The sequence below is a fragment of the Lutra lutra genome, chromosome 11 (genome assembly GCF_902655055.1).
Source record: "Lutra lutra chromosome 11, mLutLut1.2, whole genome shotgun sequence".
NCBI classification, from domain to species: Eukaryota; Metazoa; Chordata; class Mammalia; order Carnivora; family Mustelidae; genus Lutra; species Lutra lutra.
The window spans coordinates 69,739,263-70,819,201 of NC_062288.1; the positions used below are offsets into that span (position 1 = coordinate 69,739,263).

General features: G+C 37.6%; 2 protein-coding genes and 1 pseudogene across 4 annotated transcripts; 2 read left to right on the top strand and 1 right to left on the bottom strand.

Moving 5' to 3' along the window:
- Nucleotides 1-97,753: 97,753 nt before the first annotated feature.
- Nucleotides 97,754-973,921, bottom strand: IMMP2L (inner mitochondrial membrane peptidase subunit 2). 3 transcript variants are annotated; one of them, XM_047694954.1, is made up of 8 exons: nt 973,876-973,921; nt 973,273-973,345; nt 929,256-929,392; nt 902,726-902,829; nt 376,704-376,769; nt 305,784-305,886; nt 121,445-121,481; nt 97,754-98,367 (listed from the first exon to the last, which is right to left on the bottom strand). In XM_047694954.1, the coding sequence occupies exons 3-8, from the start codon at nt 929,388-929,390 to the stop codon at nt 98,240-98,242; spliced, it is 573 nt and encodes a 190-aa protein (XP_047550910.1). In that variant the 5' UTR covers nt 929,391-929,392; nt 973,273-973,345; nt 973,876-973,921; the 3' UTR covers nt 97,754-98,239. The 3 variants fall into 3 exon arrangements, with proteins under 3 accessions (XP_047550910.1, XP_047550909.1, XP_047550911.1); XM_047694953.1 differs by having other exon boundaries at nt 973,867-973,886; XM_047694955.1 differs by lacking the exon at nt 121,445-121,481 and having other exon boundaries at nt 973,867-973,885.
- LRRN3 (leucine rich repeat neuronal 3) lies at nt 525,179-562,253 on the top strand. The gene is made up of 2 exons (XM_047694952.1): nt 525,179-525,683; nt 559,239-562,253. Exon 2 carries the CDS (start codon nt 559,597-559,599, stop codon nt 561,721-561,723), a length of 2,127 nt encoding a protein of 708 aa, XP_047550908.1. The 5' UTR covers nt 525,179-525,683; nt 559,239-559,596; the 3' UTR covers nt 561,724-562,253.
- LOC125080834 (platelet-activating factor acetylhydrolase IB subunit alpha1-like) lies at nt 823,630-824,252 on the top strand (annotated as a pseudogene).
- Nucleotides 973,922-1,079,939: the final 106,018 nt, after the last annotated feature.

Sequence of the window (1,079,939 nt, forward strand, 5' to 3'; positions counted from 1 at the left end):
TTTGAATCTAGGTTCTTTGCTCCTGCCCATGTTTTCTTAACCACTGTGCCACATTCCTTCCTATCGTAGGCCAAATTTACTTGCATGTTCATAAAGCTTTCACTATAAATTCCTGTCATAGCCATAAATGCTTTCTTTTAATTTCAACTGTACACATTATTTACAACATTTCCAGTACTTGATCTTAGACTATCCTAGATAATTATTTAAGGTGTTTATTAAATGAATTTTTCCCCATAAGGTTATATCTTCTTTAGGCGCACTATATATTTTTTCACTGGCTTGATAATAAATACTCAGTAATACCTAGTGATTGAACAAACTAGGTCAGTTAATATAGATGCAATAATGTGATAAAATGTTAGAAGAAACATTTCATTCATCATTCTGAAACCATTTTTGCTAAATATTACTAAATTATGACCAAGGAAACTTTCACCATACCTATAGGATCACCCTTTAAAGTGTCAAGCTGACCAGAATACTGTAGAAATTCAGCTCTATTCTGCAGGCAGGACAAGTGAGTACATTCCTGAACAACAGTTCAGTAGTGAATAGGTCAGAGGGCTGTCAAATAAGACACTAAAGTGATGTGCTGAAAACAAGCCAGAAGCAATAGAAAAATCAATAAAGACATCTTAGAAATAGCTGGGGTTGACCAGACCTTCTGGGCAGGATGTGATCTAGTTTATCCAGAAACCAACCACTACTACAGAGACCAAATAGAAGAGACCTAAGTGGCATTAGGCTTCCTTTTTTGAGGCTTTGGGAGATATAACAAGATAAACACATATGTATAATTGACACTTCTGAGTGTGCTGGTAATCAGTGAGCCTGTAAGCTAATTCTGAGCCTCCTGGGGAGCATCCTTGGCATAGAACAAGAAGGCGTTAAATGTCTATTACAGCAGATACACCATTGTCTCGTGATTAAGAAGAGAAACTCTGAGCTGAGGCTGTCTGTCTGTCTCTCATAGATACAGAACTTGGACAAGCTATCCATCTCCTCTGTGCTTCAGTCCTTATTGCAAGTTATAGCACATAGTAAAAAGAAGTCCTATTGTATTAGCTATTTTAAATAAGGTGATAATATAAATGCTATTACATTTATTAGCACAGTGGTTGGCCAAAACAAATATGTGTTCAATAATGAAGATAATACAGTGATAGAGAAGGATGGATGTGGCAGATGTAGGCAGTTAGAAGGTATAAAACCACTCATTTATTCAATAAATGTTTATTGAGAATCTACTCTGCTGGGTGCTGGGTACAGACTCTAAACAAGATCAGTCTGAGCCCTACTTATTTCGAGCTTAACATCTAGTGAAGGAGATAGACCATAAACAAGTAAACATAGAACTATATAGTTCTCAATTATGAAAAAGTGTTATGAAGGAAAATTATGGGGCAGAGAGTGAGAAGAATGGAAAAGGAGTTATTCTGGTATTTTTAAAAGTAAACTGTAGTTGACACCCAATGTTAGTTTCAGGTAGGCAATGGTGATTCAACAAATCTATACATTATGCTACGCTCACTATAAGAAGAGCTACCCTCTGTCACCATACAACACTATTAATACCATTAACTCTATTCCCTATGCTTTATCTTTATCCCCGTGACTTATTCATCCCATAACTGGAAGACTGTATATCCCACTCTCCTTCACTCATTTTGCCCATTTCTACACCCTCTACTCCTCTGGCAACCTTACCTTGTTCTCTGTATTTATGGGTCTATAGCTTGTTTTTGTTCATTTGTTTGTTTGTTTTGTTCTTTAGATTCTGCATATAAGTGATACCATGGGATAGTTGTACTTCTCTGTCTGACTGACTTTGCATAATAACAAAGAAGACTCATTTTAAGTTGGATGGCAAGGACAACCTTGTTCAGGGCATAACATAAAAGCTGAAATTTTATAAAGACCAGGAGAATGCAATGACGACAACAGGTAGAATAGAAAAACCATCCAGGCAGAAGGAGTCCCATCACTTTAAGTCCAAAGGAAGGAAAAATCTTGATTTGATCTACCAGATGAAAGAAAGCTAAAATGATAAAGCAGAGATGGAGAAGGAAAGAATGACTCAGAGACAGGTTGGAGGTGGGAGAACATGTGTAAGTTGGTTCAGGGCTTCATAAGCTACAATGAGAAGCTTAGATTTAATTATAAGGGTGATAGGAGGTTACTGAAAGAATTCAATTTAGGTTGTCTGCTTTATGGTGTTGCTGGGGCAAGAATGGAAGAATGAAAACCAATGAGGAAGCCATCCTCATAGCCCAAGCCAGAGATGACATTGGATCCTGACTTAGGCATGGCTGAAAGCAGTGGGTAGAAAGACAGATAGAATTGAGATGTATTTTAAAGGAAGCATCTATGGGCACACGTGCAAAACCACATTTATTTTTTATATGGAAAAGGATATAGATTGGGGTGCCTGGATGGCTCAGTTAAGCCTCCAACTCAGCTTCAGCTCAGGTCATGATTTTGGGGTAGTGAGATCAAGCCTTGCGTAGTGCTCCGTGCCCAGCTCTTGAGTCTGCTTGAGATTCTCTTTTGCCCTCTCCCTCTGCCCCTACTAGCTCCCTCCACCCTCACATGCACATAAACTCTCTCTCCCTAAATTAAGAAAATCTTTTTTTAAAAAAAAGGATAAAGATTGATGATCCCAGTAAAATGTGTGTTACTTTTTAAATAGCATAATATGAAGATAGCTTTTAAGTAACTTTTGATCTGAGGCCCATTGTATTTAAAGGTCTTACCAGTTCTAAGATGTGCATTTAAAGAAAATTTCTCTGAAATCAGCAGTATTATATAATTGAAGACAGATTAAAAGTAACTCCATATCCATCATTTATTTAAACAGCATGAAAATTCTCAGGTTTTAAATTTGTAACATTTTGTCCATGTGTTACTGTAAAATTATCCAGTGAAAGTATCTTTCAAAGAAATCTTCAGGTTCATGATAAACAGGACCGTAAAGTCTGTGAAATGCAGAGTTTCTGACATCAAAGTGCACTATAGACAGGACACAACAAGAAATGTTGTATACCAAGTGTTCTTGCTATAAATTAATTCCCATAAGCTGAGATAGTAGGATAGGGCTGCCAAAGAAAATGTAGTGGAGCCCATAAACTCAAGGTTGTTATTTATTTCCTGTTAGAAAATTATTCAGCAAGGAGTGCATTTTTAAAGCATTTGTAGAAACTGGGCAGCCAAATCCCTTTGTGATGTTTTGAAATTTCACCCAAAGGTTTAAATATGTTCATAAAAATACCATAATTATTTTCTGACTACACCCTGATTTTTTTTAATTTTCATATTAATGTATTTTGTACTATGATAACATTGCCCATGCACTAGTTATGGGACAACTTACTAGTTTAGTTGATGTAAATCTTGTTCTTTGCTAGATCATCAGGTGGCATAGTCTTTCTAAGTTCATGTGAGGTTTTCTAGAACTGTGGACCAGGAGCTTCCATTCGTGAATCCTGCTAAGAACTGACTATCCTATGCCAGCAGAGCATTAGGTTGTCACTACAGCTGACAGATCCATCTGGCCGGTAGCCATGAGAGATAAAGAGCTCATTTTGAACAAATGGACCATGTGATCCAGGTGGCAATGAGCTGTAGTGGCAGTCCAGAGCCAGCTATACACATAGGCTGAATGAGCAGCTGTCTCTTTACTGGTATTCAAAATAACCTTAGAACCCACTCCCCAGGCTTGCCTTTCCAGCAGCTTCCTCACTTGATTCTACCATATTGGCTTACATGACAACATCACTAACTCCCTAGAGTGATATTACTGAAGGCTCTACTAAAATGAATGTTTCTTACAGAGAATTGTCTTTAGGTTTCTAGGCTATCCCTACAGAATACAACCAGCCCCACAGAAAACTGTTTCCAGCACCCTTGGGTTATCTGAAGCACTCTTCTGAATTCATCTAAAATGATTTGCTCTCTCCTCTGTATTTCTTTTTGAATCTCCTGATATCAATTTAGGTCTTCCTTCTAGATCTGGGATTTTCATAACAGCTATGAAGAAGACCTTAACACTTAAAAACAATTATAATGAGTTATTTTATCATATAATAAATACTTTGGCCATTGTCTGGCCTTGAAGGGATAAGATGGTATTCAAGTATAAGTTTGGTGAATGTGGTTGAGAAAGGAAAGTTGCTTAAAATTAGATGTTAGGGGGCTCAGAATCAGGGAATAAGTAAAGTAATGGATGATAATATTGGATCAGGACAGTTAGGAGTTAAACTATAGGCATAGAATGGTTGACGACAGGAAGGATTTAACTTAGGAAGTAGAGGAGCTATGTGAGTTAGTTTTACCTTTATCACAATTGAGCTAATCATTAAAGCTACAGGATTATTTACTAGAGTTCTGTAAGTAGTATATAAAATCAAAGAATGTTTGCCAGTGTATTCCAAAATGTCTTAATCAAAGCATTAATTCCATGAGAGGTTTTATGAAAATAGGGTTCCATGGGCTGAAAACTGAGAAATGCTGCATAGCCAATCTCCTCTTAAGAGACTGACTTCACAAATTAGATGATTGGATGCTTTGAGATGTCTAGATTAAAAAAAAAAAAAGATTGACTTGCTTAATCTCTATTTTTCCAAGTAAAAGATTAACTCTGAGGAACATAGCTTAATAAATTTTATACGATTTAAGGAAGGAAAAAATAGCCTTTATGAATACTCCAGTAACAAGCAAGAATGTAAATCTGGGCTTCCAAAATTTTGAGGTCTTAACTCTAACAAATCTATTCCATTTATTTATAGATTATATTATCATGTTCTGATATATTAAATACATTATAACATACATAAAATAGACATCCAGAAGTTGGGAAAAATTAAAACATTTAAAATACATATGTTTAATTTTTTAGCAGTTAACATTTTTCTCTTGCCATAGGATTTTAATTAATGATGCTTTTTAGTGAAGAATTTGATTATTTTTTTTTTTATTCTTGTAATTCTTGGTTTAAATCCTGGTTTAAAATTTGTGCTACAGTGAGTCAAAAGAGTGGTTCTAAGTTGATTTTATTTCCATATTTGTTTTAAATGACTGTTACATATAAAAAGGTTAACTCAGGGTGCCTGGGTGGCTCAGTCATTAAGTGTCTGCTTTCAGCTCAGGTCATGATCTCAGGGTCCTGGGATCTAGCCCCGCATAGGGCTCCCTGCTCAGCAAGAAGCCTGCTTCTCCCTCTCTCACTCCCCATGCTTGTGTTCCCTCTCTCTCTGTGTCTCTCTCTGTCAAATAAATAAATAAAATATTTTTTTTAAAAAGTTACTTCAAAGATAAATAAGAAACAAATGGAATATGGCATTGAATTCCATTAACTAATACCTGAAGGGATAATATACGTATATGGAACTCAGTACGTCATTAACAATGGTGGTCATGAATCCATATTTTAAGTAATCTTTCTGATTCTTGTCAGATCTGGTAATGCCCCCAAATCCTTTTTCTGTGGTGTTTGGAGATCCTATCTCAAGAATAGAAGTGTCTTTTTTTTTTTTTTAATGATCTTTTTAGCTTCAGAGGTAGAATTTAGTGATTCATCAGTTGCATATAACACCCAGTGCTCATTACGGCAAATGTCCCCTTTAATGCCCATCACTCGTTATCCCTTCCCCCCATTCCTCCCCTCCAGCAACCCTTTTTTCCCCCTAGAGTTCAGCATTTCTTATGGTTTGCCTCCCTCTTGATTATACATGGTTCCTTAGTGGGAACATTTTAAGGCTTCCCAGACATTTCAACAGGGTTAGTTTAGTTAGAAATACATAATATCTCTACTTAACCAGATGCAGTAAGTGTAAAACATCACAGTATGCTAAAAGCAAGTGAATGATTGAGGTCTCAGTTGTCAGTCTTCACCATCGCGTTTCCTTCAGGATACTCCAAATGCATAGATGACATGTGACTATATGACTATATGACATGAAAATTGATAAGGACCCAAGGCCCATATAATAATATTAATTAGTGGCAAAACATCATTCTTCTATTTTTATATTTAAACATATACACTCCAGTATTCTTCCACCTTTCAGTTGTCTTCCTTACCACCTGGGCTACATGCATCCCATTTTGGAGACCACTTGTCCATATTTCTAGGAATTTCAATTCTAATCTATGACAATTCTGTCATAGTTCTTCATAGTTCTCAGATGAGTGTTTTTGTTTTGTTTTGTTTTGTTTTAGCACCTGAGCAAATGAAGCCACAGATGAAATTTCTCTTAGCCACCAGGACTGCTTCAGGTGTGTTTTAAAATCCCTTAGACAACTAGTACTCCCAGTTCAACAGAGTTTAGCAGAAAAAGGTTTCTGGGAGAAGTAATTTGGACCTGGATGTACAACCAGACAAAATAACAAAAGTTTTTAGAAAGGAAAGGAAAGATATTCTAGCTCAGAAGAGGAGCTCTCAGAGCCATTTTCTTTTATATGACAATAACTTTATGGAAAATTATTGCATTAAGTATTTATGTGTGTATACACACATATAGAGTCCTTTACTACAGTGTGGCACATGTAAAACTTAGAAATTGTGGAATAGACTTGGCCACATTTCTAGTTTGATGATAGTTAACAATTCTAATGTTCAATCTAGCCACATTAAAATTTATAGTTCCTTTCATTGCTAGTCTTAGTCTTTTAAAAAACATTTCTGGAAACTTTTTTTTTAATTAACATATAATATATTATTTGTTTCAGGGGTACATGTCTTTAATTCATCAGTCTTACACAATTTACAGCTCTCACCATAGCATATACCCTCCCCAATGCCCATCACCCAGCCACCCCATCCCTCCCACCCCTCTCTACTCCAGCAACCCTCAGTTTGTTTCCTGAGATTAAGAGTCTCTTATGGTTTGTCTCCCTCTCTGGTTTCATCTTGTTTCATTTTGCTCTCCCTTCCCACATGATCCTCTGTCTTGTTTCCCAAATTCCTCGTATTAGTGAGATCATATGATAATTATCTTTCTCTGATTGACTTCTTTGCTTAGCTTATTTGTATCTTTGGCGTAAGAAACCCAGTTGTGCAATTGCTGGATAATAAGGTATCTCTATTTTCAAGATTTTGAGGAACCTCCATGCTGTTTTCCAGAGTGGCTGCACCAGCTTGCATTCTCAACAGTGTAGGAGGGTTCCCCTTTCTCCACATCCTCACCAACATCTGTCATTTCCTGACTGGTTAATTTTAGTCATTCTGACTGGTGTAAGGTGGTATCTCCTTGTGGCTTTGATTTGTATTTTCCTAACGGTGAGTGATGTGGAGCACTTTTTCATGTGTCTGTTGGCCATCTGGATGTCTTCTTTTCAGAAATGTCTGTTCATGTCTTCTGCCCATTTCTGGATTGGATTCTTTGTTCTTTGGGTGTTGAGTTTGATAAGTTCTTCATAGATTTTGGATACTAGTTCTTTATCTGGTATATCATTTGCAAATATCTTCTCCCATTCTGTCGGTTGTCTTTTGGTTTTGTTGACTGTTTCCTTTGCTGTGCAAAAGCTTTTTACCTTAACAAAGCCCCAATAGTTCATTTTTGCCCTTGCTTCCCTTGCATTTGGTGATGTTTCTAGGAAAAAGTTGCTGTCGCTGAAGTCGAAGAGGTTGCTGCCTGTATTCTCCTCAAGGATTTTGATGAATTCCTATCTCACATTCAGGTCTTTCGTCCATTTTGCATCTAATTTTGTGTGTGGTGTAAGAAAATGGTCCAGTTTCATTCTTCTGCATGTGGCTGTCCAATTTTCCCAACACCATTTGTTGAAGAGACCATCATTTTTCCATTGAACATTATTTCCTGTTTTGTCAAAGATTAGTTGACCTTAGAGTTGAGTGTCCATTTCTGGGCTCTCTATTCTGTTCCATTGATTTATGTATCTGTTTTTGTGCCAGTGCCTTATTGACTTGATGATGACAACTTTGTACTAGAGCTTGAAGTCTGGAATTGTGATGCCACCAACTTTGGCTTTCTTTTTCAACATTCTTCTGGCTATTCAGGATCTTTTCTGGTTCCATATAAATTTTAGGATTATTTGTTCCATTTCTTTGAAAAAAAATTGATGGTATTTTGATAAGGATTGCATTAAATGTGTACATTGCTTTAGGTAGCATAGACATTTTCACAATATTTTTTCTTCCAATCCATGAGCATAGAACATTTTTCCATTTCTTTGTGTCTTCCTCCGTTTCTTTCATGAGTACTTTATAGTTTTCTGAGTACAGGTTCTTTGCCTCTTTGGTTAGATTTATGCCTAGGTATCTTATGGTTTTGGGTGCAATTATAAATGGTCAACTCCTTTATTTCTCTTTCTTCTGTCTTGTTGTTGGTGTATAGAGATGCAACTGATTTCTGTGCATTGATTTTATATCCTGACACTTAATTGAATTCCTGTATGAGTTGTAGCAGTTTTGGAGTGGAGTCTTTTGGGTTTTCCGAATAAAGTCTCATATCATCTGCAAAGAGTGAGAGTTTGACTTCTTCTCTGCCTATTTGGATGCCTTTAATTTCTTTTTCTTTTTCTTTTTTTTCTTTCTTTTTTTTTTTTTTTTGTCTGATTGCTGAGGCTAGTACTTTTAGTACTATGTTGAGAAGCAGTGGTGATGGTGGACATCCCTGCCATGTTCCTGACCTTAGGGGAAAACTCGCAGTTTTTCCCCATTGAGGATGATATTTGCTGTGGGTTTTTCATAGATGGCTTTTATGGTATTGAGGTATGTACTCTCTATTCCTACACTGTGAAGAGTTTTGATCAAGAAAGGATGCTGTACTTTGTCAAATACTTTTTTGGCATCTATTGAGAGGATCATATGATTCTTGTTCTTTTATTAACGTATTGTATATAATTGATTGAGTTGTGAATTTGAACCAACCTTACAGCCCAGGAATAAATCCCAGTTGGTTGTGGTGAATAATCCTTTTAATGTACTGTTGGATGCTATTGGCTAGTAATTTGGTGAGAATTTTTGCATCCCTGTTCATCAGGGATATTGGTCTGTAATCCTCCTTTTGATGGGTCTTTGTCTGGTTTTGGAATCAAGGTAATGCTGGCTTCATAAAATGAGCTTGGAAGTTTTCCTTCCATTTCTATTTTTTTGGAACAGTTTCAGGAGAATAGGTATTAATTTTTCTTTAAATGTTTGGTAGAATTCCCTTGGGAAGCCGTCTGGCCCTGGGCTCTTGTTTGTTAGATTTTTGATGACTGCTTCAATCTCCTTTTTGGTTATGGGTCTGTTCAGGTTTTCTATTTCTTCCTGGTTCAGTTTTGGTAGCTTGTACATCTCTAGAAATATATCCATTTCTTCCAGATAGTCTGACTTGGTGGCATATAGTTACTCATAATATGTTTTTGTAATTGTTTGTATTTCTTTGGTGTTGGTTGTGATCTCTCCTCTTTCATTCATGATTTTATTAGTTTGGGTCCTTTCTCTTTTCTTTTTAATAAGTCTGGCTAGGAGTTTACCAATCTTCCTTTCAAAGAACTAGCTCTAGTTTCATTGTTCTGTTCTGCTGTTCTTTTGGTTTCTATTTCATTGATTTCTACTCTGATTTTTATTATTTCTCTCTCCTGCTGGGTTTAGACTTTCTTTGCTGTTCTTTCTCCAGCTCGTTTAGGTGTAGGGTTAGGTTGTTTACTTGAGACCTTTCTTGTTTCTTGAGAAAGGCTTTTGTTGCTATATGCTTTCCTCTCAGGACCATCTTTCCTCTATCCCAAAGATTTTGAACAGTTGTGTTTTCATTTTCATTTGTTTCCATGATTTTTTCAAAAATTCTTCTTTAATTTCCTGGTTGGCCCATTAATTCTTTAGTAGAATGCCGTTTAACCTCCATGTATTTGTGTTCTTTCCTACTATTCTCTTATGATTGAGTTCGAGTTTCAGAGCATTGTGGTCTGAAAATATGCAGGGAATGATCCCAATCTTTTGGTACCTATTGAGACCTGAATTGTGACCCAGGATGTGATCTATTCTGGAGAATGTGCACTAGAGAAGAATGTGTATTCTTTTGCTTTGGGATGGAATGTTCTGAATATATCTGTGATATCCATCTGGTCCAGTGTGTCATTTTTAAGGCTTTTATTTCCTTTTTGATGTTTTGTTCAGATGATCTGTCCATTTCAGTGAGGGGAGTATTAAAGTCCCCTACTATTATTTTATTATTGTGGATGTATTTCTTTGATTTTTTTATTAATTGGCTTATATAATTGACTGCTCCCATTTTAGGGGCATAGTTATTTAAAATTGTTAGATCTCATTGGATAGACCCTTTAATTATGATATAGTGTCCTTCCTCATCTCTTATTATAGTCTTTGGCTTAAAATCTAATTTGTCTGATATAAGGATTGCCACCCCAGAATGTCTAACAATGAGGCCCACATTTCCAGTGGAAAAAAGAACATTCCTTTGCATGATTAGGAGATTGGAAGAGAGAAGGGGCAGAAATGATGAATATACTGGATTAGGCAGATCAGGAATAGAAAGAAGGCTGTATGTGAAGGAGTCATACTCTACTCTGTCTCCTTGAGAACAATTTGGCTAAAATCTGTATTGCTCAGTAATTCTTTCAGTATAAATGGTTTTTTGTTTGTTTGTTTGTTGTTTTCCTGGAACGTTAAAAGCAATGCTAGGCTCTGGAATGAAATTTATAAGAAAGGAAAACAGAGATATTCAGGAAAAACTAACCTCTGATTTATATAGTATCTATATCTTAAGGTTGTCATGAGAATTCATCCAGATAGGGTAAGTGAAGTTACATAGTACAGTGCCAGACACGTGTGTCTGCAATGATTAGTGGCTTCTGTGCTTGCTACTTCATCACTTTGTACTGTGAGCAGATCAAAACACCTATGTATTGATAATTAAAAATTTTTTTCACAGATAGAGTGATGCAGAAGTGTTATTGATATATAATAATAATGAAATTGCAAGCAGAAATAATATATTTAGCAACGCATATATAAGTGAAAAGTGTAGTGGCCCTTTGAGACTGAAATAGAAAATTTATAGGATAGGAAGGTTTAATAAAGAAAGATCAGTCAATCCCCAAGAATATGTTGGAAGGGGGGAAAATCTCATTAACAATCAAGGAGGACATTGTGGATTGTCATTGAATAAAATCTTAATAATTTGCATCGTAATGTATAAAGTTGAGTTACTGGTTTCTAAGTTTTTCCTAGCTACTGAATGATTTACTATTTATCACATCAACACTTTCTAAAGAAAATTTCCCAATGATAAAATGTCACAGTTGGTTAAAAAAATGTCCCCATCTGGCATCATAGTTGGATCCCATTTTAGTGCCAAGCCATGGACATGATAAAGAAGAGATTGCTAAATTGCCTGAAAATGATAAAAACTGGTAGTTAAAGGGAATCGCCACCAGGAAGGAAAAATTTTAAAATGCTCATATAGTGCTGGTAGGAGTAAAATGTATTCAAGTGCTTTGGAAAAATTTCTTGGGAGCATCTGTTCAAATTAACTGTACATGGATCCTATGACCTAGCAATTCTGCTCTTAGTTTTATGCCTGACAGAAATGCGTACACATGCTCCAAGAGACAGATCTATGTAAGAATATTTTAACTTTATTAAGAAAAAAAAAACCTGGACACTAAATGTCTATTGACAGAATGGATAAGAAAATTGTAATATATTTATATAACAAGAATAGTATATTGTGATGAAAATATATGAACTATAGCTATGTGCAAGAATCTGAGTGATTTTTATAAGTGCAATATGGAGTTAAAAAATAGATACTGTAATTCCATTTGTATGAACTTCCAAAACCTCAAATGTAATCTATGGTTTGAAATCAGGATAGTTTTTGAGAGGAAGATGGGTATTATGTAGTAATTAGGAAAATATATTTGTGGTCTATGACCTAAGGTGGAGCATCTATGGGTAGACTTATCTTTTGACTCATTGAGCTATTTATTTATGATTTGTGTTCTTTTCTGTATGTGTACTATACTTCCATAAAAATGTTTTTGAAAGACAGAAGGGGAGAAAAATTTAACAAGTAGTAGTAATTATAGAAAATACTCATTTCAGACTCTGTGTTAGGCATTTTTCAAGTGCTTTAAATATTATAAAAGTACATAATATTTAATTGCCAGAAGAACCCACTAAAATAACCTCCATTTTAATTAACTCAATTTAATTTATTAATTTATTAATTAATAATTATAAATATGAATATCATTTATTTATTAATTATTACTTACTAATTAATTTAATTAAAATCACCTCCATTTTACAAAGTGGAGACCAAAGATGTAAAGAAATCTAGTATTTTCCCCCATATCTCACAGCTAATAAGGTAGAAGTGGAATTTAACCTGAGATGTTTGGCACTTAGGTCCATGTCTCTAACCCTACACTGGAAGGCCTCTAGTAGTTGCTAAGTACATACTATGACCCAGAAACTCTGCGAAGTATTTCCACATAGATCGCAGCTGCCTGGACACCAAGTATTTATATTGCTTTATATCTAGCAGAGTTACGTCTTATGTCAGGGTCAGGCTCTAAGTCAAAGCATAAGACAAATGTTGCATAGAATCGAAATTATTCTCAAAAATTACTTGGAAAGTGCCTGCATCAACTTTGGGTTAAGTCCAGCTCTGTCAGTTCTGTCTTCAGTGGGGACGGAGGACTGTTTCTTCAGTTGGGCATGAAAGTATTAGGCTTGTATTTAGGGTCTTTCTTATACAAGGAGTGGTTATTTCATGAAGAATTACATTTAAATCAGCAGGAAGAGATACCACACTATGAAAAGCATGTAAGTAGAGACATTAGCTGAAGGAACAAGGGATTTAGTCCTCTATCTTATGTTCAATAGGAGATATATGCGGAATCACTGACATGATTTACATTTTTATATCCTTCTCTTTTTTTTTTTCTCCTCTGAGGTCATGTGGATGAATTAGCATAACTTAAATGTGTGAGAGGCCCTTTCAGTGTTCCAAAAAGGAGACTTCTAACACATGGAACCCGGGCTTTCAAAACCATTGGGAGAACTCTGAGCAAAGATCAGGGAAGCCACTGCCAGAGGGTTAAGAAGTGGAGTGCCTCTGAAAGCTGCTGTGAATCTGAGGCATTGGGGGAGGTGGGGTGCATGGATGATCATCTTATTCACCTGATGTATCAAAGAGGGGGTGATTCTCAGGAGTCATTCTCCCTAAAAACAGCCACAGATTTCAGTCTTATTTGCCTCATTCTTATTGCCTGCTGTTTTGGGCTGAATTGTGTCCCTCCACCTCCCAGTTTATGTGCTCAAGTCCTGACTGGAATCTTGGAATGTGACTGTAATTCCCTTTTAAATTCCCTTTAAAAAGGGAATTAAGTTAAAATGGGGTCACCAAATGGGCTGTAATCCAATATGATTGGTGTCCTATAAGAAGACACTAAGACACCATGCGTTCACAGACATGCAACCATGTGAACGCATAGTGAGAAGACGGCCATTTATAAGTCAAAGACAGTGGCCTCAGAAGAAATGAAACCCGCTGACACCTTGAGCTCATCTTTTAGCCTCCTGAACTGAAATGAGGGAAAAAAACAAACCAAAACTGTTGTTTAAGCCACTCACTCTGCAGTATTTTGTGATAGCAGCCGGGCAGACTAGTGAGGCACCAAAGTGGGCAGTTCTGCAACTGCTGCTGGCAAACATTGGTTTCTCCTTTTCTTCTGCCTTCCGTAATAAGTGTCTCTCACTGGAATATTATTATCCAGAATTATATGGGGAAGAGGATTCTGAGCAAGGGGGTCCCAGGACCCGTGTTGCTGAGCTGATGTCCAAGAGTTCACTACAATCGTTCCCCTAAAAATCTAGACTTCTAGAATATCTAAAAGTTGAATGTCTAGTAATCTAAAAATCTAGAACTCTAGGCAAAATTTCTACATATCTGGATGTTTTCTTTCTTTTTCTAGAATAAAAATGTATACATACTAATACTGCTATTTCTGAAGGTAAAATGAAAACACTGGAGAAAAGAAAGGAGGGCATGTAGGAGTGGTTGTGATATGGACTGCAACCAGAAAGGAAGAGGCATTTTTAAAGACAACATTCACTAAAGGGTCTTAATGAAACTCTGGGGAGTAACGTACTAGCTGCAGTTTGATCAAGAATCATTTGGATAAAGTGCGTTCAACAATACAGTATAAACGGTCTTAAAAATAGAACAAACTATTTAGAAAAGACCATAAATTTGTATGTGTATGTTCATACACTATGTGCAGTTAGCTAAACTGTTAGTCGAAAGCAGATACATATGAGGTATGTGCACAGATCCCTGTAGTAGTGTTCTCCAGAGAAACAGAACCAACAGCATGTGTGTGCATATATAGTAAGAGATTTCTTATAAGGCATTGACTCACATGATTATGGACACTGGCAAGGTCAAGATCTGCAGGGACAGGCTGGAGACACAGGAGAGCCAGTGGTTCACATGAAGTGGAAAGGCAGTCTGCTGAAAAAAATCCTTGCTTGTGGAAACAGTCTTTTTGTTCTAATCAGTTCTTTAACTGATTGAATGAGGCCTGCTCACATTGTGAATGCAATCTGCTTCACTCAGACTTTACCAATTTAAATATTAATGTTCTCCAAAAACACCTTCCAAGCTGACCCTTAAATTTAACCATCACAACCTCCCACATGTAACTGCAAATAGTCTACTATACATTTGGGGCATTAATTTGTATTTTATACTCACAAAAGAACTGGTCTTTACTTGGACAGGTTTGACTAAAAGGATGTGATTGTCTTATCCCTAGTTTTTCCATCCTAGTTTTGCTTCACCTTTCTACATCTCTTGTGAACATTGACATCTCATGACTTTGTATGCTATAGTAGAGTAATTGCAAAGAATTTTCCAGGGTTTTGAGGTTGACACATTCTTTATAATCTTCATCAGCTATTTATTTTAAAATTTCTTGGCCAATCCCTTCTCCTATAATTATATCCCAGCCCTGACAGGCTAGAGAGTTAGGAAATGCTCGATCACTCTGTAAAAATGCCTCTTGCAGTTTTCTGTCATGGGGGCATGCCTTTACTCCTGCTTCTGTGTTGTGGTGATGAGAGGGATTAACTATTTTAGTCTGTCTTTCTTCTGGATGGATACAGAACAGCTTCCCTAAGATACTTTGTGACTATGCAGTCAGCCTCCTCTCTTTGTTTTTATACTCTCTAAGGTACCAGGGATTTTTCTGTAGTGTGGAGAACTCAATTGTGTTTCTAATAATGGCAGTCATGCCAACCTGAACTCATTTCTTTTATGGAGTTGATTTACTAGCTTAGCAAACGAGGGAAAGTATTACCGTGTTTATCATGATATCCTTGTGAACGAGAAGCAAAAATGAGAAATAAACATAAGCACAATTGCATTGATTGGAAAGCCATGATTAAAGATTATTAAGGAATTGATTTCATCCCAAAAGGGTTGTGTATGTATGGCTTGTTATGAATCTACTTTGTTTTCATTTTTGTGATTGTTCTGCCCATGAATGGAAGAAAGCTCTTTAGGTCTCGTGGGAGATACCACATATAAAATATGATAATTTAACCGTGTTGTGGGATACAATGATAAAGCCATGTGTATGTAGGGGTACTCTAGTAGCACTGTGGAAGATACCTTCTCCACATGGGCAGCAGTGGGTAGAGAGAAGTGAGGGGTAAGACTTACTGAAGTAGGCAAATCCCAGGTTGACTCAGTTTCTGGATTTCAGCAACTTCTTGTGTGTACTTGTAGTTAAGTACCTCTTTGGGGGACATTATAGGAAAGTATCCCTTATGTAAAACAGTCACAGCAAAAAAAAAAAAACCCAAAAGACCAAACAGCCTTGATTCCATCCTCCCCCCAAAATCTGGGCTGATATGAGCATGGAAATATTAGAATAAAGACAACAGTAATTGTCACTGGTAACTTCTGGGAACAAGACTGGAGGTAGGTTTGTACTTTCTAAATCATTAGCCTTTTTCTCTTCAGTAAGCATAGACTTCTATAACATAAAAAACTGATCCATTTCTCAATTTTAAAAAGAAGCAATCTATAATCACGTATTGGATTAAAGAGAGAGCTACTCCCCCCTCAATAAAAATGCCATAAGTTGGGGAGTCTGGGTGGCTCAGTGGGTTAAACCTCTGCCTTCGGCTTGGATCATGATCTCGGGGTCCTGGGATTGAGCCCCGCATCGGGATTTCTGCTCAGCGGGGAGCCTGCTCCCCGCCCCGCCCTGTCTGCCTCTCTGCCTACTTGTGCTCTCTCTCTGTCAAATAAATAATTTTTTTTAAATGCCATAAGTTGCTTGAGATCTCTTATTCATTTTTGTTTATACATCTCTATGGGAAAAATGAGGGTTTGCCAACAGATACATCTCATCAACTTATTCATGGACAGTTGGTCTGATTGTTCTAAATAATTTCAGAAACTAGTGAAATTTGTGGTCCTTTAAAACTACAGCACTAGCTGTGAAACTGCTGGTGACATCATTGAACCAAATGTTGTGTTTTTTAACTGACCCGATACAAACCCCTCTCTCTTCCTTTTCCAAGTCAGGGTGCTACTATGTGTCTTGAAAGCACACTTGATCAGCTTCGGAATTTGATTTGTTTCTTTATGCTACTAACACTAGCTTCACTGAAAACTATTATATAACAGAATGATGTAATGCAAAAAATGTGTCATTTTCTCTTTTTTTTTATTATGTTCAGTTAGCCAGCATATAGTAAGTACATCATTAGTTTTTGATGTAGTACTAGTTCAACAATTCATTAGTTGTATATAACACCCAGTGCTCATAACAATGCACGCCCTCTTTAATATACATCACTTGGTCACCCCATTACCCAAACCCCCATAACCCTCAGTTTCTTTCCCAGAGTCCAGAAATACTAAGGGGAGTTCTGTAAGCAGAGAGAAACCCCAGGAGTCACATAGACCAGAAGGAAACAGAAAACCTACAGAAACAGCAAGCTTACAGGCCAATACAATGGCACTAAATTCATATCTTTTGATAGTTACTGTCATTTTCAATAGTATTCTGTAATGTCTTGTTTACATTTCTCCTTCTCTTCAATAATACTGATCGGTTTTGCTTGTTGTCACTAGATTAATGCCAAGAATAAAAAAAGATTTGTCACACATATGGGTAATAATTGGTGACAATCAACATGCAATTGAATGTTTTGAGATCTAGAGATAGCAAGGTACTTCTAGGCACTATTATTGTTGACAGAACTTCTTTACTTGGCTTAAAAGCACAGGTACCAGCTCCTTCTCCTCCTCCCACCTCCCATTTCATTCCACACATCCAGAATCCACTCTTTACACATTTGTGGAAGTCAAAGCCTTTCCAAAGTCTTGGAAGTCTGATTCTCCAGAAAGTCTAGATAGGATTTCCTACCCCAAACTCATGTTAGTGTTATAATGAGTAATGAGATAATCTCTGTTAAATTTTTCAGAGAAAGGGGCACCTGGGTGGCTCAGTGGGTTAAAGCCTCTGCCTTCGACTCAGGTCATGATCCCGGGGTCCTGGGATCGAGCCCCACATTGGGCTCTCTGTTCGGCAGTGAGCCTGCTTCCTCCTCTCTCTCTGCCTGCCTCTCTGCCTACTTGTGATCTCTGTCTGTCAAATAAATAAATAAAATCTTTTTTTTTAAAGATTTTTATTTATTTGACAGACAGATCACAAGTAGGCAGAGAGGCAGGCAGAGAGAGAGAGGAGGAGGAGGCAGGCTCCCCACTGAGCAGAGAGCCCGACGTGAGGCTCGATCCCAGGACCCTGGGATCATGACCCGAGCCGAAGGCAGAGGCTTTAACCACTGAGCCACCCAGGCGCCCCATAAATAAATAAAATCTTTAAAAAAATTTTTTTCAGAGAAAAACCAGAAACCCTAAAGTATTGGTAGATATTAAGGGTGAAAGTCTTAAGTTTCCATCTGTGGCATGTTTAATAGGTTTCTTAAAAAATGGTATGTCCAAGTCCTAACCCTTAATACCTGTAAATATGACCTTACTTGGAAATAAGGCCTTTACACTAAGAACTGCAAAATGAAATCATCCTGGATTTGGAGCAGGCTTTAAACCTAGTGACTGATATCCTTTTAAGGAGTTAGGACACAGAAACACAGGAGAGAAGTTCATGCAAAGATGGAGGGTCATGCAGCCCCAAACCAAAAAACCATTCTAGACGCTAGAAGCTGAAAGAAGTAAGAAGACGTTACCCCTAGAGCATCTGATGGGATTGTGGCATTGTCAACACCCTGGTTTTCAAATTCTGGCCCCCAGAACTGTGAGAGATTCTGTTTATGTTGTTTTTAGCCACCAAATTTGTGGTAATTTGTTACAACAGCCCTGGAAAACTAATAGAGGTCTTCGTGCCAGGAAGTAAGGTGATGCTGTAATAAATAACTAAAAATGTAGAAGTTGATTTTGAATTGGGAAATGGGAGCAGTTGGAAGAAGTTTGATATGCATGATAGAGAAAGCCCAGATGGCACTGAAAAGATGGTTGGTAGAAACATGGCCTTAAAGGTGATTTTGGTGAGGGCTCAAAAGGGAGTGAAGAGTGCAGTAGAGAAATCTTCCATTGTTTTAAAAAATACATATATTGTCAGGGGCAGAATACTAACAGATATGAATGTTAAAGGTACTTCTGGTAATGTTTCAATGAATTGAGGAACACTTCATTGGAAACCGGACAAAAGGTGAGTCTTGTTATAGAGTGGCAGAGAACTTGGCTAAGTTGTATTCTGCTATGTGGAAAGCAGGACTCTAAGTGATGAATTTGAATATTCTCCTGAGGAGATTTCCAAGCAAATTGTTGAAGATGTGGCCTGATTTCTCCTTGCTATTTATAGTAAGACACAAGAGGAAAGAGAATTGAAGTAGTAACTGCTGAGCAAGAAGCAAGCAACCCTTGGTGATCTGGGAGGTTCTCAGTGTAGCCCGATCGCAAAGGCTGCTACAAATTATAAAATTGATTACGGAGAAAACATGTACTAGAGAAAAGGCCAGGGGTGTGGCTGGAAAACCTTCTTCTGAAGGGATGAAGTATGGGACACATAGGTCCAACTGGCCATTTTAGAAGACACCAGCAATAGATAGGGGGTTATCCGGAAAAGTTCTGTGGAGGACCCTCTTGTCTAACGTTGTGGATGCATGTGACAGACACTGTGGGCCTATAAGGTTTTTGAGAATGTTTCATCTCTAGAAACACAGCAAGGTTGAACTGAAGGGGAGAGACAGGGATATAGAGAATGCTATGTAAAGATGAAGGCAGAGACAGGGGTTAAACCTACCACAAGCTAAGGAACCCCGGGAGCCACCTGAAGCTAGAAGCAAGGGCAGACTCTCTCGTAGAGCCTCAGGGGGAAGGTAGCCCTGCTGACACCTTGATTTTAGTCTTCTGGCCTCGGGACCTGGGAGAAAATAAATTTATGTTGTTTTAGGCTACCTTTATGGTAATTTGTTATGGTATCTCTAGGAAACTAATACATCATCTCTTTCTTTATTTCTGGGTCTGCCAGTGCAAATAAAGGGACCTCTCTCACCTAAGCTCAGACTCTGAGTAGGTCAAATGCAGTCCCAGGTATACTGATTCTGGCCTTGGATATTCCAAGAGAATAAATCCCGCTCTTGTCTCCTGATAACTGTTTCTGTGAACAACCTGCAAAGCATTATACAGTGTAACAAAGCCTCATAGGCATCTAAATCTTATCATCTTGGCAATAATTAATTAAAAGTCATTTTAAGTGTTTTGAAAGACTTCTAAAAATTTACAGTCATGGGGGTCTAGGAGATGGGTGAAATATGAAAGGGATTAAGGAGGGCACTTGTCCTGATGAGCACTGGGTGATGAATGGAGTATTGAATCACTATATGGTACAGCTGAAACTAATAATACACTGTATATTAACTCACTGGAATTTAAATAAAGACTGAACTTTAAAACTGAAAAAAAATTACAGTCAGGATGATAAATAAAAGATCACAGGTTCTTGTACATACCCTATCCAACTCTAATTGTCAGACTTCTTGGCTGGTGACAGTGAAACAATAAATGGCTCCTTTGTTTCCAATTTCAAAACCTCTTAAACTTCAGTAGAGTAGGGACAAAAGTGCAGGACAAATTTTTTTAGAATATCTGAGAAGAGTAGTGAATCTTTGGAGTATATTGTATGGATGCTGTTAGATTTGGTCTCTTTTTAAAATAATGGAAACTCATGCATGAATAGTTATTCCTTTGGCTATTAGAGTGAGTGAATGGAAATAAAAATTAGTAATAATTTTTTAATAACTCATCTCCTGGTCCATCGTGTGTCTTAAGCACATAACAATAACAATTATAACAATATATAATTGATTATAACAAAAATAATGATTTACATTAATGTTCAACTTCACAATTTACAAAAGGTTCATTAATAAATTATGTATCTAGGTATATATAAAAATTGATTTTTACAAAAGCTCTTTGCACTCTGTAAAGGAAGTTATCTTCACAACTTACAAATAAGGAAGTTGAGACACAGGCTTTCTCAGTTCACAAAGTAAGTATCAGAACAATGACCGGAACTCAGGACTCCTGATTTCAGCCAGTGATCCTTTGACCATTGACTGTGTAAACATTAACCAAATTATATGAATCTAATCAAGTTGCAGATTTTATTACATTCCTATATTATGATTTGAAATTTTACGCATATGAAAAGCAATGTGCAAACCTCTTTGTTCAATGGTTTGCTTCTCTGAACACATGCTTTGATATTTTTTGGCTTGATAATGAAGGGAAGCAAAAGGTGGAGATGAGCTACATATCAATTTGTTTGTTTCATTGTGAAAAATGGCATGCTAATATTAATATCAGTAGTTTAAGGAGAAAATGCTCACATTGTGTTGGACATATTATGGTGCTTTTTTTTATGATAAAAGAAGATGGAATAGATTTTTTTAATATTATCTAGGACCTATGGGTAGAATTAGGTTGACCCAAAAGGGCAATTCATTATCACTAGAAGGCCAAAGAAACTTCTAGGAAATACTTTTAAAACATTTATATACTAAGTTCCTCTAAATCCTTAAGCAAGGAAAATGATTCATGATTCAATGCAATGAAAGACCAATGTGTTTTATCCTAGTAATTTGGCAGGTTTACAAAGGTAACCATTAAGGTATTTTTCCTTGAACAGAATGAATATGGACACATTTTGAGGGAACATTCAAAGACGTCCTTTAAAATTAATTATTCAGTTTTTTAAAAGAACCATTAAGGGACGAATGGTTTAGCTGAATTGATACCTGGGAAATAATCTCTCTCTAATAGAAATTTGCTTCAATACAGAATGCTTCCTAGAAAATTGCTAAAAATATAATAAATTAAGCATACCAGAGTTGTAACTATTTTCTCCTTGCTGCTGTTGATGATGGTACAATAGCATATTTTCAGAATAACAGTTATTCAGGATATTTGCAACATTGGTGAGTTGAAAATACTTGTCTTTGGGAAATTTATACTTATGAGCCTGAAGGAAGTGGTTAGTCATGCAGTGTGATATGTTTCTATATACATATGTAAATGCACGTAAAAACAAAATGAGAACCCCTACAGCATTTGAATGTTTAAATTAGAAATATAAACTTGAGAGTTAAGAAGTGCAAATGTTAATATTTTGTACCAACCTTGACATACATGGTGTTGCATAAGGAGCTTTTCTAAGATGACTATCATAAACATGGACACCTCAAGTGGGAGGTGGGAGCACATGCTGACGTTCTCAGAAGGTGCATAGTATGGACACTGTTGGGTCTGCAAGCTCAGGAGGTACTCTAGGAGAGACTGGGGATCTCAGGAAATGTAGAGTGATTGGCTCCCTTTTCCTGAATCCTAATGTGGGCTTTCCTTCCAGTCTATGATGAATAACTACTTCACATTTTCTCATTGAATTTATTTGCTCTGTAAAGTAAGTCAAAATTTGAATCTATTGGTTTGTCTGGTTAAGGCCTCGATAGTAAGAAAAAGAAACAGGCCATTTGGGTTCATGTTTTCTTTTTAAAAGACAGTATTTGGTCATCCAAACTGGTTTTATAGTCAATGCATGGTTTTACTTTGCAGATGGATTTGAAGTTCCCAAATCACAGATATTAGTAACCACTCCTTTATTGTGGTTCTCATCTGAATATGCCAATAGAAAAGATAAAAGTCTTGTTTAAATTCTCTAAGGAGAGGATGCCAAAAAAGATTTAGAAATTCCTATTTCTAACTTGTTTGCTTTCCCCACCACTAGCAACTGAGGCATGCAGCTGTGGTATCATTGACCTGCCACGGTTTATTTTTCTTACCTCTGACAACTACTAGTTCCCTAGTCTTTTAATCTTTTTGGAGAGACTAGAATCCTGCTTAGAGCCCATTCTCTTCTTTGTGTTTCTGCTTATAAATCCAAAAATTTCTCTCTGGGGCATAGCCTTCCCTTTTCCCTTTGTTCAAGTTTGATGAGCTCACTCTATACACATAACTCCTAGGGCAGCTTTGCACAGTGGCTGAGGGGGGAAATTGATGGAAATATGTACGATAGAAAAAAATAATAGCTGGAAGAAGATACTGGAGTGGCTGTCCTAGGTATTAAAGCTCTTGATGGGGAGGGAATACCAAAACGTAGTATTAAGTGGCCCATGAGCTCCTGAGAAGATTGACCCTCATTATGAGGGAGCTGGCAGGACACATTGAAAAGATCTTTGTGTGCTCCTGGTGTTCCTCTTAGATCTCAACTTGTGTTGATGCAACTGAAGAAATGACATGCTTAGCTATGGATACTCCTATCAAAATACTGTCCTCTCCACTCAATGCCAAAAGTACCATCACCCCCTAGGAAAGCACCAGTATCAACTCCATTGTGCCCTCTGTCTGAATTTCTTTAAATCACACAGGAGCCCAGGACCACAAGGATGCTCATTCTCAAAAAGCTTGGAATATTCTGTAATCAAGATTATCTTTCACCTTCCTCAACCCAAATCATTCCTCTTTACCCTCTGGAACACACTTCAGAAAAACCTCCCTTCACAGAATACTCTTCTCAGAGTATTCCCATCTTTAACTAAAATCTGACTTTCCCTTGAGGACACCTAAAAAGTCTTCTCAAGTAGCAGTGGCACCTTATACTACTGCGTCTGGACAGGATAATTGTCTTTCATGATTTTTGTTGCTATCAGACTTTTATTCCTTCTTCTCTTCTTCTTTAAAACCTCTGATTCCTTTTGAAGTTGATACCAGAAGATCACCCACTATCCCACCTTATTAAATAAAGTTTATCTAACCAACTTCCAGACTATTTTTCTTCATTTTTTGAAGATTTTATTATGCTATTCATTCCATCACTACTTCTGTCACAATTTTTTATTTTAATATTCATGCACACAATCCTGCTAATATCCTGACTTTTTAGATCCTTGTTCTCTTTTTTTGGCTAGAGTCTTATCCTCTGCATACTTTACCCATTCTCATGGGGTTATCCTAGACTTTGTTATTAGGTAATAGCTCTCCCTCCACAATTTCAATGTCAAACAGCCCTCTCTCATCCAGTCTTCAGATTTTTCTAACACATTCCTTCTATTTCTTTTTCCAAACAATTCATTGACCCATCTGAATTTTCAGTCCACTGGCCATACCACTTGTTCAATTCATACTTTTCTCATCTACCTCAAATTCTCATCTTCCTTCCTTTAAACTTAGATTCTATAGTTTATGCTTACCTCTAGCTTATGCCTTCATTTCCTTGGCCCTTTTCATTGCACCTTCTTATATGCTTGGAAAATCCAACTCTGGTCCTAACTCAGCTCTCAGTCTGCTCTGCATCTACACATGTCTGGAGAAAATGCCAGGACTCCCTGATCTTATCTCAAATAAGTGATCATTATCCACAAATCTGACCCTAGTTCTGTCCAACAACCCTATTGATTTTCTTTGTAAATTTTCTCTTACTCTGCTGGATAACTCTTTTAGACCTTCTTCGTCATTATCACCCATCCATCTCTGCCACCACCTCTCCCTAAGATAACAAACTTGCTTTCTATTTCACTGAAAACATAAAAACAATGAGAAGAGAACAGACACACACTGCCACAACAAAATCTATCCAACCACATGTTTAGTGACAGTGGAGGAACTCTCAGTGACCCTTATCTAAGGCTAGGTCTGTGAAAGAGGCACTAGGTTCTATGCTTTCAGCCCACCTTACGGCATGGCTCCTATAAGAGGTCATTCTCTCCTGCAGCACCCATTTTTCCTTCTTATCTTGATCATTCCCATCAGGTGATAAAGTGGCTGTAATATCATCTCAAAATAATCTAGCTTCTTTATTTCTCTCAACGTCCCCCCTTACCTAAGAGCTATCCTTGTCTCCTCCCTATACCTTTGCTACAACCAATTAGTTATGCCTCTTTCATCTGTTGTTTCCCACTGCCATTTAGCTCAGTCCCTTCCTGCCATCTCACTGAAATATTTGAATAGACTCTTATTACCTTTCCCTTCTTTGGTTCTCCAGCCCAAGCAAGAACATTGGGTTATATCAACACATGATAAATATATGTAGATTTCAAGAATTGAATCTCATAAGTTTTTTTTTTATGTTTAGTATCTGAAAGAACAATTTCTATTGCATTTTTCAAAAACTTTGTAAGGCTACTTCTTATTGAAAAAAATCAGGATGTCTTACTCTGGTAATGAAAATGCACAGTAACACTTTCTGATTTATAAATCTTGATGGCCTTGCTGAATTACTGACCATTTCCTCAATATGTACTGTGGACTTTTCCCATTCCCTTTCTGTATATCTATTGGAATTCTATCCATCCTTTTTCAAAAGAGAAAAATAATTATAAATAGCAATGTAATAAATACCCATCTTCTCCCCACTCAAAATGAAAAACATTTAATAATTTAGCATCTTTTTCTACAGACTTTTTTTTTTGTCAAAATAAATAAAATATCATTGTAAAGAGGGTGAAAGGGTCTTTAATCACCATCTCTAGTCTCATTTCTCATTCTTCCTTATTATCCCCTACTATAGGTCACACCATAATCTTTATTGACTTATATTCTCCCATCTAATCTTTTTTTTGATCTATAAAAGATATATGGTTGAACATAATAAAAAATCTTATCTAAAAATTATATATATAGTTGGATGCTTTCTCAATCTTCTCTTCTGTGGAGCAGAATCAAGGGGCAGGGAGTACTAAGGCATACTTCTGCATGAACTTGCTTGCCATATAGACATAGAATCCTACCCATCCTTTAAAGCCCACATCTAGTACTACCTCTCCATGATCCAGCTTGGTATGCAGAACTCCTGCAAAAATGTTTTTGGCAATCTTTTTTATGCCATGTACCATGAAAATGTGTGTGTGTGTGTGTGTGTGTGTGTGTGTGTGTGTGTGTGTAATTTAAATGTAAATGTTCTTCTTAAGACTGGCACTATATTTTGCCATTTTGACACTATTTTTAGGCATCTGCACCAGCATGTTGCCTAGCAGAATGCACACATATACACACAACCCCCTTTACATACACTCACATAGATGTATATATCTTTCTTTCTGTTCACTTATCCTATTCCAAATATATAAAAATAAAGGAATGAGCAATAGAATGGTTGACTAAGGAACAGGTAATGCTTCAAATTCAGTAGGTGCTCATTATCTAAGTGATGTGCTATACTGCTAATTCTTCATTCCTTTATTACACATAGCACTAGTAAAAAGTAATAAAGGGCTCTTAGCTACTTGAAGTGTTCCCATAACCTATAGGAGCATCATTTGTCTTGGTGGCAGCTAGGAAAGGAGCAAAGAACAATTTGTCTTTTTTTGACTCATATTTCCACTTAAATGTAGAGAGATAAAAAGCAAGAGACAGCTTGTACTAATTAGGAGGAGAAAATTTAAGAGAATATTGCTCTTGGCAGTGTTCAAAATACCAAGGTCAAACATGTACATTCTGTAACTCTTTGCTTCTCAACAGAATAGTGCATTGGGTGAGAGGATTTCATGGAGGAATCTTTTTGGATTCTAAAACTAGGGCCTAGCAACAGAGAGTCAAGAGGTTTCATGTCAATTTCTTAAATGGTCACTGGGAAACCATAAGATCCTGTTTATTCATTAAACATAGTTCTTAAGAACATTAATCTAAGCCAGAAAGATGAATACATCTGGGCCTACTGCTTCTTTGGGGTGCCATTACATTACTTAAAAATGTCTTAGACAAAGGTTCAAGGGCTCCTTCTCCTTCCACTCCCACCTTTTTATATATCTTATAATTTAACAATGTCATGGCTTTTTAACGGACTTATGGCTCATTTGTATGTGATAACCTGTTACCAATTATCTAGTTGCTTGCCTCCACAGAAAACCATACCTCCTAGAAAAAAATCAGTCTGTTCAGTGTGTTTTGGTCATTTATAGACGGATTAAGAAATAAAATAGGTGTTTGTAAAGACTCAACAATTCTTATTTTGTTAATCTGAAAACCCAGTTTTGCCCATAAAAGTGCTCATCAATGCTATTAATTTCTTAGGAAAGAATAAATAAGCCAGCTTTCTGAAGTGTTCTACAAGATCAGTAACACAATACTTCCAAAATTATCTTAACTAACTGAAACTAAATTGCACCTGTCAAAAATAAATAAATACATTTTGGAATGTGGTTACTATAATTTCTACTGTACACACTGATTAAATTTCTAATTTATACACTCTGATAGCCCATAATGGATCTCTTAGGGTCTCCCCTCTAATTGTCAAGTTTCCTATAGAGATCATTAAACCTTAAGCAGAATTAAACACAAGTTTTCTTTCCATTTTAAACTGTTAATAAAAAGTGTTAGTCCTCTTTGTTCAAAGGAGGCTTGAGTTCAATTCCCTTTCTTGTTTTTTCTATTCAGCGTTGTAAAATAATTGCCGTATGCTTAGGTGTGATTTTACCTCATCAGAACAAGTTCCTTTTATTATTAAAACCAGTAGGTAGGCATCTCAACAAAGGAAGCAGGCATATAATAACCCTCACAAAGAAGGAGAAATCCTGTAACAGGTACATGTTATGTTTCCTAAGAACTACATTTTATTCTACCAAGTGTAAGCTCTTTGGGGGTAGTAGCTCTTTCTAGCTTGTTCAAGACTGTATATCATTTGTCCATGCTCGATATAATAAATGCTCAGTAAACATCAAATAAGTGATGTTTCTGACCTTATTGTACTCACACTAAGTATCCAAATTCTAAAGCAAGTGTTGTAAATGTCTGGCCTTTAGTGGTTTATACAAATTAACTATGCCCTTATTATTTTGCACACTAACCTAGAGCATTGCCCTTAAACTTATACATGAAGCATGATTTAAAACTGTGTTTTAGGTTCTGTCATAACTATACCACCCAAGTCCCACATGTGAGAGATTGGATTTTTTATATAAACCAGGAATAAAAGAATACCCCTCTAGGTGAATGCCATTCCTTTCTCTTTCTTCAGTTAGAAAACTAAGGTAAATCTTATTTCACTGGGCTAACAAGAAAAAAGACATTAGCTCATAACAGAACTATTGCCTTTCTTCACCTCTATATTATACTTGGATTCTCCCATTTGAGATACCTTGGAATTTTCCCATTTTTAAGGGCTTTTTATTCAGGTCTTCAAATCTCAGTATCTGGTGTGTTGTCTAACAGACTGTCATTTGACTTTTCTTTAAGGAAGCAACTTTGGAGAACACCACAGACTCTAGCTTTTCATGCTATATTTAGAACATAATTTGCTGCACCTTCTTGGATCGATTTTGCCATCTCAGTTACTTTGTGAGAGATAATTGACATTCTTTGTGCTATGACAACTGTATGTGATGGATTAGTTCTAGTGGTTGACACTGGTTAGCTTTGTATCAGTCACAGAATTTCATGAGCAACCAGATTCAAATTCTATGCAAGACATAAGAGATTTCCAAGAATACAGCCATGCTGAACTTCAGTAAAAGAGCAAACACTTTCTTCTTTAAAGAAATCTTCAATTTTCCAAAGTCATGAAAAAGATGAAAACTCTGTAGACTATTAGTAAAACAGTAGCTACTGGTCAGCATATATTGTAATTGAGGATTTTCTGGGTATAACTATAGTTAAATACTATGATTCTTTTATTTTAAAGCACTAGAGCCTTAAAAATACTATAGTTAAAATCACTTTTTACAAATTAAGAGTAAAATTTAGCATGTGAAAAATTAGAAATCATTTCAAAATTATGAGGTAAGAAATACTTTATGGTTAGTTATCTCTAAGGAAGTACATGATGGGGATATATTCTGGAGGCAATTTCCACTTGTATTCCTGAAGATTAATGAAATATTGATAGAAGTAGTTATGTCTATTTAAACATTGAATGGCAGAAGGCATATCCATAAGAGTTAATATCTTTTGAGGGAACTTGAAAGTTCTATGAGTTGTATTTTCTTTTGTGATCATTAATCTAGTTGTTTACCTCCTCACATTTTATACTCCTAAAGATTATTTTGCTTTAATATTCCAAGTTTAGATATAAAGACCTAGTCTCTATAACCTTAGAAATAAATGTTACTCACTCTTTCACTTAAGTGGTCTCATATCTTACAGCTCCTCTACACTTATCTGATATTACTGTATTTAAACTTATATTGTTCTGACTGAGAAGTGACAGGACTGAGTAATAATAATCTGTATTTGGGGATAGGAGAAGAATGACTTGAATTTGAACTAATGCCAACACAAAGCCAAAATACCCAATTACTAAGTATACTTTATATCACCCCAAAGTATCTAAACAATATAGAGAATAATTTACTAATACATAGATTTATTATTTAAAATGGATCTGTGGAACTTAATTCATTGGTCAGATTCTTCCTGTGTCTGTGTCTATTTCTGTTTCACTTCACAGTTGACCAGATGACTCATATTTACAGACCTTCAGAACCATATCTCTCTACTCTCTTTCTGTAAAACTATTTACATTCAGACTTCATGGGTCTTGATTCCTGTGAGTGTATTTTTGGCTACCAACCATATTGTTCTTTACTGAATCTTGTCTGCCTAACTGAACCAAGTCACTTTAGATGTTCCTCACTTTCAAATGTTTTTTTAGAACACCTCTAACTTTTTACTCCTTTTTAAAATTAAACATCTTCCCTCCCTCTCCTCCTTCTGTCTCCTTCCTGTCTACCTCTTTCCCCTCCCAGCCTCCTCTTTGCTCCCTTCTTTCATTTGTTTTTATTCACTTAACCCATCCTATCAGAGGCTTTTTTGTGCCAAGATGTTTTCGTCAAAATTGAATTCTCACTTGTAACAGTATCAAAACTTATATACGTGGAGTACCTTTCCTGTGTTCCAGTAAATAGAGATAGTAACATAATTCACCCAAAATTACAGGGCCTGTAGTTTATCCCATGGTGGCTAAGTGATGCCAAACTCTGATAGAGCTCATTTGCTGAACATTCCTTCCTTGGGAAATGGTTGATTTGCTCAATTTTATAAAATGGTAGCTATGGTGAATTGTCCCATTCTCAAAGGTATGTCTATTTTACTCATCTCCTATTTTCATAAATAGAGGAGCTGTTGCTCTATTGCCTGTGAAAATATGGGTTTTATAAAAGTTATTTTCACAATAGATAGTAATTAGCCAGTGGAGACTTTGTAAAAGGATACACGCTTCTGGTATAACGTGAATACATTCTGGGCATCTAATATACAACATGGTGATTATAGTTAATAATACTGTATTGCACATCTAAATTTGCTAAGAGAGTGGACCTCAAGTGTTCTAACTACACACACAAAGGTAACTGTGAGGTAATGGATATGTTAGTTAGCCTGATTGCAGTCACCAGTCCCCCATATAGAGGTATAGCAAATTATTATGCTGTACAAGGTAAGTATATAAAATTTTTGTCAATTATAGCTTAATAAAGCTGAAAAAATTTACCAAACATTAAAGTAGTGGATATTATGGTTGTATATGTAGAAGTGTGCTCACGGGAGTTACTGGGTGAAAAATACTCTAGAATAGAGAAGGATAACTCTGAATTAAGTACCCATTGTTGAGGGTGAGTATTCTTTATTCAACAGTGAGAGCTGGAGAAAGCATCTGAGTAATATGGCCTGGGGCACCCAAAGAGAGAACAATATAAAGAGTATAGATAGCTGTACACACAGACATCATGTGCACACACCTTATACTCATGTACACACATACTGTGTGTCTATGTGTACATTAGGAAATCATAGAGGAAAAAGAGTGAGTTGTCAGTTGCTAAGGAAAATAGTTTCAGCTTCAGTCTGGACTAACCAGCCAGAATAGCCAGGTTTTCCTTAAGAATCAAAGATTTATACAATTATAATTAGCTCAGGTGAGTTACCTGTGGTCATTAGATGAGAATTTAGTTTTCTCTAAGTTGCTTTTCCCCAGATTCCTTACCGGGAAAACTAGGTAGACTATTATATCCCTAATACAAGCAGAATATGGGGTGAAATCATCATTTTACCCTATAAAGGAGGGAATTGAAACTTCAGGCCTCTTTACTCTATCTTGCCTACCCCAAGATACCTACCTGGAAAATAAATCAGATTTCTATATACTAAACACAAGCTGAATTTTCAGTGAAATCAGCAAATGCAAAGGAGAGGGGAAGTGGAAAATGGTCCCAGAGCCTCAGGGATGATGGTGCTTATATATATATTTCTTTAATTACTGGGATGATGATATGAAGAAAGCTCATCAAGAGCCATGGTGGGCCTAGAAAGAAGGCTTATGTTGACATGATTATAGATGTTCATTAGAGAAATACAATTGTCAGATAACATAAAAACATTTCTGCACTATTTTGCCAAAGAGTACTTAGATTTCCTGGATTTGTAAGAGTACTTAGATTTCCTCAGTTTCAATTTTGGACTCCCTTAAATTATTTCTTGATATAATTCAAGGTCAATTTACAGATAAAGAATAAAATTTTATGAGTTTATCCAATTTAAGATCCAGAATTTTTACTCCACTTTGGTATTTTTATTTGAGGACAGCTAGCTAAAGGACCAATTCTAAGCTGGCATGGGATGAGCAAAGTCTGATATTACTTCTTAATTAGGATTTTGAACTGCTACATTACTGTAAGTAAAAAGACCTTATTTATTTATGGGTTGTTTTTTTTTTAACACTTGCAAATCCTACTACTAGCAAGACTAGTCACATACCTGTTACTGCGGTTTAAATCCTAGAATAAATAGGGGAAAAAAAGACTTTTGGAAAATTTAAAAGGGCAGAAATACACACTCAATTCCAGAGAGGCTACATATATTAATATTTCCGGTCCTTTTTTAAATCTTCTATTCATTGTTGAAATAATGTATACTATTTTCATATGTAAAAATGAGGTTTGAAGAGATTATTTTGCTGGATGCTTCTTGTCTATTCAGTATTTATATTGGAGTTGGAACTTCTCAACCTAGCAATGCTGTCTGTCATAAGAAAACCCATGGTGACTTGATGATTTGTTACTATTCTTTCTGCTTTATGCAGACATCATTCTCTCAGACATCCATCATCACTCTAGTGTAAACAAGCATCCTCTAAAAGCTAAAACTCCAATGGTTTTATTTGATCATAAATCCCTCAGTAGCAACCTCACCTCGGTTGTAGAAGTTGACTCAGTCTGAAAGCCTATTTCTGCTCTTCAGCCCTTGTGACCTGCCCATGTTCTAAATGGAACATTCAATTACTATTACTCTTCCCGTTTTCTAACCTTTGCCCATTGTGAGCCCTTCAATATGAATAAAAACTTCATTGTTCCAAAGAGGAAATAATGAGTCCAAAATGTATCCATCAAGTACAATGTAGTTGCCTGGCCAGCTCTAGGCTTAGAAAAAGAAGAACTCCCTGCTGTGCCCTCCTGTCTGAAAAAAAAGAGTTCACTGACATCATTTAGTCTTTTCTCCATGGGAGCTTATTTCCTTTTTCTCCATCCATGGCATTTCTAAGATCTACATCCTCAGAAAAAGAAAGGGAGAGGAAAAAAAAGACAAGTGTGAAATGCAACTGTAAACTGCATCTTGAAATCTAGAGTAGCAACAGGATAATACTGCAGAGTCTCCATGGCCTCCTGTCAGGGTTTAGTTTCAAGGGATGACAATACATGCCCAAGACTTTTGCTGTAACCAGGAGGATCCTACCCATCAGTTTTCAGGCATCAAACTGCTGTTCTTCCTTTGATCTCAGTAATAGATGACTGGGAAGCACTAAGGTGGAGGCTGAACACTGTACATAGTTTGAAAATCTATGTAATCTTGAAGATTATGAGTGTTGGCCTGTATTGGGGAGCAGGAGGATATAGGCCACAATTAAGTGCTCTGATCAAAACAAGTAGGTATCATAATACCTTTTTCCAAATCTCATTCCTCTAGTATTATCCATCTTAGTGAATGGACACCCAATAGTAACCTGGAAACAGATTGTAACCTCCCTCTCTCATGTTCTCTCAATTCAAATTTCAGATCCTACAATAATGATGAACTCATCTATTCACTTTTCTCCATTCTCTAACTCGCCATCACCAAATCTTGCCTGGATCCTAAAACTGCCCTGAAAATGATCTTCCTAGCTTCAGTTTTTGTTCACTCTAATGTACAGTCCACACTGCAGACAAAATGATCTTTCTAAAAGGAAGACATCCTTATAGTACTCAGTAATATTATTATCCTCAAAAGCCCAGATTTCTTAACATTGGTTTGTAATACTGTGTGGTATCTATTTCCTACTAATATCCCCCTCTTTATCTCTCACCCTCTATCAGTATCAAACTAAATGCTCCCCAGGGTCTCCCACCTCTAATCCTACATTTTGCCCTGTGGTTTCTTTTTCCTTTAACATAATCTTGCCTCATTGGCTTTCTCCCACTTATCTTTTAGGTCTCAGACTGCCCTGGTCCTTGAACATGGTTAGGTTCCTCTAAGATTATCCCTTCAGTTCCTCTCCCATTCCCCTAATTTACATTGTTGTAATCACTGCATGTATACCTTCCCTGTTAGGAATGGAAGCTCCATGATGGCTATGAGGACAGGGAAGGAACCTCAACTTTTGTTTACTGTCATATGCCCATGACTCCATAATGTTTGTTGAATGAAAAGATGCATTAAATTTTCTATACCCTCTGAGATCCATCCTTCCTTCATTCCCCCTCTCCCTCTTTCCTCTCTCCTTTTCTCCCTTCCTTCCATGAGCATATAGGTATTATAAGCCTACAACATGTCAAGTACAGTCCTAGGTCTTGAGGATGCAGTGGTGACAATATGAAAAATAAAATCAACAGATTCATGGAGCTCATATTTCAGTGGAGAGACTAATAAACAAATGTATAACACAATGTCAGGTATTGATAAGTGGTACAAGGAAAATAAAACAGAGCAAGGCATAAAGAGTGTACTAGATTGAGGTGTGAGGAGGGTGGGTGATGGGAATAGGCTATTCTAGACCAAGGGTCAGAGCAGACTGTCTGAATAGATGTTAAAGAAAAATTGCTCTAGACAGAAGTAAACAGGCAAGAAAGATTGTATTCAGGACTACTGGAATGGGGTCGAGACTATTCTAATAGAAGAAAGAGACTGAGCTCAACTCTGCTCGAAACACTTGGGGGAGCTAGTGGAAAAGTACTAGAGGATGTTAGAGGTAGGTGGTCAAATGATTTGACCATCTATATTTGCTAATTTTCCCTTATGGAATTTAGGCTCCTATCCTCCCAGAGACTGGAAAGTAGTGATGCTCTCTTCCTTGATGATTACATGTCATAGGGATGGCTTTTTTTCTTGAGAAACACATCCCTGTGTAGCAAAACTGGCAAGACACTGGAAGATGATTTATGTCTCAAATTGAACAGAGAACATTTTTTTAAAGAAATTGCTCTAAGAAAAGGGAGGACAGGGACCTGAAGTCAGGAAGAAGCCAACCTAAAGAAGACCATTTGGTTAAAGGTGGCATTTGTGCAGAGACCTCAAAGAAGTGAGAAAGGGAGTCCTGAACAGATTTTGAGCATGAGCACTGTCAGCTGAGGCAAGAGCAAGTGCAAAGGCAGCCATGAAACCTGAAGCTTGAATTTGGAAAAGGTCATGGGGTTCTAATGGAGCAAGCAAAGAGGGAGACAGGCAGGAAGTGAGACTGGATAGCTGGGCCAAAGTCAGACCATGGAAGACTTCTAAAGGGAAAAGCTTGGAGTTTATTGTGAAACCCTGGGAAGCTACTGGAAGGTTTACATGAGAGTTTCATGATCTGTAAGGGGACCTCTCAGGCTTCTCTATAAGAAATGAGCTCAAAGGTTTGGGGGTAGAAGCACAAGGATCCTTAGGCAGCTGATAAAATAATTTGGTCATAAATCCTGGAAAGGGTGGTAATAGTGGAGGAAGGGAGGCTTGACATACATGAAGACGTGTATTTTTTGATGAAGAAACAAATAGGAGATAAAAGTAAAAGTAAAGGGAGGCTTGAATTTTTTTGTCCTTATTGATAAGGTGAATATTGGTACTACCATGAGATGGAGAAGATTTGAAGGTTTGTGTGGCATATAAGATAAAGAGCTCAGTGTGAGTAAGCTAAATTTGAGGAGCTAAGTAAGTACGTCACTTGGGCAGTTATGTATCTTACCCTGTATCTCAAGGGTGGTGGTAGAGATGGTTACTTGGGAGTCATTAGAGTATAACTAGTACTTAGATATAGGTCAGATTTCCTCCAGGGTATGAGATAAGAAGAAGCAGAGAACATTAATTTTTTAAATTTATCCCTAACTGACAAGGCTCTATTTTCTGACTCATCCTAATATTTAAAAAAAAAAAAAATCCATTTGGATTAATAGTTACTCACTTTTTCTTCCAGCAAGTCTTTCTTCTGATACATTCAGGGCTGAATTATAGAATAAGCAAATACTGTAAGTCTTCAGCAAAACAAATGTATTAGTCTTTTCAGGCTGTTAGAACAAAGTACCATAGATTGGGTGGCTTACAAACAATAGAAATTAAATCTCTCATTTCTGGAAGCTGGAAGCCTGAGATCAGAGTGCCAACATGGTCGCATTCTGGTGAGAGCCCTCTTTCCAGATGCAGACTGCCAGCTTCTCATTGGATCCTTACACGGTGGGGAGTGGAGAGAGGACACAAGCTCTCTTGTGACTCTTATGAGATCCCATTCATGAGTGTTTCTTAACTTCTACTAATAACCTCCTGAAGAACTCACTTCCTAATACCATCACACTAGGGGATAGGCTTTCAACAGAGAATTTTTGGGGAAAACAAACATTCAGTCGACAACAGCAAGGATGCTGAATATGTTTTAAAGAAGACATTTGGTATTTCGAGAATTTATATGAAATACAAGTAACTGGAGAAATTTCCAACCCTATTTTACAATTAGTATTTTTTTAGAATATGTGTAAACATGAGATAGAAGACACTATAATTTTTTCCCAATATCTCCAGCTGCTTGCTTGCTTGCTTTGGTTAGTTACCATACAATACATCATTAGTTTTTGATATAGTGTTACATGATTCATTGTTTGCATATAATACCCAGCACTCCATGCAATATGTTCCTTCCTTAATACCCATCACCAGGCTAATTCATCTCCCCCACCCCCCTCCTCTCTAAAACCCTCAGTTTGTTTCCTAGAGTCCATAGTCTCTCATGGTTCCTTCCCCGCTCTGACTCCCCCACACCCGCTTCATTTTTCTCTTCCTTCTCCTAATGTCCTCCATGCTATCCTTATGTTCCACAAATAAGTGAAACCATATGATAATTGACTTTCTCTGCTTGACTTATTTCACTCAGCATAATCTCCTCCAGTCCCATCCATGTTGATGCAAAAGCTGGGATTTCATCCTTTCTGTTGGCTGAGTAATATTCCATTGTATATATGCACCACATCTTCTTCATCCATTCTTCTGTTGAAGAGCATCTCAGGTCTTTCCACAGTTTGGCTATTGTGAGCATTACTGCTATGAACATTGGAGTGCATGTGGACCTTCTTTTCACTACATCTGTATCTTTGCGGTAAATACCCAGTAGTGCAATTTCTGGGTCATAGGTAGCTCTATTTTTAATTTTTTGAAGAACCTCCACACTGCTTTCCAAAGTGGTTGTACAAACCTGCATTCCCACTAACAGTGTAAGAGGGTTCCCTTTTCTCCACAACCTCTTCAACATTTGTTGTGTCTTGCCTTGTCAATTTTTGCCATTCTAACTGGTATAAGGTGGTATCTCACTGTGGTTTTTATTTGAATTTCCCTGATGGCTAATGATGATGAACATCGTTTCATCTGTCTGTTAGCCATTCGTATGTAGAAGACACTATAATTTTCAGTCTTAATAATGCCTGGGACTGACTCTGAACTTGGTACTAACCTCCCTAAGAAACAAATGTCAGCTCATCCTGTTCATTGTTTTTATTTGTGTTTTGTATTTTTTTAAGTTTTTATTTAAATTTCAGTCAACATACAATACAATATTAGCTTTAAGTATACAATATAATGAGTCAACACTTCCATACACCAGATGGTGCTCATCACAACTAGGGTCCTCCTTAATCCCCATCATCTATTTAACCCAATGCCCACCTACCTCCCCTGCAACCATCAATGTGTCCTCTGTATTTGAGGCATGTTTCTTGATTTGACTCACTCTCTCTCTTTGCTGATTTATTTTGTTTCTTAAATTCCACATTCGAGTGAAATCATATGAAGAATGATTTCTCTGACTTATTTCACTTAGCATAATATACTTTAGCTCCATCCCTGTTGTCACTAGTGACAAGATTTCATTCTTTTCGATGGCTGAGAAAAATTCCACTCTATGTGGGAACATATATGTGGTTTATACCATATACCTCATATATGTTCCATTGTAATATTCCATTGTATGTATGTATGTGTGTATATATGTGTGCATGCGTATATGTATGTGTGTATATGTATGCACATACATACATTCATATATATGTGTGTATGTAAACACACACACACACACATGCACACCAATTTCTTCTTTATCCATTCAGTAGTCAGTGGACACGAGCTGTTTCCATAATCTGGCTATTGTAGATAATACTGCTGTAAACATTGGGATGTGTGTATCACTTTGAATTGGGATTTTTGTATTCCTTGGGTAAATATGTAGTAGTGCAATTTCTGGGTCATAGGGTATTTCTACTTTTAACTTTTTGAGGAAACTCAATATTGTTTTTTTTTAAATGCATTTTTAAATTTCAGCATTAAATAAAGTAAACTTGACTATCCATAATGATGTTCTGCATTTAACTAGTGGAGATTTTACTTCTTTATTATCTTTAATCAGCAGTAGATGAAATTCAAGGGACTTTAAAAATCAGGTAAATACAGATGAGTTTCACAAAAGCAAAAGTTTCACCATGACTCTAATATTTTGTCCTCAGATATTTTATTTTTGTGGGTTTTTTTCCTACATAGTTATTGAGAAGATGTCAAATACAGGGTCAGACAGGGATATTGAGTGTCCACTACATGCTTGGCCTGGTTCTAAGTATTGGGGTTATAATAGCTGTTTATGAAATGGATAAAAATATTTGCTCTTAATGCAGCAAATATTCAATAAACTAAATGAACAAGTGAAAGTTGTATGCTAAATGGTAATGGATGCTACAGATAAACACGAAAGAGTGTTGAGGAACTAGGGAGGGCTGGGTTCTGGGTAGGTTTCGAATTGGAAGTAGAATGATCAGGGGTGGTCTCATGAAAATATTTGAGTAAAAGTGTGAAAGACATGAAGGAGCCAGTCATGTAGACATCTCTAAAAAAAACATTGCAGGTGGAGGGGATGGGGAAAGCAGAATGATGAGGCTGAAAATGTCTGCATGTTTGAGAAATGGCAGAATAGCCTGTCTGGAGCCAAGTAAAGGAGAATGAGAGCAGTAGGAAATGAGGCTGGAGAAATGGTGGGGACCAGATGATGAAATGCCTTTAAACCGTTGTGGTGATTTGGCACTAAATTGTTAGAAAACCACTAGAGGGGGGCGCCTGGGTGGCTCAGCGGGTTAAGCCACTGCCTTCAGCTCAGGTCATGATCTCACGGTCCTGGGATTGAGCCCCGCATCGGGCTCTCTGCTCAGAAGCCTGCTTCTTCCTCTCTCTGCCTGCCTCTCTGCCTACTTGTGATCTCTCTCTGTCAAATGAATAAATAAAATCTTAAAAAAAAAAGAAAAAAGAAAACCACTAGAGGTTTTAATCAGAGGAGTAACATAAGCTCACAATTTGAAAGGATCCCTTTGGTTGGCATGTAAAGAACAGATATCAGGAACAGGGACAAGAGGGAAAGCAAGGAGAACTCTAGAAGGTTATTGCAATAATACAGGTGAGCTAATGGTTGACAATAACAGTGCACCATAGGTGATACAATGGAGGTAGTGAGTCCTGATCAGAAGAATTTTGGAAGCACAGCTACTAGGACTTGCTGAAGCAATATACAAGGATTGTTAAGAGAAGGGAGTCAAGAACAATGTGAGGGGTTTGGGCCAATAAAATTGGAAGAAAGTTACTACCATTTACTGAGATAGTGAAGACTGTAAGAGAGACAGGTTTGAGGATGAAGATCAATAATTTGTTTTAGAACATTGTAAGTTTGGTGTGCCTATGAGAGGTACAGGTGGAGTTACCAAGAAGGCAGTGGGACTGGTGTTCAGGGTTGAGGTCTAGGGATTCATCTACTTCTCTCTGGTATTTAAATGCACGAGTGTAGGTAGACAATTAGTCTGTGTACTGAACCCAGGGGTGGTCCATTTGTGTTTGGAAATATGAAGAGGAACCAGCAATGCAGAGTGAAAGCAGTGATTATAAGGAAGAAATTCAGCAGAGTGGTGCTACAAAACTCAAGTGAAGCAAGCATTACAAGAAGTGATCAGCTGTGTTCAGTAAAGCTGACAGGCCTAATGAGATGAGGCCAGAGCATGAAGCATTGCATTTAGCAGCATGGAGGCCATTAGTGAATTTGAGCAACTTTAGAGGGATGGTGGGGCAGAGACCTCAGTTAAGAGAGAATCGGAGGAGTGGATGTTGGCATTAGTGAATCTAGGTAACTCCTTTAAGGAATTTTGTTACAAAGGTGAGAAAATGAAAGAGGTCTTTGACTGGAAAAACTGAAGTCCATGGGTTTTTTTATTTATTACTGTCTTTAGATGAGAAAAATGTATGTTAACGGCTAAAAGGAGAAAGAGGGATATATTGGTGTTGCAGGAGAGAGAGAGGAGAGAGAGGAATTGTTAGAGTCATGTACTTGAGTAGTGCAACAGGCGTGAGATTCAGTGCTCAAGTGGAAAAGATGCCCTGGGCTAAGACAGGAGACCAAAAGTCTCTCTCTCCTCTCTGCTCCTCTTTCTTCCTCTTCCCTTGTTTTTAGAATTAAGATATAAGAAGGAGGTGAACCCTACCAGGAGCTTAGCTTCTTCAGCACTAGAATGAGAGTAATGAACTTAGTATTTCAGGTCCCTAAAAGTATTAAAATCCTATCAATTTGTAATGTATTAATGATTTTAGCTCCTATGAACTATCTACTAATTCAGATATGACCATTCTTTTTATAAGTTTGACTCAGATATAAAATGCTTACCTCCACTTGCTTTTTATGTAGGGCATGTTATTTATTTTCAAAATGTTAAGGGTAAATACTTCTGATATTCCATCATAGTGTGGCTTACAAATGATTTTAAAAACATTTATTAAGGATAGCTTTGCATAGGATTCCAAACCTTTTTCTTATCAACCCATTAATTTTTCTAAATAAAATGAACTCTACAAAATGGTGATAACTACAAAACTGAACTATGCATAAAGAATAACTACACATAGAACTTTAAAAAAAAAAAAAAACCTCTTAGATGTTTTTATAACATTTTCTTTTTTAACTCCCCAGGAAAATGAAACTAATGTGCATAACACTGGAATCTAAGTTCCTTTGCAAATCAGAGTAACTGTATGAATTGTTCATTATATGCTAAAATCTAAAATAGATGAATTTTTATCACCCTTATCATCCTTTAACTGTTCTAAATGGTCCCTCTGGAGATCTGTCTTTCTCTCTCTTTCTCTCTTTCTCGCTCCTCCCACCCCCTCTCCTTCACCATTTTTTGGCCATAAAGAGCTGTGAATTCTATTGTCTCTTAAAAACAATTTCACTTCCTATCAATTTTCTTACCTGAAGACTTCCTTGATACTATAATCACTAGCAAAAACCTCAATCTCATATTTCATGTGTAACAGTTCAGCACTTTTTTTTTTTTTTTTTTAGTTTCTCAAACACAGTGTTTTAAACACTCCTGATGTATGTGTGACATTGATGGGTTCCCAGAAAAATGGCTGGACAATCAGCAAGTCTTTGACTCTGCTCAGTGCTCACAACACCCAATATGTCGAGGCTTATCGGCTCTTTCAAGCTAAAGATGGAAGAACTTCAGTCTATTTTTTGGCAACCCAGCATATAAATGTCAAATAAGTAGTGAGGTCATTCCCAGACTGGACTAGACATTGGGAATGGTTCTTAAAAATGTGTTCTGTAGCATTTAATTATGCCCCATGATCTTTCATCACAAACCAAATCAACATATACCAAACAAAAATTCTCAAAATTTTTGTTCAGCCCAACTGTCACTCTTTTTCCTCTTTAAAGCCAACCTCCCTCTCCACACAGTCTGCTGAAACTGTTTTCCTCACAGTTGATCTCTGAATTGCCAAATCCTAGGAGACTGCTTCTATCCTTATCTTTTTTTTAATTTATTTTTTAAATTTTATTTTAAGGAGGCCCCGCACCCAATGTGGGGCTTGAACTCATGACCTTGAGACTGAGTTGCATGCTCTACTGACTGAGCCAGCCAAGTACCCCTATCCTTTCCTTTTCTGTGACCTGGGCATTTAATTCTATTGGTCTAAACTCATTTAACCAAACTCTTCTTCCCTTTGATCTCATGACATTATGCTCTCTTTGTTTTATTCCTGTGTTTACTCCTTTATTTTTAGGGTCCTCTAATTCTGCCTTTACATAAATATTGATATTTAATTCTTCTTCCTGATTCAGAATTCTTCTTGACTTGTCAGAAGAGTGACTTTAGAAGTGCTAACCACAGGTCAAAGACATAAGAGCTAAAACTTTAATCAAATGGCATTTTAATATATTTAGAACTTTGGTTGTAATAGGACAAAAATGAAAATAATTGAGAAGAGAATAAAGCGATAAATAGATCAGAGGAAACTAAGCATGTGCTGTGGTCACAGTATGGGCTTATAGGCTAACATGGTGTGAAATTAATAAAATGCTTGACAGTCAGTAACGTGGAGTATTGAATCCCCATCCTCTTAAATTTTGTAATTCATGTATAAAAACTTAAATATTGGCAAAATTATGTCCTTGGTGAACTGAAATGATAAATGTCTCCCTAATTAGTAAGTCTTATTCAACTCTGCAAATATATAGAATTAAGAATAGGCATGTTTAAAAAGATTTTTAAAAAGATGTTTAAAAAGATTAAAAGCAGTATATGATGGCTTTTATGTTAAAAATCTGTAATATTTAGTATTTTATATTTCTTATACTATTTAATAAAAATTTGTCATATATGAGTTAATAGGCTGGCCTTCAAATTACTATTTAAAATGAGTAGGGGTGTTTGGGTTGCTCAGTCAATCATCTACCTTCAGCTCAGGTCATGATCTCAGAGCCCTGGGGTCTCAGAGCCCTGCACCAGGTTTCCTTGCTCATTGGGGAATCTGCTTCTCCCTCTCCCTTTGCTCCTACCCCCCCATGCTCTCTCCCTCTCCCTCTCTCTCAAATGAATGAGTAAAATCTTTAGAATAGATAAATAATTATTTTGGCTTTTGATTTTTAAGTTGAAATCCATGACAGAAATTGGGTTTGGGTCATTCACTGTTCATTCTGCATGAAAGCTAGAAAGCTGAAATCTTCCTTTCCCAGATTCCCTTGCAGTTATGGTTCTGAACACAAATGAGAGGCAATCTTGAATAAGACCTGGGTTCATAACTGAATAACCTGAGGTTGAGGAGGATCCACTGTGTGGGGAAAGACTGTAGCAGAAGCAGCATGGTTCTGGAGCCAATAGCCCTAACAATGGCTTCCTGATTGAGCAGATGACAGCTTCACTGTTTGGCATCTTCCTAATGGTGTGGCTTCCTTCTAGAGTCAACACAACACCTTCATGTTTCCACATCAACCATCTACAGAAGCAGGAACAGCAGCTTTCCAGCTTTCCATTTTTTCCCCCCACTTTCCGTGTCTTTAGCAAGCTGCCCTCCACATCTGAGAGGCCTTTCCTTTATCTGACTGAATCACATAAACTTGGCTTTCCAGACTCAGTGTATCAATTTATCATAGAAGGTTTTCCCAACATCCTCCATCCATACACCCCATTGTCCTAACTATGAGGTCACCTTCTCACGTGTTCTCTTTTATATCTTGTTTATTTGCAACTTCCTGAGTAGCACCTACCATTATACTCACCAGTTTATTTGTAGTTTCTAACCATATAGTAAAAGGCTTGTGAATAGAAAGTCTTTTTTTTTTTTTTTTTGCTTTTAACTATAAACCCTAGCCCCATGTATGATGGTTGACACATAGTAGGCATTCATTACGGGAATTAATGAAGTAATGAGTAAATAGACATCTGAGTGCCAGTGAAAGACTTCAAATGGCACTTTGGCCTTTCCATTAAAATAATTATTTCTAAACACATATGTGAAAATATTCCCCAAAGGAGAAGCCTAATCACTCTGTAATTCAAATGAAGTAGCAATCTAATCCACTCTTGTACGGAGCTTTCATGAATATCAGTTTCATGAAGCATCATTGAATTCCCTAATTCTTTCTTTCCTGAGAAGTGCCCATTAACTTAACTGAAAAAAAGGACTTGCTGTCAGCTCTGTTTTGGTGTGAGGCAAACATTTTACTACCAAAAATTTTAAGAGGACATAGTGAAACTAAAATAACAAGTCTGATTGGTTTCTTTAGTAGCTTTTCCCTCGTAATTGTCCCATCTTGTTTGTTCGGTTACTACCAAAGGAGAGACAGAATATGGACTCGGGTGGTGGGAAGAATTTTTTTTTACATGTTAGATTTACAATAGATTTACAATATAGGCATTTTAGAATTACAGTGCACTGATAGAAGAAATTTTCAATCACGGTTCTTTTACATATGACTTTGGCAATGGTTGTAGGTTTTTTTTATATCAACAGTATTGTAACAGGGAAGCATAACATTGTAGTACAGAGGAGAATTTGGTAGTTGTGTCTGCTGATGATAATACCTGGTAAATTAAGTATAACTATCTTTTAAAATCTGAATTAACTAAGAGTGTTTATGTCTTCCAAACATCAAGCTGCATAGGTAAAGATATCTGGTAACATTTTCTTTTTCTGATAAAGTAAGAAGAATTTTTTATGTGCTGAATTATAGATCATTAACAAAAGCATGAAATCATTGCTAGTATTATACTGCTATGCTATCTATATAGTAAGGATGAGGAAACTTTCTTTTTTTAAGTAAGCTCCACACACACTGAGCCTGGAGCCCAGTGCAGAGCTTGAACTCAGGACCGACCCTTCCTTCCTTCCCCTTCCTCCTTCCTTCCTTCCTTCCTTCTTTATTTACTTATTATGTTCAGTTAGCCAGCATATAGTACATATTAGTTTTTGATGCAGTGTTCAATGATTCATTAGTTTTTGATGTAGTGTTCAACGACTTATTAGTTGTGTATAACACTCAGTGCTCATCACAACACTTGCCTTCCTTAATACCCATCACCTGGTTAACCCATCCTCCTACCCCCCCTCCCTTCTGTAACCCTCCGTTTGTTTCCCAGAGTCCAGAGTCTCTCATGGTTCATCTCCCTGTCTGATTTCTTCCCACTCAGTTTCGATTAAAAGACTTTAAAAATTTCCTATGTTTGTCAGGTGGCTTTCACTGGATATATGTACTCCCTCAACAAAATATAAGAGCACAGCCTGTCATTCAGCATCCCTTACTTAGAGCTGCAAACCCTCCAGCAGTTCTCTCGTTCTGACCATTGCATGTTGTTTCTAACATTGCTCTGAGCACCATTCATTCACTCAGTAAAGATGGATTCTGTACTTAGCACTATTGCAGATACTAAGGAGCCAGTGGTAATAAAACCACGGACGTGGTGCTGGCATTGGCCTTGTTCATATTTATAGGTGGTGGCTAGAAAAGGGATATACAAGTAATGTTAAACAAAGAAAAGATAGTAATAAGTGCTGTGAGGGAAATTAACAGGAGACATGGCTCTTCATCAGCTCTCAGCTCACAGTGTCTTTGCACATTGTGGGGTGTCTCCAGACTGCTCCCCAATTTCCCCATGATGTTGACAGTGTCCCCTACACAGCTGTTAGTATGCTAAATAACCCTCATGCCAGGCTGGGCAGGCTTTTCTGGGAAGAGGAGCATCTGGCCCATCTTGTACCCGGCTTTCCAGGGCTTAATGGTCCTCCAGTTTTTCTCTCTTGCAGAACTTTACATTTATTACAGAATACTTAATACCCTAGTCAGGAGTATTTCCATTTGAATGACTTCAGTGGTCTGGGCTTTCCTGACAACACGTGTGAATGTTTGTTGAACTATTATGAGACAGAAAGAATCACTTGTGGTGGTGTCACTTGGGTAGAGAAAGTAGTTCTGCACCAAAACAGTGAATATGCCACTTATTTTATGTGGACAAAAATTAGGAATTAGGGAAATGATTTAGATTTGGGATAATTTGAAGAACATCGTTAGTAGCATTGTATGGCCATTTAGCTAGGACTCAGGCATGGCAGTGTTCTGGGTTTATCTCAGGAAAATGGGTTCAAGTCCCAGTGCTGCTAGTCACCATTTCCTGTATGACATTGTGCAAATTATGTTTCTGATACTTGGACTCACCCCTGATAAACCCGAGTAGAAATAACTGCTTTCTTTGTTTGATTTCCAGTAGATTAGGAGGTTTAAATGGGAGTGTGCCACAGAATTATATATTGCTATTGTTTTTCCCTAAGTTTAGAATTAAAAAAAGAGACTAAATAATATTATGAGAATAAAAAGAGAATAAAGTAATACTTATGAGGACCAGTTATATGCCAGTAGTTAGTCAATGTAGACAAAGTTGTCCTTAAGTTACATATGAGGAAACTAATAGAGGTAAGTAATTTACTCAAAGACATGTTGGTAATAGGTAGTACTGAAATGAGAAGTCATCTAATACAGTGTCCTGTTCTCTTTCTTAAGCAGAAACATTTACAATGTAACTTACATTTCATGTCCTTAGAAGATGAGAATTCAAATGTGGTATTTAAACTCCACATTTCAGAGTGGAGTCCTTCAGAATGGTTTGGTTCTTGTTCTTATCCACCAAAATGGGCCTATTTTCACCTGATTTACAGACTATCTCCTTTAAAAATCTAGAGTTCTTGGATTAACATGAATAAGTGAACGATGAATGAATGAATGCCCCTCATATAGGCTGTTGTAAATTGGCAAAACTACTTAAGAGCCAGCCAATGTTTTGTTCTCACAAGGAAGGTTGCATAGATTCCCATGATAATTTTCTAAAGCAATTGGAAAACATCCAAACAAAGGCTTAGGAATGTTGGTTGGTTTATTCAGTATTGTCTCCAAGGAAACTCTCTTTCTCTCTCTCTCTGTCTCTCTCTCTCTCTCTTTTTTTTTTTTCTGTAGCTTGAGAATTAGTGTGTAGGAGGGATGCTGTGGAAGGACCTGTTAAATTATGTTAAATATTCATTTGCTCATTTTAACATCTGGATAAAGACTTTTTTACACTTTGGAAGATGCACATCCAAAGGAAACTTTAATTGACTTGGTGAACTATCTTTCTCCCAAAAAAGAAGATAAATAAACTGGAACCATATATTTTCTCATATTGTAAAAACATAAAAATACCATAAAGGGAAATCAAAGTAGTAATGGGTTAGTAGAACTGCTGAGATAGTTGTAATATTTTTCAAACATTTTAGCATAGTAGTATTGATTTTCTCTACATATATATGCAGAAATATACAAGTGTTTACAATCCTGGTATAGTTTGTAATGAATTTTAAAGGTGTTACAAACAACAGCAGCAACCCATGAATGATTAGCATTTCAAATCCAATGTGGATAGAAGGTATGATGAAACAGCAAATTATACTTTTTAATAAGTACATTGTTCTACTGAAAGAGATTATTGTATTCACTGACAGCCAATTCTGTAGTGATGAATTATTGTTTAAAAGCCTTTCCTGATATTTTTGGAAGCAGTTAACAAATAACTGCTCAGCTAATTTTTATGTATGCATTTATTAATCTTTGCTTCAGTTAAATTTCATACCAGGTTAATGGATAGATGTTTTTGATAGTATATGTACCTTCCCTGCCTTCTCTTTCATTTAAATTTTCCAAAACAGAACAATTTTCCCAACCATGAAAATAGAGCATAATATGGAAAAATGACATGGTTGAGGGTATAATTTCGGGTTTTATACCTGTTGTCCCTTCTAACAAGAGGCACTAATCACCACCTAGAATTTCATTGTTACATTGTCTTCAAATAATGAAACACTTGTTACAGTCCCACAAATTGTGATTAACCTAAGGCCAAATTTCTATTTTATTTAGAACTTCTCTCTTTAGGTCTTTAAAAATAAAGGAAATTCTTCAATCCCTATACATTTTTGGACACCAAAGTAGATTAAACAGAAGGGAAAACTAGCTTGATTATTTTTAAATCAGAACAAATTAAACATTTACATGGCATTGAAGTTTTATGTTTTTAAAATTTTTTTCTCTTACTTTAGTTGTCCTAACCATCGCAGGGTTCTGGAGTAGATAACCAATGATCATTATGGTTTTCTGAATGATCAGTGCTTTTCGGAATAGTCATTAGATAAGCTGTTTCTTTCTACATAAAACATCCAATGACAAATAGGTGACTTCAGAGATGATCTCGTTATTGAAATTGAAGGTGCACAGAAAATATGCCCTCCAAACAAAATGGTCTCCTGCAAAGACCTGAAAGATGAATATTGGGTATTATATTTTTTGCTTTTGAGGGCTTTTTGGTCAGTAAGAAGCTCCAAATGAAGAGCAGATACCCAACTAGTGGTCTCAGGCTGTGTCCTTCTCAGAAACAGCAAGAGGAAAGAAGACCAGTAGAAAGGGAGGAGGGTTAGTTAGAAACTAAACTGATTTACCTTAAAATTTTGCCTCCAGTTGCACTGAAAATTCATGGCTGAATCATGTCATCTTCTCCTTCACATCAAGTTATTTAAACTTAATTTTTTGGAATATTTCTCTTGTAATGAATTTCTTTTTTTTAAAGATTTTATTTATTTTAGAGAGTGAACAAGAAAGAGAGGCTGAGTGAGGGGCGGGACAGAGGGAGAGGGAAAAGAAGACTCCCTGCTGAGCGGAGAGCCCAACGTGGGACTTGATCCCAGGACCCTGAGTTCATGGCCAGAACTGAAGGCAGACATTCAACTGACTGAGCCACCCGGGTGCCCCCTCTTGTAATGAATTTCTATTATTTGCCTTTGGGTGATTTCATCTTGAGCTAATAACAGGACAACAGTAATTATGCATTTTATAAGGGTTTTTGTTAAATCATGTAGTTTAAAACAATAATGACTAATGTAAGGCATGGCTACTTGGAAAAGTTTACAACTTTCTGTCCTCATTTATCTCACCAGTACCTTTATATTCATATATACTTAGAAATTTCCTCCACTTGCAGAGGGAGTCCATAGGAAAAGGACTATTCTGTAGGATTAGTAAATTAATTGTCTATTGAGGAATCAGAAAAAAATGAAAGGCAGAATCCTCTTTTATTTTCTCTTTTTTCTGTCCAATTTTCTCTTAATATTCTTTTGTCCATTTTATTCTTTAAGCTTCAGTAAATTATCATCCACCTAAAAAGGAATGAATAACTACAAAAAGAGTTTTGCTTACAAATAAATATAAAGTTCTTTATAATTATGCTTACCCTTGAAGATTCAGGTCTTGTATATGAAGATTATTTTTTCCTTGGTTTGCAAGGATTTCTTACTTTTGGTCCTACAAAAAGTGGATTGTTGTTCACCTGAAAATAGGTTGGACTAAAGTGTAAAATTATGTTCTGTGGTTGACTGAGCTTCTCTTTTTTCTAGGCTGTCCATTCAGGAGAGCTGCTTCCCTTTCTCCCCTATAAAACCTTTACTGAAATCCAGAACTGGCATGGAGATTGCATATTCCTTCTTTCAGTTCAGTCAAGCCTCTTACTTTTTGGAAGGCTGTATGAGGTGGTTCTATTTAAATAAGCTTTCACTGACAGAATTGTCCCTGAGGCCCACTGGTTAGCCTAGGTAGGCTACAGCTGGTCACTGTAGACAACAAAAACAGCAGTTCAGATAATGATTTTTTTTGAGGGATGGGGAGTCATCTGTTGATGGGCATCTGGGCTCTTTCCACAGTCTGGCTATTTTGAACATTGCTGCTAAAAAACATTAGGGAGCAGGTACCCCTTTGGATCACTACATTTTTATCTTTGGGATAAATACCTAGTAGTGCAATTGCTGGGTTATAGGGTAGTTCTATTTTTAATTTTTTTAGGAACCTCTGTACTATTTTTCAGAGTTGCTGTACCAGCTTGCATTCCTACCAGCTGGAGAGGAGGTGGGTAGGATGATGGGGTAACTGGGTGATGGGCATTAAGGAGGGCATATGATGTGATGAGCACTGGGTGTTATATGCAACTGATAAATTCCTGGCCTCTATATCTGAAACTAAGGATGTACTATATGTTGGCTAATTGAATTTAAATTTAAAAAAAAAGGATATGAGTGATTTTAAGCATTGGAGTAAGTTTGAAGGCTCTAAGGGAAGGAGACCAATCCATGGGTTATGTCCAGCACATTGAGTTATTCTTAAATTAGGAAATGTTTTTTCTTTATGATTAGATCATCTGTGTTGGCTAATTGGTACCCATCTAGTTAGGCCCCTGTCCTCCCATAGAAACTCGGGGATAGGGTAGCTATCTTCCTTAATTATATTTCAAAGAGTTAGCTGTCAGATCTTGGAGAAAGACATTCCTGGGTTATAAAACTAGCAAGAGGATTTTTAAATTATTTCTGTCTCAAAGGGGCAGAGAAAGTATGTACAAGTTTTCTAAAGCAAATGCTCTAAGAAAGGGATTGCCAGGGGCCTGATGTTAGAAAGAAGCTTGTTTAAAGTTTTATTAAGCTGATGGGGATGTTAAGGCTTTCTTGATCAATAATAAACATGATCCTGTTCATACTAAACCAGCCACAAAGTCTCCTTGAGTTTCAAGAATTTATATTATATTGGACTAATTTATATTATTTTGGACTAAGCTTGAACTGATGTGCATCTCTATAACTGATCTATAAAATATTTTAAATATATGAATAATTGAAGTTAAATGATTGAGAGCATTTTAAAATTTCTTGAAAAATGTTCTAAGGTACACTTAAAATTCTTAAATTGCACCCAATATTACATTGCCATTGGTTTAAAAATTGCAAATCTTTTCTGTCCATTAAAGCAAATCACTTAACACCTCTACCAGTCATTTTCACTAAATTAGTCAAAGAACTGATGAGTACTATATGTTGGCTAGCTGAATTTAAATTAAAAAAGAAAAAAACAAAACCTTAATAGTTATTTGAGTAATCACATAATCTCTGATTTTAGCTATTCACTAATTCCTCTAAATTAGAAATATGTTATGGGCTCCATTTGTGATCACAGTATACCTGTAATATAATATATGTATTATAATATACATGTACCTGTATATACCTGTAATATAATATATGTATATAGTTGAAACTTGAAATATTAAGTATTTATGATTTGATGGAGAGAATAAGTGAGCAGCTAGTCTATTAGAAAGTTTAAGTTTGTGGATAGAGGCCAGAATGGAGGGTTATTTTAATTATTGTTTTAATATTCTACTAGCTAATATGACATTGTTCCTGAATATTTAATGATAAATACTACTGGTCTCCTGCTGGGTTTGATGTTCCTTTGAGTGAAACGAAGATCTTAGCACATTTTAATTTGCTCTCACAGTCTTTTAGTCCTTGGAAAATGCTCCTAGTATGATACTCTGCCTAACATTCAATATGGTGGCATTTTGAGTACCTTGCCATAAAGAAAAGTGATTTGCACGTTTCATTTTATTACAGTGAAATTCGGGTCCCTATAGTTTTTTTTTTTTTTCCTAGTTTTTTTAACCATATTATTATCTGTGCTCTTAGGGTTACTTATATTTATTTTTTTTCCAATTCCTTTTTATTGTGCTAACATATACATAACATAAAATTTACCATCTTAGCCACTTTTTAGTGTACAGTTCATTGATATTAAATACATTAATAATGTTGTATTTCTGTAACCACCATCCGTCTTCTGACCCTCTTTCATCTTGTAAAACTGAAACTCTATAAATAGTAACTCCCCATTTCCCTTTCCTTCCAGTCCCTAGATACCACCACTCTGTTTTTGTCTGTATGATTTTGACCCTTCTTAAGTACCTCATATAAATGGAATACAGTATTTGTCTTTTGGTGACTGGCTTATTTCATTTAGCATATGATGTCTTCAAGTCTCACTTAAGTCTCATTCATGTTGTAGCTTATGTCAGAATTTCTTTTCTTCAAGTTGAATAATATTCCATTGTGTGTATATATACAAGTGTATACACATATACACACACACTGTATTTTACTTATCCATTCAATTCCAGAGGAATGCTTGGTTTGTTTGCACATTTTAGCTATTGTGAATAATGCTGCTATCAGCACCGGGTGTCCAAGGTCCATTATTTCTTTGAGATCCTGCTTTGAATTCTTTTATGCATATAATCAGAAGTGGAATTGATAGATCATAATGGCAATTCCAATTTTAATTTTTTGAGGAACAACCATGTTTATTCCTCCCACAGTGGCTGTATCATTTTATGTTCCCACCAACAATGCACAAGGGTTCTAAGTTTTCCACATTTTTGCCAACATTTGTTATTTTTGTTTTTTTTATAGTAGCTATCCTAATGAGTGTGGAATGGTATCTAATTGTAGTTTTGACCTTGCATTTCCCTAATGATAGTGATGTTGAGCATCTTTTCATGTGCTTATTGACCATTTGTATGGTCATTTGTATCCTCTTCAGAAAAGTGTCTATTGAAGTTCTTTGTTTATTTTTGAATTGTATTGTTTGTTTTTTGTTGTTGAGTTTTAAGAGTTCATATATATATATTCTGGATATTAATCTCTTACCATATATATAATTTGCAAATATTTTCCCCCATTCCAAGGGTTACTTTTTCACTCTGTTGAATAGTGTCTTTTGATGTACAAAATACTAAAATTATCATTAAGTCCAATTTATTTTTTTCTTTTGTAGACTATGCTTTTAGCATCCTATCCAATGGCCAATCCAATGTTGTGAAGATTGTGCCTTAGGTTTTTTTCTAAAAGTCTTATTATTTTAATTCTTGCATGTAAGTCTTTGACCCATTTTGACTTAATTTTTGTATACAGTGTTAGCTATATCCTTCATTCTTTTTCATGTGGATATCCACTTTTCCCACCACCCTTTATTGCAGAGCCTCTCCTTTCCCCATTGAATGGTCTTAGCTAGTTAAATGATAATGTATATGAGGGTTTATTTCTGGGCTTTCTATTTTATTCTATTGGTCTATCCATCTACTGTCTTTATACCAGTACCACACTGTTTTGATTACTGTAACTTTGTAGTAAGTTTTGAAATCAGCAAGTGTGAGTCCTCCATGTTTGTTCTTTTTCAAGACCGTTTTTGGTTATTTGGGTTCCCTTGAGATTACATATGAGTTTTAGAATGAGTTTTTATATTTCTTCCACAACATTCATTGGGATTTTGATAGAGATGGCATGGAACCTGTAGATCACTTTGGGTAGATTGACATCTTAACAATATTAAATCTTCCATGAGCATGGGATTTCTATTTATTTATATCTTCTTTAATTTCTTTTAGCAGTATCTTACAGTTTTCATTATGCAAGTCTTTCACCTCCTTGGTTACTTTATAAGTATTTTATTCTTTTTGATTCCACTGTAAATGGAATTGTTTCCTTAATTTCCTTTTCAGTTGTTCATTGTTAGTATATAGAAATGTAACTGGTTTTTGTGTGTTGTATTTGTCACCTGATACTTTGCTGAAATCATTGATTAGTTTTAACTTTTTTTGTGGAATCTTTAGATATTTCTATATTCATAATAGTATTACATGCAAACAGAGATAATTTTACGTCTTCCTTTCTGATGTGAACAGTTTTTATTTCTTTTTCTTGCCTCTGACTAAAACTTCGAGTACTTTGTTGAATGGAAATAGTGAAAGTGGGCATTCTTGCTTTGTTCCTGATCTTAGAGGAAAAATTTTGTTTTATGTCATTAAGTATGATGATCACTGAATATTTTTCATTCATGATCCTTATTATGTTCAGGTAGTTTTTACTCCTATTTTTTTTTCCTTTTTTACACAAAAGGATGTTAAATTCTGTCAGATTCTTTGTTGGCATCAATTTGAGATGATCATAAGGTTTATTTCCCCTTCATTCTGTTAATGTGGTATATTATATTGCTCAGTTTTTGTAAGTTAAATCATATTTGCATAACAGGTATAATAAGCCCCACTTGATCTTGACATAAAATCTTTTAATATGCTGCTGAATTCAATTTGCTAGTATTTTGTGGAGGATTTTGGTATCGATGTTTAAAAGGGATATTGGTTATAGTTTTCCTCTAGTGTTTTTGGTTTTGGTGTTAGGGTAATACTGGCCTCAAAGAATGAGATAGGAACTATTCCTTGCTCTTCAGCTTTTTGGAAAAGTTTGAGAAGTATTGGTGTTTAGTCTTCTTTAAATTTTTGGTAGAATTCACCAATGAAGCCATCAGGCCCAGAGCTTTTCCTTACTAGGAGATATATGATAACTTATTCAATCTCCTTACTAGTTACAGGTTTTGTATTTCTAGGAATTTGTCCATTTCTTCTTGATTATCCCATTCATTGACATAAAATTGTTTAAAGTATTGTCTTACAATATTTTTCATTTCATTTCTGTAAAATTGGTAGTAATGTCCTCACTTTAATTTGTGATTTTAGTAATTTGACTCTCATTTCTTTTTCAGTCTATCTAGCTAAAAGTCTGTGAAGTTTGTTCATTCAGATTCCTGTAGTTCTTATAAGCTATTTCCAGCTTGATCACATTCAAATTTTGAGTGCCTAATATATGCCAACCAATATCAAAACATGGGATTTTATTTGTAAAACTATGAAGACTGTCTGTATCACTTTGTTGTATCTTCTCAATGAACCAATGGGGAATAGTATTACTATTTCCATTATATGGATTAGAAAACTGAGATACAGAGAAGCTTGTCCAAGGTCACAAACTTGTAAGTAGCAAAACTACTATTTAAATCCAGTCAGTCTTCCTGCAGAATGACATACTTAACCACTATGTCAAACAAGTAAATATAAAAATAAATCAATAAATAATTATTCTGTTTTTTATTTTAGCCATTTTTAATTTTTTTTTTAATTTATTTGACAGACAGAGATCACAAGTAGGCAGAGAGACAGGCGGGGGGTGAAGGGCAGTCTCCCTGCTGAGCAGAGAGCCCGATGTGGGGCTTGATTCCAGGACCCTGGGATCATGACCTGAGCCAAAGGGCAGAGGCTTTAACCCACTGAGCCACCCAGGCACCCCAGATTTTAGCCATTTTTGATTTAGTCATTCTGACAGGTGTGAGGTGATATCTCATTGTGGTTTTTATTTGCATTTCCCTGATGATTAATGAGCATCTTTATGTTAAGCATCATTTCATGTGTCTTTTCATTATATGTATGTCTTTTTTGGAGAACTGTCTGCTCATGTTTACTGCCCATTTTTAAATTAGATTATTCTTTTTTTTTTGGTATTAAATTGTATAAGTTCTATACATATTTTGAATGTTAACCCTTTATATATATCATTTTCAAATATCTTCTTCCATTTGGTGGGTTGTCTTTTTGTTTTGTTAGTGGTTATCTTTGCTGTGCAGAGGCTTTTTATTTGGTATAGTCCCAATAGTTTATTTTTGCTTTTGATTCCCTTGCCTTAGGAGACATATCTAGAAAAATGCTTTTATAACTGATATCAAGGAGATTACTGCCTATGTTTTCTTCCAAGAATTTTATGGTTACAGGTCTCACATATAGGTCCTTAATCCATTTTGAGTTTATTTTTGCATATGGTGTAAGACAGTGGTCCAGTTTCATTCTTTTGTATGAAGCTGTCGAGATTTCCTAACACTGTTCTTTTCTCATTGCATATTCTCTTCTCCATTGTCATAGATCAATTGACCATATAATCCTGGATAGAATAGAAACAGAACAGAATAGAAAGCTATTGCATTGATATATGTATACATATTTGATGTATGATATTTTTTGTGTGTGCCACTACCACACTGTTTTGATTACTGCCATTTTATAGTATATCTTGAAACCTGGAATTGTGATACCTCCAGTTTTGTTGTTCTTTCTCAAGATTGCTCTGGTTATTTGGGATCTTTTGTAGTTCCATACAAATCAATATTTGGTAAATGCTACAAAAGGGAGAAAAAAGCTGGCATGTAAAAAGATACAAAGATGATTCTCTTTTAGAATGGGTGGTCAGACAAGGCCCCTCTGAGTGAGGATGTCACATTTTAGTTGAGTTTTAAGCTTGAATAAGATCCATCATTTAAAAGATTGAGATCCCAGTAATCTTTTATAGTAATTAATCAACCCAGTCATACCTCTCCAACCACCCATGTTTGTCCTTCTCTTTCCTGCTTTCATGACTTGTCCTGTGCCTTCCTACTCTTCCCTCTGTTGTCATCTTTTTCACTTAAGGATCATTTTTAGGGGAATGCCTGGATGGCTCAGTTGGTTAAGCAACTGCCTTCGGCTCAGGTCATGATCCCAGTGTCCTGGGATTGAGTCCCGCATCAGGCTCTTTGCTCAGCAGGGAGCCTGCTTCTTCCTCTGCCTGCCACTCTCACTGCTTGTACTTTCTCTCTCTATCTCTCTCACAAATAAATAAAACCTTTAAAAAATATTTTTTATGCTGACTATAAAATTTACCTTCTTATTGCTCCGAAATCTTATGACATATAATAATTCATGTGCAAGTTGCCTGATACACCCATGTCTTCTATTATTGGTAATATGTTTATATTCAATGAGCCATACAAACACTGGTCAGTTACATGGCTTCTCTGTTTACTCTGAGAGGTTCATTACCTTTGTAGGTCATGATGTATAATACCATATGAACGTTACCATGCTAGGTACAGGTGCTAAAACTAGGGCTGAACCTCTGAGCTGAGAGTGGTCAGTCTTGACTGTTGTATGACATGGCAACATGAGGAATCTTTCTCATCAGTCTCTCATTCAGTTCTAATTATTCACTGTTTGAACCAACCTGACTCTTCCTTTTGGGGAATTTAAGCTGAGAACATAGAAACAGAAGGCCATTAGTTTTTGTTTTGTTTGTTTTGCCTACAGACTTTAAGGAAAGGCAAAAAGAACCTTTCTGAAAACATTTCTGACTATCAGAGTAAAGAGACACAGTGTAGGAAAAAAACAGACCTGAGAGAGGAGAAAGAAGGCTTCCCATTTGATATCCCATCAGTTAGTAAAGTCTGTGATTTATACTAAGGAAAGAGCACTATGGGAAGAGTTAAGAACATTGAGGGAAGAGTCCTTGTGCTAAGAATCATCACATCAGTGCTAGGGACCTAAGAAAGGAGAACCTAAGGAAAGACAAATGTAGTCTCTTCTTAAATGTCAGTTGAGGACCTGAAGTTTTTGGAACTGGAGAATGGAAGGGAAAATACCTGCATGTTGTATAGATCATTGCTTTGAACAAAATCAAGATAAAATATCTGAGAAATTATATAAAAATTTTAATCTGGCTTACATACATGATAGTAAGTCTACTGAGATGAAAGAACTATAATCCACTAAGTTTAAGTACCCATCACCCAGCTAGACCAAGCTCTCTCCATCAGATTTTATGCCTCTCTAACTTAAATGGCTAGAGCAGTTTTATTCAAGCTTAAGTTCTATTTTTAAGCACTTTTTGGTCTCTCACAGTGACTGTATATGAGAGAGATCTGGGTTCTTGGAGTACAGTCCTCACAGAACTTGAATGGTGCTCTTTAAAAAATTCCACAAAAATTATTAAGAGAGCCATGAGAGGAGGTAATTTTTCTTTCACTGAGTATTTTCAAACAGAAGTTGTTGCTTAAAGGAATTCTAAAGAGGTTATTAATCAAACATTAGCCAGATGTTAGATTAATTGACCTCTTAGACTCTTTCTCGCCTTTGACTCCATTTCTTTGAAATAAGTAGCATTAAAACAGAAAAGGAGGCAAATTGTTTTACTCTCCATCCTATACTAAAACTCTAGGATATCAAAAATGAATAAAGAACCAGCTTTTTTCTGATACTTTATTTATAATGACTAGAGAAAATATAACTGCACATTTGGTTCAAATTTATTTCTGAAAATTAGTTAATTTTGCTCTTTTACAAAAATTTCTAGTTGATTCCATTAAATAAATAATTCAGAGGCTTAATGAAAAACATTGGTCTTTTGGAAGTCAAACATTACTTAAAGATCATTTGCTGAATTAAATGTGCTAAAAATTGAAAAAAATAAAATTTATAATTTATAAAGCTCATTTTTTGTATTTAATGTCTGAATTTAATGTTTTATAGGAATATTTGCATAGAATATTTACTTAAAGCATAACACCTATAATTAAGGTCTACTTTTAGAAAGCCTGTGAATCTACCTATCTGATCTCTTTCATCTCTTGGTATTCTTGTAAGTGAAAAAAAATCATTGGGAAAACTTAAAATATTCAAAATGCATATATACAGGAAGAATTAAGCTAAAAATTGTTGATGAAATTAAAAATACAAAGACTGACATCACATATTCAACTTCTGAGTAAAAATGACTAGTGCACTTAAGGGTAACCTTTAAAGATAGTTAATTTGTTGTTCGACGGGGTAAAGAAAGAGATTGATAGTGAAATTAGATATTCACCTTGGCCATTAAGGTATTAAAATCATGCATAACTATAATGCAGTGCTATTGAACATTCTATGTTCAATAATTCTATGGGTTAGGGTTAGATAATATATTGAACCCAGATTTTAGAGGTTGCTTTCTCTTATTCTCATTTCTTCTTAGTGTCACTCTCTCTCTTTTCTCTCATTATATTATATACATGCCTATAACACCTATAACACCGGAAACACACAGAGACAAAGCCACATATTTTGAGCACACACACACAGATGAAGAACACAAGTGTGTGTGTGTGTGTGTGTGTGTGTGTGTGTGTGTGTGTGAGAGAGAGAGAGAGAGAGAGAGAGAGTGTAAGAGAGAGATGGTTAGCTGTACGCTTTCTACACTCCCTCAATTTTGGCAGAAGAGGTTGAAGACTAGAAAATCTATGATAAATAGGAAGGAATGTATGTAAGGGGCATCAGGAGCCCAGGTAATAGAAATGCTAGGTTGCCTAGGGGTTGAATGCAAACTCACTCTCAAGGAGAAACTGTTGTCTGATGTGAAATAGACATGATATATGGAGGAGAAGCTGATTATTGAATTTGGGCTTCTGGCAGGTATATACACATCCTGTGTCCTGTCATGCCAGAACAGCTAAAATAATGTGTTATCCTCTTTAAGCAGAGTAACTAAGTTTACTTCCTTGAGGGAAAGCCTCCTGTTTACCCATAAGGATGCAAAATTATCCTACCAGCAATAAGTATTATAAATTTAATACATATCTATGGCAAACTCAAAATTAAGATAGAAATAACTTCATATAGGCTTATTTTAAAATACCTAGAATGACTACCAAAAGACCCAAATTGGTTTTCATTATTGTGGAACTGAATTTATTACAGGGATCAAATTTGTGAGGCAAGATAGCTGGAACAGCTTCCCACTGTCTTAGAGGGAGGAATAGAATTAGAAACAAAAGAGATTATGAAATTTGTCTACCTGGAAATCTTTTAGGAAGTTACATCCACTGCCAATCCCTTTAGGAGAGAAAGCTACCTGTAAGGCAGAGGGAGAGAAATACAAATTGGGGATTAATGTTTATCTTTATAAAGTACCTGGCCAGCAGGAATCACTTCCTTTCCGTTCCCTACCCCTAGCTTCACTGAGGTATGACTTAAACATTAAAATTAAAATTGTGTATTTAGGGCATACAAGGTGATGTTTTGATGTACGTATACATTGTGAAATAATAACCACAATCAAACTACTCAGCACATCTATAACCTAACATAGTTAACCATTTCCTCCCTTCCTTCCTTTTTTTCTCTTTTGGGGGTAAATACACTTAAGACCTACCTTTCAGCAAATTTCCAGGATACTGTACTGTGTTGTTAACTATCATCACATTGCTATCCATGATATCTCCAAAACAGTTTCCTCTTACATAACTGAAACTTTGTCGAAAGGCCAGAATGTCGAATGCCTAAAGGGAGTAAGATTTCAGGCTGCCTTTAATGAGATATAAGCTAACACAGTCTCACTTGCACAGTGTCCTTCAGTCCACATGGGCATTGGCATGAAGTAGTCTAGTTTGGGGGGATTAGATCAGAAAATGCATGTGAAGCTCTTAAGTAGAGTGAATGTCAGGCACATAGTTAATGCCTTAGTACATGTTTGCTGTGGACTGGGGGTGCCAGTGGTGATAAAGATAATGATGGTGGTGTCACACACGTAAGGGGAGTTTCTGCCAGCCACGGGCTAAGGGGCCAAAGAATTGCATCACTGACCTTTTGCCTGACCCAGGGTAGAATTCTCCTGTGGACCGAAACACTATATAACTTGGTATGGCCTAAATGATGATTGCTCACCTTTAGGGGAGTAACGTATTAGCGCATGCCCTGGAAGGGCAAAGTAAAATGTATTTAGGAGAACTAGGATGAGCTTTTCTGTTGGGTAATAATCCTCCTCCTTCTAAGTTGGCTGGCTTTCCTCATTTTAAGCATTATATGCCATTACCACATTTAATATCTCTCACTTTAGGATGGTCCTTTAAACACCTAATCAAATCCCCTTTTCTCACTTTTAAGTCACTTTCTTTGTTCTCTCTGAAGGATCCCCAAGAATTGCTGGACAACCTTCTTGATCAAATCGCCTTCCTGATACTTGCAGTCATTCATGAGGTGACCCCTTGACAACCTATTCAGGATAAATAACTTGTTTCCTTCTAATGTTTCTGTATAGATTTTATTTTATAAAAAAAAACTTTGATCAATTTTTGTGGGTCTTCCCTTGATCTCTAAATAGTTTTCTTAAAAATGGTCTTCCCATTGTAAGACACCTTTTATCTATAGCATCCAACACAATGCCATGCACATAGTGGATGCTCCATAAATAATAGTTGAAGGAAGGTAGGCAGAAAAGAATAAAGAAAGAAGGAAGAAAGGTGACAGCAGAGTGTAAGTATTTGCTTGTGTTGTGTAGTTTAGAGGATTTTGAGAGGGACCTCTTTTAAAATCCCCCTCTAAAATATCTGCAATTCCATCACTGAAATTTATTTCTGAATATTACTCATTTCTGTTTTCAAATACAGCTAGAATGAGTCCTTAACACCTTAGTGAGAATTAGTTCGTGGGGACACTTTGTTTTTCCTCTTCTAGAAAAGGCTATAAATAGTGTCAGCTATCTGTTCCTCTAACAATTACAATCTTGATGTCTATTATAAATATGGGAAAGAGGTCAACATAAAGGTGAAGTCACACTGAGTGATATGACTAATTCTAGGCAAAGAGAGCTGCTGTAGTAATAATTAGAAACTTCTGCAGGTAAAGAAAAATCCATTCACTTCAATGCTCCACAGATGAGAGTCCTTTTGGCTATATTTTAAGACAGTGGAAAATGAGCTCTTACACTTTAGGATGCATCTCCAGAAAGCTGAACCTTTACTTTACCCAGCTCTCCACTCCTGGCAGTTCATTCATCCTCCTGTGTACCATCCACAGTGTCTCTGCACCTGTAAGCCAGCATTCCTACTTCAGTGTTGTTTGTAAATTTTTCATGTCCTCAGAGCAGCCTCTCGTCATGCTGAGTGCCTGTGTAGCTGTCCAAGTTATCTCTGGAAGTACCCGTTACGGTTTGGGTTAGTGCCTCTGCTTACCAAATAGCCTAGAATGTGAGCAGTATTCCCAATTCTGTTTTTCCCCAACAACCCTGACCCTGTTACAGTTTTGAAAAATATGCATGTAGGGGAAATTTTAGAAATTTTTACATTCTACATTTAGAAATGTAGAAATTTTCTTAAACATCACCAAGGTGTTAGTTGGGGAGCCTGGGATGATGCTCTTTAGAGGACGGTACACACAAAGGAGGACTTCTCAAAATTGAAATGTGTTGAAATGAGCCCAGGATATCGTTATAATGCAGATTCTGATTCAGCAACTCTGGGTGGGATCCAAAATCTTGTCTTTCTAACAAGCTCCATGTGATGCTTGCTGCTGATCCAGGTTTGACACTTTAAGGAGCAAGAGCCTGGAGGACAGGTAATAATTTGAGAGGCATCATCTAGAGTGGGCCAGGATGGAACATGTTTTTAGGGGACTGTGATGTGTTTTCCTGACTCACAAACCAGGATCATTACTAAAAGCCTCCGTTAAAACTAAAAAAAAAAAAAAATTAGAAAAGAAGTTCAGCCAGTGTTCATGTTCCTTTTATTTTTCTCACACATGCACTTAGAAAGCCAGCATTATCAACTGGTTGTTAAAATATTAATACTCAGAAAGAGAATTGTTCTTTTATCTTGTGTTAGAAACAGCTTAAGTTATAACCTCCAAATGTCTCCTGGGCTAATGAAAGAGGCAGGGAAGATAACCAGGTCCAATCACTTTTATTGACTAAACAAAGTGAGTTCCCTGCCTTACTTTTGGTACTTGACATTTCACTTTTACTTGTCTGGTTTCACAATAACTGTGCTGTGCTTTCAATGATCTTGAGCACTTATGAAATGATGCCAAGATATATTATAAGTTTAGGTTAGCATTTTAAAACAAAATAGGGCCTATAGAAGCTTAAAAATAAATTCCTTCTGTGAACTACAAATTTTGAAGCCATTTAGCATATAGATAGATGTTGCATGGATATATATATGATTGCACCAAATGAGATCCACTCTCGATGACAGGCAAAGTAGTAATAATTTAAATAATTAATAATATTAATGATTAAATATAATTTTGAATATTAATAATTTAAAAATAGTTACTTGTATTGTTTTACATATTGTTTTACACATCTTCCCCAGCTCTCATGAAAACTATGAGATATTATTAGCCTCATTTCACAGAGAAAGGAACCAAGTTTTGGAGACGGGAATAACTCAATATCACAACTAGTGAGTGATGTGCCAACATTCAAATCTAGATTTGTTTGAGTCCAAAATCTATGATCTTAATCACTAAGCTCTCAATCCATTTGGAGCCACTAAAATTTAGGTGGAAATTATGTCTGATTTATATGCTATGACAAACAAAAAGAGCATGAAATTCTCTTTGGCACATGGCCCTTCCTCTCTGGCAGTTACCTAAAGTCGTTTTTGGAAGTACGTGATGTGTAAATTTCAAATAAATAAAATTTTAAAATGCCTTCTGCTCACCCCCAAAGACATCTTAAGTACATTCCTTTTTTTTTTTTTTTTTTTATTTTGGAGGAATGAGTGCCATTAGCCCACGACCCCCCTGCTCAAGGATCAATGTAGTATGTGTCCTTGAGGGTTTCTGTCCTGTGACTGTAGAAAAGGAGCTGAAGAAATAAGATGCCCAGGGTCTGAAATACCTGACAATATACAGTCTGTTCTACTACAGTCTATTTCTTTGAGTTGAACTGCCTCGTGTGCTATTGGTAAATTAGGTTAATGGTATGACTGTAATGTGGAGTTATGTTGGTTCACACACAATTATGCCCAGCCTGTTAGTGTTTTGAAGCAATCAGGGGTAAGCTTCTCAAAATTAAAAAGACCACCTTTGCAATATACGAATGCATTCATTTAGAAGAAGTATCTGTTTACTTGCTTCAAGAACTGTTAGGCTTTCCACAGTGTTCAACTGTCTGGGGAAGGGCATGTGAAGCAGATGTGCAGACATTTCACCCTTAATTAAAATAAAGTAGCAAAGGAGAATTCTGATTCTCTATCACAAGTGAATGCCTTCCAGAATCTGAATCTGGAGGCAGGAAGCATAGATAAAACATTGTAAAGGATTTTTTGGCAATGATGCTGGCAGAGATTTAATTTTACTAGGATCCTTTAAATTAGGATCGTTACTGTTTTTGTTAGAGCTCAAGTCACAAAGTTCTACTATATCCCCAGTTCTGTTTTTTCCATAGGTCCTGTTACTTTTAGTGCTCATTTTTTTTCAGAATATGAGATTGTTTGTGACAAGCCGGTATTATATGTAGCTAGGTTGAACACAACAATGAACAATTTCAGAAGTGCATCACTTTTCTTTCTTTTGAAAGTACCTGATGTTTGTTGTGTACATGACCTAAACCTGCTTTTCTATGCAGCAGTCAATGGCTTAACCATTTCCTTGGATATCTTGTGGGTGAAGTCTAGGAAAATAAACTGTGAAACATGACTTCATAATATGGGGCCTATTGAATTAATAGACGTCTAATTGTTCACAAAGAATGTTCCTGTTGCAATTACTTTTGATCTAAAATTAAAATATGTATATTTATATTGGATTACTCTAGAGGGCATTAATAAGACCAAATATATATATAATATATATACATATATATTATATATATATAAAATAAGAAGAACTATACACATAAGAAGGGATCTGCACAAGAAAAAAATTAAAAATTAGAATTGTCCATGAATGGATTGGCCAGTCTTGTAAGCCTGGTGAGTTCCTTGTCAATGGAAATGTTCTAATGAAGAATGGTTAAGTCTCAATCAGAAAGATTATAGCAGTGGCATCTACACTATGTAAGATGTTGGATGAGACAAACAACAAAAGTTGTTTTCTAAAATAGTAGTAGCTTTCATTTCTTGAATGTTAAACAGGTATCCAGGCCCTGCACTAAATTTTTATACTCACATTCTCTACAAGGAGTAGATATTATCGTCAGTACAGATGATAAAAAGGTTAACTAGCTAGCCCAGGGTGATAAGTATCAGAGCCAGGATTTGAATTAGTATCCGTAAGACTTGAACTATATTGTGGTGCTTACCAACTTAAAGAACATATGATTCTATGCCCTATGTAATTAAGATGACCCTGGAATGCTACATCTCTTCATAAGCAACCACTCCAGATTCTAACATGAGACATGAAGGTTCTATATTTGTTCATCTGTTATAGGAAATGTTTTTCTCACACGTAGTATGGTTGATAATTTATTTCAAAAGATGTGAAGGATAAGAAACAATGCCTGAACAAAGGAAATGAGAAAAACCAGGCAATGACTTTAAAATTCCTCATAGCACAGATGAGAATAAATATTGTGCTGAGTGAACGAATGAATTTAACATTTTGTGCTAGCCCTTTAAAAGTATCCTCAAATCATTCTTACGATTTCATATTCCAAAGTTGTACTGACCTAAAATTTTTGCTCAGACCTCCATTCCTTAGTATGTCATTATCTTGCCCTTTAGTTCAGTTTCTGACCAAGACAAAGATTACAAAGGCTCTTAGATTCCTACAGTCTCATATGCAATAACAGACCTTTCATTTTTAAACTCTGCTCTTGCTTGTGTGTTATTTAGTTTACCTGCTCATCTCTGGTACTGTGTTGTGACCAATGTGTGACACATAAGGGCTCTGCAAACCTCAGGGGAAAATACTGAGCCATAAGATCAGCTTTGAATAAAAATGATCATTGATGTTGAGTTTATTGCCTGAGGACTGTAATTGATTTTACTACAGTTTGTTCAAAGAATGTGAAGTGTATAAACGATCCAGGAACTTCTTGGGGTATGTAAATATTGTGTCACATATACATCAATTTTGATACTGAACATCAATATTTATGATGAAAAAGGAGCTAAGTAGAATTGGAATTTTTCCTAGAACATCTGAATCAAGCACACAGATTAATCAAATTTACTGCGTCATTTGGTAGGGAGCAGTTACATTACCTATTCATATTAACAAAAACGGAAAAGATAAATTTATAATTAATATGTAAAAATGAAGAGCCTTCACATTCAGGATTCTCAGAGTTTTTGCTCATAATCATTTACGAAATCAAGCTAGGATATTGTGTGGAGGTAGTGATGCTCGTCAAACAGCCCATGTGTTCTCCTGTGTTCTCCAGCCTTCTTGCAGTTAGATGAAGCCAAGTACATCTGATTCTAGTGAATGGATTTGAAAGGAAAGCAGTTTTGTCCCTTATGGGCTGAGGCAGTGAAATGCCCATATAAGGTTTTCCATTTCCCTTCCCCTGGTGTAGGGACCCAAGTACATCTTCTAGTCCCAGTCTTCTCAAACTTTAATATGCATATAGATCTTGTTAAAATGTAGATTCTGACTTGGGTCTGAGACTGCATTCCTAACAAAGCTCCTAATCACACCCGTGATGCCAGTCCACAAACCATGCTTTGAGCAGCCAGTTTCTAAATGAGACACCTTCAAGACAATAAAAACTTTCCCAGCCAAGTTCCCTGAATGACTGGGTGGAATAAAGCCTTATACTGAGCATATAGTGTGAGTGTGAAATAAATGTTGTATTGGGCAGATTTCTCTAGAAACAGACTTCATGAGTAATTTAGAAGCCAATTATAGATAAGTAAATGGAAATTAAATGACTCTAATTCATGGTTCATAAATTGCAACAAATGTACCACATTAATACAAGATGTTCATAATAGGGGATACTGTAGCACAGGGCAGGGTGAGGGGTATATGGGCAATCTACTTGCCTTGATTTTCCTATAAACATGAAACTGCTCTTTTAAAAAGTCTATTTTTAAAAGTTTAAACAAATTAAAAACACCTTTTCCAGCTTTTTGTCCACTCCAATGAATAAATGAATGGATAAATGTCATATGCTAATTTGATACTGGAAGTGAAGAAAAGGAGACAAATTATAATATTGTGGTTTTCTTAGTAAGGCAATACATTCAATTAAAAGAGTAAAATCTTTAAAAAGTAAAATTCAAATTTTGCTGTGTATGAGATTCATTGTATCTCTTAGTTCAATACCGACTTCATACATGGAATAAGAGGAGATTTGTACAACTGTCCTTTTATAAAGATAGCTTCCTTCAAAACATTATAAAAATTAAGCACAAATAAAAGATAAAATTGTAGTTGGAATTAAGGGGAGATTAATTTTTTTGTAAAAGAAGAAAATATGACTCTAGGAGCAATTTGGAAATACTTTCAGAATTCTAAAAACATATCTTAAAAGGTAAGAGCTTCGTATTTGCAGTAGCAGTAAAAATTCAGGGTATTATGAAATGTGAAATAACTTATTTTTAAAAATTATTATAGAAGTAACATAGAAGAAAGTTATAAAAATGTAGAAAAATATACATGATAAAGTAAATCTTCCTCTATATTTTCACCAGTTCCTGTACCCAATTTCAGTCCGATTTTGAATATTATATTTCTAACCCACTAAATAATATATCTGCATTGATTATCAAAATTAGGATGAGGAATTTATTACATTCACATTACCTCTCTTTCCCTACTTCTTCATTTTGTCATTTATATTATCACTATTTTATTCCTGATTGAATATCAGGAATTTTATATAGTTCATTCTGACCATGAGAGTTTAGGACTCATTAATATATGAACAGATAAGTTTGGATATATTACCTTTTTAAACTTTAATATGAATATAGACTATATGCCATCCACTTTATAGTCTAAACTTTGAAAATGTATCTTGGTTTCTCTATATGTATAATTAGGAGATTTGTGTCCTTCATATGTTTCAGCTCTCTTGTCTATCCTACACGTCATAATTTTCTTAGCCATGATAATAGTTTAACATGGTACAGATGCATGACATTACTAATCTAATTCTATAACTCTACCTAAATCTGTGATATAGCTAATTATAGTCTAGAACTTAATAAAGTTTTTAAGAAAATTAATGCTACATTTACTCTACATCATTATCCTTGTAAAATACATTAAATGTCAGCATGTTTTAAGTACCAAGGCGTAGGTATAGTAATTATCTCAACATAGGAATGTAAGAAAGCTGAGATTTAGAAACGTTGAGGAACCTCTGGTGTTATGTAGTTCTATAAATGGTGGAACAGGATAAGCATCAAAGTCTGTCTACCTCTGAACTGAATGCTCTTAGCTGCTCTACGCTCTTAACCCTTTACTTCAAGAACACACATTCTAATACTTTGGTTTGCTTCACTTCTCAACCAGTACCATTGGTAAAGTGTTCATAATCTCTGAATCTTCTTCCAGTTCTCAGTGTGTGGTTCTGATTCATTATTTACTGTGCTTAAGAGATAGTTACTGTTTGGTGACACCTGAGTGGCTCAGTCAGTTAAGCATCTGCCTTGGGCTCAGGTCATGATCTCAGGGTCCTGGGAAGAAAGCCCTGTATTGGGCTTGCTGCTCAGCGGGAAGCCTGTTTCTCCCTCTGCCTGCCACTTCCCCTACTTGTGCTCTTTCTCTCTCTCCCAGACAAACAAATAAAAAACAAACAAACAAATAAAATATCTTAAAAAGAAATAGTTATTGTTAAATACTATTGTAGACTAAGCTTGATGTCCCTTGAAAAACACATCACCACTGTAGGATTTCTTTTTCCTGATGAAACACACATAGTGTGTTATATTTATTGTACTAATATAGCTATAAAGTAATTTTTCTTATTTCTACTTAACTATCATTTATAAAATTATTATTTTCTCCCAAAACGAGGGTAGAGCAACAGAACATATGTTAAGCTCTATAAAAGGGACACATTAAATGCATGATCAAGTTTTGGACATACAGAATAGTAGAACTTTTTGATATTTTCCTATTTAAAAAAAATATTTCCCCTTGATACATTTTCTGTATCATTGAAACATCAATGTGTATTTCCTTTTCAAGATAAAAGGTTGAATGAAATGACAGTAGTTATATATGAAATAAAGTCCTGGCAATAGAAGATGGGGGCATGGCATTAGTAAATTGGGGACTTTGTCTGATTCCAATAAGACTGACAGCAAATAAAACCCCATCAAATTGTTTTTCACCTTGAAAATATATGTGGTTCTTCCTTTCTCTGGCTGACTTATTTTGCTTAGCATAATGCATTCTAGCTCTACCCACGTCATGATAACTGGCAAGATTTCATCCTTTTTGATGGCTAAGTAATATTCCATTTTATATAGAACACATCTGTATCTTTTCATTAATCACTGGGCATTTTGGCTCTTTCCATAGTTAGGCTATTGTTGATAATGCTGCTATAAACATTGGGGTGCACATGCCTCTTTGAGTCAGTATTTTTATATCCTTTTGGTAAATAGTAGTACAGTTGCTGGGTCATAGGGTAGTTCTATTTTTAACTTTTTGGGGAACCTCCATACTGTTTTCCAGAGTGGCTGTAATATTTCACTCATATGTGGAATTAAAGAAACAAAATAGATAAAGGGGAAGGGGGGAAATGAGAGGGAAGCAAAACATAAGAGACTCTTAGCTATAGAGGATAAACTAAGAGTTGATGGAAGTCAGTGGGTGGGGGATGGGCTAGATGGGTGATGTATATTAAGGAGAGCACTTGTGTTGAGCACTGGGTGTTGTATGTAGATGATTCTCTAAATTCTCTAAATTCTCTACCTGAAACCAATTTTACCACATATGTTAATTAACTAGAATTTAAATAAAAACTTGAAACAAATAGGGATAACTTGGTGGTTCAGTTGATTAAGCGTCTGCCTTCAGCTCACATCATGATCCCAGGGTCCTGGGATTGAGTTTCACTTCAGGCTCCTTGCTCAGTGGGGAGCCTGCTTCTCTCTCTGCCTGCTATTCCCTCTGCTTCTGCTCTCTCTCGGACAAATAAATAAATAAAATCTTTTAAAAGAAAAAAGAAAATTTGAAACAAATAATACATGTATTTATACATATATATAAATTAAGCTGTGTAAAAGGGACACATTAAATGAATGATCAAGTTTCTGACATATATGTGTGTGTGTGTGTGTGTGTGTGTGTGTATATATATATACACACACATATATATATATTTGGATGTGGATTTTGTGTTCTACTTAATAATATAGTTATGGTAGTTTTAACATAAATATATTGTAGTTTTAATATAAATATAATATAAATATACTTTTTAAATTACTTACCATCAGTCAAAACTGACACTCCAAAATTTCTCATCCCAGAACACTATAGGTGTGTTCCAGTTTGAGAAATAGAGAGCTAAGGTCAAGAAGAGTTATTTCACATACAGTTGATGTTTAATATCAGTTTGCTAATTAATTACTTTAAATAGTCCATTTAGGGGCGCCTGGGTGGCTCAGTGGGTTAAGCCGCTGCCTTCGGCTCAGGTCATGATCTCAGGGTCCTGGGATTGAGTCCCACATCGGGCTCTCTGCTCGGCAGGAGGCCTGCTTCCCTCTCTCTCTCTGCCTGCCTCTCCGTCTACTTGTGATCTCTCTCTGTCAAATAAATAAATAAAATCTTTAAAAAAAATAGTCCATTTATCTGCTCCCTTCTTAGGACTACATAGCCTGGCTTTCCTTTTCCTTTCACATTCCTCAGGGATTCTTTGGCAATAGGCTACTCTTTCTCCATGCATTACAGTTAGTTAGTGTTGCTTTTATAACTTAATTGCCTGCCATCCCACTTTCAAGGGTCTGTTTCCTTTACTGTATGAGAGGATGGGTAAGTTTTGGCCTATACCTGTTCCTTCTTTTGTCTCTGCTTTAGCTAAATTTTCTTTTCTTGTCCAGTTGCTATCGGTAACTCTTAGCTTCACAGTTGTTGCTAGTCAGTCCCTGGAACTCTAGGCTAGTCATCTGTCTTCCAGGAGCATCACGATGCTCTCTGTGAATGCTTTTTCCTTTATTGCAGTATCCCCACACTTCAGCTAACACAGAGGAATAGAGAGTTTAACAGAATATCATGATGAAGTAGAAATTCATGAAAGAGATTACAATGTTATCAAAAGAACACTCTTTAAACTGGAAACTAAATACAACTTTTCATCAAGTCCTAAGGGCATAAATGAAATCCACAAGGGGTTCCCTCATTGGAGCATTTGTGTTTCTCTCTGGTTCTACCTGGCTCTACCTACCTAGCTGTCTGTGCCAAAACAAGGAAAAAATTGTGGGAAGACTGGTGTATTTTACTTTCTTCCTCCCCCTCCAAATCTATTCTTTTGTCTGGCCTAATTGAAGACAGCTAGATTCTCATATTTACTTCAACTTTCAACCCATTGCAATATCATACAATTAAGTTAGCTCTGTACAACTCAGCTGTATACTCATGAGACAATAAGGAGAGAAAAAGACACAAAAAGATGGAAGACCATTCCATGCTCTTGGATCGGAAGAATAAACATTGTTAAAATGTCTATACTGCCTAAAGCAATCTATACTTTTAATGCCATTCCGATCAAAATTCCACTGGTATTCTTCAAAGAGCTAGAGCAAATAATCCAAAAATTTGTATGGAATGAGAAGAGACCCCAAATCGCTAAGGAAATGTTGAAAAACAAAAATAAAACTGGGGGCATCATGTTACCTGATTTCAAGCTTTACTACAAAGCTGTGATCACCAAGACAGCATGGTACTGGCATAAAAACAGACACATAGACCAGTGGAACAGAGTAGAGAGCCCAGATATGGACCCTCAACTCTATGGTCAGTTAATCTTCGACAAAACAGGAAAAAATATACAGTGGAAGAAAGACAGTCTCTTCAATAAATGGTGCTGGGAAAACTGGGCAGCTATATGTAAAAGAATGAAACTCGACCATTCTCTTACACCGTACACAAAGATAAACTCAAAATGGATAAAAGACCTCAATGTGAGACAGGAATCCATCAGAATCCTAGAGGGGAACATAGGCAGTAATCTCTTCGATATCAGCCACAGCAACTTCTTTCAAGATATGTCTCCAAAGGCAAAGGAAACAAAAGCGAAAATAAACTTTTGGGACTTCATCAAAATCAAAAGCTTCTGCACAGCAAAGGAAAACATTCAAGAAAACAAAGAGGCAACCCACGGAATGGGAGAAGATATTTGCAAATGACAGTATAGACAAAAGATTGATATCCAGGATCTATAAAGAACTCCTCAAATTCAACACACACAAAACAGATAATCATATCAAAAAATGGGCAGAAGATATGAACAGACACTTCTCCAATGAAGACATACAAATGGCTATCAGACACATGAAAAAATGTTCATCATCACTAGCCATCAGGGAGATTCAAATTAAAACCACATTGAGAGATCACCTTACACCAGTTAGAATGGCCAAAATTTGCAAGACAGGAAACAACATGTGTTGGAGGGGATGTGGAGAAAGGGGAACCCTCTTACACTGTTGGTGGGAATGCAAGTTGGTTCAGCCTCTTTGGAGAACAGTGTGGAGATTCCTCAAGAAATTAAAAATAGAACTTCCCTATGACCCTGCAATTGCACTACTGGGTATTTACCCCAAAGATACAGATGTAGTGAAAAGAAGGGCCATCTGTACCCCAATGTTTATAGCAGCAATGGCCACGGTCACCAAATTGTGGAAAGAACCAAGATGCCCTTCAACGGACGAATGGATAAGGAAGATGTGGTCCATATACACTATGGAGTATTATGCCTCCATCAGAAAGAATGAATACCCAACTTTTGTAGCAACATGGACGGGACTGGAAGAGATTATGCTGAGTGAAATAAGTCAAGCAGAGAGAGTCAATTATCATATGGTTTCACTTATTTGTGGAGCATAACAAATAGCATGGAGGACATGGGGAGTTAGGAGAAGGGAGTTGGGGGAAATTGGAAGGGGAGGTGAACAATGAGAGACTATGGACTCTGAAAAACAATCTGAAGGGTTTGAAGAGGTGGGGAGGTGGGAGGTTTGGGGAACCAGGTGGTAGGTATTAGAGAGGGCACGGATTGCATGGAGCACGGGTGTGGTACAAAAACAATGAATACTGTTATGCTGAAAATAAATTTTAAAAATGATTAAAAAAATTAAAAAAAAAGAAAATGTCAAATAATGTATTGCTATTATTATGGGAAAAGATTGGAACTTGGAGATCCATTAGGGTTCCCTTGATCACACATTGAGGACTGCTGATAGAAAGTATTTAAAGCTACTTGACATAGAGTGAGTCTAATTAAATTATTATTATTAACTTTATTTCTAAAGCTAATAGGAATATCTTAACTTAATATCAGTTCACATGTTCAGTACTTCTTGCCTGTATCAGTTTTCATATTTCCTTTACCTCCCTGGCTTCTCTGTTTTACCTTCTCTCTCTAGCTCTCTTTTTTTAATCAATATTTTCAAAATCACATATTTTCTTTTGAGCTATTCTTGTGTGGACTTTTATTTCCTTTGAACCCATAGCTGCTATTGACTTTGTAGGGGACCCTGGACTTTCTACTTCATTAGCCTTTCCAGCTACCCAGATAAACCTACCTTATACCTGGTCTTTCAGCTAGGGAAGGAAACCCTAACCATGAAGTTGGTCTGAACAGGCCACCAAAATGAAAGAACCAAGCACAGATTAGGAGCTATAGTGGACCCATATGGAGATGTCTATGAATGGGATCCATGCAAAGACAGGTACTTGGCCCAGGACTTATACATTGCCTCTGTGGCCTGATACAAAGGCTGAGATAAGACCAGGTGATCATGAAAGGGAGGAGGGGAATTACCAAAAAAGTAAGAAGAAATGGAAATGCCAAATATATGATGGGGTAGGAGGAAATAAATAACAAATAAAAATTATTTGTGACCTAGAATAAGGCAAAGATTTCTTAGACATAATACCAGATGCATGACCCATAAAATTTTAAAAAATGGATTAGACTTCATAAAAATTCAAACAACAAAGCACTATTGCTCTGCAAAAGATCCTGTTAAGAAGATGAAAAGGGAAAGAGCATATAAAGTTTTTCAGACACTAGAAAATATTTACAAATCACATATTAGGCAAATTGCTTGCATACATTATGTATAATGAGCCCTATAAACTGAATAGTAAGAAACCAAACAATCCAATTACAAAATGGACATAATTAAACAGACACTTTACCAAAGATGAAATATGGATGGCAAATAAGCACATGGAAAGATGTTTATCATTGCTTGCCTTTAGGGAAATGAAAATGAAAATCATTGTAAGTTATTATTCCACACCTATCAGAATGGCTAAAATAAAAGAATACTGATAGTAGCAAATGCTGGTAAAGATGCAGAAAAATTATCTTTCATACTTTGCTAATGTAAATGTAAACTACCACAGCTACTATGGAAAAGAGTTAAGGTAGTTTCTTAAAAAGTTAAACATATGGGGTGCCTGGGTGGCTCAGTGGGTTAAGCCTCTGCCTTCAGCTCGGGTCGTGATCCCAGGGTCCTGGGATTGAGCCCCGCATCGGGCTCTCTGCTCAGCAGGGAGCCTGCTTCCCCCACCTCTCTCTGCCTGCCTCTCTGCCTGCTTGTGATCTCTGTCAAGTAAATAAATAAAATCTTTAAAAAAAATTTAAAAAAAAAGTGTAACATATACCTACTGTATGACCTGGCATTTCCCTTCCATTCTCTTTCCCTCCCAACCTCTCTTTCTTCCTCTCCTCCTCTCTCTTCTCCCTTCCATTCTAATCAAGATTTATCCATTGGTTTTTGTTTTCTCTTAGGCAGATAATTTAAGTAACTGTAAAACATACCTATTTTATTTTTTATATATTTTCTTAAGATTTTATTTACTTATTTGAGATAGAGTGAGAGTGAGAAAGAGAGAGCACAAGCAGGGGGAGCAGCAGGCAGAGGGAGAAGCAGGCTCACCACTGAGCAGGGAGCCTGATGTGGGACTCCGAGTTCCAGAACTCCGAGATCATGACCCGGGCTGAAGGTAGACACTCAACCAACTGAGCCACCCAGGTAGGTGACCCTTATTTTAAATAGGCATCTATTCACCATGTATTTGCATAATGTTGGCTTCAAGTAACAGAATTATTTACACACATTAATATGGTCGAGAGGCCCCTAAGTGGCTCAGATGGTTAAGCAGTTAAGCATCTGCTTTTGGGTCAGGTCCTGACCTTAAGGTTCTGAGATCAAGCGGGGTGGGGGGGAGGGAGGGGTTGATGTCCTGGCTCCAAGGTTTCGGATCAGCAAAAATTCAATGACTTTAGCTCCATTTCTTTGTGGTCCTTTGGTTGTTCATTACCTGTTTCCCTGTGGCTTTACAACAATAAACCACAGCACTGAAAGGAAGGGAGAGAGAGAGTTGTTTAAATAAACTCTAACAACAGTGAGAAAATATTCCTTCTAGAAGAACCCAGGAAGTCTTTTCTTGGGTCTCAGTGTTTTGGAATGAGTCACATATCAATTTCTCAACCAATGCCTATGTAGAGGAAAATTCCAAGTCTGTGCATCCTTAAACCAAATACTTTAGCAAGGCCCATGAGATTATCCTGACTATCTTGGGTTAATCAGATCTTACCTCTGGAGGTGGGGGGTCAGCCCCCCAAGTTGCATATTACAAAGAGCACACAAACTTGAAATAGATGTACAGATGTAAATCATAATGTCAGCTGCACAATATGTAAATCTTTTCTTGTGCACATTTTTGGAGGAAGCAAAGCATTTTATACCAACAGTGTAAGCTGTATTTTAGAAGATGACAAAAATGCTTAAGCTTGTCCTGCAAGCTGATAAAACATTAGTTCTATTAAAGTACTGCATTTGCTTATATCAAGCCAAGAAACGTCACATTTGAGAACAAATGTGAAACATTCCCCTATTTGAGAATTCTGTAGTATCTATGCTATCCACCTAGGTAGCATTTAATGTTTTTGACAATTGAGATGTCATCTTTATGGTAATATATATAATTTTCTGCAGTGAGAGCAATATTCTGGCTGAGATACCCATCTAGAGTCATTATTGAATGATGAGAAAAAAAAGATTGCTTTGTAATAATAAAACTCATTGCCAATTCATTGGTTTCTCTTTTCCTCAAGTCATAATAAATGTGCTTAGAGGAGTTTACGCATGGGGCCAAATTTTGCCTAGATTTCTGTTCTGGCATAAAGTTTGACTAAAGGCTTTTTCTATTTCATTGACTAACCTTATTTAGTGACCCCAGCCTTCCTCACTTTGTGATTCAATGTCAAGGCATAGATTTCCCATTGGGTAAGATAACAAATCAAACAAAAGTAGACTTGAGACAGCAAGCTGGGTGAACAAGCCTGTCTTCTCTTGCAGTACCTTCCAGAAGATTAACTACCTGCCTTATCTTTTCAGTTTGTCTACTCTCCCCTGGATGTAGGCCAGTTTGAGTCCTTTAATATTCTCTTTGTCATGGTGCCTGGGAACTGGTGACAAAAGCCCAGCTCTCTAAAGATCCTTGCAGTAATTGTGCACACATACATGCACAGTAAATTTAGAGTAAGGCTTTCTATCAGAATACATTTAAAGCAGCAATCTTGGCAATCTTGGAGCTGCTCCAAGGGAATCATGGAAATGAAATGAGATCTTTCTCCTTGTGACTGTCAACATTTTCAGCATGGTCGCCCCACCTCCCTGTTACCATCTGTTTCTCACCTCATTTCCTGATTGTCTCATTTTCCACTCTGTCATTATTTCTTCCATCTCTCAAATATGAAAAAGGAAAGACCATAAATCTAAGTGAATAACATTATTTACAAATTTTGGTATTATCTTCCCTATTAGTGATTCCTTCTGTCAATATTTATTGAGCACTTCTATATGCAAGACTCTAGGAAGGTGTTTCGAAAGATCCAGAAATGAGACCAAAAAATTCAAAAAGCTTTACTAGAGAAGGCTTATTTCAGGCTTAGAAATAAATGCCATGTGAAAGGAGTAGATAAAGCACTATGGCCACTCAAAGGAGAGAGAGTGAACGTGTAAATGGGGAGGTAATGGTATCAAAATTGATCCTATGTGTTCTAGGGTCAGTGTGGGGAGACAGCCTCTTGCTCCAGATATTTTTTCCATCTACTTTTTGATGCTTAATGTCTGCTATGCCGTGCAATGATTCTCTTTAATTATAGGTTTGACCTTTACTGAACTACTCATTAATGCTTAATCATTTCTACCTCTGGGCAAACAATTGGGTATTATTTAAGCCCACCTGTTTTATTCCTTCTCTCTGGCTATCAGCGAATAGAGGAAGCCTTGAAACTGCACTACTGTATTGTCACCCTCTGCCTTAGGAATATCTTCATGGATACAGTGGAAGAGTGGCTTCTTCCTATATGCTCTCCATAGCATTCTACATGTTTCTCTATTATAGATTGTAGGGCATTTTACTATAATTACCTACTTCTACATGTATCTTCCTCACTAGATGGTGAGTCTTTAAAGACATGGAATGGGTCCTGAGCATGCCTCTTTTCTCAGCATTTTTACAGAGCCTGAAAAACAATAAGTACTCAGTAAATGTTAGCTAAATGAATTAATGAATGAATGAATGAATAAACAAGTTAATAAAGGAGCCTAATCTGCAGCCTATACGTACGTACTGGAATCCATGAGCTGGAACTTCGTGATACAGAGATAAAGTAAATAATGCTTTTGAACTGTTTCTTGCCAGCTCTCTGGCACCAGCAGGGTGGGGCTTTCCAGTGCTGTCACTTGGAGGGGAGCCTAAGGAAAAAAGGAGCATCATCGACCCATCTCCACAAAACTCCTTCCAGTTCGAGAGCACACACTGTTTTCATTTTCCTTGCAGAGTGTGCCGCCCACTCAACACTCCCCACTTATGTTAATTTATTGATTCTCCAGAACCTTTTTGTCCTGAGACTTGCCTACACATAAATTTATTATGACAGAATCTCAAACATGACAAAATAAAGAGAATATTACAGTGAATCTCCATAAACTTATCACCTTGATTTAATAATTAGCAAGATTTTCCAAAAAAAAAAAAAAATGGCACAAATGATTCTCTTTCTGAAGCCTCACACCCCAAAAGTAGGAAGGTGTAAGAGGGACTTCACATCATTCCAACTTTCCATTTAGCACAATTTCCTTGTGTTTTGGTGATACTTTCAGGCCCTTAATCTATTCAGAATTTTTTAAACTGGTATCTGGATACCTATAATTTGTATAGACTCACCTCAAATTCCTGAGATCCTCAGTCTAACTTAGAATGAAATAGGCTGAGAACCATTCGAAGGTTCTCGGCTTTCCCAAGGGCAGAAATGGTTCCTGAGCTCTAAAGTATTGGGAAAGCACATTGAGACTCTGAACTTTCAATGCCATAGATCAAATCAGGAGACATTTGTATAATCAGAATTTCAGTTTAAGACAAACTGGGGCGGAATTCCTAGCATTACCTTACAGGGTATGGATGTTTAGTTGTAGGACGTGACAGAGAACATCTCTTTATAAGATAGATCCAACATGTATTACCTAATAGTTACTGAAAGATCTCTTTAAAATAAACCAGTACCCTAAAGTAGCTTCACCCAAGGACAGCAGGGAAAAGGATCAGCTATGGCTGGAGTGTATCTACACTGTGTAGACAGCATATCAGTAGAAAGCATATCAGTTCTGCTCTGTAACTCTCTGGGCTTAGCATCTTATTTTTATCTCACCAATATGTTATAAAGCTAGGCTTCTGTTCTATTTATTATTCTAAATTCCAAATCAACCGCTTATTAGATGAAATAAAAGTACTAAAAGGATTTTAAAATAATGAAAGAATCTCTCTTGGAACTATAAAACACAGTAGGAGAGAGAAAGAAAAGATGGTAAATAGCATATATACTTATTTACCTAATGTGAGGATTCTATTTACAAGCAAGTAAAAAGGAAATAATGTCATACTTGGTATAGAATAGGAAACAGAAAAAAACAGCAATAGAAATACAATATGTTATATTTAATGCACTGAAACTTAATTATAATCAGGAATAAATGATTTTTAATCTTAATTTTAAAAGAATTATATGAACTGGAAGGTGAAATCCTTCTATCACATGCCATAAAAACTTAGTCCCCCGCAATTCTTAAAAAGGTGATCACCGATAAAAATTTGATCCATTTTCTTCCATACTCATTCTCTCGTCCTATGTGTGTGCACACACACACATACATGCATACACACAGGTTTTGATATGAAGTTTATATATATATTTTAGGGCACTCTGTTCAAGAAAAAGAGCACAAAATTATAGATACAAAATTAGGTACAGTGTTAAAAATATTTGGAGTTTGAGAACTTGAGAAAAGGAATTTGAGAAAAGGAAATATAGCAAATTTAAAAAATTTAAATCTAACAAATACCACAAAATTATAAGATCCAGGAAAAAATGCTTTCGTTAACTACCTGACATAATGTAGTTCTTACTCCTACATATTTTTGGGAAGATAAACAGTCAACTTTTATTGTGAAGTATAGTTGACATACAATGTTACATTAGTTTCTGGTGTAAAACATAGTGAATCAACAAGTCTCTATGTTATCCTGTGTTCACCACAAGTGTGCCTCCCATCTGTCACCATGCAATATTACAGTATCATTGACTATAGTCCATATGTTTTACCTTTCAACCCTGTGGCTTATTCATTCCATAACTGGAAGCATGTCTCTCCCACTCCCTTTCACTCATTTTCCCCATAACCCCTACCCCCATAGTTATATCCTCTTCACATTGTATTTCCTCTTGGTATGAATTATACTCTTCATATAAGCCTGATGTTATTTAGAAGGAATTTTTAAATTCAGTCAGAAAACTTCCTTCTTTTTTCCTCTGAGGTGTTGCTAGGTTCTACCCCAGGGTTTAGTTCAATGTCAGAAATAGAAACCCTTCCAAATGAGATAAAAGATGAAAGTAACTTGCTGCTTAAAAACACAAGGCAAGGGGCGCCTGGGTGGCTCAGCGGGTTAAAGCCTCTGCCTTCGGCTCAGGTCATGATCTCAGGGTCCTGGGATCGAGCCCCACATCGGGCTCTCTGCTCAGTAGGGAGCCTGCTTCCCTTCCTCTCTCTGCCTGCCTCTCTGCCTGCCTGTGATCTCTGTCTGTCAAATAAATAAATAAAATCTTTAAAAAAAAAAAACACACAAGGCAAGTTTGTCATTAAACCAAATTGGATTAGAAGACTACACCTTCTTTCCTCATTTTTTTTTGTCAGTATTGGGAGCGAAACTTGGGAAGCTACACAGAGAGAACAAAGGTTACTTGAAAGCCTCTCCTTTAGGGAAGGCTTGAAAGACAACTTTCTTGATATTTTTCTCTCCCCCTCCCCATATTTTGAGTTACTTTGGGCTCTGAACTGGAACCAAGGCCTAGGGATTCAATCGAGGCTATGATCATGTTTGTCAGAGGTCTGTCTTAAGTCACTCTCTGCAAAGAACTAGTGTGTGAATGTATTCGTCCATAGTATGGCTTTAAAAAATTTTCTCGTACATTAATTTAAGCCTATGCATTTGTTTTAATTCTGGTTTTGAACAAAATGCTTAATAAATTTCCTCCATACATTTTCTTTTAAATATTATAAAAAGAGTTACAAAAATTTTCCTTTAAGCACACTCTGGTTGCATTTATTAACTTTTATGTATACTGTTTTATTTCAATTATATTCTAAATTATATTTGTCTATTTCTTCACCTCTAAGTTTAAGGATTTTTTTTTCTTTTTTTTAAGGTTAGAGTTTTAGGTTCCCAATTTGCCCAATATATATGTGTGTGTGTAAGCATGCATCTATGTAATTCTGGTAATAGCAAGCTTTATTAAATTCCTATCAGAAAATGTGATTATCATAATTTCTGTTTGGGGAATTCGTCAGTGTTTTCTTTGTTACCTGTGGTGTGAGTAACTTTTAAAAATACTTCTTGGACATTTGAAAATAATATATTCTTCTCTGGTAGGGAGTTAGCATTTGGCCTACAAATTATATTTTTTAAAGAAAAAAGTAATATTTTTTTTCCTCTGTAGTCAGTATTCTACTTCTTGGCAAATAAAGATTCAGACTGTGAGATATGCATTAGGATGTGCCTTCTATTAAAATAAAACATCTGTGAACCATTTAATGTTTGGGGGTCCTGACTTGCACCTTATATAAAGACAAAGATCTTGGAGAATTCAGTGCTCAGTTAATGGAGTGACTGAGTTAGTGTACTCGCAATGCCCCCGCGTGCCTACAGAATTGGAAGGGCATGGAAAAGAGTGGAGAATCCTGCAAAAAATACTGTTTTGCTTTTCAGAAAGGTGTTAGATTCCAGAAGTGATTGGCCTCCCAAGGAAATGAGAGGATTTAGGCCAACAGTCTGCTCTCGAGGTATCTTTCGATGGAATTTTAACAGAGAATCTTAAAAAATTATTTTGTTAAAATTCTGCAGCAAGGAAGGAATTCAAACACGTTATCTATTGAAATTCTCTGCTGCAAGTATCTCAAGATTTTCACTATTAGGATGATATACATTTTTAGAAACTCCCCTTCTCTTCCCTATAATATCCTCACGTATTTTTTCTATCTCACAGCCACCTAAATGCCTTTTCTTTCTAGATTGCCAGGGCTTCTCTACTTGTATAATATCCCTCTTCCATGTTTTGACTACCAGCTTCTCATAAGACCCCCTGAAAAAAACTTGATTAAACAAAGCCACACCTGTAGATGTACTGCAGTAAGGGAGAATAGAGCTTTCCCAAAATTTTACTAGTGACATTTCAAAATGGGGAGGTTATGAGAGGATATTTACAAGGATTTGGGACCTGGGGTGTATCACTTTAAGATGGATCTGACAAGAAGGAGGAACTTCTTGGGACTAGACAAGGTGACATAATATGACATAATAGCGTTGGATTAGTGGAGAAAGCAAAGTGACAGTCTTGAATGAGCCTTGATGAGTAAGCTGTCTGGTCGGTTCACCATCTTAATTTCCAGAACAGTTACTGCAACTAGGTTAACATTTGCTCCATCTCAGTATTGTTTAAGCCAAGTTTGGAGAATTAGGCTGTTTTCAGTTCACACTGGTCAGTGTTTAAAATGCCTCTGCCAACTATTCTTTTCATAACCATCATTTCCCTTTTTTCCCTACCAACCTTGAACCTTCTTTCCCTACATACCTCACTCTCAAGATTGTTTCAATTCCTCTTTCTGTTGGCAACTATTTCTACCCTTTTCCCTCAGAAACACAAAAACGGTTCAGGACAGAAATGACTCTTATGACTGAAGGGACAATATCTCGTCTCAGAAAGGAAGACTTCTTAATAGTCCTACAAAATCTAAAAATCAATAACTTTTCCTCAGACATACTTGTTATTTTGTTAGTCTTTTCCCATCCTTTTCCCCCTCCTTCCCTGCTTCTACTTACTTACAAATTCTCTTCATGTGATTTCCACTGTATCCACTCCACCTGTACCAAACCACCCACAGAACAAATGAATGGAAACCAGGCAAGAGGGGAGAGTAAAACTAGATAGAAAATAGAGTCATGATTAGTAAGCTCTCCTGGAAGCTTTTTAAAAGAATATTTTGTTTTTGTTTTCGTGATGGATTCCCCTTTCCCAGTTTTCTATCCTGGTTTTTCTTGCAGATGATACATGAAAGTAATTAGGAAGACTTTCTTGTTATGGAAGGAAAAGAAAAAACAAAACATAAACTAGTCCCTGAAAAAGCAGCATAGAGACTGTACTGAAATAGATTACAGTATCATTGTCATGGTGTGGAGGGAGAGCCATAAAGCAGAAAGCTATTGCTTTATCCTTATTTCTTATATTCTCCTTCCCACTTCCATTTTTAAAATTTTGAGCTTTCAAACCTATACAAAAATTGAAAGAATGATGTGATGAGCACCTATATGCCCCTCCCTTCTATTCAACAATTTAAACAACTTTGTAGAATAACTAGCCATAACCCTAGTAGTATTTAGCCCTAACTACCTCCACATGTATTTCCTAAGAATAATCACATCTTCCTACAAAGCCACGATACACCTGTCACCATGGTCATTATGTTGATGGCTGGTGGGGGTTAGTATAGAATCAGGCTCATTTCTCTATTGCACATGTAAGATACCCTACTAGAAAAGGGGTTGGTTCTTTACATTTAATTAAAAATTATAATGGGAATTTCAAATTTCCTCACTCAAACAGTATTTTGGAATGATCTTGTCTCTGGAAATAAGGTTTGAGAATATTTTCCAGGTGATCTTAATACTCATAGCTAGTTTTGAAAATTGAAAAACTTTTTTTTTTTTACTGTCCGTTCTTTTTTTCCCCAGCTTTATTGAGGTATGATTGGCAAGTACAAATATATGTTTAAGGTGTATAGTGTGATGATTTGATATAATAGACATTGTAAAGTAATCACCACCATCAAGCTAAAGAGTTTCTGCCTAGCAGAGGAAAAAATCAACAAAATTAAAAGGCAGCCAGTGAAATGGAAGAAAATATTTGCAATGAATTATTTTTCTAGTTGTAATTCTCAGATGGCTCCAGGGTCATAGCCTCCTGAGCAGAAACCCTCCTCTCCCCCAGGCTCAGAGATCACTAATGGCATGACTCTACATGAAAAAAAAAAAAAAAAAAAGAGGTTGAAAGATCCCTAGAGGTTGCTAACAGTAAGAAGTTGACAAGATAAGAAGGGGCTTACTAAGGCTACTGGGTAGGCATTGTTAGTGAAGTATAGGGACACCAAGGAATACTTCCCAGGAGGCAAGTGAATAAAATATATAAGGGGAAGGAATGAAAAGTAGTATCAAAATGTTGAAAGGTCAAGGAAAATGAGAGCTGAGAATTGACTTTGGCATAGTGGAGTTTTCGGTGACCTTGACATGCAAGATTATAGTTGAGTGGTGGGAGTCAAAGCTGAAATGACTGGTTTCAAAGAAAAATAGTGGGGAAGAAACTAGAGACCAGGTGTATGAGCAACTCTTTTGAGATGTTTTACAAAGGGAGAAGAGACCTACAACAGTGACTAGACCACAAGGGGGCATGTGTCAAAAGAAAGAGCTGTTAGGTGGGAGAAACTGTAGCATATTTATATGCTGATGGGAATGATTAGGAGAAAAGGAAAATTGATGATATAGGGGAGAGAAGCCAGTTATTGGAGGAATTTCCTTGACTAAGTTAGAAGGCTTAGATCTAGTATATATTGGACATAAGATAATTCTTATATGTACACTTTTTTTTTTCAAGTAATTTGTACTGGAGTCTGGATGTATGTTCAAATTTATCTTCCCAGTCATGAATTTAATTTTCCAAAATGGAAAAGTACAGTCTAATTAGTTTATCCATAAGAACAGGAAGGAAGCAGAGTACATGGAATCTTCTTACTCCTTATATATTTTCATTAGATTGAAAGCAACGTTACTGGTTCAGGGTGAGCATTAGGAAAGGGTGTAAAATGTTTGTGAGAGAAGGTATGAACTCATCTCCTAAGAAGGTGAATTAGATGAACTGGGTAAATATAGTGGGAAAAGAATAGAGATATGCTGTGCTTTAGAGTCTGGACAGCATTTTTATCTATGACCTCTCTCCAGAAAGAGTAATGCTCTGGATAAAGAAGGCAGAAACTGCAGGAATATGAGAAAATTGGTGAGAAGAATTTTGTTTTTGCAGAAAGGAGGAGTGGGTGGATATGATCTGAGGGGAAAATGGGTATGCTTAGTACTTCCATTTTCTTCTGTGATCTTGGAGAATCATCAAGAATTCAGGATATAAGTTTTATGAGAAGAGTGAAGAGTGGAGCTAGAGACATGTGTTAGAGGATGTCAGAGTGGCCGTACTTATTTTTGGCCCTTGGTTGCTGTGTTTGGAGATGAATTCTCTGGTTAGATTCTTTGCATGTACTCCAGCTCTGTAATGGGTAAATCTGGAATCTTTGCATCTGGGGATTGGATCCTACCCTCTTAGGATCTTAATAGGATGAATAAAGACTTGCTAATCTTGTGATTAAATGTGCATAAAGCAATAATAAAATTGCTATTACTTCAACATAAATGTGAGGTCAAATTAATGTGGAAAACTAGTTAAATTCTCTGTGATCATGTAAACTATCCAACATAGACACTATTTCTCCCAAATCTGGTATATATTTTCCTCTGTGTTATTTGATACCCTTCGCATTTTGTCTGCCAAGTGAAAGTTCACATTCTATTATTTGTCCAATTGCGTGTATATCAAAATGGTTCAGAATGGTGTCTTGCATATTCAAAGATCAAAAATTGAGTAATGAGCTGATTTTCAGACTGAAAATGTATATACTGTTTGTTATCAAATTTGGCAAATAGAAACCTTAACCTCTTAAGGATGGACATGATAGTCTTGGCCCGAAGCAGAGTTGACCAAAAGACATTTCTTTTTTTTTTTTTTAAGATTTTATTTATTTATTTGACAGACAGAGATCACAAGTAGGCAGAGAGGCAGGCAGAGAGAGAGAGGAGGAAGCAGGCTCCCTGCTGAGCAGAGAGCCCGAAGCGGGGCTCGATCCCAGGACCCTGGGACCATGACCCGAGCCGAAGGCAGCGGCTTTAACCCACTGAGCCACCCAGGCGCCCCAAGACATTTCTTTTTAAAGCTACACTAAGAATTTTTTTTTTTTTTTTTTGGTACAGAAACCTCTGTTAGTTAACCTACATTAATTAGAGTGGACTTGCTTGTGCTAACAGATTTCACTATTTCAGCAATTTTACACAATAGAAGTTTATTTCTTGCTCACTCCCTGGTCCTGGGAGGAAGTTCAGGTTGGTTTTGTTCTATTTCAGATGATCATTCAGGGACCTATACATTTTTCCATACTGTATTTCTGTTGCCATTAGGGTCTTATAATCATGGTAGCCCACGGGAAGAAATGGGAAAAGGCTGGAGGAGATCACGAGAAGTTTTATGTCCCAGATACATTACAGTCACTTTTTAAAAAAAATTTTTAAATTGTTTTATTAACATATAATGTATTATCAGCCCCAGGGGTACAGGTCTGTGAATCACCAGGTTTACACACTTCACAGCCCTTACCATAGCACATACCCTCCCCAATATCCATAACTCCACCACTCTCTCCCTACCACCGTCCCCCCAGCAACAATCAGTTTGTTTTGTGAGCTTAAGAGTCTCTTATGGTTTATCTCCCTCCCAATCCCATCTTGTTTCATTTATTCTTTTTCTACCCCCCAAACCCCCCATGTTGCATCTCAACTTCCTCATATCAGGGAGATCATATGATAATTGTCTTTCTCTGATTGACTTATGTCGCTAAGCATAATGCCCTCTAGTTCCATCCACATCATCACAAATGGCTAGATTTCATTTCTTTTGATGGCTGCATAGTATTCTCTTGTATATATATACCACATCTTCTTTATCCATTTATCTGTTGATGGACATCTAGGTTCTTTCCATATTTGGCTATTGTAGACAGTGCTGCTATAAACATTCAGGTGCACATGCCCCTTCAGATTACTACATTTGTATCTTTAGGGTAAATACCCAGTAGTGCAATTGCTGGGTCATAGGTTACCTCTATTTTCAACTTTTTGAGGAGCCTCCATGCTATTTTGCAGAGTGGTTGTACCAGCTTGCATTCCCACAAACAGTGTAGGAAGGTTCCCCTTTCTCTGCATCCTCGCCAACATCTGTCGTTTCCAGACTTGTTAATTTTAGCCATTCTGACTGGTGTGAGGTGGTATCTCTTTGTGGTTTTGATTTGTATTTCCCTGATGCCAAGTGATGTGGAGCACTTTCACATGTGTCTGTTAGCTATCTGGGTGTCTTCTTTGCAGAAATGTCTGTTCATATCTTCTGCCCATTTCTTGATTGGATTATTTGTTCTTTGGGTGTTGAGTTTGCTAAGTTCTTTATAGATTTTGGATACTAGCCCTTTATCTGATATTTCGTTTGCAAATATCTTCTCCCAATCTGTAAGTTGTCTTTTGGTTTTGTTAACTGTTTCCTTTGCTGTGCAAAAGCTTTTGATCTCAATGAAGTCACAATAGTTCATTTTTGCCCTTGCTTCCCTTGCCTTTGGCAATGTTCCTAGGAAGACGTTGCTGTGGCTGAGGTCGAAGAGGTTGCTGCCTGTGTTCTCCTCAAGGATTTTGATGGATTCCTATCCTACATTGAGGGTCCTTCATCCATTTTTAGTCTATTTTCATGTGTGGTATAAGGAAATGGTCCAGTTTCATTTTTCTGCATGTGGCTGTCCAATTTTCCCAACACCATTTGTTGAAGAGAATTCTTTTTTCCATTGGACATTCTTTCCTGCTTTGTCGAAGATTAGTTGACCATAGAGTTGAGGGTCTATTTCTGGGCTCTCTATTTTTTTTTTTTTAAGATTTTATTTATTTATTTGACAGAGAGAGATCACAAGTAGATGGAGAGGCAGGCAGAGAGAGAGAGAGGGAAGCAGGCTCCCTGCCGAGCAGAGAGCCCGATGCGGGACTCGATCCCAGGACCCTGAGATCATGACCTGAGCCGAAGGCAGCGGCTTAACCCACTGAGCCACCCAGGCGCCCCTGGGCTCTCTATTTTGTTCCACTGATCTATGTGTCTGTTTTTGTGCCAGTACCATACTGTCTTGATGATGACAGTTTTGTAATAGAGCTTGAAGTCTAGAATTGTGATGCCACCAACTTTGGCTTTCTTTTTCAATATTCCTTTGGCTATTCAAGGTCTTTTCTGGCTCCATATAAATTTTAGGATTATTTGTTCCATTTCTTTGAAAAAAATGCATGGGATTTTGATAGGGATTGCATTAAACATGTAGATTGCTTTAGGTAGCATAGACATTTTCACAATAGTTGTTCTTCCAATCCATGTGCATGGAACATTTTTCCATTTCTTTGTGTCTTCCTCAATTACTTTCATGAGTACTTTATGGTTTTCTGAGCATAGATTCTTTGCCTCTTTGGTTAGGTTTATTCCTAGGTATCTTATGGTTTTGGGTGCAATTGTAAATTGGATAGACTCCTTAATTTCTCTTTCTTCTGTCTTGTTGGTGTAGAGAAATGCAACTGATTTCTGTGCATTGATTTTATATCCTGACACTTTACTGAATTCCTGTACAAGTTATGGCAGATTTGGAGTGGAGTCTTTTGGTTTTCCACATATAGTATCATATCATCTGCAAAGAGTGATAGTCCAACTTCTTCTTTGCTGATTTGGATGCCTTTCATTTCTTTTTGTTGTCTGATTGCTAAGGCTAGGACTTCTAGTACTATGTTGAATAGCAGTGGTGATAGTGGACTTCTCTGCCGTGTTCCTTACCTTCGTGGAAAAGCTCTCAGTTTTTCTCCACTGAGAATGATATTCACGGTGGTTTTTTCATTGATGGCTTTGATGATTTGAGGTATGTACCCTCAATCCCTACACTTTGAACAGTTTTGATCAGGAAAGGATGCTGTACTTTGTCAAATGCTTTTTCAGCATCTATTGAGAGTATCATATGGTTCTTGTTCTTTCTTTTTTTCTTTCTTTTTTTTTCGATTTTTATTTATTTATTTATTTGACAGAGAGAGAGAGAGAGATCACAAGTAGGCAGAGAGGCAGGCAGAGAGAGAGAAGGGAAGCAGGCTTCCCGCTGAGCAGAGAGCCCAATGCGGGGCTCGATCCCAGGATCCTGAGATCATGACCTGAGCCGAAGGCAGCAGCTTAACTCACTGAGCCTCTCAGGTGCCCCTGTTCTTTCTTTTATTAATGTATTGTATATAACTGATTGATTTGTGGATGTTGAACCAACCTTGCAGCCCTGGAATAAATCCCACTTGGTCATGGTGAATAATCCTTTTAATGTACTGTTGGATCCTATTGGATAGTATTTTGGTGAGAATTTTCACATCTGTGTTCATCAAGGATATCGGTGTGTAATTCTCTTTTTTGATGGGATCCTTGTCTGGTTTTGGGATCAAGGTGATGCTGGCCTCATAAAATGAGTTTGGAAGTTTTCCTTCCATTTCTATTTTTTGGAACAGTTTCAGGAGAAATGGAATTAATTCTTCTTTAAATGTTTGGTAGAATTCCCCTGGGAAGCCGTCTGGCCCTGGACTCTTTGTTGGGAGATTTTTGATGACTGTTTCAATCTCCTTACTGATTATGGGTCTGTTCAGGTTTTCTATTTCTTCCTGGTTCAGTTGTGGTAGTTTATATGTATCTAGGAATGCATCCATCTCTTCCAGATTGTCAAATTTGTTGGCATAGAGTTGCTCATAATATGTTCTTATATCTCTTTGCTGTTGGTTGTGATCTCTTCTTTTCATTCCTGATTTTATTTATTTGGGTCCTTTCTCTTTTCTTTTTGATAAGCCTGGCCAGGGGTTTATCAATCTTACTAATTCTTTCAAAGAACCAGCTCCTAGGGGCGCCTGGGTGGCTCAGTGGGTTAGGCCTCTGCCTTTGGCTCAGGTCATGATCTCAGGGTCCTGGGATCAAGCCCCTCATTGGGCTCTCTGCTCGGCAGGGAGCCTGCTTCACCCCCACTCTCTCTGCCTGCCTCTCTGCCTACGTGTGATCTCTGTCTGTCAAATAAACAAATAAAATCTTAAAAAAAAAAAAAACAGCTCCTAGTTTCATTGATTTGTTCTATTGTTGTTTTGGTTTCTATTTCATTGATTTCTGCTCTGATCTTTATTATTTCTCTTCTTCTTCTGGGTTTAGGCTTTCTTTTTTATTCTTTCTCCAGCTCCTTTAGGTGTAGGGTTAGGTTGTGTACTTGAGAACTTTCTTGTTTCTTGAGAAAGGCTTGTACCACTATATAGTTTCCTCTCAGGACTGTCTTTACTATGTCCCACAGATTTTGAACCATTGTGTTTTCATTAACATTTGTTTCCATGAATTTTTTCAATTCTTCTTTAATTTCCTGGTTGACCCATTCATTCTTTAGTAGGATGCTGTTTAGTCTCCATGTATTTGGGTTCTTTCAAAATTTCCTCTTGTGATGGAGTTCTAGCTTCAGAGAATTGTGGTCTGAAAATAGACAGGGAATGACCCCAATCTTTTCCTACCAGTTGAAACCTGCTTTATGACCCAGGATGTGATCTATTCTGGAGAATGTTCCATGTGCACTAGAGAAGAATGGGTATTCTGTTGCTTTGGGATGGAATGTTCTGAATAATCTGTGATGTCCATCTGGTCCAGTGTGTCATTTAAGGCCTTTATTTCCTTGTTGATCTTTTGCTTGGATGATCTGTCCATTTCAGTGAGGGGAGTGTTAAAGTCCCCTACTATTATTGTATTATTGTTGATGTTTTTCTTTGATTTTGTTATTAATTTGTTTATATGATTGGCTGCTCCCACATTAGGGGAATCGATATTTAAAATTGTTAGATCTTCTTGTTGGACAGACCTTTTGAGTATGATATAGTGTCCTTCCTCATCTCTAATTATAGTCTTCGGCTAAAAATCTAATTGATCTGATATAAGGATTGCCACCCACCTTTCTTTTGATGTCCATTAGCATGGTAAATTGTTTTCCACCCCCTCACTTTAAATATGGATGTGTCTTTGGGTCTAAAATGAGTTTCTTGTAGATAGCATATCGATGGGTTTTGTTTTTTTATCCATTCTGATACCCTGTGTCTTTTGATTGGGGCATTTAGCCCATTTACATTCAGGGTAACTACTGAGAGATATGAATTTAGTGCCATTGTATTGCCTCTAAGGTGACTATTACTGTAGATTGTCTCTGTTCCTTTCTCATCTACTACTTTTAGGCTCTCTCTTTGCTTAGAGGACCCCTTTCAATATTTCCTATAGAGCTGATTTGGTGTTTACAAATTCTTTTACTTTTTGTTTGTCTTGGAAGCTTTTATCTCTTCTTCTATTTTCAATGATAGCCTAGCTGGATATAGTATTCTTGGCTGCATGTTTTTCTCGTTTAGTGCTCTGAATATATCATGCCAGTTATTTCTGGCCTGCCAGGTCTCTATGGATAAGTCTGCTGCCAATCTAATATTTTTACCATTTTATGTTACAGACTTCTTGTCCCAGGCTGCTTTCAGGATTTTCTCTTTGTCGTTAAGTCTTGTAAATTTTACTATTAGATGACGGGGTGTGGACCTATTCTTATCGATTTTGAAGGGAGTTCTCTGTGCCTCCTGGATTTTGATGCTTGTTCCCTTTGCCATATTAGGGTAATTCTCTATAATAATTCTCTCCAATATACCTTCTGCTCCCCTCTCTCTTTCTTCTTCTTCTGGAATCCCAATTATTCTAATGTTGTTTTGTCTTATGGTATCATTTATCTCTCGAATTCTCCCCTCATGGCCCAGTATTTGTCTCTCTTTTGCTCAGCTTCTTTATTCTCTGTCATTTGGTCTTCTGTACCACTAATTCTCTCTTCTGCCTCATTTATCCTAGCAGTAAGAGCCTCCATTTTTTTATTGCACCTCATTAATAGCTTTTTTAAATTTCAACTGTGTTAGATTTTAGTTCTTTTATTTCTCCGGAAAGGGATTTTATTTCTCCAGATGGGGTTTCTCTGGTATCTTCCATGCCTTTTTTGAGCCCAGCTAGCACCTTGAGAATCATTGTTCTGAACTCTAGATCTGACATATTATAATGTCCGTATTGATTAGGTCCCTAGCCTTCAGTACTGTCTCTTGTTTTTTTTTGTTGTTGTTGTTTTTTGTTTTTTTTTGTGGTGATTTTTTCCACCTTGTCATTTTATCTGGGTGTTATGGCCATCGCCACTGTCTTGTGTGCCGCCAGCTTACAGTCACTTTTAATCATAACTGAGTTGGCAAGAATGCAGAAACATGGTCATAACCTAGAAAGCATAACTAAGTGATATTTAGGAAAAAGAGGAAGATGGTTTTGGTGAAGTGTTTGGTCTCTGCCATACCAAAGAAGGAGAGAGCGAGAGTGACTATGTGAACATAAGGACATTAGTGAGGATTTTTTTAATTTATTTTTTTATCAAAAACCATTTGTGGGGTGCCTGGATGGCTCTCTTTTTTCAGTGTCTGCCTTCAGCTCAGGATATGATCCCAGGGTCCTGAGATCAAGTGCCACATGGGGCTCCCAGCTCAGTGGGGAGTGTGCTTCTCCCTCTCCCACTGTTGCTCCCCCTGCTTGAACTCGATCTCTCAAATTAAAAAAAAAAATTCAAAAGCCAAAATGAGAGAGTTTCTCAAGAAATTTCTGACTTTTAAAATACACATTGTTTACAGAGGTTTATTCTTATGGCTTTAGGAAGGATAATGGGTAGTGTGGAAGGGTGGCTCTTGCTGGAAAATCTATAGTTTGGGTCACTTCTGCCTCTTGGTTTTAGTGGGAGAGGAGAGAGGATATCAAGGATATCAAGGAATGAAGACCCAAACTGCTGATACAGATATCTCCAAATGGCCTTTTTTTTTTTTTAAATTTGAGGTATAATTGACATATAATGATGTCTTAGTTCCAGATGGGCAACATAATTCAATATATACATTAGGAAATGGTCACTACAGTAAATCTAGTTAAAGTCCATTGCTACAAAATTAAAAAAAATTTTCTTGTGACAAGAACTTTTAAGATCTATTCTGTGAAACAACTTTCAAACATGCCATATAGTGTTACTAACTATAGTCACCATGCTATACATTATATCCCCATAATTTATTTTTTAACTGGAAATTTGTACTTTAGACGTCCTTTCACCCATTTTGCCCATCCCCATACTCTGCCAACCCATTAACCTTTTCTCTGTATCTGTGGGCTAATTTTGGTTTTGTTTTTAGATTGCACGTATAAGAGAGATACAGTATTTGTTGTTCTCTGACATATTTCACTTCGCATAATGCAGTCAAGGTCCATCCATGTGGTCAAAAACAGTGAGATTTCCTTCTTTTTATGGTTGAATAATATTCCATTGGTATATACAACATATTTTCTTTACCCATTCGTCTATCATGGACATTTAGGTTGTATCCATGTCTTGGCTACTGCAAACAATGCTTTAATGAACATGGGTGGGCTTACATCTTTTCAAAGTAATGCTTTCATTTTCCTCCAACAAATTCCCAGAAGTGGAGTTGCTAGATCATGTGGTAGTCCTATATTTAATTTTTGGAGGAACCTCATGCTGTTTTCCACAGTGGCTGCACCAGTTGACATTCCTACCATTAGTGCTTAGGATTTCTTTTCTCTACATCCCCATCAACACTTTTATTTCCTGTATTTTTGATCCTAGGCATCCTAATAGCTATGAAGTAACATCTTGTTGTGGTTTTGATTTGCATTTCCCTGATAATTAGTGATGTTGAGCATCTTTTCATGTGCGTTTGCCATCTCTATGTCTTCTTTAGAAAAATGTCTATTCAGATCCTCTGCCCATTTTTTAATTATTTTCAGGTTTTGCTTTGTTTTGCTGTTAAGGTATATAAATTCCTTATCTATTTTGGATATTAAATATATGTATATGGTTTTCAAATGTATGCTCTCATTCAACAGGTTGCCTTTTTACTTTGTTGATGGCTTTTTTCTTTGCTGTGGTCCCACTTGTTTATTTTTGCTTTTACTGCCTCATTTGGTGCCAGATTCAAAATATCATCACCAGTACTAGACATCAGGAGCTTATTGCCTATGTTTTCTTCTAGTTTAATAATTTTAAACCTTATGTTTAAGACTTTAACCTATTTTGAGTTAACTTTTGTGCATGGTATAAGATAGTGGTCCAGTTTACTTTTCTTGCATGTGACTATCCACTTTTCCCAACACCATTTCTTAAAGAGACTGGCCTTTCCTTGTTTTATATTCTTGGATCCTTTGTTATAAAGTAATTGACTATCTATGTGTATGTTTAGTTCTGGGCTCTCTGTTCCATTCCATTGATCTTTGTGTCTGTTTTTGTATCAATACTATAGTGGTTTGATTACTAAAGCTCTGTAGTATAGTTTGAATCAGGGAATGTGATACCCCCAGCTATGTTCTCCTTCCTAAAGATTGCTTTTGGCTGGGTGGGGGAAGCGGGTATTTTGTGGTTCCATACAAATTTTAGGATTATTGGTTCTATTTCTGTGAAGAGTACCATTGGAATTTTGACAGAAACTCTATTGAGTCTATAGATTATTTTGGGTAGCATGAACATTTTAAAAATATTAATACTTCCCATCTATGAGCATGGGGTATCTTTCCATTTATTTCTGTCTTCATTTTCTCTCATCAGTGTCTTATAGTTTTTAGTGTTTAGAGCTTTCATAATTTTGAGTAAATTTATTCCTAGATACTTTATCCTTTTTTGATATAACTGTAAATGGGATTAAACAAATTTATCTGATAGTTCATTATTAGTGTATAGAAACACAGTGAATTTCTGTATATTGATTTTTGTATCCTGCAACTTTACTGAACTTGTAGATTAATTCTAAAAGCTTTCTGGTGCAGTCCTTAGGACTTATTTATTTATTTATTATTTATATATATTTATTATATTTATAATAATATATTATATATATTATATTTATAATAATATATATTATTTATTATATATATACTATATATAATATATATATACTATATATAATAACAATATATAGGACTTATTTATTTATTATTTATTTATTTATATTTATAATAATATATTATATATTATATTTATAATATATATTATTTATTCTATATTTATTCTATATATATTTTATACATATATATACTCTATATAATAGCATATAATCTGTGAAGAGTGACAATTTCTTCCATTCTGATTTAGATGCCTTATATTTATTTTTCTTGACTAATTGCTCTGGCTAAAACTTCTAACACTATATTGAAAAACATGGAACAAGGATTGGCATCCTTGTCTTGTTCCTGATCTTAGATGAAAAGCTTTATCTTTTCACCAATGAGTATGATATTACCTGTGGGCTTCTCATATATGGCCTTTATTAGGCTGATACATATTTCCTTTATGCCCACTTTGTTGAGAGTTTTTATTATAAAAGGATATTGAATTTCATCCAGTATTTTTTCTGTATCTGTTGAAATGATCACATGATTTTAATTCTTCATTTCATTAATGTCATGTATTACATTGATTTGCACATGTTAAACCAGTTTTGCAATGCTGTGTGATCATGGTGTATGATACTTTTAATGTATTTTTGAATTCCTATGTATAGGAACACTGGCTTTCTCTTGATTTTCATATGCCTGAAATACATTTTTCCATCCCTTGACTTTGTGTGTGTCCCCTTAAATCTGAAGTGAATCTCTTCTTAGCGGCCTATAAATAGGGCTGAAAAAAAAAAAAAAGAAAAAGAAACTCCAGGGGTGCCTGGGTGGCATAGTCAGTAGAGCATTGGACTGTTGGTTTTGGCTCAGGTCATGATCTTAGGATCAAGAGATCCAGCCCCCCCTTGGCTCCATGCTCAGTGCAGAGTCTGTTAGGACTCTCTCTCCCCTTTTCTTTTGCCCTTTCCCCTGACACTTGCTCACTCTCTTTCTCTCTCTCAAATAAATATGTTTTTTAAAAAAATCTATTAAGCTACTCTGTCTTTTGTGGAGAATTTAATCCATTTACATTTAAAGTAATTACTGGTAGGCAAGTCCTTGATGACATTCTGTTTTCTGTATGTTTTATAATTCCTTTGTTCCTTTCTTCTCTTGTTCCCTTCCTTTGTGATTTTATGACCTTCTTTAGTGGTATGCTTTCTTTCCTTTCCCTTTATCTTTGGTATATGTACTATAGGTTTTGGCTTTGTGGTTACCATGAGGCTTATATATAACAACTTATATTTGTAATAGTCTATTTTAAGTTGATAATAACTTAAATGTAAACATATTCTAATGCCCTAGGTTTTACTTTTCCCTCCCTAGGTTTTATGGTTTTGATGTCATATTTTACATCACTTTACATTTTTATCTTTTGTATTCTTTAAATAATTAATAAAATAACTATAGCTATAATATTGTCTTTTAACCTACACATAGCTTTATAAGTGATTAATCTCTCATGTTTTCTAATATTATTCTGGATACACACACACACACATACACACACACACACATATTATCTCTTTGTTTAAGTAATCTCTACACTGAATGGGGGCTCAAAATCATGACTCCAAGATTAAGAGTTGCATACTCTTCCTACTGAGCCAGGCCACCACCCCTGAATTTTGCTGTATATTTACCTTTACCCATGGGATTTGTACTTTCACATTTTCCCATTACAAATGAGTAAACTTTTATTTCAGCTTGAAGGAGTCCCTTTAGAATTTCTTGTAAGTCTGGTTTAGTCGTGATGAACTCCTTTAGTTGTTGCTTGACTGTCAAACTCTCTCCCCTTCAATTCTGTATGATAACTTTGCCAGGTAGAGTATTCTTGATTGAAGGATTTTTCTTTCAACACTTTGCAGGGCAGAGGGAGGGAGATGATATATTCAAAGTTTCTGCTGAAAAATCTGATGGTCTTATGGAGTACCTTGTATGCAATAAGTTGCTTTTTCTTGCTGTCTGTAAGATGTTCTCCTCATCTTTGACATTTTAATTACACTGTGTCTTGGTGAGAGTCTCTTTGGAACGCCAAGGTTCCTGGATCCAGAATTCTGTTTCCTTCCACAGCTTAGGAAATTTTCAGGCATTAATTCTTCAAATAAGTTTTCTGCCCATCTCTCTCTTCTCCTTCTAGGACTCCTCTAACATGAATATTAGTCCACTGGATGTTGTCCCTTAAACTAGCTCTTTTTTTTTTTTCTTTGTTCTTTTTCCTCTTACTGGATGAGTTCCATGACCTTGGCTTTGATTTCTTTAATTCTTTCTGCTGCTTTACCTAGTCAGCTGTTGCATCTCTCTAGCTCTCTAGTTTATTTTTTAGGTTACTTATTGGATTCTTCAGCTCTGTGATTCTATGTGATACGTCATTTTATTTTCTTTTTATTGAATCTTCAGTTGTTCATGCATTCTCCTGAGTTCAGTGAGCATCTGTGTGACTGTTATTTTGAACTTTTAACAGGTAAATCATTTCTATTTTTGTCTTTAAGGACTTTTTATGAGGTTTTATTTTGTTTTGTTTTGTTTTGTTTTTTTTCCATTGGGCACACATTCCTATTTCTTCATATTCATGACTCTCTGTTGGTTTCTATGTATTAGCTGTCATCCCTCCCAGTCTTGAAGGAGTGACCTTGTTTAGGAGATGAACCTTACCATTCTATCCTTCTCTAGCTCTTGGTTGTCTCTCAAACCTTTGTGATTGTCCAAGCAAGCTACTTTATTTCTGGTGGTTCCCAGTATTTGAAGGTATGCCAAGACCTGTCATGGCTCCTGGGGTGGGGGTGAGGGATTCTTAGCACCTAGATTCAGGCTTTTTGGAAGACAAACCCTTAGGTAGCAGCAGCTTTTGAAGTATGCAAATGTGTACAGTTCTGTGGGACCACAAGTGTAGTCTTGCTGGCCACAACAGCTAGATAATGTAGACCTGTCCCCTAGGTGTCATTAAAAAAAAAAAAAAAAAAAAAGGAGCAGGAGACAAGTACAGAAATTCCTTTCTGGGAGGTGCTGGAAACCTGGAGTGAGGGAGAGTGCTAAGATGGTGTGCACTGACTTCATCCCTGGCATCCCTACATCTTTAGGCCCCTAGGTCTGTACCAGACCATATGTGTGCCCCTCAGGCCAAAGCTCCAGGACAAGCAAATAGGCCTCTTTACTAAAAGAAGGTGGTATGTTTCAGTCTGCTATCGGTGTTGTGTCCTGGGGCTGTAGCCAGATGAGAACTCTCTTTCAGACTGTTACTACAGCTAGTTGATCCAGAAGTGTCCTCTGGGCAGCAACCACAAAAATACAAAACAAAAAAAGCACCATACATGCATATAGGCTTCTGACTGGAAGATACTGGCAGAGTATTTGGAATGTGACAAAGAGTACAAAGATAATGCCTGTGCTCTTGAGGTCTCTGAAGAAGATTAGTCAGCCCTAAGATGTGTGTTTAATTTGAAGATAAGATCAACAGGACTTTTTCACAGAAAGACTGGGCTCCTTGGTCTGTTGACTCCTGCTGTGTCCTGGGGGTGACAGCTGGTGAAGAACTCTTTCTGCATTGGTTAATATTAGGTGACTGATGCTCTTATAAAAGTATAGACTGGATAACAGTGATTAAGTCTGCCTAGAGTTGCATTTTTTTTAAGATTTTTATTTATTTATTTGACAGACAGATCATAAGTAGGCAGAGAGGCAGGCAGAGAGAGAGAGGAGGAATCAGTCTTCCCACAGAGCAGAGAGCCCGATGCGGGGCTCGATCCCAGGACCCTGGGATCATGACCTGAGCTGAAGGCAGAGGCTTTAACGCACTGAGCCACCCAGGTGCCCCTAGAGTTGCATTTTTGAGGAGGTAACTTAGAAGCTGAGTTGTTCGACATCATCAAGTATTAACTCTGCTGGTGATGTGTTAGATGGATAGAGAATATGAAATCAAATAAAGAGCATTTATCTTCTCTCTGAAGATTTACAATTTGAATTAATAGGGATCATAGAGGTAGTGAGTGAGGCAGCAAGGATGATAACCAGTTTGCTGAACTGTTAAAATATCAAATTCCTCACCAGGTGGTAATAAATAGCAGCTATTCCCAGAACTGCTCTATTTGCTCTACCCTGCCTGTCCTCAGTATCCCCTCCACACCCCTCTTCTGTGGGCCCCAGAATTCCCTATTTTCTAGCAACTAAAGGGTCATTGCCCTTATGCACTCAATATTTTACACATAACCCCAGGGGATGCCCTTTGCCAAGAGACAAAAGTTCCAAGCCTTGAAATGGTAATGACTGTTTAGTAAATAGGAGTTAAAAGGCCAGAGCCTGAAATAGAAGTTGGGGAATAGAGAGAAATGGAATTGATAAGGGTCCAACAAAAGATTTTAAGCAGATCTCCTTTTAAAAACAATACTTTTGATTGTATATAAGTACTCACTGATATTTGTTGAATGTGCTACTATGGTGCTGAAGAATTGTTAGTAACAGCTGCTGTTAATAGGCATATGTTTTGTTTTTTTTTACCCTTACTCTTTGCGTTCCTGACCACTAAGGAAGCTTGCATCCACATTTGTAAGAATAAATATAGACTCCTATGAAGGAATTTACTAACTTACCTCTGCAGTTAGAGGATCTATGATGCCATTATCACCCCACTTTGCAATTGGTGATTTCAGTATTTACAGAGATAAACACTGAAAATCATTGGGAGGAAAAAAAGTTGGTCAAACAGGAATAACTTTTTTCATTTTACTTGGAACATTTTACCAAATAGTGACTAAATACTGATGAATAGGTTTATTCATGGATGTGAACAGGCAAGAGATCACTCAGAAGTTTTTATTTAAAAGGGCTAATAAGAAAGCTTTAATTGTATGGAAATATTGATAGAATTGGTTCTCCTTACTTTAATTCCTTGCTTCCAAAAAAAAAAAAAATTCCTCATTAAGGGAGGTACAGGTTAAATGATTAATACCCAAAACAGTACCTGAGCAAATCAGTTTTATTTTTACATCACAGTTTACTGTTCTTCTTAACCATCAGTCACTGCCTCATACATATTGTCAATTACAATATAATTTCCATCACTGTATGTTTCTTCATGTTCTAAAGAGTAAATGACATTACTGAATTACTTTCATCAAATATTAATTTTCATATTCTCTCAGCAGCAAGCACCAAAATTAAAACCCAACAATCGATAGACTAAGCACACATAACAAATTCCCTGTAAGACATGGGAATAAAGTTTTCCTATTCCCAAAGGTCTGTAATTTTTTGGCATTGAGCAATAGAGTATTACAATTAAACACAAAATCAGTTGCTATTTAATACTATGTAATATTTTAACACTTTTTCTTTAATAATGCAGATCATTTCATTTGAAACAAACTTTGCCATTCTGAAGGTTCCTCCTCTCCATCCCTTCTGTAATGGGTGGTTTTGGCCTGCCAATGCCAGCAGCTGAGGGAGTTTCATGCCATTATTCCTCTTCTCTCTGAACTAGCAAGCGCTCTGGAGGAAGAACAGATTCCAATTTCTGCCAGCGCTCTGGAGGCCACAGGATATGTGTAGCATGGGCATGTAGAAGTCCTAGGGAAACCTGAACCCATGGAGACACAAAGAAAGCAAGAAATTATTTTATCAGAATTACTGTCTCAAAGACAGAATTTGATCCAGGTCTGAAATTTGTTGGAAAGATAATGATTAAAAATAGTAAACATTTATATGGTACTTTTGTAGGTGATTTATGTACCTGAATGCCTTTAAATCCTCACAACCATTAGAGGTAGTTATTAGACCCATTTTGCATTTGAGAAAACTAATATTGGTTAAAGAACTTGCCAAAAGTTCTACAGCAACCAGTTAGTTGGTAGAGGCTGACTTCAGGGCTGAGCTGTCCAACCCCAGGGTCTGCAACCTTAACCCCCATCCTCAGTTTGCATACACCCAGGGAGCATAAATCTGGTTTGTATTCTCAGAATTTCCTATGGAGTTACCAGTATTTTAGGGGGACTTTCCTATGTGGATAAGTCAGAGACATGAAAAAAATATTTTTTATGAAAAGTATTGTCCCATCTACTGGCTGAGCAGCATGAGTTAGATTAAAGTGAGACTAAAGGCCTTCCTTGGAAACTACACGGAGCAACATGGAACTAGTGATCATAGAGGGAGGTGGAAACTAAGGGAAAGCCGGCATTGGAGGATAGGAATCAAGTATAAAGATGACAGATGGCAAAGAACCCCCATCAACAGATATGTGCCTGGTTAAAGAGGAGGTCACTAGAGGGAAGCACTGAAGGCTGAACCCTGAGAAGGAAGGAGCCCATAAGACCTAGTAGCGCTCCCTAGGGCCATCAGCTGCAGTGGGCAGAAGAATGCAGGCAAACCTGTTTAAAACGCAGATCCAGGAAGGCCCTATTCTCAGATCACACTGCAGTGAAGCAAGGTCTGGAAACCTGTGTCTTTTGTTGTTGATGCTATTGTTGTTACTATTGGGTAATATTTTAATAGTAGTTTAAAAACTTAAAGTACACTTAGCACACATCTATGTAGTGCTAGCTATAAACCCGATACTATGGGTCCACTTTTTATTTTCAAATGTTTTTCCAATCAATTGGAGCTCCATAGAGATTAACATATAAGACTGCTTTCATTGAAGTACTATTTACTAGCATATGCATTCGAGAAATCACATTGCATAGAGAGTCAAAGAACTGGATGACAGGTGAGGGATTCTAAAAACATAACTAGAAACAATTTTTTTTTTTTAAACAAACTTCATAACATCTTGGAACACAAATAAGCCCAATGGCTATCACGAAGCCCAGGAGCGTAATAAAGGAATATTATTTTGAAAATCAAACTAGTTACTTACATTTTGTCGCATTTGTTACTTTCTCCTTGTATGCCTGTCTGTATACATGTACTTTTTGTATTGAACCATTTGAAATTTGCTGATATTCTGAATTTACGCCTAATATTTCCATGTGTCTCCTCAGAACTCTTTCCTACATAAACACATTGCGAGTTCTTAACGATACAATATTAATGTATAGCCAATATTCAGAATTTTCCAATTGCCCCAATAATGTCTTTTATAGCTATTTTTTAATTTCTTAAGGATCAACAATTGCATCATAATTGTCATTGTTTTTGTTCAGGCCTGTTGCCTTGTAAGATGTCCTACATTTATAATTGCTTGATTTTTTCCCTCCTGAAAAGATTCAAGTTAAATGTTCTTGGCAAGGACACAATGTACTTGATAATGAATTCTTCCTATTCTGTCATGGCAGAAGGCACAAAGTATCTGTTTGTCCCATTCTTGGGATATGAAGTTTGATCACTTGATTAAGGTGATATTGACCAGATTTCTCCTCTGTAAACAAATTGTTCTCTTTTTATAATTAGTAACTCATCTGTGGGATGATATCTTGAAATATGTAACTGTCCTGTGTCAACATTTCATCTAGCCATTTTATTATTTCTCAAGGAAGCTAGTTTCTAAACCATCTGATGATTTTAACATCCATCGATGATCCTTCCTGAATTAGTTAGCACATTGATGATTACAACAGGAGTGTCCAAATTTATTTTTCCTTTTATATTTATTAGCCATCATTCTTCTCTAAATTGATTCCTCTTCCGACCCCAAATCCCTCTTTCAATCAATATCAAATACTTCTTCTTATGAATTCTTGGTTAACATTGGACAGGTCTCCATCAGTCCCCAAGCACTTCCTTACTTCTTGGTACCACTCCATGTTGCAGGCCTCCTTGTACTTTATACCTGTTCAGCCTGGAATCAGACATCTTATAAAGAAACCTTGGTTTTACACGGGAATACTGTTTAGAAACCAAAGCCTGCTACTATATGTACTCATTGCTCTAAAGGTGTCAGAGAAGAAAAATAAAATACCTAAAACCTCAAGGTTTTCCCTCACCTTCCCCCATTCCATATTTCTCTCTCCCTTCTTCTAAAGTCAGCTCTCTGGTTCCCAACCACAAATTTACAAAAAATCAAGGTTTCTTTGCAACTATTTTAATCCTTAAAATACATCTCATTTTTTAAGGGTTATATTTATTGGAATTTGTCCTTTTTGTCCTCCACAGCATAGCTGTATTAAGCACTGTTCGGTTTGTTTCCATTTGTATTCGATTTTAGTGTGGTTTTGCTATCCTTTTTGATTAAATGTTATTTTTGAATACATAAACATTTACATGGTTCAAAAGTTAAAAATTATTCTTAAAAGGTAAGGTAGGCAGAATGCCCCATCTAACACACACTCCAAACATGTCCATATCTTAATCTCTGGAAGGTATGAATATGCAGTGCTAAAGAGCAAAGAGCATTAAGGTTATAGATGGACTTAAGGTTGCTGATCAATCAGTTGATACCAAGATAATGAGACTATCCTGTAACATTCCATGAACCCAAATATAATCACAAGAATCCATAAATGTAGATGAGCTAGGCAGAAGGGGTAGAGCCAGACAGAGATGTTATAGGGCTGGATTTTGAAGATGGAGAAAAGGGCCATGAGCCAAGGAATGCAGGTGGCCTCTAGAAACTAGCAAGGAAAACAGATTATCCCCTAGAGCTTTCAGAAAAAATGCAGCCTTGCTGATATTTTGATTTTAGCCCAAAGAGATACATATTGGACTCATGACCTCCAGAACTGTAAAATAAAGGCTGTTTTAAGCCACTATATTTGTGGCAATCTACTGGGAAACTAATATAAGAAATACAAATTGCATTCCCAACCACTACCACACCTCTAAAAGATGAACTGTTTTCATTAGAATATTTTTCTTATTTCCCGTTTTTTTTTTCCCTCATACCAAACGTAGAATACTACATTCACTTTTGCACCTTGTTTTTATTCTCACCAGGATATCCTAAAAACCATTTCCTAACACTTCATTGAAAGGGAGCCTATGGTTTTTACAACCCCCTCCCCTTAGTGATTCTAATTAGCCTCATTGGGAATTCAGGATCTGAATTTGCCACTTAGCACCACACCCAGAAGAAGCAAGCTTAACCGACTTTAAAGAATCCTTTGAATATATTCTGGAACATGCTAAGTAACCATTTCAACCATGTTAACTGCCAGGAGCCTAGATCTAATGGTCTGTCATAGTGAACTTTTTATCTATTTTTGTTTTTGTTTGGGCTCAGTGGAACTATAGGACAGCTGGTCTCCATCCTCTCCACAATAACTCTTTTTAGATTTGATAGCTGCTACTTGCTTGTTCCTCAAGCCTTTATTTGCTGTTCCAACTTGTTTAACTTTTCTCATATGATTGATTTGCTAGGACTCCTGCCAATATATTTGCTTGCTTGCTTGGTGATTCAATTTTTTAAAAAAATCAACTTTCATTTTACTAAAGCCTAGGATTCTTTTATTCCAAACATTTATTAGGTATACAACGTGCTTCCTGAGTGGGGTGGGGGGGTGGTGGGGGGAGAACCTCACAGATGTAGAGTATTATTTTTTTAAAAGTATGGTATCGAGTGCAAAATTTAAGAATTTCTTTAAGAAAAACTAATAAACAGAGAGTGCCTATGTATTCTAGCAGTCTTGTCACAGATCCTTATTAGTATGTATACAGACATGCAAAGAATATAGTGAATACAGCACAGAAAATTCAGAAGTAAGAGAACTTAAAAACTAAAAGCTATACTTCAGCTATAGTTTTGGTTTCCACACATACTGTATTAAGCAGGGTCTTCCAGAGAAACAGAACCAGTAGGACATGTGTTTATACACAGAAACAAATTTATTTAAAGGATTTAGCTCATATAATTATGGAGGGCTTGGTGAGTTTAAAATCTATCTAATGGGGAAGGCCAGAAGACTCAGCAAAGAGTTGCAGTTTAATTTCAAAGGCAGTCTGCTGGCAAATCCTTTATTGCTTGTGGGAGGGCAGCCTTTTTTTCTATGCAGGCCTTCAACTGACTGGATGAAGTCCACCCACCTATTGGAGAACAAAATGCTTTACTCAAAGTCCTCTGATCTAAATGTAAATCTCAGCCCAAAATACCCTTAAAGTAACCTTCAAAGGGGTGGACCCCATAGCCCATCTAAATTGACACATAAAATTAACTATGACACCTGATAAATATAATCCTTCTCCTTACTCAGTGTCACACTCCATGCTTACTACACCTAGGGCAGTGTTCTGAGTGACTTAGGCATCCTGATGCATTTAATCCTCACAATAACTCTGTGATGCAGATTCTATTATGGTCTCCATGGTGGAGGAAACCTGGGCATAGAATAAGATTTTTTGAGTCAAGACTGAAGTGTATACCTTCTGCCCCTTGATCTTTATCAGGATCCATCATAATACTTATTTTCCAAATGAGACACTTTGACCATCAAAGATCAGGTCAGCTTAATCATATTGCTGTCCCACATACTTCCCTGAAACACCTAGATTAATCAGAAGGAAATTACTATTAGGACCTGCATTGTTTTCTGCATATGTTGAAGCCCTAACCCCCAGTACCTCAGAATAGGACTGTACTTGCAAATAGTTATCTCTTTAAAGGTTCTAAGTTAAAATGAGGCCAGTAGGGTGGCCCTAATCCAATCAGGCTGGAATTTTGTTAGAGGAGGATATTAAGACACATAAAGAAACAATAGGGGTAGGGTATGGACACAGCAAAACATTGGCCATTTGGTAAGCCAATGAGCGAAGCTTCAGAAGAAACAAAACTTGCTGACACTTGACCTTGGACTGCTAGTCTTCGGTACTGTGAGAAACTTTCTACTGCTCAAGCCATCAGTCTATGATATTTGGTTATGGCAGCCCTAGCAAACTAAGAGATGAAAAAAAGGAGAATACTGGGCTGGAAGCTAGTTCCCTAAGATGTGCCAATACTCATTCAAAATAGGGAGACAAAGAATCCAAACTATAAATCCTTAAACTTAGTGAGGAAGCATGTAAAAAGCCAAGATAGGCCAAAAGCTAAGCTTCTTGCACCAAACAGCCAAGGTGTGAATGAAAAAAAAAATTAAAAGAAATTTCAAAAACCTACAATGAACACACAAATGATACGAAAAGTGAAACAGCCTTACTGCTGATGTGGATAAAGTTCTAGTGGTCTGGATCCAAGCTCAAACCAGCCACAGCATACTGTTAAGCCAAAGCCAGACCAAGGCCTTCACTCCCTTCAGTTCTATGAAGGCAGAAAGGTGAGGAAGCTGCAGAAGAAAAGTTTGACTTAGCAGAGGCTGGTTCATGAGGTTTAAGGAAAGAAGCCATCTCCCTAAGGAAAAAAAACAAGGTAAAGCAACAAATTATCCAGAAAATGTATCTGAGATCATTAATGAAGGTAGCTACCCTAATGAACAGATTTTTCAGGTAGATGAAACAGTCTTCTATTGGAAGACTTTTTTATAGCTAGAGAGGAGAAGTCAGTGTCGGGCTTCAAGCTTTGAAAATGCTATCAAATACCACTACATACTATAGAGAAATTGTTCATGAAAATAAGAGTATACTGATGTGACAACCTTCACTGTTGTCTTAAGTAACTCCAACAGCCAATCCAAATCTTCAACAACCACCAGCCAGCCATCAACACTGAGGCAAGACCCTCGACCAACAAAAAAATATGACTTTTTGAAAGCTCAGGTTATGATTCATTAAAAAATATCTTCTAAAAAAGGCTGAAGTATGTACATTGCAATAATGTTGTATTTTAAAAACCAAACTTAATACAGTATAATGGAAACCTAACTTTTATATGCACTGAAAAGCCACAAAATTCATTTAACATGCTTTATTGTAATATTCACTTTATTGCAGCAATCTAGAACAGAACCATGGTATCTCTAAAGTATGACTAAAATTTTCTCAATAGGTTAGATTACCCTGACCAAACAATGTAGTATTTTACTGGGACTTGACACTTCCCTATGCTTTTTTGTGTCCCATATTTAACTGTGTCTCCTCTTCAAAGCACTCAACATTTTTAGGCATAAGGAATCCACCTTTATGGTAAATTTTAAAATACAACAGAATCATATTAAATCATTATAATCCCTTAGCAGATCATTGTATTTTTAATGTCTGCTGAATGAGAAAATACTTCTACATATATTAATGGGCCTCTTACAATAACTCTGTTGCCCACAGATTGGGAATCAATGATCTAGAATAGTCTATTTTGATTGTGTACTCTAATAGCAAAAATATTAGAGAACTGACTTCAATATTTAAGAATTTTATATATATATATTAGTTATATGACTAGTTATGTATATAAATGATAATATATAGTCATATATAGTCATATATTATCAGTTATATATTATAATTATATATAAAAACCATATGTTTATATACATAAAAACCAAATGTTAGTAAAGCTTAAACTCTTATTTATTCAGTTCAAGAGCTCTAATTTTTTGTTTTTGCATCTAGGGGATCATTATATACACTCTTTGCCTATTCCTGCTCCCCTCTGCTCTAGGAAACACCAAAATTACTAGCTGAAAATTGATCAGTGCTATTAGTCAACTAGTTTGTTTTATCAACACAATGCCAAGGAAGCACATGGACTAAATTTGCAGTGAATTGCTCGTTTTTGATTGAATTGGCTCCACTGAGAAGTTATGTTGGCATGTGGTAAACACAGCCTTCATGAGCACCGACTTTTCTTCAGGTGCCAGAGGCACAGGTGTGTGTTGCTATGGTTCTCACCACCCCCTATTCATAGGCCTATAGTTTATGGAGCACCCTCCCAGTTCTTGGCTTCAGAACACCTTCTCTTGAAGGAAGAGCTTGCAAAAATAAGAATAAGCAAAGCACAAGAGTCTAAAGGTAGGATAGAGGGAAAAACAAAAAACACAGGAAAGAAGGAAGAAGATGACTATAAATGGGAGCAAAGACTTTTAAAAAAAGATACTCAGAACTAGAGCCAGGGTCACAAGAGGATCAGGATGGGAAATGAGAAGAAGCACAAAAATTCCTTGGATTAAAATATTTTCCAAAAGAAAATACAAACAACGTTTTATATGCAGTATAAGCAAATAAAATCTGTCTGTAATGAATTTACTTAGCAGTGTAAGGAGAAAAATTTCCACATAAACAAGGCAGCAGTCAGATGATATTTATTCTATAATATTAAACTACCTACAATTACTTTTGAAAGTCAAATCAAACTGCAACAATATTAGAACTGGGATGAACACTGTTTAAAAAAAGGGCTGGTTTGCCAGAGCTTAAAGAGGTCAGTCAGCTTTCCACTCTGCCATCCAAAGCCCTTTTTACCCACATCTTTCCAAACTCACCTGCATTATATCTCAGTATGGAAGTTCTACTCTAAGGGCTTCTTCAAGGTATACCTAAGAGCTCACGCCTTGTTCACCTTCCTGCTTCTGATGACTGCTGTACTGTTTGTAATCCCCTTCCTCATACCCCTGGGATCCCCCCCCCCCCCGTAAAACCCACTTTAGTCCAGATTTTCCATAGAGTCCTTCCCAGCCACTGCAGTTCTCATCCATTTGTTCCTCTTTGCCCAAGGAACTGAGGCCTGGTGTTGGTCTACCCAGCATCAGGTACTTAAAAAGAAATGGGGAAAAAAAAAAAAAAGGACCAAGGTCCTCTGGTGAATATGGCAGAATAGAAGACCCTAAACTCCCCGCCTCCCACTGATGCAACTAGATAATTCCCACATCAGTGTAAATTACACAGGAAACAATCTGGAACTGGCAGAGTAGACTCTCCACAGCTAAATATAAAGAGGAGGCCACATCTAAGAGGATAGGAAGACCAGAGACATGATTGGGAGCTAAACAGACTTGCAGGGATTGTCCACTGGAGGGAGGCATTCTCCCTTGGGGAAAGGAAAGAAAGAGACTCTCCTAACAAGTACCCCAGGCATGGAGAACCCTCATGGGGAAGATGAATTCCTATAACATTAAACTTTGAAAATGAGAGGGGCCAAATTTCATGGGTTCTTAAAATAAGGGGGGCTGAACACCTAAAACTTTCCAAATCAGCAGGCTCTGCTCTGGGGGAACAAGAAAGGCTAGAGGAAACTGAGTCCATGCCTTTCAAGAGACAGCACAACAAAGAGCCTGCAGAGACACAGCATAGAAGCAGCAGTTTGAAAATGCCTCAGGTATAAAGCAGAGAGATTTGTTCAGTAATCTCACAGCATGTGCTGGAGGGGTAGAAATCCTTGGGAAATTTCTCAAAAAAGAAAAGTGCTGGCAGGAGCCATTTCCCTTCCCCATGTCCCAGCCTAGATACACAGGTATCTGTAGGAAATGGAGCCAACACTTGCCATCTAGTTTGCTAACAGTGTGCTCACAAACCTCCATCCTTGTGCTTCTGCCAATCCACTCCCTCCAACCCGGCCTGCCTCTGATTGGGGCAGCTGTAGATCCCCTCTTGCAGAACACAAACTGTGATAGAAGAGAACAGGAGAAGAAAGGAACAGAACAAGAGCAATAACCATAAAACAAGTAACAAAATGGCCATAAGTATATAACTATCAATAATTACTTTCAATGTACATGGACCAAACACTCCAATCAAAAGGCAGAGGATGATGGAATAGATTTTAAAAAGAAAAGCAAGATCCATCTATACCTTGCCTACCAGGAAACTCATTTCAGACCTGAAGACACCTGCAAATTCAAAATGAAGGGATGGAAAAGTATTTACCATGCAAATGGAAGTGAAAGAAAAGTGGAGTTGCAATATTTATATCACAAAATAGACTTTAAAACAAAGACTCTAAGAGACAAGGAAGAACACTATATAGTCATAAAGGGAGCAATTGATAAGAAGTTATAACAATTGTAAGTAAGTATGGCACCCAAATACATAAAGCAGCTAATAACTAACATAAAGCACCTAATCAATAGTAATACAATACTAGGGGACTTTAACACCCACTGACATCAAGAGACAGATCATCTAAACAGAAAACCTAGAAGGAAACAGTGGCTTTGAATAATATACTAGACCAGATGGATCTAGATGGATCTGACAGATATATTCAGAGCATTCCCATCCTGAAAGAGCAGAATACACATTCTTTTCTGGAAAATGTTCCCTGTGCACTTGAACAGATCACGTATTAGGCCACAAAACAAGTCTCAACAAGTTAAAAAAGAATGAAGTCCTATCATGCATCTTTTCTGACCACATGCTATGAAACTAGAGATCAAACACAAGAAAAACATGGAAAAAGCACAAATACATGCAGGTTAAATAACAGGCTACTCAACAATGAATGGGTCAACCAAGAAATCAAAGAGGAAATTAAAAAAAAAAATACATGGAGATAAGTGAAACTGAAAACACAGTAGACCAAGGTTTCGATTGCAGCAAAAGCTGTTCTCAGAGGAAAGTTGATACCAATATAGATCTGCCTACCTCAAGAATCAAGAAAAATCTCAAACAATCTAACCTTACACACAAAGGATCTGGAAAAAAAAAATAAAAACAACAAAACCCCAAACCCGCAGAAGTAAGGAAATACTAAAGATTAAGACAGATAAAACCAGGAGCTGGCTCTTTGAAAAGATCAATAAAATTGACAGACTTAACCCAGACTAATTAAAAGAAAAACAGAAAGGACTCAAACAAAATTACAAATGAAAGGGGAGAAATAATGATCGATACCATAGAAATACAAAAGATTATAAGAGATATTATGAAAAATTGTATGTCAGGGGCGCCTGGGTGGCTCAGGGGGTTAAGCCTCTGCCTTTGGCTCAGGTCATGATCTCAGGGTCCTGGGATCGAGCCCCACATCAGGCTGTCTGCACAGTGGGGAGCCTGCTTCCCCCTCTCTGCTTGCCTCTCTGCCCACTTGTGATCTCTCTCTCTGTGTCAAATAAATAAATAAAATCTTAAAAAAAATTATATACCAATAACTGGACAACCTAGAAGAAATGGGTATATTCCTAGAAACATAAACTCCAAAAACTGAAGGAGAAAGAAATAGAAAATTTGAAGAGACCAATAACCAGTAATAAAATTGAATCAGTAAACAAAAAATCTCCCAAGAAACAAAAGTCCAGAATCAGTTCACAAATGAATTCTAGCAACATTTAAAGAAGGGTCAATACCTATTCTTCTTAAAATATTCCAAATAATAGAAGAGAAGGAAAGCTTTCATATTCATTTTATGAGGCTAGCATTTTCCCTGATACCAAAACTAGATAAGGACACTACAAAAAAAGGACAAGAACTATAGACCACTCTCTCTGATGAATATAAATGCAAAAATCCTCAACAAAATATTCACAAACCAAATCCAACATACATTAAAAAAAAAAATCATTCACCATGAACGAGTGCAGTTTATTTCTGGGATACAAGGATGGTTCAGTATTTGCTAAATGAATCAATGTGATCACATCATGTCAACAAGAGAAATGATTAAAAACCATATGATCATTTCAATAGATGCAGAAAAAGCATCTGACAAAGTACAAGATTGATTCATGATTAAAGCTCTCAACAAAGTAGGTTTATGGGGAACATATGTCATTATAATAAAGGCCATATATGAAAAGCCCACAGTGAACATCATATTCAATGGTGAAACACTTAGAGCTTTTCTCCTAAGGTCAAGAATGAGACAAGGATGTCCACTCTCACCACTTTTATTCAACACAATACTGGCAAGTCCTAGCCACAAGAATCAGATAAGAAAAAGAAATTAAAAGCATCCAAATTAGCAAGAAGAAGTAAAACTTTTTTTTTCTTTTGCAGATGACATATATAGAGAAAACACAAAAGACTCCACCAAAAAACTACGAGAACTGATAAATGAATTCAGTAAAGTTGCAGGATACAAAAATGAATATACAGAAATCAGCTGTACTCCTATACACTAATAATTAAGCAGTAGAAAGAGAAATGAAAAAAAAAATCCCATTTACAATTGCACCAAAAACAATAAAATGCCTACAAATAAGCTTAATCAAAGAGGTCAAAGACCTGTGCTTTGTAAAGTATGAAACATTGATGGATTTACAGAATATTGTTAAAATGTCCACACTACCCAAAGCAATCTATAGATTTAATGCAGTCTCTATCAAAATACCAACAGCATTTTTCCAGAATCAGAACAAGCAATTCTAAAATTTGTAAGGAACCACAAAAGACCCTGAATAGAAAGAGAAATGCAAAACTGCAGGTATCACAATTCCAGATTTCAACATAAACTACAAAGCTCTAGTAATCAAAACACTATGGTATTGCCATAAAAGTAGACACAAAGATCAACAGAACAGAATAGAAAGCCCAGAAATAAACCCATGATTTATATGGTCAATTTAATCTTTGACAAGGAAGGCAAGAACATGCAATGGGAAGACAATCTCTCCAGCAAATTGTGTTGAGAAAAGTAGACAACTACATTTTGTTGTCTAGACTGAAATTGGACCCCTTTCTTACACCATATACAAAAACAGAATCAAAATGGATGAAAGACCTAAATGTGAGACCTGAGACCATAGAAATCCTAAAGTGAGAACAGGCCCTAATTTTTTTGACATTGGCTATAGCAACATTTTTCTTGATGTATCTCCTGAGGCAAGGGAAACAAAAGCAAAAATAAATGATTCGGACTACAGTAAAATTAAAAGCTTCTGCACAGCAAAGGAAACAATCATCAAAACTAAAAGGCAACCTACTGAATTGGAAGAAGATATTTGCAAATGACATATCCCACAAAGGGTCAGTATCCAAAATATATGAAGAGCTTATACAACTCAATACCCAAAAAACAAATAACCTAAGTTAAAAATGGGCAGCAGATATGGACATTTCCCCAAAGAACACATCCAGATAGCCAACAGACACATAAAAGGATGCTCATCATCACTTATCATGAGAGGAAGGCAAATCAAAGCCACAATGAGCTATCACCTCTTACCTGTCAAAATAGCTAAAATCAAGGAGATAAGAAACAACAGGTATTGGGGAGGATGTAAAGAAAAAAGAACTTGCATGCACTGTTGGTGGTAATGTAGATTGGTACAGCCATTGTGGAAATATGGAGGTACCTTAAAAAATTAAAAATAGAAATACCATATGATCCAAAAATTAATTTTCTGGGTATTTACCCAAAGAAAATGAAAACATTAGTTTGCAAAGATACATGTACCCCTATGTTTATTGCAACTTCACAATATCCTCTTTGTGTTTTTGATGCATAATTATTGTGCTTGATTATAGTAGTTTCCCCAGACTATGCTGGAGTGTTACATTATATATGATATAGACATTGTTTACAGACACTCTTGATAGACACTAATATCACCTTTCCAAAATCTAAGAAGTCTGAAGTCTGAAACACATTTGCCTTCCAAGGTTTGAGATAAAATATTATCTTTAAATATATGCAAAGGTGAATATTTATTAAAGAGGATAACTATAATCAGAGTTACGAATTTAGTCCTGGGCAGGATGGGCACTCTGCTAGAAGCTGGAAATATACACAATAAAGATGATCCCTGTTCTCCAGGATCTCATGATCTGGTGGGAAGGACAGATGTTTCAACAAACCACCAATGTACAACCTGACAAGCAGACATACAAAGGTTTGCTCAAGTACCTTGAGCAGAGACTGTGGCCAACCCTTAGGAAGGCTCCACTGAGTGGGTACATTTTGGTGGCTCTAAAGGATATTGAAGACTTCCCTCTCCTGAAGGCGGATTTTTCACTCATGACAATCTCTTGCCAGCCTTTTTATCTGTAACACTCTCCAAGTCTTGCTTGCCCTCCACTGAATTTCAAATTAAGACAATGTGATAGGTTTATACAACCCAATATTTTGCAATGAAAAAGTAAAGCCATATGCTTTACAAAAGACTCAAAATGAGATTCTCTCTTTTAAAGTCCTCATTCTAGCACAAGTGTTTCCTTCATTACCAACAATTTTAACTTTAATCATTTCAAAGCAATTTTCCTGTTCAAGACTTAGCTTCAATCAGAATGCATTTTCAGGTCACTTCATGGCCTCTTCATGATTCTCTCTAGATAACTACAGAATCATGCATAATCATTCTAGTTCCCCCAAGACACCTTCAATAAGTAGTTAGTTCAACATTTTATGCAAAAATAGATACAAAACAGGCCCCTAGGGGTATCTTCAGCTAATTTTCATGAATTAATTTCCCAGGATTAATTTTTATGCACCACTCTCTTCACCACATAATCAAACCACTGGAGTTGAAGTGTTCTAACTCCTTATTTTGCAGCTTGATTAAACAGGTCATGAAATACTTGTATATCATTTGGATAGTTAGCAACTCAGTATCCACAATAATCCATAGTAGTTGGATGACATTACTGATGTCTCATTGTTTACTTGTGTTCTCTCTAGTAGCTGATGTCCCACATCCTATTTTTACGTAAGAGATAAAACAGTTCATGTAAATACATGAAGGGAGAGGTGTGAAAGCCTTTGTTGTTGACACTGTTTTAAACCATATTTAGACCAAGTGGACAGGCACCTATAGGAATAGACTAGTTTGCCTCGATACGAGAATTCAGGACAACAAGGTAACTGATTTCCACTGCCAGTCCTGCTGCTATGGTGGCTGCAGCCACTCCTCTGCCATGGTGACTTCTGTTCACTGTGTGGTTGGCATCCACGTCTCCCCACTTCCCATCCTTTTTTATTCCTTCTTTCAAAAAGAATGTGAGGAGATTTACAAAATAAACAACCAGGAACAAAAGAAGGTAAATAAAAATGTTAACTACAAGGGTGAAGACAGTTGCTGTGCAGAGCCCCACACTTGGTTCTTAGCTATCCAAGGGCCAATGTGAAGAAAGAAACATGCTAACTTATACAGTTCTCACAGGACCAGATGCAAGTTGTCCTCTGATTCAGTTTCTGCAAGCTCTTTCTCATATTGGATCCCCGACAGCATACTCTAAGTATCATGATGGACTATGTCACTGCCATAGGTTCCCCCCAGAAAGTTACAGCAGAATTCACCTTGCAGGCAATTGGGTGAGTGTTGTTCTTCAAGAGACTAAGGCAATACAGTCTTGTATATAATCTAGGGATCTAACTTATTCCAGTGATAGGAATTTACTATATGGAAGCCTAGAGAGATAGCATACCCTTTAAATCATCTTTTCTAAATTTTATGCCCTCAACTGTGTTTTTCTTCCACAGGAGATCCTGTGGAAGGATTCTGGGCTCAGCCAGTTGGATGCCCACATATGGGACTCTGAACACGGAGGGAGCGATGCAGAGACTCGGAAACTATGAGAGTTACTGGCAGAGAGATGAATGGGAGGAAGTGTCCAGTGATACCAATTGCCAAACTCATCGCCCTGCTTCTGGGTGAACATAAGGGTACCTTATGTTGCTAACTGTCCAATTCCTCTGCCTGGTTTTAGTGGATTATTCAGTATCCTTCCAATAACACCTTTTCTGCTTAAACGAGTCAGGATGAAAAAAAGAAAATCAGAATGGCTTTGTATTTTTGTTGCAAGATAACTGATTGATATGCTACCATGAAAATACTAGTAAAAGAATGTTGACAAGGATATTTGGAATTAATTCTAAGTACTAATTCCAAAGGTGATGCAATCAAGGCCCGGAAATGTTGCCTACAGGTAGGGACCTACTTAGTTGAGGCTGGGATGCAAATCCTAGCCCTGGCTCCTAGCCCAAAGCCCTGTTCAACATACCTGTCAGTGAAATGAGGTGTAGAGCCCTGGAAATTGCAAAGGTTGGCAAGGGGCCCTGCATCAGTGCTTTCTAAACCTGCTTTTACCTCAGGGAAAAGCGAGGCCTTTCATTTTCTGCAGAAAAAACAAACATTGCACAGGAAGGTTTGTATACATCTGTACCACTCTGTTTGGGAACTGCTGTTGCTGTGTAGCAGCAGGGCATGTGACAAGCCACTGGGCTGTAAGGAACACTTGCTGGCAGGGACAAGAAAGCCGGTGCTGATGACAGCGATGGGGTTATGTCCATGTGCATAAAAGCACTTGGAAAATGAAGAAATGCGGAGACCCTAAAGTGCATTCCTTTTACTCAATGAGACAGCTATATAAAAGCCTACTATGTACCAAGTATAGGACATGGATTCTAAATCTACTGCGATGGAGGAGCCATGGGCTCTGGCCTTAAGGAGTTTAGAGGGGAGGACAGTTGTCACACACTTGATCCACGGGATGTGTTTGGCATTAAGTGGGGGTTGCAGAAAGGGAGTGTAATCTGGTAATACAGGCCAGTGAAGGATTAGGAAAGAGACAGGTTTTCAATTCTAACAGGGGTGCCACCTCTGACTACAATCTAAGGAAAGAAAAGGCAAGAGTAGAGGGAAAGAGAACAGTCAGGAGATTTTGGCTTAGAGTGCTGACAAGAGATATGATCATGTTCTGGGGAAGAAGAAGGAAAGGATGCTTTGAGAATGAAATCCAATTTCATAGCACAGTGTACACAACACTTCATAAATGTACTTTATTCCTTGGTACTCCTTAACATGTACCTGGATCACCCTTACATTTTTTTTGAACAGGTCTTGCTCTCTCACATCTTTGTACCTTTGCATATACTACTTTTTCTACCTTCTGAAAGACTTTCTTCTGCCCTTTACCTAGGTCACCTGCTTCTTCTTTCCAGATGTAGCTTACATACCACTTCCTCCTGGAGGTGGAAGGTTTCCACCTTCTCCTCCCAGTCTCAGCAACTGGTGCTTAGTTAATGACAACTAGTAATTATCATACTGTCCATGGATAGTCTATTTTATTATTTCTCTTACTAGGTGTGAGCTTCTTGAAGTGGACACTGTCTCACGTTCTAAAGCTATGGCATGAAAATACAAAGAAGCTAAAAAAATGTTGATCAAAGAAGTGAAATAGATACAATATGCATTTAGATTGGATACAATTTCACAACTGATTGGACATGGGGACTGAGAAAAGAAGGAATTACGGAGAAGACTGATTTCTCCCCTGTCTGGAAAGATGGTAATTACTTTAACAGCAGAGGGATCATGGCAGAAGGAGCAGATTAGGGAAACAATGAGTTCAGTTTTGTATTATTCAATCTGAGATTGCTATTGAATGTCACAGAATGTCACAGATCATTCTCTGCGAGTTCAGGCAACTTTGTGAAGTAGAACTTAGAGATCTAGGAATCATCTGGTGTATTCATGGGAATGAAAATGCTCTCCCAGAGAAGAATAAAGTAAGAGTGCTAAGGACAGACACCTAGGGGAACACAGCATTTCAAAGATAATGCTAGAAAGCTACCAGCTGTATGCAGGAATAAACTTCCTTAACAGTAACACATGCTCCCATAGACCAGAGCTCATGAGATTTCTGTGCAAGTAGAGTCATATTGCTCAGCTGTAAAAAGGTAAGCATTGACATTAGGCACAGCAGAACAGAGCAAAGACTAGGGGAGGAAATAGCTGCAGTTTTAAAGGTGATTTACAATTATTAGTTCTTCTTCCTGATCCTAGAGAACCTATAAAGACCCAGACAAAAACCTATTAAAATTTCTATATTCCAAATGCTATTTGCTTGATTAATTCTACAGCATGTCTCTTTTCTTTACATTTGTGTATCTATGCCTGGGGAAAGGTGATTACTTCAATAGTAGCCTAAGGAAAATACAACAGAAACAAGTTTATTTTTTTCCAGTATAGAGTTACGAATTAACTAGAGAGTATCCACTGCTATGGATATACATGACGATTCCACTAACTCAGACAATTGTTGACTCTAATTTGCAATTTTTTATAAGCAAACTTGTGTGATACATAGATTGATTTTGATAGTGCAATGGGCTGAGATTTACAATGAAAACTTCTGATGCTTTATAAATCATCCTGATGACGAAGGTTCCACAGATTTGGCACTCTTGTCTTCATGCATGCTATGTGACACCCTCCCACTGTTAGGAAGCTGTCATCAATCATTTCCTCTAAAAAACTGGAGAGGAATATGGTATGCACGAAGCACCACGAATAGACACTGCCCTGTCCTTGGATGAAGTCTCTTCATGAAAATCCCTGGCCATATTTAGCCCACTGGATTTAGTACTGACACATGAAACTACAGTTACAATTAACTTTCCTTTTCCTTTGCTTTTCTTTTCTCTGGTGGCTTTTCCGTGTCTTCTATAACTTGAAAAGACAATTGCTTCATTAAAGAAATGTTAACTCAATGGGATGGAGGGGATTAACCAATCCAAACTTATTCTTCAGTCAGAAAGTCAGAAGAGATCCTCTCTAATTATCAGAAATCCTGATAATTCAGCATCAGTAGCACACTGTCCCTGTTCCTGGGATACCATGATGTACATATGGTCCAAGGAAGAAGAGTGGGGAACCATTGATAAGCAGCATGTGGAGAGCATAAGCTTTGGGGTCAGAAAACCATCTAGGGATCCAGACTCGGAAAATTAATAGCTATTTCATTTTTGGTAAGTTAGTTGACTTCTCTCAGTCTTTACTCATTGTCAAAATGGGAGCAACAATATGAGCTCTGTGAGGTTGCCACAAGAATTAAAGGCTGTAAAGTTTGCATTGTTCTAGCACAGAGACCTGATACACACTAACTGCTCTGACAGCCCCATAATAAGTCAGGTACAGATGAAGCCTGAGGTGTAATACATTAATAACAAGAGATAAAAAGATGAGGTATTGAAATAGCTACAATATATACCATCCCATTGGTAACTGTTAATGGTATCCAATTAGTAGTTTTGCCTTTGAGAAAAATTCTATTCAGTTAACTTGTGATACTGGTTTATAACTATAAAAATGATTGCAAGAAATCTTGTCCCAATAAATTTACTGCTTAGGAACTCTGTCTCCAACAGCAATAAGGACATGGCTTGTTATGTTTTCATTTTTTGTTGTAGAGCTGAACTTGAAGGAGTTTTTCTATGTACTAAGATGAGCTCAATAAAAACGAAATCCTTTGGATTAAGGTAACATCCCTAAGAGACCTCTGCCTCTGGTAAAAAGGCATTTGCAGCAGTGAACAAAAAAAGAGAGAGAGAGAGAGAGGAGGACTCCATGTTGCTTTAAATTACCTATCTGACAGATCACAAAAAAATGGCTTTTAGGTAAATGACCAATATTTTCTTGATTTTTCTCCCAGCTCTACAATACCAGTTAAAAGGGCCACTGGATGGGACGCCTGGGTGGCTCAGTTGGTTAAGCAGCTGCCTTCGGCTCAGGTCATGATCCAGCGTCTGGGATCGAGTCCCACATCGGGCTCCTTGCTTGGTGGGGAGCCTGCTTCTCCCTCTGCCTCTGCCTGCCATTCTGTCCGCCTGTGCTCGCTCTCTCTCCCTCTCTCTCTGACAAATAAATAAAAAAAAAAAATCTTAAATAAAAAAAAAAAAGGGCCACTGGAAATAGGAATTTTCTTAGCAAAATAAATCATTATAAATGGTGCCAGTTCCTGACCACCGACTCATTCCTTAACCTTTGCTGGCATCTCTTTTCACTATTCAACAGAACTGTGTTTTTAAAGACCAACATTTCCAGGGAAATGTTTTCAGTCTCCACCTTCCTCTGAAGTATTCAACCTTGTGACCATCCCCAGCTAGAAAGTCACCCTAATGACTACCTTACTTCTCTTCTTAGTGCTCTGAACACACTGTAAAGTTCTGCACCCTCATTATCAGCCACCTGTTTCCTGAATGTAAGTATTTTCCTAGGTTATATTTTCTTTGTTTGTTTGTTTTTCCTCCTTTTATATGCTTTCCCTTGGTGAACTCATCCACTGCCATTTCTTTAAGTCCTACTCTGGCAAAAATCCCTCAAATCTCTATTTCCAGCTTTACCTTTCTCTCAACCTCCAGATCTGATTCTGGGTGTCCTCTTTATTACACAAACATGATGTACACAATACACCAGCTTTCAATTCTATCATTGATAGCTTTCAACTATCAAGTCTATCAAATGAGTATCTTACCCTAGCTTCTAGCTACCCAGCTTTAACCGTAACTTTAGATCCATAATTAGACTTCTGTCTTTGCTTTACCATCTTCTTATCAAATTAGTTAACAGATTCTTCCTTGTTTGAATTCCTCTGCTCCTTTCCACTCACACAGCCATCATTAAGGGACAGATTCAGATCTCCTCTTCCTCAGTCATCTTTATACCAAATTCCCAATTTCAACCTGTTTTGCTCCATCTGCTATATTCTCTGGTACCAGATTAATTTTCTAAAGCTTGGCTTCAATCAGGTCATTCTCATGATTAATACATTTCAATGGTTCCTCACTTCCTACTAACACAAAAGATGTGCAGCCTGGTATTCAAGAACTATCACAGTATATGGCCACTACTGATCTTTCGATTCTTTTTGCTCACAATTCCTTTACCTTGTACCCTATACAAGCTCCGTACAGGTTCTCCAGGTTGACTTGAATGTCCACCAGAGCGTGAGCACCACTGCTCTAAACTACAACCAAACTGAAATGGTCACAATTATTATTTGGCTACTCTCTTTATGCCTTTACTCCTGCTGTTCCTCTAAGTATCATCATCATCTCCACATCCTTATTGTACCCATCCCTTGACATCCAGTGACATTTTTCCATAAAGCCTTTATAAAAATGCCTCTCTTCCATTCCCAATTCTATGTTTCTATCATTACCTTATTTATAATTATATATTATGCCCCATGTCTTCTAGATTTCTATAAGATCCAATAAGGCAGAACTCATGTCTAATTTATCTTTTATTCTTTAAAGAACTCAACGTAACATCTTTTGATAGACTGTCAAATAGAATGTCAAAAATGACACTGTCTTAGACAAGACTAGGTTAGGAAGGAACTACCACATGTGCATGGCTGACAAAGGAATGTGTTATTAATTTTAGCATAAAATTTATTTCATAATATTTAAAATTTAGATGTGTTCATTAGTCATAGCAACTTATTTTTAAAAGCTAAATTTAAATTTTTACACTTTTTGATGAAATCGTCAATGCACGTATACATAAATAATTCTACTTATTTATGTAAACAACCAACTTGTGGAACTTTTAATTTTTCAAAGATGATGACAAAAAATACCTCCCAACTCAAAAACTCTTCTGCAGTGTGATCTTTCCACCCTACTTCCCCTTCAAGACGTGGAATTTATTTCTTCATCTGCTTGAATCTGGTTGGGGGTGGGTACCTGTGACTGCTTTGATCAATTCTGGGCATAGCACTTAACTGGCCTGGCAGCTTTTTCTTCTTGCCTCTTGGAAAATAGCTATCATGTCACAAGTGTAACTGAGATCACCACGCTGTGAGAAGCCCAAGCCACACTGAGACACTTGGATCGTGAAATGCCATATGGAGAGAGAAAAGTAAAGGCCAAAGAACACTGGGCACCAAACATCTCAGTGAAGAAACCATGTTGGAATTGGATCTTTCAGCTCTGGCTGCTCTACTTGCTACCACATTAGTCAGACAGAAACCATCCAGACGACTCCTTCCCAGTTTCCTAACACATACAATTGTGAACAAAATAAAATGGTTGTTTTAGATCACTACATTCTGGTGTACTGTGTTAAATAGCAATTTATGATAGAAACACTACTTATCATCACTTAGGGCATGTAGAGCTATGGTCATGCAGGAACAAAATGAAATGGTATGCTTACAAAAGAGAGTTAATTGTACAAAAAAATCACTATGTTTGCAATCTAATGATGCTGAATAAAGCCTAATACTGACCAATTTACTAATTTTCCTTTAGTTTTATCCTTAGCAAAAAAAAGCCATAGGAAAATATTAGAGATATTTTTCAAAGTCAAACCTCCATTACAGAAGTTACACTCAAGAGTAAATTACACAATAAGCTAAAGACCATCCAAGAAACATAGAATATGACTAAACAATACAGAAAGTTTGCAAATACTAAAATTCCATGTAGCCATTAAAAATGATGATATAGCTATAATGATAATAAAAATGTACACTATATATTAAATGCCAATTATAAAACTGGAAGAACATTACCATCTTATTTTGGGTTATTAAAGAAAAGATACTTAATGGTCCCCTCCCTTCCATCTCCATACACACACACACACACACACACACACACACACACACACACACTTACTTTTTTCTGCAGGAAAAAAAGTCCGAAAGGATGTACATCAATACGTCATTATCCTTAAGGGTGGCATTATAGGTCATTTCTATTTTCTTTTACTTTAAGGCAGCAGTTCGCAAAGTATGCACCCCCAGTGACAGAATCAGCATCACTTGGGAGCTCGTTAGACACACAAATTTACAGGTCCTGCCTTCTGCCTCCTGATCATAAACTCTAGGCGTAGGTTCAGCATTCAGTGCTTCCACACTGCTATCAGACAACTAGGATATAAGGTAAAGCTTGAGAACTAAAGCCTGGCTGTATTTTCTGATTTTTAAGTAAGTTAATATGTTTCTGGCATTGCCTAATTTTTAAAAAGTGAGTTTCCTGAACTTCCAATTAAGACAGAGTGAGAGGATCCGAGGCTCACCACATTCCACTGATACACCTATTTAACACCTACATCAGTGAAATAACCCAGAAAACAACCCAAAGATTGACAGAACAGACTTTCCAGCATGGAGCCTGCTTGAAATCTTCTCTCTCCCTCTGCCCTTTCACCCCTACTCTGGCTTTCATGCTTATTCTCTTAAAAAAAAAAAAAAAAACAGGAAGAAGAAGAAGAAGGAGGAGGAGGAGGAGGAGGAGGAGGAGGAGGAGAAGGAGAAAGAAGAAGGAGAAGAAGGAGAAGAAAGTCTGGGGTACACAGTAGGGAGATGTGTTTATTCATCTCAGAGCATTTGCTGGTGGTACAGGTATCTTGGGGAGACTTCTCTAAGAACAATGGTTGGTGGGCACCATTTCACTCTCCCACCCCAACTTAGATACACTATGACCTGCGGGAACCACTGCAGAATAATCTTTAGCTGGTGTGCTAACAGTGTGCCCTGCCCCTGTATTGTGCAGACCTTCCAATTCTCCCTGGGTGGGAGTCCATCCAAAGCAACACCACAAGCTTGGCAGTGTGTAAGCAGTCTGGACAGTGGTCAGCACTCCAAGGACTTCTGCTCCAGGGAAAGGGTACACATACCAGTTCAACTGCAGCATCAGCAGTGGATGGGGGGCAGGCATCTGGTCTGATTGCAGGCCCTACCCACCAACAAAAACTTCTAGGGAAGACCACATGCAGATCATTTTTACAGTTTGGAGCATTGCAACTCTGGCAAACTACTGCTCTGATTCAACTTAATATCAAGGCAACCCCAGACTGGCCCACTAACAACACAGAGACCAAACCCTGTCCACAAAAGGCAAAGAGAGCTATTGCAGATGACCGAACTGAAGGCAAATACAAATCAGCCACATTAGCAAGATGCACACTACATACACAGGAGACACCCCTGAAGAGTCAGGTTCTGGAGCACAGGGGACACTGCATGGCAGGGCACTACAGGACCTCTTCTTTATAACGCCATTACTTATAAGAGCAGGAGATGTAGCTGACTTTCCTAACACACAGAAACAGACACAAGGAGTTAAACAAAATGAGTAGACACAAGTATATGCCCCAAATGAAAGAAGAGGACAAAATTTCAGCATGAGAGCTAAACAAAATGCAGACAAACAATATGCCTCATGGATATTTTAAAGTAATGATCATAAAGATACTCACTGGACTTGAGAAAAGAGTGGAGCCTCTCAGGGAGACCCTTAATAAAGAGATAGAAAACAAAAGAGGAGTAAAGGATGGGCTCAAACTTAACCAACCACCAACACAATATGCACTATATGTGGAAGATGTTATATATAATACTTAACGGTAACCACAAATCAAAAACCAGTACTAAATATATATAAAAAAACAAGGAGAAAGGAATCCAAGTACATCACTAAAGAAAGTAAAAAAACCATGAAAGAGGGGCGCCTGGGTGGCTCAGCGGGTTAAAGCCTCTGCCTTCGGCTCGGGTCATGATCTCAGGGTCCTGGGATCGAGCCCCACATTGGGCTCTCTGCTCAGCAGGGAGCCTGCTTCCCTTCCTCTCTCTGCCTGCCTCTCTGCCTGCCTGTGATCTCTGTCTGTCAAATAAATAAATAAAATCTTTAAAAAAAAAAAAAACCATGAAAGAGAGCAAGAGAAGACAGGATCAGAGAAGAACTACAAAACAGCCACAAAACAAATAACAAAATGATGGTTAATACATACTTATCAATAATTATTTTGAATGTAAATAGACTAATGCTCCAATCAAAAGACACAAGATGATGGAATGGATAAAAAAAAAATAATACATGTATATGTGGTCTATAAGAAACTCATTTCAGACCTAAAGACACATGCAGACTGAAAGTGTGGGGATGGAGAAACATTTATCATGTAAATGGATGTGAAAAGAAAGCCATGATAGCAATACTCAATATTGTACAAAATAAGCTTTAGAGCAAAGACAGTAAGGAGAGAGAAAAAAGGACACTATATAATAATAAAGGGGAAAATTCTACAAGAAGATATAAGAATTATAAATATTCATCCGATGTAAGAGTACCTCTATGCATAAAATAGTTAATAACATACATAAAGGAACTGAAAGTAATAAAGTAAGTAAGGGACGTTAATACCCACTTACATGAATGGACAGAGCATACAAACAGAAAATCAGCAAGGAAACAATGACTTTGAATGACACACTGGACAAGAGGGACTTAACAGATAGATTGAGAAATATTCCAACCTGAAAGAGAACACACATTCTTTTCAAGTGCACATGGAACATCTCCAGAAGAGATCACATATTAGGCCACAAAACAAGTCTCAATAGATTCAGGAAGACGAAAGTCATGTCATGTATCTTTTCTGACCCCCAACGCTACGGAACTAGAAATAAACCACAAGAAAAAACCTGGAAAGAGCACAACGCATGCAGGTAAAATAAAGTACTACTAAACAATGAATAGGTCAACCAAGAAATCAAAGAAGAAATCAAAAACTACATGGAGGAAAAGGAAAATGAAACACAATGGTACAAAATCTCTGGGATGCAGGAAAAGAGGTTCTAAGAGGGAATTTTAGAGCAATATCGGCTTACTTCAGAAGCAGGAAAAATCTCACAACCTAACCTTACACTTAAAGGAGCTAGAAAAAGAACAAACAAAACCTCAAACCAACAGAAGGAAGGAAATAATAAAGATTAGCTTAGAAATAATTTATTTTTTAATTTTTTAATTTGTTTTTGAAGATTTTATTTATTTATTTGACAGAGAGATCACAAGTAGGCAGAGAGGCAGGGACGGGGGCGGTGGGGGGGATGCATGGGAAGCAGGCTCCCCACGGAGCAGAGAGCCTGATGCGGGGCTCGATCCCAGGACCCTGGGATCCTGACCTGAGCCAAAAGCAGACACTTAATGACTGAGCCATCCAGGCGCCCCAGAAATAAAAAAATAATAGAAATCAATGAAACCAGGAATCAGTTCTCTGTAAACATCAACAAAAATGAGAAACATTTAGCCAGACTCATTAAAAAGAAAGGGGGGGGGACTCAAAATCACAAATGAAAGAGGAGAAATAGCACCCAACACCACAGAAATATAAACAGTTTTAAGAGAATATTGTGAAAAATTATATGCCAACAAATTGGATAACCTAGAATAAAATGGATAAATTCCTAGAAACATATAACATCCCAAAACTGAAGTAGGAAGAAATAGAAAACTTGAACAGACCAATTACCAGTAGTAAAATTGAACCAGTAATCAAAAAACTCCAAACAAAACAAAGTCCAGAATCAGAGAGCTTCACAGGTGAATTCTAGCAAACATTTAAGGAAGAGTTAATATCTGTTCTTCTTAAAGTTTTCCAGAAATTAGAAGATGAAGGAAACCTTGTAGATTCCATTCTATGACGCCAGCATTAAACTGATACCAAAACCAGATAAAAACTCCACAAAAAAAGGGAACTACAGACCAGTTTCTCTGGTGAACAGAGATGCAAAAAACCTCAACAAAATACTGGAAAACTGAATCCAACTATACATTAAAAAAGTCATTCATCATGGTCAAGTGTGATTCATTCCTGGGATGCAAGGGCAGTTCAATATTCACAAATCAGGGTGATAGATCACATCAATAACAGAAAGGACAAGAATCATATGATCATTTCAACAGATGCAGAAAAAGCATTTGACAAAGTATACCATCCATTCATAATAAAAACCCTCAAGAAAGTAGGTCTAAATGGAACATACCTCAACATAATAAAGGTTATCTACGAAAAACCCACAGCTAATATCATCCTCAATGGGGAAAAACAGTTTTTCACCTAAAGTCAGGCACAAGAGGTCCACTCTCACCACTTTTATTCAACATAGTATAGAAAATCCTAGTCATAGTAGTGTAAGTCAGATGGAAAATAAATAAATGAGTAAATAAATAAAAGGCATCCAAACTGGTAAGGAAGAAATAAAAGTGTAACAATTTGCAGATATGATACTATATACAGAAAACTCTAAAAACTGCATTCAAAAACTATTAGAACTGATAAATGAATTCAGTAAAGTTGCAGAGTACAAAATTAATCTACAGAAATCTGTAGCACTTCTATACACTAATAATGAAGTAGCAGAAAGAGAAATTAAGAAAACAATCCCATTTACAACTGGACCAAAAAGAATAAAATACCTACAAATAACCAAAAGGCTAAAAGACCTGTACTTTGTAAACTATGAGACATTGGTGAAAGAAATTGAAGATCATACAAAAAAATGGAAAGACATGTCTATACTCATGGGAGAATATTGTTAAAATGTCTATACTACCAAAGCAGTCTACAGATTTAATGCAATTACTATCAAAATGCCAACAGCAGGGGCGCCTGGGTGGCTCAGTGGGTTAAGGCCTCTGCCTTCAGCTCAGGTAGTGGTCCCAGGGTCCTGGGATCCAGCCCCTCATCGGGCTCTCTGCTCAGCGGGGAGCCTGCTTCCCCCTCTCTCTCTACTTGCCTCCCTGCCTACTTGTGATCTCTCTGTCAAATAAATAAATAAAATCTTTTTAAAAAAATGCCAACAGCATTTTTCACAGAGCTAGAACAATCCTAAAATTTGTATGAAACCACAAAAGATCTTGAATAGCCAAAACAATCTTGGAAGAGAAAACCGAAACTGGAGGTATCACAATTCTGAATTTCAAGTTATATTACAAGGCTGTAGTAATTGAAACAGTACAGTACTGGCACAAAAACAGACACACAGATCAATGTAACAGAACAGGAAATCCAGAAATAAAGTCATGATTATATAGTCAATTAATCTGGTAAAGGAGACAAGAATATGCAGTGGAAAAAAGTCAGTCTTTTCAACAATGGTGTTAGGAAGAGGGAACAGCTATATGCCAAAGAATGAAACTGGACTACTTTGTCACACCATTCACAAAAATAAACTCAAAATGGATTAAGGACCTAACTATGAGACCCGAAACCATAAAAATCCTAGAAGAGAACACAGGAAGTAATTTCTCTGACATTGTCTATAACAACATCTTTCTAAGTGTATCTCCTAAGGCAAGGGAAAACAAAGCAAAATTAAACTATAGGAACTGCATCAAAATAAAAAGCTTCTGCACAGTGAAACAAACAATCAACAAAACTAAAAGAAAACCTACTGAATGGAAGAAGATATTTCCAAATGATATATGATAAATGGTTAGTATCTAAAATATATAAAGAATCTATACAACTCAATACCAAAACAATAGATAATCCAATTAAAAAATGGGCAGAAGACATATACAGACGTTTTTACAAAGAAGACCCATAAATGGCCAACAGACACATGAAGATGCTTAACATCAGAGAAACACAAATCAAAACCACAGTGAGGTATCACCTCATGCTTAGAATAGCTCAAATAAAAAACACAAGAAACAACAAGTACTGGCAAAGATGTAGAGGAAAAAGGAACCCTCGTGCACTGTTGGTGGGAATGCAAACTGGGGCAGCCACTGTGGAAAGCAGTATGGAGGTTCCTCAAAAAATTAAAAACAGAATTACCATATGATCCAGTAATTCCACAGAGTATTTACCCAAATGATACAAAGACACTCCTTTGAAAAGATATGTGCACCCCTATGTTTACTGCAGCATTATTTATAATACCCTAATTATGGAAGCAACCCATGGGTCCATCTAAAGATGAAAGGACAAAGAAGATGTGATAGATAGATAGATAGATAGATAGATAGATAATAGATAGATATAGCTCCAAAAAGTATTACTCAGCCATAAAAAGAATGGAATAGTGCTATTTGGAACAACATGGATGGATCTAAGGGGTATACTGTGCAGTGAGAGAAGTCAGTGAGAGAAAAACAAAAACCATATGATTTCATTCATATGTAGAATTTGGATGCAGGGCTCAATCCCAGGACCCCAAGATCATGACCTGAGCCAAAGGCAGACAACTGAACCACCCAGGCAACCCTGGAATTAGATTTTTTAAAGTGAATGTTTCCTTTAGAAAAAGTTTAAATAGCTATTTAAAACAAAATCAAAGTAAAAGAAGGTTAAGGTGGTATCACATGATTTTTTTCCCTTTCTTTTATTCTGTTATTCATACACTTTAGCCTTGTTATTTTGCAATCCTTCATCTCTCTACACTTAGTTCTCAGTTTACTGATTTTTTTGGGCTGGGGGGGAGGCTCTAATTCGCCTGTTTAACCTGTCCATTAAGTTTTAATTTCAAGCTGCTGTATTTTTTACTTCTTAAAGGTTTTGTTTTAAAACCTGTCTACTTTTTTTCATAATGGCCTCTTTTTCTTTGGGGCATATCCCTGTTTTTCATCTCTTTCATCATTGTAAGTACACATTATGTTAGTCTCTTTGAGATCATTCTTGTACTTTAAGGTTTTGTGTTTTGGTTTTTTGTATGCTAGTTGTCATGTTTGTTTTACCTGCTGAATGGCCCAACTTCATGGTGGATGTTTTCATCATGTAGTTTTTAATTTTTTATTCTGAGGTGATGTTTAGACTATAGACTAAGAGCTGAGGCTCTTTTTCTCATGGGAGTCCCTTTTTTTTATTACTGTTCAGTGCCCGAGGTCAACACAGCTGAGTTAGTTGCTGTTTCCTTCCACCCTGGATAAATTTCCTGGTTGGCCCTTCAATGAGGGGTGAGGCCTTTCAGGGCACAGGCCTTATTTGGAGTGTCACTAGTCCCTCAGTTCACACCATGCCACATCTCCCACCTTGTGACGTGAGGACCTGATCATCCTCCAGACTGTGACAGCTTCACATCTTGAGTTCACCCCTGCAGTTTTCATGTCTTCTCACATTTTTTTTCCCCCTTCAAGGTCAGAAATTATTAAGTGCTGGGCGCCTGGGTGGCTCAGTGGGTTGAGCCTCTGCCTTTGGCTCAGGTCATGATATTAGAGTCCTGGGATCGAGTCCTACATCGGGCTCTCTGCTCCACAGGGAGCCTGCTTCCTCCTCTCCCTCTCTCTGCCTCTCTGCCTACTTGTGATCTCTGTCAAATAAATAAATAAAATCTTTTAAAAAAATATTAAGTGCTTATGGTGGGGTTAAATTTCATATTAGTTCAATCCATCATATTGATGGAGCCTCCATGTTTTCTTTACTGTTGTTATATTGCTCTTGCAGTTATTTTTTTATTCAGTTATTAAAAATGGGCTCTGGGGCACCTGGGTGGCTCAGTGGGTTAAAGCCTCTGCCTTCGGCTCAGGTCATGATCCCAGGGTCCTTGGATCGAGCCCCGCATCGGGCTCTCTGCTCATCAGGGAGCCTGCTTCCCTTCCTCTCTCTGTGGCTGCCTCTCTGCCTACCTGTGATCTCTGTCTGTCAAATAAATAAATAAAATCTTTAAAAAAAAAATGGGCTCTGCTGAATATAGTTTCTCAGATTCACATCTGTGGATTGTTCATTAGAGCAGTTGCATTTGATTCTAGGAGCTGAAGTCTTATTAAAGCAGGGTCAAACCTTGTTGGTGATTTAAGATTTTATTTTATTTTATTTTTTGGTATAGAGTATTGCTAGGGGTTCAAATAGCTCTTTCTAGGAAGCATTATAACTCAGCAATTCGAACCAGTGTGAAAACTGCTAGAAGCAGAAAATTAAAATATCACTTATTCCTATGGATGGCAAGATAGTCTATTAGATATGTTAAATGCCACTTGTAATCACTTAATAATCTCTTTGTTAGTTGCTAGTAATATGATAATTTATTAATTTAGCAATATGGTACAGAGGAACTAGCACTGTTTAAGAAGTAGGACAGCATAGGCTTGAATACCAGATCTGCCTGTGATAAGCTGTGTGAACTTGTACAAAACTTAACCTGATATTAACAATACCTTATTTTAGAGTTATGATGATCAGAAGACAGACACTGCTTGATAACCATTAGTTATTTTTATTGATTTTGTTATTAAAACGGATTGGCTAAGAGCAGCATTTCCCAAAATGCAGTCCAAGACATAAGCATAGGAATCACCCAAGGTGCTTGTTTGAATCTTCATTTTATTTTTTTAAGATTTATTTCTTTATTTGAGAGAGAGAGCATACACAATCCGGGGGGTGGGGAGGGGTAGAGGGAGTAGGAGAGAGAAACTCAAGCAGACTCCACACTAAGCATGGAGCCTGATGGGGGCTTGATCTCACCACCCTGAGATCATGACCTGAGCCAAAACCAAGAGTTGGACGGTTAACTGCCTGTGCCATCCAGGCATTCTGAAGCTCCATTTTAAACAGTACCTACTGATGATACTTCATCACATTCAAGCCTGAGATTAACTGGTTAAGCACGTAAAAGTAACAGTTTTTATGAGAAAACATAGGAATAACATAAGACTACAAGTTCCATTTGTGACAAAGAAGAATGAAAACCAAAGATACCTTATATGTACTGAATTGTCTACTTCTCAAGAAGGGCAGGAGTTTTGTGGACTTTAATAATGAGTGATATCCCAGCTTTAAGAGAACACAGCAGAGGAAAATCACATCTACCCAACCACTCTAGTCTGAGACACCATCATGTTTTACCAGGACTATTGCATTAAGCCCCTAAGTGGTTTCAAATGTCACCTTCTTAGGAAAGTTTTCCATGGCCTTCATAGCATCCTCTGGTCTCTCGCTTGGTTTTCCTTACCCTGTGCTGCTTTTCTCCATTGCATGTATCAGAGATCATATGTATTCATATGTATATATTATGTAATAGATAATTATTAATTTTTCTGGGTCCAAATCCACTTACTACGCTGTAAAACTATGAAAACATGGACTCTGTAGAGCCTTGACAAATATTAACTGAATAAATAAATGAAAGGGCTTATGGAAGGCCTCTCTTCCACTTGAACTATTAGAAAAGATAGAGGATTCCAAAGAGAATACGAAAATAATCCAGAGAGGAAGATGCCCTACGGGTGTTGCACAAATCAAACCAGTTTGATGTGAGTTTGATGTGGAGAAGAATTTCCTAGCAAAGGGGAAAAAAATGAAAGAACTTCTGAGCCTCTGGAACTATTTAACAGGAATCAGTTTCTTATGACAGAAGGTTAACCCAGGGCTTCCAGAATAACAGCAGTAGCAGTGACAGAAGAAGAGCTAGAGAGACCCCAGCAAGTAGGAGGTCATGTGCTGGTGACGGATGCTTGTGGACCATTTTCTCTACCAGGTGCTAGGTTTCCTACCTGGGACAAGTATCCCCAATATAGGAGACTACAGATACCACAACTTCTGATGACTGGCCGTGGGAGAAAGACACATTTGTAAAAATATAAAACAATTTCCCTTGTGAAATAGACTTGTAAAACCCTGGAATACACAGGAGTAAGTTTTTTCCTTCCTTTTCTCTAAAGTACTTGCCTTTGAAAAAGGAAAGATCACATACAAATGAATGGCTAGCTAAAAAAGAGAAACAGACTAGAATTTGTTTTTCTGGATGATGACTAATTTTAGAATAATTGGATCCTGGCAGGGACAGAACACAATCTCAAGGAGACAAAGGAGGAAGTATTTGGCAGCCTTGTCCACTGGATGAAGATGTTGTAAACCCAGATAAAATCAGATACAAAAGAGAACAACAGATGTAATACAGAAAAAAAGAACTGCAGTGGAGGATAGAGTTTAGTAAGGCTCCAGGAAAATTAAGGGAAAGGGAAATTAAGTCTACTATTTAGATCCTTAACTGCCTGTGAATCAGAGCATACGTTCTGATACAGAAGGGTAAATGTGATCTCTTGGATATTATTAAGGCTTTGCAAGAAGGTTCTCAGGACTGAACACATACTGATTAAAACAGAGAGAATAAGTGTTTGGTGGTTCCTCAAAAAGTTAAACATAGAATTACCTTGTGACCCAGCAATTATACTCCCAGGTATGTATACTAAAGAATGGAAAATAGGTACGTATTCAAACAAATACTTATTCAGAAATATGCATTAGTAGCTCTATTCACAATAGCGTAAAGTGGAAACCACCCCAAATCCATCAGTAGATGAACCGATAACCAAAAGGTGATTTATACATATTATGAAATATTATTCAGCTATAAAAAGGAATCAAGTACTTATAAGTGAATATGGGTGAACCTCAAAAGAGAAACTCTTTTAAGTGAAAGAAGCCAGACACAAAAGGTCAAATATTGGGCGCCTGGGTGGCTCAGTGGGTTAAGCCGCTGCCTTCGGCTCAGGTCATGATCTCAGGGTCCTGGGATCGAGTCCCGCATCGGGCTCTCTGCTCGGCAGGGAGCCTGCTTCCTCCTCTCTCTCTGCCTGCCTCTCCGTCTACTTGTGATCTCTCTCTGTCAAATAAATAAATAAAATCTTAAAAAAAAAAAAGGTCAAATATTGTTTGGTTTCATTTATATGAAATATCCAGAATGGGTAATGCCATGGAGACAGAAAGCAGGTTAATCACTGTCAGGGGCTACAGAGAGAGGGAGAAACAGGGAATAAGTGCTTAATGGGTTTAGGGTTTCCTTTTGGGGTGATGAGAATGTTTTGGAACTAGATAGAGGTAATGGCTACACAGCATTATAAATGTACAAAATGTCACAAATTGTTCACTTTAAATAAAGTGATGTAAATGTCATCTCGATAAAATAAATACAGTCTGAAAGGTTGAAAAAATTCTTAAATTTTTTTATGGACAGGGAGGGAAAGGGCCAAGAGGGAACAGCAATACATGATAGAAAAAAGCAGTGTAAGTACTTCATGAGGCCAACGGTTACAGACAAGACACACTGAAGCGACAGAATTGTAAAAAGAAGACACAGACAGCCTAGTTAGACCATTAAGAATGATGCTTCCCAATCAAGGATGCAGAATCTAAGGAAAACATGAATGATGTCTAGCCCAGAGGACATATACTGTGCGTACAGCAAAGGTTCACTAAGGGAAGGTCACTGTCTTTGAAAGCTAACACTAATAGAGCTATGAATTTCAGAAGGTTGTGTGCCTTAGTAAGGTAAATATAGATGTCAGGATCATTTGGAGAAAGCAGAACTTGGTTTTCAAAATTGGGAACAGCAAAAACCATCAACATTTGCACTGTCCCTGGCTGAATGATCGGAGATGGGGGTGGGAGGGAAGAAGGGTAGAGGAGCACATGGAGACACAGAGACCCTATAAGCAATGAGATTGGCAAGGAAGGCTGTGTCCAGACTAGTGCCTGAGTGCCAAGCTGAACAGTCTGGATCTTATTCATTAGTTAATTAGTTAATTAGTTAACCCATGCAGATTGCTAAGCAGTGAATGACATAAGCTGTGCTTCGGGAAAATTAATCTGGCAGGCATGTACAGTGTTGATGAAAGGGTAAAAGACCAGTAAGAAGTTGACCATAATCATCATGTAAGAGAAATTACACATGCATTGAGATAATGACCATGGGTTGAAAGAAAAGGGACAGATAAAAACATGCATTAGAAAGGTGATTAGAAGTAGGGGACAAAGACTATACTCTAAGGATTTAATTTGGGGAGACGAGGAGGGTGACTGGGTCATTAGTTAAGAGGTAGTATCATAGGTAATTAGAAGGCAGATGTGGCACTGACATGAGTTCCATTTTATATGTTATTACATTTCAAATGCTGGAGGAACCATGCAAGGGAAGATGTCTAATAGATAGCAATAAAGCCTGAGGGAGATCAGAAAACCAGAAGGCATCCAAAAAGGTTTAAAGGTTGAAACTTGATTGAAGGTTTTTATGCAGATGGTCAGTGAGCTCTTGGGGAAATGAAATCAACCAGAAGCAAGTACAAGTTTGCTGCCAACTAGTTATGCCAAATCAACTTCAATTTCTTTGTGACAAGGTTTCTAGACTAAATCAGACTAGTGTTCTAGGCTACGTGTATCTTGATTTTAGCTAAATATTTCACAAGTATTTTGTGATTACAACCAAAATAGAAACCCATCGGGGCAAGAGCAGATAGGGATTGAATCAAAATTGGTTGCGTCATCATACTTGAAGTACACGGATTATGGCATCTGTACCAACATAACCACAAACACAGAAGAGCCTAAAAAAGTATTAACTTTATACGAAAATGGTATTACTCTAAAGAAATGGCCTATTTATCTCACTGGATACTTGGAACTAAACTCCAATAGAATTATCACAAAATATTTTGTTGGTTTAAAGTGCCATTTGATAGTTCGGAATTTTCACTAAAACTGACCACAGAGATAATTCTTATGAAATTCTTCAAAAGAGTAAGATAGAGTTCCTTGTGAATATTATTTGGAAGGAAACTGATTTTTTTTTTTTAAAGCATGCTGTTGTCCTTGTACAGTGTACACACAAAAGTTTTCTATTTAATAATTTTGGAGGCCAAAATGTTTTGCTGTTAAAATACCATGCCTAATTTACATGTCATTGTATGTTAATCTCTGTTAAAGTATTGTTATAAAAAATGCCTTTCAGGGGCACCTGGGTAGCTCTGTGGGTTAAAGCCTCTGCCTTCAGCTCGGGTCATGATCCTAGGGTCCTGGGATCGAGCCCCACATTGGGCTCTCTGCTCTACAGAGAGCCTGTTTCCTCCATTCTCTCTCTCCCTCTCTCTGCCCAGTTCTCTGCCTACTTGTGATCTCTGTCAAATAAATAAATAAAATCTTTAAAAAAGTGTCTTTCAATATTGTAAGTCATCAGCTATTTGCATTTGAAGAATTCATTGCTCAGAGTCCATGAGGAAGTGTTAGGACCTGGGAATTAAACACAAGGGAAGATGCACAGAAGTTCCTATCCAAACTCTCCATAGTCCAACATCACTGGCTCTATGTACTGGTAGGAAGAGCCAATATATAACTGCAAAACACAGTGAAAATAAGGTGTTAGGAAAGTACCTAACAAAGATGACATACTCCCTGCAAAGAGAAATCCATCATCTCTAACTGCCACCCAATAAAATAAATAGTTATCATTAGTCTTGAGATACTGTCTCCATATACAACAAAAGGCTAATATCATCTTTTTTAAAAAGATTTTATTTATTTATTTATTTATTTATTTATTTATTTGACAGTCATTTATTTATGCACAAGCAGGGGGAATGGAAGCAGAGGGAGAAGCTGGCTCCCCGCTATGCAAGGAGCACAATGTAGGACTCGATCCCAGGACCCTGGGATCATGACCTGAGCCAAAGGCAGATACTTAACCAACTGAGCCACCCAGGTGTCCCACTAATATTGTCTCTTATTAAAAACACAAAGTAGTTACCCTAAATATATAAATTGCACTATTTTATTTTAACTCAATCTTTAAAATATAGATATTTTAACTCAACCTTTAAAATATAGAATTGTGAAAGAATGGATGGATGGATGGACGGACAGACAGATCTACAGATGGATAATCCTTTCCCCAGTTTAGACACTACTACAAGATCATAGTTTGTAGTATGTAGGAGAGATTGCTACTTGCATAACCAACTTTTTTTTTATTACAATAATCCTGATTTTCCTCCTATGGCAACTAGTAAAGATGGAATTTCCAAGCCTCCCTTGTTACAAGGTTGGCCAGTGATATAAAAATAGAAGTTAATGGGTGGAACTTCCACAAAGGATCTTTAAGAGGGGACTAAGAGGATACTCTTTCCCCTACCTTCCACTGCCTTCTCCTTTCATCCTTTCTAGGATTCAGGAGTGATGGCTGGCATCAGAAACTTAGTAGCCAAAGAAATTGACATGGAAACTTCAGTTGCCTTTAAAAGTTGTGCTCTGAGGATGACAGGGCTGAAAGACAGGTGTTCTGGGTCTTTTTAGGAGTAGGAGAAAGCCAAATGGATGGTCTGTTATATAGAGTTAAATTTAACTACAAGTAAGGCAGTATCCAGTATTCAGTTCTCACCTTTCCACTACACACTTCTCATCTTAAGATGTCACCTAATTCAAAGTTATAATGTTTGCAATTCATTCAAAGGTTTTCACAAATATCACATGCCTGGATAGTCTATGGCCTTGTGTCCATCTGGACTACTTTGAGAATATTTTGAATTTCCACTTTTTAAGTAAATGTTAATGACATGGTAATTACTTTGATGAATTTCCAGTGAAGGGTGAGATGGTGTGACAGCTGTCAGCAAAGTGTCAAATAGACTGTGGCAGTGAAGGTGAGAGGATTTAAAAGCCCTTATTCGTGGCGGCCTTGATTTGGTCTGATACCAAACTGATAAAAATTGGTATCCACTGAAAAAATCATGTTTACCCATCCCCATAATCCTTCCATATCCTATTATTTTTCCTGGCCTCAGTTCCCCCAAGCTTCTTTCAACTGTTTTCAGAGATGACACCAGTTGTAGAAATGATTCTGCCTTAGACTTGTACCAGTCCCAACTGAGTTTTGAAGTACCTATCATTTCTAATAACCCATTTAGTGGGATCCAAACTATTAAGTCACATATTAAGACTTGGGCTTCTTACTCCTAGGAACATCACTGAGTTTACTCCATGTGGTAGGAGGAATTCTGAGATGACATCCATAATCTCCACTCACTGAGCAGCCTCCCTGCCCTTGAGTGCAGGAGGAACCTGTGACTTGTTTCTAATGTAGGCAATGTGGAAACAGTGATGGGATGTCACTTCTTTGATCACATTACACTATGTATATGAGACTCTGTCTTAGCATGCTGGATTGTGAGGAATTTTCCTGTTGGTCTCGACAGTAGCAAACAGCCTTACTAAAAACTGCCAACAGGGGTACCTGGGGGCTCAGTCAGTTAAGCATCTGCCTCTAGCTCAGCTCATTATCCCAGGGTCCTGGGATCAACTCCTGCATGGGGTTCCCTGCTTAGTGGACAGCCTCCTTCTTCCTCTGCCTGCTGTTCCCCATGCTTATGCTCTTTCTGTCAAATAAATGAAATCTTAAAAAAAAAATGCCAACAGAGAGGGCCACATATTAGGGAACTGAAAGTAATCTCTATGATCCAATTGGGGCAAACAGTTGATATCCAGTGAAAAGCCAAAGTCCTCAGTTTTACAGTAACAGAAAAATGAATTCTGCCAATAACCTGAAGGAGCTTGGAAATGGATTATTTCCCGGTCGAGCCTCCAGATAATACCACAGCCTAGAGAACATTTTGATTATTTGAGAGGTCTTGAACAGAGGATCCAACTAAGTCAATCATGATTCCTGACCCACAGAACTGTAAGACAATAAATAGGACTTGTTTCAAAATATAAGCTTGTGGCAATTTGTTATGCATCATAGAAAATGAATATACTCGCAAGCCTCTTGTGCCTCCAACTTGACCTGGACCAGGCACCCCAGGGTTGATTTTCTCAGTGCTCTCCTTATTGAAGCCCTTTGAACTGAAGAGCTCTAATCCACAGCACTGTAGCTTCAGCTTTGGTCACTTTTCTGAGAACCGCTCTTCTCTCCATTCCTACACAAACCCACACCCTCCCATATACTTGTCAACTTGTAGACTTGTTGGGCCTTGTAGATTCCACCTTACTTTGGTGAATCCCACATTTCTAAATATACAGGTCTTAACTACTGCAATTCTCATATCCCTCATGGAGATTGGCCAAAGATTGTCCAGTATTCAGACATTACTCATGAATGGGTCTCCTGGTCAATAACCACCTGTCAGCCTGGATTACTAGAAATATTTCCCCTAATCCTCCCATCTCCAATTCCTTGCATCACTACCACTTAGGTTATCGTTTCCCTTTTTGGAGACTCTCACTGTATATGTGTTTACTTTAACTCTAACTTGAGACTACAATATTTATTGGATACTAGACTTTCTTACTCCTTCTTTCTACATCTAAAAGAAAACAAAACAGAACTGTCAAGAACAACAACAACAAAGCAAAAGCAAAGGGCTACCCATTAATTCTTTTTTTTTAAGATTTTATTTATTTATTTGACAGAGATCACAAGTAGGCAGAGAGACAGGCAGAGAGAGAGGGGGAAGCAGGCTCCCACCTAGCAGAGAGCCTGATGTGGGGCTCGATCCCAGGACCCTGGGATCATGACCTGAAAGAAGGCAGAGGCCTTAACCCGCTGAGCCACCCAGGCACCCCATTAATTCTAAGAAGAAAGCAAATTCAGTATTAAATGTTTGTTAAGTACAGCCAGCCTATTAGTACTTCTATATACTGATACAGACATATAATTTAATTTTGTATATGTTCAATTTGGGGGCAATAGAAATGAATTGTAATGTCAAAGGAATATTTACAACATGTTTGCATCCATTTTATAGGCCTTAAAATAGTTTTTTAAAAAAGCAAATCTATTATTTTTACAAATCTAAATTGTTATGAAGTATTATAATTAACAAATCTGTTTTATGATGTGTGTTACACTTCTGATAAACTTGAGGCCATCTTGAGGCTATCTTGAACAGGAAAGAAATGATCATTCATTACCAAATTCATGTGAGAAAGTTATGTGCTTTAATCTATCATACTGTGGTTTTTATAAATTAATTGCAGCAAATACTGCTTATTTTCTGTAGTATATAATTTAGTATATAGTATTTACTGCCTTTAATAGATTATGGTCATTATCAATAAAAAAGCCACCAACTATTTACTGCTTACTAAAAGTAAGGCATTATTTAAAATGTTTTATGTACCTTATCTCATTAAGTCTGGGCAAAACATGATGTCAAAGGAGTGATTAATCCATTTCATAGATGAGAAATTAGGAGATTAAAGACACTAGATAAACTTCAAAAGATAACAAAAATGTAAATAAGGATTTAAGCCCAGGCTTTTCCAACATCTCCTATTGTGGTGTGCTGGTCTAATTCATTTCCTTTATCTGCCTGGTCAAATAAACTGTGTTGCTGTAAGGTTCCCAAGTTTTAAAGTTGCACTGAAATACAGCATGTATTATTAACTTAAAACAAAAACCTGCATTCTTTTCAGCTCACATCTTATTTGGATTTCATACACTAATAAGTGTATATGTGTGTATGTGTATTACACATTAACAGAAATTTGTGTTGCAGCAATTACTTATAAATAAAAAGTGCTAGATATATCATAGATAACCCTTTCAGGAAAACAGCCAATGCTAATCATAAATACAACCAGAGTGACTGGTATTTCACTGAGTCTGTGAATTAAATTATAGATAACTGACATCTTAACAATAGTGAGTTTCCAAGGACCTTGAATATTTTTCTATTTACTTAGGTCCTCTTTAATTTACTTCAGCAATGTTTTGTAGTTTCCAGAGAATAATTTTGTGCATATTTTAACAAGTTTATCCCTGAGTATTTCATGGTTTCGATGTTATTGTAAATAATATTTTAAAATTCTAAACTCCAGTTATTCATTCCCAGTGTACAGGCACAACTGATTTTTTTGAATACTGGCCTTATAATCTTCAACCTTATTAAACTTTCATATTAGTTCCAGTAGTGTTTTCATACATACCTTAATATTTTATGTACGTATAATCATGTTGTGGAGCACTGGGTGTTGTACATAAACAATGAATCTTGGAACACTGTATCAAAAACTAATGATGTATTTTATGGTGACTAACACAACACGATAAAAAAAAAACTTTTGCTTTTTTACTTATTAATCTGTATGCCTTTTATTTTTTTTCTCTTATAGTGTTATACTATCTAGGACCTCCAGCACAACACTGAAAAAGTGGTGAGATCAGTTATCCATGCTTTATTTCCTATCTCAATATGATGCTTTATAGTTATGATATTCTTTATGATTAAGGAAAGCATTGTGATTAACTGTGTAGTTACTGTAGTATTTCATAGGCAATGTTTCTCAGAATAATGAAGTTCCCTTATATTCCTAGTTTTCTCAGAATTTTTATTATGGATGTTCAATTTTGTCAAATGCTTTTTCTGCATCAATTTAGATAATTGGTTTTGCTCCTTCATTATGTTGTATGGTAATTTACATTGATTGACATTTGAAAGTTAACGCTGCATTTCTGAAATAGCCCCCACTTGGTTATGATATATTATTCTTTTAAAAATATACTGTTGGATTCAATCTGCTAATATTTTGGTAAGGATTTTGTTTGTAGGAATATTGGTCTGTAGATTTCTCTCCACTTAGGATCTTTGTCTAGGTTTGAAATCAATTAATTACTGCCTTCTCAAATGAGTTAGGAAGTATTTCTCCTCCTCTTCCTTTTTATATATGGTTATATTTAGAAATAAAATAAATGTCCAGAATTCAGTAGTTTTACCAGCATAATTTCTGCTTCACTTCCCCACACATCCATCCCCCAGAGATAATTCCTTTTACTTAGGTGTTTTAAAACCTCAGTGCGTAGCTCATTCCTATTTTAAAATAGATCAATATAAAATCAGCTGGCTTTGTAGAAATAATTTTGTATAAGTATGAACTATGAGAAGCAATGGGGTGCAAAGAAATTCAAAATATCGTCAAAATACTATGCTTAGAAAATAACTTTGATGTTTTCAAATAAGTCTTTGTGTGATGAAGAATACTGCTCATATAATGACTAGGTTTCAAAATAAAACATATAGTCAAAATCTTACAGAATTCTAATTAAATAGAAAAGGACAGTTTTCTAATCGTTCTTAAAGGGGCCTTTTTTTTTTTTTAAGATTTTAAGTGTCACCTCCTCAAATTCCTAATATTCTCAATTGGTTTTATAATTTCATAGGAAAAGAGTCAAAGTAACTGTATTTGTTAAATGTGTGTAGTGGGAAAATCACCAATTAAATGTGTTAATAATAACCTTTAGATGGCGGAATAAGAAAAACCAAGGCTAAGTTACTTTAGGTTGAGTAATTTCCCTTAGGAATATCACTCCTTTCTAACATTTCTAAGTTTCTCTTATAGTATTATCACACCTATTAAATAGTGCAACTTTTCAATACAATGTGAAACTATAAATTATTCTCAGAAATAAAATTCTCATCCTTTTTTTTTAAAGATTTTATTTATTTATTTGACAGAGAGAGATCACAAGCAGGCAGAGAGGCAGGCAGAGAGAGAGGAGGAAGCAGGCTCCCTGCTGAGCAGAGAGCCCGATGCGGGGCTCGATCCCAGGACCCAGAGATCACGACCTGAGCCGAATGCAGCGGCTTAACCCACTGAGCCACCCAGGCGCCCCTAAAATTCTCATCTTAATTGCTAAGAGACTTATCCTAACCATTTGTTACGTGGTGAATTCATCACCATGGAGAACTACTACTATGGCACTTCTCCCTCACACTGGCCCTACCAGAACTCAGGTGACAACACAGAACATTAGACCACACGGTAAGCTACTCATTAAGTGATTAACTTTGTCTGACCCAGTTTGTCAAGTTTTTGTGTTCCAAATGTCAATTTCTATTTACTTGATTTCTTTCCACTTGGTTTTGCTAGACTAAGAATAAATTGCTTTTTACAAGGAAAAGCAAAGGAAGTAAAACTATCAAGAAAAGTAAACTCAGAGGACTCTTGGGGAAAAAATTAAGTACTGGTGAGAATCATCTTTAAGTTAATTAACCAGCTTGGAAGGTAATTGAGATTCTTGCTTCATCCTCTTTGCCTAACACTGCCCCTCTGCGCTGCATTTTACACTTGGGTACTTACTACTGTTTACCCTGATTCCACAGCACATGCCAAAATCTAAGAAAACTTTCAGTAAAGCAATTGCTTAGACCAGATCCAATTTCTTCTACAAAAAAAAAAAAAAAAAAAACAAACAAAACCAAAACCCAACTTCCTTTATAATCTAGTGATAGAAAGTGAGTAGTTACTTTTATATATAATCAGTTCGTTATTACAATTTCCATCAGAAATAATAGAGAACTAAAAGGAGATCCAACTAGACACACTTTCTGCATCACGAGGGATTTAGTTATCAAGGAATTTATAGCTGCTGGCTAAAAAGACAGTTTAAAATGATCTCTTAATGTCTTTCATCCATGCTGATCCATTACCAAGATGATCAAAAGTTGGCTAAAAAAACCTCCAACATCTCATCAAATATATTATTTTCAACAGTTGATTGGCTTAGAGGAGACTGTTAAAGGATTTCTAGTAATGTTTCAGGTGATCAGAAAGAAAATATCTGATTATATCTCAGACTGGGGGAGAAAAGTACAATTTTAAACTTACTTCAGGGTACTTTTATTTTATTTTACTAAGAACACCATATCTACTTGCTGTGAACTGATTTATCCAAGTCCTAAAAGATATTCTCTAAGGTAATTAATATTGCCAACTTGATTAAAGGTTTACCAAATGTCAAAATAAATGCAGAGGGCTGAGGAGGGTAAAAGTACTTTGTTTCATAAGTTTTCAGTGTTATGCCAGTGTAGTCATTTAAAAAAAAAAAAATCCGGGGCACCTGGGTGGCTCAGTGGGTTAAGCCTCTGCCTTCGGCTCAGGTCATGATCTCAGGGGTCCTGGGATCGAGCCCCACATCGGGCTCTCTGCTCAGCATGGAGCCTGCTTCCCCCTCTCTCTCTTCCTACCTGTGATCTCTCTCTGTCAAATAAATTTAAAAAATAAAATAAAATAAAATAAAAAATAATTAAAAAAATAAAAAAAAATCCCAGTATTTCTGGTGTTAATATTATCAAAGAAAGGATGATCAATTCTGGTAAGAGAAAATGGCTGTTAGAAATGTCAAGGATAAAAGATTCATAATCTGCAGAATATCTTGGCTGATGAGCTATGATTGAAAATGAGAGGGAGTGAAGAGTCAAAGATCATTCCTGAAGTTCTAGTATATGATGGTGTGTTGCCAGTCATTGAAAATGGAAACTGGTAAGTAGTAAGTATTTAGAAGTATGGAATTAAAGTTCATGATAGATGTCTGGAATAAAAAAACATCCAAGAGTCATGAGAACATGGGAAACAGAAGTTGCTGAAGATTTGGGTGTATAAGGAGATGACCTCGAATGTATAAGAAGACAGAAGAGGGAATCCTAATGACCAACAGCATCTAAGAGTTTATTTGAAAGATGAGGAGGCATCTAAATAGACTAGAAAGACACAGTCTTAAAATGAACAATACGCAGGTAAGCTCTCAAAGGGCAGAAGTGATGCTATATTGCTTGTCATTTTATGTATTCAGGGCACCTATTATACTACCTGGAACACAACACATCAACATTTGTTAACTAAATAAACAACCAACCAAGAGAGTAGTGTCCTATCAAATTGAATGCACAGAGCGTATCAAGGAGGAAATAATTTACAGTAGGGACTACTGGATTTGGCAATCAGAAAGTCATTAAAAATCTTAGCAAGAATGACTTCTATGGAGGGGTGCATGGCTGGCTCAGTCAGTAGAGCATGTGACTCTTGATCTCAGGGTTGTGAGTTTGAACCCCATGTCACATGTACAGATTACTTCAAAACAAAATCCTAAAAAAACAACTTCTGCGGAGTTTTGGTGGTAAAAAAAAAAAAAAAAAAAAAAAGGAATGCACTGAGGGGCAAATGCATGATGAAGCCATGAAGATGTTGAAGACTGAGGTCTTTTTCAAAGAGAATGTCAGAGAAGAACAGGGATTATTAATAGATAAATCTAAGAAGGAAATATTATTGAGATATTTTTCATAAATTGGGAGAGATCTGAGCAGGTTTATGTGCTAGGGAAAAAGCCAAAAGGCAGAAGAAATTGAAAAGGCCAAAAAAAGGAGGGGGGGAGGGTAGAGATCGATAAAGAATGGTGCCTAGGACAAGGGAATGAGTTCTAGATCAGAGAAGGAGAAATCAGTCGAAGACCAGAGCAAAGTCCTCTCTATCTACAGAAGGAGTAAATGTAGGGAGTGAGCAGAAGAGTCAAGAATAACACTGAGGTTTCTGATATATGCTGGTGATCTGGACCTCTTACCTCTATGCCTACATAAATAGGTAAGAAGAGTGAATGCAGGCATGATCATTAGCATAGAAATAGGAAGTCTGAGGGCTTTTATGCTTTCAATTTCTCAGTGAAATAGCAGTGATTCCATCATTTTAGAAGGATTAGGGGTAAAGTAGGGATTGTGAAAAGAGTGGTGGATATTTGGGTTAAACTCTGGTACTAGATTAGGGAATTAAATAGGGATACATGGAAACAGCTGGCCATGTCCAAATGAAGAGGAGACGACAGATTTTGGTTAGTTGTACCAACTTTCCTCAGTGGTTTAATTTTCTATAGTGGCACTCAGCAGCCCTGATATGAGAACCAAAAAGTGGATGGCAGGCTTAATTCAAAGCTAGAAGTTGACAGAGAAGTAGGACAGAATGGGTAGGAACCAGGGAGGTGACATTGCTAAAACCGATGCACCTGGAAGTTAGACTATTTGGAAAGGGAGGAGAGTGGTAATATTTTAAGTTTACAAGAGAAGGGCCGCAGGGACTCAAGTGCTTCCAGAGTGTGAGGGGAGTAGAGGGAGTGAGAGAGTGTGGGAGCCTCAGAGCTACGAGATTTTGGTCCTGAATCCCTCCATCAGGCTGGGAGAGAAGGGGCCCAAAATACAAGGCAGATTTATCTGGGTATGCTTCCATACCTAAATGGAATTGTCCAGTGCAGACATTAGATCAGCTCAGATGTTTACATGAAAACGCCAGAGGCAGCAAGAACAAGAGGACAGGTGTAAGAACACTAAGACAGTCAGGGCACACATTAAAAATGTGGCATGCAGGAATAAAGAATGAGGCTGTCTGCAGCTCTCGATGACTGGATCAAGGGGTCACCTACTGTTTGATAAACATCCCAGACACACCTATTACCCATTCCAATCCATTCACTTCCTGTACACCAGAACACACTGATTTAGGAAAACTCTGCCTTAGGAAACACTGAAGGACAAAATTGAGAAAATCAAAAGACTAGTGACATAGGTCAGACAGTTAAGGATGAGAGGTCCAAAAACAAAGATATTAGGATCTGAACACAGGCAAACATTGGACTGGACATGGGGGAAAAGAGCAAGGACAGGAATGAAGAAATAGTCTACAACTCTTATGTGTCATCTGACATGGGCCTATGATCCACTGATGAGTCAACACAGAAGTTGGTGAACATGGAGGTGATATTTGGAGACCCCTAACTTCAGGAATGAGTATTTCAAGGCGATAAGCAGTAAGGCTTACTTCCACTAGTTTTAATTATTCATATAACAAAACCAAGTATTAGAGGAAATTTAATCAGGAAATTTAAAAACATAGGTAATTTAAAACTGTAGAGTTTTTAAACAATTCAGCATCAATAAAAAAAAAAACTGTAGAGTTTTTACGAATGAAGTAATAGTGCTCTGGGGGAAAGAAGCAATTCAACCCATCATTTACATACAAAAATTTACTTCTAAAAATATATTCTAATATTTTTCTGTTTGGCAACAGCACAAACTAACAGGAAATTCATTTAAGTCTGGGATGCTTGTAAGTATAGCCTTGCCTGTGTGTCAGTAGGATATGAAATGCTTTATTCTGCTTGAACATCTTGGAAGGAATGATCAAACAAACAGAATGTCATTTGCATATCAATGACCTCGTCTGTGATCTTCATAGAAAACAAACAGCTTTAAATGAGAAGAAGCTGTTAATTTGGCCATATTACAATAACAAGAGTTCATCACATGTTCTATCCTATAGTTCTGAATTATGACACTCTTTTATGTAGTTACACTGTAAATCACTATTTATGGCATTTCTGTACTTCTAGCCAAAATATCCAGTAAATCAAATTGGAGATGAAATATTTTTGGCTTAAACTGATTCAATATGTTCTCACTTCTGACAGCTGTAAAACTCAAGAGTTATTTTACATCTCAGTGTTTGAAGTCTAAAATCACAATTTGGATGACCAGATGCACTCCATCTAAAATCCTGGAAATCTCATGATGTCTGTCTGGGAAATTAGCTGAGAGGGACATGAGCAGGTCATTGTTATTGGATGAAATTCATAGGGGTATCATAGCAAGGGACCATTAATAAGAACTCAAAAGCAAGAGATTATAAACAATAAAATTTTGAGAGATACCCAATTGGAATTAAGATGTGCCTCTCAGCAGGATGGTGAAACACTCTATTTTATTCTAGCAAGTCAGCTAAGGGGGCACCTGGATGGCTCAGTCAGTTAAGTGCCTTTGGCTCAGGTCATGATCTTGGAGTCCTGGATGGAGCCCATATTGGGCCCCCTGCTCAGTGGGAAGTCTGCTTCTCCCCCTTGTTCTGCCCCCGCCCCCCCCGCTCATGTTCTCTCTTTCTTTCTCATAAATAAATAAAATCTTAAAAAAAAAAAGTCAGCTAAGGATAGAGTTAGAGCCCCAGTTGGGTCTGATAATTATTCTAACAAAACATTTATGTAGAAGGTAATCATTCTTCCTCAAGGCTGTTTTAACAGTAAAAGAAGTAAAAGAGGACTGGAGGGATGAGTTAAACCAAGAAAATGAACAATAATGGAACAGTTCACCACTATATGGGAATGTTGTCAGGAATCTTTGAGGTTTTCCAAGTAAAAATGGCTATGTCAGTGTTATTATTTTAAAATAATTTGGTAAAGCCCCAGAATTATTTATGCACATGTACTACAGCAACTGAAATTTTGAAACATAAGATGTAATGTGGTCTTTGCTCTATTAGTATTGGTTGAGATTATGATACTGGCTGCAACCACAGTGTGGAGCTGAGCCTGTGGCCCGTCTGTTCTTAGTGAACTGTCTTATATTCACTGGAATATTGACTCTTGGGTATGTAATATTTGTGCTGAATATTTCTGAAATCTTTTAAATGCACTTCACTTAGTGGCTATGACTAGTACTTTAAAACAGCAAAGAATATTTTTGGATTCTTGCCACTCGTTTTTCCAGAATAGTAGAATTCAAAAGTGACTTTTCATTCACAGATATGTTGGAACACAGACTTCTTTCCCTTTGTGATTGTGGACTGTTAGCAACTGTAGAACCAAGTGATGCTTTGGGAGGGTTTAGCCCTTCTTCTTTCTCTCAATGGCCCTTGGCCCCTAGGCACCATTAGGATTAATATGCAACATGTAGCATGAAAAAGTAGCATTTGTTATAACAGGTCAGATTCAGGAAGCATTCTCTTACTTCTCTTCCAGAGGAATCACCACCCTATGCCCATCCTATTTCTAGTGTCCTTACTGAGTGGCAGCACAATATATTGGTCAACCGCATGGGTTTGAGCATCAGACAGACTTGGACCCATACCAGAGATAAGCTGAAAGGAACAGACAGCATCCCTTTCTATGTGTTTGACCTTGGGAAACTTAACACCTCCCTTGGTCTCAGATTTTTTAGAGTGGTTATGCTGACTAAATGAAATTATGCATTGTGAAGTGCTTCAGTAGTATCTGGCAGATACGAAGTTAAGGCCAGCCATTTTAATATTATTGTTACTGGTAATATTACTGATTATGCAAATAGTTTATCCAATGAAAATATCCACAATAAAAACCGTAGAAGTAACAGGAAATAAAGAATACAAGGGATTTTGCTCACTAACAAGCAACACAAAGTACTCTACAGGTATTCTCTTCTATGACTTGAAGATTTCATTGTGAGGAATTATAGGACCAAATATATATATATATTTTAAAGATTTTATTTATTTATTTGACAGACAGAGATCGCAAGTAGGCAGAGAGGCAGGCAGAAAGAGAGGAGGAAGCAGGCTCCCATGTAGCAGAGAGCCCGATGTGGAGCTCGATCCCAGGACCCTGAGATCATGACCTGAGCCGAAGGCAGAGGCTTTAACCCACTGAGCCACCCAGGCGCCCCCCCCAATTTTATATTATTTTAAGGGAGAATAATTATCAGGAAATGAGGTTCTCATGATATTCAAAGGTCCTGGTTAAAAATGAGTTGTCAGGAATGCTTTCTGTAGAGCTCTGGATGATGGGAATGAAAATGACGGCCTCCCAATCTCCAGCCTGGAGGAGCCGAGAGCTCGGGGGCCCACTCCTCAGTGCACCCTCAGAGAAAAGGGTCAATCCCTCCCGTCTCCCTGGTTTCCAGCCACGGTCTGTGCTCACCCACCCTGTGACTGAGCATTTCTGTCTCTGATGCACAACCCCATTTGGAGTCTCCAAACTCAGCAGATTCCTGCCTCCAGAGGAGGAAGACATATCTTGAAAGAGGTTGCTGTGGCTGATATTGAAGAGGTTACTGCCTATATTCTCCTCTAGGATTCTGATGGATTCCTGTCTCACATTGAGGTCTTTTATACATTTTGAGTTTATCTTTGTGTACGGTATAAGAGAATGGTCGAGTTTTCATTCTTCTACATATAGCTGTCCAGTTTCCCAGCACCATTTATTGAAGAGGACTGTCTTTTTTTCCACTGTATATTTTTTCCTGTTTTGTCGAAGATTATTTGACCATAGAGTTGAGGGTCCATATCTGGGCTCTCTACTCTGTTCCTTCATCGAAATCAAAAGCTTCTGCACAGCAAAGGAACAGTCAACAAAACAAAGAGGCAACCCATGGAATGGGAGAAGATATTTGCAATGACAGTACAGACAAAAGGTTGATATCCAGGATCTATAAAGAACTCCTCAAACTCAACACACACAAAACAGACAATCATATAAAAAAATGGGCAGAAGATATGAACAAGACACTTCTCCAATGAAGACATACAAATGGTTATCAGACACATGAAAAAATGTTCATCATCACTAGCCATCAGGGAGATTCAAATTAAAACCACATTGAGATACCACCTTATACCACTTAGAATGGCCAAAATTAGCAAGACAGGAAACAACATATGTTGGAAGGGATGTGGAGAAAGGGGAACCCTCTTACATTGTTGGTGGGAATGCAAGTTGGTGCAGTCACTTTGGAGAACAGTGTGGAGATTCCTCAAGAAATTAAAAATAGAGCTTCCCTATGACCCTGCAATTGCACTACTGGGTATTTACCCCAAAGATACAGATGTAGTGAAAAGAAGGGCCATCTGTACCTCAATGTTTATAGCAGCAATGGCCACAGTCGCCAAACTGTGGAAAGAACCAAGATGTCCTTCAATGAACTAATGGATAAGGAAGATGTGGCCCATATACACTATGGAGTATTATGCCTCCATCAGAAAAGATGAATACCCAACTTTTGTAGCAACATGGATGGGACTGGAGGAGATTATGCTGAGTGAAATAAGTCAAGCAGAGAGAGTCAATTATCATATGGTTTCACTTATTTGTGGAGCATAACAAATAGCATGGAGGACAAGGGGAGTTAGAGAGGAGAAGGGAGTTGAGGGAAATTGGAAGGGAGATGAACATGAGAGACTATGGACTCTGAAAAACAATCTGAGGGTTTTGAAGGGGCGGGGGGTGGGAGGTTGGGGGAACCAGGTGGTGGGTATTGGAGAGGGCGTGGATAGCATGGAGCACTGGGTGTGGTGCAAAAATAATGAATACTGTTACGCTGAAAATAAATTAAAAAAAAAAAAAAAGTTAAACAAGAATTTTACCACACTCTGGCGCACATTAGTTTCAAGCTGTATTGCTTTAGGGCCCTCTAATGGACATTAACACAAAAGAAGGCACCAGGCCTTTTACTTTTTAGAACTTTGGCCATAGAAGACAGCAATACCTTTGTGTGTGGCACATGGTTGCTCTTTTCCTTAACCAGGTTATCTATGACAACTTGCTACAAAGTTTAAAGAAATATGTATGTACGGAGTTAAGTGTAGCGGTAGTGTATTGAAGCAGGTTTATGGAGTAAAGTATATCATGTTTTACTTCTTTTTTATATGACCAACTGCTAAAGTATGAGACAGAGGACAGGAGAGTAGGAAGAAAGGATGAGAACAAATAACTGATTCTAGGAACCAGCATGGATCAGGAGACTGGCGAGCAGCAGAATAGGATCTTGTGGCTCTGCCTTATGATCATCTTGGTGGCTCTTCAACTTTACATATTTAATTCTCAATTTTTTATTTTGTACTAGAATCATGTTAGTGAAGACCACCCTAACTTATTTAATAAATAAACTCTAAAATCTCAGTAGCCCAACAAAATAGAAGTTAGCTATTATATTCATGTTATGAGGGAAGTCTTGTGATCCTGGCATGTGTTGCTGATTTTTCTCCATGTTGAATTTGAGGAGTCAACTTTTTCTATCTCATGTTCTGCTATCATCTAAGGCAGGGGTTGGAAAATAATGTCCTGTGGACTTTCCACTTATTTTGTAAATAAAGTTTTATTAGAACATAAAAAAAAATGAGTTGTCATTTGTTATGGAATAAACTATGTTTCCTCAAAATTCCTATGTTGAAGTACTAACACTTGGCACCTCAGAATATGACTGTATTTGCATACAGGGGCTTTACAGAGGTGATTAACTTAAAATAAGGCTCTTAGGATGGGCCCCAACCCAACCTGACCAGTGTCCTTCTAAAAGAAGGACACTAGGACAGACAGACACCAGGGGTACACATGCACAGATGGACAAGCATGTGATGAAGCAGCAAGAGGGCAGCCATCAGCGAGCCAAGGAGACATGCTTCAGAGGAAACCAATCATGCCGGCACCTTTACTTATACTTCTAGCCTCCCGAAGCAGGAGAAAATAAATTTCTGTTTAAGGCACCTAGTCTGTGGTGTTGTGTTAAGGCAGGCCTAGCCAACATATATACCAACTATGAATGACCAACTAGTGAAAGAACAGAATATGACAAAAACAATACAAAAACATGTTGAATGTGATTTGATTATTTAGAGAATACTTCAGTGTTTTATATTGCCTCAGAGTTATCTATGTGACCATCAAGTTTCATTTTATTAGCAAAGAACTAGAGAATTCTGTATAACAATTTAATTCAACAAATATTGATTGAATTGTGACCACGTAGAAAAGACTTGTGCTCATTGGTGAAGATTGTATGTAGTAAGAGAAGATAAAGATAAGCAAGAAAGTATTTCAAATACCTTACAATACAAGGAGAGAGTTGTGGACAGCCATAAGATAAGAATGAATTAAAGTTTTATAATAAAGGTGAAAACCAAGGGATTTGAGAGCACAGCTATGTGAAGGATTGATTTTAACTGGGTACACTGATAAAGATTTAGTGAGAAAACACATTTGAGCAGGCACTTTCAAGATAAGTAAGATTTTAATAGGTGAGAAGCAGGAGAAAATTCCAGGATGAACATAAATACAAACACATTTTATAATATTTGGAAAAAAATTGGTAAGGGCAATATTCAAGTAAGGAGAATAGGGTTGGGCTGGAGCAGTGGAAGGTCTGAACGGTTTGGAAGTCTACAGCCATACCACCCTGAATGCATCCATTCTCATCTGAAGGGTTTTGAAGAGTGGAGTGGACTAATAACAAGTATTAATTACAACTACAGCAATAGGAGCAACATCAGGAATTATATCAGTAATAGTAGGATTTAAGTAGCTAATACTTATTTACTAACCATTATGTGCCGGGCCTCTAATAAGCACTTCATGTTCATGGTCTTATCTAATTCTCAAAAATAAGTCATTAAGATCTGTATCACCTGTTTTGAAAAATGAGAAACTAGGTGCAAGAAGGTTAGGAACTTGCCAGAAGTCATATAGGTAGTAAGTGTTAAAACCAGAATCCCAACAGATCTTGCTGACTTTAAAACCAATTTATTCAATTCACATGAATATTTTCTCTACAAGATGAAAACTAAGTGGGCGCCTAGGTGCCTCCATCAGTTAAACGTCTGACTCTTGATTTCAGCTCAGGTCATGATCTCAGGGTCATGAGATCCAGCCCCATGTCAGGCTCGGTGCTCAGCATAGAGTCTGCTTGAGATTGTCTCTTTCCCTCTCCCTTCCTCCCACCACCCTCATGCTCTATTTCTAAAATAAATAAATAAAATCTTTAAAAAAATGAAAACTAAGAAGTCATATAATCCATCCTCTACACATAGTTGGATCTATTTTTGTTTGTTTGGAAAATAGATGTCCTACTTCATGATCAACGTGAAAATCTAGTCAAACTTTTGTTTCTATGGAAAATGTTAAGAGTTTAAAAGGCAAACTTAAAACATTTATCATTCTTTCTGGCAGGAAATCAAGGCCTGTCTTCTAAGCCTTTCTGAGAATGACAAGAGAGGAGATCCTAATTCAGCCAACTTTTCCTATGAATTACCAACTAGGATGGTTTGAAGATAAATGCTAGGAATATAGGGTCGTGTTGCGAAGCAGAGGAATGTGTAAGAAAAGCAAGTTTCTGAAAACGAAAGTTCTTCATTCTTTACTATCATGCTTCTAAGGCCACAAAACTCTGGAGTTTCGTATAACTGGGATGGGAAAAAATGGTCTAGGGAGCAGGCAGCCATGACAAACTCATCAAAGCTCTCTCCAGCTCTGTGTCCTAATCAAGTCTTCCTTGTACCTAGGATATTGCATTGCATTTTCTAAAACAGATACACCAACTCTAAGTTAAAAAATGGTCTTTTGTCAATAAAAAAGATAATAAAATGGCCAATACACTATAGTCTGAAACCTTGGTCACTGGACCATAAATGGGAATGTCAAATGATATTAGAGTAAGGACCCTGATGTAATTCACCGATTGGGACATAAATTATGTATGTATGTAAACATTCTCCTCCAAGCAAAGATGATGGCTACACATCACTGTCACACCGGCTAATGGAATAAACTACCACCAGTCTGATACAAAGCCCTGACCTAAGCGTTTGTTCCTATAGTTACAATGCACCTGCCACAGGACAATCCTATTCAAATTTAAATCCATGTGGGTGTGAGTGTCTGGTTTTAAGTTTTTGAGATCAATATCATTTTCACTGACCAAAAGGAATAAAAGGTAACTGAAAGTGATTCATTCTTGAGTGTTATTTTTTTTTAATCCTATTAATGAATCTTTGCTGATTAACAACTGAAGCAGTTCTAAAAAGCCACTGATGGGGAAAGACACAGCGTATTTGTCTGGTGATGTGTTTTAATAAAATGTTTTTGTAAAAAAATTACAACTCCCACAGTATTGAGAGATACTTACTGGAACCTTTATTCTATAGCCTCTGGTTATGGTCATAAAGACAAATGAGTTAGAAAACAGAAGTAATTATAGAGATATCCTGTGTAACCTTCAGCTATGATCTCAAATATTCCCATCCGTAAGAACAGATATCTTGGATTAGTAACAAGGAATTTAAGAGAGAAACACTACTTAGAAAATATTTGGCAGACACATTTGCAAATGCTGAAAGGGGCTTATAAATAATTTATATGAATAATAATAGTTACTCAAGTATTTATGCTAAATTTTGAGATCTTACTTTGACTAAAATCTTTTCTAGTTATTTTCTATTCCTTACCTAATTCTTATCAACCAATCCTCAAAATATTGTAGAACACTCAGGATATTTAAAATGGAGTATAATGATATCAAAATATCATTTCATATTTTAATATGGATATAAGATATAAAATTTAATATTTTAGCATGGATAATATTGTCAGATCTATTAATAACTGTAAAATAGATTTCAAAAGATCACCATTTATTTGGTTTGAAATTTAGGGCTTGTGATTTGCCATAGGAAATAGAATTATGCTTCAGCAGAGTGAAGAACTCTTAGTGAGATCTTGCCCCATATCCAACTCTTAGCAACCTGAGCTTAGATGGGGAAAACACTAAGTGGTCAGAGTAAATGCTTTAACTTCCAAACCGGATCCCTTCAATGACATCTTTTGTAAAGTATCCCTATTGAGAACTGTCACTGTGCTTCACTGAGGAACAGTCTGGAACCAAAGTGTCTATTTGCTTTAGTGTAGGAAAGCAATAGTCGGATATACTGTTGAGAGTAACACTACAGGTTCCTGAGGAATGCTGGGTAGGTGGTTCTTCAAGGTTGCTAAGTATTAGGGAAAATGTCCTAGCCTCTTTCTGCATCAGAAAAGAGGTGTTTTAAAAATTAGATGCAGAGAAGAAGAAAAAAAAGGCATTCCAATCATCCTAATAGTTTTGTAAATATGTTTTCATAAATATGGTTCTTAGCCTTCAGAGCTTTTGTTTTGAAATAACTATCAAAATTCACAAGAATTAAATGAAGCTTCCTACCATCAAGAATCACCTGACCTCTCCTTTTCACTCAAGAAATCATTAACATTAAGGGCATCATAGACCTGTGAGTGGCTTATCAAGACTTGGCTGTGAGATGTTAAAACCTTCACGACCTTCACTAAAGTGAAAGCATTTCCAAGTACAATTCATTTAACTACACCATTATACTGCATGACAGGTCTGAGACTGAGGGAGTATGAGAATAGTAAAGCTCCAAGTCCCCTGGGGTAGACAGATAAAATGAGGCAGAACCTGTCTAAACAACACATTTGTTATAACTAGTTGTGGTGTTTTCAGTCTTTGCTCTGGAAGGTACACTGATTGTGCCAAAGCTCACCTTATCACTATCGCCACAAAAGCATTTCAGACACATATCAGACTTGTCCATCTCTATTAAACCAGAAAGAAATGACAATATGTATAAACTACTGAATCCAGATTCATTTTTCACTAATATGTAACTCAGTTATTAAAGAAATTCTTGTTCTAATATTTTGCTGTTCTATTTCTTTTAAGAAGTCAGTATTTTGTTAAATTTTGGCTTTTGCTACTTTAAGTGCAAAACAAAAATGTTTTCTTGATTCAGTATCAATTGCAAATGTGTGGCAGACTTTATTAATAATTATAAAATAGTTTTAATTTCCATGGTATTTGCCTTCTACACACTACTTTTTAAAAGAATATTCTTACTTTATAATATTCTTTAAATATCATAAATTGACTTAGATATTTAAGAGTTAGATTTAACCATTCAACAAAAATGAGAGGGGGAAGAAACTAATGTTCACTGACCATGGCTACTATATTTGAGCACTGTGCCCATCAAGAAATACCATGACCTTGAAACAATCACTGTCAAGTGGCAAAGGTAACAGGCTAACATTGACCTTGTTACCCTGTGACCAGGGTGGTAGTAAAGCGAAGAAATTGTTTTAAGGGGCGCCTGGGTGGCTCATTTGTTAAGCGTTGATCTTTGGCTCAGGTCATGATTCCAGGGTCCATTGGGCTCCCTGCGCAGTGGGGAGCCTGCTTCTCCCTCTCCTACTCCCCCTGCTTGTGTTCTCTCTCTCTCACTGTGTCTTTCTCTCAAATAAATATATAAAAGCTTAAAAAAAAAAAAAGAAAGAAAAGAAAGTGTTTTAAGACAACAGATTAAAGGCAAGCTTATTCTGACTGGGACAATCCGTGTAACTCCCAGTTCCAAAAGACTTCATAAAGAGGTGATATTAATCTGAACCTTAAGGGATAAATAGTAGTAATAATGATGACAATTACAAATCCTGCTGCTGCTCACATAGCGCTTGCTATATGGCATGCATTGTTCTAAGAGCCAAACATATGTTAATTCATTTAATTTTACCATAACTCTGCAAGCAAGTGCTATTATCCCCATTCTACACATGAGAAAACTGAGGTTTATAATGATTAAATGACTTGCCAAATGACACACAACTAAAAAAAGTGGTGGAGCTTAGATTTGATTGAGATGGTCCAGCCCTAGAGTCTACACACAATTATTTCGTCAAACTGTCCCCCATATGGAAATTCATGAAAGAGGAAGGTTAACAGGCCAACCCAAGCAGAGGGAATAATAACACAGCATGATGTTAGGAGATAAATGATTATGCCATTTTGATTCAGTGGGCTCCTTGAACATTTTTCTGAGTAGATATGTGAGATACACAGCACTCCTTTTTTCCTCCCACCATAGGTCTCCATTTCAGTTCTAATAGGAAAGATAAAAGGAGAAGAAAGTGATACAAAGCATGCAAAGCATGGAAATCCATTTTATCTGGAATTATTACATACATAGTAAAATATTAAAATGGAAGTCCTGGCTGAAGCACCAAGACAATAATTAACACATTCCAAAGGAGGTGTTGACCATATGCTGAATTTCCAAAGCAGGATTCTGAGTACCAGTTACACAATTCTTAAATGCCACATCTACACCAATGTTCTGAATTCAGAAATTAGGGAAAATAATTTATTTGGACTGATAAGCTGTGAATTAAAAATCTAAAGGATGGGAGATATTTTCTGGGGGAGAAAGACTTTAACAGGACCTTTTGGAGACTTTAATATGTGTTCCCTGCAAATTGATGGGCATGGGGACCAGTGTCTGATTTATCCATGAGAAACCTAAATGCCAAGTTATTGGTTAGTTCCATTTATGGTGGAACTAAGGGGAGATTTCTATATTGGGAATCACTTAATTCTTAGAATATATTGGAGTTCACAATATGTCTGTTTTCTGTGGATCAGATATGGGCATTTTGTAATACAGAATCAGAATGAGGTCACCTACAGTTATATCCAAAAAGACCACCTGGATAAGGTCAACAGATCTCAAAAACTAGAGACCATCTGTGTTATTAGCCAGAAAAGGGATGCTTTGCCCTATTAAAACAACTGCGGGGGTGTGCCTGGGTGATTCAGTTGGTTAAGCATTGAACTCCTGATTTTTGGCTCAGGTCCTCATCTGGGGGTTGTGAGATCAAGCCCTGTGTTGGGGTCCACACCGGGCACAGAGCCTGCTTGGGATTCTCTCTCTCCCTCTGCACCATGCCCCCCACCCCCATGCGCCACACACACACACACACACACACACACACACACACTGCTCACATGCACATGAGCTCTCTATCTTCAAAAACAAAACAAAACAAAACAAAAACACACAGAGGAGAGTCTACAAATAACCAATGAAAACATTTAAAATTTTATATAGTCGATCATGACAAAGAAGGCAAGAATATACAATGAGAAAAGACAGTCTCTTCAATAAGTGGTGCTTTGGAAATGGGACAGCTATATGCCAAAGAATGAAACTGGACCACTTTGTAACACCATACACAAAAATAAACTCAAGCTGGACTAAAGACCTAAATGTGAGACCTGAAACCATAAAAATCCTAGGAAAACAAAGGCAGTAATTTCTCTGGCATTGGTTGTAGCAATATTTGACTAGGTAAGTCTCTTAAGGCAAAGGAAAACAAAGCAAAAATAAACTATTGGAACTACATCAAAACAAAAAGTTTTTGCACAGGAAAGGAAACCATCAACAAAACAAAAAGACAACCTACTGAGTAGAAGAAGTTACTTGAAAATGACATATCCAATAAGGATAATATCCAAAATATAAAAAGAACTTATACATATACCTCAACACCAAAGAAAACCAAACAATATGATTTAAAAAGGGGTAGAGGAACTGAACAGACATTTTTCCAAAGATGGCCAATAGACACATGAAAAGGTGCTCAACACTAGTCATTGGGAAAATGCAAATCAAAACCACAATGAAAGATTACCTTATATCTGTCAGGATGGCTCACATCAAAAAGACAAGAAACAAGTGTTGGCAAAGATGTGGAGAAAAGGGAACCTTCAGGTACTGTTTGTGAGAATGTAAATTGGTATAGCCAGTATGGAAAAAACAAGAGAGGTTCTTCAAAATATTAAAAATAAAAATACCATATGATCCAGTAATTCCACTACTGGATATTTATGCAAAGAAAATGAAAACACTAACTTGAAAAGATACATATACCCCTATGTTTATAGCAATATTGTTTCCAATAGCCAAGATATGGAAGCGACCTAAATGTTCATAGATAGATGAATGTATAAGGAAATGTAGTATGTGCGTGTATCTACACACACACACACACACACACACACACACACACACAATGAACTATTAAGTAGACATAAAAAAGGATGCTATCATGCCATTTGTAATGACATGGGAGGATCTAGAGGTTACTACGCTAAGTGAAGTAAGTCAGGTTGAGGACAAATACCGTAGATCTCATTTATATTTGGAATAAAAAAAAAACCTAAACAAATAAACAAAAAGCAGAATCAGACCTATCAACACAGAGAAGTGATGTTTGCCAGGGGAGAGGGGGGTGGAAGGATGAGAAAAATAGGTGAAAGGGAGTGAGAAATACAATCTCCCAGTCATAAAATTAGTAAGTCAGGAGAATAACAGACACAGCATAAGAGATACAGTCAGTGTTGTTGTAATAGCATTGTATAGTGACAGATGGAAGCTACATTTGTGGTGAGCAGAGTATAATGTGTAAACATGTCAAATCACTATGTTGTACACCTGAAACCAATATAACATTGTGTGTCAACTATACTCAAAAATTATTTAAGATTTTATTTTATTTTATTTTTTATGTATTTGACAGAAAGAGACACAGACACAGAGAGAGTATAAGCAGGGCAGCTTCAGAGGGAGAGGGAGAAGCAGATTCCCCACTGAGCAGGGAGCCCAATGTGGGGCTCCGTCCCAGGACCCTGGGATCATGACCTGAGCCGAAGGCAGATACTTAACCAACTGAGCCACCCAGGAACCCCTCAAAAATTTTTTTAAAAAATCAACATATGTACCTACTTTGTTGCAGATAAATATGGTCAATGAAAAATTTTCAAGCATCAAAGTAAAAAAAAAGAAGAAGGCTAGAGCATCCCATATACTAGATCAATACTTTAGTATTTAAGGAAGAAAGTCCCTATCTCTTCCCACTCCCTTTCCATCCATTCAGACCCAGAGGAGTCAGAATCTGATGTTAGGAAACAGGATTGAGGAGCTGAAGGCCAGGCAGGGAAAGAGACAGGAGAGCAAATACCTTCTTCCCATGGGAGGCGTCCTGCCTCCAGGAGGCCTGAGCTCAGAGCACAAGGGGAGAGTTTTAAATAAAGTTTAGAATATTAAATTTCCCACAGCTTGAATATTCAAATTATTAAATTGAATCTGTATTTTTGCCCAATAAGCACTAGAGGACATACATTATCCAGAGAAGTCATGGAGCCTGCCTGAACTTACATTAAGGGGCGAGGAAAGAATTTCCTTCACAGAGTGGATTTAAAGGGATTTAAAGTAAACTTAATCTATAATTATATTCAGCAAGCTTCTTAGTCAACCTAACAGCTACATATATAACCATCTCTACACTGAGCATCTGCACATGTGTAATTCTGCCCACTTCTGTTCAAAGTGTAAAGGGCACCACACGGGGCTTCGGAGGCTGATCTCTGGAGCCAGTGAGCCTGAGAGAGCCTCAGCATCTTCACCTGTAAAACAGGAGTATTGACACTTCATGGAGTTGTTGGAAGGATTGAACGGGACAATAAGAGAGAGTTTTTTTTTGTTTTTTTAAGACTGTATTTATTTATTTGACAGAGAGAGATCACAAGTAGGCAGAGAGGCAGGCAGAGAGAGAGGAAGGGAAGCAGGCTCCCTGCTGAGCAGAAAGCCCGATGCGGGGCTCGATCCCAGAACCCTGAGATCACAACCTGAGGCGAAAGCAGAGGCTTAACCCACTGAGCCACCAAGGTGCCCGGAGAGAGCTTTTAATATACTGCTTCACCCACAGTAAACACTCTGTAAATAGTATTTGCCACACTAGTTGTTGCTATTATTAGTAGGGTTGAAAGGTTCTTTCTGATCCACCTTAATTACAAAGAACAACTACAGCGGGAAGCTCACCACTATTAGGCTTGATCTAATCACCTCACTACTATCAAATCAAAAGATCCTAATTCTGCCACCATAGCTCCTCCCATCCAATAGACAGTTGTAGTCCAGCCTCAAAAAAAAAACAAACAAAAACCAAAGCAAAAATAACAACTAATGTTTCCTGAAAACCTGCTATGGCCATGCATTGTCCTCTGAGCACAGTATCTCATTCATTCCTCACCACCCTCCAGGGAAGTGGTTTACTTGTTATCCCCACCTTATTGATGAGAAACGAGGACTTAGATTCAGGACTTTATCCAGGCTAACACAACTGGTATATGGTAGAACCAGGATAAACAGTTACTGTGGACATGTTGCCAACTAAAGATAATCACTATTAGTAAAAACTTGTTTCATCTTGGGATCAAGTATTCAATAGCCTAAATGTCAAAGGGATTTCACTAAAGATGATTAGTAACCCTAAAGCAATGCATTAGGAAGAAGCATTCCCTCTTACTCATGTTCTCTAAGTGTTTTTAGAATCTATTCAACATTGTATAGTTAAATCAAAGACTGCCTTTTAATTTTTAAGTTAAAGATTCTCATGTTGGAACACATATAAAACCCAATAAGAATTAAACATACTGCAACCGATGGGTTCACTATTTAATGGGTGTGATTAGAAAGAGGTAGGAATTTAAATGAACTTAAAGCACAACAGCCAATCAGGTGAAATCTTCTGGGCAGTCATGTTTTATCTCGTGTCTTCTTTGAACTCTTGGCCTCAGGTTCCTGATATCTAAAATGGTGATCCATTTAAAATTTAGATGATCCATCTAAATTCAAGGAAATTTTATATATATGCATGTAAAAACTACTTTTTTCCGTGGAAAACATTATAAAATGTTATCACTATGTTTATTATAAAAGACATTACAAATATGCAAATTATCATAAAAAATTTAAAGACCAATATTTAGCTGCCCAAATGCATATGTTGCTTGACACATGCAGGGTGCTCAAAAAATGTTAAATAAATGTCTATGCTCTGAGTTCCTTATTAATGGTAAATACACAAATGTGGCCATGAAAAGTGACATTAAAATAATACCTTCTAATAATTAGGTTAAGAATTCTTCACGTGTTCAAATTTTATGGTGGTTGTGTCATGACTATGAGATCAAGAAAACGTTTCTCCACTGACATCAGAATGAGATAGGTAAAAGAGCCACAAGTAATTATATATCATGTAGTCATCATTCTGTTTTTATTGAGCACCTGCTCTGTTCCAGGTACTGAATTAGGTGCTGAATAAAATGTGGCTTCTTTGAGGAGTTTTTACACTAGTTAGGGACACATAAAATTCACTAGCACTTGGGAAAGAGTTGGGGAGCTTCTAGGAATGGGAAAGTAGTAGAGACTGTGAGAACACACAAGACAGGCATTTTTCAGAAGAGTTCCCTGTACATAGTGATGTCAAAGCTGGAACTTAGGTAGGGGCTGTGCAGGGAATTGTACTAGGGGAACAGGTATGATGAGGACATTCAGAGGACTGGAGGGCATGAAGAACTCAGTGGCCCAGGGAGTATGGGTTAGTAAAGAGGATACTGAAGAGGCTACCTGAGATCATAAAAGCTCTTATGCACTAGGACTTCTCAGGAGAAATGTTAAGAGTAATAATACTACATAAAAATATTTCCTTGTGTTGCAAGCACATTCATTTCTCTCCCTCTATTATTAATAGCTAGTTGCTTTCTGAGAAGGTTCAAAATTTAATAAAAAAGAAAGAGTACAAAGATCTAAAACAAGCTACTCTGAATCCTTCTTAAATTAAGAATAAAGAGATCTTTGGCATGGCTCTCCCCGTGTCTGGCAGGGTGCCTTAGGAGGGCTTGGACAAGTGTACGGACTCACCTTCTCTGACCAAGAACGGACACAGAATGCAGGAAGGAGATTTGTCTTGGGTCTTATGCCCGTTTGTTTTCACAAGGGTTTTATCCTTTGTCCACGAACACCAGAAACTCATGGGAAAAGCAGTGTTTCCTAAGCTAAGTAACTCACTTTTAGAAACATGTCAACAGGTTCAGTTCGCTGATAGGTCGTGATTTCCTAAGGGCAGGACGAGGACCTAGATACTCCTTGCCTGCTAAATAACCCAGGCGTCTGGTCTCAGAGTTGCTAAATGCGAAGAATGAACACTCAAGTACAGGGGACTCCAAATTCGATGTCTTATCAGTTAAGACTGGATTTGGCTACAAGAAAGACGGGGCCCCCAAACAGTGGCTTAAACAAGATACGAGTTGTCGTTACACTGTTTAGTGCTAGCGTGACAGCTCCACACGGTTCTTAGCGCCTAGTCCACTTCTATCTCAACTATCATGGTAGCTGCTATTCCCCCAGATGACCTCAGAGTCCAAGCTAGCTGCTGAAGTGCCAGTCATCACATTAGGTTTAAGATGTAAGATGGAGAAAAAAGGTGAAGAATCTCACACTTTCCTCCTTTAAAATCATCCTCTGAGAAATGTACCTAGTTCTGCTTAAATTTTATTGACCACAATTTAGTCATGAGGCTCTGCCAAACTGCAAAGAGAGGCTAGGGAATGTAATTTTCAAGATAGGTGGCAAAGTGCACAGCTGAGAGAGAAAGTGTGGTTTTTTGAGGGAAGAAGGAAGAAAGTAAGACAGGATGGATAGTTTTGAAAGGTAATTCTCAATCTCTGCCAAAGTATACACTCACGAATGAAAAAAAAAATGAACTTACAACCACAACATATGTTGGTTTATTTATAAATTTTATACACATTCTATTATATACTATTTTATTAACTATTTTTATTAACATATAATGTATTATTATTACATACTATTTTATGGAAATTATAAGATATGGACAAAGAATTTAAAGAATAAAAAATATAAGTAACATTTTCAGTATTAATCTTTCAAACCTCAATAGACTGAAGATCTGCTTTGAAAAATCACTGCTCAAGGAGACAATTAGTAAAAACACTTAAGATGTTACTTCTATGGACCGGCAAGAAAACATTAAAAAAATCTACAGTCTATAAGAGCTATTCCCTAGTTTATTAAGGAAATAATCTATTTCCACTAGGCCTACCACTCGGACAGCTGGACCAATTCTGACTACCGGCAAGATTAGGAGCTTTAATAGCCTCAAGAATTATAACTTTAACATATACAGCAAATGTCAGTATTATAGAACAAAAATAAGAATCTTGGGAAAATGATCTGATATATGGTGATGTAAGTTTGTAAATAAAAGGTGCTCAGCACAGAATAATTTATAATGAAATATAATTAGAAACAGCTTATATATCCAAAAATAGGCAAAAATGGTGAAGTGAATCATGATATGGCCATACAATGAAACACTAAGTAACTACTAAGCATTGTATTTTCAAAGACTATTTTATGACATAAGAAAAATGCCCATGATATAATAGTAAGTGAGGAAAGCAATGTAAGAAATTAATCCATAAACACACCTCTTTCTTCCTCTTACCACACAGATTCCTAAAAAGATTACTTAGACGATGGCCTAAAATGAAACACAAATTATGGGGCGCCTGGGTGGCTCAGTGGGTTAAGCTGCTGCCTTCGGCTCAGGTCATGATCTCAGGGTCCTGGGATCGAGTCCCACATCAGGCTCTCTGCTCAGCAAGAACCCTGCTTCCCTCTCTCTCTCTCTCTGCCTGCCTCTCCGTCTACTTGTGATCTCTGTCAAATAAATAAATAAAATCTTTAAAAAAAAAATGAAACACAAATTTTTATGTGGCCTAGGGAGTTATATTAGTGATGATTTTTACTACTCTTTATAGTTTTCTGTAATTTCCAAATTTCCTAGCACAAATACATGCTACATTTATATAATCAGGAGTCAATGTTACTGAAATCAACCCTATTGAAAGTTATCTTGACAGGAAATACAAGTATGTAGATTCTTAAAATTAATAAATATTAAAACGAGCACTATAGGTTTATGTACAAGCAACAGAGAGACACACAGTCCTTGGATCTCAGAAAGGGAGTGTGAAGGACATTCAGGTAGTCAATTTCATTGTGTCAGAAAATATCTAAATTATAATTTAGACAGCAATTCTTCATAGTATAGTGATAATAACACTATCAGATATTGCATTTGAATTTGAATATGCAGAATTCATATTTGTATTAGAGATAACTTTCAGAGTGTTAAAGTTAATCAAAATAAAACATGCTATTTATTTAAACCATTATGTTCAACAATTGCCATTACCTTAAACTTCAGCTCAAAGCAAACTTTGCAGCTAAGATTCAGCTCCCAGAAAGTAATGATTTTACTTAGAAAAGCTTCCAGGACCAAACCATAGCACCAAAAATAAGTCACTAATATAAAAAATTTCCAATAGATAAACACTACAAGGATTACCTGGTTAAGTTTCCAAGTGCAAATTCAATCTGAAATATATTGCCAAAAATCTCTGTGGTCTCAAGGATTTATTTTTTTTAACATCTACAAAGAGAGTGTACAGTTATAGCTTCTCCTCGCTGATCTGGGCCTTCAGAAACACATCAATACATGCAGTACATAAGAACCTGCTGTAAGAGATTTTTCTGTCAATACAAAGCAAGGTCACTGCATTATAGGAAGACACAGCATTGTTTATTTCACTTCCATAAAGGGATTATTCGAGGCCGAATTCTAAAAGAATGATTCCGAGGAGCAATGAAACCCCTGGAAAGACAGACAACGTTGGGATAATTCTGAATATCTATTGGACTATTTTTGGATTATATTGCAAAGAGAAATAAAGAGTGCATTTAAAATATATATATTTAACATATATATTTAAATATACATTATGCTGCCTTTATTTTTATACATTTCAACTAAATGTTCTTGGTCCTTATTTTATAGCAATACAAAGGAGCATAAATACCAAGAAAATAATAAATTGATGACAATTAAGGTATTTCATTCAGTAAAGTTTACAGTAACAAGAAAAACTTAGAACAACAAAAAGTTGACCAAAATTTTAATTCATTTTAATGAGGGATGTTGGACAGTGTGCTGGTTGCTGATGTCTACTACTAATACTTCCTAAATACTGTACTTCCTCTCTACACAGCACATTAATAAATAGGGAATAGGGCCAGTCTAAAGTGAGACCACTTAGGCATTTTCTTCAGGCATCAAATTTAAGGAAGGACCAAAAAACCGGTTTTTTTTGTTTGTTTTTTTAATTAAATTTTTTTTAATTTTATTTTTTATAAACATATATTTTTATCCCCAGGGGTACAGGTCTGTGAATCGCCAGGTTTACACACTTCACAGCACTCACCATAGCACATACCCTCCCCAGTGTCCATAATCACACCCCCCTCCCAACCCCCCTCCCCCCATCAACCCTCAGTTTGTTTTGTGAGATTAAGAGTCACTTATGGTTTGTCTCCCTCCCAATTCCATCTTGTTTCATTTACTCTTCTCCTACCCCCTTAACCCCCCATGTTGCATCTCCTCTCCCTCATATCAGGGAGATCATATGGTAGTTGTCTTTCTCCGATTGACTTATTTTGCTAAGCATGATACCCTCTAGTTCCATCCACGTCGTCGCAAATGGCAAGATTTCATTTCTTTTGATGGCTGCATAGTATTCCATTGTGTATATATACCACCTCTTCTTTATCCATTCGTCTGTTGATGGACATCTAGGTTCTTTCCATAGTTTGGCTATTGTAGACATTGCTGCTATAAACATTTGGGTGCACGTGCCCCTTCGGATCACTACGTTTGTATCTTTAGGGTAAATACCCAGCAGTGCAATTGCTGGGTCATAGGGTAGTTCTATTTTCAACATTTTGAGGAACCTCCATGCTGTTTTCCAGAGTGGTTGACCAGCTTGCATTCCCACCAACAGTGTAGGAGGGTTCCCCTTTCTCTGCATCCTCGCCAGCATCTGTCATTTCCTGACTTGTTAATTTTAGCCATTCTGACTGGTGTGAGGTGATATCTCATTGTGGTTTTGATTTGTATTTCCCTGATGCCGAGTGATGTGGAGCACTTTTTCATGTGTCTGTTGGCCATCTGGATGTCTTCTTTGCAGAAATGTCTGTTCATGTCCTCTGCCCATTTCTTGATTGGATTATTTGTAAATAAACCTAACCAAAGAGACTAAGAATCTATACTCAGAAAACTATAAAGTACTCATGAAAGAAATAGGAAGACACAAAGAAATGGAAAAATGTTCCATGCTCCTGGATTGGAAGAATAAATATTGTGAAAATGTCTATGCTACCTAAAGCAGTCTACACATTTAATGCAATTCCTATCAAAGTACCATCCATTTTTTTTCAAAGAAATGGAACAAATAATCCTAAAATTTATATGGAACCAGAAAAGACCTCGAATAGCCAAAGGAATATTGAAAAAGAAAGCCAAAGTTGGTGGCATCACAATTCCGGACTTCAAGCTCTATTACAAAGCTGTCATCATCAAGACAGCATGGTACTGGCACAAAAACAGACACATAGATCAATGGAACAGAATAGAGAGCCCAGAAATAGACCCTCAACTCTATGGTCAACTCATCTTCGACAAAGCAGGAAAGAATGTCCAATGGAAAAAAGACAGCCTCTTCAATAAATGGTGTTGGGAAAATTGGATAGCCACATGCAGAAAAATGAAATTGGATCATTTCCTTACACCACACACGAAAATAGACTCAAAATGGATGAAGGATCTCAATGTGAGAAAGGAATCCATCAAAATCCTCGAGGAGAACACAGGCAACAACCTCTTCGACCTCAGCCGCAGCAACATCTTCCTAGGAACATCGCCAAAAGCAAGGGAAGCAAGGGCAAAAATGAACTATTGGGATTTTATCAAGATCAAAAGCTTTTGCACAGCAAAGGAAACAGTAAACAAAACCAAAAGACAACTGACAGAATGGGAGAAGATATTTGCAAATGACATATCAGATAAAGGGCTAGTGTCCAAAATCTATAAAGAAGTTAGCAAACTCAACACCCAAAGAACAAATAATCCAAAAAACCATTTTTAATCAAGATAAACAAGATTTTAATGAAATATTCTAAAAAATAAAACTAATGCAAAAAACCCATGAAGAAAATAGTCACATTTTGACTTAGATGAAATGGATCAGAAAGTGCACATCAGCTACTACTTGGTTTCAGTGGAAATAATAAAAAAAACTCCATGTTAAAAAACAATTTTTAGGTACAAACTTCCAGGTATCAAATTAAGTCATGGGGATATAATGTACAGCATGGTGACTAGTCAGTATACTATACTCCGTATGTGAAAGTTGAAGAGAATAGATCTTAAATGTTCTCATCCCAAGAAAAAAAAAAGTGAAGCCTACGTATGCTGACAGATGTTAACTAGACTTACTGTGGTGATCATTTTGCAATGTATACAAATATCTAGTCAGTATGTTGTAACCTGAAGCTAATATAATGTTAATTTATGTTAATACATGTTAATTATAACTTACTTTTTAAAAGAGAGAATTTAACATTACACGAAAGAAATGTTTTAGAATGAAAGAAGACAAATCTTTTTTTTTTTTTTTGGACCATCTTTTTTTTTTTTTTCAAAGATTTTATTTATTTATTTCACAGACAGAGATCACAAGTAGGCAGAGAGGCAGACAGATAGAGAGAGAGGTGGAAGCAGGCTCCCTGCAGATCCCAGAGCCCGATGTGGGGCTCGATCCCAGGACACTGGGACCATGACCTGAGCCGAAGGCAGAGGCTTTAACCCACTGAGCCACCCAGGTGCCCCCCATCTTTATTTTGAATACTTTAGGATCTCTACCTAGTTTCCTCTTGAGAATATCATGAAAAACACCAGCCAGAATATTTCCACTTTGGCCCTCATTAAGTGACTGAAAAAAAATGTGTGTGTGTGAGACACAGATCTTCAGAAGAAAGACATTATGGGAAAAAAAAAAATGCATTGGTATTTACAAAGCAAATCTCATTAAATATAATGGATGGTTACAACAGAAAAAAAACTTAAAAATCATACGATACTCCTTCAGAAACATGTATTTAATATTTGGCTAACCTCCTTCCTCCTTTTTTCATTGTCTAGACATTTCAACATATTTCCCCAAGCCTTTTACAAACAATCTTTTCAAACGCCAACATTCAAGCACTCTAAGAGGCCTTGAGGAAATAAGATGAAACATTCACAAGAAACAAAAGCAAGAACACTACAGAGAAGAAAGAATAACCCTCATAACCAGTCAGGGCTCCAGGAAATTTCCCTTGGAACACTGAAACACGATCTAACTGTAACATAATAAATTATAATAAGGTAAAGAGGGTAACCTCATAACTGTGACATAGCAACTTAATAACCAGGAAACTCTGATATTAATGAACTAAAGACTAGTTTTTTTCATCCCTATTCTAAGAACGAAAATAGTTACTTTCAAATTAGTAATTCAGTGATCGCATGTAACATTTAAATATTTTATATTCATTTATATTGTTATTGTTATTACATATTATGCTAATTATATGATTATTTCATTTTTTATCTTAAGAGTTTAAAAAATATATTAGCACTATTTTATTAATGCTATTTTAAAAGAAATGAATGTGCAGATATGACTTTAGAAGATTTAGAAAATTTTATTAACTTCTGAGGGGCTCTATTCCACTCTAGATTCTTATCTCATAAATCCTCATCTTCTTGGTGGAGGAAGATTATTGAAATCGTTGATTCCTAAGTCCAACATTAAGTTTTCTAAATCACTGTCCTTAGGCTTAGGACCCCAGAAACTGCATTTTTCAGAAGCTGCTCTGGTAATGCTTCTATGTCCAAGTCTGAGAACCACTGCTGAATGCAGAGGTTTAATCGGGGATTTTAAAAAACAGCTCATGGGATAGATTTTGAGGTTCAGAATTACAAAAGTGATCAACTACAAAACACCTCAAGGGCCAAAAGATCTCTTCTTCTGATTCAATTAAACTGAGGCTGACTCATGGTAATTACGACAGCTTGCTTAGGGCTCATGATTGGTCATTACTTCAGGAGGAAAAAAAAAAAAAAACCAAAAAAACAAAAAACACCAACCAAAAGCACATTTCAACGTCTGTCTTGCGATGTCTAAAAATTAGTTTATCTGATTTTTTTTAATGTGTCAGTGTCCTGTATTATAAAACCTTATGGTTATTAACTTCTTCCCTATCTATATTTATGTATTTATATATCTTACCATATATACGTTAAAATCTTGGTTTCAATTCTATTAAACAGAATGCCTGGGAAACTCTCTATTGTAAATGCTGCCATTGTTTTCAAGTCTAGCAATCCAGCATCTTTGGATTCTCCACCCTCCACTGCCATGCAGCATGGTTGTTCTGGTATCGTGAAGATTCTCTGATACACGTTTCTCTGCGCAGGCCTACCTTCAACCAGCCAAGGAGGAAACCTCCACACTGTGCAGGGAGTTGGGGGAGAAGAAGGAACAGCTTGCGTAAGGAAGAGGTTGGGTTGAGAATATATTTTAATCCATTGCTGGAAAACAAGGAGAACTCAATCGGCAGCAAACTAAATATCACAGATTATAGAAGGTTAAAGCTAAAAAAAAAATTTTGATGGAAAAAAATGAGACCTTTCATTTTACCAGTGAGGAAGTAAAGAGCAAGGAGAGGGTAGATAAATTGTTAAGTCCTTTAAAAGAAAAGGTCTCGTGGATCATCACAGTAATGCTACTATGGTTTTCATGAAGTTTCTTTAACCCCTAACGGAGTATATAAGCTTTTCTCTATAATAGTTATGCTCTATGGAAATGTTTGATCTCGGGGAAGTTGAAGGTAAGGAAAACGGAAGAAAGACTGCAAATATTCCCTAAATCTTATCATAAATCAACAGTTACTTTTTAAATCCCCTCAAATCTTTCTCCCTCCAATAGTCTAGTTAGGAGTCTAATAAGTTTTCAAACTACCTACGGAAATAGAAGACTTGACTCAAAAGTATCTTAGATATTAGAAAAGGGAGTAGAGGGAAGTATGAATGTTCCATGGTGGCTTCCTTTGATCACAAGACTTCTTTTTATTTGCTAATTTATAACCAAGAAGACAAGATCCAGTTTATTCTCATTACTGACCCCTGAAAAGGAGAAATAGCTTCTAACACTCTTACCTCTTACAACAAAAAATTCCACACAATGTTCTAATGGAATTATATATAAAGAATGTCATGTTTCAGTGAAATGTTGAATCCTAAACCAACAGGCGAATGTCAAGATACCTCCATTTTCTAACCACACACAGAAATCACAACTTATTCATGACTCATAGCTCTTAAACAGACATTCATACTGGTACATACCAAGGACACATCACAGTACATCATGTCTGATTTTTCAAAGGAAAACAGCCAAAGAGAAATGGCAACAGAAGTAAGAAGCTTCCATTCGAAAGGGTGTGTGTGCATGTGTGTGTACATATGTGTGTGTCTGGGTGTCTGTGTGTGGGTATGTAGTTAATGGAAGAGAAAGGCGATGAAATAGGAAGAGAATGTAGGCACTAGAAGGAATTTGCATGTAAACATCATTGCAATAAACTGATTGCCCATCTGATCTTGAATTACTTTATAATGGATGTGGATGGCCGAATGGAGGCCCAGCTACATTTACTTCTTGTTTTAAAGGTTTTGGAGCACCACCCAGGCTTCCCAGTAGACTGGTCTTGAATTTCTTTCTACAGTATCTGGTGCAGAATATAAAACCATCATCAGGTGTATTCCAGTATGAGGGAAATTCCTCTGGGTAACTTTTTCCCAATCTTCTCTCCAAGCTTACTCATCCCCATCAAATAATGTATCTCTTTTTTGAAGCTTGTCCTTGAAAATGGGGTCAAAGTGTAGAAGATATCAACATTCAATTCACAGTACCAGAGAATAAAATGTAATGGCTTTCTACTTCTTACTGTATTTTATTGCTAATTTTTAAATAATCCTATTCCAGTTAATTAATCAGTAAATACTGATGCTAGTACAAGATAATAACACCTTACTTCAGAGATGACGGGGGTTAGCTAGATTGTCTTTGTTCAGAAAGTCCAGATTTAATAGCCTATAGATGTACAGTTTTTCTATCTACGAACTGTACTTTTTGTAGAAAACTGTCAGCTTTACTCAGCAGCTATCTCTACCCAAAGGCATATCTATTCTAGATTAAATGTCAGTCCTCTCGTCTCTTCTTCCTGCTTTTCTATGGGCACAGAAATAGTTTATAGAAAGTGAAAAGTTATTTTTGGGTCTAGTGATATTGACTTGGATTTTGATTTTGGAAATTCAATTTAGGATATTTTCAGTGTACACATCTGCTTACTGCTTAGTATAAAGCTAATAATGAAGCTCATTAAATAACATGTAATAAAAACTAATACACAAAAGGAAATTTTCATGGTACTGTAACATATTTGCAATAAGAGCCTTTTGCTGGTAATTGGAAAATTCGGCTTCACTTCACTGTTTAATCACCCACAAAACTGTTTATTGCCCTATATATTCCTCCAACAAGAACATTATCCTTTTAATGTGCTCCTCGGAAAACCAGGGAGCACTGTACAGTTTTAGCACATGCTACTCTTTTCAAACAACACAGCCACATTTTAATCTGACCATCAGGCTCTGATAATATACCCTAAAATTAGTATATATTTGAACAGAATGAAGCTATTATTTGATGCAGAATGACCCAATTATGGGGTTAAGACATATATAACAACTGCAACATAAACTGTGTGTATAAAATACTAACTTTTAATTAAAAATGGTTGATCCTCAGTTTAGACCATATAATTTTTTTTTAACTCTTGGCATATTTTATCCATAAGTGTGATTAAGTATGGATATACATGTGGATATCCAGAGAGATATATTTACTCTCTTTCTAAAGCTTTTCAATAAACAATTACAAACTAGTAATTTTTTTACTTATAAAGTTACTTCTCACCATCATTAGAAAAAAAAACTAGTTTCCTTTAATACTTCACAGACAAAAATAATTGGTTAATAGATTATTTAGAATATTGTTTAGAAGACTTTAAAACTTAAGTATTTAAAAGGATGATTGTCTCGTTCTAGCCTGTTTTTATTTCTGCACAAACATGCATATTCTATAATAGCCAAAATCTAAATATAGCATCTGTTCATCTCTTATTTATCTCTTATTATCTCTTATTTATACTATGTACTGGTCACTACACCAGGCACAGGGATATAAAGACAGAAAGAGGTCTCTTTTCCAAAGGAGTTTAGAACCTTGTGAAGAGCAAGATATCTAAACAGATCATTACAATGTACTATGCAAGGCTATCATGGAGTTGCTACAAGGTACAATGGAAATAGGGGGGAGGGAAGTGAGTCTTACTGGGGAAGCAGAAGTTTGTTGGGCTCATAAGCCTACGGAAAGCACCCTCCACAGGATGAACAACATTTGGTAGAAAGGAAAAGATCTGGTTAAGTACAGTTGCCTGCTAAAGTAGTGTAAGTTGGAAAGACTTTGAGAGAATACCTTGGAGGATTTTATTTGCCATCTAACGGAACTCAGGTTTTGTACTATGGGTGAGGAGGAGTTGCAGAACAAGCTCTATAAATAAGAGACATGGTAAGATTTTCATGTGACAAGGTCACTTGAGCAGCACCATGAATGCCAGAATTAAACACATGTTAAAGGCAAGAAGACCACTGAAGAAATCACTGTCAAAATGAATTAGGTCAAGACATGCAAAGGTGAGGAGGAAGACAATGATATGAGAGGTATTTAAGAGGTGAAGGGCAATAGTCTTTGGGGTTCATTTGATGGTGCTTGAGGAACAGGGAGAAGGCACCAGTGAGTCCCATATTTCTGATGCCATCCATGGGGGATAAAGATCCTATCCTCAGAGACAAAGCAGAAGAGGAGGCTGCAGCGGAAGTCAGAAAAAGGATATGCAATTACATCCCTTCTGTGTGAGTTTGCATCTCTAGGAAATCTTCAAGGAATGGTATGTGGTAGGCACTTAGACTGTGGCACATACACTTCATAGTTCACGTGGAAGATACAAGCCAGAGATCATGTTAGTGCCCCATTTGTTTAAAGCACTGTTTTGATCCCACAGTTATAGCGAACTTGGCTGCAGGTAGTGCATAGCGAGAAAAGTAGTAGGCCCACCACGGACTCTGACCAACACTGATTGTGGAGTGAATGGGAAAACCACAAAGAATATCAGCTAAGTTCGTTCAGAGAAATAATCCTTAGAAAACTTAAAAATTATATTCATGGGCACATTTTTATTCTAAACACCAACCGTTAATTTGTTGGAGACCTTGTTTTGATAACTGCCTTTACATAGGAAATTGTTAAGACAGAGAACTTTAAATACTGAGAGTTTAAAAAATTACCCTTTCTAATGGGATATGCAGGCCTGCACTTAGCTTTGAGTTACAGTTAGCGAAGAGAAAGAGTAGGGCTGTTTACAAGCATAAATCATTAGATGATCCCTTCTAGTAGTCTTGCTTCCCTTTTACAGGAGAAGGGTTTATTCATGCAAATTGTATATATTTACACATATTTATTGCATTTCCTATGTATCAGGGAGTGTTTGAGGGATTACATGTATAATAATAAACCAAGTAAATTAAATTATATAGCATTAAGATTGAGACAGGTGTAATGGAGAAAAACAAAGTAGGGAAGGAGAATAGGAAATTCAGTGGTGGACTGAAGGGCTAAAATCAAAGCTGGCTTCATGGATATGTGGCTGACACTGTCACACAGGGCCTCACACTCAGAAGGCCTTCACACTGTCTGTGAAGCTGCACTGTCACCAACTTGAACATCCTAGTAACTTTTTAACAATTGGCCCTTTAAATGATATAGTCAGACCTGGTTGCAAACGTACATAGAGTGGATGAGGAAGCTCTTTGTCTGTGGCATCCTCCATGTGGCTCCCCAGATGTACTCTCCACCTTTCTCTAAACTCTTCTGTCCAGGGCGCTGACCACATAGACTTTATCAATGAATTCCTTTGCCCTCTGGCTTCAGATCTGGTTCAAATAATAAGGAGCCTAAGCAGGAGTTCAAAAGGTTGGTGCTTCTCTCAAGGGGCCCCTGTCTACCACCTCTGTTCTAGGTTCTACAGATGTTCCCACTTCTTGTCCACCTAAGGCCCATCTAAGGCTCTGAGATACAAGGTGTGGCATATTCACATCCCTCCAGTCTCTCTATTCTCTGCCCACAACACTGTTAAACTTTAGTTTTTCTCATTTGAGTAGGCCATCTGTGTTCTGCAACTATTCTGACTGAAAAAAAAAAAACAAAACAAAACAAAAAACCTCATTAAGAAGGTGCCTTGAGTAGATCTACCTGAGTAGATTTCACTAAGAGCTGACGGAGAAGCCATGCAGCCATGTGGAGGAAAAGGATCCCAGGCAATGGGGACAGCCAGGGTTCCAAGGTAGGGGGTTGCCTCTTGAATCAGACAGGATCTATAAACCACAGTGAGACAAACCCGGGCTGCAGTCTTTGATTGTAAATGAAGCTTAATTGGACACAGCCACATCTATTCATGGTATTATCTGTGGCAAATTTTTGTGCTACAACATCAGAATTTGGTAGTTATGACTGAAACCATATGCCCACGAAATCTGAATTATTTACTACCTTTTCCCTTTACAGAAAAGATGTACCAACCTCTGAATAAGGAAATAGGAAGGAGACCAGAGAGTCTAGAGTTTCATGGGTGAGAGGAGAATAATAGATGATAATGCTGCAGAGCTCACAGGAGGGTGGATGATTTAGAGCCTTATGAGTCATTGTAATGGGAAATTGTGAAATTCCTAGGAGAAGACTTTTATCTCACCAGGGGAAATAAGACTGTTGGCTTAGGGATAGTCTGAAGCAAGAAAAGAAGCAGAGAGATCAGTAAGGGACTCGTGTGAAGGCCAGGACAGAAATGATTATAGTTTAGACCAGGAGGTAGCACTGAAACTGGTGAGAGATGGTCAGCATTTAGATGGGTTGTGATGGTAAAGTCAAAACGATTTGCTGCTGGATTGAATGTGAGCTGTGAAAGACTGACTGACTCGTGTAGTTGTCCTGCATGAGCGCTGGGAGTATGGAGTTGTCATTAACTGAGTTGGGGAAGCCGGTGGGAGGGACTAGGAACCTAAGGGTGGGAATGGCAGAACTTGTAAGTTCTTTTTTTTAGACATTATAAGCTTTAAATGTGGATTACACACCCAAACAGTTATGACAAGGATGGAAAACATGCTGTCCTGGGAGTTCAGAAAGTGTTTCAAGGAGGAAGGAAGGAGGGATCTACTGTGTCAATGCAGCTGAAGGTCAATTAAGATGAGATTGGGAAAAAACCCTGCAATCAACCACTTGGAGGGCACTGATAATTTTCCCAAGAGCAGTTTTGGTGGAGTGGTGTGGGTGAAAGCCTGATGAGAGGGGGACTGAGTGAGAATTAGAGGAGAGGAAATACACACTGGGTATAGCCAACTATCTGAGAAGAGTTTCACAATGAAGAAAAGGAGAGAAGTATTAAGTTATTAGAGGTAGAAGCTGAGGAGACAGACTTTTAACAATGGACTAACAGCATGTTAGCACGCTGTTAGGAAAGACCTTATAGACAGGAAAATATTGATGATGCAGAAGAAAGGTTAAGAATTGCTACAGTGATGTCCTTGTAGGTTAAAAGGGATGAGTTCTAGTAAGTACCAGTCTTAGCTCTAAGCAGAGAGTTCTCAGGACATGTGACACTGAGCTATTTAGTAAATAACCAATCAATCAATATTGACTTTCAGTCTTCCCACAATAAAACCTCCTAATATTTTGTGAACAGTTAGGACATTAGTGTATAATTAATCCTGAAGTTCATTTTACTGTTTTGTCACTGATGAGCTCCAAGACCCCAAACAAGACATCCAACCTTTCTATGACTTAGTTTGCCTTTGATTATGAAATAACAGTATCTACTGGTCATTGCAGTGCCTGGAAAAATTAATAGGTTATACAAGTAAACCTTCCCAGGCTCCAAATTTCTCTGATGTTTGCTTGCTATAGAACTGCATATAGAGAAAAAAATGAAAGTTATTTATAGACTCAGATGTCTACCTACTAGCGAGAGTCCTGTGGAGGTCTTTTCACGGCACATTATTCCTATTTTGTGGATCTTCTTAAATTTCCTCCAAATGAAAAATATTTACTCTCTAGGACTTAACACTCTCTAAAATTGAGATTCATTTCTGAGAAGACTTATCTTTTATATGAACAGGATACATTTAATCTAGTTGCCATTATTTCCACAAGAATCTTGCATGTTATGCTTAACTATGGATTCTAAATACACCCTTTTCATCCTTAGAGAGTCAGCTCAAAGGTCATTGCCACACAAAGGGATTCCATTCTCCCTGGTGAGAATGTCTCCTGTGTCCCCATTTCGCTCTGCTCATCCCTGTGTTGCAACACAAATCAGGTGGCCTTGGAGTGAGGTGTTGACATTTCTGTCTCCTCCTCCAGACTATGAGCACCTTATCTTATTCTCTCCAGAGTTCTCAGAGACTTCCACAGAAAAGATATGAAATAAATATTTGCTGAATGAATGAATGTCAATGTATACATTTCAGAACGGAGCTTGATCAAATAAAATGGAATGATATGCAAGTCAAGAAATGGAGTAAGTGGGTGCAGAAGGTGTGTGTACATGTCCATGAGAGAGACTCATAGTACATACACTTACCAATTCTGAGGATTTTATAAAAAGACTCTAGTTTTCAAAGATTGCTTTGGTAAACAGAATCAAGGAACACTTTCTTGACTAGGCTTTTTAATATTAAGAGCATATTTCTGAGCTGTTCTGCTTCCTCTCTTTGTAACATGTTATATACACTGAAGGGTTTACATGTTTAAGTTTTTTTTTTAAGATTTTATTTATTTGACAGACAGAGATCACAAGTAGGCAGAGAGGCAGGCAGAGAGAGAGGAGGGGAAACAGGCTCCCTACTGAGCAGAGAGCCCGATGTGGGGCTCGATCCCAGGACCCTGAGATCATGACCTGAGCCGAAGGCAGAGGCTTTAACCCACTAAGCTACCCAGGCGCCCTACAAGTTTCTTTAAGAAAGTACACAAATGCCCTTATCTGACTTTTATTTTAGGGAAATATTGACAGCAATGAACTCCTGAAGGCATAGCTCTAATATCCTCAAATAAGAGAACATACAAACGAACTGGCTGTACATTATGTCAATTTTCATCATTGCACATCCTGACAGAACTAAAGTTGCTTATCGTTATCAAATTTACTCTTTCCCAACCTACTTCCTCTCTTCCTCCTGCTCCAAGGTCTCTGTCTTTGAATTCTCTATTAAGTTTTTAATAGACCATCTGTTTTAGCACTTTCTGAGGAGGAAAAAAAAAAAGTTTCCTTCCCTCCCACCTCCCCAACAATGGCAGTTAAGCCTTCCATTTAATATGAAATCTAGTGGAGATATCTGTGCTTTGTCATCCAAAAAAAATTTTTTTTTCCTAATTATTATCTACTTATCAGCCTTGGGTTAAGAATTCACTTGCCTTTGCACCACCTTGAGAATCCAGTCTTAATTTTCCACACCCTGCCTAAGATAGAATCATTCCTTTCCTGTGAGTGTTTATCTGCATCTGACTCAGAGAAGTTGTTTACATCCGATGTTGGACCACCCTTCACATTAAGTTTAAATTGGAAACATTTTTTTCTAATAAAGATAATCTGTATCCCATTTGTCTTCAGGAAACTGTAATAATTCAGCAATAGATGAAAATGTTTCAGAGCTGTGAAAGGCTTTGAAGCTGATGTTTTCCATTATCAGTTGCTTGTGTAGGTAAATACATTTAAGGTCAGAAATAAAATGCCCACACCAACCACTATGAAGTCAAAGCTCTCATCTATTACAAGCGGCTTTCAGCTTATTAAAAAAAAAAAAAAAAAAAAAGGAGTTGTTGTTGTCCCCAACTCCTGGAGGGCAACTACTGGGAAGGAAGTTCCTAGAAGATACCAAATTACACTGAAAGGAAGGAAAGAAAACAAAACCACTTTTGTTTTCCTCTGAACACACCACAGAAATGGACTTTTTGTGTGTGCTTTGTTTTTGTTCTATACCGTGTTTATTTGAAAATCTTTCCTACCCCTCAATAGCCAGGAAATCTCAAAAGCTTTGTTGACTATTACATTTCTGACTGAACACTCATTTCTTACTACAAGTGTAGAACACCACCTATGGTCACTGCCACTGGTACCTTAAAAGCATCTTGCAGATCCCAGAGAAAATTAGGGCCCAACTAACCACAGAAGCCAGACCATAGGTCAAACCAGATTTCTGAGTTACATAAATGGGCTTACTGGGGTGGAGGAAAAAAGAGAGCATGCACTACAATGCACTAATGGCAAGGAAAATTAGTGAATTAAAAGCATTGGCTGCCAAACAAGAGACTTGCTCTTGAGTTAGGGACAAGAAGAGTTAGTGGTGGAATCATAGCAGCTGCCTCCCTGGACAGCTGAGATTCAAGGTAGTCCAACCTTCAGCCCATCAAATCTTCAGTGTTTGGTCTTTGCAAACCTAACACGGTAGTATTCCACATGGGACTGCTAGTGATTTCTCAGTCTTTGGGATACCTACCACTCCACCAGGAAAACAATGGACTGCTTTAAAAGAAATCATGGCAACTTGAGGATGGAAGTGGTAAAAAAGAGAAAAGTATAGAAATTCCTTTTTATTCACCTTACATCGAGCCCACTGATTACATAGAGAATAAAGCTTTCCCATGATTAATAATGTCATTTCTATGACAGAAAATCTTGAATTTTTCACCTAGATTGAGATATACTATTAAAGTAGACTTAGACCCATCTACACTGGTTAGAAGAAATCAAGAACAATATACTTGAGTCCAACCTAATGATCTCCAAAACTCAACATATTTTAAAGAAGAATTGGAACACCATAAAATTGAAGTAGATATGCATCCATCAGGTAGATTTTAAATTTTTACAAGAATAATTATACTCATCAGATACTTACTCTATGCTCAGAACTATGCATAAATAGCTAATCTAATTTACATGTATCATCTAATTTAATCATTACAACCACCTTATGAGGTAAATACAATTATGAATCCAATTTCACAGATGAGGAACTTGAGGCCTAAAGAGTTTAAACAAACACACCTAGCTGTTAACTGGAAGCCTGAGCTCTTAACCTCTATGCCACATTGACTATAAGTCACAACCTGTTCATTTCTCTAACTTTTGACTCCTGGTGTTATCATGACAATTGTCAGGTCTATGTGATATACTTAGTGTTCAGTTTTTTCTATATCTAAATATTGCCCATAGTCCATCTGGCCAGTATCAGGTCCCAGCACATTTGTGGAGCTTCTATCTAGACCAATGTCCTCTAAGCAGAGAATGCCTTGAATTCTTTTTCCAACAGAGACATCATCCCTCACCTTCCAAAGAAACATGAAACATGAAATATCTTAACAGCTATATTAAAGCATTTTTAAAGATTTAATTGTGACTTATTTCATTTGCCTCATAATGTATTTCTAAATTTTATTTTCCCTAAAGGTGGTGAAAATGAACTTTTCAGTGTTTCTATCAGAGGAGGAAAAAAGGCTTTTAGTAAACACACCACTTTTTTCATCATTAATGTACTTCAAGATGGTATAAAATGTACAAAATACTTGAACTATAGTACAATGGAAAAATTCTAAATTGCTAAAATGGGGGGGGGGCGCCCACAAGAACTATAAATCCTGATCTCTCATTCCATGAAAGTAAAACAGGTTACAGCCCGCACAGTAAGGTCATTATTGGCTGTAAAGTGGCAGGTTACGATACAGACCTTCATTTGGACAATTTATCACATCGCCTCAATATGCCCTCTAGATTTGCGTTAGTGTCAGGGTTACCCTCATTCTCCAAGTCACCTTTGCCTCAATATTTTGTATTTATCCTTCATTCCTTTGGGTCCATCTTAATCTTCACACAAGCACAAAATCTTATTATTTTTTTCTTTAAGTAGCTTTGTCTGATAGGGCACAGGTCAGAGGCAGTTTGGTAGAAATGAACTAGTGAAGTCTTCTGGAGGTCTCTAAGGAAATCTTACCTGCTGAACTGAGTTAATGTCCACTTGTATTTTGGACATTTGCCCAGAAGCTAGTGGACAGCAGGGACTTTTAGAAGCAACACAATTCCCAAAAACATAAAGCAAAAAATAAAAGGCAATGTTTGGAGATCAAGGGCAGCCATAAAAATGTTTTGTACTCCATCTTATATTTGATTTGGAAAACATTTTCCCCATGTCTATTATTAATCAGCATTTTTTAAGGTTTAATTTAAATCATTCTCTTTTCCTGTAACACTGTATGTAATAAAACCATCCTGTGAGCTGGGGAATAGCTCCATGGTAACAGAGTCTCAAACATCAGCACAGGATGGAGCTTTCAGTGTGTGATCACAGTTCAGAAGAGGAGGAGGAGAAAATGATGAAATTCTATACTTGGTCTCTTTCCTTCTTTGGGGTAATATCCTGAGAAAGAAGTCCACTGTCTTGTGGGGTAATTGGGAGTGGAAGAAAGGGATATGGAGTCAAGGGGAAAAGCAAGCTTAAACTGTTGGAGGCTAGTTGTAGAATTTCAAGGTATGAAATAAATCCTTTATTTTAGTTCCCTAAAGAGATGGAAAATGCATTTCCTATTCAATAGAGCAGAAAAGAATTCTCTACCCTGATGCCACACTTGACAGCACATTACTGAAATAGATCCATTCATTCATTCACTCATTCAAAATCCACTGGGTGCTTAAAATTCACAAGCGAAGCCATGTAGTAGGCAGTGTGCTAGGGTCCAAGGCCATGGACTTTTGTACGGTCAATTTTTGTGAAAAACTAATGTACAGCATATCCAGACAATGGATTATTATTCAATGCTAAAAAGAAATGAGCCATCAAGCCATGAAAAGACATGGAAAAAACTTAAATATATATATGGCTGAGTGTAAGAAGTCAATCTGAAAAAGCTATACACTGTATGATTCTAACTCCATGACATTCTAGAAAAGGCAAAACTATGGAGATGGTAAAAAGATCAATGGTTTCTGGGTGAGGGGGAAGAGATGAATACATAAATTATGAAGTATTTTTAGGGCAGCAAAAATATTCTATATCATATTACAACGATGGATATAGGTCATTATACATTTGTCCAAATCCACAGAATGCACAACACCAAGAGTAAACCCTGAGGTAAACCATGGTCTTTGGGTGAAGATGATGTGACAATGTACGTTCCTTCTTGGTTAAAAAAAAAAAAAAATGTACTATTGTGGTGAGTAATGTTGATAATGGGGAGCCTAGGCATGTGTGGGGATAGGAAGTACATGCAAAATCTCTGTCCCTCCTTCTCAATTTTGTTGTAAACCTAAAAGCCGCTCTGAAAAAATTAAGGTCTTTAAAGAAATTAAAACGTTTAAAGATGAGTATTATACACAGAGTGAATTAAACAGTCCCCTTTAAAACAAAGGGCTGGGGGCACCTGGGTGGCTCAGTGGGTTAAACCTCTGCCTTCAGCTCAGGTCATGATCTCAGGGTTCTGGGATCGAGCCCCGCATCGGGCTCTCTGCTCAGCGGGAAGCCTGCTTCTCCCTCTCTCTCTCTTCCTGCCTTTCTACCTACTTGCGATCTCTCTCTCTCTGTCAAATAAATAAAATATTTAAAAAAAAATAAAATAAAACAGAGGGCTGTTCTAGAAGCTGGACCCCAAAAGCTATACCTGAACACTACTAATCAGGAGGAATCTTCTCCACTTGTCTAGTCATTGTTATGTAAAACTGACAAGAAACCTAGTCTTTACAAAACATCATAACTTGCCTGCCCACTAATTTAGAATAACAGGGTTTAAAGCAGGGTAATGGTGAATTAAGGTAGTCTCTCAAACAAGGGCCATTTTAAACTCTCAACATCGCTGCTGGACAGAGATCCTCCTTTAAACAACTGGGAGTATTTTATATTTTGAGTTCAGAGAGTCTTTAGGTAGATGGGTGCTTCTAAAGTGTCTCAGGGTGTTTAATACCACTTGTTCTTCTAATCTTGTTTGCACTATTAATTTGGTTAATAGGTTAGTAATCCTTTCTTTATAGATAGCAGGAAAGTAAACTTCAGCCCAGCACTTTTCTAAATTATTACATCCTCTGAACAAATGGGGTACAGATTAATGAGGTTTTACTCAAAGCTTTGAACTCACAGGAGCCTTAAATGAAGCAACACATCCTTGTTTCCATTTAATGAAAACAACAATCAAGAAATGTAAATCTGACTTGAATGCAGGGTAAAAGAACTGGGTAACTACTGCCAACATTGAAATCACCTTCAAAGTGGATCTCCTGGCAAAATCAAAGGACTCGGACCACCCGGTGACAATGCTAACTACACAATCATTTAAAGAGAAAAAAAAGTCACATATCCTCCCTTCTTAGCTGCGGTGAGGCTCACAATATTACATTAAAATGTACGTTATTGCATATTAACAATCACCAGAATTTCTGATTTTTAAGGTTTTTAGTTCAAAAACTTAAGAGCCTTTCCTTCTCCAACGTGCCAAACATACCCATTTATTTCACCAAAAGGAAAATGAGTAGTGAGACTATACAGTTACATAAAGTCTTTTCTTTCTTATCAGCATATCACATTTAAGCTTTTAAGTAACTCATTGGTATTGGGAATTCTCCATATAAACCATAATTCATTTCAACAAAACTGTGTAAAAAAAAATTGTGAACTTGCCAAATCAACAAACATGTATTTTGAAATGATTGCCCATAAAGTAGCGCTTAATTACAATAATAAAAAATTCAAATGTAGGAGAAATGAGTACTTTCATGGAAGAGTTATGACCCCAAAGAAGGAAAACAAGTATCCAGCTTTTTTTGTGTTGCTGAATTATTTGAGAAGAAATTGTTAGTATTTAAATAGAGCATCACTACCTCTGAATCACAGTACTCAAAAATCTATCAAACTCAAAATAAATGCTACTCTCTTTCTACTTCTAATCTTCTAGCCAACCAAGATGTTATTAAAAATATTAAAAACTGCCTAATAACTTTATGGTTTCTTTCATTGATCCAAGGTGACAAAGGGAAGAGCTACTGAAATCCATACCACTCTAGTGAAGGCTCAAACTCAAATTCAAAACCACAATTTTTTCATTTGTAAAATGAAAAAGATTGCTAAACTAGGTATTCCGTTGGTTTATTCTTAGTCAGCAATCTGAAAAGAAAAAGCTTAGTGTCTGTAATACAATTCACTGTCAAGGTACAAGATAGCTGGTACACTTGAGGGTACAGAATTTCAATACACAACTTGGTGGAATAAGAGGTATGGTTTTCTTTTCCCTTCATAAAGTATTATATGCCGAGAGTAAATCAGATTGCTAAGGTTAATGATGAATAGAAGTATCTAACCATAAATATTATCATAGGAACTTAAATACTTACAGAGGAGAGTGATAGGCATATTTATATCCCTGAAGAGAAGGCAAGATTACTAATGAGATCCAGTTTGCAAAAATTGTGGGTAGGCTGAAGCAGTTATGGCTCTAAGTATACATGCCTATTAAAAGTGAGGTGGGGGGTCAGTATTGGCAGAGGAGAATGCCGAGTATTTTTCAAATGATTTCCTCAACATGACATTACCATAATCACTTTATATTTAAGATTTTTAAAAGTTTAGTATGCAGTACTTTGTGCCTATAATTAGGGTATGCTGCCACTAGATGGCAGTAATGTTAGGTCATAACCACTGCAGATAAAATTCATTCAACGTTATCTTTAAAGTACCTACTAGCAGTATATACCTTATACTTGCATATATACATGTCCTTACCCTATAGAAAGCTTACTTTTAAATGAACCTTCGCATGACAGGTAAGCTTTATTAAGATAACAAGTTACATTAGTACTAGAGAACAATTTAGAAAAAATCCAAATACTGAGATTCACCTTTATTGTCACCGATTTAATCCAGTTTCTAACAATTTTTATATATTAATCCAATTTAACCATTTTTATGCATTAATCAGAATATCTGGGACTTCAGGGTATTTTGGTATCAAAGCTACTTCTGTCCATATTCTATTTATTTGAAGTATTTTTCCATTTTATGTACAGGATGATTATGGTGCCAAAACTGTTAAAATCACTTAAAAGGAAGGGCTTTAGTTTACATTTGAAGGCTTCTTAGGAAGTTTAAATATATTTTTAAATTTTGTGACATATGATAGCCTATTACTTATTTGTATATCTAATATGGGGGATAATAAAAGGATACCCAAGGTCTCATCATTCTATATCAGAATTACATAACGGCAAATATTGTCTGTGATGCTTCATCCCGATTCCATTCTCTCTGGTCCTTCCAAGAGATAATTTCTATCCAGCCTTTTGTGCTTATCATTTTATTTCTTTAAAAAAAAAAATCTTAGTTTCCAACTACTTCATTTTAATCTAATTTATTTTAATTACTGAAACATTTAGATTCCTTTCCAGTATCTTTGTGTGTGTGTGCACGTGCACACACACAGACACAGATGTACTTGAAATCTATTCTACCTTTTCTATTTTTCTCCTTTCTTGGTTCTTTTGCCCTGATGGTTTACAATTTCACTTTTTTTCCTTGACTAGTTTGACAGTTCCCATTCTGTATGTTCTCCTTTAGTGATTTCCCTAGAAATTTCAATATGCTAATTTTGTTAGTTTCTTCCTTTCCAATTCTTTCATTACATTCTTTTTTTTTTTTTTTTAAGTCTAAGATCTATATTACTGGGTGAAGGAAGTGATAGTAACAGATATCCTGATCTTCTTCCTGATTGTAAAGGAAAGGCTTCTTATTTTTCACCTTGGAATGGTATTTGGTTGTTCACTTTTGATAGATACATTTTATTAGGACAACAGAGTCCCCTTCTATTCTTTGAAGAATTTTTAGGACAATAAATGAAGATCAAATATTATCAAATGTTTTTTCATCTGAGATAAACATATCCTTTTCTCCTTTAATCTGTTGATAAAAATGAACTAGATTTTGTGTTTTCTAGTGTTAAACCCTGCAAATATGTAATAAATCCCCTTGGTCATATATTTTACATATTGTTGGACTTGGTTTACTAATATTTAAAGAGTCTCACAATAGGGTTATGAATTTTTAACTTGTGGAAATGTCTCATTTACTTCTCAGTCTAGAAGGCATTATAAATTATTTCTGTTGTACTTTTTCCACATCTAGTTATACTGCTATAGAAGTCTTTCAGAATAAAGAGTTTCCTATACTTGCAGAAGCAAAACTCAGGGATGTTTTCATTCTTTGTCTTTTATTATTTTTAGGGATGGTATTGTTTAACTTCTGGCTTTTCTGACCTTCCTACAAAATGTATGGCAGAGCAATTACAGTCATAAGATTATAAAGCAAAACCCCATCATTACTAACTTGGTGAAAAGAAATATTCCACTCACTGTATTATCCTTTCAGAAGTGAAGACAAGAAAGATCTCAATGGTCATTTCCTAAGGTTCTCCCCGCCCCCTTTGGGGGTATAGAGAAAGGGCTGTGTTATAAAGACCTCAAAACAGCTAAATTTACAACAAAAAAAATATCAAAGTTTATTAAATCTAGACTTTTTCCCCCCTCATTTTTTTTTTAAGATTTTATTTATTTGACAGAGAGAGAGAGAGAGAGATCACAAGTAGGCAGAGAGGCAGGCAGAGAGAGAGAGGAGGAAGCAGGCTCCCTGCGGAGCAGAGAGCCCGATGCGGGGCTTGATCCCAGGACCCTGAGATCATGACCCGAGCTGAAGGCAGAGGCTTTAACCCACTGAGCCACCCAGGCATCCCCCCCCTCATTTTTCTAACTGACTGTGAAGAAATGCCACAAGGGGATCCATCTTTCTGGGGTAGAACGAGCACCCATCTGGATGTCTTCAGATACCGAACCCATTCTTTTGAGAAAAGCCTTTGGTGCTAAGTTGACCAGGATGAAGTCTTCTAACTGAAAAGATCGAACTTCTCTAAGGAAAGGCTTTTAAGGTGAATAAAGGATGTAGGCAGTTTAAAGGGCTGAATTTCACAAAGGGTCTTTATTTAACCATAGCAATGCACTTTATGGAGCACTTCTTGTGTGTCAACTACTTTGGCAAGCCCTTGTCCCACATATCATCTGTAACCTTCATAACATAGGAAGCTGGTGATGTCATTAGCTCCATTTTACAGCAACAGAGGGCTACAAGTCATGTAACTTGTCCCAAACAACCCAGATTGGAGGTAGAAGACCCTGGACTTGAAATCAAGCATTTTGTTTCTAAAGGTATTGTTCATCTCTCTGAAGCCAGAAGTTATAAACTGGGGTTCATTAGGGTAAAAGCTTTATAAGCTATAGATTTAAAAATTATCAACTTCGGTAGAAATTCCCATTTCCCATTGTACCATTTACTTATTCGCAGGTATAGTCTCTTCTGCTAAGGAATGAAGTCAGAAAAACATTGATGTAGCATTGTATCATATGCAGTTTTCTAATATTTTCCCCAGAAGAAATAGCAGCTGAATACATCTGAATGCAGTACTGTACCTGATGCCCAACCAATTCATTCAATCTTTCTTGGCTCAGGTGGTCTAACCTACCTGTCCCAAGAAGAGCATAATGCAGTTCTCCTGTTTACTAGTTCATCTTTGTCTTGTTTTTCTAACTCAATAGCCTCCAAACTCCTTCTGAATCTTCCAATAAGCTACCTTCAGTTTTCTTTCAACACTAAATCCTACATTTGCTATAATATTCACCTACTTATGAAATAGGAATTTCACATGTCTTTTCAATTTTTTTAAGTAGGCTCCATGCCTAGCATGGAGTCCAATGCAGGCCTTGAACTCACAACCCTGAGACTGAGACCTGAGCTGAAATCAAGAGCTAGACACTTAATCAATTGAGGCACCCACATGCCCCAGCCAAGCTAGTACTATGATTAGGTTTTTTTCAAATTTGTTTTTGCAAGTCCTTTGGTTGCAATGTTGTTTAAGTTTTCACTGGTCTACCTCAAGCCTATTTTTCCCCTTGGAAAGAAACTTGGTCTCTTTCAGAGTGTGGTTTTGCCAGTTGTATTTTCAGGACCACATGTATAAGGTTATAGCAGAAATTCTCTATCACTTGGTTATAATTTATTTGCCATATAATTCTTGTTTCTTAGGACTTTATTAAATACTAGAATTTGTTGTGACTATATTGACTATTGAGTTATCTGCAAGTAAGAATAAATTAAACATTTGTAAACAACACAGAGATCATTTAAATGAATTATTGAAATACACGCTAAATATAGGTTATCCCCAATTATTTTCTGGCTCTTAATAAATTTATATTTGACTCCAATTCTGAAGGGCTTTAACTTGTCAAGTATTAGTGAAACAATATAAATGTATGTGACCTAGAAAAGTAGTTTTTCATTTCTTATTTGGGAATAAGAGATTTTCATGGTGGGGATGAGGATAGGGAATGAAATCACATTAACTTATCATTTTTAAATCCCTTTTGAACTCCATTTCCCTTATGAAAACAAATTTACATTTGCTCTAACTTTCTTTTTTTTGTTTCATTTCTTCAAGAGAACATGCTTAATATCTTGACTTTCGAGTCTCTTAGAAAAAGACAGAATCATAACTAATTAGAAATGCTGATGAATTTGGAGAAATTGTAATCAGCAACTTCAGGGAATAAGTATTCAGAGGGTAGGACCTGGTGTTTGAGTTCCCGGTGCTTCTGATGAAACTTCTGGCAGTTTTCATGCTTAATTGGGCCATTGGATCCTGTCTGTGTGAAGGAAGGAAAACGGGGTCCTGGTTGTTTGGCATTTAAAATGATTTGATTAATGATTACCTGGAAGCATTAACTAGAGTCATTATAATGCTATCAGTATTTCCTGTTTTTCTTGTGCTAATATTTATTCTGCAAGATGCAAAACTGACCTTTCAGTCTGTCATATAATTTATTTATCCTATTAACTCATATTGTTTTTGCTTATGAGTCAGTATAACCTTATCTACTCCAGAACTTGTTTACCTGTTTTAGCAAAGTCGAAAATATTGATCAGAGACACAAGCAAACAATCAGAAAGAGGTTTCACACAAGGGAGGGATTACAACCTCATATCCAAATTTTCTAATTACTTTACTTTCAATATGGGTGTAAGCAAAAAAAAAATATTTTTATTTTGAATGTATATGTGTACCTCAGGATTTCAGCTTTAACTCTCTCCTAGTCTCATTTTTTCCCACCCTCTCCCCCAGGTTGACCTCACCCAGGTTCATGATTTCATTTCCCATTCATTTGCTAAGGACAGTCATTTCCAGATCTCCTGTGCATACTTCTCTCTTTATTCATTTATGCAAGAAAAACACCTGGATATCATCTTGACTCCTCTTTTTCCTTTCTAGGTTTATCCCATTAAACATCAAGTTCAATGTATTCTGTTTCTACCTCACTCTGTTTCCAGTGCCATTCCTGTGGTCTAGGAGAGCATCTGGGGTGGGGAGGGAAATGGAATAACCTCAGCAGTTTCCTACCTAGTCTTTCTGCTTCCACCATGCCCCAAATTCATGCTTCATGATAATGCAAGGATGGTTTTCCTAAATCACAAACTTCTGATAATGTCCCTACTCTGCTTAAAACCTAGTGCTTTCTGTGTAAAACCCGAAGCATGGTATTTAAGACATTTTATGTAGCTGATCTCTTCTTCTTCTGCTTTTATTTAATACTTAGTATGAACCTAACACTGTTCCAGTTATGGAGAATATAGCAATAATTGATATACAGAGTCCCTGCCCACCAGGCCTTACCATTAGGGGTTGAAGGTAGAAAGCTAAGAGATGAATACATATTTACCAATTTCAGGACTGATAGATGCTATGAATAAAATAAGAAGAAATTATGGACAGTGACTTGAAATTCTTCTTTAATTAAGACTGGCTGGGAAAGGACTCAAGGAAAGGATGGCATGTGAGTGCAGACTTTAATAATAAGCAGAAACATAAAAACCAGAGGAAACCTTAATTTAAAGATTCTGGGGCTAGAAAGAGCTTAATATGTCTAAGAGACAGAAAGAAGAAGAAAAGACAGACCAGAGCAAAAGAAGAGAAGTCCAGTTGAAAGGTGGCCAGATACACAGGGATTGGCAGGCCATTATGAAGAATTTCAATTCTGTTCTACTCACAGTGGGAAGCCACTGGGGGGGATCAAATAGAAAGAGGAATAACCTGACTTACATTAAAAGTTCTCCTCATCTATACACCAAAAACTTTAAGACAATGGTGAAAGATAATGAAAAAGACATAAACAAATGGAAAGATAGCCTATGTTCATGGATTAGAAGTTAATATGGTTATAATATACATACTACTCAAAGCCATATATTGATTCACTGTAAATCTTATTAAAATTCCAAGGGCTTTCTTTGTAGAAATAGAATGAACAACCCCAAAATTTGTATGAAACCACAAAAGGCTCTGAATAGCCAAAGCAATCTTAGAAAGAACAAAGCTTCAGAGATCACTGTCCTTCATCAGTGTCTTAACAGTTTTCAGTGTACAGGTCTTTCACCACCTTTGTTAATTTATTTCTAAGTATTTTATTCTTTTTGATGCAGCTCTAAGTTGGATTTTCTTAATTTCTCTGACAGTTTCTTTAATAAGTGGAAATGGGAAAACTGGTCAGCTACATGCAAAAGAGTAAAACTAGATCACTATCTTACACCATACATAAAAACTAACTCAAACAGATTAAAAATATGAGTGCAAGATCTGAAATTGTAAAAGTCCTAGAAGAAAGCAGTTGGTAAGCTCCTTGACACGGGTCTTAAGCAATGTTTTTGTGGATCAGATTCCAAAGTCAAAGGAAACAAAAGCACAAATAAACAAGTGGGACTACCTCAAACTAAAAAGCTTCTACACAACAAAGGAAATTATCATCAAAGCAAAAAGGCAACGTACTGAATGGGAGGAGATATTTGCAAAGCATATCTCTGATAAGAGGTTAGTAACCAAAATATATAAAGAACTTATACAACTCAACAACAAAAAAACAAACCTGATGAAAATGGGCAGAGGATCTGAATAGACACTTTTTTGAAGTTATGCAGATGGCCAAGAGGCACATGAAAAGATATTTAACATCAATAATCATCAGGGAAATTCAAATCAAAACCACAGTGATATCATATAACACTGACTAGATTATGATCAAATACATATGAAGGGCTATTATCAATTACACAGGAAATAACAAGTATTGGAGAGATGTGTTGAAAAACAAACCCTTGTGCACTGGTGGGAATGCAAATTGGTGCAGCCACTACAGAAAACAGTATGGAGAGTCCTCAAAACTTAAAAATGAGATTACTATGTGATCCAGCAATTCCACTATTGAGTATTTATTCAAAAAAAACAAAAATATTAATTCGAAAAGATGAATACACCCCTATGTTCACAGCAGCATTTCTTATAACAAGCAAGGTATGGATACAACCTAAGTGTCCATGAATTGTGTGTGTGTCTATGTGTGTAGACAGAGACAGACACATTGGAATACTACCGGCCATTAAAAAGAATGAAATCGGGGCACCTGGGTGGCTCAGTGGGTTAAAGCCTCTGCCTTCAGCTCAGGTCATGATCCCAGGGTCCTGGAATCAAGCTGCGCATCGGGCTCTCTGCTCGGCAGGGAGCCTGCTTCTCTTCCTCTCTCTCTGCCTGCCTCTCTGCCTACTTGTGATCTCTCTGTCAAATAAATAAATAAAATATTTTTTAAAAAAGAATGAAATCTTGCTATTTTCAACAACACAGATGGACCTTGAGGGTATTATGCTAAGTGAAATAAGTCAGAAGGAGAAAGACAAATACCATATGTTTGCAAGCATATGTGGAGAACAGATCAGTGTTTACCAGAGGGGAAAAGGATGAATAGGCAAAAGGGGTAAAGTCGGTCAACTCTAGGGTAACGGAAAGTAAGTAGACTTTGGGGGCAAACACTTTGTAGTATATCTAGATGTTGAATTTATAATGTTGTGCACCTGATCTTAAAAAAAAAAAAAAAAGCTGGAGGTACACATCTCGATTTCAAACTGTATTACAAAGCTATAATAACCCAAACAGTATATTGGTATAAAAACAGATACATAGACCAATGGAACAGAAACAAGAACCCAGAAATAAACCCATGCAAACATGATCAACTAATATTTGATAGGGGGGCCAAGAATACTCAATAGAGAAAGAATTATCTTTTCAATAAATAGTGTTGGGGAAACTGGATGCCCACATGCCAAAGAATGAAACTGGACCCCCATCTTATATCACTTACAAAAACATCAAAATGGATTAAAGACTGAAATGTAAGCTGAAACTATAAAAGTCCTAGAAGATGACATAGGGGAAAAAATCTCCTTCACATTGGTCTTGACATGATGTTTTGGATATGAATGACATCAAAGCACAAACAACAGAAACAAAAATCAGTAAGTGAGAGCACATCAAACTAAAAAGTTTCTACATAGAGAAACAGTCAACAAAATGAAAAGACAATCAATGGAATAGGAGAAAATATTTGCAAAACATAAACATGATAAAGGGTTAATATCCAAAATATATGAGGAACTCAGACAACTTAACAGCAAAAAAAATTATCTGACTACAATATGAACAGAGAACTTCAACAGGTATTTTTCCAAGGAAGACACAGAAATGGCCAAAAGGTACATGATAAGGTGCTCAACATCACTAGGCATCCTAGAAATGCAAATCAAAACCACAGTGAGGGATCATCTCACACTTGTTACAATGGCTATTACTTAACAAAAACAAAACAAAAAACAAAAACAAGAGGTATGTGTTGGCAAGAACGTGGAGAAAAGAGAAACCTGTTCAGTTGATAGAAATGTAAAGTAGTACAGTAACAATGGAGAACAGCATGGAGGTTCCTAGAAAAATTATAAGTAGAACTATCATAGGATCCAGCAATCTTATTTCTAGGTGTACACCTAAGAAACATGAGATCACCGTCTCAAAGAGTTATCTACACTCCCATGTTCACTGCAGCATTATTCTCAATAGCGAAAACATGGATACAACTTAGGTGTTGATCAATGGATGAATGGATAGAGAAGACGTGGTATTTATATCCAATGGAATATTGTTCAGTCATAAAAAGGAGGAAGCCTATCACTTGCAATGACATGGAAGGGCCTTCAGGGCATTATGCTAAGTGAAATACATTTGACAGAGAAAGAAAAATACTGTATGATATTACTCGTATGTGGCATCTAAAAATATTGAACTTACAGAAGTAACATTGTGAATGCCAAGGGGAAGGAGAATTGGGGAGATGTAAAGGGGTATAAATTTTCTGTTCTATAATGACTAAGTCCTGAGAATCTAATGCAAATAGTCAACCATACTGTGTCATGTACATGAAAGTTGCTATGGGAGTAGATTTTCAATATTCTCCATAGCAACAACAAAACTGTAATTTAGTGAGGTGAAAGATGCATTACACAACCTCACTGTGGTAAACATTTCACAGTATACTTATGTATCAAATCATCAGATTGTACACTTTAACCTTACACAATATTGTATGCCCAGTATATCTCAATAAATTTGGAAAAATACATGTCAAAAAAAAAGCTCCCTTGAGCCCTCTTCCCTTTCTTGTCTCTCACGACATGCTATAGCCATATTGAATTACTTTTTGCCCCACAGAGTTCCATGTTCTCTCTCCAGGTGTGTACACGTGTTGTTCCTCCTGCTTGGAATATCTTTGCTGACATCTCCTTCCCTCACTCTTCGCTTCCACTTACCCTTTGGATCTCTCAATCGATATCATTGTATGAAGGAAGCCTTTTCTCCCTCCCAGACTGAGATAGGCATCCTTCTCTCCATTTACAAGCTTTAGCATCAGAGCACTTGTTTTAATATGCTGAGTTGTCTATGTCCCTCACCAGATCATCAGCTTCTTGAAAACATGCTCTGCTTAGTTGGTTACTGCTTATCTGGCACTAGCACAGGGCTCTAATGTAGAGCAGATATTTAAAATGTATTTTCTAGATAAATCAAGGATTTTATTTTTTTTTAGTGACTACTGAGTGCTTACAGTAGAGATAGATGGCTTTAAGGAAACACAGAAGTATGTATACTAAAAATTTTTCAAAGAAAATAAACAGAGTTATGTTCCTAAAATCCTTATAAATGTCCTAGTACCTCTTTGTCTGATCTAATTTCCTAAGTACCTTGATCCTTCTGACCTAATCTTTTGAATGTATTTTCATTTTTACAGCAAGCATTTCTAAAGTACAACTGTATTCTTCCACTCTTTTCTGCTATTTTTCTAATTGTTTTTTGATTGCAAATGCTCTTTGTTATTTTCTTTACCTTCTTAGACTACATCCACTCTTTCCTGGTTACATCTTGCATTTCATGCCCAGCTTCTTTGGCTCATCATTTTCCACATTCACTTCTGTGCCATTTTGTATTCATCCAGCATAAATGAAATGATTTCTTGCACAGAAAAGACACACACTGCTATATACCACCCACCATTTGCATATAGGTAATTTAGTAGTCAGCTAATTCCTAATTATTCTGGAATTGATTATGCAATTGATAGATTACCTAGGTCTCCTCCTTCATTCTCTTTCACTGTCCATCTTTTAGCCCTAACATTTTCATTTTTTCACTAGGTAATATGCAGAGATGAAGGGCAGCAGTGAAATGCAAATTAATCAACTCTGGTCATTTTGAGCAGTTCTCATAAAAAGATGTGATGGAAGACAAGGTTGAAATTATTGGCTCAATTGAGAATTATAAACTGTCCATGAATGTCACTTATCCATGCTATTTCTAGTTACCATTTAGTATGGATAATTGGAAAGAATATGGGAAGAGAAAAAAAAACAAAAGTTAGTGGTAAATGAAAAGTAAGAAAAAAGAGAGCTAAAAGATAGAAGCTATAATGGCTCAACCAAAGGCAGCCCTGGATTTGAAGCAGTTTCCACTGACCATCTCATGCTGGGGAAACACTGCAAAGCTGTAGACAGATAAACAAGCATATGATTATTAAGCACACTATAGACCCAGAGACCAACAGGTTGACTCTCTGAACTGTTCTGCTTTATCATGGTCTTTTTTGCTCATGTACATATGAATCACTGAGTCCCCAGCCCCCATATGCTCACACAAACAGACCCACAGACTTAGACACACAACGGGATGGCATAAAGTTACTTCTTTCCTAATCTCGCAGGAATCTAGAGAGTCAAATTTTAAGAAAATCTATAAGAAAAAATGACTAGGGCTATGAAATCTAAGGCACTTAAGTAAAGCAATAACGAACTTTTCTGTGAAGAACTCAGGGGATGGAGGTTCTCATCCTTAATTCCCTGATAGTAAATGTGAAGCCATCTGCATTTATGCAGGGTCATTCTTGCATAAATGCAATCCTCTGTGTGCAATGTGCCCCTCAATATAATGGCACTCATTAGCGAATGTACAAACATTTCTGTGAATATATTAAAAGGTTTAAGAGAAATTAGCCTTTGTTTATAATTAGAAAACATCAGTGAAAATGTATTTTATTTCCAAGGCTTTTCTGAATACATTAAAATTAACAACAAAATAACCTCCAGTGCACCTCCCAAACTTCTTCATAGAAGTACAAATCCTTATATTGTCATGCACTGTCTTGTTCCTGTCAAAATCCTTTTGATGTCTGGTGGTAGTAGATTAGTTTTCTAGAGTTATATATAAATACACACACACACACACACACACACACACACACACACAGGTAATTTAGTAGTAGTATATATACACGTATATATAGCGCATTTTACTTTGGAACTGTTCTGCATCTTCGTAGCAAGGTACTAGAAGTTGTACTAATGTTCTTATTTATTTAACCATTATACTAGTGATGTTCAGAAAAAGACAATTGTTGGGTTAAAGAAGTTTATGTGAAGAAATTGTCTTATCGGGTGGATCTAGCACTACTGAAACATCTGAGTCTCTGTCAGACGTTCCAGGAAGAATAGTAACTCCTGTGTAGCACATGTCACTTTATGGTAAAAAGAATATCCCTCTGGCAAATTTGCCATGTAATTAACATTAATACGGCTCTCGCAGAGCCAATTTCTCCCTGGTGGGACTTACATGGCACTTGCTCCATGAGCCTGTGTTGTACTCATAGGGTTTGTATACAGAATTGACTTAGCCATCAAGGTCTGAGCTTGAGACTGAAGTGGACAGTAAGAAGGAAAAGAAAACATAGAAGAATGGACAGTGAAATGTTATCTTTGGAGGATCATAATGCATCCTAATGGTAAATACCTTGAGTTTCCCCAAAGAAGGAATAGTGATTTTGTGGCAAAATTACTACCAGTTGGGAGGTGAGATTAGGTCCAGAAAGCCGCTTGTGGTGGAGACACTAGATGAGAGTCTCCATGAGTAGCATCCAGAAAAGCGTTAGTTTGATGTTAGTCAGGAGGATGCAGAGGGATTCCTTGCTAGGGGTTGGTGTTTCCGCCATTGAAAAGTATTGGAGAAAAGACAAGGCTCATCTAAATAGGAGGAAGTGACGCTACTGAGTCATGGGAAGGCCTTGGAAATGAAGAGTTAGTATAGTAGAATGGTTAAGAGCAGGAACCACCAGACTGCCTGACACCCAGCTCTGCCACATCTCAGCCATGTGCCCTCAGGCAAGGTACTGGAACCTAGCTGGACGTCAGTTTCCTCATCTGAAAACAAGGATAACTGGGCATCTGCTTAGGTTTGTCATGATATTTAAACGAGGTGAAATATAAACATACTTCGGCTGGTGCCTAATATTCAAAGTTGTGTAACTATGAGAGTAAGGTTCCCTAGAAGGATGAAAACAAATAAACCCAATGACTAAGACTCCTATGGCACAGAGTATATGCCAGGTATTATTTGAATGGTTTAACACTTACTGTTCAATGTAATCCTCATAATGACCCCATGAGGTAAGTAGTCCTCCGATGTTCCCTTTACGAAGGAACGTGAGACCTCTAAAGGTTAAGCAAGGTGGAGAACTAACATCTGGACCCAGGTATTCAATTCCAAAATCTGTGTTCTTAACCATATGTGAGACTTCCTCCTCTGTATTATTATGGAGAGATTTTAGTCATGACCCATTAAACCAGGATTTTCTATAGGGTCTAACTCTTATAAGGAACTTTGGCAGCATATCAACCCTTACAAAGCTGCCTGGTCCCCTGTGGATGATGATCGGTCTTTAATCATCAGCGTTAAGTGGAAGGCAACCGTTCTGGATCCCTGAGGTGGTAGATAGTGAGACAAATCCTGCCTAGTGCTCCTGAGATAGTCAGCCTTGAGACTTGGCTCAGCCTACACATTGAGAATGGTGATTCCTACAGGCTGCAGGAATCTAGTAGTGTTTATAGGACTCAAGGGCCTGTGCCTGAGCATGATGCCAGAGTACAGCCTTTTCTCTTCTCATCCAAAAGGCTACACTCTGGTGTTTGGTCACAGGCTTTGACTCCTACCTGCTGGATCCTTCAGGAAAGCTTCTCTCAAACACAGGCAGCCACCCACTTCTCCTGACCCACAGCTCCCTCCACAGCTCACATTTCCATCCTCTCACCTCCACACCATGGCCAGCTTGGCTGGGAGTCCCCTCAATGAATGTGATGATCAGCAAATTCTCTCTCGGAGAGAATGATGCTGCTCTAACATTTGTGGGTACTACTGGAGGGGTTTTTTGTTGTTTTTGTTGTTGTTAGCATTTCTGGCTTTGGACAAAGCTCACCAAGGCCAGTTTCTATTCAATAGCCAGGACGCCGTGACTGCTGTGAGATGGGACCAAGTCAATGTTGACTCCCTTTCAAGTCATTTGTAAGCACATGCAACCCAGGGGTGCAGAGCGCCAGGAGGGAAAAACTCAGACATCCAGGCATCACACTGTTACTAGAAGAAGACCTCAAGCACTGCATTCCAGGGACTAACTGCAGTAAATTACTTGCACCCTGAACTATGTATAGCGAAACCCCAGTTAGAACCAGAAACACTGCCATTCTCATTTCTTTTTCTCTTTGTCTTTTCAAATGTGTGCTAGTCTTACAGTAATTACAAACACAGAATTTAGAAAGTAAATATCTGTGTATGTGTACATACATATACGTATATGTATTCACGTATATGTACACACATATACATACATCTACCCACAGGCACACATGTGTATATATATTCCCAAGGCAATATATAAGCTCCAAATAACCAGACCTAGAAAGGTTACTAGTCACTTTGGAGCAAGGTTTTATAAGAGCCTGCTGAAGCAGAAAAAGTGGTATTAGCTTAGAGTATGCTAGAAAACCAAGGATTGTCAACTGTATAAACAAATGAAATATTGAACCTTTCAATATTTCAAGGTCTCTATACTGACAAAATGTTCACAACCTGCCTAGGGCTATAATCTTACAACTGCTTTAAGCAAAAAGCACTAAATCTACCTCCTAATTGGCTGAAACACACAGAAAATTCAGGTGTTTCAGGAAATAGTAAAAATGATTCATTAGATCTCTCTTATAAGAAGACATTCTGAACCAGCATATCAACCTAATATTATGGAACATTTTACATCAGGGGTCCTGCCTATAAAGTTAAGAAAATTAGTCATTAAGTGTCAGGTGCAGAAGTAGATTAAATTTGGAACTTTGGCCAAATGCGATCTTACAACATATAGCTGTTAAGAACAATTTTTCTTAGACTGTATTTCCCAAAGAGCTACAAACACAAAAACAGCCATGACGACTAAAATCTGTGCTAATATTATACCACCTGACCGGTTTGTTCAGAAACAGATCCAGCAACTTGGCCATCTGACCTAGAAGCTGTAGGTTAGCACGGAATAATTCAATCATCCACTTCACTTGAGGGGTTAGACGGTCCTGCAGGGTAAACAAGCTCAAAGTCAACTGAACAGCCTTTTATATACATATTTATAAATATATACATACATATATGTATATAAATATATACATACATATATGTATATAAATATATACATATAAATACATACATATAAATATATGTATAAATATAAATATATGTATATATGTATATAAAATATACATATATACATATTTTTAAAAGTTTCCACAATAGTATTCTATAAGCTATTTCCCGCTAGTTCCAAGCCATAATATTGGAGGGAAGATTTTGAAAAGTTATGTGATTAGCCATTTCAAAAGGGTAGTGTTGGAAATGAACACATTTATCTTATCTTTAGAAGTGAAATCACTTCCTTTTTGTCTTTGCTAATTGTCACTGTTTGAAATGTTGATATTCAACAATCCTCTGGGAACAGGACAGACTGAAGAATTTTGTGTGTGCCACATAAAGGTATGGTCTGTTTGGTAGTTTCATAAAACTTGAAAATAACTAGTCCACATAATTGTGGAAAACATTTTAAAAGGAGAAAGAAAGTAAAATCAGTGATTTGTAAATCCTAAGCTATACAGAGTTTGATCATGCTCTTTGGTTGGCTAGTAGTTGAAACTGTTCTTCAGAATGGCTACCTGGACCCAGCATGGATAGAAGAACAAAATTCACACATAAACATGTTACTAAGTGAATATCACCAGCTACTTGGTCTGGCCCCAATGCAAATGGTCATCTCTAATAATAATATTCCATCTCTAATGATAACTGTATTACTTTTATCTGGATGCAAATGAAAAACCCTTACTGTATCAAAATAATATAAATCTTGTTTTGAAATTTTATTATCAACTTAAATATATGTATACACACATATATTTAGAAAAGACATCTTCAGTTTAAACCAAAAACCCCATCACTTCAAAAAGAATACCAAAATGGTTAAATAAATCATAGTAACTCTATAGGATAGAATATTATACAGCAAAATAATAATAATAATAATACCTTCAATGATTATTTAGGGATAGACGGGCATAGCAGGTGAAATGGAAGATCTCAAACTTTGTGTAATGTATTGCAATTTGTAAATAACAAAGTATACACATAGAAAATAATAGCAGGTAACATTAATACCTCAAGCGTTAACCATTAATACCTTAAGCATTAACCATCTCTTTACATTGAGATCATGCACATTCTCTCATACTTTTCTTAATTTTCCAACATTTTCCAATGAGCATGTAATGCTTAAATCAACCATATATTTGTGTGTGGTTCCAACATTGGCTTATACTCCTAGTTTAAAGAGAAAACAGTTTCAAAAACAGAATTGACAGTAGGTTGAGTTTTTTACTAAAAGTAATGTCACCTATTTAAATTCCAAGTAAATACTTCATAGCAGTTGGAAACCTAAAGAAGAGGGCAATTGTACAAAGTCTCTTCTAGACCTAAATTGGTAGAGAAAACTATTACTGAAGAAAGGCCATGCGGATTTCATTCTGATATCCCAAGAAAAAAATGTAAGTTGAATGTTTTAAAGTTTCAAACATATTTATCTTTAGTTCAAAGCCATTCGTAGAGAAACCCTCAACCACTTTCATCTTTTTCAAGTGCTGTTCTTTCATAATTGAAGGCTACGATGAAGAAAAATTTATTTTCCTTTTGTTGCATTTAATGTTACTCTTCTTTACTTGGAACACAAAATATTAAATGGAGAGTAAATTAGAGAGTAAAAGTAGAGCAGTCACCAGAGACAAAGGAATCTCAGTTTCTCCTACAGAACAGCAACAACTACAACAACAACAAAAACCCCAAGGGAGCTGTTCCTGAACAGAAAAACCATTTCTCCTTGTTAGTATACCATACCCAGACATCACCCTAGTTCTGTGCAAGCCTGGAGGTAACAAAGTCAACTTGCTGTTAAGAAAACAAAAAGCAACACACACATACACACACACAAACAACTGTGAACAAAATGACTTAAGAACTTAGAAACCTCAAAATAGAGTTAAAATGGCACGCTCTGGCCAATAATAAATTGTCTGTTACTTATAAAAAGATTTCATAATAAACAGTGACTGAGTATATAGAAATTATCTCTAATCTATGCCCTGTTAAGTTTCATGAACACTTAAGTACTCCTAATCAGTAATTCACACTTCAGGGTAATAAGCATGTGAGTCATCTAGAGATGACTATGACATACACTTAAAATGCCACCAGTATATCGATACCACAAGGTGAGTTAAGAGGCTTAAGGAATGTTAAAAATAAATATTCTTTAGTAAAATTAGTGATAGTTATGAAAAGGGGTTTCCTAGAAAGATTGCACAGGTATCTCTGTCCTTCCATGCACAAAATATGAAAACCCAGTAGGTCCACTAGCCAAACAGCACTCAAGGTCTAGAATTCTTCTAGCTGTGTGCTCTTTTAATGGAGGACACTATCCTTTCATTTTCTTTAGAAGGAAGCTTTTATCAAAGCTGCTTCTGGGGAGATTTTTTTTTTTTTGAAGATTTTATTTATTTGTCAGAGAGGGCAAGAGAGAGAGAGCACAAGCGAGGGGAGCAACAGGCAGAGGGAGAACCAAGAACCAAGAACCAAGGCTCCCCGCTGAGTAAGGAGCCCAATGTGGAACTCAAACCCAGGACTTTGAGATCACGACATGAGCTGAAGGCAGACGCAACTGACCCACCCAGGTGTCCCTTCCTTGGCAGTTCTTAAATGGGCCAAGAGTAGACTGGTTTTGTGCCTGCATGTTAATAAAAGTATGGCAAGATTCAAAATAAGACTCACATTTTCTTTTATTTTTTTTTAAAGATTTTGTTTATTTATTTGACAGAGAGAAGGATCACAAGCAGGCAGAGAGGCAGGCAGAGAGAGAGAGAGAAGCAGGCTCCCCACTGAGCAGAGAGCCTGATGCGGGGCTCGATCCCGGGAGCCTGGGATCATGACCTGAGCCAAAGGCAGAAGCTTAATGACTGAGCCACCCAGGCGCCCTCATTTTTTCTTTGAATAAGAGGGTAAGTAACTCTGTATCTCACACTCACCCTCAATTTCTGGTAGTTACTGGTATTTAACCAAAAAACCTGACAACTATACTATAACCCAGTTCAAGGGTCACCTTCTTTGCCAAGCTTTCTATCCTCTCTTTTATGCTTCCCACTGTATATGGTATTGTGTTTATTCTATCCCATTGAGAAGTATCGACTTTTTGAATTTGTGTCTTTCCCACTGATTATGTGTCTCTTTACACTTTAAAATTTAGTGTAGGGGCCATTTTAACTTCATTCCTCTTACTTCCCGGGATGGTGCTCCTTGATATTTGCAGCTCTGAATTTGACAAAGGCATCATGTTAAACTTGGGTTAAAAAAAAAAAAAAAAAAAAAGTAATGAGGGCTTAGTTTCACTGGAAGTTCCTGAAAATGTCTCAGATCCTCTTCTATGGGTCTTCTTTGCATCAACACACTATTCTGGACTGTGAGTTTCTTGCATCGGACTCTGTATCCCTGTGCAACTGTCAGAGAAGCCCGTCTCCCTGGGTATGCCTCACAATCCCCTGGGCAGGCCACATTTGACAAAGAGAAGGAATAAACAAACGCATGAACGTGACTCTTCTGAGCTATGACAGCCCCAGAAGCCATTGTTTCCTCTGAGGGAACAATGGCTTTGGAGCCATATTAATAAGCAAGATGCAATTATTTGGGACAATTTGGGAGCAATCAAATCTGCCACTCATACACATTTCTCACGCTACATTTTTCTCCAAAAGAAAAAAAAAATGTTTAAACCTTCTGCTCCAATAAGACCCCATAAATTGAAGTTTCTTTAGCCCATTAACTTAATATGAATGTTCTATACCAAAAATAATATTGAGGAGTACTGCTGAGAAAGCTGTCGAGCTAGAGAATGAACACTGCTTCTAGAATAGGCTGTCTTATGTTATATAAGCTTCATTCTATAAATACATTTGGCAGAAGTGTCATTCTGCATTATTTTTGCTACAATATGTGTTATTCTGAGGATCTGTTAAGAGTGGTGGCTTGCAGAGCTACCATACTAAAACTTCCATATTGACCGTTAAAAGAGAGAAAATAATCTTAATACAAAATAAACAAAAATATATAGTTGGGTGGCTATAGATGCAGTCTCATTTTAAAACTAAAATTATTTTAATTTTAAGATGCTGGAAATAAGACTTTCCTGTTCTGAGACTTTAACTTGTTTTTCATTTATTGTTCTGCCAGTCTAAAAAAGGAAACCTAACATTTTCTAACTGATGGACAGCAGTGAATTTTTTTTTTTTTTTAATGAAACACCCACACTTAAAACTTCTTGGCAGTTTTTAAGGCAGTGCTGGGGTAGGAAGAAGAAGAAGAGAATATGTCACCTTTACTAAGATGAACATCTGGCTTCTAGAGCCACCATATGATGGCAAAAATGAAGGATTTGAAAGATATTTAGTCATAACTTTTCAAGTGGAGAAATTTAATGGACACAGAGTCTGAAAGTTTTTGTGAATAAAAAAGAAAAACAGAATTGAAATTTGGTAGGTGTTTTCACACGTATAAGTATGAATCTCAAAGGAAACTGTTTTAACACAATATAGCAAATGGAGGACTTAAAGCAATCCAGAATGTTGTGTTTAATTCAAGGAACATCTATCTAGCATCTATGCTCAAAACCAGAAGCATTGGAGATAAAATCTCTTAGGATACATATGTTCATCATCATTTACTTCTGTTTAAGTTAGTGAATGGTTTTTTTTTAAAGATTTTATTTATTTATTTGTCAGAGAGAGAGAGCAAGAGAGCACAGGCAGCCAGAGGCAGAGGGAGAAGCAGACTCCCTGCCGAGCAAGGAGCCTGATGTGGGAGTCGATCCCAGGACGATCATGACCCGAGCAGAAGGCAGCCGCTTAACCGACTGAGCCACCCGGCCATCCCAGAGTTAGTGAATGATTTTATTCTTATTGCTTTTGCACTACTGTTATGTGAGTTAACCTCCTTTTTCAGTGTAAAAATAAACTAAAATAGAGCAGAGCAAAATTATTATTACTTCAGTCATAGTTTAGAAAGCTTTATGAGAGTTCTCAAAGTTCAGCATATAAAACAATTTACTTGGACAAAAGAACGAAAACATTCAGGGGTGGAACCAAAAAACTTGCAGTTTTAAATGAGTCCAGGAGGGGACGGTAACATAGGGACTGTGAGAACCACCATTAGAGATATGCCACTCTAAGAACTATAACAGCACCTACCCATTCTTTTCCAACAAAACTCAGCTGTAAGAAGTGGTGTATTAGAGAATGTTCAATAAGGGACTCTCAGTAGGATGGGCTGATACTAATTTGTAGTGTATGCTTACATTCATGGTGCAAATACCCACAGTGTGGCCAGTTTCAAGCTACCAAGATGTAATCACTAAATATGGGTCTAGGAAGACATGCTCAGTAGCATACCATTAGGTCCACCATATGTAATAGTCAAATACATAGAAAGCGAGGTTTTGAGGACTTATTACCTTCCTTTTTAGTTCAGTTGATTTGTAAGTTTATAAAATATAACTTTTTTTTTTAAGATTTTATTTATTTATTTGACAGAGAGAAATTACAAGTAAGCAGAGAGGCAGGCAGAGAGAGAGGAGGAAGCAGGCTCCCTGCTGAGCAGAGAGCCCGATGTGGGGCTCAAACCCAGGACCTGGGATCATGACCTGAGCCGAATGCAGCGGCTTAACCCACTGAGCCACCCAGGCGCCCCTATAAAATATAACTTAAAGACAGGTGTTTCATCAACCACTCACAAAATTCCTCAAAATTTTAGTAATTGGCTCCCACAAGCCAGTTCATGCCAGCTCTAGCACATATTGACTCTTTTGTCCATTTAGTGTAAGTTTGAAATGTAAGTAATAAAGAGAAAGATTCCACTATTTGCCTTACACCTGTTACTATATGCCAACACAACTGAATTGAAATTATTTTTAAAATATAATGACTGTAATAATTTTTCTTTTTATTCAAACTTCTTCCACATCTGAAAGATACAGTGTTATCACAAACACATCATGGTGGAGGCAAAGCAAATTTAGGTCTCCAGGGTCTGTCTTTATTAAACTTAAACATTGGAGGTTCAGTTACTAAGAAAGGCATGACTTGGAATGAGGTATGACAGGGGGAATACGGTACCTCTATCTCATGGGCATTTTTGGTCACATGCTAATTAATGTAAGCAACTAGTTCTTAAGCTATCAACAGTGTATGTAGTAAAAGAGTCTACAATTAATGTATACAACTAGTTCTTAAGCTATCAACAGTGTATGTAGCAAAAGAATCTACACACAGTGGCATTTTTTTATTTATTTTATTTTATTTTTTAAAGATTTTATTTATTTGAGAGAGAGACAGTGAGAGAGAGCATGAGCGAGGAGAAGGTCAGAGGGAGAAGCAGACTCCCCATGGAGCTGGGAGCCCAATGTGGGACTCGATCCTGGAACCCCGGGATCATGACCTGAGCCGAAGACAGTCGTCCAACCAACTGAGCCACCCAGGCGTCCCCACACAGTGGCATTTTAGGAATAACCTGATGGCTTATCACCTCTCAAGGCCATAGAACACCATAAAGTGTTATTGAATACATGCTACTCAAGTGACCTACAGAGTTGATGTTTCTTTCTTTTCCTGGCAGGATCCTATTCATTAATGGGCTGTGGTAACAGTAATAATTGCTACTGCTCTTTCTACAGTAAGAGAAACAGAAAAATAAAGTTCCTAGAGAACTTTCTACCCATGATGTTAGTAGCAGACCTGGACTTACAGGTTCCTTTTTTTCTTTTTTTTTTCCTTTAAACTGCAGGCTGGCTGCAAAACAAATACATGAAATGGCCATTTCCCACACACTTCTTAGCTTGAATACTACCAAGAATATATCCTCTAATCTAATTAAATAAAATCAGTAGGTCATGTTTTTCTACTTTTTGTACTGTCTTGAAAGTCATCTTTGACACACAAGCTATTTATCTGACTGGCATAGTAAGAATTTCCTAGCAAGTGATGAGATCCTCTTGTTCCTTTCTCTGCTTTATTATAATAAAGCATTTTGCACCAGAGCTTCAGAAACAAGGCTGATCCAAATCAGTATTCAGAAAATTAACTGTACCATTCAATTCCTGTAATTGAATTAGAAACTGACTCTCTGGTTTATTTTCCTATAGATTAGGTGGAAAAAGGGTATTGTGTTTTAAAAAAAAAAGTCAAATATTATGGTTTACACTGTTGAAAAGAAAATTGAGAATTCACCATTGACAAAATCAAAGAAGTATTACTTAAGAAAATCATTTCCCAATGTCTCTATCTGCAAATGTTGTAGAGCTAACTCCTCCTATAGACATCAAGAGTATATTCATGTGAATGTCTGGACTCGTATTGATTTGAAGCTCTACCACCTCTCCTTTCATAACTTTTTTTTTTTTAGGATTTATTTTTTATTTATTTGACAGAGAGAGATCACAAGTAGGCAGAGAGGCAGGCAGAGAGAGAGAGGAGGAAGCAGGCTCCCTGTGGAGCAGAGAGCCCGATGTGGGGCTCGATCCCAGGACCCTGGGATCATGACCTGAGCCAAAGGCAGAGGCTTTAACCCACTGAGCCACCCAGGCGCCCCCTTTCATAACTCTTTAAGCACACAATCCCGCCTACCTTGACAATGTCTCCCCATTGCCGCTGCCCCTTTCCTGCTGCCAGTTCTACCCCATATCCATTCCCATTGTGATTTGTTCTTAATTAGAAGTTAATTACTTCTTGAGAAAGTGTCAGCTGATCTAAAAATATCTACAAGTCACACCTTAAAATTTCTTTGGGAGACTTACTTAAATTCAAAAGCATATAGTATCGACCCATAATTATATGGTCAGCTAATCTTTAACAAAGCAGTAAAGAATATCCAGTGGGAAAAAGACAGTCTCTCCAACAAATGGTGTTGGGAAAACTGGACAGCAATATGCAGAAGAATGAAACTGGACCACTTTCTTACACCATACACAAAAATACAATCAAAATGGATGAAAGACCTAACGGTAAGACAGGAAACCATCAGAATTCTAGAGGAGAACATAAGCAGAAGCCTCTGTGACCTTAGCCATAGAATAGAAACTTATTAGACATGCTGCCAGAAGCAAGGGAAACAAAAGCAAAAATGAACTATTGGGATTTCATCAAGATAAAAAGCTTCTGCACAGCAAAGGAAACAGTCAACAAAACTAAGAGGCAGCCTACAGAATGGAAGAAGATTATTTGCAAATGACATATTTGATAAAGGGTTAGTATCCAAAAATCTATAAAGAACTTATAAAACTCAACACCCACAAAACAAGTAAGACAGTTAAGAAATGGGCAAAAAACATGAATAGACATTTCTCCAAAAAAGAGATCCAAATGGCTAATAGACATGAAAATATGTTCAACATCACTCTTCATCACGGAAATATAAATCGAAACCACAGTGAGATACCACTCATACCTATCAGAATGGCTAAAGTTAACAACACAGGTAACAATATATATATAATGGACTATTACTCAGACATCAAAAGAATGATATCTTGCCATTTGCAGTGACATTGATAGAGCTCAAGTGTATTATGCTAACTGAAAAACGTCAGAGAAAGACAAATACCAAATTCTACTCATATGTGGAATTTAAGTAACAAAACAGATGAACATAGGGGAAAAGAAAAGAGAGAAGGAGGCAAACCATAAGAGACTATTAACTATAGAGAACACACGGATGGTTACTGGAGGGGAGGTGGACAGGGGATGGGTTGAACAGGGGATGGGCATTAAGGAGGCACTTATGATGAGCAATGGGTGTTTTACATAAGCAATTAATTACTAAAATCTACTCCCAAAACAAATATTACACTATATGTTAATTGTAATTTAAATAAAAACTTTAAACAAAGTAACAATTAATTAAGTGTTAAAAAAAATGTGTATCGTATCTCAGTTAAGGAAGGAGTGTGGCTTCCACAAACCACTAGGTCCCCATAGCATAGGGTTAGAGTGCCAGCCTTCTCCCTCTGAGTCCCTGAGTCTCCATGATTTGCATCCATTGTCCATTGAGGTTAGAAGCTGTATGATACAGTAGTTTTACTAGTGTAGGCTAATTATCTGCTAATGCCAACTTTCCATTAGGAGACTAAGAAGTTCAGAGTTAAGGTTTTATATATATGTACCACTTGTTAACCTTGTAAAATATAAGGATAATTATGGATTATAATTTTACAAGAACTCATGGATCACTCAAAAGGCTTTTAGTTTATAGCATGTTTGACATTAATAGAGGCAAATGAAAAGTATGTACATTTCCCTTAGTAATGTATTTGATCTTGTGCTACATAAAATTGTTCATTTATTAAATAAACAGTTGAAGAACTATACCACTTTCTCTTCTCCAATAATGTAGAACATCTATAGTCACTATATTAAGTAAAAATTCTCAGCATAGTGCAACATGCCTTATTCTAGATATTGTATTTATTACTGGAATTTTAAAAATAATTTTAAAATCAATTAAATGAATTGATTTGCCCTTAAGCACATTAAAATGTATTTTCTAACTTAAAGATGTCATAAAATAAATTACCTAATTTTAATTTGCCATTATGGTATTATTATTTGGTTATCAATAATATCAAATGCCTACTGAATTCCTTATTTCTAAGATAAAGACAATTTATAATTCATCCCAAGAAAACCATGCATAGAATATGTCCTTAAAATGAACTAAAATATTCATTTTCCATATTCAAATATAATTTACGCAAGATATAAATGGAACTTATCTGACAACATGTTATGAATTGTCAAAAATCTTCTTCCAAAATAAAACAGACCCACATAAAATATTAACAATAGCCTACGCCTGAAATAAAACTTTAAAGAGATAATTATAAGGGAAGTCAGCCTATCTAATTATACTTATTTTAATAACAAAAAGTACATATAAAGTTTCATTATAATTATATACTAACGTGATATGCTATATAGTCCTTAAACTTCTTTGAAAAATAGGCAATAGAAATCAAATTCTCTCTTCAAATAAAGGAGAATAGCCACTTTATTCAATTAATTTAAAGCCTTCTCCTTGAATATAAGTGGGAAAAGATTAGCTTGTTACCCTAGTTTCTTCCTAACCTAGTTGCAGGTAAAAGAAATGAGACTTGAAGATTAACTTAGCCACTGGCTGAGTCAGCCCTATCAGTGCCTGGAATGGGGTATGATCCAGTCCAGGGCAGTAACATCTCTGCTCTCTTCAGCCTTGCTTCAATAGGACTCCCTGGCCATCTCCAGCCTTTAAATCCAGACATACACAAACAAAAGAGATTCAGAGACTCTCACTAGACTTATAACTTATGACTGCAAGCATATTTTAAGCCCAAGACGGACAAGGTACAATTTCAATCCTCAGGAAGATTGTATTTTCAAAGATGGGCAATGCACATGACTACTTTAAATTAGAATAGCAGTAGGGGGAAAATCAGACAGGGTAAGAGTATAACCTGCCATGTGATTCTGACAGTTTTAGGAGGTTTTGCATTAGCATTTCCAATTTGACAGCTTCCTTTTCTGACAATATGTTGTTTGCTTAAATGTGTTAATGCAACCTAGCTGGAGAGGGAGAACAGATGGAAAGGCACCTGTATGAACCATGTAAGCCCTTTTCAAAACTTTTTTTTTATATTGTGTTGACAGTCTTTAGGAAACTGCACACGGTATTCCCTTTATGGCATGTTTATTTGCACATATTCAGTCCTTTCAATAATAAAAAAAATATGTAGCCCAATTTTGTTAATACCGACAAGAACCTCAAACTTAAACTAGACTGTGTGCTAGGCACTGCACCACCTAACTCCATATGAATTTGTTTCAGAGCACTAGATCCTCTGGAAAATCCTGGTTTAGACCGACATTCAGTCCTCAGATATGTACAAAACTATCACCTGCCGTGAAGAGAGAAAATGGCTAGATGGTATTTGCAGTAAAATGGGAAATTACTGCCTCCTTGGACTAAGAGAAGAGGTTCAAAGAAAAGGGATATATAGAAAAAATATCAAAGACCCTGAAAATAAAGCTTCAGAAAGGGCCAGAAGCCCTTTAAATAAGTAAATTTTAGTGCATAGTTTCTAGTCATGAAAGGGTAATAAGTAAGGGATAATGGTAACTTTTCCCGGGAGGATATAGGCTGGAGATGGGAGTTCTTGAATACACTGGGATCGGACCAGGGACAGGGATTGTGACAGGGGTATATGACGACAAGTTTCCTTGTTCTCTCTCTCAGTTCTAATGAGCTTAAACCTAGCTCCCAGAAACATGCAAAACAGGGAGAGCTATAATATGCTATAACTCTGGAACAAATAAATATTTTCCTCCCAAGGATCTTGAGTGCAATGATCAAGGAATTACTCTCCAATTTGCCTTTCCCTTCGGTGACTTACCTTCTAGATAATAGGACTAGAACAAGTAATATGTCTCCAGTGACAGAATTCTTAAACTCCTTCAGTGCTAGAGTTAATGAATTAAACATGTGACAACAAAACTTCTGGGCATCTTCAGCAATGGAAAGATCTTATTCCACCTTTTTAAGTGGCTAGACAACATGGACTCAAAACTCATGACACGCAAAAACTTGTGTGTTTGACCTTTTAGAATCATGTGACTTTTCCATCTTCTTGAAGCATCCACCATCCCACTGAATAAACAGTGTATCTCCCTCCTACTCCACGTTTAATCTGTAATCAAGACTCTTCATTTTTTAAATGATTCTTGATTCCACCTCAGACTACCACGAAGCCATCGTCTCTGAACTGGGCTGCTGCCTAATCTACCTAACGGATCCATTAGCATTTATTTGTACTTTATTTCCCTCTACTCTGTTCTCTGTGATTTCATCAGAGACACCTTTTGGAAAATGCAAACCTGCTTATGCCATATCCCTATTTAAGACTCTTGAAAGATCAGTCATTGTCCTAAAATAAAAGCAAAACCCCTTAAGGAGGTCCCCAGTCCACACACCCGTCCTCCTATTTGGCTGCACATTGAAATCACTTGGCAAGTTTAAAGAACAAAACAAAACACAACAAAAAAACACAAAAAACCCTGATTCCTGGGCTCCACCCTCAGAGATGATGATGTAATTGGTCTGGGGTGGGGCTAGGCAGCCAGATTTTTTTCAAAAGTTCCACCAACAGCAATCCTGTGCCACCAGGGCTAGAATTCATAAATTAGAGCTGCCTCATCCAATATGGCGGCCACTTGCCACGTGTGGCCATTACACACTTGAAGTGTGGCTAGTCTGAATACAGACATGCTGTTACTGTAAAATGTAGACTAGGTTTTGAAGACTTACTATGCAAAAGAGTGAAATGCCTCAAATCCTTTTACATATCAAATGATAAGACTATGGAAATATGTGTTAATTTAAATAATATGAAAACACATTTTGTTTCACTTCTTAATGTGGCTAATGGAAACTTTTAAATCACAGATGTGGCTCCCGTAACTTTCTATCAGACAGAATTACTGTAGAGCCTTACCCAGCACCACATTCCCACCTCTCCTTCTGCTTTACCCTGGCCTCCTTTTAGCTTCTGACACTCAATTTGTTCCTTCCACCACAAGGCCTTTGCCCTCTGCCTGGGTTGCATTCTTCTGCTTCTTTTTCTAGCTACCTCCAAGTTATCCTTCAGATCTCAGGTGAAGTAATGGATCACATCCCTTTCCAATGGGTAAATGCATGTGCGTGTGCGTGCGCATGCGTACACACACACATATCTGAGACCATGTAATGTCCATTTCTGCTGTAGTAAGCCCTGGGAAAACAGAGGTTCACATCTGCTTTGGCATAATAATTGCATTTATATATCTGCTAAAAAACGAAAAAAAAAAAAAAGGCCCTAACACCAAAATAAGAAGCATAGAAACAGCCAAACAGCCATATTAGAAATATTGAATCTTGGGGTGCCTGGGTGGCTCAGTCATTAGGTGTCTGCCTTCAGCTCAGGTCATGATCCCAGGGTCCTGGGATCGAACCCCACATCAGGCTCCAGCCCCACATCGGGCTCCCTGCTCAGAGCTTTCCAATTTCCCCCTGCTTGTGTTTCTCTCTCACTCTCTCTGTCAAATAAATAAAATACTTAATCTTATGAAACATCTGTCCCCACACCACGAAATCATTTGCACACGCACACACACACACCCACATGCCTGCATGCATATATGTATATATTTTCTACCTCCTCCTATAGTGATACTCTGGGAGTGTAAGCTAATTTTGTATTTCTGTGTACACATACAATACATATGCACACACATTAATATACATATATCCTTACACATATACATGTGTTCTTAATGCTATTTTTTCTATTTTAATATGTTATTGGTAAAATCTAACCATGGGGATAAAAATCTGCTTTCAGTGTGGCAAAAAGGAACTATATTGTTTGTAGAGATGCTAAAGAAAAACACTACTTTCTATATGAAAACAAGGAAGTATCTCAAAGAATGGTGCTCAATTTTTCAAAATGTCTATAACCATTTCCAAGTGAAAAAACACAGTTCTCCAACATTTCAGTAAATAATTCCTTTCTCTTTGCCTGAGTAAAATATGCTCAGGAATAACCTCAGCCTTCATTATTTTTTAGTGCAACCATTAGTTGGCTAATGACACATATATGTATATATATATATGACATATATGTATATATGTCAATAATTAATGTCAATGTTTTAACAGCTACAACATAAATATAAAGCAAAAGAAATAAAGCACTGTCCTTATACTTCTAAGAGATATGCTACATCGTGAAAGAGTTATTGTGGTCAATACTTTAGATGATTAATTCAAATCATCTTGATATAATCTATTGTTAGAGAAAGGGCATTTGAAAAAGTTTAACTTTATTACAATTTTAATACATAATGATGGTATTCAATGCAAAAAGAGGCTTTAAGAAAAGTTAACATGACCCTCATTCCCCAGCTTTACACAACAAACCCAGCTGAGTCCCAGTCAACTCATTATTGGATCTTCATCGTTGCAAAGTGAGTCTCTGTGAAGGAGGCCAATGGGGTGTGAGGTCTTTTTCTTTCTGAATTGTCCACTCGGTAAGATTCGACTTTTCCTATTTTAAGAGTACATGATGGAACTCCGAAAAGGGTACTCAAGGCAATTAAACTAAAGTATGTGGTTCACTGACCTAGTTGGAGAACTACTTTGTACTGCGTAATCTCAAATAAGTGATTTAAAATTTTCTTTTGAAAATTAATCTTTCAACATTTTTCATTAAACATGATTCAATTCAATATGATGATTTAGATCAGAGGTCAGCAAACTTTTTCTCTGGTGAAGAGCCAGAGAGTGAGTATTTTAGGTTTCGTGGGCCAACGGTCTCTGTTACAAACATTCCTCTCTCTCATTATGGCATGAATACAGCCATAGACGATGCATACATGAATGAACATGGCTGTGTTTCAATATAACTTTACTTCAAAATAAGCAGCAGGCCAGATTTGACCAGTCAGCTATTGGTAACCAACCAGAGTTAGATAAAAAAAAGTAAATGGCTCTAAACAATGAACCACAGAGTCATCAAAAGGAAACACTACGAACAACTCCTCAGCTGAAATTTTACTGTAATACTTTGGATCTTTGAGGTCAACATTTTTTCTTCCTTTAACTGAGTGTTGCTTTGCAGATGACATAGTTGCCTGCTTACCTGATGACTTCTTACAAGAATCATGGAAGGTAGCTCTTACTGTTTCCCACTTAATAACTGAGGAGACTGATGTCAGCCATATGAAATTATTCTGCTAAGATCATAAAGGTATAAAAAGCAGAGCTGGAAGTCACATGGTTCTATATTCAAGCTAGTGTGTGTGAACATGCACATTCATTTCCCTACTGGAAACTGCTGATAGGTTTGAAAATTATAATTATTATTTCCATGTAAAAGTCATAATATCTTTTCAATAGGATACTAAAAATGTATTTGTCTATTTTCTGAACCATGACATCAGAAGTTATAGTTAATCAGAAATGAATCAAGTATAATTTGCCACTAATTTCATAATATATTCCTTTTATTAAGATTTTATTGGGATGGAGGGGTGGGGAGAAGTATGGAGGAAGAGAGACAGACAGATGCCCCATTGAGCAGGGAGCTCAGCACAGGGCTTGATCCCAGAATCCTGGGCTCAAGCCCTGAGTTGAAGGCAGATGCTTAACAGACTGAGCCACCCAGGCGCCCCTCATAATATATTCTTTTTACAGCAACAGATTCAGATATAAGTAAATTTTGGTGTTAAGAAGGTCATAAGTAAAAACATTTAACAATGGAAAATAGTGCAACAAAACAACTTTACTCTGACCCATAACACTTGTTTCACGTAATTTGTCAGTTGCACATCAAGGTCTTTTTCTTATGTTTTTATCTAGTTTTTCAAAATACTTTAGTTTCCTTGAGAGAGAAGAGAGGTTAAGTGTCTCTCACATTTTCCACAAGGCAGCCCAGAACTTGGCATATAATAGATGTACCATAAATCCATTTCTAAATGAAAATAAGGAATTCAGAAAAATGATACTTATTAGATTGCCATATTTTTGTATATAGAGTACAAACTAACATAAGTTTCCATATTTGCTCAAATATTCTATAATGGAACTGGGCACATAAAGGGAAAATCACTATTTTAGTAAAATGTTCCTAGGATTAATTTTCTAATAAACTGTATAAAATACATGGTTATTTGAACCTAAATATGTATCTTGTCAGAGAAAACAGATCAGATGGAATTTTCAGACATTTAAATGCTAGCAAACATTGTAATTTGCAGGAGTATTATTCCTCTGGAGACTCATGAGAGTTCAAATAAGATCTGTTCTATCCTTTTGCAGAGTAAAATGCTAAAAATAGCACGGGCTTAAGCTGGGCCAGTTTTGTGAAATTGCTATCAGTTCACTGGAAAATGCAGGAAATGAAAGCAGTCTGTTCTGGGGGGCCTCCTGTAGATGATGGATTGGCACTCACACACCAGCCCTCCAGTGCCCTTACAACAAAGGCCTTTTACAGTGTATGGTTAAGCTTAACACTAAGTATAATCTAAATATACGACACCTCATTGTACTTGTATTACAGTATGCAAATATAAATAAAGTTACCACAAATTGGTGAACAATTAATGAGATTCATTGCAGGGATATTTCATCACTGAATGCTGTTTTCCTGCCAACTGAGACATAATGTATTTAATTCTAAATGACACCACCTGCTCCCACCTCTAAGTGAAATGAAAAAGCTGCCAAAGGGCATGTTGGGAATTAACTTGCAGGCTTCCTTTTAATCAGGCATTTCTCCGTAATACTGAAAGCCAAAAACATAACATAATGAAAAATAACACAGCTTTGTAAGTCGATATTTGAATTTGGAGTGCTTGTTAAATAAAAGAAACTCGGGATATACAGCATGATATTCCACAAAAACAGTATTCTCCTCTTGCTGTGAAAGTATTTTCTTACTCTAATGTAGAAAGAGAAAAAAAAAGATGAGTAATAAAATATGGTATTATTTGACATGACACCAATATGAAGTGACTTACGTAAGTGAGGAAAGTGAAGTGAATGTTTTCATTTGTCATAGTTACCATGACAATGACAACTGTGAACTTGGAGTGTCTGTTATCGGAGGATTGGAAAATGCTTCCCTAATATTAATTGATAATAACCCCCAGTGAAGCATCAGTGGGTTATCACGCACAATTTCCGAACAAGTAAGAGTACTTAGAGTATGGATAGGTACTTTTCTAAAAACCTTCCTTATAACTTCTCTCTTGAATTTTAGTCCTCTCTCCTGAGCAACAGTACTGTTCAGCTTGAAGACGGGAGAGTGGCAGAACCCACACAAACTTACTTTATATCCATTCCTTACCTAGGGAGCCTGTGAAATGAGGATTTATTTTCAGAACTCAAGTTGTTAAGGATGAACTTAGTACTAGGCAGCCCAAAATCTGCCAAATTACCTTCCCATTAAGTCCCGTTTTCATCCTCACAAGTCTCAAAATGGTGCCCTAAGAAGTGATGTCAAAATCACATTTGAACTTCTCATGTTTGTAAAATAATTTTGAAAGGTGCTAAACTGAAACAAAGCCATTCAGATAGAAATATGCACTCTCCCATTCATTTAGCAGTCACTCTCTCAAAACATTTTCCTCAGTTCTCTCTTTATGCCAGGATCTAGGTGCTAAGAATAGGTCAATGAATGAGATGGGCAAAATCTTTGCCCTCACGGAGCTTACAATCTGATGAAAAGATAGGAGATAAATATCTAATGGAAGAATGTCATAAAGAACAATAAAGAAGGTAAAGAGAATAGGGTAGGAGCTTTTACAGAGTAGTTAAAGCAGGTTTCTCTGAGGAGAGAACATTTGAATAGGAATCTAGATAAGGTGAGGAAGGAGACCAAGCAAATACTGATTACACTGTTCTCAGCTGGTTTTGAACTTTACCACTCAAGGAAATAGCTTTTCAAAGTTATCGGTGATGTTCCTATTGCCAAAACCAATTCTCAGTCTCCACCTTCCAACAGCACTTGACACAGTGGATTCTTCTTGAAATACTTCATTATCTTGGTTTTGAGCACACCACTCTCTTTGCAGCACTGCACTACTCATCTTTGTCTTCTTCGCTGGTTTCTTCTGATCATCTTAACTCAGGTCATGGAAGTGTTTCGGGCCTCCATCCCTGCAGCTTCCCTTCCCTATCTACACTTAACCCTGGCTCAACCAGGCCATGCTTTTCAACTGACAGAGGATTTCCAAAGGTACCAGGAGCAAAGAACCCTTCCAGATTCAGATATCCAACTGTTAATTCACATTCCCAGTTAGTTGTCTAATAGCTATCAAAAATAAAATGTCTCAAATTTAATTCTTAATTTTTCACTCTCACACACACCTGATACTTCCACAGTCTTCCTCATTGTGGCAAATATGGCTGCCACAACAGCATCCATCTCATGTGCTCTTCTTGCAATATGACTTTGACATGTCTTCTATTGGGTAGTAATATATTTGTCTCTTTCCCTTTAATCTGGGTGTACCTTTGTGATTGCCTTGTCCAATAAAGTGTGGAGGACATGATATGTGATATTTAAGACTAGATCATGAAAATTCCATGAACTTCCATTTAGTTCTCTGGGGTCATTCACTCTCAGAACCTACCTGCTGTGCTATGTAAAAGCCTAAACTGGTCCACATGGAAAGATTACCTGGAGAGGTCATGTGTAGGTGTTCCAGCTAACAACAAAGCTGATGTCCTAACCCAAAGATAGTATCCACTGCTAGACAAGTAAATGAAGATAATTCCTGATAATTCCAGTTCTACATAATCTTCTGCTTGTCTGAATTACTCTTAAACCATCTGAACTGATTTCCCTGATAGTTCTTCTCTTAGTCTTCATACAGGCTATCTTCCACAGACATCCATAGTTACATTTTTTAAATATTGATGAGATCACATCACTGCCCTTCAGTTTCTCCCCCTTGGTTTTTGCTACAGCCTTATAAGGACCTGCGTGTTCTGGTCTTTGACTTCCGCTGTGTCACCTGATTTGCCCTCCCCCATGCACACTCTGTTCTGATCACACTGTTTCTCAAGCAAGTCAAGCTGGTTCCTATCTCAGGGCCTTTATGCTTCATCTTCTCTTTGCTTGGAATGGTACTTAACAACATGGATTTTTTATTAAGTTCTGCTATCACAAGGGACTACTGTAGTTCTGGGGACTAAAACTTGAAATAAGACAAAGTTTTTGTCCTCAGAAAGCTTTCCTCCTGAGGAGAGAGACCATAAGCGAAAAAGTCAAATGTACAATCATTGAGGTGATAGTAAGTCAGCATAAAAATAGAGAATGATGTGGAGGGGAGTGGGCGGGGGGGGGGGATAGGTGAGCCTGGTGGTGGGTATTAAGGAGCATGCTCTAGGAAAAAAAAAAAATTACACTAAAACCCCAATATGAAACTACTCATATAAAGAATTAAGCACTTACACATCTTTCTCCCAACATGCACATAAAATTAAACAAATTTGGAGGACAGTTGCTGATGAGGGCTAAAAAGGAATGTAAAATATTGAACCATTTATAAGAAGTATAGTTCTGTAGGGAGCAGCCATTCAAATGGGCTCCAGTGACTTGGCGCTATCCAAGCAGAAAAAGTAAGCTTTCCCAAATCTCTCTTCTCTTCCATAAACTATTAAGACTTTTAACATATTTGTATTTCAGTTCCCTGAAAATATTTTGGCAGTCATTCTTCTTCCTCTCTTCTCTAGAAGTAGAAATGAATACTATTACTGTACTATCTTTAGTGGCAACTCTTCTGATATATATATACATTTTGTTTGTTTGTTTGTTTGTTTTAAATATTGACCATCTGGACTTTTTTTTTTTAAGATTTTATTTATTTATTTGACAGACAGAAATCACAAGAAGGCAGAGAGGCAGGCAGAGTGAGAGGGAGAACTGAGCACAGAGCCCGATGCAGGGCTTGATCGCAGGACCCTGGGATCACGACCTGAGCCGAAGGCAGAGGCTTTAACCCACTGAACCACCCAGGTGCCCCCATCTGGACTTTCTTTGTCCTGCCTATTCTTGAATTTTTCAGTTGCCAAAAAGATAAAATGAATTTCTTTTCTTAGTCTGGAACCAACCGAGAGACAGACAAGTAAGAGGATCAAATGTCAGCTTTATTACTGATAAAGCTGATCAAAGAATGTGGCTCACAGGTGCAACCACAGTGAGCCCTCTAACACCTTCTAATACCCCTGAATTGGGCAGTTGACAGCAGTACTGATAGCTGCCAGCCACTCAGGGGAGACCCTGTCCTGAAAGCTCACTGAGAGAGGAGCAGAGAATGTCTGTGTCAGAGAGAGGAAGGAGCCTAAAGGGGGGTTCTGGGGATAATCATTTCCTTCTGCCAAACTCAACCCTAGAAGGAGGAAATAATGAGGTGGAGAGAAGCAGACGTCTTCCTCGCATGCTAACTATGTTCAGACTCCTGGCTCTGTGCTCCTTCCTCTCCTTCAGACGTATGGAGGGAAACACAGAGGAGGGGATATGGTGGAGATGCAGGGTGACTATAGACAACAGAAAGAATGAGATAAGAGATGAACGTGAAAAGTGGCCCAAACATTCTGAACACCATCACTGCTAATTTTGTGATAAGGTCCTAAACAAAATATGTGTTATGATTACATCGTGCTCTTGAGTTTACTGTTCACACGATAGCTCTATCCTGATCACAGAAGCCAGTTTCTAGAGCTTCCCTGGCCATTCGCTCAGCATTTATCACACCGATTCCATATTTCTACTTAGTGATGATTAAAAATCCAAAGCAAGCAGTGCATTTGTAAAAATCAGTATCCTATCATGGTTGAAATATGAAATATTGAATAAATGGGCCAGAAACAGTCATGGGACTTTCCTGTAACAGTAATCATGAACATTGTCCTATAATTCTCTTGAGGGCAAGACAATGTGCAGACAATGCTTTTTTACTTAACAACCCTGACAACCAACTCAAGCGTAAGCATTGCTTCCAGAGAGAAATAGTTGCAGAACCAGAAATATGGAGACACATGAAATCTGTGACCGAAAGAGAAAATAGCACTAGAAAGGTGACTACTCTGGAATTAAAGCTTATATCTTTTTTTTTTTAGTCCTAGAACTGATGCCCTGCACATTGAATTAAGGAATCACTCTAACACTAGTCATAAATGTGGTGAATCAACAGGAATCAACCAATATTCAGAAGGTAGCTACTAAATCCCATGTTTTGGGAGACAAGAGGATGAACCACCTTTCTTACGCTCAGGAGAGCGTGCAAAGAGCCCTACAAAGCACAGAGCCAGAGATAGATTGGTTTAGAACTCATCCAGTGCTTTTCCTGGAAGCCAAGACATAGAAAGGTAATGAGTTCAAGGTAGTGGCAAAACAGAACACCAGTCTCCAGACCCGTGGCACGGTGTGGTATCCCAAAATGAAAATACTCTGTTTGGTCCCATTTTTCCCTCTTTTTTGGATTTAAAAATCTTTGTTTCCAACTTTCATAAGGAGATCTAGCCAAAACTTTCTAACTAAGTATCATTGAACCATCTTCCCATCTGATGATAGCTTAAAACACAATCTCAAATTGAGAGATTTCTCCCAAATACTAAAAATATACAGTATGTTACAGCACAGAATATATTTTAGTTATATGCAACTAATGAATCATTGAACAGTACATCAAAAACTAATCATGTACTGTATGTTAGCTAACTGAACATAATGATAAAAAATAATAAAATAAAAATAATGTCTATACCTAATGGGGGGGGTGCTTGAATTTACAACCCCAAGATCAAGAGTCGCACGCTTCACCAACTATGCCAGCCAGACACCCCAGCACAGTATTTAAAGGGAAGAGAAAACCATTTAAACTAGAGAAGGAAAAACCTGAACAGGTTTTGCAGACCAACAAGAATTAGGGTGTCGCAACCCACAACTCCAGTTATGTCATAAGCAAGGCCGGTAGTGGTAACAGATGAAAAGATGGGCTTTCTTCTTTGAATAAACAATGAATTTGGAACACTGAAAAAAAAATTAAAAAAAAAAAGAATATGGCATTAATTTAGCCCTCATATGCCAAGCCCTTCAAATTTGTTTTTATTTGATTCTACTAAAACCCTAGGAGATAGTATAGTCACTTTTCAGGTCAAACAAACAAAACGGCTTTTGCTTAATCCCATAAGCTAGAGATGGAGGTAGTAGATTTCAAACCTCTTAGTGTTATAATTAACTAATCCGGGCAGGTGAAATTTATCTTATTTGAAAACACTTAAATAAATGAAACCTGAAAAATAATTAAGAGAAGAGGCAGATAACACATACCTCTTGGACATTTACTCTGCGCTTGACAGTATGGAAGGTCCAAAGAAGACTCAGAAGAGAAGCTCCTTGAAGGTAGGGAATATACCTCATTCACAAATCTAGCCACAGTGCCCAGTACGCTCCCCGGCCCAAAGGAGACAGTCAATACTGTGAAGAAATAAACTTGGAGGAATAAACAATTGAATAAATGAATGACAGAATCCCTAACTTTTGACATTTTTATCAGTTCACTTGTTTCAATTTACTCCTAGAAAGAAAGTATCAATTTGCAGTGGGATGGCTAAGAATCAAGCTAAAAAAAGAGATTAGAAATCAAATAGTGAAAAAATGGTAAAAGTGGAGGAGAGGAAAGATGGTTACTGTCAACACATCATATCTATTTCTGAGTTTCCTAGCAGTCAAGAGAAAAGGGAAGCAATTAATTTTGCAGTTTTTATTGTCTGACTAAAGGAAGCGCCAGTCTTCAGAGAAACAGATATTTTCTTGAAACTCTATTGTAAGAAAAAATTTTCTTACATAACGTTATATGCATATATATAATTTATATATAAGGAACTCTGGATATCTTAATGGGCAAACGATGCCAACAGCCTCTCACAAAAGATGTACAAAAGCTCTTTCTGGGGTCCTTTGCTTTCACAGACTTGATAAAAACCTAAAGGATGGGAATAAACTGTAACTGAGACAAGGCATTTTTATCGGCAGTTAAGCTTACTGCTTTCTGATGACTTTAACATAAATAAAGTTTGGGAAAAGGTTGGGGAGTACGTGTTGAACACCGTCAATCTCAAGTGCAAGTCACCTCCCCTTGATGCTAGTGGCAGGAACTGGATGTCAGTTCAAGGTTGAGGTCTCTGCAAAGAACACTCAAACTGTGGACTCCTATGTTTCTTAATCAGACACTTCCCACATTTACTCCTAAGCTTAGAATTAGGAAGAATTAGGAAATAAAGGTCTCAATTTGAGGATGTTAAAACCAGTTTGAAAAAAAGGGGACTCTCACAAAAGCCAAGTCAAGAGGAAACTTGAAGATCATTCAATACCAAAGTAGACAACTTGCTTTGATCATATTTTTAAGACTACTCTAATGAGGACATTGTAAGACCAATTTAGATTTCAAAGTCTTTATTTTTTTTAAGGGTTAAAAATTGTTTCCTATCTTTATAGCTTTGAACTTGCTTTTGCAAGCGGTTCACGTCAAGTATGGATTATCACCGTTTAGAATTATCTACATAAGTTCTCAAATACTTTAGTAAACAGGGGCAGACTGGCATCACATTTATTCAAGGAACGAGAATATGATTTCCAGAAGATCAGAGATTATCAATCTACCATTTTTCTTTACCAACAATCATTTTGTTTCTCCAAACTAAAGAGAAAATGTTTAGTAGTAGCATCTACAAGCAAAGTCAAGACAGCAGAGGCAAGGGGATGGGTGACTCCTTGGCAATATTAATAGTTTTGTCTGAGTTATCAATTCCACTGTTTGAAGTTTTGTTTCAGTTTCTCCAAGAGTTTCACACAACCATTGTAGCTGTATGCCAGTCCAAATCCTTTATAAATCATTCCACGACAATAGGGGTAAGATTTGAAATTCATTTTCTTATCAGTTCCTTGAAGTTGTGTTATAAATTATTTTAACACAAAATTGACCTTAAAGGTCTGCTAAAATATTAAATGCATATTTAAATTATTAATCATTTCTTTATTATAAAATCATATCTGTTCACACAGAATTCATGCACTGGAAAGAAAAATCTGATTGCTTTTTTCCTAATCCCTATTTTCTTATCACTTCCAGGTTTCTAATTTGTTATGGGTGTGTATTCCAAAAAAGCACTTAACTAAAAGAAATCTTTAGGAAATGTGAGGGAAGTATCAAGCCAGAAGTCTGAGGAATAAGATATAACTGGAGTTTTAGAAACAGTTTGAAAACAAGTATGACATTACAAAAGGCAAATAATCAAGCTTCCTCCCACCCACAGCTGAATAGCAAGTACATCTGATCTCCTGAAGTATCTCCTCTGTATGAGTTGATTTTTACTGTTTACCATGGATCTGTACAGAATTTCTGAATGACCAACAAGGGAGATGGAGAACAAAACCAGAAAACACGCAAATAACATATTAGAAAATCAAAAACTTCAAATCAACAAAAATGTATAAAGTATCCCCTATATGTGCATGCCCACCAACTCCGTGAGAGGCTATGAAAAGAATGAATGAAGATGGGTTTGGCCCACCAAGTTTATACTCTTGTTCGGATGAAAATATATTTATAGGGGCACCTGGGTGGCTCAGTGGGTTGAGCCTCTGCCTTAGGCTCAGGTCATGATCCCAGGGTCCTGGGATCAAGCCCCACATTGGGCTCTCTGTTCAGCAGGGAGCCAGCTTCCTCCTCTCTCTCTCTCTGACTGCCTCTCCGCCTAATTGTGATCTCTGTCAAATAAATAAAATTAGAAATAAAAAAATATATTTATATAAATCATTTTTTCTCATAACAAGCTTTCCCTAATACAATACTTTAACAATGTATTATACTATTTTTATTCATTGTTACAAAGGGCATCTGTACGTTTTCTTAGAAACAGTAACAGGTTGGAAACATTCGGCCCTAACCACATTACCATTTCAAGACTCCTATACCTGGATTATTAGATGATAGCCAATCATAACTTTTTTTCATGGTGCCGTTGGTAAAGGGCAGAATGCCAATTATGTGGGGTGAGGAAGCGGCTCCAGAGATGAACCTGCTCTGTTTTACTGCCTTAGCCAACTAGCTAACTACCTCATAAATGAGAGGCACTAGTCATAAGAGGTACCTTAATAGGGAATGTGGATCAAGTATTTAAAAACCCTAATCAAGTAAAATCAAAGCACATAGGCATACAGACTTATTAGTAGGTTCATTTTTATATGTGGATGACAGCATGCTATTAGCTGTGATTCCTTTTAGCTCATGGACTCTGCTGTGCATAGTTGAAAATGATGCCAGTCGTAGTTTTTCTGTAGCTTTCTAGGTCTGGCTAGAAAAATCAAAACCATGCATAGCCTCTGACACAGAGCTCACACATGCTATCTCCCACTTACAAAGGATGAAGTTACTCTTTTGGGAGGGGGCGTGTTACTATTTGAAAATACCACTTTGCTTAGATGTAGTCTTTTCATACATTGCTTGTGTGAACTTTACTTGAACTGCCCAAATTAGAAATGTATACTCTGTAGAGCTTGTTCCCAAAACTGGATTTTCCAACCATGTGCTTGACTAAGACTTTTGCTGTTGTTCTCGTGCGAGCAGAGTTGGTTGACTGAGATTTTGAAGAAGGATTGCCCAAAAAACAAAACCATAAACAGTAATGCCCTTTCATCAGATGCTACAAGATGGTTAAGAGAATGCCACAGTAAATGCTATAAAACAAGTGATGCTACTTAAAATTCCAAGTAGAAGTAGACATTGAGGGGCGCCTGGGTGGCTCAGTGGGTTAAAGCCTCTGCCTTCGGCTCAAGTCATGGTCCTGGGGTCCTGGGATGGAGCCCCGCATCGGGCTCTCTGCTCAGCAGGGAGCCTGCTCCCCCTTCTCTCTCTGTCTGCCTCTCTGCCTACTTGTGATCTCTGCTTGTCAAATAAATAAATAAGATCTTAAAAAAAAAAAAAGAAAAAAAGAAGAAGTAGACATTGAATAGGATGGTAGAATGTGAAGGCAACTCAATCTTCAATAATTCCAGCTGAAATTCTCTGAAACATATAATAAGGGAAGTAAATGGCTAGTGATGTCTAAAGAAAGTCCCATTATGGCTATAAATGAAATACCTAGGCCCTGTATACATGCCTTAGTAAAGGACAATTTCCTAGTGCTGACACACAGCAGGACTGTCAAGGCCTGGAACAATGGGTAACAGATAATGGGCTGAGTAACATGACTTGTTGACCAGCAGAATTACTGCTTTGCATGGCTCTGTCTGATGCTGACAAGCCAGGTGGGAGAGAAGGCAGCAAGTGTGTAGTTTTAGGATCCTCTAACTGGGCAGAGAGGTCTCATTCCATGTGGCAGTCAACATCACCAAAACCTCAAATGTGTCTCTATGAAGCTCTGGGCATACACCTTGCAATATATATTCTTAACTGTGTTAGAAGCACAACAGAATAAAAGCAAATTTGAACTAACTCCAAGTCAATGATCTTGTCCATCTTTGAATCTAAATGACTCCTTGGTCTAGCCTAGCAGAAATACAAAGTAGGATTTAGAATTAAGTTAAAAGTAGGTAACTAAAAATTATCTCCTCAACTTTTATGAGACTGGAAGACTTGTGGTTAACTCGGTGGTATAATTACATTTAAAAGGAATTTTTATTTCAAAGACAATTTGTGTATGTGTGCGCATGTGTAACTTGGTAGGTCCAACACTACTTTTTACATCTTTTCCACACTATTAGGTAGAGGGCTATGGTTTACTTCAAATTAATTTCCTATAGCATTATTTTATAATTTTATTTACATATGTACTGTAAAATATTTAGATTACAAAGAGCTCATTATCTTGGGATACTATAAGCACTCAAATACTAAGAAATGTGTAATAAAATTTTAAGACATGGTCTTCTATTCAGGATATGTATTATTAGCATGTTCTTTGTTATGGGCCATAAAAACTACTAAAACAACTATACAAGGTTCCTTTATTCACTAAGTATTTATGGAACATCTGCTTTCTTCAAACAACAGCACTCAGAACCATGAGAACATAAAGGCAGGAAACAAAGCTGGTCCCTGAGGAACCTATAACGAGAATGAAGTTGAAGACACACGCAAGGCTAGTAGAGAAAGTCCAAAGCACATAGGCCTGGCACAAGGCCCTGCACAAAACTGGGGTGCCTCTTCCTGCACCAGCTATCTGTTGAAGGAGAACTACCGGTACGCCCCTTGCCAACAGGGAGTTCACAGTCTGGAAAGATAGATAGGAAAATATTCATTTCTCACAACAAAATGATGTTGTAGAAATACGCACAAGTATAGTTTATAAAGGTAATTACTAGGACAGTGTCAAGATTGGCTCCATAGTGGTTTTATAGGGAGACTCCTTAAAAGAAGGCAATCTGGATCTGAGCATTAAAGAACACATAGGATTGGGAGAGGAAAAAGGAGAGCATTGAAGAGCCATTTTCAGTGATGGAAACAAAATGCCCATAATCCCTGAGACAGGAATCCATAGTAGGAGCTGTGTAAGGTTGGTAAGGATTGGACAAATAGAAGATAAGGGAAGGGAAAGCAGTCAAGAGGTGTGAGTTGCAGAGTTCAGGGATGGTCAGTTGAGGTCAGACTTGAATATCAAACTGTAGAGCTGGGACTCCATTTGATAGCCACAGAGACATACGAGGGGTGGAATCATTACTGTTGAAGAGCAAAATCTCTAGAAAGGCAGACTCTGAAACAAAGTTTAATGTTCAGGATATTTATTAGAGAGTGCTCTTGGGATCAACACCTGGGCAGGAAGCGGGGGAAAGAACAATGGGGCCCCGGAAGAAGCCCACTGACTCCACAGGAAGCTCTGCAGCAGAAATGGCCATGGAGCCAGGAGAGTATCTGGTGCTGGGTCTTTATACTTCTGTTGCAGGCTGTCATTATATGTGGGCCATTCTGGGATCAGGCATCTTGGACCAGACAGCCCTCTACCACCAGGACAATTCCTGAAGGGGCCAACTGTCTGTCCATCAGTAGCCCTCCCAGGAGCTGGGATAAATCATTCCTTGAAAGAGCATCTGGGGAATTACAGATGCCAGTTTAATATGACAGTGCAGTACAGCAGTTCTTGAAATGTGGGTTTGCTACCAGCAACACTCCATCACCTGAGGCCTTGTTAGATATACAAAATTTCCGACATCACACAAGACTGAGTGACACCATCTCTGGTAATAGGACCATCCAGGAATTTACTCACCTAGGCTTCCAAGTGCCTAGGATACACACTGAAAAATAAATCAGTGAGTAAATGAAGGAACAGTCTCATTTCCCAAAGCTCTACATCCCACTTCTTAGTTGTACTGCTTTGAATCTACATGTAAACCCTCTTAAACAAAAACAATGAATTACAAGATGCACTATTATTTCTATACTAATAAACTTAAACATCCAGGATTGGTAAACACTCACACTATGACCATGCTATTGGATATTTAATATTTAAATACTATCTTTTCACTCCAATTACTATTTTCAGATTAAAAAAAAAAATCTGCATAGTATTCCTAAAAGAACCTTCTGAACGCTGAGTATGTGTATTGCACAAGTTCATGTTACCCTAAACACTTCTCTTACAGGTTCTTCTGGGTTTCTGGAGCAAAGCCTAACTTCATGGAGTCTGAGGTCTCGAAGATTAATGGTTCACCTATTAATCTTATTTATTAATGGTTAATTAATATTAATTAATTAATGGTTCACAATCCATGGGACTGAACAAATCCAGTGAGAAGCCAGGGCACTCTGGAAGTCTGGTTTCTAAATCCTGTGGTACACTAAGCCCCAAATGCATTCTCCTATTCTTCCTGGGCACATGGTGACTCTCCTAGAAATGACACTTCCCAGCCTTCCTTGCAGCATGGAATGGACATGTAAGTCTGGGTCAGTATAATGTAAGAAAAGTGAAACACACAATTTCTGGTTATCTTCAACTGAAAGGCAACCAGCTTTCCCTGAACTTCTTTCCCAACCCACTTTCACTGGGGGCTGGAATGCAGATATAGCAGGAATCTAGCTTTGACTATGCTGATGAGGATAATTTAGAAGATATAAGTACAGCATACAAGGAATCTGGGTCTCCAAATGGTACAAACATGCAGAGCAACCCTGCCAGTCTAGGACTGAAATTTGACAAACAAATCTCTCCCATTTCTGTTCAGCTGCTTTACCTTTACTCTGACTTGTATGTGTATAGCCAACTGTGTCACAAGACTGCATCTGTAATTAAGTAAGGAAATGCAGTTACTGCTGTCCTTCATATTCCTGCATGGCTCTTAAATATATATATATATATATATATATATATATATATATATATATGTATGTAAATATTATCATGGATGCCATATTGAAGAGTTTCCTGTTCCTGAACAGAGTATAAATAAGTCCCACCAGTTTTTCAAAGATACAAGAGTAATTCAGAAGTCCTACAGAATAAATAACAAAGATACCCAGGAAGTGCTTCACCTACAACCAACATAATGTACATTACTTAAGGTTTAATAAAAAACTTAAATTTATAAGGCCAAGACTTGCCAGAATGGTATCTGGTAAATTTTGGTCAATAGTACAAAATCACTAGTAGAAGGTAAGCTTCATGAGGGTAATGAATGACGTATTAGCTAAATCCACAGAACCCAGAAAAAATTCCTGGTGCATAATAGGCACTACTTAAGAGTGTAGAAGGAAAGAATGATTTCTTTCATGCTCTAATATCTGGATGATCAGAATAGGCAGATACAGAGAATATTCAAAGATTTTCACATATCTTGGAATACATTAAATCTTCTCAAAATAAACTATAATCAAATATTTTTTTATTACTTAAAGAAAAATCCCATGTATCCACTAATGAACAAAATTTTTGCTATTGAACTTACTGATTAAATTCAAGATTTATGAACAATTGTGTCAAGGGAAAATATAAACTCCTAGGGCTATTAAGAAAAATACAAAATATGAAATTTTTTTTATCACAACTGAATAAACACAGTGAGTTCCCTTATAACAATGGAGTAACACTGGCCTTACCATCAGGCCTGTTAGTTTTAGAGACTGGATCTTGAAACTTAGCTTAAAACTATAAATTAATGAAGAGGCATAATGCTAAACCCAAAGCACATATTTAATACCAGGTAAAAAGGTCAAAAAGACTTTATGTTTGGCACTATCTGGTGTGTTTTCAAGCTTTCATAAATGAGTCCAGCTGGATCAGTTGCTAAAGCAGGCAAACCATTAGTCCAATAAATCCATCGGTGGACCAGTTATTTTTGTTCCATTTCAAGGAAAAAGGCTGCACCCTTTACTAGGAAGTCTTTTATTGATCACTAAGGGAGTCATAAGATGGATGGGTTAATCCATAAAACTATACACTAGGAAAGCAGTGCAAACCTATTGTATATATTCAGGGCAAGGAGCTCAAATGTCAGTGTTCAAGAGAGTTGGTTCATGTTCTACCTCTGAAGTTCATCATTCTGGGTGACTCACTTCAGACATCACTATACCATAATTTTTCATTATATCTAATGCACGTGTTATATCCCATCCACTTACCTCATGGAAACATTACCATAATACAAACATGATAAAATATGATAAAATAGAACAAAGACTATGGAAAGATGATCTTGTATGGATCCAAGATAGCATTACACCTATTTTATTACTAGACAAAATTTATCCATAGTTGCAGAAGTATTCCACGTCTCAGCCCTTATTATCTGTGTGCTTTAGAAGATAATCCTCTTCATTCTATGTTAAGCATGAAGAATTTTTAATCTTAGAAAAAAAAAAGATGGTTGGCCTCAAAAAACATATCCAATTAAAGGGATACTACACACTAAAATAGCAATTAAGATAATAAGATATTTCTGTGCTCAGATCTGTGCCTGCCAAATTTCTGGTTAACTTCCCAATATAGAAATATGATCCAATTCAAATGCTCTTAAAAAAAAAAAAAAGCCCTCACATTTTCTGGCATATTCAGAGAATGGTGATGTGAAAGATGAGAAAATCTCAATCTTGCCAGAATTTACAAGGGAATCTGAGAAAGTAAAAAGTGTTTAAAAAAAGTTAAATATTTTCTTAGGATGAATTGCTCCCATAATCAATTAGTCAGTATCCATCTCTGTATCACTTCTTGGTCACTACTGATTGGCTAAGTATGACCCTTAGTTTCAAATTTTTCTGTGTGCACATTAAAGCCAGTAATATACTCTAATTTTATACATTCTTGAAGACACTTACCCTGGTTTTCCCTTTTCTGAGCAGCTTTATTCTTGGAGCAGATTCTTCTAGTCCTCATGGAGTTCTGCTCCATTTTAAAACTGATAGAGTTAGTTTCTTTCTTTCTTTTTTTTTTTTTTCTAATTCAGTAGCCCCTTATTCTCAACCAGAAAGACATTTCTCCGTTTAGCCATGAAAAAAACCAACTTAGAAGTGCATCTAAATTTTCCAACATGTATCTTAAAAAACTCTTTTACTCAATCTCCATCTTGGACAAAACAAAAAGAGGGAACAAATACCCTGAATTCTTCTTAATGATTTCCCATTGTTAGTGGCACCTTCCTCCTCGTAGTCACCCAGACACAAAGCCTAATTTATGCCACGGAGGTACTGGATAATTTGAAATAAATGACTTAGGACTCACATGAAAGCAACTGCTATTCCCCAAACAGTTATCTGAGAAAATCATTTAAACACACACACACACACACACACAAAAATACACACATACACACACACACACACACACTATTTTTAAGACGATTAAAACTTAATGTTTAAAAAAAAAAACCCTGACTTAATGTTTATAAATCTTTAAATTCATCTTTTTTATGCCATCTCATTCATTTTATAGTTAGTTAAAGTGTCAGTCCCCCTAGTAAACACCAAATGATCAATTCTATATAGAATTCCTGTCATCCACACAAAACTGACCCCCCGCTAACCCACTGACTCATTCTGGACCTTCCTTCAAACCTGATATAAGTCAGAAGAAATCAGTGTAACTTCTGCCCCAGTTGATGATATGCATTGGCTTAATATCCTTGTGTTGGGATTATAATGGTTTCTAGAGCTACACATGGCCTAGAGGTTCTTGCTTAAGAAAAAGTTACAAGTGAGTTAGCTGAAATATTTTCAAAGGGTTTTAATTTTACGTTAAAAAAAAAAAGACTGCTAAGGTAAGGACAGGGAGTGGTAAAATAATGATTTTCTTACAATAATTACATTTCACTACAAGTTCTTCACTGAATGTCCGCTTAAAATATATATTTGGATAGACACATAAGCTGTCTTAAGATAAGCTAAGGACTGTAAAATTCCATTTAAATACCTTCTGTTGAGAATAATTTCAATTTTTTTTTGTGCCAACATCCTAGCGCACACCTAGGAACGTGGCATGGCGGTAGGTTACAGGAATCAGAGCCTCCACCACGGGCTAATGATCTTGTACATTTGCTGTCATCCAACATTTCAAACCTTTAGTCTGCAATTATAATAGGGGCAGGGAATCAAGAGTTTCTTTATTTTAGGCAGCCCTTTATTAATGAATGCAGTCACTAAAAGGCTAATTGTATCTTCTGAGCTATTAATTGACTTAGCTCCAAGACGACTGTCTCAAACATATGGTACAAGATCCAAGCAACCGTCCAGGGCAGTGCACAGGGGGCATTTGGCTTCTTTTTGAAAAGAAGAACTAAAGGTAATCCCTTTGCAGCTGCAGTGCAGATGGTTTTCTTTACACCATTTCACTGAATACTAAACAGAAACTGGGAAAAGTTTGAAAACATAATAAACAAACAGCTGAGTGTTAGCTTAAATGCTCTTTGCATCTATCAGAGAGAAGCATTCAGAATCTCTGGATGTTTACCAGAGAGTTTAGAAGAAAAACAGAGATGTGAAAACTGAATGAAATGATTTTGAATTTGTACCTAAATACGGTTCTGCGTGGTTTTCTTCAAAGTAACAATATAATTAAATCTCTCTGAAACTTCATTTGTGGGTGTCATGATTCATAATCCTCAACATCATCAAAAGTTTAGGTTTTTCTGAAAATAAGCGGAAATGAGTAAAGCTGAAATCACCTTTCCCTAGAGGAGTTACATGAAAATCATGGAGACATCTGTTAACCTTCATTCTTTCTCCTTGGTGTGGCAACCTCACATACTGCCTTCCCTTGATATAAAGATGTGCAGTGAAGTCAGTTACCATTTCAACTTCACACTCCCTTATTCTACTCTGGCAGAAAGGAAATATTAAGTAGAAGACTGGTGATTAGACGGGAAAAGAGCAAAGTCAAATCAATGAATAGGTGTGGCCTCTTAATAGTCTCACAGGTATTAATAGTATGCTAAGTCTAACGACACACTAAGATATTAACATTAAAAACAAATCTGGCTACAGATAAGCATTTGACACTCTTCTAGACATTGTGTTATAGCAATAACAAAATACTGTCATGCATATAAACATACACACTAGTACTTCATGTATAACTAGAAAGACAATCAAAATATCATCACTTGGAGTTTCTGATCAGGGATTAAACTAAGAACAGGATTATAGCTACTATTTATGGGTTACTTTTCTGGTTTTTAGTTAGATGCTATCTGGATTTTCTAAAACTAACATATTACTTTTCTAAAAGAGATCTACTTAAAAGACTATACTATATTCATTATTAATAGCAAGCAGTTTCCAACCAAATTATGGCATTACTCCATGTAAACTTACAGATTAGGAAAGTACAGTAATTTCTGTGTTCTCAAACCTCTTAGAAAATCAGGTATTAAAATAAAGACCTTCAAAAATTGAAAGTAACCATTACTTCATTTCTCTAACAGGGCAGCTAGGTGCTTCAACACTTAGTCCATTCTTGAGCTGTAATCAGCAAAACAATTCAGTCGAAATACGTTTTGAAGCCCTATTAGCCAATGTCATCACACCCAGAATAACCTCAAAGAAAAGAAAAACTCTACCTCTTCTCCACTGCTCTCTTCTTCCCCATACTTGAGTTCCATAAGCTTTTCACACACTTTGCAAAACAGCAATAGCCTCACATTATGAAAAAAGCAAAGACAAACCATGCCAACGCCAGCTCTAAGTGGTTGGTCGCTGGTGTGACGTCTTTTTTCCTAAATGCCTGCCATCTGGAGCAGGCGTCCTCGCCGCTCTGCCGTGCCAGCATCCATCTCATGCCCGACTCTCAGCTCAAAGTGTGTTTGCTTATCCCTTGTTTAGGCCTCTTAATTTCTTTCTTCTCACTTGCTTGCCTTTCACTTAACTTGGTAAAACACTACAACGGCTGCATTTAATTCACTTATCAATGTTCAGCTAAAAAGGACTATACAGAATTCGCATATGGCTGCTGCTATCATTTCCAGCCCAACAAGTAAAAAAGACTCCATTTGAATCCGTCAGGCAGAAGGGTTGGACTGCGCCACACTGAGCAAGTAACTGGTGCAAAGTTGATAGGGTACGTTTCCAAAAGAGCTGATTTTTTTCCCCTCCAAAAAATCTTAATATACTGAGAAGCATGTGACCCCTTTCTGGATATAGTCACTACACAGACTACAAGGATAGGTTGAATTTTTGACTAGAGGATGAGGGTTGAAGTCTAAGACAGATACACAGCGGCTTGTCAGGACTTGGGCTGTGGCGGGAGCTTGGATGGGCTTCCAATATCGCTAGGAAGTTATCGCTTCTCAGCAGCAGGGTTTAAAGCAGAAGGAGAAAGAGCCGATAGCCTAATTTATCTGGAGAGTGGATTAGTCATGATGAAAGATACTTGAATTCGTTATAGACTACTGGGACATTTTTTGGGTCGCAAATATGTGGTTTTCTTCAAAGTAATAATCCAATTAATCTCTTTCAAACTTCAATTTATGGGTGCCATGACTCCTTATTACAAGCTTGTATTTCTCTGAAAATGTTCTGAAATGGGTTAAGCCGAAGCCAATTCCGTTTCTGTTAGTCCTGGAACACACAACAGCATGTACATTCCCCAGGAGGACAAAAGAGGAGGAGGCTGCTGACAGGGGACAGAGGCTGGGGTGAATGAAAGACTCCCAGACCCACTTCTGAGGACGAGGGTTTCTCCCATGTGGTTGGATGATTTTTACTTGTTTGTCAGGTAATAAGACCAGTAAAATGTATTAGTTCTTTATTGGATTGCTAGTCCTTTTTCTTAGGGAACATTATTACTTCTTAGCAATTTTCTATATTCCTGCAATATTGCAAAATACTTTAATTTCCGCATGGAATCCAAAAGCACCATGAGGTTTAATGAAAAAACTTTTACTTTGCAGTTCTAGAATAAGCTTCATGACTATAATAGAGGAGGTCACAGAAAATCCCAAAATTTACATCTATGAGACGTCAGTGTCAACCACTAGTCTAGTGAGAATTGTGGTAAAGGGTAATATATTCGTAAACAAATGAGGGTGGCAATTAGCAACAGCATACAGGGTTTATTCATCAAAGTGTACAGGCAAGGGGTGGGGATAGAAGCAACTTTACATTTTCTTTACTGTTTGGTTTATATTCTTATGAATTCTGGCATACATAATAGTTCAACTTTTATAACAACTTAAGAAGACTGAAAATATTCTGTGTATTTTGTGTTTTTATTTATTTATTTTACAATTTACCATATGGAACCTTGATTACTGAAGTAGTACAGAAATCTTGTTACCAAATCAAATAAACTGGGAAGAATTATCATGGACAGCTGCTGTATTTACTGTCTGGCACCCGGTACCCCTTCCTTTTGGAAAAGCCACTCTTCCCCAGCTGCAAACACATGTGGTTTGGGTGGACCTGATGCTACCGCCTGGCTTTAGGGTGAGCCCTCCCACTGACAGTAAGCTAACCATCTGACCACAGAGATTGGCTCAGATATGCCAAGAACCCAAGCCATTTACCATGTCATGCTGAGAGCTTTGCTGCTACTTCTGTCTCTGCTTCTCTTATGTAAGGATAATCACTGATATCGATTCAGTGTATTTCCTTCCAGGCTTATTTTTCTGCCACAGGTAAGCCTCCATATACATATATGCACATACATGTATATTTATATGTACCATTACTTACGTAAATATCCATATACACACAGTTTCTATTAGAGTGATGGAGTATATGAAACTAATTTACTTCTTTCTTTCATACTTAGATTATTTGCCTCTTTCCATTTAAGGGCAACAGAGGTACCTTAATTTGCTTAATTACTGCATAATATTCCACCACATACAGCAAACAATCTATCAAATAACCAGTAGGATATTCTATCCCACAGTGAGCTATTAAAGGAGAAAAAGGCCGGCTAGAAGCAATAACCTCAGTTCTAGAACACACTCTGTATCATTTGCCACCCCAGGAGTACCACAGACTGAGAAGGAGTCACTGCAGAAGGGACAGAGTCCTGGGGAAGAAGGTGGGGTTGAGGAAAAGGAGCACAGAAACTCAGGACAACTGAGAAAAAAAAAAAAGAGTGCATTCTGAACCAGCTTTCATTGCTGTCTTCTCAGATTCTCATGTGGGAAGGTATGGTCCAGTATGAGGAGGTTTTCTGCACTCTCAGGGGGACAACAATCACACACTGGTTGTCGTAAAACTGAGCTCAGGTTAGCCTTGGACCTGAGCCAGGACTTCTGGATCAGGACTAGAAGTTTGCAATGGTGATTTCTGTGGACTCCCAGGAGATGAAGGCTGTGGGGTGAATGAAAGCAGGATCCAGGGAAATTTTAAGTGAAGACTAAGACATAGGACCACTGGCTCTTCATGGGCTCACATTTGAGCTTATGAAAGACCAAAACTGCACAGGTTCATCCAAATGTCCAGTACACAGAAAATGTCCCTTCGTGAGCCCTAGCAACTAGTACATCTTAAAGTATCAGTTCCTTACGTCTGAAACTGTATTTACTCAATATTCCACTTTTATACATACTCATTCTCTTATATGCAGAGTAATCACTGAAAATTGATATCCCTCACCCTTCCTAGTTTTGAAAATTTAATTAGCTGGAATGAATGGCTTAAAGCCTCCCCCTCCCTTTTTTAGGGTTTAAGTTCCTTAGGGACAGAGACCACAGCTGTTTTTTCCTGTTGCGTATGCCTAACACACATGGTGTAAGCTGCATCTAGTCAATACATTTCATTCAATGTATCTATGAGCAGTGAAACGTGAGGGAAAAGAGGAGACAGGAAAAGAGAGAAGAAAATGAAGGAAGGAAGGGACACAGGAAAAGAACCTAAAGAAGAAAAAAAAAGCTCGTTTCAAAATCATGTACATTTATCAGTAAAACTATTCCGTGAAGAGGAGATCTTTCTTGCAAAGAATAGGACACAGTTTGAAAAGGAGATTATCATCACTCCATTTGGTTTTTCTTCCATTCTTACCTAAAATTCTATATATAGGTTGTACTTTCTTAGACATTTCTCCCTTCTTAAAAAGGCGAGTCAGGCAAATGCCAAGTCTATTTTTATTTTATCAAGATATATGTACACTCACATAACTGGCATTTTCAAATGGTATTGTTTCTCTTTACCCAGCTCATTTTCTTAATAAATTCCCCCGGGCAGGCCGGAAGCAGCCTGAAACGGAGTAAGAGTTACAAGAAATCACTCTGCAGCTGAAGTGTTTTCCCCTTTACTTTAGGGCTACGCTTTCTTATCAGGATTAAGTACGCTGTGAAAAGTTGTCATAAAATCAAAGGACATTGATTGTAAAGACATATCTGAAGAGTTTTTCTAACTCATCTTATTTTTGCACCTTATTCAATAACTAATTCCCATTCTAAATGAAACTTTTCTCACTTGAGCAAAAAAAGAGGTCAAACTACTTTTCCTTTTTGACTGGGTCATTTCAGCAGAGAAAAAAAATTGCAGAATTTCTTCAGGTCTGTTCTGAATATGATAATTCTTAATTGTAGATTTTGATTTATTTAAAAACATCAAGGTAAAACATTTTTAAATCAAAGTGGAGCTACCAGGGGGAACGGGAGAAGGATGTTTGACTGCGGCTAATTGTAGATCCAACATAAATAAGCCATGGTTTTAATTCTGCATAGAAAGATAAAAAATTCCAGGTAAATACTCAAGATTTCTTCATTTCCATATAGATACTGCCCTTGGCTAATTTAATATTTATTAAGTCTCTACTAAAATACATTTTTAGTACTTTATCTAACTTTAACATTAAAAAAAAAAGAATGCTTTAAAACTACACCCAAAGGTAAGTCATTTTACTGTACTGTTTCTGCAGATAAAATATTTTCATGTAAACTAACTTCCTAGACAGAAAAATATTTTCTGTACTTAATTTAGAACATAGTCTATACTCAAAAACATAAAAAAAAATAGTTTAACTAAAGACCTTAATTTCCAATGAAGCAAAGAGCACTCCTGCTTTGATTGGCAAGATGGAGCTCTCTCTGCTTATGAAATTAGCCAGAAAGTTGCTTCATTTCTATTCCACTTTTTTTTCTTTTCAGGACCAGCTCTAAATGAAGACTCAAGCACCCTTCCAAATTCCATTCCTGTATTTCCCCAATGGAGAATTTTTCCTAGGTCACTGAAATAGGGTATAATGTTTTTATCTGCAACTGCCATTTTGGGTTGATAGCAAAATCATTAAGTAGGGCCCACTTGAATTTTATATTTCCATCAGTTTTGCATATTGTGGCACAGAATTCTCTTTTATTATGACTAAACAAAGCCTGAACAACAGTATCTGCTCTTAATTTATTTCCCTCTAAGACTGAAACATCTAGGACCTTTGAGAAAACAAAGTAAAACAGTTTTACACAGAAAACAGCAACAATAACACATTATCAGAGTATATGAATAGATAGGAATTAAAACAGGTAGTGCTTAGGTCTAAAAAATACCATCGCAAACATATCAGCTATTTTGATTATTACATGTTCTACACTTCCCAAGACAATTTGATTTCTTTCTCACCAAAAACTATGTTATGTATAGAGCTATATACAATTAAAATGTAAGTTTATGTAAATTGCTAATAATTGATAGCTCAGAAAAGTTTAATTTCACTATAAACAAGGATTGTAAATATAAAATGGACTTTTAAAAGCACCATGAAGTCACAGTACTTAACTTGCTAACAGGCATTTATTATGACGTTTAATCTATTTTCTCCTCACTGCGCTGGGTACTACGCAGGTTACAGAAATGAAACACATGGTCCTTTTCCTTTAGCAGCTTAAAATATAATTGAGACAATAGCAAGCCTCATAAAATCACACTGAACAATAATTGCTCAACTGTGAGGTGCCAGGAGAAACTGCTCTAGTAGCAGATCATAAATCAATGTGGACTGGAGAAGTCTACACAGGGTTCATGAAAGAATGGAGACTTGTATGGAACCCTGATGGAAAACAGGGTAGAGAGTCATCAGAGAAGAGAAGCAGCTCCAGGTGTGTTTGTAGAGGCCACAAGGGCTGCGGGAGATGAGGCTATGACAGGGCTGAGAAAGGCCTTCAAACCAAGGCTGTCAGTGTGTGAGCTGCACATTACTCTACATGACAATGTGAGGCACCTCTTCTGGCTGATATGCAGAAGTGCGCCCATTGTGGAACAGAGGAGGAATGCTCGGGAGGTCTGGTAAAAATGTGGCAGAGATAAGAATAGGATAATAATGTAAGTGTGTTGATGAAGGGTTGCTTTCACCCACTTTCTTTATCCACTTGGGCCAACCCAAGATGCCAAGATCACAGAGCAACAAGACCAATGACTACAGTAGCATGAGGTTGCTAGAGATTGACGAGGAACTTTTTTCTGCCAAGTTCTTCCTTAAATTCCAGTTAGTTAACATGAAGTATAATATTGGTTTCTGGTGTAGAATTTAGTGATCCAGTACTTACATACAACACTTAATGCTAATTGTAAGTGCCTTCCTAATACCCATCACCCATTTAACCCATTCCCCTGCCCACCTCCCCTCCAGGACCCCTCAGTTTGTTAGTTTGTTCTCTATAGTTGAGAATCTGTTTTCTCGTTTGCCTCCCTTTCTTTCCCCGACCCCTAAGTTCATCTGTTTTGTTTCTCAAAGTCCATGTAGGAGTTGAATCATACAGTATTTGGCCTTCTCGGACTTATTTCACTTAGAATATTCTCTAGTTCCATCCACATCATTTTTTTAAAAGATTTTATTTATTTACTTGACAGATGGAGGTCACAAGTAGGCAGAGAGAGAGAGGAGGAAGCAGGCTCCCCATGGAGCAGAGAGCCTGATGCGGGGCTCAATCTCAGGACCCTGGGATCATGACGTGAGCCGAAGGCAGAGGCTTTAACCCACTGAGCCACCCAGGCGCCGCATCATCCACATCATTTTAATTGCACCACTAGGTCTTTACCCTTGTACTACCAGATATTCACCCAAAGGATACAAAAATACTGATCTGAAGGGATACATGTATACTGAGTTTATAGCGGCAATCAAAAACTGCCAAATTACAAAAGAGCCCAGATGTCCGCTGACTGATGAATGAATAAAGAGGATATCTTTATCCATTCTGTGCTCCCCCCACCACACACACAATGAAATATTACTCAGTCATCAAAAAGAATGATCTTTCTCATTCACTATGAACAGTATGAGTTTTTTTTTTTTTAGAAGGTAGGCCTCAACAATTTTTACTAAATAAAATGTCCCACTGGGGGAAAAATGTGAATTTTAAAGCTAAAGGAATTCAGAATGGAAAAAAATGAGTAACAGAAAAGGAAAAAGAGGAGGAAACTCCAATTATAAAACATACCTTTCTAGCAAAGCTGTAACTATTCATTTTCATAATGTGCTTAAATTAAGGCTGGGTAAGCATGTGTTGAGATCAATTCCTTTTTTCTTTTAATTCCTCTATACCATTTAATTAGTATTTACCTTATTGTTCATTTTGTTTTATTTGCCACATTTACCTTAGTTTCTCATAGTTAAGTTGTGACAATTCAGCTACCGTCCGGTAACACTCTCAAAGGTTTTATTTGGTACCACTTATTATGGGCAGATGATAAAAGTCTGTGCTCATTTTTATCACTTCTACCTAACTCCTAAAGTAGACTACAAAAATTCAATAAGAATCCAAATCTACTTATCTTCAGGGTACAATACAAAATCCATCTATTTATTCAAGTCTTTGATTAACAGCATCTATATTTATGAAATGCTCTGGGCTCTGCAGGTGAAAATATTTTATATGAAACTCAAGTATTATTAAATAATATTCTTTGATGGTATCAGTGTTTTATGTGCTTATGTGCAAGTTCAATAACTTTAGCCTCCGGTCTGATATTTTAAGTTTGTAAACCTAGAAAACAAGAAAGTATCCTCTTTAAGTAGGATTTTAACTTAATAAATCGGAAAAATTTATAAAATCAAAGTCTTATCAAGAAAATGTCTCCGGTATCTTGGTGCTTTGTTTCCCATTGAATGCTGGGAAGTTTGAAACTACTACTGAGTAACTATTAAATATTATTTGTATATATTTATTTTCTGAATATTATCCAATATTCACATGTACATGCCCCAATAATAGTGCATGCTCAACTTGAGGTAATGTCACTGAACAAGGAAATTCTGATCACTGGCAAATTCACAAACAAAGCATAACATTTCCAACTCTATGGAGCATGAGACCTCCAAATTACCAATGACAATTATATATATATATATATATATATATATATATATATATATATTTTTTTTTTTTTTTTTTTTAACCTACTCATGAAGGCACAAGGTCCTACTCTAACAAAGGGTAGCAAGAAGTGCGCTGAGCTAAACAGGACTTGAGCTTCAGTCCTGGCGTTTGCTAGGTTACATGCTGGACTATATCTTAAATATTCTGGGCTTCCTTTTCCTCATCTCTAAAACTGACATGATTATCTCCAACTTCTCCCCTCTCCCCACACTGCACTAACATCTTCCAGTTGATGGTAATAAAGGATGATGACACTGTGACTGCCTCGGATGAGGATAGTAACAGTATCTCTTATACACAGAGGACTTAATTGCAGGTTGGTCACTGTCCTGTATACTTTATGCACACTCATATAATTTTCACAACCACCTATGTGGTAGACAGTCCAATTGTTTCCATTTTAGAACAGAGTTTAAATAACTTGCCAAAGTCCAAGAGGTAAGTGCCTGATATCCAAATCCAGACAGTCTGACTCTGAGCTCACACTCCTGTGATGCTACTTTATGAAAAGTGATCATGTTTTACAATGAAACTATAAACTGAGCTTCTAGTCAATGAATTTACTAATAATTCCATTTCTGCTGAACTAAATTTAAATCTTTAATTGCTACTTTTGTCATGTTTGCATGTGCAACATTTTAAAGGGATTTGAGTTATCAAAAAACGGGATTCCTAAAGCCACTTTGTGAAGAACATTGAACAGGATTTTTAATTTGAATTTAATTTGAATTTCCTTTATGAGAAAATTTAGAGTTAAAACCCAGACATTGAGGATACTTCCTAAGTGCAAAGTTAAGTTACTTTTAAGCTCTCATAGAACATGGTAGAACAATGGATAAAATAGCCAGGTTAGAAACTTGGGATGCCTAACTTCTCTTGTCTAAATGTTTAGCATTCTCAAATCTTTTTTCCAACCTAGGTCTCTCTCCTAAGTTCTTGACAAATCAGATTTAATAAAATGAAATGAAGTTCATTGTTTTCTCTCAAACATACTCCTAAATTCCTTCTTCTGATTAATGATACCGACAATTACTTCCCTAAGTCAAAAATCTGTAAATTTCTTCTCTCCCACAATCTCACACAGTCACTCAATTCCATAAAATCTACCTTCAAAATACTGCTCAAATCTATTCATGTCTTTCCTATTGCAATATATCATTTGTAGGATAGAAAATGTCCTTTGTGACTGAGGACCATTAAGCTACCCTTGTCATTTCATCTCTTCTGTACCTTAGGTTACAACCTCCTCAACAATTCCCTGTTCCTCATACTTTAGCATAAGTTCCATGCCTTTGTGCATGAAAAGGTCTCTGCCTGGAATTCTTCCCTTTCTTACCAACACCTTCTTATACTGCATACTTCCTCCTCTAAGAAATCTCTACTTTCCTATTCCCAGCTTCCAATTCATCACTCTTTCTTTGTTGCCTGTGCCCATAATATAGTACTTTCATATTGTAGGCTAAGGGTAACAAGTACATTCCTTTTGGGAGATTTAGTTTTAGGTTTTGTTTAATCCACAAAAAAACCCCATGCAATGAACGTACTATCTCCATTTTATAGATGAAATCCTTGAAGCAAGGAGAGGTTAGAAAACTATAATCCAGAAGTGGTAAAGCCCACATTTTATATTTGTTGCTCTCAAAACCCCATACTCATCCTGTTTCACCATACTATTTTCTTTCCTTTTTTTTTTTTTTTTAAGATTTTATTTATTTATGGGGGGTAGTAGAAAGGGAATGTGAGAGGAGGGAGGATCAGAGGGAGAAACAGACTCCCTGCTAAATAGAGAGCCTGATGTGGAACTCAATCCTAGGACCCCCCAGGATCATAACCTGAGCTGAAGGCACTCGCTTAACCAACTGAGCCACCCAGGTTCCCTACCATAGTACTTTCTTACATGTTTGTATGTCTGTCTGTTCCACTGGCCATTGAACTCTAAAAATGCAAGAAATCGATCTTATTGAACACTGAGGCCTTAGGATCCAGCACATGGTCTGGCAATGCAACAAATGTCTGGTGAATAAATGAATGATCCCATGTATTGTTTGGGTCACTAAAATCCTATTGTTACTAACTGCCATTTACTAGAAATGCTCATTTCATCAACATGACTAATAGGGAAAGAAAGATTTAAACAATGTTTATGAGTTTTTAATGTAATTTTTATTGAGTTTTTTGTATCCTAATTCATTAATATAAGAAATAAAGAATAATACTGGCATGCTTTATCCTCCAACATTATTCAAACTGGCTTTTTCCTTTCAATAAGATGCTTGGGATAAATTATAATTTCTGTTCTTCCAGAAAGGTCTATTCATTTTTCACACAAAAACCTAAGCTCTAAATGTTTTATAAAAATACTTTTTTCATGTAGTCTGTATACATTTGTGCAACCATATTTTGTCCCTTCAAAAACCAGTACTGGTAATCACTAAGTGATTTTTAAGAAATACAATAAAATCTGGAATGCTCTTTAAGAAGGCAAGTGTTTTCTTTTAGCCTAAACTCATCACAAAGATAAGCTTATCCTAAGAATAGGGGCACCCTACTAAATAAATTCTACTTCATGGAATTAGCTATTATGAAACAAGTATACTAAATTGTCATACATTATAAAGGACAGCGACCTTCTTACCATGACAGAGCAACCAACTAAGTCTATATTAGTCTATTTGTCCCAGTAGCCCCTCCAAACTTTGAGTACAAAACTGACAGGAAAAGATTAATGCTGTGAGAATTAATGGATGGAAAAGAAATTATGAAGATTTTTAAGGTAGCTCAGGGAGAAACTTTTGGTGGAAGATGCTTGGTATAGAACTGTCATTCTCAAAATACTATGGCTATATTCTTTCAGAAATATGGAGATCAGAGTGTATCAGAATTCAGCCCTTATCTATGATACTTCTGTCCGGATATTTTTTTAGAAATTTCTTGGAGAATTCCCTACTGATGGCACCACATAAATACATGAAGCAATCATTCACTTGTCTAGCCAATACTGAGCATATTTTATAAGCCAAGAGACTTAACATTATCTCAACTAGTTTTCATTATAAGTATCATCATCTCAATTTTTTTAAAGAAAGCACATGTGTTGAAGAAAAAATAAGGAAAGGTATGAAGTACAAAGTGAATGCCCCCTACTACCCCTTCCCCAATCCTCTATCACTCCTTCCCCAATACAATTCTGGTGCCTAGCTTCTGGCCATTTAGCTCTATGGACAGAAACATGCAAATCATATACACAATGAAATCCTACTGAAAACAATTCTCTGGATCTTTAAAGAAGTATTGTCATACTTTAGTATCTTGAAAATATCTTCATAGTTCCACATAAATACCTATTTTTAATGTCTGCAACATACAAGCTATTTCACTGTATAGATGTACTTATTTAACCTGCTTCTATTATCATGGTTTTTTTTCTTTGTTGGTTTATTTTTTATTGTTTTTTTTTTTTAGTGGGGGTGTGGTTGTTGTTGTTAAGAGCGGGAAGGGGGGAAAGGGCAGAAGGAGAGAAAGAATCTTAAGCAGGTTCCATGCCCAGCACAGCACTCCATGTGGGGCTCAATCTCATGAACTGAGGTGAAATCAAGGTTTGGATGCTGAATTCACTGAGCCACCCAGCTGCTCTCATTTCCTTCTTTGACTGTTACAAACATTGTATTATACTGCTGACTCAATATCCACATGAATTTAAGTTTTGACAGACATTGCCAAATCATTTCCAAAGAGTTAATACAAATTTACACTCACCACTAGTATAATAGAATGACCATTCCCACAACTACTTCTTAGGATCCCTGCCCACTCTTAAAAATTCAGGAACTCAGTTTTTATTATATGACTTTTATTTACTAATCTGTAACATATTAGAAATTAAATGTGAGGGGCGCCTGGGTGGCTCAGTGGGTTAAGCCACTGCCTTCGGCTCAGGTCATGATCTCAGGGTCCTGGGATTGAGTCCCGCATCGGGCTCTCTGCTCAGCGGGGAGCCTGCTTCCCTCTCTCTCTCTCTCTCTCTCTCTCTCTGCTACCTCTCCGTCTACTTGTGATCTCTCTCTGTCAAATAAATAAATAAAATCTTTAAAAAAAAAAAGAAATTAAATGTGAGAAGTATTTACCTACAATGAAAATTATAACCCCATTTTTATGTAACTATAATCTCAACTGAGGTTCATAGATTAAGTAATCTAGTCAAAACCAACAAAAAAATTAGTGGAAACAGTGGTTTTACACTTTTTGTACATCTTTTTTAATGTCAGCCTTAATAGAAGATCCCTGGATTTTCCTATCTGCTCCAGCATTCAATCTGTTACAGGATGCTATTTTGCTTTAAGTATATGAAGAAAAGTGGCCTTGCACAGCAAATGTGTAGTTAGAAAAGGGAAGTTCACTGTAATAGCCCTTTCACATATTTGCAGATACTCTTCTTTGATACCACACCAAAACTTGACAGTGGTATTGTCTAAAAGAACCATCACAATATAAAATCTGAAACTCTATCAAAACCCTTAATGTAATGATTCCTACATTAAAATCTATTAACTGAGGCACCTCTATATTATACTTTGAATGGTTCTTTACCTGTGCGTGATTTTGTAACCTCATGCACTGGTCATTTGGAAAATACCAGTTCTTTAAATTAGGAAGAGCTACCAAATACTGTCTTATTATACAATATTCTAAAATCCCATTTACATCATTACCAATCTCTTCAGAAGAGTCTGGGTACCGAGAAGTTCTCAGGCTCATGGTAGATGATACAAGTTTTCCAAAATTCAGAATATTGCAAACAAATTCCATCAATGGCAAAGAATTTTATTAGTTGTTTTTCTTGAAGTGGTAAGTTCACTACATTAACTTTTGAGAAGCGACCTGACAAATAACATACCCCTAATAACTGTAATTTGTTAGTGGTTCTTCAAAATAAAAATGGCATTGCATGTAAAAAACAGTGGCTAGTTCAGCTGGCAACTCAGTAGCACAAGAACTTTTCAAGACCACAGCTGTACTTCAAAATGTAGCAAGACTGATTTATACATACTTCCCAGTTCATCACACAAAATATATCATACTGCATCCAAAGACTGAAACTTAAAATTAGTAATTTTACTCCTCCATCAAGGACATTCTTAAATGACATGCTTTTTTCTTCTGCCAATGTATAGTGAAAAAGAAAATAATTACGACTAGTTCTATTTGGTTCCTTTAATTGTGTTAAGGTACCAGGAGCTTTCCTACCATTGTTTTTGCACTACCAATGAAACTCAGTGAAAAAGGCAAATAAGGTTTCTTATAAAATAGTTTTGACTTCACAGACTTCTTAAAAGGATCTTGGGAATCCCCAGCATTCTACAGACCATACCTAGAACACTGCTGCCTCTATCACTCCACTTGCAAGGCGAGGAAACTGAGGTGCCAACCTTAGGTGATCCTCTCAAAGACCAACAGTGAACAGCACAGTTAAAATTCAAACCCAGACATTCTAACCTCAAGTTATGGTCTCTGAGGATGGTGCAGCTTAGGACATCGTTCTATCAGTTGCCAGTACTGTTGCGAAGTTCTTTATACTAACATGTCACATGTGTCCTTGCTTTGCCCTCTCAGAGTGTGATATATATTCATTCATCAAGCATTTAGATGGACTATGAGTCAGAGACTCAACCCCATGATGGGGATGCCAAAATGAATAAAGTACTGTCTTCACTTTCAAGGATTTCACCATCGACTGGGAGACAAATGTGTGAACCACTATCTGTAATTCAGTGTGATAAATGCCATAATGGTACTCTGTACGGAGTATTTTGGAAGCACAGAGAGTGATTAATTCTGCCCAAAGAAAGGAGGAGGGGGATCGGGGCTTACCAGCAGAAGTGCATTTTAGTTGGACTTGAAGGACAAATACATCAAATCCCTTTTTTCACACGACAGTCCTTCACACACCTGAATATAGCTATTGTGTTTCCTGCGTAAGTTTCCACTACTTAAAGATCTCCATTGCTCTCAAGAATATGAAGATAGGAAACAAATCCCTGTATCACGGGAAAGGCCTTCTGAACATATGTATGGACCTTTCTTTCCCAAGTATATATTCACATTTGTTAACATTAACCTGTAATTAATTGAGAGTCAGACAATTTTGTCTAACAGCTGAACAGCTTATTCTAAATTACAACTGGAACAAAATACGCAAACTGAAGAAGCTGTTCACAAAGTGCCCCAAACGGATCTTTTAGTCACCTTTATTCTAAGACAGAGGGCAGCAAACTTTTTCTGCAATGGGCAAGATAGTCCATATTCTACACTTCATGGGTCAGATGGTTTCTGACCCAACTATTCAGCTCTGCCCTCATAGTATGAAAGCAGCCGTAGACAATATGTAAATGACTGAGCAAGGCCGTGTTCCATTAAAAGGTTATAAAAGAGGTTGTGGGTCACATATAACCCATAGGTCATCATTTGCTGGTTGCTGCTATAAGCCATTTTTCTTTTTGTATCCTTCTCCTCCTTATTGTACACTGGAAAGCACGTTAGACTCGGAATTAGGAGAACTGGCTTTTAATTCTACCTTGATAAAAACAAAAACTGTGTGAGCTTAAGCCAATTGCTTGACTATTCTGTTCCCTGTTTCTTGATCAAATCAACTCTTTAGATTTTATGATCAGTAATGACCCTTTCTAAAATCTGAAGAATCACTACAAAGTAACTCTGCTCTCCCAGGTATCCCTAATTCATTACATCATGCAATCAAAAGAGTGACAGTGATAAAAAATGAATGTAGTTTTAATAGAAATGTTTACCTCAAATGAAGAGGGGGCAGCTCTGCTTCACTCTACAAAAGTCAAGTTCAATTCTGAGAAAAAACACTAATAAGACTGTCCAGGGGAAAGCAAATCATCACCTAAAAATTTTTGGAAATTTTAGCAAAGTGACTATGCTTAAAAGAACTGGGCAATGAGTGGAAAGCAGAAATTCAGTAATATTACTTCATAAATGCTTGGAATCAAAGATTAGAACCTAATTAAAATATTCTAGGTCGGAATAATCTCTCTGGTTTCTGGATTCTTAACAATTATCAATTCTGTGCCTTCTGAATTCCAAGTCTATAAAATTATCACTAATAACAATGTTTAAATATCATCGCTAATCTTGCATATTTGTATAACTATGGAGTTTACAACCTTAAGTATTCTATCATTTCAGTTTCCTGGCCCCATGAGATTGGCAAAGATAAATATTACCATTTGGTAAATGAGATAGCAGAAAATCAAAAGGCTTATTGTCTACCTAGAAGATTCTTGACTCAATATCCTAAAAAGGGGGAGGGGCTAGAACTAAGCTCCCAGATCAGCTTAAAAAACGTAGACCGAACACTGAAGACAGACAGCACCAAATATTTTATACAACATCATCTCCTTTATGTCCTAGGGGGAAGGAGAGCTTGGGGGAGTGGGATTTAACAACTTAACAGCTTCAAAGTGCTTTAAATTAGGAAATAGTTGCCCAGAATTTTGCTTTAGCTGTTAGTGTTCAATTTGCCTAGTTTTTCTGTTGAGTGCTTCAACCAAATGCTTTATAAATACACCTCATAAAACGGACAAAGGGAGAGGGGGTAATCTATACTAAAACTAATTCCACTGGTGAGGACTCTAAAAGTCACATCCTTCAATGTGATTGGCCTCATAGATAAAAGCCATATTCTTATAAAAATAAAATACAAGCGGCTGTGAATAATTTAAATCACTAAATGGCATGAATGGATTAATATTTTAACATTATACTTGCCTTTTATCCAGACACAACTTTGAACATAATAAATTTGGTTTTAGAATGGAAATCCTCAAAATTCTGAATTTGGTTTCTTCTTTTAATATGTATAATTAAATTCACCTTTAAAGGTTCCTGAAGGTTGTTGAGAGCAGAAGAAAAGTTTTTTTTTTGTTTGTTTGTTTTAAATGAGTCCATCTGTGGGACACCTACATAGAAAAATACAAGGAGATCTGAGAAAGCAGGAACACAGGAGCTGCATCATGGAAAGACACAATCTCTCCTGGATGAGTCCGCTCATCTTCAATGGCTTGTTGTTCCCTGGCGAAAGGGACACCAAGGGGGAAACTACATGGGGGTAAACCACAGGTATGCTTCCTCTTCCCTCCTCCTTGTCCTCCTCCATTTTGTCCGTAGCCTGAACCAGATTCCTTATCACTGACACCTCACATTACCTTGTGTGAGCAAAAGGTTAAAAAGGAACAATTAGTGGTGTTTTCAGAAAGGAGAAATGTATGGTCTACTTTTGTTTCAGGAGGGTTCAGGGAATTCATCTGCTGACCAGGGACACAAATATCAGGACTTTCTAGCAACAGACGGGGAGGCTGCTTCACTTTCCTGTGGACGGCCTCCTTCTAGAACTTCAAATTTTACAAAGGCTATGGCTGGCAGAGAGAGCATGTGGGACAATGGCATATCCTGTATGCGAGTTTGTTTCTAAAATCAGCCTATAAGGCAAAAATGACCTAAAATCAAACAATCCTTGAGGATCCCTTATATTTTCCTTAAAGCACAGCAGGTACGGTTTTGCAAATATAACCCTGTACACACAAATAGAATGCACTAAATGCAGTTTATAATAGAGAAGTCCATCTTATAACAACAACAGCAAGCAACTGAACTATGCTTAAGTACTAAAATTACACTCAGTCCTGTGAGAGACTAATACCAAGAGGCATGCAACAATCCTTAAGAAAAATGGACGCTAACTTGCTTGTTCTGGTTGCTATTGGTCAACTCAGAACATTGTGAAATCCAAGCACTGTGCTGTGTAACCTCCCTCCCGGGCACTTGGAGCTGAGTTTCTACCCTGTGGCCTGCCAGTCAACCCTGGTCAGGGATTTCACAGAAATCTGACACTGTTAATAGTGAAAAGTTTGCTTTTTCACAAGTACCACCAAGCAACTTAGAATTCTTCATAGGGATTCTAGAAACCAGAAGTTACTAAATAGTAAGAAAGTTCAGGGGGTGGGCGGTGGGGAATTCAAATGACACACAACCATATGTTTCATGGAGATAACTTTTTTTTTTTTTTTTTTGACCTGAGAAGCTAACTTTAGGTAACCAGGCCAGTAGGAAGAGATAGGATTAGAGGAGCCTTTTCTGATCCTTCCAGTACATTTCCTGATCTGTTTTCCTCTGTGAACTTTATAGATGATATACAAGGCTCCTCAAACACAAGATGTAATCAATACACCTCGAAAGGCATTGCTTCTTATTTAACTCAACAGCTGCAGAAAGCTTTTTGTTTTGTTTTTTGTTTGTTTGTTTTGCCTTGCTGACTCCCAGTAATGGGAGATATTCACTCCAGCACAAGGAAAACAGAAGCTCTTAGAAGTGCTTTAGTCACTAAAGGCAAGTATCCTTAATTAAGTGTGTCCTGCCACCTAGGGGCATTCTGAGGCCATTTTGGGGCATATTCAATTTCTAGAGACTTCATAGTATATTCACTAAGGCAAAATATTAATATTAAATCTTCAGCTTTGTCACAAGTTCAACTTTAAAAGTACCCTTTAAAGCAATGGCCATTACTGCGCGTTTTCAATAAAATAAACTTATGCATTATCCATTGTATTTTTGTTACAGAATGCCAAACAGACATGTGATACATTTCTTCTGGATTTCAACTGTAGCTAAACAGTTGTGAATTAAGGTCTAGCCGCATCCCCCACCTCTGGTTTTATTCAGCCAGCAAGGATTTTGTTCCAGTTTGGTTTTAGTTTGAATTCCTTTGGATGGGACGAAAAGATCTCTGCTTCACAGCTAGTCTCTTCACTTATTTACCTATCAGCCTGGGTCCTCAGAGTCCCAGAATAAATATGGGAGTTCTCTTTAGTTAAACAATGAGAGCTAAATAAAGTAAAATATTTTCTTTTTCACTTTAGCTGCCAATAAAACTTGAGAATTCAGCTTAGTGCTCATCTACATTAATAAATCTACTTGAAGTTGCTTCTAACTCTTTTTTCCTTATATCTGCCTTGTTGGAATTTATTTCAAATTTTCTGTTTTATTTTACTGCAATTTATTTTAAAGCTTTCTCAAATCTTCCTTATAAATAATAAATAAATCTTACTTGTATTTTTAAAATAGGAGCTTATCCAGAAATATACCAGATACAGAGTTCTTGGTTTACTAGAGGCCGCTTACAACCTAGCACAGCTGTCTGTAATTAAGAAATGGCTGCTAGACAACAATTAGACTTTATCTATCATATTAAATCAAAAAGTTATGTGGGGTTTAAGCCTACATACACATTACATACTGATCAGAACATGTCACCCCAACATATAATGCTTTGGCATATTGATTATTTTGAGCTGAAGGCAATTAAGAGACAGCAGATGCAGGAAGGGCTCTCTGATCTGTCCCTTTCCACCTAAAAGCAGGTCAAAATTATCCCATGAGACACATCCACTCTCTGTACAAGACAAAGAACATCTTAACACTGGAGACTGGGAATCTTTGCCAAAAGGGATCTATACAAAAAACCTATTAAAACAGCCCTTCTCTTTCATTAGTTTTCCCCATACATTTTCTACTAATGCTCCCACAATTTACTGCCCCTAACCCAAATCCCTTTGTCTTGTCTCTTCTCTGTAAATTTATCATCCTTTGAAAAAATAAGTATATAAGCTCTCAGTTTTAACTGCTTCTTTGAGTCTTCATTTTTCTTATGAGGATTCTCCTGTGTCCATAAAAATATTGAGTAAAATTTGATGCTTTTTTTTCTTTAAACATTTAATACCTGTTCCCCTCTCTACTTACAATTGATAAAGGTGCTATCAGTTTTCAATTAAAAAATAGAAGTAATCAGAAGAGGTTTCCTCTAGACCTCTCCACAAATCTATCACTATATTTGCATCTTTTCAAAAATTTTTTATTTTTTTAAATTTTTTTATAAACATATAATATATTTTTATCCCCAGGGGTACAGGTCTGTGAATCGCCAGGTTTACACACTTCACAGCACTCACCTTAGCACCTACCCACCCCAATGTCCATAACTCCACCCCCCTCTCCCAACCCCCCTCCCCCCAGCAACCCTCAGTTTGTTTTGTGAGATTACAAGTCACTTATGATTTGTCTCCCTCCCAATCCCATCTTGTTTCATTTATTCTTTTCCTACCCCCTTAACCCCCCATGTTGCATCTCCACTTCCTCATATCAGGGAGATATTACGATAGTTGTCTTTCTCTGATTGACTTATTTCGCTAAGCATGATACCCTCTAGTTCCATCCATGTCATCACAAATGGCAAGATTTCATTTCTTTTGATGGCTGCATAGTATTCCATTGTGTATATATACCACATCTTCTTTATCCATTCATCTGTAGATGGACATCTAGGTTCTTTCCATAGTTTGGCTATTGTAGACATTGCTGCTATAAACATTTGGGTGCACGTGCCCCTTTGGATCACTATGTTTGTATCTTTAGGGTAAATACCCAGTAGTGCAATTGCTGGGTCATAGGGTAGCTCTATTTTCAACATTTTGAGGAACCTCCATGCTGTTTTCTAGAGTGGTTGCACCAGCTTGCATTCCCAATCTGTCCTAGGTTAGTTTAACTCTCGGGCCCAATCACAGCCCCTGAGAGGACAAAAGGAAGATTTTCCTCCCCTACAATACATGTATAAATTAGCCCAAATTAGTCCTGCAAGGAAGTGTCTAATCATTGTCCTTGCAACCAATCTGACAACAGAATAGGAGACAACTGCTGGAGGGAAGAAACCTTTGTCTTCTTTCTAACTATGTCATCAGTATAACATTTTGGGACAAAGAACTATAACTTTTGTCGTTAACTGTTTATAATATAATCAAAAACTTTTGAGTTCCAGCCAGGTTGAAGAAGGGAAAATTATAGCAATGTGACAGTGCAGGGCATGAAAGGGGACTAGGGTTGGGACTAGGTTGGACTAGGGTTTCCTCCTGCTACAAAGAGAAACTGTAGAAATTAATAAAAAATTAATAGAAAGCACTAGGAGAATTGATTAGAGTCAGCTGTGGTGATTTTCTCAGCGATCCTGATGTTATGAAGCAAAGCAGAACCTGGTTCTATGATATAAGTGCCTTTCGCCACCTGCCAGAAGGCCGTGCACTTACCATGTAACCAGTCAGCCTCAAAGAACAGACTAGAGATAAACCCTGAGAGCCACCTGTAGGGGTGGGCTTCAGATGGAAGCACTCATTTGGAAATTTCTTCTGAGCGCGTCATCTGGGCTCATAACGTTACCATAAGAGTAACTCAGGAAGCAGCACTTTTGTAAGACAGGTAACGAATCACCTCCAGCACTCAGAGCAGGAAAAGCATTTACTTCACCAAAGAAACAGAATAAAAATAAAACAAATTCTTGTGGCAAATGGCTCAAAACAGATAGGGCCCAGGGACCCATTTTAGGGAACATCCTGCAAGAATGTGCACGGATAAGTGTGGTGTGACTATTTATCATAGGCTGAAGAATAAAGGTATTTATTACCTGAGACCAAAGTTCTGATCACCTACCTTATATGGGGTATGGTGGAGCTTTTTATAGACTGTAAAAATTTTTGTCCTCAGAAGTCTCAGATTATCAAACAAAGAATCTTAGAAAAATGCCCAGAAGTTAAGTGTCTCTGGCTCATCCACCTGTTCTCCCCAAACAAGTAGAGAACCCTCAGGCCAGGAGCAACCAGAAACCAAAGACAATGACCAGGGGTAACAAAGCCAGAAAAGTTAAGCTATTTAGCTATAAATTTCTAATTATTCCTCCAGCTGACATCCTTGCCTTTGTTCCTAAAGATAGTTTTGTGCTAAACTTAGTAGCTGTTTTTCTTTTCCTAAATCATTTTCCCCCTTTCTTTGTGAATTCAACCGGATGGGAATGAGATCTATGATTTTTGTATGTGAAACTATGTATGTTTAATACATGCTAAATAATAGAAGATTAGAAAGTTTTTAATAACCCTGTTTATTATTCTCATGGTCTGTTTTCTCCTTCCCATTTAACAAGTCTTTCTGTAAATGCATCACATTGGGGGGTTGCTATCTACCCTGATGGGTCATTGACTTTGTAGAGCATGGCATATGCTGAATTGAACACTGTAATTACATTTAGACCCAAGGCAACACCCAATTGTTCATTCTCCTGTGAATCTGGAAGCACCTACAAATGACATATATTAATGAATTACAGATCCTGTGGTGAGTTAATAGGATAACAAATCTCAGTCAGTATTGCATAAATTGGGGTGCTTAGAAGCTGAGCTCTTTGTAAACATATGGCCTGGTAGGATGGAATTCTTCTAGAAGCAAGTAAGAAATGATAAGGTTGAGTTAATATCAGTCCCTGTATTCTCATTGTTCTGTCAACCTACTCGATTCATATGTTCCAGCTAGTTGTTTCCCTGAATTTCTCTGAGGGTAATGCCTGAATTTATAGGTATTGTAGTAATTTCAAGAGAGGGGGTAGACGCATAAACACATATGGCAAAATTCTCTCATGCATCATGAATTATTAAAGATCCCCTTAAAAACCTCTGTGACCTAGGCCTTCTGTTTATTGCCCTTGTGTTTCAAGAGGCTGATATGGTATGATGAAACATAAAGCATTAATGGTATCCTATTTTATTTTTATCCATCAAGTTGGAAACCAATGGGAAGAGATTGATAACATTAAGTACTAGTAAGGATAACTAGGGAGGCAGGAAACTCATTCACTGCTAACGGCCATGTTTACCACCACCACCTTTCTGGAAAGTGATATGGTAATGTAAGATACAATTTAAAGGTAGAGATACCTTTTGAATCAGCCTTCTCAGTTTGGGAGATTTTTTGCACATATTTATAGAAGCAGGCATAAGAACATTCTGGTAGAAAGTTGTTTACTCCGGTACTGTTAGTAGTGGCACCAAACTGGAAACAACCTGAATGTTGGTGGTAGAGAGATGATTAAATATGCTACATCCACATGGAATATTATACGACTGTTAAAAACAATGAATTAGGTCTATAGGTATGAGCATCGGGAAAATGTCTGTGGTACATTGTACAAAGAGAAGCGAGTCATAGAATGTATGTATAGTATCATTCACAGTTTAGGATGGGGAGGGAGAAAGTGGGAGAGGAGGAAAGGGTAGAGAATAAGCAGGGGTGAAGGAAAGAGGTGAGTGTAGGGAAAACACAAAATTTAAGTGTTTGTCTATTTTTTTTTTAAGATTTTGTTTATTTATTTGACAGAGAGAGATCACAAGGAGGCAGAGAGGCAGACAGAGAGAGAGGGAAGTGGCTCCCTGCTGAACAGAGAGCCCAATGTGGGGCTTGATCCCAGGACCCTGGGACCATGACCTGAGCTGAAGGCAGAGGCTTTAACCCACTGAGCCACCCAGGTGCCCCTGTGTTTGTCTATTTTTATATGAGCATAGAGAAGGAATCCTATGCTGTAGGTAACCACCTAATAGTGGGTATTCAGAGGAATAACACAAAAGGAAGGTTAAGTTATTTCTTAATACAGCTCTGCAGGGTATGATTTGATTATAGAGAACATGAATAACATTTGTTGTCTTTGTTGAAAAATGGCAGTAAAATAATCTGAAAAAGACAGAGTGATGTAGACCATGTAGTGATGCCAGCTGTTTGGTGAGAAGGAACCAGTTTTTAGTTCAGTGAAGCTTTAAGATGGCTGGAGTAGAGTTGAGGGTGAAGACTAAAAGGTGCTTTCCTTTCCAGCGGGAAGTCCAGCACAGTCTGGACATGAAAAGGCCTGGAAGGACTGGCAAATGAGTCTTCAATTTCTACCTGTAAATTCAGATTTATAGGTTATAGAAGACTCTTCCTGACAGGCCAGCGGACCATGTAAAACCATGCTGGTTCTGGGCCTAGACTAGAGGCACCAGATTGTTTTTGCCTAATAAATCCCTGAGCTAATTAAATGCCAACGTTCTTCCAGAACAAGCCTTGGCTTCAGATATATACTTATTGTTTTAGGCAGAAATAGTAGTTAGAATTTTTAATAGACTAGTTCTTAGCCCCTTAAATAATCACGTTCAGTCAGTAGCTATCTGGACCTTTAATCATATATTCCTAGAGTATCTTTGAACATGCGTTCCAAATAAATGTAAATTTATTTATAACCAATAGATATGTCCTACCATCAATCAATAATTTGGGTAGGCTCCACAGCCAGTGTGGGCTTGAACTCATGACACTGAGATCAAGGGTTTCATGTTCCCCTGACTGAACCAGCCAGGTGCTCCTGTCAATCAATAATTTGACTTAATATTTGATGAAGAGAAATAGTAGCTATTTTATGATTTTTTTCTTAATCCCTGTCATGTGGGCTTCTGTTCTGCAGTAACTGAGTTCCTTTAAAGTTTCTTTAGCTGAATTCCTTTGGCTACAACCTCAGCCTCAAGTCTTGCAGACCTCTCCCCAGCTTCGCCCCTCTGACCAAGGCACAGAAATAGCTCCCTGGTTTTGCTAGGCCAAGAATGCTTTGCTGTCCTTGTGGCTCCCCTTACCTTGGCTCCCACCTTTGTAAATAACGCCCTTATTAAACACTCCACAATTACACTAATTAAGCAGGCCATCTATTTCCTTATGGAATCCTGACGATACATATATATGCAAAAAAAAATCTACTAAGGGCTCCAGGACACATAAAAGTAAATTAGAAATTGATTCACTCTCAGTTTATAATCGGGTGTAGGAGATAAGTGTGGTTCTTCTGATATCACTGGTTAAGGTCTGTTTAGATACAACTGAGAAGGTGATAGTATTGTCACATCAATGTAGGTGATAAGGTAGAAAACTCCATGGGATGACTTGTTATCTACAGGCTGGATTGGAATAATTCATTTACATATGACAGAATGAAACTGTATGTAGAAACACTTTAGTAAGACTTCAAATATCTTTAAAATGCAATGTGATATTTGCCGAGGCAATTAAAATTTATGTGCCCCAAATAATAATTTCATATATACTTATTTTATGAAAAAAATCTTGTTTTCTATACAATATTTGTTTTTTTAAACTTCTACATAGAAGCCCACATAATAAAAGTCACTTCCATAGGATTTAAAAAATTATCTGGAATTTACAAAATGATACATTTTAGCAATTTGGTGGGGATGGACTCAATTTGGGTACTAATTTGATTATAGAGAACAACTGGCTGCTTTCTTGTAGTAAAAGACACTAAGCTTTCAAGCAAAAAGGACATTACTCGACGGCGCTAGTTAATTCAAGCATCCATTCAATAAACTAGAAAAAGTAGCACATTTACATTTTTTTTTAAATTTTATTTATTTATTTGACACAGAGGTCACAAGTAGGCAGAGAGGCAGGCAGAGAGAGAGAGAGAAAACAGGCTCCCTGCTGAGCAGAGAGCCCAATGTGGGGCTCCATCCCAGAACCCTGGGATCATGACCTGAGCTGAAGGCAGAGGCTTTAACCCACTGAGCCACCCAGGTGCCCCGCACATTTACATTTACAGTTAGCTTTAGAGTTTAAGGCCCTAGTGGTAAATTAGCTGGATTAACAGCTGTATAATACACACCTCTTAATAGAACATTAACTTCAAAAATTTTAACTGGCATTTATATTTTGTCAATATGTAAATAATAGATGAGATAATTTTAAAAAGACATAGCTCTTATCCTTGAAATTTATAACAAGAAATCTATGCATGAAAATTACTGATAGATTACAAAGTAGGATCTTTTCTCTCTAGGTTTTTGTTGTTGTTGTTGTTGTTGTTTTTAAAACAACTAGTAAGGCTAATCTAGAATCACTTAGCTTAACTGGAGTTTAGACAAATATTCCTACATGAAAATGTTCCTGCTTGCCTTCTAGCTTCCAGCTTTTCTTTTATTATAATAGATTTGTCATTCATGTTGCATTTCAAATCAAATTTTACATAATTTCAAATAGATATGCTAGGGAATTTAAAAATACTGAGGGGCACCTAGGTGGCTCAGTGGGTTAAGCCTCTGCCTTCGGCTCAGATCATGGTCTCGGGGTCCTGGGATTGAGGGCTCTCTGCTCAGTGGGGAGTCTGCTTCCCCCTCTATCTGCCTGCCTCTCTGCCTGCTTGTGATCTCTCTCTTTGTCAAATAAATAAATAAAAAATCTTTAAAAAATATTGAAATACTATCACTTGAAGTCTTTTAGAAACTAGAGTTAAGGAGAAAATTAATGTTTAGGTAAGAACTACTAAGTACAAGTTGGATTATATCTGGATTACATCTGGACTGGCAAAGGAAAAGTGCTTAAGTACTTGCATAAATAATTGTAAAAAACAGTGCACACATTATCAAATAAGAACAGATGTAAGATTGTAAAACTTGCCTCTGTCCCAATAGTCTGGTTTTCAAAAGGGTACAAACATAAATGTTTTAGTTAAAATAAACATGGGGTCAATAAATCTCAAATTCATAGAATACGCTCAAAACTTTGAACTGTTTAGCTAGCCTCCAGTGATACGTTAGCAGAACGAACATACATTAGAGCACTTAACAGGAAAACCATCCACTATAAAATAGGGCAGAGACACATTAAATATTCTTATCAATCTCAAATCCAAAAGCATTACAATTTAGAACATATGCAGGATCAGTTATGCAAAATGGACTCAACAGCTTCCCCAATAATTTTCTGACTATTTGGGGATGGATTTTTTCCCCCTATACTTCTGAATTGGTTGAACAGAATGAACAGAAAGGAAATATTTCAATAATTTATTTTTGTTGATTTGGCTAGAATAGCAAATCATGAAACACTCACTGAACATAATGAGCTCCTCTACACTGTGATTCCAAATCTCTCTGAGTACAGGGCCAGCTGACCAGATGGTGTGCTGTAACAAAATGCCTTTGAAATAGAGGCTTGAGTTCAGGTTCACGGGCCACAGGACAACAGAGGCAGATTGCGATGTGCAAGTGATACATTCAGCTAGGAAGATCCGTGGTTGCCAAGAGCTGCTGTACTCTGCTGTCAAAGGGCAGATCAAATGCCATCTTCCTCATGCCCCTGTTCTATCTTAGTATGTGGCTGGTGACTGTGTTTTGAACCTTTTAGGGGTGGGGGGGGGGCAACTTTGAGAGGTCAGAGAGACCAAAGAGGTGAGGAATCAAGTTTCCAAAATACCCGTAGCCTGCTCAGCTGAGAAAAGAATATATGTGCATTTGAAAATGATAGGCCATTCCTCTAAATTACCTTGTATACAAAGGGGTTTTCTCAGAAATCTTATATTGCTCTTAATTAATGAGACTGATTGGTTAGCAGTCTGCCTTATGACTAAGTCTGAGAGAGCTTAATGGAAGAGGAGCTTAATTGCAGAAAGGCAATGGTAGAAATTCATTAGAGAAGTCTTGAAACCTGAAAATTATGGGCAAAGCAGGCTACCCGAATGGAAATTGAGCAATTTAAGATGTCTTAATTAGATTTAAAACCAGAGCTTAGAAAAACTAAATTAGCTCTATCGAATCAGATAAAAAAAAAAAATCCAAGATAAAATGCATGGTTATTACTGGATTACTCAAGATAGTCTGTATAGCATTGTACTGGTGATTCTACAAGTTAGCCTTTATGAGGAGTAATAACAACAACAAAAGGCAAAGAAGATACTGAGCAAGAACTTTAAATAGTACTGATTTTGTTCCTAATCTCACAGTATAGATTTTAAGATGCTTTAATAACTTTATCCCAGCCAAAGTATCATTAAGAAAAGAAAAACAAAACAAAACAAAAAAAAACAAAGGAAATCTTAGTTTCTACTCTGTTGGGCAAAAACATAGAGGAAAAAAACCAAAAAATCTAATATATTATTCATTTGAGGTAAGATTTATGCAAAACAGTTGTGATTTAAAGGTGATAACAATATGAGTATTGACAGGGCCAGCCAAACAGTCAAAAGAATATTATATTTACTCGATAAGCACAGGGCATCAGAATTAAAAATAAACAGAGAGGAGAGGGAGAGAAAAGTATCTATAGTATGAACCATCCTAGAGCTTGTCACTCAGTCATTTGTATTCACCAGGCAAATAAGTTTCAGGCACCAGGCCGAGAATACATCTTAGAACAAAATGCTGAAGGTCCCTGCTGTAATGGAGAACAAAGGCTAGTAAACAAGACAGGCATTAAACAAAAATAACATAAATATAAATTATACATGGAAATGAGCACCATAAAATATATAAAGTCACCAGTGGAAGGTGATCCTCGAGAAATGTGATTTGGATGAGGGCCTGGATGAGGGAGTGATGTCCAAACCAAGACCTGAAACTGGAGGAAGGAAGAGCTAATCATTCCAAAGGGAGGAGGGAGAAGTCCTGGTGGAGGCACCGTGTATCTGAGGCAGGAAAGGTGGTCAGGGTGGCTAGGCATACTGCATGAGATGCATGGAGGGGGTGGGGAGGAGAAATGAGCCTAAAGAAGGGTAAAGGGACTCCAGGCCAGTAACGATTGTAGATTTCATGACAATGTTTAGAATCTACATGAAGCATGGAGACTTTGGATGGGTTTAAGCAGGAAGGTGACAGGATTAGATGTGCATTTGTAAGAGTGCTGTCATTGAGGAGCCAACAGTGCTGCAAAGCAGAGGTCTCTGGATTTCCAGAGCACACTGGTCAGTGTATTCATTTAACACTCATTCAAGAGGGACACCTGGTTGGCTCAGTCAGTTAAGTGTCTGCCTTCAGCTCAGGTCATGATCCTAGGGTCCTGGGGATCGAGCCCCACATCGTCTGACTCCCTTTTTAGTGGGGAGTCTGCTTCTCCGTCTCCTGCTCCCCCTGCTTGTGCTCTCCTCTCTCTTTGTTAAATAAATTAAAAAATATACCAATGTAATGGTATTAGAAGGTGGGGTCTTTGGTAGTGATTAGGTCATGAGGTTGGAGCCTTCATGAATGGCATTAGCGCCCTGAGAAGAAGAGATAAGTAGTTCTCTCTCTCTGCCATGTAAGCACACATTAAGAAGTTGGCAGTCTAAACCCTGAAGAGGTTTCTCACCAGAACCCCATCATACTAGCACACTTGATTTCAGATTTTCAGCTTCCGGAACTGTAAGAAATAAATTTCTCTTACTTATAAGTAACCCAGTCTATGTTATCTTGTTATCACAACCCCAGCTGACGAAGACAGGAAAGACATGACCTAACGGAGAGTAAAGAGACAACAAGGATGGATGGAATTGCCCTCCCAATTCCTTCACATTTATCTTGGCTTCTCCCACAATGAACCAATAGCCAGGAATTTTACCAGAGAGCCACGAGGTTTGGTAACCTACACACCAAGGACAATGTAAGAGCCCCTGGAGTCAGTCTGTAACAAGGAGGAATGGAAGACGGGTCCCAGAAAAGGAGACCAGGGAGCCCGAAGCACAAATGTTCTGACTTCCTCATTTTATCTACAAAACTGGATGCCTTCAGCTTGTACCTGCAAATTCTCATCAGCTGATATCTTAAAGTGGCATGTGCCATAACTTCGTTTCAACCTGACATCCAAGAAAGCAGCTGCTTCGGTGCCAGAAGGTGCTCAGACTTTTCTCTCACCTTCTTTTCCTCTTTTTCCTTCTTCATTGTCTATTATTTATTTGCATATCTGTTTTCCTCAGCACCCAGCACAGTGCTTAGCAAGTAGTATACACTGAATTAATATCAGTATAATGTTTATTTATGAAGATCGTAATTGATGACTGAATGGATGAATGGAAATACATGTTAATTATTTATTTTTCTTTCAGTCCAAGGGCTTTTGGAAGTTCTTTTCCCCAATCCACAGATTCTGATTTAATTATTTAGGGTAGGGCATGATCATCAGTATTTTTTAAAAACTCCCAGGATGCCTTGGTGGCTCCATGGGTTAGGCCTCCGCCTTTAGCTCAGGTCATGATCTCAGGGTCCTGGGATCAAGCCCCACATCGGGCTCCCTGCTCTGTGGAAAGCCTGCTTCCCCCTGCCTGCCTCTCAGCCTACTTGTGATCTCTCTCTGTCAAATAAATAAAAAATAAATAAATAAATAAATCTTAAAAACTCCCAAGTCATTCTCCTCTGAAGCCAGGTGAAGAACTCCTATCCTATAAAATGACTGACTGTTAGATCACATCCTCAAATGTTGCATTTTTATATATCTCAAAACATAGGCACAGAAAATGTTGCTTGTCACACATACTAAGGAAATACTTGTTGAATTATACTGATTTTTAAAAATCAAACTACACATATTCTAGTAAATTAAAATTATAGGATTTTTCCAATGAGGTTTAGGAAAACCTAAGCCATCATACATTAGAAAGGTTTGTTGAGGGCGCCTGGGTGGCTCAGTGGGTTAAGCCGCTGCCTTCGGCTCAGGTCATGATCCTGGAGTCCTGGGATCGAGTCCCGCATCGGGCTCGCTGCTCGGCGGGAAGCCTGCTTCCCTTCCTCTCTCTCTGCCTGCCTCTCTGCCTACTTGTGATCTCTCTCTGTCAAATAAATAAATAAAATCTCTAAAAAAAAAAAAAAAGAAAGGTTTGTTGAGGGGTACCTAGGGCTGAGCTGGTTGGGTGTCGCCTTAGGCTCAGGTCATGATCCCAGGATCCTGGGATCGAGCCCCACATGAGGCTCCCTGCTCAGTGGAGAGTCTGCTTCTCCCTCTCCTCTTCTCCCACTACCCCTCTTTCCCTCTCTCTTGCTCTTTTGCTTGCTCTCTCTCTCTAAAATAAACAAAATCTTAAAAGAAAGGAAGGAAGGAAGGAAGGAAGGAAGGAAGGAAGGAAGGAAGGAAGAAAGAAAGAAAGAAAGAAAGAAAGAAAGAAAGGTAGGTTTTTTGAAAGGCTTTTGAAAATGTATAGCATGGATGTGGGGACATAAAATGTAATACATGCAAAGCAACTGATTTTCTTCTTGTATTTTTGCTCTAGCATTTTATATTTTATTTCAAATATATTTCTTTTAGCCTGATTAGAGTAAATATAATGAATGTTCATTTGGGAAAAAAATTCAGATAATACAGAAAATATAAAGAGGAAAGTAAAATTCATTCCTTTCTCTAATCACTTTGAAATATTTTGGCATATATGTTTTATAATTTTGTTTCTTTGTAATAGGGCAATGAATGAGTCTTGGTCCAGAATTAATGACCAGGGCCAAAAGTTGAGGTTAAGAGAGGCTAAGTTCTCAAGGACATGTCTACCCTGTAGCAAAGGAAAACCCAAAAGTCAAGGAAAGAAGTGAAATAACTACAAGACTCAAAGATTGGGATGGGAGAAACGAAAATGTATATTATTAAGTGAAAGAAGCCCATCTGAAAAAACTGCAAACTGCACAATTCTAGCTATCTGACACTCTGGAAAAGACAAAACTGTGAAGACAATGAAAAGATTAGGCTGCCAGCAGTTAGGAGGGAGAAAGGAATGCCCAGGTAGAGCACAGATGAAGTTTAGGGCAGCGAAACTATTCTATAGGATACCACGATGGTGGATACATGTCATGATGCATTCGTCAAAACCCACAGAACATACAACACCAAGAACAAACCCTGAGATGAATTATGGACTCTAGATGATAATGATGTGTCAATGCAGGATCACTGATTGTAGCAAATGTACCGCTATGGTACAGGATGGCCATTTTGGGGGAGGTTGTGTATATATGGGGACAGAAGGTAGATGGGCACTCTCTGTACTCCCTCTTCCATTTTATTTATTGTGAACCTAAAATTTCTCTAGATTATACATTTTTTTTAATTAAAAAAAGCAATTCAGCATGTCTATTTGACTTCTTAATGAACTTGCAAGAAGTGAAAGAAATCAGAAGGGTAAAATAATCAAGACATTTGACCATACTAAAATAGTAAGTATACATGTATATGGAATGGAAAGGCAAACGATGAAGCAGAAAAAAATACTTGCTCCCAAATTATAACTCACAATCTAGTAATGTTCTTATTACATAAATCAACATAAAAAAAACCACATTCAAAATAAAAAATGAACTAAGTTCATGAAAGAAACATAATGGCTGACACACAAATTGCTAATGAGCCTATAAAAAATGTTCTATTGTACTAACGATCAAAGTCAAATATAAATTAAGACAATGATACTTAGCATTTATCAAAGTAATACAAATGAAAATAAGGGATAGAACTCAGTGCCCATAAGATGCAGGTGAGAAGGGTGTTCCTATACTCTGTCAGTGAATTATGTAGCAGTTTGACAATATGATGGCACGCATGAAGAGGCCTACCTCACTAATTCCGCCTCTAGAAATCTGTTCCATAGCAATCATCAGAAGTGTAGAAAAAATTCATTTATAAAGATGGTTATTATTGCATTACTTAAAAATGTTAAAAAAATGCAAACAACCTGACATCTACAAATTAGATCCAGCTATATAGGTAGAAATAATTCAGTAATTTAAGGCGAATTTTTTTAGTGGTCTTAGAAAATGCTTATAATGTAATATTTCATTTTGGCAAAAATTCAAAATATACACATGAAAATGTATTTAGAAAATAGTAGTGTTTGAAGGTGATATAATTATCTACCTAGAAATTTAAAGAGAATCAGTAGGAAAACTACTAGAACCTCATAGTACAATGCCTAATAAGGAAATAAATTCAGAAAAATAAATAAGGAAATAAATTCAGGAAATAAATTGAGGAAAAAAAAGATATATAAAGCAGCTAAAACAAATCAGGAAATACAATATAAAATAAAACATAAGATTGAGTACTCAAAAGTCAGAAACTATAAAAAAAAGACAGATTTTTCATCCTCTGACAAAGGAGATGATAAACAAAATTAAAAGATGAATGAAAACTGGGAAATATACTTGCAAACTTAGACAAACACTTCTTATTTATAATCTGTATAGTAAGCAAAAACATCAAAAAGAAAATGCCATCTATGAGAAAACCAGAAAAAGATATGAAAACAAGTTACTGAAGGGAAAATGAAGATGATCCATAGCATATGAAAAGACATTTGTCCTGACAACAACAAAAAAAATCAAACAGAAACTAGGAAAACAAAAAGATCTTTTTTTCATTTGCCTATTAGATTGGCAGAATTAGGACACTGATTAAGTCTACAGTATGAGATTAAGTTTTCTTTTTGATTCCTAGGTAGAGCATGAATGTGTATAAATTTACAGAAGGGAAATAAGTAACATTTGTCAATAAACAATAAAATTTAAAATATATATATTCAATGATCTTGAGACTGTGATTCTATAACTTATTTTATGTAATTTGGCAAGTACACATGGATTTCTGTAGCTAGATAATCTTTCCACCAAAATTCATGGTGATAAAAAAAAAAAGAAACGTTCAAGAAATCAGAGAGGGAGACAAACCATGAGAGACTCTAGATTCTGGGAAACAAACTGAGGGTTACAGAAGGGAGGGGGGTGGGGGGATAGGGTAGGCAGGTGATGGGTATTAAGGAGGGCCTGTGATGTGATGAGCACTGGGTGTTATATGCAACTAATGAATCACTGAAAACTACATCAAAAACTAATGATGTTGGCTAACTGAACATAATAAAAATTTTTTAAAAATATAAAAAATAAAAATGTTCAACGCTTCTTATAAGCCACTTCAGGTTGCACCTGGGTGGCTTAGTTGGTTAAGTGTCTGCCTTCAGTTCAGGTCACGATCCCAGGGTCCTGGGCTTGAGCCCCACATCATCAGGTTCCCTGCTCAGTGGGGAGTCTGTTTCCTCCCTCTCCCTCTGCCCCTTCCTCCAACCCCCTCTCACTAGTGCGATCCCACTCTCAAATAAATAAATAAAATTAAAAAAAAAAAGCTGCTTCAGATTTACTAAGTTTGATGCAGAAGAGGCATCATCCAAGTAGCATAAGATGCAGAGAGGGATGAATGTCAAATGAGAACACTTTGACCAATGGAAGATAAGAGTCAGTGGCTGAATTACTCTCCCTTCCCTCCTTGTCCTGAGACAATGTTTATGGCGCCTCTTAGGACACAGTTCTGCAAGACTGAGCAGTCGGTTGTGCTGGATACTGAGTGGTCAGTTCAATGAATCATCCTCATTTTGGTTCTTCTTGCCATCCTTGTCTCACTTCCTTTTTTTCTCTCCCTCCTACCCTCTTGGACTGGACTAACCCATAAAGTTGTGACATAAAAGCCTTTGCCTTATACATTGCTACCTAGGAATTTCCAGGCTAAAAGAACAGTGGAAAGTTTAAATGTCCATCATTAGGAATTCAAACTATGTAGAAATTAAAAAGGATGAGATCCTTTTATTTATTTTCATACATGTTGCAGATTAAATTGTCCAAAAATGGCCTGGCAATATTTCGGTTTCACATTCTCTTCCAGAATCTTGCCCCTGTCCTACCAAGACTTAGAGTCTACTTTCTCCTCCCTTAAACCTAAGCAGGCCTTTGTGAGTGAGCAACTGTTGAAATTGAGGCTATGAAAGGGGACACAACTTCTATCTGGTTCTCTTTCTCAAGGGATATCACTTGCCTTTTGAAGACAGTCACCATTTTGTGGGGAAATTGTTATGTCAGAAACTACGAAGGGTCTGAGATTTCATCTACCTGCGAGTAAATGGTTTAGAATGTCACAGTATGTATGTGTGTATGTATGTATGTACGTACGTATACAGATATATACATACACACACATCTATGACATGATGAACATTATCTGATACACACACAGGGACAGACAGAAAACATGAGGCCTCTGGGTTGGGGATGAAAACTATTACAGCAAAAGCAGCAACCAGAGCAACATCTGGCATGAGCTTCTCAGCCCTGGTTCCACCCCCAGTCCCACCCTGATGGAGGACAGAGTAATGTCCAGAGGGTCGCTGCATATGCCGTGGGGTGTATTATAGGATAGAAACCCCCAAACTAGGAAACTCTGATCTTACATAGAGCAGCTGGTGATATGCTAATCTTCCCTTTAGAAGAGAGAGATTGGCTTTATCTCTGTTCTGGAACATAAGCAAAACTTCTGGGGAACTGAAAGACAAGTTTTTATATTTACTACCCTGATTATCTCCAGAGAGGAAGATGTCTCTAAGCTTTACCATCTCCTGGAATAGCTGCTTATAAAAACACTTCTAAATTGGCTGTTACTATCTTTGTTCGGAGGACCATGGCTATGTAAAGGCATGAGATATTCATGGATAATTGTCCCCCAGACCATGTAGAAAGCCCAAGTGGACACATTCCATGGGCAGGCATAGCCAAGAGCCAGAATCCATTGCCAGATACATGAGTGAACGAGTTTTTCACTTGTCAGCCTTAGACTTTGAGACATTCCAGCTGATGCCGGGTGGAACAGGGAGGGGCTGTCCCTGGTGAGTCCTACCCAAGACTGAAGATGCTACTATTGTTTTTAACCCTTAACTGCATCTTGAGGTGGTTAGTTATACAGCAATAGATTGCAGGAACAAGGGCAAATGTCCATGACAAATTAAACTACACATGCAGTTGTAGAATGAAATGAAGAACTTGGTTGCGATTAAGACATATATCTGAGTATGTATAGAAAGACACAGAAAGGGAAAGCAGACTAACACAAACACAAAAATATTATGATGATATACCACACTGGTTCATTTTGGTGGGACTTGAAATTTCTGCTTTGTACATATATCTATTAATTAATGTTTTTACTTTAAAGATGTATTAGCTTTATCAGAAAAAAAGGATTTTTGCTTTTATAAAACAGTGCATATATACCTTACTCTCTGGAGTGTATGTTCATAAGTTTTTAGTCTTCCTTATATTTTCTACCTCCCCACCCCACCAAGTTTCTATAAAGAGTAGGCATTGAGGCCATATATAGTGATGTGAGGTAATTAGGATAGCAGTGGGAATGCTTTTAGATAGTAAAAACTTGTTTCTTTTAAAGTAGAAATGTCAGGCCATTTTTCTACAGCCTTGGGTACCATGTGAGATGATAGGACCTTTAGAGGACTTATAAAGAAGAAAGTGTTCTCCCATATATGAAGATAGATAGCACTTGTTCTATTATTATTTTAAAATTTGATTTTAACTATCATGTTCCTATTTTTCTCTCTAGAAGTACGTGTTAAGAAGAGATTTAAGAAATGCTAAAAATTGAAATTATAATTGTTAAAGATAAAATGTTAGATACAATAATTTTACATAGCATTTTTCATGAAAGAAAAATTCAACACCAGAAAGAGTTTAAAATGACTATTTAAGTAAGTTATCTAGCAAACCTGTAGTTCACTGGACAATGTACTTTATTATGAAATAGCCAAAGAAACTATAACTTCTATAGTAATTAATAACCAAAAAAATCTATGGACTTCAGTACATATTATAAATGTGGTTCTAACATTAGGCAGAATTGTTTTCTTCTTTAGAAGTGTGACTCATTGGGGCACTTGGCTGGCTCAGTTGCTAGAGCATGTGATTCTGGACCTGTGGGTAGTGAGTTCAAGCCCCATCTTGGGTATAGAGCTTTTAAAAAAAAATAGTAATAAAAAGAAAATGTATTTAAAAAGTCTAACTTTTTATTAAGAATATTATCAAATCAAAATGAAAATAAAAGAATGTATTTCTTATAATCATCAATAAGTAGTTCCAAATTCTTAAAACTAATTAGTATTACTCAGGTAGGTACATATGTATTTTAAACATATGCACTCTAATGTTCTACAAGTATATAATACTCCCATAAAGTTAGAAAGAAATAATTAACTGCCTACTTTTCCACTTAGCATACTTATATTTTCCTTTTTTAAAAAAAATAACAATCATTATGTGTCAGCAAAAACCAAAGAATAAATTTAATACTACACTAAATTTAAATAAATTTAAAATAAATTTAATACCACACGACGCTTTACTAAATCCCTCTGGAATGAATCCTGTGGGACAGTAACAATGAACACATATTTACTCTGAGTAATTCTGGAAAATCCACAGGAAAGAACCATGTGGTCTTTCTTACTATTAATATAAAATTCGGCTCTCTAAAATTGTTACACATTAAGGTTCATTCAGGCAAAATAATGCACATATGCTGTTTGTTCCTCCATCCTAATAATATTATAGCTTCAAAAGTACACTTAAAACGTTACTCAGTAGGACACAATATTACTAGACCTTGATTCCATGACAAATAGCTAATCTGGCTAAATGAAATAAAGAGAAAAGATAACTGATACATGAACATGCTAAGATTCCAAGATTATCATGACTTTAAAAGATACATAATAATTGATACATAAGAATTGGCTAAAGGGATTTTTATCAAATGATCAGACCTCAAATTACATGACACATTCTTGAAAAACAATGGTTTGCCTGAGTCTCTAGGATCTGTTGGCTTATTCAGATCATTCCCTACCAGACTGCAATGTTCTGGAATCAGTAGCCACACACAGGTATTCCCTGTGCTTAGACCATGACTGATATATAGCAAATGTTAAAAAAAAAAAAAAAAAAGAAAGAAAGAAAAAAAAAAGAAAAGAAAAAAAGAAATTGCTCTTGAATAAAACAAAAAAAGTCAAGTTTTGAGAGTTGTGGGGTTTATTCTCTAAAAAAAAAATCTCATATTGCCAAACCCATGTTAATGATGAATCCTATGAACGGATGGTTACGTCTTTTTAAGGCCAGTTCCATCACAATTTAAGAAAACACACCAAGATGAGAACAGTCCGAAAATATCCAGTCAATTTAAGACTACACATTAAGAAGATAACAGGGAAAATTTACCACTGTAATAGAGAATCAATCTTACCTTAAATGATTACTAAAGTCTCTGCCCAAGGAGAAATAGCTTGAAATAGGAACAAAAAAGGATTAAATAGGTAATGAAAGTTATATAACCTAAAGTCTTGCACACTGGGCACTTCTATCTTCTCTGTAAGTCTACAATGTTTAGGGTAATAGACATTCGGTGCCGATGGGGTGATAGATAGGTGCGGTGTAGGGAGATGAACTCTGTATCAGAATTTGGGCATTCTGGCTCCACCTCACCTACTGTGGAGGCTGAGAAAAATCAAGGCCATCCCACCTCAGGTTTAGCCTTAGCATAGGTACAGCCATCTTTGCTCCGGCAGCCATCTCAGACCACTGTGCCCAAGGGGAGAACTTTTCCCCACCCTGCTTTAGTAAGCCCCACCCTGCTTTAGTGACAGGAACCCATAAATACCCCTGCCTTAACTAAACTCAGGGTCTAAGTACCTACTCCGCTGTGCTGGGTATACTTGGGCCCAAGCTTAAGCTTGTCAAATAAACCCTCGTGTGATTACATCGGTGTTGGCTCCTTGGTGGTCTCTCAGACACGAAAACGCAGGCGTAACACCACTGCCCATTGTTTGGCCCGTAGGAAGTCAGCTCACTTGTCAAGATTCATTTCATAAGGGGCACTATGCAGGATAACTCAGCCGATCTTCCAAGTACTTCTGATTCTATGCTAAGAACCGATCCAAGCAGAAAAAGGGGGGAGGTCATTCTTCATGATCCTACAGAGAACACTTAGTGTCCCTTATACCCTTCGCCATCTGTCCATTTGTTCAACTTGGATGATATTTCTCTTTCCTCAGTCTACATTTGCCCTTACTCTTTCTTTCAAAATCTGTCAAAACTCATCTTCTTCATGATTCCTTGCCAAACATCTCACCTTTATTTGATCACTATAATCAGTCCCACAATAGTTCAATTAGCTATGCCACTCCTTAAAGTTAAAATTAAACAGGCACTTGTCAATCTGTGTCCTAATTTATATAGGGGCACCTATCAGGGTAATCTCTACACAAATTATACCTAATATAGGAGCATTAACTAATCAATCAACTCAGTGCTCAAAAAAATAATGTGATAGGCACAACAATGGAAAACTGTGTGCTTACAGTAAAATATGTTTTAGAAAAAGTTTTGAAAATGTCTAGTCTCAAATTGCCTCTTCTACATACTTCTTACGAGGTTTGAGCTGATCATCCACTACAGCACTGTTTTTCTGACTTAAGGTATTTTTTTTCAAAACTACCACATTTATAAAACTTCCAGTACAAAACAGAACTATATCAAAACTACCACTTGAAACCACTCATCATCAAGTCTGTTAAAGTGAGATTATAGGCAAAAAGGCAGTTTAAGGGGTTTTATCTTTTTACGGCAAGGGTCCTTTTTGTGTCAAAAGATTTTTTTTAACTCAACTAAAAAGTCTGTACAGATACTGGAAGTTGATAAGTACACTTAGTTAAGGGCCTAGTACTGCCATTTTCCAAGATGGGTAGAAAACCCATGTTAATTTCTAGAAGAGAAACCCATCACCTAGAGCATGAGGTAAGGCCCCTAGAAATTAAGGCAAGACAAAAGCAGTCGTCCATAAATCTAGTGATGTATAGTGGAAGTGACATTATTTTATCTGATACAATTTCATGAAAAGGGAAAATCAGGCTATTTTCTTATAAGAGATCAAAAATTATATAAGTATATTCAGCAGCTAGCAAGATCTGACATGTCAACTCTATCTTCCACTTAAGGGAAACTGATTTGAAAAAAGGGAGAACGTCCACCTCATCTTTCTTTCTGGTACAAAACACAATAGTGGTGTTTAATGAACACTCACATCTCGATATGCTTTAGAATGTTATCATCATGCTGAAGTTAACCATCAGTGGCTGGGACCAGGGGCCTTTAATGACTAAGAAATAAAGACTCAGTATTTTAGGTCTCCTAAATGTTGACGAAAATGGCTTGATGTTCATGAAACAGGAGTCATCTGAAGAGACAAGGGGTTCTGCAACCCACCAGCTGTTTAGAAGAATCGTTAACCTTGATGAAACAAAAACCACTGCCTCTGGCAGACATTTACGAACATTCCTCTGATTGATATTAAATAGCACCATATAAGAGGTCAATGTGTTCAATTGTCTGGGGAACATTTAGCAGCTCACTCATCCTGGCAGACGTATCTGGAGACCTGAGCAGGGTCATCATTAAGGCTTTTTAGACAGCTGTGGTGTGACATTGGTAACACTTTTTCCAACGATTTCCAAACAAAAACTATCTCTGACCGGTTCTAACCTGCCATCTGAATTTGTTAGTGACCTAAGTGCTGGAGCAAACTCAAAATTGTTTCTTGAGGAAAATCTGGCCTTGACTGGAAGAAACCTACAGGTGGGCTGGCCGGTTGTCTAGCCAAGGGTGGCAGGTCTGGCTCTGTAATTTTTATAATAGAATGAAAGTCCTATCATCTGCATGATCGTTTATAGATCTGCCCTTACTCAGCACTATACCACACCTGCCATCTAGCTGTCTTCAAATAGCATCACACTGCATTATTTGTTATTTAATTCCTATAAGAATGTTGACTAACATAAAAGAAATGTGAAAAAGAAAGTCCAATATAATGGTTTTCAAGCACTAGTTTGAATAGTTGAATTATACTTGTATCATGGACGTGCTAAAAATACAGATGGCTGGATTTTATCTCAAACTTACTAAATCAGACATTCCAGGAAAAGAGCCCAGGAATCTCTATTTTAAACAAGGACTTTATTAGATTTTCATGAACACTCAAATGGAAGACCCACCAGCCTAAGGAATTCAGAATTCAGTCAGTCCTCAAGGTACCTGAGTCTCTTCTGTCTTTGAGTTGCATTAAACCTCTGCAGAGATTAACTACAACTTCACCTAATGAAATATTAGCTTGATTTGTAAGTGTTTCAATGTTAAAACATAATCTTTTTTATTTTGGTCACCATCACAAACTACCATGTGATTTCTGCTTCTGTCTTTGCTATAATAATGTTAATAAGGCATTGCTAGTATAACACTTTGTTAACGCTAACTCTTTCTAAGAAATCATTTGAATTCAATTTTCTAATTATAAAAACTTTTATTCACAAAATCTCCCTTTTCTCCTGGGCTTCCTGGAAGCTCAGAATCAAACCAATGCCAAATGACAGAGGTCATATTAAACCCTGTAGGTCGAAATGACAATTTCATGATAAAACTGAGAATGCTTATCAAAATTCTGAGGATTCCAAGGTCTCTTTAAAGCCTTTTGACTGAGGAAACCATATTAGAGAATTTAGAGCTTTTGAAAGTCCTTTTATTCATGGTAGTCTGATATCTGCTATATAGAAAAACCTAAATACAAGCTGTTAGAAATTCGGCTAATGTTCTTAGGAAATATTTCAGGGAAAGTATGATATTGAAATGTTTAGTCCACAAACTGATTTTTGCCAACAGAAATTTGACATTTCAATATACAGTGCTCAGACAACTAGCATTCACATGAAAAAAGTTAAATTAGACACAGACCCTGACCCTTTATAAAAATTAACTAAAAATGGATCATACGCCTAAATGTAAAACACAAAACTATGAAACTCCTAAAGGGTAAGACAGAAAAACACCTAGATGGCATTAGGTACAGTGAGGACTTAAAGATACAACACTTAACCCATGCATGATCCATGAAAGAAAATTAGTAAGCTGAACTTCATTAAACTTTAAATTTCTCTGTTAAAGACACTGTCAAGAGAATGAGAAGACAAGCGACAGACTGAGAGAAAATATTTGCAAAATACCTCTGTTATAAAGAACTGCTATCTAAAATATATAAAGAACTCCTAACACTCAACAATAAGAAAATAAACAATCTGATTAAAAAATGGGCAAAAGAGCTCAACAGACACTTCCCAGTAAAGATCTATGGATGGCATAGATGAGAAGATGTTCTGCATCAGATTCATTAGGAAATTACAAATCTAAACAATAATGAGATACCAGCATATCTATCAGAACAGACCAGATCTCGAGCACAGGCAATGTTCAAATGTGGAGCAAAAGGAACTCTCATATTATTGCTGGTGAAAATGAGAAATGGTACAGATGTTTTGAAGATAATTTGGCAATATTTTATAAAACTTTTACCATATGACCCAGTGATTACCCTCCTTGGTGTTTGCTCAAAGGAGTTGAAAAGTTGTGTCCACATTAAACCTGCACATGGGTATTTGTAACAGCTTTATTCATAATTGCCAAAACTCAAAAGCAACCAAGATGCCCTGTGTTATTACGTGAATGGATAAATAAACTATGATACATCTAGAAAATGGAGTGTTTTTTAGCACTAAAAGGAAGTGACCTATCAAACCATGAAAAGACATGGAGGAACTTAAAGGAATATTATTAAGTAAAAGAAGCCAATCTGTGGGGCGCCTGGGTGGCTCAGTGGGTTAAAGCCTCTGCCTTCGGCTCAGGTCATGATCCCAGGGTCCCGGGATCGAGCCCCGCATCGGGCTCTCTGCTCTGCAGGGAGCCTGCCTGCTTCCTCCTCTCTCTCTGCCTGCCTCTCTGCCTACTTGTGATCTCTGTCAAATAAATAAATAAAAATCTAAAAAAAAAAAAAAAAAAAAAAAGAAGCCAATCTGAAAATGTTGCATATTCCAATTATACAACATTCTGGAAAAGGCAAAGCTATGCAGATAATAAAAAAATAATCTGTGGTTGCCACGTGTTAGTGGGGAGTGAGAGATAAACAGGTAGAACATTAAAGATTTTTAGGGCAGTGAAACTATTCTGTATGATGGTGAATACAAGTTCTTACACCTTTATCAAAACCCAGAGAATGGGGGTACCTGGGCGGCTCAGTGGGTTAAGCCTCTGCCTTCGCCTCAGGTCATGATCTCAGGGTCCTGGGATTGAGCCCTGCATTGGGCTCTCTTCTCAGTGGAGAGCCTGCTTTCCCCTCTCTCTCTGCCTACTTGTGATCTCTGTCTGTCAAATAAATAAATAAAATCATAAAAAAAAAAAAACTACCCAGAGAATGAATGTATACCAAGTATGAGCCCTGATGGAAACTGTGGTCTTTGGGTGATAATGATGTGTTAGGACAAGTTCACTGATTGTAATAAATGTGCCATGCTGGGATGGGATATTAGTAGTCAGGGAGGCTCTGAATCTCTGAATATTTAGGGACAGGGACTACCAGGAAAATTTCTGTAACTACTGCTTAAGTTTGCAGTGAAAGTAAAACTGCTCCAAAAAATAAATCTTTGGGGAATAAAATACATCTTTTGGGAATAAAATGTCATACAAATACAAGCTTCAAAACTGCCCCCTTTGTCAACAGTATAGTTTTCCAGTTTCATACTTAGAAAATGCAAAGTATCTAAGTTATTAGAGATCATCCTTCATAATCACACTTATACAGAATTCTGAATTATAAATTTACTTGATCTTGTCTACAATGGGCTTAAATTGCAGTAGTATCTTTGGTTTAAAATATTGATATTAGGGATTCATGAACTAATCTGCAACACGCATCATTGTTTATTTTTGCCATTGTTATATTCAATATTTAGTCTATTCTGAATTGATTAAGCAGATATTGACATCAATGTTTTATATGGTCAGAACAAACAAATCAACTCCTGGGCAGCATTCTGTTCCATTTTGTTGAGTGCGTAAAGTAAACAAGCCGCACTGCGGGGAGAAAAGAAACGATTAAAGGATTAAACCACCTAACTTTTAAATAACACATTTTCCACTTTTCCTCATATTTCTAAGCTATTTCAGTCATCTGAGTATGCTATGAATAGAGGAATAAGTTGATAGAGAATATTATCTCCTATAGAGGGGCGTTTGCATATATAATATGTTCTTGGATTCATGAAGATTAGTTAAAAAGCAATGTCAAGTTGAGGGTAATATTTTTTATTGGCCAATTTAATGTTGACAGACACACTTAGAGAATTGAAAAATGTACTTCCTGGAAGCCAAAGAAAAAAATATCTTCTTCCCTGAAAGTATGTCTGTCGCTACTGTATAGTTAGTACAATGAAGGCATTATCAGAAGCGTAGCTAGAAGATTCATGCAGCTGGATTAGTGCTAGCATCATCTCCTATACAAATAGGGAAAAATAATTTATCCTCTCATTGATGTCACAACTCTACTGACAGTTCACTAATATAGAGATTAAATTACAGCAGCAGCAGCCTTTACATCTGTCATCGATACCTCCAAAATCACAGTGTGCTTGCTCTCTTCCAAACACACTTTGTGAGTGAACGCACCCACTTTCTTTGCATTTCTCAAAGCCATTTTAGGGAAAACAGCAACAACAACAACAAACTAAGAAAACTAAAACAGAATTAACATTCTTTGGGAGTTAAAAAAATATAAATAAAAACAGTGCTTTCAATTTTGAAAACTCAAATAGTTACATTTACATGAAATTAGAGTAATTATATTAAGCAATTAAAGTGTGTATAAAGGATCCAAGCAACTATGGAAAAATACTGACATTAATATTTTTTTTCTTTCTTTACTTTTTATTTCTTCTTCTTTTTTTTTTTTTTTTTTTTTCCGAAAGGTGGGGGGAGCCAGAGGGAGAAGGAGAGAATCTTAAGCAGACTCCACACCCAGTCTGGAGCCTGATGTGGGGCTTGATCTCACAACACTATGATCATGACCTGAGCCAAAAATCAAGAATGGGATGCTTGGGGCGCTTGGGTGGCTCAGTGGGTTAAAGCCTCTGCCTTCGGCTCAGGTCATATCTCAGGGTCCTGGGATCGAGCCCCGCATCGGGCTCTCTGCTCAGCGGGGAGCCTGCTTCCTCCTCTCTCTCTGCCTGCCTCTCTGCCTACTTGTGATTTCTGTCTGTCAAATAAATAAATAAAATCTTAAAAAAAAAAAAAAAGAATGGGATGCTTAACTGACTGAGCAACCCAGGCACTCCTGACATTAATATTTTCCAATTACAAACAATTTACAAATTATTTGAAGAGATTTGTTTTATCTCAAAGTCAAGAGCAAAAAGAAGGATGAACATGTTTGGGGCTGTCCCACTGATGGATTTATTATGTGTGAGGAAAGGATCTACTGCAAGAGAAAGAGAAGACAAATGAGCTAAAATCAGTTTGGCTAATTTAGTTTCCATCAGGAGGAGGAAATCAAGTCCATTTCTACCAGTAGAATGCTTTTTGATGGTTTTTATTAAGGAGAAAAATCATTTAAAAAAAAAATAGGAAAGGCTTTATATACCAAAACATTGGCAAACCTTCAGTGAGGTCATTTTCTTACACTAATTATTAAGAGCTTGAATTTTGATAATCTGTAAATATAATTCAAAAGTCCCCAAAAGCTTGTGACTTAACCATAGGCCAGAAAGAAAAAAAAAATCAGAAATATGTATTTCTTATTTCTCAACTAATTCTAGAGTCTGACCAATTGTAAGCATATTCCTAATAAAAATTTTAATATAATGACCAAAGAAATGTAATATAAAAATATAAGTATTTATTGTAATATCTAAATACCTAGAGCAGATTCAGAAAACATGGAAAACAAAGTTATTAATTAACATTAACATTACCATATTATAACATTACCATATTTAGATTAACATTACCATATTATTAACATTAACATTACCATATTATAGAAATTGTAAGTTATGTCCACATGGCCAGTATGATTTATTTCTAAAATATGTATATTTTATGTGGTACATATACACATTAACTAATGTTGTAGAAATTTTTCCATCTCCAGTATACCATGTGTCTTCTTAAACAAACTGTGTGTAGGTGTTAAAACAGCATACATTACACATTCATATATACATATATGCAGATTTTTACACAGCCACTGTCCCCCAGGGGGGATAGGAATTTCTTTTTTATTTTTAAATTATTTTTATAGATTTTACTTATTTATTTGACAGAGAGAGAAAGAGCACAAACAGAAGGAGCAGCAGAGGGAAAAGGAGAAGCAGATTCCCCTACTGAGCAGAGAACCCGATGTGGGACTCCATCCCAAGACCTTGGGATCACGACCTGAGCAGAAAGCAGATGCTTAACTCACTGACCCACCCAGGTGCCCAGGAATTTCTTTAAGGTAGATATTTATTTATTCCAACTAGAATGGAAGGTCCTTGAGGGCTGGGCTAGTTCCCAGCATTCAATGCGTTATTTGATGCAATTGTTCAAGAGACTATGATTCTCAACCTTCAGGTTTGCAGGTTCAAATGATTTTGACAACTTAAAGGTGCTAGACAAAAATTCCCTTGCTGTTTATTGCATAGAAATTGTGATGACTCTTTTTCAGATTGGTGATTTCTTGGAATACAGATGTCTGTGGGAAAAAGACCATTATCTATAGCGTATTTGCTGTATCCAATCCTCTTTACCTATGGGTAATGATTTTTAAAATAGAATCTGATTACCTTCCCCACAGAGACTGGTTCACTTCTTTTATAAGATCTCTTGGCATGATGTGGGTTTTATTTTGTAGCATTTGTTCTGGTTATCATTTTATATACTACTTATGAATGTCTCTTACCTTCTGTTGGTTATACAAATGATCTGCTGAGGCAGATCCCATTTCTGTCTTGTCCTCCTCTTAGCTTAGCATTATATAATATATATAATACATAAAATTATAATGTATATTAAATATATATACATACATACACACAAACAAAATTTCAATAAAATTTCTCCAGGAGCAACAAAGCCTAAATTACTAAATTAACTTGTTTGAATCAGGCCATGCAATATTCCATATATAAACTCTTAAAAGAATACACACCAGCATTCATTTAGAGGTTTATTTTGTTCTCAGAACAAATTGTGAGATTGCTACAGGGCTGTGCTGAATATCTATTCCTTAGTTTCTTTTGTTATGTATCCTAAATCAGCAAGGGCAGTGTTTCAAATGGTTTCTTAACTTTCAAAACTACAAATTTGCTTAACAAAGAACATAAGAATTCTGAAAATGTAGGTTCCAGACACTAAGGGCGCATATACAACACTTAGAAAGGAAACCAATGGTTTAAAGGGGCCCAACCCGTGTTTAATTAGAAAAATACAAGAAAAGATATGCCATTGTAGCCTATATCCTCTTTTGTGATTGAGTTACTTGATGGCTAAGTTGAGTAGTTTGGTGAAAATCTCACAGGCAAAATGGAAATGTGAGGGATGGAAGACAATACAATTGGGGGATTCATAGCTGGTTAAAACACTCATATCCAAAAAGTATTTACTGATGAGTAAGTAGATCTAAGCTACAATGGTAATTTTTTCTTTGCTCACTTTTTGCTAATGATTTCATCAGAAAGGTTTGGTAGCATATTTATTCAATGTAAAATAATAGGTAGTGGGAAGGAATGGCTTGAAGGACACACACTTTGGGGTCCAACACACCTGAGCCCAAATCTCCTCAGATTAATAATAGCATCACCTTGGGCAAACTATTTAACTTCTTTGGAGTTTAGTTTTCTTATATGCAGGAAAGAAATAAGAATACCACCTTGCTGACAGAAGCTCTACGTGTTTCGGTTCCTAGTACTGTGCAGTGCACAAATATAGTAAGTATTCAATAAATTATTGTCATTCTTATGGTAACGCAAAAAGTGAAGAGTCCTTGAGGGAAGTGAGATGTTCTCCTTCCAGCACAGTGTATTTGGTAGCTTTTTCTAAGTTCTACTGAACTAAGAACTGTTGGGAGACCATTTCTTGTAGGTCTCTTGCAATACAGTGCATCTGCTGGCACACACTGTCTTTATTCCAGGCTTCCTTTCAAGCATGTCTGTACAGGAAAGAGCCTTGGAAGATGAACATGACATCCCCCCTACCAGCAAAGGCCAGGTTTGCTTACAGCCTTAGAAGACGGAGCTATCTCCCTCAGAAGCCATGGGCTCACATGCTTACCTCTCCTCACAGAAGATTCATGTTCCCTAAGCTCAGGATTCCTCTCCTGTAACATAACGCACTGTGTGTGGGGTTGTCACCAGGCCCACTTCACATCGTCCTGTAGAAACTGGACTCAGGAAACAAGCATAAATCCTGATCCTGTAAATACTGGGATTGCTGTGAGTGTAAACTCCCCTCTGTCTCTGGGCCAGGAGTCTTTGATCTTCTGCCAGCATCCATGATCCTACTGCAGACTAACTCATTAGTTTGCAAGTAGGGTAAAATTTCAGACCCTTCCCAGTTCTTTTTTTTTTTTTTAAGATCTTTATTTTATTTATTCATTTATTTGACAGAGACAGATCACAAGTAGGCAGAGAGGCAGGCAGAGAGAGAGGAAGGGAAGCAGGCTCCCTGCCGAGCAGAGAGCCCGACGCCGGGCTCGATCCCAGGACCCCGGGATCATGACCTGAGCCGAAGGCAGAGGCTTAACCCACTGAGCCACCCAGGTGCCCCAAGACCCTTCCCAGTTCTTAACAAGTATCTCCAACTCTCAGGAGCTTATCATGGAATAGGCTTCTTTTTCACTTTCTTTACATTGCGCTCACTTTATGTATCAGCCATGGGTCACTGTAGGTCAGCTTGCTCCACTCCCTATATCTTGTTCCAAGGCTAAAAAAGAACAGCCCCAGTCTGGGACATGTCTGTTCTCCTGGCACTGAGAATAGAGCAATGGAGAAGCCTCATCATGGCTTTTAAAGTGTTTATTTGGTCATGGTGTCCATCATTTTCTCTTATACTCTGCTATCTTGACCAGCCTCATATCAATGGGGCGAAGTACACTCTTCCCACAGAAGGATTATAGTATTCTTATCCCATATAGAAAAAAGCAGTGATGCATAATCCTTTTTTAAGAAAGGAGGGTGAACACTGGAGACACATAACACACTTTTTCACTTTCACTTAGATTATAGTTAAATTAAGACTAGTTATATTAGGATAGGGCATAACGTAATAACTACTTGTATTAGGACAAAACAAAAATTTAAAAGATGTTCTCAATATTTCAAAGTTATTACTAATTGTTCTGTATTATAATTATGATAGCAAAGAATATACCAAACCTCAATGATTATTTTTCTAAAACTTGACAGGATAGAAATGGGCTCAGTAAGATGATATATAAATTGAAATAAATATAGTATAATTCATATGCATGTGTTCAAATATGCACAGGGACTCACAAACATGAAATATATATTTCTAAAAGAATGAGGAGAAATATGTTTGTTGCTGCTAACAGAATATGTACATAATGCAAAGTTTTGACCAAACTATAATTTAGTAATTGTAACCAAAGCTCTGAGAATTCTTTAACATCTGTGCTTAGCCTCTCTCACATTCCTTTTTGAAATTTTCTGTTTTTCTCAGATCATAAGCAAGAAAAGAGGGTGCATAAAGGGTTATTTATCACTTTTCCTGTGAATTATTTTAAACATAATCATCTTTTGAGCCATCTTTTCATCAAATAAGATCTTTGAACTCATTACCTTTGTATTCCCACATATTATACTTTAACTTGACATGAAATAAACATGTTTTGCTTTGAAGCCAATGAACTAACTAAAAATTATCTACTTGTTCTATATAATTTCAAATCAAAAGTCATAATTTTGGGATTTTAAAACTGTCAATCAACTCCATTCTACCATTTTTGTCTTACCTTTAAGGGCCTTTCATCATTAACTATTTTATTTTCTCTTCAATTGAACAAGCCCGTGTACCTTGATGTATTGCTTTTTTTTTTTTTAAAGTGGCTATGTTCCACTCAAGGGGTATTTTCTAAATTATCTAAATGATTAAATATCTAAATATTATCTATTATCATGCTATTTATCTAACATTATCTGGGATATTTAATTATTTAACTATTCTCATCCACATGTATCATAAGTGTTTTTACTACAGTATTTGAAGTCTATATATTAAAAATAAATTTTAGCTATTTCTTTATTACTTATATGAGATTTTGAACATCAAGAAGTGCATGTATCTCTGTGTATACACACACACACACACACACACACTTACAGGCTTCATCAACCATTGTTGGGATCAATAAATATAAATTGAATGAGTGAAAAGACAAATACAGACAAACACTAAATTTTAACCATCTTCTTAAAGAAAAGAATTAAGACTGCAATTTTTCTGAAATTTTTCCAAAAAAGAAATGGAAACACACTTCCTGTCCTTCACATCTTGTCTCAGCTCTCCAGTGTCATCCTTCATTTCATTCTTATCAACTACATTCAATCAGCGTTTACTCGGAGTTCTATTTATTTTTTTTTTTAAGATTTTTTATTTATTTATTTATTTGACAGAGAGATCACAAGTAGGCAGAGAGGCAGGCAGAGAGAGAGAGGAAGGGAAGCAGGCTCCCTGCTGAGCAGAGAGCCCGATGCGGGACTCGATCCCACGTCCCCGAGATCATGACCTGAGCCGAAGGCAGCGGCTTAACCCACTGAGACACGCAGGCGCCCCGGAGTTCTATTTCTTAATTACGAACAATTGTTTGAAGCTCTAGCTATCACTGATGTATTTTTACCTTACAAATGCTATTCTCTTGAACTTCCTGCTGCAAGAATGTTAGTAACAGATGGTGGAGCTTCTTGAGATATAAAATGAGACTTTGCATATCAATGCAAATCTGACAAGTGACTTAATCACAAAAGACACTCTCCTTCAAAAAACAATCAGCTAGGCAGCACTGATGAACCCAAAGAAAAAAAGTCATCTTAGATAGAGACTTTTCTGTATTCTTCTCTTTTCATTAACTGAGCAGGTTAACAGTTGAGGCAGCTTTCCATTTATAGTGTTTAACCTGATTTCAGCTCCATTTTTTAATGAGGGACATTGAGAACCTTGCATTTATTTCTCACATTAATTTTTTCAAGGAGTATGTGGGCATCAGTGCACTTAAGTAGAGATTAATAATCAATTCAAAGCAGAATTACTTCAAAAATCATCTAGGTATCTCAAGGTACATCTAAGCATTGCGAGTGAAGGGGTAGAGAGAAGGCAAAAGTATCTCTGAGAAAAATCAATTCAAGGCTTTTGTCTAGCAGAGATTTCTATGACTTCCATCCTTTGGATAATATTTTAAGAACATAATTGACATGTTTAAAAAAAATTTTTTTTTCAGTAGCAAAACCTGATCACAAATCCTTACCCACGAGGATCTATTTGTTGTTTTGGTTGGAATTTCAGGATCTTTGCTGTTACCGTACTTTGGGTAATTTCTCAATGGGTAAAGAGAAGCAAAGATGGTAACCATTAATTTCAGTAAGATGTCTCGGTGACAGAAAGGGAAATGGGGATAAGCACAATGTAAGGGTCATATACAAACCTGGTACTGAGTTGTAAGAGATGGCAGCAAGGATTTTAAAAAAATCCCACAGAGGTGGTGGTTTCAGAATATCCAGATTACAGCATAATGGCAGAAAGAGGGGGCACTGTGTGAGCCACAGAGCGAGAGGACAGAGGACTTTCTCCTCCGGGCACATTCCAGGAGCATGGGGCCCTCAGCTCTCCCTCTGCCACCTGAGCTCTCCTGTGGAGTGCTCTTCTCCCTAACTTTCCAGCCCCGTCATGTGCTCTCACTGTACAATCTCCGTACTCTAACCTCCTCTCCCTCAGTAGCTTAACTCTTCTTTCTAAAATAGCAATTTGCCAATCTTAAAGATTACTCCATGCTGAAAAAAATAATAGCAAAGATACAACTTATTATGCTTTGAGGAATATTGACATTTTACCAAGGGTTTCCTTAAAGCCTTAAACCTAAAGGAATGAATTTCAAATCCTGAGCATTTCACATCTATGGTGCGGTTCTTAGGAGATTTCAGTGTTCCCTAAATCAAACCACAGACATGCAGCTGCCTGCTCTGCTGTATACACCAGCCGGGGCAGGATTTTACAAAATGCTCCAAGAAGCCAGAATGAATGAAAAGAACCTCAAACCACAGTTACCAACTACTAACACAATGATAAATTTTCATATACCGAAGAAGAAGAAGAAAAGAAAAGAAAAGAAAGAAAGAAAGAAAGAAAGAAAGAAAAGAAATTACCCTTCTGTGTACACTGATGGCTAAAAGAAAAATTTATTTAGGTGAGATCTTTTTATTCACATCCTCCTTAACACATAATCCATTTCTATGGTAAGTAATTACTAGTATGTGAGTGTATTAGTCTGCTCAGGATGGCTTAACAAAATACCATAGACTGGGTGGCCTCAACAAGAGAAACCCATTTTCCCACAGACCTAGATGCTGGAAGTTAGAGACCAGGGTACCATTGTGGTCAGTCTCTGATGACAGCTCTCTTTCTGGCTTGCAAATGACTGCCTTCTTCATGTGCCCTCCCATGGCAGAGAGAGCTCTAGCTTCTCACTATTATTCAGGGTGCTAGTCCATTCACGAAGGTCCTACTCTCATGACCATTCACGAAGGTCCTACTCTCATGACCTCATGTAAATCCAGCTACCTCCTAGAGGCCCTAACTGCAAATGTAATCACATTGGGGGCTGAGGCTTCAACATATGAATTATGAGAAGACACAATTCAGGCCATAGCAGTGACAGGGCACTTCTTAAAACTCTTCTACAATAATATGTATGAGTAATAAAATAATGCATGTGTATATGGCAGAGATGAAAGGTGAGAAAGAAGAACACAATTATTACCAGAAAAACAAAACAAAACAAAACCCTTACCATTTTTTTTTTTTTTAAACAAGTTTCTGTGAGTTTAACTGTCCCTGTGTATCTTTTCTTTGCCTCCATCTCTAGATTTCACTTTGGATCAAGTTGAATGGCAATGCTAATCCCTGGCATGTGAAAGCAACCACCAATCCAGATTCCTTCAGGCTTCTGTTTGAAAGCTCCTTATTTTAGTAGGTGAGCCTCAAGCTCTTATATTTCAAAAATAAGCATGACTATACTCCAGTGCCATTATCTGAAGCTGGTTGGCTTCTGAACTGCCTGAACTCATTATCCTCCTGTTGAGGTTTCTGATGCTGACAGTCCCCTGCCCCTTGCCTGCTCTGCTCAGTCAACCCCTGCCCCTTAGGAACGACAGCTCCCCCGCCCCTTTTGGCTCCAGAGGAAAACAATCAACACACCAAGTAACAAAAGGGAGCAATTAACTAAAAGCAGCTGACCTTCAAAGACACAACACACAAACTCAGACTGTAAACTTTCTCTCTAAAGTTCCTTTTATTTTGAATATAAAGTTCTTGGGCGTTAAAAAAAAATGTGTAACCAGCTTTAAAATTCAGTGATAGAGACAAGCATGAGGTTTCAGATGAGCAAGACTAACGAAATCAAGCCGAGAAAAAGAACACCTGGTGTATATTATTTTGGCTAAAGATTTGTTTGGGTTTTTTTATTCCTCCAGCCTCCCCTCTCTTTTTTTTTTTTTTTTCTTTTCCTGTTTGAAACAAGAGGCATGAAATTTGTAGATTCAGTAATTACAGCAAGAGTAACTATGCTGGATCAAGATAAGTCTCTGAGCTAGTTCAGCCACAAGAACCAAAATCAATCACCCCAACTATATCAGCCATCTAGGAGATTATTGGGTCATAATTTTGATCATCCAATGTGGGTCCAGGGGCTAGGTGGGCTCGAATCACAGCACAGTCATTGCATACTGTATTCCAAGCTGCCCTCGTCAAATCTAGACATTCGTTAAGCCTTTGAGTGTGAGGCTTTGGTGTTGGCAAAAAGAAGAGACACAAAGATTACTTAGACATTTCCATTTCCAGAAACATCTCACAGGAGAATATATGAAGTGGCGTAGGGCAAGCTCTGCTCTGTTTATACAAGGAGTCAGTCAGCCACTGTCTTTGTAAATGGGTAATTGTGATGCACAGAAGACCTCACTAACCACTGTATTTGGTGCTTTTTACACATGCAATTTTCCTTGAATCAACTAGCCTATCTCCATCATTCTTTCTGCAGTCTAATCACTGTCTTATTCTGGAAAATAGCCAAGTTTTAACAGTTCTTGATCTGAATGCAAAGAGAAACTTCTGAAAAAAGGAACAAAATTTCTCGGGGGAAATAGGAGCAGGGAAGCCTCTAATTACTTTAACATTCTCTTGGAAAAGAAAGCTCTAAGTTTTTCTAAGGCAAGAAGGTTTTTCTCTAGGGAATACAATCATTTTGCCCTTTTTTTTTTTTTTTTTTTTTTTTTTTTTTTTTTTAACAATTTAAATAGTCTCTTAAGGGGCTCCTGGGTGGTGCAGTTGGTGAAGCATCTAACTCCAGGTTTGGGCTCAGATCATGATCTCAGGGTCATGAGATGGAAACCCATGCTGGGCTCTGCACTAGGTGTGGAGCCTGCTTAAGATTCTCTCTTCCTTTTCCTCTGCCCCTCCTGCTCCTGCTCTCTCTCTCTCTCTCAAATAAATAAATAAATCTTTAAAAAAATAGTTTCTTCTTGGTCATACATGAACTGCTTAAATAAATACTAAATAGTGGAAATTCTGCTCCCAGAGTTCAGGAAAATTATGTTGGGTAGAAGCAATTATATGTGGGGCCATTAAAGCTTCTAATAAGAAAAAATACATATTTAATTAACATACTCTCCCATTTGTCCCTTCTAATTTCCCAATTTAAAGTCTGATTCTGTAAATTCAAATAATTTGTAAATTATCCAAAACTAATTACATTGTACAAAATTCAACTAAGAAAAAAAAAAAACGCAGAGTATGTGTAAGTGTAGTAAAAATGAGAACCCTGAATACTTAGAATGAGATGGGTCTGGAGTTCCACTATATCTACATAACCAACAGTTCCAAACACACACACACAAACTTCAGCATTCCCAATAGTAGTGAACTCTGTTTAAATGATATGTGAGAACCCATAAAACTATGGGCTTCTATAAGCCAGTGTTTATCAAGGCATGGCCTGACCTTGCATTAAAACGGCCTTAGTTCAGTTTGGCAAATACTTGCTAAAATGCAGCTTCCCAACCCACACAAGTCTGTCTAAAACAGGATCTTTTTTTTTTTTTAAGATTTTATTTATTTGACAGAGAAAGATCAAAAGTGGGCAGAGAGACAAGCAGAGAGAACGAGAGAGAGAGAGGAGGAAGCAGGCTCCCCTCAGAGCAGAGAGCCCAATGTGGGACTCAATCCCAGGACCCTGAGATCATGACCTGAGCTGAAGGCAGAGGCCTAACCCACTGAGCCACCCAGGCGCCCCTGTCTAAAACAGGATCTTAAAGAGGCCAGGAAATCTCCATGTTTCACTAGCATCCCCAGGTGTTCCTGATACACCCTAAACTTTGAAAAACATTGCTGTAAGATTTTAGCATGGCTCAAAGGATTCTGTTGAGAAAGCTTCAGAATGGAATCACAAGCTTTAGCTCCATCCTTTCTGCCCTCCTAGGGAGATTCTATTTACCCCTAGATGTCAGGTTGTCCTGTGCCTTCCTCCCAACCCAGTGATACCCTGAGAGCGCCAGTATCTTAAAGTCCCACTGCTGACCCTCCAGATAAGGAAGTTAGTTTTCTGGTGGTGTGATAGATTCCTATCACCCCCATTTCTACTCTGCCCCTCTTCCAGGTCTCAGCCAGCCTAGTCCACTAACCTATTACAAAAGCCCTGTGTGCCACCTACAAGAAATCCTTCCTTGATCCTGTTTCTCCTTGTCCTATCTGCTTTTGATTGAATCATTATCATCTGTTTCTTTTTTCTTTTTCTTTGATCAGCTTCTTTTTTTAATAATTAAGTAATTTTTTAAAGATTTTATTTATTTATTTGACAGAGAAAGACACAGAAAAAGAGGGAACACAAGCAGGGGGAGTGGGAGAGGGGGAAGCAGGCTTCCCTCTGAGCAGGGAGCCTGATGTGGGTCTTGGTCCCAGGACCCTGGGATCATGACCTGAGCCGAAGGCAGACGCTTAACCAACTGAGCCACCCAGGGGCCCCAGAGCATGCCTGTTTAAGAGCAAATACTTATTTAATTTAGCTTTACTTAATTTTTCCCCATTGTCTTTTCTATTTTTTAAAAAATTTTCCAGCTTTATCATGTTACAATTGACAAATACAATTGTAAGATATTTAAGGTATACACTGTGGTGATTTCATATACGTAAGTATTGTGAGAGTATTCCTCCCATCTAGTTAGTTAATACATCCATCACCTCCCACATTATTTATATATATATATATATATATATATATATATATATTCAACCATAGTCACCATGTGATACCTGAGATCCTCAGGCCTTAATCATCTTATAGGTAATAGTTTGTATCCTTTAACTTTTACCAACATCTCCCTATTTCCCCAACCCCCGTGCCTGGCAACCACTTTTCTACTTTGAGTTTCTATGAAGTTTGACTTTTTTTTAGATTTCACATATAAGTGATACCATGCAATATCTGTCTTTTTCTGTCTGGCTTATGTTACTTAGCATAACACCCTCAAGTTCCATCCATGTTGTCCTAAATGGCAGGAATATCTTCTTTCTTATGGCTCAATTATAAACCACTCTGTGTGTGTGTGTGTGTGTGTGTGTGTGTGTGTGTGTGTGTGTGTAGAGCTAAGCTCATTAGAGAACAAAATTCACTTATCCATTTTAAAAATATATACTAAGTACCTGTTATGAACTAGGCACTGTTTTACTGTATGAACCCGAAAAGACAAGCTCTCTGACCTCATGAAGATCAATTTCTATTGGAAGAGATAAAATAAAAAAGAAAGTAAATAAATAAATGAAATGTAAGATAGTGATAAGAATTATGAAGAAAAGGGTCACCTGGGTGGCTCAGTGGGTTAAATATTTGCCTTCAGCTCAGGTCATGATCTCAGGGTCCTGAGATTAAGCCCCGTGTGGGGCTCTCGGGTCAGCAGGGAGCCTGCTTCTCCTTCTCTCTCTCTCTCTCTCTGCCCTCCCCCCACCCATCCTCCCTCTCTCTCTCTCCTCTCAAATAAATAAAATCTTTTTTAAAAAATTGTGAAAAAAGTAACAGTAATGATAATAACGGCAGAGGTGTGTATGTGTGTGTGTTCTATTTTATAATGGGTACACAGACAAATCTTTTGAAGTAGGGAAGATAGGGAGCCGCTATTACAAAAACCTAAGAGAAGAAAATTCAAGGAAGAAGAGTTATCTAGGGCAGAAGACCTTGGCTTGCTCAAGGTCTAAACTGAAAAAAGACTGGAGCAGTGCCAGCATAGGGAAGAGAAAATATGCAGGGACCGCCTGGTATGAGGCCCGTAAAGGCCATAGCCAAATGAGTCAGAGAAAACTTGGTGAGGGAGGTTTTTCATTCAAATAGCAACAGAAAGCCATCGATGTGTTTCATGTAGGAGAGGGACCTGTTTGAGGGGACGATGACCTCAACCACGATCTAGACAATGGAATTGAGAAGACTGAGGAGGGAAGTCTATAGACCAGTTGGGAGGCTATTACAGAGAGATCTGCCAATGCCTTGACTTAGGGAGGCAGCAGAGCAGATGGAAGAAAACAGATGAGTTTGAAATATATGATGGTGGAGGAGCTGATAGGCCTTGATGGTGGGCTGCAGTTGAGAGTAATACAAAGTGAGACCTCAAAGAGGCCTCCTCACTGGTTGGCTTGTGTAACTGGGTGGATGGTGATGCCCTCTATTGAAGTGGGGGAAGCTTGAGGAAAGAAGACAGGGGTGGGAAGAGAAGGGCCAGAGAGTTTCATTGTAGACACGTTCACTTTGAGACACTCATCAAACATCCAAGTCTGATACGACCTGGAGATCTAAATCTGAGCACCAGTGCATAAGAGCATCATTGAAAGACATGGGGTCGATTTTCTTAGGGAGAGCTTTAAATAGAGATGAAAGTCCAGGGCAGAGCTCAGGAGCATGCCAAATTTATAGGCCTGGCAGAGAAAGGTGGAAATGCAAGAGAGGCCTAGAAACAGTGGCTGGTTGTCCAGGTTCAAGGAAACTAAGGGGAGAAAAAAAAAAAACTCAAAATGTCAAAATGGTCAACCACATAGAATGCTGCTGAAAGGTTGAATCAGATAAATACATGGAAACCATCACTGGTTTTGCAACATGAATGTAACCCTCACAAACCCTGAGTCAAGTGAATGAATTAGCTTTTCAAAGCCTAGGCATCTAGCTGAGCTGCAATTTTGGAAATTATGGAAGAAAAGGTAGAATGGTGAAAAGGAAAAAGAAGAGGATACGAAGAAAATCTTACCACAGCTTCAGAAATTTAGTAGCTTTTAATCTTAGATAAATTAAAGTGAGACATACATAGATAGCATCCAAGAATGACTTACAATAGAATATTTTAAAAATACTGTCTGGCACACATATGAAACCAATCAAAATTTGGATCTTGGAATTTATCAGCACGAGATAACCATGTTATTGCTCCTAATTCAGGAGATGAAAGGAGATTTTCAAAAAGACATAATTACTTAACAAAGAATAGCCACATAAAATCTACGAATACTCCGTTTCTCTGTAAGTACTGACCACTCCTCCCTCTCTCCAGAGAAAAACTGGCAAAAACCAGATGATTAATACCAATCTCCTCTGTGTTAAACAGCCCCAATCACCCTTTGTCATTTAAATTGCACTGAATTTGAATTTGCATAGGTTGTAAGTGGAGAACAGACTCTTGAAGCCCCGTAAAATAATCACACTTAGTCTTAAAACAGAATACATTAATCTTTTCTGGCACCAGTCCCCCACTGTAACTGCAGAACTCAACGCTATTCTTTGGGTGAGTCATGCTGTAAAACTTCTAGTTGACTTATCCACAGAGAGACGGCACCACATGAAACAGAGCCCACGTAGACTGTAGAGAGAAGTGAGCCTTCTACCTTCAACCTTCTGCTTGGCTCTGTATATTACACCAAGGCCAGGACTGTCTTCCAGAACTCAGAAAGCTTAGCAAGTTGCAAGGGTGAACAAGGGTTCTTTGAGATTCAAGTCTTAAAATGATTCTCCAAATTACTTCTCAAGATCAGCGTTTCTCAATGCTTTTGCCACATCCATCTGATCCCTGGTGCTTGAAAAAAAGAAAGAAGGGAAGGAAGGAAGGAAGGAAGGAAGGAAGGAAGGAAGGAAGGAAGGAAGGAAGGAAGGAAAGAAGAAAGGAAACCCCAAAGCCCTATTTCACTCTTATATCCCAAAACCTTCAAGTGCCAGGTCTAGACACCTGCAATTCTAATAAGCTACCCACGTGTTTTCTAGTAGACTGGAGTCTAATCATTAACTGTGGATTATATGGTAGGATTCCGTAGGTTTAGGATTTTCACCTTGTGTTTCTTCATTCTCCAACTCATTTTACACAACACTGACAGAGGTAGCTCCTCACTTGCTGTTCTAATCATTTCTCTACTAGGCTCAAAAGCTTGCTGAGTGCCTCATGGCCCACAGGCCAATGTCCAGACTTCTTTGTGTGACATTCAAGGTCCTTAGACATGACGTCAGACTTTGCCCTTTCCATAGCTGAACTTCTCTACCTATAGAAGATTGCTCAAATACCCACCATGTATGCCAGAATGCAATGGGACTTCCCTGCTTTTGCTTATTTGTCTTCTGCCTTTAGGAAGTGACTTTCCACTGGCCCACAAGCCCAAATCCTATCTTTTCTTGAAAGTTGAACTCAGAGAAGCCTTTCCTGCTGGAAATAACCACTTCTATGAACTTCGGACTGTTTTGCCTCTGTCTCTATTACAGCACGTATGCTTCCTACTTTCTATTATATGGTAGTGGGGTACATTCTTTCGTCTGCCCAGCATCCTGTAGAAGCTGGGATCAACCACCCCTTTCTCTGCTTCAGCATCAACCAAACAGGAGCTGCCACGTGTTTTATATACCCTTATTCCCAGCCATACTCGTTGGTCTACAGGTAGATGTCTGCTCCAAACTACAGTTACCAGAGTGTTCCACCCCTTACAATAATTGTTCCAGGATGCACGCCTGACTCAAACTAGGCCAATCATAGTCCTTTCTCCTCTAGACCTTGGTCAGTGTTAACTGGTTCAGGACTGGCATATAACCCAAACTGACCCTGCAGATTGTGAGCCAGAGGTCCCATTATCCCCTCTCCTCTCACTCAAACTGGGAAGCTGTCCAGAGCCATGGCCATGGGATTGGACTTCCCCACAGCTCCTGAAGGCCTTGAGATGGGGGAGACAGGCATCTGGTCAACATGAGGCTTTAGCTCTCACGGTTCAAAACATTCTCGAAGCATATTCACCACTGCCTTCAGAAAGCAGGGAGGGGCCCTTGTGATACTTTGAGGGAGTATAACCACACAAATAATTCCACTGCCCACTAGTCGAAATCTATGGTTTTATTGTTTGTTTGTTTGTTTTAATTTTTATGGTGATGCTGAGTGGATGAGAGCTACATTCACGCTACATTTACAAGAAGTTAAAAGTAACTCGCTCTGTGAATGTTACTAGATTTCCTCCTTTGGAAGAGGGGCAAAGGAAGAGAATTTTGAGAGCAGCAGAGATCAGGCTCCTAAGGTAGAAGAAGGGGCTATATTGTGGAGTAAGAGAAATCAGGGGCTAGGACCATGAAATGTATGATGAGCTTTGAAGATATTATAATTTATTCTAGGCCCAGTTTACTTTCAATTAAGCATGAAAAATATACAGAGTGTATTTTTCATGCATTTGAAAATGATTATGCCTTCCATGACTCATGATGTTTTTGGCTGGTTTATTTTTAAACTGGACTGAGGTTATAGAAAAGCATATTTGAACAGATACATTAATCAAAGGGTCATGATAATAGTCTCCATGGCCACATTGGAAACTTTTAGGAATTAAAAACAGAGAATATGGAAAATAATTTTATTAGGAGGGCAATCTTCCTGAAACTAAAGGATAACAATATATTAATTCAGGGTAATAGCCTCATACACAGGCATATCCTATTTAAATCCCTTCCATAAAGGGATATCTTATTCATAATCATTCTTAAAACTAAATACCAAATTTCTTCCAATCCAGGAGCATGGAACATTTTTCCATTTCTTTGTGTCTTCCTCAATTTCTTTCATGAGTACTTTATAGTTTTCTGAGTATAGATTCTTAGTCTCTTTGGTTAGGTTTATTCCTAGGTATCTTATAGTTTTGGGTGCAATTGTAAATGGGATGGACTCCTTAATTTCTCTTTCTTCTGTCTTGTTGTTGGTGTAGAGAAATGCAACTGATTTCTGTGCATTGATTTTATATCCTGACACTTTACTGAATTCCTGTACAAGTTCTAGCAGTTTTGGAGTGGAGTCTTTTGGGTTTTCCACATAGAGTATCATATCATCTGCGAAGAGTGATAGTTTGACTTCTTCTTTGCCGATTTGGATGCCTTTAATTTCCTTTTGTTGTCTGATTGCTGAGGCTAGGACTTCTAGTACTATGTTGAATAGCACTGGTGATAACGGACATCCCTGCCGTGTTCCTGACCTTAGCGGAAAAGCTTTCAGTTTTTCTCCATTGAGAATGATATTTGCGGTGGGTTTTTCATAGATGGCTTTGATAATATTGAGGTATGTGCCGTCTATCCCTACACTTTGAAGAGTTTTGATCAGGAAGGGATGCTGTACTTTGTCAAATGCTTTTTCAGCATCTATGGAGAGGATCATATGGTTCTCGTTCTTTCTTTTATTAATGTGTTGTATCACATTGATTGATTTGCGGATGTTGAACCAAACTTGCAGCCCTGGAATAAATCCCACTTGGTCGTGGTGAATAATCCTTTTAATGTACTGTTGAATCCTATTGGCTAGTATTTTGGCGAGAATTTTTGCATCTGTGTTCATCAAGGATATTGGTCTGTAGTTCTCTTTTTTGTTGGGATCCTTGTCTGGTTTTGGGATCAAGGTGATGCTGGCCTCATAAAATGAGTTTGGAAGTTTTCCTTCTATTTCTATTTTTTGGAACAGTTTCAGGAGAATAGGAATTAGTTCTTCTTTAAATGTTTGGTAGAATTCCCCCAGGAAACCGTCTGGCCCTGGGCTTTTGTTTGTTTGGAGATTTTTGATGACTGTTTCAATCTCCTTAATGGTTATGGGTCTGTTCAGGCTTTCTATTTCTTCCTGGTTCAGTTGTGGTAGTTTATATGTCTCTAGGAATGCATCCATTTCTTCCAGATTGTCAAATTTGTTGGCGTAGAGTTGCTCATAGTATGTTCTTATAATTGTCTGTATTTCTTTGATGTTCGTTGTGATCTCTCCTCTTTCATTCATGATTTTATTTATTTGGGTCCTTTCTCTTTTCTTTTTGATAAGTCTGGCCAGGGGTTTATCAATCTTATTAATTCTTTCAAAGAACCAGCTCCTAGTTTCGTTGATTTGTTCTATTGTTTTTTTGGTTTCTATTTTATTGATTTCTGCTCTAATCTTTATGATTTCTCTTCTCCTGCTGGGTTTAGGGTTTCTTTCTTGTTCTTTCTCCAGCTCCTTTAGGTGTAGGGTTAGGTTGTGTACCTGAGACCTTTCTTGTTTCTTGAGAAAGGCTTGTACCACTATATATTTTCCTCTCAGGACTGCCTTTGTTGTATCCCACAGATTCTGAACCATTGTGTTTTCATTATCATTTGTTTCCATAAATTTTTTCAATTCTTCTTTAATTTCCTGGTTGACCCATTCATTCTTTAGAAGGATGCTGTTTAGTCTCCATGTATTTGGGTTCTTTCCAAATTTCCTCTTGTTATTGAGTTCTAGCTTTAGAGCATTGTGGTCTGAAAATATGCAGGGAATGATCCCAATCTTTTGATACCGGTTGAGACTTGATTTAGGACCAAGAATGTGATCTATTCTGGAGAATGTTCCATGTGCACTAGAGAAGAATGTGTATTCTGTTGCTTTGGGATGAAATGTTCTGAATATATCTGTGATGTCCATCTGGTCCAGTGTGTCATTTAAGGCCTTGATTTCCTTGTTGATCTTTTGCTTGGATGATCTGTCCATTTCAGTGAGGGGAGTGTTAAAATCCCCTACTATGATTGTATTCTTGTCGAAGTGTTTCTTTGATTTTGTTATTAATTGGTTTATATAGTTGGCTGCTCCCACGTTAGGGGCATAGATATTTAAAATTGTTAGATCTTCTTGTTGGACAGTTCCTTTGAGTATGATATAGTGTCCTTCCTCATCTCTTATTATAGTCTTTGGCTTAAAATCTAATTGATCTGATCTAAGGACTGCCACTCCTGCTTTCTTCTGATGTCCATTAGCATGGTAAATTCTTTTCCACCCCCTCACTTTAAACCTGGAGGTGTCTTTGGGTTTAAGATGAGTTTCTTGTAGGCAACATATAGATGGGTTTTGTTTTTTTATCCATTCTGATACCCTGTGTCTTTTGATTGGGGCATTTAGCCCACTAACATTCAGGGTAAGTATTGAGAGATATGAATTTAGTGCCATTGTATTGCCTGTAAGGTGACTGTTATTGTATATTGTCTCTGTTTCTTTCTGATCTACTACTTTGAGGGTCTCTCTTTGCTTAGAGGACCCCTTTCAATATTTCCTGTAGAGCTGGTTTGGTGTTTGCAAATTCTTTCAGTTTTTGTTTGTCCTGGAAGCTTTTAATCTCTCCTTCTATTTTCAATGATAGCCTAGCTGGATATAGTATTCTTGGCTGCATGTTTTTCTCATTTAGTACTCTGAATATATCATGCCAGCTCTTTCTGGCCTGCCAGGTCTCTGTGGATAAGTCTGCTGCCAATCTAATATTTTTACCATTGTACGTTACAGACTTCTTTTCCCGGGCTGCTTTCAGGATCTTTTCTTTGTCACTAAGACTTGTAAATTTTACTATTAGGTGACGGGGTGTGGACCTATTCTTATTGATTTTTGAGGGGGGTTCTCTGAACCTCCTGAATTTTGATGCTTGTTCCCTTTGCCATATTGGGGAAATTCTCTCCAATAATTCTCTCCAACATACCTTCTGCTCCCCTCTCTGTTTCCTCTTCTTCTGGAATCCCAATTATTCTAATGTTGTTTCGTCTTATGGTGTCACTTATCTCTCGAATTCTCCCCTCGTGGTCCAGTAGCTGTTTGTCCCTCTTTTGCTCAGCTTCTTTATCCTCTGTCATTTGGTCTTCTATATCGCTAATTCTTTCTTCTGCCTCATTTATCCTAGCAGTGAGAGCCTCCATTTTTGATTGCACCTCATTAATAGCTTTTTTGATTTCAACTTGGTTAGATTTTAGTTCTCTTATTTCTCCAGAAAGGGCTTTTATATCTCCCGAGAGGGTTGCTTTAATATCTTCCATGCCTTTTTCAAGCCTGGCTAGAACCTTGAGAATCGTCATTCTGAACTCTATATCTGACATATTACCAATGTCTGTATTGATTAGGTCCCTAGCCTTTGGTACTGCCTCTTGTTCTTTTTTTTGTTGTGAATTTTTCCGCCTTGTCATTTTGTCCAGATAAGAGTTTATGAAGGAGCAAGTAAAATACTAAAAGGGTGGCAACAACCCCAGGAAAATATGCTTTAGCCAAATCAGAAGAGATCCCGAATCGTGAGGGGGGAGAAAGGGGATAAAAAGGGGTTCAGAAAGAAAAAAAAAAAAAAAAAAGAAACTATTAAAAAGAAGAAAGCCGATAAAGAAAAAATATAAAAAGAGGAAAAAAAAAAATATATATATATATATATTAGATAAACTATTTAAAAAACATTAAAAAAAGAAAACGGTAAAAGTTAAAAAAATTTAGCAGAAAAAGAGAAAAAGAAAAAAAAAATTGAAAAAGAAAAAAAAATTAAATTAACTGCAAGGCTAAAAAATCATGGGGAGAAAGCCATGAGTTCCGTGCTTTGCTTTCTTCTCCTCTGGAATTCCGCCGCTCTCCTTGGTATTGAAACTGTACTCCTTGGTAGGTGAACTTGGTCCTGGCTGGGTTTCCCGTTGATCTTCTGGGGGAGGGGCCTGTTGTAGTGATTCTCAAGCGTCTTTGCCCCAGGCGGAGTTGCACCGCCCTTACCCGGGGCCGGGCTGAGTAATCCGCTCGGGTTTGCTTTCGGGAGCTTTTGTTCCCTGAGCACTTTCCATAGAGTTCCGGAGGGCGGGAATGAAGATGGCGGCCTCCCGGTCTCTGGCCTGGAGGAGCCGATAGCCCGGGGCCCCATTCCTCAGTGCGCCCTCAGAGAACAGCACCCAATGACTCCCGTCACCCTGGCCTCCGGCCTCGCTCCGAGCTGACCGAGCCTGCGACCAGTTCAAGGCAACCCCAAGCTGAGAGTCACTCCTCGGCTCTGTCTCTGTAGCCGGCTTCCCCGTTCTAATACCGGTAAGCTCTGCGACACTCAGACACCCCCGATCCTTCTGCGACCCTGCGGGACCTGAGGCCGCGCTGACCCCGCCTGGGCTTCACCCCAGTTAAGCCTCTGGAGTGAAGTCCCTCAGCGGAACAGACTTTTAAAAGTCCTGATTTTGCTCCGTTGCTCCGCCGCTCGCCGGGAGCCGGCCCCTCCCCCCACGGTCTATCTTCCCGTCGCTTTTGATTCACTTCTCCGCCAGTCCTACCTTTCAGATAGTCGTTGATTTTCTGTTTCTAGAATTGCTGTTCTTCTTCTCTTCAATCTCCCGTTGGATTTGTAGGTGTTTGCAATCTTTAGATAAGCTATTTAGCTGATCTCCCGGAACCCGAAGTAGTCTCAACCTGCTACTTCTCCGCCTTCTTGACTCCTCCTTTTTTTTTTTTTTTTTTAAAGAGAGTGACAGTGCATGGGTCGGGTGGGGCAGAGGGAGAGCAGGTTCCATGCCTAGTGCAGAGCCAAACGCAGGACTCCATCTCAGGACCCTGAGATCATGACCTGACCCATCATCAAGAGTCAGGTGCTTAATGGACTGAGCCACGGGGGAGCTCTGGAAGGAAATTTTTTTTAAACTTGCTTTTCTGTCAGCCAGTTTGACAATAAAAATATTTGCTTTTACAAAATATATTTCCTTCTCATTAGCCTTCACATTTCTAGGAATTGCCTTCACCTCTTGAAATATGAAATATGTGAGAACTTTAGAGAAAGAACAGAGAAGGTCTGTGAAATGGGTGGGTAGTACATCAGCTGGCGTGGATGCTACCTGTATGGGGACAGAATTTTGACAGAATAAAACTTGCCTGTAAGTTTTAATGAGTCATGAGCACAACTCGATTATCCCTCCCACAGCTGGGACAGCAAATGTAATCATGATGAGGCACTCTAATTCTCATCAGGTAGCCAAGACTGCTCACTGAAACATCTCTGCAAGTGCTCTGCAAACTAAAGGAATTTAGAGACATTGCTTCATCACTTCCATCTTTTGGTCGCCTACATAAAAAGGATCACAAATACATGGGTATGCTTTACGTTCTTCATGCTTAATTGTACGGTTTGATCCATCAAAGGTGAACATGGAGGCAGTTCAGTGTTTCAGCTGGTGAACTTCTCTAACAGATATGGTGAACTAATTCCAGGCCTCAGAATCTAACATGCATCCAATCGATTCTTGGTTTCTAAAAACCCTCAAATCAATCCCCTTCATATTTTATCACAGCCACCTTAGTCTGGGGACTAATCATCACCCTCTTGAACCAATGCTATCATCAATAATTGTGTTCTCTACCAATAGCCTGTTTGCAATCTAATCTTTCATTCATAATCTTCCCAAATCAGTCTTCCTGAGATGCCTCTTCTTTTTTATTGCCCTCCTGTACAAAAATTTAAATGACTTTTTAGTGCCTCTTAAATGTGTATGTTTGTAGTTTAGGATATCATGTGCATGAAGCATAACACTGGATGCTTTCTTTACATGAACAACTGTAGAGACATTAAACCCTTAACCAGTAAATACACTTATTTTTATAACAATATATAAGATTTAACAGATTATTAAAATACTTAAAATTTAGTTTTATTCAAATAATTTTGATATTTTTATGTTTGTTAGTAGTCATTTTATCTTGCTTTTTGTTTTTAAAAGGAACTTCTGATATTTTCCAAAACTGTTTTTGGAAAATTTCAAAAAAAGTTACTTTTTAATTGTTTATATTTACTTTCATCTACATTTTGATAAGCATATATTCAGATTTTCTACACTGCAAATGTATTTAAATATTATTTTAATCTTTAATATAACCATTACAAATGCAATGCAAATTATGTGAAAATCTGTATTATAATAGCACAATGATTTTGCTGAAATGGAAGACAAAAATAAAAATAAGTGTACTTATTGGTTAAGGGTTTAATTTCTATATAGTTATCCACTTAAAGAAGAGTCAGTGTTATGCTTCATGCATATTATACCCTGAACTTCAAACATACACATTTAAGAGGCACTAAAAAGTCATTTAAATTTTTGGAAGACCCACAAATATTAGGGGAAACCTGCCATATGATGTATAGCCACTGATACCAACTTTTAATATTTTTGTTCATATAGTTATAAAAAATATCCTCACTCAAAACAGGGAAATACAAATGAAAACCATCATGAGATACCATCTCACACTTGTCAGAATGGCTAAAATTAACAACATAAGAAACAACAGCTCTTGGCAAGGATGCAGAGAAAGGGAACCCTCCTGCACTGTTAGTGGGAATGCAAGCTGGTGCCGCCATTCTGGAGAACAAGATGGAATTTCTCCAAAATGTTAAAATAGAACTACCCCACCATCCAGCAACTGCACTAGTAGGTATCCCAAAGGATACAAAATACTGATTCGAAGGGACACATGGACCCCGATCTTTATAGCAGCAGCATCTACATTAGCCAAATAAAGGAAAGAGCTCAAATGTCCATCGACTGATGAATGGATAGAGATGATATATAAAGATATAGAGACAGATATAGATATAGATACACACACACACACAATGGAATACTGCTCAGCCAACAAAAGAATGAAATCTTGCCATTTGCAACAATATGGATGGAGCTAGAGCGTATTACACTAAGTGAAATAAGTCAGAGAAAGACAATACTATATGATTTCATTCATATGTGCAATTTAAGAAAGAAAAAAGATGAACATATGGGAAGGGCTAAAAGAAAAAAAAAGGAGAGAGGGAAACAAGCCATAAGAGACTCTTAACTACAGAGAACAAACTGAGCGCAGATGGTGGGGGATGGGCTAGATGGGTGATGGGGATTAAGGAGGGCACTTGTCATGGGCACTGGGTCTTGTATGTGAGTAATTGCTGAATTCTACTCCAGAAGCCAATATTGCACTGTATGCTAACTACCTAAAATTTAAATTTAAGAAATAGTAAAAATATTCTATCATATTTCAAAAATAAAAGGCATAAAGCATAATATCATGAACACCTATTTACCCACTCCCTATGTAGGAGATAAGACCGTACCAGTAATTTGCTATCCCTGTTCATCCCTCCCCAATCACATTCACTCCCTCCTCTTCCAAAAGAAACTACTGTCCTGAATTCTTTATTGCTATTTTAAAGGGCAAATTCTTTAAGGGTATGTTTTTTATTTGTTGATGATGTCTACACATGGTTGATGATTGTATGTGATAGCTCTCCTACTAGTAAACTTGCAAGACTGTCTGGATAATTCTTCAGATCCTTCTTTGGTTTTCTAAGTAGATAATAACATCCTAAAGGGGGGAAAACAGTTTGGAACCCTCCTTTCCAAGCTCAACATCCTTTATTTCTCTCTCTTGCCTTAACCTGCGCTGGCAATGACATGTTAGCGCAGCGTTCAAAAGAAGCAGTGGGGCTGGACCTTCTTGCCTCATTTCTGATTTAAAGGGAAAGACTTCTAATATTTCTTCATTAATTATGATAGGTGCTGTAGGCTGATGATACTGCTTTCAGAAGTGGCACGATGTGACCAGAGTTCTTCTCAGAAAAATTCTTAGTGACAGGATGGGCTGGAGCAGAATTATCCAGGAGTTGCTGGACTGGGGATCATTTACTGGATGCAAATGACACAGGGTCTCCAAAGCCCCATCAGTAGAACACGCCTCCTGGCTCCAATTCTGGCTACTGTATCAGAGAACTATACTTTCACTCACTCGATCCACCAAGTTTGACAAATTTTAATATACCACAAACCCACATGGGTCTTCCTGTCAATAATATCTAAAACTGTGGTTACTGTGATTCATTATCGGCTCTGTATATGGTTCTATCACACAGAAAAAATCACGCCAGTCACTGACAATCAAACTGATCTTTTAAATCTTTCAAGTCATTTCAATAAATATAGCCAATAAGATGCTGACACAAAGCAGAGTCATTTTTTAAAGATTATCTTATAAGCTTTAAGAAAATTTAAAACTTCCAAAGAAACTTATCTCCCAGAATCTCAGTCAAAAGACAAAGTCATTTACATAGTTTTGTTGTTTGTGTATTTAGAGAAGTACAGAGCAAAAATTTACCCAGTAAATATTTTATAAGTAGATATCCACTGAATGAGGAAATTCAATCTCAAACCTTGAATCACTCTATATTTAATAGCAGTTTTTTTTCTCCTTTTATTGTCCAGACTAGGCAAGAGCAGATTTTTCTCTTCTTCTGGACCCCTCCTATTTCCCATTTTATTTTTCGTGAAAACACCAGTTATGTAGACAGACACCAATTATGCCTCACAAATAATAAGATAAAGGTTTCAATTCCACTTTAAAAAATTCTAAGAGCTTATAAAATTGCTAAATTAATAACACTGCATGGATTTCACCAAATCTTGGCTCCTGACCCACTGTCAGGAAATATACATTTCTAATAAAATGAACATGCTTAATTCTGTAACTAAACAGCCCAAAGGAACGGTATCTGCCATAGCAATGAAGTCTAATGACAATTCTGCTGACATTTCTCCTATCTGAAAATGAAGTCATGTGGAAAATGATTTCTACACTAACAGAATAATTAAGACAGAAAGCAAAATTTGATTTGGTAGAAATGGAAGCTCAGATTGTCTCTGTTCTCCGTGGGGTGTACGAGAGGATGATATTATTTACTTCACCACTACCTTTGGTTGACATCATCTTTCCATACTCTCTTTTTTTAAATCCTTTTTTTTTTTTTGATGTCCTAACTATACAGTAACAAATCCAACTAAAAGTAGTACTAATCTCAAGGGATTTTTGTTTTTATTTCGTTGTACAGGCCTTTCTCCGTTTTAAATATCCCTCCAGAGAACGGGCTCTTTACCGACTCTTGGCCATCTTTGGTTATACAGATATTTTAATTATAGTGGCATTACTTTAACTGAGTTTGAACTTTTTATGAAATGTATGCCTGTGTTGACCTCAGCCAAATGAAAATTATATCTAAATAAAATGTGAAGTTGTTCTGTTCCAGTTGTTTAAGGGGAACTGTGAGAAACAACCAAAGGAACATGTCAAGCTACAACCCTCAAGAATCATTATTTTTCTATAAAATATAGATTATTTTAGTTCCTAACAAATTTTTAAATGAACAAAAGCATGTACTACAAGAAAACATCACCAATTAAAGTCTAAGCAACATGTTTCAAAGAAAGTGTGAATAGAACACTTTATTTGGATCCTGTCAACACAATCTAATGACCTTCTTCTTTATTTGAAAATGGCTGATTTTAAAGAGAAGTTACTCTAGCTGCTCAAGAGAACTTACATAAGCAAAGTGCTACACTTCAACAATAAATAAAATGAAATGTCAATTCATTTTCCTGCATCCACAAGATTATTCTGTATTGTATAAGCCGAGTGTTTTCAATGCAGCTGAAACCAATTAAGCACTCCAGGGCTAAACCACTTCATTCACAAAACATGCAGCATCTAAAGTGTTTTATGCAACACGAGATTTTACCAAACAGTTATTATTTCACAGATTTCAGAACACTCTGTTCTACTAAATCCTCCTAGGAAATTTTCTGTTTTTTTTTTTTTTTCTTCTGGATTTTTAGTACACAAACATCTACTCCTCGAAGAGGCCCCGTTGTGCCCCGACTTGGAGCACCTCTTACACTTTGTGTGTCTGCCTGATTGCCTGCCTCAGCCCTAGAGATCCTTCCTTGAAGTTGGAGTTGTAATTCAGTCATTGTTGTATCTGTTGACTCTCATCCCTTCTCCTTCCAGGCATCAGGGCATCCCTGATGACAGAGACCAAAGGTCTGGGAAGACCCGCAAGTTCAATGTGCTCCTTATTATGCAGGACTTGGATCCCAGTCCTTAGAACCTCTGAACATTGTAAACCTCAGATTCCATCCCAAGTCCCTGCTTTGTCCTGTGGTCTCAAAAATATAAAAATGTCCCTACCTGTTATCTTTCTTTCAGCTTTCTTGCATCTCCAGGAATCCTGTTTTGCTGCCCTAATCACATACCATATTTCTCTTTTACCAAAAAGGCGTAGTGTAGGGAAAAAGTTAAAAACAGGCATGACTAGATAGTAAACCTCTTAAAATGTTCATTTTCCACATGTACTACCTAATCTAGCAGCCCATCTCTGGTTAGTACAATCCTCATTTCTCCTGATCCATTCTAGCCAACAGAATCCAGGCCAAAATCAAATGTGGACAAATAATAGATGCTCAAAATGTGCCTTGACAACTTAACAGAAAGACTTGTATAACGTAAAAATACAAACTTTGTTCATTTTCTTTACTTTTTCACTAGCTCTTAAAATTTTTAAATTTTTTTTTAAAGATTTTATTTATTCATTTGACAGAGAGACAGAGAGAGCACAATCAGGCAGAGCAGCAGGTAGAGGAAAGGGAGAAGCAGGCTCTCCATCAAGCAGAGAGCCCTACTCAAAGGCTCAGATCATGGCCTGAGCTGAAGGCAGATGCTTAACCGACTGAGCCACCCAGGCACCCCTTCACTACCTTTTTTTAAAAAGTAAAAGACTTTGATCTTCATTAGGTTCAAAGGGAATTCTATGGAATTTTAATCTTCCTTTCAATGATTGCTTATATATCATCATTTGTAGACAATCCATTCATTGAATTAATAAGTAATATTTCTACTCCTCATTTATTCTAAAACTGTAATTTCCTGTTAGGTATATTTCCTTCAAGAAAACATTCTAGGGGGTTAATATTTTATTTAATTAGGTATCCATGATTTTTTTTAGGTTAGCCATTTTCCAAATGACTTGGAACTAAAAAGAATTCATACTTAGTACAACTTGCAGTTTCCCTTTTCAGATAAAGGCAGTATATCATGCATAGTTTCTACGTCCAAATTGTTCAGTTCTGCTTCACGGTACCTGCACACAAATTGTTCACAAGGTGACACTATGATCACAAACCCAAAAATCAAAACACTTTTATACATTTCTGGAAAGGTTATCTTTGCCTGGAAATGTTTAAGCCCAAAGTTCTTTTTCTAATGTTCTTTGCTCAATGAAGTAAAAATGAATTATTTGATTTAGATACTAAGTAACTAGAATTGTAACATATATGCTTTATAAGAAATCACTACATAGCAAACAGTGAGAGGATCTCAGTGTCTTGTGACTTAGAGCTAGATGGAATGAAAGAAAAACTTCAAAGAGAGAAAATGTACAAACCCAGTGGAAGACATGGCAAGAGTCACATTTGTGTTTTCACCAACAAGGAATGAATAGTTATGAGGATATTTCAAATATAAGTACTGAGAAGAATATAGTAAATGAAAGAATGAAATGCTGTATGCATTTTTAACTGATGAAAATCTGCGAATCTGAAATAGTTAAAATTTACTATGTGAATATTCACAACTATGCATGTATACACACAAATACTTGCTTTTAATGTGCTTTCATTTTTAAGTTTTTAAAAAAGATTTTACTTATTTTGAGAGCAGAAAGAAAGCATGAGCAGGGGGAAGAGCAGAGGGAGGAGCAGAGGGAAAGGGAGAAGCAGACTCTCCAATGAGCATGGAGCCCAACACAGGGACCCCAGGAGTGTGATCATGACCTGAGCCAAAGGCAGACACTTAACGGACTGAGCCACCCAGGGGCCCCAATGCACTTTCATTTTAAAGCAAGCAGAAAATTCATCAATATCGATGATAATCAGTTACTTCTGAGTGCTTACAAAGAACAACAACATGGCTACAGGAGAAAGTGTCTTAATATTTTCTACATGAAAGTAGGGATGGCAAAGAGAAAGACACTAATTTCATAGAACAAAAGAATTGGTAAGAGAAGAGCTTATCAAATATTCTAAGCAATCATATACCAGTATATCAGAATCATCAGATACTTTTAATCTATAACCCAGTAAAACAAACTAACTGGAAAACACTTCTAGATAATTATCATAGTTTTAAAGGAAAATTATAGAAGCTATTTCTCACACTAGAAATCTAAGCTAATGTCATACCTTAGTGAATCCATATTATAAGATAAGACATTTTCTATCTTTGTGTTATGATGATGTATTCAAGAGGTTTAGCATGAAGATAGTCCACAGAGATATTTTTCATGATTGAAACATTTCCTACCTAATGATATATGTGATATTTTTCCCGCTGGTCATAAAACCATCAACATATTTATAAAACGTAAGAGTCAGAATGAAACTTAGAAGTCATTTACTTTAAATGCCTTTATCTTACTTTCTAAAAGAATTAGGTTTTTTTTTTCTAATTATAAAAATAATAAAGGGGCACCTGTGTGGCTCAGTCATTAAGGTTCTGCCTTCAGTTCAGGTCATGATTCCAGGGTCCTGGGATTGAGCCCAGCATTGAGTTCCTCTCCCTCTCCCACTCTCCCTGCTTGTGTTCTCTCTCTCTGTGTCTCTCTCTATCAAATAAATTAAAAATAAAAATTAAAAATAAAAATAAAAACTGGCTGCAAATCTTAAAACAAAGAAAAAGTACAAAGGTATAAAAAAGAATCAACCATAATTATAACATTTGGAGACAATTAACACAAACTGTATATTTTGGTCTTTATGCTTTTACTTAAAATAATACCATGAACATTATGTCATGTATGTCACAAATATAATTTTTAATGACTACCCAATATTTCAACCTCTGAATGAACCACACTTTAGATACTCTCTTATTTTAGGTTCTTGAGGATGTTTACTAAAATTGTGATGATGTGTCTTTGGATTATATATATCATAGGAGTACAGTTAAATAAATTTTATCACTCGTTGAGATAAATATATACTTTTATTATGTATTTATTTAAGATGGATTCAGAGAAGAAAAAACTCTTCCTTCTATACATGAGGAAATGTAGACCCATACAAGGTAATTGATTGATGAGGTCCATAACCAAAATTATCTGATTTTCTGTTTCTTTTTATAATGTCATTCTCTATAATTTAAAAGTATAGCTGTTGGATCTTGTTCCACTGTATGTACTCTATTGCTATATCAATATTGCTATCTTTAAATTCATAATCCATTATTCATCTTTTACTCATAACTATTTCATTCCCTCTTGAAAGCATCCATAGAGTGGCAATAAAACAAATCAGAAAAGCAAATTGAAATGTTAAAGAATAAATAAGAAATAATAAAACAAAGTAGAAAATCACCAGAATGAGACATTCTTTCTTATTCTTCTTTAGATTTCAAGCAAAAGTCTACCTGAATATGGAAAAAGTCAGCTCCATTATGATTGCTAGTAGGTCAAAATTTAAAACAAACTAGGTAAATTCTATTATAGAGTATAATTACTATTTAAAGAGTTAAAGCATGTAAAACTATATGGGTACATTTCTGTAATTATTTGGGAGGCAAATGAAGGATAAAGACTTCAACAAGTTTCCAAAAAGTCAAGATAAGCATATCAGAGACAATCCTGGCTGCCTTAAGATGGATTGTTTACATCAAAAACATATGCATTCCCTCCTTCCAAGGGGAGAAATGAGTCAACCATCCAGAAAGCCTAGAGCTTACTGACGGACCTTCCACATATGACCTTCAAGTACACTGAATGATACCCAAAAAATGCAACTTAGAATTATTGGAAAAATATAATGATTTTCAAGTATGTATGAATTTTAAAATTGAGGATTATTTTAGTTTTTAAGAATTACAGAATCTTATTTTTTATTTTTCATAATTATAAAAACTTTAAAATAATCACCAAAGTGTTCCAATAACCATTTATTAATCAAAAACGGAATCAGAGGGGCACCTGGGTGGCTCAGTTGGTTAAGTGCCTGACTCTGTTTTGGCTCAGGTCATGATCCTGGGATCCAGCCCTGTATGGGTCTCCATGCTCAATGTGGAGTCTACTTGAGATTCTCTCTTTCCCTCTCCCTCTCCCCACTCATGATCTTACTCTCTTTCTCACATAAATAAACAACAAACAAATAAATCAATAAAATATATTTTTAAATGCAGCAAGAAAACTCTATAATATCACAGTGATTTCACAATATCACAATTTAGCTTTAAATAAGGATTGTGCATTTTATTTCACTTGTTTCCCCTTTTGTCCTTTTAAGACGTGCTTGGGAGCATCAATATTAATAATTTTCCTAGTCATAAATGCTATTGGTACACAAAACAGAAGAGTTCATTGTAAAAGTTAAAAAAAAAAAGGTTTACTGTAACTCATCAGATACAAATAGCTTTATACAGGACATGCCAAATGTTTTCCTTCATCCTAGAAAGGTTCTTCACTTAATTTTGACAAATTAAAATAAAACTAGTTAAGCGAATGGACATTGATAGTTTAGCCCACCCCATGAACCAAGGGACTTAATGTTTGTTTATTTGTTTATAACAATTAAAAAGGGAGTAAAACAACTGCTAAATTTCACAATGGTTTTGTGCCTCAGAATCTTGTACCAGTCATGTTATATTGAACAAGTAGACTTCATTTAAAAACACAATTTTAGCCAAATGGCATTAAAGGGCTGCACACAATATATCTGTCAATGTTTTGCATACTGTAGATTCTTATTATAATAAACAAAAGGGATCCTTCATAATGGTTCTTACTTTCTCTATTTATTTATGCATTTATCTATTTTTAGAGAGAGAGTGCATGCACTCGAGCAGGGGGAGGGGCAGATGGAGGCGTAGAGGGAGAATCTTAAGGAGACGCTTCACTAGGAGCCCAGGTGGGGCTCAGTCTCAAGATCCTGAGATCATGACCTGAGGAAACTCAAGAGTCCCACGCTTAACCAACTGAGCCACCCAGGTGCTCCACTTTCTCTTTCTTTTAAAGATCATTACACTGAGGGTTATAGGCAATTCTCAGTATTCTGGCTATCAACTCTATCATTTTCTCTCCCAAGTAAGAAAGCATATGGAGTATGATAAATTGACAATAATATTAGTTATATAAGCAATATTGTATTGGCTTTATTTATTCATAATGAAAATGCAAAGCAATCTCAAACTTCAGGACTTTATTATGAGTACCTAATTATTCACCACACACCTCACACCTGATAATAAAACACAGTAATTTTAACACTTGATTTCAGAGTCACTACCCTATTGAATTAAAACCCAAACCAAAGTTAACCAAAATTTTAATGTGGATTTGGCCAACAACATGATACACTCAAGAGATTTAATCTCATTGATGAGAGAGAAATAAAACTTCTTTTAGATGATTTATTTCTACTTTCAAGTTGCTACTAAATTTTTTCCTAAGTCACTTCTACTACACCCTAAATGACCTACAACATTTCCAATCTGTTCATCCCATCTTTGATATACCCTAAAAAGATTAAATTGCATTTTTGTAATAATTAAAAGCAAAATTTTTGCATTAAAAGGCAAAGAAGGCCTTAGAAGATTTTATTATCATCACTGCAAACCCTCCCCCCAAAAAGAAGTAGGAGTAATCTCATATAAAGTTTTCTTCCACATATCTATATAACACCCATCCAAACCCACCTCTCTTACTGTTCTTTTAGCCAAAGGTAAGTCAAAGTGACTGCTCCTCTAGTGACAATAATAGTGTTCACTCATAATACGTGATAGAAATTGTTTTATAGACCACCAACATTGAGTTTTAGACAAAAGCACGTGGGTGATTGTTTTTGCAAACATAGCTGAACATGCTCGATATTAATTTACACATACATAACAAGTATAGATAGGTCTAGCTATAGAAAAATCTAATGAGCTCAAGACCCAAGTTTTTAAACAGACCTAGGTAACTAGAAGTCAGTTTCTACTAACTAAAATATTCTGCACTTTATATGATGCTTTATTTCAGGAGTTCACAGAAAACTTCCATAAGCATTCAAAATGAAAACAATGACAAAATATCAGTTTAATCACATATTTCATAGAATATAAACAAGGCATAAGGAGTGTGAGCATTTCTGTTATTAATTGTGAACAAAATGGGACTTAGCAATATGATTTCCATCATACCTGCATTTTTGACAAATATAGAAAATTGATGCATATAGGTCTTTCACACATTTTATCTATTAAACACTAACTGGAAACATAAAGCACCAAGTGTTTCTGTGGAGAAAAAAAAAACTAGAACTTCCTACTGGGATTTAGTTAGCCAGTAGAAACCATCTTCGGTACTTTATTAAAGGATCTAAGTTCTTTTCTATGAAACACACACACACCCACCCCTTCACAGTTTATATTATTTATATAATATTTAAAAGGAACTTTTCAGGGCTCCTGGGTGGCTCAGTGGGTTAAGCCTCTGCCTTAGGCTAAGGTCATGATCCCAGAGTCCTGGGACTGAGCCCCACATCAGGCTCTCTGTTCAGCAGGGAGCCTACTTCCTCCTCTCTCTCTGCTTGCCTCTCTGCCTACTTGTGATCTCTGTCTGTCAAATAAATAAATAAAATCTTTTTTTTTTTTTAAAGGAACTTTTCAAATATAAACTGCTTCACTACACAATTCACAGTCTTGGCTGGATTACCTGAGCAACCCACCTGACATAAGTTTGTTCCTATGTGTATCCAATTATTAGCATGCAACAAGATGACTTACCGGCCCAAAAGAATTACTGTCAAAACTGTGTCCATGATGATCACCTTCAACCCAGATGTGACCCCGGGGAACTTTGACATACCGATTTTTGTGTCCGATGGTTCTAGAAATAAAGAACATACATAACCACTGAAATAAGAACAGAAAGATCAAGTAGTTGAGCATACGAAGAAATAAAGGGCAAAATGCTGTTGCAAAGATGCAACAGATAATTACAGATGAACCACGAAGCTACTCTATAACTTCTTTTTTAAATAACATTGGGTTAGAACCTTGTAAAACCTATGCATGGTATTTTTTTTTTCACTTTTTACTTTTCTCACTTTTTTTTTCACTTTTCTCTAGGTAAGAAGGTTGCTAAAATATAAAGCAGTAGCACCAAATACTACTCGGGGGGGAGGGCAGAGGGAAAATGAGAGAGAATCCTCAAACAGAGTCCCCACTGAGTGTCGAGCCAACGCAAGGTTCCATCCCAGGATCCAGAGATCATGACCTGAGCAAAAATCAAAAGTTAGATGCTCAACTGACAAGTCACCCAGGTCCCCAGGAACATTGTATATTCTTAAGGTTGACAAGGAAATGGAATAAGGAAAGGCTCTCTCATACAGTGTTGGTGGCAATATAAGATGATATAACCTTTTTTCCTATTTTGCAATTTGGGACTGATTTTCATCAAATTTGTGAAGAGATTAAAATGTACACGCCTTTAACCTAATTATTATACTGTTCTCTAGAAATCCATGCCAAAGAAATAATCAGAAATATGAATAAATATTTATTATCAGGAATATTCAACACAAACTTTTTTTTTTTTTTTTTTAAAGAAAGACAGACTGCCACATGCAGTGCCCTATTTGGATGTGTCTGGAGTCTTGGAAGCTTAACTACCTTATGTTCTACAAATGGACCTGGGCAGCTCCTCTGCAGGTTTTAGCAGGGAAATCCTACACCCTTGAACAGTGCTCCTCTATTGGGAAAGGTCGTCCTCTTCCACAGAACGAGTAGCACTTGTCAGGAGGGGGCAGCGAAGGAGGAAGGGGACACCCGCCTAGCCAGCCAGATCAGCTGAATCAACCCTGGCGATCAATGGGGTGACAGATATCGCAGCCAGATCTCCCTCACATCCTCAACACAAGCTTTTTTTTTTTTTTAACACAAGCTTTTTTATATCATATACATATTTCCTAAATATTCTACAATATGGGAATGGTTAAATAAATTACGATACAACCAATTTAATAAAAGGAACAAGATTAGAATAAAATATTAACCAATTCTATAACAATAAATTCTTTTGAGGACAAAGACTTCTTTTTGTTTGTTTGTTTGTTTTGTTTATTTGCTAGTTTGTTTGTTTGTTTACTTCCCAAAGCATTTGGGAAAATGCCTAGCCTAAAAAAGCTTCTCCATAATGTTGGTTGAATGAATGAATGAGTGAATGTCACCTTAAGTCTACAGAACTAAGCACAGACACTGAGGTTTGTGAGCTATTCTTTGGTATAATCCCTTTCAGACCATTTTTGTTAGTTAGGAAGCTGTATGTGTCCAGAAGAATACATTAAAAAAAAAGAAGTCTACACATAAATTGGTGCTATAGAAATTAAAACTATTCATTATCTAGAATGGTTTTTAATTTTCAAGATAACTTCAGTGTTGAATTACTTTGCTTGAAATCAGTAAATCATTCATGCAAGGAAGCAATGTTGTGGCCATTAGAAGCCCACAGTAAGTTAATGACTGCCGTTTATTTTTAATTACTACTGGGAAGAAGAGTTTCAGCTTTCTAAAGAAAAGTGAAAACAAGTTGAACACATCTCACCGTCATATACTCTGTAATACAAGAGTTCTTCAATTAAAATCTGTCAATTAGTTCTTAACATCACCACTGCTTTTATCATGAGATTGTCTCTAAGAACTAATATCCCATATCAAGTGTTAATGACCAGAGAAGACCCTTTTACTTAATTGTTGGCAAGGCACACTTTCCTATTAAGTCCAAACATTTGTTCACCTTATTATGCTGGTTATTTTGGATATTTAGAAATAAAACAATTACTCATTTTGTCTCTTCAAACAGAAGTATGAAATAAAACCAGCATAAAAGCATCTCTGTAATGAAATGGTAGATGTTAAGTCAAACATATTCTTCTGGAAACCAGAAGACTGATATAAAACTCAGATTCAGTTTCAATGTCATATGAACCAGGGAGTCAAGATATTTGTGATAGAAAATGACAGTACTGTAAAATTACCAGTGACAGTTGCACATTTCCTTGCATTGACCATTTTACTTAAAAAATCTGAATACACCCATCTTCCCATCATTTTCTAGCCCCTTATAATGCCTTATTTTTCTTCACTGCAACTACTAACACTTGACATTCACTTATTGGGTTTTTTTTGTGTTTATTGCCCATCTCCAACCGCCCCCCCGCCCACCCCACCCCCCCCAACTAGAATGTCAACTTTGGAACTTTGCCTTTCTTGTTCACTTTCTTTGTACCCCCAGAGCCCAGAAGAAAGCATTTTACAAAGAGTTCTACAGATATTTGTTAAATAAATGACCAAATGACTGAATAACTAAAGAATAAAAAATACCATAACAAAGGCAAAATAATAGGGTGGAAAGTTCAGAATCTGAAACCAGACTAAACCAGTTATCTTGCTACTAGAACTCATAAGTAATCTTGTGAAAGTCACTTAGCGTCTACCTCCATCAGTCTATCTTTAAAACAGGATGAATAAGACATACCCCAACTGGGTTGAGATGAAGGTCAGTAGTTAAATGAGAATATATTGGAGAGGTCACTAGAGAGCATAGTCTCTGCAATCAGCCTCTTTTGGCTTCTCTATTTGACTGAACACTTTCAAGTTCGTGTGACCTTGAGAAAGTTGATGCAACTCTGTCAGTGTTCTCATTTGGAGAACAGAGCAAATAATGGGACCTAACTCAAAAAGTTGTTCCATGAATAAAGTGGTATGTATTTAACACTTGACAAACGGATTCTCATATAGTGGAGACTGTTTCTAAGCACTCATCTAGTTCTGATATAGTAAGAACCCAGTAAGTGGTAGTTATCATTGCTATTGTCTTCTATTGTCCACTGTTTTTTCTTTTCATAATTCAGAATGTATTCAGCCTCCACTATTAGCATCAGTCTCTTAAAATTACCTGAGCTACGCCCCAATAATTTCTTTTCCCCACAGTTGCACTGTGACTACAGACTATTTTTTAATCTTACAATAAATCTTTTTTTTTTCTTTTTATTCGTATGCTCTTCTGGGATACTCTAAAACTTATATGGGAAAACACAATCTGCTTGTGCATATTTATTTTTTTTTTTTTAATTTTTTTATTTTTTTCAGCATAACAGTATTCATTATTTTTGCACCACACCCAGTGCTCCATGCAATCCGTGCCCTCTACAATACCCACCACCTGGTGCCCCCAACCTCCCACCCCCCACCCCTTCAAAATTTTCAGATCGTTTTTCAGAGTCCATAGTCTCTCATGGTTCACCTCCCCTTCCAATTTCCCTCAACTCCCTTCTCCTCTCCATCTCCCCTTGTCCTCCATGCTATTTGTTATGCTCCACAAATAAGTGAAACCATATGATAATTGACTCTCTCTGCTTGACTTATTTCACTCAGCATAATCTCTTCCAGTCCCGTCCATGTTGCTACAAAACTTGGGGATTCATCCTTTCTTTCTTTCTTTCTTTCTTTTTTTTTTACAGCTTTATAAACATATATTTTTATCCCCAGGGGTACAGGTCTGCGAATCGCCAGGTTTACACACTTCACAACACTCACCATAGCACATACCCTCCCCGATATCCATAACCCCACCCCCTCTCCCAACCCCCTCCCCCCATCAACCCTCAGTTTGTTTTGTGAGATTAAGAGTCACTTATGGTTTGTCTCCCTCCCAATCCCATCTTGTTTCATTTACTCTTCTCCTACCCCCTCGACCCCCCATGTTGCATCTCCTCTCCCTCATATCAGGGAGATCATATGATAGTTGTCTTTCTCCGATTGACTTATTTCGCTAAGCATGATACCCTCTAGTTCCATCCACGTCGTCGCAAATGGCAAGATTTCATTTCTTTTGATGGCTGCATAGTATTCCATTGTGTATATATACCACATCTTCTTTATCCATTCGTCTGTAGATGGACATCTAGGTTCTTTCCATAGTTTGGCTATTGTAGACATTGCTGCTATAAACATTCGGGTGCACGTGCCCCTTCAGATCACTATGTTCGTATCTTTAGGGTAAATACCCAGCAGTGCAATTGCTGGGTCATAGGGTAGTTCTATTTTCAACATTTTGAGGAACCTCCATGCTGTTTTCCAGAGTGGTTGCACCAGCTTGCATTCCCACCAACAGTGTAGGAGGGTTCCCCTTTCTCCGCATCCTCGCCAGCATCTGTCATTTCCTGACTTGTTAATTTTAGCCATTCTGACTGGTGTGAGGTGATATCTCATGGTGGTTTTGATTTGTATTTCCCTGATGCCGAGTGATATGGAGCACTTTTTCATGTGTCTGTTGGCCATCTGGATGTCTTCTTTGCAGAAATGTCTGTTCATGTCCTCTGCCCATTTCTTGATTGGATTATTGGTTCTTTGGGTGTTGAGTTTGCTAAGTTCTTTATAGATTTTGGACACTAGCCCTTTATCTGATATGTCATTTGCAAATATCTTCTCCCATTCTGTCAGTTGTCTTTTGGTTTTGTTCACTGTTTCCTTTGCTGTGCAAAAGCTTTTGATCTTGATAAAATCCCAAAAGTTCATTTTTGCCCTTGCTTCCCTTGCCTTTGGTGATGTTCCTAGGAAGATGTTGCTGCGGCTGACGTCGAAGAGGTTGCTGCCTGTGTTTTCCTCGAGGATTTTGATGGATTCCTTTCTCACATTGAGATCCTTCATCCATTTTGAGTCTATTTTCGTGTGTGGTGTAAGGAAATGATCCAATTTCATTTTTCTGCATGTGGCTGTCCAATTTTCCCAACACCATTTATTGAAGAGGCTGTCTTTGTTCCATTGGACATTCTTTCCTGCTTTGTCGAAGATGAGTTGACCATAGAGTTGAGGGTCCATTTCTGGGCTCTCTATTCTGTTCCATTGATCTATGTGTCTGTTTTTGTGCCAGTACCATGCTGTCTTGATGATGACAGCTTTGTAATAGAGCTTGAAGTCCGGAATTGTGATGCCACCAACTTTGGCTTTCTTTTTCAATATTCCTTTGGCTATTCGAGGTCTTTTCTGGTTCCATATAAATTTTAGGATTATTTGTTCCATTTCTTTGAAAAAAATGGATGTTACTTTGATAGGAATTGCATTAAATGTGTAGATTGCTTTAGGTAGCATAGACATTTCACAATATTTATTCTTCCAATCCAGGAGCATGGAACATTTTTCCATTTCTTTGTGTCTTCCTCAATTTCTTTCATGAGTACTTTATAGTTTTCTGAGTATAGATTCTTAGTCTCTTTGGTTAGGTTTATTCCTAGGTATCTTATAGTTTTGGGTGCAATTGTAAATGGGATGGACTCCTTAATTTCTCTTTCTTCTGTCTTGTTGTTGGTGTAGAGAAATGCAACTGATTTCTGTGCATTGATTTTATATCCTGACACTTTACTGAATTCCTGTACAAGTTCTAGCAGTTTTGGAGTGGAGTCTTTTGGGTTTTCCACATAGAGTATCATATCATCTGCGAAGAGTGATAGTTTGACTTCTTCTTTGCCGATTTGGATGCCTTTAATTTCCTTTTGTTGTCTGATTGCTGAGGCTAGGACTTCTAGTACTATGTTGAATAGCAGTGGTGATAACGGACATCCCTGCCGTGTTCCTGACCTTAGCGGAAAAGCTTTCAGTTTTTCTCCATTGAGAATGATATTTGCAGTGGGTTTTTCATAGATGGCTTTGATAATATTGAGGTATGTGCCGTCTATCCCTACACTTTGAAGAGTTTTGATCAGGAAGGGATGCTGTACTTTGTCAAATGCTTTTTCAGCATCTATGGAGAGTATCATATGGTTCTTGTTCTTTCTTTTATTAATGTGTTGTATCACATTGATTGATTTGCGGATGTTGAACCAGCCTTGCAACCCTGGAATAAATCCCACTTGGTCGTGGTGAATAATCCTTTTAACGTACTGTTGAATCCTATTGGCTAGTATTTTGGCGAGAATTTTTGCATCTGTGTTCATCAAGGATATTGGTCTGTAGTTCTCTTTTTTGTTGGGATCCTTGTCTGGTTTTGGGATCAAGGTGATGCTGGCCTCATAAAATGAGTTTGGAAGTTTTCCTTCTATTGCTATTTTTTGGAACAGTTTCAGGAGAATAGGAATTAGTTCTCCTTTAAATGTTTGGTAGAATTCCCCCGGGAAGCCGTCTGGCCCTGGGCTTTTGTTTGTTTGGAGATTTTTGATGACTGTTTCAATCTCCTTACTGGTTATGGGTCTGTTCAGGCTTTCTATTTCTTCCTGGTTCAGTTGTGGTAGTTTATATGTCTCTAGGAATGCATCCATTTCTTCCAGATTGTCAAATTTGTTGGCGTAGAGTTGCTCATAGTATGTTCTTATAATTGTCTGTATTTCTTTGGTGTTCGTTGTGATCTCTCCTCTTTCATTCATGATTTTATTTATTTGGGTCCTTTCTCTTTTCTTTTTGATAAGTCTGGCCAGGGGTTTATCAATCTTATTAATTCTTTCAAAGAACCAGCTCCTAGTTTCGTTGATTTGTTCTATTGTTTTTTTGGTTTCTATTTCATTGATTTCTGCTCTGATCTTTATGATTTCTCTTCTCCTGCTGGGTTTAGGGTTTCTTTCTTGTTCTTTCTCCAGCTCCTTTAGGTGTAGGGTTAGGTTGTGTACCTGAGACCTTTCTTGTTTCTTGAGAAAGGCTTGTACCGCTATATATTTTCCTCTCAGGACTGCCTTTGTTGTGTCCCACAGATTCTGAACTGTTGTGTTTTCATTATCATTTGTTTCCATAATTTTTTTCAATTCTTCTTTGATTTCCTGGTTGACCCATTCATTCTTTAGAAGGATGCTGTTTAGTCTCCATGTATTTGGGTTCTTTCCAAATTTCCTCTTGTTATTGAGTTCTAGCTTTAGAGCATTGTGGTCTGAAAATATGCAGGGAATGATCCCAATCTTTTGATACCGGTTGAGACTTGATTTAGGACCAAGAATGTGATCTATTCTGGAGAATGTTCCATGTGCACTAGAGAAGAATGTGTATTCTGTTGCTTTGGGATGAAATGTTCTGAATATATCTGTGATGTCCATCTGGTCCAGTGTGTCATTTAAGGCCTTGATTTCCTTGTTGATCTTTTGCTTGGATGATCTGTCCATTTCAGTGAGGGGAGTGTTAAAATCCCCTACTATTATTGTATTCTTGTCGAAGTGTTTCTTTGATTTTGTTATTAATTGGTTTATATAGTTGGCTGCTCCCACGTTAGGGGCATAGATATTTAAAATTGTTAGATCTTCTTGTTGGACAGTTCCTTTGAGTATGATATAGTGTCCTTCCTCATCTCTTATTATAGTCTTTGGCTTAAAATCTAATTGATCTGATATAAGGATTGCCACTCCTGCTTTCTTCTGATGTCCATTAGCATGGTAAATTCTTTTCCACCCCCTCACTTTAAACCTGGAGGTGTCTTCGGGTGTAAGATGAGTTTCTTGTAGGCAACACATAGATGGGTTTTGTTTTTTTATCCATTCTGATACCCTGTGTCTTTTGATTGGGGCGTTTAGCCCATTAACATTCAGGGTAAGTATTGAGAGATATGAATTTAGTGCCATTGTATTGCCTGTAAGGTAACTGTTATTGTATATTGTCTCTGTTTCTTTCTGATCTACTACTTTGAGGGTCTCTCTTTGCTTAGAGGACCCCTTTCAATATTTCCTGTAGAGCTGGTTTGGTATTTGCAAATTCTTTCAGTTTTTGTTTGTCCTGGAAGCTTTTAATCTCTCCTTCTATTTTCAATGATAGCCTAGCTGGATATAGTATTCTTGGCTGCATGTTTTTCTCATTTAGTACTCTGAATATATCATGCCAGCTCTTTCTGGCCTGCCAGGTCTCTGTGGATAAGTCTGCTGCCAATCTAATATTTTTACCATTGTATGTTACAGACTTCTTTTCCCGGGCTGCTTTCAGGATCTTTTCTTTGTCACTAAGACTTGTCAATTTCACTATTAGGTGACGGGGTGTAGACCTATTCTTATTGATTTTGAGGGGGGTTCTCTGAACCTCCTGGATTTTGATGCTTGTTCCCTTTGCCATATTGGGGAAATTCTCTCCAATAATTCTCTCCAATATACCTTCTGCTCCCCTCTCTGTTTCCTCTTCTTCTGGAATCCCAATTATTCTAATGTTGTTTCGTCTTATGGTGTCACTTATCTCTCGAATTCTCCCCTCGTGGTCCAGTAGCTGTTTGTCCCTCTTTTGCTCAGCTTCTTTATTCTCTGTCATTTGGTCTTCTATATCGCTAATTCTTTCTTCTGCCTCATTTATCCTAGCAGTGAGAGCCTCCATTTTTGATTGCACCTCATTAATAGCTTTTTTTATTTCAACTTGGTTAGATTTTAGTTCTTTTATTTCTCCAGAAAGGGCTTTTATATCTCCCAAGAGGGATGCTTTAATATCTTCCATGCCTTTTTCAAGCCCGGCTAGAACCTTGAGAATCATCATTCTGAACTCTATATCTGACATATTACCAATGTCTGTATTGATTAGGTCCCTAGCCTTTGGTACTGCCTCCTGTTCTTTTTTTTGTTGTGAATTTTTCCGCCTTGTCATTTTGTCCACATAAGAGTTTATGAAGGAGCAAGTAAAATACTAAAAGGGTGGCAACAACCCCAGGAAAATATGCTTTAGCCAAATCAGAAGAGATCCTGAATTGTGAGGGGGGAGAAAGGGGATAAAAAGGGGCTCAGAAAGAAAGAAAAAAAAAAAACTATTAAAAAAAAGAAAGCCGATAAAGAAATAAATATAAAAAGAGGAAAAAATATATATATATTAGATAAACTATTTAAAAAACGTTGAAAAAAAGAAAATGGTAAAAGTTAAAAAAAATTTAGCAGAAGAAGAGAAAAAGAAAAAAAAATTGAAAAAGAAAAAAAAATTAAATTAACTGCAAGGCTAAAAAATCATGGGGAGAAAGCCATGAGTTCCGTGCTTTGCTTTCTTCTCCTCTGGAATTCCGCCGTTCTCCTTGGTAGGTGAACTTGGTCCTGGCTGGGTTTCCCGTAGATCTTCTGGGGGAGGGGCCCGTTGTAGTGATTCTCAAGCGTCTTTGCCCCAGGCGGAGTTGCACCGCCCTTACCCCGGGCCGCGCTGTGTAATCCGCTTGGGTTTGCTTTCGGGAGCTTTTTTTCCCTGAGCGCTTTCCGTAGAGTCCGGAGGACGGGAATGAAGATGGCGGCCTCCTGGTCTCCGGCCCGGAGGAGCCGAGAGCCCGGGGCCCCACTCCTCAGTGCGCCCTCAGAGAACAGTGCCAAATGACTCTCGTCACCCTGGCCTCGGCCGCGCTCCGAGCTGACCGAGCCTGCGACCGGCTCAAGGTTCAACCCTGAGCTGAGAGTCACTCCTCGGCTCTGTCTCTGCAGCCGGCTTCCCCGTTCTAATACCGGTAAGCTCTGCGACACTGAGACACCCCCGATCCTTCTGTGACCCTGCGGGACCTGAGGCCGCGCTTACCCCGCCTGGGCTTCACCCCAGTTAAGCCTCTGGAGCGATGTCCCTCAGCAGAACAGACTTTTAAAAGTCCTGATTTTGCTCCGTTGCTCCGCCGCTCGCCGGGAGCCGGCCCCTCCCCCCGCGGTCTATCTTCCCGTCGCTTTGGATTCACTTCTCCGCCAGTCCTACCTTGCAGAAAGTGGTTGATTTTCTGTTTCTGGAATTGCTGTTCTTCTTCTCTTCAATCTCCCGTTGGATTTGTAGGTGTTTGCAATCTTTAGATAAGCTATTTAGCTGATCTCCCGCTACCCGAAGTAGTCTCAGCCTGCTACTTCTCCGCCATCTTGACTCCTCCCCTGCTTGTGCATATTTAAAGATGCAGAGAGTAGTAGGTGAAAACACAATCTATTTGGGTTTTCACTTAATAATCACTTGCATTTTTGAATGTCACAGTGCTAATAGGAGTGGTTTACCTTGATACCAGACAGGTGTGAAAGAACACTTTGAGCTGTAGAACTCTGATAAAATTCATTCCATTTGCATAGTGCATATTTCTTAGGTTTCAGTCTAACTTTTTAAAAAATAACCAAAGTAGCTTTAGAAAATACGATGCTAAAATATCAAGCTGGTTCCTTTTAGGACTGCCAAAGAAATATAATACTCCTAATAGAATTCCTCTGGAGAAGGAATTTTAAATAGCTTTGTGCTTCTGAATTCACATAAAAGAAAGACAAGATAATCTTTCAGGTGATTTAACAGTTAAGTGAGGTGTCAGCATACAAGGTTGTATGTATCTATGGCTTGCAAATAATTTTGGTTTGACAGTCAAAAATTAGGTCTGTATGGTATTTTAACTACCTGTCTATAAAGAGGCATTTTTAGTACAAGCTTTACCGAGACAAGTTACTAGGTCTTATAAATGGAATGAAGAATGATTGCCTCCAATTTGATTTGACCTTGAAAACATTTTTTAAAAAATTTTGTAGTCTTTTGAGTGTCATCAGTTGAATACAAAATTATCAATATAAGCCTTGATACCACAAGAAGGAAAAAAAATCGTATTTAAAGTATTTTCCAAATAGACACACAAATACATACACATTCTTAACTTGTGTAATTAGTATTAATAATTCATGATTTGTTAAGTATTTTTGTTTCTTTATTTTTCAAACAATTATATTGATTATTCTCTTTGTCCAAAGTAGTGGCTTCCCTGAATATGTTTACTGCTCCCTGAATCCTAGACTCCTGGTTTTCATTATCCTGAAGGGACTCTCAGGACTCAGCAAGATCAGGAACTGGAATGAGATCTCTATTATCATCATCATCACTAATAGACTAGACTAGAAAAAAAAAATCTACCATCAGGAAAGGAAAACAAGGACACTTGTCTACCAAGGATTGGCATCTAGAAGAGACAATAATTCTCCCTTGAGAATCCACATCCTGCTTGCAGATGAGATTGGGGTTCAAATTCACACTGCTTGTGTGGTCTAAGGAAATTAAGAGTTAACTTTAATTGGCCCCAGGAATCTGGCAGAAGGAAATATGAGTCTCTTCAAGAAAAATCGTTCATTTCAGAGTTTTCAGGTTTTCTATAGTTAAGTCCCAGCTAGTAAGAGCTAATCATCCAAAATAACACAACTCAAAAGGAAACAGCCAGTATTAATAAGTCAAGGCAAACAATAAACAGCAAAATTAGACCCCCCAGGTACTTAAAATACTGGATTTATCAGACATAGAATACAAATTATGCATATCTCAGTACTTTTTAAAGAATTAAAAAGGGAACTTTTAAAAACATGAGCAAGAAACAGTACCCTACTTTTAAGGACAGACGTTTGAAAAAGAATCAAATAGAACTCCTAATTTTTAAAACACAGTGGACCCTTGAATAATGTGAGGGTTGGGTGCTGACCCCCCAGTGCAGTAGAAAATCCTCGTAAAATTTTCGACCCCCCCCCCCCAAAACTTAATAGCTACTATTGACCAAAAACCTTTCTGATAATATAAGCAGTCAACTCACACATTTTTTTTGTTATATGTATTTCACACTGTATCCCTACAACACGGTAAGCTAGAGAAAAGGAAACATTATTAAGAAAATCATAATGGGGGCACCTGGCTGGCTCAGTGGGTTAAAGCCTCTGCCTTCGGCTTGGGTCATGGTCTCAGGGTCCTGGGATCGAGCCCCGCATGGGGCTCTCTGCTCAGCGGGAAGCCTGCTTCCTCCTCTCTCTCTGCCTGCCTCTCTGCCTACTTGTGATCTCTATATGTCAAATAAATAAATAAAATCTTAAAAAAAAATCGTGAAGAGAAAATACATTTATAGTAGTGTACCCTGTTTATCAAAAGAAATCCACATACAAATGGACCCAGCCAAATCAAATCCATGTTATTCAGGGATCAACTGTATATAATTGAATAGGTGGGCAAAATGCAGATTCCTAAAAGCTAAAGAAAAAGTTATTTAGAATTTAGAACACAGAGATAAAGAAAATATAAGAGATGTTACAAGACATAGAGGACATTATTAGGAAATGTAACCTAAGGGTAATCAGAGTCCCAAAGGAAGAGAATAAAATAAAACAAGGAAAGGCAATATTTAAAGAGATAGTGGTAGAGAACTTTTCAAAATTGATGAAAGCATAAATTCACAGAGTCTGCAAAGTGAACCAACCACAAGAAAAATAAGTATGAAGAAATCACACCTTGATACAATGTAAGGAATTTGTAAAACCCTAAAGACCCTCTTGCCTCCACAAATTTTTGAGACGCTGCCAGAGGATAAAAGGGCAGATTATCTCCAAACTAACAGCAGAGTTTCCACACTAGGGTATAATATACATGAAATATAACCCAGTCATGTTAAATATACAATTCAATGAGATTTAGCAATTGATACAATCGTATAATCACTAGATCAAGGTATATAAAACACTCGAATCATCTGACAAAGTTTCCTCATACCCTTCAACAGGCATCTCTGCCCTCACTAACATCCTTGGCTCCAGGTAACTGGACTGAGCTGCTCTTATCACTACAGTCTTGCCTTTCTAGACTTTCCCACAAATGATATCATTCAGCATGCATTATTTTATATCTGGCTTGTTTAAAGTAGTGTAATGCTTTTGGGATCAATTTATGATAGTGCATGTATTAGAAATTTGATAGCATTTTTTTCTTAACAATATATAGAAATACAGTTGGTTTATCAAGCAATAGTTCATGGACACTTCGGCTGTTTCCAGTTTTTGGCTATCATCAACAAAGCAGCTGTGAATATTTCAGCATATATATTTATGTGGACAAGTATCTATAAGTGAAATTGTTGGGTTATATAATAACTGAATGCTAACCTGTCTTTTCCCTAATGACTAATATTTCTGAGTATGCATTTGTCATTTCCTTTCTTCTTTGGTGAATTATTAAAGCTTTGAAAAATGAAATTCAGTGGTTAGCTTCTTATTACTGAGTTGTATAACTTCTTTATATACTCTGGATATAACTCTTATTATCAGATTTATGTTTTTGTAAGTATTTTCTCCTAATCTGTGGCATGGTTTTTTGTTTGCTTGTTTGTTTTCTTAACAGTTTTCTACAAAGAACAAGCATTTTTAATTTTCATGAGGTTTATTTAATAATTTTTTTCTTTTGTAATATGTTTTATGCCATAAAAAATCTTTGCCTAATCGAAAGTCACAAAGTTTTTTTTTCTATTTTTTTCTTCTACCTTTCTAGTTTTATGCCTTTTTAAAAAATAAGGCAAAAAAGAAAGTTCAAGCTTAGTTTTTCTTTTCTTTCTTTTCTTTTTGCAAATGGATATCCAAATTTTCTAACTCCATTTTTTAAAAATGATTATTTTTTCTTAATTGAATTACCTTGTGCTATGGGCTGAGTTATGTCCCCTCAGAATTCATATGTTGAAGCCCTACCTCCCACATGGAGATGGGGCCTTTGAGAGATAGGTTTAGATGGGGACAGAAGGGTAGGGCCTTCACAAGAAGATTAGTACCCTTATAAGAAGGGACTAGAAAAAGCTAGAGTGATCTCTCTCTCTTCTTCCCCCACTGTCCACCCCTACCCTCTCACTCTATCTACCACGTGACAACTTATACAACTAACATGCAGAAAAGGAGGAAAGGGAAATAAATTTTTCTAAGGTTTTTGAATTTTTCTAGTGAAGAAGAGAGATATTTATTATCTTTGGACTTTGTTTGGTATGGATTTAAATAATTTTAGGAATCATAGTGGAAATGTAGTTTATAACTCCCCAACCAGTGGACCAAAAATAGAATTTAAAAATCCCAGTTAATGCAGGGGCACCTGGATGGCTCAAACGGTTAGGCTTCAGACTCTTGGTTTAGGCTCAGGTTGTGCTCTTATTGTTCGTCAGATGGAGCCCCATGTCAGGCTCCACACTCAGTGGGGAGTATGCTTGAAGATTCTCTCCCTCTGCCTCTCCCCCTGACTCTTGCATCTTCTCTCTCTCTACAATAAATAAATCTTTTTTAAAAATCTCAGTTAATGCAAAAGAATGCAGACAATTAAAAAGTAAGTAGGAAAGGCAGGATCAATAGAAAGCACAAAATAAGATGGAATTTAAATATATCATTAAGCATAATAAAAGCAGATGAACTAATATAGCTACCTGAAAAAAATTATTGTCCAACTGTGTAAAAATTATAGCTACATGCTGCTCCTAAGATAGACACATAAAACGAAAGGCTACAGAGAATTTGCTAATCATAATAAAATGATAAATCATTAGCACTCAGACAAAATGAAATCAGGTCTATAAGATAAGATTAAAGTGTTTATAGGACCTGATCATGAAACCACTGGAGCTTACTTTATCCTATAGAAGGATTTTAAGGAGGGAAGTGAGCTTAAAACTCTTTCATGAGTAAAGTTAAATTTTGTTTAATTAAAATCCATGGTCAGGGTCAATATTCTAGAAAGTCAAAAGATCTCTGCTCAAACAACATGGTAAGCATTTATACTGTTCCATATATCTGTTCTCTCTTCTAAATTTAAATGCTACCAATTGTTATATTTGCTTAGTAGAAAAATGCTAAGGTATGGAGACTCAATACTCTTCCCTTGGAGCTTATATTGAATTAGAAATAGCATGTAATTTGAAAAAAAAAATGTATGTAATTAATAGAGGGTGAATTTAAGCAAATTAGGTGATAATATTTCTAGGACATTGAATCACCCAGAGCTACCTGTAAGGAGGACATTTCTTAAGATCACAGTTGGAAAGACACCAGCAATGATCTAATAAAACTCCTCTTGGTACACATAAAGTAGAGGCAAAAAACATTTAGGAAAAGTCACCTAGTTAGTCAGTGGCAGGTAAAAGATTATATAAACCAGATTCTATAATTTCCTTTCCACTGCACCATAGATCATAACTATTCGAGATTCCAAAGAATAGGTCTTAACATCTTTTCAGTGGGGAAAAAAAATGAAATGTCATTCTCTAAATAGACTGCAGATTGTTGCTAGGTGATTAGAGCAAATCTATTTAGTTCATACAAGAAATAAGGTTTATACAGATTCACAATAAAGTTGTGGAATTAATTTTATAAATTTAATATGAATGCTCTTAGTAAAGCTAAGAATTTTTTTAGTGAATATTTCTGATGTCCTCTTTTTTTTTTTTCCTAAATTTGGATTATAGGAGTATAGATGTGACAATTTCCTTAATAGAATGTTTTCTCCTATTACACATACATCTTAAAAATATCTATGGCTGTCCATAAAATTCACTGTAGTTGTTAGTGAAAATTTGAGAAAGACATCAACATTTATCAAATATTAGATTCCATCCATGCTAGGTCAGGCCACATATATAATACATACTTAGGCTATGCTGATCAATCTGGCAACGAGGTGGCAGTTTATGCTGTGTTACCTTGTAAGTTAAGGTTAGTTTATGAGAATAAGCTTATGGACTCTGTAAGAATGTGGACTCTGCTTTTTCTTTCTTGTTAGAAACAAACATTTATTGAATGACTACTGTGTGAAACACTATAACGGGTATGCATGAGAGCACAGAAAAGAGTAAGATCTTGTTCCTACTACCAACATTATAACTTCTATCACGATGCAAACATAAGTAACTAAAGTCTGTAAAATACATATAACAATCTAAACTATCATAGATGAAATTTAACAAGTTGGAAGCCTCTGCAAGAAAATGATTGATGAAAGGAGGGAAGAAAAATAAATGAATGAATGTCGAATGTTTCTAACCACATAGGTGTTCAAAGGATGGTATTCTCTTGGTTTGAAATAGCCAGGAAAAGTCATTATGAATATCTGAATCAAGATATGAAGAGGGGATAGATAAAAGCTAACAGGTAAAGAAGGTAGTATGTAATTCAAATCTCATTCTCTTACAGAAAAAAAAAAATTCCTTTTCCTTAGTGCATTATTTCCTGGAAATACAGCACCATAAATTAAGGGGAATATTTTGTAAGCCACTTTAGAATGAAGACTTCAAGTCATTACAATAGGATGGAAAGTCAAACATATTTAAATTATTTCATTCTAAAGATATTATTAATTTTTTCTCTTATTCTCCTTAATTCCTTCTTATTCTTCTATGCTATGCTATTATGGCACACCCAGTATTAACTTATCATATTAAGTCAAAATTTTTAAGTAGGTAAATGTATTACTGAGTTATAGCATAATTATAAACATTATATAAGCTATTATATATTATATAAACATTATATCAGCTATCTGAATATAGAAAAGATAACTCCATGTAGAAAAGATAAGAATGTATCTAACTTGCATATATTTAAAATTAGTTTTTGCTAAAATGATAAAAAAGTGAAATGCCAAAGGTTTAAACACCATAATCAGTTTATCTACTGTTAAACTGGATCTTACCAGGAATAGAAATAGTGACTCATATCATTATTCAATGGAAATCTTCCTAGCAAACCAATTTAAATAAAATAGTGGGCTTGTAATGCATAACTTTATTTTTCAAAAAATAAATATTTATTATAAATGGCATTATTGCATTTGTTTACAAAGTCCTTTCTCAAAAATAATTTTCCTGGGTATCTGTATTATTTATCATTTACTTTAGTAGCTTTTTCTCACATGCTATTTATACAGGGGGAAAACTATATTTCTGTGCTTTTTAATTTAAGGTCCTTAGATATTGGAGGAAATATGAACAATTTTCCATCTGTTCTGATCTCAGTCTTGCAACCTGAATATTCCTTTTAACATTAAAAGGAATATATGCTATTTTATTTCCTACAAATAAAATTAACAATACTTTGGATTAATTACTAGTCATTAATCTTTAAATGACTAGTAATTAATTTTTAAATCACTAGTAATTGATTACTACTAATTAATTTTTAAATCACCATTTTTTAAAGTTTTAATTACACACCAATAACATTTCTAAATACAACTACATCACAAGAGGCAGTTGGAATTTGGTTAAATTTGAACTGAGACCCTTCTTCTTACATGAACAATACTACAAAATAGCAGAGCTACCTAATGAATGTCACCAGGGATTCATTTAATCATCAATTATTTCTTCCAACTGAATATTCCATAATGCATCTTTATTTAACAGCTTTATTCAAACAAATAGTATTATAGAGAGAGAATATAATGACTTACTAGTTTACACATATGACAGCTACAGATTACTCTTCACAAAATATAAATATGAATAATACAGGTTTTAGGAAGTACCGATAAGAGAGCTTGCTAATTCAAGCCTTAATTGTTTCAGCCTACATGAATCTATATTATAAAACCACATTACAATGTCTAGAATACCAGAATACCATGTAAACGTGTGAGTGAAGTGCTTGAAAGTCAGAAAAGATGTTGTTCTTTCCCCCCACATGGGACTATGACATGGCGGCACAGTCCCGACCAGTGAAGACTCTGGGCTACAGAGAATGAACGAAATTATGGATCAGAATGACTGCATGCCAAGTTGTTTTGTTGGAAACATAAAACTTACTTAAAACTTCCTAGGATATTTTGTTTCATACTTAATCCTTGAATATTTGCTATCGGTGACCAAGCCTCAAGTAAGTAGAGAGCAATGCTCTCAGCTTCCAAGAAATGTGGTCTTGAGCGTAAGTCTGACTTTTCCATTATGGAAGACAAAATTCAGGGAATGTTCAATTCAGATAGGAAGAACAGGAAATCACTTTTAATGAGGTCTTATTAAACTTCTAACATAACCCAGAATAATACCAAACAGCATAAAATAGACTTCTATAACCACTGTAATTTGTAATGGAGAATGTCTGGCTTGTAAGAAATCAGATTCATGTGGATAACATGAATCTTGAAAAGATGTGATTGCTCATATTGTTGTGTCATATAAATTGAAGAGTCAATCCTCCAGAATCACATCTTCTAGACATTCTGCTATATAGACACACTGCTGTCCTCTTAAATTTTTAAAAAATACAAATCACCATGTGAAACTGGAAACCAGAGAGAAAGCCCATAGCTGATCTCCTTCCTGGACTGCTGCAGTCACTTTCTCACTAGTTTTTATGTCTCTATTTTCCACTATTTTTAGTCATTTGCCACACAAGTCTAATCATGTCATACTTCTTGCCTGCTGAAAAGTTTCCAATGGCTTTCCATCACACAGAATAAAATCCAAATTGCTTACTGTGCACCTACAAGCCTTACATGCAACATTCCCAGTCTTGACACTCTAGATAGGTTGAGCCGGAAAATTCTTAGTCAAGAGGAGCTAACCTGTGTAATTTAGGATATTCAGTAAAACATCCCTGGCCCCCATTTGCTAGATCTCAATAACGACAGCATCTCCTTCACAGTTTTGACAACCAAAATTGTCGCCAAGCATTGCCAAATATCTCAAGGATAGGGGTGGAGGGCACTAAACTGCCCCCCTCTGGGAATCACTGCTTTACAGGATCTGTTCCTTCACTATACCTTCAGCCTTAACTGCTCTTGCTCATTCTACCTCATCCACACTAGCCTCTTTGATTCCTTCAACACACCATGAGACCTCTTGACTCTGGTCCTTTTCTTCACTTGCTATCCTCTGTGTGGAATGTTCTTTGGATTCTATGTTCCTATTTAAATCTTCTGTCTAGATAGTTCCTTGTCATCTTTTCCCCCTCAGCATACTTTCCTTCATAGCACTATCTGTTCCCTGGCTTTATAATCTGTCTCATGGTTTACTTGATTTCTGTCTATCTTCTGGACTTCACTATAAATTCTATTAAGGCAGAAACTTTAAATGTCTTGTTCAACATGGTCTTCCTAATTCCTAAAACTGGGAATTAGGAAGTGCCTGTCTGTATTCTCAATAGGTGCACAAATATATATTGACTAAATGGGTGAGTGAGAATTCTGGTAATAGTCCTCTTTATAATACTATAAAAAAAATAAGGTTACTCTTTTTTCTGATTTTTGACAACAGCATCACATAGTATCTTGAACTGAAAGGGATTTTATACCTTCAGACAAAAAAGTCATTTTACAGGTAAGAAATCTGAGACCCGGAGAGATGAGTTTGTCAACAGTAATTGACTTAGTTTGTGTTAATTGACCTTTAAAAATCAAAATGATGAATACCAAATTTTAAAGCTTCTCTTTATAATCCTCCTCATGGGCATTTTATCCACAGTGATGGAAGCTTCATTTACAAATTAATTTTTTAGGGAATTTGAATCAAACATAAGTATAGGTATTGAGTATAAGATAATTATTTAAGAAGGCTATAGGTTGCCATCTTGATAAGTGAAGATCATTTTGTCTTAGATTTCAGATGGGAAATTCCCTCAGTAACACACCAGATAGTAAAAGAAATCATTGGAAAAAAAAACCAAAACAGTGGCTTATAATTTATAGAAATGCAATTAATGTATGATTATAAACTAAAATCACTCAAAATGTATAAAGTATAGAATTAGGTAACTGGCATCAGCATCTGAACGCATTCATTTTATGGACTTTGAAAACTAATTTGATCAAAGTGTGTTCAGGGAGATTATAAAGTTAAGTATGGCAAAGCCTCTGACCTCAAGAAACATAATATAGAGTAAAGGATGATATACATAGAAATTACAACCTAAAGCAGAACATGATAAATGCTGGATGTGAGATATAATGACCATGATAATAAGGTACTATTTACTAAGTACTTACTATGGAGGTAGTACACTAAATGACAGTAATTTAGGCTTTGTCAAACAGAGAAAATAGTAAAGCATTTGAACCTAGATACACAAAACCTGTGCAGTTAATGACTACTGTACCCCCCTTTAAGAAAAAGATTAGTTCCAACCGAGCTGATACTGATCGGGGAAATTAGAAAAATATGAATGTGGTCATGAGTGGTACAAAATGTGACTAAAAGTACATAGATGATAAAGTGTATCAAGGATTCATATTAGAAAAAACCTAAATTCTTTGATTAGGCTAGATGCAGTTTAATGGAAGCTAACAAACATACATTATAAGTTGGGGATGGACTGACTGTAGAGAAACTTAAATATCCATCTAAGAAGTGTATACTCTACTTTGTAGGCAATGGGGGACACTTGAAGGGTGTTAATAAGAAGTGACAAGATTTTGTCATACATAATTATCTTCATAGGACTAGCAGCCCAGAGCAAAATATTCACAGCTGAAAATTCAGCTGCCAATGAAAACCATTCTTCCAGATACATTCAAATCCACTAATCTCCAGAGTTCAGTCCTTGCTTTCTGCACAAAACCTATTGGTTATAGAGAAAATATTTCTTGGAGACAATATTTTGGTGTATATGGTATGTGGCCACTTCACTTTGGGTGATGGTTCTTACTGAGACCTAATTGCATTCGTCTCACCCCTTTGGGGCTTGCTATATATCCAGATCACGGGGGGGGGGGGGGGGCACAATATTTAAGTACTTCCGCTTCTCAGCTCTAGCACATGGTAGGTTAAATGGCATTCACCAGTGAAAGTGAGTCCAAGAGAAGCATATGTTCTCTCTTAAGTACCAGAACCACATAATTAACATAATCTTTATATCTTCTGATTGGATTTCTATCTCATTCTAATAAAAGCAATCCTGTTTCACCCTTATCAAAAATCATCCCACTTAGATAATAAATGCTTATAATTATATCCTCTTCATGATTACAAAATATCACTTTGATTAGATGAAGAAGGCTTGCCATGGAAACCACTACAGCCACCTAAACCCAACTTTGCTATTTACTGATAGTTATGTATCATATTTTGTAACCTGCTTTCCCTTTTACACATAATCAGACTGACCACAATACCTTAAAAAGAAAAAATGTTTTGGAGCTCATCATTCTCAAGTCAAAATTTCACATGACTCCTTTGTTATATGGGTTCTATTCTCAGAACCATAATATTATTAATCTTTAAGTCATGGTCATGTCTGTGATTGTCCTGTAGATTTATTCTGGATAGGATAGTAGGATTAGAAAATTTTAATTTATTACTTTTCTTTACATTTTTAAAAACTGTCCTATCATGTCTTCCCCATTAGGGGGGAAAAAAAAAGTAAAAAGGAGCCAAATACATTAATTTCCTCCAAATTTTTAATTATAGTATGTTTTGTCCGGGTAGTTGTTTGTAATAGACATTAAGAGGAGTATACAGCCTATCTTGAAATGTCTGGAAAGATACTGCAGACTAGGTAATATCTAAAACGAACAGATAAGTCAGTTAGCAAAAAGAAGGTTAAGGAAAGGCATTTCAGGCAAAGGGGAAGCACATTCAAAGACAGAAAATGAGACTTCAGAAAGCACCTCATACATAAATACCAGAAGAATCCTGAGTTCTGTGGTTTGGCTAGCATGTGGGTGTGAAGGTACATATGGTATCATATTTCAAATATATTAGAAATCCCCTCATTCAACACAATCCAGATTGGTATTTGTAAGATTAATATCTTTTTAAGTTGGCAAGACATGGAATTATACTTAAAAAAAAATCATACATTCACTTTTCTTTCTTTCTTTCTTTCTTTCTTTCTTTCTTTCTTTCTTTCTTTCTTTCTTTCTTTCTTTCTTTCTTTCTTTCTTTCTTTTTTAAGAGAGAGAGGTCACCTGAGAGTGCAGGACAGGCAGAAGGCAAGGGAGAGAGAGAGACTCTTAAGCCATCCTCACACCCAGTGCAGAGCCCCACACAGGGCTGCATCTCATGATCTTGAGATCATGACCTGAGCGGAAATCAGGAGGCATTTGCTTAACCAACTGAACCATGCAGGCACCCCTCATACATTCATTTCTTAATTATATCATTGTATTATGAAACATATAATGCTCAATTAATTCAATCTCCTGAGATAAGAAGTCCTTCTCTTTGGGTTGAAGCTCAGAAGTTGAAGGTCTGATAAGTCTTTCCTATACCATATTCACATGACACTGTTTAGAATTCCCAGTTTTAGCTTCTTCACATTGGAGTGAAAACTTAAAAATGGTATTTGTAACAAAATCTGAATAAAGAACCCTTCTAGACTTTCACAAATTTTTCCCAGGCATTCACAGTTGTCTGACCACATGTGATAGCTATTTAAAAAAGAAAAGTCACTGTACATTTGTCTTTCAAGACATTTGACTTTTTTCTTATTCATATTTCATCAATTCATAGAATAATTCAAGTACATATGTACCATAGTAGGTACAACTAGCATAAATATGTTTGGGAATCACCACAACTGATTTCTTTTTTTTTTTTTTAAAGATTTTATTTATTTATTTGAGAGAGACAGTGAGAGAGAGCATGAGCGAGGAGAAGGTCAGAGAGAGAAGCGGACTCCCCGCAGAGCCGGGAGCCCGATGCGGGACTCGATCCCGGGACTCCAGGATCACGACCTGAGCCGAAGGCAGTCGTCCAACCAACTGAGCCACCCAGGCGTCCCATTTCTTTAGGCTACATACTTTAGCGGGTGGGAGCAAGAGTCCATAGTATTACTTAGGTGTAACCTTTCAGCTGTGAACACACTAGGTCATAACCTCAGACAAATGTTTTCCAGAAGTAATGAAGAGCTTGAGTGAATCAAGGTGGTCCAGGAGAAGGATTCATTTACAAGAGCATCTGTTTGATGCAGTGTGACAGAACAGAAGGCAGGAGAATGCAACACCAGCGAAAACTGTGGTTTTCGAGAATAGCAAGATAGGCACTGTGAGGTAGGGGCTCAAATCAAGGAGCTTATTTGGAAAGGTATTCTGAGCGGGGCTTCAGAACATGACTCTGCAGCTGGTCTGCGTGGGTTGGAATGCTGTCTCTCCACTTATTAGCCATGTCACCTTGGGCAAGTTACTTAACTCTTGTTTAGTGATTCCGTTTCCACAATTTTTAAAAAAAGGTGTTGCTCATGAGGTGTTGTTGGGACTAGATGAGTTAATATTGCAAAATGTGTGCTTAGAGCAGTGTCTGGTCCAAACAGGTACTCCATCAACATCAACTTTATTACTATACAAAAGTGATGATGAGTAACAGTTTCTAGATTTACTGTCCCAGGACACAGTCATGACTTAATATATGCAAAGTCCTTTGAACAGTGCTGGCATGTGATACAATTTTTATATTAATTTGTTGTTATTGTTATGGGCCATTTAAAGGTTTTAAATGATAGGGCGATCAGATTTGTATTTCAGAAGGAGAAATGCCAAGGGGGAGAGGGAGGGACTGAGGAGTGGATGGGGGCCAAACACCAAAGTGGAGAATGCTTAGTAGGTTGTTGATGCTGAACACGGGCACTCCCAGGATGGAAAGGTAGAAGACAACTAGGAGTCAAGACACCCCAGTAGCAGAACTGATAGCAGTTGCTTCCTGACTGAATGTGGCTCATGCGGGAGAGGGAGGAGGTGAAGCCGTTGATCGTGCATGCTGTTTTCTATGGAGCTGCACTTAAACACCACCTATGTTTTTGGTTACGGGTATACTCAGGAAAATAGTAAGGAAGTCAAAGCAAATATTAATAAGAAATTCATTAAATTGGCTACAAAAGGAGAAAAAGCCTTATCTTTATAAACAGTAGCTCTACTTCCAGCAACCTCAGTGTCCAGAGTGAACTGACCCCTTTCTTATTAAGCCATCAAACTCCCCTTCAAAATTATTTATAGTTTAGTCTCACTAAGCCATGCAGGCATTCATTGAAGACCGAGGCATGAAAAGTCTTATGGAATAATTCTTTGAACATCTTTCCTTAGATATGAACTTGCTGGATAACTGATTTAGTGTTCACTCTACAGAGAAAACTCTACAACAAAGTCAGGTAGTAAAAGCATTATGCTCTTGCTATTGAAATGTAAAAGGCTTTGAGGATGTTTCAGATATTTCTGTGTATAGTCTTCCCTGGAATCAGGGAAATATTGATACTTAAGCTATATTTAAGGTTTCTAAGATCACACAGAGTGAGAAAGGTACCCTCTCCTTAAAATTGTTAACGTTTTAAATTGTTAACCCTCTTTATTGCATAAAAGACAAAAATTAGTATTTGTCTACATAGGTAATTATGTATCTACCAAAGCCCTGTTTTCAACTACCTATGCTCAGAAACTTTTCCCCATGTATTTGGGTTTCTTATATTTTAGAGGGTTTAGAGAATGGGGATAACGATGTTACAGAAAGCTGTATCTATGGAGTAAAATAACTGGATTCACAAGTGAAATTTAAATTCTCACTTCGCTTCATTTAATAAACATTTACTGAGTACCTTGTAGGTACCATGCCCTGGGATAAAAAAAAAAAAAAAAAAAAGAGCAAAAAATAGATATAGTCCGTCTTTTCAAAGAACTTCAAATCTAGTGGGAAAGAGGGACTTTAATCAAGGACTCACCCAACTTTGTGCTAAGAACTTAGCTGTGCTAACAACTCTGAAAGAAGGGTACCTGAAGCCACAAATACTTCTAACAGGGGAATGTGACCTACTCTGGGAGAGTGAAGATGACTGTAGAGAGAAAGGACATTTCAGGTAGATTGAGAGCATAGGCAGAAGTCCTGTGTCTAGAGGAAATCTTGGGCACTTGAGTAACTCCAAGAAAGTCAGAGTGGCAGGAAGGCCAAGAGAGTGGGAAAGTAGTATGAAATGAGGGAGATGTCGTGAGCACTGACCAAACTGTGGTTCACTTTGCTGGGAGAATTAAGAATATTAGTGCTGTGATTTTGTTTATTCACTTGGTTTAGGTGCCTGAATAAATAGTTTAGTCAAGGGAGATGAGATAATTGCATACTCAGTCAGAAGAGAAATGAGTTCATTTTATATAGAAATCCACTTAATGATAGCCCTAAGAGAAGTACCTTATGAGGCATGATAGGGTGTAATGAGGTCATACGACTTTCACCTAAAGGTTCCTAGGAAAATGTCCAGTGCATTAGCAGTCAGAGTACAATGCCATGAAATTACTCTACTTCTGCCCAGGAAGGAGACTGTATTAAAGCAAAAATTTGAAGAAGGAAACATTCAACTGTAGAGCTTTTTATTTTGATGGACTTCCTTCTCTTTCACAGGCTACTCTCTGGGCCTAACATGAACTGTCCCAACCTCCAGGCCTTCTGGAACTTCCCTCCAGCCTGATGCAGCTCTACACTACAACCTCCCACTCCGTTCATCCTTCTCCAGCCCCTACCTGCAGACACCCAGGGATTATAAACCCCACCTACCACTCCCTCTGCTCAACAAACTATATCTTCATTCCCAGGGGAAAGGGAAGAGTAGAGATATTCTTAGTCTCACAAGTTAGGAGAAGAAGCCTAATATTCAAGAAAAGGAGCAATGTTAAAGAAGAGTGATAGTTTCTTGGGAGCGCCAAGGAAGGAGCTGCTAGAGAACTTTGAAGTACGGGAAGTTAAGCCTTAAGCTTGGAGGAGAATGGACAGGTTAGGTCATTCTGCAGTGAGCAACCCTGGCATCTGGCATGAAAACACAAACTAAAGGAACAATGCATGCTAAACCTGGGATGAAGCAGGAAATATTAGGACCCACTGAAAAAATTAGGATGACTGCAAAAGAATATTCAGAGGAGATTTGAAAAGGACAGCAAGCTCTTAATGGCTTTAAACACCACAGTGAGGTGTCTGGTCTTTGCTCAGTAGCTCTCTGAGATCTGCTACAAATGTGCAGGCAGCAGACTGACTTGCTGAGAGTTGTACTTCACTAAACTACTACAATGAATCTTATTGTGTTTATCCACTCATTCAACATATATTTACTTAATTCCTATGATGACCCCCCAAACATAGGTCTAGGTGCTACAGAGGGTAGATAATACACCAGTAGGGAGATATTTATTATTATAAATGCTGAAAAGTTTGATGGGAACAACACTGTGAAAAGAAAGGGAGTATCCCTGAGACTTTGTCATTTTTATCAGGGATTAATCACTGAGCTGAGAAAAGGGCATCAGAGCTGACTTCATAGTTTGAAGTCTATGAGATGAAGAGATTGTTACATCAAGTACAAGACTAGGTCACATTTGGGGGAAAGGTGATGAATCTCCTCTATCAAATTTGCCCAGGTGATGAGTGACTTCATGCAGTAGAGACATCCCACTGACAAAGGGAGCTCATGATAATTTTCTCTTCTCATTCATTATTTTTGGTTGACAATACATAATTCTAGTAGTAGGGACACATAATATTACACCTAGTCATTGAAGAAGATATTTTTGATTCAGGAGAAGCTTTTATTTCAATATCCTGCCTCCTTTAATTTAGAAGGTACCAAATGGGAGGATGGTAGGATGTGTGAAAATCAAAGATATTTAGGAAAAAACACTACAATTTACTCTTACGTAGATGTGAAGTATGTTTATGTCTTTATGAATATACATAATCACTTATATGTATATACAGAAATAAATGTGTTTATATATGTATCCATACATTTAGATATATAAATGCATGTCTGTGTGTATATATATATATCAAGCATTTCTTCAAGACACCACCCAAATAAACCATCAATAATTCCACACATATCTTTAAAAGGTATCTGGAATACTTTTTGCTAGTTAAGACAAGGCATAAAAATGAGCAATTAGAAATTAAAATTAGAATATACACACAGCCAAGAATAGGAAATTACTCAACCATGAGTTACATGCTTTCTCACCACCATTTACCTAAGCTATCATGTATGGTAAGAAGTTTAAATCTAAAAGACAGAAGTTATAAAAATGTATGAATTCAAATTCAGCTCTAAGTAAAATTAAAAATACATTACAAAATGTAAATCAAAAGGCATTAATTTATGTTAAAATTGCCTTTCCCTCCAAGGGTTTTTAAGCACTCAGCAAGCTTGATTTTAGCAGTCATAGTCTAATTTCAATTATGTGGAAATTATTCTATCTTCATGGACAGGAAAACAAGAATAAAGAATCAATGATATGTCTTTGTTTAAACAGTACATCAGAGTGTACAAACAGATTTATACATGTCAATGCTAAGTACCCCTAATACACCAACTTGGCTAAAAGAGGCTGAAAGCGGAGTTGCAAAAAATCCCCTGGAGTCAGGATTAAAGGCATGCCGCAGTACAGAACTGTGTATGTTTTTATTTCTCCATCTTGACAACAATATCCCTCGCCTCTGTTCCTGGCAACGCATGCAAAAATATTTTCTCTACCTTTACCCACATTTATCAAGGAAGGAAGAGACAATTATTACTGCTATCTACTTTTAACCTGCCTAATCCTTCAATTTCTATTCAAGATTTCCTGGAAAATTCATGTATTTATTTCAGGGACCTGATGGGATAGTAAATATGTATCAAAGTAATTTCTTCTACTGAAATCACAGTAAATGGACTGAGAAATTTCTCGTCTTGGGAGGTGGAAGGAGTTCCTAGAAGGTTTTCTATGGTACGTGCAATGTTAAGCATAGTTAGGTATCCATACCCCAAAGCATAGGTCTAGATTTTACAGATACACTCCTTTCCAGTAACCAGCTAAATGCAAGAAACAATAATACAAGCAAACCCAAAAATGAAAACTCTCAAGTACACTATATATGAAAGCCAGTGAAATCATTCATCCTTCCCTTTTTTTTTTTAAATATGCAATTTGGTTGGACCTGTTAGATTTTAAAAAGTGTGAATCTCTGGGCCCAGCAAACGTTGGACTCCATACAGCAGAAGCAACTGTAAAGCTTCTACGAACACGAGCACTGCAACACTACTTGTAATAGCAGAAAAACACGAAACAATATGTGCTCAATGAGAAATAAATGGCTTAAAAATTATAAGACATTTAAGCTATGGAATGATGGGCACAGATGACAAATAATGCATTTGGTTTATGAGGCTATAGATAATTAGATATGTTCATGACAGATCTCAGACTAGAAATATCAAGTTAAAGAAAATCCAAATTTCAGATTTAAAAAAAAATCAAATACATTTAGTTCTGGACATATATGCTTCTATGAGTATTAAAAATTGTAGAAAAAGACATTTAAATGTTAAGATTGTTCACCTCATGAGAATAGGATACTTTTTTTTTTTTTTTTAGGAAGAGAAACTCTTACCTTTATTTTATCCAATTCAGTATTTGGGTTTTGTTTTGTTTTGTTTTAATGTCATGTGAGAACAAGAAAGCAAGCAAAAGGTTGACTAAATGCCAGAGAGTTTCTAGGAAGTAGTTGCTGTTTGTACCTACATCACTAATCAAGGTTTATAAGTGCTCTCAAATTGAGGTAGCCACCTCTTCTCTGCCCTGCTGTCCCAAGCACGCCATGAAAACCTGCTCCTCTGCATCCACCCAGTGACTCCAATATCCTCGTGTGCAGCAATGGCAGGGAGGGCAGACATGGCTAGAGAGGGAACAGATAGTGGCAAATGACATTTGGGAAGGCTGAGACTATCTCGCAGTAGACGTCTGTGAGTGAAGAACAGTTAGGAAACACCTTGGGAACAGTGAAGTTGGGTACTTAAGGTTTTTCACACACTGTTGTCAAAGAAGATCTGAAGTCTGACTAAGGACTGCTTGGACATGTGCAGTCTTCCTCAGGGATGGATAAGAAGGAAATAGGGAGCAGATGTCTCACTTCTGCCCATGGAGGTCCTGGTAGATGAATAACAGCTGGGTATTGGACAGGTGAGACCCCATGCACAGGCCCTGCCCTTCAGATTTAGATGTGACAATGAGATTTCATGAAGGACCAAGAATAAACTGTATACCTTGCTGGACAAATACCAAACAGAACTAAGGTTCACCTTCCTGAAAAATCCACAAAACAAATTTTCATCATGGAAAATATTCTGTTAATTAAGAAAGGGAATCATATCTCTGAGTAGGATTTAGAAAAGCTTTTTTTTTTTTTTTTAAAGGTTTTATTTATTTATTTGACAGAAAGAGATCACAAGTAGGCAGAAAGGCAGGCAGAGAGGGAGAGAGGAGGAAGCAGGCTTGCCGCTGAGCAGAGAGCCCGATGCGGGCCCGATCCCAGGACCCTGAGATCATGACCTGAGCCGAAGGCAGAGGCATTAACCCACTGAGCCACCCAGGCACCCCGGATTTAGAAAAGCTTTAAGGGTGAAGAGTTTAATAATACATTGGGAGCTATTTACTACTAAGAAATCATACATCTCCTAAAGTATTCCTAACACACACGCTGAGTAGTGAATTAAAAAGACTAATAAGGCATTTCTTAGCCAGTGAGAAGTTAATTGTTTAACACGACCAATACTTTTTACATTCTGCCAACTAAAAAAATGTTTATTTAGATGCTGACATCACAGACAATGTCTCTAGCACTCGATCACTTTTATGGATGTATGGAGTTGCTGTAAGTTAATCAACTGTAAAAGAAATCAGAATTAGAAAGCAGTGTATTGGCCAGACGATTTGGTCATACACAAATTACAGGACATTGCAGTGACTATGATGATACCGGCAAGATGAAATGAAGATTTTACAGTATGGGTTCCCTCTGTTTGAATGTTTGTAGAACAATCAAGAGTTTTCTCTCTTAGAAATGGTGGTTCTTTGAAGCAGAGTCATATGCTTAAAAAAAATTAAATATTCTCTCTACTTTTTTTATTGCAAAAGATACAGAGAAAATACTGTACCTTATACCTCTTTTTGTGCTAGGACAGAATGAATAAGCCATTCTACTAGTATATAGAGGAGGCAGGTCCCCATTGGGATAGGAAATGTACGACAGAGAGTAAAAGTGAATCCTTGAAGAAGTGACAAGACAATCCAAGTTTCTGTTCTTAAGCAGGATTAAAACCCCCTCAGTGTATTCTTTTTTTTTTTAACCTCCCACTCTATTTCCAGCCCTCTTCCCCCCCACACACACACATACAGAGCCAAAGGGTGGCAGGAAAACCAAACAACTATATGGGCAGAAATAATGCATTTTTCTAACTTTACGTCTGTTTTATTACCATCAATTTGATAATTTTATATTTCATATGTTGCCAGTAAACTTTTACTGTGTGTGATACTGCTATAAAACGAAATGCCAATTAATGCCTCCATATTTACAATATTACAGTTTGGAGGACATTAATAGTTCTCAACAACACATCATCATGAAATGAGTTACAAAAAGACATTTTTAGTTGGGTTGATTGGTGTCCCACCCAAAAAATAAGTTCACATCTAATCCCATTTACCTGTAATCCCCAAAGGGGGGCCTTATTTGGGAAAAGGGTCTTTGCAGATGTAATTAAGTTAAGGATCTTGAGATGAGATTATCCTCCATTATCCGGGCAGGCCCTAAATCCAATGACAAGCCCTTGTAAGAGAGGTACAGGGGAACAGCACACAGAGAAGAGAGAAGGCCATATGAGGAGGAAGGCAGAAATTAAATCAATGCAGACAGCCTGGAGCCTAGGAACATTACCAACCAGCAGAAGTGGAAGAAGAAAGCACAGAGCGTCTCCAAGGGCCTTGGGGAAAGAGCACCTCCCTGTAAACAGACTTCCGGCCTCAGGAAATGAGACAGAAGACATTTCTGTTGTTTTAAGCCACCAAGTTTGTGGTAATTTGTTCTGGCAGCCCTTGGAAATAAATACGTTTTTTCCTTTTCACTCCTCTCCATTCATTCAAAGGCTATGAATAATGATAATCACGCTCACTGGGCACTATCTGTATGTCAGAAATTGTGAGAAGTTTTTTACATTCTTTTTCTCATTTAACCTTTCTAACAGTCCTGTGAAGATGACATTATTAGCTCATATTAGAGATGAAGAAACTGAGAACCCAAGTCAGTCTGATCCTAGGCCATGCTCCTCCATTAAAAATACTAGAGAAGAAGGATGAGTATAAAGTAAATGAATACTTCTTTGCTTGCATACACATTTATAAAGTCTCCGGAAGGAGGGGGAGGGAGATGAAAGACAAGGTAAGAGAGTATCTTGCATTCTATCACATTTTTTAAAAATGCCTGAGGCATGTTAAGGTATTACATATTTAAAAAAATCAGTATCAAGAGGAAAGTGTGGTTGCCTAGCAAAAGAAAAAAAATTCAAATCTCTAAATGAATAACAAGAAATCAGTGCAAATAAAAATTTATAAGTAAAAGGAACCATTTTCAGAATTTAACTGAAATCATGCCCAAACTTAGAAAACAGGGAAACGTGTGAAAAAGTATTGGGAAACTACTAGAATGCTGCTGTCCTTTTTGTTGTTATTTAAACGAAAGCTAAGCCTCTTCTACCTCTGTGCTACCTTGTTATCTTCCGCTCCCCTCCTCAGAATCCACCACATCACCAACAAGAGGCCACCAGTGAGCAACAGGAGCTATAGATGCTGGTGTTAACTGTGCAAGGCTCTCTTCCCCGTGGGCATTTGTCTTCTACTTGTTGGAGTTCTTACGAGTTTGATAATGTGGCCTAAGAGACAGGAGAAATCGGGTATCTCACAACAGAGATTATGAAATTATTGTCAAGAGAGTTATAAATCGGTGTTCTTGGGATGTTATTTAAGAAAATGGAGACTTTCTGTCCTGAGTGATTTGCATTTAGACTTAGAATTTGAGAAGGAAATCTTTATGGCCTCTGACAGTGATTCCTGAGCGTAGGGCTCTCAAAGTTTAGTGCCTTCCACCGTGATCCTCCAGTCTAAGACGTGGGAGCTGCAAAAATACTGAAGAAATAAGATCCTTATCGTTCTATCCCTCTTCCTGGGGTTCTTTATAAGCCACCCTTCTTTTCATTAAAAAAGAATTTCCCTAATAATTTGCAAAAGAAGAAGAAAACAAATTTTTATCAAAATAGTGACTCAGCTTTTCATTATTATCAATTAGCATTTTATCAAATCTTTACAACTACTCAGTAGGCCAGTCGAAGTCAGTGCTTCATCTTTCCCAGAGACACATGCAAACCCCCAAAGATAATTGAGTAGATTAGAGCGAACACCAATAACATCTAGGTCAAACTTAATAACCTTCAAACAACAGCAGCCACGTTGCATACTAAATGCACCAACCATGAAGAGGATGCTTCGATGAAGCCCAAGCCGATTCAGGGCCGGCCGTCGATGATCCATTTCCATATGCTGACTTCTGCGTGACTTTCTCTGCTCAGTGTATTTACTCTCGAGTGGTATCTCTTTCCCCCTTTATACTTTCAATATCGTGTTTAAAATGACCAACTGATAACTAGTAATTAATTTTTGATTGACTTGCTGTAGGACAACTCTTTGAAACTGGCTGGGGTTGAACTTGTGAGATCGATTCAACTAACGTACATCTTCAAGTAACCAGGATTTCAGTATTTGAAATCACAGATGGAACTTTAAAGGAACATATCTGCAAATGTATTGAGCCAACACTACCCAGGGCTTTTCTTATAAAGAAAAAATGATCTCAGGCTCATTTCTATTTAATTCTATAGAGCAGGGAGGGCATATTTTCAAGCACCCTCAAGAAGGCAAGGGCTTCAGAGAAGTGCTGTTCTCATGGTTTCTTTCTCACTTGAACTTGGGAGGACACTGAACCAAAGGTGGTCTTACACGAAAGAGTTTACCATGTACACGTTACCCACCCCATGCTGATTCACCCCGCCCCCTGCTGTCCCACCCTCACCACACCAATCAAATTCACTGATTCCTTGAAGAAAAATCAATTCTACAAGTACCTACTGTGCACTAAGATGTGAGGAAAGTTAAACAATAGGTAGGTATCTGCCTTGAGGTGTAGGCACCCTAGTTAGGGATACAGTGAGAGGTGTTAAGTGTGTAAGGTGGGGGTGATGTGGACAGCACAGATGGGTGGCTCATTTATTCTGGAGGGTTCAGAAACTTTTCCCAGATATCTTTGAGAAAGGTGATCAAAGAGCCATTCTTTTAAAGGTTTTGGAAGTAATTTGGCCTTTTCTTCTTTCAGATGAAGTATCTCATAATTTACGCCACATTATTGAGGTGCTTGCCAGGTGTCAGGTAAATCCAAAAAAGTCTGAATGCTGGAAATTGGTCAGACGCAATCCTGTATTTCTGAAATGACATTTTCGTATTTGATGTGCTTTCCTAAGCTTCTAGCTCTCATTATACTTGTGGCTTTTTTAAAAAGAAGTTATCATTACAGGGTATATCCCACTAATTTAGATCTTATGTCACCCCTGCCCCCCAGTAACTAATCGGAGCTTTTTGTCAAAAAAGTATTTTGAGATAATTACAGTATTACAGAGAGTTACAAAAATAGTAGGGAGAGTGCCCATATATCTTTCATCCAGATTTCCCTAATGTTAACATCTTACATAACCAAAACTAAGAACTTAACATTGGCTTAATATGATTTACTAAACTACAAATCTTATTTAGATTTCAGCAGTTCTGCTGACATCTTTTTCTTTTTTGACTTTTTAAAAAATATATATAATTTAGTGAATGACCAGTTATTTGAGTGAAGAAAAGGAACGGGAATTAGGACTGCCAGCTTCTTCAAAGAAGAACTATGAAATAGTCATAGTTAAGAATAGTTTTTGTTTTATGCTTTGAAACATAAGCTTTGTTCAAAGAGATAAGCTTTGCCCAATGTCATTCTATATCCACCCATCATATAACCTTGGCTCTTCTGTGACACAGAAGAGATGCAGAAACATACATTTCCACAGTTCCATTCTCTACCAACCAGAGGTGGTTTTTTACACTAGGGTTGGGAGGTTTGGTCCCATCTGGTGAGGTTTCACAAGGAAGTAGCACCTGTAAGTGCCATGTTCTAGCAGGAGAGTGGCCGTTGCAGACACCCTCATTGAGATTCTCATCTGCTAGAAGCAAGAGCTCCTCTCCTACCCAACAAAGAGGGGATTTGTCACCAGAACCTCTGCACATCCCTCCTTTCTCCTCTGCATTTATCTCTTAACTATTTGGCCAACAGAATCCAAGGTGTTTTACTTCATACTATTCTCTCTTTGAAGGGTTTCATTTCATTTTGTTTTATTTTATTTTATTTTTAAAGATTTTGTTTATTTATTTGACAGAGAGACAGCAAGAGAGGGAACACATGCAGCAGGAGTGGAAGAGGGAGAAGCAGGCTCCCTGCTGATCAAGCCTGGGGCTTGATCCCAGAACCCTAGGCTCACGACCTGAGCTAAAGGCAGACACTTAACGACTGAGCCATCCAGGCACCCCTGAAGGGTTTCATTTTAAACGGCACAAAATAATGAAAGAAAACCAAGCCAGAGACAGAAATGCCCGAAAAAACACCCCCATGTTTGTTTCTTCTTCCATTCTCCTTCTCAGACCGGTAGCATTTGCTGGGATTGCATTATATTTTCATTTATTCAGTGATGTGAAAGCTTGGATCTTAGAATAACAAATGTGCTCAACTACCCATGGCACACCACAAGGAATATTATTTTGACATATATATGAAAACTGGGAGTAAAAATTGCTCTAGCACAAGGAGGATACTCCATCTCTCCTAGAAGTTAACAGTAGACGACTTCAATATAACTGGTCAGGGAGTTGCTTTCTTATTATTCTCCAGAGTCCCTGGCATTAGTCAGAAATTATCTCTCCTTGCAGTGTCATTTCCCAAGTGTGCTACGAAGCCCTCGTCGCTCTGCTGGAATTTGTAGCCTTATAGATTTGGTCCATTAGCTAGAAAAACACATTAATAGCAAAGTCTTTCCTTTGGTTAAATAAGAATAAATTTCAGGCCATTAGTGTTTTCCACCACTCCCACCCAGATGCTATGAAAATAATAATCCCGTCCTGCTTTGAAAAGAGAAGCATTTATAAAGTTATGGAAATAATTGTTACTTATTTAAGAAGTTGTTTGAAGGCCGAGGTTTCAAAGAGAATTTATGTGCTAATGTTCTCAAACTGTAAAGAAGTGTGTCAACTTCAGGCTTCAATGGAATTCTGCATCTTTATATCGTCCACAGACCCTCATGTATAAAAATCCTAAGATGTTTGTCAACCGTCTAATGATTTTGGTCCAAAGGAGTTTCACAGTAAAAAGAGATGGCAAAGTCATTAATTTTATTTAAGTAAACATAATAGGAACATATACTGTATACAAGATATAAAACCCCTAATCACTATGGAGCTTGCTATAATTTGTTATCATATTCTTGAAGGGTGGGTTTTTTGGGGGTTTTTTTTGGTAATTTACTTGAACCATCTAAATCCATTTGACACATTTATATCACTATGAGAAGACTTTAAAAATTAAATGAATCTTTAAAGTGTTATTCTTTTCGCCTCTCCACTTACGCTATTGATTGGGTTTGGCTGAAGGGACCACAGAAATTAGACCCTGATCCTGTGTCCTGTTTTCTATACCTCAGCACTTAGAGTCATGAAAAATTCTTCCCCTACCTTCCGAGACTGGGAGGCAGACCTACTGCTCTAGACGTTTAGCATAAGCAAGTCATTTGCTTTCTTCTTAAATTCTGGATGTAATGTTTTCTTATTAGATTGATTGTCAAGACTTTCATCGGATGTGTAATAAGGCAGAAGCTGGAAACTGGTGGAGACTGATTGATTTTCTGATTTGCCCCACTGCATGGCATAGTCAACAATTAGATTAGCTGTTTCACAGAGTTTCCCCATTTCCAATATCCCCCTGGGAAGAAGCAAGCCTGGGGCCATTGCTGTGGTGACAGTACCCCAGCCAGGCCCACAAGCACAAACACACCTGTCCCACCAGCTCTTTTGAATTTAGTTCTTGGACCATAATAAGGAAAAAGAACGCTTAAACAGTGAGTCATTTGCTGATCATGAATCAGTCTTCAGTGATGAAGAAATGATGAATATAACTTTAAAAATGTTTTTTCCTTAAGAATAAGCAATTCCTTATAACATTGTACATTAACTATATTGGAATTCAAAATTTAAAATAAGAAGAATAAGCAATTCTTGTACTATTAGAGAAAACTTCTATATCTTGACCATAAATCCAGGAAAAAAGATAATTTCCTGTTTAAAAGCACTGTTTTGAGAATTAATTAATATAAAGTATTTGTTAGGGTCACTTACCCAACCAATTACCTTGCCATATAAAGATAGAGCACGTATGCATTTGGTGTCACAAAAAAAAGAAACAAATAGAAGGTGAACTCTTAAAAAACCAAAACCAAACCAAAACAAAACAAACAAGTGAACTCATAAAAAGTAAACTCTTAAATGCAGTGGCTTTTACCTGAAAGGAGTCTTTACTATCATTTTACTTGTAAAGGAGTTGTACCCTTATATTACTAAGACTTTAAAAATAATTCACTGAGATTACTATGTTTAAGAATGACTTTCTCATAAAGTCTATCAAATAAATTTTAAACATAAATATTTTGGTCACAGTTAATTCTTGCTTAATAACTAAAATACATTGTCAACACCTTGTTCATTTCATCTAACTTCTGACTCAAAAAGATCTCATTTTTTAATTAGAACATTTCTTTTTATCACTACCTCATTATAATCTTTGTGTAAGTGCTCCTTCGTGATAGATGGAAACTGATTTCCAAGAACTTAGGTTAATGAGAACAGTATATCCCAAGGTCCTATGGATTATTTCACATTGTAGCTTTAATCCTCCTGATTGACAAGAGAAGCCCAGATTCACACTTGCCCCGGAGTAGACCCCCATGGTTGTATGGGGGAGTTAAAAGCATACCCTCCTCATAGGCTTTAAGGTAACATTCAGCTCACCTTGTCACTCAATGGCAAGTTCACCTGATTGAGTCTAACATGTGACAAAGTAACTGTTCATGGGATGATTTAAAATTCTGTATTTTATCTATAACTTGCTTCCCGCCTCCCTTTGTAATTTTATACGATATACCTCTTTTATTGAACAGCCAGCCTTTATCAGCATGAAGCCAGGCTTTGACCAATGAGGATATGGACAAACTGTTTCTTTTCCTCCCCAGAGTTTCTTTGATCCACTTTATTAAAGGAAAACTGAGAAAAGGTCTGGTGAAAACTTCAGTAGTTTCATAGGCACATAAAGTGCTACGAACAGGGATCAGGATTTACTTGTTTTTGTGTTTCCCTCAGTATCTTAAACTCAATAATCATCCCCAGGAAAAGGATCTCCAGATGTTAGAAGGTTTCTGAAGATTCCAATCCAGTAGTAACTTTGCCAAAAGAGTCCTGCAGAAGCCTTGCAGGGGCCCCACCCTTCCTGTCAGTCATGGGGCCCTCTTGGCTGCAGGTACCAGATTTACCCTATGTTTCTGTCACAGTGGGGAGCTGCACAGGCAGGTTTGATGGCAAATATTGGATATTCTAAAAACATAAATAAACTGTGGATAATAAGGTTCTCACCCGGAGAATAGGAATCCCAAGTGAGAGAAAAATATGTGGATAGTTGTTGGATGTTTCATTTTTTATCACATCTTTGTGTTGTTATTACTCCAAAGCAGAATTGGTATACAGATGGCACAAGTGTGTTGGGAAAAAAGATGATCAGAAACATATTAGAGCTAAAAAGTAGGGGCAAAAGAAAACCAGCTTTCCTTTTCCACACAGGCATATTCAAATTCAAACATGTGAACTATGTTATTTTTTAGTAGGTTGGGTGAACTGAAAATAAACAGCTGTGCATACTTCTGGATATTTGGTCTTGAGCTAAGTCTAATTTCAAGGGCATGGCCTCACACAAGGACATCAGTGTTTCTAGGCATGAAGAGTATCTAAGGAGCTATCTTTAAAAAAAAAATCAAGCCCTTGGAGGGCCACCCCCCCAAATACTGTCACAGCTCCACTTTGTCACACACTTTTATAGGACAGGCTGCCTTCCATTTCCATGGAGATCTACTGTCATTATGTCTCAGGCAAAATGAAATGAGACTACTTGACAGGCATTCAGAAGATCTTTGTAATTTCCTGTTTTATTGGGTAGCAGTACAAAAAAAAAAAAAAAACACAGCAATAATCAAGTATGGATACTTAAATGAAAGAACATTAAAACCTGGTGAACTTGGCTTTATCTTAAGTGCACCACGTAATTAGCTTTTACTCATTCATTTCACAGTCTGCATCCTGTATCACTCATTGCAAAGAAAAGAGTAGACTACTTTCGTGTGCACACTAATGGCTAAATGTGTAAGTGACTGAATGACCCTGATCTCAATCCACAAGAGAAAAAAATAGTAATGAAGATGACAGAAAGCAGGCAAAAATAGGAGGGCAGAGTCAACAGAAGTTTATTCTGCTCTATTAGTAAAACCTGATTTAAGAACAGAGAGCAGAAGGATGAATTTAGTTAACTCCTCCACTTGATCTTACTCATTTTGTTCGTACTCTAAATTAAAACAAAAATATGTCACACAAATTTTAAACATCTGCAAGAAAATACTGATGATGAAAACTGATTACTATAACCATTTTATGCACAAGAATGGGAACTCAGGAGCAGCAAATGTACATTTGCTAAAAAGGCTGTTCCGATGAAACTTGAAAACAGTCATTTTAAATTGATGTTTTCATCCTCCATATATTAAAACATGGTCTGCGTTTATTTCTGTCTGAAACTAGTGACTACATGAGGAGGAGCACAGTTTATTTATTTAAATCAAGAACTGAATGTCAAACTAGTTTAAAAACCAAAAGACCTGCCCTAAAGTAGCCACAAAGATTATTCTTACTCCTGGTTCTTGTCAAAGAATATAATCCTGACCTGTGTGATGCCTAATTCTTTTAAAATATTTTATCATAAAATATACCTGTGAAGGATTGGTTGAAGGATGCACAGTCCATTAATTTCCCTTCTAACAACTTTAAATTTTTGCCTGGATTCTCTTTAGTCCATTGGAGACCTGTATACTCTGGAAAAAGACTTCAGCAACTTGTAGCATTTTTTTTTCCTGAAATATACTTTGGTGCTAGCACCTAGAAATGCTATAATAAACATCTCTATGAATTTTATTAATGCATTTTTTTTTTTAGGCACAGACAGTGGGGAGGCCATCATGTTTTACCAGTGTCCTTTTACGACACCTATGAAAAAATAATTTATTTACTTGTTATTCCCAAGAAAAGATGTTTAGAGGACACTACAAATCTTTTAGGTGACTGTGGTGGTTTTAAAACATGTCTACAAATTCCTTGACGCTCTCCAATCTAATTCCCTTCCATAGAATGTGCCTAGCTGTTGTGATTTGGTTCTAGTGAACAGAAGGTAATAGAAGTGAAGTTGCGAGATTTGGGAGGCTAGAGTATGAAAGGCAGCACAGCTTTACCCAGTCCCTGCCCACCACCGCCACCACCTTGCCTTGGAGAACTTAGCCAACATAGGTGAGAAATTTAGCTTCCTGAGCCACTGTACTAGAGAGACCACATGGAACAACCATACGGACATAGACAGACATGCTCAAGGAATGCCAATTGTCTCAGTGTCAGCTTTTCAAATCTTCCCATCAACTGCCAAATATTTGAGTGGGAAAAACATCAAATGATTTCAGCCCCAGGGTTCCAGCCAAGCAGGCTGATGCCAGGTGGTAAAGAAATGAGCTGTCCCCATTAAGCTCTGCCCAAATTACAGATTCATGAGCAGAATAAATGTTGTTACTCTTATGTGATAGGTGTAATAATGCCCCCCCCCCCAGCAAAAGATGTCCATATCCTGCTCCCTGAGGTCTATGAATATGTTTGTCTACGGGGCAAAAGGGAATTAAAGTTGGAATTAAAGATGGAATTAAAAGATTAATTTATTCCATTAAAAGATGAAATTAAACCTGTTAATTAGTTGACCTCAGGATAGGGAGTTTATATCCTGGATTATCCAGGTGGGCCAAAGTTATCAAAAGGGACTTTAAAAAGAGGAGGGAAACAGAAGAGAGCCGGGAGGAGAAAGGAGTGAAGAAGCAGGGTCAGAAAGATGTGAAATCACTGGCTCTGAAGATGGAGGAAAGGGACCATAAGGCCAAATAATGCGGATAGCCCCTAGAAGCTAGAAAAGGCAAGAATCAGGTTCTCTCCTAGAATCTCCAGAAAGAAATTCAGCTCCATTTTAGCATAGATCTACGTGGGACTGCTGACCCCCACAATTTTAAGATAATAAATGTTGTTTAAGTTACTAAGCTGGTGATACTTCATTGCAGCAGGAAGAGAAAACTCTATACTCTGGTTGAAGTCTCTAAGTTTGGGGGGGGCTTTCTTACCTGCCATCCTATAGTTGAGACAGTGACCTTGCCTAATGCTCACATCTGGCCTACGGGAATCTTAACCAAATCAAAGAACAGCGATGGCAAATTTCCAGTACCTCCTCTCTCCACCCTCATTTTCCCTTTTTCTTGATATTTCCTCACTTTTGTTATGCCGATTTTTTAAACTACCTCGAATCCTTTTAGAACGGAACCATTAATAGATAAATAAAATTGATTAAAATGATATATTTACCATAACCTACTAGAAGTAATGAAGTAGATAAAAGGAAAAGTATCTTTTCTCTTTCTCTGTTAAAAACAAAACAACCTCTAAAGGTGATCAATAGCTATGGACAGCATCAACTGAAGACAAGAGCAAGCCTTTAATTTAGTTTGATGTTTTCTAAAATGGGGAAATAAAGTGAAAAACAGTTTTGTTTTTCAACCTAAGAATAAGAAATAAAAACTTCCCATAGAAAATGTAATTAAAAAAATCTGCATATGTACACATATGTTTCTATGTGTATCTATACCACATTTTATGCCTATAAATAAATAGAAATATATGTAACATATATCTATTATTTATTTTTTATTTATTTTTAAAAGATTTTATTTATTTATTTGGCAGACAGAGATCACAAGTAGGCAGAGGGGCAGGCAGAGAGAGAGAGTAGAGGAAGCAGGCTCCCTACAGAGCAGAGAGCCCAATGGGGGGCTCAATCCCAGGACCCTGGGATCATGACCCAAGCTGAAGGCAGAGGCTTTAATCCACTGAGCCACCAAGGTGCCCCTTTATATATCTATTATTTATATAAATATATTATATTTATGCTTAATTTATATCTATATATTTATTTCTAATATTAGAAATGTATAATAAATATATAAACATATATATATATAAAACATTAAATACTATACGTATTTCAGCTTTGTATTGTGTCCACTTAAGGAAGAGAGAATAAAGGAAAGGACAAATGAAAACCAAGGAATTGACAGAGAAAGACACAGAAACAGAAGGAAAAAGGAGATGCTATTAAAATGTTGGGAATCACAGGGAAGGGAGGGAGAGACACAAAGGAGATAAAGAATCAAACAGGGATATATACAAAATGCATAAGATAGAGGTACACTTAAAAAAAAAAAAAAGAGAAGGGCTTTCATGGCATCAGTAATACTCCTAGCATGTGCCTTTTAGAGATTTTCTCACTGAGAATTTCCGAGAGTACAGTGGATTTTAACATTCAGAAATAACAATGGGGAAATCATTGATCTCTCAGCAACTGCTGTCTATACTTGGTTTCCTCCTCAGGGCTTCTCAGCTGCACAAACCAGGGGCAGAGGTGACCAGGGCCAAAAGTGCAAAGCAGAAGCCTCACCTGACCACTGAGATCCTTCCTGTGACTGTAGGTGACTTTTCTGTCCCTGCCTGTCCCCCTACTTGCCACCTGTCTGCAATCATCGCCATATGGACCACATCCGTGTCACCTGGCCTCTGCCTCAGTTCCCCTCGCCTGCCCTACACCCCGGGCAGGGGGCACAACCTATTAAATGTGCATCCGTCTCTCCTACGTACTTCATGCTACTGGCTGGGGTCTTGCTCCAAAGCATATGAACCAAAAAAAGCCACAATACAAAGTGACCTAGCCATAGATCCTGCTACGTCCCACCTGGCCAGTTTTCTACTCCCCTTCAATATCGTAATTTGTATTTTGGGACACCTTACTGAGGCCACTAGTCCAGCTCTGTCTGTGTAATTTTGCTTATCAAAGAAATGGCAGAAGAGTCCCCTCACATGGGGGTAAAAGCAAAGTTACCTTGCATGTCAAGGACAAGCCAGAAAAATAGAGAAACAAAAATGATGCTTAAGTGTGTATACTACCATCTCAGCAGAATCCAAAGAGGTTCATCTACTGAGAATCAATGTGGAAGGAGAACAAAATCCTAGGAATTCTTAAGGACTATATCTTATATTCCCTTGCCTCTCAACAAAGGTAGATGTTTGATGCCCATAGGATTTAATGACTATTGAAATTGTTCTCATCATTACAATCAATAAAACATGGACACCTGTAAAGCAGTGTATGGGATTAAGTTGTACTCAGATGCCTATTTGAGAAAGTAAGGTCTCCTTTATTCTTGAGGATCAATATGAAGTCCTCATTATCCTAGGGAAAGGTCAACCCACATTCGCGTAAATGTTGCCTGTGAATTCCACTTTATATCAGTAGAGTCTGTCACAGTTTATAAAGCACTTGTGCATTAATCATATAGAATGAAGTCTCTTTCTGTTCAGGCTGTTTCTATACAAGTACAGAGTATTATTTGCAGATAATGTGCTTCACTGAGCCTGCACTGAATTGTTCATGCAACAGCTGTAAATCAAGATTGACTTTTTGAACCTAACTTTGCATAATTCAACAAGCTACTGAACATCTTCTGCCTAAGAAGGCTCATGACAGAAGAATCTGCAAAGCTAAATAACTATCCAATGCTGCCTCAAAACGATTAAATAACAAAAAGGTTTTGCATTAACAAATCAGGAATGAGTCACTTACTGTCTGATTCTTCTCTGATCAGGAAGTGACAGAGAAGGTGCCATTTACAAAAAGAAATGTCATAAAATGATTGAATTGTAAATTTCTTCTAGTCCCCAATAACAAGACAATGACCATAAAAGGAGGTGGTAATTGGGGGAAGATAAGTGCTATTAAATACTAGTCTGTCAAGAGACAAATTTATCAGAGTCTTGAGGGTAGATTTAGTCTTAGCTCAGAAGTAATCAGCTCTGCAGCTAATGAGTATACTGCTCTTAATAACTGCATTATATTTAGGACTGAGCAGTATAAATAAAAAAACCCTGTTATGTCAATACATAGTTAAGAGAGGCTTCAAGATGGCTCAAAATATAACTTCATTATTGTGCTGAAACTTATATTTCCTTTTCTTCAGCAGTACAGTTATTTAGAAAGACGGTGACCACCTCTTCTAGCAATTAGATTCCTTTGGTGGCTCTTGTTTCTTTTATCTTTTTCCACCAACGTCATCCTCCTTCCCTTGTAACATAGTCTTGGGCAGCATTAGACCCGTTGTTACAGTCTCTTTTCCCAGTTCTACCTGCCCCTATCGTCAGGCAGACTATACCTTGAAACTTTGTGTTTACATCACTCGTGTCAGCACAGGATAATGATGATAGGAAGGAGGAGGATAGCTGAGTTAGTATTTACCACATGTCTGACCAGTTTTTCATATATTTGCCACAAAAACAATATAAGTCATAATACCATTATTCCCATTTTACTAAGAAGGACAGTGAGATTTGGAAGAATTAAGAAACTTGCCCAGAATCCCAGGAAATGACACAAAGACTTAAATTGTGATTAAAAAAAAAAAAAAAAACAGGGACGCCTGGGTGGCTCAGTCGTTAGGCGTCAGCCTTCAGCTCGAGTCATGATCTCAGGGTTCTGGGATCGAGTTCTGCATCGGGCTCCCTGCTCAGCGGGAAGCCTGCTTCCCTCCGCCAAAATAAAACAACCAAAAAAACCAATGCACTTAATCATCACAGCCATGATTTGCATTACTAGTAAAGTTTTTAAGTCATAGCAGAAGATCAGAATTACCATGATATCACTATAACCATACTCAAGTAAGTAAGCAATCATATGGGACTGGATGGTATACTCAGCCTTATGGTTTCCACGAAGCTTAATTATCTACTCTTCTTATTTCCTATGAATGTGTTTTATATCTTCAATTATGCTCTAAGCTCCTCAATAACAACAGCTATGTTCATATAAGTTAAAATTTCTTGTTCAGTGCCACAGTATTATCCATAAAAATGATCAATATAAAATGAGTGAATGAATTCTAAATTATGTGATCTCAAAATACCTTCTTAAAGCCTTAAAAAGTGTAATTACCTAAAATCTAAAGAACGGAAATGCAATTTTTCTGGGGGCAGGGGAAAACAGAAAAGTGGTAATAGTGCAGGGCAGGATGGAGGGGGGGCTAAGTGGTGTGGGGCTACACTCAGGGAGAGCTCAGAAAGGCAAGCAGATGATGGAGAGTAGAGCATCAGGACTAGGATGAGAGCCCTAGGCCGGAGATACATAAGAGATACACTTTACTTCCTTATTATCTGTTTTATAAGAACATTCCAAATGTTTCCGTGGGGACAAAGAAGAGATACCATCAGGAATTTCCCTGGGCTAAGACCTACTGAAATGAAGGTATGTCGCTAACCCCTAAAAAGGGATGTCACTGGCAGCACGCAACAAAAGTAACCGTTCTTAATTGAGTGTAGTGTTGAGATAATTTATAAGATTTCATTTATTTATTTGACAGAGAGAGATCTCAAGTCGGCAGAGAGGCAGGCAGAGAGAGAGGAGGAAGCAGACTCCCTGCTGAACAGAGAGCCCCATGTGGGCCTCGATCCAGGACCCTGAGACCATGACCTGAGTTGAAGGCAGAGGCTTAACCCACTGAGCCACCCAGGCGCCCTAGTGTTGAGATAATTTATACCTCATTCCCAATGACCCACATTCCCATCTAACTCGTTCTCCCCTCCATCTTGTCTACCCCTTCTCTGTGAGCATTCCGACCATGGAGCAAAGTGTTCAGACCAAAACCCAAGCAAGGGGCCACCTTCCATTCTTCTCTTTCCCTCTATATCTAATCCTCAGCAAGTCTTCTGACTGAATCTTCATAACATATCCCAACTCCATCTCCTGCAGTTTCTTTCCATTTCTACTCTCTCACCCTCATCGAAATCACCATCATCTCTTGTCGGGATTATTAAAGCCCGCACCTCCACTACTTAGCTTCCTGCCTCTATTCTTGTCTCTTCCTGTCATAGTCTTATACATACCAGTCTCATGATCATTCATGCATATTAATCAGATCACATCCTTCTCTTCCTTCAAATACTCTAGAGACTTCTTCTCTCACTGAAATAAAGTCTAAGCTCTGCCATGGCTCACTGGCTTTATGTGGTCTTACCCTACCTCTGTCTCTGGGCTCATCTTCCACTACTGTCTACTTCATAGCCTACAGAAGGACCTTTCTTTCCTTCTGTCATATGTGCCCAGCTCATTAACACTTTAAAGTCTTGCCTTTTCCTCTACCTTACATCAACTCCGGACCTTCCCAGGAGTACTCCAGTTACTCAGGTCTGGGCCATCTCTGACTACCTAAACCGTCAAAGAGGTTTACTCCACCGTATCCAGTCAATGGATACCACCATGTCTCCTATTTTCTTCATAGCTCCAACCATTGTCATTTATTTATTTACTTGTGTGTCATCTTTGTGTCCTGTTTCTTGTCCCTATTTCCTTAAGTCATGGTTCATACAGACTCATGGGAGTTGGATCTCTAATTTACCACATTGTCTAGGTACATAGCGAGGCTCGATAACTGTTTCCGGAATGAATGAATAGATGAATGAATCATATGAATAGTCTTATGTGATTAAGCCCCTTGTGCAGTTGCTATGTGAGAATTTACTTGTAGAGTGTGTGGAATACGGTTTTACATTCTTAGATGAGATGAGAAAATATTTGATATTTTTGCCTTAGCAAATAAAGGAGGATATGTCACCGACATTTCCCTTATACACACACTTTTAATACTGTGGTTCCCCCTATGGGAATCTAACCTCAGAATTACAATGTGAGGATGAAAGAGATCATTGAAAGCATAGTGTAAAAAACTCCATGTTCCTTTCTGGAGAATGTGATAGAATTTTCTAGCATGATATATTACTATACATGCCCTCAGTAATAAGGGGAACCTGCGAAAATGTTATTTCAGAATATTACATCGGGGAAGAGCTCTAACTCTCTTCAGTTTTGCCACGGGGTTTTTAAGATTGCTGTTACTGTGCTTACTTGAAACATAATCACAAATAAGAAGTGTGTGGAAACGACAGCTATATTAACTTTATCATGTACAGTTAAGTATTCAGCACACTTGAAAGCAGCTCTCCTTTATTTTCATAGCATGCTACATAGAGAAATAGACTTGGCAGAAGGGCCCAGGGAAGACATAGCTGCACTCAACTCGAACACTATAGCCAGATGCCCACAGATTGGTGGGGTGGTAATAGGGCATTCATCAAACACTGGGGTCTCTGGCTCACACTATGCGGAACAGAGATGAAATATCTAGAAGTGCTCAAGGCAGATGACCCAAGGGAAGATGTGGTGAAGACCATGATGTGTCTTTGCATAATTTCTACCTCCTTTAAAGAAATTCCCCACCTACTTCTCTACCCCCAGACACCTTTCTGTGTCTGTGAATATAGTAGATATATAATGGATAATTAATTACATTAAGTCTTCCTATGATACGAGAACAGAGAAATTATATGATTCTTTTGTAGAAAGTATGTACTTTTTAAAGTTGTCAGCCTAACTCCACACTTTTCAACTCTAAAATTTAACTCTAAAATTCCAGACTGTACCACTGTTGGCCAGGAGAAGTTTTCAGTCTTTTTCAAATCTCACTCTGCGGATAAGGCCTTTGGGCTTCAACTATTTGGGCTTCAACTACTTACAGGGCTCTCCCTGGCCCCACGCTCTTTTTCAATAAAGAGAAAGTACACATTCTCCCTCTTTAGATGACTGTTCCTAATTAATGATGAAATAAGCACAAAAGGAATGACGGTAAGAAACTGGCATTTGGGTAAAAGTCCCCTTTCAGGCTGCGAATGTTGTTATTAGGAGGAGTAGACTGGGGTGCCTGGGTGGCTTGGTCAGACACTGGACTCTTGTTTTCAGCTCAGGTTGTGATCTCAGGATCCTGAGATGGAGTCCTGCATCTAGCTCTGTGCTGGACAGGAGCCTGCCCGCTCCCCGTCTGCCCCTTCCCCCATGGGAGTGCTATATAGGGGGAATAAAAAGAAAGAGAAAAAATAGGAGTGGACCACTGAGCTCATGTGCACCCAGTCCGCAGCATGGGTATGAGGAGACTCAAGCCACTGGGGGCTCCAATTGCAAGACTTTACACATGTGAGGCAAGATTTCAGAGCTCTAAATTCTAGGAGTGACTTACAGCTCTGGGACTTAATGGCAAGAGTCTCTGTGGAATGATTCTAGTCACTGTAACCCAGATGCCATGCAAGTGCTCAAATAGGACCATACTCGACTGACAAGATGGTAGTATCTTTTGATCCAACCTCCTACTACCGGCGTGATAGTGGGAAGGAGTTCACTTCCCAAAGCCAATTCAGCTGGGTCCATACCACCAATTTCTCACTGGTGAAAGTACAAAGCCCCTTTTGTACTTTATCCCATGTCCTGGCAGAACAGAAAAGGGACTTCTTACGCTCTCACGGAACCTTGGCCTCTGGACCCTCCTTTGGTGAGTCTTGTCTAAGTAACACCTGTGTTCACAAAAATGCACTCAGAGCCCCTGTTAGTTTCTACAAGAAATGCACAGACACCAGGCATTTGAATTTGAAAAGGCTTATTAGAAAACGTGGGAGTCTACAGAGTGGCCTCTTGACACCTTAGTAGCCCCCTTTTACCCTCTTCCCTTCCTGCTCCTCACACCGCCTCCCACACCTCACTCCCAGGTCTGCCTCCTTCGCTTGCACACACAGATTCAGCCCTTGCTGGATCCTGACCCCCCAGTCTCCATGTTATCCTCTATTAGGTAGATGGCAAAACAATTTAGCAGGATCAGTCCTCTTCACGATGCAGTCCAGGTTATGGATGCATGATTCAGTCTATGGCATACCAGTGTAGTGGTGTGGGGTCAGCATCATGCTAGTTGCTAGGAGAGAGGGAGGAGTATAAAACAAGGGCTCCAAATGCCTCCTGGCTGAGGAATTCAGTCTAGCTGGTAGGCAGACATTTAATAATAAAAACAACACTGTTATAGCATGGGGAATACATGCTATGTGACCGCATTTTCTGAGCCAAACTTAGTTGGGAATGATAAGACAGGAAACACGTATCTTTACTAAAAATATGTTTCTAATAAACACACTTCTGTAAATGAAACAACAAAAAATCCACACAGTCCCTCTAAAACTAATTCATGTATCTATGCCAAGGGGCTTACAAATTTGGATAAGGTAAACACTGATAGAATTTTGATTGAAGAGAAAATGGATTTTTCTCCTAAGAGGAAGAATATCCTTAAAATACAATGTTTAGTTTTTACCAGAAGATGAGCTGGCAGAGGGTGAGATCCAAGGGAGATCGGAAAGCTAGATCATTTAGGATGCAAATCACTTTCCCTAAAACCCTCCAGAAGTCCAGATATATCACTAAAGTGATATGATAGTACAGACATAATAGTATACATTCTGCAAGAGACAGCATGGAGATCACCACACCACTTTACTCACAAACATTCAAATGACAGGCAGAGATTCTTCTATTGCTCTAGAACAGCAAAGCTTACCTTACTGGATACCCTGAACAAAAAATGCCAAATCCTAGGGACCGAGGAAATTCTGGAGAAGTGGTTTCCCTCCCTGGTTCCATATGAGAGTCATGGGGGCTGGGGGGAGGGGGAGGAAGAGCTTCTTCAATGCTGGGTTCTGGGGCATCACCTCCATCAATTTGGATTTAATTGGCCTGGCAGGGAACCCAGCCATTGTTTTCTTAAGTGTCCCAGGCAAGCTTTGAAGAGTGACAGATTCCTGGGCTCCATTCCTAGTTATTTCCAAGTCAGTTGATTTGAAGCGACTTCTAGGAATCTGTGTTTTTAAAAGTGTCCCGAGAGCTTCCCTGTTTGGCCAGGTTTAAAAAAATCACTGATCTAATTCAAAACTGCAGAAAGCAAAGTCAGTTGGTTCCAAAAATCATAAACCTAGAATATAAGGGTCAGAAAATTATATATGCATGTACGGTGACTCCTTGCTCTGTGGGGCAAAGGGCCCCGGAGACCTCATGATTCCCCAGCTACCTGGAAAGTCATGCTGACGACACCCTAAAGCAGCAATCAAAACTCCACTTCTTGAACCCTTCCCCTTAAAACGTAGACCAAATAACTTCCACTCTCCCCATATTTAAGGGAGAGAAATACATCCTCCCCTAGGGAAGTATACCCACGTTGAGTGGCCATATAATCAGGCTTTAGGGTACAGTCCAGTAGTTAACTTTAAATAAAATGCAGGCATCTCACTATACTCATTATATCAATAATCCAAGGACCTAGCAGGCTATTAGAAAAAGTTGCCATGTGGCACATCAAAGCGCAAGGGTGGCAAAAAGAGGTCTTACACATAAAAGACCACTGAGAGTTTCAATACAGACACACAGCAGAGGGTGTCGAAAGTGTAAGAGATCCTGACATTATAGACTCATGAGGACAAAACAGTAGCACTACATTATAAGTCCACCATTAGCCCAAAGTCCCCACATCTGGAAATAAAGGAGATCAAATTTCAGAGATATCACAGGTAACCATGAAAAAAGACTTAAAAAAACAACAAATAATTAGGTAATAATATAGACAAGTAGAAATAAAATTTCAAATATGCATAGCTTGTGGTTCTACATTAGAAATCATAAAATTAAAGAAGCTCAGAAATAAATAAAGTCCAACCACACATCCACCCAATGAAACAAAGGACAGCGGCAGTGAAATTCACAGACTTCCAATAAGTACCATCTGATCAGGCTAGACCATATGGGCAGGGAGCCAAGTTTTAGCTCATTAGCTAGCTAGGTAAACTTGAGCAAGTCACACAACTTTTCAGGTCTCAGTTTCCTTATCTATAACAGGAGGGAACTGAACTCTGTCTCCAAAGTTCAGACCCAGTGATGCCAACATGTATCACTCTCTTTTAGTAAACCAGCAATTGAATGAAGACAATAGACATCTTTTGGTGTGCTGGACCACTCAGCAGGTTCCGTTATAAAGAAGACTGACCTCCTAGAGCCATTTGCCTCACTATCAGGAAATGGCTTGGGTGTCGTGAGAAAGAAAAACTATAAGATTATATTTAGATTACTAGATGGCTCAGAGGGGAAAAAAAATGGAAGAATTTAGGAAGTTTTTATGACGAATACACTTCTACGTGGTGTTTCAATCATGACCACATCACATGCTGACAGTGTGCTGCATGAAGGAAACTGGCCGGAGAAGACAATTTGGGGACTGCTCATCGCTGTTGACACTCGTCCCACATGACAAAGGAAATCCCTACTTTGCACAGTTATGCTCAGCATAATCAGGGATAATACTGTCTTTAAAATGGAAACCAGAACCTAAAGTAATATGTTGAATGCATCTGTCACAGGAGTGGCTTATGCATTTCTCCTCTCCAGCATAAGTAAAACATTTCATTTTACCCAGCAACCTACTGGGAGAAACATCCCATTTTCAGGGATATTCTGTTGATGACAGTATTACAGCTTCACGGTGTATCAATTGAAGCACTACAAGGCAACATGCCACACAGTTTACCTTGCTTAGCACAATTCATTTCTAAATCTTCATTTATTCGCAGCTATTGTGACTGTCTAGAAAAACTTGCTGATGGTCTCAAACATCTTTCTTATTCTTTGGTGGTCTTTTGAAGAAACAGTGCCTATAAACCTTTTTGCTTCACATAAGCAAAAGATATCTGTGCAGTGAAGACGAAGTCATGGTTTGAAACTCTTATAATTACCTTAATGCACTTAAGAATACAGTCAATGTTTAATTTACAGTTCATACTTCTATTTAGAGGATAAAGCAGGACATACTGTTGCATGAGGAACAAGAGGTTTAAACCTGTGAATAATTTAAATAAATCACAATTTGGTTTATTTACTGCATTCATACCCAGCAGGCTTAATTTAAACACCTTTATGCTTTTAAAGTTTTTCCTGTATGCCTTCCCTATTGAGAGGTGAAATCTAAATCTTAAAAGTGTTCCTTCACAGATTCTGTGCATAATAAAACACAAAGGAAAATCATGAACTCAATTCAGTAACTGAAAGCATCTGCAAGTTTCTTAGGATCTGACAGTATAGTAACAAATTCTAATTCATTAGGCTTTTTTGTTCCTTCTCCTTCACAGAATTATGGGTGTACTGTTGAGCTCAATTTTTTTTGTTAAAATGGCATACTGCTCTTCTGGTAATTTAAAAAAAAATTGTAACTTGGTTAAAAGACTTAAGGATAAGCTCAAAAACACCACAACTGAATATTAAATCTGTTTTATCAGTCTTGTTGTGATGTTCAGAATCTGCTGGTAATTAAATAAGTTTTTAAAAACCAGTGGGTTGTTCTGGATTATTTTCACGGCTTATATAACAAATTCTATTTCAAAATATAAATTCACTATTTATTTCCATCGATGAGTTGCATTTCATTCAAGAGTTAAGTTTCTTGCAATAAATATTAACACTATGTGGGAAGATCTTATAATTTTCCAACTGACTAGGAATCTTTGACATCCAAATGCTGAACTTAAATTGTAGAATAACTCATTAGGAAATATGCAATAGCAGTGTCAAGATTTACAACAAATACATGGGAAGCGTTTTAAAAATTAATATTAAGCTGCTATGCTTGGCTTAATTAACTTTCTTCTTCATTTACAAAGCATATCTGTCTGGTTTTATGAACTTGGTCTCTAGTCCCCTTTCCTACAAACCTGTTTAATTAAAGTTTAACAGCTGTGTATGCTTTAGAAACAGCAGAATGGTTTTTCTCCCTTTAAATACTTAATCCTTTCTTAAAGTATGATCCTTCTGAATATATATTTAAAAGGCAATGGACAAGGAATAATCTACCAACAGAAAAACACTAGCAGCTTAAGGCATCAGCACTATGTATTCAGTGTGTAGACAGAACAGTAATTTCTAAGCTAGGAAATTCAAGGCCACATGGGGCATGAGCAGATTTTTATTCTTAAGAAAAAAAAAAAAAGATAGCTACATAAGACAACAAGTAAACAGACAAATAAGTAGAGTGTTTAAAAATACAGTATTTCGTGGGCTTGGGATATTACCATATACATCCAATGCCCAAGGAGTATGACTAATGAGGTAACACCAGATATTTTGACGAGATTGGGGGCATCCAGGGTGTTATGGCTGTAGATGTTTACAGCAGATATTTTGATCAGTGTTACCACTTTATCATTAACATGCAAATATTTATTAAATAAATATCTATAAGTACATATGTGTGTATATACATACATATCTATGCATACAACATATGATTTCTGAAATCAGTGAAAATAACTGAAGGGCAAATGGATATGATGAATCCTCGAACAGCACACCTTTCCATGTGAGATTAAAAAATAGTAACAATATAAAATTAATTCCAGTATCAGTAGCTAATGCATATGATTTCATGCTATGTCAACTCCAGCTACCTCTCCCCCAGGGGCTCTCGCCACCACTACCTACCTGACCACTGGCTCACAGAGGTATTTTGACACCCTTCTGGTAGTTAGTTCCTTGAAAAAAGTCTTGGACTTAACCTCATTGTCCCTCCCTGCACAGGGCTCTGTTTGTGGTACACATTCAACTAATATGTGTGAAATGAGCAGCCTGATACAAGAACAAAACCAATTTATTTTCAAGAGAAGAACTCTAAAAGAGGCTTCAGTAGAGTACTATTGTTCAAAATGTGTGTCTCCCATCCCTGAGGGAGAGTTGTATACACCTGCCATATTGATATTGGGTTGGGTCATGTGACTGGTTTTGGCCAATGACACATGAGTAGAAATCATATGTCCCTCTTCCAAACAGAAGCCTCAAGATCGACCCCATGGTTCTACCATGCTTTCTTTTCCATCTCACCTGTGACTACTAATACCCTATCACCCTGAATCCCTGAGAGAAGAAAACATGGAGCAGCATCTCATGCAACCTATGGTAAACTTATAATAGAGTGAGAATCAAGCATCTACTATAATAAACCATTGAGATTTGGAGGTCATTTGTTCTCATGGAATAAGTTAACCTAAACTGACTGACAGGGCACCCATTTAAGCCTTCTCAATAATAAACACGCATATTCTCATCCCCTTTGCTGTGCGGGGACAGTCCCTGCAGCATTTATGCTGCTGGAGAGAGCAAAGAAAAACAGATGGCTGAGATTCATGTTCTTTACCACTTGCTTTCCTTAACCTTCAGCAACATTGAAAATGTTCAGCACATTAGAGAGCTTACATTTTTAAAGATAAGGACTTGGGACTTATACTAATTGGACTAAGTTGAACTATTTCCAGAATAAACAGAATCATTTCACAGAGTGATATTCGGGATTGATGTTTTATAAATATTGCACAGAGCGTTCTGCAGTCATTTTTAATTTGCCAAATACTTATTGAGCACACCCTCAATATGCTAAATTTTGTAAGACAGGACTGTGCTAGATGCCAGGCTCCAGAACTGAGTCACTGCCCTTGATGCAAATTGTGCACAGGCAGAAAGATGCATGTACAACAGGCTCTAATACAATTAGATACATTTTGTACCTGTATGATCAATACAGTACGCTGGAAACAGAGAAGAGGACAATCATTTCTGTTGGGGTGAAGATACGGGATTTTTTTAGATGGGTGAGGGAGGGTGAACTGTCTGCCACATACAGGATAAAACATGAGCATGGATAGAGAAGGATGATAGCTGTGTGTGTGTGTGTGTGTGTGTGTGTGTGCGCGCGCGCCCGTCCACCCACACAGGCACATGGGTGTAAGAAGAGTGGGTAGGGGAAGAAGACAAAAGCAAAAAACCACCCACAGTGAATGGTAAATGTTATGAAAAAGGAAGCTAGTATTCAATAGGAGCACAAAAGAGAAGCAGAAGGTTTTAAATCGTAGAAGGTTTTAAAAAAGAGGTGCGGGAATGGAATCTTTGGCTTACACACACATCTGCACATATGTGTATATATGTAGTCACGTATCTATACACGTAAGATGTGTGAGACAGAGAAATGTTAAAAGTCAAATATTAAAGGGTATATTGTAAAATTCCCTTCACACACCTGCTCTTCCAGCTTTCTCGTTCCCTCCTCTAAAAGTGGAAGTTACACATTTACTAGTAATTACTGAGCAACTGAGAGTGCAGAAAAAGTGAGCACGAACTCCTGGAAAAATGACGGGGATGGGACTGGTGTTCAGGATCTACTGTGCGGTAGTTTTCTCATATACGTGTGTGTGTATACATATAGATCTAACCTTTTCTTCTTAACTGTGTCTCTATTCTATGAATGCATCACAATGCCCTTAACTGTATGGATGTACATTAAGAAAGTTTCAATCTTTTGCTATTATAAACAATTGTGCAAGTAGCCGCCTTCACACACTTCTTGGCACTCAGGTGCAGGTCTATCTACCAGATTAATTCCCAGAGATACAATTGTTGAGTAGGAGTTAGCCAGGCAAAAACAAAGCAAAGAAACAGGACAAGAGTGAGGCTGCTTCCTGTAAAGGCAAAGGTGTGTGAGGAGATACGTAACTGCCCAGAAACAAACTATCAGTATGGCGAGAACACAGTGGGGAGAGTGCAGCCGGAGAGACACAGGGCCGGATCATGAGGGATCTTTATGACCAGGTTCGTGAGTGTGGATGGCATGATGAGACTGACATTTAAAAAAAAAAAAATTGTTCTTGTGAGAGTGTGGAAGATGGGTTGGCAAAGATATGAAAGGGAAATCAATTAGGATACAGACACGGTAATCCAGTGAGGAAATCACGAAGCCCTGCTAACCCGTCTTCCTGGGCACTGTTAGGCAAGTCCTCTCTGCTTGCCTCTTGTTCGCCTCTCCTTTGGGGAGATTTCCAAGACCCATGTCTGAGATGCCTCATGGTATAGGAGCAGCCCGAGGGAGCGACGCAGTGATGGGATCCACCTCTCTACCCTGGAGTGGGAAAACATTCTTCCTGGTGCTAATCCTTCTACAGAGATTTGTGTACTCTCTGCCTCCCTCTTTTCGACAGAATAAATATCATAGAATTTAAGAGCTGGAAAACATGTTCCATATAACAGTCCAAGGGTCCTCAAATTTGTGAGGTGCTTTCCATTTTCCTAAAAGCATGAGATCACAGGGAGGGCAGAGATTTTGAAGAAAGTGAGAGTGAACTTCTAAAGAAAAGATTGGGGTGGGTTGATGCTCAGGATCTAACACTTCATTAAGCCTGGAAAGGGAATAGGCGGTCATGACACCATTGTGTTTTTTCCCACCCTAAAATTCCCACACCACTGGAAGTTTAAGCTTAGGCAGGGTAGCAATAGAGTCACATTGAAGAAAACATCATTTCATGCCTAAATAAGTAGAGCAAAATATAAATAGGTTAAACTACTCAAGTTAAAACAGATCATTGTTGAGAGACCTAATACTAGAACATTTTCTCAAATTTCGGCATGCATCAGAATCACCTTATTAAAACATAGGTTGCTGGCTCCAGACGCAGAGTTCCTGATGCAGTGCGGGGAAGTGGGAATCAAGAATTTGCATTTCTAACAAGTTCCTTGGTGATGATGCTACAGTCTGGAGATCACACTTAGAGGAACATTCTACTAGAACAATGCCACCCTCCATATGGTAGCTATGTTCCCTATAGAATATATGTAGATATATATGGTCTTCCACAATAAAGGATTACTAGATTTTTTTATGACTTTAACATATTGAGAAAAACATGTTACAAGCTTTACAATAAAGTCCCATTTGTCTTTATTTGTGAAACTCTTAGATTAGGATTAACACATACTAATAGCATCAATTTAGCAGACAAACATATAAAAGTTATATCAAAGAATTCAGTTTCTAAAGGTCTACTTCATGGACCTTTAGCCATCAAAAATAAAATTAAATGGCTTTAAAAGAACATATTTCCTTAAGTAACCTATGAGAATGAATAAAAATAAAAAGCAAATCATGAACTGGAAATAAATTTGATCTAAAGATGGCAAGGGGTTAACATACATAATATATTCAAACTAATGGGGGCGCTTGGGTGGTCCAGCTGGTTAAGTGACCCACTCCTGATTTTGGCTCAGGTCATGATCTCATGGTCATGAGAATAAGCCCCATGTGGGGCACCACGCTGGGTGTGGAACCTGCTTAAGATTCTCTCTCTCCCTTTCTCTCTGACTGCCCTCCTTTGCACCCCCTCCCCTGTGCACATGCTCTTTCTCTCTCAAAAAAAAAAAAAAAAAAAGGCAAAATAAAACCAACAAAAAACAAATCTATATCTATATCATTCTCCAAACTGATAAGAAAACACTGAATGCCATTTAAAAATGGGGAATTCTGGACTAATTCTTAGAAAAGGAAGTTAAAGATTAATAAAATACTCATTCCTATTAGCAATGAAAATAATATAAATGAAAACAGCAATGAGAAACATCTTCTCACCTATTGTATTAGCAAAGACGAAAATGACATTAGTACTTATCACTGGCTCAATATACTGTACAATATTCATACATTGCCACGAATGTGAAAAGTGAAACTTTCATATAAGTTCCATATGCATATCCTCTTTATTTCCTTCACTTTATAGGCAAGGAAGTTGCAAGTTTTAATTTTAACAAAATCATTATTTTTTAAAAGTCATGTGAAAATACTAGAGCTCGCATACATCAAGTTAGGAGTCACTTCAATTTCCATTAGGCAGTAAGCATTCTCTTGATTTTAATGATAGCCTTGTGAGACTTAGAGTGCGGGCTTGATTTACATAATCCCCCAAAGACAGCCCCAGAAATCCATTAAAGGTCACCTTACTTTCCCATACACATGCGAAATTCTAATCTGTTCATTCATTTCCTCTTCTATTATCACACTCCTTGCTTTTGTAAAGCTTACTGCTTATTATACTTTCATCTCAAATAGAAAATCTTTCAGGTTGGCTTTCCATCCTACTAAACTCCATTGCAGTATGTATTACTTGCTCCTCTTCATGTTATAGTTACAGATTAAATAGTCATTTACTTCCTGATGTATGTAATATTGGAATCCAAACTGCAGAAATGTTCCTTGGAAGCATCAATACACCTTGAGGCGTAGCAGTGTGGGACGCGGCGTTTATCACTGCTGGCTCTGGGCTGCATATTAAAACCAGGTATCGCATAATGGCCAGGGAGTAGAATTTATTTTTGTAATAAGCAAAGTAGAAAATCTCCTTAGTTCCCAAGTGTCCAGTTGCAGAAACCCAGAGTTAATGACTTGCTATTCATCATACCCCAGATATACAACTTTCATCACACAATTGACTCCTCTGAAAGGAAAGATCAACTACTGTCAGCTCCCCTAATAATGAAAAAAAAAATTAATTATTTTCACTCAAATTCTCCTTTGAGTTGAGGATGATCGATTTCAAAATCTTATTAGTTCTGCGAGTGTGAACCATTCAGATTCTCAGGGGAAAAAAACTAGGGAGACACTCTATTTTCTAAATCAACAATTTATGATTAATATTTCTGTCAACAAACATCTTCCAATATTACAAAAACTGCAAACATAGACTTTAGTTTCACCATCGACATTTTAAATACAGGAATCATTACCACTTGTGCCTAACTAAGATGCTATTATATATAAAGGTATCTCTCGTAATAAACTAGAGAACATTTGAATATTTTCTGTAATACAACGAATAAATTGAGGAACTAAAATAAATTACTTAAAAAAAAAAGAAAAAAGATCCTGTAGATTATTAGTTCCTTCTTCTCCGCACTGTCAGTTTAGTCTGGCATAGCCAGAACGAGCTCAAATAACAGAAGATCACTGGAGTTCTAATGCTGGACTTAAAAGAAGAGCTTACATAGCCTGGCGTAGTATTCGGATACATTTTCCCATCTGTAGGGATATTCCTTTTGTATTAGGAAGAAACTATTTGGGCAATGAAATTTATTCTACTCTTTTATGAGCATTGTGGCTCCTTGCCAGTGAAGATACTCTCTGCAGTGTTCTTAAAGTATAATAGCTCTTCCCCAACCAGCTCGAGACAAATATCTTCACTGTGCAGGTGTACCTAAGTGGCTTTGAGCAATGCAGCAAAAACCTCACTTGGAGAAACAGAGCTACTCTGTCTCAACCAGCATTTAACCAAAGAACCCAAGGCTTTTAAGCTAATTCCTCCCTACTATTTAAATTCCTGGCCGGGACTAGAAAATAAGTTCAGTATTTTCTACTTACCTCTAAGGTTAAAGGAATGAAAGTAGATAATACAGACCAGAATTAGCAAACTAGGTAGGGCCCAGGGGACAAATCTAGTCTAGTATCTGTTTCTGTAACTAAAGTTCTATTGGAACATTCATTTTATGTATTGTTCATAGTTGCCTTCATACTACAGTATCAGAATTGAGTGGTTTTGTCAGAGATGGTATAGCCTGCAAAGCTATAAAACATATTTACTATCTGGCTGTTTACAGAAAAAGCATATTGACCCCTGTTACAAACACCAGATAACTGTGCATGAAGAACCAGTTCAAGATCTCAAAAATACAGTAGCCCACATTTGAGTACTTTCAGGGAACATAGTAAAACTGGGTTTCTTCCAACTTCAGAATTTATCAAATATGGACCTATATCTTGATTGAGCAGGAGAATAAATTTTTTTTTCAACGATGACAGAAAAAATTGATAATCTAAAATGGGCAAAGCATTCTGTTAAGCTCTGGAGAAGCCAAATAGAAAATCAGTTAATAATATATTACAGTTATTAGTGTGTTAAAATTTACAAAGTATTGGGAGATATTTGGTCTTTAAAATCACTCTGAAAATAGAGATTTTTTTTTCCTTTTAAAATCAGAAAGGTCAATAACTTTTCCAAAGTCACACAGTTTGTAAGAAACAGAGTTGGAATTGAATCTATCATCTTACTCCAAGGGTACACTCCTTCTACTATTTTCATGCTACCCCTTATTACCCCTAGACACCTAAAAAAAGCTCTCATACAACAGAAGTTACAAAAATATAATAGGATCCATAACTAACTAAGTTAATACCTTAAACACACCTGCTCCGTCACATGAAATTCTTTCTCTAAACATTTTAAAAGAGAAACAGTGTGGTCAATGTTAGGTTGAAACAAGGTTAACTGAAACTGCGCAAAAATAGAAGAGCTATCTGTTCCTTAATTATTAAGTAATTATTCAGGCTGAAATATTCTTAAATCTTTCTGGCATACTTCTTTTTTTTTTTTTTTTAAGATTTTTTTTATTTATTTATTTGACAGAGAGAAATCACAAGTAGGCAGAGAGGCAGGCAGAGAGAGAGGAGGAAGCAGGCTCCCCGCTGAGCAGAAAGCCCGATGTGGGGCTTGAACCCAGGACCTGGGATCATGACCTGAGCCGAAGGCAGCGGCTTAACCCACTGAGCCACCCAGGCGCCCCTCTGGCATACTTCTTAAGCTTCATTAAAAAGGTATTTTAAGACCATCTTTTTAGTTTCCTACTAAGATAATTATACCTATATGCCTTTTCCAAATATTTGACAGACACGTTACTGTGAGCAAAGAAAAACAAAATAAAAATCAATACTTAGTTCAAAGGAGTATACAAAAGTCAGCATTTTTCTACATTTTTACTTGCAGGCCACAACTTCAAAAAGTTATACTACTAAGAAGTCTAATTAAGCCAGCAGCAAAGAAGGCGACTAGATTAATGCACTGACCAGCCCACCAGTGTGATGTGCTCCCTCGTAGGAAATATCAGACTCCGTGAGAGCACCTCCCATGATCTGTCTGCACTGGGGGAGGCGAGGGAGGCTCGTGGCAATATTGGGGAGTAAAGTCCCCAAAGTCAGCCCAAAAACAGAAGAAAGGAACTTAGTGAAAACCATCCAGGTTACAGACTGACTACTGTATTTTGGAGAGCAGCAAGAAGATGTTGACAAGGATGGAGCCAGACCAGAGCATCCTGCTAGGCTCCCAGCTGTGGAAAATTTTCCCTAATTAAGCTAAGCAATGGGTTTCCTCCCTGAACCCACCCACCCCCAGTCACTTCAGGTCATACACTGCCTGGAGAGAACATGATGGTTCTAATTCCTTTTAGATATGATGACTTTAATAGGAAGAACATTAAATAATAAGGACATTACTTACTATTCACTTTCATGCTCTTGCCTGTAATTTTCTATAAATGATTTTGTCTGGGTCACATATTATTGTTACCCAATAATTTGCACACAGTATCTTTGTGTACATTACTCCTCGGAGTATAATTTATTATTCTGAACTTTATAAATAAGCAATTCTGAATTTGCCATGTTTTCAAATACCTACCTAGGAGAGGTATACAAGTACATTACTATAAAATAGGTGTACCTATCTGTGTAATACACACACCAGAACACATAAATTATTATAGATACATCTGAAGTATGTGTTTTTTTCCTTCTGGAATAGTCAAGGGAAAATGCTATGATATAAATATTTTTCTAAACCTTCCAATCTCCTACTAGGATCCAAACCATATATACCTCTAGGAGTATGATTAGAAGTATGAGGGAAGGGGCACCTGGGTGGCTCAGTGGGTTAAGCCTCTGCCTTCCGCTCGGGTCATGATCTCAGGGTCCTGGGATCGAGCCCCATATCGGGCTTCCTGCCCAGCGGGGAGCCTGCTTTCCTCCTCTCTCTGTCTGCCTCTCTTCCTAATTGTGATCCCTCCTGCTGTCAAATAAATAAATATATCAAAAAAAAAAAAAGAAGTATGAGGGAAAAAGGACTTTTTCATTTTACCCCATATGCTCCACTATCGTTTCAATTTTCCTAAATTATACTAAGCCTGTATTGCTTTTGCAATTAAGAAGGGAGCTGGAGGGGCGCCTGGGTGGCTCAGTGGGTTAAGCCTCTGCCTTCGGCTCAGGTCATGATCCCAGGGTCCTGGGACGACCGAGCCCCTCATCAGGCTCTCTGCTCAGCAGGGAGCCTGCTTCCCTCTCTCTCTCTTCCTGCCTTTCTGCCTACTTGTGATCTCTGTCAAATAAATAAATAAAATCTTAAAAAAAAAAAAAAAAAGGAGCTGGAGATCTCCTATTCATCTCAAACTTTAACCAGAAAGTTGAGTACGACACAGCCCAGCTCCCTAGGTACATGTTGTTCCTCCAGGGATGTTCCAGGGACCTTTGTCCATTTTTATGGTGGCAATTGTATTTCTTTGTTCCTTTTGTTGCCTTTCCACCAGAGCATAAACGTCAGGAAGGCACGAACTATCGATGGCTTTTCATACTCACAACCTCAGAATCCCACACAGTGTCCAGCACACAGTAAATATTCCAGGCACTCAATAAACAATGATTAAATTGTGACTGCTTCTAAGAATATCTGATAATTACTGAATACATTCTTAGGTGCCAAGCACTGTGCTAGCCAAATTATAGCCACTATGTCATGTTATCCTGAAGAGTACTCCAGGGAGTACTACTGTAATTTCCATTTACAGATAAGAGAAATTAAGCCTAGAGAATTAAGTAATTTGTTAAAGTAACGCAAGAAGTGGCAATGCTGGGATACAAACCAAGGAAGTCTGAATTTATAGTTTGCGCTCCTGACCTCCACGACATACCGAATGAATCAATGACTATGCATAAGAGAATGAATAGTGGTGATGTTTGTATCTAAAGAAGAATCCTATTCAAGAGATGGGCAGAGTAAGTTCAAAAATGTAGCAAGAGAAACCACTAATGGGGGTGAGGAGAGTACCACAATCCTCGCTGTCACCATCATTAGAAAAAGCAATTCAGTCTAAGTAGCCTACTGACTTACAGCAACCGCACCCTCCTACATGAATGTGTACACACTGCAGTGCCTCTGAAAACCTCCCTATGTTGCTAAATCGATTATAGAAATAATCTCAACCTTAAAAATCAAGATCAACATTTTTGCACATAAAGTGGCTGCCTCTCTGGTGGTGACGAAGAACTACCTACTGCTAATGCACAGAGTTTTTATCAGCAATTCCATTTTTATTCACGGATACAGCAGCAGTGTGAGAAATAATCATCTGCATCTACAAAAAAGAAAGATTCCAAAAAGCCACGGGTTACCTACAAGTCCATAATTCTTTAGTAAAGAAGAATTCTCTTTCTTTCAAGAGGAAGGGAAGAATGTCCAGGAGAAATTAATAATTTCTCAGGTCGACACCAGAGCAAAACTGATGATTTTTCACAAATGCCTCTAATTTAGTGGTAACTAACCCTTATTGGACAGACCCTGGAATACTTAATTCCATGCTCAAGACCTTATCTATTAAATAATAGAATTGGTCAGAAGCTAAGCCCTTAACAAGGATGTGCTGTGCCATTTTGATTTGGGAAAATTCAGAATTCAAACTAAACCAGGCTTAAGTGGCTCAGAAATTTGTGAAAGTCTTCTGCTCAAATCACTAACAGCTAAGGCCCAGTGTACAAATATCTTCCTGTCTTCAAAAGCAACCACTTACCTGGGTCCCATTTGAGAACCATAAAATAAAACCATTAGCGTCCGTGCTCTGAAACATTCTATTCCACAATCTTTATCAGGGTCCTGGACACAAGTGTCTTTTCAAATTTCATCTTCATTCTGTCCTTTCTTTTAGGAAAGAACATATTCCTAAATCCTAATCTACCAAAACTGTCATAAATCAATACACGGTCTTCAGAGTGCCACAGAGATAAATTAAGCTCCTATTATTCAGAGCTACTGCATCAAAAAAAAAAAAAAAAAGTTATTAAACAAGCATCATTTTTAGTTTTACTGGGGAAAACTCAATTTAGTTCTGTTTTTCTTCCTATAAAGCTTCATCATTTCCTGGAACATAATATGATTCAACCATCTGTGATAGGCTAATATTGATTTCCGTATCTTCAATAGCACACTTAAAATCAACAAGTTTTAAAATGTTTCATTTCTAGTGATTCAATGGATTTTTTTTGCTAATATCAGATAGTTATTTTTAATAAATTAGGGTGTTTTGACATTTTACAATATAGTCTCCAGACCTGAAGAGGAATTATGATTTAAATATTTTACAGTGAGAGAAGTGTTATGGTTCTTTAATGCAGGATATTTTGCAGTATCAGTAGTTGTTACAGAAAGTCCTACACTGTGCTTTCTAGCATGGAAATGACTGTGTCATGAGCAGGGCCTGCCTCTCCACAACATCATTGATCCTGCCCAACCAAAGGCCTCCCTGGGGCCAGGAAGTGATTGTTCTCTATGAACCCTTCTTGAAATTCTCCTGAACAAGGCAAACCACAAACTAAAGAAAATCAAATCATGCAAAGTGAATTATAAAGTAGATTACATTTCACGGGTAGGGTGACCATTTGTTGCAGTTTGTCTTGGCAACCACCCTATGCTGATTATTCCAACATAATAATCATCCCCTTTCACTCTCCAAAGTGTCCTAGTTTGGTGATTCACTGGTGATTTACTTCATGGAGCTCGCTAATGACATAGATTCCCAGATTCCAAGTATCTGTCTGCAAAGTGTATTTTAGTAAGTAAGAAGGGAAATGATAAAAGGCTTCATTTTTGATGGGGCTGAGAAAATCTGTGAAACAGAAGTACAAGTGCCCAATAAAAAATGTTGATGCCTTACAAATTTCAGTTGCAGTTGATTCATATTGACTTCCTGCAGTTTGGTGCTTTGTATTCATTTTATCTTTTTCTAAAATAGCCTTTCTGTGTGAGTCATAACAAATTAATAAAAAAAAGCAAATAACTATGAAAAATATTTTGGTGGAACTAATGGCCTTGTCTAAATATTACTTTCATTAGCTTTTTACTGTTCCTGTTACAGATAAGCAGACCCATTTGGGCAAACTTGATGAAAACGGCTAGATTTCTAGCTAAGTTATCCACACAATCAAGCAACTGTCTTGTGATGTTAATCAATGTTGACATCATGACAGAAAGTTCAGACTTGCAAAACTCACCTCTGCTACCATCTTAGGAGCATTTGGCTGAATTCACTGAACAAATGCTTCAACGCTACTTTTGCCTTGTCAATATAACCGTAATGACTGTGATTACAAATAATGTGACTATTTTTATGAGTCACTCTGAAAATCTCAAATCAAAGTAGTCATCATTCATGTCATAAACAAAGATACTTAACCACTTTTAGAAGAAGCTATGTATTATTTCCTCAAGAGAAAAATACTTTGACCAGTTACTTGGGTCAGACTGCCTCCCTTTCGTCTATTCTCCACACAGCACAGAGGGATCTTTTAAAAATCCCAATCACATCCTATCACTCATGACTCAAAACATTCCACGGGCTTGCCATCCCATTACAATAAAATCCAAAGTCCTTCCTATGACCCACGGAGTTCTGCAAACCTCTGATACTAGTCTCCTACATGAATTTTCCTCATTCAGTTGGGTCTGATATCCTGACTTCTTTCAATTCCTTAAACTCACTTACTGTGTACCCTTCTCAGGATTGAATCTGTTATTTCTTTGGTGTGAACTGCCTTTGTCCCAGATCCTACTACGGCTCTCTTCCTTCCTCCCGTAATATAGGAGTCTGCTACATATCTGCTCATTAGAGTGGTTCACAGTGAACATCCTGCCTAAAATAGCAGTCCCTGAACCCCCACTCTATACATCCTTTCTGACTTTATTTTTCTTTAGCACGTCTAGCTCAGTGTTATGTCTTGCATCATGTGTTATGTATTTGCCTGTTATCTGCTTCTAACCACTAGGATATAAACTCCATGAGAGCAGGGACTCTGTCTCTTCTCTTCAATTATGTCTCTCTAGTGGTTACACCAGTATTCATTAAATGAATATTTCTAAGGCCTATTGGTTAGCAATCTGATTAAAGTAAATAGAACCTAATCATCTAAACTAATTTCAGAATTGGTGTTGAAATGTTTTGACTTCTGAATCTGAAGTCCACCACTCCCCCATTGCATTTGATCTTTAAATCCACTTCCTCTGAAATGTGTATTTTGCATCTCATTTGCATTTCAAATGCAGCGTTGGTAAGAGTATAAATAGATTGGTGAGATGGGAAGCAAACCTCTTGGGAGGGAAATCTGGCTGTATACACTAGAACTAAAAATAACAACAACAACAATAACAACAACATACATTGACCTAGTATTTCTTTTTTTTTTTAAAGATTTTATTTATTTATTTGTCAGAGAGAGAGAGGGAGAGAGAGCGAGCACAGGCAGACAGAATGGCAGGCAGAGGCAGAGGGAGAAGCAGGCTCCCTGAGGAGCAAGGAGCCCGATGTGGGACTCGATCCCAGGACGCTGGGATCATGACCTGAGCTGAAGGCAGCTGCTTAACCAACTGAGCCACCCAGGTGTCCCTGACCTAGTATTTCTAATTCTAGCTATCTGTTCTACAACAATAAACACACAAGTGTCCAAAAATATGTGTGCAAGAATGTTCATGATAGCATTTTGAATTTTTCCAGTTTGTGTTATTTCTGTAATTTAAATCAATTACTCAATCTTCCCCAGAGGGTAGGGTCAAAGCAATGACCAAGGAGAACTACTTATAGTTCTATTGAACATGAGGCTTCAAAGGCTGAAGCTAAGTGAAGTGAGTGCTGACTACAATGTCCCAGTTTGGCAGGCCTCACAGTGTCTGCCAGACATACAAGCCCCTTCAGAGAGGTTCCTTAGAGCCAAAGGGTCTGTTCTAGGTGACTGGCCTACATAGCCACAACCGGCCAGACCAAGGAAGGGCACCCACCCCAAAGGCAGCTCATGAGTTGATTGACCAGTGGCATGTCAGGTGGACATAGCCTGGTTCTGCACCTCAAAGGGACATACTCAGCTTTCTCTCAGGTAGTTTAAACAAAAGGCACATCCAAGGAAGTCAACAGTTGGCAATGGAGCAAAAGCCAATGGGAACACAAGCAAGACAGGCAAACAGAAGGATAGAGAGTACAGGTGCACAGAAGCCGTAGTCCCATTTCTAGTCCTCAGTGAGGTGAGGCTGATCCCGGGCTTCTGCCACACTCCTTTCACCAGGCAGAAACAAAACATCAGTCAACCATCTGCTGAATTATCTTTAAAATAATGCTCTTTAAACTATATTTTACTATGTACCTGTTTTTTATAACTAACAGAACATTAAATTGACGATTAGATTAAGCCTTGAAAGTGCTTAGCTCTGAAAAGATAATTGTTTCCTCTCTATCCACTAATTATGTATAATTCACAATAAAAATACTACAAAATCCACAAAAAGGGTGAGTCCTAATAAGTCAGATTTTTTCTTTGATCATTTTATGAAATACCAAGTACTTTCCAAAAAAAAAAAAAATCTGGTGATGTGCATTCAGGTTTAGCTTGCCTAATAAGTAATCAAGTATTATCCAAGGTAAGACTGGTAAGGGAAAGTCCACATCACAGACCAAAGCACTTTGTCTACCAAAAGTTAGGACACCGATAGACAAATGATTTCTGATGGAAGAAAGACAGCATATTTTTAAATTTTTTAAAATATGCTTTGACATTAAAAAAAAGACAAACCATAAGAGACTCTTAATGTCACAAAACAAACTGAGAGTTGCTGAGGGGTGAGGGAGTAGGGAGAGGGTGGTGGGGTTATGGACATTGGGGAGGGCATGTGCTATGGTGAGTGCTGTGAAGTGTGTAAGCCTGATAATTCACAGACCTGTACCCTGGGGCTAATAATACATGTTAATAAAAATAATTTTTAAAAATGGGTCACCGACAAAAAGAGGTAAGCATATCAGTAAATACTACTGTTTTACCTAATACCTCTTAATATTTTTCAGTGCTGTTAGGAAATTGTTAGGAATATATTCAATTATTAATTTGAAGCCCAGGAAGCCTAGAATTTTTAAGCACCTATTTTATTCAGAGGAATAAAATTTTAAATTTTTGTTTAAAACACGAAATATTTAAAAAAATTATTTTTCTAATCAATTATCACAAAGGTTTCAGAGCCTACATACTGGGGAAGCCTTGAGTCTTGGTACTTCCATTCCTTATGTTACTCAGTGCTTCATGATAGAGGTGTAATGAAGGGAGACAAAAAGGGCCACATGTCCAAAGGGTTAATTTTCACACAACAAACAGCCAGCCTTTCCCCATGTGGGTGTGAAAAAAGCAAGGCTTAGAGGAAAAAAAAAAAAAAAAAGATAGATCCCCGTCTCCTTTCCCTCATCTCCCAGCCCTGTACCAACAACCCTCATTCTAGTTCAGCCACTCTGTGAACCCAACACAGTATTTACACATACTGATTTCTTTCTTTCTTTCTTTCTTTCTTTCTTTCTTTCTTTCTTTCTTTCTTTCTTTCTTTCTTTCTTTCTTCCTTTCTTTTTTTTTTTTTTAGATTTTATCCATTTATTTGACAGACAGAGATCACCAGTAGGCAGAGAGAGAGAGAGAGAGGGAGGGAAGCAGGCTCCCTGCTGAGCAGAGAGCCCGATGCGGGGCTCGATCCCAGGACTCTGAGACCATGACCTGAGCCGAAGGCAGCGGCTTAACCCACTGAGCCACCCAGGCGCCCCCATACTGATTTCTAATTACAGAGTTTTTTCTGTCTGACCAAGTTTTACCATCTCACATTGTTGACTCTTCAGCTAGTGACCAATAATGATATATCTGAATTAAAGCTGTGTTCTCTTTGGATGATAATGTAAAATGAATCCCTTGACGTTCCTAATCTTGTTAGATTATTTGACATAGATAAAATTTTTGCTCCCTTTGTTGATTAACTCTTTTTTTGTTTTTTTTTTTTTTAAATAGCCTATGGAGATGTAATTTATGTAACATGTAATTTACCCATTTAAAATGCACAATTCATTGTTTTTAATATAGTCACAGAGCTGTGGAACTATCATACTTTATTTTCATACATTTATTTTCAACATTTTCATACCACCTACCAAAAACAAACAGACGAACAAAACCAAAAACAACAACAAAAAAATTGTACCCATATCTCTCATTCCCCTTTTTCATGCCCCTAGGAACCCTTATTTTTTGCCTCTATGAATCTGCCTATTCTGGACATTTCATATGCCATAAATATAATCCAATGCTGGTCTTTCGTGACCAGCTTCAATCTTTTAATATAACGTATATTTTATATGCTTACTCATTCCCTGAATAGGATTTGCATCACATCCACACAAACTGTCTTCCAAATATTAAAAGTATATTTTGGGGGCACCTGGGTGGCTCAGTTGGTTAAGCAGCTGCCTTCAGCTCAGGTCATAATCGCCAGGTCCTGGGATCAAGCCCCACATTGGGCTCCCTGCTCAGTGGGGGAGCCTGCTTTCCCCCCTCTCCCTCTGCCTGTTGCTCTGCCTACTTGTGGTCTCTCTCCATCTCTCTAATAAATAAATAAAATCTTTAAAAAAAAAAAAAGCGTATTTTGGACATTTATGGACGTATATCAAATAGTTCTCCAAATTTACTGCTCTTCTCAGTTTCTTACTGAAATCAGAAGACTAGATAGGATCTTCAAAATAGAAAGTAATCACCAAATTCTGCAAACTGACCACACAAATCCTACACATAACAAAAACTAAACTCTTTGATATAAATACACTCACACCTGACTAAAATCACATTATTATACACACTCATCCTCCCCCAAATGCCCAATCTATTTATGGAATCAAAATAAAAGGACCTCCTATAATTCAAAATATTAAATAACCAGTACAAAATGAGCAAATGCATTGAAAAGACACTTCACCCAAGAAAATATACAAATGGCAAGTAAGCATGTGTGGAAACATTCTCAACATCAGTAGCCTTCAGGGAAATGTAAATCAAAACCACAATGAGATTCTACTTTATACCTATGAGGATGGCTAATGAGAAATATTCATAATACCAAGTGTTGGCAAGGATACAAAGAAAATCAGACCCTTGTGCATTGCTGGTAGAACATAAAATATTATAGCCACTTTTGAAAACAGTTGGGTAGTTAACCAAAGTTAAACATCTACTTCACTGTAATAGCTAGCATCTCTAGGAATATAGGCATTTTAACAGTGATACAAGCAAATACATTTCAGTAGAAATAAAAACGCATTTCTACCCGAAGACACACATCTGTAGCATTTATATAAATGTTCATATCTTTACTCATAATATCCCTAAACTGGAAAAAGTCTAATGTTCATTAGCTCATAAATGAATATACAAAATGTGGTAGGTCCATACAATGGAACCATAAAAAGGAACAAATTACAGATATACACACATAGGGGATTAAAAAAAAATTCTGATATGGGGGGGAACACAGGTATAAAAGACTACATATTGTATAATACCATCTAAATAAATTTTCTAGAAAAGGCTAAACTATGGAGACAGAAAGCAAATCCCTGGTTGCCTGGGACTGGCCAACTGGGACTGGTGGGAGCCTCACGTAAGTGCAAATGGAAGGAGGGAACTTCTAAAGGTAATGGAAGTGTCCAAAAATCAGACCGTGGTGAGGCTTGCACAATTGTATATACTTATACTGAAACTCATTACACTGTATATTTAAAATGGGTGAGTTGTACAGTATATAAATTTTACCTCAAAAAATCTTTTAAAACAAAAAAGACTGTACAAATATTCATAAATATAAACCATTCAAACCATCTTGCAATAGCTCCATTCATATAATGCATACTACTCATGGACAGGTAATCATGACATGAACATTTTTGCCATTCATTCCTACATCAGCAAGTTCTCACACTGCAAACAGTGTGAGGACTCCTTTATACTTGTAAAAATAACCAAGGCTCTCAAAGAACGTTTCGTCAATATTTACCAAACTAGAAAATACAATATGTCAGTATTTACCATATGGGAAACAAAAATGGTAAATTAAAAAAAAATCTTTATAGATTCAATCTAAAAAAATAATAAACCTATATGTTAAATGCAGTAGCATTTTTTTTCTATTTTTGCCAATCCATTTAGTGTTTGGATGAATAGGAGACAGTCATATTCCAATATCCACTCCTGCATTCAATTTGATGGCATAGCACACATCATATAACCTTGGAAAACTCCACTATACACTCAAGAGAAAATGAGAGTGAAAAGGCAAACAGCATCTTAGTATTATTAGGAAAATAGTTCTGATCTCACTGACCCTCTCAAAGGGTCTTGGGAATGCCCAGCGATCCTCTGGCCATCCTTTGAGAACTGCTGGCTTTGATTCTGTCTTAAAACCAACCGAGATTCATTTTAATGAGGTTGTTTAATCTGTAGCGTCATTAATATAGATATTTTAGAATTAAGTTTTTTGGCAAACAGGCTCAGAAAATTTTCTGAATATTGGGGCACCTGGGTGGTGCAGTTGGTTAAGCATCCGATTCTTGGTTTCAGCTTAGATTGTGATCTCAGGGTTGTGAGTACATGTATAGAAAAGCTCCCACTTAGTTTCTGTATTTGCTTCTAAAATAAAAGATGTTCATGAATTTGTCTAAAATAAACCTTAATACCATAACCTAAAACAATCATGCTAATTTTAATATTTGAAAACACAATTATTTAGTGGTCAGTTTAGAAAACCTGGTCAATTTCAGTTAATATTTATTTCTCCTATGCCTTGCAGATAAAAGATAATAATATAATCAAGAGGCTATATTTGCCTTACGTCCTGAAATGGTTGATGATGCTCACTGAAGACATACCAGTTCATTTGGGATGTCTCCAAAGCTTTGGTCCTCTGAATTGAGTGTACTTCCCAAGTGATATGATTTAAAACTCAATGAAATTCCAGAATTTATAACTTGAACTTAAAAACAACAGTTTCAGTACTTACTTTACAATATCTCCTTCAAGAGCAATCACTCTTTTAATGATCTTCTGTTCTGGGTTTTTAGGGGACCTAGAATAAAATAAGGTTATACAATCAGTTAAGTCTCTATTGTTTTAAGACAATGAAAAGCAATTTTGTGACAAAAGGGCTATATTAAAATCTTTCCCACCCATGACAGTGACATCAATCCTACCTAGGTCTCAAGTAATAGAAAGTTACTATTGACGTCATTCTCATTTTAAACCTTTGGAGGAGGAGAAGCCATGCTGAAAGTTTATTAAAATAAAAAATACTGAGGGAGGGTGCCTGGATGGCTCAGTTGGTTAGGTGACTGCCTTCAGCTCAGGTCATAATCCTGGAGTCCCAAGATCAAGTCCCGTATTGGGCTTCCTCCTCAGCAGGGAGTCTGCTTAACCCTCTGACCCTCTCCACTTTCATGCTCTCTCTCTCTCTCTCTCTCAAGTAAATAAATAAAATCTTTAAAAAATTAAAAAATAGAGGGATAAGAATTTTAACATTAGAGCTAAGCACCTGTAAGAAAGAGGATTCATACATAAGAAAATGCTTGAACACTTGTTTAAAATCACATACTTAAGTTTCTTTAATTCATTTAAAGTAAACAGCGGAATTTGATTTAAATCCTCAAGAAAACAATAAAGATGAGACGTGTTTAAAAAAAAATCAGGGGCGCCTGGGTGGCTTAGTGGGTTAAAGCCTCTGCCTTCGGCTCAGGTCATGATCCCGGGATCCTGGGATCGAGCCCCGCATTGGGCTCTCTGCTCAGCGGGGATCCTGCTTCCTCCTCTCTCTCTCACTCTGCCTGCCTCTCTGCCTATTTGTGATCTCTGTCTGTCAGATAAAATTAAAAAAAAAAAAAATCAGATGATCCTTTTTTTAAAATTGTGTTATGTTAGTCACCATACAATACATCATTAGTTCTTTTTTTTTTAAGATTTTATTTATTTATTTATTTGACAGAGAGATCACAAGTAGGCAGAGAAGTAGACAGAGGGGGAGGGGGAAGCAGACCCCCCACTGAGCAGAAAGCCCAATGCAGGGCTTGGTCCCAGGACCCTGAAACCATGACCGAAGCTGAAGGTAGAGGCCCAACCCAACGAGCCACCCAGGCGCCCCCATCATTAGTGTTTGATGTAATGTTCCAAAATTCATTGTTTACATATAACACCCAGCATTCCACGCAGTACGTCCCCTCCTTAATACCCACCACCAGGCTCACCCAACATTCCACCCTCCTCCCATCTAAAACCTTCTATTTGTTTCTCCGAGTCCACAGTCTCTCATGGTTCATCCCCTCTCTGGTTTGTCCCCTTCACTTTTCCTTTCCTTCTCCTAATGTCCTCCATGTTATTCCTTATGTTCCATAAGTAAGTGAAACCCTATAATTGACTTTCTCTGCTTGACTTATTTCACTCAGCATAATCTCCTCCAGTCCCATCCATGTAGATGCAAAAGTTGGGTATTCATCCTTTCTGATGGCTGAGTAATATTCCACTGTATATATGGACCACATCTTCTTTATCCATTCGTCTGTTGAAGGGCATCTCAGCTCTTTCCATAGTTTGGCCATTGTGGACATTGCTTCTATGAACATTGGGGTACATATGGCCCTTCTTTCCACTACATCTGTATCTTTGGGGTAAATACCCAGTAGTGCAATTGCATCGTGACAGGGTAGCTCTATTTTTAATTTTTTGAGGAATCTCCACATTGTTTTCTAGTATCTGCACTAACTTGTATTCCTACCAACAGTGTAAGAGGGTTCCCCTTTCTCCACATCCTCTCCAACATCTGTTGTTTCTTGCCTTGTTAATTTTTGCCATTCTAACTGGTGTAAGGTGGTATCTCAATGTGGTTTTGATTTGGAATTCCCTGATGGCTAATGATCATGAACATTTTTTCACATGTCTGTTAGCCATTTGTATGTATCAGAAGATCCTTTTAAACTTTACAAAGTCCTTTAGCCATTTGAAAGTTATGTAATTTGGAGTGCTAAAACAAGGGTACTGACATCCAACTCTATCCCTGGAATTTCACTCTGGGGATGTCCATGTCCATCCTGAGCAGCCCTACTGAGAGATTTGTTTGATGAGGAAATAAGGTCTGCCAACCATGTGAGTGAGCTTAACAGCAGAACCTTCAGACCTAGTCAAGTATTCAGAGCTTAGCTCTGGCCAACAGTGTCACTATAGTCTCATGAGAGACCACAAGCCAGACAACCCCCCATGCTGCTTCTGGCTTCCTGATACTCAGAAAATGTGTGAGATAATAAACATTTGTTGTTTTGAGCTTTGAAATGTTGGAGTAATTTGTTACACAGCAATGACTAAATCTTAATAAGGCCAATTTCCTGCAAATAACATTTTAAGTTTTTGAACAGACACATTTCAAGGAACATCTCATACATCATCACATAAATGATCATTTAATATGAATTTGGAAATCAAGGATAGATAAAAATATTCTCAATTCAAGTCACATTTTGAATGGAGTTGCTTTTAAAAAGGAAAGTAAATGCACAAAAACTGAAATGATTAAATATATTCAAAATGTAATACTTCATCAAAGTAAATTTGCAGTTTCAATAAGATTTATATTTCATATTATATCTTGCAGAGAAAATGAAATCATCTAAACCATTTGCATCTCCTTGTGAAAATTAGTCTCACAATTTCTCACAATTTTTCACTAAATTATAAATATTCTTTATTTTAAAAGGAAATTTGATCAGAGTTTTTGACTGAACTGTTCCCTTCACTGCCTGATTAACCATTATATTTCTGTAATTTTATTGCCATTACATACAGCCTGAGCGAAAGGATCTCTGCACAGTGACACTGATAAAATTGTGCAGGACTACTTATAGACATTTAGAAAATTCCCCGGGCGCCTGGGTGGCTCAGTGGGTTAAGCTGCTGCCTTCGGCTCAGGTCATGATCTCAGGGTCCTGGGATCGAGTCCCGCATCGGGCTCTCTGCTCAGCAGGGAGCCTGCTTCCCTCTCTCTCTCTCTCTGCCTGCCTCTCTGTCTACTTGTGATCTCTCTCTGTCAAATAAATAAATAAAATCTTTAAAAAAAAAAAGAAAAAAAAGAAAATTCCCCTTCCATGTCTATCTGTTTTAGATAACCAAAAATGTATAAGATAACATTAAGCCTAAGTGATCACCAAAGAGCTGGATTTTAGAACAATGGAATATCATTTTCCTATTATACTGACAAACATATAATAATGATAATAATAGTAATACTAGAATACAGTTTGCTGTTGAAGGTCTAAGAACATGGGTACTCTCTATATAAAGCAAATGGTCATTAATAGTCTTTTCTGTAAAACAGTGTCAAGATTTTATATTCTTTTTGTTTTTTTTTAAGATTTTTTACTTATTTATTTGACACAGAGAAAGAGATCACAAGTAGGAAGAGAGGCAGGCAGAGGGAGAGGGAGAAGCAGGCTCCCCACTGAGCAGAGCACCCAATGCGGGGCTTGATCCCAGGACCCTGAGACCGTTATCTGAGCCGAAGGCAGAGGCTTAACCCACTGAGCCACCTAGGCACCCAAGATTTTATACTCTTTAATGTGACAATTATATTTTTAGGAATTTGTCCTAATGAAACGATTATGTGTATATACAAAATTTTAGTTACATGGATATTACCTATTTAAAAAAATCGGTAAGAGTAGATTGGTTAAAAAGTCTATCCACATAATAAAATATTTTCCAGTCATTAAAAATTATAAAAGGATTTTTAATGAAGTGAAATTATCGATATAATTTATAGATTAAAATGGAGGGACGCCTGGGTGGCTCAGTTGGTTGGACGACTGCCTTCGGCTAGGGTCATGATCCTGGGGTCCCGGGATCGAGTCCCGCATCGGGCTCCCAGCTCCGCGGGGAGTCTGCTTCTCCCTCTGACCTTCTCCTCGCTCATACTCTCTCTCACTGCTTCTCTCTCAAATAAATAAATAAATAATCTTTAAAAAATTTTTTCAAAAAAAAAAAATGGAAATAGAAGGGGTGCCTGGGTGGCTCAGTGGGTTAAAGCCTCTGCGTTTGGCTCAGGTCATGATCTCAGGGTCCTGTGATGGAGCTCTCGGCTCAGCGGGGAGCCTGCTTCTCCCCACCCCACCCCCTCCCCTCACCCTCCACCCCCTACCGCCCACCCCCGCCTCTCTGCCTACTTGTGATCTCTGCCTGTCAAATAAATAAATAAAATATTTTTAAAAAGATTTTAAAAATGTAAATAGAAAATATTATGTGTACTGTGACCTTATATCTATAATTGGAGAAAGAAAATGCACATGCGATTGTACTAGCAAAAAATGAGGAAGGACAGAAAGCCAAAGCTGGGGGGTATGGAGTTCTGTATATGATTTTAAAAAAAAAAAAATGCCTAGATTTTTTGGTTCAGATTTGTGGGAAGTATATGAAGAGATGACAACTGTTTGGGTCATATGACATTACCTGAGAAGAAATGCTCCAACAAAGGAAAGTTCCCCCACCTAATATGGACACAGTATTAACGTTAATGAAATAATATGAAAAGCAATTCTTATCACTGTAAGACAATATTTAATGCCAACAACTTTTAAGCTTTAGAGGGACTTGAAAAGTACTTTATATTTTAAAATAATGTATATTTTAAAATAATGAGGCAAAACATAATATGCAAAGTGAGCTATCTATATAATTAAAGTCTTATGAATTACCACTTGAATTATATCTATAAATTTTAATGTAATATTAAACTCACGAATCTAATCAAATGATTCAAAATGGTTAAAAAAAAGCTATTACTAACATTAATCCCATTACTGCTCAAAATCTATATCTATATTTTAATCATTAGGCTGTTGAATGTAAGTAGAAGTGGCATGAAAGTTATTATAGATTTACATTGTGAAAGTCATTGAACTTCCCTTTGTCTAAATTTTCTTGGCCATTTGCCTATCTCCTGGGAAATGTCAAAAATAACAAGTGAAGGATCATGTGCCTTCCTTTAGAATACAATATATGCTGTCCAATAAATACTAAAATTTGCATTTAAATTTGTAATTTCAGTTTTTTCATAATAAGCATTGTTTTAACAATATTTGTTTCTGGAACCTGAATTTTAAGCATTCTGCTTTATGCCACTGATTTAATTAGGCAAGATTTCTCCAGAGGCTTGGACAGGATGCCTAGAATTGTCTGCATACGTCTCCCATCAGTTTGGTATGGCAGAATGTATGTCTAATTGGAACGGCTGTATGGAGGGGAATAAATAAGGTCTACCAAAGTCCTAAGACATCTATAATACTTAATGTTCTTCTTGAATTTCACTTCCTATCTTGATAAAAATGCAGTTTTTACCCTGTTACAGGGCAAACGGTGCCATTGGTCTTTGGTCTCATCACCTCTATAATGATTTCATGTTCTTGTATATTCTTGTATATTCTTGCTGTACCTTGTAAATTTGGTCCTGTCTGGAGCAGTAGGAAGGTACTTTAGAATACCCAGGAGATGCCCTCTTGTGTTTCACGGGAATGGAAAGACTAGCAACTATGCCACGCTCTTGATTCCTGCCTCCATGCCTCTCCTGACGTCACATGTATATCTTAACCCTGCTTCTAGGCTTTCACTCTTCTCCCATTTATAGTAAAATCCTAAAACCTCCTTCTGGACTGTATAGATTTTTATGTTTGCATAGCTCAGGATTGGCCCAGATTGTAATAGAATTAATCTCTTCACTAGAAGTCATTTTAGCTAGAATCTAATGTAAGCATTAATCCTTCAAAAATACCACAGAATATTGGTCACTAATTACATATATCACTGTGCAGTCTAAATTTTAACTCTTCATTAACACGAGAACTCATATTCTGGGAATGTCTTATATTAGGTCATCTTTTATTGTTCTAAAGAATGGTCATGCATTAAAACACAAAACGTTACATCATCATAGTAAAAAATAAATATTGCTGTTTGAATCATCAAAAGAAGACGTAGACTAAAAAGTCCACTCAACAGCTGTAAAAACTCATATAAAAAGAAAATCCTATCAAATTAGAACTTCCCTCCTCCTATTTTGAGTTATAATTAACATACAACATTTTAATAGTTTTGGGGGTACAATATAATGATTTGGTATTTGTATATATTGCAAAATAATCTCCATAAGTAGTTTCGTTAACATTCATCACCACACATAACTATATATATATATATATATATATATATATATATATATATTTTTTTTTTTTTTTTTTAGATTTTGGAAAATGTTGCCTGGGTTTGGCATGGTTAGAGCTAGAAAGGCCCATGAGCGCTTGTGATTTCACCCATTCTCCATGGCCTAAGTGCTTCTACTGGGTCACCTTGTGCTTTGCAAAGGTATGAAGTGGGGTACAATTTCCATGGAGTACAACCTCCTTACTAAGGGTTATCACTGTTCTGCTACAAGTGAGCCACTGAGTATAGGCACCCTACATAATCAATCTGGGTCTCTCATTTTCAGGGAGAAAAGACTAGATCAGAGGCCCAAACCAGAAGTCAGAAAATCAAGGCTAGCTTGTAGAAATGTTTTGTTTGGTTCATGCATAATTTTTTTTTTTTTAAATCTTGAACTAGCCAAACAAGCAGGAGACTTGGCATAAAAATTCTTATATCTTGTTCCTCTTTTTTTTTTTTAAGATTTTATTTATTTATTTGACAGAGAGAGATCACAAGTAGACGGAGAGGCAGGCAGAGAGAGAGAGAGAGAGGGAAGCAGGCTCCCTGCTGAGCAGAGAGCCCGATGCGGGACTTGATCCCAGGACCCTGAGATCATGACCTGAGCCGAAGGCAGCGGCTTAACCCACTGAGCCACCCAGGCGCCCTTAGGCACACATTCTTGCATGAAAGAAAGTCCACTGGAGCTGAGAAGCAGATATGGAGGATGTGCTAGAGTACCAACAGCTTGTTTAACAAATCTCTAGTGCCTGAGGGCCTGTGAGGTTAGGAATCTGTAGAAATCTTGACGATTTCTTTCACCTCTATCATCGTAATAACTACTGAGTCAACAGGTATGAAATCTCCAGGGGAAGTCTAGCTCACAGTAAGTGAGTAAATTCTAGAGCTATCTTTTCCTAAAATAAATTCATAAAGGAACTCAATTAACTGGGCCCAAGCAAACTGATACAATCCTCCTTTCAGACTCAGAGAATATTTATTTCAAAAACCCTCTAATAAAGGGATTTTCACAGTCTATTGCATTAGAAGGCAAGAAAGGCATCTGAAAGGTTTGGTCAAGTTTTATTATACAATTAACTAAAGGAACATTAAAGCTAAATATAATACTATTCACGCTGAAAAGCAGAGATTAGTCTTAAATGGATATTATCTGTAAAATCAAGATAAAAGTGAGTAATTTTCAATGTTGGATTGTGTATACTTGCTTCACTATCAGTAATGGGAATTTTGTACATACAGCTGCATTTGCAATGATTCATTTTTTTTTTAATTCAGGGCAGTTTTATTAATTAGTACTCTCCAAACTTTTTACTTAGGTCATTATTTCAGTTGCATTTTTGTTGTCCCTGGCAGATTTTGCTTTGTATCATGTGAATCTTTTAAATTTAAACAAAAGAAACTATGTAGACTTATGTTGCTCTTTGGGTTCATTCTTGATATACAGTCACAAATGTGGAGCTTATAACTTCAGATATACTTTCAGAGTTTTATTATTCTGTATTTCAATGTAATATTTATATATTCAATATTCAATATAATGTTCAATGCTTTTATGTATTATTTTGCATTCCCATCCTAAACAATCATTTCTGCCCTGCTACCTCAGAAAGTGCTCCAATCCAAACATCCTCGTTATTATTAAGGTGAATTACAGTTGAGGTTGGAAAAACCAGGTTAATGTTACAAATGTGTTTTCTGTAACACCTTCATTTCTTAGATAGGGACTAGGTCTTGGAGGGACGGGAGATCATGGGAAAGGCGCCATCAGGCAGGGGCACAGGGTGGTTATGTGCATAGAAAGCTCTGAGCAGTAAAATGAGTTTCTGAGCACTGGGGTCAATACTCTTTAGCAGGCTCCTATGTAGGGTAGGGACAGGATATGGAAGGGATAATTTACATACTTTGGCTATTTTCTCACAGTACCTCCTCCCTGAATCAGGCCACTGAGCAGCAGCAAGAGAGTCTCTCAGAGAACCTGAGAGACTCCAGTTGGGGTTCGAAGTGATCTAAGAATGTGGCAGTAGGAGCAACAAGCTTTTTCAGATTTATCTTCTATAATTCCTTACAGAAAGGCATTTTAGGAGTACTGATAAACGACAAAAGCATCGACCTCAGAGAACTGCGATGTTGTTTACTGAAACAAACTTTTCTTGGTTAAACTGAAGAGTTATTTCACTCTAAGATTCTAAGAAATTTAATAAGCAAATGGTGACAACTGGCCTTCCTGGTAATTCAGCCTTGATTATGTGAACTCAGTCAAATGTATAGTATGACTTTTGACTTCTGTACTTGAAAAGAGCTGAAATCGTTTTGTAATTTTGTATTTTGATTCTGAAATAAATGTTCTCACTTAACTATGAACATTTTTCAGGAATTTAGTATAGTCATAGCAATGAATTAATTTCCACCAGTTTATTAACTGAAGCATGTCAAAACAAAACATTGCAATTTTCAGGTACTGAACATAATGACAACTACACCTCAATGTCTAGGATGGTTGTATGTAAATGAATATATTTATATAGCACATATATAAAATATACAGCATGTATGTAATACATATATATGTATGGGTATGTGTGTGTATTCTACCGTACAATATGGAATCTTGCTATTTAAAGAAACTCCTCTGATCTATAATGAAACTCCTAGACTGAAAAATACATTCACTGATCTTATTTTGTAAATCTGGGTTTTCGCACATTGAGTATGCTTAGAGTTGGCATATCTGTGGAACTGGAGGAGATGAATACTTAACATAAATATGAATACTGACTACACTTTTAATCAGATTTCTGAAGTGCAGACCTTTGCATAGAAGCAAGCACCACCTCTCTATTCCCAAAGTACAACATGCACTCGGGAGTGTCTGAGTTGTTTCCACTGCAGTCAAGACAGGTTCTGCCCCTCTATCCACACTGTCTCAATGAATATGTCTTTGTAATAGAGCACCAGTTAAGGCCACAGAATAAAAATTAACTGGTCTTCAAAGGAATCAAATCATCAAATTAGCCTCATAACCCTAATACTGAAATGAAGTTCATTGGCTTTATACTTACAGCTTCAACCAAATTAGCAAATAGTGCTTCATTCTTTTGGTAGGTTTGAAGGATATGCAAACCATGAAAAAGCCTGAAAGTACAAGGAATTGACATTTTCTACATCAAGCCATATCTGTATCCATCAATGAATCATGGAAATGGCAGACCAACTGAGATATAAAACAAATACTGGCACACAAGAGCGGAAGTGAGACTACTTAACACTGATGCAAGATGTCCGTAGCATGTGCAGTCACCTAGAGAATGCTATTGCAAGAATGGCTCAGGGACCAGCCTGTGTCTAACATCCTACTTGCTGTAGGTCTCCATGTGGCTCCTGCTGGGGTGTGAGAGAACAAGCTTCCGGCAGGAGGTGTTTTGGTAAAAGTGAGGAGAAGGGAGGATGAAGGCAGTCTTGACCATTTACATGGAGCCACCATTTAACTTGTACCCATGACTAACTTCTCACTGGACAGATACCCCAAAAAAAGAAACAGGGTTATTTTCCTTACAAATAGAAAATGAATGTTTTATCTTTGATGAAGTCAGCTTCTGAAATCCGCTTGTTTTCAAAGCTGTTTGTGATGGACAGAATCTGTGGAATTCACATGCGCACATTACAGCTGTGCACCCCAAAACCCCAAGAGCGTCTTCAGTGTAACCTTTTGGGGTCATACAAAGATGTGAGGTATACACCGATGTGCCCACCTGCCGCCTTATTGTCTCATGGTGACGGTTACCATATGACATTGTCCAAAGTCAGGCAATAGATAATGGAGAGTCAGATGGGGATGGGAGCATTTCAGTGGCTGCCAGCACGGGTGTGGGGGTGGGAAGATCTTTACAACCAGACAGGCCAATATACTATTCAATGGGTAAGATGTCAGCTGAGGTTCAGGTGTCCCTCCCCACTGCTATCATACTAAAGACTCCCCATAGGTCAGACTCTACTCTGACAAGATGAAGAACCATAAACAGACTTAATTTGATTTGAATCACTTTCGAGAGTTCTTGAGCTCCCCACCCTGAGTTTAAAAGAATACAGTTTTGCTTGCCAGAAGAAACCTAAATTCCAGTAATGGCAAAATAAAGTTATATAGTTTTGCATACCTTATTGTTAGGACATAAGAATGTGCACCCATTCCATTTTCTTTATTCCAGCACATGTATCAGTGCACTAATACACTCTCTAGCAACTGTGGTGACTAGCACTATTAATGTTTCAAGTGACTGCTGGATTCAAATTTTTCTAGTAAAACTGAGTTGGGTATATGTGTGGGGAGAAGTGAAGTGCCACATGATCACTGAAAGTCTCATAACTCCTCCAAAATGCTCAGTCTCCTAGAGAATGTTGACAGTGTGGAGGTTAGAAGGATGAGTAGAATATGAAGCATCCTGACTTGTTTCTGTTCTAGCCCTGTCAAACTTATTAATTTTTAAAATGCTGCATAGTACTATTGCTTGGTGGAAGAGTTTGCAGTTAGGCTCCAATAACTACATGCAATTTGTTCCCTTGAAAATGTCAACTTTATGCCCCCAGTAGGAAACTGAATAGCATTAACAAATTGTCTCCAGGAAAAAAAAAAGAAAGAAAGAAAATTCATGAGGTCTGGGGTTTTACAAAATCAACAGCAACTGGTCACCTCTGAAAACAGCAACATCATTTACTCGCTCAGCTCGACAGCCACTTACATATCTCCAGTGACTAAGCTATCAGAAACTTTTTCTCTATAATTTTTTTCTGCTATTTATACTGTGATAACCTGTTCCTATGATGGTTTATCAATGCTTTAAGCTAAAGAAATACGAATGTGAAATTTAATGTCTAACTCCTTTGCTCAATGGTGTATGCGTTTGTTTCCAGCTCTCCTAGCACATCTGCCCTTCTTCCCCTCAGCTGGGCGGAGTCCACAGAGCTATGGAGGATGGGAAGAATGTAATGTCTGAGAAGCTAGAAGGGCTTCAATTTATAAAGAGTTTTGAGTAGCTGGGAATAAATGTCTTTCGGTGAGAAGAGGAAAGTTGAGAAGGGCACAAAATTTGAGGAGGAGTTAAAAGAATTGTGAGTGTTTGTAGAGGAACTGTGGGGACAATGAAAGGAAGATGGAGAGAATATTTCCAAGGACTAACAGAAGTTACCTGATTAGAGTAAACCAACCACAGAGGAACAGAGCCATGACTAGAGAAACACAGCCAGGGGAAGGAGAGGGGCGTGCCAATGGATTCACCAAGGGAGCACAGAAGCACTGCCAGCTCCACTTGGAGACCAAAGCCCCTTTGAGTTGCTAAATTTGCCTTGTAGCAATTTAACAGAGCCTGGGAATCAGAGGCAGTTGTTTGCATTGTTATTACAATCCCATGATTGTCCTTTCCCTTCTTAGGTTATCCTGGAAAAGTTTTATTTTTTGTAAGAAAACTTAGAGATCAAAATACTTCCAGTTGCAAGTGTTCTCCATCTACAGCATCAAGGGAATCCCTTTCCAAAAACGACAAGCATATCTCCACCTGTGATGCATCCTTTCCTGAGGCTAAGGACTGTCCTGCTGTTTTGAGTTGACTGTAGGCAATGAGAAAGAACTACCAACTGTGCTCAGGGATACGCCTTCTTTGGTAAAACCAGAGTTATGCTGAGGCGACAATTTGCCAGGTTAGTTAACGCCCTCCTACCATTCTTTAGTATACGCAGCACATTGTTGTCACTTTTTTTTTTTTTAGTCCACAAATTTTTATTTCAAATAATGGGTACCCACTTAAAATGGAACATATGATGTCTACCCACATGTGTTGTTCCTTACAGGAAGTCACTCTGATTCTGGAATGAATGACAGTGATTAATGTGAGAAGGCTCGCCTGCTTTTCTGAGTATCAGTCGCCTAATTCTGTACACACACAAAATGGACTCTAATCTCTCCAGCTGTCATGTTGATGCTCTTTAAGAGCTGTACATTTCACAGGCTCTGAAACCACTCTGCAGCTCAAACATGATCAACAGCTCTCCTCAAACCAGAACAGCAGCGCGAGATTATTAAATCAAAATGGGAGCGAACCCTCATCTTCACGTGTGCAGGAAATTCAGAGGGGGCCTGATTTCCATATGGTTCCCACAGCTGAAGCTTAATGAGTATCTTCCAGATACAGGTACAACCATTCATAATCCTCAAATACCTCGACAAACGAGTAAAACAAGTCCAAATAGAATTAAGGGAAATAATTTCCAACTGGTCTTACATGCCTGTGGGTTAAACGTATAAAGGAGGCTTTGATTTAAATAAAAGCAGATTCTCAGAAACATATGCTCACCACCCACCATTCCTTATCCAAATGGTAGAAACTAAGGAGTTTCGTTTCACTGTGGCATTGGAGCTTTGCCAAGAGGCAGGAGCACAAACATCAGAGATTAAGAAAGATCTCCAGTATAAAATATGTTTTCAGGGCTCTAATCTATTTTAGGATAGGTTTATGGGCAATGGCATCATGTTTTGGACTGTCCACATGGAGAGAGGTTCTCATTTATATAACATTATTAAACTCTATTTTGGACTTTTAAATAACCTAAACCTACTCCCTAAGATAAAATCTCTTCCTTGAAAGGATAGAACCAATTCATAAAAATACTTCTCTCAAAATCTTCTGATTCAGCCTCATTTAAAAATGTATAGCCCCAAATCCTTGCTGATGTATATACCCTCTCTCTCCCACCTTTTATCAGTTCTTTCTTGCCACCGCCATCTGTTTGCCTGGCTTTTTCCAGAACGTTGCCCACCCCTCCAGGCTGTTCACTGGCACCTGGATGCCTCCCTCTAATTCTTTACAGCACAATCCAAGCAATGTCCCGCGTCTTTTCCAATTCTTCGCAAAGATTTTTCTCAACACCACCCCCGCCCCCGGCCCCGTATATTTTGGATACTTATCCTTCTCAGATACCATTTTTCAATTAGGTAATGTGCAAGTTTGCTTTGGGTCTTTTGTTAAAAACACAATGATTTTCTGTTATAATGCCTTGTGTTATACATAGGACGAAAACTTTCTGGCTATCTCATCTTTTACAGTTACAATTCAACAAAATCCTCATAATGCCAAGCTTTAAGGACTTGAACACTATATTCAGAGGAGTCCTATGGTGAAGAAGTAGCTAGTTCAAATGTTTCTGGAAAAGCCAAGCTTCCATTTCATTAACTTTTAATACTTAAATTCTATCTGCTCATAGGTACACTGACCTAATCATTTAATCAGTATGCAACTGCAGAATTATTATGGATTTAAAACAAATAGGTAACATGATTTAATAAAAGAAAAGGCAAGGAAATGGGACTCAAACGTTGTGAGAGAAGACAAATCTCACACCAATAAATAAGGTAAATGGCCATATTTCAATCCCTTATAGTATTTCTTTTTTTTTCCTTATAGTATCTTTCAAACTATATCACTACTCTTCTAAATTAAAATCTCATTTTAATTAGTTCCCAACAATCCAATCTAATCACTTTCAAGTCAAAGACTCAGCTGTTTAGAATGCAGACTGTATGGCTGCTGTGGTTATGTGTACTTGACCTCCTGCCTGTTAACAAAGAGACTCAATTAATTATTTGCTGTTTTGATGGCTATTTCATTTCACCTCCACCTTTCTTTAAGTGTTAAAAGGCTCAATTGCTTTATCACCTTAACCTTAGCTTTGGAGAATGCACACAGAATTTCTTAACTGCCACCTAATAAACCATCTTGATCCAGAAAGCTAATTTTCAGGCCCATAGCTCCGACGTGTCTTATGCTAGAGTCAGCTAAAGTAACATACTGACCTGGTAGCACATCAGCTTCCAAGAGAGCCTCTTCATTCTGAACAGCAGGCTGGGTACTAAACTCTTCCCTTGGTTTATAGGTAAAGAGACGCACCAGGGGCTGTGGTGTCCTGGTCATGGCGAAACACTGGTTTCATTAGGAATCTTACCAAACAAAAATGAAAGGCTTTCGCTATACACTGAAGGCATGTAAATTAATAGTGTATTTTCTAAAGATTTTATTTACCTATTTGACAGAAGAGAGAGCTGAGAGCCAAGAGCACAAGCAGGGGAACAGCAGAAGGAGCGGGAGAAGCAGGCTCCCTGCTGAGCAGGAAGGGCCACCCCCCACCCCCATGTGGGGCTTGATCGTTGGACCAAGGGATTATGACCTGATCCTAAGGCAAACACTTAACCAACTGAACCGCCCAGGCGCCCCAATAGTATATTGGTTTTTCCCGTGTACTTTTAACTTTTCCTATGTACTTCTAGTTAAATTGAACTCAGTAGTGTAATCTCATATTGAAATCCTGAAACCCCAAACCAGAACAACAAAATAGCTTCAAAGTAAATGTGAAAAAAAGGTTTCTGCAATGTATATGCAAAGTCTTACTGATACTGATACTGATAAGTATAGGTCTAAATGTGAAACACTAGCCACAAAGCCAAAAGATAGCAAAGAATCTTTCTACTTCCTTTCAATTCCTTTTATACTGATACCATGTAACATTTTAGAAGTACCCATTTGCTAATTATTTATTTAGAAATTACTCCTATCTCCACAAGTATATCATAAGATGTGAAAACAGTGATTGTTTTAACCTTCTCATTGTATCCAGTCCTAAGTCAGTTAATGGCACTCAAAAAACAATAATAATAGTAATACTTTATATAATTATAATAATCATATTATTATTATTTGATGATGATTAGGTCATAACAAATCTACAAGATATTGCTACCAGGCATGTTGTGTAATGGTACCATACAATAATTGTCCCTTTGTGCCTGGTTTATTTCACCTAGCATAAGGGTTAGCCATGGTGTAGCGTATATCTGAATGTCATTCTTTGTCATTTTTATGACTGATACTAGTTATTTCGTGAATATCCAAAATGATTTACCAACCCAGTAATAGTATCTTGGCATATTTCTTATAATCTAATTTTTTAAATGGAAACTTAAGTTTTGAAAAAAACAAAAACCTCATAACTACTCAATTCCTTCCTAAGGAATTTATACTGACATGAAAATAAATGATTCGATCATCTGCCAATCTTGGTCTGTAGATAAGTGGTTCTGAAACTTTAAAATCTAGGGTTGAGGGGCGCCTGGGTGGCTTACTGGGTTAAAACCTCTGCCTTTGGCTCAGGTCATGGTCCTGGGGTCCTGGGGTCCTGGGATCGAACCCCGCATGGGGCTCTCTGCTCAGCGGGGAGCCTGCTTCCTCCTCCCTCTCTGCCTGCCTCTCTGCCTACTTCTGATCTCTGTCTGTCAGATAAATAAATAAAATCTTTTAAAAATAAATAAAATAAAATAAAATCTAGGGTTGAGCCCTGGAAATTTAGAATCCACATTTTAAAAAGCACCTAGGTAAAAAATAAATAATTCCACACAAATAAAAATAAATAAATGAAAAGCACTTAGGTGATTATGATGAAGGTGGTCCTAGTCCCCCTTTTATAAACATAGCTGGGAACCCTCAAATGAAAATCCTATGCAATTCAGCATAGCTTCCCCTCACCCCCACACCAATAAAGATATAGGCCATAGTGAAATATTTTCAAAATAAATGTAACAATACAAAAATAATAATTAGGGGCGCCTGGGTGGCTCAGTGGGTTAAGCCGCTGCCTTCGGCTCAGGTCATGATCTCAGGGTCCTGGGATCGAGTCCCGCATCGGGCTCTCTGCTCAGCAGGGAGCCTGCTTCCCTCTCTCTCTCTCTCTCTCTGCCTGCCTCTCTGTCTACTTGTGATCTCTCTCTGTCAAATAAATAAATAAAATCTTTAAAAAATAATAATAATAATAATTAAACGTGTACACAATTCTAAATCAGTGGGAAGGCAAATGTTTCCTACTAGGAAAAAAATTCTAATAATTCTATATTTAGCTTCAACCTCAAACTGGATCTATAACTTCCATTAACAGCATAACTCAAGTAAGAAAGAGCAAGACATTCCATTTCCAGCACTTCTTAGAATATAAAAACTGCACTCAGAACAAAAACAATGATCAGAAACTATAATGTAACAGAAAGGCTGTGGTACTAGATACAGAAGATTTTATTTCTTAGAGTCATTAGTCCATTCATCAAATATTTGCAAAATTGACAACCAGGTCCCAAGCACTCTAAGGTACTAGATTACTAAATAGCCCTTATTACAACTTACGGCACTCATGGTATTTTTAGGATTCAGACCCAAATGTATTTAGCTGTATTATCATGAGCATGTCATGTACCTCTCTTAGCATCTAGTTTTTCATGAGTAAAAAGAGGTGATGACAACCAGTACTGCTGATCACCCCCTACCCCTGATTTTGCTGTAGGTATCAAATGAGCTATTAAACATATGCTTCTAAGCATCTGATTTTTATAGAAGGAGTCTCAGAATGTGACAATAAATTAGACTGGTGTGCTCCAATGGTCCAGTTCCTACTTCAAGTAGGAGAGAAGTTATGTTCTTTGAAACTAAGACCACAAAATGAACTTCTCACTACAGAGATCACCAGGTAACTTTCTGTGAAGTGTGTGTTGTGGTCTGTTACACCCAGACAGCAACTGTCCCACCAAATGGAAAGCTTGATTCTACTTCCAAATACTTCTAAATAAATGTCAGTAGTTTTTTAATTTTTTTTCTCTCTCTCTTTTTTCCTTTTTTCTACTCTTCCTCCTCCCTTTTACCTTTTTTCTTTCCACCTTCCTTCCTTCCTTCCTCAGAACCTTCTTCATAGCATTTTGTTAATAAACTAAAGATGGTATACACAGATGAAGCCATTCTTAGGCCCAGTAATCTGTTGCTTTCTTTTCATTAGTTTGTGAGCTGTTAAATTTGTAGCTAAATGTATTTTTAGTGGGCAATTTAATTGCTCCAGTGAAATGCAAAAGTTCAATCAACCAATTTTGTGTGGAAAGTGAAGGGAATCTAATTATTCTATCTGTTCTGTATTTTAATTAATTGTTCCTCACTCAAAAATGAAGTAACAAAATGAAGACAATGATATTGTATTTAAAATGCTCAGGAAATACAGCAGAGTTCACAGAACATCCTTGAAAACAAGCACATATGGAGAAATCCAAGGCCTAAGAGATATTTAGCATAAGCCACTAGAAATTTTACAAATGACAGACATTTGTCCACTTTTCAGTTCCATATTCATTGTTTCAGCATTTCTAGGATAATGGACTATGCTACTTTTTAATATGTTTTGTAGGCTTTTATTCTGAGTATTTCAAAATGTTCTGACTTAATTATGGTAATATTTTAAAAGAGTGAAATAATGGACATCTATATTTTACAACAAGAAAGGTGGTACACCATAGACCAATGAGTATTTTCTAAAACACACAAATCAGATTAGAACTAAAACCAAAAAGATGGGTATGAGACTCACCATCTATTACTGGGAACACTATATTATAATTTCACATGGTGGCCATTATTATTTCCAATGAGTTTTCAGTGATGATAACATCAAGAATCAATATAAAGAAACGTGTAAGTAACACCAACATAGAGAAATCAGTGGTGGCAGCCCAAAATAATTTTCATTCTTCTTAAAAGTTTATATCCACAATAAATTTGATATGAGATAAATGTACCAAACCACTCATTGTTAAGTGACAAATCCTATTTAAAATAAGATTATCATCTACACTAAATATTCTACATTTTCGTGTGAGAAAGAAAAATTAATTACTTAATCTCAGTTTGAGTAGATTAATGGTTGCTACAAAGACCCTGTAGAGCCCTCCAGTTAATTTTCTGACTCCTTGATCTCTAAAATCCACTGATAACTCGGTTTCTAAGGTGTACTTCAAAACCACAAAGCCCTGTTTTTAAAGAGGAAAAATCTATAATTTTGCTAAATCCGACGCATCTTATTTTAAAATTTGTGTGAAAGTTCAAAAAGTAGAAATACATAAATTTAAACTAATTCTTATTAGAAATTTAAATTAATTAATGAAAAGATCTATAGAGGAAATTAAGAAGGGTTGGTGCTATTAACAATTTAAGGTCAACACTTGATATCATACCTAGAGAGGATTGTGAGTCGGACCAACTGTTGGTCCAATAAGGTATTCTTCATGAGCTTTATAGGATTTATATACAACTTCCCAAGAATATATGTACAACATGAATATCCACATAAACTCATGTATATTAAGTTAATTTTCTCTGGAGCAGAATGTACCGTATTGTGTAGCTATCACTACAAATCGCTCCAACTTTCCCAGTACTTTTGGTTTCTTACTACTAATTTCTGATTTTTCTGGAAAGTCACACTTGTTCCCATCATCCAGGAATAACTGCTAGCAACATTTTGGTATTCGCCATTTCTCATTTTTTTCCTGTCTCTCGATATTTTTTCCCTGAGAAAGGTTTTTCTTTATTTTTATTGAAGTATAGTTGACATACAATGTTCCATTAGTTTCAAGTGGACAACATAGCGACTCAACAAGTCTATAGGGTTACGCTATGTTCGCGAGTGTGGCTACCATCTGTCCGTCCATACAACTACCCTACATACTTAACATTTTATAAAGGAAATTGTATATGATGTTTTGCAATCTGCTTTTTTCAAAATTTACTAGTTTGTTATGCCAAGTTCTTCTACTTCTTAGCTTCCAACAGAACGAGAAGTTTCAGATAGGACTAACACAAATTAAAAGTGAAAGATTTGTGATTATCTGATTCATTCTATCAATACTGATGTTCGATGAGATACTCACCCAAATTTGGGTTTTGAGGTAATTGACTTACTGGGTTTGGCAGCAGTCACACTGTTAAAATTATGTGGGGGATTAATGGTTCTTGCCTACAGTTAGTTAGATCTGCATTTGGCAATTCAGGTCAATTGTTCATGCTTCTATACAGCATTTAGGAAAACTTTGCTCTGCTTACAATTAAGACTGGGACTGACAAAATAAACAATTATAACTATGCTCCTGGGGCATGGCAAAATCCTTAAAATAAATGTGAGGGTTGTCTTACTAACTCCTAACTCACTCACTTTTCTTTGCCTGCATCTGGTCCTCTTCATTTCTGCCGCCTTCCTTATTTTTGCTCCATGGAGACAAGCCTTACAGAAAAGCAACACCTGCCACTTTCTCAGTTAGGAGAGTTGAAACAACAACATTCAATGTCTGGAATAATAAGTACCTTCTCTTAACCTTTGTTCTCTCATTTTGTGGAAAAAGGAATGGGAGACTAAATACAGAGGGAATAATTACAAAACTAATAGTAGGACATCTAGGGTGAAACATACATTGCAAGGTCTTTTTTCAAAGGCTTTTTAAATGTTAAATGTGAGGGCTGGTCATGTATTTACTGCAAATTCATTAATATCTGCATCTAATTTTAGGTTCAATGAGAAAACCTGAGACAACATAATGATTTGTCCTGTGTAACTCTCATGTTTTCAAAAATAATACAGATACAGTTCAGCCACCATCCTCCAAAAGCTAGACCCTGCTGCGTCATTGAGGCAAAGGCATAAAACTGAATCGGGTCACATATCCAGGGACACGCCTCCATGAAGAAGCCATTGATTTGGAACTCCCATTTAGGGCAACACTTTGACCCTGGCTAGATCACTAGTTACTCAAAGTCAAGTAGTTTTAGTTGAGTTCTTACTGCATAAGTGCTCATATTAGGAGGGAAAAGATACATAGAACATCAAAATTTGCACCTCTGTTGGCAGTCTCAGTAGAGAATCCTGGGGCTGAATAGACATGAAGACCCAGCAACTCTCTGATCCCTGGAGGTGGTCCTACTAGGTCAAAAATGAAGCAAATTGGTGGGCATCATGAAGGAGCTAACACAACAGAATCCATGAACTACCTAAAAAGACTCACTGTGACTGTACAAGCATGCTTTGTAAGAACTAATGTATATTTGGAAAAAAACATGAACAGTATATACCAACCACACTTATTTTTTCTTACAAGTTAAGGTTTTCTTAATTATCATAAATTAAACAATCCAGTTTCAACTGCATCAAATAACTAAAGGTATTTTTTTAGATAGGCTTTTTGCAATTCAAGTCTCTTGTGGAAATGGTAATTTGTTAGTTTTCTAAAGTCATGCAATTTTTCTCACCTAATTTTAAAAGTCATTTGATAGAAGCATTAGCTATGATATCTTAATCCCCCCAAACTGAAAGCCATAGGTTAAAGATCATTAACTGGGGGAGGAGTCAAGATGGCGGAGAAGTAGCAGCTGAGACTACTTCGGGTAGCGGGAGATCAGCTAAATAGCTTATCTAAAGATTGCAGACACCTACAAATCCGACGGGAGATTGAAGAGAAGAAGAACAGCAATTCTAGAAACAGAAAATCAACCACTTTCTGAAAGGTAGGACTGGCGGAGAAGTGAATCCAAAGCGACGGGAAGATAGACTGCGGGAGGAGGGGCCGGCTCCCGGCGAGCGGCGGAGCAACGGAGCACAAAATCAGGACTTTTAAAAGTCTGTTCCGCTGAGGGACATCGCTCCAGAGGCTTAACTGGGGTGAAGCCCAGGCGGGGTCAGCGCGGCCTCAGGTCCCGCAGGGTCGCAGAAGGATCGGGGGTGTCTGAGTGTCACAGAGCTTACCGGTATTAGAATGGGGAAGCCGGCTACAGAGACAGAGCCGAGGAGTGACTCTCAGCTTGGGGTTGCCTTGAACCGGTCACAGGCTCAGTCAGCTCGGAGCGTGGCCGGAGGCCAGGGTGACGGGAGTCATTGGGCGCTGTTCTCTGAGGGTGCACTGAGGAGTGGGGCCCCGGGCTCTTGGCTCCTCCGGGCCGGAGACCAGGAGGCCGCCATCTTCATTCCCGCCCTCCGGACTCTACGGAAAGCGCTCAGGGAACAAAAGATCCCGAAAGCAAACCCGAGTGGATTACTCAGCCCGGCCCCGGGTAAGGGCGGTGCAACTCCGCCTGGGGCAAAGACGCTTGAGAATCACTACAACAGGCCCCTCCCCCAGAAGATCAACGGGAAACCCAGCCAGGACCAAGTTCACCTACCAAGGAGTACAGTTTCAATACCAAGGAGAGCGGCGGAATTCCAGAGGAGAAGAAAGCAAAGCACGGAACTCATGGCTTTCTCCCCATGATTTTTTAGCCTTGCAGTTAATTTAATTTTTTTTTCTTTTTCAATTTTTTTTTCTTTTTCTCTTTTTCTGCTAAATTTTTTTAACATTTACCGTTTTCTTTTTTTAATGTTTTTTAAATAGTTTATCTAATATATATATATATATATTTTTCCTCTTTTTATATTTTTTCTTTATCGGCTTTCTTCTTTTTAATAGTTTCTTTTTTTTTTTTCTTTCTGAACCCCTTTTTATCCCCTTTCTCCCCCCTCACGATTCGGGATCTCTTCTGATTTGGCTAAAGCATATTTTCCTGGGGTTGTTGCCACCCTTTTAGTATTTTACTTGCTCCTTCATAAACTCTTATCTGGACAAAATGACAAGGCGGAAAAATTCACAACAAAAAAAAGAACAAGAGGCAGTACCAAAGGCTAGGGACCTAATCAATACAGACATTGGTAATATGTCAGATATAGAGTTCAGAATGACGATTCTCAAGGTTCTAGCCGGGCTTGAAAAAGGCATGGAAGATATTAAAGCAACCCTCTTGGGAGATATAAAAGCCCTCTCTGGAGAAATAAAAGAACTAAAATCTAACCAAGTTGAAATCAAAAAAGCTATTAATGAGGTGCAATCAAAAATGGAGGCTCTCACTGCTAGGATAAATGAGGCAGAAGAAAGAATTAGCGATATAGAAGACCAAATGACAGAGAATAAAGAAGCTGAGCAAAAGAGGGACAAACAGCTACTGGACCACGAGGGGAGAATTCGAGAGATAAGTGACACCATAAGACGAAACAACATTAGAATAATTGGGATTCCAGAAGAAGAGGAAACAGAGAGGGGAGCAGAAGGTATATTGGAGAGAATTATTGGAGAGAATTTCCCCAATATGGCAAAGGGAACAAGCATCAAAATTCAGGAGGTTCAGAGAACCCCCCTCAAAATCAATAAGAATAGGTCCATACCCCGTCACCTAATAGTAAAATTTACAAGTCTTAGTGACAAAGAAAAGATCCTGAAAGCAGCCCGGGAAAAGAAGTCTGTAACGTACAATGGTAAAAATATTAGATGGGCAGCAGACTTATCCACAGAGACCTGGCAGGCCAGAAAGAGCTGGCATGATATATTCAGAGTACTAAATGAGAAAAACATGCAGCCAAGAATACTATATCCAGCTAGGCTATCATTGAAAATAGAAGGAGAGATTAAAAGCTTCCAGGACAAACAAAAACTGAAAGAATTTGCAAATACCAAACCAGCTCTACAGGAAATATTGAAAGGGGTCCTCTAAGCAAAGAGAGACCCTCAAAGTAGTAGATCAGAAAGAAACAGAGACAATATACAATAACAGTCACCTTACAGGCAATACAATAGCACTAAATTCATATCTCTCAATACTTACCCTGAAGGTTAATGGGCTAAATGACCCAATCAAAAGACACAGGGTATCAGAATGGATCAAAAAACAAAACCCATCTATATGTTGCCTACAAGAAACTCATCTTAAACCTGAAGACATCTCCAGGTTTAAAGTGAGGGGGTGGAAAAGAATTTACCATGCTAATGGACATCAGAAGAAAGCAGGAGTGGCAATCCTTATATCAGATCAATTAGATTTTAAGCCAAAGACTATAATAAGAGATGAGGGAGGACACTATATCATACTCAAAGGAACTGTCCAACAAGAAGATCTAACAATTTTAAATATCTATGCCCCTAACGTGGGAGCAGCCAACTATATAAACCAATTAATAACAAAATCAAAGAAACACATTGACAAGAATACAATAATAGTAGGGGACTTTAACACTCCCCTCACTGAAATGGACAGATCATCCAAGCAAAAGATCAACAAGGAAATCAAGGCCTTAAATGACACACTGGACCAGATGGACATCACAGATATATTCAGAACATTTCATCCCAAAGCAACAGAATACACATTCTTCTCTAGTGCACATGGAACATTCTCCAGAATAGATCACATTCTTGGTCCTAAATCAAGTCTCAACCAGTATCAAAAGATTGGGATCATTCCCTGCATATTTTCAGACCACAATTCTCTAAAGCTAGAACTCAATAACAAGAGGAAATTTGGAAAGAACCCAAATACATGGAGACTAAACAGCATCCTTCTAAAGAATGAATGGGTCAACCAGGAAATTAAAGAAGAATTGAAAAAAATTTATGGAAACAAATGATAATGAAAACACAACGGTTCAGAATCTGTGGGACACAACAAAGGCAGTCCTGAGAGGAAAATATATAGCGGTACAAGCCTTTCTCAAGAAACAAGAAAGGTCTCAGGTACACAACCTAACCCTACACCTAAAGGAGCTGGAGAAAGAACAAGAAAGAAACCCTAAACCCAGCAGGAGAAGAGAAATCAGAAAGATCAGAGCAGACATCAATGAAATAGAAACCAAAAAAATAATAGAACAAATCAACGAAACTAGGAGCTGGTTCTTTGAAAGAATTAATAAGATCGATAAATCCCTGGCCAGACTTATCAAAAAGAAAAGAGAAAGGACCCAAATAAATAAAATCATGAATGAAAGAGGAGAGATCACAACGAACACCAAAGAAATACAGACAATTATAAGAACATACTATGAGCAACTCTACGCCAACAAATTTGACAATCTGGAAGAAATGGATGCATTCCTAGAGACATATAAACTACCACAACTGAACCAGGAAGAAATAGAAAGCCTGAATAGACCCATAACCAGTAAGGAGATTGAAACAGTCATCAAAAATCTCCAAACAAACAAAAGCCCAGGGCCAGACGGCTTCCCGGGGGAATTCTACCAAACATTTAAAGAAGAACTAATTCTTATTCTCCTGAAACTGTTCCAAAAAATAGAAATAGAAGGAAAACTTCCAAACTCATTTTATGAGGCCAGCATCACCTTGATCCCAAAACCAGACAAGGATCCCAACAAAAAAGAGAACTACAGACCAATATCCTTGATGAACACAGATGCAAAAATTCTCGCCAAAATACTAGCCAATAGGATTCAACAGTACATTAAAAGGATTATTCACCACGACCAAGTGGGATTTATTCCAGGGCTGCAAGGTTGGTTCAACATCCGCAAATCAATCAATGTGATACAACACATTAATAAAAGAAAGAACAAGAACCATATGATCCTCTCCATAGATGCTGAAAAAGCATTTGACAAAGTACAGCATCCCTTCCTGATCAAAACTCTTCAAAGTGTAGGGATAGACGGCACATACCTCAATATTATCAAAGCCATCTATGAAAAACCCACCGCAAATATCATTCTCAATGGAGAAAAACTGAAAGCTTTTCCGCTAAGGTCAGGAACACGGCAGGGATGTCCGTTATCACCACTGCTATTCAACATAGTACTAGAAGTCCTAGCCTCAGCAATCAGACAACAAAAGGAAATTAAAGGCATCCAAATCGGCAAAGAAGAAGTCAAACTATCACTCTTCGCAGATGATATGATACTATATGTGGAAAACCCAAAAGACTCCACTCCAAAACTGCTAGAACTTGTACAGGAATTCAGTAAAGTGTCAGGATATAAAATCAATGCACAGAAATCAGTTGCATTTCTCTACACCAACAACAAGACAGAAGAAAGAGAAATTAAGGAGTCCATCCCATTTACAATTGCACCCAAAACTATAAGATACCTAGGAATAAACCTAACCAAAGAGACTAAGAATCTATACTCAGAAAACTATAAAGTACTCATGAAAGAAATTGAGGAAGACACAAAGAAATGGAAAAATGTTCCATGCTCCTGGAATGGAAGAATAAATATTGTGAAAATGTCTATGCTACCTAAAGCAATCTACACATTTAATGCAATTCCTATCAAAGTACCATCCATTTTTTTCAAAGAAATGGAACAAATAATCCTAAAATTTATATGGAACCAGAAAAGACCTCGAATAGCCAAAAGAACATTGAAAAAGAAAGCCAAAGTTGGTGGCATCTCAATTCCGGACTTCAAGCTCTATTACAAAGCTGTCATCATCAAGACAGCATGGTACTGGCACAAAAACAGACACATAGATCAATGGAACAGAATAGAGAGCCCAGAAATGGACCCTCAACTCTATGGTCAACTCATCTTCGACAAAGCAGGAAAGAATGTCCAATGGAAAAAAGACAGCCTCTTCAATAAATGGTGTTGGGAAAATTGGACAGCCACATGCAGAAAAATGAAATTGGATCATTTCCTTACACCACACACGAAAATAGACTCAAAATGGATGAAGGATCTCAATGTGAGAAAGGACTCCATCAAAATCCTCGAGGAGAACACAGGCAGCAACCTCTTCGACGTCAGCCGCGGCAACATCTTCCTAGGAACATCACCAAAGGCAAGGGAAGCAAGGGCAAAAATGAACTTTTGGGATTTTATCAAGATCAAAAGCTTTTGCACAGCAAAGGAAACAATTAACAAAACCAAAAGACAACTGACAGAATGGGAGAAGATATTTGCAAATGACATATCAGATAAAGGGCTAGTGTCCAAAATCTATAAAGAACTTAGCAAACTCAACACCCAAAGAACAAATAATCCAATCAAGAAATGGGCAGAAGACATGAACAGACATTTCTGCAAAGAAGACATCCAGATGGCCAACAGACACATGAAAAAGTGCTCCATATCACTTGGCATCAGGGAAATACAAATCAAAACCACCATGAGATACCACCTCACACCAGTCAGAATGGCTAAAATGAACAAGTCAGGAAATGACAGATGCTGGCGAGGATGCGGAGAAAGGGGAACCCTCCTACACTGTTGGTGGTAATGCAAGCTGGTGCAACCACTCTGGAAAACAGCATGGAGGTTCCTCAAAATGTTGAAAATAGAACTACCCTATGACCCTGCAATTGCACTGCTGGGTATTTACCCTAAAGATACAAACGTAGTGATCCGAAGGGGCACGTGCACCCGAATGTTGATAGCAGCAATGTCTACAATAGCCAAACTATGGAAAGAACCTAGATGTCCATCAACAGACGAATGGATAAAGAAGAGGTGGTATATATACACAATGGAATACTATGCAGCCATCAAAAGAAATGAAATCTTGCCATTTGCCATGACGTGGATGGAACTAGAGGGTATCATGCTTAGCGAAATAAGTCAATCGGAGAAAGACAACTATCATATGATCTCCCTGATATGAGGGAGAGGAGATGCAACATGGGGGGTTGAGGGGGTAGGAGAAGAGTCAATGAAACAAGATGGGATTGGGAGGGAGACAAACCAGAAGTGACTCTTAATCTCACAAAACAAACTGAGGGTTGATGGGGGGAGGGGGTTGGGAGAGGGGGGTGGGGTTATGGATATTGGGGAGGGTATGTGCTATGGAACATAGCACATATGTGCTATGGTGAGTGCTGTGAAGTGTGTAAACCTGGCGATTCGCAGACCTGTACCCCTGGGGATAAAAATATATGTTTATAAAGCTGTAAAAAAAAAAAAAAAAAAAGAATAAAGATCATTAACCTTAACCTCTTAACACTCTCCTCCACCTTGATTTAGGAACTCATCTTTAAAATAATGCTTATCGTCATTAAACATCACACATACATAATTTTTATTCTATTTATACTCATGTAACTGTCAACCAACAAATTCTCCTTGAAATGAAAACATCTGATGAATTCCACATAAGTCATTTTTACAAAGAAATATAGATAAACTGGCCAGTTCTGCAGAAGTTACTGGCATTATTCTACATGAAACAAAAAACTAAGTATCAAGAGAAAGTAGACTAAGCAAATTATTAACCAGACTTCACGGAAGCCTAATAGCCTGATTGTTCACATATAGCACATACTTGATTATAACAAATAATATGTCCTCCTTTTTAAAAATAGTCGATATAGTTTTCATGCTATTAATTTGGAAGATTGACAGTACATATTGTTTCTCTACAATAACTTTTAAAAAACAGGATCTTCTCAACGTTCATTTCAGAAATCACTGCCTCTACATATTGCTTCCCTTCCCACCATCATTTAGAAATTTAATTACCAGAATTGAGGAATGGAACTCGATCAACAGGAGTCAGGTAAGAAATGCTTTAAATAGGTGCTATCATACAATCTCTCTTGGTTCCTGTACGCAACTTAAATACTGGACTCTACCTGTTTTGCTGAAGCTGTACCAAGGACTAGAGATGAAATTCAAAGTACTTATGAAGTGTCATGATAAAGCAGAAACCAATTACAAGAAAGGTAGGCTGTAAATGACCACCTAGGTATACCAGTGCATACTGGCTGAACACCAGCACTTTGAAGTACCTTATGTCCACGCACATTCAGGCAGCATCGAGGGAAGAAATGGGGAAGAGAGATAATCCTCCCTTATTATTTATTTAGTTCCTAATATTTTAGTATTTAAACTCTGTACGTTGGGGCACCCTACTGACTCAGTTGGAAGAGCATACGACTCTCCATCTTGGGGCCATGAGTTCCAGCCCCATGCTGGGTGTAGCGATTACTTAAAAATAAATAAACTTGGGGCGCTTGGGTGGTTCAGCGGGTTAAGCCTGTGCTTTCAGCTCAGGTCATGATCCTAGGGTCCTGGGATCAAGCCCCGCATCAGGCTCTCTGCTCAGCAGGGAGCCTGCTTCCTCCCTTCCCTCTGCCTGCCTCTGCCTGCTTGTGATCTCTCTCTCTGTCAAATAAATAAAATCTTAAAATAAATAAACAAACAAACAATAAAAAAAAAACCTCTTTATGCTTTCATCTCCCCAGTTCATGGCCACTTAACCACTTCCCAACAATAAAACATGCATGGCCTCCAGATGCGACATTTACTAAAGCTCTATAATCTTATCCCTGCCGGTCACTCAGGACTTAGTAAAGAACAAAAACCTGCCACAAACTAGAATAAGCAAAATCTCTTCCACTGGAATTCAGATATAAGAGCTGACCAGAGGGAGGGGCAAGGCAGAAGCAGGCTCCCCACTGAGCAGAGAGCCCTACATGGGGCTCAGTCCCAGCACCCTGAGATCATGACCTGAGCTGAAGGCAGACACTTAACTGACTGAGCCACCCAGCCGCCCCATGACTCAATCTCTTAAGACGGTTTCACTTATTTGTGTAACATAAGGAATAGTATGGAGTACATTAGGAAAAGGAAGGGGAAAATGAAGGGTGGCGGGGAATCGGAGGGGGAGACGAACCACGAGAGATGATGGACTCCAAGAAACAAACTGAGGTTTTTAGAGGGGAGGTGGTGGGGGGATGGGTAAGCCCTGGGGATGGGTATTAAGGAGGGCATGGATTGCATGGAACACTGGGTGTTATACGCAAACAATGAGTCATGGAACACTACATCAAAAATTAATGATGTACTACTATATGGTGACTAACATAACATAAGAAAAGAAGAGAAAAGAAAAGAAAAAAGACTTTCACAGAGGGAGGGTAAGTGTAGCTCTGCGAGGTAATCATGTACTATAGTGTACAGTTTGACACAACGAAACCTAGCAAATAGGGAAATGGGTATTTCAGACCTCAGATTCATTTGAAATATCCACATTTTGCTTACGCTAGTTTAGAGGTTTAGTGTTTCATCGTACCACACACACCAAAGCCTGATCTTTAAGAAGGAGCATCAGTAAAAGCAAACTCCTATCAGTCTTTAAATCAAATTCAAGAAAACTTGGAATTATCAAACTAAATAAGTGTGTATTTTTAAATACAGTGTTTTAGATTCAATCTTAAAACATCAGAATTGACAATATACCCCAGGGGAGTTAGTGATTTAGATTGCATAAGAATGAAGACAATCACTTACGCCCTGTTAAAAGCAGTTGTAATAGTGACTAAACTTGAAAAGATTAATAATAATTTTACTTAAATGTTCATGTTTCCTTAAATCATCTTTTAGTGGTATTTAATAGGCAATGCTTATGCTCAGCTATTTTATTAAAAGTATTCTTTTTTAAGTTTTTATTTATTTATTTGACAGACAGATCACAAGTAGGCAGAGAGGCAGGCAGAGAGAGAGGGGGAAGCAGGCTCCCTGCTGAGCAGAGAGCCCAATGAGGGGTTGATCCCGGGACCCTGAGATCATGACCTGAGCAGAAAGCAGAGGCTTTGACCCACTAAGCCACCCAGGCACCCCAATAAAAGTATTTTTGTTCACAAACAAAAACCATTACTATTTTCCTCAGTTATGATTACCTGCTGATTAGGGGCTTAAACCCAGTGTAGTAAAAATACCTAAGAAACAAAACTTAATAGTATCTTCAGGGCTGATCTTGCATTTCAAACTTTTATTTAAAGCCAGTGTGGTAGGCAGAAGAAGGCCCCTCCAGGATGCCCACATCCAAATCCCCAGGACCTGAGAATACGTTAGTTTATAAGGCAGAAGGACATTAAGGCTGCACGTCAGCTGACCCTAAGGTCCCTATTTTAAAATAGACCATTCTGGATTATTCAGGTGGGCCCAGTGTAATCAGTAGGGTCATTAAAAGAGGAAGAGAAAGGCAGAAAAAAAAAAAAAAAGAAAGGATCAAAGAAAGAGGTGTGCTGACAGAAGTAAGGTCAGAGAACCTATGCTTTGTCCCTTTTTCAGGGGTCTAGGGTTCAAGAAGCTATATTTTAACACATCTGGATTATTGCTGTGAAATTTAACAACCAGTTTGAAATGACTAGTGAATCTTCAAATTAAAGACAAAAGAATAGTTAGTTGGCATCACACATCAAGTACAAAGACATGTAGATTTCCCCGATCAATCTCTGTGTTTAATATAGTCAAAGTTGGTGATATTACTTTGACAGTATAAATAAAATATGTTACTCAAATGTAAAACTACTTTTAGAAATGTCTGTATGCTTTAATTTTTTTGGAATATAAACTTACTTGTCAGCAATGAAATAAAAAAAATTAATATCATGAAACACTAAGGTTCTTTTTTTTTTTTTTTTTTTGACAGAGAGAGATCACAAGTAGACAGAGAGGCAGGCAGGCGGAGAGAGAGAGAGAGAGAGAAGCAGGCTCCCCGTCGAGCAGAGAGCCCGATGCGGGACTCGATCCCAGGACCCTGAGATCATGACCTGAGCCGAAGGCAGCGGCTTAACCCACTGAGCCACCCAGGCGCCCGAAACACTAAGGTTCTTAAAAGGGTTTTTCCCCCTCTCAAGTGAGTTAGAACATCAAAGTCAAACTGATGAACGCAGTTTCCCGCTAAGTCAACAAAATCTATAGTTTATTTGATATTTACAGGCAGAGAGTATTTGTCACTAAAAAAAGTGAAAACTAGGGGCGCCTGGGTGGCTCAGTGGGTTAAGCCGCTGCCTTCGGCTCAGGTCATGATCCCAGGTCCTGGGTTTGGGCCCCGCGTCGGGCTTTCTGCTCAGCAGGGAGCCTGCTTCCTCCTCTCTCTCTGCCTGCCTCTCTGCCTACTTGTGATTTCTCTCTGTCAAATAAATAAATAAATAAAATCTTTAAAAAAAAAAAAAAAGTGAAAACTATACATCCCTAAAAGGATAAGTGTTATTAAAGTATAATGTTTATAACAGAAAACCAAAACAGCCAGTCACATTTACTAACTTAATGGTGGTTTAAGAATGACACAACTTGGGGCGCCTGGGTGGCTCAGTGGGTTAAAGCCTCTGCCTTCGGCTCAGGTCATGATCCCAAGGTCCTGGGATCGAGCCCCGCATCGGGCTCTCTGCTCAGCAGGGAGCCTGCTTCCTCCTCTCTCTCTGCCTTCCTCTCTGCCTACTTGTGATCTCTGTCTGTCAAATAAATAAATAAAATCTTAGAAAAAAAAAAAGAATGACACAACTTGCAAACTTGAGCAAGCACATGAAGTTCACTAGAAATATTTCATTTAAAAATAAAAAAAACAAGAAGCTGCCTGGGTGGCTCAGTCATTCAGCATCTGCCTTCGGCTCGGGTCATGATCTCAGGGTCTTGGAATCCAGCCCCGCATCAGGCTCCCTGCTCAGCGGAAAGCCTGCTTCTCCCTCTCCCACTCCGCCTGCTTGTGTTCCTTCTCTTGCTGTGTCTCTGTCAAATAAATAAATAAAATCTTTAAAAAAATAAATAAAATAAATAAATAAAACCAAGTATTACAGGTATAGCCAGCTATCACACTGAGTAGAAGGCAGAACTTTTCAAACTTGAAAAACACACCAAAAAAAAAAAAAAAAAGTTATTTGTTCATTCTTTGAGGGAAATTAAGCTTTCAGCATAGACTGGGCATTGGCAAACCCAAGCTGCCATCTGGCTCTAATTTCTGTCTTGCAATATCAGTGATTTCATCTAGCCACTCAGAATTTAACTATCCACTTGATTTCAAATCTAGTGAGTGAATAACAGTTTATACAGGGCTGGTTGTGCTTACAAGGTAGGCAAAATTTTAGAACCCTGTTACCTACCTTGCCCCCTCAACCCACACACCAGCTGAGCTGTAGTGTCTCCTCTTCTCCCGGGGGTGTTGCTCTCAGCCCTCTTGGTTAAAAACCAATTTCATCAGCTAATCGCTGAGACAAAATTTGAGCCTAGCATGACTTTAGGAGAGATTCCTCCAGGCATAGTTACATTTTAACAAGAGGCCTTTAAAGACTAATAAGCCATTAAAGATATGGAGGAGTCTGTCTCTATCATGTCAAATAGGACAGGTTGTGGGAGAAACAATCTGGATTTCCCGGCTTCCCAGGTCTCTTGCAAATCCTACCCATAAAGATTGTCATCTACTATCCCTGAGGTGAAGCCTGTCTCTGCTAACAGAATTTTTAGAAGATAAATGAGAAACAATATTCTATTATAGAGGAGAGAACACACACTTCAGATTCGAGAAACTTAGCTTTGATTCCTGGTCAAATCTCAGCCCCCCAGGTCTCAAGGGCTATTTGTAAAATGTGATCTCCACACCCCCCTCCAGTACTGTGGCCCTCTGACAATGGCAGGTTAAAGCACATCTCCACAGTTGGTTAAAAAAAGGAAAAAAAAAAAAAAAGGAAGAAAGAAAGAAAAAAAAATCAAACAATAATATTGTTTCCCTAAAAAAAACACCCTAGGGCTTGCTGTAATGCTCCATATATTTTGTTTTCTAAATATTTTTTTTTCCTTTTGGATTACCTATTTTCTTATGGGGAGATAAAGTGCTGCATAATGTGAGAGTAGACCTCCAGTTAATGCCTGCTGAAAGAAATTCTTAACCCAAACGACAACAGTAAAATAAGAAAAATATACATCAAATTAGTGGACAGGGAGGATAAAAACTTAAAAGTATCAAAAAATGTTCCTTTTCCTGATGACTTCATCACTTTTAAATTCACCTATAGTGTAGGGGCAGGTAACAAATTAAAATTCAAGGAAGAGACAGGTTGGACAACTTACCTAACTGAATTAAATAATCTATAATATTTATAAAAATGTCAAGGAAGAAAATAAGAGTTGAACTCTCACAAAAACAAGTGTTCTTGTTATTTTTAAACTCTTGACAGAGGAAAGGATAATCAGAGTTGACAGGTATTCACAATGCACCATATTCCACTCAATAAACCTGTTTTTTGAAAACGCAATTGACAATGCTATTTGAACCAGAACAGTTATCTCCTTAAAACTACATGCAAACTTTTCAATGGTCTTTCCATTTGATTTTTTTTTTTTTTTTTTTTTTTTTTTTTTTTTTTTTTTTTTTTGTCAGCCACTTCAAAGTTTCCTTTGACTCTAATATCCTGGGATAGCACCTCCCAAACAGTGCATCATGGAAATGCTGGTTTTCCATGATGAAGATGATAGAACCTTAAGGCAAGGGATCTATGGGCATTTAAGCTTTGGAAACATGAGGTTAGAGAAAGGAGAGGGGCTTCTTCACTGCAAGGTTTCTCAGAGACTTTCATCTGCTAATATGAACTATACGTTGCTAACAGATGGATAGAGTATGCAGGTGTCCAAAATGTCTTCAAGAATAGAATCTCTCCTTTTTTTTTTTTTCCAAAAATGTGTTAACATCTCACAGATGGTATGGACAGCACTGCTTTACAATTTAGTTAAGAAGCATTACCTTCATTTAAAGATAGTAATTAAAAGCTGCAGTTGCCCTGTTAGCTAAGGTCTTTAATCTTCCAGAATATTCTACTAACATAAAAATACTGTTGAGAAAGATGGCATATTGCCTCATTATCTATCTCTAATAGCTTGGTTCTAGATCAGTTTAACAGAGAATGCCACAAAAAGAAATGGGAGAAAGGAAAAAGAGATGTTTAAGAAGTATGAGAGACTGACTTTGGAGGGCAAAGTAAAGACTCACTTCTCAATCCCTGGAGGCTCAAGGAAGAAGCGTTAGGGCCATAACATTAAGGGTAAGCCAACTGCTCTGACAAAGTGACCCCAAAACGCATTAAACCTTACCAAAATTCACTTGTGCCTCAAATACCAGTCCAAAGTACACTATGGGACATATGCAACTCAGTGCTGTCGGGAAGGAGCTGTGCTGTCATGGCCCTTTCCTCTTGAACACACAACTACCAAGATCATCCTAGGGGTGGCCTCCATCCCAGTCAGTGGGAAAAAAAATAGAAAAGAGAGGTGCAAGCATGGGAGACATTTTGGGGCCAGACCTATAGTTGGTAAGCATCATTCCTGCTCATATTTCTTTGGCTACAGAAAGTCATGTGACTACAAGAACTGCAGAGGAAGGAGTGAAATGTGGTCCAGCTGACCCACAGGTAGAAGGGGACAAGCAGAGATGTCTGTGAACAGATAGCAGCCTATGCTACATCTGTACAGGGGGAAAAGGGGTAAAAATGAGGTTGTACCAGGAAGGAAAAAGTCACAAAGCACAACCAGGGCAACAAAAATGCTGCCTAGGGATGCCTGGAGTGGCTCAGTCAGTTAAGCATACATATCAAATCTCTACTTATAGTCATATCCATATGGTCCCAAAGCCACAGGAATAAAGAATTTTAGTAAATATATTGTGACAATATCCTTAATATCCTTAATGCTTTGCAACTATAAAGTAATTTATAATTATCTTCTATAATCAAGAAAATACTAAGTAACACGTAACTATTTTTGTGAACTTCTTTAAAAATACCTTAAAATTTGGGCACCTATGTGGCTCAGTCATTAAGTGTCTTCCTTTGGCTCAGGTCATGATCCCCGGGTCCTGGGATCAAGTCCCACATTGGGCTCCTGCTCTGCAGGAAGCCCACTTTTCCTTCTCCCACTCCCCCTGCTTGTGTTCCCTCTTGCTGTATCTCTCTCTGTCAAATGAATAAATAAAATCTAAAAAACAAAACAAAACAAAAAACCCTTAAAATTTATGGTCATTGCCCCCACAAATAATCCTAGCAAAAAAAATTTTCAAATTTAAATATTCCAATGCAGTGGATTAATAGGAAATCTGAATAGGCCATATTTAAGACCATGGAAGAACATACATACATATTCTTATACCTACATCTGTCACCACTGTTGTCTTGATAGCTACCCCCATTCCTCTCAATATTTAATCCTGATTATTTTACTTATATCCTAACTAGATGGTAAGTATCAAGAGGACAGGACTCTTATAGCTACACTTATTTTTCATGGCCAGCCTGGAATAGCAGACATACCATAGGTGCTGACATCACACTGACTGGTTTTGAATTTTATCTTGTAGCTGCATTACTGCATAAGTCTCCTATCCAAACTCCCTAACTCCCGGGCTGATCTGCTATTAGCTACCCTACTATCCAGATTGGCTTGTAAGCACAGAAGCCTAAGGACATCATTTACTACTTAAAAATCTTTACTGGTTCTCCAGTTAAATGATATATAGGATGTTAGGACTTTTAGTCCCGACCCTACTGCACTGAGCTGTGCACTCTTAATGGTAAATTCTAAAGTGTTACTGGACAAGAATAAACTCAAAATCATATGTGGCACCTTTTTATTAATAGCAAATTTTAATGTTTTTTCTTTCTCCTCAGAAATTTTTCTAATTTTTATGCAATAAGATGAAAATGCATGCTTCCTAATTAAAAGTAAATTTCATGAGTTACACTGGATTAGCACAAATCCTATCAACTGTTTACACAGTACTGGTATTTCAAACCACATCATTTAGGATGATCAATGCAAAGTCTACAGAAGATTAATAAATGATAATGCTCTGTACATAAAAGAAAATGTTATGGCCCTGACAAAGCCTCTCAGAGGTCAAGGCAGGCCCATGCCACTTCCATTTTCTCAGCCTCTCAGCATATTAAAAAGTGGAGAAGAGCCAAAACATGACTATATAGAGTGTAGCTTGTTCTAAATGCTTATATTTAACAAATTAATATGTTCAATGTTTAAAAATACAACACAATCTAATTGTGCCACTCATGAAATAATTAAGATTCATTATCATCACAATGGCTATTTCACACTTTACTAAAGGTGATTCAGTAACAGGAGCAAAGCTTAAAGCGTTTTGATGACCTTTTTTTTTCAATCTTGTCAGCGTGTCTTTGTCACCGTATGATGATGTCGAAGTCTCTCATTTTAGGCCTTTTCTCAATGGGAAACCAGGTCCACAGGGCCATTCTGATGAACCCCCCCACCTACCCCAACCATGGTTCAAGCTCCCATCTGCAGACACAGACCAATGGACTAATTTCCTAGTTTTTGGAAGACATTACTATGATTAGACTCTGCTAAATGCAGAGGAAACACACAGCTCTAAGAACAGTAACAATCATCACCAAACAGCTTCCTATTACCTATGAGCCTATACCTTCTGCTCGCTAACATGCTTTCCACAATAACTCCCTCCCCATCACTCTTCAGGCTTGCCTCCTGCAGCCAGTCTACCTCTTCAACTCCAAATTTAGATCATGCTCTCCTTCTCTCTGCTTTTGCTGAGGCTGTCCACTTTACCTGGGAAATCCTTCTTATTTCTGCAACCAAAATCCAACCACTGGCTAAACCTTTTTCTAAATATCTTCTCTCTTATGAAACTGTCAGTGTTCCTGACCTTTTAAAACCTTCATCATATTCCATATATTTTTCATTGCATAAATTATAATATAGGATACAATTATATGTGCATTTCTTTTATTCTCCCAGGACAATAACTCTATCAGAGACAAGGAAAATTTTGTATACATCTCTACATTATCTGTGCCCCCCAGCAAAATGTATTACATATGGTAAACATTCAATGAATATATATTAATTAGAAATTTCAGTAATTGCAGATTTTGGCAACATGCTTGCTGAAGTAAATATTTTTTGTGGTTTTGGTAACTTAAATACCCAACCATGTACTAAACAGCAGAGTTATTAAATGACATGCGTAATAATGTTTAGATTTGCTATCCATTTCAAGCATGCCAGGCATAAAATATATAGTTCATAAATATTAAGCAAAGAAAGAAGTTTAATAATAATGCATCAATAATGCTATCAGCCCTCCAGAGTAAGATAACTCACAGTCATGATCTAGTTGAATTTCCAAACAAAACTAATCCATATTTGAAATTCAAATAAAGATGTATTACTTTTTTTTTTAATTTTAACTTAACTGAGTTCCTAAATGTCTTGGCAAGAGCTTTAAAATATACAACAGATTCATTAGAAGTTTAATCAGATCACTCAGGCATTTGTTCATATGGAAAGTTCATCCAAATGTATCAAAACTCTCAGTCAATATCAATATAACTATAATTAAGAATATATTCAAAAATAATGCCATAATTAATGCTTATTCAAATTGCCAACTTCTTGGCAAATAAATTAATGTTGTTCTTACAGACCACTTGTATTCAGTCCCTGGAGTTAAAATAACTTGGCTGGACTCCAACTACAAATCACTTAGGAGGGAAAAAGATCATTTTGTTACTGAGAATTTACTGCATCAAAGGGGATACATAATGTAGAAAAATAATAACCTACTTACATGTTCTTAGTAAGTTCTCAATCTAAACCTGTTATGAAAAACAAGACCGTGTATCTATTTTAAAATCACAATGCAAATAATGCAACTAATTGAGATGAAAGTAGTATTATAGTATCCTATCAAAAAGTTTTAAAGAAAAAAAGGCCAGGTTTCCCTAAGACTTTCTTGCCTTTCAACCTTTCAACCTGTGCCAGCTCCTTAGAGCTCAAAATAATAGATACATGCCATTTTAAACAGGAAACAGGAAAGACACAGCACCCTGCCTCCCCTTCTGTTGGCTGCCCATTGTGCACATTAGATAATTGTGTCATTGTGGCTCTTATCCCTACCACTCTCCTAAAACTGGTCTCTTAAATTTTATAATAATTTTTCAATGAGTAAATCTATTGGTCTGAATTCCTTCTCCTTATTTTCTCTAGAAATTCTACACTGGTGACTGCTTCTCTCCATGAACATTAATGAAGATTCTTGAGATTTTTTGTTTGTTTTAGTTCCTTTTCTAGCTCTTCTTGCTACCCTCCAATGAATAGGTCTTTCCCAAAGTTGACCTTTTCTTCTCTTCACTGGGAATCCTCATGTCTGTAATTATTAGATCTATAAAAATGACATGAAGATCTAAAATCTCTTTCCCCTACAGTTCTAAAGCTCTCCTTCTCTCCCATCCAACAGTCTGACTTTCTTGTGAACATAACCACTTGCACGCTGCATTGGTACCTCAAATTCAAATGGTCAAAAATCAAATACACACCTTTCTCTTCTCTAGTTCTGTCACAAACCATACACACACAGAGAGAGAACAAAACACTTGTCCTGATTTCCCTGTTTCTCTTACTGAAGACACTTTCCTCCTAGAGGAACATGCTTGACACTTTAGTGTCAGATTTGACTTCTTCTAGACCCTCACTACCCATTTCAGGGGAGTCGGCCTCTCCAGTGTCTCTCCTACCTCTGCCCTTCTCATAAAACATACTCCAGGGGCACCTGGGTAGCTCAGTGGGTTAAAGCCTCTGCCTTCAGCTCTGGTCATGATCCCGGGGTCCTGGGATCGAGCCCCACATTGGGCTCTCTGCTCAGCAGGGAGCCTTCTTTCCCCCCCTCTCTGTCTGCCTCTCTGCCTACTTATGATCTCTCTCTCTGTCAAATAAATGGATAAAATCTTAAGAAACAAACAAACAAACAAATAAACAAACAAAAAAACTCCAGGGCCAGTTCTTTCTTATAATAAAAAGAAAAAGTTCTCTGTTTACCCCTAGCCATTTCATCTCTAATTCCAGTCTCATGTTAATGTGCTAGGAAATAGCTCTGATTATTCACTCAGGTCTTAAATATTCACATTCTCCTTTTGCCATTTTTTTCTAGAGAAACCACATACCTGGCTTTCCACTGATCGATCCCCCGCTAACCTTTGCTCAGTTGACATTAGTTCCCTATGCTCTCTTCATTTGCCATAAACCATAGGAACTTGGCCTACTGTTAACTATGTGCTTGGGATTCTATATCCTCCCTTGAGCCTAAACACCACAAGAGCTAAGTTGTTCCTGTATTACCACTCTCATTTTACTGTGTTTAACAACAGAAAAAATTCCATTCCCAGCTAAATATGCCATTTCCTAGTCTCTCTTACTGTTGAGTGTGACCATGTGACTATATTTTGGCCAGTGAGATACAAGCAAGCAGATAAAATACCCAAAGCTTCCAGATTTTGTCTTTAGAAGGAAGGAGTATGCCCTCCACTTCTTTCCCACTTAGCATCTCTGACAATGCAGGTGCCAGAAACACCCTAGGCGCTGGGGAACAACAAGGAGGTTCCTAAAGACCCTCCTTGAGCAGAGCCATGTTCTCTGACCCCCCTTTTCCAGACTACTCACTGTTTGGATGTTTGTATGTGAGAGATAACAGACTTCTACCTTGTTTAAGACTTTGTTATTTGGGTTTCTGCTAAATTGGCCAATATGACAAGCCATCTTATAGACACAATCTCTTCAATACCTCTCCTACTTGTGAAAAGCGATGCCTATGTGGCTTGTGAGATCCTCTATAGAAAAAGAAGAGGTAAGCAGTAACACTCCTGACCTTCTAATGCCATGAGAAAGGTTTAATTGGTATTACACAGAGAGGAATATAGTACAAGAAATGGAGAAACATATTTGCAGTTTGGGCCCTAATAAGAAAATAAATCTTCCCTGAAAAAGGTCCACAGCTACAGTGCAGTCAAGGTAGATAGAAAATTAGAGAGCTACAGCAAACACACCATTTCTGTTAGAAAGAACAGGAGACATTCTGAAGAGCACAACAGAGAGAAGTAAAACCAACATGAACATCACTCATTTGCTCATAGAAGGGTTTAGAAATGGGAAATGAGGAGCAGGAAGAACAAGGCTGCGACCCCACAGCAGGCCGGCTTGGAGAACGCACATTACGGGGGCTGGTGAAGGAGGCAAGTGGACTGGAATAGCACAGGAAGAACCAACCAGTGATCAGAACAAATGTAGAGCCTCAGCTAAATGTTACGACAAGCTCTGTGGTAAGGAACCATCGTGAGCTGACAGCTGAACCCCACTGAAACACACTTAGGGTTATCTGGTTATTAATCATCTATGTGTTTACATTAAACAGTAGTTGTGAGAAAATGGTTTTCCCCAGATGCTGATCAGCAAGAGGCCAACAAAATGATCAGGGACACACCAAAATCACTTTGCTTCTTCCCTGAGATAAGACTGCGCTCTGTTGTTATGGAGTTTGGTTCAATGAAAAAGGGATTCCAGCATCCAGAGATAGTCCTTGAAATAGACATGTTTAGTACACAAATTCTGTATTTCAATTCTTTCTGGTTCAACTTTCTAAGAAGCAGATAGTTTCTCAGTTCTGGCAAGACCCTAAATATTCTTTTCAGCATCGCATGTAACTGAGAGCCTCATTATGGACATTATGGCTTAAGGAAAGACGGACTAACATATGCTACAACTCCCTCCTAGTTTCTGCTACTCTTGGTATCCTCAGCCAAGTGAATCACAAGCTGTGTATGTGTTCCCTACCTGTCTATAATCCATCAGCACAGCTATAACAGTAAAGAAATATAGCTCTACAGGTTAGATCATTTTCAACAAACCCTTTTGTGGCATTTATAAAATCTTGAAGTATTATATCCTTCCAGATATCATACACATAACATGCCATAGAAGAGAGTAGTAAGAGCGTGGGCTTTTGCATCAGACAGACCTGGGGTTAAATCTCAGCTTTACAAAAGTAGGAGGGAATTTGGGGGAACTTAAGAAACATCTCTGAGTTTGTTGTATTATACTACAAAATTAGGATCAACTAACACGGACAAGCATATAATTGCATCCATGGTAAGTGCTATGACAAGTCAAAAAACTGTAGGAGTCACCTGACTTACAGGGCACCTGACTTAGTTTGGAAAATCAGGAAGGCTTCTCTGAAGAAGTAATATTACAGCTAAGATCTGAAGGATAAAAGTGGTGAAGCAGGGACTGGCAAAGAGTTTGAAGTAAAGAGAGCAGCAAGGAAAATGGCCTATGGTGGGAAGAAAGTACAGCACATTTTTTGGAACAGAAAGATGGCAACTATAGTTGGAGCACATGGGGTGGGTGGAGCTTAGCATAAAAGAAAATCAGAGAAGTATGCACATGTCAGACCAGATAGGATAGCACAAGCCACCACCGATGATGGCCTTGAGGTAGCCAGATGACATGTGTATGGTAAGTACTTAGTAAATATTAGTTCTATCATCACTGGTGAGAAAGAGCACCTGAGCTGGGTAGACACTGACTTAAGGTCATTGATTCTGGGACCAGAAGACAGAACCACTAAGCAGTTCTTCCTTATGCAATGGTATCTTTAACAGCTTCTTTCTATCTGAGTGGGCTACAAAAACACACAGGCCTTTTTTTCTTATTTTTCTCAATTTTTAATTTTGAGACAATTGCAGATGCACACACAGTTGTAAAAAAAATAATACAGACAGGGCATCTGGGTGGCTCAGTGGGTTGGGCCTCTGCCTTTGGCTCAGGTCATGGTCTCAGGGTCCTGGGATCGAGCCCCGCATCAGGCTCTCTCTCAGCGGGGAGCCTGCTTCCCCCTCTCTGTCTTTGCCTGCCTCTCTGCCTATTTGTGATCTCTGTCTGTTAAATAAATAAAATCTTTAAAAATAATAATAATACAGACAGAAGCTGTATAACCTTCACTCAGTTTCCCCAATGGTAACCTTCTGCATAACTATCATATATCTCAGCCAGAATACTGCCATTGATAGAATCCACTGACCTTATTCAGATATGTACCTGTGTGTGTGTGTGTGTGTGCGTGTGCGTGTGCGTGTGTGTGTGTGTTCTATGCAATTTTTCCACATATATAGATTCAGGTGACTGTGGTCATTGTCAAAATACAGAAGAGTTCCATCACAAGGGGCCTTCCTGTTACCCTTACCCACATCCATCTCCCTCCCCACTCCCTCCCATCTCCCTAAATCCAGGCAACCACTAATCTGTTTTCTTATCTGTATAGTTTTCTAATTTCAAGAATGTGATATAAATGGAATCATACCAAATTTACCTTTTTTTTAATTTTATTTTATTTGTTTAACAGGGAGAGAGAGATCACAAGTAGGCAGAGAGGCAGGCAGAGAGAGAGAGAGGGAAGCAGGCTCCCCGCTGAGCAGAGAGCCCGATGCGGGGCTCAATCCCAGGACCCTGAGATCATGACCCGAGCCAGCCGAAGGCAGAGGCTTTAACCCACTGAGCCACCCAGGCGCCCCACCAAATTTACCTTTTTTGGATTTTTTTTTCACTCAGCATAATCCTTAGAGATCCATCCAAGTTGTTACGTGTGTCAGAGCTCAATTCTCTTTACTCCGTAGTACAGACATACAGAGTTTTATTTCAGCATTTGCCTGCTGAAGGCTCTGTGAATTTTCTCTACCTCTGGCTATGACCAGTGAAGCTGCTGTGGACATTCATGGTCAGGGTTTTGTGTGGACACATGTTTTCATCTCTCTGGGACAACTGCCTAAGTGTACCATTGCTGGATTGTGGTACAGTCACATGCTGAGTTTTACAAGAAACGGTTAAACCATTTTCCAAAGCTGCAGGATCATTTACATTCTACTTCACACATTACATCCCAATAATGTACGGATGAGCCAGGATGGCATTTGGTGCTGTCACTATTTATTCAGCCATTGTAATAGTTGTGTAGTAACATCTTATTGTGGTTTTAATTTGTGTCTCCCTAATGACTAATGATGTTTAATATCTTTTCATGTGCTTAACTGTCATCTGTATATCCCCTTCAATTATTATTATTATTATTATTATTATTATTATTATTATTATTATTTTGGTCTGTAGTTTTAGCCGGTTTTCTAATTGGATTGTTTGGCCTTTTTTTTTATTGTTGAATTCTTGAGAGTTCTTATATATTTGGGGCATATGGTTGGCCCTGCAACCAGCACATCTGCCTACTGTTTGTTTGGGCTCTTTCTTTCCATAATACATCATTATTCTTAGGAGTAATCAATATCAATGAGAACATATCTCCTTGTCCAAAATTGATGTTTCTCTCAATGGGTCCCAGATCACTAAGCTTTTGTCCTCTTTCCAGTATGTCCTGTAAGCAATCTTTCCTTCTTCTTACCAACTCAAAAATCTTCCGTTATCCTCACTGCCTATAAAAAGTATGAATTTGTCAATCTAGTATTGAAGGGTTACCATAGTGTGACCCAAAGTACCTCCCCCTTCCTAACTCCTCTGCCCTAAAATTTCTACCACAGTCATTACACACCAGAAATTGCCTCCAGAAAGACTTGGCAAAAGGCTCCAACAATGATGATTATACTTAGTCTCCTAGGTTGGGGCTGTCATTGGAATGAAGACCATGTAGAGTTCTATTAACACAAGGCACATAATCCTCTTACTCTGAAATGAAATGCCTCCTCCACATCTCCTTTCTCTTGCAATTATCAGTTCATCACTGCAAAATAGTAAATATTTTTTCCAAGTAATCAAAGCTTGCTTACTTGACAATATATATACTCTGCTCTTTCAAATTTCCTATGTTCAAGTCGTTTCTCATGAAAATTTTTTTAATTCAAATATGGCATCACTCACATGACCTTGGCAGGGATGACTAGAAAGCTGGACTCAGCCGGGACTGTCAACTAGAAAGCCAAAACGGGGCCAATTCAAGAAGTCCAGGGTACCTGGACTCCTATGTGGTGACTCAGAGATCCCATAAAGAGTTTTCCAAATGACAGGAAGTACAAGTTGATATTTTCTGAAGCCCTGGGATGGGCAGCTGATACAGTGTCACTTCTACTGTGTTTGAACTGGCCAAAGCCACCAGAAAATGGACTCAGAGTCAAGGGGAAGAGGATACAGGATCACATCTCTCAATTCAGAGTATGTTAAAGAGTTTCTGGCAATCTTTAATCCACTATAGGATTTCGTGGTAGATTAGGAGAGAAATGGTCTGAGTTCTTAAATATGTGAAAATGCCTTCAGTCTGCCATTACAGAAAAGAAGACAGACATCATCAAAAGTTGAAAAAGAGATTTCCCTTCATAATTTTGAAAACAATGCTCTATTTGAGGTTTGAGGTTTTTATGACCTCCTACTTGGTATTTCAAGAATTCAGTATCATCATGTGGATTATTGTATGGGAGCAATCAAATGACATATTTCCTTCTTCAGGTCGGGGTTACTGTCTTCTACTATTTTCTTGTTAAGTCTTTTTCTTTTTCCATATTTTTTTCTGAGATTTCTATATTATACCTCCTTTATTGGTATCTATGCCTTACAGCTTTATTTTCTATACGTTTTCTCTGTCTAACCTCTTGCTCCATTTTCTGCATGATTTCCTCAAAGTTATTTTCTAACTTTATTGATATAATTTTGACAATCATATTTTTTAGCCTTTAAGAGTGCACTCTAGTTCTCTAATAAAGTGGACCCTTTATTTTATATTCTTAAATCTTAGTTTAAGAATACAAAATGCTCTCAAATATTTCTGAATGTCAGATGAATAAATAAAATAACAACATACATATATTCCCTGAATTATTACATTTCATCTGGATCAGCTTGCTTCTTTTTTAATTTTATCTTTTGCTTTCATGTTGTTGGGTAGGAAGAAGGAGTTGCTGGCGTAGCCTTCATCTGTAGTTGTTTAGGAAAGATTTTTTTCCTTGTTAGGTCTTTTCCATGAGTGGGAATCCTGACTGGGACATTTGGTTGGGGTACGTCAGCATGGAAGGAAGGAGTCAAAGTCAAAGGGTTAAATTTATCAGCTCACAAATGAAGATAAAAGAGTGAGAAGCCACCTGACAGATTTAATCAAGCCCCCACAACCTTTCAACTGACCAAACAAGAGGAGGTTTACCTTCTTTGCTCTGGAACATCAACATCCATAAAGAAGCCTTAGCTTCCCCAAGACCATCCTTCAATTTTCTTTATAGAAGAACCCTCTGTTTTGTTGCTGCTGGTGGTGTTGTTTCAAGTGAACAGGTGCCATACAAGCCTGTTCTAAGAACAGAAACTGGGTAGAAGGATGGAAGGACTCTCCATTAATCCCTGCTTAGAGCTTCACTTTTCACCAAAACCCCTATGGACCTTGCTAACTCTCAGACTAGAATCCTTCTCCTCTGAAAGGTTTATCACTTTTAAAATATTTCATGAGAGATAGAAGGCAAGCACATGTTCCTAGTCTACTGCCTCTAACTAAAAGTTCTTAAATCTTTTATATATAGTCCCAACTTAGCAGGGGTCATAGCTCTTGCCTTTACAAAGTTCAAAGGATCACCAGAAGATCATGTGAGAGGACAGAAAAGGAAGTTGGGTGATAATATATCTGGACGAAGGCAGGATTTCATTTTGTAAATGCCTTTTACTAAATACCATTTATAAGGTATTAACAAGTGCTCATTAAAAAACAGATGGATGATTCCCCTGGGATAGGCTGAAAGCATGGAATGTCTTACCAATATTTTGACATAGTCTTGTCTGTTTTGCAAATGTTCAAAAACAGATCATGAAAGAGCTAGAAAAGCCAAAGTGAGTAAAAAGAGTGTTAACAAGAACCACTTATCAATGTTCTATGTTGACAATGATATCGATTGGTCGATTCATAAATGTGCCAAAAGTTGGTGGTAATGTGTAGACGCATTATCAATGAGTCTCAGGTTATCCTCTGCAAGTACAATCAGGGTACAGACTTCACTGTCACAGAGGATTCTGCAAAACATCAGTTCTAAATCTCTAACACAGGCACCAAAACATCTGCCAGTTATTATACAAAACATTACTTTGCTGCTATAAAATAAAATAATGTAGTATTTAATTATTTCAAACATCTTTTTAAGCAATCTTTCATGAGGGTCCCAATATAATTAAAAGCCAGTGAGGCATAGCTTCAACTTACATATTTTTCATACCTTATATTATTGTAGTCAATCATGTATGAAAGTATGGTAAAAATATAAAACTATTAAAGAAATAAAGTAGGTCCTTTTAAAAATGCTTTGACAGATTCATTTAAAGATTAAAAAAAAAAACTTGCAAGGGCAGGCTAAAATCAGCTGCTTTTATATCAAAAAGGAGATCTTGTTTCATTATAACTAAGTATTTGAATAACTACTATTAGGGAATTTGGAAAGTGATTATACCTTACATGACTCAATTAAAGAAACATTTATTAGAACCTCACAATTAATAATGTATGAAAATCCTTCACGACTAAAATACAATGAAAATGATACTTAGGTGTCAGGCCAGTTTCCAATATAAGCCATTAACAGTGTTAGTGGCACACTAAGGTCAAGCTACAAGTCCCAGTTTGTAATGGACTCAGACTTTTTTACTCACCAAAAGATTTCTGCCTGACATCATCCCCCAAGACCAGTCACTAAGAAAACAGACCTACAATCCACTTCAATGCTTGTAAGACAGAAGAAAACAATTAGGGGTAGAGAACTTGTGACAGTTATGGGTGACAAAACTGACCACACCCAAATTCTCCCAGCACACCAATGCCACCTAGACAGGGCCTCAAGGAGTTATAATAGAACTGAGCAAACTAAAAGGGAACCTCAGGGCCCACTGATGTGTAAAACATCAATATGTTATAATAGTTGTAACTTTTTCTCCTTTACTTGACAAAACTAACTGAACTTCCAGACACGGTGACAGCGAAGTGCCAGGGGTATAAATGTAGAGATCCTGTAGGAGACCGGCAGAATTGTGAAAAGACGTTTAATAACATCAACACCCAGGAAAAAAAAAGTCAGATACATGCAGTTACCCTCAAGAATGCTTGGGTCCAAAAGGAGAGGAGCAAGGCCAGTGATTATCCAAACACATAAACAATATAGGAGAAGACCATGTTAATGGATGAAGTTGGTCAGGGAAAAAAGAACAAGGAGAGAAGTCAGGGAGCAACCAAACTGGCCAAAGTGTTATACAACAAGGTCTTCAGGGAGAGAGAGGACAACTTTGGCAAGCAAGGCTCCCTATCCCTTTCACTAAAGATGTGTGTCTGTTTTAAGACAAAGATGCTTCTTCGGAATTCTCTATGGCCCCTTGAGTTTGTGCAGGCCCTTCAGCAGCGGCAGCGGGAAATGGGGGAGGGTACAGGGTCTGGAGGTCTAGAACACTTCCGTTTTCATTGGCTGTACACTTCATCCACATCTCTAAAAACACGGGAAAACCACAGGCTTAGCTGGAATTGTTTCTGCTGTCCTGATTGTAGACTCACCGCACGGTATCCCAGATAGCACTTCAGTTTCCCTGCATCCTGGCTCTGGAAATTATCATGGGCTGCAGTCTCAAGCAATTGAGGTCACGAGAAAGGAAGATTCTCTTTGGAAATAACACACTTGCGCTCTGTTTGTTTTGTCTTGGTGTTAAGTGGCTCTTAAGAGGTCAGTGAGGGTGAGCCAGTGCGCAGGAGACTGGTATCCTGGGGCATGGGGGTAAAACCCAAGTTTCCCAAGCTGAACATCCCAGGACGGTAGCCATGATGCCATGCATGTGATGCCTCCCTATATACCTCCTCTGAGAAACCAGAACATTCTCTTGCTTACAGACATTGCCACTGGCGCCTTCAAATCATAAGTACCCTTTGAGAGAATTTTTACACTACTATGTCATTCTCGTTATTATTTTTATTACTCTTAGTTTATGTTAGCATTTTCTCATACACTGAACCAGAACAATCTGGGTTTAGTCTGGTTTTAAAATTTTTTTTTCTTTTAAATTTATTTACTTATTTGAGAAAGAGACAGAGAGAGTGCATGGGGTTTGGGAGCAGAGAGAAACTCAAGCAGACTCCGTGCTGAGCATGGAGCCCAATGTAGGGCTGGATCTCATGACCCATGAGATCACAACTGGAGCCAAAACCAAGAGTTGGATGCTGAACCGACTGAACCACTGAGGTACCCCAAGGTTTTAAAATTTTATTACTGATGACTTGTTTGACCTAATTTTTCTTCACTATAAGTGGAGAGAATATTAATCCATTTCCTCTGTTCTCCATCGTAGAGGACTGTGTGATCAAAACACCAAATAATATATTCTTTTTAGAATAGTATAAGCTACTAAACTACTTAATTCTTACATATTCACTCACTCCCTTACCTAATCAAAATATCATCAAAATATCCCTTAGATAAAGCCAGAGGGCATAAAAAAATCTTATGGTTTTTTAAACTATAAAGTACTATACAAATAAAAAATAACTGCCATTAAAATGTCGGTGTTCTTAATCATGTAAATTCCAGACAGATTATAGTTGATCACAAAACATCACAGCAAACACTAAATTTGGTAAAATAAGAAAAAAAAAGTTTGAGTGATTCAGTGTCATAAATTCCTTTCCCCACTCCTCTGAATGCATCTCTTATTTTGTGATTGGAAATTCCACTTAAACCAAATTTTCATTTTAAAAAAGTATTTAACAATTCAAAAGTTACCACTTTGTATATTCTGAACTAGCACATATTGATACATTTTAAAAAGAAAGCTCTGAATCATCGCCAAATGTCACAGATTCTCTGCAAAAGCAAGAGACAATGAAAATAGTGCACCCCAATACAGCTCCGTGAAGTCTGAACTCTGGAGGCAGACCACCTCAGCAGGGACACTTGGTTTCATCACACATTATCTTTGTCACCTTATGCAAATTGTCAAAAAAAAGGAAATCATATCCAAATTTCATAGATTGCCATGAAGCTTAAATAATGCTCAGAAAGCACTTAGCTTAGCACTTGTCACTGAGTATACATCTGATGAATGTTAGTTGACATGACTGTTGTTACAGTTCAAGTTTCCACTCCTACCTCTTTGCAAAAAGGATGTTCTAAGATCTTCTGAGAAACAAATCATTATCCCCAGAATGAGAGCAATACCATGGCACATAACATCTGACCAGAGCTGAATAAAATGAAAGATGTTCTCCACCACCTGTCCCCTTTCCAAGAATGCAAAGCTTTACAGATTCTGCATGAAGCATGTATTTTTTTATGTACTCAGTGACTTCTATATCTGGGCATGGTTTTTTCTTCAGCGCATGCTGTAGGGGTGGTTTATTTCTTTACTCTCCAGAAATAAATTCATTAATAAAACAACTAGGCATTTGAGAATATATAGAAGTTAGATTTTGAAATCTCAGGGTGGATGTGCAAAGGAAAACAAAAATATTGTCACTTATCACATCAAAGCTATTAAATAAGTGTAGCTAAATCTATTTCAATCTGTCCAGGTTGCAAAAGATCCAATACATGGCACAGCTCCTAAGTCGTGAGCAATTCGGGAGCCCACCCTAAGGGCAGCTACTTTTATCACCAGAAGGGCTGGAATCTGTGAATTTAATATTTACAGACTGAAAGCACTTATACCGGTATTCCTACCTATGTGACAACCACTGCAGTATTTCACTCTGCTGCTTTCCAAGCTGGTGGTTACATTTAGAATCCCACCTGCTTTTTGGAGGTCTGCAAACTGGTCTACCCAGAATGGCTGGCACACCTCCAGTCAAGATTGTTCCAGCATTATGCTCTCTCTCCTATAGGCTAAAAAGAGGGAGATCAGATATGGTGCTTCTTTATTATTATTATTATTATTATTATTATTATTATTATTTTTAAATATTTTATTTATTTATTTGAGAGAACGAGAGCACAAGTTGAGAGAGTGGCAAAGGGAGAGGGAGAGGAAGAAGCAGACTCCCCAATGAACAGCGAGCCTGAAGTGAGGTTTAGTTCCCGGACCCTAGGATCATGACCTGAGCCAAAGGCAGATACTTAAATGACAGAGCCACCCAGGCGCCCCTAGATACAGAGTTTCTTATTAGCAACAATACTTCTGTTTCGTAAAGCAGCCCTTGGAAATCACTGAGCAGTTTTAACCTAAATATAAAGCCAAGTAAGACTTAAATCACACAGAGAAAAGAAACATATGCATACTTTGCTATGATACAGTTTTGAGAAACCACTTAAATCTAGTATTTATGTCCCAATCTACACAAAAACTACCGGAGCATCTGTTGATCACATACAATCAGAGTCCTGAATTTGCAACTGCCTCAATTAAGCAGATAATTAGTCTATACAGTTCATGATTTACTGAGAGTCAGAACTGTGAATGGCCAGACAGCTTTCTGTAATTAAGCAGTTACTAAAGACCTTTAATCCCTTTCTTGGGGTGTGATTTTTGAAGACAGACATTCAGGAGAGGGTGAAAAATTAAAGTGCATTCTTTGGAAAGGTCTTCCTCTCTAGTCACTAAACGCTTATCACTGCCCTCCAGGATAATTCTTTTTAGCTACAGGATGCATGAAAACTGAACTAGTTGTTTAGTGAACATAGCTTAGTGAACAACAGAACATGGGGTAGAATATAGAAACTAGGCCAGGGGTTTTCTACAATTTTTTAAAACTATAGACTGCTTGGTATTGGATCACTGCTGATGAAAGCTGAGCTGCCCCGTCACGCCGCATACCTGGTCGCCTCTACTGACTCCCAAGGGCATCACCCACATCTGGGCCCGGAAGGCACGCTCATGTTTCCGGGTCTACACCTTATATGTGGCTTAAGAAAGACTCAACTATTGGGGCGCCTGGGTGGCTCAGTTGGTTAAGCGACTGCCTTCAGCTCAGGTCATGATCCTGGAGTCCTGGGATTGAGTCCCGCATCGGGCTCCCAGCTCGCCGGGGAGTCTGCTTCTCCCTCTGACCTTCTCCTCGCTCATGCTCTCTCTCACTGTCTCTCTCTCTCTCAAATAAATAAATAAAATATTTAAAAAAAAAAAGAAAGAAAGACTCAACTGTTGCTGTCATCTTATGAATATATTTTAGTGATGATATATAAATTTGATCTTGAATACCGAAACAATCAAAAAGTAGTAGCTGAACAACTTAAAAAATATTTTAAGGATAATTTAAGACTAATTGAGAAAGAAAAGAGCACAATGGCTGATGTACTATGACTGATAAGGATATAACAAAGGAAAAATGACAGCACTTGTATCATATTATTTGCCCTCTGCATAGTATAATGTGCTTTTTTAAAAAATAGGCTCATAGACTTTTAACACAAAAAGTGATTTTATAAAACAACCAGTTAAATCCCCTCAAGCAAAAGCACATTTTCCCACAACAGCCATTTATTTTAATATTCATTCATTCATGAGACATTTATTAAGCACAAATCGTTGACAGATGCTACACTGGGGGAAGCATATTTCCCTGCTTTTCTATTTCTTTCATGAGCAACAGTTTTATTCCATGTCCCAGATGCCAAGTTCTCGCTGTCACCAGGTGACTGTCACCAGTCCCTTCCAGGATCTCAAAATCTAATTGTTCCAGTTGCATCCATATCCTGGACCACCACCACCAGGCTCTGACTTTTGGAGACCATGTTCTTCTCCTTCCCTTCCTGAAACCTCATTATAATCATGGAAGCTCTGGGAAGCCATCTCCTTTCACCCAACCAAGGAAATTGCTCTAGAAACTCTCCCCTCTATCACTTGCTTCATCGATTTCTTTCCCTCCCCTCCTATCAACACACACATATGCTCCCTTGACCCCACATCTTCTCCATATTCCTGACTTCCCTATGTTCTTCCCTGTTTCTCTTCAACCTATGTCGCGGACTTTGGTTCCTACCATCCCATCCAAACAGCTTTTGCTAGGGCCTCTCCAGGTGACATGGCTAGGCACTCTCCCTGAAACTTCACTGTGTTTCTGAAATACAGTCTTTTCTTAATTCTCCTTCTGCTTTATCGGCTGCACCTTTTCAGTCTGCCTCGTCAATTTTTCCTTTTCTCTCTGACCTCTAAATGTTAGAACTCCACAGTGCTGACCTCATGCTTCCCTTCATCTCCACTTGCTCACTACTTAACCTTATCTGGTCTCATGTGTTTAAATACCATTGACAGCCATACGTGCGTGTGTGTTCATTTATGCACATAAATAAATAAATAATAATAATAATAATAAATAATAAATGCATATATATGTATACGTATGTATGTATATTCATTGCAAACTTCTTCCTCAGTTTTTCACATTTGTGTATCCAGCTAGTTAGTTGTTACCCCCACTTGCACCTAAAACTTAACATCTCCCTAACAAAAAGCCTGATTCTTCACTTTTGACCCAGTTTCTGTCTTCCAAACTGCAGTTAATAGCAACTCCATCTTTCCAGGCTGAAACCTGAAGGTATTATTGACTCTTGTCTTTAGGTCTCACCTATATCCAATTTATCAGCAAATCTTGTTCACTTTCCCTTCAAAATATACCCAGAATCTAACTACTTTTCACCACTTCTACTGCCATGGGCCCAAGCTACAATCACCTCTTTTCTGGACAATTGAAAGAGTCTCCTAATCATTTTTTTTTTTTAAGATTTTATTTTTTTACTTGACAGACAGAGATCACAAGTAGGCAGAGAGGCAGGCAGGGAGAGAGGGGGAAGCAGGCTCCCTGCTGAGCAGAGAGCCCAATGCGGGGCTCGAACCCAGGACCCTGAGATCATGACCTGAGCCGAAAGCAGAGGCTTAACACGTTGAACCACCCAGGCGCCCCCTAACCTTTTTTTTTTTTCCTTTTTTTTTTTTCTTGTTCCTCCCTATTCTCCATTCTCAACACAACACCAGTGTCAACCTTTCCCCATGCCAGATCAGTACAGTCCTCTGCCCACCACCATCAATGGCCTCTAAAGACTCCCCAGCTTTTCCGTGCAGTCATCTCCTTCCATCCACCCTCTCTGGCTCTACTGTCACTGGCAATGGCTATCTCAGGGACTTTGCAACTCATAGTTTCTCTGCTTAGATCACTTTTGTCCCAGGTATCTGCAGGACTCCCTCCCTCATTTCCTTCAAGTCTCTGGCCAAATGTTGTATTGGAAAAAGTCTTCTGACAATTATACAAAAAAGGCACCTTCTTGCAGGCTCCTAGGCCCTTTCTATCCATATTAAACCTTATTTTTAACCCTAACTTTTACATTCATGGCCATAAACACACACACACACACACACACACACGGTTATTGTTTACTGTTATGTTTTCTCACCAATCCTTACATACACACAGAATAGTGTGGGTTACATGTGGATATGAACTTTGGTCAATCGGGTTTACTACTACATCCTCAGGGACTAGAATAATGCCTGGCACATAGTCAGAACTCAAAACTATTTGTTGTATGAGTATCGGGGAGGAAGATACAACGGCAATATATAATATTGGCCTTTCTTGAGTTATAAAGAATGAATTGGATGGGGTGCCTGGGTGGCTCAGTGGGTTAAAGCCTCTGCCTTCGGCTCAGGTCATGATCCCAGGGTCCTGGGATCGAGCCCCACATAGGGCTCTCTGCTCAGCAGGGAGCCTGCTTCCCCCCTTCTCTCTCTGCCTGCCTCTCTGCCTACTTGTGATCTCTGTCAAATAAATACATAAAAATCTTAAAAAATAAATAAAGAAAGAAATAAAGAATGAACTGGAGATTCCCAGAAATGAAACAGGCTGTTCTAAGCAAAAGCAGAAATATACACGGATCCTGTGCCCCATTTAGTGATCTTAGAGGTCAGTTAGTCATGAAGAATCCCTGCCCCAGACACACGCTGGTCTCAGCATGCACTGATTGTTTTCACATCTAAATATTTTTGGCATGTATGATCTATAACACGTGGTCTAGCATTTACTTCAATATTATTTTGTTTCTGGCTGTTCTTTTAATGTAATCATAAGTATTTATTGTTTATCTACTATGTGCTTGCCCTAACAACCCGTCAGGGTTTCTTCTCTCTAAACACAATAAAAACCTCTTTCCATTCTTTTAGTTTAGCCAAAATGGGTGTCCCAATCATTTGGGAAAAAGCTATAATACAACAATATTAATAACACTATATTAGCAAGTCAAATCAATTGCAAACGTAATGCAAAACATACATATCGTTCTCAGCCAATTTTTTTCATATTAATTGTGATGGTAACAATGTTCCTAAGACTGGAAATTCCACCAGGGCAGAGTTTACATGTGGCTCAGGATATCTAGTGGAGTACCTCACACATAAGAGGCCCTAAAATCACAGCAATCAGGATGAACCATGGCATGAAGCACATGTATAGAAGAGTATCTTGCAGATGAAATCGTTCCAATTTAAATTGTTAATCTGTGCAAATTTAAAATTCTGACATACTGAAAATGTTATATATGGCTTTAACCACATTTATTTTTTGTGTTTGTTTTCAGTCTGTCTCCAAAGTGAATAAAAAGAGAGAGTCAAGCTTTGGCAACTGTAGGCACAGTGCAAAGGCTCACAAAACCACTCCTCCATTCATATTCATATCCCACCATGGAGAAAGGATTTCGGGTTCTTGGAGCAGCCTGAGTAGAAGCTGAAAAATAAATGCTATGGTTTTGAGAGTACCGAAAAAGCACTGAAGAGAAATTAAACAAAGGCTCTGAACCTTATTTGTGTTCTGTAACACTGCTTCAAGGCAACATTTTTACTTTTAAATGTATGCCCTCATTTACTTAGGAAATTAAGAAATGAACTCCCCGTGTCAGTGTCCCTGCTACCAAAATAACGTAGCCCTCGGCTGATTTACAATTGAATCCTAATTGAACAGTTATGGTTTTAACTATATCAGCATATCTGCAGGTTCCTTAGATAAATATTCCAAGCATTTCCCATAGATTTTATATGCAAAGAAAAGAGTAAAGAGAGTCTTAGAGCAGAGAAGGTTCTGTGGAATGTTTAGCATATCATTCTGCTTATTTTTCTTGGTTCTATCTCATTTTTGACACACATTTTCAAAGCCCTGCTATTTAAAATATAAATGTTTTCATTAACAACAAATAAGAGGGTTTAGAGAAATCAGAGTCTTCTGTTTTTAGAACTTAACAGATATTTTAGTTTAACAATTGTTTATATGGAGATGGACCTTAACTTCCTTCCTGTTACCCTGCTTCTTTTTCCTCCCAGTGCCAATAATCATGTTTAATCATTTCAATGATTTCTTCCATCCACATGGCAGTATACTCACTTAGAGGTCTTCAGAGGAGGAAAAAAAAAACAAATCATAAAGTAGCACACTCTCACATGCATGTATAAGAGAGCAAAAATGGATACTTCACATTAGAGCTATAGAGAATTTATAATTCAACTCAGCATGCTTACCTCAAAGACTCTTTTTAATGATCATAATTTATAAAATTTTACAGCTGGAAGGGAACACATAGCTCTAGGCCAGAAAACCATTTCGCACAGGAGGAAACCATGGTTTGTGGGCATCTAACGGATGTTTCAAGGTCATATTGCCAGCTGGGTCATCCACCCAGGTATACTGAGAGAAATCAGGTAACGGAAGCTCATGTTAGTGCACAGGGTGGGCTAGCGAGCATAAAGGTAGGAGAGAGTTGCAAGCACAGGCCATGTGTTGGCCTGAGAAAGAGCATTCTAGGCTCTTTCCACAAAGGTGGCCCACAGACCTTTGGTAGCCCAAAGACCACAAAGGTAGCCCAATTTCAACAGACGCCAAGTTTGAGGGATGTCTTCAAAGATGGTTATTTAAAGAGGCTATCAGAGATTTAAAAAAAAAAAAAAAAGTCAAGATGCAGACTCAGGTACTGACAGTGTCCCCAAGATGAGATGTGTCAAGTGCCCCATCACCATGGATGGCAAGAGAGCACTTCACCGATCAGCAGACGAGGATGACAATTAGGAAAGGGCTATAGAAGTGAGTAACACAAAAGGGTAGAGGAACAGGCAGTGACCGTAGAGATAAAGAAAAATCAGAGAGGATTTTCAAATATGTGGGCCCAGTCACCATGGGAAAGAGAGATAATGGTGTGCTGGTTTAATGATGTAGTGTTACAGGGACTAAATTTTCGAGGGACTTCCATTTGCTGAGAGGAGTGTTCATTAATATCTAACTCAGTGACACTTATAACTAATGTGAGATTGTTCACCGAGAGAGATTCTGTTCTTGCCCTTCTCCTAAAGCCATGTGTACCCCAAACGGACAGGTATATGTACTATCATTGAAGAATAAAAACACATGCTCAAGGGACATTTTCCTGCAGGGATGCAGCACATCTGAAAAACAGTTTGCGGAAAAGAGGCCCCTTACTATGTCATCCCTCTGAAATGAAACCTGTGGGGAGGGAGGTAATAAACGGAGAGCCTGTGGGATAATAAAGCCTCCTTCTGTGGCCCACGATCATTCACTAGAGCTGAGTAATTACCCTCCTAGCCAAGACCTCTCTCTGACATGATCTGACAGTTTGTAACTCTGCACCAGGCAAAGAGTGAATTCTGGCACCTTATTGTACTGAAGACTTTCAACAACTGAGAGACAGAGTGTCAAGTGATTAGTTTCTCCATAAAGAATGAATGAGGGAATAAGCAAATGAACCAAATGGGAAAATATTCATCTGCTTATGTGCTTTTGGGAGGCGATGGATCCATTCTCACCAGAAAGAAACCATGCCTTACGTGAAGAAGGATAGGACATCAGCTCAGAAATGGTATGTCTCTGGTAGGAGAAAAGAGCCAAATTCTCATGATGTCACTCCCTGTCATGCCACATTTCCCTCTGGAACTCAAGCCTGGAAGCATATAAGTGGGGCTCGCTTTTCTGGAGCCATTTCTGCCCGTGTATGGGAGAGTTATAGAGGCAAGTCATGTTCAATTCTTAGCTCCTGCCCGTGGTGGGCCACACAGGCATATGGTGAGGTTGCGTGTGAAAAGAGGCACAGGGGAGGAGAATTCCAATAGCAGAGAAGTTGAGATGTGTTGTAGATCAGAAGTACATGAATAAAATAAATTTCTCTGGCTTTTTCAGTGACTATTTGATCTAGCTAATTTTTATACGCGACCTTTCTAATGAGATGTCCAAGCGTGAGTTTTCAGAGTAAGCAATACAGCTGCTTCTGTTGTTATTTTTAATCTATATTGTGCTATTTCTCCAAAGAGATTCACTACTTCGTACAATACAGCAGTTGCCATCAGAAATATCCTCACTAGAGTGGTAATACTAATTCATAATAATGCAGCTAGTAAAATAAAAACAAATACTATTTCATATAGGCAAATAAACATGAATGCATTAATTTCTCAACTTTTATAGCTTTTCAGTTCACACTGAAGGTATTTATATATAATAATCTTTATATATGATCCTCACAGAGAGGCAAATCAAATATAACTTGAAAAGGACACACAGCTGACATTAAAAACATTTAAACAAAACTTAACAGAGATTGGGCCTTATAAGGCAAATAAATATAGATTTAGAAGTAGCACATATATATTTATATAAATTATATATATATTATCAGATATTAGGCATAAATATGTAACATATTACATATATACATATATATGTGTAAAGAGAGAGTTTTAAGTGAGGGGACAGTGGCTACATTTATATAGGCTCATGTAACTGAATTTCAGAAATGACCCAGTCTAACCCCTTTCGATTACAGATTTATCTGCGAAGGCTGTAGCCTTTATCTCCCAGATGAGGAAATGGAAGCTTAAAGAATTTGCTGTGTCTTACGTCTTCAGAACTTGTTCAAGTCTCCTTAGAAGGCAGAAAATAGTGAAAGTACTAAGTTATTATAAGAAAATGTGCCATTAGGAAGAGGATGGGGGTTCTGTCAGCCTACACACTGCAGCTCTCATTCATTCAACACACTCTTACTGCGGAACGCCTGTATTGTGCGCTGTGCTAGGCAAGAAAGCACTCGGGCACTAGTAGTGGAGGACACAGACAGGATTCCTGACCTCAGGCACCTCATAGTCAACCGAGGGATACAGATAGGTAGGGAGGTGGTTGGAAGACCCCAAAATAAAGACTCAGAGAGGGATGTGTACATGACAGCAGATGAGGTTGCTGGGGTAAGCATGGGTCCGACTGCAGAAGGCTTTCTGAGCCATGCCAGGAAACGTAACAATACTCTTAAGAACAACATGTTAGGAGTTTTAAGGAAGAGAGATGTGAGCACATTGTGTTTTAGAAAGACGACTTCCGTTCAAGGGGCAAGTCAAAGCAGCCAGACCAATGAGAAGGCTGCTGTAGTATCTGAGCCAGAACACGATGTCTTGCACAAGGAAAGCAGGAATCATGACAGCGAGAAGTGGCCTTATATTTTGGAGGTAAAACTGAAAGAATTTTGCGACTGAATAGACGTGAAATATGAGGGGATGAAGGCTGAGAGTTGGCGCCCAGCTTCCTATTTCAGTAAATAAGGTAAATAGGAAGGCATCACACATTAAACAAATAAATAAATAAAAAACTATAAAACAGGGGTGTCCGGGTGGCTCAGTCAGTCAAGCGACAGACTCTTGATTCTGGCTCAGGTCATGATCTCAGGTTTGAGGTCAAGCAGGCATCAGGGTCTGTGCTGGGCGCGGAGCCTGCTTGAGATTCTCTCCCTCTCCTTCTGCCCCTCCCCCTGCTCACTCTCTCTCTCTCTCTAAAAAATAAAATAAGATAAAATAAAATAAAATAAAAACCATAAAACAAACAAGAAACACGAGAAGAGAACAATGAATCACTGAGTATGGATATACATCGATCCAAACTAACCCTTTCCACATACAAACTCATATATACTAACCCCTGCTGGAAAGTAGGAAAAAGAATTTATTTTATAGCAAAGTAGCCTAAGTTCCTATATTTGGGCATTATTATAGAGTTAAATCTTAGGTTATGCAGATCTTACATTCAATTTTAATTTACCTGTGGCATATTTCAACAAATTAAACATGAAGTAATCTGATTTTATTTCTGTTGAGTTCCTTGCGTAGTCTCCATCCTACCAAGAAAATTCTTTGAAAGACAGGCCTGGGAAAAACTCCCTCAGGTAGGTCTTGACTTGGGGTTCAAGCCAGGAAAAAACAAACATACTTTTAGCTTTCCTTGACTCATATATTCATAGCAAATCTTCATTACTTTGCTGGCAATTACTTCTGAGAACTACAGGTATACATATAATCAGATGTAAATAAAAACTGCACCTTAAATGTAAATATAGACGACTCCTGGATTAATTTTTGAGTTATTGACCTCTGTTAGCTCTCACAAGCAGATGTTGGTCACGCACATGCATTCGTAAAAGACTTTTAGAATGATTTCTCGGATATGTGACAAAAAGCACAGGCAACAAAAACAAACTTAGACCAATGGGACAACATCAAACTTAAAAACTTGTGCATTAAAGGACAGAAGCAATAGAATGAAAAAAGGCAACCTAGAGAATGGAAGAAAATGTTTACCAATCATACATCTGGTAAGTGGCTACATCTAGAATTTTAAAAAGAATTCCTACAACTCAAAACCAAAAATAATCCAATTCAAAAATAGACAAAGGACTTGACTAAACATTTCTTCAAAGATGATATACAAATGGCCAATAAATATGTAAAAAGAAAAAAAAAACATGACTAATCATCAGAGAAATGTAAATCAAAAGAACAATGACAAATCCTCTCACACCCATTTGGATGGCTACAATAAAAACCAATGAAGAAACAGAAAATAAGTGTTGGCAAGGATGTGGACAGATTGGAACCTTTGTGTACTGTGGGACAACTGTAAAATGATGCAACTGATGAAACAGTATGGAGGTTCCTCAAAAAATTAAAAATAGAACTACTACATGATCCAGCAATCCCATTTCTGGGTATACATCCCAAATAGTTGCAAGCAGGGTCTCCAGGAGCTATGTGTACAACGATGTTCGTAGCAGCACTATTCCCAAGAGCCACGAGGTGGAAGCAACTCAAAAGCCCACCAACAGATGAGTGGATGAAATGTGGTCTGTGCATACAACGAAACATTATTCCACCTTAAAAAGGAAGTCCTCCCACACACTACAACATGGTTGAACCTTGAGGACATTATGCCACGTGAAGTAAGCCGGTCACAAAAAGATAAATACTGTATGATCCCACCACGTACATGAGGCAGTTAAAGTGGTCCAATTAATAGAAACAGAGGGTAGAATAGTGGTTCACAGGAGCTGGGAAGAAGGGGGTGAGTAGAGAGCTGCTTTTTCTTGGGCTGCAGAGTTTCAGATTTGCAATATGGAAAAGTTCTGGAGATGTGTGTCACCATGATGTGCCCATACTGCTGAACTTCACACTTAAAAACGATGAAGACTCTTTTAAATGGTCAATTTTAAGTTTTCGGATTTTTATCACATTAAAAGAAAAGTGGCCACATGTTGTAAGATTCCGTCATATGGAATGTCAAGAACAGGCAAATCTATAGAGACACAAAGTAGACTAACAGCTGCCCCGGGCTGGGGAGATTAGAGGAAATGAGGAGTGACTGCTAATGGATACAGTTTCTTTCTTTCTTTCTTTCTTTTTTTTTTTTTAAAGATTTTATTTATTCATTTGACAGACAGAGATCTCAAGTAGGCAGAGAGGCAGGCAGAGAGAGAAAGGAAGGGAAGCAGGCTCCCTGCCAAGCAGAGAGCCCGATGCGGAGCTCGATCCCAGGACCCTGAGATCATGACCTGAGCCGAAGGCAGAGGCTTAACCCACTGAGCCACCCAGGCGCCCCATGGATACAGTTTCTTTGAGGTGTGATGAAAATGTTCTGGAATTAATATTGGTTAATCATGCACAACTCCATGAACATATTAAGAATCTTTAAATTGTACAATTAAGAGGCTTTTTGATGTCTCGTGATTGACACTTATGTTCCCTCCCATACAGCCTCTTCTAGCTGCCAAACAAAGACTGTTTTAAACAATTCCCCACCATTCAGCACCCCCTTCAAGCACTAATATATAAAGTACTTCTTTCGGGTATCTTAATGATTATTTTCTTTGAGCCACTGCATTCAGCTCCCTAGGAATTCTAAGGCAACAAACTCAAATGCAGCATTAACAATGTTATGCTAAAAACAATGGCATAGTGCCAGAGAATTTCAAGAATAAAAATATGAAATTTCCTTGCTTGAGATCTAGTGTGCATTGCAGAAACAACTATATGGATCATTCAGCTTGAATAAGATGTTTTGACATCTCATCTCAGCATCTAAAATTAAAACTACATCTTCAATTCGCACTGAAAGCTTTGTGTTGCATCTAGGTTAAACCCCAGTAAGAATTCAGTATGATGAAGATTAGTTATAAGAATGCTTGTTTGTCTTCATTTCCCCGAGTATGAAAAAAGAAAAGTTCATTAATTGGTAAATACCTTATAATAACACAATAACTATTTTGAGGATACATTATGTTTACACTTTAAAAATCTTTTGAGCTGAAAAATAAAGTAGAAATTTTACTGAGATGACAGCAATCACTTCATCTCAACAGATAATTCATAATGATTATAATCAACAGAAATTCAAATTGTATTTTCTAAACATATTTGCTTATTTTTTAACTCTATTGGTATTACTTATGTTCAAGTAATCAAAATCCAGGATCAAAAGTCCAGGATAGGGCGCCTGGGTGGCTCAGTGGGTTAAGCCGCTGCCTTCGGCTCAGGTCATGATCTCAGGGTCCTGGGATAGAGTCCTGCATCGGGCTATCTGCTCAGCAGGGAGCCTGCTTCCCTCTCTCTCTCTCTGCCTGCCTCTCTGCCTACTTATGATCTCTCTCTGTCAAGTAAATAAATAAAATCTTTAAAAAAAAAAAAAAAAGTCCAGGATAATATAATGCCTCTTACTTTTAACAGAAATTGTTATGTGGGTCAGCCAGAAGGGGGGCTATGTGTATGCCAGTCTTGTGCCTATAAACTCAAAGACCACAGATCAGTGAACAATAAAAACAGTAGACTTACATATCCCAGTCCTGGTTACAGAAATTGTCTTCAAGCCTCTTCCTTTTATTATCCTTTCTTTTTATTCCCCATTCAATTTACTTTCAACTTGCCCTTATGTGTGATACAATCCTTTCTCTACCAGCCATACAGATAGATGGAGGCCTCTCTGGTTTTGATCTGTGGTGTTGTGCTCTGGCCCTCTCCCCCAAGAGACCCAACTCAAGACCTACCACGAGGCCTCCACCCAGGGTTCAGATAAGTCCCCTAGAAAGTAGACAGATATAGCAGGAAGCACCAGGAGAATGGATCTTACAGAGACCACATCAGAGAAAACACCCATTGAGCAGAAAGAAAGGTTCCTGACTTTACAAAAAGATGTGATTCTGAATTTCACAAAGGCTTATTTCTTTCCAAAGCAACAAATCCACTTAATGATATCTTTTGGACAAACTGTTAGTCATCTTGGCGAATGAAAAAGAGATGGGTATCTTTAGTTTAGACTCCAATGTGAACCATCCATCACCTACAAATCACGGCTTTTCCTAAACTGTCTCCGTTTGCTTTTCTTTTTTCAAATCTAAGGGAGCATCATTATGCTATTACTTGAACTCAAGCTATTCCTCAGAAGTAGGAAGAAATCTAATAATTCCCTACAAGTTCATTATTATGAAAGGTAGCAAGACAATGTTCACTGCTGCAGAGCCTGCCTGGCTGTTCATTAAAAGCACCAGGCAGCACGGTGGGACCTGGAATTAATGGGACAGTGTTAGCAGCTCTTAGGAACAACCGTTGATACAGTTGCAGATTGCAGATTGTGCCTGATGACGTACAAAGGAATCTCTAGATCCTTCACTGAAGTAGTGTGAAATGGTGTATAGAAGGTAGGACACAGAAACATAGGCCAGTTTCTGGGAAAAGAAATATTTTCTCATGTTCAAACAAGGCACTGAAATCCAGCCTAGTCCATGGTTAAGACCTAAAAAAGTAGAAACACTTCCAGTCACGACTAACACTTACACAGCACTTTGTACACACCAGCCATGGTTCTCAGGGCTTTGCAAATACTCATTTCATCCTGAAATGCCCCCAACTACCCCCAGACATAGATAGCATTATCATTCCCATTTCTCACAAAGAAACTGAGACTCAGGGAGATGGAATGACTTACTTAATACCACACAGCTAGTTAACAGAGAAATCAAAATTTGAATCACATGGTATGGCTTCCAAGTCTGTGCTCTCAACCAATAAAAAGAGTAGTGTGTATTTTCTTTCAAGTATCAGTGTTTTTTTATGACTCTCCATTTTACAGTAGCATTGATTTTTTTTTTTTTAAATTACACAGGCTACTACATATACATGGTTTAATCTTTCCAGTAAACATGTTTGGTTAGGGGTGCCTGAGTGGCTCAGTCGTTAAGGGTCTGCCTTTGACTCATGCCGTGATCCCAGGGTCCCGGGATTGAGCCCTGCATCGGCCTCGCTGCTCAGCTGGAAGCCTGCTTCCCCCTCTCCCACTCCCCCTGCTTATGTTTCCTCTCTTGCTGTGTCTCTCTCTGTCAAATAAATAAATAAAATCTTTAAAAAAAAAACATGTTTTGGGGGCGCCTGGGTGGCTCAGTGGGTTAAGCCGCTGCCTTCAGCTCAGGTCATGATCTCAGGGTCCTGGGATCAAGTCCCGCATCAGGCTCTCTGCTCGGCAGTGAGCCTGCTTCCCTCTCTCTCTCTCTCTCTCTCTCTGCCTGCCTCTCTGTCTACTTGTGATCTCTCTCTGACAAGTAAATAAATAAAATCTTTAAAAAAAAAAAAAACATGTTTGGTTAATTAAGACAAATTGTCAGCTACATTAGGGAACACATTCAGCCAAGCACAAGGTAGAGACAAGTCAAATGGTAGAGTCCTCTGTGAAGATCCATTATTCTATGCCCTGTTACTACACGGATAATTCTGCCTTTAAAGTCAGGGATTGATTGCCATCTTTGCATGCTGAGCACCTAACCTAGTGTAAACATTCAAGAAATGGGTAGAACGAGGATAGAAGGTAAATAAATCAACACTACATAAAGGAAATGAGTGGTGGCAGGAGACCCGAGCACACAGAAAGGGGAGGGGGGGAAGGAGTGGTGCGCCCCAGCTCCTCCTTGCTGTTTTGCCACGAGGCTTCCTTATTCTTTGCAGAACTCCATGGCCCAGGCCTCTTGCATCTTGCTGTGCTTGAAAAGAGTTCAGGCAGCAGGGCAAGGGGCCTGGAGAGCCAAGAGTGAAGTCAGAAATAGAGGGCCCCTTGGCAGGGGAGCAGCAGCCCTTGAGTCACACCCTCATCCAGGAGCACTGGCTGGAGGGAGGCATGGCATAAGGGAGTGAGTGGGAGGCAGACGGCAAGGGCCACCCCACCCCCTTCTCAAGCAAAGAACCAAGAAGTCAAACTGAAAGTAAAAAGGATTTTGCCTCCTCTTACTCAGGGTCTTCTGTCTCCCTTTGAAGATGATGTTAGAAAAGAAAAGGCAGGGTTGAAAGGGAACACAGAGGAAGGTCGGATCCATGCCTAGAGTTAAAACACATCTTAAGAGCCAGCGTAAATCTGCAGTTAATGCCTTGGGAAAGGGACATGCTACCATGGGGTTCTAGAGCCCAGACTGCTGACACTGTTAATTATTCCCAGAAAAAAAGTTATTGGAAGTGAGGGCATAAATTAAAAGTAAACTCAATGACCTTGTTTCTCCCCACTTTCCTGAATCATATCTTCACCTTTTTCTGAAACACTGCTGTACCTCTCCGTACCACGGCCAAAATGCTATCCTTCTGGTGAAGCCTTTCCTGTCACCGGAACGACGCTTTGTCTGGGTACATCTTAGCTGTCATCTGCATATCCTGTTCACTTACTCAACACACATACGTTCCATGCCTGCCATGTGCCAGGTTCTCTTTCTAGACCCTGGAGAGAACAATGAACAGAGCAGATACAAACTCCAGCATCACATTCTACCACTGTACATTGTATATTGAGCTATAGTTGTTTTACTATATATTACCTATCTTTATAACCCTCTTATTGAACAATAAACTTGGGATAGGCAGCCTTCATGTTGCTCATATTTTTGAAATCTCATCTTGCGTAGCAAAGATGCTTGCCCAGACCAGGCAATGTTTAAAAAAAATAAAGAAACAAACAAACAGAGTTCAACCTCTTGAAATCAGTAGGAAATCTGGACTTCCGTATCATACTGGAACATGCTGCCTTTGATGAACTTGCAGGAGGCAACTCCGCCTTTGGATTTGGCATAAATTCTTATATATTACCACACATTCGAGACATGAAAAAGTGGAAACGTATATACACTTGGTCAGGGGAAAGGAGAAAGTCCATTTCAATTTCCAATGTATTAAAAAATTATACCAGAAAAGAAAATTAAAGACAGTATTATGAAGCTTCTACTCCCCAAAGTGGTATTTACTAAGACAAGTTAAGGGAGAGGGACAGAGGGAAGCAGTTTTAAAATCAGTCACTGAGGGGCGCCTGGGTGGCTCAGTGGGTTAAGCCACTGCTTTCGGCTCAGGTCATGATCTCAGGATCCTGGGATCGAGCCCCACATCGGGCTCTCTGCTCAGCCGGGAGCCTGCTTTCCCCTCTCTCTCTGCCTGCCTCTCTGCCTACTTGTGATCTCTCTCTCTGTCACATAAAAAAAATAAAATTAAATTAAAAAAAATAAAATAAAATCAGTGACTGACATAATTCAAATTATTCTTAAAGGAACCTAAATAAGTATGTCATTAAGTGTTTCTTAAATTCCTGCTCATTTTGAGAAAGTATGACAACCATAATAACCAGACTAGATTAAGAACTTCCTCATCTGACTTTAATCTCCCAAACAGTCAAAGGCAGTGATGGAAACCCCAGTGCAATTAATAAATCACCTAGTAGTGACCACACTATTGAGAATGATACTGCTTAACGTAGATAGCGAGTCTACAGTACACTATCATTTATACCAAAAAAACACGTAAGTTATAGGTTAGTGACTTCCTCAGGGGAAATGATTCAATCCATCTTACTTATTTCTCTTTTCCCTCTTCTCATTTCCTTTTCTCACTTATTTAGCAAATATTTATTTCTCACATAAGCCTCAGAAAATTCTATCTGAAAGCAAGCAGGGTATAAATAATAAATATTCTTCAAAATTCAATCCCTTTCTTATCCTAATCAATCAACAGAGTTTCTTAAGTAGATTGGCCTGTGCTGAGCATTATGTTACCATCCTTTCACCAGAACTAAAATGGGTCCAGTTGTGTCAACAAACCCTCCTCTGAAGATAGAGCCATTTTCTAAATGTCCTATTTCCCACCTGAGTAGAGGGGGAGCATGAACTCAGCTTTAAAAATTCCTAAAGAGACTAGGGTGATAGGTCATGGCAGAAATTCAGCTCTCTGGCATCATCATTTCAGGATTCAAGTAACACCCTTAGAATTGAAGTCCTCATCAAGCCAACTAAGGAAACACCAGAGCTTAAAGTTTGGTCTACATTGCCATGATCCTCCAACAAGTTTTATGTCATGGGTCAATCCATAAGTAGCTTTCAACCCAGGGGCGTGGAGAAGAATAGGTTAATTAACTCAAGCAAAGATGCCAGAGGTGTCCTCTTCAGACATTTTGAGATACCCTGCTCCCTTAAAAATCTTAAACACTAGCTGGTGTTGATGGTGACATCAACATGGGACATGTTGACCCTTGCAAATGTTGGGAGGATGGGGGAAAGAGAAACACTGATCTGCACTCACTAAAACACTTGACTCTTCTCAAATATGAACTACATCCTATAGTTCTAGGACCAAAAATAAAAGCAGAGGAGTCACCAATTCATGCATTGTCATGACACCCAGCTGTTGGGTCACCAAATTGGCTACTTTCCCCAACCTCCTATTTAACAGACCTAAGATGACCTTACAAAACATCCTGAAACTCTGATCAAAAATAAATTTCATTCATTTTTAATGCTGACCTTTTTTCCTTTTTCTTTTTATAAAGGGAAAATGTTACAAAATGGAATGAGAAAGACAAAGCAGATGCAACTCATTTCTGACCAAATCCAATACAAAATCACCCTCTCAGCTTTGTACCAAATGCTCATGCCCTCAATAAAAGAGTCATACATAATGACTCAGCAGTGAAATTGTTGACAGGGCTACATGGTCACAGAAGACCCAGCAAATCTGCTGCTGCGGACACAAGGATGTGGTGTGTAAAGCTGGACCTGATGAGATTTTACATCTGCTTTAATAGTGTCCTGAAGGCAAGCTCTATTCTTTGCTTAGCATCTGCAATAATGTGAGCACTTACTCAAAGTAAACTTTTGATTTCATCCATTTTCTGTATCAGCTAAACACATGTGCACACAAAATAACATCAGTTCCTTGTTAAATTAATATCTAAACACCCTCATGCTCATAGTCTTGGTAAAAAATACATAAATAAATCATCCAGATCATTAGATCAAAATGCCCCCATTTCAAACACATAAATTTGTAACTTCCTTCAAATCGTGGTTTCTCAAACTTCATGAATTTGGGGGTGGGTAGTTAATGCATGGGTTTTCAGAGCATTATGAAAAGACCTGGAATCACCTGAGTATTTCTATAGGCCAAAAGTCCATGACTGACATCAAATTTCCAAGGGGGTAAATGACTCCAGAAAGGTTAAGAATTACTTATTTAGAGAAATGAGTGAATGAGTGAATGAGTGAATGAGTGAATAGTCAAGGGTATATTCTATTCTATCCCTATTCTTAAAAAAAATACCTTTATTAAGCTATAAATGGTGTACAATAAATAGTACTATGGAAATCATACAATTAGATAAGTTTTGACACATGAATACACCTGTGAAACCATTACCATAATCAAGGTAATGACCATGTCCATCATCTCTAAAAGTTTCCTCACAATCCTTCAGGAATCCTCCAGCCCTGGCCCTGTTGCTACACATTAGTTTGCATTTCCCAGAATTTTATATAAATGGAAACATACAGTACAGTTGGTTGAATGGTGATCCCTCAAAAGATACATCTATCCCCTAATCCCTGGAACCTGTGAACATTGCCACGTCTAAAAAAGGTTCTTTGCAGATACAACTGAGGTAAGCATTTTGAGATGCGATCATCCTGGATTACCAAGATGGGCCCTGAATCTACTGATAAATGTGATATCACACAGAGAAGAAAACAAAGAGAGAAGACAATGTCAACACAGAAGCAAAGAAGAGGCAGAGACTACCAGTTCCAAGCCACAAGACAAGGAATGCCCAAAGTCACTAGAAGCTGAAGCAAGAAAAGAACAAGAGTCTTCCCCGGAACCTCTGTGAAGACTGCACCTCTGTCAACACTGTGATTGTTTGACTTCTACCCTTCAGACCTGTGAGGGAAGAAATTTCTGTTTAAAGCTACCAAGGTTGTAGAAATTTCTGTTTAAAGCCACCAAGGTTGTGGTAATTCAACATGGCAGCCACAGGACATTGATTCATATTCTTTTTTTGTCTGGCTTCTTCCACTCAGCGTAATTACTTTGAGATTCATCCACATTGCAATATAGATCAATTGCTCTCTTGTTTTTTTTTTTAAGATTTTTTTTTTTTAATTTGACAGACAGAGATCACAAGTAGGCAGAGAAGCAGAGAGAGAGAGAGGAGGAAGCAGGCTCCCCGCTGAGCAGAGATCCCGATTCGGGGCTCAATCCCAGGACCCTGGGATCATGACCTGAGCCGAAAGCAGAGGCTTTAACCCACTGAGCCACCCAGGCGCCCCGCTCTCTTGTTTTTTATTGGTAGATAATATTTCATCATGTGGATATACCAGAGTTTGTTTATCCATTCAACTCTTGATAAATATTTGAGTTGTTTTTAGTTTGGGGCTATTACAAATACTTACAAGATACATTCTTGGATTTACACTTGAATTTTTGGTACTACCATCCTTTTGACTTGATTTCCTGAACTGTTAAAAGTATGGTTAAATTAGTGTTTCATCTATTAGGAATAGGGCCAGGAAGATAATCAAAGAAGACCTGTAAGCAGCAAAAATAAATTTAGCAAAGAAGATGCATTTATTCACAGAAGATGTTCTCATGTTACAAAGGAACTCTTATTTTAAAAATAGTTATATTTATTTTAATAAGCCTACTAGTCCTGTGTCCATACCATTGGAGATTAAAAAGATTGAGGAGAGGAATGAGAGAAGAGGAAAGTTTCTGCTATGGAAGCAAACACAATGACCAGCCAGAATACAGTATCTGACAGTCTGGTAATCAGAAAAGAAATACAAATCCAAGACAAAAAGAGTAATTTGACCATCTAGGTTATTTATGTATTGAATTACAGGTCACCATAATATCTAAACCCGTGATCCTGAAAACAGAATTATTATACCTAATACTTTCTAGATAGGGGTCATATATTAGAAAGATTTCCATCTAAAACAGTTACGCTTTATCTGTAGATAGAAAATATTCAGAACCACGTAGCTATGAAAATAGCTACACTTTTAATGTAGTTTTCATTCAACTATGTATGTTGGCTTACAGATCTAATTATAAGACAGTACCCCCCCCACATGTGGGCAATGTGAGTTTCCTGATTATGACTGGACTCCCAGCATCCAGCCTGGTGCTCAAGCCCAGCTGGGCACCATGTTTCTCAAAGCAACAGATGAATGAAGATTACCTGAATGGATAGCTAGAGGGCTGGATGAATAACAAGTCTCTGTTTTAACTAATTTAATACTAAGTTGTCTTCTTACCATTGCTTGCTGCAGCATGGAATTTGGGATTAAGGTATCTTCTTCTCAGATGCCTCAAAGTTAATTCCATGATTTAGGGGTGCCTGGCATTAAGCATCTGCCTTCAGCACAGATCATGATCCCTGGGTCTTGGGATCAAGCCCCATGTTGGGCTCCCTGCTCAGGGGGAGTGTGCTTCTCCCTCTCCTCCCCCACCCCCACTCCCTCGATCATGCTCTTTCTCGCGATCTCTCTCGGTGTGTCTCAAATAAATAAACTCTTTTTAAAAAATAAAAAATAAACATTCCATGATTTAGAATAGGCATGTAACAAGCTCCCTGGGTAATTAGCATAGTTAAATGTCTGTCTGACAGCTCCTCTTGCTAATATTTGTGCCCCCCCAAAATATTTCCTAATATTTAGGAAAAACGCAGAAGCAGAAAACTTACTTTGGTACCATTGCTACCAAAGCCTCAAGCAGCACATATTTTAAAAAATAAAATAAAATTCAATAAAACAGTCACAGCCCAAACAATTGTGCAATCTTCCTTTCATTCTACTACCTGAAGCAAATAATTTAAATTCCTATTCCAAGTAGTTAGAAGTTAACGATATCTTTTTGCTCCCTATAAGACCTGGCAGCTCAGTCTAAGACGGTGTGTCACAGAAAAATTTCACCATTTAATCCTTAAAACAAAGTTTCCCTATCCTTTGCCTTATTGCAAAAGAGAGTGATGTTGACATAAGGATCAAACTGTTTGCCCTCAAATGCCACAATGAATGTATAACAGAGAACAAAAAAATGTGCAACTTAGATTAGATTACTGGACTTCTAGCAAGCTCTCCCTGTGCCAATTACAGAAGACTTTCCATTTACATATAAATAGCTCAGAAATTCCAACACAAATGTACTTGAAAACACTGAATCAAGTAGTTCAGAAAAACATGGATTAGGTGCATTTCAATTTAATTTTAAAGTGTTTACAACAAGCATGTGTTCAAGTAAAAAAAAGAAATGGAATCAATTTTTATTACAGAAAGCAACATCTTTTTAAATTATTGAAATTATTCCCACAATGCTCTTAAATCCTTCTATCAAGGTTTCTTTTAGCATGCTGTCTGGGTTTGATTTTGTTGTTGTTGTTTTGCTTTGTGTGTTTTTTTTTGTTTTTTGTTTTTTTCTTAAAAAAAAGGAATAAGTAGTTGTATAGAATGGTGGTGTGATGTCTGGGATACATAATGCAGTTTTTTTTGCGCAGGTTTTGCCTGTCTATATTAGAGATGGATCTTGAACTAGCAAGTGCCTTATAAAAGATACAGGTGAATTAGGGTGCCTTTTGCTAACAGAACTTGTTTTTATCTTTCTCTACAACCTGGTTTAAATTTCTAGCCCTTGTCATGTTCTTTCCCACCGGAAGACATTCTGTAATGAGTGTAACCTCATCAGCAGTCTCTAACCGGTAACTCGCCACAGATTAAACACTCCATTTATTAATCTATTGCTTAAAAACAGCCACTTCAACTTCCACTGCTATTTCACAACTAGATTTGATAGGTGGCATAAACAAACAACTCTGCATGTGACTGGTATGGAATGAGTTCCAGATTTCTCAATTCACTTGTGGGCTAGATAGACACACAGAAAAAAAGGAGGCTGCTTTTGCTAACTGCTCACGCATTGAAATAATACTGGTGTTTCTTTATATTTTACAAAATATATAACAATCATTTATTCTGTGGAAATCACTGAACATACTTACTTCACTGAATTTTGCAGATAAAATGGCTAGAATTTCTCCTCCTAATAATGATGGGTGGCGGGGGGGCGGGCAAGGAGGGAGAAAGAGAGAGAGAGAAGAAGAGAGAGTAACAGAGACAGACAGAGACAGAGAGAAGCTGCAGACCATTCTTGTAAATGGACATTTAGTGGGAAGTCTGGGGGGGGATCCTAGACAGTGCACATGCCAGAAACACAACTGAACTACATGCATAGCTAACGTGCTTGCAAAAATGATCACTATGTAAGTTTCATCTGTAATTGATAAACCACATATATCACTGGATATCAACCATATGCAGGAAGTCTAATACTGCTTCTCTGAGTTACACAGTGTTCAGACACAAACCTTGATATATGTACAGAAGGAAAAATGCTAAATTCATATTTCATGGGGCAGATGATCTCAGAATAGAAAGAAATCTAAATTCACAGACCAAAGCAGTATTATTATTTTTAATCTCAAAAGTTTAACAACTTAGACTAGGAAAATGGATTTCTTAAAAGTAAAAGGTAGGGAGGGGCACCTGGGTAAGCGGCTTAGTCAGTTAAGTGTCTTCCTTAGGCTCAGGTATGACCTCAGGGTCCTGGGATAGAGCCCTGCTTAGCAGGGAGTCTGCTTCTCCCTCTTCATCTGCCCTTCCACCCTGCTTGTGCTCTCCCTCTCTCTCTCAAATCAATAAATAAAATCTTAAAAAAAAAATAAAAGGCAAAAGTAAAATGAAACAGATATTTAGCTAACAGATTTGAATATACGGTAAAAGTAAGTCTTGTGTATTACAGAGAATTAATTTCTTCAAGTGTTTAAAGGTTTATATCCTTAAGAATTTTAGAAGTTCAATAACAAGTGGCAGATTAAATTTTAAGAAAATAATCAAAGTGCAATTTTTAATCAACTTCTGCTGTTTCTTTTTATAAGACATATGAACAACCCTGAAGGGTAAAACTACTTTTTATCAATGTTTACAAATAAGTCACCAAATTGAGCACGGAACATGAGATTTTATGTATCCTTAGTCAAAGCTTGGTAAAATGAATTTGCATTGTTAAGGCAAGTAATCATAAACTCGGCAGGTCTGCCATTAGCTTCCACATCAAACACGTTCATGCTGAACACGCAGGTCAGTGATAAACTGCAAGTATATTGTTTGGCATATGCCTTTTTCCTTGTACTCTACCATGTCCTCTCCCTTCTGCTCTTGCTCTACAAATTATACAAATTAGATTTTGCAATCAGCATTAGAAAAATCAGCACAGGGAAATCTCTGTGACTGCCATTATTGTTGAATATACTCAATAATCATCGTCTTTCCAAACAAAGATAATAGCAAAAGGCTATTATGAATTTTTTATGCAGTAGAAAAACTGTGCAATGAAGATGGTACGTCTGTGAATCTGCTTATTAAAAATGCCAACAAAAAGGAGTTCTCTGGAAAAAAGTAATAAACTAAGTTGTAGTTCAATACAGGCCTCATTATTTGAGAACTTGGTTTTCTAACAGGTATTACCTGCTACTAACATACTAAGCTTTTGGTTAGTATTCATGGTTTTCCTTGCCTTTTCCCTTTAATTTTCTCTTAATGTCACAGTATGTTGGTAAGGAAAAGTCTATGTATTTAAAAAGAAAAAAAAATGACATATAACAGCAATCTCAAATGATTGGGTTTGGGATAGGGGAAAAAACTCTGTGAGTAGTACTGTGAAAACAAAGTTAGAAAATAAGATTTTCTCCAAATGTCACTGGAATCTGAACCTCCCTTTTAAGAAAATCTGAGCTATACCCTAATAGATTAGGACATATAGTGCATCAATTAAAATTAAATAATCTTTACATAATCTCATATCTTTCTCTAATCTTTACTGCTCTTTAGTATCCAAGGGGAATGTCTAAAGAGATCTTCAAAATGTTTCCACTTATAGTGAACACAGCTCAAGGTATAGAGCAGTTGAAACACTATGTTGTACAACTGAAACCAATGTAACATTGTGTATCAACTGTACTCAAAATTTTTAAAGACCATTTCATGTAATAAGTTCTAGTAAACAGCTTTTATTAAAGAGTATTCTGAAAAATCACTATTTTAAGAGACTGAAGAAACCAGACAGACTTAATTTACTGGGAACAAATATGATTCTTCTTCTAAATAGTTACAGTTGATCAGATGTCACTCTAGAATAGTCAGTTATCACGTGAGTTTTCAACAAATTTAAAACTTGTGGACATTGATCCAATTTCCATAAACCAGTGGCATTACCTAGGTGCAATAATGGAGAGTTTAACAACTTCCACTGGGCATAGTTCAAGGAAGGTCAAGCAGAGAATTACCTCAGGGAGAGAGGTGGTTTGAGCTCATGGCTTCCTGGGGCCGGTGGAGATCAGAACAGAAAATGTCTCCACACTTTCCAGAGTGCTCTTCTGAGAAGTGGGGTCATCTGGGGGAGGCACTCTCTCCATTTTAGAGGTGAAAAAATTGAAATATAAAGAGGTCAAGTGACATATTCAGGTCAAACTACCCATAAGCAGTCAGAGAGATGGAGCTACTTGTCTCTATCAGGTAGCTCTGGACAAGCAGAAATAAACTCCTTTCAAAGACTTGTTTCATCCTAAGAACCAAAGGTTAAGCTCATCCAGCCTCAGCAGAGAACTAAATACACTGAATTACCCTATCAATACCTAGAGTCCACTAATAATGGTCAAACTCCTTATGACCCTCTTGCCGTGAATCTAAAAGCATATATTAAAGTGAGCCTACCAGGTTAGAGGAAAATGAAATGACTGTTACACTTAGAAAATAAGGTATTTATTTGGGTATTTCGATTTATGGTTCATCACTTTCCACAGCAGCTACAATTTTAGCCGTTTCAATCCAGCAACACATTTCTGAAATGACTGAAAAAATGAACCTGATATTCCTGATTTTTAAGAAAATCATTGTTAGTCAAAGAGAGGAACAGCTTTTTAAAAAGATATTGACAGCCTAAGAGGGGTTTCTGGCCAGATTCCAGATCATGTTTCATAGGCAGTGTAAAAAGAGAACAAAAAAGCAGTCACTGTAATGGAACAGTGACAGAATCACAGTGACAGAATTCTCAAAGCCAGTCGGCCAGAATTGCTGCTTCTCCCAAGTTCCCCATTCCTTCCAGGAAGCCATTATCCTGCTCACTCCAGCTCCCTACTACACAAGGAAGCCTGGATCCTGCCTGGGAGATTTTCCTTCCAGAGCCAAAGGACAGTGAGAAGGAGGTGCAGAGTTTGGGGCTGAAATCCCATCTAATCACTGAAAGGAAATTAGAGAGTTGAATCAGTGACTTTTAAAAAAAATCAGCCACCTTCTCTAATTTCCCCATGATCTAAAATGGAAGAAAAAGAAAAAAAAAGCAAAACAAAACAAAAAAAATTAATCTATTGAAAATTGGTGAACTTAAAAAGCTTTTCCCTTCCCTTACGTAAATTCTTATTTCTCTCTTCAGGTGGAAACATGTGGTCATGTGGTCAGATAATAAATGTTGATAGATGGTGTGATTAGTTGTGTTATCATGAAATATTTTGGCTTCTTTTCCTCTTCTTTACATGGACATTGTGGCTGCCATTGTAAGTTCTACAGAACAAACAGGGTGAAGTCACAGAAGATGCCAATTTTGAGGTCATATTAAAGATTTAGCTTTGCAGCACCTGAAGAAATCTCATTGAGTGCTGTCAGTGATACTGAAGCCCAGAAAAAAAGCAACTCCTGGGAAACTCCTGGGAGTGTGGGCAGGCTACTGAAATTAGCAAGTATGTGCTGAATAGTAACATAGTCTACATTAGTAAATCATGATTTGCATGGTAAATTTACCATTGTATTTACCATACCATCAAGCAAAAATGCACATGGAATGAACAAAAGTTGAATGTTAAAGAAAGTCATCAGTGATACTATTCTGATTTTATAAAATCACTCTCATGCTGAATTCCTGACCTAATAAAATGAGAACAATCAATAAAACTATTGATTGTATTAGTCACAATTAGATAACCACCCTTATAGGTTTATAGTACTTCCCAGGGGAAAAGCAGTTTCTTGTACATTTTCTGTATTTTCCTATATAAATGGCTACTCTCCATTTGTGTATTTTGAATGGCTGGCCCTGGAGTAAACCGGATAAATGAAGGGCAAACAAAAAAGGCTAAAGAATTTCAGAGAGTATGTGACAAAATGTGTCAAAATGAAGATAACAAAAAAACTGTACACACTGAACAACTAAGTAAATGGGTAATGAATGGTGGGAGCCAGATCCCTCAGTGTTGCTGGGGGAGGTCAGAGGTAAGCAGGGGACTGGAGACTAAGATGATCCATATGCTAATAGATTAGAAGAGGAGACACCAGTATGACCTTAGGTTTAACTTAATGTACACACATGTAAAATGTTTATAACTATGTGTATATACATAAGTAAGTAATAAATAAATACATTTCTTTGCTCTATAAGGTGAGAGGGCTTAGAAGCAGAAACCCCCAGGAGCAAAAATACCTTCATATCTTGGTTTCTACTTCTCTGGAGAATTCTAGCTAATTCAAGCATACACAGAAAGGAGGGTGGGTAGGGAAGAAGGGAAATAAAAAATAAATAAATACTGAGGTATAAATCTAGCAAAACACACACAGGATCTATATGAGGAAAACTGCAAAACTCAGGGGAAAGAAATCAAAGAAGATCCAAATGAATGGAGATCTATTCCATGTCCATGAATAGAAAGGCTGAATACTGTCAAGATACCAGTTTCCCCAACTTGATACATAGATTCAATGAAATTCCAATCCAGACCACAGAGGGATATTTCATGGATATCAACAAACTGTTTCTAAAGTTTATTGAAAGGCAAAAGACCCAGAATAGCCAACACAAAGTTGAAGAAGAACAAAGTCGGAAGATTGACGCCGCCTGACTTCAAAACCTATTAGAAAGCTACTGGAATCAAGACAATGTGGTATCGGCAAAAGAACACACAAATAGATCAGTGGAACAGAATAAAGAGCCCAGAGAGAGATTCATACAGATATAGTTAACTGATCTGTGACAAATGAGCAAAGGAGATTCGATGGAGAAAGGATAGTCTTTTTAGCAAATGGTACTCAAACAACTGGACAACCACCTGCAAAAAAACGAATCTAGACACAGACCTTTCATGACAATTAATTCAAAATAGATCAGAGATCTAAGCATAAGACACAAAACTATACAAGTCTGGAAGAGCTAGGTGACTCTGGGTTTGGTAAGGAATTTTTCTTTTTTTTTTTTTTTAAGATTCTTTTTTTTTTAAGATTTTTTTATTTATTTATTTGAGAGAGAGAGAGAATGAGAGAGAAAGAGAGCATAAGAAGGGAGAGGGTCAGAGGGAGAAGCAAACTCCCTGCCGAGCAGGGAGCCTGATGTGGGACTGGATCCTGGGACTCCAGGATCATGACCTGAGCTGAAGGCAGTTGCTTAATCAACTGAGCCACCCAAGTGCCCTGGTGAGGACTTTTTAGAAGACTGATGTGCTGCCTCATGTGCTAAGGAGGCAGGTCGGGGGACTTTTTAGATATAACACCAGAAGTATAATCCATGAAAGGAAAAAAATGGATGACTTGGATTTCATTAAAATTATTAAAAAAAAAAAAAAACTACATTGTTAATAAAATGCAGCCAATCCAGACTGTGAGACAATATTTGCAAAACATGTTTCTGATAAATGACTTATATCCAGAATATATCCTAAAAAACCCCACAAAACTCAGTAATAAGAGCAAGAACAGATTAAAAAGTGGGTAAGAGATCTGAACAGACACGTCGCTAAAAGAAATAAGGATTGCAGGGGTGCTAGGGTGGCTCAGTTGGTTAGGCGTCTGCCTTCAGCTCAGGTCATGATCCCAGGGTCCTGGAACTGAGTCCCGCATCGGGCTCCCTGCTCAGCGAAGAGCCTGCTTCTCCCCTCCCTCTGCCTGCCACTCTGCCTACCTGTGATCTCTGTCAAATAAATAAATAAAATCTTTAAATATATATATATATATTTAAATATATATATACATATGCAAATGAGCATATGAAAAGAGGCTTAACATATGTCATTAGGGAACTGCAAGTTAAAACAATGACCTATCATTACACACTTATCAGAATGGCTAAAATCCCAAAAACTGAATACGAAATGCTAACAAGGATGGGCAGCCACAGGAACTCTCATCCATTGCTGGTGGAAATAAAAAATGGTACAGCTACACTGGAAGAAACTGCTTGGCAGTTTCTTACAAAACTACACATACCCTTACCATAAAATCCAGCGATCAAACTCCTTGGTATTTACCCAAAAATAGCTAAAAACAGGTCCACACAAAAACCTGTACATGGATGTATATAGAAGTTCTGCTCACAGAGCAGTTTTGTTTGCCAAAACTTGGAAGAAACCAAGACATACTTCAGTGGGTAAATGGATATTTCAACTGTGGTATACCCAGACAATGTAATCATAAGTGCTAAGAAGAAATGAGCTATCAACTCATAGAAAGACATGGAAGCATGTTAAATACGTATTACATGGTGAAACAAGGCATACATATGCACCTGAAAAGGTTACATACTGTAGGAGTCCAAATATATTATCATATCCTGAAAAAAGCAAGCCATGGATGTAATAAAAATATCAGTGGTTTCCAAAGGTTGGGATCAAGGGAGAAAAAGGGAGGGATGAACAGGCAGAGCAGAGGGCATTTTTTAGGGCAATGAAATGTTTCTGTATAATACTGTTACTGTGGATACATGTCATTATACATTTGGCACAACCCAAAGAATGTACAACACAAAGAGTAAATCAAATGTAACTTTAGTTAATAATAATATATCAATATTCACTTGTCAATTGTAACAAATGTACCATGTTCAGAAGATGTTCACGATAGGGGAACTTTGTATTTTCTGTTCATTTTTGCATAAATCTAAAACTCCTCTAAAAAATAGTCTATTAAATTAAAATTATTACATATATGACAATAAAAGCTAAATTACAATACAATGTAAAATCTGACACATTAAGTGGTAGAGATTACAGCTCTGAAGGAAATTTAGAGGAGGCAGAAGTAATTTCCAATGAGGTTGATTAGGAAGAACTTCAAGGAGCTGAAATTTGAGCTGGTCTCTAATACATGGGTAGTATTTAAACAGGAAAAGAATGCACTAATTATTAATTATTAACAATCCACCTGAAACAAAATTAAATTACATTTCTCTCTAGATAGCTCCAATATGCTTTGATGACATCTGTAAGATGTTATTTTGATATACACAAATTATTTTGTTGCCATACTACAACTATTTTTTATAAATGGAAAGTTGTTCAATCTTGATACAGTAGTTTGTATTATATTACAAAAGTGATTAAGAGAGCAATGTTTTTTCATACTACACAAAGAAGTATGTCTATAGTTATAACACTCACATTTTTCCTCTATTGTAAGGAGCAACCATGTAGTCTACATAATGTAACTAGTCCATTGTTTTATATATTAATTCCTATAATATATCCAATCCATTTCATTGGATTTCCCATAAATTATCTAGTGAGTACATGTAAAAGTAAGAAATGTTGCAGTCAACAGCAAGGTTTATGTTCCCCAGGAGGATATAGAGGGAAATTAACAGTATATTTACCAAGAGAGTATAACTTTAAAACTTAACAGAGTTCTCAATAAATAATTGTTTTTTAAAGATTTTATTTATTTGACAGAGAAAGAGTAGGCAGAGAGGCAGGCAGAGAGAGAGGAGGAAGCAGGCTCCCTGCTGAGCAGAGAGCCCGATTTGGGGCTCGATCCCAGAACCCTGGCTCCCCAATAATTGTTTTTAAAAAATTACACACACACACACACACACAATAAAAGAATGAATTAAGATATGTTTACCCTAGAATTTATTTTTCAATTTGGCCCTGACGAGGGGCACCTGGATGACTTAGTCAGTTAAGTGTCCGACTCTTGATTTTGGCTCAGGTCATGATCTCAGGGTCCTGGGTTTGAGCCTGCAGAGGGCTCTGTGCTTAAGTGTGGAGTATAACTGTCCCTCTCTCGCTTCTTCCCACTCTTGTGCATGTTCTCTCTCCCTCAAATAAATAAATAAATAAAATCTTAAGAAAATTAAAAAAAAAAGATTTGGCCCTGGCCAGGACCTCCAGGGCAGTGCTGAACAGAACAATGTTGAACAGAAGAGTGTGGACATCCTTTCCCTAATCTTTTTTTTAATATATATAATTTTTTATTAACATATAATGTATTATTTGTTTCAGGGGTACAGGTCTGAGAGTCATCAGCCTTACACAATTCGCAGCCCTCACCATAGCACATACCTTCCCAAATGTCCATCACCCAGCCTCCTTTCCCTAATCTTAAAAGGGAAGTAGTCAATCTTTTGCATAAAGTATGACATTCCTTATAGATTTTTTTCCATAAGTTCTCTTGGCAAGCCAGGTCGCAGGATTTCCCTTCCATTCAGTTTGTTGACAGTTTTTTTTTTTTCTTTTCTTTTCTTAAGTCATGAATAGGTGATGAATTTTGTCAAGTGCTTTATCTGCATCTTTTGCAGTGATCATGTTTCCTCTTTCTTAGTCTATTAATTTGGTAGATTACATTATGTTGTTTCATGTTAAACCAATCTTTCATTCCTGGAATAAACCCTACCCAGTCACAATATATTATCCTTTTTATATATTCATGGATTTGATTTTCTAATATTCTGTTAAGCATTTTTACACCTGTGTTTATGAATAACATTGATGTTAATTTTTTTCTTGTAACTTCCTTTTCATCACCAGGTCTGCACTAGAAGAAATGTTTAAAGAAATTCTTCAAGCAGATAGAAAAATGACCCTAGATGGAAATGTGATCAATACAAAAGAATAAAAAATGCCAGAATAAAAATGCTAGTAGAAATTAACAACCTGATATTAACAAATGTGCAAAAGACTTGAAATAGACCAAATATTTTTGAAAAAGACAAAGTTGACCAACCTAACACTACCTGATTTTATGACTTACTATAAAGCTATTTTAGGGGCTCCTGGGTGGCTCAGTTGGTTAAGCCACTGTGTTTGGCTCAGGTCATGATCTGGAGTCCTGGTATTGAGTCCCACATCGGGCTCCCTGCTTAGCAGGGAGTCTGCTTTTCCCTCCAACCCTCCACTTCTCTTGCTTTCTCTCTCTCTCTCTCTCTCATATAAATAAAATCTTTAAAAAAAAACAAACCTATAAAGTTATTTTAATAAAGATACTGCTAGTGGCATGAAGATAAACACAAAGGTTAATGGAACAAAATAGTCTAAAAATAGATTCATATTTATATGGTCCATTTATTATCATTTTTTACAGAGTTGCCAAGGTAAATTAACTCAAAATGGATCATAGACCTAAATATAAAACCTAAAATTATAAAACTTTAAGAAGAAAATAAAAGAGAAATTCTTTGTCACATTATGTTAGGAAAATATTTCTTAGATAGAACACCACATGTGTAAACCATAAAATAAACAATTAGTTGGCAAGGATGCAGAGAAAGGGGAACCCTCCTATATTGTTGGTGGGAATGCAAGCTGGTGCAGCCACTCTGGAAAACAGTATGGAGGTTCCTCCAAAAGTTGAAAATAAAGCTACCCTATAACCCAGCAATGGCACTACTGGGTGTTTACCTAAAGATATAAATGTAGTGATCTGAAAGGGCATGCACATCTGAATATTTATAGCAGCAATGTCCACAATAGCCAAACTATGGAAAGAACCTAGATATCCATCAACAGATGGATGGATAAAGAAGATGTGGTATATATATATAATGGAATACTATGCAGTCATCAAAAAATGGAATCTTGCCATTTGCAAAATCGTGGATGGACCTAGAAGGTATTATACTAAGAGAAGTCAATCAGGGAAAGACAAGTATCATATGATCTCACTGATATGAGGAATTTGAGAAATAAGACAGAGGATCATATGGGAAGGGAGGGAAAAGTAAAAGAAGATGAAACCAGAAAGGGAGACAAACATAAGAGACTTTTAGTCTCAGGAAACAAATTGAGGGTTGCTGAATGGGAAGGGGCTGGGAGGAATGGGGCGGCTGGGTGATGGGCATTGGGGAGGGTATGTGCTATGGTGAGTGCTGTGAATTGTGTAAAACTGATGAATCACAGACCTGTACCCCTGAAACAAATAATATATTATATGTTAATTTAAAAAGTAATAAAACAAAATAAAAATAAAAATGTATATGTCAGTATTCACAGTAGTGTTATTTATAATAGCCCCAAAATGGAAATAACTAAACGCCCATCAACGGGTTAATGGATAAACAAATTATGGTATTATTCATATAATGGAATACTACTCAGCAATAAAATGAAACAAATGACTGACACATGCAAAAACATGGATAAATCTCAAAAAGTACTATGTTAAGTCAAAGAAGCTAGATATATGAAATTCACATGCAATGCTGAAAAAGGCAACACTGTAGCAACATAAGGTCTGTCGGTGGCTGGGAGGGGCCAGAGTGGCAAGGAGAAAGTAACTGCAAAGGGGCACAAGGGGATCGAGGGGACTGAAATGTTCTCTGTCTTGATTTTGTTATGACTTACTGAACTATACATTTACAATTTGGTGAATGTTATTGTAGGTAAATTATATCTCAATAAAGATGGTAAAAAATAATAGTTACCAAACTGGGGAAGGGGAATGAATGTTGCAGCACATATTGAGTCCTCCCTCCACCCGGAGTTGTATGCAAGAGTTGAAGTGAAGCAATATATCAAGGCTCTGCAAAGAATTCATAGTCTAGGGGCACCTGGGTGACTCAGTTGGTCAAGTGTCTGCCTTCTGCACAGGTCATGATCCTGGGGTCCTGGGATCCAGCCCGGAGTCCAGCTCCCTGCCCAGCAGGGAGTCTGCTTCTCCCTCTGCCCCTTCCCACTGCTCATTCTCTCTCACACTCTCTTGCTTGTGTTCTCTTTCTTTCTCAACTAAATAAATAAATAAATCTTCAAAAAAAAAAAAAAAACCGATTCATAGTCTAGTGGAAAAGACAGACATGTATACAAGCAACTATAATATAACTATGTTAAATCAATAATAGATGCATAACAGAATTTTGTAGCTATAGGGGAGAGTGATTAATTCTGCAGGAGAAATCATGACAAAAAACATGACAACTATGTTGGGACTTAAGAGGTAGTTAGGATTTTAACAGGTGATCCTGATGACATAGTCATTTTCTTATATATTTATCTATCTATCCACCCACCTACTTATTCCCTCACCTTTCTTTTTTCTATTTTTTTAAAAGATTTTATTTATTTATTTGACAGACAGAGATCAGAAGCAGGCAGAGAGGCAGGCAGAGAAAGGGTGGAAGCAGGCTCCCTGCTGAGCATAGAGCCCGATGTGAGGCTCGATCCCAGGACCCTGGGATCATGACCTGAACCAAAGGCAGAGGCTTTAACCCACTGAGCCACCCAGGTGCCCCATTACCTCACCTTTCTATCACTGGAAATAAATGTGCGTTTAACGTATACTTATGCATTTACTATACAGTTAAATAAATATGCACCATTTAGCTGAATGTATTTTGCCCATTAAACACTTCATTCATGAAACTAAGAAAACTAAATCTTCAAACTTAGATACAATTAAGAATGACCAACCATCCAGTTGGTCAGCTCAGGACCAAGGGGTTTTCATGCTAAAACTGGGAAAATTTTGAGGCAGAGAGGGAAGAGTGATCATCCCAATGACAACATCAAGAAAGGTGGTATGAAGATAGACATAAATTTTATGAGTATATCAATTTCTATATAACTGATTAGCAAGCTCTCCAATTTGTTTTGATATTAAACTAATAACAACATTGTTCTAAATTTTAAATATACTTTGCAGATTTTTTAGAGTTTATCAGTATGTTCTCTAGATATCACAAAATGTCCCAAATAACAGTGTGTTTTTCACTCTCTTGAATAGGAAAATAGTTTATTTATACATCTAATTTTAAATTTTTTCTATTGGTTCTATAAAGGAAGAAAAGAAGGGAGGTGGGAGGGAGAGAAGGAAAGGAAAGAGCTATAGACAAAATTGTGTATTATAGAACAGCAACACTGCAGACTTTGTACCAAGACTTATTATTCTTGGTTTTTTTATGTCTAATAATTTCTGAAGAACAGCTAGAATAAATTTAGGCTGTTTGACACTACATATCTGCTGTGTACCTTAGCTGCAAACATTTAAATCTGATCCTATGAGAAACTTATCTACTTCAATGTCTAACCTAGAATAACAGGCTAACCACCATAGGAGCAGACACACACCTCGGCACCTACAACAGTACCTAATGCTTAGTGGGAAGAAAATATTGTTGAATGAAAACATAACATACAGATTGTTAATTAAACTTAATTGAACTACACAGAGGAAAACTACACATATAACTAAACTGTATTTCCATTACATACCCTGGACAGTTATACTATTTTTTAAACCATTTTATTAATCAATAATAAGATGTTAAATAAAACCAGAGAACATTAAGGAATCCAATAATCCTTTGAGCAGATCAAATAAAGGTCTGTATCAAAAAGGCATCAGCTTCCCCAAGCCTACAGAAATGGGTACTTTTACTTAAACTACTACCACTACCTCATTCTGTTTGACAAAGAACTCTGAAAGATGCCTAAAATGTAAAGACAAGGACAGGAATAAGAAGGCATAATCAGTTACACACCTTCCCACATAAACAAGTGGCGTTCAGTAAACTAAAGTAAAAAAGCTCAACAAAATTTCCAAGAGCGCGAAAGAAACAGAAGACAACACAACTCTGAACAAAAATATAGAGCAACATGAATCAGTAGTTAGTTATAAACACTTTCAGATATAGGGTTGCTTAGTTAGAATGAGACCTTGACCCAAAGGACATGGCAATAAACACTGGCTGCATCTGCAAGTGCAAAGGGCCAAACACACATGGGCTCACGCTTACGCAGCCATATTTCCTGCCTCAGCCACATACATGCTGACATAGTTAAATGTTAACAATTAATATCTTTGAGACATTATGGGCACAAGCAATGGCTGGACACTTTTTCAAATTACTGATTATTCCCTCTATTACTTAGGGGGAAGCTACAGAAACTACTGGATGCAACCAAGTTGCATACCAGTAAGGCAATTACCACGTGTTGTTGGTATTGTTGTTGTTTTCCAAAAAAATTTCTCAATGAGAAGCCCTTCTTAACTCTCTCTAATAACCAACATAATACCTCCAATCCTAAAGAGAGTCACTGACATTGACTAGGCAGGTCATTCTGTATATACATTCTCTTTCTAACATTTCCATTCTGATCTTTTTTTATATTCCATGTTTGATACTGAAACATGTTTACTTCTCTGGGCCTCAGTGTCCCCATCTGTAAAATGGGAATGATAGCAGCAGTTATCTTAAACAGTTATTGTGAAGATGAGATGAACTAATGAATGTACAGTGCTATGAGCCAGCTCATAGGAAGTTCTATAACTTTTAAGTCCTTATTGTTATTACCATGTCTCATTATTATTTACTCATACTATTCCCTCTTTCATACTAATCTAAATTTAAAAAAAAAAATAGGGAATTTTAAAACTAGAAAAGCCTTAGAGCTGAAACAAGAAACCCAAATGGCTAGATTGAATTCACTGCTGTGAATTCAATTAGACATTTCCTATAAGCTCAAGATTTGCATTTCCCAGAAGCTTTCTTCTGCAAAAACAAGGCCCCTTCATGACAGTGAGAAAACACTGTAAATTAAACTCTGGTCCCAGCCCTACCAAGGACAGCTGGTGAGCCCCAGGTAAGTAAGTCACTTTCCTTTTGGTGGCCTCAGCTTCCTCATTTCTAAAATAAAGTGTTTGTACTTGAAGATTGCTGAGGTCCCTTTAGTTTTAATATTCTGATTCAATAAATCCCTTAGTGTTCTTTAATGTATTTATATGATATTATAAATTTGGCTTTTTGACACTTCAGAATTTATCTCTAGACACTTAACTAGATTATAAGCATCAGGATCCTCTAGGGCAGGATCTTCATTCACCTATTCCTTTCTCTTCATAGCACTTTGCTCATTCAGAAATTAGATGATTAGCCAAAAAATGTCCAGTGAGTGAAAAATAAAGGATTAATAAAGCCATCAGTACTTATAGAAGCAATCTGGAATTTTATCGATGTTACAGTTAAAACATTTCATTAATACTGCTACTTAATTAAAAAGCTGCTTACTTCTATCATGCAAAAGCGTATTTTTAAGGGTAATGTACCCACGTACAAGGGTATTTTGCAAACTAGATAACTTTACACTTTTTGAGGTTCTGGGTAGATAAACATGGGCCTTAACATGTTTCAAAATCAGTGTCACTTACATTCCTACTGCATCCATTAAGATGATAAAGTTCTCCCTAATGCTACAGAAGATCACTGTATAGGAGTCTTGTGCTTAAAATGAAACGTTTTTGTTTACTTATGTTTTCAAGTGATACAGTGTTTCACAACAGAATAAATATGCAAAATGTCAAGGACCAATAATAAGCAGTCAGAACTGCTGAGAACCCTCAGACCGCTCCCTCTTAGCCAGCCACACAGTGGGATAAGCTCACTGAGACTGAAAATGAAATTTTTTACAAGGAAAAATTTAATTAACATTTTGTCGTCACCACGCTGTTCTGTTGTAAGCGGATTTTCCTCATTAAGCTGCTGGGTGCTTATATATTTAAGAGGCCAAGATGACCTTAAACTACCATATCTTCTGTGCAGCATCCATCTTGAGAATTATGTGTTCAAATTTGTAAAGGTCTAAAGGTTTTCAAGGCGGCTGTAAACACATACTCTTTCTGACGTGGCGGTTTCTAAAAGATCTCTGAATGTAACGATATAAAATATATACAATGTCCGAGGAGAAGGAAACAGAGGAAAAGTAAGAATAGTGCAGGAGCATCACCAATATCTAACTGAGGCCCAAAGCAAGAAGTCATTAATTTCTCAAGAGTGTCTTAGATGGTTTTTAAAGCCCACTTCAGATGCATTACTAGGATATCACCTTTCTATTTCAGGAGGAGGTAATATCAAACTGAGGCAAGCTTTGTATGTAAATGAATGCCACAGCCCTATTTTGTGAAAAGGGGTCATTTTAATTTCAGAGCCTTTATTACATGGGAAAGTAACAGACTAGACTGTGAGGAAACATTTACAATATAAATAAATTCAGCTGTCTTCAAAGCATGTGATTATTATTCAAGTATTTACTTTTGGGTTCTCTCATGTTATTGAGATTACATGATAGACTCTTGGCCTTTTTTCAACAGCAGACAGAACGTAAACTTCGCTAAACTTAAGGTAATTATAACCATGTATAAGCTACGGGGGGGATAAAAAGGAGACTAATGATTTGCAGAAAATACAGAAAATGATACAGAGGTGTTAAGTTTACATGTCTAATTCCAGAGACAGGTTTAAAAATGCAATGATTTTAAGAAATAAAAAAGATGTGTTGATGTACCCTACATAATATCTGTGCCGAAAACAGCTATCCATCACAGAAAACTCTCCCAAAGGTAAGTATGAGATTGCTAAAATACTGGTAAAGCATTGGGGTGCCTGGGCAGCTCAGTCGGTTAAACATCCGGCTCTTGATTTCAGCTCTGGTGGTGATCTCAGGGTCCTAGGATCACTCCCCCTTGCCTGCACTCTGACCCTCAGCAGGGAGTCTGCTTGAGATTCTCTCCCTTCCTCTCCCTCTGCCCCTCCCCCCACTCATGCACATGCACTCTCTGTCTCCCAAATAAATAAATCTTTAGAGAATACTAGTAAAACAGGTAAAGCATCAACCACACCACAGCTAGCACATGTTGCAATGAAGAACCCTAATTTGAAACCAAAATATTTTCTCATCATCAGTGGGAGTATAGCACTATATCCTAAATCAAGAGCAGAGCCTGTGTCCGTTCAAGAAAATGTAACAGAATTTACAGAACAAAGAAAGGAAATGAGGGTCCAAAGATTCCTATCTTCATAAAAACTAAGTGTAATTATTTGGAATCCCTGGGTGGCAAAAATGAAAAGAAGAGCAAGAGATAAAGGGAAAAGAAACTGAAAGAGCAAAAGAAAACAGAGAGAATGTACAGCCCCACCTGGTTTACTTCTTGAGGGTTCTACCCTCATAAACCACTACCACTAAAAGGGAGGGAGAAAGGAAAGGGAGTGAAAATTACCCTCTTCCCAACGTGCTGAAGCCATCCGCTGGTTGAAGTGAAAGGGTACATTCACAGACCCGAAGGTAGTTTAGCAAGCCCACTCAACTCAACTATAATCCTGAATAGGGTGTACTGAGCAGGCACAATGACTCAGGCACCAGCATCAAACGAAAATGGAAAGAGGTGAAGCGGAGTTCGGGTTTGATCAGTAATGTGAGAACCTTGGCACACAACTGCTTTTTGCTACAGAAATACAAAGGAACTTTAATGAACAGTAAAAGGGTATAATGGTTTTTAAGTTGAGTATGTATGGAGAAGGGTACTACTTTTGATGCCTCTATAGAACCAATTTTTTATCCAAAATAAGTGGAAATGGAACACAGTTTAAAATCAAAGGAGATCATTCTCATAGATCAATCTATTAAAAGAGAATAAAGAGAACAAATTAAGAAATCAGGGGAACAAGATATTGGGAAGCTTCTCAGCATAAGTAATAGCTAAGGTCAAACTTGGGCATGATAACTCATTAACTGAAATTCAGGTTTACTCTTGGATCTAATATAAAAAAGAAGGTAATAGAAATATATTTTAAACCTTGGAAATTCAGGTATTTTTTTTTTTCTTTTTCATCTCTGACCTAAAATATTTGGGAAACAGGCATCATTTCTTTTTGAATCCAACTTCTGTTCCAAACTCTGATAACCACAAGACACAGAATAGGACAGTCTGTGTTAGTAACATGAAGATAACCTTGATCTCCTTTTGTCATTATGTTTTTATATATGAGGCACTACATCTGTTCCAACCATTAATTCAGAACACATGCTTCATTTTAATTTCAGAAAACTTATAAAAGCTCAAATCTGAAGTTTCAGAACTTATTTAAGAGTAAATTACTCAAATTATAACTGGAATGAAAACATGTAATAAAGTGTTCCACTAGGAGAATCATAAAAAAATTTCAAAACAGCTATTTTAATAAAACCAGAATATACTTCTACAAACATAAGTAAATCTATTAACCTTTATGATTAACATAAATATTGCACTCATGGCACTTTAAGGAAGACACATTAAGATGCTATTCTTGATAACACTCATTAGTAGGTAGGTGTTACCCACATAGTATAACATTATATTTAGCATCAAGTGTGGATAACCCAATTTAAGGAAATTCATGTAAATTTAGATCAGTGGGCTCTCCTCTTTGTATTCCCTATTTACGAATTGGCCTATATAATAAAGTATTAACATAGTAATGATAAAATAAGGGCAACACAAAAATTAATAATTGCTAAACTAATAATCAAAAGTTCACAAAAATTTGGAAGTAAGGAAGTAATACCAATATCTCTGCTCGCCCCTCCTTAATCATGTGCAAATTTTACCTAAAGGGGATTTTTCCATTTCTCCACATAGGTTATTGGCTACCATGCGACATATCAGCAGCACATCAGCCCTGTCCTTTATGACCAGGCCCATCTTGTTGAAGGCATGGCCATAGAAGATGTTATTTCCACGTATGAGAATTTTAAACTAAATTTCCTAAAATGATTTACATATAAAGGATTTGATATTTCTATCAAATAACTAAATTACTTCCATAGTTTTGGGAGTTACCACAGTGACCAACATTTTACAAGTTGGGAAACATCAGTATACCCAGAGTATTAATAATAGTAACATTGAAAATAATTCAAATAACCTTAGTTTTCATAATTACTAAAGCAATCCAAGAGTTTAGGAGATTTTTCTCCCCCAAGTTTAATTAAATATCGAACCTAACAATTATAGCAAAGAGTTTAACAAATTTATTTAATATCTGATTATATATCCTGAAATACTTTTTTTTTTTTTTAATTTCAGTGAGAGAGAGCAAGAGCGAGCACCTGCATGTGAGCCCAGTGGGGAGGGGCAGAGGAGAGGGAGAAAGAAACTTAAGCAGACTCTGCACTGAGTGCCAAGCCCAAGGTGGGGCTCAATATCAGGATCCTGAGATCATGACCTGAGCCAAAACCAAGAAGTGGACACTTAACCAACTGCATCACCCAGGCATCCCCTGCAGTACGCTTTTATCTGAAACTTTTTTTTCCCAAGGATGTATGACTGCTCCCGCATTTTAGGACATATTCTTTAAGAATGACACGTAACAAAGATGTATAAGACTTTAACTATGGTAGTAAAGCACAATAAAGCACATAAATCAAGTTTTAGTGACATCAGAAAATATCATAAATTAATATTGTTGCCATTACTTGGCTCAAATATTGCACTGAAGGGAAATATTCAAATCTCTCACTTTAGCATGCATTCAACTATAAATGCATAATGTCATCATATAATTACGGCTGTTCTGAATTATGATTCACAGCTGGTATTTTTGGTATGATGAATCTTCCTGAAGATAATCCTGCTTAGGGATTAGTGGCTAATTCTGATGGCCATGTACCACCTAAGGAAATTTAAATTATTGTTTTCCTGGGGCTTATAAATTTTTGATATTCTTTTATTGAAGAAATAAATATGTAAGTGCCTACAAGGTAAAATATATGAAACCAAGCCGAGTTGTGGTCAAAAGAACAAGTTTATAGAGAAAAAAAAAAAAAAGATTGAAATCTTCTGTTTCCAAAATGAGTAATAACTAACTGTGCTTAAATGAAAAAGTCTATGCATGCAGTTGCCTTAAAATGTGTCTTTCTGGGAGCTCATTCTATCTTCTTCACCCTAAACACTCAACTGTACCAAAGGGCAGCAACGACCTATTATTTGCCAGATACAGTGGCTTTTTCCAGTTTGCATTCTTTCAATGTGATGCACGTCACAAAGTTAAACTCTTGTAGTCTTCCTTTGGTTTCCAAGGTATCATCATTCCGAATCTTTTCACTCTATATTTCTGACCGTTCTTTTTTTTTTTTTTTTAAAGATTTTATTTACTTATTTGACAGAGAGAGAGATCACAAGCAGGCAGGGAGGCAGGCAGAGAGAGCAGGAAGCAGGCTCTCCGCAGAGCAAAGAGCCCAATGCAGGGCTCGATCCCAGGACGCTGGGATCATGACCTGAGCAGAAGGCAGAGGCTTTAACCCACTGAGCCACCCAGGCGTCCCTCTGATCATTCTTTTCAGGAGTCAAATGTTGCTGGATCCCAGGGCCCCAACCTTGAGAAGCTAATCTCATCATTCCATCTGCACTTCCTGAAGGGACTTAATCTACTGTCACAACTTCAACCACCATCCGCATGCATGTGAGTTCTGATCGGTTTTTGGCCCAGGCCTTTCCTTGGGATTTCTACTGGGCCACTGACATGTGGACAGCCTGCACAGGATCTCATGTAGTTAATGTTAAGAGCACAGATTTGGAGCCAGGAGGCCTGAGTCTGAATCCCAGGTCTGAATCCCATGTCACGGGAATGTGAGCCAGTCTATTTAACCCCATGGTGCTTCAGTTTCTTTATCAATAAAATAGAGATAATAATAATGATCCACCTTGGAAGGCTGCTATAGGATGAAATGAGCTTAGAATGGAGGCTGGCACAGAGTAAGTGCTGAATAAAGTCTTTGTTAAATAAATAACAAAATAATTTAAGATTCTTAGATTGTATGATCCCTTTGTATACACCTGTATTGGTAAAGCCACATGTCTTGATTAATAATATGGCCATCATATATGACATTTAAAGATTTTATCTCCTGGAGGGTGCCTAGGTGGCTCAGTCTGTTAAGCGTCTGCCTTCCACTCAGGTTACGATCCCAGAGTCCTGGGATGGAGTCCCACATCCGGCTCCCTGCTCAGCAGGGAGTCTGCTTCTCCCTCTGCCTCTGCCCTTACCCCCTGCTCAGGCTCTCTCTATCTCTCTTGATCTCTCTCATACAAAATTTTTAAAAATCTTTTAAAAAAAGACCTTATCTTCTGGAAAAGTTTAACTCACTGGTGATATCTCAGTTTCAAGTACTTGGGGGAAACAATAAGCTAAACAGAAAGCTACATGGTAGCAGGGGTCATTGGGTCCAGAGTAAGCAAGAAAAAGGATGTAGGGCAGGCCAGGTAAAAGCTTGATTTATTTAAGACTCTGCCTAGGATCTTAGTGATGACCACCAACAACCTGAGAAGCATGGCCTGACCAGCTACAAGAGATAGTTGACGTCTAAATTGGGATTTCAGGATTTTTAAGGAAGTTCCTAAATCTCCACTTTTCTCCGTTGCCTCTAATTCATGATAACTTTCTCTCTTCCCACCCTCTGGTATTCCAAAGCTAGGAAAAACAATAAAGAGGTGAAAGATGGCTATACACTTTAAAAGGGCAAAGATGGGGTCCTGTTCACTCTACTCTAGCACCTAGCAGAGTGCCTGCCACATAACTGGAATTCAATAAATAGTTCTTGAATAAAAAGATAAAGATCAAAAGTGAAACAGGAAAAAGAAGTCAAATTCCTATTTCTATAGCTAATTCTGTTGACTCTACTGACCTCAGAAACAACCACACACGACACCCACCCCCCATCTCATGCCATCCACATGCACTCCTGTAATACTTAGTAGTGGCAGCTGATTTCCCAATCTGTGGTAGATTCCAAGGACATTTTATATCCTCCTTTAAATTTATGAAAAGAAAAACCAATATTTACATAAGCTCCTTTCTTAAAGGTCTCTTTTGAATTAAACATACCCAACAGGTTGGCTTTTAAAAGGTAACAAGAGAGTGACAAAAAGTATTAATATAGTACAGTAATGTGGAATTATAATGAACTCATCCAAGAAGCCTAGGATTTCATGGCTACTTAATGTCCCACTTCCTTACCCCTCCTCCTCCCAACATTAACATCTAAACAGTTTATTTATACAGTACCCAAAAATGCCCGTAGGAAAATACATAAACATTAAAGGAGATGCAAATGTGACATCTGCCACTTCAGTCTTGCTGAATTTTATGTTCTCCATCTTGGCTGAATTTGAGATTTTTCTTTAGGTATGAACTCACTCGCTCTAAATAAATACTATGGTTTAAAAATTAGATATAAAAAAGAGAACAACCAGAACAGTAAAAGCCATGTTTCAATATTGAAAAATGCCAGTATTATTGCGCGACCCTTGATAAAATATTTTTTGGACTAAAACAAAAATAATTATGTCTGCAGCTTTCTTCATGTGATCTCTGCCGAGGTATAACAAAGAAGTTTCGGTTACTATGTTCCAGCAAGGAAGTAACATAGGAGACAACACTTTTAAAAAATTAGTAAATATGAGACAAAAAGAGTTGTGGACAAGAATATTAATAGAGAGCATCACTCTGCCTTCAATTATAAGTGAAGGATGAATATTTTGTCAGCTCTTCTGTCAGTAAAGGGATTTGATAGAGATGTGTAAGAAAGTTCATAATTCAAGGGGTACTAATCCTTTAAGAAAAATAATAAAACAATGAGACACTCACACCAAGTTGATTCTCGTTATTTCAGTATCAATCAAAAGATGTTATGTCAGGGGCACCTGGGTGGCTCAGCGGGTTAAGCCTTTGCCTTCAGCTCAGGTCATGATCTCAGGGTTCTGGGATCAGCCCTGCATCCATCAGGCTCTCTGCTCAGCAGGGAGCCTCCTTCCCCGCCTCTCTCTCTGCCTGTCTCTCTGCCTACTTGTGATCTCTCTCTCTCTCTCTCTCTCTCTCTGTCAAATAAGTAAATAAAATCTTTAACAATTGGGTTCTCTGAAGCAGTTTCAGTGAAGTGAAACTACTGTTCTTTAGATGCCTCCTGAACTATCTGGAAGTTTCTTCAACATCATCATTAAAAGCAACACTACCATCTCTTCTTCACTTGGCATGAAATGAAGAGGATGGAAAAAAATTGAGTCGGTCCTGCTTTTGACTTCCAGAAATTTAGAATCTACTGCTATACATACTCTGCAATCTTGGATATCTTTGTGGAAATACCAGATCAACCATTCATCAACCTAAGAATGTCTTCCTATTCATGAATTTTCTTTGACTATTCAAAATTGGCTAATGAGTGACAGAACAACAATAAAACCAGACAAGACTAGATTATGGAGAAACCAAAATGACTGACACACAAAAACTCACAATTGATTAAATTTTTAACTTTTTTTATATCATCAAGTGTGTGTATGATAAGCCAAATAAATGGTGATCATTTTGAAGGTTATATATGTGGACAGTACTTCACTGACAACTCAGGATGTTATATGATTTTTTTTTTTAGTTTATTTGTATTCTATCTTGATTTCAACCAGCTTACAGAGATGTGAATAATACAATGAGAAAAATAATTTAGAAGTGAGAAAGATAGAATACAAACATAGGAAAGTATTAGGGAGATAATAGGGAGATTAATATATAAATTTCAGTAATGAAACCCTGCTGGAAGAAATTGCTGCAAACAACTAACTGCATTCTTAGCTTTCAGATACAAATATCACAACAGCTATGAGGTAAAGCAAAACCCGGTTCTCTGCAGAAGCACAATGTTTGGGTTTGCTAGTTAGCCTGCTCAGCCAAAGCAACGGGTCATCCTTGATTTTTCCTTTTCTCTCACAGTCCACATTTTCCATTAGTAAATTCTGTAGGTTTTACTGCCAAAATATTTCCTCAAAATATGCTCATTCTTCTCCATCCCGTGTTGTCACCCTAGTCCAATATACCACCTTCTCTCTTTAAGATCACTCAAAGGGCCTCCTATCTGGTCTCCCCACAATTTATTCTCCACATAGCAGACAACAGAATCATTTAAGAACACAAATCAAATCTTGCCTCTCCATTGTATATAATGATCCACTGCTTACTACTGTACTTTTAAGTTACTGCAAGCCCTTCCCCATGAGTTTTGTTCATCTGGATGTGGACTACCTCTCTGAACTCTTCTCCTGTGACTCTCCCCCTGGTCCACCATTCTCCAGCATATTTGTTCCCTTCTTCAATAGACACCAAGCTCACTCCTGCTTCAAGGCCTTTACTCTTCAAGCCTAGAACACTCAGTCTTTATCCTTTAGCATGATTCACACCTTTCTGCAAGGCTCACTTCAAATATCACCTTCTTATGGAGAACTTTGCTAAAAACTCAAAGTAAATGTGCACACACACATATACACACACACACAATCACACAAGTTTTATTTTCCTCACAACATTTTTAAGTAAAATTATCTTGTTAATTTCCTTGGCCATTTGTTCATTGTCTATCTCCCTGCTGTCAACTAAAATGTATGTTTCGTGTGAGGAGAGAATCTGTCAACCCCATAACACGAAGTCATAGCTCAACACCATGAAAATTCCAGACGCTGCGATCAAGAAAAACTTCTCCACAATAAATGAGTGACATTTTTTTTTCCTCCTGGAGTATAAGCCAACAGTGACAGGACTGTCTATAATTCAGTAACAGCAACTTCTAGGAAGGGTGAATGCCAGTGCATGTACTGCCAGCATTCAGCTCTCTGGAGTCCGACACAATCAATGTGTTGATCTTAAGAGGGTCTAGAAGGATCGCTGAACTCCATATTCTCCATAAAATTGTTTCTCTTAAGCAAGATTTTGAAAGGAGAAGCAATGAGTTTGAAAATCTGTTTACTTCCCAAACATGAAGAGTGGCTACTCTAGGCAGCGAGGTTATGGCAAATATGGCACATTCATGAGTCCATCCTACTGGAAAAGTAGGAAATAACCTAACTTCACTCCCATTCCTACCTGAACCGAGGGCTTGACAAATGTACTTTATAGAAGGTAACTTTGGGCAGATTGTCAGCCAAGATCACACTATGATTTCATGCTTTGAGGCCATGCCTCTGTTACAAACACAAAGCAACAAGAGATAAATATGAGAAGAGCAAATTAAAAAGAAATTCCCGTGTTAAAGGAAAGAAGTCAGCTCTCAGCACATCCTAACCCTCCCACCTACACAAATGTCTCTACCAAAAAATAATAAGCTGTACAGCTTACATGTAAGTGGTGCACCTTTTGAGTTGTCCAACACAGCCTCCAGGATTAGAAACATCACTTGGTCAAGAAGCCCGAGGCTCCAAGCTGCCAGCCTCCAGATCTAGAGGTGTGTAAATGCATCCGGGAGTTATAGACTGCATGGCCCAGAAGACGGGCTGGAGGCAATGCAAATTACTAGACAGACAGCAACAATGGTGGGGGTTTGCCAGGCAGCAAAATAGTAGGCAGAACAATGGTCCTCTGAAAGCATCCAGGTCCTAATCCTTGGAACTATGAACATGTTAAATGAGCTGGCAAAAGGGAATGAGGCTTCACACAGAATTAAATCGGTAATCAGAAAACCTCAAAATACAGAAATTATCCTAGATTATCCAGTGGACCCAGTGTAATTACTACAGTCCTTAAAAATAGAAGCAGGAGGCAGAAGAGTCAGTGTCAGACCGATGCTATATAATGAAATCTGATGAGGCCACTGTTGACTTTGAAGACACAAGGGGGCCACAAGCCAAGGACACAGGCAGCCTCTAGAGGCCGGAAAAGCAAGGAATCCAATTCTTCCATACAGCCTCCAAAAGGAACCCAACCCTGCAGACACCTTGACTTTAGCCTAGGAAACACATGTCAGACTTCTGACTATAAAACTGTAAGATAATAAATCTATGTTGTTTTAAGCCACTAAATTTGTGGTAATTTGTGACAGCAAAGAATCTAATACAGATTGTAACTAAACCTCCCACATAAGAATACAGACAAAAACACCAAAATACATTCTTAAATAATAATGATAAGAAGGAAAGCAAATAAAATAAAATTGGGAGGAAGTCTTCACCTGAAAAGAAAATATAATGTAAAATGACTTGAAAATAAGGAAAGTTTTTAAATCACAAAGATAAGAGAAAGAGTAAGTCCATAAGATGAAGCATAAGAAATTTAAGACACATAAACAACACCAAGTACACACTTTTTAAAAAAAACCTGGAAATTTGGAAATAAAATTTTGAAATAAAAAAACAGATTGAATAATTTGTAAATTTATCACAATCCAAGAAAGGATGAATAAATTTCAGAGTCTCAGAATACATACCAGAAAAGTAAGGCAATAGGAATGTGATAGAGCATTTAAAGGACACCTGGATGGTTCAGTGGGTTAAAGCCTCTGCATTCAGCTCAGGTCATGGTCTCGGGGTCCTGGGATCGAGCCCAGCATCAGGCTCTCTGCTCAGCAGGGAGCCTGCTTCCTCCCCTCTCTCTGCCTACTTGTGATCTCTGTCTGTCAAATAAATAAATAAAATCATTAAAAAAAAAAACAAATAAATAAATAAATAAAGGACATGGAGGGGAGATGGAAAAGATCCAACATTCATCCATTAGGAGTTACACAAGGATACAAAAGTGAGGAAGGTAAAGAGAAAAACATCAGAAGAGATAATGGGTAAGAAGTTTCTAGAGCTGTAGGAGGTTATGTGGGAATTCATAACACTAAGGACCAAACAGGAAACCAAAAAAATAAAGCAACCTGTAGAACCATCACAGGGAAATCATAATACCTCAGGATAAAGACAGATACTTAAGTGCCGCCAGAAGGAAACAATCATCTACAGAAGATGACAAATAGACCGGGAGCAGATTTCTCATTAGCAACAGATTACAGAAGACTATTAAATGTTATCTTCAGAGTGTTGAAGGAAATAGAACTCTACTAACCCCTAAAGTACTGATCAAGAACGAGCCAAATAAAGGATGGATATCAGTCAGAGGGGGATTACGCGTAAACAAATGAAACGTAAGCATCCGTGTCCGCCTGTGCATAGGTCCCCTACCCAATAATGCTGGGACCTATTGGAAATTGCAGTGTTCCAGATAGAGAGGGCAAAACATATCAATGAGGTATTTCTGGAAAACTGTCTAGAGAGATTTCAGAAGGAAAGGACTGAATTTCCAAGGCTTGAGTGATTACTGGGTCTTCTTTTCCTATTCTAAACGAAAACACATGGTTCCTTTCCTAATTTTGTATTTTATTAAAATAAGGTCCCCAAAGTAAATTAGCTGCAGGCTCCATAAAAGCAGACTTGCCCTTGATTCCAGCAAAAAGAAAAGTGAAATCAGAGAAACTAACAGAAGTAATAGTAAACACAGAAAATGAAAATGTTTTCAGAAGCTTAACTGATAACAGGGTATTAAAAATAAGTAAATTTTGTATTTTAAAAAGATGGACCAAATCTAATTCATATTAACATGGGTGGTTTAGAGGTACAATATGACTTTGTAAAGAGGACAGTACAAATGCAGAGAATCACTGGCCTCAAAAGCATAGACTTATAATTTATAAAAATCTGGTACATTTTTAGGTGGGTTACCTATTAATTGAACCTCTCTATAATATGGGAGTAATGAAGAATTGCTCCCTTTACAAATGAATTTCTTGGCTTTGCACTCAATCAAGGTAGGTCATGCCATTAGGGTTGGCAATAGGGTTCTAGTTAGCAAGGCTCAGCAACCACTATTAGAAGTCCTTAAACCTCTCATAGGGCAAGACATTTCCCCTTAGTGCTTGTTCTGCTTAAGATAATAGCCGCTGTTCAGTATGAGAAAGCATCACCAAAACCCACTCAAAGAATAGCCTGGAAGCCCTCCACATATTATATGAAGGAAGTGCTTCATAGAACAAAGCCCCACAATAACAACTTTTCAATGTTTATGTCATTTAATAAAAAAGACCCTGGACTATAAATCGGGAAACTTAGCTTTCCTCACATTCTTTCACTTTGACTACAATATTTTTTTTTTTTATGTAGGTTTTTGTTATTCCCACCTAGGAAAAGAAATGAAGGCACCTACCTCAAAGGAAGTATTATAAAATAAACTAAATGAGAATCATAAACTGAAACAAGCCTAGCTCTTCAGAGAATATATTCCATTTGCCATTTAAGAGGTATACAGAAAAAGTGTGTGAACCGACATAGTAATAGATAACAATATGTTATCCGTGTTGAGATTTTATTTAAGGCCCTCTCCTCAGTGGACTGCTGATCAGTTTAAGGAGGCAAAGGGATACGGGATGGCTATGTTTATCTCTGCCTGAGGACAGTGAAGAAACTTACAGAATCCAATTTCAAAAAAGAAAGAGGAAGAGAGCAAGTGTTTCCTGCCTGGTGAGCCATTTTTCCTAGTGGCCATGTTAAAAAGAAAAAAAAAAAAAAAGGGAAAAAAGATATTTAGCATCCTGTATTTACCACTCTCTTACTACTTCATCATAATGAACTGGAACAGCCTGTGAGTTCCTTGAGACCAGGGACTATGTCTTAGTCACTAACTGTATCCCCAATATCTACCATCATGGTGCACAGAAAATGCTAATAATACTTGTAGAATTAATGAACAAAGGGAAGTGAACCTCTATAAAGTTAGGAAATTTTTGGTAAGGAGGGCTAGTTGTTGACCACATTAGATTTAGCTACAGATGATTCTTGAGCTAAATCGAAGGGGTAAATCTGTAGAACCCTAGCAATACCCACAGCCACAAGTCAGGGCTACCTGAGGAGATCACAGGGGTTTCTGTAGGAAAGACAGGCAGAATGACTCTGAAGCAAGGCAGTTCACAGCCAAGGAACAAGACCTCTTCACTTGTTGTCCAAAGTCCTTACAAGAAGGCAGTAGTGAGCCACACCAGACTCATTTTCTACAGCTTCCTTAGACACAGGATAGACAACACACATTTATAACTATCAGCATGTTGAGTTGGAGTGCTTCATGAATTAAATCATAAGCCCAACTATTTAGAAACCTTTCAATAACTAACTGAAGGACTAATCAATGATTATCAGTTTCATTGAAACCCTCCATTTTTAAGAACAATATCAACTTTTCAGTTTGTCTGAAGGAGTGGTTGGTGATTCCAGCTATACACCAACCTGAGCCCCAAACTTGCCAATGGGACTGGTCTGATCTAGGATTGATGCAGAGGTGCTCTTCAAAGCTCCTACATGATTGTAATGTAGTGGTCCCCCAAACCATCTACATACTGGAATTAATAGGAAATCCTTTTTAAAATTCTAAACCCAGACCACACTCACAGAGAACTACATCACCCTCTTGAAGTGGGGCCCAGGTATCAATATTTCATGAAGCTTTCCAGGGGATTCCAATGTATAGCCAAGTGTGGGGACCACTTATCTAAAGGTCCTACATCTTGGTGAAACTTTTTGACCATTTAATCACTAAACTGTAATCGATCAGAGACCCACTATGCCCATAAATAGGACAAGGTCTCAGAGCAACTAAAAGAGGTAAGAAACATATCGCATCTTTAGAGAATTATTTTTATGAGGTTTCAGTGAAAGAGATGGAAAATGTCCTTTATACATACAACTATTCTAAATGTTCCTCAGATTTGCTTAAGTTTAGGTAACAGAGGCATGCTCAGCATTTTATTGAAACACACTCTGTATAACCAACTATTCTTCATTCATGTCTGGAAAGTCAGGATATAGATCTGATGAATATTTTGCCAGCTCCCACAGGGTATTTTTTTAGGGATTGGCAAGTGGGGTTCAAATGTTAATGCCCATCCAGGGAAAAAGAGAGGAGTCAGAGAGAAGATAGCCAGTATCAGAGAGGATGACAAAAGCAACAGGAAAATAAAATGCATATGTATTTCACTTTGCAAGTAAGGTATCTGGTCATTTCACTTGGGACAACAATGTATTAGTATTGACAACTATCTTGAAGTGGGAGCTAAGTGACTAGTCTCTTGTGAAAAGACCATCAGTGACTCTTTTTCTTATTTAAGGAAACCATGAACCACAGAATGAGCTGGGATAATGCTGGCCAGAACTCTCTCCCCAGCTTTTGAGAAGGGGTTTGCAGATCACCCAACCCCTAAACTCTGCAATCTACGATTGTTCTCACCGCGATTCAAATTGACAACTGCCCCACAGCATAGAACCCAAGTAAATGCATCTTCTTGGCCTCACTCAGATTTAAGACTTCCAACTTTTTTATACTGTGTGTGAAAAGAGAACTTAGATTCTTTTTTTTTTTTAACGACTATGGTAATTTCAAAAAATAGAGTAATTTGGGTAGAGCTATGTATTGAAGTCAGCTTTTTATTAAAAATATACTTCTCAGGGCATGTGGTTAACTCAGTCGGATAAAGCATCGGATTCTTGGGTTAGGCTCAGGCTCTCATGGGTGGTGAGATGGAGCCCCATGTCAGGCTCTGTGCTCAGGGCAGAGTTTGCTTGGGATTCTCTCTCTTTCTCCCTCTGACCTCACCACGACCCCTGCTCTCTATCTCTCAAATAAATAAGTAAATTTAAATACACATATATATATTTCTCTTAGTTAAATATGTTGCTACAACCAGTGCGGGATACAGCAAACTGATTCAAGACCTGTTCTTCTTCCACAGTGACTCGAGCTGTGCCCTCTGACACAAGCCAGAAATACCACTGACTGGGTTCAGAACATACCCAAATACTAGATGCATCAGTTTGAAATCTAAGAAAAACCATCTACTATGTGGACTCAAGAGTGGTTGCACTGGCATTAGCAGACACTAACTTAAATATGTACCTTAACATCTGATATCCAGCTACCTCCAGGGCCTCTTTTAAAATTACAGTGCTGTGGTGCCTGGGTGGCTCAGTGGATTGAGCCTCTGCCTTTGACTCAGGTCATGATCTCAGGGTCCTGGGATCGAGCCCCGCATCGGGCTCTCTGCTCAGAGGGGAGCCTGCTTCCCCCTCTCTCTGCCAGCCTCTCTGCCTACTTGTGATCTCTCTGTCAAATAAATAAGTAAAGTCTTAAAAAAAGAAAATAAAATTACAATGCTAAAGAAACTGCTCCGGTTTAAAATTTAGGGCATTGATTTTTGTGATACTTCTAAAAAGTGTTATGGGTTATTATGATGTCAGCCCATAATTAAGTGGCTTTTTATTTCCTTCTAAACTCTAGTAACCGATTACTCTTAGTAAGAAGCCAGTTATGACCTTGGAACATCATTTCCCTTTGAGTCACCTATATTCTACATTATACTCTGAATTTTCTTTCTTTGTAAAATAGTGTATAACTACAGGATATTAAACTGGGTCTCTTTGTTTCAATTTAACTGAAGCCCCAACAGGTTGAAAACAAGTTTTCAAAGTTAAAGTACTTCCCAAACACATTTCAAAACACAGGCAAAATGCTAGCTCGCTTTTTCAGGACTGAAAAGGAAGGGGTAAAAAAAAAAGTTTTATAGTTCAGCATCCACTTCAAGGGTATGAAGGCTTCCTTTGGAAAAACTAGATCCTCGAGGGGTGTTTTTTAAAGGGCTGGGAATCAAAGGAGCCACTGGAACATGCCATTTGGGAGCACAGTGGACCAGTGGTCTGAGCCCCACCTAGAAATCTAAGGAACCTCCTAACTCATCTCTCCCGGGCAAAGATTTTGAGTTCTGAGTTCCCCCTAGACCAGGTGTGAAGAAGACTGATTTGAATACCCAACTTTTGTATCAACATGGATGGGACTGGAGGAGATTATGCCGAGTGAAATAAATCAAGCAGAGAAAGTCAATTACCATATGATTTCACTTACTTGTGAAGCATAAGGAATAACATGGAGGACATTAGGCGAAGGAAGGGAAAAGCGAATGGGGGGAAATCAGAGGGGGAGACTGTGGATTCTGAGAAACAAACTGATGGTTTTGTAAGGGGGAGTGGGGGTTGGGTGAGCCTGGTGGTGGGTATTGTGGAGAGCATAGATTGCATGGAGCACTGGGTGTGGTGCATAAACAATGAATCTTGGAACACTGAAAAAATAAAATTTCAAAAAAAAAGGACCAGAGTACATTCTCAAATTTCAGATTTATTTCATCCTAATTATGATATTCAAGTAAATGATTATGCTCCAAAAGTTTCGTTTCAGGAATGAAGTCTGTAATTAGCATTCAATAAGCACTTGGATAAGCCTGGATCCCTTCACAAAACCCGTCTCTAATTTCCCCCAAAGCTTTCACCACACAGAATGTGATATTGCTGGGACACTAGAGCAAAGAACCTGACATATTTTGAAGCCAAATTCACCATATTTCAAATTGTTACTCTGTCATTTCTGCCTCTAAAACTTTGGGACAAATTCAATTAACCTGTATGAGCTCAGCTCTCCCATCTGTGACCTAATTAAGGGGTTGTTGTGACCAACAAACCAACCAAACAAACAAACCACAATGTAAAGTATCTGCATAATAACAAAAGGTACTGAAAATTTTAGCCCACCCTCTGTCACCTCCTTCCTATCCATAGTTTGTCTTTGGGTATGTTAACATTACACGGTCTGGTTTAAAGTGAAAACCTCTTTTTCTGTTTTTTGTCTGGCAAATTGCCAGCCTCCTCAAAGTGATGTTGCCAGATTTGTGAATTATCTACTGCATGTGGATTTTAGTAGTCGCAGCTTTATAGATGACTCAATGTTGGGCCTAATTACTGCCTAACTATGGATGCAAGCCTAAAAAAATACATCCTTCTGGGTTCAACCACATTTGTGCTTAATGTGTAACATATCCTTTCAAAAGTATTTTTGTATCCCTAAAACATGCCTCTGTGGTATCCATGGGATATCCCTAAAAGACATAGGAAGTGGGTTAATTGAAACACACAGGATACACTCAAGTTGTTTTACTGATCAGGCCTCTTGTCTAGAAAACCTCTGTGAAAACGAATGAGCTGATTACAGGAAAAGAAATTAACAAATGAGAAAGCTGACTTAAGAGTTATTGGAAACCAAGGATGAAAGAAACATATTCAGCATCCTACAAAGGGAGAGTGTGGGATAGTTTCTGTGTTTGTTGTTGTTGTTGTTGTTGTTTTAAATGATCTAAGTATTTTTATACAACTCCTCCAGTTGAGAAACAAAGAGAGGCTAGCACATGACTGTTTATTTCTATTTTGTCAGCATTTTTACTAAAACCATACTTGTTTTTCTCTTATGTCACTAAGTTATTTTGTTTCTGAGACGAAAGCATATTTCCCCTGGGGAGCCTGAGAAAGACGCTGGGGAATTTTCCTGAGTAAACGCATCTAGTGAATGGAACACACGACAAAGAAACCTGGGCTCAGTCTTGGTTCTGTGCATTCTTAAGAGGCACATCTATTCTTATCCTCAGGAAACATTTATCTAAAATGTTTTGAAGCCTTTAAATAAAAATTTCTCTATAAATACAAGTCTGCTTATGTCTGTATAAAAATTCTCAGCAATTCACTAAAGCTCATGCTTTCATACTTAAAAATCTCCTGGGGGTGAGGGGAAACATTTGAGAAGTGTCTATCTTTTGAGATAAAGGTTGGCTAGAACATGGAAAGTGGATTCACTTTAATTGACTCATCACACAAGGCACTACCAAAAAAAAAAAAAAAAAAATCTTCAAAGCAGCCATATATTGAAACACCTTTATTTTGAAACCTTAGACTGTACCATTTTAAGACGAATCATGGTTAATTATAAGTGGTCTCTTTTTTAGAATAAGTGATAAAGAATATTGGTAAAGTATCACCAGCCTGCAGAGAAAGGAGAGAGATTTTCTAGTCTGATTCTCCCTTCTGAATAGATGCTTTTCCAGCTTTAGGGCCAAAATTAATAATCAGCTTCACTTTACATTTGGTCATTCCCTGTTTTTTCCCTTTCCTCCTAGTGGGTTTGTTCTCCCCCCTCCCCAAATTCAGCACCACACAAGCTTAGCTCTGTAGTAGAGAGCAGACAATAATACATAGGCCAGAAAGAATCTTAAGAAATACATCTACATAGGAGACTCCAGTGTAAAATGTAGCAAATGATCTTCTGATAAATTAGTGTATGTCTGTTGAATCAATTCCACAAGACTTAGCAAGAGGGAACTATATCAGGTTATAGAATATTAAAGCCCTTAATTGCTAAACAAATTAATCATGTTGTATTTAGTATTTTAATTCAAATTAATCAAGGTCTTTATGGTAGTAAGGTAAAGTAATCCAGGAAAAAAACAAATCATTTTCAAAAAGAAATTAGATTTATATGAATCATTAGTAAGAGAAAAATCAGTGAAGTGGTAATTTGCAATAAAAGGGAAAGAAAAAATGGGTCACTAGGGAAAGAGCAAATCAGTGCACTAAAATCTTGAAAATTACCATCTTTTTTATGAAAACACATTTTTAAGACTGCACATAAAAAGAATTCTATTTGATATATTTTAATCTATAGGCATTTAAAAATTCACCTATACATAGATACCTCACTTCTTTTCTTAAAAAAAAAAAAAAAATCTGTGCCTTAGAGACATATGGGTTTTAATCATTTGGTTGTTTTGGCTTTGTATATGTCTTTTTCTCTCTTTCTGCTATTTTTTTTAACAATGATAAAAGCTTCCCTGTCTTGAAGACATTCCAAAATACTTCATTTTGAAGAAACTATCAAAGGGGCATCAAGTGGCACATATGCTTGGCATCAGGGCACACCAAATGGCCCAATTAAACCATTTGTAGTCTTTGCAATATGCGATTTAAATGTACCCAAGAAATGTCAAATGGTTCCTCATGTAGAATTATCTTTACCAATGAGCTATGCCTCAGGAACTGAGCACATAAATCCCTGCAGAGGTTTGTCTCAGACACACACTGGAGGATGTTAGTTACTACAGAAGAGCAGAGACTCCTCAAGCTGAACACAGTGATGGTAAACGCCTACTCCTGGTGAGGTGCCATGGCCAGAGGAAAATGAGACCCCCAGCGCCTCCTTCTGTTGGAAAGAGTACTTATGCCCCACATCAGGTCCTAAAACCAACAGCAGGAGGAAAATGTTTCCTTTCTATCATGTTTCCTTTCTCCAATAGACAATAATTCTTCAATAGTTCGGAAAAAGTCTCCTAAATGTGATAAATTTTAAGGAGAAAATAGTAAAGGAAGGAGATAATTATTAGTAAAATGATAGGCTCAGTGGATAGCTTCACTTGAAAAATGAAAAGCAGTAATAAATTAACAGGAAACTAAATAGTATGGCTCACAGGGGGCCACCAAGAGTAGTACTGACCTCACCTTACTCCTTTCTCCAGTCATGGAACTAATCTGTGCACATGCATGTGCTTCTAGGCCTGGAAATTCCCATCTCAGAAGGCAGGAGCTCTAATAGCATCTCTGCCCTTACTTCCTCTTGGGAAGCTTTTCTCTGTTGCTAAGATATCAACTGGATTCCTTACCTTAACGTGTTCAGAAGCCCTTGCCTGGCCTCTGATCCCCACTGCACTCTGCCCTTCTGTTGGGTGTTGGCTACAACTCTGTTTGAATCCCTGCCTGCCTTAGGGAACCACTCAACTGCTTTCTTAGTTGGACGCTTGGAATGTAGCTCTCGGCCCCTCTGCACTAGCTTCATTGTTGTCCGCCATAGAAGGTGTAACAGTGTTTGGAAGAAAAACAGTCCATTAGGCTTTGAAGGATACAGTGAGCGGAGGAAGGAGGGAATTCAGGGGGTAAGAGTAGTGACTTGTAAACCTATACACACCTGCCTAACCACCAGATACATATATTTATTTAAACATGCCTTCTTCTAATCTTGGGATATGATGGGTGAATTCTAGCAGCTAGAACATGCTAATACCAGGAATGTATTAGACTGATGGATGTTTGGCAATAACATACTGAAGCTAGTGCTTTTGAACTGGTATGTCTAATAAAAACTTGTGGCGTGTAACTGTTTTTTTGATATTTGGTGTGATTTATATTTTATCAACTAAAGCCTAAATTATCAATAAATTGTTATTCAAAATGCATTTCTAATCTTATATTTAAAGATACACCTCGGGGTAAGATATTTGCTTATTTATTTTTTAAATAATATGCCTCAGAGTGCCTGGGTGGCTCATTCGGTTAAGCGTCTGCCTTCGGTTCACGCCACGATCCCAGGGTCCCAGGATTGAGCCCCGCATCAGACTCCCTGCTGGGCAGTGACTGTTTCTTCCTTACCTTCTGCCCCCTGCCTCCTTGTGCTCTCTCTCTCTCTCTCAAATAAATAAAATCCTAAAAAAAAATAAATAAATAACATGTTTCTGGGGCACCTGGGTGGCTCAGTCAGTTAAGTATCTGACTCCTGGTTTCAGCTCTAGTTATGATCGCAGGGTTGTGAATCGAGGCCCATGTCTGGCTCCATGCTAAGTGGACAATTTGCTTGGGATTCTCTCTCCCTCCTCCTCTGCGCCACCCCTGTCCCATAAACAAATAAACAAATAAATAAATAAATCTATCTTTTTTTAAAAATAACATATCTCTGAGAAAATTCATACCTATTTAATACGGCATAGCATTTAACAGCATTAATGCTAACAAAAGTTTTCTAGTAAAAATAAAGAGAATAACACTAATGTGGGCTTTACCATCTATAGCATATTCAATTACACAAAACACTACACTAATGGCATTTTGTCAGCCATATAAGTCTGGGCAACAGCATCAGTGACTTTGCTCTGCGATATCTTCTTCCTGCCTCTTTGGCCTGGAGCTAAAAATGAAGCCTGACATGGGAAGGCAGAAGAGAAGGAAGCTCTTATAGTTAGTTACACACCATGTTTACCAGAAAGATACTCACAGGGTTACATAGTTCTAAATATGTTGATATATCAACACCATCCCAAATAGCTTTAAATTTTAGATATGTAAAGGGTCTGCTAGAAAGTCCTTTCATAATAATCATACCAGAACCCCAAATCTACACAATAGAGTTTATCATGTCCAGCTGGATTTCACTTCTAGACGTAATTACCTTGAATTCTTTCATTTTTGCTCAGAGGTATAATTTCTCCAAGTTGTAAATAACATGCTTTTTTTGAGTCATAAAGGACATGACATTTTGGTTTCATGCATCACACCTCCCCTTTGCTACATTTCTCAGAGCCTGCTTCCCCTATTTGATCGGCATGGTGCATTCACCTAGAGCAGGCTGATGTCTTCCATGCCATAGGCATTAGCCATCTGCCTCCTCCATCTCTCCAGAAGACTGGAGGGACTTATACTGCTTTGAGCTAATTATCCTCAGAGAATAAAAGGTGGTAACAAGTTGGTTTGAAATAATATTTTTCAATTGCAATTCTTGTTCATTACGGCCTCACACCAAAACAAGCCTTACCAGAGAGAAATGCAAGGATCTGTAAAATAACAGGATAAAAATGATCTCGGTTAATATCCTACAGACATCTATTTTAAAGAGGACTTAACACTTTTTTACCATTCATAGGAGTCTGCATCCATATTAAACGGAACTGAATAAATGACAACCTATAAGGCAAGATTTTCGGTGATGTAACACCTGTCGGTGGCACTAGTACCCTTAAATCTAACCAATGTATTCTCTGGGATCATGAATATTAATTGGGCTTAAGTCTTTGGTCAAAACTCTCATCAACTGGGTGTTCATTAGGTATCATTTGGTACTTTCAAGTCAGATGAAATACCACATTTGATAATCCGACAATAGAAAGAAAATCATCAAATAATCACTGTAACACATTTTTACCTACACAAATTTCCTCAATTATGTATACATACATAAAATTTAATTATACATAATTTTACATATGTACCTAGGTACACCATTGTGTGCGTATGTATATTATATGTATTCTCAATGAAACACTATTCAAATTTTGTTACCTAGGCTCTTCGGTGGCCTTCTCACCCTTACAACATATAGGCCCAAGGTAACCAACATTTTCATTTACGCAAGAGGCAGGATTTGGTCAACTAAAAATTATAATGCCTTGAATTTCCATAAACTCATAAACCTGTCTCCTTCCTTCTTCTAAAAAGCCACATAAAAGTAGATGCAGGCATCCGGAAGGGAAAATAAAGCCAAATCCTTTGTAACTTAGGCTGTCACGGCAGTCAAAGATTATTTCCAGCTATGAGTCCAAATAAAAGACAATTAATAAAAATGTATCTATAAAGATTTACACCATGACTATAACAAATTATAAGGTGCATTTTAAACTTGTTTCTGAAATGCACTGGCACGCCGATTTGAAGTAATTCAAACTTCATACATTAAAAGAACAAACAGTTCTTAAAAAGAACAATCTTAAACTAACAAGAATTCTTGTTGCTTGTAGGACACAGTATATTTCCATTAAATATAAACTCAGAACTGAATTGTATATAATCTTACAATTAAAGAGAACATGATTCTTTATGTTACATATAAAATTAAGCTCTTAGTATCTATGACAATGAGACAACTGAGGGCAAAGAATAAATCCTTAGAGTCCAGTTGGTCACACTACTTCTAGCCCGTCTGTCTTAAGTATGAAGCTTTAAGAAACTCCAAAAGATACCAGCATATAGAAACCCAAGAACAGCCATCCAAAAATTATTGCCATCTTCCTTGCCCTTCAGAGAAATTCACAAAAGTCTTAGGGAACCACCCACCTTCGACAAATGACCCGGAATATACTGACTTAAGCCTTAGTACCAAATTTCTGCTTTAAATAACTAAACCTTTGACAACTGCACTGAATAACTGAAATGATTTGTTTTTTTTTTTTCTTTAAAAAAAAATACATTATATTTTCTCACCTTGCTCCTTTCTCACCATGCTTCTTCCCTCCTTATGCCCTTTCCTCACATCTTAACTGTGGTGGTTAAATAGGCAGTACCTTAGCCATAGAAAATAGGATGATAAACTGAAATGAAATTAAAGTTGTCTGAAGTATTTAAACTTACCTACTCCTATATGGGATTATGAAGGAAGTAAGCCTTCTCTAATTGTTCCAGGGCAATTAAGCATTTTCCCTTCTACAGTGCACTGTAACAGTCCATAGTTCCTAGCTGTAGTTGCTCAAAATATTTATCTACAGGGGCGCCTGGGTGGCTCAGTGGGTTAAGCCGCTGCCTTTGGCTCAGGTCATGATCCCAGGTCCTGGATTTGAGCCCCACATCGGGCTTTCTGCTCAGCGGGGAGCCTGCTTCCTCCTCTCTCTCTGCCTGTCTCTCTGCCTACTTGTGATTTCTCTCTGTCAAATAAATAAATAAAAAAAAAATATTTATCTACAGACCTATCTTCCCTGCTAGATTAGACACCTCATGAGAGGAAGACTCTATCTTATCATCACCTCTCTTCTCCCAGGGCATAGGAAAGTGGCTAGAACCTATAGGACACTCACTAAATGTTCAAGGAATTGATTTTATATATTTTGGCACAGACATTTGTCACATCTTCCACTGACCAAGTGGGACAGGCATTAAGCTAATGCTCAAAATTTCAGCAGGAGACCGCAGAGTAAATTCTCCCTAAGGGTAACCTTAATATCCTTACCTTTCCATGTTAGTGACTTCAAGTGTCTAAAATTATAGCCATTTGTTGCTATAAGAAGGTAGAACATTTTCATTCCAGGTACATACATATAAATATCCTTCTGACTCTATAGCATATGGTGATAAGTTTAAGATTAAATACCTAATTGTAAAAAAAAAAAAAAAAAAAAAAATCTGTTTTTGCCAGAATCCAAGTCCTGTGAAAGTAGCCAATGCTGTCTCATTAGTTAGTAAGCTAATAGAAACTTTGCCAACTTTTCTTTCAGTGTCTAGAAAACAGAGTCTGCAACGTGCCAAGACTTCACTGATTTATTTTTGTAAATAGTGGTGTAATAAACCCAAGGAGGCCAAAAAAGCAAATTTTTTAAAAATAAATATTCATTTGCTATCAAGATGGATGTGACCTTTTTACCTAAGCCTATTACTGACAATTCAGAAAGACTATATGAACTAGACATTCATTTATCCCAACTACATTTGCAGATAGTACCACAATTCAAGTTTTAAAATGCCCTCAATTTTGCATTCCTGTGGATTTTATATAAGGAATCACATTATTTTACCCATGTACCTTATTATTTCCTGACCTTTCAGAAAAATCCGATAATATAAATCTGCAAAATGAAATAATGCTCAAGAATTCCACTCGTCCCCCTCAGCATGCCTGCATATAACCATCAGCTTTGCACTGATTATATTACATGGAGATTCTATGAAGAGGCACCATAGTGGGGTATGGGGCTGGGCACACTTTGAATCCAAGCTGTTTGGGTCCTGGCTTGAGCACTTGCTAGTTGTAAGACTTTGGGGCAAGTTATTTTAATATTCTAAAGCCCCAGTCTTAAATCTACAAAATGGAGGAGATCTTTTAGTATCTATCCACCTCACTGTTTTCTTCAAATGATTAAATGAATTAATTCATGTAAAGTGCCAGGGCAATACCTGTGACGCAGTAAGAACTCAATAAAAGTTCATTATTATTATGTGTCATTACGGATCACTGCTTTAAAATACAGCCGCTTGGGAAAATGGATACTGTATATATTTTCAGAGCTTGCTTTATCTCTGTTTTGATTCAGATACTGTCTTTTTTTTTTTTAAGATTTTATTTATTTTTTTGACAGAGAGAGAGAGATCACAAGTAGGCAGAGAGGCAGGCAGAGGGGGAGGGGCAGGGCTTAAGGCTTGATCCCAGGACCCTGAAACCATGACCTGAGCAGAAGGCAGAGGCTTAACCCACTGAGCCATACAGGTGTCCCCAGATCCTGTCTTAAAAACTTAGGTATATCCCTGACCTAGATGAATTTCACTCCCACAAACTATAAGAAACCATGGCCTTAGGCTTCTGGATTTTAGACCAAGTTAGGATCCACTGCTCTTTTTTAAAAATTCTGGAATTTGGGGGCACCTGGGTAGCTCAGTCAGTTGAGCATCCAATGCTTGGTTTTGCCTGGGGTCATGATCTAGGGGTCAAGGGACTGAGCTCTTCATCTGGGCTCTGCCCTCAGCAGGGAGTCTGCTGGGGATTCTCTCTCTTCCTTTCCTTTGGCCCCTCCCCCTACTTATGCTAGCACTCTCTCTCAAATAAATAAATCCTTTAAAAAATTCTGAAATTTCTATAATCTCTTATGCATAATAAAAAATAAAATAAACTTGGAATAAAATGGCACTTATTTTCATGCATCTGATTGTGTTCCTAGTCTAGTTCTTTACACAGGGTACCGTTGGGGATGGGGGGGAGGTTTATGCAGAAGATCGCCTTTCAGTTAGTTTTCAAAAACAAGTTAAGATTTCAATGGTAAACATGGCAGATGATCTGGGCTAAGTCGGGTGTAAAGACAGGGATAAAGTAGGCACTCAATAAGTACTTAGTGAATAAGTCAATGAACAAAGAATAGACAAATAAGATTTTAAAATACAAGTATCATTAAATAAAAAACTAAAGAAGTCATAGGAACAAATGCTATTTTTGAAGTAAAGGAAGAAAAGGATCAAAGAAACTGCTTAGAAAAACAACATTCTAGAGGGGGAGGAGTCAAGATGGCGGAGAAGTAGCAGGCTGAGACGACACATCAGGTCACATCAGGACACATCAGCTAAGATAGCTTATCAAACCATTCCGAACACCTACAAATCCAACAGGAGATCGAAGAGAAGAAGAGCAGCAATTCTAGAAACAGAAAATTGACCACTTTCTGAAAGGTAGGACTGGAGGAGAAGTGAATCCAAAGCGATGGGAAGATAGACTGTGGGGGGAGGGGCTGGCTCCCGTCAAGTGGTGGAGCAACGGAGCACAAAATCAGGACTTTTAAAAGTAAGCTCCACTGAGGGACATCAGTCCAAAGGCTAAACTGGGATGAAGCCCGTGCAGGGACAGCGTGGTCTCAGGTCCCGCAGGGTCACAGAAGGATGGGGGTACCTTGAGTGTCGCAGAGCTCACAGGTATTAGAGCACGGAAGCCGGCTACAGAGATGGAGCTGAGGAGAGAGCTCTCAACGCAGGGTTACCTTATCATGATCCATGGCACAGGTCACTGCTCTGTGAGTGGGGACCCGACAAGACGCGGGGAGACTCCCCTGGAAGAGCTCAGGGATCTGCGGAGTTCAGAGACTCCAGGCGGAGCTGTGTGCCAGAGACAGAGATGCTTGGTTACAGGCTGGGTGAGCTCGGAGCGCAGCCGGAGGCCAGGGAGACAGGAGTGATTGAGTGCTTTTCTCCGAGGGCGTGTGGAGGAGTAGGGCCCTGAGCTCTCAGCTCCTTCAGGCCAGAGATTGGGAGGCCACTATTTTCATTCCCATCCTCCGGAACTCTATGGAAAGTGGTCAGGAAACAAAAGCTCCCGAAAGCGAACCCAATCAGATTACTCAGCCCAACCCCTGGTAAGGGCGGTACAATTCCGCCTCGGGCAAAGACACTTGAGAATCACTACAACAGGCCCCTTCCCCAGAAGAACAGCAAGAAATCCAACCATGACCAAGTTCACTTACCTAGGAGAACAGTAGAATTCCAGAAGAGGAGAAAGCAAAGCATGGAATTCATGGTTTTCTCCCCATGATTCTTTAGCCTTGCAAAGTTAATTAATTTTTTTAATTTTATTTTTTCTTCTAATTTTTTTTAACTTTTACCCTTCAATCTTTTAACATTTTTAACTAGTTTATCTTAACGATACCTTTCAAAAAAAATCTTTTTTTTAATCTTTTTTGAACCTTCATTATTATAGTCACATTTTATCCTTCATTGCATATAACTTAATTTTTTGTATACACATAGGGATTTTTTCTTCTAAAAAAAATTGGGATACAACTTCTTTTAATAGATCAAAATATCCCCTAAATCTAGCACAGGGCTTTGTTCTAGTCTCCAGCCTGAGCAAATTCTCTCCACTTTCTTTTTCTTTTTTTTTTAAACAGATTCTTTTTTTTTTTTAAGATTTTATTTATTTATTTGACAGAGATCACAAGTAGGCAGAGAGGCAGGCAGAGAGAGAGAGAGGAGGAAGCAGGCTCCCCGCTGAGCAGAGAGCCCGATGCAGGGCTTGATCCCAGGACCCTGAGATCATGACCTGAGCCGAAGGCAGAGGCTTAATCCACTGAGCCACCCAGGCACCCCTCTCCACTTTCTTTTTCTTTATTCTCCCAACCACTTACCAAACTCCTTTTTTAGACTTAAAAAAAAAATTTCATCTTTGTACTCATATTACATCCCTTCTTGTTTTACCCTTATACATGTTTTTCATTCTTTAAAATTTTGGCAGGTAGTTTCTTCTAAGAGACCAAAATACTCCCAAAATTAAGTGGGTGACCCTGTTCTAGTCACCAGTCTAATATATATATTTTTTCTTTTTTATACTTTTTCTTTATTTTTTTTTTCTCTTTTTAATTTTTTTTTCTGAACTTCTTTTTACCCCCCATCTTCCCCCCACAATTTGGGGTCTCCACTGATTTGGTTAAAGCACATTTTACTGGGGTCTTTGCCACCCTTTTAGTATTTTATTCGATCCTTCATATATTCTTATCTGGATAAAATGACAAGACAGAAAAACTCACCATAAAAAAAAGAATAAGAGGAAGTACCGAAGGCCAGGGGCCAAATCAATATGGACATTGGTAATATGTCAGATCTAGAGTTCAGAATGACGATTCTCAAGGTGCTAGCTGGGCTTGAAAAAGGCATGGAGGATATTAGAGAAACCCCATCTAGAGAGATAAAAGCCATTTCTGGAGAAATAAAAGAACTAAAATCTAATCCAGTTGAAATAAAAAAAGCTATTAATGAGGTGCAATCAAAAATGGAGGCTCTTATTGCTAGGATAAATGAGGCATAAGAGAGAATTAGTGATATAGAAGACCAAATGACAGAGAATAAAGAAGCTGAGCAAAAGAGAGACAAATAACTACTGGACCATGAGGGGAGAATTCGAGAGATAAGTGATACCATAAGACGAAACAACATTAGAATAACTGGGATTCCAGAAGAAGAAGAAAGAGAGAGGGGAGCAGAAGATATATTGGAGAGAATTATTGTAGAGAATTTCCCTAATATGGCAAAGGGAACAAGCATCAAAATCCAGGAGGCACAGAGAAACCCCCGTCAAAATCAATAAGAATAGGTACACACCCCGTCATCTAATAGTAAAATTTACAAGTCTTAGCGTCAAAGAGAAAATCCTGAAAGCAGCCGGGGAAAAGAAGTCTGTAACATACAATGGTAAAAATATTAGATTGGCAGCGGACTTATCCACAGAGACCTGGCAGGCCAGAAAGAGCTGGCATGATATATTCAGAGTATTAAATGAGAAAAACATGCAGCCAAGAATACTATATCCAGCTAGGCTATCATTGAAAATAGTAGGAGAGATAAAAACTTCCAGGACAAACAAAAACTAAAAGAATTTGTAAACACCAAATCAGCTGTACAGGAAATATTGAAAGGGGTCCTCTAAGCAAAGAGAGAACCTAAAAGTAGTAGATCAGAAAGGAACAGAGACAATATACAGTAACAGTCACCTTACAGGCAATACAGTGGCACTAAATTTATATCTCTCAATAGTTACCCTGAAAGTAAATGGGCTAAATACCCCAATCAAAAGACACAGGGTATCAGAATGGATAAAAAACCAAAACCCATCAATATGCTATCTATAAGAAATTCATTTTAGACCCAAAGACACCTCCAGATTTAAAGTGAGGGGGTATAAAACAATTTACCATGCTAATGGACATCAAAAGAAACCTGGGGTGGCAATCCTTATATCAGATCAATTAGATTTTAAGCTAAAGACTATAATAAGAGATGAGGAGGGACACTATATCATACTCAAAGGGTATGTCCAACAAGATCTAACAATTTTAAATATCTATGCCCCTAACATGGGAGCAGCCAACTACATAAACCAATTAATAACAAAATCAAAGAAACACATCAACAATAATACAATAATAGTAGGGGACTTTAACACTCCCCTCACTGAAATGGACAAATCATCCAAGCAAAAGATCAATGAGGAAATAAAGGCCTTAAATGACACACTGGACCAGATGGACATCACAGATATATTCAGAACATTCCATCCCAAAGCAACAGAATACACATTCTTCTCTAGTGCACTGGAACATTCTCCAGAATAGATCACATCCTGTGTCATAAAGCAGGTCTCAACCGGCATCAAAAGATCAGGATCATTCCCTGCTTATTTTCAGACCACAATGCTCTGAAGCTAGAACTCAATCATAAGAGGAAATTTGGAAAGAGTCCAAATACACGGAAACTAAAGAGCAACCTTCTAAAGAATTAATGGGTCAACCAGGAAATTAAAGAAGAATTGAAAAAATTCATGGAAACAAATGATAATGAAAACACAATGGTTCAAAATCTGTGGGATATAGCAAAGGGAGGCCTGAGAGGAAAATATATAGTGGTACAGCCTTTCTCAAGAAACAAGAAAGGTCTCAAGTACACAACTTAACCCAACATTTAAAGGAACTGGAGGCAACAAAGAAAGCCTAAACCTAGCAAAAGAAGAGAAATAATAAAGATCAGAGCAGGAATCAATGAAATACAAAAAAAAAAAAAAAAAAAAAAAAAAAAAAAAAGAACAAAAAAAAAAAAAAAAACCCAAAAAACAAAACAGTAGAACAAATCAATGAAATTAGGAGCTCGTTCTTTGAAAGAATTAGTAAGATGGATAAACCCCCGGCCAGACTTATCAAAAAGAAAAGAGAAAGGACCCAAATAAATAAAATCATGAATGAAAGAGGAGAGGTCACAACCAACACCAAAGAAATACAAACTATTATAAGAACATATTGTGAGCAACTATATGCCAGCAAATTTGACAATCTGGAAGAAATGGATGCATTCCTAAAGACATATAAACTACTACAACTGAACAAGGAAGAAATAGAAAACCTGAACAGACCCATAACCAGTAAGGAGATTGAAGCAGTCATCAACAATCTCCCAACAAACAAGAGGCCTGGGCCAGATGGCTTCCCAGGGGAATTCTACCAAACATTTAAAGAAGAATTAATTCCTATTCTCCTGAAACTGTTCCAAAAAACAGAAATGAAAGGAGAAATTCCAAACTCATTTTATGAGGTCAGCATTACCTTGATCCCAAAACCAGACAAGGATCCCATCAAAAAAGAGAATTACAGACTAATATCCTTGATGAACACAGATACAAAAATTCTCACCAAAATACTAGCCAATAGGATCCAACAGTACATTAAAAGGATTATTCACCATGACCAAGTGGGATTTATTCCTGGGCTGCAATGTTGGTTCAACATCCACAAATCAATCAATGTGATACAATACATTAATAAAAGAAAGAACAAGAACCATATGATACCCTCAGTAGATGCTGAAAAAGCATTTGACAAAGTACAGCATACTTTCCTGATCAAAACTCTTCAAAGTGTAGGGATAGAGAGTACATACCTCAATACCATCAAAGCCATCTATGAAAAACCCACTGCAAATATTATTCTCAACAGAAAAAAACTGAGAGCTTTTCCACGAAGGTCAGGAACACGGCAGGGATGTCCATTATCACCACTGCTATTCAACATAGTACTAGAAGTCCTAGCCTCAGCAATCAGACAACAAAAAGTAATTAAAGGCATCCAAATTGGCAAAGAAGAAGTCAAACTATCACTCTTGGCAGATGATATGATACTATATGTGGAAAACCCAAAAAACTCCACTCCAAATCTGCTAAAATTTGTACAGGAATTCAGTAAAGTGTCAGGATATAAGATCAATGCACAGAAGTCAGTTGCATTTCTTTACACCAACAAGACAGGAGAAAGAGAAATTAAGGAGTCAATCCCATTTACAGCTGCATCCAAAACCATAAGATACCTAGGAATAAACCTAACCAAAAAGGCAAAGAATCTGTACTCAGAAAACTACAAAGTACTCATGAAAGAAACTGAGGAAGACACAAAGAAATGGAAAAATGTTCCATGCTCATGGATTGGAAGAATAAATATTGTGAAAATGTCTGTGCTACCTAAAACAATCTACACGTTTAATGCAATCCCTATCAAAATCCCATCCTTTTTTTTTTTTTTTTTCCCAAAGAAATGGAACAAATAATCCTAAAATTTGTATGGAACCAGAAAAGACCTCAAAAAGCCAGAGGAATATTGAAAAAGAAAGCCAAAGTTGATGGCATCACAATTCCAGACTTCAAGCTCTATTACAAAGCTGTCATCATCAAGACAGTATGGTACTGGTACAAAAACAGACACATAGATCAGGGGAACAAAATAGCCCAGAAATAGACCCTCAACTCTATGGTCAACTCATCTTTGACAAAGCAGGAAAGAATGTCCAGTGGAATAAAGACAGTCTCTTCAACAAATAGTGTTGGGAAAATTGGACAGCCACATGCAGAAAAATGAAACTGGACCATTTCCTTACACCACACACGAAAATAGACTCAAAAGGGATGAAGGACCTCAATGTGAGAAAGGAATCCATCAAAATCCTTGAGGAGAACATAGGCAGCAACCTCTTCGACCTCAGCCGCAGCAACTTCTTCCTAGGAACATCGCCAAAGGCAAGGGAAGCAAGGGCAAAAATGAACTATTGGGATTTCACCAAGATCAAAAGCTTTGCACAGCAAAGGAAACAGTTAACAAAACCAAAACACAACTGACAGAATGGGAGAAGATATTGGCAAATGACATATCAGATAAAGGGCTAGTGTCCAAAATCTATAAAGAACTTATCAAACCCAACACCCAAAGAACAAATAATCCAATCAAGAAATGGGCAGAAGACATGAACAGACATTTCTGCAAAGAAGACACCCAGATGGCCAACAGACACATGAAAAGTGCTCCACATCACTTGGCATCAGGAAAATACAAATTGAAACCACAAAGAGATACCACCTCACACCAGTCAGAATTGCTAAAATTAACAAAAGAGTAAACAATAGATGTTGGTGAGGATGGGGAGAAAGGGGAACCTTCCTACACTGTTGATGGGAATGCAAGCTGGTGCTACCACTCTGGAAAGCAGCAGGGAGGTTCCTCAAAAAGTTGAAAATAGAGGTACCCTGTGACACAGCAATTGTACTACTGGGTATTTACCCTAAAGATACAAATGTAGTGATCCGAAGGGGCACGTGCACCCAAATGTTTATAGCAGCAATGTCCACAATAGCCAAACTATGGAAAGAACCTAGATGTCCATCAACAGATGAATGGATAAAGAAGAAGTGGTATATATATACAATGGAATACTATGCAGCCATCAAAAGAAATGAAAGCTTGCCATTTGTGATGATGTGGATGGAACTAGAGGGTACTATGCTTAGCAAAGTAAGTCAATTGGAGAAAGACAACTACCATATGATCTCCCTGATATGAGGAAGTCGAGAAGCAACATGGGGGGGTTTCAGGGGGTAGGAAAAGAATAAATGAAACAAGACGGGATCGGGAGGGAAACAAACCATAAGAGACTCTTTTTTTTTTTTAAGATTTTATTTATTTGACACAAAGAGAGAGCACAAGTAGGCAGAGCAGCAGCAGGCAGAGGGAGAGGGAGAAGCAGGCTCTCCACCGAGCAGGGAGCCTGATGCGGGGCTCGATCCCAGGACCCTGGGACCATGACCTGAGCCGAAGGCAGCCACCTAACTGACTGAGCCACCCAGGTGCCCCCATAAGAGACTCTTAATCTCACAAAACAAACCAAGGGTTGCTGGGGGAGGGGGATAGGGAGAGGGTGGTTGGGTTATGGACATTAGGGAGAGTATGTGCTATGGTGAGTGCTGTAAAGTGTGTAAACCTGGTGATTCACAGACCTGTACCCCTGGGGCTAATAATACATTATATGTTAATTTAAAAAAATAAATAAACACACACATGAACACACACACACACACACACACACACACAGAAAGACAACATTCTAAATACACAGGGACCATGTTCAGGTATCACAGGAGGTACCTGGCATGGGTTCTTTCCTTACTCTTTCAAGTAATGCTTAAAGGCAATGGGTCTAATTGCTAACTTTTGCCCCTTCAGATCCAGGCCTCATTCTTTTCCACTGTGTGGCAAATAATCTAACCTTGGCTAAAAGGAGATCTGGCCTTTTGCCTTTGGCCCCTGGAACATAATCTCTATTCACAGGGGATGTTAGAAGTTTCTCTGACATTTGGGTCATGCTGGGTAGTCTATCTATATGATGTGGGGTAGAGGCTGGCTACTCCATAAAAAGCAACAATGTGATTTAGGGTGGGGTCTTGGGGTCACATAATGTCAGTCAACCTCCAGACTGAGATCAGCCACACAGAAAATCAATCAATCAGTCCTGCCTAGGTAATAGAGTCCCAATGCGAACTCTGAATGCCAAAGCTTAGGTGAGCTTTCCTGGTTGGCAATAATACAAGCATATGATCATGCACCGGTGCCAGGAAAATAACATGTCCTGACTCCACAAGAACAGGATAACAGAAGCTTTGCATTTGGTACTTTCCCAGACTCTGCCCTATGTGCTTTCTTCATTGGCTGATTTTAATCTGCACCCTTTATCTATAATAAACCATAATCGTGAGGGCAACAGCTTTCATTAAGTCATGTGAGTCCTTCAGGAAAATTATCAAACCTGCAGGCTGGTTTTGAGAATCTCCTCCCAAAATGCAAGAGGTATTAGAAGTGAGGCAGTCTTAGAGACTGTTCCCTCCAACTTTGTAATTGGCTTAAACTCTTGCACACACTATGATATCTGACTTGGGAAATTGACCTGTATGGATTATATAAATGGGCTCAATCTTTGGCTTAAGATGAAGGGTAAAGAGACGGTAGAGAGAGAAACTGGCATTTATTCATGTGATCCTCTCCCAATGGGACTCAGACTGGCCCAGTCCCTCTTTGATAGAAGGTCACCACTCCTTTTAAGGCAGAATGCTCTACGTGATTCTTACACACTTTTTTCCCCTGGAGTCTGCTTAACTTTCCCCTCCTCTTCTCCCTTTAGTTGGAAATGGAAGGTGTGGAAGTGAGGGAGGGTGACAGCCGCTCTGACAATGCTGGCTTTGGATTCTGGCACTACTCTCCCCAGGTATTCCCCTAAGACCTCCCCCCGCCTCCACTTTTGCAATCAGTCCTTCTGTAAATAAATTCTTCTGAATTTTTTCTAAACTGAGTGGGCCTTCTTCTCCCCCTGTTGGGAGCTTTACTGACAAGGGAAAGCACTATATTATTTTCCACACAAGAAAACAGAGGCTCAAAAAGGTAAAAATAACTTGTTTAAAGTCACATCAAGTAGGGTAAAAGTGAGATTTAAACTGAGGTTTGTCTAATGGCAGAACATATGCTCTTTTCATTATAAACAGAAGGAAATTTGACAAAGGAAATAAAGAAAGAAAAGCAAAAGAAATAGGCAGAAAACCAGAAAATGCATGGTTACAGTGTGTAACAGATAGAAATATTTCAGCAAGGGACTGGGGAAGTGAGGAGCAGTGTGAAAGATACAAAATCCTTTAAAGAATAATTGAGGGCTTAGTAACCCCTGAATTAAACCAGTGCACCACCCGGACATTTGAAGTGTGAAGCAATAAAGATATAACATAAAAATAAATAAATAAAATCACGTAAACATTATCAAGGTCATTTAGTTATGGAAAACAGAGTCTATGTATCTGTGCATACATACTTACCTACATTCATGTACATTCATCATATAGAGACCACAGACAATATAGAATAAGAGAGGGGAAATGTGTGAGAAGACAAGTAGCTAAATATACTTCATGTATTACTATTAATTTTGCCACTGGGGCACCTGGGTGACTCAGTCAGTTGAGCACCTGACTCTAGATCTCGGCTCAGGTCTGGATCTCAGGGGGTGAGTGCAAGTCCCACACTTGGGCTCCAGACCTGGTGTGGAGCCTACTTAAAAAATTTTTTTCGTGACTGATGGGCAGCATTTTTCATTGTAGAAAAGGAACATTTCACAATAAACTTGGGCAGAGAAAAACATATTCTCTATGAAACAATTTCCCACATTTCCAAGTTAATATACTTTAATATGCAAAAATCACCAAGGAAAAACGTTGATTGATCTTCAGATTTTCGTGAAATCAACATGCAGCTTAAATTTGTCATTTTAGGCATATTGTGTAAAATAGTACTGCTTTCCAGCTCCCGGGGATAAAATGGCAGAAAGCACGAAGTATGAGATCTAAAAGGTAGCGAAGATCTTTAGGTCAAACAAAAAATGTTTTTGAGGAAACACATCAACCAATAAATTATGATCTTTCCAAGTTATTGTTGTTTTTTTATTTATAATAGCATGTGTGTAAACTTCAGGCATTAGAAAGAAAAGCCTCTTAGTGCTATCAAAAGCAATTAAAATATCCCCCTTAATATACAACTAAAATTTAATATAGAAAATAGTAATGTTGAAAGACACCCTGATTGTCTATTTTCCAAACTTTAAACTTCCGAGAACAAATCATGAGGTCATTCTAATTTTAGAAAAGACATCTCTGAAGTCTAACTCAAATCCCTTTGTTCTTTTGCTCACTGGATTAATGGGCTAATCAGAGGGTGAAGCCAGCTATCTCTCTGCCAATAGCAATAAAAAAGGAATTCCTTGAGAGAGTTGTTTTTTCCTTAACCCTCAGCCTGGTACTCAACTATGCGGGAAGGTTGGGTGTGCGGAGATGCTCTGGCAAAGTAGACCCGATGCTATACCAAGAGTCAAGAGGTCTGCTCAGCAAATGATTCCTTTTGCAACCTAAGCACACAACTTCACTATTGTTTTTCTTTAATCTCCTCACCCTTAAATTGAAGGGACTGGACTAGATGTGGTAAGGCAAATGGATTCCTTCCCTTGTACCAACTCCTTTTTACTAGTAATGACTGCTGGGCATGCAAGGAGTCAGGAGAAGGAGGCTTGGAGCTCAGTAAGAAAAAACACTTTGATCAATTAGAAATGTCGGCCATGGGCAAGCTATAGTGGAAATGCTGTTTATTTGCTAGGTGATTGTTAGATATCCTTTGAACTCACACATTTTGTGTAACAAGGAATAATAATGAACCAATCTATAACAATAGACCATAAAGAGCACTGGACTCGAGTTTTTACATCTTTAAAATTGGAAAGTTATAGTGGATATAATAGCTGGAGTCTCTTAAAATTAGAAGATTCTATGTTTCTAGGTAGGAAAGATTTTAAATGTGTCTTAATTGCTATTTAGAGATTAATAATTATAACAAACCCTTTGATTATACTGACCAATAGTAAGTAGCACTTGGATTCCCAACATATAGATAAACAAAGCAATGATTCTCCTGGCACTCTTGGCTCTACTTCTCACTGATCCCCACCAAATTATTGAGTGCACAGAGGCCCAGGGGACATGGGCCATCTGGAACTAGTCTCCTTCCTGGGGAGACAGCTAAGGTAGAAAGACAGCTGCACCAATTTCAAAGAATTGATATCCAGGCTCTTTTCAGATCTGCCCAGAATGTGATACCGAATCAGTTTCCAAGGACAAAGAAAGGGCCATGTCCCCCAAAATTTCTTTTATGATTTGCAAATACATCATGCAACATCACAGTCCAGTCTCTAGTATGACCATCCATCAGGTTTCGTAGTCACGATACCGGCCACCCTTGCCCTTCTCAAAGGTGGTCCATATATAACAGAACAGAGGTGATAAATATTATCCAGAAACTCGCAACATAGATTTATAGGTTGAAAGGAAAACAGTTTTAGCAAAAGTGGTTCACATTTCTGTCAGAAATTGAGGACCAGATGTAAAACCATAGTGAGAAGAACACCTGCCAATGTGTAACGTCCAGAGAAGCTTTGAATACTGAAAAGAAAGCTATAAATTCTACTGGAAAAAAAAAAATAGTGCCACAAAACTGTAAAAGGTTGCAGTCTCTACCTCAAAAGGAAATCTTTGCATCTGAAAATGTCAGCAATCCAACATGCTGCAAAACATTCCACCAAAGTGGCCGCTTCCAGTCATGGCAAAGGGCGATTGATTAGGTGTCTGCTAACGAAAAACAGTATAGGAAAGTAATTATATGTGTAAGCTTGTTTTTTCCTTTTTTTCTTTTTGCTAAGTAAAAATGTTATTGTCTAGAAAGAAACTAGTGACTGGAGAGTTTTTTTTATTAAGAAAATAAAAATTGGTAAAAAACAAAAACGTAACCAGGGTAGGTTGCTTTTGAAAACCAGACTTTTCAAGTCTGCCAAATTGAGACTCAATAAGGAAATACTAATTGAGTATAACGTGATTTTCCCTGATAAGTTTGAACTAGTGATTCATGGGAGCACCCCCAAATGTCTCTGCAGTGTCATGATGGCCATACTGAAAGTGCCTTGGGCAGCAGATACATTATGTAATATTTTCGCTGAACCCTAGACACTTAAAGATAGGCAAGTACACATTTCTTAATCATTTATAAAAATATATATTAAAATTTAGTTAAGTAATTAACAAGGATTATGTATTTGATATTTTTTTGACACTTATTTATTCAAATCTCTGGACTTATATTTCAGATCAGAAAAAAATGACTTTAAAAATATTTGCACAGGGTGCCTGGGTGGCTCAGTGGGTTAAGCATCTGCCTTCAGCCCAGGTCATGGTCTTGGGGTCCTGGGATCAAGTCCCGCATCAGGCTCTCTGCTCAGCAGGGAGCCTGTTCCCCCCACCCCGCCCCGCCTGCCTCTCTGCCTACTTACGATCTCTCTCTGTGTGTCAAGCAAATAAATAAAAAAACAAAACAAAGAAGGAAAACAAAAAAAAAATCGCACTTCTTAGTTTTCATCTATTGCACTTTTTTTGTTTTTAACTATATGATATGCATCACTACAAGTTTATAATATATACAAAGAACTGCTATAACTCAATAAGAAAAAAACAAACCACTTCAAAAATAGGCAAAGGACTTAAATAGATATTTTTTTCCCAAAGAATATATACAAATGACTAATAAGCACATAAAAAGATGCTTAGGTATTAAAGAAATGCAAATCAAAACCACAAGATATCACTTTATACCCACTAGAAGGATTTTTTTTTTTTAAGAAAAGGAAAATAACAAGTGTTGGCAAGGATGCAGAGAAATTACAACCCTGACATACAGTGGGTAGGATGTATACTGCCACAGCCACTGTAGAAAACAGTTTGGTGGCTCCTCCAAAAGTTCAACATAGAATTACCCTATAACCCAGCAATTCCTTTCCTAAGTGTATACCCCTAAGACTAAAAACAGGCACTCAAGCAAATGCTTGTCACAAATGCTCACAATAGCACTATTTATAATAGCCAAGTGGTGGAAACAACCCAAACGTCTGTAAGCGAGTGACCCTATAGTGCACTACACCCACTCAATGGAATATCATTCAGCCATAAAAAGGAACGAAGCACTGATACATGCTACAATGTAGATGAGCCTATAAAACAATATGTTAAAAAAATAATACGCTAAGTGAAGGAACCCAGACATTTAAAGGTCACATGTTATATGATTCCATTTATATGAAATATCTGGACTAGATAAGTCCACAGAGTCAGAAATCAGATTGGTAGTTGCCAAGAGCTAAAGGGAAGAGAGAACAAGGAGCAACTACTTAAGGGGTACAGGGTTTTTTAGGGGAGTGGTAAAAACGGTTGGAATTGGATATAAGTGGTGGGCACACAACATCATGAGTATACTAAATGCAGCTGAATTGTACACAGTGTGCTTTAAAATGGTTAATTTTGGGGCGCCTGGGTGGCTCAGTGGGTTAAGCCGCTGCCTTCGGCTCAGGTCATGATCCCTTGTCCTGGGTTGAAGCCCCACGTCGGGCTTTCTGCTCAGCAGGGAGCCTGCTTCCTCCTCTCTCTCTGCCTGCCTCTCTGCCTACTTGTGATTTCTCTCTGTCAAATAAATAAATAAATAAATAAATCTTTAAAAAAAAATAAAATAAAATGGCTAATTTTATGTTATATGATTTTCACTTTTTTTTTTTTTTTTTTAAAGTTCATAGCAGGCTTCCCAAGACTCTGCTGCTGATAAGTGTCCATAAAAAATGATGGGGTCATGAACAAATGAGGGAAAGAGAATTTTAAAAGGAAAGACTGCCCACTGCCAAATCTGGAACAATGTAAGAATCACAATGAACAATGATGGTAATAGCTTATAACTCATTGTGGGGAAGAAGAATCCATTAGCCCTTACTGGTACCAAACAAAAAGGCAGAACAGAAAACTATGCTTTACAAAAGGACACCAACTAATAAATATAAAAGAAATGACAGAGTTAGAAAGAACCATTTGCAATAAGTTTCCAAATAGTACCTGATTCAGGCAAGAATCATCCCTAGATGCTAAAACCATTGCATCAAAGTTGATAAGGAATAGAATATATACATAAAAATTGTTACTTTTTTTTTTTTTTTAAGATTTCATTTATTTAAGAGAGAAAGAGCGAACATGCAGTGGTGGACATGGAGCGGAGGGAGTGGCAAAGGGAGAGAGAGAAGCAGACTCCCCATGGAGCAGGGAGCCTAAAGCAGGGCTCAATCTCAGGACCCGGAGATTGTGACCTGAGCCAAAAGCAGATACTTAACGAACTGAGCCACCCAGGAGTCCTGAAAGATGCTACTTAATACAGACCCACACATGTGTTAATGCTACAGCACAGAACCCTGGCAGATGATACCTTTCTAAGGGATCAAGGGCAATGTTGCTAAGACTGGGGCAAACTGACATCCTGTGCCCCCTGATACGATGTACTTAAGTTCTACTACTTCCAGAAGGCAAAGCCTCAATCCAGTCATGAAGAAATAGTAGGAAAACCCAAAATAAGGAGGATTTAAAAAAAAATTTTTTTAAAAGATTTTATTTATTTATTTGACACAGAGAGGGAGAGAGAAAGAACACAAGCAGTGGGAGCCGCAGAGGGAGTGGGAGAAGCAGGCTCTCCACTGAGTAGGGAGCGGGATATGGGGCTTGATCCCAGGACCCTGGGATCATGACCTGAGCTGAAGGCAGACACTTAACTCACTGAGCCACTCAGGCACCCCCCCCCCAAAATAAGGATGATTTTATAAAATTGAAAAAAAAATAGTGTCTTAAAAAACAAAACCTAAACAACTAAAAACAATGTATTATCCTCAGATGGATTCTTACAACAAAAGTGACTATAAAGAATATTATTGGGACATTTAGTGAAATTGGAATATGGACAATATATTAGATAATAACACTGTATTGAGGTTAAAATCCTGAATTTGATAAAGGTATCATAATTATTGAAAAGAAAAACTTCTTAGAAAGGATTTAGGGCTAAAGGGTCATCGTATCTGCAACTTCAAGTAGGTCAGCAATAGTGATGGTAATAACAGTAACAACAATATCTGCATATACCTATATAAATGCACATATGTATGTATATAGATACACACACACACACACACACACAGACAAGGTGGGAGGAGGGAAGACAACAAACAAGCAAATGTACCAAGTCTGCTGAGGGTATCTCGAAATTCATTGTACTATCTTTGCAACTTTATGACAAGTCTGCACATTTTTTTTCCCCCAAATTAAAAACTATTTTTTTTTAAATTGTGTTTCTGAGACAAGTTTATTTTCACTCAAGCCTGTAAGCTTGTTCAAATCGGAGACTGTGTTCTCAGCCATATTCTCTCCTAATTGCTATTTTCCTCTTAGAAACGTGGCAAACAGCAATGAGAAATTTCTTTTTGCTTATTGAGTCTATCTGCTTGCCAGTGCAAGATTACTCCCCATGGCATCACTTTTACTGCTATTTTGGGTCCATTTTTAGGAATCTCAAATGTGTGGGATTCCACTGCCTCCCTTGAGAGGTATCTTCTGTTAACTGTTGTTCGCTGAAATAGAGGTCTCCCTCAAATGTTTCCTTATGTGTGTTCCCAGTTACATAGCAGAACTTGCCACTCAGAAAGACAGTATTTATTTCTAACGGTCTGTGCTCCAACTTCCTTTAATTATTAACCTTGGGAAATTTGGGAAATATCCTAACTGGGAGAAAACTGCTAATACGTTAGGAACATATGTGTTTACTGATTTGGCCAGAAGTTTCTTCCTCTCTATCCCTTGGCCTGTCCTGAGGGCCTAGAACAATGAAAGTCTCATCTCTGACAGCCAATCATTCAGATGCACCACACTTACATACAGAAGGCACTTCCTGGATTCTGCCTACTGATTTTGACTATTCAACTATGGTCACATAAAACATCAAGTCTGAAAGGAACCTCAGAGACAACCAGGTTTAATTCCCTCATTTTATAGATAAAGAAACATGGTCAGAAAGGTTAAATGAACTGCCCAAACTAATACATTAAAATGAGGTCAGCACTAGAGTAAGAAACCTATTCTATTCATTTCCTGACCTGTAATCTTTCCACCTTCCACGATCCCTCATCAAATGGTTCAGGCTTTTTCCTTTAGCTGATTTTCACTTTAAATGTCCACGAGAACTTATAGAATACTAATTTGCTTCTCATAAACACCACTCATAATCATCTTTGAAAGCAAAGTTTATAGCTAACAAAGTTGAAAGAGCTTTATTTATTAAGATTTAGGTCAAAACCCAGGTAATCTTGGTCCCAAGCAAAACACATGGGCCCCGGTGCTCATAGCAGCAATGTCCACAATAGTCAAACTGTGGAAAGAGCCAAGAAGTCCTTCAACAGATGAATGGATAAAGAAGATGTGGTCAATTTAAACAATAGAATATTACTCGGTAACCAGAAAGGATGAATACCCAACTTTTACATAAATACAGCTGGGACTGGAGAAAATTATGCTGAGTGAAATAAGTCAAGCAGAGAAAGTCAATTATCATATGGTTTCACTTACTTGTGGAGCATAAGGAATGGCATGGAGGACATTAGGAGAAGGAAGGGGAAAATGAAGTGGGGGGGGATTGGAGGTGAACCATGAGAGACTGTGGAATCAGAGAAACAAACTGAGGGTTTTGGTGGGGGATGGGTTGGCCTGGTGATGGATATTAAGGAGGGCACGTATTGCATGGAGCACTGGGTGTTATACGTAAACAATGAATCTTGGAACACTACATCAAAAACTAATGACGTACTGTATGGTGACTAACATAACATAATAAAAAAAAAATACATGGGCCCAAAAAGCATATCTTTAGCCCTCTCATTTTTGAACATAGTTCTGCCTAAGTGTTTGTTCCTCTGCCAACTACCTAGAAATCTCTGAACAATATTTAGCTCACTTTGGAAAAGAGAAGTTGGCTCACAGAGATCTCATCCGTACAGACACTGCTGGGAATCAACATTCTAATGTTCTTGCTAATGGGGCTTGATTACAAAAGAAGAGGGTGATAGAGTCCCAGTTTTTCTTAAAATACAATGTTTTTTACTTCCAAAAATATGTCAATGCCTATTTTTCCTTCCACGTCTGGTTCCAGCCAAGATTGTAATCACATATCAGATTTCAGCAATATGGGTAGTTTTGGAGTACTTTCTGCTATAATCAAAAAAGGGAATTGCTAAAAAATCTTGAGACAATCTATTTGCAGAGAATCTGTAAGAAAAAAGGAAATCTGGAGGAATTCATCAACATGGAGGTGACTGCTAGGAACGATTTGATGGAATGACAGTGATCAAAGGCCAGTCAGAGTGGAATGAAGATAACGTGACGGGAAGCTGGAAAGTGTGGCTCTAAGGCAACATCCTCATGGAGTCTGATTGTCATTGAAGCAGAAAAGTCTAGCAGAGATAGTTTTAGTTAGCTGCTTTCAAACTTTCCAAAGTTTTATTAGTGTATGTCATAAATTTCTACTAGGAGTTGCCAAATCTGATGGTCAATATTCTGTTTTCATAAAACTCAAAATCAAAGGAGTATTTACAACAGCCACTCTTTTCTTCTCTGGGCTTCCATAACACTGAGCTCTTCTGGCTCTCTCCTGGCCAGTTGCTCCTTCCCTTCTTCTTCTGGAAACTTTTCCACTTTGGGCTCAAATGAAAGGATAGGAGGGCCTCAGGTCAAATTGTCAGACCTCTCTGTCGTCTCTCTGTATGCTATTTCCCCAGGGGGGTTATCTGAAGACACAAGGGTGACTTCTACAGTTATATCCACAACTCTGATCTCTCTGTTAGGCTCCATGCTCCTACTTCCAAAATGTGGTGTAGCCATTATTTGGCTAAAAAGCAACCCCAGATTAACTCACTTTTCTGAAATGCAGAGAGAAAAAAAGTAGTTTTTCACTTTTATTTACAGCCAGTCTTCCCAAGCCTTGTACTTGCTAGCTATCAGAAAATCAAAAGAACAAAAGATATCCTATCTCCAGAGGAAAACCTAGCTTGCCATATTTGGTTTAAGAAATCCACACCTTATAGCCTATGTATAACTGTTGCCAGATGTAAATGTTATGGTGACTTTCCGGAACTCCATTTTTTTAGACAGTTTATATTTATTTAAGTACAGTTTAAGATTACAGTAAGATACAATTCCCAAAGAATGAAATATCATTTTCACAAAGCAACGATCTGTGGTAGTCTGTAGAACAATGTATCTATATATCTCCTACACAAAGCATAATTAGGAAAGGTCTACATTTGGAGGCATATTGTGATCTTAGGGCAAAGTAAAAACTCATATCGAAGGCTTTGAATTCCTTCTGTTAAAAACTTCCATCTCTATTCTGGGAAATGAATGACCAGAACTGAAGAGGGCAAAGTTGGTGTGTTTTGATTTTTGTTTTTTCTGGTTTTTGCTTTCAATGGCAGAGCAAAGTGTGAAAGCATTTTAAGCTTTTTAAAATATTACCCCGGGGCGCCTGGGTGGATCAGTGGGTTAAAGCCTCTGCCTTCAGCTCAGGTTATGATCCTGGTGTCCTGGGATCGAGTCCTGCCTCGCGCTCTCTGCTCAGTGGGGAGCCTGCTTCCCTTCCCCTCTCTCTCTGTGTGCCTCTCTGCCTACTTGTGATCTCTGTCTATCAAATAAATAAATAAAATCATTTAAAAAATAAAATAAAATATTACCCCTCCATTATACAGTCAAAACAGAATCCTGTGTGGGGATGGGGACAGAATTCCACATCTCATTTAATAGCAAAACCAATCATCCATCTAGGTGGTTACAATGTAGGAGTCTTGCTTGTGTATCTTTTACACATCACCCACTAGCAGTCCTTTTAGGTCTAAATTTAAAATACTTCTGGAATCCTACCATCCCTCACCATCTATTTATCCACCATGGAAGTCCAGCCACTACCTGTTTTTCCTCTTAACTCCTACCTTCCGTTAACCAAGTCTCAAGAGTGCAGCCTAGTAATTCCTGAAACTGAAAATAAAAAATGATATATCCAGAAATATCCCTTCCCTACTTAAAACCACTTAATGGCTGCCCATCCAATTAAAATCCAGTTCCCTCTTAAGGGTTTGCAATACCAAAGATGAACTCAGTCCTGCCCCACTTTGAGCTTCATGTCCCACCACCTCCTCTCTATACATCACATTTAGGCACGCTGGCCTTTTTCTGTCCCTAGGATGTGCTCAACACATTCTTGCCTTCAGACTTATGTATGCATGGCTGTTCTGTCTGGAACACTCTGCCCTGGTGTCACAGCCTGACTCTCCTTTTTAACATTCTTGTCTGGGCTCAAATGTCACCTTCTCCAGTGGAACCTCTTTAATACTATATGTTAATCGTCCCTCTTTGTTAGTCACCATGCAATTAGCTTGTTCTAATTTTCCTAAGCAATGTATACCAATCTCTGGAATCATCTCATTATATATTTGCAAGTTTATCATTACGTATTTATCACCTATCTCCTACATGTCCCCAACAACAACAACAACAAATTCGACAGCAGAGACTTTACTTTTCACTTTTATATTGCCAGCACCTGCTAGAGCATTTGGTATTCAAATATATTTCTTTTTTTTTTAAGATTTTATTTATTTGACAGAGACACAGCGAGAGAAGGAACACAAGCAGAGGGAGTGGGAGAGGGAGAAGCCAGCTTCCTGCAGAGCAGGGAGCCTGGCATGGGGCTCGGTCCCAGGACCCTGGGCTCATGACCTGAGCTGAAGGCAGCTGCTTAAGGATGAGCCACCCAGGCACCCCTCAAATATATTTCTTAAGTAAATGAATGAATGAATGCTGGCAAGGGAATGGTAGGAAGAAGATTCATAAACTGCTATGTGAATTTGGTATTAGGTTTCAGAACTAGCTGTGATGCATGTCAGGAGTCTAAAATGCCCAAATTCTTCAGTGCAGAAGGTCATTATGGCAATTATCCCATATTGTCTATCACTGCATTATTTATAATATGAAACATTAAAAAAAACTGTAAAAAGCAAATGTCTAATATTGGGGAACGAGTCATCCATACGGTATTAATATATGTGCTAGACATAATTAAGATTGCTTTTATGATTTAATTTTTAAAATATGGAATATTTTTTATTATTTAAGGATTAAAAAAAAATGTACCACAACAAAGTATACTGAAGTATATGCCATGCTCCTTTGGTGAACAAATGCTTTATCCTCTCCTGATCCTTTCTGAATTTTCCAAATTTTATACAATACACCTGAGCTATTTTGTTAATAAACATTTCTTTTTTTTTTAAGATTTTTATTTATTTATTTGACAGAGAGAGATCACAAGCAGGCAGAGAGGCAGGCAGAGAGAGAGGAGGAAGCAGGTTCTCCGCTGAGTAGAGAGCCCGATGCGGGGCTCGATCCCAGGACCCTGAGATCATGACCTGAGCCGAAGGCAGCGGCTTAACCCGCTGAGCCACCCAGGCGCCCCAACATTTCGAAACCCACATTTATTTAGTTAAATAGTATAAAAGAAATAGAGAATCAATACAAGTTTCATTGAGTCAAATGTGACAATTTTTTTAAAAACTCATGCTTTCTTTTGTTTTTGTTTTTTGTTTTTTAATATTTTATTTATTTGACAGAGAGAGATCACAAGTAGAGAGAGAGAGAGAGAGAGAGAGGAGGAAGCAGGCTCCCTGCCTAGCAGAGAGCCCGATGTGGGACTCGATCCCAGGACCCTGAGAACATGACCCGAGCTGAAGGCAGAAGCTTAACCCACTGAGCCACCCAGGCAGCCCAAAAAACTCATGCTTTCTAAATATAATACTCCATGAATGGGTCTTAACTTATTTTTAAATTCACTACATTTTGGTCAACCTTACAATTTTTTCTCTCCTAGGAAGGTAAATTTTAACTTGGGCCTTAACACAATGTCCTAAGTTATATATGAAATACACGCTTCATAACAAATCATATGAATGCTTGAATATGCATATTAAAGACTTTAACTTTCCAAAAAAATTACTAAATAAACTTCTAACTTTATCAAGTCGGAGCTATGTACTAGCAATTTAGGTTATAACTGCAAATTCTCCCTTCTTATTCAGATGATAATCTCTCTGGTCTACTAACAAACTTAAGCCTTCTAAACGGGACTTAGGTCTCCAAATAGGACGATGCTTGGTGTCAATCAAAGGTATGATTGTTACAAGAGACTGCTGATATTCTTGCTTTAGGCAGAAACAGAATTATAATGAATATCTGATGATTCCTGGTACCTGGAGACATTTGGAGAGTTCTCCCACTAAGAGAATGAAGTACAAATATAACCCCATCAGCTTGAAACAGAGCCAAGGCTGTTGGACAGAGTTGACTCAATCCTTTCAGTGCAATGGTGTCACTTTTAGGGGCACCTGGGTGGCTCAGTGGGTTAAAGCCTCTACCTTCGGTTTAGGTCATGATCCCAGGGTCCTGGGATCAAGCCCCACATCAGGCTCTCTGCTCAGCAGGGAGCCTGCTTCCTCCTCTCTCTCTGCCTGCCTCTCTGCCTGCTTGTGATCTCTGTCTGTCAAATAAATAAATAAAATCTTAAAAAAATATATTTAAAAAAATGGTGTCACTTTTAGAAACATAAATAGAATATTTCAAAAAAGGAAATAGGTGATTAAAGGGACATGGAAAAATTAGTTTCACGTTAAATCAAGTCAAACATTGGATGTTTCCATCATTTAACACTCAATTAAGCCAAGCTAATAATAAAGAAAAATTTAAGAATAAATGCTGAGTTTGCTCCTATCACACAGTTCCCTTCAGTCCCCCTAAGACTGCTCACTGGATGCCAGGCATCGTGCTGAGTACCGAGAATATGAAGACACATGTACCCCGATCTCTGCCAAACCATGCCAGGGTAACCCAGAAGGGACCTAATGTATATTCATCTTGAAAACGGAAACTTTGTAATAAGTCTCAGTACTAGAATTCTCCTGTCAGCAGCCACGATAGCTAAAGTGCTAAACATACACTCTAAGTAAATACTCCGTAGGCACATCAGATCAGACACAGCTGGCAGCTTCAGGCTGTTCATTTCAACATGAATTGAAGGCTCATAATCAGAACTAGTGAGGATATTATCGACAGGATAAGTACTTGTGTACTTTCACGAGAATAAACTTTCTTTTAAATCTAGGGCCCTCTAAGTGGTGTTGGGATGCGACTAGATTCTAGAAAACAACCTAGTTTATGGTGTTTCTTAAACCTGGTCAGGCAGGAAGCCTGAGAAAGACATCTACTTGAAATAATACATTTATGAAAGATGCACAACCATCAATATATGTAAGGGTACTACAGAAAATAGAAAAAGATTAAAACACACACACACGTCTCTCTGCCACTGCTGCTGGCTTTGTACATTTATTAATTTTACACTACTGATCTTTAAGAATTTAGGAAGGAAATAAACTTGTCCTTGCTTACCCTGTTCGCGTCTAGGTTGTAGACTTTGTAACACCGGTGCCCTAGGACACACCTGAGCAGCCTCTTCACAGAGGGACTGTCCAGAGTGCCGAGCTCAAGTGCTGGGCCATGAGTCCAGAGGTCTCACTCAGTCACTGGCTCTCGTGCAGACAAGTCATCTAAGGGCTATGAGCGTCAGCAATCTAGCAAAATGGCAAGGAATCTATAAATATGTATTAATTTCTGCATCTGTGGATTAACTGATGTATTGACACATCTCTTATTTGCTGGAAGGATTAAATTCGCTCAACATGGAAATAATAATGCCTTTCTTCCCCTCCTTCCTGACTTCTGTTATGGGTTTAGAGGTGGCAACCTCACATTGGGGTGTCTGCACAGGACTTTGCGTACATTTAAGAAAATGTCAATATTAAGAAATGCCTCTCATGTGGAGTGAGGACGGGATGAAAATGATTACATTGTAACCAAAGTCCCATAAACCTACTTTGCAGAATGAAGAAGAAGGAAGATCGTCTGAATTTTCAGCAAGAGCTACATTCTTCACTGTGGATTAGCAGGAGCTAGAGAATAGAGCAGGAGCCTTCTAGAAGCAGTGTTTTCTCACTCCTTATCTGAATTGGATGCTCATTAAGGAACACCAAGCACCAGTTTGCAGTAGCCATTCTGAATTTAACAATGACAATTTGGAGGCTGCAAGTTCCAAGGTCTGACTCCAAGCATGTGTTTGTTTAGGGGCACAGAGATAGCACTATACCATTGAGTTACAAAGCACCACGGAGCAAATCTAGATTAATATGAGAGTCCATATTTCGTCCTGCCTGGGCTGTATGACACACTTCTGAGTGAGACCCTAACAAGAGCAGGAATTACGAATAGGTCAGAAGAACATCTGCTTTGCTTCTTTTGATTACGTGGGCAGGCAAAGGAATTCGCTTTTATAATACCAAAATAACTTGGAATGCGGCAAAAATAAATGCACCTTCTGTCTCATGGAATGTTATTACAGTAAGACGCTTTGTGAATGCTTGGTGGCATTTTCAAGCATTTTTTGTTCCCCTCATTTCTTTCTAGGCTCCATAATGCAATCCTCACGGTTTGAGCACTAGACTTCAAATGAGACATCTATTCAGAGCATGTTCAGACAAAACGAGTGGTTTCCTTAGTAATGGGAACTATGTGAAAGCACAGCCCCTCCAGCCAGCCAGGCTTCTCCCCGCCTTGCAGTTCTCACATAGGCTCTCAGTGAGCATTATACAGCTGGGGAGCCCCTCCAAAGTCGGAAATGGCTGAAACACTGAATATTCATTGCATTTCTAATAAAACGTACCCTTTAGAAAAGGTTAAGGATGCAAGAAGTACTCTTAATGGTGAGGGTTCGTTTACTCATTTTCTGCATCATGTCATGGAATGGAAAGAAAAATAAGAGGTCTCACCAAAGAAACAGACACATGTTTTCCTTTGAGCACATTTTAAAACATTGCCTTGTCTTAAAAAACCTAAGCTTGTCGTATTATTTTTCTCCCTAAAAAAGCCTAAAGACTGCTTCTTCTGATTTTCCCGTTTTCTGTACAGCAATCATCTTTGGTAAAGCTCCGAAATTCTGTTGCTTGGAAAGGGTATATATTTTGCCTTTTTGCAGTCTCAAATGAAGTTTAAAAATAAAACAGTAGTTTTATGTATAGCATTGTTGAATTTTTATGTATGCATACATATTTATCCATTTACTTACTTATTTTCAGAACAACACAACACACACACACACACACAAAACCTGACTTCTTTAACAAAGTAATACAATCACCATTTGTCTTAAATATTGATGTGAAAGTCAAATATAGGCTATCCTAGAATAAAAACCAACATGAAAATTAAAAAAAATGATCAGAGTTGATATGATGCCTGTTTTGAGGATAACGGGTTATAGATATCGCCACACTATGTTGAAATCACCCACTTAAGAAGATAGGAATACAGTCAAAGATTTTCAGGTGAGCAATGTGAGATACAGACGAATTACGGTTAGCATTCTCCAATGCATCTGGCTACAAATAAACAAAAAGCAAAAGTTATGCTATAAAATTTGCAAAGAAGAGGAGAATGAACCTCAAAAGATATTTGGAGGGAAGAAAAGATGGTTTTTAGAGTGCTGGCTTTAGAATTCGAGCTATATTCCAGCCTTAGCCCCTGAGTATCTCCATGACTGCCAACATTAACTGAAATCTCTAAAGTTCAGTTTGCTCTTCTGTGAAAAGGGGAAAGTTCCTGAAAGTCTCACAGTTTTATAAGAATAAAACCGTATGTACACAGTGCTGTACACATTTCAGTGTCTGACATGAGGTTAATACTCAACAGATACTATTTATTATTACATTAGGTGCCCTTATGATTTCAGCATACATAACTTCTGCATTTGCAAAGCAGTATATATTTCAAATTCTGATCTATTCCGCTGTGGTTTGTGGATAGCTCAAGGAAAATCATCTGTATGTCCCTGAGCAACAGCAATAATAAATGTAACAACAGAATAACAACAACATGCCATCAGAGAGAAAATTGCATCCCCATCGTTGAGAGTAGTGAGCTGTTTTTCTCCAGGAACTGTGATGGGCTCCTTCTCGTGCTTCCTATTTGCACAAAGGCTCTCTATGAAATCAAGAACAAACATCTCTGACCCAGCTGGCCATGGATTATGGCTAATTGTCTTACACAAGAACCAAAGCATAACCTTGCTCTCATTTAAAGTCTGCATATCCACTCTTACAGATTTAAAGACTCAGTGCTGCTATGCTTAAACACTTTGCAATTTTACTTTCTTACCCATTAAACCTCTACTCAAAATTCATTCATCCATTGATTCAATAATGCATTTTGATCAATTATTCTACATTACGAGCCCAAAGGCAGAGCACTAAACCCAGCCTCTTTGAGCAGGGACAGATTTCCCACAAGAGGGGCTATTTAGACTGAGGATAAAAGGTGAACAGCCTTGCTAATGAGAGCTGTGTGCCTCATGTGTGTTGGGGGGCCAAGCACTCCATGCACCCTGAGTGGGATCAGCAAAGACACAAAGCAGAGAAAAACCAGCACGGCACTTGAGGAATAAGAGTTCATGTGTCGGGAGCACAAGGCGACATGTAATGAGTATCTGGATCCAAGAGCCGGGTTACAAGAACAGAACGCTAAAGAGCTTGGGATATTTTTCCGTTTGTGATGAGGCACATAATGGGTTCTGTTTGCAGAAGATGGACTGGAGAGGACCACTCTGGAAGCAGGAAGTTAGGGGCACTTTGCAGCAGACAGACCATGGGATGATGGAGGTCTAGCTGATCGAGAACAAGATTCAAGGAAATATGGGAGTAAAATCAGCATGGTTTAGACCTACTGAACTCAGGATATAAGGTCCAAGGAAGATCAAAGACCCTGATCCTCCCTGAGTAAATGGGCAGTGCTCCTCTAACTGAAATAAATAAAAAATAAAGGAAGAAAAGCCAGTAGTCAGGCAAGCTTAAGAGGTCACTTTTAGACACGGAGGGCGCGAGGAGTCTGGGCTCATGAAAGTAGGGACATTTACTAGACAATGTGAGGACGATCTACAATATATACGTACAAGAAGAATGTTATTTGAAGGAGCAGTGATGTACATTTGAGAGTAATGATTACATAAGAAGAGATTATATTATCTAAGAGAGCATAGGAAGAGCAGTAGCAAAAAGAAGAAACCTAGTGTAAATATTTAAGAGACAAATGAGCCCATATCTGTCAACAGGCAGAGTATGCCAGCAAGTATTAGCAGGACCAGGAGGCTTTGAAGTGCAAGAACCAAGTTGGGAGGGCGCTCACTGAGATTTAAAGGGGAGTTTCTGTGGCATGCGTAGAGTAGAAGCTGGATAAAAAGGAGCTGGAAAAGGAGAAAGTGACAAATGCAATAGTAGCAAATGCTGACAGGTTCTCTTGAGAAATTTATGAGGGAGATAGAGATGGAATGGCAGAGTAGGGTTAAGGGTTAAAAGGAGGATTGTTGTTAATATTCTAGCACGAGTAAGAAGCATGCTTATGGATTTTGTGTAAATAAGTCAATTGCACAGTGGAATGGGGAAAAGGCTTTTAGAGACAAATTCCTAATAACAGAGAAGTGGATGAATCTGGAGAAAAAAAGGGAGGGACATAGAGATTGGTAATAAGAAAAAGTCTCATCATTTAAGACTACAAATGAGAGATAATGATGCATGTGGATAAAGAGACATTAGTAAGCTAGGAGGGTGTGAACTAAAGGGAAATCACACCTAAAGGAGCAAGTTCAATGAAATTAAAAGCAATGACATTTTCCTAAGAATATTTAGATTGAAAAAAGATGTTGCAGAGATGGTTAAAGTTTGGAATCATTCTCGTAGATGATGGGATAGAGTGGTCTTAGGATAGATACCAGAATGGAAGGGGACTGTCGAAGAGCCAGCCGAACCACGATGCCCTGCATCTGCTGGGGGTATAGTGTGTGCACCACCACATGATTTCCTCCAGGAACACTTCACTTCCTCGAGCCAGAAGCAAAGAAGAACCAATATGGTGTTATTTGGCATGTCTATGCATGGTAGAGGACTGGAGCAATAGAATCTGGGTGCCTGATGAGTTTAGACGACCAACCTTGGTAGGTAGGAAAGAAAGAGAAAGAAAGATGACTGGGAGAGAACTGGTCTCTAAGGATTTGAGATCTTTGTGGTGTCAAGAAGCAGACCTACAAGGAGCATAGTTTTAAAACAGCCAGATAGATAGACTTATGGTAGAAAGCAGGAGACTTCAGTTCAAGATTTCCAAGGTAGGACAATTCCAATTACCAGTAAGATCAAGGGAGCATCTCTGGGAATGGGTTTCTGAAATGAAGTAAAAGTGACACTTATTTCCATTTTAGGAACTTCGTAATCTGGGGTTGGTTCTATACTTGAAAGTTGAAATCTCCTGAGCTGTTAGCAGTATTAGAGCAGAACAGAATATTTTTCACCAGGTATCATGTTGGGAACCTGCTGACAAGTAGATGAGAACAAAGTGGGAAGTTAAGGAGTGGTATGTGCCGTAAAGAAAAGTATAATAATTTGTGGCTTGAAGTTGGTATTGGGAAGCCAGAGGATGCGTGCATACAGACGCGGGTGCAGACACCCGCACACCCAGCCTTGAGAGGTGGGACAGAGAGTGGTCTCCAAGCAGAGAGGTCACAAAAATAACCAGGTCCCGAAAAGAGACTGGATTTCAGTTAACGGAGGAAACGGAAAGGGTGGTTTGGGAAATAGTTGAAAGGATGGCAAATTTGCTGATGAGGGAATGATAGGAAAAGTGAAAAGAATAGGGAAGATTCAAGGATTCATGTAGATGAAGGTGAGGGCAGCAGCTACGTGACGGTCTGTATGTGAGAGGATGCTAGAGGCCTTGTTACCCTAGACAGAGAAGGCCATGCAACAGGAGCAGCACGGTGAAGAGGCCTGCCTCAAAGTCCCCCAGTATCCACAAGGACCACAAAAGGCCAAGTCTCGGAGAGTGACTTGACAGAGAGTCAGACAGATGGTGAGGTTTACAGGGCTTTGATCTCAGCTAAAGGTTATTCACAGTTCTGAGGACAGCAGAGAGGACATGGTTCAGTGCCCACCCTGCCTGACCTACAGTCCTTTGAGGCAGGGCAAGAGGTGGCCAGCAGCCCTGGATCCCCGGCACTGAGGCTCCGATGCCAAGAAGCACAGGCCCGATGGGCTGCACAACCCTGCCGGGCCATGTGCTCAGTGAACACAGCTCCAAGTCTCCTTTGATGACAACATTACACTTAGCACAGCAAGTGGTTCAGAGCTCAAGCTCGGGAGCCAGACAGATGTGTCTCCAGAGCCTGGCTAAGCCACTCACAAGCCATGTTACCACAGGAGGTAAAGTAACCTGCTTCCTCTACCTGCAAAATGAGAAAACAGCATCTGCTTACACGCTAACTATAAGAAACAGAGATGCTGCCAGGAAGGTGTTTATTTAGCTCAGTGCTTGGCATACAGCTCTCAAAAAAATGGTACCTAGTGGGGGTGCCTGCATGGCTCAGTGGGTTAAGCCTCTGCCTTCTGCTCAGGTCATGATCTCAAGGTCCTGGGATCGAGCCCCGCATCGGGCTCTCTGCTCAGCGGTGAGCCTGCTTCCCCCTCTCTGCCTGCCTCTCTGCCTACTTGTGATCTCTCTCTCTCTCTCTCTCTCTGTCAAATAAATAAATAAAATCTTTAAAAAAAAAAAAAAAGGAAAAAAATGGTACCTAGTGTTACCAGGTCCTTATTGCTCACTATACTGGATGTCTTCCTTTTCCCAGGGAATTATTCCTTATCTCCTACCCTCTAATTTGGGGAAGAGGAGTAGAAATGACAGAAGAGTACTTTATCCAGGGATAAGCATAGCACCCAAGTAGGCTAGCAGATCTTCCCCGCAAAAGTTTCAAATTCAAACCAAGGAGAAAGGACAGTGTCTCCCTGGTGGCAAAATTGGGAGATGAAGGACTTGAGAGCGGGTGGAGGCCAGGCTGCTGTACATTGGAAGAAAGCTGGTCTGCAGTAACAGGGAATAAAGCCCGCACTCTGAGAAGAGCAGATGGGGGAGGATAGACGCAGGCCCAGGAGCATCTGAGTCTGTGGCCTGTCTCGGAGGCCCAGTTTCCCCTCTGCTCACGATAGCATGTACCCTCGCTACAACCTCACCTTTTAACTTGGGCTAGTTTAAATCTAAGCTAGTTTAAATAGGGTTTGTCTCACTGGCAGCCAAAAGTATCCATAGTGTGGACAGCTACTAATGAATTTAAAATAGTGGAGACTGGCAAAGACCACAGCTGTTATCCCCTTCCCATGATGCATTGGAGATTACCCTACAAACACCCAGAAGTCAATAAATGCCATCGATAGACAATACTTGAATTCTGTCAGCACAGTCTGCACATTGACCCATATGTATTTGACCTGATTTGAGCATTCCTTGTACTACCCAGAATTCTTCCAGCTCCCTGAATCAGAAACCAGCTGATGAACAGGCTGAATCCAAAGAGAGTTCAGCCCTGAATAACATAGACAGAGGGTAATAAATGAAGCAGGAGCTCTCAAAAATAAATGTACATTGAGTGTCAAGTATATGCCCATAACTGCCTCTACTTGCTCATCTAAACAACTTGGGTTTTTGGTGTTTTTTTTTTTTTTTAAGATTTAAGATTTTTTTTTAAAGATTTAAAAAAAATTTTTTTTAAGATTTACTTATTTCAGAGAGAGAAAGAGAGAGAGAGAGCACTGGGCAGGAGGGGCAAAGGGAGACTCTCTGCTGACTGGGGAGTTCGACTTGGGGCTCCATCCCAGGACTTTGAGATCATGACCTGAGCCAAAATCCAGAGTCAGACACTTAAGACCAACTGAACCACCCAGGCACCCCAATCAACACATTTTTAAAGAGAGTTTAAAGACCAAAGATTGTAGCGACCCTACCCCCATTCCCAAATAGTAGAATACAGTAGGGTTATGAGCTAGAACTTGAAGCTGAAAGTGCAGCACTGGCCCCGGCGTAGGCAATAACTACAAGAATCTCCCATCTATTCTGCCATCCTTGAGAGTTGTAGTAAGTGCCTTTCATTCGTGAGAGTACTTTCCCTGCACTAAAAGGAATAACTCTATGAACAATCACTAAAAGATTAGACAGAGAACTTTAGCTCTGGGCCTCCTGCATTCTCCATCAATGAAGGAAGAGAATCAAATGCGAATGCTGACAGTCACCTTTGTTCTCCCGCCTAGCAGAAGTTGAAAAGCAAAAGTGACATAAAATATTCATGAAAATTCGAATGACCCTTTCACATCTAGATGGTGCACTATAACTGGATGCCTAAATATTTTAGTGACAAAAAGTGTTTGCTTTCTCTTGCAAAGAAATCACTGCTTTGGTCTCTTGTTTAGATATAAGTGGATCATTTTCATTAGCTCACCTTTACAAAAGGGCCCCATGTGAAAGCAGGAAAATTCAGAACAAATATCGCACCAGGGGCAAACTGTTATCTCGTGCCATTTTTCGTTCTTAATTTTTGCCTAGAATTGACATGAATGTATGTGACTTCTTGGTTCTTGGAGTTTTATTTTTGCCTAGAACTTACATGTATCTTAGTAGTTTTATGAAACCAGATGCATTTAATGTGTCCTAATCAAAGAAGATGAAAAGAGAAAGTGGCCAGCAAAGAAAAAGTCTAAGTGAAGAGATACACTCTACCCCTGGGGCTAATAATACATTATACATTAATAAAAAATTTAAAAAAAAAAAAGACACACCCTATTCTCCCATAAATAACAGCTCTCTTATAAATAACCTCATGTGTAACTGAAGTCACTGGGCTGACAAAATCTATTCCCCTGGGCGGGAGGATTTTCATTAAACAATTCTCTGATTTTACTCAAATGTCTGGAACAAAACCAGCACACAGAAGAGAGTAGTAACTTACTCTTTCAGTGACTCAGTGGGGTTTAATTAGTCAAATACTGACCTTTTAATATGTAAAATGTACTCCTGAATATACAAGGCAAATAGGACATAACTCCTGCCTTTGAGTTGCTTACTGTCTAGGCATAAATAAACCATACACGATAACGTATGTTAGAATAAGAGAAACAAAATAAAAAGAAAATTTAAAATGTGATAAAACAAGGAAAATGCTCCCTTGCACTGAGATGGAGGGAGCTTCTTAAAGGATGAGAGCTTGTAGCGGAAACCTTACAGAACTGGCCCGTTCACAGAAAAAAATAGAGAACTAAGAAGGCAACGTAAAAGATACATTCTGGAAATGACCAGCCCTGTGCTTTGCTGTGCTGTGCTGTGCTGAGGAAGGGGATGTGCTGGCGTCAGGGACAGAAAGAATGGCCGGGGACATGGGAAACACATATCGGCTAATGGAGCAGAGCTGCTGCAAGTGTCAGCCTCGGAGTCAGAAACGCTTTGGTTTGGTTGTGGATTCTACCAATGGGCAACTCCATGAGTTTTTGCACACTCAGCCCTCAGTTTTCTGATTTGCAAAACGAAACTAACAGCTAGTACTTTGATAGGGAGGACTGAATGAGACAATTCATGAAAAACTCCTAACAAACCACCAGGCACAGAAGGAGTGCTCAGTAAGTGTGGTCTACTGTTACTGCTGCTGCCCTCATTATCATGTCGTGGAAGAGCTGGGGGGCTAAGTTAAGGATGTCCGAGATTTGACCAAACAAGACAGCTTCAGCTGTAGAAGTAAAGTTCCACCTCAGAAGAACTTCACATTTTATTTTTTTAAGTAACCGCTATATTTCTGATTATAAAAATACTATGTGCTTACGGTGGAACATTTGAGAAGTATAAAAAAATAAAAGCCACCTACTGCTAGGGGTTTGGTGTATTTCCTTTTTTGATGTATTTCTTTTCAGTTATTTTTGTGTAACTTACAAACTGTCTACCTATCTATCTACCTGTCTACCTGCTATATTTTCTATAGTGATTTTCACTCTTTTATTTCACTAATTGTTTACCTGGCTAGAGGAGAAGTAATATTCAATCCTCCAAATGAAAAAATTAGGGATGCACAGAGAGAGGCCAAGATAAGAGATAGTTGGAGCTACAGAGAAAGACAAGAAGGAAAGAGAGGGAGAAAGAAGTCTGAGGAAGAGACAGAGACAGAGATTTATCTCCTTGATTTCTGACATCTTTCTCATTCCTGGTGGTGAATTTCCTTCAGTGATAAAATTACTTTTGTTCTTGAAGTGGAGTTCTCTCCCTCATTAAAAAAAATAAGACCTATACAAATCTTATGTCCCTAATCACCCTCAGCATGGAGAGATGTCATCTTGGGAGAGGCAGAAGGACGGGGTGGGGGGTCCCTGAGGGAGCAGCACATTTCTACGTCTTGCTCACTTGTCATAGAGGGAGGACATGCTAGCTTCGTTTATTTTTCTCTCTTACCTCTCCTCCAACAATCTTTGTTTCTTCTTGTGTCTGCTAAATTCTGATAGTCAAATTTGCATATTTTAGCATGTAAAGATCTCTTTCTTCTCCAGTTCAGATACTCTGTGGATCTCTGATTCTAAATGTTTACAAAAAGCCTTAATGAAGTCGTACAACCATGTGAATACACTTGTGACACTGAACTACGAGCTTAAAAACCGTTAAAATGGTTAAATTTACACTATATATTTTACCATAAGAAGAAAGTCATAATAAAAAATAAGACCCATAGTTGAATGGGAATCATTTTTGTTTCCAATTCTACTTTCTAAAACCCTTTTGAAAAAAGAAAATGAGAACTCTCTGATCCAACATGCTTTTGTTCAACATTCTAACAAACAGCCAATGCCACTCCCCTTACATCATGCTTCTAACTTAATTAAGAGCTAATCTGCTATCAGAATTAGACTACAAAGGACCATGTCACTGAAGATCTTCTCAGTACAATGTCAGTCCCTCCTCATCAGTGACCCATGCATAGTTATTTAGCTTTCTGAGCATATCAACTAACTTTCCAACAAGACACTGCCTTTCTTCAGAGCTCTATTTCTCAAACAGAGCCAGCAAATTCTTTCATTAATACTGAACAACCATAACTATATAAAAGCATCCACTGCCTAGTGTAAAAATTCATTCCTTTTTAAAATAGTATTTTATTTTTAGCATCCCTTGTTGCTGACTATATTGAATTGTTTGGCTCAGTCATCAATCAAGCATTCATTTATTTTACAAATGAATATTGAGTGGGTTGTAGTGTAAAAGAGCCTTGGCTCAGTGGGCAGACAGAACTGAGTTCAAATTTTTGCCCCATTATTTCATAGTTTTCATACATTGGGCAAGAAACCTAACTTCTCTGAGCCAATGTTTTTACACTGTTAAATGGGGATAAAACATCTATTTTATGTTGTAGGGATTCAATAACTTTTAAAATATACACAGTTAGTATTCAACAAATATTGTTTTCTCCATGTTTATGCAAGCTACAGAGCTTAAAGATGAATAAAATATAGACCTCTTCCAGGAGACTCTATAAACTAAAAACGGAAATGGGCCAAATTATAGAAACAACTGTAATACATTTTAAAAACATAAATGGTAGGGGGGAATAAAGATTGTGATTGTGAGAGATCATGTCTTGTTAGAGGGTCAGAAAAGACCTCACATGGGAAATAGCATTTGCCCTGAGCTCACTTATTTAGGACCAGATAGAAGCCAGGACCCAGAGGGAAGGTAGAAAGAACATTCCAAACAAAGCAGAGAACTGGAACAGATGACGATAATGGTAATAACACTGACCGACAACAATGACAATGACAAGAATGGCAATAATGGCAATGCAAACATCCATTCAAGCTTACTATATCCTAAGTTCTTTCCTAAGCTTTTGCACATATTAACTACATTAATCTTCATAACATTCCCAGGAGGAAACTGAGATGCAGAGATGTTAAGTTCTTGTTCAGGGTGACAAAGCTGGGAAGGGGCAAGGTAAGAACCCAAACCCAGGGAGCCTGTTCCCAGAAAGCGCACTCTGACCCACTACCCAGACCACCCCTCTAATGAAAGTGAACAGAAGAGCAGTGCCCAGGATTCCAGGAAACAAGAAACCTTCCCATATTAATAGGAACTTCAACTTTAAATCAACGCATAAATATTTATTACACCCCTATTGTTTATTTGATGATGAAGGCAGAACTTTTTCAACATACTTTAAGGGTTGTAATTATTCATTTATGTTTTAAAATCATTAAAATACGTTGTTATTGGAGCTGAATACGAGTTCAGGAAGCTCTGCAGATATTTACTACAAGGGAGCTGACCTACACAACCCCATAACACAGTATATTTGGAATGTGAAACTGCTCTGAAATTTTAGTGGCTTGTAAAGGTAAAAACTTGAGAAAGAAAAGAAAAAGAAGGGAAAAAAATGGAGATGGGAAAGAAGAAAAAGTGGAGACTTATCAATTATTCAGTAGATGAGAGGGTGACATGGTAGGAAAACCTTGGAAGACGGCGGGGTCTACCCTTGCCGTCTCCGACCAGCTGTGTGCACTTAGACAAGTTGCTTGACCTCTTAGGACTCAGGGTATTCGAGTCTAAAGAGTCTGTGGTTCTCATTTGAAACTATTCGCAATTGTACTGATTCGAAATTGTTGAAATCCTTCCTCAGTCACAGTTTAATGTTTTTATATGGCACTTCATTATACAGAGGTGGTAACGAAATTAAGTTTTTAGCGTGTTTTTTTTGGAGAGCTACCTTTCGTATCTCCAGTAAATGGTTGATAACTGACAATCACCTGAACATATACTGATTCTAGGAAGCTCCTGATGCTCTTGCAGCAAGAAGGAAAACCACAGCCAAAGAACAAACTCGTCACCCTTTTCATACAAAGCCAGAGTTATTTTTCTCTCTCACATTACAATCTCACTTCTAATGTTCCATGGTATGAAACCAGTAACAATGAAATCTTTTGAATTTGTCATGTGCCTACAGCAAAAGGACAATTGCAAAAAAAGCAACCTCATCCATATGCTGAAGAAAAGCTAAACAATGAGTGAAAACAATTTTCTATGAGATAGCATAAGGTAGCATTTAAAAATATTCAACTTTCACTAAATTAAAACTTAGATTTTTCTTTGATTTCTTAAAGAGACTGAAATTTAAAATATTAGGTATGATTGCAGGTTTCATTTATAAACCAAGAAAGTGTTTTAATCATGCATCTGATTATCGCCACTTACATTCATTATGGAAGTGCATTATAATTGGTTTGATCACTGAATTTGTCAATTATACAGTCAATACCAATCAACCCAAATGAAATTCTTAAGGAACCAAGAGTATAAAACTAAAATTCCTTTCTCAAATAATTATCACAATTTTATCTTAATTCTTCCAATATGTGGAAACGTAATCCTGCAGATGTTGAAATGATATGGAATATGTAAGGAATTAAAGTTGAGGAAAGTAAAATCAAGGGAGGTGTAATGAGGATGATTATCACTATTATTATAAGTACATTAAACCATATGTAGACACACTCCATCTCAACATCCCCAACACTTAGCCATAATCCCTACCATTCACAGAGCAATATTTAAATGTTGTTAGTAAAGAATAAAGCCTTACAATACACTTTCTGAAATGAGTGTTAGTAGGTTAAGCAAGAAACTACCTTTGTCTCAAACTCATTTTTATTCAAAAGATTAGCAACCATTTGAATAAATTTTTAGAGAAGGAAAAAATAAAGCACTTGAGAACTTAAAAAAAAATCCTACAGACAAAGCTAACGTCTTTATAAATTTCCTGGTATTATGATGATAGTAACTTAAAACTATTGGTCTATGTCATTTCAATAAACTCTTGAGGAACAATCAGATGTGAAGCTTTTCCACCCCCCCCCTCAACTAAATCTATTAACATGAAAATGTCATTTTTTTTTTACTCCACTAGAGGGTAGTCTCTCAAAACTAGGGCTTGGAGACATGAATCTAGCCTGTTTTTGACCTATTGATAAATTAATTCTCATGTTCCAGTCTTCTCAACAAGATGTTCCTCTAGCATACTAATTAAGGTGGTAAAACAAGCATTTTTAAAATTTCTGTCTATGTACTCACAGGGGTTCTTTCAGAAATATACACTGCTATACTTTCTGTGTTTCTTTTCTAAATTTCTGATAACTGGATACATTTTACATACGTGGCGTGTATTCCATATTTTCCTCGTAAATATAAATTCAGAATTAGTAAGTCTAAGAATAAAGGGAAACAATTTTCCTGAGGGTTTAATTCATCAGAGTTGAAATACTTCCCCAAGAAGTATTTCCTAACACACTCCTAAATACACACACACAGAAATACCCACACAAACACCTTGATACATGTATCCATTTATCTGTGGCTGTCAGATCAACTGCATCAGATATAAAGAAATTACTATAATTGGAAATACTTATTTTTTGAAATACCCCCTCATATGCTCATGTTGTGAATTATAGAGGAAAAAAATGCTCTATTTTAAAAATGTGGTCAATTCAGATAAGAAATGTCATACTTAAAAAAATGCTATTGAACAATAATCACATAAACACCAAATTGAGTAGAATCTACAGAAAACCAAATGCCTCTCAAAACAGTTTCAAGTTACTCTTCTTAAATAATATAGCCACTGGCGAACTTTACAAAGAGGGAGTCAGAGGTGCTGCATCTCCCCCAGGTGTTTTTAGTATTTGGAAAAATCCTTATTTGTAGCACATCCTGTTATTTTCAGAGAGAAAACACAGTTCCTCTGGGTGAATGATAACCTAAAAATGGGAAAACTTGTCCAACATTTCTTCCTCTCTCAAAAAAAAAAAAAAAGGAAGAAAGAAAGAAAGGATGGAGGAAGGATGAAGGAAGGAGCGAGAAGGAAAAGAGGAAGGAGGGAAGGAAGCAAGGAAGGAAGGAAAGGGAGGAGAGGAGAAAAGGAAGGAGGGAGGGAGGAAGGAAGGATGAAAGGCAGGCAGGAAGGAAGGGAATGGTACCTAGGAAAATATGCAAGCCGGTTTCATTTATTTGTATCCTAAGCAGCAGTGTCATAGAACAGACAGGTTGCTTCAGCCAACCAGACGGGAGCAGCTGCGAGTGCTACATCTTGGCAGTCCGAAGCGATTGGCTCCTCTCTGGGGAGCGGAGGGTGTTCAGTTATTAATGACCGCTGAGCAGGCAGCACCATGTCAGTGTGACAACTGATCGGGTGAACGATGCACCACTAACCACCATGGAAACAAGAAGAAAGAAAGCCAGCTCCCAGGATCTCTCTTCACGGGATTGAGAGCCTCAGCCTGCCGACTGAGAGCAAGAGTTCGGGAGAAAAGAAGGAACCCCAGCTGCAGCCTCCTGCCTTCCTTTTTATCTTAGAATACAGAGATAAGCTGGCTTGCATGTGCGCCCACCTCTAGTACATGTTTGTGTGTACTTTATTACACACACACACACACACACACACACACGCACCTATTTACACCCGGGCAAGAACACAACCATGTGATTATAGCAACTGAAGAACTGAGGGAGCCCGCACAGAGGGACACGGAAGGTGGTGCATCACAGGAACTGCTTTTGCAAGGTAAGTTTAAAATATACATTTCGATTTAAATATGCTCTATTTCTTCTTTGGTTGATGCTAGCCCCCCCACCCCCAAACCTAAATTCTCCTTTGATGTTTTCTTCACGTCTGAATTCTAAAGCATTCTTCTTTCCATTTTACTTTGGAGGAGAAATTCAAACGCAAAAGCCCTCTGGCTTTGGGTATGCTTAGCTGCGTTTGTGGGATTCTCCAACATGCATTTTACTAGCTTGAACGCCCATCAGAGGATGTGAGTGGGAGAGCAAAAGCAGTGCTGGGGAGAGGAGGGAGAGGAGGGAGAGAGGGGAGAAGGGGACAGTGGGAGTGGAGAGGAGAGGAAGGAGAAGGGGGGAATTTTCTTTCTTTCTTTTTTTTTTTTTCCTTCACATTATTTGTAATGAAAAGCAGTTCACACATCAGTCTGTATTTTGAAACCAACCCCCCAAGTGGGGCATTTTTCTCCCTTTCACCCAGCGGATGGAGATTAAGGCAAATGCTGCTGTGTGTCAAGAGCTAAAACCATTAAGCAGAGTGGCGGAATGAGCATATCACAAACAGTTATTGAATTTCTGCCAGGCTACATCTTACGGATTGGGGTAAATGACTTCCCTTTAATAACATCCTCCCGCTGGTCTGAAGGGACAGTGCAAATGTCTGATTGCTAATGCAGCTGCAACCGACAGGCGCGAGGTAAAAGGAGCCCACGAACCAGAAGAGTTCTCATCTTCTTTGGTAATTAACAGAATCACAGCAGGGCGGCTTTAAAGTGCATTTGCTATTTCAGAAGATTTTTGTTCAGACGGACTACTATATTCCCTTTGCTTTTATTGAGCTTTGTGGCTTAATTTGCCTCTAATTTATTTATTTTTAACAATATGCCCTTGTTTCCATGCCTCAAATTTTAGTGAGAGCACGCTATGAATGTGAGTAGAACCTTCCTAATTTAGAGAAAAGGGGATAATGTGAAGAATAAAAAGGCAAGAAGTAAGGATTCCAAAATATCTACCTAGGAAAGAGTGTGCCTGTCCTGGTACTATAAATATTACTCATTTCATACATTTCTCTTTAGTTTCAGAGGCCATGCCTTTGAGACAGAATTACTCTCAGTAAACTATATGAGCGTCCATGTACTGATGATTCGTGGAATACTGTGTGGGTTAATTTCTACTTCCAGTCTTCTAAAAGGAAGCCAGCTACTTAGAATATGCTTTCAAACAGACAACATCAATTGAGGATGTCCACGGAAACATTGACTCCCCCCTTTAATGGGTCCTGTAGAGACATTAAACCTAGTATTTGCATTTCGCCTTCTGGAGCTCTCTCTTCCCTTCTTTTAGTTCAACTGACCAAATAGTTAATGGAGTCAGCTTCTTTCCTACTGCATGGTATTTTTTCCCCCTACAACTGTGATTTCAGAGTTATGATTGGTTTCCTAGTTTATAACATGAGCCAAAACCTAAAGACACTAACCAGTCCCTTAGATCCTGCCACTTTCCCATAAATGTGTCAAAATATGAGTCACTTTACAATATGTAAGAAGTCAATTAATTCCAGTGACCTTTGTAAATGATGACAATAAAGCAGCTCTGACAATGTGCCACTGGCTTCGATTTTCTCTCTGTAAAATGAACAAGTTTAAGAAGAGGTTTCCTGCTCGGAGTGAAAAATGAAAGGTGCTGAAGCATTAGCTCGCAGTATTGGCAGCCTTGCTCACCCTGCCTCAAACGCCACATGCGATCTATAGAAAAAACAAAATGATTTATTGCAAAGAGGAAAAGGGGTTTTCTTTGCTTTTCTGCTATTCATGAGAAGTGCTGCTTTTGCCACAGAACAGATCGGAGAATTTTGAGGTAGCTGCTAAGTTCCTAGCCAAGAGGAAAAGCTGGAAGTAGACATTCAGCCTCCCGGTTTCAAACTCCTGGATAATGTAGCATTGCAGTATTGATTTCAGTTTTTCTTAGACCTTTTCCAGGAAACTTTCCACACCAAACATACATATACTCAAATCCGACAGAGCCTATTTTTAAATTGCAATCAATGATACCTAAGAACAGTGGATTCACTCTTTAACCTTGGTAAAGCTCACATACATATTCTGTGGATTACACAGATCAACACCGTGCCCACTTGAGTCTAGAAATACAATCATTCCCGTCCCCCAGTGTTGTCACCCTGTGTGCGCCGGTGAGTTTGGTGGTCTGATCAGCATCTACCAATGCCAGATGATGGACACAGGAACATGCCTGGAAGACTGAGCCGTAGTCTTCCCAGTCATGCAGCTATACCAGAAATAGCTTTCTGGCAAGACAAGCGTCAAAGGACCATCTTTTCAAGAGTGTCGCTTGTCACAGGCGACACACACTGAGTTAGAATGCTGATGAGTAGGTGGAATTTTTTTTCCTTTGGTTGTTATTGTTGCTGTTAATGGCTTCATAAACAGTGTTATCTGCCTTCTAGACCAGAAATTTAGGGATCTAGGAAAAAGGTAATCAACTTAGAATTTGTTAACTGCATTTTATTATTTCTTTGTTCTTTTTTACACCTATTGCTTTTTTTTTTCTCCTTTTTTCTCTTTTGCCACAAAATGGGCATGGTATTTTACTGCCCCCCCCAACTCTGAATTTTTTCTAGTGCAAGATTCCTGTGTGATGTGGCATGGTGATCTTTATTGCAAACGAATTCAGTTGATCAGAAATGTTTGTAACCTGAGATTAAAAAATAACAATTATGTAAGTTAAATGTTATTACTTAGCAGCGCCTGAAGATGGTCACAGATAAGGTATCTGTTGGGGAATTTGAAGGAGATTATTAAAAAGAAGCTAGCATACTAAAAAAATGAGTCTAGCCTCAGTAAGGATGCCTTCAAAGAATAATTTAAAATGACGTAGCTTAGCCAATCTGAAGAAACAAGGGACACATCTGCAGTCCACCACAAGTGTTCCATATCCACCTGGTTCTAAGGATTTCATCACTTAGGTATCACTCTCTAGTCCCATGAAACTAAATAAAGCAGGTAAACACTGGGCAAGACATCAGCACGTCTTGTGTGTGCTGTCAGAGAGAGAGCTCTCTGATCCTGGCTAGGCAGTGAGTACTTCAGAAAGCTTCACTGTGTTGCAGCTGAACACAGGTCCCGCACAGAGCTCCGTGGATTCCTCCCTGCCTCTCTTCTGATAAAGTGTCTGCCTTGACATCCGGGAAGTAGAACATGGTAATAGTCCTTCCTCTGACCACAATGTAAAAGCAAATCAAATTCTAATATAAAGAAAGTAGGTGGTGCCAGAGGATAGCAAAAGTAATGGAGAAATAAAAATGTTTTCTTTCGTATGATGGGAGGGGTGGAAGAAGATTTGGGAGATGCTATTTAGAGGTCATTAAATACAGGGTGAGAAAAAAATGCTCATCTCAAATCTTTATGAAGAAATACGGTACCCGGTCAGTCATCTACTATATTTCCATAACCATTATGCTTGTACATAACTGCTTGCTAGTATGTTAATTTATCATAGGCCACGATAAGGGAGGGCTTTTCCTTTTTTTAAGGTGCCACTAATAAGATCACATACACGGTTTTGGCATAAGAGAATGAAGAAGGAAAACATATTTTCATATAATAATAGAACTTAAGGATGGAAAGGACCTTTAGAAGATGGTCTAATATGCTCATTTCACAGGTGAGGAAACTGAGGCACAAAGGGTTTAACATCTTTAGTCTAAATCATATAGCTCTTTATGAAGGCCTAGAGTAGGTCCCTTTAGAGCGCTCCCTCCAGCACTCCATTAAAACTCCACTACTCAGTCTCTCACATATTTTTTTTTAAAAGAAAGAAGCATATAGATCTATGCAAAAAAAAAAAAAATCATAAAACTTAAGGAAATGTTTATCAGATAGTCAGATACTTGAAAAGCAAAAGCAGGCATTCAACCCTAGAAGCAATAACAATTTCTTAAGTATATACACCCAAATATTTCAAACCGATCATCTTTTAGATATAGTCCACTATGTTTTGTAAAGAGTCATAAAAATAAGAGCTTTGCTCTATTTTTAAAACATCTTAATAGCATTATTGCTACTCTTCAGCTATAGAGATTCAACTACTGGTCATCCATTAGACATTTTTCCAGGAATTTTGCAGAGAATCTCAACCTCCTTTTTTAGTGAGTTTCACTGTAACATTTTAAGGCACTTACATGTGCTCCCATTAAATACAGTGTCTATTCTCATGGTCTGTGCTCAGCTTCCACATCTTACTGAAAAGCAATGAGGACATTTCTCAGGATACCAATCCCTACTTCCCGCTCTCCATCTCCTCATCTGGCCTTACCTTTTCCAAAGTTTGAGTGAGACTCTCTAGGCAATGACATCTCCCCCTTAATTTCACAGCCCTATTTTTTTTTTCTTTCTGGAGAATTTTTCTTGGTTTCTAAATGTGTTCTCCAAATTTTCCTTAGGATAATAGTAATGAACTGGCTCAAAAACTTCGGGAAAGTAAAAAAGGATATTAAAAAAGAAACATAATACTTGTGAATATTTGTTTAGAGCAATATTGGTTTACAGAGCACTTTCTCCACAATGATATTTTCTACCCACAACAATTTGGTAAGGCAGGTATAATGCTATCCTCTTCCTTTTAAGATTAGAGAATGAGGTTCCATGAGGTTAGAGATTTGCCACAGGCAGAAAGCTAACATGTGGTGAAGTCAGGGTCTTCTGACTACAAAGATGGGTACAGCACTGATCATAGTACCTGGCTGAGAGTCTGTACCCTCCCATTTTCCTGTACTCCCACTCTAGACTTAACCTTCCAAGTTCTATGTCCTTTGCACCATATCACTCTAGGCGGGCAGATTTTTACAAATAAAAATCTGTACCTCTTAATTTAATTCAGAGCTAATGATATGACTGAATTAAACATGAAAAACACAACCAATGTCTATTCTTGGAGAAAAATATTGCATGTTGTTCTATCGACTCATCTATATATTTGTCTGACAGCATTAACACTTTGATAAACAGTTGGCAAAGGCCTCAAAAACTGGATAAAATGGAATGAATAAATTACTTAGGCAAGTTCCACGTTGCTGGAAAATTATGAACAAAGTCCTCAAAAATCACCTGATGTATCTATCACCAATGGGTAAAGTGTCAACATAAAAGCAACTTTGGCATCTCCTTCCTGGTTAGTCTGTCTTCGGGAGATAATGACATACAAAGACCTCAATATGCCAGTAGGTGTATTCACATTATTCTGAGAGCCCTCTAGGGGAAACTGTGTCTTCCAAAAGTAATACTGTCCTTGGAATAGGTGAAAACGCCTAAAACACATTTACGAAAGGTTGTCATACAAAGTTTTATTTCCAGAAAGGGCAGTATTCCACACATAATAATCCTTCCTAGGTAGGAAGAAGTGTAAACATTTTTTCCTACCATTTTTTTCCATGTCTGGATTGAAAAGGCTCACGGACTCCCCAAAGACCCGCTGAATCAATTAAGGGCCTAGCATCGACAGGAAACGCTTTCTGTTTCCAGAGGCCTGAAACCCCTGGGATTTACTTCCCTGAAGAGTAAGAGAGGAGGCAGAGTTTCCTGACTTGTTCGTTGAAATGCATTCATTCCCCTGGGACCAAGCCTGCAAACGTGCCACGGACTAAGCAATGGCCCTCAGGAAGGCTCAGGACTCACAGTGCTTACAATGACTTACATATTGCTATGTATTTTGACTACTGAAAATATTTAAAGATGCCTCATTTTCATTGTGGTAGAGAAGGTTGACTTGTGCTTATTACAAGTTTTTCTCTAAAATTACAAAACTGCATTAATATAATGACTGCAAAGAAACAAAGGCAAATATTTTGGTAGATTCATTCCACAGGAGTAAAATTTACCCATAATATCTTACAGTCTCATAATACTGAAAGGTCGAGGCACTTAAATTACATTGTCAGCTAATTTACACTTTACATTTATTAAGAAAAAAATAAAAAACTCAAAAACATTTTAAAACAGACATGTATTTTTAGAGAGACAATTCATATTGGCCTTTATAGCTCCTTAGGGTATTTTTCTCGCTGCTATATTCATATGCCCAAGACATAGTGGTCTTATCATTGTTTGCTAACAGTGTCTCTGGGCTCCACATTGAATTTTATTTTCATCAAAATTTGGTCACTCAGAATCACCAATTACTTAATCTATTCCACAAAGAGTATATGGAACCACAATGGCCTTTATTGGAATTTCAAGAGTTGCGAGGGGTAATTTGAAAATACATCTAGATAGATCATATTTTGATTTCTACAAAGGCTGAGGGGTTAGTGGCCTTCCACTGCCTCTGCCTAAGGACTAAGAACAAAACAATAAAGTAGGCAAAATGGGGATGAGTCCAGGTTACCATGCTGCATCATTTAAGAGAAAGAGCAATAGGATGGAAAGAGAACAATGCTACCACTGTATGTGGGGGGAAAAAAGACATTCTAAGCACATACAAACCTTGGAAGCTCTATTCCTAGTAATGTTTGAATGAAAATCATATGCCGTTATAAGACATGAGCTTAGACTGCATTCATCCAACAAGTCCATTTCTTGTGTGAATAGCTGAACTGACTAAACACATAATTTATATTTGTTCCTCTTCTCTAGTTTATCACCCCTGCATTGTTGTTGTTGTTTTTTACACAAACACTACAGCTGCTCAAGGAGTGTCATAAGGTGATGTTCGGCTAACTTTTTAAAATCAGTGAGGCATTTGCCAAACTTCCATTTCCATAATCAGTTACTTTATTTCTAATGAGCAAGCAAATTCCATGTAAACATCCAAGGCTCAGCTCTCATTTACACTATAAATTGTATCACAGTGTGCTACTGTTGGACAAAACACTCAAGGAAGTGAAGAATTAAATGTTTTATGACATAAAATACTTCCAGTAGAGACCTTAAGAGTTCAGATCACATTATCTCTTCAATAAGCCTTTACTGGCTAATAAGGGCATGGTCGTAATATTAGCCGATCTCATTTATTACAGACAGGCGTTCTCTGTGCCCAACACTGTGCTGAGCACTTGGCAGGTGTTTTCCCTTGTAATTCTCATAATAACCACATGGAGCAAGTACTGTTACTAACCCCACTTTACAAATGAGGAAATTAAGGCTTAAAGAAGAAAAGCAACTTGCCTCCACTAATGAAAGGCAGAACAGGAAAAGGAACCTAGGTCGGTTTGGCTGTAAAAAACATAGCTTTTGTGCATATGTGGCAACACTGCCTCTTGTTGGTTGCGCCTTAATAGAAGTCGCCCATACTGCCTTCTAGGAGTCGGATTCACTAAGAAAACAATCATTCCATTTCTTATCTCATGCCATGCATTCTGCTCAGACAAGGATATGATCTCGCAAGATTCATTCCTGTTGTCTTTTTGTTATTGTTGTTTCTCAAGAAAGAGGGATGAGTGACTTATTTATATGTGGGTATCACTATTGGATTAACTAAAATGATTTTTGCAGTTTGGTTCACAGCCAGACTTGAGAACTGGCAGCTTACAGGCCTTTTCTATGTTTTTTCCATCAATAGAGTTCAACATGCTTCTTCACCTGTGGCCATGCACCGTAATAACTAGCACAATGGGAAAAATACAAAGCTTAGCTTGTAAGTCTCAATTTTCATAATTTAGAACAGTCTGTCCACAACCCTAATTCCAATCTGTAGATCCTTTCTTACTCATGAATTCTCTTTTAAACCAGAAGCATGAATTCTCTTTGAAAACAGTGAACACTGGGCACCTGGGTGGCTCAGTGGGTTCATCTCTGTCTTTGGCTCAGGTTATGACATCAGGGTCCTGGGATCAAGTCCCACATCGGGCTCTCTGCTCAGCAGGGAGCCTGCACCCTGCCCTCCCTCTTCTGCCTGCCTCTCTGCCTACTTATGATCTCTCTGTCAAATAAATAAAATATTTTAAAAACAAAACAAAAAACAGTGAATACTATTTCACTGCTAATATCATCAATTTTCAATGAAGTTCATCAATCCTCCTCAGTATTAATAAGCTTCTAGTTCTGCAAAGTTAATAGACAAAATCTGTTTTTCAAACTGAGCATGCTGAGCCAAACCTAAAACTTCAGCAGAAGTGTTCTCTATGCCAGCTGTTTGCAAAACTTCAGCATTTCTTACTGAGTGACCTCCTCAAAGAGCTATCTGGGGAGTCCTTCAGCGTGAGTGTCCTACATAGGAAAAGCTGAATGTGAAATTAAGGCCAAAATGTTACTAAGGATTCATCCCATGATTAGGAATAGGGTTTCAAGAGCTCATGTTCGTGTATATTTTCTTTTCAGAAGGAAGATATATATATATTTTTTTAAAGAAAGGCAAGCTAAGAAACAAATTCTTTTTTTTTTAAGATTTTTTTTTATTTATTTGACAGACAGAAATCACAAGTAGGCAGAGAGGCAGGCAGAGAGAGAGAGGAGGAAACAGGCTCTCCGCTGAGCAGAGAGCCCGATGTGGGGATTGATCCCAGGACCCTGGGATCATGACCTGAGCTGAAGGCAGAGGCTTAACCCACTGAGCCACCCAGATGCCCCGGAAGATATTTTTTTTAAATGTAACTAATTGGACAAAAGAAAAATGAATTCAAGTTTGAGGTGATAAACAGCAAAGATATCCATACCTCATGAAAAACCCAACTTAACACATCTAAGAAATAAAGGATGTGTAAATTTTAAAGTTTTAGATTTTTTTTTCTTTTTCCCTACGACTTCTTACATTTCTATACAACAGTGAGGAGCAGAGAGAAGAGAGGGGATGCTGGCCAGCTTCTCAACATGTACCATGGCCTGGATCCTGGTTACGTTCTTTCACACCCCATGTCACCAAAGTGCATAGGCCCACATAGCCCCATTATATATGGAGAAACAAATGTCTGACTCCCAAACCTCTTTTATGAAAACCACGTTACTGTGCCTCCCACAGCACATATTTCTTAGAATAAGCATAATACATTTCTCTTTTGAGGAGCATTATACTTTTTATGCAGAAGTATCCAACAGCAGGTTCCTTCTATAGTTTTAAGCTTCTCAGAAAGATCAAAGAGAGTTTGTATAATAATTAAGCAAACTTGACAGTTTTACCACCTGGTGCAACCTGATAGTATTTCAAGAATGACATAATGAACATTTAACAAAACTCAACTAACTTAAAATAAAAGTATTACCTAGGGATTTTTTTACTCAGACATTCTCATTAATCTGTATAACTTCAGAAGTATAGTGTGTTTTTTAAAAAAATCATGGTTGAATTCCAGAAGTACTTATGAACAGCTAAGATCTTTATCATTTCTTAGGGAATGCAAAGCAGTAACAAAATAAGAAAATTTTTCTTTACCATGAATATCTTGCAAATTAAACACACAGAACAAGATTTCAACCCCATCTTTCATCCCTGAATGTTGCTTATCAGATTTGGGAAATATTTGAAAACTTCCTTCTATTTTTAAATATTGTAAACACTTAGGAAAGAATATGAACACTTACAAGTTTAAATCTTCCCCATAAAGAATTTTTCCTGTCTAGAGTAATAGCTCCTTGACTTCCACATCCTGTCTCCACCCCTTTCCACACCATACTGAAGGTAATGGTGTATCGAGTTCTTAACCTCACTTAAGTAAGGAGCTTCCTGTTGGACGTAATCATGTTAAATTATAAATCAGTGCGGTACTCTGTACTTTACTTGATTGAGATGTCCATGAATCTTTGAAAGGAGATATATTCTAAGATAATATACCACTTAGGCATTCATTTACACATGTCATATCATGGTCATTTACTCAATCACCACGGATACAGGCAGATCAATAAATGGAATCTCAAGAATTGATAAGGAATGATATATGTATGACACAGCAAACAGAACCAAATCAATCTATCTATCTATCTAAAGTTTCCTATCAAGATTTGGAAGGTACCATATTCCAAAACTATTGCTAAATACATTCATTGTCTAAATGTTATATATATGTTTGTATATTTTGCTTCATTTTTAATATGAAATCAAAGGTTATTAGGCTGTCTCTGTGATGAATTACATCAAATTCACTTGGGTGCTTATTTTTAACACAGAATAGAATCTCTGGAAGAATGTAAGAATCCCTCATGATTTTTAAAAATTATATTTATTTATTTATTTATTTATTTATCTATCTATTTATATTCCACACCAAGTTTCAGAACTGATGGTTAAAGATTCAGGCCCTTTTCCTTTGTCTATTGTCTGCCACTGTTATTTCAGGTTTGTAAAGATTGCCTGTTTGTGACAACTGATTGCCTGAATTGATACAAAATATGCATAAAACAGGTACACTATGTTGTGCTTTTCCCCAGAGAAGATTGGGAATAGGATATGGCTAAATGACTTAGGGATTTTGATAAGGGATCTGACAGACATTCAAGTGGATGCTTTTAGTAATATGCTTGTAAGTCTGTCATATCGACAGTCCCTATCTCCACTGCCATTCAAATTCATTTCTTGGCTCTCAGATAATGCCTATAGCATGGTAGGGTACAGATCCTTAGGGGAAGTATCTACCAGAAGTGGGCAATACCTTTTATTCCCACATGCTCATGAACCCCTATTTTCATGTACTATAGCACATTTCATGTGCAACTCAACTGAGGGTCACCCAGAGACTGCCCACTGACACCGTTAATGAATGAATTCTATACTGCCTGTTGATTTGCTTTCAGATGTCACTGACTATACAAGGAGTCAGAACTGGTATAACAGAATTGTCAAACTGAGAGATTTTATAGATATTAGGTCACTTGTTCCGAGTGACTCATTACTTAAATACATAACTGGAACCAGAAACCAGGTGATTCGGTCCTTGCCTAGTGGTTATTTCACAGCACATTGACTGTGATGGTAGGGTTTCAAAAAGATTGGGCCATATGCTTCCATCAAATCATTCATTTTCTTAAGCATCATTATGACCAAAAGTTCCCAAAGTCAACCCTGCAGGGAAATTCAGCCGCGCCTTCTCTGTGAAGGGCCCATATATGTACAACCTCACTTAGCTGCTGGGAGTCTCACAGATGTTCATTCTCCAGTCACTTTTCAAGATGCATTTTAGAGTGGCATTTCATTGACAGTAACATGTTGTTGCTGTTATGCATCAAGCATGTTGTAGTATTTGGGACTGGGGTTTTGAATATGTGCCCTAGAGCAATTTTAGCTGAAGAGTTGTTTTGTTTCTCTTTTAAGTCACAGAAAGAGAGGGAGTAAGAGAGAAATTCTTAAAAGGAAAAACACAAAAAAAATGGCAACTATACAAAAAGTTTCATATTTATCCAAAACAGAAATAAAATGATCCCAGTTCTTTGTGCTACTGCATTGGAAATTTCTTCTCTTCTGGGACATTCCCTCTCAAATGTAAAAGAGACTATTCCATGCCAATCCTCTTTGCTGGGGCCCTAAGAAACTTTATAACACATGCAAAATAACTGCAATCTTTGAAATTACAAATCTCATTGCCAAGTTACTTTTGTGAACTCTTAAGCCCCTGATGTAAGTTTCATCCCCAAAGAATGCAGAATCTAGAATAATGGACACTCAAGCCCCTGAGTCACTGACTAAAATTTTTACATTGCTGACACTCTTCAGTACCACTGTGTCCATTTATTATAGTTATTTCATAGACATAGTTCTCCTTTTTCTCTCATGTGAAAAATGCTTCTTGTGAATACAAATGAATAATTTTTGAAAAAGATTTTTATTTATTTATTTGTCGGAGAGAGATCACGAGTAGGCGGTGGGGGGAGGGGGGAGCAGGCTCCCTGCTGAGCAGAGAGCCCGATGTGGGGCTCGATCCCAAGACCCTGAGATCATGACCTGAGCTGAAGGCAGAGGCTTAACCCACTGAGCCACCCAGGTGCCCCACAAATGAATAATGTTTAAGTTACACTTTAGCAATCTAACTTTGTTTTCCCCAAAATGTAACCACATCTTAAGAAAAGACAATTGTCCTATTCTACCATCTCAGAAAAGCTGTATTAACATTTTTGTAGATTTAGTTAACAGCTGCATTTCTCTATCTATTCCAATGCCATCTTAATATAAGCATGCATGCATACACACACACACATACTGGACTTAAAACAATTTGCCAACGGCTAACAATTTCTTACCAATTTGCAAACATTTCAGTTAAGTCTAGCCCCACTTACTTGTACCTGGTCTCAGATAATATTTCTGCTTTTAAGACATGCCCTAGAATTGAGATGACAAGTATTGTGGTGACTTTTTAAGAGTTATTTTCATAGAAAACAGTGGGGGAAAAAAAATCCACTGGCCACTAAAATTCTGCAATCTTTAATGGAAATTAAAATCAAATTAAGTCAAAGCCCATTCCAGTAGCTTCATTTTGCTCTGCCATTTCTCCTGTTCTCACATTTCCACCTTCAAAATTAGTCTAAGTTACAGCAAATTCTAATAAGCTATAACCATTACTATGACTATTATTAGTTTGATAGTGATTAACATTTAGTGATTACTTTGTATGTTTCTGATGCAGTAATAAGAACTTTTTGTACTAAGAATCTTTAATGCATTATTTCTTTTAATTTTCACTACATGCCTCTGTGTATATATTATTATCACCCATCTTTTAATACATAAGGAATCAGTGTCAAAGGAAGAGAGAGAATTAGAGTCCATGTCTGATCCTTCCATTACTACTCTGCATCTACTGACCGCCATTTTAAGAGTCAGAGAGTAGGAGAACTAGATCAAGCACTTGTATTGGCTAGTTAAGAAATCTTAAGGTTAAGTGTGGGGCAAACTGGGAACAGTGAAAAGTGATATTCCTATGATACTGCTTTGGAGGAAAGGCTATACTTTACTTTCATTTTCCATTTTCAAGCATAACACCACTCATATATCTGGGTTTGGGCTTATACTCAGGCAACATTTCTGAAAGTTAACCTTGCTTAAAAAAAAAAAAAAAAAAGGCTCCTACTGTTGAAGAATTCCTCCTTTCCTTCCTTCATGCCTGCCTTCATTTTTCACAGCTCTAGCTGGTTTTACTGAGTTGGAAAGGATGGAACCCCAGGTAGAAAGGAGATAGAAGTCACACAATTCTCTTTTCTCCCACTCCCTCTGCGTCCTGCTGCCCCATAAATGTGTAGTTCTGTAAGCCACAGTTCAGTATTATTCTAGGGAATGAAAGTGTCTTTCGTCATCTGCTTTAGATTTACCAAATACAACCTTTCATTCTAGAAATGTTCTCTCATCTGCTGCTAGTGCTCCCAGCTTATATATTTTGAGTATCATTATGCTGTCAGTTGAGTAACTAACACCATCACTTCCATTGATACTGCTCTGTTTGAAAAGGGAAGAGGGGATATTACACATAAAAGTATTAAGTATGGTTGCCAGCAATAGTTTAAAATGGTGCTAAATAATAGGAAAGCCTCATCATTAATCCCTCTACCTAGTCTTTTTGTGGTTTGGTTTTTTGAAACACCTGCTAAAGAAAGATTTTTAGATGTGGGGAAAAGGAGGGTTAACGTTAGTAGGGATGGAAAATGTGGAGGACTTGCCAAGGAGAAGCAGGGAAAGATATATTAATGTATTCTGGTAAATTGTAAGCTGCACCATTCATTAATTTAAAATATGCAAACAAATGCCCAGGCTCTTGTTTCATTGGAAGCAAAAGCAAAATCTCAAACAAGAGAGTCATGACTTCTGGAACAATGGGGAATAAAGGAAAAGCAAGCAGAGGGAAGGGGATAGTCTGATACACATGAGAGAAGGAAAAATAAAGGAAAGGGAAAAGGAGTTGCAGGCACAATAGCAGTTAGAAGTGATCTGGGTGAAAAGTATGGATCCACTTGCCAAAACACAGAGACAAAAGCTTGACCGTAGACTTCCAAGAGCTCCCTCCCAGGGTAGAATGATTTCTATTGCTACACCAAAGGAATCAGGAAAACAGAAATGTACTCATTTCTGTAGATTGAAAATTTAGAAATAAATTTGTATTTCTAAATAAAATAATCACAAAACCTTTTAAGTGCCCTTTAAGAGTAATTTGATCCTCTAAGATAAGCCAAAGAATCCAAGAGTCAGTATGTTGAAAAATGACAAAACAGATGTCAAATAACCTTCATTTTGCAACAACAACCTTCAATGAATCTGATATCTAGTTATCCCACTTAACATCATGTATGAAACTCAGAAATTATGCAGCCAAAGAATGGAATACTAATTCATGACAGCATGTGGAAAGGAGCAGATGAGAACAAAATACCACAAAAGTATATAAATTGACCAAATGAGACTGCATATGTTACCATCTTCTATGACAACAGACACTTATTGACTGACAATTTACATCTGGTTTGCTCCCCTATTCTGCAAATCACAAAAATGGGTTGCTGTGGCAACTGTCATGTGCTATTTAGCTTGCTGGAAGGAAGAAACAAAACAAAACAAAAACCTCAAAGTATCTTTTAAGACACAAATACAGCATGCCTTTTTTATTGTTCCTCCTGCCCCAAGAGAACGAATCTCCTGACAGTAGATTTATTTCTTCATAGCTGTAAAAATGGGCTTGCTTTCTGTCATTTGCATTTTTTATCATGTATACTACAAATTAATGCAAGTAGGAAAGAAAAAAAAATCCATAGAAATATAAAAGAGATGGATACAGATTGCCTGAGTCACATGAATGTGATAGGGCCGTGGTCATATATAGCATCCCCACTTTTATCATCAGCGGCTCTTTTAGCCAATGTAATTCCACTGATGTATGTATCAAATTCATGCATGATACGCTGAGGAATATACTAAGAGCTTGACTCTTAAAGCATCAGCAAGGGAAGCTTATTTTTCTGAACTGAAAACAAGAGCAGGGGCCAAAGAAAAGATCATTGATTTTCACAGAAGCACATTCTTAATCTCCCAGTAACACATAACACAGTCTGTTCACAAAGATGCTACGTGGGACCTTAGAACTCACCAGGTTACCAATATCTGTGCACCATGGAGCGAGCAAATTAACAGCTCCACACTGGAGCAGGAAGAATACTCATCTCTTACACATTTGCTTCTCCCCTGGGACCTATGAGAGTGAAGGCAACTATGTAGAATGTGTAAGGCCCTGAAAATGGAACAATGAAAGCTCCAGTCATTGTTCTCCTTATCGAATGGCAAGTTAGATAACTTTTCCATAGTGTTCCGATGGGGGAAGGTCCACTCTTTGAAAGAGCTCAGTTATCAGCTCCCGAAACAATAAAAGTCTCTTCTTTCTGGAAGTTCCGGGAGTTTGAGCAGGCTAAGAAAAATGGTCCACTTAAAAAACAAACAGGTCCGTCCTCCACCATCATCATGAATGCCCTATGAAAAGGCTCTTGGGTTTCTCCCCACCCTAGGCTGGACTAAAGGACTCATTATTTTGAGGCAGGAACTCAGGGCAAACACTGGTGTGAGGTATGGCTGCTTTAAAAGATAGTAGAGATTTATAGTATAAATAACAATAAGATAGGAGGAACTGGAGCTTCAATGTTGTGCAGTATGCACGTAAAAGTGCCCTTTGCAGATCTTGGAGGGAAAAAAGTACCTGACTGTCTGCTGTATTAGTCTTCTGCTGCTCCATTTAATCATACCGAAGAAATGGAATGAACACACAAGTAGAGTTTTTTTTTTTTTTTTCACTTTTCCTTGGGCAACAACAGAGAACAATCAATTTAAAAATAATTGGAGAAATTTGTGTTTTGTTCAGAAGAGAAAAGGAAAACATTCATTCAACAGTACCACATAGAATCATTTGCTTAATAGCATTTCTAATATGTTATGCATTTATGCAATCTACTTCTTACTATATTAAAATGCAAAAACAATTACTCTGAATATAAATCCTAGAAAACAATCAAAGTTTCTATTAAATCAGGGAAGAGACAGTTAAGCTGCAATGTGATTTGCAGATGCTCATGAATAGACAATACTTAAGTTTCTCTCACTCGAAAGTGAAAGAGAAGCTGATGGAGATTCAGAAATTTCCTCCCTCCTTCTCTCCCTCCCATTTTCCCTCTTCCTTTCTCTTTTTTTTCCTGCCCGCCTCCCTCCATCTCTTTCTTCCTTTCTTCTTGCACTCGGAATAAGGAGAGTTTTTATTTAAAGTCTGATACTTGAAATTACGCAGCCATGTCAAGTCGCCTCCCGTCTCCGTCCCAGTCCTCCGGCAGGGAGAATTTTCCTGACAATGTTCGGTTATAAATAGTTTACGCTCAGTTGATCAGCCACGGGGAGCATATGGGCAGTTTCAGCCCTCTGGGCCCTTCATCACACACAAAAAGTTTTGGTTTGTTCTTTGTACACTTACGTTAAACCCATTTCTAGTCATTAAAAACTCAAAATAAGCATGTTCAGAAGAGGCGACTTAACAGGAAGCAATGAATAAAAAGATTCTGCACGAGCACAATGAGCATTTTGTAATTTTGTATCTCACTGTGTCTGAAAGGAATGTGTTTAATCCACATGCTTTAACTGCAGAGTTCCTGAGGTTCTCATCTCAACCAGAAGACTCAATAAATGTTTTTCAAGCTCATATTAAATGCCAAGGCCATAGATTTGTTCTATCAGATCTAGTGAGCTAGTAATACTATTGGATCATAATGAACTCCCAAAGATTTCTTTGCCACACCCAGCTGTCCATTTCAAAGTTCTGGATCACCCTCTGTACTTCCAACTCTGCTGATAATCCTATAGAATCTAGTATACAGAGCTTCAATTTTCAAGTAAACTATACTCATTTCATATGTGCTTCATGAATTCTGGGTGTTTCTGCCGAAACTTGGTGTCAACAATATTTGCCTGATCTTGACTAATGGTAGCTAACTGTTTTGGTTTGCATTAACTTTGGTCTTTAACAGAGTACAGGTGAATGTCATTACAACAAGTGTGTTTTATTATGCCCCAAAGTATTTAGGGGAGCAGCATCTTCTGTAAGGATCATTTTCCAGCACAGATTCTTTATTCCAATGAGGCTTCATTAAAGACACAAACTTGAGACCATTCAGATAATGACTCTTCCCCTTGATCACTATCAGCAAGCAACCAACAAGGTCTGATGTCCACCCACACCAAACCAAAGAATCTGTCAGTGTTGAGAAAAGTCCTCAAGAAAATTGGTTTGGTGTGGTGGGAGGCAGGCAGTAAACCAAAAGTAAATAAATCATATCCTGTAGTTTTTTGAGGCTATGCAAGGAAAATGAAACAAGAATAGGTACTCGGAAGCAGTACTTTTTGGTAAGGCAGAGTATAATCGGGTTATACTTGTAAAGAGGGTACAGCAGCACACGCCAACGGGATTACTGTGGGAACCAAATAAGGTCATATGTGAAGACTGAACTGAATTTTTGCAATGTCGCACATTATGACTGCCATTACTTTTGTTGTTTTTGTTGTTTGCTGATATTGTTATATAAGAGAAATAGGAAATTAATGGAAATGACAAGGACCCTAAGGAACTTTTAGGAACAGGACTGTAGTGAACTATGAAAGGATAAATAAATCATCAAAGACCCTATCTGCCCATGGATATTGGAATTAAATCTACATTAGAGAAAATTACATGTTTTTTTTTCTAATGTGTGTTTCTCTAGATAATTTATGGGAATTAGTCATTAAAGAAAATCTCAAACTAAAATTTTTTAACTCCATATTCTTCATTATCCTGACACAGTTTAGTTCTCCTGTATTAAGGACAGCTTTCATTCACCGAAACAAAACTTTACCTTCCAAGAAAATCTATACAACACCAGGAATAATCACAAAGATGTATCTTACTAACCAGCAACATGAATTACAATGAACAGAAATCAGAAAAAAAAATTCATTCTATTTGTAATTTATGTCTTGAAATACAATCCACAGTAGTTTGATCTAAACCTTATTACATGGTTGTACTTGAAGAAAATATGTAAAATATGAATATAATATTTTTTAAAAAGTAAATATAAAGTACACACAACTCAAGCTTCAGAGAAAGTTTCCCATAATGGAAATCAATGTTAACTAATTCTTCATTGAGTAATATGATATATTCCTGCAATAGAAATTAATGGTAAATTAACTTTATTTTGCAAAGTAATTTTGGTTGGACACAGGAGAATAGTAAATCTAGGTGAACGTCCCAGATCAAATTTGAAGGATTCTAGATTTTGAATCATGTAATAGGGAAAAATGTCTTCTCATAACTGAAATTCAGTAATCAAACATAAAAGCATATTATATCCTACCCTGTGAAGCTACTATAACATATTATAAAACCATCTGCTTTTCTTAGCCTAAAATGATAGTTTGAAATATATTCTTATCTATAGAGAATTTATCACTAAGAAATTCTTCCCAACAGGTGATTTTCCACCTAGTTTTCACCTAATCTGTGTATGAAATGGATTCCAGGCTTTTAAGTGTAAAATGGGTGCAAATTTACATTATTTTGAAAGCACTCTCTCTCCTCATTAAGATCTAGAACTCTTTTTGCATGACTGGTCCTCTACCCATTTGCAACCCCCCAAAAAGATGCTTAACGTGGCATATTGCCCAAGCTCTTCCTGAGGTAGCTGTTATAAAAGAAGTAATAATGTTAGCAAGGGTCTATATTGCCCATCAATACAAAATTAAAATTTGCTAGGCACCACAAATTGTACTACTTTCCATTTTAAAGAAATGGCCATTTTGCCTTTTTACTTTGTCATTTAACTTTAGTCCTTTCTATTCACTACCTAAAGGCAATACGCATTTCCTTTTTTTTTTTTTTAAAGATTTATTTATTTATTTACTTGACAGACAGAGATACAAGCAGGCAGAGAGGCAGGCAGAGAGAGAGGAGGAAGCAGGTTCCCCGCCGAGCAGAGAGCCCGACCCAGGGCTCGATCCCAGGACCCTGGGACCATGACCTGAGCCGAAGGCAGAGGCTTTAACCTGCTGAGCCACCCAGGCGCCCCACGCATTTCCTTTTTTATGTCACTGTTTTTAGGGATCTCAGATTCCTTCAAATATCTGTTACCCAGATGAAGCCTAATCCTTAAAGAGGACAGTGGTCAAATATCACTGGAAACTTAATGGCTATAAGTTAGGTGACAGGAAGAAGGAAACTCAAAGCTTTAACTTGCATATATTATCTTATTTCCATGCATGAAACATATGATAAATCTTCACTGATCTATTGCATGTCAAGAACGAACTCTGTCTATCCCTTCAGACTTCTTCACAGTACCACCAGGTCATCTCCCATTCATCATTTGTCAACCCAAGTGTTAGATAAGAGTCCAGGACTGGTCTACCAATGAGTGTCTTCTCACTGAAAAATGCGCACACATGCACGAAGACAACGTAAACTGCCTCTGTACCTTGCTTAGAAGATTACTTTCGAAACTCAAAACCATAATCTAGCAAGATTTTTGTCAAGCTTTCAGTGGAGTTTTGTTGTCGTTCTGTTCTAAAATCTTACAGCTCTGGACACAAATATGGCCCTGTTGTTCGAAGCAGTTTGTCAGGAACGTTAGGGGGTAATCACACAGCATGAAGAAAATCTGGCACTGTTCAAATGAAAATAGACAAACAATTCCATGCTCATTATAAGGAACTAATGATACAGACCGTATCAGTATTATCAGCTCTAAGTTACAGTAATAGAAAAGCATCATCTATCGCTGGATTCGTGGCAGCCACGTGCTGACCCATGACACACTTGAAATGTGGTGCTGTGATTTATTCTCTTGTTCATTGCATTTGAAGAAATTTTTTGATCACAGGAGCTTATTTTATTTCAATTCCTTTCAAAATTTATTTTCACAATCCTCAGTAAAAATATAAAATACACTGATATTTATGCTGTTATGTTTAGTAGCAAAGAAAAAACAATATTTTATCACAGGCAGAACATAAACTGAACTGCCCGGAGACCCTCTGCCCTGAATTCTTGTCAGAGGAACATTCTTCTCTGGAATGTAATTTTGAGTTTTCTCTAATAATATCGCAGACAAAATGTTCTTCATTCTCTACCTGTAGTACATCATAGGACTTTTGTCCAGAGGCTTTCTTATCTTCCTTAGAAACCAAAGACTTTTTGCCAAACTGAGTTAATCATGGAGTACAGATGTAATAAAAACCTTTTTGTGGGGTGCCTGGGTGGCTTGGTGGGTTAAAGCCTCTGCCTTTGGCTCAGGTCACAATCCCAGGGTCCTGGGATCGAGCCCCGCATCGGGCTCTCTGCTCAGCAGGGAGTCTGCTTCTCCCTCTCTCTCTGCCTGCCTCTCTGCCTACTTGTGATCTCTATCAAATAAATAAATAAAATCTTTAAAAAAATAAATAAAAATAAAAACCTTTTTGCTACCATCCTTTTGCAACATATCTCTGCTTAAAAAGCCATCCTTCCTGAGATCAGTAGAAAAGCAGTTACTTGTGGCACCAATATAGAAAAAACTATTTTTCTTGTTTCTTTGGAGAGGTGGGAGGGGCACATATATGTTCATCATGTGTTCTCATGATTAAGACCAAGGGAGAGCAATGCTTGTAAGATCAGAAACACAAGGCAGCGTGCATGTACCTGGTGCATAGAATCAACCCAAGCTGGAATCACTATTTTCTTTTAACTACACCAGGAATATGGACAGTCTTCAGGTGACTCAAAGACTGGAGACCTCAAAGACTTAGGTTAGGGCATTTGGCTCTCTTCCAAGGAAGAAGAAAATGATTTAAAAATTGCTTGAATTATCGGCTTAATTATCCCAAATGCTTTCATCTGAAAGGCAGTATAATTGATAGCAGGTCTCCATGAGACATGCATTTCCAAACCATTGTACTATAAGGCAATACTGTGACTATTTCTTGTCATTCAATCAGGACGGCTAGGGAAACTATCTCCAAATGTAGCTGGAAATGTCTCTGAAGATAAAAGGATGGCATCATATACAAATCATCCCACTGCACTAGCTTCCCAAATAAGCTGGAAGGGACCAATAAGAAGGAGCTTTTTGAAATCAAAAGTATCAAGGAAAAAAGGAAAGCTTATGTAGGAAGAGCTTTCCTCTTCACCCACGTGAAATTTTTAAGTACAAATTCATGCATGATGAAATTAATTACCCTACATATCTAGTGATAGGAATAAATTGGAACAGAATGGGAAACTTTAGTACAAGAGCTTAGCCAATCACACTGAAGATTTTCTGAACAGAACTAAAGGGATCTTCGTATAGACATATACATGCAGGCACACATTTTGCCAAGAGAATAATTATTTTTCCCATATAAATACATAAATTATTTTGAGATACAAATAAAAAAATTTTCAAATTCTCTATGAATTTTTAAATGTCTTAGGAATCCTTTCATAGACTACTTCTGATGCTGGTAAAATTCATACCCTACGTGTATGCCATAGTTTGACACACATGTAAAATGAAAACCTGAAAATATCCTAAAATCTCTATGTAAATTTATCTATCAAGAAGACTATATTTACACCAGGGAAAATGTTGGAAGGACTTTGAGCTTATTTATTTAAAAGTATTACAAAAATTATGTAATTATAGCACTTAAGGGGCATCTTGCTTTAGAAATGAAGTCACTGTAGGTCGCAAGGTCTTTTCTCAATTCTTGGGTTTACAAGCTTTCAGTACACTATTGTCAAAGTACTGTCAATCACCCAAAGAGAGATCTAGATAGTTAATCATAACCCGAAGCAAGCTTTCCATTACTCTGTTCCCAAATTGGAAAATAAGATGATTATACTCCAGTCTAAGATGAGTGAATGTTAAGGATAATGCATAAGTGAGTGCTTTTCCCCAAAGACGCCTACACTCTGGGCTAAACAAATGCTAAATAACAAGGAAATAATAAAAAAAGTTAAAAAAGCAGATCAGGAAACCAAAATCCACTGGCTCTCACACAATATTGAATGAAGTACTGTTATGCTTTCCTATACAGTTTCTCAATACATGAAGTGATTCTCACAGACTACAAGCTTAAAGCCATGAGTTCTGGCTTAGAAATATCATTTGTTTTGCTAATCATGTACAAAAATCAACTTCACATATAATGCTATTAATGAAGTGCTTGGTTGAGCAAAAACTATAATTAAAAATAAATACAAGTCAGAATTCTTTTCATAATGAGAAATGACAGTATCATGACAAGCTGGTAATTTGTGAGTCAACAGAAATCACTACACCAGTATGAAACTTATGAGACTCGGATTTCATTCTCCACTTTCTAAAAGAAAATTATAAAGGATGAATTTCTGCACTGAAAATTATCTTTCTCGGTTGTCACTATGCTATAACTAGCTTCCACAAATCTCATGTTTTGGGGGTGCCACATTTGGAATAATTTTTTTAAAGAAAACTATCCTGACCCTGTTTTACTTTATTCCTATGCATCTCCCCACATAGCACAAGCCTCAAATCTGAAAACAGTAGAAGAAAAAAAGATAAAATGTCCAAGACTCCCTCGAAATCTGCCTAACAGCATATTTTAAGATTTGGGAGAAAAAAAGAATTGTGCTATTTAAGTTACTCTTGGTTTCTCTAAGAGAAATTCATCCCAAGCTTAATTTCATAAGGGATAGAAATAGTACATGACTTAAGATCTGCAGGAATGTTCTCTGTATTCAAATATAAGTCTTGAACATGAGAGGGACACAAAATAATATCAAATCTACCCACCTGGTTTTTTTTTTCATTGTATCTATAGCTATTCCTACCATAAGGACAGGGGAGAATCCAAGCCAGTTTGAGAATCTCAAAATATCTGATGTGAGAATCTGATAATGCCAGAATTTAAGGAAATCCATCTCAATGATAGGATCCATTAACTGCATGGATATCCATTACATTTCAGTACAAATTCTGTCCAATAACAAGACTAATTTTGCTCTAATTAACAGACTTCTGTATAATGGCAACTATGTAGGAAATGTCTATGGGGTTTCAAAGAACATTAATAATCAATTTGGAAACAACAGTGAAAATTTCATTTGAACCCCACACATTTAGCATGGAACTAAGAGAACAATATGGTTTATCTAACTGGCACAACAAAACTAGACCCAGAAAATGGGTTTTTTTTTCTAGCTCCCACTGGGCTGCCTTTGAAATTTCATTTGCATATTTTCCCCATAGGAGAAACAAATAAGAAAAACCAGTGTACCCATCCAGTGAGAGGGAACACCTTTCTGAATAGATAATAAAGTGATGCGTGCTATGTTAATAAACATTTGAGAGAAAGTAGAGTTTGCTAGTATTAAAGGATAAACTGAAGAATATTCCAGGAAGCGCCGTCACTGACAGGCACTTGGAGAGAGACTTTTATAGAGAAAGTGCGGGAGCAAAGACAGAGAATTATTGATTGACTCTGGTTTAAAGCCGACTTGGCCGTTTCTGGTTGGTTTCAATTTTATAACCTTGAGGCATCGACTAACTTAGATTTTGGTTTGCTTGCATGGGCCCCTGGAAACCTTAGGGCCACTTCAGTATAACTGCCTCCTTGTTTAATTAATTTAACAAAGTTAAAGGTTAAGATGGGGCTTCAGAAGCAAAATGAAGGATCTGAATGTACATCTGAGGGAGAGTGATCTGGCAAGTCATTTAACCTTTTTGGCCCTATATATAAAAAGTAAGGGTAATGACAGTGTCTACAAAAAGAGCGGACCCGAGGACTACCTGTGAGAATGCACGTAAGGTGTGAGACCAGTGACGCCCGGGATATGTGTTGCATTGATGTATTATTATTAACTGCTACCACTAAACCCACTCTCTTCCTGAGCATTTCCTTTTTCCCTGCTCCATCCCTTAGGGGGCTAACATTGACCATGAAGGCTGAGTACTATCCTACCCCACTTGGGGATTCTTCCCACTTTGTAATCCAGAAACCAATCTGGATTCGGTCAGAGCCAAGGGAAATGGACCTAACTGCGGCAGGCCTGTAGACTGAGATGGTGGGGGAATCTGCACTAGAAAGAATGCCCAAAGTCTCTCCATATTTTCAATAGTCCTTTAGAATAAGCCAACTTTGCATGAGTCATTTCACATCTGAGGGCCTCCACTATTTTATTTCTAAGAGAGGATGGATGGTCCAGAAAGTGAGGTCTTTGGAGCCCATTCAGGATTAGATGCTATGGTCGGGAAAGCCAACCTGGGTACCATCTAGATCTTTCCAGATGTCTGCCTTCCCATACTCTCCAACACCACCCTACCTCATGTGCTCACCAGAATAGATCTTCTCTCCTATGTTTGACTTAATGTAAATACAGGTGAGACTTTATGTGAACAAGAATTTATGTGAAGGGTTTCACAACTGAAATGAGGTTGAGAACCATGGATCTCTATATCCATTTCCACCTAAGAATTTGCAACACCAAAAATATGCTGATTTTCGGGATGCCTGGGTGGCTCAGTTGGTTAAGTGGCTGCCTTCGGCTCAGGTCATGATCCCAGTGTCTTGGGATCGAGTCCCGCATCGGGCTCCTTGCTCTGCAGGGATCCTGCTTCTCCCTCTGACACTCTGTCTGCCTGTGCTCTCTCTCTCTCTGACAAATAAATAAATAAAATCTTTAAAAAAAATGCTGATTTTATATGATACTACCAAATATATCCAGGTGGCTAAAACTTCAATAGTATCAAAAATCCCTACCTTTCTGGGTGCCTGGGTGGCTCAGTCGCTTACGCATCTGCCTCTGACTCAGATCATAATCCCGGGGTACTGAGATCAAGCTCTACATGAAGACCCCGGGTCCTGGGATCAAGCTCTGTACCAAGCCCCACATGAGGCTCCCTGCTCAGCAGGGAGTCTGCTTCTCCCTTCCCCACTTCCCCTCCCCCAGCTTGGGCTTGCTCTCTCTCTCTCTCTCCTTCTCTCTCTTTCTCACTCTCAAATAATCTTTTTTTAAAAAGTCCCTAGATTTCAATTTAGCAAATAATTATAATGGTTGTATTTGTATATATGTCAGTATTAATAGTTACTGACAACTTATTTTTCAATTAAGGAACCTAATCCGGGCAATTTATTTACCCTTTGGTTAGTGTGCCTTAATTTGATGACTAAAGTAACTCTCTTCTTTATTTACTACTGTGTAGAAATAAACATGAAATGAAGTAGGAATAACCCCAGATAATTAATCTGACAGCGTTTAAAAACCTCATGACTAAAGTTCACTGACCCTAATGTATTTTTTTTGTTTTTTTTTTTAAGATTTTTTTTTTAATTTATTTATTTGACAGAGAGAGATCACAAGTAGACAGAGAGGCAGGCAGAGAGAGAGAGAGAGAGAGAGAGAGAGAAGAAAGCAGGCTCCCTGCCGAGCAGAGAGCCCGATGCGGAACTTGATCCCAGGACCCTGAGATCATGACCTGAGCCGAAGGCAGCGGCTTAACCCACTGAGCCACCCAGGTGCCCCTGACCCTAATGTTTTAATAACATAGATCTACAGTACTAAATGTAAACTCACTATCAGTTAAATACAATGGTTTAAATTGAGTAAGTCACAACTATTTTTAGACATCATTTTAAAAACCTTTCATGCTCACAGAGAAGTATATACCTTTTAGAATGGTAAGGAACCGTAACTACCATATAACCAATTTCTAAATTTAAATGATCCATAACTTGAGGTACAGGAAAGTAAGATGTCCTTTCCACAATTATAAAATCATCTAATAAACCTGACCCATGTTTCATATCACAAAGCGAATTTTCTTCCTCTGTATTGATTTTTTTAAAGATTTTATTTATTTATTTGACACAGAGAGAGATCACAAGTAGGCAGAGAGGCGGGCAGAGAGAGAGGGAGAAGCAGGCTTCCTGCTGAGCAGAGAACCCGATGCGGGGCTTGATCCCAGGACCCTGAGACCAGGACCCTGAGATCATGACCTGAGCTGAAGGCATAGGCTTAGCCCACTGAGCCACCCAGGCACCAATGTATTGATTTTGTTTTTATTAACAGATAAATACTATAAGATAACATTCATTAAACTATTCTAGTTACCATTATCTCCTTCCTGGAAGTTGACCTATAAATTCAAGCAATTAATTAGTTTCGAAAAACTGGAAAATAAATATTTCTCAAGGAAAAATGAATACCCTTTTACAGGAATGCATTTAGTATAATTCAAGCACACTTTTGGGATATGGAACCTTCAATTAAAATTGAAGAAAGATTGAGTATTGCAACAAAGGAATATAAAGTCAGATAATGGAAAAACAGAATTTAAGTTCCTTACACAAATGAACTTGGCTAGCAATTTGCTATAGAAGAAAAGGAAAAACTGGGCTTTAATGTAGCCATGGCAACTTCCTATCTCCACTAATTTTTGAACTTAAATATCTAAATGTTTTTCTTCTTCAGGCTCTATAGTCTTTATAATACATAAAATGAGGTACAGAGAAGAAGGCACACTTAGTGTGCTTTAGCATTATAAAAATTCATCTGACAGTGGATTTTAAATCTTCTCCCCCCTCCCCACCCCTTGTTTCCCTAGTATACTTCAGTTGATTTTTTAAATCAGTATTGTAACAGAACACAGAACATTCAGGCTGCTTCTGTGGGAAGCAGAAGTACCCCTCCTGGGTACATCCACGAGAAGTGCATACACTTTCACTGTGTCAAATTTGTTGTATGGCATCCTTTGCTATCCACGCCTTCGATAACTGAGAACTTGGAGAGTAGATATTACATCTGATTTATTGCTGACTCTCCAGCATCTACAACAGTGCCTGCCAAAATATAGCTGTTCAATAATGTTTCTTAAGTGAATAAAATTCCACATCTTAAAATGCTTTTAAAACTTTTTCTAAAAAGGGGTGCCTGGGTGGCTCAGTGTGTTAAAGCCTCTGCCTTTGGCTCAGGTCATGATCCCAGGGTCCTGGGATCGAGCCCCGCATCGGGCTCTCTGCTCGGCAGAGAGTCTGCTTCCTCCTATCTCTCTCTGCCTGCTTCTCTGCCTACTTGTGATCTCTGTCAAATAAATAAATAAAATCTTAAAAAAAAAAAAAAACTTTTTCTAAAAAGTCTGCTCAACCACTACCCCTCCACACAAAAAAGCCTTAACTGTCAAATTATATTCCATCGATGAGAAATAATCTTTAATCTTCCAAGTTTTCACAAATCTTAAACCAGATTACAAATGAAAACACACTGACTGATGCAGTAGGCCCTCTGCAATTATTTAGGGAAAGAAAATAGAAGAATAAATGAAAGAGTAGATAAATGATAAGCTCTAATGAGGGCTGACGTTAAACTTGTAGGACTCATTCGTTCAAGTTATTTAAAAGAGGCTTTATATAATTCATTCCCTGGAGATGTCTGTTTTCATTCCTGGAGATGTGTCATTAACATTATCTTCTGAAGTTTTATAGTATTCAATTATAATTTATTTGCTTTAATATATAATAAAGGTTCAGTTGTGTTTAAAACTAAAAGGTACAAAAATTATCTGAAATAGTTTTGCTTTAAAAAAAAAAAACAACTGGGGGCACCTGGGTGGCTCAGTGGGTTAAGCCTCTGCCTTCGGCTCAGGTCATGATCTCAAGGTCCTGGGATCGAGCCCTGCATCGGGCTCTCTGCTCAGGAGGGAACCAGCTTTCTTTCCTCTCTCTCTGCCTGCCTCTCTGCCTACCTGTGATCTCTCTCTGTCAAATAAATAAATAAAATCTTAAAAAAAAAAAACTGAAAAGAAGCTTGTTAATTATGAGTTGGTCCTAAGAATAGGACCATATACATGAATGTTCACCCTAAAAAAGGGGAATTAGTAAATGACAATGTATACAATGTTAGTAACAATACACACCGTTAGTAAAATTAGCTTATGTGGCTTATTTACCATATTTTTAAAAAGATTCTTTTATTTATTTGAGAGAGAGGGAGAGAGAGAGCATGAGCAGTGGAAAGGATCAGAAGAAGAGGGAGAAATAGGCTACCCCCTGAGCAGAGACACCGATGCGGGGCTTGAGCCTAGGACCCCGGGATCATTACCTGAGCCAAAGGCAGGCACTATACCAGCTTAGCCACCCAGATGCCCCAATTATTTACTATATTTTAAAGAAGACAAGTAAAATACCTTGCCTATATGTTATCTACTTTATATCTAGCCATTCATAATGTAATATTTATTGAAGACTTATGCTTCAGTCCCTATGCTAGGCTCCAAAGCAAGCTACAGTCCTAAAACCTTTAAAATACAAATTGAAATACTAATTTTTTGAAGTACAATTTTCCTACTCTTATTTTAGAAGAAAAAATTTCCCAGTATATTGATGGAATATGGGAAATTATGGAAGTAAACCAATAATCATGAGACGTAAGTTTTCTAAGCTTGAAAATATTTTTTAAGTTTATTATTTTTTTCAATGCATTCAAAAAGTTAAAATGGGAGAGGGAAAGATGGGGGAGAGATAGACTAAAAGTGAGAGGGTCCATGGCATTAAAATTCTCAAAAAATGAAAATGGGATTAAATTGGTCAATTTATTTTGAAGGAATATATTTAGCTTAATATATTTTAAAATTTTTATATAGATGTATGAGGGTTTTAGAGGGGGTGGGGGGTTAGAAGGGCCTGGTGGTGGGTATTAAGGAGGGCACGTATTGCCTAGAGCATGGGTGTGGTGCATAAACAATGAATCTTGGAATACTGAAAAAATAAAATAAAATTTAAAAAAAATTTTTAAAAAGAAGAAAGTCTCTCCTAAAATCAATACCATCATTGTAATTATTTAGCCCAAATCCCAAAATGGCCAACAGCAGAAACCATTTTCTCAGCAATAAAGCCAAAATGTGGCTTTAAAGAACAGCTATGTTTTCAAATCATTGCCTATAAAGTAAACCATTTTCTGTTTTGCTAGTGGATGCTTTGTAATACAATTGTGATATTTATACTTTTTAACTATCAGACAATAAAAAAAAATCCTTAAGAATTTGGGGGTATATCTGTTTCTCTTTATTCTGTTCTGGCTGTGTTGCTTATTGGTAGTTACTTGGGAAGAAGAAAAAAAAGTCATTTTCATCACTATTCTATATGCTATCATCCAATACAAATTATAGAAAGACACATTTGTGAGTTATTATTTTGCACATATTTGATTAATGACCCCTACACTGGAGGTCCTGGGTTAGGTACTAAACACCAATCAAATGTGCTAACATAATCATATCAAAAGGAAGTTGAACACGGCCCGTAATAATATAATCTCATAATCTGTGGAGGGAATAATAACCAAATAATCTCATGTCTGATAAGAGTAACAATCTAATGTCTGACAATTTTATATTCCGTAGAATCCAGGAAAAGTCTCCCAGCACAGGGGTTTGGGGGCTAAGATTGTGCCAAGGGCCACGAGACTCAAGAGGCCTGTGATATATAGTCTTTACTAAAGCAGTTATGTCGAATTATCTATGTTCACAAGCAAATTGCAGAACCATAACTTGTATTTCCAACTTTTTGTTAATCACAAAGCAAAGGAACTGACCAGCAGATTTGGGGGTCTGTATTCTTCTGACAGTCATATTTCTCATTGTAGTGTACTGGCATTTTGGTTGTGTCCCTTGTGAGTTTGGTTAGTGTGAACCACACACTAATCACTCTTAGTAGATTGATAAAATTAATTTTCCAACCTTGAAAAGCTGAACACCAAGGGAATGACAGCTCTGCTGAGAAATAAAATCACTATAATACCCTTTCATTAGGATTATTTCATCTCATCTCTATGTATGTATGCAGTGTGGATTATTAGAAAGAGATGCCTAGGCCTAAAGACAAAACCTGGGTTCTACTGTCACCCCTCATTTATTAGCTGTGTGATCTCTGGCTGATAGGTCTCAAATACCCTTACATTAAAAAAAGAGGGGGCGGAATTAAAGTTAACTCCCCATCAATGCAACAAGGTCCTTATTAACATAAAATAAACAATGAATAAGAAAAGGCTTTGAAAACCAGAAAACACTACGATATGAGATATTATTACTGCCTTACTGTTCTGCAAACAATCTATGCCAAAAAGTCCATTAGTGAAAGCATCATAATAATTTCCAAAGACATGAGAAAAAAAAATCAATATTACAATGAAGAAAAGCAAAATTTCCACACCTTCCATTGTGCTTCTCATACTAACAATTTCTTCCTACAGATCTGGAGAAATAAAATTTGACCTTGCTCACTATTATCACAACTCTCCTTATTTTCAAAGGCTTCCAGAATAAATCTAGTTCAAATTTGGTTGTATCTGACATATAGTTATATAGATAATGAAATGAAGTCAGAAAAGAGTTTCTAATTAAATAAAGATATAAATTGAAGAAAAGAGAAGAATAAAAGAACTAAAAAGTGGCATTATTGGGCATTATTAGGTTAATGTGCCCCAAAAGAAGGTTTGATCTTAAATATTTTTAATCCTCTAGATAACATACGGATATAGGCCTCTCTTTGCTCAACTGGTGAAAGTTGATTTAACTGATTAATTGGCAGAAGTTATGCTTTCTTAGTTCTCAACTGACTGATTTATGGAAACACGCAGAAATGTATTTTGTACCTTGTACCTTAGGCTGTTTCTTCACTTTGGGAAGAAAGAGGAAGTAGATTTCTATTTCAGTTGTAGTCAGGTATCCTTCCTATGTGCTCCCATATCAGGGGTACAGTAAATTGTAACCATCTGTTTATTTGTGCTTCCCCCTCCAGACTAAAAACTTAAGGAAGGAAGAGAACATGTCCAGGCCATTTTTTTAACCTCTAGCTATTAACCCAGTAACTGGAACACAGAAGGTACTCATTAAATGCTGACTGAAAAAATTAAGGAATAAACTGAAGACATAATGTTAGATTGACTTTTCTTTAAAGTCCAATGTGTTCCTTTGGATTATACTAAAATTTAGTCTTTGGATTTTAGTAATATTGCAACATACATTCTGTGTAATAGATTTATGCAAGTTGAAGCAGCTGAATACTGAAATTAGTAAATTAAACAGATTGAATTGCTTAAATTATATGTAGAGAAGATGAATATATACATTTATTAATATAATTCATTTATGCTTTCACTGGAAACATTTCTGGAGAATCTACTACATTCTAATTACCATGCCTGGGAGCTGGGAATGGAAAGGCAGGCAGGCTTCGGGATCTCAGGGAGATAAACACTTGGTGAGGCAGAGAATCAAGTAAATATTCTGACAGAGGTGTGTGCTAGGGCCATGGGATCACTGCGGAGGGCAGTGAGGTACAGTGATGGCTGGAGGGGAGGGCTTATACAGAAGGCTTCACGGAGAGGTGATGCTTGACCTGAGGTTTGACGTAACAGTAAGAGTTAACTCTTACTGTTACAACAAAGAAACAGGAATTTCAGGCAGCGAGATGAGGTACCCAGAGCACTGCTGACAGAGGGAAGGCCGTATGCAGAGTGGCAGAAGGTGAGGAACAGAGACAGAGAAAGAGAAGAGACACCATAGATTGTGGAGGGTCCTATGGGCCAAAGATTTATCAGGAATCTTCACTGAAGAAGGAGCTGTATTGGATTCGCTCCTCAAGGGGCTCAGAGTCTACTTGAAAGAGATTAAGAATAATAGCCAAAAGAAGGTCCAGTTTAAAAAAACAAAATAACAAAAAAGGACTCAGCAGTTAAAAAAAAAAAAAAAAGGAATCTTGCCATTTGCAAACAACGTGGATAGACCTAGAAGATACTGTGCTAAGTGAACTAAGTCACACAGAGAAAGACAGATACCATATAATTTCACTTATATGTGAAATCTGAAAAGCAGAATAAAAAAAAACACAAATCGACTCATAGGTACAGGGACTATACTGGTGGTTGCCAGAGGGGAGGGGAGTGGGGAGATGGGTGAAATAAGTGAAAGGAATTAAGAGGTATGAACTTCCAGTTATAAAGTAAATCAGTCATAGAGATGAAGAGTTCCACATAAGGAATATAGTCAATAATTTGTAATAACTGAGTATGGCAACAGATGAGAACTACACGTATCATGATGAGCATTTTGTTATGTATATAACTGTTGAAGCACTATGTTGTATACCTGAAGTGAATATAATATTGTATGTCAACCATACTTCAATTAAAAATAAAAAAATAACTAAAAAATGGAATTTTAGATCCTCAAATAGATAAAGTGATGAAAAAAGAAAAGCAAAGACACTTTTAATTCAAGATAATTAGCAATCTGAACTTTATGATCCAGATTTCAGATAAAATCACATCTCAGGGCACCTGGCTGGCTCAGTCAATAGAGCATGTGACTCCTGATTTGCAGTTTGAGCCCCATGTTGAGTGTAGAGGCTACTTCAAAATAAAACCTTAAAAAAAAAAAATCACATCTCTTAAAGGATAAGAGAAAAATTAGGTTTGACTTTGAGCTGTAAATTTTTTGATTTTGGAAAATAATTTTGTTTTTTTTTGCTTAAAAAATGTTTCTCTCTCTCTCTAGAGACTACATCTCCAAAAATATTTATCCCTGTTGTTGAAACACCCATCTTCTCTTAGAATGAGTCAACAGTATTTACAAAATGATCATTCAGCGGACCACCATTGCTGGGAGGCAAAAAGTCCCAGAATGAAGAGTCCAGGCCGGCTCCAGCCATCCTGGACATTTGCAGGAAGAGCTCACCAGCAGTCCAATTGATGGAGTGTATATGTAAAATTAGTGTGGTATTTAAAAATATGGCACATATCGAAACTGCAACTTGATTTTGGATTGCTTATTTTTATGTGATAAAGACATCAGTATCTATTTAAAGGAAGGAGTACTTAAGTGCCTGTTTTACTGATGTAATAAAGTTACTTTTTCACTGTTAGTGACTAATGGAATGTAAGTTATTTTCAGGGAAAAATAAAACAGTCAAACATTAATCTGCATTTCAGTAAAGAATGACAGTCTCCAGGCACATCTATGGCAAGTTAGACAATCTCTTCCAAATATGGAAAATTCAAGTCACTTTATACAAAGGAGATTATAGAAAGAAACATGAATGAAAATGGGAAATCCAGCTAAATACTACTACTTCTAGTTCACTGCATGAACATGAATTTGGTTCTAAATGTTGTCTCCTGGGAACCTGAGAAACCACAGGCTAAATCATTTGACTGTAACCTAACAATATTATTTGCTTATAAGCATTTAATTTTTCTTCTCTAAGAGAAAAAAAGCAAGACATCACCTTTGAAAGGTTTTTTTTCTTTTTCCCTATAACTATTTGTCAAAGAGAATGACAAATATAATAAACAAAATGACCAGGCATAAACAAGTGAAGGTTGGAAATAAAGGAAAAATTCTGGAAGCATATTCATTATGTTTACTATAACATCAGCCTTCTAACGATTCAATTTCTCAGCCTGTCCAATGTGTAGGCCAAGGGCAGTCACAAGGACAGCGTCATCAAAACATAGTGAATTAATCATAAACTCTAAACAATATCATATGTAAGATATAATTAATGGAGATTTAATTATGGCATTTTTCCCTCTTTGGACTAACTCTTCTTCTCTTTTTTTTTTTTATGTTCCATTTTATTATAGTCAGCATCATGCTGCTATCCTGCAAGTACTGAACAAGCATGGGATTTGAATATTACACTCCTAAATAAATGAATTACTCAATTTCCTATAACCATCTATACATACTCCATCTTCAAAAAGTGTATCAGTATTCTATCATAAAGGAGATAGTGATCTTTTTTCCAACATGCATGACATTTCTGGACAAGACAATTGTGGCACCAGCACGTGTTTCCATGAAGAAAAACTCTGCAGTTTTACGGCATTCATCATTTGACAAATGCAACTATTTTCCTTATCAATCAAGTCTTACTTAACTTCCTAGCAGTGACTGTGGAATCCTTGAGGGCCCATTAAATTTCTGAAGAAGAAAGCTAAGATGAAGGACATGCCACTCCAAATTCATGTGCTACTTGGCCTAGCTATCACTACACTAGTACAAGCTGTAGATAAAAAAGTGGATTGCCCACAATTATGTACATGTGAAATCAGGCCTTGGTTTACACCCAGATCCATTTATATGGAAGCATCTACAGTGGACTGCAATGATTTAGGTCTTTTAAATTTCCCAGCCAGATTGCCTGCTGACACACAGATTCTGCTCCTACAGACTAACAATATTGCAAAAATTGAATACTCCATAGACTTTCCAGTAAACCTCACCGGCCTGGACTTATCTCAAAACAATTTATCTTCAGTCACCAATATTAATGTAAAAAAGATGCCTCAGCTTCTTTCTGTGTATTTAGAGGAAAACAAACTAACTGAGCTGCCTGAAAAATGTCTGTCTGGACTGAGCAACTTACAAGAACTCTATATTAATCACAACTTGCTTTCTACAATTTCACCCGGAGCCTTTATTGGCCTCCATAATCTTCTTCGACTTCATCTCAATTCAAATAGATTGCAGATGATCAACAGTAAGTGGTTTGATGCTCTTCCCAATCTGGAGATCCTGATGATTGGGGAAAATCCAATCATCAGAATCAAAGACATGAACTTTAAGCCGCTTATCAATCTTCGCAGCCTGGTTATAGCTGGTATAAACCTGACGGAAATACCAGATAATGCCTTGGCTGGACTTGAAAACTTAGAAAGCATCTCTTTTTATGACAACAGGCTTATTAAAGTGCCCCATGTTGCTCTCCAGAAAGCTATAAACCTCAAATTCTTGGATCTAAATAAAAATCCCATTAATAGAATACGGAGGGGTGATTTCAGCAATATGCTACACTTAAAAGAATTGGGAATAAATAATATGCCTGAGCTGATTTCCATCGACAATCTTGCTGTGGATAACCTGCCAGACTTAAGAAAAATAGAAGCTACAAACAACCCACGGTTGTCTTACATTCACCCAAATGCATTTTTCAGGCTACCCAAGCTGGAATCACTGATGCTCAACAGCAACGCCCTTAGTGCCCTCTACCATGGTACAGTTGAGTCTCTGCCAAACCTCAAGGAGATCAGCATACACAGCAATCCCATCAGGTGTGACTGTGTCATCCGTTGGATTAATATGAACAAAACTAACATTCGATTCATGGAACCAGACTCACTATTCTGCGTGGACCCACCTGAATTCCAAGGCCAAAATGTTCGGCAGGTGCATTTCAGGGAAATGATGGAAATCTGTCTCCCTCTTATAGCTCCTGAGAGCTTCCCTTCTAATCTGGATTTAGAATCTGGGAGCTATGTTTCCTTGCATTGCAGAGCTACTGCAGAGCCACAGCCTGAAATCTACTGGGTAACACCTTCTGGTCAAAAACTCTTACCTAATACTCTGAAAGACAAGTTCTATGTTCATTCTGAAGGCACACTAGATATAAACGACATAACTCCAACAGAAGGGGGTCTATATACTTGTATAGCAACTAACCTGGTTGGTGCTGACTTGAAGTCTGTTATGATCAAAGTAGATGGTTCTTTTCCCCAGGATAACAATGAATCCTTAAATATTAAAATAAAAGATGTTCAGGCCAATTCAGTTCTGGTGTCTTGGAAAGCAAGTTCTAAAATTCTCAAATCCAGTGTTAAGTGGACCGCCTTTGTCAAGACTGAACATTCCCATGCTGCCCAGAGTGCCCGAATACCATCTGATATCAAGGTATATAATCTTACTCATCTGAACCCATCAACTGAGTACAGAATTTGTATTGATATCCCCACCATCTATCAAAAAACCAGAAAACAATGTGTAAATGTCACCACAAAAGGTGTGAACCCTGATCGAAAAGAATATGAAAAGAGTAACACCACAACCTTTATGGCCTGCCTTGGAGGCTTTCTGGGGATTATTGGTGTGATATGTCTTTTCAGTTGCCTCTCACAAGAAATGAATTGTGATGGTGGACATGGCTATATGAGGAATTATGTACAGAAACCAACCTTCACATTCAGTGAGCTTTATCCTCCTCTTATCAACCTCTGGGAAACAGGCAAAGAAAAAAGTACAGCACTGGAAGTGAAAGCAACTGTTATAGGTGTGCCAACAAATATGTCCTAAAAACAACTAACTAAACCTACTTCAAAGAAAAACTAAGACTGCAGCTGTGCTTGAAAAATTAAAAAAAAAAAAAAAAAGCAGAGAAATATGGCTTTCTAGAAAGAAGTTTAAGCTTCACCAATGCTGCTCCAGACCAAGGGAAATATGTACAAGTTCAGCATTTTAATTAACTGGCTTCAAAGGGTACTGTGGCAACCAAATAAAATAATTCCATTTTCTAGAACTTTCATGTAACTTTTATGTCTGGACTACAGTTAAAGTGGACAAAACATTTCTGTATTTTTTTTAAGTATATAAGAGTAGTTGAACTGAGCAATACCTCCTCCTGTGTTGTATTACACATATTAGCCACGAGTTTTTGCAGTGACTAGGTAACTTGAATTGACACGTGGTGTAATAAAATGGACAAATTCTGTAGAGTAGACACAGTGAGTATGTGGGCCTCTTTTATAAGAAAAAATACATTTTGGATTAAAATCAATTGCTTTTGTCTTGTTTTTGTTTCTAAATAAAGAATAATTTCTGGGAAATGTCATCTGATCAGGTATCATTTAAATGATATTTTTTAAAAGTGTTTTTCCATAATGAAATTTTGAATGCTAAGTCACTTTTTGGGTTCTGTAATTATATTTTTATGATGCACAAAAATGAATTTAGAGCACTTTATCTGTACTGAAAGGCAATAACAACACTCTATTTAACCCTTTATTGGCCAAAACAAATCCTCAAGGATATCATGCATTCAGTTAAATATTTTCTTAACAAGCAGGTTTTAGAGTAGATTTAATTGGTAAGTTCACATAATGTAAATCCAATATCTGAGGAACTGGAAGTTTCATTTTAATAATTAGTAGTAGCTCAAATGTAAGCTGCTTGCTTTGCAGAAAATATTGCCAATTTTTGGTAGGATTTATGATTTAGGTCTACTTTTCAAATCTCTGATTCTGAACACCTGATGTGCTTCACTGCAGTAATAAGCAAATAATCTAATAATTTTCCATGTTGCAAATCTAACAACTAAACATGTTTCACATGGACCCAAAAGAGAGAGGTTTTTATACTTATATAGCAACTAACCTAGTTGTGCTGACTTGAAGTCTGTTCTGATCAGACTGAATGATTCTTTTCCCCAGGATGACAACGAATTTTAGATTTTAGAAGACTAGGATTTTCCAAGATTAGAATTTTAAAATTTTACTTTAAGCATATTGGATTATTAGTAGAATAAGTTTATCAGGTTCAATTTTATAAAATTTTGCCTTTTATTTGGCTCACCCCCATATAAAAATGACATAAATCAGATAATTCCAGAGTTTAATAAAAATTTGAGAACAAAGTTTTGATAATATAAGAAAAAGTTTCTAAGACTAATTTAGAGGAAAAGAGGGGCATCTGGGTGGCACAATCAACTGGACATCCAATTCTTCGTTTTGGCTCAGGTCATGAACTCAGGGTTGTGATATCAAGCCCCACATCGACTGTAAACTCAGTACAGAGTCTGCTTAAGTTTCTCTCTCCCTCTCCCCTCCTCACCACACACATGTTCTCCCCCTCCCTCCCCTCTTCCTCTGTCTCTCTCCCCCTCAAAAAATAAACTTTTTTAAAAAGAAAAGAAAAATATTAAGTATAGTTCTCTATGACTATATTTAAAACACCTAAAAAACACAGCTTAAAAAATGAGGATCACTGAAGTGACAAAAACATTACTAAATAAAGAATCTAAAATAGGAAATATAAAGATTTCACTTGGAGAAAATAACTAAAATCTTTTAGGGTTTTAAGTCATATTTCCAAACAAAAACCTACAGTCCTGCAAAATAAATATATTTGTGAACAAAAAAAAAATCCTGAGATGATAAAAAATCATCTAAGATAATAAGCCATACTTTTTATAGGCAAATCACTTATCTCTACAAAGCTATAAGGCTTCTACATTAATTGTTGTTGTGCCTGCTCATAATCAAGTGTTTAACTTTTCTTACAATAACTTGCTGCATGTTATCAACATGTCACTGGCCTGTAAACATTTCCAGCACTGTAGTCATACCAATTTATTTGTTAATGTAGACATTTGCTTTTATGGTAGCTTTGACAGCTTCTAATTAAATCCTGCTGTTTTTGACAATCTGGAAGGTAATTGTTATGAACTCTTTAAAACAAAAGGACAAACTGTGTTAATTTTAACACATCCAAAATATCAAACTTGCTAATTCAGTGTGTTTCCCAAACGAAAATTATATACCCTGATGAATCACTATCACCCAGAGGCTGACATTAGAATTTATCAATAAGACATGCTCATACATCATGAGATGTTTCAGCACCCTGGACAGAGCTTTTTAGAGCCAGGCTATTTGTCAAAAATATAGGAGCTGAAATATGACCTATTAGGAGGCAGGTATTGCAGAGGTCAGCAAAAACTTGCTCAGGTATCTTGTATGTTTCTTTTGAACCTACCTGCCTGAAGGACTATAACAAACAACGTAGAGCTTAAAATGCATTTCAAGCTATATTTTTCTCAGAAAAATTGTAGCAAATAAGCACTCTGAACAGTCGCCTAATAGTGGACACTGAAATGAAGTATTTTTGTTACAGCCAAATAATACAGATGCTCAAAGCAAATCATGATCCTATTTACTTGCTTAAAATTTCATCTAAATTGCCAGTGAGAGCAAAAAGACGTTTGCTTCAATAATAAGAATGTATTTCATATTCCCTATGTTATATTCTAAGCCTTACATAAAATTAAGCACTAGTCCAAGTACTCAAACCATATAACCTACAATTTGGTGATACCATACAGCTGCAATGGCAAACTTTACCTATAAAAAAATAAAACTCTAAAGTTTTACCACTGTGAATGTCAACTGATCTTCTCACCTTGTATGGAGAAAACATTTTTCACAAAATGATTTTAAAGGAAATATATATTTTCTAATTTATACTATATAATAAAATTCAAATTTTCTGAAAATAAGCATGTCTAGTTGAATACAAATAATGTATAAAAAAGCAAAATGTGTCATTGTCAGCAAAGCCAACCAACAATATGCTGCCAGTCATGTGCTATTTTGCCTAGGAAAGAAATGAAATCCATTTATGGTACATATATCTATCTTTTGATACTTGTTTCCATTCTTAAAATTTAATTCTAATTAGATAAAAAGTTTTTAAGCAAAATTACATATCAGAAAGCATAAGTTTAAATTATCATTCCTTAATCTATTTACTTAACTGTACTTTCTTTGGTTACTTCCAATAAATATTTACTGCATGGCTATTATTCACTGGAAAAACAGAAGTGAACAGGACAAATTTTTCACCATTAAAGGGCTTATATTCTACTGGATTACATGCTGATTATGTATCACTGCTTTCACAAGTATGTGTTAACGATGTTGTCTAGAGGATTCTTCCTAGTGTCAATACATACTTTTACAGAAAGATAACACTCAAAAAAAATCACAGTTTTAGATTTTTTTAATCTAAAAGGGTTTACTTATATTGATATAAGAACTTAATTCAAATTTATTATGGATTTTAACACACACACACATACACTCACACACAAATACCAGCCTAATACTATCCTTAAACTGGTTAAGTCAAGAGGCATGTCTACTTACTATGAAGGAAAACCTTAAAATTTCATAGATTTAGCCTTTCATATGAAAAATCAGGAGTGATATGTGAGTAACAAATAAAGCCAATAATAAAAAACTAAAAGTTTAAAAAGATATGTTTGCTAAAGAAAGGGAGAACTGCAATGAAAATCCTCACAGCCATCGCAAGTATCAGAAAAAAAAAATCCTCATTGTATATGTCACTATTAAACAACATCTTCAGGATTATCCCAGTGTTGGCAGTCTAGGAGATAGTTAATAGTGAGTAGTGATTAAACTGTGGCTACATTTTCTTTGATCCAATCTCAATCTCTCCCACTCTCTCTCTCTCTCCCCTCTCCCCCCTCCTTCCCATAACGATTTATAACAATAAGTAAAAGTTTTTTAAAGCATATACTTGCCCAGATATGATTACTATATTAACAACCCAAAGGGTCATTAACTACAATGATCTTCTTCTCTACCACCTTATCAGATGATAATATTCTCACTCTTAGTTCTACAACTGTACGCTCTATCATTTTACCCTGACTGATACATTGCTAACTAGATCATTGCTTGGGATCATGTCAATATTGTAGTGGAATGAAAGAACCATGCCTAGAATCAAGATGTTATAATCAGCACCATGGAGCTCAGGAAAAAGAAAGAAACTAATTGGGCTTTCAACACAATAGTGGCTGCTTTTGTGTGTTCATTTGTAAAATGAGGACTCTATCTGTTATTAAGGGTGACCACTACTTTGATTTACCTTATTCCTCTGAAGCAAGGGAAAAATAAAAACACTATTTGTTCATAGGAATAAAGTAAAAAAATCAGAGTTCATTCTGAAAGTCATAATACAATATTCAACCCTAAGAAAAGTAATTTAAAGATAAATGTTTCAAAAAGAATATTCCAGTGAAATATAGATTATTTCCCAAATCTGGCTTAAATATTTTATTAATAACATCACAGACCTGCTCTTGAATAGACTAGTAAACATTCAGCATGCTCAGGTAAGAAGATCATATGAAATGGAACACAATTCCTTTTTATTCCTAGTGAAAACAGACAAGTCCACAGAGATTTGAATTTACTACTCTGGTTCAGTTTACATGTACATCAGAGGGCTCCTAAAGCTATGTTTGAAATAAGCCATAAAGTTAATACCAACTAAGGGGTTAGATACATCAAAGATATATCAATACAACTTTCTCCTAAGAGTGAACTGAGGTATTCAAATAGGTAATACATTCAGAGCAAATTTCATATATGATTTCAAAATTATTGTCGAGTGGCTCAAAGTAACAAAGCATAGCACAGAGAGTTATGGTTGACCTTGGCAAGTCTTTCACGAGAATGAACTATAATAGAATTCGAAGACCTCATGGTACTTTCTGTGCTTATATTTGTCTTTTCTGACTCTAATATATCATCAAAAAAACTAATCGTACTATGTGACCAATGTAAGGAAAATCCAGCTTCTCATTAAAACATATGGTTCAGTGTCTGAAGTTATTGATTCAAAATCCAATTGCAATATCCATTTATATTGTTTACTAGTCACTGGACAAATAACAGAGCAAGCTTGGGACATAAATTGACTATCCTAATCCTAGCATTGAGAGAATGAAAGTATATAAAAACAAACAAAAAAACCTCCCTGTCATTTGTGGTACCAGATTCAGAGCTGGTAAAAAGAAATAGTTCTTAAACCATGACAGTTATCAATATTAAAGCAATATGGCCAAACACACCAAAGGAGTTCTTCAAAAGAATATTTTATAAAGGTAAAATTTATTATGAGAATTCAGATCCAAGTCAGACACCTCTGTTAAGCATTCTTTTCATAATAGTTGCAGACACAAGTCACATACTCAATAAAGAACATGAAAACATGTCTCCAAAAGAACCTAAGTCTTCTAAGTTCCACTTCCCTGTTTACCAGTTGGTTAATCAATAAGCCAACATTCATGTATGTAATTTTCATATTAAATTAATTATTTTATCAGATTTTAAAAGACATTTACAACAGAATGCATCAATTTATATAATTATGTGATTTTAACTACCCAATTCAAACCACTGAGCTTAAAAATAAAACAATGATGGCTATTTTTATCCATTAAAAATAATGGATATGATACAGGAAAGGTGTAAGTATAGAAGGAAAGAAAACATTCATTCCTTCCTACTAACAAAATCTTTATTTATAAAAATACATAAGAATAACAGATTGCACTGAAAAGAGGAACTACACCAAAAACAACTGTGTGAAGGTAACAGTAGTTAGGGTTTCTGTCCAATGGATTATGTGTGTCTCAGTCCAGACACAGTCCTGAAGTGATAATATGATGCTTGAGATATTTTCCTGGCACATAAAATGCATAGCAATGAATAAATGCATTATGACCATATTATTATATTTGAATAAATATGCATTAATATATACTCAAGTTGCAAGATAAAAATAGAAAATAAGAAGAGAAACATTCACTGGATCCTGAGCTTGTGTCCAACTAATGATTTGCTATGGTCTTAAGAAATCCACTCCAGATCTAAAAGGAAAAGAAATGTGGGAAAAATGAACATTTACCATCTTCGCATGTCAGGCATACTGATGAACGTGCTTCCTCTCTCTCTCTCTGTCTCTCTCTCTCTCTCTATATATATATATATGAGAATGTGTATGTGTATATATATGAATATGTATGTGTATATATGTTAATATACATATATTTTTAATTAATTGAATTTTCAAGAAATTGCCAGGAGTACAGTATTCACACTCCCATTTTATAGATCAGTCTGAGAGAAGTAATTTTCTGTCCCAAGAGAACAATAATAATAAAAACAGAGAAAAAAATCAAAAGATAATAATAAAAATCAGGTACTTTTTTAAACATGTATAACCCACAAAAATAAATAATAGGTAATATTTTGGGGGAGGGAATAATCCATCAACAATATGTCATATTTATTCATTGTGCCTATTATTTTCTATCTATCTCCATCAACATGTTTCTTTATAATATGTTTATCTCAGTTTATAGGAGGAATTGGAGATAAACCACCAGTATTTGTCAACTTCAAGTTATTACTTGCTAAGGACCAAACAGTGAGCACTAGTTTATCAACAACAACAAAAACCTGCACATATTCTTACAAATAAAAATGTTAAAATAAGTATATTCACTAAGTACTCACTGGGTCCAAAGCACTTCTAGGGACTTTTAAAAGACTTTTCTGTGATTATTTCCATGAATCCATTTCACAGTCCCAATGAAGCTCTTGTTTTTCAGTCCCAACACAGAAAAGTACAAGATGGCCAACAAGGCTTTCTGACTCCCAGATTATAATATCATACACAGTAACTCTGACCTTAGAAGGAGAGTTCTGCTTAAAAAGTAAGGATTGAGGGCACCTGACTGGCTCAGTCAGTTAAGTGTCTGCCTTCAGCTTGGTCCCAGGATCCTGGGATCAAGTCCTGCATCAGGCTCCCTGCTCAGCAGGGAGTCTGCTTCTCCCTCTACCGCTCCCTGTACCATTTTCCCCCTGCTCATGATCTCTCTCTCTCTCTCTCTCAAATAAATAAATCAAATAAATAAATATAATCTTAAAAAAATAAGGTAAGGATTAAGGGGGAAAGATCTTCTTTCCAAACTTTTGTCATCATCCCCATCCTTGCCAGTACTGGGGCACCACCATCAGGGTGCTCTGACAGAGCTCACCTTTGTTGGAGCACTTGTTCTGGGTGAGGAGTTCCAGTTTATGAAATGGAATTTGTGCTGGTTTTGAGGAGTTCTAATAAATGAACTTTGTTCTAGGAGAATGAAATTATTTAACAGAGGTTAAGTGACATGGGTAATGATTGATAAATGGGGCAACAAAGATGTTAAATAAAAACTTCACATCATCAAACTTATCCATGATTAAAACCTACAGATGCCCATCTAAGAAGTTCATCTTCTATACTCCCCAGCAGAAGAAGCAAGATGGTTCAGCAAAACAGACAAACAAAAACAAGCACCTCCACAGGTTAATGAACTTCTATGAAATTAAACTGGAATGCAAAAATAATTTTATGTGTAAAGAAATTTCTCAGTATTCCATGAATACTAAAGTTTGCTTGCAAATATTTGAAAGTCACAATGCTAAATCATGTTCCAATTCCAAACGATATGCCCCCACTTTGGTTATTTTGAAATGAATCATTGGTATGATAGAACTCCTTCTGAGGACTAGGATTTGGAAAATAATAGCAGCAAAATTCCTAAACAGAAAAGCAAGATGTGGCCCATGTTTTCATTCATATATGAATCTTATCTATGCATACTTCATTAGTGAGGATCTACTAAGTGCTAGCCATAATATTAACTACTAGAGACTCACTATGACTGTGACAGACAAATTCCTTGACATGGTAAATATTTATCATCTACAGGTAGATAACCACAAATGAATCTAGTAATCGCAATACAGATTAATAGAAATATGGTAGGCATGGGGATAAACTTACATATATTTGGGGGATACATGCTATTATAAGGGGGCCCAGAAAGGGTTCTAACAAGTAAGACTGTCTTTACACAAAACCCTCAATTAAAGAGCAGAGAAATGCAGAGAGCAGGCTAGGGGCAGTGTGAAAGTGACAACATGCGGAGACTTTGAACAGGATCAGGGTACTGAGTAACTGAAAGTTCTGAGGAAGGAAAAAGCTAGAGCTGGACTTCAGAAAGAAAAATGGAAAGATGAGTAAAAAATCAAACTTTAATTTGTTGCTAACAAATAATCTGGTGGACCACTAATATCCAAGGGAAAATGACAAGGTCAGATTTAAAACACCAGGACTAATTGATAAGGCTACAAATACTAATTCTCCATCTTTCAATCCTGTCTCTCTCTATAGCCATGCACTAGTTCCTGTGCTATCTCTAGTCCTCCATAGCTGAACACATGAGAAGTAGGCAAATGAAAAAGGAAACTGGATATAAACACAGTCTATACAATACCCTCTCAGGCAGGCCTTCCCTAATCTGAAACACACACTCAACACCCTCACAAGCATATACTCAGGTGCACACCCTTCATGTGTGGGATTAGCAGAATCCATTACCTGCAAGTTACTCTCATTTCAGATTTTTTAAAAATACATCTGCCACGAAACCAACAGAAGATCAAAATGTTACTACAGCTCCTCATTCTCTCCCAAAAGGCAGATCAATGAAAGAGACCATAGGTGTTTTGAGAAGTTTTATACATAAAAACCCAAAGGTGATATAAAATTAAGGTCTACGTCTTTGAATTTAAGACTATTCTAGTTCCATTTTCATTGCCAACTGTATTTCTCTTTCAGAAGTTTCACGAATATGTGACCAGACTTTAATAAGTATGAGTATAAAATAGACATAGGAAAACCAGGGGGAAAAAATACTGTGTTTCACTTATCTGGACTATGTTTTCTGCAAGACCAGAACCAGTTCTAATGAGATCTCACAGGTATCACTTTCCTCAGATAATAGAAAAAAATTGTCCTGTATTATATGTTTCTAAGTGAGACCTTGGACTCAAAATAACTTAAAATAGGAAAGATATTTGTAGAAATACTGACTCACTCAAATCGGACACTTATTCTAGATTTTCTCTGCTTCCTCACCACTGTACTCTCTCAAGAAGAAACGTTTTATCAAGATTGTCTAATCTAAGTATATAGGTTTTCAGAGTAAAGAAGTACATTGTAGCACAATAATTTAAAGTGTGACTTTGAAGATGTATCTAAAAATTAACAGAGGAGCTACACATTAAAAGACATAATAAACAGAATGTAACATAATATGAGATAAACATTAGCATAAACATTTGTAGATACTCCTGATATTAAATTTTCTCAATAGTCTTCTGAGAGAACTGTGATATATAGGACTATTAGATTAGTTATTTTTCAATTCTCAATATCTTGTTTGAAATGTTGGAGATTGTCACCTGAAACCACAGGGGCAATTCCAAACAGAATATAAACTGGGTAAAAAGCACATCTACATTCTCAGATATTTAAAATGCCATTGTTGAGGTGCCTGAGTGGCTCAGTTGGTTAAGCAACTGCCTTCAGCTTAGGTCATGATCCTGGGATCCCAGAATCAAGTCCCCCATCAGGCTCCTTGCTCAGCAGGGAGTCTGCTTCTCCCAAGACCTTCCCCCATCTCATGCTCACTCGCTCTCTCTCTCTTAAGTAAGTAAATAAATAATAAAATCTTTAAAAAACTTTTTAATAAAATAAAATGAAATGCCAGTGTCTGAGTATGCCCAGAAAAACTTGTACAGTATCCTGCTGCTAGCTGCTAATTTGTGGAGAGGGCGCCAACTCACATGGCAGATGTGTCTGTTTTGTTTCACTCTGGGAGAGTTAATAGAGAAGAGCCAGGGAGCTTTTAGACAAAATGATTACTAAATAAGTGTAATGACAGAGTGGTCTTTATTTTATTGATAAGAGTAACTCTTCCCCGGGTCAAGACCGTGGTAGTCAGTCTACTGTTTGTCAGAGTGAATATTTAAAACACCAGGTAAGAATATGTATGTTATGGGGTGCCTGGGTGGCTCAGTGGGTTAAGCCTCTGCCTTCAGCTAAGGTCAGGATCCCAGGGTCCTGAGATTGAGCCTGCTTCCCTCTTTCTCTTTCTGCTGCCTCTCTGCCTACTCGTGATCTCTGTCTGTCAAATAAATAAATAAAATCTTATAAAAAAAAAAGAATATGTATGTCACATTCAAACTCTCATCTCATTGTTGAAACAACAATTTAAGTTTGAACTTCACGGAAGCCAGAAGATACAAATACTAGAAAAGTCTGAGATCAGAAGCCCTAGACTTGGAACTGAAGTGAAAATCTTAAACTTATGAGGATGTTATAAAATTTTACTGATTATATATCTGTAAAGTACGTCTGAATAAGACATTTTCAAACACATTATAGCTGGCACTTCAATATATTACCCATAACTACCCTGTGATGTCAGAAAAAATATGCTAACCTACCTTGATGAATTATTGGTCATGAGGAAGGAGGTATCAAATAAAATTATCACCAGGCAATTTTCAAACCTGCTGAATCTTTCCTCTGCTCCAAAGTAAGCACTATCAAATTTGTGTGGATGCCTTTCCCAGTGGCAACAGGCTTCTCAATAAGATTTTTGCTACATTGGGAAAAGACAACCCTGTGATCTTTAAATAATCTGACTTCAGAAAGGAGCTTTTTATATTAAACCTCTCCTAGAATTCTCCTTGACTTAATATTCTAAGCATATTATCAGGATTGTCACATTATCCCTTTAAAATAAATATTTAAAAAACATAATTGTATATTATTTTAATATATTTTATAATACATAATTATATAATATCAAGAAACTACAGGAAAGAGAGCCTCACAATCTGCATGTCTGCCATATACGCTCTCACAAAAGCCTGCCATTTTGCCCTCTACAATATCTGACTCTATGACCTTCACTTTTAGTCCTGGCTACAGCTGCCCAGACTTAAAAAGTGGCAAAGACATCCAAACTCAGAATGAAAGAAGACTTCAGTGCTCACCCCATCACTTCACCAAACCCCTATATCCCCCAACAAAATGGTTAAGAGATGTTACCATCCTCTACTAGATCAGTTGCTTATACATCAGCCTATTACATTTTTTAACACTCTGAGAGTAAACAGATGTTCCTCTCATGTTAAACTGAGCATTTCCCTCTTTCTAATCTACACCAGTTTTCTTTTAGGAAACAAAAAGAGAAAAGAATAAATATAATGTATGTACCATGGGACAACCCTACAATTTCACTATGCCATCATGCCCCTATGTCTTTGTTCCACACTGAAGAAATCCATGTCCTTAACATAATTCAGGTCATTCTTCTCTGGAAATGATCCAAGTCATTGAAGTCTCAAAATATAGGCCTAGAAACAGAATGCAACCCTCCAGGTATGCTAAACTCTTAATCTCTTTATTAGGTTGAGGAGCAATGTTAATCAAATTCTTCCACTATTTTCGAGTGAAAACAGTCAACTCTAGGCAGACGCAAGTCATTATACTTGATGTCAAATCTTGTGGCTAGCAACATAACCAATATCATCATCACCAGGATTTAATAGATGCTAAGTCCTGGAATACATAAAAATTCCTTTAACCTCTATGAGGAAGATCTAACAATAGTATACTTTATATTACAGGTGAGAAATTTTAGGTTTAGAAAGTTTAAGTAACTTACCAAAACTTCACAAGTTAGTTTTTATGGGCAGTGATGAAAGGGATTTAGACTTTATATAAAAGTAAATTGATTGGTTGTTAGCTTACTAAAGCCTACAGTAAACCTTGGAATTTATCATATGAACTAATACGACTTCTTAGGTAAAGGTCATTCAGCAGGCAGTAGGAGTGGGTCTTATGGCAACTTTATTAGCCTCAGAAGTTATCATTACAGCAGAGAATTAAGAATCTCTATAGTTAACAATCATATTTTCTTGATTGTTTACTTTCTCAAGTAAAATCTGCCTCAAACTAAGAGCAAGAAAAGATAAGCAGAGCCTTCTTTGACACCACAATCATTCGAGAAATCCACAGAGCTACAAGGCTTTCGGTCACAACCAGAAAGACAACACCAGCTAATCAAAAAGAAAACTGATTAGAGGTATTCCCATATATCCTGGTATATCCTGGTACAATTTAACTTAATGACACTAGTCAATCCTCACCATGAGTTAATAGCATGCTGAGGAAAGGGTATAGATTAGAATAACTGAAGCTTGTTTTCATTTAGCTACTTGGCTTTTGAACTTGTTTTAAACTGTACTCCACATCCAAATAAGCATGAGGGCAACACACACACACACACACACACACAATTGAAGCTTCATGACAAAGAATGTCAGCCTATTCTGGACAATGTAAACTGATAGTATCTATTCTATTCTAGTTCTTTTTGAATGGTGGATGATATTAATTGATTTCATTAACTACTAGTAAGTCAGGATCTGCCATTTGGAAAACACAGAGTACCTACTAGTACAGCCACAGTCAGAAAGAAAGCACGAGTCAAGAAATGAATGTGGAAGTGCCAATTCACTCCTCTCTTTTGTCTGCATCAGCTCAAAGCTTAATACTGTTTGTTTTCACTCCAAGAGAATAATGGAAAGTAAAAGGGAAGAAAAGATGACAATAGTGAGTGACAAAATGGTCCTGTGTGAAGGCATAGAAGAAGGTCAGCATGCCACATACACACTGAGGCTTGGGACTGTTGCATAACGTGCCCAAAAGGAATGGCTGGGACAGAGACCCTAATCTGTATGACTCCAAAGTTCCTAGTTTTTTTCATAGGTTAGAGAACGGACTACAGGAATACAATTAATATGCCTAAAATATATCTGTCTAAAGATACCATACTAAAAAACCTCTCAAAGGAGAGGGGGGAAAAAAGTCTAAAAGTAATTAAATCAGTAAATTTTCAGATAAACCTCCCTCTAGATTTCTAAGCAAGAACATCGACTAGTAGATTACATGGCTTTCATCTAGAAATGTTTTCCTGAGTTTCATTTAAATAAAGGAGAAGTGAACAAGCTGCTATAAGAAAGTAGCTCACAGCCTTCTTTTCTATGTCTCTGTGCCTCTATGCCCAAATCTTCCTCTGCTCTATCTTATAAAGGCACCAGTCATTGGACTAATTCTAGTATGACCTCATTTTAATCTGATTAAATCTGATCCTCCTTCAAAATGAGGTCACATTCACAGGTACTGAGGTTAGGACTTGACTACGTCTTTTCTGGGGACACACTTCAACCCACTACAAGCAGAAAGAAAAAACAGAAGTCGAGGATGTCAACCATACAGTTTTAGTCAAGTTGGAATGTTGTGAAGATACGCTGGCTCCGTTCAAGTTCTAGTAGCAGCAGAGTACGGGTGGAACAGTGTCAAATCCCCTCCAACTCAATTCTTTGATAACATTTACAATTGTATAACAGAAATGCAAACAAACATAAAGTAAATTAATTTTCAAGAAGAGTTCATTCTACATGCAATTTATACTAACTATCATGCTGGAAGAGCCATTTCAGATGCTTAAGAAAAAAATTTTTTTTTTCTGTTTGAAGTTAAGAATTTCTTAATCAGTGTTTATTTAGTTGCTTTTGATTCATTTCACCATTTCTTAATCATTGCAAAAAAAAGATGTCAAGCCAAAATTACAATTTTCCATTATGCAAAATAAACTTATACAGAACACTGGCATATTGCTTTATATACTTAGGAAGATCAATTTTTTTTTCTATTCACACTTTCAGACCACATTGCTTAAAGTAAGAAAGGCAAATGTAATCAAGCTTGATAAGCCAAGAAAGCCAAGCAAATGATAGGAAACAAATAATTTAATTTGAAGGATAAAGACATTAAATTCTCACCTAAATGTTACGAATGATAAAAAGCACATAGTCAAAAGCAGTTCAGTTTTCTTAAAACCAAAGTGCTATTTCAACAGTTACCAAAGAACAGAAGTCAGTGTTGAATTTTTGTGCAAGCTTTAATACGAATAAGAAATTATACTTAAAATAAAATCTTGCTTCGAAATACAGTTGGAATACAGATGGATTCGCTACACTCTTGTATAAAGCTACTTTAAAATACATAAAGTTATCTCATTCATTCTTTTTGGTATATTTGGTGGATGTGGATAATGTCCTATTGCCTATTGCCTTTGTTCTACTGTAGGAAACAAGATCCCTCCAGCTAAAGGTTTTCCTCTGCTTTTATCTGTTCAGCAGTAGCACAACAAGGATGACAGTCTCATAAAGAAAAAAGTGAAGGTACTCAGTCTATCCAATGAGTTGGCAACCTTCCATCATGGGTACTTTGTGCCTCACATTAACTCTTGGGGCTACAGGACCAAAGTAAGAAGGAAACAGTGTGCCTTTCTCTTTAGTTGCGGTACCTACTTTTATGACACAGGCAGTATAATTCATTGTTTCTTATTTAACTGCTTAACCCATCTTAAATTTTAATAGCCATCCACAAACAAACAAACAGCATAACTTGTTTCAAGTTAGCTGTAATTTATAGACACAATCCTGCAAAATGACTTACGATACATTAAAACAGTCCTTTGAGAAAAGTGGAACACAGCTAAAAAAAGATTAGAGATAAGGTTCTACCAACATATACTCCTCTTGTTTTTTAATTCATCTCAAGTCATATTCATTCTTACAAACCAAAAAGTATAGTTAGTTGCTTTGCCAATGAAGAATGCCAAAAATTTTGCGTCACTTGCTTGAAATAGCCTTACCATTTGTGCATCTTCAGAGAATATAACTTGTAAACACTTTAAGGAAAAGACAACTGTCTGCCTCTACATTTAGGGAATAAAATATTGAACATTATGATGCATTCAATACACAAATACCAGCAGAAAAAACCACTGCTAAATATTTTTTAGTTAATATGACTCTTTAAAAAAATTGTCACTAATAATCCCCTTATTTAAAATTCTTATGGCTATTGTGACAATAAAGGAACAAATGAACGAATACTATATCCATTTGATGGTCAAAGTATGTCAGCAACAGATAGCCAAGGCTATAACCTGAAATCTTTATATTTGCCCTATTTACATTGTACACTGAAGAAAAGTTGTTGGAACTGAGCTAATAAACGGACTAAATGAAGACACAATTTTACTGCTCAGGAATCTCAGTGGCACCATTACCCAGGGGCAAAAATCCTAAGTGATTCTATGAACAGGTAATAAACTAGAACCATGGCCAGAGACTAAGAAATCGAAATATTAGAAGCTTCAGGATATACAAAGATAGACCAGATATGCACCTTCCCTGTGAGGGTTTAAAGAATTCTGTGTGCTTGGGAAAATTATGCAGAAGGAAAGAGATAAGGAATACTGGAGCAATTAAGTAGCTTCCAGATACATTTTGTAAGAATTCCAGATAATAGTAATTAACCTGATCCTGATACGCAAGTTAATTATTTCCCCTATCTAGAAAGTTGTTCTTTTTATAACAGAAGATAAACAAAATCATCTTTTTTAGAACAAAAATAGCAATAACGTTCCATTTTCTAAAATAGAAAAAAATACATTTTGCTCTGAATTAAAAACCTATTTTGAGCTAGGAAAAGGAAACAGCTATCAAGATGTCTTTCACCTGCTGATAATGTGGTTCACTTCACAATTCCCTGGGATGGGGGAGGGGGGTAAGTTAGGATAATTCTTTCCGTGATAAGATCACCTTATGCTGTTGGCATCACCACTTCTTCAAAAACTGAGACTCTCATTTTATTTCTACAGTGCCTCACCTATGAAACCCCAGTTACAATTACATTTCCAATTTCCTAATTACATTGTTTCCTTGGAATATAATGAACAGGAGTCGGGGGGAAGGGGTAGGGAGCAGAAAAGAAAGCCATAAACAGAGCAAATAGATTTGATTTGCAAATTGCAGATACAAGAGACTAAAAGGCAAGGTAAGAAAAAAGATACAAACAGAATTGGGGCAAGAGAAAGAAGGGGGGGGAGAGACAGACTGAGATTCAGGGGGACTTAAGAGAATGAAGCTCCGTGTCTACTTGAATGAACTGATAGCTTATTTGCTCTCTCCTAACGTTAGTTTGTGTCTATTATCATCCATCCTCTACTGTCCTTTAAAAATTGGTTGGCAAAGACAGAGATGACATTAAGCAGTAATGACCTGGCTAATATGAACCTTTTGGACAGGATCATGTATTCCTGAGCCCTGGTGAATCAATACTAGATATTTTCTCCTTGCACATTCAACGTGTAGGGTTCAGAAAGATGACGAAATTCAAAGTGATAGCTATGTGCCCTTCAAAAACACAATACTTCATTTAATATGTTTGCTGTTGAACAAACTTAAAAAAAATTTGCAACACAAATAATGGGAAAGCTAAAAAACTGTAACTGGCAAGGGTTAAATAAGTTAACAGGGCCAAGGCATTTTGGCCAGATGGCTTTTTGCAATTTTGGAAATATCTGAACTTTTCACACATGTCACAGGGTGTAAGAATTGAAAACTATTTCCATCGGCCTCAACTATAAGAACTATAGCTCCTCATTCATGTTTACGGCAATTCCATGCTGTTCTCCAAGTTATTAAAACTGTTTGGCTGCTTGAGAAGAAAAATTGCCTATTTTTCACCTACAATATGAAGCCACTTAGGTAAGTGGCAGAGTGACAAAGCAAAGCAAAAATTAATACCATTGACAGACCTGCTAGAAAAAGTCTCTTCTTGTCCACCATGCTCACAGCAGAGGAAAATATGAATGACCTGCCTTTCGGAACTTGAATAATGAAATGGTATCAGAATCATGGAATATTATGCCTCTTTTAACTGAAAAATACATGCCTAGTTGGTGGCAGAATAGGACTAGTGCTCAGATTGCTACTGTTAATCCAACAGTCTCTACACTATGCATCAATATCCATGAATTTGGGCATGGTTAGAACTGGGAGATAGCATAGAGAGACAACTGACATTAACTCAGCTATTATTTCTGGCTGTTGTCACCACATTCCATACCTATACCACTGATACTAACACTAAAGTCTTAGATAAAATTTGCTAACTAAAATAATACTAGGAAGAACAAGAATTTCATCTCTTATACCTCTCTACGTTTTCCCTCCCATGCTTTCCTCACAATATAATTTTATCAACTTTAAAACAATTTTTATTTTATTTTATATATTTTTTTATTTTTTAAAGATTTTATTTATTTATTTGACAGAGAGAGAGAGAGAGATCACAGGTAGGCAGAGAGGCATTGAAGGTAGTGGCTTTAACCCACTGAGCCACTCAGGTGCCCCTAAAACAATTTTTAAAAGATTTATTTATTTGAGAGAGAGAGAGAAAGGGCAGCAGGGGGAGGGGTCACAGAGAGAGAGAGAATCTCAAGCAGACTCCCCCTGAGTTCAGAGCCCGATTCAGGGCTCAATCCCACAACCCTGAGATCATGACCTGACCCAAAACCAATAATCAGTCACTTAACCAACTGAGCCACCCAGATGCCCCTAGAACAAATTTTTATTTCAGTATAGTTGACATACAGTGTTACATTAGTTTCAAATATACAACATAGCGATTCAACTTTTCTATACATTATGTTATGCTCACCACAAGTGTAGCTACCATCTGTTGTCATACAACACTATATTCTTTCTGCTGTGCCTGGTATTCCTGTGACTTATTCATTCCGTAACTGGAAGCCTCTATCTCCTACTCCCCTTCACTCATTTGTCCACCCCTCCCACCACCTCTGGCAATTATCAGATTGTTCTCTGTATTTATAGGTCTGATTCTGCTTTTTGTTTATTTATCCTTTTTTTTTTTTTTGATTCCACATATGAGTAAAGTGAGAGGGTGTTTGTCTTTCTCAATCTGACTTATTTTACTTAACGTAATACCCTCTAGGTCCACCCCTGCTGTTGCAGATGCCAAGATATCACTTATTATCATTATGTAATATTCCATGGTGTGTGTGTGCATGTGTACATCACCTTTTCCTTATCTATTCGCCTCTCAATGGAAGATTAAAATGGAAGATTACTTCCATTTCTTGGCTATTGTAAATAATACTGCAATAAAGGTAGGGGTACATATCTTTTTGAGTTAGTGTTTTCATTTTCTATGTGTAAATACCCAGTAGTGGAATTACTGGCTCAGACAGCATTTCTATTTTCAATTTTATAAGAAACCTGCATACTGTTGTCCACAGCACCTGTGCCAAATTACACTCCCACCAAGTCTGCATGAGGGTTCCTTTTCTCCACATACTTGTCAGCTCTTGCTATTCTTGTTTTTTTCTTTTAGCCATTCTGAGCAGTTTAAGGCAATATCTCATTGTGGTGTAGATTTGCATTTCCCTGGTGATTAGAAATACTGAGCAATACATTAAAAGGGTCACTGACTGCAATCAACTAGGATTCATTCCAGGGATGCAAGAATGGTTCAATATTTACAAATCAATAAACATGATAAACCAAATTAACAAAACAAAGGAAAAAATCATATGATGCAGAAAAAGCATTTGACAAAATTCAGTACCCATTCAGGTCAACAGTGGGTTTAGTGAGAAGAAAACTCAACATAATAAAGGCTTTATATAAAGACTCCTCATCAAACTTCATATTCAGTGGTGAAAAACTGAGAGCTTTCTCTCTAAGACCAATAACAAGACAAGAATGTCCATTATCACAACTTTTAAAATCAACATCAATATCAGAGCTGAACCACACAGTAGTATGACGATGATTACATTTTTTTCTTACACAATTTTGTATTCCCTATAGATAATCACTGCCTTGTTTTCTTTTCTTCACTTGCTTAATTTTCTATGTATCTAGAACAATTTATCCTTAAATTCTCTTCAGAACCATGTATCTTTTTTAATATAGTATCTTTCCCATTCTTTTTAAAACTGTGGGTTAATATTTTCTCTTTATTCTTATTTTTCATTTTTAAAAGACCACTTTTATATTTTTCAAATCAAGTATATTTAACATACAGTGTTTATTAGTTTCAGGTGTATAATGCAGTAATTCAATAATTCTATACGTTTCTCAGTGTTCATCAAGGTAAGTATACTCTTAGTTCCCTTTATTTCATCCACCCACACCTTGAAAACAGCAGTTTGTTCTCTGTATTTAAGAGTTCATTTGTATCTTTTTTCCTTTGTTCATTTGTTTTATTTCTTAAATTCTATATACATGTGAAATCATATGGCATTTGTCTTTCTCTGGATGATTTATTTCACTTAACATTATGCTATCTAGGTCCATCCATGTTGTTGTGAATGGAAATATTCCATTCTTTCTCATGTCTGAGTAATATCCCATAATAAATATATATCCTACACCTTCTTTCTCTATTCATGGACACTTAGGTCGCTTCCATTTCTTGACTACTGAAAACAATGTTCCAATAAACATGGGGGGGCATTTATCTTTGTGCGTTGGTATTTTCATTTCCTTTGGATAAATACCCAGTAGTAGAATTACTGGATCATATGATAATCCTACTTTTTAATTTTTGAGGAAACTCCATATGGGAGTTTCCCCCCACAGGTCCTGCACCAATTTAAATTCTTACCAACAGTGCCCAAGGGTTCCTTTTTCTCCACATCGCCTCCAAACACTTGTTATTTTTTATGGTTTTTATTTCAGCCAATCTGACACATATAAAGTGATATCTCATTGTGGTTTGGATGTGCATCTCCCTGGTGATTACTGATGTTGAGCGTTTCATTTGTCTACTGACCATCTCTATGTCTTCTTTGAAAAAATGTTTATTAAGGTCCTTTGCCAATTTTTAAACTGTATTATTATTATTATCATTATTATTATTGGTATTAAGTTGTAGGAGTTCTTTATATATTTTGGATATTAACCCCTTATTAGATATATCATTTACAAATATCTTCTTTGAATCAGTAGATTTATTTTCCCTTTTGTTGATGGTTTCCTTTGCTGTGCAGAAGCTTTTTTTTTTTTAAAGATTTTATTTATTTATTTGACAGAGATCACAAGTAAGCAGAGAGAGAGGTGGAAGCAGGCTCCCCGCTGAGCAGAGAGCCTGATGCAGGGCTCAATCCCAGGACCCTGAGATCATGACCTGAGCTGAATGCAGAGGCTTAACACACTGAACCACCCAGGTGCCCCAGGTGCAGAAGCTTTTTATTTTTTGTACAGTCCCAATAGTTTATTTTGCTTTTGTCTCATTGCCAGAGAAGACATATCTATGAAAATGTTTCTAAAGCCAATCCAAGGAAATTACTGCCTATGTTTTCTTCCAGAAATTTTATGGTTTAAGACCTCACATTAGGTCTTTCATCCATTTTGAGTTTATTTTTGTGTATGTGTAAGAAAGTGGTCCAGTTTCATTCCTTTGCATGTAGCTGTCCACTTTTCCCAAGACCGTTTGTCGAAGAGACTCTTTTTGTTTTCACTGTATGTTCTTGCCTCTTTCATTGCAGATTAACTGGCCATAAAAGTGTGGGTTTATTTCTGGTCTCTTTATTCTGTGCCACTGACCTACATCTATTTTGTGCCACTATCATACTGTTTTGATTACTACCTCTTTATAATATATTTTGAAATCTGAGATTGTGATACCTCCAGCTTTGTTCTTCCTTCTTAAGACTGCTCTTAAGACCTTCTTAAGACGGTTTTAGCGTCTTCTTTTTTTTTTATTTTTTTTATTTATTATTTTTAAAGATTTTTATTTATTTATTTGACAGAGAGATCACAAGCAGGCAGAGAGGCAGGCAGAGAGAGAGGAGGAAGCAGGCTCCCTGCTGAGCAGAGAGCCCGATGCAGGGCTCGATCCCAGGACTCTGAGATCATGACCTGAGCGGAAGGCAGCGGCTTGACCCACTGAGCCACCCAGGTGCCCTGGTTTTAGCGTCTTCTATGCTTCATACAAGTCTAGGATTATTTTCTCTATTTCTGTGAAAAATGTTATCATAATTTGATAGGGACTGCATTAAATCTGTAGATTGCCTTGGGTAGTATGCCCATTTAAACAATATTTGTTCCTCCAATCTATGACCATGGAATATCTTTCCATTCGTTTGTGTTATCTTCAATTTCTTTCATCAACATTTTATAGTTTTCAGAGTAGAGATCTTTCTCCTCCTTGGTTAAATTGATTCTTAGGTACTTTATTTTTGGTGCAATTATAAATGGATTGTTCCCTTCATTTCTCTTTCTGCATTTTATTCTTTATTGGTTCATTAGTGACATTTTAAGGAGAGCAGATACATGCATGTGTTCTACAACCATATTTAACAAAGAGCTAGAGACTGATTTTTAGTACCTGGATGCAATATTGAAACATTTAACAGATGTTAATAAATGCCAAAAGTTATGAAACACAGAGTATCAACACAGAGTAGGCATGGAAGAATTTATCAATTATAAATGGATTTTGATTTTCAATGAAAATAACAGATCTAAAAATAAGCCTGAATTTTTATTTTTGTTTTTTTTTTTCAAGTAAAGCACTTAGATTTAGTTTAATAGAAATCACTCTCTCATCATCTCAGAATATTAAGGTATCTCAAGCTTTATGTGCATATGACTCATCTGGGGATTTTGTTAAACTACAGATTATGATGAAGTTTTCATTTCTAACAAGTCCCTAATAACACCAATGATGATGGTCTAAGAACTACATTCTAAGCAAATATCATTACTACACATCTAAGCAAACATTTCAGAAAACATCATTTAACCTTGTTACAGAAGTCCAGAAACTAGAGGAGACCTACTTAAACATGAAAAATATCCTTAGCACATATCTTAAGTTTTCTAGTCCACGTTTTTGAGCACAAGTTCCTTACTAAAGAAAGCAAAATGCCACCCAAATAATCCATAGTCAACCTGACTCACACTTGACCAGTTTCTCTGTACCCATCAGCTGTCAACAAAAAGGTCATATGGTATACTGAGGAGTTGCACTACAAGTATGTTCTGGTGCTTTTATTTGACACCAACCCCAACTGGCATTTTGCAATACATTTCAACAGTGATGGTAAACACCTGAAGTTAGTACAGACCCCTCAAGTTAAGGGTTTCAGTCTTCACAAATCTGCCCTACTTCAGAAGCCAGCCATAAGTAGGCTCTCAAGTCACCTGCATATCTGATCAAATAGCTACAAATATGGGGCTTTGAATGACCCTGCTTGGTTTGAGAACTCTCTAGAATGACATAAAACTGTGAAAAGTGCTATCCTTTCAATTGCAGTTACAGTATGATTTTTTGGTGGCTCAGTGGGTTAAGCCTCTGCCTTCAGCTCAGGTCATGATCTCAGGGTCCTGGGAGTGAGCCCCGCGTTGGGCTCTCTGCTCTGCGGGGAGCCTGCTTCCTCCTCTCTCTCTCTCTGCTTGCCTCTCTGCCTACTTGTGATTTCTCTCTGTCAAAAAAATAAATAAAATCTTTTAAAAAAAAAAGATTTATTTTTATTTTAGAGAGGCGGGAAAGAAGCGGTAAAAGGAGAGGGAGAGAGAATCTTAAGCAGACTCCACACTGATTGTGCAGCCTGACATGGCGCTTGATCCCACAACCCTGAGATCATGATCTGAGCCAAAACCAAGAGTTGGACGCTCAACCAACTGCACCACCCAGGCAGCTCAGAGTTATATTATAAAAGAATACAAAAAGAACACCCAAATGAAGATCCACCCAGGGAAAGGTCTTGAAGGGTTTGGACCCTGAGCTTCTGTGCCTTCTCCCTATAAAATCAGGGCATGTCACCCCCCAGTACAACAATGTGTTCACCTACTAAGAAGCTCCATTGAGCTTCAATGTCCAGGGTTTCTATTGGGATTTTGGTCACATGACTTAACTCAATCTTCAATCTACCATACCTCCTTAGAGGTTGGGAGGTTGGGATGATATCACATGGTTCAAAGCCCCAACATTCTAACCAAATGTTTGGTCTTTGCAGTATGACCAGCCCTCATCCTCTTGCTATCTAGAAGCCTACCATCAGTAACTTCTTTAACATAACTTCAGATGTTATGCAAGCTCATGAATAATAAAGTCATTCATCTGTACCAGAAACCTAAGACAGAGACTATCTGAATTCTTTATTATATAATATCTTCTCTCTATTATATTTGGCAAATTCACTACTTTCTCTTTAACCTTAATTAAGAAATAAATATTCTTATTAGGAATGAACTAAGAGAAAAATTGAGGTGATCAAAAACAAAAACAAAAATATTAAAAACTGAATTCTAGTTTGGCCCCTAACTAAATTGGCAATATACCTGTGAAAAGTCACTGTATCTCACTGGGTCTTAGTTCCCTCCTGAATATCGGTAAGGTATTGAATTGGATGACCTCCTTAGCAACTTTATAACTTCAGTATTCTGTAATTCTATGGGTTTGAAAAATATCTGCTATTAATTTGCCCAATTATGGAGTGATTTTGCCAGCTGCCAAAATTATCACCTTCTAGATTTGTCAAAATAAGGGCAATCACAAACATCCTTGTGTTAATGATAGTAAAATGGTAATCCAATAGTCAAATGATGGGGGGGGGGAAGGCTATAGTATTAGCTTGCCTTCAGCTGCATGTTTTGCTAAAACTCGGTTCTCTAAATTATCTTTTTCACTAACTTTAACAAACTAAAAATTAACTCAATCTGTTAATTATGCAGATTTAGGAATGCATTTATTATCATTTTCTAGGACTTTACTGTGGACATTATAGATTTGGAATTAAATCCAAATTCCATAGCCATCTGTGTCAAAGAAGGCAAGACAATATGAGAATATTTAATCCACCATAAATTAAGAACATAAAATAGAACAGAGCCCTCTAAACTTAATTATCAGTTATCCTTCATCTGTTCTTTCTCATTCCAGCTCTACTAATTGTTATTTGAACAGCAAATAGCTTATTATTTGAAATAAGAAACTCATGTATTATCTCTAGTATCAGAAGCATGAAAAAGCTGCCTGCATAATTCCTATAAATGGAACCACTTTAGACAATGTTGAAGAAATCAGAAAAGGCACAGCAAGCTGGGTTCATTCTGATACTTTTCTTTCCTGAACAGGACAAGCAGATCACTACAGTGAATATCTTTTGTGAATTTACAGGAGTTCAGTTAGAAAATAATTCACATTAAACAGAGATTCTCAACATCTATTAACAGAGACTGAGAAACTGGGCCAGTATGCATGCAAGCATAAATCATAGAGGTCATGTGTGTTAATGAGAAAAAGAGCATTTATTAGCTTGCAATTTGAAATATAAAGCCCTTCTACCTCAATGGCTTAAAATGGAACAATATTCTGTACCTGAGGACAGGAAAAAGCAATGCCCTCAATTAGATGAACAACTCTCCTGGCCCCAAAACTTTCATTGTTGTCACTGATAGTCATCATACTCATTTTATTTTTAGATTGTGACATCTTTGTTGTTACAAACAGAATGCAGAACATAACCTGTACTACATGGCAGAGTTGTGTATTTTTTTAAGTTTTAAGTTTTTTTTTTAATTTAAAAAGTATATATATCTGAAGTTCACCATTATTCAGCAGCTGAAGTACCATAATTCTTAACTTTGGTGTGAGATCCAATTAATATCTGATATTTATATGTTTATTTTGAGGTAAAAAAAGAACAATATTCACAAATTTAAAAAAAAACATAAAGTTAAAAAAAATCCATCAAGAGAAACAGCTATTTTATTCTACAAATGAGAAATAAGCAAAGCACTGATGTTACAAAGAGGTGACAGTGTGTAATCATGATAATATTTAACTATCAGGAAGTAACTTACTCTTCGGATACATGTTTGAGGAATCCCATCTCCCCACCCGTTCCCAGGCTAAATAAATGCAGTAAATACCCATAACTAGCAACCATGCAGCACTGACTCTTCCAAAACATCCAGAAATAAATTCATAACACCTTGGCAATCCTACCCATGCTGACAAGATAGTCCCGGTAAAAGGCCAACAATTTTTGGATCACATTTTTTTTTTTTTAAAGAAAAATAGAAATGTTCTATCCTGTCCACATTTTAAAAACTCTTCTTAGATCATTCTACAAATATTTTTTAGAAATTTATTCTCCTTTGCTTCGAAATCTCTTGTTCCACTGATGTCAAATGAAAGCATTCTTTACAGACAGTCTTGACTGAAGTCAAGAGAAAGAATAATAGCTTTAATGAAAATGGCTCTCAAAATTCAAGGAAACATAAGTAAATTGAAACCATACCCAATAACTGGGCCATTATGAGACTCGGGATATCTGTGCAGCTATCTACTGGGGGGAAATGCATTCTCATTTTAAATGATAACAGTAGTAATCATTTTGTGCCTTAGAGAAAAGCCAATTCAGATACTATATATTCAAAGAGCATACTACTCTTATGCACAAACTAGTGATATCACTGAAGCTTCAAAATTGTTTTATTTTATTCTTTCTTTACCCTGCTCCATTTTGGAAAACATTTTTTTAAAAAATTATTATTTCAGTGTTAGTGTCATGGTTTATACACTGCAACCCTGTCAAATAACAAGATTTACTTTCTGGCCTAATGAAATCTCTGTATTATTATAAGGCAATTTTACTTGCGAGGCAAACTCAGCCTGTTATGACGAAATCTACTTCATTTACTAGACAAAAGCCCAGTCCAAACTATGAGCACAAATAACACTTCTTTATGCGTCCCCGTGTGCTAGATTCTCCCTGAATAACTATTCCTTTTTCTACAATACTTCTAAGTCAAATACAATGCAGCCGCATTCAATTTAAATTCCAAGCGAGCAAATATTTATTTAGTGCCTATTTGTCAGGCACGGCAGTAAGTAGTGGGAAAATAGCAGTGAGCAAGACAGATCACCATCTCTGCCCTTGTGGATCTTAATGTTGAGAAGCCATACAAGCCGGAAGTGGATATATTTGGAGTGTTTGCTAAGAGGAAAATCATACCTTCCACAGAGAGGCTGATGATAACGCTGACTGGCAGACTAGCTCAAATACAACTTGTGTCACCCAAGAATCACCTTTTCCCTGGGAGACCACATAGTTTTCAATTCATTTCACAGACTTTCTTACTATCTAAAATACTGCTACTTATTTGAAGGTTGCTGAGGTAAAACACCTGAAGCCCATAGAGGGTGGGAGTTCTGGAGGACTGGCTGCCTAAAGAAACCACAGATAAGGAAGAAACAAATGATTTAGGTGATTCGGAGGAAGTGCTTCCTAAAGACGAGCTAGCCCCTTCAGATACGTTTTTCTTGAGGTGAGAGGGAGGGTTTTTTCTTTCATTTTTTAAAATTTAAATTCAATTAACCAACTCATTATTTTCAGATGTAGTGTTCAATAATTTATCAGTTGTGTATAATACCCAGTGCTCATCACATCATGTGCCCTCCTCAATACCCATCACCCAGTTACCCCATCTCCCCACCCATCTTCTCTCCAGAAACCCTCAGTTTCTTTCCTATAGTTGAGTCTCTCATGGTCTGTCTCCCTCTCTGATAACCTCCCATTCAGTTTTCCCTCCCTTCCCCAACAGACCTCTGCCCTGCTTCTTATATTCTACATATGAGAGAAACCAGATGATAATTGTCTTTCTCTGATTGATTTATTTCACTCAGCATAATATCCTCTAGTTCCAACCACGGCAATATAAATAGTACTTATTCATCCCTTCTGATGGCTGAGTAATATTCCATCGTAAATTTATGGGCCATTCATGTGCTAATACTACGCTACACAGTTCAACAAAACACAGTCTTGTAACCGAGAAAGAAATTAACCAATCACTAAATATAAAAAAAACATATGAAGGAAGCAAGATGGTGGAGGAGTAGGAGACTGAAATATCATGAGGTCCCAGGAGTTCAGCTAGATAGTTATCAAACCATTCTTAACACCTACAAACTCAACAGGAGATAGAAGAGAAGAAGAGCAGCGATTCTGGGGACAGAAAATCTACCACTTTCTGGAAAGTAGGATGGGTGAAGTGAATCCGAAGCATTGGGAAGATAGACTGCAGGCAGGAGCAGCTCCCGGCAAGTGGTGGAGCAGTGGAGCACAAAATCAGAACGTTTAGACGTTTGCTGCACTGAGGGATGTTGCTCCAGAGGCTAAGTGGGGATTGAGCCCTCAGAACCAACATGGTCACAGAAAGACCAGAGGTGTCTGAGTGCGGCAGAGCTGCCAGGTATCAGAGCAGGGAAGCCAGCTACAGAGGTGGAGCCGAGGAGTGAGCTCTCAGCTCAGGGTTACCTTAAACCATGATCAAAGGCACAGTCAGGCCACTACTCTTTGAGCAGGGACCCCACAAGTGGCAGATCCAGAGAGATCCCCTCTTTCCACCTCTGAAAGGGGTGGCACGGGAGTGCACAGCAGAAATCTGCTGGATTTGCAGATCCCAAACAGGTCCAAGCACCAGAGACAGAAATGCTTGGTCACAGACCCAGTGAGCACAGAGTGTGCCCAGAGACCAGGGAGAGAGGAGGGATTGACTGCTTTTCTCAAAGGGCATAGTGAGGAGGGGGAACCAAGCTCTAAGCTCCTCCAGGCCGGACATTGGGAAGCTGCCATTTTCATTCCTGTCCTCCAAAGCTCTACAGGAAGCATTCAGGGAACAAAAGCCTCGGAGAGATTACTTAGCCTGGCCCCTGATAAAGGCGGTGCAATTCCGCCTCAGGCAAATACATTTGCGAATCACAGCAACAGGCCCCTCCCCCAGAAGATCAGCAAGGACATCCAGCCAAGACCAAGTTTACCAATTAATGAGAACTGCAGTACTCCAGAGCTAGGGGAAAGCGACACATGATCCTTTAGTCTGGCAAAGTTAAATTTTTAAAAAATTTTATTATTTTCTTATTCTATTTTTTATAACTTTTCTTCCTTCCTCCTTTAACGTTTTTTAACTATTGTATTTTATCAATAATTTAAAAAAATTCATTAAGGGCGCCTGGGTGGTTCAGTGGGTTAAACCTCTAACATCGGCTCAGGTTAGCCTGCCTCTCTGCCTACCTGTGATCTCTCTCTCTCTCTCTCTCTCTCTCTCTCTGTCAAATAAATAAAATCTTTAAAAAAATCTTTTTAAATTTTCATTGTTATACTCATGTTTTATCCCTTCATTGTATTTAACTTTATTTTCTGTATACATATAGGTTTCGTTTCTTAAAAATTTTGGGATAAAATTTCTTCTAATAGATCAAAATATACCCTAAATCTAGCTCCAGCCTGATCATATTCTCTCTTTCTTTTTTCCTTTTTCCAACCAAATTATCAATTTTTTTAGAATCTTTTTTAATTTTCGTTTTTACCATCATGTTCCATCCCTTTTTCATGTCTACCCTTATTTCTGTATGTGTGTGTGTGTATATATATATATATATATATATATATATATATATATATATGAAAGTTTTTCTTTAAAATTTTGGGAGGTAGTTTCATCTAAGATACAAGAATATACCCAAAATCAAGTGGGTGGCTCTGTTCTATTCACCAGTTAATGTATATTTTTTTCATTTTTTATTTTTTCCCCCTTTTCTTCTCCCCCCAGTTTCAGATCTCTTCTGATTTGGTTAGTGTATATTTTTTCTGGGGTCTTTGCCATCCTTTCAGTATTTTGTTCTCTCATTCACCTATTCCTATCTGGATAAAATGACAAGGCAGACAATATCACCACAAAAACAGAACAAGAGACAGTATCAATGGCTATGGCCCTAATCAATACAGACATTAGTAATATGTCAAAACTAGAGTTCAGAATGATGATTATCAAGGTGCTACCTGGGCTCAGAAAAGGCATGGAAGTTACTCAAGAATCCATTTCTGGAGAAATAATCCCTTTCTGGAAAAATAAAAGTACTAAAATCTAACCAGGTTGAAATAAAAAAAGCTAGTAATGAGGTGCAATAAAAAATGGAGGCTCTTACTGCTAGGATAAATGAGGCAGAAGAGAGAATTAGTGATATAGAAAACCAAATAATGGAGAATAAAGAAACTGAGCAAAAGAAAGACAAACAACTACTGGACCACAAGAGGAGAATTTGAGAGATAAGTGATACCATAAAATGAAATAATATTAGAATAATTGGGATCCCAGAAGAAGAAGAAAAAAGAGAGAGGAGGGCAGAAGGTATATTGGAGCAAATTACAGTAGAGAATTTCCCTAATATGGCAAAGGGAACAAGCATCAAAATCCAGGAGGCACAGAGAACCCCCCTCAAAATCAATGAAAATAGGTCCACATTCCTTCATCTAATACTAAAACTTACAAGTTTCAGTGACAAAGAGAAAATCCTGAAAGCAGCATAGGACAAGAAGTCTGTATTATACAATGATAAAAATATTAGATTGGCAGCAGACTTATCCACAGAGACCTAGCAGGCCAGAAAGGACGGGCATTATATATTCATAGCACTAAACGAGAAAAATATGCAGCCAAAAATACTATAACCATCTAGGCTTCATTGAAAATAGAAGGAGAGACAAAAAGCTTCCAGGACAAACAAAAATTAAAAGAATTTGCAAACACCAAAGCAACCTGACAGGAAATATTGAAAGGGTCCTCTAAGCAAAGAGAGAGCCTGAAAGTAATAGACCAGAAAAGAACAGAGACAATATACAGTAATAGTCACCTTACAGGCAATACAACGGCACTAAATTCATATCTTTCAACAGTTACTCGGAATGTAAAATGGCAAAATGCCCAATCAAAAGACACAGGGTATCAGATTGCACAAAAAAACCAAAACCTATCAATATTCTGTCTATAAGAAACTCATTTTAGACCCAAAGACATCTCCAGATTTAAAGTGAGGGGGTAGAAAACAATTCACCATGCTAGTGGACAGCAAAAGGAAGCTGGGTGGCAATCCTTGTATCAGATAAATTGGATTTTAAGCCAAAGAGTATAATAAGAGATGAGGAAGGACACTATATCATACTTAAAAGGTCTGTCCAAATACAAGATCTAAGAATTTTAAATATCTATGCCCCTAACATGGGAGCAGTCAATTATATAAACCAATCAATAACAAAATCAAAGAAACACATTGACAATAAGATAATATAGTAGGGGACTTTAACACCCCCTCACTGAAATGGACAGATCATCTAAGCAAAACATCAACAAAGAAATAAAGGCCTTAAAGACACACTAGACCAGATGGACATCACAGATATATTCAGAACATTCCATCCCAAAGCAACAGAATACCCATTCTTCTCTAGTGCACATGGAACATTCTCCAGAATAGATCACATCCTGGGTCATAAAGCAGGTCTCAACTGGTACCAAAAGACTGGGATCACTCCCTGCATATTATCAGACCACAATGCTCTGAAGCTAGAACTCAATCACAAGAGGAAATTTGGAAAGAACTCAGATACAGGGAAGCTAAAGAGCATCTTACTAATGAATGAATGGGTCAACCAGGAAATTAAAGAAGAATTGAAAAAAAATTCATGGAAACAAATGAAAATGAAAACACAAATATTCAAAATCCTTGGGACACAGCAAAGTCAGTTCCGAGAGGAAAGTATATAGTGATACAAGCCTTTCTCAAGAAACAAGAAAGGTCTCAAGTACACAACCTAACCCTACACCTAAAGGAGCTAGAGAAAGAACAGCAAGGAAAACCTAAACTCAGAAGGAGAAGAGAAATAATAAAGATCAGAGCAGAAATTGATGAAATAGAAACCAAAAGAACAGCCAAACAAATCAAGGAAACTAGGCGCTGGTTCTTTGAAAGAATTAACAAGATTGATAAACCCGTGGCCAGACTTTTCAAAAAGAAAAAAGAAAGGACTCAAATTAATAAAATGATGAATGAAAGAGGAGAGATCACACCCAACACCAAAGAAATACAATTATAGGAACACATTATGAGTAACTATACACCAGCAAATTTGACAATCTGAAAAAAATGGGTACATTCCTAGAGACATATAAACTACCAAAACTGAGCCAGAAGAAATAGAAAACCTGAACAGATCCATAACAAGCAAGGAGATTGAAGCAGTCATCACAAGTCTCGCAACAAACAAGAGCCCAGGGCCAGATGGCTTCCCAGGGGAATTCTATCAATCATTTAAAGAAGAATTAATACCTATCCTCCTGAAACTGTTCCAAAAAATAGAAATGGAAGGAAAATATCCAAATTCATTTTATGAGTCCAGCATTACCTTGATCCCAAAACCAGACAAAGACCCTATCAAAAAGGAGAATTGCAGACCAATGTCCTTGATGAACATGAATGCAAAAAATCTCACCAAAATACTAGCCAGTAGGATCCAACATGGCATGAAAAGGATTTTTCAAGATGACCAAATGGGATTTATTCCTGGGCTGCAAGGTTGGTTCAACATCCGCAAATCAATCAATGGGATACATTAATAAAAGAAAGAATAAGAACCATATGATACTCTCAAAAGATACTGAAAAAGCATTTGACAAAGTACAGCATCCTTTCTTGATCAAAACTCTTCAAAGGGTAGGGACATAGGGTACACACCTCAATATCATCAAAGCCATCTATGAAAAACCCACAGCAAATATCATTCCCAATGGGGAAAATCTGAGAGTGTTTCCCTAAGGTCAGGAAGGCAGCAGGGATATCCACTATTGCCACTGCTATTCAACATAGTACTAGAAGTCCTAGCCTCAGCAATCAGACAACAAAAAGAAATAAAAGGCACCCAAATCATGAAAGAAGAAGTCAAACTCTCACTCTTTGCAGATGATAGAATACTTTATGTGAAAACCCAAAAGACTCCACTCCAAAACTGCTAGAATTCACACAGGAATTCAGTAAAGTGTCAGGATATAAAATCAATGCACCGAAATCAGTTGCATCTCTATACATCAACTGCAAGAGAGAAGAAAGAGAAATTACAAATTCTCTTTCTCGGTCTCTTTTTTTTTTGTGTAAATTACCATTTACAATTGCACCCAAAACCGTAAGATACCTAGGAGTAAACCTAACCAAAGAGGCAAAGAGTCTATACTGCAAAAACTATAAAGTACTCATGAAAGAAATTGAGGAAGATGCAAAGAAATGGAAAAACATCCTAGGCTCATGGATTAGAAGAACAAATATTGTGAAAATGTCAATGCTACCTAAAGCAATCTACACATTTAATGCAATCCCTATCAAAATACCAGCAACTTTTTTCAAAGAAATGGAACAAATAATCCTAAAATTTATATGGAACCAGAAAACACCCCAAATAGCCAGAGGAATGTTGAAAGAAAAAAAAAAAAAAGTTGGTGGCATCACAATTCCGGAACTCCAATATCTTTTACAAAGCTGTAATCATCAAGACAGTATGGTACTAGCACAAAACAGGCACATAGATCAATGAAACAGAATAGAGAGCGCCGATATAGATCCTCAACTCTATAGTTAACTAATCTTCAACAAAGCAGGAAAAAAATATTCAATGGAAAAAAGATAGTCTCTTGAATAAATGGTGTTGGGAAAATTGGACAATCACATGCAGAAGAAGGAAACTGGGCCATTTCCTTACAACACACACAAAAATAGACTCAAAAGGGGTGAAACACCTCAGTGTCAGACAGGAATCCATCAAAATCTTTGAGGAGAACACAGGCAAAAACTTCTTCAACCTCAGCCACAGCAACTTCTTTAGAAACATTGCTAAAGGCAAGGGAAGCAAGGGCAAAAATGAACTACTGGGACTTCGTCAAGATCAAAAGCTTTTGCACAGCAAAGGAAACAGTCAACAAAACCAAAAGACAACCAATAGAATGGGAGAGGATATTTGCAAATGACATATCATATAAAGAGCTAATATACAAGATATATAAAGAACTTATCAACTCAATACACGAAGAACAAATGATCCAGTCAAAGAATAGGCAGAAGACATGAACAGACATTTCAACAAGAAGACATCCAAATGGCCAACAGATACATGAAAAAGTGCTCAACATCACTCAGCATCAGAGAAATACAAATCAAAACCACAGTAGGATACCACCTCACACTAGTCAGAATGGCTAACATTAACAAGTCGGGAAACGACAGATGTTGGCAAGGATGCAGAGAAAGGGGAACCCTACTACACTGTTGGTGGGAATGCAAGTTGGTGCAGCCACTCTGGAAAACAGTATGGAGGTTCCTCAAAAAATTGAAAATAGAGCTACCCTATAACCCAGCAATCACACTACTGGGTATTTACCCTAAAGATACAAATGTAGTGATCCGAAGGGGCACGTGCACCCCAATGTTTATAGCAGCAATGTCCACAATAGCCAAACATATATATATGTATATACACCCCTTCTTCTTTATCCATTCATCTGTTGATGGATATCTAGGCTTTTTCCATAGAAGAAGTGGTATATACCACCTCTTCTTTATCCATTCATATATGGGGGGGAATACTATGCAGCCATCAAAAAAACCCCCAAAATCTTGCTATTTGCCACGACATGGATGGAACTAGAGGGTATTAAGCTAAGCAAAATAAGTCAATCAGAGAAAGACAATTATCATATGATCTCTCTGATATGGGGAATTTGAAAGACAGGCTGTGGGTTCATGGTGGTTAGGGCAGGAAAAAATGAAACAAGATGGGACCGGGGAGGGAGACAAACCAAAAGAGACTTTTTTTTTTTTTTTTTTAAAGATTTTATTTATTTATTTGACAGAGAGAAATCACAAGTAAGCAGAGAGGCAGGCAGAGAGAGAGGAGGAAGCAGGCTCCCTGCTGAGCAGAAAGCCCAATGTGGGGCTCGAACCCAGGACCTGGGATCATGACCTGAGCCGAAGGCAGCAGCTTAACCCACTGAGCCACCCAGGCGCCCCCAAAAGAGACTCTTAATCTCAGTAAACAAACTGAGGGATGCTGAATGGGAGGGGGGTGGGAGGAATGGGATGGCTGGATGATGGACATTGGGGAGGGTATTTGCTATGGTGAGTGCTGTGAATTGTGTAAGACTGCTGATTCACAGACCTGTACACCTGAAGGAAATAATACATTATATGTTAATAAGCAGTATAGATAAATAAATAAATGAACAAATAAATAAATAAAAGGCAGGGGTAATGATGAAGTATGGGTGGAGGAGAGAGAACTAAAGAAAGTGCTGAGCACTTACATACTCAGGCAGGCATGTTTAAGTGTGGCTTTGGGTCTTATCCAATAGGAATGTGCTTGGCTAATAACTCACATCATGTGTCTGCAAGAAATACATGGAGTGCTTCCAAAGACAGAAACTAAAAGTCTCTGTATGGCAGAAGAAGGAAGGAGGCTACTGTTCTCTGCACTGCCTGTCCTGCCTTTTGAATTTTTATATCTTTGTGCTTTTTACATTATCTATGTAAAAGAAAACAATGTTACATAAATTTCAGTCACTGGCTTTACTAGGAAGACTTGATTAGAGGGACAGTGAATGCTAAGGAAATAAACAGGAGGCTACTGCTGTGGTTTGGGTAGAACTAGGGAGCGATGGAGATAGTAAAAACAGAATGGTGACAGTTTTAGAAGATAAAATCAACAGTTCTTGCTAATGGATCACATAATGGAGGTCAGAAAGAGAATCTGTCAAAAATGAATCCTTGATCTATGACTCATTCCTGTATGGATGGTGGTATCACTCACTACAAGAAAACACTAAAAGACAATCAGGTAGGGACTGAAAATCTGCTTTTCGCAAGCATGCATCTGAAGTGTCTTTAATGCATCCAAATGAAGATGTCAAGTACAAATAGTGGGAGTTCAAAGGAGAGAGCCTGGCTGAAGCCATATCTTTGAGAGCTATTAACATATAAGTTGTAGGGTGCCTGGGTGGCTCAGTTGGTTAAGTGTCTGCCTTCAGCTCAAGTCATAATCCTGGGGTCCTGGGATCGAGCCCCAAATCTGGCTCCCTGCTCAGCAGGGAGCCTGCTTCTCCCCCTGCTGCTCCCTGCATGCTCTCTCTCTCTTTCTCTCTTTGTCAAATAAATAAATAAAATCTTTTATATATATATATAAAAAATATATATACTATATATATATATATATATATATATATATATATATATATATGTTGTAATGAAGCCATGGGTATAAATGACACCACCTAGAGTGATTCCCTGTTGCAATTTCTTTTAATGTATTAGTATTAAATTGGGAATAGCTATTTCTTCTTTCAAATAATTAAATTTTAATAATATATACTGATCTTGGTGAAGTCTCATCAAAAGAGAAGGGAAGAAAAAACAGATCTAGGATACCTTTTGAGCAAAAGAAAATGGCACACTGAGTTGAGCCAAGGTGGGACTGACATTTTGGAAGGCTGAATCTCATTATTAAGCAAATCACAGATGGCAAATATCCATTGTAAGTAGCAACAATAAAGAAATCTCCCAGGATGGACATATGAATTAGCTGGATCACCAAAACCAGGAATTACCAGATAAGATGACATTAGAGGAATGGTATGTCTCAAGATGAGTCATTAGATGAACTCTTCTACTCACCCTCAGGGTATCACCTGTGCATCAGGGTGACTGCAGAGTCTGATAATCACAGACATTAAAACCCAACTAAGAGGTCATTAGAGCCCTGAGCCACTTCTTGTTAAGGAGCATAATTCTGTGAAGCAAAATCTGGGGGAGTGGGAGAAACAATGTGTAAGACAGGCAATTAAAAATAAATTAATAAATAAAAACATTCTTCTAAAGGATGGCTTTGGAGATGACATCCTAATGGATAGCTGCTCTCTGGACAGGCTGGCTCTATTGTTCATTCGAAGTCAACCTAGTTGGAGTTACTGGAAAGTATGGAAGCTGGACCACGGACATCCTAGACTAAAGGAATATGAACCAAAAATATTTTTTTCTATAGAATTAAAAAAAAATCAAAGAAATAGAAAAACTGAATGAAGAGAGAGTGCAATGTGATATATCCACTGATGAGTATAGTATCTAGAATATCTTTCAGGTAACTAAAAACATTAACTAAAAACACATAAAAATTTGTAATTCAGAATGAGGGGATCTGCACATTCTTGTTACTAGTTACTGTAACATACCATTTTATGAAAACTAAGTAAGCGTGAGAACTGGACTTATGTCAACATGCACAGGGAAAATCAGAAACCATGTTGGCAGTACCTAGGAATCCACATCAAAAGGGATTCTCCTGGGGCGCCTGGGTGGCTCAGTTGGTTAAGCTACTGCCTTCAGCTCAGGTCATGATCCCAGGGTCCTGGGATCGAGTCAGCAGGGAGCCTGCTTCTCGCCCCCGCCCCGCCGCCCGGCTCTCTCTGCCTGCCTCTCTGCCTACTTGTGATCTCTGTCAAATAAATAAATAAAATCTTTAAAAAAAAAGGCGGGGGGCGCCTGGGTGGCTCAGTGGGTTAAGCCGCTGCCTTCGGCTCAGGTCATGATCTCAGGGTCCTGGGATCGAGTCCCGCGTCGGGCTCTCTGCTCAGCAGGGAGCCTGCTCCCTCCTCTCTCTCCGCCTGCCTCTCTCTCTACTTGTGATCTCTCTCTGTCAAGTAAATAAATAAAAAAATCTTTAAAAAAAAAAAAAAAAGGCGGGGGGGATTCTCCCCTGTGGGTCACCACAGCACATTCTTCTCCTGGGCAGTTCTTGTTCCCCCTCTCTTCTACTGTGAAGGTTCAGAGAACCTTAGTCATCTCAGTCTTAGTCCTGCTCTTGGACCTGGAATCACTTCAGAGGCCTTATCCCTCTCTAGGCCAATTGTTTCAGTTTTAGTAGATAAGAGAACGAAGTCTGGAATGGTGAAGTAAGGACCTCGATAAAAGCAACCAAAACACAAACAACTGTCAGCACAAACTCTTTCAGAATTCTGGAAATTAACCAAAGACTTGCAACAATCTGAGAAGCATTTTTTGAATGATAATGGGTGGGTTTTCCTAAGATCAGAGAGTTCCATGGTATTTTAACTGCCGCTCCAGAAAACAAGCTGGCATTTCCTGAAAAGATTAAACAGAGAGTTGTTATATGATCCAGTAATCCCCTGAGACCTGGAAACAGAATGTCCCCACAAAAACATCTACACCAGTGTTCACAGCACCATTATTCATAATGGGCAAGAAGTAGTAATAACCCAAGTCTCTATCAAGTGAGAAAAAGACAAAATTTAGTGGGTCTATGCAATGGAATTTTGTTTAGCAATAAGAAGGAATAAAGTTCTGACACATGCTGTAACATCAGGAACCTTAAAAAGATGCTAAGTGAAAGAAGCCAGTCACCACAGAAGACATATTGTATGATTCCACTAATATGAAGTGACCAGAATGGGGCAATCTTTCATATAAACACAAAAGACGAAGATTAGTGCTTGCCAAGGCAGAGGGGAGAACAGAACAGGGAACGAATGCTAAAGAGTATGGGTGTCCCCTTGGGGTGATTAAAATGTTCTGAAATTACACAGTGGTGGTAACTATCTAAATGTGCCAGTATAAAAAACTGAATTATATACTTAAAAGTGTGAAATGTATAATATATGAATTATAGCTCAGTAAAGTGACTTTTAAAACATTTCAGTAGGTGACAGTTTTTATCTCAACCAAAAATATCATATAAAGACATATTAACATAAAAAAAAACTTAAAATAATTTCTGTAGTTTGAGGTTAACAAAGGCCACATGACAGATTTGTTTACTTCCGTCTTCATTCATTCTAGAAATTACTTCAGGGACTACGATCTCACAAATGCAAATAGCATGTGTGTAGAGTAGTATTATTACCAAATGCTTACCTTAGTTTATTTATTATCAAATGCTCATTCTTAGTTATCAAACACATACAGTCATTCTAAGTATTTCGTGTGGAATAGCTCACTGAATTCTCAAAGCTACTCTAGGAGGTTGGCATCATCATTAACTGCAAAGAAAAATAAAACAGATTAATGAGGCCAAGGTCACAGATAGCAGTGATGGAGCAGAAATTCGAACCTCGGGGGATCGGCTCCAGAGCCTGTGCTTTGAACCAGATGCCATACTGCTTTTGTAATAAACCCCTTTGAATAGCACATTAAAAGCAACACAATAAGTAGTTATGTTGAAGACATCACAAACATATCACAAGGAGAATGGAAAACAACAACAACTTCTTCATGTTTTGTAAACAGGTTCTTAGAGCTTGGGATATATAATATCCAGTTAGAACATCATGCATAAACTCAATTTAGACATAAAAGCAGGTGGTGCACTCTGAAACACTATGGAATCCTCAGTGTGGCTCCAGTGCCGAAAACACTGATGTTGAAGATGCACTTGGAAAAGCGAAACATTCTTTACAAAATATAACAGGATAAAAACCACTGAAATTAATGAATTAGATATAGATATAGATATATGATTTTAAATAACTATTGTAACAAAATTAATAAAATGTTAAATAGGGGCACCTGGGAGGCTCAGTCAGTTAAGCGTCTGACTGTTAATTTTGCTCAAGTCATGATCTCAGAGTTGTAAGATCAAGTCCCCCATCGGGCTGTGTTGGGCATGGACTCTGCTTAAAATTCTCTCTCTCGTCATCTCTGCACCTCCTCCTCTCACGCTCTCTCAAAATAAATAAAATAAAATATTAAGTAGATATTTGAGTCCTCTGCAATCATGTATATGAAAAAATAGGGGATAACTTTATGCTCAAGATTACTTTTTGGGGGGTGACCAGGTGGCACTAACAACTAGTCGCTTATGTATTGAAACTACCCTAACAACAACTTCTAGTGATTCTCATAGTCCATGAGGTAATTAATACTTTGTCAGTTTGCCGATAAATTTAGATGTCAGAAAGCCATACCTCACAGAATTTTATTTTACTTTTTTTTCCAATTTTATTTTCAGAACTACTTTGTTTTATTTGACTTGGTCGCACCCACCCTTACCATGTGGGCATTTTCAAGAAAACTTAAAATCTCACCCATGACATGAAAACCAAACAATACAATGATCTCTTTCCAGGGTTAAATACCGCATTAAAGTTTGATGAAGGCGTTGATAATAAGCCACCACAGATACATAGATTTTGAATTTTCAAATACAGCCTCTCATCATCTCTTCAAACAATTCTTTAATCTCCCAATCATCTCCAAGATACATGCTGTGCTCTCATTCCTAGGCAGTGGGTCTAGGGGCCCTCATTCTGAGACACGGACAAACCTCCTTCCACAGCTGTACCCTTTCCACAGCAGTCAAATGAACTTCCTGGCATTAAAGAGTACGTTATCTGCTGTTACCTTTAAGATCATGTAACAAACCACTCATCTCGACAGTACAAACTTGGACCATACTTCCAACTGAGTCCTTGGGACTGAGTTTGACAGACCTTTGCTTTAATTGGCTCTGCCACCGAGTTGGCTTTTCATTGCAAACATGACACAAAGCCAACTGAGGAGAAGCAAGGTTTGGATATTTTCTGCACTTTGTTTTTCCACTAAGCACCCAAGATGTTCATTGCTCTGTAATCTTGCACCCTTGAAGTAAAAACACTACCTATATAAATATGTATGTGGGTCTACTGACATACGTATGTATATACTCATTTTATGGCAGAAACACAAGCCTTACTGCTATCCTTTCTCAGAGAAATAATCAGATTTGTTCAAATCACTGTACTATTCTTGCTGGAGCTCAGTTTTCTTTCTGTTCTCCTAACAGATTACTTGGGGTTGCCTGCTCTTCTGTATGGCTTCCACATGACCAACTGTGCCATTTCATTAGCTACAGTCTATTCCTAACGCCTGGAGGGGTTATAAGCAATGATGGCTTTTACTGCATAGGGAAAGCTGTTTCCCACCAGAGAGCTGTTCTATCTGCCTTTGTTAGGGTCGGGAAATTATAGAGAAAATTGTCCCAGGGAGTTCTGAGCAAGCTGGTCGGTGTTGCTCCTGTATCATGGGAAGCTATTATAAGTATTATAAGCACTTGAAAAGAGAACTGGAATTTTATTGATCTCTATAATGCATAGGATACCTATCAGCGTACCTCAGCATAGAGAAGATTCAACCAGCATTTGTTAGCCTTAAATAATTGAGAGAGGGACAGCCTCAGTGCTACTGATACCCGCCGGGGACAATCCACTTGATTTTTCATTCTTTTTTCCAAATCTTTAAAATACCTAGAAAGATCTGACTACCAGCTTACATAAAATATAAAGCACAGAAAAATAGGCTCAACGAGCATGTAAGGATTTATTCAGTAAAATCCAACATGTGAGAAACTTTCTACAAGGCAACTAACTTGGTTTCTTCCTCAAGTAAATTTGCAGTGAGAGAAAGAAAAAGACTAAGTTATGGATTTTAAAATATACTTAAAGGACATAACCCAAATGCAAAATGTGGATCTTGTTTAGGATCCTGATTGGAACAAAGCAAGTGTAAAAAAGAAACCAAAATAATCACTTATTAGGTAATCACAGAAATCTGAACACTGAATATTTGATATTAAGGAATGACCATCAAAGTTTTAGGAGTGACAATGACATGATGGCTATGTTTTGGAGACCTTTTACAGATACAGATAAAACTACAGATGAAGTGATGTCATGTTTCTGGATTTGCTTTTAAAAAATCTTGTAGGGGAGGAATCAAGTGGAATTATGAAGCTGGGGTTTAGGTACTCATGAGCACTTAAAATGACCAGCACATTGGCTTTGTTTACACTCCCTCTCTTCATAGGTATCACTACTTAGACTCCTCCTCAGTTCATAACATGTGTGATGCTCCTTCCTCCCACTGCCTCCTGCACAGACCCGTATTACTGCATACGTCCCATGTTAGTGCTGTGTGTTTCTCACACTGCCAATTTCTCCAGTAGAAAATAGTTTTGGAAAGTAAATCTTAACTTCCTTGGCCTAGTATAGTAAAAGATAGCAGCTACGCATACAAAAAGCCATTCCTTCCTCACCCTCCCTAATGAGCAAGATTACTTCCTTTGCTTCAGTTCTGCCCATAAAGCTTTCTATCGGAACAAGGCAGATGCTAGCAGGATGTTCTGTGTCCCTTTTCCACAACTCAGCTCTTCCTAATGGACAAAAAAGGCCATTATTTCGCCTTCTTCAAGGTCTACGACCAAAATCACCTATGTCTATTTTACCTTCTTCTAATCCCACCTCTTCAGCTTCTCCACTTAAATTACTGTCTATAGTAGATTATGAGTGAACACATTAGGAATCAATTATAATTAGTATCCTAGGGATTAGCACAGTGCCAGATAAAAAATGAAATTAAAAAAAACAACAACAACAAAACACATTTTTAATTTGGATGGATGGATATCAAACTCCAAAGTAATATTTTCTGTGGGTGTGTGTGTGTTTCTGAATTAAATGTAAATGCAAAACCCTCCAGTTTTACTATAAAGAATTCTAAAGGCATTTAAAAAAATAAATATTACAAGGAGAGGAAAATAATCACATCTCCTTAAAAGAGCATGTTCGATATTTGGAAGTACTGCCTGACGGCAAACACCTAGTTATTCCAATTTTAAAAGAAAGCTCTCATCAAAGTAATATCTAAAAGTCCTCACAACTTTGGAAATTTTAAAGCAGATGAATTTATAGGTACTCAAACTTCTCTTATTAAAATGTCAACCCAAGGGGCGCCTGGGTGGCTCAGTGGGTTAAGCCGCTGCCTTCGGCTCAGGTCATGATCCCAGGTCCTGGGTTCGAGCCCCACATCGGGCTTTCTGCTCAGCAGGGAGCCTGCTTCCTCCTCTCTCTCTGCCTGCCTCTCTGCTTACTTGTGATTTCTCTCTGTCAAATAAATAAATAAAAATCTTTAAAAAAAAAATAAAAAAAATAAAATGTCAACCCAAGGCTTTATACCTAAAGATGAATTCTTTGTTTTACAGATTATGACATGTTCTAAAAATAAACTAGGCTACTATATAGCATTGGTGCTGCATTTTGATTTACGACATACTCAATAATGAGTCTAACTTTCTGATGAGAAATCTTGACTTTACAACCTTTCGAAAGGGTATCTTGATTCACAATGTATAACTAGACCTCCCTTGCTAAAGATGAAAATCAGTTTATGCATAAAGCCACTCTTGACTAGGAGAAATCAGTGAACTCTGAAGCCACGTTATTTCTTTACCTACATTGTTCTTGACTACAGAGCATCTAAAACTGCAAATGAAAAATGGTTAAACTTTTAACAAATATATATGAAGTCCAGAAAAAAAAAAATGTGTTCACCTCTTAATGAAAACTATATATTTTCTTTATGGTACTTACAGAATAAGCACACAAATCTCCAGAAGTTACCAAGTCTAGGATACTATAAAAACCAATTTTTCATTGAATGACTGCTCATACCCATTCAGCATGAATTATTGCCTTATTAAGTACCAGTGAATTTTTCCCCCTAACTGCACACCCCATTGTACCAAATCTAGTTAGATGAAGCAGAAACAAATTCATATTTCCTAACACTTATTCAGATTCTTTGGACTAGAAACTGCACTGCAGATAGACTTCACATTTCATCCAATTATTCTCCCAGTCAGATTCATACTAACAAGACTCTCATGTATCATTGCTTTTTGCTTTTCATGAAAAAGAAAAGGATCCCCACTAATTTCACAGTACAATAATTCATTCATTACTTAATCTTGTTTCTTAGTCTATGAAAATTAAAGACGCATATGCCCTGTTGTGCCACATTATTATACTCAACAGTTGGGTAAAAAAAAAAAAAAAAGAAAAAAGAAAAGTTAAAAATGAAATTAAAACTACTCTCAAATACTTTTAATGGAAATTTCTAACTACTGCCTTATCTTTTATGATTTATCATGTACTGATTAGTTAGCTACTTATTTCTCACTTAGATTTTTGAAGTTCTTTTAGAGACATAAATAACGGTAGATAGATGGGCATTAGCATTATTATCTACCATGGAGATACTGCTTAGGGTTAACCTAATAAGAATTAGAAGCATCACATCAGTAAACAGAATTCTGGTTTTAAAGTAGGATAAGAAAAATAACACCAAGAAAGCCCATACGTCAACATGGAAATAAAATCCCCTTTTATCACTGAAGTTGTTAAACCTGGCTTTCAAATTAATTTCAGAAAAGAGAAAACGGTAATGATTGACCCATACAAGCAACACCATCTACAGAAAGGAATTTTCATTGGAATACAGAGACTCGGTGCTCTGAATCTTAATTGCTGGGCACTGGGGATAATGAATAAACTCCTGAGGTAGCCATTCCAGTTTACATTTCACAAAGGAGACTGTTGTAATATAAAAATCACTGTAAATGAGTTCTTATTAAAACGATGCTGGGGGTAGAGATAGATTCAGAGATGTAGGTGCAATAAATCTGCCTTCTTCCCCAGGATTAGGATGGATACGGCCTTCCTGTTTGTGAGTTTGTTTTATGAAATAGAAGAGTTGAAACTTCGTCATGTTTCCTACGCAGAAGGGCAGAAGCGCAGAGAACATGTCCTTTCTTGGGGGGGTGGGGTGGCACATGTCCTGGGAACACCGGGGCAGTAGCAAAGCTGGATCATAACATTCAACCCTGGTTGGCTTTCCCTGTGTGGAAGCGTGACTGGCAGCTGCCTGTCTGCTAGGAACCCCCTTGGTTTAGCCTCTCTAAAAGAAACAGTATTTAGACCTGTTCTAGGTAGGCATTATCCTTTTGTGAAATCTTGTAACTTTGGCTAAATAAATTGGGACTTCACGATGAGTAAGCTATGGTCTCTTCTGACCAATCCCTAAACCACCTGAAATGCAAAGGGTCAGTACGAATTGTTTCATTAGACTTTCACTTACATTCGGTCTTTCTATATGTACATAATTGTCCGCAGTTTTCCATCACAAGGCATGTTTTCAACTGAACTAAAATAGTACATACTTAATTTTAAAACCGTTTTGCTATTGCATAATGTAAATACTGAAAAATACACACATTTTAAGACTAGCTTGGATGTCTTTTCCTGACATGAACGCATTTGAATATACCATTGCAGCAAGCCTCCCTCAGGCCCAAACCCAGTCATTTATTCCTCCTCTACGGCAACAAAAACTTCCCCTCACAACCCCCCAGATTAACCTTGCCTATCTTTGAACTCATATAAACAGAAATACATGAGATGTACTCTCCGTGCCTGATGTCTTTTGCTCCAGATCATACCTGTGAAATTTATACATGCTCTCTGTGTTGTAATATTTTACTTCTTTTCACTGATCTATGAAATTTAAATTTATATCCCCAACTTATTTATCAGTCCTATTTCAGACAGATATTTCATTTGTTTTTAGTGTGGAGCTATTTAAAATAACATTGTCGTTTCCACACAAGAACATTCTCGTAATTTCTAAAAGATCAATCACCACTTTCTTTCTGCAAGTTATGCTGTTTCCAACTTCTTGCCATTTAAAAATAAATGCAATATAAACATTATTGCACAGCAATCTTTATATACATTTTTTATTATTTCCATAAAATAAATTTCTGAAAGTCAATATTAATCTTAATGATATTGCTAAACTCCTGTCTAGATAAATTGTACCAATGTAGTCTTCCCCAGCTGGAGAACATTTCATGTGAAAAAAGGAAGCAGATTTGCAATCAAATGTTATGGTTTAAGTTTGTAAGATAAAATCATAATATTAAATATTTTTTGCACATATAGGATATTCTAATCACAAAAGTATTCTCTTGTTCTTGGAAGAATTTAATCTCATGGGTCCCCAACACATTACAGAACAAAATATCAAACTCATTTTACTCTATGAATTCAGCACCACAGCACTAAAAATATAAAAAGACTCACATGTACAACTATTTTATTATTTTATAACTACTTATATCATAGCATATCATAAAAGGATGTAAAACCATTTATTTTTCATTATAAATAATGAAACAGGTATTTTCTTCTCCACATGTGTCACCAAAGAGCATACACATGATAAGACCTTTGTCCTCTGACAGATTTACCCTTGTAATATTCAAAATGATCCTGTAGTATGCTGTAATGTCTATAGAATTTTGTATGTCAAAACTTTATACTGATGGAAACTATGAAATTGCTCTCCTTAGAAATCATTAGGAATGATCAGAACACAATCTGCCTTACATGTGAATTCTCTGTTCCGGCTGGAAGAGTAGCCTCTGGTTGAATGCTGTGATTCTGAACAATTACTCAGAAGTACTGACATTGGTCCAACGAATCTATCATTTTCTAGAACTATCTCCTGGTAAAATTTTCTTTAAATTTCTCTCTGGTGTGAATTATCTTAAGCATCCATTAATAAAAATTGATTTTTCCTGCATGACAGAACACACTGCAAAAAAGGGGAAAGGTAAAAGTTTATCAAGTGACAGAACCTTTATCTTCCACTTTGAAAACAGCATTATACCACACATTGTAAGATCCAATAAAGAAGAAAAACATAATCTAATAGTCAAGTACATCTTCTGGAGACTATTACTGGTTATTAAATACTTACAGGAACTTAATAAGCTACATGCTAACACAAGCAGGGAAAAATCTAACCTCAATGATGACACCACTCCGAGGCACTGCTGTCAGCACTACTTGTCTGAATCTTTATTAGTTTTCTAGCATGTGAGTGTTTTCTGGACCCATATTCTATTTACAAGATTTTGGCTTTTTACTGTTCAAGAAACAAACATGTTCTGGCACAGAATTAGAAAACTATAAAATAAGATTATTACTTTTTTTTTTCATGTCAAAGAAAACTTATTCCAGTATTTCCAACTCTTCAAAGTAGTTTAATGGATAGATGGGTGGATGGATAGATAGATGGATGGATAGATAGATATAGGAAGATAGATAGATAATAGATAGATAGAGACAGATATAGGAAGATACACATGGATCATCTCCAAACAGCGTTGAGTACAAAAGAAACCCAACACCAATGATAGACAGTCAACACACAATTCATAAGGGTGAGATTTTTAATTGTGTAATATAATCCAGTATAGCACTTACGACTAAACACTTTTCATTTCATACAGAAAGTAGTGGTAATTAAGCTTTGAGGTAATTATGTGCTTTTACAATTGCTAAGTGTAATTTTAGAATGAAAAACTGTTATGAAATGCAAATTTAACTTCTATCCAAAATGCTAATTTTTCAAATCACACTGCTTTCAGTTATTTTAAAACATTGCCATACTCATGGATGCTATGTAACACTCCGTGATATTGTTTCTAAACAGGTAAGAAGCTATACTGTGCACACATTTTCTCTAAGATCCATAATATGTATTCTGTTAAATCATGTAGATAATAAATAGGAGTGTTTACTCCAGTTTTTTTTTCTTTTAATCATCAAACTGAAAAGCAAAGAGGCTGCTCTGTAAAGCAGAATCTAAGCCTCCATTTCAAACCATTCAACCCAGGGATAACACAAAATGTAATTTGAAATCAGAGCTGGGTCTAACCTTTCTCCCACCAACGCTTTGTGGTTTCACCTAAATTTACACTATCAATGAAATAAGCGTGACGAAAATTAAATTGAGACTCTTATTTTCTTCTATAAGCATATGCTTACTATCTAGATACTTATTTCACTGAGTGTCATAATGTACCTTCAGAAATTCTAAGCTAGGTTACTTAAAATTGTAACTGTTTTGAAATTAAAAATGCTTGGGGAAGCCTACTAACAAAGAGTTTTTTATGTTCTGAATGTTGCTCATATTGTTTATAATTTAACATTTTATCTGGTTCATATGTTTTACTTGAGAAAACGATAGCCCTTCCTGTTACATTTGCTAACTTCTCCAAATTAAGAAAACACTCAATTAGCAAAAATAAACTCACTAAAGAGAAGGAAAGAGAAGAAAACGAATTATTTTTTTGAGCCTTCGATAGCAAATCGACAGGTCTGGTTTCTATTCTCCATTTCTCACCAATTCGCCATGGGAGCTTACAGGAAGACCAGCACCGTTCAACAGATACGTAAGGTAAGCCGTACATGTAGTCTGACATTTTCTAATAGCCACATTAAAAAAGTAAACATGAAAGGTGAAATTAAATTTGATGATATACACTCATCCAATATAACCAAAATATTTTTATTTTTTAAAGGTTTTTATTTATTTGACAGAGAGAGAGACAGCGAGAGAGGGAACACAACAAGCCGGGGGAGTGGGAGAGGGAGAAGCAGGCTTTCCGCCCCACAGAGAGCCCAATATGGGGGTTGATCCCAGGACCCATGACCTGAGCCAAAGGCAGAGGGTTAATGACTGAGCCACCCAGGCGCCCCTAACCAAAATATTTTAACTCCAACATGTACTCCACATAAAATTTATTAATGAAATGTTTTGTATTCTTTTGTTTCTACTGATTTTTCAAAATCCAACATGTATGTTATACTTTAGGACCCAATATACAAATATACAAAACATCTCATTACAAGATGGTTCTGCTAATACTCAAATTTAAATCGTACAGGTCTTTAAGGCTCATGTGGTGAGCAAGTGACTTTGCTTATAAATAAGCCAACTAAATGAATGCACATCTATCTGTAAAGCAATTGGCTCTTTACTCATTATCACAGATACCAAGAGAACTCTCTGCTAAAAGTTCAAAGACGTTTAATATTTTATTAAGACAGAATTAAGGCTATAAATTCATGAGTTAAGTATAGCACTTAGGAAGTTAGAGAAAAATAAAAATTAAAGTTAGTTGACAAAAGGCCATAACAAATAACAAAAAATAAATAGAAAATAAAGATTAAATAGACAATCACTAAGATCAAGGTTGAATTTTTTTTTTTTTAAGATTTTATTTACTTACTTGACAGACAGAGATCACAAGTAGGCAAAGAGGCAGGCAGAGAGAGAAGGGGAAGCTCCCTGCTGAGCGGAGAGCCCAATGCGGGCTCTATCCCAGGACCCTGGGATCATGACCTGAGCCGAAGGCAGAGGCTCTAACCCACTGAGCCACCCAGGAACCCGTCAAGGTTGAATCTTTAAAAAACATAATTCAGAGGTGCCTGGGTGTCTCAGTAGGTTAAGCCTCTGTCTTTGGCTCAGGTCATGACCTCAGGGTCCTGGGATCGAGCCTGGCAGGCTCAACAGGGAGGCTGCTTCCTCCTCCTCTCTCTGCCTGCCTCTCTGCCTACTTGTGATCTCTTTCTCTCTGTCAAATAAATAAAATCTTTAAAGAAATTAAAAAATAAAAACCACAACTCATTCAGATAAATTTCTGATGAGTCTGTAAAATTAAAGAGAGAGAGGCCAAATAAATAATATTAAGAATGAAAAATAAAACATAATCTGAGACATAACAATTAAAAAATATTAAGATAAATCCATGGATAATTGTATTCCAGCAATTTTGTAAACTTCCATGAAACAGATATATCTTTATGAAATATATAATCAATCCCAAGAAAAAATTAAAACCCACATATATCTACAATAATTAAAGAAATGGAATTTCTACCTTAAAAAGATCTTTCCACAGCAAGTATACCAGAATCAGAGATTTTAGATGCAAGTTTTATCAGACTTTCAATAAACAAAGCATTTCAGTCATAAACGTGGAACTTGAACTCATAACCTCATGACCAAGAGTCCCATGCTTGACTCTTGACCCTGAGACAGCCAGGCACCGCATAATTTATTATTTTTAAATTAAAAATAACTATTTGTAAAAAAAATAATAATAAGGTTTTCTTCTTTGTAAATTCATTTAGGTATATTTAAAGAGTACTACTAGATGTTTAAGCCTTTCTGTAAAACCTGATAACTATTTTTCTACTGGATATGTTTTCTGTAAAAAAAATGGATTTAATTCTGAGTAGTAAAATGATTTATAAATACACATTCACAAAAAACTACTTGCACATGATCTAATTATCCATGATAGGTTTTTACTTGTGAGCTTTCTTAAGTTTTTTTCTTTTCTTTTTTTTAATCTGAACATTTGCTTTTATTTCAGCATTCTAAACTTATTTAGCTGGAAAAGCAAATTCCCTGTAGTCCCATTAAGTATGTTGCTAAGCAAACCACCTAGCAGCATCTATAAACAGGAGGTTTGGACGTGAGCCAGTCTTACAGGTTGGGAGTAGGTCAGTGCATTTTAAACCAGCACATCATTAAAGAAGAAAGGATTCTTGCTGCTTAGCCAGCTTACATTTCTTTCTGGGCAAATGTACACACTTATTGACCTAGGCTAAATTTATTTTGCTTTTTTACCCCTGCATCTTCCATACTGCTATATAGATTTGACTTAACAAGGTCTTCCTTAATTTGAAAAACAGATCCAAAGATAATCTTCAAGATCTACTTGTATACCTTTCAAGGGAGGTTGTAAATGTAGTCTAGCCTTTCCTTGAATTCATTCTATAGGAAATAATTTGTCATGAAGAAATGGTCTAGACTCTACAACTGATACTAAGAGTAAAGTTGCTATAGCTTCTTAAATGGATACTAGATCTTATGTTATTGAATTAAATCTGTGTTAGTCTACCAAGGCTACCGTAAAAAAGTACTGGGTGGCAAATTAAACAAAAATTTCCCGTTTCGTAGCCTGGAAACTAGTAGTCCAAAATCAGGGTGTCTTCAGGTTTGATTTCTTCTGAGGGCTGTGAGCAAGAATCTGTTCCATGCCTCTTTCCTAGCTTCCAGTGGTTTGCCCGCAATGACAATCTTTCACCTTCTGTAGATAATGGCAGCATAATTTCAAGTTTCAGATGGCGCGCTCCCTGTGTCTCTGAGCCCAAACTTCTGCTTTTTACACAGGCAGTTATACTGGATTTTGGCCCACCCTAATGACCTCATCTTAACTTGATCATCTATTAAGACTATTTTCCCAAATAAGGTCATAGTCACAGGTACTGAGGATTAAGACTTCAACATCTTTTGGGGGGACACAATTCAACCAATAACAAAATTAACTCATGAAATATCATATACTACCCTGGCACCCTGGTATTTCCATATTTCTATGAGATCCAGTGGTTCTACTCTTTTGCTATGTCTTTATTTATTGGTGTTATTGATTTAGCTTTCTGTATTAGATTTTAAAAGCACTTTAATTCAGGTTCAAAAAAGATATATATATATATTTTTGAAGTATCTGTAATAACACCATATATACTCCTGATGAAATATATTCATACCTGATTTTTTCTTTATATATATATATACGCCTACATTCAAGATTTGTTTTAAAAAGCAACCTAGAGTTTCACAAGCAAAACTGCTGAAACAATTCTATTTTGACATATATTATGGATTAGCACTTGGAAGAAAAAAAAAAAAAACTAATACTGAGAATCCTTTCCTAAAAAAAGAATGCAAGGTCTCTTTCTTGGTTAATTTGTTAGTTCCTCTTCCACCAGAAGACCCAGCTACTAAGCTGAGAATGCAAGGCAACTTCCAAATCAGGGAATTTGGGTGTACAGCCAACAGGTGGACTGGCAAGGATATAAAGGCCAATTGAAGAAGAGAGATATCTACTTCTTTAGTTTCCCCAGATGATCATGGCAGGAGCAAAGTCCAGAATAACTAGCAGGAACACAAAGGCCAGAAACACAGCTGTTTGAAAGAAGGCTGAGACCAGGAGAGAAAGCTTGTGGCAGTCATTTCCAGAAATTAAGAGCTTCAGAAGATGCTCTAGACATGGAAAGGCAGAGAATGTAGTCTAATAGGCAGAAGAGCTCTAGCAATGAAAATCCTACAAATCCACCCATTTCCTGGCACATCTATGTCACGATGTCTTAAGTTTCCTGTCATTACTTTCCAAGCTCCTGCTTCACCAATGGGATCACTTTGCCTACAACTATTTCCTTGTACTTGGAAAGATTCTTACAGCAGAAACATGAAGCTTGAGATACATGATCACAGTATTAAAAGACAGTGATTTTACAATCAGGCTATTATAAATAGTTACAGTTGCTCACAAAGAAGAAAAAAATTTCTGAATGTGTGATTCTATTTCATTGGTCCATTTTTGTCTCTAGTAACTGGTATAAAAGTCCAAAATTTTTCTAAGTGTAAAGCAATGAAATGCAATCAACTTCCATCCCAAAGCACTTTGACCAACCCTTTTCTGAAAAGAAAATTGTGCACGCAAGGCACACACACACACACACACACACAGCCAGATGGTACATATTTATATTTAAAATTACCACATATTCAACTTTCTCCTAAGGCATTTCCAACATTGTACCACCTTGAAATTATTAGAAACTTGTTGGGGTAGCATAAAGCTAACGCTGGGGAATCACTGATATCAAGGGAAATGATTTTTGTGTATTCTCATTTTATAAATATCACACAACAAAACTTTAAATGTTTGGTTTTAAAGCCCAAAAAGACAAATAGAATTATTAAGGGACAACCTGTAGAGCACAAGTCATGTAAAGCTTTCCTTCACTCCCAAAGCTCAAGATTTTTCTACCTCAAAAAGAACATGGTCAATACAATATTCAATGAAAAACACATTAAATAACATTTGGTGTTTAAAGACTATAGGCATCATGTTTATAACAGAAGAATTTAAGGGGGGAAGCCTAAAATCCTGAAGGAAACTTAACATCCTGATTAGGCCAGGATTTGCTTAGGGTATGTCTTAAAATGCTCATTAGACAGAAAACAACATGAACAATTTTTCTTCTTAATTACAATCCTACTTCTTCAAAAAAAAAAAAAAAAAGAGGTAGTTTACACTGAAAGCAGACAGAAATGTAACTAAAAAATCTTAAATCAAGAATTTAAAAGATAAGGGCCCAGTAATAAAGTAAGGTTAGGGTTGGGAAATGGAACAAGGAATCAGTAATTTGAAGAAAAGAATGAGTGGAACATGGGTTTGGTGAAAAATGGACACAGGCATTTGGTAATTTTTTTCAATGACTTAACAGAAAACAGTATTAATCTCAACCAAGAAGTTAACATATGCCCTGTAGAATTTCTTCGATATTGTGAACATGATTATTGCTGAAACTATATTGTACAAATAAAAAAAAAATCCTGTATGTCACTTGCTAAATCTGTTTGATAAACAGCACAAAATGTAAGAGACTTTTATAATACAAATATGCACCAGGGTGCTGGGTCCTAAGCAGAATATCCACTCAACTTCAAGTTCTTTGAAGGAAAAAAAAAAAAAAGAAACTCAGCAGATTTATTTATTATGGATGCTGCATTCAATACTGAATTTAATCTACAAATTAAAACACTCTCTGATGCAATTTCTTATCTCTGTCAACACTTCTTCAATCTGGAGTTGTATATTATATAATAAAAACATTTTTAAAAGGCAACATACTATCAAATTAATTAAAATCAACTTGAAATTAAGAAAATGGCAGAAAATGCATGGTAAAGTGTGGGAAAAGCACTGTGCTGACAATGGATGTAATGCAGGACTACTATGTTTTCTATATGGCAAAGAAGGAAGCTTAACCAGCTGCAGGAATGTTATTGGACCATATGCCAGAGACAAATGACTGATACATGAAGTCAGTAAGAATTCCAGCAAAGAATAATTGAGAGTGTAGGTCATAAAAGCCCCAAGAGATTCTAATCTCCTAGATGTATAGCTTTAACATCATGAACAAAGTGCTCTAGTCTGAGAGAGAGTTTTAATAACTTGAACTTCCTTTTCAGAATTGAACATAATTAGGCAATGGCACCTAAAAACTTAGTCTCTCTTTAGATAAAATATAAATCTATTTGTCAAATACTGCACTTCCCAGTAAATTGATACAACTTTCTACATGCATAAAAACTTAAGAATAAACAACATACAAAATTATTAACTAATGCAAAAAGGAAAAACAAAAAAAAATGATTCAATATCCAATTAAGAAGCATTAAGTTGGCATCAACTAGGAGTATGCCCACTTAATTTTTATTTTATTATACTTAATTTTATTATACTTAGTTTTATAAGTATACTTATAAATACAAATATAAAATATAAATACTTATATTATACTTAATTTTACACTTTTATTATACTTTTTATATGTAATTTATAATTAAGAACTCATTGCCCAATGCAATGTGAACAAAATAACCCCTTCATTTTATAGACCAAGAGTCTTATATACTCACATAAGAAATTAATTTGCCAAAGGCCACACTGCTTACCACAAGGCTCTAAGTAGCTTGTCAATAATGACATTATATTAATCTCCAGTGTGTGTTCTATGTTCATAATACTGCATGGCATCTAATAGAATCAATGCACAATTCAGCCAAAATGTCTCATTCTTCAAGTTTTACTTAATTTTAGAAAGAATGGAAGGATTACCATTTTTACCCACCACAAGCAACATTCTAAACCTAAGGTAAACTGAAAAAACTGCAAATGTGTATGATTACTTCTCTGTCCCGCATGATCAGACACTAATGACTGCAAACGCTCCCAAGCATTAACTAGTATGGCCCATGATATACTTTCCTCTCTGGTAAAATGAAGGACACCTCCTATATTTTCTAAGCAAAATAGCATTTACCATCACCAATAATTTGATTAAATGACTAGAGAGTGGCATAAAATAGTAATTAAGAGCTTGGACTCTTAAGAGTTTTTTTTTTTTTTTTTTTTTTTTTTGGACTCTTAAGAGTTTAACATGTGGCTTTGCTAAGTACCTACATGAAAAGTGATATGACTTCCCTTTGCCTTACCTTCCTCTACTGGAAAATGATGGCAAACACACCATATGGTTATTATGGCTGCCATTTTGGTACTACAGATGTCTTAGTTAATCAAGTACTGCACACACATGCTATCAGGGGCACAACAGCAGGGCTACTGTTAATGATTTCTGTAGAAGAGTTTACATAACCTCCAAACAGTTTACAAAAGACTGAGTACAAGTGGTTGCAAGGGAATAAACACTGCTGTGCCAAGAAGTAAGTTGAGATAACCTAAATCACGGAGTTACTTGTCCATACTGTAGCCTCACACACCCATTCTGTCACAGACTGCTTATGAGCTACTTCTCAGATTTTTTCAAGATACTGAGAACGTTACGGCTGTGTCTGCACAAGAGAAGAAAAATGCTGCTGAGAAAGTCTGTGCTTTTTATATATTACTTGAACAACTCATCACCACCACAATGGTTTGGGGACCTATGCACTCATTTCTTCCTCATGGTTGGTGAATAATAAACTATAACCTGTATGTCCCCTATCAGAGAGCAAGAGGGAATGCATTTCTGGAGTAAACGTGTCACTTCCAATCTCTAGTGGAAGAGCAGATACGTTGTGCAGCCTGGGATGTTTATTTTATTATCAGAAGAACAAGCAAGGAGTGAAATGTAATCCATATATTAAATGAAAATAAGAAGAGTTGAAGGTTTATCAATTATGGAGCACATCTATCAAGAAAATGTAGCTCAGATATGAAGCTTATAAGATCGTAATAATATTTTAGAGAATGACAAGCAATAATCAGCCTTTCTCTGTTATATCATTTCATGATCTTCTCATCTACAAAAAGGGAAAGAAATCTAAAATTTCAAACTATTCTAAAAATATCCACCTTTAATGAGGCTAAATATATTAATGTAACAGTGCTTACTTATCACTTTAAACATCTCTTAAAATGAATTCTAAATATCAACACTTCTCATAAATAGGAACCTCCCATGGACCTTCATCCGTACGGAATACCTCCTTCAAGTTCTTTACATGCCTAATATGATACAGAAAAATTACACACACACACACATACACACATTTTTTTAAAGATTTTATTTACTTATTTGGGAGAGAGAAAGCATACATGCATGGGGGGGAGGGGCTGAGAGAGAGGGAGGAGCTGGCTCCCCACTGAGTGCAGAGCTCAATCCCAGACCTCAAGATCATGACTTGAGCTGAAGTCAGATGCTTAACGAACTGAGATACCCAAGTGCCCCAAGAGTATTTTTTAAAATCTTGGGAACCTGGCCTTTAGTCCTTTTAAAATGATACTACAGTCAATGGTGTATTGGCTATTAACACAGACTTATAACAATATTTCACAGTTAAAAAAACCAATATTTCGCAATTTAGTGACTCTATGATTTTCAGTTCTTTCACATAGTTAATCTCATCACCTACTTAGAAATGAGATGGGCAAGGTAGGTATTATTATGAACTAGAAAACTGAGGCAGACAGGGATTTAATGACTCTTACAGCTGGTGAGTGATAAAACCTAGTCTTCTAAGCCCTGATTGAACACACATTACCATACAGACACATGAGCACCCTTATATGCATACTGCCTATAGCCATAATCTATATTTTTATTGTATGTTTTATTTTTGAAGCTACTACCTCCCCCAATGCAAAAACATATTGCTGGTTTCAAAGTTCGCAGTACTTACAGGAAATATACTGCCTAAATCTTCTGGCCCTTGTTTGCTTATTTTTAAATTTCACAATTACATTTTCTCTGCTTCAGAAAATTCTATTACCATATGAAAAACTATTAACCAGCCTCCTATTGACTCTAGTAAAACAATTATTGAAAAAAAGAACACAGCCCCATAAAGCATGTGCATGGCAACAAATATAATCCCTTCTTGGCAAAGATGCACAAATTAAAACTGCCAAGAGAGAAATCTGAAAGATATTTTCAAATCAATACATGTGCAGTAAATAGTCAGCAAGAAATATGAAAGTTAGGGGAGGTGTACATATATAAAGCTTAGCATTTAAAGAATTCCTCTAAGTGGGCTGGACTTTCCAATAAAGAATTAAAAAGCCAACAAATCAAAGATAGATAAGACCCCTGGTGGAATATTAGGCATACAACAGGGACTAAATAGTTTCTTATTGCTTTAAAGAGCCTTTACATTTTATGAAAACAACTACTGAATTCTATTAAACTGAAAATTATACATAAATTAAGTGAAAGTTAGGAAAAACTACAGCCTTCATTTCAGAGTCTTCATGAAACTATATATCCCAACTGTATGTAGACAGATTAAGATTAACTACACAGCCCCCTGTAACCTTTTGCCTCCATGCCTGACTCATTCAGTATGAGGACCAGCAGAAAAGGTCAAGGAAAACATTTTACTAAAGAAGTTTCCCCATCCTGGTTTAGCCACATTCAAGAAAAAAAGCCAAAGTACCATCTCACTCTCTCCCACCATGACTAGGAACATTCCTCACCCACTCAGAGAGAAGAGGCACAGAGAGCTCAAGTAATTGTTATGTCAATTCAGGGGGAGGTGAGTTAACACTGATAGATAGAGGTCTGACTTCAGGAACAAAAACTGTGTTTGAAGCCACTATTCATATGTAAGAGCCAGAAAACTTTTCCTTAACTAGCAATAGGAATAAAAGCTTTCCGACTTTTGAAGTTTAAAACTTAAACTTAAAATCCAGTTTTCATCCAGAAGAGATAAAGGCAAAACCAAGTCTGAATGAAATAGATCCTGCCTTTTCCCCAGGTATCAAGGTTTTTCTCATGTTTTTCTATGTTTTGATTTCTCCTTCTTCTCTAAAATGAAGATTATCTTTACTCAAGGAGTTGATATGAAGACTGGGATATTGTGACCTAATAAGAAATATATGTTTTGTCTTTGTCCCCACTTTCTGGTCAGAGCTCCTAAAGCCTCTGTAATTTCCTAGGTGATAAATTGTTAAGAGAACCTTTATTCTAATATTTGGTCTATGATCCCAGTTGCTGACAAAGAGCTCCTAAATCCCTTGGAATTTTCTAGGTGATAGGAGCATCTTTGTTCAAATAAGTGACTTTTGGTGGGTTCTGGGATAGCACCAGAATAGAGGCTGGTCAGCAGAAAAACCAAGTGATGGTTAGAAGCTTGAAACTTACGCTCCCCCATCCTATCCTCTGGGGAAGGAAAGAAGGTGGAGACTGAGTTAACAATCAATCATGCCAATGTAATGAAGCCTCCTTAAAAATACAGGCTGAAATTAAAAGGTCCAGAGAGCTCCTGGGTCGGTGAAGACATCCACATGCCAAAGGCTCCTGCCCTCAGGCCCCTTTTGGACCTCAAGCTACATACCTTTTCCATCTGGCTGGTCATCAGAACTTTTATTATATAATGAATGGGTAAACATAAGTCTATTTCCCTGAGTTCTGTGAGCCATTCTAGTAAACTATTAAACCTGATGAGAGAATGGTGGGAACTCTGATTTGTGTCTGGTTGGTCATCCGTACAGGTGAAAACCTGGGACTCGCGAGTGGTATCTGAAGTGGAGGCAGTCTATGGGACTGAGCTCTTAACTTGTGAGATCTGATGCTAAGTCCAGGTAGATGGTGTCAGAATGGAGCTAAACTGGATGACATCCAGCTGGTATTGGAGAATTGGTCAGTATGGGGAAACCTACACATCTAGCATCAGATTGTTGTAAGTATGTTAATACTACAGAGTAGAGGAGGAAATAGAGTTTTTCTTCATAAAACTAAGTAAAAAAATAGGTAAGACATTAATTTTGCTTTTACTCTTTTACTAAGGCATAATTTACATAAAGTAGAACTCACCCTGAAAGAGGGGAAATTACTACTGACCCTACAAAAATAAAGAAGATTATAAAGGAAAACTATGAACAATATTTATGGTTCCTTATAATTTAGATAAAACAAACAATTTCCTAGAAAGACACAAACTATACTGAAATTGTCTCAAAAAATAGGTAATATGAAAAGACCAATAACAAATGAAAGACTAGGGGCACCTGAGTGGCTCAGGTGGTTAAGTGCCTGCCTTCTACGCAGGTCATGATCCCAGGGTCCTGGGATCTGAGCCCTGCTTTGGGCTCCCTGCTCAGCAGAGTCTGCTTCTCCCTCTGCCCCTCCCCCTGCTTACTCACTTTCTCTTGCACATGAGCTCCCATGTGTGCTCTCTCTCTCTCAAATAAAATTTTTAAAAAAATGAAAGATTAAAGTGGCAATTAAAAAAAATGCTCCAAAAGAGAAGTCCAGATCCAGCTGGCTTCTCCATTAAATCACACCAAATATTTTTTTTTTCTTATTTCAGGAAATTTTTACTTCTAATTAGTTAACATCCTGTGAAATACTGGTTTCAGGAGTAGAATTCAGTGGTTCATCACTTACACACAATACCCAATGCTCAAAGTGCCCTCCTTAATCCCCATCATTCATCTAGCCCATCCCTCACTGCCTCCTCCATCAATCCTAATTTGTTCTCTATCATTAAGAGCCTCTTACGGTTTCTTTCCCTTTCTCTTATTCCACCCCCATATGTTCTGTTAAGTATCTTAAATTCCACATATGAGTGAAATCATATGGTATTTGTCTTTCTCTGACTTATTTTGCTTAGCATAATACTCTCTAGTGCCGTCCATGTCATTGCAAATGGCAAGATTTCATTATTTTTGATGGCTGAGTAATACTCTGTTGTAGATATATATATTACCACATCTTCTCGATCCACTCATCAGTTGATGAACACTTGGGCTCTCTCCATAGTTTGGCTATTGTTGATAATGCTGCTATAAATATCGGGGTGCATGTACATCTTTGAATCTGTATTTTTGTATCCTTTGGGTAAATACCTAGTATTACAATTGCTGGATCATAGGGTAGTTCTATTTGTAATGCCATACTGTTTTTCAGAGCTGTTGCACCATTTTGCAATCCCACCAACAGTGCAAGAGGGTTCCCCTTTCTCTGCATTCTTGCTAATACCTGTTGTTTCTCATGTTACTAATTTTAGCCATTCTGACAGTACACCAAACATATTAAGAATTAATACCATGTCTTCACTAACTCTCACAAAATAGAAGAGGAGGGAACACATTTTAGCTCATTTTATGAGGCCAGTATTTCCCTGATACCATAATTAAACAAAGACATCACAAGAAAAACACAAATATCTCTTATGAATATAGATGCAAAAAGGACCAAAAAAATACTACCAAACTAAATGCAATGATATATAAAAAGATTTGTTACCCCGTAATCAAATGGGATTTATCCCAGGAATACAAGCTTGGTTCAACATCTGAAAAATCAATTAATGTAGTATTTCAAACCAAAATAATAAAAAATAGAAATCATATTATCATCTCAATAGAGGCAGAAAAAGCCTTCAACAGAACTCAACACCATTTCACAGAAGGGAATAAAGGCCAACAAAACCAAAAAACATTCAACAGACTAGGAACAGAAGTGAACATCCTCAACTTGAAAAAGGGCATTCATTAAAACCCACAAATAATTTAATGGTGAAAAACTGGGTGATTCCCCATAAAATCAGAAGCAAAGCAAGGATATCTGCTCTTGCCAATTCTAGTTAACACTGTACTAGAGGTAGTAGCCAGAATAATTAGGCAAGAAAAAGAAATAAAAGGCATCCATATTAGAAAGGAAGACGTAAAACCAACTCTATTCACAGATATTGAAATTGTATACTGAAAATCTTAAAGAATCCACTAAAAAGCTATTGGAACTAATAAACAAGTTCCATGAGGTTGCAGGATGCAAAATCAACATACAAAAATCAGTTGTCTTTCTATGATTTTTGAGCAGGACGGATGTAAGAGAGTGGAGTGAAAGCTAACAGGTGTTGGATTTCTTTTAGAAACAATGAAAATGTCCTAGTACAGACTGTAGTAATGATTGCACATATCTGTGAATACACTAAAAACCACTGAATTATATACATGAAATTGTGAATTCTATAATTTGTGAATTGCAACTCAATAAATATATTTAAAAATCACAAACCACTTAGAAATGGAAATGTTTGCCTTAAAAATTATGGGCCAAAAGGAGCTTTCTTGAAGTTAAAAACAAAAAAACAAAACTGTAACACTGTGTACAAAAGGAAAACTTATGTGAAAATTAAGCAAAAAAAAAAAAAAAAAAGTATGGATTACTCCAAAGGGGGACAAATGGAAAAATAAAGAATTTTCTGATAACCCTTCCATCATATCAGTGCATTATTCTTCTCAGAATTAATGCATTTGAGTTTTAATTTTTGAGGTATCTGAACTTTATTACCTAAGATTTAATATCATTTACCATTTATTAATATCATTATCATCAAAGTCATTTCCTAGGGGTTTCTTTCTCTGATGCATAGATTGTAAACTCACTAAAGTTTAAGTAGACTATTTATTCTTTTAATTCCTAAGTTATACAACATATACATTTTAAAGTAATAATCATCCTAAGTTTGTTGTCCAAAAGAATCTATAATTTATTTATGAAAAAAATACATATGGCATTAGAAATCAAATAGTTCACTATATCATAAATTACCTAAAGAAAAGCAAAATAGATCTGTGACATGGGACTTCAAAAACAAAAGTACATAGAGTAAGGAAGAAAATTTAAAAATACATGTATTCTTTTATGAAAAGCAGAATATGTGACTTTATATTGGGAAATATATTTCTAAACAAATCAATAGGAGAAATGTAGTTGCCTCATTATGATCTACAAGTATCCTACATTTTTAAAGTATCATATACATGTCAGGAATGAAATGAAGTGTCAGAAAATTTAGTGTTGGCATATGAATGTCATTTGTTAAGTCTATAGCATATTGTAAATCTACTTGCAAATGCAGATTGACAAAAAGGCATCAAACTTCCACCTTTTGCTAACTCATGAAAATCATAATATGCTACCTAAAATAATGTAAAATAACTTAAACTCGTTTAAACAATAAAGAAAAAAATGAATGGTCTGTGGTGTGGACTCTTTCATTACCATGGCCTTTCAACGATTCTCTTCCAGTTAGAGAACACTATTTACTTAATCTCATTTATTTTATAAACATAATGAAAATCAGAAAGAAAAGGACAATTTGTGTCATCTCAACATCTTCTCCTTTACTCAATTATTTTTTTAAAAAGTATTTTATTTATTTGAGAGAAAGAGAAAGAGAGAGAAAGAGCACGAGCAGGGGGAGTTGCAAAGCAGAGGGAGAAGCAGACTCCCCGCTGAACAGAGAGCCCAATGTGGGGCCTGATCCCAGGACCTGAGACCATGACCTGAGCCAAAAGCAAACACTTAACAGACTGAGCCACCCAGGCACCCTACTCAATTATTTTCATACCAAATATGTACCTCATTTGATGATAAACAATTCTCAAGTTCATTGGTGAATATGGATGAAAAAATAGGAAAAATGTTGAATCCTGAAAATATGGCATAAAAACTTCATTAAAAAATGGTCAGGGAGGGGCACCTGGGTGGCTCAGTGGGTTAAAGCCTCTGCCTTCGGCTCAGGTCATGGTCTCAGGGTCCTGGGATCGAGCCCCGCATCGGGCTCTCTGCTCAGTGGGGAGCCTGCTTCCTCCTCTCTCTCTGCCTGCCTCTCTGCCTACTTGTGATCTCTCTCTCTTTGTCAAATAAATAAATAGATTAAAAAAAAATGGTCAGGGATAGTTTTTGATGACAACAAAAACCTGGCTTAATAACTGAGTATCAAACTGCCCTACTTTTTGAAAATTTGTCCTCTTTTCTTTGTCTTTCTCTCCATTAATTATTATTTTCTATCTTGTACACATATCCAAATTTCAAAGCTGTAGGTGTCAAATCAAGTAATAGAATATAAAACTAAAGATCCATGTCATTACATTTTAATTGTCGGTCCTTTAGTTCATGAAGTAACTAAAACTATTGTTATAATGGCCTTTGGATATGACCCACAAATTTAATTTACCTAGATTAGCCTTTGCCCTAAAAGGTTCCCTGACAGTTAGGTGCCTGTGAGATCACTTTTATTTACATACAGAAATACCAACTACAACAGGAAGATGAGGTAGGAGGTTTCATGTTGCAGAACAGAAGGGCCTAAGAGAGACTCTGGAGTCAGAGAGCAGGAAATGGAATCTGAGCTTTCATATAGTCTGTGTGCATTTGCTTGGATCTTCACTTTCTTTTACTGTAAAAATGGGGTCATACCGACAACCAGTGAAACAAGAAAGCACCTGATACCTGCAATGGAACATAGTTTATGGGCTTGAATATGCTAATTCACATTACCATTTCCAAATTAGCTAGGGGACATCCACATTCTCTAAAGAACCAGCAAGTATCTTTCGCATGAATCACAGAACCAAAAAATAAAATTGTGCTGAAACGAATGTACTAATTATTTTTGATTTGATTATGCATACATATTGACAAAGCCTCCAATTTTTTTATTTTTTCATTTTGGCTGTTCTATACAGGATATGTACTGCATTGCATAAATTAAGAAACAATTTTGACATACTGTTTATTAGGTTTCTATGATGTTTCCAGGGTAGAAAATGTTATTCGTTGAAGCTAAATTCAGCATACTAAAGTAATATATAGTATGGTACTTAATTGATGCTATTGAAAGAAGAAAGGGATATTTAGTTTTTACAACCACCAAATATACCATTATTTCATACTATCTTACTATTACACCATTGTGAATATCTCATCTTTCCATAATCGTCACTATATGTACACCTGTTAAATATAATTAGTATACATTAATTGCTGTCTTTAATACCAAATTATTTTTGTTGTAAGTAAACAATTTATACATACATTTATAATCCACATTAAAAAAGAATACCTAATGACCACTGAGCCCAATTTCCTCTCTTGTGTTTGGCTGGAAAAGAAATAAAGCAAGATCTTTATGTGGTTTTCCAAAGTAGAAATAGATAATATTTCCCCTTACTAAGAAACATGCTTCTGTTAAGTAGCCCTATACTTCTGTCACTTTTGCCACTATTCCGATATTTTCTTATTTATGTTCATAGAATGTTAATTGAATATAAGCTCTGAACAGGGATCTTGTCTGCCTTGTTCATCATTATATATTCAACTCTCTAAATATCACCTAACACAGCATAAGTGCTCAATAAATAGATAATGGTAAATGAGTGAATTGTGTATTTGAGCACCTCGAAGTGCTGAAAGAGGTAGTGGTTTGGAAAAGGCAATGTGGAGTAGCGAATATACATACAGTTTCATGGGTGCCCCCAGCTTCAGCACAGGCACTGGCCCCACATACACAGCCACTCTTTAGCAGCACAATAAAGAGTCCAAATCCAGATGATCATTAAGAGGCAAGAAGGAAGGCTCCAATGCCCTAAAATATACCATTGAGCTTTCCAATTTTGAAAGTGGATACTGGAACAAATGTAAAGGTTTTATACAACCCTAAACAAATGACTGGTATTATTTAATCTAGTTGTATGCCACAAACCATAACGAAAAATGACTTGTAACTCCTTTTAGTAACACGATAATAGCTAACCCAAGAATAAAGTACACTAAGGCCTTCTTATCATTGCTTCCACATTTCTGATTACTTCTTAGAGTTAAAACAAATAGCCATAAATTTTGTAGCCAGCAAACCTGTCACTCCAGATATGCTCAAACCTTGCTCACAAAGAGAAGGAATATTGAATAAAACCTTTTGGATTCAAAAGCCCTAAAAATAAACATTTCAATATACACAACTATTTCTTATGCCAACAAAAGAAATAAGCATAAAAATAAATAAAAGGCATTTAAAGAAGATGTGTTTTGTGTGGACATCTTTTTACTTCGCTTTAGTTAATAACTAGAAGTGGAATATATGGGTCATATGGTTGTTGTAGGTTTAAAGTTTTTTGTTTTGTTTTTTAAATTCCAGTGTAACTAACATACAGTGTTATCTCGGTTTCAGGTGTATGATACAGTGATTCAACAGTTCTACACATGACTCAGCGCTGATCACAGTAAGCGCATCCAAATCCCCTTCACCTATTTCACCAATGCCCCACCCACCTCCCCTCTGGTAATCACCAGTTTGTCCTCTCTATTTAGGAGTCTGGGTTGGTTTAGGGGTTTTTTTTTGTTTGTTTGTTTGTTTTTTGGTCTCTTTTTAAAAAAGAGATTTTTGAACTTTTTTTTTAATCTCAAGTGGCAAAAGTGGGAATGAGTGTGTAGCTGATATATAAAATGTAGAATCTTTTTTTTTTTTTCCTCCAAGTCCCATTCTCAGTAAAGTCAATTCTTTAAGTGCCCATTACTGTCATGTTTTCAGGACTCAATTACTTAGCACGCTCAATGGAACTCTGGGGCAGGACTCCCAGCTGCCAAGCCAAGAGCACTAATGGAACTAAATCCGTTGTTTGCTTTCTAGTCTCTACTACCACCAGGTATTTACCACTTCTCTGATCCGATTAGATCTAAGGAAGTTAGAGGATGTACCAAAGCCCCAACAGGAGTCAGTTACTGGGAAGGCAGGCTGCTACTGAGCCCAGTGCCTCCCCAACCTCTGTGATGCATTCCATTCAACGGAATCCTCAGAGTCTTTCAAAAATTCAGCTTGGGTCCAAGGTAGAGTTTGTCAGTTTATTTACCAAATGAAAAGGAAAAAAGGAAGTCAGTAAGTTTGAAAAATGAGAATTAGCCCATAGAGCATAAAGCATTCCCGGAGATGAAAAAATTAAGGAAATTAAGGTTCAAGAAAATAAAGAAAATCAACCATGTTCCTCAAAGAAAAAAGCTCTCGGGTGGAGAGTAAAGGTAAGAGTGTGGTATGAATCTAGGCCAGTCCTACTTTCAAGAATGGAATTAGTTGCAAATAAGAAAGAAAAAAAAATCTTCATTATATATCCAACGGACCTCAAAGCAGAGGCATGCACAAGAAAGTAAGAGACTCAGGCTAGTTTCTGGGTAGTTTGGATTCTGCCAAGTTCTTATGTAAATTGAAATTTGGAAGTCAGCAATTCACTAATCAAATCAACCTTAATTTGTACTACGATTTGAATGCTAAGTCTTACAGACATAGGTTGGCAGTTTTCTCTTAAATTGGTTCCTTGGAAGATTACATAAACTTTTATATTAACAATTATTTTATACCAAAAATTTAAAGTATCATTTATACTAAATGCTAAGACATATTATTTATAAATGCATCTTAAATGCTTACTCTGTGGCTGCTTCTAAACCAAAAAGTGAAGAAAAGCCATTATATTCTGCTTAACCCCATGCTGCCTGCCGCTGGATGTCATGGTATTTCAAATAATTAATAATGTATGAACACTGTGTTTTTATGAAATGCACGTTAAAATTATGCCAACAAAATATCTCTCTCCTGGAAGGGAAGTAAACCATTTTGATGCATGTTAACGTCAGTCTTTATAAGGGATATTAGTCATATACTCAAATTTAGTTCTGATTATAAAACAAAAATATGCTGGAAATTCCATAAAGATCAACCTAATTAAAGTACTTAATTGCCTCTGACTAATTATGGAAATTGGCAAGCTCAGTAAGGAAACAAGTCTTGAAAAAAAAAGAGTTTATATTTTAGGCCACAGCTTCCTTGGCTTCATTTTCCTGGGAGTCACTTCCATCATCTCACATCTGATACTGCAAACTTTGTCCACAGAGAGTTATAAAGAGAAATGACTGCATATGCATTCACAGCTTAACTGGGACAAGCACAAGCTATATTCTCAGACTTACAGCCAGAAGTTGTGTTGGCACTTTCCTAGACAGCGATGCTGTCCATTAGCATGACCTCTCATTTATAAGATTTTGTTGTTGTTAAAAGAGCAGTTCCTTCCATAGGACTTCTGTAGAGATCCTATGGTCCTTTTCATTCGAAAGGGCAAAGTGCCCAAGTCAAGACATCACAAATCCCTAGGAAGTATTTGCCATGAAATAAGAGACAGAATTTAGGCAGACAGAAAAGAACATGGACTCTGGAGTTCGGCTGAGAATGGCTTTTTAAACCCAGTTCTGCCACTTAAGGAACTTAAGGAAGTTATTTAATTTCTCTTTGTCTCATTTTTGGCATTTATAAAATGGAAATGGTAGCACCTAGTTTGCACTCTTATGGCAAAAACAAAGGAAATACAAAGCACGTAGCTCATTTATGAAAATAGAAAGTGTCCATAAATAGTAATTATATTTTATATTCAGTGAAAGACATTTTTTAGTATTATGATTCACTACTTACTACAGGTGTATGACCAGCCATGAAGAATCAAAGAATATTCTGGGGTCTTATTGAGAGAAATTAAGATTCTACCTTAGGCATCAAAGAGAAATAGGGGGAAACAAAAGTGAAAATTGAGTCAATAAGTAAATGTTCTTCCACATTCTTTAATCTTTATTTTAAATTATTTGCAGTGCCAATTTTCATATAAAATGTCAGCTTCCTTCTTTACAAAAACTATGTTACATAGAACAAATTAGGGAGAGTATTCCAGTACATACATACTGATAACCTGAAGTCAATGACATACGTACAAATACTGATTTTCTCCATATTCTATTAAACAAGGACATACTCCATTCAGTCTCTCAAACATTGAAAAAGTTCCCCTGACTTGACTTCTCCTTCTCAAGCTTCTGGTCTCAGCACTGCTACAGAGACCATGAGGAGTGCTGTAGCAAGTGGTACCGCAAAGGCGGTCCCTTCCACCCTGCCTCAAGGTTGGCATAAAAAACCCCACAGTGAGTAAGGTTGTTGTGTTAATGGTAAACCTCAATCAGTGGTGTGACTTCTGGTGTTACCTCCAGTAGCCCCAGACACCGCTTACTCAATGGCCATATCAGCCTTCAGAACTCTCCATAGATGTGAAAATGTGTATGTGTGTGAGAGAGAGACAGGAAGACATAACATCTGAGTTTCAGAGTTATTTGGTTAGAATATAGAGAACCACTTCATCTATATGCCCCATCCCATCCCCAAATTACCCCACAGTAGTACTGTATGAAAGCTGGACAAGTCAATAAATGCACAAAAGTTTTGAATCCAATAAAGACACTGTTAATAAAGATGCTCTCTTTCAGGCCCTATCGGTAACTATACATTAAAACAAGAAGTCTCTCTCTAAATGGTTACTGTTGTGTTTTGTTTTTAAGTAGTTTATTGCCGATCTGTACGTGAATGTCATCACTGAATGGAAGCAGTCCAAGGACTCACATCACTCCCACTAGAAGGAGAAGCTTCGATAAATCTCTAAAGCCATGGCGGTGGTCCAGTCCCTGTGCCATATGGCATCGCACCTGCCCCAAGAAGTTTTGTTAGCATCCTTTAAAGCTCCATATAAAAATACTGAGACATAAACAATCAAGTCAGCTTTGCAATGGGTTTTTGAGCTCTGTGTGGTAGCTGCGAACAGTCCCCATGCTGTGTGTGTTAATGAAACCCTCCATAGGCACTGTTAATACATAAAAGCAATCACCCATAACTCACAGGCCTTTTTCTTTTGACTATGTCTGACTGTGTTCATTGCATTTAGCAACTGGGAATAAAATACACTGGGAAAAATAAGTCTGGATGTTGGGAGGCATGAGGACTGAAGATCTTAAAAATGACAATAAAATAAAATCTATAGGTTCTAGGCATATTACCTCCAAACATTTATTTCTAAATGAGCTAAGCAATTAAACATAAAAATATATTTAGATAAATACACGTAAGTGAAGAGCAATTACCAAAACTCAGAACTCAAACTTTGAGCATATTCCATAGGTTAGAACAAGAAAAGGAAACTATAATGTCCATAACCTAATGCAAAGAATATCAAGAACACTACAGAAAAGCATATGCCATATTCCTTTACATTATTACCCAACCACTTTGCTCATTCAAATGTCTATTCCAATGGTCCTAAGCATTTTAGATTAAATAAGAGAAGTACAATCAGAAACACGTGATTAGCTTGCTTAACTTTGTAAAAGATAAGGAAATGCATTTTATTTTAACTCCTATACTGAGGTATAAACATATACATCAGAATAGAAAAACATAATCCTAAATTATCTCTTATTATGCTATCAAATCTTCAAAGGTTAAACCAAAAATATCCTATGGTACAATGATTTTTTAGAGAAATCAAGGTGCTATTATGGAAAGTGAAAGGGTCCTAGAAGTTTGAAGAACATCTTCCTACAAAATCGTATACCTTTGAATTAAAAAAAAAAATTAAAAATGGAAAGAAAGTTTCCATCATCATACAGCATGTCAACAACGTAGAATTTTCCACTGTTGTCACTGTATCTAACCTAACGTTCTCACTCTGGTGGTAGGTACAGCCTTCAGTGCTGCAGCAACGCAGCTCTTAACCTGGGATTCATGGACCCAGGGGCCCACACACAGAATTCAGGAGTGTCTGCAAACTGGAAGGAAAAAAATACATCTTTATTTTTGCTAACCTCTGCCTAAGCCAAGCATCTTTTTATTATGAAGAAAAGGAAAAACAAACAAACAAACAAATAAACATACAACATACAATCATACTAGCAGTTCTTGTGATTTGGTCACCTATGTATCTTAAAATACATTTTATTTTCAACACCAGTTTGAAATCATGGTAGTTTTTAGACCCAATGTTAAATCATATCATTCAATATATTTAAATACAACATGAAAAAGCACACAGATAGGGCATCATAAATTTTTAAATATTTTGATAAATGTATTCAGTATGACTGGTTTCTCTTGTAATTCTATGTATTTTATTTTATGTATTTAAAAATTTATTCTGAGAAGGGGTCTATAGGCTACAGCCTGAATATAAGCTATATGCACACCAAAGGAGTGCACAAGGCGAAAAGAGGGTGCCTGTTATAATTTTCAAGGAAAACCACATAGACAGTAGTGCCAATATATATGCTTCTGGCTCATGCCTGTCACAACACCTGGAATTAGAGCCGTGGGACTACTCAGTCCCTCATGCCTAAGAAGGCCTTCTTTGTTCTTTTCTAACACATACCTTAATATCATTCTGCTTCACTTTTTTAAGCATCCAGGGCCATATCTCAACATTTATGAGATAGATTGGTGAGGAAATCAATTTCAACATATAACCTAAGGGTGGTTCTTACTGCCCCATTCTTCAAGAACTTTTAGGATTCATGTATTAAGTACAGGGTCAGACTAAAACAACACTGGGAAGAGGCAACATTTGTCTTTTGAAAATCTCCCCCTCCAGTTTTCTATAACTCCCCCCCCCCACACCTTTTTTTAAGCTTTAATAGCTTCCCATCTCCCCCAGCATAGTATAAATTAGCCCATTTGGTTCTGGGAGAAGAATTAGTAGTAGGCTCTTTTCGTCCCCAAATGAGTATACAAAAAAGACTTACACAGACAAAAAAGACTTAAAATGTCTGGGTAAAATCTCAGTAAGCAATGTTGTCTGGGATCACTGAACGCAAGCGGTATGTGGCACAAGATGATGTAGAAAGGGAATGAGGTAGGGTCCCTCCACTGGCCCTGTGCCCCTCAGGGAAATTAGGTCCTTCCTTTTCTGGTCAAAGGAGCCTTAACCCTCCCAGGAGTGAGTCTCAGGAGCAGAGTCACTGCATGGACAAGGGAGGTTCTGCTGCCTGAGGCTACGGGTGAGCTCCAGCTCCCTTTTAGCATCAAAGGAATCTAACCCTACCACTTAGCGAGAGTACCCAGACTTCCAGGGCAACATAACCCAAGCTAAAGTTATGCACTAGCCTTTTTCAAAGACTGTGAATAAAAGCCGTTTACACTCTTATATTTCAAACAAAGTACTGAGGCAGACATTCAGACTGCTAGATTATAAGACTTAGTTTTGGTTTTCCTCATAGTATGGAGTCTACTGGGGATGAGACAAGATAAAATACTACACCTAGCACATATTATGCTCTTAACAAATATTTGTTGTGTGAGTGAGTGGATGCTGTATTCGATAGGACAAGATAGAAGAGCACATCAGTCAGGATCATATTTTAAGCCACCACCACCATCATCATCATCATAGCAAACAGAAAAAAAAAAGGGCTTATCACAAGACTAGTATTGTTTTAGCGCTTTATAAATACTAACTCACTTAAATCTCTTCACAAGGCCTCCAAGGGTTATTTACACAAGAAGCGAGTGAAGCCCAAAGATCTGGAATCCTCTACCCCAAATCACTGTTGCAGTAACTATAGACCCGGGACTCAAATCCAGGAAGGCTGGCTCCAGTGTATGACGCCTTAACCACGTGACCATCCTGCCAACTCAGAATAAGGTTCACATCCATAGTGATGCCATTGCTTAAAAAGGAAAACTTTTTTTTTTTTTTTCCCCAAAGGGGGTCAGAAATAGTGGAGACCAAGTTTAGACCAGTCAGAGAAGGGAAGGGTTGGGACCTACCAGTCAGGGTCTAGGGAGCACAGTCAAAGTCAGGCCTTGTCTCCCCTTGCTAGCTTCTACTCCTCGTCCTCCCTTTATTACCTGACCGTCTCAGTTGGAGTATGACTTAAATTCCCTGTTGCTCTTTTAACAAGGGCTTCATAAAGACTGGATTCCATATGTTTCAGGTCAATGCCCAGTGCTCAGTAGAGGGCTCTTCCTATAGCAGCTGGGTCTTTGGGTTCATGGGAAGAACTGCTTTGTCCTGGGAGAAACCAGGGGTCAATCTCCCAGTGAAACAGTCAGGCACATGTGCACGATGGGAAGAGACCCAAGACCATGGCCACTTGACAAACCTGGCATTACAGATCACCCCAAAAGAGGGAGATTTCTATCATTACACACACTAGCTTGTTATTTAGTTATTAATCTTCAAGAAAAACCACTCCTTACTCAATAGAAAGATTTCCTACCTACTAAAGATATTTTTAAGCCAAGAACTTTATCCCAGTTGACTAATTTCATGTCAGATCAGACCTACAAAAATTGCCTATTAAAAAAGTCTACACAGTACCATGCTACCGACAGAGCACTCTGAAATATGGATTGGGGGCAGGATGGGCAGATATGCCCAAGACAGGAGAGAGATAAACAGTTAGTTGCATAGATGGAAACCCAGTAGAAACTGGTTAGAAGTCCTTTACCAGTTAAGAGATAAGTACTTTCTACTAACATCAGCCAGCTATGTTAATCACCCCGTCTAGGAGAACGGGAGAGAGAATTGCCCTCAAGTAGCAAATGGAGTGAGCCCTCGAGAGTGGTCTATATGCACCACGAGTTAAAGTGTGCTACTCAGAAAATCATGAGAAAATTGCCATTCTACTGTGGTCATTTCCTAATCAAGGCTCTATAGGATTCCATTTCTTGAAATCAGAGGTTTCAATCACAATAACGAAAACAACTAGTGAGGGATGAAAAAGGCAGAGAAAGCAGTCTTTCAAAAGCAGAAACTTTTGCCTCTGTGGTCCCAGAGGTCTGAGAGTCCTCTGTATCAATTACAACCATTGAAAGGTTTCATTGTTTTCAGGGAACCTACCTTTTTATATTTAAAAACAAGAGGAAGAAAGAAATACTACTCGGGCCTGCCAGAAAGAAAATTAACTCAACATTAATGACTGTACTATCGCTTAATAAATATGGCAGAGTTATCTTCTCAAGAGCTTTCCTTTAATGTTTTTGTACTCTACTCATGGATTTTTAACTTTCCTGTCACTGATAACCCAAGTACAGAAAGTAAGAGAAAAAAGAACGATGCACTGGTCCACATTCTCCTAAACTACAAATACTAAAGAAATTATGGTATCCTTCAGCGAGGAACTAGGACAGAGATGAAGGTAAGAGAATAAGGATGCTATTTTTAATACAGTGAAGTTTCAGAGAACTGCAATTCTTCATAGCTTTTATGATCTTGAACTCACTTGGCTTGGGGTTATGTCTCCACCTCCAAACCACCCCAGTGACAGAGAGTCGAAGGGCTGGGGGCAGGGGGGAGGGAGTACAGGCAGGAAGACTTAATACACCTTTTAAGAGGAAAGGATGTCTTTCCTCTTCTAAATGTTTGTTCAAGCAAACCGCTACCATAGATTAGCCTTAATCAGTTTCAGTATAATGAAGTTTTGTTTACAGGACAAACCTACATGTTGGAGGCAGGGGGGTGGTGGTGGCATGATATCTGTGTATGCTCATGAGATTATTTCGAGTTGTATTACCAATACAAATTAAAGTGGCCAGTTGTCAGCATATCAAAATAAATAATGATGAGAAAACTGTCTGCAGATATACATTTTAAAGCATCATCACACACCATTTTTTACACTAAATTAAATGTCTGGCCAATAGCTAAAATCACTGATCATGGAGCTGGTAGTGTATGCTTTATCATTTCCTTTTATTTCCAGGGCAGCATGATGGTTATTATTTTTTATTCCTCTAAGCTTTCTAGCTACTCACTCTATTTTTCATGTTCAAGGTAAACAATGACATCCAAGCAAAAACAAGGTTTTCTCTGATTCTACTAGTTCTTCAGGCTTCAGTTTAAAATTAAATCTAGCATTACCATATCACCAAATTCAAATTACAGAGCTTCTTCATTTATCATCAAATATACTTTAGACTCAACAAAAGTGAAAATTATTTGCTTTGTATAAAATATGTGATATATATAACACAAAATACAGGATTGCAGAAAATATTTCACTCTTTTATGCAGTAATAGAACAAATAGAAAAACAGGGTAGAGAGCTAAAAGTGGTTCAAAGGATGGGCACTGGAGTCAGTCACACTCAGGAGCAAATCCTTTTATAGATATGTCACCAATAATATGTGACCTTGGGCAGATGGCAATCTCTTGAGCCTTGCTTTCCTTAATAGTCTGGCTTCAAAAGCCACACTCTTCACCCCAACGGGCATACTGTTTCTCTATATGAAACAGGACTATTCATCTCTATAAGTAGGTAGGTACATAGGTATTTGTGTCTATCATTATCTAATGTAAATCAGTCTCCTAATGATCATGACCAGGCAGTTTGTCTAACTGAAGTTTGAAGCTGGGGAAAAGGAGCTTCCCAAGTTTGACAGTCATCTTAGTAACCCAAATGAGAATACATGTATAACATCTAATATAAAGTCTGACACAGCAAACATCAATCACGCTACTTTCTTTCCTTTAGAGCAAGCTTTGAAGAAGAGCTGCATATCTGAAATAAGAGGTAATAGAATGTTACAGGGACGGCAAGAGTAAGAAGCAACAAAGGCATACTGTCTTGCTCACAACTTCTTCCAAGGCCAGCCTGGCTTACAAGTTTTCAGTTTAATGAAGTTAAATGACTTAATCCAGTTCATAGTACATTACTTTGCATTTTGAACGATTTCATTTTTTTTTTTAAGATTTTTTTTTTTTTTTTAATTTGACAGAGAGATTACAAGTAGGCAGAGAGGCAGGCAGAGGGAGAGAGAGGAGAAAGCAGGCTCCCTGCTGAGCAGAGAGCCCGATGCGGGGCTCAATCCCAGGTCTCTGGGATCATGACCTGAGCCGAAGGCAGAGGCTTTAACCCACTGAGCCACCCAGGCGCCCCTGAACGATTTCATTTTTTTGAAAAATATTCTTTGCAGCATTCCTCCCCCAAACCACAGGTTAGGAAACTAAGGCAAAAACAGATTAACGGTTTTACTTAGCCTCACAAAGCAATTTAAATTCCATTACTGCATGTAAAATGCATTAGTTACATCTACAGTTACATTCACTAACAGAACACCTCCAGAAACATAGTTAAAATCTGCAGCTAGGTAAGATGTTGCTGTTTAAATTCACACACACACACACACACACACACACACACACACACACACCACCACCACACACACACACACACACACACACGCCACCTGCACGCTTTTATTTCTAAACAAACCACTTTGACTGAACCTGACTTCTAATGTATTCTTAAAAGCAATCTTTGTGAAGGCAAATAACTTTATATTCCTCCTCCCAACTTGGAAGTGTTTTAGGTTAGTAGCACAATCCAGTTTCTAAGGTAAGACGATTCCCGCATCTCTTACTCTTAAACCTGTCTTGGGACTAGTGAGTACCTTTAGAAAATGAAGTCAGGCTGAACAAAAATTGAACTTCTATGAGCTAGCAAGAAAACCTTCTCAAAAAGGGCACTTCACATGTTACATCCTTTGTATACACATCCCTCCACCCATAACCCACTCTCATTCTCCATTTCTGCTTAAGGATAAAAGCATTCATTCCTCCCAAAGAAGGCTATTTGGCTCTATTTCTACAGCCAGAAACAATGTGGCAGAAGCAGTTGAAGGGGATTGGTCACAGAGGCAGGGGAGGGAGGTGGCCACACGGAAACCTACGTGTATTAAGATCCAGTAGAAGGTTACCAGAGCAAACAGAAGTTGTATTTACACGGAGCTACCTCCCGTGGGATATCACCTAAAGCTTGGCTGATCTACTATTATCCAAGTAGAAGTAATTTTCTCCCAGACTTACCCAGAAACCAACAAAATCAGAATATAACAATGAATTTTTAGAACTCTCATCAACTATGATCAGATGACCTTATGTCTTAAAAATATTATGAGGTCCCATCCCCCATATATTAAAGTCAAAGGCAATTTTTTTTTTCTTATTTAAGTAGGCTCTGCCGTACCCAGCATGGAGCCCAATGCAGGGCTTGAACTCATGATCCTGAGATCGAGACCTGAGCTGAGATAGAGTCAGATGCTTAACTGACTAAGCCACCCAGGCACCCCAAAGGCAAATATTTTTGAAATAAAAATACTACACTAAGACATAAGTATAAGGAATTGCAATAAAGTTCTTTGTTTCCTGTGATAACTTTTAAAAATATCCTATGCAAATTTCTTTCAAAAAACTGTATTTTTGTTTCCTCTTTCCCTAAGTTTGTATTTAGTCTGCAAACTGAAAAATCTAAAACTGCCACCCTCCCTAATTCCTTTTCTTCTTACTTCTTCCAACAAAATATTAAATATTTCAATACCTAAAATATTTAGTTTAAACAAGAGTGCATGAATTGTTTGTTTTGAAAGACAGAAGTCTTGATTCTAGCTGACACCAGATATAAATCAGTAAAGGGTTGGGAACATACCAAGTTTGGAGTGCCTGGTCCATCCAGATGGAGCTGCGAGTCTAGAGCTCAGGAGAAATTTGGACAGAAGCTCTGGATTTGGGAGTCATATGCACAGTTTAATCAAGGAAAGTGGATGACTGCCCAAGAGGGTGCGAAGAGTAAAAAGAGAAGATCAAATACAGAGCTCAAGTGAATAGCCACTTTTTGAGCAGGATAAAGACAGAAGAAACAGCTAAGACTGAAAACAAGTCACAGAGGTTAAAAAAAAAAAAGTCTGGGGGGAGGGGAAGTCGCAGCTGATGAGGCAAAGGAGGAGTTTGGAGAGGAGATGGCTGACCATGTAGACTGGGCAGCCATCAAGCACCGGAGGAGAGGCTGAGTTTGGCAACCCGAAGTCCATGGCAACCTCAGTGAGCAGTAGAATGGATGGTCTGGGCAGCAGCCAGGCTTCAGTGCATGGAGTGTTAATAGGAAATGCATAAATAGACACATTGAGGAAAAACAACCATTTAAAGATGGAAGAGAAAAGCAAATGGAAAAATTTGAGCGGAAATTGGTGTGAGGGAGTTCCTCCCCCTTTTCTCCGCACCACCCCCCCCAACAAATGATTTAGCCTACTTGAGGGCTCTGGGCGGAAAAAAAATTAAAATACAGAAGAAAGTTGCTGAGAAGCAGACAGTGATAGGAGAGCACAGGTGGAAGCTTTGCTCTTTGAAGTGAATTCAAATGCCTTTCTCCCATTCCAGGGGTGAGTAAGGTAAGAAAGACTGAGTGGATAAACACATCCAAAGGTACAGTCAAAATAAAATTGGGAGACTATATGTCCGGTGGTGAAAAAGGTACTGTAAAGATTTATAATGAAAACTCAGAAATGTTATTAAAAACAGTAAAACATTGAGCACCCATTCCCCAGCTTTTTTTAAAAAGGAAAATGGAGTTCTTACTTCACCCAGGTTTTTTAATTCCAGGAATGATTATTTCAGATTAAGAAGTGGAGGATGGTCCTGTGCCTAGGGAGTCCTCACCACCCAGAGATCTTAACTAGAGAGTGTTGGGGCTCGGATGGTAAAAGCCTCCACATTTGAGTGAGCAATGACTTAGAGATCGATAGGGAAACTCCTGGTAAGTATGGACTGGTAAACCTAGTTAAGAAATTCTAGATGGGTCGGCCAGTAGCATTTTTAGGAGAGTGTAGTTCAGATCCCTTTTGATGTAACTTGTTGGTACCTACTATTTTACTTTATAACACTTACTTTGACCACCCTACGGGTCTACTTGCCATTATTTAAACTGTATCTTACCCATTCACTGTGAATCTTCAAGGCTATGCCACATATGTGATTTTAAACTATTATTGATTTCTTAAAATTTCTCTCTTCTTTTGTGTCAATCCATTTTTAACTCAGTATTCAAGAAGCTAACTCACAAAGTCACAGCTGTCTCTTTGGGACTTAGCAGTCACACGGTGACCAGGATAGATGGCACGAAGTTCCCATAGTGCCTTTCCTTGACACCTGCTTTGTGCACAGCAATCTGTGTGCACACAGACCAGACCATGAGTGCCTCCAGGGCAGGCACCCGCCTTTTCCAGCTTTCTAGCCCCTCGGTGGCTAACACGGCGACTTGTTCCTTGGAGCTATTCAGTAAACACTTAATGAGCTCAGTATTGTTCCCCTTCCACATTTAGTATTCTTTCAATATTAGAATAAACAGTTACCTAATTCCAGTCTATCTGTGATAACCATTACTTTTCAGCTCTGTTAACACTCTTTTTTATCCTGCTTCTTCGGATTCCCGAGATCCCCAGCAGAATCAATCCCCTCTTTGTACCCCTACATCTGTGTGTAATATTTGCTACTATGTGTCATAATTATTTGTTTTTCATGCTCTCCCCCTTTTAATATCTATGAACTCCAACATCATTTTTATCAGCATACCCAATGCCCTGCACAATGTCCAGTACACAGCAAGTCTTGATAAATGTTTGCAAATGAATAGTACTTGTTTCTTCACTATTCAATAAATCCATTTGCAGCTAACAAAAATATTAATCAGTATTTGTTTCTAATTGAAAAGTAATACCTGAAACATACAGTATCTTCTTTATAAAATTTCTTTTATAAATTATTCTCACCAACTCTGTGAGGTAGGCACATTTGGCATTATTTCAAACCTTACATTACAAATTACAAAACCACTTACACAGAACGTATCTGCCTAGCTCCAGACAGTATCAGCTTCTGTAATTGCATTTAGCATGCAGACACCAAAGAGTTGACTTTGCTATACACTTAGGCTATCCAAAAACTTGCAATAAAACATATTTCACTTATTTTCGGAGGTTCTATTCCCTCAGCAGGAATATATTATTTATATCTTTTATAGGTATAACAATCTTTGAATAATGCATTTTGGTGAATTATTGAAAAAGAATAAATTCTTTTAAAGTAACACCAAGCTGCTAATGTTTGCTGTTTTTTAATATGTTAGTATCTAAAGGTGTAATAGACATTACATTGTACATTGTACATTGTCTATTACATTGTCTAATAAAACTTACATTGTAAAGTATAGGAAAGATACACCCAAGTAATAGATTTTTGGCTTTCATTTACACTTACATAGAATTACAAAGATTTTATTAAATATTTGGATTAAGACCATTTACTCTAATTTAAAGTAATAAGGACAGTGGAAACCTAAATCCCATTAGTATCTTTGGAAGATGGGATGAGAGGCTAGAAACAAACTTTTTTTTAGCTTATCAGTTCTGCTTCAAGTGACGCCAGCTTCGATGATCTCATTACACACTGGACTGACATTATCAGTTGCTTCTGAAGACTAATTTCATAAAAGCATCCAGTTGCAAGGAATAAAAATGAGACAGGCTAGGAGAATATGAGAGACAATGCTAGTGCCTCCTAAATCCAGAGTAAAGAATCAATATATTCAAAGTCAGGAACCAAAATTCAGGGTAAAATTACAATTGCATCACTTCACCAATTACTATATTACCTTCCTTTATCGTATAACTATGAAGGTATTTTTATTTTTTAAAATAGACATACACAAGTAGTTTTCTGAAGATCTATCATGTGACCAAGTCCTTCTTCAGGATGCTTTAACACATGTTATCTCATTTATTTTCATTTAATTATTCAATGAGCACCTTTTCACAAGTATATATGATTTCAAAATCCATGTTCCTTCCAAACATTATGGATTTGATGTTTAGAAATTATCAGAAAAATATAAATTAAAGGCAACATACTCAGAGAAGTTTATCTGAGTTCTCCCCAAATGTATAAATTTACTTTGGGAATTGGAATAAAATGCTGCAACGTGCAATTGAAATTAATTTTTTAAACCATGTTTAATTATGGCAGTACAAAAACTAAATGATCAAGATACTTAATCCTTTAAAATGTGTAAGCCTGATGATTCACAGACCTGTACCCCTGGGGCAAATAATACATTATATGTTAATTTTTAAAAAAGATATATGTTAATTAAAAAAAAGATACTTAATCCTTTAGAATGAAGTAAATGCTTACATTGTTCGTTCAAAAGAACAAAATGCACTGTAGTGGGAAGCTTTTATGCAGCACCACACAAGTGAAGGCATTGCCCTGCTCTTCATTTTCAGAATCATACCACAAAATCAAATTAGGGGGGAAAAGTTCAATAAAATGACCCATTCAGCACTAGAAGTTTTAAACAAAAACGGTGTGGTGCTTTTCCCTACAGCTTTCTTATAATCATTGTAAATATTAGAAGATAATGAATTTTCATTCAAAAAAGGTTATGGAGGACACCAAAAAAATCTCATATTCTTATTTTCTAAGTAATGGGTATGTTTCAAAAAAAGCTTTGGTTTAGAAGGAATACCTGCTCTTTGAAAAATAAAGAGAGACAGAGAGGGAGAGAGGAAAAAAAAAAGGAAAGAAAAGAAAGAAAAAGCAAATCAGCGTAAAGAAATAGAAGATGAATATATGAAAATACAATTCCTACTCATTTTTCCTAGTTTCTTTCCCCAGAAGTAAGTTATTTGCTAATTGTTCCTTGGACATTAAAAAATTTTTTTCTTCCATATCTATGTTGTATCTATATAGCTCTATCTATACATAAATATTCTCATACTATTTGCATTTTAAATTTTACTTTTCTTTTTTTATAAACATATATGCAATTTTATTAGGACTTTCCTTTCAAAAATGGCTTTTGGTTTTTTTTTAATTTTTTAATTTTTTAATAAACATATAAGGTATTATTAGCCCCAGGGGTACAGGTCTGTGAATCTCCAGGTTTACACACTTCACAGCACTCAAATTTTACTTTTTCTGACTCACTCATTTATCTTAGACATCTTTGGTGATACATACAAAACTCACTTACTGATTTTCATGGCTGTGTAGTATTTCACCAAAGTGGTATTTCACAATTTATTTCATTCTTATGAGGTTAGTTCCAGATTTTCACTATTACAAAGCTGCCCTAAACTTCCTTAAGTTTCCAGATTTCACACAGACTTCTTGAAATAATGGGATATTATTTTACATGACCTGAGGCCTAAAAATACTGAAAATGTCGAGGAAATAAATACAGAAATTGTAATGAAGATCCAATAAGCCAATCAGTTACTTTGTAAATAAACCAAGTATTTATAAGAAAATAATTCTCAGAGCAACATAGCTAATTATCTGACAAAGAAATCTTCATAAATCTTTAAAAAGGTAAACAAAGATAAACATAATTGCAGAACAGGGCTTCAGCAGACCGAGGTGGAATCTACCATCAGTTAAAAATGAAATATGAGAACCAATCCCAACAAACCATAAAGGAGGGATCAGCTGGAAGGATAGGGAAAATAATCATGTTTAAAAACCTACCAGAACTAGAACTTTACTCAGTACCATTATATTCTATCAAATGACAAATTGGCCCAATTCTAATGCTGAAATTGCAGCCTCAAAGGTCTAAAGTAATTTCCGTCCCCGAAAATTTCCTGGACACAAAGCTGCTATTTTTGAAATTAAAAGTTCTTCATACTTTGGAATCGTCACATGTTAGTAGGGATTTAGAGGCAAATATCTGCCTTACAGTAACAAAAGAAACCAACAAAAAGGGAAAAATGCTGATTGAATATAATTTTGAAATCAGTAGACAGATGACATTGCACAGAATAATGTAGAAGAGATTATGTAGAAAAGCCAACATTAGGGATACTTAGGTTATTATTAAAATTTTTCTCCAATAATTCCAAAGCATTTTGAGGAAGGTATTCTTTTCTTATCCTCCAGGACACAAGAATGCAATTACTAACAGGAGAATAAACAAAACCTTCTTTTTACTTATTTTGAAAAAAGAGGAGTGGAGATTGGGGAGGAGGAAGAGACAGAGATGGAGGAAGAGAGGGAAAGGGGGAAGAAGGAGAAGGAGCAAATAATGTTCTCTCTCCTCTTCATAAACTGACTGACAGTTTGGCCTGACATGATGATTTCTCTAAATACAGCTCCAGACCCACCCACAGAATCATCTAATACAGTGAGTGAGAACATGGGTCAGAAAGTTCTGTGTTCATATCCCTGGCTCAACCATTCAACAGCAGAGTAACTTCAGGCAAGTTGTCTCTGAGTCTTGTTTTCCTAACCTGTACAAGCAGTTATTATCTCATAGGGTTATTGTGTGGCTTCACTGAGATGACAAACTCAAAGGGACAGTGCTGGGTCACTCCAGTTAACCATAGCTCATTAGGAAGCCGTGATGCTTCCATTTCAGCAGATAGCTCATACAGGAACCAGGCTGGAATCAGTACGTATTCCCTAAATACTCATTGTAGGCTTCTGCCTTCACTTTTACTACTTCCTCCATAATTGATTCCTCCATCATTAGCTACTGTAACTTTATCTCCCTTTTGACACTTTTGCAAATGCTACATCATAATAGCCTCCCCTCCCCTCCACCTCAGTCCTCATCTGCTACAGGAACCCATTCACTGTAGGACCTTATATTCCCAGAATATTATATCTGTCCTTATAATTGTATGTCCTTATATTTTTTTTCCTCTTTAAGATCCTTGAAAGTACACTCTTACTTATCTTTGCAACCTCTTCAGTACTTTCCAGGGTGGGCCCAAGTACTACAGTGAATGTCTGAGAAGAGAGTATGTGCTTTTCCAAAGGTATGTACAAACTGACAAAGGTCTGGAAAAGTATGTTTTAGCTCTCTGTGTCCTCCCTCAATGTGTTGTAAATTCCACTGAACGTGACAAATATGTTAATGACTGTGTCTTGGAATTATAATTGTTCCCTAGCTTTGTTGGTGATACAATTTTTGCCCATTTTTTCCCCATAATTTTGCATTTATTTACATGTGGGGTGTGTTTCAAGAAATAAATTAGAATAAACACATTTTTTCCTCTGCCACCATTTCCAGAAATCTTGCCTTATTTTCTAAATAAATCAATATGACAAATGTATATTAATTCAAATACTTTGATTCTCTCATTTTTCGAAGATTTTATTTATTTATTTTTAAATTCCATTTATTTATTTTTGACAGAGAGAGAGCACACACAGGAGGGAGAAATGGAGGGAGAGGGAGAGATAATCTCAAGCAGCCTCTGTGCTGAGCACAGAGCCCAATGTGACACTGCATCCCAGGACCCTGAGATCACAACCTGGGCTGAAATCAAGAGTCAGACACTTAACCAAGTGAGCCACCCCCCAATTCTCTCATTTAAACATCCAAGAATCTCTATTTAAAGCTGTTTGATTCTAAAAGTAAGAGTAAATGGCCAATCTACCTATCATTTTACCATATTTCCTTTTGTACTTTAAGACCACTATCAACAATACAACCACAATCAACTAAAATAATAAGAAAATAGGTGCATGGAATATGTAAAATAGAATCAAATATTAAATGTGCGGAAGTTAAAAGCACCGAAAAGCAGTCAGAGACTAAAAGGGAAAGATTCTTCTTTAACACTAAAAATATTACTGTATCTGAAAGGGGGAGAAGGCTAATGGTAATCACTAGAAAGTTATTATCCTGCAACAATGTTAATCTATATAATTTGACTTCAGAAAGAAGTTTATAGAATGATAGAACACACCAATTAGTAGAAGCACAAGCTTTCTCTTTCATGATTGTTCTGTTTCTTGAAGGAACTTAGAGAAGTAAGTAATTTACTATTGTTATTAACCTGATGGGGTTGCATTATCATCAGAAGTTGCAACCTCTGCTAAAATAAAAATTCTAATCTTATAACATGAATGGATATCCATTAGGGATCATGTTAAAACCACCAACTTCATTTCAGTAGCTATCTTATCTCACCTACAGGATGTTGCTAGACATAAAGTGTCACTGGTTTACCTCTAAATGATCCAGTCCCTTCAGGAAACAGGGTGTAGTTTTAATAAAATGGGACTCATAAGTTTTTATTACATTTATAATGAATGCTTTTCAGTTTTATAGGCTCTTTGAAGGAGCAATTTAGTTTCTCTATTAAAACATGACTTTATATCTTTCACAACTCTCAGGTTTCAATTTTATGTTGCTACCACTCTAAATATAAATGAAGATATTGAAGTTTTAATAAAGGTATAGAGTTATTTTTACTGGCATGTATGGGATGCACGTTTACAAAATCACAGGGAAAAGTAAAGAAGATTAAAATCTCTTTCTGATCTGATTCCTTCTACATCCTTTCCATCATACAAAAACTCTCAAAACCAATCAATGATTATATCAAGGTATATAACATATTCAGGTATTAATAAAACAGGACTTGTGATTCTGCCTTTTCAGAATAAAGTATAATAAAATCCCTTTACATTGACTTATTGGTGCAGTAGAGAGTGTAACACTGTATAATTTAACTTGGTGGATCTTTAATCAGTCCTTTTATTAGACCTAGCGCATCTATATAAAATTGTCAGATAGACTGGCTATATTTACACCATCAATGTCAAATCCAAGCCCAACAGCAGGGATTATTACAAATGAACTAAAGGCAGATATAGACAATTAGGATTGTTTACTTTCCCAGCTCAAGAACCCATTATAAACTCAGTCTTATTTAAGGGGCTGATACTAAAGAAGTAAAGAAGTAAAGCCAGCACTATTTCTGCCCATGAAAAACTCACTATCTGCTAGAGAAAAGGAAGAAACAGATATATAAATGTGTATAATCTGTTGTGATATGGCTGTAATAGATACCTGTATCTAGAATAGGTAATGCAGAGCAGTAATGGGACCAGTGAGGAAGAGCACCAACTCTGCCTAGCAGAGAAAAGATTTCATGGAAGTGCTGCTGCTTCATGTGGAACCTAAAAGATTATTAGGAGTTCACCAAACAGATTAAAGATACAAAGTCTCTGTGAACAGTAAGAGAACCCTCACATGATGACTAATCAAGTTCAGTACCACCGCACCAATATTTTATTACTTTATGTAACAACAATCTCAACAAAAATATACTACTACGGTTAAAAAAACAAGGACATTTTTACCAACTAATTTTTAGATTAAGTCTTCCACAAAGGCAAATTCAGATCCAATTCATATCACCGTGATTCTCATCTTAGCTTGTTCAGGTATTTGGGAACAATTCGTATCTATTCTTCTAATAAAGTCATATGACAGGCACCTGGGTGGCTCAGCTGGTTGAGTGTCTGTCTTCAGCTTAGGTCAAGATCCCAGGGTCCGGGCGCCTGGGTGGCTCAGTGGGTTAAGCCGCTGCCTTCGGCTCAGGTCATGATCTCAGGGTCCTGGGATCGAGTCCCGCATCGGGCTCTCTGCTCGGCGGGAAGCCTGCTTCCCTCTCTCTCTCTCTCTGCCTTCCTCTCCATCTACTTGTGATCTCTCTCTGTCAAATAAATAAATAAAAATCTTTAAAAAAAAAAAAAAAAAAAAGATCCCAGGGTCCTTGGATGGAGTCCTGCATCGGGCTCCCTGTTCACAGGGAGTCTGCTTCTCACTCTCCCTCTATGCCTAGTCCCCTGCTCCTGCGCTCTCACTCACTCTCTCTCAAATAAATAAATAAAATCTTAAAAAAAAAAAAAGAAAGAAAGAGAGAAAGAAAGGAAAGTCATTTGAAAAATCTTGCATCACACGCATATATTTGGAGGGCCCAAAGGCATCTTTTAAACACAACTCTTCTTTAAATGGATATGCAGAGCATGCCTACGTCCTACAGCTCTATAATGAAAATCAATGTGTTGTCCCCAACCGACATTTATCATATCAAATCCACAGGCAATTGCCTCAATTTCAGGAATGCAATCTTTATGCAATTTTTGGAGAATTACACTCTACCCAAATCATGTGAAAAACTAGACACCAATCTCAAAGCACATCTTTCAAGTAGCTTCTTTACTTGACTAAACATATTTTCAATGTTGTAATAAATACCTCACTCCTAAGATAAAGACGAACTGAGAAACAATCAGAAGTCCAATGAAGGATTTCTTTATTCTTTAATATTGGGTTATTACTTTCTACAATCCCCACTCCTGGCAGAAAACATCAGTGCAATTAAAATCCACTGATGGAACTTAAATTTGTCTAGAAGAGGAAACTATTAACTGGAGTACTGGCCCCTAAGTCTACCTTGCTAACAATTCTCTGATGACAACTTTCAAGAATCAAAAATAACTATACTTGTCATGCACTCATAGCTTCCTGTCATGTAGAATTCATTGTCAGAGAAGAGTCTTCCTTTCTCCTGTGGAAGCCTATCATTTAAACTGATTCTACTCCAAATATACCCAGAGGGGCAAAGATGAGTGTCCTCACAGTTAGTTTCACTCATGAACCCAGGCAGCAATTCAAGTGCCTCTACTTTGTTCTAGGTTGCTGTGCTCTAATGATCGGCAGGAAAGAGGATATGTAGAATTGACTCTTCACAGAGACTGGTTGAAACAGTGCTAAAAAATAGCATCAAAGTAAAACATTACCTGAGCAGAAAGGGAGTTTGGGGAAATGGACTACTTCCCTTTAGGAATGGGATAAAGAGATAATAAGCGATTTTACTCAATGAACTCTAGTTGGCCCAATACTGATTGATTAGTAGAGTAAAAACGGAGATGAGTGTGCATGGGATGCTGGGGATTTGTAGACAGCTGGCCACCTAAAATTCTTGGAAAATGGTGGATAGAAACGAGCAAGCAAGTAAGAGACAAAGAAATTCATAGATGCCCACCATATTTGGAGACCAAGTAGAGATGACTTGAGAGGTATTCTCCTACCCCAAATGACAAACAGTGATAATCATGGGGAAGTAATCTACATCCTTGCAAAAAGGCCATTTGCTATCTAGAAAATCAGAAGTAAAAATTAAAAGTTCTCCAGCTTGAAATATATATATTCAGATACAGATAGCAGGAAAAGGAAATGGCTAATAAAGAGATACTTCATGTCAGATCAATCAATTCATGAAACAAATTCTTCCATAAAAAGAACTCAATTATTAATAAGCAAGCCACCAGCTATATGTTGTTTTGACTCCTTTTTTTTTTTTTAACTGAAGGTATCCTATGTCAGGCATTATTCTTGGAAATAGGATATAGCAATAAGCAAAACAGATACATATTAGTGCTTTTGCAGGGTTTTTACTCTAGTAGAGGAGACAGACAATAAGCAAACAAGAAAAAGATATAGTAAGTCAGATGATAGTAGTGCTATAATTCAAAATAAAGAAGGCCAGTAAGATAGGGAATGTTGGGGAAGATGTTACTTTAAATAACACGGTCAGTGGAGGCAAAGTATAAGTTTTTAAAGAAAATAAGCAATAATGTTTGGGAAAGAATAGGGTAGGATTACATTACATTTTCAAAAGTCAGTGTTTTGTTTTGTTTTGTTTATAATTAAAACTGGAGGAGCAAAGAAACCAAGAAATTAGATTCCAGTGCTATTTGCTCTGCCTCTGTCACTGTCAAACACGGAAAAATAATGTATCTCTGGCTTCCTCTTTTCCATTCTCTGGAGGGAGGGGCACCGATCTCATACAAAGAAACATAAAAACTAAAAGGATCTTCAGGATATCATGCAGTACGTTTAGGAGCAAAGCAATATTATCCCCCCCAAATAGCTCCCAACTCCTTGAGAAATCACTGAAATTTAAAACTTCTCTTGGAAACATTTTTCTTTGTTTGTTTTGGGATTACAAGGGATTACCCTTGTAAGAGCTTTGTTAGGAATAAGTTTAAAATAGTTACTTTATGAATACAAAGAATCTACACACTATGGAACTGCTGAATCGACCAGATTCACAGATCAGTCATGCTCCTAAAGTCTATCCATCCTAATCTACACTCAGAAGGAAATAAAACTCACTTTAAAATAGTCATCTATCACCTTTTACAAGATCTGCATTTTAAAATATTATCCTAAAATAATATCATTTCTCTAGTGGATGAGAAATTATTATGTCCTGTCCAAGAGTTTCTCAATGACTGAGACAAATCCTGCTGCGAGTAGCTCTGAAAATACTTTCCAGAGTCCACAGTGTGCACTGATGCAAATGTCTCATGAGAGGCATCTACCTTTAAAATGCAATTTATAATCCCCTTCTGTTTAAATAAATTACAATATGAACTGCAAGTCATAAAACAAAAATCTCATTTTAGTTTATAATAAACTCCAGAGCATACAGTCACCTCTACATTAAAACACACATGAAAAAAAAATCTGATTAAAATAAAATATTCTGTACAATTTGCCATGTATACTATGTACTCAATAATGCTGACTGATTATTATGTATATTAGTGCATAAACATAAAAGCTATACCTGATAATATTTCAATGATCTAAAAGCTCTCTTTTCCCATGAAAATTGTTTAATACTATACTTTGCTATTTAGATTAACAAAGAACAAATTATTTTTAAAAACCCACAGTTTCTTGACCACCACCTACTTGTAGGTACCACATTAAATACTTTCATAAAATAAGTCACTTAGTCTTTACAACAGCCTGTGGGGTATATTTTGCTACTTTCATTTTTTTAATTAAGATTTTTTTGTTTATTTATTTGACAGACAGAGATCACAAATAGGCAGAGAGGCAGGCAGAGAGAGAGGGGGAAGCAGGCTCCCCGCTGAGCAGAGAGCCTGATGCAGGGCTCGATCCCAGGACCCTGGGATCAGGACCAGAGCCGAAGGCAGAGGCTCAATCCACTGAGCCACCCAGGCGCCCTGCTACATCCATTTTAAAGATAAACTGCGGCTCAGAGAAGTTATCTGACGTATCTAAGATCATAGGGTAAGAACCTAGGATTCAAACCCCAGTCTTACACAGTCAGGTGTCAGAATCCCTCCAGGAAAAAAAAACAAAATCATTAAATCAGAATGATATAAATTGATGTTATTTTCTCAAAGAAATGAAATTATGAGATTATAATCCTTACCAAAGGCCTAATGCTAAAAGAATCTGAAGAAATAAAATAGCATCTTTAATTAAAAATTTTATAGAGTATCACTCGTATAGTTCTGAGATGTCTATATCTATAAATCATATAGTTCTGAGACATCTAGAAGTAATGATAATCTCTATGTTACATGCTCTTTACCAAGTACACCTGACTTATTTTTATAGAAACAAAAAGAAGGAAAAAGTAACTCAACAAACAGGAGAAAAACCTCAAGGACAGATTTAGGGTACTTACAGGGAGATTCTGAGAGCAGGACATGTACTAGACAGAAGTATTCCATATACCTCTCTATGATAGGCACAACGAAAGGCAAGAAAAGCAAAAAAAAAAAAAAAAAAAAAAAGAAAAGAAAAGAAAGAAAGAAAAAGAAAGCAAGGGTCTTATCTTTAAAGGAGTCCTTTTGACAGGAAAAAGAGGAAAAAGGACAATAAAAACAATCATAATATAAAAATATTAAGTGTTATAACACGAGTATGCAAGGACAGAAGGCTCCAGAGGAGATTCTGGGTCAAACAGTAATCCCTGATGGCTTTTCCAGACAGCAGCTGTAATTTTTAAAAGAATTTATTGTAAAATAAATAAATAAATAAATGAATAAAAAGAATTCATTGTACCACTCTCATTTTCTCAAAGCAAATTTCCCTAGAGAAGCAGTATGTGTCCCCTAGTGTCTGCACTACCATGTACAGCCTGCTTTTTGGTGACATGCAAAAGCTTCATGGGTGAACCAATCCTCAATGGCACCAAATTTTCCTTTCTTTGATCTCTCTCATTATAGGATTTCTTCTCAATGCCAAAAACAAAACAAACAACAACAACAACAGAAAAAAACTTTATTTTTAATTTATTTTTAAAGATTTTATTTTTTTTATCTGATAGAGCACAAGTATGCAGAGGGAGAGGGAGAAACAGACTCCCTGCTGAGCGGAGAGCCTGATGCAGGACTCGATCCCAGAACCCTGGGATCATGACCAGAGCTGAAGGCACACACTTAACCAGCTGAGCCACCAGGTGCCCCAAAAAACCCACTTTAAAGCTTTGACCTAAATAATGACAAATACCAAAGGTACAAAATTGATATAATCAAGTGTTTCTTTCCTACCTAAAAATGGTATTATTGGTATAGTCATTACTAAACATTGTTGCTAGATGGTCTGTTTTTATTGTTTTCTTGAGGGTATACTGGGATATAAGGCATGACTATACAGTATTGAGTTTCACAAATACATCAAATATAAAACATACATATAATACATCAAGCCTCATACATCAAATGAATGCAGCCCTTCAAAGTATTTTTGCTGGGCAGGCTATATATTTATTTCAAAGACACTGTCATTGCCACTTTTAGAACTTCTCTATGGTGACTGTCGCAGAGTCCACTGACCAGCTCTTTAAGGAAACAAGGCCCACTGAATGTCTCAGGACATTATAGGTCAAAGAGGTCTCTTCTTGTAACCAAATACACATTTTTCTGCCTCCTTCCATTTTACCTCTTTGATTTCATAAGTGAAACTTACAAACCAACCATTTCAGTACCCAAACGATGAATAACATTAAGTTACAGTAAGTAACAACAAAACTAAATACCAGGAGCTTTATACACTAAAAAAGTAAAGTCAGGAACTGTGGCCTGGGTTATTTTGGTCCCTCTCTGCTCTCTCTTAGCTATCACTGCTCTGGAGCTGAATCTAATTCTATTCAGAGTTCCACAGAGAGCCCATGGGAACAAGCTGAGGCTGTTGATGAGGGGCCTTATTTCATTCACGTCAGGAATCAGACTAGCTGGGATGAGTTCATTTGTGCCCGGCTTGCACTAAGGGCCATTACATAATAACATGGGTAAAACTGGCTGGCCGCCGTTCTGCATCATCTAGAAGTGCAATCACTCTAAGCAGAGAACTGCCAGCACAGCTCCAAGCCCAGCGCACACCACAATTAAAACACGCTACAATACACCGTCTTCGACTACAAAGACAGTCCAATGACACCAAATCCGTTTTCCTAAGAATCAATCCACTAGACTACTTTCAAACTACCTCATATGCTGTCTTGTGCTTGAACAATTGTGATTTAAAAAAAAAAAAAAATCTAAACTCCTTCAGATCTCAGTACTAGTGAAGTCCATAGGTTTTTCATTACATCTGTCTTAGTACACTAGATCTTGCTTGCTTTAACTTAAGCCTTTTTCTTCTCAATCCATCCAGAGGAAACAAACAAAAACATGATTCTTTTAATATCCCTTCATGCACGTTAAGTCCCCCTTCGCTTTCCAGCTCTCAGCAAACGTATGTCCAGACTTGCTAGGCAATTTCCCAGTAAAGGTACCACAGTAAAGGTAGGCTCTGTGCTTTTGTTCTTTTTGGACTAGAGTAGCCCAATCAGTGACTCTGATCTCCAGATTTTTTTAAGTGGGAACACAACCTTAGAAGCCTATTCCCATCTTTTGAGCAAGAGAACAATGACAAAGAACAGGTCAGAACCAACAAACAATAAGCTTCATCAGGGGAGACTTAACTTAGGTCCTGAGGGGTTGTTCTTAGGCTCTAGATGGGCATATCAAGCAGAAATTTCTATTTTTAGAATTTTTATCAGGCAGATAAAAGACCAGCAATTGCCATTTATCACTCTTCCAATGTTTCTGAGTAAAAGTAATTTTAACAAAACATACTTTTAAGATATTCATGGAAATCTATTTCATGATTTAACTCACTCTCTCAAATAAATAAATACAATTAAAAAATAAAAGGAATTGGGTTGCCTGTGGGTCAAACACCTCAGCTCAACCACTCATGAAGTAACTTTGTGCCTCAGTTTCCTCATGTGAGACTGACCTATTTCACAGGATTGCAAAGACGGAAATGATAACCATAAAGCGCTTCCTGCAGCTTCTAGAATGAAGATTTCACTCACTGTTGCTCATTACTATGCCGGGTTCTACATCACTGCTCACCCTTGTCATTCCCAGACTTTAGAGAGCTCTTTAAAAATACACAATCACCTGATCTCTAACAAGAGGGATCCTTCTTCTTCAAAAGATTGACTACATCAGCCTTTTGGTTTGTTCTCAAAATTAACTTTTCATTCTTTGCTATTCCAAGAGCCACCCTTCCTTCTTACTTATCCTGACCATCCTCATCCCAACAGTACCAAACCCTTCACTGATGTTTCCTGCTCCTACTGCTCTCAGCTCAGAGGGTCTCCTACCAAACAAATTATTATTAGCCTCCAACATTCCCAACATTCAATTCTTGCTCTTTTTTTAGTCTTCAATCGAGAAGTAATGGCCTCAAATGGAGTCCATTACAAAGTTTTATATATTGCTTGACTCACTCAGCTCAGTTTTAAAGGTGCACAGCCAAACATTCTTTTTTACCATATCCAATTTGTTATATTTTAACAACATCCTCTTAGGTGATTAATCATTCAGGAAAAGAACAATAAAGTAAAATTTTCACTGATGTGGTTTTATTGGATATTTTTAACAGCCTAAGTAATGGGAATGGTGAAAACAAGAAAGATTTTATCCATAGCCCAGCTCACTATTGATTAGAATTCCAAGATCAAAGCAGGAACCTAATTAATAACCCCTTTAAATTATTTTATTCTGTGGCTGAATTACCACATTGATATTTAATCATTTAATTATGCCCTGGCCCAGAGAACCGACATTTTTACTGGCAGGTTATGAAATGTTTGTTAAAGCTATGAAGTCTAATTACAAAAGCCTTCTTTCAGAGGCTCACAAAGGGTAGAGAAGAGGGAGAAAATTATCTCCCTGGTGCCAAAGGAAGAGTTATAAAATAAATGAAAACAAATAGAGTGAAATCAGATGAATCATACTTATGGACGTGGTTCAAAGCACCCACACGTATGGAGGGCTGGGCATAGAGTACAGAGTAGGAAATGCAAAGACTGGTCTGGTGCCATTCTTTGGGTCTTTGTAGAAAATGTTAACAGATTTATTTTTCTTTTCTTCAATGGGGTTGGCTGTAACTGAAGTTCCAAGGCTGCTAATATGTTATCATTACTCAAATGATTAGACTTGGGAGCAATAGATTTTTTTAATTAGCTATCTCAAAACAAGTACCATTATAATCATCTAATTATCCTTTGAGGAAGCTTATGCACAAATGGTTTTAAACACTCACTACCTGACTATCATGGGTGCTGGTTCCATATGTATCATTTAAAATTAATATTGTTTATGAAAATACAGTGATGAGAACCTAAGGAGCATGATTTATTTCTTCAAAAATTTTAATTTTCAGAAAGAAGTCACTAATTATTTTTAAACTCAAAAATTAACATGTAGTTTCAGCCAAGAAAAGTGGTAACACTAATGTTCATCTTTAATTTATTCACATACCAATAAAGCCTAAAGTTATTTCTTAGCCTAACTGCCAAACATTTAGCTATATTCAATCAACAAGATTGCTCAGCTAGATAAATAATTACCACTTTTATCAGGAAAAGATGCCTTCCTATAATAACACAAAGTACGGTTCAATCAGCCTTTAAGAGCAAATGACTTTTTAGAAGACATAATTGTATTAAATGAGTCTCTAAAGAATGTATCTACCTGATTACTTCAGCAACAATATAGAAAAGTATTTGAACTATAAAATAACTTTTCTTCATTGATCTTTATAGCATGCACAAATATGACATCAAGAATCGGCTCAGAAACAGGTAGGTAGGACACTTAGAGATAGACTTGAGGATTTGGATCAGGTAAAGAAAAACAGTTTGGGTGTCCTTGGTCTCTATGACCCATCCTCCCTGCCTATCAGCCCTTTTCCAACCTGTGAAAGGAGGCCAAGTGTTCATTCTGTCCTTTCAGATTCCAAGCAAGGTATTTCTTCCCAAGAGTGAATGATCAATGCCTTCTCCTTTTCTTCTCTTCTATGTAAGTCCTTTGGATTGAGACTTGGTTTTTTATGTTCTTGACTCCCTGCCTCATCTTAACTAAAATTATCTCAGCATTGGCATTTCCATAAGAAGAGACCCCTGACATAAAGATTACTACAAATTTAGTTTGCACATTTGTCTTAAAAACTATCAAGTTCTTTTTTAAAGAAAAGAATAATCTTTCAATGTGATTATAGGACTGTCTCTACTTTACTTACAGTTTGAAATTTCCAAGCTGCATTTGTTTCACATCTAAACTGAAAACCAGAACACCTTACAAAACTCATCTAATTTTCTCCGATATTTCTAGGTAGAAGTCTCTTCAACCACGAAGATAGGTGCTTAGAAAACTCTAACTACTATCTGTAAACTTATTTTATAAATCCATTAATGTGTCTTCTCACCATAAGCAGGAAGCATTTCTCTCTCTTTGTGCCAGATATATTTATAAGTAGCACACATTTTTAAGTTTATCTCCTTCTCTAGTTTCACCAACTGGTTAAAACACAAGATATTGCATATACCTATACTTATATCTTCAATCATAGTACTGCCTTTAAGGGAAGGTCTCAAAGAAAACATGTCCTTGTACCATGATAGTAGCATGAGTTTTGAAGTGAGAATCTCAATAAAAAATCTTCAAAATAACAAAAAGCAATCTTCTTCTGAGAGAACTAAAGTATTAGTCAAAATGGAAAATAATACTTGAGAACTTGAGTATTTTGTGGTATGTTCCCCCAACAATATAGATATGGATAGGGCCTTCAGCCTTACCTGGATAGAAAGAGAAAAGGAAGTAGAGGAAGAATTTTAAGGTAAGCAGAAGTTATCTACTTCTCTCTCTCTCTCTCTCTCTCGATATATATTTCTAGATATATATATAGATAGATATGTATGTATATAAAATCTTGTAAATATATATCAGTTCAGTTGTTCCATCCACTAATTCACTTAAGAAATATTTATTAAATTCAATCTATATATAAGACTTTGTGCCATCAGAGAAGGAGATGAAGAAATACAAGAAAGCTATATGTATTTCAAGGCAATAACACAGAGGGTGCTACAATGGTTTAGAGGAAAGAAACCATACATACATACAATATTGCTCTGCACGGATATGAAAGCATTCCAGATAGGCCCTAAAGCATGAGTTGGATTTTAACCAAAGAAAATAAGGCAAAAACATCCCAAGGAATTTTTCAATGTGCAACTATAGGAACAGAAGTGTGGAAAGAAGAGAGTAATGACTTGTTCAGAAAAAGAAATAAAAGAAGGAAGGAAGGCAGGAAGACACTTTGTGTTCAAAGTATGGAATGATTCAGTGGGAATAGGTATATTTCATAGCTGGGATCATAGGTCAGACCAGATCAAAAAGCCATGACTGTTAGGCTCAGTCTATTTTATTCTGAAAGTAATGGGGAACCTGAGAAGTCTTTTGATCAAGGGCATATGATCAGAACCTTGGCAGAAAAATGTAGTATAGTTTTAAAGCATAATATGAAACAAGGAGAGAAATGATTATGGAAAACACAAAGCTTAAACTGCAATAGAATACAAAGGAAGAAATAAATTTGGAAAACACAATGATCTGGTTCTTAGATTAGATAACAGGTTTGTGGGTTTTCATCTTGTTACTATGCATACACTCACTCACATTTATACACACAAACACAAGATTTACACGGTGTGCTGCATGTATCATTTTCTGTGTTATTAACGTTTATTAACATTTACTATCATATTTTAAATTTAAATCATTTTGGGACACATTTCAGAATTGACATAACTGGGAAAATAAATGAACACAAAAGCAATGAGAAGGAAAATGAATGAATATAAAAGGAAAGAGAGGGACTATGGTATTGTCCTGTGTCTGGGAGGTCTATGCATTAATTGAAAAAAAGCAGATGAGGTCTGGTGAGGTATCAATGAGATGGAAGCTAACAGACAGCTAAAAATAAGAAAATACTAGATAAAGGCAGTTAAAAATAAGGAAGAACTCAAAAGGAACACTAAGGATGAAAAATATAGATTTAGCAATATTGTTTCTTAAATTTTATTTTTTCAGTATTCCAAAATCCATTGTTTATAACAATATTTAGTAAGCTATTAGTATAGGATCTGTTTTTTGATTGTTTTTTTAATGGGGATAAGATCAAAAAGGAGAAAACAGAGACCAAAGAAGTCTGGAAGAGAACCTAGGAGTTCAAATGCACAAGGAGATCAAAAAGGAGTCCAGGTAGAAGGATGAGCAACCAAGGCAACACAGGAGAGGAAGGAAATATCCCCAGAGAGCCTGAAGCCAAAGAAAAGGAATTTAAGAAGAAAATGCTTGTCAATAATGCACACATCACAGAGAGTTCATGGAAGAAAAACAGTAAGAAAAAGGCACTGAACCTGACAATCTGTAGCCCTTCAAAAGCAGCCATTTCAGGGGAGCGACAAGTGTAGAAGCCAGATGACAAGGGAGGAAGAGGGGCCTGAGGAGGGATTAAAAGAACGGTGGGGGACTGTGGACTCTGAGGAACTAACTGAGGGTTTTGGAGGGGAAGGGTTGGGAGGTTGGGTGAGCCTGATGGTGGGTATTGTAGAGGGCATGTATTGCACGGAGCACTGGGTGTGGTGCATAAACAATGGATTCTGGAACACTGAAAAGAAATTAAAAAATAAATTAAAAAAAAAAAGAAAAAAGAAAGGTGGGGGAACTCTGCATAATGCCTTACTTAGCCAGAGGAAAGGAAGCAATGGGAGATACGGGAGTGAGGGGAAAATCATTTCTTAAGCAAGATCACAGAAGGTAAAAGGAATATGCTAAAAGGCCTCGGTAAATGTTTGGGGCAGAAAAAGGATGGTGGAGGACTTTATATCAAAATACTTCATTGGTTTTGGACAATTAAAGAGACATTCTGCCAAGAAAGGGTCAGAACTTAGCGAAAGTGAACAGAGGGGAAGCAGCCTTTGTGAGATACTGAGAAAGATTTATCAAGAGGACACATTCTAAATAACAACATCATAGCATCCCTGGACTAAGTTGTCCGTGGTCCAGTTTTTCTCTACAAGGGCTATAACTGTCATGCAGGAGTAGTCATGAGCCAATATGGTGACAGTGGGAAAACCAACCTGCAATGGAACAAAGCATTCTACATTTTACAAACTCACACCCATTATGGAAGGTTTCTTCTTCTTCTTCTTCTTCTTTTTTTTTTTTTTTTTTTTTTTTTTTGGTCCTCAAGAATGTTTTGGCAGAATTTGCCTCAAGTAGGTTGTTGAGAGGGATGAGAACACCAGATAGTTCTGAAGCAGAAAAGAAAAGCCCAGAGTACAAGCATGTCAGCAGTCTTATACTAAGACAGCAGTGGAAAGGCTCTGTCACGTGGGGGGAGACATAACAATGGGGAAGATTGTGCAAAGCGAGGTAAGGAGTTCCAAAATCCACATTAGAAGACTGAAACCATGCTTAGTATTGCTCTTGTCTTTTTATATGAATGAAACTGGCTAATCATTAAATCACCTGAACCGTCCACATTCCCAGCCTTTTCCTTGATGTACTGAACCACATCTCTCTCTTTCCCATCCCCTCACTCTAACTGTATGTCTCTCTCTCTCTCTCTCTCTCTAACATCCCACAAGATTATAATGAGGCAATTCATATTGTTCCCTGGGATTTTATAAATGCTCACTGAGCAAAAGAAACAGTCTTCTTTTGGGGGAACTGAGGTAAGACTAAGTGTATTTGAAGATACTGGCTACCATGCGCCCCTCCTAAAATTTACCTCACACAGGGAAAATAATAAATACAGAGAAGCACAGCTGAAAAGGAGGGACAATGGGGAAGAAGAGGGAAATGGGACAATAGCATTTGAGTACATGGAGTTGCTGAGGTCAGTTTCACCCCCGGAGTTCCTGATTCGTGAGTCAATAAACCACCCTCCGAATTTCCTAATCCATCCCTTGAAATGTTAAGGTAACTGGATTGAGATTTCTGTCATTTGGAACCTAAAAACTCTAGATACACAAATGTGTTATGACGCCCAGCACCGAATAAAGTGGTCTGTGCAGTGCAAATGCCACCCAGTTGCTGAGCACAGTGGCTCCAGAGGTTGGGGGCTGTGCAAAAAGGAGGTGAGGAGAGGCGATGGGGGAGCCTGACATTAGCTTCACTGTAGAAGAAAAAAGAAATCTGGCATCTGCCATGATACCATGGCCTCCGCTTCAGGGCACTCTCATATTCCAAATTCATTTAAAAATTAAATGTAATTAGAGATAGTCTTTGCCTCACCATAGGCACACCTTTAATACTTAACTACAGAAACTAAGACTGACCTGTGCTTCTGTCTAGGCAAACCCATTCCACACAGCACATTTCTCAAGGGTCAACTGGAAGTCGCATTTTGAAACTGAAATGATTTCTTCAACTTGTTCTCATCTTCCTTTTTAATCTAGTCATTCAGTCAATTATTATAAACCAGCCTGTTATTCCTAAAAAACACAATTAACTAGACAGGCTAAACCATGATTTGAATGGCATTCTCATTAATGGAAGTGGTATAAGAGAGGAAAGACATCAAAAGCTTGAATGAGGAAAAATAACTACAGACCCTACCTTTACTCTAAGGAGCTTAAAAATTCAGTTAAGAAAAAGTAGCCATCCTTACATTTCATCTTTAATGAAACTCTTAAAGTCCCAGAAGAAACTATTCAAAATCAGAAATGGTTCTATGTTTATTGCCTTAATACCCAAGCCCAAAATGAAGCAGAGAATGCCTTGATTTATCAAATCACTAAATCTTTTTTTTTTCAAATCACTAAATCTTTACTCAATTAAACTGTGTTGTCAGTGGTGAGTCTGTTTTTATTTTTTATTTTTTGTTTATTACCAATGAGATATTCATCACTTTGATCGTCTGTAATAGTAACATTACTCATTAAGCGCTTACTATGTGCCAGTGTCTTAGGGGCCATGTACTCATGTATGCATTCATTTAATCTAGTCAACAACCCTATAAGATAGGCACTAATTATTTCCTTTTTACAAAGGAGAACATGAAGGCAAAGGGTGATGATAGAAGATCTCTGAGGCCAGAGAGTAAGAAGCAGAGACAGAACTGTTGGACCTCAAACACTCTGGTTCCAGGGCCAGTGCTCTTAATCACTGTGATCTATTTCCTTTTGCACATGAGACTGTATGTGTGAGTTAAAAACAACAACAACAACAAAACCCCCAAAACCCACATACAAAAAACAAGCACATAATGGCAGAATGGAAGAAGTAGGATTCTAAATGACTGCTAAGAAAAAAAAAAAAAAAATGGAGCGGGGCTTGGAAAGGAGGACATCCAGATGATGGGAATGGAGTGAACAGAGGTGCTGAGGAGAAGAACAGAACAGCAAGCAGCGCAATGTGGTGCCCTCAGAAAATCCTCACACGTGAGCAGTGGTCAAAAGAATTGGATAGGAAACTAGACTCTCCTTTCGGAATGTCTGCAATAATAGGCTTAATTAATTTAAACCTAATTGTATACGAATTAGAGATTTCATGATAATTTTTTCAGCAGAATGACAGGATTTTTCCCTTTACTTTATGAAAAAGTATTTGTAATTCTGGAAAGGGGGAATGACAGAAAAGTCACTTAGGGGCTACACCTATAATCCAGAAAGTGAAAGAATAAGGACCCTATGCCGCATCAGCTGAGATAGAGAAAGGCAAAATTTAGAGGCTGTAAACACAGAAGAATGGCAGGGGCAAAAAAACTGAGATGTAACCTATTCTCAGAAGGGACCCAGGGTTTAAGAGAAAAAGGAGGAGGGAAGCAGAAAAGAGGAGGAAAAGAAATCTTGAGAGACTTGCTGACTAAGAGCTGGCCACAGTGAAAGTGGGAGGTAGCAGAGAGGGGAGGGGAAGCCGGGAAACTGCAGTCCCTGGAGAAGGAAGGGGAGTGTGTACAAAGACTAGTGCCAAAGGAAAGACCCTGTGAGGGAGGAATCCCAGAAAGAGAGTTGATAGAAGATGAAGCAAGGATCAGGAGTTGAAAGGGCTCTTGGTGGCCTCAGTCTTGGTGATCATGCATCCTCAATCTGGTGCTCTGCCATTAACATGACTCAGAGGTTCTGGGTGCACCTTCTCAGAGTAGAAACTTTATTTTGCCTTGGCTTCTTTGTGAACACTCCCGCCCCTCACGCTGCGTGTTTTCATCTCTGTCTCATCTTCTTCCTCCTCTAACCACAGTTTCTGTTTCATGGCCATCTGCTACCGTGTGGCATTCTTTCAGCTTTGGTTCAATTATTAACTCTTTCTCTCGATGGGAATAAAACCCTTCCCATGTTTCAGTCAGGCTGAGCCACAGGGCCAGTGACCTAGAGTTTGACTATCTTTAGAACAGGGCCACATTCCCAAATCAATCATCTGTAAGGGTAATTTGATTCAAATAATGGCTGCTTCCTCCATTTCTAGAGTTTTCCCTAAAACCAAAACATAATCAAATGGCCAGAATTAAATTATTCTTCATTTGCAATTCTATGGCCATAGAATAGCAAGAAAAGTATAAAGGACCTGAATCACACAAATAATGAAGTCAATTAAATAGAAATAATGAGGGGTGATTGGGTGGCTCAGTCAAACGTCTGCCTTTGACTCAGGTCATGATCCCCAGGATCCTGGGATCAAGCCCCAAATTGGGCTCCCTGCTCAGTAGAGAGTCTGCTTCTCCCTCTCTGCCTGCTCATGCTCTCTCCCTCCTTCTCATTTGCTCACTCTCTCTCTCCAATAAATAAGTAAAATCTTTAAATCCTTTGAGCAGACTTTTTTTTAAATAAAAATTCTCCAGGGCACCTGGGTGGCTCAGTGGGTTAAAGCCTCTGCCTTCAGCTCAGGTCGTGATCCCAGGGTTCTAGGATCGAACCCCACGTTGGGCTCTCTGCTCAGTGGGGAGCCTGCTTCCCTTCCTCTCTCTCTGCCTGCCTCTCTGCCTACCTACCTGTCTGTGATCTGTGTCTGTCAAATGAATAAATAAAATCTTAAATAAATAAATAAATAATTTTAAAAAAAAAAGATTCTCCATCTTTCACCCTTTAGTGTCCATAGTACTTTCCAAAGATATCTTTTCTTCCTTATTCAGAAAATTCTATAAGAAACTTTGAAAACAAAGTTTGTGGTAATAAGTCAATAGAAATAAAGAAATGAAATCAATCATCCTCTCTTTTACAATCCTTCCTGTGCTTCAATAGCATTTTTATTTTCAACCAAATCAAGGATTTTGTTTTCCAAATTTAAGTAAAAGTTTAAACCTTACCTAAACAAAATACAGAACATTAGAAATTTCCTGGAATATTGTTCAACATTTAAAAAGAGTCTAGTACAATGCTGTTTAGCTTATCAGTATCTCAATACATATCTAAGAAAAAGAGATTAAAGTAGAAGATCCAAAGTGCAGCATAGATGGCCTCTGGCCCAGAGACCTGTTTTGCTCAGCCCACAACTGTGTGGAAATATTGGTTTTTTGATGAACTTCGTATCTCTCTCTCTTTCTCTCTCTTTGCACCCCCATATATATATATATGAAATTTCCCTAAAAAATCCAAATTTCAATCTTCTCATAAACAAAACAAAACAACTGCAAGTTCTTGCAAAATTAGGCCTGCAGTCCCACATGTCAATAACCACACTGAGCTGAGAAAAAACTACACTCTCTAGTCCTGGCATACAGCCATGGGTTTGCCATAGTCTCCAACACTCTTCAGTGTTAACCACTGGTTCAAAGTGCTATGGTTGCCTCCACACGGATACATTATAAGTGTATCAGAAAAAAAAAAAAAAAAAAACCACAAGTACTGTTTCCTCAGCATTGTAGGTACTTTCTAGATCATCTACATGAGCCATTCCATTTCCTGGAGAGCCTCCCACACATACATCTGACCATATCCTGCCAAAGTAATTGTCTTGCTCAGAGTAAAAAAGCTGCTAAATGGAAGACCCAGACTTAAATCTGAATCTTCAGACCTAAAATCCAGTGCTTTTCCAGCTTTGGGTAAAGCTAATATGGCTAGGAAATGAGTAATTGTCACTTCTCCCAAACAGGAATTACAAATTAGGAGTTATTCTAGTTTCTGAATATAGCCATTTTTATATCACAAGATCAAATTTACTCCATACAACATGCAAACATAAGGAAGGCATCCATTCAGTCTAACTTCTGAAATGATACACAGCTCTCCTCTCTGAATTCTCCTCTTATTCCCTGCAACAATCAAAGAAAGTTGAGATAAAGCATCAGCCCACCCACCACTGGGCACCTGTGAAACAAAAGTATGTCAATCTTCAAGGAAACCTCACAAGAAAACTTTGGCAAAACATTACTTTTCTCCTTTTTTTCTGAAACATGTCTGCTAAAATTCGACTTTCATTCTTTCTAATACAAACCTAACATTGGCTCTTACACAAAACGGTTGAAGTCATCCTTTTGTTTCTTCTACATTTCTCATCTGTAAATGTGCTCATCAACTTGTCAACCAGACTACAAGAATTTATACTTAATCTTCACATTCCCTCTCAGCTGAAATTTTCTCCTATCCCTTAATAATTTCCTATCTTGATTACTATAATTTATTTTTTATTGTCCTCTTGAAATTCATACTCTTTAAGTAATGTAGAGCCAGAATATGTGGCTAAAATAACATTCCCTCCAACTGTCCCTCTTTTTCACAAATGCACTTCCTTCTCTCTTGTAAAATTTCAATTCACTTCTAAATCACTCTGGATACCTCGCTGTAATTATCTTTTCTGTCATTAGAGCATGGAGTCACACATCGCCAATTTTTCCATCTCACATCCCTTTCATGAGGTCCCAAGCAGATACCCTTTGAAGTAGTCTCTTTTCAAGAGCATTGTTTTAAAATGGTGCCTACCAAGGCAAAAGAACAGGAAATCACATGAAGGACTAACTAAATCTCATTTTCTTTCTTCCTTTGGAAAAGAGGGAGTGGTTCAAAGTATATTCCTCATCTTAGATTTGCTTTGAAATTTAATTTGGGTGATATAATTTCTAATGGATTGGAATTTGCAGGGAAATAGTTTCTCAGATTCTAACATCTTTTGGGCAAAAGATAAGAAGACCAATTCTACTACATGAGGCACTAAAAAAAAAAATGCAAACATTAGAAAACTAACTATATCATAAAAGAACATCATTTTAGGCAAATAAGTCTTTCAACTTCAGAAGGCTTGGCTTTATGATTTTATAGCCAGTCAACCACATAAGCATTTTGAAATTTTTCAGTGAGAAAGACAAGCATCTTTGAAGGGAAAGGGAACAGAAGAAAAGACATTTTATTAAATGCATGCAGATGATTTTTAGTTCATACAAATATGTAAAGTAAAAACCCAAGTGGCACACTTTAATTTTCCCTTTGTGAATTTCTGGAAAAAAATAAATGCAGATGTACTTTCTTATTATCTAGGATATTCCCCACTGACTGATTATCTATCTCTCTCATTCTCTCTCTCTTACACACACACACACACACACACAGACACAGACAGACAGACACACACACACACACACATACACACACACACACACACACACACACACACACACACACACACACACAGAGTTACAATGTTCCTGGTTGGGAATATTTCTTTTTTTCTGCTCTATGATCCACAGTGAATCTTTGTCCTAAAGCTAGTTTTCTTTTTGGTATTAAGATGCAGCCAGTTAAGTCCAGCAGGAGGGAAAGAGGACCAGTTCTGGAAGGTTTCTCTTAGTCAGAATAAGAAAGACCTTTCCAAAAAAGCACCAGCAGCATAACTCCTAACATCAGCAGCTTTGATCATCACCTGAGCCTTTTCATATGAAACTGTGAAAAATACCAAAAGATGGGGTTGGCCTTAGACAAATCAAACCCATTGCTGAAGCTGGGATTGGGCTGAGCTCCTTGGGAGGCACTGAGCCTGCAGAAGAGCAGAGTGGCTGCCATCAGGAAAACAAGGGTGCCGCGAGGAAAGAGGCAAAGAGAAATGGGTGCTGGGCAGACAGCTAACCAATGACCATTGATCAAAATGAGAGTTGTAACTCAATGTTTTACTTTTTTTTTTTTTTTTACTTTACTTTCTCTGTTTGTAAACAACAACAAAGCTAGCTATATTCTGACTAGAAGCAAATTATAGTAATTATAGGAAATCTTTCACCTCAAAATCAGGAAGCTGCAAAATATTCACTATGGATGAAACTCTAATGCAAGGCAGAAAAACTATTAGAGAGGAAATAACTCTCAACCTCCCCTACATATTTTAGAAATCACATATTTGATATAAAATTAAATTGAGCGGTTTGGGAATATGTAGCTCTCTACTATTAATTGAAGGTCTTCAATATCTCTTTTGGGGTGGTTGAGGGGAGGGGAGTGGGGTGCTTAGAGAGCTCAGAAGTGACAGTATCTCTGCTTGTCTTCACTTTTCTTTCCAAAATAGTGAGCTAAAGAAATTGCTATCTCTTTGTTGTACTTCAATAAGCAGTAAAACTCAAAGGACTGTATGGTAGTCAGAAAATTTGAATCATAAACACAATAATGAAAACATTCTCTTTTAGCCAACCTTTCGCCATGCAAAACTGGTTTAGCCTGGCATCTATGGTCTTAAAAATAAATACCCAAACATAAACGAAGTTCCAAGCTGGGAACTAAGTCTCTGCTCCTGTCCTAAAGTTTTCTTGCAAAAGGCGTCAACCAGCCCTGGTAAACCAATGTTTTACAAGTCCTTCCAATTTCTGTGCACACCCTTTTAAGCTGTTCAATCCTTATAAATGTCACATTTCTTATGAAAATAAATGTCTTCCTCCTGAAGGAGCTACAAATCAAGAACACATGTACCTGTGCTATTATATCCTATCTTTGCTACATTTAATGAGACAAAGGGGTAAACTTTCAGCATATTTTCAGAAGTTTTATCAGTCTCCATTGCAATGTCAGAGAGAACATAAATAAAATGTCCCCTATACAGTCTTAAAAGAAATCACAGAAATTTCTAAGGCTTATACATTCTGCTAGATCTAAAATATTTTCACTAACCCAAGAGGAGTTGTGAAAGTCTCCACTGTTGAAAGATATCCAATTAACCTATTTTATAAACTGTAAGGCTGGAATTCAATCAGTTACTAAAATAGTTGTTGTTTCTTATTAATTATTTCAGGATGACCAGTTGTAGGCCAGAGCTATGTGTGTCAAAGTCACTCACTTGGTTAGAAAGGACACCAATGGAAATTACTTTCCTATGATCAGTTCTGAAATTTGGGCCTCTGGCTAAAGCCAGTTATTGCAAAAGAGTAATAAATCTTAGAATTCAGTGACCTGTCCTTTCAAATACAAAATAACGAATATTTTTTTAAAAAGGGGGGGGGGTGCCTAGGTGGCTCAGTGGGTTAAAGCCTCTGCCTTCGGCTCGGGTCATGGTCCCAGGGTCTCTGCTCAGTGGGGAAGGGAGCCTGCTTCCCCGCCTCTCTCTCTGCCTGCCTCTCTGCCTACTTGTGATCTTTGTCTGTCAAATTAAAAAAAGAAGAAAAAAAAAAAAAAGACAGGACTGTGCTTAAAAGTTGATGTAACAAATATTTCTGTAACTTAGAATAGTCTACACATGTTAAAAATTCATCTATGTTGAGCCACTAAAACTAAAGAAGGGGTTAAGGAGGTTATGAAAATACTTAAGGAAATGCGGGGATTAGGTAGAGTGGAAAAGACTGCATTACCGACTTCCTAAGTCAAATGTTGATGTATGTCCTAATGGTTCAGTTTAGCTTTTTAGCTATTTACTCTCCCAAATTATTTTTGTATCAAAATTTCTAATTTTCTATGCTTTAAATATCAGACTACAGAAAGAATTTTAAATGTCTCTTTATGAAGTCTGGAATACTAACCCAATTACACTAAGTCAGAGTGGTTTTTTTTGTTTGTTTTATTTTGTTTTGCTTTGTTTTTCATTTGAGACACTGTTTCTCAAAGTGTGATGCCAGGAGCACCTGTGATGTTCAATTTGCTGATTTTCAGGCTCTTCCCAGGACCTAGTGAACCACAATATCTGGAATTGGAACCAATAGGTTCCTAAACCTCAAACAAAAATTCTAAACTTAGCCTGCGCTGGTTTGAGCTGTTGTTTTTGCCACTGCATAAATTTCAAATAAATAGAGTTAGCTCAATGCACAAATTAGCCCTCCTGATGACATTTTTATTAAGCTCTTCTAGGATGTCTTGTCTTATGAAACAGTGAAATCACACCTAATTAAATATGGTTGTCTTTTTTGCCTTAGCTGCCAATTTTCTATGATCTGAAATCAATGTTCAACTGCAGTAAGTAAACAGAACCACATTTTCTGTTCTGTATCACAGAAACCTAATTGTATTTTTTACCTTCTTTGTCCTGTTTCTATTGTGCTTAGTTTGAAAAAGCTTCCTCAAATTCTTAATGGAAGTAAATGAGGTATAAATCTTAAACAAGTAAGTGATATTAGAGCAGTTTTAGATTGATTCAGGCAATGGGAATATCATTTTAACTTTGTTTCTCAGAAGCCAATAAAAGGCTAGTAGGGAAAGAATTTTCACAAAATAAATTCTAAATCTAATTTTTAGACTGTGAATTCACCCTCACAGTATTTCTTCAGGTTTTACTAAAGAATGATGTCACTTAATGTAGAAAGAACAAAGGAATGATGAAGTTAGAAAATCACATATTTGCAACTATAGTAGTAAAAAGTGATTCAGGCAATGATCATCAAAAGATGTTAAATCTAAGAGGGTAGGGGCTCACTGGGTTAAGCCTCTGCCTTTGGCTCAGGTCATGATCTCAGGGTCCTGGATCTCAGGGTCCTGGGATGGAGCCCCGCATCGGGCTCTCTGCTCAGCAGGGAGCCTGCTTCCTCCTCTCTTTCTGCCTGCCTCTCTGCCCACTTGTGATCTCTGTCAAATAAATAAATAAAATCTTTTTTAAAAATCTAAGAGGGAAAGGTTTGATTATAAACAGGGTATTTACAACATATCAAAGTATTTCCCTGCAAATTACCTATTAATTTCAAAGGAAATAAAAGCAAATACAGTAGAGAAACTGAATGACTCTTTAACCAAATAATCAAAATAATGTCAACAATATGGAACAATTCCTTGAGAAGAACACATCATCACTAACATTCATTTCAGCCAAAAAATATACAATCTGAAACTAATCATGAGAAAACACTGGATACACAAATTGAGAAACTGTTAATAATTTCCTTGATTTATTAGAAATATCAATGTCATAAAAGACAAAGAAAGGCTGAAGAATCTTCCAGATTAAAAACAGTCTAAGGGGCACCTGGGTGGCTCAGAGGGTTAAAGCCTCTGCTTTCAGCTCAGGTCATGATCCCAGGGTCCTGGGATAGAGCCCCACATCGCTCTCTGCTCAGTGGGAAGCCAGCTTCCTCCACTCTCTCTCTCTCTCTGCCTGCCTCTCTGCCTACTTGTGATCTCTGTCTGTCAAATGAATAAATAAAATCTTAAAAAAAAAAAAAAAGGCTAAAGAGACATGACAGCTAAATACAATATGTCACCCCAAGTCATCCCACTTTGGGCAAACAAAACAAAACCTGCTATAAGGACACTGGGACAGTTAACAACACTGCAATATGGACTATAAAGTATTATATCTATGTTAAATGTCCTGAATTTTATAACCTTACTGTTGTTACTGGGCAGAATGTTCTTGGTTCTAGGAAAGACAGAGTGAAGTATTGAAAAGTGGAGAGGCATGATCAATGCAACCTACTCTGAAATGGTTCTGATGGGAAAAATATAGTTTATACATACACACACAAAAACAGACAAAAATGTTAAAATTTGTACAAAACGTTACATTTTTAAAATCTGGGTTAAATGCCTTGTGAGTGTTGTTGTACTATTGTTACAAGCTTTCATTAAGTTAAAAATTATTTTAAAATAAAAAGAAAAGGCAGACTTTTTTCAAATTAAAAAAATAGCAGTAATGAATAGAACTGAACAAGCATGTACTTCAGACCTATACTTGTAGTTACATATGTTAAAAGAGATATGCTTACAGTATATACCTTCCATGCACCCAAAGAAGTGTATCTAAGAAGGTCTGTTACAGGCAACCCACGGAATGGGAGAAGATATTTGCAAATGACAGTATAGACAAAAGGTTGATATCCAGGATCTATAAAGAACTTCTCAAACTCAACACACACAAAACATATAATCATATCAAAAAATGGGCAGAAGATATGAACAGACACTTCTCCGATGAAGACATACAAATGGCTATCAGACACATGAAAAAATGTTCATCATCACTAGCCATCAGGGAGATTCAAATTAAAACCACACTGAGATACCACCTTACACCAGTAAGAATGGCCAAAATTAGCAAGACAAGAAACAACGTGTGTTGGAGAGGATGTGGAGAAAGGGGAACCCTCATACACTGTTGGTGGGAATGCAAGTTGGTGCAGACACTTTGGAGAACAGTGTGGAGATTCCTCAAGAAATTAAAAATAGAGCTTCCCTATGACCCTGCAATTGCACTACTGGGTATTTACCCCAAAGATACAGATGTAGTGAAAAGAAGGGCCATCTGTACCCCAATGTTTATAGCAGCAATGGCACGGTTGCCAAACTGTGGAAAGAACCAAGATGCCCTTCAACGGACGAATGGATAAGGAAGATGTGGTCCATATACACTATGGAGTATTATGCTTCCATCAAAAAGGATGAATACCCAACTTTTGTAGCAACATGGATGGGACTGGAAGAGATTATGCTGAGTGAAATAAGTCAAGCAGAGAGAGTCAATTATCATATGGTTTCACTTATTTGTGGAGCATAACAAATAGCATGGAGGACATGGGGAGATGGAGAAGAGAAGGGAGTTGAGGGAAATTGGAAGGGGAGGTGAACCATGAGAGACTATGGGCTCTGAAAAACAACCTGAGGGTTTTGAAGGGGTGAGGGGTGGGAGGTTGGGGGAGCCAGGTGGTGGGTATTGGGGAGGGCACGTATTGCATGGAGCACTGGGTGTGGTGCAAAAACAATGAATACTGTTATACTGAATAGAAATTAAAAAAAAAAAAAAAGAAGGTCTGTTACAACATTTCTCCCAATTCTCGCTGTAAGAAACAATCTCTATTACCATCTATAGAATGTATGCATGCACTGTGGGGCGGTCATTAATGGACACTCACTGGATACCCAGGTTAGAGCTACACATGTGAAGGTGGGCCAACTTAAAGGCAATGCTGAGGAAAAAAAAACTTGCAAAATGTCACCAAATTTCATAAGGTATTAAAACATGAAAAAGTGCCATACATTTATCAATATATGTACCAAATAGGAAAATAAGCATTCTGAACACTAAGCAGTAAGTTCAGAATAATGAACAACTCTGGGGAATAGGCAGCACAGCCTTAGGAGAGGTACACAGAGAACCCCAGTTGTCACAAAATATTTTATTTAAGAAAAGCAGCAAACATAGCAGAATGTTAAAATATGATAAAACCGGATGGTGACTACATGGGTATTTATTATTATGCTCTATCATTTGCAGTGTTTCAAAAATGTTATCTAATAAATAAAAGAATTTTTTGATTTCTAATTAAACAAAATAAACTCCAGGAAGCTTAGTTCAACACTCTTGGCCAAAAAGGAGTACCACAAAGAAATATAATAAACTAATGTTTAATTAATTTTTACAATATGCAAACACTTCCTGCTATTATAAACTCTTCAAAACCCCTTTTCATTAATTCTCACCATGTACTTCAGCCTTTTGTATTATTAATCCCTGCATATGATTATAGATTAGTTAGTCAACTTTACTTTGTAACATGCTTAATTACCCAGCACATCTCCATTCTCTGTATTGTTTTGCCTCACATTGGCTGTAGGGTTTATTTAAATTGTTTCCCGCAGTTCTCCTTACAGCTGAAAATTTTGTACTGGGGCTGGCTGATATTTATTAAGGTTAAGAAGGTATTAACCTTTGGGACACCTGGGTGGTTCAGTGGGTTAAGCGGCTGCCTTCAGCTCAGGTCATGATCCCAGCGTCCTGAGATCGAGTCCCACATCGGGCTCCTTGCTTGGCATGGAGCCTGCTTCTCCTTCTGCCTCTGCCTGCCACTCTGTCTGCCTGTGCTCGCTCTTGCTTCTCTCTCTATGACAAATAAATAAATAAAATCTTAAAAAAAAAAAAAAGTATAAACCTAAATGGTTACAGCAGAATTCTGAGCAGTGTCAGGCCCTCACTGAGCCTGCAGCTCCTTTGGGTTGCTGCTGTCCCTTCAGTTGCACAGTATTTTTATCTAAGTCAACAGCCTATGCCGGCGTCATGTGATAGGAAATGATAACAAAACTGTGCTGCCTAGACCATGGAGAACAATATGAAATGCCTTCTAAACTGTTACAAGAAAAGCAATACTGCTCTACAGTGGTAGAAGCGAGACACAGAAAGCAGGGTATCTCAGTGCTGTTCTACCACTCACTCGTGGCCTTCGGCAACCCACATCCCCTCTCTCAACCTGGGATTACTCATGTGGAGAACATGACAAATGTCCTGACAACCTCACAGGATTGACGGGGGCAGGAAAGAGATGATGCATGCGGAAAGTACTCTGTCCATGGTAAACTGTTCAAAAACCACAAAGTGTGATTGCCACTATTCTAATCCTTTGAGAACTAAAAAAACATACTTGTAAAATGAATACCATAAAATTCTCAGAAACAAAGAGATAAGAGTAGTTAAGTTGGAAACCTCAACAAGCTGGGGTTTGTACATGAGCCGGCATATCTGTTGAAGGAAAACTTCCATGAGAACATAAACAACTGTTAATGATAGTTGAGGAAGGAACTCTGTTCAAAGTAGGATTATTCAAGGAAGTTGAAGAAAGGTGTCTGAAGCACTTTTTTTTCCAAAATTGCTCAAGGACTAAATTAAATCGCAATTGCAATTTGCATGCAAAAATTATAGTAGACTCTAGATGAAGGAGGTTACAAGATGAAGAATGTTAAGAATTGTTGCTTTCCTTAAAGCAGTGGCTCTTTGGGCACCTGGGTGGCTCAGTGGGTTAAGCCGCTGCCTTCAGCTCAGGTCATGATCTCAGGGTCCTGGGATCGAGTCCCACATCGGGCTCTCTGCTCAGCAAGAAGCCTGCTTCCCTCTCTCTCTCTCTCTGCCTGCCTCTCCGTCTACTTGTGATCTCTCTCTGTCAAATAAATAAATAAAATCTTTGAAAAAAAAAAAAAAAAGCAGCGGCTCTTCAAGTGAACTCATGGACTCCTAGGGTCCCTGAGAAACTTTCAGGAATCTGTGAGGGCAAAATTATTCTCATAATAACACTAAGATGTTCATCGCCTTTCTTGCTGTATGGATATTTGCACAGATGGTAGGAAACCACTGACGGGAGAATTGTTATTGCTTTAGCATAAATCAGAGCCACAGCACCAAACTGTATTAGTCATCATTGTACTCTTACTGCCACGCACATGCATTAAAACAAAGCAACAAACACAACCAGCTTAACTCAAGAATGTCATTGATGAAGGGGTTTTTAAAAATCTTGATTTTGTTATATCTCAACTCTTAAGTTCAAGTCATGTTTTATTCTGTGTAGTAAAAGGGCAAATACACAGAAAGCACTTGCCCCATATAAACTATAAGGGTTGTTTTAAGGAGTAGTACCTGCATGGTTGTTTTAGTTGCAAGCTGAACCAGCCACTTTTTTCATGAAACACCCTTTTTACTTGGAGGTACAACTGACAGACCAAGTGCAATTATTCAAACTTGGGCTTTTGGTGGCCATTTTTGCTAAAATGAGTGACTCTGTATTCAATGACAGTATTCCTTGCCAATGACAACATTAAAGTTTTCAAGCAAAAATTAGAAGTCTGAAAGTCTTATAATGGTCTATGTGAGCAAAAAACAGGTTCCCATCATAATTTTCTCTGATGAGATCGGTGGTGATTTCAAGAAACGGGATTTGTTTATGCTATGTAATGAAATGCATCAACATTTGGAGGATCTTCAAAACTTAGTGAATCAGTATTTTCAAATGACCAATGCATGATTTAAAATATCACACATGGGTTAAATATTTATTCAAAGTGAAAGACAGATCAGTGGGTTTAAAACAACAAAACAAAACGTTCATCAACATGGTTTCAGATTCCACACTGCAATTAATCTTTACAAAAATGCCAATTGATTATTTTTAATGTAGTACAAAAAAAGAATGTCCACAATTATCCAAGAGTGCTATTAAAATGTTCCTCCCTTCTGTAGTCAGTGAAGTTGTTTACAACCAAAAAGACAAATAAATAAATAAGCAAAATTTAAAAATTAAAAATGGAATGGAGAATAGTGGAGTAGAGTGGTGGGGTGGAAAAGAAAAGAAATTACCCATTTCCATCACACAGTTTTGCAAAATTCTTCAAGAAGACCTCTGCACATTACAATACATATTTGCCTTCCATGCTTTAGTGTGATTTTGCTTCCAAGAAGCAGCACCTGTAAGTGTTCTTCCCTCACCTCCCCAGCTATGAACAGAGGCAAAATTCATACTAAAGAGCTCCCATGAAAGTTTAAACTGAGACACTTTGCCAAAAATCACAGCTCTTCTTCCCCTTCCCTGCCCTGTCCTTTCCTGTTCATCACTCCCTAATTGATTTCTCTCTTTAATAAATTATTTTCAAGTAAATCCTTATGTTAGTATCTGCTTCTAGGGAATCCAACATCAGATGGCCAGTAAAGAGTCATCCAATTGTTTGATTGATGCTGCTCTTTACATTTCTGGTAAGCGATGATCCATTTGACTCTCATGTAATGGGAAGGTTAATGTACAATTTCATTTTATATCAACTTAATTATGGCTAAATGTGAAGTGAATGAAATGTGAAAGAAATTTTAACTCTGCCAACAAAAACAAATAAACAAATTTCAGTTACAATGCTTGGTTCATTTTTCAGAAAGGATATTATCAGCTACAAAATTCTGAGTCTCCAACATTGCAATATTCTTCTAGAAAACTGGCTATAAGGAACTGGAAATAATATAGCAATACCATGATGGGATAGAAGAGACAGAAATAATATAGCAATACTGTGAGCAAGTTTATAGGTCAAGTTAATAATCAGTGGATAGGAAAAGAAATGCCATTAGAAAAGGGAAGATGACTGGCGGATTGAGATCTCTAATGAAATAGGAGGGAATAGGATAAAGAAAGGTCATGGATGAGAGGAAGAATGAACACGTGGAAATAATTAGGCAGTTAAAAAAGGAGGTGAGGGGAGGAGAGGTGAAGTAAACAAGCAGCGTTTGATGGTTCCAGACATCTTTCCTGGGCATTGGTGGCACAGAGAACAGCACTTGCCAGGCACTGCTACCTGGTTTTACCTCACAAACAGCCATACTGTCATTTCCAACTCACCAGTGCTCCGTTTGGACCACAATGCTTCCTCCTACTACTTTACATTATTCTATTACCGTTGCTTCTTAGCCTCTGTCCTTTTATCTATATTTCAGTTGCTCTCCAAATCATTACTTTAAGAGACCACAAAATTCTGCCTCCGGTCAACACATGTTCCCAAAAATCAATAAGCAAAGAAGGAAGTAGGATATATTACAGAATTTCTACCCGTTTTCTTTTGGGCTTAGACTGTAAGAGTCCATTATTTTCATAGCACCCAAGAGGGAATGCTAGTCATAGAAACCTGTTCTGTACGAAACCATATCTACCTAAAACTTCTTTTACCGGTCTCACAGGACAAGGGTAAAAGGGAATCCCAAGGCATATTTGTGTCTACAAAAAGTCAGTGCCTATAAAGACAAAAAACCAAGTAAAAAGAATCAATAAAGCTGCTCTCATAATTCCATATAAGCCAGGAATAAACCACTTCTAGTACTATAAGCATACAACAGACATCTGATGCCTACAATAAGTAATTGTCAATATGTATCTTTTCACATTCAAACTGTTATCACTAAGGCATTCTTTTTTTTTTTTAAGATTTTATTTATTTATTTGACAGAGAGAGATCACAAGTAGACGGAAAGGCAGGCAGAGAGAGAGAGAGAGAGGGAAGCAGGCTCCCTGCTGAGCAGAGAGCCCGATTCGGGCCTCGATCCCAGGACCCTGAGATCATGACCTGAGCCGAAGGCAGTGGCTTAACCCACTGAGCCACCCAGGCGCCCTCACTAAGGCATTCTTATAAATAAAATTTTAGCATCTACCAGAAGGAAATATTTTGCACAGTAGTCCATTCTAGTATTAATACAGATAGTACTTCTAACATTTCAACTGAATTAATACTTCAGAATATTTAAAAATTTTTCTCTATTACTAATCTTTTTTTCATTAGTTGTACTTGTTAAAGTCTAACATGACAAGTCTCAGTTTCAATAGCATGTTCTACAGCTCTCTCCAGTGTGTGTTGGAGGTACAAGAAGACTGGGGAACAAGCTGAAGTTCCCGTCTGCATCCATCCTGAGAAACTGATGTACATTGGGAAAGTTTGGTGAATTTTGTGTGAGATGTCCTAACTTGAGTAACATCCAAATGCATAAATATTCCATAGTTATTTACACAAGAAAGACTATAATTAAATATAGCCCCTGATCTTATATCTATCTATTGATTGATTCATTCACTTATATATTCCCCCAATGTGAGACTTGAACTCACAACCCTGAGATCAAGGTCTAACCTGAAATCAAAAGTCCTATGTTTAATTGACTGAGCCACCCAGGCATCCCACAGATATCCATTTTGTTTTGTTTTGTTTTGTTTTTTAAAGATTTTTTATTTATTTATTTGACAGACAGAGATCACAAGTAGGCAGAGAGGCAGGCAGAGAGAGAGAGAGGAGGAAGCAGGCTCCCCGCTAAGCAGAGAGCCCGATGCGGGGCTCGATCCCAGGACCCTGGGATCATGACCTGAGCCGAAGGCAGAGGCTTTAACCCACTGAGCCACCCAGGTGCCCCCAGATATCTGTTTTTAAGAAGAAATTTAACTAAAGTCCTCAGCCATTTCAGGTAAAAGACATTTTTTAAAGTCATTTTGTAAAAAATATTTAAAAAGATATATGTAAAAGCAAAGGTAAACCAATTTATACCTTTCAGAAACAACCAAGACATATCAGTAAGCATTGAAGTACAAAAATGAAGTAAATCGACAAGCACTCACATTGTTAGTCTCTCTCTTTACCACCCACTGTTAATGTCATACTAAGCCTGATTTATCACATATCTGAAATACGAACAATTTACCAACACACTAATAGTTTACGAACCGTGAGGTCTTCTTCTTAGTCACCATTATTGCAAAGTAATTTTCTTCACCTTGGCGACAGATAAACTCCAATGGCAACACTAATCCTCAATAATTAAATTTTGTAATTTTTTAAAAAAAAAGTTACTTTAAATAATTATTAATTTCTGTTTTAAAAAAAGACTAAGATTATTAAAAGCATCTAAACTGTGGTTAGGATGGGGATACATATCTACCAGTCACGATTTTATCAACTCTGGGTCTGAAAATTACAATCAGGAGATCAAGGAAACTGCTTTTTCTTAGAATCAAAATCATGCCTGGTTTGATAGGAAGGGTACCAATCAATTCACTACAGTTGTTCCAAATGTTCATATGCCCCTTACTCCATATCTCTCACCCGTCATTTTCCTCCATCTTTCTAGGCTAATATGTGTCACTTAAGCACCTAATTTATCATTAAGAGTGACCCCAATCATGGATAAAACTGGGTCGACCAGAGAATTTTCAGGGTGCTTGACTGAAAGACAAAAGTAATTATTGTAGGGGTGCCTGGGTGACTCAGTGGGTTAAAACCTCTGCCTTCGGCTCAGGTCATGATCCCAGGGTCCTGGGATCAAGCCCCGCATCGGGCTCTCTGCTCAGCAGGGAGCCTGCTTCCTCCTCTCTCTCTACCTGTCTCTCTGCCTACTTGTGATCTCTCTCTGTCAAATAAATAAATAAAAATAAAAGAAAAAACTAACTGCCTTTAAAAAAAAAAAAAGTAATTATTGTATATATCAAAATAGCCCAGGGGTGCCTGGGTGGCTCAGTCGCTTAAGCGACTCTTCAGCTCAGCTCATGATCCTGCAGGGCTGGGATCAATCCCCACCTCCAGCTCTACACTCAGCATGGAGTCGGCTTCAGATTCTCTCGCCTTCTCCCTCCTACACACACACACTCTCTCTCTCTCTCTCTCTCTCTCTCTCTCTCAAACAAATAAATAAACAGTCGACACTATTAGTATACACTAGGCTTTTCCATTTCAAAGGCAAATGTTTGATAAGGTTCAATTAGAAGCATTTTTTTTAAAATTCACTATGTCTAAATATGTGGGAAATGTCACATTTGAGAAATGCTCAGAAAAAACCCAAGTGTAAAGAACTGAAAATTATGTAAGCTTTGGTAAAAATCTCTGTTACATTTTCTCAGCTCTTAGATATACTCCCAAAAAGGACTCTGGACAGTGTGGGATAGGCTAGCATATGGCTTATTTTGAGCTTTATGGAACAACAGGGCTTTGCAAGTTTCCATAAATTTCTAACCACAACCACAGAACATCTCTTTGAACGTCACCAAATAGAAAAGAAATAGTAATGAGCTGTGTGATGACAGGGTCTTTGTTTTGATGGCGCAGAAAAAGAAATGTGTACCTAAGGCATTTGTTTTAATCATGAAAATGGGTTAGCTAGCACTCAGCATTCTTCCTCACTAGATCACTTCTGCAACTAACTTATTAAATGTGAAGGACAACCGCTTGTCCTGTAAATAATTCATTTCCTTACTTCACAAGTACCTCCAGCAGTCTGGTATCAACTCAAAATTAGCAAGGTCCTTCAAAATGTAAATCACATAGGAATATGAGAAACATCCCATAGGATATGAGAAACAAAGAGATTTAAAAGGGAAGAAATGGAGAAGGAAGATCAACAAGGTGAAATATTTATTTTATTCTTATCTTTAAGATAATTTTGATGATAGCGTTTATATATTTATAAACATGTCATTTCAAGAAATTTAAATAAACTTCATAGTTTATCCTGAAAGAAAATAAATGCAGGACAAGGCTAGCTCTGTTTGATAGGATACTTGAAGCTGAGGTACTATTACATTTACTCATTCATACACTCACTCTTTTTTTTTCCCCACCAAATATTTATCACCCACCACTCAGGTATCAGGCTCTGTGCCCATCCCTAAAGATATTATAATACTACCATACTCTCAGTTTAGTGAGTAGGTGTGATAGAAAGAGACTGTAATCAGCCACTTACACTACCAACTGTGCAACTACAAAATGAAATACCATCTAAAGAAAGGAACACAGAGCTAGGGATATTCATGACACAGGAAACTGTCTTTGACCTGGGGTTACCAGAGGAAGCAGGATAAAGAAAATCTTCCTTAAAAAGGAAATACTTGAGTTGAGACTCAACAATGAGGAAAATTTAACAGGGATGAGGTGAGATCCGAAAAAAACGATGAAATACACAGAATCCTTATGATGGGAGGGTATTAGGAGGGGGGAAAAAAAAGCATGAGATAACCAAAGCGCAAAAATAAATAGTGAAGCTGGAATGTAGACATTGAAGTAAGAAGATGATGTGAAAAAGACTTCCCCTCAGATTACATAGCAGACCAAGACTCTTGGGGAGACCTCAATGGTCTACAAGCAGATCCAGTCATAACTAAGTTTCAGTGGCAGTATTGGTAAGGGAAATCTCTGGATAAGTAAGGGAAGCTAATCTCTCTCTCTCTCCTTCTCCAATAATACTGTTTTGTTGTGGTGGTGGTGGTGTGGTGGTGGTGGTGGTGGTTTTGTTTTGTTTTTTAAGCAAAGATTTGTAAAAACACAACCTTTAGGACAGTAGTTACTTCTCATCAAGGTGTCAGGGGAAGGACAGTGAAGAAGCAAACATACGTGGAGATGTGGTGATTCTTAAAATGCAGTACAGATTCATGGTTGTTCAGCTTTTACTGTTCTTCACAACTTGGGTTTTTTGGATGGATTATTTTATTTCAAACATTACATGAAAATGGGAGGGGGGGTGACTGGAGCGGTAGGCAGGGAACAGATTTTGCAAGGACAGATGTCTTTGTCCTGGACAAATGTCCAGGACAGATGTCCAATCCTGGACACAGATGTCTTCACTAGACATGAACAGAAGTGGATGAAAATCTGATGAAGAACTTTGTGTTGAAGAAATGCAAGGAATGGGGTAGCAAGAGGTTTCAAGGATAAATGTGAGACAGGCTGCTTATTCCACAGCATGTTTTGTGATATCATTCACTACAACAGAAAACAGAGAACATCGTTTGTTCTGGAGCATGCTGAATTTGAGGTGGCTTTGAGGTATCCAAGTGAAAATGGTAGGCAGATAATTGGAGGTATAACTGGAGCTCAGATAAGAAATCTTTTTTTTTAAGACTTTATTTATTTGACAGCCAGATCACAAATAAGTAGAAAGGCAGGCCGAGAAAGAGTGGGAAGCAGGCTCCCTGCAGAGAGCCTGATGTGGGACTCGATCCCAGGACCCTGAGATCATAACCTGAGCCGAAGGAAGAGGCTTTAACCCCCTGAGCCACCCAGGTGCCCTCGGATAAGAAATCTAACAGAGCAATCAGAGAGTATAGCAGGAAAGCAAAAATACCATCTTTAAAGAAATTTTAAAGAAAACCTAAAATGGTGTTTGAGATATGTAAACTGAGAAAAAGATACAAAATATTTATATATTTTTTAAATTTTTTTAAATTTATTTTCAGCGTAACAGTATTCATTGTTTTTGCACCACACCCAGTGCTCCATGCAATCTGTGCCCTCTCCAATACCCACCACCTGATTCCCCCAACCTCCCCCCCCCCCGCCCCTTCAAAACCCTCAGGTTGTTTTTCAGAGTCCATATTCTCTCATGGTTCACCTCCCCTTCCAATTTCCCTCAGCTCCCGTCTCCTCTCTAACTCCCCTTGTCCTCCATGCTATTTTTGTTATGCTCCACAAATAAGTGAAACCATATGATAATTGACTCTCTCTGCTTGACTTATATCACTCAGCTTAATCTCTTCCAGTCCCATCCATGTTGCTACAAAAGTTGGGTATTCATCCTTTCTGATGGAGGCATAATACTCCATAGTGTATATGGACCACATCTTCCTTATCCATTCGTCCGTTGAAGGGCATCTTGGTTCTTTCCACAGTTGGGCGACCGTGGCCATTGCTGCTATAAACATTGGGGTACAGATGGCCCTTCTTTTCACTACATCTGTATCTTTGGGGTAAATACCCAGTAGTGCAATTGCAGGGTCATAGGGAAGCTCTATTTTTAATTTCTTGAGGAATCTCCACACTGTTCTCCAAAGAGGCTGCACCAACTTGCATTCCCACCAACAGTGTAAGAGGGTTCCCCTTTCTCCACATCCCCTCCAACACACGTTGTTTCCTGTCTTGCTAATTTTGGCCATTCTAACTGGTGTAAGGTGGTATCTCAATATTTATATATTTTAGATCTAATTTCAACTCATAATATTTTAGTGCATTGCTTATTCCTTTGGTTTAAAGCAATGAAATAATTAAGGTGTGAAACTGCATTAACCAAAAACCTATCCTTTTTAACCAGCTTTGCAAAGGTGACACAAATGTCTCCATCTTCCAAACAGTTAAAGTAAAGCATTCTGATACGTAACCATCATATAATCACCGCGACAGTGCATGAATGCTTCGACATCTCCGCTTCATATCTGGAAATGGAAATCATTAAATTGCAAAACTATCTGCCACAACTTTAGCCTTCACTTTGAGGGCTACGCAGGTCTTGTTTGATCCTTCAAAAAAAGCCTAGCTCTGGGCACCTGCGTGGTTCATTTGGTTTTAAGTGCCTGCCCTCAGCTCAGGTCAGATCCCAGAGTCCCAGTATTCGGTTGCAAATCAGGCTCACCACTCATTGAGCAATCTGCTTCTCCCTCTGATCCACCCCCCTCTTGTGCTCTCTTTCTCTCTCTCACTGGCATGTGCGTACGCGCACTCTTGCTCAAATAAATAAATGAAATCTTTAAAAAAAAATAAAAAGCCTAGATTTTTCCCTCTTCAGGTTACTTACACAGGTGCACTCCCAAGTCTCTACCAAGTTACCCAAGCCCCCCAGTCAGATACCACCGAATGGTACTGACCTGGTGAAGCCAGCCCTCATTTCCTCATTCTAAAGAGGGTGCTGCCTCTCTCCTAACACACTGTTCTTTTCCTCACACCAGTTGTCAACTTAGTTACTAAGTTGTTTTGATGTTTATTTATTTAATCTATCTTCCCCAACAGAGAAAACAGTGTAAACCCCATGAGAGAAAATATTCATGTCTGGTTTATCTACGAAGAACAACACATATGTTAGGGGCTTGGCAAATATTTATTAACTGAAAATGAATGATGACTGAGTAAATGAGTAAAATAAAGTTAGAGAACCATAAATAAATATGTATTATAATGTTCACCAAAAAAAAGTTCTGTAAGTGAAGACACTTTGAAAATAACTGAAATACTCCTCTGAGAAATTCTCAAGGAGTATCATATGATCCACCTGTCAGGTATAATAATTTTTTCTATGAAGAATACTGCTCAGTTTCAGAGTGCTATTCAGGAAGTCAATTTGAATCTTAAGACCATTCAAAATGGAAAGTAGGAAAGGAAAAAAATTCTCACAAATAAAAACTCCTACTAAACATAATCACTTTCACAAACACAAAGGTTCAATATCATACATGAGGGATGCCTGAGTGGTTCATTTGCTTAAGTGTCTGCCTTTGGCTCAGGTCATGATCCCAGAGTCTTGGGATCGAGTCCCACATGGGGCTACTTGCTCAGCGGAGAGCCTGCTTCTCCCTCTGCCTCTCCCCCTGCTTCTGTGCTCTCTATCTGACAAATAAATAAAATCTTTTTAAAAATACAACATACATGATACAAAAGAAAAATTCAATAAAAATGGAAGGAATGAAGAAATGTCTAGTATTTCTACAACTGTTTTCTTCACAAGTGTAAGTGTAGACAAGTAACATGAATTCACATGTGACACTTCAACATAATTATCCTTCTTATAAACTTTAAAGAAAACGAGCATATAGAATTGTTGCCAGTACACTTGTATCTATAATCCTAGAAGTAGTTTAAAATGTGAGGAAGAATCTTGAATTTTAAGAATTCACAAACAAAACGCAAATAACAATAGCTTACAAATCCCACAGAAGTGCACATATTTTCATAAGTAATTCACCATATTAACTCAGAGGGTGGGGGGGAGGTGAAGAGATTTTTAGTCACTTAGTTTTATGTGAACTCCAAAGCCATCGTCTGGAGAGAACTCAGCTTGGTATGAAAGCAACACAGACACCAGAGATGGACTGGAAAGGCAGATCTTAAATCCACTAAATCTGTCTCTGATATGTTCAAGTTCTCAAACCATTACATTTCTTTCTTCTTTCTCCTTCTTCCCTCTTCTTCCTTCTTCCTTCTTCTTCCTTCTGTGATTTGTTGACTTAATACTATAAATGTATCAGAGCCTTACATACAGTGAACACTAAATAAATGTTCATATTATAACACCAGGAAGACTGGGAGGGGATAAAAGCATCCAACGAATGTTTATAGAGAGAGATAAAACAGGTCAGGGGTAACTTCCGGGGTCAGTCCAGGAAAAGAATTTCAGGGGCACCTGCATGGCTCAGTGGGTTAAGCCTCTGCCTTTGGCTCAGGTCGTGATCTCAGCGTCCTGGGATCGGAGCCCTGAATTTGGCTCTCTGCTCAGCAGGGAGCCTGCTTCCCCCTTTCTCTCTGTCTGCCTCTCTGCCTGCTTGTGATCTCTCTCTCTCTGTCAAATAAATAAATAAAATCTTAAAAAAAAAAAAAAAAGAACTCCAGCAGCTGCCTCTCTTTTAAGTCCTCATCCCAAATGATCTAGAAGTGTTTTAGAGTGATAAAATACGTCTACAAAGGTAAATATCCATATGCAAAAACTAGCTTTTTTGACATAAGCTGAACTTAAAGCTGACCCAAGATAGACAACATTGCATAGAGGAATTACTCTAATCTGGGGGGAGTAATTTGTAATAGTGTGTGGTGAATGGAAAAGTCAAGGTTTTGCAATCAGAAAGACCTAGTTTGAGACCAAATTCACTTATTAGCTGAATAACCCTGATTAAATTCCTTAAATTCTCTGAAACTTAATGTTCACATTTGTAAAATAAGCATAGTAACAACTACCTTTCAGAATTATTCCTTTTTTTCTTTAAAGACTTTATTTATTTATTTGACAAAGATCACAAGTAGGCAGAGAGGCAGATAGACAGGGAAGCAGGTTCCCCGCTGAGCAGGGAGCCCAATGTGGGGCTCGATCCCAGGACCCCGAGATCATGACCTGAGCCAAAAGCAGAGGCTCAACCCACTGAGCTACCCAGGCGCCCCCAGAATTATTCTTAACACTAAACCAGAATACATATAATGTACTTGCTGTAATTGTAGGAATTGTAGCTTTCATGATTGGAATACAGGGGCAGAGATCAAGATGTCCCCCACTCAGTTGAGGAAGATGAAATCAGGCTTCTGGTCACTATGCCCAAAGAGCTGCAGTGGCTGCACCTCATAACACCTTCCTTGTTTGCGACTTTGGACTCATTCCAGGTCCCTGCCAATTGGAACTCGAATGGCTGGTTCAAATTCACATTAAGTTCAACGTTATCTAGTAGCCAATTAGCTATGCAAGCTACAGGTTTGAATAAGTACTACCTAGTTTCCCTGAAATTACCGCCCTCATTTCTTTCCCTTACACAAATAAACTTTATTACATAAAGCATTCAGCATGATCACACCTCAAAGCTAGCATTCAACCTCCTAGGCTCTAATTTCAACAAGACCTATTTTATGCCAATTAAACGGGGTACCATTATCCACTGTGAATTTTCACACTTTTTTTTTTTTAAGATTTTATTTATTTATTTGACAGACAGAGATCACATGTAGGCAGAGAGGCAGGCAGAGAGAGAGAGAGAGGAGGAAGCAGGCTCCCCGCTGAGCAGAGAGCCCGATGCGGGGCTCGATCCCAGGACCCTGAGATCATGACCTGAGCCGAAGGCAGAGGCTTTAACCCACTGAGCCACCCAGGTGCCCCATTCACACACTTTTAATACAATTTGAATATAATGTTCTCACACTTCATGGCACGACAAAGACAAATCGTGCAAGAATTATAAACACCTCCTTGGTTGAACCCACCAAATTTATGAAAATCTGGGAAATAAAAACAACATTCTCTCTTCAGGCAAGGAATCTTAAATTAGGTTTAGTTGATTGTGACTGAAAACGGACAAACTCATTATGCAGCATGCCAACCTGATAAAACCAACTTTTTGTAATCTTTATCTCTGATGATCATCTATGAAATCCAGAAAACTTAATCTCCCACATTTTCAACTGCTTATTTTTTACTGCCAAGTCCCATCATTTTGGCAAGCAGATGAGAGCAGCAATCACTGGGGAAAATATAGGAGGAAAAAAATGAGCCAAATCAACTGATTTTGTTTCGATAGACTATCTGCACAATGAGTAAGCCTAAGTGTTCTTACGAAATGTAATTAAGTGTTATTTTGTAATTTTTGCTGAAAAAAAAAAAAAGAGGTCTTGTCTAAAATAAAACATCTTGTGTCCTTAAAGAATGGTAGAAATAGTCACTAAGATAATAGTTTGGGGTTAGCATCTTATTTTCACAACATGTATTTTGACTTTGACAATGAATAGATTTCCTCATTAGGATGATCAAAATTCAATTTGAATAAAGTTTTGGTAGTGGCTCTTTAGGCAACCAAGTGTGTCAAAACTATAGAATGTTTCCTTAAGGATACATAGTTACTGCTATTTTCCATTTCTTCTAGTCAAAAATCAATGTCACACTAGACCATAATGAATGGCTGCTTGCTAACTCTACTTCAACTACTGAAACTCATCATTTCTTTACAATCTATTCTTCTAGAAAGTGTAATTTAATAACTTGACTTATTTAAGTTTATGATTTGATTCCAACATATAACCTAACAATGGTTCAAAAAACATTTTACACTTAAGGGGGGGAGAAAGGCTGTCTTTATTATTGTTACAGATGTTTACAACCTCACTAATTTTTACAGGAAGGACAGAAGCTGCAGTCAATTATTAGGTACAGATTCACACCTGTTGTATGTCATGTTTTAAACCCCTAGGTGTGAGATTTATTCAAGGCAAATGAACATGAGGAAGAACCAGCTGCAAAAAATGATTTTGTTCTCACACGGTAATTAAAAAGAAAAACCACAGTGTGTTGCATCTATGACAATCCCATTATTTCATATCAGGGATGGTTCTCCTTCTTTTAGCAGATTTGCATTGCTGTCAAATCTGTTATAAAGGCTAGTACTCATAGGTCTAGGCTACAGACCTAATTTATACTGGTACTCAGTCTGATTACTTTTGCTAAATTTCTCTGTAAGGCATACAGGTTTGATGTCAGAAAAATTAAACATTAGCTTTCTCATTGCAACACCCACTCTTAAGTCTCTACTATGGCAAAGTGTTTATCAACATCACATTAGATATCACACCTACTCAGACCCTATGTCTTAGAGACACTGAAGTGCTATGAACACTAAATGCTTTTAAAATGCAAACCATGGAGTACCTAAAATACACATGGTACAGTAATAACTGAGCATACCCAGCAGAGGCAAATCCTACAGTCTTATGTGCAAACTCTTTTTACAAAACACTGTAAGGCAAAATATTTTTTATGCTTGAGTTAGGCAAAAATTTACATTTCCATCATGTTTTCTAAGCACTGTTAATTGAATATCCTCTTGAATATTACCAACAAGAGTGTGTCCACATAAAACATCTGTCAATACACTCCAAGTCACTATGGGTGTACCTCACTTGAGAAAAATAAATAACTCAAAGTTACAAATAGATCTTTTTAAAAATAACTGTATATTGGGGCACCTGGGTGGTTCAGTGGGTTAAAGCCTCTGCCTTTGACTCAGGTCATGATCCCAGGGTCCTGGGATCGAGCCCCACATGGGGCTCTCTGCTCGGAAGGGAGCCTGCTTCCTACCTCTCTCTCTGCCTGCCTCTCTGCCTACTTGTGATCTCTGTCAAATAAATAAATAAAATCTTTAAAAAAAATTACTGTATAAACACATTCAGTTTAAAAAAAACACATTCAAGGGTGTTTTCTATCATATATAAAATTGTTCTTTGTTTTGTAAAACCTTATTCTTATACAAGACAAAGAGTAGTAGGCAAAGATGCAATATATAAGCTTTGGAAGCTAGATTTATGCACAAATTCTGGTTTTACAACTTGCTTGCTGTGTGATATGAGGGTGTATCATTTAACCCTTATAAGTGTTAGATTTCCTCCCTGCAAAAATGGAGATAATATTTACCTCAAGTTAAATAACATGTGTAAAATGTCTAGAAAAAAAAATGTTTAAAAATTAATGCCAACCCACCCTACTTGCGTGAACTGATTCCTAGAGATACAGTATAACTGACCACAGTAGCATTTATGAATCAAGGAAGCAAAATGCTACTTGTTGTGGCATTTAAACTTAAGTATCAAGGGTCTGGCCAACTGTAACTAGGTTAAGTTTTATCTTTTTACATACGCATAGGGTGCATGACTTATGTATACGTATGTTCCACCAAGGAGGAAAACTATTGGATTTTCTGTCTCCAGATGATTTATGGAACCGAATAACTTGAAACAAAATGAAGTAAATATACTTTTAATGGCGACAAAAAAATAACATTTTTACAGTCAACGGAAAGAGGTGTCTGCAGATATAGCTAAGTTATTTGAAGCCTCTAGCAAAAACATGTTGTTAAATTTTAAAATGTCCTAACATTATATGTGAAAAATGCGATTACCTGACCCAGCCATGGAAAATGCCCTTAACCAATCTATGAAATAGGTTTTCTTTCCAGATCATGAAGAATTATTCACCAAAAGAGAGGTGCATCTTAGAACTGACTTTTTTTAAATGGAGGCTAAAATGAAAAGAATAATTCAGAGAATAGAATATTTGCTTCCCTTACCATAAACTTTTGCTGAATGTACTTTAGGGAAATAGAGATGACTACAACAGAGTGGGGTGAGGGCAAGTGTATGATGCTCAGTGATCACTCAGTTCACCAGGAAGTCAGTCCCTCTGAGACACTGATTTTAATGTACAGTTGAAGCATATCAGCTAGGAGAGAATCCAATCTCTTCTAAGATTATTTATGACAAAGCACTCCTAACTGAAGTCCAATTTGTTTGTGGAATTACAGCCATTCTGATTCAACTAAACAATAAATGAATCTGCCTTTCATAGCTCCAACTCCAGAGGATAAAAGGGAAACACAAGGGACCTGCATCTCAACAATACTTCACCATCCAGGGGACCAGTTAAAGGAACAGTGGGAAAAGCGGTTACTGGAGGGCTGAAAAATCAAACAGGCAACAAAGCACAATTCATTGCCCTGAATCGCCCCCGGTACTTTGCATCAGCTGTATGTCACCTAGTGAGCCATTCCAATCACACCCAAGAGCTTCCTGGGGGCATTTTTGCCATCCCTCTTAGTTTGGAAGGCTTCATGCATCACCGAATTGCCAGACATGTTAGATGACCACGCTAAATGTCCCCCAACTCAACCAAAGACCACAGCATACCTAGATCATGCCTGAGGCATGAGAGAGAGCAAACGTGGGAGGCTAAAACCAGGAACATGTTAGAATTTTTCCAAAAACGAAAGAGAAGTAAATTTATAAATATTCCTCAATTAATTAAGTATGGACTCTAGCAGACTATTATCTTTTGTAATGACTCAGTTATTTAGAAACTATCTACTATCTGGTCTTCTCTATTTCCTGATTTCTTATATTTACTATGTTGTATTTTACTAGGAAAGAAAAAGGAGACCTTATGATTTTTTTTTCTGTCATATAACAAATCTTTTTCTGTGTACTTTTCTTGGGACTCATATGTCTGAAGGTGAAAATACTGTTGCCAAAGAACTGCCTTATTCATTTTACTTACATTTTACCCCATGTGAGTAGCTGATGCAGAAGAAACAGCATTAATTAATATATGTCTATATAATATGATGTTGCCTTGTTCACTGGTCATTCTCTAATTCTAGAAATATTTAATATGTGAGATATTAAATATGTATTTATTAATGTGTTGAATTCCAAAAGACTATGCTTACAGTGTTCACTATCACTGGTAATTTCCATTTAATTTTCTTACAGAATTATAAGGGGCAGTGTAACTGAAGCATACGGACAGAAATGTTCACCGCACTAGTAAACTCCCAAGTTGTTAGAGTTGGTATCGCATGGATTCGTAATTCCCACAATGCCAGATTGTAAAGCCCTGCCATTGTATATGACAAAGAAGGTTACCTGCTTTAGATAAGTAAAATTTTCAACTTTACAGAAGTAAAAGACAAATCCATATGTCCTACTTTTTATCACAAGTGTTTATAAACTGCTTCTAAGGATATTAAACTATTCATTTGGGTTGGGAGTACTTTTTCTATTGAACATCCGTCTTGCATCTAAAAATGTAATGTCCTTGTCACCCCTTTCTTCACCAGTTTTACTCCCTAACACAAGAACCTCTCTGACGGCCAACCTAGGGCACCGTCTTCTAACAAAAATTTTCCCATCTGGAAAAGTGTGGCATGAGCAGAAAAGAGGAACAGAATTTGCTTTAACTAGGAGAAGAGAGCATTTCTGAGAATCTCACCAATCATCTCTTCTTACAGTGAAGTGGTATTCCTCTCCTTCTAAAGTAAAGAATGATGTTCGTCTCTACACTAAGCCCACACACAGAATTATTTCCCTCAGGAATGAGTTTGATCGAATGGAGTAACAATTTATTTAGATAATGGTACATACAAAAAGAAGACACCATTAACCAACAAGAACAACAAATTCGAAGTGTGTGTGTGTGTGTGTGTGTGTGTGCACGCGCACGCACGCGCGTGCATGTGAGTATTCATAAATACATGTTATGCGGCTTTTAGAAATGTGCCATTGGAATAAATTCTGAATTACGCAGTATAAATTCAGAACTGGACAACAGATTCCAGAGACACAAGTTATTATAGCAGATGAACAAGTACCCTAAGTAGCGTCATAAGAATGTTTTAAATATTTGACGTAAGATTAGAGAAGAGTAAGGTCAGTAGATATCACCAGTGAAAAAGGGAAAGGGGACAGGGAATAATTTGGGATAGGAGGTAGGAGACGAAAAGAATACCAGCCACTGAGGAATTATATGTGGCTCCAATGTTGCACTAGGCTCGAAGCCAACACGAAACTGTGCTTTTTGAGCATTTGAATTAAAATTCTATTTTTGAGAACCTGTGAAGAATCTATTTAAGATTAGTAACATTGGCACAATATGCAGATAATTATTCAGAGATATCTTTTGATATTGTTTCAGATGCATGAATTTGGTTTTTTAGCCCCAAGCACTGGAAAACGGCGTTTTCTACTGCATGTTATTTTAAAACACAAGAGTCTTGCTGGGAGACTATGTTTTAAAAGTTACTAAGTTCCAAGACTGACAATATCATTACTTATAAGAATAAAGATTTAGGTTGTGTCCACGTAAGTGGACGTAAAAATTATATGATTAGAATTATAAAATTTTCACAGATTTTACTAATACTTCCTATCCTTCCTCTAATTTCTATAAATGTTTCCCATTCTATCTATCAAGAAAACATGGTTAAAATGAGAGAGAGGATATGAAAAAGACTTGTTGTCATCCAATAAAATTTTATGTGATAAAGGTCTTGCCTAGAATATCTACTGTGGGACAGAGGGAGGGGAATCTTCACTCCTCCACTAAAATTAAACATTTCTCAATATGTAAACTATCTAAATTTCAACGCTACAAGAGAATTATAACAGGCAAATCACACACATACACAACGCACGCGTGCACACACACACACACACATACACACACCCCACAAAATAAACAAAAAAACCTTTTAGGAGCCCTTTACTAAATGAACACTCATAAGTGCAGTGATTAGGTGCAGAGTGCAGCAAAAGATGACCCTTCCAGATCTCAAGGAGCTCCCGGCCAGCAGGATGGGACTCTGCTCCAGGAGGAAGAGTGAGCATGAGGGCAGGGAAGAGAAGGAGCTCTAAGCCAGATGAACAAGGGTGAGAACACACTCCAGACAACAGACAATGTAAGGTTCAGAGATAGGAGGAAGTTAGAGGAGATTCTGTTTGCTTGTCGGGACTCCCAGAAAATAAAGCCCTTGAAAGAAAGTCAAGACCAAGGTCACGAAAAGCAACATCAAAGATCTGAAGAGAGCCCATTAAACCTCAAAGAGTTTTAATCAGGACAATCTCAAATTTGGGTTTCAGAAAGATCATTCCAACTAGGTGGGGTCAAACTTTGTTACCAAAGGATCACAAAATATCTATCAATGTGTAGCAAGGCCCTCAACACCTGCTACAGACAACTTTCAAGTCAGAGAAGTACTTAGGCCAAAGCTGACAAAGTCAAATGTTTACAAAAGCTGGGCAAGTAGAAGAAGTAAGTGAACAGGCCCAGTAGGACCCTTAGTGAAGTAAGGAGGAGAATGTTCACTCAGCCCCAGAAAACCACTGCCAGACAGAGGTGTGGGTAGAGAATGGCCTGATGAAGCACTTTAAAAAAAGAAAAAAAGAAAGAAAGAAGAAAGAAAAAGAAAAAAAAGAAAAGAAATTGAGATTCTTAGGTGAAATACATTGATTCTTAAATAAGAGCAACTACATCAATGCTGTGCAAAACACTGAAGTACTAAAGAAAATATTTGCAGAAATTATCTAACTGCACAGATTTCAAGGCCATTTAGAAGCAATTCACTAAGACACAGAAGACACGCATCAAATTACCTCTGATTTCAGCTAAGCACTTTTCCCCCAAAATAGACTCATTGGAAGGGATTTCTGAGTGATAAAGGCTTTAAAAAGTTTGCTTTGGTGGCTATGAATGGTAGAGGAAAAGAAGTTAACTAGTTTTCATTTGAGCAAAAATCTGTTTGCCTTTGTTTTGTTTGGTTTTGCTCATCCCAAAGTCAAGTGGATGGCTCTAAGCATCCTATAATGATCCCAAGTCTCTGAACATATACAAATCTGCCCAAGGGAAAGCATACAAATATGGACCATAACAAATATGGAATACTTTTGTTTTCACCTATCAATCAATATCTGATCTGGTAAACAGAAAGGAACACAAACATGCTATTTCATGGGTAAAAAACTCCGCTGAAATGGGACATTTCATTATCCAATACCATACTCAAAGTGCTACTATAATCCTCTGGTAGACTGTTGGTGTACTTAATACTACTTTATCGGATAAACAATGAACCCAATGTATTAACAGAGGCAAAGAGAGAAAAATAAAGCTACATACAAAGCTTATCTAGTTTGTATGTTTTGTTTCTGGAAAAAATCTTTAGCTCTTTATCAATGTCAATTTTTGCATGGGAAACATATATGCAACTCTCAAATGTAACTCAACTAACATGATATGGAAATTTTTTTATATGCCCATGATCTCATATCCAGATATAACCCCTTTACATTTTTAACCCGTTATTCCAAATTAATATATCAGCAGCTCTGGGCCAATCAAATTTCTAATTCTATGGCAATCACCTCCACCCAACAACACCTACTTTTATAACCAACACCACCAACAACAACACATATTTTTTCTGTGTCCAGAGATTTTTATGGACAAAAACACATATACAATAATAATTGAATGGAGCTCTTCTGTGATATGTCTACTAATGAGAACAGTGGGATTCTTTATGGGGAATAATATTTTGCTAAATTGGGACTCAAAGTTTATGTAATTTTTTAAAAGATTTTATTTATTTATTTGAGATAGAATGAACAAAAGAGCAGGAACAGGGGAGGAGAGGGAGAAGCTGGCTCCCCACTGAGCAGCGAACCTAATGCGGGCTCCATCCCAGGGCCCTGGGATCATGACCTGAGCTGAAGGCAGACGTTTAACCAACTGAGCCACCCAGGCACCCTCAACATTTATTTTAATTGATTGCAAATACAATCAAATTCCTCTATATTCACCCCAAAGAATCAAAATTTATGTCCACATAAAACTTTGCACATGGATGCTTATAATAGCTTTATTCATAATTGCCAAAACATGCAAACAACCAAGACATCCTTTAATAGGTAAGTGGATCAATAAAATAGAGTGGTACATCAAGACAATGTAATATTATTGAGTGCTAGACAGAAATGAGCTATCAAGCCATGAAAAGACATGCAGTAAATTTAAATGCATATTACTAATATATTTTTTTAAACATTTCTTTCCACAGTGATCAAAATAAGTGCCAGTACTGGGGTGCTTAGGTGGTTCAGTCGGTTAAGCATCCAACTCTTGATCTGGGCTCAGATCAAGATCTCAGGATCCTAGGATAGAGCCCTGTGTTGGGCTCTGCACTCACTGGGGGGTCTGCTTATCTCCCTCTCCCTCTGCCCCTCCCCCCTACCACTTTGGCATGTGAGTTCTCTCTGAAGATGCCAATACTGAGAGACTAACTTCTCTTCCAAAAAATACTGCAAACATCCTAATTAAAGAAGACAAAATAAACCACAACTACAAATTGAATGCTATCTCTTCCATGAGGCTAGAATGTGTTCTCAAACACATCCCACGTACAATATAAACAGACACAATTTTAAACACAGCATTTGAAAATGTCTGAGTACAAAATTAGTGGAACAAAGGACTGGTGGGAAGGAGAGAAAGAAAGGTGGTAGGGTAAGCACTTTACAAAGAAATTCTCCATTTTAATTGATTCAATATAGGATTCCTTTACAAAGAAACTTTTAATTATAATAAATAATAATGATATTATAGTATATAATTAAAAAAACATTCACATATAAGTTTAAAAAAAAAAACCTGTGAGTCATGAATTATAAACACAGGTTCACAAGTGAGAAAAACGAGGCCCAGGAAAGGCGAGCAACATGTCTAATATCTAAAAAACAAAAGAACCAGGGATAGAGGAGCCAGAATTTGAACTAAAGCCCACTAATCCAAATCTTATGCTCTGGTTAATATGAGCATTTCTAGAACACTCAGAGTGCAGCAAGTATCCTGTAATAATTATTAGCCCAACCAAAAGCTTTAACTAAATATTGGAATTCTACATGCTGTTTCTAACCAAAATATAACTCCACAGACTAGCTTTCCCTGGATCCTATTATTCAAAGCCACAATTACCAAGGACTGCCTCTGGAAACAATAAACACTTTTGATTTTTTTTTCTATTTTTCAGAGATATTCAATAGCTATAACATTCTAAAGTCTTGTCATTTAAAAGAATAAACCTTGAAATTTCAATTCTCTCTCCAAGAGGAAACTAAAGCACAGAGATTTATATGGTGCACTACATGTTGTTTCCTTGGAAAGGTGAGATTGTTTTTATTTAAAACAAAAGAATTAGTCACTTGATTTAGAGAATATTCTAGCAAGCTCATAAAATAATCTGCTCTTTTTTTCTTCTTTTAAAGTATTGTGCTGTTTTTCTTTTCAATACAAAAGCATTTATTTCCAAAGTTACAGAGTTACAAAATGGCATATGTAAATGTAACACTTTGTTTTGCCTTTAAGCCAAACAGATCTAAGGTTCCACACCTGAAACACACACATATGAACTATAATAATTTTTGGATTTGAAAAATGCTTGAATCTAATATTCAACATTTTCTAAAAATACCACGTTGTAACTGAGCAGAGTTCAGATGTGAAAAAGAAACACAATCACATCCCTAACACTCAAAGCTTACACAAGTCACTCTAGGGACACTTTTTCATTCACTACATTAACATGGCACATGTTTTTTTCTTTTAATTTAGTTTGGAAACCAACTTCAAACGAGTAAGATACAATAAGGAGTCATTCCATTAAAGGGGGATTAAAATAATAAACTGTACTTCACAATTACAAAGAAGTTCAAACCACACTTGCAACTTCTCATTCTCACCACAGATGTTCACTGCATGTCCACTGTTCATAGAAGACCATGCCGCCTAGAGTGAAAATCTTTAATTTTGAATGTAAGTGTGTGTTTCCATATCACAGGAAAACCATAGCCTGAGTATCCCCAAGTGACGCAAGGTAGCTCTTCAATAATTCAACTTCCTGCCCCAAACTGCCACATTTAATTATCATAAACTGTGAATTCATACTCCTTGAGAGAGACGTTTCCAAAATACCCAAACTTTGAGGAGAGAGCACTAACTCTAAAAGATGGAAAACAATGCCAAGAAGCAGTTTCAGGTACTCAACCAAAGAATATTTGGGTCGATCATCGACTCCAGAGATCTTTCTAAATACAAGATCAGTCCATCTTGTTTTTATTTAATCATCTTAAACCACCTACAATTTATAAAAGCAGACCAGACTTACACAATTATATTCCAGACAAATAGCAAAATAAGATTTCCTTCAAGGTGTTTATTAGATTATGATCTTAATGTAATCCAACCAGAAAGAAACAGAAAGCATTTTCAGATTCTCTAAGGGGAAAAAACCAACAAAGACTTAATTTGGTTGGCTGTGTTTCACATAAAAACCATAATAACCCCAGTGAAAGCTGCCATTTCTCTAACTAAAAACTGAATAATATGAAATAGACTATCTTATATATTAATGGGAGTGGTTACTCAGTTATATTTTATTTTAACTGAAAATTAATCCAAAGCCTATCATTCTGTAGGACAGAGTGATTCAGGTCACCCGTTACTAAATTAAACATTTTCTGCTCTCACTGCATCTCATTAAACAAGGCCCTACAAGTTTAAATAACTCTGAGCTTCCATCTGCACAGTCACCCATTTTGTTATTGTTTACAGCAACCTAATTTGGCACGTAATAATTCAGGCAGCACGGGTTTCATACTACACTGAAGTATTAATTTTTAATATAATTGCATTCTTTCGTCCAACAAAAGCTAGATCAGTGGGGATTTTACCCAAGTGATTTTTCAATTATTACACAAGGCAAATTCTTCTAAGACTTTGCACCTCCCTTTGCCCTACTGATTCATTTCTTTAGAAATTAAAAACTCATCATGAGCTTATTTAGCTTATAAACTTAAACTCACACAGTGAATGATTACTTTGGTATAAAATATATGGCCTATAAATCTTCAAAATACCTTTTTCCAAAGGATATTTGATTCAGTAATTAAGCAAGGCATGTTTCCCTTGCACAGAAATGTAATATTGTACTAAACCTCACAACTTTGCCCAGTAAAGAATAACTTTAAAATGCTTGGAATATCAATAAGATAATAACTAAAGATTGTTCTTTCCTTCTCTCTTTCCTTCTATCATAAATCTGAATGGAGCAGACATTTGAAGGAATAAATTAAAGATCAGCTAACATGTCATCCTCAAATGTAGGGTGATCACAAAGATGTACAATGTACATACATGAGGAGAAAAAAAAGAGAGATTGATTGAAAACAAGACCAAGAGTAAAATAAAAAATATGTTCACAGAACAGCAGGAAGAACTTCAATTAATCACTAAGAACCTTCTGTTTTATTCATTCATGTTTGTATATCTTCCATATAATAGCTCATAGGTATAACAATCTCCTTTAAAATACTGGCTTTCTGAAGAAGAGTATATTTTCACATAATTGAGGAAACAATTATCTAAACTGTAATCTAAATATACAATAATATATATAAGTAAACAAACAAATAAATAAACTCTATAATACTGAGATTAAGCTATACTGCTCATAGGCCCATTCACTACAGAACAGAATAAGGTAGATCATGTTTGGACTTAATCTAAGAAGACTATGTTAATTTAAAAAGCAAAAAAAGACAATATTTTGGGATAACACCTGTAAGGCAATGTGCTGGTCTAAATCTCTAAACGATCTTCTCATATCAATTCTCTTCTACACCCTGAAATCTATGTCCTAAACCATTTTAATTATAACAGATTGCATTACTTTAAAAAAAAAAAAAAACTATAAGAGTTAGTCACTTTTATGTGAAATACATGAGCAAGATCTGTTTTCTCAAAAAAGACAATGCAATAATTGAGACATATTACAGATTACAGGAACATAAATTATATTCAAAAATACCTGAAAATATAGAATTTTTCAATTTACCCTATCAGGTTTCCTATGTGTAGGAGTTTCATAAAGACATAGCAGCCTAAATTAATAAACCAGTAGGTAAATGACATTTTATAAATGATTATTTTTATTAATCATGATTTCAGTGTAAACATTCATGGAGCTAACAAACTGTGGTGTTGTTATCAAAAATAATGTGTTATTTAGAATCAAAAATAACAATTCCAGCAAGCCAAGACTTGTGAATATCAGTGGAAACTGTGCCCTTCTCTAGTTAACACTTGACTCACAGCATAATATAACAAGATCATGGGTCAAAAATTTCCATTAACTTCTTTAAGTTGACTTATTTAACAACACAACAAGGATTTAATTATGGCTAATTTCTCCAGAGCTTTTAAGTATGGGATGAAGACAAATAAGCCTCCTCCTCAAAGTTCCCTGCTCACAATTCAACACCTTGAAGGAAACACACCACAAAATATTCTCTGAGCATTCACCAACATCACTGACATCATTTCCTCCCAGACTTGATCCTAGCAGGGATACTTACTTAGTTGCTATTCTTTGTGTATCCTTCTAGGAGACACGATCTGTGAGATGGAGGAGACAATCTTCTGTGTCTTGTATAACCAAGTCAGGACTATTTTTTAAAGCTACACCTATCTAAATGCCCTTCATTCTTTGGTGTAGGGTTTTACTCATTCAACACATTTTTAGGACCTACTGTGAACTAAATCATCAAATGTCTTGGAGGTGCAAAATGAATAGAACTCAAGAAGCTTGGAGTCTAGGGAATAAGACATATACATACATTCAAAGACAAATACGACATCGCATGTAAATGCTGTAGCAGAGGCAGGCACTGCGGCTACAGAAGAAGAACCCTTAATCCAGACAAAAGGGAATAAGGTAAGACATTACAGGAAAGAGCTTTAGGTTAAATCACTATGAAGCTATTCAGATGACTGAAATAGATCATTTCAGGCACAAAAATTCAGGAACAAAATGAAAGGAAAAGGCACATTAAGTGTGAGTGAGAGAAAGAAACTGCACTGGGGTTGGAGCAGTGGAGAGGCCCTGAGTGTCATGCTAAGAAATAGGGAGTTCATCCTGAAGGCTATGGGGACCACTGAAGAATTTGAAGCAGGACTGAGATATGACCACAGAGCAGATTTGAGTTTGAGAGAAAACATGCTGGAAACAATACTCCAGCAGTCTGTTAGGCGATGACAGCAGTAATCAATGTGAGGAATGATGAGGTCCCCAACCATGGTGGTGGTACTGGGGACACACACACAGTCATGTAGTCAACAAATATAAAGTGCGAACCCACCATGGTCACATGCTATTCCAGGCACTACAGACAGAGCTATGAACAAAAATCTCTACCCTCGTGAAAGTTACATTCTAACTGCATGAACAATCTATAAGTGAAATCATGGGATTGCAGATCAGAAGTACCAAAGGGGAAAGGCCAGGAAAAGGAAGAGAATGTATTAGGGAGTGGGCTTCAAATCTCACCAAGAAGGTGGGTGAAGATCTGAAGGAAGTTAAGGAGAAGGCTGTGAGAGGAGCTTGGCCCAGAGCATTTCAAGGATCACCCTATAAGCAGGGCTGTGCTTGCATGAGCAGGAGGAAAGGGGGATGGGGAAAGAGGGGTTGCAACTACCTCAACACCTGTCATCTGGACTTCTGGATAATTAAACTAATGGGATTTACCCAGGAAGAAGAAATCATCTCTGAAATGCCTGTAGCAAGATGTCCCTAGTTAAGGATGACCTAAGTAAATAAAAGCTAACATTTATGAGGTATGTCTCTCTGCATGATACTAGATATGCATCATATCTGTACCATATACAAATACAACACTTTAGAGTATAAAATGGAGATGTTTCGGAATTTAAATATTCCTTCTGTCTGAGGTAATCTCATGAACCTCATCTGGATACCTCATCCATTCCAAGCCAGAGGATCATGTCCAATGTAAGAAGGACCTTAGGAGGTGCCCTTGATATCAGGAACCACTCTCTAGTTTGTACAAGCTTTCCGATTGCTTGTGTCCTTGATATCATCTAATAGAGTAATACAGGTTAAGAGCACTGATTCATGTTTGTCTCATTTGACAGTCTGGTCCTCTATGTTTGCTCAGGGAGGGATAACAAGGAGGCCTGTGAGGTTGCCATATTGCGACTGGAAGGAAAGTCACAGAAAAATGACTTCAGAGTGCTAAACAAAGGGTTGGCTATTATAGTGCCATTTTAGTGGTTATAATGCCTTTGACTCTTACTCTGAGAGAGATGGGAAACCACTGAAGGGTTTGGAGTAGAAAATGACATGGTAATTGTGACTCATGTTTTGAGAAAAGGCTGTACAGTGTCATAGCCAGAAACAGGGAGACCAGTTAGGAGATCATTACAAAAAAATAGGTAAAAGATAATGGCAATTTGGAGAGGTAGAGGTAATGAGAATTTACCGATATTGTGAATATATTTTGAAGACAGAACCAACCACATTTGCTGACAGATTAAATGTCAGAAAAAGAGAAGAGTCAAGAAGAGTCAAGTATAACCCCAAGTTGTTTTGGCCTGAGAACCTGGAAGGATGAAATGGCCATTTACTGAGATGAGAAGAACTATGAGAGGAGCAGGTTTCATAGAAATGATCAGGAGTTCAACTTTATATATTAGACTTCAAAGCTAATTAGACATCCAAATGTAAATGAGAAGTGAACCACTGCATAAATGGAATGTGCAGTTCAGGAGAGAATTCTGGGCTAGATACACAAATTTGGGAGAGATCTTCATACAGATGGTTTTTAAAACCATGAGCCTGGAGGAAATCATCAAGAGACTTAGTGTTGTTTGAGAAAACATCCAAGAACTGAGCACTGAGGGTCTCTAGTTATGAGAGATCAGAAAGAGGAAAAACAAGCAAAGAAAACTGAGGAGGGACTAGGGAAATAGGAGGAACCAGGAGCGCAAGCTCCACCGGACACCGAGCGAACAAACTGATTTCAAGAAAAAGGGAATGGTTGTCTGTATCATCTTCACTGGTAGGCAAGAAAAATGAGGATTGAGACTTTTTAAATGAATTTAGCAAAATGGATGCCACAGGTGACCCTAATACAAAAAAATATTTAAAAGGTAGAACACATAGGTTTTAGATATTTTAAAAATGGCTCCTAAGGTTCTGATTAAGGTGAGTGGGTAAGCCATAGTATATTCACAGACAGACATAGGGAGTACAGTCCTGATTCTCCATGATTAGCTTCAGAGTGTAAGAAAAATTCCCAATTTCTAACCAATAAAGTATTAACCCCTAAAGTGAAACACCTACATGTTAATACAAAAAACTTTAAAAAAAAAAAAAAAGTGTCTCAAAGCATAACAATTCATTGTTTTTCACCTGTCTTTTCTTCAAATGAGATGATGACCACCACTTGAATAAGGGTACTAGGCTCATCTATGTTATGTAGGATTAAGATTATGTAGGATTAAAAGGCCTCATCATTCCAGGAGAAGAGATCCAGATTTGAGTCTGTGAGCTTGCCCAACAGAGTCTAATCCTTTGGGTAGGAAAGATGCTTCCGAATCCTTTCTGCTAGAAACAGCAGATGGAGATTTTGTTTATTTTGTTTTGTTTTATATGTACCCTCTTGGCAAATTCACTTCTAGAAAATTTACCCAGAAAAAACTAATCCTCTGAGCAGGATTTTTTTTTTAGATTTCTGTCCAAAAGGAATTCAACCTATGGCTGCAAAATTCAGGGCTAAATACCAGCACCAGCCATGAACGGATTATAAGCCAAAAAGTGAGACAGACAGACCGAATAATTAAGACAGAAAAGACTGAAGGGCAAGGTCAGCAACCAGGGAAAATTCATGTGGCCAATTCACAGGCTGCCCCTCCACCCTGATGCCAGGGACTGAATACTGCTTATAGAAGCAGCCGTCCATTCCCAGACTCTTTTCACTGCTGAAAAAGCAGCTCCTACGTCATGGTAAATGTGGATTCAGGTGGAGAAAAGGCTAAATTTTCCAGAGACAAGTCTTTGGTACACAGCTGTGCAACATGGTAGTCAGGGGACGAACCAATCGGCCAGGACCCAGCTATCCTCAATTGACCTGGTCAACTTCTAATCCTTTGTTACTGCAGTCTTTTATATTCACAAAGCAAATGGGTTAATTGCTTAAAGTAAGCCTGTTTACAGATCACTGGAAACAATTATTAATTTGATGAGATTCAGAAAGCTGAGGGATAATATAGTACTAACCTAAAGAGATAGACAACATCTCTAAATGTTGCTTATTTTAGCAGAAAACAGTTTAAGGCAGATTCATTTCCACATGGCTCAGCTGACAGCCAGCTTCCCACATAAATTCACGTGAGTACATTCTCTCTTCAACTGTCCCTGAGCACAGAAGAGGTTATATTACTGAAAGTCTCTTCCTGCTTGAAATATGTTCTATTAAATACTCTTTCTCCTATACTTTGGCTACATTTTCAGGAGCAGTATATTGAACCCACATTGAAATGTCAATTCTTTGTTGAGATACCTGACTGTCAGTCCAATCTGATTAAGTATCATTCAATTTGATTCAGCAAACCCTTATGGAGCAGTTACAGTGGGCCAGAAGTTCCGCTAGTGAAAGATGAGTAGAAGACCAATTCTTAGCCTTAAGTCACAAACTGGATTTTTTTTTTTTTTTCAGGGTAGGAGCAGGGATGGAGGAGGAAAGGATCAGAGAAAAAAAAAAAACTTCACAGAAAGGGACATCATTTGAGATGAACTGTGAAGACGGACAAAGTTTCAACTGGTAGAAGAGCATCCTAAAAGAGGAAAGAGTTGGGCAAGATGGATAGGGAGACCAAAGAGTGGCCTGTCCAGCAGGAGGGGATGCTGGAGGCAAGAGGAGATACGGCCACAGACTTGAACTTCCTGGTCAAGAGCCTGTGTGGAAGGAGGAATCACTGAAGCTTTCAGAGGCAGGGAGTGATATGACTCAGGTTTGATTTCTTTGAAAATTAGGCTGGAAGCAGGAAAATGGAAGCCTCGCAATAAGACAAGAGAGGGACAGAGAGAGAGAGAACCTCTGGTCGGGAAGAGATGAAGTGGGAACTTTCTGTTTCTATTCATGGAAAGGGAAAGACAGAAGTTGCAGACACTGCATGAGTAGACCCTATATGACTACATGACTAGGAAGGTGACTAATTAGCCACTGAGGTTGTCCCTGACCACTCTACTGAAAAGCACCGCAGCCTGCTCACACACACAACTCCATGCCTCTTTTCCACCTCATCTTCTTCATTGCACTTACTGCCATCGGACACACTTCAAACATAATGAAACATACTTTCAACCATATCTTACTTAACTAGTCTGTCTTCCTGGACAATAATATAAGAGCTGTGAGGGCAGGAACTTAGAGCTATTTTGTTCCCTACTGTACCTCTACCACTGCAAGAACTTACTAAATACTTGTTAAATGAATGAAGGCAAAAGTGACTGAAATATGATGGTGTCATTAAGAGAAACCATGGGGTGAGTGTTTTCAGAGTTTTGAGGCCATAGATTATCAGGGTCAGGAGACCCAGATTCTATTGCCAGCTTTGATGCCAATGATGTCTGTCACTTTAGAGAGGTCATTTTTTCTTCTCTAAACTGCATTTCCTTCATCTGTAAAATCAGGGATTAACTGAATTTACATATGGCCACTGTAGGATTAGACAAATCCTGGTTTAATTAGCCAAGGATGTGGAATCTTACTGCCAGGTCTGTGAGATGACCAAATGCTTGTCATGCCGCTGCCCTTTTATACGTGTGATTAAAATCACTTACCCAGAAAGAACATGGGCTTCCACAGACCTGCTCCATTTGAAGGCATGTTTACAAACAGCAGCTCTTCCCGTTGTTGACTTTAACCCAGCATGAGCAAGGTCACAGCCTCCACTCCAGATGGAGAAAGCAGAGTCAGGGCCTGGGTGTCCTTGGTCAATTTCTCTGCCCTAGCATTCCAATGTTCCAGAAAGCTTGCTCCTCCAAAGACTATTATTAATTGATTTAAATCCCTGTTATCTATGTGGTTTTGATAAGGAGTTTGGTCTGAAGATCCCAGTTACAAATTCATTTCCTCCTAAACTCTTAGATTCCTTTTAGTACTAATAAACTAATATTTCTATAAAGTTTTAGTACTAACACATTATATTTCTATAAACTTTTATAGGACCTTAACCCAGATGTGAGGCTGATAACCTTTCTTCCTTCTAAATACAAATTCACCATCAGAGTCTGTATGGTCCTACCAGATAGCTATTTCTTTAAGCACTGAAAAGAAGCATAGTGATTTTGAATTAGAGGAATTTTAAGTAGTTTGGATGGGTTATAAATATAACTTAAAGTCCTCTGGAAACAGAAAGTTATTGAGATATATTCAAAGCCATGATTTCAACACAGCCTAATTTGTTATTATTTAACATTCGCATCCCACTTGGGTAGCATTATGGCTCATGAGCTGTAGGGTGATGGGGGAAGCATGCCATCTGCTTCATTGCTAGAAGCCATGGTCTCCTGAGGTCACTTACCGTGATTATTAACATAGCCTCAAAGGAAATAGTGACTCTGTGCCCAAAGAGGCCAGAAGCTCAGATGCTCTTATTCCAATTCTCTTACTGATTAACTGGGCAACTTCTTAGCAGGAGACTTTTAACCTTGAGCTATCTCTTTAACCCAATTTTTAACAGATTTGATAAGAGCAGTACTTTTTTTTCCCTCTCATACTTTTAGATTAGATTACACTTTTTTCCTATATGCTATACTCCAGGGATAATATCACTTATCACACACAAAAGTGTTGGCTGGGTTAATTAAAATATGATTCCAAGATAGACCACAAATTGAAATGCTAAACAATGATTGTTCCCGGGTGTCTGTGAGTTCATGAGCCATTGTATAAAAATAGTCTGAGTTCATTCTTCATATCATTATAGAGTATTTTCTTCACAGAAGAATAAGGAAAAGTTGGCCCATTCATGCCTGTATAATATCATATTCCAGTATGATAATTCAAGGGATTTTTAATTGGCACTAATTATTAATAATAACCTCAATTTTTCAAAAAGAGCAGAGGAAGCAGTCATTTGTACATTTGTTTTAGAATTAGAAGGTCTTTGTCCCCAATTTTCTCACTCATAAACGCCCCCCAACAATGAAACTTTAAATTCTGCTATTAGAGATGTTACTCCCCCCAGACAATTTCTTTAAAAGCTTATGTCCTTTGAAGATTTAGGATATTAGGATGCAATCAATCACTAACACTGGGTGAAACCCCATAGACAGGAGGAACTCAGGAGTATGTGTTTGGCAGGAGCAGAGAGTTAGAAAAAGAGGTAGTGGATGTCTAAGACAAACTCCACCTATTTCACAGTTTGGCCCAGGGCAGCCTTCCACTTTAGCTCTTCCACCACTTTAGCTCTGTGGTGGGAGCAATGGGAAAACACAATGGCAAAAAGGTAAACTTGCTGGCTTCAAAAATTCAACCCCGGGGGGGAAAACAAAACAAAACAAAACAAAAAAACAGAAAATGAAAACTCTACCCCTAGGGTAGAGATATGAGTAAAACTTCACAATTCTATACAAACTACAATCTTTGTTGGTCCTTGGTAACTTGGAGGCATCTGCAAATCTTGCCCATTCTTTATTGCTTCTAAATTAAGTACAGCCAGGACCTGTGTCCATGTAAGACGAAAAAGCCAAGCCCACCCAGGGAGAGAGGAGTCCAGGCTCAGAACACTGGCATCCGGACTGGGTCTGCTGGCAAAGCATCCAGCATCTAAGCTCACATACCCAGGCCGACTGATTATGTGATAGGGCGGAGTTTGTGGAGATGAGAGATGCTTCCTGAAAATTTGTATCAAAAGCAGCATCTGCCCATCTAAGAAGTACCGTTATTTGATTCATTTCCTTGTCACAACAAACATCAATCTTTTTTAAATTTTTGTATTATTATATTATCTCATCATGCTCAAAAAATACGTAAGTATTAACAAATGCAATCTGTATAAGAAAAAAAACATTCATGGAGAAGAATGAGCAAATGGCAAGATTTTTAAGCCAAATCAGACTCATATTATGTTGGAAAACATGCTAGTGTGCAAATAATTGTAAAAATAAGCAGCAAACACAAAAACCGTGTGTTTGATATATACTATGGCCTATCTCTTCAGAGAGAGTATCATTTACTTCATTTTATAGTGTAAGAATAAAAAAGGTATAACTGTTATATTTTTAGCATTATATAATGAATAAAGTATTTCCTCTCTATGTATATGATGTTAAAAATGAATTTTAATTGCTAGAGTATGTATTACACTTAAAAACAAGTTATTAATGTTCACATCATGAGATAAGGTAAAAAATTATAGAATTATGTTATCAAAATATGGAATCACATATTTCATTCCAACTAAGCCCTACTAAGTCATCCATAAGAAGACTATGAACAAAGATACCACATAGAAATGCTTCCCTAAGCATTTCCTAATCAAAGTCCCCTTAGAAACATACCTGGAGCTACACTGTTCTTGGCTACTTGCACCTTCCTCAGATAGAAAAACACATCCATCTTTTCTATCATCAATCCCACCACCTTGGTGTTGGATCTCATTCATTCTACTTCCCTCAGGGACTACCATCCATCAGTGTTGCCTTCCCTCTTCTGCATCTTTAATCAATGTCTCTCTCTCTTTCTCTCCTGTACTATACCTAACCAAAGAAGTACCTCTTACAATTTAAAACAGCTCCACTCATATATCACCATGTCCTATCACTGTGTCCCTTTTTCCTTTCTTGCTCAGCTAACTGAAGAAACAACTATATACCCCAACTATAATGTATAATTAGTCTCCAGTTCTCAACAATCCCACATCTGCCTACACTCAATAACCCAGTCAAAACTGCTCTCTTCACACTCACCAGTGACACCACCTTTGATGAAACCCAATAGAGAATTTTTAGTCCTTATTCAATCTGTCTCTAGTATGTACACTGTTGGCCACTAGTTTCTATTTGAAACCTCTTTCTTTACTTCTGAGGCATGCACACATCTAGAAACCATGTTCTTATCCTTTACCTGTCTGATCAATGCTTCTCTGGGACTTTTCCTGAGTCTTTTTTCCCAATTCTGTAACATTCATAAGCATCAAACTGTGTTTGATAAAGATATGAGCAAAAAGATAATCAAACTTCTCACTCGAAGCCAAAACCTGGGAGCCATTCATGTCTATCCCAGGCTTGTCCCTTCTGTTACACCAACAAAAAATTGTGCAGTGATCTTTCTAAAACGAAAATCTGAGTATATGACTTCCCTATTTAAAATCCTTATATAACCACCAAAAGTCTTCAAGATAAAGGTCAGACTTGTTAACTTTGCACAGGAAGGTGTTTGCAGTCAGGTTTCTACCTATTTCTCTAGCATCACTGCTGCATCTCCTTCTTAAACACCCAATATTCTGGTCACACCATATCGAACAATCTGAACTTCCCAGAATGTGCCATGGTCTTTAACACCTCTGTCCATCTGCTCTTTCCACATAGTATGTTGTGATTCTAGAACACCTCTCTCCATACAGGTTAAATATTCTTGCCATTCAAGATTCAATTTAGGCATCACTCTCTGGTATTTGCATATTATTAACCTTTGCAATTCCTACTCATTGCACTATCCAGGTGTGTGGGTGTGTGTGTGTGTGTTTGGATGTGTGTGTGTCTCTGTGTGTGTGCATGTGTATGTGTATCTTCCCCACTGATCTGAAAACCACTAATTTGCTTTTTGTAGGGCCTACAATGTAGCTGCCCATTAAGTGGGGCAAGAGGAAGCTCCACCTCATCTTTCATTAAAAAAAAAAAAAAAACTACATTCAGAGAAAATGTGTCAAGTGAATGTATTATAGTATAGATTCTATTACTTGAAAGTTATCATTACCTGCCTCCCATTACGATAAATAAACTTCAGTATTACCTTAAAGAAACCTCTTCTACTGATGTGCTTTTCATTTGTTCAGAATGTTCAGTATTATTCTTGAGCACAGTTACAGAATGCAATCTCAGGACCAAAAATCTAAATGTATTCCATTTATCATGAGTATTGTATTTAGCACTTGATTCTTTTTATGCAGATACAATCCATCAATTATCTCATATTTATCAGAGTTCATTATAAAGGAAAAAATTTTTTCCTCTTTCAAAAAAATATGAAGCACAAGAGAAGAAACCTGGTGCTATTATGTGAGCAAATTAGCTGTCAAAAGCAACTTTCAAAAGGCTTACCAAATAACATCCTACCCTTTGGAAAGTAGTTTCCAAGGTAAAGAGTTTAATCAAAGTAAGTTCTACACGATACCTATGTTTCAATAATTTACAGACTGCAAGTTTGACCTGAAAAGACCTCCATGTAATGAAAATACAAGTATTTATCTGCTTATTTTCTTACTCACAGCATTTTCTTCAGTCCTCTGGAAAGATACAACTGTATTTTGCTGATGTTATGCATACAAAAGAGGCAAGTCGAAAAAGAGCACTTAGCCCTCCCCCATGAGAATACCCTACACAAAATTTCTATGCAAAACCTACCTCAAAAAAAAAAAAAAAAAAGAGAGAGGAAAGAAAAGAAAGAAAAATAAAAGAACTGCACCACGTAGCAAGTTGCTCAAAGTTTACAAGTCAGTCTTAACGATTCTCTCTCTCTGGCCACATCTAATCAATTGGCCAAAACCGACTATTCTCTTCTGCCCATCTTCCCCATCTACCCATTGATGTCTTCCCCACTTCTACCTGGATGTAGCCAGCATCATCTCGTGCTTGGATCACTCTTAACCAGATACTCCTTTTCTACCTTTGCCCCACTTTAGTCTATTTTCCATACTGCCGACAGAGCAATCATTCTAAAACAAACATGATAAAATTAAAACTCTCCAGTAGTCGACTTCTGTATTTTTTAGAACAAGGTCTAAAAGCCTTAATGTGGTTTCCTTTAGCCTCCAAGAAAAAGCCTCTACTATAGCTCTTCAGGCTCATATAAACTCCTGACCATGCTGGCCTTGCTATCTGGCCTCTCTATCCTACCTCAGGACTTCTGCTTACACCGAGGATGCTAGACATTCTCCACCCTACTTCTCCTAGAAGACTCCTCATTCCTTGGATCTCCGCTTAAATGTCACGTCAACTACAAACCTTCCCTGATTCCCCAGAATAAATTAAATTGAAGCTATATTCTCCCAAGTTGCTGTGCACTACCCCTTTAGTGTGATTAATTATATTTGAAATTATTTGCTCATAGCACATTTACTTCACTTGTTAGGCTCCATAAGGAACCATTATGTCTTGTTCACCACTATAATCCCGAAGCTTTATACAGTGCTTAACGTGTAGTAAGAGTCCCAAAGTAATCACTGACTGGCTGATGCAAATGCAATAGCAAAAATGATATGTTAATAGAAATGGGAAGTGAGCAAAAGCAGAAAGAGCCTAGCCAAGTTCACTGGAATGTCCAGCCTGATACTGCTTCTGCACCAGACCTCCTACCTTCTTAAGAGTGCTCACTAAGCCCTCCTCTTGATACCCACCCACCCCAGAATCTAAGACCCATCCAGGCCACTGGCAGAAAGAAGAAAAAGATCTGCAAGTCAGTTTCTCATTTGCTCAGCAATCCTTTTGCACTTTCTAAATATTGCAGCCCAGCTTTGCAGTAGTCAAGTTTTTACACAGCTAGCCTGTGACCATTTCTATTTTTCTCCAGCTCTCCTCCAGGATTTCAGCCTGCGTTTCAGCCTAATTCCCCAATAAGGCCTTTTGTGCCTCAAAATCCAGGCTACCTCTGAATCCCAAATGAATAAAGATGAAATCCAGGCTATCCCTTTAAGACCATTCTCAACCACAGCCCAGTCCCTGAATCTTGAAAGGTAGCCTTCTCTCCACTAAGCAGCTACCTGCCCCAAAGGGACATTTATGCGGAATCAATACAGGCCTTCCACAAGAGTTAGACTGGTAGCCTTTATCCCCACACACTCATCTCTTAAGTTCAAAGCTACCAACAGAATCTTTGCTATAAAACTCCTATCTTGATTTTTCTTTCCCCAAGATTTGTTTTCCTGGCCTTTCTTCTTATGGCCTGTGGGATATTCTTAATCTCTGTTCTTCCATCCATTCATAAACACTTACTGGGAATCCACTGTGCTAAATACAATGCTGACCTTAAGAAAGCAATCATAAATAAGAAATTAGCTTTTCCTTATAAACATATCACTGATTATAATATACCTAAGAATATAATACTCCAAGATATACTAAGAATGTAATAAAAGCTATGTATTGAGATGCTCTAAGACTCCAGAAAGCAGCTAACTGATCTAGAGGCCTTCCTGGAGAAAGCAATAATGGAGCTTTGATGGATGGTCAGAAATTAACTATGTTTTAAAGAAAAACATTACAACCAGAAGGAACACTTTGAGCGAAGTCCAGAATCAAACATATCAGAAGCCTCATAGTGACATAAAATCAGCTCGGCTCCGCTGGATATAAGGCATGAAGCCCGAAGTAGTAAGAATCTGGTCTCCAAGAGAAGGACAGGGGTCAGATCACAAACAGCCTTTTTTTTTTCAAGATTTTATTTATTTATTTGACAGACAGAGATTACAAGTAGGCAGAGAGGCAGGCAGAGAGAGAGGAGGAAGCAGGCTCCCTGCTGAGCAAAGAGCCCGATGCGGGGCTCGATCCCAGGACCCTGAGATCATGACCTGAGCCGAAGGCAGAGGCTTTAACCCACTGAGCCACCCAGGCGTCCCCACAAACAGCCTTTTTTTTTTTTAAGTTGGCACACTAAGGAGATTATACTTTATTCTCATGGCAAATGGGCCTTTGGAGAAGACCAGCATGGTCAGATTTGAACTTTGACAGATACCTCTAGAGGATAGTGTGGAGAAGGGATTCAAGGGCGCAAGATGGGGGATAAGCACAAAGGAGGTCACTGCAGCCAATTCAGAGGGAAAATGAGGGCTTGAGCCAGCTTAGAGGCAGTAGGAATGGAGGAGAAGAAATGCATGTGAAAAGTTAGAACACCTAGCACGACAGGGACGATCTGGAAAACTATAATAAAGAATGATACACTCTAAGTTAAAGGAAATGTTAAGAGACAAAAGAACCATGATCTTACCATGGGAATGGGGTCATGATGAACAGGACATATAAGCTTCTGTTCTGAGGTTACACAGAGATTGACCTACACTGTGTGGGACTGCAGAGGTAGGAGGCATTCATTCCACCCAATCAGGGGTAACTTCCTGAGGGAGTGGGATTTGAAGGGGTCTTAAGCTTTAGGCATACAGATGTTGGGATTAGAAACATTCAAGGCTGAGGGTAAATCATTCCCTAAACCTTGAATGTGCACTGAATATTCTAAGAAGTAATAATTATGCTTGGGTAGAGCACAGGTGACATAAAGGGACGGAGTGAAAAGAGTGGAACCAAAAGGTGGTTTGACCTAATGCTAGAAGGTTGCATATAGCTGAGTCATCAACTTGACATACAACAAGCTGTTTTGCTTTGAGGATTATGTATGTGTGTGTGTGTATGTGCGCGCGTGTGTGCGTATTTCTTGAAATTTTTGAAAATTAATAATTTACCTAGAGTTTCCTCAGCCAACACATCATTTTGAAAGTCCTTCCATGGAAAGAAAATGTGCTTCTCTAACTTATCCTTTATTTACTCTAGTAACACCACCCAAAATTATTACTCGTACTTGACTTTTACCTACACTTGTTTTTTCCCCAGAAAATAAAAAAATTAGCATAAGTCAAAAATTCAATATAGCAGGCTGCTCTAACATGTCAAGTTAATGAGAAAAGCCTAGCAGTTCCTACAAGAAAAATTTACAAGTCTCTGATCTGATATGGTAGCCTTTTAAAAAGTAAAAAGTCATCATTACATAATATAAAACATTAAAACTTCCATTAAAAGGAAAGTGAAAATGACTAAGATGTATTCATACAAAAATTTTTTACAGTAACTGAAAAGAACCTTAATTATTTTACTTACTTTACTTGAACCTCTCTAAAAACTTTATTGCCAGTAATTTGGGCTGATGAATGTAGTCAATAAAGAAGAGCCTTGATTTTAACACTCCTCCCTCAAAGCTTGTCCCTCTTGTGGTTTTCCAATGGGCTATTGTTAGACTCATTTACAGTAAAATAATTACCAGCTCCCTAAGCAAGACACATAGCAGGTTATCTATTGTCCCTTAGAGGACTGTTGGACTATTCTTAACAAGCATTCTAAATTACAATAGCAGCTTCATTCCAATTAACAAACAGACCTGAATCACCAATCCAGTTATATCTCAAAAGAGAGAAGGGTTTTCTGAAGTAGACTGCTGTGGCTGTTTTCTGAACAAGTGTTTTGCAACCTGAAATTCAAAGACCAGTCTTTAAGCAAATAGGCACATGTCCCAGGAGCAGGGAATTCAGAGAGAATAGCTTTTCTGGCCATTCCCAACAGAAAGAGTAACACTTTAGCGATTCAGAGAATTGAGAGAGCAATGACATGGAAAGATGCCAGCATTCCCCATCAGTATGTACAGCACTCACGCACTAGCATTTATAGCTCTGTCCGCTGGATATCCCAAAGTCTTGGGTCTCAAAGTGGTAGCCCCAAGTCACAACTCTGACCTTCCATTTACACAGACACTCTAATCTTGACATGTATCAAAATTAAACTTGGCAAGTTTCCAGCCTATTTGAATTTCTTCATGTTTAAAAAAAAAAAAAACCCACAAAACTGCACTGCGCATATTCATAGGAATCCCAGAGAAGATCTGCTCAGAGGGAATGAGGGACTGCAGGTTGCTGCCTGTAAGTCAGTACGCACACAGCGCCCACTAATGTGGGGGACCCCCTCTAACCAGACATGGATGTAGCCCAAATGGCTCTTCCTAGGCAAATAACAGTAAAACACTCTTACATAAACAACAAACTCAAATATTTCCAAGGGAAATCAGCTTGTTAAAAAGGTAGTTTATGTTCTAGATTGAATTCCTAATGGCTTTGGACCAAAATTATTGTTCCCCACTAGCACTTCTCTCCTTGAGCTACTTCTAGTGACTGCCCCACACTCCGTAAACATTCGTGGGGAGGTAGCAAGAAAAGCAGGTAATAATATTAAAGTTTGAATAATAAAAATTCCACTTTTAACAAATCAGACTTTACTTGGACTGCTCTGTGTGTGTGTGTGTGCTGTACCCAGCAGTTAGTCACAGGCAACACTAAGTTTGAGCATGTATATTTCGCAGTGTTTCCCAACCTTTTCTGCCCTGGGACATAAAGAGAAAATTGTGGCCTTTGGATGCAACACGGGTAAACCTGCAAACCTGCTTGTGCAACTGGAGGTAACTGACCTGGGGGTCCCGCCCCTCTCTAACTCTGCGTTTCCCTCACTACAACCACCATCTTTATAAATGACACTTTTATGTTGTTAAAAATTCAATCAGAACTAATGGTGGTGGGGCACCTGGGTGGTTCAGTGGGTTAAAGCCTCTGCCTTCAGCTCAGGTCATGATCCCAGGGTCCTGGAATCAAGACCTGCACCTGGCTCCCTGCTCAGCAGGAAACCTACTTCCTGCTCTCCCACTCCCCCTTGCTTCTGTTCCCTCTCTCACTGTATCTCTGTCAAATAAATAAATAAAATCTTAAAAAAAAAAAAAAAGAAAGAAAGAACTGACAGTTGAAAATCAAAAATCACCTGAAATCCCACAACTCAGACATAACCACTGTGAAGACTTCAATAAACATTATTCCACTTATGTCTTTAGGCATATACACAGACATGAGTTACATACATCAAGTGTGAAGTTCTGTAATCATTTATAATTTACACATATTTGTATGAAATCTCCAACCAAATACTTTTTAATCTTTAAGCTACAAATTCAAAGATTAGGAAGGAAAACCCAATTAAGTATATAGTCTTTTATTTATAACACATTTTATGATTTTTTAAGTTCATATGTATTGTATTACTTCACCTTTCTCACATACACTGGCGATCTAGTTTTTTTAATGACAGAAACCCACTTTCCAAAAATCTACACCTAGTTTGCATCCAGAAGTTAGACTTAAACCTCTATTCCCAAGAGGATAGGGAAGGAAAAAATGAAACAAGATGGGATCGGGAGGGAGACAAACCATGAGAGACTCTTAATCTCACAAAACAAACTGAGGGTTGCCGGCGGGGGAGGAGGTATGGGCTATGGTGAGTGCTGTGAAGTGTAAACCTGATGATTCACGGACCTGTACCCCTGGAGCAAATAATACATTATATGTTAATAAAAATAATTTAAAAAAAAAGAAAAAAAATGTTTGAAATGCACAAGGTCAGAGCTAGCTAAATCTAACAGCTCATATATGGAAAAGATCTTATAGAGGTATTCTCAAATTTGACAACATTCTTAATTTACATAAATCATCAATACTAAGTTGTAAAGGTGAAAGAAACTTCATACGCCATTAATAATAAAACAAAACTCAGATTTCTGCATATAAGCTAAAAAACAAAAAACAAACAACAAACAAAAAAAACCTCTATCCCCAGTCCAACTTTTTTTTTTTTTTTAAAGATTTTATTTATTTGTCAGAGAGAGGAGAGCGAGGGAGCACAGGCAGACAGAATGGCAGGTAGAGGCAGAGGGAGAAGCAGGCTCCCCACCAAGCAAGGAGCCCGATGTGGGACTCGATCCCAGGACGCTGGGATCATGACCTGAGCCGAAGGCAGCCGCTTAACCAACTGAGCCACCCAGGCGTCCCCCCAGTCCAACTTTTAAGATATCTTATTCTTCATAAAAGAATTCAAAATAATAATTTTTAACACTTTCTGGGTCACTGAGATAAGTTTTGATGAGAACGAAATATTTTTCCTAATGATTAAGGAGTGAAAAATGGAGGGAGTACCTACCTGGCTGACTCAGTCAGCGCAGCATGCAATCATTCATCCCGCGGCTGTGAGTTCAGGCCCCACATTGGGCATGGAGCCTACTTTTTCAAAGTAATTAATTAATTAATTAATTAAAAATTGAAACACGGAGAAGGGAACTTGAAGTACCGGAATGATCAATAAAAGGCAAGGCACAGAAGCAGTCTCGGGTGGCGGGGGGAGGGGGCGGCACAAGGCTCCTGTAAGGCTCCTGTGCTGTTTTTATAATCACAGGGATTCAAAAACATTTTTGTATCTGACTTTACCTGAGGAAAAGAACAAATCTTACAGAATAGGAGCTATTTTATGGAAGTGGTAAGACTGAAACCAGACTATTAAAATTGGCTGAGATTTACAAGATGTCAGAATAGGAGCAAAACTGGTCCTAAGCGGGGTCTTGGGCAACTGTAGTGAGTTGAATAGTGACCCCTGAACACAATAAAATTATATGCCCGTGTCCAAACCTAAAAAACTGTATGTGTGATCTAACTGAGAAAAAAGATCTTTGGAATAAAGGACCTTGAGATGAGAGCATCTTGAATGAAAATGGACCCTAAATCCAAAGACAGGTCCTTAGAAGAAATGGGGATACAAATAGAAACACAAGACAGAGGTCATGTGAGGAAAAAGGCAGACATTGGAGGGCTCCTTCTAGAAGAAGCTCAAGAATGCCACGCACTAAACTAGGAGAGAGGCATGGAGCAAATTCTCCTCATTGCCTCTGGACAGAACTGATCCTGCTGATACCTTGAATTCAGACTTCCAACCTCCAGCATTGCAAGAGAATAAATGTCTGTTGTTTTAAGCCACTCTGTTTGCCATAGTTTGTTAAAACAGCCCTAGAAAATGAATATACTAATTATCTATTGGGTACTTACTATGGCAGAGTGTTTTCCAAACACTTGCCATGGATTAATTTATTTAATCCTGAAAGCAACCCTAGGAAATAGAAATACTACTGTCTCCAGACTCAGGTACAAAGCGTGTACAATCTGAGATCAATAGAAAGGGGCAAATTCAAGATTTGAACCCCGGAAGTCTGGCATCACAGCAGGTGCTTTTAACTACACTATTATACTCTCTTTTATATGAACAATAAAGTGTACCTTGAGGAATAAAGGAAAATAAACAGACATATAAAAAGGTCAGGTTATGGAGACCTTGAAAAAACTGATAAAAGATTTTGCCCACGACAGAGAAAATTGAAACAACAAACGGGTTAGGCTTCTAATGTATTGCCAAGTCCATGGGCTCCACCTTCAACACATATCTTGAATCTACCTGCTTTTATCCTCCTTTAAATGACACTGTTCTAGAATAAACTACCAGCATCACTCACCTAGAACAAATACCACCTCCCGAAGTAGTCTCCCAGTTCTACTCTTGCCCATTCAAACCATTCTCCACACAATGCCACATTCCCTTTTAAAAACAAGTCATCTCACTGATATTAAAATATCATCAATGGCTCCCCAGTGCTCTTAGAATAAAATCTAAAGCAAGGTCCTCCACGATCCGGCTTCTTCTTCAACGTCATCTCACATCATCACTCTCATCTTTCATTATGCTCCAACGAGAAACAGCCTCTTTTCTGTCTCACAAACATGCCAAGGGGTATTTGCACTTGGTGTTTCCCCCAAGAGTCCTTTTTTCCCAGTTCCTGTGGCTAGCTCATTCTCATCCTTAATGTCCCAGCTCATGTGACATCTCCTAAGAGAGGTCTGCACTCAGCAGCAGGTGCTGCCCCAAAGTTACTCCATCCTTGTGTTCACTCCTGCCATAGCTCTTACCACGATATAAGCATCTCATTTACTTGCTTACTATCTACTGTGACAAAGAGCAGAATGTCCACTAAACGCACTAAACATTTTGCCACTAAAACAGCAGCCAGAACAGTGACTGGCACATAAGAAACATCAGAAAACATCTCTGATGAGCATTAAGGAAATGACATGATGGACTAGCATTCTAAGAAACTTGGTCTGTGTAGTAGAGTACAGCATGTCTTCTAAAAAGCCACAGACTAAAGAAAAGACAAATTAGGAGCCTACTATTACAAACTAGTGACAAGTGTTTTACGGCCTGGATAAAACTGAATAGGTAAAAATAGCAAAGAAAGATTGAAATTCAGAGACCTCTAGAAGATTAAGGCAATAAAATCTGGCAACCCATTAAATACATGGGTTACAGGAACAGGGATATTGAAAGTCAAGAATTTTTCCCAAGCCTTAGAGCTTCAGTTCCATGGAATACTGTCATAACATTTAGTCTTCAAAATTACTTCAAAATTTAGTTTTTGGCTTATCCAAAGGTAACCAAACATAAACTAAGAACCCAGCAGAGATACTGAGGAGGCTTACTAAGCTTCACAGAAGTTTCACCCAGTATGACTAATGTGAGAAACATCATTTTTGCCAACACTGAATAACAACAACAAAAAACGTATTATCATACCCATGTTTACGAGAAAGAATGCTGGATTGAACAGGTGTAAAAATAAACTGTATATCAGAATCAAATACATCAGAGTACTAAGCAGCAAGTCACAGACAGAAGTTGATGTCAAATGGCACCAAAAACAAAAGCCGAACAAACTTGATTTCCTAAGGTTATCAGGTGGGTAAGTCAGGGCAGTAAACAACACTCCTCAGAATGTGACAGGGCCCTGGAAGGAGGCTACAGGAATGGTGACAACCATTCCTGTGTTTATAGGGATGATATGCTGTTTAACTGTAACAATAAATGTGCCATAATTGTTGTTATGTTATTTAATGTTACTGTGATCATTTTAATGCTTTCAAGTACTCTACCAAAAATTTCAGTATTCAAAACTGTCTCTTAAAAAAAAAAAAGGTTTAAGAATCACCGATCTACAGTATCTCAAGCATCATACTAAGTAGTAGGCAAACAAAAATGAGTAAGTGTGGTCTCGAAAGGCTTATAAAGGCTTATAAAATTCATCAGCTATTTAGGAAAAGGAACACATACACATGCAAACAAATTATAGAAAGAGGCATATGGATCAACTTTTGGCACGACAGCATGAGGAGCTAGCTCCACTAATCAGTTTAAAACTGGAAGAAAAAAACTGGTGAAATTATTAAAAACGGGCGAAATTACTTTAAAAATGCAAAAACTCTGTAAATGGTCCTAATGGCAAACAGCAAATGAAAAAAACACCTATTCAGGAAAATAGTAAAACTCTGTAGTATCTGAAGCAACACTGCTCCTTCTCCCCCTGCTCCTAGCTCAGAGATAAAGACAGAAATTTTATGGGGCACCTGGCTCAGTCAGTTAAGTGCCTGCCTTCAGCTCAGGTCAAAATCCCAGGGTCCTAGGATGGAGTCCTGCATCAGGCTCTCTACCAGCTGGGAGCCTGTTTCTCTCTATACCCCCTTCCCCTGCCTGTGCTCTCCTTCTCTCTTTTTCTGCCTGAAATATATAAGTAAAAACTTAAAAAAAAAAAAAAAAAGGAGGGAAATTTCACAATGATAAAAGGGTCAGTTCACCAGGGGGATATAACAAGAATAAGCATATATGTGGCCAATAACAATGCACTGAAGTACAGGAAGCATAAACTTCCAGAAATGAAAAGAGAAAGACAATTCTACAGTAACAGAGATCTTAATACTCTACTTTCATTAACGGATATAACAACTAGATAGATGATCAACAAGGAAACAGAGGACTTGAGTGACCTTATAAACCAACTAACCCAACAGATATCTATAGAACCCTCCACCAAACAACAGCATATATATTATTTTTAAGCAAAAATGGAACATTCTCTAGGACAGACTATATGGAGGGGATAGAAATAACAGAAAAGATAGAAATAATACAATTTATTTTCTGCAACAACAATGGGATGGAGTTAAATATTAGTAACAGGGAAACTGATGAGTGTGTGGAAATTTAACAACACACTCCTTGCTACAGACTGAATGCTTGTGCCCCCCTGGAAAATTCACACTTTGAACTCCTAAAGTGATGGTGTTGGGGGGGGGCTTTGGGAAGGAAACTAAGTCATGACAGTGGAGCCCTCAAGAATGGGACTAGTCCCCTTTTAAGAACAAGAGCTCCTCCTCCGTCTTTGCTCTCTGACTTGTGAAACTACAAGGAGAAGATGGCCATCTGCATGCATATCAGGAAGAGAAACGCTTACCAAACCCTGGTCTTCGGATTTCCAGACTCCAGAACCCTGAGAACTAACTTGGTGTTGTTAAGCCGCCCAGTTTATGGTATTTTGTTATTGCAGCTCAAAATGACTAATGACACTCCTAAATACCCAATGGGGCAAAGAAAAAAAATAATCAAAAGGAAGCTCAAAAAGAAACAATGTGGCAAATGATAGAAAGAAAGCTAGCAAGGAGATAAAAGGGCAGATAGAGAGTAGATACTAATTCTAGCCAGGAAAATGAAAGAAAGTTCTGCAGAGGAAGCAACATTTGAAGTAGATCTTAAAAGACAAGTATGAATTTACATGACAAAGGCAGGAAGAAAGCGAATAAAAACAATAGAAATTAAATAATAATAACAAAGCCGTTACCAAAGCTAGTATTAAAGTGGATGATACATTCTGGAATAATAAGCACATCCCAGTGACTGACTAGAGGGTCAGGCATGTGGCAGGCACAGGCAATGGAGGAAGATGATGCTGGAAAGGGTGGGTAGGACCAAGTGGTTAATGAGCAAGTCCACCATTCCATGCAGTACGGACTCTCTTTTGGGTAACAGGACACCACTAACCTTTGTAAAAAGAGAAGTGACATAATCAGCTTGTGTTTTATATCACATTCTATCTCACAGTATTCATGTATTACCATTTTCTCTTCAATGTATAATATAAGCTTTTCAAGTCAGATAAAATACCTTGTTCTTCCTCTGGCTCCACTGGTATAGTGCTGGGGACACTGAAGCACTGTAATAAAACAATTACCTCTTTACTGCACAAACAGAACAAAATTCCTAGAGATATTTTGCCCATAAACTAACAAGCATTTCTTTCATTTTTTAATTTACTCAGTCTTGTTGGCTATCCAATATAACTGAACAAATTGAAACTGAATTATGCTTCCTTACTCTTTAATGTAACTAGGAAAGAAATTTTAATAACCTCTTTTCTTACTTCTATGTAGCAATTTTTAAAGTGACAATGCTCAATAGGAAATGAGACCAATTAAGCACCAGATCTTTGTTACTCTGGTTTATATCCACAAGAAGGTAAAAGTCATCTGCATCTAAAGACCATAATAAAATCTGCAACACAGCAATGTGCCAAATATATTAAGTTTATTGTAACCATTCTAGAAAAAAAAATTGTAATGAAATAAAAGCACCATGATTTAGAGACCTACCAGCAAATTTAATCTAAAAGCAAAGATCTTTACCACCATTTGCTATGAGAACAATATCTCCCACCTCTCCTAAGAAATTACAAACATGCACATGGGACTGGGGACTACAGCAAATGTGGAAAAGGACAATAGAGCAGAAGGGACCATCCAGCTGAGGTTATAAAGCCAAAAATGTTACTTGACTCTATCATCTCTGTTTTATGATTTTCACAAACAAAGCTTAATCGCCTGAAAACAAAAGCAGAGGCAATTCAGAGTTAAGAGAGGAGTTTAGGAAAAGTCAAAAGAACCTTCAAAGATTTCAGTAAAGGCACTGATACAACCCCTCAAGGTGGTGGTGAAAGCCAAGGTTTGGGTCAAAAGAACCAGAGTAAGAAATTGAGAGAGCAGGCTGTACTTCACCAAAAGGAAACTTGAGGGAAATTCAAGGTTCCTGGAAGAAGAATCTTGGAGAGGGGCAAAGTAGAATGATGAAAAGGACTTTACTCAAGGGTGGGAAGAGCGAAGAGGAAATAAAGCTGATACCATTGAGAATGGCTGTGACCTGAAGCACTGAGAATACCACAGACAAGAGAGGCAGCAGGCCTTGAGAGGAAGTACAGGTCTGAATGAGGAGCTGCCATCCCGGACAGAGGGAAGGTGCCCAGAAGGACAGCAGACAGTGGGGACGAGGCTGGGACAATGGGACTAGAGAAATAAATGCACATGGAGATGTGTTATCTCAAGAGAAATTGCTGAATAATTCTGCAGAACAATGCTCTGGAAATCATAATGAGTAGGAAAAAGATATGGCATACTCCTCTATTTTCATGAGAATAAGTGAGAGTAGAATTACCCACTAAAGAGTTTGGATTAAGGAGTCAAGGGCAAATGTCAGAGGTATACATCAATTATGAAGGAAGTGCAATAGATTCTTCCTTCATTCATTTATATATTCAGAGATGTGGTCATATTTACTAAATTGGTCATGTCGTAGCTAAGACTACTAAAGAGACATTTGGAAAAAAAGAGTAACACACATTCTAAAACTAGAATTCAATTTAAGCTAGCTTCAAGAAGATGGTGTAATCTAGATAAATGCTTTTCATATTTTAATGTTCCTAGAAACCACCAGGGGATCTTGTTAAAATTAAAATTCTGCCTTAAGAGGTCAGAGATAGGACCTACAAGTCTAGATTTCTAACAAGCTCCCAGATGACACTTACGTAATGGTATGCACACCACTAACAGTAACAAGGACCTAGATTTCAGTACCTTCAAAATATGTGTGATGGGCATGTGCCTTTGAGGAATGTTTCTCAAATTCTAGTATACTTATAAATCACTTTGGAATTTTGCTAAAATGCAGATATGGTTCAGTAGATCTCAAGTGAGACCAAATATTCCACATTTCTGAATATCCCAGGTGTACAGATGCTGCTGGTTGCTAGACTAGACTTTGATCAGCAAGGAATTATAGAGCATACAGTTAAACCCCAGTTTTGCCTAACACAATTCACACTGTCAGGATGTACTTTCTACTACCCAAAATCAACTGGATAAAGCAACACAGACAGAGGTTTCTCCTGACATTTAAAAAAAAATCAAAATGATTGCAAGAAAATAGTAATAACCACAAAATAAAAGTGTCTGAATACATATTGTCTGGGGAAGACATCATCCTAAAATCCTCTCACCCATAGGGCTCCCAGACATTGCTTACCTTTGTAAAAATCTCAAGAGACCACTAAGTGTCCAACTATCAGTGGAAGGAATACCATGTGTGGGGACCAAGTGTAGGAATTATTTTAAGAATTTGTAAACAGTCTCTGCTTTCTAGTTTGCTGTCAATTCCCACAACTATACTAAGAATTTCTTCTGATTTGCAAAATAAGTGAAGCAAAAGACAGAACCAGAATAGTAAATAAATTTGCACCCAGTTTTATGATGAATATAGAAGAAAAATTCAAAGATAACTGGCAATACATTTTTCCTATTAGTAAATACGATGCACAACCATGGCCACCTAAATACACATAACCTCGGAAGGGAAGACCTGACCTCTATTAAGAAACACGACATCTGACCAACCTATATGGATTTCCCAAAGGGGTGCCCATAGGCAGAGAAGCATCTGGTCAAGTTTCACTCTAAAAGGATTTTAAAAATCAATTTACTATGGGACCGGAAGTCTTTAGAAGCATACAAACTAGGTGAAGGCTTTGCCTAATATTATTCAGGGTAGCCAGGATATAGTTCCAAAGACCCAAAATCAGTATGATAAAACAAAATATGTTCCAAATTTTCTTTTAATTAAAAGCTTCAAATTTTCCACACACACACACACACACACACACACACACAAACATTTAACAGCATTTGCCTAATTTTATATTGACAATAAATATTTTATTTAGGGAAAAGAAAAAAAAAGACAGTAATGAACATGAACTTCTCTGATAAAAGTAGTTTAAACTAGTGCTCCTCAGAGAACCTTTCTAACACAGTGGTTATTTAACATGTTTACAAAGAAGTGCAGAGTGAAATCTCCAGCTCGACCATGACAAAAAGCTGTGTGAGGCAATGAAAGTTCAAAAGGTTTGTGATACACTGTCAGACTATGCATCTTTATGGCTAGAAAATTACAAATACAGAGAAACATGCTCCCTCTATAAAGCATTGGAGAAAGTCAGATAAAATGCAGCTGTGGCCTTCTAGGAGCTCGTATCTTACAGAGAGGGAGAAATGCAAATTATTACTTGCAACCAATGAAATGAGGACTAGTGGAGCCATGTGCCTAGAGTCATGAGATGCAGGGACAGGGTTATGGGGTCACAAAAGGCTTCACAGCTGAATAATAGCATCACGGAGGATGGGAAGGATGGGAAGGATTTGCATAGAGAGCATCATGCAACGAGGCCTCCAGGGAGACATCAGCTCCCTGTGACATGAAACAGTGGGGTTTATGAGGAAGAAGTGAAAGGATACAAGGCTGGAAAGATCATCGGGATGGAGACCACAAATGGCCTTTAACACAGTGCCACAGCCCAAAGAACAACCTCAAAGGCATCTTCTAAATAAGATGCACTGTGCAGAAAATACAAACAAAAATTGCCCAAAAATCAGAGATTATCATTTATAAAACCACAGCTTAAATAAGATTTCCTTGAAAAGATCTCACATGATTTGAGAAGGTCCAGATAAAAGCTTTTAAAATAGTCAGAAAAGGAAGGGAAGAGGTAAATATGCCAAGATAAAGGTTCTAAAGTTTGGGCTGGAGAAGACTGAAGTCTATAAAATCATGACATCAAGAAGGTTTTTTTCTCTAAACTTTAGAACACCAACTTCAAGGAAAATCCTTGAAGCCTGAAGAAAAACAGTGATTTTGGAGCATACAAAATTTGTATGAATGTTCACCCAAATCAGCTTTCAATGCTAAGAATGAACATCCCCAAGGTAGTCTTCCCTGGTGAAATCTTACCATCCTTCCAGATCACCTAATGTCATTGCTACACCTTCACCCATCAGAATCCATTCTTCCCTCCCCAAGACTTCCACACCATAGGACAGCTCTTAACACAGCCTTCTTTCTGTCTCTCCAAACTATAACTAAATTTCCTAAGGCTACACACCATACTTTATTGATATGTGTATACCCACCAGTATTTAGATTCAATAAATGCATATTTATTTAATGCAAAAATATTCATGGAGAGCCTATTAAGTGCCACTGTGTTTAATACTTTTACTCAATAAAGAAATGAGAAACACAATCTCTCCCCAAAAGACCTCACCTCTGGTAGGAGGTTCAGTAAAGAAATGTTACTTTAGGGGCGCCTGGGTGGCTCAGTGGGTTAAGCCTCTGCCTTTGGCTCAGGTCATGATCCTGGGGGCCTGGGATCGAGTCCCACATCGGGCTCTCTGCTCAGCGGGGAGCCTGCTTCTCCTCATCTCTCTCTGTCTGTCTCTCTGCCTACTTGTGATCTCTCTCTCTGTCAAATAAATAAATGAAATCTTTAAAAAAAAAAAAAAGAAATGTTACTTTAATATAAAATCAAGGAAGAAGGTACAATCAAAGGATTCATTTGTGTGATTTTTTTTTATTCATTCCCTACACCTCATTCCAAAAGGATTTTTTTCAAAAAGATTTTTAATCACTTACAGAAACTCAGCCTGACACTAAAAAGACTAGCTATTGAAGTAAAGTAAAAGTAACAAAAACCCAAGATGGAATCAAGGCAGGTTACAAAAGTCTAACAGACGTTTACTTACAGATGGGCAAGAAAATCATGAGCTAATGGATTCTCAGCAATAGTTGCTCCGAAGTTCAGCTTTTCCTGACAATGAGGCCTTTAAGCAAACACCGTGTGCTGTGTGGACCACTTCCTTACCAACACTGCTGTGATGAATACAATAATCACTTTCCTGAGGCTGCTTATTCAGAACCACCCGCTATCTGGCAAATGACCTAATGCCACAATACAGCAAAGTCAAAGCAATTCGCAAGAGAGGCCAAACACAGCTCTAAGATGGTCTGATCTGAATTAAGTAAAAAAGATTGAATTTCTAGCACAATGGATGTATTACATATTCCTCAGGAATATTCCACAGATATTACTTACCATGACTGAGTTTTGATAAGAATAAAGCAGCACAGAGTTAGAAATGGTGGTCTCTGAGAAGAAATAAGACTCGATCAAGGGCATAATGAATGTTGCTAATTCGCTGACCAACAGCCATGAATGCGCCATCTCATGCAGACCTAAAAGCCACATGTGGATATTACCCCATTCTTAAGCACAGGAAGGCTAGATTTCTCTCAGAAACAGTCCTGGGTCGTCTTAAGCATACTCATGAATGGGTGCTTGAGATCCTAGAGACTTGGGGCCTGGTCACAATTTTAGGATACATCATTTTCAAGGTAAGCATTCCCAAACACCAAACTCTAAAAGAAAAGACTTGCTAAGACATCTTTAAATAATTAGGATTAGGCAATGCTTCAAGATATCTTTCAAGATAAACCATATGCAAAATGTACTCTCCCCAGATAAGTGAGATAATTTGCTCTACATGGCTGTTAGCAATAAACTAATAAAATGATACAGGATGTCTGCAACTGATTTTAGAGCAAGTTCCATGAAACCATTCTTAATGACAATAATCAAAGCTAAGAAGCAGGGTTTTTTACAGACCACCCCTAGTTTGTGGTAATAAATTCCAAAAAGAGCATATAGAGAAAGTTTTTCTCTTCAGTGGGAAGAAAAGTGAGAAGGAGCATACACCCTGCTCACTTAGTAGTGAATCAAGCTATTAAGACACAAAGTGGAATCCCAAATGTATTTCTCCTTTACTTGCCCGAAGTAATTACTAAGCTATCAGGAAAACATGAACAGATAATGATTTTGACTGTCTTGTTAGGCACCATGACTGTTATAAAAAGGCACCATAACAGGGTAGAGAGAGGAGGACACCTATATCATAAACATAGACGTAACTTAGACTTCTGTTCCACAAAATCAAGACTCCCCTACCAAAATAACAACAACAACAACAATAATAATAAAACAAAGTCTTCATTGTCAAGAAGATATTGCCTCCAAGGTATTGAGTATGAAAATAGCAAAACCCCTTGCTAGTTTTGTTCAGAGTTTCCATGAACTTAAAAGCTGCCAGACATTCTGATTTGGATCCAGTGTTGGGGAAAAGATGGTCATTCTTTTTTTTTTTTTTTTTTTAAAGGGCATAGATTCTGTGTCCAATCACAGAGAACCAGAAGCGTGGAGCCAACAAGGGTGAGGAATGGAGCCAGGACCTTCGAAACGGTCCTCAAACAGTTTCAAAGACGGGAAATTCAGCTGCCTCCTCCTATGCAATAATTACAAGAAAGCAGAAGAGGGAATTCATGAAGTCTATAAAGTGTGCAATATTTTATCTTGGTCCATGAAGCTGAGAAATGTAAAGCCAAGAGGAGCTAAGTTTCTTTAAACGCAATAATCAAATTCACTCCATAAGTAAACATCAAAAATTGCCCACCTTATACTACATAAGAGTCACAAGAAGATTGTCTTGCAATGTGATTTGGAATTTATTATTTTTTTCTTGTAGTTTTTGTTGTTACAGTTGCTTCTGAAGCACTGAGATATATATATTAAACAAAGTGCTTACATGAGTTCCAAAGAAAGGAGACTGCATCCAATTATAGATAAGCAACCTTAAACAGGAATAACCATGGTCAGTGTAGGGTACACTAAACTTTTGTCAAAAAGAATTATGTATTCTAAAAGAGGCAATTCCTGTATGTAGGACATTTTTTTAAAAAATTAGGACTTAGGGAATTTTTTAAGAACTAGGGAAGAAAAAATAAAAAAGAACTAAGGAAAGGATGCCTGGGTGGCTCAGTAATTTAACCACCTGCCTTTTGCTTAGGTCATGATCCCCAGGTCCTGGGACTGAGTCCCACATCAGGCTCCTTCCTCAGCAAGGTAGGGTGTCTGTTTCTCCCTCTGTCTGCCACTCCCACTGCTTGTGCTCTCTGTTTGACAAATAAATACAATCTTAAAAAAACAAAAAACAAAAAAAAACACGACAACGAAGAAGAAATAGGGAAAAGCCTGGAAAGACAAGTTGGTGGCAAAGTCTGACTGGCCTCAAGCACAGAGGCAAGGTTTGAGTAATGGTGATGGTGTGGACCTGAACTTGGAGATGAAATTACAACAGTGGGCAAGTTTCCCAGCTTTTCTTTCAGTGATTCCAAAGGGATATACAAATCAGAAAAGCAATTCTGGGAATTTTAGGGAAGTGATCCAAACTACTTTGGAGTTCCAGAGAGAAACCTGAAGCATCCTCCAATGGTTTTCTTCAAAAATTGCAAATATAACTACCTCCCTTATCCTTGACTGTTTTAGTCTTCTATGCATTCAAGTGTTCTGCACCCACAGAAAAATTTTGATGTTGACACAGCCCCAGATTTTACAATTTTTTTTTTCATTTTGGAAGGGGGTTACATAGGAAGAAAGAGAATCTTAAGTAGGCTCCATGCTGATGCAGGGCTGGGTCTCACCACCCTGAGATCACGACCTGAGCCAAAATCAGGAGTCCAATGCTTAATCAATTAAGCCTTCAGGCACCCCCAGTTTAAAGGCCATTTGAATTGGAATTTTATTAATGAATATAATAACTATTATCACAGTTAAATCTCTCTTAATATCCATCACCTCAAAGGGAAAGCCTTGAACTGGGTCATACCCAATTCAAACACACCTACTGCAAATTACTAACCTCTGCTAGGTTAGAAATTACTGCAAATCTCTAACCCATACCCTTATCTCTTAATGTCTTCCCCACCCTAACTTGCTACTACACGAAGAAAATAAGAATGTAACTCAATTGCTTCCCATGCTTACTGCAGTAATTCCCCATCAGTCTTAATATTGTCTTAAAAGAGCTTTCTTCAAGTATAAAGGTTATGCTATTGACCCACCATCCCTGGATCATGTGTATTCAGTGGGCTTTCTGGGAGTGGGGCTCTTGAATCCTTTCACACTCCACAGCCAGGTGCCCTTTGCAAAAAAACACTCACGTGTGCAACATGCAATATGAGATAAAATACAAAGTCAAGAGAAATATTTCTCAATATACTGAAGGACGTAAATGGACTGCTTTATGTACTTGTTAAATTCTGACCCTATTTGTATCATTACTGGGATGTTTTAAATGCCTTCAGAGGCAATTTTAAAAGACAATTAGTGTTTATTAAAACTTGATAGATGGACTTTTTAAAAAATGAAGTCAGTGATGTAAATCTTGCAGACTCTACTTGTATCAGAGGTCAGCACGCCTACAGAAGTGATGTGCCAAGCTGCTGATTCCTGTTTCTGGCAAGTATGGCGGGAAAAGCAGCAGAAGCCCAGAATGGACAACTCAAACCTGTCTTTGATGCCTTGATATGTGAGGTCTTCCCGACAAATATATTTCAAATTGATCTTTTGATCTTGTATAATCCCTTTGTTATACTTCATTTTTCCCAATGGCATTTATCACTGTTTAGCACACTGTATATGTTATTTTCTATCCACCTCTCCAGGGCAGAGATTTTTGTCTGTTTTATATCCCCAGTGTCAGAATTTAGCAGGATTTCAGAAGCTATTCGTGGGAGAAAGGAAGGAAAGGAGGGAGGAAGGAAGAAAGGAAGTAAATCCAAATACAGATCCTATAGGAGGTATTTGTCTGCATTCCATACCTTCCTATGTCACTTTAATTAGAAACCAACCCTCCCTTAAAACTTAGATGAGACTAACTAGTAAGGAAATGAATGTTTTTCCAGATATAAAGAGGCAGTGAAGGGGCACAAATAATATTTTGCAATCTGGGGAGATTTAGTCATAAGAGAGCTTTCAAGGAACAAAAACAACCAAAAAGGAGGTTGAGAAAGAATACAGAGAAGCCTTTATAGAAGACCACTCACATCATCTGTATTGCCTTTCTTGAAAAATCAGGACCTTCCTAGGCCTTGGCCCACAGGTACCTCAGAAAGTTCCCAAGCGGTTCCACCAAACTGAACTAGGCTTGAAATTATAACATGAAAATGCCTATCATCCGGCCCTATTTTTGACAGGTGCTCTCATACTTTTACAGAGCTTAGACAGAAGAATCTCCACCAGCTGAAAAGTTCTCCTTAAATCACTCCTGTGGTGATTTAAGCTCTTTCTTGCTTGTCCCCCTGCAGCGAAGAAAGAACAGCTGCTCATCACCACTCATATAATATCCTTTCACACACAGCGAAAACCAAGAAAACAACCATATTTGAGAATGCCTGTCAAAAGACGATTCTCCTGGGAACCACTCATGGCCTCTGTGTCTATGATTTCACTGAACCTGAAGACTGTAATTAAGTCCCTATTCAGACTTCGCGTCTCTAGGCTAAATAAACCCAGTCCTTCAGTCTTCCATCACGGAGCAAATTTCTCAACCTTTTTAATATTTTCTGTTGGATTCCTCTGGATTCTCTCCAAATTCTACATAATTAAATCATGACCAGGGCTGCAGGAGAAAAAGAGAATTCCTTGGTAGCTTCTTATGTTCTAGTCTTGCATTTGTACCCCTTGTTTTTTTCTTCTTGTGTGAATTACCCTGCGTAGATCTCTACCAAGCGATGATGTTTACATTTACTAGTTCTCACAATTCGCCAGGATTATCTTGGAATTGTGGACCTACTTTTCTTTTTCAGAGTACTAGGATCCTAGCCTGGTTTGGTCATTAATAATCCCAGGGTCAGAACTGTGATCTGCAGAGTATTACTCAGAATGCACTTCCACAAACTTCCCGGGATGAGCCTAAAATCATGTATATCGGACACTCTTGGGTTTAAATTTCAACTCTGCCTTCTACTAGTTTCAGGGTTGTCTGACAAATATCGGACTTTTCTGAGGATAATAAACCTATTTCACAGGACCATCATGAGAAGGAATTGAGTTAATAATGGAAAGAATATGGCAGAGTGATACGTACTCTCCCATAATACTGATATGGACTTAATATTTTACCTTCTTCACAGAACAACCATCCTTGCCATTTTGAACTACTTTCACAGCACAATGGCAAAGGTCAAAAAGTCTCATTCCTCTTCAGAAATGAAACTCAATGTGTAGGATGCAATGCTGGACAAAGTAATAGCAGAAAGTCAAAGGACTTAACTCTCAACATAAACCTCACAACCCCTGTTTTTCAGGAAGGACAGCAGAAACAACACGGAGAAGGGGCCATCAGCGCTGGGGCACAGGTACGAAGTATGGGGAAACTCAGAAGACAGCAAGCTGACAGAGGCAAAATAAACTCAGACACCACACTTCTGACTTTGAATACTTACCCCAGTTATTACCGAATATTAGAATACAAGACTATTCAGATAAAAATTTAACATTTCATTTTACAAAAGATAGTGGCTTACTGGTTCAACAATAGTGAAAATATTGATGCTTTTCACTTTCTGTGAAAACAAGTTTTGATTCTAATATTTCAAAAAGGCATGTATGTTTCAATGTCAAGGGGCTATCTATTATTTTAAATGAAAAACAAGATTAAAATTTTTTCTGTTTTTTAGAAGATTTAAATTAATCCCAACTAGGACAGGGCAGGAAATTCTGTATTTTCTGAATTACTGTGTTTTCCTTAATGACTTCCCTGACATTTCACCTCTTGAAGAGGAACTCACATGGACAGCCAAAGAGTTCCCTCCTTCATAGGAGTTCTACAAAAACACAGCTATTGTTTGAACAAGCACCTATGGATAGCAGCGAAATTCCAAGTTTACAAGAATATAATTTTACCTATGATTTTAAATGATTTCTCAATAACATGGTAAAAACTTAAGCAGTCATATGCTATGTAACATATTCTTTCCAGAGGAAAATCATGTTTACGACATGAATAGAGAATAACCAACAAGCCACGAGCTCCTTCACACACCAAGTCCTGTGGTTTATGTCATTTAACCCTCACAACTTCCTTAACACAGGTGGATGAGGAAACAGAAATTTAAAGAAGCTTATTCACTGTTTAGGGTGCAGCTAGGACAGATACTTAAGACTATCTAATCAAGATAGGAATCTTGACCCAGAACAACTAGGTTGTTCTGGTCATGAAATCGAGTTAGTGGGTCATGACCAGCATTTCTTTTAATAGAATATAATAGAATAGAACAGAATAGGAGCATAAGTAGTAAAAGAGAAAATAATAAACTTTTTTTTTTTTGAAAGCTACTTCTGTATACCTCTGTTATACTGGAAGTAACTAAGCATCTGGAAATAAAACTTTAAAGCTTTCCAGAATATTCAGAGATCATTTAGTCCTACTGTTCCATTTCACTTTATAGATGAAGAAACTCAAAGAAGTTTGGATGACTTTCTATACCCATAGTCATAGGGCCAGTTGGTGGCAGAGTCAGAACAAGAGTCCAGGGATGTTGAAAGTAAACTTATCTGAGAAATGTAAGGCATATTTCACTTTGGGAGTGAAAGGGGATACTATCAATAACTACATCAGGAAGGTAGATGTAAACTTGAACTGTCCTGGTCAAACCAGAAGATACAGAGTATGGCTTTAGAAACAAACAAAACTTGTCTATTAAGCAAACATGGCTGGAAAAAATTTGTGTGTTAACAGAAGTCTCTTTCTCTCTTAAACAAAATAAAGCAGTTTGAACTTACATATAAATCTGTAAGCAAGTAACAGCCCTATTTCTATTTTCTTTTTTCTTTTTGTTTTGATATTTGTATAATTTAAACACTGAGCTACCAGAGAAATGGGAGGGGGAAAAATAACACTTTATGCAAGCATAGCAAAGAAACAATCAAAGATGAACAAAGATTTCTCGGTATCTTTCATTTTTGATACCAAAACTAGCAAGGGCAGATTTAAACTAAATTGCTGACACTGTAAAATAATGCTCACCAGCTGCAAGCCACATTTAATGCAAGTAACAGCTTCAATAAATATCATTCATAATTAATATTAATATTCAAAGAACTTAGCAAAGACACCTTAAAAAAAGGAGTATTTTACTTTCACACATCATTTTCTCAGTCAGAACTTCACAGTGAAGATTAGTATGGGTATTCCTTACCCCAGCTGAGTGTTATGTAGCAATGAATGGACTTTTCAGTGAGAAGATAATATTTTAGCCTATAAAATCATTATGTAAATTTAACTAGTTTATATTGCAACCCTTACGACTTGAGACATCTGTTCAGTACAAGTTTTTCTTATAATACATGAAGTTTTAAACTGCATATTACAGCAGTTTGCAGCATATTTATAACATGATGGTTTTGTCCTTTACTAGATAAGAGACTTTTAAGGTGTGACCTGTATTGAAGTACTTAAGTTATTGCTCACATCACCATCTGCTCATATATATTTTCACCTAAAGTTATATGGCATTCATAACTATATTAGAATATTATCCTCAAACAATTTGGTGCTTAATTATATGTATTAATATCTCACTTACCTGAGGTCACCAACTCAACATGATGAAAAGGTAAGAACCAAAGATGAGAACGAAAAAGGAGATAAAGGAGTGGTCAAGGTGGCAAAGTTCGTATCCTAATGTCAATACACTGAACCAGCCCTAAGGCCTTCACACACTCAGCCTCTGAACTCATAATTTAGACACAGTTCAAAGTAAGAGTTCTGATTTTCCCTTCCACAAAATATTATAACGAAACTGGAAATGACTCACTCGACTGTCACAGAGAAGCATGCTGAGACCAACATAATATAAAATCAGAAGCAGGTGAAGGAAAATCTCAGTAAACAATTATTGATGAGAAGTCAAAAAAAAAAAGGAAACAGGAACTCTCCTGCCATGCTAGCAGGAATATGAATGTGTACAACCATCATGGATACAGTTTGTGTGCCCTGAGTGAGATAATTTCCCTGCATAGCCCCATGGAACCACGTGTGATAGTGTGTCATCATTGCTATTTATGTTGGTAAACCTGGTAACTATTCAGTTCACTAGGAAATTAGACTGAAATGTCGCAAAAATTAACTCCAAATGGATCTTAGACCTAAATATGAAATCTACAACTATAAAATTTCTAGGACAAATATTCATGACTTCTAAGTAGACAAGGGTTTGTTAGAAGGATGTAAGAAAGCACTAACGATAAAAGATAAAATGGACAAATTTAAATTCATCAAATTAAAAACTACTCCTCTAATAAAATTATGTAAAAAATGAGACAGGCCAGACATACTACAGAAGAAAATATTTACAAACATGTATCTGACAAAGGACTGGTACCCAGAAAGAACTCATAACTCTCTAAGACAAATAAACCAACCTAAAATGTGCAAAAAAGGGGCCCCTGGGTGGCTCAGTCAGGTAAGAGTCTGCCTTGAGCTCAGGTAATGATCCAGGGTCCTGGGATCGAGCCCTGTGTTGGGCTCCCTGCTCGGCAGGAACCCTGCTTCTCCCTCTCCCACTCCCTGTGATTGGATTCCTTCTCTCTGTGTGCCTCTTTCTGTCAAATAAATAAAATCTTTTTTTCAAATGTGCAAAAAAAAAAAAAAAAATCTGAACGCACACTTCGCAAATATGTAAGGATGGCCAATAGGGACTTGAAAAGATGCTCACATCTAAATTTATCAGGAAAACAAAGATTAAAACCACAGTGAGATACCAATGCACTCCAATAGAATGGCTAAGATTCAACACTGGCAGTAGATAGAACGCAGGAAGAGACATCTCACCAGAGAGGATATACAGATGGCACATAAACACATGCAAAGATGTTCAGCACCATTAGCCATTAAGAAAATGCAAATTAAAACCAAAATGGGATATTATTACACAACCATTACACTGGCTAAAATAAAAAAATAACAGCAACGCCAAATGCTGGCAAGGATGCAGAAAAACAGGAGAAATCATACATTGCTGGTGGAAATGCAAAAAAGACACAACCATTCTGGAAAACAGTTTGGCAGTTTCTTGAAAGAAAGAAAGAATGAAAAGAAAAAAGAAAAGAAAAGAAAAGAAAAGAAAAGAAAAGAAAAGAAAAGAAAAGAAAAGAAAAGAAAAAGAAAAGAAAAGAAAAAACTTAACATACCCTACTGGGCATTTATCCCAGAGAAAGTAAAATTTATGTCTACAAAAAAAGCATGCACACTCTAGTTCATAGCAGCCATGTTTGTAACAGTGAAAAATACAAACAATCCTAATGTCTTTCAATGGGTAAGTGGTTAAACAAACTGTGCCACATCCATATTACTCAGTAATTAAAAGGAAAGAAGTACTGACATGTAAGACAATGAATATTAAGGGCTTTCATTATGCTGGGTGAAAGAAAGAAAGAAAGAAAGAAAGAAAGAAAGAAAGAAAGAAAGAAAGAAAGAAAGAAAAGCCAAGCCAGCCTCAAGAGATTATATTCTATATGATTCCATTTATATAACATTCTTTTTTTTTTTTAAGATTTTATTTATTTATTTGACAGAGAGATCACAAGCAGGCAGAGAGGCAGGCAGAGAGAGAGGAGGAAGCAGGCTCCCTGCTGAGCAGAGAGCCTGATGCTGGGCTCGATCCCAGGACTCTGAGATCATGACCTGAGCCGAAGGCAGCGGCTTAACCCACTGAGCCACCCAGGCGCCCCCATTTATATAACATTCTTGAAATGAAAAATTATAGAGATGGGGAAGAAACTGTTTCCAGGGCTTCACAAAGGGAGCAGCAAGAGGTGAGGGAAGGGAGCCAATGGGGATGAGTGTGACTAACGTGACGTAACATGGCGAACAGGAGGAATCTTTGTGGTGATGGGACAGTTCTGTATCTTGATTGTGGTGGCAGTTACATGAACCCGAACATGATAAAATTTCACAGAACTACACATACATGTACAAAGAAATTAGTGTGTGTGAATCTAATGAAATCTGAATAAGCTCTTTGAATTGTACCCGTGTTAATTTCCTGGTTTCGACACTGTACTAAAGTTACACATGATATTACTATAGCGGGAAAACTAGGTCAAGAGTACACAGGACCTCCCTGTATTATTTTTGCAACTATGACTCTGTAATTATTCCAAAAAAAAAAAGCTATTAAAAAAAGAGACAGATGATCAACCCCGAGTGTTGCCAAGGATGTGGAGGAACTCAAACTCTTACTCATTACTAGTGGGAGTGTAAAATGACACAGGCATATTGTAAAGCATTTTGTAAGTTTTTCATAATATTAAACATATATTTCTCGTAAGACACAGGAAGTCCATTCCTAGGTATTTACCCAAGTAAAATGAAAACATATGTCAATACAAAGGCTGTGCACAAATATTCTTTCCAGCTTTATTCATCTGAGTCAAAAAATGGAAACAACCCAAATGTCCATCAACAGATGAATGTATGAACAAACTGTGGTACATCCATTCCATGTAAAATTGCGTGGTAACAATGTAACGGCATCAATGAATCTCAAAATCATACTGCACAAAAGAAGCCAGATTAAAGAACACATATTGTTTGATTCCACTTATGCAAAATCCATTATAGGAAAAACCAATCTATTGTGACAGAAAGATCAATGGTGTCTTGAGCCAGGAGTGGAACTGAGGGAGCAAGGGGCACCAGGGTGGGGTGTATCTCAAGGGGAACGAAAAGTTCTGTATGTTGATTGTGATTTGCTAGTTACAAGGATGCATACCTTTCTCAAAACCCTGCAAATTACATACTTAAGTTTATTTTACTGTATGTATACTACACCTCAACAAAGTTGTTGTTTGTAAAATGTGATATTACAACAGAGTTAACAGGTAGCAATCAGAGGTCATGAATCTCATGTACCCATGGCAAAATGGACAAAAGGGAAAGAAACAAGTAGGATTTACAGCACAATACCCTGGTATTCATTTTGTGCCAAGAGGGATAACAGTATCTACCCCACAGCCTTGCTGTGAGGATTAAATGAATTAATGTTGGCAAAAGCTTAAAATAGTATCTGGGATGTGAAAAATGCTATAGAAGTATTTGTTTAAAAAATAAATACCAAAAACTAAAACACGATAATCCTTTTTCGAGGATACACATAAATCTAAAGAAGCTGATAGAGGAGAGCACATTGTAGGGATATCTACTAAATACCTGAAACTGACACTGAATGAAGGTAGAATAATGCAGACAGGAGAAAAATAAGTAATAAACTAAACTAAAAGAGGGGCTATAAACTGATCAATGATGAAAGTCTGCCAGGAGCAAACAAATTCTGTGCACTAGAAGTCATGAAGGGGAAAAAGCACCGTCAAAAGACAAAACTATCTGGACCATTCTTGATTCAAGGAACAACCTATAGACTTCACTCTTTCCTGAACTATAAGACCCATAAGTAACAGGTGTATAAATGATAAGACTTAAGTATAAGAAAGAAGAAGACAAAAGGCAAAGACAGAGGGTAACAGGCTAGTATACTGTTTCATACACATACACAAGCACACATACATACAAACAAGAGGACTCAGTAAGTTTTAGAGTTTCCATAATGTCCAATAAGTGGGAAATTATGATAAGTCTTGAATGATTCTCATTATTTATGTATCTAAGCACAAAACTGAAAGCTAACTGAAGATGGGACTGTCCACAATGCTGGCACATAGCAGTGATCCCTAAATAACTGTTAAGTCTTATTCACTAACAATCACCGAACTCATTAACAATCACTGAATACCCACTATGTGCTAGATGTTCCATGGAGCTCTACATCAAATAAGTCAAGTTCCAAATGCAATGCTAATTAAGTGGTCACTAAAAATTAAAAAGAATTTGACAATTTCAGGAGCAAATACAATCTATTATCAGTGGGGTTTTGCCAGAATGTTCTTTAAACGTGTAGCTGAGTCAGAGGAAAAACAAAAGTGTGCTTCTCTATTTTAAAAAGATGAAGAGCAAGCCAGTGTCATGGAAAATAAAGTATTAAACTTATTCATAGGGTAATAATTTCTGTGGTTTCTAATCATAAACAGCATGCACTCAAAAGAGAATTTCATATGTGAATTAGTTTTTTTTCTTTTTTTTCCAAAAAGACTCCTGCAGTTACCATGCAAGAAGACTTGCATGTGTTCTGTTTTACACATAGAATTTTCTTGCCCATCCAGGGGCCATATTAAAGAGAAAGAAAAACAAAAGGATGAACAGCAATCTGCAAACATGAATAAGCAGCGCCTGCACCCTTGCCAAAAAAATTACAGTAAATGCAACTGATGAAAGTAATTATTTCAACAAGTATCTGAAATAAAAACTGAATGGACTTTGGGAAAAAAAACATTAGAGTAAAACTTATTTTCAAGGGGAAAATATTAGGATATTCACAGATACATAGATACTTCAAACATTCTCAGTTCTGTGGTCTCAGCTGAGGAAGTTGACACTGGTCTGCTGGGATCACATCACAGACTTGCAACGTCAAGAGTCTGTAACAAGAATCACAACCTAAAGAAAGCACGGGTAACACTATGCACTTAAAGCCCAAAGGGATTTACTTGTAGCTTTGCAGAGCTCCTCAATCCTGTCTGCACAGTAGAATCACCTGAAGCTCTTTATAATAAAGTACAAGACTCAGACCCCACTCCTGACCAGTTAAGTCAGAATGCCAAGGGCTGGAGGCTCTATATTCTCTACTGATCAATCAAAACAATGTGTTCTTTTCTTTAATTAAACTTGTCATTTTGAGGTAATTGTAGATTCATACACAGTTTTCAGAAATACTACAGACATAAGCCACGTACCTTCTATCCAGTTTTTCCAAGAGGTAATTATCTTTGCAAAACTATAGCACAAAACCACAACCAGAATGTTGACATTGAAACGGTCAAGAAACACAATGATTCCATGATTCCATCATCCATCACCCATCACCACAAGGATCCCTCCTGCTGTCCTTTCATAGACACAAATACCTCATCCTTCCCCCTATCCATCTTCTCAGATCCTATCTCATAGTGCTCATGCCCAGACTACTACCCATCATCAGTCTTTGTAATCCCAGCACATCTTAGAAACTCTTCACTGGAATGCTCTTGCCCCACATCTTTACAAGATTTGTTCTTTGTTATCAGCTCTCAATTTAAACGTCACCTCCCTTAAAAAGTATTCCTTGAGTACCCAATCTATCCCATCACTCCTCTTTAATCCTCTATAGGGCTGTTAGCACCCTATGATATTTTTATCACTTGTGTACTTGTTGGATTGCCTCCCTTGACTTCCCAAACTAAAATATAAGTTCCATGAACACAGGGTCCGTTAACTGCCTTATTCATTATGGTATGCCCAGTACTTAGAATAGTGCTTGAAACATACAGGAGTCTAATATCTGCTGAGTAAGTTGAAAGTATTTATTAGTCTAGCATAGATGTAATAACCATAGTAATAATGGTAACAACTAATACCTAGCTATAGGACCCTTTTAAGATCTCTCTGTACACATACCAATGTGCATGCACACACACACACACACACACACACACACACACACATTCAAGATATATGTGTTCATTAAGTCCTAACAATAACCATAAGAGGTGTTAATTGCTGTCCTCATTTTATAAATGAGGAAACTGAGGCACAGATGGATTAAATACCTAAGCAAGGTTATCCATCTTACCAACCAGCAGAGCAAGAAGTCAGGCCCAGGCTGTTTGTATGCTTAGTCATCAACACTAAGAAAGCACGGAAATAAAGAACATTCTCTTTTCTTTGGCTTCTCTGATGGAGATTTTGACAGTTACCACCATCTACTACTTAGCACCTTTTATTTGATTACTTCTAGTTCCAGTCCCTTATAAAAATATTGCTATATCAGGAAAGGCTATGGCATTGAATAGATTTTAAGGAGAGTTTGCTCAACATGACTCACTTGTGAGATAATCACTGGGGCTACAACACCCATAGATTTCCACTCTACCCGAGCAACTTAAATTTCAAACAAAGTATTCACTAAATTTCTTCTCAAACTTAATTACATCCTACTAGCCTTAAAATAGCTCATTATACTGCTTTCTTTGCCCCCATCCTTGAAGCTTTAGAAAGTAAAAGATGGATTTATATAAATATCATTTGGAATTCTGAAATTGCATAAATATCCAAAATGCAAACTTTTAAAAACCCAAATGCATTTTTAAGTATAAAATTTCCACCTTTGATTGCCTTGTTCTGTTCTACTAAAAGTTTTCAGGGTCTTTTCTCTCTCTCTCTCTCTCTCTAATGTAGAGTTCTAAAAAGATAAGACATTAATTACTCAAAAATTGTTTCACCATTATATCACCTAGTAAGTATTAGCAACTCCTGAAGTATGAATTTGTTCTGTCTTTCCTTCAAGACAAAAATCACATTTAAAAAATCAGACTAATGAATCTTTGGCTGAATAAATGAAAAAAACTCAGCCTCAAAAAGAAATTTGTTTAATGACTTACACTTGCTGTTTGGAAGCAGCCAATCCTGATTATTTATTGTGCAATGCTTTTTCTTGCGTCTAGAAAGTGCTTTGAGATTTCAGTTCTGTAATCATGACCATGCAAAGTTGGAATATCCTGTATTTCATTCTGTGAGACTCTCTTCTAATTTTGAGAAGAAATAACTTAAGGTTAATTCTCTTGTTCTATGGAACCATACCCAATCCATTTGTCAGAAATAATAATGGCATAACAAGGCAATTTTTCAGAACTGGGTAGACAGGTTTTTTTTTTTTAATATAAACTTCCCAAAGATACAAGCTTCTCAAATCTCTTTGAGTTTGTTTTTTTAAAAGGAAACACAAAAATCGATCTTAGGGATCTCCAGGGATTTCATAAATGGTTTTTGGAGCGACCTCATCATTTCCTGTGCAATAAAAGAAAAAGGTGTGATGGAAGGAAGAGTTGAGGGAACACCTATTAAAACCACAAACCCCCCAAAAGAGCTTTAGTCTGAATACTACAAAATACTCGATTGGATCCTCTAACAGTCAGCTCTATGGGAAAAGAAAAAAGAAACATAAAAGTTAACCTCATACATTAATGGAAAGTTTATAGCATCAGAAGAAAATGAATTCCCATATACTATTAGCTTCGTACACTAAAATGTATTGAAAAAACTAATTATTCAAAAACGAAGAATGGGCTTTGGGAAACTTTGCTGCCTAAAAGGATTTAATGGTCAAAGCTTGTCTGGATTATTATCATGAATTAAACTAATGAGAGGATGAAGATATTGTTAACAGAGGAGAAGCTCTTCTGAAATGCTAACCTAGCCATTTCTGTCATATGATGAGAAATCAATGTCCAAGTAAAATGTGCACTAAAGCTTTTACAAAAAATAAATGCCACGGTATTTACAGAGATAGCTTTTCCCAAAGCAAAAATATACTAGTGGTGGTAGGGTGGAGAAAAAGGAGGACAGTAGACATTGCAGCCCAAATGGAAGTAAAGTTAATACCTTGAGAATGAATTGAGATGGGTCAAAATGTAATGTTTAGCCATTTGTAGAAACATCATGATCTCAAATACATATACATTTATATATATATATATATATATACACACACACACACACACACACACACACATTTACACACATATATATACATTTATGTGTGTGTGTATATATATATATATATATATATATATATATATATATATATTAAATATTACATGTTAAATATTTTTCCTGAGAAAAAGCCTGGAAACAGGAGATTAAACGACCTGGGCATCAATATCCAAACCAAGATGACCTACAAGCTACTTTAGGAAGCATAATAGAAGATAAATATAAATAAGAAAGCTTAATTACGATCCTTGCAATTGTCCTTAAAAAAAAAAAAAAAGTGCCCAAAGAAGAATGATCGACAGCACATCTGTAAAACGAAAGCCCCAGAAATAAGAATTTCTAAGTTTGACTATCTAAGAAAGACAGGGTCTTCTCTCCAGATTTCAGTGGCTCCAGAGTTCAGATTTTCACTGTGACAGGAAGTGGAGTAAGAGAACTTCTTGACAAATTTAAGAAAATAGGGGGGAAAACGGTTTTGTTTTGGGATATTGTTTTCTTTTGTTTTTCTATGAAGTGGGATCTCCAGAGAGCTGCAAGGGTTGGGAAGAGTGGGAAATGAGGGAGGAAAAAGTGATCAGAGTATGAACTGAGCAAGAGAGAGGGGGCCCAGACTGTTGGAGAAGGACTGGCATTCTGGCAGGAACTCAGAAGGGCAGCAGCATGAAGCTCAATGGGACCAGCTGGCTTCAGGGCTTCCATAAGAAATCCATTTCCTTAGGGCTAAACTAGAATGGCAATGAATAAATTTACACACTTATGTATATATCAGTAATATCATATATGTTCATGAATTTGTTTTGGGTCTATTCTAGAAAGACTGATAAACTTTTCCATACGAGAAGAATCAACTTTCAGGACCTGCAAAGCTGAGAACCAAATCCTAGAACCTGGTCCTTGAAACAGCAGCCTCCCTGTGAGGCTGCCACCACCCTGGATGCGGGCTCCATTCCTTTGGTGTCTCTCTGCACTGTTTTAACACAAAAAGTAGTTGAGAATTAGGTAAGGGTGCTTCTGAGTAAAAGTGGTGGGAGAAAACATAGATAGCCTCTGGAAAGTACCACAAATTTCAGGCGTATAGTAGAGATCTCTAAATATCATGAAATGTGAAATAAAATACCCAAACATTCCAAGATTATTTTGGTATCTTTATTTAAATAAAACTGACTTAGGGGCGCCTGGGTGGCTCAGCCAGTTAAGCGGCTGACCCTTCATTTCGGTTCAGGTCATGATTTCAGGATCCTGGGATCAAGCCAGCAGAAGCTCCATGCTCAGCAGGGTGCCTGCTTAAGTTTCTCTCTCTCCCTCTCCCTCTGCCCCTCCTCCTGCTCTCTCTCTCTCTAAAAATAAAGAAATAGATCTTTAAACTTTAAAAAGCTAAAATAAATAAATACATCTAACTGAGATCAAAGTGTGTGTAATGACTCCTTATTTTCTTCTTCATTCTACTTTGTATTTCTAAGTCTTCCAAAAAATACATATATCATTTCATTAATAAGAAAAAATATTATGAAAAAATTCTAGCATAGATCTGGCTTTATCTGGTATCAACATGAAGAAATTTTCAGAAATAATTTAAAGGCTTTTCATTTTTGTAAAAGGGATCATACTGATGATCAATGGGATGGATTTGTACATTTTTTTATAATTTAGAAGAGGTTGTGGATTGAGATGCTATCATGACAGCCTCTCCTGATAAAATAATGTGGTCGAACAAATCTTTAGGGTATAACTCAATGATTGAGATGTCATACATTCAGAAGCACATAAAGGATACATAGTACATTCAATCTTTAGCCTGATTAACTGGAAAAACCTAGAAGTGTTTATTACTGTTGATTTCTTTGATACTCTTAGAACTAATGTCTTTTCAGAATTTATATATCTTTTTAAAATGATTTATTTTACTCTGTACTTTAAAAATAGCATGGAAGATAAAGCTTTTTTTTTTTTTTTGTCCCTCTCAGTCAAAACTACAGCAATTGCTATTCTTCCCATGAAGTACACCTCAATTTGATGCTCCCATATTACCTTCTCAGACCTGTTTCTGAAATATAGGTATACTTTCAATGTTATAAAAATCTAAATACAGGAAGTCAAATTTGGACATTGGCAAATTCACATCATTTTCTTATAAAGAATAGGATTAAGTCTCATTCTTCACCTACATATTTTCCACCTCTTTTTAAAAATGGTGTGCTGGGGGCGCCTGGGTGGCTCAGTGGGTTAAGCCTCTGCCTTCGGCTCAGGTCATGATCCCGGGGTCCTGGGATCGAGCCCCACATCGGGCTCTCTGCTTGGCAGGGAGCCTGCTTCCCTTCCTCTCTCTCTGCCTGCCTCTCTGCCTACTTGTGATCTCTCTCTGTCAAATAAATAAATAAATAAAATCTTTAAAAATGGTGTGCTGTAGGGAACCTGGATGGCTCAGTTGATTAAGCATCAGCATTCAGCTCAAGTCATGATCCCAGTCCTGAGATTGGTCTTGTTTTGGGCTCCATATTGAGTGGGGAGTCTACTTCTCCCTCTCCCTCTACCTTTCCCTGCTCATGCCCTCTTTTTCCTACTCACTCCCTCCCTCAATACATAAAATCTTTAAAGAAAAAAATACTTTATATAATTTACCTCAATGATCTTCCAAAAAAAGAAAAAAGACATTAAAAACAACCCATGAGAGAAGCAAATCTACAAAATCAAGAAGTTAATCACCTAGAATTTTCCCATAGCACTTTGTGACACTATTACAGCACTTAGCACTTTGAATTATAGTTGATTTTGTATTATCTATATACCCCCAATTCAGTAGTGTATTGGGAGACAGGAAGAAATGCACCTCATTTTCTATGTACCATACTAGCACAGGGACTAGAACACAGTTATGACAATTTATCTATAATTTTTAGAGGCAATTTCAGTTTCAAGTATCTGATTCCCCTTTATAGAATATATCAATTCACAAATTAGTATTACACTTCATCTTAAAAAAAATTTAATGCTTCTTCCCACTGTTCATACGATGGCATATAGGGCCCCTTTCCTTCTCTTCTACATATAAAACTCCTACACAACCTTCAAAACCCAGGGTTGTGCCCTGTACACAGTACTTGTGCGCATATGTATGTGTGTGCATGCATGCGTGTGTGTGCTCCCCACTGTGTGTTTACTCCTTGAGGACAACATCCAAGGGCTATTCGTCTTTGCATTGCTACCAGAATGTCTAGCACATAAGAGCTACCAAGAAATTGAGTTCATTGAATGAAATGACAGCTGAAACTCAGCAGTTCTACTTTTTGTGGAGCTTGATAAAAAGAGCCAATTATTCTCAGTTTTGTAGAGGGATTTTGATGTGAACTTTCGGGAACTGGACTAAGCACAATCAACGGCCAAACTTTATTACTAGTTTCAAGGTGGCTCAGTAAGATCAGGATCTATAATCTCATGACAGTGTGTAGAAAGAAAAAGCAAAACCAGATAGAGCCTGTCACCCGGTTTCTATGTGTCTTTAACCATCACACGGAATCTAGAAATAGCAGCTATTTCTGTGAACTATGCTCTAAACAAGAGGCACACATGGATGTTGACTGTGACCTGTTTTTGTTTTTGTTTTTTTATTTCAGGGCGCAGGAATCAAGCTCTTGACCAAATTATCCTATCAATCTGGTGATGTCTCCTAACTTTTATCCCTTGGGGTGAATCAGTGAAAATGCATAAATTAATAGGATTAGGAGCCTGCTACCCTCAACAAAATGAAGGGAGAAAACTATAGTGAATGTCACTATATATCAACACTGCAGTTTTAAATTTTATACTTATGGAATTGATCATTCATTATTTAAAAAGCCTCTCTGATGTCTAAAGAAATAATTAGTTCTAAGAAGCATTTTTAAAGTAATTTTAATTCTATTATTTATCATTTTTTTAATTTTATTTTTCCAGTGTTCCAAGATTCATTATTTATGCACCACACCCAGTGCTCCATGCATTTTAATATTTCAGTCCGTTTTTCACATAGAAATAAAATGGAAAATTCAAAGTCAAAACTAAGAAAGTCAAAAGGAAAAGCATATATCCAAGATCTTCAATTATGCTACAAAACTTTAGTACCCCACTGTAATTTTTTAACCCTCAAATGTTTTTTATTGAGGTATCTCACAACCGGAAAATTTTAATTTATTTAAACATTTGCTTATTTGGCTGAGAGCTGTATCATAAATGTTATAATTTAATTATTATTTTTATTTTAATAGTCTCTATCATTACTTTTAAGCCACTGAGTTTTGATTTTTGGTTCTGTTCTTTTGAATTTCACTCAAGAATGCTAATCATGTACTTTGTGCAAAGCATGTTCATATATGCTCTATTCTATTATAAAATTCAACTAGGAAAAGCTATGATTATCTACCTCACAGCAGGTCAAAATATAAAAGGCTCCAATGTAATACCTCCCCAAATTATACATGCTATATATAACACACAAACTTTGCTCAAAAATTTAATGTATTGCAATAAAATATAATTATATGTACAATACTGTTTAATTTAACAGAATAATTTTCAAGGCCCTAAGTTTCCCTTAAGTTTTAACCATACTCATAATTTACACAGCTTATCTTTATTCTTTGACAGGCTGTTTTTCTCTTACTTACAACTGTTTCCTACATGTCCTCATTGCATTTCTAATTTCCTTAGAAGGCCCATAGCAGCACAACTTTCACTGGCATAACAGTTCCTAGGACAGTACTTTTAGCTGTTAGATTTAAGCATAGTATTAAGACAACAACACAATTGTTCTACCTAATAAAAAATGATCAACTAAAATCAGGCCCGGTGGGCACCCAGGTGACTCAGATGGATTGGCATCTGACTTCAGCTCAGATCTTGATCTCTGGGTCCTGGGAGGGAGTCCTGCATTAGGATCCCAGCAGTGGGAAATCTGCTTCTTCTCCTTCTGCCTCTCCACCTCCCACTTGTGCTGGCTTGTACTCTCTCAAATGAATTTTTTTTAATAAAATAAAACAAAACAAAACAAAAGCAGGGGCACCTGGGTGGCTAAGTCAGTTAGGCATTTGACTCTTGATTTTGGCTCAGGTCATGATCTCACAACCATGAGATCGAGCCCCATGTTAAGCTCCCCACTCAGCATGGAGTCTGCTTGTCCCTCTCTCTCTGCTCCTCCCCGACCTCTCTTTCTCTCAAATAAATAATTTTTTAAAATTAAATAAATTCAGGCCTGATATTCATGATACCCAGAATCCCTAATAATTACATAGAACACAAATGAACATTTTAAGTGACACTCCACAATTTAGGAAATGGAGGTGCCAACTGAACTGTTTTACTTATCTGTTTCCTTATCCTTCCCATCTCAGTTGTGTCTGTTTTTTTAGCAGAGAGTATGTTTTGGTCAGCAAATATACAGGAAAGAGTTCCACATGTGAAGCAGACGTCGGATCCAGACACAGCACAGTGTCCCACGTCACAGGGGTACTGGGACAAAATGATATGATATGAAACTATGATGATACATTTCATGAAAATGAAATGTTCAAGAAGTGTAGAAGGGCAAATGAAACAATGGCATCTTCAGTGGAAGGTTCTTGTGGGACAGTAGGCACAAATGCAAAAGGAAAGAAAACCACATCTTATCTGGTGCTGTTGGAGTGGGGAGTCAAAGAGACAAGCAGTAAGGATGAGTCAGGAGGGATAAAAAATGGTTACGGAAAATTATTCAAAACTTTCCATCTCTGTGGACATCATTTACATCTGTCTATAAAGAGCCAATCTTTTCCAGGAAGAAAACTATTATAAAATTGATAACACAAAGTGTGAACTACTACAATTTCAAAAGATCTGACTTTTCAGGGCCAATCTGACTTTAATGGCATGTTCAGACAAAAAAAAGAAAATTACACAGAACAAGTGGGAAAAGGCACCACTGTCATAAACTTTGAATCATAGCATTATAATAAAAAAAAAAATTCCTAAAAAAATTGGGGGAGAAAAAGATATATTCTTCAATAATAATTTAAGTTGGTCTGAATTCATAAGAATATCCTTTAGTTTTGCAAATTGCCTCCAATTTGCTGAGAGCCATTCTTTTATGCCAGCTTAAAATAAGCAAAGATTACACAAGTACCATGTGCCATCCTAAATAAGGAAAGAGGAAAAAAAACAAGTACAATATGGTATTTAAACAGCTGTGTGAAGATACTGGTTAAAGCAAGAATCATTTTTTCAGCTGAGCTTGTTATGCTTCATTTTGCTAAATATAAACTAGTGCATCATTAAATTAACCACTGATTTGTAGACTAAAGCACAGAGCCCCACCTGCAAATAATCCAATAAACATAATAATTTTTCAAATGCTGGTAAAATTGTCATAATTCAGGGTTGACATTGTAGAGAAGGAAGAAAAAATACAGAAATTATTTTGTAGCTATAATGGGTAAAATGCAATTGTTTTCATTATTTCCAGTTTTATTTCAGTGAGCTGACAAATATACAACAAATAATACATTTGTAAATACTTAAGAATCTTACAACAGGCAATTAGTGAAGACTACTGTGGAAACCCAATCGTTTGGAAATAAACAAAAATTTTAAATGTTATGTAGCCAGTTTAGTTGAACATTACAAGTAAATGAGCTTGAACCAGTTGATAAAATGGAAAACAACAACGTTATTTTCACAATTTCACTGCAAAAGGTCCATGAGGCACTATTTAGTATACTAGAGGAGTTAATTGACAATATGGTATCTTAGTGACCAAAAGAATTAATACTTAGTCACAAAGACTCACTTGGTCTCCTCTTTCCATTATTTAAAAGAATTTTGTTTCCCCATAAAGTATATGCAGTATTATGGTAAAATATATGATTAAGCAGATAAGTTCCAAAGATAGTGGCTGTCTTGTTATACAAATGTATTTAGAGTAGAGGTTCTCTAAATGAGATTCATTTACCCCTCAAACACCAAAGAGATCAACAGAGAGAATTCAGGAAAGCGGGGGAGTGATTCTGTATTGGGATGGCAAAAAAGATCCTATGTTTATTTTCTCTAATATCTTAGTAAATATTTAAATTTCCCTCCATTAGGAATGCAGACAATAAATGACAGTAGTATTTGGCAGTACCTGTGCCCAACAGAAAGTACAGGTATCTGGAAGCATTGTTAGACTTATCGCTAACTCTAAAATTATCATCCTTATGAGAAATAATGCTAATTTTTATTTATTATTACTATACATATGTTACAAACAGATTTCCCAATCCTTCACCATTGCCTCCTTTCAGCCACACATAAGAGAAAACTTCCTAGTGGAGCGCCTGGGTGGCTCAGTGGGTTAAGCCTCTGCCTTCCGCTCAGGTCATGATCCCAGGGTCCTGGGATCAAGCCCCGCATCGGGCTCTCTGCTTAGCAGAAAGCCTGCTTCCCCTCTCTCTTTGCCTGCTTCTCTGCCTACTTATGATCTCTCTGTCAGATAAATAAATAAAATCATTTTAAAAAGAGAGAGAGAAAAAACTTACTAGCAATGGCATCAGGCATGCACATTCCCAGGTGTTTCATCACCAACACAGAGTGCAAATGGGCAGGTATGGAGCTGAGAGATGATAGCACTAACCAGCACAAAAAACTAACCACTACTGGTAAAATGAACTATGACCATTTTCATCCTTTTTTAGCCATCTATAAAGTAATTTCAATGGCGTTAATGATAACTGTAAAGAAAACCAAATATCATGAAAGCACTCAAAATAACATTTTGAATCTAATCTCAGCATTCTTAACCTTTAACAAGTATTTACTGTAGCTATTGTACCTGATATTGTTTCAGATGCTGGCAGTATGTATGCAAAATCAATTACAGGACTTTGGACTCTAGTTGGAAAATAGATTCAGAGGAAAGAAACAAAATACAATGTAATAATTAAGAACCAGGCTATACATAGCAGGTATAGATGGGGAGAGAACCAGACTGACAGTAAGAGTCCAGAAGGCTACAGCAAAGTGACTCTCAGAAGAAAATTAGAGATTGGCCAGAACACAGAAAGAAAAGGGTATTCCAGGTCAGAAAGCAACATGAGCAGCAGCATATAGCCATGACGAAGCATGGGCTGTCCTGGAAAGTGGCAGAACTGTATATGGCTGGTATGCCAAGTGAGAAGAGAAGTTGGGGCTGAACAAGTTAAGATCAGGAAAGTATGATCCTCTCTCTCTCTCCCCTGCAACTGGTCAGATGGTATTTCAGGGTTTGATCCAGTAGTGCCGTAAGAATAGATTTGCATTCCAGTAAGGTGACTGCCAGATTGATTAGACTGGCTAAGACTAGGGGAATGGAAGATCAGTGAGAAAGCTATTCTAACAAAAGAAAATGGAATCAAAGGTGCAGTAAAGTGAACATATCCTCATGCATCCTATATCCAGTCTAAGAAAAGGGTGGCTCTCATCGTCCTTCCATAGGTAAGTTTCCTAGTTTCTGATCAATCTGTCAGTTAAGCCTCATTTGAAACTTACTAATTTTTTTAAAGATTTTTAGTTATTTATTTAAGAGAGAGAGAGCAAGCACAAGCGGGGGAAACAGCAGAGGGAGAGGGAGAAGCAGACTCTCCACTGAGCAGGGAGCCTGACATGAGGCTTGATCCCAGAACCCTGAGATCATGACCTGAGCCAAGCAGTTCACTTAACTGACTGACACTTAACTGACTGAGCCACTGAGGCACCCCAAAAACTATAAATATCTTTTCAGTGCCATTTTAATAACTGTATTTCTCTACTGAGATTAAATAAATAAAATTATCCTATAGATTTTTCCTTACAAAAAAAAAAAGATGGAGACTTACAGACTGTAACTAAAAAGAGTAGGTAGGAAAAGTAATGTAAATTAAGCTGTGGAATGTATTCTGTTTTTTATTTGCCTATTTCATTATGATTGTTTTACAGCAAATCTACCTCTTAATAATATTCTGTTTGGGTTATCATTTAAATTCTGTCACATTCCCTCATACATGTTAACTCGAAGAACTAAAGTTGCCCAAAAGAAACCAAGAGGAGAGTATTTTTAAAACACAGTGAAAAATACCACCCACTGAAAAATTAAGAATCGATTCTTACTGCTTTTAAGGTCTTCCTCCCCTAGAATAACACGGACTTCTTTTATCTCATAAAAAAAGGCCAATTATTTGTGATGCTATCACATCCACTTTATACAGCGGGTCAGGAAAGAGCTGGCCCTATTCAATTACAATCAATAGTTTTACACAAAACATATTTTATTAAATTCCTGATATGGAAAATTTGGGCAGTTGAGCACAGTGAGATTCAAAGAGGGCAAAAGACAGGGAACTAGCCTTGACAGGTAGAAGGATGAGGGAGAACAGTGGTGTTTCCTCAGCATCTTGCTTATACTTGTATTACAGTACTTACCACACTTTGCCGAAATTTATCTGACTCCTCCAGTAGCATAAGAGACCCTTGACAGCAGTAACAATTATTATTCCTTGTCTTCATTGCCCATAGCCCAGGATGGCCACAAAATAAATGCAGAATAAATGCTTAATGAAAGGGAAGAGAGGGGGCGCCTGGGTGGCTCAGGCCATTAAGTGTCTGCCTTCAGCTCAGGTCATGATCCCAGGGTCCTGGGATGGAGTCCCTCATCAGGCTCCCTGCTCAGTGGGAGTCTGCCTCTCTGCCCCTCCCCTGGCTCATGCGCCTTCTCTCTCCCTCTTCCTCATTCTAAGTAAATAAATAAAATCTTAAAAAAAAAAAGAAAAGAAAAGAAAAGAAAGGGAAGAGAAATATTTGGTGAAAAGAAGGGACAAATACTAAAAGATGAAGTAGGAAAATGTTCAAAGACAAAATATGATCCTCCACTTTTTCCAGGAAATCTAATCTCTAATAATTCTTTTTTTTTAATAAACTAATTCTTTCACAGTCCTCTCACTCATAAATAAATATAGCTTTTCATTTCAATACCAAAAATTAATTTTGAAAAATTTTCAGTGGGCTTCTGGAAATACTGCTTTTCTTTAGAAAAGGACCTACATTTTTATAACTATTCCTAAGGTTTTTGGGTTTCTTAAACATTTGCATGATTACTTTTGAGGTGAGGGTGGTGGGGGGAATGTTATCAGAGTATCACTATATACAATGCATTTTAGTCCCCCAAATCCATTCCATCCCAGCTTCAGAGTTAAGCACTGTGTAAAGCAATCGTGGCAATACCTTCCTTCACCACATACTAAAACTTCAATAATGAATGACTTAGGTCAATTTAGGCCATTGACACCCCAGAAAAGGTTTCTTAGAGACTTTAAGAAAAAAACAAAAGTCAAAAACAAAAAATCAAGGCTTCTTCACTAGTCAACTAATAAAAAGATGAATGTTAGAGTTCACCATTACATAGAAAAGAGACAAAATAATCATTCTGGCTATAGTGATCAGGATAGACTTCATGGGAGAGATAAGACTTACACTGTGCCTATAAGCTAGGAAAGAACCCCAAGAGTGGGAGGGAACTTCAAAGGGGGAGATGGCATAAGTAGAGGCACAGGAGACAAAGAGAATAAGGTAGCAGATATATTCAAAGCACATGCTAGCCACTCTAAGTGAAGATTCACAGACAAAGAGAATATATAGCAAAAAGTAAACAGGAGTAAGGGTTTGAGAACCAGTATATATCTCATTGTATTAAGAATCAAGAGAGGGGCACCTGGGTGGCTCAGTGGGTTAAGCCTCTGCTTTCGGCTCAGGCCATGATCTCAGGGTCCTGGGATCGAGTCCCGCATCGAGCTCTCTGCTCAGCGGAGAACCTGCTTCCTCTATCTCTCTCTCTGCCTGCCTCTCTGCCTACTTGTGTTCTCTCTCTGTGAAATAAATAATAAAATCTTAAAAAAAAAAAAAAGAATCAAGAGAGTAAAATTATTTGATGTGATTTTAAATGTTTCCTTTAGGGATGAACACATAGATAGGGAAAAAAGAAAATCTTTTCCAACTCTTTAGCTACACATGAAATTATAACACTATAGTAGTTCTTATACTTGCTTAGCACTCCGTTCTGAAGGGCTACTGCTAGAAGACTCAAGCTACCAGGGACTTCAGTTTCACACATAAATTCTTTTCTAAAGGAATAAAGAGAATAAGCACATTTTTAAAAAGTAGACAGAAGAAGGGGGAAATTAAAAAATGAATGAGTGTATCTGATAGTCAATATGTATTTTCTCAAATATTTATATACTCAAGTAAGAAAAATTATATTGTCATATTTATAAGCAATATGATAAAAGAGAATTTGTAAAGGACCTCACATATATTAGCTTTCAATTCTCACAAAACCTCTGTGAAAGAGGTTTTGCTTACTCTTTTAAACAGGCATGAAAATGGCTCAAAGAGGTTAAGTGGACAGGGAAGAGCCAGTTTGCCATCCAGACCTCTGCCCCTACATCTTATTCCCCATCCAGCCTACCTCATGGCATCTAGGAGATAGCTATGGCACAAAGTTCAACAACTTCTACAGCCATACTGATCTACAGATAAATGAAGACTTTGTCAAAATATCATTATACAGACATAAATGCAGAAGTAAAGATTTAGCCAAGCTGAATGTGATTTGGTCAAATGCAAGAACTATATGTTAACACTCAGTATTATAAAAGCAAAAAAAAAAAAAAATTATTTGACTCCCTAGAAATCGAGGTTTATCACTCCTAGAGCCCCTATATACTCAATATTTTGAAGACATAATAGTAATAAAGCAGAGACAGGAACAAACTAGTAACAAAATATTTAATGGGCTAAAAAGTAAAGGCAACGTTTCTTAGTAAAGGGAATATGAGATTTTAAAAAAACATAAAAAAAAATCAACAATTCATCTTCATTCTCTCAAGGCCAATTATCATGGCCCAAAAGAGACCATTATAAGACTATTGGGGACAGCCTGTCAGTCACTGATTTCATTAGGTTAGTAAAGGATGTTTATTTTGTTGTTGAATTGCTTAAGGGAAACAGACTCTTAAAGCAGGTTCCTTAAACCTACTAATGATCAGATTCTTTAAGTTTGTGACTTTAATATTTCATTACTTTCTTAAATCTGTCAGAGTTAGGGGCGCCTGAGGGGCTCAGTTGCTTAAGCAACAGCCTTTGGCTTGGGTCATGATCCTGGAGTCCCGGGATCGAGCCCCACATCAGGCTCCCTGCTCAATGGGGAGTCTGCTTCTCCCTCTGCCCCTCACCCTGCTTGTGCTCTCTCTCACTTTCTCTCTTTCTCAAATAAATAAACAAAATGTTTTTTAAAAAATTTGTCAGAGTTAAATCAAACCTTCAAAATGTCAAGAAAGGTTGAATAAAATTCACTAGAGGTTCTACATGTTCTCACTCTTTTTTACTTTTAAGAAAAACATTAAATAGGCAGTTCTATTTCTAAAATATACATTCTTCCAACCTCCCCTTTGATGAGCACCAAGTATGTTAAACAAATATCAACAGAATATAAACATTTACTTATGATGTAATCCTTCTAATGCAATACTTATCTGGGTTATGGAGGATTAGAGAAGTAGAGAGTTTGTGGGCTTACAAATTTGCAGTGACGTTTTCCAATATAGGTCAAAATCTGAAAAGTGTAAGTGTTAAGGAGGGTCACAGGTGCCAGGCGAGGACCTTTAAGAGGCCCTAACATCAGTGTAATTAAAATGCAGATAGAGTCTGCCCACTGAGCAGATGGCAGCCTTTCCCCAAGATGCCGTTAGTACAGATGAGAAAGCTAACAGGGTGCAAAGCATGGGGTTTGAGTACACAAACAATTCAGGGTTGAGTAGGAGGGTCAGGGGTAAAGTCTGGTAATAACAAATAGCAGGTACATAAGGTGTCTGAAGAAACCAGGAAAGGGAAGCTCTGGAAACCCACTCCCCACAGAAGTGACACAATCATTCATAAGCCTCAGATCAGACGCAGCGTGCAGCATGCCTCAATGTGACACAATGTAGACCAAAGCAATTCACTGTAAGACACTGACATGGCTCAGGTCAAATGAGAAATGGGTTTTCTAGCTCTGATACATGGCAAACTTGGAAGGCAGCATTTTTTTTTTTTTGAAAGACAATACCTTATCAAGCTAAACAACTAACCATAACATAATTAAGAAAGATTCCTCTTAAGTAATAGAGTCTCTTAAAAATATTTTAGTTACTAAATTAGGACCATTAATAGCTGGTGTTATTTACATTTCAAGAGTAGAAAGAACTGTTCTTTCAAACCAATTAATGAGCAAATACATTGTCTCTTCTTCCCAAGATTCAGTGTTAGTCAGACTTCACTGAATAACTCTTAGATTAGCATGTGAATTAGCCAGAAACGCCATCTATACCAACTCTATCTTTGTTAACATTACCTTAAATTTTGTCCACGCACTGTAATAACAAAAGGAAGAAAACATCCCTCTCATACCATCATGGTAATCGGAAAATCACCACGTGACTTAACGTAAGACTTTGATAGTCTGAGTGGAAGCTACCAGGTAGTCTGTGGGAGGGCAAGGCACAGGGCATGCTTTCACTTACAGGACTTTGTGAAGTATCATTTGTAATCATGTCACACTCCACAAAGTGCTGAGAGCATCCTTTTTTCACCCTCACAGCATCCAGAAAACTGTTCAGCAATATCAAGTCATAACCCTGATGTCTCATGGCTTAAAGATCATAATTACAGTCCTCAAAAGCACTAAAAACCATTTCTGCATAAGAAGTAGAAGACTCTCCTACACTAATATGCTACATACTGCATACATATTATAGACTTCTTCAGTATCTTCCAAATGTGATACAATATTATTTCTAGAACAGTAACAGATTCACAGTATAGCATATCAAAGTAGGACTCATTCTGCCTGGTGAGGTAGTAGGAATGACTTAGGATAGGATATAGAGGAAGCAGAGTCCAAAGAGAATGTTAACTGTGAACTAACAAAATTCTCATATCAATTTTATACATTTGACTGTTCCAAGGACCAGCCCTGAAGAACAATTTCATAATGTGTTTCAATATGGAAGAATACATTTTTATAGGGATAGGTAACATTTTAGGAAAGAGATAGGTTTTAATTGTAACCGAAACTAAGTTTCCTGAAATGCCAAGAAAGCAATTATTATAAAAAAGTAAGCAAGAAAATTAAAGGAAAGCAAGAATATTGGTTGAAAATATACCTTCAGGGTGTACTTCAAGGTAAGCCAAGGTCTTTTAGAGAATAGCTAATGGTTAATATTTCAGATGCAACATTCTGTTGGATGTAGTAATAATGACTTTACATGAAAATTGCTTTCATATTTCTCTCTTACCTATATTTTTTTCTTTGTATCTGTACACAACCCTAGAAATAGAGCCTATCCAGGTTTTTTTGTTCTGTTTAACTAACATATAATGTATTATTTGTTTCAGGGGTACAGGTCTGTGATTCATCAGTCTTACACAATTCATAGCACTCCTCATAGCACAGACCTCCCCAATGCCCATCATCCAGACACCGCATCCCTTCCACACCCCTCCACCTCAGCAACCTTCAGTTTGTTTCCTGAGAATAAGAATTTCTTGTTTCCCTCTCTGGTTTCATCCCATTTCATTTCTTCCTCTCTTCCCTCATGAGCCTCTTACTTGCTTCCCAAATTTGACATATCAGCAAGATCATACGATAATTGTCATTCTCTGATTGACTTACTTTGCTTAGCATAATACCCTCTAGTTCAAGCCACATCATTGCAAATGGTGAGATTTCATTTTTTGATGACTGCGGAATATTCTATCATATATATATATATATCAGATATATATATATCTGATATATATATATGTATATGTATATATGTATATGTATCTCACATCTTCTTTATCTGTTCATCTGCCGATGGACATACAGGCTCTTTCCATAGTTTGGCTATTGTTTTCTTACCTATATTTTTGACTTTAGTACTATTAAATGGAATCCTTTCCTCCCTTCTTGACTAGTTTTTACTGTATCCTAGGCATAATGGCCTCTTTAAAAAAAAAAAAAAAGAAAATACCCTCATCACATTATACCCCATCCTGAAGGGAAGACATCTACTCAGAAAGAGAGGACAAATCACTCATCCCCAACTTTAAGTCATGTGAGCCTTCAACACCAGCAGATCACACCTGGATACTGCATATGGCTGGAAAATGGAGAAAGAACATCTGGTTGGAATGTCATTCCAGGACAGAGCTAATTCTATGGTTCCCATTTGATAAAGACCAGTACCCCAAATTGCATTCTCATGTTGCTCCATTCACTCATTCAAGGCATCACTATCCATCCACCTTCCCACCCAAATCAAAAACTTAAGAGTCATGCCTGCTTCTTCCTTTTTATCCCACAGTCAATCAGTCCAAATTCCTGTTAGCTCTTGAATCTATTCACTTTTGCCCAAATGCCTTGGCATTTGCCTAAACATTTTCTTTCTTTCTTTCTTTCTTTCTTTCTTAAGAGAGGGTGGGGAGGGTCAGAGGAGAGGGAGATAGAGAATCTTGAGCAGGATCCATGTCGAGGAGAGCCCAAGGCAGGGCTCATTCTCACAACCTTATGATCATGACCTAAGTCGAAATCAAGAGTCAGACACTTAACTGGCTGAGCCACCCAGGCACCCTGCTTAAGCATTTCTAATCCTGGTTATTTTATCAAATTTCCTAACTGGATTCTCTGCCTCAGGTTCTGTGACACACAAAATCATGCTCCAAAACACAGCCAGAGTAATCTTCCTAACACCTTGAAGAGGTTCCTCACTGCTCTTGGGCCAAGTTTTAACTCTATAACATAACCTAAGACTCTTGATGATTGGATTCTGTTTACTCCTCAAGCTTGGTCTCTTACCAGTTCATAACCAACAGTGCCAAAGCACTAGGGGTAATTTAATTGGCCATACTCTCTTAACACCCAGTTCCACAGTTTCTCATTCCTCATTGTGTAATTCAGCTTTAATCCTCCAGAAAACATTCTTAGACCTCTCCTGAAATCCATCCATATGCTACAAAATTACTCTGTGCTTATAATTATCATGCTATATTGTCCTGTTTCCCTTTTTTTTCCCTCCCTCCCTCCATCCTTGACTATAGTATCCTTAAAAGTAGAAGTAACTTTATTCATATTCATATCATGATGCCTAGCACAGTATTTGGAACATGTGAAACTCTCAATAAATATTTACTGAGTGAAAGAATGCATAAATACGGAGATGGGATGATAGGTAAATGTGTGTTTCCTCAAAGAAAAAAAAGTCCACCAAAATATCTATGAACTATGCTAAGCTAATCTCTAGGGCTACCAAATGAAAAAAAAAACCAAAAAATAAATAAAAAATAAAAAAATAACAGCTAAGAGTTTGTCAGAAATTCTAGGACACTCTTAGTGAGTCCAGGAAAGTTTACTGATCAAGAAGTTATAGATTCATGCTGACCTTTAGATCCAACTTGGCCCTGTCTCCCCACCATAACAAATAAGCACCTGTCCATACTAGGAATTTAAGTCAACACCCAATTGGCTCAGTGTCAGCAGATGAAAACCTCTATTGAAAGAAAAGGATTTTAATCAAAATCCTGCTTCCTTACATGATTTAATCATTGCACACTGATTAAATAAATGACAGTAATTATAAAGAATGTTTCCATCCATTCTGAGTGCTCCTTAGAAGTGCACAACTGCTCAGGTCTCTGATTTGAGATAACATATACAATGTCCTAAATCAAATGCGAATATTCTCAACTATGGAAAAAAACCTGCAACTTTTTTCCCCCTAAATTTTCATCTTTAAGGTTGAGCTATTCAGCTGTTAGCAATGCATCCTGGGAGTGATAAAAAAAAAAGTTCTTTTAAAAAGCTGCAAATGAAAATTGTAGTCCTGAATCTAAAGTTTGGAATTAGTAGGTAACTATGTCCCAAATGTCTGAATTCATAGTCCTTGGATTAAAAACACTCGAATGTGAGTTCTATATAGGCATCCTCTTAACAGACTCACTCTTCCAAGTCCAAGAATGAGGGAAACAATATGAACAGCAGTTTACTTAAATAAAAAGTATAGTGTACAGTGATTACTACAGAAAACTTCAGCATGCCTTTTTAAAGATTCTGTAAAATATTTTAAGACTACTTTCATCTTTGCCTTGGTGACTAAGTGACTTACCTTAAAATAACTTGAGTTATAATGATATATAAATCCTTAAGCCTAAAATGCCTTATATTAAAACCTAATGCATTTTATTTTTTTAAAGATTTTATTTATTTATTTGACAGACAGAGATCACAAGTAGGCAGAGAGGCAAGCAGGGAGAGAGGGGGAAGCAGGGTCCCTGCTGAGCAGAGAGCCCGATGGAGGGCTCGATCCCAGGACCCTGAGATCATGACCTGAGCCGAAGGCAGAGGTTTTAACCCACTGAGCAACCCAGGCGCGCCAACCTAATGCATTTTAAAACTTAAAGCATTATAAGCAGTGTACCTCATTCACAGTACTTTCCTTCATGTTTGAACTTCCAGGATTTCTGCCAAAGAAAACAATGCCAAGAGACATCCCTGTAGGAATGTAAGATAATGGCTTCCAGTTTGAAGTACTAATTAGTCCTAAATAGGAACACTGTGACTTTAGGACTTGACATCCACTGAACAATCACTAATAAATAAGAGCTTGTCTCAGTAATTTCTTTATGTCTGACCCACTGGATTAGTACATAACAGATAAGAGATTCCCAGTAAATATTTCCTGAGATCAAATAACCCCATGACTGGGTATGAAGAATTTTAGTTTCCGTCATAAAGATACCCTGAAACTGAAGGATACACAAGCATAACTTCAGCATAATATTAAATGGGTTGTGCAGACAGAATCATCTGTCACTTATGTTCCAAATCAGTGAAACACTGAGGGAGAAAGGAATAACAAAAGAACTTTGGGTGATATAGCCAAATATGAAGGGAGAAAAATATCCAGGTGCCAAAAATGAAGAGGGAACTCAAAATCTGATTGGTAGCAGGAAGAAGATCCCAAAAAGTTAGAAATATACCAAGATTAGTATATTAATAATAATCGTATATACAAATACTAACTAGTGCTCTATTATCACAATGCAACAACCAAAAACAAAACAAAACAACTTCTTACCTAATAATGTAAAAGTGAAAAAGAACTTTTCACCTGGAAATTAAAAAGCAAGCTACATTAAACAACTGATATTTATAGGTCATGATAAAAGCACTTCTTTAAAGAGAATCCATAGTGTTATTATTTACATAAATATATATTTTTTAAAAAGAAAGGAAGTGATTTAGACCTTCACCTCAAAGAGCTAGAAAGAGATCAACAAAGTAAAACAAAAGTAGAAGAAGGAAATTAATAATAGTTTTTTTAAAGATTTTATTTATTTGACAGAGATACAGTGAGAGAGGAAACAGAAGCAGGGAGAGCGGGAGAGGGAGAAGCAAGCTCCCCACTGAGCAAGGAGCCCTATACAGGGCTTGATCCTGGGACCCTGGGACCACAACCTGAGTTGAAGGCAGAGGCCCAAAGACTGGGCCACCCAGGTGCCCATAAATGAAATCTTTAAAAAAAAAACAAAACAACAACAACAAAAACCCAAAACTCTCTTCCTGGAATACGCTCTGCTTTCCAATGTAAGTTTAGGGTGTTTGGGGGGACCCAGAGAGCTTTTCCTACAACTCCTGGGTTTTGATTACTTTTAATTCAAAATAATCTTTATACCAAAGGGGCCCATCTTGAGGCAGCCTGCCCTGGACCCCTATACCTTCCATTAACCCACGTTATGTTTTTATGCATTTTTTTATTAACATATAATGTATTATTTGTTTCTGGGTACACGTCTGTGAATCGCGTCTTACACAATTCACAGCACTCACTATAGTACACACCCTCTCCAATGTCCATCACTCAGCCACCCTATCCTTCTCCCACCCTCTCCTCACCAGCAGCCCTCAGTAGTTTTCCTGAGATTGTTTCTCCCCTCTCCAGTGCAATGATGTGGATGGAACTAGAGGGTGTTGTGCTAGGCAAAATAAGTCAATCAGAGAAAGACAATTATCACATGACCTCTCTGATATGAGGAATTGGAGAGGTAGGGTGGGGGTTCATGGGGAGAAAAGAGGGAAAAATGAAATAAGTTAATGGCAATTAAAAAAAAAAAAACAGAAAAGCAAGAGAATAATAAAAGATCTGGTTCCTGGGGTGGCTGGGTGGCTCAGTTGGGTAAATGTCTACCTCCAGCTCAGGTCATGATCTCAGGGCCCTGGGATCCAGCAAGACACACATTAGGCTTACTGCTTAGTGGGGAGTATGATTCTCCCTCTCCTCCTACCCACTGCCTCATGCACTTTCTCTCTCACATAAATAAATAAAATCTTCTTAAAAATCTGGTTCTTTTTTTTTAATTTTAGTTAACATACAGAGCAAAAATAGAGTAAAATTCAATGTTTCATTACTTATATACAATACCCAGTGCTCATCACAACAAGTGCTCTCTTTAACACGAGCACCCATTTAGCCCATCCCCCATCCCTCACCCGCCTCCCTCCATCAACCCTCAGTTTGTTCTCTATTGTTAGGAGTCTCTTGTGGTTTGTTTTCCCTCTCCCCTTTTTTAATTTTTCCCACTCCCATAGGTTCACTCTGTATCTTTCTTAAATTCCACATGGTCTTTGTCTTTTTTCTGACTGACTTATTTCACTATAATACACTCTAGCTTCATCCATGTCATTGGAAATGACAAGATCTCATTAGGTTTGATGGCTGGGTAATATCCTCTTCCCTCTCTCTCTTAAAAAAAAATAGGGTGTGTGTGTGTGGTGTGGTACACATATATATGCCATATCTTATATATATATACATATATATGTATATATATATAATATGTAATATATGCCATATCTTTTTTACTTATTTTTTTTTTTAGAGAGAAGAAAGAGGAGCAAGGGAGAGAGAGAGAGAATCTTAAGTAGGTTCCACATCCAGCATAAGCCTGACAGAGGCCTCAATCTCATAATCCTAAAATCATGACCTCAGTTGAAATTAAGAGTCAGATACTTAAATGACTGAGAGACCCTGGTGTCCCCCACATCTTCTTTATCCATTCATCAGTGGATGGACATTTGGGCTGTCTCCATAGTTTGGCTATTGCTGATAATGCTGCTATAACATCAGGGTGCATGTACCCTTCAAATCTGTATTTTTGCATCCTTTGGGTAAATACCTAGGAGTGTAACTGCTAGATTGTATAGTTTTATTTTTAACTTTTTAAGGAACTCCATACTGTTCTCCAAAGTGGCTACACCAGCTTATATTCCCACCAATCAGAGGGTTCCCCCCTTTTTCCTGCTTCCTCACAATACCTGTTGCTTCCTATGTTGTTAATTTTAGCCATTCTGACAGGTGTGAGGTGGTATCTCATCATGGTTTTGATTTGTATTTCCCTAATGATGAGTGTGTTGAGCATCTTTTCATGTGTCTGTTAGCTATCTGGATGTCTTCTTTGGAAAGTGTCTATTCATGTCTTCTGCCCCATTTATTAATTGGAGTATTTGTTTTTTGGGTGTTAAGTTTGGTGAGCTCTTTATAGATTTTGGATACTAACCTTTATCTGATATGTCTTTTGCAAATATCTTCTCCCACTTTCTAGGTTGCCTTTTAGTTTTGTTGATTGTTTCCTCACTGTGCAGAAGATTTTTACCTTGATGAAGTACCAATACTTCATTTCTTGCTTTTCTTTCCCTTGCCTCTGGTGACAGGTCTAGTAAGTAGCTGTTACAGCCTGAGTTCTCCTCTAGGATTCTGATGGTTTCCTATCTCATATTTAGATCTTTCATCCATTTTGAATTGTAAAAATCTGGTTCTTTTTAATATTTTTAAAGATTTTATTTTATTTATTTGTCAGAGAGAGAGCAAAAACAAAAAGGGGAGAGCTGCATGCAGAGGAAGAAGGAGGCTCCCTGCTAAGTGAGGAGCCCAATGCAGGACTCGACCCCAGGACCTGGAATCATGACCTGAGATGAAGGCAGATGCTTAACCAACTGAGCCACCCAGGCATCTCAAGATCTGGTTCTTTTAACAGATGCACGGAACAAAGGAACAGAGAGCCCAGAAATAAATCCATGCATACATGGTCAATTCATTTATGACAAGGCAGGCAAGGATACACAACAGGGAAAGGACAGTCTCTTCAATAAATTGTGCTAGGAAAAATGGACAGCCACATTCAGAAGAATGAAACTAGACTACTATATTAAACCATATATAAAAATTAACTCAAAATCAGGGACGCCTGGGTGGCTCAGTTGGTTAAGCAGCTGCCTTCGGCTCAGGTCATGATCCCAGCGTCCTGGGATCGAGTCCCGCATCGGGCTCCCTGCTCAGCAGGGAGCCTGCTTCTCCCTCTGCCTCTGCCTGCCAGTCTGTCTGCCTGTGCTCGATCTCTCTCCCTCTCTCTCTGACAAAATAAATAAAAAAAATCTAAAAAAAAAAAAAATTAACTCAAAATCAATTTAAGACCTGAATATTAGATTTGAAACCACAGAACTCCTAAAAGAAAACATTGTCAGTAAACTTGACATTGGTCTTGGCAATGATTTTTTTGAATCTGACTCCAAAAGCAAAAGCAACAGAAGCAAAAACAAACAAAAAATAAAACAACAACAACAAAACCAAGGGAGACTACATTAAATTAAAAAGTTTCTGTACAGCAATGGAAATAATAAACAAAATGAAAAGGCAAACTACTGAATAGGAGAAAATATTTGCAAACCATGTATCCAATAAGGGTTAAAATTCAAAATTATACACATACCCCTCCATAGCAAAGAAACAAATAACCCAATTAAAAAATAGGTAGAGGATCTGAACAGACATTTTTCTAAAGAACAGGTATACACAGATGGGCAACAGGGACATGAAAAGATGTTCAACATCACTAATCATCAGGGAAATGCAAATGCAAACCACAATAAGGTATGATCTCACACCTGTTAGAATAGCTGTTATCAAAGAGACAAGAATTAACAAGTGTTGGTGAGGATGTAGAGAAAGGGGAACCCTTGTACACTGTTGGTGGGAAAGTAAACTGGTCCAGTCACTGTAGAAAACAGTATGGAGGTTCCTCAAAAAATTAAAAATAGAATTACCATAAGATCCAGCAATTCCACTTCTGGATATTTATTCAAAGAAAATGAAAAACACTAATTTGTGAAGATATATATACCCCTATGTTCACTGGAGCATATTTATAATAGCAAGATGTGGAAATAACTTAAGTGTCCTTTGATAGATATATGCATATATATATATATGCATACACACACAACACACACCACACACACACACCACACACCAGAGCATTGTTTAGACATAAAAAGAAGGCTTTGTGAGAAACACTGATGGACTTTGAAGCATTACACTACATGAAGTCAGTCAGACAGAGAAAAATAAATATTATATGATCTTATATTTATATTGAATCTAGAAAAAAAAGAAAGACTCCAAGAAATAAAACAAACAAACAAACAAACAAACAAAACCAAGCTTATAGATATAGAGAACAGATCAATGGTTTCCAGAAGGAGAGGGGAGGAAAATGGTTGAAGAGGGTCTAAAGGACAAATTTGCAGCTATATAATAAATAAGTAATGGGGCTATAATGTACAGCATGGTTACTATAGTTAACATATTGCATATTTGAGAGTTGCTCAGATCTTAAAAGCCCTCATCAGAAGAAAGAAAACATTTCTGTAATTAGTATAGTGACAGATATTAACTAAGCTTATTGTGATGACGATTTCACAGTGTATACCAATATCAAATCATTGTGTTGTACACCTGAAACTAGTAAAATGTTATATGTCAATTGTACCTCATAAAAGAAAAAAAATTAAACTGGTTCTTTGAATACTCAACAAAACAGACAAACTACTAGTCAACCTATCAAAAAAGGCAGAGGGAAGGGGAGGGGGGCAGGGAGTATAACACCCAAGAACAAAATGATAAGAAATGACAAGGAAGAAGTAATCATCAAAAGAGATGAAGCAAAGAGATAAAGGGAAAGATGAACGGAAGAATAAGATGAAAGAAAAGTCTACTGTGTATCCAAATTTGAAAACAGTGATGTAAAATTCAATTTGGCAAAACTGAGCTTAACAGAGAGAGAATGCCACTGAGAAAATGCATAGAAAAGAAGTAAAACCAATTCATCATCTACAGACCATACTTCCTAAGACATTGCTTAAGTTAAGCTGAGGGATGTCACCTCAAAAGAAAGCCACTGAAAATTTTTAACAGCAGTAGTAGGAGTTCAAATAGCAAAATCTATTTACAAGTCATGTATAATGTAATTTTTAATTTAAATGTATATTTCTTTAAATGATAAATTCCAATTCAAAAGAGAAGAAATAATCTTCAGCAGTTAAAAATAAATATTCACTAACAATGAGTACCTACTTACTGACAGAATATATTTTTACTTTTTTAAAAAAAGCAATAAAATATAAACAAACCAAAAGTCAAAGTGCCAAACAATACCACATCAAAGATTGTTTTGGGATCCCGTGAATCTACTGGCACAACTGCTCAGCATTTGGTTGCTTCACAATCTGTTATTTATTTTTTTTTCCAAATATGACTGGGATAAGTCTGTCACATCCATAAAAACATTAACTGAAATTAATATGCAAATTATGGTGCCTGTGTGAGATGCCATTTCATTAATTTCAATTCACTGACATAATTGTGTTCTCTGAATTTATGAGTCTTGCAAATGCACCTCATAGAAAATGCAATATTTAGTGAATATTTTTTTACCAGCATAAAATCCAACAATAGTTTAGTCCACAGAAAAGAGGTAATCTGAGATTTTCATCACAAAATAATGTATATGCATTGCTAAAGATGTATATTCCTTTGAGCTAATTGTGACAGCTTTTTAAAACAAGTATCTCTTTACTTTTTTTTTTTTTTAAGATTTTATTTATTTATTTGACAGAGAGAAATCACAAGTAAGCAGAGAGGCAGGCAGAGAGAGAGGAAGAAGCAGGCTCCCTGCAGAGCAGAGAGCCCGATGTGGGGCTTGAACCCAGGACCTGGGATCATGACCTGAGCCGAAGGCAGCGGCTTAACCCACTGAGCCACCCAGGCGCCCAGTATCTCTTTACTTTTAAACTACACTTCTTAATGGTAAAAGTTTGGATTTAAAAAATTCCAAATAAATTAAAAAAATACATAAAAAGAAACCATTTAAAAATCTGTTATCTTTAAATTATAAGTAATAATTGGTACATTTTGTTCTATATTCTTGCCTGGAGATACATTTTTTTGAAAAATTACAAATGTAAAAGCAGGCACAATAAATATAATTTTGTATTCCATTCTTTTTTATTTACTATTAGTATTGTAGACATTTTATTATATCAGTAAAAAATTCCAAAATGAAATTTTAAATGAGTGAATACATATTGTGATACCCATGGGGCCTACAAAAGTTAGCAGGTTAGCAAATATGATAAAATTAATAAAAAATTAATAGTTGATAAAATAAGATTAATTTTAAAATGATAAAAATTAATGTTCAATTTTCTGAAAACACAGAAAAAAATTTAATAAAGACAGATTAGAATTAAAATCTCAAATCTTCATCTTACTCATCAACGTTATAATTCCCAAATTGTCAACATGTATTCCTCCCCTTGAAGTCAGTTTCAAGACAGTTCATTTACAGTTGTTTCTTACAACACCTGATTCAGAAATTCTCTTAGCTGTTTTCATTCCATGTTAAATTCTTGCTTCACGAATCTCGAAGAGAAGAAGTCCAAGGGTAAAGCACAAAAGGCAGAGGAGAACAAAAGTGAAAGGGGGAGAAAAAGAAAGGAGCTGCACAATATTGTTTCCTCCACTGTTAAATCCCATTTGGATCAACAATGGAGGCAAAGAAGTGGCCACTTGTAGCCACCATGATTTGTGCCACTTGATTTTGCGGGAAATGCTCCCAACCTACCTTTAAAAAAAGAGAGAGAGAGGCGCGATTTCTTAGACGAGAGCCACTGCTTTTTATCACAGTCACAGGTATCAAACAGAAGGCACTAGATTTTACTCAAGAAGATGTACAAGAAAAAAAAAACGTACAAGATACAACAACTCTTCGAACTTTGGTTTTGGTATATAAAAAACACGATATAAAAAAGATATTTTGGGGATAATTGTGAACCAGATATTAGATGATATTACAAGATTAACTCTCTTTGGCACAAAGATGTAGTTACAGTTCCACAGAAGAGAATGTTTTTCTTCTTTTTTATAAGTATGAACATTTTAAGTATTTGTCTTCAAATGTGTGATTCCAAATTGCTCTCCTAAAAACCAAAATTAGTTAGGTATGGTAACAATAGATATCTCCTAAACTCAAATCACAAAACATAACTAATATACGGAAGGTTTAATTCAGATACTAATTCTTAAAATTTATGTACGAGAAAATATGATCTGAATAGAATGACTCATTTAGCCTGCTTTATCTGACTTTTCACTCAACTTATAGTAAACCATAATGTAGCTTACCTAAATGTGTCACTGTAAAGAAATTTTCTAGGACTGTGTAAGCATGCTCTCGCCTTGCTATAGATAGTGATCACAACTGTTCCTATGAGGTATAGTAATCGTGAATTTATCCATCTACCTCATTACACCCCTGAAGCCTGAACTAAATCTTTCACAGCATCTGGTACAGAATAGACAAATACATGAATATATGAACAAACAACAGTTAAATAAAAGTGGGAGAATTAGACAAACCATAAGAGACACTTAATGTCACAAAACAAACTGAGGGTTGCCAGGGGGAGGGAGGTAATGGAGAGGGTGGTGGGGTTATGGACATTGGGAAGGGTATGTGCTATGGTGAGTGCTGTGAAGTGTGTAAACCTGGCGATTCACAAACCTGTACCCCTGGGGTTAATAATACATTATATGTTTATAAAAAATTTTTTTTAATTAAAAAAAAAGTGGGAGAATTTAGCTCACCAATTGATTCTGAATTGAAAAGTATTTTTAACTATTTTCAGAGGTAAATTAGAAGCCAGAAAGTAATCTTATGGCATCTTGATGACTTAAACACTACCATCAAATCCTCTGGTTTATCCAAGATCAATGCAAAGGTAGAGTAAGAGAGGCATAGACTGCTTAAGGTCAGAAGTGGAAGCAGAAAAACATGGAGCATACGAGATGAGAAATTTTGAACTCTCCAAATATCTACCTGTGAAAAAGCATCTAATTTCAACACGGAAATGGGGGTTAAGCAACATACATGATCACCTGTTTGGGGAGAGGAAGTAAATATAGTAATATATAATAATAGAAATAAGTACGGGAATAGGAGCCTTATGAAGCACAAGATCTGCTCCTATTTTTTTTCCCATCTTTTCAGTACTAAGCTGGAGAAGATAAAAGCTAACTGCAGTAGCCACTTCCTGACCTCTCAGTCCTAACAGAACTAATGAAAGTACAATGATTCAATCTTACTCAGAGAAACTTGTATGATTTTTAAAAACAGCACCATTGGAACAGCTCTCTCTGAGTACTCTCCTACAAGCTTTTCAAAGTTATTTTGAAAATTGTCAGTACGGCTGGGGTTCTTTTCAACTCTGCTGCAGGTTACAGAGAAATACTAAAGAAGCTCCAAGAGTTGATATAATTCAGGAAAAACAATTTAAACAATATGAGTGCAATTATGACATGTTACAGTGAAATCTGTGGCAGCTGGACTAGGAACTAGGAATGCATTTTCAGATGACTCCATTTTCTCCAGTAGGAAAGTTACTATCCCTTCTTGGTCCTTAGTGGTACAAAAACCAATTCAGGGGCCACAGATTCTAAAAGCAGTACAAAGTTTGAAGAATACATAACATCAGTTACAAGGGAGATTTTACAAGCCCCAAAAGCAAGGGTTAGATTTAGTCATATAAATTAGAGGTGTGTTACATCTTAGAGTAGGTAACAGCTGGATACTCTGCAGAATAAATGTACATGCCAATGGGTGGGTGTTCGCAATGCTGAAGGGCAAGAGAGAGATGTAGAGCTTGGGAAGTGATGTGGATAATTACTTGTCATTAAACAGCAGAGTAATTGCTTCAGCAAATTCCCATGTAACTATTCCACATGAAACTTCAACGTGCCCTTGGACTACTAAACATACGTAGTTGTCTCAAATAATCTTAGCAAAAAGACAGAAGTCAATGATGCATCACGCAGAAAAAGATCATTGTTTTATTATTTAGCCTCACAAAACACACCCAGGACTCTAAATATTAATAACAGAAAGACAAAAAAAATTGGTTTTTACATTAGTTAAGACCTTGCTAAGACCTCAGAATCCACTTTTTTCCTAACCTGCTCAGCCTATGTGTCTGATAAAGTCTGTGATGTATGAATTTAATTAGTTAAAATATCTTCTCATCATCATTTGGAAGGCATTCATGTATATTCAAGATTTGAATTTCATAATAAGCGAAGCTAAGAAACATTCAAATTGCTACAGGATTTGGTTGTTATCGGCAGATAGAGAAGATTCTGGGTCGTCAAAGCAGTGGCAAATGTTTAACTCTCAAAGTCCCAACATATTCTGGGGCAAAAAAAAAAAAAAAAAAAGAATAGGAAGAAGAAATGAAACTACACAAACATGACTTCAACATAACCAGCAGACAGAAACCTCTAAAGTTCAACTTACTCTTAAGTACAACACTGAACATTAAATCACCGCAAGAGCTCAGCAGTGGTCCTGCCACCAATTTCATGGGTACTATGAGCAGTTCAGGAGGAATTACACTGCAAGTTAGAAAAGGGGAGCTAATAACAGGCCTAACTGTATCTTTTTTTTTTTTAAAGATTTTATTTATTTATTTGACAGAGAGAGAGATCACAAGTAGACAGAGAGGCAGGCAGAGAGAGAGGAGGAAGCAGGCTCCCCGCCGAGCAGAGAGCCCGATGCGGGGCTCGATCCCAGGACCCTGAGATCATGACCTGAGCCGAAGGCAGCGGCTTAACCCACTGAGCCACCCAGGCGCCCCCAGGCCTAACTCTATCTTAAAACCACTGCTAGAAACTGACCCCCCACATGAAAATACTGAAAGTCAACACTTAGGTAAGAGCACTGGTAAGAACGAGGACTTGCAAAGGTATTGGAGCCATGACAAGGCAACCCTAGAAAAATTTCATGTTGGAACAAGAAGAGAGTTAAAACAGAAGGAAACGTTTCCTTGGCAAATTTACATAGAGAGGTAGAGAAGCAGGGGGACACTTTGAATCCCAGAAGACATAAGAAAACTTAAGAATCAAGAGCCATGCCATCCAGGAAAGAAAAAATATTTGTCTACAATGATAGAAGAGGGTGGCTCTTGAACGAGGAACATCATAACAATCCCAAACCACTGAAAAGAAGTCAACAAAAAGCTACTGTCAAAGGAAAACTCAAAGTGAGAACCCAAACAATTCAGTTGCTGAAAATTCCACCCCCTATCCACTGATTGCCAAAACAAATGGAAACTTTAACATAATATTCACAGCTTAATTAAATACCCACAGACCCAGTTTTAGGTAGATGAGACAGCAATTAAAAACTCAGGGGAAAAAAATGCATGACAAGAATAAAGGAAGAAATAAAACAAGAGTTAGCTGAATTCAGAAAAAGAAGGCAAAAAATACAAAATCATACCACAAAGGGAAACTAAATTGCAAGATGCTAATGGAAAAATAGGTGTGAATGAAAATACAAAAAGGGATATTGGAAAAAACAGCAAAAACAACCAAGTGAATAAAATGAAATAGAGAATAAAGTAAGAAGGATCAGAGAGAAAGTGACTAAAATGCAAGAAAGGCAAAAGAAATCCAAAGTAGTGTATAAATGAAGTTCCTAAATAAGACTTTGTAAAATGGATTGCATTTATACCTGAAAACTCCAATTCAATAAAATTTTCAAAAATGAAAGACCTGAATCTACACACTGGAGAGGTACCAGGAGGAAAGAACCTACAATGATCTACTCGGAGATAACCCCAGTAAAAGTAGCAGACGTTAAAGATAAAGGAAAATTCTCAGGGTCTCCAGGCAAAAATTTCAGAGTGTACTAACAAAAAATAATTAAACTGGCAACAGACTTAACAAAAACAAGATACAAAGTAACATACCGCTGGAGCAGCATTTTCATAAAGCTCCAGGAAACAAGTGCAATCTCAGGACTGATATCCAGCCAAGCTGCCTTTGAGTATCAAAGCTACTGAAAAACACTTTTAAATAGATAATAGCTCAAAAAACTCTGTGTCCATGAGTCCTTGAAGAATATACTAGAAGATGAACTTAATCCAACTAAGCAGTGATTGTGAAAGTTAAGCAAAAAACTAATAAGTATACATTTATATCTTCACTTATAGCTATAAGACACAAAGACAACAAAGCATGGGGAAATAATATTACGCTATATTTGATATATTATGATCTGAATGTTCTCACAAAGTATAAATAATGCTGAGAAAAAAACCACTATAATAAGAAATGAGAGGAAAACAAAGTAGAATACACTTGTTGTACAGGCAACAGAAAGTACACTAGTAAATATTACCAAACCAGACATTCAATGCTTAAACCTTCCAACTGGGAATAAAGGCACTAACAAAGGCACAAGTTCAATGTGACCACTAAAACAAAAATAAAACTTTACTAGAAAACAAAACAAAACAAACAAACAAAAAAACAAAAAACAAAAGAAAAAAAAAACCTCAAAAAAAATACCATAACAAGTATAACATATATAATGAAATAACATGACAGAATTAAGACCAAACACAGCAGTCTTTTCAATAATTCTGAATGTACTTAACCCATTTTAAGGAAAAGATGTTTTAGTTTGGCTCATAAAGCAGAACCTAACTATACACTGTATATAAGGTAGAGCCTTAAAAGAAAATGAGTCAGTAAGCCCAAACATAAAGGGATAAGCAAAAGTACATCAGTAAAATTGAAACAATAGATGAATGAAGACTCACACTGACAGCAAACAAATAAAATGTAAAACAGAAACCATTAAATGTAAAAAAAGAGGGGCGCTTTTTAATGTTAAAAGCCAAAAATACAATAAATATATAATAAATATATAATAAATATAAATATCTAGGTAGCAAATAACACAGCATCCCTCTTGGTATTCCCACCCAAGGACACCTGTGTGATTCAGTTGGTTAAGCATCTGACTCTTGATCTCAGCTTGAGTCTTGATCTCAGGGTTGTGATTTCAAGCCCTGCTGCATTGAGAACCACACTGGGCATGGAGCCTACTAAAACCAAAACAAAACAAAAACAAAAGCCTCAGAGGAGACAAAGACAAAGCAAAACTATTAATAGGAGCTTTCACATACGATTCAGTACAAGATAGACAATGTGGACTAAAACTGCAAAGATTCTTTCAACCCTAAACATGTAATTAATAATGTTTATTTCAGGGGTGTATATTAAACTTCACATACTGAGAACAGAAAATTAACCTTGCTCTCAAATACATTTGGAACCTCACAAAAATTAATCCTATTTTAGGTCACAAGGAAGAGATCAGTAAGTTCCACAAAAGAGGAATATTAGAAAACAACACTTTCTGATCTCAATGAAATAAAACTAGAAATTATTTAAGGAATTTTATAAAAGGCCCTTTTACCTGGATTAAAAAAAAAAAAACTTTAAAAAAACTTTTTTTTTTACTTTTTTTATTATTAATTTTTTATTTTTTCAGCGTAACAGTATTCATTATTTTTGCACCACACCCAGTGCTCCATGCAATCCATGCCCTCTACAATACCCACCACCTGGATCCCCCAACCTCCCACCCCCCGCCCCTTCAAAACCCTCAGATTGTTTTTCAGAGTCCATAGTCTCTCATGGTTCACCTCCCCTTCCAATTTCCCTCAACTCCCTTCTCCTCTCCATCTCCCCTTGTCCTCCGTGCTATTTGTCATGCTCCACAAATAAGTGAAACCATATGATAATTGACTTTCTTTGCATCTTCAGACTTTTAGATAATGCCTGCGATGTCTCCCAGGGAGTCTTCTGAAAAAATGCTGCTGTGACATTCTAGTACATGTCTTTTGGTGGTCAGGCCCCTCATTCTTCTGGGTATATGCCCAGGTGTGGAATTGCTGGGTGAGAGTGTAAAGCTAAGTGTCTTCTCAAAGTGATTTACATTCCCATCAGCAATGCACAAGAGTTCTGGTTGCTCCATATTCCTCGCCACTACAGGTGCTGCTAGTCTTTAATGTTCGCAGTTTGGTGGAGATACAGTGTCTTGTAGTTTTAATTTTCATTTTACTGATAACTATAACTTTCCATATCCTTATCTGCTATTTGTACGTTCAGTTCTGTGACCTAGTTCTTCAAGTCTCATCTTTTGAAAATTGGATTGTCAGTCTTTTATTACGTATTTTAGAAATTTTTTATATTTTCTGATATTGCTTCTCTGACATATGTTTTGTGTATCCTTTCCCACTTTCTAGATTTCTTTTTCTTTTTCATTTTCCTAATGTTGTCTTTTTTTTTTCACTTTTTTTTTTATTTTTTTTTATTTTTTTTTCAGCATAACAGTATTCATTATTTTTGCACCACACCCAGTGCTCCATGCAATCCATGCCCTCTACAATACCCACCACCTGGTGCCCCCAACCTCCCACCCCCCACCCCCTCAAAATTCTCAGAATCGTTTTTCAAGTCCATAGTCTCTCATGGTTCACCTCCCCTTCCAATTTCCCTCAACTCCCTTCTCCTCTCCATCTCCCCTTGTCCTCCATGCTATTTGTTATGCTCCACAAATAAGTGAAACCATATGATAATTGACTCTCTCTGCTTGACTTATTTCACTCAGCATAATCTCTTCCAGTCCCGTCCATGTTGCTACAAAACTTGGGGATTCATCCTTTCTTTCCTTTTTTTTTTTTTTTTTTTTTTTTACAGCTTTATAAACATATATTTTTATCCCCAGGGGTACAGGTCTGCGAATCGCCAGGTTTACACACTTCACAACACTCACCATAGCACATACCCTCCCCGATATCCATAACCCCACCCCCCTCTCCCAACCCCCTTCCCCCATCAACCCTCAGTTTGTTTTGTGAGATTAAGAGTCACTTATGGTTTGTCTCCCTCCCAATCCCATCTTGTTTCATTTACTCTTCTCCTACCCCCTCGACCCCCCATGTTGCATCTCCTCTCCCTCATATCAGGAGATCATATGATAGTTGTCTTTCTCCGATTGACTTATTTCGCTAAGCATGATACCCTCTAGTTCCATCCACGTCGTCGCAAATGGCAAGATTTCATTTCTTTTGATGGCTGCATAGTATTCCATTGTGTATATATACCACATCTTCTTTATCCATTCGTCTATAGATGGACATCTAGGTTCTTTCCATAGTTTGGCTATTGTAGACATTGCTGCTATAAACATTCGGGTGCATGTGCCCCTTCGGATCACTATGTTTGTATCTTTAGGGTAAATACCCAGCAGTGCAATTGCAGGGTCATAGGGTAGTTCTATTTTCAACATTTTGAGGAACCTCCATGCTGTTTTCCAGAGTGGTTGCACCAGCTTGCATTCCCACCAACAGTGTAGGAGGGTTCCCCTTTCTCCGCATCCTCGCCAGCATCTGTCATTTCCTGACTTGTTAATTTTAGCCATTCTGACTGGTGTGAGGTGATATCTCATGGTGGTTTTGATTTGTATTTCCCTGATGCCGAGTGATATGGAGCACTTTTTCATGTGTCTGTTGGCCATCTGGATGTCTTCTTTGCAGAAATGTCTGTTCATGTCCTCTGCCCATTTCTTGATTGGATTATTTGTTCTTTGGGTGTTGAGTTTGCTAAGTTCTTTATAGATTTTGGACACTAGCCCTTTATCTGATATGTCATTTGCAAATATCTTCTCCTATTCTGTCAGTTGTCTTTTGGTTTTTTTAACTGTTTCCTTTGCTGTGCAAAAGCTTTGATCTTGATAAAATCCCAAAAGTTCATTTTTGCCCTTGCTTCCCTTGCCTTTGGTGATGTTCCTAGGAAGATGTTGCTGCGGCTGACGTCGAAGAGGTTGCTGCCTGTGTTCTCCTCGAGGATTTTGATGGATTCCTTTCTCACATTGAGATCCTTCATCCATTTTGAGTCTATTTTCGTGTGTGGTGTAAGGAAATGATCTCCCTGATATGAGGGAGAGGAGATGCAACATGGGGGGTCGAGGGGGTAGGAGAAGAGTAAATGAAACAAGATGGGATTGGGAGGGAGACAAACCATAAGTGACTCTTAATCTCACAAAACAACTGAGGGTTGATGGGGGGGGGGGTTGGGGGGGGGGGGGGTTATGGATATCGGGGAGGGTATGTGCTATGGTGAGTGTTGTGAAGTGTGTAAACCTGGCGATTCGCAGACCTGTACCCCTGGGGATAAAATATATGTTTATAAAGCTGTAAAAAAAAAAAAAAAAAAAAAAAAGGAAAGAAAGGATGAATCCCCAAGTTTTGTAGCAACATGGACGGACTGGAAGAGATTATGCTGAGTGAAATAAGTCAAGCAGAGAGAGTCAATTATCATATGGTTTCACTTATTTGTGGAGCATAACAAATAGCATGGAGGACAAGGGGAGATGGAGAGGAGAAGGGAGTTGAGGGAAATTGGAAGGGGAGGTGAACCATGAGAGACTATGGACTCTGAAAAAACGATCTGAGAATTTTGAGGGGGTGGGGGGTGGGAGGTTGGGGGCACCAGGTGGTGGGTATTGTAGAGGGCATGGATTGCATGGAGCACTGGGTGTGGTGCAAAAATAATGAATACTGTTATGCTGAAAAAAAATAAAAAAATTTAAATTAAAAAAAAATATATATATATAAAAAATAAAACACCGATTTTGTTTTAAAAAGGAAAAAAAAATATAAATGAAATTACAACACATGGAAATGTTTTGAAAACACAAATCAGGGCAAAACTCATAGCCTTTAACATTTCTATCAATGAAATTGAAAGAATAAAAATATATGAATCATCATCTAAGCCAAGTAGTGACAGCTCTAGACCCTCACACACTTCCCATGTCTTCCTTCTCCTGTCCCAGCTCTGAACCAGTCAGAAAAGGTGCTTCACTTTTCAGGACTCATGTACACCCCAACAGTCCAGGCTAATCTCCCCAGCCAGAGATTGGTAATGATTTTCATTTTCACTTCATTTTCCGGGCCACCTGGGTGGCTCAGTGGGTTAAGCCTCTGCCTTCGGCTCAGGTCATGATCTCAGGGTGCTGGGATCGAGCCCCGCATGGGGCTCTCTGCTCAGCGGGGAGCCTGCTTCCCTCTCTCGCTGCCTGGCTCTCTGCCTACTTTATCTCTCTCTTTCTCTGTCAAATAAATAAATAAAATCTTAAAAAAAAAAAATCATGTCTTCCAAGTGCCTTTTCTGTGCAAAATAACATATTCAAAGATGCTGAAGTTTAGGGTATGCACATCCTTTTGAGGGGTATGGGGAGCATTATTCTGCCAACTTCAATAAAATATACATTCCCGGTTATCCAGCAATTACACACATAAACACAACTTATATGCCTTCAAACCTGAGATGAGAGAGAAAAAAAATTCACAGATAAATACATACATATATATGTATGCATGCATGTATGTATGTAGATAAAAATTAAAATCCCAGCTCACAAGCGTGTTCAAAATAAAAACTAACTTGTATAACATGGTGTTTCAGACCTGCATGACTCCAGAAACACAGTATCCAGGTATGCCACAAGTTCTCTCTGTTTCCTTTTGCTTGGCCCTGACAGTGCACAGGAGCTTCTGGGAATGGAACTCCCTGCATGTACATGGCACCCACTATCCCAGTGTCAGGATCCCAAGACTATACAAAATGTACCTTCCTTTTTCATCTCTCACTTTTACTGTCTTTATGCCATATCACATCACTTTTATTTATTCCATCTCCCTCCCTTTTCCTATCATGTCTCATGACACAGAAGGTCAGAAAGAAAAGGTAGGTCAATTTTAGGTAAGACTGGTCAGGTAACAAGAGAAACCAAAATTTTGAGACACCCCTATTCCTTCTCCAGTCACATCATTCTTGTGTTATTAATCATCCTGTTGAGAGCTCTGACAAGCAGCTTTCCTTGGCCTTTGGCCCTAAGGCAAGAACAAGTAACGGGCCAAGTCCCATGAGCTCAGCAGAGATTCACACTTCCTGATGCTCTCCTGGAATTTAAGCTTAACACAGGCAGAGGAAGCTGGGGAGACAGAAATGGGACTCCGACAGAAGACATACAAACTAGAACTTTATTTTAGCCTCCTTTGCCCTTTCCTCTTAATGATATTTAAAACTATATTTGATGAAATGATGCCTATCTTCAGTAAGATCAATGAGGATAATACCAAGTGTATCTATGCTATAAGCCTGAAGAGCTCTAAAAACTCAACTATACACATGAAACGTAAAATGTCTACAAAGTGGAAATATAACAAAGCCAAAGGGCAAATGAATGAGAAGAAAACATTTATAGCACATGTAACAGATGAGAGATTAGTATTCATTATATAGAAAAACTCAAAATAAGGATAAGCAAAAGTTACCAAGATTCACTTAACAGAAGAAATAAAAATAAACAAGATGTTGAAGAGATGTCCAACACCACTAATAAATTAAGAAGTGAAAATACTCCTTCCATGAAATTACAAATTTAATAACTTCATAACATCCCTGTGTTATGGAGAGTGTGGGGAAACTATCATTAATTTGCTTACAATATTGGTGGGAATGTAAAATGGTATAACTTTATTGGAGAGCAACATTGCCAGGACCTAACAAAATTTAAAATTTGCATACCATATTTTTTCCATCTCTCATCATCTGTTCTGGGGATGCACATAATTACAAAGAGATACAATTTTAACTGTGAATTTTTTTAAATAAAAAGGTATGTAATGATACAAAAATTTTACACAAAAATAAAGGTCTGGAAGGGTGCTGTGGATGGCTACAAAAGTAGAGTTACTTACACTTTTTTTTTTGCTTTTTTAAATAATTTTTAATTTTTTTATAAACATATAATGTATTATTAGCCCCAGGGGTACAGGTCTGTGAATCGCCAGGTTTACACATTTTTTTTTAAAGATTTTATTTATGTATTTGACAGACAGAGATCACAAGTAGGCAGACAGGCAGGCAGAGAAAGAGGGGGAAGCAGGCTCCCTGCTGAGCAGAGAGCCTGATGTGGGGATTGATCCCAGGACCCTGGGATCATGACCCGAGCGGAAGGCAGAGGCCCAACCCACTGAGCCACCCAGGCGTCCCAGGTACTTACACTTTTAAACTCAGTATGGTCTTACCTAATTTTGAGTTTTTCTGCCAAGAATGTTTTCATATATTCTTATATAATCTTAACTTACTAAGTTATTTTTAAAGTGAATGGGAGACTTTAAAAAAATGAAGATAATATGGGTTTAAGACATTTTAGATACTTTTAGTCATGATGGCACTTCTCAATCTATCCTTAATTCTCAACAATATTTTTATGCTTTTCTATTTTTATCTATTTTTGATTTTGGTAGAGATTCCTCAATCATGTCTTCCAGTTCAAAAATTCTAACAGTTTATTTTCTAGAGTTTATCCTGTCTATAGATATGTTTTACTGTCAGTCACAATGTTTTTCAATGCTACAATTTTTTTTTAAAGATTTTATTTATTTATTTGAGAGAGGGAGAAAGAGAGAGGGAAAGCAAGATGAACCAAAGGCAGACACTTAACTGACTGAGCCCCCCAGGCGCCCCTCAATTCTACAGTTTTTAATTAGTTCCTTTTTACATTTATACATTCGTATTTGGTTCTGCCTATTTTGTTGTTATAAAATTTCTTGCTCTAATTCACTGTAAGTAATTTCTTCACTTATCTCCATAAAAAAAAAATCAAACACACTTATTTTTTTTATTTAAAGATTTTATTTATTTATTTGACAGACAGAGATCACAAGTAGGCAGAGAAGCAGGCAGAGAGAGAGGAGGAAGCAGGCTCCCAGCTGAGCAGAGAGCCTGATGTGGGGATTGATCCCAGGACCCTGAGATCATGACCTGAGCCGAAGGCAGAGGCTTTAACCCACTGAGCCACCCAGGCGCTCCCAAACACACTTATTTTAAACTCTTTATCAGACCCTTCCATTAAACTAATTTTATGTAAAAAGCACATTTATGTTCCCATTATTAATTAATCAGATTGTCTTTCTCAAAAGCAGACTTTATGTTTTTTATGTTATTTACAGTGGGTAAGGTAAAATGGCCCAACAGAAAATAGCCCCTATAAGGTAGACCAAATAATTGAGAGTAGTACCAAAAACAGATGAGCACACATCATATATATTTAATCTCAGTTGTTCAAATCTTGTTTCAACTCCATCTTTAAATTTTAATCAAGTTGTTTAAAAGCAAGCCTACATTATTATTCTTTAAATTTGAATTTTTAGCCTTCAGAAATGCTGCAGTACTTTCTTGGCTCAGTAACATTTTTATATTAGGATTAAAATTCTAACTAATGCAACGAGGATCAGCAGTTATCAGTTAAGTGGAAGTATCATAGTTTTTTTTTTAAGCAAGGAATCATAAAAAGTAATACAGTATATTAAAAAGCTTACTTCAACTTAGAAACATAGAGTTGCCAGTCTTTTGAAGTTATTTGAAGATACAAAACAATTATTTAGGAAGAGCCAATACTAGTAATTAGTGTAATCATCCCTTACCAATTGGTTTTTTCTATTTCCCATGGCTCCTAGCACATACTTTGTAACCAAAGTATTAAATAAATTATTTGGATGGATGGGCAGATAACAAACAGATAAATGGGAATGAATCAACCATTCAGCTCGAAGAACGAAGTCCACATCAAATTAATCAAACCTAGAGTGTCTTAGTTACCCAAAGTGCCATACATCTAGGGGTAGATTTTCTTTTTTTTAAAAGATTTTATTTATTTATTTATTTATTTGACAGACACAGATCACAAGTAGGCAGAGAGGCAGTAGAGAGAGAGGAAAGGAAGCAGGCACCCTGCTGAGCAGAGAGCCCAACGTGAGGCTTGATCCGAGGACCCCCAGGACCCCGGGATCGAGACCTGAGCCAAAGGCAGAGGCTTTAACTCACTGAGCCACCCAAGCACCCCTAGGGGTAGATTTTCATTCTTTTTTAACATCAGCAAGAGTAGAAGCTGCAACAACACCAGCAAACTTTCACTACAAACCTGCTCTGGGAAGGACTCTTTGAGTTTCATCAGACACACCAAAGAATTAAAAAGACCACTTGTACACATAATCCAGGTATAGTCTTAAAACACACATCATAGGACACATTATAATTTGAGGCAAGAAGGTGAGACAGAGGAAGAAGACAAGAAGCACAGTACAAGCATTTCATGGAAGAGGCGAGACCTTATGGTGGAGAAGGGAAGGTTATGGTGTCCGGTGCACAGTGGCAGAGATGATGGCCCGTGGGCAATGATGAGGTCCATGTAGAAGAGAGAGCATGGGGGGAAGATGGGCAGAAACTGTGGGTGAGAAAAGAACAGACACAAACTGTGGAAGGAAACAAAGTCTACTTCTTTTTTCTTAGCATGTCCTTGTTTTGCTAGGACTGTAAATATTTAAGATAAAAATCTAAGACTATAGGTCAAGCGTCTACCCTACCCTTGTCATTCTAGCTACAGTGAAGGGTTATCAGTCATAAAAAGGGACGAGGTATTCTGAGCAATCAACTTGGTAAAAACAGTTAACAGAACAGGAATCAAACAATCGGAATATAATAGCTAAACTTAATGTTAAACTTGACTAACATAACTTCAACTGTCTTTGATAACTTAGAAGCCATTTAAGACCTTATAGTACCCATGAAGGAAAAAAAAAATTTGCTGATATTTATTGAACACCATTGTATGTCAAGTATTGTAGTGTATGCTCCCGGTTATCACTTCATGTATTCATGTATTTTACTAAATAAACTTGTGAAGTATTATTACTATTGTTTTGTGGATTAAAAAATCCAGGTGTCTAATACTCATTCATGAGAGAATTAGCAATATGTCTGATTCCACAGCCTTGTCCCTTCACCATAATATTGTATGTGTATGTTTTAAAAATATTTATAGTTGGCAACGAGCTTTCCTAAAAATAAATCAGTCAATATGACTATTTACCTTGAGTCTCAAAAATGTTGTTCCAGAAGTCGCTGACTACTTCTTCTTCTTTTTTTTTTAATCATAGTACACTATAGGTGAGTTCCTTTGGATTTTATTTGTATAAACGATTCTTCCTTCAAACTAAATTACTTTAAAAACACTTACCACAAAGGAAATTGCTAACAAAATCATTATCTACCTCTGTACAAACTAATGTTATTATCTCCAGGAAACAGAAGCAACTGAATTATATTATAGAAATATTAGTTTAAAAGGTCACTGGATGTCAGAATGTATCATTTTATAGAAGTCTCAGGAGACACCATTCATCAGAAATTATAATGCCTACAACACCAAGTTCAATGCCATGATTTAGCAAATCTCTCTCTTCCTTGGTTCATTTAGCACCAGTTATGAAGCTCTGGAAAGGGGAGGATCGTTATTTTCTCCTGAAATATTTCCTTCCACTTGCAAGGAAGAAAGGAAACCAGAGAGGTCATTCCAAGAAATGCTTTGTTAAAAATACATGTAATGCCGTACATTAATATCAACCAAAAATTAGCTCTAGACGGGATCAGCTTAGGCCCACACCCCATTAACAAGTAAGGAAACTAAGACTCACTGAAGTAAAAGGTTTATCCAAAGGTACAGAAATACTGATTGAAAGAACCAAAAGTCAAGAGTGGTAATCAAATTACACCACTGCTCTCAGCTAAATTAAAGTAAAATTGACCATGAAATAAACAAAGAAAGGAAGTGATATTTTCATCCCCCAATCTCACTTACAACCTTCAGCTCAAGTTTTTCTTTTGGACCTGCTCTTGTATTAGTAAAGGAATTTGGTGAAAACTAAGCAATTAACCTCTTCAGTACATCAAAATACCTTCTAAACACTGTGCTCAGTGTAGTACCTGAGGCTTAAATAGCCTTCTGAAACCATATTAAATACAATGCTTATGTTTTAAAACACATGGTGAAATGCATATACCCCCTAGGTGCTAATTTGGGATTATAAGGCAATGATCATTGCCAAAGAGATATCAATCCTATGTTGACTAACACTGCTCTTCGGTATATAAAATTCTGTAGATACCGTCTATTGTCTATAACATGTTACACATAACCAAGAAACCTTAGTATAGGAGAGGAAAAGAAAAAAAAATTTGAATGTCAAATGAACGAAACTCTTTAAATTTCTTCATGATTTCAAGTCTATGAGTCACTCACTTTTTATAGTGTTCAAAGAATAAGAAAATTCATCACTATTGGACATCAAGGACATCCTTAGTAATTTAAAATGTTCCCTGAGCATTCAATTTTTAAAGTGCTGTTACAGAGATATCTTTGTACTTCAAGATGACTGCTGCAGGACAATATACTTTTCTGCTGTACTTTTTCCCATAATGAAATGGAAAAGTTGGGACAAAAAGAGAAGTACAAAAGACATCACTCCAGTTGGTTTTTGTTTTTGTTTTTTTTAAAGATTTTATTTTTCCATTTGTCAGAGAGAGAGAGAGAGAGCACGAGGTAGAGCACAAGCAGAGGAAGGGGCAGAGGGAGAAGCAGACTCCCTGCCAACCAAGGAGCCCAATGTGGGACTCGATCCCAGGACCGTGGAATCATGACCTGAGCCAAAGGCAGCCACTTAACCGACTGAGCCACCCAGGCATCCCATTCCAGTTGTTTTTAAAAATAAATTCATTATAGGGCACCTGGGTGGCTCAATCAGTTAAGTGTCTGACTTTGGCTCAGTCATGATCCTGGAGTACCAGGATCAAGTCCCATATTGGGCTCCCTGCTCAGCGGGGAGTCTGCTTCTCCCTCTTCCCTTTATCCCACTCTCTCATACTCTCTCTCTCTCAAATAAATAAAATTGTTTTAAAAATTAATTAATTAATTATATACATTTAGATGTCTCAAAATTTAAAATGGTTCATGGTTTCAGCCATATGACCCCTTTTTTCATCAAAACACATCTTTGGTGTTCACCATATTCTGAAATATAAATATAATACAAACACTTTAGAAAAATCCTTAGTTTCATCTCCTCGAGCTGAACATATACATACCCTCTCTCCCCACAATTCCACTCCTAGGTTGATATCCAAGAGAAATTCATACACATACAGAAAAATTTAAACAGCATCTATAGAAGCAAAAAAAAAAAAAAAAACAAAAAACCCCAAAAAACAAAAAACAAACAAACAAACAAAAAAACCTAACAACCCAAATGTCTGCTGACAGCAGAATGAAATATAAATTTTGGAATCATCTTACTTCAGAGCAATAAAACTGAACTTCTACAGTACACACACACGGAATGAAACTCATCCACAGAATGTTGAGTGAAAGGAGTCAGACAGCAAGAGTATATACTATATAATTCAACTTACACACACTTCTGGAAACAAGCAGAGCTAATCTATGGAAATAAAAATTATCCGGGTGAGGCAGTGACACAGAGGGAGCATTGAGGGCGATAGAGTCCCTAAGTGTGTATTACATTTGTTCTCAGAGTACATCCTGGGGTAAGGACTTCATCCCAGCAATAGTAACCAGAATTACCAGACTCTAGGAAGGACTTTTCTCCTAACCAGCCATGTGATCTTTAACATAATTTAACCTTCCAGTGGCAAGTCTAATAGCCAATAAACCTCACCGAGATCATGAAGATTTTTTAAAGAAGACTTTAAATCATTTTTATTCATTTAACAAATACTCATTGTGAGCTTACTATGTATAAAACACTGTTCTAGGCACCTGTCACTTATATTCTGGTGGAGAGAAAGGGAAAATATGCAGCAAACACAATAAATGAATGAATCATAATGTAAACTGCAATCAGAGTTTGGGGAAAAAAATGTGTAAGTATACACCAAATGAGACTTTCAAACCAGTCTGAACACTTCTGAGCACATATAAACACAGAAGGGAAACTAGCTTTAAATAACTATTTCATTATACTCTGAAGTAAATCCTTTCCCGGGGTTAACACTCCAGCATAAATCTTCATGAATAAGTCTTGATAACATACGAAATATTTAAACATACCCTTGAAACCACAGAGGATAGAGCTGGAACCAAAAAAGCAGATTTTTCAAAGAACTTCAAATAATCAAAACATTTCAAAAGATGGGGTGACAGAGAAACTTGATACTGGGTTGTAGAGAAATAAATTGTGTCTGGGAGGGAGGTTAGATTCGACCTACAAGACCCTTCTGGGATTTAATTTGAAGAACAGGAGTTAGCAACTAGGAGTTTTGAAAATTTATTAAAATATTATTTGCTTTTTAAAATATTTACTGCACATACACACTAATTAAATGACAAATGCCATATACAATCTTACATTCATAATAAGTTATTTAAACTATGCAGTATTATCTTGTAGACCTTAAAAATGTTATCACAATTACACATAAGTGTAATTATAACAGCAATAAAATTTTATATCCCTCTTCTACTTTTTCTTCTTGAATATGATGTCTAAAAGAATTTTAAATATGTTAATTTTTACTGGAATTTTAGATAGGTTAAAAAGAATGTTTGTGTCAGTAAATACACCCTTTTTAATAGAAAAAATATACAAATCTCTAAAAAGTTACAGGGTCTATTTTTAATTTATTTTAAAATCCTTCTAGCATAAAAGATGTGCAAAAAAGAGTCACCTTTCAAAAAAACTTATGTATATACTAAAATCAGATTGCTTAAACATTCAAATAACAGAATTAATCATAAGTGAGGCCCTGCTTATACTATACCAAAATGGTTTTAAATCATCTTTCATAGTTTGAACACAACCAAACTAAAAATCCTTATAACTGCCTGTTGTATATACAAGACATTTGTAGGATATTATCAAATATTTATTTGTACCCCCATCCAACCCATTTTCCATATTACAATTACAGTGGTCTTTCTAAAAGGATGATGGTGTAAAGCCATGCCCCTTCTTAAGATGGCTTCCCTTCTCAGGATCACTTGCAAATTCCTTAAAGTAACTTTTGAGGTAGCATGCCCTGCTTACCTATGCAGACTTATCTCTCCCCACTCCATCTGAATTTAAATCTCTAATTTCAGATTCTCCGAGCTTTGTGGATTCCTCGATTGAAATATGAGCTGTCGCTGCCATCCAGAATATGATTTCCTGATCTCCCTTCCTAACTTGTCCTCAGCTTTCAATGCTCAGCTAAGATGAGATAGGACCTTCACCGAAAAGATTATCCTGGCCTCCTTCATACCCAGTGCTTCTTTCCTACCACAGTCTCATACTGGGCTATATCACTTAATGGCCTACCTTCCTCACCGTCAGCAAGCCAAGAGACCATTTATTTCCCTTTGTCACTACTCTTAACCAGTAATACTTAAAGAATTCACTATCACTTGGATAACTGAGTGACTGATATGAATGTCAGCCCTCAATATAAGTGATGTAAATGCTGGGTCCTTGGGACACAACACAAAATAAGAATATATTTCCCACACAAATAATTTCATAGCATAGGTGTTTGCCAAAAATGAAAAACTAGAATAGAGAAAGAGGTGACCTTGGGGAAATTACTTCACCTCTTCAAGTTTTATCTTCCTCTTCTATTAATTGGGGCACTTCATCTCCCTACATAGGACGAACATCCACTCATTGATCAAACCAGAAAACCAGTCACCACACCTGTTTCTTCTCTCTCCCTCTCCTACCATATCCAATCCAACTAAAATGTCTGTGTATCTACCTCTGAAGAAGTATTTCAATCCATCCATTTCTCTCCATTTTTTTCTATCCCTACAGTAATCCAGTTTCTCTCCTAGATTTTTAAGTGTATTATTTCCATTCTTACCTCATCCAATTTATTTATCATAGTCAGAGAATCTTTATCAAACTATAAACTGAACATCACTCTACTTAAGATCTCCAACAAAGACTTCCTCTGCTCTATTAAATGATATGGCCCTTAACAGCCTCTCCAAATTCATCTCATCCAACTTTGCCCGAAAAAAGCTCCAGCCATATTGACCTCCTTCCAGATCTTGCAACGTGCCAAGCTTTTTACTGCCTCAGAGTCTTGGCACATGCTTTTCACTCTGCCTAGCACACTTTTTGCCTTTTTTTTTTTTTTTTTTTTTGGTAGGTCTGGTTCCTGCCTTAAGTTTCAGTGTTATATTTCTTTAAAAAAAAAAAAAGATTTTATATTTATTTGATAAAGAGAGAGTGAGAGAGCACACAAGCAAGGAGAGTGGCAGGCAGAGGGAGAGAGAGAAGCAGGCTCCACACTGAGCAGGGAACCCCACACAGGGCTCATTCCCAGGATGCTGGGATCATGACCTGAGCAGAAGGCAGATGCTTAACCAACTGAGCTACCCAAGTGCCCCTCAGTGTTATATTTCTTAAGAAGAACTTTCCCTCCTGTCCACCATCTCTAAACTGTTGTCTCAGCTCACATTCCTATTATTCTCTACCACCACAAACAGATCTTTCCATCCTTCTCTACCTTTAGGAATATTCCTAATGTGTAGAGTCGTGCCTGGGTACACAGCAGACAAACTGAACTTCTTTCTGGAAGGCAGAAGAAAAGAAGGGAACTGTACATGGGCAGAACATGTGCAGTCTATTTCAATGTGAACCCAGGTCTCCCATCTTCTCTAAATTTCACCTTCAACAGCCTAACATCTACGCCTAGAACTGGACTGATGCCTCCTGTTTCAAAGTCTACTGTTACTACACACATTATCTAAAATAAGGCATAGGAAGATATAATTGAGTTAATAAAAGCAGATAGCTATTACCTTAGAAAATGAGTAGGACCATGGAGAAACAGAAAATAAAATGTTTCGGAGAATAAGTCTAGGAAGTTCTAAAATCAAGTGCCAAGTGAGAGTGACAGTACAGGAAAAGTCACCTGATAAGGTTTTGGAAGAGAAAATGAAGTAAAACAACATATGAGTCCCAGAAACCCAGGACTATGAATATGAGTAAATGTGAGGGAGACAGAACTAGCAGCAAAGATAAACTCTGATTATTCCACAGTTCGTGTTTCCTCCTAGAATCTTCCTTGCACAGAAATAGTATGAAAATTAGAAATTTCATACAGGATCTCACAGAATATAATCCAGATTTGATGAGTAAATCAATTCCTTTATAACTCCTGGACAAGTCCAGTGTCACTGAATGTACAATATTACTAATTTGAGGTCAGGTGAAAATGTCAAGCAGACGTAGCTTAGAGCAAACTGTTGTGGTTGTGCTTCAGCACAGCTTGCCGCACTCAGACTCCGTTTATGTTGGTCATGTGAGGCACGATTTGCTACTCACCACTCTGCCACGAGCAGCTGTTTGCAATAATCCCCACGTTGCAGACAACATTAGACTGTCTCCCGGGGTTTACAGGATGTTGATTCCTAAAGGCCAGATTTAACACTTTGGGGAACTATAAAAGACGTCAAACAACTACAGAAGGAGAAACAAGGCACGGTGTTTGATTATTTGAGGGCTGCAACTTATTACAGGGATTGGTTACCACAGAAACTATGATCTGTAAATGGCCTGGGTGGAATAGGCTGGAAATACGCTGTACACAAACAGAGTGACTCATCGAACGTTAGGGAGGGGTGGCACCAGGCGATGAACCCGCAGCAGTTCCGAATCTCGAGTCAAAGCACTGACGTACCATCTGACATCTGCGGCCTCCGCTGGACTGCCTGCTACACCGGGCAGGTCATCTTGAAGCAATTCTGTTACAGAGTTCTCTACACCATGTAAAAAATCTACCTCAACTCTTGAATTTACGCCCATTAGGTTATGACCCCTAGAACCAAGAGCATAAATCAAATTAATCTTCCATAGCCCCACAAAAATTTGGAAACAACTATTATATACCCTCGTGCCTCATTTTCTTTGTCTTTGGAATATACCACTGTAGGTTATTCAATTGTGATGTTTATTGTAAAACATAGTGTTGAGTCCCTTCAATTACCAAACTACTTTCTTCTAAATTTGTTGCAATTTCTCTAGTTCAAGAATCAAAGCCAAATGTACGAACCTACCAATAAGAACCGATAATTGTAATAAGTGCTTTGCATATCTCAGGTCACTAAATCCTAATAAGGATGGAATTATAATCGCCATAGTATAATGAACATGCTGAGGATTACAGAAATAGAGGAAGGTCAGGAGCTGAACCCATGCCTAACTCCAAAGCCTAGCCCCTGTCCTGGACTACCTCGGGGCAGAGTAGGAAACGGGCAAGAGAACCTTTTGAACATCTGTTAAGCCCTGATTCTGTTATTTAATATATAAACTGACCCACACATTCGAGCCCCTACGTGATCAATGAACCAACTACATTTTTCTCCAAGTAATTGGAAAAAAAGGTCTAAATTAGGCAAGGAGGAAGATGGAGCATTCCAAATGCTCCAGAAAAAAGTCTGAATGTACCACAGTTTTGAGGCCATTGAGTATTTTAAGCATTAGAATTATACGTTTACTAAAATTATTTTAAAAGATTGCACTGGGGCGCCTGGGTGGCTCAGTGGGTTAAGCCGCTGCCTTCGGCTCAGGTCATGATCTCAGAGTCCTGGGATCGAGCCCCGCATCGGGCTCTCTGCTCAGCGGGGAGCCTGCTTCCTCCTCTCTCTCTGCCTGCCTCTCTGCCTGCTTGCGATCTCTCTGTCAAATAAATAAAAATAAAATCTTTAAAAAAAAAAAAAAGATTGCACTATGGAGTATTATGCCTCCGTCAGAAAGGATGAATACCCAAGTTTTGTAGCAACATGGACGGGACTGGAAGAGATTATGCTGAGTGAAATAAGTCAAGCAGAGAGAGTCAATTATCATATGGTTTCACTTATTTGTGGAGCATAACAAATAGCAGGGAGGACATGGGGAGTTTGGAGAAGGGAGTTGGGGGAAATTGGAAGGGGAGGTGAACAATGAGAGACTATGGACTCTGAAAAACAATCTGAAGGGTTTGAAGAGGTGGGGGGGTGGGAGGTTGGGGGATCCAGGTGGTGGGTATTAGAGAGGGCAGGGATTGCACGGGAGCACTGGGTGTGATACAAAAACAATGAATACTGTTATGCTGAAAATAAATTTTAAAAAAATGTTTAAAAAAAAAAAAAGATTGCTCTGAAAGTGGATAGTGAGAGATAAAATGAAAGCCACAGGAGGGGCTGAGAGCAATAAGAAAGCTCTCACAATAGTTCAAGTGAACTCCGGACAAGCGTGTGACTCCATTAGTGGTGTGGTGATGGAACAAAGTACGTGGATTCAAGAGATTTAAAAGCAGCAGTGACAGTTCTCAGTGACAGTTTAGACTGTAAACTGTGGGCTCCGGTCCGACGGCGGGGTTTGAATTACAGCTGCACCCCTTCAACTGGTGTACTGAAGCCAGGCTTCAGTGCTGGCCACGGTAAAATTGGCCCAAGAGTACCTAATTTGAGGAAATGCTGGTGACTCGAACTGTGACGACAGACACAGAGCCTTCAGAGAAGTCCCCATCGTGTCAGAAATGCTCACTGAGTATTAGTGGTGATGATGGAGAAGAAGGGAGAGGGGGAAGGGAAGGGAAGGAAAGAAGGGAGTCACGGGTGGCTCCAAGGTCTCCACTCAGTGGCTGGGTGAATTCAGAGTGGGAACAGGGCAGAAGGGCAGGCTCGAGGAGGTAGACCGTGAACTCAGGAGGACAAGGAGGAGCCTGAGATGTCTGACTGAGGTTATCCAGGCAGCAATGAGTTGAAGAGTAGGAAGTAAATGCCCCGGTGAAGTAAGTTCCTCCTAAAGAAACGTGGCTGTGAAGGGAAGTAAAAAGCACGGAAGAGCCAGGGAAGGAAAAGTGGCTTATTTTGATGGATGACACAAGTATTTTACAGTTTGGAAGAGAAGCCCCTGGAGACAGGGAGAGATTGAAAGTATCAGTGATTAAGGGGTGAAGGGAGTGGGAGAGTTTCAGAGCAGTTGAAGGGAAATGGGCCGAGAGCACCTGGGATAAGCCTGGAATAGGAGCCAAAGATCCTCCTTCTAGAAAAGCGGGAAAGCGGCAAAAGCAAAAGCATGGATAGGTTTATGGCAGGAAAGTGAGGGAGTTTCTCTACAATGTTCATATTTCCTAATAACCTGAGATCCAAGGGAGTTGAGGGAGGCTGGGGAGTAAGGAGACGCACTGGAGTATGGAGTCGAAGTTTGGGGTACTAACAGGAGGGTGAGGATGACAAAGGAAAGTCACCCCTGCCTTTCAGAGCCCAGTAGTCCCCTGTGGCATTTTTCCTAACTATTCTCTCATAAATTCAACTTTTATCTCTCCTACAACATTTGGTTAAAAATTCAATTAAAGCATTTATTTTGATGAAATATCTGTATGTTTATCTTCTCCATGACATCAGTTTCAGTTCAATGCCAAATTTCTCTAAAACACAGAAGATGGTCTGTGCTTTCTCAGAAGCAGCAAACCAGTTACCAAGTCATCTGGCTGGACTTACTCTTTAAATCTACGTAAAAGAGAGAAAATTTGTAAAAATTTTCCTAATATCAAACAGTGATTAGGGATCTGCCCTATGAGTAAGGTCATTTTGTCTATAGTTTTTTAAATTAATATTATATCCAAATGACATTACTAGTCTCATTAATAGAACCAGAATTGTGAGTTTCTTTAGAAACTATTAAGATTGCCTTAAACTATGCTACATAGGCCCTAGATGTTCTTGGAGAAAATGAACCTTTGCCATTCCTTACAAGCTGACTCTGCCACCCAAAAGCTAGGATATCTGAAAGCAAGGAATATTTTTTCTTCTGTCTTTATGTGTACATATCATAGACTCCTAATGATCTTCCTAGAATAATTTTAAGCTAGCAAAGAAATCTTTTCTTCATCAAAAATCCTTTCAAGTATTCATTTTCTTCCTGAGGAGACTGAGTTCTGTGTGTACTAGTTAATACTTTATAAGCTTGGGCTTGCATGCAGAACACAGAGGCTCTTTTATTTCCAGATATAGTTTTCCTGCAATTTGAGTAATGTGCCATAAGGAAAAGGATGATTTTTGAGCTACAATCACATTATCAAAACAGAGGAGCCTCCCAGAGTCCTAATTACCAGGAGCAGAACATAGAACTATTATCTCAATTCTGTTTTTCTCTAAAATTTGAGGGAGAGGGGAATTAAAGATTAATTGTTAATATTAATAGCAATAAATTATTTGAAAAATGTGAGTGAGGACCTATGTTGGACAGCTGCAACATTAGGTATAGGAATGATAATGAAACTACAGGAAACATTATTCCTTCTCTCCAGGAATTATACAGGCAAGTGAGATACAACATACCTGAAAAAACAAAATAGCTTTGGGAGTTCTGAGCAAGAATTCAACAAATGCAGCCACTTAATTTAAAACATGTTTTTTGGGTTTTTTTTTTTTTTTTTTTTGTATTTTTAAATTCCAAACATTAAAAATCAGCTTCTCTCTCAAAACTTTAGTCAAGCAAATAATTTGTCTTGGCTTTCAGAGAGCCCTCAGAGCCTTAACTGTGCAGGTGTTAAAACACCAACAGATGAACCTCTACAGCGGGCTTTAACTAAGAATGTCCGCAGAAGAGTGGCAGAGTGGGACCAGCCAAAAAAGTAGAGTGGGATCCCTGGCTTAGGAGAAGAAGAGCAGGAATAGACACTGAGGGCAACAGACGAGAAGTCGCAGGCCTGAGAAAGATATGGTCTTTTCCAGGCAGGATCTGACACTGCACTCTCCCAATCCAGCACTCTGGCCACATCTCAGAGGCCCTCTTCCTGTCCAAATCAAAATGAATGCCCCTTGTTCTCGATGCAAAAGTCTCCGCACTCTCCCCCCTCTCATCTACTTCATGGGTACTCATTGTGGTCTTTATTCAAAGATGCTCCCTCCATAAGAGGAACACTGATGTCAATTATTAAAATAATAAAATATATTTCATATAATTAAATTTGCAAATATAGTTATGTTGCTGGACCTATCCCTATATTTGCAATACAGTATTATAAATTATTAAGCAATGAACACCTTGAGGGCAGGATCTTCTTAGTATCCCCAGAGCCTAAAGCAGGAAGTGGTAGGTGCTCAATACATTACAATGGGACAATATTCCTTCCACCAACAGGAGGACCTAGGTGCTTACTAATTATCTTTTTTATTCTCTGTATTTTATTCTCTGAAAGTAATTCTCTGTAAGAATTTTATTCTCTGTAAGTAATCAGACCCAGAATGACAGATTTTATCTGAAGTGGCTAACTGATTAGGAGATTTTCAGCTTTAGCTCGTCGTAGGACAACTTTTTGACTCCCTTTCTACAGAATATTTAATAGTAAATGAAAAGAGAATCTCACACTTTTCCAAAAATAATCCAAAACATGTAATAGTTTTTTCACAGTCATCATGAGGATTTTCACCTCTTATACTTTTGATTCTACTTTTAATTTTATTAAATTAATTTCCTCAGAGTTTCTGTTTACTTAGAGTGGAACAATGAACACTATAACTATTGGGGATCAATCATTATATTTAATATTATTAGGTTAGATGGCCAGCTGTTATGTAGTAAGAGATGAAAGTACCACACAAACTGATGAGGAAATCATAATGTTAAAATTTGCAATAACAGCCTGGTATTGATTTTGATGTAAAACTAAAAAGCTTACTTAATACATTTTTTGCTCAATTCACTACTGAATGTACACGGGGGGAAAAGATGGTATGTTGTATTCTACACCAACCCATTAAATCAGAATGAATGGGGATGGCATCTTTTTTCTTATACTGCATTGTAGATAACTCCCAATTCAAGATAACCAGCAACAGGAGCAATTCATCACCAAGATCGTTTTGTCATCAAGTTCTGCTTCCATTCCTGGCCAACAAATAAAATAAAATAAATGTATTCCTTCTGACATATGCAAATTCCAAATGGTTGCTACAGATAAAAATTGCTAAATGAGTGGTTATAGTAATGTGAGACTGCAAAAAGGAAGTCATGCACTCACTGTTCTTTCTCATTATCTAATTATTTCATTGTTATGTTAAATTTCAAACCATGTGGGGCTCCTGGGTGGCTCAGTGGGTTAAAGCCTCTGCCTTCAGCTCAGGTCATGGTCTCAGGGTCCTGGGATCGAGCCCCGCATCGGGTTCTCTCTACTCAGCAGGGAGCCTGCTTCCCCCTCTCTCTCTGCCTGCCTCTCTACTTGTGATCTCTCTCTGTCAAATAAATAAATAAAATCTTAAAAAAAAAATTTCAAACCATGCTTTTGAGATGAGTAAATGCAGGCAGGTTGTCCATCTCAATTTCATCCCTGTTGTACCACATATCCAATAAATATCACTTTCGATTTTTTTTTGACCCATGTATTTCAAGACAGCTGCTACAAGTATCTCAGTATATTTTATTTGATTTATTAATATAAAAATGAATCGGATTAGGCTGCAATTCCTCAGAGAAATGATGTTCACTTACTTAAACATGTCACCTACCTGAGAATACTTCCTTTTTCTGGTGTCTTTGTTGTAAAGTAGAATTTTGTATCAGTCTGCTTCTCATTAAGACAACAAATGTATTCATAATACCATGACTTATGAATGAAATGTATAAATGCAGTCACTCAGCTGCATGTTTGGAATCAAGCGCACATACACCTGGGGCATTAGATGTAAGGGTAATGTTTGGCAGGCTATGGGAGAAGTGAGAAAAAAAAATATATAGTACAGAGGTGACAAAAATCTAGACATGCCAGTTAGTGGAAATGCACAGTGAAGAATTAAGAATATATCACATAAGGAAACACAATACTTAATGATCGATCATTGGCTCAAAAAATGCTAGGCAAACAAGAGAATCTTATATCTGTGTCTATAAATCTGTATCTATAAATGTATTCATTTTTTCAAAGGAAAGAAAATTAATAATCTTGTCAACTTCTTTCTAATTTTGAATGGGCTTCAAAAGCTGGAGTAAGTAGGAAAGAAAACTATGGGCTATTTCCATGTAGATGTCCCTGATGGTATCTGAAACATAAATATTTAACGTTCATCTATCCAATAGTGAAGCACTCAGTAGGAACAGCATGTTAGAGTGGTCAATGTACTTACACCTCTAATCTCCACGAGTTCTTGAGAATTAAACATTATTGTCCCAATTTTATAAATGAGCAAAGTGGGATTTAGAAAATTTGAGAAACATACCCAATGTGATTCAGATACAGTCAGATTTCAATCTCTGTACTCATTACTTTCCAATCTCCAATCCAGAGGCTGGCCCTAATGAGTGTGAGCCAATCGTTCTCAAACTTTTTGGATATAGGACTCCCTCATATTTCAAAAATTCACTGAAGATCCCAAAAACCTTTTCTTTGTACAACATGGATTGTATCTATTAATTTATGCCACATTAAAAATTAAAATTGAGAACATAAAATAGTTGTGAATTCACTTAAAAAGAACAATGATACAAACATTACATTTTAACAAAAGCAAAATTTTATTTAAAACAAGTATATTTTTCCCCAAAACAGTTAAGAGTGGCATTGTTTTACTTTTTTGCAAATCCCTTTCACATCTGGCATGGAAACAACTCTCAATTCTGCTTTTGGTTTAATCTGTCATTATGTCACATGTCTTGTAGTCTCTTTAAAAGTACACTATACATCCATGAGAGAGTAAAAGAGGCAAGGAAATTCTTGGTATTATTGCACAAATAATGTTGTCCACATAGGCACCCTAGAAGGGCTTCAGGGAGCCATCAGCATTTCTTCAATCACATTTTAAGAACCCTAGATTCCAAAGTGTATTATTGATATTGCATATGTATTACTTCATAAAATAAAAATTTGGATATATAACATAAAATTTGTTTTCTACTATAGAGTTTATCACACATCTCTCAAGCTCCTCCTCTTCCACCTAACATCAGAAAACATAATCTAGTCATTTCTACATAAACTTACTCACTTCTGGGTTTCCTCAGTAATTTGTTTAACTTATGTTCACAATTTCATGACTCTTCATCTTTCTTCTCTCTGAGGTGAGGGTTACATGTTGAGGGGCAGTTCACACAGCAGCCACAGGACATCAGTGAGAGGCATCAGATTTGTGGTGTCTTGCTCTGGTAAACACCATTTGTGTAATCTGGTTTACAGAGAAGTAATTATCCATAGTCTTGTTGGTCTCCAGTCATGTACTCCATGCTGCCATTTTGGGCTATGTCCCCTCATCATAACAGAGAGTTATTTTCAAGCACTGGTCTTTCAACCAACTTCCCTGTCCTGGAATGCAGAAAGTTCCAACTGCCTCACTGGATCACCAATAAACTGGGGGTTATTATTACATCATCTTTGTCTCCAGACACTTCTCATAAACATGTCCACCCTACTCACACCATGTCACTTTAGTGTAGGACACATCCATGAGATTGTTCCTTCTTAGAGTTCCAGAGAAGTGGGAGGTGCAACTATTCCAATGCTGCTACTATCACACCATAGTCAAAAGGACCATGTACGCTTTTATGTAAGTCTTGCCATCTTCCTGGCTTTTACCAAGAGAGTGAAGCTCAAATCTTCACCTAAAGGGAATCTCTATCATCATCCCTCCCATATCTCAGTCTGAAGAGGAAAGGAAGGTAGGGTATAGGACTACCATGTCTACTGATTCTTGCTTCCAAGCCAAATCCCCTTCCAGCCAAGCAACACTTAGTTAACATTTCAATGAGATCATATCACTTTTCAGCTAATTTTCATTCCACTCTATTGTTTAAATTTTAAAAAATAAATACATTTATGTACTGGTATTTTCAGAGCATTATTTTAAAAACTCAAGACTCTTTCTATCTCATATAAAGAACCCAAACATCTTGGATTTCAAGACTTTTACATCAACTGTAAATTTCAGCAGCCTACTTAGAACTCAAAAAATAAGAATTTGACTCTCTTTTAAAAGCTTAACTCTATTCTCAGACATAAGACTGTAAATGTCATAAGCTTCAATCTAACAGGGAAAAGGGATTTGAGTATTAAAATCATATGCATACACACAAGTACATATATGTTAACGAAAAAAGGATTTCTTATAGAAATCATACAGCTTAATATATCAAAAGACAATCTGTTCACATTTGTATAATAACAAATTCCATATACACAAACATAGTCAGTTATATATGCTATATTATTTATGAAAAGGGAACACTGGTTTTATTGAGAAATTTTAATATTCCTTCTCCTCCTCCTCTGTCCCCCTCACTCCTCACCTGAAAACATTTGAAATATCAAATAATCCTGTCTACAGAGCATCCTCTGGTAGGAACCTAGCTGGTGAGATAGTAAAGATGGACATAAATTGGAGTGGTGATAACTACTATTTGGGAAGAATGTAAAATGAAGAATAGAGAATAGAGGCATAGAGCTTTATATTTACAAGCAATGGAGATATGAGTCTAGAAGATCTCTAATACCAAAAATGAATATACATACCCCAAAACTCTATAGATTCTCATTTATAAATACCCAAGTAAAATCTTCATAATCCAGTTGCATAGTTTCAAATATGCCCTCATGACCAAATGGGATTATTCACAAGAATGCGAGACACATAAATTTAAAGATATCTATTTGTGTAATACATTCACTGTATTAACAGATAAACACAAAACATACCTATTGTTATCTTGATGTCTAGTACAAAGGCTTAAAGTACATAAAATCTAACCTCCACTTTAAGATAAGCATTTAACAACCAAATACCAGAAAAGCCTCTTAACCAACAGAGAATAAAGAACACTTCTTTAGTTCTATATGAGGAGCCAAGGGAAATATTACATTTAACGGTAAATACTAAAAGGGTTCCCATGAAGGTCAAGAGGGAAGGGAATGAAGGTTTTAGTCAAAGCAGGAAAGAAAAAATGAGAAGTATAAAGTTTTGCTTGTGTCTACCTAGAAATGTAGACACAATGTACTGAAAAGGTATTAGAATGAATCAGAACATTCAGAAATATAGCAAGAATCAAGATCGACATAAATGATTTTCCCATCCACGGAAATAATCAATTGTAAATTTTATTGGGGAAAAAAGATCTTTTGAAACACAGCCATAAAAATCTATGGAATAAGTAGGAATAAGTCTAATGTGCAAGAAATATGCAAGTGTAAATAAAGAATACTACAAAATTTTACCAAAGGACATAAAAGTTCTGAAAAAAGAAGACATATCATTTATTTGACCAAAAATTAAATCCCTACTGTGTATCAAACCCCCAAACAAATTCCAGATGTCTTAAAGATCTCAAAAGAATCAACGAAATTGTATAGGTACTAGAATAAACTATGAGAGAATAAAGGGAAAGTGAGAAGCTAGGAAGGAGACCCCTTGGGGAAAATGCTACTGAATTCCATCTTCCCCGAGTTAATCTTTAGCACCATCATCAAAAGAAAACATTTTATAGAATGTTTCATGAATATATTCTATTACACTAAACACGATATGTTGTACTAAATATAAGTAACAGTGGTTGCCTCTGAAAGATGAAATTAAATATTGTCATTTTAACAATTGTCATGTTTTCTACAATAAACATGGAATTTTTAAAAAGTGAAACAAATATTAAAAATTTAAACACACATAATGTAGGTGAAAATACTAATGCATAAAATAAGTTGGGTAAAATGGCTTCTTTTCATAAATTAATTATGAAAATAAGTAATTTATTCACTTTGAGTCTTTTGCTGGAGGTACTGTACATGGGCAAAGCATTGTTTCTTTTCAAAACTCTATGTAAACTGTATCACTGAGCAGCATTACTTAGTTTATAGAATGCATGCACATCCTCTCAATTAGCAATTCAATATTTTTCCAAATTTTCTCACTTTTCTTCACTTTCCTTCATAAACTTCCCCAGGTGTACTTAAAACCATTTTTTTAAAAAACTTCAACTCAAAAGAGAAAAGTAGTTTAAAAACAAAGAAGAACAAAGAAACGAACATACCAAAAAAACCTTAAAATCTTCTAATCACTCATAAGATGTACAGAAATGTTACTGATAGTCAGGTTTCCATTTTTCACCTCTACAACAAATGTAGTCTGTACTCAGTAATACAACAAATCATTACCCTTTGGAGGAATGATTCAAGCAAACCAAGAGCAATTTTTTAATTAAAGAGAACATACATACAGTATGATCCATTTTAATTTTGCTTCATATTTCTCAAATTCACATTTAAACTTTAGTAATAGTCCTCTTTAATCTTTTTTATATCAATAGGTCTTCAATTATATTTATCTGAAAATATCTATTTTTGATAGAAAATCTTGCATTTCTTAAGATATTTGCTTTCAGGGGCACCTGGGTGGCTCAGTGGGTTAAAGCCTCTGCCTTCAGCTTGGGTCATGATCCCAGGGTCCTGGGATCAATCCCCACATCAGGCTCTCTGCTCAGCAGGGAGCCTGCTTCCTCCTCTCTCTCTGCCTGCTTCTCTGCCTACTTGTGATCTCTGTCTGTCAAATAAATAAATAAAATCTTTAAAAAAAAAAAAAAACTGCTTTCATGAGTATGTAATGATTATTTGAAAAACAAACTCCAAAGGACAACATTAAGCCACATGGGGTACCACATAGGCAGAATTTACCGATTTAGATACACACACTATACACACGCACACACACTTAAAGCAGTATATTAAGTAAGATATAAACAGCTATAAATTAAATAGACCCAAATTCCTTTTTAGACAAATAAATTCAACTCATTCAACTCATTCACATAATGCCTTATTTAATACCAAATCCAGAAAGTTCACTTTTTAACCCCAATTTGAAAGCTTGTAGGAGAATTCCCATATATGCAATATTGTTTTTGAGAAAATTAGTTAACTTTCTATAACAGCTGGGATAAAAAATCCTTGTTTAAAAAAATAAGATGGAAAAATCTGACATTTTCATAGATCTTTTGCAGGATTTTAAATATATGTATGTACAAACCAGGAGATTATCATGAACTGGTACAGTACTGCAAAAACTGCAAACTTATCTTTGCAATGGGATTAATTACTATCCACTTCAAGAAGAAGATGTGAACACAGTCTAGGCCAACATGGTATTCAAAGATTTTTGTTCTTATTGTTAAATACACATGTCTGTGTCTTTCTACTCAAAAACTGACAAGATCTAAAACACATTTAAAATCTTTTTTTAAATACCATGCAGCAATGATCCCTTAGAGGCAGCAACTTTAGATGGTGCTTAAACAATGAATTTCTTTTCCAACAATAACAATTTTCTTTAAATTCATTTACAAAACCTCTCCACACAGCATGAGGCATAATTTCCTGGTAAGCAACTATAAAGTAGAATTAACTATCCTCAAATGACTATGAAATTAAGTCAGCCATATCAGATTAAGATGACCATAAATGCAGTTAAAAACATGCTAATTTACATAGCCCCCTAACCATGTTTAATTGCCACATTAAAAATCCTAAATGCATTCCCTTCAAAAGCTGGTCTGTGCTTTTATAAAGCAGAATAGTGTCAACTAAATTAACTTGTTTTGCCTGAATGTTGCACTTGGTTTTTAAATTTATATTACTGGTAACATCCACCAGCTCTAGCTATTAGGTCTAAATATTTTTATTAAATGATTAATGGAATGACATACATCAACCTGATTGTTATGAGGTGCACAATGTGTTAAAAAAAAAAAAAAAAGCCCTCTTAGCCTTTGGCAACATGAACCGTCATAAAAAATGTACAGAAAAATAAATATATGCTACTGTCCATTTCTATCTGGTACCTTTAATCATCTGGGACATTCTTACCTCCCCATAAAGAAGGAAAAGTGAAGTCAAAGTGAATTCAAAGCAGTCAGCACTGAAATTATTTCTGTATCACCCCTACACCATGACCACCCTACTCACCTCCCCTTATACTCACCAATCTCTAATGAGCCATGAAGACCCTAGTTTTCCACCCTAGGTCTATCTGGACCTTTTAGACACCCCAGCTCAGCTCTGGAAACCCATTCCCTACTGGGCTCTCAACAACTCATCTTTTCGATTCAGAATATAAAACCATTTGGCTTGTTTTTGCCTCATCCTCTGGGTGTCTGACTCTCTAAAACAAACCATTCGAATTGCAAACCCCAGTATGTGTAGATTCACCTTTCTTTCTAAACTACCCATTCATGTTTCTTCATCTGCACCATAGTTACAGGTGTATTACCTTAATATCCTCTATTCCTTGTCTCTCAAAGACTAAGATACCACCCAGAGTTGAGGATAAATTACTGATTCAACCAGTTATTTAGGAAATTCCAAAGCATTAATCAAAGTATCTTCTCCCATTATGTACTATATAGAATCTTGACCAGGCAGTAGTGCAGGAGAGAGAAAAGTGATTGATTCTGACATGCCCAGGGGAAAAATCACAAAACACAAAGTTATCTTGGTTTCCTCCACAACATAATACCCACTGGTTACCATAATGTCCTAGCTCAGGAGTTAGCAACCCACAAAAATCCACACCTGGAGGTGAAGTGCTAAAGATCTAGACTGACATATTTCAACATACACACAGTTTCACTGAAAGACTCACTTAGGCAATTCACTAGATGACCCCCACTCCCAGAAGAACAAGGGAAGGGTGAAATTTCTATAGTTCTCACGGTAGAGAGAAAGTCTAGAAAACAACCAGTTCTACCTGTTGGCCCTGTGCTCTTCTAATAACCAGATACTTGGAATTGGGGGAAGGTGAAGTCCCTTTCAAAATAATAAAGATCAACACAGAGGAGGACAGAAATCAAGAAAGGAAAGGAAAAGAGAAAGTCCTGTAGGCTGACCTACCCAGGGATAATTGCCAACAACATTTTAATACATTTCATTTCAGTCATTTGTTCTATGTGTAGATTGGTTGTCTCAACTCCTTTTCTGTTGTGTTCTTTAATGCATGCCAGCCGGAGAGCTAGAGAGCTAAGCTAGAAAGCTGAAGTTCACTTCCTGAACTCCCTGACAGCTAGACTGGGGCGCACAATCCAGCTCTTGCCAAGCAGATGCAATGGCATGACTTCGAATGAGAGTAACACAGTGAGGCAGAGGCCAGGCTGGCTGCTGCCGCGCTTAAAGAATCAGTCAGAGAGAAATTTGGTTACTCTGCAGCATAGATCCTAATGTCCAGACCCTCTTTTCATGAGCGTCAAGAGCCAGGGCCAGGCCATCTGTTTTACTGTTTTAAGGTGAATCATGGCACTGATGATGTGGTCCTTGAACCGGCAATTAGGAGCCGGCCTCCCAACTCTCTAGATTCCTAAATATGGCAGAAACCACGGTTTTCTTGTCTGGCCACCTTTGCAGAGCACAGTCCCTCCACCAGCAGAAATATGTTCATTGGATGTAGCAAGAAATAAAGTTTTATTGTGTTTGAACCAGTGGATGCTTTCATCTCTTTGTTCTAGAAGTTATGGCTTCCTAGTTAGTAAAAGGGAAAAGAGGGAGGGAGGCTTGAAAACACTGAAAAGGATGTTCAGATCTAGAATATTTTAAAGGATTTACGGAAAAAAGATTTTCCTGAAGTTTGGAATTCCTTTTATCATTACAACCACTTTAACTTAATTATAATATATTGGAACATCTTTTCTATTGATTTTGCTGAAAGATAAATGTCTGTTCACAATTTCTATCCTACTGAAATTTATATTCTTATATACCCTGTAATTTTACTTAAATGCTTTCAGGTTAAGATTATAATTTTGTCATAAACTTCATTATACATCCAAGAGTTGAGGAAAAATTCTTCCATAATACATGAAGCTAAAATCAAAGACAGACAACATCATAATAAACACATACTCTAAAAACTGTACCCCCATCTTACTATGTGCATGCAAATTATGATGTAGCACTTGTGACAGTATTTTAAAGCAGCAATTCTCACAGTGTGGGTCTGAATGTCTCTCAGGGTCCCCAAGAACCTTTGAGGGGTTCCACAAGGTCTCTCTTTTCTGAGTATATTATCAGTGTGAGGACAGATTTTCTTGCACATACTTCAACCAAAAAAACACATCACGGCAGATTGAATGCAAAAGCAGATATGGGAATCCAGCTGTTTCTATTAAGTCAGACATTAAAGAGATTTATAAAAATATAAAACAGTGCTACTCTTCTCACTAAATATTTTTGTTTCAGAAAATGTAGTTATTTCTCACAAGAATACCTTATTTACATTATTTACATTAACATAATGATAGGTTTATTGTTTTTTTAGTGAATCCAATACATATTTTTAATTTTCTCAGTTTTAATCTATAATATGCTAAATATTGATGAAACAAACCCCCATAAAGTTCTTTGGGGTCCTTTTTAAGAGTTTTTAGGAAGTATAAACAAATTAGCAAAACCCTATAAGACTGCCAAAATTCCTTTTAGTAAACAATAAAGTCTATTTAAATGTAACCAGCTTTCTGAATGTATAAAATACTAGGCAGCCTTTCTAACTGCTGGAGGAGAAAGAACATGGTACTGAATACATGGGTTTAAATACCAGTTTCACGGGGTGCCTGGGTGGCTCAGTGGGTTAAGCCGCTGCCTTCGGCTCAGGTCATGATCTCAGGGTCCTGGGATCGAGTCCCGCATCGGGCTCTCTGCTCAGCAGGGAGCCTGCTTCCCTCTGTCTCTCTCTCTGCCTGCCTCTCTGTCTACTTGTGATCTCTCTCTGTCAAATAAATAAATAAAATCTTTAAAAATAAAATAAATACCAGTTTCACAAGTTGTTAGCTAGGTTGGCATCTGGTCCCTATTATTCTCACTTACACCAATATGACAAATTCAACAGTAAGCATATCAAAACTAAAATCACCGCATTTCTCAAGCATTCTTGAACATTTAATTATCCAGGATTATATAGAGTAATTTTTATATAATTATAGACATTAGCTAATTTGATTATCTGGGAGTCGATTTCCCAGCTACTTGCTGTTCAGAGTTACAGATCCTATAGTAGCAGTTGTGGCTTAGCTGGGTATGGCTGAGGCCATCACACAATTTTTTCCTGGACCAAATCCCATCTGCCTTGCTCCACAGAGTCTCAGTAAAATACTCCTTTTTTTTTTCTTTTTCTTTCTTTTTTTAAAATTTATTTATTTCACAGAGAGAGAGAGAGATCACAAGTACACAGAGAGGCAGGCAGAGAGATGGGGGAAGCAGGCTCCCTACTGAGCAGTGAACCAGATGTGGGGCTTGATCCCAGGACCCTGAAACCATGACCTGAGCCGAAGGCAGAGGCTTAACCCACTGAGCCACCCAGGCACCCAAAATACTCCTTTGTTTCAAATGCCCACATAGATCCAAAGATTTCTTTCTCAGGACTATGTGGAGGTATTTGGGGGTAAAGTCTAGGGCTACTCCTACCTTTCAGTGAGGAAGGGTCCCTCAAGAGAGCTATCTACAATACTCACGTTAGAGAGCAAAAGACTCCCTTTATCGTCACTTGTCAGTTATTCAAACCCTAGGAATATCCTCTCCATTACCAACAATATAATGAGCTCTCAAAGAGTAGATCTCCTTTGTCATCTAAATTTACAAAAAGTCTTCTTGAGGAAAGTAAGAGAGGTGAGAAAAGTGAGAAAGGCGAGCTCAAGCAATCATCTTCATTTGATTTTTCTCCCATACTCTAGAAAGAATTTTCTAAAACTCTGCAATAAACTTTTTTAGTTGACATCAAAAATTTTTCATCACAAGTTCAATGGTTACAAAGGCTGTGATATTCAGGATGTTGCAAATACTGCCGTTTTTAAACAACAGTTACATCACTCTTTAAGGGTTACCAAAGGACTCTAAATTCCATACCAATTTGGTATACACCACCATCCATTTTTAAAACACATTCTTTAAGAGTAAGAAATTTTACATTGTTCACTTCTATGCTTGAGCTCATTTTTTTCTCACTTTCCCAGAGAATTTCACCCTTATGTGGGTTTGCTCTTCCTACTGTCCATTACACTGTCCACCTCCCTAGAATACTCCTGCCCCACTTACTGCCTGGCTAATTCTTAACTGTCCTTCAAAGCCCAACTCAAGCATCTTCCCTTCCAGGAAGATTTTTCTGGATGCCACCACCTCTACACACAGACACACAGACACACAGACACACACACAGGGGAAAGTATTTTCTTTGTATTCCCACAACACTTATTTTATATCCAAATTGTTTCTTTAAATGTCTTTCTCCCTAAATAAATAGTAAGCTCCATGGACTGAAAAAATAAGTTGCATAAAGCAGGTAATGAGTAGTGAGTCCAACTGAACAAAATACAACTAAATTCTTAATCGCACCAACTCTAATAGCCCTTGCTTCTTCCCTGATCTTATGCTTTCGGTGTTTTCATGTTATCGGATGGTTTTTATGTTTTGGTTTTATATTGTTGTTGTAGTTGTGTGTGTGTGTGTGTGTGTGTGTGTGTGTTTAATATTCTACCTCAATTATTTTTGCAATTATGCAGGGTACAAATATAAACATAGAGCATGGCTCTGTGATTTTGATGAAATTACATTATCTGTCTCAATCACAGTTTCTTTATAGTAATTAATAGTAATTATAAGATCATGTTAGGTAGGCAGTATCAAATTAGGGATGCATGTGAAAAATTGCATATAAATATTATATACATAGTAATTATTTTTATTAAAATCATATGCAATATGCAAAAATCCTACTGATTAGAACTTTAAACCAACAGAGAATGCCTTAAGAAATAGACTTTAAATGATTAGGTCATAACCTTTCTCCTGCTGAACTTTGAAATTTTAATTCAGTATAATATTAATATCCTAGAGGGGTCTTTGCACAATTCTGTATTTCCTTCATTTCCTGTACTTCAAAAAAGATGTAGAAAACAAGTGATTATTTGAAATTGGCCAGCTTCTGAAACCACAAGCTGCTGTCATGAATATTTCATTTATTGAAAATATTTTCGAGCTTACCCTTTTCAACAATCCCACATCATGATGCTTTATTCCCCCTGTATGTGACAGGTATCATTGCTAATCTCATACAGCTGCTCCTTTCCTACCACACCAGAACACGGATTGGATGTCCTACAACATGGCAGCCAATCCTGACACTCATGAGAAGTACTATCACAACTACATAAATGACCATAAATAAAGCAAAGAGTATTAAAACATCATAGGTTATGAAGGATGCATCTTAAGTCAGAGAAAAGCAATAAATAACCAGGTTGCTTGAGAATGAAAAGAAGAAACAATCACCAACTGGTTCAAATGCACAATTTAATCAACTTGCAGAGCCAGTAAATCCAGTACCTGGATTTTTGGGTTTTAATGCCTTTCCTCAAGAAAATGAACAAAGACTCCTTTGGGGAAGAAAAAAAAAAAAAAAAAAAAAAGGCTGACCCCAGGGCTGGGCAGAGAAGGCACACAATGACCCTAGAGCACCTGATTATGCCAGGAAGTACAGAAATGATAAGAAATATCGCAAGGACTTAGAATTATAAACCACTGGGGGGAGAGGGGAATAGGAAAATAATAAATATAGAAGGAAATAGTGAGTGAAGGGAAGGTTCCTAGAGTAGAATGCTGAGAGCTGACTGGTAAAAATGGAGAAGCCGCTGGCATTAAAATATCCTCATTTTGCTACTGCTGCAATAATGCCTGGTTCAGGCAAGAATTATCAACAGATGCTAAATCAGGAGGAGAAATTTCCTTTAGGACCAGAAGACAGGCACAGCTTCAAAAGGCCTCAGATGGCTCACCAGCAACAAGGGAAAAATTAGTAATGATATAATGGAGAAACTGGACAACACCTTGACCAGGTGCACTGTGAGTTCTTCCAGATGTGATATCTGGAAAGAAAATATCACAGACAGAGTATTCTGCCTGGGAAGGTATCATCTGAATGCAAATCATGCGGAAATAGATTTATCTCAAATGACAGGCACACTATTAAACAAAAAGAGGTAGAATGTTGTATTCTTCAAATATACCAATGTTATAAAAGACAAACACGCTGAAGGATTGTTACAGAATAAAGAGACTAAGGAAACACAACAACAAAATGCAGTAATACTTGGTCCTACACTAGATCCTGTGCAGGAGAGAAAAAAATAAATGCTTCCAAAGTACATTACTGGCTGCACTGGCAAACTTTAAACATGGACGTTAGTGAGATAATAGATTGCAACGATGCTTGATTTACCGAAGTTAAAAAAAAAAAAGTATACTATGGTGATATAAAAAAATGCCATATTCTTAGGAAGTGACACTTAAATATTTAATGGTAAAGGAGGGCAATGACAGCAAATCATTCCCAAAAACACATTTGTGTGTAAGTGTACACAAAGGTATAAGTGCATATATATATATATATATATATATATATATATATATGTATACACACACACACACACACACATACATAGAAGTATATGGGTGTTCTTTGTACTATCCTTACAACTTTAAAATTGTTTCCAAATAAAACGTTTTGGTAAACACAAAATTCAGCAAATGTGAGGGAGGCAGAGGAATCAGATGGGGAAGAGACGGATGGGCATGAGCTATCCATGATCTTGGTGACAGAGGCATGACTTCTGCTTCTTAGTATGCTTTATAACTATACAGTTGTGACATATTCTTATGTGTGCAAAATAACACATTAGAAAGGAGAATGAAGGAAAAAATAATGCTCTTGTAAATCACTTTATTAATTCCTTCAAAACTACTGTAAGATATGAAAAGCTCTCACAAGGCAAGCATAAAAGAACATGGATTAGTTGTATTTCTAATGCAATAATCATCAGTCTGTTCTTATTACACAGGGCTAAAAATTTAATACTGGTTTTAGGACCAGTTCTTTCGTTTTCTTTCTTCCTCCTCAATTGAATAGTACCTTTCCCCCCTCAACTGGTTTTTGTATTCTTTAAATGTAACACGTAGTACAGTTAGCAAGTTTAATACAAATAGTTATTAAAGTTAACATATGGCTAAGTGCCAGGAGCCATGCTAATAATCATTTGATCTCTATCTTTAAATTTAACAATCACTGTTATGACAAATTGTGTTATTTCCCCTCTTTTCAGTTGGAGAAAAACCAGGAACAGAAAGGCTAAGTAAGTTGCCCAAGGTCACACAGCTAGTAACGATCAGACTTAGAATGTGAATGCGGAGAATGTCACTCCAGACTCCACACTTGGAAACAGCATGCTTCGCTGTGTCTTTATTACCTTCCCCTACTTAAGATTCTGACCTCAAATTATTCTTGCACTGAAAACATAGGTAAAATGCCCACAAAGGACTTTAAATCCAGTACTTTAAGCTGGTATGTAAAAAATAAATTATGGCTATTATTTCTATTCAGTGTGGGCAGAAAATGCTGTATTTAAAATTTAGAAATTAACACTGCCTTAGATTTGAATTCCCCTGTTTCTTCCTCTGACCACTCAGGGGGGGGGGGGGGGGGGAGGTGTTGCAGAATAATTGAAATGCTACCAGAGACAAAGCAATGAAAAGAAACAGTATTAAAATATTCTCAATCTATATAGACTGGATAATCTACATTTAAAAAATACTTAGTATGCTATTCAGAAAAGGCTGATTTTGCTGGATACAGAAAAAGAAGCTTCTTATATGGTATGATCATTGATAAATAGTGGCCATAAGTCATTTTGTGGCTGTCCAGCACCCAGCCCCCTTCCTGACAGCATCTCAAGCCCCTTTGGGGGAATTTTCTCCCATACCATGTACTCCTGGTGGGAGCATACATCTAAGTGCATACTCTCTAACTATGGAAAACAAAGTCATCCCTTGCAGACTGCTTCCAGAGAACTTCTGCTCCCTGCCTGGTGTAGGCTGATGGGCACATAACCCAAGCTTAGCCAGTCAGACACAATCTCTTGGGATTTCGGTATATTAAGCAGGGTCCATGCACATACTAAAGATGTAGTTAGAGTTGATATGGGTCAGCAACCAAGCCTGAGTATTTTTGCGGAGTATTTCTAATACCAAGACCTTCAGAACTCCCTGTCTCCCCTCTGTTCCAAGACTGACTATGCAGCCTTCCTTCACTCTGGGGAGCTTCTCCCATCTCAGATACTTCTAATAAATTCCTTTTTTGCTTTTAAGTCAGAGTCTGTTTTCTGTGTGGGCAATGACAATATCAAAGGTGATAAATACATAAAATAAAATATAAAGACATAAGGGGATAAAATTATGTAATTTTATTTAGCACTTTTTTGAACGACTTTTATTCTTTTTTTTCTTTTTTCAGCAGGCTCCATGCCCAACATGGAGCCCAGCGTGGGGCTTGAACTCACGACCTGAGAACAAGACCTAAGCTGAGATCAAGAGTCAGACACTCAACAGACTGAGCCGCCTAGGTGTCCCTTCAATGACTTTTATTCTTATCCATTGATTTGGTAGAGTGGAAAATATGTTGGCCAAAAAATCTGAAGATTTGGAGTCTAGTCCAGGCTTTCCACCAACTGGCTCTAACATCTAAAGTTGAATTCACTCTTGTTTCTTAATATCTTTTTTCTCATCCATACATTAAGGTGGTTTGAACTGCAAGTTTTCTTGCATTCATAAAATACTATGTTTTGTAGAAAAGATCAGATTCTTAATAATAATACCAATAGCATAAATCTTCTTTCAAGAAATTAGCACATGGATGCTACTGAATTTAGTATTTCCCATTCTTCTTAAATAATACTGTTTTTCACACAAATAAAATGTTATAGTTGTTTCTGAAATGACAAACAGAAATCAGAGTTTCAGACTATTTCCCTAAGGGAATAACATCCCATGCCTCAGAAGATTTAGCTGTAAGAAATACACAGATTTGAAATAGGACTGCTCAGTAAATACTATTATATTTACAAGATCACAGGCAAAGCAATGCATCTTCTATAAATTTTTACATTCTCTAATATCACAGTATTTTCTTGAAATGTGCTTTCTTTCTTGTTTTCCAATGCATAATTGCCATCCTTAGATAAAAGTCTCAAGTTTAAGAGAATAAATAATTCCTTTTAAAATTCATTAGTCAGGGGAGCCTGGATGCCTCAGTTGGTTAAGCGACTGCCTTTGGCTCAGGTCATGATTGAGCCTGGTCCTGGGATTGAGGTCCTGGGATTGAGCCCCAAGTCAGGCTCCTTGCCCAGGGAGCCTGCTTCTCCCTCTTCCTGCTACTCTGCCTGCTTGTGCTCATTCTCTCTCTGTGAATTTTTTTTTTTTTATTTTAAATAGAATTTAAAAAGTAAATAAAAATTCATTAGTGGTATGGTAGACATGTTTGCTAACTCAGTATAAAATTGTTTGGTTCACTTACTAGGTAATATATCCTTAACAGTACCAGGGATTCAGTTTTTCTAAAGAGACCTAAAATTACTTGTGTCAAAGTGAGCCAAAATTTTTAGAACTGGCACGGTTAACATGGATTGGTGAAGATCTAAAATACAAAGGAAGGGCATATCATGAAGTCAACAGTTTCAGTATGAAACCAAAACAAGGGATGCCTGGATGGCTCAGATGGTTAAGCATCTGACTCTTGGTTTCAGCTCAGGTCATGATCTTATGGTGGTGAGTGCAGGCTCCAGGCTTGTCATGGAGTCTGCTTCAGATTATCTCCCTTTCCCTCTCCCTCCCTCTTTGACCCTCTCTCCACTCATACTCTCTCTCTCTCAAATAAATAAATAAAATCTTAAAAAAAAAAAAAATCCACAGGGGCGCCTGGGTGGCTCAGTGGATTAAGCCTCTGCCTTCGGCTCAGGTCATGATCTCAGGGTCCTGGGATCGAGCCCCGCATCAGGCTCTCTGCTCAGAGAGCCTGCTCCCCCACCCCACTCTCTGCCTACTTGTGATCTCTCTCTCTCTGTCAAATAAATAAATAAAATTTTTTAAAAATCCACAGAAGAGTACTAGTATGAATTCTTTAAAAGCTCAAAAGTAGAGCCATCCTCAAAAAGCCATTCAAACCAAGAAGACTGATAATCATTAAGTCTACAAAATAATGGTTATTTAATATTAACATTTATCAAGCATTAACTGTATTTGAAAGCCAATGAGATTTTGTTTCTGTCATGAAAGTTTTATGCCCCTAAATCTAAGCTTGAGTATATTATTTGTTACTAACTCTCAACACAATTCAAAACACAGAGAACTCCATCTATCTTGTGAGTCACTATGCCAAATTCCAGGGTAGCAAAGAGGAATAAGAATTGGTCCCTGGCCTTAAGGCACATACGGCCATGAAAACAGACTCAATATAATATGATAAATGCTAGAAAAGAGGTGGTATCTAGCATTATCTGTCAAGAAAGCAATTAATTCTGTTAGGGAGCAGAGAAAAGACTACAAAGAAAAAGCTGATATATTAAACCTTTATTTAAAATATTAAAAATATGAATACTAAACTCTTATCCAGATAATGAACTTCATAGCCTGTCATATCTGAATTTAAACCCCATTTCTTTCCCTTGTTGGCCACATAACATTGACCAGGTTCTCTGGAAATGGAAATCCAGAATGTAGCCCCCATTCTGGCACTCACTAGTTGTGATCTTAAGCAATTCACTTCACCTCCCTAGACCTCAATTTCCTAACCTGTGATGGAAGTCATGGAGTCTTGCTTTAATTGCTTTCATTTCCTCTCTTTTTCTAACATGAATCTGTATTTTACATCAAATTATGGAAACTTCTACCTCTGTTGGAGTTCCCCACTTAGCAAATATTTATAGAGTACCTACTATGTGACAGGCACTGTTCCAGGCACCTGCTATATATCAGTAAACAAAATAAACCAAAATCTCAAGGAAATTATATAGAAAATTACATTTGAAACACTTTGCTGTCTCCTTCTTCCTACATGATTTCCCTCTGAGTTTTACATGTGTTAGGATATGTAACACTGGGAAATTTGAAATAACTATGAAAATTAACACACAAAGAGAAATTTATAGATAAAGTGCAGTTGACAACCTCACCATCAAAATACGTTCCTCTAAATCCACACTGAATCAGTGCATCTTAGTGACTTAACAAAAAGGCAGTATGTTAATGAGCTCTCTTAAACCAATTTAGTATACACACACCTTTTCTCCTTCATTTAAGCCATTTGACAGTTTCTTTAGAGCTATAACCAGGTAAGTTTTATTTCAAGATACATACAATTTGTACATGGTAAGGAAAAAAAAAAAAACACAAAAGCCTACAATCTCATTTCTTTTTCAGAGATTCCACTTCCCTGTATTTTTTCAGCCTTGTTCTAGACAATCTATTTTATTATACAAGGTCTTTATTTGAGAGTTATATATTATCACTTCTCAAAAACTGATTTATTATTCAATAAGCAATTGTGAGACATCAGCAGTTTCAGGCAGCTCCAGGAAAGAAACTCACTCTGAGTATGTCAGGAAACTCAGAGTGTTGAAAGGATACAAGATGAGGTGAGGTAGAACAGAATCTTCCTGTTCTCAGAATACACAGTGACAGGAGGGAGGCACATGGCAACTCAGTCTTCCATGCTTGGACTCCTCTTCTCCATGTGCTCTCTCCTTTGCTAAGCTACTCATTTCTTGGCATATGCCCTTTCCCACCCTCTCACGGCAATGTCTTCTCACAGCTGCAAGAGCCTCCTGGATTCTGCTGCCTGCCTTCTCTCAGAAATTCTGCACACTTCTGCATCATTCTGTGCACTGCATTCCTCTCCCTATGAGATAAGGTCTTTCTGGGGTTGTGGCCATGCTCCTTTATAAAGCAACCCCATGGAACAGAGTTCTCATGCCCAGCCCCCTCAATGACTACATGCCTTTGCTTGCTTTTCTATAATCAGTGATAAAGATAATGGGGTCACATGATTTATTTAAAAAACAAAACAAAACAAACAAACAAAAAAAAACAACCAGGGCACCTGGGTGGTTCAGTGGTTAGGCGTCTGCCTTTGGCTCAGGTCATGATCCCAGGGTACTGGGATCGAGCCCCACATCAGGCTCCCTGCTTGGCAGAACAGAAGCTGCTTCTCCCTCTCCCACTCCCCATGCTTGTGTTCCCGCTCTCACTGTCTTCCTCTCTGGCAAATAAACAAATAAAATCTTAAAACAACAGCAATAACAACAACCTGATACTATATGCATAAGTCACTCTTTTTAAAAGAGGACTCTGGCAGGGCACTTGGGTGGCTCAGCCAGTTAAGCATCTGCTTTTGGCTCAGGTCAGGATCACAGGATCCTGGTATCGATCCCCACATCAGGCTCCTTGCTCAGCAAGAAGCTTGTTTCTCCCTCTCTCTTTGCCCCTTCCCTGGCTCATGCTCTCTCTCTCTCTCTCATAAATAATAAAATCTAAAAAAAAAAAAAAAAAAAAAAAAGAGGACTATGACATAGTACATTCCACATGGTTTCTAAGACACACCATTTAACTGTTGGGCACCTTCCACAGGCTGCTCAGAACTAAAGATACTGTCTCACCATAGAGACATATATATTTATATATATGTATATGTGTATATATATATATGTATATATATATGTATATATATATTTATATATATATATTTCTGTATATACAGAAATGTAACTCACAAGTCACACCACAAAGTTAGGATATTTCTTTAAAGACTCAGGAGGCAAGTATATATGGCATATACTGGAAATTTAATATTCCAAATATTGTGAAGAGATGGGTATATGTGTGTATGTTTTAGAATAAACAAGCTCAGCTTGGGAAACTACTCTTTAAAGCAAAACAAAATAAACATCTATACAAACAAAACACACTGTGAAAGGTCTACTTTGAAAGTCGAACCAGTCGGCATCAAATGTGCACCACAGGATGTCTTAGATTTCTGCTAGTCAACCATAAGGGATCTGAGTGAAACTCAGACTACATTAACGAACAGCCACAGTTCTGGAGGAGAGAGCCATCACCCTGGCAAGTATCGTTCAGAGATTCCGCATCCCGATTTTACCACAGAGGGGCAGGGGCACTGCACAACTACTACCCGGACAGTTCAGTTCTGGCCTCAACTGTAAAAGTGACAAGCAAACTACAAAACAAAACACAGCCAAGAAGACTTTGGAATAAACTTGTTTTGCAGTGACTACGTCTGTAGGAAACTGGAGGCGCATGAAGGAAAGAACACCCACCTCTTCTTGTTCTTTCTGCAGATGAGTGGGCAGAAGGCATATCTGTGAGGTGACAGGGGTCACCTTGGAATGAAGCAGATGACAAGGAAGGCAGAGAAGGGATACTAGGGTGGGACTTTGGTGACACAGTCAAGGCACTGATGAAGCCTCACCTACACATGACCTAGCTTATATCTGCACAAACGACCCCTGGGGTTTTCATACTTTGTAGAAGACATCACCTCCTCAGGGTGGCCAGGTGGCTCAGCTGGTTTGGCATCTGTCTTCAGCTCAGGTCATGATCTCAGGGTCCTGGAATCAGGCCCCACATCAGGCTCCCTACTCAGCAGGGAGTCGCTTCTCCATCTCCCTCTGCTCCTCCTCCCCAACTCATGCTCACTCATCCTCATTCTCTCTCAAATAAATAAAATCTTAAAAAAAAAAAAAAAAAGACATTGCCTTCTCTGACTCCTGGGTCTCCATCAGCATAAATAAAAGGGAGAGGCCAAGGCGCTCCAGACAGGACCACCCCTCCTCAGCATGTACACAGCAATGGGCAGGAGGGAAAACCAGCATAGGTCTGTGGGCAGTGAGACAACCCCAAAGCCATCAGAGACCTTCCTCCCCCATACCTGCTTTATGCTTTCCATGACTACTTATAAATATGTGATGCACAGTGAATTCTATTTATCGGTTTCTTCCTTTAAAATGTAAGCCCCATGAGGGCAGAAACTGTCTTTTTATTAAATGCCATATCCCCTGCACACTGAAAGTACATTCACATTGTTCAGTGAAGGACTATCCAAAAGATTTAAAAACAAAAATGCTGGGATGAGAACAAGTCTTTTTGTTTATTTGTTTTTTCTAGACTTCCCAGATTTTAGTCTTTTGGGAGTAAGAGAGGGATTGGATTCATAGTATACAAAATTAACACATTCAACACACATAAACACTACCAAAATTTATGAATGTCGATCTGAAACATTGATCTGAAAAGAACTACTTTGGCCTCTTTTTACTTCTATGATAATTCTTCAGATAAAATATAAACACTCTCAATTTCAAAAATTAAAAAATTAACCGTTTTCCTAATTATCTCTAAAAGGTTTCCATTGTTCACAATGTATATTTCAGAACCAAACACATATAATCATTTTAATGAGCATGTCTTCTATCTTTGGTATGGAATATTTTAAGGCTCTAAGATATTCATAAGCATTCTAATTTTCTAAAGTGTTAAAAAGGTATAAACAGGGACACCTGGGTGGCTCAGTGGGTTAAAGCCTCTGCCTTCGGCTCGGGTCATGATCCCAGGGTCCTGGGATCGAGCCCCGCATCGGGCTCTCTGCTCAGCGGGGAGCCTGCTTCCTCCTCTCTCTCTCTCTGCCTGCCTCTCTGCCTACTTGTGATCTCTGTCTGTCAAATAAATTTAAAAAATATATTTTTAAAAGGTATAAACAATCCTTGTATTTGCCTAAGTGTGTTCAAAACATATGTCTATACAAAATCCTGCACAAAAAAAATGTTTATACCAGTTTTATTCATAAGTGCCAAAACTTGGAAGCAACCAAATAGTCTTCAACAGGGAAATGGATAAACAAATTCTGGTATATCAATATAATGAAATATTATTCAGTGATAAATAGAAATGAGCTCTCAAGATATATATATAAAAAAAAAACCATAAAGGAATCTTAAATGTAATAGACATTTAAGTGGAAGAAGCCAATCTGAAAATGCCACATACTATATGATCCGAACTAAGTGACATTCTAGAAAAGGCAAAACTATGGAGGCAGCAAAAAGACTGGTGGTTACAGGGGCTCACAAGGTGGGGAAGTGGGCTGGGAAGGAGCGAGGGAAGAATAAGTAGAGTATAGGTCATTTTTAGGGCAGCAAGGTATGATACTATAATGATGGATATATGACATTACGCATTTGCCAAAATCCATAAAACTGTACAACACGAAGAGTGAACCCTAATGTAAACTATGGACTTGAGTTGATAATATTGTATCAATATTTGCTCACCAAGTATAACAAATGCCCCAAACTAAAACAAGCTGTTAATAGGAGAAGTTCTCTGTGTGGTTGGGGGGGGGGGGGCGTGGAACATGAGAATTATCTAAAAAAATTAAAGCTCTAACAGCCATCCCCTTTCCTCCCAGCCCACCTAAGAGGTCATGAACACTATGCATGAGCAAGGACATTAAGAGATGCTAGTTCTACACTAGGCAAACAAAATAGAGAAAGAAAAACCTGAGCAGTCAGAATTTCTGATCAGTTTCATTTTCCTCTTTCAAGTGCTGTGAGATCATGGATCATATTCTTACAAATACCCATAAATCTACACACATAAAGTAAGTGACGAGTCAGGGCAACAGAGAAAATCAAGTGTTGATTTCCTCTGTTTTGTTACTTGTTAGGGGAAGGGACCTACAGAATTATCTAGGTTTCTCATTATAGAGGATTAAGTCATTTATGCCAAATACTGAAAAGTGGCATAAATAATGGAGAAAAAAAATCAAAAATCATACATAGGAAAAGAGTGATGGCATGCTTTCCACAGAGTGGTTGTTAAATGAGTATTTCTTAAATTTCTCTGAAATTACATGCCAGGGAAAGGAAAAAAAAAATATTAGAGATGGTCAGAAAAGTTAGTATAATAGAGGTCCAGGGGTACGGCTCGCTGGCATAAAGGCTGATACCAACAACCCAGGAGTGCTCTTTTGAAAACTGGAGAGATAATGTTTGTAAGTGTACCTGGCAAATACCAGGTAGTAAAAATGTAAAACTGAGAAAAACACTGAATAAAGGAGAAAAAAATGGTCATTCAGTGCTACAAGGTAAGGCAAAGTGGAAAAGAGCCACTACAGTTAGGATCCCCTTTCCTGGTCCCTAGCTGCTCCAGATTCTGGCACGTGCAAAACTGCTCTGGGGTAGATTTAATTCATCTGTTTTTCTTGACAACTTCAGTTATAACCTTTGCTAATGCTTTTAAGTTCCTACAAGATATAAATAGGTTAGTGAAGATTATGAACTAAAGGAAAATGCCTTCAAGGATGGGAAGATGAGGATAGAATGGATTCTTATACCAAAAAAAAAAAAAAAGAAAAGAAAAGAAAAAAAAAGATATGATTCTACATATTTTGTGCCAAATTAATTTCTCCTCTGCTGAGCACAGTAGTTCATAAATCATCTGCCTCCTAAGAATGAATGAAGAACATGGGGAAATACATCAGTGATTTAAATGAACCTATGTTTAAGTTAAGGATAAGAACATTCGGCTTACGTTATAGAAAACACTGTTTTGAATCAAATCGAAGTGTCAAAGTGCTTTCCTGTTCCTGCTTTGTTAATCATGGAGGGAAAAAATGCCAAGCACCTCTTTCTGATTCTAGGTTTGCTCTGACCCTTTCCACTTTCCTCTTTAGTAAAGACCCCATTCAGTTCCTGAAAAAAAAAAAAAACAAAAAACGAACAAGCCCTCATCGTAGTCACTTCAAATTATTTAATGGAAACTGCTTTGAACTATCCAAGCACAAGCCAGTCTTTAAAAATTGCTCACATGCTTGAGTTTGACAGTGTCATAAGTGCCGGTAAATGAATATTGAATAATGCAAATTGGTAACCTGTTGACAATGCATTTGCATAAATCAAGAGAATACTTGCGTAATAAATTCACTTCTGACCTTTTTAACCTTTCGTATTATTGATCATGCTGCAGCTGCTAAAGTCCTGGACTAGGCTGATGACAGTAAAGAAAGAGAAAGGAAAGAATGGCATTCTAGGAGAATGCCTGAGAAAAAGCTATAGAATGCGGTGATAAGCTAGTTCCCAAGGAGAAAAAAATCCAACATTGGAAAAAAAAGGACAAAACTTAGCAAATCTACAAAATTAGCTTTTCCAAATCCATGCTATCTTCACCTTATTACCATCCTCTTACCTAACAATCACAGCTCGTCTGATGTACAAGTTATCATAAGGCTCCTTGTACTGTTCACAGTATTAAGGCAAGAAAGCAATCCATACAGTTCTCATCAAGTTAAAACCAAAGAACAGTCAAATCCTGAGAGTCAGACAAGTAAAGACATAAGTGAAATGGCTTGGGTCGTAAATCAAAAGCTAATAGAGCCTGAACACATGATTCTGACCCTTTAATAGTACTCTCTCCTAGCTTGGTATCCCAAGTGAGACAACAAAGCGTAGGGGTTATCGTCTGTGCAGAGACACTGGACACCGCATCTGATACGAGCCGCAGCCATCACATTGTTCAGGGAACTTCTTACGTGAAATCAGGTAACACTGTCACCACTAAGCCTACACTTCTGTCTTCAGAGAAAAGAAAATATGAAATTTTCACATCAGGTACATTCAAAGATGCTATCATGCTTAAATGGACTTGAGTATTCTTGGTTAATGCTTAAAATTCCTACCAGAGTCTCGCCTCTTTCAAAGCGGAGGTCATGCACAGCAGTGCCGTCTCCCACCTATTCAGGAGGTGCTGAGCAAGAAATTCTTAACTGAATGATTAACTCAGCAGAACTCCCAGGAGGGAAACAAAAGACGAAAAGTCCTCTCTATCAGCACACTGGAGCCATATTTGCCAAGCATCAGAGAGAACAGGCCTATTGAGTGTTGCTATAGAGGAGAGGCAGATCAGATGATAAAAAGCTACCAGGAAACATGAAAAGCGTCCAACAAAATAACACTCTTGTGAGACGGTGAGATGCCTCTGCCACCAAAGGAGTGGTTCTCAATCCACTCACTTAAAATTTTGTTTCCTAGGCCCAGTACTCAACTGGCGTATTTATGACGTTGGGGGTGAAGCATGGAAATATGCAATTTTAACAAACAACTGAGCTGATTCTGATGTAGGTGGAAAACAACACACAATCCTGGCTAAACAATCGCACCTTAGCAAACCTGTGGGCAGATTACCTACACTGGGTAGAGGTAAGACTTGACGAACTATGAGATCCCTTTGCAATTTCAGAGTTTTTGTTTCTGTAAGATTATAAAGGCCAGCAAAACAAACTAACAATAACAATACAGTAAACTTGAGAACACATATGATTTAATACACATTACAGCCTCGTGTTTAGGACACCAGGCACTGGAATTAAAATGGCCTGGGTTCATGACCCTGCAATTGCACTGCTGGGTATTTACCCTAAAGATACAAACGTAGTGATCCGAAGGGGCACGTGCACCCGAATGTTTATAGCAGCAATGTCTACAATAGCCAAACTATGGAAAGAACCTAGATGTCCATCTACAGACGAATGGATAAAGAAGATGTGGTATACATACACAATGGAATACTATGCAGCCATCAAAAGAAATGAAATCTTGCCATTTGCGACGACGTGGATGGAACTAGAGGGTATCATGCTTAGCGAAATAAGTCAATCGGAGAAAGACAACTATCATATGATCTCCCTGATATGAGGGAGAGGAGATGCAACATGGGGGGTTGAGGGGGTAGGAGAAGAGTAAATGAAACAAGATGGGATTGGGAGGGAGACAAACCATAAGTGACTCTTAATCTCACAAAACAAACTGAGGGTTGATGGGGGGAGGGGGTTGGGAGAGGGGGGTGGGGTTATGGATATTGGGGAGGGTATGTGCTATGGTGAGTGCTGTGAAGTGTGTAAACCTGGTGATTCGCAGACCTGTACCCCTGGGGATAAAAATATATGTTTATAAAGCTGTAAAAAAAAAAAAAAAAAAAAAGAAAGGATGAATACCCAAGTTTTGTAGCAACATGGACGGGACTGGAAGAGATTATGCTGAGTGAAATAAGTCAAGCAGAGAGAGTCAATTATCATATGGTTTCACTTATTTGTGGAGCATAACAAATAGCATGGAGGACAAGGGGAGATGGAGAGGAGAAGGGAGTTGAGGGAAATTGGAAGGGGAGGTGAACCATGAGAGACTATGGACTCTGAAAACGATCTGAGAATTTTGAAGGGGTGGGGGGTGGGGGGTTGGGGGCACCAGGTGGTGGGTATTGTAGAGGGCACGGATTGCATGGAGCACTGGGTGTGGTGCAAAAATAATGAATACTGTTATGCTGAAAAAATAAAAAAAATTTAAAAAAAAATGGCCTGGGTTCAGATCCTATGTGACTTACTAGTCCTGTGTTCTTGAGCAAATTACTTACCTTCTCTAAGCTCTTCTTATTTTTAATGTCATAATACTCAGCTCACAGAAAAATTATGCACAACTATCTCTGTGTTAAACACGCATCCAAAATTATAAAGAATGAAAAGTAATGGTAAGAAAAAAAAAGAAAAAAAAATCTGACATTTTTACTTTTAAAAAATTATATGGATATATATACACGCTATGTATATAAATACCTATATATATAGCCAAAAAGGACACATTCAACATCATTAGCCACCAGATGAATGCAAATCAAAATCACAATGAGATACTACTTCATACCTACTACTAGGATGGCTATAATCAAAAAGACATTGAAACTGTTAATAAAGATGTAGAGAAACAGAAACCTCCCAACACTGCTGGTGAGACTGTAAATGGTGCAGGACTTCTGAAAAACAGTTTGGTGGCTCCTCAACTGCTGAAGCAGAGAGTTACCATACGATCCAGTAATACGATGCCTAACTATATAGCCAAGAGAACTGAAAACAGGTAATCAGACAAAAATTTGTAGCTGAAAGTTCATATCAGCATTATTCATAATAGCCAAAAGGTGGAAACAATCCAAATGTCCATTAACTGATGAGGGGATAAATAAGATGTGGTATATCCCTATAACGGAATAAATTTTCCAGCCATAAAAAGGAATAAATTACTGATATATGCTATAACCTCATGAACCTTGAAAATACTGTACTAAGGGAAGGAAGTCAGTCACAAAGAACCACATGTTGTATAATTCCATTAATAAGTAAAGTTCAAAATGGGGAAATCTGTAGAGACAGATAGCAGGTTAGTGGCTACTATAGGCTTAGAGTAGAGAGATGATTTGGAGGTGATGGCTAAGGGCTATGGGGTTCCTTCTTGGGGTAATGAAAGTATTCTAAAAGTGACTGTACTGATGAATGTATAATTTTGTGACTATGACATTTAATTATATACCTCAAAATGGTTGAATCATACGGCATATGGATTAAATCACAACCAAGCTATTTAAAAAAAAAAAGGCATGTTAATACAAAGGAAATTACAAAGGAAAACACCCTTCTGGAGTAGAAATCTCTGACGCTCTTCATGAACAGTACCCTTTCCCTTGGTGAACTGTCATCCCCCACCCAACCACCCCGCCCCCATTTTGTGCCACTCTAGTAGGGCTATCAGTTCCAGAAGTCTTCAAATCCCACTCCTGCCATAGAAACTACTCACAAATTACTGCCACTTAACTCTCTGAGCTGTTTCTACATCTATGCTTCCTGAGGCCTACTTATTCAATTCAATTTTCAATTTTGTGATACAGCCAAACTTTAATAAATTCCCCTTTTTCCCCTTAGATCATCTCTCAATTTAGGTTGCTTGCAATCGTGAAACTCTACTTGATATACACTCAAGAATTACACTGCTCCAATCCCTACTGTAGAAGTAATTCTATCAATAATTTGCGATGAATCCTAATACAATTCTTTCTATGCATGTATCATTTCATATGCACATATATAAATGTCTTAACATCATAATACTATATGTAGTATGACTATACCATAATTGATTATATTACTGCTCCATGAATAATGGTTTTATTTATCCACCTTTTTTTTTTAAGATTTTATTTATTTATTTGACAGACAGAGATCACAGATAGTCAGAGAGGCAGGCAGAGAGAGAGGAAGGGAAGCAGGCTGAGCAGAGAGCCTGATGCGGGGCTCGATCCCAGGACCCTGGGATCATGACCCGAGCCGAAGGCAGAGGTTTTAACCCACTGAGCCACCCAGGCGCCCCTATCCACTTTTCTTTTAAAATCAAGGGGGACAGAAAGAACCCATCAAATGTCCATTGACTGATGAATAAATAAAGATGTGCTGTATATATACAATGGAATATTACTCAGCCACCAAAAGGAATGAAATCTTGCCAATTGTAATGACATGGATGAAGCTAGCATGTATTAAAAGTGAAATAAGTCAGTCAGAGAGAGACAAATACCATATGATCTCACTCAGATGTGGAATTAAGAAAGAAAATAGATGAACATTTAGGAAGGGGGAAAAGAAAAAAAGGAGAGAGGGAAACAAGCCATAAATGACCGCTGTTGATAGAGAACAAACTGAGGGTTGATGGAGGTAGGTGGGTGGGAGATGGGCTAGATGCGTGATGGGCATTAGAGAGGACACTTGTGGTGAGCACTGGGTGTTACATGTAAGTGATGAATCACTGTATTCTACTCCAGAAACCAATATTGCTCTGTTTGTTAATTAACAAAATCTAAATTAAAAATAAAATTAAATAAAAATAAATTTTCAAAAGTGTGTCAAGTTAAAAAAAAAAAAAAGTGTATCAGGTTAAAATCCAGCAAACATTTACTAAATAGACTTGGTAGTTGAAAAAAAATTTTTTTACAAACTTTTAGATGTGTAAGAGGAAGCTAAAAAATAATTTCTAAACAATTTTTGTTTACAATTACTTTGGCAGATAATACAGAACTATTATAAAATAATGATACAACAGGAAACAAGCATATTTGCATGACAGTCATCTTATACCCGTTGAAACCATGCAAATTAAATTCAACTTCATTAAATGTGAACTATGTAATGTTTTTCAATGTGCTGATTACATGGGCCTTCAAGAGGTCCAAAAAAAAAAAAAAGTTTACAGTGGTATACTTATCCACTTTTTGTAATTGCCACAATGCAAATATTGATCAATAAAATTTCCAGCAAAATGAAATATATTTAGGGGGAAAAGCTCATGACTTTTATTATCATGATAATAAAACTACTAGTACTTTGTATATTTAACACTTAGTAAATCTTATTATCTTAATTATTTCTCAAAAAAATGATCCTTTCAGGCAGGTATTGTTATTATAATCACCCAAAAGCACTGTGATACTAAATGGCAAATCTAAGTTCCAAGTTAGACCTTTCTCTCAAGCTCCTTTCTTAACCAATACCTCTGGAATATCATAAATTTGAGTTTAGTGAGTAGCTAAAGAAGTAAAGTGAAAGAGTTTTTACAATATTCGATTGTATTAAAGAATCTATATTTAAGAAAATAGTGCAAGCAACAGATCAGTTTTCTGAATCAGCACTGTTATTAAATCTGAGTTCTTTACTTCTTGGCACAGGTGAACTTACACTATCAATTCCATTAGCACTGTGATAAAGGTGAAATCAAATTAACTCAAGCCACCTACTTGATAAACTTGTGATCTTTATAAACACAAAAAACAGGTTAGTATAGACTACTAATGGTGTAATTATTCTGCATCAGAAATAGGTACACAATTCCATAATAATGCAAAATAATATAAAATACATCGTAATTACTTAAAGGCATTGTTACACAGGTCTTTCCATATTTATGCATATTTAATTAAAATGATATTTATCAAAAGACTAATGAGACCATTTTGCATCCCATTTACTGAAAGGCTAATGAGAAAGTAGAATATGAGCTGTTTAGCTGAAGAATGAGATACGTGGCATCTATCCACAGCAAGAGAAGACCAGAATTAAAAAATAAAGTATCACTGAAAGCTTCTCATAAACCTTACAGTAAAAAAAAAAAAAAAGTCATACTAGAGATAAGAGAGACCATGTACAATGTCAGCTTCCCACTTCAATTGATAGGTAAATGAAAATTTATAGTCTAGTCAAAGAACTTACTAATGAGAGTATATGAATTATTATTTCATTTTCCAGGATTATAGTTGTTACAGGTTTTTAAATACAAGTCATTTTACAATGGCAAGATAGGCCATGATGCTTACAAGGTGAATTAAAATTTCATAACATTGCACCTACAACAGTCTCATATTAGCTGGCTGCACCTCAGAAAAACACCGTTGATATTTCACTGAGCCAAAAAACAAAGTTCCCTTATGATGTGAATATAGTGGAAGGTAACCATGTTGAAAGGCAAGTGGAAATGCCAGTCATTTTCTCAAAAAATAATAGTTAATAGTAACAATATCTATCTGAAGACTTTCAGCTTCAAGACAGAAAATTCCAGAGATACCAAAAAGGTATATATTATGAACTCTAAATAACAAAATTGTTTAACATGTAAATGCAAACTATTTGCTCATCAAATAAAAGGGAACTCATTTTAAAAAGTAAGAAAAAGTACGTGTACCTCTGGGGCTAATAATACATTACATGTTAATAAAAAAATTTTTTAGGGGCATCTGGGTGGCTCAGTGGGTTAAAGCCTCTGCCTTCAGTTCAAGACATGATCCCAGAGTCCTGGGATGGAGCCCTGCATCAGGCTCTCTGCTCAGCAGGGAGCCTGCTTCCTCCTCTCTCTCTCTCTCTGCCTGCCTCTCTGTCTGCTTATGATCTCTGTTAAATAAATAAAGAAATAAATCTTCTAAAAAAATTTTTTTTTAAAGTAAGAAAAAGTAGCAAGTCAGTTCAAGTTTGAAATTTTTAGATAAAAGGCAACTTTCTAAGTCAGGACCTTGGTTAAATATTCCCTAACATTTGTAACAGCATTCATACATGTACATGAAGTTTAGGTAAAAAACAAAATCCATATATATATTGCAAGTGGCAACTCTTCTCTGAAGATAATTTAGTTTATGAATTATCTGAATAAAAATCCTAAGTAAATTACTAAGAGAGGGTAAAAATAGTTCTATCAAAAACTTTTTTGTGTGTATTCCTCAACATCAATTAACATGAAAGAATTAAATCATCGCTAATTTGTTTGTTAGGAAAAAGTGATACTTTATTATTTCACCTACATAATTTGAAGGTACTTCACCGTAATATGTCTTTTTGTTAACACTTATTCAATGGTGTATTTATTAGCTGTCACATTAAGGCCCTGCCAATAGAGGTTTTAAATATTTATTAAGAAACACCTCCTACATCCAAAATGAGATTTTACTTAATATCTTCAAAGAATTTGAAATAGCATATTATATATTTATTGATTCCTAGAATATGCTCCAGCCAGATAATGATCTTTTGTTAGAGTAAGAGCAATCTTGTCATGTGGGTCTCTTCAGGCAGGCTGATAGCAACACTTAAAATATAATAAAAGCAAAACTATTCACCTAAGTGGAAGTGAAAGGACTAGTTCTAGCTGTTGAGAATGTTATTTTTCTTCAAAATTTTAGTCCCTTGAAATCCAGCTTCTTGAGTTAATACACAGCTATTAAAAAGCAGCATACTTGTAATCAATACCTTTACTAACAGCTATTCCCCAGGGTCTCTTAAATATCAGCACCAGAGTTTTGCAAGATGGAAAATACCCAATTAGGTCTTCGTGAACCAATTTAGCTTGTCCAGCTATCGAGTATTTTGACAATAAATACATTCACACTCTTGAGTTTGTGAGAGAAAAATTAGCCCTTTAATTAACAGTAAAACTGGTCTAGAAATGAGCCATCTGGCTTCTCTCTGATATGCTCTGAGATTGTATCATGTCATCAGAAAGTTTTTTTTAAATACCAGGCATAAACTGCTAACCTCAGAGTACAAACTTCAGCTCCCTTCATAAGAAGTACCAAAATGTGTTTCTCTACAGTATTGGAGTTGATTCTAAGTGAAAAACATCAAGTTCTCACTGCTATCCATCTTCCATGTGGCCAGAATAAGAGAACATATCTGAGCTCCTTATTCAGATATAAGAAGATCGGGGAATAAAGAAAACCTTTCTATCACCCAGGTGTTTGTATTTCAGTCAGCCAGGGTTGAGAGAGCCCTGCACAAACTACTGTAGCTTATTAATATTGATGGCTAAAATGATGTCTTTGAACCCATACGAACAGCTCTTCTAGACTTGAGTCAGTCAATAAATATATACTATACTGAGTACACACATTGACCAGGCACTGGACTTGTCACAAAAAATAAATTTATTTATTTATTTATTTATTTATTTATTTATGAAAAGGTATAGAGAATAGGAAGGAGATATATGCAAAAAAATAAATAAATAAGTGCAACCTGGTAAACGCAAAAATAGATTTATGTGTACAAAATGAAATAAAACAATTTTGAACGTTTGTTCCAGTTTCTCGTAGGTATAAATTTAGAAACAGACACAGAGATTTCAGTACAGCTATAGGCAAAAATATGGGAAGACACACACACATACGCTTACATCTTGGTCACAATGTAAAATATACTTTCTACTTGATATGGCAAAAAAAAAAAAAAAAACCTCGAAAGCCACAAGTATAAGAAATTTGCCAAAATAACTCAAGGCAGGATTCATGAAGGAAACAGCATTCAGGCTGATACCATATGAACAAGTTTGTTGAGTAGAAGGATCAGAGGCTTCCAGACAAAGAGAATAGGTATATATAGGTTGAGGACATTGAAATGTGATTAGACCACATGTTGAAATAATATTTTGGATATACTAGATCAAATAAAATGCATTATTAAAATCACTATCACCTCTTTTATTTTTTAATGTGGTTAACAGAATATATGTAAGCTACATAGACAGCTTCAATTAGACAAGTAACAGTGGAGATGATGAAGTGGAGGGAGGAAATTACACTAGCAGTAAGCAGAAGAAAGCCAGGTGGAAGGGACAGAACTTGGTGACTGAATGAATGTAAGGGATGGAGGAAAAGAAGTCATGTATTCATTCATTCATCCAACTCTGCATGCCTAGGATATGACAGGTACCATGCCGGTTGTGCTATTGTGAGCTAAATGGAAGGATGAAATGCTTATCAACATTCTAGGCTGAGAAATGGAGTCAAGGTTGTTACACACACCAAAATAGCAAATGAAGGAGGAAGAATAGCTCTGTTATCCTCACATATGTCTATCATCTCATTCTTGGATATTCTTCAATTTATTTTCTTCTATCTTCCAGGATATTTATTGCAACATCTGGGAAGCAACCAGATATCAGGAAAAAGACCTAAGCCAACGCTTGAGAGTTTGGAGTTATTTGTATATAATTGGCATAATAATTGGCTGCTGATCCTTACAAGAGGTTCTGACTACTGAGGGGAAAGCTATAGAGTGGAAAGGGCCAGGAGTCCAAGGAAGAACACTAAGGACACCACAAAGGAGAGAAAGGGTAGAAAGCAAGCCCACTAACAGGGGGTAGCTAGATACAAAGGAGAAAAACTCATGAAGGGTAGAGTCTCAGAAACCAAAAGAGAAGAATGTTTTAATGAACTAACACTCAACAGAATCAAGTAATAAGAATAGTTTCAAAGAAGCACTGAAAAACGTTTAACATTTAATAATTCACAGACTGATGACCTTTAACATTTAGGAAGTGAGAGACTGATAACATTCGGAAGTCAGAGATTGATGACCTTCCTAGTAGAGCTGTGTGAACAAGCAAGATCGCAGAAAGCTGTACAACACAGGGGACGCAAGGAAGTAGAGAGGCCAGGTACAGTGGCTTGTTTCTAGAATCCTACTTGTGAATAAAAGAATCATCAAGCAGTGAGCACAGAATTAAGGGAGGGTCTGAGTGTTTTTGTCTTTGTGTTTTGACTTGAGAAAAACTTGATCATGTTCAAAAGCTCAGAAAAGCAATCAGGCAAGAGGGGCTAGTTCAAAAGGCCATAAGTAATTAATGAAACAAATGCCTAAGGAGCTGGGGAAAGAGAAGACCTAGAACACAGGTGTATAGATAGCTCTGAACAGGAGAAAGAGTATGTTTTCCACAAAGATGGAAGTGCAAGTGGCTAAAGAGATGACAATTCAGATGCAGGTAAAAACCCTTTCTGTATTAAGACTTTACTCAGGTTATAAAGTCATCACTGGGATCCTTTGCTTAATGGTAACTACAAATGTTGTTCTCTATTGTACCAAGGATCTGATTCATTCTTACATACAGCAAACGTTCTTAAAGCCAAAGACACAGATTCATCACATTAAGAGCAAGCTAACTTCTGTCTACTCCATGGCCCATGATTTACTATATTCTAATACAAAAACAAAAAACAAAACAAAACAAAACAAAAAAAAAAAAAAAACAAAAGCAAAAACAAAAAAACCACCTGTAAGAAGTGATTATCATTGGTCTCAAAGAGCAAAGTAGGAAGAAAATGTGGTCTAATGTGTCTTGGGTCAGAAAGTGCTTATGTCCCTCTAGGATTTCCACCCATGTGCATCTGGAGTGGAGGGTATGGCACAAAGCCTTCCTCCTCTCCACATAAACCCTGACTAGCTCCTTTCCAAAGGAAGAGCCACAGCTATCATACTCAGCCAAAGTTTAAGCCATTTGGTGGAGTTACTGTGCCATAAAGATGGAAACCTAAAATTCCCTCTACCTCTACTCTTAATATTTCTGGTTTGGGAGCCAAAATGACATTTGAGTGGAGACCCAAATGGAGAGGAAGAGAATCAAGTAGTTGGGGTTCTAATCTCAACTGTTATCCAAATCTTGGATATCTACTGCTTATGTTCTTTCAAATATGGCAATTTGCCTTTAAAAAAGACACTGGATCCAGCATGAGCTGTAGCACCATGATGAGTGAAGAGGAGAAGGCACCAGCAAGTCCCTGCGGGTATAGGACATGCAGGACAACGGACATTGAATGTCCCTGCACCTGGTTTCATAGCCCACAGCAAAGATAAGGAACACAAAGTCATCTTACTCAGGGACTCCTGGGTCCATCCAATGCACCAGTGCAAGATCTGGCAGGAGCTCTTTTCTTCTCTGCACACACTTAACTTCGGTATTGGTAGTGACAGCACATAATAGGTGCTTTGGCAGCTGGAGAATGGGAAGCTGGAACAAATCTGGCCCAAGACTATAGTGGTCTGGGTGAGTACCAACCACCACAGGCACATAGCAGAGCAAATGACTGGTGGCATCAAGACCATTGTCCAACTGGTGAACCAATGGTGTCAGGTCTGCTCCCAGAGGCCAGCACCCTAACCCACTTCAAGAGAAAAACTGATGGGTGAACGGGTTGCTCTGGGTAGCATTGGCTGGCCACCCATGGGCCCACTTCCTGGATGTCAACCCCAGGTTTGCGCACTCAGATGGCACCATAAGTCACTATGGCTTGTACGAATACCTGGAACTGTGCCACCTGGGCTGCACACCTGTCTGTCGGGCCCTGCCCTGCCTGCTTCTGCATCTGTGGCCCAAAATCAGGGCCAGCATGTCCCCTTGCCAAAGGCTACACCCTAAGTTCCTTCCCCAACATTAAATTCTCATTGAAGAAGAAGAAGAAGAGAAAGGAGAAAAAGAGGGAGGAGAAGTAGTAGTAATAGTAGTAGAAGTAGTAGTAACAGTAGTAGTAGTAGTACTAGCAGCAGCAGCAGCAATAGTTGTAATAGTAGTAGAAGTAGTAGTTAACAGTAGTAACAGTAGTAGTAGTAGTAGTAGTAGTACTAGTACTAGTAGTTGTGCCATGGACTGCAGAGCCACCAGAATAGCCAGGTCCTCTGTGTAATCTCGATTTCACATTGGGCATTTTACATCTGTAGACCCAGAGGCCAGAAGAAAGGATACCGTGTCCTATGAGATAGAACATATGCGAATGCTTTATAACCAGAAAGTGCCTTTAGAAATGGCCACTGCACAACCGCATGGTCAGTGTCATAGCACAATGCGTCAGTGCTAATCACATGTGGTTCTTGGGGACCTTATTAAGATTGCTCTCCCAATTTGCTAGTGGTCCCTGGGAGAGCTGGAACACCTGACCACAGGACATCAAGGGACTAGGTGAACAATCAAACCACCATCATAAGCTGCCGTTATCTGATTCGCCAAACCATACAACTAGATGGGCACAATAGCACTCCACTCCCTCGAAGACTGGGAACATGGCCACAGCTAAGCTGAATGAGCAGATGACTCGGACTATTATAGTACCTTCCCCTAATCCTTCAGCACTTCTCCCTCAATCCACATAAACTGGCATCACAAGAAGTTCCCTCTGGCCAGTTAATGGAAGAGAAAAAGGGTGGGTATTCTTCATGCACAAAAGAATCTGCACTGAGCTGGCAAAAGCTAGGTGTGAGTGGTCAACACCTATACATACATCTGTATATATACAACACCACCAGTCTTCAGTGGCCCCTGAAACACAATGATAAAGAGAAAGCCTTCCACTGTGAAGAGCTTTAGGAGGTATAGTCTAAGGTAAGGGTATACATTGGTTAATCGTTAGTGGCTTAAGAGTTGACAGGCTAGACAAGAACTTAGAAAAAATGGGAAAACTGGTTCAGTTCAGTTTTATGGGGCCAGCTGGGAGGCAGGAACTTGCAAAGTTGAGATGCTGACCTATAAAACAAAGTATATGCTTAAAACGAATAATGCATATACGGTGTCGTCTTTTCCTGAGGGTATGCGAAGTATAGGTGAGCTTAGTCCCTCTACTTTCTTTAAGTCTAATTAAAAAATATATTGGCAGCATGCTTTCTGAATTTGGTGAAAAGCATGAAATTATAGATTCACAAAGCTCAGTGAAACACAGGAGGAAAATTACAATGAAAATCACACCTATACAAGTTATAGTCAAACATAAATCTAAGACAAAGAAAAACACCTTGAAAGCATCCAGAAAAAAGTAGACATTACACTACAGACAAGAGGGTAATTACATCAATTTTTTTTTAAATAAGTTTTTTAATGGAAACATAACACACACAGAAAGGGGCACAAATGTGATGATTCGGCATGACTTATCACAACGTGAAGATAACCATGTAACCGCCACCCACGCCAGTAACTACACCACGGGTCTGCCCGTTCTGAGTCACTACTCTTCCTCCTTCCCAAAGGTAATCATTATCCTGGTTTCCAAAACCAAAACTGACGTTTGTCGATGGTAAACCTTTATAGAAATTGAATACATGATGTATTCTTTTTCATCTGGCTTCCTTTAACATGACTGAGATTCATCTATGTTGCCACCTGGACCAGCTGTTCATTTGTTTCCATTGCTATACAATGAATGACTACACCACATTTGATGAATATACCACAATGTATTCATTGTACTGTTGATAGACCTTAGAGGTGTTTCCATGTGGGGCTATTAGGAGGAATGCTGCTATGAACATTCTTGTGTATATCTTTTGGTGTACACATGTATGCATTTTCGTTGGGCTCTCTATTATACCTAATAACCGACTTGAAGAATTTTTTTGTCCCTGAAACTTTGGACTTAGTACCAAATGGAGGAAAATGGTTTCAATAAGTTAGAAGTGGACTTGCTGCTATACCATGGAATAAATGTAACTCTACGTGGAAAGAAAGGGGAAGATATTGACATTTGAAAAAAGTAGCAGGGGAAGCAGTGCCCTGCTCTCAGCATTTCGGACACATTAGGAAGTAGTACAGAAAATCGTGAACTGGGCTCATAGCACTACCCTGTGCCCAAGTGGGTCCCTGACCACACATTTAGATACTCCAAAAAGATGCCAACCGGTAATTTTCATTGACAGGACTAGCAGTACCACTCCAAACTGTAAACTGTTAAAGTGGTAACTAGAGAATGTTTGATCTTTTTATTGTTGTTTTTAAAGGCAAATGTCCTGCATGGTTTGCTATGGTTTCTGTCACACAAAAGTCATTTCACTATACTCTGTGTTACTTGGCTGTCACAAGACATAAAATGAGCTGCAGTAAGAAGACCTTTATCGAGAGGAGGGAAAAGTACACGTATCTGGCCCCCTACCCAGATCACTGCCTTCATCTAAGGCGTGATCTACCCTTTCCAGTGACATATCAGGACAGTTCAATTAACTACCCTCTGTTAATCAGAAATAAATTTTGGTTCAGAGAGGTGGGGAAAAGCAGTGGATTCAACCTAACAACTGTTCCATATGAATACTAGATCATTCTGGAGAAGCCATCCGTACAACAAACGAATCTTCATAGAAGAAATCATGTCTTCACGAGACTCTGCCCATTCCTTCACTCTGTTCACTTCGGTCCTTAATATTACTTGTCTTTTTGGGCTCAGATTCCTTCACTCAACAAACATGAGCTGCATATTGTACTACAGTAAGCCAAGTACTTTCAGTGCCAACTATTTGAAAATGGAATGTGTGTGCATGTGTGTGTATGTGTGTATACATACGTATACACAAACACACAATTATAGACATTGGCCCTGTGTGGCCTCCAGCTGGGAACACTTCTAAGCACGCGAATTATTTAAGTTCCAGTGTGATTGTATGTGTATTTGTGTGTGAGTGAGTTTGTATCAGGGAGAGAGACAGAGTAAAGGAGACAAGGAATGGGATAAGAATCAACTAAAGTTATACTGCACAAGGAGAGCAGAAATCATAAAAGACTCATGAGAAAATGTGAACATATTTAGGGCACAAGAATGATGTGAGCCTTCACTCACTTCTCTCCTCTGTACAACCACATTCATTGCTCATCAACTGCTTTGCCCACATCTTGTGTGCTCCTCACAGCTTATATATAATCAAGCTCTACCTTTAAAGCTATTTGCAAAAGTGTCTATGCCATAAATGTTTGGCTGACAAAGAATTATATTTTATCTTCCAAAAGAAAATCAAGCATAAAACAACCCCACAAGAAAAGAGAACTGACACCCCTGCTTCCCAAAGGAGGCAAAAGAGATTTAACCAACACCTTAAGTTTCTGTCTAACCAACCATTAATTTTAAATTTGATTTTGCTTTTTATATCACAAAGCACTTATTCAAAAATAGCAGAACCCCTATATCCATATGTTGTCCTGCAAAAAGAGAAGAAAATACTATTATTTGTATTTCTTGTTCAAACACTTTAAGAATAAAAGAACTGTTTTCAGAAATGATGAGGTTCCTACAGATAACATTTACCCACGGGATTTGAGGCTTTTTTGTGACATAAAGTGCCGAGTACTTTGAGGATGGTTACAGATTCAATGGCACAGAAAAGGCTTTTAACTTTGGCTCATTTCCTCTGACCACCATGCCTCCATTCTAAATTATAACCTCTCAAAGCTACAGATCCTTTAAAACTAGCTTTTAAACTGCCTTTCCTTAGTATCATCACAAAATAAGAACACTTTGTTACTTGAAAATAAAAGCACAAAATTATCGGACTCAATAACTATTCTCATTACTACCAACCAACAAACAAGGCACAACAAAAATTGTTTTTGCTAATAGCTATCACTTATTGAGTGACCAAGAAATAAATCCAAAAGAAACCAAAGAAAGATCTGCCTTAACAATGTAAATGGTTTCTTATTCAGAAACTATATTTAATATCAAAATGCTTAGCACATATCCCAGTGCTATTATTATTGTCCTTAACAGAATCTTAAGCTAAGCACGAAAATCCTGTCATTCACATCTTAGAACAGTACTCATTTTGAAAAAACAAAACTAAAAAAGAAACCACTAAACCACTAGAGAATCCCATTTTTAATTTAGGAATGTCTTTTATAATATAGCCCATAACACATACTACCTCCTCTGCTGAATTTGCTTTTGGAATCATTGCAGTGCTTTATATCCACAGAAAAGTAATAATAGGAATAGGAAACATAAGATGCATCGGGGGTCCCTTCCTCTTGGTTGTGACTGAGCAAGTACTTGGCATCACTAGCAAAGCCAAAACCCAATATTCAACCAGCTGGTTGGGGATAGCAGGGCCAAGCCACATTGGTGATCCACATAGATTAGAGATTGGTTATATACAGGGTGAAATGAGCAAACAGGTAAACATTTGAGGTTAACAGGATCCAGGCATAGATAGATAGATAGACAGACAGACAGACATAGAGAGAGAGTTTGTAAAAACCTGTATTTTCTAATTCCATTCCCTGAGAAGACCTAGCAGGAATGATACTCCAGGAGCAATGAGGATCTTTAGAACCCAGACCTTGGTTTCTAAATGTCTAAATGTCATTTTCCATTTCTTAGTAATTCCAAGGCTGGAACAAACAAGAAAAGTATAAGACATACCTGACCAACTTTTAACATGATGAACTAAGAATGAAGCATCACTTCTATGGTAATCCTGCCCAAAATAATCTGAACTCATTCATGAGGAAACATCAGATAAAACCAAATAGAGAAGAAGCATGATTTGGCTGAACTCTTTCAAAATATCAAGTTCATGAAAATAAGAGAAGACTAAGGAACAGTTCCAGACTGAAGGAGAGCAGTTGTGCCGGGCAACTAAACACAAGGTGTGATCCCGGATTCTGGACTCATGAAGAACATCACTGGGACAACTGGTGAGTTGTGAATGAGATCTGAGAAACAGATGGTAATATTATATAAATATTTATTTCCTGTTTTGATTATTATATTGGGTTCTGTGGAACAACATCCTTATTTTTTTTTATTTTTTTTTATTTCTATTCAGCGTAACAGTATTCATTGTTTTTGCACCACCCTCAGTGCTCCATGCAATACATGCCCTCCCCAATACCCACCACCTGGTTCCCCCAACCTCCCACCCCCCGCCCCTTCAAAACCCTCAGGTTGTTTTTCAGAGTCAATAATCTCTCATGGTTCACCTCCCCTTCCAATTTCCCTCAGCTCCCTTCTCTCCATCTCCCCATGTCCTCCATGCTATTTGTTATGCTCCACAAATAAGTGAAACCATATGATAATTGACTCTCTCTGCTTGATTTATTTCACTCAGCATAATCCCTTCCAGTCCCATCCATGTTGATACAAAAGTTGGGTATTCATGCTTTCTGATGGAGGCATAATACTCCATAGTGTATATGGACCACATCTTCCTTATCCATTCATCCATTGAAGGGCATCTTGGTTCTTTTCACAGTTTGGTGACCGACCGTGGCCATTGCTGCTATAAACATTGGGGTACAGATGGCCCTTCTTTTCACTACATCTGTATCTTTGGGGTAAATACCCAGTAGTGCAATTGCAGGGTCATAGGGAAGCTCTATTTTTAATTTCTCGAGGAATCTCCACTGTTCTCCAAAGTGGCTGCACCAACTTGCACCCCCACCAACAGTGTAAGAGGGTTCCCCTTTATCCACATCCTCTCCAACACACGTTGTTTCCTGTCTTGCTAATTTTGGCCATTCTAACTGGTGTAAGGTGGTATCTCAATGTGGTTTTAATTTGAATCTCCCTGATGGCTAGTGATGATGAACATTTTTTCGTGGGTCTGATAGCCATTTGTATGTCTTTATTGGAGAAGTGTCTGTTCATATCTTCTGCCCATTTTTTGATATGATTATCTGTTTTGTGTGTGTTGAGTTTGAGGAATTCTTTATAGATCCTGGATATCAACCTTTTGTCTGTACTGTCATTTGCAAATATCTTCTCCCATTCCGTGGGTTGCCTCTTTGTTTTGTTGACTGTTTCCTTTGCTGTGCAGAAGCTTTTGATCTTGATGAAGTTGGTTACTATAGCACCAAGAACCATAAGATACCTGGGAATAAACCTAACCAAAGAGGTAAAGGACCTGTACTCGAGGAACTACAGAACACTCATGAAAGAAACTGAAGAAGACACAAAAAGATGGAAGACCATTCCATGCTCTTGGATAGGAAGAATAAACATTCTTAAAATGTCTATACTGCCTAGAACAATCTATATACTTTTAATGCCATTCCAATCAAAATTCCACCAGTATTCTTCAAAGAGCTGGAGCAAATAATCCAAAAATTTGTATGAAATCAGAAGAGACACTGAATTGCCAAGGAAATGTTAAAAAAAAAAAAATAATAAAACTGGCAGCATCACGTTACCTGATTTCAAGCTTTACTACAAAGCTGAGATCACCAAGACAGCATGGTACTGGCATAAAAACAGACACATAGACCAGAGGAACAGAGTAGGGAGTCCAGATATGGACCCTCAACTCTATGGTCAAATAATCTTCGACAAAACAGGAAAAAATATACAGTGGAAAAAAGAAAGTCTCTTCAATAAGTGGTGCTGGGAAAACTGGACAGCTATATGTAGAAGAATGAAACTTGACCATTCTCTTACACCGTACACAAAGATAAACTCGAAATGGATAAAAGACCTCAACGTGAGACAGGAATCCATCAGAATCCTAGAGGAGAACATAGGCAGTAACCTCTTCGAAATCAGCCACAGCAACTTCTTTTAAGGTATGTCTCCAAAGGCAAAGGAAACAACATCCTCATTTTTAGGAAATACTGAAGTACCAAAGGAATACTAAGGCATCATGTCTGCAATTTTTCATCTCAACCCAAGAAAACAAACAAACAAATGAACAAACTCCAAAACAAGAATGCATCAGAGTAAAGGGTGAGGGAGAAAGAGGGAGGAGGAGGAGAATACAATAAAGCAACTATAGTAAAATACTAATAACAGGGAATGTGAGTGAAGAACTTATGTTAGCTCTTTGTCCTTTTCTTGAAACGTTTCTCTGAGTTTGAAATCATTATAAAATAAAAAGTTTAAAAAAATATGTCCACTTATAAATGGTCACATACTATTCAGAAAAGCCTTAACTTTCTATAAAGGGCCACAGTCCGCTATGAATTTAAAAAAAAAAAAAAAAGGATATGCTATAGCTAGAGGCAGAACACAATCTACATAATTCAAAAAGCACTTAAACCAAATCACAACGTTAAAAGGGCTTTTATCACCAATATGTCTAAAAAATGTGAACACTTGCCTGATTAAAGGTGATGTATACCGGGAATTATAAATACCATAAGGATAAAACTGCAGGAAATCGCTAAGACTCATAGAAGAAAAAGATCATGTAGACAGACTCATCTCCAAGATAAGCCTTCAAGGATGGACCGGCTGACTGCCACGTGCAGGGAGTGTGGTCAGAAGACAGTGCCCATGTCCGGAGATGTCAATCTCCTGTAGCTGCAGAGAACAGCCCCACATGGGGGCTGCCCACATCCCACGACAAGGCAGGGGCAACAGGAAGCAACCCTAAGGGCAATACCACCTGAGTTTCATGGGGCCTGCCCAATCCTGCAGCTTCCCCTTCCTGCCACAGCACACAGCCCCTGATGCACATCTTGCACCCAAAGCTCCACCTCACTGTTCACCTCTGGGGAGCCAAACCCACAACGAGGACTTCCTTTGTTGTTTGATGAAACATAGCTCTGTAAGGACACCTTTTACAGTTCAGCTTGTGAGTGGGTCATGTAATTTCTGACTCACAAGACAGCCATGAATTTTCTTAAGGTGAATTCTGCCTCTAACTCTCATCCATTTACCTTCTCATACTGTGTGACAAAAGAATTGTACTGTCCCCTTTCCGTGTTAGCCAAATATAAAAGATAACCATTAGGGGCGCCTGGGTGGCTCAGTGGGTTAAGCCGCTGCCTTCGGCTCAGGTCATGATCCCAGGTCCTGGATCGAGCCCCGCATCGGGCTCTCTGCTCAGCAGGGAGCCTGCTTCCTCCTCTCTCTGCCTGCCTCTCTGCTTACTTGTGATTTCTCTCTGTCAAATAAATAAATAAAATCTTAAAAAAAAAAAAAAAAAGATAACCATTATTTAAACAACAAATTTCCCTCTTAGGGTCCATTAACTCCTGCTGCTTGTTCCTGTAGTGAAATTGAAATATAACAAAACGATTTCCATGGCAATAGATAATAATCTAGCAAATGTGAATTTCTGGCTTAGCAACAGAACAAAATAGGAGGAGATTATGGGACTACAGTGGGACTAAATTTCAACTTCTGTGTATTTTTAGTTTCACATTTTAAAACAAAGCAAACACAGACAAATTTATACACACAGAAATATGAAGAGTCAAACTCTAATTATAGGATAAGTTTAAAAGACAGATTTCAATGATCAATTTGCAATATACTCCCTACCATTACTGCCAAAATATATTCAACTATCATAAAAAAAATTTACTTGTAAATTTGAGAATTCCTACAAGTTTTATTTGAAAGTCTATTATCTACTTTAATACCAGCTCCAACTACTAACATATTCCATTAAGTTCATTTTTAGTAATAATTATAAACATGGATAATGATTAATATATAAATGAGAGATTTTCAAAAGACCTCTGAATTTCTACAAAGCCTAGGAACAAAGGAGCTGGATAGTTTGTGAGCATCATAAATACAGCAGCAGATCTTACCTAACACCCAGGGAGTCAAAGCTCTCCAATCCCTCTGTGAAACATGCCCACCAAGGCGCTAGGGTAGGACACTCTGTTGTCCAGTCTACCATACACGTGCTCTTCTCCCTACACCTCAAATTGTACACTCACCGAGAGTCAATGTTGTTTTTTTTTAAAGATTTCATCCATTTATTTGACAGAGATCACAAGTAGGCAGAGAGGCAGACAGAGAGAGAGGTGGAAGCAGGCTCCCTGCAGAGCAGAGAGCCCGATGTGGGGCTCGATCCCAGAACACTGGGATCATGACCTGAGCTGAAGGCAGAGGCTTTAACCCACTGAGCCACCCAGGTGCCCCGAGAGTCAATGCTTTGTTCCCACACTTATTATCAGTTGTTCTTGCTATAATGGCAATAATTAAACTGTTCACAATCTGATGAAATATAAGTGCAAAAAAGGAATTATTGTATCTTAGCAAAATAACTACAGTGTTTTGCAAAGATCCGATAAAGATGAATCACAAAAAAATATGAACAAATTGAGTATGAACAAAGCTAGAGTTTGGAAAATTAAAGAAACAATTATTCATATCTAGAAAGTATTCTACGTGCAGATTGCTTTGTGTCTTAAATTTTTGCTCTTAATAACCCAAACTGCAAATTGTAGATAACGTATTGTCTGTGCTTTACTCAATAATGACTATGCAAAACTCTGAGCTGTCGAAAGGAAAAAGCTCCAGCCTTATAGCAAAAAATGACAAAGAATAAGTGAGACAAACATATCAGTTCAAGGAAGCCTAGACCGAAATCTTTAATATTAGTAACACAAACACACCTCTCTTTGACTGAGAGTCAGAGAGTCACTGACTCTCTTCACAGCAGTGAAGGGTTAAAAATTGTTCTTCCCCTACTTGCTTCATTGTCCTCTGCCTGCTTTGTATATATGGGTTCCTCATTACCCACTTCTCCAAGTTATGGTTGAGTTACTTTTACTCACATCACTCCTGACACCAACGAAGTCTGACTACAACTGGATGTCCTACAATTCAATTCAATTCTGATACTAGCTCCCCAGAGTTAGCATCAGACTCCACACGTTCAAGGGCTCAGTCCCCCAAGAATGACCACTTCAGACATTAGTCACAAGACACTCCATCCAACTTGCCTACAAAGCCGGGGGTGGGTCCCCCAACCCCACCCTTTCAGATTCAATATCTGAAATGTCTCAGAAACCTCTGCAAAACATTTTCGTAACTATTACTGGTTAATTACAAGGAATACAGATGAACATTCAGGTGAAGGAGGTACACGGGGCAAGGTCAAGCACATGGGTTTCTGTCCCCTCAGAGCTGGGGTGTGCCACCCTTCTAACACGTGGGCGTAACTCTCAAGCTCTCTGAGCCCTGTCATTTGGGGATTTTTACGGAGGCTTCATTACCTAGGAATGGCTGATTACATCATTGGCTATTGATGATCTACTCAATCTCTACTCCCTCTCCCTTCCCCAAGGATTGTGTGATGGCTGAAATTTATAAGCTTCTATCAAGGTTTGCTATCCTGAAGACCAGCTCCCATCTGAAGCTATCTAGGGGCCCACCAAGTGTTGCCTCCTTAAAACAAAAGATGCTCATATTACCTTTATCACTTAGAAAATTCCAAGGGTTTTAGGAGCTCTATGCCAGGAACTGGGAAAAAACTGTACTAGATATTGCAGTATCTAGCCCCTACAACTGCTCCCCTTGTATTACCTTTTTTTATTTTTATTTATTTTTTTTAAAGATTTTATTTATTTATTTGACAGACAGAGATCACAAGTAGGCAGAGAGGCAGGCAGAGAGAGAGGGGGAAGCAGACTCCCTGCTGAGCAGAGATCAATCCCAGAACTCTGGGATCATGACCTGAGCCAAAGGCAGAGGCTTTAACCCACTGAGCCAACCAGGTGCCCCTACCTTTTTTCAAAACAAACAAACAAACAAACAAAACAAAAACACCTTCCATTTCTCCTTCCTTCCCTCTTCCCTCCTCAGGTCTGTACCAGGTAATAGGCAGGATTTAAATCACAACGTATTTTCAATTAGACTTACACTTTGTTGTCGACTGTGCTCAGAAAATACATGCAATCTGTAAACTCTGTATGCTAGTAAGGGTTACTTTATTCTGCTCCCAAAGTCTCATATATAAGAATGGCTTATGGTTCAGTATCTCTGGAAGAACATTCCCCTGGTAACAACCTATCTATTTCTCAATATCCATTTACTGTTTTACTTTAAAAATCCTCCCCATCACCAATCCTCACTGCCAGGCGTACAACTTTGCAATCTAATGTCTAAAACCAGCAGAAATTAAAGCTTAGCATCTGCTTACAGAAAAAGCTATCCCTCCCTGAAGACTGACAGCCCCCTTGGAATCTTATTTTTTTTATTCTCTGTTCACATAAATGTGTGTTGAATACTTTTCCCAAGAAGGACAGGCCTAAAGTTAGCCAACAGATGTGTGGAAGACACACACTTTCATTCTGAATTGAAGCACTGTTTTTTATTTCCATGTTTATACATTTGTAAAATTTTCTCCTTTCGGTGATAATAACCTTTTTAAAAACTCACCTTCAAGGGGCACCTGAGTGGCTCAGTCATTAAGCCTCTGCCTTCGGCTCAGGTTATGATCCCAGGGTCCTGGGATGGAGCCCCACTTCGTGCTCCCTGCTTGGCAGGAAGCCTACTTCTCTCCCACTCCCCCTGCTCGTGTCCCCTCTCTCACTGTGCCTCTCTCTGTCAAATAAATAAGTAAAATCTTAAAAAAAAAAAAATCTTCAAGATAGGAACCCGCTAATGATCAGTCTACTAATCAAGTCTCACATCTACCAGCCAATGCATTCAATATATCACAATTCTTCAAATATTTCTCGCATTAGGATATATATTGTAGTCAATGACAGTATAGTCTAAGTGACAGTATTTTTTTCTTTCTTCATGGCACATAAAATAAGGATACACCTGAGATTTGAAAAAATAACTTCCTCTCCCAACAGGCTCTGGTTGACCACTAGAGATAATCCACGTGAAGGAGGGAGCACTGGAAATGGCATACTGTAAGTGCTCAATAAATCTTACTTGCGGGGCGCCTGGGTGGCTCAGTGGGTTAAGCCGCTGCCTTCGGCTCAGGTCATGATCCCAGGTCCTGGGTTCGAGCCCCACATCGGGTTTTCTGCTCAGCGGGGAGCCTGCTTCCTCCTCTCTCTCTGCCTGCCTCTCTGCTTACTTGTGATTTCTCTCTGTCAAATAAATAAATAAAATCTTTAAAAAAAAAAAATCTTACTTGCTATCATTATCATGTTTCTAAACCAATAACTGAACTTTCAGAAATAAAGGTAAATTAAATTAGAGTTCAGATGTACTACCCTTATTCTACTTTTTTTCTTCGAGTGCCTTTGTTTATTTGTTTCTGTCCTAATTTTCTAAAGTTTCCATCTGTCTCCATGAAAGAACAGTAAAAAAAAAGTCTGATGGAATTGTTAAAGGTTGTGCTAAATGACAGCTCATAGTATTCAAGCTCAATGGGTTGGGATATTTTCAAATCAAAGAAATTTATACATCAGATCCTTCCACTAGCTACCGAATCAAAAAAGTAGGACTCTCATTGGAAAATAGACTATAAGACAATTCTATAGTGAGGAATCTCTGAAAATGTCTCTATCTATCATTGTTTTCCCCTACTAAATGTACCAAGACCTATTTTTAAATGATGTGAGCTATTTTCTTTCACATCGCAATTCTACCCTCAGCTATTTTTTTCTATTTCCATAAACAGTAACTTGAAATGGATCTCTCCTTCAATTAGAAAGCAATCAATTGATTTTTAAAATTATAGACCAATTTTATTTGCCTTCATATTACTACTTATACTGTTTTACTTTATACTGATTCATACAGTAATTTTGGAATTATTTTACCTGTCAATGAATGTGGGAATATAAGAAATATTCAGATTTTAATGAAAATTATAATACAGTTACATGATTTCTAAAGGTGAGTAAATAAGGCAAACAATATAGCTTTTTGGTATTTTTATATATGAAATAGTTTCTTTACTCAGCTCTTCATGGGTTTTGCCTTTCTCATATTTAAAATAATTTAACTGAAAACAGTATAATTTCCTCTCTAGTCAGGTTAAAAAAGATATATACAGCCAACTGCAGTAACATTATTCTGCAACATTCTCAAGCAAAAACTATTAGATATTGATTCAACTTGGACACTCACCTAAACAAGTGTTATACAACAAACTTTAACTATAATTCTAATTATTGAATTTTGATGTATCATATTGCCCTAAGAACAGAGAAACAGAGTTGAAAAATCATCTGTAAAAATACAGTACAATTATAATTCAATATAGATTGCTAGTCCGCAATTTTAATTTTTCTCCAAAGGAAACATGAAAAGCATTTTAAATTCTAAGAAAAATCACATTTAAGACACATATTCACATTACACCGTCTATGTTCAACTAGTCTTTTGTCTACACATACACACATACATCCCAGGTGGGATCAAGCCCCGCATTGCATTGGGCTCCCTGCTCAGCAAGGAGTCTGCTTCTCCTTCTCCCTCTCCCCTCTGGCTTATGCTCTCCCTCTCACTCACTCTCTCTGTCAAATAAATAAAATCTATGAATGAATGAATGAATGAATGAATGAATGAATTATAGCACACAGAACTTGTAAATTATTTTTAAAATTTGACCATATAATAGCATTTTCAATATCCTTACATTGTCTTCAAAAACACGATTTCTGAATGGCTGCAACTGTGCAGTCCAGCATTTGGATAGGTCATTGTTTATTTAGCAGATGACCACTTTGGACATTTAGAACATTTACTGCCATAATAGTGTAAGAGTAAACAAACCCCTCCCTTTTCTCTGGTCTCTGGTTCTCAGGAAAAATTTCTAGAAGTGGAAAATGTTAAGTAAAGTCATGTAAACATTTTCCAGGCTTTTTATGCCCACCACCAAACTGTGTATCAATGACCTTTGCCCACTTTCCTTCAAAGTCAATGCTTTCTCTCCACACCTCTCGCCCCTCCCTTTTTTGTGGCTGTTCTTCATACATGAGTGATAGGTTCAATACTGCAAATACTTTTCAAGGTTCTTATTTGCTTTTTTTTTTTTTTGACAAATAAGACATCTTCATTTCGCATAATCAAATCTATCAAACTTTCCTTCATTATAATTTCCTTTGGTTTTTTTACCAAAGAAAGCTTTCCTCGTGCCACTAACAAATGATTCACCCATACTTTCTTCTAAGTATTTTACAGTTTCCATTTTGGACATTTATTTCTTAACTCATCTAAAATGTATTTTGCATATAGGATCAGTGGAGAGCTAGTCATGTTCTTTTCAGACAAAATTGTTCTAACACCAAATTTAAACAATCAACAATTTTTAAATTAAATGTATTATTAATGGTCTTTTCACACCTTATGACACCTCTTTTTTGTGTTTTTTTTTAATCTAGGGTATAAATATGTAGTAGCATATCCTATGTTTTTAGCTTCTTTCCAGAGCACAGAATAAAGATTCTCCTTCATTCCTATTCTTACCCTATCAGCACTATGAAGGAAAAGAATCAACAGAATATTCTATATTATAAAGAAAAATGTTATGTTTTGGCTCAATATAAAGACATGCCAAGTATGTCTGTAACGTACTGCTCTTAAAAGCATACTCAATCCTCTAGCTATTGAACAAGATTCGGAAATAAAAGCAGAGGATAAAGTTACCTAAGTTCCATCTTAAACTGCCATGAAAATGCCTGCACTACCTCCAGTACACCAACACGGCATGGAGTGAGCTTTGAGGAAATGTCAGCGTGCCCCAGAAGCACTTCCTGGCCCCAGTCCCACAGTCCAGCTCCTTGAAGGACCTCTCCCGGGGCTTTCCAAGCCACCTGAACATGTCTGATCCTAATACTTATAACCTTGTATTTCACTTTCTGACTTACCCACAAGTCTCCCTACTAAACCATTAGAGCCTCGGAAGTAAACACTTCACCTCAGGCGTCATCTCATCCCTATCAGTGAGCTAACAGAAAGCAGTCCGCGTAATACCGGTTAAGCATGGGTACAAGATTTCAAGATTTCTAGGTTCTTTCAAGTCTGTGAGTGATTAATGATTAAAATAACAAACAAGTCATTTAACCTTTATAAGTCATTGGTGTCAAATTCAGAAATGGGTTATTTCTTAATAACATTATCTACTGAATCTCTCCAAGATCAAAATCCTGTAAGGACATAACCTCTATTTCCAGAACCCAGTCTTGGACTCCCTGCTGCTTTATCTCCGCCCTGATGGTATTCCCTAGTTCTGATCAGTTTGGTCCTTCTAATCTGTCCTGACCTTCTCCTCCCTACTCCACAGTCCATCTCAAATGTTCCTACCCTGTTCTCCTTGGGGTTTTTGTAAGTGATCAACCACCTTTATCTGTAATCTGAATGACAATACCTTCTACTGTATCTTTCTTGTGCTAAGTTTACATGCTGGTGCACTGCATGGCTTAATGGGAAGGTATTAGTGATGTGAGATTTCAAGCACTAAGTCTGTAGAGCAGCTCTCAGCTTATCCTGCCTGCATCGTTGGAAAAGCATACAGCATGAGGCATGATTGCATTTCTGCTCTGAATAAATTATCTCTGTAGTAAAGGCTATTTTATAATTTTACTACTCACATTTCCATAATGATCACCAATAGAAAGGACACAGGATATCTTAAAATCACACCAAAAAATAAATAAATAAATAAATAAAAGGAAGAAAAAAAAGGACTAGACTGATGAGCCCTTCTCAAATTTATTCTGATAAAGAACGGTTTTCTTTTATGTTTGTGTTTTCCACTTTTTCTGCCATTTCTGTTTTTCAAAACACCTCCATAAATTTTCAGAGTAATGTCACTTTGGACTGAACAGACTTGCTTTTATTTTTTAAGAATTTATTTATGGCATGTGGTGAGATTGTGTATCTTTTTGAGAAGTCTTAAAATTTCAGCTTGTTCTAAATGTAATCCAACTTATAACATGAGTTAAAATGAAGTCTGAAAGAAAGAAAGAAAGAAATTCATAAAAATATAATTCTGATTTGCTAGTGAATATTTATATGCAAATATTAAGAACAGCATTTTAATTAAACAAATTTTTCTATTGCCAACCTGTGCAAAGTGTAGAGGAGACAGACTCAACTAACAACAATACAAGGTAGACTAAAATGGTCTTTAAAAAAAAAAAACAAACTACATTCTCCAGTGGCATGAAAGAATTTTACCATTAAAAGTACATATAGGTAAGTAGAGAGAATTAAAACTGTAGCTCTAATACCCTTCTGACTTTCAAGAACTTCTTTGAGCAATAAGGAAGGGGGACATCACCCAACCATGTCCTTTCCAAAGATACACTGCTGATTACGCTTCCGGTAGCACTTCTGTAAAATGGGTTCTGACTGGGAAAGGACGACTGCTTACTGTTCAGGAGATCCCTCTACCATCCATGATGAGTGAATAAGAAAAATGTCAGGCAAATTATGATCATACAAAGCAATTCAACTGGTAAACCAACTATATGAGTACATATAGTACAGGTGGAAGGAATAACTTGAGAGCTATTAAGCAGCAGAATTGGGAAGACTAGTTCATAATTAAACTAACATTTAGAATTTCCAATCTTCTAAACATAGTTTGGAATGCCAGGTTAGTGAATAAAATTAAGGGAATATGTTCTCTAGGAGACTGTCTCCCATATTATAGATTCATGGTTTAAAAAATAATACTAATAAAATCAGAGAACAATCCTTCATACATTTACCGTGTAAATATCCTGTATATTCAAAACAAAGCAAAGCAAAAGCCTTCTATTCTGAAACTACATTTTTATGAAACACCTCATCTGGTATTCCTTGTGTCTGGCATCAAGTTCTCTTATTCTTATCTATACATTATCTACATAATGAAATGGAATCTCTCTCTTCCTTAAGATACTGCTTTTATGACTATCTGCTGAAGAAACATAAAAGCTTCCATTTACCACAAAATCAGACTGAAACTCCTCAAGGTAGAACTCAGGATCCTCCGTCTCTATATATCCAACCTGTTTCCTATTACCTTCCCCATAGGAATTTTCTGTTCCATCCACAATACCTCACCAGCTCCACACACACATAAAGTTAAATTGTGTCTATTCACACTTGTTTTCTCTATGGCCAACCTCACATGGCAAATTATCTACCTCCTATCCAAACCCAGTTCAACTCCAAAACAATTTCCTCCAAAAAGTCCTCTTAAGTCCTTCAAATCCATACTACTTTCTTCCTTATTATATATAATGTTCATTCTGCCAGTTTATCTTAAATGTTGTTTTAAATTATGATCAGCTGTTTTCATAGCAATTATATGTTAAAATTCTCAAAGTCAGAGGGTTTATCTTTTATTTTGTCCTTCCTAGGATATTTAGTATATCACATGGCAAACAGCAATTATTCAAAATATACGTGCTATTTTAAAATAGTCAATAAAATAATCAGGTTTAAAAGCTTTGTTTTTACACATGAAGAAACAGAGAACAAAAAGTAACTATTCCAAAATCACACACAGCTTGAAAGCCAAACCCAAAACCCAAAACTCTATATTCCTAAAATGGTTAGGAATCCTGCAGAGAATCCTGGAAGGGTAGACACAAGGATCCTTTCCCACGTAATACTGTAAAAGTTAGGATCCTTTGATTTAAAGAGCAGCTTGAGGGGCGCCTGGGTGGCTCAGTGGGTTAAAGCCTCTGCCTTCGGCTCAGGTCATGATCCCAGGGTCCTGGGATAGAGCCTGCATTGGGCTCTCCGCTCAGCAGGGAGCCTGCTTCCCCTTCTCTCTCTGCCTGCCTCTCTGCCTACTTGTGATCTCTGCCTGTCAAATAAATAAATAAAATCTTTTTTAAAGAAAAATAAAAAGCAGCTTGAATTCTGAATGTGGAATTGCTATCATACCTAAATGTAATATTGGGGCTAAACTGGCCATGCTATTTTGAAATCTTTGGATGGCTTATGTTTATTTTTTTAACTGACATATTATAGTAAGGGCCATAACTAGAACAACCCCCCACACCTTTAGTAATTAACTAAGAGCAAATGACAGTATAACATACAAGGAGTTTTACTGTGAAGGCATGACCTTTCCATCATATTTAACCCTGCCCTAGCTCACAGAACTTTATCTACTTGGTTAGAAAATAGATGGCCACATAAATTCATACTAGTCAATCTATTTTCTAAAATATTTTGAGTACAAAGCACATAAATTCATCTGAGAAGGTAATTAGTATACCATGGAATGAGGCTCAGTGTAATACAATTAAAACTGGTTACCACAAAGAGCTTAAACAACAGGAGTGCTAGGAATTACTGAGAGCCTTTAGCAAAAAAGGTTTGCCCAACTGCTATTGTAACGACAATGAAAAATGTTCTTTCTTGATGATCTCATCCAGAACACATTATATTTGACAGAATATAAAAGCCTTCAAACTATAATAGGCACATGAGGGACACCAATTATGATCACCCTCTCCCACAAATAAAAAAAATTAATTTTTGAGCAAAACTATAAAGTGTTTTCTTTTTTTTTTTTTAAGATTTTATTTATTTATTTGACAGACAGAGATCACAAGTAGGCAGAGAGGCAGGCAGAGAGAACGGGGAAAGCAGGCTCCCCGCTGAGCAGAGAGCCCGATGTGGGGCTCGATCCCAGGACCCTAGGATCATGACCTGAGCCAAAGGCAGAGGCTTTAACCCACTGAGCCACCCAGGTGCCCCTATAAAGTGTTTTCAATGCTTCCTAGAATCCTCTCTTTCCATTTAAGAATTATTGACTACATACAACAGTCTGTGGAATGCTCAAGCACTTAACTATCTTAGAGAAAAGAGGTAGAAACAAAGTCTATATACTCCACTTCTTGTCCATGTGAAAAAAAAAATTTTTAATTTGGAAAGGACATCACTTCATTCTTAAAGTCCCTACACACTAAAACTAAAATTCATTTTAAACTTTCATATCCGACAAAGACAATAATATCAAATAGCAGCCCACAATTCCCTAAAGGAGTGATGTCAATCAGTCTTTCTTAAATTAATTCAGTGACCTACAATAATGTGAGTTCTTTATACATAATGTCTGTCAGTTGGCAATATAGAATCACTTCTGGTTTCTGAACTCCAAAAAGCTACTGAAAAAAGTGTATCTTAAGTAGTTCCTTAATTCCTACTTCACCTGGAATCCGTTTCTTATAACAATATCAGAAAAATAAAAATCACACCAGGAATTGCTTGCTATAAATACAATTCTACAAATTAAATACAAGTTTAACCAGGATTTCTGCTAATATCTAATCAGTAGTCTTTCTGAGTGAAGATCCCAAAAGTCCAGGAAATCCCTTCTACCCATCTGGGTTAGTGAGTTCATGTGTGCTTACAGAGCTCATTTTTTAGTTACATCATAGATAGTGTGCAACTATATTCTTCAACTAAGATTTCAAAGGTCTTGGGGCGCCTGGGTGGCTCAGTGGGTTAAGCCTCTGCCTTCGGCTCAGGTCATGATCTCAGGGTCCTGGGATCGAGCCCCGCATCGGGCTCTCTGCTCAGCAGGGAGCCTGCTTCCCTCTCTCTCTGTGCCTGCCTCTCTGCCTACCTGTGATCTCTCTCTCTCTGTCAAATAAATCTTAAAAAAAAAAAAAAAAAAAAGATTTCAAAGGTCTTAAGAAATAGAAATACTCAATTTAACATTTATCTGTTGCCCCTGAACTCTACTTTGACTTATGATGATTCCTGAGAATGTAGGTGCTCCCAACACAGTGACCACCTGAAAATTCAGGGGAAAAAAAAACTTCAACTACATCAACTTAACAAATAATCCCACACATTGGATTATACAAACAAACAAACAAAAAAGTATTTAGAACAGTGTACTAAAATTTTTGAATAGAACTCCATGCACAAAATATCTGAAGAGTTCTGAGCATTTTACATGATACTATCCATAAATTCTAGAAATTGGTTAATGAAGAACAATTATCAGAGAAATAGTATGTCTAAGATCAAATAAGATCTTAGATGTCTAAAATCAAATCAAGTCAGAATATTACATATTTAGATTTATATATAAATTTTTGTCCAGTTACAAATGTAAGTGAGAAGAGGATAAACATAAATTATAACATAAACACATTTTCTGAGTTTCCCTCTGATATCACTGGTTTTTCTTTCTCATCTTCCTGGTTCTAAGTTAGACTATCAGGGCTAAGGGTTCAGGCCTAAAATCTCTTCTTTCTCTACTCACTGTCGAGCTCAGAGGTCAGCAAACTACTTCCTGCAGGCCAAGTCCAACCTACGACCTATTTTTTATACATAAAGATTTATTAGGATATAACCATACCCATTTAATTATTGTTATCATATTTCACAATACAGAGGCAGAGTTGAATAGTTGTGTATTGTGTAGTGTACTGCCTGACCTTTTACAGAAAAGGTATGCCAACCCTTGCCTAAGGGATCTCGCTCAGATCCATAGCTTTAAATCTATGTCTTGACAACTCAAAAATTCTATCTTCAGCCCTGACCCAGATCTGCATTTCAACTTTTCAGGCCACATCTATTCTTGAATTTCTAATGGGCATGCAAACTTCACACGTCTAAAACTGGAAATTTGATTTCCACCTACCCCCACCTGCTCCTACACCTTTCCTTTCTCAGTACAGACACTTCCACTCATCCAATTGTCCGGACAAAAGCTTTAGAATCATTGTTCATTTCTCTGTTTCTATCACATTCCATATACCAACCATCAAAAACTTACATCCTCAACATATATCCAGAATCTTGCCATTTCTAACCTACTCCAGTGCTACCACTCTGACTCAACAACAACCATTTCTCACATGGACTATGGCCGCAGCCTCCAGATTGCATCTCTAATTCTGCTCTCAATCCCTTATATTCTATTTTCACAGAGCATGTAAAATGAGCATGGAATCCTGCTGCCAAAAATACTTCAAGGTCCACGGAGGGTATGGCTGTCAAAGCTCCGCTTGATCTAGCCCCTGGTTACAACCACTTCTTCTCTCTCTTTGGTTTGTCCACATGGGGCTCCTTGCTGTCAAGCATGGTCCTGCCCAGGATCTTTGCACTCACTCCCCTGTCAGGAAAATTCTTACCCTGGATATCTGGTCAGCTCACTTCCTCCTTTTATATGGGGCTCTGCTCAAATATTAATTTCAGACTAGAGGCCATCTCTAATTTAGTGACTCCTGCCAACTCTATTTCTGCTGTTGTTGGATTCCCTGGGAAACAGACTCTAAGACTGAGATTTGCATGCATTTGGGGGTGTGCTCTCAGGAACAACATCTAGAAAGAAATGAAGGAAGCAGGACAGGCAGAAGGAAACTGGACTGCAATGTGGTTATAACAGAGGATTTAGCCAATGACACAAAAACCTCAAGTTGGAAATAGCCTTTCAGAATTGTTTCAGTTGAGGCAAGGGACTGGGTCTTTGAGCCCATATATTGATGCATTATGAGATGCACAGTACTCCTGAAAAGGGGGCATAAACCAGTGGTAAGAAACATGAAAATGTGCTTTAGAGAAGTTAGGGAAATGCAAATTCAAACCACAACAACATACTATTTTATGCACACTAGAATAGCTATAATCAAAACACAGAAAATATCAAACATTGGCGAGGATATAGAGAAACTAGAGCCATCACACATTGCTGATGAGAATGTGAACTGTTACACACAGCTGCTTTAGAAAACAGTTTGGTAGTTTCTTGAAAAATTAACATAAATTTACCACACAATCCAGCAATTCTACATCTAGGAATCTACTCAAGGGAAACAAAAATACACTCTATAGAAAGTCTTATAAATAGGAGTATTTGTAGCAGCATTATTCATAATACCTAAAAACTGAAAACAACCCTAAGGTCCATCAAATGGATTTTAAAAGATTTTAAAAAGATTTTAAATAGATTTTAAAAAGCGGAATACATACATAAACGGAATACTATTCAGCTATAAAAAGGAATAAAACACTGACACTTCTACAACATGAAAGGGACCAGACACAAAAGTGCATTTGTTTTATGATTCTATGCAAATAAAATGCCCAGAAAGGACAAATCTTTAACAACAGAAAGTAAATTACTGGTGGCCTGGGGCTGGGGGTAGGTAAGAGGAGTGACTACAAATAGGCATAAGAATACTTTTAGAATGGTGGAAATATTGGGGTACCTGGGTGGCTCAGTCAGTTAACCATCTGACTCTTAGTTTCAGCTCAGGTCATGATCTCAGGATCATGAGATCAAGCCCCACATCAGGCTTGTGTCTGCTTCTCTCCCACTCTCTCTCCCTCTGCCTCTACCCCTGCCCCCACTGGCACACTCCCTCTCTCTTTGTTTCTCTCTCATAAATAAGATATTTCTTAAAAATGGTGGAAAACTCTCTAAAATTGGATTGTGGTGATTGCTATACAACTCTGTAAATTCACGATGTATCACTGATTTCTACACTTATCATGGCTGACTTTAGGAGATGTAAATTATACATTAATAAATATATACAAAGGAAAAGAGCAAAAAAAGATTGTCGGTAGATTCTTGAATTATCTGAAGTGATAATAATGATAATAACAAATACTCACTGAATTTGTTAGGTATCAAGAATTGTTCTAAAAGCTTTACATACATTAACTCATTTAATTTTCACCATAATCCCATGAAATAGGAACTATTTCATCCCCATCTCAGAGATGAGATAAGTGAGGCACAAGGAAGTAAGCAACCCAAAATCAGAAAAATAATATACCAAGAATGTATTAATTTATACTCATCAAAATAACTAATTCTACCTTGAAATGTAAGTAATAGCATTTACTTATATACAACAAAACCAAGACAACATCTTATGTGTATAAACAGGGTAAATTTACCATAAGTAGCATATTTAAGATGGTCTAATAAGTGATCAGTTTGCAATACTTCTTTCTACTAGCCAATAAAACCAGTCATTAATATATGCTCATTATAAGACAGTTTGGTCAGTAACTGGAACATTTTTGTTGAGGGACTTAACTACTATAAACAAATACAAAGAATATCCATGATCTAACCTACTGAATCTGTGTGTTCATAAAGCTACAAAAATATCATCATGGTATATATAAATACAACTTTATTCTGCAAGGGTCATGTAGAAACATACTCACAAACATATATACCGAGTGACATATACTGAGTAATATAGATTTTTCTAGTTCACCATGTCATCAAACTGAAGGCATATCATTGTTCCTATAACTGAAAAGTACAATGGGACAAAATGAGATGACAGTGTATTTTATCTTCTTCATATGAAAGTTTAGTTATAAATTTCACATGGCAGTAAACCAATATAAATGGAAGACCTGATGACAATAACTTCTCATGTCTTTCAATAATACACTTCCAACTTTGGAAATAGCTCTAGATAAGAGAGCTGATAAATGAACCACCCGTATGTAGTTAATTTTTTTAAAACTAAGGCACTTCATATAAATGATCAGCAAGCCTATATATTTGACAACAAAGTCTTTTGAACAGTCTAATAAAATCCAATACCCAGAATATGTAGGAAACAGGCTATTTAACTAAAACCACATTCACCTTCAATACATTTGCAGGCTACGACTGAAAAACCCACATCAGCACTTTCTGTCTAAATGATATATTGATAGAAAGCTAGAATAAAAATGGTGCTGAAAAATGCACCATTTATAACTGAGAATAAATGTTTCTAAGTGCTGACAAGCTTCTCTCAGTTAAATTGCATTAATGTAGAAATATTTTTCCTTAAATGTTTCTCTAGTAACTTTATTAGAAAACTTTATGATTAATTTATGCTCCAAACTAATAATTAAACAACTTTTTTAGTGTTAGTTCTAGGAGTTAGTAATGTGTATGTTTAATGCATTCATTTATAGTTGGAGAAAACATTCCATAACAGAAAATTAATTCTTATCCTTAATTCTCCTAAAGCATAACATGACTAACTAGAAAGCAATACCTCAATAATAAATTTATGATTCAATATGGATAACAGAACATAGCTAAAAACTTGCAGATCTCTACAACCAAGTATATTAAATAGTCCTCCTGGGTAACATACAGCTACGAGTACTTCTCATAATTCAATACAGACTATGGTAAGAACCATTACAACAGCATGTGCTCATTTTGAGTCCCAGTCCTTTTAAAAGAACTTGTAGGTGTTGTGAATGTAATGAATGAAATCACCAACTTGCACCCCCCACCAGAAAAAAAAAAAAAACCACAAGATGAAAACAAACAACGATAACAACAAAAAACAAACAACAAAAAAAGAAATGACCTAAAAGTTATCTTAACCTCTTTGAAAAAATTCTGCCCAATTTTTTTTTTTTAAGATGTTGGTATAACTTTGATACTTCAGTTAAATAATGTTCTGGTCTCCATATAAAAGAATTCTTCGAAATTCCTGAAAATAAAAATACACAGTAACAAAACGCTTGCTTCTAACAATAACCAGATTTGATATTAAGGTTTAAACAAACTACATTCACTACAATAAATGTAAGAAGAAAAAAAACAACTATGCTAGATTGCTGCAATACTGCCCTCCCAATCATGTGTGCAACTAGAAAAGTAAGCAAATTATATGAAGCTATTTCAGATATTGGGAAAAGGGCAAGACAGGTCTGTGATAATTAGAAGAAGGGAAAGAAAGCAGGTGCTCTCCAAAACTGCCCATATTTTATACTGGAAGCAAAGTCCAGATTGTGATAGAGGAAAGGGAGCCCCAAAAAGAGCCTCACAGACTGAATAAGGAGAGATACTGAAACTACTGTTTGAGGAGGCTGAGATGGCCAGAATTTGTGGGACACAGTGCTGGTGAAAAGGGAGCTGTGCAGAGAAAAAAGCTGTAGTCGCTGGCATAGGAATCCCCTTACAGCTTTAAATATCAAGCTGTGCTTCTTAGGGTAAAACTTCAAGAGGCCTACTGAAGAACAACTAGAAAGGAAAAATCAATTTCAGAGAAGCTGTCAAGTGAACAATTTCCTAAATGTAGAGACCTTGTTGAATAATCAGGGCATTCTGTAGACTCCAGAAAGTTCATGCCTTAGTAGTGAGAGTAAACTAGCTCCAGAATAAATAACACCCTAGATCATTCTATAAAAGCATGAAGATGAGCCTTGAGATCATCAGACTGATTTGCAAATAATGAAAAAAGAAGAAAAAAGTCAAACACTACTGAAACAAAGCCATAACTTTCAGCTTAATAATGTGAATCCTAATATTATCTTTTTTTTAAGATTTTATTTATTTATTTGACAGACAGAGATCACAAGTAGACAGAGAGGCAGGCAGAGAGAGAGAGAGAGAGAGAGAGAGAGAGAGGATAGCAGGCTCCCTGCTGAGCAGAGAGCCCAATGCGGGACTCCATCCCAGGACCCTGAGATCATGACCTGAGCCGAAGGCATCGGCTTAACCCACTGAGTCACCCAGGCGCCCCCCTAATATTCATTATCTAATTAAAAAAATTAGGAACAGGCAAAACAGGCAGAGAATAGTACCCATACGTGGGGGAGGGAGGGAATCAGTAGATCAAAATGGATACAGAAATAAAAAAGGTAAAGTTAACATAAAAAAACTTTAAGAAAGCTATTAAAATTGTCAACCAAGGCTTAGAACCGGTTAAGTCAAATTACTGAAAAACATAGTCTCAATTCTATTTATTCTAACAAATGAAATGATAAACAAAATGTGGTATATCCATACAATGAATTACTCTTCAGGCTTAATAAGGAATGAAGTATAGATTTTGGATACTAGCCCTTTAACTGATATGTCATTTGCAAATATCTTCTCCCATTCTGTGAGTTGTCTTTTGGTTTTGTTGACTGTTTTCCTTTGTATGATCTCTCTGACATGAGGTATTTGAGAGGCAGGGTGGGAGGTTGTGGGGGGTAGGGAGGAAAAAATGAAACAAGGCAGGATCAGGAGGGAGACAAACCATAAGAGACTCTTAACCTCAAGAAACAAACAGGGTGGCTAGGGGGTTGAGGGGAAGGATAGGGTGGCTAGGTGATGGACATTGAGAAGGTATGTGCTATGGTGAGTGCTGTGAATTGTGTAAGACTAATGATTCACAGACCTGTACCCCTGAAGCAAATAATACATTCTATGTTAATTTTAAAACTTAATTAATTAATTTTTTTAAAAAAGGAATGAAGTACTAATAGATGTTATAGGGTGGATGAGCCCTAAAAATATTATACTAAGTGAAGAAGATAGAAACAAAGGGCCACATGTCTTACTATTTATATAAAATATTCAGATAGGTAAATCCATTCCAGGTATGGGAGATTCCTTTGGGGATGATGGCTCTTTGGAAATAAGAAGTGACTCAGCATTGTGAATACCAACGAATTATACACTTTAAAATAATTTTACATTATTTTACTTCAATTATAAAAAATTGATCTAGTCAGTCTAAATATTGAATTATTACATACAGGTGACAGAAATTGGGAATAGATGTTCTCTGTACAACACTCAACTGTGCAAATAAAAATCACTAGCACATGAAAGGAAAATCATTAACTATCCTATTTAAGTACACATTGAAACTTTATACATGATGCTTGAAAGGTCATCTGTTCACTGCATGAACAATAATGAAAATGTTCTGTCCTGTGCTAGACATTGTAATATGTGCAACATTTTTCAAAAATTGTATAAAATGTCATACCACAGAGGCAGTTCACATAACCATACTAAACAATATGCATGCTTTCTCCTTTTTCTACCAACTCAATATTCATAAATTATTGCCCAATGCCATGTTATAGCAAGACAAGACTTAACCCAAATTTTGGAATGTGGTTTGAACTACTAGGATTAGCAAACTAAGCAGTTAAATAAAATATTAAGCACATCAACCAAATAATCCACTTTCCTTTTGTCTTTGGAAACATTTTATTAAATTTCCAAAGAGAAAAACATGGTAATTCATACAAAAGATCTTAACCACTACTTTGAAAACACACATTGTAACCCATAATTTAAGATTTTTCAATATGATTGGTTTAAGATTATTTTCTAGCAAGACAATCAAAATCTTCCAATCAGAAGAAACGCTTCAAAAGTATTTTTTCAGTTTGACTTAATTTACAAGCATAAATCTTGTCCTTAATTATGAGAATTGCCTACTTTACTCAGTAGGCAATAAGTGTATCATATGTGATACAGAATGAAGGTTACAACTGGGAATTTACACCTAAATGACATCATAAGTTAAGCAAAATGCAATACGTACTATCTTTAATAGAATTAAATGAGTACTAATATTATATAAAAAATAGTATTAAAGTGGGTGCCAGACCTACAGTGTCTAATACAGTAGCCATCAACCACATATATCTATTTAAATTTAAAATAATTAGAACTGCATATTAAAGATTCATTTCTTCAATTGCACGAATCAAATTTCAAGTCTTCAATAGCCACAGAAGGTCTAACAGCTACTATACTGAACAGCAGATTTCCATCAATGCAGAAACAGCACTTGTTTGACTTGTTTACCATAAAATTGCCTCACGCAGCTGAAGCTTCAGTGATCCTCCCCTGAAAAGGCCCTTTCAGAGATCTGGAAGGAGCTTTAGCAATGGGTTCTCATAATGATGTGTTTTCACACATGATACAAAATTAAGATGTTTTAACCATAAAAAAAATTATTTCTCTTGCCACTCCAACTTACACTTCACCACCCTTTCATCTGTGTTAAATGGAGTGAGTGGGTAACTTGAGGTTCCAGCAAAGAGAAAGGTGGATTAGAGATCTGTTCAGTTTGGGGTTATAGGACATAAGCATGTGGTTCTCAGTCATTTCCATGTGTAATCAATTACTGTCATATGTCCCACTGCAGGAATGGCTTCTGGGAATATACCTTTGTCCTACTGCTTCAAACTTACCAGGAGGCATGAGATGAAGATGCAAAATCGAACATCAGAGGCGACATAAATGTGTCTCATGGCAACTAGAACCACAGATATATAAGAAGAGAAACCTTCTAAAACATAGGCAGCTAGAAACAAGTTGTTGGGAAATTTTTCCAATCATGAGATATGAAACAGTATAAGCAGATAATCTGATTTTTAATCAATGCCTGGTCAAATCAGAAATTTTCTCTTATTAGGAATATAATTGATAATATAATTACAAATGTACCATTTTTTTTTCTTTTTTGATGGGACTCATGAAATGGAACTTTTTGAAACTCTATACAGCACAAACACTCTACAAATACTAGATGTGTCTGTCAGTGAAACTGCATGTTTTTTACACTTCACCATCAATAAAAACAAAACCTTATTAGCTGGGCTACATCAAAGACTTTCTAGTTTCTTTGTAGGAAATCATATTATAAAAGCATTGTGATAGAGAGAAGCCATGAAATGCTAAACATCCTATAGTTGTAGAAAAAAATAATTTAAGAGTATAATCAACAGTTTTAAAATGTCATTTGTCATAATTATGTCAGTAGCCACCTTTTTTGCAATCTCTAATCTGTTCTTTTTTCATTCTAAATAAATGCTGACTTTCATACATAAACCTGCATTTGTAGTTTTGTATTTCTTTCTTAAAGAGGAGTCTCCCCCCCACCACCCCACCCAAAAGGTCTACTTTTTAGGTCCACCAAAAAACCTGATCTACTCCTGGTACTAGGAAATTATGTCTTGATTAAAATACATACTTTCCAGTTAGCAATCTTCTCATTTTTGTTTCTTTACTCCACATGTGTTACAACATTTAATAACCCAGTCACATCACTATCATTGAATCCCAGAATTTGAAGGGGTTAATTTGAAATATACACCTTCCACTCCCTCTGAAGCTTATCTGATATCTCTTCAACCTTCAGTACAAAAAAAGTTCACACCTCACTAACATGGATACAAATGTCAGTCCTGGTAATTGAGTTACATTGGGTGCCTTTGAGCTTTGTACTGCTGATGGCAGTTAAGTTCTTAATACAATTACAGTTATAGTTATTCAAACGACCAAGGTTTTTGTTGTTTTTTTTTAAGTACACAATATATTGAAACCAAATGCTAGCCTGCCAAAGCCAATTCATTTAAGCAAATAAGAGACAAACAAAAATTTCAGTCTTCTAATTATATTAGAAGTCTGTTTTAAATGATACCAACATTATAAACCGACCTTTATGTATTATGAAAATGTACTTACCATAGGAGTATAAAAATGTCCAATAGCTAAATGCCATTCATGCAAATATTCCCTAAGTTACATTTTATTTTTCATTTCATACCCTTTACACTTCATTAAGCCATACTTCAGATAACCTAATTTCTCATTATTGTATTGCAAAGATATTCTCAGCCTGAAATTACATCAAATAAACTGTAAATCAAATTTCTGAAAGCCATAGCCATAGGTGGAAATCAAATGAAATGCCTAATTTCACATAAATGGCTGCAGCTTTAAAAGGATTGCATTTATTTAATTGCCTAGGCACAGTTATTGAGAACTGTTTTTGTTGCTGCCTCCTATAGCTGTAGGATAATGTTAGTCTAATATATAAATGATACATTGGCAGTTAAGGCAAAAAGATTTCAATCAAATAACAAAAATCAGAGGGCTATGTTAAAAAATTAACTGAAATTAGACTTGGAATACACATACTCTAGTATGTTCCTTTTCCCTGATTAACCCTGCTTGATAAAAAGAAAGAACTGAAATAAGAGAATTGGAAGTAAAGAGATAACTTGTCACTGTTACTTTAAAAAAAAAAAAAGCTTTATTCATAGAGACAGAAGGTGGGCTGGTAGTTGTCAGGGGCTGGGGGAGGGAGGAATAAGGAGTTACTGAGTTACTCTTTTTTTTTTTTAGGGTTTTTTTATTTATTTTTTTTATTTATTTTATTTTTTATAAACATATATTTTTATCCCCAGGGGTACAGGTCTGTGAATCGCCAGGTTTACACACCTCACAGCACTGAGTTACTCTTTAATAGCTACATACTTTCAGTTTGGGGAGATGAATGGTGATGGTTGCCCAATGAGAATATACTCAATGCCACAGAAATGGTTGAAGTGATAAGTTTTAGGTTATATACATTTTATCACTGAAAATTTTTTTAATTGTTCTAAAGTAAATATACTTACATTTTTATATGTGTTTTTTTTCTAGGATTTAGCCTGAATTGAAAAGTACTTTATTTTAAATAATGGAAACTAAGTACTTAAGTGAATCATTAAAAGTTATAGCTATTAAGTGAAAAAAACTAACTCAGTTTCTTGACTTCAGGGTCTGAACATTTTTTTCTACCACTATATGAAGTGAGAGATCACCTAAGAAATTCCAAACTTCTCTAAAAATACTTATTTTGAAACAAATAAAAAGCTATATATAGAACAGAGGTTCAAGTGAAACTTAAAAAAAAAAAAAAAGATAGCAAACTATATCACAACCTTGAGCATGAACAATTGATGGGGTGGGCAGGGATCAACAGGAAAGCAAGCCCAGTTGTTTCATTTATGGAGAGAAAGGAATTAAGTCAACAGTATGAACATGCAATCAACTTCCAAGAATCTACCCTATCACAGATACCACCATGGCCTGTATTCTAGAAAACCTGTTCACAAATTCTAGGATGCATGATTTTTTTAAAATGAGTCCTAATTTATCAGAAGTTTATGTTTATAATCTGAGTAGCATCTGCAGAACCTGTTTTACAGTGAGCTAAATGTTCCTGTAACTCTACCATCTAGCACAGTATTACATAGGCAGTAGACAATAAATATCCGTTTAATCAGCAGGAAGCGAAGGAGAGAGGGAAGGAGGAAATTGAGGGAAAAGAGGAAAGGGAAGGTGGGGAAATGGGTTCTATACGCTCCAACGACCCATCAACTGGTACTCAGCATCTGACTGTGCTGTACAGAAGAAGAGAGGTTGAAAGTCAATAATGGACAGGCGGGGCCAGTGCCCAGACCAAGCTGTGTGATTTTGTAAGTTTTATTGCTGACTTCTTTCTTTATTGAATTTAAATATGTTAGCGATATATACAAAGTGTCTGATTAATGCCCGGTATTCACAACAACCATGTATTATGTACAACTACACCATTAAAACTTTATTTTAAATACAGTCTTAATACAGAGCAGTTTTACATATCTCAAAGCTAGTTTCTTCCTTGTGTAATAATTAAAATTCCATATTTTCATCAACATTTTATAATAGATCATTTTGAAACCAAATAGTAAGCAATTCTATCACAAAGCAAAACATTTGAAATAATCACTGTATTTCAACTTTATAGCCTTTATAAAGTATAAGATTGTTTTGGCCATAAAATTGTGTCACTTTTTGCTGACCACCAGGCAAAAACCTCAGTCAAGTGACTTTCAGGTTGATACAGTCTGTGCCATTACAAGCAATTACAGGCTGAACAGAATGCTGGCTGTGGGTATTTCTGGCATTTCCCTCAATCCATGTCATTAGTCATTTTATAAATCATTTCAGCTTTCTTCATCAACTGCCCTCTCAGGTTTTTCAGCCATCATTCTTACAATAAAGTCACAAAGTAATTCTTCACCTTTCCATGTTTTATTACTCAAACATTTACATATTTTGATTCCTTAAAGATGTCATTTTTTGGCAAAACTAACTGGGATGGGGTATGGGGGCAATGATCAGAAAAATGGTCGCCCGTGGGGCTTGAGAGCAAAGTTTGACTGGTAAAGGACATGAGAGAACTTTCTGGGCTGATAATAAGAGTCTGTACCTTGATCAAGGTTTGGGTTACGCGGGTCTAGACATATGTCAGAACACAGCAAACGCTTCCTTAAGATTTATACATGTCTGTTGTATTTAAATTTTACCTCACGAGGAAAAAAAAAAAACCTATTAGTGAACTCTAGTTAATGATATGCATGCTGAAGTATTTAGGGATAAGTGCCTGCAATTTACTTTGAAATGTATCATAAATAAGATGGATTGACAGATGAAGAGTTGGATGAAAAGATGGAGAGATGTATCATGGGAAAATGTTTGCTAAAATATGAGTGGTGGTATTCTGTTGTTCACTGTAAAAATCTTTGTTTGAAAACTTCCATAATAAAACGTCTTAAAGTTAGTAATTTCTTCATAATCCTTTCTACCTTAATATTCACCCAGTAAAGAAAAAGGCATCAGCAAGCATTCCCAAAGATTTTGCCCATGACCTTAGTTACCACCTTGCTTGATAATTTTAGATATTTATGAAAATTGATCCAAATAGTTAGCACTAGATAAAAACATTTTGTTAAGCATGTAGTTCATTCATCCATTCCTACATTAATTCCACACATGCTTATCACTTTCTATGTACCAGATGTCTATAGTGCTAAAGGAAGAAAGCCAACTTAATTGTAGTACAATGTGATATTTATCAAGTGTTAGAGGAATATGGCTGGCAGGGCATTTTCTGGACCACAAAGAATGAGTATGATTTTTCCAGATGGAGTACAGGGAGGGGAAAGTTAATTCTAGACTGTGAAAAATTGAATAAGTAAGCATATAATACGGAAACTTTATTTCATGGCTAAAATTAAATTTATGGTAGTTGCTTCTTAAATTTATCAAAGTATCTAAAATAAATTTACATACATTGGATCCCTCCTTCTACTATCTGATATACTGCTTTTGGAAGGTTCTGCAGTCTTTTCAGTCACCAATATAAATCTAGGTGTTCCTTTTTTATCATTGACCTCACACTACGTGTATTGCATTTAAATATTTAAAGGTAGGTCTACATTTAATTTTATTACTAATTAAGGGTTTTTTATAAGAAGCTTTTTAGCTGGAACTAACATTGGGAAGTACTGTTGTAATGTCTTGAAATTCCAAGAGTGAATACTCAGGGATTAAAAAGTTTCCCAGACCAAGCAACAACTAAAAATGCAAATTGCTAACATAGCAACTCAGCTCAATATAAAATGCACAAAGGACAAATATCAAAGAACTGTCTAAATTGTAGACAATCTATTTAGGTATTTTTAATATTTCATATCTTCCCTTTTAAGACATGTAGATGGTCCCATTTCCTTTAATGACTACTTTGTCTCTCTAAAAAACAAAATTCTAATACCTGTGGGTTTACTTCAATAAATTTTATCTGCAAAATGTATGTATCACCACAGATCTCACATGCTTAATGTGAAAATTAAATGAGATTTTAAAAAATGAAAAGGAATTAGTGCTTACTGTTCAATAAATAGTAGTAACTAATATTTAAAAAAAAAACAATTATCCATATACATATTCATGCAATTACACAGACATGCTTTTTGTTCTGGGCGACAAGTTAAAGTGAGCCAGAATTCTTCTCATCTTTTCAGTTTAGTTACAAAGTCCTAACTCTTAGTATCATTGCATTACTGACCACTTCAATGTCATGATAGCTTTTCATTTGCTCCCTTTCAGATCCAAACTCCTTACTTCACTGCTCACCCAAGACTGGCACTCTTTACAGAGTTCACTAGCAAAGACCTTAGAATTCTTTTATCATTTTCCGTTAGTGGCTGAGAATAGAAATATCACTGGACCTTGACCTCAAATAATCCTCTAAAAAAATTCCCAGAGACTGAGTTGGGCTAGAGGTTCAGACTCAAGATGCTTTGTAATTTGTTTTAAACCATTTTCTATAGGTACCTTCAAATGATCCCTACGCTGAATGAGATATTTTGTTCTGAGAGGCTTTGAAAAAGTCAGTTAGGAAAGATAATATTAGGGGAGTTCTTAGGACTGAATGCTGCATTATAAAAAGAATATTCAGAGACCCGAGGGAAAGGATATTTCTAGGATGAAAAATTTTTAAATAGAAAGTCTGATTTCATTTGTTAGTATATATAATGGCTGTTACTATTTAATAGTAAAGTACATTATCACTTTGAGCTAGAAAGAAGTGAGGATTTGAGGTTATACTTTGAGACGCAGTTAAGTGACCTAAGTCAATAAATCTTCAACAGAGAGCGACAGTTGTGTGCAGAGTCACAGTAGTCTGTAAATTTGGGAACAACCTTGCAAAATGATCTTTAAATTGATCAGTTTATTAATCTCCATGTTATGTTCCCACTAAGTGAAAAATTAAATATTCTAGATATTTATTGTTAAATTATAAATCTAGTCCAACATATCATAAAGACTTAAAAAACAGTTAAATCTTTAAAAATGCCATAAGAGCAAATAGTATCCATAACACTGACATTTTCTTTTCTTAAAACATGCTGAATTTAAGATACAGGTATGAATCTTATTTTGAGGGAATGCTAATTATACTCATTTAAAAACCTAAAAGCCATGAGTCCTGATTTTCACTTTTTCATCTTTATGATATGCTCCTGATAGGAGTGGGCTGTGAGCAGCTGTGCTCATGCTGCCTGCCTCAGCTGAGTCCTGCCAGCAGACTGCGTGCATGTGAAGCTTCCTGTTGCTCTTATTTGCAATATTCTAACAGTGGTTTTCTTTATTGTTCCCTGATCTTATATTTTGATCTTAAAGAAAATGATAGGACAATTAGGACCTTATTTAGCAAATAAGTCACTCGGCCTCCCTTGTCGAATGGATGGATGGATGGATGGATGGATGGATGGATAGAAAGAAACAGATGTTTGGCTTCTTAACTAAATGAGGAAGACATAAGGTAGCAGAAAAATAAATACTAGAACGGTCAGAAGAAATAGAGATTTCAATAATAATCGTTGAAAGAGTAATGACCAGGAGAAAAAAACATTTTGATACAAAAAATTTGAATGTCTAAAAATACTTGCTGAATCCATACAATCCTAAAAAAAGCCTTTACAAAATGATTCCTATATGAAATAAATCAGTTATTTCAAAGAGAAAAGAGAAACTTTTTTGGTAAAAGGAATAAAATCTGATTTCAGTTAAAACTTTTTAAAGAGGACTTTGATAGAGTACCTTTCTAAAGAAATGGCCAGGTGCCTGATAATTTTTTTACCCAAGAAAACCCTACTCTGCTTTACTGGTTGACAATATGCTTCATTTTAAAACTAGAGTAGTACAAAAAGTTCAAAGGAAGACTTTCCAAGTACAAAAAAAAAAAGAAAAAGAAAAAGAAAAAGAAAAAAGAAAGAAAGGAAAGAAAAGAGTCTAGGATACATCAAGCCACAGCTGAAATAACGAGCTATACTACCTTCCCAAATATGTCAAAGCTTAAAAGTATATTATTATACAACACAACTATCTACATATTTCCTACTTGAACACCATCACAGTTGCCATGACTTATTCTTTCATTTTCCACAAGTATTTAAAAAGCAATGTAGTTCCTGATTTAAAGGAAAGAAAAAAATAAGTAGAAAAATAAAATGTATCACGTTTCCACAAATAGCACGTGATAAAAGATGGGTAGATGCACAGGTAGATTATGAGTGGATACATGGTGGATGGCTGGATACACAGGTGGGTGAATCAAAAGATGCTCAGAAGGACAGGTATCTATCAAAGCAAAAAATAAATAAATAAATGCAATCTTTCTTTCCTCCTTTCACTAATACCTGTAGCAGTCCTTAATCCACAGGTTGTCAAGATCACGAGTGGGTTTATGAATCACCATGAACTATAAAGGAGGGAGAGATGAGAGAGATGCATGTTGATGTGGGTAGACACATAAACGTGTGTGTGAAAGAGGGAGAGGGTGAGTGTGAGTTTGTGTGTGTGTAGACATTAACTGATGCATTTACTGGAATTAAGACTTCTTAAAGGTATCACGACCTAAAAGATGATTTAGACCCACTATTGTAAAGTGTTTTGCATCATTCATTAAATGATAGAGCAATGCTAGGTAGTCTTCTCAAAGCTGGGAAGCCATGCTAATAATATCAAGAAAAACTAAGGACACACTCAAACTCAGGGTACTCATTTAACAACAGAACTCTTAGCTGCCTTAAAGAGGTTGGAAATTATACTGTTTAAGACTATTTTTCAATGAAATTAAAAGCCTAAGTGGGCACTGACTGTTCTCAAAATTTGCTTTTAATAAGACTAAAGTTACGACACAAAAGTTCTCAGTTATCAGCATTCAGTACTCTGCGGAAGGAAAATTCTTAGCACCGCCTGAGTTCCCACAATGTGCCTTAAGATAACATGTGGATGAACAGAATCATATCTCTCTTTATTACAGTACATTAACAAAAGGGGCCCCTCCTTTTGATCTCCAGAAACAATTAACCTACTCTTTTTTAAAAGTGTACTTTGCCAGAGAGATTTTTCACCTACCATCCAAAGAAGCAAGGCCTGAGTAAAAAGAAGCTGGCAAAGCAGCTTGAACAAGCACTTTCCATACATATAGAGAAGCTCTGGCACTCACAGATGGTGCTAGGTACGGTTCCTGAATTCAGAGCAGCGGGATAATATCCACTAAATACGTAACAAAAGCACTGAAAGTCAGCAAAAAAAAAAAAAAATTAATTCAACATAGCCTCCCTGATTTCATATTTATTAAACATCAGCCTTTCATAATAGCCTGGGAGAATTAAATAAAGGATTTAAAGATTCACATCTAATTGAACTCCAAACCAGATGAAACACTCTGTGTTTCTTAACTTGAGATTCCAATAGCTAAATTTTGCTTTTCTAAAGATTTTTTTTTTAAGATTTTTTAATTTATTTATTTGACAGACAGAGATCACAAGTAGGAAGAGAGGCAGGCAGAGAGAGAGAGAGAGGAGGAAGCAGGTTCCCCACTGCGCAGAGAGCCCGATGTGGGGCTTGATCCCAGGACCCTGGGATCATGACCTGAGCCGAAGGCAGAGGCCTAACCCACGGAGCCACCCAGGCGCCCCTAAATTTTGCTTTTCAAAGGCAGCAGAACTTTGGCGAAATGAAGTTTTCCCAGAGATCCCCTCTGAGCTTTTCACAAACATTTATCATGGTGGCAAATAATATCCTAAGTTTCTTGATTGGACATATCAGCTCACACTTGGGAGAAATGAAGACCTGAGAAGCAAATTCACACCAGCTAAAGAGCAACACAGTATTATAGAAAGTATGTTGTACCAGAATCAAATCAGAAGACATAGGGTCTTAGCTCTAACAACACGTGGATGAATGTGAACTCCTGGGCAAGCGTGATCATAATATAATTTGCCTTTCAGTCACTGCTGCCACATGTACACAAAACAAACATAGGGGAACACATTATAGCCTTGAGTCACTCTACTTTGTATCTCTCTGGCTTTATCTCATAAATAACAAAGTCCTGTTTGAGATCCTGATTAGAACACTGTAATTAAAATCAAAACTGGAGCATACCCAAGGATATTGGGAATTATTTCTTAAGATTTTATTTATTTATTTGACAGAGAGAATGAGAGGGCACAAGCAGGGGGAACAGCAGAGGGAGAGGGAGAAGCAGGCTTCCCTCTAAGCAGGGAGCCCAATGTGAGGCTCAGTTCCAGGACCCTGGGATCATGACCTGAAATGAAGGCAGGAGCTTAACCAACTGAGCCATCCAGGCACCCCAAGATATTGGAAATTATTAACAAGGTAGGGAAAAATGTATTTGATATTTTCACAAATTCTGCAGTGTGCCTCCTAGGTATGCTAAATAACGTATCCCTGAAAATGACTGCTATTTAATCTAAAAATAACACACCAAAATACTATTCTTCCTATCTTTCCTGGTATAAAAAAATATTTTAAAAAGAAAGTAAACATAAATTTTTAGGGAAAGCTAAGTATGCCTTTTAGCCTAGTCCAATATATTTCTTTTTTCATCTGAGTTTTTAACAGGGTCTCAGAGTATCTGTTGATGCAGGTCTATGGGAGAGATAAAGACAGATAAAATTCTTATTAATTCTTCCTTAATTTGCCAGAGACTCCAATTTCAAGCCAAAATCCTTACTTGAGTAAGCCAAGTAAAATTAATCACTTAGGAAAAGTAATAGGATAATTATTTTAAACTATCTATTTACAAAAATAAGCTTTAAGAGATCTAAGTAGGGTAACCAAGTATTTTCCTAGATGCTATGTGTACAAAATTAGAACCTGTACCAGTATATGATTATTTTTACCATTTTCTCTTACTACAGGAAATAAACAGACAATGGACACTATTAAATTTAAATTTGCTATGTCCTTTTTTATCTTGAGGACAAATGGGCTCCATTTCAGCAGTAGTTACTTTCCATGCATCACTTCCATGGGATATGGCCAGGATTTATAGAGCTTTTGTTAGATAACAAAACCCAGATAAACCAGAAAGGAAGTGCAGCCCTCAGTAGGATAACATTCATCACTTAGTGCACTTTGGACTTTCTTAAGATTTTACTGGTCAATGGAAAAGAAAATTATGGACTCATGAGCAAGTCATTTTGCTCAGTGGGTCTCAGTCTTCTCATATGTAATAAAGTATTTATTATGAATTTTATGTACCTACAAACCGTTGTTGGAAGAGATCATGGTACCCCGACATCTACCCATAGTAGTTAGCCAAAAAATAATGTGCAGAACACAAAATTACAAATGTTCCTTCCAGTCTATTTACTCTTCATTTCTATAATTTCTTAAGTATGATCGTTGCGGGGCACCTGGGTGGCTCAGTTGGTTAATAAGCAACTGCCTTCAGCTCAGGTCATGCTCCTGGACTCCCTGGTCTGTGGGGAACTTGCTTCTCCCTCTGACCTCCTCCCTTCTCATGCGCTCACTCTCTCTCTCTCTCTCTCTCTCTCTCAAGTAAATAAAAATATTTTTTTTAAAAAAGTATGATCATTGTATAAGTCCATAAAATGTGGCAGAATATAAAAGGGTGAGAGGTTCACAAAAATGTGGTAAAAATGGAAGACTGGAAGAGAAAGAAACAATTTGCCACAGTTGAAGATTATTTAAAGAACCATCAGCTTTTATCTTTTACATTACTAGAACTAAATTTTCAGAGGATTCCAGAGACAGAAATTAAGATATGAGAAGATAAATTAGACCAGTTGAATCCTAAAATTGCTTTTGATAAATATAATTCCAAGTTTTGATTATCCAATTTACTAGAGTTGCCTGCATCAGACTTTACCAAAACTCTACCAAAATTTCTAGATTTAAACTTCATAGAAAATCACAGAATTATAGTTTCTCTTCAGATTTCTCTTTGCTTGTTTTTTCCAGTTAAAACCTTCATAGAATTCCTAATCATAATTTGAAGTTACCATAAAACCAAAATTTCCCTAATTTCTTTTTTTTAGAGAGGGGGGAGAGACAGAGGAAGAAGGAAGGAGAGAATCTTAAGCAGACTCCATGCCCAGCAGCAAGCCTGTCAAGGGGCTCAATCTCACAACTCTGGTATCATAACCTGAGCTGAAACCAAGAGTGGGCCATTCAACCGACCGAGACACCTAGGTGCCTCTTCTGTAATTTCTTTTTTAAAACGTTTATGCTCTTTGGGCAACAACAGAATTAGTATTTAGAAATTCACCTGTGGACAACCTAACTTAATATAATATTCCAACATACAGAAAAAAGCTGTAAGCCACAAAATATCTAATACAAAATTATCGATAACAGCAAAACTCCAGAATTAACTAAAAATTACTAAAACAAAATAATTGTGGAAATTGTGGCATACCCACTTGAACTTCCACTTTGAAACCATTCAAAATGATGGACATAAAACCCATGTAGTGATGTGGAAATGTTTTGTTAAAAAAAAAAAAAAAGACAATAGATTGAAAGAAACTACACTATCCCCTATAAAGGGAACAGTTTTAGCCAAATGTTGTAATAACACAAAAACAAAATTGTTCCTCATGGTATTTCTTAAAGAAGCTAGAAAAGTTAAACTAAATAAACATGCATTTTTAACTAAGATAGGTCTAAATTATATTCCAAATCTTTTCTCCTTATGCTTAAATATACATAATCACTGAATAGTTAAAGAATTTTTCTCATTATGTAAAAACCCAAATAAAATCAGATTTTTTTTTAAAACCATTTTATTATGTGGAATCATTCCACTGAGTTAAACTCAAAGAATTTAACACTAAATCATTATACAAAACTACACTTACTTGTTTTTTCATGAAAATCAGCCAAAACAGATCTTAAAAAAAAAAAAAAAAATCTCACAGCTATAATAGCTTGAAAAAATCCAGAGATCAAACAGAGAACTGTGTCAGACTCACTATCCTCAGTAATAAAAGTATAAAAATGGCAGTCTCAAAGATATGTATATGGAATAAATTTAATGGTGCCACTTTGCAAAGATTTTACTTTCAAATTACCATTTCTTTTCATTTTAGTATTTCTTCCTGGTCACCTAATCTAATCTAGCCATCAAGCCACTATCATATCACACTGTTTTAATTATTCGTATACCCTTGATTTCACTGATACATACCTCTTTTATTTACGTATCATCTATCTGGTTCTCTAACAAGTAGACTCATGGGGTAAAAGTGTGTTTTCTGACTCATTAATAACCCCAGAAGTCGCCACACATAGACATGTAGGTTTCACGTACGTGAACAGTAGTACCTCACTATAGTTACACAATGTACAACCTGTGCAACTGAATATGACAAGCCTGTCTATGGATAATTATCATATGTGTCATAAAAGGCCAGTGATCTTAACAGTACCATGTCTTCCATGGTGAGGGCAATTTCACTCTCAACATGCATGTCAGAAAAAGTTGCTTCTCTAAGTTTTCAATTCCTAAATTTTCTTTAACGTTATTTCACATAAGCATGTAGGAATCTGTCCCTTGTTATTCCATGAAATTTATAAAGGCAAACTATTTCTGATGCAGAAGCCAATCCAACAGAGTTGCTTATTAAAGGCCAATCTGTATGAGTCATGATCACAGTAAATTTTTAAAAATATTTTCACCCCAAAATTACTCAATTGTTTAGCACTAGGTACATATTACTTATTTTTTTTTTAAAGATTTTATTTATTTATTTGTCAGAGAGAGAGAGAGCGAGCACAGGCAGACAGAGTGGCAGGCAGAGGCAGAGGGAGAAGCAGGCTCCCTACAGAACAAGGAGCCCGATGTGGGACTCGATCCCAGGACGCTGGGATTATGACCTGAGCCGAAGGCAGCGGCTTAACCCACTGAGCCACCCAGGTGTCCCCATATTACTTATTTTTAAAATAACTTCCTAACGGTTTCAAAGAACACTATTACATGTATACCATAATCTAATCCATTAGAATTTTAAGCATAGAAAGAGATCCTAAACATTAAAAACTATAGAACTAAAAAAAATAAATAAATAAAATAAAAAAAAAACTATAGAACTACTCTTTTTTTTTTTTTAAAGAGTGCCATTTCTGTTTCATACTATGGAGTTTAGAGTTTAAATTATTATATTCAGGTGTCCCATACTGTTTCCAAACATAGTTCTTCTTATAATAATGTCTGAAAATCCTACAGGAAACAAAAGCTCCACTTTTAATCAAAGTTAAGGCTAAGAACTGTTTCCTGGGAAACCCAATACAAAATAAGCAATCTCTCCTTTACTTGAGATTGCCTATTCACACAAAACCGTGTGGCTACAAGAAATGATAATGGAATATAAAACCTTTCTCTTCTAGGTTATTGTTTACAATCTGGACAAAGCTGATAACCAAAAGAAAGCATACAAAGGTCAGTGTGAAAAGAATGCAAAGGATTGGCCATTCTTCTTCCTACAGGACAAATGCTGACCAGTATGACTAGCAGCTACTCAACAATAACCTTCTCATTCCCTCATCCAGACCCCACACACCCATATAAAATAGAACTTGGCAAATATGAATTAAACAAATTTTTATTTCTCTACTATGTGCTATGTACAAGACAATAAAATAGGACTAGGAAAATACTACTTGCCCCCAAAGGAGCTGCACACTCATAGGAGGACATTATTTGACAATGAAGAATCACCAGCACAAGGTCAAACCAAGATGGGGCCCGGCAGTTAGAATTGGCCCTTCTACTCCTAGACTCAGGGCAGACTAACCTCAGACCATGCTGTTCTGCATCCCAGTATCCAATCCTCTTCTGGAACAGCTTCCTTTGGAGATAAGTCTCCTTACCTAGCTATTCTAACCCCTTATCCCACAGCTAATATTCTCATCTCTGCTTTTCAGTATGGTGCTTTCCAGTGGCCCCTTCCAGTCCCTGCTCTAGAACTCCCAGGTCCCCATCTTAGGCACTCTCTCTGCCTCAAGTGTCCTCACATCTCAAAACTGCACTCCCAGACCTGATGACCTAGGAGGGAAAATCTGTGTCTGCACATGATGTAAGAGAAAGACAGATACACATCTACTTAGAAAATAAAGCAAGATGAAAACATATGACAGTACTTCAGGTAATGTAGTCTGAGCTTTTTATTATAAAAATGTCCAAAGATATACAGATGTTTACTGTAGAGTAGGGATTCCTTCTGGGAAGCCACCAGCCATGTACCACAAATTGATCCAAAGGTAGCCTTAGTGCATTTATGTATGGGAACTTACAGTCAAAACTATTTCAGGCTTTTGGCTTCTCAAAGAAGCTTCAATCAATCACTGAAAGCAGCTTTAGGGACATATATTCGAGAACTGTATCATCTGCAGTTGACTGATTTTCTAGACCTTCCCAAGACTGAATTTTACCCTTTTAATGACCTTCTGCTCCCAATATAAACTTTCATCAGTGCCAGGATATTGGACAAAATAACCCTGAAACCAGCCTTCAGATTAAGGATGGCAACAAAGTACATCCCTAACCTTCAGTAATGGCCTGTGCTAATGAGGAGACCCAGGTGTTTACTGCAGTATGTATGTGTAGTTACCTCAAATGATTGCCAAGTACCAACAAAAAAAGTCTGGCGCAAAAAAACGGACTCAATACAGCTAATAAAGCATACAACACTACAAAGCTGAATATAAATACTAACAGAATTTTCTAAAATTGTATGCCAGGAGGTCCTTTGGAAATCATAGGACGTTAAGTGTTTTTAACATTCAAGTTCCCCATATAGTTAACTGCTGTGCCCAAGCAAGTCCTGTGAAGTGAAAAGTCAAACAGAGCTGGCTTGGACCTAGTTATAACTACCACTTAAGTACAAAAGAACAAAAGTCTCTATGTTGACAGAAACAATATCAAAGCAGAACAGAGGCCTCACACTATCATCTACAATGTCTCAATTTCACATTTGCTTTGGAAATACAGAGGATTTTTCACTTCACTTTCTTCTTCCAGAACATCCAACAAAACATTGAAATCTGTTAGTAAAAATATATACACACAATAGCATTGATATTTTTTTAAGAAGGAGGCTTAAGATTATCTCATTCAATCCCCTTCATTTTAAAGATGAGAAAATAAAAGCAAGAAAAGGTGATTCACCCAAGACCACACAATAAATTAGACAAGAATTCCTCTATTATTTAGACCTAGGCACCAGAAAAAGCCAATTTTTCAAATACAATAGAATAAATTATTTTACAAATCTACCAAAGTACCAAGCTACCTTCAAGACAATCAGAGTATTAGGAGTCCTGTCAGCAGAGGAGGAAACTTCAGCGGGCTGGTCAAGGACGCAGCGGACACAGTCGTGGTCTCTGATTTAAAATGAATTCCCAAGAAACATGGTAAATTTGAAGTGACTTGGTACAGCTAAGCATACAGAGCTCCTACATTTATCAATCCTCCTCTGTACACTTTTGAACGTGATGACATATTCCTTCTCAGTCTGGGCTGCTGCAGATCAAAACTGGATTCAAAAATACCTAAGAGGGACTTCAGAATCCTTTTTTTCAAATGTTCTGACTTAACACTGAAAAGGCTGAAATTATTAAAATCTCAAAAATAAATCAAAATGTCAAAAACTTTTAACTGAAATATGTGCAGCTGCTACCACTTCCTTCTTTATTTTTAAATGTAGGGATTATTACAAATATTCTAATACTTTCAGCATTGTCACTTCTTTCTACACAGCCATGACAGAAAGAAGTGGTGAATTAAAAGGGGGATAATTTGATTTTCTATCTGTTATAAATGGAGGAAAATTGTAAATGGCATTATATATGCAAAACTGAGCTGTAAAACAATAGAGGGTGTGCATCTCGACAGCATCAAATTTCAAAAGGTAAAAACTATTTGGATTTATAAATTATTTCTCTAAAAATATCACACCACCTTAAATGTGCAGCCTTAATTTCTCTAAGAGTCATTGTTAAATGTAGCATTTTTATAAAAACTCAGTTTCTTTATCACTTGGGAGAAATAATTTTGTTACTATTTTCTATATTCCCTTATTATCAACCCTTGAATTTATTTTTCTCCCTCAATTAAGATGCCCTTTCTCATATTTTAAAATAATCTCCATTTATTTATTTATCTGTTGACACACCCCATATTTATATTCTGGCTCAGTTATACACTGGTAAATATGTACATGTTTACATACATGCATATGTACACATATGATGCATATATACAGACACACAACAGGAAGAAGGTGCAGTAGTTAAGGCTCTAGAGCAAGATTACTGGGTTCAGATTATGGCTACAGCATTCACAGGCTTAGACAAGTTACTTAACTTCTCTGCACCATAGTTTCCTTACCTGTAAAATGAGAATAATAATAATACACTGCTTCTTAGGGTCTAATATGACTAAATAAAGATAGGTTATTTGTAAAGTGATTAGAAGAGTGTATGGCACTTTTAAGTATCTGGGAATAGTGTTGAATTTTTGAAAGTTATTTTTACCTTCCTTTTTCTTCCATCTCTCCCTCTTTTCTTCATCATCATTTCTATGGTAATGTCTTTACCAATGCTTAATATCAAACCCAATGTTTACAGATAACATTTATGCACTTCTGACACTCAGAAAACAACAGGTCACACTTAACCCTGATGATAATGTACACTCCTAACACAAATAAGTAAAAGAGTACGAATAATAATCAGGGACAGAAACTGCATAGTACAATGTAGTTGGTCTTGTAACCGGGGTACATCTACTCCTGTAATGACATGAAGATCTTTCTAAGAGGTAGTTAGACACACAACATTTGCAAGGAAATCAACTTCCATATAAACTCTTTCCTAAAATCCATCGAGATGAGAAAGCTTCCAAGTGGGATCTCCTTTCCCATTTACCTTCTCCCTACTACCCTTCTCTCCCTACTCTCCTGCTTTATAGGAAAACAGTTGTGCTCTCACAGATCGCTAGGCATACTACAGTATATTGTTCTGAGACGCAAAAGCCTTGGAGCATCAAAAATAGACGTACAACCCCTAGTGTATTTTATCACCATTTGCACTCTCTGCTGAAGAGAGGAGTATCTCCCCAAGTGAGGAAACATCCTCTCCTCCTTCCTAACAATTTGCCCACCTCCTTCCTGGAAGAAGGATGGGGGGGGGTGAAGGATAGACACATGCATACATACATTAGTTTAAGCTGCTTTAGCCTTCAAAGAGCAAAACCATATAGGGTTCTGGTGAATAACAAAGAACCAGAAATTTGAAAACTGAGAATAATGAAACTTGAAAGTACAAATAGAGAATGGGAATTCAAGCTCATTCTCCAAGACATTCTGAGCATTTTCAGATATGTTTCAGAGCTCAAATTAGGGGATCCTTTTTGTGGAGTGCTGAAGGATAGAGGTTGGAAAATAGGATTAACGGAAGAAAAGGGAGCAACAAGAACAAGTAAAGTAGGAATGAAAGGAGAAAGGAGGGGCATCTGGCTGGCTCAGTGGGTTAAGCCTCTGCCTTAAGTTCAGGTCATGATCTCGGGGTCCTGGGATCGAGCCCCGTATCGGGCTCTTTGCTCACCAGGGAGTCTGCTTCCCCCTCACCCCCTTTCTGCCTGCCTCTCTGCCTACTTGTGATCTCTGTCAATAAATAAATAAAATCTTAAAAAAAAAAAAAAAAGAAAGGAGAAAGGAGGCAAGGCAAACGGATTTCGTATTAAAGGAAGAAATCCTATGAAACCAATCGCATAAAGGCCACAAATTAATAGGGTATATTCAATGATTGGAATACCGTAATATCAAAACAAGGTGCCTAAATTCTACTTTTTCAATAAAGAAATCCTACAACTTCTCTGAATATATCACTAGTAGCAATAAGAAAGAAATTAATACTTTCTTAAAAAGGCAGACTTAAGCAGAAACTAAGAGAAAATACATAGGTCACAGAGAATATAAAACTAATGGTGTCTTTACGTACAAACTTAAGACAATTCTGGCCACTAATGGGCAGTAGATCTGAGAGAGAGATATCATTAGGAGATACTACATTACTCAGTGTTACATGGAACAGTTTAGACTTATCTTTTCCTAGTAACATTTTTATATTAATCAAGATGCAGGTTAAAAAAAAAAAGATGCAGGTTTATAGTTTAATTTTGAGCCTTACTGTAAGGTTCTTATCAGCAATAATTCTGTATAATCTACCATGACCATACGTATGCATCACATTTATTAAGGCTGTAACAGAAAGAAACTTAGCATGTCTGACTCCATATTGCCTTTATTTTCCTTCCTGCTGTGACCTGTAGCTTAGAAACTTCTGCTTAGTCCTGCATATAGACATGTTACAGTTAAGATCTGCAAAAACTGCTTTTTATCCAAATTCCACTTCATCTGAGGAGATAAGGAAGTGTGTACATAAATGACTATGCTATCTTTGAGATTTACAGGAATGACATGACCAGATTCCCGTATACAAAGATCCACTGTCCAAGGACAAAGAAGTCACAAGACCTGCTCAGATGTCTACATATGTCCATCATCTTTTGACTCCAACCCCTTCCTGTTCCCCACTCTTTCTAACATAAAAGGAGCTCAAATCTCATGCTTGACTTATAGGCCTATTGTGTGGCAAGCAGAATGAGTTTGGACTCAGTTATAAGGCAATTTATGATTTATTGTCTACATCTGAAATTAAAAGCCAGAAGCAAACAATTATTTTAACAAGCTGTCAAGATATGCAAAGTTTTGCCCAAGAAAACACTGTTTATACAGGTCTTTTGAAAAGTAGACAAAACTTGGAATTCCCTCGACAAACTTGTTACACAAAATTGTCATAAAATTTGTATAAAACTTATGACTCAATTGCTATCAAAATCTTCCCTAAATGAGACCGATTTCCAACAGAATACCACAGTTTTTAAACTCTGACAATCTCCTGCCCCCTTTCTCTTGCTCAAAAGAAAGAACAAAGGAGCATTACATGTTTATTTTTTATTAATGTCATTAGTGAATTTTATTACCATCTTGAAAAATATCCAACGGTTACTTCCTGTTCCCCTGCCACTAACCTCTCTTGGGCAGGCCCAACTCCCATTCTCTGGAGTTGGAAGGGAAGGGAAGGAAATCTGATTAATAGGTTGCTCCCACCCTCCAACTCAAAGCCAACTTATTACTCCCTTTATGTATAGCCGTCATCTCCTCCAACACTCCTGGATCCCCATGACACCAAACTATTCTATGACTTCTCTCCTAACATAATACATAATTTACACATAATTACACATAATTTACACATTTGTTTTATATATATATAAAATATATAAATATAAATATAAATATAAATATAAATATATATATATATATATATATATATATATATATATTTAAATGGTCTCTTCTTATTAGAAAGAAAGTAATCACACGGGCAGGGATCTACATGATTTTGTTCCTTGACCTATCCAAACTACCTAGAACAGTGCCTGACACAGAGTAGCTACTCAAAACACACTGAATCAATTAATTCTTAACTTTGCCTAGGGCTCTATCTGTACCTAACTCCCCATCTGAGGTGCCACAAACTAAACCACATGCTGCTCCAATTCTAATTACTTAATTTGCACGTGATTTTTCTCACCCTAATGTCACTGCCATGGGTAAGAGTTTGTTGCCACAAGAACTGGAAGTGGTATCTCCACAGTTTAACTTTCATTAAAACCCTAACAAATACTTATGTTCTTGGCTAACTTCATTTTATGGCCACAAGAAACCCAAACATCTAATAGTTTAGTTTGGTTCTTTTCCCTCCTTGCACAATGTCTTCAGAGTCTCTCCCCCTGAATACTTCTCTCCTATAAATTTACTACCTCCATTCATTTCTATGTACCTTATCCATTATGCCTTCTCCCTACCCTTACAGTAGACCTACTCCTCTGACTTTCCCTTCACCAACAACAGTGTCCCTCAAAAACCTCCAACAAAGCCCATTTTAGCAGAAGAAAAGGTAAGTAAGATGAGATGAGGTCATTAGGGTGGGCCCTAATACCAAATAACCGGTGTCCTTTTAAGAAGAAAGTTGGGAGGAGCCATGTGCAAAGACAGAGGAGAGATCTTGTGAAGACACAAGAAGTCAGTCATCTACAAGGCAAGGAAGAAAGCCTCTGAAGAAAACAGCATTGTCAACACTTTGATCTCAGATGGTGTTTAAAACCGAAAAAGTCCATTAGTAGCAGATTAATATACACATTTGTGAATCTATTTAGCATATATAAGTAGATGCTATAACATGCAAAGGAATATGAAAGGAATATAAAAGTATTCCTAGCAAATTGTAGCTTTACTTTAAACTGATAAGTGTGAAGGTAAATGCTACCTCCAGAACAAGATGAAAGGAATAGCTCACTTTACTGTTATTATGGAACAACACCCAGGGCTCCACTATTTGCCCTTGAATCAGTGAGGGAAAAGGAAAAAAGACTGGGGCAGTGGGGGGAGTGGGCTGTCACCAGGGTGATTTTGAGCAGGGAGGGTATTAAGTGACTGGCTATCTCCTACCAATCAATGTCTCAAGCTAACCCCAAAATGACTATTTCATATAGCAAAACCCAATCATTCCTGTTCTTTTAGTTGTGAAAAGGAAAAGCTCCCAAAAATAACATGCATTCATAATTTAGTAAGTATATAGTAAGCACTCATTAAATACTTGTTAAGTAAATTCAGCCCAAATTAAATGCCAGAATTTTATATGTAAAGGCTTAGGACTCAAAATGTATATTACCAACTGATAAATATAATAATGGTTAAATAAATGTATCTTTATGCTCAATAAGAACTTCATGCATTTGTACACATCCAACACATCATCAAACTATTGTGAGCCAATTTTACAATAAAATGAAACACTTTTGATTTGAATCAAATAATTCTCCAGTAATAATTTATGTCAGTCACATAGCTACCAGAAAATGAGAATAAATACTTATTCCCAAAATTAATGAATCAAAAACAGTAAGGAAGTTAATTTTAATTTATGCTCAATTTTGAAATATGTATTTTATTATAATAATTTTAGTTCTGCCCTCCAAATACATCCCATGTAAATCACTGAAGCTAATATAGTATGCTTTAATGAATCCAAAACACCATCATTATATTATGTTCCTTAATTGTTCATATACCAGTAAGAAAGGAAAAAAGCTGACAACTGATGATACAATGCTTTTCCTATCATTTAAGATTTCTTGTATTTTTTTCTATTTATCATTTTTCCCATTGCTCAATTTCCATACCTCTGTATCTATATAATTTATCTTACCAAGACCAAATCATAGGATTTGGACATTATGGTAGTACCTAAAATACACTTATCTCAATTAAAGCAATGACACGAGGACCATATTCACACATATGCAAACAATGACAATGACATCAAAATCACCACTGGGTCAACAGAGAATTTAAGAAGCTATCAATTTAAAAATGCATCCCAATTTAAAGATGCATCCTGGGATGCCTGGGTGACTTGGTCAGTTAAGCGTCTGCCTTTGGTTCAGGTCATGATCCCGGGTCCTGGAATCAAGTCCTGCATTTGGTTCCTTGATAAGCAGGGAAACTACTTCTCCCTCCACCTGCTGCTCCCTCTGCTGCGCTCTCTCTGACAAATAAATAAATAAAATAATAAAGATGCATCCTAATTTCAGGTACACTGACATATGAATGAAAATGTCCATCTTAGAAACCACAAAACACCATTGTGATTAATGTATAAATCTATATAAAATGATTATAAAAGGTAAATGGGTTACAATCAGAAACCCTATCACTAGATGGTCATTTGCTTCAATCTTGGAACTAAAAAATTCCACCTAGATTGCTAGAAATGTATACATCTTAAAAGTAAGGGGGTGCCTGGGTGACTCAGTGGGTTAAGCCTCTGTTTTTGGCTCAGGTCATAATCTCAGGGTCCTAGGATCGAGTCCCGCATTGGGCTCTCTGCTCAGCAGGGAGTCTGCTCCCCCCACCCCACCTGCCTCTCTGCCTACTTGTGGCTTCTCTGCCTACTTGTGATCTCTCTCTCTCTGTCAAATAAATAAATAAAATCTTAAAAAAAAAAAAAAAAAGTAAGACCCAAAATTTCAGTGAAGGCAAACAGCCCTTCAGAAGTAAAAAGAAAATGTGGGGTCCTTGAATGAACCAAGGTTAATCTACCTCTTACTGACTGAAAGAATAGTAATAGAGGTTTGACTCCAGTCACAGGCCAAGAAAGATACAGCATGAAAGGGTGGGCTTAAAATAGAATAATGAAAAAATCACTACCATCCTTTAAAAAAAAAAAAAAGATTTTATTTATTTATTTGACAGAGAGAGATCACAATTAGGCAGAGAGGCAGGCAGGGGGCGGGGGGAGCAGGCCCCCCGCCAAGCAGAGAGCCCAATGTGGGACTCAATCCCAGGACCCTGAGATCATGACCTGAGCTGAAGGCAGAAGCTTAACCCACTGAGCCACCCAGGCACCCCAATCACTACCATCCTTAAGCAAATAATCACCCTTCCCCTTTTTGAGGTACTAGTGACATACTTTTTTCCATTTTCAATCATCCAAACTACCTAGAACAGTAACAGCTTCCAAAGTTGTTATTTTAACAACCACCTCAATTAATATAATAAAAGGCTTTTTTCTTAAAGAACTGTAACTCCAACTAGTTGTAATCTCCTTGAGGATATAGGAGACAAAATTATTCCAGAAGTCCTAAATTCTAAGTACTTATCAATGACATCAATCAGATTTCCTGCTGAATTTTATTTCTTAATTTTTGGCCTTCTATAATTTCATAAAACTTATAAAATTTTAAGTGTTTATTGCTGAGGTTTGCAACACTGCCTACAATACCTAGTAGTATAACCATTAGTAAATTTGACCATGACTCCTCACAATAACTGGATTCTCACCATCAATTAGTGAAGTAAGTATGGCAACAATCATTATTCCCCTTCAATACATGAATAAACTTAAGTTTAGGACTTTGCCCAAAGTCACACAGTTAATAAGTAGAGTTGTCACAACTGAATCCCAGGCCCTCTGACTCTGGGTCCAGAATGTAATCACAGACTTAATGCCCATGGCTAGGAACTTTCCTTTCTTCTCTCTTCCCTCACATAACAAATAATATTTCTCCTGAGATCTGGCTTGCTCAGTTAAAAAAACCCCTTCAACGGGGAATTAGTTACTATTAATGTGATAATTATCTATCAGATTACACTTGCATTTAGCACCAATATGGTAATATGATGTACAGCAGAGACTAGTGGAAATATATAATATTGATGGTCAGGCAATCAGATTCCAGTGGGACTTCAACACTTAACTTTCCTGTGCCTCAAATTCTTCCTTTGCAAAAAGCACAATGAAATGAAGATGATCTCTAAGGTCTTTTCCTAATTAAAAGCCTGATATTCTAAATCCTTATCAATAACAATCAGATCTCCTGCTAAATTTTCTACCTCTTGATATTTAGTCTTGCATAATGTGTTGAAAGAAAAAGAGGAAACTATAGAAACTTAACAGTTAAATTCTATAGTGGGAGAAGAACAAAGAATACATAAACAGAAATTTTAATAAATTCCAACCATTGCCTGGCTAAGGACACTGACTATACTCATTTCAAACTAGAAGGTTTTGATAAAAGAGATCTATACAGACACAATTGTCACAGAAGCCCTTCTAGGTATACAGGATGCTGTTATATTTTACTAGCTTATAACATCCTTTTTCTGTACACTACCTGGTTAGCATTAAAAGGGTTATATGAGCTAATTTTCCTTGTATGAGTACATCTTTGTAAAAGTAAATTTCTATTAAAATGGAAACCATTTCTGTCAATTGAGCCTGTCACTAAAAGTAGTTTTTAAATGGTTAAAAAATTTTGATCAGGCAAAGGAAACAAAAGTGAAAATGAACTTTTGGGACTTCATCAAGATAAAAGCTTCTGCAGAACAAAGGAAACAGTCAACAAAACAAAGAGGCAACTCACAGAATGGGAGAAGATATTCGCAGATGACACTACAAAGGGCCAATATCCAAGATCTATAAAGAACTCCTCAAACTCAACACCCAAAAACCAGATATTCATGTCAAAAAATGGGCAGAAGACATGAACAGACACTTCTCCAAAGAAGACACACAAAAAAATGTTCATCATCATTAGCTATCATGGAGATTCAAATCAAAACCACACTGAGATACCACCTTACACCAGTTAGAATGGCAAAGATAACAAGACAGGAAACAACAAATGTTAGAGAATATGTGGAGAAAGGGGAACCCTCTTACACTGTTGGTGGGAATGCAAGTTGGTGCAGTCACTTGGGAAAAGAGTGTGGAGATTCCTCAAAAAATTAAAAATAGAGCTACCCTATGAGCCTGCAATCGCACTACTGGGTATTTACCCCAAAGATACAGATGTAGTGAAAAGAAAGGCCACTTGTTCCCCAATGTTCATAGCAGCAATGTCCACAATCACCAAACTGTGGAAAGAGCCAAGATGCCCTTCAGCAGACAAATGGATAAAGAAGATATCGTCCATATATACAATAGAATATTATGCCTCCATCAGAAAGGATGAATACCCAACTTTTGTATCAACATGTACAGGACTGGAGGAAATTATGCTGAGTGAAATAAGTCAAGCAGAGAAAGTCAATTATCACATGGTTTCACTTACTTGTGGAGAGGATATTAGGATGAATTGGGGTAAATCGGAGGAGGAGATGAAGCATGAGAGACTCCTGTGGACTCTGAGAAACAAACTGAGGGTTTTGGAGGAGAGGGGGATAGGGAGATGGGTGACACTGGTGGTGGGTATTAAGGAGGGCACATATTGCATGGAGCACAGGTGTGGTGCATAAACAATGAATTCTGGAGCACTGAAAAAATAAAATAAGAAAAAAAAAGAAAAAGATACATTAAAAAAAACCTTGATCAATTTTTAGAGAATGTTACTGTTACTACCATCAAATTTCTATGATAATGCTTTAAGAAATGCACTACCATTGCACTACCCGAATGTACCAAAAAAATTGCCCTAATTTACCGGTAAAATGATTCCTTCAATCCCTTTCTCCTTTGCTTCTCTGACCTATGTCCTTCAAAAAATTCTCTCTGGACTATGGACTCTGAAAAACGATCTGAGAATTTTGAAGGGGTGGGGGGTGGGAGGTTGGGGGCACCAGGTGGTGGGTATTGTAGAGGGCACGGATTGCATGGAGCACTGGGTGTGGTGCAAAAATAATGAATACTGTTATGCTGAAAAAATTAAAAAATTAAAAAAAAAATTCTCTCTGGGGAGCAGAAGAGTGCAAGAGACTCTTGATCTCAGGGTTGAGTCTGAGCCCCATGTTGGGTGCAGAAATTACTTAAAAAAATAAAATCTTAAAAAAATTTTTTTTTTAATTCTCTCTTTAAAAATTTTCCAAAGAGGGGTGCCTGGGTGGCTCAGTGGGTTAAAGCCTCTGCCTTTGGCTCAGGTCATGATCCCAGGGTCCTGGGATCGAGCCCCACATTGGGCTGTCTGCTCAGCAGGGAGCCTGCTTCCCCCTCTCTCTCTGCCTGCCTCTCTACCTCTACCTCTCTACTTGTGATCTCTGTCTGTCAAATAAATAAATAAAACCTTTAAAAAATAATAAAAATAATAAAAATTTCCCAAAGAACCGATTTTTTTAATGCTATCTCTCCAATCTTTTCATCCCTTTCTTTGGGATCCTTTTCATCCTTTCTCCCCTTTGATTCTCTGTCCATATTCGCCTTCCTCTTACTTCACTTCTTCTTAGCTCATTTGCTTACACAAGTTCAATGAACGTTTCTACACTGGTGAATCCCCAAGAACATTTCAGCCCTCATCTCTGACCAATCTCTGATCCTGTGTTTCCAGCTGCCTTCAGGATAGGTCTATTTGAATGACTTAATACTCTATTAGAATTCAAAACTTCTAGTTTCTCTATATCCTCTCAATCTTGCTATTCCTAATCTCATACTTAGGGACATCTAATTCTCCTAAGTAATCCTAACAATTTCAAATCCTCACCATACTGCCAACCACAAATCCAGAATCAATTAGGTTGCCTGCTTTATTTCATTGCAGGATGCTAAAATGTCACGGAAAATAGCCACATACAAAAATTATGATGACTGTTTTGAATACTAACTGAAAAGTTCACAGTATTCTTTTTTTTTTTTTTTTAAAGATTTATTTATTTGAGAGAGTTGGGAAGGGGCAGAGGGAGAAGGAGAGAGGATCCTTAAGCAGACTCCCTGCAGAGTGCCGAGCCTGATGCCGGGCTCCGCCTCAGGACCCTGAGATCATGACCTGAATCGAAATTAAGAGTGGGCAGCTTAACCGACTGAGCCACCCAGACACTCCTGGGGTTCACAGTAGTCTGTAAGTAAATGTACTGTGGTTCACTCTTTCCCTACTGAACATTTGTTTCTAATTTTTCAGTATTAAAAATAAAATTACAATGTTCATTATTACAATTCTTTTCATGTTCAAAAATAACTCCTTAGTCTAGCAATATAGAAGCAGAATTACTGGGTGATAAGGTATAAGGATTAAGATTCTTGATTAATAGTGACAAGCTGATTTCCAAAATAGTGCTATCATAAAATGTTAGTTCCGGGAGAACAGGGATCCTGTCTGTTTTGTGTGTGTTACAAGCACTGGTAATACAACAATATGCAGCAAACAGTACATGCTCAATAAATTTTAGTTAAATATATGAATCAATCAGCCAATAAGCCCTATGAAAGTGTTTACCCATACTAAGTAAACAATCCTTTCAATCCCTGCTCTATTTTCCACTCCCCTTTAAGAATGGCCATATCAACCTTCAACCAACAAAATATGAGCAAAAAGGACAAGAGATATTTTTAGGCATAAGCTTTAAGAGCCATTTGCCATGTTCTTTTTCCCTGTGACAGCAACCAAGACAACAGATAAATGTTTCTCTTCATGTAATTATTTATCATTATTATTTTCACATAGTAAAGTGTAAAGGTTCTTTTCCTTGAAATGCACCCTTTTATTAAGCACAAAGTTGCAGATAATGCCCTTAAAAAGAACTCCATGCAGGGAGGCCCTTTGATAGGAGCATTACAGGTGTGGAGTCCCAGTCCTAAGAAAAAATACGGAGCAGTAAAAGAAGCTGCTAAAGTCAGAAGGCATCCTTGACTCTGCTTTGAGATCAAGCTGACTTTGAAAATCAGAGAATACTTTAATTCAGAGAATTCCAATAAAGTTTTGCTAGATTTCAGTGAAATAAAAATGCTTCATAGTGCAGCTCAAAGATAGTTTTGTTGCAGCTCTAGAAGCCCCAAAAAAGCATCAAGAAACCAGGCAACGTGCCTTATTTTAAAATTCCTATATATGGGCTGAAGTGCACCCGTGCATAAGGGTAGAGGAGATAAAGAAGAGAAGGTAACCAGAGCCTCAGATATAAAATATAATTCAACTTGATATATTTTAACTGCAATAAATAAACCAAACAAAACAAATGTATGAAGATCTGGGCATGTAATTTGAGTTTCTGAAGAAATTTGAACCGTTATGATCTAAATCCCATTAGATAAAGAATATATTTCTTCTATAGCTAAACACATTGGTGTTTAAGAGTTTTAGTGTGACTTGCAAGACCTAAAAGAATTTAGAGGAAGTCCAAATGGAAATGAGAAGCAAGTTTAATGCCAATCAATTGGCATTTCACAAAGGTAGAAGACCAGGAAATTTTCTTATGGTCTCATTTGTATTACATAAGTAAGGGTGTTTGGGGGAGACTTTTAAATAAATGTTTGCTTTTTAAATTTTTTTAGGTAGTAAAAGAGAAAAGGTTAACTAGGAAAAGGAGGGAATGACAGCAGTCATCTGCAAATTTTGCAATCCAGAGGAATCGAGAATATCCTTTTTTGATATTATTTGTTCTTACACTTAGTTCCCACAATACCATAAATTATAACAGTCAAGTAGTATGATTATCTAAAACCAAATATAGTGTTGTCATGCTTTTATCACAATTCAAGTTCACTAAATTTTTCCCATCATAAAACTAATTCATGGTCAAGGTAGAAGATATGGAGTACAATAAACCGCAGACAAAAGGGGGGAAATACCACTTCCAAAACTGTGATCTATGTGAATCATTACTTCATATTTTGGTATATGGCATATTTCCCCCGTCGTATTTTTCCCAGAGAAGTTTTTGCTCGTTCATTTGTTTCTATATACTTTAATTCTTCTTTTTTATTATGAAACATAACAACATAAGCTTTTACTCATGTTACCTCAATCTATTCACAGGCTTCACTTTAATACAACATTCCATCAAGTGAGCATTTCACAATATATATTTTGCCTTAGTGCTGGGTACTTGCCTTCAATTTCTTTTACCATCATAAATAATTCTGTAAAGGACATATTGGGCAAAAAGTTTTTCCTGTATTTCAAATTCTTTTCTTAGAATATGTTCCTCAAAATTGAACTACTACATTTAAAAAATGATAATCAAAATTAAAAGGCAATATGATTTCTGGGTTTGTAACAAACTAATACAGGGCAGGGAAGTGGATGGGAAGTACAGATGAAACAAGATGGTGCATGTTAAAAATTTTTAGAATAAGATGTTCAAACAAAAATAAAAAGGAGACCACATTCCAAGAATATGAAATTTTTTTTTCATTCTAGCAAAGATGGATGTTTAAGGCTCTTGATGCACATTGCCAGACTGCTTCCCTAAGGGCTGTAATCGTTTTTAATCCCAACATAACCTGAAGGTTTATTGTGAAGGCTTCTTTACATCCTCTTTTCTTTCGAGTCTTTGTTTATACATTGACTTTGGCATGTGTCTCTAACCTCCTACACATTTTTTCTATCAAGATAGGTTTCTGAGGTTTTACTTGATTCTAGACACTAGCAATTGCTTTTATATACTCTGTTCATCATGGAAAGATGACTCCACTCAGAACAACAACTGGATAACACAATGATTTATCTAAGGGGTATTTATACGTTGTTGTTTACAAGGCAAAACTGTATCATAATATTGTTTAGCAAAAGTTAGAAGCAATCATTACTGTATCACTTCCAGGGGCTGCACAGTATTTCAAAATGTAGGCTACAAAAATGTTTGTGTGACATAATTCTGCCTTGCATATATTATATACATACCCATATGTACACACACACGGAAAAGAAAAAACCCTAGAAGTGCATATACAAATAAAAATGGTATCTTCTTAGGGGGTTGAAATTACCAGTGATTTTTATAAACATCTTTATTCATATGCCTTAATTTTAACAATAAACATTCTAAATGTATATTTTTTTCAAATTCACAACTAAAGTAACTCTCAACATATAACCAATCATTAACCAAGTCAATCTAGCCTCACTTATTTTCTATGGACCCTACCTCCCCTATCGAAAGTATGCTAGGAATATACAAACATAGAGCCAAAGGGTTTAACTTTTACTACCCAAACTACCTGTCATTCAAAAGGTCAATAAGACCTGTCACTCTTGCTATAACTGGATCTCTGACTCCTATTTGGCAGTACATCTTAGATCCTCAGGAGTTTTATGTCCTTATAATTCATTTTTGAGGACTTCACTGTCAGTCAAGATTTTGATATTCATCACTCCCCCCAGCCAGGCTACTCCTGGGTGGATGTAAGACACCACTCTCAACTCACTACCCCAAATTTTATTTAGGCGTTTGAAAGTTACCAAATCCTTCCTTTAGCCAGGGAAATGGCGCTTTATAGTGATTTTCACCCCCAAATGTGTATACTTGATTTTGCTTTGCTTTGTTTTGTTTGGGGGGGTGTTTTTTTAATTTAAATTTAATTAGTCAACATATAGTTTATCATCAGTTTCAGATATAATGTTCAATAATTCATCAATTGCATACAACACCCAGTGCTAATCACATCACCTGCCCTCCTTAATGCCCATCACCCAGTAACCCCACGGGGGGGGGTGTTGTGTTTTTGTTTTTGTTTTTGTTTTTAGGCAGGCCCCATACCCAGCATTGAGACAGATACAGGGCTTGAACTCACGATGCTGAGATCGAGACCTGAGCTAAGATCAAGAGCAAATTATTAAGAACAAGAGTTGGATGCTTACCGACTAACCCACCCAGGCACCCCTATGCTTGATTTTGTTTAATTGTCGGGGAAACAGATGCTGTTTGAGCTCAGACATCACTCAAAAAGGACATGAGAAAACACCAAATTTAGTAGCTTTTTAGGAATGGGTAAGGAGCTGTGGAGAAAACCTGTGAAAAGAAAATCTTACGGGTATTTGGAAACTGTAACCCTTCTTTTTAACTTAAAAATAAACACAAGCCTTTAAAAAAAAAAAAAATGCCCTTACTTGGCTTAGCAGAACAAAGCTCAGCTGCCACAACTATAATGAACAAAAAGTGAATATTGTTACTGTACAAAACACGTGAGATACATTAAAACGTACTGTATGTGTCTAATTGAGAGTAGTAGCTGTAGAGTTCATTGTTATAAGAGCACACTGACTGCCTGGTTAAATGACTAACTGGCAGAAAAGCTGAATGACCAAGAGCAGAGCTCGGAGGGAAAAAGGCCCCGGTCTGAATCCTCACTCCAGCATTTCGTGGGTGACCCTGGGCAGGTTAACTCATCTGTGCATGCATAGTTTCCTCACTGTACAGTAACACTTCTTACCTCACGCGGTTACTGGGACAATTAATTGAGGTAATGTATGTAAATCATTTAGAACAATCACATAGTAGGTCCTCAGAAACTTATAGTCCTAAAATTTCCAACTCTTATCTATCGTTGAGAACTATATACAGTTCTACCAAAGACAGAATTGGTTCTAACAAAAGTAATTTTGTTGCAGCAACAGTTTTTGGCTCGTTTCCTACTACTTGCATGAGTCACGCTGCTTACACTCACTTAAACACACACAGTACAGGTGATTTTAGAGAATAATTTTTCAATGATCACTGATGTTTACCTTGGAGATAATATGCCAGATCCCAAGTTCATGGCTGGACTTGTTTAGAATTACAAAGATGAGAAGGTTAATTACCATTTTAAGCATGATGATTGGCCATTGCCTTGTTTTCCTTTTGAGAAAAGGGCAAAACATTCTTACTAAATATAAAAATATTCCCGTTGACAATTTATTCATTGCTGTTTATGACCTCTAGTTTTCTTTCAAATCAAGCAATTAGATTTTAAACAAACACTCATGAAATAGAAGCAAAAACCACTTCCCTCAGCATATTTAGTAATTCCTAAAGGTTTCCCACAAGTAACACCCTCCAATTAATATTTATTCTCTTCCTCACAGCATTGACAACTAGGCTGCCAAAGGGAAGCCAGTTGCCAGCTAAGGCATAGGAGGATAACAACAATGGGACTTAGCCAGGTAAAAAAATATGTTACATTATAAAAAATGAATATCTCATCCAACTGAAATATGCTAGAAGAATTAAGAAGCCAGGAGACAACCAACTGTAAAAATATTAAGAAACAGGTAACAATTAAAATCATTCTTTCTCAGCCCAACTAGATCTACTAACTGCCAGCGTTACTTTCTACTTATATTAGTATTACCTCAGGGAATCTATTGTTTTCCTATAAAAGCCAGCCAAGCTGCACAGCTTAACCAAGGTATATCTCGGTATTAGTTTTCAAGTATAGAAAGCTTATCTGTAAATAAAGCATATGTCATTCATTGTTATCAGGATGTCATTAATCTTGTTGCTCAGGAACTGAAATTATCTCTACAGGGATTCTTTTACAGAAAAACCAAATAAATCTACTTATTAACCTAGCTCCTATAAATATCACATAAGTAAACCACATACTTGACCATTTGCTACAGGTAGAGGAGTGCTGTCAGGACATGCTGACCACACTTCATGACTAGTATCTTCCACAAACCATCAAGAAGCCTCAAGTTTCATCACTAAAATAAATTTCAGTCTTAAAGGATTTCAGAAGAGAGGGAAATACAGAAGAGAACATCCAGAGTTAGAAATGGAAGAGTCATTTAGAATTTATATGCCACATAGGAAGAGAACAAATGGAATCAGCACAAGTTTTAAACAGACTCGTTATCTCAATTCTGTTGAAAAGAACTCAAGAAGCAATATGGAAAATGTATCAGAGAAAACAGAGTCAAAGAAAGACAGACCATGTGGGATCTTAGTGAGGGGACCTGAAATGAAACATTGCAAGAAAGAGAAGAGAGAAATACTGAATACATATTTCACAAGTGGACCCCAAAAGACTCTGTATCTAACTCTATGTAGATGTCTCCCACTGTGACTTGTGACTAAATACAGTAATGTCAAAAACCAAAATTATACACAGAGGGAGAGAATATGTTTGGTATGGGAGAGAAGGCCGCGTTGTGTTGAAAAAATGCACAGAATATCATCATAGAGATATACCCAGTAGACAGCTAAAAATTAAGGTATGATGCTTAGGAAAGAAGTCAAATAGGCAAGAAGTCAAGGACAGTGGGCAAGGAGCAAAGAAAACTGAGAAAGTAACTAGCAAAATAGAGAGCTCAAAAAAGAACCAAGAAACCATGAGTGTAGTATATGACAAGGGACAAGAAAGTTTCAAGGAGGAAGTATATACAGTGTCTGATTCTGCTAAGATATCAGGAGCATTAGTATTGTGACCATTGTATTTAAACATTGAGAAGGTACGGGAATTGTTCCCAAGGAGTTTCTATGGAGTACTTAAGATCTAGATCTGATTTCAATGGACTGAAGGAATAAGTGAATTAGAATTGAAGATAATTCACAGACTACCCTTTCTAGAAGTTTGAAAATAAAGAAAATGTACGAATTTGACTCAAAATCATGACTGATTCCAGGCACTGCAAGTCTCTGTTACTATTGGGTAGAAGAGTGATGAAAACAGAAGGAATTACAGGTAATTCTGAAGTCGTAAAATTTGATATGGGGATCCAATGACCTCAGCTACACTGCCCATTACATTAGCCATGAGCCTCAGTTTGTCTACTGAGCACTTGAAATATGGCTCCTCCAATTTGAAATATATTCTGTGAAACTCATACCAGATTTTTAAGACTTGGTATTTCAAGATTTAGTATTTCATAATATTTTAATATGAATTACATGTGAAAATAATATTTTGGATAAATTGAGTTAAATAAAATTTACACCTAAAATTAACTTCTCCAGCTTTTCTTCACTTTGTTAACGTGCCAACTAGACTTTAAGAGTACCTATATAGCTCACATTATATTTCTATTGGACAGCCCTGATCTAGAGAATGAATATGAGATTGGAAAAAGAGCAGGATCAGAAAGGCTCTATAAAAATCGGCCCTTGTGTACATATCACATTAAGGCTGAAGTTTCTAAAGAGGACACCCAGGAAAACTTCATGATTGTGTAGCTGAGGAAGCTAAGGGCCTAACTGATTCGATGGCTTACTTAGGTCACCTGTCTCATTAGAAGGAAAACCCAGAGGAGAACTCCTCTAGGGGTTTGCCTCTAGTATTTCACTTCTTGAGATGGCAGTGAAAATTTAACAATTTGAATTTTAAAAATTATAGTAGCTTAAGTATTATGTACACCTCATTCTATACCACATCCAATAAAATGCCTATTTATAATAAAAAACATAACCTCTAAACATATTAAAATCATGACCTCATTCAGTTTCCTATGTGCTCCAGCCAACCTATGATACAAGAATTTAAGGTACGTCAACCCAGGACTTGTTTTGCTTTGGTTTTACTTTGGTATATATATACACTCTGAATTTATTTCAACCTAATCCCTCACTAATTTTAAAGACAGCATCACACCTTCAAGTATATACTTCTTGAAAAACAGTTGTAAGAAAACATATTTGAACAATTTCGAAGACTTTACTTCTTAACCAACTGAGCCACCCAGGTGCCTCAAAGAATCTACTTCTTAACTATTGTGCCATTACCTGCCACTTGCGAGTAGTAACTCACTAAGACACCATTGTGTGCCTAAGTACAATACTCTAGCAAGTTAAGAATGAGAAAGTTCATAGTATTGCTGTAGTATATGATCATATACCATATTTCAATTTCTGGTATCATTTCAAGACTTGTTCTCCCAATGAAACCTTCAAAGCTCATTCAAGGACTAAATAGTCAAAGGTTAAAGGTCAACCTCAGTTTCAGGATCACCAACAAACTTATAACCAACCAAAATCTCTGGCTGTAATTCCCTTGAATACTCCAAGCTATTGTAAATCTACTTACACGTCTTATGTAAGTAAGAAAGGGCACATTAAGAAGTGGGCGGGGAAGAAAGGAATGACATTTATGACATTTCCTTTTCATGCTAATTTTCCAGGCGAAAATTGAAAAACAAACATCACTTTAAGCTCTATACAGTACTTAATTTTGTGAGATAGCTTAATAAGCTAATAACTGCCAAAATCATGATAGTTATTTTCTTTATAAAGTTATTGCTCCAAAATACAGAGCTGGAAAATGAAAAATAGATTATCTGATAAGACAGCATGTTATTTCATTCTGTATACCCACCCTGTATTTGTTTTAACAAATAAAACTACTGTTGGTATTCCAGAATGACATTATGGAGAGTGACAGAAATGAAGAATCCTAGCCCCCATTTCTTGAATATCTGCTGCTATCTCAATGTATCACACAGATAAAAGGTTGATGTGAACCTAGCATGAAGTTAGGCACACATGGGGTGACTGAGCACTTCAAAGCAAATTTTCAATTTTGATCTACATGTTTTCAATTCTTTCCCTTGTTGGTTGTGGCCCCTCGTCAAATAACTGTGGAGTTTGTGCTCTCATCCATTTCAAAGCTATTCCAGTGTGGACCCCCAGAGGGCAGCCTGCCCATGGGTTGCAGTAATCTAAAGTAGAGATCCAGGCGTCATTTAAAGCCGAGCGGCAGGACATCCTTAGAAGAGTTTTCCAATTTTCCCTCATTGTATGTGCCATGTAGCTTACTGCATAGTAGGTACTAAGGGTCCCACAGTCATCCATTCTTCACAAAGCCTAATCAAGCATGGTACTACAGAGCACCACTCTCCTTCAATGCTGGAAGGCTGCATCACAGGGCTGGGCATTTTTATGTCAGCCGACTTTATTTTAAGAGTAACTGATTTAACAGGGAGGGTGGGGAGGTTGCATAAGGATCGGTAGTAGACTAGGTATCAGTCTTATACACATAACGTCCATCAATTTGATATTAAGCTTAAATCTGGTAGAAGGGGTTTTTTATTTCCTTAACTCTGAAGGTATCATGGAGATCGGGTCACTAAATTCAGGGACAGTCCCATTTTTCACTGCTAGTAGTGAAAAACCCAGCTGTGTTTAGGACTTCACTAGTACAGGTTAATATGGGATCTAGACATTGTCATGCTCATATGAGGCTAAGCTCTGACACCTTGTTCTAGATCAACAAACCTATTCACCACTTCCTCCACACAACTTTTCACGCTTGCCTCAAAATCTTCACACGTGCCATCTCTAACACTCTCTTGCTGCTTCTCTGGTCAAGTACGTACCACCCCATCTTCAAAACCTAGTTTCAAATTCTCATCTATTTTTCTTTCAACTCCTCTTCCTTCAGGTATTCACTAGTCTCAGTATCTTATTAATGACTGTTTGTAGGGTTCTATAAACTCATCACACACCACATGTTTTTGTCTCACCTCTACGTTGATCAAGGACACACAAGGGTAGAAACTACGCCTCCATTTCTGCTGTGCCCATCTAACAACACTCACCACCAATGGTATGCGGTTCAACCATATCATTAATTTAAAACAAAACAAAAACAAAACCTTTCTTCAAAGCCCTGATGTGTAGTGTTCACCAATTTTCATGATACAAATACTCACACCATATAAATACTCACACTCATACAAATACTCACTGATTTCAGGTTCCCAACATGAAATCACTAAATGCAGTGTTGTGAAGAAATGCACACACTGACTTGGGAGCCAGTTCAAGACAATGTACGATGTTGGGCACAACTGCTTAATTAATGAATATGTAGTCTCCTTCCTAATATGCCCACCTGCCACAATTTTGACAAATCTCAAAAATACTTTTTTATTCAAGACACATTCATTCAGCAGAATCATTAAGTCCCGCAAAAGGAGGTGATTTTGCCTGTTTTCCTTACTGTTCTATCAGAGTGGCTAGTTCTATGCCCAGAGTAATCCCATAGAAAATATTTGCCAGATTAATAAGTTGTCAACATTTTTAAATATAATAAAATGCTATATAAGTATCCATTAAAAGCTGTGATATGCCTCATATTATAAAATAATTAACCTACACATGTGGAAAATAAAATAATCACAGAAAAAAAAATGTCAAGTCAAAGGGCATGTTAGAAATTATTGAGTACAATCTCTTCATTTTATGAAAAAAAAAAAAAGAAATCCACAAATTAATTGACACACAGTCCCTTAGTGCCAGAGTTAGCCTAGAACCCAGGACTCTTGGTGTCTTGTCCAAATCTTTTCTGAGTAGATAATCATGATTGCCCCCTTGGGTTATTGTCTACTTGAGCTAATAACCTGTTGAGGAACTGCCATTATTTTGAAAAGCAGACTTTTTCAATGGTTTTCCACATTAATATACAATGCAGAACTACATTTAATATGATATCTAATAAAAGAAAAATCAAGGTAATTATAAGACTATCAATGACCAGAAAAAAAGTCTGTAATTATAAAAGATATTTCTGTATCAATCTGACAACCTTTTTCTCTACATTCTCTACATTTTCAATACGTTTCTCTACATCACAGAAGCAGAGATTAGCCCAAATTCTATATTCATACCATCTTTAAATTTGGAATCATCTATGAACTTAATTATCCTGATTATCATTCTATCTGATTATCAGTACAAAGGTCATGTAAAATTAGACTTTATATTGATTCCAGAAATGATTACCTAGATCTTCCCACAATTCAGAGGCCTAAAATAAAAATTATAAAAATAAGAATTTATCAACATCTTTATAAAATTTTAATAATTTCCATGTATATATAAATTACTGGGTCAATTTGAGTGAAAAAAATCTTTCTTTAGACAATATTTGGGATTTCTACCCATTTATTTTTTTAGTAAGACCTGAACTGAGAAACCCTTACAGAGATCCTAATTTCCTATACTGCATTTCTCTGAATGGTTCAATTAGGCTAGCAGCCTCTAAACATGTTTCAATTGTCAAACACAGAAGAGAATCCAAATTTAAAGAATTGATCAAGAACAAAAAATACATTATAGCTAAAATTACAGTATTTAATGGATTATGATATCATTCTCATGAGAAATTACTTTTCTCCATTTCATTATTTGTTACCATTTAAAAATCTACACATAATAAATGTGTTTAAAAAATCATATGACTCTGAAGATAACTAAAAACATCACTACCCTCTATTTCTAGAGTAAAAGTGAGTATTCAAAGATAATTGCAAGAGGTTAAGTTCGTTAGCCAATATTCCCCTAACACCTAAGGCAGTTTTCTGATTTTTTTTTTCAGTATGATTTTATTACTGCCTAATTATCCATATTGCTTTTCTTCCTTTTTGTTCAACTGAAATTCACTAGAGCAGTTTAACCTTTCATTTAGAATCATTAAATATACCCCCCTCCTTCACTAATAATTGGCCTCTTTATTAACTGATTTCCCCTCTTGATTTATTGTAAATCTGTTTTGCCAAATTTGGATCCATTCTGTTAATACATTCTTTACCTTCCTTCCACTCAATTAACACACTGTCATGGGTACCAAAACTTTCCTATTATTTCTTCAAGTTCTTATTGCACTTTAAAGATCCACTAGTAGAGTAATGAATTTTTAATAAACCTGGAATATTATAATGATTCTTCCTTAATTCTATAATGAGATTTACATAAGACATACTACTCACAATGAAATATTTCCTATTGTTTTGTCGTAACACTCTACAGTAACTTTACAGCAATCCAAATACATAAATCTTTGCAATGTAACTTAGGACCTCTAAAAGCACAAAAAGCCATATTATAATTATCATATCCATAGCCAAATCCAACTGATCCAGCTTCTCTGTCAGCAATTTCAACATCCATACAATTTTTAATAAAGTGAAACTTATATTTGTGGTGCCTTCAGTAAATATTAACATGACCTCGGAATGTGAATAAACCTGTCACTAGATTATGCAAGGAGTAATCTCTCATAATACAGGGCACCGAGGCTTCTTATTAATGGAAATAAACAGCAAAAAACAACAACAGCAAAAAAGGATTCCTGTTCCTTCCTGGACAGAAATGTTTCCCTGAGCTCCAAAGCACAGATAAAGTTTGGTGGCTGTTGCTTTAAGCCCTTTCCCTCTCTTATCAGCCACAGCCACATTTCCCAGCAACTGCCACCTCCAGTCACCAAAAACAGTGCCTTTCTTTATAAAAGGTAAAGAAAAATAGGAGGGTAACTACTGACCTTGGATCGAATAAGATTATGCTCAAGTTTTGAGATTCCTTCCACATTTCCGGGACCTGAATTATGAAACAGACTGTGGACTCTAGCATTTCTGGTAAGAGCAAGTGAACAGAGTGTTTACTGGTGGGAAGTGCATTGTAAGTTGACAAAACAGAGATAACCAAGACAAGATTAACTATTGGAGTCTTAAAAACTCAACTCCCAGAGTAAATTATAAGGACTAAAGAAATGTAAGATTTCTACAGGTTTCTTACTTTAAATAATTTTAAGCAAGGAAGAAAGGATTTTGCTCTCATCCTCCTGTAAAACACCTGCCTGCCAACTTTTAATTTCTCCATTTTCAATCATTTCCGCCAAAGACATAATCTTAATAAACACAGATTCATTTGATGCTGTTGACCAAAAAAGTCTTGGTGCTCAAAGTCTCCTCATCCATTCTAAAACTTCTGTGTAAGGTACCAACATGGCTTATTTTCTTCCAAAAATTTCCAGTTGGTTTTGACTCCAGCTTCAAAAGTATGCAAATGTCTGCATTTTTCTGATATTCTGAGTGATTGATTCTTATGTCCAGCTCCTCAAAACTATTGTCATGCAATCTTAAAATGAAAGAGACCTTAGAGATCGACTAGTCTATACTTCATAGCTTGCAGATGCTAAAACTGACACCAAGAATAAATAAAGATAACCGGTCTGAGGTCACAAAGCCAGTTAACAAGTAATGCAGCTGAAGGAAAAACAAGATCTCCTAAAGCTTTGTCCTGTGTTTTGTGCCAGGAAATTCACAGGTAGAGACTGACAGAGTTGTTTTATGCAAAAGAAAATAATTTTTTTTTAAAGATTTTATTTATTTATTTGACAGAGAGAGATCACAAGTAGATGGAGAGGCAGGCAGAGAGAGAGAGAGAGAGGGAAGCAGGCTCCCTGCTGAGCAGAGAGCCGGATGCGGGCCTCGATCCCAGGACCCTGAGATCATGACCTGAGCCGAAGGCAGTGGCTTAACCCACTGAGCCACCCAGGCGCCCAAGAAAATAATTTTTAATTAGTTAATTGAGTACCTAAATAAAATCAGTATTTACAAATGCTTATAAGAATCCTTCTTAACGGGGCACCTGGGTGGCTCAGTGGGTTGAAGCCTCTGCCTTCGGCTAGGGTCATGATCCCAGGGTCGTGGGATCAAGTCCCACATCGGGTTCTCTGATCGGCGGGGAGCCTGCTTCCTCCTCTCTCTCTGCCTGTCTCTCTGCCTACTTGTGATCTCTGTCTGTCAGATAAATAAATAAAAGATAAAAAAAAGAAAAGAATCTTTCGTAAAAGTTCATTTTCCTTTTCCATACGGTTTAGGGGTAGTATTAGAACTGTTTATAATTTTTAATTGCTTAATACAATTTTCTACTGCCACTATAGCAAATTAAAGCAAACGTAGGGGTCTGAAACAGCATCCATTCATTAACTCACCATTCTCTAGGAAAGTCTGGCCAGTCTGGGTGGGTACTCTACTTAGGGTCTCAGAAGGTCGAAATCAAGGTGTCAGCTGCTCTGAATCCTTATCTGGAGAATGGAGAAGAATCTACTCCTGGGCTTATAAGGTTGTTGGCCAAATTCAATTCCATGTAGTTACAGGACTAAGGTCCTGATTCCTATGAGGGCCTTTGGCCAGAGGCTATGCTCAGCTTCTGGAAGCAGCACACTTTGCTCTGCTCAGGGCCCTAGAATCCTCAAAGCCAGCAACAATAACGCTTCAAATCCTTCCTGCATTTGGATCTCTTTGACGTTTTCTTCTACATCTCCCTCACTTCAGCCTCTGCTTTTAAAGACTCATGTGATTAAATTGGGCCTGGATAATCAAGTATAACCTCATTATTTTATGGTCAACTAAAGGTCAACCTTAATGACATCTGCAAAGTCCTTTTGGCAACGCAGGTCATATATTCATGGGCATGATATCTCATCATATTCACTGTCCTGGGGATTAGGGTATAGAATCTTCTTGGAGACCAAAATTCTGCCTACTATACTTAGCATCTATTTTATTACGCAATCTTAAGGAAATGTGACTGGTTTGGGTTTTTTTAAGATTAATTTATTTTGAGAGAGAGTGAGACAGAGCACAGAAGGGGCAGAGGGAGAGGAAGAGGGAAAGAATCTCAAGCAGACTCCCCACAAGAACAGAGCCCAGCATAGGGCTCCATCTCACAACCCTGAGACCATGACCTGAGCTGACATCAAGATCGGATATAAGCAACTGAGCCACCCAGACGCCCAAGGAAATGTGACTTTTTTTTTTTAAACAGATCCATATTGTTCACACTTAACTCTAACAAAAATATTATTTTTCACCTAATATTTATATATCTATCTCCAGTAATGGCTCAGATCAGCCCTGTTGATGTTCAATGCTGACCGCCTGCGCCAATCACAGGGCAAGCTTCATAAGGAATTGACCAGTGCAGTCAACACGGGTCTGAGGCTCAGACAAACCACAGTCTTGGGGTTTAATGCTCTTCAGCTGCCGTCTTAAAATTCCTACCACGTTGAATGTGTTTTATAAGTGAAGTCCAATAGGACAATAGAGCATATGCTGAGAGATTGTTGTCTGAAAAGAAGGCTATTTCTTTTCATTTTTGAAGAATAGTTCCTGTAGGTACAAAATTCTAGGCTGGAATTTTTTTTTCCCCCTTTAGCACTTTACAGATATCATTCAGTTATCTCCTGTCTCCCACTGGTTAAGAAGTCAGCTATCTTTTTGCTTCTTTGAAGATGATATGCCTTTTTTTTTCTTATCAAAATTTTTCTATTTTTCTTTGGCTTTCAGGGGTTTGACTAGCATGTGCCCTAAATGTACTTTTTCACTGTTTTTTTCCTCTTTGGGTTTTTAGTGCTTCTTGATTCTATATGTCAATGTCTTTCATAAGTTATGGAAAATGCGGGGCACCTGAGTGGCTCCGTCAGTTAAGCATCTATCTGCCTTTGGCTGAGGTCATGATACCCGGGTCCTGGGATCGAGTCTTATATCCGGCTCCTTGCTCAGCAGGAAGACTGCTTCTCTTCTCTCTCTCTCTGACAAATAAATAAATAAAATCTTTTTTTAAAAGTTATGGAAAATGCTTGGCCTTTATTTATATTGCTTCCTCTGTCCCACTCTCTCCTCCTCCTCCTCTTCTGCTACTCCAATTAGATGGACATCAACCTTTTTCACTATGTGCTACACATACCTCTTGCACTATTCATTGTATATCACAATCTTGTATCCCTCCATACTCCAGTGTAGAGATTTTCTAACTGATCTTTCACCCTGTTCATGAATCCTCTCCATGACTGTATCATATTGGCTGTCAGCCACATCAACTGAGTTTTTTTCTTTAAGATTTTATTTATTTATTTGACAGAGAGAGACATAGTGAGAGAGGGGACACAAGCAGTCTTCCTGCCGAGCAGGGAGCCCAATGAGGGGCTCGATCCCAGGACCCTGGGATCATGCATGACCTTAGCTGAAAGCAGATGCCTAATGACAGCCACCCAGGCATGCCCACATCAACTGAATTCTTATCTTCAGTTATCCTAATTTTCACTTCTAGAATTCATTTTGATTTTTTTAATACATTCTGATTCTCTGATGATATTGTCCATCCTTTCACCAATTTTTAATATGCTGATTATAATTATTTTATAGCCCATATCTGATCATTCCAACAGCTAGGTCACCATGAGATCTGTTTCTATTATTTATTGCTTTATTTTGTTTTTGTCTTGGTCCTGGCTTCTGACATGAATGGTGATTTTTTACTGAATGCCAAGTATTGGGCACAAAAAGTTATAGAAACTCTGCATGATGTCTCTCGCTTCTGGCAAAGACAGTTTAAGTAAAGGCAGTTCACATTAAAATCAGGATTGAGTTTATCAGAGGCTGCATCTCAATTTTTGTAAGTCGTGGTCTATTTCTAGTTCTCCATAACTCCTGGGATATACGTTCAAGGCTCCCAATTAAAAATATGGAGCATTTGAACAAGGTCCTGCCTTATCCTCCTTGAATTCTAGTTTGATTCACTAGGGGTATAAAACTGTCAAAGATTCTACTCAGCATCTCACTATCTTAGCTGCCACTCACAAGGTGCCACAAAGTGACAAATAACCCAAGATAAAAGGTGGCACTGAATACAGGGTGCACCTCAATGTGGTTCTCTTTACTCTGGCATCTTTGCTTTTTGACAGAGCCACAATGCATGTAGATTGTTTTGTTTTGTTTTGTTTTGTTTTGTTTTAATGCAGCTTTCTCATGTTTCTCAGTACAGGCCTTAGTTTGAAATAATCTAGTCCATCACAGATGAAAATGGAAATCAGATATTGATTGATCTTAGTAGCCTATCTTTATATATGTATCTATATCTTAATGGTTTCAGAAGAATTTAAAACAGGTTGGCCTGTTTTAATAAATATGTATTTAAATAAAAATTAATAAATATGCATTTAAATAAACTATGTAACAGTTTATTATTCTGAGTTATATTTAATGTTTGAAACTTAAATTGTCTGCTACTCCAAAATAATTATTTCTTTGCTACCATTATTATTTAAGCTTACATTCAAAATGCTTCTCCCTAAGAGTTCAATCTGACTGATTGAACTGATTGAACTGATTGATTACATATAATACGTAATGCTGTCCTGAAGTTTGTTTTTTTTTTATAGAAGTTATAGTGTTCTCAGATATTGGATTTTTTCACAGTAAAAATAAAACAGTTACAACATAAGTAACTGTTTACTATAAAACAGTTACAAACATAAGTACCTACTATTTCATAGAATGTTGCCTGTATAACTTTGTTCTTTGACAATTTCCCGTTATTGCTCAAAGGATATAAGATTTAGGAAATGAGTTGAGCAAAAGCTATGAATATCTCCTATAGCTGTATTACCATAAAATCTCAATAATTCAAAATTGAAATTTATGATCACTGAAACATTTCCTAGTTCAGAACTGAGGAAATGTTTTGTTGCATAATTAAATGTATAACAACTGTGGAAGCAGGTTATCCTACTCAGAAAAGCAAATTAATATTAAAGACTACCTTAAAGGTACTAACTTGTTGTATGCCTATACAGAGCAGTTATAAAATGAGTTTAATCTGTATCAAATACTAGCAATAAATAATAATAAATATTTATTATTTATTATTAAATAAATATTATTTATTTATAAATATTTATTATTACATAAACTATCTTATTTTTTAAAGTATCATTTGTAAATATACTCAGTAATGACTGCAAACTACAATGGGTAATTGAAAGTGCTAAAAACTAAATTAACTGCAAAATGGATTTCACTGTCCACCATTTTCACAGTCAATTACTTTTAGAAGAAGGAGGAGGAGGAGAAGGAAGAGGGGGAGAAGAAGAAAAAGAAAAAGAAAAAAAAAGATAAGAAATTTTGCTTATGAAGCTTTCTTTGAAAGTCACAGTCTTTGTAACTTTGTGTTCCTCAAACATACAATATTACCTACAAACTAAGAAAAATATTTGGCTATAAACAAAACGACAAATTGGGGATGTACAGATTCAACAGATAAGCATCCACAATTACCTTCCTCCAGCTCAACAGATAACTGGCTTTTAATACAATTAGAGGTCATGATTCAGTATTGTCATTGCTCTGAGCATTTTGTTCAAAACCTGAATTTGGTTTTTTAGCAGATTAATTTATCTTGGTGGATTAAGGGATATTTAAAGATTTACAAGCACTCAAGACACAAAGGAACTAGCACCTTTCATTTTTTCCAAAGGCTCAATTGTTTCATCTATTTCCCGGGCTGACGTCTTTGCTTACATTCACTGCTAGAGAGGCAGCCGTCATAGCGGCCATCTGTCAGAAAATGGCAATCAGTTTAGCATGCCACAAACCAGCTGTAGAAATTGTATGCACACTATATGTTCATAATAATGTCTTATCACTATTAACAAAGAGACTACATTTCATGAACCACTGTATCAGAAATTCATTACAGAAATGGGAATGATATGATAGATGCCGAGATATTAGGGCCCACTTGACTTCTTTGCTGAGAATGAGTTAAGTGTCTTCAACCAAACCACCACAATACATAGAGGCATTAGAGTTTGAAGGTCAAGAATACAGGAGTTGATGAGAGGCACTTCAAAACTTTGCTTTTCCATTTACTAGCTGTATGTCCTTAAGCAACTTGCTTATCCTCTCTATACCTCACTGTTCTCATCTACAACATAGGAATAACAATAGTACCTATAGTTGGGGGTGGTTAGAATAAGGATTAAATAAAAATGAATACAGAATTCTTAACTCAGTGACTGGAAAACAACACTCAATACATATTAAAAACTCTTGTGGGGGTACCTGGCTGGCTCAGTTGGTTGAATATGTGCCTCTTGATCTCATGGTCATGAATTCAAGCCCCATACTGGACATGGAGTCTACTTAAAAAACAAACAACTGCTGGGGATACCTTTTTTTCTCTCTCTCATAGACTGCATGTCTTTTTTCTTTGTCTTTGGACCTGATCACCCCAATACTCTTACCAATACAAAGTGTTTCACTATCTTGGGAAGTCTGCCTTTGCTTCACAGCAACTACCCCAGTATTGTTCCACCACAGACTTTAGGATCTCACACTAGCTGACCTTAGACACACTCCAGGAAAGCAGCAGTGGCTGATGGGAAAAGGTTTAGACACAGCGATGTCTGTCCAATAGAAACAGTGCGTGTCACATGTTTAATTTTGAATTTTCTAGTAGCCACGTTAAAAAAAAAAAAAAACATTTAAGTTCATTTTAATAAGGTACTTTATCCGACTGCATGTACCCAAAAGATCATTTTAACAAGGGGCAATAACCACTTCAGCTGCTCAATAGTCACATTGCCTGCTATGTCGAACAGGACAGGTTCAGAGTCAAGTGGACCCAGGTTCGCATTCTGGCTCTGCTATTCACTTGCTATTTACTTGCTAAATCTCATTTTCACTGTGTTAAAAATAACCATTTCCAGATACTGTTATGAGAATTAAGTAAAAGTGGCATACACAAAGTGCAGAGCACAATGTCTGATATACAGGGGTATTCATAAAATGAGAATTTCCCTACCCTCATCTTCTATTCTAGAACTGAACGTGGGTTCAATGTAGTATCATCTATAAGCCAGCCTTAGTTCCTTCTCTTCCATCTGTACTATAAGCTTTAGCCTTTCCTCTACCTGCACAGCTCTCCCTCCTTGCTTCCTGGCAGCAGTAAACGTGACTGTGTGGACTTTGGGAAGCCATGAGTCTCTTAGTCATGACCCAAGTATGGGGTCCTTAGAAACCAAAATGGCTTAGGCAAGAGCATTTCCTTCTCTGTCTCTATCTCATCTGCCTGTGGCTTTACCACTGCTACAGCTTCCCCAGCAAGTGCCATCAACAGCAATGTTTCCCCACTGGAACATACACTGACCTCAAAATTTCTAAAGGTAAAGATTTTTCTACAAAATAACTGGCAGAACCCTTCAAAAGTGTAAAGATCAAAACAGACAAAGAACAAATGAGGAACTATCACAAATTGGAGGAGACTAGAGACATTTTAAAAAATCAAAATGAAATATGAGATTCTAAATGAACATTTGTGGGAAAACTGGTGAAACTCACATAAGATCTGTGAGTTAGTTAATAGTATTTATTGTATCAAGGTCAACTTCTTCATTTCAGTAAGTGTACCATGGTAATGTACAATGTTAATTTAGGGGGGTATAAGATGAATAGTCTTATACCTTATAATAATAATTAATATAAATTAATAATTAAATAATTAAAATAAATAATATATAATATAATAGTCTTATACCTTATCCTGGTCTAAGGGATAACATGGTGACTACAGCTGATAACACTACATTGTTTCATTGAAATTTGCTAAGAAAGTAGAACCTAAATGTTCTCACACACAAAAGGTAATTATGTAAGGTGACAGATGTGTTAACTCAATGGGGTGAATCCTATCATTATACATATATATGTTATATATATATATATATATATATATATATATATATATATATATAATCATCCCACTGTGTGCCTTAAATATCACAATTCATTTGTCAATTATACATCAGTAAAGCTGAAAAAAACAACACTGGAGGTTATATGGGAACTTTCTATACTATTTTTATGACTTTTCTTGAGGTCTAATATCATTTCAAACTAAAAAGCTAGAACACTTTAAAGTGTGATTATTTGAAACTATTATGAAGGAAACTCTGACCCAATGGATTTGTTAATTGACATATCACTGTAAATATGCTACTTATGTTAAGCCTACTGCAGTAAGGCCATCACACAAGTTAATGAAAAGTCAATTCCGAGGTATAGAAAATCCACCTTAATCACCACTATTAGTTCACAAATCCACTAAGAGAGTAGGATGTCACCTACATACATTCAGTAATACCAAGGACTTGACGACAGCAAGTCATGTTTTATGTGACAAGTAATGTTTTTAAATAAATGTATCTTTTGATTTAACATTATTGAATAACATGCTTAAATATCAGCTCCACTGAGACCAACTTTTCACAGAAAGAAAGTGACAGGATAAGATAAGGAAGAGATGCAAAGAAGCATATTCTAATATGTACCCCCTCAGACCCTCCACCCTTTAGGGAACAGCCTTGCTCAGTAAACTGAACAAAACCCACTGCAATAGAAAAGAAAGTCTGTTCTGCTACAGCATGTGTTTCTATAACATGAATCGGCTCATAGGGACTAGGGAGAAAGGGTTTCAATGTAAAGCAGAAGCTGCATTAGTTCACATGGAATTTTTTCCCAGATCATTAATGTGTTGCCTCATTAATAATAGCAACTAAAGGCTAAGTACACTAACAGCAATAAGCCAGGAAGAAATCAGTATTATATATTTGATCCTTCTCTTACAAGTGCTTATTGCAAGGTCAACCCTGATCTTTGTTTAAAAAAACTATATATATATATATATATATATATATATACACAGATTATATATAATTATATATATGAAGGTAAAACACATATATAATATCTAATATATATTATTTATATTATATTATATATATACGTATATATATATGAAGGTAACACTGAACAATAAGCAGAGGATAAACCTCTGGTATCAGTACATTTTGTACAAAGCTTGTAATCTTCTCACTATTTGTAACTTCTGATGAAAATGTCCCTCTGCCCTTGTATACATAGACAAGCTCAACCCTTCCTTACATTGCCTTCCACCAACTTACCTTCAGCTATGTCGTTTTAAATATATCCTACATATACTGCACTGCTTATTTATAAAAAATTTCATGTCATTTCAATTGTGCTAGCAGTTTTATTGAATTGTTATTGTTTTCATTAGTGCTCTAGGTAAAGTTGCATTAGCCCTACTACTTTATGAATTTGCAAACTGCAATTTTTCCAGAAATGTATATATAATAATAAAAATGCTGTATTTCCATATACACTGAATATATAAAGCACTCTCCCAGGATTTTTTTAGATATAAATTGTCTTACTACCTTGTTTCCAAAGATTTTATGTGTCAATGAAATGTGTCATATCAATTTACAAACAAAATGAGGAACTATATTTTCTATTTAGCCTTAAATACAAAATGGGTCACTCATTTCTTGAATCACACATCTCTTAAATAGATAGAATGTTCTGATATAATAATGATAATTATCATCTAAGTTAAAACCAGACTGATTCATTTTGTAAGAAAAGCAAATATTCAGTGTTGACATGAATTAAATATATATTCATGAACATTAATCAAACCAACGTCAATCTTTTCAAATGAAGCAGTCTATAAAATGTCTAAATATAATAAGGACATTTAGAAAACATTTTTGCTCACAAAACTAAAAAGATATTTTAAATGTGTTTGTATGGTAAAAAAGAATTTAGCAAAAGACTTTTTGTTTCTTTCTCAAAAAAAAAAAAATCATTGCCTAATGATTATTTGTTGTTAAATAATATAATACCAATCACTAAGCATTCTTTTACGTAAATGGTTCCTTCTAGCACCAGCATTATGAAAGAAAATTTGTGTTATTTGCACATGACAGAAATACAACACATAATTAACTCATTAAAAATACAGTTCGACCCAAGGAGTTATAATTTATTATATCAACCCCAATTCAGATATACTATTTTTAAATTAATTTATATAATAAATATCAATTAGTTTAATAATTACATAAGAGAATACTATTCTCTTTTTCACATAGTCCATAATATGCTAGCATACTTTTATGGACCCAAGCAACCCTGAATTTCAAGGGGCCTTTTTTTTTCCCAATTACCTATTCAAATTTACATGCTTAGAGATAGTCAGCATGTTTCTCTAGGAAAAAAAAAAAAAAACTGCACAATTGTCTGCTTATAGTGTGACCTCTTTCACTTGGGTGGGTATCCTTCTCCATCACTGACTAAGTGAGAATGTAACCTTGTCAAACCAAAGGCAAAAGAATAATGAGCACACAACAGGCTAACCCAGCATGGAAAAGGTTGTTAAGGAGGTTGCAAAACAAAGTACTCTGAATGACAAAACAGAACTAGAGTCCAAAGAGTAGGTTTATATTAAAGAAAGCCCTCAATAACATGAGAAGCATTTAATCCCCACCCTTGGATGTCTGCCATACAAAACTCCATTCAAATGTAATTATTTTATCAGTTAGTAACCAGATTTAATTAATATGTTTTTGAATGAATCCTGGTAAAACAGGCTTGAAGGAGACACCTTAGTGAAACATCTATTTCCACAAAGAGCTAGCCGAAAGTTAAGTATGAACAAGTAGATCATGTTTTATGTTTACCAAACAATTACATTCTCATCCAACAAAAAAAACAAACATTCCAATTAAAGAACCAGAAATATAAACTGGAAGTCTTCACCAAACACCGGGATTTGACTATCGTTAAAACAAATGACAGTAACTGCTGTATTAATTGCTACCCAGATGTACTAACTGCCATCACAGGGAAGCATAGGAAAACATTTTTATAAGTGGTTGAAACCAGAAATCAGGCAAGTTCTGTTAGTCTTCGAAGTGTGAATTTACTTTTAAAACAAACAAATCTCAAACCTAAACCATTTAAGCACGTGCTGGGTCTATGTATTATATCATTGCATCAGTCATGCACACTTTGGCGTTCTTTTTCTCCATTAAGACTGGAATGAAACTCTTGTTCCTGATCAGTTATACTTTAACAGAGAAACAGTGCCACCTTTTGGTCCCAAACAAAAGCCTCCCGTCTACTAATCTTCCAAACTGCCTTATTTCAGTTCAATCACTCAGACACCCATAAAAATGTCACTGAACTTCATGTCGCAATTATCATCTTCTAGAAATATTGTGTACCTACACAAACTAATAAAAATGAAATTAACATTAAGGTTGCTTCTAAGATGCAAAATTTCAAAATAATCCAAACTGATACCAAATACATGTACTTTAGATCACCAATATAATTTCTAACCAACATATCATCAAAGACATTTTACCAAATTCAAGTATGTCGACCAACTGATATATTTTAAATATAAAGAAAAAATCCTTTTTATAGCATCGTTACATTTCAAAATTGATTTTTAAAAATATATTAATTTAACATGTATTATTAATTTAGTAATTAGCAATGATGTTAACAGCAAATTATCAGTTAAACCAATTATAAATATCTTTATATACAAATGCAATATGCTTCTGATTACTTACACCAATGACACAATGTCACCACGTTGTACTTCAAAATTCCTCACTTTCCAGTGGTTCAAAAGCACCACATCAGATGATTGGCTCCCCCCAGGATTCAAAGAAGGCTAAAAAATAAGGAGAAAGAGACACATCTATCATTTGTATTTTTCAATCTTCATGGTTCCTTGCACTTCACAGCTTTAGTGCAGTGCAATAAAACATTTCTAATATAGTAGCTTTCAATGAATTGCTGTTCTAAAGTAACTGCCAATGAGTTTTCAAAAAGACTCATCGGTATTCTTCACAGGTGAAAGGGTGAGGGGGGGAATACATCACCAATACTTATTTGAAAGGAAAATGTGCTAGATATTCAAATCTTTACAAGCTCCAGTAAAGAGGTATGAAAAGCTTTAAGAAGGATTATTTAAAAAAAAAAAAGGAGGAAGAAGTGAATCATACCTCCCAAAGGAATATTCAGATGGGATCTAATGCACAGTAGCGCACATCACTGTCCCATTTGGGAAAAAGAAGAAATAATCTCCAATCAACCAGGGAAACAGCCATATGAAAAAGAGAAGGGAACAGAAGAAACAAGGGATGGGACAATTATAGAAGATGTGGGCATTTCCCATGTTGACCTCTCTCTTCTAGAGAGAGCAGGGAGCAAGTATCCAGGTCCTAGTTTCAACTAGTAAGTAACCTTCACCTTAGGATTCATAGGAGTCTAGATGTGCCTGAGGACTGATGGGGCAAAAACTGAAACGTGTTTTATGTAAGAATTCATCTGAAGGTCGGGAACCATTAAGGCATAAAAATCTGAGGAACCATGAAGACAACACACCTGTCACTTGGACAGGGGTGCCAAAAAAGCCAGTAAATAACAAGTCTGAAACCTGAGGTGGGAACAGAGAAAATAAAAAGAGAACAGGGAAAACGAGGATAGCTTTCTTGCCAATGACTCTCCACGGTCTCTGGGCTCACCACGAAGGGAAAGCGCAGTCTCTGTGGTAGTGGGGAAAGGGCCAAACCACAGTGCAGTGGAGCGCCTCCACCCTCACTGACAGGGGCAGCAAGAGGACACACAGCCACAGCCCAGGGCAGAAGCCCGGAAAACAATGGATACCACACAACAGCCAGCCTCCGGAGCAGGAGTGATACGCTCTTTCTCAAAGATTCCTGAAATTATTTGAAGATTTCCATAAAGCCAATGTGAGCAAAGCTGCAAAAATATTGTGTGGGCGCAATTATCGTGATCTTTTTGTGACTCCCCACATTTTCTCATGGCCAAAATATACTGGACATTTCTGAAGATCTCAAATACTCCCACAGCTTCTACCAACTCCTTTACGTGATATGCCTAAGTATCACTATCTTTATTTTTAAATTCTGGGCTATTCATTTAATTTGACTATCTCATGTAAAATTCAACACAATTAAATGGAAATTGTCATTCTTTCTTACCAAAAAAGCTTTTCTTTCTTATTTTCTTACATCTTAGTTACCATTTTCCCAGTCAACCAGCTTAAAATCTTGGTTATCTTTTTACTTCATATGGAACCAATCACCAAACTAAGGAGTTTTATTGTTTTCTTCATGAAGTCTTTCACTTATGGTCCATCTTTCCTCTTCCCTCTCCCATTAACATAATTGAAGCACCAAGTGTCATATAACTCACCATGTATCTACACTAATCATTTTCACCTCCAACTCAGAAAGGAATGATTCCATTTCTTTCTAGCTATATGATTTTGAGCTAGTTGATTTTATTATGCTTCAATTTCCTTACTAGTAAAGTGGTGATAATTAGTAACTTAGCTAATTAGTAATAATACACAATAATAGCCAGTACTGACCAAGTACTCAACTGTTCTTTTAATGATAACCAGACATAGTGAATGCTTACCATGTGCAAGGCACTGTTCTAAGAGTTTTACAAATATTAACTTACTTGGTGAGATCATTCACTTCAAGGGCATAGAAGAGTTCTTGACCCACAGATAAGCTCTCAGTAATCTCTATTATTGGCAATATTTATTAAACAATTTTAATGATAGGTAGTTTTGTGTCCTTTCTCAGGTTCTTCTGGCTCCATAATAAAGAATAGAGCTGATACAGTAGGATGAATCCAAGGGGCTTTTTTGGGCCATGTGCTAGGGAATGGAGCTTTTGCCATCACACAGTAGGGTTAGATTAAAAATTCAGCCTCCTGGGGGTTCATTCTCTCTCATTCCTATTCTCTATCTCCCTCTCTGTCTTTGAGTTCACTATCTTGCAAGTCTTTTTCCCTTATTTCTTTCTATTTCTCCCCCTATACAACTGATGTAATAAAGGTGGCCTAGGGAGAAGCCATCTGAACCATAAAGAGAAAAATCTCCTTCTCATTATAATTTCACTGGGTTTGTTTCTTTTCCTTGCCATCAGATTAATGAAGAACAAAGTGATTTAGTAATCTGACTGCTCTTCCTCAGTCTCTTCTATTGCTGTTTTTCAAAAGTTTGTGACTATCGCTCATAATGAGAAATGCATTTAACACACATGGACAAACACACAATTCTGAACAAAATTTCACAAGACAATAATTACCATTATGACATGTACCCTGATATTTTCTATTCACTCCTAATCTGTTTTGAAAATTCTGTCTATAACCAACCATATTAAGTTCACATCCACTGTCTTGATTTTGCAACTGACTAGTAAGTTGCAATCCACAGTGCTAAAATCATAGCTTTAGACAATTCTTCTTCAACCATTATCCCATGACTGTTGCATTTTTCCAGAATTCCACTTTTAGTTCATTCATTAGGGTTTTTAAATTCTTCCCCTGACAATCTCATCAACATTCTCAGTTGCAAATACCATCCACATACCAATGACGTCTAAATGTGTAGTCCCCAAATCACTTTCTTCTCTATCCTCAATCTACAGCACTTCACACTATAGCACATGCAGACAGTAATGTAGTTTTTGTTTACCTGTCTGTCTCTACAACTAAGCAAGAAGCACTTTTATCCATCATGGTAACCCATAGTTATTTTATACTCCCAACACCAACTATTTCTCTTAGAGCTCAGAGCTCTAAGTGGTTGCTGGACATCTCATCTGGTTAAGTCATTCCCCTACCTTAAATCCTTCACTAACTTCCTAATACTACCAATATGATGAGTTTCAAGATCAAAATCAAGACATACATGATCTGCAGGACCCTATCATTCCCCATTTACATAGTTCCTACCTGTTAAATTAAACCATAAGTAGCTTATTCACTGACACTTCCAAGCTATCATATAAGCACATATTTCTGCCTGAAATGTTCCCTTTTTCCACCTTCTGCCATCTTGTTAACTCACACAGCGAAACAACATTTGCGTCTCATGAGGCAATTTCACGGGAATTCTTTCCTAACCCTCATTTCTCCTTCTCCCTATTCCCAGCTTCAGTGTCCATTACATAATCAAAACTCTCAAGTTCCCCATCACCAACCTGTGATCATTTCTATCACACATTTAAATATGCATTCTAATTATTGCCTTGTCTCTCTTTCCAAGATCCTGTAAACCTTTTGAGAATATGTTGTTTCTTATGTCTGTGTACTTGACATCTGGGCACATAGGATGATTAATAATTTTCAGTGGAAAGGATGAGAAATATCAATTATTGAAATTCCCCCCAAACTTCCCAAATTAACATGCCCAGAAGAAAGATCATATTCCACTCCGGCTCCCAATTAAATTTCTGTATTCCCCTCCTTAGTTAACAGTATACCATTCACCCTGCTCCACAAACTAAAATACTCCTGAGTTAGCTTCACTTTCTTGCTCTCCCTTTGGTCTCTCATCATCTGACTGTTCCTCTGCCCAAAATACCTTTCTCCTACTTGGAAAATTCTACTTATCTCTCAAAGCACAGCTTGGATGATGACTTCTGTATGAAGCCTTGAATAAACAAACAAAAAAATACCTGCAGTTCCCTTATAGAAATTAGGAAATTACGTCCTGGTGCTCCAAGCCAGAGGACAAAGAATCCCCATAGACTCAAATCTTGACACTTGGATCCATCTTTTCCTTATAGGATCACTTGTCAACCAGCTTTTCTAACTCCAATTGTTAGAATCAAAAGGTAATGAGTTGTAAACAAAACATCTATGTAGGGAAAAAATCCCAGAAGGAAGCATGTCTAATTTCAAACAGTAAAATATTAGAATCATCAGTCAACACCTGGAAGACCTTGTTTGATTTTATAAAGGAAGCAATACAGTTTTCTTTTACCTTTCCTCTCCTCTACAAGGTTACATTTAATCACTCCCCCATCTGTGCTCCCTTTGCTATTGAGGTTGACTTCAATGATACTTGTTTGTTTTTTTTTTAAAGATTTTATTTATTTATTTGACAGAGAGAGAGATTACAAGTAAGCAGAAAGGCAGGCAGAGAGAGGAGGAAGCAGGCTCCCCGCCGAGCAGAGAGCCCGACGTGGGGCTCGATCCCAGCACCCTGGGCTCATGACCTGAGCCGAAGGCAGAGGCCTTAACCCACTGAGCCACCCAGGCGCCCCTCAATGATACTTGTTAAAACCTCGTTATAGGTACCTGCCTACATACATGACTCCTTCATTCAACTGTAAGCTTTTCACTTGCAGAAATCATGTCTTACCCATGTTTGTGTGCCCAGAAGAAGAGCTGAAAATAGTATTTCTGTATTTAAAAGTTTAAAATATTAAAGGTTTTAAAAGCATTTTTTAAATAAGATGGTTCCTAGGCAATGTACATTATCTAAACGATGTATACATTTCTTCTCATAAAAACATATTCTAGGTAAGTCTAGTAAGAAATCTTTTGTGCTGTATCAAGTTAGGCAATTTAAACACTAGCAATAAAGTTGAGGAGTGCTTTATTATTATGCATAATGAAATAATGCTAGCGTAGAATTCATTATGTGAAATAGAATAAAACAGAATAAAATTTTTTCTTCACTGTTCATTTATGAATAATACTTATCATATAGAAAAATTTTCTTCAATTGGGAAACTGTTCTATGGGACTATAATAACCATAGTTCTTTGTACTTCAATTTAAAAACTTATTAAAAAGAAAGAAGAGTAAATGAAACAAGATGGAATTGGGAGGGAGACAAACCATAAGTGACTCTTAATCTCACAAAACAAACTGAGGGTTGATGGCGGGAGGGCGGTTGGGAGGGGGGGTGGGATTATGGACATTGGGGAGGGTATGTGCTATGGTGAGTGCTGTGAAGTGTGTAAACCTGGTGATTCACAGACCTGTACCCCTGGGGATAAAAATATATTATATGTTTATAAAAAATAAAATTTAAAAAAAAAAGAAAAAGCACTTAAATTCCTAAGTTTCCTAAAACAACTTTTGAGAAGAAAAATAATGTACTAACTTCAAAATGAAAAATTTATATGAAAATCTCATTCAAATAATGCTATTTCAGAAAAATTAGTAAGTCATGTTATTACTTAGAAATTTTACATCTCACTTTTCCTTGTGGGAATGGCAGTTTATGCTTCAAACAGAGCAAGTAATCTTTTCAAATCAAAGAAGTTACACACATGAAATCTAAATTAAAAGTCATAAACTTTCGGAGACTAATGTAACCAGAGTCTGTATTTTCTTGCCATATTGTTAATACCTTAAATCCCAGATTTGCCAAGACAACATCAAAATTATAACCAACTTAAGATAATCAACTTTGGAAGTAAGAAACCTCAGAGAATGGGGCACCTGCATGGCTCAGTTAGGTAAGTCATTGCCTTCGGCCCAGGACATGATCCTGGAGCCCTGGGATCGAATCCCTCATTGGGTTCCCTGCTCATCAGGGAGTGTGCTTCTCCCTCTGACCCTCATCCCTCTCATGTTCTCTCTCACTCTCTCAAATAAATAAATAAAATCTTAAGAAAGAAAGAAAGAAACCTCAGAGAATATTTAATCTAGGAGTTTCCACCTCCATTTCAAAAATGTGTGACTATGATACATGTTCCTCCTGGGAGTCAAGGAGATTTTGAGTTGTAAGGAGAAAAACACTGATAATCATTGGGATTACAAACCCCACAGCTGTTCTCCCCACCCTTCCTTCAGTGACTGGCATCTTCAAGTGCAATCTATTCATGGGCTCCCACCATGCAGCAGTAAGGTTAAAAATCAACAACTTACCCAAAACCAGACAAAGACCCCACCAAAAAGGAGAATTGCAGACCAATATCCCTGATGAACACAGATGCAAAAATTCTCACCAAGATACTAGCCAATAGGATCCAACAGTACATTAAAAAGGATTATTCACCACGACCTAGCGGGATTTATTCCTGGGCTGCAAGGGTGGTTCAATATCTGCAAATCAATCAGTGCGGTACACTACATTAATAAAAGAGAGGACAAGAACAATGTGATACTCTCAAAAGATGTAAAAAAAAAATCATTTGACAAAGTATAGCATCCTTTCTTGATTAAAACTCTTCACAGGGCAGGGGTAGAGGGAATATAACTCATAGAACCATCTACAAAAAGCCCACAGCAAATATCATTCTCAAGATCAGTAACACAGCAGCGATGTCCACTACTACCACTGTTGTTCAACATAATACTAGAAGTCCTAGCCTCAGCAATCAGAAAGAAAGGGAGAAAGGAAGAAAGAAAGAAAGAAAGTGCACCCAAAAAAAAAAACCAATTCCAGACTTCAGCTCTATTACAAAGCTATAATCATCAAGACAGTATGGTACTAGCACAAAAACAGCCACATAGATCAATGGAACAGAATAGAGAACCCAAAAATGGACCCTCAACTCTTTGATCAACTGATCTTCAACAAAGCAGGAAAGAATGTACAATGGATAAAAGACAATCTCTTCAACAAATGATGTTGGGAAAATTGGACAGCCACATGCAGAATGAAACTGGACCACTTTCCTATACCATACACTAAAATAGGCTCAAAATGGATGAAAGACCTAGATGTGAGAGGAGAATCCATCAAAATCCTTGAGGAGAACACAGGCAGCAACGTTTGTGACCTTGGCTGCAGCAATTTCTGACTAGACACATCCCAAAGGCAAGGGAAATACAGGCAAAAATGAACTATTGGGACTTCATCAAGATCAAAAGCTTTTGCACAGCAAAGGAAACAGTCAACAAAACTGAAAGACAACTGACAGAATGTCAGAATATATTTGTAAATGACATATCAGATAAAGGGCTGGTATCCATAATCTATAAAGAATTACCAAATTCAATACCCAAAGAACAAATAATCCAATCAAGAAACGGGCAGAAGACAAAGACAGACATTTCTCAGAAAAAGACAAATGACCAACAGACACATGAAAAAATGCTCATCATCACTCAGCATCAGGGAAATACAAATCAAAACCACAATGAGATATCACCTCATACTGGTCAGAATGGCTAAAATTAACAAGTCAGGAAATGATAGATGTTGGCAAGGATGTGAAGAAAGGGGAACTCTCTTGCATTTTTGGTGGGAATGCAAGCTGGTGAACCCACTCTGGAAAACAGTATGGATGTCCCTCAAGAAGTTGAAAATAGAGGTACTTTATCACCCAGCAATTACACTACTGGGTATTTACTCCAAAGATATAAATGTAGTAATCCAAAAGAGGACCTGCACCCCAATATTTAGAGGAGCAATGTCCACAATAACCAAATTATGGAAAGAGCTCAGATATCCGTCTACAGATGATAAAGAAGATGTGGGATAAGTGTGTGTGTGTGTGTGTGTGTGTGTGTGTGTGTGTGTGTGTGTGTGTGTGTATGAATACTACTCAGCCATCAAAAAAATGAAATCTTGCCATTTGCAATGATGTAGATAGAACTAGAGGGTATTATGCTAAGCTAGATAAGTCAATCAGAGAAAGACAATTATCATATGATCTCACTAGCATGTGAAATTTAGGAAACAAAACAGAGGATCATAGGGGAAGGGAGGGAAAAATAAAACAAGACAAAATCAGAGAGAGAGAGAGACAAGCCATAAGAGACTCTTAATCATGGAACTAATCTGAGGGTTGCTGGAGGGGAGAGGAGTTGAGGGATGGAGTAGCTGGGTAATGGACATTAAAGAGGGCACATGATGTCATGAGCACTGGGTGTTATACAAGACTGATGAATCACTAAACTATTCCTCTGAATCTAATAATATACTACATGCTAACTAATCAAATTTAAATTTTAAAAAAATCAACAACTTAGAGAAATCTTTTGGATAAACCTTGCTCCAAAGACAGAGAACTACATTTACATCTTGGCACCATTTTCTTACTAGCCAGATTACCTTAAACAGATCATGTAACCTCTCTAAGCCTCATTTCCACGTCACAGGGCCATCATGAGAAATAAAGACAGGGTCCACAAAGGGTTAACCCAGTGCATGATAGAGAGTAAACAGTCAACAAATTAATGTGATAAAGAGGATGCTAGCAACAACAGGACAAAAGGAAGCAAACAAGCACAGTATTCTTTCTGTCAGATTCAAGATAAGAATAAGCTTCTACATATGGCTCTGAATGTTTTTTCTTTTAAATACTACACTGGAAGTCTTCTGGCTGAAAATTCTACCACTTATTTCTAAATGCTTGGTGAATTGTTTCTCCATTTCTTTTAAGAAGGTAAAGTCAACATACTTTTTTTTAAGAGAAGGAGAGAGAGATGGGGGGAAGGGCAGAGGGAGAGGGAGAAAGAGAATCTTAAGCAGGCTCCATGCCCAGTGTGCAAACTGACCAGGAGGTCGATCTCACAACACTGAGATCACAACCTGAGGTGAAACTGAACAGCCAAATTGAAGCCTAACCAACTGAGTCACCCAGGCACCCTAAGTCATTATACTTTTATTTTGGATCTCAATTATTCTGCTTTTAGGAATTAAACTTCCCAAAATTTAATGTGCACAACTAGTTAAAAATATTTTCTATAAAAACCTTATATCCATTATGTCTTAAATTACCATTTTTAACATACACACATATACACGCATATATAAAAAGATATTCATCAAAAATCCAAGTCATTAGCTCTGACTGACGAGATTATGGTTTCCTTTTTTCCCCCTTTTTCGGGGTGGGGGGAAGGCAGTTGGGTGATTCTTGTAACATTAAAAAGGTTATGGTATGATTTCCTCTGCCCTAAGTATTATATCATTCATGCTAAGAAAGATAACATAAGTCAGCAGATTTTAGCAGATGTTAATAAATTATGCTAAGCCTAGAAATAGCAGATTTCAAACCTACTTTTGGAACAAGTACAACACAGCAGTTGGCTTTAATGCTATCTCTGATCAAAGACTATGCTGAAGGATTTTTATTCCCCCTACAAACAAATATTATTGTCAAGGTATCCTAAATTCTCAGCTTGTGTCTAAGTTCAAACCAAATGACAGTTTGGGGAATTTATGTCTTGGTTTAGAAAAATAAAACTCCCCTACAGAACTGAAGAGAGACATGATGGATTTCTTACCTTGTAAAATTTAGCCACAGCCATCAATCAGTAAATGATATTATTCTGATTTTGATTTTTTCTATAAATTTTTATTAATGTTTCTGTATATTCATTTTTTAATTTAAAAAAAAGTTCCCAACCTGTAATTCACTGCCTACCACCTACCAACAAAGCCTGGTTTTAACCTCACTTCTCTGGGCGCAGTGCTTTCAACCCCTTCAGGCCTATAAAGAGCACCACCCACACTGGCAATATACAATCTAAAAATGTTTGAAAATTACATATGGTGCTTTTCAAAGGGATGGTCCCCGGTTACAACCAGGAGGAACCAGCAGTAGCTCTCAGATTTCTTTTGAAGAACGATTATTAGAGAAATCAGGATTGTCTTTTTTTTTTTTTAACTGCAGCACTGGCCAAGAAGCATGAAATACAATTAAAATAAATGTATATTCTGATAATAGATTATTCTTACTATGAGAAGCCACACTTTTGAAAGAATGTAGATAAAATGGTCTAAAGTATCATCTTCCTTCCTACTTTTTTTTTAAAGATTTTATTTATTTATTTATTTATTTATTTATTTATTTATTTGAAAGAGAGAGAGTGAAAGAGAGCATGGTGGGGAGGGGCAGAGGGAGAGGAAGAAACAGACTCCCCGCTGAGCAGGGAGTCTGACTCGAGGGTTTCAATCCCAGGACCCTGGGATTATGACCTGAGCAGAAGGCAGATGCTTAACCGACTGAACCACCCAGGTGCCCCCTTCCCTTGTTATTGAGGCTTCTAGAGTTCTTGGATTTGCCTCACTAAGTATACAAAATAAAATGAATAATAACTGTGCCCAAGTCCACATGAAGATTTAAGTTAGAAATGGACCATTCCTTTCAGGTAAAGGATACTTATTATCCCTACCCCTTAATACTTGACCCCCTTCAGTGACCAACCATCTAATTCAAAAATTACTCAAACTTTTACCCATAGGTCCCTTAATATGGCAAGGGTATTAAAACCTAAAGTCACACACTCATTACGCTTGAGGGCTAAAAGAAGAAATTCAAATCCCAAGGCATCTCAGGAAGTTTAGACTTATTAAGCTGTAGTTACATCTGACACTTTATTAATAAGTACAGAATAATGGGTTCTTCATGCCTGCTCCAGCTTCCAGATGCTCCCCCACAGGAGTGTCTGGCAATATCATGAAGTCCCCACTAGAAAGCTCCCCCTTACAGGGTCACTTGAGAGCTCTGCTCTAGACCAGGCACAACACCTTGTCCAAACCATCCTGGCAGCCTCTTTCTGCACATGTGTAGACTCAAGACAGGCCCCACAGAAGCAGGACAAGAGATACATTCTTCACATGTCCAACTTAAACAACAACAGAAAAGGAAAAAGGATGCATTTGGTAAGGATGTGAAGCTACTAAAAAAAAATTCATTCATGTTTTCTTTCATGTGTTCATTCCTTCGTCACTGAAAAACTACTGAATTCCAACTCTGACCGGCACTGTGCTAGGCAATGGGATTTTTCACCCTTGCAAATCCAGATATGGGCCTAATCACATTTTATTCAGAGATCTGAGAGCCTTTTTAAAAAATAGCTTTGTTTTAATCTTATCCTCTTTTTTTTTTTAATGATTTTATTTATTTATTTGAAAGAGAGAGAGAGGAGAGAGGTCAGCGGGAGAAGCAGACTCCCCACCGAGCAAGGAGCCTGATGTGCGACTTGATCCCAGGACTCCAGGATCATGACCCGAGCCGAAGGCAGTCACCCAACCAACTGAGCCACCCAGGCGCCCCTCTCATTCTCTTTTTTATACATGTCCAGTTCTTCAAGCAAGCATTCCCCACTTAGGGTATTTTCTTACCCCTTTTGACATTTCTGCATGAATCACACTCACATAAAATAACTTGTATTTCTGTCGATACTTTATTTTTTCTTTAAAAAGCAGGTCTTTAAAGCTATATTAAAACAATGTTAGGGGCGTCTGGCTGGCTCAGTGGGTTAAGCCGCTGCCTTCGGCTCAGGTCATGATCCCAGGTTCTGGGTTCGAGCCCCACATCGGGCTTTCTGATCAGCAGGGAGCCTGCTTCCTCCTCTCTCTCTCTGCCTACCTCTCTGACTACTTGTGATTTCTCTCTGTCAAATAAATAAATAAAATCTTTAAAAAAAAATAAAATAAAACAATGTGGACATATACTATATTAGTTTAATTTGGAAGTGTAGTGGGTTGCTAATTTTTTATTCTCCTAAACTTTTGATTTTTTCTATGCACATAGAGTCACACATCACAATTTTATGGGTATTCTCATATATTACTTGTACAAATAAAAATCTTTACAAACTATCTACAAGGTAATTTGCCAAAACATATCTAAAGTCTTTAAAGTGGTATTATCCTTAGACCTGGAAATGTTACATTTGGTTAAACAATATGGTACTGGGATACTAAAAGCCATTAAAAATCACACTACAGAAAAATATTTAAGGGAGCAGGGTGCCTGGGTGGCTCAGTCAGTTAAGCCACTGCCTTCAGCTCAAGTCCTGATCCCAGGGTGCTCGGATCGAGCCCTCAGGCTCCTTGCTCAGTGGGGAACCTGCTTCTCCCTCTCTCCCCTGCTCTTCTGCTCTCTCTCTCTCTCTCTCGCAAGTAAAAATAAATAAAATCTTTAAAAAAATATTTTAGGATATTTGGATATGTTTGGCAAAATAAATTAGGTGAAAATGTAATAAATTTAAAAAGAAATATAGAGAAAGAAGGGAGACAGGGTGGGGAGGGGGAAGGAAAACAGTACAGAAAAAGATAAGAAGAATTTATAATGGTTGAGAAATGCAAATTTTGAAGTCAAAAGCCTGGGCTTATATCTGTTTAATTTTTAACAAATTAATCTTTTTGTTCCTGTTTCTTCATCTGTAAAATGGACAATAGTACCTTCATCACAGGGTTGTGGGAGATACTAAATTTACTATTATATTTACAGTGAATACTACATTCTAACGCCCAAAATACAACGATCATCCAATATTTTCCAACTACTATTATTATAGAATAACATCTTAAAATTAACTTATTCTATAAGGTAGTATAGATTATTTTCTTTTTGCATATTTTCCTAAATTTTCCAAGTTTTCTTCAATCAATATGCAATGCCTTAGAGTAAGAACTAATTTTTTAAAGAGAAAAACCATCTGATTTTTACATCTTTTTATTACAAGTATTTATGAAGTATGTTTTCTTCCTTAACAACTTCTTCAGTGTTTAAGCATCCCCTTAGTTCAGATCTCTGTAACTAGACAGCAAACTTTCTGGCTCAATGCAATAGTCCAATAACTATTAAACACTACCATTAAATATATGTATAGTGTTTCCTTGCTAATAAAACAGATATTGACATAGCTTTTCAAATTAATAGTTCTAATTAATCATGATAAGAAATAGGTCATGTATAATTAATGAGATATAAAATTTATATGAACATCTCTACATATTATCAACAAGACAGGTTATTATATGCAGTATAAACCAGCTACATGGACACATCCATACATTGGCACCAAGATACACCTACAGACGGACAAATCTGTAACTGCCTCATAAAACTGAATGAAGCTTTCTTAGTCCCTGATAGCTCTAGAATCTCTCTAATGGGTCCCAGGTACCAGGGCATACCAATCTATTTACTTTACTTGTACAGTATCTGTGAACAAGTCTGTGAACGAAAAGATGAGACCGTGGTTTTAGATCCTTCGTTCCTTGTTACTACTCGATGTGGCATCCTATAGGGAAAAAAAAAAATTCTAGCAGTAGAAAAGTATATCAGTAGAAATTCAAGATCCCTGAATTACATGAATCAAAGCAATCAGAATTAACAAGTTCAACTGTGTAGGAAACAAACAGCATGTTAAAAGGAATTTTTTAAAAAAGCACTGAGACAGATAAAAGAGACCGAAGTCCTTATATTGCTTCTTTATTGCTACAAAATAAACATTACAAAACCTAATACAAAACTGTGTATTTGCTCTTGATTCTGCAATTTAAGCTCTGCTTAGCTAAGTGGAAGTCCGCTAGACTGACCTGATACCACTCAGGCAGCTACAACCATGGAGATACTAGTGCTCCCAGAGGACAAGTTCCACTGTGCAAGCAAACCCACAACAGTACCATGAAACATGGTCACCACTATTCCAGTCTCCAAGAACAGTTTCCTCACCACCTTTCCAGCTTCTAGTAAGAGCTGTATACCATTTGTCCAACTTTGGTCAACAATCCCCTACTGTTTTTCTAGCCCTCTGCGGCCATCCAGTCCCCAAACCAATGCCATCTATTCTAGAATTTTGTTTTGGCAGCACCTCACTAATTTGGGTTACCTGTTGTTTCCTAACAAACCACTCCAAAACTATGAGCCTAAAAAGAAAAACCATGTATTTTTTCATAATCCTGCAATATAGGTTTCACTCAGAGGGGCAGATCCTCTACCGACCTCTCTTTCCTGAGGCCATTCATGTGGCTGCAATCATCTGTGACTCAAAAAGGGCTGGAAAAGGCAAGATGGCCCTACTCACACATCAAGCACTTAACAGGAACTCCTTGGCCAGGATGCTTCACTTGTCCTCCAGTGTCCCCTCTAGCAGGACTGCCTGAGTTTCTTGCGTGTTCCCCATTCACAAGCACTGACGAAGTTCCTACTCAAGTAATATTTGTTGATGAGCAATTGGCTAAAGCAAGTCATATGGCCAGATTCAATGTGGGAGGAAATGTGATTCATTGAGGAGCCATTACTGTAAAAATCTACACATTTCCCATGCTAAGTCAATAGGCCATTCTCTCAGATGACACTCTATGCTTCTTTTTGGTCATTTTAAAAACTACAGATGGGATGCCCAGGTAGCTCAGTCAATTAAGCGCCTGCCTTCAGCTCAGGTCATGATCTCAGAGGGTCCTGGAATTGAGCCTCCCATCAGGCTCCCTGCTCAGTGATGCGTCCCCTTCTCCCTCTTCTTCTGACCCCCCCCCCACCTCCACTCATGCTCTCTCTCTCTCTTTTTCAAATAAATAAAATATTTTTAAAAATAAAAATAAATAAAAACTACAAAAGTGAAAGATTGTTTATATTATAAAAAAAAAGAAAGAAAGAAGATTAGCTGGCAAAATAAAAAACTAAACAAAAAATTAAAAGATAAACATACTAAGCTATAAAGTATAGAACACACATTTAAAAGCTAAAAAAATAACGTAACAAGATAATACAAAATTAAAACTAGAAAGAAGAAATAAAAAAGATTACAACTAGTAAGAAAAATCAAAAATGAAAATTATACACTGATATAACCATTGATACAAGGGATTAGAAGAAATAAAATTAGCTAAAATTAGCATAAAAGATGAATGATTTAACAGACAAATGTATGGAGAATAGAAAATTTTTTTCTATTTTCTTTCTATTTTCTTATTATTTTATTTATTTATTTGAGAGAGAAAGAGAACATGTGCAAGACAGAGAGCATGAGCTAGAAGGAGGGGGAAAAGCAGACTCCCTGCTGAGCAGGGAGCCCAATGTGGGGCTCTATCCCAGGATCCTGGGATCATGACTTGAGCTGAAGGCAGATGCCTAACCCAATGTCCCACCTAGGCAACACAAGAAAAACACACTTTTAAAAGTACTAAAATTTAGAATTCAAAAGTTTAGCAAACCAAGACAACCAGGAGTTTGGAAGCAAAAACAGTTCCCACGTCTGGGAAATGCCCCAACAACTTGCCCTACCCAAGAGTTGGGGGCTCTCTACAACAAAAGGTTTCTCAAACATATTTTTTTTATTAAAGCATAATTGAGACATAACATTATATTAGTTTCAAATGTACAATACAGTGATTCAACAACACTTGTATACATTGCAAAATGACTCACCCCAGTAAGTCTTATTACCATCCACCACCATACAGAGTTAAGATTTTTTTTTTTTCCAAACTTGAGTATTTACAGAGCTTGTCACAACAGAGATTCCAAGGTCCTAGCAATAATTCCATTTTCATAGCACTGGGACAGGGCTCAGGAACCTTCATGAATAAGGCACCCCAGGTGGTACTAATAAAAACCTAAGGATGACACTAACTGTCAAAGGGCTTTCTCAGACCATGGGCCTCCTTATCCTTTGCATTGCACTTGTTGCTTGAAGCCCTTAGGACAAGCCTACATTTAAAATTTCAGACTCAAAAGCTAACATCCTCCATTCCCTTAGCTATAGCTCAATTTGAGCTGCTTCACCCTTTCAAGCCTCCCTCCAGCAATAAAGCAGCATTTTTCAAATTACAGGTCATGACCAATGAGTGAGTCATAGAATCAATTTAATGGGATGCAACCAGAATAGAAAATATCAGAGGGCACCACACATAATGACGGTAATTACAATTTTAGTATTGTTACATGAAACTTCTGTTTCAGTTGTGTGTATATATGTGCAGTGAAAAACTATATTATTTAATGAGTCATAAGTAAAAAGGTTTGAAAACCTCTGCCATAAAGAATATGATGGATTCATCAAGAAACTAAAAAGTTTTCAGGTGAAGAGTGCAGAAACACCCTCAAAGTCAAAGAAAAAAATTTTAATGATGATAATTTCATTTCATCATATTTCTGTAGGGTTTAATTATTCAGGCACTTCAATGCTTCAAAGAACAAATTTAATATGCATTTATTCAACATTACTCTGAAAGGGTAGGTGAGAGGAATATGGACATTTTCTTTTAGAAGCTTACAAAGTAGAGTTAGCATTACCCATGAAATAAATAGAAGACTAGAGAAAAATACAAAACATTTACAATCATGAGTTAAATGTGCAGTGCTGTCAGATTTCAAGTAAGTGAATGATGGAATTAGGGAAGGTTTCATGAAGAAGGTAGGGCTTGAGTTTAGCCTTAAAGGGAGCACATGATAAGAAAAAGCAGAAAGGAAAAGGTATAGTAATAAGTCTTGTTACGTAGCCAAACAAGGTGAACGGCCTATAAAAAGAATCTCAAACACTTGGTGTATAACTTCTCTTACAACTAAAATACCCCAAACATAAGACAAAGAACAAATGGAGGATGACTCTAAAAGGTAGCAAGAAGACTGAAGGCTAGGGACATAAAGACTTGAGGAATGACATGGTGGCAAGTTCCCTGGGTTTTCTTTTTGCTTCTCATGTATTCTAGATAACACACTGGAGAAGCCTGCAACCAGGAGTCACCAACAGGCAGAACAAAAAAGCTTGAAGAAAAGCCTACTTTCATGGCACCTGGGTGGCTCAGTCGGTTAGGTGTCTGCCTTCGGCTTGGGTCATGATCCCAGGGTCCTGGGATCGAGCCCTGCATCGGGCTCCCTGCTCAGCGGGGTGTCTGCTTCTCTCTTTCCCACTACCCCTGCTTGTGTTCCCTCTCTCACTGTCTCTCTCTATCTGACAAATAAATAAACAAAAAAATCTTAAAAAAAAAAAAAAAGAAAGAAAGAAAATCCTACTTTCCAGACATAGGGCCAGGAAAAGGACGCCCAAGTGGAACAGAAAACACTTCTTATAAGACCCATCCTAATCCAGCCAAACACCAAAGGAAACTCTGCCCCAACACCAGAATGTTAGTGGGTGGAACAGGGAACTGGGGCTCCAGCCACAGGCAGCATCAGTGAGACTGGGTACTTTCCCTTCACTTCCCCCAGTCCTGGAACAAGGGTTAGAATGAAAATGCAGGCCATGTTAGTCAGCACACACACTACCAGCTACCCCAGGATTAGTTTGGCAATTTCTTAAAAATGAAACATATATGTACCATACGACTTAGCAATTCCACTCCTAGCAGCATTATTCACAATAATGAAAATGTGGAAACAACTTAAAGGTTCATCATCTGGCAAGCAGAAACAAAATGGAAGAAAAAAATCCATACAATGGAATTCTTTTTGGTAATTAAAAAAAAAAAAAACTATCGATATATGGTACAATGTGGATAGACCTCAAAACACATTATGGTAAGTCAAAGAAGCAAGACACAAAAGACCACATATTGAATGGTTCTAGTTGCAGATAATGCCCAGAAAAAGCATAAGTTAAAGTAAGAATTAACTTCAAATAGACAAGAGAGATCATTTTGGGGGGTTGGAAATATTCTAAAAGATGATTCTATAACTCCATAAATTTATTAAAAATTACTAAATCATTCACCATGGATTAAATTCAACAGTATAGAGTTAGCCCACCATAAAACTATTTTTTTAAAAACTAGACAGATGGGGTGTCTGGGTGGCTCAGTGGGTTAAGCCTCTGCCTTCGGCTCAGATCATGATCTCAGGGTCCTGGGATTGAGCCTCGCATCGGTCTCTCTGCTCAGCAGGGAGCCTGCTTCGCCCCTCTCTCTGCCTGCCTCTCTGCCTACTGGTGATCTCTGTCTGTCAAATAAATAAATAAACAAAATATTTTTTAAAAATAATAAAAACCAGACAGAACAGTATAATAAACTACCATGTTACCCATCATCTAAGGTCTAAAATTATGAACTCATGGCCAACCTCGTTTCATCTGAACATCACTCCACTCTTCCTCCTCCCGTATTACAATAAAGTAAATCTCAGCTATTACACATTCTACTGTAAATTTTATGTGACAAATACTATAGAAGATTTTTCAAACTAACAACAATACAATTTTTATACCTTAAAAAATACACTAAAGCACAACTGATAAAAATGGTACTCTGGCCATTTTAAATAATCTTTCATTGTTTTCTCATATTTTCAGTTTTGTCTTTTATTTCTTTAAACATATCACATTTAGCAGCTGATAGTTCTAAGAGCTTATCTTTAAGGTCTGATTCTGCCAAAGGATATTATGGACCCTCACTTAGAATAGTGCTCATTTCCTTGTGTGATATTTTTTTAAAAAGATTTATTCATTTATTTATTTGACAGACAGATCACAAGTAGGCAGAGAGGCAGGCAGAGAGAGGGGGAAGCAGGCTCCCTGCTGAGCAGAGAGCCCGACGCAGAACTCGATCCCAGAACCCTGGGATCATGACCTTAGCTGAAGGCAGAGGCTTAACCCACTGAGCCACCCAGGCACCCCCTTGTGTGATATTTTTACTGTGAGAACCTGTTCCTCAAACTTTGTCTGTGCCCAGGAAGATCAGTGGTCGCTCCCACCAGGTGCATGAGGCGAGTCCAAAGTGACTGACAATCTCAAATTAGGGTGTTTCAATTGCCGGGAAGGTGAATTCAAACCTCAGTCCGCCACTAGGGGCTTTTCCCCTCTACTCAGAGTCTAGAAAATTTTTCTTGCAGAACAGATTTTGGTTTTAGTGTATGCCTTCCCTAAAGATGTGTCTCCTCCATGGTCCTGAATTTATTCAGAATTTCTGTTCCACCTCCCAACCCTGTATGAGCCCAGGGCCTTGTCTTCCAAGTCCCATTAACACCCAAAACTCTGGGCGCCTGGGTGGCTCAGTTGGTTAAGCGACTACCTTCAGCTCAGGTCATGATCCTGGTGTCCTGGGATCAAGTCCCACATCAGGCTCCCTGCTCAGCAGGGAGTCTGCTTCTCCCTCTGACCCTCTCCCCTCTTACGCTCTCGCTCTCTCTCACACTCCATGCACACTCTCTCTCTCTCTCAGGTCAATAAATAAAATCTTCAAAACAAAACTCTGAGTTACCAGGAATTGACAAATGTCTGTAGGATAGCTGCAGACTTCAAAGCATACGGACTACTCTGGAAATGTATTCCCCTTTATTTGTGGTCTCAGATCACTTCCCTTACCTCCCTGCAAGGTCACTATGAATTTTTAAAGATTTTTCATGTTTTATTTATACTTTTTATGAGTTTTGCATTGAGAATATTTTCTAGATATCTACTCTGCTACATTTCCAGAAAATGAAATCTAATTCCTTCTTTTACGAAGCCTAATAAAGTTTATAATCTTCAGTCTAGAATAGGGCATTTTCCATCAACGTAGGTTTCAAAGTCTGAAATCTTTCACCTCCCACCATAACATTAATTTCTATCTTTGTTTAAGATCCAAAAGTACGGGGCGCCTGGGTGGCTCAGTGGGTTAAAGCCTCTGCCTTCAGCTCAGGTCATGATCCCAGGGTCCTGGGATCGAGCCCCACATAGGGCTCTCTGCTCCGCGGGGAGCCTGCTTCCTCCTCTCTCTCTGCCTGCCTCTCTGCCTACTTGTGATCTCTGTCTGTCAAATAAATAAATAAAATCTTTAAAAAAAAAAAAAGATCCAAAAGTACCACAGAACCACCCAAAATTAAATAACTTATCAATCAGACCACTGCAAAAACAAAAATAAAATGGAACAAAATATCTCTGGGAGCATTATTATAGGGAGGCATTATACAACAGTGATAAAGCAGGACTTTTATTAGTTATCATTTAGTAAAATGGAAAGCATTACCAGAGTTAGTTGCAGTCAGCTCTGAAACTTGATGGCTGTGTGAGCTTAGGTAAATTATCCCCAATGTTTGGCCTCAGTTTTTTTAAATGTATAGTTTAGCTAGAGTCAATATACCTAAATGTATTAAAAGTTCTAGCCATGGGAATCTGAATAAAGTATTAAATTTAAAATTATGTAAAAGAAAACTATTAGTACTCCAATCAGCAATGATCATGACTCAGAAGAGTACACAAAAGTCTTATTAAAGGGACATGGTGTACACAACTTAAATGATTCAGTAACAATGTTTTTGTGCGTGTGTATACATGCATGTATGTATGTATGGGTTCACAGAGAGACACAAATACCCAGGTCTGAGAGAGAGGAAAAGAAGGAGAGGGAGAGAGAGAAGGAGAAGGAGGGGAAAAGAAAAGGGGAGAAAGTAAAGGTGGCAAAATATTGAAAACTGATGAATCTCAGCAGAAACCCATGGGAGTTCTCTGTACTACTCCTACAACTTTTCTGTGAGTCTAAAATTACTTCAACATCTTTTTTAAAAGTGTTATGAAGTCAGCATTTAAATAACAGATATAACCCTGGCTACATAAAACAGAAGCATACTGTTCTATCATGGGAAGTAAAGGAAATCCATGAAGGGACATTATGAAGTTATCACTCACCAACTGTTTCAGTCTCACATATGTTTGTTGCTATAAATACAAACTGATCTATTTGAATTCTCTATTAACGACAGGTTGCAGAACTACATAAAAATGTATAACATCCTGATGGGTAAACACCTTAAGTGAGATTTTTGAGCCAAAGGTAATTTGGGAAAAAAGCTCACACATCAGCTGAGAAAGCATTCCAACATTAACTCCCAGCTTCCTCCAAAGTCAGCCGCAGACGACCAAGGAGAGTAAGAACACAGAGCATTCAGCATCGCAGGAAATGTGTGCCCTGTGGTTCCCAGCATCTTGGAAGTGCAAATTCAGCAGGTAGCATAAAACTCCCTAACTCTACAATAAATTCTGGTGCATAAATCACAATATATGTATCTCTTTCCTTAAGAGTCTATATTTGTATCTAGCTTCTCAGAGTGTCAAAATAATAGTTATAACCAATGATAACTGTTGAATATTAAGCCCTCTATAGGTTTAAAATTTTTTAATAAAATAAAAAATAATAAATGTGACAAGGAGAGGGCGTAAGCCTCTTTGCTCGCTTTTTTGACAGAACTTTTAATTTTAAGCTCAGCAGGAAATTCAGATAATGACTGCAAAGAGCCAAGCAGGAGTCTAAGATGTTTATTACAAACCAGGATCATCTGCAGATAGCTGAAAGTCAAGACAATTTTGAACCAATGGAAGTGTGTTATTGATTAGTAAATACCTCAATGCTGATTAAACTATTTTCCCTCCCATTCTCTAACTTTCTAATTTATTCTGCATAAATCTTTCTCTGAAGTCTGAGCTAGAGAGATATAACTGTGGAATAATATTTTCAAGTATTTTCCCCTCCAGCTATGCCAACTGGAAAAAAAGAAGATGGTATACTATATGCTACAGATAGCAATGACAACAAAACAAGACAGTGATACCTACTTTCTTAAAGTCTTAATTTTAAATGAAGAAGGCATATACCTTTTATAAGAACCAATGACCCTGCTACAGGCATTCTCACTCAAATGAAATCTAAAACTTTGGTATGAGGTCATTAAACTATTCCTAGGGCGTCTCTTTTACTCTAAAAGCCTCAGTAAGCAATTGAACTTCTAATTTGAATAATTGCATTCCACCAACATAAATTCCCTCTGTAGTTTCAACTGTATGCAGTATCAGTCTTCATTTCCTGAGTTAAATTAATATTGAGTAATGCGGTGCTTCTTTAAAAAAAAAAAAAGTGCATCCACTTTCATAGTAACCTTTCAGCAACTAGTAGAAGTGATTCATGTGCACTAGAGGGGAATAGTTCAGTATGAGTAATCATTAACCAATAATTTCTGCCAGCATTCCCTGTGTGTAGAGCATTGCAAAAGGTACATCTCATCCATTAAGTGGATATATCTATACAACTTTATTTTAAAAATCAAATGTTTGATAAACTGTATCGTATTTCCCATCAAATTGTTGTTCTATCATTAAAAACTTTATTTTCATTTATGACTTATCTTCAACTAGCTGTAAGTCCTCATGTTTGACCACCTCTATCCTTCTATTCAGATACCTAATAAATTATCAATTAATGCTGGGAAACCTAACTTACTCCATAGTGTTCAAAAAATAAAGATTTCTTGTAAGAGGGAATCCTGAAAACAAGCTTCTCCTATTAAATCCCAAGCCAGCAGAATTCTAAAAAGACATAAGAAACAGTTCTCATGAAAAATTTGCTACCAAAGTGAATTTCCAGTGTTGCTATAACAGCATTTATTCAATACACTCCAAAAGACTGGTACAATATATCTCTTTAATGAGATTTGATCTTTCAGTCCTTGGATTTTCTTAAATAACATGTCTACAAGTTGCAGAGTGACCTTTATGAAAAGCCACTCTAAAGTGATGATCCAAGCGGCCCTGGAGGACTTCCAGCTTAAAGACATCTAAAATGGATCAACCTATTCCAGAATGCAATGACTCAAAAATTCAATCTACTCCAATGTTGTCAGTCTTTGACTTCAAAGACTAGGGTCATTGTAGGTAGACTCAAAGGTGAAAAGTAACTTTTTAGATTACCTCTGAAGTCAACCAAATACCGTTGGAGTCATAGTAGCTATACTAGGTATACTTACCTACTCACTTTTTTCCTTCCCTCCTCACTTTGCCATGAGATTGGGAAATCTCACTGACTTTGGGTTTTGATACATGACTTACTTATGTGAACAGAAGAGTCGAAGTTCTGAACTGAGTCTTTAAGAGGTTCTGAGTGTTTCTACTCACCCTCTGGTATCTTGCTATCACCCATGAAAACATACCCCCAAGCAGCCATGGCTCCTTCAGTGTAGGTCCCACAAAGACAGATACATGAAGTAGACTGAACCAAACCCAGAGTCCAGAGTGACTACAGTTAATCTACCGATCCATGAATAAGAAATAATGATATGAATGCAAGCAACTGAAATCTTAAGGTAGTTTATTGCTATAGTAAAAGTTAATACCATGACCAACAATAAAAGGGCTCAAGGTATTATTCTTTGGCCCCACTCTATTCCAAATTAAAACTTCCAGGTCCATGCTCCAAAATAGTATGCTAAAGCAAACCAGTTTTCATTTCAGTACCAGGCACTCGCCAAATATATCTGACAGCTTGATATCTTCTCATCTGAAAATGTATCCATTATTCAGGGTTAATAACCTTGAAACTCTTCTACTAAAGTAAAAGTACATTGACGACAGAATCCGTACCTGATTTGCCATCCCCCACCACACCTAAAATAGCGTTTCACACTTCTTAGCCATTGATAAAGGACTCCCTATTCCAACTCAAAGTTACCTCTGCTTTTCATTATTGTCCAAATCTCAGAATGACCTCCTGAGTCACAAAATGATTCAGATATTTGAAATGACAGAAATGACTAGATATGATCTTTCCACCTGAACACACAGGTATTCTAAAGTGCACAATGAATGATGCTCAAGACTGGTAACCTACACCAACGTGAATTCCTTCAAAATGGCACAGAATCCTTCAATGAATACCGAGATGTAGAATGACGTGTCTCACGGCTCTGCACACAAACATGCCACAGCTATGTCAGCGTTCAAGGCAGGTCTCACAAGGGGGGCCCAGCAATGCCTTCAGGGGAGCACATTTCCATCTTGAGTCTTTTTCACACTGGTCCTCTCTGCCACGCTGCCTCCTGATCATTGATTGTACCAGTCTCATTTTCTCCATCGTCCTCTATCACCCAACCAACCTAGGTAACTTTCTTTCCTCTTCTTCTCCACACTTCTTTTCATTTCTTGCCACTTGCTTTTTCTCCCTTCTCTCATACTGCTAAACCTGGTACAAGAAGGCATCATCGCACATTCAGAGAACTCCCTTCCTTCACACACAAATCAACCAACTGCCAAACACCAGCTATAATTCTCAGGCCTCAGAGTCAATAAGAGCAGGTGTGTTCCTTGCAGGATGCTCGGGGACTTCCAGCCATGACCACACACCCTGCCAGGTATTCAGTACTTGTGTCATTACAGAAAATTGAAGACAAGAATTTTTGTCAAATTTTTGGTCAAAAATTCTGCTGAACTCCACAGTCTAAACACGTTCAGTTCATCAAAGTTGTGCAGTAGCAAAGATGTCTTCAAAAATGCTTAATTGATTAATCACTATATCCCATTATTGCAATTTCTGCTCCTAAATAATTTTGAGTATGATTTAGTAATATCTAATGAAATTAGAGATAAATTCTCTATTATACTTAGAAGGAGTCAAAAAAACCCTAAAATACAGACCAAACTGTAATAAACATATATCTTTATTTTCCTCCCAGAATATCCTTTCCTCTTTTATTCTGAAAATAGCATACCCTCTCTTCTGGGAAATGTCACCCATTCCTTACCCCGAAAGCTGATTTAAATATATTCTGTCATTTTCTTATTAAGCCTAGCCATGGCTAGGGCTGTGTACCTGTCTGAAGCCGGGCCAATCATGGCACCTTAACCCAGGGGTCAAAGTTGATCTATATTTGTATAGATGAGGCTACATGACTGAAACAATCAATCACAGTCCTTTCCCAAGATCTTTCAAAGTAAAATTAAGGCAAGAGGAGAGATCTCTCTCAAGTGGTGATGAAATGGGGCATCTTAAAGCATGAGAGCTGCCAGCAGCCCTGTGCCCAGCATGGTGAAGAAAGCCGGTCTGAGAGAACGAAGCCAAAGATGCAGACAGAAACAGACGGCAGAAACACAGAAGACAGAGCACCCTGCGGCGTCCAAATCCCTGGTTCCAGTTGTCCCTGCTGATTGTCACACTTCTGCCTTCCTCCTGGGTACATAATAAACCTTCCAATAAACTCTCCTGTATATCTAACTCAATTCAAGCTCTTATCCTGTAATCAGTAGCCAAGGAAATTCTACATAATATACCAGACAAACTACAAGGTAACAAATTTGACTTCTTGGGAGTAGCGCCCAGGAACACTGTAAGAAATGTATCTATCTGCAGGAAATGTACCTGTAGCAAAAAATCCAATTTAACAGACTGGCATTTCAGAATGACACTAATATTTAACACTTTCTTCACTGTCTTCTTAACTGGGGGTAAGCCTTGTCTTTTCATAACACAATCAATTTCTTATATTTTTTACTGAATTCCCTCATAGCACAAGCCATGAACAAAGATATTCAGTGGGCGTATACTGGCCTAAATCATGAAGTTTAGGATACTATGATTGTTGTACGATCCTCTGGAATATCATTAGATCCAAGGTAAGAAGGCTTTGTGTTCTGGAAAAATCTATCTCAGAATAGTAATGGTTGTATAGCAAAACAGCACTCACTACCAGAACTCAGGAAGAGATCTGATTTTCAATACAATAATTACATTTTAAAATGCATACTCATTCTAACTCCTCAAAGCTGATACCTATGCCTAGTTAAGGAACTAGTTCTGACTAAAAACAAAATAAATAAATAAATAAATGTTTATTCTTTATGTAACTTTAACTTTAAGCTCTTATAAGTTTATATGTTCATTTTACTTATTTGTTTTATACAGCTATCTAGAACAATATGAACTTAATACATGTTCACAATGGAAGAAAACAAACCGTATCACAAAATGCAAAATCTTCTTAATTACATAAACTTACTCATACAGCCAGGTTATAGATATCAACTTAGAACAAAGTCTTCTCTGTTATTCCAGAAGACTATTTGCACATAAGTTTTGGAAATCTCCACTGCAAAATTCTTCCAATGTAAAGTACATTTAATCTTTTCAATCAGCAACATGCTTAAAGAACACACCCAGAATATCTGGGACCAGTGCTCTACACTTTTCTACCTACTGAAATTGTGTATGTTTATACACATCTGCATACATACATATATATACATGAACACATATGTGTATTTATGTATATATACACCCTTGTGTATGTGTATAAATATAGTATGTATATATTTTATATATATATATATAGATGTTTTGGGTGTAAGTACATATATATGCATACTAATATGTATATGGATACTGAGATAGATAGATTAGTAACTGTATGTATATATATGCATGTATATATATGCATACACACACAGTAACTGAATTTGACCCAAACCCATCCTACGACTACACTATCAATACAATATCAAAGGATATTTAAGTGTGGATTCAAATATAGATAATTAAGATATCTTAAAATCCCAGGCCATATCCACAGAAAATGGTGTCATTTAGGAAAATTTCCTTAGAATCTCTACTTAGAATCATAAAGTAAATAAAATAAAAATGAAAAAAAAAACAAAACCCTACAGATCTAGAGAGTGATTGACAATTATGTTTATTCACCTCCAACCTGTTTATAATATGATCACATTAAAAGACCTTTTAAAAAAATTTAGTAAAGTTAAATTTCAGGTCAAGGCCTTTTTGAAACTTTTCAGCTCCCAGCACAGAAATAATATACAGAAATCCCACAGCTAGTACATGAGAAACCATGAAGCATATGCTATAAAGAATGAAGCCACATTCGTTTTTACCTGCATTGATGCTCCCTCCACTCTGGCCACACAGGCCACCCGGTCCAGGAAAGTCACTGCCACGGGCACCGCCACAAAAAAGCCCTTACAGAAGGCTTTGGCATATCTTCTCACCCAGCCTTGTGACTGTGCCATACCTGAAAACAAGTATAATATTAGCCTCAAAAAAAAGGTAAAAAAGAAAAAACAAAAGCAACACAGGAAAAGCAAGAGTTAAGGAAAAACCACCTCATCTCTTAATATATTTCACATGCATCCCTACAAGCAGTGGAATAAATCTGATTTTTTTTTTTAAAGTATTTTATTTTTTTTTTTTAAGATTTTATTTATTTATTTGACAGAGAGAAATCACAAGTAGGCAGAGAGGCAGGCAGAGAGAGAGGAGGAAGCAGGCTCCCCGCTGAGCAGAAAGCCCGACGTGGGGCTCGAACCCAGGACTGGGATCATGACCTGAGCCGAAGGCAGCGGCTTAACCCACTGAGCCACCCAGGCGCCCCTAAATCTGATTTAAATCCCAAAGGCAAATACACTAACTCAGATTAACTCTTTTCAGTAACTGAAGTCCACTTGATAACTTTAGTGGAAACTCTCTCTTCACAAAGCAGTAAGTTAGAAAACAAAGAAGCATTCCAAAAGTAAATCCCTTCAGGTTGTTGGCTATTACAGTGGAGATGCTTCTCACACTTCTGACATCTGTTCTCTTCTATAGTCCCACAAGTTTTAGTGGGACACATGACTGCCTCGCTTCCCTTGCAGCTAACTGTGACCATGTGACTAGGTCTGATGAATGTCGTATGAGTAAAAATGATAAATTTCCACACTGTGCCCTGAAAAAGAAAAAGGGGAGGCCCTTCCTGTTTCCCTTTTTTTGATACCATGATAACAATGGAGTAGCAGGAGCAGGAGTAGCCATCTCAAGATAAAGATGGCAAAGCAACAAAATAGAAGGGTCCTGGATCCCCAGCACCGTGGAGGGACTATAGTTGTGCTGCACCACTTACCCTTGAACTATTATATTAAATGAGAGATCCACCACTTTCCATCACGTCCAAATCACTGCTATATGAGTCTGTGTTACAGCAGCCAAACTGATCCTAATACAACAATGAAATCTATGATAGATCAAGAAAAAAAACAATACAGATGATTACCAGCACTCACCCTAAAACCACTGGACTAATTTTCAGATTTCCTAGGGATAAGCAATCCCTTAATTGTCTCATGCAATGAAAAACAAAATAGCGAGACATCAAGATACGCTACCCTACCAGACCAAAAGGAGCCGAACACAGTCCAAGAGATGACGAAGCTTCACAGTTGGGAAAGATAAATGACTGTTTTGTTTTCAGTCTTACTTAGACAAGCTCCATGTGCTACCCAAGACTGAAGGAGGAGGTGGAGGGGGTGCTGAGGTTAGAGGTCCCTTGATCTCTCCTTTGCAGTGTGCAACTAGATCAGAGCAACTGAAAAGTTCCCTAATACAACCACAAGGCTTGTTTAGAGCTAAACCCACATGTCAGTTTGCTTCCAAGTGATAACCGAAGATTATCTGTCCTTTTGAGAGCAGATTCAAAAGGGTCCAGAAATGCAATTCGCACCAAGCATATACCAGAAAGGCATACACTGGGACAGTATTTAGGCTTTTCATTTTTAAGTTCCCAAAAGTCACACTTCCAATGAGAGCAGTGTTATAATAATATTAATATTACAGACATGAAAACAAGCCAAAAATAGGTAAGAATATAAGAAGGAGAAGAAAAAGACTAAGAAATATATTCATGAACAATATAGGGAGATGGAGCAGGAAAAGAATATAAATAAATAAATAAGTATAATTATTTACTTATTTGCATAAGTGAATAAAAGCAGAAAAATTACAGTTAAATTCAGTCTGAGTACTTATATCTGAAGATTTTACCTGCTGACCCATATAATTTAAACTGGAAATGAGAGACAGAGGAATATATAAAGAAAGGATGGGACCACTTCCAAACAGCTTTATCCAAAAGCCTTCACTTCTTTTATTTTAAAGGAATGTTTCCTTTAAAGACACATACAAAAGAGGGTCACGTGGTAATGAAAAATACATAGTTTTCTGATCCTGACTTTAGTAAACTTTCTGATCCTGAATTCTCCAGAGTTACCAGTATAGGACAATGGCTTTCCAATGGTTCTGACCATATCCCATAATAAGAAATACATTCCATAGAGCAACCAAGTACTCAAATTCTCACATACACACACAACTTACACATACACCCTCACAATGCAGCAAATAAGAATTGAAAACAGTTTCACAAAATAGTACTTATTACATAATAGGCTATCATTTTAATCTGTCCCGTTTCCTTGGATGAGACAAGACGAACATCAGGAGACCAGATTATTCTAGTGGTCCAGAGCAAGAGATGATGGTAGTCTGGACCACACTGGTGTTGACAGAGATGAATAAAATGAGCAGACTTGGGGCACCTGGCTGGCTCAGTCAGCGGAGCGGGCAACTCTTGATCTCAGGGTTGTGAGTTCCAGCCCCATATGGGACACAGAGCTTACTTAAAAAAAAAAAAAAAAAAAGAGCAGACTTATGATACATATTTTGGAGGTTAAAATGACAGGATTGGATGTGGATGGGCAATGGCGGGAGAGGGGATAGGAACTAAGAGAAGGAAGTGTCAAAAGGCAGTAGTGACCTATGAAAGCACTGTTAATTGCATTTGAATTGCATTCCAAAGTAGTAAAAACATGCTCATAATTCAATTTCTCAAACCTTTACTCAGTCTTACTAAGGACAAGGCCATAAGTTGGACGCTAGGAATACAGGAGTGGAAAAGCAGATATGGTCCTTGCTCTCAAGGAGTAACATTATTTCAGGAAAGATGCCCCTGAATGAACATTCTTAAATGGAAATGAGTATTGAAAAGGGCCATGCCCTGAAGCTTGGGAATATGGAGCAAGGAAGTCCCTCCATCAGGAAACAATCAGCAAAGGGATGCCAAGGAAACAGCAACTGAGGTGGGACCCGAGCATTTCAGGCACAAGGAACAGCATATGCAAAGGCCTAGGAGCGAAGTAAAATGTAGCTATTTAAGAAACTAAAAGAAGTTCAATGTGGATAAAATATATACACAATTTATTTGCTGATTTTCAATTTTTACTTTAGTAAACTTTTTTTTTTAAGATTTTATTTTTTATTTGAGGCAGAGAGAGAGATAGAAGACAAGCAGAGGAAGGGGCAGGCAGAGGGAGAAGCAGGCTCCTTGCCAAGCAAGGAGCCCAATGCAGGTCTCGATTCCAGGACCCTGGGATCATGACCTGAGCCGAAGGCAGACGGTTAACCGACTGAGCCACCCAGACACCCTACTCTAGTAAACATCTAGTTATTGACTGCTAAACACCAATGCTAAGGGAAGGGAATATAAAGATGGCTGGGCATACAATATAATGTCATCTAAAAACTCTCAAAAACAATATTTTATATTTTCTATGTAAATTTGTATAAGCATATAAAAGTATTTAAAATGGAGTATTATTTGTATTATTGTGCTCACTACTTACTAACCACTCATGTCACTTGTATAATTAGTAAAGAACAAAGAGAGATAAAAAAAGCAGGCTTATCAAAATGCTGAGTGGTTCATCCTAGATGCTGGAAATGTAGATGATGACTATATTCTTCTTTGAACTTCCACTGGTTTCTAACATTTAAAAAAGAAATATGGTGCTATGAAGTCACTTTAGTATATAGATACTACAGGATGATGCCAGTCTTGATCTATTTCCTATCATGATAAACTACCTTTCTCAGTCCAGTCTCTATGATGTTCTATGGGTAACAAAAAACACCGAGTAAGATTCTTCCCTATTTATGCAGCAATCAACGTAACTGACTGCAATTCTTTTATGTAGCCAAAATAGTCTATGTTGGAATATTACATGCTTTGGAAAATTTCTTGAGAGTTTGAAAAGCCTTAAAAAGTCCAACCTTTCTTCTCACCCATAGTAGCTTTTGGGTTCAAACGGGAAAAACCTGCTGACAATCCATATTATAACCAACCTGACAACTTGACTATTTTAAGTAATTAATAAACTGGCTTTGAAACACATAAACCTATGCTTATTTAAATATTAAGCAAAAATAAATATTAATAAATATTAAATGCAAATAGAAAAACATGCTCTTATACATCTGTGGCTCTTAGAATTAAAAAAGCAAACATATGACAGAATGAAAATATAAGTGTTATCTTTGCTGTTCCTTGTTTCCTGCATGCATGGACTTTCACTAAATGAGTAGGGATATGGGCAGAATAGAAACTGGGAATGTTTTCAAATATGATGATGCCGCAGCTATCCCAGTTTTAAGGCAACCTGCATGCTTACAATGTAAATTAAGGGGAAAGAGAATGTAAGTTGTATTAGAAATGGAGTCCCAGAATTTTGAGCCTCCTCTTCCTTCCCAATATCCACTCTCTCATACACTGCTACTCCATTTGGTCACTGTGGCCCCCAGGAAGGATCAAAGTAATGAGAGTCCGGGGCATGAGGAGGCCTATAACTAGCTGCGTGTCTCACCAACTCACTTTCAGGCCTCAGGTTCCCTGTCTGTAAAAAGAGAAGTTAGATTCAATGTCTAAGGTCCTTTTTGTGCCCAGCTTTAGTCTTAAAAAGTCACTCAGATTATTACTAAGAAGAGACAGGAGGTTGCCTTTTAGGTTTGAGAGTCCAAGTGTTAAAAAGAAAAAAAAAAAAACTTTGCTTTTATTAAACAGCTAGTTAAAAAAAAGAAACAGAGAAGCTGGAACAAGTGCAAATCATGTCAAAGAATATTTAGTTATAGTGAAAGCCACTGTTGTTTCACTTCCTGTCTTCATAACTCCACTGCTGACCATCTCCTACACGACAGAGTCAAGACAAGTTTTTTTCTACTGAGAAACTCTCAAAGAGCATGTGGGAGGAGTGCCAATGTGAAGGTGCACAGATGCTGCCCAAGCCAAGGGAAAAAATTAAGCTACCTTACAAATAAGTTGTCACTATTTTCAGAGGCTCAAAAGCCTCAGCATACTCCTGACCCACCTGAAATGCAAACAACACCTCTACCACATAAAAGTAAAACACTTTTAAAAGCTTCTAACTATCACTAAGATAAACCATACATAAGTGAAAACAAACATTACATTTCCATGTCAAATCGTACAAATAAATTGTTTAAAGTTCTATGGCATTCATATTTTGTTAAAGTTCGTGTATTTTTTACTTCTGTAGAAACTGCCAAAGAATCATTGGAATGATCTGGTCTTTTGTTCACACCCTCAATGTTTAAAACCTCCATACTAATAAGCACCTAACACCTGTTTCCTCTGAGAAAATTTCTTTTAAGCAATGATAATATGCTACTAATACCATCCCCAGCAAAAAGGAAACAATTTTTATCAGTAACCTCATTCTTCTAGTAACCATGCAAGTCACTTAGGTTCAAAACATTGCTCCTGAGAAAATTGATGCTTAAGTGGTAGGCACACCTGGTTCATTGTTGAACTGAGAATATTTTTAAATAAGCTTTCAGATTCAGTTGAAATCATATTTGCCACCTGCCACATAGCACCTGCAAGGGAAAGTTTTTTGGTGATGCTGACCTCAACCATATAATGACCTATGCCATAAATGCCTCTTTCCTCTCATGACTTGTAATGGCTTGATCATGCATGAATTCATCTAAAATGATTCTTAAACTTGCCTACATTTTAGCCTCTACAAAGTCACTAGTCACTCATCCATAGCAACCAGGTGGATAAATACACCTCAAGTAATCCTCATTACAAGGACTATTTAAAAATTGTGTGGGAGGTTTGAAGGTAAGAGGAAAATAATAAATTACAAGGCAGTATCTTATATAAAATGTAATCTTTCAATCATAATAATAAGCTTGCACATTTGGATAACCAAATCAAGATTTTACTTCTAAACTCAAACCATATATCAAACTATGAACATCAGAGAATGTAAGAACAGGGATCCAAGCAAATCAGACATCCAATTCTCTGCTTCCTCAATATGTGTTTATTGCTCACCTACTAAGTATCTAGGAACTGGGCTAAGGGATGAGTACACAATGCACAACAAGGTAGGTGTGGTCCAGGGCTACACAGAGCTTACATTTTCATTCTTGCTACATTATCTACTTTGCTAGACACTATGCTAAGACACCAAAGGTAAAAAGACAAGCCAAAGTCAAGTTCTATCCAAGGGGGACTTGTTACAAGATCGTAAGAAATGAGTAGGTGACCATGTATGATTAGACTGCCCTCCTCCATGGATCTCTCCAGGAGTTCCTGCTACCAATAACCTCAGTCTACAAACAACCTAAGCATGCGAACCCAGGAGGAATCTGGATACATCTGGACAAACCAATGCAAGAGAAAAAATAATAACTAATGAACTAGAATAACTTTTTAAAAGATTTTATTTATTTGAGAAAGAGGAGAGAGAGCACCCACAAGCAGGGTTGGGGAGGTCGGCAGGGGGTGAGGAAGGGGTGGAGGGAGAGGGAGAAGCAGACTCTCCACTGAGCAGGAAGCCCAATGCGGGGCTTGATCCCAGGACCCTGAGATCATGACCTGAGCCACAGGCAGTTGCTTAACCAACTGAGCCAACCAGGTGCCCCTGAAGGAGAACAATTTTGATTCTACTGGAAGAAGATCTAGGAAAGTAATCTATGGAAACCAATTTTTAAAAAAATTCAGGGCCACCTTGCTCCTTTCACTTGACAAGTAAACAATCTTATAAAATAGACAATGGATAATCTTCAGAATGTGAACTCCAGCATCAATTCCTTTATCTTTTAACTCATGTGACTTAGCAGTCTCACTCAAAAATTTTCAGAAAGGACAAAACATTAAGAAAAAAAACAAAGAATAAAGAAAAACTAGCCAAAAATAATAAAGAGGATAAATGAAATGGAGTTAGACATAAAGTGAACCATGTTCTGGCAAAGATACCCAATAAAAGTCAACACTAGTAGCCTAGCAAAGATAATAATGTCCTGTCTTGACCTAAAACTGCTGCTTTGATAGAGATAATCATAATTCCCCTAAACTGCTGAGCATCTGGATACTAAGAGAGTAGAGATTAAAACTAACATATTTAAGTCAGGAATATTTACACAAGTGAATTCCAGGGTTATGCCCTACTACACCTGGTGTTGAGAGAAAACACAACCAGAAAACAACCAGGATATGAAACTTCATGAGTTTTTGGTAAGGATTCCAATTTGCAAATGCACAGCATTTATGCTCACCTTTACCTCTGCCTCAGAAGGGGAGTCCTCCCTCTGTCTGAGAAGAGGCCAGCTGTGCTCTGCAGGGAGAGTATCAGCAAGGAGGGAAAGTCAGTATAAAATTGGTGGCCTCTATATCTAACTGGGCTCAGTTCAAATCATGATTCAATCATGTGACTTTGGATGCATAATTTTTTCATCTGAGAAAACGTGCAGGGTGTTTTAGAGGTGTAAAATGTTCACACATGTTGTTCTGTTTAAGTAAGCATTTGTAGGGGCCCCTGGGTGGCTCAGTGGGTTAAACCTCTGACTTTGGCCCAAGTCACAATCTCGGGGTTCGATCCCAGGATTGACAGGATCTCTCTCTGTCAAATAAATAAATAAAATAAAATAAATAAAATAATAAATAAAAATAAAATAAATAAAATAAAATATTTTTTAAAATAATAAAAATTTAAAAAATAAAAATAAAAAAAATAAGTAAGTATGAAGAAAAATAATAAAGTCCCATAAAGGTAGTATCTGAATACAGTATTTGTATATTAGAGAACAATGGCTGGATCATCAAATAAAAGGTATTTCTCCAGGTAAAAGCATTAGCCATGTCTAAAGAAAGGGGCTAGCAGTAACAAATCGAAAAAGAACATTAGACTTGCATACATACTTATAATTCAGAATTCTAAGGTAAACATTTGGTTTATTTTCAAGTATTTTGCTGTAATAAATAATGCCTCAGTGAGGGAGAAAAAAAAGAATAGACTTAAGGATGTTTGTTACATGCAATAAAACCAGTAAAGCTCATCTTACAGTAACGGGACACCTACTAAACAGAATGATACTTTTGTTCTGCTTTTAACTCAATTTTCTTCTAGGATTTAACTGGTTAGGGACTATCATAATTATTGATATTGGCTAATTAACAAGAATTATGGACTGCCAACATCGTGGCACTGTCTTAAGTGATCTGAGGGTTTTTTAAAAGCTGAATAAAGGAAAAGTTATGACTTAATGACAAATTGGACCACAGGAATAAGTTCTAAAATAGCCACTGGGGGAAAAGAAGAAGACAAAGAAGAAGAAAGAAAGGTGCTATAATTGGAAAAAAAAAATTTTTTTCAGGAGAAAAAGCATAAAGAAAAAAATAAATTTAAATGTAGAAGGTGGAAGCACCTGGGTGGCTCAGTGGGTTAAGCCTCTGCCTTCGGCTCAGGTCATGATCTCAGGGTCCTGGGATCAAGCCCAGCATCGGGCTCTCTGCTCATCAGGGAGCCTCTTCCCCCTCTCTCTCTGCTTGCTGTTCTGCCTACTTGTGATCTCTCTCTCTCTCTCTGTCAAATAAATAAACAAAATCTTTAAAAGAAATAAAAAATAAATGTAGAAGGTGGACAATGCTCTGAAGCTAGAACTCCATCACAAGAGGAAAGTTGGAAAGAACTCAAATGCATGGAGGCTAAAAAATGAATGGGTCAACCAGGAAACTAAAGAAGAATTGAAAAAATTCATGGAAACAAATGAAAATGAAAATATAACTGTTCAAAATCTGTGGGACACAGCTACAGTGGTCCTGAGAGGAAAGTAAATAGCAATACAACCCTTTCTCAAGAAACAAGAAATGTCTCAAGTACACGACCTAACCCTATACCTAAAGGAGCTGGAGAAAGAACAGCAAAGAAAGCCTAAACCCAGCAGGAGAAGAAATATTAAAGATCAGGGCAGAAATCAATGAAATAGAAACCAAAAGAACAGTAGAACAAATCAACGAAACTAGGAGCTTGTTCTCTGAAAGAATTAGTAAGACTGAAAAACCCCTGGCCAGACTTATTAAAAGAAAAGAGAAAGAACCCAAATTAATAAAATCATGAATGAAAGAGGAGAGATCACAACAAACACCAAAGAAATACAATTATAAGAACATTCTATGAGCAACTATACACCAGCAAATTTGACAATCCGAAAGAAATGGATGCATTCCTAGAGACACATAAACTACCAAAACTGAACCAGGAAGAAACAGAAAACCTGAACAGACCCATAACCAGTAAGGAGACTGAAGCAGTCATCAAAAAATCTCCCAACAAACAAAAGCCCAGGGTCAGATGGCTTCCTAGGGGAATTCTACCAAACATTTAAAGAAGAATTAATACCTATTCTTCTGAAACTGTTTCAAAAAATAGAAACATAAGGAAAACTTCCAAACTCATTTTATGAGGCCAGCATTACCTTGATCCCCAAACCAGACAAAGACCCCATCAAAAAGGAGAATCACAGGGGCACCTGGGTGGTTCAGAGGGTTAAAGCCTCTGCCTTCGGCTCAGGTCATGATCTCGGGGTCCTGGGATCAAGCCCCACGTGGGGCTCTCTCTCTCTCTCTCTCTCTCTCTGCTTGCCTCTCTGCCTACTTGTGATCTCTGTCAAATAAACAAATAAAATCTTAAAAAAAAAAAAAGGAGAATCACAGATCAATATCCTTGATGAACACAGGTGCAAAAATTCTCACCAAAATACTAACCAATAGGATCCAACAGTACATTAAAAGGATTATTCACCACGACCAAGTGGGATTTATTCCTGGGCTGGAAAGTTGGTTCAATATCCGCAAATCAATTAATGTGATACAATACATTAATAAAAAAAAGAACAAGAGCCATATGATACTCTCAACAGATGCTGAAAAAGCATTTGACAAAGTACAGCAGTCTTTCTTGATCAAAACTCTTCAAAGTGTAGGGAGAGAGGGTACACACCTCAGTATCATCAAAGCCATCTATGAAAAAACCCACAGCGAATATCATTCTCAATGGGGGAAAACTGAGAGCTCTTCCCCTAAGGTCAGGAACATCACCACTGCTATTCAACATGGTACTAGAAGTCCTTGCCTCAGCAGGAATGTCCACTATCACCACTGCTATTCAACATAGTACTAGAAGTCCTGGCCTCAACAATCAAACAACAAAAATAAATAAAAGGCATCTGAATTGGCAAAGAAGAAGTCAAACTCTCACTCTTTGCAGAGGATATGATACTTTATGTGGAAAACCCAAAAGACTCCACTCCAAAACTGCTAGAACTCATACAGGACTTCAGTAAAGTGTCAGGATATAAAATCAATGCACAGAAATCAGTTGCATTTCTATACACCAACAGCAAGACAGAAGAAAGAGAAATTAAGAAGTCAGTCCCATTTACAATTGCACCCAAAACCATAAACCTAGGAATAAACCTAACCAAAGAGACAAAGAATCTGTACTCAGAAAACTATGAAGTACTTATGAAAAAAATTGAGGAAGACACAAAGAAATGGAAAAACGTTCCATGCTCATGGATTGGAAGAACAAATATTGTGAAAATGTCTGCGCTACCTGAAGCGATCTACACATTTAATGCAACGCCTATCAAAATACCATCAACTTTTTTCAAAGAAATGGAACAAATAATCCTAAAATTTATATGGAACCAGAAGGAATGTTGAAGAAGAAAGCCAAAGGAATGTTAAAGAAGAAAGCCAAACCTGTGAAAGCCAAAGGCATCATAATTCTAGACTTCCAGCTCTATTACAAAGCTATAATCATCAAGACAGTATGGTACTGGTACAAAAACAGACACATAGATCAGTGGAACAGAATAGAGAGCCCAGAAATAGACCTTCAACTCTATGGTCAACTAATCTCTCCACAAAGCAGGAAAGAATGTCCAATGGAAAAAAGACAGTCTCTTCAACAAATGGTGTTGGGAAAATTGGACAGCCATGTAGAAGAATGAAACTGGACCACTTCCTTATACCACACACAAAATTAGATGCAAAATGGATGAAAGACCTCAGTGTGAGATAGGAATCCATTAAAATCCTTGAGGAGAACACAGGCAGCAACCTCTTCGACCTCAGCCACAACAACTTCTTCCTAGAAACACCACCAAAGGCAAGGGAAGTAAGGGCAAAAATGAACTACTGGGACTTCATCAAGATCAAAAGCTCTTGCACAGAAAAGAAGTCAACGAAACCAAAGACAACTGACACAATGGGAGAAGATATTCACAAATGACATATCAGATAAAGCGCTAGTATCCAAAATCTATAAAGAACTTATCAAACTCAACACCCAAAGAACAAATAATCCGATCAAGAAATGGGCAGAGGAGGGGTGCCTGGGTGGCTCAGCGGGTTAAAGCCTCTGCCTTCGGCTCAGGTCATGATCTCAGGGTCCTGGGAACGAGCCCCACATCGGGCTCTCTGCTCCGGCGGGGAGTCTGCTTCCTCCTCTCTCTGCCTACTTGTGATTTCTATCTGTAAATAAATAAATAAAAATTTAAAAAAAAAAAAAAGAAATGGGCAGAGGACATGAACAGACATTTCTGCAAGGAAGACATCCAAATGGCGAACAGACACATGAAAAAGTGCTCCACATCACTCGGCATTAGGAAAATACAAATCAAAACCACAATGAGATACCACCTCACACTAGTAAGAATGGCTAAAATTCACAAGTCAGGAAACGATAGATTTCCTGCAAGGATGCGGAGAAAGCAGAACCCTCCTACACTGTTGGTGAGAATGCAAGCTGGTGCAGTCACTCTGGAAAACAGCACGGAAGTTCCTCAAAAAGTTGAAAATAGAGCAACCCTATAACCCAGCCATTGCACTACTGGGTATTCACCCTAAAGATAGAAATGTAGTGATCTAAATGGGTACATGCACCTGAATGTTTATAGCAGCGATGTCCACAATAGCCAAACTATGGAAAGAACCTAGATGTGCATCAACAGATGAATGGATAAAGAAGATGTAGTGTATATACACAATGGAATACTATGCAGCCATCAGAAGAAATGAAATCTTGCCATTTGCAATGATGTGGATGGAACTAGAGGGTATTATGCTGAGTGAAATAAATCAATCAGAGAAAGACAATTACCATATGATCTCCCTGATGTGAGGAATTTGAGAGGCAACGTGGGGAGTTTGTGGGGTAGAGAAGGAAAAAATGAAACAAGATGGGATCGGGAGGGAGACAAACCATAAGAGACTCTTAATCTCACAAAACAAACTGAGGGTTGCTGGGGGGAGGGGGTATGGAGAGGGTGGTTGGGTTATGGACATTGGGGAGGGTATGTGATATGGTGAGTGCTGGGAAATGTGTAAGCCTGATGATTCATATACCCCTGGGGCAAATAATACATTATACGTTAATAAAAATAATTAATAATTAAAAAGTTAAAAAATAAATGTAGAAGGTGGGTTTAAGACTGCTAAAATTGCCATTATGTTTAAAAATTGCCATTAAAATGTTGGAAATTAAAGAAGGATAAATTATATTTGGTAAATTTCTGAGACAAGAGGAAAATATGATTCTGAAAGAAAGGTTCATCTATGGCCTGAGATACTGAGATGTGGGCCAGGCCAAGAAACAGGATGTATGTTAAGAGAATTGAGGAATAAGACCGGTTTTAATACTTATTTTTTATTTTACTATGTTTTGTCCCTTAGCAATATGGAAACCCCATGACTCCAATATTTTTGAAAACCATATAAAACTAAATCCATAATACCATGGTATTATGAGCCTCTCCAAAAGCTGGCGCAGTCCACTCTAATCCTATAAATTATCTTTATCCTTTAACTCCATATAGACACCACTTGGCCACATTTACAACTAAGGCTCAATCTCAAATTTCAGTTATTAAAATGCCATAAATTCTGCAAAAACTAGTTTACCATAAAAATTAAAGACAAGTGAATAGCTTTCTATATCATGAGGAAAATCCTACTAAATGATAGCCATTAGCAAGAAGAAGCTTGGTAAGCTTCAACTCTAATAATCACAAAATTTAGATATCAACACTGCACTCTTTTTGTTTTTTAGTTTAATAGAAAAGCATAACTTCTGTCATTAAGTAGAAGCTAAAGGCAATGTGGGTTTTAAGCTAACAATATGGCAACTTAAATATATGTGTAAATGAAACAGACAAGGTACTCATCTACAATCCAAACAAAATAATTAGAGAATTTTGGACTATTCACCATAAACCTATTTATTCCTGAAACAGTAACATTCTGAATTAGCAAAATAACACACTTTCAGCATCAGAATACTTACTGAGTAGCTTTAAAAAAAAAAAAACAAAAAAAAAAAACAAAAAACATTATTGGGGCACCTGGGTGGCACAGTGGGTTAAGTCTCTGCCTTCAGCTCAGGTCATAGTCTCAGGGTCCTGGGATCGAGCCCCACATCGGGCTCTCTGCTCAGCAGGGAACCTGCTTCCCCCTCTCTCTCTGCCTGCCTTTCTGCCTATTTGTGATCTCTCTCTCTGTCAGATAAATAAATAAAATCTTTATTAAAAACTACATTACTTAGTATTTCACTATGTGTGAAATTGGCTTTTAAAAAATTAAGATAGCCTACAAAAAGGAAAAAGCATCCTTTTCAGAAAAGAAAATCTCAAAACCCTTTAAAAATCTAAACTAAGAAATCGTAGTGAAGGGAAATAATGAGAAGAATATAACATTGAGAACCTAAAAAAAAGAAGGGCACAAAGTAAATAAGAAGAATATTGGAAAGTAAGCATCAGGCAATAACATGAGTAATGGGAAAATGTCCCTGAAAACACCAGGTGACACACAGTTCCTGGAGCACAATTACCTGAAGAATCAGCTTTGCTGTTCCTTACCTATCTCGGGATCTCAGATTCTGGCCCACTCTCTCATAACTGCTTCATATTCATTTATCTTAGCTACTATTCACACTAACCCTATTTCTGCCCTATTTTTAAATGGTACAGGGTCTCTAATGGGTTCGAGAGTAAGTGCAATAAGCAATTTTTTAAAAAGAGCATGATTTCAGGGTCTCATGAAAATCCTATTCTGACCTCTACCCTTCATGCCTCAAATAAACTGCTTTCTTTACTGAGCTACAAACGCCTGTACATGAATATAAAACATCAGCTCAAATTCACATTAAGAGATAAGGAGAAAAACACAGCTTTTCCTTTGATCAGGTTTGGGAATGGGAAGTACGAAATACTTTCTCAAAATAACCCAGGCCAACCAGACCCTAAAGGGGCAAAGATGAGAAAGCAAGGTCATTTAAAAAAAAAAAAAAAAAGTGGGACTGTTAAATACAATGTAACCAGCAAACATCACCAGCCCAGGGATTATTATTACTGTTTACAGAATGATAAAGAAAAAAATTAGAAACACTGGCTCCCCCAGCAGGGAAGCATATTAAAGCTCTGATTAGTCTGTCAAAAATAAAACCTGTCCAAATGGTCGGAAGCTTTGGAAGGTTGCCCACAGCCCATCTATGGCAGCTGCATGCCCACAGGGAGCTCAAACAAGAGCAGTGCAGGCTCAGTGTTGGATAAAGATGCAAGCCAGATGAGAAGATTTATGCAATTTAAGGTAAAAGCAACAATAACTGATGCCTTTGGAAGAAGTAACTAGGATCCTTTAAATCTGCAAGCGCAAGCGTAGGGGGCGGGGTGCACACACTTGTTGACATAGCAACAAAGGCCCAGCGGGCAACATAAGTTTAGAAAAAAATAGCAGCCAAGAGGTCAGGGTACCAAGAGGCTCATCCCGTGCAGCCAGGAGATGAAGGCAGATGGAGCACAGCACTTTCTGGACTCAAGTGTCTACTGCACAGAAAGTCCAGGGATCATAATGAGTCCCTGGTGAGTATACAAGCATATGGAGCTGAGATGTTACTTAGATTGCTCCCCACACATAAATGCCTTATTTTGATTTTACCTACTTGCCTGTATATTATGAGTAACTATTTAAGATACCTGTGAAACTATCAAAATGCAATGCCCTGAAGTTAGGGCTATCTGCCAATCAAAACATTCAAAATTACTCACAGCAGTATGAAATAATGGAAAATGATTTTTTTTTTAAAGGCTGTAAGCAGGGCACCTTCAGTGAAATATAATGATCCCTACTACATAATTCTAAAGAAGCATGAGAAGTTGGGAAGATAAAGCAACCTAAAATGTCACCAGATTATTAACAACACTATTTTGTACACCTGTTTTTAGATACATGACCAGTAAATGCAATAGCTGTCAAACACAGTAGACATAGCTTTATGTGACATTCCACCAGTTTGGTACAAGACTCTTAAAAGGTGAGATATTAGGGTGCCTGGGTGGCTCAGTGGGTTAAAGCCTCTGCCTTCGGCTCAGGTCATGATCCCGAGGTCCTGGGATCGAGCCCCACATCGGGTTCTCTGCTCAGGGAGGAGCCTGCTTCCTCCTCTCTCTCTGCCTGCCTCTCCACCTACTTGTGATCTCTGTCTGTCAAATAAATAAAATCTTAAAAAAAAAAAAAAAAAGAGGTGAGATATTAGTGCAGAGGTGGTCAAATATATGAGTGGAACAAAAGGGAGCTATGGTGGCTTCAAAATATTTCTTCAAATTCCTTGAAAGGCCTCTTTCAAAATGATGAGCCTAATCCCCATCTTCTTTAGGGTGGGTGGGACTTAGTGACTGGGTTCTAGCAAAGAGGTGGCATAAATGATGCTGTATGATTTGTGAGGTCTGTTATAAAAAGGAATGCTACCTCCCAGCTCTCTCTCCTCATCACCACCTCTAGGCAAGCCAACACCATGTCCAGAGAACAGCGAGCCACAGGAGAGGCCCAGCTGGAAAGGAACTGAGGCCTCCCTCTCCCCAGATATCCAGCACTACCCTGGCCAGCTATGTGGGTGAGCCAACTGCAAGCCCGGTCCTCCTGCCTCAGGCCTTCACATGACTGTGGCTTGGGTGGAAATCTTAACTTCAACCATAAGGGAGACCCTGAATCGGAACTGCAGAGGTTCTAAACTCCTAAACCACCGACGCGTGGAAACGTTGAGAGATGATGATACGTGCTGTAAGCCATGGCACTTGGGGGTAACTTGTTTTGCAGACATACCTATTAAAATAGCAAACCCAGAAATAGATCCAAAGACACAAAGAAACATGTTATATGATGAGGATATTAATATTGACGGGTTTGAGTTAACAATTCATGTTGAAATAACCAGGCACAACTTGAAGAGGGGAAAAAAAAATCAAAGGTGGATATTTAATTAACTCATTACAGAAAAAAAATACCACATAACCCAAAGATTAATATAAAAAATAAAAATATACACATAAAACTAATAAAGGAAAATAAAGGCAAACAGTCTTTTAGGGGTGGAAAGAGGCATTTCTGAACATTTTACAAAACCCAAAAAAACATAAAAGAAAAACACTGACAGGTCTGACTACAAAAAAAATCAAAACATACCACAAACAAGGTTAAAAGATAATCAGCATGATATAAAAAGCTGCAATATGTATTAATCCTCAAAGTGTCTAAAATTATATAGTTCTTACAAATTATAAGAAAAAAGACAAACATTCTGAGTGAAAAGTGAGCAAACTACATGAAAGGCATTTCACTGAAAGCAAAATATGGATAGTTTATAGAGATATAAAAAGATGTTAGTTTATACAGATATAAAAAGAAGTTTAAACACACTAATAATAAAACAAATAGAATTAAAAATCACATTTTTAACGTATCAAGCTGACAAAGATACAGAGACCTAAAAGCATCCAGGGTGTGAAAATACAACTTCTCATGTTCTCTTGGTAGTGCAAATAGGTAGAATCTTTCTTGAATGTAACATGACAATGTGCACCAACATGTTACATGAACACACCCATCTGTGCAGGTTTTGGGTTGAAAGATATGACCGTGGATTTTCAGTGCCCCGTTACTACTAACAGTGAACCTGAAAACAATTTAAGTGCCCATGAATACATAAGTAGACTATGACATGCATGAAGTAGAATCATTTATAATCATTAAAAAGTATATTGTATACCTATATTGCTTGACATTCACTTTTGAAAAAAAAACTGGAAAACTCTAAGTATAATAACTTGTTTATTTGAAATTTTATACACACATAGAGCATCATCATCATCATAATTTGGAAAGAAGTCATGTGACCAAGAATATGAACCAAAATGATGACAGTAGTGTTTATTAGTAGTCAAGGGATTTTCCCTTTCTTTGTTGTATTTTTCTGTATTATTTAAGTTTTCAATAATGGGTACATATTATCTTTACAAACTAAAGCAAATTAACATTAGTCTTTTCTGCTACAACAGATAATTCTTCAGTGTAAATTAGCTCAGATGCAGGAAAATGGCATCAGTTGTGTTGGCTTATATGTAATTATCCCCAGCACATCAGGAGCAAATTTTCTCACACTTAATGGGAAAAGTTCCATTTAGTGGTTTCAAGACTTCCACTGTGTATGTTAAGCTACCTGAGGAAGCTGAGAGTGCAGATGAAGTAATGCACAATATTTTCCCCATCTTAAGATTTTAATAAAATTGCTAAGTCAACACCTTGGATCAGACTTTTCACTTTGATGAAATTAGTCTCTGGTAGAAGTAGATGATTTAAGGACTTATAACTATCAGGAGGAAAACTAGGGTTTAAGGCTGCCTAGGATTAACTGTGATGCTGGGTTTAAATGCCAGTTGAGATGTAGCCATTTTTATTACAGTTGTCATTTTTTTGTATGTTTAGTTATGTTTACAACATTCCACTGGTCTCAAATCTGTTCTCATCTGCTCCTGACCCTGTTTTCTCTATAAGCCCTATCACTTCTAGCACATGACCTTGCAGAATTAAAGCTCTTTCAGGAATGCAATGTGGCATTAATAGAGAAATGCCTATATTTTATAGTAAATATATAGTTATATATATTTATATATATTTATACTATATTATATATACTTATACTATATATAATATATACTATATTATATATATTTATACTATAATATATATTTACATATATTTATACTATATTCTGAGTAAAAAGCAAAGAGGTAGAAAAAACATTCCATAAGTTAAAAAAAAAAAAAAGAAAGGGAAATGAAACTTTAAACTTTATTTTGCTTCAGCCATAGTTTCTAATGAAAGATTTGAAACACAGGGCAAAATAATTTCAATATTCATGATTTACATCATACACTTTTTTTTTTTAAGATTTTATTTATTCATTTGATAGAGAGAGAGATCACAAGTAGGCAGGGAGGCAGGCAGAGAGAGAGGAGGAAGCAGGCCCTCCACGGAGCAGAGAGCCCGATGTGGGGCTCGATCCCAGGACCCTGGGATCATGACCCAAGTCAAAGGCAGAGGCTTTAACCCGCTGAGCCACCCAGGCATCCCTACAACATACACTTTTATTGCATGTTACACATATAAAGAAAAAGAAATGGCCTTTGTTCCACTACCTACTTAAAACCTAAACAAGACAGAGAATTAAACAGGCATCAACTATGGAAGAATCAGCAATCCAAATAACTTCTCCCCCACCCCAGTGGCACAAACAGGAGGGAGATTTCTTTCTTTCTCACATAAAAGAATTCCAGAGGCAGGTAGTTCATTCTGACCCAGTACTGTCCATCAAGGAAGTTCACCCATCATCATTCTTTTTTTTTTTTTTTTTTTTTTTTTTGACAGAGAGAGAGATCACAAGTAGGCAGAGAGGCAGGCAGAGAGAAGGGAGAAGCAGGCCCCCCGCTGAGCAGAGAGCCCAACGTGGGGCTCGATCCCAGGACCCTGAGATCATGACCTGAGCTGAAGGCAGAGGCTTAACCCACCGAGCCATACAAAACTGCACATATTTAATGGATATACCTTAACAAGTTTGGAGATAAGCATACACCTGTGATACCATCACCACAATATATTCCATAAACATACTGGACAACTGCAAAAGTTTCCTACCACCCTCTTTTAATCCCATTAAGTTTAAATACAGTATTCAATTATATACCCTCAGCTGGGAGGGAAGGAAGGAGAAATGCAAACAGTGAGGGAAGCAGCTCTGAAACTATTTTAGATACACTGTAGCATTGACCAGAGGAATTAAGGAGTTAGCTGAAAAACAAGGTGCAGTGGAAAAGAGGAGATATAAATACACACAGTGAAGTCAAGAAAAAATCCTCTAGAGACCTAAAAGCAAAGATACCCCAGGGGAGACAAGTATTTCTAGTATCTGGATCTTAGTTTCTTAACACGATTCCTCACTATAAGGAACTCAAGCTCTTCACAGAAAGAGTTCACCCCAGGGCTGGGCCTGGGAAGGTACAAGATGATCCTGGAACATTTTGTTACACCACTAAGTAAAGAGGTGCTCAGAAAAATGATGGAAGAATAGCAGGACCCAGGAGCCGGCCTGAAGGATGGGAAAATTTGATCACTAGATAATGAACACCAGTAATAATTATAAACTACAAGAAAGTACCTTTGGATTTGCTTATTTTCTGAAATTGGTAGTATTATAGAACTGGGTACTTAGCCTCAAACGGTAAATTATGTAATGCGAATTTGATTTAGTATAAGTAATACCGTGAAAGTGTTTAATAAACTGCTAAGTTTAATAAAATGCAAAATATTATTATCTTAAAATAAGTTTCCTTTGTGATCACCTCACATATATGTTAGAAATGAAGCTAGTTCCCTTGCAGGTACAAAAAAAATTTTTCATTTCATAAATTATCCGTCTATATAATTTCCAAAAGTATAATTATTGAGATGTGTAAGGAAGGCTTTCCACTATTCTTTGATTTTATATCTGCATGTCCAGCTGTTACATGACTATGAGATCCAGTGGTAAAATACAAAGGTGTGAATTCAAACTATTTTAAATGCACATTTTATTATCATTAGTCCTAGTATACAATGGTCAGACCCCTGTGGTTTGTTAAGAAACAGCTGGTGTTGAAATTAACCGTACAGAGCACCGGAAAGAGCAGAGAAGTGATCATCAAAAAGAGGGAGAGAGAATTAAGTTGCATTTCTTCCTTCAGGATTTCTTTTATGTCAATAAACATTTGGGTACCTGCTACGTACAGGGCATCATACCAGTTTCTATACAGAAAGAATGAAGATATAACTGTGTATCTATATAGATACTGAACATTAAACATTGTTCTTTTGAATTAATCTAGCCTTGTGATAAGGTTACCAGGGCCATAAAACTAAAATGAAGAAAGATAGGTTTTATAAAAGAGATAGGCAGTTGGGGATGTTATAGAAAGACAAACTACACAGTATTCTATAATCTCTGGTCCTTCTACTGTCAGAAAATGACTCTATCATCCAAATGGCTGCCCCAAGGTCAACACAGTAGTTAGCCGAACTGCCCTCTACTGAAAAAAAAAAAAAAAACACAAATCACAACTTCCTCCTGCTTGAAATCCTTCGGTAACTCTCCAGATCCTACAGCACAATATCAAGCTCCTTACATTTAGCAACCACTTATCTTTCATTAGCACATCATGCTCCAACCAAACACAACGACATGCCATTCCTACAAAGTATCATGTTTTACTTGTTTCTGGGCCCTTATATATGTTCTCCTCTGTCTTCATCAATTGTCCCACCTTCTTTTGTCTTGGCCAACTCTTTTGTTTTCTTCTTTGTCATCATCTTCTTCTTTTTCTTCTTCTTCTTCTTTTATTTTTTTTTTAAGTAAGCCCTATGCCCAATGTGGGGCCTGAACTCATAACCCTGAGATCAAGAGTTGCAGGCTCTACTGATGAGCCAGCCAGACACTCCTGCCTTGGCCAACTCTTACTCACCCTTCAGGGCTGTTTAGATGTCACCCATCAGGAAGTCTGCCCTGAGTCTCCATGTCTGAATTAGATGCCCCTCCTATGTGCTCCCATAAAATCCTATGCTTCCTCTATCACAGCATTTACCACCCCTGACAGTCTCATCCTTACCTCTAATCAGCTCTGAGTTCTGTGATGGCCTCTTGTTCACTACCAGATCTCAGCACCTTGCACTGAAATGTTCGATGTTCAATACAGTTTTATTGAAAAAAATCAATAAATGAGTTCCAATCATTACTGAAAATAACTTTTAACATGCTTTCCTGTCCATATAGACTATCTGCACTATATTCAGAACATGATGGATGTGGTGGAGGCACAGACTGAGAGAAAGGCATTGCCTAGCCACATGCAACAAATTGTATGTGTGTTTGTGTGCTGGGTCCGTGCACACGGGTGAGCATATTCACGTGTCTGATGACCCTGTCTCTCATCTGATAAGCTTTACTTGGCAGTTGAAAATACTTATTGGGAAACTGTTTCTTCTTAAATTATGTATATTTATGTACATATATGTTTATGTATACTGAACTTCAAGAGGTTGATTTGGGGGTATTTTTTCTTCAATAAATCATAGCACAGCACTCGTGTCCAAAGGCAATAAAGATGGGTAACAAAGGTCAAGTAATTTTTCATAACCTATTCAACTGTAAGACATCAAGAATTCTCTTTTCTTTTCTTTTTTTTTTAAGATTTTTTATTTATTTATTTGACACTCAGAGATCACAAGTAGGCAGAGAGGCAGGCAGAGAGAGAGGAGGAAGCAGGCTCCCCGCTGAGCAGAGAGCCTGATGTGGGGCTCAATCCCAGGACCCTGGGATCATGACCTGAGCCGAAGGCAGAGGCTTTAACCCACTGAGTCACCCAGGAGCCCTAAGAATTCTTTTTTCAATTGAAAGGTTACTTTTAGGAAGTGTTTAGCATGTTATTCCTTAAAAGCAATGTTTTACAGTCCAAACTCTATGGTGGTCCTAAGGATTCCCTAGAGGCACAAGGGACAAAGGGAGCAGGCACAAAGTAACCAAAACTCCGAGTCCTGATTTCCTTCTTCAGTCAAAATCACACATTTCTATCTTTTGGTTTTTTAAATAACAGAATTCCAAAAAAAGATTTTCTCTGAAGGATTCACTACATAAAAAAATAAGAAAAGGAGGTTAAAAACCACTACCTTAAAAAATCAGATGTGGATTGAGGCTCAAACTATATAAGCCAAGCCCTAATGTTTTTCATATTTCTTATTTAAATTCATCTCCGTCAGGTTTATAAGCCCTTATTTATAACACTAAAAGGAGAAAGAGCATTTGAATGCAGAGATATCCAGGTAGAGTGAAAACATGGGTTTTGTGAAGTGTATTTATTCTCTAATGCAGCTGTAAGATTACTTATCTTATAATGTTTAATGGCATTATTTATGTACCAAGCTTCAAGTTAATGATTCATAACACAGAATACCCAAATAATATAATGAAGAACAGAAAAGCCCACTGTAAATGCTAGCTACAGCTCTGTTTTATGTTCAATAGAGGAATATCCCACCCCACTTTAATAATTTCTTAGTAGAAATATCACCTTAAATAGGAAATTTCACCAAACTCACACTTAAATAGAAATTTTAACTATATTGCCAATAAAGAAAAAAAGAGGGGGGGTAATTGAAACCAGGGATTGCTCGATATTGCAACATTTAGAAGACCACTCAGAACACCAGGAGGGAGAGTTCTACCTGCTGGTAAACACACTCGGGAATGATAAGCAGAAATGGGAGTCTCTAAACGGATACCTTCAGCCACCCTCTGCACCATGGCATTGGAATTGTGGAATGGTATTGAACTACGACTCAGGTAAATACCAGAAAACTCTCAGCTCTGTAACTTCCTAAGTTATGTGAATCCAAATCTTTTTTTTTTTTAAGATTTTATTTATTTATTTGACAGAGAGAGAGATCACAAGTAGGCAGAGAGACAGGCAGAGCAAGAGGGGAAGCAGGCTCCCTGCTGAGCAGAGAGCCCAATGCAGGGCTCAATCCCAGGACCCTGAGATCATGACCCAAGCCGAAGGTAGAGGCTTAACCCGATGAGCCACCCAGGTGCCCCAGATGAATCCAAATCTTTAGAGCTAAACACATATAATTATGCCTAAGATCTAACGAGCTAAGAAGCAACCAACCTAATTTTCATCTCTTCCAGGAAGTCTTAGATGAGTACTCTAAACCCCAGCACTGTCATCCACCCCCAAACTCCTCTGGCATATGCTAGTCATACCCTCATTTGGCACCTAGTATTATTTGTTATCTTTTTATAGTTATGTCCATTTTCCGCAACTACACTGGAAGCCCCTAAAGGGTAAGTACCATGTCTCACTCCTCTCTATAAACCTTAAAGGTCTTAGCATTTGCAGGTGTGAAGTAAACTTTTCTTGAATGTTTGCTTAATTTTAGATATGGTTTATATTACCACCCACTTGTAATCTTGCTGGAGAGACAGTGTGGTATGACTGTGACAGATACTCCATTTCTTTAAATACCAGTGAGGAGCCTAAGAGAGGAACTGGGTGCCCAGAGCGGCCTTTTGGGAGCCACCCAACCATCTGATACAGTACCTCCCTGTATGTGTTACTCCCAAAGAACCAAGTGCCCATCTTATTCTAGAGCCAAGTTGTTACTTTTCTTTCCATGCCCAGTACCAAATGAGAAATCAGAAAACTTGGATTCAGGTCCTAGCCATGTCAATAGCACAGCAATTCATTTCATCTATTTCAGTAAGACCACCTGTAAGGTTCTTTGCTTCAACCATCTGTGATTCTGAGTCTAACATCAGGCCTTTACCTTTCATATCAGAAATTCATGGAATGGCCTCTTTTCCCCACTACTGAAATTACCCCTCTTCCATTCTACACCCCATCATCATCATCATCATCATCATCATCACACCCTGTTCCAAGATCATTTCTGACTTCTGCTGCAAGGTTAATATTTGTCATGAAATCACGTTCACTTCTAATGATGACATGGTTAAATTTCTTACTGATTTTCATACCTGTGCTCATTTAACAAACACATGTCACATGGCTGGTTGGATAATACAAGATAACATACACACTTGGGAAAACTTCTAATACATTTCTGCTTTCAGCAGCAAAGAGAAATATAACCCCATTTGTAAATAAGCACAAATAATAATAAATAAAATTATTTTTTTTTAAGATTTTATTTATTTATTTGACAGAGAGAGATCACAAGTAGGCAGAGAGGCAGGCAGAGAGAGAGGAAGGGAAGCAGGCTTCCTGCTGAGCAGCGAGCCCGATGCGGGACTCGATCCCAGGACTCTGGGATCATGACCTGAGCCGAAGGCAGCGGCCCAACCCACTGAGCCACCCAGGCGCCCTAAATAAAATTATTTTCATATGGGTCACCAAATAGGTTATTGTCAACATAATAGTTCAGTGGCCCTGAGAATAATTCCCTCATCTTTCCAATTTTATAAGAAAGTTATTTTTATTGTTTCATCAACATCAAATGATATTAGGGAAAATCACAATATTTGTTATGGTAAATGGCTCAGAAAGAAAATTTAGTAATGATTTTGATATATTTTAGGAAGTATAAGAGCTAGATAAAAATATATGAGCCATACAGAAATTCAAAGCAATTTAAATTAATATCAGTTTTGAATAATGAAGTTTTTCAGAACCTAGTACACCTTTGTTCTGCAAAAAACTAATAAGCATATCACTCAGAGCCCTTCCCCTTTCCCAAGCCAAGTAATTTGTTATCCAATTAATTATAAAGAAAAGTGGCAATTTCACCTCTTCAGATGTGTCTATCAAAAAGCCATAGGGGCACTTGGGTGGCTCAGTCGTTAAGCGTCTGCCTTCGGCTCAGGCCAGGGTCCTGGGATGGAATCCCACATCAGGCTTCCAGCTCCACGGGAAACCTGCTTCTCCCTCTCCCACTCCCCCCTGCTTGTGTTCCCTCTCTTGCTATGTCTCTGTCATTCATAAATCAATCTATCTATAAATCTTTAAAAAAAAAATGAGCCATAAAAAATCACAGATGAAAGGTCAGTTTAAAAGTGAGATAGACATAACAGAATCCCCCAGACAATATTTAAAATACTATTTTTCCTTGGCCAAAATTATACCAACATTTTGCTATACTTTGGGTGCTAACTTCAGTACAAACACTAAACAGTCACAAAAAATTTTTTGACTAACAGTACAGTGAGGTTTTGTTTCATTTTTAATAAGGATGGAGTGATTGGAAGCCACTCTCAAAATCAGTCAGAAATACTCTTCCACAAATTATTATCAGATCTGTAAAGTCTAAAAGAAGCATTAATCGGAAACAGAAAGAAAAACTATAAGAAACAATTTGACTTTGAAACCAATGGAAAAAAAATTTCATTCTAGTAAAGAATATTCATTTGTGGTATCTAAAATACTGTAGCACTATAGTAATACTAAAATAAAAATTTTTGTTATTCTATTTTGCTACCTCAATTAATCTCATACATAAACCTATTTTATCCCATTTTCGAAGACATAAACTAATGCTCACAGTGTACAAGTCTTGCTAAAGTCACACACACAGTAAACAGCAGAGCTAAATCCACATTATTTAACCCCAAGGCCTGGCATTTAAGCACTAATCTCCCTGCCTCCCACTTAGCTGCCACCCCCAGTAAGTGTTCACCACTCCCAATAAACATAACAAGAGTTACTTATTTCACAACCACTGAATACACAATTAGTTAAATCCACTATATAAAAGGTAAGTGCTCGTCTCATTAATTTCTAATAAATTTTCAAATGGAAGAGGGGTACTAAAGGGAGAAAAGTACAAATCTTTATCTACAACATCAATTAATAAAAAGACATCACTAGAGTTGTCTGTGGACCTAACAAGTACTGAAAACTCTTATTATCCTGCTATCCATTCAGCCCTCTGAATTGGCTCTCAGAATCTAAAATTTCACTGTTTAAAGAAAAGAAAGCTGGAAGATATGTGCATTCCAAAACAATGTACTCTTTTGCAATTTCCCGTCTACATTTATTACCCAGATCTTTAAACATTCAACTAGGAGCTAAACCAATTCAACAGCATATATAAAATATAAAATTGGAAATGCCACAAAATCAACATGACCTTTAAAGTGTAACATTTTCCACAATCATTTACTTAATAGTAGAAAAACATTTTATAGTGTTTAAAGCATAGTCTTCATGTGTAATATTTTCAGCAAACATAAAAGCAAATACAGAACAAAGTACTTAAAAATCAACCACATTTTTTAAACAAAAACTGCAATTAATTTTAAACCACCACTTTTTCTGCAGTAGTTACATTATCAAACATTCATAACCATATTGGTATGCTTCACTTTTAAAATACAGAGCTGACAGAACCATCACCCAAGCCCAGTCACCTTTATAATTTGTAAGGCCTACCAGTATGACTGATTTCCCCCTAATTTAGCCATATCAGTTTGCTTGAGAACTAAAATAAACCTCGGAACAAGGGCCAAGATGAGCCCTCTCTGTAAGGCAACAGGACCACCTTGATTAATTCCAAGGCACTGATCTCAACATAATGTTTCTAACCAACCAGACTCCTCAGTCAAAGATACTGAAAGCAAAGATAATAATTAGGTAGTCAATATTACCATAAAATTAAATTTTATATAAGAGCAAATCTAGTCTTCTATCTTCAGATCCAATCATATATTTGTTAAAAGTAAAAGATATGCAAATAGATGCTAATGGGATGGCAAACTCTCTCCCCAAGAGAGAATCACACTTGAGATAAATCACCACAATTTTAATTCCATAAGTAGCAATCGTTGAGAATATATCTTTCCCCTTTGACTACTTTGATTAAGTAGTTTCAGCAGAAGCTGATCAGAAAACACTTTTTCTCAGATTTTTTTTTTTTCTGCACCACTACTACCAGGAGATTAAAATTAGCAAGACAGATGAAGTCAGAATCCATATCATCTCCATTTACTGCCTTCAACACCTGAAAATTAGGAAGAAAAAGAGATCAAGGAAACAAACAGAGCAATCTAATGCCTGGCTACAGGACAAATTCTATCTTTAAAATTGAGTGTGTTTCTATCAACTCTATGAATTCAGGTCTTTAATGAAAAGGTTATAGCATGCAGAGAGAAAACAGTACCATATCAGCCAAGCAACTAAATTAGATACCTCACCTGTCACAGAGAAAATCAATAAGGCCCAATGAATTTATACTGTACACTGATTTATGTAGGGAAAAACTCTGAAATACAATGTCTTTAGCTTTTTGTATACTAAACATATTCTGCTCCATAGGCTGGAAGCAATTTTCAAAAAGATGGCCTCTGTGGCAGAGGGCAACTAGGACTTGGTACAAGAAAGAAGCAGAACAGGATGAAAGAAAAGGAGCTGGGAAGGAGGGATTTTCCATTCGACATACGTAAAAATAATGGTTTTTCACACGGAAAGGAATGTAAGGAAACAATCAGCTTTGGTAGAAAAATGAATAGCAGAAGGACTAAAGGAGGCCTGAAAGTGGTTTACACCCCAAACGAAACAAGGGTGAGACAAACTTAAGTAGGAAAAATGTGAGTCAACGTTCAAAGAAAAGCATGTGATGGGATTCTTTCCCAGCACCGTCTTGTTCTCTTCTGTGATGGTACCTTTCACCTTCCCTCTCTAGACCTTTACTTGTGCTACTCCTTCAGCCTAGATTTTCCTTCCAGCCTCTCCACTCACTTAATGCCACAGTCTCCTAATACAAGCTTAAAATCTATTTTGTGAAGTCACAGGCAATTTCCAACCTCTTACACTCTACCCTATCGCACCCAAGGCTCTGTTTATATCTCACTGTGGACACTTAGCTTATATTCTGAATCACACCCATTTATTTTACATATTCATCTTCCCCACCACTATACCTAGGGGTTCTCATGGAGGGGGGGATATGTATCTTTTTTAAATTGTGGTAAAATACACATGATCTAAAATTTAACTGTTCTTAAGTGTACGGTTCAGTAGTGATAAATACAGTCACATTATTGTGCAACCAATCTCCAGAACTTTTCATCTTACAAAACGGAAACTCTGTACCCATTAAACGCCTTGTTCCTCCCTACCCCCCAATCCTGGAAACCATCATTCTACTTTCTACGAATCTGACTATTCTATGTACCCCATATAAATGGAATCATATAGTATTTGTTTTCTTGTGAATGGCTTATTTCACTTAGCTAATGTCCTCAAGGATCAACCATGTTGTAGCATTTCAGAATCCCCTTCCTTTTTAAGGCTGAATAATATTCCATTATATGTATGTACCACAGTTTCTTCCTCCATTCAACTAACCGTGGACACTTGGGTTGCTTCCAACTTTTGGCTATTGTGATTAATGCTGCTACGAACATGGTCTTTGAGACTCTGCTTTCAATTTTTTTTTTTTTTTTTAAGATTTATTTGTTTGAGAGACAGAAAGCATGAGCGGGAGAGACAGAGGGAGAGGGAGAGAATCTCAAGCAGACTCTGTGCATGGAGCCTGATCCGGGGCTTGAACCCAGGACCCAGGGATCATGACCTGACCAAAACTGAGTGGTGGTCACTTAACCAACTATGCTACACAGGCACCCCCGCTTTCAATCCTTTTGATGTATTTGCAAAAGTGGAACTGCTGGATCATATGAGAGGTCTATTTTCAATTTTTTGAGGAATTGCCATACTGTTTTCCATAGTGTCTATACCATTTTACATTCTTATGAAGAGTGCACAAGGGTTATAATTTCTCCACATCCTCACCAATACTTTTTAATAGCAGCTAGCCTAATTAGTAGGCATTCATAGTGTCTCATTGTGGTTTTCATTTGCATTTCCTAATGATTAGTGACACTGGGCACATTACCATGTTTTTATCAGCCATTTATATATCTTCTTTGGAGAAATGTCAGTTGTTGTTGTTGAGTTGTAGGAGTTTTTATGTACTCTGAATATTAATCCCTTATCAAATAACCTCCTATCAAATGAACCACTAAGGTTTTTTTTTTTAATTTACCTATCTACTCCCTAATTTTCCAGAGTAGATTACATGTAATACAAAAATACATTTTGAGTTGAATGTGTGTCTTCTTTTTAAAAAATTTTTTGTATAATGTAAAATTCAAAATATTCAAAAAGGGGTATACAATAGAAAATAAGACACTCTCCCATCCCTGTTCTCCTGCCACCCCCTGGAGGCATTTTCCTCTTTCTAATAATTTCCTCCAGAGAAATTCTGTGCATATACAAGAAAATATGTATCTTAATTTATTCTCCTCCAAAATATTAACCACCGTTATTCACTGTTCTGCACCTTTTTTGACTTACCAGTTATTCCATTTCAGCATAAACTGCCTTATTAACAACTACTACATATCTACTATATGTCCCATAATTTGTTTATCCAATCCCCCAAGAATGGGTACTTCAGTTGTTTTTTATTCCTGCAAAGACGATCTCTAAATATATATTATTTCATCCAAGTACAAGACCTGTAGAATAAATTCTAATAAGAAATCAAATGATATGTGTATTTTAAGTTTTGATAACTATTTCCAAATTGGTCTCAATGAAACCTGCAAAAAATCCCATTAACAATGGGACTTTTTACTCCCATTAGCAATGATGACCCTGCCTATTTCTCTATACCCTCAATAGCACATCGTGTTCTCAATTTTTTTTGTTTCTTTGCCAGTCTGACAGACTACTAAATTGAATATTTGTGTTATTCACAATCCAACCTCAATCTACATGTCCCATGGCCTTTTACTGTAGTCAAATAGTTTCTCATTGGCTCTAAATTTAGGAAGAAGGTCCTTCCTCTATGTCTTTGTTCAAACCATATCTTTTATGTTGAATGTTCTTTCTTCCTTCAAAGGTTAGTTCCAGATGATCTCTCTGCTCTTTCCATAAACACAAACCAACCACACTGATGCAAGAACTATTTAGTGTGAGTCTCTTATATTATATAAAAGCAAATGAATTTTGTGCTATGGGAGATCAGAGCAAGGAAAAGTCAACCTAGAATGGACAGTGGCCTCAATAACTTTAAGCTATACAGGCATACCTGGATTTACTGTGCTACTCTTTATCATTCTTCAAAGATACTGCATTTTTTTTTTAACAGATTGAAGGTTTGTAGCAGCCTTGCATCAGGTTTATCAGTGTCATTTCTTCAACAGCATTTGCTCACTTTACATCTCTGTATCACATTTTGGTAATTCTCACAATATTTCAAACTTTTTCACTATTATTATATTTATTATGGTGATCTGTGATCAGTGATCCTTGATGTTACTATTGTAATTGCTTTGGAGCAATTACAAGCAATTTGGAGCAAGCACAACAAATCATGCCCAGAAAAGACAGTGAACTTAATCAGTAAACGTGTGTGTTCTGACTGGAGATGTGGTGGAAATAGCACTTTGTCATGTGTTTGGCCGTATAGTGTACTTTGAAGATAAAAAAGAACTCTAAATCAATAGAGATATAAAAAAATAAGGTTGCTATATAATAAAGATGTTAATAATAAAGGACATGACTATAAAGAGTTTTATCTTGAGGGGCACCTAGGTGGCTCAGTTGGTTAAGCAACTGCCTTCCGCTCAGGTCATGATCCTGGAGTGCTAGGATCAAGTCCCACATCGGGCTTCCCTGCTCAGTGGGGAGTCTGCTTCCCCTCTGACCTCTCCCTCCTCATGCTCACTCTCTCTCCCAGTCTCCCTCTCTCAAATAAATAAATAAATAAATCTTTTTTAAAAAAATAAATAAGAGTTTTATCTTGAACTAAACAACACTGAGCATTCTCAAACTCGGAATTGTAGCGTTTTCTGTAGCCATAATGCATTAGTATGTCACTGACCACTCCTCTAAGTATTCTAAACTAGAAGGACACCTTGAAACTAGAATTGTATTTAATATATCACTTGCCTCAAGATTTCAACCTCAGAAGACTATCTGTATTCTCTTCCCCCAAAATCTTTCTACCTAATTCTGCCTTGCCCTCATGGCTTCAGTCACATAGAGACTGGTCACAAGAACTTTAGAATCTAGCCTTTTCTCATCATAAAGAGTAAATAATGTGTCTCTGACTCCATACAGAAGGTGGCAATATAATTCGTTCTTTTGGAGAGAGGACTAACATCTCAAACTGACAACTACGTAATAAGTATGATTAGGAGCCAAGCACACATGCTGAATATCCCAAAGTATAGATGTTTTTTAATAAGATAAAAGAAGGCTTAATCAACAAGATATATTCAGAGGAAAAAAATGCATTTTTTCTCAGACACACTCAAATAACCATCTTTTCAGCAGTATCACCTTCTTAAACCCAAATCATTCTTCCCCTTTAGTACTTGTCTACAAAACAAAAACAAAAACAAAAAAAAAGAAGAATTAAGATATAATAACTAAGTACAACTCATTAAATGATTAATTCCTTACATTTCTTTATAACAAGTTAAAATTTACATAGGATTTTGAGTTGCTTGGGTGGCTCAATTGGTTAAGCATCTGACTCTTGATTTCAGCTCAGGTCATGATCTTAGGGTTATGAGATTGAGCCCCACATCTAGCACAGAGTCTGTTTATGATTCTCTCCCTCTCTCCCTCTCTCTCCTCCTTCCTTTGCCCCTTACCTCACTCTTTCCTTCTTTCACGCTCTCTAAAAAAAAAATTTACATAGGATTTTAACCAATAGCTCATATAGTGCTCAAAAATAACTTAGAAAGTACATGTTATCTCCACTTCTCAAAAAAAAAAAAAAAAAAAAAAAGACATTCAGGGGTACCTGGATGGCTCAGTCAATTAAGTGTTCATCTTCGGCTCAGGTCATGATCCCAGACCCCTGGGACTGAGCCCAGCAAAGGGATCCCTGCTCAGCAGGGAGTCTGCTTCTCCCTCCCCTCTGCCGCTCCCCTGCTTGTGCTTTCTCTCTCTCTCTCTCTCTCTCTCTCTGTCAAATTCATAAATAAAATCTTTTTAACAAATGAAATTCAGAGACAAAAAATTCACGTTCATATTGCTGATAGAGCTAGCACTCGAATAAAACCACATTCTTTTCACCATACAGCACCTCTTTAAAGTCTAGAAATTTATATTTAATACCTATTTTTTAAGTTTTAAAACAAAGGTTTTAATGAAATGTTTAGAATATTAACATCATGCCGTCATATACACCACATGTCTCAAACTATTAATCTCAAACTTAAACTATTACTGTCATAACTCAAGTGTGCAGACTATAGAACTTCTCTTACACATGAGAAATAGACTCATAAGAAAGCTAATTAGTTTATGAAGTGCCTCAAACTATCCTTATATAATGATACAAAATTGTTATTAAACAAAACTAAATAATAATTACTCAGTATTTGAATCTGACACTAATAAAACTCATTAAAAAATAAACTCTTGGAAAAACACCAAAATGCTTTAAATAATCTGCTAAACCAGGCAAACTAAAATTTAAGGAAATAAGGCTCCACACTGTATGATTCTAACTACATGACATTCTGGAAAAGGCAAAATTATGGAAATAGTAAAAAGATCTATGGGTAGTGGGGAGCGATGGATGAATAGGCAGAATATGGTAGACTTTGGGGCAGTCAAACTACTATATGATACTATAACGATGCACACATGTTATTATACGTTTATTCAAATGTACGTAGAGTGAACCCTCATGTAAATGCTGTGTCAATGTAGGCTCCTTGGTTGTAATAAATGTATCATTCTGGTAGGTACTGTTGATAATGGGAGAAGCTATGCGTGTACGCATGTGGGGTACATAGGAAAAATCTGTATTTTTTTGCTGTAAACCTAAAACTAGGCTAAAAAAAATTTACTATAAAAATAACTGGGCTAAAAAAAATCTATTTTCAAAAATTAAGACAAATTAACTGTGGCAACTCTAATCTTTTCCTAACACATGTTGCTATATAGGTCCACTATTACCTACTTAGCAAAGAACCTTTGACCATCAACCCTAACGTTCAGCTGAACTCTTCTTTATGTACTCAGTGCTACTCACAATGCCTGCTCTGCCCCTTGTAGCCTGCTCATACTAGAACGTGACATTGTAGACTAAGTCCAAAGACGGAGAAAATTTGGTACAGACAACTGACAGAGAAGGCAGGTAATGGAGAAGGAAGCAAAGAATTCCTAAAGAGGGAAATCAGCAGGAAAGTCCACATGAGAGAACAGAAAGGAGAAAACAATCCTGAGATACTCTGAATTTATTGGTCTACATAATGTGAAAACCGTATGAAATAGATTATTCTAAATGTAATGTTACAAATGTAACATTGCTTGTAACAAATACAACAATGTTACAAACATTTCCCTTCTTTTTAAAAAAAGGCTTTGCTGAACACAATTCTAAAAGTAGAAAAAATCTAGAACTTGAAAATGTGTTTACAATGTGTCCTCCAGCTACAAGCAGGATGATTTATCAAAAGTTGACCATAAATGCTACAAACATTTTTCAAAAAAAAAGATGTATGAAAAGGTGTGTGTCAAGGTGCCATACAAAGACCTAGCTCTTAAAATAAACTTTTGGATAAAATGGTGAAGATTAAATTTTTATGATTTATTACATGGAAGAAAGATATAAACTTTTATCTTCTGGGCATTCTTCAGCTAGAAGTCAAAAACTTGGTATGAGTTACCAAACGGGGTGTGGGTACAATGAGATTCTGAAACAGTCATATAGGAATGATTGTGCAGTGTGTGTGCTTGCTTGCTTTGGTCATCAACGAGAATAGGCTAAGCCCCTGGCAGATCCAAATATGTGAGCCACTTAGGACAGGCTAAAGGCTATCAGGGCAAAGCAGGGACCCATTGGACAGGCTTAGAGATGGTTCCAGAAGGAGCTACCACTCCCATCAATACCATCTGAGCAAATAATGACCCTCTGCATCTGAAATTTCAGGGGAGGCATAAAGACGGGAGTTGTGCTAGTGATTCAATTCAGTTCAGCTAATAACAATTAAACACCAATGAAGTACCAAGCATTAAGTTAAAAATGCCATAAGACAATGAAGAGTAAGATGTAGTTCCCACTCTAAAAGTTTCCAGTCCAACACAGGGTGAGACATATCCATACATGACTTTTACCAAGGCAAAGTAGAGCAAATGCCAAGAAAGAGACATAAAAACAGACATTCCAAGATTTCATCAAGGAGACAGACTATCTTGGATAAAACCTATGGTCACCAGTTGACCAACAGGGTCTTGCTATGGTTACTGTTCTTGCTCATAATTTTCTCCCACGAGATAGATGTACCACTTCTATACTAGAAGACGTGAAAAACTTGAAAAATTTATCTGCTACTTTAATGTTTTGCAAATGATTTTCCATAAATTCCTCACTGAAACCCAAAGCTATGCTATGCTGGGTAGACGTTGTCATCCTGTCAGGCAGCCAACCTCTCAAGATGGTCCCTGACGATATATGCTTCATATCCTGTGTCTCACTCTCAATCAGGGCTGGCCTGTGAGACCAATAAGACATCAAAAATGGTGGTAGGGGGGCGCCTGGGTGGCTCAGTGGGTTAAGCCCCTGCCTTCGGCTCAGGTCATGATCTCAGGGTCCTGGGATCGAGTCCCACATCGGGCTCTCTGCTCAGCAAGAAGCCTGCTTCCCTCTCTCTCTCTCTCTCTCTGCCTGCCTCTCCGTCTACTTGTGATCTCTCTCTGTCAACTAAATAAATAAAATCTTAAAAAAAAAAAAAAAATGGTGGTAGGGGACTTCCAAGGATAGGTCATAAAAGGCACTACAGTTTCCACCTTGGTCTCATGTATGTCACTCTGGGGAAGCCAGTTCCCATAACCTACCAGGTAGGGGCAGCCCCATGGAAAGCCCCTGATGGAGAGGAACCAAATTGCCAACACCAAATTGCCAGCCATGTGATAGGCACTTTGGAAAGGAACCTTGTAGCCCCAGGCGTGTCCTCCAATAACTGCACCTCCTGCTGGCATCTGACAGCAACCACATGAGATCCTGAGCCAGAACCACCCAAACTACTGACCCATCACAAACATGATATAATAAATGATTATTGTTGGGTTGCCTGGGTGGCTCAGTCATTAAGCATCTGCCTTCAGCTCAGGTCATGATCCTGGGGTCCTGGGATCTAGTACCGCATTCGACTCCCTGCTTCTCCCTCTCCCACTCCACCTGCTGTGTTCCCTCTCTCACTATCTCTCTCCCTCTTTCTCTCTCTCTGTCAAATAAATAAATAAATAAATCTTTTAAAAATGATTATTGTTGCTTTCAGCCACTGAGATTTTGATTATGTTACAAAGCAACAGAGAACTGATGCATGTGAGGCTCCGAGAAACTAACTTATCTACTACCATTTAGGAGTGGGCAGGGAAACCAGGTCTGGAATCTAATCTCTAAGCTTTAGGTTCAGTTTTCTTGCCATTAAACTTACTTCTCAAGTAAAATAAGTTATAATACCATAACAATGATCATTTCAGTGTGATTTTACCACCAGCACCAATACCAGGTATCCCACAGTTTAAAAAAAAAGAGAGAGAGAGAGAGACATAGCCTATGTTCCTATATACTTGACAGACATGATGAGACCTGCAATATCATTGAATTCATGGTATTCCATGGTACTTTGTGGGCTTTTTACTGTTTTCTGGAAGATTTCTGTTTTTTGTTTTTGTTTTTTTAAGATTTTATTTATTTGATACAGAGAGACAGACCACAAGTAGGCAAAGAGGCAGGCAGAGGGGGAGGAGGAAGCAGGCTCCCCACTGAGAAGAGAGCCCAATACGGGCTCAATCCCAGGACCCTGGGATCATGACCTGAGCTGAAAGCAGAGGCCCAACCCACTGAGCCACCCAGGTGCCCTGATTTCTGTGTTGTTTTTTTTTTTTAATGTACAGACTTTAAGAACAAAAACCTATGTAGAACATTTAATACTCAACAATCATATTACTGACATTGAAAATATTTATATACTTTACAATCTTAATCACAATAAACATCTGTATAATTTTAAACAATATGTCAGACAAGAAATGCTCAACAGCTGATTTTTTAAGGATTTGCATTTTTGCTTTAGGTCTTCAACATTTTAGCATTACACAAATGTAGTAAAATAGAGCAGCAAAATGTTCATGATGGTGAAATCTTAAGTTCTAATTCATGAAATTGTTACTACCTTACAGGGCAAGGTGGCCAGCTCTTAGCCTGTCTACTCCTGGAAAAACTCAACAGAATATTTCATCGTCACAACCACATCTGCATGCAATATCCCTTGATATAATCACCTCTTTTGACCCACCCATTTCTACAAGGTGGGACAGGTTTACTACCATTCCTATTTTCCAAAGGATGATGGGGCTTAGAGAAGTCTAAGTAACTTAACTGAGGACACATGCTGTTAAAAAGAATCATAAAAATCCAACTATATTTTTTTAAAGAAACCCAACCTATAACTTTTTAGCTCCAAGCCCCAATCTTTTCTTCTGAATTGTATTTTAACCCAGTGGTTCTCTACCCATGCTGCCATTAGAACACCTGGGGACACTTTGAAAAATATCAGTACCTGAACGTCATCCCCAGAGACTGATTTAATTACTCTGGTCTATTTTAGCCATCTAGCATATAATAAACCAGTAGTGGTAAATTCACAGAAAGCTTAGACTACAAAAGGAGAAACTGAAGATATCTCTTCATGTAAGCTAAAACATCTTTATCCCCCAAAGGTCCCTGAAAGACACAGATAACTTGCAATAAACCAAGGAGAACAGGAGGAAGAGGAGATGAAAAACTCAAACTCATTCTGCCACTCTCATGGGGCCACCAAAATATTTTATTCCCTCAATCCCACTCCTTGAACCTCAGCATCCCATGCCTTAATTCCACTGCAAGATCTAGCTCAAGTGTTGCCTCCTCTGTGAAGTCTTCAGGATCATACAGAAGAAAGGCCTTTTTTTTTGCATCCATCTTACTTTGAACCTCTGTAACAGCATATATTGCATAAGTCACTTACTCATACATCCATTGCTCTCACTGACCTGAGGAGTCCTTCAGGGCAGAATCCCTATCTCATTCATCCTTCCCATCTTATGTATCTTTCCATCTTACATAGATAGCCCTGAAGATAGCAGATATGAATGAGTATTGCTAAACCAGATCATTTTTTATGTTTGGCTGATAAATTTCCCCTTAGCCGCCTAGTACACACTCCTTTGAAATTTTTCAGTTTTTAATAAATGGGGACTTTTTTCCCCCCCACAAGTGGATTAGGTCAGAGAATAATGTATACAAAAAGGCCAGATTTGGGGAGAGCAAGTTAGCAGTGGAACTCTGAGCCAGGAGAAAAAGGGTCAATAGGATATTGAAGGGTGGGGTCACATATGCGTTTTGTTTGTTTCAAAGGGAAGATTAGGCAAAGACAGTGACAATTTGATTTTTACCCCCAAGAAACAAGACAAAGAACAGTGATTACAGGCAACCACCTTTTCAACACCTCCCTGTCTACGGGGCTCCTTCCTCTCAGCATATATACATGCTCTCTCTCCCCTCAAAAAAAGAAGTCTGCCACAGTGGTTCTCATCTTCAGACACATGTTAGAATCCCTTGGTGAGCTTTGAAAATTCTGGACGGAAGACTGATGAAGACAGAATCTCTGAGGAGGGGCCCAGGCACACCTACTCTCTCCTGTCTTCCTCCTCTCCGACTCATTCCTCTACCATGCAGTGTAGTCTCTGCCCCCACCAGTCCAAGGGAAGCACTGACTTCCAACAGGCACTTTATAATCTTCATGTACTTGATGATTCGTACTTGGTGATTCAAGCTTAACTGGGTTCTACTTCTTGAAACTCTATAAATCAGCCTGAAAAGTTATGCTTTGTCTTTCCTGCCAGCCTCTCTGGCCACTCCCCTTCAGCATTCGTATCTCTGTCTTTGTCTTGGTTTGTCCTTAAAATTTCAATATTCTCCAGGGCTTACTTTGAGTCCTTTACTCTTCTCTTTTTATGCAGTTCCTCTAAGCCTTTTGTCCCTACCCACACCGTTAAGGACTCTCCATATAGTAAGCACTTAGAAATCTGCATCTCCAGCCTCCACATTCTTCGTGATGCTCCAAGACCTCATATCCAGCCGCCTCTTAGACAGCCCCAACTCACCAAGTTTAAATTGCCCTGCAAGCAATTTAATCACATGTCCCAACCTGAACTCATGAGCTGACCCTCAGACCCGCTTCCTCTTCACTTTTCCCTCTCACTACCCATACTGCAGCATCCTCAGGCTCCCATTCCTGTTACATTCAAACAGTCACAAAGATCAGCCAATTTTCCCTCCTCCTAAATATTTTTCCAAAAATTTCTAATTTCCAAGTATCCTCACTACGTCCAGCCGGTGTCTCAGCTCTCAGGTTCCCATTATCCATACTAATGCACTGTCAGCTCAGGCCTGCAGTCTTCCTCCCCACCCAGCACCTCACTGCCCCCGAATCTACCCAGCACACCGCTTTCATGGTGACCTTTCACGTCACTCACAATGTTGCACGTGGCATAGGAAGTATGCCCTGACTTAGCTATCTGGTTTCATCTCCTTTCACTGCTGATTTTGCCCTTCATACTCCAATATAACTGACCTACATATAGCTCCCTGAACACACCAGGCCCTCATAATACCATACAACTATTCATGCCATTAGGCCTGTGTGGAAATGCTCTTTGCTGCTTGTCACCCTGCTCACTTCTACTCAGCTTTCAAGATTCAGCTCAAACACAACCACTGCTAAAATCCTCCTCTGGCATTTCCATCAGGGGTCAAGAGCTCCTGCTAGCCTTGCTTTGCACTTATATCTCCATTAGGGGAAATAGCACACAATATTTGAACTGTTGGTCAAGATGTCTATTGTCCTACTAGACTATAAGATCCTTGATCAAGGACAGTGACTTCATCTTTATATCCTCAGCACAAGTTCAATGCACATAGCATATAGTTTAAAAGAAAAACAAGGAATTAATGAACTATAGACCAATGAAAGGATAAGAAGATCAACTGGACTTTAAGTATAGAAGAAGTCCAGATCCTAAGGAAGTATGGACATCTATTATTAAGTCCCACCTATTAAAAAAATAGAAGTAAATGATTTTCAGGTATTATCAAGGAAACAAAAAACAAAACAAAAAATAAAACAAAAAAAGAACTTATCAATAGGTTAAGCAGGCAATAAGGAGGTAGACAATAGAGCAAGACCAAGAGAGCTGCTGACAAAAGATCAATGGAAAAGCCAGAGATGAAGGTGGTTTTTTCTACTTGTCAAATAATTAATTCATCCGCCTAAATCCGTGGACTGATCAAAAGACTGGCAACTTCCGGGGCCCCTGGGTTAAGCCCCAGTGGGTTAAGCCTCTGCCTTTGGCTCAGGTCTTGATCTTAGGGTCCTAGGATTGAGCATGTCAGGCTCTCTGCTCAGCAGGGAGCCTGCTCTCCCCAGCCCCCACCCCCGCCTGTCTCTCTACCTACTTGTGATCTCTCTGTCAAATAAATAAAATCTTAAAAAAAAAAAAAAGATTGGCAACTTCCTCTGTCAGTTCACCACACCTCCCCTTTGTCATTATTCTCCATAGCATTTTCCCAGCCCCCACTACTAAATCCCAGATTCCCAAATTCCAGATCCCTCTGCTGGAGCCACAGGTCCTACCAGTGGATTAGTCTGAGATATAAGGCAGGGGCTAGGAGGTTGGCCATCTTTGTTCTCATGGCCAGGACCTAGAGGAAAGAAATGAAACTACTATTTACTGAGGGCCAATTTTGTACTACATATTGTGCTACTTCACAAACACTCACTAAACCTCAGAGTAACCATGAGTAATTATCCCATTTCACAGATGAAGAATTTGTATCCAAGATCACAGGTAAGTAATCACAGAGCCTACCTGAAGACCCAGAGATAACAGACTCCAGAGTATTTCTATACTCCTGACTACCTCAAAATGAAGAGAGATGTGGTCTAGCTATTCTAGGTGGCACCTCAGAATATATCACTTTCCAAAACACTACTATAACTTTTGGCTAAAGTCTATAGTATACCACTAATAATGGGCATACAATGAGTTAAAATAGCTTTGGTGGAGCACCCGGGTGGCTCAGTGGTTTAAGTGTCCAGCTCTTGATCTCAGCTCAGGTCTTGATCTCAGAGTAGTTTTTTTTTTTTTTTTTAAACAAATAACATAACATAACATAACATAAAATAGCTTTGGGGTCCTGATCTGGGAACCTAAATGCCATTTGTTATTTTATTCCTATAAGTACACAATTCCACATTACAAACAAAAATGGACTTGAAAATTAATTTCTGGAATACAATGGGCTAATCTTTAGCAAGGCTTTTAAGAATATTTTTCTTCCACAAAAAAACCAAGGATAGAAACTATTTTACCTTGTTAACTTGTAAGAACAATGACACTAGAAGACACCTGTGGGAAGCATGCTTATCTGACCAGATGCTCGTTTGCAGTATGCTGTCATTTGAATAAAACATCACACTAAACCCTACAGACCCAGACCTTATGATATAATGCCACAAACTACACCAGTACAGCTGATATGCCTATAATCTACTGACAAAATGTACTCCTTAGCAAAGTGAAACCAGATGTCTGGTGTAAAAATCTGATGTCTGTGGACTTGTCTTTCTTGGCTTCCAGAGCTGTATTAGACACACTAAACACAAGCTTAGCTGTATATTAAACCCACAACTTGGCAAAATCATGACAGTTTGGACATGAAGCATCAGCATTTTTATTGTAATTCTTATAAACCAAAGACATTTCTGAAATAGAAATCCTAAATTTAAGCACTCAGCTAAATGCGGTACTATGTCTTTCCCACGTTAGGAACAGTGTCAGAGCTTTTTAAACACATTTATAGAAACTCCTTCCCTCCATTTTTCAAGCTGACACTCGTTAGACATGGCTGTGGAATGACTACAAGGGGGTAATGGGGAAAGGGGATTCAAACCACTTCAGGTGCCAATGTTATCCCAGAAATTTGAGGATCAGATTTAACAGGTGATCACTGTGAAAATGCAAACACCCACCTGCAGGAATGTTAAGTATGAGATCCCTTGCTTCAATTGCAAAGAGGATCATTAAGAATGTGATAGGTGACCAGATCAAAAGGGAGGGAAATTTAGTATCTGTATGCCAGATGCTGTCTTTTTGCACACTTTTTAATATACTCATTGTTCTGTTTTGACAGGCGAGAAGTTAGGGAGTAGAGTTTTAACTGGCACAAAGTCGCAGAGCTCATGAGATAACAGCCAGGACTGGGACCCGTTTCTAGAAGACTCTAAAAGACATGTCACTTCTACATGGGGACTGGGGATGGAACAAGGAGTGGTGGTACATAGCCTAGAATATGGAGGTAAAAGGCAGAAATTTACAGTTTTGCCAAATAGTAACATATAACAGGAAACAAAGTTGAAGAAAGAAACACAAACAGTTGAAAGGGTTCCTCTGAGAGTTCATAAGAGACTCACTTTCTACCTTTTATATCCCTGCAAGACTCATTTTTAAATAACTTTTTTTAATCTTATATAACCTTTGTAACCAGAAAAAGTTATCTTAAATAAAAAATGAGGTTAAATGTACAGAAACTCATACAAGTGAACAATCTAATATTTATTAAGTGCATCATCCTTAACACTCCATGTTTTCTCATCTTATGTCATCTTTATGGAACAATTCAAAATATTATCCTCATCTGATCTTTATACTGTTACATTTAATACACTGCAAAATGGGGCCCCTGGGTGGCTCAGTGGGTTAAAGCCTCTGCCTTCGGCTCAGGTCATGATCCCAGGGTCCTGGGATCGAGCCCCACATTGGGCTCTCTGCTCAGCGGGGAGCCTGCTTCCTCCTCTCTCTCTGCCTGCCTCTGCCTACTTGTAATCTTTGTCAAATAAATAAAATCTTTAAAAAAAAAATACACTGCAAAATGACTACAAAGCTAGAATGGTGCTCCAATGGCTCTTAAGGGTTAACCTGTCTCAAGCTTATGCACTCCTTGCTTGCTAACCTCAGTCCCTTGGTCTGCAGCCAAACTAGCCTACTTTCTTGAGATTTGCAAACCACTGGCCTTGAGGAGTGAAGGACTAAACTTTCCCAGAAGATAATGCCTAATCACATTTGAAAACAGCTGCTGCTGATGCCAGCAAGTCTGTTCCGGATCATGTCAACATACCAATTACCACCTGGGCCCCAGCTTCTTCTGCGCGTAGGGCCTCCTGCCCCGTTTGTCACATCTTCCCTTTTAAAACTCTTCAGCTTCACCTGGACTGGGAAGGTGGTCTTTGGGACATTAGTCCACCATCCTCCCAGGTTGCCAGCTTCCTGAATAAAACAATCTTTTCTTTCCCACTTGTCTCTCACCTATCTCTCAAGTATTGATTTTCAAGCTGCCAGCAGCCAAACCTGAGTTCGCAACTGATTCTCTGTCCAGTAACACTATTCTAAAACAGGACACAAATCACCACGGTCAGTAATCCTTGAAAGTTTATCACTGAAAGTACTAGAAGGCAGAAAAATAGTACTGTCCCCCCACAACACGTACAGACCTGCACATAACTAAGATCAATAGTACAGGGAAGGTCTTGTACATTACATACTTAAGTACTCCAAAAACCTACAGAAAACTGGTGAAAGGCCTGCTCCAAATGGCCATCTCCAAACCCAGTCTCATTTTACCATCCTAATGTATCAGTGTTCCACACTTTGGCGGGGAAAGAATAAATATCTACCGCATCAATGAATGAACCATCATCAATAAACAACTATTTTCTGATTTTACATAAATTATATGGTTATCTATCACTTGAGTCCAGACAAATAAGCCAGACAGATTCAGGGCACAGGTAGCCAATGTCAATTTGACACAGAGGTTAATTCTACCTTTCCTCTGTAAGTATCCAAGAATGGTTTGCAACATTCTTGCTTGTGGCTAACCTGAATTTTAGCTAATTTAAAATGTTTGTTGATACAGAACACATAGGATGCCGAAGGTATTCCCAAACTTCGGAGAGGGGCTGTGTTTCATTTCACCAGTAAGAAGGAAGGAGTGGTATATTGGAGATCTGACGGAAAATTTGCACAAAAGAACTGTTGAAAGAGATCACACTGAAAATCACAGCAAACCTCCAAGGGCTTCAGTGTGCTGTTTGGCTACTTTTCAGAAGTGAATAGAATATGTGAGGGGTATCAAAGTGAAAGTCAAGAGTAAAAGGCCCAGCCTGGTAATGTCAACCTCGACACTGAAAAAAACAAAAACAGGGGCGCCTGGGTGGCTCAGTGGGTTAAGCCGCTGCCTTCGGCTCAGGTCATGATCTCAGGGTCCTGGGATCGAGTCCCGCATCGGGCTCTCTGCTCAGCAAGAAGCCTGCTTCCCTCTCTCTCTCTCTCTGCCTGCCTCTCCATCTACTTGTGATCTCTCTCTGTCAAATAAATAAATAAAACCTTTAAAAAAAAAAAAAAAAAAACCTTCCTCTATGAGTTTGTGAGAAGATCCTAAAAGGATTTCAACAGGTATCATCTCACTAATTAATTTCACCCTTTGGCGTTCTAAAGAATTTTTACAGGAGTCCCTTTTTAAAATGTAAAGATCTGTGGGTGGAGGTCCTGTCGATAATCAAGCAGGGCCCTGAATCTTCAATACTCAGCCTCTGGGATTAATCAAAGTTAGCTTAGAGTGAGACACGAACTGGAGAGAGACAACTGCAAGACCCACGTTCCAAAGACGGGAAGGGTAAGGACAGTTTTCTATCAGGTCAAATGGCTAAAAGGGATCTTTGCCAAGCCGCCAAACTCCCAGCCAGCGCTACAGATTCTAGGCCTGAAAAAAAAACTCTTGGGTTTGGAGCCTGTGACCCTTGAAAGTGGGCCTCACGTTCCTGATGAAATGGAAGAATCCCCCAGGGGCAGTTCTGGATCTGGATTTTTCTCTCCCTTGGTCTTTCTTCCTACAGCCCTAGCTCCTTCCACCCCTGATCATTCCTTACTTACCCTTTCTCCCGTTCTTCCTCGGTGAGAAGGGGTAAGTGGTTATTTTGTGCCCTCGCCCAATTTGGCCAAAACCCTAAAAGTAAAATGACAGAGACAGACAGGTGCTTTAAAACCCTGGTGTTCAAGCCTTAGGGACTCCCACCACATGCCCAACAGTTCAAGGCAGAGGACAGCGCGTCCCCACAGCGCTCCCTCTCACGGCCAGGGCTTGGAGCCCGAGTTGTCCCCTACGAGGGGGACGAGGAGAGGGCGCGATCTGGGAGTGCCCACTTGGCGGGGAAGAGCGAGCCGCCTCCCGGCTAGGTGTCGCCGTGTTTAGGCTCGGGTTTGCAACCGTAGTTAGCCAGAGGAGTAGGCGGCAGGGCCGGCCGCCGCGCGGGGCCTCAGATAAACACGCGCACGCACACATGCTCGCGACACCGCAGAACTCGCGGCCGAGCAGCCCTCAACCTCCCAGCAATTCCCGCCCCGCCTGGAAACGACTCCCCCGTTAGGGTCCCAAGCCCCGGGGACCGCCAGAGGCCGGCGGCTGAGCACCCACCCACCCCCTCCATCCTCTCAGAACCCCCCCCCGAACCGCCACCGGGCTCCCACCCTCCGCACCCGCTGCGCAGCTCAGCCCAGGGGAAGTCCCCGCGCTAGCCCCGCCCACCGCCGGCGGAAAGCTCCGCCTCAATTCCCTGGCGCGCGGGAGCCGCGCGAAGCTCCGCCCCCGGCGGAAAACCAGCACCACCCTTTCCTCCCCCTCCCACCTCCCGCCCTCCCGCCTCCGCTAACTCGGGAGCCCGCCTGGGTTAGGCCCAAAACCCGTCGTGGATTTCCAACGGATCAAAAGTAACACTCATTCAGCAAGCAATATCTGAGCCTTTACTCTAAGGTCTGCACTGTACTAATGACAGAGAGGACAAGAGGGAGCCGAAACTGTGAAACGTGGTCTTCAGTTCCTCCCTTATTATAGAGGTCAGGAAATGGAGACCCCAGCAGTTGCTTGGAGTGTACAGTTATAGGGGCAAAGAGCTTCTCCAGAGCTCTCCCTTTGGACACCTTTGCTGCGTTTTTTCTACTAAAGTGTAAACAGGAAAACTATTTCAATTTTGCTTTCTCTAGACAAACCAAAACGAATAATCCAGAACAGGGGGGTTTACTTTGGAAAAGCTGGAATTTCATACCTAAGCTTTTGTCTTCTACAAACTTACGGGTTTATAACAACCTACAAACAAAATGGAACCTAAACCTACCAAACAGATATAAAATACTTATTCTCTCTTTTATCCCCCCTCCAATTATATCCCTCTTTATTTCTGTCTTTATCTTGCGAATGATGACAAACTACTCTGCACATTTTCAAATCATTTAATACAAATGTTAGTACCAGATGTTCTGGTACTTTTGTTCAAAATCAATTCTAAAGGTTTAAGAACCTACTCAGAGACTCGACCTGATAGCTAGAACCCCTGGCATCTCCTGAGAATAAAGTTGCTTTCCTGCAAAGAGGGTATGTGCCAGTTTTGTAGTTTTTCTAATTCATCACTGAAAGAATTACTGTAGGGCAAGTTCTTCTCTGCCAGGGCTTAAGGATTTAATTCCATATGCACTTAGCTGTGAGGACCACCATCATCAAATAGCATTGGCAACCTGTCTACAAACTCAATTGCACTCTCTTGGCATTGTGAAATTAATAAAGGGAAACCTCACTAAAGTGGAGTTCGGAAGCTACAACTGTACCACCCACTCCACATTAATTACAGAACCCCAACAGAGCAATCCTTAATAGGAAAGAAACATCAATGACCGTCCTTAACAGGGAAAGATGAACACTGCATCTCCTACAAGAAATGAGGAACCCAGCCGATGAGAAACCATCATCATTCTATGCTCTTGCTTTTCTCCAATGGGCTTACGTTGAAAACAACACCTCCAGACTTTCTCCTTCTCCATAAAATAACAATCCTCTCCTTTGTTTTTTGCATTTGCCTGTGGATTTGCCATAGCTTGCGTGTCCAAAACCACAATTCTCTACTATTCCTAAATAAACCCATTTTGTTGATAAAGTGGCTGTTTTATTTTTTAGGTTAACAGTACTAATAATAATCAATGTGGATGACCCCAAATTAAACAGATGGAGTTCCTGGCCATTACAGCTGACTCTTTGGAATGGAATGTACATCGATAAATAACAAAGACAGGTATGTGTGATTTTTAGTATAATGAAAGTTAATTAACATACAAGATGTGTTGCTAAATCTGACTGAACATCGTCGCTGAGATTCATCACATCGGCTTAAGAAGCTGAAGGCACCTAGAAAGGTTATGGTATAGCATATGACGCCAACTATGTGCCATTCTGGAAAAGGTAAAACTATGGAGACAATAAAAGAAACTGTGGCCGCCAAGGGTTGAGGAACTGGGGGGAGGAAAGAGTAGGTGGAGCACAGATTTTTACTGCAGTGAAAATATTCTCTCTGATACTATCAGGGTGATACATAGCATTATACATTTGTCAGCCTCGTAGAATGTACCACCAAGAGTGAACAGTAACCTTGCACTACAGACTCTGAGTAACAATGATGTGTCAATGTAGCTTCATCGATACACCACTTCGGTGCTGGGATATTGAGAGTTGAGGAAGCTGTGCAAATGGGTCAGGGAATACATTGGCACTCTATACTTTCTGCTCAATTTTTCTGTAAAAGTGCCCTAAAAAATAGTCTGTTAAAGATGAAGCTGGGCTAAATCCTCAGAACATCCCATTTTCTTCAACCCATCAATTAAATTCCTAACTGAATATTTGGCTTTATGTGTGGAGTTGAGATATAATGATTTGTCTTTTTATATTCAAATAGCCCTCCATGCAGCATTAATGTCATCAGAGAGAAAATGAATCCTATATGTATTCCTTACTAAGGTATAAAATTAAAGTATGGTTAGACATGTCTAGTATTCAAGAAGATATTTAAGCAAAGTTAACCTGAAATAATTAAATTTACAAACTCTATGAATATATATATTTCAAATCTATTTCTGTTCATACATACTTACATTTGGTAAGCAAATAGCCCAAGATATTAGAGGTTTTTAAACTTCTTGGTCTCAAGATCTCTTTATAATCTTAAAAAGAGAACTTTAAAGAGCTTTTGTTTGTATGGGTTATATATGTCTATATTTACTGTATTAAAAACTAAGAAAAATTTTAGATATGTGTTTAATTCATTTTTTAAATAGCCTATTACATGTTATTATAATGAACTTTTTAAAATAATAACTACATTTTTTAAAAACTCAGTGAGAAAAAATAGACTTTCTACATTTCTTGCAAATCTCTTTACTCTCAGGTTTAAGAGAAACAGGTGAATTCCCATATTCTACTTCTGCATTCAATCTGTTGCAATATGTTGTTACAGCTAGAATATAATGAAGAAAAGCAGCCCTTAGTCAAATTCGTAGTTGAAAAAGGGAAGACCTTGCAAACCCCCTAAAAAGGGTCTCAGTAACCTCAAGGGTCCTCCAAACTTACTCTGAGAACTGCAGCCAAATTTTGCATTCATTAAATTCAATATTATGCATTCCCACACCAAAGTCTGCTAACAGTTGAAATTATAGCCCTTCACTTATTCCAAGCTAAAACTCAAATTTGACAGCTCTATCAAACCATCACCTTTCTGAAAGTTTTTTCAAAGCTTTTACTATAGCAACTCTGATGAAACTGATACTCTTATTTGAATACATATGAAAACATTTGAGATTTCATTTATATTCATTTCAAACTTCCTGGGAAATTTTGAATATAAATTGTGCCACCTGGAAAAATGAAACATTGCTATACAATTATTAATCCAATCTTCCATATACTTATAATGAAATGTGTACATTTTCTTTTATATAAATAATTTGAAATATATATATGATATATATAAAACAAGTAATTATAGTTTTATTTATTACCTAAATAAATACTAGGTTCTAAAGTTACTGCCATGAAATAAAATTTTAGATATATAAGCTCTCATTTTTACTACAAATAAAATAACATCCATCCAGGTCTGGGGCAGGATATATAGAGTATGAGATATCTTGTGCTACAAAGCCAAGAAATTCATTTGTAACAAATAAGAGTGTCAAAAGGTCACAAACACCAAAACTACAGAGTCAGTTTGGCCAGAGATGGGACAATTTGAGCACCAACAAAAATAATGAATGCAATTGTCTGAAACATATTGAATATATAAAAGAGCACTTAATGAAACTCCAAAGGTGAGAAAACAAAAACAACAACAAACAAACAATTGATTGGACACTTTTGCAAGCAACAAGGGCACAAACTCCATATTCAACAGGAAAGAAAACAAAGCAAAAGAATGAGAACGCATATTGCCTTTCCTGTTTGAACTGTATTTCAGAAAATCACATCACTGTTGAGGTGAAGGTGTTTCTCTTTTTTTTTTTTTTTTAGATTTTTTATTTATTTATTTGACAGACAGAAATCAGAAGTAGGCACAGAGGCAGGCAGAGAGAGAGGAGGAAGCAGTCTCCCCGCTGAGCAGAGAATCCGATGCGCGATCGATCCCAGGACCCCGGGATCATGACCTGAGCCGAAGGCAGAGGCCTCAACCCACTGAGCCACCCAGGTGCCCCAGGTGTTTCTTATAATAAATGTGAAGTAAGAGAATTGAGATATTGCAATTTAGCAATCCTTTGTGAAGTAAATGGTTCAGGCAGCAATCTTCAGTGGATGAAACCATTACATGAAAAGTTCAATGACATACTTTACAATGGAAATCAGGGTGTCACTACATCTGTCTGATTGTCTAAGTAGTGCTACAGAATGAGACTCCAGGCACTGGGGGCCTTCTGATCTGATGCCATCTAAAGCACTCAGCACCCCCTTGAAGTGTTCTTACAAACAAAACAAAATAAAAAACAGAATCTAAGCAGGCCTTAAAACTAACTTCCTACTCACAGGCTTATAGAAAACATGAGGGTTAGAGAAACAAGTTAAATGGCACCATGAAGAAATTAACAGATAAATCTAGAGTGCAAGACAGTCTGTAAAACAACAGACATTGTCTTCACAGCAAGTTAATAACAGGACAAAAAGAAGAGGGAAACGATGAAGAGAAGCTCTAGGTTAAAGACAGGTAGCAACCAAATGTACAATAACCTTGTCTGGGTCCTGATTCAAACATCACAGCAGTAAAAAGACTTGTAAGGGGGCGCCTGGGTGGCTCAGTGGTTAAAGCCTCTGCCTTCGGCTCAGGTCATGGTCCCAGGGTCCTGGGATCGAGTCCCGCATCGGGCTCTCTGCTCAGCAGGGAGCTTGCCTCCTCCTCCTGTCTCTCTCTGCCTGCCTCTCTGCCTACTTGTGATCTGTCTGTCAAATAAAAAAAAAATAAAAATAAAAGACTTGTAAGACAATTAAGACAATCATGGACATTTGACCATAGACAATGTTGAAGAAATACTGTTATCTTACTAGGTGTAATAATGGCATTGTGTATATGTAAGAAAATGCCCATCATCTTTGCAGAGACATTCTGAAGTATGTTGAAGTGAAGTGACATACTCCCTGGGACTTGCTTTAAAATACTTTTAACAAGGCTCAGGCTCAGTCCTTAGGCTTCTGCCTTTGGCTCTGGTGGTGATCCAGCTCTGGCTCCCTGCTCAGCGGGAAGCCTGTTTCTCCCTTTCCCACTCCCCTTGCTTGTGTTCCCTGTCTCACTGTCTCTCTTTCTGTCAAATAAATAAATAAAATCTTTTTTAAAATAAAATAAAGTACCTTGAACAAGGAAAGAAGAAAAAAAGAAGGGAAAGAAGGAAGGAAGAGAGGGAGGGAAATGGGGACGGGGAAAGGAAGAAGAGAGAGAAAAGAAAGAAAAAGGACGGAGAAGAGATAAATGACATATATGTGACAAAATGGGTAATAATTGGGTACTTCGGTGGCTCAGTTGGTTAAGCAACTGCCTTTGGCTCAGGTCATGATCCCAGAGTCCTGGAATTGAGTCTCGAATTTGGCTCCCAGCTCCACGGGGAGTCTGCTTCTCCCTCTGACCTTCTCCCCTCTCATGCTCTCTCTCACTGTCTCTCTCTCAAATAAATAAATAAATAAATAAATAAATAAATCCTTTTTAAAAAATGGGTAATTATTGAGTCTGGTGATGAATGTATAGGAGTTCATTGCACTTTTCCTCAGCTTTCATATGTGTCTGAAATTTTTCATAATCCACTTTTAAAACTAAATGTGACTGCTTTAGCCCAGATTTCCCAGAAAACAGTGCCTGAGAGAAAGTTACATGCTACACCTTTATTGGGTTTGGAGGGGCCAGTCCTAGAAAAGCAAGAGTGAGGGGATAGGGTAAGTGAGGGAGGGACAGGAAGAAGGAAAATGTAGGTGGTATGTTACCAGCTGGTTTTAGGTTCATAGTACAGTCTACTATGACAACTAGGGGGGTTGGGTCACCAAGCGCCACTCAGTCAAAACTCCACATATAACTTTTGACTCTCTGAAAACTTTACTAATAGCCAATTGTTGACCAAAAACCTTACCAATAAAATAAACAGCGGATTAACATGAATTTTGTATATGTATTATATGTTGCATTCTTATAATAAAGTTAGAGGAAAGAAAATGTTATTAAGAAAATAGTAAGGAAGAGAAAATATATTTACAACACTGTATTTCTTGACAAAAATCTGTTTGTAAACGGACTTGTGACATTCATACCCATGTTGCTCAAGGATCAACTCTGTATACCGTTGACTGTTGGTCACAAGGAACATCTCAGGAAGACATATGAAACCACCCAGGACTGCAGCAGAACTGTCCTTCAGAAGGAGAAAAAACAAGCAATTTTTTCTACTAGATTCTTCCTGCCTTCTGTTTCTCATTCATCAATGTTCATCACATTCATCACAAAGCAGGGCAAACGTGGAGAAAAAGGCTAGGGGTAGAAGCGGGCAGGAGAGTAGAAACCAAGAGGCAAATAACGGAATCTCATAAAGTGACTGAGATTTATATCTTTTTTTTTAAGATTCTATTCATTTATTTGACAGAGATCACAAGTAGGGAGAGAGGCAGGCAGAGAGAGAGGAGGAAGCAGGCTCCCTGCTGAGCAGAGAGCCCGATGTGGGGCTCGATCCCAGGACTCTGAGATCATGACCTGAGCCTAAAGCAGAGGCTTTAACCCACTGAGCCACCCAGGCGCCCCCAAAGTCATTATTTTGGATTAACAAAATCACAATCATACAAATGGCTGCAGAAACTAAATGTAGAGGAATGGCTCTACCATGGTGCCCCGGAAAGCTTACACATCTCCTCACAGGCCTACTAAGGCCTAACCACAGCAGATCCCAGTCTTGGTGGAATGACCTTTGATCCTCCCGTAACACGGGATCAGAGAGGCTTGTAAACACTGCCATTGGCCACACCATTCTCTTCTGCCTCCCTATCTGTGAGGAAGGCTGTCATGAGACACTTTCTCCCTGCCTCCTGGGCCCTGATGAGGTAGGAAACTTTCTCCCTCACCCTCTGAAAGGAGGCCTGCAGGCTATAAAACTGCTTATCTGAAGCATGGCATTGGCTCTCAAATGAAGAGCGTCCTGTCATCCGTGTTGCAGTTAGCTGGGCCCTCTCTTCATTGCCACCCCATGTAAATAACATGGGGGCTGACACCTTCGGGTCCACTTGCTTTTGCTATGTAAGTAGGTTATAACCTCTTTGAATCTAAAAAGTGGTTTATTGTTTCCTTATGGTCTGAATCTGTCCGCCTTGCCTTGCCAAATTCAAAGCAGAAAAATGTTACCTTGTTTAACCCCTGATAGTCTTTACTCTTTGCTGTTTGCTCTTTGGTCAGCCTGCAGTGTGGATAGTCAGGACCCAGTCCACAAACTGATTAGAACACATGAATGACTCAGATTCACATATTCAGAGACAGTACTTTTTTCTCTAAGTGTTATAGGATGATTTTTGATCAATGGTCAAAGAAGATTTCCTTCTCTTTGCCTTTCCTCCAAATTAATTAATGGGATATTTGTACAAGTCAGGTAAAGAGTCAGACCTCCTAAAACATAAATATCGATCAGAAGCATTTTCAACAAAGTCTCTACATTTTCTGCTCATGGTTTGACGTTATCCATGTTGCATTTTAAAGGTCTGGGAACCACTAGAATAAGAGAGAAGCATCAAAAATCAAGTTCCGTGGACAGGCCCTCCTTGCTCTTACACAGATAGGGGACCTACCTCCCTTTTTCATATACAAGATAATTAATAATGATGCCATCCAGTTAACATGTGGCCAATTTGTATTTGGTACACTGAGAGGCAGGGTTCTTCCCTTCTCTTATAGAGACATAACAAAGCAGCAAACAAGATAAACGGCATCAACTTTAAAGGCTAAAGAATAGCTCATTCCTTTCATTCTTTTTTCATTTCTTTCCCTTATCATGCATGACTTGTGTAAATTATCTCTTGGGAATGGAAAGGTCTAAGCCTTGCTAAATGATTCTCTCCTATCAACAGTTGAACAAATCCTTAGATCCACAAAGGAAGGAAATAGTGACACCGAGGACCCTGACCTGCCCTGTATTTTGTCCACGGGTTTCCTGGCACTATACAGTGGTAACATTTGCAGTTCTTTTAATTGGCTTTTGATTGACAATCCTAACATATCTGAAAGGATGGCTTACACTCTCTCATGAATTAGCCAGATGATAATTACAAACCAACAATCCATAATAACTATTTGTGGAAGAAACAATTCAAAAGAAAACTGCATATAGCAAAAATTTGTTAAAGTGGAGGAAAAAAAAACCCAAATTCATTCTTGTTGATAACTCTGAAAACTGAAAACACTGTGTTAGTAGATTTAGTAGAAATACTCAATATAAAATAACTTATCAACAGCTTAAACTGCTCATGAATAAAGTATATAATTAACAAATTCTCTCCTTTCTTTCATCTGAGGATGTCTTTATATCTCCCTCATTCCTGAAGGATATTTTCACCAGATGGAGAATTGCCAATCCTTGTCTTTCAATATTTGAAAAATGTTGAAAAGGAAAAGACAACTTCTTTCTGGCTTCCACTGTTGCCAGACGAGAAACCTGCTCTCATTCAAATTGCTATACCTCTGTAAACACTATAATATTTCTCCCTGACTGCTTTCAAGATTTTTTTTATTTGTCTTTAGTTTGCAGAAGCATTGGGATGTCTTGCCATGGATTTCTCTGTTTTGTTTCTTTCTTTCTTTTTTTTTTTTTTTTTTCCTATTTAGGGTTTGCTCAACCTTTTAAATTTGCAAGGTTATGTCTTTCACCAAGTTTAGGAAGTTATCAGCTATTATGTCTTTAAATACTGTAAGTCTCACATTCTTTCTCCTCTACTTGGAACTTCAAGGATACAAATATTTGCTCTTTTGTTATTGTCCACAGGCTCCTGAGACTCTGTTCATTTTTTTTTTTTCCCCAGTCTATTTTCTCTTTGTTGTTCAGGTTGGGTAAATTCTATTGATCTGTCCTCAAGTTCACCAATTCATTTCCACTCTACAAATGAGCCCATCTAGTAGGGCTTTTATTTTGTTATTGTGTTTTTTAGTTCTGCAATTCCCGTGTGGCTCTTTTTTTAAATACATAGAATTTTTCTTTCTTTGCGAGATCTTCTATTTTTTCATTTTTATCAAGAGGACTCACAATTGTTAATTGAACCAATTTTATAATGGCTGCTTTAAAATCTATGTCTGCTCATTCCAACATCTCATTCATTTTGGTTTTGGCCTCTGATTTTCTTTTCTCATTCAAGTTGTGATGTTCCTTGTTCTTGTATGATGGGTAATATTCAATTATATCCTGGATGCTGTGGCTATTCTAAGACTCTGGATTTCATTTACTCTCTTTTAAACAAGCAGTGCCCTGCTAAGGTGTAGCAGGAGGCCCAGGGGATTTTTGTTATGTTTAGCCTCCCAGTGGGTCCCACCAATACCACAGGCAGAAATGGAGCACTCACTCACACTGCCCCGATGCTGGCAGGTGAGGTGCCTTCCCAAAGGAAGTGAAACACTCACTCGCACTGCCTAGATGCCCGAGAGGAAGGGCCACCAGGGAGAGGGAAAGTGGACAGGCGATGCACACCATTTTGTTACTGCAGGACTGGGGTGGCCCCTTAGTTCTGAATTCTGTGCCAGGCCTCACTGACAGCAGGGGGAGAAAGCAGAGATACAACTAGCCGTTCTTCTGGGAGTAGAGGCTCAGCAACCTATTGGGCCCTTTAACAGCAGGTATGGGGGCTCAGGTAGAAAATGGAGCACTGACTAGACTTGAATCCCGCCAACTTGTTCAGTCTTGTTGGTACTGCGTGGGAATGGAGGCTTTCCCTCCTAGGCCCCACTGACCTGGCTGTGGGTAGGTGGTGAGGTGGGAACCCAGGCATTGTTGTGACAAACCTACACCCCACTACCTCACCTCATTAAGTCTGGCTGCTGCCCAGTGTAGAGGTAAAGCTCAGCTCAGTGCTGGGCCCTGTTGATACCACGTTGATGAAGAACTGGAGAAGACCTGCCTCTGCCAGAGGGGGTCAAAGGTCAGCTGGCACTCAACCAATCAACACCACCTTGTGTGGGAGTCAGAGCATCGCTGCCTGCCCTCAGTGAATGGGGTGGAGAGTCAGCGTTCTCCTTGGCCTTCATAAAACCTCAAGAAAGGGAAGGGTGCTGTTTTTCCACTGGTGTTTGACTGGAGTAGGGCAGGTATTGCCAAAAAGTTGTGCCTAAACAGGCTTTTCTTGGAGTCCGTTTTATTTTTATTTTTTAATTTTTTTTTTGTTATGTGTATGTTGGTACTTTCAGATTAGAAGTTCCTGCAGGGCCTTGTCCAGGACACATGAGAGGCAACAACGAAACCCAGGAGACCCATTGCCATGTCAACCCTCAAGTCCCAAGATGTGCAAATAGTCCATTTCCTTTTGAACCTACAGAGTCTTCCTATGCTTATTTTTGAACTATGCTTAGGGATTTTAGTTGTAGGAATTAGGACCTAGAAGGAATGAGGATATTTCAATTTGGCCAGAACCAGAAGTCCTTTTTGTATTTACTTTAGGAGAGGAAATGCAAAGAAGATATGAATTGTTGTGGACTATTACAACATGAAATCAGAAACTAATCTAAAATCCAAAGTATCAAAAGCAAATTATCAATACCAATTTCCAAAATCAAGGCAAGCAAACAAAATAAATGACCCTATATGAAGTTATGTGTGCTATAATACCAACTTCAAGATGCTTTTGAACCCATTTTTAACAATTCCGCAAATGTTAACACGAAAGAAAATTTTCTTTGTATAGGTCATTTGTTACAAAAAAGAGATTGAGTCTACCAGATCGGGCAATTTATGCTTATGCATTCTAAAATTTTTTATTTTAGAAATTATTTTATAATTTAATTTATATATATATAAATATATAATTTATATTTATTTTAGAAATATTTTTAAATATTTATTACCTTTTTTTAAATTATATTCCTTTAATCTTAATGCATTAGAAATTCATTAAAATATTTTCATCCTTTGTGCTATTATGGCCAACAAGGCAAATATTCTAAACACATCAACTTGAAATGGAATCTTATTTTTAAGCAGTCAATTACTTATATTCGCTGGTGTAGGTGGTGAGCTCACGGTCATTGTGCAACCACTTGGACTCTAAAGGCCAGCTCCCTTCAGCAAGGGATACTTTTTTTTGTAAGTATGCTCCACACCCAGCATGGCACCCATCACAGGGCTCAAACTCATGACCCTGAGACTAAGACCTGGGCTGAATCAAGAGTCAGACACCTAACCAACCAAGCCCACCCAGCCACCCAAATATCTGTTACTTTTAAATATTTTTGTTAATATTTTGTCAATTTTTTAATCAATTCTATTTTATATTTAATTTTGAAATTTTTTCTATTATCAGATAAAGATCATTTTTGACATGTTGAAATATATACTCCTGTAACATGCACTTACTGTTCTGTCCTTATGTTTACAGAAAACCTCTAAAACTTTTAGTACAACCCTACCATTGAAAAATGATACACTGCTTGTTATTATAGTCACCTATCATTATTAAAAACACATAAGTACAATAAAAAATACATAATAACTTCTGATTTGAGAATTTCTGGGAATTCTTACTTTTTTCCTGAATCATGAAGATATCTATTAGGAATTTGGAAGCACTATAAAAAGGTGATGCTCTTGACTGATTGCCTTATTAACAAAAAGACTCTTTTCTTTTGTTCAATAATAAAGACTTAATCAAAATATTTTCTTTCTCCAACTCATGTGTCCAAACCTACTTGATCATTCTAGGCACTCTGATGTGGGGAAATGATGATATATGCTTAAACAACCTGAAAACACTCAGCCTATAGCAGAAAAGGCGTAGGTGAGAATTTCCTAGCTATCTTCATATACTTCAAGGGCTGTCCTGAACAAGAGAGATTGTCTTTTATTCTCTGTGACCCAAGAGGATGGAATTAGGATAAATGAGATGGGAAGAAAATTTTTATTTCATATATACATCCATTTTCTAGCAACTAGAGAACTCTGAAAAGAGAACAGATTGCCTCAAGAAATAGTGATTTCCTGTCAAGGAAAAAGGCTGGACAACCACTTATTGGGGATATTATCAAAGGGCCTCTTAAGACTTTATGATTCTATCTGTCTCTATTATCTCATTTTATTCTCCTAGTGAGATACATAGGGCAAGTATTAAAATTGCCATTTATGGATGCGAATAATGAAATTCAGAGAGTGTATTGGTCAAGATTCTTGGTAAATTATAAAAGCAACTTGAGCTAGCCTAAGCAAAAATGAAAGACAGGATAAGACTGAGTGCTATTTCAGAGAACCTAAGGCTAGTTTACTACAGCAGGGCTCCAAATGCGGACAGAAGGCATCAGAGCTCTGTGTCTTGACTCTGCTTCTTTCTATAAATTGCTCATTCTCTTTCTCTACAGATGTAATTTTTGTGCTTCCGAGCCACATGATAGGTGGAAGATATTTACTACAACCTCCCTAGTTTACATCTCTATTATTTAAGAAACAAACCCAGAAGGACTGGCCGTCTCAATTATTTTGGATTTTACCGTGCTGATTCATCACAACATTCTCCTTTCTGATTCCGAAGACTAGATTGGAGAATGTGATTTGTACTTGGGGCAGAAACAGTTTTCTGCAACTTCCCCTTGAATTGAATGCGTTCAGTCACAGACAGATTAACAAGCAACTGCATTTCTTCCATCTCAGAAGCAGGCCTGGCCTGGTGAGCTTATCTCATACTTACCTCACAGGGAAGGCATGCAGGAAGTGAGCACACTCCACTTACCTACATACAGGAAGAGGGAAAAGAACTTGGTCAGAACACGTTCAATGACGCTTTTCCTAAACTCACCAATTAAATGAAACACTCCATCAACTTCCACAGGGATGAGAAACTGAAAGATGGAGAGAAGGGAAGAAACTTTCTCCATTGTATTTTCAAGAGATTGAGAATTTTATATGATGGACTAAGGCATGGAGATGGAAAGAGGATACCCTTCCCACAATTACCAATTCCTATCTCTGGAAATAGGAAAACCAATTGGCTCACTCCAAACCAGGTATTCATCTAGGTCCAGTTATAGCTCTAGCACAGTCACTCAAGGAAAACCCATGGCTGGCAGTGGATAGCCATTATGGACAGGACAGGCAATTCCTGGAAAAATGGCTAGGCAGATATTCCACTAAGTATACTCAGGTCATTGCATGAGGAAGGCATCAGGATTTAAGCACTCTCTCTTTGCACACATATAAGAAGTGCACACATTTTTAACTCTACATTATAAAGCTACTACTGATATTAATGTCCAACTACTTCATGTTCAAGTACAAGCACACACAACATTACTCATATATGCTTCCTAGCGGAAGACTACTCAAAGTAACTAATAATCCATTACACCCCAAAATGATGTCTGAGGGCCATTTCTCATCTACATGATTTCCATGTGATGTTTATTTACTCCTCTAAACCAGTTTTATTTCTGTTCTCATCTTCTTACAATAAGTGGATTGATTTACAAATGGAACCACCCCCCAAATACAGCTAATATATTACACTGGAGGGAAATGCCCATGTAGAGAACAGAAAACACATAGTGGTTACTGGTTCAGAACATGTGATTTATTCTGTTAGCCAGTGACAGTATGAAAAGCAAACGAACCAGTGACTTAAAAGGGCATAATTTTGACTTAAATCCTTTGGCAATGTTCTTAGTGATGCAATGGTGAACTTCCAGTTGGTGTTACTATCCCTTTGGATTGGCTTGGAAGATTTCCTGAGAGTTGAGTCTCCATTTCCCTCTGGTTTGAGTCAGCTAAGGGCCCCTCTTACCACATTTAGGTTTTTTTTTTACTGGCACTGCAACCCCTATAAAGTTTTCTTGGCTGGCTGTCACATTCATTTAGACTCCACTTGCTGAAATCCAACATCACAAGTCTGGCTAGTTTATGCACTGAGAATTTTCCACCTTCTGAATTGAATAACCAGGACTTGGCTACTCCACTCAGGCCTCTATGTTTTGTTTGCTTCTTTGCTTGTTTGTTTGTTTGTTTGTTTAAAGATTTTATTTATTTATTTGACAGACAGAGATCACACATAGGCAGAGAGGCAGTCAGAGAGAGAGAGAGAGAGAAGAGGAAGCAGGCTCCCTCCTGAGCAGAGAGCCCAATGCGGGGCTTGATCCCAGGACCCTGAGATCATGACCTGAAGCGACTGCAGAGGCTTTAACCCACTGAGCCACCGAGGCGCCCCTGCTTGTTTGTTTTTGAAGCAATTCTGAAGGTTCTGTCATCCACACTGTGCTCCAGGATGTGAGTTAAAACTTGGTCGGAGGTGTGGCAGTCAGACTGCCAGAATTTCTTTCTGATCAGCTGCGGTACATTGCCCCCTGTTCCATTTTATCTAGCGAGAGGTACATTGGAAGGAAGAGGTAAGGATAAGATAAGTGTTTCCCAACTTTTCTGATTCCTCCAGAATATCCTCATTCTTCTTTCCAGAATCCCAGTTAGGACATTTTTATTATCCACACAAAGGAGAGTCACACCCCCTTGATTTATTTCTTCATCTGAACCTCCGCAATCTGTTTGGAAGCTCAGATTTTCTCTTTATACTTCCAGTCATGCAAATTCAACTTGATGGCTTTTCTTCTGCTTTTAGCTTCTTTTACTGACAGCTAAAAAAATTCTTCTTTTACTGACAGCTAAAAAAATTCATGTAATGTTTTCTAATAAGGCCCCTGATAGTTTGATGGACAATGGTCTCAGTTCTGCGACACAGTAAATAAATTTAACTAGTTACTTTAATGCTGCATAAGATCAAAAAATTTCTATACCAACCCTGGGGTTGTGGGGGAGGCCTCTTCCCTGCATCCCTGCTCCTTCTGCTACATAGCCTGCCTTGACTTCACTATTTTTTTCTGATTAAGAATGTCTTATTCCAAACTCTGCCCCTGGTACAAATTTTGTATTGAAGAGAAATCTCAGGGCACCTGGGTGGCTCAGTGGGTTAAAGCTTCTGCCTTCGGCTCAGGTCATGATCCCAGGGTCCTGGGATCAAGCCCCACATTGGGCTCTCTGCTCAGCAGGGAGCCTGCTTCCTCCTCTCTCTCTCTCTCTCTCTCTCTCTGACTGCCTCTCTGCCTACTTGTGATCTCTGTCTGTCATATAAATAAATAAAATCTTTAAAAAATAAAAATAAAAAATAAAGAGAAGGCTCTGTTGCCCCTAACCATATGCCACAGGAACTATCTTGAGCCTACCTCAGCAGGAAAATAATTTAATAGTACAGAAGAGCGTCAAGCCCAAGGAAGGAGCTGAAAATCTACCAGTCCTTTCTTCATCTCTCATCTCTTCTTCTGCATGTTTGCTTTATTTTTCTCCCTCAGGAGACAAGCTTCCTCTGCTTTCTCATACACCAGGTAGATCATGGCCATTCAACATCTCCCAAGTTTATACCTCTTTCACTTGACAGATGAAGGATGGTTGGCTAAAATCAGCAGTTTCCATTCAGCAATGTTCAAGGAGAAAATCTGATTGGCCTAATTTATCCCTGATCAGTGGTATCTGTCCAGCATCCAAACACCTTTCTAATTATAGAGAATCTCAAGTGAGGTAGGCAAAAATTCCAGCTCTAAGCTCTTTGGTTCTTAGAACAAAGACAGATGACTTAAACTCAGCCAATCGGATTCTCTTCCCTGGAACACTGAATCTGGACCAAGTGATACAAACAATTCACTTTTTCCCCCCCCATATAGAATGTTTCAAACTGAAGGAATGTGAGAAATGGCATGTGCAGAAAGGACTTTATGACCTTCCCCTGAAGCCAGTCATAAAACCCTCCTGTGGAAGGAATCCTCTTATGCCTAGAGAAAAAGAGCATCCTTATCTCTAAAAAGGAGGAACATCATGGAGAATCTGATGAACAAGTCTTGCTAGGTTTTCCCCAGTTTACTACACTTAGGTCATCTTTGTCCTATCACAACTTCCCATGACTGTCTTCTCTTCACCAAACCTAACATAAAAACACTCACGTTGGGGTGCCTAGGTGGTTCAGTTAGTTAAGCATCTGCCTTCAGCTCGGATCATGACCCTGGAGTCCCAGAATCGAGTCCTGCATTGGGGTCCTTGCTTGACAGGGAGACTACCCCTCCCTCTGTCCCTCACCCAGCTTGTGCTCGCTCTCTCTCTCTCTCTCAAATAAATGAATAAAATCTTTAAAAATATATAAATAAATAAAATGGGGCACCTGAGTGGCTCAGTTGTTAAACGTCTGCCTTTGGCTCAGGTCACAATCCCAGGGTCCTGGGATGGAGCCCCGCACCTGCCTACCTGCTTCTCCCTCTCCCACTCCCCCTGCTTGTGTTCCCTCTCTCACTGTGTCTCTCTTTGTCAAATAAATAAATAAATTTTAAAAAACATTTTAAAAAATTAAAGAAAAAAACAACTCAGGTTTAACCATTTCTATGAATCTTCATTTCCTTATGAATGCCCCCAGGTCATGTAAAACTTACATTAAATAAACTTGTATGCTTTTCTGTTCATTTGTCTTTGTCATTTTAATTTCCAGATGCCCCCAGTGACCCTAAGAAAGTCAAGGAAAACTTTATTCCTCCCCTATAATAGTTACAGAGTTTCTGTTTGAGATGATAAAAACGTTCTGGAGATAGAAAGCAGTGGTGGTTGCACTACAATGAATGTTCTTAATGCCACTAAAATTGTACACTTAAAGAAAGGGTAAAAATTATGTTATGTGTAGTTACCACACATACAAAGATTATTACCTGGAACTCAAGTAGGTTTCAAAACTCTTTTGGAGCACCAAACACTCCAAATTGTCTTCCTTTTTTTTTTTTTCTTTCATGAAGTTAATCAATTAATGAGCATTTGAGAGCTTTTATATTAAACACTGTGCTAGGCACAGTAGAAAATTCAATGTAAGACTTATTTCTTTCCCTGAAATCCATGGTTTAGTTCTTCTCAAACTGAGATTAAGAGAAAGCTGCTTAGCTTTTTATACGGTTTTCTTTCTTTTGCGGAGAAAGAGTTGTGGTTTTTAGAGGGGGTTTTTTTGTTTTTGTTTTTTTTTAAGATTTTATTTTTATTTATTTGACAGACATCACAAGTAGGCAGGGAGGCAGGCAGAGAGAGGGGGTAAGCAGGCTTCCCACTGAGCAGAGAGCCTGATGAGGGGCTCAATCCCAGGACCCTGAGACCATGACCTGAGCCGAAGGCAGAGGCTTAACCCACTGAGCCACCCAGGTGTCCTGAACGAGTTGCTAATAGGTATGCTGAGGGAAAAAATTCTTCCTCTTAACAAATAAATCATTAAACAGAGTTAAATGGATTTTTTTAAAACTGGGACTTCTTCAAAATGCTAATATGTATTTTGAATCTCCAAAACAGGAGTTAGAAACCAGTATTCCTAAATTTATTGGATCAGGAATTCTTTATTCTCTTGGAGCTCTTCTCCCCCCTTTCCTGTGACTGCAGAAGTGGAGGATTCTCTTTACACAGAGCTAAATGTATTATGCAACCTGTAATTATGGTACAAATGTGTGGTTTACCTTACCCCTAAGTGTTCTAGAATGTGTATGTGATTATTTGTAGATACAACATTAAATAAAGACAATAAAAGTAATTTTCTAAAGTAATTTTTTTGTTTTTTTTAAAAGATTTTATTTATTTATTTATTTGATAGAGATCACAAGTAAGCAGAGAGGCAGGAAGAGAGAGAGAGGAAGGGAAGCAGGTTCTCTAAGCAGAGAGCCTGATGTGGGGCTCGATCCCAGGACCCAGGATCATGACCTGAGCTGAAGGCAGAGGCTTTAACCCACTGAGCCACCCAGGCACCCTCTAAAGTAATTTCTTACCTCAGTGTACACTTCTCTATCTCTCTTAGATGGCATTTAATATTCTTTTTTAAAAAGTTATTTCTATTTGGGGAAGGACTTACTAATGGGGATTTTGAAAAAAAAAAGTGTGATGATAAAATGGTGGAATGTAATGTCTAAACACTTTTAATTAAAAAAAAAAGAGCATCAATCCTCATTTTTTCGTGAAAAAAGAAATTAACAGCTTTCAGGACCTGTGATTCTTCTCTCTGCCTTTGGATAATTACAATGTATTTTGCAGCTGATTGCAATAATTGCAATGTATTTCCCACCATTTAAAATATGTCTCCTTTTCTCCCATTACTAGACCTGGATTTCAAGTCACAACCCTCAACAATGTACTCCTGTATTTCTCCAATTTTGTACCATTTCTTCCCAATTAAACATGGTGTACCAATTTAAGAACAATTAAGTTGCACTTAATAGCATTTTATTAGATCTAAAGGCAGAGCAAATTTGAGACCACTCATGACTTTAATGTTGGTCTCAATTATAGTTTCATTAATAGTATCACTTTCATGTTTATAAATATTGAGTAAAATTGAAGTAGGATACTTAAATAATTGCACCAGCATTATAAAGGAGATAATGACATTGCCAAGATCAAATATCTGACAGTCAGAAGCACCTTGTGAAAATGGAAAATGTTTATCAGTGAAAGATGAAAGTCTACATTCAGCATAGGAAAAAGGAGATGTGTAGATGTGCACACTGGACTGAGGTGCAAGTTATCTGAAAGTCAAACATTCTAAAGCCTAGGACCACCTGAAATAGAATGTAAGGGCAAAAGGCAGGCTGCCTCAAGATGGGCCAATTTACCCTGAAGATTATTCCAAGCTAAGGGCAATCAAGACCATAAGGCTTGGGGTGCCAGGGTGGCTCAGTCAGTTGGGTGACTGACTCTTAATTTCAGCTCAGGTCATGATCTTGGGGTCCCCATGGGCTCCACACTCAGGTGGGAGCCTGCTTAGAGATTCTCTCCTTCTTCCTCTGCACCCCCCCAGCTCACATGTGTGCACACATGCACACTCCCTCTCTCTCTGCCTGTCTAAACTAAAAGGATAAATCTTAAAAAAAGAAAAAGAAAAAAGAGAGAGAAAGAAAAGAGAGAGACTGTAGGCTCAAGAGAAATTATTTTTCCTACCTTAACTACATAGAAGACTCTAAATTGGGGGTCTTTCTGAGAATAAGGGTTATTAGCAGAGATAAATTTTATCTTAGTGACCCACCTGTATGACAGAGCAAGCATCTAATTACCAAGCATTTGCTCTTACTCCTATTGCCTTATAAATTGCATTCCTTTCCTCTGAAGCCCTAGACCCAACCCCTTCCTTTTATTTTTTAAAGATTTTATTTTTTTATTTATTTGACAGACAGAGATCACAAGTAGGCCGAGAGGCAGGCAGAGAGAGAAAGGGAAGCAGGCTCCCTGCTGAGCAGAGAGCCCAATGCGGGGCTCAATCCCAGGACTCTGGGATCATGACCTGAGCTGAAGGCAGAGGCTTTAACCCACTGAGCCACCCAGGCGCCCCCCTTTCTTATTAGTTCAGGATGATGTATATACTTCATTGTGCCTGATGTCTTTGGAATTTTCATTTCTGTGTGGATTCCCCATACATAGGCTATTAAATTTGATTTTCTCCTGTTAATGGTCTCATGTCAATTTTGTTCTTAGTCCTGCTAGAAGGACCCTAGAAGGAGACAGGAATTCTTGCTCCCTGACAAAAAGAACAAACAACATGTTACGTGAGTTCACGGTTCACGGATGAATTCCATTGGATGACTATGGAGGCCTTCAAGGAAGAGGACGCGTTTGGCTAGATTCTGAGGGATAAATAAGATTCCCACAATTATTCCCAACTGAGGAGAGAGGCTGAGACATGAATATACAGTATGTCTAGGAAAATAATTTGATATGCAAACTATAGAGAGCGTGAATGATGTGGATATAAATGAGACCAGAAAACAATAGACTGAGGCCAGATCATTAGTGCCAGCAAGTTTAGACATTATTCTCTTAGTAACTGGGGGCTGAGGAAAGTTTTTGAACAGAGAGCATAATCTGTGTTTCAGAGCAATTACTCCTGAGTCCATAGGGAAAAGATGAGTCTAGAATGAGGCAGGGAGGCTAGGAGGCTAATTAGGATGTTATAATTGTCTAGTGAGAAATGAGGAAGACTTGATTGAGTGGAAAGGAAGTGTCAGGGAGGGGTAATTTTCCTCTTACCCCTCTTAGTCCTTCTGGCTGGTCTAATAATTGAATTGACACAGACAGATTAATAGGAGAGAAAGAAATTAATTTCATATATATGGAGGTCTGACAGATACAGGACCCAAAAAGCAACCAAAGCAGGCTTCTTATATACCTTTTAGACAAAACAAAAACAACAACAAAAAAAAACAATAAATTCGTGAACAACTGACAAGACAAAGAAACTTAGGCTAAGCAGAGTTTGTTCACATAGTCTTCTCTCTCTTCTCTCTTCTGATTTTTCTATCTCCTTGATAAGGATGTCACTCCATCTCCTGGCACGCATGGGAGATTCATTTCCTGCTTTCAGGGGGAGAGAAAGCAGGGTCAGGGTATCTTTCTTGCCCAGCTATTTCTCAAGTAATCTTAATTCAAAATAATCAATATGCCACTTTGGCATATTTTGGGGTGGCCTGCCCTGAGCCCCATCAGAAGGAATAAATAGGAGAGACATTTCAAAAGGAAAATTAACTGAACTTGGTGAGTAAATCAATTAAAGATGCATTTGCATGCAAGGTAGAGAATTTCTGCTAAACGGGCTTCCCATGTAGAGGCTTACTTTACTTAAGCAGTTGCAGGTAGGCAGGTGCTGGTGTTGGTGCAGAATTTTGACAATTTAGCAACATTTCTAAGTTCTCTTGTTTTTGCATCATGTTGTTGAACAACCTTCTCCTTCACAGCCGACCCGAGGCGTCATTAGCCAGAGCAGAGTCACATGGCAGCCTCTAGCCACAGCAGACACTGGGGAAGTGGGAAACAGGAATGTCTTGATTGCCTGAGATTGACCATGGTCTAGAACTAGGGGCTGATCACATTGTTTTATTTTTTGAGGAAAAAAAAAAAAGTTATTATCCTGGAATAAAGAGGCATTTGGTATTAGGTGGACAATAGCTTGCCACAATGACTAATCAGGTATATGGGGTAGAATGAGTTAACAGTGTCCCTCTAAAATGTCTGTCCAATAGCCACTTTGGGAGACAGTCTGGTGTTTTCTTACAAAACTTACCATCGGATGCAGTAATTGTGCTCCTTGGTATTTACTTGAAGGAGTTGAAACCAGATCTGCACATAAAAACTTGCATGCTGACATTTACAGCCTCTTTATGCATAACCGCTAAGCCTTGAAAGCAACCAAGATGTCCTGCTTTTTGAATGGGAAAAGAAACTGTGGTACAACTAGATAATGGTGTATTATTCAGCACCAAAAAGTAACAAGCTATCAGGCCATGAGAAAACATGGAGAAACTTAAGTGCATATTACTAATTAGAAAGCCAATCCGAGAAAACTATATACTATATGATCCAACTGTATGATATCTAGAAAATACAGAACTAGGGATATGATAAAAAGATCAGTGATTGCCAGTGAGGGTGGGGGAGAAGGGATGTATAATGGGGGAGGTTATGTATGTTGGAGGATAGAGAGTATATGAATAAAATCTCTATTTTCCTCTGAATGTTATCATGAACCTAAAATTACTCTAGAGAAATAAAACCTTAAAAAAATAAAAATAAAAATAAAAATAAAACGTCTGTCCACCCAGAACCTCAAAATAAAACTTCATTTAGAAATAAGATCTTTGGGTGCCTGGGTGGCTCAGTGGGTTAAACCTCTGCCTTCGGCTCACGTCATGATCTCAGGGTCCTGGGATCAAGTCCTACATCAGGCTCTCTGCTCATCAGGGAGCCTGCTTCTCCCCACACACCCCCCCCCCCGCCTGCCTCTCTGCTTGTTTGTGATCTCTGTCTGTCAAATAAATAAATAAAATTAAAAAAAAAAAAAGAAATAAGATCTTTGCAGATGTAAATAAGGTAAAGATCATGATGAAATCACACCAGATTAGGATGGGCCCTATACCCAATGAGCGTGTCCTTGTAAGTGTCAAAGAGGAAACCAGACATTAGTTAAAATGGTAAGGATAGGTGTTCACCAACAATAAACAATCATGATGGGGAAGAGGACCCATCATGATCTGATTTCAACCTCAACTGGTGACAGTGTCCTAATCTGTAGATTAATTTACTTGTCTACTAACAATTAAGTCCCTTGCAGGCAAGAACCTTGTCTGTCTAGTTTTCTGTCCATCCTATGCTCAGCACCTCATCTTCATACAGTAGAGGTTAGTAACAGTTTGTCCAAGCAATAAATTGTTCAATGATCCATTTCATTCAATGACCATTGAATAACTATTGGAGAATTTGTAAAATCTAATTGAAATCTTTCTCGTAATGTTACAAAACCTGGACTGGATCCTGACAGAAGAACCAAGTGGCACTCGGAGACTTTGGAGGATCAGAGGTTTATTTAACCCCGGGGGGTGGGGGTGGGGGGGCTCTGAGGAAGCTGTTCTCCAGGTCTGAGCCCCAAGCACAAGCAGGGAGGGTAATTTATACCCTTCTACTTCTGCATACTTGGTACTTCTGATGTGCGCATGGGAAATGAAGTAGGAAAAAAATACCCAGAAGGGCTTTGAGACAGGGACTGGAGTTCCCTTTCTGGTTTGGTCGGCCATCTCAGAGCACAGTTTTTTCCCTTACCATTCCCCCCTTTGATGCCCTTTTAAACACCTAGTTTAGAGGGCATCATTATCATCTATTACAATGGCCCTACAAGGCTAGTATCTGGGGAGTGGCTCGCCTGGTAACAGTGTTTTCTATGAACTTAGCAATCCATCTTTAGGTTCCTAAGGCTGCCTGATAAGCAACAACAATAAAATGTTTCTGGGAGAAGAGACATTGACGTAAAGTCCAACTCCTGAGGTGAGGGATATTGTGCTGACAATAGCCAGGGACCATGGTGAACAGATGTCCAACAGTTGGTGGGGTCTCATCAAAGGTGGAGACAGGGCAGGTCCATAGGATCTGGATGGGCTTTCCAGTGGTGTGATTCATCCAACTGGTGAGAGCCTTCTTTACTCTAAGGTAGTGGACCCATTGGGTGACACCTAAGACCTTGAGGGCAGTAGGGGTGGTTAGAACAGCAGTGTGGGGTCCTGTCCACCTTGGTTTGAGAGGGTCCTTTCTAAAGCTTCTCGGGAGATGTGCCTTCAAGTTTTTCCCAGGGCTTGGAGGTGTTGGGACATTTCTAAGTTTCCAATCTGTTCGAGGTCTCCTCTAAGCCTACTTATTACGGGGGTGGCCTGCCATAGAGCCTTGAGGTGAATTATAGCTGCGGCAATCTTTTAAATCCAGTTGACTAAAATAAACAGGATCAATGACCTCCAACAGTTATGCTCTATAGAAGTACGACATTCAGGTCCAGGCATAAGGGTAGCTGGATTTAAAGTCTGACAGGTTTTAGGTATTATTTCAGGCATATCTATCAGCATAGCCTGGTATTTAATAAGTAGGCCTCCATCATCCATTGGTGGCCTTTGGTTTCTAAGACACTCTGGACCTGATATGAAGTCACTACAGTCAGGGGCTGTCCCATAGTGAGCTTTGAGGCTCCTTTAACCAGGAGCACTGTTGTATGCTTAGCTAAAGCTTTTGTTTGCAACTGTACCTCAAAAGAGGTGGCTTCTAGGATAAATATGACTGAAAAATACCATTAAGACCTCTTTGAGGTAAAGAGTTTACATTCTAATTACAAAGGATCACTGGCAAGTGGGAGAAAACTTGTCTCAGGAGATAAGGCTATCCCCAAGTGCATTACCCAATCCAATTATAAAGAAAGTGGGGTCATCCATTATCCCCACAAGTCCATAGTTAACCCTATGGAGTGGGGTATGCTCTGATACCATGATGATAATGATTTCATTATCCCTGCCACACAGAACTGGTCAAGGTGATAAGTTATACAATTTGGGGGGAATCAATCCCATTTTCCAGTTGTCTAATCGTGTGCCATGGGGCCCAGTTATTATTATCCCCACAGAATAAAAACAAGAAGATTGTCTAAACGAGCTATTGGTGCAACTTCTCTGAAGTTTACCTCAAGTTGTCTAGCTTAGGTAAACAACAATCATTTAAAGACAATCAAATCTAGAACTTACCTCCACAAAGGTGTGTATTTAAATGTAATTTTTCTCTCTAAAATAACCCTCATTTCCAGAGATAGCCAAATTAGGACTAATTTACTTGAAAAACAAGTTCAGTTCTAACAAACCTGGCCTAATTATTTACATAAGCTCAGCAAGAACAGTGAGTGACCATATATATCTTTTAGAATCTGCTTTGGAGGAACTTTATAAGGAATCACTAGGTTGAACTTTTAGTAGCCTCTCCAGGCCAGAAGCCAAGCCATGCACTTGCCATCAGACATGCCTACAATACCTCCAAGATTTGGGCAGATTCGTCTTCATGAAGTCCCCAAAGTATCTCGAGGGTCCTGTACCTGCCAGGAAGTGACATTCTTTATTCACCTGATGAGGTTCCTGGGACCTCTCTAAGAAAGATATCAGGCCAACAGTTCCAAGAGCCTTTATGGCTCCAGGTTTCATAAAGTCAACCTTGGTTCCTTAAAGCTATCTGGTCTTATCTGAGTCTATGTATGCATGTCTTTCTCAAATACGACATTCCAGTCAAAGCCTTGGTAAAATAACCTATGTTTCCAATGGTGTCCTGTTACAAGGAGAACAGATTCTCACTAAACTTATGCAAACGACTGATTGCCCTGGAAGAAGGAATACTTACTGAGACCTTTTGAGTTTCAGAGGGTTCAGATAGAGAGAAAAGTTGAATACTTTAATTTGCTTACAAATTATTATTTTATCATGTTTCTGTATGTCGTAGAAATCTTACATTTCCTTAATCAGTAAGAGTGAATATTAAGGAACCATCAATGTTTTTCAAACAAGGATCATAAAATTTTAATCATCTTTTTGGTTCATTTAGTCCCAAGTTACTGATTCTTGTTCAGTCTGAATGTAGAGTCTTAGTTCTGGAAGTTTTTACTCATTTCAGTTTTAGGATTTTTAATATACTGAATATGTGTATCTATCCTAAAAGTCCTTTTATGACTCTCTTTGAAGATATAACTCATTTTACAATAGAATTAGAACAATTATAAATGACATACTCAGAAATGACATGGTTAATGATCTGATGGGAGAGTTCACTATGATACAATTGACAAGGAAACTCAGTTATTCTGTGATACATAACACTTCAATAGCCAGAAGCGGAACATTACATACCAAACAAGCAAGCCTAATTAGTCAACAAGACATTGTTCATGATTTAAATCTTGGGGAAGTTTGTTAAAACCTTAGACAGTTTTAAAGTACATGCCTCCACAGGATTAGGGATGTTAAAGACCTGATAAACACAAGACATAGAAACTGATTTTTCTAAGCAGGCGGAGAGAAAACAACTATTTGCATTTTCTTACCAAGAGCAGACCAACAATTGAGAATACTTTGTCTTTTTGAACAGAGAGAAAACCAACTTTCTATACCCATGTCTTTTTAAAATTCATTTCAATCTTAGTCCATCCTGATCACACCTAGAATTCATTTCCAAAGATCTCCTTCACAAACCTTCTACAACTTTCCTATGCATTCAGGTTTTGTCCCAAGCCATTTCTTTCCAAACAACCATCTCATTTGGGACAAAATTACCTTCTTTTACCTTCAACAAAATGCATTCCCATTCCTTATCTTTCTTACATATCTCCTACTTTTCCGCATACAGAGTTGATTCCCTTATTTCCATCAGTCTTAGTTACAGTTAGCAGAATTTTGCATTCTTTGGAAACCTTGATCTCTAGTGAAGACTAAGGAGTAACCAATTGTGAACTGTTACACCAGAATTCTTTTTTTTTTTTTTAAGATTTTATTTATTTGATAGAGATCACAAGTAGGCAGAGAGGCAGGCAGAGAAAGAGGGGGAAGTAGGCTCCCTGCTGAGCAGAGAGCCCGATGATGAGGGGCTTGATCCTAGGACCCTGGGATCATGACCTGAGCCGAAGGCAGAGGCTTTAACCCACTGAGCCACTCAGATGCCCCTACACCAGAATTCTTAAATGGCAAATCTGTGAATCAGTTAAGTACAAAACATGTTTACCAACAGATTTATATATCCTCAGTTCTTTGCAGTAAGTCAAAAGCACAAACCTATGTCCAGCAATCAATGCTTTAGCACTTTATCCAGTTTGGAAAAACCCAGATGTCCAAAAAATTTGATTCCATTTGTCATCCAAGCAAAACTTTAAAGTTTCAGGTTACCAAAGACTTTGAAAACTATTTTAACAATTACCGATGAAAACTTTGAAGAGACAATTTACTACTTTAGTCATCTTTTTACTAACAACTCAACAGAGATAACACGAGGTTATTTGACCTTCAGTAAACTTTGATAGAATAAAAGTTTCACGTTTACCACAGATAACTTAAAAGATACATCTGTCTTAACTAAACCAACAAACTTAGTTTAAATGCTGAATTATGTTCCATCTGGATCCTCTCCATGGTCAACTTTCATGGGGAAATCTGGAGAGGTTCGTATTCTATACTGAGCATGCTCTTCTTGCTCCTTGACAGTGAAGGGAGGAGCCATGGTGCTTGAGGCACCGAGGACTGTCTAGAAGCCAGTATTGCAGGCTGCACCCAAGGTGGTGCAGAAACAGGAGAAGGGGTTTGGGGAGGCAGAAGACACAAAGTGCTTCCAGAGGGCAGAGAAAGGGTTCCCCAGTTCAGGAGCTCATCAGCTCCAAAGGAGCAGACGCCATGTTTTCCCACCAACAAGGGGGGGATAGCAGTCCATGTCCGGCCAGATAAGGCAGGGAATTTCCCAAAACAAAGGGAGTTTCGGCAGATGCTTGGGAACGTTCCTTAAAGTCCCCATCCTGAGGGACACCTGGGATCGTGCCCTTTCGGGGGTTCCTGACCTTAAGGACCTCCCCCTACCTCCATCAGAGTCCCTACCTGTGAGGCCTCTAAGAGGTGTCTGGGAAGTGATCAATTACCCCTTCCACCTTCACTGATGGGCCTGACTGGGTCCTGGGACCCCAGGCCTTACCAGAATCCAATGGTGGGACCGGGTCTTCCCGGCCAAATCTCCTTTGAGTCTGGGTGGGAACATCATGACAGACCAGCCTGAGGCAGCCGGGGAAAGACAGCATAAGATTAGGCAGGGCGCGCCTTCTCCCTGAGAATCCCTCCTTCCACACTGTCCCGCCATTGGCCCCAAACCTGTGGCAACAGTGGGCCAGCACGGTTGGGTTTCCCGGTCAGGGAACCAAATGTTACTGAACCTGGACTGGATCCTGGCGGAAGAACCAAGCGGCACTCCGAGACTTTGGAGGATCGGAGGTTTATTTAACACCAGGGGTCCCAGCGGAGGCTGTTCTCCAAAGTTCTGAGCCCTGAGCACAAGCAGGGAGGGTAATTTATACCCTTCTACTTCTGCATACTTGGTACTTTTGGAGCATGCCGTGTGTGCAGGAAATGGGGTAGGAAAGAAGAACTGGAAAGGCTTTGAGACAGAGACTAGAGTTCCCTTGCTGGTTTGGTCCGCTATCTTAGAGTACAGTTTTCCCCTTATCATTTTGACTTTGAACTAGGCGTTTCAGTATTAGCTGTATTGATGTAATCATATGATTATGATTAACATAACATAGGATGCTCTTATAGGCTTGGCTATCTCTAGGGGAGATGACAAAGCTCCCCTTTCTGAATATTCATCCTAACCCTAAATAAAAGGAACCCACTCATCTCTGCTAAGGAAGTAAAGGCTTTGGAAATTATCCTCATATTTGCTGCAAATCAAGTTTCCTTTGTGTGACACTTCCACGTGCTGTAGTCTCTAACTCACCAAACAGCATAACTACCTGAAAAGAAGATAATACCTTGTATCACTACATTAGCATACTCATTTTTATCCCATTTCTGCTATTCAGGGCTGCTTTGACACAGGAATAACATAACAATGTTATCATGCACACAGAAAAAGACTGATCTACTCACTGGGTTCAGGAAAGGTTACCCCAAAATATGACAACTTGATGTCTTAAATATTTTGAGCTGAAGGAATTTGGGAAAAGGCACATACGGGAGAGACTTCCTGAACTTCCCCTGCAACAGGCCATCCAATGTTCTGTGAGAGGTGCCCTCCCTCTCATGCAGGCAGGCCAGGTCTGTGGACCCAGAGGGGGTCTGGGAGGATGAGTCTAGAGGGGCTTTGGCTACGCATAGGACAGGAATCAAATAGGAGGCAGTGACAGGTGAGAGCAGAGTTCACTGAAGATACAGAGAGAGCACAAGTACAGACGAGTGGGAGACTCAGAAAGGAAAGGAGAGAGAGTCTGATCTTTGCTCAGGGTTGAGGTTTTTATTGAGGACTGTGGTCTGGGATATGTGTCCTTTTGTGCATCCAGGAACTGGTTAGAACAAGGACAAGGGCCCAGGTGTCCTCCATTAAGTCACTTATTTCTTGGAGCCGTGGGATCTTGGTACCTAGATGTCTAGCACCAGTGGTCTGGAATAAGCACAGGACAGCTGCATCTGGTCATTCTTGCCTGGTTCCTCCTTAGATGTTATCTATTCCACTGAAAGTCTCTAAATAAATCATTAACTCCTAGCCCTTTACAAGGACATATATTATGAGTCAAGTGTAAGGTGGGAGTGCAGGTCCCAGCAAGAACAGAAGCAGGAGAAGGAGGAAAAAGCAGATTTTTAAGGAGTCCTTCAGCTTCCTTATCTTACCTACACCTGGAGGAAAGGAGTATCTTTATCTCCAAAGATGAAGGACCCAGAAAGAAATCTGAATGAATAGGCTTTACAAGGTACCCACTTCTTCCTCAGTGTGCTACACTTAGCTCATACTCTACCCTGTTTTAGCTTTCCATGACTTCCCACTCTTCATCACACATAGCATTGAAACACTCAGATGAAACCGTTTCTTTGAGTCATCGTTTCTTTGTGTAGACTCCAGGTTACATAGAACTGTAAGGGCTTATTTAACCAGAGCAGCTCCATCCGGTTAAACAGTGATTTTGTTGTTTATGCAGTAAAACTTAAACTGTCCCTGCCCCCCACCCCCAGGAACTTACTTAAAAGTAAGTCCGGGAAACCAGTCCCAGGTAACAGAGCCCAAATACAAGGGTGGGTCAGGCCAGGTGGAGACATCCAATCAGTGGGGCGTGCATACTGTCTCCCTAGCTACCAAGGAGTGCTGGCCCCACCTTTTGGGCTCCTTTTGGGCGCCAATTCTGACCAATTCTGACCATAGGCTAGTTCAAATATCTACTATAGGGTAAATTGTAATTCAATTGGTCATTCGTGTGTGACCTAGCATGACTGTGCAGCTTTCTCTGTGTGTTACAATCTCATTGGCTACCTGTGTGTGGCCAGGCTCAACCACATGGCCTTTGCCCTTTAAAAGTTAGTCTGTGAGGCTGTGAGTCTGTGAGGCTGTTAGTCTGTTAGTCGCCCTCTCTGTAAGAGGTCAGTTTGATTCTCCATGCCTGGCGTGAAATAAAGCTTTGCTTGACTTTCACTTTGTATCAATCTCGTTCCTTTGATTACGGACCCAACAGAACTTTCATTAAATAAATGTGTATGCTTTTCTTTCCTTAGTATGTCTTTTGTTGAAGGGTTCCCAATAGAGAACTTAGAAAGGTAGAAGAAAAAGACAATTTTCCTCCCTACACTGCAGTAAAGTTGAAGTTTGTTTCATGTAAATTTTCATTTTCTAATATATTCCATATAGAGGACGTCCATGTTGAGAAATCAGCTGTGTTTCAAATTGATCCCTCTATCAGGATACTTAAAAGGATGTGGGAAATGAAAACCTAAGAGAATATTTGTGTTATTAAGAGTTTCCAAACCAAAATACAAAAGAGCCTTATTTAATGTAACGCCTTTCACATTGCTTTCTTCTGCCATCTTTCCAGATATACATTGGCTCAGAGAGGACAGCAACAAAGGAAGAATATGTAAACATTTAAATCATCTCTCACTTGCCATCTCTGACTATTCACAGTGCTGAAATCAGAAAGGATGGGATCACTTTTCCATTTCTCTAAGGTCACCAAGGACAGACAAGCTCAGGACATACTGTATTTGTCAGAAGCAAAAGAGAGGTCTGGGGAGGTGGCAGTGACAAATCTGTTCCAGGCTGAGCTCATTTTACTGAAGAATGTGTGTCCCCTTCTGACATTTATCAAAAGAAATTCAATTTTATAAAAAGAAGGATGTCAAATAATAGTACATAGCTAACACTCATTCTGCTGCTGTCAGAAGGCCAGATGGGGGCAAAAGGAAAAGGGTAGATGGAAGAGAAAGTCATGCCTGCAAGAAACAAAAAACCAAAGAGGGTGGAAGGGCAGGGCTAATGTACTTAGAGGTTTAAATACATTTCTCATTAAATCACCTCTCTTGAGATTCACATTAGTGTGTGGTTCACACTGTGGCATAGTGTTTTTTCATTTTCTCTAGATATAAGGAATGACACAAAGTGAGTGATTGTTGGGATTTGGTTTGTTTGGTTTTGAGTTTTTTAATGCTTTTTTTTGTTTTGTTTTGGGGTGGTTTTTTTGTTTGTTTGTTTGTTTGCTTTGTTTTGTTTTGGTTTTGGTTTTTCTGCTGCATCACAGAAGAAAGCTAATGAAACCTGGTAAAAATCCACCCTACAAGGTACAGTGAAGTGCCCCCTGCGGGCAAGCAATCAATATTTCTTGGGGTGGTGATGATGATTTGTCTCTGGCAGAAAAGGATATGCTGGGTCAAAAAAAACCCCCAAAACCCAAAAGTTGTGACAGAGGTGGCAGAAAAATAAAAGTCAGATTAAGGTCAAGGAAGGAATTCTATTAGGAACTAATGATGAAGCTGACAAAATACTATAGCAAGTAATAGTGTTTTACCATACTGCATAAAAATATTGCATTAAGGTACAAATTAAATCTCTTTCTCGGTAAGGGGTTTCTGCAGGACATAAGCAATTAGACTGCTGTCTAGAGAAGGCAGAAAACTTGATTAACAGATCCAAAAAGACAGCATAGGGAAGATGGGTTTAACACCAGGAGGTGAAACACCAACTGTTATGCAAATTGACTTTTCCCAAAATGTTGGATAATTTCAATCAAGGACTGAGATATACTTCTTCTTCTTCTTTTTTTTTAAACATCACTGTTTTCTGGGCTTCAACTCTACTCAAAGGAGTTTCTTATTAAGTAAATGCTACTCATGCATGTGTCCCAGTCAGTCTCCGGAGGACACTACAGAAGATTTAAACCTAACAGGTTTTTGCTCCTTTTCTTTAAATTTCCAAATATTCAAAGTGTCTGAGCTAAGGATGGCTGAGCAGGCAGCTTGGGGGGTTTGATGAAGGGCACTGCAGGCCCTAGCTGTGAACTGCATGACTCTGCAAAGTGCCTGTTTTGCAATCCAAGGCAGTCTTATTTAGAATAGGGACTGGAGAAGATGCTCAAATTGGTCCATGACAAAACACTACAGTGCATTTCTCCCATGAATAGGGTGTTAGATGCTAAGCCCAGAGATATTAAACCAGGAATCCAGGAAAAATCATAACTATTAATACTCTGCCCAAACTTGTACTTTCTGTCTTTGAGAGTGTCAAATTCAAGGTCCTGAAAGTTTTGCAGAGTATTTTAAAAATGTATCCATTTCCAAGTATCTCTCCTTGAACAAAAATAAATCAAGCTCAATAGCATATAAACCAGAATTTTCTGTTCCTTCTTAGAAGATTTTGGAAGAATTAATGTCCTATAGGATGATCTTCTACATGGCATTAATATTGTCATTTTGAAAAGCTTTATGACCAGCCCAGCTTTCAAGGTTTGAAAATTTGCACTGGGCTGGCCACAAATATTTGCATAAATCCTCTGGAATATCGGGAATAAATAATAAGTGATAAAATAAACTAAGTAAGTTAACAGACATTTCAACCCTTCCTATCAGGGGTGGGCAAACTTGGCGTTCTGTACAGCCTTTCAAAACTACTCAGGTCCACTGTGTGACAAAAAAGCACCCAGGGACAAGGCTGACACAGGGGCGTGGCCGTGTGCCCGTAAAGAGTTCTTTACAGTAATGGGCAGTAGATTTTGACCTGTAAGCTGTAGTTTGTGGGGCCCTGCTTCATTTCATCATTTTTCCCTTCATCTCTTTTCATTCATCCTCCATGTGAAAGTCACAGTCTTACACTCAAAATGCAGCAAAGCTGTGGCTATGGGCCAAAAACATTGTAAACAAAGATTGCAGGGGGGAACCTGAGCATCAGTTAAAAGTCTGTGCTGAATCATTAATGAAATGTACACTGGGAAACATTAGTGCTACAAATCCATTTCCTCCCCTGCTGCTTGACTGATTTTTTTTTTTAAATGCAAATTTGATTGTGGAATTCCCTAACTTAAAATGCTTCACCTGCTGCTGAGGGCCCTGGTTCTTTGGTTCCTCCATGGTGTGATCCTGTTTTCCTCCCCTACCTCATCTGGCTGCCCTTCCTTACCTCCCACACCCCTCTTCCTGCTCCAGCTCCTGGAAGGAATTGTCATTTCCAGAATGAAGTCCGCTGTCTTGCTTTCCGCCCCGTGGCCTTGTTACTCACTCTCCCTGAATCTCCCTGTCGACATCTTTGACCTTGCTCGCTCCTTGAGGATTCAGCTTAGGTGTCTTAGGTGACTTTGACTCCCAGAGTGTGGTCCTAAGACATCCTTTGCATACCTGTATTATAATAAATATTCTCACCGCTCTCTATAGGTGCTTATTTCCTTATCTACTGCCCCAGATAAACTCAAAATTATTGAATGCTGAGACCATTCAATTTTCTTTATTGAATTTTCTTACTGCATTTTCTTTAAACATGGTGCCTACCACATGGAGAACAACCCATGAGTGATCATGAAATCAACCAATCAATTAATTAAGTGATCTTTGGGCCTCTTCACTTCAGCCTATAACTTCAATTGTTCCCAGCTACAAGCAATTTACTTTCTTTTGCGTATTATCTATAATGATGCCCAAACAACTAATAGAGAAATGGAAAAAAAAAATCAGTTAAATGGGTAGCTCAATATCACATAAAGGGGAAAAGTATTAATAAAACCACTTTGCATTTACCACATAAGTAGAAATCTTTTCTCAACTGCTAGTTCTGTGAGAGCCAGGTTTTTTCTGAAGAGCAATTAAACATTTATGGGGTCTACAGGAGACATGAACAGCAGCTAAATAAAGACATCCAGAAGAACAGACTGTAGAAAAAGTAAATTTGTGTTTCAGCAGAAAGCCGTGCGTGATCTACGTATAGTATATATCCTTCTGGGTTATTAGAGTCTAGCCTTTCAAAATCTTTGAACTACTTTACAACTCTTTGTAAAAGTAGAGAGACAAGCACATTCTGTCTGCTCTGGAGAATTTCAATAGACTTCCCATTCTCTCATGTGAACAGTGGTTTTGGTTCCGTTGGCAATTCCGTTTCCTGACTCCGTAGAAATTTGTGCCTTTTGACTTCTATAAGCCCTATTATAACATCTACCTGGTTCCTTCCTTGAATGAGTAACATAAAATCTTTAACACATGCTCATTTTTATATCCATATGAGAGTCGTGATTTTACCTTTCTCAGAAAATTATCTTTTAACAGTGTTTGAGGTTCCGCTGAGGTGCCCAGTGGATTTAACTACCAGAGCCAGGAAAACTTCATAAGCCGAGAAGCACACTCCGTAGGCAGTGTATGCCCAAGTTGATTTTTCCTTGATTCTGAAAAGTGAATCCAAAATCGCAATAGAATTTTGCTCACTGCTTTTCTAATTTTAAGTTTCCTCTCTGCCTGTTTTATATTTTGGGTTTGGGGTTTCGATTGTTTGCGGTGCTTAAAAAAAAGGGGGGGGTGCCTGGGTGGCTCAGTTGGTTAAGCAACTGCCTTAGGCTCAGGTCATGATCCTGGAGTTCGGGGATCGAGTCCCACATCAGGCATCCAGCTCCAAGGGCAGTCTGCTTCTCTCTCTGAACTACTCCCCTCTCGTGCTCTCTCTCACTATCTCTCTCTCAAAGAAATAAATAAAATCTTTAAAAGAAAAAAAAAAAACAAAGGCCCAAAATGCTGTTACTTAGGTTAAGAAGTAAGTTAACCTAAACTTAATACCTAACTTAACTGTAGTTTCAACCCCCGCTTCAGGAATGTAACCTTTAACCGGGTTATTTCCTGATCAGCACTGGGAAATTTACTGATAAGCCCTTCCTGTTCACCGTGGCAGGGTGACCTGGCCTTCGCTAATAATTTCCTTTTTTCTATACCCTACGTACCTTTAAGAACCTTTCCTGTAGCCCTTTGGAGCTCCCCTCTCGTTGCTATGCAGGATGCTGCCTGATTCATGAATTGATTAATAAAGCCAATTAGATCTTTTAAATTTCCTCAGTTATTTAACTTTTGTTATTTAACAGTAGCCAATACATTATTTTCCAGTAATTAATGGGAATTTGGTTTTATGATCTGATTATTTGAAGATCTCTGTAAGTGGATTAATAGTTGACAGAGATCTCTGCTGGAAGAGAGATGGCAGAAAATCTGGTGTTTCAGTCTTTTCTGTTTGTCTATTTTGAGATCAAATTAACTAAGAATTTTGTGCCCACTGGGAAGGTGATATCTAAATTGATGAGTTTTATATTTCTCTGTTTACACTCGACCCATGGCTAAAATTTCAGATTGCAAGTTGAAAGCTTTCTTCCTCTCTCTCAGTGTGTGTATATGTTACTATAATTCAGAAAAACCTTTCTCTCACACTCTGTGAGTATGTAATATTTTCTTACTTTCAATAGTGTTAATAAACTAGATTATAAAGTCTCTGAAATTAAAGAAATTTTATTTTGATTGACTTATAAAGTTAAACACATATCACTAAAATAATCCCAAAAGTCTCAGAAAATAAGGAAATTGAATTCCTCATATTTTCAATGTGATGGATTTAAAAAGTATTCAGCCCAGAAATGTTTAAGAATGCACTTTCACAGAATTTACTAAATGAGACAAATTAGGATTACTTGTTTTATTTTTTAAAAAATAGCTATGTCTTCTCTGCTTTGTTAGTGATATATACATATACATATATATAAATATATATGTATATAAAAGAGTAAATTTTTACTTGGATATATGCTTTCTAATCTTAAACAGATTTACTGGTTGAAGTTTCTTATGTTACTTCTATTTAATGTTTAAGATTATGAAATATGCAAATTTGTATTTACCCAAATTAAATCATTATTCTGATCAACTCCATTTCAACAGTAATTACATTTTGTCATTTGTCAGTTTGAAGACAATTTACAAGATCTATAGTTAACTTAAAACCTTAGGCTAATACTAACTTGAGCTAATTAAAGGACATTCATTTGATAATTAGTATGATAGCAAGTATCTCAAGATAGTACGATAGAATACTGAAATACTGATTAGTGATCATAATTTTAAGTTTATATCCATTTGCTTCTCATTTTTATGAGGCTATCTCTTGGGTCCATAATGAGTAGGCTCATTTCTGCCACTTTGGGAAATGTATATAAATGATGGCAAGTGGCTGTAGAGAGAGCCGCGTTATGTGTATTCATGAGCTCTTCGACTGTGCTACAAAAGGCTGATGTGTGACTGACAGACAATTAGCCCCTCCCCAGTTTTCTCTGTGAATTAGAAGTTTGTTACTTTTTTTTTTTAAAGATTATTTATTTATTTATTAGAGAGAGTGAGCACTGGCAGACAGAATGGCAGGCAGAGGCAGAGGGAGGAGCAGGCTCCCGGCTGAGCAAGGAGCCGGATGTGGGACTAGATCCCAGGACGCTGGGATCATGACCCTAGCCAAAGGCATTGGCCCAACCAACTGAGCCACCTACGTGTCCCAGAAGTTTGTTATTTTTATTATAAGTTAGAATTAATGTGGTTTAGATCATACTTAGGAGCCATAGTTTTAGAGAACTTCAGCTGTGTATGTACTTCTGTATTTTTTAAGGAAGAGTAGTTTTGTCCAAAGGAAGTAGGTCATCTTTGGTGTCCAAACTCCTTTGTGTTCTTCAAGTCAACAGAGGACCCCCAAAGAACTAAAATCTTCTATGAAATCTCTCAGAGGGCTCCTTTGAAATCACAAAGATTTATTCTTTCATGTCATAGAAAGGGAGGTGCTAGAAAAAAAAAAAAAAGCAGGTTTATTTGATATACTATTATTGTTCAGTTGTCTAGGAAGAGTTGTCAAGTCCAGAAGAGATGCTTAGCCTATCCTAGGTAAAACTTACATGAGTAAAGTCTTGTTAATACAAACATTTCAGAAATTGAAGTCAGACTGTGAAGTTCCTAGAGATTTGTTAATGCCCTCACTGCCCAAAATGTGTTTCCATTTATCAGAGTCCTGATAATATCTTTGCCTAATATCAGGCAACAACAGTCTGAATGAATCAGATTATCAGATGAATGAATGGTCAGTCATTCTTTCAATTATTCTTCTTACATAATAGCTTCATTGAGATATCATTCGTGTACTGTAAAGCTCAACCATTTAAAGTGTACAATTCAGTGATTCTTGGTGTATTCTGCAAACATCAGCACAATCCATTTTAGAACATTTTTATCACCTCGGAAAGAAATCTGGCACCCATGAGCAGTCACTTCCCATTGTTCCAAAAACTCACCAACTTGAATTTGCCTATTTGGGACGTTTCATACAAATGGAATCATATAATATATGAGGTTATTTTTTCTTGTGATTGTCTTCCTTTTTGTGATTGGATTCCCTTCCTTCCTTGTGATTGTGCTTTATTTCTTGCTATTGTCAAATACGATTCCATTGTATGAATATAACACTATTTATCTTCTCAGTTGATGAGACTTAGTGTTGTTTTCCACTTTTTGGAATGCTGCTATAATCACTCATGTACAAGTGTTTGTGTGGACAGATGTTTTCATTTCTGTTTGGTATATACCTAGAAGTAGATTGGCTGGGTCGAATGGTAATTCCATGTTAACTGTTTTTAAGGTAGCTCTGTGTTTAACTGCCAAGCTGTTTTCCAAATGGCTGCACCATTTTATATTCCACTAGCAGTGTATCAGGGCTCCAATTTCCCCACCTCTTTGCCAGCGGTTTTATTATCTGCCTTTTGATTATTGCCATCGTAATAGGTATAAAGTGGTATAACCTCATGATGTTGATTGACATTTCCCTGATAGGTAATGATGTTGAGCATCTTTTCATGGGTTTACTGGCTATTCATATATCTTTTTTGGAGAAATATTTATTCACATCTTTTGCCCATTTTTAAATTGCATTATTAATTTTTATCATTGAATTGTAAGACTTCTTTATATATTCTAGCTCCAAGTCCTTCATAAAATACATGATTTGCAAATATTTTCTCCCCTTCTGTGTGTTGTCTTTCCATTTCCTTGATGGTGCCCTTTGAAGTAAATTGTGATAAAGTCCTATCAAATTCTTCTTTTACCATTTGTGTTTTTGGGGTCATACCTAAGATGGGTTTGCTTAACCCAAGGTCACAGAGATTTGCCTCCTAAGAGTTTTATTGTTTCAGCTCTTATTTTTAGGTCCATAATCTATTTTTGGTCACTTTTGTGTATAATGCAAGAAAAGAGTCCAACTTTATTCTTTTGTATATGGACACCCAGGCATTATATTTGAGAATGATGCTAATTTAATTAAATATGACCACATACTTAAAAAAAAAAAAAAGCTTTATTCACTTATTTGGGGTTGGGGGAGGAGCAGAGGGAGAGAGAATCCTAAAGCAGACTCCCTACTGAGCTTGGAGCCCAACCCAGGGCTTGATCCCAGGACCCTGAGATCTTGACCTCAGCTGAAATTATGAATTGACCACTTAACCGACTGAGCCACCCAGGCACCCCATGACCATGTACTTTAAACAAGGTTACGTTATAGACTTCATGCACAGGTGTTTACAAAGCCCTATTAAGCAAACTGTCCTGGTACCTGGCTAAGAGGGTTCCCAGTCTTCCAAGTGAGTATGGAGGGTCACTTCCTGGTAGGTCCAGGAATGTCAGGGTATTTTGTGGAACTGGAAAAGAGAGGAATTTGCCCAGATTTATAGACAGTGCAGGTGAAATCTAGTGGTGAGTTCTCACCCCAGTCTCCTAATGTCAGAATAGCAAATAACAAGGGGCTTTTAAAAGTCCATTCTGAGATTCCTTATAAAATCTTCCTGGAAAGCAAACTTAAGAATACCTCTATGGTCAAGCAGTGTTTCCTATTTAAATAACCAGGCCAAAATTCACTAATACCAATCTTATTTTGTAGTCAGGAATAATCTTTTGAGATTATTTTTGATCAAAAGGGAAGAGACCATAGAAAATACTATGTTTCAGTGGAAAATTGTGCAGTATCTACATATGGCATAAACTTCAGTGTTATCAAACTCTAGCTTTTCCTAGTCTTTGAACTATTTTACAACTCTTTAAAAATTGATAGACAGTACATTCTGTCTTGTCTGATGGAGTTTCAACTGACTTCCTTCCTCCCTTAGGAAAACACCACTATGTCCTCCATTTGCAATTCCATTGCTTGACTCCACAGAGATATGTGCCTTTGACTTTTCATTGAACTAGTATAACATCTGCCTGCTTCCCCGGTCAAATAAGTAAGTAAAATATTTAAAATATGTTCATTTTTACATTGGATGAGAGCCATGATTTTACCTTTTGGGGGGGTGGAATTATCTTTTCACAAAACATTTCAAAGTGAGATGGAGATGAAAATCAGGTTGGTGAGAAAGAGACAAAGGTAAGAGCACAGGTGTTGGTTGTGTCTCATTTGGACAATGTATAGATAATGAATAAAACCTCAGAGAGGTTGAATTGTCCAAAGTGATAGAACTAGAAAATAGGGGTGAGATGAAGGTGAAAGATAAACAATAATTAATGGAAAAATAAATGAAAATGACCAAAAACATGTGCATGAGTGGTCAATCCCGTAATAGTCTTAAATCCCCAAATAAAAAGTAAGATCTATCTTTTCTCATCTGAGAGTGGCAAACACATGAAAGAGTGATACTAACCGGTACAAGCAAGTGAGTGGCAGGAAAAAGCAAACTCCTGCTTTATGAGTGAGCATTCATTAGTCTCTTTAGGAGACTAATCAGTAATATTTATTAAGATTTAAATGTGGATAGTCTTTAATGAGCAATTCTACTTTTGGGTATTTAACCAGTGAAAGGCTTGCACAAGTAAGTGATGATATATGTCCAAGGATGTTTATTTCCAGTATTGTTATAATAGAAAAGCTTCAGAACAACCTAAATTCTCATCAGTAAGGAGTTGCTTCAGAACAGATTATATAGAATAATGCATTTTTTTTGTTTAAAAGCCATATATATAAAGTGGTAATCTTGGAGGGATGGAACTACGGGAGTCCTTTGATCTATGTTTTTTATATGTTTGCATTACTTTTAGAAAATGCAAGAATAATATATGGGACATATAATTATCAGAGAATCAAAACTTGATGCAGTATCTTTTCCACTACTCCATGATGAACCATATCATACTAATTAACTAGTTTTTTTAAAAGCTTATCAATGAGATTGGGGAGTGTTATAGAAAAGCATTCTGGATTTGACCTACATAGGATGGAGAGCGGTCATTACTCTCTGAGAAGATTTGCTATGGATATGCTCAATATCTAGGCAAAGATTTAATAAAAATCCATACATCCTGCTCAAATCATTCATTCAACCATTTACCTAACCAACTAACAAATGTCTTTGGGCAAATAACCAGGAGAATTTTACCCAAATGATTTTGAACAGCTTATAGACTGTGGAAAAATGTATGCGTGTACATAAGTTTGTATAAACACATACATATTTTTTTTAAGATTTTATTTATTTATTTTGACAGACAGAGATCACAAGTAGGCAGAGAGGCAGGCAGAGAGAGAAGGGGAAGCAGGCTCCCCGCTGAGCAGAGAGCCCAATGTGGGGCTCGATCCCAGAACCGTGGGATCAGGACCTGAGCCGAAGGCAGAGGCTTCAACCCACTGAGCCACCCAGGCGCCCCAACATATATTTTTTTTAATGGAAATGTCTAGATGTCTTTTGGCTGTAGTGCCCCCTGAGGAATTAAGTTGCTAGATGATAAATTAATGCTAACTGACCCTGGATACACATCATGTAAATATTCACTTAGGAATAAAAATAATTCAAATGGAATGAACATACAGTATATTAATTTGTGGAGTTAACTGATTTCAAACTGCTTAGACTATGAATTTCAAAATGCGCTAATTTGAGGTAGAACATTTAGTAGGTGCGTAGCATATTACCATTTTAAAAATTTAGATCATAAGTTACAGTAAGAGCTATGTGAAATAGATTTGATCAGGCAACAAAACCAATCTCATCGTTCAGTCTTCATAAATACCATGGAAAATAATAGTAATTAACTTTTACCACAGGCTTAGTGCATTGGGATTATTTCCATCAGTTGTACCTCCAAGCAGTCCAGTGGGGTAGGTTATGATTATCCTGGTTTAACAGGGCTAACTTGGAGCGTGGAGTAAGAAAAGGATTGACTCCAGATAAGCCATGGAGTCAAAGCCAGTATCCAGACCAAAATCCTGGAGGACAGCTCCCTCATATCATTAGCATTTACCAAGCCATATTTTGGTGTCTTTAACTTATTGAAAATAATTTTGAAAAAATAAATCACACACATGCACATGTGAGTCCCTCAACAAGGCTGTGTATAGACAAAGTCACGTAATAGTCTTAGCTTCCACCCCAAATTCATTCCTTGTCCAGTATACATAGTTTCCAATTGCCTTCTGTTCAAACTACAGCAAAGCAAGAGGAAACTGGTATATTGCAGAACGGGAAGCACAGAGCGAGACTGTTCAGACTTCTCAGCAGTAGTGTTTAGCTTGGTCATCTGTGGTCTAATTCTTCTCTCATTGCTCAGGATTGGGCTCCGAACATAGTAAACAGCCAGTGGAGGCTGCTGATGGACGGAGGAGATTAGAATAGGTCACAAGGGGATATCAGAGATTGTATTTCCCAGGAGGCCCTCAACTAATATTTATCTGTCTAGAGTGAATAATTGGTGTGGAGGCCATTGGGGCTAGACTACTTAGAGATGACACTTTCGGGACTATAATTCTTGAGAAAAAAAAATGCTTCCCCTTTATGCTTGGTTATTGAAATAGTTAAATAGAGCCTCTTCTGCAATGGTACTTATCTGCCACCCTCCCCTTTCTGAATAATTTCCCTTGTACGTGCGTTTTAAAGGTGTGTAATTAACTGGTAACAGGTTGTTAGGTAGCTGATGAGGTGTGAACCAGCCACTAATTTGTTTTCTTTATTTACAACTTTCCTTGCACTTGAAGATGACAGCGTGGTGTTTTTCATTCTCTGCATACGTCACCAGATTAAAAAGTGATTTGTGAAGCCATTTTTAATTCCTCAAATTCCATTAAAAAGGAATATCCAGGGGAGTCTTAATCAAGACATAATAGGCACTAAAATGTGATCACACAACAGCACTTCTAATGTGGCCCTATTTCGGCTGTTAATGTCAAAGGATTATCTCTGGTTAACTGAACTCGGCCCTAACACTGACCTACAACTTCTGAAATAACCTCCATGCAGTTGGCATTGGCTTTATTGCAAATGTTTGCTGCTAACATACTTTACAGCTTTGGAATTTATCATATAACCCCCAGGGACAATTTGTTACAAAATTATTATTGTATTATCACCAAAATAGCTTCCTTTCCCCTTCAAATTGCCTTGCCTCCTATTTAATAATGCATTAAAAAAAACTGTTTGAGAAGAAATTAAAATAGAAACATAATGAAATGAGAATTGCTAAACACACAAGACCGGAATACTGAAAACACAGCTGAAACAGAAATGGCTAAGGGTAGAATTGGTGTATAACCAAAGGGGGTCACTTGGAACTTGGGAAAATATTGAGTGATCAGATGAGTTTGAAAGGACAAATAAGAATAAAAATTCTGTCCTTGTCTTAAAAAAAAAAAAAATAGCCAAAAGTTAAACTACACAATGTGAAAAAGTATGTCCAGAACTTCCCATAAACCTTGAACAGATGGGAAACTAACATGCAACAAAGTACAAACATGAGCCAAGCAGCAACATTTTCCTTTCTACCTGTCAAAGCCTCCAACAGTACTTCCATCTAGAACACTGTGGCCTCTGGGATACTATTTTTAATTTTTTTTTTTAAGTTTATTTGACAGAGACACAGCGAGAGAGGGAACACAAGATGGGGGAGCAAGAGAGGGAGAAGCAGACTTCCCCCCCGAGCAGGGAGCCCGATGTGGGGCTCGATCCCAGGACCCTGGGATCATGACCTGAGCTGAAGGCAGATGCTTAAGGAGGGGGCACCCAGGTGCCCCTGCGATACTATTTTTAAGTGCAGATATGTCTCAGAGCATCATCTCCAAAGCTGCTATGGTGATCAGTTTTGTATATTACTAACCAGTGTTTATTAACTTCTTGATTTAGAGAAGGTGTTTTTTTTTCTTCTTAATGATTTTATTTTTAAGTAATCTCTACCTCCCAAAGTGGGGCTCAAACTCATAACCCCTAGATCTCATGTTCCACTGACTGAGCCAGCTAGGTGCTTCAAGGAGGCATTGTTTATTTGTTTTGAAATTGTAACAATGTTTTATTTAACTAAGTATGTCCAAAATATTACCAGTTTAGCCTATGATTAATATAAAAGTTGTTGAGATATTTTAAGTTCTTTTTTTCCCCCATACTAAATCTCTAAAATCCAGTGTGTACATTTCATTTCAAAATCCAGGGTGAAGGGACACCTGGGTGGCTCGGTCATTAAGTGTCTGCCTTCGGCTTAGGTCATGATCCTGGGGTCCTGGGATCGAGCCCCGCAACAGGCTCTCTGCTCAGTGGGAAGCCTGCTTCTCCCTCTCCCACTCCCCTGCTTGTGTTCTCTCTTTTGCTATGTCTCTCTCTCTGATAAATAAAAATCTTAAAAAAAAAAATCTAATGTGAGTATTGTATCACATCTCAATTCGGAGTGGCCACGTTGCAAGTGTACAACAGCCAGTGGTTCCCCACTCAGGGACTGTCTCCTACCCAGCTACCTAAAGCGGCCCAGACACTCACTTTTTAAAAAATTTATTTATTTATTTATTTAAAATTTTTATTTTATTTTATTTTATTTTTTTATAAACATATAATGTATTTTTATCCCCAGGGGTACAGGTCTGTGAATCACCAGGTCTACACATTTCACAGCACTCATCGTAGCACATACCCTCCCCTATGTCCATATCCCCACCACCATCTCTCCCGTCCCCGCTCCCCCCAGCAACCCTCAGTCTGTTTTTTGAGATTGAGTCTTTTATGGTTTGTCTCCCTCCCGATCCCATCTTCTTTCATTTTTTCTTTTCCTACCCCCCCAAACCCCCTACATTGCATCTCTACTTCCTCATATCAGGGAGATCATATGATAGTTGTCTTTCTCCGATTGACTTACTTTGCTAAGTATGATACCCTCTAGTTCCATCCACGTCGTCGCAAATGGCAAGATTTCATTTCTTTTGATGGCTGCATAGTATTCCATTGTGTATATATACCACATCTTCTTTATCCATTCGTCTGTTGATGGACATCTAGGTTCTTTCCATAGTTTGGCTATTGTGAACACTGCTGCTATAAACATTTTGGTGCACATGCCCCTTTGGAGCACCATGTTTGTATCTTTAGGATATATACCCAGTAATGCAATCTCTGGGTCAGAGGGTAGCTCTATTTTCAGTTTTTTGAGGAACCTCCACACTGTTTTCCAGAGTGGTTGCACCAGCTTGCATTCCCACCGACACTCACTTTTTATCACATTACTATTTTGTCTTCTTTGCAGCCCTTACCAGGACCTCCAATTATCCTACTTGCTTGCATGCTTTTTGGTTCGTAAGGCAAGGACTCTCTTTGAACAATGGCTGGCACAGAGTAGGCACTCAGTATATACTGTCCCTGCTTGAATCTGTGTCCTAGGGTGGATGATAGGGGGCCTCATTTCATCCATGCCTGGCCATTTCCCTGCCACTCCTTGGCTTCCTTTCCCAGGACCCATCTGGGAGGTTAGCTGAAAATGGTGGATATGAGAGAGAGGATTCTGCTTTGCCTCCAATTTCCTTGGGAGACCCCATGCTGCACTCCTTTCTCACCAAGGTGCTGCTCCAAGACCTGCCCCGCAACTGGAGATCCCTGTGGCTGAGCAGGGGACTTGCTATAGAAGGCAGGCCTAGCACTTTGCAACAGGATTGGTTTCAAGTTCTTTTTAGTATTGTAGGAGCCAAGGGCAGGCTGCCCCAAAATGGGCCACTTTGGCACAAACATTTTTTAGAGTTAAAAGAAATCAAAACCCAGCAGATTCAGGAAAGATCTTTCTCTCCCTCTCAACTGCCCACTTTACCAAGAAGAGAGGTATTAACAGAGATTCCTCTTTACCTAAGAAATGGATCTATATAACAGGGCAATCTTTGTTTTCCAAACATCTCCTTTCACCTTCCTGTTAATGGTCTTTCTCTCCTTTGTATCCTTGACCCCCCATTCCTCTTCTTAGCTCATATAAGCATCAAATTGCTTCATTATTTGGACTTTCCACATCTGTGTGGATTTTCCATACCCACACTATTAAATTTGATATTCTCCTATTAATCTGTCTCGGGTCAATTCGATTCTTAGTCCAGCTAGAAGGACCTTGAAGGGCAGGAGAAATTTTTCCTCCCCAATAGTATTCATTCACTGAATCTCCACAGTAACCCCACGAATAATACCATTATTATTCTTATTTAATAGACAAGACAACTGAGGCACTGTTGTTGTTTTTTTTTTTTTTAAGATTTTATCTATTTATATGACAGAGAGAGAGATCACAAGTAGGCAGAGAGGCAGGCAGAGAGAGGAGGAAGCAGGCTCCCCGCCGAGCAGAGAGCCCGATCCGGGACTCGATTCCAGGACCCAGGGATCATGACCCACGCTGGGGGCAGAGGCTTAACCCACTGAGCCACCCAGGCGCCCCCTGAGGCACTGTTTTAGAGTTAAAAATAACTTACATATGCTTACAGTGTTGGGGCAAGATAATGAAAAACAAAACCTGCCAACCCAGAAAAGTCTCTTCACAAAGGCTAGAAGAGAAAGTAAACGGTGTTAATATGGAATAAGTATCAAAGCAGAATGCGATATGCATGATAGGCAATCCAATAAGAGACTGCAAAAACAAAAGAAACCTCACTTTTCTGTGTAGCCAAGCAGATACAACCCATTATGTACATGTTCTTTACATAAGCAATAACTTAGTCCTCAGGTAAGGACTGGATAGTACCTTTAATCATACAGAATTCATCCTAACTTTACCTGGCACTTGGGGTAGCCGTCTGTGTTAGCAAATTAGTTTTATTCAGAGGGAACAAACTTCTTATTTATTTATGGCAAGAGAGTTTTGCAACTGGGAGCAAGGTGCCCACCTAAGCGAGACTCCTCGACTTCCCTGGAAACTGGAGAAGGGCCCTCACTCCCTTAATGTTTGCACTTCAAAGAGATGGCTCTCAGGTCTTTCAGAAAGGCATTCTTGCGTTGTAAAGCTGACAAAAGGTTTATCTGGTTTTCGAAAGGATATATATGCATTTCAAAAAGAGGAGAAAGTACTTATGATTAAAAGTTTTCTAAAGTAAAGGCTTTGAGGAAAAGGATGGAAGGCAAATCTCTACTCTTATTTTTAACTGGAAGAATTAAGCCTTTTTTTTTTTTTTTAAGATTTTACATATTCATTTGAGAGAGTGAGCAGAAGCAGGGGAGAGAGGCGGAGGTGGAAGCAGGCTCCCCACTTGGGGAGCCTGACTTGGAATGGAGAGCCTGACTGGGCACTCCATTCTAGAACCTGGGGATCAGGATCTGAGCTGAAGGCAGAAGCTTAACCATCTGAGCCACCCAGGTGCCCCAAGAATTAAGTCATTTATTTTTAATTTGTGTTTGTCCTTACTGTAGCTAACAAATGGTGGAATTAGAATTCTAGCCCAGACAGCCTGATGTTAAAATCCTCTTAAAAATCAATGTTAGTCTACCTCTGTCAGTTTCCTACTTGGAAGCCAACAGAGGGGAGGAGATGCACTGAGGGAATAAATGCATTCACTCATTGGATACTTAACAGAGCATCTACTATGTACTAGGCATTTTGTTAGGGATGAAGGATACACTTATGAATAAAACAGACAAGCATTTTGCTTTTGTGAAACCTAGGGTCAGGTGGAGAGAACTAACTACACAAGTAGCTTTTCAAATCAAACAAAATTATGGAAAAAGAGAAGAATAAAAAGTACAGGGTGTTTTGAGAGCACATTGCAGAAAGAATTTGAGTAAGTGTACTTGATCTGAAATGTGGTTTAAGTTGAAAATGGAGCTTGTCAGAGAGAAAAGAAGATAATAGATTATTTGAAGTTTGGGGTATTAAGTTTGGGAATAATAACATGGAAAAAAGTAACTGTGCCACAACCTTTGATTGCCTATTCTGCCAGAGGGAAATAGTAATTTTTTGATATAAAATATTGTATCTTTGTCCTTTTTTTTTTTTTTAGGATTTTATTTATTTGACAGAGAGAGATCAAAAGTAGGCAGAGAGGCAGGCAGAGTGAGAGAGGTGGTGGTGGTGGGGGGAACAGGCTCCCTCCTGAGCAGAGAGCCTGATGTGGGGCCCGATCCCAGGACCCTGGGATCATGACCTGAGCCAAAGGCAGAGGCTTTAACCACTGAGCCACCCAGGTATCCCTCTTTGTTCTTTAATGGTTAGTTCATCTTAACAGCCTACAGAGAAAGCAGTTACTTGTAGGCAATGGGTAACAATGCAAATGTTTCTTATCCATAATAATGCAAACGTTCCTTTTTTATAAAAATCCAAGCAAATTTTGTCTGCCAGAGTTATAGTTAATTTCCACCTTTCAGGAAAGATGATCCCCAAATATTACATTTTATGGTCTATAGAATAACAGCCAATTTGCATGTATTAACAAGTTCATGAAATCATTCTGGTAGCCCATGTAGATGTTTGTTCTTCATATTTTTGGGAACTAGTTTTTTTTTTATTTTATTTTATTTATTTGACAGACAGAGATCACAAGCAGGCAGAGAGGCAGACAGAGAGAGAGGAGGAAGCAGGTTCCCTGCTGAGCAGAGAGCCCGATGTGGGACTCGATCCCAGGACCCTGAGATCATGACCTGAGCCGAAGGCAGCGGCTTAACCCACTGAGCCACCCAGGCGCCCCTGGGAACTAGTTTTAACATCTTTGCAGTTCCCTTATTCATAAATGAGTTAAAAAAATTTGACATGTGTTCTTTTTATATTTATGTAAGAATTATCATTATACATTTTTGAAAATTATAAGTTAGCAAGTGTGGTATAAGGTCTGACATCATATATTCAGGCAAGGATTTTTCCTGGTTCAATAATAAAAACAAACCTGGGGCACCTGGGTGGCTCAGTGGGTTAAAGCCTCTGCCTTAAGTTCAGCTCATGATCCCAGGGTCCTGGGATCAAGCCCCACACCGGGCTCTCTGCTCAGCAGAGAGCCTGCTTCCCTCTCTCTCTCTCTGCCTGCCTCTCTGCCTACTTGTGATCTCTGTCTGTTAAATAAATAAATAAAATCTTTATAAAAATAGTAATAATAAAACAAACGTGTAGCTGTATTTCCATGTAGAGACATGGAAATGTCACATGAAATGTTCATCTATCCTGTAAACTCTTCAAAAATTCTGCTCCCAGAACTTTTATTAGGCTTATTTTAATTCTTTAATTTAATTCTTAAGAAACTCTAAAGTTAACATACTGCAAGGGGTGAAAAACATACACAAAAAGAAAAAAAAAAAGTACAAGAAACATGGAGCAGTCATACAGAGCTTTCAAGGCCCATAAATCCCAAATTTTAGTCAGCTTTGAGAAAAATTACTATTTGGCTTGCATCCCTTATTTCTTCTTACTCTCCAGGCAGCCTCTCTTTTAAAACTGTAGCACAGGGGCAGTTGGGTGGCTCAGTGGATTAAAGCCTCTGCCTTTGGCTCAGGTCATGATCCAGGGTCCTGGGATCGAGGCCCACGTCGGGCTCTCTGCTCAGCGGGGAGCCTGCTTCCCCTTCACTCTCTGCCTGCCTCTCTGCCTACTTGTGATCTCTGTCTGTCAAATAAATAAAATCTTTAAAAAAAAAAATCTAAAACTGTAACACAAATCAGTGCATACCTGGCCTCTCCAGCTCCTTTTAGCTAATTCTTCCACTCTTACCCCTGACCCTTTGATTTTCTCTGCTGACGTTGAGTTCCTAGTTTAGCTTCCGTCAGCATTTAAACAAAACAAAACAAAACGGAGCACTGAAGCTCCAGCCCCATCACTTCTGGTTTTCCTCACTGGAGGAAAGCCATCTCATTTTGTTGGTTTGTACTGCTCAGTGAATAGCGTGTGTTTACTGAATAACATTTGTATTTAGATATAAATAAAGACATATAAATATTTTGAACATTTGGAATCACAGTGAAGTTTTTGAAGAGTGTAGACAAAAAGCAAGAAAGAGCATATCATTAGGAACTACTTGTGTAAATAAGAAATGATATTCAATTGTCAAGAATGAAATAGAAAAGGGGGCTCCTGGGTGGCTCAGTCAGTTGAGTGTCTGCCTTTGGCTCAGGTCATGATCCCAAGGTCCAGGGATCGAGACCTGTATCAGTCTCGCTGCTCAGTGGGGAGCCTGCTTCTCCCTCTCCTGCACCCCCTGCTTGCGCTCGCTCTCTCTCTCTGTCAAATTAATAAAATCTTTAAGGAAAAAAAAAAGAATAAAATAGAAAAATAATAAGAATGAATAAGAATTTAAGGTTTTAATCAGTGTTGCCCGACTATAACAGGATTTTAACTTGGGTAGTTAGTACTAGAATGTTAAATTATCTTACTTTAATGTGATTTTTCTCTAAAATTTGAATTTAATACCATCTCCATAGTTCAAAATCCTTCAAATAGCTTCCCATTGTATTTTAGAAAAATAATAAAACAATTTTAATAGAGCCAGCCTATTTTTCTGGTTTCATCCTGCACCCATGATCCTTGTTGAGGATTTGAACAGTGGAAGCGGGGGGTGGGTGAGTAGGGAAGAGACACATCAGTACCAAACTGTACTGCTTCATTGTCCCATCCCATCTAAAACAGGTAAGTATCCATGTATTGGCTAGCATTCTCCAAATTCAACTTCTAGTCCCTTCTGAGAAGGGAGAGCCTCAGCCGTATAATCTGGAGCTTACTATGTGGGTTGTGGCAGGATTTTGTTTTGTTTTGTTTTGTTGTTTTGTTTTTGTGTCTTTAGGAAAGACTCACCCCGTTGTGTGTGTCCATATTTAATGGCTAACTCCACACACCCAGGTTTATGTGAGGGAGGAGGCCTTTGCCTCTTAGAAAATAGAAAGAGTGCCTCAAAATGTTGCCCCATCCAACCTATTCTAATTCTCAACATTGAAATCAGTTTTATTTTTAAAGGATTACATGGTTTTAAAGTAAAATGGATTTTACTTTAGACATAGTTTAGTATGAATTCATTGATTCATTAACAAGTCCCAGTTACTTTGTTAATGCCACAAGGCTACGTTTCTTGCCTCCACACCATTCTCACTCACAAGGCAATTTTCTTAACTACTACTCCACTTATAAATTTTCAGTGGGGACCAGGAGTGGAAGCCAAGGATACCTTTCCCCCATCATTCCCATGGTGATATGTGTGTGTGTGGGTGCGTGTGTGTGTGTGTGTGTGTGTGTGTGTGTGTGTGAGAGAGAGAGAGAGAGAGAGAGAGAGGGAGAGAGAGAGAAGGAGGGGGGTAAGTGTCTCAAAAACCTACTGGCCCCAATCTGATAAGCTTTGCTAGAAAATGAATCACATTGTTAAGAATTTTTTTTTTAAGATTTATTTATTTGTTTGGGGGAGAAAGAGATAACCTGGGAGCACAAGTGGAGAGAGGGGCAGAGGGAGAGGGAGAGGATCTCAAGCAGACTTCCTGCTGAGCACAGAGCCTGTTATAGGGCTCTTGGCAGGACTTGATCCCGTGACCCTGAGATCATCACCTGAGCTGAAATCAAAAGTCAGAATCTTAACTGACTGAGCCACCTTACCTACGGCCCTCTTAAGAATTTCTCATCTATGAGAATAAAATGTGAGGGAGGGGCCCATTGAATTGGGGTTGGGGTGAGAACAGAGGAAAGGGTTTAAATATGGATGGCTCCTTACTCAGAGACAGGACCCCAACACCAAGGGGCTCCATAGGCGCTTGAAAATGGGACAGGGAGGCAGTTAGAGAAGAAGGAGCCGGCGGAAGCAGAGGTACCCCAAACAAGCTTGGCCCACTGTGCTCTTCCTACCAGAGCCAGTGAGAGCCTCTCTCAAGGGATTCGCAGCCTGGGGAGAGCAGTTCTGTGAACTTAGATGGAAGAGAAACTATATCAGACCAGTGGCTCCAAAAATAGTTTTAAGAACCTGAGTCTTAGCCATTTTCTCATTACTATGTTCTTCCAATGCCATTTAAAAAAAAATGTTCACTTCCTCCTTAAAAACTTTTTCAATTTACTCTTTTGAGAAAACTTTATATTCCTCTGGATCTCTGATCCTGTCGTTAGATGCACTTCTTAGAAAACTCTGCCCTGGTTTGTGAGGACTTTGAAACAATGAGAAATCATGAACTACCTGGAGAAAAATATCCACAGGCTAAGGTAGGTCTAAGGGCAGGAGCTTGACTTCAGTTTGGAACACTGTGGTGGACTTGTGGAGAGTATTTATGGTGCATGTAAAATCTGCAATCTTTTATCAACACACCCACCGGCTTTTTGCTCAAATGCCAAGGAAGAAAGGGAAAGAACAGACGATAGCATGGTAAACACGTTGGTATGTGGCCCTGTTGCATTTGTCTGAGGCTGCTCAACACTGATGTCGTTTCATCTTCTCCCAGGAAGGAGTGTTTGTAAATTGTATCAGAATGACTCTGGACTCTCAGGTGGGCTGGTTGGCCTGGACTCCTGGAAGCAGTTAGAGAAGCTCTCATTTGTAATGTCATGTTGGTTTCTTATTATTTAATATGTCAGCCCGGGGAGAAAATGCCCAGATATTTGTGCTCACAGCGGTGCATGATCTCTTCTTGTGTGAAGGATTTTAAGAGGGAGATGATTACTTTGAAGTGCTTGATTAGAAGAAAGAGGTGCCTACCTGTCATTGGTGGCTCATAACTGTGTTTTTGGTTAACTTTCTGATGTTTTTAGCATTCTACTCTGTATTATTCCAACCACGTAGCTTCAGATTTTAATGGAAGCAACACAGCTCAAAACATTTGAAATATATTAGTGATTAGAGAGCAACTTTAAATTCTGTTTACCTTTGCATTTTAGAAACGCTTGAAAAAAATATCATTTATTCTCTGCAATACTGTTTCACACTCTGTCAAGAATGTGCAAGAAGAAATGGTACAGTTTCTTTCCATTTGTTTCTAAATGATCAAATAATGACCATTCATTTATTTTGTAGTTTAATATAAAATATATATACTAAGCTAAAGAATGCCAATGCTTTTAGGTCTACATACCATTTTTCATATTTCCCTAAACATTTTCATATTCAGTTAACAGTACATATCTTAAAGCATAAATCTTACCTGAGAATGTAACAAAACCATTACACAGGTTCTTTCGTTCACTACTATCCTTGTCTTATTTACTGGCAGGTTACTAAAATTAGAATGTTTAAGAATTTAAGACACCTATGGATGAGAGACAATTACACTTCTCCTCTCTTGTATTAACTCTTTCAGATGAAGAGAATCCTATTTTCTAGATTATTTTTTCTAATAGACTTCCCAGCGCCCCAGAACCAAGGTTAATGACATTTCAGGGAGTGAATGAAAGCTCTGAAGAGCATTGTTAGAAGTCTAAAAATCAATCAAGAAATCACTCACTTACGAGTTGTCAGGTTCAAAAGACATTTGAGTTCAGCTCAAGTTTGCTGGTAAGAAGCCAGTAGATTGCTCTCTTTTGAGAGGGTATGATTTTTTTCCAGGACAATTTAATAGGGTGTATTAAATTACCTTATTAAAAAGAGTAGAACTCCTCAGCAAAAGTTCCTTTGAGTAACATTTTAAAAAGCAAAAGAATGCTTTGTATCAGATAGTATTCCTAGTAAAAAGAGTATATAAATATCATATCCCAAAGTTTTTTTTTTTTTTAAAGATTTTTATTTATTTATTTGACAGAGAGAGATCACAAGTAGATGGAGAGGCAGGCAGAGAGAGAGAGAGAGGGAAGCAGGCTCCCTGCTGAGCAGAGAGCCCGATGCGGGCCTCGATCCCAGGACCCTGAGATCATGACCTGAGCCGAAGGCAGCGGCTTAACCCACTGAGCCACCCAGGCACCCCATATCCCAAAGTTTTAAGGTTATTGCGGTTGGGGTAACAAGGCTGGGCTTGGTGAGTCAGTGAAAGAACTCCCTTTTATATATTTTCAGGGGCCAGAAATTAGAAGAGGAGAAGACAGAGAAATATCAGTGGGCACGCCCAGCCACATCACTCAGGACACAGACTAATTAGACAAGTGAAATGTTGCTAACCTCTTCAATTCATGTGCTCTTTGAAAATCATTAACACCCCCACACACCCCGATGAAAACAACTGGTCACTGGGGAAGCTTCCACCTCCCTCAATGAGAATCTTTTAAAAGAAGAACATCAAAGTTTTTTCTTTGAATCCTTTCCGAGTTGAGGACTTTATTTTCTATAGCTTACATTTTTAAAAAATGAAGTTTTTTTTTAAATATAAAATGATAATGTTAAGTATAAAATATGTTTTTTCAAAGTCCCAACACCACATAAAAGAAAAGACAAACATTTCTCTACTCACTGACTTTAGAGCCCCAAATTTCCACATTAGTTCAATCTTTAGATTTAGGTAGCACAGGGATCCTGTTACCATGTAATCTGTCTATGGCTACTTTTATAGATATAGTTTGTCAGATTGGATCAAAGCATTAGTAGAGTTAACATTTGATGAGGAAGCCAAGATAAGTAAGGCTAAGTAAGGCTGCTTGTTGAGGGCAGGTTCAGATAAAACTGCCACTAAACCAGATCCCAGGTGGGCCATTGGAATACCCTTGAAAAGGGGAACCCTGAAAAATGCATAGCTATACCCCTTTTTCCTTTATAACAATAACGTTTGTGCAATGCCTTGAAAGATTAAATGAGTTATATGTGACAGGCTGCTCTGCTTGTCCCTGGAACTTCAAAAGATGTCATCAGAGATGGAGTAATTGGAGCTGGTCGATCGAGATTTACAACTGGCTACAAATCCACTAGCTATTTTTTGTGCTCTTGGCTGTGTTTCACTGTCAGTTTTCTGGTGAACATGTAGCATGAGAAGCTGATTACAGTGTTTGCCAGGATATTTACTATCTATCTTTTGACCACAGGACTTACAAACACACACCTTCTATGCTAGTATAGAGGAGGAAAAAATTTTCCTCTACCTTTCTAGATTCTTTTGGTTGGTCTATTAACTAAATGGACCTAAGATAGATTAACAGGAGGAAAACAAATTTAATTATATATGTTCAGGAGCCCCATAAAAAATATGAGACCCAAGGATGAGTCAGACAGTTGAGGCTTAAATGCCATCCTGAGCTAAGGAATAGGTTAGACTTGGGACTTCAAAGGGGCAGAAGGTGATTCACAAGATGACAAGAGCAGATGTTTGCCATGCCTGCAGAGACAACTGGATGCTGAGAGGAATCTGAACAAACCTGTCCTGCCAAACTCCACCCCCACCCCACCACTCCTAGTCCATACTCTTTCTAGTATCCCTGGTGATAGCTCTCTTCCTAGACCAGGCTCTCTATCTAAATTCTTTTAGTTAAGGAGGACATAAAAAGCTCTTCCTGAGTCTTTTGGGGTTTGATTGTCTTCAGCTCAAAATAATCCATGTGACAAAGTTGAGGGGGTGGTGCTCGTTCTGAACCTCTTCACCAGAGAAATGGCAAATGGAGTAAGAATCATAATGCATAGAATGAGCAGTAGGTCTCCCCATATTTTTGTGTTTTTCACCTTATAATATTAATACGTTTTGAGAAAATGTGAAGAAGACCACAGTCTCGTAAATCAAATAATATTCTGCCACTGACCTTTTTTTGACTTTTTGTTTTTTAAGATACATATCATCACAAGAGATAAAATCTTGTTTCTGAAGCATCATGAAAATTCATATATGTAATGGAAAAATAAAACCTTATAATAAAATAATAACATCCAATAGTTAAACATGATTTTATATATAACTGTTATTCCAAATGAAAAAGTGCCTATTTTCAATGAAAAATAAGGAAGAACACTAAACATTTTTTAAAAGTTCTCAAAGAACAATTTTTCTAGATGTACAATTTCTTGTCTCAGCTTATTTAAATAATTGGTTTCCTTTTGGAATTTTTTTTTAAGATTTTATTTATTTATTTGACAGACAGAGATCACAAGTAGGCAGAGCAGCAGTGTGGGTAGGGGAGGAGCAGGCTCCCCGCTGAGCAGAGAGCCCAAGGCGGGACCTCAATCCCAGGACCCTGGGATCATGACCTGAGCCGAAGGCACAGAAGCTTTAACCCACTGAGCCACCCAGGTGCCCTCCTTTTGGGAATCTTTAAACTAAAAGTAGAAATGGACAACAATAACAGAAACACCAAACTAAACCAAACAATGGATACCTCCACTCCCCCAATAGCATTTGCTCAGCACATAGCACTGCACTAAGTTATCTATATGGGTTATCTAATTTTATCCTCAGAACTTATTATTATTATAACTACTGGTGAAGGTGTCCTAAACATACAGAGGTATATGAATCTGAAGTATCAGTTAGTTGCTCTGCAAAATTTCTCAAAGAGTATTGCTCATAGCACCTGTGCCAGAACAAGCACCTGAGATCCTTGTTAAATTCATCTTCTTGGGTCCCTAACATAGAGAGATTCTAATACAGAGTTTTGAGGTAGGAATCTGGAATCTGCTTTTTAAAAAATACTTTAGGTAATTCTGATACACAATAAAGTTTGAGAGTCACTTGTGTATGTTCATTTTTAATATAAATTTTACATGTCTTTTTTAATACAGGAAAGTTTAAGAAAGTAAAATGGCCCATAATTCTACTCCTGTCATAAAGATAAAAGTGTGTACTCACGTAAAACAAAGTTAGAGGTAAAACCTCCCTTACCTCATCACAAACACACACACAACCTCCCTCTCCCTTAAATAATCACTATAAGATTCTCATTATCCCCCAGAAAAATGTTAGCATGTATATACATATACTTTGTATTATGCACAGAAATTGAATTATACTAGTTTACTGTTCTTCATCTTTTTAGCTTAATGTAACCCAACATCTCTATAGAGCATACAGAGCTCTACCTCATTCTTTTAAACTGCTGCAGAGCACTTCATTAAATATATTTAATTAATTCATTTCTTATCTATCCAGTTTACTATGATAAACAACAGTGCCATGAATGTTATACATGTAATATGTATATTATACATTAAGTGTGCTGTCTTTTTCAAATTGTAAATCTGGGAATAAAATTGCCCAGGCAGAGATTTCTGTTTTCTAAAAGGAGACCCTCTTTTAAAATTATTTCTGCTAAAATGGAAGGAAATATTTTTAGCATGGGTGTTTTTATGAATTAAACTAAACTGTTGAAACAGAAAACCTGGTTATTTATTAACTTAATAAGACCGCACATGCAAAAGGAAAAAATAACATAAAGGGAGGATGGCAAAGTGGAAGAAAATAGGACAACCTTAGTGAAAAAGAAAAGTGTTCCTTAGGAAGTCAGGATATTTTTAGAGGAGAGTTTTCCAGGTGACATCTAAAATAGAGGAAGTAGCATGTGCAAAGTCATTGAGGGTTTTAAGAGCAAGATAGGTTGGAAATTAAAGTGTAGTTTATGTTGCTGGAGTGGAAAGTGCAAGGTGAGAACTGCAGGAGTGAGAGGACGTTAGATAGGAGGCGACACTGGGTAGAGATGTTGGGCTAGATCATAAAAGGTCTTATTTTCATGTTAAGAGGCTATTTATTCTGTATGCCATAGGGAGTAGACAACAATTTTGAGTGCAAATATAATCAGACTTACATGTTTTATTAAAAAAATCCTCAGAAAACTGGTAGAGTTGAAATAATCTGTATCACAGATTATAAGACTCATGAGTCATAACAGTTGTGGCCAGAGGCCTAGAAATGACAGGACTCTTCATAGGTAGAACCAACAAGTCTTAGTAACTGATTAGATGGGGGAGGAGGTGGAAGGAAGAATTTATGATGTTAAAATTCCTGACTTGATCAAATGGGTCTTTGGTAATATCATTCTCTGAAATAGAAATCAATGAAAGGGGAACGGATCTTTCCATAATCCCTTTCAGATATTCTCAGCCCTATCAAATATAACACGTTCTTTTTACATAAAAAATTTGTAACATCCTCTGACTATACTGAAAACTCACGGATCATTTAACCTAATATATACATATTTTTTCAACTTTAATGCAATGACCCAACAGTAAAACAAAGAATAAAGAAAAGTAATGGAGGAGAAAATATCTATATCAATTTGTAATTGTTCAGACATGTTTACATAAAAACATAATGAAGTAGTCAGATTTTTGGACCTAGATGTGAAATCACTGTCAGTGACTCAGCCACACATGTAGTCCAATATGCCAGTGTCACACATACTGTCATGTCCCAGAATGTCAGAAGAGAGTTCATCTTGGTTGCAGTATTGGAGAGCTCTTCCCAGTGCTGGTGATGTTTCAGTTTGGTTTTTAACGGAGGAATCAGATTTTGAGAGCTAGAACCAGAGGAAGAAGACAAGGGCATTTCCAAGAGAAGACAGTGCATGTAGGGCAGAAAAAAGGAAAACACAAGGTGATCTTTGGCTTTGGCTATGGCAGTAGCTACATAGAGTTGGGGCATGAAGCTGGGGAAGTATGTTCTGGCTAGTTCAGAGAGGACCTTGAAAGCCTTCTGATGAGTATAAACTTTAATAATATCAGTTGAACTTTTAGCTTGCTTTGGTAGGTTATTTGCATTAATCATCAGCATGAATAATTTTATTTTCCCATAAATATTGAACAGATCATCTTCAGGCTAGCCCTGCCCAAATTATCTCAAATTCCAAAGTGATGGAGTACAAATTAATGACATTTTATTGTCCAAATTGATAAAGCTGCATTAAAGAGAGTTTGAGGGTAATGAGTGGATATAAAAATAGATTTCTTGTCTTTTCACATAATGTCGGGCTTGAAAGGTTCAAATGAAGAATTTTGTGCTTTTTCCTCTGGATAATAATCTGAGAAGAGGACATTTATGATCTCTGCTGGAAGCGATGGCAGGAGAAGAATAAAATGCATGTAGATGATAAGTGCCAGCCTAAGACAGGAGAATGAATTCCATTAAACAACTTCCTAAGAGAAGGGCCATGTTAACATCCTATCATTGAAATCAGAGAAGTTTTCTTTTTAAATATAAAAGTATATTATATAATAATATTTAACAGGTCTAATGGGTTTACTAACTATCCTTGTTAAGAGACAGTAAGAGACATTTAATTCAAGCAATACTCTTCTGGGAAAAATTAATCTCTCTCATTTTATTTTATTTTTATCTTTTTTTTTTTTTTTTAAGATCTTATTTATTTGTTGGAGAGAGTAGCAGAGGGAAAGGGGGAAGCAGACTCTGAGCTGAGCAGAGAGCCCAACACTGGACTCCATCCCAGGACCCCAGGATCATGACCTGAGCCAAAGGCAGATGCTTAACCAACCAAGCCACCCAGGCACCCTTATTTTATTTCATTTTTTGCCTGAAATGCCCCTTTAGGTTTTCAAAGCCCTATCTATCTTCACCTCAGTGGTCTGTTTGGCTAAAGAGCCCACAAGAATCAGGAATAGAATGGTTTAATCTACTTCTGAGCATTTTAAATCTCATAAATAATTGAAATACAATTGGTGGTTACCAGGCTGCAGTTGAATTTCATCTCATCCTATCCCATTAAAATGTAATTTAGATTTGTTTGGTTGTTGTTTTGCCTCTTTTTAATCTGATGGGGAAGGAGGGGTGAACTTTTGGTTCATCGGAGTGTTATACATAATAGTACCTATTCTAAGGCAATGATGGAAGTACTTCATGTCAATTTTTTTTTTTTTTTCATGTTTGGATAATGAATGTATAGCATTCCCATGCTAGCCGCACCACTGACAAAGTCGAAGAGAATGAAAACGGGTAGGGCTTGGAACTTACTCTCCTTGGTCCCAAAGTGACTTTTCCCTTCAAGACACTCAGAGTAGATGGTCCAAAACTGGGTTACATCAAATCCTTGGGTGGAAGTCTCCAGGTTAATAGAGTCAACACTGATGCCTTGTAGCATCAAGTATCTTGTACTTGAGCCCAAGAACACTGGATAGGTTCCATCTTCAGATGGCAACTTTGGTTGGTGGTAGGTATTTAGAGCAAGGACCTGCAAACTATAGCTGGCAAACTATAGACAAAAGTCCATGCGCTAAAACCAACCAGTCCCCTCTTTTAGTAAATAACATTTTTTTGGAACATAGCCATGCTCATTCATTCTGAAGCAGGAGAGTTAGGTTCTTGTCTCACGGAGTCAAAGAATGAATCTCATGGACAAAGGAGAGAGAGTAAAGTCGTAGAAGTTTATTAAGCAAGGATAAAGAAAAAAACTCTCAGGAGTGAGAGGGTCCTGACAGGATTGCCACTGAAGGCTTTTAGGGTTGGTCTTTTATAGGAAGCTAGCCAGGAAACTTAAATCTTTTTGACTTTTCTACTGGCAGCACCATTGATTAAGGACTAGTAATAACATCTTTAATGGGTTACTTCTTTTTAGGGTCTGGTTATTTTCTGTTGACTATAGGAATCTGTCATAAATAAGACTTCTTCCCTCGGACACCTAGGGCAGGGTGGTCTGGAGTGTTTCCTTATCTCTAGTTTTCCTATACATCCACAATTTAGGGGATTTCTGTGAGCTTAATCACAGAGCTCCCTATCTATCTCTCCCTACCTAGCCCCAACTGCCCCTTTTTTAATTCCATATTATCTGTGGCTGTTTTCACCCTGAAATGGCAGAGTTGAGTAGGGGCAACAAAGACAGTATGGTCCACAAAACATAAACTAGTTATTGTCTGGTCTTTTACAGAAATGTTTGCAGATCCCTGGTCTAGGGTATTATGTCGGGAAGACTCCTGTGCTTGTCTCAGGAATAAAGAATGCTGGATTGACTTTTTTTTTTTTTTTTTTTTTTTTTTTTTGGTCTGCTCTATTCATGGAGGAGGAGTGCCATATATTTTATCAGCCATGCTCTATTCCCTTCCCAGAAGTAAGAACAGCATGATGAAAAATATGAACTATGAAAGGGTTCAGCATCAATCCCAAAGCCTAATCATCTCCACCAGGAATGGGAGGATGTTGATTAGTATATCAAAAGAGTTGGTGGCCACAATGAGGGAAGTGACATGGGAAGTGACATCAGGGCAAAGACGTGGGAAGTGATGTCAGGGAAAAGAGGTGACTTGTCACTGGGAATGACAAGAAACAGAAAACCAAATCTACCATTCAAAACAAAGCATTAAGTTTAGTTCCTAGTCTGTAGATTGAATTGCACTCATTAGCAATGTAGAAAATTGGGAGGAAAATTCTCTATGACCTTATTTAAGGGAAGGAATGAAGGCAGAGTAGTAGGAAAGAATTCACCCTTCCTTGAAAGAGCCTGGCTCCTTCTCCCCTCTGTATCATCTTTCGCACACAAACACATACACTTGCACCCCGATCCTCCCCATCTCACAGAGGTTGGCTGATTGCTGACAAAAAAACACCTCTTTAATGCAGTCAGAACTGGAATATAAAGACTGGAATATAAAGTCTTATCCAGCAGCCAGTAGTTGTTTGTCTGAATTGAACTTAAATAGAGCACATGTGAATGGACGAAGGGAATATTTTCACCACTTCCTGGATCTTAAAAGCTTATTCTTCTGCCTTAAAGAGTCAGAGTAGAATCTAAAGAAAGACAATCTAAAAGTATCTGAAGGTTTCTAGAATGTGGAGTTAGGATGCTCGTTCATTGCAATGCAAAAACCTCAACCTGGGCAAGACACGAAGAATCCATCGATAGGCAAATTTGCAAAATGAGAGTGGTCAGGTAGTCACCAACCTATCTTTAGGGAGAAACCAGACAGTAAGTTTAATTTCTTTCTTTGACACACTGACAAAGGAGAAGGGATAGATGATATATATCCAGGCTTCAGTCAGGCTTTTGATACCATTTCACATGACATTTTTTTTTCAACAAGCTGGTAATACATAGCTTGGATCACAGTGCTGTCAAGTGGCTGAAGAGTCGCAATCAACGAACTGCTATCAATGCCTTCTTCTCATCCCGAGGACATTTGTCAAGTGGTGTCCATCCATAAGGGCTAGTTGCGGGCCAGAGTTATCCACAGGGTGATGGAAGGGAGCGTAAGCTTAATAAATTTGCTGATAACATCAATCTGGAGCAGCTTCTTACAGTGGCATGACAGGAACAGCTTTCAATGACCTTGATTAAGTCCGGCTGGTAGAGTGGGACAATCTCAACGCCCAGATGCCAGGCCAAGACACAGTGGGCAGATTTTCTATGCAGGAGAGCTTGTGGCATATTGCAGCAAAATTCAGCAGTGTTGTATTTCCAGAATTTTCTGAGGCACTATAATTAAGTAACAGCTCTTTACGATGCCAAGTGGTTTAGAGCTACTTTTATTATACCCGATTCCTACTTTGCAAAAATGGAGACTCGGAGATATGTTTTGTGATATTCTTTTAAAATTTAAATAACCCCTGGAAAGTACCTGGCAGATAGTGGATGATAAATGTTAGGTTTCTTCTGCCTCCCTCTTTTCTCACTCTTGTAGTGGGGCTAGCATTGGGAGCGAAAAGCCCTGAATTCAATACAGAGATTCGCAAGGAAAACGGAATCTTCCAAGAAACAAAAATATTAGCATTGGGCCTTAAAGCCTCTGTTAGATCAAACATTATCCCTTAATAATATTTTAGTCATCAAGTGGAATATTTTTGCAAGGATGTTTCAAAGTTAATTAGCTAATGGAAGGTTTTAAAAATTTTAAGAAATTGACCGGCTGAAGGTCAGTGAGAGTCAGAGAATTACTGCTGCTTTTACTTCATGAATCTTAGAAAAGATTAATCCCATGCTGAACCCTTTATGCACTGTTGGTGGAATGTAAATTGGCACAACTACTGCATGTTAGAAAACAGTATGGAAGGTACCTCAAAATATTAAAAATAGAAATACCATTGATCAAGTATCTCCACTACTGGGCATTCATTCAAAGAAAACAAAAGCAGTAATCTGAAAAGATACTTGATGTACCCCCATGTTTATCACAGTGTTGTGTACATTAGCCAAAATATGGAAACTACCCAAGTGTCCATCCAGAGATGAGTGGATAAAGATGTGACATATATACATAATGGAATATTACTCCACCTTAACAGAGAATGAGATCTTGCCATTTTCCACAACATGAATGGACTTAGAAGGTATTATGCCAAGCAAAATGAGTCCAACTGAGAAATACCATATGATTTCATTTATGTGTGGAGTCTAAAAAACAAAACAAAAGAACAAAGAAACAGAAGCAGACTCAAATACAAAGAACACACTGGTGGTTGCCAGGGGGCAGGGAGTGGAGGGAGATGCATAAAATAGGTGAAAGGGGTTAAGATATACAAAGTTGCAATTATTAAATAAATAAACCAATGAGATGAAGAGTATAGCACAGGGAATATTGTCAATAATATTGTAATAATGTTGTATGGTGACAGATGGTGACTACACTTACTGTGGTGAGCACTGCATAACCTATAGATAGCTGAATCACTATGTTGCACATCCGAAACTAATATAACATTGTATGTCAACTATGATTTTAAAAAAAATGGATTAGTCCCAAGCACATGGTAAGTAGTAGATGCTTGCTGTATTTGCCTTGTAAGTTGTCAGAAGGAATGAATTTTTTATTGAAGTGTAATTGATATCTGGTATTTTATTATTTTCATGCATACAGCGTAGTGACTCAACATTTGTATCCATTGCAAACTGATCACCACAGTAAGTCCAGTTACCATCTGCCACCATACGAAAATTAATACAATGTGATTGACTGTATTTCCTCTTCTATACATTACAGTCCCCATGACTTACTTATTTTATAACTGGAAGTTTGTATCTCTTGATCCCCTTCCCCCATTCCCCTCACCCTCATTCCCAGGAATGAGTTTTTAATAATAATTCTAAAAAAGGTTTCTTAACTCCTTTGGGATTAGATCCTCCTCTGAGAACAAGGCAGGAGTAACAAGAGCCAGTGCAATATCTAAAACACAGTTTTATTCACAAGTTCTTATCTAAGACTACAGAGAAGTCAAGAACAGTCTGAAGTTGTATTCCCATTAGTAATGTCACTAAACAGCCCCTGGTACCTGGAGCAGTGGAGTGGCAGGTTAAGCAATGAGACAGCTGGCAGGTGTTCTTGGTCAGTCGTTTTCAAAAACTCAGAGATGTCCTCAGTTGTAAATATCTTCTGCTTGCAGAGGATAGGATAGAAAGCCTCCCACTTATAATTCCGTAAACTCAACTGAGGAAAACAGAGACTCACTGTCAGGAAAGAAAGTTTCTGGCATTTAACATCTCTTCCCCTATCTTCACTCATGTGTTATATTTCATTGTAATAAACTGGCCAGTTAAAAGAGAGCTTCCCCGCATTCCTATCACTAAACCTACAAGCGTATTTGTATCTATATCCCAAACTTTGCCCTTCTTCCTCTAGCATCGAGCTCTGCACTGATTCTGTTCCCCCCCATCCTGCCTTACCAGTTGACACCTCTCCCCCTCCTTCCTTGGGTCATTCCCATTAGGGTACATGCATGTCAGGAAATCTCTAGCCTAATACAAATTAAAAAAAAAAAAACCCAAACATTTTTTTTAAATTTTAAAAAGATTTTGTTTATTTATTTGACAGAGAGAGACACAGCAAGAAAGGGAACAGAGCAGGGGGAGGGGGAGAGGGAGAAGCAGGCTTCCTGCCAAGCAGGGAGCCCGATGCGGGGCTCCAACCCAGGACCCTGGGATCACAACCCAAGTGGAAGGCAGATGCCCAACAACTGAGCCACCCAGGTGCCTCCCCCCAAAACATTTTTAAAACCCCTGCCTATGTCCCTTTCTAGCTAACACTACCAGAACTTCATTCTTTGTTCTCTTTTGCCTCAAACTCTGAAAAGAATAGCCAGTATTTTTGTCTATACTTCTACTCTAAGTCATTCTTGAACAGACTCTAATTACGCTTTTTTTTCTTCTGTTGTACTCAACTTCCTATTAGCAAGATGATAATAAACCTCCACTGGATAGATCCAATGATAATGCCCAGTCCTCGTTTTACTCGACCTGTTTTGACCACTCCTCCTTATCTGAAACACTTCCTTCAAGACCCTGCATTCTGTGGGTTTTTCTTCTACCTCCCTGGCTCTTCCTCCTCCGTCCCCTTGACTCCATGCAACTCCTTTCCTGACCTCTAAACTCTGGAGTGTCCCAAGACTATGTCCTCAGACTTCTTTTCAATTTTTGTTGGTGTCTACACAGACAAGTCATGGAAACTTCTCTGGCTTTGTCTCCTCTACTCTCCTTTGCTCACTCCTCTCTCAACATACTGCCCTCCTTGTGTTTCTCTGGTACGCTGGCCTCATTTCTGCCCCACAGCCTTTGCCCTTCCTGTTCTCAGCGCCTGGAACCCTTCCTACTCATAAATCGGCAGAACTCTCTCTTTCATTACACTTACGTCTTGGCTGAAATGTCACTTACTCCAAACACCCTCTGTGAAATCACACAAACACAATGATCTCATCACTCTCCACCCTAAAGCAGGGTGACTACTTTAATTTCTTTGCACTCATCACCATCTGACTAATATAAATTTATTTGTTGTCTATTTCCTTCTATTAGGATAAAAACTCCATGAAAACGGGGATTTTTGTCTCAAAAGTCACTGCTTTATCCTCAGTGCTTACAACAGTGTTTTGCATAAAATAGCTCCCCACCTCCACCCCCACCATATTTGTTGTAGAAGTATTACCAGGCACAATTTCTTGGAGTGGCAACTTCTGCCTCAGGAGATCAAACTGAAACTAGGATTACCTGAAATACTTTAAAACTCAATCGACAACATCTAAATTTTCCTCTAGAATAATCCTACAAGTGTGAGTACTTGGCCAAGACTTTTTGTTATGGATGTTACTTCTAGTAAATTATAAAAATGGCTTTGGTAGTATATTAGCTAGGGTTCTCCAAAGAAACAGAACCAACAGGAGATATATATATAGAGAGAGAGAAAAAGAGAGATAATTTATTTTAAGGAATTGGCACATCTGATTGTAAAGGGTTGGCAAGACCAAAATATGCTGGGTAAAGTTAGTAGGCTGAAGACTCAGGGGAAAGTTGTAGTTTCAGTCCAATGGCAGAATTCCTTTTTGAGAGGGTGAGAGGTCAGTCTTTGTTCTATTAAGGTTTTCATCCAATTGCATGAGGCTTACCCACACTATGGAGTGAAACGTGCTTTACTCGAAGTCTACCAGTTTAAATGTTAATCTCATCCGAAAGACACCTTCACAGAAACACCTAGAATGATGTTTAACCAAAATGTAGGCACTGTGGCCTAGCAAAGCTGACACACAAAGTTAGACATCATTAGTAGGTTATTCCAAATATACATTTTTGAATTTGCTTGCTTTGCCTCTATACTTATCTATAAACTCCCTGGGCACACAGATTTCCAGGAAAGTAGGTGGTGGATAAATATTTTGTTTTTGTGTTGTTTTTTGTTGTTTGTTTGTTTGTTTGTTTTTAAGTAGGCTCCATGCCCAGTGTGGAGTCAAATGTGGGGCCAGAGCTCACCACCTTGAGATCAAGACCTGAGCTGAGATGGAGAGTTGGATGCTTAACCGACTGAGTCACCCAGGTGCCATGTGATTGACCAATATGAGGTGACTTTCATATAATGAAGCCAAGGGAACATAATGAATAAAAATCAAAAATTTACTTTCACCACTAAAGTTCTCTGTTATGTTGGAGAACTATTCTGTTATATAGCTTAGTCAGTTACTTTTCTTTTCTTTATTCTTTTTTTTTTTTTTAAGATTTTATTTATTTGACAGAGAGAGAGCACGAGCAGGCAGAGTGGCAGGCAGAGGCAGAGGGAGAGGGCGAGGCAGGCTCCCCACTGAGCAGGGAGCCCAATTCGGGGCTTGACCCCAGGACCCCGGGATCACGACCTGAGCCGAAGGCAGCCACTTAACTGCCTGAGCCACCCAGGCGCTCCTCAGTTACTTTTCTAAGAAAGGTCATATTCGATTTTTTACACAAGCTAAGAGATAAGTAGGAAAAATCCTCCAAACAATCACTTCCACTGTAGGTGGCTCAACGGAACCTGGGTTCTTTGATGGACAATGACCTAGAATGTCAATGTTACATAATGCTCTTCTCAGCTTGGAGAAACACGTGAAGCCATAAGCCCTAGGCAAAAATCTTAAGCCCCACAAGAAGTCTGCAAAGAGGCTATGATCATTACAAATTGCAAGATTTTCATAACCGTTGTGACCAGTGCAAACTACATGGGTTTAGAGATCACTGTAAGACCTGTAGATTCCCAAAATAAGAGGGTGTGTGTGGGTCTGTGCGTGTGGATGGTGGGACACAGGCCTTTCTGTTTTTTTTTTTAAAAACGGTGCTCTTGAGTTGTGAGCATAGATATCATCTAGTATTTTGTGGTTAACCCCTAAACTGTGAGCCATCACAGGATAAGGCAACGGTCTGTGGTCATTTAATGTGCCAGCATAGATTTGGAACTCAATAAATACTTGACTGTAAGTGATTGACTAACAAAATAAGACATTTTAAAGTCTTCATGTGATTAAGTCCAAGGCCGTGAACTGCGTTTTCTCTGCAGTTGATACAGTGTTTTAGCAATGGCTGTCTTTTATCAAAGAAAGAAAAATTGACTAATCTTTTAATGGACTTGAAGCTCTTACTCTGTTTTTTGTACAGATTCAGTCAGAACTATTGAAATACGGGGTCAAGAATATACTAGCAGTAAAAATACAGCTATCCTAACCAATTGACACCAATAGGTCTAATTTCATATTTCTATTTTTTCACTTGGATCCCTGACAAATTGTAATTCAGATATCAGCTGAGGTCATCCTGTCCTTTCAGATTTAAATAAAGTGGGTTTAAATTCTTCATTCTCTATCCTATGGTAAGTCTAGTGCTCTCCCTGATACTTTCACAAAGGTCTTAGAACTCATGTTTCTATAGATATATCTGCCCTCTGTTCCCACTTCTGCTGCCCTCTTAGTGTCCTTTGTCTGACCTCCCCACCCCCACGCCTCTTTTCTCTGACTTGTACTGACCTAGATGTGGACTAGCGCCCCATTTCCTTCTTGAGAAAATCATACAGATGAGGTATTTGTGTGCGTAGCAGGCTTTACCAAAGATCTTGGGAAAGAGAGTAGTTAAATCACAGCAAGGCAAACACCTTAAATTTTATATAGCTCTAGCCAACCATTGTGGATTTTCCTGTTGTATCTGCCACCCACACCTTTGCTCCCTTCCCTTCTCTTGCTTTCTCTCACCACCAAATTTCTGTTACTTTTTATTCAGAGAAGTTCATATAGATCATACCCTTAGAGCCTCATTTTCCCTCTGAAACTAACAACAGCAACACCGCCTAAAGAGTCGATGCCAGGGGCGCCTGGGTGGCTCAGTCGGTTAAGCGTCTGCCGTCAGCTCAAGTCATGCTCCTGGAGTCTGCTCCTCCTTCTTGTGTTCTCTTTCTCTCACTCTCTCTCAAATAAATAAATAAAATCTTAAAAAAAAAAAAAAAGAGCCTGATACCAGCTGTTAAAAGTTTTTTTCATCCATATCTGGAAAGATGACGTGGGAAGTTCCAATTCCAGATACCTCTCTGTCTCTGTCTCTTTCAACTTGGATCTGCATGTACCAAAATACTGAAGGATTTCTTGTAGTTCTTTTGCAATTTCATCCTTTTCCTGATTCCATGATGAGCATCACCTTTTAAAAGTTGAATGTCCTCTTAAAAATTCTATATTTATATTCTTATAGTTGTAAGTAGATCATGGTGTAAACTTTTGTAAGCTGAGAAGCAGTTAGTGAGTCTGAACTGATTTATAGACAGACTTTTATTTCCTAAATATTATCTATTCTACTATAACAGTTCTCTGCTTACATTATTTAAATTGTTCCATATCCAGAAAACTAGAAAGCAGAGACTCAGTGTCTAGATAATTCCAGAAAATCAAATTAAAAAGTAAATATACTTGAATTTGTACATCCCTTGGTGCATGAGGACTATTTGGATGATACCTTGAGCAGCATCATTAACAGTTAGTTATTGGTAAATCTGAAGACCTGAGTTTAATAGTTGCTCAAAAATAGTACTTTTTCATGGAACCAAAAGTACATTTTAAGAAATGATGTGGTGGAACATTGGGATCCAGATGGAGCTTTCAGTTCCTCAGAGAATTCATTTCCTTTATTTTGACAAAAATACACTTAAATGTTCACTGTGTGCCAAACACTGTGTTAAGTTAAGCTGTACATGAATTAAATAATTTAGTTGTTGCCACCATCACAGGGGTAGCTATTTTTATCTCCATCTTACATATGAGAATACTGAGGTTAGAGAAGGTTGAATAACTTGGCCAAGATCACAAGATCCTGACACATCCAGTCGTATCAGGCAGGGCACCGGAAAGGGATGGTTGGCACATATAAACAAGATAATGGAAAAGAGCTTAATAAAGGAAGTGTTTGTCATGGTGTGGGTAGGAATAAGCAGGATCAGCAAGGAATAGTGAAGCATACACGGGTTAGCAACAGTGGGGGCCATTACAACCTCTGGACCTTCAGGACCGAAAGGAAGGAGTGCTCCCAAAACCCGGAAAGACCTGTAGCCAAGGGAGAGGTGATAGCCAACAGAAGCTCTAACCTCAGGTAGATGAAGATAGGTACCACCAAACTGGGCTCAAAAGGGATGGGGACTGACAACAAATTCCTCAAGTTCCCTTCATACCCCTGCCATCTGCTAGTGCAGACCTTTGACCAACCCTTTAGGCAGAGGGCAAATGCATATGGGTGATACCGTTCATAAGGATGAGTCTTCTTGAAGAGTAGAAACTTAATAAATGTGAACTCTTGTTCTCCTCAGATGGTATGTCATGAGCTTCCCACCACATGATCTAAAAATTCCTGGGTTGTAATGAGAAAACAGCCACAGCCTCGTCATCAAAGCTGTGCGTGATTTGAAATGTAAATTTCTGAGTAGCAACAGCAGATGAGAGTTGACTTCAGTCACCTCTGAAGTTCTCCATTATCTGTGTTTTGGTAAAACAGGAGCACCGGGAGTTGGTACTATGGTGATAAGGGCTGGATGTTTGTGTCCCTCTAAATTCATACACTGAAATCCTACTCCCCAGTGTGATGGTATTAAGAGGTGGGCCTTTTGGGGGGTAACTAGGTCATGAGGGTGGAGGCTTCAGGCGTGGGCTGGGTGCCCTTATAGAAAAACATGAGAGCACTGGCTTCCTCTCATTCTGCTCTCCATCATGTGAGGATTCAACAAGGAATTGACAGTCTGAACAAAAAAAAAAAGAAAAAAAGAAAGAAATTGACGGTCTGCCACTTGGAAGAAGGCCTTCACTAGAACCTGATCAGGCTGCCAACCTTCTCTTAGATTTCCAGCTTCCAGAACTGTGAAAAAAATCGATTTCTGCTATTTATAAGCTGCTCAGTCTCTGCTGCTTTGTTACAGCAGCCCAAACTGACTGAGACACACCGTGTATACGTCTAGCCTGGCACACGTCTGTGTAGAGGCCTGTGGTGGCAGAATAACAGCCCATATTCGAATCCCTGCACCTTGCGAATGTCTCCCGTGGGGCCAACAGGGACTTTGCAGATGGGGACATTAGCCTGGGTTATCTAGGTGGATCCAATCTCTTCACAGGGTGCTTAAAAGCAGAGAAGCATCCTCAGCTGCAGAAAACCAGAGACATGGCGGCATTAAAGGGACTTGAACTCCTCTCGCTGGCTTTGAAGATGGAGGAAGGAGGCCACAAGCCAAGGGACACGAACAACCTCTAAGAGCCGGGAAAGGTAAGGAAACCGGTTCTAGCCTGGAGCCACCAAAGAGAAATGCAGCCCTGCCAACCGCTTGACTCTAGCTCAGTAAGTCTTTCAGATATCAGACCTGCAGAACTGTAAGGGAGTAAGTTTGGGTTGTTTTAAGTTGCTGACGTCTGTTAGATCAGAAAGAGGAAACTAAAACAAGGCCATGATCTTTAAGTTCAGGACAGAAAGTGCGCCTCTTGGTATATATGTCTTTAGATGTTTGGTGGCCGACATCAAGTGCTCAAAGGCTGCAAACATCCATCTGTAAGGCCGGCTTCTCTTCAAGTTCAGGGCTCAAAGCCATGTTCAGTTGCGTGCTAGTGTTCCTTGACAAGAGGCTGATGCGCCCCCCCATTTGTTGTTTTTTCACAGTGTTGTGTTTTTTAGGGGGGCACAGGGAGATGGGGAGAGAGAATCTTAAGCAGGCTCTGTGCATGGGGTTGATACCAAAACTGAGATCATTACCTGAGCCAAAATCAAGAGTTGCACCTTTAACCGACTGAATTACACAGGAGCCCCCTCACACTGTTGTTTTAAAACGTCTCTCTGCTTCATCATAAGAAAAAGCTTTCATTTGGATAGTTGGGAAGCAGGGGAATGTAGCCTTTGAAAAATAGTCCTAGTGGGGCGCCTGGGTGGCTCAGTCATTGGGCATCTGCCTCCGGCTCAGGTCACCATCCCAGGATCCTGGAATCAAGCCCCACATAGGGCTGCCTGCTCAGCGGGAGGCCTGCTACTCTCACTCCCCCTCCTCCTACTTGTGTTCCCTCTTTAGCGTGTGTCTGTCAAATAAATAAAATCTCTTCAAAAAAAATTGGTCCTAGAGCTAGTAGCTTAACTCTGGGCCACACATACGTGGAAGAATGAAAACTTTTTAAAAACCCACCAAGTCAACCCCGGGGCCTTCAGTACACTGTACACCATTTCTGCACCAAAGTCCTTGCTTCTCTTACACTCAGAAATGTTTGTAAAGGGCGTTACTTGTATTCACCAGGGAAGTAATAACCTGCTCGTGCTCCTCGAGTACCAGGTGACTCTAATGGCTTTATGGAGACTCACCTGAGTGTAAAATGAGTCATGTGAACCCAAGCCACTTGTTCCCTATGGGTCACATTCACACGGATGAGAGGGGTTTAGGGAAGACCAGAGCTGTCCAGGTAATCACCTGAATTCTCCTTTGGGAATGTAGCCCTTGGGCCCTCAAGTGTGCTGAGAGGTAACAGCCGCAAGAAAGACCTTCTGGCAGCTGCAGAACCTTCAAAGGCTCTGGCAACTGCAGAACCTTCAAAGGCTGATTCACTCCACAGAACAAAGCTGATTTTCCAGATCCTTCCACGGTTTTGAAAGTGGCTTCACCTAAGGAGCATTAAAATCTGCCTTTAGGGCGCCTGGGTGGCTCAGTGGGTTAAGCCTCTGCCTTCAACTCAGGTCGTGATCTCAGGGTCCTGGAATCGAGTCCCGCATCAGGCTCTCTGCTCAGCAGGGACCCTGATTCCCTCTCTCTCTCTGCCTGCCTTTCTGTCTACTTGTGATCTCTCTCTGTCAAATAAATAAATAAAATCTTTAAAAAAATAAAATAAAATCTGCCTTTATATGAAGCTTCCTTTGTTATTTTTGCTTCAGACATGATTTCTGAGTTTGAAGTCCCAGGATTTTTAGATGAAAAGAATTTTCAAGTTACGTAAGGGAGGTCGCTATGTGAGAATGCGTGTTTGCAATCTCACCGAGTGCCCACATGCGGAGTGGCTGATTAGACAAAGGCCACGGACGGAAAACAAGAAAATGAGCTGCGTGGGGATGGGGGATTTGAGTTTCACCGCGATTGACACCTATTTATTTTTCATTTGTGATGAGTTTCCCTGGAGAGAAGAAATGTGTCTCTCTCCCGACCCCAACCCTGTAGCACACCCAGCAGGTCGAAGTGTGGGAGTAGCTTGCAGAAGCCAGACAGGGAAACCTCGCAGCCCCTGCTGACTTTCCTCTGCGAAAGAGGCTATGTTGATATTTCCTCTCTTCATCCTTTCAAAAAGTTTTGGCCATAAGTATCCTTTTTGCAACTTTAGCAGGTAAACAGGAGATGAACAAATTCTTATGGCAAATATTTCTGTTCTAGCTCCAGAGAATGGATTTTTGTTAGCATCTCTGAGAAAATTTACACAGGTTCACACCTGTTGATGATTTTCTCACACTTTTTGGGTCGAGAACAGAAATGTGCTTGTGCTTCTGCACATTCGAGTAGATAGGGTAGAAATCACATATGTCATGTCCCTGGTCTTAAAAATAATCATTGCATTTCTGGAAAGATCAAGTGTACTTAAAAAAAAAAATAAAAAACAACTACTTACTTTGAAATAGTTTCAGAAGACTCAATGGAAGTCATAGAAATGGTAGAGTCTTATATATTCTTTCCCCAGTGATGACTTCTTGTATAGCTGTAGTATAATACCCAACCCAGGAAATAGACATTGATGGAATAGTCTTAACTAAACTATAGATGCTAGTTTCATTCTGTAAACTAAGGGAAACAATGTGTCCATCTCTATCCTCAGTTCCTAACCCAGATCTCCTAAAACCCTTGTCATTTCCTGATAAAAGAAGTACTAGGAGCATCCTTTGTTTCAATATTTGGTGTTTGATCCTATTTCCTGGCACAGAGCTCCTAAATCCTTGGTATATACTGGGTAATAGGAGCATGTTTTCTCTTAATGAGGTGACTCCCACTGGGCTTATGGATGAACGCTGGCCAGAAGAAAGCCCAAGCCATGATTTGAAGCTTGGAACTTTCAACCCCCACTCCCTATCCTCTGGGGAAAGAAGGGGAGCCAGAGATTGAGATGATAAACAACACTACATTGCAAAGCCTCCATAAACTTGGGAGTAGAAGAGTTTCTGGGTTGGTGAACATATCCCCGGCCTGGGAAGGTGGCACAGAATACCCTGGGCACAGAAGCTTCTGGAAGTCCAGACCTTTCCTTGTCGGACTCTATGCACCTCTTCATCTGGCTCAACTGTGTCTTTTGTCCTATCTTATGGGATAAACCAGCAAACAAGTGTTTCCTGGAGTTCTGTGAATCATTACAGCAAATTACTGAACCTGAGGAGGGGGCCGTGGGAACCACCAATTTGTAGCCAAGTTGGGCCGTCATATAGGCCATCTGGGGTCTGACTACTTACTCTTGGCACCTGAAGTGGGAGGCAGTCTAGGGGAACTGAGCCTTTAACCTGTGGGTTCTGTGCTAACTCCAGGTAGTGTCAGAATTGAATTGTAGGACACCTATCTGGTAGGTGAATTGGAATTGGTTGGGGTGGGAGAAATCCCCATACATGTAGTTGCAAATGACAGAATTTCCTTCTTTATACAGCTGAGTGATTGATATATATATATATATATATATATATATATATATAAAATGGAATATATATGCCATGTCTCTTTAACAGTGTGTTGATGGACACCTACGATGTTTTCATACCTTTTGATACCTTGGCTATATGAAAATGCTGCCGTGGATGTGGGAAGACAACATTCCGAGATAATGATTACATTTCTTTTGGCTATATAACCAGAAGTAGAATTGCTGGATCATATGGTAGTTCTATATATAAATTCTTGAGGAAACTGCATACTGGTTTCCACAGAGGCTAAACCAGTTTACATTCCCACCCACAGGGAACAGCTTCACTGTTTTCTGCATCCTTGCCTAGTTACTTCTTATCAATGTCAATAATTGATGACCTAACAATGTGAGGCAATATCTCGTGGTTTTAATCTGCATTTCTCTGATGATGAGTGTTGTTAAGCACCTTATCATGTTCCTGTTGGCCATTTGTATGTCTTTTTTGGACAAATGTCTATTCAGATTCTCTGCCCACTTTAAACTTGGTTTTTATTTTGCTACTCAGTTATATAAACTCTTTATTTTAAATGTTAATCCCTTATCAGGTAAATGGTTTGCAAATATTTTCTCCCATGCCTTGGTTGCCTTTTCATTTTGTTGATGGTTTCCTCTTCTGTACAGAAGCTTTTTAGTTTTATGTCGTTATTTTACTTTTGTTTCCTTTGCTTTGGTGTCAGCCCCCCCAAAAAATTATTGCCAAGGTTAAGGTCAAGGAGTTTACTTTTTGTTTTTTTTTCTAGGAGTTTTAGGGTTTCAAGCTTTATGTTCAAGTCTTTAATCCATTTGAGTTGATTTTTTTCCCCCCTTATGGTCCTTTTTTCTTTGGCATGTGGCCATCCAGTTTTCCCAACTCAATTTATAAATTATGTATATTGTGTGTATATTATTGCCTCCTTTGTTGTACATTAATTGACCATATATGTGTGGGTTTATCTCTGGGCTTTCTATTCTGGTCCATTGGTTTATGTGTCTGATTTTATGGCAGTATCATACTGTTTTGATTACTAAAGCTGTGTGATGTAGTTTGAAATCAGGAAGTGTGATTCCTCTGCTTTGTTTTTTCCTTCTCAGGATTGCTTTGGCAATTGGGGCTCTTTTGTGGTTCCATAGAAATTTTAGGATTGTTTTATTTCTGTGACAAATGTCATTAGAATTTTTTTTTTTTTTGTCATTAGAATTTTGATAGGGGTTGTATCAACTCTGTAGATAGAGAGCTTTGAGTCGTATGGACATTTTAGCAATGTTCTTCCAATCCATCAACACAGAATATCTTTTCATTTATTTGTGTCTTCAGCTTTTTTCATCAGTCTTAGTTTTTAGTGCACAGATATTTCACCTCCTTGGTTAAATTTATTCCTGTGTATTTTCTTGTTTTTGTTGTATTGTAAATGGGATTATTTTCTTAATTTCTCTTTCTGTTAGTTGTTGGCAGATAGAAATGCCAATGATTTTTTTACATTAATTTTGTATGCTGAATTAATTAATTCTAGCAGTTTTTCCTATTGTCTCCAGGGTTTTCTGTATTAAATATCATGTCATCTGCATATAGAGACAACTTTACCTCTTTCTTCCTGATTTGGGTAGCTTTTAATTCCTTGCCTAATTGCTCTGGCTAGGACATCCAGTAAGCCTACTATGTTGAATAAAAGTAGTGAGAGTGGTTGCTCTTGTCTTGTTACTGATCTTAGAGGGAAACCTTTCAGTGTTTCACAGTTGAGTATGTTAGCTGGGGGTCTGTCATATAGAGCCTTTACTGTGTTGTGGTACATTCCCTCTGTACCCAATGTGTTGAGAGCTTTTATCATGAGGATGAACGAATGTTGAATTTTGTCAAATGTTTTCTGCATCTACTGAGAGGATCAAAAGAGTTTTATCCTTAATTTTGTTAATGAGGTACATCTCATTTATTTGTGGATGTTGAATCATTATTGCATGGCTGGAATAAATAACTCTTGATCATGGTGTATGAACCTTTTAATGTATTTTTGAAATTGGTTTGTCAACATTCTGTTGAGGATTTTTGCATCTGTGTTCTTCATCGAATTGAATAGCTGTCTACCTTTAGAAAATGTATTTTGATGCTTTCAGAAATAGTTCCAATATGAGTACTAAAAACAAGTTGAAATTATGGATAATAACCCAAATGGTTAAATACAACATTATTAAGGGTTTCCCCTCGAAAACTAAGTTAGGGATAGTTGGGCATGATCTGAGGTGCACTTAAATTTTTCTTTTAAAGATTTTATTTATTTGTTTGACAGAGACAGAGAGAGAAAGACCACAAGTAGGCAGAGAGGCAGGCAGAGAGAGAGTGGGGGAAGCAGGCTCCCTGCCGAACACAGAGCCTGATGTGGGGCTTGATCCCAGGACTCTGAGATCATGACCTGAGCTGAAGGCAGAGGCTTAACCCACTGAGCCACCCAGGCGCCCCTGCATTTAAATTTAAAGTATTAATTACTTCATTTAAAAAAAATGAGCCATGATGCCTTGTTTTACAATCAAGTTGGCAAGGAGATTGGTTTTAAAAACACGTACACCTCCAAAAAGGTGGTGGTAGAATAATTTTCAAGTAAACTAATAGATCCCCTTCACAGTTTTTGCTATGTATGTGCACCACCTGGTTATTATCTCTTTAAATCAACTCGCATTTCCTTAACTGTGATTTATAAAGAAGCTCTAAATCACTATCCCAAACTGGAAAACATTATTGCTTGTCATGAATAAAAGATAACACATAAATACAAATGAAGACAGTTCTTAAATTCCAGCTGGTTACCATTTTTCCCTAAATCCTTCTGAAAAAGAGCTATTAGCAGTACCAGAAAGATGTTTGAAACTTATTAACACCAAGCTGAGAGTATTACCTTGGTATAACCAGAAGGTAGAATTTAAAAATAATTTTAAATCTTTCTTAAACCTTGAGTAGAACAAAATCATCTTCTCACTGTGATTCAGCATGTACATCCCTACTGAAGTTTCTGAGACGCCACCGAAAACCACGAGGAGTATCAAACACTGCTCTGAAACACAACTGTCCCCTCTCTCCCAAATAATTAATACTGCAGATTTTCCTCCATTAAGATCCATATAGAAAATACGTCTTACCACAGATTTAACTAGAGGATAGTGTCTGACTTAACCAAATGCTAACCTAGGTAACATCTTTGGTCTCCTCCCAGCGGATCTGTTTTGCAATACTTCTGCGAACTATACAGCATGTACTCCTTGATGCATTGGCCCATATGTTGCCCCAGTACCTGCTGTCGTTCTTTAAAGCTCTTCCCCTCTGTAATACTTTGGCACCAAAGGCTAGAATTACCATCAAGGGAGTAGCCAGTAAAGGCCGAGATGGACAGTAGGCAATATACCAAAGATAACAGCCCAGCAGACACCCACTGACCTTGTTAACCTTAAACATTAAACTGTTGGTTATTTTACCAACAAAAATGGGCCTATTTGGAAATAGCAGAAAATTGCAATTGGGTACACACAAGCTATTGCAAAACCACAGGCAAGTGCAGAAAACAAAGGAGAGGAATGCTCTTTCACAGAGGAAAGGGCAGGGGAAGGGTAGTTGGGAGGGGCTCTTACAAACAAAAAATTCACTGGAATAAACTGGGAGTTCAAAGGACAGTGTCTTTTTATTGGCTGAATTGTAATAGTCTGTTATTGGCTGGGCTTTTTCCAGCCAAGGAGAAAACTTTTCTTCCTCCTGTTGGGGTAAAAGTAGTACCAGTTTGCAAAGTACCCCTTCTCCTGTTGGTTTTGCAATTGATGAAAGTGATCGGGCATGAGAGCTTTCCCTTGTGGCCTCTGGACTACATTAGTAAGGTTTCCCTTTATTAATTTTCACAATCTCACCAGTGAGAACAGATTCACCACAGGCAGTCCCTCTCTATGGCTGGACCATGTTTCAAGCCAGTAACCAAGTACTCGTGAGAATACTGGAACCTAGAAGTCCATGTGACAAGTTCAAAAACTGTAGAAGGTTTTTGTAAAGGAAATTTCTTAGAATTGGAGGTCGCTGCCTGCAGGAAAGGCTTAGGTGCTTCACCTGACTCTCAAAAGCTTTGCAGCTGCTCCTCAAGACTATGAACCAGGGCAGCTGGTAGCAATAAACCCAGGGGCATAGAAAATGCCCACAGCCAACCTCTTCCCCACACTGTTTGAATTCATGTGACGTAGCTACAGAAGTATTTTTAAATAGCTCCCCTCATGGTTATGAGATGCAGTCAGGGTTGAGAGCCAAGAGGCATCATACTCAGCAGACCATGCCTACCACCACAGCGTTGAGGGAGGTCAAGGAACTAAGGTTTAGAAGGTGGGATGAGATCCATGTGTGTCTAGAAGTGGACACCTCTCCAGCTAGGTTCTGTATGCTCATTTCCCATTTTCCAATGGTTAGCTACATCAAGTTTAAAGCTATGCCAGTAAATTGAGGGTTATGGATAGAATAGGATAGATAGAACATTGACTTTATGCTGATTTCAAAACATAAAAAAGTCAGATCAGTTATTCAGAAGGATGGATACAAAAATAAGTGTCTTCCCATACTGGATGAGTCCCCCCATCTTCCTTTGTTAGAGCAAGCAGAGAATCGTGGTGTCACTTGTAATTCTGGAGGAATCAGCACATCTGTTCCCAAGGTTAGAGGTCCATATGCTGATTGTGAGTGAAGGAACAAATGTCATTCCAACCCATCTCAGCAAGAGGAGGACTCCCGGGAAGAATGCTGGTCTTCTCCCTTGCTGGGGTATCACAAAGCTTAATTAATGTTTGTAAAACCCTTGGAGGACCTTAGATAGAAATTGCTATGCAATTGCAAAAGGTGACTGTGAGGGAAATGCTAGTAGAATTTACTGGGAGAGAAGGATTTAATTGGTAAACCTTATGCTTTACTTAGAAAATTGTATCAGACAGAAGCAAATGGACTTGATAAGTACACAAGAATAAAGGAAGCTGTCTTAAGAATAGTGATCTATAGGGGCACATGGAGGGTCAACTGGTTAAGGGACTGCATTTGGCTCAGGTCATAATCCCAGGGTCCTGGGATTGAGCTCTACACTGGGCTCCCTGCTCAATGGGGAGCCTGCTTCTCTTCCTCCCCCTGTTTGTATGCTCTCTCTGTCAAATAAATTAAATCTTACAAAAAATTAAAAAAGAATAGTGGTCTATATATCAAAGATACCATTAAGTTCAGTGGCTCAATTTAATTTTGCTTAGATTCATAATAGCACAACCTTAACCACTTACATTAAAACCATTTGTTACAGAAATAAAAATCTATATATATGATACCTGTTATCTTAAAAAAAAAAAAGCCTCAGTGCAAAGCATTCTTCGTTTTCTGTGAAGTTCTAACCAGGAAACATACTCCAGTCAACAAGATGGTAATTGGGTTTACTTAGAAGTCTTTCCATTTCTAGAAAGCTTTTGGATGCCTTTCGAAGCTGTGGATTATATTTGTTGGATTACATTTTGTGAAATTTGAGTAAACATAGGTAATGTCTCGTAGTTTATTAGTTTCCATTTTTTGTTTTTCCTGAAGCAAAAGATCAAAGCTGGACTTACTTATCTGATGATACAATGTTATAACCATATGACTTGTAGTGTTCCTTCCCCAAACCCCCTGCCCTTTTCCCCAGCCCATTTTATGGTACAATGTTAATCCTATCCATGTTGCTCACTTATGGGCTAACAGATTAAGTAGAACCATTATTCTAGCTAATTCATAGGAGTCCAGATTTGCAAAGCCAATTACTGCATGGCTCCAGGCTTGAATGGCTGGGAGTTGAGCAGCCCTACTCAGGACAGCAGCAGCTGCCTACACCCTCAAACTGTAGGAAATGGAGTCTAGATCAGCAGGGCCGGCCCTTGTCCAGATTGTGGGGCAGCAGCCCGACTGTAGGAAGAATAGCTAGGTTGGTGCACCAATCCAGGATTTGCCAATAATTTTATTTACCCAGGAAGTGCTATTTAATCAAGATATTCCCAGGATGATTTAGGAACTGTGGGCTGCTGTGATCAAAGGAGTCAGTTTGAGGGGAGGAAAGAGATAATGTTCTCTAAGAAAATGGGTTAAAATATGGTGTAAGCCTTGTGAGGAATTGTGGTCTTTGGTATGTGCAAGCCTCAGGGCAAGAGGTAGGAACTAGAGACCCCTGGTCATCAAACTAGGACATGATGCTTGAACTGAGATCCTGGAGGGCCTGGAGTTGGTGTCAAAGACAAAAGTAAGGAACAGGACAAGGGCATAGGAGAGGCAGGCCAGAGGCATGTGAAAGGGGTAATGAAAATGGGGTTACTTACGTCAAGGAGCTTTAAAATGGAGCTGGGAGGCCATCAAAGAGATAAGTCTTATGCATGTCCTCCCTCAGAGAACCATGAAATTTTGAACTGGACTAAACCACAAATAAGCCAAGGACTCAGCCCAAAACCCTATAACTTGATATATACAGTAACAGACTTTTCTAGACACAGTTAGCAACCAATTATATTCAGTCTAGATTAGATTTCCTACTGCCAACACCGGTAAAAAAATATTCTTTGTAAATAATGTATGCAAGTATTCCTTTTTTGCTTAAAAACAAAAACAAAAACAAATAACCCTGACTTTTGCTCCCTTATGGGGTACTCTTTGGGTTGCTACTGAATCTTGTACTCTGAATTGCAGTTCCTTAATCCTAAGTAAACATTCTTGCTTGATTACGGCCTCCTGACAATTCCAGGTTGGCAGGCAAGCTCTTCCAAGGGGGAGGGGGGCAAGTGGTTGTTGCTGGATGGCTGTACCATCTGAACAGGTTTCACTCCTGCTCCCATACTTTGAGTGCCTGGACTTTCCTCTTTGGGACCACCAGGACAAAGTCAGATAACTTCGAACTGAATCTGGGTCTTGTACTGTAGGAGGTAGCCTTGGTGGAGAACCCCACTCCCACCCCCACCCTGTGATCCTTCTGTGTTCTGAGAAATTGTGTGCTGTGAAGGGTCAGCCTGCCCTTGCATGTTCCAGGTAAAACTCACAGATACCTTTTCTCAGGGACTTGCTAGTTTCCTAAAATCTTCACTTTCCTCCCTCTCTGCCACTGTCCTCACTGATGGATGCTCTCCCTATTACAAGTGCCTGAATAAAATCATCTCTTTAATTGTCTGATGCATTTTTGTCTTTCACAAATCCAGACTCATTAGCATTTCACAGAAGGCCCTTCATGGTCTGACTCCTTCATGGTCCGACTTCACACTCCCTCCCCTCTTGCCATTCAAACCAATTTCGCACTCCAGCCTCACAGGCTACTTGAATTTTGCCATTAGCATCACATTTCCCTGGGTTTCTCTGCCTTTACACGAGCTACCCCAACTGGGGCAGGACTTCTTGCCCATATTCTCTTCCCAACTAGTTCCGACTCCTCCTTCAAGATGAAACAGCTTTCCTCTCTCTGTGGAAACCTTTCTCAACCCCCTCCACAATGCATGGTATTTTGCTGTCCTGCGTCAGAGCATTCACCATACTGTGTTCACCACAGGATGTGGGCGTACGGTATCCTAACTGTCCCATTTACTTACCCTAAAACAGGTAAAACCATATTAGACTCTGAGCTACACAGTGCCTGCGGAGAAGTTACTTAAATGCTGGGGAAAAAAATTTGTTTGATGAATGCTCATTGGTTCACAGTGGACCGTCGGTGATAATAACCACCTCTGTGCTGTTAATGTGCAAACAAGCATTACTGTCTTCTGATTTGATGGATAGCACTCATCCTTGCAGATTGGAAGCCCTAATTAAATGTCAAAAGGGACTAAATTGCAAAGCATGAATTGTTTCTTAATTAAAGAGAGAGAGCAATTGAATTAAATGATCTGGTAATTTTTTTAAAATGACCAGGCTGAATCTTTAGAATTATCCTCAGTTTCTTTCTTGTCTAGGTTACAAATGAGCAGAGGGGTGGGCATTACACCGTCAGTAGTAGAGCCTGGAGAAGGAAACCTTGGCACTGCCTCAGTGAGCGGATCCCAGCATTCTTGGCCCTTACTACTACTCTCTTTCACACTTCAGTTTCTTCTTTCCAACTTTGAGTCATTACTATGCAAGGTTTTTTTGTTTTGTTTTTTTAAAATAATTCCTGCCACATTGGTGTCCCGTAATATCTATCTTTGGTTCATGTTTTCTTAATGCACACTGATCCCAAAGCAGATAGAACTATCTTAACCAGTAACTGGTATAAATTGTCATGAGCCAAGGGTCACCTTAAATATATATAACAAATTCTAGGGGCTCCTGGCAGGCCGAGTTGGAGGAGTGTGAGATTCTTGATCTTGGGGTCATGAATCTGAGCCCCACACTGTGTATAGAATTTACTTGAATAAATAAAAAACTTTAAAAAAAAAAATTGTCAGCCTGCTGGGAAATCAGGTCCACACGGAAGGAGCAGACAAACTCAGAAAGGGCCCTTCTCTTGGATGCTAAAGATGTCCTTCCCCCTTGATGATTGGCTTTGCGTAATGGGCTCTGTCTGAGCTGAAAAGCTGGATTTGAAATGACCATTCATGTCCTCCCTAAAGCCAGGCAGTGAGTCAGTAGCCAGTACTGAACAGCATGCCCCACCGTAGAGGGCTTTGGTGACACTGCAGGGTTTCCAGTCCCAAGAGATGAAAAGCTTACTACTTTCCTGATCATTTCTGTGTTGAGTAGGAATTCCTGATTGTTTTCTTTCCCCTTACGCTCAACAATTATGATTACTTTAACATCTTCCCTATTTTACTTTCCAACCATGTTACCCACTTTGGATGCACTTCTCTCAGGGCCTCCTTACGTCCCTTGACAAGTAATGAGCTAGAATTTGGAACTGACATTTAGCAAGCATCTATTTTAAGGTAATTTATACAGCCTATCTCCATTCATCTTCGTATCAACCTCGAGAGATCGGTATCATGATCTCTATTTCACAGACATGAAAACTTTGCTGAATGTTACAAGAGCTAGAGGTTTCACCGGCCTGTTGGTTCACCCTTGCCCCTTGCTGTGAATGTGCTGGAGTTGTTTTTAGCAGTCACATCATGGTCCGTATCATGGCAGCTTTGCCGAGATTCCTAGTGCTGTATTCCTAGGGATAAAATCAGCACAGCTATGACCGTGACTTCTTTTCAGTTTGGAATCACTATGACCATCTCCTTTAGAGATGGCAAATAGGGTTCATCTGAATGTCTGTGCCAGACACAAGGCAGAAGGTGCCTGAAGATCTGCATTGGGAGATTTTTGGAGGGCTTGGCAGGAAAGGATGATTAATTAGAAATGTCTCCCATGGGTTCTGGAGCAGTGGCGTGATAAGTAACATGAGCTTGCCATGCTTGATGTAATCTTTTCTGGAAGTACTTAGGTGCCTGTCATTTCCCAGTGAACATTTACATGCTCTATGTTTTCTCCTTTTATTCATAACATAACAAACTTGGGTTTCATATTACGTCTTTGGAGACCCAAGTTTGTTTTTTTTTTTTCCTTTTAATTTTTTATTTTGTCAGCATAACAGTATTCATTATTTTTGCACCACAAACCCAGTGCTCCATGCAATCCGTGCCCTCTACAATACCCACCACCTGGTGCCCCAACCTCCCACCCCCCCATCCCCCTTCAAATTCCAGATCGTTTTTCAGAGTCCATAGTCTCTCATGGTTCACCTCCCCCTCCAATTTCCCTCAACTCCCTTCTCCTCTCCATCTCCCCTTGTCCTCCATGCTATTTGTTATGCTCCACACTAAGTGAAACCATATGATAATTGACTCTCTCTGCTTGACTTATTTCACTCAGCATAATCTCTTCCAGTCCCGTCCATGTTGCTACAAACTTGGGTATTCATCCTTTCTTTCTTTTTTTTTTTTTTTTTACAGCTTTATAAACATATATTTTTATCCCCAGGGGTACAGGTCTGCGAATCGCCAGGTTTACACACTTCACAGCACTCACCATAGCACATATCCTTCCCAATATCCATAACCCCATGGAGACCCAAGTTTTAAAATTTAAGTCCAGTGTTGTGAAGGTGCTGGGGAAGCTTTGTTATTTCTCTTCTTTACATAACCCAGTGTTATCTACCTACTGAAGGTGATAACAGCTAAACCAATACAGGTATTTCGCAGAAACAAATCCTAAGACTAGAGGCTCCCTGACGTTCTATAATCTGTTAGAAAAAATAATATTCACAGAATATACGGAAAGGTTTTGCCAATTTTTATACATGTCATTCCTAATCTAAAAATGTTTGCCTCTATCTCTATAAGTCTGATGTTAAATGGATCCCATAATCCATTTGGAATTTCAGAGATAAAATTTTTCTGAGCTTGAAGACCAGCTTAAGGGTTCAAAAACAGCTTTGTCTTAAGAATTTCACTATTTAACTTGTGGTCTAGATCTCAATAAAAATGATTTTAAAAATTTACCTATGTTTTTTATAGCACCAAATAATCCTTTTTCTTCCTTCTCAAACTTACTTAGGCCCCAGATACCAGTTTGCAGGTAGACTTCTAAGCAATATCGGGAGAAGGTCATATTTTCTAAACCATAAAAAGAAAATGAAATCCTTTGCCTTGAAATGATTTTTTTTTAATGTAAGTATAGACTATGTTTGGCATGGAAGGAAGTGAAAACATATGTATGAGGTTACAATTAAAGTTTCTTGTGTTTCTAGAGTAAGGAAAGCACAGTAATTTCTTTCCTACAAAAAATCCTTCTTTTTTTTTTTTTACGATTTATTTATTTATTTGACAGAGAGAGAGTTCACAAGTAGGCAGAGAGGCAGGGGAAGCAGGCTCTCTGCTAAGCAGAGAGCCCAATGTGGGGCTCGATCCCAGGACCCTGGGATCATGTCCTGAGTTGAAGGCAGAGGCTCACCCACTGAGCACCCAGGTGCCCCTTCTACAAAAAATTCTTAGACTTAAGAGGATGAACAATTCATTTTCAGTGGTCATTCATAATTTTAATGTGCTGTGCTTAGTATTTGCATGCTGAGTGTTGGTTTGAAAAAAACCAGTTGGCTCTAAAAACTAAAATTATCTGCTCCAAATTACCGTATTTTCTTTGAAAGTTTTGGTCTTTTCTCAAGTACCCAAGCAAAGGCAAATGAAATGAGAGCACAAGTCTATGGCAGCCTCAAGAGAAAATCATTTTAATTGCATTGATTTCCTTCATAAGGTAATACAATTGTTCCCCAAGTTATATATCATTTTTATTGAGGTTAAGTTGAGTCAAGATCTAATTTCAGCAGCTTCTTAAAGTATTTTAACTGTTTCTACCAGCTACATGATGATACTTCTTGTTCATTTGAAATTCAATTCATAATGTCTTTTCTACTCATAATAGTTCAATGTGCTTTTAATAATTAATAGGAGTATGTGCTAGTTATGTAAAGAAACATCAAAAGACTTCCATTTCTGAACATGGCAAAATTGATAGCATTACAACAAAACAACACAAGACTTGTAGTTTCTGTAAGTTTTGAAACATGGCCTCACATTCTTTAACCCATTGAGAGGTGAATTCAGGACCCTCCCGTTGGATTTGGGCAGGTTTTGAAAGCTGCAACCATAGAGCTCAGCAGAAGTGACACAAAATGATCTGTGATGCTGGAACACAAATGACCATGAAGCTTGCTTGCAGGAAAACTTGACCTGGGAGCCCTAAACCACATATAAGGAGTTCAGCTACCCAGAGGGCACCATGCTGGAGAGGCCCCATGTAAGTTATCTAACTGATGGCTCCAGCTGAGTCCAGCCTTGCTGTCCTCCTCCCAGAGGTGTCAGACATGAGTAAAGAAGCCCCCAGATGATTCCGGCTCCTGGTCCTCTGAGCTATCTCCGGCTACTCAGGCCTTCTCAACGGAGGCCCCTGACCTCATGAAACAGAGACAGTCCATCCTCCCCATATCCTGTCTGACTTCTTCACTAACAGAATCCATGAGCACAATGAAACTGTGGCTATCTTATGCCCTTAAGTTTTGGAGTGATTATTCAGCAGTAGGTAAGTGAAGCATAACTTGGTACCTAAAAAAGATTGCTATCCTAATAAAACCAAAAACAGGGACGCCTGGGTGGCTCAGTTGGTTAAGCAGCTGCCTTCGGCTCAGGTCATGATCCCAGTGTCCTGGGATCGAATCCCACATCGGGCTCCTTGCTTGGCGGGGAGCCTGCTTCTCCCTCTGCCTCTGCCTGCCATTCTGTCCGCCTGTGCTCGCTCTCTCTCCCTCTCTCTCTGACAAATAAATAAAAAATCTTAAAAAAACAAAAACAAAAACAAAAACGTGGCATTTGGGGACCACGTAGGAGATGGAAGACCCATGGACTTGGAGGAACGAGAAGTTCAGTACAGAGGGACATTGAGTTGCTATAGGGGAGTTGGAGGAAAAGAGGGTCCTTGTTAGTGGGAAGTTTGGTAACATTGTCACCTGTGAGAATAGTGGAAACACAAGATAGACCTAATGAACTCTGTGATCTAGCTGGAGGGGTTACTGGGCAGAATATCAAAGGTCTCTCTTGGCTTCATTTTTGCCTATAATGAAATGTGAGAGAAGAAAAACAGATTAAAGTTTGGAAAAAGTGGAAAAAGTCACAAGTGAATCTTCCCAGCTAGTCAGGGGTTCTCAGACTAAGAAAAAACCTCAGAGAAAGGATGAAATGCTAGTTGGTGTCAGGATACTTGGTCTCATGGAGAAGATGAAGCTTGGGGTATGACTTCTAAGCCTGTGTTTAGGCCTCACAGACCCTTTTCAAACAAACGAAAATCTTCTAGGGTTCTTTAGTGTGTCTTAAGTGTTCCCCATTCAATGGAGACTTTGTGAGAGAGACAGATGAACATAACTTAATGTAACAGACAAATCAAAGAATTTTAAGGTCATGGTTCCTTTGCAGCCTTAGAGGAGGTCCATGATAGAGAGAGTGCCCTCTCTTTTTGAACTTGAGTCTCCATTACAGTAATTCTATGCCTGTCTCGGCCCTGAAGGTTGATATAGAGGGCTAGATTACTGGTCTGTTTAGTTCACTGGTCTTTCAATCCTTTGAAATCCTGAGCAACTGTACCCCAAGAGTCTCATCCACATCTGGACCAGATTTAGTTAACAAGATCCCAGTCCAAAGCTGAACTTGATATTGTGGAAGGATGGGACTTTCGTGAAATTTTTTTTTTTTTTACAAGATGATTATATTTTGCCTGTGGGAGAAATGTAAATACTTGGGGCCATTGAACCAATTATAGCAGTTTTATTTATTTATTTTTTAAAAGATTTTATTTATTTATTTGTTGGACAGAGATCACAAGTAGGCAGAGAGAGAGAGGAGGAAGCAGGCTCCCTGCTGAGCAGAGAGCCCAATGCGGGGCTTGATCCCAGGAACCTGGGATCATGACCTGAGCCGAAGGCAGAGGCCTTAACCCACTGAGCCACCCAGGCGCCCCAATTATAGCAGTTTTAAAACTTGGCCTTAAAATCTTTGATTTTAAGGGAAATCTAGAGGTGAGGTTCTATAGATTTCCACTGCATGAACATGGATACTGATCATTTGTTTCTTCTTCCGTTTCTTTGATCTATGTCCTCTAGTTTCCAGTGCAAGATCTTTTACCTTATTGGTTAAAAAATTTATTCTAGGTATTTTATTGTTTTTGCTATAACTATAAATGAGATGGTTTTCTTTTTTTTTGTTAATGTATAAAAACAGCTGATACTTGTACACTGATTTTGTATCCTATAACTTTTAAAAATGTCTTTTAATTTAAATTCAGTTAACATATAATATATTATTTGTTTCAATGGTACAGGTCTGTGATACATCAGTCTTATATAACCCCTGGTGCTCATTATGCACATCCTCCACAATGTCTATCACCCAGCCATCCTATTCTCCCGCCCGCCCCCCTCACCTCTAGCAATGCTCAGTCTGGTTCTTATGATTAGGAGTCTCTTATGTTTTGGCTCCCTCTCTGGTTTCATCTTGTTTCATTTTTTTCCTCACTTCCCTTATGATCCTCTGCCTTGTTTCTTGAATTCCACATATCAGTGAGGTCATATGATGATTGTCTTTCTCTGATTGACTCCTTTCATTTAGCATAATACCCTCTAGTTCCATCCATGTCATGGCAAATGGCAAGATTCTGCTTTTTGATGGCTGTGTAATATTCTTGTGTGTGTGTGTGTGTGTATGAGTGTGTGTACACATACCATATGTATAATATATATGTGTATATGTATATCTATATATATATCTCACATCTTCTTTTATCCATATTTATTGTGAGAGAGAGCATGTGCATGCAAGCATAAACATGTGCACAGGGAGGAGGGGGAGAGGGAGAGGGAGATAGAGAATCTTAAGCAGATCCCTTGCTGAGTGAGAAGCCCAAAGTGGGGCTTGATCTCACAACCCTGAGATCACAAATTGAGCCAAAATCAAGAATGGATACTTTAACTGCCTGGGTAGCCATGTGCTCATGGCTCATGTAGCTCTACTGACTTTGTTTATTCTAACAGGTATGTTGGTGGTCTTTAGAATGTTTTATTTATAAAATTATATCCTATGCAAATACAGACAATTTTAGTTTTTCCTTTCTGTTTGGGTGCCTATTATTTTTTTCTTGCTTGATTGGTCTAGCTAGGGCTTCCACTACTATGTTAAATGGGAGTGGTAGGAGTGAGCATCCTTTGTCTTGTTCTGATCTTAGAGGAAGAGCTTTTAATCTTTCACTGTTGACTATGATGCTAGCTGTGGGCTGCTCATGTATGTCCTTTATGATGTTGAGGTTTGTTCCTTGTGTACCCAATTTGTTGAAAGTTTTATTTATGAGTAGGTGTTCAGTATTGTCAAATGGTTTTTCTGTTATCTGTTGAGATGATTGTGTGATTTTTATCTTTAATTGTATTAATGTGATATATCACATTAATTGATCTGTGCATGATGAACCACCCTTGTATCCCAGAGATGAATTCCGTTTGACCATGGTGTATGATTTTTTTTTTAATTTTTTACTTATTTATTTGACAGAGATCACGAGTAGGCAGAGAGGCAGGCAGAGGGGGTGGGAAAGCAGGCTCCCCGCTGAGCAGAGAGCCCAGTATGGGCTCAATCCCAGGACCCCAGGACCAGACCTGAGCTGAAGGCAGAGGCTTTAAACCCACTGAGCCACCCAGGCACCCCAGTGTATGATTTTTTTAATGTACTGTTAAATTCTGTTTGCTAGTCCTCAGTTGGGAATTTTTACAGCTTTATTTGTCAGATATATCTGTAATATTTTCTTCTGGTAGGGTCCTTTTCTAGCTTTGGTATCAGAGTAATGCAGGCTTCATATGAGCGTTCCCTTTCTTTGATTTTTTGGGAAGAGTTTGAGAAGTATTGGAGTTAACAATGGTGGAGTTCACAGCAAAACAGTCTGTGCTGGAACCCTCGCTTAGGCTCTGAGCACACTGCAGGGGAGAAGCCTCCGGCTAGCCTCAGAGTAGTAACGGATCCTGAAAGCATAACTCACAGAAGGTTGGGAGGAATGTGTAGTCCGGTACAGAACCGGTTAAGCTGTACTCAAGGACACAAGAACAGAGTTCTTGTGTCCTTGAGCAGAGTTAAGCCTTTTCCAAAGAGTAGGCTTCAGAGGGCTAACGTTGCCATAAGAAGCATTTGGCTTGCCAAGGGACCCAGAGATCCTCAGCAAAACTGTACAGTGTCTCCTGAGGGGGTGAGGTAAGTCAGGTAGATGCTGCGTGGCCATCTGCTGTGGTAGTTGGAAGAACGCCCCTTTCCAGCTCTGAAACTCTGACTCAATGACAATACTTATCAGTTAAATTAACAAATGATTCTATTAGGCACTGAAGTTTCAGCAAAGACTCCCTCTACTCATTCTTGCTATGTGATAAATATTAGCTGCGATTCAGAACTTGGGAAAAATATTTAAACCTTCTTCAGAGACCTCTGTCTGAGCACTGACATTCTGGCTTTCTGGCCTCAGCGGCAGGGGCCATGTCACCTCCTGCTTGGAGAACCAGGCTCTCATGCCTGTGAATCATAGAAATCTTCACACCAGCATAAGAAAAATGTGCCATTTATCTTCAGTTTCAACAGAGCTGTTACACCACATCCAAGGCAGAAGTAGAGTCCACTGTGAAGGAGCTCATCCTGGGAAAGCATTAGGCAGCCTCTCTGTTTTTCCCTATGTCTTTGTCTTCATCTCCATAGCCACATCATCTTTTTATGTTCTTAGTCCATTAGCTTCATTCTGCTCTCTACAGATGAGCGTTCTCAGCTTTTCCCCAAGCAAGACTGTATCACAGGTCTACCCTGCAGGCTTAGAGACCTCTTGGTCTTGATTGGCTGGTTTGGATCAGGAGTCCACGCCTGCTCTGGGTGTTGTTGGCCAGTGACAGGTGGTAGAATGGGAGCTTGTCTCTCTGTATAGAAGGTAAATCTCAGAGAAAGGGAGCAGGCATTGAACACAGAAGTTACCTCAAGGGGTTACTGAGATGACCAAGTGACAGGAAGTTTTACCACAGTACTTGGTAAAGAGGAAGTGATAAATAAATATTAGATTTAGTGGAGTTACAAATACAGAGAGCAAAAAAGTTGACCTGAGAGAGGAGTTTTGCATGGGAGTGAATTTAAGTTCGTATACTGGCTCAGAGAATTCAAATTTGTGTCTTAACAGAGTTGCAATCCATAATATCACGGACATCCAAGATCACTATTAATAAGCCAGGATAGTGATTTCTAAACTCAGTAATGTCAGAGATCTATTATAATTATTACATGTCTCTTTGAAACATCCTATTACTAAAAGTTGCAAAGAAAAACAGAAAGTCCAAGAGTTCAATATTTAGTTCCTAAGATACAATATTGATCGTGGCCAAATAAGACAGGCCTAGACCACCTGGACATTTCAAATTTGTTTCCACATAATGACCAAAATAATAATTTAAACGCGGCAGGAAGAATGGGTGAATATGTTACATTTTGAAGTGTTTTTTTTTTTTTTCTTTTTGGAAAGTATTAGGTAAACTTTGATATTTTACTTAAAATCATCCATCACTTCTAGTCAAACTTTCATTGGGAATATCAAAACTATCCTGATGGGGTTAAACTAGGCTCAAAGACTGAGAAAATTGCTTTATGAGAAATATAATCTATGGAGCTGTAAGCTCTGAGTTTGGTGTGATTTTAGATGACAAAGCCAATTATAGGCATATCCACTCGCTCCTTACTGAGAGCTAATTTAAGCTAACATTATTTCATATAATATTCCTTGGAACGAAAAGAAATCCTTTGCTTCTTAGATACATAAAGCTCTTTCTGACTTCAAAGGGAATTTTGCCTACTTTAGAAACTGGATCATGTTTCTAGACATATTACCCTTCTATGATCTCCCTTTTCTCTTGACTTCTTTTTAGTTCCCTGATGCCTGGAAATTTTGATGGACTATATATTCATGGATGGGTGTAGCTCCCATGCTAGTGTGCATTCATGCCGCTCCCGTTTACCTCAATGGCCTAAGTAACATTTAAGAAAAGTTCTGTTGGCATACTCCTGAGAAATGGCACATTTTAACAGACATAAGTTGAAAAATGTACCTGTGTATATTTAAAACACTAAAGGATGTGCTGTATAAGAAAATAAGTAGTCCACAGCATTGGCAGGATGAAGAGAGACACATGTTCTGTTTTCGCTCTAGTGCACCAGTAAAGCGCTTTGAAATGCCTGTATGGGGTCAGATAAGAGGGTAGAGAAACTATAGCAAAGGGTTGAATCTCACCAATTGTTTGATCTTTAAAAAATTAATAAAATACAGGCCATTGGCTCTCGAAATTCTTTCAAATGGAAATGTGTCATTAGTCTTCTTTACCTCTGTGAAGTTTAAAAAAAAAAAAGAGGGATAACTGTCTTTGTCAAGTCAAGGCTAATTTCATTCAATAGATGTATGCAAATTGATATTTTAGATGAAGATGTCTCAGCTAAAGGTCAAGAGAATGCCCCAAACTAAATTTGGTTTCAAAGGGCAAAGAGGAACTCCAGACTCATTTGTTTTTATCAATATTTTGCAGCCCCCACAGTGCACACGTCCTAATCGGATTCAGTCCTAGCAGAGAAGCCTGACAACGGCTCCCTGATCTGTAATGGTCCCCCCTCTAGAGTCGAGATAGAGTCATATGACAAACATGGTCTGTGGAAACAGACCTTGATCCTTGCTGTCAATCATCATTTTATTCCAGTTTGGGAAAGTAATGCCAAGCTCAGTTATTTGAGTTGTTTTCTTAAGTAATTGAGATGATGGGATCATAACTAAGATTTTGGCAGCAGTGCCTAGAACAGACTTATTAATGATGATCAATTATGACCAGGTGGACTTTCTGACAGCTGATTTTTACCTGACAATATGTGTAAAGGCTTTAATTAGATAAATATAGCTAACAAGCTGACCTCACCATCTGCTGTCATTTCTCTTCCTGGGTAGCACATTGCAGTGATTGCTCATGCAATATCCACCCTGTCTTGGGCAGCCTCCCTCAGCCTGCCCTACACGGGACTTACAGTCCATCCATCCATATAGCCAGTGGTTGAGTGCCTTTCACCCTCTTTGTAGCCTCATGAGCAAGAAACAATTTTCCAAAGCTGGTTAGTGAGGATGTAAACAATTCTATTCTTGCTCCAAACCCAAGTGGGTAAAGTAGGGCCCTTTCCCTTTTGGGCAGTTAATAAGGAGCTTCACATCCAAGCATTCTCAGGCTCAAAGACTGGCCTTGCTGGGATGGCTGGTGGCAGGCAGCTGTGGTGACGTGGTCTGATAGTGGCAGAGGTACAAGGGCACACACTGGAGCCGCCATACCTGACTCTGGTCCTCTTCCGGCCTGAGGTGTTCCTTTCCCCGGCAGCAGGACTGTGGGAGGGAATGGCTCACAGGTGAGCTCTTCTCCCCTCTGCCCGGGAATTGCCTGCTCTCCCTTACAGGAGCTTGCACAGAGCTCCCTGTGGGTTCAGCTGAGGCTCTTTGGCAAGACCTGGAAATTCCCTTCTCCCTCTGCCTCCTCTTGCTTCACTCCCTCCTCATGGTGTTGTTCCTGTGCTCCCCAAAAATGCCCTGCACCCGAATCTCCCACAGTCTGCTCCCGGACACCCAAGCTACACCATATATTTAGGTCACAAGAGCTTGCCTGCAGACAAATATTGGATTTGGTCCAGGCTGAATTTTTGCCTTAAAACTTCACATCTTTATGCATCTTCCCCAGGGATGAGAGAGATGGTGGCTTTATCATGCACTTTATTATGGAAGACGGTATACTGATGGCTACACCTTATCCAGGTTAAGCACGTATATTCTCTCAATGCATACAGTCATATAGGGTACAATTAAAACACTCATGCAGTCAGTCAAGGATTTTAGTCAAGGACCTTAGAATGCCTTCTGTCCACATCTTGTCCATTCCTGTGGAGGATCCCTCTGTTTTCCCTCTCCTATGATTTACTCTAACTCCTAGAAATTCCCCTAAACTATGGTTTTGCCCCAATATAGTTTGTGTGCATAGAGTTTGTGCAGATAGTGTGCTTTAAGAGTTTGGCTTTAGACAAGCTAAACCTGAGACATTTAATAAATACTCAACCAGAGATAACATGTAATCTGTTTGGCAGAGCAATCTTGGGACTCCTGGGTGGTTCAGTTGGTTAAGCCTCTCTTGATTTCCGCTCAAATCATGATCTCAGGGTTGTGAGATTGAGCCCTGCGTTGGATTCCTCACTGGGTGTGAAGTTGGCTTAAGATTTTCTCTCGCCCTCTCTCTCTGCCCCTTGTCCCCCGCACCCACCACTTCTCATGCTCTCACTTCTCTCCCTGTCTTAAATATGATAGAGCAATCTTGAACTCAGAAAAAAAATGTTGGGGTTAGCATAAAACTCCTGTATAAAGCCAGGGGAATGGAGTGAGTTATCTAGGGAGAGTGGGAAGAGAGAGAAGAGGGCTTAGGATGAGTTGGAAATTCATTCTAGAGGCCTGGCAGAGGATGTAGGGTCTTCAAAGGAGACTGAAAAAGAGTAGCCAGAGTGAGAACAAACAAAGAGAATGTTACATTCTGGATGCCCATGTTTTAAGAGAGACAGGGTGGTCAATTATGGCTTTTTAAAGAATGATAGCTTTTTTTGTGAGAACTCACATATCATAAACTTTGCCATTTTAAGATTTTATTTATTTATTTATTTGACAGAGATCACAAATAGGCAGAGAGGCAGGCAGAGAGAGAAGGGAAGCAGGCTCCCCACAGAGCAGAGAGCCCGACTTGGGGCTCCATCCCAAGACCCTGGGATCATGACCTGAGCCGAAGGCAGAGGCTTTAACCACTGAGCCACTCAGGCGCCCCAAACTTTACCATTTTAAAATAAACAATTCAGAGACTTGAGTATCCATTACTACTGTCTCATTCCAGAATATTTTTATCTTCCTAAAATAGAAACCCCATGTCCACTATCAACTTCTCCTCATTTTTCTTTCCCCCAGCCTCTGACAACTACTGATCTCGTTTTATCTCTCTGAATTTGTGTATGCTGGATATTTCATGTAAATAGAATCCTGGGACTGACTTCTTTCATTTATGCTTTCAGAATTCATCACGTTGTAGCCTTATCATTACTTTATTCCTGTTTATTGCTAAGTAATATTCTGTCACCTAGAAATGCCACATTGTTTCTGTTGTTCATCAGTTGATGAACACTTGGGTTACTTTGTTTTTTGGATATTATAAATAATGCTGCTATGAACATTTGATACATTAGTTCTTGTGTGAATGTATGTTTTCAGTTCTCTTGGGTATATACCTGAGAATGGAACTGATGGGCCATCATGTAACTGTATTTAACAGTTTGAGGAGCTCTCAGACTATTTTCAGGATGGTTTCATTATTTTACATTCCCACTAGCAGCAATGAGTGAGGGTTCCGTTTTCCCCCATCCTCACCAACATTTTATATTATCCATCTTTTTTGATTATTGTTATCCTAGTTGGTGTCCAGTGGTATCCCATTGTGGTTTTGATTTGCATTTCTCTGAAAACTAATGATATTGGGTACCTTTTCATGTGCTTATTGACCATTTTTATGTTTTCTTTCGTGAACTCTCTGTTGAAATCTTTTGCCAGTTCAACTGGGTTATTTGTCTTTTATAAGTGAGTTGTAGAGGTTCTTTATATGTTCTGGTTATAAGTCTCTTGCCAGATAGATGATTTGCAAATATTTTCTCTCATTCTGTATCTTTCTACTTTCTTCATAGTGCCCTTGGAAGCACAAAAGTGTTAAATTTAGATGAAGGCCATGTTACCTATTTTTAGTTTTGTTGCTTGTCCTTTTGCTGTCATGGTGAACTGTGCTTTGAGTGCTGGGAGAGATGGGTGTAAAGTGGAGACAGAGAAGTACCCATAGGCTTGGCAACAAGAAAGTCATTTGTGACCTTGGAAGAAGGTTTAAAAAATGTTGGGGTTGGACTCCTGCTGCCGGAGTAAATTGTGAGGGACTAAGAAGACCACCTAAGCCACCTTCTGGGCCTGAGGCACATGGGGTATAGAAGAAAGAAAACATCCTCTGGTTGAGAAGGCAGCAGCTTGCAGGGGAGGGGTCCTCAGAGGGGTCAGATTTTAGTTGTGGAAGTCCTAGGGATGTCTAGGAAAGTGGTTAAGATCAGAATAGTTGTTGATCAGTGTTTGGAAGTCAGAGAAGGCACAGAGGAAGGTGAGGAGGCTGGTGTAGGATTGATACATTGGGCCACGTTGAGGAGGGATCTCGGAATGAATTCTAATTGTTCCTTTGTCTTCACACCAGTAGAACAAGCCTCAAAATCCTGAGGTGATGTATCCAGCTGAAGACCTCTGGCTGCCAGGGAGCCGAGAAGACATGAGTGCACTTGACTGAGTACTGCCTCCCACCAATACCCACAGTGGAGGCTTCCCCTAACTGAAAATGGGGATTAGATTATGGGTTTTTATTCCTCTCAAAAGACAAAAGTCTGCTACATAGACTATTTGTTAAATCTTTGTGTCTTCTTTAAAAGAATGTTTTAGATAAAATCCTCTGGGCTAGGTGACAGAGATTCAATATCAAGTCAAATTCACATATAAATATCTGACTTGCTGTCACTTTTAACTGTATGTTTGGTCTAGATGGTTTGAGGTATGAATTCTATCAGCCTAGACTTTTTTTTTTTTTTGGAAAGTGTAATCTTCGGAACTATTTTTAAGGCATCATATATCCCTAGAGTTAAAGTATTCTCAACACATGCACATACAGACACACACGAAGAAGACTCATTAAAAATAACCTTTCCTGGGGTGCCTGGGTGGCTCAGTCGTTAAGTATCTGCCTTTGGTTCAGGTCATTATCCCAGGGTCCTGGCGTGGAGTCCCACAACAGGCTCCTTGTTCTGTGGGAAGCCTGCTCTCTCTCTCTCTCTCTCTCTCCCCCCCCTCTCCCCTTGCTGTGTTCCCTCTCTCACTGTGTCTCTCTCTGTCAAATATAGATAAATAAAATCTTAAAAAAAAAAAAACAACCCTTTCATGTATATGTAAACATTTGCTAAGTGTCTACTTTGATTTATCCCATTCCACTTGCGGCTGCTTACTGTAGTACAAATATCCAATGAGAAGTCCCTGGCAAACATGGTTTAATTTTGCCTGCATCAGTCTTTAATTTAAATTCTACATGTGTTGGCTGGGGTTCAGTTTAAGTTGCTTAAGTACCATGGATGAAATTTAAAAAAAAAAAGATTTTATGTATTTATTTGGCAGAGAGAGAGAGATCACAAGTAGGCAGAGGGCAGGTAGAGGGAGAGGGGGAAGCAGGCTCCCTGCTGAGTGGAGAGCCTGATGTGGGGACCCTGAGACCAGGATCCGAGCTGAAGGCAGAGGATTAACCCACTGAGCCACCCAGGTACCCCCCCATGGATGAAATTTGATAGAAGTTTTATTTTTTTCTCTCCCCATGTTGCAGGATGGGTCAATGGCTTGGATCCATGACCAGTAATCTTGGCTGTGCGTGTGCAGATTCCATTCCTAGATCCAAGACCACCACTATGGTGCTTCCCATTTCCAACTGGCAGTGAAGGGGAAAGGCTGTGGTCCAGGGTATGAAGCTTGTCTTTATATTAGAGCTGCCCCAGGATTTGCATACACTACTTAGGATCACACTCCATTAGCCTAACTGTAGTCACATGGCTACAAGGGAGGCTAAGGAATGTCTTTGCTATGAACCCAGCTAAAATAAATGAGTTCTAGTATCAACAGAAGGAGATAATGGGTACTAGTAGTGAAGCACTGTCCGCCAACTCAGGGGACAGCTAATTTGTGGAAGTCTTAACAGTTTTCTGTGATGATCTCAGTTCTTGCTGCAATGCATTTGGAAGAGGGTTGTCCTATTGAACCAGGACTCTTTCCTGTCAAACAGCACATGGAAAGAATGAATGTGGGAACTCTCTGAGCTGCTAACTCAAGCCTTGCTATGCACTGGCTCTGTGACTTCGAGTGAATGACTTTTCTGTGCTCTTGCTTCTTCCTAAAGATGAGAGGGATGAAAAGTGTCTATTACAGTGAGCACTCACTTAGGTTAGTTTGTATTCTAGCAGCCACTGAGGGTCATTAACTGCTTTTTTGCTATTTTTTGGGGGGGGGGGGGGCTATTATCTTTTAAAATGAAAATATCCTGAAATTGTTTGTATTGTTCCAATGTAGATTGTACTTTTCTTCTAAAAGCAACTGTGGCCCAGTTTGATAGGCTTCATCTTCTGTAAACTTTCCAACATCATATCATCCCTTACTCCTCCCCAAAGTTCCCTTCCATTCCCAGCACTTTTGTTGTTTCCTGTTTTGGCTCACTCTGCTTCCTCCTTCCAAAAAGCCCTTCCCCACAATTCATGTTGAGGATTTCCTTACACATTTATCCCAAATCCCACCATCCACCCTGGCCCCTTACAGGCAACTCTTGTCCACTCCTACTGCTCTGGCTTTGAGCCTCCTGTATTTCTAGATGCTCATTCTGTCAGTCAGTTGAGTGGACACTAGTCTTTCTGGCAGAGGCTTAATTGCCCCATGACCAACCATTGCCCTTTTTTGTTTACCATTGGAAATCCAATTGTATTCAAGGCAACAACATGCTCAGCCCCAGGCAAATGTGTTTACTTTTCCTGCCAACATTGCAGCTAGGGAGAGCTATGCCACATGGCTCTAGCCAGTGAGAGGTACTGTTGTCTCTGCAGGACTTCAGGAAAGCTTTTCTTGTACTCACGAAAGAGGAAGAAATGTTAGTGCCCCCTTTTCATCCTTTTTTCTTTTTTCTTTTTTCCCATCTGTGTATGTGGTGTCTGAAGCTATAGCAGTCCCCTTGTGCCTATGAGGCAATACTCAGGAAGAAGAAACCAACTCTGCTAAGGGTGGTGTAATAGAAATAGAGAAAGAGCCCTAGTCCCTATTAGTATCATCAGGCAGCTGAACCCTTGTCCCCAGCCATCTTACTCTACATTTCTCAGTTTTGCCTTCTCCCCTTACAGGTTGATAAATCCACCAACACTATATATCTTTCTCACACTCCCTTCCTATCTCCAGTAAAACAGTGTCCTCTTCAGTTCCACAGTCAGAAATACTGACTGCAGAAAACAGCTATTAAATTTCCTTCTGCTCCACCTCTCCCCTCCAGACATCAGACTTTACCAGTTAACCTGGCCTGGTCTGGGGCAGGCCAGTCCTGTGTGGGGCTCTGGAATTTTATCCTCAACATACCAGCTTCTCTCTCATCTGAGATATGGTATCCCACGGATGGCTATGGGCTTCAGAATTGCTCTCTGAGGGGCACCTGGGTGGCTCAGTGGGTTAAAGCCTCTGCCTTCAGCTCAGGTCCTGATCTCAGGGTCCTGGGATCAAGCCCCACGTTGGGCTCTCTGCTCAGCAGGGAGCCTGCTTCCCCCTCTCTCTCTGACTGCCTCTCTGCCTACTAGTGATCTCTCTCTGTCAAATAAAGAATTTTTTTTAAAAAATCTTAAAAAAAAAAAAAAAAGAATTGCTCTCCGGTACAGATCACTTCTCCTCCTACCTGTTCTATCTATTAAAGGCTCCTGAGTCTTTGGTTAAGCCCAAGTCCTCCATGTAAATGTCAGTTGACAGAATTAAGCTTCTCTCTGCTCCCTACCTTGACACAAGTGTGGGATTCTGCTGGGCATTTGCTGCCTCTCATCTTAGTCTAGAGGCTGGCATTCTGCTCTCCTTGAGAAGACTTCAGAGACTCTAGTAGAACTGTCTGCTAGGCTCCTGAGCCTCCCTTGCCCTCTGGTTGCCCCTTCGAGTTCCCTTGCCCTCCTGTGATGGCCCTTCTCTTCCCACCCTGAGCTTGCTGCACTGATACATCATGCTGAAGCCATGATAGGAGATACCTAGAAGATTTGGGCCTGGCGTTCTTCTTGGTCCAGATGGTGCTTAGCTGTTAGGCCCTACTGATGATCAGCAACCCCAGCAGCAGGTCTGACCTGGTAGGTGGGTCCAGCATCATGCCAGTCCCACTTGCCTGGTCTCCTTGCCAGAAAGCTGTCATCTCAGCCATAAACCGTTTGGAAAATTGATAACAGTTCTAGTAGCTTTGGGTGTGGGATTTGTCCTTTTCAGGATACCATTGAAGCCCTGAGGGTTAGTGAGTTCTCCTTTTAAAATTAAAAGAAAAAAGAACTCTGAAAGGGTATTTATGAACATATAATAGGCGCATAATAGTGGTCAAATGAATGGATAATGAGTCACTGAGGCCAGGGAAACCCATAGGTCAGAATAACAATAATGCTTTCTTTTCATATTCTGTCTTCTGAACAGCTTCAGGGAGTTTGGCCTGGTTGTAATAGATAAGGAAAATAGGAGTCTAATTCTTTTCAGGGCTGTCTTGTCTAATTAACACTATAATTTATAGCCAGTGGTTACATGAAAAAAAAAAATGTTATCTTGGCATTTATGCTAGTAATTCCAAATGTGACACCAATGACCCGGACATTGCTCATGGTAGAAAATACGAAAAGGACTTAATGTAAAATCCAACCTTTCAGGCCTTTGGTGACCACCTCTGCTGCTCAGGATCTACTCACACCTGACCAGCCCCACAACCTACTTTTAATCCATGGGTCAGGTTCACCAGCTGTTCCTTGAATCATTACATTTGATGGGGTTACCAAGGCTATGCAACTAAGCTTCTCTGGATTTTTTTTTTTTTAAGTAGGGAGAGGCAACAAACATTTTCATCTTCTCATTGCTGTTTTTAATGGAATGCCAGCATCTTGAGGGGACCTATTTGAAGTGATGACTAGTTAATGAAAAAATGCTAAAGCCTAAAGAAAAGCATGAGAAAAAGTTAAAAAACAATGACAAATGGCCATCTTGATAATGCAGGTCAGTGAGTGAGTCATAATAGTGAGATATATTAGTCTACAAATAATTAACAGTTTAAACAATAAAATGTGTGTGCGTGTGTGTATGTGCACGTGTGTGTCTCTCTCTCTCTCTCTGATGCGCGCACACACACACACACACACACACATTCCAGTGAAGATTGCATCAAGGGTCCGTGTAGCTAGCTACATTACAGTGAACATATGGTTATATATAGCCCTGTGTTTTGATTTCTGACTTTTACTCCCCCTCGACATGAACCACCCACTTGCACTGCACCCTCTAAAGTGCTCATCCCTTAGAACTACTCAGAAATGATCATCACCAGTACTCTTGGCCCATCTTCCTCTCCTTCCAGTTCTCATGGTTCCAACATCCCCTCTTTCTTTCTGTCCAAACCTCCATTCACCATCCAAGTCTATCAGAAACCCATCAGTTTTGACTTCCTTTCCTGCCTGCCCTAATCTGGTGGTCAATCATGCCCTGCTAGTCCCCCGCTTGCATGAATAAGCAGGAAGCCAACTTTCCCCTACTGTCCTGGGAGCTTGCTTTTGGCCACTGAATACTCTTAGAGAAATTCATAAAACTCCAATTGATATCATCACAAATTTGTGATCTCCAGTCACAGCTAGCCCCCCCACACTGCCCCCAATAATTAAATGTGTTCAGACCTCACCAACTTGAACAAATTTGGCCCAAATTTACCACGATCTCCAGGCCTACTTTACCAACTCATCATCCTTACGCTCAGAAAATAATTCTTCTCCCACTATGTGGATAAAACAGGGTCCCTGGGAGTGAACTTTAAATCCCACTATACCGCTAAAAATGCTAGTCTGTATTCAACACCAGAAGTCCTGGAGGAAGAGGCATCTTCTTCCTGTTTAAGAAAAATCCCTTTTCTGTCCACTGGATCCCGTTCCCTTATTCAGGAACATCTTCCCCCGACCCTGTAGGCCAACTCTTTATCTCGCAGATGCATTCTAGTATTTCTATTGCAGATAGATCTCTTATATTTGTCCTTCCTGTTCCTCTGCATCTCTGCCTTTAGTCAGGTTGCCTTTACTGCAAACCCATAGGATCTCCAGCTGATTCTTCTAGTCCATGCTCATCACCACTGTGAGTAATCTTACAGCAATCTTTCTAAAATCTAAGTCTGAACATGCCCTCCCTCCACTTTAAATCCTTTAGAGGCTTCTAACCACCACTAGGAAAAAAGTCCCAATTCCCTGGAGTGGCAGACTGTGCCCTTCATAACCTGCCACCTCCTTAGCAAGAGTCTCTACTCTTGCCACCTGATGCTCCTGCAATCAGAGCCCTCATACTACCCCCTAAACACTACTGGCTACTGGGTCCTGCCTAGAATGTCTTGTCCCTGTCATTCTTGGTTCTCCCTCAAGTCTTTGATTAAGGGCTACCCCCTCTGAGGTGCCTTCCCTAACAACTTCACCCCTGATCCCCAATCCCAGGTTATAAGCCTTAGCACCACCTTAGTAGTCTCCTGGTTCTTTTATAATCCTTATCATGCCTTATATATTTGTTTGGCTATTTATCTGTTTATTTACAGAAACAAATTAATCATAGAAAAATACTCATAAGCAAAAAAAAAAAAAAAGCCCAAACCAAACCTATAATTCCCCAGATTTAATCGATACTAACCTTTTGGCCTATTTTCTAGAATATCTAAGTATATATAGGTGTATATAATTATTTGATAATGAGTTTATAGTGTATATGCTATTTTTGTCATGAAAATTTTTGTTTATTTTTTTTAAAGATTGTATTTATTTATTTGAGAGAGAGAGAGAGCATGAGAGGGGAGAAGGTCAGAGGGAGAAGCAAACTTCCTGTGGAGCTGGAGCCTGATGTGGGACTTGATCCAGGGACTCTGGGATCATGACCTGAGTGGAAGGCAGTGGCTTAACCAACTGAGCCGCCCAGGTGCCCCAGTCATAAAAATTTTTAGTTAGCAGTGTTGTGAATATCTTTCCATATCAATGAATAGACATATACATCAAACCTTTCAAAAGTTGTTGAGCGTTACAATGTATGGATATTTTATTCCATTCCCTGCTGTTGGCCATTCAGAATAGTTTTTTGCATCATTATAATCAATGTTGAAATGATTATGCATAAATGTGTACATTTCTGTTAGAGTTTTTGGAATAAGATTTTATTGATTTTTCTTAAGATTTTATTATTTGAGAGCAAATGAGTGGGGAGAGGGGCAGAGAGAGAGAAGCAGACTCTCTGCTAAGCAGGGAACCCAATAAAGGGCTTGATCCCAGGACCCTGAGATCATGACATAAGCCAAAGTCACACACTTAACCAACTGAACCACCCAGGAGCTTCTTTAATTTTAATTTTTTTAAGATTTATTTATCTGAGAGAGAGAGAGAGTGGGGGAAGTGGCAGAGGAAGAGAATCTCTTAAGACTCCACTGAGCAAGAGCCCAATACAGGGCTCCATCCCACAACCCATGAGATCATGAGCTGAGCAGAAACCAAGCTGGCCGCTTAACTGAGTGAGCCACCCAGGTGCCCCAGAATAAGTTTTTAGAAGTAAAATCTCTGGTTCAAGAGGAGTGTTGATAGATACTTTGTCCAATAGCCAGAATCACGGTGTTTAAATGTTCGTTTATTTCTCTTCCTTCTCATCAGTCTGGAGCCTCTTTCAAGGTGGAAATACTGTCTCGTTAGTTTCTGTGTCCCCAGACTACACTTGGAATATTGCCTGCTCATATCATAGTCAAGCATGTCATAGATTCAGGCCATTTAGCTGATTGCTCTTTTCTCAAAATAAGGAAACCCAAAACAGGGCTTCAGGATTATTAGTGCCAGACAAACTTAGTTCCAATGTTTTCAAGAAAATCATCCTAATAGCAGGTCAAGCACAGGGTTTGAACCTATGTGTTGAATGGGATGTATAGCATTATGAGGTCAGCATTTATGGGCTGTGCCACTAATTTCGTGATGATCACTTCTTCACGTCCATAATGGCATTTCTTATGATGTTATTTCCCAGCCAATTTCATATCTTCCTTTTTCTTAATTAAGAACAAATTCCTGGAACATAGGGACAATTATATTTCTTTGCCTATAAATTTGTGTTCTAAGTAGGCCCTAAATACATGTTTCTTGATCACCCAAATCTAGTTTTGATAAAACTGCTAGGGGGAAGGACAGGGACTTGTTCTGCTAATGTTGTCAACCCCTGATAAAGGGCCAAATAAGAGAATTCGCCAACTGTGCTCGCTGCTTACAGTTGAAGGTGACTGTCTCTGCTCCATGTCACATGTCACTGACGGGTGACAGGCAGGGAGTACGCACTATCAGTGAGTACTCAGTCTTGGCTGAGGCAGCTGCTGGGCATTGCTCATGGTCAAGTTGGAGGCCAAAGACCGTTTCAGCCCCTCAAGTAAATGTGCTTCTGCTTTTGCCACCCAGCCCCCCACCCTTCACCCCTTTATTCCTGATATTTTATGTCTCTAGCCTGAACAAATTGTCTGAATAACATATAGCCTTCCACCAGCTTAAAGAATGTAAGAATATTTTTTAAAAACCAGTAGCAGGAATATGGGAGAAAAGAAAATGAGTCTCTCGGAGCCGTTACCCACTCATCAGCCTGCTCAGTACGTTCGACGGGCTTCTACAGCAGTGAAACAGCCAGGGCTTAAGGTTCAAAATGAACCCCAGGCCTTTCACCTAAGTTTGTGAAATTACGGTTAAGCATGGTGGAGGTAGAAGAGGAGGAGGAAAACAGATCGAAATGCACTAAATTACAAAAAATGATGACTAAGTAACTGTATCCTACTGTATCCTGGAGGCCAGGATATAATACTCCACTCATTCCTGTAAATGGTTTGACTCCCACACTGAAGGAGAGTAGTACCACTAGTTTCTGTAATCGTCCCATCTCCTTTCCCCAGGAGTACTGGATGGCCCTGCGCCCCAGTCCCCCGGCCACACCATGCACCACCCAAATGGGGCTGCTACCTCTACTTTTCCTCCGCTTCCCAGACCTGGAGTTTTCATGAAATAGGACAAGGGCTTGGAAGGGGTGGTGGGATAGAGTTGTGAGGCTGTTACCTTTTACTTGTGCCAGTAAAGATACTGGGATGGGGCACCTGGCTGGTTCAGTTGGTTGAGCATCTGCCTTTGGTTCAGGTCATGATCTCAGGATCCTGGGATTGAGACCTGTGTCAGGCTCTCTGCTCAGTGGGGAGTCAGCTTCTCCCTCTGCCCCTCTCCCCACTCATGTTTTCTCTCTCTCTCTCATAAATAAAATATTTTTTAAAAAATTTTAAAAAGATCCTTGGGATGACTCTGGCATCCACTCTCACCAACTATACAAAGACACAGACCACAGCTGCACCCTCAAGAGAGAATAAAGTTCTCCCCAGGTTCAGACAGCTAAAAATCAAAGCCAACACAGATAATATATCCTCTTGTTCTTGTTTCTCTCTTCCTGAAAAATGTGTGAAAAAACTTTCTTATGGAGCAAGGTTGGCATCCGGGAAACTCTCTCAGTCTATGCCTGCACGTTTTCCACTTTTTCCAAGCACATGCCTCGATGCACTTTGATTCTGCTCTGCTGTTCTGTGTCTCCGGTTCCCCTCCCCAAGCACTTGGCCTCCTTTGCTTATACTCATCCTTTTCTTTCTCCGATTCTTCCTCCTGCTCTTTTTCTTTGACCCCCATGGAGCTCTGTGACTCCATTGTGAGCCAACGCGGTTTTCTCACCTCTTAGCTCTATTTCTCCCCATTCTATTGCGTTACATCCCCACTGGTCCTGATTACAGTCCATTCCCAGAGCTACGAAGGGGAGGAAGCATCTGCTCCTTGGGGTGGGAGGATCAGTCCACCCCATCCTCTTCTGAGAAGATCAGCAAAATTTACCAGATCCATGCCTGAGGCTGCTCCTGGCTTCTTGACCAGGATTTTCCCACTTTCAGAAAATACTCTGAGTTGGCTGTTCTTTGGCCTTCTTATCTCTCTTTTTTGGTAAATTAGGAATAATAATTTAAAAAATTGAAAAACTAAAATTAAAGCCAGATTGTTATCCATAACTTCACTACTTAACTTTTATCAGTTTGTATTATTGCTTAAAATTATGCACTTAAAAACATGTTCCGTGGGCAGGAATGGAAATTGGTGCAGCCACTGTGGAAAACAGTACGGAGTTTCCTCGAAAAACTGAAAAATAGGAATGCCGTACAATCTGGTAACTCCACTACTGGGTATTTACCCGAAGAAAACAACAACAATCATTTGAAAGGATAGATGCACCCCTATGCTCATGGCAGCATTATTTTTAATAGCCAAGATAAGGAAGCCACCTAGGTGTCCCTCCAAAGATGAATGGTTAAAAAAGATGTGTGATCTATGCACAATGTAGTATTACTCAGCCATAAAAAAACAGTGAGATCTTACCATTTACAACAATATGGTTGGACCCAGAGGGTATATTGCTAAGTGAAATAAGTCAGAGACAAATACCATCTGATTTCACTTATATGTGGAATCTAAAAAAGCAAAAAAAGAAACAGACCCATGAATACATAGAACAAACTGATGGTTACCAGAGGAGAGGGGGGTGTGGGGCGGATAGGCAAAAAGGAGTGAAGAGGAGAGGGGGATACAGGCGTCCAGTTATGGAATGAATAAGTTATGGGAATAAAAGATACAGCATAGAGAATAGAGTCCACAGTATTGTAATAGGTTGTATCGTAACAGATGGTGGCTATACTTGTGGAGAACATAGCATACAGAGACCATGAATCACTATGTTGTATACCTGAAACTAATGTAACATCGTCAACTATATTTCAATTTATTTTTTTATGTTTTACTTTAAATAAGTTCCTGTAATCATAGCATGCATATGTTTTAAAACTTTTTTTCATTTCATACACTACTAGGGTTTTCTTTGTGACCCGTCTTCAGACATATTTTAAAAATTAGGGTGTACCATTCTGTTGATTGGATGTGTTCTATTTTATGTAGCCATCTCTATACTACTTTTTCTATGACTTGAAAATTTTGCTTGTTGTTTCTCCATATATGCATGTCCCATTTTGAAATATTTTTTTAACATAGATTTCTAGTAATGAAGTTATAGCTCAAATGACGTGACCATTTTTTAGACTCTCGATCCATATTAACAAATTATATTTGAAAAGGTTATCCTAATTTAGTGCCACCAGCTGTATCAATGGATACAACTTTTACCATATTTTTCCCAGAATTGAATGCCATTTTATACATGTAGCTAATTCCATAAGCAACAAATGTTACTTTGTTTTTTCTTCCATTAGTGGTTTTGTTAATTTCCCATGTTTGTTTACCCCTCATGTTTTATAAATTACCTATTTGACTATTAACGTATTTTCTCCCTTCCTTTCTGATACTTGTGCCTCTTAAGAGTGTCTTTGTTATTATTTTATAAAATCAATATGTATGAATTTATAAAGATATGAATATTGTCAGACTTAGTGCAAATGTTTTTAGTCTATTCTTTTGTATTGGCTGTATTTTTCTTTGACTTACCTAAGTTTTGAAATTTAATACCGTGAAGTCAGCCAACTTTTTGTATATTCTTGGGCTTAGAAAGTTGCCTTACCAAAAGGAATAAAAAGGTGAGAAAGACAGAAAAGGAAAGCTAGCCTGCTGTCTGGGGTTAGTATTTAGTTGTATTTGTTTTCATTTTTTGGGCCCAGGCATCAGATCACTGTGATAAATGGGGTCAAAGGTCACCACCAGATTCCCTCTCACTTCCTCTTGGGTAAGGAAGGGTTTGGAGAAGGGAGATAAGATGGTATCATCTCCTGGGGGGGGAGCTTGATATCCTGATGAGGAGAACTTCTCTTCTCCTGGGCTAGGAATAAGGATTTGCTTAGGC

Bases quoted from the DNA above. Each gene is read 5' to 3' on its own strand.
- LRRN3 (XM_047694952.1), top strand. From the start codon at position 559,597: ATGAAGGACATGCCACTCCAAATTCATGTGCTACTTGGCCTAGCTATC.
- IMMP2L (XM_047694954.1), bottom strand. From the start codon at position 929,390: ATGGCACAGTCACAAGGCTGGGTGAGAAGATATGCCAAAGCCTTCTGT. The intron at 902,830-929,255 runs GTAAAAACGAAT...CTTATTTTTTAG, and splicing joins TGGAGGGAGCATCAATGCAG to CCTTCTTTGAATCCTGGGGG. The intron at 98,368-121,444 runs GTGAGTATCTTT...CCATGGGTTCAG, and splicing joins CCACTCTTTTCTCAAGTCCA to GTTTCCCTAGGACTTCTACA.